The following is a 1,018,712-nucleotide window of genomic DNA, read 5'->3' as shown; positions in this document are numbered from 1 at the left end:
CATGTCAAGTGATGAATCTTTCGTGATAATGAATTAATTTTGCAATATATAGCTATATATATATATATAGCTATCAATTTAGGTTACTTTGTGCAGTGGTGTTTCATGCAACGTTATCTATGGTAATCTTAGGATATGGCTAGCTAGCTTTCAGAAACGTTTAGTTTGTCATTTAAGTGTCCAACGTGACATTTTTTCCCCACTGGCCCACTTGGCCAGTACATCAGAGTTTTACTGGCCCCTTGTATATTTTCACTGGCCAGGCAGCCAAAAAATTAAAATAACCCTTTTTTCCCCCATCATTGAATAACTATAGGGGCCCTATATTGCAACACTTACTGTAAAAGGTCATTTTTAATCATCCTTACACTATAAGACATTAGGTAAATTTACAATCAAAGAGTACAGTAGCCTACATAGTAGGGATGCTATTAAAACCCACAGCGCTTGACATTATAGGCCTACAGCTACAGTAAAAGTTGACGTTAGCTAGCGTGCAGTGTTGACCTAGTATTAGTCGAAGTGTTTTCTTGTTGAAAACAAATAGTGGATTATAAAAAGCTGCCAGCAGCAATGGCTACAGGGAAAAAGGACGACTGTATGATCATGTCAGTATTTTCAGATTTCTATATTAACCTAAGTACCGTAGCTGTTGAACTCAACACAGCCGGCTAACTAGCCACAAGTACCCCCTGCAAAGTGTCTCATAATAGGGCTAACGTTAGACTGCTAAATGAGATGACACCCTCAATAACAGTCACGTTTTGGGTCTAAACACTATAATGAGCAGATTTACAGTAGTTCTGAACTTTACTGTACCTTCGACATGACACATTAGTAATATATTGGGATCCCATGTCCACTCCGTTCTTAAAGATAAGCGACCATATTTTCATAAGCGGACCAGTCCACCACTGCCCGGGACGGACCAGTGACTGGTCAACTTGCCCTGCATAAAAACTTGTACTAGACCCTGGCCCACTTCTAAATCCCCTCTGATACGCATCTCCGTTATAACGTTATATTGTTTGAGGGAACTATAACGTTAGGTAACTGGGCGCAACCGTCACTAATGCTAACGTAGCTCCTCAGTGATTGAAAGTTATTTTTCTAATTTTGACAATCTAAGCAGTGACAACACATTAGTTAAGGTTTTAAGGGCTATGGCTGCGGGCAGTTGTTGTCTATTTTGTTTAAATATGCGGAACTGTAATTTTAAGGGTTATTGTTATTCAAACAATTAAACTAAGATAGCTAATATGTGCTAATGTCAGTGTTTTTTCCCCACACTAACTGGCAACTATACCATGTGATACCAACGTCGTTATACTATTGGCTCACAAGCCTTGTTAGAAGCAGGAACCGAACACCAGACATCTCACACATAGATAAACATAACATTCATTTTGGACCCATCAATTTTTAAATGGATTTACAATCATAATGTGTTTTTTGGTAAAGTGATACTTTTATTCCGCACCTTTTTAGAAGCTCTGTGGATGTTTGTTTTTTAAATATTTGTCTTCGTAAAAATACTATCAATAAAACTTTTAATTGCAGCATGCACTGTTCAGAAAGCCTGCTGCCTCTCTGCACATTGGGGCAATGTTAGATGTTACTGTATGAGGTCATATTTATTGGGATTTATACAAACCTTGTATTTACATTCTTATCTATGGTAGATTAATGGAAAATCATGTAAATGTTTTTAAACAATGAAACGGAAAGTATCAGCTTTTGGCCCAAGGGCTGCTATGTGCTTACCACTGCTGCAAAGTTTTACATTTGTTCTGAGATTTTGTAATTTCTTGCAGTATCTGCTCAATGTCACATGGCAGAGTATTCTTCACTAACCTTACTATTCCTGCCTCAACTCATCTGATGTGTTTAGTAATTATGTGGTTAGTTGTTACACTTTTTAAAAAAGGTGTTACAACCATTCCCACTCCTGTCAGCCATTGTTTAGCTAGCTGTAGCAGCATAGTGATTTAAAATTAGCATAGATGAAATGCCTCACATTTTACCTAAGAGACTATTTAAGTCTAACTTCAACAGTATCAGTACTAATTATAATATAGACTCAGTGTTTTGGCTGTAAAATCTGCAAACTTTACACAGCTATGAAATTGTATTTGCAAGGTCAGGAAGGAAGTGGTCATACAGGAAATTCATCACATGACTCTTAAATCATCCCTTCTTGGTGAAAGTGGTGCTGTTACAACCATCCCCGGTCTCCCCTAAACCTTAATCCTTGATGGTAAAAATTATTTTGGTATGGGTAGGTAAATTTCAAAATGTTATTTGGTAAAATAATAGGTAAAATAGAGAGTGTTTAGTTTATTCATTTCAGTTAAATGCTAAGCTAGTGAGACATAGTCAGTGCACAGCAGGTCAGCTTGTTAATTAAAAACGTTAGTAGTGATGTAAACAAGGAAGATGAGGAGATTTTTGTCTTGGAAAGATTTATAGAAAATGCATGGCAACTAAGACAGAGAACACTGTATCTACCACAATATGACATTTCGAATAGTGAATATTTTGAAATGTTCTATTTTGAATTTGTGGAACTGTATATTTTGGTTTGTCATGTGGCCATCCTTGTTGTTGCTGTCTAGTGTCTTGTAAGCCTATATGGGCTGGGCACCATATGGTGCTGGTCACCAAACGTTGGCAGTTAGCTTACAGCTTGATGCTGTAGTGATTTCCAGTTTACTTAGTTCATTGCTTTTGACAGTATATTCAATAGCAGTTTGTTACAACTGTTCATTGAACCTATACGATGTTCACACTGAGTAAACAAATATTCCAATCCAATACTCCGTATTTTTTCATAGGTGGACCATTCCCTCAAATGCAAATATTTTTGATGCCTTTTAATTTTCAGATAATCTAGCCTTAAATATTTGGTATCTTTGGAAACATTTGGATCTTCACAAGACTTTAAAATAAAGTTCTATGGGTTTAAACCCACTGGTCATTGAGTTTTAAAGGGTAAAAAGATAATTAAAAAAAAGATAAGCATTAATTAATATTTTGGGATTTTTTTCCCACTCTTACTTCTTATTCTTGTGATACTATGTGGCTACTATAAAAGTCAGAAGACAATAAGGTGGTCCAGAAGTACTACAGGCATCTATATACTGCATACTGCCAAGCCTGCAGTAGCTGTGCCAGAATTTGAATGAACTGCAGAAAAACTGGCCCTATTGTTCTCCTGGGATTAATTTGTTGCATAATTCCATGTTATATATTAACCTTGCCTGTCTTTCAAATCTGACATTCATGAGTCATACTAAAAATTGTACACTCTAACGATTCATTACATCTGCCTGCTTAATAATGTGTTTAATATTCATTTGCACCAGTTTTATGATACATTTTTAATATATGAAAAGAAAATTATGATTTAAGTGAAGCTGACAACAGAGTCTCTGCATTCAACAGCTGACTACAGTACGATTCATTGTTAAGCATGGGTGATGTGAGTGATTACACAGCCACCAGTTGTATATAATTTTGTGTTTAGTTGCATTTTCAGGCATTTGATGCTCCTAATCTGATAAAGTGACTGCAAGACTTCAAGAACTGCAACAGCACAACAAGTTAAAATTCCTAGAATGACAAAATGATAAGCAATACAAAGAACTGCATTAAAAATATTTAAATAAGCGTGGGAAAAATAAAACAAAAAATAGTATAAAGATTTCCTAAAACAATATAAAACAAAAGCTGGAAAATGTTTTAATTTCATTCACTCCACTGAAATACAGATGGTGATTATATAAGGTGGTCCAGAAGTACTACAGGCATCTGGATTCGCTGTTTCTTAGTCTTGAAGACGTTACAGCACTCATCCAAGAGGCTTCCTCTATTCTACTGACAGGTGGAGAGTCCCCATTTAAACCTCTTTGGTGGGTTCACACTGATGTTACATAAGGTCACAGAAGTTGTCAAGGTCACATGGTAATCGTGAGTGTGTAGAGTCTCATGAATTTAAGTGTAAATTGGTGTGAAACTGCCTAAGAAGGAATGTCATTATGAGCAGCAGATAAGTGGTGTTGCAGCCCCCCATTCAGGAATGGTTGTTCCAGTTTGACATAGATGGCCTCCTTTATTCCACTTTCAAGCCATCTGTCTTCTCTGTCCTCATATGAAGAATAGAGGCCAATAAAGAAAATACCAACTGTCTCAAAGCATTAAGTTTACCAGAGTGCCATAAATGCTTAAATTGTCCTATGAGTTATGACCTCCTGTAAGCATACAGTTTTCATTCTTTCAATTAGTTAAGTCATCCAGTAAAGTTGAAGTTTGGATTTTCGGCAGTTGGTATGAAAATAAATTAAAATGGAGTGGTTGGCTGTCTGTGTGACTCAGTATTGTTAAAGCCTTTTAATAGAGAACAGATGCTTTGTGCTTTGAATATTTGTGTATTCGTCTTGCATCGTCTTCATCCATGGCACCAATTACCATTTTGAAACTAATCGTTTTATCAGTGGCCATGCCATGCGAGTGATGATTTTTTTTTTTAAAGAGGAGGATAAACAGCTAGATTTTCCCTGAATCCTAATAAGTTTCCTGCCAGATGGACATGAATCGAAGCCTTTTCCTAACGGCCTGTTCAGAGACAATCCCACGTCCACAACAAACCCCAGCGAATCGCTGGATTGCTGGGAAAGTCTTTTGTTGGCTGTGCTGGTATGTTTAAGTAGGCTAACAAGTGGAGGCCAGCAGATATGATTATAGGGACAGTTCCAGATCCTGTGTGGTGCTCAGCTACTTCCTGAGGACCCCAGAATAACACCAACTTATTTGTCATATCAATCTGCCTCCCCTTCGATACAGTTTTCACTAATGCCAATAACATGTTTTGTTTAATTATGATTCATGTGTTTTGACAAATAGGCCCTTATCTGTCTCCAATTCAGATGGCTTGTTCATAGGTCCATAGTGTGCAGCTAATGGGCGGCTATTGTCAATAAAACAAAGGCGAGCAATGGCTCTCCATGCAGTGACAGTGTGTCACATCTGCTGTGTGAGAGGGTCTCCAACCCTCTATTCATTATTTATAATACTAGATTTCTTATGGGTGCAGACACAGGAAATGTAATTACTTTGTATTGCCCACAAGTTGTCATTTCCTAAAGTGCCATCAGGAAAATAAGAGTCATTAAAGCATGCGCCCAGCCAAGAATGAAAAGTAATAAACGCATACAGTGCACACACACACACACACACACATCTGCTCTCCTGCTGTACACGCACACACAACAAATCTCTCAGAGCAAAGGCAGTGGAACAGTGGTAGTCCTTCCGTTCATCTCTAAAAGATCCAGATGGGTGATGCATTACAAAGCTCTCAGGGGCTCATTCCCTTCGGACATAACTGCACCATATAGACACACTAATGCCATAAACAAAAGGGAATCGCCTGCAGTTGCCAAACTGAACTGCAGAAAAAGTGGCCCTATTGTTCCCACAGGGGCTCTCCTGGGATTCATTTGTTGCATAAGTCCATGTTATATATTGACTTTGCCTGTCTTTCAAATCTGACATTCATGAGTCATACTAAAAACTGTACGCTCTAACGAACGCTCTAATAAATATAACGATTCGTTACATCTGTCTGCTCAATAATGTGTTTAATATTCATTCACACCACTTTGACGTTTTATGATAATTTTTAATATATGAAAAGAAAATTATGACTTAAGTGAAGCTGACAACAGAGAGTCTCCACATTCAACAACTGACTACAGTACGATTCATTGTTAAGCATGGGTGATGTGATTACACAGCCACCAGCTGTATATAATTTTGCCTAAACAATATTAAAATAAGTGTGGGAAAAATAAAACAAAATATAGTATTAAAAAATTACTTTTTAATACCATCATTTAACAGTTTTTTGCCATTTCATTCACTCCACTGAAATACAGATGGTTCTCATTCTCTCAGTGCCATCTTGTGTGCATGGCAGTGGATTGCAGTGACAGTATGTAGCATGACAGAGTGTGGCAGTACTGAGGTACAACAGATAGTGTCACTCTCGGACCATCCCAGGGCGAAATACTTGATGACCTGAGATATGGGCAACACAAAGTTACTGCAAGGACAAGGTATAGGGTGAGAGAATTAAAAAAAAGAGACTACGTAGTCGACTTAGTTGACTTATTAAGCAGTATCATCCTGGAATACATGAATATCAGAACTGAACAATGTGCGATGTTGTATTTGGATATTAGAGATGGTATGACTCAAGACTGACTTATAAATCTACCACCGTCTTTGACATGTTGCAACAGACAGTAAAAGAAAAAATAATTGTTTGGTTTTCTAAATGTGTGCCAATGTCAAGAAAAGGGTGAGACATGATTCGCTTAATATTGCTGGGTTTTGTGGCCCTTTCATTAGGGTTATATTTCTTTGTGTATTAGCTTTGCACGCCAGCAGTTTCCAAATGACAGTGGAGCAATATAGTATAGCAGCTTTGTGGAACTTATGATGTGCAACATTTATTAAGACCATATCACAACAATATTGAGACCAAAGTTCTACAATGTTTAGCAACAACGTTTTGTCAATTAATTCTCAAAATAAATGTTCAAAAATTCTTTCAATTTTAATACATTTTTAGCCTCCGAAAAGGGTTTTTAATTTATTTTTCTGTGGGTCAATTAGCCTTGTTCCTAACAAATAAACTTTTAAATAAAAAAAAGATATCTAGTTAAATTCATGTATGCACTCTTTTTTAGACTTTTCCCATTGCAAAATTAATCTTTTTTTGTTGTTGCCCAAGACCACCAGCAATTCAGACGCCAAAGATTGAGGCTCTTTAGAACTCTATTAATTTGCTCCATATTTCCTTGAGAACTCACATCACTGGCCACAGGCCACATGCTGATGTAGTTTTTTGTTTTTCTTTACTTACAGCAACAAATCCCCCTGAAGTGTGTCTGGGCAGGCTGACGTCACTGTTTTGCAAAAGCTCCATTTTCTCTGTACACGCTAAAAGAACAAGCTGGCATTTTAACATTTATCCACTCTGGATTCCGTGATGGAAAGGCTCCCTTTTTTGGGTGAGAAACATAGTATGGAAGGAGGGCTGAAATTTAGTTAAAAAGATGTTTTTAAATGTAACCAGCTTACTGTGGACGTACTCTTAATCGAAACATGGTTATACGCATGTTGATCTTTTATAGACTGTTTATGCAGTGCAGTTGCTCCCCACAGCCACTCCCATTCCCCCTGGATCCTATTGTGAATGTGTGCAGTGAGCTGGCTCATTGGGCCCTCATGATGAATGGCCTGCAGCCATTCACTCAGCATACAGAAGCTCATTAGAACTCTATAGACACACAATTGTGAGGCTCACATTAGAAACTTCCTCCTCTGGGACACAGACACCGCACACAAAGTGCCAGTTTGCTGCTAAGCTAAGCGCATTGTCTTCCTGATTCATAGAGCTTGGCCCTCCATTCACGATATTAAGTTCGAGTGGTGGAATATCAATTGTGTGTGCAATGGGCCGGTATCTTTTTAAAAGCTTTAGTGGGGTTAAAAAAGAGAGAAAAGGGATCTCAGCCGGTCTGCAGAGTGCTAGCTTTCAACAGGGCCATTGTGAGGATTCTGAATGAAGGGACCCCTGTTTTTTCCCCCTCCATTTCTAAAAAGAGATGGGCATCAAATAAATTCACATGAACTTGCTTCAGGGTGTTTCCAAGACCTACTGTTTAAGAATAGCCTAATTATACCTCCCTCTCCTAGAGAGCTCTATTGGAATCTGGCTAATTACGAAGTGGTGAATCTTAATGATGATACGCTCTTAGCGATGCCTTTAAAAAGTCGTGTGAGATTGGTTCTACCTAAAATATCAATGAACACAGAGAAATATATGATTTTAACAGGAATACATGGTGCTTTCTGGGGTCTTGTTAGTTTTGAGGTGATTGTAACAACTTTTAAAATTGCCACAGATTCTTATTTGTTGCTGAAAGGCTAATTCAAGTGGAGAGAAAGTGCGACTGTATGAATAAACTAAACAAATATTCTCAGTGTTATCACATAAAACATACCTTGACCACAATCAGGCTCCTTTCAAAGTATAAACACATACAGTTAATAACAGCACTGGAGAGCAGTCTGGGGCTCCCTCCTGTTTTCTCTCTGTGTCATATAAACAAATGACTCTCCACCAAACAAAAAGCCTTGGGGGACTATCACAGCCACTGGTGTATGTGGAGCATGTTAACACACTCTCACTACACAAAAGTAGATAGTGCACACAGACTTGCTAACACTCATCATGTGACAGAGCGCAATGTCTTCTCCACCAGTCTGAGGAATAAAACCTCAAATTTGATTACAAGCAACCTTTGGCTCCCTGGCCATCACACAATAGGCTGAGCTGTCTGGGCCAATTTCCATGCTCAGCATGAGGTATCTACACGCGCAGACTGGAGCTTTCTGCCCCCCGCCCCCCCTCACCCCCCGACCAGTGTGGATATGCCTGTTTACTGTGCCTAAACTCCGGGTCTGTCACCCCTCTTGTTGGACTTTCTATTATGATGTTGAGGATCATTAGTTGCAGTGTGAAAGGTTACACAAGCCTCTCATTGGATGTGTTTGAACCAAAACATCACTACATGCATGTGTGTGTGTGTTTGTGTGACCATTTTTATTTTACAGTTGCAACCCTCAAATATGCAGCATATGCCCCCACTACACTGAAGACTGGCACTGAATAAATATTGAAGTGGTTGAGTCTGCTGCCTGTGGAGCCCCATGGATCTCTCAATGCTGACCTAGAACTGAATCTTTCCAAGACTTAAACCCCTCTGTAAATGTAAATGACAAGTTTAAACAGACTGGCAAATAAACACAAAGTTACCAAAATTGAACAAGTGACAGTTTGGAAGGTTGTCTAATCCTTAAATAGATCTTGTCAATGACATGGTGTTTTTCATTATACAATAATACTGTCATATTATAGAAAAAATGCTTTTTCAGAGACACAATGTCAAAACTGTGAAGCACAGTTGCATCCACAGAAACATTTCATTTTAAAGACTTTAAAATAACAGTAAAAGCAGTGTGTTTAAGAGTGAACTACCGATACGATTCTTACTATGCAATTGCGTACAATTAAAAAAATGCAAGGTTAATACCAAGTTGATTAAGAAATCAAATTAAATTTTTTTAAAGATTAATCCAAGTAAGGCAATGTAAGATGACATTAGGTGGTGTTATTTTTAAGAAAAAAAACTTTTCTTTTCATCTGCTTCTTGCACTTTGCTCAGGATGTTTGACTAACACGAACGTGGCCTGTTTTTTAATCATTTTACAATCAAGAAAACCCTCACAGAGCAATGTCTCTGAAATGAAACTGAGAAAAAGCACATTGCAAATGAACTGCTGAGGGGTTTGTATGAGGCACAATGGGAGGCTGGAGAAAAGAGAAAACTATTTACTACTGGAGAAGACTGTTTGGTGCATGTTAAACTTTGGCCAGCAGTTCATTGTCTCTGGTGTCTATCATTTAATAGGCTAGTTGACATAATGAATGAGCCAGACCCACCTTCTGCCACTCCAGAAAAGACCCCAGCCTTATCTGAATTGAGAAGCACATTAGAGCCTCTCAACCAATCACGACACAGCCCTGTAGCAAAGTGCAGGCCCGAAAGAGGAAGAGCAGAAAACTTTTGTTTTCCTCAGAGTTTAATGAAGTTGGCCTGGTCACTCATGAAGAGATTAAAGGAGAATTTAGTGTCACTGAGCTGTAACTGCTGAAGAGGGAACTCAAGTGTTCAGGTCACTGTGTGAACAAGATGGTCTCAGTTCAGAGCTGCACCAGGAGGAATATGGCTGGCTCTCCTCCTGCTTTACCGGGCTTCGGGAGCACGGGAAAGAGTTTTCTTATTGACAATCTGCTGCAGTCACAGACACCCTCAGCCCATCCAGAAGGGACAGCAGGTGGACACCTGAGACTAGCAGCATGTGAACTTACAAGAAGAACCTGGGGCTCTGAGCATGGAGCCTACCAAAGCCAGGCCCGCAGTCCCCGGCAGGTGAAGGATTTAGGAGGACCACTTCTGCCACACTCAGGTAAACAGACTTTTTAAACAAAATATAATATATCTAGATTATGTGAAGGATTAACAAATTATGTCATGACAGCAATTTTGTTTTTTTTCTTCCACAAATATTTTATTTCTTCTTTCTAACCTGTTATACTCATGTAAGGATAAATATTGTTTAACTTGTCAAGTTTCAAACATTTTCCATTTTTAAGATGGAAATTAGTCATAGGTCTAAAGTTTAACTTGGGTAGATTATTCAGAGATATCACAGTTAAGCGAGGCGTGAGTCACTGAAAAACTTCTATTTTTAAAAACTTGTATAATTACTCAAGAAACACTATTAACCACTGAAATGTCCCTGCTTTACTTTTGTAAAAGTTCCTAGCACATATTACTTTATACTACCAAAGTAAAGAAAAACTTAAAGGTCTCTTATAACTTAAATTATTAACTATATTTTCAAATGTTAATATAGGTGTGTGTAAGCCATTTACATGTTCAATGGGGAAGTCTCACTCACTTAAACAAGAGGGTACTTTGGAATTTAACTAAATTTAATGACATTTAATATAAAATGTATCAAATATAAAATTACATTTTTAAAAGAAAATCAGTAACAAATAGCATTTTATGACTTTTGTATTTCATAACAGATCAAACACTTTCAGTCTTGATAAGAAATTACAATGACTGCAAAGAAGGATTAAATAAATCAAGCATTTAAAATTAAATAACTATAAAGCTGTGAAAACTGAACAATTATATGAAATTTCTAATTATGGCGTGTTCATTTGTAGAGCCCAATTATTATTTAAGCAATTCATTTTCAAACTGAATGAGTAAACAGTTTCTGTCTCTGAGATGGGTAGTTTTCAAATTAACTTTAGTTGTTAAAACATCTAAATATCAAATAAAAATTGTTCCAACTCAACTTTAACTTTAGTTGTTAAAACATCTAAATATCAAATAAAAATTGTTCCAACTTAATGCATAACATAAAGCTTAGCACTGTTGTAAAAATGTAGATAAAGAGGAAACAACTGTAGGAATTAGACAAGTAGGACTCCATGTGCCCTCAGAAGTTGGCGGTAATCCAGGTAGAGTCCCTTGTGGATCATACCCATCTCACCTGGTTACTACATGACCATATCTGACTGTTCCTATCTATCTGTGCAGGTGTACTGAGCAGTGTTTTCCTGCGGAACCCGCAGTATCTGCTGGCATGCTGCGGTGGGTCCAGCCCTCCTCCTGTCTTCTCCAGTGAGTGTTTTATGCCTCATCAGCAATGCCTCAGCTACTCTCTAAGCATTAGCAGCAGGGTCTCCAATGCTCTCCACAGCTAATTACTGATGCAATGCCAAAGAGCTAATTCTCTGCTCAACTCTGCACAGCTCTATTCATAACCATTCACGGCTGTTTAGCAAGGGGATGAGGGGTGGGTTGCAAGGCTTTTAAGAGTCCCTGGGGCCCCCTATTTTGTACTTGCAAATACACACTTTTACTAGCGCAAATATGCAGAGCTAATAAACATCTTGTCTTCTGTCATATTAAGATTATAATGACCAGGTGTGGATTCTTACTGCTGAATAAGGCAGATTGTTTCCAAGATTAGCACTCCCTCAGCACATTAATACATTTGGCTGTGAATCCCAACAGCTTCAAGTTAAATTTTCAGGCTGCATGAAATTTGAAAAAAATCAAAGAAGCCTGTAATTGCACCTGTAATGTTTAAGTTTTCCTCTGAATTGTGCTTGAAATGTTTCAGTTCATATAATTTAACACTTGTGTAGAGTACTAGTACTATATTTTAATCTAGTAGCATTAAAACTCAGCTGTCTGTATATTGGCAGTGTCCCACAGCAACTGGAAGTTATTAGTTGCTGCAACCTATGATGCCTGTCAAATGTTGTGGAAAATAGCACAAATCAGAAAGCCCTCATCTCACAGGTCCCTGAAGTCCTCTTAGTAGGCTGACACTTTCCCACAGTGCCCAGCAACACAACAATGCCAAGTCTGGCCGTGACCAATTGGCACTTTCACTCCACCATCCACACGCGACCTCACTGCAATTTTTCACTGCAGCAATGAACTCCGCTAAGCACAAAAAACTTGCCCATTTCTCTACAGAAGTGGGCTGGACCAGGAACATCCCCCAGCCATTGTGTGGCTAAAGAGCTTGGCTCACCAACCCCCCTCCTTTCTCCTGTCCTTCAACTCTCATTGCTGCCCATTGGAGACTTCTTGACTAGGACATAAAGCATTCAATGAAAGTGACTTTTATAGACTTATTCGAGCTCATCTTCACATACAAACTGGCTTCATACCTGCAAGTGAAAAGATTTAGTGTTGGGCCACTGAGCCATCGAGTAACGGCATTTCCACTGAACGGCTCTATTGTTGGTGTCCCACAGGGCTCTATAGCTGGCCCACTAGGGCAGACACACACGTTGCCCAGGAGTGACCTGGTAATCAGCTATTTAAGTGAAAGCCATTGAGTCCCAATAGAGAAGTGAGAAGCATGTCCAAACCTGTTATGTGCTCCCTAGAGGTGGTCTATGTGCAGATTTGTCGTACAGATTAGAAAGGCAACATTGAATGGATCGGATAAATTGTTCCACTTGACTTTTGTTGTGCGTGCACCTGTGAGTGAAGTAGCGTGGGATTGCTCCTCACAGTTCATCAAATCCCCTTTTTCTCAGTTGAAGTGGCTTTCTATTCTCTTTAGTCACCCCCAGTTTGTTAATTTGGACAAATAGAAAAAAAGAAATCAAAAGTGAGTGTGACAAAAACAGGCATGATCTTTGGTTGAAAAGGGTAGGAAATGTGGTATGGTTGGTGTGTACATATTGATTGTGGACAGAATTAGATTTTTGTGCCTTTGAATTAAAATGGTCTAAATCATAAGAACACTGGGGGAAATTATCCACAGCCAGCTTAGCCAATAATGTGCTGTTTCATTCCAATTCACTACACATTGTATTCCCCTTACTGGCACTGGTACCTTCTCTACTTGGTTTCATGTGAAGCTACGCTTTATTTTACGATTGTGTCCACAGTCCACCAATGACCAACTACTAATCTATGACCCATACCTCAGTGATGTTGACATAGTAGCTTGGGTCAACACACTGAAATTGATATATATGTATATCATATATATTTTCCAATTTATGTTTCAGAGGGAGCAAATATTCGAATGTGGTCTGCTGATATAAGTCCTAAATCACGCAGAGGGATCCTTAGGAGGGCTGTGTTCTCTGAAGAACAACGAAGGGAGCTGGAGAGAACTTTTCGGAGACAGAAGTACATCAGCAAGACAGACCGGAACAAACTGGCAGCTGATCTCAGTCTCAAGGAGTCACAGGTAATCGAGTATGAATTACCTAATTTTTGCCTGATTAATCTCTGGTCCTAAAAGATATTTAGCAGAAAAAAACATCTGCGTACACCCTGTGTGTTTATGAGGCACATGGCAGTCATATTTCATTTTACAGCTCAAATGTGACATGGGGTGCATGGGAAAGTAACAGCATGTAGCGTAATCGTGCTACCGAGAGTTCGTCTTGGCCCTGAGATACCACGCTGACACCAGGGTTGCAGTGTATGTTCTTTATTTTTTGGTTGTTCTTGCTTTCTTTTCTGTCTCTTCTTCCGTCCGCTCTCCAACCGCCTCTCTTCCTGCTCCTTGTCCAGCATGCTACTGTATTTTAAGGAGAGAATAATTAGTTCACTGGGTTCAGCTGTGCCAATTATCTCTCCTTGATGCTGCTCACCTGAGCAACTCCCCCACCTCTCCCTCTGCAGCTTAAAGCCCACCTCCACACAGCAAAACCCCTCTCCTTCATCAAATACAACCCTTGATGAACAAACCCAAATCCCCTAGTGACCAACAGTTGAAAACTGTATTTATACTGTGTAGCTTCTAGGTGTACACATTGTATGAATGTGAGGAGGCAGCAACATCATAAAAGTCAGTAAAACCCTACAAACCCTGTCTACAGCCATACTAGCGGCGCTGTACTGAGGCACAGAGGGGCTTTTAGCTGAATGCTAACATCACCAACACCATCTTAGTTTAGCATGATATCATGCTGACAGGCTAATTAGCAATAAATGCAAATTTCAGCTGAGGATGGTGGGACTGTCGTTAGTTTTGCAGGTATTTGGTCATAAAGACAAATTGAAATATTGACCTGATGATTAAGCTAGATGAAAAGTCAGGGGATCACCAAAGTTATTACAAATTATTCTGAGGAGGTTATGAATGTCTGTACCAAATTTCAATCCATCCAATAGTTGTTGAGGCATTTCACTTAAAACCACAAATGTGAACCTCATAGTGGTGCTAGATCAAAAGTCAGTAGGCGTATTCCTTTAGGCACCATGAATGTCTGAACAAAATGTAATTTCAATCCATCTAGCCAATCTTAGACCAAAGTGGTGGACGGACAGACAGATGGACACTGTCAACCATAGAGCTGCGCCCCTAGCATGGCTTAAAAATGAATGAATTACCTTTGGCAAATTGGCAAATTTTACCTTTGGCAAATTTGGCAAAAACTACACAAATTGAACTAAAATACCTCTCTATTCTCCTGCTGCTTTAGGTGAAGATCTGGTTCCAGAACCGCCGAATGAAGTGGAGGAACTGTAAGGAGAAGGAGGTTCACAACACTCGCTCCCCAATGGATGAGCTCATGGCACAAGGTCTCGCTCAGGAAGGGGAAGAACCATCAAAGAATCACACTGATGCAAAAACAGAGAGATCACCACCACAGAAGAGTCTCAGGGACACATGAGAGACTGTAATGAGTGGGAAATAAACTAATGACTTTCTCAAATCCACAAAAACCTGTAAAAAGGCTACAGTTCTGGGGGGTGTTAAATATGTGTGGATAGAATACACTGTCTGTGAAGACTAACACTGATAATATTAACTTTTTATTACACTGACATGTCTTTGACTGTAATTGCAATCAGTTAAAGGCACAAATGAGTCACTTCATTTAATGCATTTATAAATCAGACTTTTTAATTTTTCATATTTCTGTCAGCTTTAAATTAACACTCTGCTCATAATCCAAAACCTTTTTGAAGTCAAATTTCGCTTGGTATATTTTGTAAATATTTTTTTTCATGATCTTGAATGCATAGATCAACTGTAAATAAAGCATTTGATTGAATCCAGATTTCCATTGTTTATTCTAACTGTGTTGAGCTCTCTGGAGCAAAACCGCTTACATGTTAATCAATACTCTACACCATCTACCACTTCTATAAATATGTAGAGCTTGTGCTCCACATTAACAAGAACATGACCAAAAACCATAATGAAGGTTCACTTTCACCTTTTCATGCTCAATTCTCAAAGGTGAAATTGTTACCTATAACAATAATACTGCAAAAAGTACACACTATCCTCACACATGAAATGCATTACAAAGAATGTAAGCACACACAGTAAGAACATGATGTGTAGTTAAAAGCAAATGAGAAACAAACACTGTCAGCCCGAAATTTAAAGATACTACGCTAGACTGCTTCTATTATTAATATTAACAGTCCAGTTCAGGTGTTGCATTTCAGGATATGGAGATCATTTTTGACTTTGCTGGAACATCTGCGGAAGCAGTACAGTAGGTCATGATGGTCCATTGAGTTGAGTTTTCCTTGTTTGTAGAAGGAAAAGGCAGAAGAGGGGACCAAACTCTCAGGAGCTATGTAACCCAGAGCGTTACCAAGCACTCCCAATAGCTTCATCTGAGGTAGATGGGAGAAAAATTTGAGGTACATAATTAATTATTTGAAGGAATGCATGAAGACACATGCTGTATGTCATAGAAATAGTAAAAAAATTAATATAGTGATACATTCCAACTAGAATGTGATGCATTGCAAATAACCATGCATATTCAAAAATGAGAAAAAATACAATCACAGTTAGATATAACCACACTACACATCTACAAGCTCAGCAACCATAAGGGGATCCTTACCTATATCACTGATCTCCAGTGCCTTGTTGGAGCTGTAGTGGTTGAAGTCTTGTTTCTGATCCTGAGACATGTTCCAGTAGAGTTGTGACAGGGGGTCACCCCAGGCCCCCAGCAGCCTCAAGATCATCTCTGTCGGTTGTTCTCACTGCACATGAAAGAATTGCTTAAATAACTTGGTGTTAAAGCATAACTTAATTCCAGGCACCATGCAAAAATTGTCTTTATATTATCTCTGACCAGATGCAGTGACATCACCTATGCGCATGAGTAGCTTTGACCAAATGTAATATTAATAACATGAATGCTCACCCCTAGCCTTTGTGTATTCTCTTTATCCTTTGGTGTTAGTATGCCATATGTGTGGCACTTCCATTTTCCTATGAGGTTCTTGCTGGGAAAGAAATATTGCTCCTGCAAAGACGGACGCACATATCACACGTAATGATATCAGGGCTTGAAAAAAAGCCAACTGAAACAAGGGTGATGGATGAATGGAGGTCGAAGTGTGATGGATGGTGATGGATGATCGATGTCAGAGCCGAATAAAAGAACTCACAAATTCAGAATGCAGATCACTGGAGATGCCATGCATTCTTGAAGACTGTTGTATGACCCCGTCAAAGAGATCGGCCAGGGAAGGAACATGGCATCCAGCCTGTCCATAGGCAACGATCGGAGCAGTGCCAACCCTCATGGAAAGATCGAGGCACAGCAGTGTAAGAACAGAAAACCAAACTGAGGGGGGAAAAAAACTTTTGTTAGTAAAAATCACAACAATACATATAAATAAAAACTTTGTAATTAATGTGTCATCTTTCCATCTTACCCTTTTTCATGGTCTCTTTCTTGCAGTGGAGCACCAGATGATGAGCAGACCTCTTTTCACACAAGAGCTACTCCTGCAGAAGCTAACTCTTACAATGATGATGTTGCTGATTAAACAAAATGGTCTATAGAGGATAAAAATGTGATTTTTCTCTTCATACAGTACATCATACAGTATGCTTCGCTAAGATATCTACTCAGCCATACTGTAGACTGGCTTAGACAATTTGTCAATTTAAAGTAATGAACATTAGTGTATGGGATAAATAAAACACTTTTATTTTGTTGGGCTCAGCTCTAAGTCCGAATGTGCTTTAAGTGTAATAAGACAAAAAGTGACTACAAAAGCAGATGCAGGCTCTCCAACTGTCGACATACAACTTTAGGTTAAAATAACTGATCTTTATACAAGCCTAATATATTTATCTTGCCTTAGCAGTACATAAAAAGTGTGATAAAAAAACATTGTTACAAGTTACATTGGAGATAATTTGCCTAATTGGGGGCAACTAACAATATTCAAATCACTTAAGTATTTTGCATTTATTTTACTACAAGACATCTCAACATCTGTTAGGAGCACAACATAAAAACAAATAGTGTCACAAAAAAGTATAGCCCACTGTTGAACAACCCTGGCTGTTCAGCCTGGCAGTGAAAACAAGGCTATTCAAATGGAAAATGAGTGATTTACCTTCTCATTAGTGCTACATAGTATGGTCAATGCCACCATGCAAATACTTCTTATCCAGAGCCACTTTCCACATTATGGAATGACCAATTTGTAAATGCAATGCACAAAATTATAAAGTCATGTTTTCAAGCAAAAAGGGGTCAAATCCACATGAATGCATGCGTGTGTTATTTCTATATTACAATATACATTGTCTCTGAACCCTTTCCACTGCTTGCAATAAAAAGGGGCATGGCACCACAACAGTGAACTAGCGCTCTGCTTCTCCATTAGTGTGCCACCTTGTGGTGAAATGAGAGATTCAGAGGACCTACTCAGGACTCTTGCCCTTTGCTGCATAAATAATTTTCTCATATGTTTGCCACAGGACTATAAAAGGGCTAAGCAGTATGGTCAACAAAACTGTTACAGTTAAATATTGCAAATTACAAATATTACAATACTCGGCAAGTATAGTTTCACAGAACAAATATTTTATTGTCATCTTTGTCCACATAGTATGCACATAAAAAAGATGCCATAAATACACCAATATCCTTATAGAAAATAGAATCTACAATCAATTTACATTAATTAATATTATGTACAGGTTTGAGTGCATACAATTACTGTGAGCTGTCAGAGAAGGGATGAGGTAGTGAGCTGCTGCGGGAGGCAAAGGGTATTGATGTCTGAGTGTAGCTCTGTTCTTATATACATCTCCATTTAGCTTACTAACACCCAATGCCAAGACACTCTCCATCTCAAAATTCCTCCCTGATTTTAAAGCGTGTGTGTTTTATGTGTGGAATCATGCAAGAAGTTTGTTCTTATGTGATTCTACACTGCAAACACGGATTCAGAGCTCCACTTTTTACATGTAAGTATCAGTCCATTCAACATCTGTGGTGCTTCCACTTGCGAGTGGCCACTGCAATGTTTGCGTCTTTTTTATGCCAAGGGAAGAGACGGGTGAGAGCAAGGGTGCCATCAGACTGCACAGAACCAGTCAGCACGTAAAGCTGTGACCGTCCGGGGCGCACAAGGGCATTGGCACATCGAATGTTGATGAGGAGCCACTGCTGGAGTAGGTGCTGGGTGTCATAAGGCAGCAGAGGTCCCTGGCGGATAAACTCAACCCGGCCCTCAACCTCAAATTCTGGCTCTCCCATGGGTAGGCGACGGCGATGAAGTTTGGCAGTCACAGCTGTGGAGAAGAGAAAAACGAATTAATCATCTGGTTTGGAAAATTAAACACAATAGTGAGAAAACGTGCCCAAAGAGGATACACATCAACAAACCACAGCTTACAGAAAGAATTCTGAAACTTACCAAAGTCATGCTGGCAAAAAGCATCCAGGATTGTTTTCATTGCAGAAGCCTCTTCCACAGAGGGACAGTTTTGGCAGGCAGGTTTGGGTAAGCCTGTGATAACAAAGAAAACATAATTTAATAAAACTGTAGGGCATATATAGCATTTATAGGTAATCTATAAGAGCCAGCATTTTGTAGTCCATTCTGCCAATGGGATGAAGGCAGTGAAGTAAAACAGAGTTCTAATAATTAGTCTGTGGTCCGTGCTTACCTTTGGCAAAGTGGCTAAATTTTGCGTGGGGAGAAAGGCACATGTCTTCCTCGGCAGGAAAGCGATCACAATCAAGCGCCTCGGGCCATGGGTGACCCTGGCAGGCGAGCACCGGGGCACAGCTGTCCCTCACTGCCACACACAGACTACGGCATGGCTGGATAAAACTGAGGGAAAGATAGACAAAATGTTACACAATGAACGCAAAATGACTGTAATAATGATAAAAACAAAGGTCAAAACAGAAAGACAATGTTGTACATATCTGCAGAGGAGTAAGTATTTCACAGAAAATAAACAGAGTAAAAAGAAATGTAAAATCTCCTTACGTGTCAAGACAGACAGGGGCAATGAGGGAGCAGAGGAAGGCCTGGGCTTGAGGGTGGCAGCCTGTCTGCAACAGGGGCCTCCAGTCCTCTGAACGTGGCACCACCTCGCCTTCCAGGTTACTGTGACCCAAGAAGTTGGGCAGCCGCATCTCAGAGTATCCAACATCTTTGCAGACCTTCATCTGGTTGGGGATAGCAACGCAACGAGTGGACTGACCCATGTCAAATGCCATTAAAGGACATGCCATTGTCAGGAGAGCCACAGCGAAGAACACAGCCATACTGAGCATTCGCAAAATCCAGAGTCGACAAGGTAGATAGGTGAGCTCTTACTGAGGTTGCTTGTTGTCGGAAGTCTCTGCTGTCCGTGAATGGCTTTGCAACTGCTGCTGCTTGCTTTATATACAGCAAGGTCAGCCAGCCTGTCTGTAAGTCTGTTATCAACTACCTATCAAAGACGCAGAGACGATGTGTTTGGAGACAACGGCTTGTTTTGTGATGACTGCAGACAGAGAGGGGGCAGTGAGCAGATGGAGGGTGTGTGTGAGTGAGGGGGGAGTAGGGAGGGGGAACAATGGGCAATCACAGCCCAGCTTTCACTGAGTGAAGCCCAGTTCAGCACAGAAGGCTAAGCCTGCTTCATTTGCTTTTATAGATCCAGGACGTAGAAACAATTATGTGAACATCTCATACTTGGCCTGCAATCTTTGCAGTATTTGCAATAGTGACTCAGTTACCTAAAAAGTGAATGATGTGTTTATTTTGTCCACTCCCTGTATTATATCTGCTTTGAGCACAATAAGTGAAAAATAAAATGCCACTTTTTTTTGTTGTTTTTGCATTGGCTGAAATGTAAAAACAACCAAATCCCATGGAGAGGCTTTGCTGAGGGTCACAAACTGAATCTCTAAAAGTTCCTATAGAAAGAAATCAGAGTTTTTTGTCGACAGACAGGCAGGCAGTCTCCTTCATATTGCAGGTCTCTTTCATGTGTCCCTGCTTCCTAATTGGAAGGTTTCATTGGCAGAGCCTCCACTTCTCATTAGCAAAGCAGCGTCTATTCTGGCTAACCTGGCTTTGATCTGCCAATAACATATACTCAAATTCACATGCAAATACTATTTAGCCTACCTCTTTTGCTTATCCGTTTAAGCAGTAGCTACTGTATTTGGCACTCGCATGAAAACACTAAGATCTGTGTTATAGTCTAGAATGAGTTCATGCAATTTCAGTGTGATACTGCAGGCGCTTTCCCTTTCCTAAGGACACATATATACATTTCCTTTAGACAATATTTTATGAAGATCTGTCCTTTGAACTGAAAAAAATCTTTATTTTGAGACATTTAAAATATTCAATATCTTTTGAGTGGTACTTATTACCATAAATAACCAGAGCAACATGCAACATCTGCTGTCAGACGCATGCACACTCAGTCATAACGTGCCAACATCCCATTTAAGACACCAGAGATCTCGTCCTGAGATGCAGACCAGGGGCACAGAGTCAAGTGTTAATTTGTCTCGTTCTCTGCGTCTCGTGTATTTAAGACTTTTCTACTTAACTAAAGAACTACATTAGAGCATTATTGTATTTGTTTGGATGTCGTCTGTCTCCAGATTTAGATGTGTATCTGATGCCTCTGGGCCTTTTGAGGACTTCATGAATCAGAGGTCTCTATCCCACCCAGCCTGTCGTGGTCATTGTGGCTTCAGGCATGCCAAAGTAAAGCCAATTCTGATCGGCCCTATTCCCATTTCTGTGACTGTATACCAGCCCTGACAGCAGCAAGGGCTACGCTCTTGCAGCCAGCCAAAGCCCTCCATCGGCCCCAGCTTAGCCAATTTTTACAGCCTGATCTGATGAGGCTGGTTCCAGTTCGGGTAGACGAGCACAGCCCATAAGAGGGGACTAACTGGGCTATTAAGAGTCACAGACCAATTTGGTAGAACAATAGGTCCACACATTTAACAAGCTCCCCCTGCCAGGAGCCCAGCAGGGGTCTATTGTTGGGCCTAATGGCTGCCCTGTAGACACTGTGTCTGTCTTGGTAATGTGTTGCTTGCCCCTGCCTCAGTTAATGAGAAGGTGATAGAATATGAGCTGAATGGTTGGGCACCTGTCTGTCAAACACACCTACAGTAGAGAATTAAGCAAAGACAGTACTTAGCTTTTAAAAGACACGTGAAAATCTTTAAAACAAAAAAAAAAAAAAATAGATGCCCAACCCAAGTCCACAATTATTCTTTAACTACTGTACTTTGCTGTACACTGAACCAAAACATATATATACACATATAACTGAAACTGGAAAAAATATGTATAAAGTCTACAAAGTCTACATATTGAATGGATTTAGGCATTGGGTTCTTTGCTAGTGCAAGCAATCCTGCTCCAATTCCCATGGCTATGAAACGTTTATTTTGGGCTAAATATCTGGCCAAATCACCATATTTAAAATAACACTGTTATGCCATTTCTTTTCACCACACATATGAGGCATTAACCATCAGTTTTTATACTTTGCAATTAAGTTCTTCTGATTCAGCAGTGCCAGAAGTTTATTAATTTATTTTTATTTTTTTATTTCTTTGGTTAGTCTTAGGTGTTTTGTAGGTTGTAAATATTACTGTATAATACATGCACTTTTTAAAATCTAGACATGTTAGTTAACATATATTTTAAATACTCTGCTTAGTGTCTGGGCCCCTATTCCCAAGCTTCAGATAGCTTATCAGGGTGTCCCATTTCTGAAACTGAACTGAAGTTACACCAGGACCTGTACTTACAGGGGAAATCCACCCTAAAAGACAATTCATGTTATTTCGAGGTAGTATTTGATTTTTAAAAAGGCACATGAAACTCATGAAAACACAAGTCGACACTTACCTTTATAACATAACTAACTTGCTATACACTGGACTACATGACTTGTCTGTGCTTCTCTCTACAGGTGCAGTCAATATTTTCACTGAAGTAGGAAATCATCTTTGCTAGTGCATGTCATTCTGCTCAAATTCACTATGTTTAGTGAAATAGCTGACCAAATGTGTTATATTTACAATCACAGCACCGTCAGTCTTTTTTAACACCATGTAAAAAGACATACATTACCATACCATTTACATTTTTGTACTTTGCAGCTTAGTTCTTCTGCACAAAACTTTCACTGAGACCTGCGCTTAAAGAATCCACCCTAAAATAACAATTCATGTTATGTCATTATTGCACAACTCAGTTTTGTGAAACATTTTCCTCTCAAGGAAGCAAGAACGCATGTGGTGCCATTATTATAGATTGATCTAGTAAATAATTAAACTACCTCTTCACTACAACAGCACACCATGGTATATTAACTGGGACATGGGGTAATGTCTGGTTCACAGGTATTTTTTTCTACACTAAAAACACTTGACACCTGAAGACCTTGTCAACTCAAGTCTTCCTGCTTCAATATCCAACTAGGAAAGAGGTCAGTTTGTAGATGCTGAAGTTATCATCCGAAATCATTTGAATAGCATAATGTAAAATCTATTTGGGGTATTTTTACTCTACAGTACAATCTGCATTGGCAGAGTGGGACAGCAGAACAAACACCTGAGACATACATCAAAGACAGAGGTGTGTTTGGAAAGGAAAGGAGGGGGGACTGGGTGTCTGAGCTGGCCTCCCTTGCAACACAGTGAACTCAGATAAAAGCTGTCTCCTCCCTGCACATAAGAGACTCGTTAACTTAAGAGATTGAACCCCCCATTTGCCTCTTTTCTCTTCCCCTACCCCCCCCTCCATCCTGCTGGGCTCCAGTAGGACTGACAGTCCCTGTGCAGACTGTCAGTAGCACTCAATTGTCACATCCAGTCTCCGGGCCTTGTGGGCAGACGCTGCCACGCCGCGGGGAGCAGACAACTTGCTCCCGGAAACTACAGACATCTGTGGATCGACTCCGTATGCTAAACCAGGGTAATGCACTCAACATAATAGAAGTTAAAATGTTGTCTTTTGTCTAACTTCACGTTCTCAACAAAAAGCTGATACTAAAGCACTGGGAAATTGTGCTGGTAAAATCAGGCCAATGCCATTCAAATCATTTTAGTAGCATTATTATACATCCTTGGCACAGTGGAGCTGCTATGATGCAATTCACAATAATTTACCCATAATCTGTGACAGTTTAATTGAAAAATCTTATGCACAGTCAAGCACATCATCTTAGTAATCACAGAACACAGAAATAATTGCGCAGTGTACAGCTTCATCGTTATTTCTATCCCCGAGTGGAATTGCATTTGGCTTTCACAGAATGAAACCACTTTTCAGACCAATTCAGTTAACACTGATCATAGCTCACTTTGCAAACAGAGAAGCCAAGGAAATGTGAAAAAAATACTTCGAACACAATAAGACAGTCAGGCTGACGGAGATGAGGGACACCATCCATGACTGCATCGTCCTCTTATGCACTCTTTTGCTCCTCTGCAACTCTGTGGGAGACAAAAGAGGTGGGTTCATTATCAGCCAAAAAGTGAATAAAACAGGAATGTTGGTAGCAATTTTTAGCTCCTTGCGTGTACTGTCAGTCACATAAAAAAGTATGCTAAATAAATGCTTGTCTTGGAAATTTCTTCTACTTTCTATTAAAATCACACCAACCTAAAAACAAGCAGATTAAATTTTACCATAACAAAAAATATTTACAGTTGGTATCTGTAGTGTTATTTGTCTAATTTATTGATACATCGAGTTTCCAATCCAAATTTCTTGGATTACACGTGTCTACTGTAAAGTACAGAACCTGGCTGGAACCTGGTTCCTGCAAAACACTTGTTTCGAGGCCAAGTTTTACCACTTTGAGCCCTCAAAATGCTATTGCGTGCACACAAGATAAAATTTGTGAATGAATGAGTTGTGTGTGTCTTTACGCATGGTAGGTATAATTAGATTAGGACATACCGTGGTTGCGTGTTGGTAGCCTAACTATGCGTTCAACCTAGGCTTTATTATGGTGAAGAAATTGATGCCAAGTTAAGGTTGATTTTATAGTTTAGTCCTTAATTGTCAGTGTACAGTTGGTGCACTTGGTAGCTCACTGCATCTGCGTGTAAGAATATGTGGGTGCGCAAACCATGCCTCGGGTGAGAGGCTCCCCGGTGAGAGTGTGTCTGTGGGGGAGTGTCAGTACGCAAGTTAGCCGTAGCCCTGCTGTTTATCATGGGATCATCATGAAGAGAATCCGGTGGTGCTTGGGCCGTCAGAAACACAAGTCCGAACCATTGCAGCAAAATTAAAAAATAATAAGTAGAGGGTTAGCAAAAACTAGCATGAAAATGAGCGCTGTTTCACAGACTCCCACTCAAAGGCTGGGGGAGGAGGGCCACCCACATCTGATTAGAGGGCATTAACATTATCTTTTTTTTGTATAAATGTCATGATGTAAATTAGTCCCAAACGGTCGACTCTATTTTAGCATTGGCCTTGTAAGGTTCAGGGTGATTTAAAACAGTAGATGGTGTGTTGAGCCATTTTCAACCTATTAAATGCAGACTCTTAAATTTCGTAAGAATGTCAATATTAACACCAGCATTAATGTGTTTCATCACAGTAGTCATATAATTTAGTTTGCAGCTCGGGAAACATGCTTAAGTAAAATGTCCATACATGAGGGGGGCAGAAGTAGATTTTATGGCAGAGCAGTCATATTGGATTGCATTAGATTGTACAGGTGTACCTAATAAAGTGGCCATAGAGTGTAAATATCCATTTGAATTAGGATTATGTGATAACTGATCAGTTTACGTACATCTGAGAGTCTCTTAGGGAGGGAGGGGGGTCACAGCCCAGATATGCCCCGTTGATGAAACAGTACTGCAGTAGAGCCCTGAAGCATGGATCCTGGAAAGAAATTAAAACATTTCAAGTATTTAATAGGCTGGATGTACAACACACTAATATTAACAAAGCTCATATTTTATAAAACCTATGATCAAATAAAGTGCTTTGTCACTCACCCTAATGAGAATGTGGGGGTTTCCAACAATTAAGAGCAGGGCTTTGGGACGAGTCACGGCCACGTTGAAGCGTTTGGGGTTGGCCAGAAAGCCGAGTACACTCTGCAAATCATCCGTCTCAACTGATTCATTAGAGCGCACCTATATTATAAGAGAATGACGTTAAAAGAGTAATTGCCAAAATAAGGAATAAACTACGGGACGGTTAAGATTGATGTTTGTGCTCCAAAGACTCTTTTTATTAATTTGACATGGATGTTATCTGCTTTTTAAGTAGAACCGCCCCCCACTTTTGTGATGTCTTAATTGTAGTAAAAGTGTTATGTTGTGGCTTTTCTTTATCACAGCCATAATGTGTAATTATGTGATTATTGAATTATTAAAAAAAAAATCTATATCATTGAAGAAATGATTGTAAAAATGCGACAGTATTGCAAATTTACTATCGTTATACCTCACATCATTGTGCATTACCCGGTCTTACTGACTGACACAATGCACAAGTAACAAGCAATAACTGGCACTTCCTAAATCACTACCAACCATGACATCAAGGTGATCTTCTAAAAGTCTAATGGCAAGCTAAAGAAAGAAAATGGCTGGTAAGGTTTAGGCGCAAAATTCTTTTCTTAGCCTTCTCTCCATCATGTAAAAGTGGCAAATGGTAAATTTAAAATGTTTTATGTATGTTTTTGGTGTGGTGCAAAGTGTGCTGCTTTTTCCAAGGTTCATACTGTATATAAAGTCTACCAAGAAGAGAATATAACATAATAGAATTCAGTCATCTCACCAGCTACCAAAAACCTAAGACATTAGTTGCCATCCTGCGTACAAATAAATACTGTTAATATGATAAATAGGAACCATTTTGTTTTTAGTTGGCTAAAAGTGTATATACTTTTTTTTATGGATACATTATTTAGAACTAATCTATTTTTATACCTCTGTAAAAATGCTTGGATGAAATTTTAATGTATGTGAACATCTTGCTCACATATCAGGCTGTGCAAGGTCAAAGAACAGCAGTGGCCGCCATTTACCTCCACAGTCACCAGACCCCAGACCTATTTAACATCTTTCATAAGATTTGAAGAGGAAAAAGGGCATACTGACAAAACAACATACTAAAACACCACACAACACTCTGGGATGCTCTAGAAGACAGCTGAAGTAATCTCATTTCTCAAACTCTGCAAACAACTTGTTGAATTAAAAGGTCCAGTGTGTAACATTTAGGAGGAGCTATTGGCAGAAATGGAATATAATATTTATAAGTATGTTTTCATTAGTGTATAGTCACCTGAAAATCGTTGTGTTTTCATAACCTTAGAATAAGCCGTTTTTATCTACACAGGGAGCGGGTCCCCTTCCACGGAGGCCGGCATGTTTCTACAGTAGCCCAGAACGGACATACCAATCACTGGCTCTAGACTGGGCCTTGCCCGTTTTTTTGCGAGTTTCGCAGCCACAGTAGTTTCTCCTACACACTTGGAACGGGAGGGTGAGACAAGCGGTATTCAAATGGTTGCAAACTGCAATTTCACTGCTAGATGCCACTAAATCCTACATACTAGACCTTTAATAGATAGAATGAAAGCTGATATAGACAAAAAAAAGCCAACAAAAAAAAGACTCCAATACGTTTGACTGACTTTAGTACAAAAACAGACATTTTTAGAGTTCCAACACCTTCTGTGTTATTGACATTGCTGGGAGCTTCCCCTGCCCTAAATTTATATTTATTTATATTTAGGATCTCAGAAACTGCAATACCTACATCGCACAAACTTGGCAGAGAAAGGTTCAACATCTCACCCAACAAAACTACATTAAATGACCACATGGTGGTGCTAAAAAACCATTTAAAATTTTGGTCAGTAACTGCTGAACTGTCCTAGAAAGAAATTCCTTGGATCACAACACACCTTTCCTTGTAGGCGAAACACAGATATCCCCCACTCTCAATTTTGTTCAAAACAAAAAATGGTTTTCACAGCCTTTAGAATTGATCGAATCTTCCACAGACACTTGGTACATGTCTGAAAATGTATTTAGATTACATTTTGATAAAGATCATCACATAAAATGTGCTGTATTGCTGTTGTGCACTAGATTAAAGTAGATGCCATTTAAAATCAAACAATGGACCTGTCATTTAGAGAATTTCTATTACCCATATTCTGTTTTTGCCTACCGTAGACATGATGATGACCAGGAACTCTTGTCCTTGGAACTCCTCCACAGAGCCCACTTTGATGTCAGACAGGCCTACTTTACCCAGCAGCACTCGAATCTTCTCACACTGGAGAGTAGAAAGAAAGAAAACAAGGACACTATTGGGTTATACTATGCAAAGCCACTCAAACATTTTGAAGCCATTTAAGCTACTTTGGGGAAAAATGCTAAGTCAGTGTCATTTCACATTAAACTCCACTCTACTATGATGGATAAAGAAAGGAGAACTCATGCAACTAAAGTGATTTAAAGCTTTCATATGAGACCTGACTTCAAAAAAGCACAATACATATTTAACTGAAATTGTGCAGTCTTACTTGTTTCTTGTAGGGGGCAATGATGCCAATGTCAGATGCATCCACAGGGTTGTAGAGCTTCTTGGCCAGCTGGCAGCAGTAGAGCATGACCTGTACAGCCTCCACTGGGTTGAACCACGATGGATTGTTACCTTCCCTCATTTCTGTGCCCTAGGGCAGAGCAAAATCCCTGGAATAAATGTGGGAGCTGAACATCCCAGTAACTTGACATAATAAGACGAACAAGGATTAGATTTTTCCCAACATACCTTATAAACTTGTAACTTATTAGTGTAGATGCACAATCAATTTGTGATACAGAATAGGCCTCATTCCACAGTAAATTAGACTTGCAAGAGTGCAGCCATTTTTCTTAAAATTCTTCATAAGTCTAAAGATCACTCACCCTAACTCCATGGAGGAGGAGTGGGAAACCTTTTTTGGGCAGGGTTTTCCAATGGCAGAGAGAGTCTACTATGGCCCTGGGGGCTTTAAAACATAGTTCGCCCTGGTAGAAGAGCTTGGAGGGCAGCGTGAGCAAGGCCTCATGAGAACGGTAGTTGTACATCAGCTTAGTCACCTGTAGCAGTAAGAGACCAGCTTTATAATCATTATGCATACAGTGCATGCAACTATTATCTGATACATTCATCTAAGATGAGTAATTTGTACTAATCTTGTTACACTGGCAACTAACTGGTATCAACAACAGCACTAAAATAAAATCATTATGCCAAGGTATAATTATTTCAAAATAAAAGATCTGCATAGCATGTAAAACATTTTGATTATCTTCATGAATGTCAATGTGATACTTTCTTCCAAAGAACACCTTAAAATTACTAAAAACACAATAGATTTTGTATGCAGTGCACCAACCAGCTTAGGGTTGTATCCCCAGTCCTGTCTGGAGTACAGTGGATTGGCCATCAGCCTCTCCAACAAAGACACCCCCAGGCCAAAGGCAGTGGCCAGCTTGGACTTCACTACTGGACCCAACTGACAGGGGTCTCCGGCCAACACTATCTAAGCAGGTGAGGGAAAACAGTCATTATTAAATCAATAAAGCTCAGGCAAGTTCTGAATAATCAATAAGGCTCATTGTTTTATGTTTTAATCCGTTTTCTTAAAAAAACCCCATCTTTTTAAGAAGAAGGATTGTTCAAAAATCAGTTCAATTGATTAACCATGTATACAAAATTAAAAGTGAGGAAAACGGTCAAGGTGGGAATACATGGGGAATCCTGCTGCTGTCTCAGCACAGCTCAGAAAATACATGTGGCATGAAAAAATCTGAGGGAGAGAACATAACAAAAGAGTTTCCCCTCAGGGATCAATAAAGTATTTCTGATTCTGATAAAATGCAATTTGACTGGTATGGTTCACCCACAACTGAAGTAAATAAATATTAATAACAAAGACAAGTCCAGCTGTTGTTCTTTTGCATCCACACTATAAACATGGCTGGTGTAAATTACATCTGAAACCCAATTGAGACAACTGACCTCTTCAGACATTTTCCCTTCTGCATGCACTTTGGAAGTAGGTGAAGTTGTGCCAGAAATCCCTACTCTGCTACCCAATTGTGGCATGCCTGCACACAAGACAGAGGCACTGGACACTCCTTAAAGGAGTGAATGTAGTCACTGTGTGTGCGTTTGTGCTGACCTGTCCATCTCTCTCTGATACAAGACTCATGGGGATCAGGGACTCTGGTTCTGTGGCCTGGCCGGCTTCATCCAGAAACAGGTGGGTAAAATGTCCCACTCTGAGGAAAAACAAATCCACAGTTAGTGAACTGAGTTACAAGTAGGAGATAGAAGTGAGGACAAAAAATGCTTATTTAAACTGTTGACAACTATCCATATTACATGTCAGGCCTTACTGTAGTCCTATATTATGAAACATGCCAGCGCTGGAGCAGGTGCTGACCACAATCCTGTGAAAAGAGGCATGACGGATGTCCTCTCCTGCCCTCGAGTACAGTCTCAGCACTTCTGGGATGGACTAAGAAAAAAAACAAACAGTCACATCAACATACCATGTACATTTTAGATGATAAAAGCAATGTAAAGGTAGATGCAGACAGAGCATGTTATCATAACCTCATTTATTATTTAAAAAGGATTACTGACAACTGTACCGCCCAACCTGTTGGCGAATGGCGATGACATCTGTAGACCTTAACTGCACACAGGAGCATGCATATTTTCCCTTTGATCATACACACTGTAAATTAGGTGTCTGTTGCAAACAGTACCTCGTCCTGCCTACTGGATGCGTTGACACGGGCCAAACTTGCAGCATGCAGGAAGCCACTGTGATGTAGGCGGATGCAGATGAGGTCGGCAGCACTGTTGGAAGGAGTACATACGAGTACCCGACTACTGGGCATAAAGTGGTAAACCTGGTGATGGAAAAACTTTATGAAGTCACACAAGCAGAGGACCAGAATGGGAGTACGCTTGACAGGTATAAGAGTCTAAGACCTTAATGCTGACATATTCACTCTATTGTGTAAGTTGTCAAGTGTAAACATGAGACCTTCTTTTTTGGTTTATCAACTTGGACAGTATTTGTGAAAAATGTGTTGGATGTATTTGTTTCAGAATACTTTGTGTTACTGGTCTAATTACAGTGGCTAAAAACACAGGAGTCTTAAAGTTAGGGATTGATAAATATCACTCATTACACATTTTCGTTAATTTAAAGGGTAGGTAGGAGCTACTCTTAGCCTTATAATGAATACAGCCCCTGATTAGGAAGTATAGTCTATAGTGTTTGTAGGTATGTACCTGTAGTATGGCCTCTATGAGGGTGATGGTCTTTCCAGTGCCTGGAGGTCCAAACAACACATAAGGAATGGGTCGACATTCTCCTGCCAGGATCCTCTTCACTGCCTCTCTCTGAGGGGGGTTCAGGTCCGGGTTAAAGAAGTGCCCTTTGCTGGGGATGGGTTTGGATGGCAGTCTACCATCTAGAAGTGATTACACATTTGTCATTGATGTTCTCAACATTATCTGATATATACACACACAGGTAAAGCTTGTACCAAATCAAAAATCGAATACCTGTACCTTTAGTCTGTGTGGCCTTTGACTTCATGTTGATGGAAATGCTTGACACCTTTCCATTTTCCATGGCTGGAGCCTGGTGTTCAAATACAATTACACTTAATCAAAACTAGACTTAATGGCATTGATGTCTTTAATTTTTCCTTCTTTCACCTCATTGTCCTCCATTGTTTTGTTTTGGCCTGACTCATCTATCCACTTTCCTGTCCACTGAGGGGTCTGAACAGTCACTCTAGAGGGGAAGAGAACTGCACAACAATGTAAAAATGACAGCAATTTACTTACTGGACTACTTTTAAAATTAGCTATCATGAAATCTTGTGTGAAGTGTAACTGTCTCATGGAAAGTAAACCAAGACTTATTAAACTTAAATATTTAAAGTGTAATTTTGTCTATTAAAGAAATGTGCAGCTATCAAGAAATAATGTTGTTGGTCGTCAAAATGATTCCAAGCAGCTGAACAAGCAGACACTACTGGAGAAGTAAAATGTGATATTCAATTCATCCCTGGAGACAATTCTAATTATTTATTCAACATCATTTTGTAGTACAAGAAATTATGGGAGAAAAGCTTTTTGATGAGACAGTGGCTTGGGACTTCACTTTTCATTAGTTCTGTTTGCAGTGGAACATTTTTCATTCTCTTGAATGTCAGTGTAATACTTAATACAAAAACTTCTTATATTGTACCTTCCAAAGGGCACTGTATATTGCATGTGATTGTAGGTACAGTTGACTTGTATGAAAATGAATTCATCTGTCCCCTTTGTCATGTCTAAAATGCTAGGATACACACGCTGTAAAGACTTAAAGTAATCCAAATAAAAGCTCAACTTACTCTCCCCAAACTGTTTTGTCTGGTCAAGTGCGTTGTGACATCGCCTCATGGTCAGTCTGGTAAAGCAAGCAGTCAAAATGCTCATATTCGAACTATGACGTATTATTTCAAAAGGTAATATATGAAAGCATTGCGTTTATGATTTCGTAAACGCAATCTTATTTCTAACCTGTTGTAAGAAAACTCAACATCAAGTGGCTCTCCGAGGTAGCTGCGCTGAAAGTCTGAGTTCACTCTCAAACTCACATCCTCATCATTGATCTGTGAGGCAAAACAGAACATCAGATTAAATCTGAATTTAAAGAGCATTTATGTTTGTTTATGTAGAACATAAAAAAGATGCTTTTGAGCATCAAATATCTCCGTACCTCTGTGACATAACCAACATACTCCATTACCACACCGTCACTTCGCGGTTTCTTCAATACTATTCTGTCACCTGCAGAGCAAACTTGTCAAAACTTCTTCTTGTGTTGCACAACAAACTCACAACATGAACCTTTGCAATAATTCAACAATGATGAAGAAAGACACCTAAGTCCTCCTCACCTATATTGAGATTGGGTCTGCCTTCGGCCAAACCAAGGACCTCTAGGTGCAGGTAGACCGCTCCTTTCCTGAGAATGGCCCCGTTGATTGTGAATTCTCTCAGTTCCCTCTCTGCATGCAGCTCTTCCAGCCAGATAAGTGTTGAGAAACGTGAATGCATGTTGGATGGTGACAGCACCTGAGCAAACAGACACAGCAGGAGAAGGGAAATTGATATTTCAGTTGATCCCTGAAGGCAAATAATATTTTGTTCTTTCCCTCACCATAGGGAACATAAAAGATGAGGTAAGACTGCAGCCACTGGAGCCAATTTTGTGGCAATCTGTGTCCTCCAAATAAAGGGTGGGGGTTTTTTCCCCACTTACAAAATCCTAACAAAGGTTCACTCCTTTGTTAGGATGCTGATTCAGAAAAAAAACATATTCATAAAGTAATAAATATTGGTAGACTCCATTATCCACAGTGCTTTAGTGCACCATTAATCAACACTTTTATTTTGCAGATACCCCTAATCCAACTCTTAATCTGCAACTTTTATTATGTTATTCTACATGACAAGCTAAACTTCATCATGTGCATGCTCACCTCTCCTAGACAGGGCTGAACTACCAGCACGTCGCTCTGTGCCTCCACACAGTCTCTGAGAGCCTGGGGAACTGGGTAGTTAGGTAGGAAGTTTGGCAGCCGCCGCTTAGTAAGCCTACAGATGGGAAAATCAATCAATCAATCAAACAAACAAACAAAAGGTGACACAAATAATTCATTTTGTTAAAAATATAGGGCTCTGTTTTAGAGATAGCAAACACAGAAGTCAATCAAACTATGACATTAAAAAGCTTTTTATATAAGCAACAAGGAAGAGACAAATTCTTATATTTAATATTAAGTTTAGGTTTGTGTTTCATCCATTCCTCCAATTATTTCCTCCAATTATTTCATTCCATCTAGAGCATGTAAAGATAGGTTGGCAGTTAATTTCAAGCTTGGTGTGCTTCCTCAGGCAGCAATGGAATCAGTTGTTTTGATACCTTGGTGTGTCTTTTGGAGCAGAGACAGTGATCACGTGAGTAGGCATTGTTGAAAGCGGCCGTACATCTGCATCACTGGGACTGTAGGGCACAAAGGGCTGCAGCAGGTTCTCCTCTTCACTGCCCACTGTGACCTCCAGGCGCCTCCCAATGGTGAAAGAGGAGAAGTGCAGCAACAGCAGCTCAGCACAGCTTCCCAGGCTCCTGAGCAAATTCCCACATTGAATTTAGTTGTAAAGACAACATACTAACAAGAGCTACACAGAGACACTCGACACTTCAGTAAATATAGCTTATTTTATATGGCAAGACAGCAGGCCCAGACATAGGTGAAGTCAAAAACTTTCCATTCTACATTCATCTTTTTGATCCATTACTCCTCCAACTGCTTCTGTTATTTATACTAGTGCCACTACAAAAGTTTTAAAAAATAACTTACTTTGCTTGGCAGGCTACTACAATAGACAGCCTCTCTCCTGGTGGAATATCCACCTCCATTTCCTCTCTCCTTACACCAGGGAGATGGATAGTCTCCTTCAGCACCTCACCATTTTCTTTGTCTACCTCTTTCACATCACTGACTTGTTTTTCTGAAGACTCTGAGCAGTTTTCTTGCAAAGGCTGTCGTTTCTGTCTCAGTGGTGTGGACCCTTTGACAGTTACCAGGGTGAACTGTTCTTTTGAGTCCCAGCCAGAAAAGTCACAGCACTTCAGCCTGTGGGTCTCTGAGCCTTTGTTTCTGTCATGAGAGAAAGATGAATAAAGTACAGTATATTGTGCTACTCATGGAAATAGTATTTTCCTCTGTAACAGGTATTCCATAATCCTCTAATTTTCTCTCATATTTGAGAGATTTGTACCAAAACACCTATGGTGGCAAGAGTTTTAATAAAGGTTGCAAAGATGAAAAATTGATCTTGGACAATGCCCAATGCTCATCATATACAGAGGTTTGTGACTAGTGCTTTAATTTGTTAGTTGTACACTCGGAATGTGAATATTTTCTTTCTTCTTTGGTCACTCACTGTATCCAGAGCACCAGCTCTTGTTGCTCCCCTATCATCAGATCTCCAAACTGGCCATAGTCTGTTACATCCAGCCCCCCTTTGTTTTCCAAAATGCTCTGGAGTTCAGCTTCTGGGAGAGCTGTAGCAGAAAAATTCACACTGCAAAAAACAAAAGCCATTAAATTAGTGATCTGTATCACCCACATCAAAATTTGAACAAATATGGAATATACTGGTGCACTTCAGATGATAAAGATATAGAGCTGCAATGATTAGTCAGATTCAGTCATTTATTTAGCAAATATAGTAAGAGAAAAAAAAAAACTACAAAATATCAGGTTCCATCTTCGCAAATGGGAGGATTTACTGCTTCTCTTTGTCATAAATCATAGTAAACTGAATACCTCTGGGTTTAGGACCTTAGGTCAAACTAGAAATTGTAATTGGCATTTTTTGATATTTCATTAGCCAAAATTAAATCATAAAAAAATAATTGGCAGATTAATCAATCCAAAGGTCCAAACACCTCTAATACCTCTGAAGGCAGGGTGCCATGCACAGGGCCCTCCAACAGTAGAGGGACTGACTGCTCTCCACCATTACCAGGTTGACCAGGTGCCCTGGCAAAGGCTGGTAGTGGGCAGGCAGCAGCAGGGAGTCCAGGCTGAAGAATACACTGTCCTCCACCACTCCATTTTTACCATACATGCTGGTCACACACACCTGCAGACAGCAGATCATTCAGAGGGGGGGGGTGAAAGAAGTCATTAGATTTATAACCAAACAAGGTTTTAATATTACTCAACTTGATTAGACAGGCATGAATTAGCTTTTAAGCATTAAAATGTTGTCAGAATTAATTGTGATGCTGATTACAAATGCAACTTGAAGAACTCAAAAAAAGGACTAAATTGTAATGAGAGGGTATAACCAAAAACTTAGCAATTACCCGGTCTAGGCGGCTATAGCGTAAAGGGGCGACAGAATGAGCCTGGGTGGTCCACTGGGTAGGATTGATAAAATATTTTGCTTGGACCCAGTCTCCTTTCATTGGTTGATAACCTAACAAAAAGGAGAGAAAATACACAAAGTGTTCCAACAGTCAGAAACGTTAACATCAGTCTTCAGCCAACTGCTAGTAAATTTTGGTGTGGCTGTGAGTTTGTCTAATCTACTTTTGAGAGTTAACCAAACATCAACTGTAAAAATGTATGCTGTTAAATCAGTCAAATGCTGGACAGTTCTGGGACTGAAAGACCACTGAGGGTGTAGACAACAGATTAAGTATATGCAAAGCGTCATGGGGTCAAGAGGCTCACAATTTTAGTGTGTAAAGTACAGTGAGTAGCAGTACCTTCCCAAAGACTGTAGCGTGGGAAGTATGTGGTCTGGTTTATGTAGCCGCCATCTCCATCAAATGATGTGACTGTGCCAACGAGAGGCCGCAGCTGCATATTGTCAGCTTCTAGGGAGGTACTTCCTCCATCCTCCCAAGCATCGGCACTCTTCTCCACCTAAATGACAGGATGTATGTGGTGCATGTATGACAATGCTCATCGTGATGGTTTTATTTTCCTGACTGAATCAAGTATAGGTTAAATTAACTTATACACCAACTCTTAGTGGGGTAACAAGACAGCAAAAGAGATGCGCCAACATTTGGGTTCTCATATTTGATAGAGATGGAACACATGTATGAAATATTGTATGCCCTACTTCACCAAACCCCCCCCCCCAAAAAAACTCAAGGTAAATATAAATTGTATGTTGTTTGAAAATGTATGCTGGAGCAGAGCACAGGATTCTCACCCTTACAGCTTTCCACCCCCCTTGGGCACTATCTCTTACTGCTATGCAGTTCACCAGGTCACCTTCTTTCAGTGGCATCCCGCCCAACACCTCTCCACTTGTGAAGTAGATCGCATCGTCTATCATGCCATAGTCAAGGCACAGCTGGGTTACCACACTGCTCCGCAGGTGGCGAATGTCCTCCATGCCTGACCAGCAAAAGCAATGTGGACCAAAAACAACATGGCATCAAATCGGTTAGTGTTGAGCGATAAGGCTAACCAAGTGAACTTTTCTAGCTATACTTTGTGGATATGCTGCATTTACCTGGTGTGCCGGAGAAAATGTCTTCTCCATCCACCTCTACTGTCCTCCACAATGGAGAAACCAGCTTAGACAGCATACACCGCACAGCAGTAAGCATATCTGCAAAGTGGTAGCTGACGTAGCTAGCTATCCACAATAACAAAACAGAACAGAGCAGGACACCTAATTTAATTCAATTTAACGTTAGATGCAGTTATTGGCTATTGGCTATACTATGCTGGCTAACACGTCCAAAAAGAAAAAGAAACTAATCTATCCAATTAAATTCGTCAACTAACCCAAGGCTAGTTAGCTAGCAGATATTCACGTTAACGTTAGTTAGAAAAAAAATGCTATTTTACATATTGAAAGCTAACGTTAATGTTTGCTAAAAGTTACCTTAGCAATAGCGCAAAACGAGACGTTAACGTTAGATGAAAATTATTGAACACATAATTTAAGGACCAAAGGATATGGGAGGTTATTTTCAAATTACCGTTCGCAACACAAATATTAAGATAACGTTACGGTTCACGTGTTAGGGTGGAGACCTGTTTGTTGTTTCAGCCGAATGCGTAGCACCTCACAGACCACGCGCACATCAGTCTATGGGTAAGGTTAACTTTATGGCGAGGGGAGGGGCTATGTGAAATTTGGTGAACCTGCCAGAGATGTACTGTACATCCCATAGTTCACCGCCTAACCAGCCTGGTCGCAGGGTTGAGGTAAGAAAACCCCACCCATGTAAATTTTCATTTCATTTTAAAATGTAAAGTGAAAGTTTGTGAATTGTCTGCTTTCGTTGTATTTTCATTTAAAGGTAGTAAGTTAGTCAAAAACCCGGTCGTGTGAGGATTAAAATACTGTGCATTGGCAATTAACACCATATCAATTTAATTTGTGTTTAATTACTCTGAACGCTAATGTGAAGCATCCATATTTGTTTGGTTTTCAGACACTTCCGGATTATTAAGCGCCAAATCGGATACAAAGGAGCTTTCATAAAACCCTGACAGTTTTCCAGTCGTAATTATCGTAATTAATTATTAATTTTGATGTTGACATGAATGCTATTTACAAGTCGTAATTATGATAACTCCGATATGACTTGAATGGGCAAGATATCGCGGCTTGTTAGCTTAGAGTTGCCCATTTGGATTCCTGTGCACTGAACCCCAAAGGCTTGAAGAAGGTGCTAATGTCATAGTTATGGTGATCGATTCCAAAAATATCAATACCTAAATACATCTGGCTTTTGTAAAGTATCGATTCTCTTGGAGTTGGTACTAGCTAAATACAAACAATTCAGCATCCCTTCTCTGTTTTGGATAAAAGACAGATTATGCTTCCTCCATTTACTGCTAAATTGTGAAAACACTAGCACTATCGCCACCTACAGTCAAAGAGAAATTAGCGGTATCCCGCATAATGTTAATTTTCTCACCTGAAAAATCTGCCAACTGATATTTACTTGTCAGTTATCATAAATTAATCACAAGAAACATAATACATTACAAGAGAAAGGAGAAAGGAAACATGCTTCCACATGTTATACCCACAATATGCAAACCTTAAGGGAACACCCTTGTTTTGCTAAGAAATAAAAAAGTGCCCCATAAATCCTGCATTAAACTGTGGTCTTGAGAAAACCCTGTTCTGTTATCAGACGATTATGACCCTAAATTGTTATCATAACAAAAAAGAAATGTTCATAACTCTATATAACAAGACTGTTTGTAACTCTGACCACAAACCGTGCAAGTTTCTTGAGATGAAATAAACCATACATACAGATTTGCAAGTTAAGAAATGGCTCACTCCACTGGGTATGTCACTACTGTAGATTAATAGAGACTCCATATGCTGCATATCCATATCCATATAGAGAATCCACTGTCAACCCTTTTGTTTTTACAACATTTGCTGAATGCAATGAAGTATGAAATTAATCAGAAACTACAGCAATCCAGCTTGCGTTAGAGCAATAAAGCACCATCTGTTTACCCACCAACTGCCTCATTCACCTCTCTACTTTTGCAAATGGGCTGTTTCGTGGCACAGGAAGAAGCAGGAGGAACACTTTTTTTGCAGAGATTTTACGCCTGGAAGGAAAACATCTACTGTGCTCTTTTTCAGCAACACCCTGTTGCACATTTTCACAGTGCCATCACATTCTCATCTGCGATATGCCAGGTAAAAACTGTCATCTGTTGCTTTACTGAATTAATGTGTGTGATCTGATGACAGAGTGGGAAATGTTCCCCTGTCATTATCCCCGTCTCCTTTACACACACTGTTGAAGTGAACAACACAAAACTCTTTATGCCACTCAGTGTTATTTCGGTTTAAGATCAAGCCTTGATTTAGCCAGAGAGACCTTTTGAAAATTATAGTGTTGCTGCCAAGTTTGATCCCTACAGCCTTCACTCTGTGATGTCTTAGTAGAACCATATTTCACTTTAGATTCTCATTGTGTGCCTACCAGGGTTGTCAAATATATCAGGGTTTTTATAAATTTATTTATTTACTAATACTAATACCAATGGCCAAGGGATTCTGAATATCCATGGATAAATCATTTCAATGTCAAGTTTACAACTGAAGACTTTGGAAATTTATGTCAGACAGCGCTGCCAAGGGTGCGACATGCAGTATATCACAGACTATAAATTTTCATCTTTTTTTCTTCTGGCAGCTCTTCTGTAGATGTAGATAGATATTAGGAATGTTTGGCATTCACTGTGGAAGTGTCTCTGTATTAAGTTTCATAGCTTAATATAACTGAACACAAGCATACACTCTAAGCATGGAGTCTGTCGCTCTCTCTCTCTCTCTCAGGCTTTGATGTTGTGATTGTCGTCCTCTGTGACATCTGTTAGTGTCAGTTAAGACGTACTGTATGTTTAAGGACCCTACCCGTTTACTACATATCACATACTTTATATTACTGCCAGCCATCTCTCATATATTTTCAAAATGTATACTGTAGAATTAACTTTTACTGCCAACCAGTTTTATTCATTTGTTTAACCTTTCAGTTAAATCTTCTGTAAATGTTATCTCCCCACACTATGGATTTGTTAAAAAGGACTGCATTAAAATGTTAATGTACGGCAACTAACTCACATGTCTAATATGTTTGAGCTTCCCACCAGCACCACACTGCTTCCCTTTCAGATGCTAGGGCTGAATATCAGTACTGAGTACATTGAAAGTATTGATAGATTCACAATGATACCAAGTAATCACAACAGTGCCAGTCAACAGTTTCTGAAAATCAATATCTACCATTTCCTCCTTTGCAGGGTTTTAAACTGAGCACTGATAAATATCCAAATATACTGTACTGATTTACATGAACAGCTTGACAGCTCAGTATTTTAAAATCACATTCAAGAGTGAATAATAAATGAAAGATATAAATTATTTTTACAGTTTCAGCATAACTATTAATAATGTAGAAGATGATTCGTTTGATGGCCATGATGGTATGAGTATACTTGCAGTAATGTAAATAATATTCAACTAAAGTCCTCACTTGAATATCAGGATAAAAGCTGAAAGATTATCTCACTACAAGGTCTATTTAGTAGCTGTTTTATAGCTTTTGATTGTATCACATGATCTTCCTCAGCAGATGACATTTGCCCAGTTGTCATGGAATTGTAAAATTTTCTCAGCACTTTATAGATATCTCATCCACGTTGGCTCAGACATTTACATTTAAGGTTTTTTCCTGACCTTGGAAACAGCAGTTGACAAAGCAGTCTCACCACAAGGTCCATTTAGTAGCTGTTGTTGAGCCTTTGATCACAGCAAACGATTTCCCAAAGTAATTAAACTGGCATCGTTATTTTACAATTATAACTGCCTTCATTTTAATGCAACAATAACTTTGACAAATGTAAAACTGGGCATGATGTCCACTGTGATTTGTTATCTGTCTTGTGCGAATCAAAATAAAAGTTGATTTCACGCTGCCATACCACTGCTTTAAAGATTGGGAACAAAATCCCAAAGTCTTAAAAAAAATGGTATACTTTGGAAAATGCTCAGCAGTCAAGTGAGGTATTTATGATTTGTAGTTAATGGACTTGCAGAAAGTAGTAAAATGTGCAAAAACACCGATATGGTCTATATGGCAGAGCAGTTATGTTGATTTACAGCTGTTCCCAAAAAGCCTTTTTATGTAGTTGGTTTAAAATTGTCTGCCTTCAGGACACTGTGGCAAGTGATAGCACATTAGCACTGCAAGTTTTATATATAAAGCATTTAAACAGTTTCCTTGGGTGCTGCCCAGAATCATACTCTAGTTTCATGAGCACATGTGGCAGTCATGCTTTCATGTTTATCTGTTGGAGTGCTGAACAGTTTATACAGCAAATCTACAATCAAGCTCTTTGTCATATATTTTAGGAAGCTCGTAATGTTTTCATATTGTTTGACATTGTCATGACTCTTTTGGTTGTGTACTGTAAATACTTTGTCTTTGCAAACATTGCTATGACCCCACTTTTACCACAAGAGGGCAGTGGCGGCACTCTTTGTACACAAAACAACTATAGTCTTTGCCACAGAGTGCAAATGAGGCCAAGGGAGGAATCAGATCAGATGCTAATCTCAGAGCCTGTGTTGCGATAACTAGACACTCTACTTACTCTGTTTATGGACAACAAATGCCACGAATGCTCAGAAATGATGCCAGCTATTGTGAGGACCATAGGGAAAACTGATTTTGTCCATAATCAGATAGTGTTTGACATGGGCCTTCCCCTCTGTAATTAGCTGCTAAAATACACAAGCATATAAGCAAACAAAAGTACAGTCAAGACAATCTGATTGTTGGACAGTTTGGCCACAGCAGGTTATCTTCTCCGGGTGCCTGCAGTTATTTAAAGAAGAGTTGGCTTCCTGCCCATTTTGCAAAGAATATGCATGTCAACATAAAAATGTTTACAGACATAGTTGAAATGATAGTAAATTAAGAAAAGAAACATTTATTTTCACGTTGATGGCATCTATTTAAAATGTTGTGAGTTGCCAAAACATGTTTTCAGTAGAGAAACATCTCTACAATTTGAAACTTACTTACTTTATTCAACATATAGTCTTGCCCCCCCCCAAAAAAAAAATATATTAGTCCTGCATTATTACAGGATATTGAAATCTTACAGCCAAATTATATAACTATCAGAATATTATAGTACTCCTTAAACTAGAAAATGCCCTAAAGTACAGAAAGGTCAGTGTAAGCTCAAAGAGGTAGGCTACCACAGACACACAATACACCCTCATAGAAGCATAGAGAGAAAATGAATCATCAGTTATTAAATGCTAAACTGGAGTTTTTTCTTTGGTTAACGCCGCCTCAAATGCATTTTGTTTGTTCAGGTAACAAACAAAATGTGTGTTTACAGCGGCCTGTAGTGTGTAGTGCAGCCAACATGAAAAAATGGGATTAATTAGATAATCCCTTCTGAGGTTCGTCTCCATCCTCTTTCAGGATGGAAACCAGATGCCAATAGGAATTCATTTGGCACGATGAATGTATATAAAACACAGGGGAAGTGTAGGAACATAGCCAATATTGTTTGGCATCTGTTATTCATCATATTGGAATGAATGTACAATATTGTACTGTATAACATTACGTACCTAAAATGTCTTTCATAGTGTATATTTTTGACATATTTAATACTTTTGTTTCACAGGGCTTTGATTGTTCCTTGGTTGAGATTCACAAAACTGCAGGCAAACTTTCTTTAAACTATAATACAGCAGCTGTTGAGACATGAAGCAGATTATTTTTCTGAAGATCAGTATGCTATAACTGTGCCTATAATAATCCAGTTAGTGCGATCACGATAATTTCCAAATCCTATATACTCAACTAGAGCAGCTTGCATAAGCCTTCTGTTGTTTTGATAATAAAAATGGCAATAATGGCATATATGTAAAATATTTATTTTCCTTTGAGTCTGTGCAGTAGCTCATGATAGCAAAAATGTTCAAAAATGCCATATATTGCAATGGTAAGATATCCTTTAATCAAAATCCTGATCCTTGCCGGCATATGGATCTGCCCCAAAAATAAACAATCTGTTGCATTTCGTGTTATCTAACTTCCCATGTTATGACATTTATCACATCACTTCCTGCATTTCCCTGAAATGCGTTGCAATCCAGAGTAGCTGCAGGAGATGATGGTGTTGTATTTCATTAAAACTTTTCTGTATTTACAGGTGTGCTCACACTCTTACCTTTGCCTGATGAAGACCATCTTTGGTGGAACCGATGGCAATCTTGTTTACATATTTGAGAACAAGCAAGCAGTGTGCGGGTATTTTTTTTTTTTTTTTTTTTTTTTTTTGTCTTTCAGTGCACCTCTACCCAGCACCTGCAGTGAATTTAAGGAATAGTTCAACATTTTGGGAAATACAGTATTTCTTGGCTGGCTGCCTGGCAACCTCAGAGTGACGACAAGAGTCCAGGTCGAGAGGCAGTCCACCACAAAATGTCGTTTTTACACGTGGGTTTTTGTATGGATTAAACAAACAATACATAATGTGTTGATTAGTGAGCTTTAGGGATACTGGTCGGCGGATTCTATGGAATGCCATTTTATTCTGTATTAAATAAATACATACATAAATATGGCTATGAAATAAATACACGAGTCAATATGGTTCTATAAATAAATAGGATATATTTAATAGGACTGTTTCATAATGAATAGTTATATTCAAGTGAGGGTGCGTGGTTCTCTCGCAGAGCAGCATGACCGGACACAGCCTCAGAGAAGAGGAGGCGAGTTTGCAGGGAATCATACACTAAGTACCAGGTGGTTTTCTTGCCGGGTTTGGCTCCTGACACCCTGCTCTGCCTCAGCTCTCGGTGAATTATGGGGGGGGGGGGGTATCAACTCCTGTGTACGAGTCCTAGCTACGCCCCTCATCAGCTGCAGTCATATCAGAGATGTGAGAGGGGAAGACAGCACAAAGAGAAATAGGAAGAGAAAAGACAGGGAAGGAGGAGGTCTGCGCAAACTCCGCCTCCGGTCTCGGATCCTCTCGCATTCCTATTCACAGCCTCTCACGTAGAGGATAGAGAGAGAAAGGGGAGAAACGAGAAGAAGGGCACACGAAGAAGAAGAAGAAGGGGAGCAGCAAAACGACCATGGCAATATCCAAAACGTCTCAGCTTGAGATAGTGTCCGATCACAGCGCGCCTCTACCACCGTCGACCACTGCACGGAGCATGCAGTTGCACAATAGACAGAGTCCAGATGAATGAGGAGCTATACCTGGGCCGTGGACAAAATGAGGGTCATCTTCATCCAAAACGCCGGTTTCGTCGCAGCTTTCTCGCCTTTTAGATGTGAGTCGGTGATGTTGGCAGCGTTTAGGACGACAGATAATGTGAACGAGCCAGAATTAATAGCTAGATCATGCCAGTCAGTTGAGGAGTGAGGAGAGCAGACCCATTTATTTAGTGATTTTTCTTAATTTTCTTATTTGGGATAGAGCTTATAGCCAAAATATCATCTTTAAATCGAAAGTGCATTCAGCCTTCGGCATGCTGACTGCTGTCGAAATCTGAATACATATTTGATTATAAATTGGCACTAGAATTAGCCTAATTATTATCCGGGGATATAGGACTATGTATCCGGTAATTATAGACCGATAATGTCCTTTTAGACTTTTTGTGCTTAATCCTTTAGTAGATAGATTATATAGCGATAATAACATGAATAGATAGGAGGAGAAGTCTCTGTTCACTTTGATCAAAGCCAATTGATCAACCAAGACAATCTGGAAATGTTAGTTTCCACATTTAATAATATGACTAGTAGCCTATGCGTTATTCCTTGTAATTTATTTATTTATTATTACTATTATTAGACCTATAAGTATTATATTATCAATTTGTTTTAGGTGGTTAGTTTGAAATATTTAACAGTGGGAAGGTTGTTTGAACACTTCCCTAGTGAGATGGAAACCGCTTATTTATCGCCCCACCGGGGGGCAACCCGTCCCGAGGCCCAGAAAGGCCAAACCTCTGCGGGCAAACCGGCGGGAGGTGACCTCTCCCCTCCGCCTCCACCCCTACCTGTCGGAAACTCACCCGAAGAGGCCCCGGCAAGCAGTGATGGACGGAGAAACTCGGGCGTGAAGAAACACCACCACAAGCATAACCTGAAACACCGCTACGAGCTGCTGGAGACGCTGGGAAGAGGCACCTATGGCAAAGTCAAGAAGGCCATTGAGCGGCACTCCGGCAGAGAGGTGAGCCACTTAACAGACGCTCTAAGCAGCTGTAAACATCTGGCATGCTTTTAGTGGGTCCAGATGCTTGTTATACATGCATACGTTTGTAAAGCCATTTTTGGTAGCCACTACAAACAACACTGGTCCTAAAATAAGTGCTTTGTTGCTCAGAGGCGTGTGCGTGTCCATCCCCCGCTGGGAATTCCCCCACTGCTCAAAAGGCCCCATGGGGCCAGGGAGTTGTGGCTGCACACGCCTTGTCCTATGCGGGGCCTCACGACCGGATGCTGGAGTGCAAATCCGGCTACTGACTGACTGATGTGACTTAAGTGATCCCAGTAAGCATCACTGAAAACACCAAACAGTCCCCCAGAGATACTGCAAGGGCCCACTCACATTTTTTTGTTCAGTGTTTTAGACACAGGCTATATCCTTTCACTTTTGTTTGTATTTTACTGTGTGGGTGTGAGTGTGGTTGCAAGGGTCAGTCCACCACTTTCTGTTTCTTTATTTAAAAAAAAAGTTATTGGCTGCCTTTGCCATAGTAAACTCACCATCTGCTGTTATGTCCTTGCAGACCAGCACATCCCTGTAAATATTTCCACGTGTGGTAAAAATGTGACCCCTGTACCCATTCTGGCAGGTCATGAGGAACTTTCCATGTCCTGAGAATGCCAGGGGGGAAACTCAGTATAGGTCAGCAATGTCCCCTAATGGTTTCATAGCTCCTGGCAAATGCATGCTTGATAGGGGGACCATAAACCCTCCAGTAAGGCTTACTCTCTCTTGGCCTGTCCCACTTGGCTCCTTCTGCTTTCTTCAGTATGTTTTCCTATTCATTGTTGCCATGGCTGCAGCTCTATTTTGAAGTATTTTACTTTCATTAATTGCACAATGCATGTTGACTGGAAGGGTCAAAATATCTTATTTAGACATGAGTGAGTTTGAAATGCTGTTTCCCTAACAGCTCAAACTTTTTTTCCATCCTGAAATGTATTGTTTGAACGAGTAACAGTATTTGACAGCCACTCACACAAGGTCTACGTTTGTTTACATTTGTAGCGTTTCTCAAACCATGCTTATCTGCTGGTACTGAGTACACCCAAAATATACACTCACTTGCCAGTTTATTAGGTACACCTAGCTAAAGTTAATGCAGTCTGCAATAAATCCTACCTTCATGAAGGTTATAATGTTCAGTTTTTGTTGAAACAGTTTTAGAGAGGTGTTGATTCAACTGTGTGATCATGGAGGATGTAGTTTCTGGTGCTGATGAAATGTATTGCATTACACAGAGAGGTGTTTCTGTTATTTAGCCTACCCTCACTGATATAAATGGGGTGGACAAAATAAAAGAAACACCTGTCAGTATACAAATAACTCTTTGTCGGTCAAAACCCAGTGGCCTAATGCCTTCCTTTCTCCTGTAATCTGCTGCAACGTCCTGAGCTTAGCATTCAGACTTAAAATAGCATGTCAGTAAAGTATAGGACTTCCTTGCACCACTGTGCTTCACGTGGGAGTTTGTATATCTTAGGGAACTCCTTTGAGAATCAACGCCTCTGCACATGGAGTACCAGCAGAAAACAGACAGAGCATGACTGCCAGCCACCTCACGGGCCACGTGTGTCTGGCACTGTGTTGCTAGAGTTTATATGACCTCTGACTCAAAGGTAGTCCCTTGTGTCCATATGGCAGATACAGCAGCAGCATGGTCAGACTGTTATGCAATCACCTTGACTCCCTGTTTCCTGGTTCGTTCCATAAACCAAATGAGGAGAGCAGAGAGAGCTAAGTGAGGAGACAGATTGAGAAAGTGACTGTGTGTATGCACATGTGTGGAATGAACTGAAGGTACTTGAGAAAGATGGATTAGATGTGGGCACATTCAGTGTGTCAGTGAAAGTGGAACTGAGTGACTGTCTGCTTTAATCTGCAAAGCCATATGTTGTACTGCTTGGCAGCTCAATGGAAACCCAACTTTATATGGAGTGCAATTGATCATATAGATCATAGTTGGGATATGTGACACATGCACAAGCTAATGTGTTTGTGCATGCCTCTAGAAGATGTGTTTCATGTTTGTATACTCGTGAGAAAGGTAGAAAGAGACAGTGTGTGTCTTAATGAAGGCCTAGGCTAGTATATGCCATCTAGATAACTATAGTGAAAAGGTTGTGGTGACAGCCGGGCCTTAAATGGGATGTGACACATGAAAGGCCATCCACAGCAGGAAATGAGATGGAAGGGGAAGGTTAATATCCTGTATGGGGGATCCATGACAGACAGGAGGGGGTAGGCAGTTAGCACAGAGACACAGCGAAGCCCACCACCATAACAAGAGAGGGACAGCCTCAGTTAAAGGGGTTGGAGAGTCATATTAATAAGAGCTTAAAGCACCAGATTACATCATTCCCCAACAATGGATTCACTGGAGAGGTACTCGAGAGGGGAAAACACTGACATTCCTCTGCTATATGTGGTGCCGTTGATGAGCTATTATGATTCCTGGCTGTGTTTGAGAATATAGTTCTCTGGAAAAGTGATGGGCCTCTTCCTCCCACTCACTCACTCTCTCTGCCCCCCACCCAACTCAGACACACACTCAACACAGTAGATGATCAAGATCTTTAGAAAACGCAGGCAAGGGTGAGCTTGTGATGAATACCTCATCTATTTTAATGGCCTGAGAAAGCGCAGGAAGATGTCAGGCTCCAGTGAAGCGAAACATGAACTTTCACTTCAAACAAGTTCTGTTACGAACAAGGTGGAGGGGGGTGGGAGGGCAGATGAGGACGGACCCATACCTGGCAGGGGCCAGCGTGGGCAGCAGTGCAGCGCCTGTTTACTGTGAGTGACAGTAATAGGGATCCACTTAAGGACAAGCGTAGCTGTGTCAGCCAGCCCGGCCAGCTGGCAAGTGGCTGATCTGCAGTCCTGTTAAATGATCCACATCAGGGTCAGGGCAGGAGAACATGAGGAGAGACACAAGCGATACCTGGCTTTGTCTCAAGCCCAATGTGGGAGAGCTGGCTAATTCAATGAGTTAGCATACAGTGTGGAATCAAGCTCATGGCTGTTAAAGATTGAGTACTACCCTTTTAGGAGAAAAGACCATTTTGGCTTTAGGCAGCAGTTCTACAAAGAGAGTTTACTTGCCTTTGAGTGTAACTTTTGTAGGTCATTTCGCAGTTGTTGCCTAAATTAATGAATTCCTGAATTAATTCCTACATTAAATCCAGGATGGTGACTCACATTCTGCCTCACTGCTAAACACTGTCAAGTCAAAAATGTTACTCACATTTTGGGGATCCGTGATAAAATGTTGACGAATCTGATGAGGTAAAGGAAAACATCATTGTTAAGACACAAACAACTTTTACCAATTATGAACACAGCATGTGGACCCCCTGGACCCCATCTTGTTTATTATGGTATCATTTCTTTAAATTCTAAGTAATCAAGGCATGCTCTGGAAGGGAACTATTCCGGTTTGGGGTTATTTTTATTGATGTACACGGTAATTAGCTTGGCACTCGCTACTGCCTGTGGTTTCTGCTGCATGGAATAAAGCTGGGCTCCTCATAATTCTACTGCTAAGCCAGGAGAGGACAAAAGTTTAAACTAACAGAATTCAGAGCGAACAGACTCTATACAGGCCTGATCAAAGCAACCCAGGACTCAATCCAGAATGTTTAGGCTACAATTATAGTGACATGTGCTAGACTGTATACTCTCGATTAATTTATTTGGAGAAGGCTGCTAACCTCTTATTTAAGGAGTGCAAAGGCTAAAGGTCTGAATGCATCCCGTTGTGGCTGAATCTTACCCCGGTGGCATTGCCATGACAGTGAAAAACTGTCAAATCAAGTGTAGTTGTTGAACCTCCTGTAGCAGGCACATTGGCAAGGCAAGTAGACTGAATCACTTCCTCAACCCCTGCCCATTCTCCTGATTCCTCCATAAAACTCCCAGCAGGCCAGCTTTTCAGGCTATTTTAAAAGTAGGCCATTGGCTGTTGTTAATCAGAATGACTAAAAATAAGAGGCCGGGTAGTGATTCAGTGTCTTCTCAAGGACTTTTTGACAGAGGAGGAAACACAGCTGTGTAGGTTAATACCGACATCTGATTTATGGAGGAGCACTCTGACCTCCGTGCCTCCATGCTTCCCTGCCTTCCTCCAGAAACTTGTGCCAGCTCAAGTTCAACCTGCCTCAGGAGCTCCTGATCCAGTTCTACTCTGCAATAATCCAGTCTGTTCTCTGCACATCCATCACTGCCCGGGTTGGATCTGCCACCAAACAGGACAGGAACAGACTACAACGGACAGTCCGGACTGCAGAAAAGATCACTGGTGCCGACCTGCCCTCCATTCAGGACTTATATATGTCCAGAATCAGGAAACAGGCAGGAAACATCACTGCAGATCCATCACACACTGTTCCAACTTCTCCCCTCTGGTAGGCGCTACAGAGCACTGTATGCCAAAACAACCAGACACAGGAACAGTTTCTACCCACAGGCCATCACTCTGATGAACCAGTCACATAGTGTCAGAAACAATCCCTGTGCAATAATAATAATATTTTCACTTTCTAAATCTACACACACTGTACATACTGTATATACTGTCATATCCACCTACATGTATACAAAGCAACCTGTTACATTAATCATATTTATTTCAGCACCATTTGCACTCTGCACCATTGCATTAATTGTCTTACTGTTTACAAATGTTTCTGTTGTGTTTTTTTACTTGTTCAACATATACATATCTTTGCACATAGTAGATTAATGTTTGTTTAACTTGTTGAGCTTGTTGTCCTTGTTTTTAACTGTATTTATGTCTCTTTCTTTGTATGTACATTGAAAAACTGGAGTCAAATTCCTTGTATGTGTACACATACCTGCCCAATAAATTAATAAAGCTAATTCTGATTTGCATTCTGATTCTGAAATCTTGTACAGACATTCATGGTGTCCTGATGATGAAGCCTACTGACTTTGGTGATCCCCTGACTGTTCCACTAGCACCACCATGAGTTTCACATTTGTGGTTTTGAGGGAAGTGTTGCCACAACTATTGGATAGATTGCCATGAAATTTAGTACAGACATTCACTGTCCCCACTAGATGAATTGCAACAACTTTGGTGATCCCTCGACTTTTCCTCTGGTGCCAATATTTTACACTTGGTTTTATGACCAAACAGCCTCGGCAGTTTGACGCTAATTAGAAAAATGTTAAGACTAAGATGATGAATATGATAAACATTATACCTGCTAAACATCAGCATTGTCATTATGAGCATGATAGCACCACTGTGCGCTAGTGTGGCTATAGAACCGTAGTCTTGTTTTCTAACAACAGCTACTTCCAGATAGACGGTTGCTATGGAAACCCAAAGTTTCACCATGTGAATCTGACTTGTGATCTCTCTAGAGAAAGGGTTGGGGGCCCAGATCAGAGAGCCAGCCCAAACACTGACTAATACCTTGTTAAATGTAGGCCCAGGCTCTGAAAGAGTACAAAGCAAGCCTCCATTATGGAACCACGTGTCAGGTTGTTTTTCTCAAAGAGAGCACCTTCATTTTGCTTCATACAGAATTGAGTAAATTACACAGTGTGAGACCAAGATGACACCTCCCTCTCTTTTTGACTCATCTGGCTGTCATGACAGCAAGGCCTGGTGATGAGGTCAAAGGTTGCTGTACAGGCCCTGTAGGACCCCTGAAAGGGGAGATAAATGAGGTTGCTGAAGTACACAGAGTTTATTAGGGAAAGAAATGTAACAATACATACTGAGTTGGCTCACATGTTTTTACTGAGACAGACAGACGTCACATGGTGTGCAGTAAGTACTCTGCAAGAGCCATGTACATTTTAAAGTTCACTGATAAGATTATGAGTGGGACATACTGTAAATGTGTTGTCCTTTAGTCTTATTTTACAGTTTCCTTTGGTTGGTTCCCTTTCCAAATGAAATCAACATATTTATGCTATTAGTTTAAGTGGGGGAAAAAAGGAAAAATTTAAACTATTACACCTGATGCACCCAAGCCATCTATTACTTTGACATCTAAATTTTATGTTGCTATAAGTCTGATCAAAGCATCTTCTGTCCTCTGTTTCCAGGTGGCTATCAAGTCAATTCGGAAGGAGAAGATCAAGGATGAGCAGGACATGGTTCACATCCGCCGAGAGATTGAGATCATGTCATCCCTCCGCCACCCACACATCATTTCTATATATGAAGGTGAGGGTCTGCTGCAAGTCACACACACACGCACGCATGGCAAATCATACACACTCGTTTGACTTGAACACACACAAACAAAAACACACATGTCCAAAATTCACCCCTCCCTCAGCTCATTCAGCACTTGAGGCCAAGCTGCAGGATTGTCATGTTATGACATGCAGATGTCATAATAAGACCTGGACTACAGCTCTGGGATGTTATTCATCTTCTCTGCTCTGTCTGGCTGCCTGAGCCAGTAAAAGTCTGGATGACTTTAACGGTGTGCATCTGGATCTCTCTGAATGTGTGTGTGTGAGTGTGTGCACGCGTGTGTTGGAAGTGTGTGTGTGTAAGAGGGGTGGTATTCTAAGGGATTGCCTCTCCCACATCTAAGAGGTCTCATCTCTTGTCTTCTCTGGTCTTGATCTCAGGGCCAGACATCTGCTGATACTTAGAGACAACTGCAGCTGGGAACCAGACTCTATGTGTGTGTGTGTGTTTGCACATATGTGTGTCTGCATAAGTCCTTGTATATTTGTGTCTATGCAGGAGCCTGTGTGCATGTAGTGTGTGTGTGTGTGTGTGTACAGCTAGGGAGACACTGGATTGACCTCAGTCACACAGGCCTGCACCCTGTCTGACTCTGGTCCAGTGCTATGCAGAGGGAAGAAAGGCATTAAGCCTCCCCTGGAGCAACGTCAACATATATCTACCCCAGGAAGCAACTTTCTAAATATCAAAGCCCTCAAGTCAGGCTTAAATAGCTCACATATTTACTCTTTGGGACCTCTTTTTTTATATGAGTCCTTTTGAATGACCTTAACCTCACTGGAAGAAACCATAGATTAGAATTAATGGTGAGTATAAAGGTTGAACAATTCCCATTGAATTCTTTCAACATACTGCTTGCAATTAATCATCCCTTATAATGTAGTCTGGGCCTATGTGCAGGCAATTAAAGTCACAAGGCGCTGCAGTGTGAGTCAGTTTCATATGATTTGTGACTATTTTTATGCCTATGTCAACAAAGCAACAGTTTCAATGCCCTTTTCAGTATAGCTGCCTTGGCACAATGGCAGCCGGTTGTGTGCCTGTACTGGCTTACCCACTGTCCTTTGTTCAGTTTCAAAGTCCCCAGGTTATCAGCGATGTGAATATGTGACAAACATCACTATTTGTCATGGGAACGTGCCAGTAGTCAGCTGGAGGGCAGACGTGTAGCCGAGTTTTATGTGTTTGCTAGGAGAATGATTAAAAGAACACCCAGTTTTATAAACTCCAAGGAGGCTGTATGGCGTTCCTATGTGTGCTGCCTTCCTTTATAAGCAGCCTACTCCACCAACAAACTTGACCAGACTCATCGCTCTCGCTCTTTGGTATTTCTTTTCAAACCCAGTGTTTACTGTTGTGGCCTGGCCTCCACCCAGCCTTGCTTTAGAGATATATAGGAGGCCCCAAGATTTGTGTATCCGGCAACACCCTCTTCAACAGCCCCTACTAACTGCCTTGTGTGAAGCAAAGCTGAACCAGATGTGTGTGTGATGATTGATTTTTACCACTCCCTCACATTCTGCATCCATCAGCATGCTGTGCGGGGCATTTAAAAGTGAATTTTCCTCTTCGCTTACCAGGTAACTATGTACTCTAGTGCCCCAAATTGATACATCCAACTAAAATGTTACTAGCATGTACAGACAACTGCTGTGGCGCCAAGCCTGACAAGACTGACATAAGTTAACGGAATTTTGGGAAATTTGCTTATTTGCTTTCTTTGTGACAGGAGTTATACCACTCTCATGTGGCCAATATGACACTACAGCCAGCAGATGGTTAGCTTAGCCGAACTATGCCCAACTATTTCTTGGCCAGAAGAAAGTGACTTCTTGGAGTCTACGTTGGTTAGCCTGGCAACTTCTCCCTAGACACATACACCTCCATAAAATCACAACTTGTTGTTTTTATACTTCAGGGTTTGTATGGATTAAACAAACAAGATATAACATGTTAATTAGTTTCTAGTTATTTCTAGTCTTAATGCTATGCTAAGCTAACTGGCTGCTGGCTGTAGTGTCACATTTAGCAAACAGATGTGAGAGAGGTATCTGATATCCTCTCATCTGACTCTCAGCAAGAAAGCAAATAAATATATTTCCCAAAATGTCAAACTATTTGTTTAGGAGGTGAAAGGGAAATAAGGTGGAAATATAAAGTTAGAACAGACATAAAATCATTCCCCTTGCTGTGAGTGAAGAGCCACAATTTTTATTGTATTCGTTATACTGCATTCTCTAAAGGTGACATAAGCCTAGATAGTCATTTAAACTCTAAAGATCTTTTGTTATCGTAGCTCAGTTCAGTAAATAAGACCAATGAAAGAAATAACCTGCTGAGGTAATCAGCATTAAAACACCTCAATTAAAAAGTGTACTTTTTTCAACACTTGCTTGTTTGTTTATTGTCTGCATCAATGGTATTCCACCACTCTTCTATATTACACTTTGCAATAGTACTCTGCTCCTTGCACCCTGTGCAAGCTTGCAACGGTGGTCTATCATCAGTGCAGGCAATAGGACAATAGGTGCTAATTAGACAGATGTGGGGGCCTGACCTGTGAACAATAGTCCAGTGAGTGACAGCAAGGCTGTAGTGGTGGCTGGCATACCCAACAGGCTTTAACAAACCCAAGTTATGTAAGCCAGGTAATTACTCTACCACCAGGGGTCAAAGGTAAATGGGAGTGCAAGCTGAGAATTGGCTCTCCAAGTACAACCCCACTACGGATCACTGTGAATGTCACCCCAGGTCACCACTCAGTCCACCAATCAGAGGGCCGGATCTGTTCTGCCCTCGCTGGTGCTTGGCTTACATCCTGTCTCTTACTTCCCGAGCAGCCAGACAGTCACAATCGGGGAGCATTACCATCACTCAGCAACTGTGTGTTTTTGTAGAGGATTATATCTTTAAAAGGACCCTGGGAGGAGGGTGAGGAAAGTAGTGTGACAAACTATGAAGGTGCTTACTCAAGGGTGCAGAAAGCAGAGGCCCTCACCCCCGGTGACCCTGCTGTGTGGGAAAATCAACCCACACAATACGGAGCGACATGGCTGACTGTGTTGTTGTCATCTCCTCATTATTCCCTCAGTCTTTCTCTCTCTCCTCCTCTCTCTTCTCTGCCTAACCATTTTCATCCCCTTCATGCCAAGGCGCTGGGAGAGAAGTATGATGCCAAGTTAAAATTATACACTAGAAGGCTAAATACTGACACAGAATGATATGTTTGGTGACTGCAGTTGGATAGTAATGCTTTACAGTAATACAACTGTAATGGTATTACTTTCTCCAGTCACCAGATGTGTAAGAAGTCACCATTTTGATTCAAGTGATACGAAAAAACATTTTAATCATGTTGTTGTCTCTTCTAAAAGTCAAATTGTAGATGAATTAACCAGCATTGTTTCCTATCCATATTCTTTCATTCTCTTTGTTTTGGTCATATAAAAATTCAGCGTCTGTCAGATGGAAAAGTGGAAGATGGAAAAAAATGTCTACCTTCTAACGGTTGATACAGTATATTGTCACTACTTTGATTTAAATAAAACAGAAGACAGAAGAACAGTGACATGAAAAATACTTGGCTTCCATTATTATTCACACAGAAATACACAACAGAGTTTTAGTGCTTCTCTTAAAATAAAAAGGGGATGCTGAGTCATAAATTACTAATGAGTAATGCAATACTTTTAAGTAATTATGAGCCCAATTCTGCAATGAAAAGGGGAAGTTGCACCGCGTTACCATAATAAACTGTTGTACAATAATTTATGTGATATTTTCCAATCAGATGGACACTCCGTATGGTGGTTAGGATTATGGGAGTGTGTTGTGAAATGTGGTGACATGATGCGAAGTTGAAGTGCGATGTGTCAAGGGCGTTGCTTGACACTATAGCGTACCCTCTCTCTGCAAAGCTAAGTCTTTCTCTCCTTGACTTGGTTGCTGCTTTCTCTCTTCACTGCTCTCCACTCGCTCTCGTCTCTGAGGAGTGGACTTGATTGAGTTAACAGCCCCTCCCTGCAATGTTGTGAAGGAGCCAGACACATGAGGTGGGGTTTGGGTGATGTAACCCTGGGAAGTGTAGAGATGTAATGTGCTCCTCTGGAATTTAGAAGATCCTGCTCCAGAACTAAAGGGGGGTAAACTGGTTTACTCTGCTTTTTACATAACAATGTCCATTTGTGATTTTAACATGATAGAATGAACTTGGAATGACTTTATAAGTTGTCCTCCCATCTCTCTTGCTGTTGATATAGATGGATTTTCCTATTAACGGACTCCAATTGTTTTCTTATAATTTCTCAGTGTTTGAGAACAAGGATAAGATCGTGATTGTGATGGAGTACGCCAGCAAGGGCGAGCTGTATGACTATATCAGCGAGCGACGGCGCCTGAGCGAGCGGGAGACGCGACACTTCTTCAGACAGATAGTCTCCGCCGTGCACCACTGCCACAAGGTGAGAAAACCCATACCATATTAGACATAGAGACAAATTTGCACATTCATTTTCTTGGTCACCTTAAATCTCTCTTTGCCTCTCACACACACCCAGGCTTTGTTTTCCAGGCTGCAGCATGCTTATTGTAATGTTAACCATGCACCTCCACAGTCAGCCATATAGCCAGTTAATCTGCAGGCCCTACACTGTATGCTTTTCTTGGCGCACTGGTGTTAGGGAGTCATCTGTTTCAGAGTGAAGATGGAACACAGGCCAATTTAATTCAGGCTTACTCTCCGTGCTCTCCGTGCACCAAACAGGCCCTGCATTAATTCTGTCCTCATCTGTTGACACGCTGATGAATGTCCCAAGATACCACCAGAGCTTTTCCCCAGAGATCTAGCTCCAGCCACACCCATGTCAACCCCTGTTCCACACCTCACTAACTCCCATCAAAACCCCAAGGTCCCAGGGCTTGTTTGGATGGGCTCCCCTCTTGTCATCCTCTCCCCAGCTGGAGATAAGGATGATGTCATGGTCCTCAGATTGGAGAGTCCCAGACAGCCATGAATGATGAATCATCACTACCAAGCACAACCTCCCACCGGGTGGGGTGGTGTGAGTCACTGACACAACAAGCAAGCAACCCTTTCTTCCTTGTATCCACCAATCAGGGTCATGTGAGCATGAGCTCCTTGCCAAGCTATAACCAATGGGAGATGCCATGCAGAGCGCAACCCTGATGGGTGAAGTCACTCCTCCACATCTGAGCTGGGTTCTGTCTGTCTGCATACCACATTTTAATTCCAGGTTGTTGTTTTTTTTAAACCCAGGCATTAACAGCATAGTTGTTTTTTAATCCCAAGATGTTGTGAGAACATCATTCATACAGGGTGGTAATTACAGGCTCATGTTTATGTGACACATGTGAGTTGATTTAAAAAGAAAATCACAGCAGATGTCAGCATAAAAACCCCAGAGGGGACAAGACCAATTAAAGAGTACTAGACCAAAAGGCTGCCTTGATTTCCCCCGAGAGCCACAAGATAGCTTTGTCAGAGTAAATCATCTCTTAATACAATGGACTGTTTATTACTTGGATCCATCTCTCATGAATAATACATTGATAGATTAATCAATCATTACTTTAACGTTTTTTGTTATTGTCTTTCAGAATGGAGTGGTGCACAGGGATCTGAAACTGGAAAATGTGCTACTGGATGAAAACTGTAATATTAAGGTAAGTTTGCCCCTTGATCTGTGATGTGTTACCCACAGGACTATAATACCTTTACCTCAAATGATCTTTGTATTAAGGATAAATTCACACGTACCCGTTTCCACAGATTGCTGACTTCGGGCTGTCCAACCTCTACCATAAGGACAAGCTGCTGCAAACCTTCTGTGGCAGCCCGCTCTACGCTTCACCAGAGATCGTCAATGGGAGACCGTACCGTGGCCCAGAGGTGAGACCCAGTGAACCAAACAATGACAATGACTAAAACCCCAGCTGTTGGTGTGTGAACTTAATTTCCAGGACATGATTTCCTTTTTATGTATCCATCATCTTCATTATGGTCCTCCCTAGCTGTTAAATTTGGTGTGAACCTCCTAGATCTCTCACCTTATATTGATTATCATCATCACATAAGCCATACACAAAGAGGTAGATAGGATTTATTTTCTTCTTCTTTGATGGGATTAGTATTGGTCTCCAGTCAAAGGGAGGTCTCTCTTGCAACTCCCCAGTGGGTCAGCTCAGATACTGTCTGCATCCCTCCTCTGTCCTCCCCTTCTGTTTGGGTGCTTTGAAGTGAGGAACTGGAGGATAGTTTTTGCTCACTTTCTCATTCATCTTAATGGGATTGGAATGAGCTCCACAGCCTCAAAAAGACGCTCATGGTCAAAGTCAAATAGTTTTGGTGAAAGAAAGAGTGAAAATGTCTCCCCAAAGCCACTTATCTGGCAATTCCAGAGTCATTCTGCAGGGCGTTGTCTCTAAAATTGCATCAGTTACATAAAACAAAGCAAGAGAGGGGGAAAAAACTTGCATTTTTAGATATTCAAGTCCAACCGTTCAATTTAGCGTAATTCACTATAATTTACTCCAGAGTGCTAAAAAATACAGCAGTCCGATTGCAATCGAAATTACAGAACCCCGTTTGGGGTGAGGCCACAAATTACAGCAAACACAGGCAACGAAAATAGAACACAACAATAGTACGTGCCCTGTCTCGCCCTCGGGAATGGACCGATGGCAACAGGAGAGTGAAACATTCTTGATGTGGGTCCAGATCCTTAGAGGAAGTACACTAGCTCCTTAACTGGCCCTATCTGATTTCCTCTTCCTAGACTATGTCTCAAAGCTTCAGCTACTGCCATCAGATGCACATTCCTTAGGACATCGCATCCTCCCCTAACCACAGTCAATACACTCACACATTTCCCTCTCTGTCACACTCACACACACACACACACACACACACACACACACACACACACACACACACACACAGACAGGTCATCTGCTGATCACTGAATGGCAGCATGTCTCCAGCGAGTCATCAGGGGCTAGGACATCACAACTCTGCCATCTCTGCTGGACTCATTACCCCCTTCCATTCCCACCACTTCCCACGTGGCTCTGCACCTCCTCATTCCCCAGACACAAAGTCTTATGTAACTGCTTACTTAGAAAGCCACATTGCATTAGGTTGGTGGTCAGAAAGTGCTTGCTTCTGCCTGACAGATCAGGAGAGAGTTGGGGGGGTAAACAAGAGTACCGGCATTTGTTATTATTTCTATGAAAGACACGCTGGAGAAGCACTGCAGCGTCACAAGCTCTTTAACAGAGATGTTCATGTGTGATGTTAGTGTGAAAAAGGGATTTTGGTGCTTATTAATGTCAAGGTAAACACAAGAGCATAGCTCAAAAGTCTGATCTGATGGTTGAGCAGAGCTGAGTTCATTCCACAACATTCATTTTAATGCAATGAATCACTCATCAAAACAGGAATGGAAAGACCGCATTTTCATTACATAACACCAGATTTAACACACCTCAACTCTTGTGTTTTATTTGCTCGCTGCATACAGTATATATGTTTCATTTTATAGACAGGTGTGTGTTCTGCGTATGACTGAATGAACTAGTTTATGACCTGCTTTTTGTTTCCACCAGGTGGACAGCTGGGCTCTCGGGGTGCTGCTTTATACCCTGGTCTACGGGACCATGCCATTTGATGGGGGAGACCACAAGAACCTCATTCGCCAGATAAGCAACGGCGAGTACAAAGAGCCCACTCAGTCCTCAGGTACAGCAGAAACTTCTGTTTGTATTTCTCCCGGTTTTTTGTTATGCTGGGAAAACATACCTGAACCAAGTTCCCTTTATAAAACTATATCATAAACTATACTTGGCAAATCTTGTTCAGCTGGGCCGCAGATAGTCAGTGAGTTAGACCATTTGTCAGAAACTGAAACCATCAACCACTGACTTTCTGCCTATAAATTGTACAGGACTCACTTTATGTAAATTCCAGAAAATACTTTTAAATTACAGAAAGGTCTTTGAGACATTGGTCCATAAACTGTTAAGTGGTATATGGATCAGAGTGCTCTCAATGTACACATATAGTAGAATCTGCACAATCCATTACATATGATGCTCTATACCATTTTTGTCCAGACAGTATAAAGAAGCTCAATAATATCACCTAAGCTAAAAACCTCATTTGTGTTTTGTAACATGTTAACATATTCATTTTTACCGAATCCTATCTCAAGTCTAATCGGTTCAGGAACTCAACCATATGGTAGGAACTGGAATGCCACTGTAAATTTATTTTCTCTGCAGAACAGAGTAATTGGAAAAACTATTTTGTTTTTATGGCCATTATTATTGAGTTCTGAATGTTACTAAAGTACCAAAGACACTCACATGGTGTAAATTTTGTCACTAGCATGTGTTGTTGTGCTATTTAACTGAGGGTGCATTGTTGTGGTTTAAACTGAACAATGGAAAAATTATCATGTAAAATATTTAGTGATTAATGCTTTTAGTAAGGGTATAAAAGCACTGCATTTGTTTTTAAAAGCCTCTAAATTGAATAATTGCAACTTATGTAAAAAAAACAAAAACAACCAACTTTTTACACACAACCTTAATTATTCCATAATTTAATGAAAACCATGGCCAGTTCCAGCATCTTTGAGTTTAGACAGCCTCAGGTAGTGTTTGCAGTCTCAAACTCCACTCTACTTCTCCATTCAGTACTCTGTAGCTTATAATGTTATCAAATAGCATGTAATATGGTGTGTCGTATGTGACAGCTTACAGATTGTTCTTGTTCTGTTTCCTGCTAGATGCCCGCGGACTGATCCGCTGGATGCTGATGGTGAACCCTGAACGCCGGGCCACAGTGGAGGACATAGCCAACCACTGGTGGGTAAACTGGGGCTGGAAGAACAGTGTGTGTGACTGTGAGACCCAACGCGACCACGGAGGCTCGCCCATGCTGGCCCGCTTCATCGACTGGCAGAACCGCACTGAGCCACGTGGTTCTGGAGCCAAAGCTGCAGCCATGCCCCAACTGCTGCGCCAGAGGCCCAAAAAGTCCAAGAAGGAAAATGTTGAGGCAGGACAGACCCACTGTGGAGCAGAGGACAAACCAGGTCTGAAGAGACCCAAGGGGATCCTGAAGACCAGGGTTACTGAGGAGCAGCAGTCTGCCAGTCTGGAAGAAGTGGAGTTGGGCCATGCAGCGCTATCTCAACAAGCAGAAGGGGGAGAGGAAGCCTCGAGTCCAGATCGAGAGGAAGAGGAGCCGACTCTGGGTGGAGGATCGCCAGCTAAAATGGTGCCCTCTTTGCCCAAGAAAGGCATCTTGAAGAACAACCAACAGCGGGAATCAGGGTACTACTCCTCGCCAGAGCGCAGTGAGTCCTCCGAGCTTTTAGGGGGTGTCAGTATGTCTCTGCTAGCCACCTCCCCGCCTAAGAGAGCGATGGGGAGAAAGGGCATCTTGAAGCGAAACGGCAAGTACTCCACCTACAGTGGGCCTCCCTCAGCTGCAGCGGTAGCTGGAGTCCTTGGTGAGCCTCCTCCCTCAACTGACTCTGGTCTGTCCCGCAGTCAGAGTCGGCCCTCCAGCATAGTCGGGGAGGACAGCTCCGTCCTGTCCCTGTCGCCCAGCTCCCTCGGTGGGGCTGAGTGGCATCCTTCCACCACCCACCTCCGCCCAAACATCAGGGCCTGCGTCTCGGCTGAAAACCTGCTGCAGCTCGCCAACTTCAAGGGCTTCCAGGCAGCCCCTCCGCTCCAGGGACCCAAGTTCAGCCGCGGCCCCAAAACGAAAGGCTCCCCGGGGGACAATGGCAGCTTCTCCTTGCTGGGGGACCTGGAGGACATGACTCAGGTGTACCAGCAAGCCCTGGACATCAGCAGCAACCTCACCTAACAGATGGGTGGCAGAGAGAGAGAAAGCAGAGGGAATTGAACTTGACTGTGTGTGTGTGCGTGTGTGTGTGTGTGTGTGTGTGTACAGATGTATGTGTGTGTACAGATGTAAATGGGTGGCATTAACGACCAGTGTGTTACTGGGATACACCTTTTGGGAAGTTGTGGTTTTCCAAATGGGGATGAAATCTTGATGGAAATGATATGTCTTCGCACTCACATACACACACAGATGTACACACTTAGGTGCACTTCTCTGGCCAGAGGAAATTTAGTTAGGGTTTTGTGAACAAGAGAGAGAAGGAGCTGGCACGAGAGAATGCCACCCAGTCTGCTTTCTTGGCCCGCCCATAGACTTTGCTGTGTTCAACATGTTTACATATTCAGCAAGAAGGCAAGTCAGAATCACAAACGCAGCAACCAGAAACTGGTTGGCTCTCCTTGTACACCACCCATTTTGAGTTTGAGTTTACAAAAGCACCTTAAAACTCACACAGAGCACATGTTTTTGTGATCTTTACTTCCTTTAAAAAAAATTTAACAAACCAGGGTCTTGTTCCAAAAATAACTGACATTGCTGATTATTTATTAATATTTTCATAGATTTTAGTTTTAAGTGCAAAACTGGTGGGCGCTGGCTGTTACTGGAAGAGTCCAAAGCTCCTTATCTCTAACTCTTTGTGTGGAACTGACATATATAATTATGTTTCTCAGTGATGAGAAACATATATATACTCAGCATATATAACTATGTCTGCGCTTGTAAAACACGCAGGCAAATATACCTTCATAAAAGCCTGTCCTATATATGTGTATGATACTAGGGAATATGTAGGAAGTGCCTTTTTTGATTCATAATAAAAAATTATGTATGTCATTTCCTTAAAGTGGAGGGAAAAGCCAGGCCAACCTGTCACCAGTTGTGCTTTTTATTATGTTGTTTGTGAATGTGGAGAGACCCAGGGCCTTCTGCGCACAGCTGACTAGCTTTACTTATTTTGGGGTTCAAAGGTCAATCTCAGACAGTTGAGATCAAACAGTTTTGTCTCTTCCCCCCATTCCTTCACAAATAGAATCACACACAGATATGCCGGGATCTACAGGCCGCCTTGAAAAGACCTCCTCTGTGTTTTTTGTCAGTGTTTAAGCCTATAGTTTGGTTTGCCAGCATTTTTAGGTGGCTTGGTTGAGCAAAGATTCGCTGGCAGCACCAGAGGTCTGGAGGGGCTCACCTAGTGGGACACTAGTGAAGGGAGATGGTGCAGACACCATCTCACAGTCCTGGAATGTGTCTTGCTCTCTTAACCTCAGTTATTTCACATTTTTGAGGCTACTTGATAAAATGGGCTGTTTAACTGAGAGATTCTGTTGTTGTTGTTTGTTTGGGCTTGTTTTTTTGTTTGTTTTTTTACCAAAGAATACATAAGGTGGTTTCCATTGTCAGACTAGTTAATATTTTACCCAAAGCTCTTCAAAAGAGCTATGTAAGGTGGTTTGTTTTAGCCTTCTGATGACGCAGCAGAGATCTCTATCAGCCCCAGCCGACTTAGCACAGGTGGGCTCTGCGGTCCGTGCTCAGCCCTCCAGCTGTGTATACTAGTCCATTATGTCAACCAAGCACAATTAGCCAGCTATTGTTTTCATTTGACAGTAAGAGAGAGGCAGCGCTTAAAGATTTAAAGCTAGAGGGAGAAGACTAGAGTGTGAAAGTGTGATGTATGGAAAGGTGCTGAGATTAGAGAGGACTTTCCTGTAAAACACAGGAAAGGTCAAGAAGTTAGATTTTTTTTTTTGAAGGAATTGCAATGTAGAATAGAGAAAGTAAAGAAAGTGAGTAGAAAGAGTAGATGGAAAGTTTTTGTTTAATACCAAAGATGTGATGAAGCTTTGACATGATTCAGGGGAATGGAGGGGTCAGGGACTATTGAGAGTCCTTTGGATTTTTCTTTGACTTGGGAATCCCCATTGGTGAATGAAATCATCCCCACATTGGCTTTACCTCACATTTGTTTTCTTTTTCTTTTTGAGTTTTTATTTGAGATGCTGGAGGCTGTTGATACAGCTTGTCTTGAGGGTCAGTCAGTGTGTGACTTGTGTGTTCTCCATGGCCTTAGGAAGTCTGTTACACTTTTCAACAGCAGCAAAAAGTGGGAGAACGGTGACTGACATCATCCAAAATATCAAATGATGTGGATGGAAAACCATGCAGTAGATGACCCCAAGGAAATAGATCACAGTGTGAAGGAAAGGTCCTGGGTATTAATTCAAATAAAAGATCCATTGCGAATTATATTGCATTTTATTGCCTTTTGTATTGCATTTTATTGTCAACTGGATTTACAGTGAGAAAATTATACTATGTTAGTATTTTGTTTTATTATGCTTCTGTTTTTGATTTTCCAAAATATAAGAAACTTTATATTGCTTTATGTTATGGCAGAAAATACTTCCTTCCTCGAAGTTCTCAAGAAAGAGACAAATCGGTCTGAAATTGGTGTAGTCTCAGTTTGAGAAAAGCCCATTAACAACCTCCAAATGGCAAAAAACTCATAAATTTATTGAAATAGGGCAAAATGCAAGAATGTGTACTAATCTATCAAGAGCTGACCCTAAGAAAATTGCATTTCCACCTCTACCAAAGCAGGGGGGGGCTAGAACAACATCAGGAGAAAAAGGAAATAAAGCAATGGAAAGAATCTGATGATGAAACTTTAACTCTGCCAAACTGGAAATAAGTGATGCATATCTGTTAGTTAGCAGAAAGTCTAATCATAGGAAAACTTGACTGGATATTGTTATGACAATAATAATAAATTAGTATTATTGTGTTATTTAAGTATTATTTTCGTTATGGCTCATTACTATTGTTGGCTATTGCCACAGTTTTTGGTTTTTATTTTGTTTTTGTCTGTTGGTGATCCTGGACTGCCAAGGTGGATTAAGTTGCGTGCCTTTGGTATCTTTTATGAACTTTTTTTTTTGATAATGAAAATTATTATCAATTTGTTTTTATACTTGTATTTATTGGTGATCAAGCCATTTAATTTGTTGTCAAAATACTCCATGTTCATGCTTTGGCCTGCTTTGGACTGTGTGTTGTGTTCAGGACGTACTGCACACAAAAATATCTTTGTTCAAAATAGAGTGGTATCATCTCATTGTGAAGGCAGTGGCCAAGTGTGTATTTTTTAGAGTAACAAATTAATAAGAGTTCCTCAAATCCTGTAAAATGTCTTAATTCATCCATTCGGGTGTATTTCTACTCAACACAATGCCTCTGTAGTACTGTATCAACTCAAATAAATGGATCTTGAAAGTTACACGTGTTTGTGCTGTGTGTGGTCATTTGAGTTTACAAAGTCCTCTCTGAGTTAAACAGTCAGGCCACATCAAACTGTATTTAGGACATTCCCTTGAAGTGGACAAGGAAAACACCCAATAAATATAGGGAGTCTCAGGGGAGATCAATATTGGAGTGTATGACATTCACATTGCAAACACCCTCCATTCCATTAACAAAATAGGCCAGTAGGCCAAAATTGCTGTCTCTCACACACGCTAGTGTCACTTTTTATTTCTATAAAAGTTATTATAAAGTTATTTCTGGTTTGATCCAGTGGTGGAATTGGATAAACACATATTCCCAGAGCTTAGACCTGGACAGAACTACAAATACTTCATCCACCACTCCTCTTACAGTAGGGACAAGTGTAAAACAAACTATTATGTTATGTCCTAATTTCTTTTCCTTTTTAAGAATGTGTGACCCAAAAACCTACATGGATGCACAAAGGAGGTCAGCAGTGGTGATTCACATTGCAAAGGTGTTCTATTTTCATCCTTAACTCTAACATAATGAATTCAGTTCATTGATGGGGTCAAAGGATGGGGTCAAAACGCCACACTAAAAGAGTACAAGTCATTTTGACTCAGTTTGAAAGAATTTGTTAAAACCTCATGGCCTGCTTAAAGCAGGCAGCCAACCTGTCAAAAGCAGAACTACCAATGAGAATGGGCCAGTTTTGAGCACTGAAATTAGCCAATGTTTCCACAAAGCCTCAGCCTTAAAGGTGGGATATGCGATTCATTCTAATCCAATACACACCTTTTTGTCAAATTCAGCAAATATCTCCTCACGGTCCGCTAGCTGTCCGTTCAGTGTATGCGCTGAAAAAAAACCCTCTGGTGTTTGTACACAGCCCTGGCTCTGTAAATGGGAAATAAACAACAATAGTCCAGCCATGATTTGTGTGTCAGGTAACGTTAAATGACTTGCCCGCGGACATTCAGCTTACTTTCTATTTTGCCAAGATATGCTGTTGTTGTGATGTTAGCTATAGCAGCAGGAGAGTTGTGTGTATCGCTGTCTGGAGCTGCTGTGCTGGCTGAGAAACCGTCTCGTCCTCTCTGGCTGTTAGCTTCGAAGCAGCAACTGTAGCGACAGTTTGCTAACCAACAACCTAGTTAACGTTAGTTACATTACTTGCTGTGTCGTTGTTCGCTCTATATCATGGTATTTGTCATGGTATTGGATTTCTCCATAGTCGTATACCCCACTTTTAAATTAACTTGATGAAAGTAATACTCCACCCAAAATCTATTTTGTAAGCTTTGAAAGTCATTCCCTGTAGGCTTTAAAGGTGGCTGTAAAAACCTTTTAGTATTGTCCCTCACAGAGCACGGCAGGTACATTAAATTCCAACAGTGACCAGTTTTCTCAGTGGAAACAAGTATCAAAACATCCACCTGTGCAGAATAATCCATTTTGCCACTGACCATTCGTATGCTCATGATGTTCCAAACATATTGTATTTCTGCCAAAATGTTGTTAAAAGCACAACTTTCATTCCTTGCATACAACCCTGTCAAGCTCATTAGTGGGCATACACATTGATCTGCTCTTCCATTGGTCAGGAGAACTGGCTGTCTTAAGTTTGTTGCTTTGCTTAATAATGAAGTAATTTTTGAGCGAGATTCCAGTAAACTACAATAGGACCAACATACGAGCCAGATTCAGGTTTATCAGACCAGCCAATGACTGATCTGGGACGGAACAGTTCTTATGGAGGAGCAGGCTGCATGTGCTACAAAGTGTGCAAACTGATGCACATAGCTACTCGTGACCCATGTATAAGGACTGAGATGAAACCAGCACTTTTAGCCATATTACACATCACATGAACGCAGACAGAAACCAAAATACTTCAGGGATGAGGGTTATTATTCATCGTCCATCACAGTCCCAACGAAAAGGAGTTCCTGAATTTGTCTACAGCATGCCAGCTGGGGACTACCATGTGACCGTGACACTGGAAATGTTTATACTTTTCCCACCATGAAAACTGGTCACTATTGGAAGAGATTGTACCAAACTGAATTCAACTGACCATGGTCACTGTGCTCCATGTTGGACAAAAATAAGGACTTTTTAGAACCGACTTTTAAGTCTAAAGAAGATAAATGTTTTCATACTCAGAAGAAAATGACCTGTGTTTGCCCTGAGACCCTCTTCATCCTAGGTAGACTCAGTTATTCTGGGAATGAGCTCTGAGTGGTTGAGTGACAGCTAGTTCCAGTCATGACAACTTTGCACCCTAATGAGATGATGCATGCCAAGGTAAGAAGTGGCTCACCTGAACAATGCTGGAAACAGAGCAAATATAAAACAAATCCTCAGGGCAGTGATGTGACAAAAGTGTTGATATTACATCTTCAATGAATAGTGTTGGGTTTTTTTGGACCCAGCACACCTGCTGGTAATTACTAAAAAATATAGACTTTAACAGTCTCTGGAGAAAAGCAATTTTTTTGTCATTAAAAAACTGTCAAGCAAACAGCAGCAGGCAACATGGAGCAGAGAACACGGTTCATGTCTGGCTCGGGGAAGAAACAAGAGTGTCTGTTTTTAGGACTTGGAGAGTCCATTGATTGTTGAGGGAGAACATTGCTGCTGCCGGGTTAATTTGATCCACATTTTGAAAGGGGGAGTGGGTGGTTGGCTGGAAGCTCTGCAGTCTTTTGGGGCTTTGGTACTGATGAGTAGGACAGCACCCCCAGCTCGTGCTGGCCAGACACAAGCTGCAGGCCTTGGAAGAAGACAACATCAAATACTTCTACAGTATGGTGCAGAGCAGGATTTAGGTTTCCTCATTCACACATTGAAACTGTTATCCCAAGTCTGAAATTGGCCTTTGTAAGCTAGTCTGAGCTATAAAAGTAGCCTTTTAAGCCTTCTATTTATAAATCCCTCCTACATCAATATTCATTTTTGTCACACTGACAGTGAACTACAGAAAACTGCATCAATCATCGTCTAAAGTCATTATTTCTTTTGGAAGTTTTCTCCAAAAGAGCAAGATAATTATCCTTGGAACAAGCACAGGTCTCTTTTTGTTGTACTGCAAATTCCAGTTGTCTAAGTCAAAGGCGAGCAAGAACAAAGCTCAGATTTAATACTACAGGCAGAGGACAAACAATAATAAAGCACTTATGCAACAATTTAAATGCTTATGGTAGGTAATTGTCATATGCAAAGTCCAATACAGACAATGTTAAGGAGAAAAACCGAAAAGTTCTTTTGAGAGTTCAACGGCTGCACCCCTGACACTGATATGATCTGAGTTTCAAAGGGATTTTTTTATGTCTTCAGAACAATTTCTGGTTCACTTTTTGACCCTTAAATAAAGTCCAGCTGCTAGACCCTCTGAACTCTTCCCTCCTTTACCCTCCTCCCTCCATCGTTTGCCCCTGGAGGTGGGGGTTTATTGGTGGAGACGGCATACCCATCTACACATTCAAAATGCCAAACAACCCCAGACACCTCCCCAAATACCCCATCCGGTCCTTTTGTGTGACCCTGACTCTATGCCTTGCAGATATGGAGGTCTGTATAATGTTGGAGTATATAAGCTATTCTCTACTTGAAGCACAGACTTGAAAAGAGGCCTCTCTCATCGCAGCCCCCTCGAGCTGCATCAGATAAAAGCCGTCAAATGCAGAGGGATTTGGAACATGAAAGCTGAAGAATTTACATTCACTTCGAATCAGTTTACAACTCCTTTTGTCTCCCGAAAAATGGCTTCATATGAAATAAGTAGGGGGATATTCTGCAAATAGAGCAAAAAGTGGCGGAGGATTTGGCGAGGTCAGTGCTGCCTTGGCGCGTCTGGCTGCTGTTGCAGGCAGGATGTTCCACAGTGAAGGTTTAGGGTGGCTGCTGTAAACCGAGCTGCCCGTTCATTGCAGGAAAAATAAATAGAGAGCCGGGCCTGAAGAAAGTCCTGAGTACAGTGGAGCATGTGTTCCCTCGGTTAGCTGACACATTGTTTTAGAAATAACAATCTGAGAGGCCGCTTTCCATGCTTTTGCACATACACACAGACACACAAATGCATGGACACAATCGCATGTGCATTATTTTTCTCGCTCCCTCAGAAAGCACTCACACAGCCCAACTCACATCCCTGCAGGACTCCTTCTCCTCTGCGACGCTGTGATAACATTGTGACTGGATATGAAATGGAATAAACCACCCTCCTTTCCTGCTCAGCTTCCACTCCTCTATCATTCATCCTCCATCCAGTGGGCTCCCTCCACACACCCAGCTCTCCGTCCCTCTCTTGTCCAGATGACTATTTTTAGCGGCAGCACTGCTATTCTGGAATTTATTGCTGACTGGCTGCTGCTGGGTGTCTGGGCGGCGATCTCTTCTGGAATGTCTGGCCCACTCTCAAACCACTCCAGAGTCCCAGCGCAGGGCGGATGGCTCGGGGCTCTGATTACAGCTTTAAGTCCGCTGTAGCTGTAGCTCACTCTTCCTCCAGCAGAAACCCAAAGCTGAGCTAGAGCGAGGAGAGAGAACGTTTCTCTGTCCTGTACCACAAAGGTACTTTAATGTATGAATGACCTTTGACCTTTTGTCTGTGTTTATCTATACCTGTGCTTTTGTATGTGTATTAATGATGTAGTAGGTACATAAATCTGTGACTTTGTGGGGACACTCCTCCCATTTGGTCCTCACAAGGTAAACCAATAAAATTCAGGGTTAACACTTATTCACTTTCTGGCGGAGAGTTAGATGAGAAGATCGATACCACTGGCATCACCTGCCAGAAGCCAGTTATCTTACAGGAGGAAACAGCTAGCCTTGCTCATGTCCAAAGGTGACAAAATCCACCTACCAGCACCTCTAAAGATCTTTAATTAACACATTAAATCTCACTTGTTTAATCCATACAAAAACCAAGTAGCAAAAATGAGAATTTGCTGTTTTATTATTTTCTTGGCTGGGACCAGATGCCAGGCAACCAGGGGAGACTCCAGGAAGTTACAGCTCCCAGCCAAGAAAAAGCCCGGCATATAACCCCTGGTAAAATGTAAAATTGTTGTTTTATAATTGTTTTATACTTGTACAGATGAAACAGACAAGATACAGCAAGTGAGCTTTAGAGGTGCGGGTAGGTGGATTTAGTTACCTTTGGACTGAACCAGGCTAGCTGTTTACCCCTGTTTCCGGTCTTTGTGCTAAGCTAAGCTAACTGGCTGCTGGCTACAGCCCTGTGTTTTTCAGACAGACATGGGAATAGTATCAACCTTCTCCACCAGAACTCACCGCCAGAAAGCAAAAAAGTGTATATCCCCAAATGATGCTATTCCTTTAAGGCAAGAGTTAGGGTTGGGTTTAGGCATGTCATGGTTATGGTTAAAGTTTGGTTAAGTCTCCAGGAAATGAATGAAAGTCAGTGCAATACTGCTTTGCTTACATGTTTTTGTGTGAGTGCGCTTGTGTGTGTGGTCCATGAAAAGAAAATAAGCAGCACTAATGGGAAGTTTTTCCTGTCTTGGATCAGGCTTTAGGGGTTTCAAAGCAAAATTGTTTGCAGTGGAGGGAACGCTGTCCAAGCCCACCTGTTGTTCATGATTGCAGAGATCCGCTTGAGCTGGGCCTTGTCGAGAGACATACTGCAGTATGCCACTCAATAACATCAATGAACCGAGCAGGCCCATTCATTCCACAAGATTACCCAAGCAGAGACGATGCACTACAATACAATAAGTACATTATAGGCATGCCTGAACTGCCTGAGATGCAGTCGGCAGTGCTGCTCACGTTTCTTTATCTATCACCCAAACATTCAGACATGACAGAACTATTTAGGACAATACTGCTGCTTCTCATTCCAGTAAATCATGGCTCTGTAGATGTTTTCCCCCAGGCCACAATGTTTATCCACAGGGTGTATTTTACATACGTCTCCATCATATTTAATGAGATAAACCCTGCCTTTCCAAATGGCAATGAGAGTTCATCCGGTGAGGGAGTGGTTTCCCCCAGGCCAAGTGATTAGGGCATGAACAGGAGGGTGTAAAAATAACACGACGGGACACAGCCAAGTCTTTTAAAACACGTATTCATGCACCCTTTGCCTCTTCAGAAGCCAAGAGGAGGAAATACTTCTATGGCATGTAACCCTTTCATTGTAAATCAGTGAACTCTGCATCCTGCTGATCCTCGAGCTACTGATAAGAATTTCCAGCACAAAACATCTTGTTCTTGTTAGCATTAGGATGTACACAGGCGAATATGAAAAGTGAACAGTCAGCAGTGTGAGCATGGATGCAGCTAATTGGCCTTGGCTCCCAATAAGGGGATGTGGGTTTAGCTCCAGTATGGTGGGGCCGAGTCTAGGCCATGGAGAGGGAAGAGTGGAGACTGGGAGGAAGCCCGTCAGACGCTGTGGCCGAGCCGTCCAGCTAACTGGCCAGTCAGGTAATTAAACAGCCTTCAGCGCTCTGTATGAGAGCTGCCTCTCTCCAGAGTGTGAAAGAGCTGGGAAGCAAAGTCTTTTTTGGCAAAAGCTCAGAGATGTGCGGCCTGGCTGCTTCAGGACCCAATCCCATGGCCGCAGGGTTTTAGAACTGCTGGTTTTAGCTCATCCTTCAATTTGGTTTTTGTATCGGAGGCTTTTTTCTTTTACCAACCCCCCACCCCAATCCAATCCACCCGTAGCTTTAAGTAGAAATACAGCAGAAAGAGCTGGACGGATGGATGTATCCCCCAGCTGGATAACATTCCTCTGGTTTTCACTTGTGTCTGCTTCTCCTTTTTTATGGGTCAGTGTTTCTGTGATTAAAGTTTCTTTTCCTTTTCCCCTCCCTCTGCTTTTCCACTCTCTTTCCATTCATAGCTATTTTCCTCTGCCTTTTTTGCCTGTCCGTTCTTCATGTGAATTTAAATAGTCCCAAAAATTTACCAGGGAAACTCCCATCCAATTTTGTCCTACAGCCACTTCACCACCAGATTTTTTTTTAAAGTAACCTCCTTTTTTTCATCCTGTAAATATATTAATTTGAAAGTTCAGTCTAGTAATTAAACCACTGGATTTGTAGATGTGTTGAAACAGCTCACAGTAAATACTATGTTGTCTCTGCTAAGTGTGCAGTGGTGTTGCATCCACACATGTTGTAACATCACTATCACACTTTCTCACGCTCTGCCACCCTTTAACAATGTAACTCTTCACATGGCCTTATCATCTATGCCAACTGACTGGCCATCCTCAAACTGACATTACAGTGATTGATATGAGCACGGGTGTGGACTCCTTGTCGTGCTTCCTCTTCCTCCGCTGCTCTCCCGAAGTGGCTGTTTCACACGGAGGGGGGCTTGATGAGACTCCAAGTATGAGATGAATGATTTTGGCTGTTCAAAGCTGTGACAAAACAGAAAATACCATATCATATTTGCACGTTAATAAATCCAGACAAGTAACCCAATTGCAGTATTGTGTCCAGAAGCTGGATCTATGTATGACCAGACAGCCAAACATACATTTACTCTAGAAATTCTGACCTAAAATGAGATTTCAGCTCATCATCACAAAATTAGATTGTTAGTCTAACGTCTTGTGTTTCAGCAGCTTGTTCTGAAAAGTACACTCAGTCCATTACAATAATCTCCTCTCTACAACTACTGCACAGACCACATATCACCAGAAATGATTTTTTTTATCTGACCTTTTTGAACCTACATTAATCCCTGTCAGGGTGGTCCATCTACCGTTGTCTCTCTTTAAAAGGAAGAGGGGGGAAAAAACTTCCCAGGAGTATGTGGGGCCTGACATTCGCTATCCCATTACAGCCCACCTAAGACACAGCCGTGCACATAAAACATAGTGAGACACAAGGTAATGAAGTGCTAACCACTGAGGTAATCACTCTCAGAGCAGCGACCACTTCCCCTTCCCGTCTTGTCCTTCTGCCCTTGGCTCTTCTTTTCCATCCTTCCATCCTCACGTGCTTTTACAATAGCATGTCACTGACAAGAGATTCCACCAGATGAATGAACATTTGCTTTTGTCCCAAGCATGCTTGTGGGAATGGAGACAACTATGAGGAGGTTTTACAGTTCTTCTCATGATGAGGGGATTAAAAGCAGCCCCTGGGGGGGGGGTGAATACGCACTTCTTGGAAAGTGAAAAGAGGAACATCCTAGACCGATATCAAGGTCTGTATTGCCTGCCAAGACGAGGGGTGGGGAAGTTCTTTTGGGAACGGTTTCAAAAAAAAGCAACCGCTCTGCGACAGGTGAGTTTGATGCTCACTTAGGGTGACATTTGGATGAGAGCGCTGTGCTTTTTCTCCCCGGCAAAGATACAAATCTCGCTTTGGCAGCTGCAGTTTGTTGGGGGTGGGGGTTGGCTGTTGGGTATCTTGTCTTAACATGGTAGATAGGCTGGTGAGTCGTTCCTGAAAGATTCCCTTTATGAGTGATGGCCATCTGGGCCATTTCTCAGTATGTGTGTGTGAGCATCTGTATGGTTTTCCTTTTTTCTTTTTTTTCTCCTCTCTTTTTTCTTCCTCCTAAATAGCAGTGAAATGTTGAAGGAAAACAAATGAAAAGATAGTGCTTTGAAAATGGATCTGTCCCAGCAGCTCTCCACCACCACCTCCCTCCTCCTCCTCCTCCTCCTCAATTCTGTCCCCCTCCTCCCTCCACTTGTGCAGGCTTGAAGAAAGAGTATACCTCTCTTCGTCGCACGCAATGAAGGGGGCAGGGAGGGAGGGCTGGGGTAAAATTAAAAGAAACAATTGTGAGGGAGGGGTAAGGAATGATGGAGACAAGAGAGGAGGAGAGAGTAATGGTTAGAGGAAGATACATTTGAGGTGGCTGATGATAAAAAATGTAGAGTAGCTGGAGAGCAGATAGCAAGAATGAACTGAGGGAGTAAATGGCAGACAAGCTGTATGTAAGGGAGAGGAGAAAGAAGAGGGTTCTTTGCTCTGGACAGCTGAAGAGTATTAGGAGGTTCAAATTGGTAGAAGAACAACAAAGGGCAATGTGTGGAGAGAGGATGTTTCACTCTCTTCTCAAAAATTAGAAATATGTAAAAGAAACAATGAATGCACAAAAAAATTCTGTTAGTAATTGAGAATGTACCGATTAAAATATTGAATAAGCTAAGCTAACCGGTAGCTTCATATTTACCACACAGTGGTATCGATCTTCTCGTTTAACTCTCAGCAAGAAAGCAGAAATCCCAAACAGGAATATTTCCTTTAAGTCCATATTCACGCTCCTGTTAGTGCCTGAGAAGAAAGTTGCTCTTTAGCTTGTCAGAGGACCGACTGCCGGCTAGACTTTTGATGCTTTTTGGAAGGAAGCGGACAATGGGTTTTTCAGAGCTTTTTTGCTGGCAACAGCTGCTTGCTACTACTGAAAACAGGGTGGATGAGATGGGAATTTCTGAGCTAAATGTGGATGAAAAGCTGTGTAGGGAAACTGCCGAGTCAGGTAAACCTTTTACACGACACAGATTCATTCAAATTTTTATTAATATAAAAAGCAACTTTAATATATAAATAAAGAAGGCCAAAACTATGAGCTTTGAAGGGATGATTTGCATTCTTTGAAAAAAGAAAACAATGCCATCACTTTCATGCAAAATATTTTTCACATGCATTTTTTTTACATGACACTTTGTTCAGTATCCAACTCTTAGCATCTCTTACAAAACAATTATTCTGTGATTAGCAGGGAGCTGCCATAACTTGTTCCTCTGACCACTGAAACATTTTACATCAAGACATTCAGTACCTGACAACATCAAAGACAGTAACAGTCACACACACCTCCCACACGTCTCCTTCTCAAAACACAAATCTTTCATGCACTAATGACATGCTATAGTGGTGAGCTATGCAATGAGAAGGGTGGGAAAGATTAGTGAACCGACAGACATTCCTAGAAGCTGATGTCAACGTGCAAACACAAAAAATGCTCAATATGATATTACAAACCAAAATATGAAACCCTTGGACAATGTGAGAGCAGATATGTTTGGACGAGGGTGGTCCCCAACTGGCTGACCTGGAGGTCAAAATCATAACTCCTGAGGTAGAAATTCCTCAGGCTTAGTCCAAAGAGAACCCCACAAAGGTGAGAGGTGGACCAGGATGCCTTTGTTGCCAGACTCTGGAAGCAATACTAGCCAAATGACTGGTTCACGGGCCCACTGACCACAGGGGCACATTCCAGACATTCTACTCTCAGACAGTGACATCCTGGTGAGTTTACAGAGGACAGACGTCCTCTTCACAACCTGTGTGGCAGAAGGGGGGGTGTCAGAGCCCGAATCCCGGATCTTTTGATATCATTGTTCTTTCCCACTTCCAGACTTGCTGTGGTTTGAACTCTGGTGAATCACTTTGTATGAGTCCCTGTGAAGCTCATCCATCTAAAAGCCGCCACAAGTTTATTTAGACTCTAATGTTGGACCAGGAAAAATAGCTTTAGACCCTGCAGGGCTTGCAGCTTGTAGTTTCAAGGTCAGGTCATCTGAACTATGTACACAGAGCTTTAGCCCACATGTCAGAAAAACAACCATCCTGTTGTAGTGTCCTCCTTGAGCAACAAGAATCAGACCACGGCTTCTTCCAACCAAATTACAAATACATATATATATATATATATATACTGTATATTTTCTAATTACCTCTATTGGTATTGAGCCTTGCAGATAGTTTGGTTTTATTTGTCCAAGTTTTGAAATATCATTCTCTGAGATTTTTTCCTCCACCCAAAACAATGCAAGTTAATGGAAATGCATTTGTGATGGTTTCAACAGAAATTCCACAGACACTGTATGTCTTTACAGAAAAGTGTCCTGGTTATTCGTGATAATCCACAAACCTCACAACAGTTTTCCATTGGAACTACTTTCTACTGAAGAAATCATCCCTAAGAAAACCATCACCAGTGTGTTCTGTAGATTATCCAATATAATGTGAACATTGTTTCTGAAAGAAGAGGTTCCTGATGAAAAATGTAAATCTATAATAATCAATATTTTTATATGAACAATGGCTCAAATGACTATGTGTCATGTTAAAATGACAAACCCACAGAGAATCATCTCCCAACTCTGCTGTTCCCCTCAGTTCTTTGGAGCGTTTTAGGGTTATGGTTATGTTCTGATAATCCCACTGTACCCTACATGCCCAGCACCAAATGGCGGACAGACAAAGCTAGTGTATAGCTGGTGAATCACAAATTTGCGTCAGGGGGCTTTGCAATCTGTACAGCATATGAAACCCTCTATCCTTACACCCTCGATTAGGATAAGGAAAAACTCCCCCACAAAAAAAACCTTAGCAGGGGTAAAAATGGAAGAAACCTCAGGAGGGATCCCTCTCCCCGTGTGGAGAGACATGGAATAGATGTCGTGTATACACAATAGACCAACATAGTAAAATTACAGTATGGACAATCAGGGTGGCTAAATTATAGATAGATTGTAAACATACAGTATATGAAGAATATGGATCCAGGAAGATGTTGAGCAACTTCAGGTGTCGCCAAACAATGTAATGTGTAGATGTGTAAATAGGCAACTTATTGTTCAACACAACACAACTTTATGAAGTAATATATGATATGTCAATGTTGTGTTGGCAGCTTGTTCTGTTACCCCAATGTGGGGCAACAGAACCATAAGTGCCATTTTGTAATGCATTATCGATAATAAATTCCTACTGAAACCTGCCCAACATTTTATTTTTATTTTATTTTTTTATTTTTTTAAAACCCATAAAACAACACACCACAGTGGTGGGTTGGTTGTAAAATATTAGCTTTTATCTTCTCATTATGAAGCAATCAGTGTGCATCATTGCAAATCTGCCAAGTCAATTACTTGCCCTTCTCTTCAGTCTAAAATTTGTCCCAAAGGGTCAGCACTTACAGAGCTTTGATTGAATTCCACCAGGTGCACATACAGTATTTAGACGTGGTATTTTCCTTCATCCAATTCACATCCTGAAATGACTGTTTTATCTGGAATTTTCTCTCGAATAAAGCAGCTGCATAAACAGGACAAGCAATTTGTGTGCATGTGATGCTAAGCGCCGAGGCTTCCTCCGCCACATTTGGCTCTCTGCAAAATGTCAGCGACAGTTTAGAGTTCCATTCCTGATCCAGTTTCCCTCCTGCAGAGAGAAAACTTTCATTATGGAGCTTGCTATAGAAAGACGATCTCACTCCAATTAACCTCTGCCTTCTGTGGATGGAGATAGAAGCTTTGTGCAGCACGTGTTCCAAAATGTAAGCCTCATATCCCCAGTGTAAAGACGATAATTATTGGAGAGCTTTTTGCACAGAGCCACGGAGACTACAAAGAGTTTTGTCTCACTGGTGGTGTGTTTGACTTCCTTTCCCGCACACATGATTTGTCTTCCAGTCAGGCACGACCACGGGTGGAGCAGCTACTTCCTGTGCAAAGGCAGAAAAGGCTGAAGGGGTTAAAAGGGAGCCCACTGACCCACATAAACAAGCACTCTCATTCATGGTCTCTGTTACTCCCTCATTGCTAAAGTCTGACTCACAAAAGTTCAAACACCACTGCCTCCCGACCCCACCCCACCCCACCCCATCACCACCAACAAACTCTTCGTCCTTCTCCCACACAATTCAGCCACTCCAGAAAAAAGCTCTCTCTTGTATCCTCCCCTCTGTTTATAAATCAGCATCCACATCCTATACACTCCATACACACAGAATCATACTGTACATACAGCATATGAGAGCAGAGACTCATACTGTATATACACACACATGCATACAACCACACACTCAGTCTTTCCGTCACACACACAAACACGTCGGGAGAGGGAGAGGAGGTCAACATAACTCTTCTCTAAAGAATGCAGAAGAAGTTTATGTTGCCATTGGAAAGGGAGAGAGGCATCTTGTGTGAGCTCAGATGAGCAATTATACTTTTCAACACAGAGACAAAAAAAAAAGGGCCCTTTTTCTGGGAACGTGCCTCCCACCAACATTTCTCCTAGCAGCCGCAGGAGTTCAGCAACATTTGCACTAAATGGGCAAACGTCGATCTGTCACTCAGTAGGAATGTGTTATTTTTACCGTGACTATTTTTAGCTCCACTTATTTCCATGGCGCCAAGTAATAACATTTTGTTTGGACACGTAAAAGTGCAACCAGGAATGGTTCTTGAGGTATGGGTTTTCAGATGGTATTGCACTTTGCATGCAAGTTACATAGGCCTATATTATGTAGATGGTGTATATTGCATTTTGAATTATGAGCATTGGTGCTCATTTTGTTTATGGTCCCAGCTTACTAAGATGTGGTGACATAACATGAAGTCATGACATTATAAACACAGAGTAAATGAGATGTTATTGGCCATCCAGATAGAAAAAAAACACACTAATACAGGCATCTGTCTGCGTTGATTAATGATAGTAACCTATCTCTTTTTGAAGAGGTTCATACAACTTTATGGCTGTGGGTTTTGGGGTTGTGTAAAGCAGCTTCTGCACTGTAACCAATTACTCTCATATTGACTTTTATAAAGAGTAGAAATAAACATTCATGGCTCTAATCTTAAATAGCTCCACACCCATATATACAGCCAAATATATGCATGTGGATGTTCGCAAATGCAACACACACAAGCTTGTAATCACATGCACACAGTCTGGCACCACCAACCGATCCTTCCTCTCCTTCTGTTGATAGACAATGTTTATAGCTGGATTCCCACAGTTGATCAGTGATGCCGTCCCTGCCAACATTTTAGCAGCCGGTCTGTTTATGTGGTCCTAGTCTGTGGCAGGGTGGCTTTCGTTTTCTTTTCACAAGCCATGTTTATATCTCCTAATCTATCTCTTCTCCCTCATTCTCCCTATGTGTGTGTGTGTGTGTGTGTGTGTGTGTGTGTGTGTTTATCCTGTCCTCTACACAGTCTTCCTGCCCGATGCCAAAGATTAATAGAATTGTTTTCTGGCATCTCCACTCACAATGTGAATAACTGAGAGGCATGCAAGTGTTTACAGTTAATTTCTCCAGTTGGCAACTCAAACGGACTTCGTGTTTTGCTTCGCTTCCACAATCCCTAGACAGAAAATAGCAGGAATGGAAGTCTAGAAGCTACGAAAAAGCTTCTTCACGAGGGTTAAGCTAAAGGCCTTACATACACTTCATAGTGGATTTTGTCAGCTGGTTGTATAGTTGTTGTGTGAGTTGTCTGTGAATGTGTCAGCAGAAAAATGTGTGAAAATCTACAACCATGTCCCGCTGGAGTAGAGTCTATTTGAGGACACTGAAATGAAAATAAGTATGAAGAATGAAGAGAAACTTTCAATCAAGGCATTTCAGTGTGTTTAGTAAACAGCTTAGCATGAGATACAGGTTTCTGTCACCATCAAAATATTCTTGTGTGCAAATTTGGTGCCTAATACAAGCCTGTTACAGTTAGCGGTTTTTGTGATATACCCATATCTTTTTCAAGACTACAACCTGACTCAACCTTTTCTTATAAATGTAAAATCTTGGAATATATATCCAAGACATTTTCTCAGAAATGTTCCACAATTCCTGGAAAATCTCATGCAACATTTTTATAAACGAGGCCCATGGTCCCAAACATTGATAGTTACTTTCTGTTTGGCTTGTGTTGCCTCTTTCCCTTTCTCAACCTTCCTCTCCTTCCCTCTGACCATGATTTAAGGATGGTTGGCAGACGGAGCTCAGTGTAGAACGAGACAAAACCCCTCTAGACAGGATGGGAGCCCTTATTTACTTTGCAGATAAGGATTATGGGTAGGGAGCGAGGCGTGCTGGCATGTTGGCTTGTTTTCGGGAAGCTTCTGGGATGTCTATGATAAGAACACAATGTGGGAAGGAGTTTCCAAACAATTAAAGACTGCTTAAAATCAAGTAGCAGTGGTTCTTAAACTTTTTAGTCTGATGTATCCCCACAGACTTGTCAGATGAACTCAAGGAGCCTCTGACAACACCTGTCATGTGCCAAATGTTATTATTTAACATTAGTTATATAAACAATGTTTTTATATACAATTGAACTATCAATGTTTAGGTCGGCTTTGTCAAATTTACATTACTACTGAGTTGCAGCTGGACATTTCAGCCACTTATTCGATACATTTAGCTTCAGCTATTTATCCATTATTGTTAGCTGGTCTACCTATTTCAGTTGTTTTAGCTATTTCATCATTTACCCACTTTTACAGTATTCCAACCATTTAGTTAAAAGTTTCAGCCATTTATCCATTACTTTTGGCTAACTATTTAAACTTAGTTCATTGCGTTTAGCTAACTATTTGTCCATTACTTTTAGTTAATTCAACATATTTGAAGTGGTTATCCATTACTTTTAGCAAACTATTAGAGCAGTTTATTCATTACTTTTAGCTAACTATTTCAACCATTTGTCCATTGATTTGCTACTTTTAGCTAATTCCACCATTTATCTTTTAGCTAACCATTTCTACCATTTTTCCATTACTTTTAGCTAACTGTTATATATTAATACTTGTAGCTATTCAACCATTTATGCATAACAGTTAACTCTTTAGCGGTCTCTGCTCGCTTGCTATGTGGATATATGTGGTCATTTTTTCTTCTTTTTTTAAGTTCAGCTACAATCTTTCCATGTGCCCTGGTAACTCCCTACTGTGAAATCGAACTAGAACCAGCTTCAAACCTTAGCTGGTCATTAGCTGGTCTTGCTGGATTTAACTGATGGGCCAGCTGGCTTAAGCTGGTTTAACTGGTGTTCAGCTGGTAGACCAGTTTTGTGTAGCTGGTTGCGAGGTGAGCACCCAGGTTGGTAGTACTGGTGTAACTGGTCAGATGGTTTCAGACCAGCATGGCCATGCTCATGTACCTGTAGCTATCGAGTATTTTGGTTAGGTTAGCTAACTCGCTAATGATATTGCCAACACACGATTGCTAGTGATATCGCTCACTCTTTTTTCAGCCTGTTTTAGCGGGTATTGACTGTTGGCAGATAAATCATACAGTGTGTGGTGTTTAGTGATCATAGGTTAATTGTTAGCCATTTGATTTGCTGGTTGTTCCCATTAAGATTAATTAAAAGTTGCATTTTTACTAATGGAATTGGGAGTATCAACATCACAGAAAACAATAATTACATTTTTTTTAGAATTATTTAGTTTAAAGTCTGTGATGTCCCATCCAAATTTAGCATTTTTCCTCATTTACTTTCCTTTTTCCTTTTCTGTTCAAATTGCATTATACATTAGCAAGGCAATCATATGGCCGAAATGACTCCCTACATTATATAGTGCACTGTATTTCAGGGCTCCATACTTTTTCCACTAGTAGCACTGGTGCTCCCTACTGAAAATTTTATGAGCACCAGCAGAAAGTTTAGGAGCACAGCTTAAATCTACATGCAACGCAACACATTCATATTGTTTTCCATCTTAACTGTATTACTGATAAATATGGCAATACACAACCCACGCCACACTTAGTAAAATAGATGTAAAATAGAACAACATGAAGGTGGCTGGCGAGAAGGAGCACATATTGGCATAATGGCATCCTGGCTTTGGCTAAATCAACTGTCCACGGCAGATGCGCTATCCTCGAGGAAGCGGATGTGTTCTGGTGCATAATCAAAGTGACCCAACAACGCATCTCTCTCGCTCTTGTTTTTGTATAATGTGCTGCTCAAGCGGCCCACAGAGCGACCAGACCACCAGGATTTCTCACGCCGCTCCCGATGGCCAGTCCGACTATGGGAGGGTCTGAATGATCTTCTCTTTTGAAAAATTAATTGATAGTTAATTTCATTGTCACCAAAGGACCAAGCAAGAGCACTTTTACCAGACACAGGTACACACAGACACACAAGGAAGGCAAGTCCCCACAATGTGACTGTGTAAACAGATTTATGTCCCCACAACGTGAGTAATACATGCTCACACAAACACATATGAACATATGAACATATGACTTTGTAATGACACAGAATATTACATATTGTTGTTTCTTGAAGCTGACTGTTGAGTGCCTAGTTTCTTCGCTTCTAGGTTTTTCAAAATCAACATTTAAATCAATGATGATTGTAATAATCAAGATTAGGAATTGGAATTAATGAAATCATCACCCCCCCACTCATTTTTGTGACTGATTCCTAGATCTTAGACTCAAATGCTAATAGTTGCATGAGTGTTGAAAGTTGTTCAGATTAATTTTGATGACCTATAGCCTATTTATAGACTTTATTGTATTAACAATAACAATTATCAATTGTTCAATTGTTATCATTTAAAACTGACTCCTAATTATTGATTGTATACTGTTTTGTCTTCATACGATGTAATTATCACTTATTGTTATTGCACCATTGGTTTTGTCCTTGGTGACCTAAAATTTGGCTGCAATGCCCCGATAAGTTTGTATTTATCAAAGGCCAAAGTGTCCTTGCCCTAAGAATGACTTGATTCCAGGCCTGTAAGCTTCCTCCTGAAATGTGTAAAACTTGAGCTGTAGTTGTGGAGCTTGCACTGCGCCTTTGGTACGGTGCACTGGATGGATCAAGGCGAAAATGTAACCTCTATTGTTCGACATTGCCTGTGACTGAAATAAAGGGAACAGACTTTAAAAAAACCCAAACCTAGCCTTTAACTTCCTGCCCAGTTGGCCTGCTAATTTTTGTCACACACAGAGCATCCCACAGCACTTTTTGTGACTGATTATTGATTTTTTTTTTTAAAACACTAGGTAATATTTCTTACCTATGTGATCAATCCCCTTGATTCAAGCTGACAAACTGTGCAGTTACCATTTGAAACAATATGTTAGTATAGGTCTTCAGTCTTTTTTTCTTATTCAGTGCTATTTGTAAACTTGTTGCACTCAGCTTCACAATTCAGATTCTTAACCGCAGTCATATTTGTTGCTCTATGCAAGTGGAATACATCCACCAAGATTCTCCTTCCTTGGTGCAAGAATGGGAGCTTCACCAGGAGTGTACTGCTGCAGCGCCAAAAAGAAAAACATTGAAGGCTGCACAACAACACGTTTGTTGAAGTTTCACTTCCATCCAACTTCTCAGTCTCCTGGCTTCCAAAGTGGTGAAACTATTTTCTGCTGGAGCACCACCACTGTGTCACTACAGAGCAGAAATCTGGTGCCATATTCAGTCTACGGGGTGACTACGGGGTGACGCAGTGGCAGGGCTACAAAAACAATGCGGCCATTTTGGAAACCAGGGTTCTGGAAAGAGCAATGAAAGTGAAACCAAAACAAACATGTTCATCCTTCAAAAACAATCTCCAGTCTGTATCTACTTCTTTCCTTTTGGAGCAGCACACTCCTGTTGAAGATCCTGTTGTCAGAACAGGGTAGAAGGACTTAATGGACCAAACTTGGTGGATGTATTACATTTGGATACAGTACACTATATGGGTAAGAATCCGAACTATATGTAAAAGTAAATGAATGTACTGCTCTTATTCTCATGTTATGATGATTGGCTTTGCAGAAAATCTTATAAATGTTATCTACAATTTTATAATAGGTTAAAATTATTGCCAAGGCCATTAAATTAATAAATTAATTAATAAGGTGAATGTTTAAAAGACCATTTAATTATTGTTTTTAAATAAAGCATGCACTGAGACTCATACCATTTATGCTCTGTTTTCAGGACTGGCTACAGGCCAAAAACCTGCCAGGAGGAATTAAAAAAACCACGGAAATGGGAAAAAATATGGACATCAACAAAAAAAAGTCCACCCAAAACTTGTTCTACGTCAGATGTTTGATGACAAAATAATTGATACACAAAATAAAGATTTACAAAGACTTTTCATATTTTTTTCTGAATAGCATTCGGTGGTATATTGTAGACAAAACATGCATCTTGCTGCAATTAAGTATGTTAGAGAATTTGGGGTTTTTAAGTATATTTTTAAAGACCTTTGAGAAGCTAGGCATAGCACTTCCTTTGTAAACCAAAAACTAGTTCCTACAAGCTGGTGAATTTTAGCAGGTGCTGGTCTCACCAATAGGAAAAGGAAGCTGGTAACAATAGCAGCTGTAACTGGTAAGAATCTTAGCTGGGCTGCTAATAAGAGGTGGTAATTCGTGAGAAAATTAGATGGTAACTGATAAGAATCTAAGATGGTAGCTGGTAAAAGCTGCTGGTAACTGGTAAGAATAGGAGCTGGTAGCTGGCCTACCAGCTGTCAAAAAAATTTTAATTAAAAAATCTAATTTTGTAAGCTAAATCTATGACTAGCTAGCCTACTGTAGATCTCACTGTACAAGCATACTGTGTGCTGATAAAAGCAGACGCAGACACGTCAGCTTCAGAGTAGTGTACACATAAACCGGCCCTTTAATCTTTGCAGAGAGGAGAGCAGGAATGCATATTTATTGGTGTGCCGTGTCTATGCCAGCCGAGCAAGACAAGCTGAAGTGTTAAGTGTGTCAAGTAAGAATTACAGCCGTGTGTGATCATTGTAATTATAAAGTTGAGGGTAGCTTGCACTCTATTCATCATCACTTGGATGTAGCTCATATCTTTCACACACTGACTGGTTTGGCTGATCAATGTGTGTGTTGGGGGGGTGGGTGGGTGTGGATACAGTAGGACTCCAGCCAAGGTGTGTTTCATTTTAGTTGTTTTCAGCATTGAATACTCTATCTTACTGTTTCTGTTATTTTTTCACACACAAGAGTGTGTGTGATGTGGCGGGGTGTGAGCAAACGAACAGCTCCAAATAACAGCCTTTGAACGCTGTCAAAGCAACTGAGCTGTGGATCACGAGTGTGAGTTAACTCCCCTTTTATTTCTAAAACTCACGCTCACGTGTGATGAGCACTGGAGCACGCAGGTGTTTGAGGTTCTCAAATGAGCCATCTCCCAATCTCCAAATACCCAATATCTGCTCCCCACAGATCCATGACACTGACTTCTGTGGTGTTTTTCCAGTCGCTGTCTCCTTCCCATCATTCCCACTCATTCTCACTCTTCCCGCTTCAATTGCTGTTGGCATACGTTGTAGGCATATCCATCACCAAAATGCACGCAAAGCCTAGATACCTTGATGGAAGTGAGATGAAAACAAGGCCTTCCAGCATTCCCAAACATCCTGCTCAAGTCCAGTGGACGCTCATTCCTCCAATTGGTGATTCATCTGCGTGTTGACAGACAAGACAAGCGAGAGAGACGAAGACACCTGTGAAGGGAGGAGCTGTAGAAATCCATGGCTTGACTATCTTTGCAGCAAATTAGTTATCACAACTGAAAACACGGTTCATTTCCACTTTGTCTGAACAGCATATTCTGATTGTGTGTGTGGATAGATCAGATAAATAGAGAGAGAGAGAAGGAGAGGACAGTTTGTCTATCCTCATGCTCACTTTAATCCTGAAAAAAATGACTGTTTCCATTTCATAATAGGACCGCTGTGCCCTTGTACAAGATAAAGAACCCAGTTGGCCAGCAGTATTTCATTAACATCAAAGAAGTAAGTCAGGTGCACTGCAGTTTCAATTTGTGTTGTGCAACAAATCAGCAATTAGCTCATTTTTGTGCTTTGGCATCATCATCCTCCTCTCTGGTTTAATTTAACTTACGTAAGAGTGTCCTCTTACTGCAGCATGCTTATTTGTTAGGATGCTTTAGCAATGATTACGTGGGTGAAACTGACCTTGTGAATGTTTATACCCCGTAGTGTTTACATGTTTACGAGTGTGTGTTTACGAGATGGCGGCTGTGATCACTCACTGGATAAAAAATAGATGAAGTAGTTTTTTTTGTATTGTTTCCATTCATCTTTCCTAAAGGCAATGATACACAGGGTAACTTTTTGGGCAACATTTAACTGGCAACTAACTTAATGGAGCTAGTTCAGCATTTAAATGTATAATAAGTAATATTTTACTGACTCTTTGTGCAATATAACCACAAATACATCAGCAGGGGGTTGCAAGTGTTGCTGATAAATGCCAGTTGCTCCTTTGTTACCTCAATGGCCGCACAGATTTCAAGCTTTCTAAACTGTGTATCTGCTGGAGGATTTCTACACTTCCAGACCTCTTGGACTAAACTTTGTTTAGTTTCTCCAAAATTAGTGAATATTAAAAGTTCTGAACGATGGGGCAAGTTTCTGGCACTAATAATCTTCCATACACCTTCCTCACAGCAGACATTTTGACTTGTTATTGCAGGAAAAGCAGAGGTGTAACTAATAACATTAATAATTGCTTCATTCCATTTAGCTGTGCCAGTAAGACATACCAGTGAGCATAGCATGCACGGCATCAGGGCTCTGGAACTGGAATACATGAATGGAATGTAGCCGTCATTAATGTCATTAGTTACACCCGTGTCCACCATAAGAAACATTTGTGAGGAGTATACTTGATGGACAGGTAAGCTAATCTAGCTAACATTAGCAAACATGAATTTGTCAGAGCATCACATCACAGTCACATCTTACAAGCGTCCAGCAGTACACTCATTGTATCTTGCTAACTTTTAACTAGCTTTACTTATGTGGCACCACGTCGCCTTAGTCCCTTTGTATTTGGAAGAGATGTGAATGTTTGTCAGTGTAAAAATGATTTAAGCTGAGTGATGATATGAAGCCTCAGCTTATTTCAAGTATTGTGTCAGTTACCTAATGGGTGTTGAGCTTGTAAAATTGGGAGTTGTGGAGGAGGACAAACATTTGCCAGCGTTGTCGTCAATATAGTTGCAAAGTCAGAGGAGCTATTTTCGGCGCCTGTGGGCCCATTCATTCTTCCCATCCACCATCTTACATGACTCACAGTTGGAGCACTTCTAAAGCTTGGATCAGCATGAAACTCTCATGGTTAAATCGTCAGTCCTGTGTTACTATGTTCAGTAACATTGATGATATCATTTAAAGAAACATTTTAAATGGGAATAAGATTCAGTAGCATCTGAAGCCTCCAAAGTCTATATCTTTTGCATATAAATTACTATCTTAATTTATCAAGATTTTTGATCCTGTATTCTAAATCTGTATAACTACGTCACTCTCCTTAAGCTGAACCTACAGTGTTATAAAAGTTATTTTCCCCTACATTTGTAGTTTAACTACACTACCACAGTAGGTAGTGAAAAAGGACCTTTGTTTTTAGGGAACAAATCCATCAACCTCATAACCGAGATTCAAGCTACTGCGTGGGTAGTCATCCACCTTGTTGAAGTGCCCTTGAGCAAGAGTGTATCCCGGTTCTGTCACTGGTTTAGTCTAAGATAAGATTCCCATTGGCAGTCTTTTATTACAATCTGCTCCGTTCAAGTCCCTGTTTCTATTTTCAGTGTGAAGAAATAACTGACTTTGACTGACAGCAACTGACCTTGACAGCCAACATCATACCAATGATTAAAAGAAACTGAAAAGTTGAAACCTTCATGAAGCAAGTAGGTGGGCCATGTGCAAAATGTTTCTCAATTATGTCTCTCCATTACTTAACCACAGCATTTCAAACTGTGCTGCAAGCTAGTTTCAAATGTTGCCTTTGTAACACTGGCAGGAAATTGGAAACAGCCAAAAAATAATATTTTTTGTGGCATTAATTATGATGGATTACAATTTAGCTCAAACAAAGGGTCTCTAAGTCCTTTATCCTATCAAACTTGGTTAAATATACCCTTTAATCGACCTGATGAAAGATTAACTACCTTGCATGAATTCATGCTGTTGAGTTCTGTCTCTACAATTATCATGTGTTCAAATGAAGTCAGTTTATTATGGAAGGCAGATGTTCATTTAGCTGACACTGCTAATTGCCAGTCTCCTCCTGTGTATGTGTGTGTGAGTAAATGAATGTGTGTATGTGTATACTCAATATACTCAAAAAACACAGCAGGCAAAAATCCCAGAGAAAGCCAGAAGTGATCCAATTTGACTCCAGGCCATCTGTCTCTGCCAGAAGAAATGATAGAGGGAGCAGTGATAAATTATTTCTCTGCTTGTGATCTTCAGGGCAGCATTCTTCCCTTTCCACAAGCATATGTGACCCCTGTCTTCCTTTCTTTAATATACTGCCTTCCTCTCAATGCACGTTTTATCCTCTTCCAAATGTACCAGCTCCACACCCGTGTTCTTCTGTGGTTGGGTCTGCGTGTTGTGTCGTGTGGCCGTCTTTCAGATGTTTCCCCAAAGCCTCCATGAGCAGCAGATGGGTATAACGGGGTCTGTGAGCATGTTGATCTCCATAACCAAGATCATGTGATGATGTGACACCCAAGGGACAACAAAGGGAGAGACTGATCTCATCCCTTTTCCATACAAGTCACCTCCCTTGTTTAGGCTGTGTAAGTCTGTAAAAAAAACAGCTGCTGAAGCAATTTAAATGTGGAGTTTGTGAAGAATTAGGGATGGGAATTCTCTGTGGTGGCTGCACCCTTGAGCCAGACCCACACTAGTCTCACATTGCCAGACCTGTCTCCACACTGCAGTTTCACTGTGCCAGTGTAGGAGAAAGGGCTGGCAGAACCCATTATCAGTGGTATTCTAAGTAGCATAATGGGGTTTCTTACAACTAATTTGCATAACCAGCCTGTAACTTTTAGACTAAGATTCTTACAATTTTCTCATCGAGATGAGAGCTATTTTCCACTGATTCAAAATAGACCAGTACTACAACAGACTCAGGTTTAATGCCACTGCCAGATGTCATGTCACCACCTTAACTACAACCCTATAATTTTATTTGATACCATTTCTTTAGGTAGTGGAATATAATTTATGTTTCTGCACTTGCCACACCAACTTGGTTGCCATAAAACACAGACTAACAGCTAAACCTTGTACACTAACAATGGCAACCAACCCCAGCCATTAACTGCAATGTAGTTCAATCATTTAATGTAGTTTCAGATGGAGAAAGAGAGAGAGACACATTTGGGTGTCTATGTGTTGCCATTGTGCTGAGGGATTACATAATTACAGAGAACATCATGGACATTAGTATCCCAGTTTTCAGTCTTCACCTGGTTTTGATCTCATTTGGAAACATGACATTTACATGCAACATAGAGAAAAAATGTTATTCATATCTCTGTGTACACAGTCAACACAGTATCTGTTTTACTGATCACCTATGTGCAGGTGTGTCTTAAATTTTCAACATCTTAGCTCCTAATTTCTGTACCAACACAGAATGTTCAGAAACCCTTCCATTGGAGTACTCCAGCCAACATACCCAGGTTTCTCAAAACTGGGATATGGGCTTGTCCAGGTTTTTAAAACCAGGTTTACATGTGCCACACATGACTGGCATACTCCAAAAACCTGATCAACACTCTGGATACTAGTGTGTATGTAAACACAGTCATTGAAAAGGATACCAGAGAAAAACACTGTGATGAAAATAATATTATTTAAAGCGTCATTAAGCAGTTTGTGGCCACTAGGTGACAGAATAACTACAAAACAAGCTGACTGACACACAACCCTGACTTATAATACCATGCATTAAAAGAAAACAGAAGTATATCATTGGGTCCTTACATGGTGGTTTCTATTGGTTTTTGACTATGGTAAGTGTAAGTGCTGTTTTGGGAGTGGCCTATTCTAACTTGACAACATAGGAATAAATCAATTCTGCAGCATCAGCAAATAAAAGTCATATATAACTGGCACACGTATGACAGCTCCTTCAGCATATGGTCGCTCTTTCATTTTCCAACTTCAGCTCCACCCCTCTGTGTCCTTGACGCCTTGGCTTATCCTCTACTCCTTGAAGCTGTTTGGCATCGCCTCTCATGAATAGGAGCCATCTATACTGCCTTTCATCGCAGTTTTGATGTAACTGATGGAGCAGGGTTTATGTGGTAGCTGTCTGCCGCCTTCCTCTTCTAACTCCCTCAGAGTTGGTCCTCCATTTCCCTTGCGGCTTCCTCCTTAATTCTGACACCTGTGTTTGGCTCCTCTGACAGGTAAATCACAACAACGACCTTGCATAGCTTGCACTGAACTGCTCAATCTACTGTACGCCGCCTAGACCACATACCCTCAATCTGTGTCTTTCGCCACCAGCCTATGATGGCCAGACCTAACTATCAGTGATGAAATGGTCTGTCCCCGCATACAAACAGCATGACTGGGAAAATTTATTAGGCCAGGGATGATGGGGGGGAGCAAGAAGGGGGAGGTTAGGCGTGGGCATGCATTACTTTTGTCTTTACAGGCAGCCAGAAAAGCTATGTTTACATAGGGGGAACAGAAAAACATACATGTGCATTGACAAGTGTGACTTTCATGTGCTGTAATGTTGTGTTAATGAGTAAAACAAGCAGCTCCGTGCGTGAGAAAAAGCTGCTTGCCACTAAGTGAGGCACCTTCAGCAGCTGTGAATTTAAACATAAATCCACACACTTGCTACACTTGTACATAAACACAGAGAGACACTCGAACCACATGTCACACACAGTGCTGTAGGCAAATAGGTGACTCACACACACAGCTCATGTGTTGACACATATTCTGGTTAGGATCAATCCTTTGGAGAGGCAGAAAAGGTAACCTGCACACCTGCACACATCATGGTACGAGCTCTTTCCACTTCATCATCTCCACAGGTCAACTCCCACATTAGCATTTGACTTAATGGACACACACAAGGTACCTTTCTATGGAGACAAACACAGCGAGGAGGTGAACAAGTCTGTGTTCTCCGCCGAAGATGGGATGCGAAAGGCTCTGTGCGTGCAAAGCCTCCATTCATCATTGTCAGTAGCCTTGTGTTGTCTGGCCAACCCCCAAAAAGCTTGGGGATGAACCATTGACTCCTGTAAAAGGGGTTTTCACTTAGCCATGGCTCAATAAAAAGGGCCAATGCACTTAGTGTGCTGTTAATTACCCCACTTCAAGTGAAGCAAAACCCCTGTTAACTTAACATAATGGACTCTGTCACCACTTGTTCTGGGTAAATGATGTTTTCAACACAAGAGATACATATATATCTAAGGACTACCTGGTGATACATGTGTCATGAAAACAGTACAAGAACAAATGCAAAATGTTTTTGAATTATCCTCTTTCTCAACACCAAGTTTGTGTTAGTTGAATTTTACCACTGCTGGGACTTTTGATGATACCTTTAAGTTTGTTAACCATTCTTTTTTTTCTAGCCAAGAAATGTACTTTGTTGATGTATGGACCACTCCTCGCACTTGGGAACCACTGTAATCAAGTTTTCAGAGCATTTGTTTTGTAAAATAACAAGAGTCTACAGCCTGCTAGCAGCTCTTTGAAGCTATACATGGATATACTAAAGGCTGTGCATACCCTCACAGGTGTTTTCACTCATTCTGCCTGATTAGACTGTTGCTCAGGTTGAAATCTGGTGGAGCAACAAGAGAATTACATGAGATCAATGAACTATATGAACCAATAAGAATGATAAAGGTGTGTAGGGCTTTTATGAAAGCTGGATACGGTGCAACCAGTCCTCTGCAGCCCAAAAAGCTTTTTCCCAATAGACTACCATTATGAAAAAGACATCTGTAAAACTGTTGACAGGACTCCTCAAACTTCAAACAGGATCAGTCACTACTCTTTGTAAAAGGATTTTTTAAATCCATGAAGGTTTCATATTTGCAAAACTTTCCCAGAGCCTAGAGAAGCTATTTTTATGTGAATCCCACAATGAAGTCTATTAACATGTGCAGTGCAGAAGCAAACCAGGAAGCAAAAAAGACTTTTTAGGCACATGCACCAGTTGAGTAATTTTCATTCTAATGGATGGGCACCATCTTGCCATCCAGTATCTATTTCTTGTAATACATCCATGGGCTGTACTTGAAAAGCTAAAGTCAGCATGCTAATGTACTCATAATGGCAATGTGAACATGTTGATCTTTAGCTGGTAATGTTTACCATATTCAACATCTTAGTTGCATGTTAGTATGCTAACCTTTGCTAATTAACACCACAGATATTTATTATTATTAACCAAAATATTGGAAAAGTTAAAATTTTTATCTGATGATGGCCCTATCGAAGTTACCACCAAAGTCATTATAATTCATCCTGTGTGGGAACACAAATGTCTCATGGCCGCCAATAGTTTTCGAGACATTTTACAAGGATGCAAAAATGTCAGCCTCATGGTGGTGTGGCGCTAGATGAAAAGTCTGGGGATCACCAACTATCAGGATTCATTGTCTGGGAACATGAATGTCTGCACCAAGTGTTGTGCCAAGATCTTGTAGATCTAGTAGTTGAGATATTTCACTCTGGGACAAAATGGTGGACTGACTGACCAACACTGATATCCCTAGAGCCCCACCACTTGTGTGGCCAAAAAAAGAATGATCCTCTTGCATATCAAAAGGAACTGATGTGGAAAAAGACTGACCTGTCTCTGTCTTTTAGAGGTCATATAAGCGCATGATCAAAAACTAGTGGCCAGAGGAGTGGAGGTGTGCGTGATTCTGAGAATATCTGGCCTAGTTCTGAACTAGCCCTCTCTAAATTGGTACACTCCTCTCAAGGGCAGCTGGTCTGGTCTTTTTAGAGATAAATGTGTTACTGTGTGTGTGTGTGTGTGTGTGTGTGTGTGTGTGTGTGTGTGTGTGTGTGTGAGTGTGTGTTTGCACCCTTGTGGTTTTCCACATGACTTTGAAACAGATATTATTGGTCTAGTGAGGAAGCAAGCGGATAAAGACTTCGCTTCTTCTCAGTTTGAATGTGAAGTGAATGAAGTAGCAGCTAGCGAGCCAGTACTGGAGAAAAATGCTAGAGTCAAATTCAATTACCTTAAGTGGACCAGGCTCAAAATGAGTGGGTCTGTTTCAAATTGGGCCCGTTTTCAACTCACAAAACACCCATTTTACCTCACTAAATGTAATACGAGCTCAGAGACAGTGCCACTGAGATTAAGACTTTTACAGACAAAAGGGGCTATCAGCAGTTAATCTTTATAACTCAACACAGCAGTGTCACTCTAGATGGCAAATTATCACCAACTGTCAATGCCCTACTTTCTGGAGGCCAGGATTTCTTGCGATCGCAGTCTTATTGGATAGTCGCCGGGGTAACATTTCACTTTGAACTCCAGAACAGTTGTCCTACAGTGACAGAAGCATCTGGAAATCTTCCTTCTCAGCTTCAACCAGATCTATCAATAGCCATTATAGTAAAATATTACCTGTAGGAGGCAAAGGAAGCCCAGACAGCCATGTGTCAAACAGCCCAGCCCAAGGTAATATCCGCTCGCTATTCATCTGCCTGCTTCAATGGAGAGGTTCATCTGACACAGGAAACCTCTCCCACATGCAGACATGTACTGTATCTCATATGTCTAATTTTTTTGTGAGTCACTCACACTTTTTGTCAATGAAGATCTTACCTTCATGGAGAGTGACTGCAGGAGAGAGAGAGGTAAGTTACATAATGAGATCAAGGGCCAGAGTGTTTGTGTGACCCAGTTTGATGAGCAGTAAGCAGAAACGATCTGAGAACCATTATGCACTCTGACAGGTCCAAATGAATGGGCCATTTCTCTAATGTGGAACAGGGATGGGGGGCCTCGGATACTTCAAATGTTTCAAATTCAGCAAAACAGTGACCTCCCTCCAGAGAACTGCGAAAATAAATCCCCAGTCACACACTCCGACCACAGGAAAAGAGAAAAATGGGCCCTGTCTACATAACCCACTCGCTCGCTTTCTCACCAGCACGTGAGACAAAGTGGAAAAGTATGTAGCGCTCTGCTCGCATTATGTTGCATATTTTCGTATGTGTTTCATGTTTTTGTGTGTGTGTGAATATATTCATACTGGATGCCCCTATTTTCAGTGTATACCGTATGTGAATCTTGTGAATCCGGCATGTATGAGTGTGTGTTAACAGATCCACTGAAAGGCCACTTGTAATACTCTTGTGTGTGAGTGTGTGTGTGTGTGTGTGTGTGTGTGTGTGTGTGTGTGTGTGTGTGAATTGTGCAGAATGTCTGTTTTCTCCATTTTCTATTCCCCTCTCGCCTCGTGTTCTCTGTATCGTCTCCCAATGTCAGTCTGCCCACTAGGCCAGCGTCTCTGGACCTCAGCCATGAAGAGGCCACTTTCTGGCTCCACTGGTGTGTGCTGAAAAATCCCTACTTGAACTCAGCAGACCTTCCGGCTTCATGAGAATCCAGCTTCTGGCTGAAGGGTTGCAAGTTTTAATCCTAACGCTGGTTGGTAGAGGTGCAACAACGTATGTTAAAGTACAAAAAATGGGCCATATGGAGCACAATGGATCACAACATTAACTAAATCTGATTCCAAAAGGTACACATTTAAGTTTGCAAACATTAGAGGTCTCAACTGCTGTCTGAAAATGTATAAAACAACAAGTTTACAATCTTAAAAAAATGGCCTTGTCCTACTTCAGACATCTAAAATCAGTTTGAACGAAGATGTTTAAATTGGGGTTTGTGGCAAACTTAGGTATTTGGAGAATGTGAAAGTTCGGACATTTGCTCTTTATGAGAAGATTCAACCGAGATTTATTCTCCAGTTTAGTTTTATGCAGACAAATGTCTGTTTGTAAAAAAGCTGCTTTGGTTTTTTATTTGAAAGATTCCTTTTTTTATTTTATTTTATTCTATTTTTGTTGTTGTTGTTTTGTATTAGTTTTTTGCATGTGGTATCTATTATTCTGTTCCTGCATGTTTATATCTTTGTGTACATATTAAAAAAAATGAGCAGTAGGGAACTGGGTGAACTGAAAAAAAGAGATTTTCACATTTTGCACTAAACCTGTAAGAAAACCTATTTTAAGAAGTAAAATGAAACTACAAACAGTTTTTGCACATTTTACACTAGTTTTACAGACAAACTTTCTTTTCATTCCAATTTGTTAAAAATATTGTGAGTGTATTGAGCCTTGAACCTTGTATCCGCTCAAACCATTAGCTGCCTGTATAGTTACTACTACATGCCAAAATTAGATGGCATGTAGTACAACATGAATATTGCTCCTACTATAAAAAAGTTTGTAACTACAAATGTCTTGTACTATGTACGTATGTCTGCAAGCATAAATACATAAATGTATCTGTAAGTAGGCAGTATGCACACCAAATTTTCTCCTGAACAATAAAGAATAAAAAAGTTCACAGAACAAAGTTCAAACCCATAACTCTCTTCTGCTCACAGGTCACGCTTCTTAGCCCATGTCACTCAGTCTGTGAGTGTGCCTGCAGAGACAAGGAAACCATAAAACCATGAAGAGCTTCTTTTCCTTCCCTCCGACACATTTCTCTTTCGGCTGGGCTTTTTCAAAACACTGAGCAGGAGGCAGCGGCAGCAGCAGGAGGAGGCTGATTGAGAGGGCCACCTGAACAAACCCAGTGTGCAACCAGGGCAGCCAGGCCCAGCCAGATTTATGACTCTCCACCCCTCTTTTCCCACACAGAGGCCCCTCTCTGGAGCTTCTGGATGTATTGGACCCTGTCTATTACTTTTTGTCACTTCTGTCTACCTCTCCTTCCTCTCCCATTCCTGTCCCACTTTCCCATTTCTCTTTTTTTATGGCCATCTATCTTTTCCCTTCCTCTATTTCTCTATCTTGGTGTCTCTTTCTCTCTTTCCCCCCTCCTTTTCTCCCAGACATCCTGGCCAGCTGTTCATCCAGACAGGGTGTCTACAGCTGTCTGTGCAAAGCTGAGTTGCAGCTCCAGAGGTAGGTCGCATAGCCTGCGGCGTGGAGCCCTTTCCCAACACCTCTGTCTCCTCTCTTCGCAGCATCCATGACCTGAGCATGACCTTGACACCACAACTACATGTTTTCTCCAAAACCACCCACACACTGCATGGACGTAGTCTAGAGGAGGTAACACTGCAGAAAATGTACTGGATAAATACCAACACAATACACTGCATCGTACAGACGCACAAGATACACTAAAAACAGCATTCTGCACACAAAAACTCTATAAAATAAAGCATTGCTTTGAGGGTGTGGCATTTACAGTACAATAAATACACATGAAATGAAAAAAGTGCTCTCAGCCTTTCTCCCTCTTTCTTTTTTTATTCTCTTCTCCACCCAGCTACAGCAAAGCTTTGGCAGAGGCTTCATGTTGCCCCAAGTAAAAATCAAACCACTGACTACAGACATTCAGTAAATGGGTAAAAAATTTCCCTAGACAAGGGTAAACTCTGTTACAACACCCCACGAGACAAGGGGTAGTAAAACCAAATGAAGTGTGTAGCAAATTAGCCCTGCTTTGTTGCAGATATTATAATTATTGCAATAATTAATTCAGCCCTTGCACGCTTTTCTGCTGTGGTATTCTGCTCTGTTGGCCAAGTCAATCTCAGACGAGGGACTCGAAGAACTCTCAATTCACTTTTTTTCCAAGACAGGAAAATTATACTTTCATGCATATTTGCTTTGGGAGCTGTGTTTCAAAGTTATTTGTCATTATTTTGGAGAAAAATGTCTCCTGAAAAGTTTACATAGCTGCGAGTTCCAGGTTAATTGTCAGACAAACAACATGACTTTCTGCTTCAACAAATGAAGAGTTCGATTATTGGACGCAGCAGCCTAAAACACTTGAAGAAGCATTATAAACTGCAAGTGAACTCAGACTTACAACATACTGTAGTTTCTGTTTTGCCACATAGTGTTGACCAAATGTTATGAATCTTCCAAGCCTTGGGCAGCATGGTTTATTACTTATGGGGGGCCTCCAGTGTTTCTTGGTTGGTTGTTGCAGTACTTGCAACTGTGTTGTCATCTGCGCTGAATGGCGGAGACCTGAGACCTCGGAGATGGACGTGTTTACGCTGCAGTTAATCACCATGTCTGATGCGGCCTCTCTGGACGTGTGAGGGGGGAAATGCCGGCTAAATGCAGTCACCACGACCTAACGAGGTGGTTTATCTGCAGCAGCGCGCCATCAGCCGTACTCTGTAATTCAGAGACACCGATTCAACAGTTCCCCTGGCCAGCCTGCGTCACAAGTGCGTTCGTCCGTATTCGCCATGTTGCCCACAACCCTGTGAAACATGTTGAACGGCTGCTGTAGGAGACAAGGGTCCAATGGGCCGTCAATCAATGTGGAGTGTGTGGTTTGAAAATGGGGAGAATGGGGAGAGCGAGAATGGTTACAGAGAAAAAGGAATTACAGTTTGACCGATTTTTGTGGGGAAAGCATCAAACTTCCCATATGAAAGCAAAATGAGTGTAAAATCTGTTGCACACACACACACACACATACTGTATATCTCTCCCACATACAGAAGGCACTGCAACAAGCCTTTCTCCTCCTCTCTGTCCTCGTGGCACAGCAGTGCTGTTCTTGGCAGCGCCTGGTGATGTAGCTCCACTCTTCGCTAATGGTTAAACAGCATGCCCATGCCATGCTCGCTAATGACAGGCTAGGCTTACTTCACTGAAGTGGCGCTTTTTAGAGTCAATGGCGCACAAAGAGCGTAACGAGCACCTCCCAAAGCAGCTGAGGTGCTGTGAGGACACTGTCTACACGCACAAGAATGCACACATGTATTAACAAACACTCAGATGTGCTCAAACGAAGCTGTGCAACAGAGAAAGTGTCTGCTTACACAGACTTTCGTGGTGACTGATGGAGGTGGACTGAAACACACCCAAAGCCTCCGATTTTTGTTTACAGCATTTATCTTCCAACAGTTCCTCAGAGATCTCTCTTTCTAAAACCACTCTCAAGAGGTATCAACTTCCAGCTTGGAATCAGTTTCTGTTCATCATCATGTATCATCTCTAGTCCTTACATTTATGTAATTTCTCATTTTGAGAGCATTTATCTACTTTGCTTGAGTTTAAACCATTAAAATCACTAAAAGCTGACCTGTTGTGTTGACGTTCTGAGCCTCTTGTTGTTTAAGTGTCCCAGAATGAACTCTCTCACATATTCTGTATATCTTACTGAGAAATTTGTCTACATGTGAGAAAGAACTAAATGTAAACCTCTCCCGGATTCATAAGATAGAACTTCTGGGACTGAGTTTCACACCTACTTTACCCTCCATTCACCGAACAATCAACAGTTGAGAGCAAGCGTGTGTCGTTTGTTTGTCTTTCAAAACAGGAGGAGAGCCAGAGCGCTTTGTTTGACTTGGCATTTGTTTAGCCGTATTATTAGGACAGTAAACTTCTGAGCTGAGTCGGCAGTGCACCACATGTTGGGCCTCTTTTTTTTTAACGTTTCCCATGAGGCAGCTAAAATGTAAGAGGACCTCCACCTATTCCCTCAAGAGGTGATGTAGGGGAGGTAAAGGTCTGCAAAGTGTAGGAGAATTTCACGCACATCATCCATCATTTCCAGCAAGCAAAGCATGAATATGTGTGCGCATGTGTATGCAGAAAATAGACTTTTTTTTGCATTTGTGTGTGTGCATGGTCATGTATGCATCTAAAGGTATGCATACACTCAAATTCCCTCTCTTTGGGACATCTGACTCTCAGATCACTGACACACTTTCCCAGCAACCACAGGCTGGATCTGTTTCTGCCCCTCGGCGGGCCCACTTCCACACTTCCCCATCAGAAAAGGTGGGAGCTACAGTAGAAGAATGTGTCTTTTCATCAAGACTGGCAATGCATGAATATTTCAAATAGGCAACATGATTCCTCACTGCCACCCGACACAAAGGAGAGGTCTTTGGGTGAGCTCAGGGGTGGAGTGAGCAGAGGTGAAATCTCAGATTGGAACTTGGCTTCCAGGCACCACCTGCTTGCAGTGACAGACAAGGCCCTGGAGTTGGTGCCGTGACAGATGTTTGGTTACACCCTATCTGACCATGTCGGCATGTATCAGTGCCAGGCCTGCCACTAGAACTTGCTTTGCTGTGGAAAACCAGGTACAACCAAGTACAAGCCCAGGCATGTGCTTGCATTGTTGATTGTGTGTGTGTGTGTGTGTGTGTGTGTAGATAGAGAGGATGGGTGAGTCTTTGGACATACCAGGAATTCCATGTCGGCAATAAAGCCAAATTTAAGGTGGGGGATAAAGCAAGGCTGTGTTGAGTGATACCTGGGCAGCTGGGACTGAGAAGGTGGAACATAGAGGTTTAGGGATGGTTGAAAGGTGCTGACACTGCTTTAGGTAAAAAGTGGGAAAAGATTAAGCTGGAATGAGGACTTTGCCCCATTTTGTAACCAGACCAACATCAACTAGGTTGTGCTCCTATTGAGACTCAGAAATAGACAATTATGCCCTCAAAAGTGCAGGATGTTACACACTCTGAAAATATGTGAATTTGCCCCAGTTCACTCTCCCACAAGCAGCTGAATTGGTTTAATAAGACTTGACTGGTTTTACTCAATGTTGTACTGAGTGTATGTGTATCCAACATTTCTGTCAAATGGTACTGATTCCTGTACTATATTACTGCCAACACGCTGTCATGTTGTTATTGTACATGTTCATGGTGGCGACCCTGGATGTCACGTTGGTATGATATCTCCACATTTGTTTGGGTTTAGAAACCTTTCCAGTGTGCTGGTTAAGGCATTGGCCAAACACAGGCTCTACAGATTCGAAGCAGATAGCAGATACATGGTTTAAAAAAATACACATACTTTTCAAACACAGGGAACAAAATGTTCTTTCAAACATACTGCAAAGACGGAAATGTTCATATGTCTACACCGATTGTCTACAACCTTTTGGTCTGTATCCACTTTTAAAGCGATGTCCACTCACGACCCCTCATCACAGGTTGGATATATGTTTTGAGTTGTGAGCAGTTCAACCAAAAAGTCTTCTCAGATTGTTCCATTTGAATAATTTTAGAAGGCTGAAGAGATGAAACTATCCAGTATTTTATGAGAAAACAAAACTTATAGTGAGCCACGCTAGCAGTTTTGTGATGTTGTACTTAGGCACAGAGGTGCTTTGAGCTAAATGCTAACATCTAACATGCTGAAATTTAGCAGGTAATGCTTCCCGTGGTTGTCATCTTTGTTTAGCGTGTTAGCATGCTAATATTAGCTCATTAGCGCTAAACACAAAGCTGAGGCTAATGGGAATGTCATTAGTTTTGCAGGGTTTTAGCTATAAACCAAAGTACTGGACAAACTTCAATTCTGACATGATGATGGTGCTCCAGGAAAAGTCAAGGGATCAAAAGTTATTACAATTCATCCTGAGGGGAATATGAATGTCTGTACCAAATTTCATGGCAATACATTCAATTTGTGGAGACACTTCACTCAAAACCTCAAATGTGTACCTGATGGTGGCACTAGAGAAAAAGTCAGGGGATCACCAAAGTCCAGAGATGTTTCGCTAGATAAATAAAATAAATATTTTTTGGCCAATATAAGAGAAAAGGCAGAATAAAATGTTTCTTCCTATCCTGTTCATCATCGTCAGCCCCTCAGATTGGTCTTGTGACCCCTTTGGGTGATCCTGACACCCAGGTTGAAGACCTCTACTCTACAACATATAACTCACTAAAATCCAAACCAAACAGATTTCTTAATGGATAAGCTGCTCTTTTTGTAGCCATAAAATCATGAAAAACAATGTCATATTAGACCCAAAATATACTGTAGTTAGACACTATTATACCAATTTATACTCAAAATAGGAGATCCTAATACGCAATTAGACACCATTCACAAGATTATAGTCTAATTAAATAAAATACAATACCATATCAGATCCAAAATATGCTACAGTTAGACGCTATTCTAGCATTACTACCAAATTATGCTATATTAGATCACATTTATTGTTGCCAACATGGAACTATGATAGCTTAATTAGATAACACAGGCTGTAATTACATGAATTTGGGTGTATGGTGTCTAATTAGGGTATAACTGTGTTTGTTTACTGTCTAATGAAGAACATATTATTTCTAATTTGATACAAAGTACGGCTTATTACATCTTATTAGTGTACCGTAAAATAAAGTGCGACCCAAATGTTTAACACCTCTGGTGCACAAATGTCTGCACAGCTTGAGCTCTGGTATGTCCATTTTTCTGGACAGCACATTTTGAAATGTATGTGTTTGATACAGTTCCAGATCTCTCTGTTGGTGAGCGCAGAGCGCGGCTGAAGGCACGGCTCATTAAGCCACATCACTGAAGCAATTAAAGCCAATTAAAAGCCTGTTAGGAAACCCAATGGGCTCCCTGCTGAGACAGCTGTAACATAACACTGGAGAAGAATGCAGGAGACTGGAGGTCCAGGCCGCGGACACAATGTGATCATCAGGACTCACAGGGAGACAATGTTACACAGTGTTCAAATGGAGTTCCACTGACATGAGTGGAAACTTCTGACAGATTTGGATTTTAAAATGTTTTATATGCTCCAGCGTAACCTTTCCATCTACATCACCAAACTGTTTCACCTGTTGTTCACCTTTTAATTTTCCTTTGTTAGTGGACTTTCAATTTGCTTCCATTTGCTTTTGATGTACTCTGCAGTCCCTCACTCTTACGCACACGCTCTGTTGTGGCAAAGACATGGAGTTCTGCTGAAGCCCAAAATAAGCCTGCAGCTTTAATAACGGAGCAATTTCCAAAGCTGTAATAATAACTCAATGCCCATAGTCGATGGGCTGCTCCAACTTGAGTCTTCTGACATCTGGATGCTCTTCAGATAGTCTCCCTAACATTGCACGGTCAATTCAAATAAGGCTGCGTTTCAAAAGACAACAGAAGGGGCTTTTGTCTTGTAGTTTGACAGACTTCCAGGCAACATGTGCACGGGGCAGCCATTTTAAGGTATGTCCTTCTGCAATTCGGGGCTCTTTTTACCCCAGGACAGTCTAATGCAAGCCAGATTGTTGGTGCTTTGGGGAAAATATAGATCTCATGATTACCAACAATTGACCAATTCATTTGAGACCTCCTTTGACCTGGTGTATGTGCAGCTGCATTCAGGATTGTGGTCATTGTGTTTTTGAGTGTGTGTGTGTGTTCAGGCTCGATCACTTCCACAGTAATAAATCAAAAGAGGCTGGTAGCCTTTAGATCATGTTGGGCCCCATGTTTTGAAGAATGGATTGGCACTCAATATGAGCACTGATTGAGCCACTGAGAGGGTGTTTGGATTAGAATGAGCCTATGCATTACACAGATGGGGCTCAGCCTAAGCGTGTATGTATGTGTGTGTGTGACAGCCAGCACATTCTTATAAATGCAGTTTTGGAGATACTGTACAGCGTCATTAAGCCCAGCCAAATAGCGTGGAACAGGCAGCACGTGAAAGCAGGGGCAATAAAAGCAACAAAGGTCGTGTGATGAACGGTTTAAAGGCTCAACTTAGATCACCAGCCTTTGTAGCTGGAGGTTTTTAGCCCAGATAACCATAAAATCTGTTTGGAAAGGCAAAAGGAGGCAATAGAGTAACTTTACTGGCTTGAGATTAAGTGCTTGTGTACAAAGGGATTCCTGAAATGCCAGGAGAGATGGAGACTGCCCATGGCCAGGTAGCTAAAACATCATCATCATGGAGCTGTTCACAGCTGGCATACAGCTGATTCTTAAACCACTGGCACCAGTACTTATACACAGTCTAATATAAAATGTGTGAGTGAGGGATTACTGCAGATAACGATGAAGATAAATATGAAACTTGTCTTTGCCTTTTATCTTAAATGCATTTTATCACCCACTGCTGACTAGTGCCGTATCCTCAGACAGCCAGGCAACCACAATGTCTGCAGTAAATGGTTACAATACAGTCACTTCACTTTTACCTTATATTTGGGAGTTTGTAAATGGGTGTATGTTTAGAAGTTGTATACATGGAAGGTGAACACTGTGTTTGCCCATGGGTTAAGCACAAATCTTCATTGCATCACCTTGGTAAGTGCAGTATTCCAGTAAGGCGTACTGGCCCTGTGACCATAAAATGTGAGGAGAAAGTACAGTTTGGAAATACTCTCGCAAAAGTGTACCTGGGTATTTTTGTTTTGGTTAACTGCTTTAAGGTTACAGTGATTGCCAGTCTCATGTTACACTTAATTTGGCTTACATTACAGTACACACTGTACATTAAAGGAATAGTTCAAAATCTAGGGAAATGCACTATTTAGTTTATTACGTACCTGGATCCAGAGGGTGATTAGCCTACCTTAGCATAAAGACTGGAAGAAAGGGGAAACAGCTAGCGTAGCCCTCTCCAAAATATAGCTTACAACACCTCTAAAACTTCCAAAGATCTGTCATACTTCCCTATTTGTTTGGTCCATTTTATTAATTTAATGCTCTTGTATAACCAGTTCCCATGCAGAAGTGTTCAATTTTGTGAGCATTTTGGATAAACAAATAACAGAAACCAGCAAAAAATTGTGGCAGTTGGTTAAACCATCATGTGGGGTTTCACAGAGGATCATGACAACATTCAAGCTGAAATTAAAACTTGGGTGAAGTTTTGTGGCCTGAGGGAAGAGTTTAGACCTAGAATCCCACCAATATAATGGTTAGGTTTTAAGGAGCTTTTAAGTGAGGATTTTTAAAATATTTGAGTTTTTTTTTTTTTGCATTTTTGCATTAAAATGCACCATGAAACAGTAAAACGCAACCACTCACTACAACAAAGCCAAATTAGAAAATCAAGATCCATGCAGAATATCAGCGTGAACAGAGAAATGAATTAACATACACACAAAAATAGCATTAGTATATGTGAATGTATGATATTTACACACATGCATGGAAAAATATGCAATATCTGCAATCAAGGAAAGGGCCCAAAATGTCTTGGAATGATGTATTTCTTCAAGAAATACATGATTTCTTCCTAATGTAAAAATGAAAATCATATAGTTGATCTGTTAATCTGCTAGCTGACTTTCTAGATATTACTTATGGTTGACTAATATGGAAGCAAATAAGGGTCATTAATATTTTGAGCTTGTGAAATGATGTACACAATTAATTTTGTGTGCATGTGAAAAAAAATTGCATGCCCGTATCTGAATCTGTGAATGTGTAATAAAGTTTTGCAGCTGTAGAAATATTTAGTGCATGTGTGAAAAAGTTTTGTGGTTGGTGAGCAATGGGAAACGTTAATTTTGAAGGACTATGAGTTAACAGTTCCCGGTAAACACACCAAGCACAGGACCCAGCTCTGGGCCCGGAACCGGTACCTGCCGGCAGCAGCGCTGGCCGGTCTACCAGGCCTGTGAGCCGGCTGGAGCTCTGTCAAGTGACCGGTCTCACAGACAACAGGCTTTCATTTCCCAGTTGACGGATGGTTTAAATATCACAACACAAATGTCCATTATAAAATTTATAAAATTAACCTGTGGTTATCTCCCCATCTTGCTCTCCTGTGGGGTGTTTTGATAGCGATTGAAGTCTCTCCCGCACCAAAGCAGCATAGAGAAGCTCCACAAACAGGCGCAACAGCAAGCTAGTGCCTGTGGGGGTCGCAAGCTGACCAGCCGGCCAGTCACACTCACAAAACCCACAGTGAGCTGGCTGCAGCAGGGAGAGACTAAACTGACTCGCTGAGTGAGCGACTCAGCCACATTTGTTGCAACAAATGGAAGTAAGTTAATGTGAAAAGCCAAAGCCAAAGCTCACGGTGGGGTCCGTAAGCATGACTAGTCGGCTGGCTCCTCCAGCATGTTCCAGATGCACGAAGTAACCAGAATGCACTAGAATCTTTTGCCCTCTGATTGGTCAGTGGGCAATGTGCTGATTGGCTAGCCAGCTCAGGAGTAAAAACAGGGTCAAAATTCATGCTTGTAACTCATAGCTTGTAGCTTGTAACTTACACACATACACATAATAAGACATTTGTGTGTCCATCTCTCAAACTTTGTGAAACCTCACTGTTGAAAATATTCCTGCACAAATTTTAATTAAACATACACAAACTATTTCTACAGATCCAAAAGTTTTTACACGTGCAAACTTGAATCTGTGAGATTTTTTTTTTTTACACATTCACACATTCAGATATGTGCATGAAATTATTTGTGAACATCATTTCACAAATTCAAAATATTAATGACCCTTATTTGCTTCCATAGACTAATGACTGAGGAATACAACAAATCCTGAATTGTATATTACAATTCCAGTTGCTTTTATGTTTTAATTTTCTTTTATTAAAACTAATTGTCTCTTCAGTGAGTTGTGGTTGTTTGAGTCTTTAGTTTGAATGTTGATAACAGAAGGCTCTTTTCATTGCCAAAACTATCTAGTCATAAGAAACCAACTCTCCATCAGCATCAAAAATGTTTCAGACCATTTTAACTCTTAAAAGATCGGAACCGAACGCCTGTTGTTTCACTGCCTGTTAGCGTGCGATTCCTTGATCCTTCTGTAACATGAAGCCTGTGTAGCGAGCCAGACCACATGGGGAGTGCGATGTTGTGAGGTGAGGTATTTTTCGACTGGGAGATGGATATGTAATGCATTCCAGACACTCGCACCGCACATGGCTTTCTCTCCAGCTACCTATAGGCATCAATCCTCTCCCCTTTCGCTAGAACAATAAACCCACTGCCACTAAGGAAGAACTCATTTCAGACCCAAAAACACAACTACCTCTTCTGCCGCTTCCTGGGGCCTGTGGAGAGGGATCTCAGTTTAGTTTGCTCGCTTGGAGTTGGTCTCTAAAGACTTTCTCTGACCCATAAGCATCAACCATTGACCCCAAATTTAAGACCTTGTACCCACGTCCACACGTTCAAGACCCATAACTTTGCTATTGACCTTCAGCTCACCCACAGAGCCATCCAGGACACTAAATCTCCCATCCCAAAATATTTTGCCCGTGATTCTCTGAAACACGACGCCTTGGATGATCACCTCGTATAAAGATGTTTCTGGTGATTCTCCTACACAGAGGTCTAAGATGGTTCAACTGAGTTGCATAACTGCGATGATACTCAATGAGGCCCAGATGGAAGATGATGTGCGTTTTTAAAAACAAAGCCCAACGGGACTTGCGTGCCTCCGCCCCCCCCTCACTTCCTACCCTCTCCCCTCTCCCCTCCATCCTTTCCTCATCTCCTCCACACCGCATTAAGGAGCACCAATCAGGCTTGAGCCTAAAACAACAAAGATGGCCTCTGCGAAAGCCTCTCTTTTCACCTTGTCAACACTCAGGAAGGGATGCAAAGACATATGTGAAACACAGAGTGCTGAGATAATACTCATGATTAATGTCTAGGGATTGTAAAAGAATCAACCTTGTTAGTTTTATTATCACCTTGCATGCCATTTCCTCCCACGTTTGAGTGAGATTTTCAGTGATGTTCATTTGCAAAGCAGCATTTTGGTGTTTTTCTGTCCCTCTTTCTCTCTTTATTAAATCAGTTTCATTGAATGTTATTATGTCGGAGCTGACTCACCGAACAGAGCCAGAAGCAAGTGGGGGTGGTAAGTTGATTTTATATATTTTTTATTTTAGTAAAAGCAGATCCGTCTACTCATGCTTCTTCAAACTGCTGCCAAAGAACAGATTGACAGCTCTCCCTGTGTGAGACGAACACTCCTGCTTGGCCTTCATTTAATAGGAATGCATGGGTGGAAGCATGTCCGCATGCGTGATGTGTCTCAGCTTCCCCATGTCGTTCCAATGTTCTCCCCTCTTTCATCCCTCCATTTTTTGTTTTAATTCCTCTCTTCCAAGGCATCTGATCATGCGGACCTTCAGACATGTAAGAGCTCATGGTGCATTGTTCCTGTCCAGGCTTGAGAGCTTTGAAATGAGCTGCATGAGACCGTCAGCAAGGTCAAACTGAGCTCTGCTGGGCTGGATTATATCTGTATCATACTTGTGCGTTAAAGCGGCTATAACTGATGTTTTACAATAACAATGTATCAAATGACAATGTGAAAACAATGTGACTATGTGAAAGGGGTCACAGGTGATGAACCTACAGAGAATTAGCATCCAAATCTGCAGCTCTCTCAAAGCTTTACGAAGCTTTATAGCGAGTTTCATCTCCTTGTTTAGCTGTCCTGTTCTGATTCACTTCTCACCACTGTCATAGCGTAGTTTTTAGCTGCACAAGGCAGCTGTTTTCTCAGCGAAAAAGCTCTAAAAACCCACTGTACACTACCTGCTCAGCACCTAACAACAGACACACAGTTATTGACTAGCTGGTGAACATAGTGGAGCATTTAGCCGATAAAAAGAGCAAGATATTTTTTCTCAGGAGCTGGTAGAGACCAGAAACAGAGCTAAAAGAGAGTGAATATTGGGCTTACATTCATCAAGTGACCAGAAACACGACTCCAAATGGCCGATAATGTTGCTCCGTAACTGCTGGATGTGTGAATAAGAAACCGTTTACTAACAAGTTCGCCATATCAACTTAAAGGTGATGATATGTCAATGTTGTGTTCACAACTTGTTTCCGCTGCCCCCAAATGGCCAAAAAAAAACAGTCATTGCAAGTTTAAGGAATCTCTGTAAGCAGGTGTCCATGGCATGAGGGGTGATTTATAGTTACGCATAGGCTTTACCTGTTGGCTGTCATAGTTTCTATCAGAGCTACAGCCAAGGGCGCTGCCAAATGTTGGACACATTCATTCTATTGTATACCTGAAGTAATCGTTTACAGTCCACTTTCACTTTTTTGAACAGAACAGCAACAATGCACTGAAATGGCTTTGCTAAATGAGATTAATTGTTTTTCTTTAACTTGCAAACCAACACTCCAGCACCAGAAACAGGAAAGTGGAAAGACAAAGCTCTTTAAGCAAGACTGTTGTAATGATATTCACTAAGCTTGAGTAGGTCCTACACATTGTTACATTTTTAAAGGAGTGTGTAAGCTGTGATTTACCCCTCCACATACCTTACAAAGACATACATCTTTGAGTCTGACTGAAAGTAAACATAGGTATTCCCCTGGAAACCATGGTAGCTGTTGTGAACTGCATTGCACAGTGGATCCACTTCCTTGTCACTTTGTTGGATGACTTACCTGCTGTATTTTTGCACACATGCTGGTTTCTGCATGTTAGTGTGAGGTTGTGGCTTTCATTTGAGTGTGAGTGCATGCTAGAGAAATGGCAGCAAATGTGAAAAGATGTTTAGTCTCTGCAAGTGTCTGAATTGCAAAAATAAAATAAGTTACACATTAACTGCAACTATATGATAAACTGAGACTTGTGGCTAATCTCTATTCTCTACAGCTGTTATGCAGTTTCACTGGGGTTTCACACTTGACAGTATTATGAAAGTGATACGGTAACAAACTTTGAATAAGAAGTCCTTCTCTAGGTGAAGTATGATTCCTTCTTCCTTTATGCAGAGGATGGCCTAAAAATGTTGATGCCACACTATGATAGGTCATGCTCACTGGCCCATTACACACTCAACTACCTCTGAGACTTTGTCCTCTTTTAGTTTCTGAGAACTGCAGTCCAAACTCTCTTTTATTGACCTACTTTCGAGGTGGTGCACAGATGATATATGGAGCAGGCCTTTTTGGAGTACAGGGCTAGCCAAGTGGTGGGGGTGATGGGGGGCTGCAGCATTGCATACCTCTGTGTATGTACAAGGAGTAGCCTTTCACCTCTCAAGTTCTGTGCTGCCTTTGTCTTTGCAGAGGAGGGCATAAATCACCGGCACAGGAATCAACAGTCACCAAAAACGCAAAATGAATAAAGAACGAGGAGGGGTGAGGTGAGAAGAGAGGTAGGAGTTCTGCAGAACGATTTTGTTCGGTTGCTAAATTCATCCTGAAAGTGAGAGCCAATTCACAATCCCCTTTTTCCACCCCCATATGTATGTGAGTGCAGAGGCAGGATTTATGTTGAATCTACAACTTGTTCAACTCACAAGTCTGGAAGGCAGCTAGGAGACGGAGTGAGGACGAGACAAAGATAAAGCAAGAGAGAGAAGAAGAAAACGATCCAGTCTCTTTCTCAGGCTTAACTCTAATCAGCTAATCAGCAGGAGGAAAAAAACAGACAGGAGTCATCAGGAAAAAGAATGTGTGAAAGTCAAACCTTTCAAAGAAAAGCCTCCGGCATCATGTACTGTTTTGTTACACAAAGGTGCAGAGTTAAAGGGTTTTCTCTTATGGTCTTGACTTCTAACCTTTTTCACCAGTGTGTCATAAACAACTGACATGCACTTCTTTTAGTTGTCAACAGATGACAGGAGAGTGCAGTCTTTTTGACTTGCGCAGACTGACATATTTTAGCTGATGCTGTCTTCAGGCTTTAAAAGTTAGAAAAAATATAACATTTTGTCCCAGGATGAATATTCACTCTTTCTGTTTTTCAGAAGGTTCTTATAGGTCTAATTTTACACCACATCATGCTTTCTAATTTTGTTTAAGTAGCACAATGCCTCCTGTGTTGTGTAGAAAATGTTTCCATTTGTCTTTTTTACCAGTCAGTCAGACTTTATTTGTACAGCACCTTTCATACAAGTTAGTGCAGTGCTTTACATGTGAGTGACAAACTAATAACACAGTAGAAATATAAATAGTAAAATAATGGGAGACTACACACCAAAATTAAAAATATAGAGATATGGCATTAAAATGCAAATAAAAATGGTCAAAGTGAAATAAAACAAACAAAAACCATAAAATAAATCTAAGACAACAAACAATAAAAGAGAAGAACAACAAATAACAGACGTAAAACCAGCAAAATCTAGGCTAAAAGGAAGGTTTTAAGTTCAACACTTCCAGCTAGGCTCAGATCCTCAGGCTGCCCTCTGACCTATTCTGATAGGTGGTCTATCCTTATCTTCACATTGTAATACCATGTGAATTAAACAACCAATAACAATCAGATTCAGACTTAGTGAATCAGCAAAACACCAAAAAGTACATTTTTGATCTGCTGATGGCACTAGATAAGAAGTCACGGGATCACCAAAGTCAGTAGGATTCATCCTCTGGGAACCATGAATGTCTGCACAAAATTTTATGCCAATCCATCCAGTAGACTGGAGCGTAATCACACTTTGGGGGGTACCCCCCGCCCCAATATTCAGAAAGTATTAAATATTTGTAATATTTAAAAGCAGAACAGCGAAGTGATGCTGGGGTGAGCGGGGTCTACACTCTACTAACAGCCTACATTCACCTACAGCTATCATGTAATCATGTAGAGTCGACCCATGCTTTTCAAATATGAAAATTTGTCTGCCTGATTTAAATCACGATGAACTGGTGGTTTTGGTGACCTCCTGAATGAGTTGTGACAACCCAATAGATATTATGACATGACCTACCACTAGCAGTTCATTTTTAAAACCTATGTGTGAGTTAAAGCAGTCTTCCAAAACCAAGGCGACTATACAAAATATTATCTTAAATGGCATTACTTGGATACAAAATCTTGTTTACGGAACTTCAAATGCAATTTGAGGTTGAGCTGTAGCCCTGTATTGGCAAGCTTATAAGCTGTATAGCCAATACTGTATGTACTGTACAGTTGTGTAGCTAACTCTAGCCATCGCTAGCTACGTACATTGTTGTGGTGACAGCTCGAAGAAGAACATTGAACATTTATCATTTTAAGTCTATGATCATAACAGCTTAACCTTTCATGTAACATTACTTAAGTCATCTAGCATTTTTGTTTCAAAATGCTTTAAAATAGTCAGTTTAGTTGTTAAGTTTCTTAAAATTTCTCCTGGGAGGGGGGATTCCCCCCAGCCCCCATGGAGCATTGGGTCACAGAAGGCGTACATTGAAAAACTAATGCAGGCCACATGTAACTTCTTTGATACAACCACTTGGGGCACCAAAGTAAGAAATGTTCAAAGTGTACGCGTAATGGCTTTAAATAATAATTGGCAATACCTCAGTTGTCTTTTTATTTACCACTGCATTATTGATTTGTATTCAGCTTTAAATGTGTGTCTGGTAGGTTACGTGTGTATAATGTATCATAGAAAGGGGGTCATGTAATGTAACACCCTAATGTCAACATTAGAGCATGTAATCGCTCATCTTCAACCACAGCCGTCACTCTCAGAGCTGTGGATTATAAGTGATGATGGTTATCAGCTATTACACACACTCACACACACACAAACATACACACACACACACTGTAACCTACAGAAACATGTCCCGACAGGCGTAGATCCTGTACACCGGGAGGTATTACATGCTGTCACAGTGCCATTACATAAGAGTTTTCAGAACAGGGTAAAACATTCTTACAAGCTGATTCACAAGTGTAAAAACATTTTAAAACATGGAAATGAGTAGTCTTCTGAGAGCGACTTGGACAAGGGAGCGAACCAGGAGCCCTTAAATCAATTTAAGACCTTAGCATGGCCGAGACAGGTGTGAGCAGCTTCCCAGGTGCACCTCCACAGGCCATGTAGCCCCAGTAATCAGCAGTCCAGGGTGGTGTAATGACAAGGTGCTGTTGTAAGAGAGCTGCACACACACACACACTCACACAGAAGCACAGTTATAACTCAGAGGGACATTTGCACGCACACAGTCAAACTTAGCCTGTTTTATCACAACAGGCATTTGGCTTTCTCACACGTCTCTCTCTGTCTCTCTCTCTCCCCGTCGACCACTCAGAAATTTTCACACCTCCACTGGGATCTTTCACCTACTATCTCACAGGTCAGCACCTACGCAATAAACTAAAACAGCAGCTGTGCGGTTATATAAGCAGCTCCCAACCTGTCTGCTAACCTGCTGACCTCTAGCCATTAGGGTCAGATCAAAGGTGAACCACCACTTACCTCTATCATTTTAATTTTATTATTTAATGGTTTACAAAAGTCTAAATGAAATACTTGAAAACCTCATTCAAAATCACACTGAGGATTAAACGTCACGGCTGGAAAATAGAGGCGAGTCCATGCACATGTCGAGGGGCCGTAGCTTGTTGAATAACAGCAGGACAGATGTGACTGAACACTGTAGACGTTTTTTGAAAGATTAAAGCTAAGAAGTTGGAAAAAAGACTTTAGAGGTTGGTGAATGTTATGAATATCGATGAAACCAAGTTACAATGATGCAGCGCTGGTAAAATTTCATGGAACAACTGCAGAAAAATAAACTTAAATACATAAAACTTAAAAACAAAAACTTAAATTTCTTCTTTTTGCTAATTATAATTTTGACAATTACAATTTTGACCAAATAAGTACACCAGTCAACACAAACACCAAGGAATATATATTTTGATTTCTTAGCAAAAAATTTGTTTTGGGCCACAGTTGTTTCTGAGACTATGAGAGGTGTGTGTGTTTGCGTTCTGTCAAAGAGAAGATTGATGTAAGAGATTTGTGAATCAAAAGCTGCCCAAAGTCAACTCTAGGCCTACTGACAGATGAAGTAAACATTTGCCACCTGTAAGCTCTTATCTTGAGCTGCTGTTAATCTGAGGGGGGGAAAGCACTGACGGCAGGTATGTTAGGACATGCAGCTGTTGTCTGTCCCCTGCTTTCTCTCAGCAGAGTGTGGTAACGGTGCTGGTACATTGTGTTCTCAGTTAAGAAAAAGAATGCAAATGGTGCACTTAAAAAAAAATCCAAAAAACTTAGCACCAGCACTGAATACCTCTCAACAAGTGGTGCACTTTTTTCCCCTCAAAATTTCCCTCATGGCGATGTCAGAAGTTTAGAGCGGCTCAGGCCTCTGGTCTAGTCAGGATGTTATTATGAGATGCCAGCGTCACCACATGCTATTTTTAACTCTGTCCTTTCCCAATTAGACCACAGTCATAGTCAGCAAGCCAGGCTTCATGTGTGTGTACGTCTGTGTGACCCTGAAGTCTAGTTGGTTACGTATCAGGGGGGCAACTGTCTTGCAGCTTGTCTCAGACACATCTCATATATGCCTGCTGATTACAGGCCCTGTCAGAGCTTATTCAACAGCACTGCAGTGGAAAGCTCCCGTCCCTGAGATGCTGTGAGCTTATGGAGCTCTCAATGTGGAGGTACAACCACAGAGACCATCATCTGTGACCCTGCTGACTGTAAACACACACCAGGTCTAATCTTCTGTGCCTCGATTATCTGCAGAGCAAACAGGACCCCTGACATAGGAGCTGTGCTGAAGAAATAATGAGTTGAGTATAGTGGACATACTGAGTAAGTGTGAATAAAAATACCTGAGTTACATAAAGGACTTTATCAGTAGTTTTGTTTGCATGTTTTAGCTCATTTGCTACAAACCACATGTACTTTACACCACAGCTAACCATTTTGTGTTTTAGAAAGTGGAATATATTCTATCTGCGGTTTCTGGCACCCATCGGTTTCCATTCATTTTCATACAAAATAAATCATTTTGGAGATTCTGGACTCTTGAATTATGTAATCCATCATAGTGGACATCAAGTCTTTATGAAGTTTTGTCAAAGTTACATCATGATAAAATCTCACCACCACACAATGATAATGTAACATTGACAAAAAAAATTTAAATTTTAAATTGAAATTGATGAGTGTGAAAGAAAATTCTTGACCTTGTTAATTTGAAAAAAAAAATCTTTAGTAAAAGTCCACTGCAAGTTTTTTCCAGAGCTTTCAAGCACATCTCATGGTCTCATCAGTCAATGGTCTGCTCAGTTGTCATGGAGATGGCTCACTTGTCATCACATTGGTCTGGTGTTAACAGTACCAATACATGGAGGACTTTCACCTGCATCCACTGAGGAAAACCAAGAGATGTGGCTGAAAGCTCTGGTAAAAGCTAGGGAGTGGACCATTAGTTAAGATTTTGTTTGTCAGATCACTGATGTTTAAAGCACTGAACTCTGTTATGCTTTACATGAGACACAATTCTATGAGTAAAACAATTTGGTCAACAGTTCAGACAACATAAATTTGTAGAATGATAACATGAAATATTAATAATAATATGATTCCACTGAACGTTGGTCAAAAATAACATTATAACCCAACTGGTCATTTAAGTAACACAGGGATTAGTATAAAGGGTAGTACTCCCATCAAGACATATAATCATGACATTTATACAGAAAATTGAATATTCGGGTCAAGTTGAAAGTGAAGCAGGAGCTTGTGTAGCAGACATATCTGGGCCCAAGGGCTGCCCTGCACACTCCCCTCCATGCCAACAGGTCCTCAGCAGCCCTCAGTGCCACAGCTAATACTCATGCCAGATTGGCATCTTTGAACTTACATAACCTCCTTAAATTCTCCTCCCACCACCTCCGCTGTAGAGCTCAGTTCAGAGAAAAAAAGCTTTTATCTCAGAACAAAGCCAAAACACCACATCTGTCAGCAACACTCATTTGTTTTGAATTCCTCTATCTATCCTCCTTTTTTTTCCTATCCTTTTACATCAATACCGAGCACGACCCAGGCAGGCTTAATGACCTACAGCGCAGAGAAGAATAGTCAGTTGCCAAGCAATTGTGTTTGTACAGACTGTGGGTTCCGCTCAAGGGAAGCTACGGGTGGCAAGAGGAGGAGGAGGAGAGAGGTGAGAGGATGTGGGGAGGACAGTAGTGGCTTGGCGCAAGCCACCGTGGGTGAGTGTCAGCCCTCGTTGGCTGGCTGATGGAGAACATCGTGCCATGTAGTCCTGCAATGGAGGGTTTTTATAGAGTGAGAGTGAAAGAGGAAGAGTGATCATTATGGCTCCTGGAATAGCATAATTAGAGAGAAAGGCACTGCTGTCTCAGTGTCTGTGTGTGTGGGTGTGTGTATGTGTGCGTGTGTGTGTGTGTGTGTGTGTGTGTGTGTGTGTGTAGGAGTGTTGTTTTTCTCTTCCTCTGGGGGATAAAACACTATAACATCCACAGGTACATTTATGTAACACTGCTTTACTGATACTTTCACTGACCTTTCACATATGGTACATTTTCAAGCGATGCATGGCCATTTCAAAAACTTACAGCAAAAGTGAGATAATTCTGTTAGTTAATCTTCAAAACTTTATTTTAAACCAGCAATGAGCTAAAAGAAGCTATAAAACTCTGTAGAGCTAAGGGGAAAAGCAGAGTCAGGTGATAATTATCTGTGTGTTCATCACTAGGAGCGACCCCTTACACATTACTCATTTTATCCATTGTTGTAAAAAAAATTATTGTAGTTGCTTTAAATTATAGTAGAGATCCCAAAGTTGTCAACGATACCATGTATTGTCGGTGAAAATGTTGATATAATGATACACAAGATATCTAGAATATTTCCATGTGATTGAATGATGCAGCCATAAAAAACTTTTGGGTTTGAATATTTCACTCAGTGTAAGCATCATATAGCCCCAATGAAGAGCTGGAACAAACTACTACAGAATATTTACAGTATGATATTGTCAGACAGTCACAGTGGAATAAGATGATTTTAACAATGATGATTTTAAAGGTACCCTTTGTGGGGGGTTTTTTACCACTAGTGGTGCTATGGAGCAATGTTTTGTTAGCGGGTCCCCGATTTGTTTGTATTTTATGCACACACAAGGACGCGGCAATGCAGTAACATGCAGTATTTTTCACTTTCTTGTAGTACTATTTAGCAAAGCACATCATTTTTTTGAACTACTTTTTATCTAAGAAGTACTTTCTGTTGATGAAATAGTCCCTATGAAAGCTGTTTAGAGTTAGATCGTAGCATGATACAGAGTAACGGGACACTGATTCTGGAGAGAGGTGTTGGTGAACCTTTTAACAACGCTTTGAGCACCACAAACTGAATTCTATTCATCTCCACCTCACTCTCTTGTACTTGGGTGGAGGCAAAAATCCTAGCCAACTTTTTTTTTTTGGGCTGGGTGAACTGACCATAAAACTTTATTTAGTTAAACTCAAAATAGACGAGACATTCTCTTGAGTTGATACCATGTAAGTTGCTATACTAATGACTAATGATATAAAGCTCTTTAGGTCCGTCATATTAGCGTTTCTGTTTGTAAACACAGGAAACATTTTATCAACAACTCTTCAACAAAAATTTAATGGGCCTTGATTGAAATGAGTCCATTAAGTAAACACTAGACTGATGGAGTAGCCTAATCATCACATCTCATCAAGAGAATGTGGATGTGATAGCGGTTAAATGCACATCAAGGCTGCGTTCAGGAAATAGGAAGTGAACACTTAGTGCAGCCGTGAATGGCAAATTGATTTTCTCCTTGGAACAAAAGCATAATCATACTGTTTTCAAATTCAGTGCTCCACCATTTTCGGTTACAAAGAGCAGATTAAATGATTACAACTACACATACTCATACTCACAAGTGTGCAGACATACTTTAACACACACTGTGAGCTAATTGCATACATGCATGTGTTTGTTCGCACTCACACACATTCTCTACCATCAGCTTGACTTGATTAGCTGTTGCGGTGTGTGTAACCGCTCTGCTGATGAAAGACAAGGAGCTGGATCTGTCACTGCCGCACGGGCATTACAAGCACAGCAGTTTACACAACAATTGAGAACTAAAGTTGGCCTTCATTAGAGGGATTAGAAGCCTAATCTAAAACACTGTTCAGGTCTCTCATCTCAAACCCTAAACAGCCTCTCTAGGGGGGCCCTTCCCTCCTACACCAACCATAACATCTCAGACTTCAAACACTCCATCTGTAACCCCAACCTCTTGGTGCTATCCCCTCTCTCATCGACCCCTATCTCAGAGCGAGAGGTTGCAGAGGGTGATGGACCCCATGTGATCGCGCAGCTGTGGAATGATTTATTACTAGGTTAATTGTTGGGTGAACAGGAATTGTACCCATAGGCTGCTAGCTCTGGTCTGATTACGGGTTCACCTGCTATCAGATTGTAGCATACGGTTCATTAGCTTCTTAATGGGGCTCAGACCCCGGCACCTCTCTGAACAACTGAGGGCCATGGAGTGTAACGTTAGAGTCTAGGGAATGTATGCTCTATTGCAGTAATTAAGGGTCATTTGTTTTGGACTTCCTGTGCTGACCATCTGCATGGTGTCTGTCCACCACAAAGCTGCAAGGATCAACAGGCCTTCTGATGACCCTCAACCCTGTCATTCTGCCTCTGATACCATGTGGTTTAAAGGGTCGGTTCATCCCCATTTCCAAAAAACATATTTTCTCATTTACTCTATGCCATGCAAATAGTTTTGGTTTTCTGTGCTTGAAGGTGCTTGAGGTTTTGAGATATTCGTCTTTACTTCTGCAACCTCAAAAGAATGAGGTGATTGGAATTTTGTTTGTGCTGCTCAAAACAATACAAAAATGACAACGAAATATCTCAACAGCAATGTGTCTTTCCAAAAACAATTTTCCCATTGCTAAGGATAATAAGTATACATTTTATTACTATAGCACTTTAAAACAGAGTGCCTCACAATCAGACAGATCAAAACAACAACAAACTAAGCTAAGATATAAAAATATATAATTATGAACAAATCACTTAAAGCTGATTATAAAATGTGGGTTTTTAAAAAAAAGTGACTTAAAAGAAGAAACAGAGTTTGCAAGTCCAAAAAGAGAGTGGTGTGCTCAATGGGAAAATCTTGGGATGCACTCATCAAACGCAGGTGGCTCTTGAAGACAAATTGTTGAAATCTTCAAACAAGTGCAAAAGAGCAAAAGGCACTCAAACGTGGTTACGTGGCTTGTTCAGCAATGTTTCTTCAGGAAGCATTGAGGGTGTGGATGGGTTCGACCATCCATTACAGGTGGGGACCGTTTGCACACACTCCTTCAGAGAAAGCAACAGTACATCCAGGTCTAAATGATTAAATTGACTTCAGACCCTTTTGTGAAACACAGAATAACTCTGATTAGATGTATTGTTTTGTTTTTGGTTTTTGGAGTGTTTCTGTTAATCTTTTGGTTTGTGAGTTTTGGGGAAGTACTTTCTGAATGACACTAATTATCTCCCACCTGTTGTACTAATTATCCAATCAGCATGCATCCCGGAATGAATGTATAAAAATGTCAGGCTCAGGCATTCACTCCTGAGGTGAAACCTGAAACAGAAACAGAGTTTACTGCAGTGATCTCCCTCAGCAAGTTATTCCAGAGTCTAGGAACCCAAACTGCAAAGTAATTATTACATCTGTATTAAAAAATCTAGATCTTGCGACAACAATGAAAATTCACAGACCTCTCTATGTTAAGTTTGTCAGAGATACTTTCTACCGAAGAAGTAGCCCGTGTGAAACCTGTCGATTATCCAGTGTAACAGTGACGCTGATTCTGTTGGGTTTTTAAAAAGTAGCGCAGACACAAAAATCCTTCCAACTCTGTTGTAATGGGGTGGCAGCAGAAATTTCAGAGACAAATATCTTTAAACCTTAACACATAAAGTTCAAACTATTCACATGGCTAGATACCATTTGAGGCAAGTGGAGAAAATATGTTTGTTTAATTTGTGTGAAGTAGCCCTTTACCAGAAAGTAAGCAGGACAGAATATGAGACAAAGGGAAAGAGAGCAGTGACGGCCCGGATAGACTGAGGGGTGCAGAGTCGGAATAATCAGTCCTGCGGCATACACCTAATGGACTGCAATCTTCTGTTTCCTGATATTAACTACAATCAGCAATCAACCTGCACTGCAATTCACAACCTTATAAAAACACATTTCAGAATAGAAACCATAATACAGCTTCTCTTTTTTTTACCTTTTACCAATCTTGAAATGGATTTAAACTAAATTGCTAGATTTTTGGGTACAGAAAAAAACAAATAAAGAATCTGCACTCCCTCCTGCTCATTAACCTTAAATGGACTGAGGAAGAAATTAACGTCAACTTTAATTTCTGTTTTTAACACATGAAAACCTAAAACCAGACCATGGAATCTAAGAATGTGAGGTGGAGACAGAGGTGATTGTGTACATGATGGAAAATCAGCTGCCACATTTTTAACAGAGTGATTGGAATGGTTTTGGCATGGATCTCCTAACCCCACCCAGGAATCTGTACCTTTTTATTATTTCCCATTATGTGGGTACTGGCGGAAGCACACAGAAAAGGTATTCCTCTGAAACAGTGTGAGCTGTGAAGTAATCACCCAAATACGTCCTTGTTAGCCCTCAGTCCATTTGACACTCACTGGGCTTTTACCCAAGCTAAAAATATGTCTCCTTTTCTTTCATCTCTCCTCCCTTTCATTCCGCATGTGAGAGCTTTACTGGGTGCTGCTGGTCCGTGGCCTAACTGAGGCCTAAAGCCCCCCTCCTGTAAAGTAGTGGGATGCCAAACATCCTCTGATTTACAGCTTGGAGCACACGCTATGCCTTTGCTCCTATGGGCTATAAAAGGCAAATGAGAGCGAGATGTCCAGATCCCGCTTGCTATATTAACCTACATTCTTTCCAATAGTAGACTGGCTGCATTAACGGACTATAACCACATGGCGAAAAGAGGCAAACCTTCTAGGCCCCAACAAAGAGCTCACGTGAAGGGCAGATGGAGAGTTGGGATAGTGGTCTGATAACATCAGCTGCTTACCTACTCTTGCATACTGTGTATAGAGCAGTCAATAACATTCCTTCTCTGCTACACAACACTGGCTCCACAGCCTTATCTGGCCTCAAGTCATATTAAATATTTCTTCGGGTGTTTAAGGCAGAAACACCTTGGGACCTGAGTGACAAGAAGTCAGAGAGAGAAGTGCCAGTGGGATCCATGTTCAGGACCAAATACGAACAAGACTGAGAGTCTACAGTCATGCTAGCAGCTCTGTGAGGCTGTACTACAAAATGAAAATGCTAATGCTAATGTTCATCGTGTTAGCATGCTGACATTTGGTAATTAGCACTAAACACAAAGTGATGTTGAGGGTGATGGGAATAGTTTTGCAGGTATTTGGTCAAAAACCAAAGTATTGGTTTATTAAAAATTTAAATTTTGACCTTAATGGAGGGTCTAAGGACAGATGGTGTTGTATACTGTACAGACTGTAAAGCCACTTGAGACAAATTTGTGATATTGGGCAATATGAATAAAATTGACTCAATTTGACCCGATGATAGATGAAAAGTGAAGGGATCACCAAAGTTGTTACAATTCATCCTGACGGGGATGTGAATGTCTGTTCCACATTTCATGACAATCTATCCAGTTGTTGTTGAGATGTTTCACTCAAAACCACAAATTTCAACCTGCTGGTGGCACTAGAGGAAACTCAAGACGATCATTAGCATACATTGTCTGTGAACTATAATGTACAAAATAAAATAAATGTACAAAATCTATCGAGTAGATGTTGAGATATTTCACTACATCAGTGAAAACTTTGACCTGCTGGTGAGGCTTGATGAAAAGCCAGGGGATCACTCAAGTCATCAGGGTCTTCTGGGCACCATGAATGTCTGTACCAAATGTCATGGCGAACCATCTAATAGTTGTTGAGATATTTCAGTCTGGACCAAAGTGGTGAACTGATGGACAGACAAACCGAGACTGCCATCCCTATAGCCAGAAAACCAGTAAATGAAGGGGGATGTTTCTATCAGGTCCTCGTAATGCTTTGAAGCACAGCACATCAACCAATGTGAGCAGGCCCCTGTTGAAGATGCCGCTAGGACCTTCAACTGCCTTTTTACCCCACCCATTCCTCTCAGGATTAGCTTTGCTATGATTTAACACTGTTTCTCACTGGCCTCTGGAATGCGACGGATGACGGATCTATTTTCCTACATTGTTTCACCTGCTCTAAATGGAACCACATGCTGCACAGGACCGCCTCTCCTTTGTCTGTAATTGGAAGCACATGCACAGTGAAGCCAAGAGTAAAGCAGGGAGCCGCCACAACCTCCTCACCCCCTCCGCCTGGTCTGGGGTGCCACATTTTGGTCCGGGCCAAGTGGCAGGTCAAATTGCAAAGCCTGAGAGCATTTTTTGAACTAACTGACCTGGCATTACATGTCAAATTCAGTTCAATGGGACAACTGTATCGTGTGTCCTGCAAGTCTTTCAAGCCCTCGGACTGAAATTTGAGTGGCAGTTGAAAGTCTGCTGAGGAAGGACACCTTGACATTGAGTCTGACATGCTTTGAGAACACAAGCAGTACTGTACTGTTCATTCGCCACGGTCTGTGATGTCTGGACAGACAGGCCATGGATGCAGGGCAGAGGTATCACCAACTCTTACATCACTGCTTTGAACCAGAACAAGATTGCATAAGAAAAGAATGCATAATATTTATTAACCTCATCAGTCACGTTAATTTAAAATGTCTGTCAATGATGTATGGGAAGAATCATTCAGTGATATCCAGAGGGAGCGAAAGAGAGGTCTCTATATTCAACGAAACGCAAAGCTTGTTTGCAGGGCTGTAGCCAGGATTTTGGAAATACTGAGGCCAGTGGTCCAAGTCCCCCCTAACCCCAGAATAATTTGTCCAGACACCGAAAATAAAGTCTCAAAATTCTCTTAAAACTTAAAAATGTTTTATATTTGTCTTTGTAACTGTAGTTATATTTTCTGTCAATTGAATTTCCCAACATGAAGGTCTAAATGCTTTCTGCACATTTGTTGACCTAAAAATTGTCAAATTTAAAGTCCCCCTCTACTCAGAAATGTGTTTCCATTATTGTTAGCTTCCTTGGATGTTTTAACTTTCTTCTGCCGAAGGAGGACATTTTCTCTGTGCTCACCTCAAATCTTAGTTTGATATGTGAATGTACAAGCAAGATTTTGTGACACCCCAACTAGTTTGGAAGTCAATCATGGTCCAATATGCAAGTGTGTTGTGGAAACTAGAAACTGTTGACTTTTCAGTAAAGAAGGAAACATAGCGTCAAAAAGTTAAACTTTTTTTTAAATGAAAAATATTTACATATTCATAGATTATGTGTTTTTTTTCAATGAGGGAGAAGGAAAAGATGTAATTTTAGGATTTTTAAGTGTTTTTACGTCATAAATCATGTCTGGAACAAACATAAATATAGTGAGTAAATACAACCTAATATCCATCCATGTCCCTAAAACCTCCAAATTCCAAGAAAAAGTACAGAAGACGTAGTCTTAGTGTCATCAGTGGTAGCTGCGGCCCTGCATGTTGGCATGTCAGCAAAATAATATGGTGAATTTGATCATCAGTGAGGTAGAGAGGTTTTTATGTACTCTTCTCTCTCAGCCAATTTGGACCATTAGATGAGAACGTAAGGAATGCAGATGTGAAATACCAATTAATGAAGTCAGGGGTAGGTGTTTCTGTAAATATTTTTGTAAATTCACTTGGCAGCAAGAGGCTAATTCAGTAAGAGGCTAAAAGGCCAGATAAGTCATTACTGGGAATATTGGGCACGCAAAACACTGATTCATTCAGCCTCATTATTGTGAAAACCATAAAGTTGTGTCCTTGATTGAGCCTGACATCAGCTGTAAACTCATCAGAGTATGCCCAAGTGGCCTGTTTGCCATGGAAGGTTTTTTTCTACCAAAACAGTAATTAGCACCCTGTTACAGTTATTGGGCTAGATTAACAACTCTGGCGCCAAAGATTAGTGTAACTCTCCGGCTTCACAAGTCAGCTAGAGAAGATTGTGAGAGCTGCGGCTGGGCTTTCACAAATTTATCAAGGTGTATTCCCTTAAAGCAGTTGTGGAGAAGGACATACTTCTCACTTTGCATGGATAACTCAGAGGGAATGTAGATATCAACCAAACGTGGTGTTTGGGTGTCCTGGCTCTGTCTTGCTGGCTCCAGGGTTGAAGCTTGGGCTGTGCTGCAGAGACATCTACTGGTGATAAGTAGAGTTACAGCTACAATGTTGTGAGGGGCTTAGTTTTATATGCAGGCTGCATAGGTCTAATTTTTTAAGAAGAAGAAGAAGAAAAGCAAACATGTCCAATGTATCATCTCAGTTATGTTTTGTGTTCTCTGGTCCTTTTTATTGGGAACCACACAATTTAGCCAGTTAAAACCTGTCTTTAACAGGGCAAACATTTGTATAAGCAGTATCTTTCCTCTGCTTTTTGGTGCGCGATTTATTTTAAATTTTGTACATAATCTATAATACCTGAAATTATGTAGATTTATATATAATGTTATGATTGATGTCTCTCTTTTGGCTTTGTATATGTGTTATTGGAAGTTATCCTATGTGAGCTGGGCCAAATGTTTAGCATGACATGGAATGGACCTAAATCACTGCATGGCTGATCCAGCGGAGCCGAGGTATGTACAAAATTAGTAGTAGTGTAGTGTGTTCACATTGGAAAAGTGGCAAAATTAAGGAAACTCAAAAAAGCCAGTATGCATACTGAAAAAAAACATTTTTGATTGTGCTGTTGTCCACTATTTTGCTAATATGCAATGCTCAAATAAAATGGAGGAGTTGTTTTCACTTGTCAAATATGTCCTGTTGGGCAAAAAACAGAAGTACATTGATTACTGCAAAACAGAATATTACAAAATTTGGGATATTCTATATCTGTCGGCATGTAGAAAATAATTATTTGTCAGATTAAAATAAAAATGTCTGCTTTCCTTTCTTATCATTTTATCATACATTTTGATAAGTGAATTAGGTTAGAGGTAAAGCAGAGACATCATCAAAGAGGAGCAGCTCAGGGGAAACGCCAATGTTGACAAAAAATTTCAGCTGGAGAAAGAGCAGCTGTGATGTCGCGGTGGGCCAGATGCACTGATGATCTGATTAAGGACGTGTTCTCTATCACGTAGCTCTCACACTTCACACACAGAGAGATTTTTATCTGTGCCCGATACAAAGAAACAACACCATTCACATTCACCTCACCGCAGAATGCCATGTTGTGGAAACTTGCATTGACTTAACATGCTGTTGAGTGGGATTTCACACTCTGCAGTACTTGATGATATAACAAGTCATGTGGTTATACAGTATAGACAAAATGGAAAGTTTTCATTGAACCATTTCCATTTATAGCTGGAACATCCACAGAGAAAAAGTAATGAGGCTGCCGCATTGGAAGGTTGTGTGCCTCTGTATGTGTCTCACCATAAGGAATGCTTTACCTCCACACAAGTAAGATCTAAAAAGTTGGTTCAGTCAAACTGATATGATTAATCTGAATCTGCAAAGTAACTAGTAACCAAGGTTATCAGATAAATGTAGTGCAGTAAAAAGTACAATATTTCCTTCTGAAATGTAGTGTAGAGAAAAAAAAAATGGACTAGCAGAAAATGGAGATAATCTAATAAAGTACCACAAAATTGTACAGTACAGTACTTGAGTAAATGTATTTACATTCCACCTCTGTCTGTCCCTTGGTGACTTATTAGGGAAGCTCTGTTTTATCTTGTTTAGAATGACATTAACAGCTTATATTGTTCAGTTCGTAGTTACTGTACCTACTGTATAATATGATGTGGGATCACTGGAGGGGCTCAAACTGCTGCTGTGCGATGAAAGACAGGACAGAGTTAACATCCCCCCCACCACCTGCTCCTCCTTCCTTCTCCTCCATGCACTCCCAACGCAGTCAATTACCGAGATGGAGCTGTAATTGATCATGTTGCAGGCAGACTTTTGTCTGCCCTCGGTTCAATGACAGATGTTCTCCTTAGCCATCCTTGTTTGATTTTGTCAGGCAGTCTGTCTATGATACTCACTAAGAACACATGTAATACCTCAAGTCTCAGGCTTACTGATTGCAAAAGGCAGATACATTTCAACAAAGACCACAATCAATAACCACAGCTATGCGCAGACAATATAAAAGTCTTTAATCACAAATGATTTAATTAGAAGATTATGGATGAGTTTCACAGAGGCAGTCAAGTTGTTTTTTTTTTCTCCTCATGTCAGCATCATTGATGAATTACTAGGTGATTTGACTGTGTGTTTGGGGAAGGAGTGCATGGACATTTATGATGAGCAGGTAGTTTGTGTGTGAAAGAGGAAGAGTCTGTGTGGATGAAAGACCGACAGTACACGTGAGAGAGAGAAAATAGCCTGTAAAATATGATTTTCAGCGTGAAACATCACTGAACAAATCTGATCACCTCAGTCATTACCGCTTTAATCATGACATCATACAGCGGTAAACAGCATAAAGAGACACTGGTGGGTTTTTAATGACCACTCCAGGTCTTTTCCAGTGTGTGAATAGGCATGTAAATAATTAAAACAATTCACAGCTGCGTTGACCTCAAGTGGTCAAAAACCTGAAGGATCTTACATTTCCAAACATTAAAGCAATAATTTGACATTTTGGTGAAATGCGCTCATTTGCTTTCGTGCCAAGAGTTAGAGGAGAAGATTAATACCACGCCCATGTCTGTCTGGTAAATATGAAGCTAAGCCAGCTGGTTAGCTTAGTTTAGCATGAAGACCCATTTTTACACTTTGGGGTTTTTCTTACGAATTAAACAAACAAGATATAAAATGTTAATAAGTGAGCTTTAGAGGTGCTCGTATGTGAGTGTTATTACCTTTGGACAGAGCCAGGCTAGCTGTTTCCCTGTTTTCAGTCTTTGTGCTAAACTAAGCTAGCTGGCGGTAGCTTCATGTTTGCTGTACAGACATAAAAGTGGTATCAATCTTCTCATCTAACACTTGGTAAGAAAGCAAATAAACATTCCCCAAAATGTCAAACTACTCCTTTACAATGTACGTTACTTCTCTAAGCACACCCCACCCCTACTACATTCAAACAATGCTGTGTTGCACAGCTTTTTACAGCTATCCCACAGTGGCATTTTAATGTAGAGGGCTTCACTTCAGACTGTGTTATTCATCCACATTCTGCCCCCTTGTCCCTGTTAGACTAACTGAATAGAGCAAAGACAATGACATTCATCATATACAGGAGGAACAACCATAAAGGGCAAAGAGGGGCTGATAAAAGAGGGACAGACAGGTGGCACAACACTCTGTCAAAGCCAGAGGCCTCTGGTAGGGACTCATGCAGGGAAACTGAGGGAGCAGCAGGGAGGAAATGTAGACATCAAGGAAAAGGGACACTAAAAATATAATGTCTCAGGCGGGGTTCTGATCAAATCAGTGCTGTGGTGCTGTAGGCATACTGCAGCTCTTTTTATATGCTGTAAAACTACACAGTAAATAAAGCAGCTCTTTGTATCAGCAGTATATTCTGCCTCTACCAGAGGTGAACAGTGTAAACGCTGCGACTATGTGAGCTGACAAATGGCTTGCAGTTAAACGACACTACATGAAATCCCTTGGTATCAATGTAACAACCGGCGACGCAGCTTGGCAGCTAGTGGTCACTCTGAAGAAAACAGACACAAACAGTAAACAGTAAGCTTGTGTTCAGGCATGGCAAAATAAGTCTCTATTTTTAATGCGACTGGCCAGTCGAGGCAGCCAAGGCTACACACACAGGCCTTTTGTGTAGCATGGAAAGAACATCTCTTGAATCTCAAGTGTTTAAAGTTGGCTTATTTCCACCCTCCTTTAGGGTCCTGGTGAGTGGAAGATCTTGTACATTCATTAGAAGAGAGAACTGTCAAGAGCCTGGCTGACAAATGACCGCCTAGCTGTAATGTGTTTGTTTTGTTTTTTTTGTCTGGGGACACTGTGGTGTTTGGTGAAATTTTCTGTTAAAAGATAAGCCTGGTGATTATTCTATTTTTTTCTTATTGTCAACAGATCCCATGAAAAAAACCATCAACATTGAATTACTAACTACTAACGAATTAAAGCCAAAATATATATATAAACACACATCAGTATATATAAACAATATATATACGTGACCACAAAAAACTACATGTGACCAAAATGTCATACTTGTCTCCGTGATACAAAATGTCATGCTTATCTCTGTGATCTCTGCGACAACTAAACAACTCCATCAGCTACAGAAGGCCACAAGGCTGAAACTCTGATAGCATCAAGTGAGGAAATTATGATAAGAACTTTTTGTCACACTGGTTGGTTTTAGTCCTTTCACGGAATTTGTTGACAATAAGAAAAATACACAATAGCACCAGCTTTATCCTTCAAGGATTACATCCAGAAAAACAACATTCACAATAAAGTGTGATAAATAATGTATAAAACAGATTGTCATAAAATCAATGGAGGTGTTACAAAGCAATGTCATCAAACTGTTTTAAGAGAAACAAGGGAGGATAAAACAAAATCACCACTTCTGTGTCTCTTAGTATGTTTCCTTTGTTCACAATTTTTTGCAACTGAATATAATTTAAAGACACATTTTATTTTATTTTTTTGCTGTTACACATTAGATCACATTTGTTATGAGATATGAACAAACTGTGTGACAATTCTGCTTCTAAGAAAGATTATAAGAGCTGTGTGAATTACCCAGAAGCACTAGCATCAGAGCCCTTCAGGGGGGAAAACAACATGCTGCAGAGAGAGCATGAGAGTGAGAGAGAGAGGCAGAGAGACAGTGAGAGAGAGAGAGAGAGAGATCCTCTAAGTATCATGAGTCATATGCTGATGTTACATAATCAGTCTGGGCCACAAGTTAAGTGACTACACCAGGTATGACCTGGCTAATGCATCCAGGACATTTGGGGACATTGATTAAAAAACTTTTGGCTTTTAGACCCATCATTAAAATTAGAGTAATTTTCAGACTCTTCTGTTGTAGCAGCATGTCCCTGATTGAAATCAATAATATTTTCAATAACACTGAGATGTTCTGTGACGCATTAACAGGAGTGCGTTTGCTGCTTTCTCTCTAACTCTCTGTCTCTGCCACACAATGAATCATTGATGGTCTTAGAGAAATAACTGAGCAGTGATTATTATTGCAGAGGGCAACTGGGAATGTGTGTGAGTCCCAGACAGTTAGTTAGTTAGTTAGTTGGCTGTCCCTTGTCTCCTCCTGAGAAAGAAAGAGGATGTTCCAGTGCCGTGACCGAGAAGCCAAGATGGTCTGTCACAATGCCCACAGCTTCCAGTCCCAGTGTGGGTGCTTGTCTGCTTCAATGCCCATCTTTTTTTCTTGTTTTTTTTTTTTGCAAAGTGAAGGGTGTTGATGGATGCCATATGCAGACATTTACTGTGCGTCCCTGTGTCACTGTGCCACCCATGACTCCATAAGGCAGCGTCTTCAGAGTCCCTACAAGCTGTCCACGTCCTCGCTCAAGGAGAGACTTTACTCAGTGTGTGGTGAGCCAGAATCGGAGCACTTACATGCTCTCTGCTTGTAATGTGAGTGTCTCCAGGTGAATGAATATGCAGGATCCTGTCGAGACAAAGAACAGAGTCATTGGTTTTCATGTCAGAGTCTTTGTACCAGCTTCCGTTCCCTTTAAGAGAAGAAATACAGTAGAACAGGTGATGTTAGGAGCTGAACAAGCAGCCTTGTTTTTTAGAGTACCTGTGTTGTGTTCCCTTCAGTAGCTGCTAGTCTGCAGGAGGGAGAAAGAACAGAATCAGCGCCTGGATATTTATAGGACAATTATATGACAAACTTCTAGTTCTTGTGTTTCTGACTCAATGTCAAAGATGTGCTCCAAAAACACCCACACACTCTATCCAGCAGTTTGAACTGGGAGACCTCAGTGGAAAAAAAAGAGTCAATACTTGTTGAGGACACAAAGGAAAATCTATTAATTACTTATTATATTTAACCTTGATGAGTAAAAGGATAACCATGACAAGAGGAAAGCTTTCAGGACTGGAAAAATACATCAGCAAAGTAGCAGTTTGTTTATTAATACTGGTCCCAATACATAATGCCACTGTTTATATTGGTTTACTGTTTCCATAGCTGTCAGAATGGCAGTTACATAAATGGTGGTCAATTAAGTCAATGCCACTGTACACTGTATTAGAATGAGAGAACGGATAATGTTGTTGTGGGTATAAGTAACATGCACACACTTGAGAGCCTTACAGGAATAGTAAGGCGCATGTTGATTTAAAATAGGGAAATAAAAATGATTTTATTGTACTTTGCCTTGGTCAAAGTAAATGTTGTGAACCATATTTATCTTCACAACTTTGAGTAGCCAAACAGTAATAGTAAAGGGAATGCTTCTCATTAAGATTCAGTAAAAAATAAAGGTCAAATAAAACCAAAAATGCTGCAGGCAGGCATGTGATTTCATGGAGAGGTGGCTTGGCCACTAGGGAATATTTCTCTCTATGCCCTGAGCTGCTTCACTACAAGATGCTCATCATTGTCAGAGGCACCATCTTAACATAGCCTACAGTTCACCACGCCGACAATGTCTTTCTTTATATATGGAGAGATGCTCATTTTCCAGAATATGGGATATACAGTGCAATGTTATAGATGTTTACCTTTACGTGTGGACTTGGACTGACTAGCAGCCACAGTGGTCAGGTCTGCTGGTAGACCTACATATACGCCACCATAGTTCCTGAGAGGAGAGGAGAACAATGTAGCAATTAAAAGACAAAGTAACGACTGAATTACGTTGTGGTGGTTCTCAATTGAATACAGTTTATCCTTTTAGCAACGCATTGGCTCTTTATATCTATCTAACTGTTCTTGGAAACCAAGATGTGTGATGTTGTTATGCATTTGACTGATGATTGGGTGTGCCTTGAATTTATATCTCTGAGTTTTGCATTTTCTTTTCGAAAGTCTTGAAATTAAATGATTACAAGTAGGTGTTATATGTAGTCATAAAGTCTATGGTTTTAATGTGATCTCTACAGATAGCAGAAGGTTTTGGCTAATAGCTGTGGACAAAGCAGGTCTAACACAGACACCCCAACACCCATTATATAATTACATTAAGTAGATAATTAGACTCCATTATTACCAGTTACTGCCAAATATTGGAAATGTTGGGAATAATAATGGTAATTTTGAAAAACTATCTTAGCACAGGTGACATTAACAATGTCCCTGTAAGTGAGCCAGATAAATTGAATTCAGCCATCATCATTTTTATGACTTACACATTTTAATTTGGAGAAAATTAGTGAAAATACCTTCTTTTCTCATCTTCTGCCAAGGGATCTTCTGTCCTGATTGAGAGAAGAAGCACAGGTCAGGTCAGCTCTTATAGGAGCACAGAGGACATAAAAACTCACAAACAAACAAACTAATGAGAAACAGTGGACTGTGGAAGTGCAATCACGTAGCTGCAGAACATGTGAGCTATCCTGCATTAGCCTAGTTCTGAGCAACTAATTGCCACCTTTTGTTTCAGTTCTCTTTTTTACTTGTTGTTTGTTTTGAAGCTGCACCACCTAATTCAATCTGTCTTACTTTTCCATCAGTGCAAGCAAAATAATGCCATAAATACATACCAGTAATTTGTGTGTGTGTGCGCGTGTGTGATATTTTGCTGTGTAGTAGAGTCCTAGGAAGCTGTGATTAGCTCTTCAGTGAGTCAGTAGTGTGCTGTTGTCAGCTCTCATGTGTCCTGTGCTGGCGGCTCAGATTGGTTATCAAGTTGCATACACACACACACACACACACACACACACACACACACACACACACCCATACACTCACTGATTCCAGGAAATGATATGGAAATGCTGTCCCTCCCTAAGATTTAATAGAGACTAACTGTTGATGGCAAAGGACAACCTGTCCTCTGAAACTTCACAGTAAAATGTGACGGGTCTGAACTGACAGTTTTTCTGAAGCCAGAAGAAACTTATATTTTAACAAAAGAGTGGTTTAACGAAACAAGAACCACTGGGGACCTGGTTTCATGGTTAAATACCTATTCATTTCTTTTATTGTCAATCTCTTTTCTTTTACAGGGAAGTTGTGTTTTTCAGTATTGGTGGTGGACTTTGTCAAGCAGTGTCAAGACAATACACTTACATTAAATTACTACAGAAGTTCTTCATACTGTCAACTTTCCAAATTACTTAATTTCCAAATTAGATTTGTATTGCTGGTCATGTAGAAAAGAACTATATTATTCAATATCACATGTGAAGCCAAAGAATACAAATTTAAGCCATGTTTCATGTAACTTTTTTGCATATACCTTGAGTTTTTATTAACTGTCCATATTCAATATGTGAAATACCAAAAATATTTAGTCACTGCAGACATCACAAACGTTTTTATCTCTCAATATCATCTGTGAATATTATAAAAATGAAAAAGAAACACACTGTATCAGTGATGGAAATGGACCAAATTGTACTCATTGCTGCAGCAAAATCTGCAGATAAAAAGCCAAATCTTGTACAGTACAAGCAAAGAGCCAAAAAGATATTACAATATAAATATTAAATGGTAATCTCCATTATATTTATATTTGAAAGGGATCTGAATTTAAACTCATACAGTACAGGTACAGTGCATGATTAAAAAAAAATAAAATTTAAGTATTGAGTGGCAAAACTTTAAATAATGTAAAATGTGAAAGGAAGCTTTTTAAAAAATGGCCAAATCCTTGTTTGTTTGTTTTTTGACCATATCAATTGGATCTAAATTTATATACTGTACAAAATAAAGAATTTGTCTTAATGATAAAAAATGCTATCTTTGTTAACTTAATGAAAAATACAGGTCTTTTTTATTGTTGTGTACAACCATCACTGAATTAAATGTAAGTACCTTGCCACAACGCAGACGCATATTGCATGACTACATACATATACGATATATATATATATATATATATATATATATATATATATATATATATATATATATATATATATATATATGATATATAAAGCTCTTATGTTTGTTTGTTTTGTTTAAAGAGTTTCACCTCAGGGATCAATAAAGTATTTCTGATTCTGATAAAGTGTGATCTGAATGTACAAAGCTTGGAGGCCACAGATGATGAGTTTCATAAATACTTTAAATAATAAATCAAAAATTACTGATGTACTTACACTTCTTTGGAGGCTTCTGCTGGCCCTGAAAACAAATTAAAAGATATTTAATACATTTTTCATTATGAAAAGTATTCAAGGAGGTGTGTTACCTCACTAACAATGAATCCCAGTGTTTTTACCATCCTCCGCAGTTTCTTTCAAAGGCCATAATTCAACAGTCATGTTGAATAGACACGCATAAACAGCCAACTAACAACCACCAATATATAAAAAACCTCACTTCAACACACCTCTTATCTGACTTATCTAACAGCTCCCTACTCACTATTTCAGAACATGTCACAGAAATCAGTTAGTGGCTAACACTTAAGATAACACTGGTAACACTCCTTTAATTGCTACCGTTGAGTTACAAAAGTGGCAGTGATTTAAGGAGGTGTGTTGGTGTCAGACTTGGAGAGCACTCCATTAGACACCTGGGAGATTTCCATGGACGTCCTCCTGGTCCTAATCAGGGCAGTCAGGACAAGGACGTATGATGTTAATCTACATTAGACCGCCTGTATTTGTTAAGGCTGAATATAAATCAACCAAAAATGACACAACCTTTTGCATTTAGTGTTTTTTTTTCATGTACCTGACGTAGAAAATATAACATTCAACATGCCTCAGTGTCTGTTCAGGTTTTGATTACTACAAGATGTGCAAGACTATCCCCTAGAAATTATGTTTATATGCTACAAATGTTAAACAAAATCAAATAAATGCAATGGCACCTGAATTACATTTTTTATCAACATAATGAGGAAACTTTTTAATGAACGTATCTGCCATGTCACAAAATCTGCAAAATGTTCCCTGACAACACATTTCATTGTTTTCCTAAAATATGGCAACTAAAGCATGGTTAACGTTTTTCATGGTTATGTTTAGGCAGTCACAGCACTTGGTTAAGGTTAAGGAAATATCAAGGTCTTGGTTTAATACTTAAAAAAGTCAACACTGACTTAAAGCACGAGGCACGGCATGTTTATTCTGTTAACATTTAACTGACACACAATCTTTTTCTAACCTGAACCTGAAGTGCTTTTGTTGCCTAAATCTAACAACACACAGAATTCAGGATGCAAACCCCTGTCTCAGCGCTTTATAACCCCTCCTTAATCCACCCTGAGAAACTCCCTGCACCTTCTGTGCAGTATAATAACATAGTACAGGAAATACTGATGGGCCAAATGAAGTACACCCTGTAGTGACTTGGATGCAATATTCACACAGTATGTAGACTTACATACAATACATTTGTGGTCCAAATGTGGCATGTTTATAGAATAAAAGAAGAATTGGAGATGTATAGTTATTTTTCTTTGATAAAATATTAATTTTAATGTAACTATTATTTAAGTACATAGCATCAACTAATTCCACATACCACAGCATTTATGTTTGCAATGCCCATCCCTAGATTGGCCTTTAAAATACACAAAAGTCAACAAGAAAATACATATAAACAGCACAAAACACAACCAATGTCACAATAAATAAATAAATAAATAATAAATAAAATTACCATTAAAGTTTTGAATGCAGGATTTATACTTCAGTGTAATAATTTTTTGGGTATTGCCACTTTTAGTCAAATCAATTTGAGAGCTTAGGTTTGCAGTATATCCACAATAGTGGTTTTCAGTAAATAGGCTACTCACACTCTCTAAACACTTAGCTTTTTTAATTATCCCAACTTGACTCTGAAGGGTAACAGAGGACATCTTGCAAACTGACATAAGGCATACAGTGTAAAATGCCTCGATTCTAAATGACATCCAGTGTGCTCATCCAAATGCTATTTGACTCTTTTATGGTCCGACAATAGCTCATTCTTTGCTAAACCACAGGCAGTCCACTGAACTTGATTTGAATCAAAATGAGATCATAATGCATTCGTTTGGGGGGTAATCTAACTTCCTGCTTGAACGTACAGTATCACATTGGCAACAGTAGGAGAACAAAAGCAATCATTTCTGCTCTTCAATCATTTTTTCACGCCGTACTCCATTGTGTCACTGTAGAAATGTGCCTTGAAAGAAATAACATGTAATAGTAGAAGACTGGAGAATCTACATTAGACAGAAATACAGTGAATTTCATCCTTGTAAAAGGAATTGAGGGCCATTTTCACGGTAAATATTTGAGTCTGCTGATATGACACAGGGACCTATTCAGTAGCCTGACAAAAGCCCATTATATCCAAGGGTGCACATCTGGGTGCATAAGACTAGGGATGAGCAATGTGATAGAGTGCACTGAGGCGACCATTTGAGTCTGGTGAGACCACAGCTTGAAAGTGAAACATTCCTGTATGACTTGACTTTAAATCTTCCTGAATGACTTTGGTTATGGTTATGATTTCATAATCATCTGGAAGCAAAAAAACTTCAAATAAATAATAACAATAATAATAAACTTTGTTTGTATAGCACCTTCCATACAAGAAATGCAGCTCAAAGAAATTACAACAAAGAAAATTACATGCACCAAGTGCTTCACATAAAAGACATAGAATGAACATGAAAACAGGGATAGAATGCCATAATTAATGGAAAACAAGATGGAAAATAAAACCCTCTTGATAATAACAGTCACTAAATAATTATAATAATAATAAAAATAGTGTTAAATAGAATACATAGAATGCATAAAATCACATAAAAGACACCATTTTAAAAGTAGTGGAGCAGTGCAATGAACTGCTGCGCAATGAACTGCTGCACTTCTTTTACTGCAGAGTTTCCAGCTTGTATCAGGAAAGTCACAGCTAATTAAAGGCTGAAAGTGAAGAGATATGTTTTTAGCTTGCTTTTAAAAAATATTTAGCGAGCTGGCTTCCCTGATAATTGGTAGAGATGTTCCATAACTTTGGGGCGTAACTGACAATAATAATAATAATAACTTTATTTGTATAGCATATCTCATACAAAGATACAGGCCAAAATGCTTCACAAGACATATCATATCAATAATGAACAACAAAGGCAATAGAAAGAAGAAAGAAAGAAAATAAACAGTTTGATAAATGATACCAGCAACGTCAACCCAAATTAAAAGCCAAGTTAAAAAGATAGGTCTTTAATATATTTTTAAAAATACCAATGGAGTTTGCTGTTCTGAGATCCAAGGGGAGGGTGTTCCACAGTTTAGGGCCATAAAAACAGAAAGCAGCCTCACCAGATTTCTTGTGGGACACCTTAGACACAACGTCTAAAAGAAGGCAGTGGAAGATCTGAGAGTTCTTGTTGGGACATAAAATGAGAGTCAGTCACTAGTGTATGAGGGCGCTAGATTATGTTATGCTTTGTAGATAAGTAAATGGACTTCAATTCTAAAAGATACAGGTAGCCAGTGCAGTGATGCGAGCAGAGGGGTTATGTGATCCCTTTTTTTGTATTGGTCAAAATCCTGGCTGCAGCATTAAATAGCTGTAATTTTCTTAGAGACTTTTTAGGGAGACCAGTAAAAAGAGAGTTGCAGTAGTTTAAGTGACTAGTAACAAAAGCATGTATCAGCATTTCAGCATCGTTCTAAGTAAAAAAATTATCTAATTTTGGCAGTGTTCCTCAGATGGAAATATTATGTTTTTGTAACTGTGTTAAAATTTCTAATAAAGTTAAGATCAGACTCTAAAACCACTCCCAGATCAGTAATGTATGTTTTGATTTGCTTGGACAGGCTGGCAAACACTGACTCAAGTCTCTGCCTTTCTGCTTTTGGACCAGCGGGTAGAATTTCTGTTTTCTCCTCATTTCTTTTTAGAAAATTTGTACTCATCCAAATGTTAATGTCAGTGAGACAGGTAAAAAGAGCATTTAAGGAACTGTGGTTGTCTGGTTAAACAGAGATGTAAAGTTGTGTATCATCCATGTAACAGTGATATTTGACATTATGGTGATTAATTATGTTGCCCAGAGGGGAGCATGTATAAAGAAAAGAGAATAGGACCCAGAATGCTTCCCTGCGGAACGTCGTATTTGATGTCAAGTGTCTGTGACACAACGTCTCCTAAACTAACAAAGAATTTTCTTTCAGACAGGTATGAGCGAAACCAGCACTGTGCCAGAGGCTCACCCATTTCTCAAGTCAATGATTAAAATGCCATGATCCATCATATCAAATGGAGCACTCAAATCTAACAAAAAGAGGACTGCTACATTGTTTGATTGATTGATTGAAATTCTTAGGTCATTTACTATCTTTAATAAAGCAGTTTCAGTGTTTGGACTGGAATTTATCTATCTAGGAATGGGGTCTAGTGCACATGTGGATGACTTTATTTTGTTGATGGTGACACCAATTTCATCAGCTGTTGTCAAACTAAAGGATGTCATAGAAGATGGAGGCTCACCTGCTGGCAGATCACAGAGAGGTGATGAATCTGTATTTGTAATACTGGATCTAATGGAGTCAATTTTTTCTCTAAAAAATAAAGCAAATTCCTGACATTTGAGAACTGAGGCTTCATCATTTAAACTGAAGGCTGGAGATGGGTTCGAAAGGGTGTCTATCATGGAGAAGAGGACTTTGGGGTTGTGTTTGTTATCAGTAATGATCTTTGGGGAGTGGGCTTGTCTTTCTTTTCTGATAGTATTATTGTAAAATCTCATGTGAGACTTTAAGATGTCAAAGTGGACAGTTAGTTTAATGCAACAATTTCTTTTTAGCTGGCAAACAGCAGCATATTTTGAAGGTGACTTGTGGGCTACTTGTCGTTTTTTAATTCTTGGAGGAGCAGCAATTTCAAAAGAAGATCTCAACTTATTATTAAAATCATGCACTAAATCATCAACTAAGCAAGAAATGTATTCGTAATATCTAAAAATCTAGTCCTAGCATAGTTATCGATTATTTGCTTTACAACAACAGACCCATGACACTGTTGTGACACAGACATGGTAGCATTAAAAAAACCCACAAAAATGGTCAGAGACGGGAACATCAGTTATATCAGAGATATCTATTTCAATACCAAATCTAATGTATTCACATGGTTGTGGGTGGCCTTCTATACATGTTGCACAAGACCAAGACAGACCAGAACATCTAAAAATTACATAGCCTTAGAATCAGCAATGTCGTTGACATGGAAGTTAAAACTACCAAGTAAAATAATTGTATCATATCTGGTAAGAATGATCGACATAAAAATCTGAAAACTCAGAAATCTTTGTGTTATGCTTAGGGGGTCGATAAATAGTCACAGTTAGTACAGACTTCTGAGCTTTAATAACCAAAGCTAGGTATTCAAAGCTTAAAAAATCTCCAAAGTGACACTTGGAGCAAGTGAAGTTATTAGAGAAGATACTGGCAACTCCTCCTCCTCTTTTATCTTGTCTACACGAGTAAAAAAAAAACAAAAAACTATTACATATTATTTTTACGAGTACAGAGCACCCTAAAGGTCATGGCGATACAAATACAGCACATTAGCTTTATGAGGTAGATTCAACTGCACATCTGTAATTCCACCTCTGGAGACGTCTCCTTTTTACGGAGACCCCAAAAGGTAATGGAAAGAATTTTTTTGAGGACTACTTTTGCATTCCCTCGCAATATGTTTAGCGTTACCCTACAATTATTTTGCGTTACCTCGCAATACATTTTGCGTTCTCTTGCCAATCTGCCTGATCTCTAAGACTTCTGCCTGCAGTAGTAGTGTCTTGACAGTATCAGCGGTCCTCCTGGACAAGTTAGCTCCCAATGCTAAAAACAAGCCGGGTTGTGCTTTGAATGGGGAGGTGAACAAAACAGCATAAAAACCACGCCCAATGACTAAAATACTTGATTCTGTTAAAAGATATAGTTAAAAACAACCAAGATCTAAAAGGAGTATCATAAAAATCTTGGCAGAAATCGGATAAAAAGTCAATTTACGCAGAGCCTCTGGCAAGTAGACACAGACGCCTACACATGCACAACTATGGGTAGGATGTGTGCCGGTAGGTATGGTAAGACATTACATTAACCCCCAATTTAGCATTTATAAACACTTAAGAAATGGTTTATAACACACTATAATGTAGTTACGTGTAGATATAAAGACATTTTAAGTGATTATTATCATTTATTATGACTTTACATTAACTTTATTTTACTATATTGTCATTTACAATCTGTTATACACCAGTCTCCAATTGGTGCCCACAGGAGGAATTAAAGTTAGTGCATAAACATTTTTACCTGCTTACAGCTACTTTATAGTGTGTTAAAAACTATTTATTAAATGTTTATATAGTGCATATAAATGACAAGAAAAAAAATATTGTTACCAAATAAACACTTAAACATAAACATACATAAAACTACTCTCCAGTTAAAATGATAATATAAAATAAGAGGTGCTGCTGTCTAAATTCTACAGAAAAGAATACTGTGGCAACTGTTTACCTTAACCCCCCTATTTAGCATTTACAAGCAGTATATAAACATTAACAACATACAGCCTATAATGAAATTGTACATAAATATAAAGATATTATGAATGTACAATATTTGTCAGCAATTACAACTTCTCCTATGAAACATACAGTATATTATTTTTTTTATAAAATGTTTGACTATATTGTCATCCATTATTTGTTTATACACCAACCTCCACAGGAGGAGTTATAGTCGTTGACAAAAAGATTAATCTGCACTTATATCTCCTTACAACTACATTATAGTGTAGTTTCTTAAATGTTTATACAATGCGTATAAATGCCAAGCTAGCAGATAGGGTAAAAGTATTGTTACCAAATAAACACTTAAACACAAAACACAAATGTGTAGTGAAACAATACATCCTAGGTTAAAATAATATGAAATAGGAAAAGGAGGTGCTTCTATCTTAATTTTACAGAAAATAATAGTGTGGGACTCTGGCCTGGTGTCAGCTGGCATGGACAAATAAGTGCAGACACTTGTCCACATTTGTCAAAGGATGTCACATGTCCTTGACAATGTGATGAACGCTGACTTCTAAGAAGGAGAAGAAAAATGGATAAAACCTGCTGCACAGAAATGGATGCAGCTGGTGTCCTTTATAGACAAACAAGCCACACTCACAACAAACCCAGACACCTACTTAGATGTTGTTTGTAGACAGTGTAACCTCGAAGTAGATTGTATTTAAAGTAAATACAACACTGAGTTGCGTTTCCCAGTAGCTGACTGTGGTTAACATGCCTGGCAAGCACTGATTAGGTACCTGCAAGCACACACATTTACACAAGCACAAACACACACCATACTGTTTTAATGGGCAGTGGTGGTGAGGTAATCCTGCAGATACTTCAATCTAATTATTACCTCAATTTGGCTGTGGTGCCCAGAGATTTGCCCAGTGTAATTTAAAACAGGTATTCTATCAGCCTAAATCAACTGAGAGAGAGATGTGTTATTCGAGGACAAGCCACAACAAAGCAAGATATCTGGACAAGCACTAGTAAAACCAGGCAATACAGTATTTTTCTCCATTCAAGTGTGTCTTCCAGGCTTTATGAATGAAACCTGGCCAATGATGGAACATTTCAATGTCACCTGCATCAATCAAGTGGGGAGACAAAGACTGGTTAATGTCACTGAAACTGCTTGTCTTTCATCCTCAAAATCCATGGAAACCAGCGCAAACACACCAAGAGAAAGAAAAACATTTAAAAAACCACAAGTGACCTATGGAGGACTCGCTTTTGAATCAATGTAGATGTTAACATTGTAATTACAGGATCAGTGTCATCATCATTCATCAAACCGATTCATCCCTGAGGTTACTACTCTGGTGTGTTGTACTAGAATATGGGAGACCCTTCATGATCGACCCACCACCCATAGCCTTAGGGGACCACTGCACACATACACACGCACGTATACACACATACACACACTACAGAGTGGGAGCCAGTATGCTGTAAACTGATCAGCATGGGAGGGGAGTCAATGATATTTATTATCATTTTGAGACAAAAAATACACAATGATATAAGGCTGACTATTTATTTATGAATGAAATCAAGACACTGAGAGCCACACACACATACACACACATAGATAATGCACACACACACACACGGACACATCTGAGGACATACACTGAATGCAAGGGTAACCCTGATACACTTCATTTACATTCAAAACACCCATTCCCCTTGGTGCAGATACAATGACAACTCTTTCCCTCACACACATTATATATATATATGCACACACATATACCTTAAAAACACTCACCCCCTCCTGAGTTGCTGGTGACTGAGGAATTGCCACAACCCATTTTGCATCGATGCAGCCACCGTTCAAGCAGAGCGGAGACGCTTAAGAAGAAGAAGAAGAAGAAGAAGGAGGAAGAAAAGATTGAGACCCAAAACACATTGGGAGAGGGGGAGAAAGTGAGGAGGAGATGAAAGAGAGAGAGAAAATAAGGGGAAGGTCAACGAAATGTCTCCCACTGTAACACGGGGATCTCCTTTTGGTCGTATCACCCTCCCCTCTTTTTCGGTCTTCAGTCTTTGCAATGCAATGGAGAGCTGAGAGTGAAGTGAAAGCATAGAGAGAGAGGCTTTTATACAAACACATACACTAGGAGAGAGAGGGGAGAGAGAGAGTAAGATGCTATGCCCTCACATGATTTGCTTTTTTCCTCCACCCTGCCATGGTTGCCCGGGAAACCAGGGGGGAAGGAGGCGGAGAATGGGGTGAGACTTAACCAATAGGGAGCTTCCTTTTATATAAAGGTGGAAAAAAAATGAAATCCATTCAAGGGGCATCAATATATCAATCTGTTTGTGTGTGAGAGACATCCTGTAAAATCCTCAAATTGTCTTTGTGTGCTGAAACACAAAGGACCTTTATTCATGCTTTGTCTATGGGTGGGACACACACAAATGAGAGCGAGAAGCTGAAGAAACCTTGAACGGTCTTTTCATAAAACCACAAGGGTCATGCTTATGTCAATTTAAATTCTCACATTCAGTCAGTGGTGATGTCTGTCTGGCTGAGTGTCAAGATTTTCTTTGAGAAGTTTTCAGTGACAAAGCCTCCAAACAAGAATGACATCAGAATTTCTTCTCTGAGTTTTTTGTGCTTCTTTTGTGCTCAACAGTAGAGGTTGAGAGTTGATTTTCCAGATGTATGACATTAAATGTCGTTCGATCCACCTTAAAGTTTGCCATTTTTGGGAAATACACTTTTCTGAGAGTTAGATGAGAAGATCGATACCACTCTCATATTTGTCAATTAAATATAAGGCTACAGCTAGCAGCCGGTTAGCTTAGCTTAGCACAAAGACTGGAAACAGGGGGAAGCAGCTAGCCTGGCTCTGTCCAAAGGTAACAAAATCCACCTACCAGCTCCTCTAAAGCTCACTAAGTAAAACATTATATCTTGTTTGTTCAATCTGTACAAAAAACAAAGTCTGAAAATGACAATTTGCCATTTTGCATGGGATTAAGTACCGGACTTTATCTTGGCTGCGAGCAGTGACTTCCTGGAGCCTCTGCTGGTTGCCTGGCAGCAGCTGAGAGCCAAGAAACAGTATGTAACCCACCATGAAGTGGCAAATTGTCGTTTACTTAATTTTTTACATATAGTTGCAATAACAGCTTTCTCTGTTAAACACACTGGCAGTTTTGGTGGGTGGGAAGTAGTTGTAACTCCTTCTCTTTGGTCTTTCTTCTTCTGTTTACACCCTCCCCAGACCAAAAGTGGGCGTTTGCATCAACAAGGACAGCAGTAGAGGAGGAATTGACCATTGCAAATTTGGGAGAAAAAGGAAAGTACTTTTTAAATAGATAGCAGAACTGTAGCACAACTATGAGGTTCACATTTGTGTTTTTTGGCAAAACAACTATTGGATGAATTGCAGTGAAATTTGAAACACACGTTCACGTCCCCCTCAGGATAAATTGTAATAACTTTGGTGATCCCTTAATTTTTCACCAGGTTGAAAAATAGGTTCGATTCCAGCTCACGGCTGCATCCCTTTGCTGCATCTCATCCACTCTCTCTGTCACACACCTTTCCTGTCTATCTCTGCAGCTGTCGCCATCAAATAAAGGCAAAGATTACCAACCAAAAAATCATCAGTTGCAGCATACTTTGTGTTGCATGCTAACATGCTAAATTAAGATGGTGAACATGGTAACCATTATATGTGCTAGCATTATCTTTGTTAGTATGCCACATAGGGTACTTCTACTTTTCTAGACGCAAGCTTTTCCACTAACAATTCTTCTGAGAGTGTGTTTCCTTCGCTGAATCACTGCTTTGTTTAATTCCAGGTTAGTTCCACTGACAAGCATCTCTTTTTATAGCCCAGACTTAGCCAAGCCAGCAAACACAATTTATTATAAAAGTCAGAACTGAAATGCCTTATCTAATTTAGAGCCACAACTTAACCAATTAAACAACACAAGTCCACTGGGGAGGAAGGAATGTGCTCCTGCTCAGGCTGACTGAGTAGGCACTGCTTGTCACGGCTTGCCTACATTATCGGGACACAACAAAACAACACATGACCATCTTAAGTTAATAAGACTGTTATTGCGACCTACAATGTCTTGGATCAAGTAAAATGACTGAGACAATTTCATTGTTACATCTTGTGTTTCATCTGCTTTCGTGGATAAAGATATCTCCATAACAAGGTACTATTGCTGTTCTTAAAACAGATCATATTACATTGGAAACAGGTGAAGTTACTATATTTCAGTTCATTTTACAGTTGCTTTAAGTAACAGGTTTTTTAACTCCATGTTAGCTTAACAGTTGTGTTAGGATGGAGATGTTTTGATTACTTTTTATTCACCTCTGTGTCAGTAGGCCACAAACTACTTACACTTAAATCTTTAATATTACATAACATTTATTTAGCTGATGCTTTTATCCAAAGCGACTTACAATAAGTGCATTCAACTATGTGGATACAATCCAAAAACTGCAAGAAAGTATCAGTGTTGTTCTGTGATAGAATACTGTGGCAAGCTCAACTATTCTAATACTGGCCAAAAATACGAGTGAAACAACATACTTCTGGTCTAATCCTTGTTTGACTCCAGAATGTAGGCCAGTGCGCTACAATATGTTATTATCACTATTAACAATTTTAATTCCAAAGACACTTATTTACTGTATTATTCTTTGTATTCGGGCACTTAACTGTTATTTATCTATAACTGTCATTTACTCGTGTATTTATTTTTCAAATTACCTGATCAAAAGTCATACATTTATGCATCCACAACACAGATGTCAGCCCTCAAAAATGTTGTTCTTTTTCAAAGAAAATCCACCCTGAAACATACTTATTTGAAAATACCACCAACCATTTTTAATACATTTCTGAAGATAGCTTATTTCCAGAGCTATAAGATAACTTTACAGTAATCTGATGTCAACAGGCTATTTTACTATCAATATCATTCCAAATCTATATGAAGTAGCAAGAAAATCACAGAGGTATAAATTAGTGCTATGAAGGTCACCTATTTATTGTAAATTGGATCAGTCCAAATAAAACAAAGTCAAATCTGTGTTCTTTTGTAGATTGGAAGTGCACTCAAATCAAGACTAAACTGCCAAATCATTGAGACAGTATGCTTTAGGTAAACGTTTTAACATTAAGAAGCAGTTGACTTTTAATACACTGTGCACAGTGGTCGCGTACATCCAAATACCGTTTAAGGCAGGTGCTGGACCAATAGAAGACAGCAATGAAAACATGAAAAACTTGAAAAAGGGTCTGCAAACTGTAGCTCCCTTAAGTGCTATTTACTGGCACATCCATAAGTGATGTTTTGAGCCATCACTAGTGGACATACCAATAAATTGCACTTAAGGGAGCTACAGTGTGCGGACCCTTTTTCATGTTTTTATGACTTTTAATACTCTGTAATTTAATTATTACACAGGAAGACATGTCATCTTATACACTGGACTCAAGCGAATCATATATTAATGTCTGTGCATGATTTTTCTGGCAGATATTTTGTTTTTTGTAACATTGGAGGTCTATTAGATGGGTTCTTTTACGTGAAAGTAATAGAACCCATCTGACATTTGGAGAGCACAACAGCATGGTGACTACTCACTTTATCATCCGAGATGGGATCAGTCAAGGAAGGGATTTTTTCCCCCCCGGATGTGTGCAGCCTCTGCAGGAAGTGTTAAGTAATTAGAAAGCCAGTAACTCCAGCAATATTCAGTACATCACATATTCTGCTTGTAATTTGGCAATTACAACCGAGACAAGACAAGACGAGAGCTGGATGATGATTACTTCCAGGACTTAGTGATTTTAAATGGCATATGGTACTTTTCAAAAATAGTTGGGGGTTTTTTCCTGTATATCCATTTATTTTGCCAAAAATAATTCCCAGATTGTTCCCTTACGACAAACATTTTAATGATCATATCTACAGAGAAGCCCAGAGGTCTACAGGCCTTCTTGGTAATTTTATGCATCTAAATGCCTGATAATTTTGAAGCCCCATGTGGAGAGACATTCATAAAACCAACATAAATGCATGTAGTGCTGAAACAATCAAGTCGATCAATGTATTAGTCGACTGACAGAAAATGAATTGTTAAATTAAAAGTAACTTTGTATGTAACATTTGCTGGTTCAAGCTTCTCAGATCTGAAGATTTGCTGCTTTCCTTTGTTTTATATAAGAAATTTGAAAATGTCCCCTTTGGCTCTGGAAAGAAAATACTTTTTTTATTTTTTACTTTATAGACTAAATCATTAACTAATTAATAGATAAAATAATCAATGATGAAAATAACTGTAAGTTACAGCCCTAATGTATTAGTCTACAGAGGCTGCAAAATACAATTACATGGTCATAATTATACATCCAAAAGCTCATTGTTGAAATCAAATCTTTTGTTAAGGAAAATAAGTTATAGGATGAATCAAAGCTTTCACTGAAACCCATAATCGTCTCCATAATGGGCATAACTTTTATTGTGGCAATTACTTTGAGTGTGTCATTCTGAAATGATGATATCTCATTTCGCAATTACTGTGGATTTTATGAGTTCCATTTTCAAACACATCTCAGCATTTCAAACTTCATTTCACTTAACTTGAGAATTCCCATTTGATGCTACTTCATGCTTGTACTCCACTACATTTCAGAGGGAAATATTGTACTTACTACTCCAATACATTTAACAGATTTGATTAACATTTTATATACAAAATATTAGCGCAGCTTATAAATATGTTGTATTGCTTTACATAAACTATACAACTGTATATTAAAATCAATTCATTTGTATTAAAAATGGAATAATAGGTATAATATATAAAAAATATGACAATGGAAGAGGCCAATCTGTCTCCATTCTGAGTAATTTCCCTTTTGATACTTTAAATGAATTTTATCTAGAGTATTTCTGTACTTTTAAGTATCATTTTGAATGGCAGAAGGTTTACTTGCAATAGAGTATTTTTACATTGTGGTATTGCTACTTTTGCTTCAGGGATAGATCTGAACACTGGTCAACCAAATATTTATAGTATCTTTCTACCTTGAAATGTTATTAACGTTTGTTGTGGTCTGATGTTGTAAAATCAGTCATTTTGTAAGTCACTTTTTTCCCAAGTGACATTAAACTCTGCAATTCTTTAAATGTCCACATGGGGTCACTGTTGATAGTAAAATAGTAATACTTTAGACGTAGCCTACGTCCACTTTAATAGTCAACCGTTAACTGCCCATCGTAGCTTTGCTATAAAACAAATCACATCTTCATTACAGATAAAACCGTACAGATATCTCGTTTAGTGTAAAGTGTAGCTGTTTTCACTGGTCATTAGTTGCTCTTAACGGCTGTGGATGAGCTCAGACTTGGGCCCGCCTCCAACTACTACGTGTTCCTCTCACCCGCGCAGAGACTTCTGGGAAACCGAGTCCACGCTCTAAATAATTCAAGCTCCCATTCCTTCTCTTCCACCGCTAACAAGATGCCGGCCGTACATCACAAACTGCTCCTTGAGGACGCCTTACAGGACAGTCCTCAGGTAGGCCTGTGTGGGTTTTATCACGTTTAAAGACACAACTCTCACATAAATAGACATTACGAGCGCTGAAGTTAGCTTACTAGCCCAGACATTATCTCGTTCCCGTTGTAGGCTGTTTCCACTGGTCGATGACAGCTCCCAATTGACACATTGTTATGTGACTGTAAGTCTCTGTCAGGAGTGGCTGTGCATTCCCGCTGGAAACAATGTTCTAGTTTATACAGCTCGTCATAATTATCGCCATTTGTGTGTCTGTGGTGTATTTACAAAGCTACCGCTCGTCACAGGGCTCCTAACATACATCCAGACCCATGCCTATATGGAAGATGTCACGACCATAACTCAATCAGAATCACTCTCCTGCAATCTTTTTAATTTCCATTGTCGTATGAAGTTAGATTTTTGGGGCTAGACTCTATTCTGGAGCGGAACTGGGCCTGATTCACATGATGTGGGAGGGGTTTCCATTATCGGACTCCCCTGGAATTTGTCAATAGTCTGCAACAGGGCAGCAGTGGTAGCTGTCAGTGAATGCCATATGTTGTTTAATGCTTATAGGTCTGAAATGTAGTATGAAAGTTGTTCACCAAGTCTTAGGTCTCATGGTGATGGTGAAGTGAAATACAGGATTGCTATTATGCACAATGTAGCCTGTATTTTCTGCTGTCTGTTGCATCACTCTTTCCCCGAACAGGGCTGACCTCTTTGATGGTTCTGCTTAAGTGCAGCTCATGCTGGAGGGTCATTTCTCTCCTTTACCTTTTTGCCCTTCTAATAGCAGTTTCTACCTAACAAGAAACAGGGGTTGTGTCTTTCTACAGTAAAATGTAAACACAGCCAAGGTTGACAGTATTCCAGATGATTTCTTTTTGGTGTGAAATGGCTCTCAATCCTTCTGTGGCAAAAGTCAACTGGAGTGAACTATAAACATACTTTAGCCAACGGGTGTGGTCCTCACTGCTATATCTGCCTTGCCTTGCTGCACCTGTTTATGGGTGGGGAAAAAAACTACACCCAGACAGGATATTCTCAGTTTGCATAGCCAGCCTGCAGTAAAAGCATTATGCCTTTAGTTTCACAGTATGCCTCTGCATACTGCAGCTACCCTCATTTCTTTCACTCAGTGTCTTATGTCCTCTTTACACATCCAGCAATGTTCTTATACATCTCTTTGATGAGTTACAGGTTCCCACCAAACCTGATTCAAATTGTGTTTGTTTTTAGCTTACGTACTATATGGATGTAGTGTTCAGTATACTGTTATGCGCTTCCAATCTAAGTGATGGGGGACAAAATCCACGGTCCTCTGTGATGTGTCCTCAGCAGTCTGAGTTAGTCAAATAAAGTGTATATCTGCTGTTACTTTCGAAGATATCCACTTGATTTGTCTCAGTCAGCTGAAGCCTCATATAAACTTTATTTTTATGCAGAGAGAGGACTGTGGATTTTGTCCCCCATCACTTACATTGAAATTGCAGTAAGAGGATATCTCTTAAGGGCCAATATAAACAGGAGGAAGGCCTGCCTGTTGCAATGTTCATATGGGCACCTGGCTATTGTTTTAAGACAGAACCTATCCTTTAATAGTTAATTATGTGTTGATTAAGAGACAAATTGTTTCAGCTCTGTTTACAATTATCTAGCAATCATCTCGTCTGTTGATCCCTTTGTCATATTCATCAGTGTGTGAATGTTTTGTCCCACAGACTCGCTCCCTGCTCAGTGTGTTTGAGGAAGATGCTGGGATGCTTACAGACTACACCAATCAGCTGCTACAATCGTTGCAGCGTGTGTTTGGAGCCCAGGTACTAAACAAAACACAAACAGACGCACATACGCAGACTCTCTTCCCTTAGCTTTGTGTGGCTCTGTGAAACGGCCACATGTGTTCAAACCCAATAAAATGTGAACATGAGTCATAATGTTATTTGCCTGATTGAAGATGATTTGATGTTGAACATTTGCATTATTGATCTACAGTAGAGCATTGTTTTGATTTACTGACTAGAAGATGGACTTGGGGTCTCAGTTTTTGACTAGAAAAATACCAAACTAGGATTATACACTCATATTTGCAACCTCAAAATGTTGAATGAAACATTATGTACTGAAGGCTCTTGTAGAAACAGCTGACAACATTTTAAACCAGCTTTGCAACTTAAGTGGTGTAACATTGTGCCTCAAACCATTTTTCTGTACAATTTACTCAGTAAGTGTGATGCAGTGAGTAGTGTGAAACTCTTCTTGTGCTGTCAGGGTGTACATAGTTTTGACTTGCTGTTCTTTGTTCTCTGTAGATGATGTTGCCGCATTGTGCAATCGGTGCAGTCACAATAAATGCTTCATTTTTCTCCTGAAAACAAACACAACTTATGTAACATGACCTCAGACCTTTTCTGAACCAATAATAGTTCACTGGTAGAGTTGGCATTTATATGACCCGTTACCTTGTGCTTTTTCAAAGGAAGTTCACTGTTGTCCATTCACTTCCTTTTCTTCCTTCAAGAGCTGAAGAAAGAATGGCAAATGTAGAAGCTACGGACAAATCCCCATTAGTCTAGTCTGTTAACTTTCCTTTTCCCCTCTACCTGCCCCTCACAGAGTGAGATGGGATTGGCCACAGAGCAGCTCTCACAGCAACTTCTGGAATATGAGAAGAAAGTAAGTATGGGTACCATGATCAAGGTATGGGGGGACATGTCCTCCTCACTTTTATTGTCTCAGGTTGATTTTCTTGCTGAAGTCTCTCTGAACATTGTTCTCTGACTGTCCAGCCACCGTTGTCCAGTTAAGAGAAGAAAATATTTGGCAAAAATGGTAGATATGCTTGTCAGAGTCGCCTTTTTGTTATTACCATTTGCTCAAAGCAATGAGAATAAGGAGCAGCAGCTGGTCCTTATTCTCATTGCTTTGAGTTGGCCTCACAGGCTACATACCTTGTTGATAAGGTTGTCGGGGCCGTATGCAGCCTGAAAGTGATTCCAGCAGACACTACTCAGGGCTGAAAAAAAGTACTGCCAATGTGTGTTTTTTGGGGAAATATTTATATTTACAGTTAATATTCTCCTTAAAAAATGCCATCATTGAACATCAGTCAAAAACAAGACAGTAAAGCACAGTGCTGTTCATAGTAAAGATGCAAATAAAAACATTATCTAGCATTATCAAAAACTAAAAGGATTTTAAGTAGGGTCAGTGCTGCTGAGCATTTTGCTATACTTCCATTAATATGGAAAGTGCAATTGTAATTTAAATGAATACAATTTTAACCAATTTCATGGTTAAAATCATGTATATAGTTTTTTTTATATTATTTTGGCCTCCCCACTTAATCCCACATTCAAGTAACTCTGCTAATGTGTTGTAACAATTTATATTTATGGTTGCATCAAAATAGAAAAAGTCAAACCTATATTCTGAGCACTGCCAGGATGGGTTGTCAAGACACACCCATCTGTATTATCATTTTCATCTGAACTTTGTCTGCCACACCTCATATTTGCTTCTTCTGAAGGAACCTTGAAGTAGAAGTGCCACTCTGTTGGTAATCTATCGTGGGGTTTCGTGTTATGTAGCTAAGAACTGAGAACTAAAAAATAGAATAGTTGCTGATGTCAACACAGCCGGTCTATTAAATCACGCTGGGGGAAAAAGATAAGTGGATCAGTTGACTTTGTTGGAACACATTCAGGATTGCAGAGTGTGTTGGATAGAAAAACAATCTGCAATGACCTGTAATGGATGCACTTTTTAGTTCCTTTAAACAAGGCTTGAAACTCAGCATCTTAGCATGGTGGTTTGGCTTTCTTCCATGAAAGTGATATGCCAGAAATCTTGGCAGAACAGGGTATTTTTTTACTTCTTAGCTCCTACTATAGGCTAAATCTATGCTACATTATGCAGTTTTATGGTTTAAACGTGCCCCCTCCCTTCTTCTTCTCTCTAGAATTTTGCCCTTGGAAAAGGTGATGAAGAGGTAATCACCACGCTGCAGAACTTCGCCAAAACTGTAGGGGAGGTGAGGCCTGTGTTTGCAGTTGTGTTGTTTTATGTGTGTATACTAACGTGTGTGTGCACTCACAGCAGAAGAGAGGGGTGATAAAGTACTGCACGGTCAGTAGTTGAGTCTTTATCATGTTACAAAGGATATTGCACCTGCGCTCCCCTAGCACGCTGGTGAAAATGACCTCAATGAAAAGACCTGAGCATTATCCTCCCAGTAAGACCGGAACTGATTGTATACTGATGCTAAGAGGGGAACGGTGAGGTGGATATGATGCCTATCGCACCGGATGGATGGCTGGCTGGAGGGAGGCAGCAGTAGGTGGGTGGATGGATGGATGTATGAAGGAGGGGTGTGTAGGCTCAGGTATATAGACAAAACAGATGGGCCTTTCACTGTCAGCCATGGGGGTCCGCAAGCCTGCCTAGTCAGCACTCAACAGGATTCAGGACACACACATCCACACACACATATGCTCAGAGGACACAGGTTGATTGTTTGCCTGACCTTTACCTCATCATTTACAGAGGAGAACTCATTTCACAGTGAGAATTAGGGCGACTGCTGCACCTAATCCTGTGAACTTTAGCACTTGCTAAATCTTTCAGATTAAACTGGATGTCAGCTTGTTAGACATTGTGTTGAGTGTAGCTTGTTGATAAGCATAGAGAATTATAGCAGGATTTGCTTGTGTGTGCGATTTGTGGTCCTTTTTCCAATATCAGAGTAAACAGCAGGTTTTATTAGTCTCTTCACGATATGTACTGTTCCACAATATGGGCTTTTTATGATGTAGCAGAGGCATTGTCTGCAGTTATGCACCCATTTTACTAAACTGAAATCCCACAAGATGTTTGGCAAGGGTACATTTTCTGTTTGTGTCCTTGTGGAGCGCTTGATATTTTTGTATAATCTGTTTTGTGTGGTCCAGCTGAATTCGATCCACTCTGAGCTAGCCAACCAGATGGCTGACAGCATGGTCTTCCCCTTGATCCAGTTCCGAGAGAAAGACCTCACAGGTAGGGACACAAACACACACACACACAGATATACAAAAAACTTGTTATCTAAATACATTTTTAGGTTTTTAAGTATATTTGCTATATTGTATGCCTTAATCAGCAATTTGACAGTAAAGAGATGACCAAAAATGAGGGAAGAGGGAATTACATGCAACAAAGGTCTCCAGCCAGACTCAAAATGGGTACATTGCAGTTCATGGTGAGCGTCTTAACCCCTAGGCCACCAGACCCCATCATAACACATAATAACAATAATAATAATAATAATAATAAAACTTAATAAAATAATAAAAAGTACAAAGTGCTTCACAACAAGAGAAATAAAATATCACAGTGAATGACGAAATATAAATAAATAAAATACATAAAATATAAAATACATTTCTGTCATATTATTACAGATAATTAATCTGTTCTCTGTAATAGTGTTTAGAATATTACAGTGAAGATCGTATTCTTCTAAATATCAAAAACATAAAACAAAACACACATTTCAAAACAAAGCTACGTCACATTCATCAATAATTCCAAAATATAAAGAATTCAGTTTGTACAACCATTTTGTCAACCCACAGCTTGAGTTATCTACTTCAAGCAATCATTTTTGAACATGTGGATCTAGTTTAGATATACTAACAAATGTACTATATATTGAATGTTTCAGAGATAAGCACACTGAAGGAAATATTTGGCATCGCCACTGATGGTAAGTACAAATCCTAACCTATTTTAGAAAACAATTAAGGCCTGCAGTTACTATCTGATTCTCCGGTCCTTTCTCTCCTTTCCTGCAGAGCATGAGGCAGCTATGGTCAAATACAGCCGATTGCCCAAGAAGAAGGAGAATGAAAAGGTAGAGTGACTGGGAAGTGCTTTCTCAGCTTCAATGATGGAGCTTTTTCCTCATTGATCACAAGCTGAGGCCTTACAGTGCAGCAAGCTCTGTTAATGCAGTGGGAGTGTTTTATAATCATTTGAAATACATGTTGATGGAATTAAATATTCCTCTGCTGCCAGGCCCCACTGCTGTAGTAAGACTGTAACAGCACCATGCACTGTAATGGCTGCGAAGATAAGACTCCTCAGCTATTTGCTTTTATTGAATGCGTTGCCATGTCTTGTTGGACGTACAAGATAATGCGACTGTGTTGCTTATTTGTATGTGTGTGAGGGTGGGACAAGTTTTTGCATATGTATGAGTGTGCAGAGCTTGATAGTGAGTTTATGCTGGACACGTGTATGTGTGTGTGTGTGTGTATTGCATGTTTAACTCTCTCCTGTCTGGATAGCTGAAGTCAGACTTGGTGAAGGAGGTGGCCTACACTAGAAGGAAGCAGCACCAGGCCTCACTGCAGTATTACTGCGCCCTCAACGCTCTGCAGTATCGCAAGAGAGTAGCTATGCTCGAACCTATGCTAGGCTACACACAGGCACAGGTACTGAGCAGCTGTTGGCTGACAAACTGGGCCTCATTATCATATCAGTATTGAAATTCAGTATTTAAAAATGAGAGGTGATTTCCTCATTGGAACTGATTTACTTTACAAAGGACAGTTGTTAGTGTAATGTGTCCGTGCAATATAAACTATTGGGGGCAAAAAACATGTTATTAATGGCCTAAGCCTGTAAGCATGTGACTAGAGCTGCAACAAGTAGTTGATTAATCGATTAGTCGATCGACTGAAAAATTCATCAGCAACTTTTTATAATAGGTTAATCGTTTTAGTCATTTTTCAAGCAAAATACAAAGACATTCTCTGGTTCCAGCTTCTCAGATATGAGGATTTGATGCTTTTCTTTTTCATATATGATAACAAACTAAATATCTTTGGGTTTTGGACTATTGGCCAAATAAAACAAGCTATTTGAATACATCACGTTGGGCTGTATTTTTCACTATTTTCTGACATTTTACAGACAAAACGATGAATCAAGAAAATAAAGGGCAGATTAATTGATGATTAAAGTGATTATTGTCTGTTTCTAGAAATTTCTATTGCATAAAAGTGCAACTGTGAAAATAAACAGAATACAAGATGACTTGCTCATTACTATCTCTAATCTCTCAGATCAGCTTCTTCAAGAAAGGCATTGAGCTGGTATCAAAGAAGATGGACAACTTTCTCTCCTCTGTGTCCAGCATGACGCAAAAGTAAAGACTATCTCATTAACAGTCATTTTCATGCGTACAGTACATGTGATGATCCATAGCTTTGGTAGGAACAATATAAAGTACTGTGGCTTGTTGTGTATGATACTAAACAGAAATCATTTTAATAATTCTCCACAAATATTCCGTAGTTTTGGTCAGCCTTTTCAGGCAATGCAACTGTGATTTTTCAGAATAAGACTTAATAATAATAATAATTTTAAGCATTCATATCTGAATATCTGAAGTCAGTTTTGATGGATTTTGCCTGTATTAAAACTTTCTTCCCGTTTAGTATCCAAGCCCAGCTGGATGTGGAGGCAGAGGCCATGCGTGGGTCCCAGAGGGAGTTTCTGTCTGTGGAGGACACTGTCTATATGCCAGATAAGGACACTGAGCCTGTCAATCGCACGCTTATCCAAAAGGCTGGCTACCTCAACATTAGGAAGTAAGATTAATTACACTCATTATGGCCTTATCTAATACCCAATGACACTTCCTATTCACGTAGCATTCCTTGCTAGTCGATATGTTAAGGGGTATCTTGGAAAGAAACTAATTGAACAGCCGAGGAACAAGCTTTTTATCTGTCCTCATTTTACATATGTGACATTTCAATGTTTTGTTAGGGAATTAAGTCTGGTGCAATAGATGGTGCAATCAATATACAGCAGCTACATTAGGTCCTGACTGTCTAAATAACCCAACAAAGAAAAGTTTTTTGCTTCATTTGCTGAAGTTGTGCAAAATACGCATGGACACAGTAAAATATAAGTCTGTCACAGCAGACGGTAGGTCAGGTAACATGTTGACAGTGTGCGCTGTCAGCTTATTGCAGATTGGATGTATGAGAAGGGAAACTTCCTTAATGGCTTCAGGGGGTAGAACTGTAGTGCCGCCCGCAATGTGATTTAGTGAAATGTCAGAGCTGTCAAACTCTGTCTCTCCCTCATATACATCCAAAGTCTTTGACAAATGTCTGTGACACCAGAGAAAAGGTTCCCACAGAATGCCATTCTGTTTAATGACACACACCGCCAGCAGCCTCCAACGCTTGTCAAATGGAGCTGAGTCCAGAGAACATTTGCTATTTCGAATGGTTTCTCAATATCAAGGGTCTGAGTCACCCACGGCAGCATGAGCCACACACTTCAATATTAATCAAAGGACATTTGTTTGGGAATATTTTTTAAACAGAATGTATAAGAGAACGGCTTACAGATGAGCAATTCAAATGAGTCATACACACGTTTTGAAACTGAGTGAGTTAGAGTTAAATTACACTGTAGTGTATTTTATTATTTGTATGCACAGAAACCATAATCGCCAAAACAAACCACAAACAAAACCGCTGTGCAAGGATACAGATCCTCTCCAACGAGCACTGAAAATCCAATGACAAACAAAAAAAGGGATTAAGGACAACTCCAGCATTTACATGTGAAAGAGAATTTCTGTTTATGCTTTTTAAATTGTGAAAAATAAGAAAATAAAATGATGTGGAAAATAAAGGGGGAAAGTGGAAATGTTGGTTTGGAAATGTTAGAAGTAATGTTGCTGATTATTTTCTTCAGCTACATAAAAATTCTATAACCAGGGTTGTGAAATGTAAAGTCCCAAGCAATATTCCAATAAAAAAGTATATAAGACAAGGCTGTTACAAACTAAGTGAATGACATTTCTAGTTAAAATTTTCACCGGATACGTTTTGTAATGATAAGTTATTACTGGCAAGTAATATTATCACTGACAAGCTAAGATCAGATTGTATGTCACAAAGTTGATATAAATAAGAAATAACATTCAGAAAATATTTCAACAAGCATGGTATAATTTAAGGAGAACTGATGGACAACATGAGGCAATTTTATCTTATCTTTTATCTTTAATCTTTATGTAGCCCTCATCACTCATTTAACTTTCCATTACGCCACTTGTGGCAGCAAAAGTTTTTAGCATGTTTTTCAAAATCTCATCCTTTAGTACTGACCTTCATCCACTCTTTCTGCCCTATCTTTTCTGTGATCCAGTAAAACAGGCCTAGTAACCACAGCCTGGGACCGACTCTACTTCTTCACCCAGGGAGGGAACCTCATGTGTCAGCCACGGGGGGCGGTGGCGGGGGGCATGGTGCTGGACCTGGACAACAGCTCCGTCATGGCTGTGGAGTGTGAGGACAGACGCTACTGTTTCCAGATAACCTCTCCCTCAGGCAAAACGTATGTGCACTTTTCTACATATCCAACAATGAGAAAAATACACAAACGTGTATGAGATATTGGATGTGTTTTAATTAATTCTCTCCATTGTCACTGATGCCTCCAGGTCAATGATTCTACAAGCTGAGAGCAAAAGGGAATATGAAGAAGTAAGTGTGAAAGAGTCTGTTCAAACAGCTGTGTTTGATCTTCCTTATTGTTTTACATCTTCACCCCAAAGAAATCTGCTGGTATAAGTATCGGTCATAAAACAATAGAGGAGCTGTCGAGACTCATTTGTGTGGTTTTCATATTTGGTTTTGTGCTTGGACACGTCTGGCTGGCCTGTCACAGCTGGTATCAGTCAAGTGATTTCAGGCATCTTACTTCTGAGCTAGAGGAAGTCCTAATGTGGATCTCTGTGTTTCTTTCTCAGTGGATTTGCACTGTGAACAACATCTCCAGACAGATCTACCTGACTGACAACCCAGAGGTAACGCACACTCCTACACAGTTTCATACACACACACACTCTAAGGTAAAAAAGACACCAACTAAACCAACTCTAAGAATCAGACTTTATGAAATTCTAACTCTAGATCAGAAGCATTTCATTGATCTTGGTAGTTAGACCATAACCCACATTATTTGATCAGACAGGGAGACATCTATTTGTTGTTCCACCACTTTAATTAGTAACACATAATATGGATAATGTATTCTCTGTTTAGTAATGGTGTTGTTCCATAATTAGAGATTTCAAATAACACCATCACCACTGACGGGTGTAGTGTCACGTAACTGCTTGTCATCTCAGGAGCACAGCATTGTAGGATTTTTAGCAAATAGCTGTGAACCTGTAGACACTATGGAAACTACTGTATATTTTCTGTTCTATTGTGGGGAATTTTTGATGGTGCTACATAGAATCCAGACACATGTGAAAAGCTGGGAAGTAAGTACAGTGCACCAAGCAATGATTTCAGACAGTTTATTTAGTTCATAGTTGTTGTGAAAGTTGTTGGTGAAAAATTGCCCTCATTCTCTCCTAGTGTGGGTGTTTGTGCAAAACTGCATGGATTCACCTTCATTTGTATACGAACAAATGTCGAGTTAGTGATCTGTATTCCGTGGCCACCCACTCCTTCGTCTCATTTCTTCTCTTCGTGACCTGTGTTAATTGTTTTATTTAAAAAATAATCGAGCATTCTTGATGTTGTTGCCACTGAATAGATTAAAACAACACAGAGTAGAGAGGAAACTTGCACTCCAATAAATCCGTGACTTATAACGTCCTCTATCATACACCAGTTTCTGTTTTGAAAGTTAAAGCATGGATTATGAATCCAATTTTCAATTATTTAAAAAATATTTTTTCAATTTACAATCCAACTTAAATGATTGTATCCAAGGACTACTTTGTCAGTTATGGGTTTTTTTTTTTTCATATTATGACATGCCTATGAACACTAATAGATTTGTTAGTACTTGCAGTATGTAGCAAAAGGACTATTCTTCCTCCCAAATTCTGCACTTAATGATATAATGTGGTGATATAGAAATGGCTAAAAAGACTAATTTTGGACCTATGACCTTCATTCATTTTCTTTACCTGGAAAAAACTTTTGAACCAGGAAAACTTCAGCTGTTTTTGAATGATTATTGCTGGTGAATAGACCCTGCGTATGGAACACAGAGCAAAGATTAGGTTGAGATAATGTAGAGAATTGGTGAGAGACAAGAGGTAAGGTTAAAACTTGTTGAAGTTTTAAATATTTTAGGCATATTTACACACTGTTCTGGTTTTCTAAATGACTCACCTGCTGATACAGAGATGCTGCAATGTCCCCGTTTCTTGTTGTAAGGCTGTGGCCATCCGACTGAACCAAACTGCCATACAGGCAGTCACCCCCATCACCAGTTTTGAGAAGAGACCAGAAGGCTCACCCAACCCTGACAGGTCAGGCATGCTGCTTGTGTAAGGGTTTATTCATAACACTACATACTGCATCCTCTCCTGAAGTTTATAATTAAATGCTTTTATAGTTGCAGGAATTTTGAAAACTGAGGACTTAGCTGCACTGTCCTTTTGATCTGTATGTGACATGCTTCTGGCATTGTTTTGGTTTTGTCTCTTTATGTCAGTATTTATTGTGAAATACTAGTGTCAACCTATGATTACTGAGGATGATTGAACTGGGAAAAAAAGCATGCATTTCCGCTTAAATCTAACAGTTTATTTGCAATAAATGGTCACTTGGCCGTTCGCTAAACCCCTCCCCCTAACAGCGATGGCCCAATTACAGCTTAGCAACGGTAACTAGGCACGGTGGGTCTGTCAAGCTTTGAATTTTTTCAGCATGTAGAAGCAGTGCGCATGGGGCTCTGACAAGAGCAATACTCAATATATAAAGAGTTTGGATAGTGGATTATTTTATGAGGTTACAGGTTACGGTAAAAAACAACAACTTCAAGATAGCACATCAACTGTGTAGGACGACGCTGAAGTTAGCTTCCAATTCGGCAGTTAAGGGAAACACAACTTACACAGTGTTGAGCGACCGATCCTCCGTTTTTTGCACCTCTTAACGTTACTGTTGTGAAAGCATATAAGACATTTTAGGTAAAGCCTTAATGCTGTCTGAAACCCACTTTCAAATTTGTGAAAATGCAAAAAAAGGGAGATTTCACTGCTTTTTTCCACATCTAGACCATATTGGACCAGGTCCAGACCAAAAACCACTATACTTAGACTAGTCAAATCTGGACTAGATTATCCCAGAGAAGCCAGATACTCTTTAAAAACACAGTTTCAGATTTGTAAAAATGCAAATAAATAAATTAATTTCTACATCTAGACCACATTTGACTAGGTCTCTTTCAAAAACCACTATACTTTGACTGGTCAAATGTGGACTAGATTATCCCAGAGAGGCTAAAGATTCTTTGAAAAACCACTAGACTTAGTTAGTAAGACTAACCAGTCTAAGTTAGTCTTACTTAGACTGGTGGTGGGCGGGGCTTAGTAAACGGTCAAATCATTGATGTCTTTGATTAAACTCAACAGTTGAAGCATAGGTTCACATTTTTTTCAAGTTTGTCTTAAAACAATACCTACATGCCCATATGTACACTGAAAGTGTCCTTGGTCGCTGTAATTGTTCCTCTTGTCCATACTGGCTGTGAAGGGAACCTTTCATAATGCATTAAAAATTTAGTTAAGTGGTGGGGGACAAAATCCACAGTCCACCTTCAATGCAAATATGCACTCTAAAGTTTTGATTACAAAATTCCCTTTACATGACTATAGATTTTATTCCCTATCACTTTGGAGTTGTGCAGGGAAGGGACTTCGTGGCCAGTGTGGACTAGAAAACAATAAAATCTTTGGATTCACATATGGGCACATGAGTATTGTATTAAGATAGACCTCAAAAAATGTGAACCTGTCCTTTAACTTAGCAGTAAATGTTTTTGGGTTTACTTGGTTTATTCTTTTTAACTCATCTTCATTCTGTCTTATCCCTGCAGGGCGAAGCCAGGAGGTATACATGCTGCCAGCGGTGGTTCCCAGAAGACAGGGGCCGCTCCAGAACCAGAGGACCTGATAGCCCCTGGGACACCCATTCAGTTTGACATCATGCTGCCGGCCTCCGAGTTTCAGGACCAGAACAGGGCCGGGGGGAGGTGAGGGGACAACTGGGGCAGGAAGTTTGTATGGGTGCATGTTTGTGAGAAACAGACAGGAACAAGGGTGGGTCATGATGCTCATTTCCTGAAAGTTGGCCTCTTGGTGGTTATTATATAATTCCAAGCTGAATGCTTCATAATGACTCAGTGCAGGAGTTTAATTAGGTTTTTTTGCCGTTGTATGTGTGCTCCCTTCCTGACAGACGGACAAATCCGTTTGGAGAAACGGATGATGACTGTTCAACAGAAAGTGACGGTAACCATTTTCCTCTCTGTCAAGCACTGTTTGAGTTCAGCTTAACCTCATTGTGTGCATGTTTGTGTACCTTGAGTTTACTCTCCTACATGAATGTTACCCTATTTGTTTTGTTCACTGTCCTTGAGTGTTTATGCTGCTGAAATGTTTGTGTGTGTGTGTGTGTGATGTTTGTATGTTTCCCCAGACTCCCTCCTGCAGCAGGTATTTGCTGTGCGCTTCCTGGGCTCAATGGCAGTGCGCTGTGGAAACAATCAGGAGGTCATCTATGAGGCCATGAGGCAGGTGCTGGCTGCCCGAGCCATCCACAACATCTTCAGGACCACCGAGTCCCACCTCATGGTCACCAGCAGTAGCCTCAGGTAGAATTTATCACATATTTATGAATTGTTACATGAATAACACCTCTGAGGACAGACATAGACAACTGATTGGACCTCAGCATATAAAGATGGTGATGCATTCAGAAATTTCCCAGCAATATGTTGGATGTTTTATGAGTCTGTGGTGGCCAGTGCTATCCTGTGTGCTGTTGCATGCTGGGGCAGCAGGCTGAGGGTAGCGGACGCTAACAGACTCAACAAACTGATCCGTAAGGCCAGTGACATTGTGGGGGTGGAGCTGGACTCTCTGTCGGTGGTGTCAGAGAGGAGGATGCTGGCCAAACTACATGCCATCTTGGACAGTGTCTCCCACCCGCTCCATGATGTGCTGGGCAAACAAAGGAGCACCTTCAGCGGAAGACTCATCCCCCCACAATGCACCACAGAGCGCCACAGGAAGTCATTCCTGCCTGTGGCCATCAAACTCTTTAACTCCTCCCTCTGTGTCAGTGTCAGTCTGTATGACCCTAAGTCACTAAACTGGACATTGGATCATTACATCAATGCAATACTTATACTATATATAATATATATACTAATTGTGCAATATTCTCTGTTTAATACTCCTGTGCAATATAATCTGTTTTCAGTTTAAAATCTCATAATCATCTTAATAAGCTACACTTAATTTGACAGTACTCATTATTGCACTTGATTACTTATCAGAATCAGAAATACTTAGGGGAAACTCTTTTGTTACGTATAGATAGAAACTACAAACAAATGCTTCAGTTATTGTTTTCAGCTAGTGAATGCAGCTAACAGGGTCGTCTGTGGGCTTATTACTGTATTGCAGGTGCGAAATATTCTTACTTTGTTAGTCATGTATCAAAGGTATGGAGAAAAAATATGCTATATTCATGGTGCTGTTTGTGTTTTCTCAGCAATCTTTTTGGTCATCCTAGAATATTCTTATAATCTTTCAATAGTTTTAACGTTGTCTGCCACACAGCCTCACGGTCTTTTCTGCTACCAGTTAGAAATTAATTTAATTTTGGTTCAAATCTGTCTTTATAATTAAATTAACTACATTAAAACTTTGTGATAGTCTGGTTTGCACCTCCCACATTGCGCAACATCAAATTTAGGTCTTGCACTGGGGCTCAACATTATTAGCTCCTTACTAGCTTCCTGAGGTTTCTTCCCTGTTAAAAGGGTTTTTTGGGGGGAGTTTTTCCTTATCCGAATCAAGGGTCTAAGGATAGAGGGTGTCGTATGTAGTACACATTGTAAAGCCCCCGGAGGCAAATTTGTGATATTGGGTTATATAAATTACATCGACTTGACTTGACTAGCTGAAGCCACTGGACAACCTCCTAAAAGCTGGCCATCAGTGCTGTATATCACTGCCTGAAGACAACAAAGAGAAAAGACCTTGGAGCAAGAACCTTCTGGAGTCTCACCAAACATAAATATCTGCGATAAACAACTCTTTTGTATGCCACTCAGGTTATCCAACAAAAATATGATGCCAAGCTATTGTATAACTCATGATTGATTTTCACACTTCACACAGAAACCTCAACTTTTGTAAGCTTTGTTCATAGCTACAGACTATCAGAAAGAGACAAGAGCTCCCTAACTAAAGCAGACAAATCCAAAGTCTCTGTTTTGTCTTCACAATAGGTTGATTGACCCTCAGACTCAAGTTACGAGAATAAGTGTAAGTATGACAAAAGATTGATTCAATTTTTACTCAAGAATCTTTTCTCTTTTTTTTATTAAGAGGTTGAGTCATGTAATTCAACTTCTACCACATTTAAAAAAAATCTTTATTCTTTCCACATCATCTGTCTCAACATTCCTCATTTCTCAGTTCCAGCTTGGAGAGGTATGTCAGTTTGCAGCCCACCAAGAGAACGGGAGGCTGATGGGATTCGTGGTTGAGGGCAGAGACTGGAGTGATGGAGATGAGGAGGGAGAGCCCTCGTTTAGCGCCTTCGTCTTTGAGAGCAACACCGAGGGCGAAAAGGTTGATACATCAAACACTGACGATTTTTTCAAGAAAGGGAAACATGTTACCTGATGCACAAATGTATATTGAAGTTTATCTTTTTGTCTTTATTCACAGATATGTTACACCATAAGCTTGGCAAAGGACATTACAGAAGCCAAGAAGGTATCATGGAAACATGGAAAACAGTTATTGCTTTTAAAGTCAAAACCCATTAGTAGGTTTTTTTTAAATTCAGATGTTGATTATAAAGGCATAAACAAGAGGACAAAGTATAATACAATTAAATAAATGGGCTATTTTTAGTGGCATATATTTTAGTGGCAAGGGAAAGTGATAGATATTTTTTTACATCTCTTGTCTCTAAAATCCTTTCTGCTGTTTTTTAATGTTCTTTAAAGTCTTGTATCTGTCTTTTTATGTGTATTTTTCATCTTTAGTGAAGCTAATTTATTTAAATTTAACTTTTTGTACAAAATGTGCTCTATAAACAAAGTTGTTTTTTTAGGTTTTATAGTTTCAACACTGAATCCCAGTAGCTGAAGTGGTTGAACAACAGAAAAAGACTCAGTGAAAACAAAAATCTCTACAAATTGAATTGAGATTGGAGATTGAAATTAATGAAGATAAATAGGAACACAACCACTCGAGGGAGTTTACCTCCCATAGCCCTAACAGCATAAAGGTGACAAAATGTATTGTCACAACTTAAGGAAATTAAACACCAAAAAAAAAAAAAGTAAATTCTTACTAAGCTGGACTTAGCTGGCTATTCTGTTTTTGTTTTTTGTTTTTTATAAGGACCCAGAGGCCTTGGCCCAGCTAATGAAGAACATGCCTCTAACCAATGACGGCAAATTCCTGCTGCTGGAGCCTGAGACGGGCGACACAACCAACGGAGCAGGACAAGAAGACCTGGAGTCTGAGGCCTAGTCCCAGTTAGGGAAAAAAACCCGACCAGGGCCACGGTCTGACTTTTGCCCAGGACAGGAGGCTTTCCCTGGATGAAGGTGTCATCGTGACCCGCCCTAACTCTGGTACTGTAACTCTCCATATTAGAGTGTAGTTCACTTCCACTTACTCTGTGTTACTAGATCTCCAGTTTTTTGCTGTAATGAAAGCAGAAGACATTGGTTACCTGGACCAAAAACCACATCTCATGGGCGCTCCATTAGATTTGCTTTTCTACGGTCTGACTGTAGCATGGGTCTTTGGATTTGGAGTTGTTTTTTACACCACTGTAGGTGGTACTTACATCAAAAGGGACACTATATACGTATTGATTGTGTTTCATTGTCATCTAATATCCCCATCCATCTAACAGAAGGTGGTGAATCATTTGCTTCAGTTTAGGTTTACATTCATTTTTAGGTTTACATAGTTTGAAGTCTGTTAGGAGAGTTTATTCCTTTATGTTGTTTTACACGTTAACTTGTATGTAAGGCTCTTATGCAACTACTTTGGCGTTTATTTCTTGTTTATTCATGTATATAAAAAAAAATTGCACTTCCGACGTCTGTTTAATAACACTTGATGGCTACAGAATGCACTAATTGAGAAATTTGAAAGATCTTAGACTTTTAAGACAATGAAGGACTTAAATAGGTTAAAATCATGTCCGTTCCTTCGATCTGCAGAGCAGTGACTGTTGCATTGCGTGTAGCATGTGTCTTGAAGCAGTGGACACAACTGGCACAAGTGATTAAACATTTCTGTTCTTTCTGCACTCTTGCCACTGAGGTTACACAGACATGTCATTCTGACTATCTTAAGCATTCCCACTAAACTGAATTAATGTTATATTTTACATTATTCTCCACTACCTGTACAAAACAAGTCTTACGATGATCTGTATACAAGGTCCTCCTTGAACAGCCCAAATATTCTCTAAAACCTCTACACTGAGCACCGAGCTGTAATACTAAAGAAACTCACTGAAATGTTACGGTAACACATGTAGGCAGAACACAGTGGGGTATTATGTACTCATTGAAAAAGTATTCACTCTTTGCTTAAACATATGAATACTAATTAGACCAGAAAAACTGAAATAAAAACGATTGATCTGTGAAATTCGGCCTTCCCTCTGGATCGCAGTGCAGTTTTGTTCCATTTCAGCCTATTTGAGCTGTAACACTAATCTCAATGGACAGTGGAAGCCCATGGTGCACTGTGTGAATGTGACATGTTTTGTACTGTGTAATACAGACGAGGTCAAAACCACTGACTTGACGTTGATCGTGAAAGTTACATTGTGTTGACCAGTGCGTTTGCTTGTCTGCTTGCTTTTTCTACTCTACATCAGAGCTCTTGGCAAAAACGCATGTTAAACAAGGAGATAGAAGTGTCGATATTTCTGCCTGCTCTACTAGTGAAATAATTAGTTATGGTTATGTCTGATTGCTTGTGACACTACTCATTGTAATAAAAAAGGAATTAAAGGAATAGGTTGACATTTGGAAAATGTACTTATTCGCTTTCTGGTGGAGAGTTAGAGGAGAGAAGATTGATACCACTCTCATTTCTGAACGTTAATTATGAAACTACAGCCAGCAGCCAGTTAGCTTAGAACAAAGAGTGGAAACATGGGGGAAAGCTAGCCTGGCTCTGTCAAGTGGTAACAACATCCGTTTAACTGCACCTCTAAATATCACTAATTAACACTTTATATATCATTTGTTTTATCTGTACAAAAACCGAAGTGTAAAAACAACAATTATAACATTAGACGTATGGTTATATGTTGGACCATTTCTTGGCTGCAACCAGTAACTTCCCGGAGTCTCCGCTGGTTGCCTGGCAACTGGTCAGAGCCAAGAAATAGTCCAGCACATAACGTCGTAGGAAATGTATTAAATAGTGCGCTTTAGAAGTGCTGGTAGGTGGATTTTGTTACCCCTTGACAGAGCCAGGCTAGCTATTAACCCCTTTTCCAGTCTTTGTGCCAAGCTAACCAAACTGCTGGCTGTAGCCTTATATTTAAGGAACAAATATAAGTCTATCATCTAACTCTCTGTCATTTAGGGAAATACGCTTATTCGCTTTCTGACAAAGTTTTGCTTTAAATCATAACTGTTAACCATTTCTCTTTCTGTTGCCTGATGTAAATGCGTATCGGCAGGTCTTCTGACGCTATAAAGAAAATTCTGTCCATCCAATAGACTTGTACCCTTCTTCCTCACATGCTGGTTGAGATGCTTCAATCATACCATCAATAAAACTACAGCACTGCATACATACTTAGTGAATCAGTCAACAAAAGTGATTTTTTTCCCCAGTTACTGGTGCCTGTGTTGTTCCTGATTGATGGCTCAGTTGGTGAGAAGAGTTTCTCCAACTTTACCATCCAGTCAAACCAAATCCTCTTACTGTATGTGGCTTCCTGCAGCCCATTACACTTATTACAGCTGTGTTGCATACTTTTTATATATTTGTGCTTTGTAAGTAACGCAGGAAAAATCTGGATACTCATGGTGTAGAAAATAAATTTCAGTAATATAGCAACGACTGCATTTTAGCCCCTCTCCCTCTGTCTTTTTGTAAATGGCTGAAGTTGACAGAATCCACTATCCATAAGGCTTTGCACTTAATTTGTCCTAGTTTTCTAAAACCAATGTTAACATGCAATCTTTACATCACAAAAGAACTTTTAAGATCAAAACCAGAGAATAAAGCATTTATTAGACAAAGCATTTTGCTTTTGTATTTACATATAATTGACATTTAACTTATATGCACTTAAAATCTACACAGCTGGAGGCACACCTGAACATGGGAGATATTACAGACGGCATCGCTTCATCTCAATTACAAGCTTTGGCAGTATACAATTTTAGAAGCAAAGCCATTCATCAAGCACACAGACATGTAGTTCAAATCCTGCACAGTGATTGCCTAAAGTGGTTTGAATGTCAAATCCATGCCTTGATATAAAGCACAGGTGGGTTTTTAAATGTGTTTTGGAAATTAATGTATTATATACACGTCTGAGTATCTGTCTTCTGTCTAATAAACACATATAGTGGATTCCAAAAATGTAAACACGCGTGGTACACAATGGTGCATTGGATAAGTATCTAACAAATGGCCTGTATTATGTCAAGTACTCACACTTAGGTACAACATATACACCAGTACACAGCTCAGGAGTCTTTGTAGTAGTTGTTGAAGTTAATGCGAAGCAGGAAGTCCTCTAGATGAGGCTGGTAGCCTCTGTTCACCAGCTTGGTCACCACTGGGAGGAGAAAAAAGAAACATAAAACAATTTGTAACTTTGTTTTAGGAAAATGCTATACCTATAAATACAGTTATAATTATTTCTCATTTGTTAATTCTGTGTTCTCCCCACCACAAGCAATACTCACATGTACATTGAAACATTTTTGCGTGCTGTAATCTTTCCTCCTGTTCATACTGACATGCTTCCAATATAAGTGACATAGTACAAAATCCACAATCCTCGTTCTGTACAAAAATACATTCTTAAGTTGAGCTGAAGCTAATATGAGCAGGGTGAGTTAGAAAAATCTAGTGGGTATCTTCCAAAATTACAGTCTTTTTAGTACGAAATTCCCTCTTTGTTATACGATCCCTCTACTGTGGCTCAGTAAGGAAATACTATGTGGAAACACAAAGAGGGAACTAAGTACTTAAAAGACTAGACTTCAGTAGTCTGAGGTATCTGGGTATCTTTCAAAGTTAATTATCTTAAGATAAACTTTGGGATGTATTTTTGCACAAAAAGAGGACTGTGGATTTTGTCTCCCATCACTCACATTAAAGATTATTTTGTTTCCAACTTTATTATTGTTAAACTGAGAAACAACTGAATCACTGTTATCAAACTACTCAATAAAAATATGTTTGAGAATAATAAAAACAAGACAGGATCAGAACTATTTCCCAGAATGTAAATGTGGGTGAATGCATTAAGTCAGATCTGAAACAATATTCTGTCCTCACCTTTGAAAAGGAAGTGAGAATAATACTTGAAGGTGTTGTACGACTGCTGCATGGCAACAAAGCTGGGGTGCACTGCCTCCCCCTGCTGGCTGTCCCAGGGCCGTGCGATCAGCTGGGCCCGAAACTTGAGGATCAGGCTAAAGATGCTGTGGATGATGTTCATGACCGGAGCTGCTTTCTCTGTCAGCAAACCCCTGGGGAGGGGAGAGTGCAAAGTTTAAGAAACATGACAAGGAACTTTGAAATGACTTTTCAGATGAGCTGAAATTATACACAGAAAAATGTGATTCCGACAACCTCTCCTAATGAGATTAAATCATTCATCAGGTTCAAAAGTTAGCCTCAGATTCAGCTGGAATTTTAATTAACTTGTTACGAGGAGGTTGAATTAATTTTCTATGAAATTATGGGTGCAGAGTGTTCCACTTCAACTTGCTGTGCCTGTATAGAGCCTGAAGAAATGATTTCACTCCCCTGAATTTTTCTGCATTCTGTGGTGTTGCAGCCAGAAATCCTGGTGATTTAAATTAGATTTTTGCTGTCTATTAAATTTCATAACACAAAAACAGCTTTAACAACATGTAGTTTTGAGTCCTTCTGTATATGAGCAGTCTGGGGTCCCAAGAAGTTGTACCCAGTGGGGCTGCAAGTGACTATTATTATCTTGATTTATCGATTGGTCTAAAGCTGCAACTATTAGTCAATCAAAAGAAAAAGCTAATTTTAAATCACAAATCCCAAACATTTTATGCTTCCACCTTCTATAATGTGTGATTTTAGGGTTTTTACATTATAGTAAATTTAATATCTTTGGGTTTTGGACTGTTGATCGGACAAAACAAGACATTTGATGACAACACCTTGGGCTTTAGGAAATTGTGATGGACCTTTTTCATTCCTTTCTGGTGTTTTATAGACCAAACAATTAATCCAGATAGTAATAGTGAAAATATATTGCATTCAAGGGGAGACAAGGACATTTGGTCTTGTTCCAAAATGTCTTCTCGTAGAATGCAATTGAAGAAAATGATCATATATCACCTATTTTGAGCACAGAAATAACAGAAATCATTATGTTGCAATAAATACAGTAATATGCACATATGCAGTTCCAGCCCTCACCTGAAGATGGCTCTGTTGAGGTAATCTGCATGTGTGCGGTGGATGGCATCCAGGTCGCTGGCAGTGGCCAGCTTGGCTGTGAACTCGCTCCAGGACACTTGCAGGATCTGGTTGGCGATGTAACCCTGTATCACCTTGACAAAATGCTGCATCTCATGTCTGTAAAGCTGCAGCTGACGAAACTGCACCGAGCGACCTGCACCTTTCACCAGCGCTGAGGGAAACAAAGATGGGAACAAGTCATGATCAGTGCTGCAGGGATTTAAAATAAACATTTGCTGGTTACAGACTTTTAAATATGAAGATCTGCTGCTTTTCTGTATCATCCCACTGTAAAATCAATACCTTTGGGCTCTTTCTTACTGTTGCTCAGCAATTTGAGCTCACTTTGGGCTCTGGGAACTTCTGACAGGGATTCATCTTTATTATACTTTTAGGCAAAAATCAATGCACATGAATCAGTAATGAAAAAAAAAAGATAGTTAAAGCTATAGTTATGATACAGACAGAACTTGGTTAACTGTATTAGCATACATTTTTTTCTTTGAGTGCAGTCATGTTAGTCCTGCTAGCCAAAAAAATGCATTCTGTGTCCTGTATTAAGTAATCATCCATCCACATTTTCCCCTGGTGATCAGTAATATTAATGTTATAATCGGTGAAGTTTACATCCCTCTAATACCTTAATACTTTGTTTTTCCCCTTCAGTATATCAATTTATGTAGTCTGTACACAAGCTTTCACTGATCAATACTATCTAACCCACTGAAGCACACTCTTTTACAACAATTCCACTGGTATGAGATGTGCTTTGTATAAATAAAACAAAGGAATCGCAACATTCACCCCCATGAATATTTTATAAACAGCTGAAGCACAACAGGAAGAATCTTAGCACTTCCTTCTCAGAGGAAAGACGACGTCTGAGCTGGGCCTGAATCAACAGCTCCCACCTTCTCACCTGTTCTCTTGAGGTGGAACCAGACCTCGCGGAGGCTCCACACCATGTGTTTGAGCTGTAGCAGGAACGAGAACAGACGGTTGTACTTGTTCATGCAGCTGTCCGTGATGATGATGTTCAACGGCCAGTCCACCTGGGAGATGACACAAAGGAAAAGAGACAGAGGTGCCGGGGGGAGGGTTGACGGTGTGAGAGCAAGTGAGTGTGAAAGAAAGTAAAGAAAAGGGGAAAAACAGGTAACAGGAGAGTGACGGATGAGGCGAGGGGAGGGGAGGAGAAAAGTGTGAGTGCAGAGACGTTGATAAAGGAGGTGAGAGGATTGTGAAGGGAAAACAGAGTGGTGAGAGATGGGGGGTAGAAGAGGAAGATGAATGGGGAAAATATATATGGGGAGAGAAACAGCAAAGTAAAATATGTGAAGCAAGAGATAAAGACAGGGAAAGTGAGGGAGGGAGATTAAGGAAAGGTACAAGATGGAGATTCAGCAGAGGGAACAGTCATGAGAGAGATAGGAGGGTGAAGAGCAGAGGACAATATGTGCAGCATTAGTCACTGTGCATGTCATCCAAAATACCCAACTCCAATCAATCCATGAGGTTCAACCATTTAAGTGTGTGATATGCTAATTTTCCACACCCAGAGCAGTTTGTCAAAACATGACAGGTTGTCACATTCAAGATGCCACTCATGCTGAGACATGCACACCCATGCAAGCGTACACACTCTGTTACTCACTCCATTAAAAGACACTGCCTCACCTTGTAGCGTAGCTCCAGACAGTTGAGAGAATCAGGGGCGTGCGGGTGGAAGGTCTCTGGGAGGAAGCGCAGGGCGAAGGTGAAGTTGCCAGCTAAAGGGGTGTCCCCATGTAAGCTGTACTGCAGGGCCTTACTGAGGATGGAGTTCAGGACCAGGGGGGTCAGCAGCTCGCCGGGAGTCTGGCCACTGCCCAGCTGGGTGGAGGAGACATTGGTTAAATAAATACACAAAGGTCAAACATGGATAACTACCCATACACCTGTTGTTTTAAATGTGCTATCAAGGTTTTCATTCCAAACAAACACTACAGGTAGCTGATCACAATGTTTAGCTCGTTTTCCGGTTGAAGGTGTGCTAATCAGTGAAATCAGCTGCTGTAATGTTTGGCTGGAACAAAAACCTTCTGTCTCATGGGCCTCAAGAGACAGATGCACATGAATGTTTCTGCAGAACAGCACCAAGGTGTTAGCAAAGGCTGTGCTTGTTATTGCACACCAGGAAGCTTAGGCTTGACAGAAGTAGTCTAGGAATCTGGCAGTGACGCATCATGTGCTGCGAAACAGGTTCAGAGAGACATCAGATATAAAATACTTATAGAGTTTAAAGCAGCTATAATTGATATTTTTATAATACCAATGTATAAAATGAAATTGTGAAAACAATGTGACAATGAACGGGTCATTAGTAGTGATGAACCTACAGAGAATTATCAGCTGAATCTGCAGCTCCTCATAGCATAGCAAGCAGCTATTTTCAGTGAAAAAGCTCTAAAAATCCACTGTACCTGCTCCGCTCCAAACAGCAGACAGACACAGTCGATTTAGCAGCTAAGGAGCCAGATATTTCCCTCAGGACTTGGTAGAGACCAAAAACAGAGCGAAAAGAGAGTGAATATTGGACTTACTTTCATCAGGTGGTCAGAAACACAACTCCAAATGAATGATAATATTGCCTGGAGTTCTTGATTATCAATATGGTGAGTGTTTTAGCAAATAGTTGTTTATTTGCACTTCCATCAGATACGGAGCAACATTATCATTTATTTGCACGTGACAAAAGTAAGTCCAATATTCATTCTTCTTTAAGCTCTGTCTTCTCCACCATCTCCTGAGGGAAATATCTGGCTCTTTAGCTGCTAAATGCGCCACTCTGTTCACCAGCTAGACGCTAACTTTGTCTTTGTGTTGGTACAGTCGGTTTTTAGAGCAGCCTGCTGCTGCTGCTGAAAATCACGCTGCTGAGAACGGAGGAGAGTGGACCAAAACACTTAACTTTGTAGGCCGTAAAATCAAAACAACAAGTTTAAAAGGCAGTGAAAAGCTCAATTAGGTTGAAGGGAACTGCAGGGTTGGATGATAATCCTCAGTATTTTTGTCACAACGAGAGACCCCTTTTGCATTACACATAGTAATTGAATCCATTATCAATACAAAAATATTGATTAGAGTTGCTTTCAGAGTGCTCAGTTTTTCTTGTACATATCACAATAGCAATCCCCTTTTGAGAAGCTATGTGTGGTATAACTGCAATACACACAAGCTCTAGGATATTATATTGCATTTTGCAGGAGAAAATACAAACCCTCACACAAGAGTCGTGTAACTTCTGTAGTCCAACTGTGGCTCATACATTTCTAAATGATGGCTAATTGTGTACTCAAGTTTTGGTGTACGCCTGTCCTTAAGGGTATTATTGCGTGTACTTAGTAGTTTTTGGATACAATCACTGAGTTTACAAGGTTACCCATGTTAACATTAAACACATGCAGTGCTGATCAGTCAAATAACAGAAAGAGTTTGTTTAAAATGTATTGCATTCAAAGTGAGACCAGAACATTTGATCTTTTTCCAATATGTCCTTTCTTGTCCTCTCCTTGAATGCAATATATCACCCTATTTTGAATGTGCATAGAGATGACTTGTAAAATAGCTTCACCTTTTCAAAGAGCAGATCGCTGAGGGACTGTGCGAACTCGCCATCCTCCATCAGCAGGAAGTGGCGCAGCGCCTCAAAGTGTCTTTCCACCCCCAACTCCACAAAGAAGTAGTCCACCACTGCCTTGTTCACCAAAGATACACTGAGGATGGAAGGTGGAGGAGAGCATGACCAAGATAAGGAGAGAAAAGTTTTGACACAAGAATCAGGACTGAAAATGATGCTGACTTGCAAATTTGATACAGGTTGTGAGGATGATAGACATCAGCTCCGCAGAAAGCTCAGGGTATATACCAGCGTTTTTTCACATTTTTGGACGACTTCCTCCTTCCCATTACTTTAAATTATTCCTGAGCAATTCACATTTATGTTAACAGTGGATTTTAGGGAAGGTTCTCTTTAACTAAAAAGTCAGCAGGCAAGAGATAAAAATAGAGCTGAAAATCTCTGGCAACCTCCACTGCATCGTCTAAGCATGGGATAAAAATGTGTTAATAAAAATTTTGAGCTATGAATTCCAGCGCTAAATATACTTCATCCCCTCTGTGTGCAGTAAGGTAGTAGAAAGAGATGAGAAAGCCATTTCTTTACACACAAAGTCTAAACTGCATAGTGTGCAAAAACATTGTAGGTGAAGACTGACAAGCTTGTCTGGAAATTTTATGGAATTTCAAACAGAAAAAGGATCCTACAAAGATGGAAGCTAATAAAAATTGAAATTATTCCTCCAGTGCAGAATGCGCACTCAACTACAGTTTAAGTGGCCTGAAGTAGCAGAAAAATGACAAGAGATCAGTGAAAACCTCACACCTGCATTTCTCTCAAACACAGTAATTGGCTTTGTATGTAAAATAATAATATGTCTTTCTCAGACACTCAATACTCATACTTACAATAACTATAACTTGTAATGTGCTTACAAATTTGATCCCTCTCTAACACAAAACAGACCCTTTCTTCTTGCAGCTTTCTTTCAGTCAGATACTCACTGTGTGATGAGCGGGGTAGTGACAGAGTGTTTTATCAGAACTGGCAGGGAAACCATCTCGCTGAGTTGCACAGCAGTGGTGTCAGTGGCTCTGCGGAGTGTGGGGTCCATAGGAAGACCCCAGGGGCCCCGAGTTACCTGCTTCAGCAGCTGACACTCGGGGGACGAAGCTGTGTGAGAAGGTGATGACAGGCATGTTGCTGAATAAATATCACTCTCAAAACTGCAGAAAACAGTGTTGTTTTAAATAGTGCAAAGTAAAAAGTCTCTGTTCCACTTTCTCAAATGTTAAATATTGTTGAATATCTTCAGGTTTCTGAATGATGGTTGGACAAAACAAGACATTTGAATATGTGAACTTGGGCTTTTTACTATTTTCTAAAATGTTATGATCTAAATGATTAATCGAATAACTGAGAAAATAAATCAACCGATTACTGATGACCTTAGAGATTAATCAAAACCTCTGACACAATCTCAACAAACACAAAAGCTTCAAAATGGATAGTGTTTACTGCAGGGTGGTTTAATTAATATTTATTAATAATTATATTGTAAGTTCAAGTTATTTTGTCCACTCTATTTTATGGTAATTCTCCCTGAATAATTAGGGCTCCTGACTTTGATCAGTAGTGTGGAAAATGTATTCGGCTGAGTAGATTCTGAGTGATTCCATGGAGATCCTGGAAGCCGGCATGAAAAATAGCAGTATGACTGAACTACACACGCAGAGTAAAAAAGATAGGATTCTACTTCAACGTGCCATGATGCATCCCACCCAAACATAAACCAGACTTAATGCCCTTATGAAATATCACTGCTTTTTAAGCAACCTCTGTTGATGGAGTAAGTATTTAACGGCCTCTAGAAATACATCACTCCTGAACATGTTTTAATTTACACAAAGTAAGCATTTTCATTTTCATTTCTCTGCAGTATGACATAATGTTTTGCTGTATTTCAAAAGATGTTTCATTTCTCATTAAGTTATTTCAGAGACATTGGGGAGTAAACAGGCTGCACAGACTGTACAACTCACTTTTGACCACGTAGATATGCTCATATTGTTCAATTTAAAAAAAAAAAAATATTTAAGACTAAATTCTACTATCAGAAGATCAGGGGGAGCCCATTTAATTTTTAACTAGATTTGTACTACATGCTACAACCCTTTAGGTTGATAAAAGAATGGGTTAGGTCATTATTTAACAAATGACCAAAAAAGTGCAAGAGCATCAATTTTAGAGACATTTTATTTAATTTAGTTCAATTTACGTTAATTTGATTTATGATAGGAATACAGTACCTACTACACTTCAGTTGTGCTGCTGTGAAATTAATCCAGGTGAATTGTTGAAATAAAGCTTTAAATAAAATGTAGGCTTCTGCTATTGAGATAGCATTATTAAGACAACCTTATACAAAACATACACAGATCTTAGTTTGGTTTGTGATACTACTGAACATAAAATTGTAATAGTTGTTCTCTCACTGTTCTTAACTAATTGAATTCATATCTAAAAGTTTTCTGTTATTCTACATAACTCCATGTCCTCTCCTACAGAGTTAAAATGTGGAGTTCCTCAGGGTTCTGTTTTGGATCCACTTCTGTTTTCTATTCAGATGCTCCCTTTTGGCAATTATTTGTAGTTACATTGTCTCTCTTATTTGCTATGCTAATGAAAGCCAAATATATGTACTTGTTGATACCTGTGAATAAACCACCTTTTTCTCAGCACAATAGTCTGGCTGACAACAAACAACAAATGGTTGTCTAAACACTTTGGCATGTTGTTGTCAACATTTGGCAATTTGTTTCCCAAGTACAAAATAGTCTTGTTTTTTTACCTTGCGGTACGTGTTGTTGAGACTGTTTCAATACAACAATGACACCTTAGTGGGCAAGGCTGATTGACATGAAGACATAAGACATACCACACAGTAATTTTTGACCCTAATCAAAATTTTTAATGTCAAGTAAAAAACGATCAATTGTATTTTTGTCAACTGAGAACTACACTACACTCAGTTGCTAGTTTATTATTAGGTACACCTAGCTAAAACTAATGCAGACTAATACAACAGTCCTGCAATAAATCTTACCTTAATGAAGGTTATAATATTAAGTTTTTGTTGAAACTGTTTTAGAGAGGTGTTGATTCAACTTTATGGTCATTTGGAGGATGTAGTGCTGTTGACTTGTGTTATATACAAAGAGGTGCTTCTAATATTTAGTTTACCCTCATTAATATAAACAGGGTGGACAAAATATTAGGAACACCTCTAAGTATGATGCAATATAATTCAAGGAAATGACAAATCCAAAACGGCCAAAAAATTCAAATCAGCACCTCTCTAAAACAGTTTCAACAAAAACCAGAGACCACTGTATTTAGAATTGTGGCTTTACTGCCCAAATTCTCCTTAGCATGTACACAAATACTCATATCTTGAACATTAACTATGGCCAAAGATTAATGGTTCCTTTGGCACAGTCAAGTTTTCAACTAACCCATTAGGTTGTAGCAGTCTTCATAGTATTCCACCTGGTACTGAGCACACAAAGCCAAGAGGTATTCCTGCTCAGACTTTTCTCCAGGGGACAAACCGAAGCCTGCTGCCCAGGACCCCATGCTCTCAACCAGCTGCTCACCAGGGCGGTCCGATTTATAACCTGAAGTGAGATTTAAAACAATTACTTTAACATAGACAGAACACAATTTTCAGTGAGATATTCATTTGTTAGGCACAATTCTTAACACCAATGGTTCAGGGCAAAAAAACATCATATTTACCAGTCCAAGTCTGGAAACATATTTAGGGTTTTCAGACTTTTCAATGCAAAGGCAGAGTGGGTTCAACAGTACAACAAAACAATTAGTGAACATGCAAATCTCACACTAAGCTTTGTATGACAATACTAGGGTGAAAACAGGGTAAAGTGGGTATTATATTGAAGCCCTAAGGCATGAAGCCCCTGACAACAGTTTGGAAATCAAAGAAAAATGGCCATTTGATATGAATATTTTGGAGGAAACATTTGAAAACGGACATAGCCTATCAAAAAGCCCAACATAGAGAGGATTTGAATGGAAGGTCAAAATGAGGCATTTTAAAACTCATTTCATGTCAAAATTCAGATTCACCTGACTTATGTTGGAGAGGTTGTGGCTTGGTAGGGGACTTTTACCCATATCTTTTGTTACTGCCCAAAATCTACAATATTGCACTTTTATTCTTCGCATCTTACCTTACAACATACCAAATAATAATCTAAGCTTATCGGGGGGGGGGGAATCACAGTCTCCTGGTAAAAGCCACAATCTCAAAATACACAGTGCACAGTGGAAAGAAAACATTTATTTAGTTTATGTTAAGGAAAATATTACACCAAAGCTGCAATTGAAAATAGACGTATTTATGAAGAACTATGTATAATGTGTGTAAGTGTAGAAAACACCTGTCTTTTTCCCATGGATTTAATTAATTTATTTTCTTCTTTATTGCTATTTGTCATCATCAGCTCTGTTTTTTAGTTGTTCTGTTGTGTCTTGAGTTGATGCATTTAAAATTAAGTTAAAAAAAGAAAAGAAAATATGAGCAAGTTTATTGATTTGGATTACATTTGCATCAAAGATCATTTAAGGTTAGTTGCCAGCCAGTGGAGCTGCTCAGTGGCCAGCAGATCAGACTGTGGTTATACCGAGCAGCTTCCAGGTGTGAATGTGTGTAACTGTGTGAATGTGATCAGGTCATTCCTGCATAAGAGAGGGTTCCTCTCAGTGAAACTTTCCAGAATAAATAATAATAGTTAAAAATGTTTTTTTAAATTAAAAAATAAAATAAATCATAACATCTTATACTATGCCTACTAAATGGCACTTAAGTGCACCAGAATGTGTATCACTTAATATTATTCATTACCTTTACCATCATCATTGTCCTCTGTCTTCTGCTGATGTCCACTGTCTTTGCCCTTCACCACGCATCCAACTGCAAGTGACGAATCTGATGAGTGGCCGTAAGTGCTGCCTGGTAGTCCAGAGGGTTGTGGCTCCATTCCCAACACCACACAACCCACCCCCAGCGTTGAATCTGATGAGTGGCCGTAAGTGCTGCCTGGTAGTCCAGAGGGTTGCAACTCCGTCCCCAACACCACACAACCCACCCCCAGCGTCGAATCAGAGGAGTGGCCGTAGTCGCTGCCTGGTAGTGGTGATGGAAGTGGTTCTGTTTTGGACACAACACATCCGATGCCTAAATTTGAGTCTGAAGAATGACCATGGGCACTGCTGGGTAGAGGAGAACGTTTGGGTTCATTTCCTGAAACTACACATCCAGTACCCAACGCTGAGTCTGAGGAGTGACCATAAGAGCTTCCAGGTAGAGCAGACAAGGCGGGTTCAGTTCCAGATACCGCACAGCCTGGTTGAAGGGTGCAGTCTGAGGCATGCCCATGTTTACTCCAACGAAGTCTTGCTTCAGGTATGTTGGACACAAATTCACCCACTTTTATATTAGCATCAGAGGAGTGCCCATGTATGCTGGGAGCAGGAAGTGGTGAAACAACATCCGAGACATTTTCTCCAACTTTAATGTGGGCATCTGAACTGTGACCATGAACATTGGGGGAGGGCAGAGGCACAACTACATCTGAAACATGCTCACCAACTTTGATGTGGGCATCTGAGACATGACCGTGGATATTTTGAGTAGGAAAAGGAGCGACAAACTCTGAAACGTTTTCTCCAACTTTAATGTGAGCATCAGTAGAGTGACCGTGAACACTGGAGGAATGTAGAGGAGCATCAACTTCCGAAATATGTTCTCCAATCTTGATGTGTGAATCTGTGGCATGACCATGGACGTTAGGGGATGGAAGAGGAGCAGTTACCTCTGATACAAACTGTCCCACCTTTATGCGAGCATCAGAGGAACGTCCAGGGATGCTAGGTGAAGGCTGAGGGGCAACAGCATCTGAAACCAGCTCTCCAACTTTTAGGTGTGCACTGGAGACATGAATGTTTGGCAAAGAACTATTTTCACCAACTTTATCTTGAGCATCTGAGCTGTGGTCTTGAGTGCTTGCATCAGGTGTTTCAATCCCACCGCAGTCAGAAAGACTTGTCACTACTTTGTGATGAGAATGGGCAGTATCAACCACATCATCTTCTTTTGTAGCCTCAACAGATTTAACCTTATCTTCATTTGCTTCTACTTTACTTTCCAAATTCCTCATTTCAGTCTTCTCTTCCATCACAGATGCAGTTTCCGCCTGCTTGTTGTCTGTCATTGAGCCACTCCCATCTACTAGATGCACTGAGGCATGAGAGGGATGTCCATAAACGCTTGCTTTAGATGTATTTTGGGGCTCCTCTAGGGTGTATTGGCCTAGAGGAATGCTAGATTTGGAGGCTTGGCCAAAGGGGCTGGCTTTGGGGATAGTCTCCTGGACTTGAGACATGTTCTCTCCTATGGGGATGTGAGAAAAAGAGGGGTGGTTTTGGATCAAGTCAGGCTGGACTGCAGGTCCCCAGCGAGGCCAGGACTGGGCTGAGGCTTGGCCAGTGATACCCTCAAGTGGACTAAAGGGGGCACTGAAATCATAGTCTACTAGTTGTGCTGTAGGACACACTTCAGGTAGGTCAGAGCCGATCTCTTGCAGGGCCATGTCCACCTGCTGACTGTCAGGTTTTGGTGACTTATGGAGAAAATCATTGATGTCAATGTCCTCAGAGAGGAGGGCAGGGTCTACTGTAAGGAGGGTGAGGGTGGGTTGGGAAGATACGTCAGGTGGTGGTGATACAGCATCAGATTCTTGAGTCTTCTCTGGCTGCTGTTGAGACGAATCCTGTAAAGAGAAGATACTAATGAGGACATCTATAGCACACACTTTTGAAGAGCATCATTAAGTGGAAAGAAGTGAGGATTAATGTCAAAACCAGTGTGTTGTCATACCAGTGTTGGTTGTGGTGCAGTCTGCTTTGCTGAGGGAACAGAAGGCAATACTTCCATGGGAGGTCTCTCCTGGCCTAAAGGATATTTCTCTAGAATTGTCTGGAAAGAAGTCATGAGAGCTTTGGTTAAATTACTTTCCTTACCTTAAATAATAATAATAATAATAATAATCTCTGTAATCATCTTTTCCTTGTCCTCTGTGTGTGTTATCTATGTTAATGTATTACAAACCTGAGTCTGCAGCCTGTCATGCATGAAGAACTGAGCACGGGCTTCGTCAAGTCTCATTCGCTGTACCCGCCACAGGGCCCGCCTCTCTCTGCGAGCTGCTTCCTCTGACAGATGGCTATACTGAGCAATCAGCTCCTTCCTAGAATTCGAGTGTAGTAACACACAAATTATAAGTAAATTATTTGTCTGAGGGTGTTAACCAGAGCACCCTGCAGTAAATGCATGGGAAACCTTGACATACATGGCTTGACATACATGAAATAAAGGGTTTATGTCATGTAGAGCTGCAGCTAATGATAATTTTCATTGATTAATCTACTGATTATTTTCTTGATTAATCAATGAATCATTTGGTTTAAAAAATTTCAGAAAATAGCGAAAAAAGAAGGATGTCTTCATATGTTTTGTTTTGTCCGACCAATAGTCCAGAGCTAAAAGACATTCAGTTTACCAGAGAATTTTGTCATTTTTTCTTTAAAAAAAAATTACTCGAAACCATAAATCAATTATCAACATAGTGACAGTTCATTTTCTGCTGATCGATTAATCAACCACATCGTTGCAGCTCTAATGTTGTGGAGACAGGAGACAAGACTGTTGACGATCAAATATGCAACCTCTAGTTTACAGGTTTGTCCTTTTCCCCCACCAGGTCATTCAGTCACCAGGTAGCTTTGTTTCCATTAGCTTCATATTAATACTCAACTTACATCAGGACAGCTAAATATTAATATTCGCTACTCTTCCTAAACACAGATGGGCTGATGGAATTTTTGCAGACAAGTCTGATATTCCACAACATATGTCTTATTTGAATACTGAATAATTCATATTTAAATTTGAGTGCAAATCATCCAGCAATCAGTGTTCTTTCTACTCTACAATGATAAACTCAAGCTTTCATGTCCATGTGCTTATGAGGGACTCTGATAAGCGTATTGGCCTGCCATATGCCTGTGTGTGCATTTCAGGCTCTGAATAAAATTTTTCCAATTGTCACTGTAATGATTAATCAGTAAGGGCCTGCAAAATATAAAATCAATGTTTTTCCTCAATGGAAGCCATATTTTCACAATTAATATGCAATATTTTCACAGCACATCCCAAACAATAAAGGTATTTAAATCTTGAAACTTTGCAACAAATAATACTGCAAGGCAGGAATGGTAAAGGAAGCCACCGTGAATTGGTTAGGTGAAAAGCTGTAGGGGACGGGCGCTTTCTTCAGTTTTGGTAAACTTTGACCTGCAACACCTCATCGAGCTAACTAACAACTTTTAGCCATCAGATGGAAATCCACTTGTGCCGTGCTCGCATTATAGGCTCTGATCACATTTGCTCATGCTGCAGCATCATGCTGTAATCCCAACTGCAAGGAAATTTAGCACAAGTACCAGCCGCTGAAATATCCCACACAGATGGAACTGATGTCACATCATGTTTGCACATTGTCAGTTAATATAGTCTAAATGAAATAAAATCTTAACAGAGATTAATCAATCATCAATAAAACATTAACATCTCTAGTAGTGGCTGTAAAAACTGTCGGACCTGGCTCTCTGCTCCAGTTGCTCCTCCAGGGCTTGTAGTCTCTTCTCTCTGTCCCTCAGCTCTCTGGCAAAGCTGAAGTCATCCTCCTCCTGCTTCTTCTTGGCTGCACTTCGCCACTGGTGCCAAACACACACAAACACACACATTGCTTTCAGCTTCTAAAATGGGCATCAAAAGCTGTGGGTGAAGTGTATGAATCCAAATTTCATTGTTTTCCTGTTATTTTTATTAGCATACATTTCTGATCTGACAGATGTGTTGACACATTTTAAAGCAGCTATAATCAATATTTTTTATAATAACGTATAATGTATTAAATGACAATCTGAAAACAATGCAACAATGTGAAAGGGGTCTCTTGTAATGATGAACCTACAGAGAATCTCTCTCTCTCTCTCTCTCTCTCTCTCTCTCTCTCTCTCTCTCTCTCTCTCTCTCTCTCTCTCTCTCTCTCTCTCTCTCTCTCTCTCTCTCTCTCTCTCTCTCTCTCTCTCTCTCTCTCTCTCTCTCTCTCTCTCTCTCTCTCTCTCTCTCTCTCTCTCTCTCTCTCTCTCTCTCTCTCTCTCTCTCTCTCTCTCTCTCTCTCTCTCTCATTTTCAGCCACAGCAGGCAGCAGTTTTCAGCGAAACTACCTGCTCAGCACCTAACAGCAGACAGACGCAGTTAACTTGACTAGCTGGTGAACATAGTGGAGCATTTAGCAGCTAAAGAGCCAGATATTTCCCTCAGGAGTTGGTAAGGTTGTTAGAGACAACACAAATCCAAATTAATCCATAGTAACTGTTTGCTAACAAGTTCACCATACCACCAACTTTAAAGGTGATTTTGTTCTCACAACTTGTTTCTGCTGCCTCAAAGTGGCCAAAACAAATAGGTTATTACAAATTTAATATTTGATTACTATCAAAATATAGGAAATAAGAGACTGTCTTGTTTTGGTCTCTCCTTAACACACCGTCTTTTCTTCCTCTCTTACAAACACTTGTTCACCATCGTGCTTTCTCACACATTTCTCTTTTCAACACTTCCAAAAGCACAAGCACATTTTTAAATCTGTTACTCTTATTCACACACAACATATTTTAGTCTCTCTCTCACACACACACACACACATTACTACCTCTTGCTCCTGCTCCAGGTGCTGTTTCAGCTCCTCAAAACGCTCCCTCTTCTTGGCCTCCTCAGCCAGACGTTGTGACACCTGCCGCCCTACAGGAGTTGAGAGAGATAACAGTGGGCTGTTTACCCCCCCACATAGAAAAGTACATAATATCTCCATCTCTCTTACATGCACACACACACACAAACAAAACAACATCACCATCTGTCTCATGCACACACAAATATGCCTATGCCAAGACACGCATAGAGCATCAGGCCAGACTTTGCACCACCCCCCTCCCAAACTTTGCCACACATCTTTTGGAGTAATAAATGATGTGAGGAGTTTGCTAAACGAGCGATGATTAGATTTCACAGCCCATAATACTGGAAGCCGTACAAAGCTTTCCTCACTACTATTGCCCCGTGCATCTCTGCTGCTCTCTGGAGAGGAATGATTAGAGTTGAAAGAAACGTAGTCAAAAGTCAACAAGCGAGTGAGAGTAGACTCAAAGCTGAGCCATTTGTTAAAAGTATGCTCAGCCGCATGCGAGAGGTGTATATATATATATATATATATATATATATATATATATATATATATATATATATATATATATATATATATATATATATCTCAAGCACTATATAAAATTATACTCGCAGTGTGTGTGTTTGTGTGTGTGTGAAAGTGTAACACTAACCGCGGATGCTCTCCAGGGTTTTGGCTGCTGACTCTCTGACCTGATTGATCAGCTCCTGGCGTGCCTGCTCTGCTCGCTGGGCCTTACAATAGATGGACAAGAAATCATCATTAACAAAGATCTACCTGCCTGCCCTGTAGCTCACCTCTTCTCCCCCACCTCTGCCAGTCAGCACAGCCAGCAGCACACACGATAAAGGCCATACAAACCAGGTTGTTACACTAAATCAAGCAGTGTGCAAGCCCCAGACTTCAGCTGCATCATTTTAATGACTCGCTGTTGAAATTCTCAGTACTTGAGGGGCAGTGTCACCATCATGGAACATGTAAAAAAAAAAAAAGAAACTCCTCTCTCTGTCTTAAGGGACAATACCTGTGTAATGACTTGTCTTACTGCAGGTTTGCCTTCACTCCATGAAGTTTAAAAGTTCCATTTAAGTCAGCTAGCAGAGACATAATGGTGTCTTTATTAAGGTAATACACCATGTTGATTGCCATGTAACATTTGCTGCATTTGAAACACATTCTTATATCTTTCTTTAGGTTAATTTGACCAAAGCTCTGTCATATATAACTGAGGAGGAGCAACATTAACAAAAGTTCAGACTTCAGAAGAAAATATGTAAAAATACATCACAGGAAAGATGCTATTGCAAGGGAACAATATGCATGTGTCTCAGTACTTGCTCCTCCCTGCTGATGGCGCTGTGCTTAGCAACCCTCTCCATGCGTCCACGGTACACAGCACAATCCCTCTCAATCTCCTCCACCTCCTGGATGGAGAAGGTGACAGCAATGCGAGGCACTGGCAGCTCTGACCAGCAGATGTAGTGCTGTAAACACACAGTTAACAGAAAGTTAGTACTAAAAAATGTTTCACTGTTTTAAGTGTTAATCCTGATGTCTTATTTTGGTGACATCATGTGTTTTGATATCACAGATGCCAAAAATTCCCACACAGTATACCAGTAGTGCATTGGGTGGTTCATTCAAAACATCAGCCACGATTTACTTCTTTCCTAAAAATCCACCATCTCAAGGCACATCAAACCGACTGGATAGGCATTAGTTAGCACATTAGCAACAATCCATTCACTTCATGTTTTTCAATCCATAATTTCCCATGTTTTCATAGCCATCCTGCAGTATCCAGGAATAACAGACCCCAACACTAGCAGAAATTAGCATACAGAGAAACACTATAGTTACAGAATGCAAATTAGTCAGGAGCATGGGCCCTGCGGTTTAGGTCAGGTAGGTCGAGTCATAAAAAAACATCATGTGCTGGTGAATCAGCAGGCGAGTCACAGAGAAGTGAGGAAATTAAATACAATTAGATTACATAATACCACTTCACTGAATCTTTTCATTTGTCTGGCATGCTAACTGTCGTCATGCAAAGTGTACATTGACAACTCTTAAGCTTAGGGTTTTATACAGGTGCTTTGCAGCCAGTAGTGCTGGGAATCAAATGGTAACTTGTGATCATACATTGACAATAGTTAGAGCACAATACCAATGGCAATTCTGAAATATGGTAAATGGCACATGGACTGTACTCACATTATACTTTTCTCCCTTAACGGACAAAAATCTTTACAATTTATGCCTCACATTCACCTATTCACACACACTGACGGTCTGCCATGCTCAACACTTTGACATGTGAATAGTCAAAATGGGCGGCTGTGGCTCTACCTCCTGAGCCACTACTGCTCCCACTTGTCTTACATTGTAGTAAACTGAATACTGTTGGTCAGACAAAACAAAAAGCAATTTGGAGACGCCACCTTGGATTCTGGGAAACTGTGATTTTTACTATTTTATGATGTTTTATGGAACAATTAATTGAGAAAAAAGGGGGAAAAATAATCATTAGTTGCAGCCCTAATATCATCTCATTCACCTAGGGCTGCAACTAATGATTAATTCCATCATCGATTAATTTGGCAATTTTGTGCTCGATTAAACAATTATTCGTTTTGTCTATAAAATATCAGAAAAGACTGAAAAATGCTCATCATAACTTCTTTTCCTGCCACCTTCAAATGTCTTGTTATGTCTGACCAACAATCCAAACCCCAAAAATATTCAGTTTACATTGATGACATAAAACAGAGAAAAGCAGCAAATCCTCACATTTTAGAAATTGTCACTAGGGAATGGTTGGCATTTTTACTTGAAAAAAGACTTAAATGATTATCAAAACAGATTTTTCTGAAGCTCAACTAATTGATTAATCGACAAATCGTTTCACCCCCATATAAATCAGGATGGCACTGTCACAATAGAGGAAAATTTATATCTAAAATGTCAATATTTGTTTTTTACAAAGCAGGACTCAAACTGGAAGAAGTTTGCAGTGACAGAGAGCAGAACAGTTCAGAGTTCAAATGTCTGCAATAAAGAATGAAAACACCTCTGCCTCAGTACCACAAGAGAATTTATCACAATACTGATGCATGTGTATTGATGACGTTTTGCAAGAGCCTGTGTCCCCATATATCGCAGTATTGATTATTTGTCCCATCCCCTTTGGGTAGTATGGATTTCCAAATGGGTAGAATCATTGTTGTTGCAGGTAGATAATTGTGGAGTGCATGTGGATTTTGTGCCGATCTGTGCATCTCTAAGCCAACGAAGTTCATTGAATGGCTGTTAACAGCAAGAAAAACAGATCAATTATGGTAGGGTAATCATTTTATATGCCTAATTTATTCACTGCACACAACAGTCAAAAATTCAGTTTGTACTGAATAAACTAAGAATATAATTTAGGTTATATGTATTGGTATCTTTACGCAACATTCATCTGCATAAAATTCCCCATCTGCATATATGAATGTGTTAAATGTGCAAAACAAACCTGTGGGCAGCAGATCTTGAGGAGGTTGATAGTCTTTCCACAGACGTACACGTCATTGCCAATGTGTCTCAGGAAGATGGGCACACAATCCTCCACATCCTTTGAGATCAGAGTGTAGCCTTGGACCCAGAAGTGTTTGTCTGCAGAAATTCAAAGATGCCTATTACATGCTGTTCTACAATTTAGACCAAGTAGTTTTACTTGTCCATTATGCCTCTGATAACAGTACAACACACTCACGACCAAAGTGCAAAAACCAATATTGGTGGAGTAATACTCAGCCTGCACTTGGCCTAAAACTTTTCCTTATTAGTATGACTTACGGGGCATGGCAAAACTCTGGCTGCTTGAATTAACACTTGGAAATTGTTAGCGCTTAGCTCAGTGATCCTAAGCAAAAAGCATAAGAGAACATGAATGCACTGAGTTTCCAGAGCTCTTTACAGAAAGCCTGCGGCTTGCCAAGAAAGCTTAGCCGCTGATTGCTTCCCTGGCCGACGGACTTCAAGGAGAACAATGACATTTGTGTGTCCTCCAAAAAGCAGGAGCGAGAAGTGCAGAGGTTCACAGCAGGAGTTGATGAGGTGTGGCCGATGAGCAAATGAACCTCTTAGCCAGACAAAGCCGAGGTGATAGTCTGACCTTGAATGGGGTGTTGCATGACATACAATATTTGGACAGGCTGTAATGATTCATATAAAACCATATTTATGGAGTACTGTCAACATGAAGCAGTGTGTACTCATCTGGGGGATAGGATTTAATAAAGATTATTCTTTACTTATAAACAATTCCCTAATACAAGGCTGCAACTAATGATTTTTTTCATTATCGATTATTAATCTGCTGATTCGTTTCTCAGTGAATCGTTTCGTCTACAAAATGACAGAAAATACTGAAAAATGCCCATTTTATTTTGCCAGAGCCCAAGGTGTCATTTTCAAATGTATTGTGTCCGTCCAACAGCCCACAATCCAAAAATACTCATGGTGCTATCTTATGACAAAATAAAAGCATCAAATTCCTCACATTTGAAAAGCTGGTGCCAGCGAAAGATGGACATTTGTACTTGAAAAATAATCTAAATAATAATCTAAATGTTAAATCGATTATCAAAATTGTTGCTAATTCATTTTCTGTTGATTGACTTATCGATTTACTGTTACACCTCTACCCAAATATGTTGTTCAAATCTTGTTTTCTTCACTTCTGAACAACAACCTAAAATACTAAATCTAAGAAATGAATTGTTTTATTCCTAGGAGTTGACTGTATATACGATACCATTTTATTACTGTAACAAGAACTGCAACATTTAGTTGTTTAGTTAATTTTGATACCCATTAATCGTTAAAGTCACTTTTCCAGCAAAAGTGCCAAAACACTGATGGTTCCAGGTTCATGAATGTGAGAATTCACTGGTTTTCTTGGTCTTACATTATAGTAAATGTTATTTTGGGGGTTTTGGAACTTGTCATCATATTTTTCTTGTTTTATCCGAGTAACATCACCTTTTTACTCATGGATATTGTGATGGGCATTGTTTTTCTGTTTTCTGATGTATTGTAGACCAAATGATTAAATCTGCAAATCAAGAAAAAAAATGGCAATTTAATTGATAATAAAAATAATCATTAGTTGCAGCCCTAATTGTAACCCTCACAATAACATTTTGACTTGAGCTGTAATAAATTAATGTGTCTCTATAATCAAACAGTGAATATTAAAAATCTTGTCAGTCAGCCAGTTCCTGTAGAGTACAGACGGGTCTGTATTTATCTGTCCTGCAAGGATCATCTCCTCCTGTCTCAACTCTACTCCTCTACTCTCCTTAAAGAGCCAAGTCATTAATTGGACTAGTCCAGATTTGTCAAGGGCAATTACAAGAGAAGAAATGCAAGAAAAAAATTATTTATTTCAGAAAATGTTTTTGTTTTAGCCAGCATGGTGTACCAACTGAAAAGAATAAAGGAACCTTATCTATTTGTGTTTGTCCCTGTGGCTTACTGAGCAGAGATGGCTCTGGTCCCCACAGCTGTGGTAGCTGATTCTGTTTCCCACTGATTATCATCCAATAACTTCATGACATCCTTTATAGAAACAAGGACAAATCCAACTAGGCAATAAAGGCTGTAATGAAATCTATTTTTTTTTCTGCTAGACAATCCGTCTGGCAGGCTTTTCATTTTCAGAACCTGCTGACAGAAGCCAGAGCGTTTATGCAACGGCGTGTGGCGCCTCACCTCTGAAGCTGAGATAGTCCTCATTGACCTGGATCATGAATTCTCCATAAACATCTCGAAACACGCCGCTATACACCCAGTCAGACACAAACCTAAGTGAAGCACAGTAAAAACAGTCAGACACAGTCCTGACAATCCCTGGAAAAAAAGATCAGTAGAACAAGTTCTGCATATCAATGAGTCATGAAGTCATGTCCTTGGGTTATATTATTTTGTTTTGAAGACAAAATGGCATTTGCATGAAAAGCGTAGTGACTGACCGTGTATAAGGTTCACAGCTGCTCTTCAGCAGCGACAGCAGGACCGGATAGTTCTCATTGCTGCAGTTATTCTGTGCTTCATTGTACAGGTAGGACAGCAGTTTAACACCCTGAGAAGAGCCACATGGCACTGAGCTGACATCCCATCTGATAGGCTAAACACAGCCATGATGAATGACATATTGCAGTTTGCAGATAAAAAGCACTCACCACAGGGAAGGTAGCCTGGCCTGCACCCAAAGGCCCATCTACACAGCACAGTTCTGACAGGTACCTTAGATTAAAAAGAAAGCAGAGATTTGTTTGATCTGAGATGATATTTGCATCAAAGTCCTCTCTGTCGGGACACGACTGTACTGCCGACTGGGTGAGGTTGAGGTTCAGAAGTGTGAAATTAACACTAGACACCAGCATAAAAAAAAACTGTGTTTGACCTCACCTTAGTTGGCGGCCCACTTTGCGGAAGAGGAAGCCAATAGTCAACAGGCTGAGGATGGTTGGAGTGCTAAGAACACAAGCCCTGTAGTAATGCAAATACTTCCGCAGACCACCTGTAAAAGCCTTGGAGAGAAACACAATTTATTTTTTTACATATTGTGCCCTTTTGACTTAATGTGCCTTTGTGGTGTTGGATACTGTCGGCCAGTTGGCCAGCTACAGATTTTCCCCCGCCATTAACCCTTGTGTATTAAAACTCTTTCTTGCATTATCATATTTGTAGCTTTAGATTATTCATGTATGTTTGTGTATTTGTGTTTGCAAACTCACTTGTCTCAAATTGCCCCTTGAGGGATGAATACAGTATTTTGAATTGAATTGATGACCACAACAACTTGGTAACAACAACTGCCCCATGTAGTGGAGAAGGGAGGGGTACAATGTGCAGTCAGCACTATTAATGATGATTATACAAACATACCTGAAAGACTAGGCCTTTTTTGTCAGCACTCTGCAGAGAAAACCGGCTAAGCCTCAAATAGTAGGTGCCGTACTGGGCCAGCTCCCCCAAGAGACGAGACACACTCTCTGGAGAGGCTCCTGACACGCACACACCAGGTCTGACATCAAACTGAACACTCTGGAAAGGAGATTACATATTTACAGATGGTGGAGAAAATACAATGAATAACTGTACAGTCTAATAAGATCCAATAAAATAGCCCTGCAGCAAAAGCAGTCTTTATAAAGCTTATAATATTGAATTTTTGTTGAGGGTGTCACAGAGTCACCTCCATGGTGATTTCTGAAGGCATGGTCTGTGGTGTATATTAGACCGCAATACATAATCAGGTGTTTGTTTCCAGTGCTCATAAAACAACCATGGGAAGGACAATATAACAAAGTTCCTAGACAGGATCCTTCTGGGTGGACAAAAATAACACAGACAATATTTTGCAATCTAGCATAACACAAACCACATCCTCAAAGATTACCTTTGAGTTTACAGAAACACCTCTCTGACAGTCTCAACAAAACTTTTAACATTATAAGCTTTGCAGAAGTTGATTTAGAGGCAGGGCTATTGTATTAGATTACATTAGATTATACAGGTGTTCGTGATATTGTGTCTACCTCTTGTACCAGCCTGCATGTTAATGATAAAAGTCTGCTAGGAAAGAGGAGAGAAAACATAAAGGGCTGAGGGAGTTAACAAGAGAATAAGTATTAAATTCATATTTAATGAGAAACAATAAAGCAACAGAGGAGCTCTCCTATGGTTTGGTTTTCGGCATTAGGAATATTTTCATTTATTTTTTCATCATTTAATGTATCTCATCAGGCGACTGACTTGTGTATGTGCTTGACACAGACTTTTTTGTCTAATTTTGTTTTTGTAGTTTTGAGGTAATATGCTTTTATAAGTCAGTTGGGTTCATTGTCCATTGATTCTGCTCTCTGATTCTCTTCACTGTGTTTTTTTGTAATTGTATGCTGTCACAGTGCTTTTATCACTTCATTCACTTTTATCACCTCAGTCTGACAGACCCCTAAAACAACAGCTCAATTGCATTTTATCACGTTTAAGAGACTGATAAATAAAGATAATGAAATGTACCTGGTTGAGAGGGAAGGTCGTGGACGCCACTCCGATCAAGACATTAAGAAGGTCAGACACGAGTTGTGTCTGAGAGTCCAGGGGCAGCGGGAGGAGAGGAGAGGGGGTACTAGTGCTGACCACCCTCATCTCCCCCTCCCATAGACGATAGAGTTGGTCAAAGGCCTCCCTGCCTCCCTCTGTTAGATAGAGAGACTCCTTTTTTCCAGGTGGGCTAGTAGGAAAAATTAAGAAAAATTTGGTGCTGTGTTCCAGAGAGGGAGAGCGAAACCGAAAACATGAGTAACTATGAGTGGAGTTCTCTAATACATTGTTGACTTCGTAGGTTTCACTCTATTACTTGCTAAATGCTTCTTTTGCTTTGCTTCTTGTGACTTAGTATTGTGATGTTGCTTACAATATTCACCAGTCAATCAACAGAAATTTTCTCTCCAACAACTTTGATAATTTATGAAGCAAAAATGCCAAACATACACTGGTTTCAACTCTTAAAACTGTGTGCTTTTCTCTATTTTAAATCGTTGTAAATTAAATATCTTTGGTTTTGGACTGTTGGTCTGACAACACAAACAAGTTAAAGACATCACCATTTAGACACTTGGTATTTTTCACCATTTTCTGACATTTCACAGACGATTAATCAGTTAATAAGAAATAATTGACCGATTAATAAATCACAAAAATAATTGGTAGTTGCAGCCCCTACCACATTAAATAATTTTGTTGTTTTTGTAGATTGGTCACATCTAGGTAAATGGCGTGTCACTTACCAGCCAACAGACTCCCAGCAGCGGCGTCTTCCAGGCTCAAATGTGCGGGCAGCCTCCCATATATCAATGTCTGGAATGGGGCTGGGCTCTGACTGAGAGTCTGGGGTCAGGTTGGAAGCTGACTGGAAGCCCTCATCCTCAGACTGATCTAAATAGGAAGGGACCTGCACAGACAACAATTAAGCTTGATGATACCGTTGCATAACACTGGGGTTTAAACCTAAAACACTTGTGCAAATATGAACCAACTGGCATGTTAAAATGAACTTGGGCTGACCTGGCCATATGACAAAACAACTCAAACTAAACAGCATGCATTAGATTAGATACTAGACTAAGCCATAGTCTCATACCCTTATAGTCAGCCCAGTTACATCAATATTACTGGGAACAGGAGGCAGGTCCAGCCTTATGTCTATGTCTGAGGTACGAGTGTGTTGCAGTGCTCCAAACAGCGTCAGCCTGGTTTCCCTCTCAAATCTTTCTTCCGCTTCCAATTTAGTCCTCAGAGCCAGCAGTCCTGTGCCTGGAGGGGCATCCATCAACCTCTGAGTTCCGCACAAACTCTCCAAAGTCCCCCACTCCTCCCCACACACTAGACCCCATGCCCGAGCCTCTAGCCTCTGCAGCTCCTCACTCTGGTAGCCCCAGGGTCGAGGCCTCCGCAGCACGGGCCTCTCTCGTCTCATGTAGTCCCTGCTGAAAGAGGTAGGGGGTGGAGGTGCTGAACCAGCTAGATGTACCAAAAGCTCAAGGACTGCTTCTACTTCCTTCAGGCCAGAGGATGCTCCCTCCGGCAGCCTCCCCAGCTGCTCCTCCAACCTCTCTGCTTCCTCTCGGCACCCTGCCACACGCAAGTCAAAACATATCATCAGGACTTTGTTTCTGGGTGGTGTATTAGCTGTGGCACTCGGCCCTGAGGCAGACCCTTTGGTGCCATCTTGAAATAGCTTGGACAGCAGGGCGCCGTAGGCTCGCTTCTTGAGAGCTCTGCGGAAAGCTTCTCTTGAGACTCCTCCCAGGGCACGGCGTTTCCATGACACCCCAGACAGGCTGGAGTCACACAGGGCACCCAGCAGCTCAGTGATGCTGCTGCTGATGCAGCTGGGTTTCTTTGGGTTGTTAGGGCTCGGGTACATGGTGGCACTGTTGCCTCAGCCTGTATGAGTGACACAAAATGGGGTTAAACAGTATAGTTTTCTCTGTTTTATTTTACCAAGAAAATCAGAACTGGGATACACAGTGCACGGCTGCCAGTATAACATCATAGTAAACGTTTAGCAGGTTTTTAGGCAGTATTACAAACCAGACATACTCACAGTCCAACCAAAAGTTCTACGACAGATTTCGCTTTTTAACGTCACCACTAGATTTGGAAAACGAGAAGTAAACTAGACAATACATCTATTGCACCAGGGCCATCTAACGATGACTAGCCAACATTTGGCTAGCTTTGTTAGCGTTTACCACTGTGCATCAAACTGCATATTGACTTAGCCAGCCCAATTCGGTTTCGAGCTAAAACGAGTCTTCTTGAAAGTATTTACCCTGTCGAGATGGTGTTTTTTTCGTTGATTCAGACAGTTTCAATCTTGCATAGACTCCAAGTGACTCCTTCACATGCATGCTAACGTTTGTTATTAGCACATCCACCCAGGAACAATTGGCTGTCCTGCTTAGCTGATGTGCCAAGCATGCGGAAGCCAGTAGGTGGGTCCTCTACGCAGCCCAAATGAATTTATTATTCAGTGGTTTCTTGTTGCAGCATATTACCAGTTAATATGCTGTGATGTTGTTGTCGCTAGCTAATTGCTAGCTTGCTTCATTCATTTCCCATCATCTGCCGCGGGACTACAACAAAATTAGACTTTGCCCATTGGAATGTGATTGGATAATAGAATGGTCCGCCTCCGGTGATTGGCTAAGGATGTTGAAGAGGTCACGCTGATTGGTCAGTCGAGTTAGTCAATCACAGGATGGCAACGCTGTAATTTGCCACCGCGCTTTGCTGCATTCAGGTGCTACGGGGAAAATGTAGCTTCCTACCGTTTGTGCCAGTTTTTACGGACGTCATTGACAAAACACATGCATTTAAGGATAGAAAATTATGTATGAACATATAAAATGAAATGTATCACTCTGTACACACACAACACAACCAAAAATTTAAGAACTCAGTCACTTAGATAACATGGGTAAATTACTTTCAATTGTGCGGGATCTAGAAACTCATGGATACACCTGCTGCTTACTTCTTTGAGGCCGGGAGTACACACAAGACAGACACATTACTGTGTTTCACGTAGATGTAGAGGCTAATACACACCTGCTTGTAGAATATGGTCTCTCAATTTCCGTTGATTAAATACCTGTAGTCTTCATCTACACCATGCAGTCTCCAGGTGCGCTTTGCGTAATTGCGCACTAGTTTGACTCATTAAATTAAAGGACAGTCTACTTTTTTTTTAAAGTTTATCCAAAAACAATGCGTATATGCCCATATGTAGACTACTTTATATTTATTGGTCACCGTATGATCTTCCTGTCCATATTGGCTGTCGCTTCCTAGCGTGAATACAACCTAAGTGATGGAGGACAAAATCCATAGTCCTTGTTCAGTGTAAAAATGCATTCCAAAGTTCAGCCGAAGCTAAAATGAGGCATTAAATCAAGTCTGAGTTAAATCAAGGGAGAATGTGTCAAAGTCAAGTGGGTTTTGTACCCCATCTCTTGCACTGGAATTGCATAAGGAAGGGATCTCTTCAGGGCCAGTGTGGACAAGAGGAATCATTACAGAAAACAATTACTTTTTCAATTTACCTTTGCAAGGTTGTTTTAAGGCAGATTTGAAAATGTGAACCTGTTCTTTAACAATATCTTTCCACAGCGAAGGGATCTAACAAAATATGAACACAACTTGCTGCTCTTTCCTACAGTTAAATTGTTTGGAGTAGGGGGCGTTCTCTGGATGTGTGATATTTTCATCTTAGCATTACTCCAAGCACCATTTCCTTTGGGGTTATTACAGTTTTTATGGGGAGTATGGTCACAGTAGTGGAAGTGCACATGTAAATAGGCTACCCATATATGAATAGTTTATCACATAGGACATTTTAACATAAGATGTACTGCATCGTCAAAATGAGCTGGCCTTAAATACAACTCACCTTAAAAATGAAATGAGTTACAAAAACACTTCTTTTCAGGCAGGATTTTCTATCATTTCAATATTTGGGGTTCTGTATTTGTGGCTTGTAACTCTGCACCTCCCAAAGTTTTCTTTAGACAAGTTGGCCTGCTCTGTCCTCCTAGCCCATTAAACTCAGCTGTTAAGAGAGAGACTACAGCTGATTTAACTGTCTGCTGATATAGCCTTGGCTCAGTTGCTCTAGTTTAAAGAACTTTAAATTCAAACCACTCTTAAGTCTGTTAAAATGCAAGCTACCCTGACAGGATATTTTAATTTGCTCTTGGGTTATCACTGAGCTTAGCAAGCCCTAGAATCAGTTGTTGTTAGTTTTTAAATTATTCATCAGAACAACTTTAAAATGACACCACACCATCATTGTTTTTATTTTCACCAAGTTCTCCTCCTCCTCGTCTTTCCCTAAGGCAGAAGAACTCAAAGCCAAATCTCATTAGAAGGTTTGAAACGTGGAAGTGAAACGCAACCTGCTGGTAAACACAACCATCTCCTAGTGAAGGAGAGGCTGGCTGCTGTGTGTGAAGCATCCCAGGCAGGAGAACAGAAGCCAGCAACATGCAGATTTTAACCCAATTTGTTGTAAGAAACCCTGCAAAGAGGCTGATTAAAAATAATTATTTTTTAGTGTGCAGTATCATTAATTTCTAGACATTGAATGGCATGGTTATTTAGAAATCTTATCACAAGTGCAATGCACTGCAAATAAATAATGTAAGCTGCAAGTCTTAATAGAAATATAAAATACAGTATTGCCTTTGATTTCCCACCAGTGATCAAGGATAGCGTACAATATGCAGTGCTTGTAATAATCAAGGGTAATCACTCCTGCTTTGGCAGCAGCCCTTGAAGTTGCTCTATCTGTTGCTGTATCAATGATCTGCTCAGTTAGAGGATGGCCTGCGCAGACCTCTGGTACGTCTTTGATATCCCCACCCCTGCGTCGGGGTTTGTTAAGCAGTCAGATGAGGCAATTTTGCCTTTCAGCTTTCTTTTTTCCAATTTCATTCTTAGCTGTCAGTACTTAATTAATGTTTTCACAGCAATTTTTCAACCTTCACTGTTGATGACAGATATTCCATGTGGCTATTTACATTATCAACTCGTTTCATGGAGCCAGACCTTGGCTTCTAGTCTGTATTCTGAGTCATGTGACAGGAACCTGATGTGGCATTTGGAAAAAAGCGTCAGCCATCATAGGTTATGCTGCACATGAGGACTGATGCTATCAAGAAAGTCGTTTGGGGTCATAATATGCACCAATATCTTTAGAAAAATGTCACGTTCAAGCACTTGGCCCTCTCATTCGTAAAGCGATTGGTTGGTCTGAATAAGCAATAATTTTCAGAAATCCACCTATTACTCCTGCCTGTGTGTAATGTAATGAGCTGTATAAATACCAAAGATTTACAGCAAAATATTCAGTTCACTTCAACAAGAAAATGACTACCTGAGGCAAGTGTTACTCTATCACCCAAGGTGATTGTAACTCATGCAATATGCATGGGAGGTCAGTGTTCAATTGAAGCAAATCAATATTCTTAAAGTGAAAGAAACACAACCGATATGAAGGGTGTACATGTCTCTGAGTTTATTCACGGAGGAGTGTATGATGAAACCTGTGGGTAACTGCTCCATCCACACACAACTTTGTAAAATTAAGTTCATCCAGTACAACCAGATCAGGTACAAGATCGAGAATCTTCTGAGCTGCCTTGGATGGGGGGGAGAACGTTGGCTTCCATTAATGGTCCTGTACTGAAAATGGAGTGTCCCAGTTTCTTTTATTATTACAGCACATTCACAAGTTTCAAAATGGAAAAAGTCTCGACAACTGCACAAACAGTTTTTTTTCTCTTTTGTTTTTTTTTTGTCCCAGGACTCAATGCATAGGATTATACAGTTAGAATACAGTATTTCAACATGTTTTACAAAGATTTATATGGTATAGGAAACAAGAAATAAAAATAATAACTGCACAGCAGTAAGAAAGGTAATTTGTCGAGTATAGATAGTCATTTATCGTACAGTACACACTGTGGAATAGCTTAGAAACACAGGGCAAAAAAATTTAACACCGTTGGAACAATTTTGCGCTATATTCAGTCTACATAAGGATACCCTTTTAAATTTCACACTAATTTAGAAATGCCAGACATTTTCAAGAGAAATCCAAATCACATTGGCCACTGATTTACATTTATTCATTATGGCCTTTTGCCTTAGCCACCAAAGTCCTACTAAGCACACGCCACAGACACCCAAAGGAAATGCACACATCAAAACTGCAACCATAAAAGAAATCATACTGAAATGTCTTCAGCCTATTGGCACGCAAATGGCTGCAGCGGGGCATCTAGCATTTTAGACAGTACACATAATATCACAAGTCCAAATACATTGCTGTGTCTATAGCACTATCATCATCATAATCACCTAGGTTACCAATAGAATAATTTAGAAACAATATATATGTATCATCCTATTTAATAAGGCACATTTTTGGTTAAAGAAAGGCTCTGAAAGAAGCTTCTTGCATCAACTCTGTCAGTGAGAGAGGAGTCAGCAGTAAACAACAGCGGAGACCAGGATGGAGTCTGCAGTCGGCATGCAATTAAGATCAAAAGCCTCCCCTGCTGATTCCATTATACAGAGTGCCACTCTGCACTGCGCTGAGTGGGCAGTGCCAAGTGCTGTTGGTCGGGATGCCAGGGTGCCATGCTGAGACGGCAGGCAGGCAGGCAGGCTCGAGGTCTGTGCAAACCTCTCTCTAACCAAGGCAGGAATCGTTAACATTCTGGGGTCTCTGGAGCTCGTTATGCTCTATCAACTACACACATTCACGATCAGATACAGGGAGTACAATTAAATCATCCGTCAACAGCAAAGCCTACAATTTAGGGATGAAACATGGTGGGGTTTAATGGCCCAAGAAATATCAAACCCTCATTCCTACCCTGTCGACACGTCGTCTCTGACACTGACATATCAATATTTCAATTACTTTAACAATTATGTACATGATTTAACCTGACCTCACCAACATCATACAAAGGCTAAAACTGCTGTAATTTGTTCAAAACATACCATTTAAGTACCAACTGCATGTCTTGCAGGTAATTAATATCAGCAATAGGCTATTTCATAGCTTTAGAGGCAGAATGCTTGATGATTATTTGGAACATTACAAGCGTAATACTAGAAAAATGGCACTAAAAATCATGAACACTAACAATGCATGAATAAATTTGGAAATTTCTCTAACATATTGCTGAATTGCTACTGTATGTGAGTACATTTAGTAAGCTAATGTCGATTGTGGCTCATGGTATTCTGACATTATTGCAGGGCTAAAATGAGTGACATGGCTCCATGGCAGAATGAAGTTGCTTCTTGCTGACACTTAAAAAAAACCCAAAAAAAAACACAAGTTTTATCGCAAAGAAAAATATCTGGAAACAGTCATTAACTGAAATGTCTTTAGAAAACTTTTGAAATGTCCTTCTGTGCTTCAGTTAAAGTGGAATGTATCATGGCACTGTACAATAAAGGGAGACAGACTGTGCTATTATCGACTTCCACAAGCACAAATGGCAATTCAGCTTGAAGCAAATCTGAGTCAAAAGCAAAGAATGTAACTCAAACATTTCTGAAACTACTGGTGACCTGCCATTCATTTGAGCCTGTACATTGCTAGATTAACCAGTGTCCTTGTGAGGACCCTTTGGTCTCTGTCAAAAAGCTCGGTGAGAGCGCAGGCTCCAGTGTTTCACTGGGTACGGGGGATTAAAATGACAGAAAGCAGGCGTCCCTTCTCCCTCACGCCTGTCAGTAGGCATCCTGTGTGTGCACACACATTCACACACTCACTCAAGTTTAGCAACGCACGCTCTTGTTCACATGTACTTCACACAGACATCTATGCACACACAGGCTAATAAAAACACTATCCACACCACAAGGTGATCCATTTAAAAAGATAATTTTTTTTTCCTTATATAAAGCTTTCCGCATAAAGACTGCACGATAAAAAAAATATATAATACAATTCTTAAAACCTTTTCTACACAGAAAGAAATTGAACATCTGATTATCTCCTGTGCCAGTGCTCCACAGAGGGGCTTAATTCTAAGAGAGAGGTCAACCGCGCTGCATTGTGGGAGCAATATTCAGTGAAGCATGAGTGAGCGCGCAGACCTTTAAGGTTTGGCAAGTGAGCTTTAAGGCGTACCTATGACAATGTAACCCATCATTTTCTTTCCGCTTTTGCTCTCTATCTGTATTTCATTAGTCCCAACATTACAGAAGAGGGCCAAGTTGTACACGGCCCACATGAGTCCCTTCTCACCTTTCCTTATTTCCACGTTTTATTCTGTGAAAGAAGAAATATGCCCCTGTAGTCACTGGCAGTATCCTACCATTTCCTCTCCCTCTCTCCCTCCCTCCCTCCCTCCGTCCCTCCCTCCCTCCGTCCCTCCCTCCCTCCACTCAGTGGGTTAGAGATCAGTCACTTTGTTTTCCAGGGCGGCTGCTATCTGCTGGAGCCGCAGGGTCAGCTGTTTACTCTGGGCAGCTGGGTCCTCGTCGAGGGATGCGATGATCTGAAAGAGGAATGGAAGTTGAGAAGGACATAAATGGAGGAGAATGAGGGAGAAGTTGGAAATAATAAGCAAAGAGAAAGAAGAGGAGGAAATGGGCAGAGGAGGGCAAAAGAGGAATGTCGGAAAAGCGAAGAAACAAGGACAGAGGACACGGATGAAGAATGAGCACAGGACAAAGAGGAAGAAAAAGGGCGGAGAGTGGGAGGAGAGGATGGTGTTATTTGACATCAACAGTCACGTCATATAAGCTGTTTGTGAGCCCCACTTAGGGGAGACTGACAGCCCCATTTGTTTATCCAACTTGTTCATTAGGTTTTGTTTATCCCCCTTTTCATGACCTCAAGTGGCAATGCACAATGGACGCTTAAAAATCAATTCCCAGAGCAATTTTCCAATTCACATCCCACAGAAATACTTTCAATTAAAATTTCATACAATCACTCTTCTGGCATATCAACAGTAAAGAGAAAAAAAGGAAAAGCAATAATATAGTGGGCAGTAGTGCATTCAGTGGAATAGCCTCCTTTGGGTGCGATAGGAAAGAGAAGGGCCTCTTACCCCATCATAGTATTTGCTGGCGTACTGGTAAAGCTGATGGAGAGCCACTTGTGTGTTCAATTTGTCTGTGTGAGACTGGAGAACATAAATGACAATTTAAAGGTTAAAGAGAAAATGTAACTAAACCATAAAACTGCAGAGAGTTGAATGAGCAATAAACAGTACTTTTGGTTTCCAGGTTTAAAAAAACAACAACTCTTACTTCTAGAGGCAATATACAAGAAAACAAACTAACCTTTGCAAAGAGGCATGCTATTATTACTATTATTACCCATCAGACATTAAAGTTATAATCCACAAGACTTCCATGAAATAAAACCCGGTTTTTGATACTATTTATGGTTGGCATTTTTTCAGCAACAGCCATTTAATGTATTTTCATTCAGAAATATATTACTTTACTATTACTAAATACATTACTTCTAAATTACTTCTCTATGTAGTAGTTTTCCTTGTCAATGGCGGAGTCAGCCATTGCCACTGTAAATTTCCAATTTACGCACGAGGGAGTCACAGAAAATTAGGCATGCATTATATAATCCTGAGTTACTATTTGTAATTTGATCTCACTGATATCAGCCTCACTGTTTACTGTCCACTCTCCTACATCTGTATAAGAGCTGTATTAAGTTAATGCTAATGCAAACCAAACTTCCGAATACTCAATACAACTTCAGCTAGTTCACATTAAAAGGATTAAACTGGAGAAATTTGAGGTGGCTTTTATTATAAAGCAGTCAAAGGAAACATAATGTACCAGAGGTTAGAGCTGACCACAATGTTGCAGAGAGTACTGACACAACAATGACCAGCCACAGTAGTCAAGTTTCCATCCAAATTTAGTGCTAAGTTTAACAGAATTTCCAGAAAATGTGCAATGTGCATTTTCATCCACTACTGTTAATTACTACTGAATATTAGGAGTTGGTTCATCGAGATAACAGTTGGTGGAGCTAATTCTGCAGTCTGGTGCCATTAAACCATTACAGAAGAAAAGCATGCAACGAGATGATGTAATTAAAAGAGCTTCAATCTCCCCATTGCTCCACACAGATTTGATGTTTGTCTGCTGCTATATTTCATCTCTTCGGTGGAACGGAAGCTTCAGTGGACGTTTCAGTCAAATGCTTTATGTACTACATGATTTATTCTCTCCACCTATTTCCATTGCACTTTGTCGCATGCTGCTTTTATCGATACATCAACTTTTCCACCTCAGCCAACTATAAAAACTTTTTTGTGATATTTTGAGTTTTTTCTATATTTCCACCATTTCCACTCAGGTTCTTTTTTTCACAAATTGAAACAAAAACAGGTGAATGCAAACACACTTGGTGAGCTGTTAGATGAAGAGTTGTAGGCAACAGGCTGCACACCTCCACCTCCTCAGCAAGGTAAACTCACGTTACAGTGCCCTGTTATTGTGTGGGAAACTACTCTACTCATGGCATGATGAAAAAAGGCCAAATTATTGACAGACTTCTTTATTAAACCAACCCAAGTTTGTTTGGCTGCACTGTAAACAGATACACAGTTGCTTCTCTGTTGTATTTCTGTCAAAATAGGTGCTCTGTGGTGTTAAACTTCACTTGCTGTTACCACGGCATCCACAGGTAACCAAATCAACAAGGACTGAAATCTTAAGGATTATAACTTTAATAGCAAAGTAATCTAAGTGACACAGAAAATGACAGCTGTGTTTCTCACCCGTGACACCTCTGCCAGATGAGTGTTCATGTCCTGGTCACTGACGGGTACCATCTGCCTGATGCCCTTGTAGTAACTACACACACACACACACACACACACACAGAGGAGACAAGAGGTGGTAATCACTGAGCTATGTAATTATTATTGACAAATCTTTTACAAAAAGCATCTTAAACTGATATGAACAACAGATCAAAAGAATATTGTAGGACTTACTCGTCCACCATCTTCTTATAGGTGGAGATCTCCTTTGCATAGAGTAGTTTGTTACTTGGAGAATCCTAGAGACAAAAAGTGGACACAACAGTGAAATCAATGGCACTTTAGATTGATTGACATTTAACCCCCCCCCTTCCTGTTTCCACTCACCCGGCTGAGTTTGTGCTCACTCTTGGTGCAGGCGTCCATGAAGGTCTGGGCGATGACAGAGAGCGAAGCGTCCACCACTTCAGACACGTGGACGTCAAAGGTGAAGTGGGGATTCTTAAGGATGTTTACCCAGAACCGCAGAGGAAGGCTGCACAGGGAAAAAGGGCAAAAAAGTGGTCCATCATTGCAGTTGTTATCATTGTTATTGTTTCAGTATAGGGGAAAATCTCATCAACCACATTATATCTATGAATTCATTTGAGTCAGCATTTCATGTGAGAGCACTTGCCTGAGGTGCAATTGAGTGCAGTACAAGATAATAACAGGGATGGAGAAAAGCCTTTCTTGTAGGTGTCAGTTTTTTCAGAACAATACTCTCGACTGTCACTTAATATTACTATTTCATATGATACTGACGTCTCTGAGAAATTTTTCCTGTTCAATGAAAACGAAATAAAAAAGATAAAAAATAACCTTGGAAGACTGTTTTCTTAATAAAAAAAAAAGGTATCTACGCTGAGGAACAGTCAACGATGCTTGTCCACTCTAACAAATAGCGATTAGAAATGCTAAAGTAATACCAAAACATTGACCTTTCCCGTTCCCGTGCACCCCTAACAGCCTAAAGCACTGACTACATAATGTTACGCTCGAGTACTCTCGCTAATTTCCCTTCTGAACAGGAAAACACACACTCAGTACGCTTCTTTCCAACCTCGTGTCAACTTGTGAATTCAAAAGAAAATTACAGTAGTCTCCAAAAAACTCGCCTCCCAGATCGGTGTGAATGCCCCGCCATATGAGACATGAAACGCACACCGTGTAAAATTCATACTGGTTTGGCAATATCTCCAGGGAAGGCTGTAGTGAGAACACAATAGAAGCATAAAAATAGCAATGTTGCTATAATCACAGAATTAAATTAGCTTGGGACATAATTACCATGTTTGTTTGTTGTTGTGCCTCATAGACACATTCATATTTAATACATGGCCCTCAGTTGATTTGATAAACAGAACGGGTGGATACAGAATATGGTGTGGATTGTAGTAAGTAATTAAATCGCTCATCTCCTGTCCTTGTGTGGGTGCTCTCTTGCCAGTCTTACGTCAATTACTAGCATCTACATGCAACACGTCGTCTTGTATGCTTGAGCCTTAGCCGACGTGACACTAATTTATGCACTTAAATGTCACATGGGAGCAGGGGGATTGCAAATGCAAACTAAGTGAGCTGAAATTGTGCATTTGTATTCAGCTCTTTCTTGTATAAGTAAGTTTTATTTCTTGGAGAGTTACTGTATCTCAGGCAGCGGGATTTGTTGTGTTGGTCAATCTCAGACAGCTGTGTGTTTGTGTGTCTTTGTGTGTGTGCTAGTGGAGATTTTCTCAGTTACAGTCATTGGTGGAAAGTATCAAAGTACATTTACAAGTACTGCACTTAGTTACAAATTTAAGGGATGTTATTTTTGTATTTCCATTTTATGTTACTTTATACTTCTACATTTCAGAGTGAAATATTGTACATTTTACTCCTCTACATACATTTGACACATAGTTACTAGTTTCAGATTAAGATTTTACATTAAAAAAACAGCTCATAAAATACAATACATTATCAAAGATTAAACCAACTTTTTGGCTTGAGACCCTTTACAAAAAAGCAGATGTCTATGAGTTGTTAGCAGTTCCACTAAAGAAAGATATACCCTCTAAACTTCTCAGATTGTGTCATTTAAATAACTGTTAGAGACCCAAAGAGGTAAATTTATCCAAGACAAATGGAAAAAACAGCTTAATATTGAGATTCCAGACAATGATTGGGAAAACATGTGGGTGATACACCATACATCCACCAATTTATGGACATAAAGGAATTCTCCTAGAAAAATCGGATTTGTTTCTTTATCACACCGAAGGTATGAAGTATGCAGTTACATAGACGACATATTTTTTTGGAAATGTATAAAATAATTGTGTTTTTCAGAAATGGTATGTAAAGTGTTACAACATGTACAAGGATATAAGGTCTCCATGTGTAATGGAAAGCTACAGATATTTGGTTAAAATACAGTTAATAGCCAGTAAAAAAGCTATTATGAGGAATTGGGGGAAGGTAGCTCTCCCGACTAAGGACCAATGACTAATGATTGTTGAAGAAATCCTCTTAATGGAAAAACTGATACATATCTTGAGACTACATGGAGCACAACTGAAAGAAAAATTGGAAAAATGGATATTACACAAGACTCATAATGGCGACATCGGAACAGGGCTGCAAATAGATAATGGAAAAAATGTGAATGAATTTCCCAAAACTGTTTTTTGTTGTTGTTTTTTGTTACTGTCACTGTTTAATGTTGCAAATCTTTTACCAATAAAGATTCCAAGAATCTATAATATTGAATATGTTTTATAAAAGCAAAGATTAGAGAATAGTCCAAAAAGTGAAGGAAGTGTAATCAATTTTTTTCTTCTTTTGTACCCCATTAATCATCTCACATACAAATTAAACTTTGACAGTGACTATCAGTGCACTGTTTGCAGGCTTGCAGTATTTTTACCTATTAGTCTTCCAGATATGGATGGTCTCCTCATCCACATTGGTGTGTTTCAGTGCCTGCTCATCCAGAAAGTCAAAGAAATATTTGACAGCCGGTGGCACCACTGCCCCAGAGCACAGCACGCTGCGGAAGAAGTCATCCACAAACTGCTGCAGTGTTCCCTGAAAGGGGCCACAAATAATATGAGACAGGGCAAAGACGGAGAGCAGAGCCAGAAATATCAAAACCCTCAGACAGACAGATAGTTATTTGCACGCAATTTGAATGTAGATATTTAGGCTTTTGTGAGAGTATTTTAGCATTTTCTGCCCTATCCAAACCTAGAAGTCATCAATTAAAGTTGGCTTTTTAACTGAAAACCATTCCCGGAAAAGCATAAATTGCTATTTGCCAGAGTCAGAGAATTACATAACTACTTAACAAATGTCTGATTGAGTAAATGATTCTGCCTTTGTACCTTGACAGAAAGGAGTCGTGTTAGATAGATCTCTGTAATGGCTTTGGTCATCGACTTGTCCTTTATGCTTCCTCGTTTAGATTTGATCTCATCCAGTTCGTCTGCCGGCCTCACCAAGTGAAACACTTTGTCATCTTCCAACAGAGCATTCCCTAACGAGAAAAAACAACACGATAAACTTTCTTCTAATAATTCTCCTCCTTATTTATTCATGCACACTCTCACAAAACATATTCAGATAATAAAAAAGGGAGGGTGTTTGTCAACTGAATTTGAATGCAGAGAGAATATCCAAGTAGAAATGCTAAACTATTCTGCACATAAAAAACAGAAGATAAAAGTGCATATTATTTCAGCATAATCTAAAAGTGTACTATACATAAAACAACATGTATTAGCATCTTAAATGAGAGCTGGGATGTTGACAAAAGCCTTGGGGAAAAGAAACAACAGCAAGCATTATATTCTCAAGTACACATCTATGCTCGTTTGGGTTCGACAGGTGTGTGTTTATGTGTACAGTGTGTGTGTATTTAGACACGTACGCTCTCCAAGGTTTTCCTGGTTCTGGTCATAGTTCTGCTGAGTGTGAAACACTCTGGACAAGACTAATGTGGCATTATCTCGCACCTGAAATGCACAGTCTTTTGTTAGACAGAAAACACACACAACAATACATACTTGAATTTAATAGGTACTGTGATTGAGGTCAGCAGTCTCTTTTAGTGCCTCAGAACTAATTCATAATCAATGCAATTGAGTGGACAGCAACATCCTTATTGGGGTATTTACAGGCCATTTTCTTTGGCATCAACCCTATATTGACCCCACAAATAACTGTGATTAGCACTGCTGTGACACAGCCAATGAATCTATTGCAGCAAGGCTGTCCTCTAAGAACAACTGCGAGACATTGGCGGGTAGGATGAAAGGAAGAGGAGATATAAGTGGCCAGAAAGCAGGACAAGTAGGGGATATTTGTGAGTGACCTTTATTTTCTGAGGATCAATACAGTGCCAAGAAAATTTAGTGGCAGTCTGTCGCCATTGAGAGCTGACAAAAGAAAACCAAGACCAGACAATTACAACTGGCTGGTGGCGAGAAATTAAAAATTGCAGCCATGTTGCCAAGCAGACGAAGTCAAACAGTGAAGGAAAATGGCTATACAGTGCTTTCTTGTATGTTTGATTTATGGACACAAACAGGTTTAACATCGTTTAAACACAATTTTGTAAATTCGACGTCTTGCCCACAATCACTCAAAATACAGCGCTTACGCATTCCATTATGCTTAATAAACCAGCAATAACTGAACTTTAAAAAAAGAAAATCCTTTCTGTATCTCTTTTTATTTCTAAATGTAGCACTTGAAGCAGTTCAGCATATTTGATGAAGTTGATGTACTTGATTCTTGCAATTTGTGGATTGTATCCACATGGCTGAAATGTAGTTAATGTAATTTGCTTTAAATTAAAGTGTCAGCTAAATAAATGTAATGTAATATGTTCAACAGCTGGTCGCTAACTTTGTCCGTCTGCTGTTTGGTGCTGAGCAGGTAGTGTACAGTGAGTTTTTAGAGCTTTTTTGCTGAAAACAGCCGCTTGCTGCGGCAGAAAACAACACTATGAGAGCGGTGAGAGTTAAGCAAAACAGTAAAGTTGCGGGCCGACTGCTAAACAATGACCTGAAACTTGCTATAAAGCTCCATAAAGCTGCAGATTCAGGTGATAATTCTCTGTAGGGCTCATCACTACAAGCGACCCCCTTTCACATTGTCAGTGTTTTCACATTGTCATTTGATACGTTGTTATTATAAAACTACTGATTATAGCTAAGAGTTCTCTACAGCTTTTTACAATCTGAAATCCCCTTCTATGACCACCAGGGTAGCCAGGGAATTTATTTATGCCACAGAGCAAGTTCACAGTAGACTGACAGATTCTTTTAATGAATGTTGGTATGTTGTCATCTCCAAGTCAGAAAAAAAACATGTTTTTATACATTTACATGTCTGCACATTGATTTGACTAGTGGTAAATAGTACAGAAATTAAACATTTAAAAGTTTTGTGGTAATAAGCCTACAAGAATATCAATCAAAAAATTATATGATGCTGATCTTCAAATGTGCAGCAGACATTGATTTCATACACACCACTGTGACACAAGATGTACAGCTCAGCCTTTGACTGAAACGGCGTGAAAATAGGCAACCCCATTCACATCTACACGCCCACATACAGCTATTTACTTCCCCTCTGCCTCCTCACATACCATGCTATTTTCAGTCTTCCTATTTTTTAATATGTTTCATCAATTTTGTCAGTACTCACGTTGTAGTGTGCCAGAGTGTTGATACGTTTCCACCTGCCCTCTTTCTGGGAAGTCAAGTCCAGATCTGACAAAATCTGCCCTGTTGAGCCTGGGCGCCACTCTGTGGTAAAGGCAGAAAGAGAAAGTCAATCAAAGTTGAAATATCTCTAGGTAGAGATTGTCACCTGCCCTTTATTTTTTTCAATATTGATTGCATTTATTTCATCATGGGCCACTGTTACCCTGGCGTTACTCTGTAATTATGTGGTCTTAAATAAATCCAGCTACCCATCCTACTGTCTGCCCGGCTCTCTCTCTCCAGGGATTTAGTGACACACTTGAGTCAATATTGGGTGAAGAAGTGACAGATGAGTATTTTATGAATAATTGAAATCAAATTCTAAACTGTGATTTGCACCTCAACCTTTTTCAATTTAGAAAAATCTGACACCACTGCAGACCTGAGCTCAACACCAGCTGTGACATATGATTCATTTACAAGTACCACCAAATATAAGGGGGTTCTCTTTCTGATTCACCATGAAAGAAGACGGATCTCTGCTTATCTAAAATGTATAAAGGAATGAGATCTACAGCATGCGTGGGAATAAAAAATGGCTTTGATGTTGGAAAATGTCTATAGAGCTTTAGCCTTTCAAGTCAGTCCCGAAGGTTTCTGACTACAGTAGCAAGTAAAACTTTGTTTAGGGATGAAGGCTTTCTTCGTGTTGCTGACACTGAATAACTTCTCAACCTCTTTTTTTATTCCACAGAGACAGAAAGAGAGAGAGATCATCTTCAAAATAATCTATTAAATGAAGTTAAAATTAAATAATCAATTGCTTATTAAGATAAATGCATTCCGATTTAATTAAAAATGTATTTCAGTCAAGACTGAAATAACTTTTCCATTTTGACATCCTCGCCGCTCCCTGTAACCCTTACATTATTCATCCCTGTAACCCTTACATTATTCATCATTATTAGACGTTTTCTGTTTCAACTCATCCTCTTCTTAGGTGGCCCTCATTTACTCACCTAGTGTGACACTGTCAACCTTGGGCCGTTGGGAGTACGGCAGGTTCCTGTACACCTGCTCTATGATCTTCTCTTTCACCTGCGAGATGGTGTCACAGTTCAGCACCTTGACAGGCGTCACATCTGGCCCCTCGCCCTGCACCAGCACTTGCAGGGTCTGGAAAACACATACACACACAAAAAACACACATTAAGCCCATGTGGTAATAGCGTGTGCGGTACACATGCACGTACGTGCACAAATGACAAATATGCAGAAATATTCAAACATGGCCAGAGCACCTAAGCACCCACCCACAACCGCACACCCACACACCAAGTCCCTCTGTCGGGATGTTGTCGTCATGGCAACCGGGCTTCTGTAAGCGCACACACACACACACACACACACACACACACACACACTGCCTTGACACCTGAGAGGATTCCTGTCACCTTGGCCAGCTAATGACCAAGGCTCAGTGGGAGCAAACTCTGACCCACCTCGCCTTCCACACTCAGTCACTCTGTCAGAAATAACTAACTGACCACTCAACAGATTCTAACAGGAGGCAGGCAAGCCAATCACAGTAGCAACCTCATAAGCCCGTCTGCATTTGAGGTGAATGGGACGAGCACGCAGTGAATTAAAGCCAAAAGGAAACTGTGTGTGCCCGTGAAATCTAGCTCAACGCGTTTTTTCTCCCTCTGTAATTCAATCACAGAAGGCGATCCATCACGGCAGGAGACGTGTAATTCAGGCTAATTTGATAATTGTCCTCGACAACGCCGTTACTCATGGGTGTTTTTATTTGTGCTGACTTTAACAAAAAACAGCTGTGTTCACATTAGCTTCCATTATTGAAACACGATCCCAAAGCGAGACACACAGGCATTTCCTGACTCCAGAAAAGCTGCAAAAAGGATACAGAGCAGGTGCAGGTTGGAAGGTCGAGGAGGGTTTGTGGAGGTGGCTTGTACTCTATACTTGTACCGACTTGTAGTACTTTCACCTAAGCCATGCATTTCACTGCTATATTGGAATGTGTTGCCTGTTTTGTTTTCGAGCCGAGAACATTGACACTGAAAATGGATGTCACACAAAAGCGGGCAGTCGCCTGTGGGGTTTTTGGTGGTTACCATAGCAACTGCACTGTGTGTGTGTGTGTGTGTGTGTGTGTGTGTGAGTGAATGTTTGTGTTGCTCACCAGGCACAAAACACCATGCAATCTCAAAGCAGTGTGTGCAGTTTTTCCTGACACTGACTTTCTGAGTTTGTATGTGTGAGTGTTTGTGTGGGGTCTTTTTGTTTGTGTGTGTCCATCTCACCAGGACGGAGTACTCGACATCGTCGCCTAACAGGCCCGTGTCGTTGAGTGTGTACTTGGCTTTCTTCACTCTGGCGTCCACAGGCCCTTTCTCGATCTGGTGCTTGATGGCTCGGAACAGTTTGTACAAGGGCTCGCCTGCAGAGTCCTGGTACACACACACACACAAAGCCATTTACAAGTTGTCTCAGATGTTGTCAAGAAGCTAGTTGTTGTGATTAGCAGTTTAGAAGACAGATAAATGCATATTACCAATACCAAGCGCTAATGAAAGAAATGGAGAAATCCATGCACTGAGCCCATAGTTTAGTGAAGTAGCATATCATTATACACATTTTCTGTATTAGGGATTTAATACATCAAACAAAAGACAAATCACTATTGAATTAATTTGCCAATTTAAAAAATATATATGTTAAGACTCACTCTTAACTAGAGTTAAGAAAAATGCTAACATATCATATTTAATACAGTGTAAGAGATCCAAAATGTTACCTTCAAAAACTGGTAAAGGCAGATAGACATCCAGTTACACAGCATCCTTTCCACTACGGTCTCTGACCTGGAAAAACACATTAGATGAGCAGTTTTTAATATAATTTTAGTGTATTAATGCTGTATGTTAATAAGTAGTGCAGACATAACATTTGATGAGAAAATCCAAGAAAGAAATTTGACATATTTAATTATTATTTTCATATCATGCGGCTTAAATTCTGAATCCATAAGCTAAGAAACCCTGAGAAATAAACACTGCTTGGCCATCATGGATGTTATGCTGACATTGATATTTTGTAATAAGTTTTATGTATTTATTATGTTTTATGTTCCAGTCTGCGTACTGTGTTTTACTGGCTGCAAGACAAATTAAGTTAAAGTTGAATGACGGGTAATATTTATTGTAGACCATTTTCATTGTATCCTACTTTTGTACACTACTTTCTTAAAACAGCGCATCTACAAAATGTCAACAAGGGACATTTCTGCACAGCTTCACAGTGTCAAGATATTTTAATTCAAAACTCAAGGCAGTGGTTACTTGACAGATCGCCCATCCTAATGTCAGATATCCATTGGTGGTGCCCGTTGTTTGCTGCTAGCATGCCTAATTACATATCTTGTATAAGGGCGCCTGTGTTGGCACAATAGCCTAATCAGCATAATGAGCCTCTCCATTGGGGGACAATTAAGATGTGTACTTGCATAACAGCCAGTCACAGCGTGCCTAGGCACAGCAGACAGTTCAGATCACATAACCCCCTCCCAGCAGTGATGAGCGACTATACTGTCAGACAAGTGGGTCCTGCTGAGGGAGGGGAGGCAGCCGTCAGTGGATGATTTGACCTTGACATGATCATTACAGTGAAGGAAAGGATAAAGAACAAAGACCACTAAAATTGGAGATTATTTTCTCAAGGCTATTTACTTATTAGTCATAATTAGTCAGTTGAATGTTTACAGACTCTAATACTACACAGGAATTATGAGATGTTGCCAAGGGAGAAACCACTGAGCAATTAATATTAGACAATATCAGAGAAAAACATTCGCACTATTTGGCAAGTTCCTAAAAATACCAATTAATTTAACAATAAACAATAATGAGTTAATTTCATGCCAATCACAACAGTATTTTAAAATAATTTTAAATTATGCATAGCTAATTTTTGTAACATAACAATTGATCTCTCCAATTTGGTGAAAAGGGGAATTGTTAGAATTTGGGTCAGGTTAGGTGTTGGAGGGACCCAACATTAGAATGAATGTAAGTTGAATTGAATGTAATTGTTATTTAATGCCTTTATTATATTGTATTTGATATGATTGTTGATATTTGCATATTATTGTATATTTATTGCTAATCAGTCAATCAGTCAATGTTAATAAGTTTCTGTACTGCTTTGGCAATATAAGTTTCTGATCTTCTCACCCTGATGCAGAATTATGCCCTAAAGCAACTCACAGACAGCCAATATAATTTGACTTATGTATTCAGGACAATCAAGAACATTATGGACCAAAAGTGATTTTTAGCCTACGCCCCATTGGTCAACAGTTATAGGATAAGAAGATGAAGAACATGGAAGGGGAACAGCAAAAGAAGAATCATCCAGCACTTTGTGTTTGGACTCCAAGGAGGAAAAAAACAGAAGGAGAAACAGAAGGAGGAGGACTGGAATAGATCAAGCAACAGCCTGGCTCTTGAGAGTGGACTACAGAAGTCAGTGCAAAATTCAACAGAAAACATGGCAACAGAATGAAACAGTCCACTGCATCTTGAAGTAAATCCCACTCCTCCTAAAATGATTAATAATACTGCTGCCAAGGTTTAGATATGAAGTGATTCTGATTACAGAGCTGAGAAATAATGACATCTAACAATCTCATGGCAAAAGTCTACAGCCATGCAAGCGGCTCCATGACGATGTACTTAGGGACAGTGGTGCTTTGAACTAGATGCTAACGTCAGTATGCTAACATGCTCACGATGACAATGCCAATATTTAGCAGTATAGTGTTGATCATCACCTTAGTTTCGTGTGTTCTCATGCTAACATTTGCTAATTAGCACTAAACACAAAGTAAGGCTGAGGCTGATGGGAATGTCATTACTTTTGCAGGTATTTGGTCACAAACCAAGTAAATATAAATGTCTGTAGTATCGTAGAACCTTTTCTACGATAGAACACTCCTGGACAAATGAGGGACTACACCGTCATAAATGTCTGTACAAAATTTCATGGCAATCTATCCAATAGTTGTTGGGATATTTCAGTTTTGACCAAAGTGGCTGACCAACCAACAGACCTACATTGCCATCCCGAGAACTACTCTGCTAGTGTGCCTAAAAAGCACTCAAGTTATGCAGTTGCCATCTTCGTACAGTACAGAACTTGGCAGTGGCATTTTGGTATTGTTTCTGACTGCACCAGTATCTACTGAGCAGCAGCACTGAGTTGCTCCTCACTCACCTGCGCAGCATGAGTTTAGGGTTCTTGCTGTGGACGTATTCCTCCATTAGCTCCAGCAGCAGTGTTCTCATAATGTCGGTGTAGTATTCCAGTTTCCCATGCAGAGCCACTGTCAGCAGGGAGGCAAAGTACACCTTGGCCCTGGCGTTGAAGTCATGACTGCGCTCCAGTGTACGAATAAACTACAAACACACCACCACACAAACAAAGAAACAGGCAAATGACAAGTTAAATGAATCATCCTGATTAAGCCCGCACACACAAACACAGACATACACACACAAGCAAATCCGACATAATGTGCTTTTAAATAATCAAAAGACTAGTGCTTGTGAAAACAATAATTATCAAGATAAATTCTGTTCTGCCTTGTAAAATATTGCGGCTAAGAAAAGATACCAATTAGTGGAAGAGGAATCACCCACACATACACAGTTAACACCTCAGAGGTTGTTTCTGTGCCAGCAATATTGGATTATTAGGAGTCTTCACACATCTCCCTCTATGTCTTCTGCTTCTCACTTTTAAATACTGTACTCCACTAACTAAAGCATTACAAAGTCCTTAAATCAAGGGAAGAGAGCCCGAATTTAGAATAGATATAAAGGACCTCACTGTATATTGACTGTGGTTAGGGCAGATTTTGAAAGCCAACAGAGATGTAGAGCGTGCACCATTGGTGTTGTGAAAGGTAAATCCACACTTGTGATTTTGTTTAATAAAAGTTTACCTGATAAGGCTGGCTCGATTTTCCCTTTTTATTATTATTAGCAAATCCTCTGAAGAAACCAAAACCAACAATGAATTTATCTTGCTACTTTTTAGGAGGATTGCCTGTGTAGCCACAGCCTGATATAACACTGGTCGTCCCCCTGGATGAGTGCCTCTGCGTTGACACTGAATTCTAGGAAACTGAATTTGAAAATTAAATTCTGAACTGAATTTGGAACTCCACTGAAATTGAAATAATACTCACAAGTTGAAAGCAATACGAGTTAAATTCAATTTCAAACCATTAGATTCAGTTTCAATCTGTGAAATACAATTTCAAATTTAGCATACAATATTCAGTTTGAACATTTCAGATTAAAACATTCTTAAAAAATCTTATTAAATTAAGATTCAATTTGTGCTGGCACTAAAATAACTCCATAGTGATGGGGATGTCAATAGTTTTGCAGGTATTTGGTCATAAACCAAAGTACTGAACAAACAATTTGACCTAAAAATGGCGCTAGAGGAAAAGTTAGGGGATCACCTAAGTCATTAGGATACATCATCTGAGAACCAGTGTCTGATTGTCTAATTAGCAATTTGATGGCAATCCATTCAACAGTTGCTGAGATATTTCAGTCTGGACTAAGGTGGTGGACCGACCAACTCCGACATCCCTAGAGCCCTAGTCCTAGCACGGCTAAAACGAAAATTGTGAAAATCTTTAGAAAAGTTTTACAAGTATCACACATCAGTCGTTTTGTGAAGCTCTAATGTTGCACACCTTTAAACTCTGTGTATACAGACATGATCTGTCTATGACCATTCAGTGATACATCCATGTGCAGTGTAATTACATTAATGAGGAAGGTCTTGGAGTTCAGGAGGTTGGAGAATTGGTTGAGCGCCTGAGTCACTGTGGCCCGTCGAGCCTCTGGGATGTCCAGCTTTCCTGTGATCATCACATCATTGGCACCGTCCTTAGAGGGCAGGAAGAAGACGCGGTCTGTATAGGTTTTGTAGTCCAGGAAGGGGATTCGTCCCTCGCTGAGTTCGTTGGTGTGGTCCTCCATCTCAATCATCAAGTCTGCGAGATGGAAACAAGAAAATAGTACCTTGTTCCTTTTTAATAAGCAGCGTTTGTCATTTGTGTGCTGCTCGTCTGTCTCAATCATTATGTTGCGAGAGGCAGAGAAGGGAGAGTGTTGCCGGGAAAATTATTTCAGCTGTGAAAGATTGTTTTCTATTACCCGTTACTGCAAAACTGCTTCTCATAATGATGATAACATGATGTTAAACGGGAGAATTTATTTCATTCACTGCAGCACAATACATCAATGAAATGTAATCAGAGCTATGAAGCACTTTATTACTTCTTATAAACATGGATCCTTTGTGGGGCATTAGCGATACTGCAGTGCTTTTGCACAGCTGTACTGTACCTGTGAATTCTTTCTTGCAGCGGTCCCGTACGCTCTCCTCTAGATTCTCAAGCTGGTGTTTCACCTTCTCGTACTCCCTCTCTGCCTGTTGACTTTTTCTCCTGAACAGGTTCCACAAAACACAACACATGTGTCATGAAAATAAAGTTTGTGAAAGGAAAGGATTTTAACTTATTAAAAAATTATTTCAGCGGTCTAATTGTTGTTCAAAGACTTCCGCCACTGTTGATTTGTTGATCCTAAAGTAGGTGTTTTATGAATATTCGGAAGAAAAATGAGCAAGTTCTAACGCATGAGCACCTGTGACAGACATGTCAACTGGCCAAATAATTACCTTTTTTTGGATAATCTCTAGGATGCATAGACTGAACTTGTGAAATTAAACATAGTGAAAATGAGGAGGATGAGCTATAATAGTTTTTAAACAATCCCTACAATAACATTATACCAATACAATTTGAGTAAAATACAAACGCAATGCTGTGTATGAACAGAAAGTATGTTATTAAAGGTGAAATATAAGTATAAAATAAAATCATGGACTACTACTTACTACTACATTTCACTGTAAAATCACCATACAATTAGAGATACTTCTTAAGTCCCAATATTGGGATATAACAGATTATTATTACTAGACTGGCTTTAAATGAAAAGTATTTGTTAGTGGGCTGGAATAAAATGTTTGTTTTTTTAAATCTTAGAATACTAAAAATATTTTTCCCCCATCATAAAGCTCAACACTAGCACACAACTCTAACCCAGCAGCAATGTTTATTAATCAAGTGCAGCAGGCTATTAAGCTATTAGGCTATTAAGCCAGCCCTCCAGCAATTCAAATCAATAAGGCTCCTTCGGTGAACTGAAAACCTTACTGATCTGAAGTAATATTATATAATAAAGGGTCATCAGTAGGTTACAGTCTACATGATCCACAGGCAACCCACCAGACTCATTATGTTTTAGTTGGCTAGTTCTAGTTGTGCTGCTTCTGTGGATCAGAATTGTGAAGTGATCTTTTGTGCTCTTGATTTAAATTAGCAAAAAATATTTCAACATTTTAAACAGGTCGCCAAAGTCAAGAGTAATGGATGTATAATAATGTAGTTTTTTGGAGCTTTGAGCACCACAAGCTGAGTTCCATATAGTCCCATTATATTAAAAAAATGCAGGCATCTCTCCTGCCGATATCTCCAAAACTCTGCAACTCACACCAAAACGATCTGGATTGATAAATAGCACTACAGGTAAGAGGTAAAATATGTATTTTTGATTTTGGGGTAAACTGTCCCTTTAACTAGTACTTCCAACGGGATTTGGTAAGTTTAATTTACCAACTACGCTACATCGCACATTTGGTTGTAGGTCCATCCAATTGCATCCAGAGGCATTTTGGTCTGTGCCTGTTGATAACGCCCCTTGGAAATCGATAATGAACTGAGTAATACAGTAAAACATGGTTAAATACAATGAATTTTATATGCTCTTATAAGTCATGTTTGGATTTCTGTTGAGTTTTACAACAGTTTGTTCATTAGAGGTCAAACACCTCTCTGACATCTAACTGACTCCAAACAAAAGTAAAGCCCCCTTTCTTTAAATGTGCCAGCCCAGTTTCTGGCAGGGAAGGGTTACCATTTTAATACCAATACTACATATTGGGTTTTAGTAAGGTCAGAAGAAAAGAAAAAAGTATTTCAAGGAAAACATTAATTGATTTTGCAATTATTGTTATTTGTACGTGAACAGCAGTGGGATCTGTGGGACCCCAAAAAATAAGCAAATATCAACAAAACACAAAGGTTTAGGGGTCACAAGCCAAAAAGGTTTGGGTTGGGAACAACTGGCATAAAATATTGCAGATTTGTAAGTTAAGTGTTAGCTGGATAGTATGCAGGAAAACCGTGTAGAAGAATAACAGTTAAACATGTCTAAACTGCAGCAATAGCGATTATAGAATATTACGGTACGGTCAAGAAGTTCAGATAATTATAAACGTTTCCACAGCTTCTCTACTCTAAAAATGCAATTAGAAGTAGTTAGTTACTTTTTGTATTATAGTGTATGTGACGTTAACCTAAAATAGCTTAACTTACCTGTAACAGTAGACAGAAATAGCGATGATGAGCAGCATGGGCACAATGACAGCAGGGATGATGATGTAGAGTGACAAATCGTTCTTCTTCTCGTATTGCACCGAGCCGACCACCCATTCCCCTTTCCCAAACTTGATCTGTGGATAAACACAGAGAGAGAATCTTATTATCTGCACAAGCTCTGACCATTTTAGCCAGAGATTTATTCAGGTAGGTGTCAATGGTAAAGATTCGACAGTGTTGGAGAGGAAACGGGGACGGAGGAGAATCTACATAATTGCCTGCAGTTCTTCTAAAGCACCTGCAGGACCTTTCAGTATTTTTAAAATGCTGGGGCTATGTGCAAGTTGGTGGGCCCATATTAACTGAACAAATGCATAAATGCATCGAGTTTGACATTTTATAATCTTTTTCTATGTAGGTATTCTGTGCTATGATAGTCTGTTGGTGTCACTTCTTTGTGCAGCACACAGCCACAGAAATTAAACAATAGCTCACTTAGAGGAATTACCCAGAGGAGAGGTTACCATATTAATCACAATTGTGGCTCGGCTATAATTAAATGTAATTATAAGTGCCTGTGGCTACATCAAAATTGTTCAAACTGTGAAAAAAATGGGGTCTCAAGATGTACAGAGGACACGCCTAGAGAAATACCGTAAAGATTCATGATGCGTGTATGCTCTCATCTGCAAGTCTGTGTCTGCAGTGGTGGAATGTAACTAAGTACATTTACTCAAGTACTGCACTTAAGAACAAATTTGAGGTACTTGACTATTTTCTTTTCATGCAGCTTTATACACTATGTAACTACATTTCAAATACGTTTAACTCCACACAGCTGAAACGATTAGTCGACTGACAGTAAATGAATTGGCAACTACTTTTGTAATCGTTCAAGTCATTTTTCATGTAAAAATGCCAAACATTTCATGGTTCCAGCTTTTCAAATGTGAGGATTTGCTGCTTTTCATCATAATAATTAAAAAAATAATAATTTAAATCATTTTGAGGTTTGGACTATTGATTGGACAAAACAAGCATTGTGAAGGTGTTACTTTGGGCTCTGGGTAATTGTTATGGGCTATTTCCTGAATTTTTACAAACCAAGCAATCAATCAATGAATAGAGAAAATAATTTGAATAATCCATAATGAAAATAATCATTAGTTGCAGTCCTATATAAGCTCCACCTCAACCAATTACAGCAGTAAAATGCTGCTTACACATTAATGCATGAGTAAAAATAATCTAATGATATAATATATAGTAATATAACTCTCACAGGGGCCATTTTACTTAAGTAGCATTTTCAGTACAGTACTTCTACTTGTAATGGAGTATTTTTACAATGTGGTAAAGGATCTGAATACTTCCTCCAGTCTGCCTGTCTTTGTCTGATCTGACCGTTAAGTCCAGCAGCTCGGGCCGGGTGTCCCTGCGGTGCCGTCTGGAGCGAGCGCGGGGCGTGGCAGAAGGTGGGTCCAGAAACAGCTTGTCGTCCTGAAGCGTGTTGACCAAACAGGGAACGTCGCCCACAAACGCTTGAGCCTCTTTGGCAGTCATAGCTTTGGAGAATCCCCGACCCTGCAGGGGAAGATCGATTGTAATGCTCAAAGTGTTGCGACTGAACTAAATGGAAGAGAAATTAATTACTGCATTTATACACTATCAAGCAGACACATCATATGATGAGTATTAAAAATATTATTGTAAGCATTTTCATTAGTAATGGGTGGAAAATTTATAACATCTCTTCACTGTTCCACTATGAGTGCCAAAAGTAATTAGAAAGATTAAAATTGTATTAATTGTAAGCACACTTCTAAGTCATTTCTTACTTAACACACTGCAGGCACAGCTCCAGTCAATCCTACAGTCCTGGCATTGCAATATACACTTGAGATTCTACAGCACACTTCTGTATCTACACACATGCTTTCAATTATTCTAATTCAGTCTGGAATATAAGGAAGGTGAAATTAGCTTAAGTAAACCAGTGTCTAAGTAATTGAAAAGGCCTCAGATGGGTTTTTTTTTTTGCAGATGCCTTTCCTGACTAATTTACCTAAAGTGTGTTTGCCCAAAGAAATTTTAAAAAGGGAATACAAAGAACCTCAAAATTGACATAAAGAAGTAATAAGCTATAAGACAAATTCACGGCTGAATCGATTCGACATTAATTGATTAATCGGTTGACACAGAATTTATTCTGTTACATAACTATTAATCGTTTAAGTCATTTTTCAAGCAAAAATGCCCAACATTCCCTAGTTCAGGCTTCTCAGTTGTAATGATTTGCTGCTTTCCTTTGTCTTCTGTGATAGTAAACATAATAGACAAAACAAGTAATTTGAAGACTACACCTTGGACTTTAGGAAATTGTGATTTTTGGTTAGTTGCACCACTAGACTAATCAAAAATCTAACTTTAAAAACACATCAGTAAATAATACAGATAGTTAAATAATTAAAATAGGTAAAAATTGTGTAAAAAGAAATATAAACTAACTTTTCCTTTAAACTCCAATCATTTACTGAATATAGAGAAAAGCTTTTTTTCCCTTTGCCTTCAACGTAAAATGATTCAAAACTTTAATTGATTGTTCTCTTCTATTTTCTATTTTTTCCGACTCGTATGTTTTTGGACATATTTAAAAATGTAGGTTGGAAATATGACATGCTGAACCTTGTTTATAAACTCATTTAGTTGTCAGTAAGACAATATTTAATTCTGCACAACACCGGTAATAGAGTAATGTGTATTTAAATTTATATCTAAATGTATACTTAAGGTTTTTGATCATTTTGGCTTACGGCCACTTAAACCTAAGCTATTTTTACTTGGTTGTATGTGTTCAACCTAAAATCAGATTCTTCATTCTCGGATATTTGTATTTGAAGAGTTTTTCGAGTCTGGAAGACGTAAAATTATCCAGTAATTTACAAAGAATGCTAAATTGCAGACAAAAGGGTAAAAAGTGATCATCTCGTGACCCCTCAGATTTACCTTACAACCGGCTGGGAACCACTGTCTGCTTTATAGGTTGGGAACCACTGCTTCAGAGCAATGGATATTTACATTAAGAATATTACAGCATACCGTACAATGTATATTTTGTATGTGTTTATAAGGGATGAAATAAATAAATGTTTGCTAATTGAAACTACTAATAAACATTTGCCTTAGTTCATCTGACTTCCAAAACAATCACAGCACTAAGCTTTAAATGTGCTGCTATTTGCATCATTTTGATATGCAATGAAACCCAACCATAATATAAGCCGCTAAAGAGTGACAATGTGGTACAGCAACTGCAATTCAGCATCTTTTTCCATTTCTATCCTCAAGTCAGATAATACCATTTGTCTTAATTCCTTCACACAAAGAGGCTGACTTCTCATAAACAATGTCATACTACAACTGCAGCAGTAAAGGGAACAGAGCAGCGTGTACTCACAGTGACGATGATGATGCTGGCCTCTGTGATAACCTTCTTGGTGACCTTGTTGAAGACGGGGTCAGGGTGGTAGTCGAAGGGCTTCAGTTCCTTCACCCAGTTGTCCAGCTGGATGTACGTTTTCAAGTGCTGGTTCAGGGAGTTGTTTACCGTTGGAGACCGAAACTGGATGACCGTGTCATTCTTCTCATGGGCGTCCTGAATGTATTGGAGGGAGAGTTAAATGTCACAACTAGACATAAACAACAATACAAAAATGTAGCACACACATAAAGTAAGCAAAATAATACAGGAAGGAGAATATAACAGGATTCAACATAGAAAATAAGGGGAGAGAGAAAAGCAAACAGTGGGCAGTGAATTAATGTTTTTGTTGTGTGAGGGAAGAGTATTTGGGGGAGGGGTGGTGGTGGTGGGGGGAAGCCTGATTTGATACAATGGGGAAGGTGAAATAATGTGTCTCTTTTCAGTCATTCTATTAAAATCCCAATCTGCCATCGTAGAATAGCAGCCTTTGATGAATCACAACTCGCATTGAGTCATTTCTCCTCTGGCTTTGTTTATTTGCTTTTCATTAACTGGACTGATGGATATATTTCTGTCACTCTTTGATTGTTTCGATACAGGCCTGACAATACTCTGTGTGACAGCTAAACCCTATAGTCCTACATGCCGTCTAAGGCAAAAGGCGTAGGCTACATCAGATAATGCTTTGAAAAAGTCAAGCAGACCTACTATATATTTTGAGACTGCTTGTATGAGTTGAATGTCCTTTGTCATTTAGCTCAAAAGTTAATTTGTCATATTAAATTCCTTAAACTAAACTGTGAACCTACAGTAGCTCTGTGAACAGACTGTCTCTTCTGACAGGTATTTGGTCATAAACCAAGGTAATGAACAAATTTTGACCTGATGATGATGCTACAAGTCAGAGGATCACTAACCAAAGTTATTCCAAAAATCACAAATCTTAACCTAATGGTGGTGCTAGAGGAAAACCCAGGGAGTCAAAATTATTAGGATATGTTGTCTGGACACCATAAACGTCTGTACAAAATGTCAATAGTTGTTGAGATATTTCAGGCTGGACCAAAATGGTGGCCCAACAGTGACAGTGCCATCCATGCCACTAGCATGGCTATAATGAATTATTTAAATAAATTAAAACACCTTAGTAATGTGCAGATATGTTGCTAAGAAACATCTGTAGCGCCATCCAATCAAATGCAATCAACAATGTAAACAGTAAGTCACTGCAGCATCACAAACTGTAGCGTAACTTCTTTAAATAACAGTTTTAGGAGTCAAGCAACATATTAGATCTTCCCAATTTTAAAAAAATGTTTTGATTAAGAGATATGTCAACCATATTCCATATTAAGTCCAATACTTATTACTCTAAACAGGTCTTAACAAGCTAGTTTAGTTAGGTGGTTCAGTAAGCTACACAACAGTTATACTTGGCAGTTAGTATGCATAAACATTTGATAAGAACTTTTCATAAGAACTAGTTTGTGTGGTGTGAACCATTTTAATTTAATGATATGTAAATCTATACTTGCTAAACATTTGTATTATAACTAGGCTAAGTTTGAACTTACAAACAGCTGGTGCAACTCTACATGTCAATGTTTACAATTACAAACAAGAGCTGGAGGGTCTTTACAGCAAAAAAACATCCCTGCTTTGAGCCGCTAACCTGAATCACAATGTAATCAACATGTTTTCACCACTAGCCAGCAGCAATAATTCCAAATATTTGGGTCTAGTTCAGTGGATAGACTTAAACCAAGAAAAGCTTATGAAGTTGACCAGCAAAGGCCTTTGAGATAACACTTTACATCTGCTGCTAGTTTGTGGCAGCCAAAGCTCTCCTGTCCCTGGGTAGCAGGGAAAACGGACTTGGCCAGGAGTAAAGTAGTGATGAACGGCATAGTCACGTAATCTTCTGCAACCTTAATGCCGGTATTAAATTTAGTGAACAAAATTGCTACTGCTTAACACTGCCCAGTACACTGGATGGCGGGCGCCGACAAGCTGTGTGCAACTCCTTGAAGTTCCCTGGCAGAGTCAATCCTACTTGATTAAGCTGGACAAGGAACATAGTTATATCTTGGTGAGGGTGAAACAGTGGTGCTGCTATCTGCAATCCTACAGGTTTTAAGGATTTATGGCCTAAGAAGTGAGATGAAGTAATACTGGATTATGGAATCTCACTGATCAGTGGAAGCAAGGAGGAGCAGAAATATGTGTGTGTGTGTGTGTGTGTGTGTGTGTGTGTGTGTGTTTGTTGGTGTGTGTGCATGCTTCACAGAGTTTGATGGACAGTGCTGCTACTGTGAGGGGGGGAACAGATGGAAAAGTAGAAAATTCTCAGAGACAAAGAAAAGGAAAGAGACATTAAGAGAAAGAGTGAAGAGGGCAAAGACATGATGACTTTTAGAGGAGGATAATCAGCGGGCTGATGGAAAGATGGAGATGAAAATGCTGATAAATAAAGGGAATAGAAAAAGAAATGGAAGCCGCACACACCTCAAAAACTTTCAAGTTGTCTCCGTGGACCTTCATGACAGCAGTCTGGATTAGGTCAAAGCCGGAGCCGGTCACCACAATGTTCCTCCCTCCACTAAAACACACACACACACACACACACACACACACACACACAACCAACAACATACATATGAGTATAGATATCCCCAGTCACACAAAGACAAGCTCATAGGGAGAGTTATGGGAAGACAGACACAGTTCTTAAATTGCACCTGGGGTAATTTTCACCAGAGATGAAAACAAATTAGTTTAGCCTGCGAGAAGCCTATCTGTTGTCTGTTGTTTCAAGTCTGTGTGCCTAATCACATGCGCCCTAGTGCTTTCAATTGCACAGAAAAAGCAAGGTAACCGTCTAATGCATCCATTTTCAGTGATCATCAAGCAGTTTGGTACAACATCAAAGACTAGCATTTGTATCCCCTTCAGCTGATCAGAAGTAAGTATGGAAAATATTCTGCACACATACACAAACACGGACTCTGTAACTCTTGAAGGACAAATCATACTTTTAAGGAGCAAAAAGGTTCTTGGCATTAATAACCTCTACCAAGGTTTCAGCTTGGAGGGCAGAGAATGAGGCAGGTGTCTTTCTTAGTGTTCAATTTTCCAGAACAGTACTTGACCCTGTCATCAATGTCAATTTAGCAGCTTTTGCCTCTCTACAATAAAAAACAATAGCACAGTATGAGGTATTTATGAGGTATTTTAGGATTATCGTTCCATTTTAGACCATTATGATGACTCTTTCCTCACCATATCTGTTGTAGAGATTTGGAAAATACAGACTCTGGAAAGAATGATGCCAATACGGACAAGGACAGTGAGACCCCTACAGTTTTCCAAACAAGACTAACAGTCTACTCTACAGCCATGCTAGTGGTGCACAGTAGTGCACAGTGGTGCTTTGAGCTAAATGATAATATTACCATGCTAACAGATACAGATGTTAAGCAGGTATAATGTATACCATGTTTCACAATCATAATTTAGCATGATAGCAAACCAACATGTGCTAATTAGCAATAAACACAAAGTGTTAATGGGAATGCCATTAGTTTTGCAGGTATTTTGTGATAAAGCAAAGTATTGGACAAAGTGAAATATTGACCTGATGGTGGCGATGAAAAGTCAGGGGATCACCAAAATTATTACAATTCATCTCAGGGGAACATGAATTTCTGTACCAAATTTCATGGCAATTCATCCAATAGTTGTAGAGATAGTTCAGTCTGGATCAAATTGGCAGACCGGCTGACATATTTATCCTTAGAGCCACTCCACTAGTTTGGCTAAAAACTTCAATCTAACAGAAATAATTTTAAACACTTGCTTTTGAGTCCACCTGAAAGAACAAATCAAATTCTCTGAAATCAACGTAGCTGTTGTGGCAAACTTCCCAAATCTCTACAAAGAAGGTTATGAGTAAAATGTTATCATGATATCCAATAGTCATATTAGACAAAAACATGAGAACACCCGCCAAATACCACAATTTGCCTTGAACTTTCATTCAATGCTATGTTTCCAGGTAAAATGAAACCTATATTATAAATACTTTGATTTGAGGTAAAATGCTAGTATGCTTCTACTTTATACTGACCAGACAAAGCTTCCTTTGGGATGGTGGTCCAGCACAATGGGATTTTCCAAGAACTGGAAGGCACTTGGGATGGTTGTTGTGGTACTCTTTCCATATTGCACTGTGACGACGAGAGGGTCAGAGGGCACCTTATCTGCTCGGTATTCTCCTGTCCTGCAGGTGATCTCTGCTCCGAAGTGCTCCCTGCAAAGACAAGGACATAACTCAACACTGGCTGTCTGGAGGAGCGGCGGGTCGCACAAGGTCACTGTGCAGTGGAAGCCAACATGGCAGCAGCCTGACAGCTTGTTAAATCCTGGTTTTGCTGCTTCTCTAGCTTGTTATTTTTCCGTTACCACTGCCTAAAATGTCACCATGGTCACCAAGTCCTGCTTATGACACCAAAGTTAAGGTCAATTCCATTTCCGCTTCAGGAATGTTAAAAAAAAAATTAAAAAAAATCAATTTAAGGGCTTCAAAGTGTGCATACTGTAGAATTTGCATAGAATACAATGTCTGAATAACAAGTAGCACTTATCAACTGAAGAGATTGAATTGAAACAGAATTCGGCTTTGGCGTGAATGACAATTATTGAGAAAAGAAATCCTTACACAGTGCAGTCCACCCCTCCGATGGTAACCTGGACATCATCCATACTGCCAGTGTCCAGAAATCGTCCAGAAATTGTAATGAGGGTGCCCCCAGCTTTAGGACCTCTAGAGGGTTTCACCATCTCGGGAATTGGGTCCTGGTGGGGGAGTGTCGCAAGATACAGCATGAATACATACTCATCTTTCCCCTGCACGGATTTACATGCACACACAAGCTCCGACCCACAGGCAAACACTCACTCACACACGTAAGAACCACACACACAGATACAGTGCTATGTCATATACACACACACATTTCCTCTCACCCTCCTTGATCTTGCCCCCTCTATCAGACACACACACACACACACACACTCATACAAGCACCACATCTGCCTCAATTTGCTGAGCAAACAGTTAGGCGGAGCACTCCCCTGTGGGGAAGCTTTAGCAGAGCCAGAGATATGAAAAGCCAGTTAAATAGCTATGCTGTAGCCTGTTAAAGTATTAGAGAGAAAAGGGGGCCTACTGTACAGCATCTGGTTAAAGAGGAATGCATATACATTCTGGCTTATCATACTGTACAGTGTATGACCATTGTAATATGACAGCATCTAGGAGCTTAATTTACCAATACATTAGGGTGTTGTATTTGAACATTCAACTTAAATGACATGCCCTTGGTATGTTCTGATAAGGGGCTTTCTGCAGTTAGGAAATGGAAACATAATAGAGACAATAAAACAACAAAAGCAGCTGATAGCTTTTGGATGCATTTATTTTCTGGGTCAAAAGTTGTACGCCTCCATACTGAGAGAGAGGGAAAGTGTGTGTGTGTGTGTGTGTGTGTGAGTAAGGGAGAGTATTTACCCTGTAGGTGAAGCGCAAGGAGGAGGTTCCTCTCTTCCCCCCCTTCACCTCCACCTCCACCTGGCCCCAGTTACTGTTTATAGGGTTAACAGGGCCAATCTCACACACCACGCTGGCCAGGACAACAGAAAAAAAGGTGAGTGAATATTTAAGAATATTTATTTTAGGGCTGCAACTAACAACAGTAATATTCATTATTGATTAAGCTACTGATTATTTTCTCAAATGATTAACCATATTTTGTCTATAAAATTTCAAAAAAATATGGAAAATGCCCAACACAATATCGTGAAAAAAGGTGAGGTCTTCAAATTGCTTGTATTGTCCGATCAACAGACCAAAACCAAAATATATTTAGTAAACTATGACATAAGACAGAGAAAAGCAGAAAACACTCATGTTTGAGAAGCTGGACCCAGAGAATATTTTACATTTGTACTTGTAAAACAGTTCATCGATTATCAGCAACAACAGTTGCTGATTAAGTTTTTGTCAATCAACTAAGTGATTAATTGACTCATGGTTTCAACCCTATTTAAGAACTGTGTTCCAGATAAAAGATCTGCTTCACCAGGTTTGTGAAAGCACTTGTGGAAATTGGATCAGCATTTTGTGAGCTTAAACAACTTCCACAAATTAAAACTCTTGTCTGTGCTACTTTGACTTCCAGCCTGGAGCTGCTCCTTTGAAAACAAACAAATGAGTACTGTGTCTTGTTTTAGTTAATTGGAGACAGTGGTGAAAATAACTGAAGTAATTTTTTAAAAAAGAAGTAAAAGTAACTTAAAACACAGAACTCAAAATGTGATTTGTTTTGAAGAGAGCACACATGCTAAACAGGTTCATAAGACATTTAAGTAATGTTGTTGACTAAGCAGCTATGAACTTAGTATGATTTCTAATGCCAGATTGGCTGCTTCTACCATCTTAGAAATTGAACCCTCAGGGAATTTTGCCACATTGCAGTGTCTGGAGTTTACTAGGATTCATGTCATAAACCAAACACGTCCAAGTCTGCTGCAGTCCTCGGGGAAAATATGTTGCTGATGAAAGAGGTCAGCATAAAATGGCAAGCCTCATTCGGGCTAACAGGTGTGCCACGAGAAGACAATTAACAGCTACAACAGTGATGTGAAGGAATTAAATATCACAATGGAAAACATGTCAAAGCTTAAAGCAAGTGAGCTACAGCATGCAGCAGACCATGCAGGACAACTAACAACACGATGAAGACCACAGCAGGCCCGTTAGCACCAAAAATGGATGATTTAAGGGTGAAAACATTCCATCTGGTCTCATAAATCCCATTTTATGCCTCATCATGCAGATGGTGGGGCAAGAATTTGTCATAAACGTGGATCCATCCTGCCAGGTGTCAACAGTTCTGGCTAGTGGTTGTGTGGCAACAATGTGGATGTTTTCTCTTTTCCATTTGTATGACGTGAACACTTTTTAAAAACACAGCTGTGACTGAAGAACATTTGCAAGACTTAAGTTTATTCCGGTGTTTTTTTGTTTTGTTTTGTTTTTTGCAATGCTCAGCCCATTACAGCAGCTTCAGGATGAGGAGGAACAGAGTGACTGCAGCATGAATAGACCACCAAAAATCCGTGGCAAATGTGTGATGCTATCAAATCAGTGTGGTATATTTCCAGTGCTTTGGTGACTTCATATCTCAAAGAATTCAGGCTGCTCTGGTCATTTGTGGCCACAGACAGTATTAAAAGATTGACAATCAGCAGTATACCCCAGTGGTGGAAAAAGCAATAGTATTTTTACTATTTCTATTTTCTGATACTTTATACTTCTACTCCAATACATTTCAGAAGGAAATATTGTACTTTTTTCTACACTACAGTTATCTGACAGTTGTAGTTACTTTTCAGATTAAGATTTTATATTAAAAAACATATAATAAGATTATAAAATACAACACATGTTAAAGATTAAACCAGTGTTTCCCAACTTTTAACTTGTGACTCTTCACAAAAGAGCACTGTCTAGTTAGGGGGCCTCGTGTCATGTTTCAGATGTCTACTGTATGACATTCCCCCCCTCATATAGTTTTGTTTAAATAACAGTTTAAGGCCCAAAGAGGGAAAAGTATGCAACATTTCACAAAAACAGCAAATATTATAGAAAAGTCCAAAATATGAATACACGTGTGTGTAGAAGAACTTTCATACCCCATCAATCATCTCACAACCCCAAACTGTATATTAAGAAGTTAAAACTAACTCCACCTCAACCAGATACAACAGTAAAATGTTACTTCCTCATTGATGCACTATTATTAACAATCTAATAATGTAAGTCAGTCACCGGGGCCATTTTTCTGTGGAACTGGAAATTTTAATTTGATATTTGGAGTATATTTTGCTCTCTTTTTTATAAGTAGGATTTTGAATGCAGATTTTTACTTGTAATGGAGTATTTTCACATTGTTCTATTGGTACTTTTACTCAAAAAAGGATCAGAATACTTCTTCCACTACTGGCATTCACCTTTCAAAAGAGCGATTCTGTTTCTGAATCAACTTGCATCTGGAGACTTTCAGATCAATACAGTGGCATAATGAGCTGATTAAAATATACACCCAGGTCACCTCGAGGAAAGGCAAAGCACTCCTTAGCTGATAAGGTATCCAAAAGTTAACAAAAAAAGACCTTTTCTGTTTTGCAAACAACAGAAAGACAGTGTGTGTGTTGCTGCTGCTCATATATTTGCATAAATACATCAAGATGTGTAAGTATTACCTCGTGGAGACAGAGTACTTCTCCTCCTGATGGATACAGGGCTCCCCGACCACGGTGATGTTTTTAATATCTTCCTTGTGGATGCCAAGGTTGGAGCCCCGGATGGTGATGGAGATTCCTCCCTGCAGGGGGCCGAAACGAGGGATGATCTGGATGGGGGGAGATACAGTGGTATGGGTTGGTGTTTATAGGCAGAAGGGATTTGAAATGGATTTAATCAGATTAGTTGTGCAATAAGAATGTACAAGAGATTTACACAGTCTGTTTAAGTCCACTGAATAGTTGCAGTTTAATTGAGTGTTTAATATTCAAGGCCATGGTTAGAGAATTGCATCCATACTGTATGAGTCACGTTTGCATGTATGTGTGTGTATGTATTAGACTCCAACTGATGCAGGATTTTTGATGTTGATACAAAAGATACTTGAGGATAATAAAAAAATCAGATTACAACATTTGTTCTATGAGTGATAAAGATATTTTACAGTTGAACAATAACTTTTACTATCAAAGATTAAAGGAACAGTAAATATAAGATAAGCGTATATTTTGAACAGTAAACATCACTGAAATTTAAATAATTTTGAATAACTATAAACAAAAACACAGCATTCGTTTTGCAGGTATTTGGTCATCAACCAAAGTATTGGACAAATAAAACCATCCAGTAGTTGTCAAGACATGTCACTAAAAACCAAAAATGGAAACCTTGTGGTGGCGCTAGAGGAAAAGTCAGAGGATCACCAAAGTGAGTAGGATTCATCCTCTGGGGACCATGAGTGTCTGTACAAAATTTGACAGCAATCCATTGGATGGTTATTGAGATATTTCAGTCTGGACCAAAGCGGTGGACTGACCAACTGACATAACAGATAATATACATAAAAATGGTGTCTTTATTGGCTGATGTATCGGTCAGGCTATAGTATGTATGTCCATAATGTGTGTCACATTGACATCAACACAGTTACTGATGGATTTTTGTCAATGACAACGAGGCACTAACAATTAACTGAGCAAAGAAAGAATTGATCCGGTCTAGATGTGCTGCAGATCAGCTCAACAAGCCCTCAAGGAGAAGCAGACTTTCAACTCCTCCAACGACAGAAGGAGGAGGGGGAAAAAAAACAACATGACCAATGAAGTGCTTCAATCAATAATCCGATCACCAAAGTCAATTCCCTTTCACTGCTAGTCACAAGCCTTTAATGCACGTTTCCAGTTTAAGGTCAACATAAAGACATGACAATATTGTAACCACTCACATCAGTGATCTGGGGGTCGGGACACTCGATGTTCTTAGGATCCTCGGATCCTTGCTGGTCAGGATTGCATAACTTCTCGAACACACACGCCTTCTGCTTGGCGCACCACACACACCTGTACTTTGGGTCGGCATTCTTACAGAGACTACAGTCCTCCCTCCCCATGGAGCAGTTGTACAGGGTGACTGTAGGAGAAGTAGCAAGGGGAAAAAGCAAATATTACATTTTGCAATATAATAATTTTCTTTTATTTAAAAGGTCTCGCTTTCATACTTTCAGTTTGGTGTCCTTGCTAAAATATTTCTGAACATTGCCCTCTTACTGTTCAACCACCATCATCCTGATGAAAGAAGAGAGTTGATTTACTCATCTGATTCGTCCTCAATTGTTTTTTTACTGTGTGCCCCCATAGCAGTAAACTCGAAGGGGAACTCCACAGATTTTACAAGTCTGTTTTTTACAGTTTGTTTACAGGTCCTGGGGAGTGCTACTGTATAAATTTGTATAAAGCTGCACAAAATCTGATAAATTGCCTTATAAATTGCTAGTAGCTCGAAGCTACATTAGCAACTAATAACACACCCATAACACACCCAAATCTCTGACCCAACTGTTGGTGATTGAGTTGCATTTGTGGGTAATGTAGGCTGTTTTGACAAGGAAGAAGAATGCGTGGAATAATAAAGGCGATATCTCTGGTTCTACTGCATCAATTTCCAACCCTTTTCAGTTTCAAGGGTGCAATGCTAAGTTGGTGGAGTTCGCTTTTAATGAGCAGCGAGTACTTTGTGGACTTCTTTGTTATAATACCATTATTTTGTTATAATACCATTATTTTTTTTCTTTATGTCTTTGTGTCCCCTCACTTTTGAAACCAAACCTACATCCTTCTATACAGTATAATGTTGGGATGTACTGTATGTGTATTCTGAATAAATGGTAAGATATCTATGTTCATGTCTGTTAATTTTGTTATAATTTGCATGACAAGGAAAATGATGCCCCTGATGATTGCCCCAGAGTTCTTCATGTTCTGTCAAAAGATGTGTGGTGCTGTACGGTAATTGGTCATTACCTATAAATTTTCTGAATAATTTTCAATTGAAGAGTAAAGGCAGCTTCCTCAGATCTAATGGAGGAAGCTGCCTTTACTGGGACTGGAGGTGTACACACAGGGCATTATAAATAAGATCTCCACATTAAAATGTGAGAGAGCGTACCGTTCAGCGTGCTGTCCATCTTCTTGCCTGACTCTTTGTCCTTCATGTAGAAGAGAACATTGGTCTCTGGTGATTTGTCGTAAGAAAACTAAGAAATTGGAAGAAAATGAATTATTAATTCAGAATCCAGTGATTAATGGTACTTAAGCTCTTCTCGGCAAACAGTGTGGGCTGCCGCTCCCCCATGCCAAGGGAGGGGAAAAAAAGAAGACTTTTTTTTTTTTAACCCAGTCTGGCAGATTTTCAGCTGAAGAAATCAATGTTGGAAAAGAACATAGCTGGGGGCTAGGCACTGCTTGAGCTTCCCAATCACAGAATTCACAATGTGGAGATGGAACTAAAATAACTCCAATGAGGAGAGTCTGTCCATTAGGGGGAGCTAGAGAATATCAAAGGGACTGTGAAAACCAGCTTAAGGGTGATTTGATTCATAAACCTGGAACATAAAGTCAGCTGTACATAGATAGAAAGTTTGCATTTAGGCTTTTTTCAGTACTGAACAATTTTAAATCAAGTGGTACTCTACAACACATTTCACTCAGTTTCAGGGTTGTTCTATATTGCACTTTGATAATCCACAAATCAGCCAGAGTTCACCTGTGTTGAGTGGAGGGAAAATTGGCCAGAAGCCATCTGATCATGCTTAGTAAAGGAACAAAATCAGCAGTCGAGGGTCAAGTGTCAAGTCAAGACAAGTGTCAGGCGACTTGAAAACAGCCGTACTCACATTGAAGCCGCTGAAGGTGTAGAACGGCCCATCCTCAAAATTGACCTCTTCTTCCACATTTCTCATCAGCTCAGTGCCGATGGTGAAAACACGACCCTGGAGAATAAATAAAAACAAGAAACATGGTGTGTTGATTTATGTAGATCCTATTCGCAAAAGACTGTTCTATGAGCCTCCTCTTTTTGTTCTCATTACAGAGCAAGAAATTAAAAAACTATCTTGTACTTCAGACTCTTCCAAGTTTGGACTGACTGGATTCTTTCCTTGTTCTTGCAACTGTATGGCATGTGAGAGACACACTACAAGCACAACATACAGCATCAGGCAGTTCCATAGCTGCACATCTGTTGGCATAATTTACCTTCTCTCATGCCCAATAGGGCTTCAATACGTGGGTAAAACAAGCAGACCTGTAAGGACACGTGTTTTACAACACAAAATTGCTATACACAGAAATGATATATAGTGATCTGTTGGAAGACATTTTAAAGTGTCAACACAACAGCACACAGAGGTGGTGACTTTGATCAAAAAGTACTTAAATCAGAATGTAAATTGATTTTCAACATGAGAACACCACATCCAGAAGGTCTCAAAAAGGAGCTGTCTTTAACTTGTTTTTTGTTATCAATTTGGTGATTAATGGAAGCCAGCCAATCCTACCGTTGCTTTTAGTTTATATATATATATATATATATATATATATATATATATATATATATATATATATAAATAAACATACAAACACACACATCTGCATATAAAGTAGAGCTAGATACTCATATGCATTAATCCTGTGTCACGTTACCTGGTAAAGGTCCAAATTGATCCCCTCGAAGCTGATCCGAGTCTTGTAGCCCACGGGGATTAGCACAGGATCTGGATTCTCAAACTGAGGACACTTTGCTCCCTGAGAAGGCATCAAAACAAATCAGATACTCCCTCTTTAAATAATTTACATTTTAAATATGCCAACCACTTAACGGACACCCTCATCTGCGGCGACAGATAGGTGTATCGCTGAAACATCTGCTGACTTGTAAATTGATATCCTCGACATTTGTCACGCAAGATGGTGCCAGCTGATACCGGGATTTGAGGTTTTTTTTTGTCATTTTAGGGATAAATATGCTATATATTGCTCAGGCGCCACATCACGTGTGATTAGATGTGTCTTTTGAAACTTCTGCTCCACTTTTTTCCAGCATTTATCAGAAACAAACTATCAGAGGTAAAACTCCTTGATATGCCACTGATGTGTTAACCCTCGAGAAGACTAACCTCGCGGTGCGTGATGATGTTGGTGTCCACCATGCCGCTGCGGTCCATGTCGCTGCAGGTGTGGTCATGTGTATTCCACTGGCAGCCCCACGAGCTGGCCACACATGACATGCACCTGAAAACACGCACAGAAATAAAGACACATAAACACCAAAGATAAGAAAATGCTTTCACACGCATAATTAGGCAGGAGCACACACAAAAGCACACACAAACAAAATCTAAAACATGCAAACTCATCAAAGAGCGTCCGGCACAAAAATCCATGTTGCTGACAACGAAATGGATCTCTGCAACTTCCCATAAGCAAAGCTCGTTCATCACACATTCCTCGGCATGAAAGAAATGAAGAAAAAAATAAGGAGGGGGGAAAATGGTGGTATTGACTTTCATTTTTTGATTAATGAAAAGGAAACTGAGGCAATTTCCTCCGCTTGGTAATAAACGGAGGAGAGAAAATGCAAGAGGTGCATTCAAAACTACCATGCATCACAATTTACAAACAGAGCCTTGATCTCTCATCTGTTCATGCACGGTGATACATTTACGTCAAGGCTGTCAGTTAATGCTGTGTTCAGTGTCACTGTGTATTTCTAGTGAGTGACAGAGCAGAACTGATAGATTAAGAGTCTGACTCACGGTGTGTTTTCAGATTTCCTCACTGTGGCAGCACAGTTATAGAACTTGAAGTCCCGTGTGGCCAGCTCCACAGTCTCATTGACGAAAATCCTGACCGCCACGGCCACAAAGTCTGAGGACACAGCAAAGGGAGAGTTAAAAGGCGCACATTCTGACACACAAGACATGACCTTTAAATAATTTGTGACAGAGCATGGCCCCAAATACCTAATTATATATTAACGTATTAATTTAACAAGATTTAGAGTCTACAGCCATGCTAGTGGCTCTGTAACTCTGTACTTAGGCACAGCTGTACTTGATGCAATGTTAACATGCTCACAATGACAATGCTAACATGCTGATGTTTAGCAGTTAATGTTTACCTTGTTAACCATCTTAGTCTAGCATGTTAGTATGCTAATATTTGCTAATTAGCACAAAACACTAAGTACAGCTGAGGCTGATGGGAATGTCATTAGATTTGCAGGTATTTGGTCATAAGCCAAAGTATTGAACAAATTCAAATTGATGGTGCTAGATGGAAAGTCAGGGGATCACCAAAGTTATTATAATTCATCCTGAGAGCGACATGAATGTGTGTTTACACATTTTTACGATGTAAGTAGGTCTTTGTTTTAGGCAAGCTTGTAAAACTAGATTTTGACACAGGGCGCCTCTATGAGAAATGGCCACAAATTAACTAAAAATGCCGAACCCGATTTAGTTGATATTGTACTTTAGTGGTGCATATTCCTTAACAAATTCGTAATTAATCAAATTACCAAAACCAACTGACATGCAGTGAACCTGGGGCTTTTTGGGGCCCCAGGGCAGTTGCCTATTGGTGACACAACCAATATCCAATATAATGGAGAACAACAGAGATTTACCCAGTATTAAAGAGAGTAGGTTTATTATAAAGGCCAGACCTTGGTCCTCAGGTGTTTGTGGTAAAAGCGAAGAGTTGGGCAGATCGCAGGAGACCTGACCAGAGTCAGACATGGTGCCCACACTCTTGAAAGACGCAATGGTGCAGTGCAGACGGTCAGAAAGCCAGATTGTAGGAAGGGACGGGACGTTGATCTTCACCTGAACAGAAAAAATATATATATACGTAGAGGATTTGGAAGTGGCTGAAAGGGTTATTGCCTATATAGGTTTGGCTGAAGAATATCAGTTCACATTAAAATAATTCCTTTGCTCTGTGTATAATTCAAACACCTAAGTTTAACTGTGAAGTTACAATACAGAAACAGTTTCCTTTTAAAGGCTGGAGATTGATTGAGCAGGAGAGGTGCTGTTGATGGAAATACAAGAGTGAGTCAGAAAGGATAGCGAAGTATTCAGGAAGCGGAGGAATGAAAAAAAACAACTTGAGAGAGAAAGTGCACAAGAGAGGCTCTCCATCTTCAAGTTGTGAGCACAATCAACCAGAGGTTATAATAAGCCAGTTTGGAGTTTTCTGGATGGATCGATACAGAGTAGGACAATCTAGAACCGTGGTCTCTGATTCACAATGGAAACAGTTTATTACTCAGGCTGTGCATGTTTGTGTGACATGCATGTAAGTGGAGTTGTGTTCGGCAGAGTGAGAGAGACAGAAAGAGGTGCAGAGAACAAAGGGAGAGAGTGAGCGAGAATGAGAGAGAAGAGAAGCAGCGCTGTACCTTCTGAGTCTTTTTACAGGAAAGGTTCGGGGGATTGAAGGAGACGATCTTGACACACTGCTGCCTGGGGCTCCACAGCCAGCCATTTTTCTCCTCTGCCCGTCGGCACTCAGACCTCCTGGTACACCTTCAGAAGAAAGATGAACAACTCCCATCAGCCTCCGCTCCACACCCCCTAAACACTTTCAGAAGACCTCAAAAAAACAAAGGCTATGGACACCCAACAGATTTTCAATGTGCTTTTGTAAATAACAATCACATGCCCAAGTGACTTCAAACAGGGTCTGTGCAGATTTTCAAGATTAAGTTTTATATACGACGTAGACTTGAAAAAACATTAAATGCCCTCATTGGTAACTGGTTTTGCAGTATAAAAGCAGCAATAGTTTAGACTTGAAAGGTACTATAATCATAATCGCTTAGTCGTTTAAGTAATCTTAGCAAGCAAAAATGCAAACCATTCCCTTCTTCCAACTTCTCAGCTGTGAGTATTTTGCCTCTTTACTTTGTCTTATGTGACAGTAAACTAAATATTTTCAGGTTTTGGACTGTAGGTCAGGGAAAACAAACAAGGACATAGGACATTTCACTATTTCCGGACATATCATAGTTTAAATGATAAATTGATTAGAGCTGCAACAATTAGTCGATCAAGAAAATTAACCGACAACTATTTTAAAAACTGATTAATCATTTCAGTCATCTTTAACGCCCAATGTTTGCTTGTTCCAGCTTCTCATATATGACAATTTGCTGCTTGTCTTCATCATATATGATAGTAAGTGAAATATGTTTTGGTTTTGGACCGTTTGAACAAAACAAGAAGTTTAAGGACACTTTGGGCTCTGGGAAGTTATGGTGAGCGTATTTGGCTGCTGTTTTTTTGCATTTCATAAACTTAAAGATTAAAACGAGAACATAATTGGAAAATTAATTGATAATGAAAATATTTTTTTCTTGCAGCCCTAAAAATGTTTTAACAATTTACAGCATGATTTGATAAAAACACAAGGTGATACACTTTCACATTTACAGTGTATTCCACAGGAGAAGGAAAAAAATACAACACATAAACTACAACAACAACACAACTTCAGAATTCAGCACTTTTTTGTCATCATCAATTGGGTAAAACACACTTTAGAATAAAATGTATACTAGAAAGAGAATGCAATGTAACAGACATATCTTAATATCTTAATAATGTGCAAGCAAACAGGTGCACACAATATAATCCAACATTAGATTTCAATGCAAAATAATATGAATTGAATTGTTTTCAAGAAGTTGAAGTGAAGATATAAAAGCAAACAAGCTAGTAGGGCTGCAACTAAGCATTATTTTTATTATCTATTAATCTCACAATTATTTTCTCGATTCATCAATTAATTAGCTTGTCAATAAAACATCAGAAAACAGAAAAATGTCAATCACAGTGTGAAGAGCTCGAGGCGTTGTCATCAAATTATCTGACTAACAAATCCAAAACCCAAAGATTTTCAGATTACAACAATGTAAGACAAAGAAGAACAGCAGAAATATCACATTCAAGAAGCTGAAACATCAAATGTTTTGCTTGAAAAATTACTGCAAAGATCAATCAATCATCAAAATAGTTGCTGATTAATTTCCTGTCAATTGACTTCAGATCTAAAGTATGTGCAGTGTTTCTGAATAAGAGTATCAACAACTTCCAGAGAGGCACAACTGTTTTTCGGTTTTTGACTTGTTCCTGATCACATCCCTGTAAAATACATGATACATACCACCCCTTCTACCCTCCAGACCCTGATAAATATAGGCTGATGAGAGTAAATTGCACAGACTGTCTTCGCTGCATGAGGCTGACAAACAGCTTTAATTCCTTACGGCTGCACGGACAACAGGAGATGGAATATAAACACCGAGGGGTACTAAAAGTGTCTGCAATAAAACACTGAACAAATACCCCGCTGTGTTTTACAGATGGAATTGCATGTGTGGGTGTTTGTGTTAGTCTGTCGCTGGGTGCATGCATTTATAAGTGTATGCAAGAGTGTGTGTGTGTGTGTGTGTGTGTGGGAGATCCTTACCTTCCCTCCAGGACACACCAGCCACAGTAAGGGTCCCTCAGTTCCACACATGATTGGCAGTCTTTCTTTTGGAGGCACGTCTGCACCGGCACCTTGGCGATCTGGAGCATTACAGCATGAAATATGATCAAACAGTGCACCTTAGGGGAGACACTGAAGCATTTAAAGTATGGCTATATAATGCTCATTGGTTTGTTGCAGGTGTGCAAAGTGAGAGTAAAACAAGTGCTGTCACAGCACATGGGCTCTCATGACTGTTCCCCATGTTCAATTACTAAAACAATTTCCTCTGTCTACATGCTAAATGTTTATTGTACTTAATATTTATTGTTCAGTGATTCAAATAGACTGAATGAAGTGATCATCTTATAAAATACGATAAACTTAGCTCCACATCAACCACACACAACATTAAACTGCTGCTGCATCTGCAATAATAGTCCAAAAATTTAAAATATATAACAATATAACATTCAGAAAGGGACAATTATGTCTCAGTACTTTGATACATTTACTGATAATACTTTTCAATGCAGACTTGTAATTGAGTATTTTTACATTTTGGTATTTCTACTTTTACCAAACTAAAATATCTTAGTACGTTTTCCTCCACTGATTGTACCATGTACCATATACAGCAGATTTAAGTCAAAAATATATTTGTCACATTATGAATTTACAGCAGTCACTGACAGTTCAGCCTGCGATACATATATAGATCGCAAAGTCACACTGAGCAAGTCATTTAACTTCCTTTGTGGTAAAAACAGTATGCAGACCTGCCAACCCTGGACAAATATTTTAAGTACCACTTTGGTGACCTAGATGCATCAGATGCGAATCACTGCTGTTCGCACAATGAATTATTGTACATAATTGGCATACATACATATTACAGTACATCATTTGCATATATGCAACAGTCAAAACTTCTTGATACCAAAAACAGACTGTTTACAAAAATATCTGCAGATGCCAATACTGTTAGTTGGTCATTTATGCCTTATGTTTGTCCATTTGTCTTTCATCTGCCTAAACATAGCTTGCCAAGGAACACAATTTCAATTAGGCTACACCCTAACCTACCTTTATTGCTGCATTTATATACTTTCTATTGTTTACACCTCCATACCTTTAAGCCAATTAGATTTTTGAAAATATGATTTTCAGCTAATTTGAAAAGATGATGACAATACAGCTGTAAAACTCTAATCAGCCTAAATAGACAATTTTGTGGCTATGGTGAAATAAACTGTTCTTATACTTAACAGTATGATGACCTAATAACAATACAGGCTTAATATGACACACACACACACACACACACACACACACACACACACACACACACACACACCCCAACTGTAACACCATACATACACATACACACCTTTTTCTCTGTGGTAATGTAGAGGTGGCTGTGACTGAGGTCAAAGAAAAGGTTCTTGTTGACCTTCTCTCCCATGGTGTCGCCAGGAACCTTGCTGTACACATATGGCTCTGCTGTCAGGTGCACCTGGACAGAAAACAAGAAGTAACACCGTCAGACAAGAGGTCTTTAATTCCCCCATCCTGCTTCCCTCAGGTAAGACTAAAAGCTTAAAAGGGGGAAAAAAAAAAACAGTCGAAGAGAGAAAAGCAACAGATCAGAAGACAACTTCACCTTGAAGACTTCCCCCTGGTTGTTCCCCAAGAAAGCGATGGTGTGATCATTCTCCACAGCGACAGCCACAGCGGTCAGAAGGCCCGACATGGTCAACACTGCATCTGCCTTTAAGGCGAATCTGGGCTTGCTGGCAAGAGGGGAAGGCAGAAAGTCTGCACCACATTTGAATTGTTCCAAAGTATCTTTCTGTAAAAGAAAATGAAGAACAAAAGGATGATGACACATTGTGTGCCCCCTTTAATCCAAAGGACATGAGACGGAATATTTGAGAATCAAACCCCTTAGCAGTGTTGTAGGTCCTCAATAAGCTAAATGGCAGGGGTCAGCAATTAGGTTTAACCATGGGCAAGTTTTTTCACCATTGTTCATTGAAGGCCAGCATTTCACATGTGTAGTGGAAATGCAGGTCTAAATGTTTTCAATATCTTTTGTTTGGTAATTTATTTAACTTTATATAAGAATAAAATGTATTTATTGTTTGTTTTAGGATGCCATTTCTCTCATTTGCAACTTTGGGATTACAGAGATACAGCAGCTTATGTTAATACTCATTTAGCAAAAAATTACTCATATATATGTTCTGCGTTGCACTATGAGAGATTTTATTGATAGGATATCCACACATGATGAACAGTGGCCTGCTTCATTTATGGTTGAATAAATGTACTGTTGATATTGTAGCCACTTTTGAAATATTTTTGCTAGAGGCCCTGATTTGATATATGAGCCGCTTTTTGCCTACCAGTGCTATATGGTATTATTCTGGATGAGCTGAGGGAATTGTGAAAAAGAGACATGGACGGAGAGAAAATGTGTGAGACAGAACGAAAGCTTTAGACAGATCAATACAAAAGGATCAGCAGAACAAAGTAGATACTGAGACATTAAAGTAAACAGTGACACATCTATGCATTATTGATTACTGCAAAGGGAATTCTTCAAAACATATCCCACTCATGTATTTTAAACGCATTTTTTAAAACTTCAATCAGTAGACACAAAAGATGGACTTACAGCAACTTTTGATTTGCAGAATTCATCAGTTTTAGATGAGTAGGGGATGTCCACAGCAGGAAACCCAGAAATTTTCCCAAAGTCACTGTAGCAGGCACTGATGATATCCACCAGCCGCTCATTGATGGAGTTGAGTGGGTACATGCAGAGAGCGGAGTCATTGTCGTCGCCGTCTGGACTCGCCACCATGAACAGAACTTTGCTCAAGGAGACGAACTTCCCATTCATACCTGCTTCAGTCATGACCCGTGCAAGCTCTTTTCCTGGAGAAGCCACATATGCAGCTTGGACCTTGTTGTATCGGTTATTTAGGCCACAGTTTAACTGGAGCTCTGTGTGGGAATAGTAATGGTGGTCTTCTTCACAAAGACGAGACACAAAGGTCAGGTTCTTAGTATCCGTACCATCAAGTGTCCGCGAAAAGAGGAAATAAACAAAACCATCCTCTTTGAAGGCAAGGCGGAAGTCATGCAGGTACTTGGGGACAAATGGTGTCGTCTGTACTGTAGATGCCTCGATGATGCTCTCAAACACGACCCAGTCACGGAAGTCCTGAAGGATTCGTGTGCTGATGAGTTTTGTACTGTCCAGGCTTCCGTAGCCCTTCCCAACAATAAACACACCAAAGGTGTGCCCATCTTTTGAGTAGGTGGACATGACACCCACCACGTTCACGTTATCCTCTATGCTAGCCACGTAAGTCCTCTCTCCTTTACTGTCACTGTAATACAGCTGCTGTTCCACATTGGTCAGGTTGAGGATGGAGCAGATGCCGCGATAGCGGCTGCCGCAGACTATGAGGGAACCGTTAGACTGATGGACCAGCAGAAGCTTGTTGAGGTTGGGCATGGGCTTCGTGTCCTGGCATGCAGAAGCAGGAGGCGTACAGGTCCGGGCATCCTCTTTGGGGCCTGTCTCGGCACGAGCCTGCAGGCGGAGTGACGGCCCCAGCTGGAAGATGGCGTTCACTGCCCCCAGGTAGATGCGACCGGTCTGGTGGTCCTGGACCACATTGTTGATAGAGGTCTCGGAGGTGAACTCCAGGATGGGGTTGTTGCTCTCCTCCTGGGCTTGTGAGATTGACTTGCAGAAGAGAAAGAGGAGAAGAGAGACCCAGCTCGCCATCTCTGGAGAGAACAGAAAGGGAGAAAGGGCGTTTCATTATTAATGCCGTTAAATGCACACTTAAATGTACATTAAGCATCAGCAACACAAGACTGCAGTGTAGAGTTGGTGTGTGGTTAACATACACCCCTAAATACTCACACACTCACACATGCAATCTAATGGGCATGTGGACAGAGTCTGATACTACTTAATGAAGATGGAGTCAGGAGACAGTCAGCTTATCTTAGCTCTTTTTCACTTCAGTTTTTGTATGGATTAAACAAACGAGATATAACATGTTAATTAGAGAGCTTTAGAGCCAGATGCTTTTACCTTTGGACAAAGGCAGACTTCCTCTTTCCCACATTTTTTAATTCTTCAAGTGCCACAAATAAAATCCCATTCATCTCCATCTCTGATGTAGAAATCTCAGAGGCAGATATCTGTAAGCTTGGCTAAATAAAACCCAAACTATCTACATGTCTACAAACCAACAGTGGTAAATGAGAAAATATGTTGGGTTATTTTATTTGGGTGTACTGACCCTTAGATAAAGATTTAGGTTATTGTGACAAAGCTACAAAAATTGCTAATGCTAATGGTGTGTAGCGCCGCTGTTTGCGTATGGCTCAACGTCCTGCTCCAGTTCTATAAAGGGCATGTTATTTTGGATTTAATTGATTTAATATCAGAAATGATCACTGGTGAAAAAATAAAACTGCTCTGTGTGGGGGTAAAGAAAGATTAAGGCTGAGAGCTAGATCTCAAACCATAACACAATGAAATCCTATTTAAAAAGCTTGGATCTGTTCCAACTACATTTGCACTTTTCTTTTTTTTTTTCTTCAACAACACCTCCAAGCACAATGTGCTCAGGAAGTACACTGTTTAGTCTCAGGAAACATGATCACACAATATCCCTGTAAAATACAGACAGCATCATGTACCGGCTAACAGCAGGTGCCTGTGGAGTCCTTGCTTGCTGCTGTTTGCCCAGGCTGTGGTAAATATGGAACTACAGGTGGCTTTGACGCAGCTATTGCCCACACAGCAAATGTGCGTCTATGTTTGCATGTGGTTTCGAGCTCGCACACTCTCAATAGTATCCTCCTCATTCCACGTTGTCTGTCAAGTCCACAGGCACATTTGTCCAATTGAAAACCCCTGATGAAACTCCCAGGAAGTCACTTGCCAAAGCTGTGTTTTATTACGTTAACCTGCCTTCCCTCACTAACTAAGTGGGGAGACCACTGATTTGCCCAGGGGGGAACCTGTTAATTTCACTTGGCAACCCATTTGCATTAAAGTGCCCACTACTCGACCGGATGATTTTATTTTTCTTCGTATTTTATGCATCAGTCCTTCTGCCCCCCCCCCAACTAATTGCATTACGTAAATGTATTGTGCCCTTTTCAATTCATAGCCATAAATATTTCAATTAAAATTGAAATGGTGCAATAAAATCTCTGTCTGTGCTTATTCAGGATAAAAATGTGTGTGGTTGGTTTTTACAGCTTTAATTAAGATGGGTAGTCAGCATTTTGACAAGATTTAACTAAGAGGAGTACACAAAAAATAAATCTTGAGTTTACATGCACACTATAGGGGTGGACAAAATAAAAGCAACATCATATGACCAACAATTTCAGCTCTAAAATAACAAAAATTCAATTACAAAGACAGATCCGCTAGCAAAGTTGAATGACAATAACAAGCATGTGTCAGCTTTAAGGCGCCACAATAACTCACTTTTATGTTTGAGTTTTCAAAGAAGCATCACAAAAACTGCTTGAACTGCAAAACATTCTTGCAGCCTCAAAATGTTGACAACATAAACAAAACACAGCCAAGCTGCACTGGACAAAGAATGGTGGCAAATTGCAAAATGTTCACAGAGAGACAGAAAAATGGCCTTACAAATTATCACAGAATTAAATGAACACCTCTGTGAGAATGTTCCAGTGTAATAAAGTTTGCTCTGTGAAAGTGAGCTTTGTAAAGCCATACTTAGGGCATATTTAGGGCAGGGCTGCCTTTTGGCAACAATTTGTAAGACGTTAATGCTAAAATGCAGATTGCATTCTACTGAAGGCATGAATGACAAAAATCCCAGAAAAATCACTGTAAGCCACAATAAAGTGAACGTTTAAATGTGCTTGTGATAACTGACATGAGGGTGTGAATCAGTAGCACTGACCTAATTTTCACTCATTTTGTTACGTACTGATTTCTGTGCTACAGTATATATAAATAATTTTATTATCATTACTTCTCAATTTGTGGTCATTTTATTACATTTCTAAGTCACTGGACCTTAGTATACTCCAACAGCCGGACTGTGTTTTCTCACAACAAGCTGCTATTTGACAGGCTGTTGATGGTTAAAAGGTTTTGACTAGACAGGTTCAGGTAGTATGACTTGCCACATGACCTTTAATGTGCATTTTTTTCAGTTTGTGGAAACAGGGCAGGAAAATCAAGTGTTTCGTAACTTCATCAGCAGGTCCTGTACATACTAATTAAACCTACAGTAGGTCTGTGCATCTTCAAAACGTCTGAAATCAAACAGCTGTTTGCACTGCATGTTTACTGCATTTACACTGCTGCATGTTTTTCTGTTTTTGTACACAACAAGGAAGACCATACTGTCTAAATATTGGTGCAATTGTAAATATAGACAGTAATTGAAGCATGACTGCCTCTCTGAATGTACTGTCCACTAAAAACTATAATATCCATATTTCTATCAGTTCACTTGGCCATGATACAGGCCACACAGAGAGACTCCACAAAAGGTGGATTGTGTCGATGGTTTCTGTGACAGAAAATGACTTGATTCCTTTGACTTCCAATCAAACATGCCGTGACAAAGCAACTTTCTCAGTTTGTAATGTACAATGCAAAGACAATGTCTCGGGGCGCTCACTTAGGTTTCAGAAAACTCCAGTTCCACTTACATCCATGACTTCAAAGAGTCCTTTTCCTATTCATGCAAATCCTATAGCCAGCCCCTGATCAGAAAAAAAAGGTTTCCTTCAGATGCTGCATTGTGGGTCAGTGCAAACGAAATTCTTAACATATTTCAAAGGAGCCTGTTCTCTCCTAGGATGTCTCCTTCTGTCGCTCTATCACTTTTCATCCTTTTTTCATGGGCTTAATCCTGAACGCTGGAATTAAAGAGGCTTCAAAGAGCTGAAGAGAGGCAGACGTCTGGTGGGGGTGACACAGGTGGAATGAGGCCCATTTCTCCCCAGACTAGACCACCTCTCTTTTCTCAACATGTCTCTAAGCTGCTGTGAGAGAACATGGCAACTGGGCATACCATCCAACACTTGGCTATTCTGAATAAATAAAAAGCTGCTAAATTTAGAGGCTGTGTGCCGCATCAGACTGCAGCTAATGAAGCCTCCAATGGCCTGGGATAAATAATAATGAAACACATCACGTGCTAATGAAGCTGGCACATCTGAAAAATGTGATGCTGTGAAAGACACAATTGATGAAACTGCCTGATTGTCGCCGTTGAACTGACCTCATATTAGAAATCTCAACTCTAATTCCTCTGCACACTTTTCACTTTGTATTTACAGTAAAAAGCAAAAATGATTTTTTTTCTGGAGAAGTTTAACAGAATCATTATACTGAATGTTTGTGTTGCTTTCTCATTCAAATCTTATTAGTAGACCGCAAAACATAAATGATAATGATGTGATAACTCTGTAGCAAATAGATGGCTCTTGAGCTAGTAACCTGAAAAGAATTTATCAATCATTTGTTCATGTGATTCAGTTTTCTAGTTCTTTGTTCTTATCTTATAATATATCTTAATGTCAGACATTGAATGCTTGAAGGTTGGTGGACTGACTACGTAATAACTACCAGGGACAACGATAAGTCCAGTGGCCGGTTTCAAGATAGACTTATATATAATAGGCAGATTTCAGATAAATGCCTAAATTCATCTGTTGCACAAAGCTGTCTAGTTCTTGACTATCCTAAGTAGGACTAATTTGCTATGAATTCTGGGTAAATGAAGACTTTTTTTTTTTTCAAACAAAAAAAAAAAACATGGCTGACAGAGCCACCAGTGTTAAACCACTCAGATACCTTCACTACAGCAGAAAATGTTTGCCTTCTGGATAAATTCAACATTTACAAGGGCATTTTACTGGGACAATTTAGCGAAGAGTGTAACAATACAAAAAAACTTCAAGTAGCATAAAATCTCAGCACAATGCAGATGTGTAGCAGAGCTGAGATGCTGTGGCTTCTTAATGCTAACTCGTCCATCAGGCTCAGGATAGTTTCTTTGGACATATGAAAATGACAGACAACGTCCTCACTGCTGGATATTTCCAAGGGGCTACTCCGGTCTCTAAAACCTCGTTCCTTCCTTTTTTGTGGTCAGCAGGTGTCCCTGACTGGCCTAAGACTACAGCCCTAAGTCTAAATTATCTTTGTGAAACCAGGACTTTATCGTTCTATCCCTGACAAAGTCTGGTATGTAGTATTTTTATAGATATATTAGAATGTGATCGCTTAGTGAATGAAATACAAAAACACGGTTTGATTTAGCAAAGTGATTTGTAATTTCCACCTCTATTTTATTTCTATAGTTGGAGGGAAAATAAACATTAAGAGAAAAACTGCTGAGGTACTACATGCACATGCTTGAAAATAGCACATGAAGGTGTGTCTCTGTCAGCTTGCGAGGCATCACACACATGTACAGACTCCCTTTTTGTGAGAACCTCCCTCTACAAGTTAGGACATGTCTGGGCAGGAAAAGAAGCTCTCAGCAGAGTAAAATGAAAGATAATTGAAAAATGGCAGGTGTGCACACAAACATTCACAGGCTTAGAGATACATGTGCACGCATCAATATGTGCACTGGCGCAGCTTGAAGTGCTGACAAGGTAATCCCACTCCGACCACACAGAGACACTCTTCTCTTCAAACTGCCACGCTGTGTGTCTTTGACACAGGGGCACTAAAACCCAGCATGGCAGTCCGCATGCCTCTCGGCCAATCCTCTCGCCACACAACACACCACATCCCCCTTTCGACACCCCCCAGGAGGAAGTGTGTGAGCGTGTCTGCGCGAGGGAGCAACAGATCAGGAAGGAGAGTGGGAAAAATGAAAGAGGGGACGAAATGTGAGTGTAATGATTAGATCACACACACAAACACTTCCGCAACTGCTGACCTGGCAATTTTTGAACCAGCATGAGTGCTCCATTCACTCATTAAACAGATACGGAAAGGAAACTGATATAATAAATAAAAAAACCAGACACCCTACCACGAAAACATAATAGGATATCACCCCATACTGCGATCATTCATATTCAGCACTTTCTTTATCGGAGAGCTGGCTTTGACAGATGCCAGGGTCTGACATTGATGTGGGGGGTGTCTTCACGTTGAAGCCGCTTTCAGTGTTGTACACTGATAAAAGTGAACTGCTATTAAACGACTCGCATGTCCCCAAAGGCCTCGAGGCTCTGAAGCAAATCTTGCCATGTCTCTCACAGTGTGTAGGGTGCTGTAATAGCCTGATAAATTATGTACAAGGCAACATGACAACGTGGGTTAAGAGCCATAAAAGGAGCCGGAAATGAGGGGCGGATCCTTGTCCTTTATTTTCCCGCCGCCATCCAGGGAAAGATAGGCAGAACAACCAGCATTGTTAAAGATGAAACATGAAGTGGGAGAGTGTGGAGAACTCTTTCTTTCTCTGCATGTCTCCCATCTCACTTTCTTTTTTTTTTTGACATGCGAAACGCTCTTGTCCCATCCTTAGAGGGAAATTGTTTCACGAGTTGCAATGGGAGGCTGGTGTGACGACGGCAATCCAATTTCCATATGAACAATTACCCTGCCGTCAGGGTTGGCAGTTCATTTATTTCAATTTGACTGACTGGGAGAACCACGCTCACCAAAGCAGCCAGCCCAGCCATTGTATTCAGGGCACCATGCACAGGCGGGGGATTGATGGGCCTGGTCCATTTCAGTGGGATCCAGCTGCTCTGGCCTAAATATGCTAACACCTTTAAAATTGGCCCATGACCCAAGGAGGGTATGAATCAGCTCTCCTATTAGACTGTGTGTGTGTATGTGTGTATGTCCCAATTCTCACTCCTGTGTGCTTGTGTTTCTCTTGTGTGTCGACATGTGTCTGCCCTCTTGTGTATGTTTGTCTGTTTTGATGTATGACCATGAGTCGGGAGTGCGAACATAATCTGCCCCCACCCATCCTTTTAGGCACAGCACATTTCCTCATTAGGACTGATAGGCTGTTTGTGAATGCTCCGTCACCATTTTCAAGGCTCCTGCTATCTCCCCTCTGCCAGCTGGACACTTGAGCAGTGAGGACGTAAAATCACACACGCACACACACACACAAACTACCCATTTAAATGTGCATGTGTGCAGGGATACACACACACACACAAACACACACTACTACACTTTTTTGCCTTATACATTTCTCAGCAGCTGACCTCAATGTCTCTTGTAATCTCTCAATCTCTGTCTCTCAAACAAACACTCAAATGCAACCTCTCTCTGTCTGGGCAGCAGCAGCTTGGGCTAATCTCCCAATGCTAACTGGCCTCCCTCACCCCCAGCTGGATGTTGCAGCTCTCCAGCGAGACAGAGTGGCTGTTTGCTGTGTGGACACAGCTGGCGGATGTGGGGAACCTGATTAAACGGCCTGGCCTGGCGGAGAAGAGCTACTTTCAGGATCCAATAGCTCCTCCGACATTACCGCCACATCCAGACGGTTGCTAATACACACAAACAGTTGTAGGGGCAGGCATCCATACACAAGCTCACTAATCAACTCGACTCACTCACAAATATGCATTTGAGATCCAACACTGTAACTGCATATGAAAAATGTTGCCCACATCCACAACTGGGGCTGTAACTAAAGATTATTTTCATTATCAATTAATCTGTTGATTTTTTTATTTATTATTTATCAAACTGTGAAAAATGCACTTCAGAGCTCAAAATGACATCCTAAAATTGCTTATTTTGTCTGACCAACAGCCTAAAACCCAAAGTTTTACTACAATTCTTCATATTAAAGAAACTGGAACCTGGAAATGTTTGGAATTTTTTTCTGCTTGATGAATGACTTAAATGATGAACTGATTATCAAAATTGTTGCTGATTAATTTTCTGTCCATCAACTAATCGCTTAATCGACTAATAGTTTCAGAAACTAATTTCCTTGTCACACATTGATTGATGGCTGCAGGGAATTTCTTTTTTCCTCTTTCTCCTGTCAGAGTTTAGGCTCTTTTTTTAAGAACAGGTTCATTGTCTTGCTAAAGGGCACTTCAGCTCACACACAGAGACTTAAATCCCTGCATCCTCTGGTTGGAGGGAAACTTCTCTAATCCATACACCACCCTAAGGCGATCCACTGCTCCCAGTGCACATTCACCCTCCACTTACATACAGCACGCACTCACGATCCAACACACATGCAGCCACAATTAAGAAGTCAGGCAGGCAGACTGACTGCTGGGAAGGAATCCATTACACACCTTATTGGTTATAATGATTTCACTTCACCAGCATAAACGCCAATGAGCCATGAAGGTATCTTGTAATGTGGTTTAGTCTCAGTGCCCAGCTTTCGTTTGGTTTCAAGGGGAATACTGATCTTACGGTGACTGATTGCTCGCCTGTCCTCTTATAGGAATTCACATGAAAACTCTGTAATGTGTTTATAGTAGTTTTGGTCTTAAAGGAATAGTTTAACACTTTGGGAAATGTGCTTATTTGCATTCTTTCCAAGAGTGAGATGAGAAGATTGATATCACTCTCATGTCTGTGTGTTTAGCAGAGGTGGAGTCATGATGTGTTTAGCCTAGCTTAACACAAAGATTGAAAGCAGGGAGAAACAGCAAACCTGGTTCTATCCATGTGAAAAAATACAGCTACTAACGCCTCCAAATCTCAGTAATTTCAGTAATCAGTAACAACACTTTGTATCTCGTTTGTTTAATCAGTCCACAAACATAAATGAAAAATTGACAATCTGATTATGTAGTTTACAATTTGTCTATCTATCTGTTATGTACTTCTATGCAGCATCTTTGGCTATAGCATGGGTTGCCATAGGTTTGGTGCATGGTACCACAACTGGTAATGTCATAATTTGGAGTCTTGTCCTGTTTCCTGTTTTACTTTGTAGTGTTCTCCTCTCCTTGTGTGTCTTGTGGTTTTATTTCCTGTCTTTGTTTGCTTTCCCTCCAGTTTAGATTGTTGGCCCCACCTTGATTGATTGCACCTGTGTCTCGTTGTCTCCCCTACCTAAGTGTATTTAGTCCAGGTTTTTTCCTTTGTTCATTTCTTTGTTTGTTGTCCTTGTAATGTGCATTTTCGGTTGTACTTTGTCCCCGTGTCAAGCATCCCGGCATTTCCTATCTGTGAGTTCTGTTGAGTTGATTCTTTGTTCCCTTGGATCTTGCCTGGATTATGGACGTTTGAACTTTGCCTGCTCCCTGTTGGATTTGTTTGCCTAGTTGAACTGATTCCCTGGTTTTGACCACTGCTTGCCTGAAACCCGTGTAAGCCTTGATTCTTTATTAAATCATTGCACTTTACCAGCCTGCCTCCGTTGCCTGCATTTGGGTCCTATTCCTTGTGTTCCCTGCTCCCTTGCGTGACAACCTCACGACAGGTAAACTCACTGGGGCAATTTGGGCTCCACTGTTTCCCCGTCTGAAGTCTTTGTCCTGCACATGTGTACTTCTAAAAATTACAAATCTGGTTACAAGAAATCTGCATTTGACAGGAGATATCTAGCTGGGGAAAACAGGTTTCTTCATTCCCCTACTCTAATTACAGAGACCAGGTTATCGATGTACATGATGCTGAAGAAATCAGCTTACTAGAGAAAGCCGAATGTAACCTGGTTACTTTAGTGCATACAAACACATATACTGTGACAACAAGACATTTGGAAACTGCACACAGTCACTGCACCCACATGTTGTTTGCCAAGAAATAGTTTCAGTTAGTAACTCCCTCTACAACACAAGTTTGTTTTTGTTTTGTTTTTTTACATATCTGAGTACATACTAAACAAACAAGATACAACATGTTAATTAGTGAGCTTTACAGGTGTTGCTAAGTGTTTTCACTTTGGACAGAGCCAGCCTTAACGCACAGACATGCGAATGATATCAATCTTCTCATCTCACTCTTGGAAAGAAAGCAAATATTCCTAAAAAATGTCTAACTAGTCCTTTAAACACAAGTAGGGAAGTGTATGAATAAAGCACAAGCTGTGAGATGAAATCTCTCTGGTTCTGTCCAAACTTTTGAGAGCTGGATGAGCGACAGAGGTAACCTCACGAAAGAAGGCAGGATGATGATCGAGACAGAAAGACAGGAACAGAGGGACGGCAATCACACACATGTTACTGACTGAGTCTCAATAGGTCCTTTGTGCAAGCTGGCAGGTGCCTGTCACTTGTCAAGATGAGTCAGAGTGTGGATGGTGTCTGAGCATTGTAATGGTGGGGATATAAGCGTTGGCTGAGGCCCAGAAAGATTCCAGCTTTTGATAATGACCAAAAGATTAGCCAGTTCTCCTCAGCATACGGAGAAAAGGTCATGTGTGGAGCTTAAAAGGTAATGGCTAAATTAGCTGCAAAAAATACTTCATAAAATTAAATTGCTTTCAGCAAGAAGCAGTCTTTTCCGCTGGTCGTGCAGAAGAAAATAGACTAGGCTACTTTTTAATTAGTCGGACAACGAGAACTAATCACAGGAAGGGTACACTCTGATAAAATGTGTGTATGCCTTGACACAAAACCTCAACTCTCTTACAAATATTAATGAAAAACCACATTTGGTTGGACTACCTCCACCACTTCTCGTTAGTGTCACACACTTCCACCAAATGTTCTTGATGCTATCGAAAACCACTCCACAACACTCATCCCTCCATCCACCGACCCTTACAATCTTCATCCATCATCTATCAGTGTTACTGCAGCCGGAGGGGAGAGAGCTGCTAAGCAGGACCTGACTAATGGCTAAACAAACACCATTATCAGGCCTCGGTGGCCGAACGCTGAGCTACGGCAGCCCCCAGAGCAGCTGAGGCACTTAATCCCTGCTGCCCTGCTCTGCTAGTGGCTGCTCTGAACTAAGCTAGGATGGGCGGCACTGAAGGTTCACTAATGAGGGAATAAGCACAGAAACATGAGTGAGGAAGAGGTCTGAGGTAAAGAGAAACGTCATGCATAGTGCACACACGTGCAAAATCACTTGCTGCAAAAAGTGGAGAGTGGAGAATAGACTGTATTAAGAGAGGGTAGAGAGAAGTATGGCCCACTCATCTTGGCCAATTCCCTCTCTAAAAAAGGCTCAGGGAGAAGTTAATGAGCCTGTTACAGCCCCACAGTTCCCCTGGTAAAGCCACTGATTATACCACATGTTCGGGCAAGAGGATTGTGTGTGTGTGTTTGCATGTCACCTGACCCAAAGCGTTCATCTGCTAATCGCACGTTCACATGTCAGGAATGCACATTTTCTGATAAACACACTTTCACACATCAATCACCACTCTTGAGGCGCAATCTATCCTTCTCACACTCACTTGCTCGCTCGCCTACATACACCACCACCACTAAGTCACACCCATGATCACATTTCCCCCCCCCACACACACACATATACACACACACACTCAATCAAGTGTGACTGAGTGAGCAAGCCACTCAATGAGAGTGGGTGATTAGGCCCTCAGAGAGTAGGCCTGACCTTTCCCTCCACATCAAGTCCTCCATGCGCATGTGTGTTTTTATGAGTCAGTGGCTGTAAGCTCTCGGGCCTGCGCCACTTCACATCAAATGTCACTGACTTAAATGAGATGGCCAGACAGACAGGACGACGTAAGAGGGGAGAAGAGGGGGAGGAGAGAAAGGAGGAAACGTGAGAAAGAGAGAGGATTTTTTTTTTTTACAGTAAGTTGCAAGAAAAAGCCAAAGAATGAAATAACTTAGAAAAGATAGAGAAAGATTGAAAGGAAGAGAGCACTGTCAAAGATCAATCTTCTGTCTTGCTTCTCTCCCTCTTTGCATAAGAAACAGCAAAGCTAAGGTATTTTTAAGTTCCTTGTTGGTTGTGGGAATACTGCGCAGGCCCCTGTGGGTACAAAAAAAACTTCCCCCCCTACTGTCGAGATGGTTGAGTCTGTACTTCCCACGTTCTCAGAGCTCAGACGGACAGAAAGGCAGACAGTCTGAGTCAGGCTTCTGGGGAGCGGATGAGCAGAGGGCAACTGAGGCTACTTTTGTTTACCCCTCTTTGATAGTAAACTGAATATCGTTGACTTTTGGACTATTCAAAAGCAGTTGCAATGAAGATTTTTCACAATTTGACATCTTATAGACCAAACAATTAAGCATTAATAATTACTAATAAGCAGATCAATTCCTAAGAAAAATAATCATTAGTTGCAGCTCTAAACGTCACTAAAAAGAAGTTCAATGAGTCAAGAATCCCGAACAGTCAGACAGGTTTAAACAAATCCCCACATTAGCCAAACTTATTTGGAAGAGAAAGAAAAAGGTCCTGATGTGCCTGTTGTAAACACCCATCACTGTTTATAGACTGACTTCCTGGTTCAACTTTGACTTACCATAGTTGTTTCTCAATTTTTCCACTTCAGATGTGCCCATTTCCAGTTTTACCTCCAAATAAAGTGATTTTGCTAACTATTTACAACCTGTCTGATCTTCTGACTGCTTGCTTTTCGCACCATTGGACACCATCTCCCAGATCTCAGCAGTTACTTTAGTGAGTAAAAAGTTGTCATTTCCGATAGAAATGATCTATGAAAATAAGACTCACATTGTGGCAAACTGAAATTATCCTTTAATAGCAGGTTAAGTTATGTGATGCTGGTGGTACAAGTTCCCATCTGTTTTGTCTCGCCCCTTTCCTCGTCTTTCTCCTCCCGTCATCACCGCAGATCTCAGGAGATAGTGAACCAGCACTCACCGCTGACGGGCCAGAGGATGTGTGGCACGAAGCCCAGGTTAATTAAGTTTGAAATTGTAGAGACAATCAGTGGTGCTGCCACTCAAGCTGTTCCTGCTTCTACCAAAATGTTCAGGCTGCCTAGGTTTTTTTTTGGGGGGACCTTATCTGAATCGTGGATCTTAGGATACACACTGTAATGCCAGTCAAGCAAATTTGAGATTTTGCGTTATATAAATAAAATGGTTTTAACATGACTTGAAAATGAATGATTTTGATACTATTTTTTTCTGGCTTTTTTGCCTTTATTGGATAGATATATTGAACAGCTGAAGAGGGACAGGAAACGGGGGAGAGAGGAGATGGCATGCAGCACAGGGCCCCGGGCTGGAATCAAACCTGGGCCGCTGCAGTAAGGACTCAGCCTTAGTACATGATGCGCGCACTCTACCAGGTGAGCTACCGGGGCGGCCGAAAATCAATGATTATGATCATCAATTAATTGTTTGTCACTCATCAAGCAAAACATATACTGGCTCCAGCGTCTCAAATATGAATTTGCCTTTTCTATGTTTTATATAAAGACTCCACAACAACATCCAAAGAACTGCAGGCCTCACTTGCCTCAGTTAAGGTCAGTGTTCATGACTCCACCATAAGAAAGAGACTGGGCAAAAATGGCCTGCATGGCAGTGTTCCAAGACGAAAACCACTGCGGAGCAAAAAGAACATTAAGGCTCATCTCATTTTTGCCAGAAAACATCTTGATGATCCCCAAGACTTTTGAGAAAATACTCTGTGGACTGATGAGACAAAAGCTGAACTTTCTGGAAGGTGTGTGTCCCATTACATCTGTTGTAAAAGTAACACCGCATTTCAGAAAAAGAACATCATACCAACAGTAAAATATGGTGGTGGTAGTTGGGGCTGTTTTGCTGCTTCAGGACCTGGAAGACTTGCTGTGATAAATGGAACCATAAATTCTGCTGTCTACCAAATACTCCTGAAGGAGAATGTCCGGACATCTATTCGTGACCACAAGCTGAAGCAAACTTGAGTTCTGCAGCAGGACAATGATCAAAAACACACCAGCAAGTCCACCTCTGAATGGCTGAAGAACAACAAAATGAAGACTTTGGAGTGGCCTAGTCAAAGTCCTGACCTGAATCCTACTGAGATGCTGTGGCATGACCTTAAAAAGGCAGTTCATGCTCGAAAACCCTCTAATGTGGCTGAATTACAACAATTCTGCAAAGATGAGAGGGCCAAAATTCCTCCACAGCGCTGTAAGACTCATCGCAAGTTATCGCAAACGCTTGATTGCAGTTGTTGCTGGCTAAGGGTGGCCCAACCAGTTATTAGGTTTAGGGGGCAATCGCTATTTCACACAGGGCCATGTAGGTTTGGATTTTGTTTTCCCTTAATAATAACAACCTTCATTTAGTGTTTACTTGTGTTATCTTCGACTAATATTTAAATTTGTTATATATATAAAAACTTCGTCCTTCACCCTCCGCGGGTGGGTGTCTGGGTCTCATCCTTCGAGCTCGGGTCCTCTACCAGAGGCCTGGGAGCTTGAGGGTTCTGCGCAGTATCTTTGCTGTTCCTAGTACTGCACTTTTCTGGACTGAGATGTCTGGTGTTCTTCCAGGGATCTGCTGTGGCCACTCCTCCAGTTTGGGGGTCACTGCCCCGAGTGCTTCGATGACCACGGGCACCACTGTCGCCTTCACCTTCCAAGCCTTCTCCAGCTCTTCTCTGAGCCCTTGGTATTTCTCTAGTTTCTCATGTTTCTTTTTGCTGATGTTGCCATCACTTGGTATTGCCTCGTCAACCACAATGGCTTTCCTCGGCTGTTTGTCCACCACCACGATGTCTGGTTCGTTCGCCATTACCATTCTGTCAGTCTGTATCTTGAAGTCCCACAGGATCTTGGCTCGGTCATTCTCTACCACCTTTGGAGGTGTTTCCCACTTTGACCTCGGGGTTTCCAGTCCATACTCCGTGCAGATGTTCCTGTACACTACGCCAGCCACTTGGTTATGGCGCTCCATGTAAGCTTTCCCTGCCAGCATCTTACACCCTCCAGTTATATGCTGGATTGTCTCAGGGGCCTCTTTGCACAGCCTACACCTTGGGTCTTGTCTGGTGTGGTAGATCTGGGCCTCTATTGCTCTGGTGCTCAGGGCCTGCTCCTGTGCAGCCATGATGAGCACCTCTGTGCTGTCCTTCAGTCCGGCCCGCTCTAGCCATTGGTAGGATTTCTTGATATCAGCCATCTCAGTTATTTTCCGATGGTACATCCCATGTAGGGGTTTGTCCTCTCATGATGGTCCCTCCTCCAGCACCTCTTCCTCTGTTCCCCATTGCCTGAGACATCCACTGAGCACGTCATCTGTTGGGGCCTTCTCTTTGATGTACTTGTGGATCTTGGATGTTTCATCCTGGATAGTGGCTCTCACACTCACTAGTCCACGGCCACCTTCCTTACGGCTAGCGTACAGTCTCAGGGTGCTGGATTTGGGATGGAACCCTCCATGCATGGTGAGGTGCATTCGTGTCTTAACGTCTGTGGTCTGTATCTCTTCCTTTGGCCACCTTATTATTCCTGCAGGGTATCTGATTGCTGGCAGGGCGTAGCTGTTTATTGCTTGGGACTTGTACTTGCCATTGAGCTGACTTAGGACTTGCCTTACTCGGAGGTATTTGGCAGTTGCTGTTTTCCTTGTTACCTCTTCGAGGTTGCCATTTGCCTGTAGTATTCCAAGGTACTTGTAATCATCCTCAATGTCTGCTATTGTTCCTTCTGGGAGTGAGACCCCTTCTGTGTGAACTACCTTCCCTCTCTTTCTCAGACCTATGCAGAACAGCAGTGGGGACAGAGCATCAACTTGGTATATGCCACATTTGATGGACACTTGTGCAAGTGGCTTGCCATTGGCCTCAAGGGTGGTTTTCCACAACCTCATCGAGTTTGCAATGAAGTCTCTTAGAGTGTGGCATTGAGTCATGTGCTTTCTTGTAATCAATCCAGGCAGTGCACAGGTTGGTGTGTCGGGTTGTGCAGTCTTGGGCGACTGCTTTTTTTATATTATATATATCATCAGGTTTTGCCTCAGGATAAGCAGTAGAAAATGGATGGATGGATCAATTAATGGTTTACTCTAGGAAATTGTGATGACCATTTTTGTCAATTTTTTCACATTTCACACAGCCTAAGCTGACGTCTTCAAATTGCTTGTTTTATTCAGCCAACAGTCCAAAACCCATGAAAATATTTAATATTCAATGACATAACAAATCCACACAGAGAAGCTGGACCCAGAAAATGTTTGCCATGTTTGATTGGAAAATGAATGAAATGATTAACCAATTATCAAAATAGTTGCTGGTTAATTTAATGTCGATGGACTAATTGTTTTAGCTCTACTAGATAGACACAGAGACTCCAACACACACACACACACACGCGCACACACACGTGTGTTGGAAAATAAAATTAAAAAAAAAACAACACAATTCTGTTCCAACTAGAACCTTTTCTCAGCCGTGATTGCGCTGTTCCCCAGGAGGCTGCTATAAGGAGCTGGAGCTGCAGTGATTGTTGATGGATGCCTATTGGCATGAGCAGCACGTAGAGAGCACCCCCATACCCCCCTCCCACCACCACCTGTAATCCTGGAAAAATAGACTCTACGTATTAGTGAGGTGCTTAAAAGGCAGGAGCCATTTCACACAGTGACACACACATACACACATTAAAGCTACATGTACTACACTTACAGGCTAAGGCATATTATTCCCCTGGCTCAGTATCAAAACCTTTAGTGCTGATAGGTTGCATATGATGTACAGTAGTGGAATGTAACTAAGTACATTTAATCATGTACTGTACTTAAATCGAGCACAAGGACCTCAAAATTGTTATTTAGCATATATATATATATATATATATATATATATATATATTTCATGCTACTTTATACTTCTACTCCCCTACATTTCAGAGGCAAATATTGTATTTTTTACTTCATTACATTTATCTTTCAGCTGCAGTTACTAGTTACTTTATTAATTAAGATTTTTCATATAAAACATTTGATATCACCTTTCAACAGTGGTGGAATGTAACTAAGTATATTTAATCAAGTACTTTACTTAAAGATCCAGTGTGTAAAATTTACTAGCATCTAGTGGTGAAATTCCAAGTGTGTAGGAGAAACAGAGGCAGCGAAACCCGCGAAAAACCCGAAAAGCCCTATCTAGAGCCAGTGTTCGGTTTGTCCATTGTGTAGAAATGTGGCGATGCAACATGGCGGACTCAGTGGAAGGGGACCCGTTCCCTCTGTAGATATATAGGGCTTATTAAAATGTAAAGAAAACAACGATTCTTAATTTCAGGTGATTATACACTAATGAAAACATACTTAGAAATATTATATTTCATTTCTGCCAATAGCGCCTCCCACACTGAGCCTTTAAAGCTAGAGTAGGTAATGTATTTTAGAAGCATTTTTTTTTACATTGTGTACATTATATTTGTTGAAATTCTCTTTACATCCTGACAGCAATCAATAAATCAAATGCTCTGAAATAATTTTTTGTGGCTGTCGCAGGCCTGTAATAAGCCCATCCAATCAATTTAATGCAGCCTGAATAAAATGATTGACTGGCCAACCTGCCTGTCTCTTCTTAATAATTAGAATTTATTTTTAATAACTGAGGTTTGGACGATAGGTCGGACAAAACAAGCATTGTGAAGGTGTCCCTTTGGGTTCTGGGTAATTGTTATGGCCATTTCTCACAATTTTCTTAAATTTTACAAACCAAACAATCAATCGATTAATTGAGAAAATAATCAGGAGCTTAATGCATAATGAAAATAATCATTAGTTGCAGTCTTTTACAAAATAGTTAAAGAACCCCTCCACTCAAAAATGTGTTTCATATGATTAGGTCCCCTAAAATGTCAGACCTTGACTTTACTGACTTGTATCTGTGCAAAGTTTGTCACTAGAGAGGTGTTTTCACATTCCTCTACTGAAGGGGGAGATGTCTGTACACTTCCCTAAAATCTGAGATTCAAACGTAGTGTGGGCAAGCTAGATTTGGGACGTCACAAATTCAAAAGCCAATCGCAATGCCGCAGGCAAAGAAACCGGAAACCTCCAGCGCAGAGCGGACTTGTCCGTACAGAGAGCGAGAGTTTGCACTAAGTTAGCGTAGCAAAGGTTTGACAGCAAACATTGTAGAGTGTGCAGTTCACAATGTGAACACACTGTAACATCGTAGTAGATATTATTGTATATTTCACAACCACTAACGCTGTGTCAGCCACTGCCAGTTACAAGCTAACAAACAACATAAACAAACAAAAGATGCCAACTACACTTATCATTCTGATACGTTTGCTATTAGCCGATTTTGGTGCACAATAGACTCCTCATCTGGGTCTGACTGAGGCTCAAACATGTATGGCTGAATCTCTCCGATGTTTCCTCTACCTCTAGCCATCTCGATGCGCACCACTCACTCACCGTGGATGTATGTCTCTCACCCACATCCATGCTCTCGCACCAGTCAAGTATTACTGGAGGGGAACTTTAAAATTAGCTCCACCTCAACCAGCTACAACAATAAAATGCTGCTTTTACATTAATGCATGAGTAATAATAATCTAATTATATAATAACACTCATAGGTGCCATTTCTATGCATTATGTACTTTTACTTTTTCATACTTTCCTGATTACACTTACATACTTTTACTTAAGTAACATTTTCAATGTAAGACTTTTACTTGTAACAGTATCTGAATACTTCCTCTGCCTTTTAAATTATGATGTATTTGTTCCCTGTAGAAATCTCCTTCTTATCAAGTCATTTTAGTCTATAATTGAGTCCTAACCCCTTATTTTCTCACCAGTGTGGAAAGAATATTCCTGCCTTTTTTCAAGGCAAATCAATTTGTTTCAAATATCAAGTTTAATTTTTTATAATTGTAGGGCAATGATGTGCTTTATACTTTTTTCAAGATAAAGTCAGTTCTTTAGACAGGTTTATATAAATTTAAAAACAGGTTGAAATACTCTTAGAGCACTAACATTTTTTTCACTTGATTTAAGAAAATAAGGCTTTTAGGACCCAATTATAGCCAGAATTGTCTTTATAACATTTGGGCTGTTAGAGATTAAACTGTCCAACAGTACATAAAGTAGTTAAAATTAGCTGCACCTTGCAACAATAAAAAGCTTCTTAGACATTAATAGTTCAGTAATAATAATAATAATAATCACATAATCTATATATCTATAACACTGTGAAATGGGCCATTCTACAGTACAGATGTTTTAAGTACATTTTGCTGAAAATAGATTTTTTGTTAGAGTATTTTATTATGGTTGAATTATTACTTATACTTCAGTAAAGGATCTGTATGCATCTTCCACCACTGGTGAGGTACAAGTATGATGAGATGGAAACCTACACATGCCTTCCACAACTTATGAATGACAAGATAAGATTGTTAAGATTATATTTTATTTTTGATACAGTTTTTGATTAATTGCTCGGTCCTCGTGTGATCACTGTTTCTAATCAAATGCAGACAAACAAAGGTCAGAGGGAATTAGCCCCCCATCGCCTAAAAATAAGCTGCTTTAATCAGGTTGCAGATGGCCTGATAAGCAGCAGGGTGGCATTAGGACTCGGTCGTGTGGTGTAGCTGAGGCGTGTCAGCGATAGCATCTGCACCTCGTCTCTAAAGGTGCCACTGTGTCTTTCATGTCAGGTGAGTGCGCTGACATTCTGTCACATCCAGACTTCAGATGTGGTGGGGTGGAGGGGGCCAAATATCAAAGTCTGGTTTTATGTTGGCAGGGGGTTAACACAGACGCACACAGCACGCTCCTGTAAAAAGACGTGGACACGCTCATACACGCGCTCACACGCACCAGCCATGACCGGTGACAAGCGTTAAGTTTGAGTGTGAGATAGTGCTGATGTCTGCCAGCAAAGCCTATATTTTCAGTCTCTTTATCTCCTGAGCCTTCTGCTGATAATTACAGCCGTCCCTTCTCTCGGACTCGGTCACACCAAAGCTGCCAGTCTGCGCAGCTCGAGCCAGAGGAATTATCACCCGGGCCATCGCAAAACAGAGCACACCAAGGTCAGGCCCTGTGTCCAATTTCACTTCTGATTCCAGTCCACCTTTCTTTCTCCTCTACCACTTATCCAGTCCTCCCTCCTGGCCCACCCACGCTGTCGCTGTTGAATTTCACTCCAGGGCTAACCTCTATTTCCAGGACAACCAGCGCCTTGACACTCATTCATTTCAATCCTGCAGAGTGGTCGGCTGAATGGAAATTGACGATTCAATTTTTGGAATGAAACTCAAGAGTCCTTTTGGAATTGACTCTCCCCTCCTGCCCTCCCTTCTACTCCTGCTTGGGTGCCCATTCTGCCACCCCCTCTGCCCCCCGCCACTCACTATCTCCGTCCTGGTCTGCTGAGTTCAGCCAATTTCTCCACTTGTATGGAGACGTGGGCGAGATGGCTACCGCAAAGCACAGCTTAAAACACCCTGCAGCTCCCACAGACTTCTCTCTGACACCTTTTCTCCATGCCTGCTCTCTCTCATCACTAAACTGCTGTCAAACAAGCAAACACTTAAAACCAAAGGGTTTATTCTCAGCATTACTCCCAGCTGGATGTTGGGTGGCAATTTAAAAATGATCTATGCAAATGTAATTTCGCTGTGTGTCATCCAACACAGCCAATTAATGAGTGAGCTTCTCCAACCCAACTATAAATTAACAAGGCTAGATATAATAGCTAGATTAATGTGTTTTTCTGGCACTTGCCTAATTGCTAGAAGACTCCAGTGGGGCTAGTGTGAGCTGCCTCATTTCTACATGTGATAGAGTGAGTTAAGACAGAGAGGGCTAAACATCTGCATCAACTCTATTTATCATTTATATGAACTTTGTTGTCTCTCCTATTGGTTTTTATTGAGGGGAATGCATGAAAAAAGTGATGGGGAAAGATATTTTGCCTTCGGGGAACTTGTATCTACTTCAGCAGAAATTACTAGTATTAGTTGTTAGATTGAGTTCGGTCTGAAGGACGGCATTAGGTTCAGTCAGACTTAGCAATGTATTAATGGAAAACAAATCCATAAGTGGTCAGAGGGCCATATGTGTATGGATGGCGTATCTGGTAATGAGAAATGAGAGCTCAAGGCAGAGACAAAATGAGGAAGATGGAGAGAAAAGAGCGCTGTAAGAGGTAAGGGAGACAGAGGGGATGAGTGACCGTCTGTCTCAGTCAGAGGAAAGAAAAAAGAGAGTGATAGTGAGAAAGACAGAAAACAAGCTTTAGGATTCAAAACAGAACATCACCAACAAGGAGGTCTTTTGTTTTGCCCCTCTCAACCGATTGTTCTCTTCGCCGAGGGTGAGAGCGCTAATCCGCTGTGGAAAGAGGAGTTGGGAGGATTTACTCTAAGTATCCTTATTAGTGGGAATTCACTGATATGGGGGGAGTGGGTAACAGGTGAGGAGAGAAGGTAGAGGGCAGAATGAACAAGGAGGAAGAGGAAAGCAGCAGGAGGGGCGTAGTGTATTCTGAATACACTGTAGGTGCCATATGAATCTTTAATACAGGGCTTAATGGTGAGGGAGGGAAGAAGGGAGGAGTGGAGAATATAAAGAGAGTGAGGGAGAGGAATCTCCGAGGAGGTTACTGAGCCCTGCGTATCACAGCACTCCTGATAAGTGCCAGCCTCCCCGGATCAAACCTAATTCTCCACAGCTCCAATGCCACCACAGAGCCCTTTCAGAGGCAGAAGATGGTGGCAAAGGACAGACTTGCCTTTGTCTTCAAAAACAAACAGAGACGGGCCTGATGTTCAGATAAAAATGGATAAAGGATCTTTCCAGGTGATAAATTTCTTAATTGCTTTTGTTAAACACATACCCTGCTGGAAGCTTGGCCATGGTACATCGTTTTAATTACACGCACAAGAGCCTAATTAGTTGTATCTGTTATACCAGAGGCTAACGTGCACCCAATTAGACCCAAATCAAAAGGATGGTACAGTCAGACGGGGGAAATGTGCAGTTCTTTGTTCTTGCACAGTATTCATCAAATAACAGAGGAAAGTAAAGACGGTGCTAAACTTCCGAAGTTGCTGATGTCATGATCACCCCTGCTATCTTTAAACTAATTAAATACATTTTCTTGTGTCAGTGCTTGAGCTGTTGGCTGCCTACTTGTCAGTGTCTCCATCTCTTTGTCTCGCTCACTGATGATAAATCGCTAAAGTGGAAAAATTATTTGTGCGATGATAAAGGCTAAACAACGCAGCACATTATTGTGGCATTCATGCAACAGTTTGTGGATTAACACAGTGCAGTCTTCAGAGTCAGACTCAGACCAGCTGGTTCCCATAAAGAACAATAAAAGAAGAGACTGACTGTCTGAAGTGGAGTAATGATACTGCAAATACTGCTTTTCCTGTAAAAAAAAGGAAGGCTATTCAGTGATATTTTAATGGAGGAGTCTTGTGGGTGCTGCTCTTGCACTATGGTAACTAACAGGCCCTCAGGGGAGATAAGATATAGCCTAGCAAGAAACATCTGACATGGGAGCTTAGAGCTAAAATTATTCGAGAACATCTACAAATGATTTCCCTAATGACATGATGAACAACATGGGTAAAACAGAAACAGCAGATCCACCACTTTGGAAGTACAACCACTTCAAAGCCTTCTTCACATCCCCAAAAGAACAGCTCCATTCCCCAACAGTGGGGCAAACAATCCTGGAAACTTCCACATCTATCGCAGGTTCTCGCAAAAACTTTAACATTCGGCACGGCAAGCTTTTTCCCTCCTCCCTTGTGCGAATTTACCACATTTCAGAGAGCACATAATGGTCTCCTGGGGCAGCACTACAGCAGAGTCGGAGGAAGACAGCATTTCAGAGCATGTAGCGTTTCATCTTTGCATGTTCCCGTTAGCTGTTAACAACCGTGTAGGTCTACTGTACTCTACAATCACTGCCATCAGTCAATGGAAAGCAACTAGAGTGCATCGCAGAATTAGCTGTGGATAAATGGAGTCCTGTAGTATTTTTCTCCAGCCATGATTACAGCCGGAAAGCATACTAGCAAGGTTTTCTCTCTGTTATATAGTGTATTTATAAAACACACCGAGAGACGACTTGTCTGAACAATTGTGCCTTCTTTGTTGAAGCAAGGTGAAGTATGCGCTGTTATCAAGAGGTACAAATAAATAAGTAGCAGCACAGATGCACATGTGAGAGTGCCAAGGAGGTAATGCTAATAATAAGTGGCATCTGGTGGAGCTGGTCCATTTCCATGATTGGTTCTATTGTACCTCTGCAGGAGAAATTCTGGACTTACGGCCAGGGGGGTGGGGTGTAACTACTGATTGTTACCATGGCAATGGTAGACCAAAGATCAGGAGGTTAGATCGCATGGCGTGCAGCTTTTGATAGCTGCGTGAGGCCACACGTGGGAGATATTCCCAAGGTTTATAATCACTGTCAGCCAGCAGCTCAAGTGGTGTGTGCACACACATGTGTATTTATGTGTGAGTATTTGTGTGTATGTGCGAGTGTATTACAATCTTCCTGGGAAACTCATCTGGCCTAAGCTTCCAGCTGGCAGTGAAATCCTAAAATCCTACCTACAAGCTTTCTCATGAGTGACAATTGTCTCTCACCGGTCCCTTGTGGGTTCTTACTTTAAGAAGAAAGAAAAAAAAACATTTGTAAGATGTGTGATTCTAACAAGAGATACTTGAAGACAACAACAGGTTGCTATGCTGCAGCACAATAACCCAACATCACCTATGTTTTCTTATTTCCTGATCAATAACTAGCATGTACACCGGTTATGCAACCGTGGTGCATCCTGGATCAAATGAATGCCAGCCTGCTTTAAAAAACCTCATCATCATTTTGCTGTGGTATTCCCATCGAGTCGCTCCACTCATCAACTTGCACACTGAATTTTCATTAGGAGGTACTTAATAGAGACAGGCACGTTTAGAGTTTCTTTCTGGGTGGGTGGGTTGTGTCAATTAGGCCGAGTTAATCTCTATCACAATAAATAACATTGATTACAAATGCTGAATGCCAAGGCAAGGGTGTTAAAAATAAAGTGCAAAGGAGGATGGGGTTGACGTATGACAAGAGCGGTGGAAATGAATAAAGGGAGATTGGTAGGTTATATGTAAGAGAGGGTGTGAGAGAGACAGAGTCTGAAAGATTGAGAGTATCTATGTTTGTGTGAATGTGTGTGCGTGTGTGTGTGGCAGGAAACTAGACAGGGTAACCACAGTCATTCCTTTAGGAGTATCAGATTCTCAGTGAGTCAGAGTGTCAGACCGCTAACAGACACTCTAGGCTTCTTTAGCGGGACACATGCACTCTTAGTCTTTAACATTCAGGGGGAAGCAGGCGCTGGCTCATGTTTCCTTGACTAGGTGAACATTAACAAAACAAATCAAACCAAACCTGTAATGACACAGCCGCCGCTGAAAATAATCTGTACTGCACACTTTGGGTGAAGAAGCATTTTCTCGGCAGACACAGTTCACCCAAGGGTCAGAGTGGCAGAGAAGAATTGTTTTCAGCTAAATCCAATCCTGAGCTGCTACAATAACTTCTTGACAACAGGGAAAGTACCAGAATTCCGCTCTCGTTCTGCACAAATTAGGTTTTACTTCTCTGTCTATAAAAAAAGAGAATAAAATCACCTATGTTAGTATGCACCTCTCTCATCAAATTTGTCTCTTCATGAACAAAAAATTATACTTCTATTCATTTCATTTGGTTTTAAATGGACAGTTGTTCTGTACAAGTGGGGAAAAAACATCTTCATTCTCAAGGGCAATGACCTTGCACAGCTTAATAGATCTTTTCGATGTTTGCTGCCTTGGTATGCTGCCTGGATTTGTTTACAATGCAGCATGCTCAACATCACAAATCAGGGATTGCATGGCTGTTGTCAGGGATTACCGGTCTGGTCTTTGAGTTTTTCATTAAATTGCTGTATCGGAAAACAAACAAAAAAACCCTCCCATCAGCCTCTTGGCAGAAAAGACCATATCACTCATACATTTGCAGGACACACTTTTATTCGTATGAAGGTTTAAAAAAAAATAATTATATCTATAATGCTGTGCTTCCTCATGAATAAATAAATGATCTGACAGACTCCGCAGTGACAGAGACACATGAGCTTTTGTATTTTCTAGATGAGAGTCACATTGACACTGTGGAGGAAAAGCATAAATCAAGAAAAAGCTTACTACCACAGGGTGGACATCACATACAGTGCATGTTTTTTGAAGCTGTAATATGTTTAATATCTAAGCTCTTTATCCTATATAGGGCTGCAGTGTGATTTTGTTTGACACCGTAGAGAGTGGAATCCTCTTACTTTCGTCTTTATGGAGGTCAGCAGTGGAAATGGACAGAGTTCAGACAGATGGGGCCCAAGGGAATGAGGCAGGGAAAAGAGATAAAAATGGGGAAGAGCATCAAAGCAATCAGAGGATGAAGACAGGACAGGAATGGGTGGTGAGACAGAAATATGCAAAATTAAGGGAGAAATATGAGTGACAATCAGAGAAAAGCTAAGGGAGATTAAAGCGTCATGCTTCAATAGAGAGCCAGATGGTTGAACAGTGTCTGAAACCCCCTCCCCCCATTTACTTTTCTGATGTTAGAATTGGGAGGTCTGTGTCTGACTATTTTTGTAACTTTCCAAAACAGAGAATCCGCCATTCATGCCCACTTCAACAGCAATTGGCCAGGTGAGTGGAGGTGAGAAAGTAACTTCTCTCTCAAGATCTCTCTTTTTCAATTCTTCACACAACTACTTCTGTCACTTCATGCGTACAAATAAATGAAACACTATGAATGCCTTTTGAGGATAGACTGTCTGAAAGTGTGAGCAGTTTGAAAAATTATCATGCCTTACCCCTCTCTATGATGACAGGTTTTTCACGCCACCTTCGAATGTGACAGAACAGCTATAATCACTTTTGCCTTAAGACGTGGTCGGACAACATGTCATATAAACTAGTAATTTTCGAGCATAACCTGATCTTAAAAGCCCCTGAAAACTTCCACATCTTAGGTACTTCTCTATAACATTAAATATTCATGACTAAATAAGCAACAATCAGAGTTAAAGTTTGTGGGGGGGGAAACATCCACAAGTATTTTTTTATTAATAGTTTAACAATCAGAAACTCAGCTACTCTGCTTTGTCATAACAATCAGATTTGATTAACAGTCACCAAACAACCAACCAATTGTCGTCAGATTCTGATTCGGATGTTGCTAAATTCTGATTGGTGTAGGGAAGTATGTGACATCATCTTTTTCCAACTGAGCCCCGCCCACTTAAAACCAATGAAAAGAGCACAAACAAAAACACAAATGTGAATCTCTCCTGTGAAATGTCCAGAATTGTTCTAACTTTGGAGATAGTGTGTTCATGTAAGACCCCATTACTAATAAGTAAGAAACAGATAGAGAAAGTAGGTTTTCAGGGTTGCAAAGAGCAATTTAACACCTTGTGTTAGCTTGACAAATTGAAAAAAATGCAATCAAACCCAGACAACACTGTAAACTACTAGTTTATTAATAATAGAGGTAGTATTTCTGCTACTACTACTTTCAGTTGCACACTATTAATCTCTCACTCTCTCATACTGTCTACACTGATGACTGATTTCTGTATATCTGGGATATAGAGGATAGAATTACTGGATTTTTTTTCTCTGGAAAAGGGAAAATAACTTCTGTCATAATGAACACTACATAATGGGATCATAATCAATTTATAGTGTAATGAAGTGACGGTACATATAATTTACAAAAAAGTGCATTTAGTGTTTAGTTACTCTTAAGGAGCAAGAGAACGAGTGCAGAGGCAATGTGACAATGTTCTGGTCTACAAGGTCCTAATGTTGTTCCTCTTTGCATTGGGTGATTAAGAGACAAGATTTCCCATCAGTCAGAGAGGAATGGGAGTCCCACTTAGTCGCACCTGCTAACCAAGACATCTCGTCCTCAAGCATTGATGGACTGCACTCCCTCCCCTTTTACCGCCTGGCCCGTTAACTCTGCTGCCCCCTGAACATTGATGTAGCCATTTTTCCCTGCCCAGGCCACGGGGTCCTCTGTAAAAATGACTAGTCGCCAAGTGCTGTCTGAAGTGAAGCTTTGATAAAAAGATCCTTTTTTCCACTTCGCCGCTCAGATCTGCAGGAACCAGTCGGCTCCAGATGCTGCCCCCCCCACCCCCCTCCATCTTTTAGAAATGAAGCAGGCAGGCAGAAGGGCTCCTGCTAGTCTCCATCCTCGGGGCAAGAACACAGCCTTGACAACAATCTCCTCCCTGCGACAAGCAATCCTTCTCCGCAGGGCTGCCCAAAGAAAAGTGTTGATGCTAACAAAATGCATGACAGCCACTCACTTATGTTAACAGCCCACACACACAGAAGAGCAGCATTCCTCTGTTTGAGTTTGGTTTTATTTTCAATCACCCCTACTAACATCTGAACTCTGCAGTCTCAGAGGGGGGAGGAGGACAGTTGACAGTGAGCCCGACAGCTCCTCTCCGCCAGGGGTTTGAACTCTTTGTCCTGCAGAGAGGGATGGGTGTGCAGACTGGGATAGGGTAGAGGGGGTGTGGGGTGGATTGGGGGGGTGATGGTTTAGCAAAAGGGGAAATAGAAGGGACTGGAGAGAAGAGGCCCATCAATTTCCTGTCATGGCTGTCTGGGAGAGCTACTGCTATAGAAATGCTGAGATAACACAAGTCAGGCAAGTTTACTTCCTTGCTTTTTAATTCATGCTGGAAAACAACTGGGGAAAAGTAAAACTCGACTTCCACTTTAAAACAGGAGCAAAAAGCTGTGGAGTAATCAATGTCAGTGGACCTTTGTGGATAGAATAATCAGAGAGTGGAGTGCTTACAGTATGTTGTGTTTTTTGGGAGCTCCACAGGGCTTAGTACAGGGCCTTCTCATGTTATTCGAAGACCAAGAGCAAAGACAGCAAAATGGGCCTCAGAGGAGCAAAAGCTTACAAACAAATTTGAGGTCAGAAATTGGAAGGTTACATGCAAGACTGAAGTGGAATTAATCACCTCCGTTTTGGTAAACACAGCTCAAGGAGGAGTAAATTGTTCAAAGTCTGCTGGGTTTTACAGATGAGCGGATACTTATCACCGTGATTTCTCTTTCAAACTAATCACTCCAGACAGACGATGCTTAAAGAAGCTTCACGTTTATTCTGCAGTGGTCTACTTCTCCATCATTTAGTATGGTGCATGGAGACTCCAGCTGACCTGCTAGTGCAGATAGTGGAGAGAAAATTCTCTTATAGGGCAAATAAATTGTCTAGCAGACCTAAACGTACTGTCATCGCTGTGAAAAGGGCAATGACAGCCGCCATAGACCATTCCACCTCAGTACTTTTAATGCATGTTAAGAAGATGGGACTGGCAAATTAAAATCCATATCAATAACTTCTTGTCTCCTATGACTCGTAAAGGGTAGTAGTGTTTTAAGGTAAAATATCAGTCTTTAGGTCTACATCATTAAAAATGGATTAAATAGTTGTTCTAGGGAACAGTTTTGGTGAAAGAATGATTTATATACTATAATTTCAAAAATCAAAACGGAGGAAGAAAGCCAGGCACTGACACAAATCCAACCATTTCTTTCAAAATAATCTCTTATTACCTTGCAGGTGTCAACACTTGATTCACCACACACTCACATGCTTTTCCCTGCTGGCACCATTATTTAAGATAAAAATGATCAAACATCTTCATTTCTCAAGAGATCCCTTTTTTACTTGTTTTTCCAGTCCCTCTAACCAAATATTGCACCGACTCGTGTCTTGCTTTTCTGGAGAGCTTCCACACAGACTCAATAAAGCTGTATGTGCGTCTCTCGTATCACATCTAAGATAGCATATCACAATGAGTGGGCTGCAGGGCTTCCCTCATCCACAACAGATACTACTGTTGTTGTTTTTCCTTCTTGCTGGCAGTGACAGAGTGGAGCATTCCAAGTTTGCATCAAGCAAGTCTGAGCTTTTTGAGAATGTTGATTGCAACGCAGTGCCGTCTGCTTACGCAATCCACTGGGACTGAGGCCTCTAACTAAAACATCACAGTAAAAAAGCACATGTCAATAGTTTTTTGATCAGCTCAAGCAGATGGTAGGCCAGCTAGCAACATATCAGTCTTCAAAAGGCTGGTTTTGTTTTAATATTTTTTTGACTCGCTTTATTGTTTGGCTTTGTTTACGGTTTCAAAAAATGAAATCAAACACGGACTTCCTCATGTAGACTCCTAATTAATCTTTGTCGTCAGTGATGGAGGGAGGTTTCATATCTTTACTTTAGTAAAAGTACCAATACTACAAAAATGCTGCAACTATTTTCATTATTAAAGCGACTATAGCCGATATTTTACACTAACAATGTATCAAATGACAATGAGAAAACAATATTACGGTGTGAAAGGGGTTGCTCGCAGTGATGAACCTACAGAGAATTATCACCTTTATAGTGAGTTTCAGCTCATTGTTTAGTTGTCAGGTCCGTAAATTTACTGCTTTGGGTCACTTTCACCGCTCTCATCTGTCAAACATATTTGTAATAATTTTTTGGACATTTTACCTCTTTTGGTTTCAAACTGTTATTTCAATAAAACCATCTGAGATCTGTCTTTGGTGGAACTTCTAACAATTCATAGTCACTGCTTTTTTTGTAAAGGGTCTCAAGCCAAAAAGGTTGGGAACAATGTGTAACATCTTAATGTGAAAAGTAACTAGTACCTATAACTGTCAAATTAATGTAGGTGAGTGAAAAGTACAATATTTCCCTCTGAAATGTAGTGGAGTAGAAGAATAAAATAAAAAATATAATAAAAAAAAAATACTCAAGTAAAGTACAAGTACCTCAAATTTGTATTTTTGAATGGCCACTTGACCTTCTGACCAAAAGCTGAGCTTCTAATAAACACAACTGTAGAAGCACAAATGACTACCTCAAATTACCAGTCGTGAGTGCAAGATTAGCTAGAATAATTGGTCATTCTTGCAAATTATAGCAAATTGGGTTTCTGTGCTTAATGAGAAGAGGAAAACAATAGTTCTGGGCAATTTAGGAGACATCATCACAGTGAGGGAACAGATATAGAAACTCTTGAAGTCAATTGAGCCTGCATGTTTCTAACCCCAACACGTGACCGACCATGGGTGCTTTCAATTCACCATTCCAACCAATTACACTCGCAGGGGGAGGGCCTATCACATAAAAGATATTCCCAGTCCAATTTCTCTCACTCTATCTTACACCCCACTTTCTCAGAATGATACATTCAAGCCATCAGACAAGGCTGGGGCAAAGTGCATATTTGAAAGAATATACAGTGTGGCTGTGATGGGAAGAAGAAACAGTGGGGAATAAAATCAAGTTCAACTCAGAGCTATCTCACTCCCTTTGATCAGGAGGAATGGTGGATTAGAAGGGATTCTCCAGAAGTTTGCACTTAATTCGCATTACATTTTATAAACCCGCCAGTAAACGTTACAGCAAACTCAAGCCTACTTCCAAAGTCAGATTAGACTACATGCCCCCACTACAGCAGACAGCAGCTTTTTTGCCTTGGACTGAATCATCCATAGTATTAGGTCCACAACAGTGGTCGGTCTTGCTTTCACTTCACAAAAATAAAAAGGAAAAAACCCCATTTATCTTTGGTCTCATTCCTTTTCCTGTGATGGATGCCGCTGCACTGAACCAAGCAGGTCAACTTTTCCACTGTGTGTTAGGTGAGGATTTCTAAGAGAGAATCAGACAAAGAGTGACAAGAGAAACATTTCTCCAGGGGTGTTAACTATTGAGAACTGTGATGTTTTCTGCCTACAACAGCCCTCCAGCCTCTTTTGAACTTCAAGTGTCACATCTCTAGAAACAATTTGAGATTGTGTTTGGAATGTGTGTGTGTGTGTGTGTGTGTGTGTGTGTGTGTGTGTGTGTGTGTGTGTGTGTGTGTGTGTGCGTGTGTTTGTCCTCTGAGGGAGAATATTATGTCTGTGGGGGTGGACTGATGACAGGCATGCAGACTCCGTTTTTGTGTCGTCAATCACCTTCACGTACAGTAAATGATTTTTCAACAAGCTCCAGGGTGATGGATAATCAGAACGAAAGGGTGGGCTGAGTACTCCTCTCCTAGTGTTTCAATGGACAGTGGAGGGAAGAGAAGGTCCCTACATCACCGCGCTCTTGTTGTGCTGTACACGTTTTTCCATTTGTGCGCTAACGTTAAACGTAGTGCCCTGGGCCAAAGCGATGATGGATTCCCCCTCCTGGCAGCTTCCCTTGTTTCAAAGGAGCACTCAGGATGAGAGAGGGGGTGGCAGGAGGGAAAGATGTCTGGGGACAGAAGCCCCATGTCGAATGAGAAGCTGCCAAATGGAGCCTCTACAACTCTTCATCAGGGCCGGTGGTCCTGGAGGGGTGGCTGCTCCAGGAAAATGCTAAAAACTGCAAGCCAGGCAACACATCTGTGCAGCTGGGTTCCCTCTATGGCATGAAGCATACAAACCCTCCAGCAAGTAGAGGCATGTCAGGGACAAAGAGTGAAATACAGAGGAAAAACAGAGAGGGAGCTATTCAGAGACAGACAAACAGAGGAAAGCGGGAGGTATGTGAGGCTTCTGGCTCCAGATACTGAATCCAAAACTTTCTCTCCCCCTCAGGGTCGACCATGTTGAGCTGAAACCAAAAGCAGCCCTCCAATGGCGAAGGCGCCAAAGGAATGCAAGGCAACTCTCCATGGTAATTCTTCCTTTGCAATCATTCTTCTTGTCTCTCTCCAGCTGTATCGCTCACGTGGTTTGTCTCTATCTATTTTCATTCAGGCATAATTAAGGCCCACTGTTTATACTGTTGATCGTCAATTAAGATGATTCACCGTCTGGCAGGAGAGACTTTTTCGCTTGATGGTATTGTCGCAGCATCTCTGTCTCACTGTTGATCCATCAGAGGAATTTATTCTGAACTGATGCAGCAGTTTGTGCTGACATTTACTTTACTTATGATGTTGTTTGTCTCCCCTCTCCAACCATGTTCATCTCTGCTTTGCAAGCGACACTTTCATTCTGTTGTCATCAAACCTCTTCAAAAATTGAGCACAATGTAGCAGAGCTGCTCTCCCAAACAATGCATTAAACATAAAAGCTAAATTGAAAGAAGGTTTCCCACACATGCTTTTGATGTTGACAGAATTTTCATGTAAGAATTACCGGCAGACAAAGATTTTGGTGAAGAAAAAAATATTAAACTTAATGTTTCTTTTTATGATGATGGGAATGGAAAATTTCACATGGTGCCAAAGCTAGCAAAGACCCAGGCCAAATGACCAAGACGTGCTTATAACAATAAGGCTTTTAATCTTCAGGCAGCTGCAGCAAACTCTCAAATCTGGTGAGACTTTCCATAAGGTTGTTTCTGCACGTTTGTGTTATGCACACTGGAAAAACAAAACTTGCTTTTTATGTCTGTGATGTCTGAATTACTTGAAGCCCATATTTCAAGAGCTAACAACCAGACATTGCCAGAAATTGTGCTGACCTCATTTGTATGACCAATTTTAATAAATTATTCTCATTTTAAAGCAGCCACATGCACCACTTTCTGTATATTGTACTTGTTTGCGCTGAACAATGCCTCTCTGTCCCCCCACACACTCATAATGCACTGATTTATTGGTAATTACTTAGTTTTTGTCATTGCAACGCGACTGTCAGCACCAACAATTTCAGCTTGTTTAATAAGCGAAGAAATAATATGAGACATATGATTACAGTATGTTCTCCATAGCAATAACAACCTTGTTTATTATGAAAGTATGTGAGCCAGCCTTGTATAATGTGAAGTGTGACCTTAAGTTTTATCATGGCAATCATGACCCTGTCCAGGATTTCCATTAAAGAATATCTGTCTCATTAGATTATGGAATACAATCTGTGCAGGGCGAGATAAAGTGGTACCAGGTCACACACTCAATATCTCATCATTATGTAACAACGGGGAGTGCGGCCATCGCTCTCCACACACATGCTTACATGTGCACGCGCACTCTCTTTCCCTCCAGATAACAACTGGCAGCCTTCTCATCAATTTACAACACAAATACACACAAAACACAAACTGCAGCTGTGGCAGATAGGACTTGGGATTTGGAGAGAGTTGCTGAAAATCAATAGGTCCAAATCCAATGGAGAGTTTTCACACTGCCTCCCATTTCTACTTTTTCCATCTCATTACAGTGCACTTTGAATACTAATGGACAGGGTTCGCACAGCCATGCAGCACTAATGATTTACAGCTATGGAAAGTAAATACACTAAGATACAAGCAGGGCGAACAAGCCTTGGAGGTATTATTCAGGGACATTCCTGTGTACACCGTAACTGCGGTTTCATTTGAAAACATTATTTATGAGAACAATTTCCCCGACAGTGTCTAGAGGAAAACGGTAACAGCACTTAACATCTCTCTCCATCTTGAGAAAGAAAATGTCATGCAAATGGATGATTTCTCATGCGCTCCCCATGAACAATCCTACTCAAATGCTGCCCTGCAAATCACTTAATGCGGCGGGGAAATGGCCATTTCTGCCTCGTCTTACAGCACCTCAGAGATGGAGTAGGAGATTGTCACTGTGTAATTCCACTTCTTGCTCTGTGCCACCAAAACCCTCTCGCAAACATTTCAGCCATGATTTAGGGATAAAAAAAAGCTCCCTCCCTCTCAGCTTTTTGCCCATTTGTGGTGAAATTATTTTTAGCTTTAGAAATCCATGAGAAAGAGAAACAGAGAGACAGCAAGAGGGAGGGAGAGAGATGCTCCTCACAATGCCAGTGGATTATTGGCAGCTTGCAAAATCCCATCAGAAAGGATGGGGAAGAAACAGATCACTCTGTGTTACATGGAAGAATAAGTGCTGCAGCACATTGTATAGCCGTGGCCTGCTGTATCGCCCTCCTCGCCACACTTCTTCTCATCTCTTCCCTCTGAGCATCAGGCCACTCCCAGGGAATTAACCCTGCAGTCATTATGCTGGTGAGGGTCACTGGATCTGTGGCATGTGTGGAAACACCAGTAGTGCTCTGGCTTCAGTGCTCAGTCTCAGGCGTCCTGCCTTCCTCCACACACACAGACACACATGTACATGCCAAACTGAGCAGTGTCACGTACATAGAGAATACCCACACACCCAGGCTTGCTGCCCAGTCACCAGTCAGCCTGCTTAATAAGGATGGCAAATAGTCCCTGCAGCACTAAAGGCACAATAACAGAAGCCATGATATTCTCTCTGTAGCTGGAGCTGGAGTTGAACCGTCTCCGTGTCCAAGCAGAGGGCTGGAGGTTCAGAAGGCTAAATGCACACGCTCCATTTGAATTAGAGCTGGATTCACTGAGGTGACAGGGCTCGTTTTCAGCTGCAGCCTTCAGGGGGAAGCCAGCCAGGCTATCTCTTAAACCAGCACCACACTGACGTGCCACAGGTAAAACGCCGGTCCAAATAATGAGCGCGATGAGAGTAGGCAGGGCAAACAATGGCTCAAGGCACCTGCTGTATAAATGCTGGCATTACTTTTTAATTGCCACTGTTCTCAGTTACGCTTGGTTGAAAGGGGGAGGAGTGGTCTTTTCTGTCATGCTCAATCTGTGGTGTGCCATCCTTTACGCACAAACTACGCCGAGCCCTCCCCACATTTAACTTGAAAATCAAACAGATGGAAGAATAACCCATTTTAGCACCCGCCATGAAATGCCTTTCAATATACCGCCTGCCCATAGCAATTTTCTTCCTCCTACTTCGACTAAGGTGGCAAGATGAGCAGACAGACATTCAGGCACACACTCACCCCCCGGGGCATCATTATCCCAGACACAAGGGTTGCCGCCAAAAGTAATGGAGCTCTGGGTCTACCTGGCTCATGGCAGCCCCTACTTTCTTATATTGAAATGGAAGGAATGGGAGAGCTCTGAACACAGTATTATATATATATATATATATATATATATATATATATATATATATATATATATATATATTTTTTTTTTTTTTAAACGCTGCCAGGGGCTTTGCTGTGGGATTATGAGAATTGGCCAAGAGTCAGGATAAGTAGGGAGGGGTGAAGGGGAGCAGTCCTGCTGGTGGTGTTTTTTTCCCCTGTGTTGGCTGGTTCTGTACTGTACTGGGCTGGGTTATACTGGGTTGGGTCAGGCTTTTGCTGCCAGTTCCCAGAACACCAGGACCCTTTTTTCTCCTGCCAATCGCAACCAGATGTGCCCAGACTTCTTTTAAGAATTCTGATCCCTCTCTCTCTCTCGCACACACCAAACTTGTTGGAGCACATTCTGACACAGAGACTTTAATACACACACACATGATGACAAGCATGCACACAAACACGGCCTGGCTGAGGCGCTGTAATCACAGGGGCCCAAAAGGAATCCCAGAGCAGGAATGGGCTCCAATAACATGCTTTTCAACATGGAGGAGCTCATCTCATTCACCCATTCCCCCAGGACATGTAGTTTGAGGAGATTCAACCTGACATGACAGAGATTTACGAGGTGTAGATAGAAGCCTATTTTCACATAGATACCCAGTCCTATCAATGCAATGCCAAAGCCCATCAGTTATAGACCAGACAGGTTTCTGCACCCGGAAGTTCCTCTCAGCTCTAGAAAGCAGAAATACAATGTAACACACTTGGTTGATGAGGCATTAGTGTGCCTGTGGGTATATTTTAATATTTGAGTGCCACTGGAATGTTTTTCCTTCGAACACAGTGTGAGCACAAATTTATGCCCTCCAGCTACATAAAGCATTGATGTTAATGATAACAGCACAAGAGTACAGAGATCATTCTACACGGCTACTGTGCAGCTGCTGTTTGTGTTTAAATGAATCTAGAGCTTGGAGGGGGTCGTGTGTTGTGTATGTAGGAAGTCGTAGCTGATGTGCAATTAACTATTCATTACATAAATCTGATTAGGGAATTGTTCATCCATGCAGGTTATGTGCGTTAGTGTTACACAGCGCTTAACCTCTTTTCTCCTTTCTCCTGTGCTTTGGAGGATCTGGTCTCCCCTCTCTGTATCTTCTGTGCCATGGATCCACCTCCAGCAACATTATCAGCGAGTACCATCTGTTCCCTGCAGCAAGTGTAAAATTGAGCTGCTTGAGAGTTGTCCGATATCGATCGCAGCCACATTAATTTCATAACGCCCCATACAGTGTGTCACCATTCGCAATCACATCATGGAATCTGTGCGGCCGGTCATGCCCATGGATGCCACTGCTCGCGATCTGTATCGAGTGTGACTCTACTGCAGGACGTAATGCATGTACTTCTAATGTCAGAACTGCACGACTGTTAGTGTATAAAATAGGTTTTAGTTTATACAGTTAATAAATAAAAGATATTGGCATTTTTGTAATATTTAAACATCTCAGAATATCAGTTATACCAATTAATACTGTTCACAGTAAAATGTCCTGAAGTTTAATTTCAGCCATAATTAACATGGCCCTATGCCAAGGTGCGAATACCTTCATTTAACTGTTAATGGCTATGATGAGTAATAGGTTTAGGTCATATTAATAAACATGACGAGCTAATGTTTGTTATTAAACAGGAAGAGTCTAAAGTCCTGCTGCCTGCTGGTGTGGGTTCAGTCTGGGTAGTGAGCTGACTGGGTCTGCCATGTGTCTTAATGCAAATTGTTAAAGGGCCGGCTCACCCAAATCATTAAAAAAACATTTTCTCACTTAGCTGTAGTGGTATAAAGTCATGCAGATAGATTTGGTTTTATGAATGGAATTTAATGCGTGGTGTTAACAGTATAAATACTACAGAGAGAGCTGGGTAATAAGATACTTCTTCTCCTACCTTGTAATAAAAGTAGTCGTTTTGGATGGCGTTTTAGCCACTGGCAAACTACAGGAGCTGTTTCTGTAAGAGAAAATGATCAACTGGAGGAAAATCATGTGACCTTCATCACCGACAAGCTTAGTATTATTTTTAATATTAGATATTCTTTGTTAAATAATTAGATTTGATTTGTTACCAGTGATTATTTACTGGTTATTTAATGAGCTACCTTTTTCTTTAACACATTTGCTAGTCCACTTTAATAGATATTTTGAACCTGAGAGAACAAGTGACCTCCCTTTGAAGCATGGTTGGTGCCGCTGGTGGCTCATCCTGAGAAAGCAGCTTAAATAAACACAGGCAGGTGTTAACAATTAGATTTTTGGTAATTTGTGCTCATGAATTAGCACACAAATTAATAAATTGTGCGTATCAATAATTCATGCACACAGATTAACAGCACAGTAAGAGTGTTAAACCCAAGCAGTTAGATTGCCCTTGATCGGACAACTTTCATGTTTATTTTGCACCGCATCACACTGTGTCATGTGTGCACCTAACAACAAAGCTGGCCAACAAAGAATAAAAAGGAAGAGATTAAACAACCAACCAACCCAACAACCTTTCACCTAGCGCCACCATCAGAAAATCAACTATGCCACAAATGCAGACTTGTTAACAATATGAAACAAAAAAATAAAATGAAAAGGCCTTTTTATGCAATTTTAAAGCAAATCCAGCTTTTTGAAATACCTTGTCATTAGCTCAAATGTTGTTTAAGGTTTTTATTTTATTTTTATTTTTTTAAACCTGACGGTGGCACAGGATGAAAGGTTTAATGGAAATCTGGCCAGAAGCTGTCACGGACAGGCAGGCAGACTAACCAACCACCCTTGCCATCCCTAAGCTGTGCTGCGAGCATGACAAAAACAATCACAAAAGCACCAGCAAAACCCTACAAATGCATCAAACACAGTAGAGTAATTTATTGGTGTCTTGCAAATCCTTGAGGATCTCACCCATGACAAGCTCAACGTGTCACAACAACTGCATTCGCGCTTGAAGGTGCTACAGTGCAAATCAGACACAAGGCAAGATCCAATCAGATGTGTCGGTGGTGTTTAAAGTGTTTTCTTCACATTTGATAGTCTATATGTATACCTGTATACACACCAGGCCAGTGTATAAATAGGCTCCCCTTGATGTGTCAGGAAGCTATCTGCTGTATTTATGTTTACTGTCATTAAAAATAGAAGCTATTGTCAAACATATGGAAACCAAGCTGGCTAATTCTGGTGCCTTGTTTTTGATTCAATCAAGGAATAAGCCTGTTGCAGAGAGCATAAAAGTCACAGTTCAAATGAGGCAATCTCACTTCAAAAAACCAGACATGAGTGGCTAAACAAATCATTGTCAGCAACTCATATGCACCCAGATATTAAGTTAAATGAAAACACAGCGAGAGGATTTAGCAGAGCCGAGTCATCAGCAGTCATCTTAGGAGCAGCGCTGTTAGATAGAAAAAATACATAGACCACTTTACAGCCAGATGCTTAAAGCACATTAAGACCTAATCTCTCCAGGGTTACACAGGGACCCAAAGAGCATGGAGATTGGTTGCAGAGGAAGTGGGAGGGCACGAGTTGAGTGGGAGTAAGCATGAGACGAGTGTGTGCCCTACAGGCTCCTCTTTAGTAGATGGTCCATTGTGGTTGACTGTAAAGATCGGTAGATCAGGTCAATAGATCATTAAGCAATCCCTATGCTCCCGAAATAACACAGGGATCAGAGTGGAGATAAGAGCCTGGATCAATGCTGGACGGACGAGAGGATTGAGGGATGGACAGAGGCTGGGTCAGGGTAGTGAGCTGACTGGGTGTGCCATGTGTCTTGATGCAAAATTGTTAAAGGGTCGGCTCACCCAAATCATTAAAAAAACATTTTCTCACTTAGCTGTAGTGGTATCAAGCTTTTAGATTTGGTTTTATGAATGGAATTTAATGTATGGTGTTAACAGTATTAATACTACAGAGAGAGCTGGGTAATAAGATACTTCTTCTCCTACCTTGTAATAAAAGTAGTTGTTTCAGACAACGTTTTAGCCACTGGCAAACTACAGGAGCTGGTTTTGTAAGAGCAAATGATAAACTGCAGAAGAATCATGTGACCTTCATCACCGACAAGCTTAGTATTATTTTTAATATTAGATATTCTTTGTTTAATAATTAGATTTGATTTGTCACCAGTAAATATTTACTGGTTATTTAGCTATTAACACAAACAGTTGCAAACTACTAAAAAAATGTCATTCTCAATGTCAATTATGCTTTGTTTTTACCATAATACCGTACAGGGACTGGCATATGCAACGGTGGCTCACTGATTTTACATGTAGCTCACTACATGTAAAATCAGTTTGGCCATACAAAGGTAGGCCAGCAAAGACAGAATGACCTGTAACGTGACATCAGCAACAGCCCATTTAATAAGCTTGTGAAGTCTTTGTGAATAAAGTTCATCTGTAGTTTTTGCTTCGTTGTATGAGTAGACTGATGTTAATGAGTGAGCTGTCAAGGTTAGCAAAATCCTTTTCTACTTCTTTAGTTGTCAAACTGTCACACTCTGAGATACACTTTTAAAACGCAAAGTGTTTCTCCAGACAGGACTGAAATTATAGGAGGACCAGCGAGTATGCCAAAAACAGTAGATAATAGGGGCTATAATTATTACTGGGCCTGGGGTGAAAAATCACAGATATATGCGCTCTAGACCGGATTAAAATCACTGACCAGCGCAGGTAATACTGAAATCACCCCATCTCCCATAGAGATATAAAACCCATCCGAAAGGGGCTACAGGGACTACTTCTTTGGTAGAATGAAAACTGCTCACAGTCAGGTCTGTGGATTATCCAGAGTAACGGTTACATGATTTCTGGAAAGACATGCTGCTGTTGAATTTTTTTAATGTAATTTTTCACTGCTGTGAGCACCACAAACAAAATTCCCTTCACCTCCACTGTGCTTGGGTAGCAGCAGAAATCTCAGAGGTGGATATCTCAGAACCCAGACAGAAAAATGAAAACTATCTGCATGGCTAGAAACCATGAAATGTAAGTGAGAAAGCATGTTTTTTTTTTTGTAATTTAGGTGAACTGACCCTTTAAAACATTGGCTTATGTGAGCATGGGTGGGCAGGAACGGGTGAGACTCTGCCTGGTTATGGCCACCTCTGTGTCTCTATAGGTGGGGTACTTGGGTACCTTTATGAAACTGGGCAGCCAGAAGGATTTGGCAGTATGAAATGGATGAGGTTCTAGACCGGAGAATGGGAAAGCACAGCTGGATAGAAATCACATAATCCTTTTCTACTAAGGCTAGTGATGCGTTTATTGCCTTTTTAAAATTCACTAATACAGATCATTCTGTCTGGTTAACTCATTAACATCAGTAGTTATCTGGTGAACCGATTTAACGACATACATTATTCCAAACGCCTCTAGGCAAAATCACAGCTATGTGGCACTGGCTTTAAAAGATGCCTTCTATCAGATAAGGGTGCAATTATACAAAACACAACATTGTGTTGGCTAATGCCATCATAAAGCGCTTAATCGTATAGAGGAATTAGTATGCCCGTACTAATGCCTTTCTATATGGCAAATATCAGTTTAAGCCCATTCTTATGACTGAGATCCATTTGTAATCAGAGAGGTTCATTTTAAAGGTCAACACCTGGTGTTTATCAAATTCTCTCATAAAAAAAGGCAAAAAAATTGATTTAGGATCATAGCAGCTTCAAATTCCTTGAGATTTAATTTTTTACTTCATAATATACCAACATGTCTGTTCTATTGGGCGGTAGAGAAGCTCTGCGTCTTTGATCACACTTTCTCATTATCATCGGTAAGCAGGACTAATATTAAAATAAACAGAGCAGGGGGTAAAGCCTGGGGACCGGTGCTTCCTGCCCCCCGCCTGATGCTGCTGTGGGCTCTTCCTGCCTGGGTGTCGAGGCCAGGCCTGCCTGCTGGGGACCTGAGAAACTCTGTGCAGAGGAGGGAGAGGGAAGAGGAGGAGTGGCAGAAAGCCATACGCAGATACTCCACCCTAAAGAGGAACAGCATGCCAGCCCCGGTGGACATCTGTTTTCACAGGTGTTCTCACCCAATGTGATTAAGATTGGCGCTGCACACCCCCCGAGCAATGCTGGACTGGTACGCCAACACTGTGGGTGCCGGGGCATGGGTGTGAGACGCGTAGAACAGTTGTGTTGTTTTGGGGCAGATGGAACTGATGATGAGAGTTTGACTGAAAGAGAGGAGCAGGAGGAGAAAAGGAAGGGATGGAGGAGGGGGGTTACATGAGAAAAGTTCACAAGGCTTATTCACTGCAAACAACTGTTTAGAGAAACATCATTTAAGAAGAGTGGGATTATTCGTAGCACATGCAGATTATCCTCTGCCGTTTGATTCTTCAAGTGTGAGCGAGAGATCACATGAAAGGACTGGAGTAAGCCAAACATGGGAACGGTGTTTTATAAAATACCAATACACTTACAAAATGGGCAAAATGTTCTCGCAGAAAAGACTGGAGGTCTGAAAAGGAAACCACTCACCCCCAGAAAAGCCTATAGGATATAGGTGGGCAGTGATGGTTTGGCTGGTACCCGATGCTACAACCCGATGCTACCTGCTTCCATGGCAACCAGAGGAGGGATTGCTTTTCCTTACACCAGCAGGCCACTTCATGCTTTAATGTAAAGCGACAACTTGCCGGAATTAATTTGTGTGTTGTCAAAAAAAAAAGTCCCCCAAACAGATTTAATTCAGAAAAATTGAAAAAAAGCAATTTTCTTTATTTATGTTGGCTCCCCCATCCGCCCCCACACCACTGCTGCCACACCATAATTCTCCAGTGGTTTTTGAGAACTTTCAGCCATTTCAAGTGATCTCACTCCTGGAGTAGTACGAGGCAGCGACAAGAAAATCTTTAACGAACGAGAAAGCAATTCCATTTCACAGCAGCGAGGAACCGAGGAGGAGGGGCGGGAGAGTCAGTCACAAGCTTCTAAAGAGAAATGGAAGCCTTGGATAAAAGCTGCTCACCCCAAGATATTTTAAAAAAAAAGAGAAGCAGACAGACTTAACACCAAATCATCCTGCTGTACGACTCAGAAGCTTACCTAGCACTGACAACTGACAGGAAGAGTGCTATGCTGTATGTAGCTTATTAGGATCTGTGAATATCACTTTGCTTGTGCCCCCAAACTTCTTAAACCTCTATCTGTGACTAACAGAGCAACACCATCTTTCACAGCAGAAATGATTTGGCAAACATGGAATAAATAAAATTAAATGCATACTTTTTCATGTTTAGTGTGGGTATCAAAGGCTTTGAGCTCTGTTTTTGTCGCATACGTTAGTGATTTAACAATGCTGCTAATGTATGCTGAAGGGAAATATTTTATCAGTATAAGAATAGGAATGATAGATATGCACATATACCAGGCAGTATTCAAAGTTAATGTTGCTTGCTGTGATATCAAGCTGCTGGAAACAAACATATTCCATTAGCCAGTCTGGGATATATTACAAACCCTGATCACACAGCCAATCCACAGTCTTCATTCCATTATCCATCCAATCGTGTGCACCCCCTCCCTCCCCCCTCCATCAATGAAGCAATGGCAGGCATCGCTTCCGCAACTCTGCCCAGCTCCAATCTGCTCTCGCTTCCCTTCTCCTGGCGAGCATAACTCAGCGAGGGGTACGACTTCTCAAAAGCTAGATGTGAGAAATGTATATATTTGTAAGTGCTAATACTAAGCGGCACAGAATGTTGGGCCAGCACCAGACAGATGGTTCTGAGAGAGGCAGAAGATCAGAGAGAAGCTCCTTCCCACCCTCTCGTCTATTTCTCTGAGAAGGCACTATCACAGCTCTGCATGGCACCAAGGAGCTTCAGTGTACAAAAGCGGCCTTAATTCCCCCGATGGTGGAATCAGCTCACTCTAACAAGGGTATCAAAGTAGTTTATCAATGAGAGGATATTTAAAACTCTCAAAAGCCTACATAACCATGGGTGGAATACTATTGGGAGAGTTCTTAGGGTGTAGAAGGACAAATAAAGACACATAACAGAAAAACAGACACAAAACAACAAAGACGAATAAAAATAGTTTTGGAGAAAGAGAGCAAGAAAGCCCTTCTCAGATTTGTAGCAGAGTGACTAATGACATGGAAATTCTTGTATGTAACTGGTTTAAAGGCACAATTAGCCTTGCCAGTGTGTCCTTCATAAAGCACTGCCAGTGCAGATTAATTGATATAATCAAAGGCCAAGTGAGCTCAATTTATGAAGCCAGAATTCTCTGGAGCAAAAGTTACAAAGTGTGAACAAAAGGAATGACTGCACATGCACGGTGTGTGTATGTGTGAGTGTGTGTTTGTAGGAGGGATTGTTTCATTTTCACAAGAGGAGGGATTTCATGTCTTTATTTGGCATACATCTGTTTTACACTTGGCTTGCTATGACACCTCATAGGAGGCCAGGGTCAAATAAAGTGCAGGAGAGCTTAACAGCACTCACACACCAGGGGAGGCAGGGCTACTCAGCAACTAAAACACAGACAGACACACAAATGGATTCACTTTCACACATAGAGATGGACAAGAAACCATACAGATAGACAAATTCAAAGTCTCTAGAAACAGAAAAATCCTCCCCTTTTGCTTGAATGGGGTAGGCAGCCTGTGTGGGCTATGTCAGCCATGTTTTCAACAGTCTACATTAAATGGCTCATGTACAATAATCGACTCTGCCTCACGCTCTGCTTCTGTCTTTCACTATCTCTTTCTATCTAAAACTCACAAATGGAATTCACCCACAGTGCAAAGAACTCAATCAGGGGTGAAGGCGCCATGGCAGGACTGCTTCCACGCAGAAAATATGTTGCTGGGTCTGGTGGAAAAAGGGAAGGTGGAGCAGAAGCTGCCGATCGATTGGTATTGTCATTGTTCAGATGGGACATAAAGCTCTCTTTGTCTGCCTATGCTCTTCTGACCTTTATCAGGCTGCTGAAGAAGGCCAATGCCACCAGGCCAAGAGGGAAATGGAGTGTCTGTTTTGCACTTAACACACTGCTCACAGATTGCAGAGCTGGCATGGTGCGGCGGACACAGACTGTCTGCCGACCTGGGTGCTCTCTGCCCTGCCCGACCTTGGTACCACTGCGCCAATGTGCCAACGAGGGCTCCATAACACCCTGTACTCGCCTAAAAAAAAAGCTCTCCCTGAGACAAGGCTGAAAAACAGAAACGGGCTCGAGACACAGAGTTCATTAACAGATAAACGGCGGGAGGTGGGAAAAAAGAGAGAGATGGGAATAAATGAGGAAATGACAGCGGACGGAAGATATGGGGAGAGGTTGGCAGCCGTCCATGAAAAAGACAGCTGGCAGCGACATCCTTCACAAACCTGGCGACGCAAGCGGCATGATGGAAGCAACCTCCAGAGACATAAAGAGAGGGAAAGAGGAAGAGAGGAAGAAGGAGAGATGAGGGGGTTTGGAGGAGGGGGTTGTGGCGGTAGATAACGTGGCTTTCGTCTCCAGATTCCCGTGCTAATTAACACAGTTCCACATACAAGGCACCCTGCCTGCCTCGCAGCCTGCCCCCGGTCTTCAGTGCCGACACAGAGGGACAGAGAGTGAGGGAAAATTGTGTATATATGAGTGTGTGTGTGAGAGAGGAAGGGCCGGGGGAGTATGAAGGATGAAAAGGGATGAAAGGTGAGGCAAGGTCTGGTGGCCTTGTCTGAAGGTGAGTCGGCTCCCCCACCAGCCTGCAGCCTGGTTCCTCTAACGGAAAGAAGGGAGGGATGAAGACGAATGAGTCAGAGCGCGGGGATGCTGATCAACGGCTGAGTCGCACACCGGCCATCTCACTCTGTCGCTCACCTCATCCAGAGGGAGCACGAGAGAGGGAGACAGAGAGAGAAGTGAGGAGGCCAATGAGCCGGCACCAGTCCAGTCACAACACCACAGACACAAATCCTGGTTCTGTACCATTAGCTCCAGACTGTCATAAATCAGACAAAGCCAGCCAGCAGGACGGAGGGAGAAGGCCAAACAGAGAAGTCAAAAAGCCACAGCCACACAGCACTGATCAGACAGCAAGGGGGGAAACAATAGCAACCTTTGAACAGAGGAAGCATTTATAACAACACAAGACAGGCTCCACACATATAATGGAAGAGCTGGACAGAGTAGGGCTGGCACCTTGGCACCAAATGCTTGGTTAGATTTTGTGTCTTGTTTATTAATTCTTTTATGCCTTTATTAGATGGTTGACAGTAGAGACAGAAAATGAGGGTGGAAAGACAGCGAACAACATGCGACAAAGACCCCGCTGGACTCGACCCGGGGATGCTGCGGTTCGTGCTCATTGCCTTAAACCCCTTGGCCACCAGAGCGCCCTGAAACTTTACTATTTTCATTCTCTTATTGCTGCTTGTATTAATACAACATAAAACACTGATGCATTGAGAAGTTTGGCATATTTTGTAAAATGAAAAAGGGGTTCTGTAAAAAAGGTTTATATTTATTAAGCTATGGTATCTGCACTGACACTCAAGTATTGTATTGGCACAGGTCTCAAAGTAAAACATGCTTTTTAAAAGCTACTTCACACAAAAGGGATTGTAGCATAGAGTATCTGCTTTTGTATCTCATGAAAGCCTGCATTAACATACACATGATCCAAATTGTCCTGCTAGTAGACTAGAAATGTAGTCATTAGGATTTTGTCATTGTAAATTGTAATGCTCAATTAGAACATGTGGGTTAGGATTTCCATTTGGTAATGCCATTACTGGAGCAAAAGCTTCATTAGCATTACTGCATGTAATAACCTCAACAAGGGATTTCCTAACCCAGATTTCAACCACACCCAACCCAGGCATGCTGCTTTGGCATGCGCCCTACTGGCAGATAAACACCACATCTGCCTCCCTGCTCTGAAAGTTGTACATATTGTATGAACCACTGGAGAAAAGACAGTTGTTGTTTGCATGTGTGTGTGGGAGAGTAGTGTATAGTATACTGTGTGTGCAAAAATATTTGATTCCATGCAAGACTGTGTAGGAAGTGAGGCTCCAGATTGGCACAAACTGGCAGCAGAGCAACTCTTGGTCTTGCAGCAGGTACTGGCGAATGTGTGCCAATCCTACCTCACACAGCAGTACGCCATGGGGGGCTGAACACTTCTACACTTCGATCCAATTAATTTCATCTCGGCACGCCACACATTTCGACATGCTAGGAGCGTAAGGAGAGGAAGTGCAGGTTGGAAGGGGGTGGAGGTGAGCAGTGAGGCAAGTGGGAATAACTGAGAAAGAAGAAGTGGAAGGATGGGCCAGGGCTGGAGAGTCTTAGAATTTCTCATATCTTGCATTTGAGTTTCTGCACAGGGAGAAGAAAATGCAATTACACGTGCCCTCTCAGCCTTTTCAGGCAAGTGTGGTGTGTAGAAGTGAGGGGATAGTGGTGGGGTTTCTGCCCTGTGGCAGCCAGCACTCCCATACTCTATGCTAATAGACGCTTGTTCTGCATTCTAACAGGCATTTGGTGGCAATGCTCTGAGTAGGGAGCAGCGGAGGGTGAGTGCAAAGCATCAGCAATGTAAGAAGAAGGGCGGGTCTGTCGCCTTGTGTCTTTGGAGATAGTAAGAATAATAAAAAACTCTGCTGGGACTTCAAAGCAAACGGCTGGTCATTTCCTGTGGTGATGGCTGATATGGGCCTACATGTTCAGGCAACAAGTATGCACACACTTAGTCACACATTCCTGCCAGCAAAACCCCAGCAAATGAACACGGCTTCCTTTGATGGTATAGTGGAGCCAAGAAGGAGAAACAAGTCTCTGGACGTGGAATAGACTTGAAAAGCCTTGTGTGTTGCTGGCAGAATCATCTAAGTGCTTTAGCCATGGCCTCGGGGTCAACACTTACGCAATGTGGGTGTAATGCCAGAAACCAGCTGGTGATGTTAACCATTTTTTAACACTTGAATTTTTTAACAGAGTTTTCATATTTGAAACAGGCAACACGTCACCAAAAACAACATGACATAGGGCATTCAGACATGTAAATACATTCTCGAGTTCTATTATTCCATGTTACAAGCAACAGACCTTTTCTTGGCAGACATATTGACATATTATAGCAGGAAAAGCACAGGTATAATTAACAACATCAATAATGGATAAATTTCATTAAGGTGTTCCAGTTCCAGAAATATGGATTTGTGCATGGTGGCTCACTGGTATGGCTTACTGGGACACTTGAATGGAGCAGAGCCATCATTAATATTGTTAGTTACAACTGTACTTTTTCTGCTATGACCACTCATACCATCTATCATGAAAAATTACTATTAGGTTACTCGTTCGACATTTCAATACATGTATATAGTTGACTTTACCTAATTTCAGTCAAAAACATTCAAAATGTAGGCACATTTTTCAATTCAGGAGTTTTCCTGAAAAATATTAAGCCACAGCTTTGTCTTTGGAGAATCAACTTTTTTTCTCTGGCTTAGTCTTAGTCAGGTAACCTGTATAATCTCTTCAGTGATCACATGATACATTACAAAACAATTGTTGGGAATGACATATCCAGTATTGTCTTTTATGATTTACATTGTCCCCTGTTCAATTTCAGACAATATAAATTAATATAATAATTATACCCTCTAACACGGTTGTTGACTGGCTTTTGATTTATAGTGTTGTTCTTGTGTTCATCCAGCAGAATTGTTTTCATACTCGTTATCAAGTTAGTGGTGTACTTTGTGTTGCACACATTTTGTACCATCCCTCCTCTGAGGTTTCAGTTAACGATTTTTCACTTTGGCTCTAAAGATCATTATCAGTCAAAATTACCACAAAATGCAAAAAAATGCAAAGAAACAGATGTGGCAAACTATCTCAAAAATGTTGATGGAGATGTGTGCGTTGTTCATCTCATCTCAGTCATTACAGCCACACATGTGCAAGCATAAACAAGCATCACAGTCTGATTGGCAATCGATGTGAGGGACGGCTGCAAGGCCAGCACGCTAATATAAACAAGCCTGCAGTGGCCATTTCTGGCCATTCCTGTTTCTTATCATATCATCTAGTTCTGTTATGAAAGCCAGACTGCCCTGCAGGCTTTTTGTGATTGTATGTATGTGTGTGAGTATGCACCCAGAAGCACATTCATGTATGTGTCTGTGTCTTATGTGCAAGTAAAAATCACCAAGAGCACGCATGGGACAGAGCGAAAAAAAAAACACATCTGGTTCCATTCAGGATTCCTGAAATTCTTTGCCTGCTTGGTTCAGATTACCTCCCGAGCCCCCATGCTGGCTGAGCAGGAGAGCAGATAAACTTTGCCGCTCAACACAATGTCTCGCCTATTCAACATGCAACTGGAAGGGTGTAGGTTGACAAGGACTAGAGGTGAAGCTGAGTTTACAGGCAGGTTCTGGGTGTAGATAAGCCTCAAGCGGGAGACCTAGGTATGCTAATTTATTGCTTCTCAACCACTGCAGACAACCATCCTTACAGTATCCGAGCAGGAGTGGGTCCTAAGGGAAGGGCATGTAGAAGGTTCTTCCAGACGGAACAGCACCTTAATATGATCCTAACCCCTTCCATTGATATCCACTGGGGAAAGCCCCAGCAGTAGAAGGTCAGCTCTGTAGAGATCCAGACAAGAGAGAGAGATACAAGGTCAGGAGACCAAGAACCTTGAGAGCATTGGTTAAGGCTGTACTTCAGCATAAGCAGGCCTTAACCACATGAGAGGAGAGCTGGAGAATATGTTGTCCTCTGTTCACAGTCAGAAATCCAACTGAAGTAAACCAGATCCAATGTGCAGCTATTAAGAACAAGATGATTTCTATTCCAAAATGAAACATATATACACCTTGGGATCAGTTCGTTCTACACACCAATCTAGCTACAATTCCTAAATGTCCCCTTTCCTTTACATTTCAGAACTCCTGCTTCCAATTCCCCCATCCTGTTCTCTTATCTCCCAGGTTTGACAGAGTGATGTCTTCAGCCAAAATCACCTCGTCTACTCCGGTTCCCCAGGAGATTGAGTGCAAGTGATGTAGACGATTCAATCAGTGAGAAGTGAAAGAGCAGATCACAGACAATACGCCGCGGCCCCATTACCCCCGGTCCTCGGTTACCGCTAGCAACACTTAGCTCGGGTCCCCACCTAATGGGCCATAATATCATTTTCCGCCATGTTCCAGCTCTTTATACTAGCTCTAAACATAACTCTGTCGCCAAGGCACAATAAAAACAGATATATTTCTTTATTACTCCTCACGAAGCATATCACCAGATCTGAGCACCCCTACAAAGGAAACTAATATCTACAGGAACCCGCTCTTTTCCTTGGCTCATTTAGAGCAGACGCACAGTTGTTATTACATTGAGCTGCACTCTGCCGGCCTCACCTCCCCATGCTGTTCACTCAGAGTGTAATGGATGTTTTATTATAATCAAATGAATACAATATCTTCACCATAAATAACCTAGTAAAAAAGCCATTTTCTTTGCCTTGCAATATGTTTAAATGTCCATCACGCCTGAAGCAACAAGGTGCCACATGTTTAATTCAGAGCCAATGCAATTTGCGTGTTGTGTGCTACTGTATAGGTGAAACCAGCAACTCGTCTACCCTTTTACTCACCCTCACGTCCCCAAGCTGCCCCCTTCTACTCAGCCAATAATCACACTCCACACTTTCTTGCATAAAGTAATGTGAGTCTCCGGCAGGTTCATTACTTTGCATGATAGCAGGAAGAGGAAATGTCACCTGGGTGCTCTGCTTTTGAGGCCATTTCTTCATCTCACGGGGCAAAAGCTGTGCCAGATGAGCAGAATTTCCCTTCAAGTTATTATCCGCAACTAGGAATCATCCCCTACATACAGGGTGTATGGTGTCATTGTCCGCTACCCTATACTGTATATCATCAGGTCTGACCAGCCCACTTACACTATGAGGATCTAACAAGAGATGAGCAAACACTCGGGCATGAACATGTGTGCTTGTGTTAGTTTGTGTGTGTGGCAAGACGGCGCAGAAGAGGAGTTGGGAAATCCAATCTCTCACACAGAGGAGCAGAGACAGGCGGACAGATACGCTCCAGGCCCAGAATAACCCTGGTGGTATCCATAAATGAGATGACAGGATTACAGGGGTATTAGAAAACCTGCTGAGATGGTTGATAATACTTATGGTTCTGCATCCCACCACTTGCAGGGGAAAAAGTCAAACTGTTTGACTAATGAAAATATGGACAAGCTCTTCACATAGTCACCAAGCAGAAAATTCAAGGCCAGCGGTCTCCCTCTGCATTGACAGTAGTGGTTTGATGTTGGCTACTTGACAGACATTAACGCAAATACTTAAGGATTTATGTATGTGGCATTATTGTGACTGAACCTCTTAAAAATGGGCAAAGTAAACATAAGCCCTGCTATCCTGGTTAAGAATGGGATTAGTGTTGTGTCAATAACCCCCATAGATAATAGTAATTACGGCCCTTGTTGCAGTGCCATCAGACTGCAACTTCGCTAGCTGACAGCTTGGTCCTAATTACCAAGAACCACCAATTACTGGCTCCATTTCATTATTTATATTGCTCAGCACACCCAAATAAAAGAGACTTCAGTGACTCTGAGCAGTCACAAATCTGGCAGCTGCAGAAGAGCATCCAGAGGACCTGCTGAATCATTGTCTCGTAGTTTTGACAATATACTAGTCAGCATGCAAACATTGTTAGTGCAAAGAAAACTGAGTAAAAATAGGACTATGAAGCCAATAGGGGGCTGCCTTTGCTTCCGCTTTGCCAGCCACAGGAAGTAATTTAGCTGCAAAGGAAGTGCATTATCATCTCTTCTTTTCCCACTTGCTCCTCCTCGGTTATCTGCCAACAGGGCTGCAGAGTCAATTCTAAAAGCCGTGGAGCTTTTAACTACTAAAACAGTTTGCATGTTGTATCTACATTCATATTTCATTCATTCCACTGTGAGATCTATGTTAGAATAATTGACTCATCTGCTGCTATGTAAAAGATGCCTCTGAAAATATATTTTTTTAAACATAAAAACCCAATTCTTTATCTACTGAGTGTATTCAACCATCCGTGCACACACACACACACACACACACACAGACTTTCGCAGATGTTTCCCATCACCCTCTGCTGCCAAGCATCGTCCAGTAACGGCTGAGAGGAGGAGCGCGGGGGGCTCGGGGCGAGGGGGTGAAATTCTGCTATTCCTGCTCCAGTGAATTCTGCAGAAACTTGGCAGATCATTGTGGAGATTTGTATGTCTGTGGATTTGATATGAAACTATTTGAGAGGCTCGTCTGGAGTTTGTCTCTCAACTGTGCCTCCCCTTAAAGTGGGCCTGGCTGTTTAGCTTATGTTCCCATAAAGTGTGACGGCCACATTTCTCAGCCCTCAAAGGTGCAGATGGGCGATTAACTCTGCAGACAGGTCTTATACCATCATCTGACAGATAACCATTACAAGACTTAGGCATGCTTTTTTGAAACAACAGAGAAAAGAAAAGCCCATAATCTTCAAATATGGGAAACAAACAAAAAGCATCTGCATCATCTATACAGATTTCTGTAATCGTACACCCTGTTGATTAACAAAGACTCTTTCTCTATTGGTGATTCAGTGTAAATTCAATGAATCATAAAACCTTCTCAAACAGCAGCTCATGCTCAGCAAGCTATAAAGCTATCATGTTCCAAAAGGACAAGCAGTCTCAAAAAAATGATCAAGTATGTACAAAAGGAATCTACGTTCGCAATCCAAAGCGCTTAGCATTTAGATGACAGTTGCGCAGAGCAGGCCTTGTTTACAGGGGCTGGAGTGGAGCAGTATATGTGGCCCGGAGGCCGGATCTGTTCCAACTGTGCCCTGGCAAGAAAACGTTCAGCCCAGTCAGCCTCGACAGCTTGGATATTCACAGGGGGCGATGGAAAACTGGAGGGCTGCACTACCATGATGGAGTTAGGGGAGCTCTGAGGAGGAAGGGAAGGGGTGATGAGTCAGGAACAAGGTGTTTTATATTATTTTGGTACCGCAAGGACATGGCATTTGCCGGGTTCGATGAGAAAAACCAAACGTAGGCTGGTGATGAGGGCCTCATGTCTGTGTTGGCCTGTGGTGATTAAATTTATCATCTGGCAGATATGTCTGGAGGGTGCTAGCAGCAATTTTAACCACTTTTACACATTCTGAAGGTGTTAGTTTATGCCGGCACTGCAATACCTTGCTTTGGTGATGATTCATTTTTAAAGCCGGAATTGAATTATACATTCATCACCACAGAGAAATCTAAACAGAAATGACTATGGTTCATGGGGGAAAAAATGCAAAAAAACACAGCAGGACCATCAAGTTTTTGAACATGCATTTTTTATATTATGACTTTACCATAGTAATGGGCTTTAGATTACATGACACATCGTCATCTGACAAACCGTTGCGCGCAATTTCAGTGTTTCCATAGATCACAGGAATTAAAGTTGAGATCATCACTTTGATTTTGTGTGACGAATTATTCACTCTCATCTCTGGCGATGCATAGTTAAATTCTGACTCATTTTCAATATCATAGAAAGGACTTTTGATGTTGGACAGCTTTCTCCTCACTTGATTAACCTGAACCAACTTCAGAAGTGCCACAGTTAGTGTATCGCCATCAGCAATATTCTAAACAAACGTGGAGCCTTTTTCAAAAACAATATTTTGTATGGGCTTTCATTTTGAAATATTATGTGTCAAAAGGCATTACTATCCAATAAATGGTCTTGTTTACTTATTTTTGGTATATGCTTCAAAGAAACAAAAAGGTAAACTAAACAAGTATCTCACACAAGAATAAGAGTGTGGAGCTGTATAGTTCAATGCATTGATTAATGTTCAAAGTATCTACAAGTAAAAAAGGACAAAAAACAAACAAACAAGAGATTTCTTTGTTCTTGTGCATCCTAATTCATTCATCCCAGAGTACCTCTTTGCTCCGGGGTTGTGCAAAGGCAAAGCCTCATGGGAGAAATGATTGACACCTACTAATCCTCATGGATACCAAAACTCATGTCATTACCATGACATTTACACCATCTTCTGGGATGCGAGATGAAGCGTGGGAACAACAAAGGAATAAAAACAGTAAACTAAATTACAAAAATAAAAAGGGTGAATTATTAATGTGCTGTGTTTTGGGTCACAAGTTGTGTAGTACTTTGAGGAAAAGCATCTCTCCACCCAAGTTCTATTAATTCAGCGCAGCCAGAACAACCACCTGGGTTAGCCTACATTTCACATGAGCCATATTTTGTTTATCTTTAACACCAGCGGGCAGGCTGGCAGGCATGCGGTAGTGGAGGCAATACGATGGAAAGTGGAGCACAAGAGTTATGACCTGAGCAAACAGCTGATTATGGAGAAGATGAGTAAGAAAAGGAGTTGTCTGTCAAGCTAAGCCCTACACAGATGGACGAGTGTAGCACAGTAAGAAACCAGCAAGTCCTGAGGCTTTGTGGCAGCTTTGGGGTTTAAATTACACCACAGAAACAGTGTAGGGGGAAGTGATGAACAGTAGGTAAACCCGTATACAGTATAACGTGTGCAATTAAATGTAAATATTCCTCTCCTTCTCCTTCATCTGAACAGAAGAATCTTTTACAGTTGTCTATATAAAACTATTATAGCAGCAGTTAATTGCTGGGGATCTCTATTTAATGAGCATGAGGGCAAATTGAATTAGTTGCAGCCCTTAAACAAGCGTAGAAACCTACTGGTGTGCGAATAAAGTTTTGACAGAATACAACTTATTCTAACTTGTAGGCCAAGACTTGACTTATAATTGGACTATTGTTTCCAGACACACAAACACACAGTGTCGACCATTTACTAGCCAGCAATGTTCCACTTCTATGAGCATAATAACAAAAAAGTGTTTTCATTGGTGTACTGTGGCACTTGGCAGCTGATCCTTGCCTGTGTATCTCCCAGGTGAGACAGTCAACTATCTGCTGGGTAGCAAAGCTAGTGCCTCACTCCCTTACCTCTGCACTGCACACCCTATGTGCTCAGTCCTTTCCCTAGAGCTCACTATCGCCCTGCTACCTCTATTCTTGTACTGACAGCCAAACAATGGGAGCCAGGACTGCCTTAACGAGTAGAAAGTGGAAGCTTGACTAATTACAGGCAACCCCCCCACACACACACACACACCACCGTCACCTCCAACACCTCCTGTTGGTCCCATCGTGAGAGAAATAGGGGCTGGAAGTTGTTGTTTTCTGGCTGCTGGCCAATGGGGGACCGTAGTAATTGCCTGAATCCCACTGAGGCAAGTGAGGAGAAAGAGTGTGAGGGTGGCACAAGCCAAGGAAAGTGAGAAAATGCTGGGACCAAGTGTGGGAATGAAAGTCTAGCAATAAAAAAAATACAGATAGAGAAAAGAGACAGATAGAAGCTTAAAAAAAAGAGAGGCACAAAAGATAAATGTTTAGAAGACGAAACATGGAGGACAGTGAGGACAGAAAATAGTCTGAGGATAAAATAATACAAGAAGAAAGAAAACTGGACAAAGTATTGGTAGTGTAAGTGAAAATAGAATGACCTCGGGTGGTACTCACTAGGGAGAGGCAGACAAGGGTGCAGTGAGCGTCTTGGCTGTTGGAGTGGAACAGAGCAGGGTGCAGCGGTGGCTGCACAGTTGGCCCTCACTGGACACTTCAATCACAGGCAGCCAGAGCCCCGGGCAAACTTGGCCAATTAGCCGCACACTGCCGCTGACCCCCGGCTTCATTAAGGGCCCGGACTCTGGATAAGGGGGGAAAGGGGGGAGCACAGAGGAGAGGATTAGGCAGAGAGAGCGAGAGAGAGAGAGAGAGAGCGAGAGAGAGAAACCATCAGCACTGGCTAGATTTAAGAAGACACACATGCATTTGCACAGACACACAAGCTAGAGGTGAAGCTCAAGGTTACAGATAAACACAATCAACTGTGAGCGCACCCTATACCACACATGTACACACTCACCATATCACACTCCCACCTCCCTGTGGGTTTACACCCGCAGCAAAGGTGGTGGTGAGGGGTTAGAGCCATAGAGGCCAGAGAGCATTGCTCCCCCCTCTCTCCCACACAGCTACACTGACAGCAACAGGTGTGGTGGCCAGTAGACATGCAATTACCAGGCTGAGAATCTGCTCTTTGTGACAGAGACCACGGCAGATCAGAGGGAAGATCAGAGCTAGAGGGGGAGAGGAGCGATGTGGGAGGAGAGGTGAGAGATGAGGAAAAAGAGAGGAAGATGCAGACTACTGAAAGTCCCTGGAGGGAAGAAAGAGAGAGAACAGAGAGATTTTCAGTCTGCTCTTTCTATCGCAAATCCCTCACTGGCAGAGCAAAAAAACAGATCAAAAACCAACACATACAGTAGCTATGACACACCTGTTGTTCTGCAGTGGAAATACAAATTTACACGCTTTGCTGGTCTGAAGAGACCTCACATACATATGTGCACAACTATGACACAAAGGAGAGAGCAAACTGACAACATCCCGTTTCAATTCAGATTGGGTGGGGCTGTTTGAGGTGCTTTGGGACAGGTTGCGCTCAATGAGCCCTGACAGCAAGACTGTTTGGTGTATGCGTGTGTGTTTGTCTGCATTACAAGTGTGTATATCCACATGAGACCTCTGCTTGCATCAGCCTTGTGATGGAAACCTCAGTGGTGCTTCAGGGTGGGGGTGGCAGCGTCATACTCACTCTCCCTCATTTTCTCTGTTTTCCCTCTCCGATTACGGGCCTTCGATCAGGCTAAAGTAATGCTTTGCCACCAGTGTAGCAATAACTGCTGTCAGAAACCTTGCGTGCTTGGGTGGAGAGGAGATACTGGCTCTTTATTTAAAACAAGCCAAGGATAAAAGATCAATGGCCCAATTCAGGCCATGAATTGGAGGGAAAAGTTCACAAACATAGTGGGAGATTATGAGAGGGAGATATATGTGTGGATAGGGGGGGAGCGGAGAGCGAGGGGGCATCTAGCTCATCTGTGTGCTAGTGGCTTATTGATCGGTGGAGACATACAGCTCCCAGCCATTCATCACAGGCCACTCAGGCCCTTAGATAACTCCTATGATAATGCCCTGCTGCTGAGCAGCTGCAACTGGCCACATCCATTATCCTTCAAAGTAAGCCCCCTTGCCTGGGAACAGGCATGGTGGGGCTGCTGGGTGACTAGCTGGAGGGAGGGCTGGAATGGAAATGAAAAAGACCAGGCCTGTGGTTAGGAGCTTGTGGCTGAGGCTAGTGTCTACAAAGGCAGGAGCTGGGGTTTAAGGGCCAGGATTTTATGAAAAATGGTGGAGCCAGAACAGAGAGGAGAAACTGTCTGTTTGCACCAGTTGGAGGAAAAAATGTGACAGCACTATTGTTTCCATTTCTCGGCCAAACAGTATTAGCAAAGCTGTTTTATAGCAGATAGCACACAAACCATCCAAGCGACAGGCAGCTCAGAAAACTGCTGAGTGGTTCTGTTTGTGTGTGTCTGTGTAAAGAGAATTCCCAGATTGGGCAGGTGAGGATCAGCCATAATGAGCCATGTAGGGAGAGAAGAGCGGGAAGAGGGTCGAAATGAGGGCAAAAAAAAAAGAAGGGAGGAGGCCAAAGAGCGAGGGAGAAAGACAGAGTGAGGGTGATGGAGACAAGCTCAGAGCCAGAGACAAGGCCCCAACAGAGCAATTACAGGAGCTCCAGAGAAGGTGTGGGCCAAGCCCCCGGGCATATTTTCACACAGCACAAAGCCCTGCCAGACATGTACTCACAAGCACACACACACACACACTCAGCCAAGACTTAATCTAACAAAAACTTGTGATGAGCACAAGACAGAGATGGACAAAATAGGAGAAGACCATGAGTCAAAGTCAAAATGGGAAGGAAGCAAGCATGAGGTGGGAGTATTTTTAACTGGGGTCATATCAATCCAAAACATCATGATGCTATACTCTCCCACATGTTTTCACTTTAGCATTCTGTTCTGGTTGAAACCTGTTCCCTTAACAGCATGGCCTGAAACAAAAGCTAAGACTCCAGGGCTGAGGTCAGTGTGAGCAAAACTTTCAAGTCAATTGTCCTCCGTGTGGTGAGTGCTAAACCACACTGAAAAGTCTGGACAGCCTCACACCATGGTGCCTGTCACAAATACTAGCCTGAAATGGTTACTGAAGGCAACTGTTTCTGCCCCCCTCCAACACCCTACCTCACCCATCACCACCTCCACCACTTAAAGGAGAACGACAGGTTGGAAAGAACAAGCAAGGATGATAGGAGAAAAAGAAAGAGAGAGATGTGCAAACAGATAAGGGGGAGGGGAAATTAAATTAAGAGAAAAGTTCTTGCGCACCGGTATGCACCATTGATTTCCTATTCTCTTGGAAACATTTAATGAGCTTAAATAGGAGCCTCATTTGACACTGCCACAGTGACTTGGAGGAGCCTCCCAGTGAGAGGAAATCGTTCAGCGGCTGTGACGGCTACCAGAGGGGGGAGGAAGATGGAGAGAAGGTGGAGGAGGGAGGGATGGGGGGAAAAGTGAAGGTTTTAATGCCAAAGCAAGAGACGTGCAAGACAGATGTTGGATTATGTTCGGGAAATGGTCCATAGGTAGCATTACTTGCCTAGTTCTCATTGAGGAGGAAAAAAGAATGAAGGATGAAGGAGATTACTGGAAGAGAGGCAGACGGTGGAGGAGGCTAAAGGTGGTCTACATTCAGCCAAGCTGCCTAGTTATGTAGGTGCTTACCACTCACAACAGGCACTCATTATAACCCAACAATGCCCAAACTGATTGACAGCTACTGCTCTACTGCAGCGTTTCACCTCATTACTTCCTGGATGACCTCCCCATAAGGCATTCAACAGATGCCTATTGCTTGGCGGCCATCTTGTTTTTCTACACTCCCTGCTCTCTTTTCTCCCTCTATCGGCAGGAAAACTATTGTCATTTCAGAGAGCAAAGTCCAGAGGCGCTTCACTGCTCTCTGCTGCTGATGAGGGCCCCACTGGGAACCATCGGCAGCCGCTTTATGAAGCTGTCTGGCAGAGTGAATGGGCTCAACGTCCCGCCACCTTTTGCAGGCAATCAAAATAATAAGAGTGTAGAGTCAGGCATGGCTATACACTGGCACCACAGGGGGGCTTCCGCCCACTGAATGCTGGGTGTAGTGGTGAGTGTGGGGGGGTGCATATTTGAGTGCTTAGGGCTGGAAAATAAACTGATTTCATTGAATTTACTCATATTGCAATTTTTAACAATTCTCTAAACCCACACTAATTAAACTGAGAATAGCTACAACAAGTAATGACACCAAGACAGAACTTAAACCAACCAAGAACCTCACAGTCCAGTCCAGAGTCATACTGTAATTAATCAGAACAAACATATCAGAAGTAGGGCAACACAAAAAAAAAGAAATATGCACTGATATATTAAAAAAACATAGTTACATAGGCTATATCATTAATAAAGTAAATGTGGCAATTTATCATGATAGTGATTTGCAGTATTTCTCTGTTTATTTTCCTTGTAAAATGCATCTGTTTGGGATTTTTAACTGTTCAGACAAGCTGAAGGCTTGTCATTTTGGTCTTTGGGCACTTGCAATGGGTTTTTGTCACCATTGAGCAATAAACTGATCAATTGCAAAAAAAAAAATCAATACATAAATATATATTTGTTGCACCCCAGACTTTGTCTGTGTACATGAGAAACACTGTTCGTACTGTAGGTTTAGGAGGACTGTATATTAGTGTACTACTGCTGAGTACAAAACATACAAAGACGTGATGACCAGCTGGTAATGGCTGTAGACATGTGTTTATGTGTTGTAAACATGCTAATACATATGTGCATGCGTAATTTCTGCTGGTAAGTGGTTAAGCATAAATATTTAAGGTCCCTGTGTATGCTTTTAACTCAGTCAAACATGTTTTCTGGTTTAGAGCAGCTTTTACACTCCACCAGAGTCTGTTTCTTATATTAAGCAGGTCAGAAAGGAGTTCTTCAGTTCCTGACCCTAGCTTCCCCCCACCCTCCAACTTTGGCTCAGCTGCTGGGAGAGTGGCTGGCTTGTAGCACCTCTGAGTATCTATCCAGACAGATGCATAGTAAGCAGTGCTGCAGCCAGTGTGGATGTTTGGCACAACTGGCAGCAGTGCTGAGGCCATGTTTCTCTGGGCTTTCATGTGTGACATGCAGCAAAAGTTGTGCTGAAGGAGATTTTATGTAAATGAAACTTGGGCTAAAAACAATCATGTGATCCTCTGGTGATTAATTACAGTGAAAGAAAAAGAGGCAACATGAGAGTGCCCTTTTTCCTTCTGTAGAGTTCCAGAAGATGCACATAGGTGTGCACTCCCACACACACATACCAAGTATAGGAACTGGAAGTGACTAACAGCAACATAAGGACAACAACTTGGGAAAGGCGTAGTGTTGAAGTGCCCTACACTGCTTTCTCCAGTGTCCCCACCTGTCATTTCCTCCATTCTTCCTCAACATAGTGCCAGCGAGAAACAATTTTTCACCAGAATCTGTCTTTGCTCTCCGTAAGAATCCATAGGCCATCATCTATACGACACTATGGACCATTCTCTAAATCATTTACACTGGCCTATATATATATCCTGTGGAGAAAAGGTCATTATTGAAACAGAAAGCTATATTTCATAATTGTACTACCACGCTTCTATCCCCTTAGTGAAATTGGCTCTCCAGAATATATTCTCTCTCACTCTTTTTATCTCCCTCTCTTGTCTGTTAGAGAGGGCGATTTTGACAGGCTGACTGTCTCTCCTGGTGCAATAACCACCCTCCATTTGTATCTGAGGAGGGTGCATTAACTAGACAGCGTAATCAGCCCGCACACAGGAAAGGCAGCCTCACCAACCAACTGCTTTTTACCACTCTTTGCTATAACAGCTCGCCATTAAGCCACAATTAGCACAGCTCACTCTGGGAAAAATAACCCCTCAAAGACCTTTAGCCAGTAGAGCGGATGCGAGAAACAACGGGACTTTCACCAAAGTCCATTGTTGCCCTTAGCACTCAGGAGAAGTAATCTTTTTTGATCACACTTGATGGTGAAGGCAATAAGACTTTAAAGTACAAGATTAAAAATAAACACTTTATAGTGTCAATGGACAATGTCAGAATCCAACCATTGACATGTTACAGTAGAAGGTTTTCGAGTAAGGACTCTGATGGAAAAGGCTTATCGGCAGACACTTCAGACAGTGCATAATTCATCTAAAAAGACAGCAGGCAAAGGGGGGGGGGACGACATCCGTAAACGCTGCCTTATCATAAGTGTATGCACTTTCCAAAACAGGGAGGTGAGTTTTGTTGAAGTACCCCTGTGGTGAAGGTGTACTTCAGGTGAATGTGTTCATGCAGTCGCACAAGCCTGCAAAAGTTCAGCACACACAAACACATTCCCACCCTCAGGGCTTTGGAACAATAAAGAGAAATGCGTGTCCCTGTGGTCATTTGTGGCATGCTGGCAGTGGGTAGACGCAGATAAGAGTTTGGATCGGTGGAGGCTGACACGCTGTGATTATCTCCCGCTGCTGGAATTGACCGTCCATCAATCCTGACGGCCAAGAGGACCGGGGCCGGCAGACTCAATTGTTGCCAGAGACAAGATTTTTATGATTCAATGACCTCGAAAAAAATGAGAAAAATGTGTCAAGTGTTTCAAATGTGTTGTCGTACTAGTGCACTCATGCATTGTGATTCGGATTCACAAATAGCCATGGTGGAAGACGGAAAAGTGCTGCAGTCTCAGAGGTACAATCACTAGCACATATGTTCTCACACTAAGTCTTAACACACACACACGTGGCTATACTCAACACAACCTGGCTTTCCAGGGCTCCCTCTCAAGTCCCAGTCTGCCTTCCTGGATCTCTCACCACTTTCCCCCTCACCTCATGCTGCATGTTCTGGACCTGAAACCCAGTCCATACATGAGTGAGCCACAGGAGAGATGGAGGAAAGAGGCAGTAGAAGGGAAGGAGTGAGGAAAGAGAGCGGGAGAGAAAGAGAGTGTGTCAAGAAGCACATTCTTTCTGCTGAGCACCATCTGGAAGTGGAAAGGTAGATAAACAATGACGTGAGCCGCATCCCATCTCCTTCCTAAAGCCTGAACAGACACTCGCCACAATGCATGAGCGCCATCGCCACCGATCCTGTGCAGCACGCCAAGCATTGTCAGGGATTGGGTCTTATCAATCGTTGGCCAGATACTGAGCAGAAGCGAGAGACAAACAAAGGGAAGGGGAGAGAACAAAAATGGAGGGGAGCTGCAAGCAACAATGAGAAACACAAATGAGATGATGGCTGGGAGCCACCCGTCCACGTGGCCTGGCCCGACTCCATTTAATCTGGTCAAGTGTGCCCCAAAATCAAAGCAATCTCCTCTAGTGAGCTAACAGAGGAAGGAATGAGACAGCCAATCCCACCCAAAAAGGAATTTGCTGTGGAATTGAATGAGGGGATATGGGGCTATGCAGACTATTACGGCTGGGGAACTCTGCTTTATTTAAAAAAGTCCATTTGCATTCACTCAGCTTGCAAGAAGAGCTCGGGGGCAATGTTAGCTGCTGCTCCTGCTGCTTTTGAATTCCTCACCATCTTTTTTAGGCCCTTCTGGCATGCAATATATCACAGTAGTAGTAGAAATCTTTATTATCCCTTATGGGGAAATTTTACTTGTAGTAAGTCAGAGATAATAACAAAAACAATATCCATACAATAGCACAGAAGTCGAAGACTGATGAAGAGCAACAGCTGGAGCAACAGCCGGAGGGATGCTCCCTATGGGTACTACGCCTCTTGGGGCCACCCTGTCCTAAAAGAGTGCTTAGCTAAACCTGAGTAAGACTAGAGTGAGACATACAAAGGCCACAGTGGGGATGACACGAAGGAAGAGTGCCAAAATGAAGAGACTTTGACAGCTATCCCTCAGGCGGCAAGAGGAGCTGCACCTGTATGCACCTCGGCTCTGCTCAGTTTAGTTTCTGTCTCTTCAGACTCCCCGCCCACTCAAACACACACACAGCAGACTCTTCATCTCTGTTGGCACTGATGGAACAACAGGAGGGAGGGATCAGGTGGCTGGGGCAAGCAGACAGAAAGAGAAGGGTTGGGGAGGGGGCTGACAAATGAGTCTCGTCAGGTAACATTCACAGATGTGAAGAGATGGAGGCAAAGAAGAGGGAGAAGAGAGGTTAAGGGAGGGGAGGGTGTCTGTCAGCTCATATTGGTTCATCAGCGAAAATCTCCTGCCCTGATTAGAAACCACTGCAGTCAGGAGAGGGGAGGACATAGACACTTTGAAGGAGGAGGCATTTAGAGTGGGTCTGTTCACTCCAGAGGACCGCGTACTGATTCCGATTGAGGTGACAACGAAACATAGCCTCCTTCTCTCTGCTTGGGATACTTCTCACTAAGATGGCTCTGATCAAAACGAGCAGGGGGGACAAGGCAGAGGAAGAGCCCTGGAGGCATTCAAGGGCCTGGAAATTTGGGTCAGACACATGACATATTAATACAATGACTGACAAAAAAATAAAAGTGAGAAGAGAGGAAAGGGGGTGGAAATGAAAGAAGAGGACTGAAAGGGAGCCAAAATATGTGCAACAGAGAGGATTGGTATTTCAACATGCCCCAGCATGCAAGGGAAACAGGAGCTTCTTTGCAACCAGCTTCAGAAAATAAAAAGAACATAATCACTATAAAGTGATTTTTGGCCAAATGAATGCACAATCCTTCAGTTGTATTCAGACCTTGATAAATGCCCACTGTCTAGGCTGTTATTAAACACCAGAGAGGCTGGTGGGTCCCTGTGCCAGGCAAAACTAATTAAAGCCAGGCAGATGTGTCTGGACAGTGGTGTACCACACACACACACAATGTTACACACTTGTTCACTTGTATGCACGCTTACACACATGCATGCACACACACACAAACACACAACCTCTAAATGGGCTGTTAACCATGTCCACAGTGCAATCAGTGCCAGCTGATGAGCCGTCACTGTGCTAACTAGCCCAGCTGAACACAAAACAACAGCATCTCCGCTTCAATTTCTAACTTTGGTGTGCTTGACTTCGGAAACTTTTTGTCAGCCAGCGGCCAGAAAGAGAAAAATGCCTTTCCTCCTGGTGCCTTATTATCCTCGCCAACACCAGGCAACACGTTTCTTTTCTGTATTCCCTACTTTCTCTGCTGCAGGTGATGATGAGAGTTAGAGCTAACAGCAACCAATTAATCTCCACGTGTTCTTGCTTTTGTTAGGTCTGCTTCGTGAAATTGTATGAGACTGCAGCTGTACAATAGAGGGCTGGTGACACTTTCATCCTCCTCTTCTACTCCTCCTCCTCTCCACTTTTCATTCTCATATTTTGTGACCAAACAGCTGGGCTTTTTTTGCAAAAGCTATCATTACAGCAGCCTACAGGCATAAGAGCTGCACTCCAAATTGCTGATTGAGGCCCAGCTAGCCGAGTCAGAGCTAGAGAAGAGATTGCATTGGGGATGTGAGTACAGGGGGGTGGGGTGGGGTGGGGTGGGGGTATGGCTATTAGATGATAAACACACACATATCACATAACCACATATCCATGCACACATACACGTACAGAAGCGCATGACACGAAACACCACAAACACCTGTCGGTCTCATCTTCTTGTAAATCACACCGATCTTAGGTCACATACACACACCAGCAACTCTCTTACAGTCTCTCAAAGACCCATACACACAGTAGTGACTAATCACCCATCTGGAGCAGCTATTCCTCTGGATGACAAAGTGCCCATGCCCACAAATATAGGCTAATGCCCTTCTCAACGAAAGGCTTAGGCTGCATTACAGTCAACAGTCAAACAAACAGGTCTGGGGGGGGGGGCTTATGACCTGGCACAGACAAGCATGGACAGGGGAGGAAGCAACTGACATCACAGATAAGGCTGATGTACTTAGGCTAGCTGCTAGTGGCTACGTGGAGCTGACAACTCTGTACGTGCACTTGATTTCAATAGCATTTCCCTGAGTCAAGGGCATGGAGAGGGCAGAGCCAAAACAGTAGGAAAAGCCATTTCAATGTAACTAGGCTAGTTTGTGAAGTGAAAAATCCAGTGTGGCTTACCCACAGGGCTTTGCTGAAACCCTCTCGTCACTAAATATTAGCGTGTTAGCAGTGGCAGGTGCTAGCCATCCCCTGTCAGAGCAGTCCATGGGGTAGGGCTTATCTTCCAAATGCCTCAACCACTGTGGAAAACAGTGTTTCCCTAGCAGCTGGCTGCTGGCTGGCATGATCCAGGTAAGTCTCCTAGTTGTGAGAGCGGCCTGATGCAACCAAAGTCAGGTTCAGAATGTGGGATAAGGTTGGATCAGAGCCAAGAGCCATTAGCGAGCAGTGTGTCTGACACAACAGGCAGAACACGACATTTTCAAAGGCGTAGAAGGACTTGAACGGAGCCGTGGTGAAGAGTGCTAGGCAGCTGTTTCATTCAGGCCCTCCGATAACAACCCCTTGTCCAGATTGGCTACTGCAAACAGGGCAGAGGACCGCAAGGCAGCACGAATACAAATCACTTCTTCGATAGTCTACACTGAGCTAAGCAGAAACTAGTGCACTGGCATTCTCTCATTCATTTCTTAGCTGATCAAGCCTCTTGCGGTTCAATGCGAGCTGCTGTAAAGAATTTTAATGTACTGGTGTGCATTTAGATTAATGTGCATCCTTACAAAAGAGCATATGACAGTATGGTTAATAAGCAGAAAACACTTAAGCTATCAGGAAGAGCCAGCAGTTTGAACAGACAAAGATCTAGCTAATGGCCCTAGCCATATCATTTACCGTACAGCCCCAAGCCAGACGCAGGATCACACACTGGCTCCACAGACAGGGAAGAAGGGACACTTTATTACTCAAGAGATAACATCCTAAGAATACTTACTAGGGGATGAGACTTTGCTTTCAACCCCAACTGTGAATCAGCAAACAACTAGTGCATCAATTATAAGTGTGGTAAATGAAAACTCAGGGTTATTTAATTCTTTTTTTCCCCAGCGTTTGGATTTAACTAGCAAACAAAGCTTGTGGGCAATGTGACAAAGGCACTTAACCCCAACAGCACAGGCCTGGGTTTATAGCAAAAAATCTTCACAATGTGACTCTCATTTCAATTATAAGTCCGTGGAACAAAAAAGTGATTTAAAATACTGATGGGAAACCATCTGGCTGTGAGTGGTGCTTGATCTTAACAATCAGTCACAGATTCAAGTGGACTGTGCTCTCTTGGCACACCTATCACATGCTGACCATTGCAATCACCAAAACAAACAAGCCTTTACATCTGTGACTGTGTCTCAGTCCCATTAAAAACCCATCACACCCACTACCGCCACGCTACGCTTACTGCACACAAAACCCTTTGCTATAATTGGCTCCACTGTACCCACTCTGGACGGGCCAACCGGCAAATGCAAACAACTCTGCAGTAACTGGAAGAGAACCAAACTCTGGTCATGTCTCAGTGACAACCAAGCATGACAAATTATTTCCAAACATGGAGAAGAAGTGAAAACAAGAGGACTGTTACAATCAGACGCGAAAGAAATGCGGGATGAAATAGAAAAGAGATGAGGTGAAACAAAACATTGTTCATTGCCAGCTACGGGAGGCTAAGGGTGATGACACTGTGACTGTGGGCTGATGGCACACCTCCAGATGACAACATACACTCCATCACCCCACACAAACAGACAGAAAGGTGCGGTTGTGAAGCCGATCTGTTGTTTCACAGCGACCGCAGTGAGAGCCAAAACCATGTCATTACCCCAGCCAGCAAAGAAGAGGAACCCCAGAGCCTTGCAGGAGAGTCACAAGAGTGTTTGTTTGAGGGTGTTTGACAATGAGAGAAAGATAAACAGAAAGCAGTGAAAAGAGTTAGACTGTGAATTAGTATGAAAGTGTGACTGAATGAAGTATGTGTGCGTGGAGGTGATTGTGTGCCATCAAGGCTCAGCTCTAGTTTGAGTGAGCGTTATGGAGAGGTTTGTCATACCAGAACGAGGTGCGTGTCTGGACTGGGATGAGACTGAGAGAAAATGCTAGCAGACCCTTAAGGCTCTCTGAATGAAAACACACTGCCCTCTCTCTTCAACAGAACACACGCAACGACTGACTTGCAAATTCATGATTTAAGTGACGGAGGAGCTTAAGGCCACTCATTAATATAAAAAAGGAAAAAGAAATCGCAAATGAGAGCGGAAGGCAGGAGGGGAAGTTATTTATAGAAAAAAAGTTTGATTTATAAGCAAAACGTAAGAAATTATCACTAGACAATAGAAACTCGCAATCAGTCATAATTGTTTCTTGGTGTGACATGACTGCAGATAAAGGAAAACTATAATTGATATTCTGAACTGACTTGTTAATTAAAGCACTGATTATTCTGCTAAACAGACTTTGACAACCAGAGGGGCAGCACTGCCCTTTAGAAAAGGCACTTGCACAGCGTTAAACTGAATTCCTTTGAGGCCTTTGTTTTTGGCAGCAAAATGTTGTCCGGGGATCAGGACGTTCGATGTAAACAAACAGAAAAATGGGAGTGTGGTTTGCATATGAGACAATCCCCAATCCAAGCACTTTTATTTGTTTGCTCCAATAAATATCAAGCTTTATTAATTGATTGAACCTGAGAGGAACAGAGACTGGGAATGGGGAGAGGCAGTGGAAGCTATGAAGCTGTGTGTGGACTATTGTGATTTCATCCCTCTCTGCTCTCGGGGGAAATTGATGTCAAAACCTTACACCAACAGATTTTATATATATATATATATATATATATATATATATATATATAAAAACTCAACTCTGACAAACTCTGTATAGCAACAAAAACAGGCCTAAAAATGATCTAAATCCTCATGTAGGAAAAGTTTACAGAAAAAGTGCCCTGTAATTACTACAGCATATCTGTGGACTGAAGGGTTTGTGGATTATAAAAAGGTGGGACACCGAACAAAAGGGGACCTTAGCTTACGGAGAGCCTGGTCTGGGCATTGGGGAGGCAGTTGAGGACAGCACACTTAATGGAAGTGACAGTCAGCAGATACGCGCCAGTCCCCTCCACCCGCAATCACTCCTGCCGCCTCCTCCTCTGGCGGGCCCGGAAAAGAAAGGAAATAAAATACACCCCCCCATCTACAGATTACATACAATGCACCCTAACATACCGGGAGAGGGGAGTGGGAGGTGAGGGGTGGAGTGGGGGAAGTGAATAGACAGGGAGTGCTGCCAGGGCCTACTTTTAGATAGCGTGGTTATCAGCAAGAAAAGGAGAGAGAGAAACAAAGAGGAAGTTTACTGGCGTTGTTTTATCTGGAAGGGCATTAAACTGAGAGGCACACAGGGGACGAGACAGCGAGAGTAAAGAGAAAGACCATTCAGAGGAAAGGGAAAAACTGTCCAAAGTCAGGCAACCTTCAGAAGCGTTCTGTCTCTCTAACTCACAGTCACACACATACACTTTGCCCTTGGCTGAAAGTCATCCCTGGTTCATGGTCGCTGGCTTTGATAGGAGTCTGGGCCCTGGAACGAGTTACTAACGACCCAGAAAGCTGCTCGTCGGGCTATTGGTGCAGCTTGATATGCAGCGAGAGAGGCTGTCACTGGGATGGAAACTGAATGTGGCCTTTGATAAAACACTCAAAGAGGGATAAAAACAGAACTGGAAGTAGGCAGCCCATTAGGCCGTGATAGAAAGTAAGGGAAATAGAGAGGGCCAGTCGACAGGGACTGAGGGTAAATCCGTGCCCCTGTGTGCTGTCCTTGACCCTGTCAGATGGGGCTGAGGCCTGCGGTGAGAAAGAGTGTTGGGCACACTGCCTCCCAGGTGTGGGCTGGAGAGGGATGAGAGGCATGTCGATGAGGGGACCCCCCCAATGCTGCCGCCGCCAAACACGGCTACCCAGGCAGCCCGCCGGAGCCCACTAATCAGAGAACTTAGCCGCTGACCTCTCCACAGGCTCTATACCTTTTAATGAGATCCATGCCTTTGATTCGTCTAGCCGCCTGGAGGTAGAGACAGCATGCATAAGCTCAGACACACACACACACACACACACACACACACACACATCAACTTTGTCAACTGTAGATGGACACTTTCACATCCACACACTGCTGTTGACACAAAGACACAAGAGATGTACACAGCTGAAATAATGAAGGCTCTGTAATCCACAATAGCCAAGAGCTCTCATGCGTGTACACGCATGCACACAGGAAGTGTGGAAGATACCCAATGATGGACTAGAACAAGCACTGCCTGAGAACTAACTAAAGCAAACTAATCACACACAAGGACACACAGAACCACACAGCCATAAGCCAAGCCCAGCTCAAGGACACAACACCCACCTTGTTAAGAAAAGGCAGAGGGAGGTGCAGGTGAGATTGGATCCAGACATGCTTGCTCACAGACAGAATTGAATTATTGATCAGCCAACAGATTGTGTTATGAGGAATTCATGGATCCATGTCTAGGCTGTCCAGCTCCCTTAGGCTGAAAGACAGACTGTGTGGACTCACTGTACATGTATACATTTGTGTATTTGTATGCGTGCGCATGTGTACTGGGGAAGCCTAGGGGAAGCACTAGTCGAAGTCCGAATTATTTTCTGTGGGCGGAGTGGGCAGTGGGAGCTCGCACTTAGACAAGACAGAGCAAACAGTGAATCGATCAAGCTGGCTGGGGTGATGCATACAGAGGGAAGGCCTCACCCTCACTGTGCTGAGAGAGTTTAAACTGCTCACACACTGAGTGGCTTTTTCATTGGCACTCAGGCAACAGCAAAATCCTCAGCTCTTAATACCACCATTGGAAATAGAGGAAATGGGATTTTTATTTGTCTGAACTCCATGGGTGGTCTGCTGCTGCCAATAATGCACTGAAATACAGGACTCACTTAATTTGGGTTCTGTTACTAACATCAGCTAACACGAGGTGCTTGCCATTAGACAAAGGTAGGACTACATTCGGTCATGAGGTTGTGGCACCTAAAAGCCCACTTTAACCCAGTAACCTTTCAACACTTCCTTAAAGCTAGGGTAGGCAACATTGGAGAAACTAGCAAGAGACTGCTAGATTTTGAAAGTATCCAACCAAAAAAATCCCACCCCCTCCCTTCAGGCCTCCCTCCAAAGCCACTCCCCCAAAACACATTTTTTATGCACAATGAGTGCACGGGCAGAGGGCATGCAGGTCGGCAGGTAGGTAGGTAGGTAGACAGGCAGGTAGGCCAGCCAATGAAATGATTGGCCTGTAGGCCTGTGGCAGCCACATATACCAGATTTGTTTTCTTTTTTTCCCCAGAGCATTTGATTTATTGATTGCTTAGATGTATTGATTTTTTTTAAATTTATTGATTGCATCACCATCACTAGCTTCTCAAATGCTACCTTACTGATAAGGTGAAAACAGTCACAGCTTTATGGTCACACACTGTGGTGCCACAATACAAATATCAGTATTTCATGGAGACTGTGACCAGGACTCAAAGGTGTGGTCAGGAATCACAAAGATCCTGTGGATCTCAACACTGCAGATGTAGATGAAATACCAAGTCACTTTAATCCAGTCTAAACATATATCCCATCCAGAAAAAAACAGACACTTATTCACATGGACTTACACAATATTTATTATCTTATCTTGCTTGTTTTTGGTAATTAGGACTTGTTCTGTTTGTGTCTTATGTGCAGAACAGATGTGTGGTTTTAGCACGCTGCTTAAGGGGGATAATGTTGTGTTTTCAAGTCGGAAGGTGGAAAGACACATAAGAACCCAGCAGGAACAAGATGCGAGTTAATTTTTTCCATTACCCGAAGAGGAGACCAACTCCATATGACTAATTAAACGACAGACACAGAAGAATGCGTGATGATATCCTGACGGCAGACAAAAATAGGGACTGGAAGTGAAACAGAACAGAACCTGGTTAAAAATGAAAACACCAGCTAAGGGAGGAGGAGGAAGAGAGACTTGTCAGTGGAAGTGTACTGTAGATCTCAACAGGGAGGACTACAGAGAGATGTTAATGGTGGTCTCGAGTGGTGGATAAATGGCTACCCTGGCCTGGTCAGGCCACCAGTCGGCACCGGTCCATCAGTAAACAAGCAACACCACACTGACATGGCCTTTTACACCCCACTTTGCTTCAATCTGTTATTGGAATGCTGCACACTTCTCTTCCATATCCAATTGAAAGAGGATGAAAGTAGAAGGGGAAAATGTCTCCTGGTGAGACTTGTGTGATTTGGGGATCCAATTTGGCAGCATGTTTTCTGTAAACATTGTAACTGCAGCTTATTTTCAGAGAACGCACTAGCGAGCAGCATTAGGCTGTTCGCTGTGTGGGGAGGAAAGAGACAAGGTCTTGGTAATAAGGTTCTCTAACCCCAGCAGCAGCTCTACTTCGGCTAATGACTGTAATTAAAGAGCCCAGCTTCACAGAGGGATCAATGACGTGGGTTCGGCCCAGACAGGACATAGAATAGACATAGCTACAGCAGAAGGAAGCGACCACAGGGCTGAGTTTAAAAACTTATGGGAGTCTGAGTAGTAGGCTAGCACGTGTTAGGAGGGCCTGTAAATATTTAGGCATTCTTACAGGGGCATGTGGCTGCGACTCTGATGTCATTTCTCCTAGGCCTATCATTTGCTTTAGTTACAGGCTGAAACCCCAACTGTAAACACAGATCTGTGAAAAGGGGAATATTGGGAAACAGAGTGTCACAGGACAAAAATAAACTGTGCAAGCAGCGCAAGTTATCTGCATGACCATCACATGTCTGACGAACTCTATACAGATTAGGGAAGAGAAGAGAAAATGCAGATACCGTGTCTACATGATTTGCAGACACCAGCATAAAATATCTAACAACTTCCTTTTTTTTCTGCAAAAGTTAACAGAGGAAATCAAAACTGGCCAGCTTTGAGGCTGCCCAGATGAGTCAGTGAGGAATAATGCATGTCATCATGGCTGCGTGAATAGGAGAGTGAGGCTGGGGGGCAAGCGCAGACACCCAAGACATAGAGCTATGATGACACCTCCACAGATCTGCATTTAAGAAGACAGCTCAGAGCCCCAGGCAGGTTTGAAGCACCAGGATTAATATCCACGTAGACTACAGACACACTGAGTAAGAAAGACAAAGAATAAAGTTGAGAGAAAAAAGTTATGGAGCACAAGAGAATGGTTTTAATAGACTCTGTTCTGCTGATGAAGGGAACTAGAAAGTATGTTCAGAGATGGACACGTTAACATAATCAGGAAGTTATAAACACAAGGGCAATGGGTACTTCCACATTGCTCTAGCACAAGGGCCATGGTTGGCTGATCAGGCATTGTTAACAGTCCTGTTGATCATGACCAAGCCAGAGAGGTATATACTTCCACAGGTCTGCCTTTAGTCCACCACAATGTCCCAACTCAACAAGGTCAATGCCAAGGTAAAGGCCTGACTCATACTAATGCCCTAACATGAGCCTGCTCTCCAAACAAATATGCAACAAAATGTGACAAAGCTCACCGCCGGACTGCATTATTTTCACTGTTTTATTACATATTTGTCGTTTATGCCTATTTTTGCTGTTTTTATTGAAGATTTTATTTGTTTTTGTGCTTATATTCTTATCTTTTTCTTTGCTGAATCCTTCTGCTGTTGCACTGGGCGACTAATTTCCCCATGGGGATCAATAAAAAAAAAAACCTCAATCTACTGTATCTTAAAATGCATTACCGTTACCTTAGAAAATCCCACCTCAGACATTAGCAACCACAAATTGTAGCGACCAGTGGTCACTACAAAATGTCAGTCTCTAAGGTTAAAGCAGTATCTTTGGCAGTATTATTATTGCTGCCGAGACTACTGCCACAGTAAAACGGTCTGTCAGTTTACAGATGAGAAGCAACAGAGCCAGTGGCATTTAACTAGATTCTCAGTAACTTTAACAATTGCTGTATGAACAGATTTTAATAGGTCCCTCTTGGATCATAGGGTACTGAAAGGCCACGATACCCACCTCATTTAACAGAGACAAGGACATGATACTGACAAAGAAATGATTTCATTTTCATAATACCATTTCATTATGGTGAAACAGTAATAAAGGCAGACAGCCTTGCCTATATACTGTATTATCCCAACTTGATAGTAAAGATTCTGAATTTAGATCTGGACACTGTAGAAGAGGTATAGACGCATATAAACTGCCTTTGTTTGTGTAATGTGCAGCTGAATGAGAAACATTTTAAATACAGTTACATGTGAACTCGTTTCACATTTTCATTTCATTCGTTCAGCATTGGACCAACAGCAATTGAGGCTTGCAAGTTTCACACTGACAAGCACAGGTATATATGAAGAACATTTCACCTTTCCACTGGAAAAACTTCCGGACTTCTAATTTTGATTGAAACAGACAACCAAGAGACAGACACCCAACCTCCAGCAGTGCTGCCATCTCCATGTCCACTTCCAGCTGCCAGCAGATTTCAGCAGATGTCAGAGATAATAAGGACAGCATATGTTTCTTCAAGATCTAATGTTGCTTTTTTAAAGCACAATCTGCCTAAAGATTTTATGTTACTGTTTTCAAACGTTATTAATTTTATTTAATTATGAGGGTTTTTTTCCAAGATAATTTCAATGGTCAAATTCAAAATGTAAATACAAAATAAAATTTAAAAAAAAATCTAAATTGACATTTTCCAAAAATCTTCAGAAATCAAACAAAATGGAGGTGCAAATGTAACACAACTGTTATGTTTTCATAGTATTCAAGATTTCATACCACTTAAAATTGATCTGTACTCTAACACACAAATACCTGACAGGTCATCTAGAATCTTCCTGTTTTAAATAAGTAAAAAATGTAAAGATACAGTACATAGATAAATAGCAGTTGCTTGCAATATGGAAATTCAGTGGTAAACATTTTTAATATTTTTCCCAATTAGTTGTTCATGCCAACAAAGGGAGTGTGTCTGGTTGAGACACATCATCTATTTATAATAAGGTTGTTCAGAGTCATACTCTGCAAGTGAGTTACTTCCTAGCTCCATGAGGATCATTCATCTCTTCTATAAAGTCTAACTTGCACAGACCATCTCTCTATGTCTTCCTCAGTTTGCCACATTATCTTTCCCCTTTGCTCTCTCAGGTTGGTGTGACCTTCATCTCCAGCTGCTGCCAGTGCACTGACCCTTCATGCATCTGTCATCCACCAGTCCTGGCTGAGGCTCACATTCAGTACTTCATAATTAATCGCCCAGCATGCATGCATGCAAAAAATAAAAAAAGAAGAGGGCCAATACTAGATGGCAAACTACCATATTAACATAAACCACCTGGACATCTTATTAGCTGTAAAGCAGAGGTGATAATTAAAAATGATCTTGGCAGGAGTAAATTGGTCAGTTTAAGGATTAACTGTGAAATGACTCACATGGATAAAAATGAATTGCACCCTCTGGTGCCTTAGTTATGATTAAATGGCACTCAACATGGAGCAACTCTCAGTGAACAAAAAGTGCAGTGAAAATGCATTACAGGTGGAATAAGTGGCTCTACACAGTTTCCATTATTCCTCAGGTACTGTAAGCCTAAGTCCATTTCAAACCCAAATCTCTCTGAGAAAGTTATATCAGCAAGCTGCCAAATTCTGCACAGGAATCCTCAATTTTCCCAGAAATTAAGCTTCGACTCATCTTCGATATGTCAGAGTCTGAGAGATCTGTGAGTCATCTTTTTATCATAAAGCAAGGGAGCTGGACTAAACATCGCCCGTCACATTACGTTGATTGAAGCAGGCACGACCAACTTCCCTCTGAAGTGTTTAAATGGATATCATTTTGATAGCAATGCGTGCCAGACTCAATTACCAAAGCAAAAAATAAATTAGCTTCCTGCTCTCTTTTCTCCTGCCAATACAAGACTTGAGAAGAAAGCATCTGATTAAGATTTCCCAGGATAGGAATCAAGGTGACCCCTCACTCTCATCATTGCTGATAAGTTCTCAGATACCTGCTTCTATAGTGTCAAGCTAAAATGCCTGGCTGGGTGTGAACTTTTGCCAGTGGCCTGAGTAGGTGAGCTGGTTGACATGCCTCCAGTGAGCAGGTAGCATCAAAAGCCTCTGCAAAACTATGTGTCTGTGTCAGTCTGTCAGTTCAGCTGCCATGGGGAAGTGGGTGAGGGGAGGGAGACTAAGGCAGATGTCTGTATTGTGTATCCATCACTGGCGTTCAGTCCTCAGATACGCAACCTCAAGGCTGCTGACAGCCAACACCACCCAAAATGCCTTTTGAACAACAATGAAGATCATGTTTTCCTTTGGGCTAACTTTTTTCAAGTAGCCACTTACCTCTCTAAACCTCATATCACGTCATCCATCTCCCGTTTTGCGCTCTCTCGTCTTGTTTGTTTTTTTAATATTAGGATGTCTCAGTTCATATGCAGAACATCCTGCCCACAACCTCTCAACCGAGCGATTAAGGTAGCTCCCTCCCTTCGTGAATCATTTATCTCTTTCAGGAGTGTGAGCATGTTTACAATATTCATCATGTTCCTCTTGCTCATGCTCCAAGCACTGGGAGTGTTGGAAGAGTCACAATGGTTAAAATGTAGAGGTGAGGGCAGAAGAAAAGCATTGCGCAGCAGCGGGAAAAATCAGCATGAGTTGGCAGCGGCGTGGAGAAGAAAGTAAGCCACAATGGGTTGAGTGCATGGTGTGGTCAGTCATGGATATGGGATGAAAGACAGTGTGGGTTGAGAAAGTGTCAAGGTTGTTTTAGAGGTAAAAGTACACCCTGCTGAGCTGAACATGACCATAATATCTGGAGGTGAAGTGCTTGGCTTGGAAGCCTGCAGACAGACTAGGTTAAACTATGGATAGTGGTGAACTTAAAGCTGCATGAGGTGGTGGGTTGGTGGTGGGGGGTGCAAAGCAGTGCCAGGCTGCTATCTCTTGCCACAGTGTGGCAAGGGTGGTGAGGGTTTGGTGTGTGAAGCACAAACACCACATTGGAGCAAGGGGTAAAGAAAGGAAAGCTGTTGAGGGGATAGTTTGAAGTCCCAGGCCATGAAGTCCAAGGGCAAGGGGGGCAGCTGTAAAACCCGGTGGCGATAAGATCAGAAATCCACCTCAGCATGACGTCCCTTCATCATAGGATAATCTTCAGACATGAAAAGACGAGCCTGTCTCCAATCTGAAGGAAATCTGTATTCCCCTGATTCTTCAGCCGTTTAATGCCATGCTGACACGCCCTTCATGCATCTGCCCACACTCCCCTGAAGTATATGTGTACTTTAGAAAAGCTAGAGGAACATGGTAATGCATATGGGTCTGTCTCATGTGCGCCACACCTATTTTATTCTACAGAGAGGAAATGTTGGCAAAACAGCACCCAACAATCAGCTTTTTAAAGTGAAAGTATGTCTAACAGGTATTGCAATATGATACTGATTTAGATTACATCCCATTTTTAGTAGGGAAAAGAAAAAATTTGATTAACTAGTAATTTAAAATGAGCCGCTTGCGATGCACCAACGGCATACACACTATTCATGTAGCAGTTTTTTTGGTGCTGTTTTTCTTTTTGTAGGCTGCAGACAGGAGGCATGGGATTGCTTGTTGCTGACGAGGATTATGGTTTTACTTTCAAAATGAAAATGACAGAAGTCAGTAATCCAATGCAAAGGAAACAAAAGAGACTGGGGATGAGTTCAAATTCATTTGACCTCAAAAATATTGCAACGCTCTCTGAAATGTGGCATGCTTCCAGGAGACAAAATGATTTAAACTATCTGAGAAAACTATGTAACACTAAAAAATACAGGATGAACTTTGGCTCACCCAAAACATGTAGGAGCTTAACAGCTGAGTGCTCTCTACCTCCGTTTCTCAGTTGGTCAGAGGCTATTTTACTGGATCCAAAAATACTCAGAGTGGATCTCACCACAAAGTTTCATTTCCAGAGCCAGTGGCCTATTACCAAAAAAAAAAAAAAAAAAATATAGGAAGGACTCATGGAAATGCCTGCTTTGTTTGTTATTTTCTCTGTTTCCTTTGTATTACAGGGTATGAGCTTGCATCCGGCTTTCGGGATTGTTTTGCTGAATCCTCAAACACTAACATGACCTGAATGAGAAATGTCTCCTATTCACTTGCCCCGAAAAGAGCATCTATGATGAAGAAGTGTGGTACGTTTGTCTTTTTCACCCTTGCGGGGAGCAGGAGAAATCATTTATCACCACTCTCCTCTGCGCAGATAAGGTGTCTCTATTTATTCAGAATGGAACAGATAAACCCTGAATGAAGCATTGTGGGACAGAGAGAGAGAGAGAGAAAGAGGAAAGAGAGCGAGAACGTGGAAAGAGGGAAAAGACAAGGAAGCAGCTTGGTTTTCAACTGCTTGTGTGTGTCCATGTGAGCAGATGGCATCTATTGGAAAACCATCCCTGCTCAGTTAGGAGGCTGACCCCCTGCTCTGAAGCCCCTTCCAGCCACCACCACCACTGCCACCAGCAGCCGCCTTTCCTGCCTCCACGTGCCCCCTGCCCGCACTAATCCGTCCCCACTATGAGACTGCTTGTATAATGTTGTATGTTGTATAATATTTAATAGGAATAATCCCCAGGGGATGGAGCATCCTATGTACAGTCTGTGCACAAGGGGCGGAAGATGGCAGGGGGCTGTGAATGAAAGGACGATTTAGAAAGACAACAAGGAAGTACAGTGGTCTGTTGAGGGCTGCGCCAGGGACTGAGAGATACAGAATGACAGAACTGCACAGGAGATTCAACAGAGACATGAATAGTGCTTCTGTCTCCTTGTTCTCTACAAGAGAAAAGAAAGAAAGAGAGAAAAAGGAAAAACAAACAAGAGGCAATGCTCACTACTACTTCTGTCCATTCAGCTGTTGATGTACAGCTTACTGTCCAGAGGTGAGGAACACAGTTCACATGCCCATTTCTCACTGAAATTGCCTGTGTATGGGGACAGACGGCTCCTTGTGAGGTGACTGGGTAGATGCTGCGATCCCGAGATGAAATGCATGGTTTAGGGAAGAGCATGTCTAAAGGGGCATTTTTTTCCCCTCCTCCCAGCACACAGCTGTTTAGTTTAACAGTAGAACAACTTTGCAGCGTTTCAGTGACACATTTCATAATTCCTGCACAAGAACACTGATGTAGATATAATTTCAAAAAAGACTATAAATAAAACAGTAACGTGTTAAAGAGCAGCAGTGTTATTAGAGACTGGTTACGGTTTACGCTCCCATGCCATAGCGACAGGGCATATGATAGTATATCAAAACTTGGTGCTCATATGTACCATGGTTTGAAATTGATACTATACGGTTAAACGCTGACGCAAATAGTCCCAACCCCACTTTGACGGGATACACCAGCTTCCCGGAACTCACCTTGGAAGAAAAAGAGCGAAGAGAGTAGTTGCACACACGCGAACAGTCCAGATACTGAAGAACCGCCCTGGTGAAATAAAAAAAAAAAGAAATAAGTCCGTAACCAAGTTCACATTTTACTCTCCTCGCGCAGTTCTGTGAAGGGTTTCAGAAAGGCACTATTCCGTAGGAAACACGGGCTACTTGGTTGACCGATTTGTCAATTCCTGTAAAGACGACCCGGGCAACTCCTCAACAAAAGAGTCTCTGGTTACAATATCAGGGACTTTCTCCACGCCCAGGTGCCGAGTCACATGGTAATTTCCCAGGTGTGTGTGTGTGTGTGTGTGTGTGAGAGAGAGTCTCCAGCAGGAGCCGCGGCTCAGTTGGCAGCAACACACCTGTGGGATCCGCTCACGCGTTCGCATTGACTGTCATCGCGTTTGAAAACCGTGATGTTGTGCGGAGGGAGGAGAGGAATGGAGAGGAAAGGAGGGAGGGAGGGAGGGAGGGAGAGAGAGAGAGAGAGGCGCGCACTGAAGGAGAGCCGACGCGTCCGGGCGCGGAACGGAACTATTCCCCTCCCACTCCACTCGTCGGCCGCAAAGCCTCTGTGTGGAGACACTAAGCCGCAAGTAGTAAAACGGGGAGAAAACGAAACAAGTTGTGTCGTCTGTTCGCCGACGCGCCGAAATATTTCCGCGGGCGGTGGGAGCGGTGTGGCAGCAGCCCCGCGCTGTGGTTCCCAAAGTGTGGTCCGGAACCAACAGGGTTCCAGGTCATTCCAGGCAAAATAAGGAGGCATATTCTCAAGGAAATGTTCAAAATTAATGGTTTTCTAACGCCCCCGCCCCCATCAGACTAAACATAGTTACATAATTCTGTCAAGTCATACCATAACAAAAAAGATGTTTTTTATTTTTAGATTATTTTTTTTCATTTTCACATGAAATAGGCTATGGGAATACAGTCCAACGAAATAACACATCTGTTAACCTGTTGATCCGTGATAAGTTAAACTTTGGGAAAAGTTAAAGGGTCAGTTCACAAAAATCACAATTTTACAACTCATTCAGGATACAGATAGTTTAGGTTTGATTTGCAGATAGTTTAGAAACATCTGCTACTGCTACTGCTAATATCTACACTTTGTGGCTTTTTCCACAACAGACATTTTGACTTGCGATAGAAGGAAAAGCACTTATATGATGCTACTAATAACATTAACAATGGCTCTGTTTAATGGCTCTGTATTCAAATGTCCCAGTAAGCTGACAGTGATCCAGCATGCACAATACCAGGACCCAGCAACTAAATGAAATTCAGCCATCATTCATTTTTATTTTGTACTTTTCTGTTTTTCCTACTGTGGCATGTCAAAATGTCTTCTGTGAAATAGGCCTGTGGTAGGGCAGGACTTTAGAAATACTGAGGTCATGGGTCCAAATTCTCCCTACCCCAAACCAATTCATGTTTGACACCATAATACCTTTATTTAAAGATATTAACTCCTAAGAATATCAGACTTTGTGTGTAATTTGTGTGTAATTTTAGAATGTAAACTCCTCAGGTCTGTAGGCTACTGCAACATCCCACAAACAATACTGAAGACATGATCTCAGTGAAAATACCATACAGCATGTGTCTATTCAGAAACAATCCCATGTTTTCTCGGGATAATCAACAGACGTCACTATAGACAGCTTTACCAAACTTACCAAACAGTTTCCAGTGACTGTTGACAGGGAGGTCTGTCAGTTCTCCAGAGAAAGACACATTGCTGTTGAGTGTTTTCCATTTCTTGATCCTTTGAGCATCAAAGCCAACAAGTTTCCATTCACATTCATTGTATGTGTGTCAGCAGAAGCCTCGGGAGCAGCTATTCTTAAACCAAGTCTTTTTCTTTCGTGAACTGTCCCTTTAAGGTTGATTAATTGTGATGTAAACTAATAGTAGTATCACTATGATCATTGTTACGTTACTGTTATGGTCCAGTGTTTGTGCTGTTATTATTATGTACAGTATAATGTGAATTATATTGCACTGTTCATTTCCTGTGCTTTTAAAATCAGCTTTAATTTAAAATTGTGTAACTGATCTAAAAGCCCACCTAGGGACAATCATTGTAAATTAGCTGTCACTATAAATTCCACTTGCAACACATTTGTTGTATTTTAAGCGGCTGAATGTAATTATGTTAATTGCACTTTCCCTGTCAAATAAACAACTAAGTAAAACATAAATAAACCATTGGTATTTCGTGCAGATGGACACAGAATAGTGTGGAAAGGGAATCTGGGGACATTGCTTGGCTTAAAAATATTTTCAAGAGCAACCACTGCTCATTTATTTATATTTCACTGAGCCCCATTTGACTATGTCCTTACAAGAGCCGTATTAGTAGTCATTATAACAAAAATTACTGGTGTGCTCGCTGTACCTTGGCTGCTGAATCGTTAATCACAAGAAGTATAATTTTGAAGCTCTTTAGTTAAACTAAGTTTTAGAAAGTGCAATCTTTCATTGCACTGTGAATATGTAATAACCTTTGAATCAGCCATATGTTTTGGGTCTTTTTAGTAAGAAATTCACTGATTTTTGACATTCATGCAGTTAGGGGCTCAAAGTTGCTTTGATTTCAGATATGGGCCATATGTGTGTAAGTACTACTCAAGCTTGATTGGCTCTATCATCACCCTAGAGGTTATATGAATAGCCTATTTTTGCCTTTAGAGCCTAATGTCACATAACACTGCAATTTGGCACACTGAGTTTTGTGGCTCCATGTCATGCCTTGTTGTGTGGCTGGGTGTCAGTTTTGTGAGTGATTTATGGGCATGCAAATGAGGCTGTCTGTTTGGGGAGATGTGCTGCCTTTGCCCAGTGGGCCCTGGAGCGAAGACTGGAGACTGCGTGGGTGTGAGTCAGTCCCTAACTGCTGACACAGGCACAGAGCTGGCAGAGATTCACACAGCAAGATGGGGAGATGGCCTTCACAGGTCCTCACATTGACTGATGAGATCAAGGAGAAACTAGGCCAAGCCAGACAAGTGTCAGGCAAACAGACACCCAGAGATAGAGTGAGAGAGACAAACACTCCCCAATCACAAATAGAGCTGAGAGAGTGGAAAGTGGCGGGGTAGAGCCAGGTTGTTTTGGGTCTGAGTTCAATATGTCCAAACCTGTTTGTCTAAAGAGTAATGAGCCTGCTGAGTCCTGGAACATGCTAGCCCAGGGGATGTCGGTAGCCAGGAAAGGCCAAGTGAAAGCTCTCTAAATTCACTAAAGTGGAATAGAAGTTCACTTTGTTCTACTAGATAGCCTGACTGTGATGACATTTTGATCAATGCGCCTATACCTTCCTGCAGCTAGCCTTTTATGTTGCTTGAATAGTGATGATCTGTTATCATGCTGGTGTCAAACAGTACCATTTGTCACACAGTGTCCCTTAGCTGGTCCGGGCTGTAAAATGTTTGACTATCAACATATTATAAGACCTAATTTATGACACAGCATTTCAGTTGTCCATGATGATGTAGTAGTCATAACAGATTCAAGGTTCATAGTTCAGAGTGTGGTTGCCATGTGGATAGACTGCCCTCTGTTGGTGGAAGCTTGTATTGTTTCATCAACTAATAACCTCATTAACAAAACGGAGGTAACACTTTAAGTAGTTCCCAACCTTTTTTGTCCTTCGTACCCCCACAGCCCTATCAGAAGGGCTAAGTACCCCTTTATCATGCCCCTATGATAGATGGGATGGCTTTATGGTATTGTTCAATGGTATTTTTTAGCAGTTTTGGCCAAGTTTGCATTTGTACTACTGCCGTTTGGAGTGACAGAAATTGGTTGTTTCAACCATTTACAGTATCTTTACTTTTAGCTTTAGTAGCTTTTTGGTTTTTTGTCTTTTTTCTGACTAGTTTTTCTGCAGTCAACTTACACTTGACTCGAAAACTGAGGCACGTCTTGTGCAGATTACCATAGTTGGTAAGTTATTGTGACAACTATAAAGATCAGGATCACACAAATTTGTAATCTTACTTGTGTGTTGATTTTTCTCCTAAACACAAATATGTGGATATATATTATCAAATCATAATTTCTATTCACAATTTTTCCACGTACCCCCTGGTAACTGCAGAGTACAAGTACCCCTGGTTGGGAATCACTGCTTTAAGGGTCCCTGTTCAGCATTTATAAGCAGTATATAAACATTTAGTAAATGCTTTAGAACATGCTATAATGTATTTGTACACAGCTATATGGATATTTTTAAGTGTTTATTTATGTACAGTTTTTTTCAACAATTATAATTTATCCTATGAAGACATATTAGGCTATGTAATACTACAACAAACACATTAATAAACACTTATATTTGCTTACAACTACATAGTGTGTTATAAACCATTTATTCAATATCTTCATACTGATTATAAATGCTAAATAGGGGCACTTTAAGTAAAGTGCTGGCAACAGGATTAATTGTTACACATTTTATATCCATCTTTACTGTGTGTACAGTGCGTGCACAACAAACGTACAAAAGAACAGAAATACCTTAAAGTTAATACAATCCAATCCAAAACACTACAATTAACAAATATGTAAACCAACACCTCTCTGATTTACAGATATTAATACTAGCATTTATTGCAGTGATACTGTATTGTATTGCATTATATTGTTTAATGCTGCGTCCCCCCTGTGTAGCTGGGGACCCCGTTCCCATACATTTACGTTGAATTTAGTTTTTTCATAGTAACATAGTAACAGATATGGTACAATACATATGTTATATGTGTTGTACAGAAGGCATTGAGGCGTGACTTGTTTCTGAATTGTTTTTTGTGATAAAGGTAAATGGTTTGCATTTTCACACATGCGGTTTTGAATTAATTATAAGCAAATAGTTAATAGTTAAGTAAATAGTTATCAAGTGCATGCATCATTAGCAAGTTCATTAGGACACTGAAGCATATCTGAGCATCATCAACAAGTCATCCCCAGTGCTACTGCAAAATATCATATATGTATCACATTTGAGCGTTAGAAGAAGAATTACTTTATGAATCCCCTTTGCATCATCTTTTTCTAGCTTTGCACTGCTAAACAAAGCTAGCACAAAATGATGCACTTCACCCACGAATGGCACTTTAAGTTTTTGACTGAGTTGGTGGGTGTGTGTGTGTGTGTGTGTGTGTGCAGAAGCACTTTGTTATGACTTTCTTAGGAGTTCTTATATTTTGATACTATATATGTTACTGGTTTATTTAGTTTTGATGTCTTCTGAATCTGTATCGCTGTGATGTCGTGTTTCTAAATCTGGAATGCTGAATCTCCCATCTGCACAACAAATTTACCCTTGGGTACTAATAAAGAGACCTTGACCTTGACCCTTGGGGGAAAATCATCTTATTGCGTTAAAGTATAGGGTTATAGTTTGGGAGCTATTTTGGTCATTTTTCACTGATACAGCTGGCATATGCGGTCCTTATGTATTAATTCCTCAATAAGAAATATAAGAATCTCACAGATGAAGTCGTGTTAATCACATGCCATTTGGTAAATAACATACACCAGTAGGTACAGTACCATCACTGCATTTGTTTTTAGTACAGGTGGCCAAAGTCAACACTGGGAATGTTAATGTCATGTTAGTCTCATGTTCTATGCATCTAATCACCTGTTCAGCAAAAACATAAATAAAAAATCAGGAAATTGTTATATTATTCTACACATTCTCACAATTGTACCCTTGGTTTTGCCCTTGCTATGCAACTGTATCGTCAGTATCTATCATTCTTGTCATTTTTTGTTACATCAGGTGAAGGTTGCCAGATATACTGTAGTGGCAAATCTATAGATGCAGAGATAACAGATGGAGCAGTTCACAGACAAAGGAAGCTGTCATGGTGGTGAATGATAAAGGTGTGAAGAAAGACTCAACAGGGAGGCAGAGGAAGGTTATTTAAAGCGTAAGGAACACTTTGATTTGAATGGCTTTCTGACCTAGCTAAATGTGCCTCCAGCTGTCAATATGACTTATAAGTAATTACAGAGGGAGGGATGTGTGAGCGATCGAGCTATGGCTACTGTATGCGGGGCTCAGATCTTCCGCAAAGGCATGTGCGACAAGGAGACATCAGGTTTGGCATAAAACGGACAGACGGGCTTATGGTGCCATTCTGACTCAGTCTGGGAATAACCACAAACTGGGAATAGCAGGATGGCAGCAGTGTGTGGGTTGGTGTGAACAGTCTGCAAGCATGTGTGTGTCAGAGAGAAAGAAAGACACACTATTTGAATTAGAAGATTGATGTTTAAAGAAGCTGGTTGAGTGTAAAAGATATTACAGATATCTACAAAAGAGATGTAGATATTTATTGTATATATGTATTGCTGTGTGGCACTGAAGAATGAGTGAAACTAAAATACTAATGTAACACTGTGTCTTTGACCTTGAAGTTTAGGGAGAAACTAAAAGGCACCATGAGCGACATTTGTCTTCTCTTATCAGATGTCCCCTTGCCCTGGCTGAGCTGTCACTTTACCCAAGAAAAATGTCATTGTTTTCCTCTCTCTGCTCATAACACAATCTAATCACAGTTTGCCCAGCTCATCCTGTATTGTCCAGGGGGCCCCACTCTGAGAGGGAACAGAGGGACGCTCAGCATCAATAAATGTCCTTAACCAGGCTGATGTGATGTAGCCCAGATTAAAAATGGCCTGTGTACATCCAACTACACTCATGTGTAGATAAACAAATACACACACACGCACACCTGCTTGCATGCACACACTTTTACACAAAGTGTGCACCATATCCATTCCCTATTGAGTCAGTAACATCAGTAATTCAAAGAGGTTATGTGTCCTTGACAAGGCCTGTAGAAGTGTGATTATGGGGAGAAAGCTGCACTGTGTGGTCTAAGCTGGATCAGCCTAGTTGGCACATACACAGTCTACAGACTTTACTGACAAGCTTATGTTTCCCCAAACCAAAACAGTCTTACTTAACCTACTATGAGATGCTCCACATGGTGTAAGATAGGTTAGATTGTAACCCAAGTATGACATTGATTTTTTTCTCTATTTTTTTTTTTTAGCCCTGTGATTGATGGTTCAGGAGGAAAATAGCTCTCAGCATGTTGAAGACTATAGGCTGCCCACTGAGCCCCTTTTGGATGGCACGGTATTATGTGGGCTGCCCAGCAGCCTGTGCTGAATGGCGGAAACAGCTAAGCCATCTGTTACACTCTATTTTCATCTCTCTGCCTACCAGCGGGGAAAGCCACGGCCCAAAGGGACTTCAGCTGCTCTCACAGAGTCCTATTTATTTGTTCAATAGGTCAAGTCTAAGCCTTGCAGTGAGGGACCACCAAACCAGATCTCATTTATGGCATGGCCCAGGTGATTACAAAACACCACACATTGCTTGACTGGGCAGAGCTTGTGATAAAGGAGAAAATACTAATACAAAAAAGTAATCAAGTGCCTCAGAGAATTAAAGGAGATTATTGCTGTCACAGTTGTTAAATGACCATAACCCAATGTGTCCTCAAATGCTTCTTAAGCCAGGTTAAAAGGATCATTTTATGAATTGAACTCTGTTCATGTAATGTGTTCCTTGGGTTGAGAAAAGAGAAATTTGTGCTTTCCAGGTGAGGATGAAACAGAGGCTGGCAGGATTCATTTGAGATTACTTGGCGCAAACATGGTGTAATCCCCTTATCTGCGTACTTACCTGTCCCTGTCAGTGATCCAAGCCTACCTCTATGAACCTCATTGGCCTGACATTCTGGCAGGAGCAAATCCCTGTCTAATGTGTCAGCCCAGGCAGCTTTAACACCTGGCACGCCAATGCTTATCTGCTGAGCACCCAAAAGCACCTGCATTATCCCACTGAAGCTTCACAACAAGTGAAAGAGCTTCTAATATCCACACAGGGAAATTACAGTTTGTGTCATACGGCAAACACACAGCGTGCAAAATGCATACCATTACTAAGGGCTTATGACCTGATCAAACATACAGTATCAGACATCCCCAATTTTGGCGTCCTTTCTCCTAGTGGCTGGCTCCGAGAGTATTTTAGAACTGATAAATCTGCCTTGTTTCTTTTAAATTAGTGAATGGTTTAGCCCCTGTTATTATTACAAAATAATTGTATCCTTCTTCAACCTATAATATTAGGACCTCCATTACATCTTTATAGTTAATCCCTATGATGATCAAAAATTACCAATTAACTGTCTTCATCCCCAAACCTGTGCTCTTCAGGGTGAGATTTCTGCATCAGCTCTGTGCGCTCCTTTGCATTTCTACTGAAAACTGTGCTTGTTCATCTGGGCAGGATTCTAGGTGTTTATTTTGTCATATTTATTTTTCTCTTGCATCTCTGAAACATGGGACTCTGTAACCTTTAGAAAAGTGTTATATACTGAAATGAGAAGATGAAGGGAGAAAAAAAATATGACCAATTTTAACAGCTGAATAAATGGCAAAAACCATGTGTCACTACTACTATCAACAGTGCAGTGTAGCCTACCTCTTTAAAGATTTGTCAGGATATTAAATATTCAAAGTCATATGCTTCCATAGTTGACAGTCTAAAATCGTCTCTGGCCCAGTGTTTAAAATTAATGGGCTTCTGCAAACATGGAATTTGTTTAAGGCAATTTTATGAAAGGTAATCCATTACATACATATATAGGACAAGTAAAAATATGAAAAGAAGAGTCGTTTAATCAATTTCCGGTCCGGCCATTTTTCATTCCTGTTAGAACACAATTTCAGGCCAGCATCACCTCACAGCATCTTTTTAACAGGTACTGACCAGGTGGAAGTTACTCGTCAGTGATCACCCTAACCGCCCTGTATGGATTCATTTCTATGTGCTTTGGACATAACACTTCGAACCGTTCTCAAGGTTTTCCTCCTAAAAGTTTTACTTTTCAAGGAGGCCGCAGCAGCGAGCACGTGAGAAAAGTTCAATCTCGTCGTCTCAGCAGCTAGCATGGCACGGTTTATCATTAGTGCCTACTACACTACATTAATATAAGGCCTCATTTTTGCTGTATCATTATCTCTTATGATAATTTTAAACGTATCTGGACGGTGATTAATCGTGTCAGTTAACGTTAATTATCCCAACGGTTTAAGTAAAGCATTCTGCTGAACGTGCTAAATAAATTATTTGGTAACGTTACTGTTGGTAAGTTACTTCATAAACACACCGTGTTAAGGTTGTATAACACTGTATTTTATTTTATTGTATCTGGAAGTAGGTTAGTATTAACACATTTGGTTACTTTTAAAATCGTCAGATCCTTACAGGGAAAATAGAGCAGGTTTATCCTTGTCTATACTGACATCTGGTGGTGTTTCAGTAATATAGCGTTGTCGATGGACGGGTTGGACCCATGATCAGCAGGAATTCATTTTCCAGGTCCTTTGAAATGCTGTGCCGTATAAATGTATTCTATATTTAACGTATATCTACAGGGCAGTCACTGTCTTCTGTTGCAACACTTTTTACCCGAGTGTGTGCCTGAATGCCAGCCCTCCCTAACAGGAATTCGCGATTAGAATTTCGGTCAAAGGGGCCACCGTAGACTGCCGTTTTCAGTCCGAATGCTTAAATATCTGAAATACAAACTGTAGTGTGTTGTTAATTTGTATACCCCGATCTGTATCAAACATGAAAGGGTGGTGTGCCTTTAAATTAAGATAAACTGTACGGTTGGGCGGAACTTCCATTATAATCAGAGTACGGGAAAATATATCCCATGATGCATTGCGTCATGGTGACAGTTAGAAATACATTTCAACAATCAGCAATCGGCAAACTACAACAATTAGCGGGTTGGTACAGTGTGTGGCCGTGAATGTCCTCAGAAGATGGTATGCTTGTCTTGAATTAAAGCTAAGATACCATAACTAAACAACGTATGTAGTGGAATGACGACTCTGTTCATACCTAGATTGAATCAGCTTTGCGCAGTGGCAGTATCGTAGCCTATGAGGTTTATCCGAGGCGCGATTATTGCTAGTTGAAAACTTTACCCAATACCCCGCCTTGACGACTTGAAATATAGTCGGCAATGGCAATTTTTGACGGTCTCTAAGGAGACTGATAAAGTGTTAAAAACAATTAGTTTTAAATTTCATTCTGAACACGCAAATTAAGAAAATAATTAAAATATACTTTTCTTTAGGAGTTACTTAAATAATGACGTTGATACTAGAACAGTATGTTTACACACTACAGACTCTCATTCTTACACTTTTATATACTTATTAAGTATTTGTATTTAAACGTGTGTAATTATAGCGTTTCATACAGGAAGTCTATGAGGTGATCTGTATTTTTGAACGGTTTTATGATACATACTCAGGCAACAATGGGCAAAAAAACCAACTTGGCACGCCAAAATGAAGAGGTGATTCTCTGGCGACTTCGGTAGAGCTCGTCTGATAAATACATAATTTTCTGTATCCCAAACCACACAGTCTATAGCCCAAACACGGAAATGATTAGCCCCACCTACCCAACTTAACATACAAGTCACATCCGTAATTAGCAGCTGGAATAAATAACATTTCTTAACCCACATAAACAATAGCATGACAGTAACAGGTTAACCCCGAATATATAAGTACAACTGAACTGACTTTTCTTAACCAAACAATCACAATTTAAGTACCATCCGTACATAACTGGTTTCCTGTGTCATTCTACAGTATGCATGTTAAAACCCTAACAGAGGGGTGAGCAGACCTTAAAGACACCCCCTCTGTGACTCCTTCTCTTCATCTTTGCGCAGTGGCAGTATCGTAGCCTATGAGGTTTATCCGAGGCGCGATTATTGCTAGTTGAAAACTTTACCCAATACCCCGCCTTGACGACTTGAAATATAGTCGGCAATGGCAATTTTTGACGGTCTCTAAGGAGACTGATATCTTGTTCTAAGCTAAAATATCTTGCTTTATTGGAGAGGAGGAGTAAATTTGATATGTTATCACAAAATGTTAAATAGTGTGTTCTAGGATGAATGATTTTAAAAATGAAGTTTAGTGTCAACTCTTGGTATTGTGGTACTTCAGTTGTCCTATTTCGGACGTTTCAGTCGTGTAAAGAGTGATGTTTAGTTTCGGTATGGTCTGTTGTACATGTTTCCCCCACTGTTACCCAATGGCAATTTTTGACGGTCTCTTAAGATAAATGTATAAAATGTTCAAATGTAATGTTTATATTATTCCACCAGGGGGTGTTTTACAGTAATGTAAAGTCTTCGTAAGGCTGATATTGCTACAGTATGTCTCAACAATTCTGTCTCTGCATGTTTAGACACTGCTGCAGACTCTTATTCTTTGTCTTCACTTCTCTATAAATTCTCACTCATACACTTTTATATACTTATTAAATATTTGTATTTAAACGTGTATATTATTTTGGGCATTTCAGTCGTGTTAAAAGTGTTAATATGTGAATAAGTGAAATATAAAAATGCGACTCATATTTGGTTAAAATTAAACATTGCATGGTCAGAACGTGTTCGTCTTCCTCGTCTGGCTGAGTTTTCGGGAGCCTTAAACAAAGACGTACAGGAGGGTACGTCATTTCCGTTTATAACTTCTTTCAATTGTGTATTTATTTAACGTTGTAGGTGAGTTTTGACGTTGGATTGTTTGTGCATTACTTATTCGTATTGATTACAAGCTACTACACGATTCGACCACAAAGTTAAATCAAAAGATGTTACATATAATAACGGCAGTATCACATTTAAGGACACTTTTGCTGTTTTCTAATATCTCTTCTGTCTTCTCCACGTGTACTGTTCATATTTATGGAGATGTATTTATAAAGTCCCCATGGCTCCACTTTGGGGATAAAATGGTTTATATTTCTATGTAATTATAACCATATATTATAAACCACACCCATTTTTAAAACCCTAACAGAGAGGTGTGCGGCTTGGAGCCACCCCCTCGCCGAGTCAATGTGCTCGTTAGCCTTGCGCAGTGGCAGTATCGTAGCCAATGAGGTTTATCCGAGGCGCGATTATTGCTAGTTGAAAACTTGACCCAATACCCCGCCTTGACGACTTGAAATATAGTCGGCAATGGCAATTTTTGACGGTCTCTAAGGAGACTGATTTGTTGTGAAAATTAAACAAGATGCCATTTGTATGCGTAATACTAGCGGATAACTACGTGTATTGATATCATGATCACTTTCAGATGTGTTCAAGATGTATTCTATACTTAACCTATTTTGCAGTCTGTATACTGATGCACTTAAAACTAGAGTCTGACAAACATAAATGTTTTTATTATAATATGCAGTAGACTCAAAGCATTTCAATATTTTTTTACATTGAATGTTTTGTTTGTATTTGTGGTGGTTCTTTATCATGATTAGAATTACCTCAGGTCTCCATGGGGGACGTAATTGTTTCTCGCTCTGTATTGTTTGGTGTCTGCAGCCCCTTTATATTTCCCCTTGTAAAGGATAAAACAATATTAGTATTCCTCACACTATATACTATACGCTAGATAACTACACTAGATAACTTTTTTTGTGACAGGCTTTATTTTCTATCTCTGTACTGTTGAATTTAACGCTTGTCAGCTGCTGGGAACTAACATTTCAGATGCTTATTTATTATTGATAAACCTCCAGCATTTGTCTGTCATCACTCTTACCTAATTTCATACTTGTAAGATGTATTTATTAAGAGCCTGTGGTCTTCTGGACTTGCCTTTGATTAATGTACATGGAAACAAACCCTTTAAAAGATTGTTATACACAGTATCCTGGTCACGGTGCAATGTACTTGCCAGAACAGCAGAGGGCACTCTGAAACAGGATATGGGATGGTGAACGTGAGGAGAAAATAGACCTTGAAGTAGAGAAACACACAGTTGTGTCTGTTTAAAATCTTTAAACATAAGTCAGTTTGTTTTCTAGCTAAGTGATAAACAATTTTTATATATATTATAAAGATATTAAGCAATTCTGTGTTGGAATTTGAAAGAGTTTTTTTTTTTTTTTTTTTTTTTTGCAATTTGATGATGATTGCTGCATCTTGAAAGAGTTTGTGCTTAAAAGTCTCCTGTGATTGAGATTCTCTTTCTAAAGTGAAAGTAACATTTGTGCAGTCATGTTTTACCACCCTGTAGAGAACTGTAATTGCAGTGATCTCTGATTAGAAGAGGGGTGTGTTTTAGGCAGTCATAGGGGTGGATGGGTAATCAAGTCTTCCCATTAGGCAGATGAGCTCAAAGCCTCTTGTCACCCTGTAAAAACTCTCTTACACCCTTGCTGTCATATAAGTGCACTGTGCACTTACTTAATTTTCTCACTTTCTAACAGTGTCTATACTTGTAACTGTGATGTGGTTGACATTTTTTTTAACATTACCTTCAAAATTGTATCTCTCATTCACAAAATAGTAGATATTTATATGTAGAAAATTGCACCTTGGGTCAGGAGCACTCTTCAGGGTTGGGGAAATTATTATTTTTTAAACTGTAATCAGTTGTAGTTTATGGAGTTTTCATCTACAACCTCACAGATAAAATGTCTTTGGTTATTTAGACATGTTTCTGAGCAATCTGAAATGTTATTACTCTGGGTTTAGTTCAGCATCTATAATTAATCAGAGGTTCAGATATTTTTTGTAATGTGATTATTGTAATCCAGCTGCTTGTAATGTATCTTTCCCCAGCTCTGTTAATCAAATTGTGGGAAAAAGTGGATCATGCTTTCAGACAAATGGATCATCTGGTTGTTAAAGGTGAATCTAAGGCTTTGAAGAGTGATTCATATTTACATAAATTACTTGAGGCGGCTTTTGCATTTAATCCTCATTCAGTGTGACCCATGATGCACTTGCTTTTACTATCTGTTCTATACACATCCACTGAGCATTGATCAGGCTGCACCAAATGGAGTTGCCTGTGTGTGGTCCTCTTGACCTGCATATGACCCAGTGTTTTCTACATGTTAAGATGTAATTATGGTACGCAGACAAAATATGTGAGATAAGCTGGAGTTTTTCGTCCTTCACAGCACATTTGACATCTCTCAAACTCCGACCTTTTCACATTTCACTGACAGTTCTTTATCTGTCAGAAATGAAATGGCAAGATATGGCTTTGTTCTATGTAAGCGGCAGCTGGAGACTTGCCAAACATAAACAAATAAATTGCACAGCATCACAGGACTAGTTCCTAGGTAACCATGTGACAGTGCCAACAATTGCTATGGAAACCAGCATATCCTCTCTCTCTCTCTGTCTGGCATTTCTTTTAGGAAATGTATGAGAATATTCCCTTTCCTGTGAATTGGTTTTGCTCTCCAGGTCTGACAGTTGTGGAGGAAGACACCGTCACGTCATAGAAAGTAATTTCCCCTCATTCACTGTACAAGATGTAGAATGAATTCAGGCAGATATATAGTAAATGCTATACACCAAGGGAAAAAACATGGTTGAGAATAAAATGCCACTGTTAGAGCTGGCAAGCCTTTCTGAAATATTAACACTACCTTTGTACATTACCATGCAATTCAGTGTCCTGCTTTCACACTTTTCCTCCAACTAGTATAATAAGAATACCGTAATTAGCCTGAACTCCATTACAAACTAAGACATTTTTCAAGATCAGAGTAAACAAAAACTAGTTTTAATCATTTTCCTTAGATCTTTTGTTCAACAAGCTAATTTGCAATCTGCTTTGCAACAGGTCTTTTGTTTTTATGCTGTTTGTCACAAATCCAGTTACAACTCGGTGCTCCAAATGGAAACCAGGCTTCTCTTCAAAGAGTGAGACATCACAGCCTCTTCTATTAAAAAAGCAGGTGCAAATCTAAAAGAGATGCTTTGATTTGAGGCCAATTACGGACATCCTTGTTGCATCACCTTTATGTGAGTACTCTTCCTCTTTCCTCAGAGCTGATCGGAAGAATTAACCCATTATTCCTGGTAGATAACCAGAAATGTAGAGATCATATGAATGAACAGAAACCTCAAAAGTTATCAAGTTATTAAACACACCCAGTTAAACTTATTCCAATCCTCTAATGCCATCTCCCTCTTAATCACTGTGCGGTGTACTAGGGGTTGCCCCCAATTAGCTGCCTCCTGTGACACCCTGCCGCATTGTGATTGTAGTTCAGCTTCAATTACTTTGAAGACCGTTCCGGTCAGAGGTGATCCCCTCCACTCTTTATCTTTCTTTGCTCTGTTTCCCTCCCTCTGTTTGATTGGTAGGGGGTGTCAAAGGATAGTCCATCATGTTTAGGAATAAAAGAGCCATAAACTGTAACAGTTATTGTTATGTTTTAATGCTTGGCAGTTCTGCGCCGATGAAACAGCAGAAAGCTTCTGCATTATATATATTTTTACATTTATTACAGGGTTTGCCTGTGGTGTGATTATTGTTGCAGGTTGAAAACTTAACCAAATACTCTGCCATGACAACTTGAAACATTGTGAGAAGAAGAAGTAGAACTAGAGGTAGACAGACACAAGTAATAATCAATTATTCAACTGACAATTTCAGTTACCAGCAAGTACATACACGTACATCTACTAAAGTCAAAATGAAGAAACAACATCACAACTAAATCAGTTGAACTTTACATTTTCCTCGTCATCACTGGCCATAACTGATGAACAGCCTTGAAAAGCAAACAGTTTTCTTCTGTTACCGCTGTCACTGAGGATGGAGTCTGTGATTGCATTGCCAGATACTGGTACAGCAGTTTCTTGTCGTTCTGGTTGTCATCACTTGTGGTGATATGCCTTTAGCCTAATGATTTTCCTAAAAATTGTGCACTAAAAGTTATTGTTGCACCAAAATGGTAAAATGTCCATAACAGCAAAAACAAAGGCTTTATCACGTGTAGGCATGAGCGGTATCAAGGTATTATGGTATACCAGGGTATTTAGAAAACCCGATGGCGTGATTTTCATTACCGTCAAAAATACAGATGCTCCTCTCCCTATTAAATTGATACGGAGATGCTGTATTGAGGTGACCAGAGGTCAGTTTCCACTTGTGGAACAGGCAGCTGAGCTGAGAAAGATGGCGACTACGAGTGGTGGGGATAACGTTACAGGACTAGTAAAAAAGAGTTTGCCAGCCAACACGGGAAAAAGCTGTGTGCACTATTTGCCTCAAGCAAGTTGTGGCTAAAGAAGGTAGCACCCGCACATCATCTCCGTTCAGCCCACTGATGTGTTGGTATTCGCCACGGAAACAAGTGTCATCGGGTTCCCCAGCAAGAATCTATGGAAGAAGGACACTCATTTCCTATCTATTCATTATTCTATGGGCCAGGCATGTCATACATGCTACAATGACTTCTATCACCAGCAGCTCAGCAGCTTTTTCTTTATTCTTTTTTAAAAAAATTTTTTTTTTACACAAATACCGTCATATATCGTATACCCCGGTGAAATGTCAGGAAGGTATGAAGGTATGAAAGAATAGATACCGCCCAAGCCTAATCACATGCATCCTAGCGCAAATCTCTACTGAGATTTTAGGTTTAGATTTTACACATATGCAACACAGAGCCAGTGAAATTATTCTTAATTTGTTTTTCCTGTTGGCTATTGAGACTTCTCCCTGCTTCACAAACCCCCACATGACCTGTCGTAATAATAAGTGAGGTAGCGTGATTTCACTACAAGAATCAAAGAAGTCACAGTATTCAATGTCGTCAAATTATTGACCTTCTAATTAGCTCAGCAGACATCAGATATTCGCTCTGTATAATTGCGATGTAGCTGGGATATCCATACTCACTTCTAGTTTATGTTGTTATAAGACCTCTACTGTGTGTTGAAGATTGTTTGAAATGAAGGACAGTCAGAATATCAGTAGTATGAATATGTCCGTAACCGGTGATTGACTCTGTTCTGACACCAGGTTGGCAAAATAGACAGATTGCCCAAAACCTGGACAGTAACAAATCTGTTATCTCTCTCCTCTTTTATTAGCAAAGAGCGGAGAACAAAACATTCAGCTAGCAGCTTCTCACCTCAGCTGGCACTGACCTTCACTTCACGCCGGTTAAAATGACAAAAGGCAGCTGTGGCAGGTCGTATCAGCTGTCACTAATTAACATTAGTTGCATGAGTAACGTGATGGCAGGCCAAAATAACACATGGCTGTTGTCGGGTTTGTGCGCTCTCTGCAAGCCGCCGAAGATTGTTTATAAGGGTAAAAGAAGAATCACTCTGTAACGCCACTGTACAACTGTGAGTGTTTTTGTAGTTCCAACAACTTCAACAGAGTGATACATCTTCTCTCTAGCAGATCATGTCACGTCAGTTTCAGGAGCCGTATTCCCCCAGTTAGGCTTTAATTCATATCATATCAATAATTTAAACTTATCAACTTTATAGTTTACCTTCAGTATTTGGACCAAGAATCTTGTGTAAAATAAGATGTGACAAATATAGAAGACCACAGCTGTTATTTCAGTGTGTCAGATACATATTTAATCAGCATTTAGGTAAATATAAGTATTGGATCAGACTCGGTATCGGCAGATACTCAATATTAAAGGACTCGGATTGGGATAGAGGCCAAAAACCTTGATCTGGACATCCCTAGTTTGAGATCTAAAGTCAGTGTATATTGGTGTGCTTGCTGATACATGTCAGTGTATCGTTTCTCAGAAAAGGGAACCCCTGCTCCTTCAGACTATTAGAAGCAGAGCCCCGGTAGCCCCCAGTAGCTTGCGGCTCTCAGAAATAGCTTTTTAAAAGGTATCAGTCTCCCCTGTTTCCTCAGGATCCAGGTGCTTTTAATTGGATTTCTTTGACAAGATTATTGCCTGCTCTCAGGCCAAACTTGGATAGTGTGTAATTTTAACAAGTGTGCCTTTATAGTCACTCTAATCATAAGTAAACTTTACAAAGAACTTTGATTTGATTTGAAATTACAATGTGATCAAATATTCAACTCCCACCCTCGCCAATGGTGCAATTCCTTGTAAGCCTGGTGAGACTTCATCAAGTCATATGTTGTGAATCATCAAGTCTGACATACATGTTGTATATCTTCATGTAATACCACAGTTTTAGAGAAATTAGAGACCCAACACTTCTGAATATCTCCAGAGCCATTTAATCCAACCACCTTCACTAGGGGATGAATTTAAATCCAGTATAAAAGCATTTATTCCCTGGGACCCAGGACCTCCATGGTATTTTGACCTTCTTAAATGAAACTGACTTAAGGACGAGCATGTACTGAAGGCAGTGACTTATACCAGCCAGCCCTTTAATCCCTTAGAAAATGGCTCTTTTAAAATCCTATTATAACTCCATAGCAGGTCCAAGCCTGGTCAAAGCAATTAGTCAGAGGAAATGAGCACCATTTCTCTGTCTAAATGGGCACATGAATTGATAAAGACAAAGAATAAGATCACATCATGCAGATTTGAATGTTTTATTGTTTAGTATAATTGTGCTAGGCTACTTGTTGCCCATTAAAGACAAGAGGCTTTCCACAAGGACAATTCATATGTAAGTTATTGTCGATACTTAGTTTTTATTGCAGAGCCTCAGTGAAATCCAAGTAAGTTGTAATGTTCTGTCTTTAGCCAGTGTGGAACAGCCTGAAAAATTTAAATATTTAGAAAGTGCGGTAAGTTCACTCTGTCAAAGCAAGGTTTAAGCATATCTTTGTTAAACATATGTGAACATATAGTCTGTTCGTGTAATGGTTCATGTAACTCTATTACAAAATGGTCACCCTGTGAAATATGAATTATATTCAGAATTTGAGGGCCTATTGTAATTGCTCTCTCCTAGATGTTATTCTGTCATAGTACTGCTGAGAGGCTCTGCAATAATTGAGTGATAGCAAAGTATGAAGTGAGACATAGGCTGCTTTTCTCGGGGCTCAGCCGGGAAATTTTAACAAGGTACAGGATTTTGAGGTTGGGACATCAGGTGGGAGTTTATTAAGGCGCTACTTCTGACTCCACTGTGTCATGCCCCTCATGCTGTGTCTCATCTGTTCTCCTCTCGCCACTTGTTAAAGCCAGCTAAAAATGGGTTCTGGTGTTGCTTGCACTAATCTAACATCATACAATTTTTGAGGAACATTGGGGTGTTGAACAAATTGGAGTGTGAGGTCCCTACCCTGCTAAACTCCAAAAGTATCAAGTTTGTACTGAAGTCTGAGACTATTAGTAATCCTTGATCAGCTCAAGTACTGCTAGATCTGGATGGGGGTTTTTTTAAACTAAAGAATAGGTAATACGCAGTTTGCACAACTAGCTTTAGCCAAGTAAAAACAAAGTCCTACCTTAAATATACTGATCATATAGTATGTTTAAATGGGTTTGAATGGTGGTGTTAATGGTGCAGATGTTTAGGAAGCTTCTACAAGTTTCTGAATGTTTGAGAGTCCCAACTATTAGTAGCCCTTCACAAAAAGAGTGCTGTGCTACAGAGCTAGAGCTAAATCTTACAGAAAGTTTACTTAAATAAGCCATTATATCCAACCAAAATGAACTTCAGTAGTGGCAAAGGAAGGAAAGCTGTTTCAAGAGACTTGATGTCCTTGCCAAACAGTATGTTGCTATTCCTGCCACTGCCGTGCCTGCAGAGACTGTTTTACACTGCGGGTAAGTGGATAACAGACTGTTGATGCCTTGGCCAAGGATGTGCTTGTTTTCTTTCACACAAAATAAGCTTGAACATTGCAAGCAAGGGTTCTTCATTAGACCTACATGTTGTAATTTTTGTGATGTAGTTTAGAGAGACCCAACAGAACATTTTGACTCAAAAAATGTGTGTACTTGCATTAAAGTGCAAGGAATCTGAGTATTTAGTTATGAAGGACATATGTTTAAATTCTTGCAATTTTCTGTTGAGGTTTTGGTCTATTTTATGTTGAGATCTCCTGCAGCTTTTAGTTGCCTACATAATCAGAAGAAACAGTTATCAAATTAATATAACTGTCTTACATTGGCATGATTATATGATTATTAAGAAATGCTAGTTACTTTTAATGGAAATTTACAAATATATTGTTCATTATCTGAACTACCCTTATTAGTTGTAGTGGGTGATTGCTGATTGTTATGTATTTACCTTTGTTATTGTTATTGTTAGTGGTGGAAGAAGTAATTAGATCATTTACTTAAGTGAAAGTACTAATACCACACTGTGAAAATACTCCACTACAAGTTTTAAAAGTCCTGCATTCAAAACCTTACTGAAGTGAAAGTATATAAGTGCTAGCAGCAAAATCTGCTTAAAGTATCAAAAGTAAAAGGACTCATTATGCAGTAAAATAGTTCCTGTCAGTGTTTTACTATTACATATTCTGTTTTTGGATTCTTCTTACTGCTGTACATTTTGCATTTTCACAAGTTGCATTTTACTGCTGCAGACGTTTAAGGTTGAGCTAATTTTAACTACCTGATATACCGTTGAGTAGTTTAACCTACAGCAATGCATCATTTTCTATAAGGTCATCATATGTTTGTAGTGTCGCTGTCCTGTGAGAATGTATCTCTAAAAAGTCAACTTTTCATGAGCTCAGAAAAACAGCCCTGTTTTCAGTTTCGTGGCGATGCAATTTCCAGCTAATCCAACTGGAGATTAAATAGTTAGGATAGATATACTTCAGTTTATCAGAAAAAATCCAAGATTTTGTAGGCTTGGAGATAGCCTACATGGTTTTGGACAGGAAGGGTATGAAAAATTGTAATCTGAAAAGTAACTAGTAATTATAGCTGTCAGATAAATGTAAGTAAAATGTAAAAAGTATAATATTTGCCTCTGAGATTCAGTGGAGTAGAAGTATAAAGTTGCATAAAATGGAAATACTCAAGTAAAGTACAAGTACCTCAAATTTGTACTTAAGTACAGTACTTGAGTAAAAGTACTCAGTTACATTCCACCGCTGGTTATTGTCAAATAAAACTATCTAACTGCTGATTTGTTATAGTAGAATATTTTGGCTTCACAAGTTTACTGTATCAGTAAGACTAGCAAGAAGGCAAAGCATTGAATAATTTTCACTGCAAATGTTAGATATTAGTGTAATTACTACCCCATGTAAAATAAAAAAGAAAAGCCTTTCAAAATTATTAAAAAACGTATCTTGAAAAAATTTACTTCAGCGCTACTGAAGTTGTTACTTGCCAGTTTTCACACGTACAATCATTTATTTTTCAGTGAAATAAAATCTCCTAAATCTAAACCTCTGGAAAAAGTGTCTGTTAGACAAATAAAGTAAGCTTTTATTCGAGAATTATTAAGATAGCAAGTTTTATTTTTATTTTTTTGGTGTACCTTGCATTCAGTATCATCAGAAAGGAAAATCCAGCAGGAGGCTCAAACAACAGAATACAATATTTAATATTGGTTTACGCAGTATTTGGTTGTCGGTTTGTAAGTCTGAGATTAGGCTGACGTGTGTTACACTACACACAGCATTTTTTTTCGCTTAATTTAGTTTGTGTTAATCTTGGCACTTAATCAACTTTAACATTTATATGGTATGCATAATTAATATTGAAGCAGAATGTTTAATATAGCAAGGCAAGAACATTCCCACTGATGTTGCGGTGGTTGCCCCATGAAACAATTAGAGTCATCGGAAGTGCAAGTCATCTTTCATCCGTGCAAATCAAATTTAGAGGACATAATCATATATGCTCCTTTATTGGCAGCTAAATGGGTCTCCTCAAGGTCCTGCAGGTTTTCAGGCTGCCATAGTATTTATTCTGAGATCACATGGTCCACAGACAAAAACAGAAAAGAGGCCTTTTACTGAGGCTACATAGAAGAGCTGTTTTGTCACATTTTATTTTTTTTCCCCTCGTTGCTCTTTAAAATGTCAAACAAATCTTAAATGCATTCATTTCTTTATCTTAAATTCAATACTTTCTTTGACTCAACAGACTTCTCATCCATACTCAGATTTCTGCAAGCAGCTTAGACTGGATTTATACTTGACTCAAGGGTTTAACAGCTGTCCTGAGTTACATGACAATAACGTAGATTTTGATGTGTCAGTTCAGATTTCACCCATTGATAGCACCACCACAACACCAGATGGATGTATTGTACATCACCAGGCCGTATTATGCTTTAATCATTCACTTTGTGATATAGAGCAATGATGGGAAGGTTTGTCTTGTCTCATTACTGAATGGGAGACTACTACTGTGCAATTGCCGTGTTTCCGTTCTTTAATTCACTGTGGTAAAAAGCAGTGATCACGGCAAGCAGAAGGTTTGCAGTACAAATGGTTTTGCTAGATGTGTGTTACTGAAAAGGACAAGATTACTGAGTGTTTCTTCACTATCAGCAATCTTCACCAGCATTGGAAACTTGTTGGAGAAAACACAACACCAAGCTGATCAATCACAGTCCTTGTGGTCCCCACATGGTATCTTCAGCCCGAGAGGTACATGTCAGCTATGACGTAGCTACAGGGTATGCTACATGCTGGCATGTAGGCTCCAAAACTATGCCATAACCACTTAACACACTATAAATATGACTATAAATCCCCGTTTAGGCTTTTGTGGCGGTGTGAGATGTTTCGGCTTGATTTACACCATAACGCGTAAACAGCGTGCATACTGGAACGTGAGTTAAATGTCCAAGTCTTGCACATAACACGATGCAGTTTGTTCATGGATATGTTTTGGTTTTTCAGTCGTGATATCTCTAAAAGAGACAGACAGAGAAGGCTGAACCTAAATCTCAGCTGTATTTGATCTGTATCTCATTGCAGTTAATTAAAAGTAGCAGCAGATTAAACCCTCAGCAACACTTGTAGGCAGTAGTGGGCATGCTCAAAGTACACATAATGGTGTCACACACTGCACAAATTTCATTGACCAGAGCGACACAATCATCACACACAATCAAGACATACTGCTGCAAATATCAAGTGTGTCTGACTGACAATTTGATTTGAACTCATTTTGAACGTGTCAGGAACTAGTCCTGTCTGTAAATGGGAGCTCGCTTTTACTTGCATAAAATTAGTTGAAAATAACACTCCATAGAAATTAGAAAGTCTCCAACAGGTTTGCCATTTAACTCTGCTGACTGACTCAGCATGTCATGATCTTTTGTTAAAGAAAGAATCATTGTTGTTGGTGTCAACTTGAACTGTGGGGGCCGAAGGTCAGTCAATGAAATCAGCCGGTTCTGACATTTGCTGTACAAAGCTCTTCAGTGTCAACACCACTAAGTCAGCTCTATCAGAAAGTGGATCTATTGACATATGGGGAACGTCAATGCAGGAACCAGCATGCAGGGACAAGGACTTAGCCACATTTATTATTGGATTTCTGTCCTAACCTTCAACCTGTTCCTGTGAGAGTGGTTATTATTTCCCAAAGAGCAGGCTGATCTGGGTCTGCATCCAGGTCTGGTAGGTCACAAACACCCACAAAGAGACTTGGGAGTGATGGAGCGTCAGTACATGGTCAACATCCATGACAAATCTCCTGTCAGACAGGTTCTCATTCCACCTACTAAACACGGAGGGCAAAACATTATCTTGGAGGCAAGACTCCAACATTTTAAGACACAATCAGCTGTACAGAGAGAGACAAAAAAAGGTCTGGAGAGTTTTCTTTTGACAAATATAAATATGATTAGGAACTGAAATCTTACAAATCTTACTTACTACAAATGGCAAATGTTGGGCAAATTGCCATAATCTTGAAAAATCAAACCCCCTGATTAAAACTATTCAAGTGAAACAGTCATGCACAATATTTAGGAGCCGTATATTGAAATTCTACCTTCTTGTAGAAATAAGACTTTGATGCCAACCAGAATAACAAAGCATAACAAACCCATCTGAAAGCTTATGTAACAAATGCTTGTGATGAGTAAAGCCTATGGATCAAATGAAACCCATGCAATAGTATGAACAGTAGGAGATGCAAACTGTGAAGCAACAACACCATCTGGCCAAACTTCTGTTTGTACTGTATATTACTGATGATGTATTTTCTGTGAATCTGCTCTAAAATGGGTCTTGGAATACCCTTTTTGTATAGAAACATGAAATACTACATATGAAACATAAATATCTAAACAACCAACATCTGATCACTATTTGTTTGACAATCTTACTAACATTTAGTGAATCTATTGAGTAACAAACTGTTAAAGACTTGTATAATATAGTGAAACAGTAAAGCTACTCTCACTGGTAGTCGTGTTTGGTCCATCAGCTTATTTCTGTTATTGAGTTTGAAAAGTAATTACACGTTAATTGCACAGCTTTCAATTAAACACTGAAGAAGCTTCTCAGGAGAATCCCATTTACTGAGCGAGACAGTCTGAGTTGTGCTAAATCATCTAGATCAATTACAAATTAGCATCCTAAAATGTGGCGACTTTCAAGTCAACACAATGAACAGACAAGAAGGCACCAGAGATAAACTCAATTCCCATTTTCTACACTTTGTTTTTTCTTTTGTACACTGAGCAAATTAGGATTCAGGTTTAGTTACAAGTGTGTCATTGTATTCTGGTGATAAAGTTGGAGATGTACAAATGTGTCCTTGGTTTTGATCTGGCCCGGAGCTTTTGTCATCTGTCACTTTCCTCTCTCTGCTGCGAATGACGAATGATGAAAAAGCAAGCACTAAAAAAACCAGCAGCAACCTAAATGTCAAAAAAGTGGAGTTGTGATTCAGATTCATATCCTTAGATTTGTTGAAAAGTGAGACTAATACTCTTCCTCACCTCATCAGCTATTGCTTGTGTAGTCTTCAGCAATGCCTTTTAGCCTTAACTCCCTCAAAAGTAGTAATGTGCCGGTATCAAATTTTCATGGTACGGTTATTGCCCAAAATAGCACAGTTTTATCAAGATATTCATCAAACGTTTAGAAAATACTGCTTAAATATACTAAAATTACTTCAGACCATGCTGGTCTTGGAACAAACACTTAACAGTAAACCGTATATTGCAACTTTGTTAAGTTCTGCAAAAGAATTAACATAAAAAACACTTAAAAACACCCTCAACACAGCAGGTTGGTTGTTAAAAGAATGACTCTGAATGCAGCATATAATCTGTGTTGCTCAGACTTTACACATCCATTCATGTTTTCATACCTGTTCTGATTTCTTTTGGCTGTTAATGGTTAAAATAACAGTTAATAACAGCAGTTACATTAGGCTCTTACAAGCTACTAGCACCGCTCGTCCCCCTTCACCCTGCCACTGCAATAATACTTAACGAATGCAACAAATGCGTTATCTGTCTCGTTCTCGTCAGGTGGTGTGACGGTTATGTCACCCCAAAGCTCAAATGAAACCTTTGCCACGGGTAGAGCTGAAAATGACCTGTGGGGAAGAACGTAATTTGTGTAATCTTCGGCAGCGAGTTTCCTCTAAATCACTAATGTTAGCAGAGCAAGCTAAACCACGGTAGCTTGAGCCAGACAGAGAAGGAGCCTCCTTCGCTGGTCCTGCTGTGGCTGTTTTGCTCCTGTTTTGACTGGTAGAACAGCACTCACTTGTGGTACAGTAAAACAATTATATGGGCACATCGCTACTCAGTATTCAGCATTACAGCAGTGTGTTTGTATTAGGCAGCTTTCAGGCGCATTTAAGTGAGCAACTGTGGCGGCTGTGGCTCAGGAAGTAGAGCAGGTCGTCCGCTGATCGCAGAGTTGGCGGCACGAACACCACAAGTCAGTCCAGCACACTGCATGGTAGCTTGCTGCCATTGGTGTGTGTGTCAATGGGTGAATGAGAGGCTATTTACTAAAAGATAATTCATTCTCACCACATGTTCATGAAACTAATCTAAAGGACATTCTGCTGCCACAGCTACTTGACATATACTCCTATGTACGTTATCAACCCGTCCTGCAGTAGTAGTACAGCTTACTGTACTGTTACACAGTCTGCAAAATGTAGGGTTAATAATATATGATGGCATTTATTTTGGTGAATTTCAGTACTGCATTTGAATTTGTGGTATTTTACATTTTAATGTCAAATTCAGAATCAGATATGTGCATGTGAAAAGATTAAGGGATTTCAGTTTGAACAGCATTTGTAATGGAATCTGAAATCTGTCATTCTTTTGTGTAAACAGGACTGGCAGGGAAGAGTTTAACAGGAAATCAGTCAACATCCGATACAGCTTTGCATCAGATTGTGAAAAAGCAATTTAACCAGAAGGAGATGATTTCTTTGGTATCACACTAATGTGTATCTGAGTAAGGGGATTCTTTAAATGTCAATATAAGGGTGGGCATGGAAAAAGCCAGGTTCCCATGGTATACTGATAAAAAAACATAGGACTGTGCAGACCTTCAGCTTTAATATCTGATGTGAAAGAGAAACAGAACAGGAGATAGGCTGTTGGCTGTCAATTGAGTAGCCAGCTCCTATTTGAAAGCTTCCTCCAAATAGCAACTAGACACTTGATTATAGATAGACTGTGAGGAAGTGAGGAAGGTTGCTTCCACACAATCTGGATTTCAGTCAAACACAGGTCCATGCTGCGACAACCGTGTTAAAGTCATTGGGTGCGATAAATGGCCTCCTCCAGAGACAGATTGCTAACTGTTAAATTTAGAACACATCTCCGCCTATTCACCGCCTCTCTGTAGGGCAGCCAAAATGATCACCCAAGTATGTTGGAATGTGTAATCACCTTAACTCTTTAGGAACCACGGGAACAATTTTCCATTTGACTGCAGGAAACCTTTACAGGAAACTTTTTTTTACCTGTGCCTGCATTTTGACCACAGGACCCAAGTTTTGGTGTCTGGGCAGCTTCTTGCCCCCAAAAAGTTGGCGCTCCAGATGTAGGCCAGTACATTCTGATGGACCAGGGACTATTTGTCATAGTTGGCCCCTATGCCACCCTGATCCCTGTGTGCTCCAGTGTGCCTGATCCAAGATCCTTTTCACCTGGACCCCTGAAGCGGACACGGCCTTGGCCCAACTCAAAGCCCTCTTCACCTCGGCTCCCATCCTAGTGCAACCCGATCCCACACGACAGTTTACGGTGGAGGTAGATGCCTCGGATATTGGTGTCAGAGTGGAACTCTCCCAGCGCTCTTCCACCGACCAGAAAGGAGTGGGCAAAAACTTAAGGTTAATTGCTAATTGTTTCTAGACCCTGACAGTTACTGGATTTTTGAGGCAGATACTGATAACAATATTTTAAATTTACATAAACACGACATATACAAATATTTTTGATAAGGATCTCTTCAATGTGTTTTTGAAAGAATTATTGTGACATTTTACAGTTGAAAAATAAACAGTGACACTGTTGTAAATGACAACAGCCATATTTTTGGCATTTCTATCCTGCAATTTCTTGTTATTTATCAGCCGACATATATACAGATATTGATATATCTGTAATAAGCTATCATCAGCCAACTAGCTCTAATGTTTCAAAATGGTTACATAAGCAGAAAAATAAACACAAATAACACTTATCAGATAAGAGTCTTGTCTTTCTGGTATTTTCAATCTCACTTTCCACCTTTGCACAGCTTTCCAACATCAAATCAATCTCACAGTCACACAACACTTTGTTGGAACTTGGCAAAAAACTCTCTAACAAAGCTGTTTTTTTTCCCCAATTCTTGAGATGTGGTGGAAATCCAAAGATGAAAAAGTAAGTTCTAGTTACTGTTTTGGGTCCCTGAGTTTAATTCCTAGGACTATCCAGCCGAAAAGGCCCACAAGCTAACTTCTCCAACTGGCAATTCACTGATCTGAAACCTTCCCAAACAAAACCTCAACAATTTCCCTACTCTGTTCTCTGAACCTCCCTCCTGTTTGATTTTGGCTGCCATCCACACAGCCATCTGAGCCACCAGCTCACTGACTAAGACCAAGGTTGACTCCCTCAGCCTGTGGCCTGGGGTGGTTGTCTGCCATGCTGACATACACAGCTCAGGCTGGGGTGGATAAATAATGTACAAGCTCAGTCCAGAGGTTTTTCATCTCCCTAAGCAGTGTGCATGGAGCTGTTGTCTCTCTTTTTCCTGTCTATAACTCCCACATCAAGAGCCAATGTTTCCAAGGATGTGTTCTCTTCAGCTCAGCAGAGAGAGAGCAGACATGTTTGTTATGACATTAGATTAGGAGTTACTGTTAAAACAGTAAAATAGCTTTGATTACAAGGTACAGCGTGTGCATTTGCATTGAGGACAATCACTATGCCATTATTTCATAAATTCCACAAGCAATGAGTCTGGTTTCAACTAGATGGAAAATACTGCTGTTGTGGAAGCAGAAAATGTGCCGATAGCAGTTGCTAAGAAACTGCTGAGGTGTTTGTGTCGGACAGTGATAATTATACTATTGGAATGTGATCACTTGTGAATAATTTATCCAGCATGAGATGGAGAGACAAGAGCACGGGGAATGTTGCATCCTCCATATGTGTCGGAACCAAAGTAAACACAGTGATGAGGAGTCTGCTAATGGAGCCCCTTGGAAGACCTCCGGCATAGTCGAATGAAAGATAGCCTTGCCAGTGAGTGTGATATAAATAAGTCTTATAAAGATTTTGGCTGAAGGAATCCTCAGATGGAGAAATGACAGAATCTACATCAGGATTCAGTGGGAAATGCAGCAGACATTGTAACAGCTTGTTACGACAATGAATATAACAGCTGTCACAATTTGCCAAGTGAGAACTGAATGACTGTTCCATTTTGTTTAGCAAAATTGGAATTGCCTGTCTCCTGCAATATACACATCCTTACATTCGCTCCCCTTTGTTTGGCATTTTCTACAGATTTACATTACTTGGCATTGGTCCTAGAGAATTAATCAAATTACTGTATTAATGCCCCGAAAGCCCTAGGTTCACTGTGTGTTAATTGCTTTGTACTAATTTGATTGTTTAATTTGTTTGGGAAAATACACCATGAAAGCACAATATCAATTTAGACCTTATACTATAAATCTAATTTTAAAGGCCCTGAAAACTTGGCTTCAAATGTATTTCACTAAAACTATAAATATACATGACATAAATACATATACACATATACATAAATAAGCAACATCAAGGTTAAAAACATCCTTAGGTATTATTAATTACAAGTTTAAGTCAAAAATTAAGTTAATCTTGTCATCGGGACATGTGGTTTGATCAGACAGTTACCAAACAACCCAACAACTATCTTCAGATTCTGATTCAGATGTTGCTAAATCCTGATTGGTGCACGGGAGTACATGACATTACCTTTTTCCAACTAAGCTTCGCCCACTAAAACCCAGTGAGAAGAGCACAGGGAAAATAAGAAATATCTAATGTCAATCATCCAAAACTGTTCTAATTTTGGCAGAAAATATTGTGGTAAGAGGCTGATTAAGAAAGTATGATTTTAAGACCATCATTATTTTGGTTGACACTGCACTTATTTAGTGTGTATTGCTAAATGAATTTGTGTTCAAATGACTGCACAGCAAACCTGGGGCCAGTGACTATTCCAGTACAGGAATACTGTACACAGTGCACAGAGAGTGGGAGGAACAGAAGGGTTAATAGGGGCCTAGCAATTCATTTTTGCCCTGGGGCCCACTGGCAGGTTAATCTGGCCATGTGGCCAGTCACTACATTTGCAGCTTATTAATGCAACATCGCCGGTAGTACAGCTGGCAGCACTTCAAAATTGCACAATGTTGTTGCTGGCAGTGTAAAAGTCGTTATAGCTGCATATATTATCTACTAACTACCATCCTGGGTGGCAAGTTAGCACATTTGTTTTTCTAGAGGGTGTATTTGAGAAAGATATGATATAGCAGGGAATGTCCTTTCAGACAGTTTTATATACTGACTGCCAGGCTCTCAAATGTCAGGATCGGAATCATACCAGTTATGAATCTTTGTTAATGTGTGCAGCATTTTAATATCTCAGTGTAGTGTACTCAGGCTTGGTGCTACAGTATGTCACCAAGTAGCTGTAAGTCTTACATTTTATGAAACATCTGCACAAATGTCTGCATACGCCCATTATAACCATGAATAAAACTGGCAAAATGTGTTAACACAGGATCTCTTTTTGTGTTTGAAGGCACAATATACACACAGAAACACCTGTACTGTAGCTATTTGAACTCCAAACCAAAATACAGCCAATGGCACAACTCCTGTGCAAAGCCGATGGATTGTGGGCACCCCTGTTGTGTGTTTCAGCTGTGAACACACTCCTCTCAGTCAGAGCAGACAGGCCTCACAGGCTGCAGCTAGTTCACTGATGTGACACAACATGCACTTGCCTACTGGCCTCTCTCCTCCGCTGCCAATCATTTTTGCTCATCATCTCCTCCTAAATCTGCTCAGAACCTCAAGCCAATCAAAGCAGGGAAATGGGATTTACTTGCAAAGTAATTCATTCAAAGGACAGTCCTTTCAGAGATGCATGAAAAGCAAACCAACGATCTTCTTCAGTGAAAAAGGAGGACACATCAATTTCTCATCAGTGCCTCATTTTTCCTGCTTGGGTATTGATTTTAAAATGAACACCTGTGGCTGCTTCTTTATTTTGTTGGGCCACAAAAATCTTTTTTATATTGGCTTTCTTTGTTCACTTACCTTGTGATTAGATTGAGATGGTTGGCTACCCTGCTGATTTCACCTCCAGGAATATGGTAAAATAACAGTATCTGACATTATGCTGTATATTTTCATGGCGCAAACCTTTCACAGTTTGTAAATGTTATGGATAACACATTGGGAAGATTTAAAAATAAGAATTTATTTACTCCAGGGGAACTTCTTCAGACATGGATTTGATATCTGATGCTTGTCACATTTGACATTTTATTTTTCAATTTTACTTTTTATTGGCAACTGTGGGATTTACAGAGGGAGCATTACAAATATTCTACATATTTCTTCTCCTTATATAATTAAATAATTGAGTAAATTAGTAAAAAGGAGAAGAAAAAAAACAAACAAACCTGAAAAACCAATGACATTCCCATCAGCATCAGCTGTATTTTGTGTTTAGTTGTAAATAGCAATGTTTAGCATACTAACATTAAACATCAGCATGTTAACACTGTCATTGTTAGCATGTTAGCATGCTGACATTAGCATTTAGCTCAAAGTAGTACTGCTGTATTGCTGTGCGGAAGTATAGCCTCACAGAGCTGCTAGCATGGCTGTAGACTCTTAGTCTTGCTTAAAGAAAACCAAGAAGAATCAGCAAGTTTAGTAATTCCGGCTCAGTGAAAGTCATAAATATATTAACCCCTTAATTACAGGCTCTACCTGATTTTTACAAAAAAAAAAAAACCCTCTTCATTAACTCAGCTACACTTTTTGGCCTGCATCTGATAATGATTTCTCGTTTCTCAGATGTTTTCAAGGGGCAGCATGTGATGTGGTTATCCAGTCAAAACAAGACAGCTGCGTTATTTCAGAACACATTACTGTCACTGTTTCCTCTATGACTGATGCTTTTGTCTGTGATAGATGACGATGGAAAGAATGTGTCCCCTCTTGGACAGGGAGGTTTTTTCCTACAAATGCACACACACACACTCACACTCACACGTCCATGTCCATGCCTGTGGGCAGGACTCTTCTATCTGCAGTAATGATGTCGCATATACAGAGGCTAAAGGTCAGCCTCCGTTAACCTGACTTCACTTTAGACCCAGATTCATCTTGGAAAAATAAAATGCATGTCTCTATTCATTGTTGTGTTGTATCTGTTTTGTTACAACAAACCATATTTGCTTTGTTCTGACTTTACAGACAATGCCATTCTAAGAAAAGTAACAGAAATGTATGTGGACACGCCTAAGATAAAAACTGAAAGCAGGATCAGTGAGGTTGACTCTCTCAAGGGGCTGTAAATTTCCCCTCTGGCCATTTTCCTCTAAGGATGAAATCAGAACAACTTTCTAAACCTATCAGCAATTCTCTAGCTTATAGAAGTGTCTATTTTTATTTTCTAAAAAGTCCCAAAGCAGCTTAATGCTCCTGGTGCCCTGTGGTAATAGATGTTCTCTTAAATGCTCGTGGAATTTCATGGATACATACTGCTCAGGTTTAAGAACTTTTAGCAGGTGTAACTATGAAGAGATTATTGCATTTTGAAACTGATTTGGAGCCTATACATCTGATGAGGATTAGAACATTGTCTGTAAGCTTTTGATTGTAGTTTAATTGATTTCATTAATTTAAAGGTTCTTTCTTGTCCTAATATTAAAAAAGGGACTTATTTTAGACCAAAATGTCTGGAACCCTCTAATTCAAAGGTCAGTATTTACAACCAAGCACAATGCAGTGACTCAGTGCTATGACCTTGTAATAGTATGTTGTCTTTGACAGCAAATAATAAGCATGTAGTAGAGAGCCGACTGCTTTGGCACTAGCTTTGTCATTGTCCTGGTAGCTCACTCAAGATAATTAGCTGCGAGAAAGTGAAGTGTCTTGTCTCTTTTAAGCCTCTTTATTGATCAAAGGCATTTGACGGACTCACTAATCCCATCTGACTGGCTAGAAAGGAACAGTGGAAGAGTGTGGAGTGGCAGCTGACGCACACAAGGACTTTAAACAACACAATGATGATTGGCATCACTTGAGCTCATTGTAAATCAGAGAACTTATCAAATTGTGCTTATTTAAAGGGGCAGTATGTAAGAACTGAGACTACTCTCCACCTCTTGAATTCATACTCCAAATAAATAGGGGGCAGCATATCACATATCAGGTCATACCGCTGTTAACTGCCGTTAGCTAGTTAGCCGTGCAGCTAACTTAGCAGTCCTATTAGCTGACTCAGAACCAGAGCCAGGTGAGCGTGCAACAGAACCGGGATCAGCAGCCTCCCAGTGAACACGGCCAGACCGGAACCGAACACAGCCTCTGAGACCGACGGAGACCAGTTTGACGACGGGGAATACAGTTTGATTGATTTACAGCAGCTCTGACCAGGACTCCGACGTTATTTGTCAAGGGTGCGAGTGCGCATTAGAATTAATTCGAACGAATTGCATGTCATTTCAAATTTAGTAAAAAGTGCAGTTATTGGGGACTACTTTAAGCTGTGGATTAATACACATTTTGTGCTTGTGAATATTTACGATAGCAGGATGGTGTATGTGGGATTGACTCAAAATAAACAACAGTGTCCATGTTCATGGTAATGAAGGAACATGTCAACCATGTCAACGATGTGGCTCATTGATGTGTTTTTAGTAGTTTTTGGACAACAAGGGAGATCTACAGTACAGAGGAATAAGCTATATCAGGCTTTAGAATCACAGACAATACTTAAATACTTTAATGGGATTTGTTAACAATAAGAAAAATATAGAATCCAGCCAGCCTCATAATTTTTGGCCTTTTGGGGAAGCACAGCAAGCTGTAAACACAGCATTGACATATTATCACCATATACAGTTTATTTGGCGAATGAGTTACCAAACAGTGGCCTATCTACACATCCTGCAGACATGGAGCAGCATTAGCATTCATTTGGAGGTGTTTCTGGCTACCTGACAAATGTAAGTCCAATATCCCTTTAAGCTCTCAGAGAAAACTAACCACAAGTGTTTGTGGTAAAGACCACACACTTCGCAAAACTATAATCAAAGATCTTTTATTAACTGACAAGAGCAACGCATTTCTCTCTCGCTTCATCAGACTCATGAAAATGTGCAGTGGGTTAAGGCTTACACACACACACACACACACACACAGTTTGTGTAGTGATTAGCAATGGCATACAGGTGTGCAAAATAAGCTTCACCATCACCTCAACTTCACCTCAGACAATCAATATACTGTAGGTGCAAACGTCTCTCAAAACAACACGCTGAAATACCATGTAGCAACACACACTGGAAATAATTTTTTAAAGAAAAGGTAAAAGAAAAGAAAAACAAAATAAAATGAAAGAAAGAAAAAATGAATCACAATAAATGATAAGAAAATCAAATAGAAAACTTTGTTCTTATTGCATGTTCATCTTGCAGTTGCCAGAACCTCCAGCCTTGTAGTACATGCTGTGTGCAAAGCTTTTTTTCTCTTTTTCATTTTTGCAACTCTGTTTTGATATCCACCCCTGAGGGAAATATCTGTCTTTAGCTGCTATATGCTCCACTACGTTTACCAGCTATCACTAACTTTGTCGGCCTGCACTTTGATGCTGAGCAGGTAGTGTACAGCGGGTTTATGAGAGCCTTTATGCTGGAAATGGATGTGAACCAAACAGATGTGAATCAAATCAGTGCTGTAAAACCAAAACTAACCAAAACTGAAAGATGCTAAAACACTCTGTAGAGATGAGAGGAACTGCAGAGTCGGGTGATAATTCTCTGTGGGTTCATTACTACAAGCAACCCCTTTAACATTACACAATCATTGTTTCCATTGATAATAAAAACATTGATTGATGCAGCTTCAAGGAAGTAAATGAAAAAAAATCAAGCAGCATTTTATGAAACAACCATTAAATGTATTTTATAATGATGTTAAAAATGACCCTTTATCTAAATAGAGAAGATGGTGGCCACAGCTGCCACTTTTGTTCTTTCCTGCAATTCAAATTCAGATTCTGAGGACATAAGTCCTCTACACAGTACAATAGCCAGTGTCTATTCTGAAGCTCTTTTGCACTCCTTTGGTCTCTGTCTTCCTTCACCACCTTCCCCCTTTTGTGATTTCAATAGAGGCTCTTGAGCTGACAACTTAAATGGGTCTTGAGGAGGACAACAAATACCATTTAAAATGGCAGCCTCTGCCACTGGGGAGTTTTGCAGTTAAAGCCATTTGGGAAATTAACTGAACAGCTTTAGTTTTCTAAGAACATCCTGTGGACAACAAGTGCTATGAGAGTAAGTTGAAGGCTTATGTGTTTTCTGTGACATCAGTCTCTGACAAACCTGCATTTAAATTCAAACTGCGACTGTTTTGGGTCAGTTTTAACAGGCAGTCTTAGATCAACGGGCATGATTTAAAGTGTCAGAATCCCTTAAGGCCAACGCTTTGCTCATTGAAGCAAAAGAGTAATTTGTGTGACTGGATTTTAAATTGTAAATTAGTACCCTCACAATTAGCCCTAACAAAGACCCTATTTACACTTAGTCACATCATGCGTCTTGGGTGTAAAGTGTAAATGCATCCAAGAAGCATTCAAGACCGATTGAAGTCTGAGGTGGTTTGAGACATGTTCTAGCCAAATGTTGAAAAGGTCGAAGTGCATCTGTCTTTCCAAGATGCATACGTAATCTTTACTCCTCCCATAGTCTGTGGAAATAGCCACTCACTGTCTGATTTTCTTAATACATCCATGGTCTCTCTCCTCTGTCCTTGTGATCACTGCAGCTAAAGTTACACTAAAATAATCTCATCTCATTAAAGCAACAAGGAAAGCGATTTATACGCATTCGATCAAATACGAGGCGCGTCGAGCTGCTGTTATGTTTATCTGATCCCTGATCAGTTCTACCACTGAATGATCTGTGTGGGTGAAGGAGCATTGATCTGTATTGGTGAGGGAGGGGTGTGTTTGTGTTATGTTATGGATAGTTTTTAACTAACGCTATCTAAACTGCTGTTGTAACTAAACTGCTGAAGTGAAGAAGTTTTTGTTCTTCTGCTGTTTTTGTCAGTTAACAGCTTCAGGTGCATTACCACCTCCTTCTGGACTGGAGGAGAGTGACCGTGATTTGCCTGTAGCCCGGAAAAACAGATGAACAGATTTGTGATGTCATGTATGTGGCTAAGACTAAATGAAAGTGTCTTAAAGCTCATCTGGATTTCATCCGAATACAAGACACTTGAAATGACAAGTGTAAATGAGGCCAAAATGTTTCCCTTTTAGGGAATGTAAATGTTTTTCACTGTAATATTACATGTGCTTTTTCCCTTTAAAAATGTGACAAAACTTTTATTGTGATTAACTGTTTATTAAATAATCAGTGTGTATTTGTATACTGCCAAATGTGTGACAAACATATTAAATAGTTGATGTTTAAGTTTTGAACAATTTAAAACATTTTAGCTATGCAAGTGTATGTTTTCACACCGATATCCACGTTAGGTATTTTGTTGGAATCCATACAAAACAGCACTAAGAATTCAGTTTTTATTACAACCAGTATCTTATTTTTTGCTCTGGCTGTCATTCCTATCATTAAAGATAACATTGTATTCACTAATGTCAATGCTGAGACACAGAGATGTGATGATGGTCGCTTTGTGCACGGGACAGCCACACAAGTGACAACATCAGAGCGAGTTTAAACTAATAATAATTATTAGGTTATTACTGAACTTGGCACTTCCTGACTTAAGTTTGACTGACTACTTTCACTTCCTGTGCTGCATTTCTGTTGTGCACCAGTATAAGATCCAGTACACCATAGACCAGAATAGGTCATTCTAAAGGGTCTTAATCATTATACTGTGACCAATATCCGTTAGTTGTTTGTTGAAAATGTTTATTATCCTGCTTCATACTCAGGGTTTGTGTGAGAAAGTGGTTGGATCTTTGCTTTGTTTCAGGCACGCACTGCAATTTACCCATTTTTCCTCTGGATGTTGATTTGTTATCAAAAATGTATGTTAATGATTTGTAGGATCACTGCTTTGTGGCTTCATAAATTATTAGTATTATTTACAGAAATCTTTTTCGACAATTGAAGAAAAAATGGTGTGGAGGGAATTGTATTTCTGCCCTTTTTTTCTCTAACTCAAAATCTAGTCATATATTGATTTATTTAAGGCTGAGATCCCATTCACTGCAAACATGCATAACTTCCTGTTAGCACAGCTCATGTACTCATTTAACCATTTAGATATGCTTTTTAATGGCAGATTTTCAGTGCCAACACACATTGTCAGCTAGCTAATGAGGCTGGTTTGTGAATGACAGAGCTAAACCTGTGGAGTGGCAGTGTTTCTTTCCATGCTCCATCAGTGTCATGTCAGTGCCTGAGCAGAAACGCTGCTCTCTGTGGCACAGCTGCACTAATTGTTTTGTCAGCCAGGAATCCCAACAAAGCAAATTGAATCTGGGTGTCAGAAATGTTTCCGTTGTGCTTCTAGCAAGGCAGTTAAATGTGAACATGCTAAATCTTCCTGCAATACATTACTTAAAGATACACACCCCTGATTTTGTTATTGTTCTCAATAGCAACCCCAAAACTCCAAATTGCCTCCCAGCTCACTATTAATCACGGCTGAACGATTAACAATTTGAATTTATATTAAAATAGCAATGCCAATATAAAATAAGACAAGTTTATGTAGATGTTGACTTTTCTGTCACTGAGTGGTATTTAAACTACATACTCTGGGAGGACCTCAACAACAAGAAGCTTCATTATTTTATCTTATTCTATTCATGTAGAAACAAGATAAATATGTGATGACATTATGGCACTAGCAAATCTTGTATAAAACTATGCATTATTGGGTGCAGTAGCAAAATCAGGGATTGTGACATTTGTCATTCACAAATATTATTCTACTGCCTCATATGTCCAAATGGTCCACGACAATGACGTGCAGAAGCTGATAAAGATATTAATCAATATCGGCAGATAACATTGCCTGGTGCTAATTTTTTTGTCTTATTAAACACCTTATGGTCAACACGTTTTTGGAATAAAAGCTTGCTGGAATTTCAGTACACTGCTTTTAACAAGCAAATACCCAACATTACATTTCAGCTGTGAAGGCTAATACCCCACTCCTATAACACAGAGAGCTCAAAACAAATAAATATTGTTCTTTCATCATGATAAACCAGATCTAAATGTTTCTGTTAGGAACTTAACTAGTCTCTGTTATGAAAATCAGACTTATTTCTGTTAATTATAGGCTACCTCCACAGAGGTGGGAGGGAGGCTCTGCTGGAGACTTGTGTGGGAGGAAATAAGTTCTGATGATGTTGATGCAGGTCCAATCAGTTGCCGGTAGAGGTCAACGAAAGCCATACATTACATAATGCCCCTCCAGGTCAAAGTATATTAAATTAAAAAGGCTGAAAACTTGTTTTACCCCTGGGTATGTTTGGTCTAAACTTAACACCAGTGTGCACATTAAAAGTGTGGTGTAATGAAATTGCCTCAGTCGTTGGAACAGTGTTCATACTCCATATCTGCCAAAGCACACAAGGGAGATCATTAAAAGTGAGAAGAGATGGAGTCCCAGTTGCCAGCCACCTTACCAAACTCTGAGACCATGTATTAGTTTGGCTGGGCAGTCCTATCTCTGTTTATTGCTCTGTCTAAACACGAATGTCAGTAACTATGTGCTTTGACACAAACAGAGAACACTGGCCTGAACCACCATTCTTTTCATGCCATGGCTGGTGTGATAGGCGCCTCAGTCCAGTATTATTCAGACACTAATGAATTTGCTTATAAACTGGTATTTCAATAACATTTCTGAGAAATGTGAGTACCTTTAAGATCTGCCGCTTCATAGCAGTTCACTGAGGAGTCTTAAAAAATATAGACAGAGATAGAGTGTGGATATGGCATCATTAAAAGTTTCTCAACCTATCAAGTGATGATAACATTCAATGAAATTTTCCTCACTCCTCATTACTATAGCCACCTGAATTCGGTCAGCTGAACTGAACTCCCTGAGCATGAGTCACAACTCGCCTTCTGGAATGAATATTCTCAGAGTCGACCTTTGAGTCATTCAAATCATTTACAGACATTGACTCTTTGCAGGACGACTGGCCTTCTGTGCTGGTAATGTCTAAATCACAAAGCTCAAACAGGAGCTTCAGGCATCCGTGATTTAAGTAAGTTAGCCTGTATTCACTTTATTTAGTCGTGCAGCCATAAGGAAGAGATTTCAGTCAGGTGATGATGACCTGAGCAGCACTACCTGCTGGTACTATGCAAAGTTATAGGTAACGTTTAATATTGCAGTGAATTTATTCGCACAAAAAGGTCATTTTAACCCTGCATGAAAAAATGTATTTCCGCCCTGTATGATGATCTCACATATAGCCTACATTTTTTGTCTGCTTGTTTCAGGGATCCTTTGAAGCATAATCATGCCTATCTAGAGTTTAATAATCAACATGATTGCACCATTATACAGTATGATGCAGAAAATTCTCTGTCTAAAGCATAATTCTTACCTTGGTGATAGACCTCTAAATCGCTGCTCACATCTCAGATTAGTTCAACATTTGAAAGAGGTCTGGTGTTGTGCCCACTGACGGCTGATTCAGCCAGTTGGAGAAACAGTCAACAAATAAGAGCTCTACATTGCCCTTAACACAAGTAAATCGTGCATAACAAAATGTAACAGCAGTGGCATATATGATCCATGTAGTTTACAATTGCTACGAAAAAATGTAGACTCAGTGCATCAGTTAGTTAAGGTCACTGCAAGCAACTGCCTGTCTTCGACTGTGTCAGTGATCAAACCAAACAGCCAGTCAAAGGTCATGGTCAGTATTCAAAGTGACCAATCAAAGGAACAGAGACATCAGCCACTGTCTATTTCATCCACGCCTCTAAAGTTTCAAAAGTCAACTTGACGAGCAAGCGAGTGTTGAGCAGTTGTGAGTGCGCAGGGAGGGTCGAGCGAGTGCTCGCCACAGTCCGCATTTGTGCACTCAGAGCAGAAATGCTCCCTCCTGAGGATGGTTTTCAGCTCACGGACACTGTTCTGTGCACTCTATCACATGCACATGCCTGGTTTTTATATGCGCGGGTTTTGAGACTAATTAAATAGTCGTTTGCCTACATAACTAGCTAAAATACTGACAGAAAAATGGCAACAAGTATGGATGAGATCAATGTAATCAACTCACAGAAATAATAATTAAATGGACATATTTCTTTGATCAGTGTGAAACGCAACCACTACTGCAGTGTTGACAGTAAATTACTTTGGTGTAATGGATACGTCACTCTCTACTCTCTCACCTAGGTCAAAACTAAACAAAAAGGCAATTCAGTATCATCATCAGGTGACATACTTTTATGTTTTCTTGAAATATTTTTCATGTTTCTTCATGATCACCACTAAAATGTAAAAATTTTCCTGGGTAGCTTAACAATGCTCAGCATTTCAACATACCTTTGCATAAAGAATGCAGGTTGAGTTTAATAGCAGTACTCCTACAGCATCATAAATTTATGTAATGTCAAACACTAGGGACTCTGCATTTATCCCACTTTAATCCCAGATCATCAATGAAGCCTCGATATACAATAAATCACCATTGTCGCTGTCGTACACACCGGAGATGACTGATGGGCATCTGAATCTGAAGACACAGGATCAATGAAGTCTGTCCAATGGTGCTCTTCTGTAATGTGGGAGAAATTTGGGGGTGAGTATGGTTTCACAAAGGAGCCCTCAGGCACTGTGAATATGTTGTTTTGGGTTATGGGGCACTAGATGTTCCTAACATAGGATAGAAGTGTCCCAGAAGTCTCTGTTGTTTTTATACTGATAACTTGGGATGGAGACAGTCTCTTTCTTTGTCTCATCTATAGATGATGTAACCTGTAAACCACCACCCACTGTTCTGGTATAAAAAGTGTAGCTTTTGGATGCAAAGTAAAGATCTGTGTAGGCTGTGCCCTGTGTACACGCTGCCACATTGCTTCTCTGTCGACAGATTTGTAATAAATCCATATATTCATGTCACGCCAACTGGGGCTCATCGAGTTATTCCTTTAATCAATTGAGGACATCTTCAGTACCAGTTTTTCTTCAACATATATTCAAAGAGTTAACATGATGGTAATGATAATGACATTCTCTAACCTCTGACCCTAATGGAAGTTCTCTCCTTATTTATGTTTAGAAGCAAAAAGCTATGAAGAAAACATTTAGGCAGCTAGCTCCTCACTTTTACCAACCACTGATCGTCACCGCGGCCCGTTAAAATGACAAACATCACTGTTGTTAGATTATATCAGCTAGAGCTAATTGACATACATTTTTTTAACAGCTAAAATGGAGCTTTTTGTTGTTGTTTGGTTAAGGTGCTCTCTGCAATCTATAAGTACAAAGCCAAGGATCGTTTCTGAGGGCAAGAAACATGAGCAAATAAACTTTGATGGTGTTTGATCATTTGACCCTAAGTCGTTAAACTGGACATTGATCATAACATCTCTGCAATATTTGACATAATTGTGCAATATTCTGTGTTAATACTCCTTTGCAATATACTCTTTTCAGTTTTAAATTCCCTATTTATTGATATTTATTCATACTCCTATTACTGCTGTGCAATATCCTCTGTCTCATTATAATCTTAATAATCTTAATAAGCTACACTTAACTTAACAGTTCATGCACTTTTACTTTATACTGTATTATTATCATCAACCGGTAAACCCACTTTGTACTTCACACTTATTTTATTTTATACTTATACCCATTTGGTACTTAATTTATTTTCTGACCTGTATTGTAGTGTATTATATTTTGTGCTTGGTACTCTATTCCTGTGTGCACTGACGTGATAGTGAGCAGCTGTAACAAAAGAGTTTCCCCTCGGGGATCAATAAAGTATTTCTGATTTTGATTCAGATTCTGAAATAAATTTTCCCCAAAGATGGTTTCTGTTAAGTAGTTCTTATCACGCTGATGTATGTTCAAGTGTTCATTTTCGTTTCAAGTTTGGTTCTAATTAGTTATTTGATCCTATTAAAAGGGGGTTTCACGCCATGATTGACAGCTGAGCTCTGCTCGCGATTGAGTCGGCCGGGTGTGTGGGCAGAACCTCGATGCTGCGGCTCCAACCCCGATCACTACTGCTCTGGCTCCAAATGACATCACCAGCACAAGATGGCAGCTCCCGTATCCGGGATATTTTGGCTTCTTTTTTGTACAGTGGGAGGAAGTGTAGACACGTCGTCCATCTTTATATACAGTCTATGGTATATAATTATACCACAACAGGCAGACAGCTGTGGGTTATATGAATAACAAATTTTTGCATACCTCCACATAGCGGTATTATTGGTCACTCCCAGTTGTTTTTCCACACCATAGGTTTACACATCAGTGTATTACCCTAAGCTTTTGGTGCCCCCCTGAATTAAAGGGCAATTGATATTAAACAACTTTCTTAAATTAGGCCAGCTTGACTTTGCTGACAGGTTGGCACCAAAGGTCAAGCTATTCCTTTCTTAAATGTGAAGCAGGGAAGAATTGGCAGGTATTTACATATTAATGAGGTGCTGTTCTCCATACAAATAGGCCTGGTGGACAGCTTAATTCTCTCACCAGTTAAAGGTCAGACACAGTGCAACTTGTCTGGGTAACATGAAACAGAAAGAATACCAAATACTGAAGGAAAGCAATGCTCTGACAACCTGTGAAATGTTTTTTACTCCTATATTATTGTAGATTTTTGAAGTGCATCAAGAGTCTTTGTGAAATAGTATGGTATGCTATGGAATTTCTAAATAATTGCTTATTATACTTAATGATACTCCCACATAACATTCAAGCTATCTCAAATGCCATTTATTTACACGCCTGTGGCACATTCTCTGGTCTGAGTGGTTTTTCATGCCCTGCTTCCATGGAAGCTGAAGCATGAAATAAATTTTGCATGAGCTGAAGCTAATCCGCGGCAGGCTGATTAGGTGCTAAAAAGGGAGTAATTCACCAGATAATGAATACAGCTCGATAAAAATGTTCTGCAAATGTCAATGATGACGCATAATCCCTCAATAACTGTCGCATTTTTTTTTCTTCTCCTTTGGCTTTCAAGTCTCCTCCCTGTAATTCAGAAAAATAAAACTGGTGAATGATGTCAGTTAGATACAAATATGTATGAAAAACACATTTATCATGCAACAAACAGACTTTAGACACCAGTAGCCATCTCCCATCAATCTGCCACGAAGTAAAAGGAATGACCTAAGTGTTATAATCTGTACCGCCGTGTAGTTGCAGGTTTAACTCACACAAACAGCTTGACATCTGTCTTTCAGAGTAACGTAGCAGTTTGCATATTTCTTCTTACTTTTTCATGCTGGTTTATAATAGCTCTCCTTGTCCTAGAAATCATGAAGTAAAAGAAGCAGTGCGTCCTCTGAACAAAGAGGAATTTCTAGCATTTTAAAAGAAAGGGACAAAGAGGAGAAAGGCTCAGCGGTGAGCAGGGAGAAGGAGGCTCTCGGTTGGCTGAGAAAAGGTCCAGGTTACACTCCATTATCTTCCCAAACACATTTGGACACACGCTCCCATTCAAGCAGCGGTTGCGGCGCCCATTGTCTGCTGGAGGCGAGGTAGTCAGGTGACATTATGACAGTAGCTATTGTGTGCCAGTACTGAGATGGGTGCTTTATAAAGGACTGGCAAAGCAGTGGCAGCCTGTGGCTTCGCAGGGCTGTCGACGCACTCCGCCGGCATGCATTGGCAGGGCAGATGTGACATTTAGCTGGCCGTTGCCCTGCTGGTCCCTCCTTTGAGCTGGAAGAGGAGATAATAACATGGCTCACTCTCCTAGTTGGAGAGATGCCCAATGTCACACATGACCTTTAACATTTATGCCACAATATTTGTCACTCTCATTTATCACAAGCTCACCTTGATGAATATCCCTGCTCTCCTGTGGCCACAATCCTTCATCTCCTTGCTGAAGCTAGGAATCGATATTGAAATGTCAGCTTCTGCATTCTTGTCTGTTTGTGTGTGTGTGTGTGCGTGTGCTTTTGTATGCTTCAGCGATGCAGGCTACACATGACGAGCAGAATTTTAATCAGCAGTTGATAATTAAACAAAGAATACCGTAACAGATAAGCAGATAAGTTGGTCTTAGGATTCACTGAGAATGAGAGAGAAAATGAATACACCTCTCAGCCTCCTCAGTTATCCTTGAATGTGGTACATCTGTATGAACAAGAAAATTCGACTCTCTGAACCTCATGTAGTGAATGTATTGCGTGCTTGTCCTTCTGGTTGTTATGTCAGTTATTTGACAAGCGTCATTTAATAAGAAAATTAATTAATTTAAATCAGATTTTATGACAAAGTGACAGGGCTGTTTAAACTGGCGTGTTGGTCTGTTTTAAGGGCAGGTATTCATGCGGTTGTACTGTACTAGTGTGAAGATTACAGTGCCTTTGACTCTTACATGTAGGAGTGTAACAGTATGTAAATTCGGTACAGGCTATTTGGTTCGGTATGTGACTTTCTTTGCTTCTATATGTCCTGTGATCTAAATAATTATTGTTAAATTAGCTTAAACGATAACGATATAAACAGTATAATTAGGTCTAAATAAATTATAAAGTGCGATAGTTCCTCCTGGACAGTTTCGACAGTGGGACAGTCAAGTTCATTCTTGGATGTTTAGCTCATATCATGAATGCGAATGAGGAACCAAAGCTGGAAAAGCCTCAGATGTCATTTAGATATAGTTTGGAAGTGTTGTAGTTTCCCAATAAGCTACAGCGACAAACCGTGTGCTGACATCGTTGAACTAAAGTTTGATAATTCTTTGGAACACAATCAATCAAACACACTATACCGTTTTTGAGGCTTGAGCCCCGCTACAGTATAATGTTCCTTTACATTTGCATCAGCTAGCGGACCCTGAGGAGATGTTCACTGAATATGACAAAAAGCCGTGTATTGGATTAGAATTCTATTAGAATCACATACCTCTCCTTCAAAACTGTTTGGTTGGAATTTGAAAAGCTTGAACTGCACTCTTGGTTCTAACGGTTTATTTAAGTTAATTATAAATATGATAAATTTGTCTTAATGGATTTTTTTTGTCATTTACTTTTTAGATTTTAGAATATGAAAGTTAGAGTCTTGTAATAATGACGGGGCATTACTGTTTTTTTCTTATTGACCATATGCAAATGTTTGAATTAAATATTTTTTGCATTAAGAATTATGGCCAATGAGCCACCATTTAATGTTTAATTTAATAATCTTATCTTCTGCATTGCTTTACTTTTCCCTGCTGTACCATAAACATACAGATATACTGTATGTATATATAAGGTTACACTACACTAACATGTGCTTCCTGCAATTTGTACCACTAGTGATTTGGAAACAAACAGTAAGATATTGTGGCTCACTTGATTTGCTTTTTGCTGTAGAGCATGCGTGTGGTATCTGATGCCCTGTGCCCCCTCAGTCGTCAGTTGGAGCCTACTCAGATCAGAGCGGCAGAAGATGAGTAGCTGATTCTCCGTATGAGATGTGTGCTCCCTTGGCAGGCAGTGAAAGACAGATAGGAGGTGGTGGTGGCGATGGTAGTGGGGAGGGTTATGTACAAAATAGAGGAACAAAGTTTAGTTGCTGAGGCAGAGAAGGAACTCTACAAGCCATGGGGTGGCTTTGAATCAGATTCAAGCTGTGCTATCAGAGAAGTCAAGCAGCTCATTATTACATGAAGTGCATATTAAAGGGGGATTATAGACGTGAAAATGGGCTCAAATGCTAATCCTCTTCAACAGGTGCAGGAGTGTTGATTACGGGAATGCTATGACTGGTTCAATGAGTGTTTTCTCACTGCTGCTGCTGCAGATAGTAATGAAAAATCTTTTTATTTTTATTTTGATATGCAATTTTTAAAAGTGATGTGATTGTGATGTGTTTTCACATTAGGTTTGCTGCAAAACACAAAAAATCCCCCAAACCACAATCTCTAAAAGAAGTTTTTGAAAATGCAAAAATAAATTGGACTACTGTTGTACTTACATAGAATAGGACAAGGACATGTCCGCATTTGTTGTGCTTTTCAAAAACCACTGAAAAAAGCAATTTCATAAAAAAAACTATCTAGCTTTTCTGATGTTGCAGCACCTTTTCAAATGCAGGAGTGAATGCTGAGTCAGTGCGGATGATTGGTCTTGGCACAGACATCTTTCAGTCGTCTTCTCTGTTTGGTTTATAATACATTCTCATGGGGAAGATATTCTTTCCACAAAGATTATGTATCATTATTTTGAGGTGATTACGCGAGACCACAGGAGAAACAGGGAAACCTTTCCAACAAAAGGGAGCTCAAGCTCAACAAGGGCAATCCTCTCCACTCTCCGGTTGTCATGGTGACTTATTAGACACTGGGAGGGTTAGAGTGGAGGGATGCACAGTTTTCAGTCGTATTGGCCTTTTTGCACCTCACATTTGTATCTGTGCATGCTTATTTATTGTGCATGATGTACATTCACATATTACCAATGATCTGTGCTTAGATTGTGTACTTTAATATGTGCACTACCATGATTCCTTCATGCAAAATTATAAATTTCAACTAAACCTGCCAGCTGGTTTCGGCCTTTAGGGACAGGCATATAAATAAGGCTTGTATGAGGACATACAAGCTGTTTCTACGTTACCAATGCTGCCATTTCGGCGGAAGCACTTGCAGAGCACAGCAGGACAAATATTGCACAAGCTGCCAGATGGTGGCCTAACTGATGCATTCATGCCATAGGGCATGCACTCGCACAATACAGTCATATTTTGTCAGGGAGGGTGTTAAATACATGGAAAACTCGTGGGAACAATTATAATTCATTAGTACTTCAAGCTTCAAGGACTACCTTCTTTTACCTATGCAAAATTGCAAAAATCAGGCACATCCTGTCTCAATATGATGCCGAAAAACTAGTGCATGCATTTGTTACTAGGTTGGACTATTGCAATTCCTTATTTTCAGGCTGCCCGAATAAGTCCCTTAAGACCCTCCAGTTGATCCAGAATGCTGCGACACGTGTACTGACAAGAACTAGGAAAAGAGATCATATTTCTCCAATATTAGCTTCTCTGCCATGGCTCCCTGTAAAATCCAGAGTAGAATTTAAAATTCTTCTCCTCACCTACAAAGCTCTTAACGGTCAGGTACCATCGTATCTTAAAGAGCTCATAATACCGTATTGCCCAACTAGAACACTGTGCTCCCAGGATGCAGGGTTACTTGTGGTTCCTAGAGTCTCCAAAAGTAGAATGGGAGCCAGAGCCTTCAGCTATCAAGCTCCTCTCCTGTGGAATCAGGTCCCAGTTAGGGTTCAGGAAGCAGACACTATCTCCAGATTTAAGAGTAGGCTTTAGACATTCCTCTTTGATAAATCTTATAGTTAGGGTTGGCTCAGGTGAGTCCTGAACCTTAGTTATGCTGCTATAGGCATAGACTGCCGGGAGACTTCCCATGATGCACCTCTTTCCTCTCCCCCTCCCCTTCTCCATCTGAATGCATTTTTATCTCATTACTGCATGTTACTAACTCGACATCTTCTCTCTCCCGTGGTTCTGTGGTTTCTCATTTATCTCCTCTCTCCTTCTGTCGCTTTCAGCAGGTATTTCTGCCTCCGGAGCTGCAGAGTCTGGATCTGTGGTTGTGGGCCACTTGCTGTCCCCCGTGTTCCTGCTCGACAACTGCTACTACAGTTGTTGTTATTGGCTCTGTTACTAATACTGTCATTATTATTCCTATAGCTAATGTATTAATGTTACCACTACAATTACATTATTACTATTTTAAAAATTCTAGGTGGTATTTGCATTGTACCCCCCAAAAAAAACCTCTCTCTCTCTCTCTCTCTCTCTCTCTCTCTCTCTCTCTCTCTCTCAAAACCTAACACAGCGGCGGCGGATGGCCGCCCACCATTGAGTCTGGTTCTGTCCAAGTTTTCTGCCTGTTAAAAGGACGTTTTTTGTTGCCCCTGTTGCCAAATGCTTGCTCATAGTGGGATTTGTTGGGTCTCTGTAAATAACATTATAAAGAGTATGTTCTAGACCTGCTCTATAGGAAAAGCAATGAGATAACTTCTGTTATGAATTGGCGCTATATAAATCAAATTTAACTGAAGTACTCCTTAGCATAAATAGTGTAATGTGTCAAAGTTTGAATGCTCTCTGTAAATGCACACAAAACAGCATGAACAGGAAGGAAAATATATCACTAATTAACTGAAACACACCTTTTAACACATCTGTTCTGTAAAATATACCAGTAATAGACCTGACTCAGTCCAGAAATCTTCTCTTGTACTCAGATAAAATCAGCTAATATGAAGCAGTGTTGAGCTAGTTGTATTGAATGAGGCCCAGGTGATGTGAGCCAAGTAAACACACACACACACACACACCTTCACCAGCACTGACACAACAGCTTTCTCTAATCTGTCTGATCACAATGGGAATTTATAGAACTCCTTCTCAACTCTGCCTACTACGTTATCTCACTTTGGACAGCTGGCTAACGGCAGTGTGGTTGCCATGGAAACATGCTGAATTTCTGACAGAGAAATAAGACAGAACAGTTTTATCATAAGAATTCTCAGAGATATAAGGGAAACAATGGGGGGGGGATCTCTGATAAATGTATGGGCAGTTTTCTTCTTGCAATACTAACTATGGCCACTTGTGTTTGAAGATGCAGGACTGCGGGCAGATTTTTACTGTCAGGAATGTCTAGCAGCTGTAAACTACGTGTGACCTCTGTGAAACAAATGCATTTCTGAGCGGTATAACTGTTCTACATTGTATGTTTTACCTTTGACTAATTGCTTCACTGTTTGTTTGCCCGTAGACTCTGAAGTCTGTGACTGAAAACAGCCACAAGGCACGCTGCCCGGTTATTAGAAATAACAATATACAAAAATGTTTTTTACAACCAAGAAATTAGGGCTTACACAGATGGTTCATATTTCCTCTTGCCTTTGAACTCCCACTAAACCTTCCTCTCCTTACTTTTCTTCCTCTTTCTGAATGGCAGCCATTTGCAAACTAATGATGATTTGCAGTTTGATCCATAGACTGGTTAAAATTGCCTTTGGCACACTCAAACCCTTGTAGTGTAATGTATCCCATGTAGTGTTGTTAAAATATTTGAATGAAACTGAGGTACATTGTCACAGTATGCCTATACAATATACTGTAAGTATACTGTCGATTCAGGAAGTGATCAAGACTCTTTGTCAGTGATGTCACTGGTTTAGCCAATGCTATTATTTTTTATCATTTCCTCTTCAGACCAGTAAAAAAATAACATTTTTCTAAGCTGCCATGTTACGTACTTTAGACTTTTTGTATTGATAATAAAGACTGAAAGTTGTCGTGACAGCTACATTTACAACAGAACTGTTCCAAGTTCAGGTATAACCTGAAGCCACTGACAATACAATTTATCAGACGTCTTCTCTTGTATTCCTCCTTCGAAATCACAAATGTATCAGATAATCAGAGAAATATGTAGTGGGTGTGGGAGCAATGAGATCATGGTGATGGATGGCAGTAGTAGCACCAAGAGTGGCAGTGTGTCCACACCAAACGTGAATACTGCTCCTACTGACTGTGAAAATCGAGCCAGGCAGTCTGCTGTAACAGTGTTGATCCCACCAGATGCACCGCAGCGCGCCCCAGAAGCGGCTCTCCGCTCTGCTCCGCAGTGAATACGCAGCGAATCTATTTTTGATGGAAGATGGGGTGCACAAAACAATAAAAACACCTGTCAGATATTGACTACATTATAATATGAGAGACTGAAATGAACAATATTCCTTAAAAAAACATAGGTGTAATGCAGAAAACAACCAGTTTATAAGACACACTGCCTGTTCTGTATCCCATGGCATCCTGTGTAAAAAACTTAACACAGGAAAATAGCAGGTACTGAGGTTCGATGTAAAGGAGTCTAGAGCTGCAATGATTAATCATCAACTATTTTGATAATTACTCGTTAGTCATTTTTCAAGCAAAAATGCTAAACATCTGATGGTTCCAATTTTTCAAATGTGAGAATTCATTGCTTTTCTTGGTTTTACATTATAGTAAATTGAATACTTTTGGGGCTTTGGACTGTTGATTGAACAAGACATTTAATGATGTGACCTTGTGCTCTAGGATATTGTGATGGGCATTTTTTTTTTCTGTTTTCTGATGTTTTATATACCAAGCCGCAGATTAATCAATAATGAAAATAATCCTTTGTTGCAGCCCTAAAGGAGTCAGTCCTGTTTTGGAAAATTAGAATGGAAATTTAGTGGAGTGCACTTCCAGCTTTAGTCTGAGAATCAGGATGCCCATTGGTTCACACAGGCTTTCAGATGAAGTGACATGTAAGCTTTTCTGACTTAATCCAAATGTTCATGACAGCTGCCTGATATCTTCCATTATAAACAGCATGGCGCAGGTGTCTGCCTCCTCTCTGATTCATCCTGGCAATAATCTCTCTGACTTGCTGCTATTTCCAGACTAATTGATGTCTGAAAAGCAAACCCGTCCAGGTCCTAGAATAGATCTGACTTCCACCCACACATCTCGCAAGGAATCCAAAGTGGCATTTGTCCAGTGCTTCTACTCTCCTGTCAGTACGGGTACAACGTATGACTACAGTATAGTACACTTGGATGAGTCACTAAAGCTGTTTATTTGTGTCACATACAGGCGCAAAGTCCCCCAGTGTGTTCAGCGACTTAAAAATATCAGCAGAGGTTGTGAACAATTTTGTGCAATTGTCCAGAATCTGTGATTGCAAAAGAAGCACAATTTAAGTTATTTTTTACAGAAGCACAGACAAAACTTTCCCTCATGCTGTGAAATGCTTTTGAGACTACATTCGACAGGCAATCCAGGAGGATGTGTGTCTACACAAGGGCTTTCTCTGTGAAAGCACATGAAAGAGTGTTACAGGGGCAAAGGTGAACTTGATAACAAGTGGCTCCCCTGACCCTGCCCGCTGGCACTTTGGGCTGTGGCTGTTCTCATTATACCCTCACCTGCTAGTCTCTCACTCCAACCTCATCCTCCACCCCTGTCAGCCTCTGATCCCTCTTTTTTCCCCATCTGCACCCTGAGTTACAATGGTCAAAAATGGAGCACTCAAATTACAGTCTTGTAGAGCTTTAAATAGCCAACAACTGTGTGTGTGTGTGTGTGTGTGTGTGTGTGTGTGTGTGTGTGTGTGTGTGTGTGTGTGAGTAGGGAGTGCGGATAGGTTTTTGCGTCAGCCCCTGCCATGGCAACCAGGCTTTGCTGGTGAGCGTCTCCCCTTCTTCTTCAAACGTTTCTTTTCATTAACATCAAAGAAAACTGTCCACACCAATACTGCTAATTGCATTCTGTTTGTGGTGTGTTACGTAATAATCGAGCATCCTAACACACAGATTTAAGAAGTAAACATGCATACACACAACACACAAGGGACAGCAGAGACTGACACAAGTATTACATGCAGGCTTTATTTGTTCCCCTCTCTCTCTTTCTCTACATCTACAATGTGCATAGTGCCTCGATTTACAAACCATTGTGTGTCACTTATTACAGATAAGAGTAAATTGAGGTTGCGTGAAATTGAAATTCAGTATTAAAGGAGACAGTGACAGTTGCAGTGACAAAGCAGAGAGAGACGAACATGGTGCTTTTAATTATGAAGTGTTGGAAATCTATGGATGCATTTCTGCTATCAGCCTGGTGAGACACTCAGTGCGTCGTTGCACATGTTTCAGAGGAAGGAAACGCTAAGTCTGTTATTGTTTGATGGATGTTTGTGTGCCATCAGGGGCGTACTTGGACTTGATTTGTCACACAGTGCACCAAGACGAGCCTGAGGCCCACTGGATCCCAATTCTCATTGTTAATCTGCCATTTCTGCATATTAAACCCGCAATAACTGTTTTTTTGGCCACTTGGGGGAAGCAAAAACAAGTTGTGAACATAACACTTTAGCACATTAGCATTCATTTGGAGTGCTGTTTCTGGCCACCCGATGAAGTAAGTCCAATATTCACTCTTCTTTTAGCTCAGGTTTGTTCTCCCCTAACTCCTGAGGGAAATATCTGGCTCTTTAGCTGCTAAATGATTCACTAGGTTTACAAGCATGTTGCTGTGTCTGTCTGCTGTTTGGTGCTGAGCAGGTATTGTACAATTGAGAACAGTGAAAGTGAACCAAAACGATAAAGTTGCGGGGTTGAAAACCAAAACAATGAGCTGAAAAACACTATAAAGCTCCGTAAAGCTGAATAGAACTACAGATTCGGGTGATAATTCTCTGTGGGTTCATCACTATGAGCAACTCTTTCACATTACAGTTAGTTATTTGATCCATTGTCATTTTGAAAGTATAGATTATTTCCGTTTTAAAGTAACTTTCGATTGTGTTTATCTTTCTTTGTAGGATGGGATTTACAGCCAGGGATATGGGGTATCTCCAACTGACCCTGTCACATCTCACCATGAAAAGAGAGTCCAGCCCCAACTGTGGAGATTTGTTGCAGAGCCTACACTGTGCTCAGAGGTAAGCTCAAGTCTGTGCACAAACTCTGGCTCCCTGACATTCCTTGTGGGTGGAAAGGCCGATCTATGTTGTGTGCTCAGGCTGAGCTCAGCCAAACACCATGGGTCCAAGCCTGGCCTCCTCCCTCAGGCCTGGCTCCAGAGGGGGACCCTGCTGTCCCACATCTGTCCTCTTTCAGCCACTTCATTAGAGACTTTGAATCATTTTTTATCTGGCCTCTTGCCTGGGTCCAGTTTGACATGGGAGACACAACCAGTTACTACTGAACCCAATAACAAAACTTTCAAGGTCATGGAGACATGCAGACCCCTCTGTTAACATAAGGTTACTGATTCCCAAAGTGGAATCAGCTTCATATGGCCACAAGCTCATAAAATAAATTGGAAAATTGAGAAGAACATACACTGTACAAATTGAATAACAGACTTAAAATACAGGGCCCTTAACTTCTCTCATACTTTTAAAAACTCTTGCCAATCCAGAGTATGAACACTCAACCAAACTCGCAACACAGTGGTACAGTTTTATCCATAATCTATCTGAAATCACATTTCTTGATTCATGTGACAGCAACTGTTAGATTTAATCCATCCACTTTGCAGCTGCCATTTACTTCTGTCAATATCACTCTTGATTTCATTCGGTCATTAATCCCAAATCGTGCAGAATGTCTTTAGTGAGGTTCACTGAATGTACTGGATATCTCAGAAAATTATTAAATCATGATAAGGAGGTGTAGAAAAAACTTACACTGGTGTAGGCTCGTGTACCATATGGCAGCAGTGATATCGCCCACCTCAGCAAGCCTAATGGAAGACTGAACAATTCACTGCAACAAAAGAATGGTGTTTTTTCTGTAAGTAAAATGCTTTTAAATTAAATAACTTTCTATTTTTTTTATTTCCACCTGGCTGCTTGTGTTCTGTGAAGCTGAAGGCAGCTGCCTGTCTTTACCTGCATGCTGTCAACACTCAGCTGCCATCGGCCCTTCAGTGGGCAATCAAATTGCACTTGGTTTCTTTTCTTCTTCCACCATTCAGGTGCATCTGTGCATGGGTGTGTATCGGTGTGTGCTAACCTACCAATACATCAGAGAATTGGGCTGCTGCCAAATCCTTTAGTGGTTTTAAATTATTAATAGACTACTCACAAGGAAGCAGAGATATAGTTAAAAAATGACCATCTCAGAGGCATCAGCTACTCTTCCTGGGGTCCATATTCAAATAAAATACATAGTCAACGATGTCTGCACTTACACTTCATACAGTAAACACACATAACAAGTAAAACAAAACAATAACAATCTCAGTTCATCTAAACATCCATTGCAAAAAAAAGAACCCCTTTAGCTGCTTCTTAAAACCTTTTTTTGAAGATTCTTGAGATATAAAGCATGGCATTATTTCAAAGCAATGGTCTTTGGTTGGGGTAGCATAATGTGACCCCCCTGTTTTTACTGACCAACAGTCCAAAACCAAGAATACCACCAAATATTCACATTTGAGAAGCTGAAACCACATTTTTTTTGCAGTTTTTCTTTAAAAAAAAAGACTGAAATAATTAATCAATTATTAAAATTGCTGTTGATGAATTTTCTGACAATTGATTGACTAATTGTTTCAGCGCTACTAGTTACTAGGGATGTCCGTGATGTCCAAGTTTTTTTTGGCCCTGATCCAAATCGGAGTATATACAGTATATAAACAATACATTTGCGCTATTGTTGATGTTTCAATTGATCAGTATGTTGTAAAATTAAATGATTTAGAATTATGGCATCTTGGTAGTAAAAGGTTGAACCAAAAGAAAAGAAGCACCTGAAAAGCATTGAGCATTGTCAGCATACAGTGGATACTGCTCTGCATGCAGTAGGCTTCCAAGTCTTTGGTCACAGACAGACACCACCTGTCTCATGTCATGTTGAGGTAATGTTTTGTGATTCATGACAAATCAAAAAGAAATCACCTTGTCTGCTTTTTCCAAGGCCTTAGAGAGGGCAAGAGAGTCTTTCTCGCTCTTCTTCTTCCCATCAGTCTCAAGGGAAACACACACACAAAAGACAAAACACAGACCCTGAGGTGCATTAGGTCTGAAGAATTGACAGATGGAATCAAACAGTGAGAACGGATGAAAGACAAGACACAATATGTCTGTTCGCATGAACGTGCGCGTGTATGTGTGTATATGATCAAAGCTAATCTCGCCTTTCCTCCAGGCGCTCCCAAAAACAGTGTCACTGTTCACTCAGCAGCGGTTTGAGCGTGATTACATTGCTATGATTAGATTTGCAGTATTCTTCACATCCCAGCAAAAATAAAAACAATGCACAGCACTCCCAGTCCAAAATGGAAAAGGAAATATCTCAAGCTAAACAGATGTGGCTTTTTGAGAAATCAGTATTTCAAGATTGATGTGATAACAAGGACGTTACAGAAAAGTCAAACATACACCTTCAAGTGCCACATTTTGGCAAGCTGTGACATAAAAACATTCTTGCCTTACTTGAGGACTCTTGGTGGATTCAACATTTCACCAAGTCATTTCACAGCGTTCAAAAAGCATTTATCGTGTATATAATGAACAGGATAACATATTTGCAAATCAGATTTTCCTTTATCACCCTGTAGAGTAACCTAAATATGCCCCGCAGGTGATTCAGTACTGAGGTTGAGGACTCTTGAGCTCTACAGAGTTTACATAAATGTAGATAATTCAAATATTGTCACAGCACAAGAGGGAAGAAAAAGATGATTGATATTTGCTGAGACTTTCACAGGGCTTAAATCGTGTCTCTGTTCGTGACAATTCTCAATAAATGACGTGTTGCAGGTCTGCTGGGGGCGATGAAATCTATACTGCTAATAAATCTCTCGCCCATCTGTCTTCCTCACTGAGGGTCTCAGAGATACTGGATTCTTGGCCTTAATTTAGCACGATTCCCTGAAAAGCAATAAAGACTTAGATTAGCAGTATATGTGACTAGCATACAAAAGGAGTTGACCACAGGATTGCTGAAATGACAATGCAACGTCTGTTACTGCACTACAAGCTTTAAATAAAAGCTTTCCAAATAAAATCTGCTCTAAGTACAAAGTATTTATTTATTGCAGATCTAGTTTTTGCAGTAATTCCTTTTTGATATGTTGAATTATATTCATGCCATTTTAACACCATTTAATTGCTTTTTCTGTACTCTGTGTTCCCTGTTCTTTCCTGTGACCTATTAAAATTATATTGTTGGTTTCACAAATGATCTTCGAGTTGATGATTCATTCTTGGATGCTTTGACAGCTTTGTCATATGTAGCCAAACCCAAACACTGGATGTAATAACAAAGGTTTATATATTAGGGGAGCCTGGTTCTTTTTACTGCATGATTTTAGGCCGACTACCAAGGACACCATTTTAAAGTAATCCAGGAATGAGCTGACAGGACAAATGTAGTTGAAGTTGATGTAGAAATTAAGTTTTTCCCTCCATCCTATGGTACTTAATGTATTGATCGCCCGAATAAGAAATTCCTTTTTTTGCTGTTGTTTCTCTCCTCTGGGAGTCAGAAACCCTGGACTGGTAGAGGTTTAGTGTGTATTTCTCAAGGATGTTCGTAAGATTGAACTCCAGTTGACAGACAGTATACTCATTTACTGCACTGGGCAGATATAGCAAAAGTAAACCACCAAGTCTATAAAACACATTTATAACCTAAAAAACTATTTCAAAAATACTATAAATCTGGCAAAAAATAGACAAAAAAGAATGAATCCATTAAGTCCACTTTCTATCTTTTTTCCCGGAGCTTTCAACCGCTTTCAACGGTCTTCCTCAGGGAGTTTGTACTATGGCAATGGTGGAAAATAACTAAGTATATTTAGTTCTTAAGTACAGTTTTGAGGTACTTGTTCTTTACTTGAATATTTTCATTTTCTGCTACTTTATACAGTACTCCACTACATTTATTTTACAACTGTAGTTACCCATTAATTTTCAGAATTATATAATATAGATATAATATATAAAAATAATTATATATAGATATAATTTAATTTTTTAATAAACTCCACCTCAACCAGCTACAATATTAAAATACTGCTTACATCGTGATGCATTAATGCTAATAATTCAATGATATAATATATACAGTATAATAACAAAATTTAAAAAATATAATAATATGTATAATAATATTTGGAGAGGGGCAATTCTACGTAAGGAGTACTTTTACTTTTGATACTTAAAAGTACATTCTGCAGATAATACATATGTACTTTTTACTTGAGTAAATTTTTGAATTCAGAAGTTTTACTTAAACATAATATTTTCATACTGTGGTTTTTGTACTTGTACTCAAGTCAAGAATCTGAGTACATCTTCCACCACTGTATCAAGGCCACTTTTACCACAGGTAAAACGAGAAGCTCACTTTAACCCATAGTTAGTGTGCCAGTTTCAACAGTGAGAATCAACTGGTAATGTAGCATGAAGTAGAAGTACTGTTGCTATGGTTACCTGCAGTTTAATATACCTTGTGCACTGAATTAGAACAGTGGTTAAATTGTTGACTGAAACATGTTGTTTGATGATGATATTTGAGGGTTTCCTGTTATACAATTTTACAATACAACAAGTATTTTCGGTAGCTGTTGCAAAATTGTTAAGAAGACTAAGCACATTGTAACATTTTATTAATTAGGCTAAAAGGAGCAATTTAATATTGTGTTTGCTTGCCTTTGTACCTGTAGACGTCTTTTGACGGGTTTTAATTAATCAGAAATGGTGATTTGACAGTAATTATGAGGTTATATTTCATTTATCCAAGGTCTTGTCAGCATCAGCATTACATGACCTTCCATGAGTCACTCAGCAAATGGTATGTGACAGACCTGACGTCGATACACACAGAGGACATACACACACTAGGTCATCACTCATCTATACGACATACCCGTTCACACAGACCAGCAGAGATTAGACACAAACATGCTCTGATAACACGAGACAGATGTACAGTGTGCACACTTGAAACATGCACTCACACCACCTTGAAACATGTCAATAGGGCAGAGAAGGTCTAGTGAATCAATAGTTTATTAATAGAATTATTTTGATTATCTATACAGTTTGCTGTTTAACCACACACGCTTCAGGCTATTGATCACTGTAGTGTAGTGAAAGCAACCTGGCACACTCACTGATATTTGATCTCCAGCGTTTTATCAGCTGTTAATCAAAGATGCTTTTATATTTCAAATTTAGTTACTTATAGTGTACGGCTTTTTTCTGATACTTCTAATTAAAGCAGAGCAAAGAGTATATGTTCAGAGACTAGCCCTAGCAACAACTTTCATATGCTATGCTTATTCACTTTTTGCTTTTTAGAAATAGAGCAGAACTATCTTTGAACAACCAGAACGTACTATAATTGATATAATTAGAGCCTGGGAAAAAGATATGGGTTTCAGATTTGTTGGATCAAGTTTATCATGAAATATTCTTAACCAAATTTGTGCATCAGCACAACTCAGGCTTCAGTGCATGAGAAGCCTCTATGTAGGCAGAGGCATCTTGCAATGCCGTCGCACACACTGGAGACCAGAGGTCAGCTCATCAGTCATGAGGAGCATGTACCAAAGAGCCCCACTCACATCGCCAGGTCGCCTGATTTTATGCAGCTGGACACACACTTACAGACACTCACACACACAGCCACAAACACACGAGGGGGCTCTTGCATGCGACTCAATAGTTGTCTAACGACCTCATGCAATTACATCAAATGGCTCTTATGCTGATTGACAATTCAAGTGCTGATCATTCCTTCTCTAATCAACAGCAATTTCAGAGACAAGAACTTTGCCACAGATCTCTACTCTTTGCTTATCTGTTCTTCTAAATGTAACTTACTTGTGCTGCACTGTAGGTTTTTTTGTTCATTTTAGCATCTATTTAGTAACTAATTATTAATGACTTATGACTTATTTTGATCAGCTCTCCATTCTAGCATGTCACATATACAGTTTTTGGAAAATTTACCACTCAAAATTAAGTAATTTAGTAATTATTTTTTTACAAACAATTAAACTGTGATTTAATTAATAATTCATTCAGATTTACTGGCATGGTAAACAAGAGAGACGGGAAAAAAGTGTTGACCTTTGAAGCGGTCATAAAGTCCGAATATGTGTCCATTCCTAGATTATTCATATTCCTTTAGTCCATAAGGGTCCACCAATCAAAAGACTCAAATCAGTTTTTCATAAAAATTAATCCAAGTTGAAATAACTATGGTAACCTTTGGCTTTCATCCTTTCTAAAGTAGGCTACCGGTATTTTGATATGGGTCTTTTTCTCTCCCACAGGTCAAATGTTTCAGTCCTTAACAGGAATTTTTCTAGCATATCCTGTAACGCCACAAAATAATGTAGTTAGCTAATTATATGCCCCTTGCTTTTGGAAATAACACTAGTAGTAACTAGTAACACTTGTACTAAGCTAGTTAGCAGGACATGCTAACGTTTGCAGCATATGTTAAAGCAGATAAACACAAACTTAAATCCATTTCTTATACTTTTGCTCTTGTGTTTTTGGTTTTATAAAGGCCTAAAAAACAAAACAAAACACCACCCTCCAGACTTTTCTATTTCAGAGTATCGCTCTTACTAAAGCCTCATGCACACTGCTTCACCATATGGAGAAATCCAGTGCTCAACAGGCCATATGTGTCCGGTTATGATTGCAAGGCTAGGACTGGACAATCACTGTTCAGGGGCAGGGTTTAGCGAACGGAAAGAAATCGTCAATAGACAGAAGATTTTTTGACTGATGGTATTACTTGTAAATATATCAAATATGTGATGCACACAGCTTCACAAAGAGGGTATTCTGCGTTTCTTATAGTTTCATATCATTTTAAATTCAATATACTATCCACTGAGAGTGTTCAGACAGTGGTTAAGGGTTCACAGTGTAAAGAGGTTGGTGACAATGTTGTGTTTTACAAGTTACTGTTAACTATAAATCTGTCCAGGAAAGGCCGCAGAGTGGTGGCAGTGTTGTAGTTACAGAGGAAGTTTGAGAATTTTGGTCCCCACAGCAACTGTGCAGCTGTGTCCCTGAGCTATTACATACTGAATCAGTTTAAGTTCCTCTGGATAAGTATGTCTCTAAAAGCCTCAAATGTAAACATTATATAAATAGTCCTTTGCCATGCTGACAGTCTTTGTGTGCCCTTCCTGAAGAAAGCCTTGTGGAGGACGTCCTTTAAAGCCTCAATGGACAATAATGTTTGTGTCAATGAACTGAATACCATCTTAACATCTCAACTGCTCCTCTCCATTGCAGACACAGACAGCTGTTACATTTATGGAAAATCAAAGGGAGAATCAAAATGGGGCTCTGAGAATACAAAACCTTCACTATTCCCAGAAACAGGAGTGCAGATGATGCTGTATAATTGTATTTAACCCTTCAGTAAATACTACCTAAGGGTTTCATGGATTTTTACACAAGTTTTGTAAAATAAGGCATTTTTATATAGCTTTCAGGTTTATTTCAGTGAGTTGCAACTTTAGTGTTAGGTGCAGTATAAGCATTTTTAGCAGTGGTGGCATTTTTAGCTATGTTAGTGGAATGACTCCATGCATAGGTATCTTGATCTGTCCACCACTTTGGTCTGGACTGAAATATCTCAACAACTACTGGATGGATTGCCATGACATATTGTACAGACATTCATGGTCCCCATAGGATGAAATCTATTGACTTAGATGATCCTTTCACTTTTCTAGTAACACCACCATGAGGTTGACATTTGTGGTTTTGAGTGAAATATGTCAACGGCTGTTAGATTGATTGCCATGAAATTTGGTACACAAATTCATGATGAATTCTAATAACTTGTGATGATGGTGATCCTTTAACTTTTCTAACAGTTTGCCTTATAACTAAATACCTGCAAACTAAAAACATTCCCATCAGCATCACCTGTACTTTCTGTTTAGTGCTAATTAGCAAATTTTAGCATGCTAACATGCTAAACTAAGATGGTGAACATGGTAAACATTATAACTGCTATCAGCATTGTCATTGTGTGCATGTTAGCATGCTGAAGTTACCATTGACGGAACCTGCTAACCTGCTGTACACGTTTTTGTTCTCCCCACATTTACATCAACTGTCGCCCCTTGCTCTTCTTTCACTTTTCTACCCACTGAAAACAGCCATGCACCCCCTGCTGTCACTAACTCCCCCTTGTGGAAGGATCATAGTGCTGCTATTCCTATTCCTGTCCTTCTAGTGCTGCTTCATGTAGTTTTAAGATTCCTGTAGTAATTTTGCAAAGGTTTGTCAAACGAAACAGGCACATCCTACACAGCAAGATTAATAATTTAATAAAGAGCTGGGCCACAACCCCAGCTCCAGTTTCAACTTCAGTTGTAACCCAGCACAGACTGTTTAAAATGGCTCTACTCAATGAAAGATCCTTCTCTAACAAAACATTTATTGTCAATGATTTTATCGCTTGTACTTATCTAGATTTTATGTTTTTAACAGAATCCTGGTGACGTGCTGGTGATCATGGTCAGCTTGCTGAATTGTGCCCTCCATGACTGCTTTAGCCATCCTAGGGATTGCGTCGTGGTGGTGGCCTTGTTACTGTCTACAGGAAGTATTTTAAATGAAACCTAATAGCTTGTAATGATTTTTCTTCCTTTGAAGTGCTTATGTTTAAACTTGGTGGCCCACTTCCAGTCATATTTGTTGGAATTTATTGCCCCCCTAAACCAGCTGGCTCCTTTTTGATGGAGTGCTTGTTTTAAATTATGATAGAATTGTTCTTTGCGGTAATTTTAATATTCACGTTGACGAGTCTTCTAATCAGAATCAGAAATACTTTATTGATCCCAGAGGGGAAACTCTTTCGTTACAGCTGCTCACTATCACGTCAATGCACACTTGAGAATAGAAGGAATAGAAGTACTAAGCAAATCAAAATATAATACACTATAATACAGTAAAATAAAGTATAAAAGCTAAAATAAGTGTAAGTACCAAAGTGAAGCTTTGGTACTTGTAGAAAAGCAGAACGTAGATGGAAGAAATCAGGTCTCCAGGTCCACTTTGTTGCTATGAAAGACTTATTACTCCTTTATAATAGGATGGTGAAAGATGCCAGAACATGCCATTTTTCTGAACTTATTTCTGCAATCAACACAACCCCTAATTCCTTTTTAAGACTGTCGAACAGTTAGTTAACCCAGCCTCTCCTTGTGCCTTTGCTGATTGTGATGCTGATTGTGAAAGTTTTTAAAACGCACTTTGCTGGAAAAGTTAATAACATCTGGTATTACCCCCAATCCTACTTTTTTCTCAAAGTCACTAATGACCTTTTAATGAATGCTAACGCAGACATGTGTTCACTTCTTGTGCTGCTGGACGGCTGCTGAAGTGCTGCCTTTGACACAACTGATCATTGCATTCTTTTAGATAGACTGAGGCACTGGGTGGGCATATCTGTCAAATCGAAAGTTTTGTGTCTCCATTAATAACTTTGTGTCATCTTTTTCCCATATCAGTTATGGTGTGCCTCAAGGATGAATTCTTGGACCAATTTTGTTCTCCCTATATATGCTCCCCTTGGGTAATGTCATCCGTAGACATGGTATATGTTGTCATTGTTATGCAGATGACACACAGTTGTACCTGTTAAGCCCACTGACCTCAGTATGTCGAGTACCCTACAGGACTGCCTGTCAGATCTGCCTGCCTTTTATGAACCTTTGCGTAGTTTGAGATCGTCTTCTGTCTCTTCCTGAGTCCAGGCTGAAAACTAAAGGGAACAGAGCTTTTGCCATCAGGGCCCCGAGGCTCTGGAACGACCTGCCCGAGAAAATGAGGCTGTCTGAGTCACTGTCTTCGGAAAGTATATCCTGATTTTATCTGAGCTGCCTGTTTATTTTATTATTATTTTGAATTTCTTGTGTATTATTTTTTATTCCTGCCCCTCACATATTTTATCTTTCACTGTGGTATTTCATTTCATCTTTCTCTCTGTGAAGCACTTTGTTCTTTGTTTTGCTAAGTGCTCTATAAATACAGTTTTTTATTATTATAATTATTATTATTATTAGTATTATTATTTAGTTCAATGCAGCCTCACACAGCCTCTGCATGGCTGTAAACTCTTTAGTCTTGTTTAAATATATGGTTGTAGAGGTTTGGAGTAGGTATTTTGTTTATCTATAGATACTATATTCATCATGGGTTCATCAATCACCAGTCAGTTGGTCAAATCTTTTTATGTTTACTTTTATGTTTACTTTTTTGTTTAACATGTATTCCTTTTAGTTTTACCTGTAGACAGGAGTTATGGTTGAGTTTAAGTTTTTTCTTTTCTTTTCTTTCTATCTTTATTTTTAGTACCACTGCTTTTAACACACCATCATGGATTGGTTTTTGCTGCAACTGCAACACAACTCTCTCTACTCGCTCATTAAGCACCTCATCCAATTGTGGTATTTTGTTGGACTTCTTAAAACCCATTTGTTCCTACATAAGCAATCAATGACTGAGGAAGAAAAAACACTTATTTTTTAAGCTTTTGGCTAACAGGAATGTGGTGGTGAATATACATAATAGTGTTAATTTATTTCAATGTATACTGAAGTCTATATGGAAAATCTGAATAGCACTGAGGATTTAGAGCAGATAAACAGAAACTGGAGATGAGACGTTGCAAGGTTGGCAAAGCCTAATTGGATTTCTTGGAAGTGGACAAAAATGTTCAGGTCAGGAGGTCAGTTCGTGTCTTAGCCCTCCACACTTCTATTAAGCCCTTTTCAGAGATGGAAAACATAACATTGCTGGCTTCATCTATCTGTTAAAGTGAATGCATTTTCATTACGGCTTCATTCAGACATGACAGGATATTTACAGAATGAGCTGGAAGAAGAGTTTTCTGTTTTCTGACAGGCTGCATCACTGATGGATTTTAAAGTTTCTTTTGCCGTTGAAGCTTTAATGACCATCGTGAGCGTGAGGGACGCCAACACAGAAACAGATACAGATAGATTTACTCATCAGTTTCATCATTTAGTGAATTCTGCTGCCTGTCTTATGATATCCGACAGTGCACAAGCACTGAATGACAGGACGTTAAGTTGGGTCTTGTTAAATTCCTATTTGTTCACATAATGTATCTAAAGTGTTTTTCTGGATATTCTCAACATTGGAAATAAATGGAGATTGTTATTGTTGTTGTAAGAGAGTTTTTTTAACCTCTTTTGCCCCGATTGCACCGTGAGGGGACAATTGTTTTCATAGACCGATCTGATAGGTGAAGAACAATCTTCTCAGTGCCTTAAAATGGGCTCTTTCACTGTCTGATTTTGTCCATAAGAGACGATGATTGAGATAATATATTTATTACAGTGATCTCAGAAGGCGATACAAGACATGCATACATTGAAAGTGATTCAGAAATGTTACTAGGTCCGACGTAGTAAGATTGCCAGTGTGACTTTAACGTGAAAGGGACCAAGGTGTTTATTCAGACATCAGACATGAGATAAACTCATGCATGTCACGTCAGACTATCAAGGTAGAGACAACTTTCATTACTCTAAACAAGAATTTGCAAGTAAATATAACTATAAATGACAAGAGAAAAACATATTACGAGATAACCAGACATAAGTGAGCATTATGAGGTCCTCATTGCTGCCACTCACAGTTGAATTTGGCAGTGCACCGTTTGTGCCTGCTCCAGAATGGTCAAATGTTAGATCTATTTTCCTCTCAGAGAGCACACCTGGGTCAACAAGTCAGAGAGCTGTGAATCACCGTCTGAGAAACGAGGAGCCAGACTTCCAGGTGTGTTAGATTTGACTCAGGGCGACATAACAAAAGCCTCTTGCCACAAAGATTTGCAGCTTAATGTTGCTGTTAAACATTTTTGCGTTAATGCCAGAATGAGTTGTATTTCAGCTTATCGTCTTGGATCATCTCTCCCACACTGCTTCTCTGGTTTTAATTTGTGGCACCACATTGCTGAAGCTATCAGTAGGGTTGGCATAGTACAGAAGCCTGAGCTATAGAAGGCTTATTAGAGGTGAAGCAGAAAGTTCTTGAAGTACTGCTCGGTGTAAAAGATGGCACGTGAATGAGTTTTAGTTTATTTCCTTTCTTGAGCTATTTATAAGAGTTTTCAAAATAAAATTAAAAAAACTCACACAAAATCAAAAAACACATAAAATGTAACCAGTCCGTCATCAAAAGTTTTGAAGGCAGCCCAGGATTGCTTTTCTTAATTAATCTTTGCTTTTATGAGTAACGATTCATGCTGCCTCTGAAGGAGAGGTCAGCAGAAGATACCATCAGTTACTAATAACATCTCTGAACTTTTTTTTTTTATGTTTAATTCTGCTAATTCTTTCCATTTATCTCCCATCTCCTTGTCTGATTTCAGACTCTCATTATTTGTTATTGCATTACTTTGTCAAAGGCTAAGCTAAAACCTGTCACAGGAACCTTAAAAGCCGCTAATTTACACTGCCATCTTTACAGCCAGCTGTCCTGAAGCACTGTTTTATTTTATTATTGATGCTGAAAAGAAAAGAAGAAATCCTTTGCAGCCAGCGGGTCTGGCAGAGAGTGGAACTGATCTCAGTGCCGAGAATCCCTGCATTGTTTTCTCACTAATTATCCTGGACCAAATCGACAGTGAAGGCATCAATCACCGCGAAAGACACAGTTGCTCTTGAGGTGAAACGCTATTAAACTTTGCACAAGAAACAACTTCATCTCACGGGAGGATTGTTATAATAATGCATCATCTTTATTCACAAACACAAAAGTAATTCCAGTGCTTTATGACAACAATAACATCGTCTCGGCCGTGACGGTGACCATGACCATGACAGAAGTTTTGTTATTTTGTTTTAGCCAAAAGTGGGTTTTCACATTAGGAGCATTGCAGATAATCAGGTAAATTCATTTTGAAAGCTTTTCCCCAAAACCTCATACAAAATTTACATGGACCTCCTGTTTCATCAGTCTCTATCAGTTTGACTGAGAGTTGCTCTCCCCACTGAGGCTTCAGAGTGAAGTATCATGATGGGTGACAGTGCTCTGAGATTTACACACAGGCCAGGATGAAAAGAGCAGATATAGTCTTGACAGCTGGTAAATATTTTATGGAGCTGTTTTGTGTCTTCTGACATTTCTCTTGGCCTCTTCATCTTTTGATTATGTTGTACAAAATAGATTTGAAGAGCTTTGTTCCAAAATGATTTAACTACCATTTTTAAAAATGGTCACACACTGCCCACAAAGCATTATGATTTAGGAGCCATCCTTTTATACTTAATATATTTGCCTATAAACGTGGTTGTTTTTGAGGACACAGTTTGGGTTACCATATTTAAGTTTTGTAGCATTATGTCTTAGAAATGATACATACGAATACCTCTTTTAATTAACTCCCTTCATTTGGCAGTTGACCTCACAGCACAATTTCCAAATTTGTGTCACCCCTATGAGTCTGGCACATTATATACCAGTTAGCAACTTTTCCCTAACATTTAATATTAAAGGCCCATAAAGTAAATACTGTACATCAATAAAGAGAAAATAAATCTGTACTTGAAACTTATTTTATTTGACTTTTTCGAGGGTCTAGTCTGTAAAAGTCTGATAATTAGTGTAATATTATTTACACTAATTTAAAAATATATAATCTTGTCATTTTAAAGTCCATAATTTGTCTATGAAGCCAAGCATTTTATTTAAATAAGTACTAGGGCTAACAGTTATTTTCATTATGGATTCATCTGTTGATTATTTTTACAATTAATTGATAAATCATCCATCCATCCATCCATTTTCTTCCGCTTATCCGGGGCCGGGTCGCGGGGGCAGCAGTCTAAGCAGGGACTCCCAGACTTCCTTCGCTCCAGACACTTCCTCCAGCTCCTCCGGGGGGATCCCGAGGCGTTCCCAGGCCAGCCGAGAGACATAGTCCCTCCAGCGTGTCCTGGGTCTTCCCCGGGGTCGCCTCCGGTGGGACATGCCCAGAACACCTCCCGAGGAGGCGTCCAGGAGGCATCCGGATCAGATGCCCTAGCCACCTCAGCTGGCTCCTCTCGACGTGGAGGAGCAGCGGCTCTACTCGAGCTCCCCGTGTGACTGAGCTCCTCACCCTATCTCTAAGGGAGCGCCCAGCCACTCGGCGGAGGAAGCCCATTTCGGCCGCTTGTATCCGCGATCTTGTCCTTTCGGTCACTACCCAGAGCTCATGACCATAGGTGAGGGCAGGAGCGTAGATTGACCGGTAAATCGAGAGCTTTGTCTTTCGACTCAGCTCCTTCTTCACCACAACGGTCCGATACAGCGCCCGCATCACTGCAGACGCTGTACCGATCCACCTGTCAATCTCACGCTCCATCCGTCCCTCACTCGTGAACAATACCCCGAGATACTTGAACTCCTCCACTTGAGGCAAGGACTCCCCACCTACCCGAAGAGAGCAAACCACCTTTTTCCGGTCAAGAACCATGGCCTCAGATTTGGAAGAGCTGATTCTCATCCCAGCTGCTTCACACTCGGCTGCAAACCGTCCCAGTGCATGCTGCAGGTCCTGGTTTGAAGAAGCCATCAGAACGACATCATCTGCAAACAGCAGAGATGAGATCCTGTGGTTCCCAAACCGGACACCCTCCGACCCCTGACTGCGCCTAGAAATTCTGTCCATATAAATTATGAACAGAACCGGTGACAAAGGGCAGCCCTGGCGGAGTCCAACATGCACGGGAACAGGTCTGACTTACTGCCGGCAATGCGAACACAGCTCCTGCTCCGTTTATACAGGGACCGGACAGCCCTTAGCAAAGGGCCCCGGACCCCATACTCCCAGAGCACTCCCCACAAAGCGCCCGGGGCACACGGTCGAATGCCTTCTCCAGATCCACAAAGCACATGTGGACTGGTTGGGCAAACTCCCATGAACCCTCGAGCACCCGATGGAGAGTATAGAGCTGGTCCAGTGTTCCACGACCGGGACGAAAACCACTCTGCTCCTCCTGAATCCGAGGTTCGACTATCGGACGAATTCTCCTCTCCAGTACCCTGGAGTAGACCTTACCGGGAGGCTGAGAAGTGTGATCCCTCTGTGATTGGAACACACCCTCCGGTCCCCCCTTCTTATACAGAGGGACCACCACCCCGGTCTGCCAGTCCAGAGGCACTGTCCCCAGACCGCCACGCGATGTTGCAGAGACGTGTCAGCCAAGACAGTCCCACAACATCCAGAGACTTAAGATACTCAGGACGGATCTCATCCACCCCTGAAGCCTTGCCACCAAGGAGCTTGCCAACAACCTCAGTGACTTCGGCCAGGGTGATGGATGAGTCCGCCTCGGGTCCCCAGCCTCCGCTTCCTCTTCGGAAGGCGTGACAGCGGGATTGAGGAGATCCTCAAAGTATTCCTTCCACCGTCCGACAACATCCCCAGTCGAGGTCAACAGCTCTCCACCCGCACCGTGCACGGTGTTGGTGAAGCACTGCTTCCCCCTCCTGAGCCGCCGGACGGTTTGCCAGAATTTCTTTGAGGCCGACCGATAGTCCTCCTCCATGGCCTCCGAACCTCTCCCAATCCTGAGTTTTTGCCTCTGTGACCGCTGCGGGCTGCAGCACGCTTAGCCTGCCGGTACCTGTCAGCTGCCTCGGGAGTCCCACGAGCCAACAAGGCCCGATAGGACTCCTTCTTCAGCCTGACGGCATCCCTTACTTCGGCGTCCACCACCGGGTTCGGGGGATTGCCGCCGCGACAGGCACCAGAAACCTTGCGACCACAGCTACGAGCGCCGATCGACAATGGAGGTGGAAAACATGGTCCACTCGGACTCAATGTCCCCAACCTCCCCCGGGATCTGGGAGAAGCTCTCCTGGAGGTGTGAGTTGTAGACCCTGCTGACAGCGGGCTCCGCCAGACGTTCCCAGCAGACCCTCACGATACGCTTGGGCCTGCCAAGTCTGTCCGGCTCCCTCCCCTGCCAGCGGATCCAACTCACCACCAGGTGGTGATCGGTTGACAGCTCCGCCCCTCTCTTCACCCGAGTGTCCAAGACACGCGGCCGGAGGTCAGATGATACGACAACAAAGTCGATCATCGACCTCCGGCCTAGGGTGTCCTGGTGCCACGTGCACTGATGGACACCCTTGTGCTTGAACATGGTGTTAGTTATGGACAAACTGCAACTAGCACAGAAGTCCAACAACTGAACACCACTTGGGTTCAGATCAGGGGGGCCGTTCCTTCCGATTACCCCTCTCCAGGTGGCACTGTCGTTGCCCACGTGGGCGTTGAAGTCCCCCAGTAGAACAACGGAGTCCCGGGCGGTGCACTGTCTAGTACCCCTCCCAGGGACCCCAAGAAGGCCTGGTACTCTGCACTGCCGTTCGCCCATAGGCCGCCACAACAGTGAGAGACCTGTCCCCACCCGAAGGCGGAGGGACGCGACCCTCTCGTTCACCGGGTAAACTCCAACACGTGGACGGCTGAGCTGTGGGGCTATGAGCAGGCCCACACCAGCCCGCCGTCTCCCCGCAGGCAACGCCAGAGAAATGGAGCGTCCAGCCCCTCTCGAGGAGACGGGTTCCAGAGCCCAGGCTGTGCGTGGAGGCGAGGCCGACTATATCTAGCCGGTAACGCTCAACCTCCCGCACAAGCTCAGGCTCCTTCCCCCCCAGCGAAGTGACATTCCATGTCCCTAGAGCCAGTTTCTGTGTCCGGAGATCTGGTCGCCGAAGCCCCTGCCTTCGACTGCCGCCCAGATCTCTCTGCACCGGCCCCTTACGGATCCTCCTGCGGGTGGTGGGTCCACGGGAGGACGGCCCCACGTCGCTCCTTCGGGCTGTGCCCGGCCGGGCCCCGTGGGGAAAGGCCCGCCACCAGGCGCGCCGTCGAGCACCCACCCCAGGCCTGGCTCCAGGGTGGGGCCCCGGTAGCGCCAATCCGGGCGACGTAACTGGCCTTGGTTGACAATTCATAGGGGGCTTCTGAACCGCTCTTAGTCTGACCCGTCACCCTGGACCTGTTTGCCATGGGTGACCCTACCAGGGGCATAAAGCCCCAGACAACATAGCTCCCAGGGTCATTCGGGTACTCAAACCCCTCCACCACGTTAAGGTGGCGGTTCAAGGAGGAGTTGATAAATCATTTAGTTTACAAAATATGAGTTGTGAAAAATACCCATTACAATTTCCCAGCGCCAAAGGGGACATTTTTAAATTGCTTGTTTCGTCTGAAACCAGCGAATGTTTCACATTTTTACTTGATAAATGAATTCCACTTGATGTTCTTTTGATTGACTGCTCTTTTGATAGGTCAATCAACTAATTGTTTCAGTCCTATCAAGTATCCGTTTTCCCCCAATGAACATCTCATCTGGCGCCCTGGCAGCTCACCTGAGCCAAGGCTTTGCTGTCATCCCCCCTCTCTCTCCCCCTTTCCTGTCTGTCTTCAGCTGCACTATCAAGTAAAGGCAAAAAAGCACAAAAAATAATAATAATAATAATGGTGTGGAATAACAATGCAGCCACGGTGCTCAGATGGAAGAAGAGCAGCTGATGTTTTTGTTGTTTTGTATTTTGACAGTACAAATGTTAGTAATTATATGATGATGGTGAAATGATTGTAAAATAGAAAAAGTAACTCAATAGCTGACCTGAGTCTTGACAACATGATGGCATTTGCAAAAGTTTGAAGTTTGGACAGAGTGACTCTGAGAGAGCAAAGCTATTTCAGTGTGATGCCAGGACTGATTTGTCACTTCACATGCAGCAGGTGATGACATCGATTAGACAGAATTCACAGAAAACAAAACACAGTGGAGGTATGACTCAAACCTGTCAGAGAGCCTTTCCACTTCTTCTGCAGTGCTAAGTAGAAAAAGTTCCAAGTAGGAAAAGTTGACTTGCAGGTTTTACTCCTGACTCAGAACAGAACCTCATAAAATCCATCCACCAAACAATAATTTGGTCTAAAAAATGCCATTTAAAGTTATATTCTGCAACAATGAAAGCTAATTTCTCTGTGTGTAAATATGCATATAATCTCACGTTGTAATTCTGTCCAGACGTTGATTTTGGTGAGAAATGCAGCTGCTGAGCTCAGAACAACAAGTATTCAAAGAGAAAAAAGCCATAAAAAAGTATTGCCTGTTCAGCAGCATATTAGTGTGTTCACTGGGTTTGTTTGTTTTTGGAGGAGGAAAAAATGATTATCCTAATATTTTTCAGATGGCTGAGCAGTTTATGATTGAATCTTGTAATTGCTGATGTTAAGTAACACCCCATTGCTTTCAAGATGGGGTTTACAGCTTTGCAACAAGCAACACTACCTTCAAGGCAATTAGGAGGACACACTTCCCTGAATGGGGGAAAGCACGCGGACAGCCATCCGTCTGGGGATTGGCTAACAGATTGTGTCAGATTTTAATTTTTGTAAATACTGTGTCAGCACCAGCATGTGACGATCACTTGAAAGGGTGGAGGTGGGGTGTCCTTACCAGCCTCCCCTTGTTGAGTCCCGCTTTTCAAGCTTGTACTTGAACAACAACAATCAACTGTAACAAGTAACAGCTCAATTCACTTTTCTTCTTCCTTTCTGACCAAAAAACTGCACCTAAATGTCCAAAAGTGGCATTTGATGATTGGTCGAGTTATTAGAAAGCAGCAGGATGCAAGGTTCTATTAGCAGCATCCATCTAAAGACCACGGGACATGCAATGACTTGCAGGGATTTGCACAATTCCCCATGCCTCCTCCGACCTCTATCTAGTGCGCTTAAGCAGGGCCCCTGAGAAAAGCTTGACAACAACATTCACTCACTTTGTTGCCATGGGACTACACAGCATCAGCTGCAGGACACTAATTCATAGCTGGGCTACATTTTGCATAAGAACCTAAATTCATCACCACCACTACAAATTCCCCACAGCAGAGGGTAACCCAGCTCCAGATGAAAGGGATCTCAGAGAGGAAAAGGACAAAAAAAATACAGACAAGCCTTTTCAAAAAGTAATTTCCTCGCACTTGGACCATATAATACAAAGCTAAGCCGAAATCTCATTTTTTTGTAGATTGAAAGTCACATCTGTATCAAATACCCTGCAGGTTTAATGGTGGACCGTGTAAGCTGATCCTCTGCATTTATGGAGCCTCCTAAAAAGATTCAAAGAAATCTCCCAGAGCTTGGCTAAAAGGAGGAAAGGCCACACCAGACAGAATAACTCCTATCATCTGAATCTCTCAGAGGAGGGAGAAACATTTCACAGAAACAGAAAACTGGAACTGGAGTAGATCATGTTAATTCCATCTGTAAGAAGGCACAGGTATGATGATAGAGGTGATCAACGCTTCCATACTCACAGCCATTTGTAATATTAATGAGCCCAGCTGCGTTGAAGACAATTCAAGTAAGGAGCGCAACCCTGCACCTCAGCACGGCCACTGACAAACACAGCGTACTCTCCAGCCCATAGAGGGGGCACACCTGGAGGTGAAAATCTCACTTTTATCCAGCCACTGCATCTATTTACAGTGTGAAAGACATCAGTATGCTTGGTGTCTGATATACAGTCATCAGAGGCATTATCATGTGACTAAGTGCCACCAGTGAACAATCCGCGCAGCTTCCCTGCTTTGCATTCATTTATCATGACCTAATTTCCCGAGTACATTTCAAGCCACTCAATATTTCATAAGATTTGTAAGGAAAATGTGTAATATTTACTATCTGGCACTGTGGGGGTGAGTGATCTATATAAAAACAGCAATCCTGGCAACAATTTCATCACAGCTCTTTTCTGTGACAAATGAAATGATCTTTTATGGTTTTGTGATGGTTTCATGTTTATTGTCACGTTCATAGGTTTTGGTTCACATGCAAATGCAATAGGAGTTAAAAAACTGATTTAGGCCGGCGTCTGTCTCACTTGCTAAGTGTTTGTATTTGCACTGAATGTTGGTCACAAAGAGAGAACAGCACAAAAGATGGCATGTGGATGATTGTGCTGGATCGGAAATGAGTGGCTATGAGTAGTTGCAGTTATTTCCTCCAAACACTCACTGAGTCCACATGCAGACACACAAACACACACACACACACACTTTATATCGCTCCTGTGCATACCTCCTCCTGGCTGAACATCATACAGCCCAATCCCCACACGACCTGCCTCGGGCCTCCCTGTTGGAGAAACTGGCCCTTATCAGAGCTTCCTCCTCCAGCTGCATGTGGCCATGTGTCCCGGAGCATAACCCGCCAGCCGAGACGGCACAACACCCACTGTGCCCCACAGGAGCACCTCTTGCTCGCCCGGTCAGCTGGAGAACGTGTAGCGTCAAGATGACACAGCCATATGTTCATACCCTTCGCTTCCCCGCTCTAGGAAGATTCTCTATCACTTCATCTGTGGTGTGACTGAGGATTTCTGTCACTTTGCCCGTGGTATGGCATGTCTGCCTGTGTGATTCATGACATTTTGACACTTGATCAACATAACTGAGGAAGCGGTCAGGTTGGCCCTTGAGTCACCTTTCACTGATGTGTGTGATGAACCTGATTGATCCACCGCTTCATATGCATATTGACCCAAGTATGCACAGTACTCAGGGGAGTCACTTAGGCTCTCTGGCTGCCATGTTACATCAAAAATCGTCAGAGCAGAGAGGAAAGGCAGAGTATCACAGATACAGCATGTCCCATACACACAGGCTGTGCTGACACTTGCAAGACCAAGTCACCACTGACAACACTGGTTTGTCTTTCCGCATGTAAATGTTTCAAAACTAACAGTTCCCAACAGTTTATTGTTTAGTGACCGGCTTTCAAAAAAAATTCAGTTTAGTTTTAACAATAATTTGGATAGTTTTAAATTTAATTCTGACCTACTATAAGCCATGAAAGTGTTGTGATGAACACAGCTGGGAGAGGGCCATAAAGTGCAACAATTCCCATAGTGCCCTTGAGAAAGCCAATCTGCTCTTTGGTGGCACACTTAACCAGCACCTGTCCTGTCAACAAAATATTTATAGGCAAATGCAATAGAGCTGCACATGATGATGATTTTCTTTATCATTTAATTGATTTTTTCAATTAATCGGTTAATTAACAATTTATAGACTAAACAGTCTATAAATTGTCAGAAAATTGTTAAAAATGGAGATCACAACTTCCTGCAGTCCAAAGTGAAGTATTTAAATATCTTGTTTGGTCAGATAAGCAGTCAATCAATTTCCAGTGATGTTGGACAAAATAGCTCTCCATTTTTACTTGATTCATTCAATTTTCTTCTGGCGATTTTAACTAATTGTTCCAGGATTAAAATAGGGCTGCAACTAACAATTCTTTTCATTATAGATTAATCTGACAATTATTTTCTCGATTAACTGATTAATTGTTTTGGTTAAAAAATATCAGAAAATAGTGAAAAATACCCATTAGGTGACATGTTCAGATTGCTTGTTATATCTGACCAACAGTCCAAACCCAAAGATATTTAGTTTACCAACATGTATGACAAAGAAAAGCATCAAATCGACCAATCATTTCAGCTCTACACTGTAGATTAGGCTTTTAAGTTAGCTTTGTCTCTACCATTGCATTGATGCTACTGTTGATACTAACAGTATTCTGTTTTTGTTTTCCATTGAGCAAATGCTCAGTGGAAGCAAATATCAGAATAGAGCAGCATCGGATGAGGCATGTGTGCTGCATGAATGCACCTTTTTTCCGGTGTGTACAGACCATGCAGTTTTCTCTTCATACAGTGTATCAGTTTATTGTGCATTTGTATTTTTTATACATGCAAATTGCAGCTGTATCTCGTGAATATGGAAATGACCGCCTCTGTTTGTTTGTATGTTTGTATGTTTGTATAGTGTGTATCCGAAATTAAATTGCAGCACATTCCTTGTCAGTGGAATAACCTCTGGACAGGCAGTGTTGGGAGAGAGGAGATTAGATTAACTCTCACAAGGATGCTAATAAATGAAGAGATGGGAATAGAGAGCGAGATTGTTTGAGTGCAAGTATCTGTAAGAGAAAGAGAGAGAGAGGATTTTAAAAAGCATAAAACGTAGGGTGATTTCACTGACTCATGAGGAAAGTTGAGCGGAGAACTAACAGGAAGTCTTTTCCCTCAAGAGGAAACCAAGTCTTGTTACTGTAAAAGCAACTGACCTTGTGGCTTCTGTCGGGAAGGAATGCATGCAGAGGAGACGGAGAGAGAGAAACAGGAGCTCATACAGTATAGAGGATCACCCTCTAGAGCATACACACAAGCTCTCTCACCCTCCCTCTCTCTCTCACTCGCCCACTTATTCAGTATCGTTTCATCTCCCCCCCCTCGCTCTCTCTCACTCTCTCACACACACACTCTCAGTCGCTGTGCTCTGACGGATGGGGATACACTGCCAAGGAGGACTTAGGGGCGAGAAGAGTGTGTTTCTTTTTCTTCTCTGGTGTGTTTTCTTTCTCTTCCGCCTGGCCTCCCTCAGGAGCTGTTAATTCCCGCCCTGGTCCAGAAGATGAGGAGGATCTATTTGTGAGGAAGAGGCAACAAAGGAAGAGGAAACAAGGAGCAACAGGGTGGTAAATTCTGCGAGCGGGAGTGAGCGAGAAGATCCTTTCTTTTTCCTTCAGGCTCGAGCAAGGTTAGTGAGGAAAACTGCTTATCGTTAATACAAACACTGCCTGCTGTTATTGTTTTACCTCCTTTTCTTTACTTTATCTCTAACAAGACCTTTCCTATTCAAAGCATTTCATATTCACGTGCTTTCCATCCCTTAGTGTCTGTTAAGGCTTAAATTAAATGTCTTCACAGAGCAGTTTTCTAAATTGAACAGTTTCTCAAAATTAAAACTCCCTTAGTTACATTTTAGAGAGATTTCTTTTTCATACTGTAAGTCTCCAGGTTGGTTACTGAAGTTTCACTCTAGGTCAACACAACTGTGTAATTTCCCAAAGGTATACAGTGTGGTTCTCAGGTGGAGTCTCTCCTTTGGTGAGGCAGCAGCGAGTGAGCTGCAGGAAAAGGCGAGGACAGCTCGCTCTCATCGGCGCTCCTCAGCCATCACTTTACACAGGAGGCAATTAAGCAGGATTGGCAGCCGACGCTGCCGGTAACTTGGAAACAGGCGTGTGGGAGACGAATGGTGACACGTGATAGGATTTAGAGGAGAGAGGAACAGAGGAGGAAGGAGATTCCCTTTGTTCATTCACACAAAAGCCTGCTCCTCCGTGAAAAACCCCGCTTTCGCCTGTGTGTCTGTGTGAAAACTGGCCCAGGGGCAGCTTTTATGATTTTGCATGACAGTGAACAATGTTCGAGTGTGTGTATTGCAAGCACATGTGCACAGAATGTGTGTTTGTGTGCTATGTGTGTGGCTGCGTGTGTGTTCATGCATGCACATGGATAATTTGTCTCTCTGGTGTGTACTGGAGGTAGTGAGTCTCCTAGGTGAGCCCTCACATTTAATTACCACAGGTCGAAGAAATTATTCACACTTGGAACTAGTCAGACAATGAGAGAACAGGAAACATTCAGAAAAAAACATCATAGCCACCTTTGAAATATTGTGATACCTGGATGAACGATTGTGCAATTTCTGTAATGACTGGATGAGCAGCTGTGCAATTTACGCAATTTACAATCTCCCTAAGGACTCTGCCTTTGTTCAGGCTGTATTTATTTACAGTATGTGATCGAAAAATTCTCCTTGAAACCAATAAAGACCTATTCTGCTTTATTTCTTCATTATTTGTCACAAAGCCGTTTTTCAGCGTGGATATGACAAGTGTGCCTGCAGACGGTGAGGTTGGCCTCTGGCTCCTGGTAACAAAGGCCTCTGACGCAGGCTGATGAACAGTGAAGTTTTTTGAAGATTTGCTGTTGGGTGGGAAAGGGGGCCAATTTGATTAAAAATGTATTAAAGAAAGGGAAGGGGAACAGAGAGTATCGTGTTCTCAGTGTAAACACAGGTGGCGGCACGTAGGGCGATTATTCTGAACTGTGTGTGTTTTGACATAGAAGCAGAGATATTGCATAAGCCTAAGCCTTACTGTCCATTCATTTCAGTGACAGTGAAGTGTTGGTCTACATTCAGTAGGATGTGTTTATACAAAGCATTTGCTTTGAAAAAAGGATCATTCAGCAGTGACCGTCCTCACTTTGTGTTTAGTCAGGACTGTATGTATTTTTGTCACATAGTCACCTCCATAGGAGTGACTGAACATAAGTGAGATCAGGACAGTTGGGTCTGACTATCAGTCATCAGTAGAGGGTTGTTTCCTGTGTCACCTTGTCTCAGGAATGCACACAGCCACAGTACTGCCTCATAGGGACAGATATCCATCAGTGGCTCGCTGACTTCCCTAGCAAGAGGAGTCATTGACATTGAGAGGATGTTAATGTCTGCTCGGGGCACACATTAACTCGCATGTACAGTACACACACACACTCACATTCCCCCCAGGCATATGCACAAAGACACACACATACAGCAGGCCTATAGTACACACACTCACGCTCCCACCAGGGGGGGCCGGAGCAGGGAGAGGTGTCGTGACCGGTGGCTTGGCAGAAGCCCTCAAGGTGAAAATTTTGAGTGAGGAACATTGCAAATTCAGAACAGATGATCAAACTGGTGTCGAAACTGCAGAGTAGCTGGCGGCACCAGATGCAGACAATCTTTTGGCAGAGGAAGAGTTTTTGAGTGGCTCAATCTCAAAAAAGTCAGAGGCACAGAGCTGAAATTAATACAACTGTGGTATCGTCATCTCACGGATAGTGGTTCTTATCACGGTCCAGATGAGGCAAAAAACTCTCAGCTATACCGAGCGGCATTTTCTGTTCAGCTATCATCACTGCACACCTAATCGAGCCATATATCTAGACGGATCAGAGTGTAGACAGGATAGGTTATTTAGAAGCGAGCACAAACTGAAACAGAGTTTCAGAGTCATGGTGAGATTGAAGTGTGTTCCCAGTTCATCACACACAAATAGAAGACAATTTTTGACTGGAAATTGAACAGTTGTCAGCCAAGTAACTGTATATTCCCAAATTTCTCCAATGTAAAAGACTGAGTAAAACAACAGAAAGCTATTTACCTAATAAACACTACCATCCTACTAAATCTGTATGACCCATAAGGAAAAATGGAAAACTACTGGAACCAATTTACCAGCTCTTTATCACTTATGTACAGCAGTTTCACTAAGCATCATTCACCATCTATTATTTTTAACTCAGTAATAACTCTTACATAAACTTTTTTTTTTTGCTTCCCACCCACTAAAATCTGAAACAGATACAGATACTCTGAATTTATAGAAAAATAAAAAGTGCAAACAAGATATCCATACTCACAGGGGGACACAGACACACAGAGGGACAGAAAAACTCCACAAAGGTCAGCATTACTGCAGAGGAGGCTGGCTGAAAGTGACCGGCCCTGGTTTAGTGTGTCCCCTCTGCTATTGTTTTAATGGCCACCAGGGGCAGACAGGCTAACCATGAACGAACACCTAAGGCTGTTTTCACACTGGATTTGTCGGAGTCAGTTTGATTCTCCCCCTCTCACTCTAACCCTTTTGTTTGCTTTAGCACTTTTACTGCTGTTCTGACCCTCGGTTTGTTTGTGTAATGCTTTTCTTATCGAAGCGCAGCTGCAAACCATGTTGGCACCTGTTTGACCTTCATAGGTAAAAAGTAGAACGCTCTACATACAGGTGGAAGCGCTCCTTTTCCACTGCCCTTTTATGAAAAAAGCGCTGCAACGGACGATAATTTTTCTTATCGATTATTCTGTTGATTATTTTTTCCATTAATCAATTCATTGTTTAGTCCAAAAAATGTCAGAAAATAGGGAAAAATGTCTATCACAATTTTCTTGAGCCCGAAACAAGGTCTTCAGATTGCTTGTTTTGTCCAGCCAACATTCACAAACCTAAACATAGTTAAAGATGAATTAATCATGATATAAAACAGGGAAAACAAACAAATCATAACATTTTAGAAGCTGGAACAAGCTAATGTTTGATATTTATGCTTGACAATCAATTACTAAATTGTTGGCAATTAATTCTCTCACAATTGATTAATTGATTAATCAACTTTCAGCACTAATTATCATAGGGCATTTATTTGGGCTTGAATAAGTTACACATTTATCTTCATTTATCTGTGAGGCATTTTGTCTATGCCCGTTTCTCTGCTAACAATGTAAGAATGGAACTATTGATGAGTTTTCTACCATTAGGAGTCCGGTTTGTGTTCTGACTGCAGTCCAACCATACCAAAGTTTAACTCGAACTAACCTCAGACTATCTAGTTCAGGTGGACTCGAGTACAGCGTCTTGGTTTGGACCTGAGCTGGTGTTCACTGTACAAAATCTTTACGTGAATAGCTCCAAGATTCATAAAGTATGTGAATGCCCCTGAAGACACTGAAATATATATTATGATGTCGATTGTAGTGTTGCATGCTCTTTGGAGTATTATCCTTGAGTTTTATTTTAAAATAGAGATCCAACACAATTCAAAAATCAGCTAACAAGCTAAAAGTGCATCACTGAGATACCTACCTAAAGATAGACAACATGACAGCTCCCCAAAAGTGAAGCCATCTCGATCGGCCCCTTTTCCCAAAGATGGTTTCTGTCATTTTAGGTAGTTCTTATCACGCTGATGTATGTTCAAGTGTTAATTTTTCTGATAAGTTTGGTTTTAATTAGTGATTTGATGCTATAAAAAGTAAGTAAAGTAAGCAAGTAAGTAAAACCTTATTTATATAGCACTTTTTTAAGGTTTTAGGTTACAAAGAGCTTTAAATCAATATCAAAAATAAAAACACAAGCGCATACGAAAGATAAAAGCATACACAAACACAAACATACAATGCATAACTATGCGCACAAATGACCAACAGAACGGATACAGACACCACCTAGAGCACACCATTAAAATGAAAGAAAAGCGAACCTATAGAAGTGGGGTTTTAAATGTTTTTTGAAACAGACTGAGGTTGTTCCAGAGTCTGGGTGCCAGGACAGAAAAAGAACAGTTACCTTTGGATTTTTACGCTTGGCACGCGGTATAGCCAACAGGTTTTGGTTGGATGACCTAAGTGTTCGCTCGGTGGTATAAGGGTGAAGTAGCTCTGAAATGTAGGCAGGGGGTTTCACGTGACATGATTGACAGCTGAGCCCTGCTGGCTCCAAATGATGTCACCAGCACAAGATGGCAGCGCCCGTATCCGGGACATTTCGGCTTCATTTCTGTACAGTGGGAGGAAGTGGAGACGTGTCATCCATCGTTATATACACTGTATGCTTTGCACATCTGAACAGAAACAAAGGCTTTTATCTGACTTTCTTCCCCCTCCCAAAAAAAAAAAAATCAAAAAAGTTTCCAACTGAGAGTATAACTGATTAATAACACCAACAGCAGCAATGGCAACCAAATAATTACATTCTCCAACCCAAAATAAACAACAGCATGCAGTCACTCAGTGTGCGCAGAAGTGTCTTCTTGTTTTCCGATCTGCAGTGCAGAAAACTGCATTCATCTGGTCTGTCATCGTGACATCTCTCTCCCTAGGGTTCACACTGAGTTCCCCTGCCCTGGGTGTGTGTGTGTGTGTGTGTGTGTGTGTGTGTGTGTGTGTGTGTTTGTGTGCTCTTGTTAGAAAGAGGCAGAGTTAGAAAGAGAGCAGGAGTGTGTACAGTATGCACGTGCATGTGTTTACAGCTGTGTGGGTGAGAATGTGTGTGTGTGTGTGTGTGTGTGTGTGTGTGTGTGTGTGCGCGCGTGGCTATAGTTATGTGTATGTGTGTGAGAAAGCGAGGAAAAGAGAAAGAGAGAGAGAGAGAGGCTGACAGAAGCAGGTTCCATGATGAAGCGTTGACAGCTGCCTTTGATGCCGGCTTCCCCTCCGTATCAGATTCCACCGAACAGATGATAATCTAGCAGAGGCCTGTAGAGCGAATCACACACATAGACACACACACTATTCATCAGCTGAAAGTGCTCGCTCTCCCCCATGTACTTGTAATGTAACCATTACAGTAGATGCCAGAGGCAGAAAGCCAGTTAGCACTTTGTCCCATTATACTGTCAATGCTAATATCAGTAGTCCACTCCACGTGGTAACTCCTGAAACCTTTGGGCGTACTGTAACACTTCTGTTCAGCAGGCACACAGGTCAAAACACAAACACGCCAGCACTTTGTACTCTCTGCTTGTTTGCAGCTGATAAAACAGCCCATTAAATGTTTTCATTATATCTAAATGTCAATATGTCGGGGTGCATGTATTTTGTGCCCTCCTCCTCAGTGTGTTGCTTTGAGCTTTGTTGGAGTGTTTTTTTTTGGGGGGGGGGTGAGGGTTTTTATTGGCGTCAGGAAGGCATTTCCTCCTTTTTGTGCAGCTGCTGAAATGAGAGGCTGAAGGATTGATCAAATAATGAACAAGCTGTTGCAATTCAGACACAGGTTCACCCTGTGGCTGTTTTGAATATTAATGCACTGTTTGCTGTGTGTGTGTGTGTGTGTGTGTGTGTGTACGTGTGTGTCTCTGGTCAACACAAAAGGGAAGAAAAATGACATCGATTCAGACTCCTTTGAGGCTTCTGTAGTATTGACCCAGCTGAAACAGTTAAATCACGCATGAAGGATCATTCACGATCACAAGAGGAGAAAAATGAATACTGGAGTGGACCCTCTATGCAAATTAGTATCTATGCTTATTGTTCATTCCCATGCATAAATAATAAACTCTTGCATATTGTACTCTTTTCAGTATAATTAGTTCCTTAACAGTTCTTAAAAACCTTAATTGAGGGAGGAAGGTCAGAGGTCTTTTCTCAAAGGTGAGGGTTATAAAAAGAGAAAAAACTCAGCATACTAACATTTAAATCTTTACGCATGACCCCACTCGTTTCTCATTGACCCCACGCTACTCTCACTATTTGGTGTACCAGCGCCTGACCTGTGACCAGAGCAGCTTTTCCACTTGGCCGCCTGTTAGACTTTGTGTTTAACCTCCAGTTGACTCGTTCCACTGCATCACCTCATAGATCAGTATTGTTATGTAACCAGTATTGAGTAGACACTTGTAATGATCAACAGTGTTTTGTTTGTTGTTGTTTTTTTTCACATCCAAGCACTAATATAAATCTTTGTTGTCTCAGAGGAAAACGTAACTATTTTATCATGTATAATCTACGTTACAGTGGTTTCACCTTCTTTAGTAAAATACAGTAGTAATACCATAATGTTTGCAAGTACCATTGTCAAGATGTACCAAAAGTGTCCAAACTAAAAGTACTCATTATGCAGAATGACTCCTTTCAAGTGTAAAATATTATATATATTATATTGCTGGATTATTAATACTGATGCATTAACATATATGCAGCTTTTAAACAGAGTAGCAGGTTGAGGTGGAGCCAATTATAACGACTGGTATACTGTTGAGTAGTTTCATCTATAGCAATGCATCCTCTCTCATGAGCTGATCATACGTTTTGAATGTAAAATCTTATAACTGTCAAATAAATGTAGTGGAGTAAAAAGTACAATATTTCCTTCCTAATCGTTGTGGAGTAGAAGTATAAAGTAGGAGAAAACTGACAGTACAAATCCCTCAAAATTGTCTTGGAGTAAATAGTTACATAGAGCTAGTAGAGTTAACTTAAAGCTCTGTGTGTCTCCATGCAAAGTATATATTTTTTAAATGTATGTGCAGAATATTACAGGGCTTAATTTTTTTTATTTTTCACATGCTATTTCATTTGAAAGCAGTAAACAAAGCTGTGTCAAAATAATCGAAATTCAGACTATTTTGGCAAACAAGCGCATGCAATTTTTCCGGCGAACGAAGAAAATGCGACAAGTTGTTTTTGTCCCAATTTCAGCCTATTTTGCCTGCACAAACACACAGATTTAGATTTACTCTGTGATATAACTCCTTGTTTACAGAGTCTTACCAGAAGGTATCAGGTACAACTCACAAGTAAAATGTGTATTTAGTACAGTACTATATGTACTGTATGTTTTATTAAAATCACAACACAGATAGTACAGAAAAAGGCGTGACAACATCAGTACAACATTGGTGCAAAGGAGCCTCTGTCACTTTGGCTCAGCCTTGCAACGTAGCAAAAAAAGCTTTTATCACCAGATAAAAGGAGCATGTCAAGGTAACACCTTAAATGCATCTAACGTGTCAACAACAAGTGGCAAGGGAGAGGACTGAAGGAACAGCTGGGCACGCAACCTCTGGATTAGCATTTAAGATGCTTGCTTTATTCTTGTAAGTGCTTGATATAAGTGATAAACAATATCTTTGTTTTGTATCAAATTCAGACATTGTGTCATCAGATTTGTTAGCAGTTTTTCCTGGATGGATAATAAATGAAAAATGCTTTCTGAGCATGGAAGTTTATTCTTGATCTTTGGGAACAGTATAACAAAATAACTTAATAGTTCAATAGGTGCTCTTTTTTAGTCTACTCCGAAAAGGAAATATCTGGCTCTTTAGCTGTTAAATGCTCCACTATGTTCAGCAGCTAGCCGAGGGAAGCTGCAAATTCAGGTGATAATGTAATTTGATACACATTGCTATTATAAAATATCAATTATAGCAGCTTTAAGAATGGAAGTTCATTTTTGACACCTGAGCCTACTCCATTTGCCGTTGAAGACTAGTTACTAGTTGGTGGACCTTTGAGTTGAGATTATTTTGTCACATTGACCTTTGTTATTTTAGGCATATTCACATTATGTTCTGAAGGATTTGTGTTGTAGATGGAAATGGGCGTTTTTAAAATTTTCTTCACTCATCATAACTCAAAGTGCAGGCCTGTTTTATGTATCTAAGGATTTACAAACAACAAACTTTTACAGCATTAAAATGCACATAAAACCTCTGTCTATTATCATTCCTTGCATCAAAAGCTCAATATACAATATATCTTCCTCTGAAAGGGTCTAACAGACCACCATAGTATATTTTGGGCCTCTGAGCCAGTAGTAGTCATGGCGAAATCTCTGGGGTTTGTCGTTCTCACTCAAAACAATGCATTATTTCTGTTTTGTCTTTTCATTGGTGGTGGACCTCATCGTTAAAACAGAACACACTGTGACGCTGCCGCTGGTACGAGGCAGGAAATGTGGATAAAAACCATGTGTGTCTGTGGGAGATTGGACTTTTGTCTCTTAAGTCAGCTACCACTGAGCCTGCTGCTTCACATGGTCAAATGGCACACATGAGAAATTCCACATTACAGTGGGTGGAAACTCAACTGCTATTTTGTGTGTGTGTGTGTGTGTGTGTGTGTGTGTGTGTGTGTGTGTGTGTGTGTGAACATTTGTCTATATTGTAGCGCCAGACATATATGTGCTCACTGTACTGAGAGAAATAATGTGTTATATAAAGACTCACTATAATCCATGAGTCATTATGGGCTCAAATGACTGTAATTTCAGTTTTTGATTCACCATGTAATATAATGGCTCACTATAATCCCCTCTCCAATAATGACTAATAATTTAAATAGACATGATAATCACGTCCACATATTATCAGTGAATAACAGCAGGTAACTCTGCTATTGTTCATTCTGATAATAATAAAAAAAAAAATCATTCCACAGTCACAGAAATCAGCTCAATAGAACCTTTTTAGTAGAGACTTCAGAGCATTTAGCACAACGTTATAATATTAGAGCTTAGAGTTGAACTCACTGGCATTCAGGGAGCATTTCAGAACATAATAGGAAGTTATTATTCTCAGGAGATCCGCCAAACTTATGCAAACCGAGGTGAGTTCACTCTCCATGGGTCAAAACCAGGACAGCCTCATTAATGAGGTGCAATCCCACCATGATGGCCAGTCAACCAACACTTCCAGTAATGATTGCTGGAACGGCCCACAAACGGTTCTTTGCATTTTAAGGTTTTTCTAACAGGCCATATAAACCGGCTGCCAAAACACCATTAGCGTTTGGATGTGGAGCAGTGTGAAGTATTATCCGTTCTCATTTGAGGTATTCTTGGCAGTACAATTGTGAGGTTGTCTGTGACCGCTGCCCTCAGTGACCTCTGGGACCTGGGATCTGGGAGCTCCAGGTCTGTGCAGTGTATCTGTCATGGCTATTTCTAGTTGCATGGAATTTGGTCTGGAGTGTTAAACTTCTTAAGACAGACTATTGTTCAGGAGGGTTATCTGAGGGTGAACTCACACCCTTGTCTGTGTTCAGTGTTCCACTTTTGGATCTGCCACACTTGTAAAAGTCACTACGGAGTAGGCATTTTTTTTTTTTACTTTATTTCTGTTGATATTTTCAGGCAGTGTGGGTTGACATCGGCAACATAATACCTGTAAATTAACAGGGTCTTCTAATGACATATGTAATAGGTTTAATCTTGTAGGTACATATATTTAGTCCATTTTTACAGTCTTTTCCATATGATCATATTGTAGTCTTAAGGTAAATGCCAGTTTCTCAATAAAGTTTATTTCAGTCCAGTTGTCCTTTGTAGGAGGGTTTTCCTGCAGTCATTCCTGTGTGATGGCATTCTTGCTAGCAGCCAAAAGTATTTTAAAGAGATATCCATCCTGTGCCATAAGTTTATCCAGTATTTTGCCCAGGTAAAATGTGGCAAAGAGCTATCTAAATCCAAAAATGTTTATTATTTATTTAGCGATCTCTTGCCAATATGAAAAAATTTATGGGCAAGAACCCCTTTGTATAAATTTCAATTTTGGAGTAAGTGTTTTTTCTAATTCAGGCTTGTTTAATGTTGGTTTATTAGTATTAAAGACCGTGAGATAATTGTTGGATAACACAGAACACTATATTTTTTGCAGAGCCAATATTTGGTGTAGTGTTGCCTCACTGCCATGGTGGTCTATTTAAACCTAGAATATGAATGCACACCATAGGGGAGACAACAAAGAGTATCAAGCTGATGTGTTTTAGCTGCAGTTTTGTCATGCATTACTGTCCCATGTCATGATTTTCTCTTTCTTCATTTTTTAAATTCCCACCGGGCTATTCGTCTGCGGGTAGAAGCTATTTTAAATCCAGGGTCACGTGGATGATGACGGGGAACATTTCCAAGAGAAACCAACTGAGCCCAGAGTGGGGTGTTAAAGCAAATCCAAACAAACAATGCTGGCTTGTGTCTGGGAAATACTGTCGTGTCTGCCTGCATCACAGACACCAAATAGTCCACAGAATAATTCTCCCAAACCCCGGAGCCAAAACAAGTCCAGTTATTCTGCATGAGTCACAGTCCCACTACTCAAGAAAACTGAATTTGAGTGCCAAAGCGCTGATGCGTTGACAGATGAGACCTCCGTGTAGCCTGCAGGCAGCTCAAACCTTGATGTGCTGCAAGTGTTGGGAGCTGCTGTGGAACAATTCCTGGAAGGCTTTCTGTGGCCCTGAAAGTGACTTAACCGCGACAGCTACTGTATCTCTGTGACATTAAGCAGTCAAACTCAACAACGCCCAATCCTCTGAGTCGCTTGATCAAAGCAAAACTCTGAATAGTAGAAATGCTGCTCAGGGACAGCAAACTCAAATCAAAAAGTAGGGCTGCAACTAAATCTTATTTTCATAATCAATTAATCTGTCGTCGACTACTTCGATTCATTTATTCATTTTTTAATCCACAAAATGACAAAAAAGTACAGTGAAAAATGTTCATCACAATTTCCCAAAGCCCACAGTGGCATCTATAACAGCAGTTCCCATCCTTTTTTCCATGTGGCCCCTTTATGTGAAGCAATGTATACTTGTGACCCCTCATCACAGGGTGCATGTCTGAGTTGTGGTTTCCCCGGCCTTTTCCCGGTTTTATTTGAACATTTTTTAGGTGGCTGAAGAGACAGAACTACACAGTATGTCACAAGAAAAAAGGAAAAATTAGAGTAAAGGGAAAAAAATATTGTGTAGCAGATTTTTTATATTTTATACCCTGGAAATCTTTAGTCTTGTGAGCCCCATGTGTGGGGCTTATAAGTCTAAAGATATTCAATTTACAATGATATTAAACAAAGAAAAGAAGCAAATCTTCCCATTTGAGAAGCTGAAATTAGAGAATTTTTTGAATTATTGCTTGAAAAGTGAATTAATAATGAATTTTCTGTCAACTAATTGATTGATGAACTAATAGTTTCAGTCAAAAGAGACAGAAGCTAAGCACTCCAGCTGCTCTTCTTATCATCTGATAAAGGTTTTATCAATCGATACATAACCTTAAGTATCCAGTCTCTTGCACAGACACATGTAGCATCAAGTGAGCTGGATTCATTCATACTGCATCACATGGAAACAAGATCTTTGTAGGTCTGCATTATGTTGGATGGGGCTCCAAAAATGTTCATCCCCCCTGACTTTGAGACCTTGATTGTATAATGAATTAGACTCCAGTAGCTGTCTCATTAGCTGTCTCTCCCTCGCTGCATGCATATATTTACTGCCAAGCAAAAATGACTTAAGAAAGAATTGCCCTGCTAAATTCTCATTTGGTCAAGAATAGATGTTCTCCTATCAGCTACCGGATGATACTAATCGCAGGGGTGTTTTGACGAGTTATAATTACCCCTTTTCACTGTTTCTATATGTGGTTAAAACTTGAGAAAAGGTATCAGATTTCTTCTCCAATCACCTCCCTAGTTTTTATATTAGTTGCTCATTCAAGTTGAAATGAGGCTGGAGCAGTGTAGCGAGGTGAGATGAGCAATGCTGCTGGGGGAGGTTTATTTCCAGATGGATGCTGATATTGCCCTGTGTAGAAATATCAACTAAAAGTCTTACTATAGTAGATTGTCCTAAACAATGTGATTTCTACCAGGTATTACCGAAGCAATATATAAAAAGAATTTGATCAGAGTTATTATTCTGGTTAGATCTGGGAAGATTTTCCGACAAATACCCCTATTATTTTCCAATCTGCCTTTGTGATCCAAATAGATGACGATTTAAGGGTGTGAGACAAAGTGAAAGGAAGAGGCAGAATGGCTTCCATCAACATGACGGCTCTCAGCAGGTAGAAACACAACAAGCCAGCAGCAGATGTAAGTTTGATTACAGCCTTTCTCTCATCTTCTGCTTGTGTTAGGCTAACAAACCATTACCAAGTCAAAAAACAGAAACAGAACACCCATGCAGCAACGTGGCTGCAATGCACAATAGCTGAGCCGTTATGTTGCCATACTGACCAAACTCTCCACAACAAGCTCTATGGCAACCCTGCTGTGTTATTCTCCCTTGGCTTTTTTTTTTTTTTTTTAAGATCGACTGTCTTCATTTCCTGTATACTACATTGTGAGCGCTAATTACTAGATGTTACATTCTGCCCCATATCTTCTGTGACGTAAACGTCTCCTCGGCGACATCAAGCCACCAGACCAAAACACGTTGCAGCCTCTGGGCTTTACTTAGGATATTTAATCTAGAAAATGTATTCAGGTGACTGATCATATAAATCGAAGAAGAACCTCTATTCATCAGACAAATTTACGGTGAGTTCTGCAGCTCCGAGCTCTCAGTAACACAGCACAAATGAATAAGCAATTATTATTATTACCCTTACAGTGCTTCATCAGTTTGTAATGGAAAGATGCCTGGGCATTGGGCAATTTGTAGAAAAAGAAAAAATACTGGAGAGACATTTGGCCATGAGTTGTTATGGGTAATTGTGTGATATGTTACCTGAATGTTTAATCTTGTTGTTACTTTAACTGAGTAACTTTTTGAGTATCTATAATGTTTTGATTTTGACTATTTAGATCATTTACCATATTTAAAACAACTGAAAATGAAGACATATGATTCAGCTTGTCCTTTTATCTTGACTCACCAGGTTCTGTTATAAAATCATCGGGGAGCTTTTATAAAAGCTTTCAGGGCAATAAAACTAAATGTGATGTTGATGGGATTGCATTTCCTTCTTACAGCCTGTCCGTATTAAATACAACAAATCAAATTTAAATCAGCATCATGCAGCCCAGCATTAAATTTGGTCAGAGCCTGAGGCTGTAGTCTATAATAATAGTCTACACAGAATGAATGTTCTTTACAAGAGTTATATACACTGTGAACCGTAAACATTAAATAATATTCCAGTGATATTTACAGTAAGTTAAACTGCTTTTAACCTATAGTCAACTTCTTATCAGTTCTAACTGTAGAAAAAGATTATCCTCCCTAGCGTTGGTCACTGGTAGTGTAAGGAAAAACCTTTAACACCTTATTCATTAAGACATTTTGCAGAATCTGTTCTCGTTTCATTTCGATTCTCTGTCCAGGTTTAGTTTTAGTTACAGGTCTCTTTTTGTGTGCATAGTGTTTGTTTGTCTATATAAATATTTGTTATCCCTGGGATAGACTGGCAACCTGTCAAGTATGTATGAGTGCTCCAATCCAATCCACTGGATCGGTATCATGGCCAATATAAACCTTACTAAGTAGATCGGGTCTTGGACAGGCGTGACCAATCCACATTAAATACAGTTTGTCAGTGTCATGTTATTATATAAGAACGATCCCAATGAGTTCCACGTAGCGAAGTATACAGATTTGAAAGCTCTGCTATCTGACTGGCCCTCGGTATGGGCAGACACCCTGAGTTTAACTATCATAAACGTATCGGAAGAGAAAAATAGTTTCAGCTCAGTACATCCCTACCAGTTTGTGCCCTGCCTTTCACCCAGTGCATGCTGGGATAGGTTACACACCCAGCCAATTTCAAACAGTTCAGCACTGTTTTCATGTTGTAATGAAAGCCATTGGTGGGGTGGCGCCTCTGAGGGCGTGGCCCTGGTTTACAGCCACGCAAGACTGTCTTAACATGGACTTGGTCTTGTGATATCCACAACTCCACCTCTGACGCATGCTGTACTACACATTCACCAACGGTCCAGTTCACTGCCTCAGCCCTCAGCCCACTCTTAACTCACGGACAATTGCGCCGCACACAATTCAGTCCTCTGTTGCAATGATGATCATTAGATCACAGCTCCAAGTCTCCCATCATGGGCTCATATTCTAATGGAGCACTGTAGGGCGTCTGAGTGAAGCTCTAATGTCATCAAAAGTGAATGAAACCCAATTTATTATAATGACAGTCAAAGGGAGCATCAATTAGGCACAGGCTTCGTTGCAGCAGAATACTGATCGGTATTTGGATGCAAGCCCATCAGCAGACCCAGATATGAGATGCAGTCACTTAGCTAGTGCTCACTCATTCCCTGTGTGAAGTGGGAGTCTCAACTCTAAACTGTACTTCACTCCGGAAGCACGCGAACTGTGTTTTAGTGTGATTGATAACACACATTAACATAGATTAAGGGCCAGCCGAGCAACAGAGAGTGCATTCGTGTGCTCTGAGGAAAACACAAACCTAATAACAAGGCACAGAGGGTGCATAAATATTCAACTACTATCATCCAAAGGTTATGTGAGTACTCAGAATGACAGGCCTAAATGTTTCACCTAAAAATAAAGTTAAGCTGTAGAAAAAAAGAATTGTAATGTCGAGTTCCTGCCTTTACAAACTTGAAAGCTTCTCAGATGAAACACATAGCAGAACAAAATAAATAAATAATGATTTTTAGAAAGCATTATAACGTGCCACAGACTTTGAAGTTAATGTTTGAACAAAAGTAAGACTTGGACAAGAATGTTCATGAGACAGACCCAGCATATCACTGTGTGTAATCTCCAAATATCCCAAAATCTTCCACTGCACTTTCCCCCCATCATACCTCTGACAGATTTGGGTCTCCTGCTGCGTTGTGATGAAAAGTGTGCTGTTAGATTCACAGTGGCTGCTGCAGTAATTGGTCACTTAATATTTCCTTCTTCTCTCAGGCAACAACAGTGAGTAAGATATAGACAAATAAACAAGCTCTGTGTGCTTTGGTTACACAAGGAGTCAATTCATTTTTTAGATCTTTCCTCTCACAACAGCCTGTACATTTACTCTTAGAGTGGTAACACTGTCATGGTCTTTATGTATAATTTAGTTTGATGTCAGACATAAACAGCAATAGCTAGATCCTCCATCTGTGTTGCATGCCTGTTCAGCTGGGCGGTATGTTCTATTTTCAGTCCCAGGGAGCTATGCACTGTGTACTATGCAGTGTGTGCCTGTCTGCATGCACGTCTGTGTATTTACAGTACACGTTCAGCTTCACTACCATCAGGCTCATTACACAAACCCTTCACATTCACTTCTTTGCAAACAAGCCCAGCACTGTGATGAAGTAAACATTGCCCTTTTATAGCCTGTACAGCATAGGGAGTAATGTGACAAGGATGTGTCTCCATGTGAAAATACAGGGAGAAGAAATAATGTCTATAAAACCCTTGTAAAAAAAAAACACACAGCAGTAGAAAGGAAGAGGAGTCAGTTTGTGGGGGAATATGAGAGGATGGGAATCCCTCGTCGTACTGCGCATGTTGTCATCTGGCAGTACACTGACGCTCTCACCAGGAGTACAAAGATTGGGAAAAAAACATATAAAATGCCACTCTAACAAGCCTCCTGGGACCTCAGCTGCCTGGCTTTGTGAAGAGGGAACAGCTTGTCTGATCTAAAATGCTTTAAAAGACTCCAACAGAAACAGCCTGCTTTGCCTCACGTACATACTCTATCCATGCGGTCCATAGCAACAGCTTTAAGAAATAAGAAACATAGAAACAAGTAGGAGCTGGAACAGGTAGAACGATACTATCCCAGTATTTGACAGTAAATGGGATTATTCAAGGTGTTTACACAACTTTAGTTTCTTCCAGTACATTTGTTTATCCACAAAGGCTCAGTTAAACAGGCACATATTTTTTCAGTAATGCTTGACTTCACATTCATGTGGCTTCACACCATATTTATGACCAGCCAGAGGCTGCGTCTCACCCAGAGTAAAGACAAATATATATTTTCTTAGGGGTGTCTCTTAGGAGTCTGAGAAGGGAGTACAGGTCTTCACAGGTCGTCTTGGTTCCTAGGAACAGGGTCCAAATTATATTTAGTCTAATCGGGTCAGGTAGAATCCCATTGTATTGCTGCAGGTCTTGAGTCTGTGTGTCAATATGTGCAAAACCTAAGCGGCAGGCTATCAGCTCTGATCATGTGATAGCAGAAAATTGTTTGTTTTCGATTAATCTATAGATTATTTTCTCGATTCATTGTTTTTTCTATAAAACATCAGAAAAAGTGAAAAATGCCCTTCACGATATCCTAGAGCACAAGGTGACGTTATTAAATATCTTATTTTGTCTGACCAGTCAAAACCTGAAAAATAGTCAATTCACTATAATGTAAGACCAAAAAATAACAAAACATGAATTCTCACATTTGAGAACCAGGAACCATCAAATGTTTGGTATTTTTGCTCTTTAAAAGTATGTACGACTTGGCATTTCTGACCTGGTGAACGACATATTGTCTGAAATTTTTCTGAGAAAGAATATGGCTTTAAGCTGTTCCCCTTTTCTTCTTTTGACTCTTGCCCTCAACCTTCTGATTGTGTGTTCACATAAAACAAAGTGGTGCCCGCCCCCCTCCCAAAAAAAAACTTTCCAATCTCCCTCCAAATGGAGATTTCTCAGCACCACACTTCGCCAAAACAGCTTGCAAATAGTTCAGGAAAAAAGACAAACAGTAGACGGTGGTGATGCAACATTAAACTGGATCCACCATTGCATTCTTTTTCATCACAAGAAAAAGAAGAACATCGATGGCCTTCCACACCCTTGTTGTTGCTCCTTATATGTGGTTTCTATTCTGCTGTCGGCTTCTCAAAAATGACTTTTGTAATACTTTCCATGCCGCTTCTACAAAGAGGATGTTTGCCTTTCTTCACACAAACTTGCAGTTAAAGCTCTCTGTGGTTTGGGGGTCATTTTCAATGCTGAACATGAATTTATATCATAAATATGGGAGGTGTAGATTTTATGGTTTTGAGGACCAAATACATTTTCAAAACCATTTTAACATCCTACTTGGTATAAAACTTGTGCAGACAGCTTGGTGGCTTCCATTTCAGCCACTGTTAAATTTGGACAAACCGTCCAGTATTATCCATGTTTTCAGCCCATGCTGGGTTCCACTATCACATGTGGTTGACAATGATAAGAGCTTCAAAGTCGCATTCAACTGCAAGGTGTTTCTCACATTAACTTTGTAAAACCACCGCCAAATGCAAATGGTTCATTGACAGAGTTTGTAATAAATGACCATTAACTAATTCAGGGACAGGGACCATTTATGTGGAATTCCCTCTGGTACTATTCATTAAGGAACAGAAATGAGCGTGGCAAAGCAAAATGTGTCGCCACCCCATTAATCTCACTTAGCTTCAGTGGACGGACAGCTATAATGTAGCTTTGAAGGGTAACTGTACATTGATAAGAAGAGTTCATGAACTCCCACGATGCATCATTTACAAGCCAACTGCAAAGCGAGCGTCAGCAGTTCTGCAATCAAAACTCTGTACACTGTGCTGAAGGCGCAAGTTCTGTATAATTCATTAAATACTTGGTAAAAACAACACTTTCTCTAAGAACACCATACTTTTAGTGCATTTGTAGCATGTTTCTTTACCACCAAGCACAGTTATATATATCTACTGGCTATAAGTTTTAATCTCAGTTCACAAACTGATAAATTAGACAGATTTCAGTTAAAAACATTCATAAGAGAAATATATGTATATCAATTCTTACTTCTGTCTTTAATGTTTTTGTGTGCTCATATATTGCATCAGTAAGTATTATGTGTTCTTACAGGGAAGTGTAGTCAAAAGGCAAAAGTAGTGTATAATTAGAGCTGCAACTAACCATAACGCTTTATTTTATGGGTTCGTAATGTCATTATAATTAATAGAACGTTTCCTGGAAATAACTATGTAAATCGGTACTAAAGAAAAGTAAAATTTAATCCCAAGCAAATAATATTGAATCATTTATTTATTAATTGGAAACTTTATTTTCCATATGTGGATTTGTATGCTTGCTTGAAGACAGATTTCACATTGTTGCATGTTCAGCTGACCTGCTGTGGACTAGCAGTTATCTCTATTTCCCCTATAATTAATGCCAAATTACACCGTTCTTTCCAGGAAATATTTTGGACATGAAATTATAAAAAAAACGATGGACCCATAAATTAAAGCACTACCCCACTAATTATTATTTTTATCATCATTTAATCTTCTGATTATTTTCTCGTTTAACGGAGTAATTGTTTGGTCTATAAAATGTCAGGAAAATAATTTGAGATCACAATTTCTTAAAGCTCAAGATGACCGTTTCATGTTGCTTGTAGTGTCTTACCAACAGTCCAAAATCAAAAGATATTCTATTTAATATCACACAAAAATAAAGAAAAGCAGCATATTGTAATGTGAGAAGTTGGAACTAGGTAATTTCTGGCATATTTGCTTGAAAACCAACGTAAACAATTAATTGATTATCAAATAGTGGCTGATTAATTTTCAGTCAGTCGACTAATCGATTAATCAACTAACCGTTTCAGCTCAAATGCTTATAATTCCTATATAATTGCCACTCAAATTTACTATAATACATGAATAAGATGTGATCCAAACTTTTGAAATGACAGTGAGAAACATTTCTCCTGTCAAAAGCAGAAAAGCTGTTGTCACGATAGGGATTTCTGCAAGAATGGAACTTTGAGAAAGAGTGCCATTTTCAATTAAAATGAACATCCAAGCTATCCTATTGTGTAAACCTAAGGACAGATTTCGGAAGGCATCATGGGAGCTCACCGCCACTGCTGTCCACACCCCACACTTCCAGAAATTCAAATCAAATATCTTAATCTTTTCTCTCTCTGCTTGTCTTGTTCCCATCAGGAGTCCTGACTCCCAGCAGCAGCCATGTGAGAGGAGCTGTCGACAAGTAGAGGATGCCCACGTCCAGCTAAAGAAAAGCAGCCCCCCTCCTTCCCTCCTGCTCCCTCCCTTCTTCTTCCCACATGAGGACGAGAAGATGACTATCACCAGCCGGCAGTCCTTCAATGTCCTGACGGTCATCTTCCTCCTGCTGTCCACTGCAGGTCTGTAAAGTTTAGTGTGTGCTTATCAGTGAGTTTGCCTGTCTGGTTCTCAAAAGTTAATTTATTTTTTCATAACAGGTGCCTCCAGACACTCATAGAAGAGTTTCGTGGTGGGCTCATATTAGGCATGCTTGGAGCAGTTTCTACAAACTATATATATATATATATATATATATATATACACATACAGTATATGGGCTATATATACTGAGTGAGGCACTAGTGCCATGAACTTAATACAGGAAACAACCCCAGAAGACACAATTTTATGGATAGATGTTGACATCTGATGGCCAGAAGTTAAGTCAGAGACACTTAACATCAAGGGAAACATGTATTGCCAAAAAAAAAAAGTGCACTTGGCAGGAAAAGCTCTGAACCTTAGGGTGCTCTCTAAATGAGGCCATGCAGCATAAAACTGTGAAGAGAGCACATTTAACCCCAAAAAGGTACAAAGAGAAGAAACCCAGCCGACACATATCTCTGAGATATGGAAATATACATTATGCACACGGGAAAAAAATGCCAACTCAAGTTTAAAAAATGACTAAATAGGGCAAGAGGAGGATGGAGTGTTGGAGGGGGAAATCAGCACAGCAGCTTACAGAAGCATTTAGCAGCTTGGAATAAACGGTAAAACCATAATAATCAACAGAGTGAGAGTGTGAATGATGTTAATGACCACCTCATTTAAGAGCAACTTAACAACTTTTTAACTTGAACACATACAAAAAATGCATTCAACACCCACCAGAGACAGGGTGTAATACCTGGATTTCCACCGTCTTTGGTGGTCAGGAAGAATAAAGTAGAACTTTCCACACCACACTCCACATCGGGGGGGCATTTCCCAGATCACAGATTTTTCATACATTTGTTTTGGACAGATTTTGACTTTTTTATTTGGAAATAAGGAAAAGAACTGCCATTGCAATGAACACTAGTTCAATAAAGTAGTACAATAAAGTGACTGTACATCTAACCTCCAAACTTAAAAATGAATTTTATTCATAATTATTTATTTTTGACTTATTCTTAAAATAGTACGAATTTTATTGGGATATCACAGCCACAGGTAATATTGATTATAGGGCTGCAACTAATAACTATTTAATCTGCCATTTCTTTGATTAATCTATCAATTTTTGTTAACAGTTTGTTTTGTTTGACCAATAGTTGTCCAAAACCCAAATGTATTCAATTTATAGAGGAAAATACCAAATGCTCACACTTGAAAAGCTAGAACCAGCAAATGTTTGGCATTTTTGGCTGATAAATGATTGACTGAATGCCAAAATTGTTGCTCTATTGATAAATTGATGGCATGCAATATGATGCTCCTTTTCCATAGTTGGGAGTGATGCTCATATTCAGCAGTTTTCTCATGTATGAATAACAGCAAGAAGGTACATCATACTTAGCTTAAGGTAAAGGAATTGGAAATTAATTTTACAGCTTATGTAAACTCCAAATGAACAAGCTACTTGTGAGTCAATATCACTTTTTTGCTTACAGATGAAAACTGAATGAAATGCAATTACAACAAAGTTAATGTCCCCTCTATGTTTCAGAAGAAAGACAACAAACTGTGGGTGTGACTGCAGCTTAAATAAATGAATATGATGTGTGAGCACTGACTGATGTTCAGATGTTGCTTGTTGTTGGGGGATTGTGAGAGAGCCATAGCAGCTTTCAGACCGCAGGTTGTAAACATACTGTAATGCAAGAGCCAAGCTGTTAACTGTATCCTAAATTTCAAGGAGGTGTTAATGAAATTAAGCAGGTGGGTGTGTTTACAACTCAGAACCAGCTGTTGTTCGTTTGAGAAGCCAGAGACTTCCCCCTGAACTCTTCTCCTTCCAAACCTTTAAGTCTTGCATCGTTAGAGGACTTTATGGTCCACTTCTGATGTTGAGGGAGTCTGTTTCCTTATTGCCAGTTCATGTGGCTACAACAGCCGGCCCCTCCTTTATATGCGAGGATGTATGGGATATAAATAACATGAGCTGTTTGCAAAACCATTTCAGTGATTCACTGACTTGTACAGTCAATGCAAAGGTCAACTGAGGAGTTTCTCTCACTATATAAACCACCCTTGACTTCTGATCCTACTGTGTCCTTCAGTACAGCTTCATCTTACTCCCTCTTCTGCTAAAAATAGGGTTGTCTAAGGGAAGATGGCTGGCCACACCAAGCTCATTATAACCTGAAAGAGCTCTCTCCTTTCAAATGCTGATCTGTCCCTGCCTGAGATTACTGAAAGACTTCTATCACCCCGCAGCATAAGCGGACCTTGAACTAAATCACAGCAGCACTCGTATTGACAACACTGCCAGATTTTTAGGCTCCACTGATGAAAGGAAACACACAAGACACATGAAGACAAATCAGTTACAATAAAACTAATCTGGCTGCACTTCACATGAAGTGGCATGAATTTAAATGTATGCTCAGACTGAGAATGATCAAGCAAAATAGAAATCAAAGAGGTTCATTTATTACAGAATCAGCAAATGAAACACATAAATAGAGCCAGATTGATTTAACAGCATATCAGCGTCCGATTTGAGCTTTTGGCATCAAAAATTATCTGCAAATCAGTAACAAGAAATTGCAGTAAAGAAATGACAAATATTTATTTATGGTAATTTAGAAACAGTGTTACCATTACACCATCAGAGAGAGCAGACAAGTTGTAAAATGTCTCTACATACTGTATATTGGTCACCATTCTGGCTGCCAATATTTAGGGGTATTTTAGGATCTTGATGTGTTAGTCTCATTATGTTCTTGTTTTAGATTGGTCTTATTTTTTTTTTATGGTTTTAGACAACTTTTAAGGTGCTATCTAGGCTGTTTCTAGGATTAAATCCCCCCCCCCCCCATGATTTTACAATCACATTTCTGTCTAATTCTGATTTTTGGCATATTTTGTGTTATCTGTCTTATGTTGTTTCTCTGTAACTCACTGTTGCTGTTGCCGATCTTGGCCAGGACACTCATGAGAGATTTTTTTTTTTTAATTTCAGTGAGGCTTTCCTGAATAAATAAAGGTTAAATATAATTAAATAAACACAATTCCAAAACAATGTTTAAGGCACAGAAACACATGTTTTGGGCAGGTTGAAAGTATAAAGTTTCTTTTGTACAGTTTCTATATCACTACTATGTAGCTTACAGGGTCTAACTCCAGGCAAACTGGAACATTCATTCTTGGTCTTATTACTAGTAATGGAAAGTGAAAGGGTGCTAAAAAGCTGATACTGATTAGTTATGAAGGTGTTGAACAAGTGGGTATGTCCTGGTCCATTGTGATGTGCATTAACTATCATCAGCTCTGTAATCTGACATTCATTATATCTGGTTCATTTCTCTGACAGATTGGTTATTTATTATTATTAGAGTCTCAGCTGCTGCTGAAGTAGAGCCCTGTGATTTCATTTTCAAGCAAAGGTTTATTGGTTGCCAGATTCTATAACAAAAACAATATTGTTTTTTTTCCCTTTGTGAAAGCAAGGACGCACCGATATATCTTCTCCTAAAGCTGCAGGGACATGAATGCGCAGCTACAGATGAATGCAAATAAGCCAGAGTACAATTTGTGCCACATATCTCTGCATTGCTCCATAATAAACGGGACATCCCATATGACTCCAGCTGCCAAAAAGAAGCAGGAGTATTTTTTAGGGTCACCTAAGCTTTGATGAACAGGTAAAGAGACTGGTGCAGTCCTGCTTCTTTCATTTGAATTCAGTTTATGTCGTAATGTGGAGCAAGAAAATAGTCCATACATTTATCTCCTATGTGTAACTCTTTATTCTGGCATCAACCAAAAACACCATCTAGGGATTTGTAATATAATTATGACATAACAAATTCTGTAACCGCTCTGAGGAGCATATATAATGTTTCCATCGAGAAGCACTGACACTCTATTGTTTGCACATTGACCTGATAAATTAGATATACTCGATGTTATTTTGGTTGTTGGGATCCTTCAAGAATAAAGGTGACAGAGCTTTTGCCATCAGGGAATGTATGCTTAACGTGATGTCTCCTATCTGATTATTTTTGCTAGTATACTGTTTGTTTTCTGTTCCGTGTCCTACACCATTATTATAACATGCGCTCTCTCCAGTCATGTCTTTTCTGAGGCTTCCAAAGAAAATAAAAAGCATTCGGTACACTCAGTTTGGCTGCTGCAGGCTGAAAGGTGTTTCAAAGGAGAGCTGTTTTCCGTCAATAATTCTAATAAGGGGTTGTTATTTTTCAGAGTACGGAGACAAACACAAACTCACGAGTCACATTTCAACCGAGGGTTTGTGTTTTTGTTTCTGAGAAAATTTGACGTCTAAATCTTTGTCTTCCCCAAAACTGCAGCCCTCTCAGCTCATTACCGAGTGTGTGAACCCTATTCCGACCACAAGGGGCGTTACCACTTCGGCTTTCACTGCCCACGCCTCTCAGACAACAAGACCTACATGTTCTGCTGCCACCACAACAACACCGCCTTCAAATACTGCTGCAACGACACGGAGTTCCAGATGGTCATGCAGATCAACCTCACCACCACCTCAGACGGTTATGCCCACAAGTGAGTAAAAAAAAAAACAACACAAAAAACCAACACTGCCATTTGACCCCTTTACACTGTGCATCTGCTCTATCAAGTACCAGTTCTGTGTCATTAGTCCTTTTTTCTTTTTTTTTGGTTTAGTTTGATTTCTGTTGGATTTTGGAAAATTACTGAAGATTTAAATTTGAGGGAAATATAATGAAATATAAATGTTAAAATGTCATTATTATCTAAATCACCACTGTTCTCCAGCAAAACAAGATGTAGAAAAAATTGTGAATTTTCTACTCACCAGGTGTGGCAGCCCTGCTGTGTTGAGTCAAATAATAAAGACACTACCAAAGAAGTACTGTACTTACTATACTAGGTCTGTCACTTTTTTTTAAAAATTCGAACTTAAATTCGAACATGGAAAAAAATTAAATATTCAAACTGTCATGACCCGTTCAAATTCAAAATGTACAGTCTATAAGAGCAACAGACCGTTTGAAGTAGTTTACCTTGTGGTTCAGCAGAGGACGCTCTTAAAATTCAGCTTGACCTATTACATGTTCTACTGACCTATCAGTAAACTAAGCCAATAAATAAAAAATGGAGGAGGAGCACTAGCGAGCAATCGGCTGATCATACGCTGATAATCACGACATTGAAGCGTCTGAGAAGCATCGTATTTTTGGTTATTTTTTCCTTGCCTTGCCAACTAGTGGTGACTACATGTCTTTTTTTTATATTTTCGGACTTTCCACAAGGATGAAGTGTGCAGAATTTCAAACGAGTCAGGCACATGACCACTGAGGTATTGCCATTCAGATTGATCATGTTACAGTAGTGCCACCTGTTGGCATCAGATTTTGTAGGCTCGGTCACAGTGTGTAAATGCACGCATTCTATAAACATGGTTGCAATTGTACAATACTTTCAAGAGTTTCTGTAAGATATGTAAAATATGTCACACCTACAAACCTTTGCTTGACCCATTATAGAAAAACGCAATGACACATGAAAAAAAAAAATGAAAAAAATAAATAATTTTTAGGTCATCTAAATATATTATGTACCAAATTTGGTTGAGATAGACTTTTAAGGCGGAAATGGATGAAACCTGTTCTGATTACATTAACCTTGAAATTAGCAATATAGGGCTGAGTGATTAGTGATTATTTTCTTTATCTATTAATAGTGACATCTTAAAATGTCTTGTTTGTTCAACCAAGAGTCCAAAACAATAATATATGACAAAGAAAAGCAGCAAATCCTCACATTTGAGAGGCTGGAACTAGAGAATGTTTGGCCTTTTTTCACAATTTTTGCTTGAAAAATGATTAATCAATTATCAAAATACTAAATGACTAATTGATTAGTCGACTAATCGTTGCAGCTCTAAAGCAATGCAGGATTAAGACAGGATATTTACTTCTCGGTTCAGGAGTAATGAGCCAAAATGTAAAGTGCTTTATTAATGGCTGCATTGTGGCGCTATCCACACAAGCTTATCAGTTCTTCTTTGGGCCATGACGAAAATTCCACCAAATTTCATTGAAATCTGTTTTATAGTTTTTGTGATATCCTGCAAAACACAAACGAACAAACAAAACCAAGACAGAACCTCCTCGACTTGGTGGAGGTAATTAGGGAAAAAGTAGGTTGTGCTGAATCTTGAGGCGAGTTTTATCGGAACAGCTATGGTGGAACAAACAGTTTCAGGGATGACATTTCCTCAGATCAGATAAAAACACCCGGTTATAGTCTGCCTGCTCACAAACGTTTCGCTCCCTCAACAGTATCGCACTCATTGACACCGTTTGCCTCTTGCTCAGAGGGTTTGTTGACATTGATCCACACCCACAGAGGCATTCAAAACCACCACAGAGAAGAGCAGATGCTGTAAGCAGTTGTTGACCCCACATGATAGCTCACAAAGCCAGGTGTTGAGTGCTGGCTCTTATATCAAGCATCACTATGGTATCCTATCATAGTACAGATATTCATGCAAGAATTATAGTACTTTATAGTATTATTAACAGTAAACCGCACTACACATGCCATGATATGACAGTATATTTTCACACATACACCTGAAGACACACTTATTCATTGCAGGATAAAGAGATTTAAGCTGACTGAAGGACACAGGAAAAATGAGCCTCTTGTTCTGTGGGAGCTCTCAGTGGGAGGTTTGGGTGACAAAACCACAGCTCTCTGTACTAATGCCCTCCCAGCATGCCTCTGTCTCGGACGGTTCACACTGCCCTGCAGCAGGTCATGATATTTCATTTTAGTGTCAGATGGCCCGTTTGGCAACTGCAGGTTTGATATTTACCACTGGCCAACCGAGTTAAACTGGCCATAACTCTGCTCTCTCCTCACACTGCACACTGAAAATGTTTTATTATAGTTTGAGATTTACTGCAGTTCGAGGTTAAACTTTGTCCTCTGAGGGTTACACCTGTAGTATATAGCTCTCCATATTGTTACAGAGTAGCTGAAATGCTGCAGAATCGAAATACATTCAGAGTGGAAGAGTCATTTTAAAAAAAGCTACAAGAAATGCTAGAAACCTTTGACAGATAATCAATAATTGCATCTGCTTTCCTTCTCCGAGGAAGCTGTGTTATATACTGAATAACATTTGTTTTAGTTGTGTGGTCATGATCGATTCCTCCAAGAACTGTGTACATATTCTTGTTTGCTTAGCCCCAGGTTGACTCAAATATAGTCCTACATGGAAAGCCGGTTGCCCCCTTAAATTACCTTAGTCGGTATACAAACTAAATTATAGGTACATGTCTCAGAAGCAGCGGTGAGGAAAGGTAAATGCAGTTAAGGATACATTTAGATTTGAGTGCAGTAGTGGCATTTGCTTTCCTTAGTGCTCATTCGAGCAGCTCAGATGTTCATTTTAAAGCCATTTATTCAGATACATATCCCCAAGGCCACATCATTTTCAGACAGCAGTGGATTCCCTTGATTAACTGAACTAGAAGCACTTGGACATCACTTTCTAGGGCTTCAATCAATGCAGTCAAATAAATTGCAAAGTGTGCCGAAGCAACCTTAACTATGGGTTTCCCTCCAAATAAATCTTTATTTTGAAGTAATATCCTGTGTCATCTCTGTCTCTCAGAGACAAAATAATATTTTTTTCATTCTGTCTAATAGAAGCATCCTAATAGGACTGAATAGCTTTCAGTTTGTGTGATATTCTAACTAAATGTCCTCAGTGCCAAAGAAACAGAAACATCACACCCAGACATTTAGTATCTCTGTTTTGGCAAACTTCTCAGGAAGCTATTTCTGCGCATTTACCTTGCTGTACTTTATGGATGTGGGTGGACTAAACGAAAGTTCAAATGTTCCCCACATAAATCCATCTGGATAATGTAATACATGGAGAAAATTTATGAGGTGAAAACTAGGAGCACAGATTTTCAGAGGCACAATGGAGGAGCCAATATGACATGGATTAAAAAGTCTCTTGTGCTAATGAAATTCTTTGTCCAATTTAAGAGGCATTATTTAAAAAGCAGCAAATAGAACAGATGGAGGTTTTTTTTAAATATATTTATTTAACTACTTTTTTTTTTATCAAGGGAGGGTTGGATGAACACCTAGCATCTCTCTCATCGCTATAGGAATTTAAGGGCCCAGCTTAAGGGTATCTGGATGGTATATCTGAGCATGTGAGGAGTGTTTATCGTCACCTTTCCCAAATTACACTGTGCTAATACTCCCAGTCTCTCTCTCACGCAGTAATTATACAGCTCTGGTCGGCGTGTGGATCTACGGCTTCTTCGTCATGGTTCTGCTGGCGCTGGACTTTCTCTACTACTCAGCCATAAACTACGAGCTGTGCCGGGTCTACCTGGAGAAATGGGGTCTGGGAGGTCGCTGGCTGAAGAAGGCTCGGAGTCAGTGGCACAGGTCCATGCCAGAGGAGAGCGAAGCCCAGGCTCAAGCCCAGCCCATGGTCCCCAGCCACTACCAGCCCCGACACAGCCTCAGAGGGGAGAGCCACAGCCCCACACTCCTGCCCTACAACACATCCACCGCATGGTGAGTCACTGTCTGGCACATGATGACCGCCAACCTGCAGTTGGGCACGCATGTCTACTGTAAAGCTGCAAGAATCAGCAAATAGTGATCTAAGATTGAAGTTATTACAGCTGGTGTCTTCATGGAGATGTCTCCATGGGAGAGAGGGCAGTGGGCAAATAATAATTTATACATAACAGGTAGCGGGAAAAGACATCTGATGATGTAGTGATGTTTTGAGTGATTGAGGACTTTACAATCTGAACAATATAGGACACCCTCTAACCTTAGACCCTCAATTGAGATATGGAAAGACTCAAGAAAGAAACCTTCAATTGGGGGAAAAAAAAGGGAGAAACCTCAGGAGAAGCAACAGAGGAGGGATCCCTCTTCCGAGATAGACAGAAGTGCAGAGTAGACAGAAGTGGAAGTAGAATTACAATACATACAAGTACACAAGGTATACTATTAAGAAAATATTAAGTGTAATAAGTTATAAAGTTGAAGAACATAAAACAAAAATGGCTCATATGTAGCCTTTGCCCAATTGGTTGTTATCCTACTCAAAGGCCACCAAGGTATATTTGACAATAATAATTCAGTTAACCTAAACAACTTGTTGTTGATTTTGTTTTCTCAGCTACCTAACTAGCCATCTGACTGATTCAGCAAAGCACTTTCTAACTTTGAGAACCCACACACAGCGAGGTGCAGACCTGAGCTGCATTGCAAGTCTATCAAAATTGTTGCACAACTCTTCTTTGATGGATTTAATTTAGTAAAGAAGCCAATGTTTACGTCAGATCCACTGTTGAAGCTAACCTCCACAGCACACTTATGTAACTCAACTCAATTTACAACATCACAGTGATGGCTGATTGAATACTTTGGATATGAGACAACACTGCCGTCAACACAAACCCCATCGGATGTATAGTATTTATATGTACCATTGGTTTCCAGTCAAAAAATACACAAAAACGTGTCATTATCTGTTCAACTTCTTTTAGAGAACCAAGACAGAAATTTAGAAAATACTGAAGACCTCCAAACTGACAGCCATACAGTAGGATGTGTTACAAAATCTAATTTGTTCTACTCTGATAAGCATATTGCAGTTCAGAGACTCTTGTTGTTGTTTGGAAACGCAATGAGTGTAACCGATGCTTCGAAAGATATGCAAGGGTCCCATTCAGAGATGTTCTTTTACTTCATTCCTTTTTTAACACAGTTTCTCTCTGCGTCTCATTTCCTTGTCTGTCTGTTTTTCTTTGTACTCAGTGTTTTGTTACGTAGAGAAAAACATGGCAGGGAAACCGTCTAGCAGGACAAATTAGAGCATTTCTAGCATACTTTTCCCAAGCCAACAGGGAGGAAGCTCAAACATCAGGCTCCCTGTTTACTTGAATTCCTTATTAAGAGTGCAGTGCACACAAAGACACACACACATGATTACTACCTACCAATGATATTGCTATCTCTGCTCCTTTCAAAATCATAGCAACTCTCTGGTAAAGAATTCAGTATATGGACTTTTTAAGAATTCTGCCCTTCCATCCACTAATGGATAATTTTCGGCAAAGCATCTGATATGTATTTGTCTTTCATCTCAAAATAGCTGCACTCTGTCTCAACATCAACCACTTTTTAAAAAGAGAATTTGTTTTTGGTTTTCTGACCAGCTCATTAAGGAGCGGTCATTATTAATGAATAGAAAAGAACGGAATAACGTGAAAGCTTCACTGCCCTGCAAGGGGCCCCTGACTCATATCTAACCTGAATGATTCGACTCTGAGTCACACTGGAAACCTTCTGTGTCAAAACACCATCTGCTGTCCTTTCACTTTATCTTTTTATTACCTTTGAGAGCAGTCACAGGAGTCTTTTAGGCTGCGTGTGACTGTTGTTAAAACATACAAGATGATGCCAAGAGTGAACTATAACACAGAGCAGCCGCAGGGAACTTTTCTTCTTTTTGGCAGGCATTGTTGAGACTTTCATAATATAGCTACACAATCATAGAGCACAGTCTGAACAAACCTACATTTCTGCGCAGTCAATTTTTCATTCAGTTCTCCGTCTCAGACACTGTGCACCCTATCTGTCTGACTGGGGCTCAGAGTCTCTTCCTAGAGGTAGACATCTCTCTCGGGTCATGATAATTTAATGTGGGCAGAGGTTTGACAAATGGCTTTCAGAAGCAGTGTGGACTGTGCGAGTCATAGATAGGAGGAGCTGGGATCCTGCAGAGGGATCCTGGGACTGCTCTGCTTGTGGAAACATGGTTAACTAAGACTGGACATATCCAGGGAGCCTCGTAATTAGACATGAAGTCAGTTCAGTATGATAGGACTCATCAATCCTAGACTTATGACGTTGACCTGTACTGGCAGCTCTCCAGCTTTAAGCCAGATGATGTCTATAAAAAGGTGTTTGAAACTGCAGCAAAACGCTCGTTGACGAAGTTGGCCTAGAAAACGAGTTTATGGTAATACATGCTGAGGATGACTGATGGGAACTGCTTCAGGATAGATAGCGGTGTGGGATAATCTTGTGCAACATCTTTCTCTATAAAAAGTGTAACTGCTTTTTTTAAGAAAGAGGACAGCATTTACAAAAAACTAAGAATATTCTTAGATAGTCACTCACATCCGTAAAAAAAAAAGAAAAAAAAAAAAGGTGACAGATGCTGGGAGCTAAATTCAGTCACAAGCCGTTTCTGGGGCAAGATTAGAATAGCCTGTTTGCAGTTTCACTTAGTGGGGCACTTCTCACAATCCAGAAAATGCTTACACTTTTTGTTAAATGTGTTAAGTAACCACATGGCTGATACTGTATGTATACCACAGCCGATGTTGCCCACACAGTGCGTCATCAGATGGCCTATGGCTTATTTGCGGGGGTACAGATCTTTATCCCCAGAGAGGATGCAGGGTAATGGCTCAGAAAACTGGGTCCACTTAGTTGAACATCTGTTGGCCAAATGTAAACAAATAGAGATGGGGTCAAATCCCACAACTGGCGCAGCAGCATCTAAAAACAACCCAGTCGCACAGCAACTCAGGAATCCAGCACAAATGGTTACCAGTGCAGCGGAGCAATCCTGACAGCAAGTCAAAGTATCAAATCATTTCTCCACATGCACAGATCTATTTCTTCAGAGAAAGTGCAGCTTGGCGTTCATCGTGTGGGAATACTGTTTACCATATCGCTATGTGAGCGGGCTGGTATATACTGCTGCAGACCTGCTGGGGGTTCGGTGTGGGCAGCCTGGGAAACTGTTATTACTTTCTCTCCATGGATACCCTTTATTAAAATATCCTATTCATGTATTCAGACCAGTTTAAACAAATAAAAGAAACTTAACTGATGTCATTCTTCACCAAATGATGTACGATCCATCTTCACTTGACAGGAAGAATGCATTGTTTCTTTACGAGCATGGGAATTGACAGCAGATGAGAGTTTACTCACAGGTAAGGCTGGGCAATATGGCTTATAAATAATATATCAGTATTTTTAGGCTATGCCGTGATATATGATATATATCTCGATATACACATTTTCTCTAAAATAACATACTGTAAATTCACAAATATTGCAAACATATGATGATTTTGTACCCAACAGTGTATAAAGCAGTTAAAAGTAGCTCAAACTTAAACATCTACAGCAGTAAAAACAAAACAAAAAAAACAAACAAAAACACAGCAGTAATATCAATCCAGAAACATATATAATACTAAAACACTGACAGGGAACATTTTACTGCACAATGAATACTTGCAGAACTTTTAGTTGTAGTGGAGCATTTTCACAGTGGGGTTGGTATTAGTACTTTTGCTTAAGTAATGGGCCTGAATACTGTATGAAAAAAATATTATAACAATTACCATTTTCATACAATCAACTTAGATTAGTGATCTTAAGAGGTGCTGGTAGGTGGATTTTGTTACCTTTAGACAGAGCCAGGCTAGATGTTTCCCCCTTTCCAGTCTTAAAGCTAAGCTAAGCCAAGCAGCTGCTGATTCCATCTACATATTAACCATTTAGACATGAGAGTGGTATTGATCTTCTCTTCGAACTCTCGGCAAGAACGTGAAAAAGCAATTTTCCCAAAATGTCAAACTATTCCTTTAAATAACATCCAGTTTAAAATGCATTCAAATGAACACATTTACAACATGACCGGTAGTGTCAATGAAGGGGTACTTGAGCTCATCTGACAGGGCTGTGGGGGTAAAACTGCACTAAGCTATCACATTGTAACAGGAAAATAACATTTTGGCATCACAAATCCTAGCAGGGCTCTCATGTACCCCTTAAACGGCAATAAACTCAACTGTTCCTGGAAGCTCCAGCTCTATCACCATAAAGTGCTCGGCAGCATTAAAGCCCTGATTGGTTGTCCACTCGTGGCTATTAAAAGTTTGGCCAGGATCCCAGTTTGTGCCAACCCTCTTTGCCCAGAAGTCCACCTCTAGCAATTAGTGGTACTGGGGAGCAGCAGCATCATCTGGATATCTTGACACCAGAAGGAAAATTTCATGGAGTTGGCAGTGAGAATATCCTATACTTACACTCTCTTATTTTACATTCCTTCTGTAGTGTGCCCACTCTGACACTCTCCCCTCTCAGAACTGCAAGAAATTAATATCTGATCTGCTGCTGTCATTTCAGTCCGGCTCTACTGCATATTTTACATAAATTTAGTTTGTCTTTAGTCAGTGCTGATCAAAACTTACTGAGCAAAAATAGCTGTGCAATCAAGATAAAAAATAAGCTGCTCCTTTGCTCATGTTTGGTGGCAGAATTAAAAATACAACCTGTCCATGGTGTACCCTGCCTCTCGTCCAATGTCAGCCCCCCGCGACCTTCAGGGATAAATGGGTATAGCTAATGGATGGATGGAGGGATGACTCAACGTTTGATTAATGTGTGCTGAGCATCAGGCAGAAGTGCCATAGATAAAAGTGGGAGAAATGAGATGTTGGGCAACATCAAATGGCACCACTGTCATGGGCGTGGGAAGTAGGGGTGCTGAGGGGGCGTCTCATATGAACGGGTCCATCGCTGCTTGAATGGGCATTGGCAGAGCCATGTCTCCTTATCTACTGTATGAAATGCGTGTCCAGGTGCTGTCTCACACATTCTTCCTCTCTTTGCAGTTTTCATGCATTAGTTCAGTGGTCCTGTAGTTAGTGTGGCTGCTTCAACATACAGTATGTTGGTGTTCATGTTTGCTGTCTGCTTGTGAAACGAATTGTTAGATATAATATATGGATACTGTATAGGCCTATATTAGATATAAATGATCCTGGCCATTCAAATGAATGCAAAAACCATAAATGTCACACAGCATTTTGTATGACATCATTAAATAGACTTATTTCTCTCAGCACCCCCAGCTCTGATTGACTTCCAGCGTCCCTGACTACTGTACATCAACCAGAACATGTCAAAGAGTCCCTTGGTGCAGCAGCTTGTGCCAGTAACCACCCACTCACTCAAGGTTGGTAGCTTGTTGGGCCAGCTGAGCTTAGCCATGGATAGAGCAGTCCATGTGAGGTGGCATCTGTCACCACATTCAGCATATACCTGACTCACCAGCAAACATAACACTGCCTCTTACTGTCAGACCTCAGTGACTCAGCGTTATCACCGAGTCTAGCAGTCTGTCTGTTACGTCACTTCAGTCATAGGTAACCATCCCTAACACCAACACTTAAACACCTGCCAGTCTGCAGTCTGCCGGGGAAATGACACTCAGCTACACTCTGCTCTACTCAGGAAGCTGAAACAGCATTTCACATCTTTTTTTCCCTGTTTTTTTCTGTCAGACTGTGATCAAAGCCTAGCTGTGTCTACTGCATATTCACATCCATCTTTGAACTCACTGGTTGGCTTTCTGTGGTAATAATAGAATTGTACATTATGAAATTATTCCTGGCCTGTCTGTCCACAGAGCGGCATGCCAAGACCTTGTCCAATTAAAGCAACACTCTCCATGTGGTGTGAGTTAATTAACATCATAGATGCTATAAAAGGTGGCTAGGCACAGAGTTCTGCTACAGGCTAAAGGGAAAGAGCAGGAGAATAGGTTTAGCTTTTTGCAAGTTGTAGAATGACTTCTGGCATTGCCGCGAGCAAGTGGGGTAGCTGCAATGTTGATTTTGGGCTATGTTTGTGATCTTTTATTAGATCTGTTTTGACACATTTACTTTGCATTTTAGTCATTTTCTCCAGAGTGCATTACAATAACCTTCAAATCCTAAAAGCACCCCGTGTTAATGAGCACAAGCATCAATGTCACATCGCCCTGCTGATAACAAATATCCCTGTGTTCATACAAGAATGCAAGGTAAATCAATAAGGTGAGGAGGTAGAAACTTTCATCTTCCCATTAACAATGTAGTTACATTATTTTGGGCAGCAGAAATGGGTGCGGTGGATGCGATTCATAGAGGTGGTGGTGGTGGAGCTGAAAGTCTTTACAAGAATCACAGACTTGTAAAATATTTCTGTAAATCTGATTGCTTTTTGAAAAGCAAAGCTGCCCCGTTTTATTAGTCTTTGTGTTTTCAGGCCTTGAACTGATTTTCAAGCCAATATGTTGTTATATAAAGATCAATGTGGACCATTAAGCACAAAGCACACACATCGTGATCTGAGACAGTTTCAGCCGTGCGGGTGAAAGCCATGTTCGTGTTGTTCAAAAGAATCCAGGAGATTTTTTCCAAACAACTTTTGTGGCAACTCAGTGGAATTTGATGACGCAGACGTGCACTGCGGGCTTAAAAATAGAGGAGAGGAGAAAACAATTATATAGCCTCCATTTCTTCCATTTCTCTTTGATCCATTTGTATGAAATCTTTGAAATATGTATACGTATGTATGTAAGTGATCCTAAAACGTTTCTTCTTCACTTGCTTGGTTTTCCGAAGCTTTCAACCACATCTTGTGGCCTTCATCGATAGATGGAGTATGTCAGTTGTCATGGAGATGACCAAAAACAGAACCAGAACCGGCCACAGCATCCAAAGCCAGAGACCATCCTTTAAGAAACAGTACAACCACCTGTTATTGCGAGACAGAAAGTCCATATTAAGGTCACATGATAACATCTAAACCATCTCCATGACAACTGGGCAAGAAATAGTCATGAAATGGTTGACCGCTTCAGAAAAACCAAGAAAGTGGACCTTGTCATATGTTTTGTCAAGAATGAATATTCATGCTCAGTTTCTGTATTTCTCTCTGGGCAGAATGATGCTGCGAGTGGACAAACTGAAGAGTAGCAACACCTTGTTTCCTTACCTGGTACAGAGGAGATGCCCCACAGATGCCCCTCTCTGGACTACTGACACAAACACCAGTGGTGGGCTAGCCATACTGTAGTAGTTAGAAGTGACTACTGCCCCTTTCTAATGAGCACAAAACACCCATGGACTGACAGAAGCAGGCTGATATGGCATTTAGAAACCCAGCTGAACAAAGGCTGCCAGGAAACACAGAGGACTGTACTGCTGCTGCCACAGCAGAGGAGCGACAGACACATTCAACTGCTACAGGTGTTCAGTGATCCCTTGAAATGGCTGCCAAGGCTCGGAGCATCCCAAACAAATCCAAGCTGAACTGGATAGACTGCACTCGCAAGCGAGGAGGCTTGCCTGTTTTTAAAAAAAAAAAAAAAAAAGCTCATCTTTCTAGATATAAAATGTTTATTACACTGCTGTGTCAGTTTGTGTTCAGTAGCAGTTAGACACAGTTGTGGGTTATCTATTTGGTGATTTATTTATGTGAAGTAGTCAGAGAAATATATGAGTGGTTAACATTCGGAACATGTAACAGCTTAGATTGATGCTGAGCATCTCACTTAGAGTAGAATGTTTTTGTTACTTACTGAAACTAGACACAAAATGTCTCTGCAGCCATGTTGAAAAACAATATCTTGTATGAAATGTTTTAGGTCTCCTTTCTGCAAAACAAGTGATTTCTCTTTATTGTAACGTGTCTGACGAGGACACGACGCCATACAGTTAAACTGCTGTAGATCTAAAGGTTTTACATTAGGTCATCAAGACTTCTCTTTGGTTTAGTGATGGAGAGGAAAGGGATCTTGACTCTCAATAAGTTATTCACTTAAAACATTAATGAGGATCAGGGATGCTTTCACAACAGCAAAGAGATTTATGTTAAGTTAAACATAACCTTAATCCTTGGCTATGCGCCTACAAGCCCATTTGAGACTATCACTTCATCAATTAGTGTGAGACAGTTGCCTCGGTAACCTCATCCATTGACTTGTTTGCCCTTCCTCATTACCGGAGCTGCCTGAAAAACAGCTCCATTAGCAATATGATGCAAATGAATATCCATTTGGTTCCTTTTTTGGTTCCATTTTGGTAATAGACAATAGTACGCGATTAGCCATAATAGAAAATGTAAAAAACCCATTAAAACCCCCTTCACTGTCAGCAATAATGTACAGTAGCTTAATCAGAAGGATTACATGGTATGTAAAAGTCTGAGGGGCCAGCCAAATGAGCACTGGGTAATCATCGAGGCGTATCGCAGAGGTTTCAGCTCTTTTTACATTTAATAAGAAGGTAAAGTCGATGAAATGGACATACAGTGTTTCTGGATAATGAACTCATATTGAAAAAGGTCTCCAACCATTTCTGTGTCAGCTTTGTGAGGAGAAAAGTGAAAACAATTATTACTTTTTAAGGAAAAGATTTTACTTTAGAGCTGCAACTAATGATCACTTTCATTATCGATTAATCTGCCAGTTATTTTCTCAACGAATCAATGAATCATTTGGTCTATTAAATGTCAGAAAATAGTAAAAAAAACTGGCCGTGGCAATTTCCGACAGCCTGAGGTTAGGTATTCATATTGCTCGTTTTATTTGACCAACAGCCCAAAACCCAAGGATTTTCACTTCACTATCAAATATGACACAGAAAAGCATCAAATCCTCATATCTGGAACTAGTGAAACCTTGAAAATTACTCAAACAATTAATCAATTATCAAATTACAACCATCTAGGGCTGCAACTAAAGATTAATTTCATCATTGATTAATCTGCCAATTTTGAGAATTTTTCAATTAATCAATAAATCGTTCAGGCTATTAAGTGTCAGAAAATAGTGAAAAATGTCCAACCAACAGTACAAAATCCAAAGATATTCAATTAACTGTCACGAAGAAAAGCAGCAAATCCTCACATTTGAGAAGCTGAAAAATAATTTAAACAATTAATTGATTAACAAAATAGTGGACTTTTAGATAAAATCGATTAATTGTTACAGCTCTACAAACATCACATTTTAAGGAAAAGTTATAACTTCATGCCCAAAATCCAAATTAACAACTGAGATAAATTCTCTGTAATAAAATACTGTCCTTTCTCTCTGAGAACAAACAAAGCAGCTGTTGGTGCCAGACTGTGTGCGAGCGACAGCGTGTGAAGACCAGGTGGACAGACGGTAGGTACAGTAGAAGAGGGGTGTCTGTCCCCATCTTGCATCTGCAACTGGTAATCTGGCAGCTGCCGAGCCTGTACGTGTATAGAATTTCTGGCCCGTGCACACATTGCAATGTCCTCGCTCAAAGCTAACACCATCTGATTCGACACAAAAACATGCAGACGGAAATGAGCCAGCCATGAGACATGATATTTATCCTCTCTGTTTAATGAAGTTTAAGTGGGACCCTCTGAACAGAACTCTGGTCGAGTGCTGTAAGCGGGGCCTGCCGCCGCCATCCTCAGTTATCAGCAATAATATTCACATTTGCTGAGTTGTTAGAGCCAGTTAATTCCCATTCCAATGGCTAAAGTTTAATTGTGTGTGCCCCCTAGCATGCTCATGCCATCGCTTTCAGGGGCAGAGGAACAGGATGTGTCCAAGTGAAATAATTGGCCCAGAGATCAGCAGTGGTTTTAAATTACACTCTCTTGCTCTTATTCTGTAGCTGCCTCCTTTTTCCCAGAGTGTAAACAGCAGCAGCAAACAGGGAGGAGAAGTTTTTAACAGGTGCAGCAGCACAAATGGGATTTAATTAGTCCCCAATGCTGGATAAGTGTGGGAAAAATCGTATGTTAGAGAACATGTCGCTTTTCTATGCTGTGTGTTCTGACCTGTAATAAGGCAAAGAGGTCTGTCCTTATCACCAATAATAGTCACACCCAGGGAAAAAACAAAAACAAACTTCATTTTGCCTCTGACAAGCAGTAGCAGGGTCAAAAATGGATTCCCTCAAAATGCATACGAGGAATCTTTCCCCCGTTTCTTAAAATGTTACAACTTGGTCTTGTGATGTTTTCTGTTTTGTTGAAAACAGTCTTGACTCTGGCCTGATGTGATGTGGTACTGTAAATCGTATCAGCTCAACCCTCTTCCCAAATACAAAAAAAGAAAAAAAACAGAACAAAACAAAACAAAAAAAAGGATGGGAAGAAGGGAGCTCACATCTGTTTCAGTCTCTCCAGGTTGTCATGGTAACAGTTGCCTTACAGTTGAATACTGTACACAGAAGCTTTGTAGTGGTTGATACCTCACTTTTTGGGTGTGGTGGTGATGATAATGTGCACCACGTTCTGTCTATGTATTTACTACTAGATAGAATGTTCAGTACCGTTTTCAGTTGGGTTGTTATTGCACTTGTTGACTTTGTATTGTCACGACAGGGAGAAATAAAGTTTTATCTTTTCCAGTGTGTTTAAATCCCTCTGTGTCAAGTGCTCTTTGGAAGAAAAAAAAAAACTCCTTTATTTCATTAAGCCTTTAAAGCCAGGCCCCTACGGAGGCCTGAAAGAGATGAAAGTTAGTAAAAGGTGAAGAGAAGTCTAGAATATAACTAAATATATCAATAAATAATACTATTAGTTATATAATTATAAAAGGAGTGTAAAAAGTTGGTTAAAAATAGAGATAACCATTTTATTTTGTCCTTTACCTCCAATGATTTGATAAAATAAATTAAAATTTCTTTAAAAGCTCCTTCGTTCTTTTTTGGGGAGTACGGGCACACGTTTAATCGTATATCTATTCCCTTTTTTCCTTCCAATTTTTCTGACGCTTATATGATAGTGAGATGGGTGTGTCCATTCATGTCCAGGGCAGGGATCGGTCCAAGGTGTGTGTGTATAACATCAGTGGTGAACACAGGGTGGAGCATTTGACTGTTTGCTAAGCACAAATACATGGTATTATGCTAAAAGACTGAGGCTAAAACTTCATGTCCCAGGCAAAAAGTCAGCATCCTCACCAGTGGATCCATGTAGAAGAATTTTAAAAAAGCAGCATATTGTTTTTGTAGTGCTGTGTAAAGCTAATTAGCCCTAGCATTAATAGTATGATAAGGATAAACACAGTGAATAGTCTAGTTGTAATGTAAACCAGAAACCACACAAAATAAGTTTCTGGACTAAGCTAGCAGCTTAGTCCAGAAGCTTTGCTGCGCCTAGTTATGGTTGCTAATCCATGACTGGACAATCACTTTTCAGGGGAGGGGTTTAGTGAACGGTCAAATGAAGAGTAAAATAAATAAAGTTTTGATTTATTTCTTTAAATGATCTGACATTTTCTTTTTTTGACCAACTGATTAGAGGTTAAAGGAAAATGTTTATGTCATTGATGTATTCAGTAGTGTTTTTGACTTGACTGATGACCTTTTACTGCCTTTTGTCAGTTTGGGGGTTCCATAAGCCTCTGAATGAACTATGTTTGTTTTTCTTTTTTTTATGGTCAATCAATACACCATGCGATGATTCATCCGGCCTCAAAGCAGTGTTCCTCTCAAGCTGACGACAGAGCCACATCCAAAACTGGCCAACATGGAAAAATCATTAAAGCAAAGCAGCGATGGTGGAAAAACTGAGGTGAAAGACAGACCCTGTCAGACCTCAACACCTTGCTTCAAATCAGACACCTGCTGCTGCTCGCTTGCGTCAAAGGCCCCCAGCAACCAGTTAGTTTGTTACCATGTTGTCAAGGTCCCTTTGAGCTTTCCTAATAAGCTCTCACTTCTACTTTTACCCAACCCTCATCCACCTCTGTCGATCATCCTGAACAGGTTCTGCTCATCAAACTGCCTCCTTGCTCTGCCATCTCTCCTCCATTCACTCCATCTGTGTCCATCTTCTTCCAGTATGCCTATAACCAACGCTCTTCCCATCTGCGCATATGAAACCAATTACTGCCATCCATCACCATTTAAAAACCATTGTCTGGATTTCCACATCCTGCTGTTACTGAGGAGCCTGCGATACATCCTGCCAACATTTTATCTATTAAAACTCCATTAGGCTTCGTCTCTCTGGTGCTACGTCTGCTCTGGCTGGATCTTCTGTGGCTCTGGCACCGCATTAAGATCCATTTGATGTACATATTAATGCTACTGTTTAATGGCGTCCATTTAAACTAGCCATGGTCAGTATTAGTAATACTGCCGTGGTGGACCACACCTAACAGATGCAAAGGAACATAAGAACAAAACAGGATAGTGTCAGACTAACGTTTGGTTTTGACTAATTTTTTGTATGATAGCAATGTGATGTTATTGTCTAACACATAGAAACTAAGAATAAGCTTCTTTCAACAGGCCATCAGGATGCCGAACTCTGACCTTTGTATATCCTCCTGCCTTGTATATGCCTTGTTTCGCCTTATATTTTTTATCTTCAATTTATCTTCAATTTTTCTCACTTATGTCAGCAACCTCACACGGAACAGATTTATTATGTAAATGATCTACAAAGGTAGGCTAATATTTGGCGTCTATGTTCTTGTCACTCCCCACAAGCATACACCAAGCTCAACTCAACTAATGTACAGTATGTACCAATGTATCGGGAGTGACAATAATACATTTAATTCCCTCAGAACTGCAGGGAATATACCATCTAGTAAATTGAGATGGACAAATCTAAACACCACAATCCACGATTTGTAGCAGCAAGCGAAGACACGACATCTATGCAGCAGATAATTACTAAGCATATTAAACTCACAAAAATACAATGCTTTAAGCAGCAGATCATTTCTTAGGAAATGTTATGTAGCAATTCATAAGCAAGAAAATTACCATCAGTACATAATACTGTATAAACATGAGTGCAGCTGAATGTAGGAGCAATGGCACAATGTAACAGGAGCTCAGCAGTTAAGATGTAATTGATATGTTGATATGAACAATAGTAAAACAAGCTGTCACATTCTGAGCTGAAGACAATATTGCAATGATATAATTATGTGAATGGGCTGGGTGCAGTCACGTTCAACCATCCCTAAAGCCAACATACAATATTATTTTTTACAACAGACCTGGCTTGCAGTGGGCCTCAAAACAACAGCATCAAGCAAGGGGGAAATATGCACAAAACCACTTCAGCCCCTAAGATCCATAACACTCAAACATGTATTCATATTTCACTACTATGTAAATCAATAGCATGAAAGCGTCACAATAAAAGCGCCAAACATCAACCAAAAGAAAAATAATGTCACTGTCAGACACTTCAAGGTGTTCATTTACAAGGAATACCAGTGCCAACACTGTAAATAAATTCACAGCAGCATAAAAGCAAAAAGACATCAAACAGATCTGAGAGAAAAATTAAAGCCAATCTCATAGTTTATTGATAATCCCAAGCACACAAACACCAACTCAACAGAGCCAACACATCATCTTACAATATTCATGTCAGCACAAGCAGCTAGCTAATAAAAACTTACCTTTGTGAAGTGAAGCAGTGATCTTGGCATGTAAAAGTGGGACTGACGTCAACATGGGTAAACGACGACTTCCGGTAGAAATTCCCATTTAGAAGGTGTGAAGCAGATGGAGCCCTAAAAAAATGTTGTAGTCCACAAAACCATCCTAAAGTGACATGGCACGACTGTTGGCAGGCTAGCTTGCTTATAAAACGCTACATTAGCAGTAAAGGTGTTTAGAGTTACATTAAAAAGTTGGATGAATAAACAATGCCAAAAGAGTGGGCGGGGCATTGACGGTTTAAAAAGTCCGCCATATTGTAAAAGGGTGCGTTTAGTTGCAGCCAGGAGAGCCTGAAAATCAACAATTAGTTTAGAAAGGCATGATTTATTATTTTTTGGAAGTGTTTTCAAACACTATTTTTCGGCTTTACAAGAGAAAAGACCTCAAAGATGAAGACTAACTGGTTGGTTAACCGCCCCACCTCCGCTGAAGAGCGGGACAGCCGCTTCCCTGAGGTTTTTCTATGGAGAGCTTACCTGGAGCTGACGTGGAAACAGTCCCGGAAGCAGGAGCTAATGAAGGCCTAATGTGGCCAGTATTAAATTAATATATAGCACGTTATGGAATAAATAACCATAGGAATTCATCCATATCAAAATATTTAATATAACCATGAAATTGTGACACAGTTCAATACATTTTTAAAACTCATCCTGCTTCTTTTCACAGTAAAACAGTTTTGATTGCATGTCATTTTTATTTAATTCCAGCGGTTTTCATTTTACAATGCCCCTTTTTCCAAGTCTGTTTTTATTTCACAATGCCATTTTACCAATGGGGCAGAGCCAGTTATGTAAAGTTTATTTATATTGCGCCTCTCTAGGTCAGATTCACAAAGTGCAGTCTGGCATTATGAAATAAAAAAGTCATTAGGAAAAATGGCTTTAAAATAAAGACAGACTTTGGACATTTTAGAATTAAAAACTGCTGGAAAGAAACAAAAATGGTCTACACTAAAGAGTGTTGAAAATGTATTGGATTATTTCACAATTTCATGGTTCTATGATATATTTGTCTGAAATTATTGATGTGATCATACTTATTCATTGGGTATCTATATTAGTTGATCGATATAGATATTCTTTAATTAAACAAGAAAGTATAATTGGGTTTTAAAATCTACTTAATTTGTGAGTTACGCCACTGAAACTGAAAACACGATGATGGTGACGATTGCTGCACCATCTGCTCTACTACATCCGGATACTGCATTGATGTTTTCAGTATGGCTCTCCTACTGTACAGTTTGATCAGAAGCTCAATACTGCACCTTGCAGGTGGTTGAGCTTTAATCTCTCCCAGACTGTTGACATTACCTTCTGCCTCCAACACAGCATATGAGGGTTGAGATAAGGACAAACCTGTAAAAACTGATTGAAAGGTTAAAGCAATTAAATTAGAGCAAATTGCTTTATTATTCATTCACAATGTACCCACTCAACAAATTCTTCAGTTACAGTGGCCATGTACAGTGCACAGTCTAACAATTATTAATTCAGCTGCACAACTTATTTTGCAAATTATATAATTTAAATGACATATAATGGTGGTTCAGTGGTTAAACTGGGTTTGACTTTCACTATTAGTTCTTTTCTGTGTGGATTTTGTATGATCTCCTCTGTATCTGTGTATCACTTAAAAAGACACCCATGTTTGGTATCAGCTGCTAAAGCCCCGGCTCACTATGAATACTGAGAAGAGGTCAAATACAAAGGACAAGTTTCCCCCAGGAGGATCAGTAGTTTGTTGTTTGTAAATCACTCTTCATTATGTCCTCCTAGGTCAAAGCACCAAAGAGAAAGTGTGGATATCCAGTATAATTTATTTTCAGCAAAATAACAAGCTGACTCTTGGGAGAAAATAATGGGCTCTGTTTTTTGTTGTTGTTGTTGTTGTTGTTGTTTTGGCAGAATTCAAATGCCACCAATGTACTCATTTTGTTTTAATGGCAGAAACTTGTGGGTGCATTTTTTTCAGAGATCATATGATGGCATAAATGACATCCTGATTAATATTTCTTTTTTTATATATATATATATATATATATATGATATCTTTACCTTCAGGATCTTCAGTGGAAATTAGGGACTTTGTTACTACTTTTTTGTTTACTAAGACGTATGATTGACTTCATATGGCGACTTCTGATACAAATTAGTTTAAGCGTTTGATATGTCATAAAATGTAATAAAATACATTAAACCTGAACATCAATTGCCACCTTTTTTGCAGCAAGAGCATCATTTATTTGTAAATACACTTACAAAACCGCAAGAGATCTTGTATTTATTGAAATTACTTAAACTGATTTCCCTCGTACGGTTTTCCATCTACACCGCCTCCCCTGCATCCTGCTCTACAATGAGTGCATTTGAAACATAATCATAATCTCCATAATGATTCTTGAGTGTAGCGGCACACACTAAATGCATTTTATATGTAACACTGATGCAAAACCCATTATGAACAGAGAAACTGTGAAATAGTCTGATATTGTAGAGGTCTTTCACCGGTGCTCTGAACAGTCCTGTAACTGCGTGGACTGCAGGTCTTTAAAGGTCCCGCTGGTTCACCCAAAGCAGGTGACCTTTGACATCATTGACTGAGCTCCTACAGCTCGTCACTGATTTCATTCTGGAAACTAAGACTGACAGTTTAACATAAAGGAGTCTTTCTCCTTAGCTCAGTCGCAATCAAAAGGTGTACAGTTTGGTCACTTGCGTAGTGTTGTTTGGTTGTACATAATGGACAGTTCAGTTCTGTTAACCTTTTATTAGTAATTAGCCTTCTGTTCAACAACAGCTGTAAATGTGCCCCAAATCTAACCACTGTCAAAATATCTAATTTTTAGATATTTCAAACTAACTAATTTTCACTTGATTTAATTTCTTCCATTGCACTTTTATTTTTTTTTACTCTTAATCCAGTTGTCCCCAACCTTTTTATAGGATGACCCCTTAAACCAACAATAACTGTTTTTGTTGGCCACTTGGGAGCAGCAGAAACAAGCTGTAAACACAACACTGACACATTATAACTATATAGAGTTGATATGGCAACATGTTAGCAAACAGTTGCCTATTTACACATCCAGCAGATATGAAGCAACATTTACATTTATGTGGAGTCTTGTTTCTGGTCACCTGATGAATGTCCAATATTTACTCTCCTTTTAGCTCTGTTTTGGTTTCCACCCACTCCTGAGGGAAATATTAGCTCAATGCTGCTAAATGTTCCACTAAATTCACCAGCTACTTGCTAACTTTGTCTGTCTACCATTTGGTGCTGGGCAGGTAGCACAGTGGCTTCATCAGAACTTTTTCACTGAAAACAGCTGCCTGCTGTGGCAGGAAACAACGCCAATGAGAGCGGTGAGACTGAATCAAACAAGTTGTGGATCGGAAAACCAAAACAATGAGATGAAGCTCCGTAGAGCTGAGGGGAGCTGCAGAGTCAGGTGATAAACCTCTATGAGTATTAACCCTTTTTTAATATAAAAAGATTGATTACAGAAGCTTTAAAATGAAGCAGTGACCCCTCATCACACATTGCATATGTCAGTGAATTGTGACCTGTTCCCAACCCTCAGGTTTGGAGCAACTGTCTTCATCTATCCTTTTTCTAATTATTTATCTTGTGTACCTCATCATTTTTATGTTGAGCAATGTTGAGTGTACGAAATGTGCTATACACATGAATTTGACTGCCTTGAACACATATAAGACAAGCTGCTTGGCTTGATTACAATAGTAGTGTTAAGTCTCTCGATTCTTTAAAGGTGGTGTATGCGATTCTGCAGAAATCCAATACCATGACAGATACCATGACATAGAGCGAACAACGACACACCAAGTAATGTAACTAACGTTAGCTAGGTTGTTGGTTATTAGACTGTCCCTACTGTTGCTGCTGTGAAGCCGACAGCCAGAGAGGACGAGACGGTTTCTCAGCCAGCACAGCAGCTCCAGACAGCGATACTCACAACTCTCCTGCTGCTGTAGCTAAATCACAACAACAGCATATCTTGGCAAAATAGAAAGTAAGCTGAATGTCCATGGGCAAGTCATTTAACGTTACCTGACACACAAATTGTGGCTGGAATAGTGTTGTGTGGCCCGGTCCAAGCCACTTTGTTTGTTTAGCATTTGCAGAGCCAGGGCTGTGTACAAACACCAACAATTTTTTCAGCACACACACTGAACGGACAGCTAGCGGACCGTGAGGAGATATTCGCTGAATTTGACAAAAAGACGTGTATTGGATTAGAAACGCATACCCCACCTTAAGTTTACCACTCCTACCCATGACACTGTCACCTCTGCGGTAACTGGTATAAACATATATGTACGTATATATAATACAGCAGCTGAATACTCAGAGCGATGCTGCTTTGTTAGCTCTACTCCCCTTTTCATGCACAGGGAGATGTATCTGTTCAGTGTGACAAAGGAGGCAGATATTACTCATGTTCCCTGTCAACAGTGTGGATGGACTCCAGTAGGTTAATTTGCAGAGACATCATTTGTTTTTGTCAGAAACAGAGAGTCAGTTTATGCTTCAAAATTGTATTAAATGATTTCTAAAATATTCTCAATAGGAAATATAAGTTATTTATTTCTATACAGTAACTGTCTTACAATGTTGAGGAGTAAGTGGTGATGCGGTGTCCTAATGGAAGAAGAAGAAGGCGTTGTTGTTGGAGCAGAACAGGCTTAATCCCTCAAACATTTATCCTTGTTTGTTTTGATGGATTAGAAACTGATGAGACTAAGCTGTGACCTTTTTGCTGATATGCCTACAGTGGCTAAAAGATATTAATCTCCCTTGACTTTGCTGTTTGCTGTTCTGTGTCCCAAAGATCATCACAAATACATGTCAGAGACAGACAAATGTTTGCACATACTGTACCTACATACACGGCCCTGTGATTTATCCAGCTTGTTTCAATATTCTGAAAATGTTCACATCCTTACCTTGATTGATTCAGGGTAGCAAGCTTAAAAGCACACATATTCACACTATTAACCTGAACAAGACATACAAGATAGGTATAATAGTTAGACTTGCCATTTACAGTACATGGGATTTTTTTAAAGACATTTATTATATCAGGAAAGCAGATAAATGATGACACTGACAATTGTGTCTGAAACAAGACCTGCTACCTAGATATATAGATAAACAAATAAAGAAGAGGCTAGGTTTTTGTTTATTTCCAGTTCAATCCGTGTCATTTATAGATTCTATTAGAAGGCTCTGCACAAACACTTCACTTCCTTTCAGGCAGGACACTTTCCTCAAGGTTTTAACCATTTACTGGAACAATAATACACATTTTATGCTCTGAAACATATCCAAGCAAGAATGATGCAGACATTCCCTGAGTTCAAACCCCTGAAATACACAACATTTGATGACTATGAACATATATTTCAACAAACATTCACATACAACTTTTGATTTCATAAAACTTTAAGTGTCCACTGAACGGCCAATTTACATGATGAACAAGAGCAACACACACCTCTGCGTCTCTTTCCATATCTATCTCTGTCTCTCTTTATACACTTGGTATGTTTCCATCTGACTGCCGAGCTAATTTTATGCAAACGTTTTGAAATGTCAGGGGAAATGAAATGTGAATTTAGAGGATTTTCCATCACCTTGGAAATGAATAAATTGGCTTCCTGAATGTCAACAAACACATCTGCAAGAAAACTGGAGGGAAGAAGTGTGAAATTGGCTGTTGTTATTGTTTAGTGTTCCCCAAATGTCATACTTTAACCTCAAGACAAAAACAAAGAAACTCACTCTGCAATTTGCTAATACACAAACTACATCCACAAAACTAAACTGGAGAGGCGGTGGTAAAGACATTATTATTTAATGCTAAGGAACATACATTTATTTTAAATGAAAAAATTACACTTCTTTGCTTTTTTAATTCAACACATAATTTGCACAATATGCTTTGATGGAATCACATCTATTGTCTGTCTCTCGTTCTCTCTGCCTCCCTCCATCGCTGCCTGCCGCACCCTCCCTACATATGTGTGACATTGAGTTGTGAACAATTCAATGGCAAAAAAAAAAAAATCCCACAATTTTTCTGAGAAATGACAATGACATTCACAGACTAGAAAAAGAGGAGGTCACAGACTGTCATCGGGAAAATGTGGAAGAAGAAAGAAATTCACATTGTTTATTGAGAAGTGGCAGTCAAGGCTGATGGTTTTCTATAGCTAGAATGAAAAGTGCCATGTTCCGGCAGTGTTAGACTGAAAAGGAAATATAGAGAAGGAAAGAGAGGAAGAGATAAAACAGTAAGTTTACCAGGAAATAACTCTGGGCTACACTAACACCCACACTACATACAGTATATTGTCACTGAATGTGAACCAAATTTAAAATAATAACTAACTTACATATGTTACATTAGTAAGTCAGACTTAACTTACGTACATAACTTGACTTGTGTAACCAGCGTACTTATTTTAACCCAAACCATGCTCTTTTTCTAAACCTAACCAAGTAGTTTCGGTGCCTAAACCTAACCAAACTGCAATTGTTTCACAACGTTAACCACATGTTTATTATTGTTACCATGACGACGAAGGTCCGCTACACCTGTTGTTGGTACTCTCCAACGGTCATATATGACTGTAAAAGTACATCAACAATTTTGCAATTAGTCAAATTACCAAAGTACTTGACACACCTTGGGCTTCTGGGGCCCTGGGGCAGTTGCTTTGTTTGGTAGTCAAGCCTTGTATCCACCTGTCCTCACAAAATAGGTGGCGCTGGAGGCTTGGTGATGTAGTGACTAGTCGCAGGGCTAGTTGGTGAGCTAAACACTAACATGCTGGCTAGCCACTAACATACTGACGCTTGCCACAATAGCTTACCAACTTAATCTTTAACTAGACAAAAATTCAATAGGTTTATTTAAGAGACTTATTTGTACCATAGACTTCTGCCTTACAACTGACTGCAAACTGTGCCTCTTTTTTTGGAGCAGTTTATATTCCGTCAGAGCAGGGTTATAGACAAGTGAATGGTGCAGCACAGCTAGTCTGAAAGCGTTCTCTGTTTTGGACTCTTTGGCACCCTTAAAGGTCAGCAGTGATGGTTTGCAGTTGGTCAACAGCGCAAATTCACACGTCAAGGTTCTTCAAAATTAAGCTCTGTGAGAAAAAAACATGTGGATCAACTTTGCCCCCATGAGCAAATTCACTACTACACACACTGCAGTGATTTCATTTAAATGAATTCATTTTGCTCCAAATTTTTGCTGTCATAAATGCTGGTCTGACCGGGCCCTTAGACACAGGTATCGTTGATTATGCGTGACTTGTTAAAGCTACTTAAGCTTCTTGCACTTATTTTAAATTAGCTTGAGAGCATCAGCTAAAAACAGTTAACTGTACAGTGGCCTGAGAGCTCAACGCACTGCAACTTAAGAAAACGCATGCAAATAGACAAAACACAAGCAAATTAAGAAAACATCTTCACCTATTTGAGAGCATATGTGCAAAGTAACACAACCAAATACAGCGTGTGCATACTACTGCAAGTAGCACAGACTACAGACGCAAACTGTTTCCAGGGAACACCTAAAAGTAAGGAACACGCCCAGACACAGATGGGATGTAACTAATAAAGTTATTGAAGTCAGCTATAACAGTTTAGAGACAGAAGAAACCACAAGCTGGCAAAACACTCCACTCATCTTCAGCTCTCTTTGTAATTCTGGTTGTTGAGTTCCTCTTCACGTTTCCCGTTGTGCTTCTTGAATAGGGCGTACAGGACCTTTAAGGTGGCAGCGACGTCCTGAGAGACAATATCTGTCAAATAATCAAAAGGAGACATTTAGGGCGTATTTATAATGCACCATCAGCATTTACCAAACCAGTGAGGAAGTGAAAACATGAGGATGCTTTTACCGACATAATAACTATTCTCACAATCAGGTCATAGATCAGGAGGACAAAAACAAACAACTTTAGATGGAAATTTAATCAATATGTCCTTGCTGAGATCCCAACAAAATTGTTCTCTTTTGTGAGATGCACTAACTGAATGAATGTGGCATCAAGATCGACTCCACCACTGGCTAATCTAATTAATGCACCCAGCACTCTCCCATTTTTAGACCCTGAGAGCTGGGATTCCTCATTCCATCACAGCCATTATGCCAGTAATTAAAAAGACTCTAAAATGAATTAAATTAGCCACTTGCTCCTGGCTTAGATTAATTGTGCTGGTCCTTACATTAACAGTTATTGTGTTGAGGATTTACTGCATAATTACAGGCTACACGGCTGGCAGGTAATATTGTGGGGACGTTTTTAGTGATTGTGGAAGCGAGATTGAAACTCAGAGAGAATACAGAGCATCTTGTCAATAATGGATCTGCAGGGAAGTGAAGTAGATCCATTTGCTATTGATTTATTCTCACACTTAGACAAGTCGGTAACTCACTGAGTCAGTCACTCTATTTCGCTCTTCCCTTTTTTTGAGTGATTTACTCCACATGGCCAAAAATAGACACCCAAACATTACACCCATATGTGATTGTTGAACATCTCATTCCCAAACCATGGGCCTTAATATGCTACTACAACAGCCTTTTGTCACCCTTCTTCTATTCAGGGATTTGCTCCCAATCGGCCACAAGAGCAGTAGCGAGGGTGGGCACCGATGTTGGGTGATAAGGCCTGACACACAGTCGGCGTTGCAGTTCATCCTATGGGGCTGAGGCTCTACGCAGGCTTGTCAAGTTCTTCCACAGCAAACCATTTCTTTATGAACCTCATTGTCATGTTGAAAGACTTTGATATTTGTTTTTAAAAGCACTGCATGAACTGGCACCACCATACATCTCTCGCCTCTGTCCATATTCTGCATACATTTCTCTGTAAATCATTTTTTGTTAATTTTGTAAATGTGCTCTATAAATTAATTGACTTGACTTGACACAGGAAAGGGCCTTCTCTAAATTGTTGTCACAAAGTTGGAAGCACATTTTAAGATATAATATTCTCCAAATATTCTTATATATAACATTATTGTAAGCTGTAGCATTAAAGGACAGGTTCACATTTTTTCTAGTGTGTCTTAAAACAATACTCAAATGCCCACAACTACATTGAAACATGGTTTGCTCGCTGTAATCGCTCCTACTGTTCATACTGGCCATTAAAAGATTTCTTTCTAATGCAAATTAAATGCAAGTGATGAGGGACAAAATCCACAGTCCTCCTTCTGTACACAAATATATTCCAAAGTTTATTTGAAGTTAATATGAGGACGCAGCGGTCTGAGTTAGACAAATCAAGTGGATATCTTCCAAGGTTACAGCCTTTTTTGCATAAAATTCCCCCTTTTTGGTTCCCTGGACAGTCTTTCCTTGTTGAGCTGTGGTGGAGGGATTGTAACACAAAGAGGGAATTTCACACTAAAAAGATTGTAACTTTGCATGCTACCCATTTGATTGACTGACCAAGACTGCTGAAGCTTTGTATTAGCTTGAGGAGGAATGTTTTTTTCCCACTGAATGAAGACTGTGTATTTTGTCCCTCATCTCTTACAATGAAATCACTTTAGAAAGAGATATTTTAATGTCTGGTATGAATAAGAGGAAAGATTGCAGCAAGTAGAACCTGTTTTATTGTTCATATGAGCTTGTGATTATTGTTTTAAGACATACATGGTGGTCTAGTGTTTAAGACGCATACAATATACATAACTGGTTTGATTCTTTCCGGAGACCTTGTGCCGCATGTCATACCCATTTTTCTCTCCCATCATTTGCCAGGGTAAAAAGTATTTATCAGGCAAATCCTGAATCCTTTGTTATATCGCTAATCTTTTACTTTGTTGTTGTTTTTTTAATCCGTCGTTCATGTCAAATACTGTAACTAATAGTGAAGAGGTAATTAAACTTTAGTGCCCAACACTGTTATTATTGCTATTTTATCTGAAAAAAACATTTGATGCTCACCTTACTAAACCATAGAGAAAGCAGAACTTGCAAATGCAAACCGGATAATCTGTTAATAATGTAATGCTCATACTGTTCTATGATTATTTGGATGAATGCTCAGACTCGTAAATTTATGTTTACTAAATTAATTAAAAATTAACTTGTGATTTTACAGTTGGAAATCTGATAACTGGCAGTTGCAGGTTGATACGGAAAAACACAAAATTTCAGAGCACAGATACAATCAGAATATTTCTGGGATCTGTCTGATAACTGGGTGGCATACCGTAGCAGTGCTCATGAATACAGATAACATATCTCCCTCCAGACACACACACACACACACAGTAGATACAGCCATAGTGGTGAAGTTAAATTCCTGTGTCTATCAGCGGGTACCAGAGTGACATCGTCCCCTTGAGACCGGCTCCCTCGCTCCTCCTCTCTAAATGAATGATGATGACCTCAGACTGAACCAATCATCCACAGTGATACTCAGCGAGACACGAGTCACACTCATTCATATTCAATTCCATCTTTCCCTCCAAAACACTGTCAAACCAACACTCCACCGAGCAGTGGAGATTAACTCAAACTACCGGAGCAACCGCCTCCTCGCCTGACATACAAACAGATTTCCCTGTCATACAGATAAATGCTCTTGATAGAGGATATCATCTGAATTAGTTTGACATTGCTGTCTTGGAGCTCCAGTGTTTTTTTTTTTTCTTTTGCAATCATTTTACAGGCCTTCTGTTTTTGTTATTTCATCCTCTGTGCCCAGCATTTTAATTTGAGTAAAATCTGTTGTCAACAAGGCGGAGTGTGTATTGTGTGAACTGTGTGTTATTTCCTCACCTTGTGGTTCAACACTGGACACTTGAAGGCCTGTGTCATTAAGGAGGTCCAAGGCCAAGGTCACGTTGTGAATCTGGAGATCAAAGAGATAAAAATGTCAAACACAAAATCACCAGACACCACATTTTCATCTAAATGAGTCATTTGATATGAAATTCTGTTGTCAAATTTACATCTACAATTGGAATTACCCCACCTAACAACTTTTAGTAATATCCCCATATGTGTGGTGATATCTTATAGTTGCTAAATCATGCCAAGAGTATCAAGCAAGCTGTCGCCTGTTTCGAGAAAAAAATTAAAGAAACAAAAAACAGAAACATGGCAGTACGGAGAGGTGATGAAAGACGGCACATACGTTTTAAGCGTTTTAAGCATTACTTTTCACCAAGCCTTGACAAATTATTGTTTTAAAGTAGAAGTTAAACATTTTGTTTAAATAAGCTTATTCTCTGTTTTGCCAAGAGTTGGATGAGAAGATTGATACATATTGCTCTCATTACTGTGCGTTAAGTATGGCGCTAGAACAAGGATTAGGATGATTAGCTTAGCCTAGCATGAAAACAGGAAGCAGCACACAGTTAAAGTCACCACCACTATCACCACTATAGTGAAATCATCTGACAGATTGTGAATAATCTTTACCAGGTATATAAAGTAAAAATGGAGACATTTTCAACCCAATGTACTAAAATGTACACACATGTGAGTACTACTCACTAGGACAGGACTTTTAGATGCAGTAGACTACTAATATGTAGAAGAACCAGCTGATGACATTGTGGCATGGTATAAAGATTTCCAGTGTTTTAATTGATCATTTAACAAAATCTATTTTGCATATTTGTTGAGTTTCAATGTTTTTATAATAGTCACATTTATTGTATTAGCTATAAAATGGTAACAAATTGGGTAACACCTGAATTGTGGCATTATACGTCATCACACAGACAGCATAAGCACATTATAATCCCATCACAACTGTGTAAAACGTAATCTACCATAATGTATTATGGATCATGGCTAATATATGTGTATGCCACCTGAAGCTTTTTAGTTTTTTAAGGTATCAAAAAAGTCTAATATGGAGTGTCACAGTGTCTTTTTAAATAGTAAGTTATTCATGAACTCATCAGATCTGTGATAAAAGAGTCATATTTTTTTCATAGACTCATCCTATTGCTTCAAGTAAAGTGAGATCAAAAGATATCATTATAAGTGAGCCATGACACAGTAGTAATGATGCATCTACTTTTATTATGGGAATTATAAAATATTAATTTTATCAAATCATATATTGTAATAGATACGATTTTGGGTCAGGTTTCTGTACAGTAGCTCATTTTCTACTGGGCTCTTGTGGGAAATTAGATAAACTCAAATTAGAAATGAAGAAACTGTTATGATCTTAGTACTTTTGAATTAGAATAATGCAGTCTTTGCATGTCTACACTTTTACAAAATATCAGTCAAAACTAAAATTAATTCTAATTGAAATTGGTAATTTCCCTTTTGAACATCTTATTTTTAATTAATAAATAAGTTACAAATGAAACCCAAATCATCTGTTTCCATCTACAGGCAGAATTATGATGATGATGATGACGATATATACTAAAAGTGTTTTTTGTTTTTTTTTAAGTGTTGTGTGTGTGTGTCTCTGTCCAGTACTAACTTATCACCTGTCTGAGGATGCACTTCCCTAACTAATGTGTCAGGAATCCATATTGAATCCATACTGTACCATCTCAGAGTGATTGACAGGGGTCAGGTTGAAGTCATGGAGCGGGATGAAGAAGCCTTCCAGCTGTCCGATCAGCAGCAGCAGAATCACACCGTCAGCAAACTAGACAGAAAACACACAGGACATTGGAGCCTGTCCAAGGAAGGTGATATAATCCAAGAGGAAATCATCAGGAGAGCCTGTCAGTACTCCAAAGCAGCGTTCATCTTTTTTACCTGTCTGTCCATATCAGCCACCTGCAGACCCATGGTTAACATATTCTGGTTGACAAAGTGTAAGATGGCCTGAAAATGGAAAAACAAGGTTAGATAGTGTGAAATACAAGTTAGCCTTATTTAACTGACATATTAAGGTATCAAACATGTTTCATTCTTCATCAAAACCTGACAAAAGCTTTACTTTGTTACAGTCAAAAGGATTATAATGTCTGAGAGCAGGCGGAGCCCTCAGTTATCTCAAAGACATTGTTACCTTCATGGTTGAATATTATTTAGTCAGAACAAGGGGTAGCCAGAAAGGCAGATAGTTGGTCTGAAGTTTTAGTTTATTAAAGCGGTATGCAATAATCTATATTTTTATAATAACAATGTTTCAGATGACTGTGAAAGGGTTCACTCGCAGTGATGAACCTACAGAGAATTATCACCTGAATCTGCAGCTCCCCTCGGCTTTACGGAGCTTTATAGTGAATTTCAGCTCATTGTTTAGCTGTCCGGCAGTGTTTGCTAACAAGTTTGCCATAAAAACTTAAGAGTTGTTCATATGTCCATTTTGTGTTCACAACGTGTTTATGCTTGTTTGTGTCACTTATCAAGAAAAATTGCCAAGGTTTCTTTCAGCCTCTTAAATGTGAGCATTTGCTGCTTTTCTCTGTTTTACATCTTTGTAAATTGAATATTTTGGGCAGAGAAATAGAATTTTTCACTATTTCATGACATTTTATAGACTAAATGATGAATTAAATAATCAAATAATAATTAAAAGATTGTTTGATAATAATCATTAATCGCAGCCTACTTGAAATTAGAGCTTAAACATTTTAACAAGAAAATTAATTGGCAACTATTCTGATAATCAATTGTTGAAGTCACTAATAAGTTGAATATCTTTGGGTTTTGGACAGTTGGTCCAACAAAAAGCAATATTCATTCTCTTGGGCTTTAGCAACTTGTGATGGGCATTTTTTACTATTTCATGACATTTTATAGACCAAATGAATAATCGATTAATCAAAAAAATAATTAGTAGATTGATGAATAATTGTAACTTCCAACCCTACTTGAAATTGATAATTGGTTTGAATACTACTGAGCCAGAAAAAATACCAGAAAAGCATTCATTTCCCATTTGATCTATACTAATTTCAGGTGTGGCCAATTATAGATTCTTCATGCTTATAAGTAAGTTTCTAGTTAAGGCCACAAACGAATTATACTTATTTCCTGTTTTAACACCACGACATTTGCTCTCTCACCGCCAGTGGAGATGAGCGTTAACTCCTTAAACTACCTCAGCACTTCTCCTCCTCTCCTTGTCATACCTGCTTCACCGTGTTGACCTTGTGAGCCTCAAGCTTCAGAAGTTGCTCGATGGGATCTTCCCCTGGGTGACAGGGTAGCCAGAAAGTGTGTTAAAGTCATTGGCTGTAATGCTGTTTTGATGACATTCAAGATGTCACATCGGCTCAACCTCCTATCGCTCTTTACTCACTTTCAGTATTGCTGACGGAGTCTGCGCCTGCATTGCTGCAACAAAAAAAAAAAAAGCAAAAATAAATAAATAAATAAAGTGAACTCTGAGTTTTTCTCTCACGGGACAGAAATCTGCTCACCTTTCCTCTGTTAGGACCTCCATCTGTACCTCTGATTTGATTCCACTTTTGTTGACCTGGATGACAATTAAAGTGAACCAAAATTGAGCAGCAATTCCGCAAGGTGTGTTTAAGACAGATTTGGTGCAGAGAAAAAGGGCTAAAGCTCAAGCTGAAACTCACTTCCACAACTACAACTTCAACCTTCACATTCGGCAAATCCAGTTCAGGCTGGAAACATCTCACCATGGCAACCAGCAGATGAATTGTGGCCAGAAGGTCTTTGCTGTGGATGACTGACAGGCGAACACCAGAGAACAAAACACACACACACACAAAAACAACTTGCACTGATACAGTATATCTAAACTCGCCAACTCCCAGTATGGAAGCAAAGAAAGACCAAAAGGATTCGAATCTTATAAACAAATGAACACCTAACTATAACTGAATTACTACTAAATACTAAGTTATAATCCTTAAGATTTTCATGAAATCAACCCCCATTTTTGATACTATTTATGGTCAGCATTATTTTTAACAATAGCCACCCTATGTATACATACATTCTGTAGTTACAGTACCTCTCTATATAGTAGTTTTGATTATTTTGGCAGAGTCTCAAAAGGTCAAAACTCTAGCAACACTTGTAGTATAATGTAGCATAATAGCATATTGTGAGACCAACGCGTTTTAGTTGTTCTTTATACTAGAGACTTTTTTCTCCGCTCCATGCACCATGAAGTAGGTGAAGGTGTGCCAGAAATCCATGCTATGCTTAGTGGAGGAGTCAGCCATTACTGCGCTGGATTCAAACATCCCTACGCACAAGGGCTTCACGGGAAATGATGGAGCATGCATATAATCCAGGGTTACGGTTTTTAACTTTATATGAGTCTCATTTACTGTTCACTCTCCTACACCAGACCAGAGCTGTATTAAGTTATTGTTAATGCAAACCGAACATCTCCTACTGCTGCTGCTTCACATTAAAAGCATTCAATTAGCGAAACATGGAGTGGCTTTTATTGTGAAGCAGTCGCAGGAAATGCAGTGTATTTGTCACCGAGATTAGTGCTGACCGTGATCATTCATTAATAATGCGTATACAAAACGAGACAATGGTCATTTTTGACACTTTTTGATGGCAGTTCGGTTTTAAATAATGCAGGTAGTAATGGAACAATCAGTTAACAGGCTGGACATCTACAACTTCTCAGCAAGGTAACCAACTTAACTGTGCCCTGCTGTTGTGTCGAAAACTACTTGTGCCGTGCGTTGCATGAAATCAGATCGCGGTTGCTCATGGTGTAATGGGAAAAGGCAGATTATTAAATGACTTCTTCATTAAAAACAACAGAGTTTGTTTGGTTGCACTGTAAACGGATACACCAGCTGCTCTTCTTTTGTATTTCTGACAAAGTAGCTGTTCAATGAGTGTTTGCTGTAGTATTAAACTGCACTTGCTGTTACCACGGTAACCACAGGTGTTGCCAAATCAACCAGAACTGAAATCTTAAGGATTACAAGGTTTAAGTTGGGAAAAAAAGTAAAAGATTTAAAAAAAAAAAGTCAACTCAAGTCACAAAATCAGGATGCTCAAATTGGACATCCAGGCCACCAAGGACAAGCTATCGAGCCCGAATGGAATCTATCAAGCCTCTGTCCTATCAGGTTATGTCCTCATAAACGTAAGTCCTGGAGGAAAAATTCAGTTGCTTATAAAATACAAATTTTTATTCTGGCCTTTCTTTGCTTCCCTAACCCAGCACCGGGGAAAAAAATTAATCCCCTGACAAGTGATTAAAACAGAACAGCATAATGTCTGCAAATTTTATCTCCACCAAAATCCCTCACAGTTGGTGTAAGCTAACATGGCACCCTTGAGCTAGCACCAAATCCTGTTGTAATTCGAAGTCGTTGCCAGAACAGAACATTTGTTCACTTGTCGCTTCGTTGTTGAAGCCCAGTCAGCTGCATGACTCACGTTTGACGTTCCACTTGATCTGGCTGCTGTCTTGCAGGCCCAGTCTCTTGTCCAACTCCTCCAGGATCACTTCCAGCTTGCGGATCTGAGCAGTGCTGGTCAGTGCCATCTCTTCCACAGGCAAGTGCACACCGGCCAACCTGGCTGTGGAAATCCGGAAATTATCATCTGAAAGGTTACAGTTTTACTGGCAAAGACTGTGTTTTGGATATTAGAAATGACAGCTTTTGGGTGAACTACAAGGGGAAATATTTGTTAGGTTCATCTTCAAATTTAAATAATGATTAAGTGGAAGTAAGGCAATGATAAATGATAGTACAGTCATACAAATGTGTATTAACTCACACAGCAGGTGATGAAGCACCAGTCCATCGAACAGATCCTCCTCCAGACTCTGAGCCACTATGTGCTCCGGTTTCAAAGTGTTATTGATCCAAGAAACCAATGTCTACCAAAACACAATTCATCAGATACACATCAAACACTTTCATCTTCTTGCACACATTTTTCCGTCGCCAATGTGCCAAATGAAAACGTGTGAAAACTCTTTTTAATTCTTTCCATCAATTTTCAGAGATAAAATGATCCTGAAGTACTGTAGATAGAAATGATGACAAAAACAAAGTACTACCCCAAAATAACTGATATTTAATTTCTTTGTCCTCCCGAGTCTACACATGAGGCATGGCAGGCTTACGGAGTTATTTATTCATTCATTGCCACTTGCATGAAACACTTGTGCTGCCATCTTTTCCAATCAAAACGTGTTTTAAAGTCAGATCCAGCAGACTCTGTCAACTCGCTGTGACTCTGATCTGCCTCCCATCACCTCTGATAATTATGTTCATTAAAATTTCACTGATCCTTCCACCTCTCTCCCTGCATCAGATATTATTCATGCTCTTCACTGCACACATACATGCAGGCTCTGTAATGTATTTCCTGTGTAGCATTTATCTCCAGCCCACTCAGGACACACAGGGAGTCTTCTGTGATAGTGTGGTAGTTCTTTGTCTCCTATTCAACATTTACTGTAAGATCAGAGATTCAGACAAAGGTCTATTATAATAGGAATTAATCTCTTACCTCCTTTAGCTTTTCAAGTTTGGGATCTTTTAAAGATGTTGGCTGAATGAGCTTCTGCTTCTCTCCTGTGTGAACATATGTATATATGTATATACAAACTGCATTGGTCAGATAGTATTTTTCTTATTTAACATAGCCTCTTTTACATGCTATATTTTTGTGATTGACTGCTCTCTTATCATTTCTAGCATTTGAAATATTTTACTTATTAAAAGGCAACGTCCCTGTGTTTGCTCCTTAACTACAATACACACACATATATAGTGGTGGAAGAAGTACTCATATATTTTACTTAAGTAAAAGTAACAATACCGCTCTGTAAAAATACTCTGTTACAAGTAAAAGTCCTACAAAGTACAAAAGTATTAACAGCAAAATGTACTTAAAGTATTTTAGTAAAAGTACTTGTTGGGCAGAATGGTCCCTTCCAGAGAGTTATATAATATTATTATACATATCATATTATTGGAATGTTATTACTGATACTCAAACATGTAAGCAGCATTTTAATGTAACAGCTGGCTGACAACTTTATATACTGTTGGATTGTTTAATCTATAGCACAGTATCATATTCTATAAACTGATCATACATTTTGTTTGTAAAATCTTAATCTGTAAAGTAACCATTAACTCCAGCTGTCAAATATAAATATAGTGGAGTAAAAAGTACTATATTACCCTCTGAAATGTAGTGGAGCAGAAGTATAAAGTAGCATAAAATTTAAATACTCAAGTAAATGAGTAAAGTATACCTCAAAACTGTACTTAAGCACTGTATTTGAGTAAATGGTACGTTCCACCGCTGGACATATACTGTACATTTTTGTTGATCATTTTCAAATGTATGCCATTATTTTTTTGCCAATCTTACATTATTGTGGCATGATAATGCAGTTTAAAGATGCTCTAATCAATATTTTTATATTAAATATGAATCAAATGACAATATGTGAACGTTGTCGCTCGTAGTGACGAACCCACAGAGAATTATCAACTGACTCTGCAATACAGAGAGTTTTAGCGTGTTTAAGCTCATTACAGATTGACTTGAAACGTCTGCACAGCATTGCTGCATAACGATAATGTTTGAGAAAACTTTGGCAAAAATCAGTGATGCAGACTTGATGTTCGTTACGAGAGAATACACAACTCAAGTCTGCGAATAGATTTTCGTAATGAACGAAAATGAGTGGAACAGATGGTTGCTCAGAAGTAGGAAATTAAAGGTGTTTAAATTTTACAAATACAAGAGCATGGTTTGCAAAATGGTTAACTGTGGTGTGAAGGATGTGTGAATTGTGGTAAATAACCTAAAACGTGCAAAACTACTGGTGAGGTCCTTTCAAGGATAGGTCCAGAAGCTGGTTTGAAATTCAGCAGTCTGAATCAACCAACTCAAGTGGACAAGTCAAAAGTTACAGTCTTTTAAATATGAAATTCTCCTATGTCTGCCAGTAGGGACAGGAGGAATTATTACAACCACCAATAACTCTTTCAACGCACAAATATGTAGGTGTGAGTATTGTATTAAGATAGCCTTGGAAAAACTGTCAACCTAAATGTACTATACAAATTATGATTGACTGACTGAGAGTGATTGAGTAAATTATGACAGGATATTTAGCACTTTCCTGAATGCACACATACCCTGAAAAGACTGTATGTCCACAGTGTCTTCCTCTTTGTGATACTGAAAGACACTAGCCTCCATTGCTTCTCCTCAAGGTGGGACCACCTGTCGACAAAACCTGTAGAGGAGTACACGGCTGAGAAGAAGCGCTTAAACCGCAGACATCAACATCTTTGGCAGAAAGTCTCTGTCTCAACAGGGGCTTCCTTGACCATATTGCTCAACTGTCGACTACTTGGTGACAAGCAGGGGAAGATGCTGATTGCACTGCCAGGCAGCTTGCTGTTGTGTGAAAATCTTATACCTTCAAATTTCTGCTTTTCAGGTACAAAGTGTGCTCAGCTCAACTACAATGCATTTCTACAGTTGGGTTTTTTTTTAATACTGAGGGCGTGTTTCTAAAAACACAGAGGAGCTCAGAATCCAGCTGAACTGGTCAAAAACTTGTCAAACTAAAAAAGGAATATGTTAGGTTTCCTCACTTCCCTTTCTCTTTTGCGGTGGCACACTCAGTACTCAACAGATCAAAGTACTGTAGATCCCCACAGATCTACACATCTTCCTCTGAACATTTTGAATCATATGGTCTGAGACAAAGCACAGCAAACACATAAAGTAACACATTCTGACAAAACAGACGTGACCTGGAGCGTGTCGCGCTGTTGTTTCCTGGATCTGCAGAAGAGAAAAGCCGCTGTGAGCAACTTTTCTTTTCCTGTGTGTTTTATGTGCGTGTGGCTTCCTTTTCCTGAGGTTGACAGTAACTTTCAAACAAGGTCATAAACAAAAAGTGTTTCTGAATAAGCTTACCTTCAGCACTCTGAGAGCAACTCAACAGAATCGGGTGAGTTCAGCTGAATAGAGTTCCTTATATGATGTCAACTCCATAAGCTGTCAAAACAGCAATATAAGAATCGGAGGGCTGTACTCGATCTGAATAGAGCCTTTTGTGAATTCTATCAACATAAAAGGTCTGACTGCACTCAATTTCAAAGCGTTGCTTTAAAAGAAAATAACATGTCACAGGGTCGAAAGGGAAGATAAGCACAAATGAGAGGATGTGGCAGAGAAGGTAGCACTTCCTCTTCTTGATACTGGCTTTGCACAGCAGTTTCAGATAAGGGTGTTTATGTCCTCTGTCACGAACGCCATTTAAGACTTTAATAAAGTGTGTGTAGAGAGAAAGAGAACGGGGGAGACTATTGGGTGCAAATGTATTGTTTGGAAAACCAGACTTCAGGAGGGCCGAGTGAAACGTGACACTCAGAGGCCTGAACCACTCAGTCTCAATTCACACATCTCCATCTGTGGCCGACTGGATCAATTTGCTGTCATCTGGTCTCCAGCCTTCTCCATTCTCCAACAAACATACTAACAAAAAACAAACAAAAAAAAACTGAAAGAAAGAGATAGAGACAACAAAACAAGCTCTGTATGTGCACCGGCCTTGTTGAAGAAAAGAAAAAGGACCACCCATCAGCCAGATGAAGGGGCAATTTGGGGGATGTGGAAGGTTACCATAGCAACAATGGAATGAGACAAGAAAATAAAGGCCTAAAATAAACCCATAATTCCTTTAGCTAAACCCAAATTGCAGGAATTGGCTGTTCCAAAGCCAATCTCGCTCAAAAGCCACAGCAAATTTAACCTATCACACAAGTAAGAGATAAAATGAAATTCTCATTTGGTTTGATTCCAAGGCATTTATTTCTTGATAAGCAAGATAAAAAACACACAGAGCCATCCAGCGCAAGCGCAGTTTAGACTGACTTAGCCACTCTCTCAATAATTCAGCCCGGCTCTAAAATGGATGAGTAGTTGTGCACTGTACATCTCAGCAGGTCTCCAGGTGGCACCGCGGGAGCCAGCAGGAGAGCAGCGAGAGGTCCAGGCCTCCTCGGAGACTCATCTGAAGGGCCGTTCAATACAAAGATACTCTGACTGAGGCTCTCCCGGGACGGCGAGAGCACACTGCACTTAAGGCAGGAGGCAACAGCTTTTAAATATGGCTTGAGATGTGGTGAATAGTTCAGCGTAAACAAGAACCGTTCACAGTTCTTTCAGCTGTCGAGGAAAAGTGAAAATAGTATATGTTATAGTAAGAGTAAGTGTACAACGCATTTTCATATAATATATAATACATAGCATTTTCAGGTTTCTTAAAGGGATAGGTCAACATTTTTGGGAAATATGCATATTCGCTTCATTGTCGAGAGTTAGTTGAGAAGACCGATACCACCCAACTATCTGCTATTTATCCATCTAGATTGTTTTGGTGTGAGTTGCCGAGTTATGGAGATATCGGCCGTAGAGATGTCTGCCTTTCTTTAATATAATGGGACTATATGGCACTCAGCTTGTGATGCTCAAAGCGCCAAAGAAATACAGTTACTCAAGATAATCCACAGATTTGTTGTAAGCAGTTTCATGTAGGAACTATCGGTAGAAATCGGTGAATTAATCAGCCTTAAAAAGTATTAAAAAAAAGGTACCACAACCTTTATATTTGGTGCGCAGTTTGTTGTCCAACCTGAAAATTTTAACGATGTTTTCTCAGCTGCTTCTGTAGTTACTTGTCGTTTTTACACTTTGGTTTTAAAAACGGATTAAAGAAACAAGATATAACGTGTTAGGTGAGCTTTAGAGGTGTGCAAGTGGATTTTGTTACCTTCGAACAGAGCCAGACTAGCAGTTTCCAGTCTTCATGCTAAGCTGAGCTAACCGGCTGCTGGCTCTAACGTTAGCTTAATATTTAGCATGTCAACATGAGAGTGGGTATCGATCTTCTCATCAAAGTCTTGGCAAGAAGAGTATTTCACAAAATGTTGAACTACTCTTTTAATATGTACACAAAGCAATTTCAGATACTATATAATGTATAACAGCATTTTCAACTTTCTTAAATATTCTGTGATGGAGAGTTGGGTTTGACACACACATTTCTAGTTTTAACATTCTGCCCTCATTCATTTTTCCCGTGACGGCTGTGTATTCAAATGCAGGCTAAAGGTTGCAGGGTTTCCTGGGTTGCAGTTAACATTCGAGGAAGGAATAAATAAATACTGACATTTGGGGAAGATTAAATACTAACATTCAGAGCCTTTTTCAGGCTACTCCCCATGGGTCTTTTTAAGTCCCACATAATGATGACTTTCAGTCCCAGTTGGTCTCCTCCAGTGTTCAGACTGAAATGCATAATATCAGCACAGGCACAGGGCAATGTTCAAAGTATTATCAGGGGGTGAAACTGGAAAAGTTCACTCAGAGTTTTTGTAGTTGGTGAACAGGTTGTAGAGGACTCTGAGGGTGGACTTGAGGTTCAGGTTGACAACATCTGGAAAACAAAATTGAGACAGCAGAGATCATTAGAGAATGCTGAACATTTAATAAGAACATTTAAATTTTGTCCTTTGACATGTACAAAAACTAATGTTATAAGAGAAAAATTAGATCCCTGGGCTGTGCTACCATAAAGTCATATTTACAGTGCAAAGGAGCTTCTTCTATGATTGATGTTGGACTACTTTCCTTCAAAAGGTTATTTGTAATTTTGGAACTGAAATGGAGGCTTAAAATAGCTCCCAAGAATTTGCAATATTATGTATTACTTCTTACCAGGAGAGTTTCAAAGGCACAAAAATACTTTCTGTTCTTTTTGTAATGGTGTACAACATAAGTGCTTATTTGCTTGTTGTAATTTCTCATCACAACTAGGTCTTTGTTAAGTGATTCAAGCCAGACACCATTTTGTTACAGCAGTGTGACTGTATCACCATTTAAACTAGGATGCCTTATAAGTTCCTTATCATCTGCTTTCCCCTGTTAGCTAGGGTGACACTGTTGATAACATCTTTGGGATCTCTACTTTCAAATGAACCTGCAGATGTGCACAAACGTTAACAAACCATATGCTAATCAGAACACATAAACTGTAGTAGGAGTGCAGTTATGCAGCTATGAAGATAATAGCTATAATGTCAAATTACAGCAAAAATGTTAACAGTTCTATTTAAATGGCACAACAAAAAATATCTAATACAAGATCAGTCAACTGTGTTAGATCACACTCTAAAAGCTATTTCCAAATGTTCTATAATAGCATTTCTAACTCCACAGGGGGGTATGCAGAGTATAATGGGTTAATAAAATGCAAGTCTAAATACCTAATTGTGAAAAACCAGCTAATAATCATCATAACAGCAACAACTATGTGAAGCCAGTTTGATTCTTTAAGTAAAAGCAGGTACATTTTCTCAAACTCGACAACAAAGAGCAGCTCAAGTCTGAATGAGGCAAGATTTCCATCTACTGGACAACCTTTAATATGACTGCTACTGTTAACCATTCAACATCTTTTTTTAAATAGTCCCCTGTCAGTGCAAGAGGCTCATAATCTCAGTCAGCCTCCATAAAATCTCCTCTGGAGAATTCACGTTTTATGTCCTTTATCTGATCTTGTAATAATGTAATATGTCTCTACTGTATGTCTATAAAATACCTTCCGGTCTGGCTTTGGGTTTCTTCAGGCCTCCATCCTGCATCAGCTCAAAGGCAAATGCCACATTGTGGACCTGAGGGGACACATAATGGAAACTCAATGCACTGATGCTAAAAAATCTTCCTTTTGGACCAACAAATGTAACTTTTTGAGAGTGTTATCACCTTCTGTTCGAAGCTCTCAGGGGTGAGGAAGAAGTTGTACAGAGGGACAAAGTAGTCTTCTAGCAGACCCATCAGCAATACCAGGTACACTCCATCAGCAAACTGGACACACACACACACACACACACACATATATATATATATATATATATATATATATATATATATATATATATATATATATATATATATATATATATATATACAGTGTATATATATATACATACATACACACACACACATATACTATATATACTGCATGAAGATTTACAGCACATCCAATATTAAAACTGCATAAGTAGAACAGATTGGATTATATTTATTTCAAAATTAAAATTAAAATTAAAATAGAGGAAAGATGAAAGGATAAAAATCTGTTACATAACACATACGTGTACCACTAATACCACTAAGGATAATTCTAATAATTGACTGGATTGCGAATCTGTAGATAAACCATCAAATCTCTTACCTGAGATTCCAGCTCAGTAACTTCCAGGTTCAGCTTGTTCAGGTGTTTGTTCACGAAGGTGATGAGAGACTGGTAACAGGATCCACAAACTATTAATCATGCTTACACCACACTTATATTATTATTATCATTCTATCCATGATCATGCAAAGAAAAGGTCTTTAATACCGTTTTTACTACGTTGAGCTTGTCAGGTGCGTGATCCAACAAAGTGTCAAACGCATCTCTCTCTGTTGTAAAAAAAGAAAACATTGAAAGGTTATGAATACTTAAAGGAATATTTTGACTTTTTAGGAAATGTCAAAGATACCACTCTCATACCTGTCCTGTAAATATATACGCCTACAGCCAACAGATGGTTAGCTTAGTTTAGCATAATGACATTCATTTAAGCAGATAAATAAAGAAACAACAAAAGTAAAGGGACATTTCCATAATACTGTAACATGATATGTGGCTGGGACTCACCAAACCTTCCCAACATCATTCTGAAAAACAAAAAGAAGAGAGACAATTTGAAAAATACTACAACAAACATTATTAATACGTTACATTACAACACTGATATAAGAAGAGGACGATTGTGGATAAAATGATTAATGAAACTGTATCAGCTCTTACTCTGTGGTGCTCGTCAGCTCTTTGGTCACAAGAGCAGTCTGCAGGATGCCCTCTCGTTTCTGCTCAAACAAAATCAAAATACTTCAGTTACTACATGAGAGAATAACTAACTGTTGATGCACATTATGAAAATTACATATACAGACAAGACAATGACAAATACTGAAGGATGACACATAAACTGACACTATATTATTTATCACTATGATGTGTTAGCCTCATTATATTATTGTTTTGGATGGGTCTTAGTTATTGTCGTGGTTTTAACAGCTCTCGGGTTGTTTTAAGGTTCCGTTTAGGCAATTTCTATAATGAAATGATTATATTAGACATTTTATTCGTGATTTTATAAACACATTTTATTTTATTTTGATTTTGAGGTATATTTTGCGTTATCTGTCTTGTGTTGTTTGTCTGTAACTCACTGTTGTTGCTGCCTATTTTGAAAAAGAAATTCTTAATCTCAGTGAGGGTTAAATAAGGGTAAAAAAAAGTTTAATTAAATAAATAAATAAAAACTATACACCTCTGTATCCATCCCTACGTCATTGCACATTATGACGATGAATGCAACGCTGTGTGAGCTTGATGAGACACTTTACCTTGATGACCACCACCTGTACAGAAACATGCTCAGGCAGTCTGATGGGGGCCTGGAAGTGCATAGCGAGAGCCACCAGCAGATAGACAATCGCTACCAGGTTCTTTGAATGGATAGCTGTAACAGTACATGATAAGAGAGAGGACTGTCAGCTCTTTCACACTGCAAGCTAACACAATGATGTGAGCTCTTTTCTAAAGATGAAAGGAATGAACAGTCAGTACTTTTGTTCAGAGACAAAAGACAAATAAAAAAGCATGAATGAATGCAACTCTGGCGTTAACTCCAGCGGGAAATCTTTATGTGTGTAGAGTTTTTCAAAACTCTGTAAAGAATTAAATATTCTCCATTTATAATGTAAATGAGGAGAGTCAGTTATGTGTTAAAGGGGCATTCCACCAATTTTACACATGAAGTTCAGTTTGCTTGTCAATATAGTCTAGTGCTATACAGCCTGTAAAAACAGTTGTATAACATCTTCTGTCGCTTTGGAGGAGCTCTCCAAAGTTTGACAAAATAACCCCAATGATGTCATAGTGATGTCATAGTGATGTCAGGGTTATCTTGGCTTGGGCTTGAGATTAACTCAGCATTACAAAGTGGAGGTGTGGAGTTTGAAGGAAGCGGGCATTTAGGAAACAGGTAGAATCTAAGACGCTATCGTGTTATGGGAAATGTAGGCTCCTGTATTTTTTTAAGCTTGACGCATACTAGGGACTAAAAGTCAAGATACCTCAGCCTCTGTTGCTTCAGTTTTGACCATTCTTTTTTAATCTGTCTGTTGTGAGTTCCCAACCTTTTTGGAAGAGCAGTACTTAATCGCTGGAGTACAAGTTCAAGCAGCAAATCACTGAAGTCAATGTAAAACTCACAGTCCACACTCCACTCAATGGTCCAGCCGTGAGGCCGCAGCAGTTCGTTGACGCCCTCCAAAACTGTCTGAAGCTTCTGCTTTTGGCCGATCTCCGACTGGGTCACCTCAGCCACGTTCAGCTTCCTGCCTGACAACTTTTCTGTCAACAACAGAAGAGATTACATACAAGATGTCAGCTCAAATCATGAATAACTGTATACAGTATCATGCAGCAGTATTGTGTTGGACTGAACAGCTATACTGTAGCAAGCAAGCAAGCAATATCTGAATTAGGAGGCTTTCTTCAAGTGCGTGGGCTTAGAAAAAATATGGGAGAAACTCATATATAGATTTTAAAAAGGGCAGAAATCCAAAGTAGGTCAACTGATGAAAAAAAGCCTTCATTTACATAAAAGACAAAAGTTACAAAAGTGCTTTAAACCAAAAACGTGCACAACAAAATGTTTTTTTCATGCCTGTGGGTTTTGTTCGTTGGAAAACAAGCACATGATGATCTTGGCAATTTACAAATGCAGTGGCTGCAGACAAGAAGGACAAGACTTTGCAAAGGAAGACTCCTCGGCTCTAAGCACTAGTAAGGAAGAGGATTTAGGAAGCTTATCACAAGTGCGTGGGTTTTATTATAAAAAAAAGAAACCAGCAACACTGATTAAAAAAAGAAAATCTACAACTGGCACTGATGCAATAAAAGACTGGGATTACATAAAGTGCTAAAGTGATAAGGGAGTGCAAGTTTTTTAAAAACACACAAGAGTGAGGATTTAAGAAGAAGAAAAAATCAGTGTAAGAAATACAAAAGGGTATGGAGCACAAGAAATAAACCTGGACACGACAGAGTTCTGCTACCTACAAATACATGGGTAGCATATAACCACTAAAACTAAATCCCATCAATAACTGCAAATGTTGTAGTATTAGTATAAATTTTGTTTTTCAAGAAGATAGGTGAAAAATGCTTTGTTTTTGTTATTTTGTTGTTAGGTGGGTTAAGCACTAGTAGTTGTTAGCATGTCTAGGTGGAATCTCAAAATGAGTTTTCAGCCTGCTGTAACAAATAGCAGACACAAGGGGGAAGCCCCTAACAGGCACGTGGGAGAAGTTTGCCTTCAGGGCTTTCTGGCCTGGACCTGATGGTTTGTACTTTTACAGCTTTTCATTTAAAAAGTGTTTCAAAATGAAAGAAATGTTTGGAGTGAATTGTGTTTACTAGTAGTCATTATCAAAGTATGTTTTAATATTCTAATTCAAGATAATACTGCCTGCTTTTAGGCAAGGTATCCACTATTGCCAATTTACTACTGCTAAAACCCCAAATTAAGTTTTGTCTAACGCACAGCTGGTACAAAGATGCATAAAGAAATGAAATCATGCAAAACAAATATTGAATAACTGCCCACTGTCCGCACTATGTTTACTGAAATTCAAATGTTTTGACCATTGACCTTTGTCAAGCACCAAACTCACAATATGAAACAAAAACATCTTTTTACTAGAACCACAGGCTGGAAATCCGGTCGGATGGTGCAGCCTGTTGCTGTAGTGTAAATATTATGTTGTTTCATATTGTGAGTTTGTTGCCAGACAAAAAGTCTGCGACCGAAACTTTGCATTTCCAATAAACTTAGTGCTGACGTGTGCAGGAATTCAATAATTTCTACCCCTACTAATACTAACGACTTTCATTCAGGTACATGGAAAGTTGAAGGCCTACAGAATCTATATGGACAAAGATGTTGTGAGAGTTGTGATGCCAAAGAAACCAATTTCTCACCAAATAACTTCTGGAGCACTTGTCCATCATAACAGTCCTCCTCCAGGTCTTTGACTATGATCCTCTCTTCCTCCAATTCACTGTTGATCCAGTCAATCAGGACCTGGACGCACATCAGAATACAATGAAACCTACAATCAAACTTTATCCTTCTGTGAACTGTTTTCTTCATTCAACTGCTCTGATTTTGCTGAAAAGATATAATGTTTGTGCACAAAATGTGATCCCAGACTACCTTCAGAAGATCTTTAAATTTAAGATTTTCCCGCGATGTTGGGTCCAACATGATCCTCTCAGCGTTTTCCTCTGATAGAGATAATATGAGAGACGTTAAGACAGTCAGTGGGCAAGTGAGTGGAAAAATGTCCTGTTTTATTATTTTCCTACACATTTGTCTCCACGTTTGGATTCAGACATATTTTTTGTTGTCACACACACACACATACAATGTTCCTATCACTCTCATGTCAACAGTGATTCACACGGTGACTGAAGACAAAGGCGTCGCCACTCCACCCACTTTCATTTCCTCCACTGTCAAAGTCCCCATTAGTCAACATGTGTCAACATATTCATATTGTGACCACAGTAACCTCTGACAGTGAGCTGCAATAAACTTTTAAGATTTTAAGTTTTAAGAAGTTGAAAATATTGGAAATGCAGCTGCAGTATCAACAACACCAGTCATAAATTAACACAAACATTTTACACGTCAGGCAATAATAGTGTTTTAACATAAGAGATGTAGTTTCAGTTCTTAATAAGATGTTCTTTACATGTGCATGTGTGTGTTTATGTGTGTATCCATACCCAGCAGTGTGTCCTCTGGATGGATGTCTGTCCCTGTGGGAAGCATAGGAGCGTTGATGGCATGCTTCCCCTCCTCATGGAGATCACTCACTATTAAGACAACAATACACACAAAAAATATAAAACTAAAAAAGACAGGCACAGCTAATTCAATAAAACAAATCAGCAGAAAAAGACTTGATTGAAAGTTCTACACATAAGTAAGTGAAAGGATCATATGAAACAAAATGTGTTTAGGAAGTGACTGAAAAGAACATTTACTGTATTTCGATTCTCTATATAGAGTATAAAGACAGAGAGAGAAGCAGGCAAAGAGTGTGGGACAGACATAAAAGAAGAAGACAATAAAGAGAAAGCTTGTCATTGTCACTGGTAACAGCATTAGCATTGCACAGCATTGTCAATTTGGTGTCAGTTTGTAGGACCTGCTCCTCCTCTTCAGACATTACTTCATTTAACCACCACTTTTCTCCATTTAGTGTCAATAACAGTCAGAGCTGAACAGAGATGGCAGTTATTGAGATTTCATGGGACTATAACTCACTTTCACACTTTTACCACAGTCGTAAAGGGGAAATCCACTGATTTTATACATCAAAGTCTGTTTATAGGTCTTGGGGACAACTACAGCATATGTGAAAAAAGTTTTTTGTGGCTCCAGAAGGAGCTGCGTGAAGTCTGATAAATGACCTCAAGTGATGTCACTTGGGGGTGTGGCGTTAGAAAGAAGTGAGGTTACCAGACTTCTGTAGCCCACTCCTCATCTTTGCTTGAGGCCAGCGGCTCAAGGCTATATTAGCCGCTACTAGCATAACACACCTGAATCTCTGACTGAAATGTCGGTCGGTCAGGTTGCATTGTGGGTAATGTAGATTAATAAAATCTAAAGTTAACAGAAGAGGAGTTATAAATAAAAACCTAAACAAAAACGCTGAAATAGCACAACAAAATAGGCGAATTAGGTGTGGACTCTTAAAGATCAGATCTCTGTCATCTAAAGCTGTACTAGTGAACGATTTAATATCAGAGTATCATATTGACTTATTTTGTCTTACTGAAACCTGGCTGGGTAATGAAGAATATGTTAGCCTAAATGAATCTACTCCGCCCAGTCATTAATACTCATATTCCTCGAGGCACCGGCCGAGGAGGTGGAGTTGCAGCCATCTTCGACTCAAGCCTATTAATCAACCCTAGACCTAAACCTAAATTCTAACTCATTCGAAATCCTTGTTCTTAGTCTTTCTCACCCAACCTGGAAAACATGACTGCCAATTCTATTTGTTTTAGTGTACCTAAAACAAATAGAATTGCTCCTGGTCCTTATTCTGAGTTTTTATCTGAATTCTCAGAGTTTTTATCAAGTTTAGTCCTTAAAACACATAAGTAAGTGGTTATTGTAGGTCATTTCAATATTCATGTGGACGTTGAAAATGATGCCTTAGTACTGCGTTTATCTCATTATTAGATTCAATTGTTTTTTGTCAGAGTGTACATGAAGCCACTCACTGTTTTAACCACACCCTTAACCTTGTTCTGGTATATGGCATTGAAATTGAACATTTAATAGTCTTTCCACAGAATCCTTCTTTATCAGACCATTATTTAATAACTTTTGAACTGCTATTACTGGACTACACACCATTAGGCAAAAATTCTTACTCTAGATGTCTATCTGATATTGCTGTGGCTAGATTCAAGGAAGCGATCCCATCTGCATTTAATTCAATGTTATGTCTCAATATAACAGAGGACTCCTATATTAATTTAAGCCACTCCCACATTGACCATCTAGTTGATAGCGCCTAAGGCTCACTGTGAACGACACTTGATTCTATCACTCCTCTAAAAAAGAAGATAATAAAACAAAGAAGGTTAGCTCCGTGGTATAACCCCCAAAGGCAGTATTATTAGGAAGCACTCCGTAAACTTTCATTGCTATGCAGATGATACCCAATTATATCTATCGATCAAGCCAGATGAAACTAACCAGTTAACTAAACTTCAGGCATGCCTTAAGGACATAAAGAACTGGATGACCTGCAGTTTTCTGATGTTAAACTCTGACAAAACTGAAGTTATTGTACGTGGTCCCAAACACCTCCGAGACAAATTATCTAAAGATATGGTTACTCTAGATGGCATTGCCCTGGCCTCCAGCAACACTGTAAGGAACCTCTGAGTTATCTTTGATCAGGATTTATCCTTTAACTCCCACATGAAACAAACTTCAAGGACTGCCTTTTTTCACCTACGTAATATTGCAAAAATCAGGCACATCCTGTCTCAAAATGATGCCAAAAAATTTGTGCATGCATTTGTTACTTCTAGGCTGGACTACTGCAATTCCTTATTATCCAGCTGTTCGAATAAGTCCCTTAAGACTCTCCAGTTGATCCAGAATGCTGCGGCACGTGTACTGACAAAAACTAGGAAAAGAGATCATATCGCTCCAATACTAGCTTCTCTGCACTGGCTCCCTGTAAAATTTAGAATAGAATTTAAAATCCTTCTCCTTACCTACAAAGCTCTTAATGGTCTGGCACTATCGTATCTTAAAGATCTCATAACACCATATTATCCGACTAGAACACCGCGCTCCCAGGTTGCAGGTTTACTTGTGGTTCCTAGAGTCTCCAAAAGTAGAATGGGAGCCAGAGCCTTCAGTTATCAAGCTCCTCTTCTGTGGAATCAGGTCCCAGTTTGGGTTCGGGAGGCAGACACTATCTCCACATTTAAGAGTAGGCTTAAGACTTTCCTCTTTGATAAAGCTTATAATTAGGGCTGGCTTGGGTGAGTCCTGAACCATCCCTTAGTTATGCTGCTATAGGCCTAGACTGCCGGAAGACTTCACATGATTCGCCTCTTTCCTCTCTCCTTCTCTCCCTCTCCATCTGTATGCATTTTTATCTCATTACTGCATGTTACTAACTCGACATCTTCTCTCTCCCGTAGTTCTTTCTCATTTCTCTCCTCTCTCCTTCTGTCGCTTTCAGCAGGTATTTCTGCCTCCGGAGCTGCAGACTCTGGATCTGTGGTTGTGGGCCACCTGCTGCCCCCGTGTTCCTGCTCGACAACTGCTACTACAGTTGTTGTTATTGGCTCTGTTACTGATGCTGACATTATTCTTCCTATAGCTGTCATTCCTATTATTACTAATTTATTAATATTAACACTACAATTACTATTCTACTATATAAAAAAAATTATTCTATGTGGTCTGTGCATTGTGCCTCCCTAACCCTTATTCCCCCCCCCCAAACCTAACACGGCAGCCGCCCACCATTGAGTCTGGTTCTGACCAAGGTTTCTGCCTGTTCAAAGAAAGTTTTTTCTTGCCACTGTCGGGATTTGTTGGGTCTCTGTAATTAATATTATAAAGAGTACGGTCTAGACCTGCTCTATAGGAAAAGCGCAATGAGATCACTTCTGTTATGAATTGGCGCTATATAAATACAATTGAACTGAATTGAATTGTAGGCACCAGGTTTTTACAAGGAAGAAGAATGCATGGAATAAAAAAGACGATCTCTTTGGTTCTGCTGCGTCAATACTTATATCTTTTTTTTTTAAATGTCCATCATGAGTCCAACAGTGCTATAGAAGTACAATGCTAAATAAGTGCAGTACTCTTTTAAGACATGTCTTTTTAACATAAAATATTTTATATAGATATATCCTAGTTTATTGTAAATGTCATCATTATTTGCTTTTATGCGAAGCACGTTGTGTTCCATTTTATGCATGATTTGTGCTACAGAAATAGTTTATTATTACTACTATTATCATTATTTTATCAATAATAATACTTTTAATAATCTATTTTTCTATAGATAGGTGTAAGACAGTAAGAGTTTGCATCAAAGGATTATAAAGCGCATTTACAGACCTTAATTGACTCAAAAGCCAACCTGTTTAGTACCAATTCTTTTATTTTTTTATTTTGCTTTTTAACCTTTTAATCTCATACTTTGTACTCCAAACAGGACAACTCAAATACTATGATTTATTGGCAACTATTAATTAACCCATGTCAGATAATCATTCATGCTAAACACAAAATTAGAGTAATTTGATTATAAAGTAAATGTAACTTACATTCCACCCATTCACTCTTCATAATGTACTGTATTGTGTTAATGTGCACTGGCAGATGTTGTTGTCAAGCTGTGAGTTGCAGAAACTTCAGAAACAGCTTGTGAGAAATGTTTATCTAGGGATTTCGAGCTGTAACATCCTCATTTTTCTCCAGCTATGTGAGGCTCTTTCCTTTCCACTACAGATAGCATTATGTGGCAGAAGTCTCAGGCATCAACGTCTTATTCAAAAATCAAGTAATTTAAGCATGTATCTTGGCAATTTAAAATATATTTCATTTTGTTACTTTTCCAGTGTAAACATACAACATACTCAAAATGCGGTTACAATTTGAATTTAGTCTGAAACTGGGAACATTAAAGTCAATTAAAGGTGACCAGACACACAAAAAGTAATAAACACTAACACACACTTAAAGTCAGGCTTCGAATAAAATCAATTTCTGCTGAGATGCTTTCACTTCTGACTGGAGAGACACTGCAGGGATTTAATGGCTTTCTTCCCCTAATGGCCATATTGCTTTTATCATCCTGCATTTCAATTTTAAGACCTGCAACAGGCTGGACCACAATCAGTGGTCTCAAATCTGTCATTTCATTGACTTTGCTATTTATAAAACCTGTGGGAAGAGCCAAGGTGAAGATGCAAGGGGTAAAAATTGCAGCAGTTTAAGTTCTTTTTCAAATTAAAAGCACGTTGAATTGATTTTTATAACTGAGAATTAAAGACAATTAAAGAAAATCTAGATGAGTGTGTTTATGGTACATTCTGGACAATCTTAACTTCAAAGCATGTACAAAGAGAGGATATACAGAATTACCCTGGGAGGAGGGCTCCCCACAGATTTCCTATCTGATTCAGCCTTCTCATAAAAGCTGAATACCAGCTCGAGCCCTGAATCTCACTACAGATCAGCAGTTTGCTTTGTAATTACAGAGCAAGCTTGTTGCATCATAATTGTGCTGCTTCCTCCCTCCGTGTCCATCTGACTGCATTACTGCTAGACAGAGCTTTGGCACTTCACACAGTCAAGCAAAATGTGAGAAACGATACAATAAAATTAATTTACTACAGCACATTTATGCAGAATGATATATGGAAAATACTTTCACTTGCCAGTCAAGACATATAACAGCAACCCTCACAGAGACACAGTCGATTTTATAATGTTAAGTCCACATTTTACAGTGACTAGTAGTACTTACTAGCACATTGCTGGACATTAACCTACAGTGCACTAAGGTAACAGGTCCTGCTTCCCCATTTCCACTTCCAAGTTCCTCAAAGCCCAACATTAAAACCAAATTACCTTGTTTCTTCCTCTTGGTCCCACACAGCAGCCCTGCCATTCCCCCGCTATAAACCTCCGGATTCCCCCCCGATGGCAGCAAGCGAAGGTAGAAGATGTAAGAGTGTACGTATGTATGTATGTACGTGTGTGTGTGTGGATCGCAGTCTGTGGGGCTGAGCAGTGGCAGAGGCGTCATCCGTGTTTATTTCTGTCACAACCCTCCACCCCACCTCTACGGTCCAGTTACAGGAGAAGCTGAGGGGTGTGTATGTTTGTATGTGTGTTTGCATTTGTGTGTGTGGGACAGGAAAGAGATACCACACCGGACGTAAATGCACCAAAGCAACTCCAACAGTGGACCAAACAGTGGACACACGACAGACTTCACTGACATATGACAGGTATGGTGTCGACTAGATATCCTTTAATTTAATGTCCTCATCAATGCTTGCAGCATGGTGTAAAAAGAGTATTTTCTCCTACAAACAATGCCCAGTTCATGTTTTTTTTGTTATAACTGATAAAATTAGCTGCAGTCTAGTCATTTCACAGCAATATAAGAGAATAGACTTGTTTCAGTGAATAACTCAATGGGCATGTGAATGGAGCCTTTAATATGTTTTGCTGCAGCGGATAATCAATCAGGCAGTGGCTGTACTCCTGTTAACAGAATTACACTAATTCAATACAAAGCAAAGCCTGCAGTCAATATATAATATATAAATAATGCAGCAGCATAGAGAGGACAGCCTGGATCTTAAATATAGTTCTGGTTATTTATACCAACACAGGCACTAGTGAGTAACAGCAGCCAGGAAATGTCACTGAGTGTCTTCCACACAGGACCTACAGCAGATATTAACCATGACAGAAACTCTTTAACTTTTTACACCTAATATTTACTTATATGTTATGTACTTTATTTACTTATTATTGTAAATCAGTTTTCTCCATATTATAATTATAATTATACTTCTCTCTACTCTGTACATACAACCTCTATCACATGACAGTCTGTCTGTGCTAAAAGAGGGATCCCTCCTCTGTTGCTCTTCCTGAGCTCTTCCCTTAATAATTTATTCCTGTTAAAGGGTTTTTTTGTGTTTTTTTCTTATCCAAATCAAGGGTCAAAGGACAGAGGGAGTCAAATGTTGATACAAAACACAAATTTAATGTCGTTATAGATTTTTGAGAAAAAAGATATATCTGGCAATATTCAATTAATTAATTAGCACGTAACATACACAAACATTTTTGATAAGGGTCTTTTAAATTTAGTTAAATTTTAATTTTAAGAAATGTGACTGAGACATGTACTGAGTGGGACATTTTACAGTTGGAAAATTTCAGGACTCTGGTGAACAAATGGCATGAATGTTAGAAAAACACAGTATCTCAAATACATTTTTGGCATTTATGTACTGCAATTTCTTGTTACAATATCGGTCGACATATTGCAGCAAACCATATTAGTAAGCTAATATTGATCACTATATCAGCCCGACCAGTTTATCTGTGAGGCTCTAATATAAATAAAATTGAATAAAATAGTTTTGCATAATTGCTTGATACAGCAAATATGCTTCTGTCCTTTCGTGGAGTAACTCTACTCTTATATGTTCGAAATATCAGTGAATCTCCTGGATAATGGCTACTAACAATACCATAACTGTTAAGTCAATATAATTTACCAGCTATTTAGATGTTTTTAGAATGCTTTCACAGCAAGCTAAATTCTTAAATCACCAGTATCGTGAAGAGCAAAAGACACAAAGTGACAGTATAACAATATAGCTTGTATTTAGGAATGTTAATTAGGTAAGTTGTACATTTTTGGATGTATGCATAATACATTAATTAATGCATAATGTACTCAATTCATTTCCATCTTCATCTTTCATCTTTGTGAGTAGTTATGTAAAAGTAACAACAATAAAATAAGTAGTTGAAGTAAGTAAAAAAGTAAAATAGCAACAATAAACCTATAGAACAGAAAATCTGATGACTTACTATTATCAGCATCCATTCACTTGTATTGTAGTTCTATTTTGTATTTTCAGAGTGTAAATACTCATCACCCAAAGACGATACAGTGAGGATGTGACATAACAGCCCTCTCAGCCCTTATAAAGCAAAAACATGCTTTTTGCCTTCCCTAAACTATCACTATTACAGCACTGCCTGTTGCTGACAGAGGGAGTTGTGGCTTGTCAGAGAAATGCAGACTTCCTTTCAGTTTATCAGGATATACAGACAGAGTCATGAACATACAGTATCTTTGAAGACTAGGTTTGCAATTGAAGGAATCTGGACTGTGTACAAAGATGTTCCTTTATGTCTTGTCAAAAAGCCTTTAGCAACACTTTCCATCCCATTTCTGATGGAACAAGAGGAACAGGAGGGTTTAAGTGTTTAATACTGTACTAAAACGTGTGCTAACGGTTGCTAAGGAGTGTTAACAATACAAACCATTAGTCCCTTTCTTAAAGGAGCAATCCAATTACGCTATTATTAATAAATCAGCAAACGTGAAGCAACTTTTTCCAATGGCAACTCGTCTCTTTCGGGTGTTTCCCGACCACACCCAAATATAACAGAAACCACAGCAGCAGCAGCAGCAGCAGCAGCAGCAGCAGCAGCAGCAGCAGCATGTGAGACCACAAGCTGTGCTCCATTAGCAAGACCAAAGCTCGCATACTTGTCTTCTGTCATACTGACTTCTAATTCACCAAGATCTTCTACTTTTAAAATAACCTGTGTAGCATCTGAGCTTTAATCCACTGTGACCACACAGGGGCACTGCGCTCTCACAAGCTGCACTCAAACACTCCCCTCCGCCCACACTGCAGGATTCATTACCTACAGCACTGACTTACAGCCATATGTTGGAAAAATTAAGGTCTGAGGACCACCAAGGGTTTTTGGCAGTATGTTGGAGGCTGACAAATAAAGGAACAGTTACATTTTTATGTTTTATGTATCGTTTACTACATATCAGCACAAAGAGAAAATGCTTAAGACTCCTCAGATGACAAGTTTCCATCCAATTTCTACACTAAAATCTAGGACCGAGTTACTATGAGAGATTTCTAAGGCTGATATATTAATGTTAAATAAGATTCTGCAACTAAATCTATCTATCTATTTTCAATATCAATTAAACTGCTGATTATTTTCTCGATTTATTGTTTTGTCTACGAAACCAAAAAGGCACTGAAAAAAATTCCCAGAGTCCTAAGTGACGTCTTCAAATTGCTTGTTTTGTCCAACCAACTGTCCAAAACCCAAATATATTCAATTAACTATAATATTGATAAATAAAAGTAGCAAATCATCATATCTGAGAAGCTGGAACCAGCAAATGTTTAGCATTTTTGCTTGAAAAATGACCAAAATTGTGCATTTTTGGCATCATTTTATCTGTGGTTGAATTGGTGCTGATTGGTTTGAAATACAAGTAAATCCTTATTTCTTAATAATCAATTAAGTGGCTCTCTCTCATGCTCAAATGCGTGTAACAACCTCGCAACTCTGTAACTTCCGGGGTCATAAAGATTTTGGGACATACGTTTTGAGGAATATGTGTCTCTGTTAATTCTGTACCAGGTTATACTGACCAACAGAAAAATCACCGGTTTCAGTGAAGCATAAGCAGAAAGGCAATTATTCTCATTACCTCATTAAACTCCAACTCTCAGTTATCATCTAATTAACTCACTGGGCTGAGCTGTCTGTGGGTTTTTCTGTTTAACCCCTTAAGTAGCTTTAAGGTTAGAAAAATCATCTTATTCCACTCTGGCAGGACAGTATTATTATGTATAATATGGCTGCAACTAACAATTATTTTCATTATCAATAAATCTATCGATTCTTCTGTTAATCATCGAGTCTATAAAATAATAGCAGTGCCCATAGAAAACAGTGTGGCTTGAAGACCAAGGTGACAAACGGCTTTTTTTGTCCCACCAACTGTCTAAAACGCAAATATATTTTATTTACAATATGAAACATAGTAAAGCAACAAATATACACATTTGAGAAGCTGGAACCAAAGTTTCAATTAATACCTGATCAAAATTGGCGCTGATTGATTTTCTGTCAATCAACTAATGGATTAATTGACCAGTTGTTTCAGCTCTGATGTATATCCTGTATCATCTTGTTGCAGCTCTTCACTGAAGCTGTATGATGATGATCGTGTGCATCATTTTATACACATGCCCCCCCCCCCAAAAAAATCAGCCTGACATATTTGGTTTTAACAATGTCTGGCTGCAAGAATTTCTTATGACTGTCCCACCAGTCTTAAGAGGCTAAACTACTGATTTTAACAGTTTGATTAAGAGATTTCAAACTCTTAAAACTTAAGAAATGTGTGGAATTTAATGAGGCTCCTAAACAATTAATATGTCTCTGTCCCTCCTGCTGATGGACCTCCTTTAATGGAGATTACAAACACATGGCTGACTACAAACACACAGTAAAGACACACACACACACACACTCTCTCTCTGAGGCTTTAAACCTTGCAGCTGTCTGCTTTAAGACCCAGTGACTGACCTGTGGGAGGGCAGAAAATAGTTTTGTCAACAACTGGAAACCTAGGATAAGAAGTTAAATAATCCAAAATCCAGTGAGCACAAAAATCCTCTTACACTTTTATCTCCATAACCTTGCACTCCTGTCACCAGTCACTGACTGTGTGATCTATTTTTGTTTATTACCTCATGGTAAATGCCTGTGGAGGCTCTGTCTCGCCTCTCACTCGCTTTGTATTTCTTACCCTTAGAGAAGCATCAAAACTACACTAGAGCTCAAAATATGTTAGTGATTTAACCTATAGCGAATTATGACACTCTAATCAAAAGGATGTAAGTGCAACATTGACCCAGTTTACAATAGTGTACCAAAGAAAGATAAAGTCAAGATAAACCAGTGAAACACTATAAATGTCTGTATAAATGTTGTAAATCATGTGTGCAGTGCGTGATTAAACTGTCCCAGAGCAGAATATTTTAATAGCGCATCATGTGATTGCAGCACCATGGACAGAAACACAGGGGAAACAGACGCCTTTCATAATGTTAGAATAACAAGAAAAACAAATTACCTTCTCTAGACTTTTTCTTCCGCACCAGGGTCCCTCCTAATTTCCCGAGAAAAGACTCGTCCTTTTTCATTTTTGCGGACTGCGGGTTCGCAGATGTGGTCGGAATCCCAGACATCTTTCAGTAGGCTACGTGTGTGTAGGTTTGCTCTCTCTCTCTCTCTCTCTCTAATGTGTGTTTATAATGTCACTCGTCCCTGTGAGGCATTCAGGCACCGGTGTGCGATCCAGTCACAGCGAAAAGACACCAAACTAACAAATTCACAGGCGGACAGCAGACTGAAGGAAGGAGCGCTGGTTGGGCATCAATGCAGGCGAATGACTCACATGTGAGTAAAAGCTTCATCTGCTTCAATGTTTACTGACGGTCCACCCCCACAGCGCCCTCCAGCGGCAGAATGAGGACAAGGGTTTACAGTATAACCTTAAAACAACATAATGATTTGATTTATTGTTAAATATGACAATAAATAAAGCATTATCTGGTGGAGAGAAACTAATCTCAAAAAGGTTTAAGCTGCCAGGGCTTCTCCAGAAATGAAGACCATGAGATGCGGTTGAAAATCCTCCAAAAGCGTGTTAATGAAACCCATGAGCTTAGATTCTCTTAAGTGGTGGAAGAAGTGATCATTTAAGTAAAAGTAGTTGTACCATAATATTGAAATACTTAATTGCAAGTAAAAGTCCTGCATTCAAAATTTCAATCTCATTACCATTATCAATTCTGAATCATAAGCAGCACTTTACGGCGTTAGTTGGTTGAGGAATTTACTGTTGGGTAGATTTTTCTTTAACAGTGCCACTTCATTTAGAAACCGATCTTATGTTTTGTGTGTAAAACTTTAATATGAAAAGTAATTAGTAACTATAGCTGTGAAGTAAATGTAGCGTAGTGGAAGGATAAAGTAGCACAAAATGGAAATAGTGAAGTTACGTACAAACCTCAAAACTGTACTTAAGGACATCACTTGAGTAAATGTACTTGTACACCACTAGGTTATCGTCACAATAGACTGTTATACAAAAGTCAAGAATGAACATCCACCCAAAATTCTTTTCATTTTGCAAACATACTGAAACCTTGTTGGATGCACACACCTGTATACGAAACACATGCATCATATTGCTGATTTACAAACCGCATATAAAGACATTAGTTTGTAACAAGATCAACACAAATGTTATTTCAGATTTACCATTTGATGATCATGTATAAACATTTGGAGAAAAATTCTAAAAAAATTACTGAAATATTTAAATGACTTATTAACCCTTCATTGATAATTAGGTGGTAAGCCTACTATATTATTTACTATTATGAAATTACTGACAGTAATCATCATAAGGTAACAACAAATAAATGAGTGAACATTAACTTTTGACAAGATAGATTTGAGATGAATTCACACAGAAATAAGTTAACGACGGGAAAACCATCTGTGTTCCTCATCTCATCATAATTCATAACACCTGTAAGGCCTGTATTTGTCCAGTATTCACAGACATTACTGATGTAAACAAACCTTTTACAGGATCAGAAAAGATTGATAACTTCGACTGCGTTGTCATGTGTTAACCTATGAACAAAAAACCCATGGGGTTCACAAAATATTGATTCATTTCAATTATGCATTATAAAAAACAAGTTTATTTTAGGGCACAATGTGTATGATAAAAGCTCCGTACAACATTTTATGAAGACATTTGATTCATTTCCTTACAAAAAGGAGCAGGGTCGGTTTCAGTGCTCATCACCTCCTCCAGTTTCTGGTGCTGTTAGAAGACAGAAATTTCAATGAACATAGTACAGGTAACTTCAAGCTCCGTGTGTGTCAGATTGTGTGTAATGTATGTGATGCTACTATTGTGAATTCACCTGTAGTCTGCAGTAGCTTCCAGTCCGCCTGCAGTCCGTGTCTCAGCCTCTCCAGCGCCTCCACATCCTTTGGTAGAGGAGCATGAAGCTGCCCCAGAGACGGGGCAGCTTCCCCGAGGAGAGAGGAGGCTGTGGGGCCAACACATGCCTTCTCACCTTCCTGAAATGACAAAATTACTGACCACTAAAGTAGAACATGCGTGCCATTTAAACCTCCCCAAAAATGAACACTTGTACTTTTATTGAACTGGCCCCCAGCCTTCTTACCTGCATGAGTACCAGTGTGTGTCCTTGTGCCAGGCCCTGCAGCAGTCCTGCTAGTTGTCGCCACACACTGTCACACAGCCCACTATCTGGCGTCCGAACCAACAGAACCAGACTGGGGTCATATTTGTACCCCAGAGGCAGAAGGAGGCCCAACACAGCCTGTGTGAACCCTGACACGTCACTGCAGCCCTGTGGGAGGACAAACAAATACATTTTCCCCCCATCTCTCATTTAACAAACACACACACTTCCCCTGCACATAAAACACTCGTGCACATACAGACTGGCAACATTAATGTCATCACAGCATTATTTCAATATCAGCCAATTACTGAAATATTCCAAAGTACATTGTAAAAACTCAGGTTTGTGGTCACTACATTAAATCAAATGGTTAAATTGTGTTTTAGTGGCCATAAACCTAAATATAACTAAAATAAAAATGTATTTATATTTGAAATATTTAAGAATCCAAGCTGGACAGGATTCAACAATTATATACTGTATATTACTTATTTAGACATTATCTTTTGGCCACAATATCTTGATATACGAACTTTGTCATGATACGATCATAAAAAAAGACAATACTGAATACATGCACACAGAAAATATGAATCGAAAAATCCTCTCAATTTTGATTTCTACCATTATAATACACTGTACCTTCTTCAGACACACAGGAATGTAATATTTGCATTTCTGTTCTTCTGACTCCTTGTTGCTGAACTGCACCAGGAGTGTTTTCCTAAAGATGTAAAGATTTCTGTCATCGTGTTGTTCATAGTGTTGCGGACAAATGTCATTGTTCATTAGCTCAAGTTTCAACGCAAAGTCAAATTCAGGGAGCACAAATGATAATCACCCATCCTCTGTGCCACGACTCGGGTCCACCGCGTCTCCAACACACACGACCAAAACCCTGCATGAGGAGAAAGCCGTATCAATAAGTCCTCTGTTGGTTTACTCACATTCAGTCAAGTCAACTTTCACCTCTGGATAGTCTTATAAAGCTATGTATTATTATTAATCTGCAATTGTTTGGACACTGTAAACGTTTCTCTTCACTTCCGAGGGACATTTATCATTAATGACGCAGTGAGGTGCTAAAACTGTATCTACAACGGAAATCCTTTCATTTGGCCGCTGCACAAATAAGAAAAACAAACAGCCAAACAACAAATTGACCCCAAAAATCCCAGAAACACAAAACACGTAAAAGCTTATAAACATTTTACGCTTATACGCTTTTTTGCTGAGTTAAATGAAAAGATCGAAACCACTCTCATATCTGTCCAATAAATATGAAGCTATAGCAAGTAGCTAGTTAGCTTAGCATAAAGACTGGAAACAAAGGGAAACAGCTAACCTGGCTCTGTCCGAATATAGCAAAATCTGCTTACCAGCACTTCTAAAACTCATTATAACTCAACTTGTCATATTTTGTTTGTTTAATCCGTACAAAAAATTTAAGTGTAAAAACTATATGTTGTAGTTTTCCAGGGGGGGTATGGTTACAGCAAAGAGGAAGTCACTGCCAAGACACAGTCCTGCACATAAACAACCCCCTTATACCACAAATTGTCATTTTTACACTTCAGTTTTTATACAGATTGAACAAATGAGATACATGTTAATCAATGAGCTTTAGAGGTGTTGGTAGGCAGATTTTTATACCTCTGGACAGACCCGGGCTGGGTTTTGCCGTTTTCAGTCTTTATGCTAAGCTAAGCTAACCGTCTCCTGGCTGTAGCTTCATATTTACTTATTTAGAGTTATTTTAACTCTCGGCAAGTGCGGCAAGGGCAATCTGTCTTACCAATAGATTTCTTATCACTAGACTTTTCTATCTTAGTAATATTAAAACATACATTCCCTGCACACATGAATAAGATCCACATTGCTATACCGGTTGCTGAGAGCAGTTGCAGCATGCTGGACAACACACATCGTCGCCATGGAGACGTCACGGACCAGCGCCAAGCCATTGCAGATCTGAGAGGCAGTAATTAAATATAATAACAATCAGCTTACAGCTCATGTAGGCGGGTCAGCAAAGCAAAAACAGTTTTTGCAAACAGATCACAATCACAGCACAAGGCAAAGACAAGGCAAATAATATCCTGACTGTACCTCATTCTTCTCCATTTTCTCTATGAGGGCAATAAGACTGGAGAGGGTTGTGAGAGCATTGCTGTCATCTGTATCTTTGAGGAAATTCTCCCTTGTTGTGGAAAAAAACAACACATTTGTATAATGTCGAAGATGAAATCATGATTCTAAGTATTCTTTTGAATTCAGCAAACCAGTCCTCCAGTGATAAACTCTTCCTGTGTCAATAATAAGAAATAAAGTCGATTACTATGAATAATGTTAACTGAAATGAAACAGTACCAGCCTCAGCTCCATACCTGAGTTTGTTGACTATTAGCGGGTCGGGATCCTCTGATGAGCTGAAGCGTTTACATCCGTCTGGGCAAGCCACGTCATTAGGGAGGACTAAAGCAGTGCGGATAGGAGGAGTGACACGTTTCAGAGGCTCTGGCCACACCTTCTCCTCTACGCTTTTCTCCTCTTTTGCCTCCTCCAACCTTTCTTCTTCTTCTTCTTCTTCTGCTAATTTAATGCGCTTTGTGCTGATATCAGAGGTGGGTAGCTCAGCTGGAGAAAAGAGTAATAAAATATTTTATGAAGCTGTGAATATAAAAGGGATTCTAAAACAATGAAAATAGATTGAAGTACTAATGAGGTACTGCTAGCCATCTCTCTTGTTGGTACAAGGGCTAATTAAAGGGGAACTCCACCGACTTTACACATCAAAGTCTGTTTACAGTGTTTACACGTTTGAAAATGAAAAAACTCTGATGGTGTGGCGTTAGAAAGAAGTGAGCTTACCAGACCTCTGTAGCTCGCTCCTCATCGCTGCTTGAGGCTAACGACATGAGACTACGTTAGCAGATACTGCTATAAAACACCAGAATCTCAGACCAAACTGTAAGTGGATGGGTTGCATTGTGGGTAATGTAGGCGCCAGGTTTTGACAAGGAAGAAGAATGTGTGCAATAAAAAAGATGATATCTCTGGTTCTGCTGCATCGATTTTGGTCCTTTTTTTAAACTGACCACGTTAAAGGAGTGCAATGCTCAATCGGTGGAGTTCTCTTTAAAGGTCCAGTGTGTAACATTTAGGAGGAGCTATTGGCAGAAATGGAATATAATATTCATAAAGTATGTTTTCATTAGTGTAGAATCGCCTGAAAATAAGAATCATTGTGTTTTCATTACCTTAGAATAAGCCGTTTGTATCTACATAGGGAGTGGAGCCTCTTCCACGTAGGTCGCCATGTTTCTACAGTAGCCCAGAATGGACAAACCAAACACTGGCTCTAAACAGGGCCGTTCGCATTCTCTGCAGGTTTCGCGGCCACCGTAGTTTCTCCTACACGCTTGGAACGGGAGGATGATCTGAGCGGTATTCAAATGGTTGCAAACTGCAGTTTCCCTGCTAGATGCCACTAAATCCTACACACTGGCACTTTAAGGGATAGCTCAAAAAGAATAATGTGGATGTTATACCTGCATGTTTGAGGCAGGACCAGTACTGCCTATGAGCTGATCGGACACAGTAAAGGGACTCAAGTGCGCTGAAAAGAGAAAAATAAATTCACTACAGTTACATAAAGTACACACACACAGACAAGATAAGGTTTGACACATAAATATGACTAATGGTGAGACCATGGATGTATAAAGAGAACTGGATACAGCGTCGGAGATGGGGCCCCGTTCATTCCTATGAAAGCTGCTCAGTGGCACATGAAGCCAAAATGGTTCGACTTCCCGGTTTAAAAATACTCGAATCTTCCACATTGTGGAGCCTCAAGAGCAACCACACTAGAGACTCCCCCGGCCCGAGCTGGCTAACTTCTGGTTTAGCCCTCCGCTAACTTGAACGGGGATAAAATGATTTAACCTTCTAGACTTTCCAAATGTTATCAGACCGAATGGATCAAATTCTGATAGTGAAACGAGTCATTCAATGTATCCACCTTTTTGCAGCCGCTTCTTTCACACTGTAAGTCTATGGGAAAAAGTCCTTATGGGCCCATGTGCAGCACGTGACGAACCCGGAAGTTGTAATTACACGGTTTGGCCACTATGTCAAATTGGCTTCAAAGCCTGGCACACTTCCTGGGGGCTTGGGTGAGACAGACCTTTTACAGGGACCGTCGAGGTTTGCAGGTCGAGGCGCAGGATCTCCAAGCAAAGTTTGAACTGTTTGGCACACAGACTGGGGGAGGGAAGTCAAGTTGTATCCTCCCTGGAAAACATTCACACAATCAAACCTTTTACAACCTAATGTTCCTCCAACATGATGGTAGCAATATGTGGTACTTTCACAGACTGCTAGTACTATGAAAAGTAACAGAAATATGCACATGGATTATATGTACTGATAGATTAGACACTCGTGTTGTCGGCCATTATGGTCATTCCTAACGCACTCGTCGTAAAAATAATCCAATGGGTACAATGCGCAGCAGAGAAAACAACAGAACTGATGGTGTCTCCAGGAGGGAAGGTGATACATTTGAAGAAGTTAGTGAGATTGTTTCATGTTGTGTTGGTGTAAAGTATATGTTGTGTGGCCTGACCTCCAGCACAGCACACAGTTTCCCTCCTGCGAGGTTCATCAGGAGGTGAGTGAGGTGGGCGAAGATGTCTGGGCTGGCACACATTTCACCCTGAAAATTAAGACAATCACAATCGCTTTAATCATCCACTGAAGTCAGTTTACCATATAATGTCCACACGGTAGTAAACAGACTGGACACAGAGTTTTACAGTACTCACAATCCAATACAACTGTTCTGCCACAATGATCAGTTTTTTTCTCTATCATGGAGGTCGCATGTTTTAACATTGAGGTCATAGTGATGATGTTGTACTGGATTGCATTATATTGAGATGTTTCTAATATTCTGCCCCCCTCATGTATGTAAACAGGACATAATAGAAACACCTCTCACTATAATGTAGTCCAGTACAACACCAGCTTTAATTATGACCTCAGTAATAAACATATAATTGAATTTACACATTTCTGACAATGTCACCAAAAACTGAACAACGTAAAGTAGAATTTATGGCAAAGCTGTTGCATTTAATATATATACAAAAATCTGCAGCAATACTGCAATTGCATTTCAAGCTTTATTATTGTAATGTTGTATCCAGTACCTCAGGGTCGCCGATGGCTGAGTCAAAGCCTGCACACACCAGGACCAAGTCTGGGCAAAACTGTGACAAAGAATCCCACGCTCAGATAAGTAATCTCCAACACATCACCATCTGTTAGCAAAATGAGAATTTACTAAAATGGCTTACCTCATATGCGACTGGCAGAAGGACATGAAAGAAGACTGAAAGATAGTCGCTGTTCGTCATTCCCACCTGATATATCATAATGGGACCTCATAAATAAACACATGCATACACACAAACTTGTGCACGCAACCCTCAAAGCAAATTTGAGCTCAGTGCTAAGAGGATTAGTTCATTAACAAATAGTGACTGACAATGAATCAGTACCAAATTTGATATTCAATAATGGATTTTACATTTTACATCATGAACACAAAACTTACAGGAACATTTTCTGGTTTCATAAAATTGATAATTTTATACATCACATGCTTCTTTGATTGATCAATAAAGGTTATGAATAATTAACATAAGTTGCAGCCTTAAATGTAATGCATTAAAAATGATCTTTGTGCACTTTTTTCTTTAATTGTTTTGTAGTATGTTTAGAAAAAGACCATTTATGTTATTGTCAAAGCAGAAATTCTGTAAAGTTTTTACCCTCTTTCCATTATATTCTTTCAGTCAATAGAAAAGTTAAGTCTAAGATAAAGCAAGCAACATCTTTTCAAAGTAGGATTTATAATAAATTCAGGTTAAAAGTATTTCTGTGGTTACTTACCTTGTTCCATGGTACATTTATATTGAATCCTGCCCCTTTCTCTTTACCAACACTGTCGTAGTCTGATTCTCTAAGTTGAGGCCAGAATTTCTGATGTTCATAGCGGTGCCATGAGAAGTAGAGCACGCTGGGGGGGGGGAGTTTAGTTTATAGAATTTATTATGCCAGGAGAAAACATCCCCATGTAAAATTCAGGATCCTTCCATGAGGAAAGACTCACCTTGGATCATCTTCAAAGCAGTACTGCACCCCTTGACCATGATGTACATCCCAGTCCACTATCAACACCCTGAAAATACATAAAGACATAAATAAATACAGTGTATGATGGCAGAACCAACACAGTAGGTTTTAACAAAATAATCTAAAGTCGTGTTACCTTTTAACCCCATATTTTTGCTTGGCATATCGAGCTGCTATGGCCACATTATTGAACACACAGAATCCATTGGCAGCACTGCGCATACTGTGGTGTCCTGGTGGTCTGTCAACAATGACAGAGAAATGATATACATGTCACGATTTTATCCAGTAATTGATAAATCATTTAGCTTATACAACGAACAAAGTGATGTCTTACCACTTCTTAATTAATCTGACAAGCAGATAATAGCTTAATATTTGGTATTTAATTATATAAAAAGTTTTTTAAAAAAAAGCCAATTCAGAATTTGTGAAGCTGTAAACAAATATTTGGTATTTGGTAGGGGTTGCCCTAAATGCTTTTCTAGTTCCACGAATCCCAAATTTATCTCTGAAAGCTAATCTATATATTCTCAAAAGGTTGGGACCCGCCCTCGAAGTTTTACATGACAAATTAACTTTTTTAGCCTGCTATTTTGTATGAGCTATCCAGGACTTGTTATTTCCAGGTTTGTATTGTATGTCTATATTATATCTTAACACACGTTGCTCATCTCATTTCAGGCAAGTATTTTATTAATTGTTGAAGGAGTGACTCTCTCAGGTGTTTGCGGTGTGACTCTTATTGATTGGGTCGTGCTGACAGAGTGCGGGAGTTTGCTAGCTGTACATGGCAAATTAGTAAAACACTTACTAGAATGTCAGAGTTATGATCAAATAATTACATGCCTTATCAACTTATCAATAAATAGATTAATCCTTCCACCACTAAATCAAAAGCAATCTTCCTCACAAAAGCGAGACTCGTACACACTCACTCTAGCATCAGAGTACATATCAGGACTGCTGTGTCTAACTGGTTAGCGGCCTCACCTGACCAAAGCCATGCCATTCCTCACCTTCCCCGTCATAACATTGTCCACTAGTTGCAGTGCGGCCCCTGCAGCCAGCTTGGCACAGTGATAGATGTTCTAGGACAGTAAATGTGAAAGAGGAATGGTAAACCAGGAGTGAAGCTGACCTATCTCCATCACCACAACCTGACAATCGTCCCTCCAACCACCACTGAATGAACAAATGCGAGATAAGGATAAACGACAACAGCTGCAACTCAGCTAGTAAGAATATTAAGTGTAGGACTAACTGGGTGGAAGTAGACGTCACCATACTGCTGGGTGAACTCCTTCAGGTCCTCCAGAGTCATATAGGGGGTCTTCTTCACTGCCTCCAAGTACTCCTCACTGTTGGGAGCAGCAAAGTACAGAGAGACTTTGGGTATACTTTGGGTTTATTTCCGCCTCATACCGAGGAACCAGGTGGTCGACATCAGGACTAACCTGTGGACCAGCAGAATGTCTGCATCCGTCGCCTCGCGGACAGGTACGGAGACACAGCGATCAGCCAGGCCGTTCTTGACCAAAGCTTCATGACTCACTGTCAGACGCTCGGGTACCTCGATCTTACATGCAGGGCTGGAGGAAGAAAAAGGAAATAATGTTCCATGCAGCTGAATTGTATAGATTTGTATATTATGAACTAGTGAATGCTTTGATCTGTATCTTAATTCAGCACAACTGAATTTGTGTTTGATCATTTGAAACTCACATTTAGTAGTTTAGTAACTTTATGTTTGCACTTTTTGCGCACAAACAGCCCAAAGAATAGATAAAAGAAGTGAAGCTGAAGTCAAGAAGCAGAGCGCGTGGCCCTGAATAAATACAAAAAACTAGAATAAAAAAGATGAATTGGTAAAATAAAAATACATATAAATGCACACAAGGAATACTGTGTTGTTGTTTTTTTGTTTTGTTGTTGCTTGTTTTGTCCATGACTTATGTGCAGGCACAAACCATATGGCACAAACACAAACAGAAGAATCTCCCCTGAAATAAGTGAAATTCTGTCAAAAATAATATGACTTTGTGTCTAACTGCCAAAAGGTGAACGATACCAATGTCTCTCAGTAAAAAAAATAGTCAAAAACAAACTCCTTTGAATAGAAACACTTAAACTGTCCATAAACTTCTACTGTTCATTTTGCAGTGCATTAACAGAGCTGTTAGGACTCTAAAGGACAGTGCCCTGTTCGCCCTGCTGCCCTCTGGCAAGAGATGCAGAAGCAGCCGCTGTCGTACCAGACTACCGAGCAGCAGCTTCCCTCAGGCTGCGAGACTGCTAAATTCATCCTCAGCACTCCACCATGTAAATTAGTTTTATTTATATGACTTTATATTATTTATTCACTGATCTACTGTATATTGTTTTTGAGTAGCATAAAGGGAACTACAAACTCTCATTATACAACTCTGTGTTGTAAAATGTTCAATAAATCTATCTTGTATCTTCCAAGTGTAGCAGCAAGAGCTACCCAGCAAAGAGTAAATGAGAAAGTGCTGAAACGGAGTGCAGAGTAACAATAAAACTGTATGAGAAAGACACTGACGAGAAAAAAAAGACTTAAAGGGTGAATGTGAAAACTTTACGCTCTTAATGTGAGGTTTTATTTATTTATTTATTTATTTAGAGGACACATAGACACAACTGTTAGCTTGGAGCTAACACTTCGGGTGCTCATCACTAACCAACCCGGCTAGCTATAACAAACCGCAACTTCAGTTCCTACCACTACAACAACGCTATTAACTCCAGATAATACGTTAACTAATTTGAGGACACGAATCATCAATCTGAAGGAATGATTTACTAATCCGTTAAAATGAGCAAATATTTAACCCTTGATAACCTTTGAGCTCCCCAGGATACAGGCAGTAAGGTAAATTGGCTTAACATTAGCGTTAATGTCAACTGTTAGAACGTTAGCGGTTCATTTACGGCAGGTTACTGTAACATTACTTAACTTACACTAATTTATCAATCTATGAGCATAGAGGAATGAAAATAGCTTATATGTAGCTACAGTTACCCAGCGTTAAGACAGTTGTGGTATGCCGACATTCGATTATTCATTCAGGCTTATTTAAGTTAGCTATATGCACCAAAATGTGCGGTTACCGTCGTCGTGTAGTTAGCGTTACTTACTCAACCCACAGCAGGCTGTATTTGGTCATCTCCTCGTCATAAATCAATGCTGTTCCCAGCTTCATTATTCCTCAGACCAGGAAAGCTGCGTGGACTGCAACATATACGGTAACTTACCGTTTCTGCAGTGCAGTGGTTTGTTTCTGTAGCAGACTGTGCATTACGGAGCCCCCTAAAGGTCATGGCGATCATCTTTTGCTTTACCTCGCAATACTTTTCTTCTTCCATTCCTTCTGACCTGTATGTCTATTTGTAATGGAAGGTAGCGTTTAGATTCTCAAGTTAATGCATTTAGCATTGTTTATGGACACCTCACCTTATATGATATCCATTGCGAAGAGATTAGTTAGAACATTATCAGGAGCTGTATGTATAAGGAACATCAAATATGCTTCACATTTATAGCAACAGGCTTTCTGCCAAAACCTGTTTCAGCATTAACGGTTACTTTACGCTCAGTTCAAAATAAAGTTCAATGAGCTGATATACTGCTGGGAGCAGCTGAGCGGAAATACACATATGGCTCTGACGGAATGGAAGAAGGAAAGTATGATGAGGGAATGCAAAAGTAGTCCTCGTAAAAAAAATGGCCGTGATCTTTAGGGGCCTCCGTAGTTTCTAATATAAACTGTGCAAAAAGTAAGTTGACAGAGAATAATAATAATGATAATAAAACTTTATTTATAGAGCACTTATCAAAGTACAAAGTGCTTCACAACAAGAGAAATAAAATACCACAGTGAATGATGAAATATAAAGAAATAAAATACATAAAAAAACACAAAAGCAATCAAATAAACAGCCAGTTCAGGTAAAATCAGGATATGCTTTCAGATAAAAATGTGTTTTGAGACGAGACTTAAATGAAGACGCTGACTCAGACAACCTAATTTCTTCGGGCAGGTTGTTCCAGAGCCTCGGGGCCCTGATAGCAAAAGCTCTGTCCCCCTTAGTTTTCATCCTGGACTCAGGAACAGACAGGAGACCCCTGCCCAAAGTTCTCAAACTGCGTGAAGGTTCATAAGGGATTACAAGGTCTAAAATATAGTCTGGAGCCAGGCCATGAAGAGCCTTAAAAGTAATCAGTAAGATCTTAAAATCAATCCTGAAACAAACAGGGAGCCAGTGTAAAGAAGCTGAAACAGGTGTGATGTGGTCGAACCTCTTGGTCCTGGTTCAAAGCCGAGCAGCTGAGTTCTGTACAGTCTGCAGTCGTGTCAGAGGTTTTGGATTAAGACAAGTGAACAGGCTGTTACAATAATCGAGGCGTGAGGAGATAAAAGCATGTACAACAGCTTCTGCATCAGTAAGATTTAAAATAGATTGGATTTTTGCAATGTTTCTGAGGTGAGAGAAACAAGCTTAGTGATATGTTGCAGAATCGATAAGTAAGATCAACGCATACCGAGAAGCTACCTTTATGTTCTGCGTAAACCATGTAAACAGCAGGGCATGGGTCAAGTCTGTAGTCAAGCAAATCTTCTGAGTTTTATGAAGGCTGTCAAACAGTTTAATGGTACATTAGCGCCACCTTCAGGGCAGGGTCCGGTACTTACTTCTGCAGAAGAGACCGTATTCATTAGGCATTTAAATATTAGCTTAAAACATGTTCAGTGAAGAATCTCACTAATATTACTTATTTGTTCTTTGAAATAAAAGAAGAAATGGCCTTATGCTATTTATAAATGGCAAAAATGCCTGATATAGGCCTACATAGAAATATGTTTTGATTAAACTGGCTAGAAGCTGCTGGTCGCCATAAATGCATAAAAGTCCAAAGACTAATCTTTTTATATTAAAAATAAAGACTGTGTAATATTTTCACATACCAAAATATTTTATTAGAGCAACCCAGCACTCTTAGTTAACATTAACACACACACACACACACACACACACACATATGTTGTCACCTTGCATCATTGTTATTGCTACTTTGTACATACAGTAAGAATGTTTATGTGTTATGTGTTATCTTTTTACTTTGTTGTGTACACTTTATTTGAACACCTGCCTTACTACCTTTACACTTCATATGTTTTATGTTTTTGTCTTAATGCTTCTAAGTTTTGTCTGACATTTTGTCTGCTCGAATGTAACATTATTTTATTTTAACTGTATTTTTTACAGTTTAAAATGACAAATCAACTTAGAATTGAACTTAAATGACTTGCTGAATATAATTAAGAGCTATTGGATTTTGTTCCTCTTAATTTCAACCAGTTTTCACATAGGCAGATTTATAGATGTACTGTATTTTTAACAATTAAAAGACACGTGAGTTTTCATGATCTTTATTTTAATAGAAAAACAACAGTGCCACGCAAATCAATAAACAACTCAGAGTATAGAACTAGTACAAAATATAGAAACAGATCAGATTACATGAGAACATTTGGTCTGACAAGACACCGATTCTGGGCTCAACAATCTTTTAGGAAGTGGTGGCATCTTTCCTGTGGGAAATATGTGGATTGGAAGCAGGGAATCATGTCTATGAACTCATGAATGTTCATTTGATAAAGATGTTTATTTTGAAAATATTGATATCTGATACAGTTTCATCAAGAGTCTGAGTTTAGGCCACTTTGGAATTCAGTCTATTGTCTCCAACAACACTGAAAAACTGCTGAAAAAACATACAATGCTGCTTTATTGTCAACAAACAAAACGACTTGATGTCCTGGTTCCTCAGTGTGAAATCACTGGATTAACAGTTATCTTTTTGGGTGTTGAGCCATGATTCATGTGGCCTCTCACTCCTCAGCAATCATCCCCACCCACCTCCCCTACCCTCTCCTCTTCTCCCTCCTCTGTTCGCGTGGGAAAAGCTGAGCTCCTTTCTTCTTTCCCTTCCTCTCCTTTGTCTTTCTTTCCCTCCCTTCCCTCTCCACCTCTGCTGCACAACATGAGAAGAGCCCCTCTGCATCTCTTCCTGAATGTCGGGTCACAGGCAGCGTACAGGAGAGGGTTAAGGCAGGAGTTGAGATAAGCTAAACAGGTGACATATGGGTGAGCAGCCAGTAAAAGCTGATCTAAAGAGCAGGAGTATGGGACAAAACCAAACTCCAGCAGCATGGAAACAGTCTTATTAACATGCAGCGGCAGCCAGCACAGGAAGAAAGCCATCACTAAAGTGACAATGACCCTGAGGAGTCTTCGCTGGCGCCTGCGGTCAGGACGAGGGCCCCGTCCAAAATGTCTGCTGAGGAGCTGGGCCAATGAGCAGTAGCAGACCAGCAAGATGACAAGAGGAAGTAGGAAGCCAATAAGAGTTGATTTAAGACTCAAAGCGGCCGTCCACCACATCTCCGCCCTCTCTCGATCTGTCTCCTCTAGCTCTGCTCCAATGAGCATGGAGTAATCCATCTGACAGGAGAGGAAGACTGATCCAGAGTCCGTAGGATGAATTGGCTCTAGCTGCCAATCATCCTCAGATTCAGGGTCTAACTCCACCTCCCTGACAGAGCGCAGCAGCAAACCAGGAAGTGCCAGCACCCCCGCCAGCACCCACACCCCTCCAAGTATCCACAAAGCCCTGCTGGGGCACCTCTGTGGGGCATGGTGGCTGGAGTGCCGGCGTCCAGTCAGAACCCAGTACCGCTCCACACTGAGCATGCTCAGGCTGAACACGCTGGCATACATGTTGAGTGCAGTGAGGAAGCTGCTGATTTGGCAGAGGGGTTGCCCAAATGGCCAGTGGTAGCCCATCGCTGTGTAGACCGCCCACAGAGGGAGAGTCACAAGGAAGCAGAGGTCAGCTAACGCTAAGCTGGCTATTAGAGAGTCTGTCAGTGAGCGGGAGGGACGAGGGATGGAGGGAGGATAAGAGGAGGAGGTGGAGGAGTGAGAGGAGGGTCTGCAGCTTTGTCCTGAGTTTTCCTTGTTCTTCTGAGGAAATGACGTGTGGTGAACTCTACCAGCACTGCTAACGTTCTGCTGACTGGTTCTGAAAATGCCAGTGCAACAGAACTTTCCCATTCCAGCTTTGTCTCCGGTCCCCGTTCCCCTCCCCTCGGCTCGGTCCAGGTAGGCCCACAGCACCAGGCTGTTGCCGAGGCAACCGACCAGGAAGGCCAGCAGGTAGACGGACGGGATGATGGAGAAGGAGGGAGACCAGTCGCTGTAGTCGCAGTGGAAGAGAGGAGGGGGAGAAGGCGAGGGGGAGGTGAGGAAGTCTGCATCTGACATCTGTGCAACCGTCTCCTTGGTTTAATAATATAAAATCCTTTGCCATTAAAATCACTGGAGGTTCCAATACTTGGTGCAATTTGGTCCAGAAGCAAAATGTCCAAACTCCTGCACTGGGACAATTGTCTTAAGATTCAGGACCCAGTAGTGGATTAGTCCCCTGTTCACTTCCACTTCTTTCTCAGTCCACTGACTTGGATGGTCTGAAAATTCAATGAAATGATGAGATTCTTAAATTTTTGCAACAGGCACTGAAATACTGTAAATACTGTGCATGCACAGCTTGTAACAAATCAAAGTTTAGCTACACAAGTCTTACTTTAGGAATTTAGTCCAGGATTTTTTTTTTTTTTTAACATTCTCTGCCCAAGAATGTTGTAAACAGAGAATGCAAACACCAACAGAATGTCATCAGTGTATGTAAATTGTGTGTTTGTTGTGAATTTCAGTGTTTTCGTCCGTGCTCATACTGTATATGTTCTCTGTGCACAGGTGTCTCCTGAAAAAGACATTCTGCTCTCAATCAGACTCCCTGATTAAATAAAAAGATTCTGTGACTTAAACTGACTTTTTTTCAGTAAAGCAATTAAAACACTTTTGCCGGCCATTTTAGGCCTTTATGACACCATTTAAATTTAAGAGTTTCATTGCTACAAGACAACTGGAATCAGCAGTGTGCACATCCAAGAAAAATTTTATATGTTCTGGATCAAAAATGCAGAAACAAGACAACAGATTCTCACACTGCACTAATACAGTAGCTCCTAATAAATTAAATGAAGCAATGGCTCTGTTTCACAGTAAACCTTTGACCGGCATTGACAAATTATTATTTATGAAATATATTGGGTCTGTTTCTGCTTTTATTTTTACAAGGTAATTTTTAAATTTGGATTACAGCCTTTATCAAACTGTTTTACATGTTTTGCATGTAAACGTTGCGGAGGCCTAGTCCTGAGAGGAATTATGATGAGGTTCACAAAAGAGACACTTACCTGAGGCTACTTCATCATGAAGGATGAAATCCTTTCTGAGATGCTAATAATAGTGTGATGATGATTATTGTGGAGCAAAATTCAGCTACTGTCCTGTCATCCCGTCTTCTCTCATTTCACTTTCTCTCTGTGACTTCTCCTCTTGTTCCTCCCCCAAGCGCTACATCTGTACTGTGCCAGCTGAGGAAGGTGTGCCTTCCTCTTAAGTCTGAATATATAGCAATGTCCTCCATACACACATATTTGCACACACCCTCCTTTCTCTTGTTCTCAAACCAGACCACCCCAGCAGAGAGTTACGAGACCTGCAAACACCCCCCCACCCCCAACCCCAACACAAACACGCGCACCTCCCGAGAGACACAATAACACCACCCATCCTTCCCCCACAAACACACACAAACCTGCCCCCCCGCTCATATTCTCTATGCAGACACAAACACATCCAAATGCACACACAGGACACAAATGTGTGCAAATACAAACACACTCTTAGTTCTCTGTCTCACATGTTCAAACACAGAGAGTATACAGTGGTTAAATGTAACAACCCTCACAGAGGACAAACAGCTAACAGCCCTCACATTCGAAGTCAGACTATAATATCAGAATAGAAGAGTGACTGTATGTGGCAGCCTTCATGAATATATTCAAAAGGCCTTTAAACCATTATCATATATATTCCTGGCGTAAAAACAAAACAACACTGACAGTTTTCAGATCACAGTGGATCTTAACTCACAGCTGTAGTATCTCTTGCCATAAGGAGTAAAGACATCTATTAAATGATAGTTTCAATTGTGCTTATGTGTTGCATGGTCTAAATACCGTTTCTGAGGCTTTTCTGCCCTGACAGCTGTAAGAGCAGTGTACAGATCATTCAGTTTTATTTTCTAGGTAGGAAGGGGCATTTATTTGGACAAGTAACAAGATCAATAGAATCCAAGTAGATAGGGTGGGATGTGAACATTTTGTTCCTTTAATTTGGTACAGCAATATGCTATCAGAGCCTTTAGGCTAAAGGTGTATTTCTTTTACTTGTACATTGTCTCATAGATGTCATTTTCATATGAGATACTGCAATTTGCAAATACAGGCAAAAATAGCAGTACGGCTAGTAGGGCAGCCCTTAAAGAATGGTTATCTTATTAGAGTAATTGTTCTGATATGTGGACAATGAGTGGAATATAAATCAACTTACTAGCTTACTGACCAGTAACTGTCTTACTAATCAAACACAGCATATACTTTTGTAATACTTAAATAGTTATCATAACTCAATTTTTCTCTCTTTGTTCACAGCAGCAGCTCCTTACGTCTCCCTTGTGGCAGGTCTCTCTGTTTTAAAAAATCTTTGCGATGATCTTGTTTCTGTCCGTATGCAAATCCAAATTTGATTTGGAACTAATTTGATTTAGTTAAGAAATTCTCTAGACATTCAAGTATTTTAATTTCAAAGCAAACATTGACAAACTTTTACAGCATTACATTCATTAAATGATGTATTTTTGATAGCAGCAGCGGAGAGATGATAGGAAATGAGGAAAAGTTCCCCCGCGGAGAAATTGCAGTTCATGGCTGGTGTCTTAACCCCCGAGACATGGGGGCACCCTTATTGAGATAATAGTATGTTACTACATTTAATAATAAAAGGTTTTAATATATACAGCTTTATCTCAGTTTTTACAAAATGCTAAAACTTCTACCTCTGCAAAATGGGTGTAGTCTACATCTCCTCGACTTCACCTTTAGAAATGATAATAAAAGGAGTTTTAGAAACATTTTGGCTTTTATTTGAGTCATCTGAAGTTTTTAAGTACTGTTTCTGTTATATCTAAGCCTAGATATTGGATGGATGGATAGCTACTGTAGGTCAGCATGGGTTACAGTGTAAACAGTGAAGATGTTCCGATAGTAAACAGGAAGTGTTTGTTTCCACAGGGGTAGAGGTCATGCTGCCATTAACCTGTTGTTATGGAAACACATTTCCAAAAACATTCCACAGTCCTTTCTCTCACGATAACACGGTGAACACACACACACACACACACACACACAAAGCTTTACTTACTGAGAAGGAAAGAAACGCAGCGTAAATACAACTGTTTCATTGAGAAGGAAACTGTAGGATGAGCATCACAGTGGGAAACAACAGGGGGAAGGATGCGCTGCAGTGTAACAAAACAGGGACCAACAGAGCACATCGAGCAGTATGATGGGATGGACTTTAAAAGACCACATAAAGATTGACAATCTTCTGCAAACAGCTGGTATTGATAGCGTAGTGGACGGAATTACAGTAACCACATTTAACAGTGGTCTTTAAATCAGTGCATCACATCATCATCCCCAAACCTGAGAGCTGTTAGGTGGGCTCCACCACCAAAGGTTATTGAAAGGTGGGATGCACATTTCCTGGAAATCTCTGCATGCAAAAATACTGTGTTCAAGAGCAGCCTTCGGTATTCTGGTGCCACTATCAGGAATCAGTTAGACAGGTCAACAAGGGAACAAACAAATTCTACACAGGCTTTCAAATATAAACTGAAATCTGAACACTTGATGAACACAAAAGGCAGCGTTTGATACAACAGTTTGCACAAAATTTTGTACAGACATTCACGTTCCCAGATGATGTATCCTAATAACTTTGGTGATCACCTGATTTTTCCTCTGGCGCCACCATGAAGTTGTGATTGAGTGAAATGTCTCAACAGCTATTGAATGGATTCCCATTAAATTTGGTACAAACATTCATGTTCCCCTCAGAATAAATCCTAATGAAGTTTGTGATCCCCTGACTTTTTAACTAGCAACATCATCTGGTAAAAATCCTGCATCAGCAGTACTTTGTATTTAGTGCTAATTAGCAAATGTTAGCATGCTAACACACTAAACTAAGATTGTGAACAAAACCTGCTACAAATCGAAAAGGGTCAGCGTGTTAGCATTGTCACTGTAAGCATGTTAGCATGCTGTGCTGTGTACAGTCTCACAGAGCTCCTAGCATGGCTGTAGACTCTTGTTAATATATGTACCCAGGACTCTCTGGAAAGCAGTATTGATACTGGATTGTTCTGGTGAATTAAAGGCTCAGTGGTTACACACCTACTATATCTTAATTAGCTTGAGTAGATTGACCAGTTGAAATATCCTGGAACAGCATTGTTCAATTCATTAAATACCAGATACCAGAGAGTTGTTGCTACTCTGGCTATGTTTGGCTAACCTTTTTCTAGGCCTGACAGACTTTTAATTTGTTTTGCTTAAGACACTCCTACATGTCACCGTATGCCTATACAGTAAACAGCTTGTGGCACAGATGGGAAACTATAACCTCTGTGTTCATCTGACATTGGTGCAATGAGGCTCAAATAAAAGATCTGAAATATTAAACATATTAAATGACTGTAATGGCCTTAATGCCTTTTTTACAGGAGACATTTTGACTTGCAGGGAAATCACATGTTATTCATTAACAGCTTCCAGGAACACTTACTGTAAATGGAACAGAGTAATCATTAATTAGTTACACCTGTGTGCTTCCTTTTTGACAAGTCAAAATGTCTGCTGGGAAAAAAGGCCTACTGTGTGGGTGATGTGGGTGTGCATCTCTTCTTGATTAACATTTCCCTCACTCTCCTGTTCAGCTTTGTTTTCAGTACGTGGAGCTAGGGTGTACAGGAGATGTGTGAACTTACTACTGTGCCTGTGATGGCCACTGGTGCTGGTTAATGGCTTTTCAAACATGGTAATGGTTTGGCTAGTTGTAAAGGGAAAAAGATAAGAATTTGCATGATATCCCTGAGATGGTATGAAGCACAGAGGAGGAAAAATCCACACAGTAGGACGACGTTTCAAAAGGGATTAAATGCACTGTGGAGACCCACTGCGCGTTTCGTCATGATTGTCTACAGAACAGATCAAACGTTCATCTGTCTTATCATCATTGTGATGGCAGGAGCAGAGGTGCAGGAAAACCTCTCACCTGAGTGTAAACAGTTCCTGTACATGGGCACACTGCCTCGAGGGCTTGAGGAGCAGCCTTTTAAAAAGATTTGCCAGTTCTACGCGGGCACTCCACGATTTGTCACCTTGTATGACACCTTCAACCACGTCCCTGTTTATTCTGCGTACACCTTCAAGCGATCGGACGGCTCCAAGAAGGTTGATGTGCCTTGGATGTATGAGCCACAGGTAGGGATGGTTGTTGATTTACTGTCTTTCCCTCCCAGGATTTAATAATTTCCAATGCTTAGGTTAAAGTTTGGAAAGATCTTTTGGCAGTCTTATTTAGTAATCTATTTACTGTCTAAACAGAATGTTTTGTTTTTAATAATGACATGTTTATCCTGACAGCTCTCCACAGTGTCTGGCTCACGTGAGATGCAGCAGTTCCCTTCTGAAAACATTCATAGGCGTTTTGAGGATGCTCAGGCTGTGCTTGACGACTACTCTAACACTGTAATCTTTGAACGTGGTCAGCTGAATCCAGACGAGCACCAGGCCCACCCTGATGACAAAGCATCCACCTACACTCTGACGAATGTGGTCCCACAGGTCAGAGAGTTCAACATCGGTCCCTGGAAAAACCACAAGCACACCATCCGCAGGCGGCTCAACAACTACTGCCGTGGCACCGCCTATATGGTCACCGGGGTCACCAACTCAGGGCACACAATCCGCCGGCAGAACATCAACCGCCTGGGCATCCCCACCTATCTCTGGTCAGCCTACTGTTGCATTGATTTTGATCACAATGCACCATACTCAGAGCGCTCAAAGTTTCCTGCGTTTGCAGCTCATGGGCTCAACGACAGGGAGAATAATAAGGTTCAAGAGATGACGGTGCAGCAGCTGGAGGACTTCCTGAAGAGGGTAACTTATGTCGGCAGCTCTTTCCAGGTCTTCTATGACAACTGTGTGCCTCCTAATAGTGCTAATAGTGCCCTGCACCTGCCTTGAAAAAAAAAATGGAGATGGTCCTTCAGATTTAGTATAGATTGATATTCACACCAGTGTCAATAACATTCAACATTTGGCAGCTGATTAGGAATTAATCATTTCATTCAACAATCATTTTAATTGATTTATTTTAAATTCAGCAGTTTCCATGGTAAATAAAACCCACATGCCTAAATTTGATTTCCATTATCCAATTTAGTTTTATAATTGCTCTGTTGCAGCTTGTTTGCTGATTAAAATCTTTTTCACATTTAAGATAAACAAGTAAATAGACAACAGTCTTTGTTCTTGGCCTGAAGAGTTAGTCACCCCACTACTACGCTGATTTTCGTTATAATTGGACTGATCTTTATCTATATTACCCAGTATTTACTCTGTTTTACTTCTTAAAGTATACACAGTATTAAAAATAATCTCAGTTAAAAAGTTCACTTACTAGCTTTTCGAAGCTCCATTTGTTGAAGAACTGAAGATGTGGTTGAAAAGCTACTAAGTGGACCTTTGATCATAGATTTTGATACATTTACTGTCCCCAAAGGTGAATATTGATCCTCTGTGTTAACATGTCAAAAAAAAAGAAATATTCCCATTGTAATTAAAGTAAATTTTAAAACTTAGAAATCCTCTCCATATATTATCCTCCAATATAGTAAATTAATTATTATTTCAATTATATTGTATTTTATGGTAAAATAACTGGCATTTGTTGTGCCTAAACCCACAATGAAAAGCCCATAGTCTACACATGGTTGTACTCTTCATTCACTTTATCTCACGTTTAACTTATCCTCTTAATGACTGGGGACTACACCTGCCTCTGTAGGCCTTTTGTTCAGAGACAGACAGATTAGACCAACAGTTTTACATTTTCACATACAGCCTCTTCACTGTAGCACTACTATACACTTCTCTTATGAAAAGCCACACAGACAAATCCAGGACAAACTGGGCCAATATCCAGATTGTGACTTTTCATTTAAGAGTTCTTTGATCCTATACATTACAAGAATATTCACATATACCACTAAAGAGTTGTAAATGTCGATGAATAATAGGAACTTTCCAGCTCATCAGAAGAGAAAGCAGTAATAACTTAATGTTTGGAAGTGATAGCTGGTCCCATCTCTGTTCTGAATTTTTGTGGTAAACCCTTTTGTTTACATTTGGATCTTGCAATTTAACTTTTGTAGTTGACATTAAGTTAAAATTAAGTGGGATATAAAAATAAAAATCAGAATCTTTCTCCCAGTATCTCTTTTTGTGACTTGATTATTATTATTCGTCAGGATCTGGTAAGATCTCTTTGGTTGTGCTTTGGTACAGCAGGTCATAGATGCTACAAATAGTATTAAAAACATAAAAAAGCAGTAAAATGATGCAAAACTAGGAGTACAGAAATAGCCCCAGGGTGAATGATATGATTAGTAACCGCATTTAGTTTGAGAGGGTAGCTGTAAGCTGCCAGCTGGCATATGCCGCAGTGCCAGATGGTCAGTTCCACAGAGCCTGTTTGACCAGCAGCCGACTGATAAGAGTCCAAAATACATTTCAGATCATTAATTGGAAGGACACTTAACTCTGATGGCCAGTAGAGGGAGGCAGTGTTTATCTTAGCCACATAGTGTAGCTAAACACCTTCCTGTGGGAAAGACATAACTATCTTATTGTTCTGGATAACATAAAAGGTGGAAAAGGGCATCATCAGTACATACAATACATACAGACACTATCTACAAACCCTCATTATGCAAAGAAAACAGCAGCATATTAACAATACTTATGTCTCATTAACAGACAATCAAAGACAGACTGCACAATATAAACTCTCGTTTTTAATTTCTCTCTTCAAGAGTGTTTTCAATTCACACATTCAGCTCAAAGTTAAAAAAAACAAACAAAAAACTCATATTTCTGTACAAAGAGAGCATGCAGAGCACCCTGTGCAGCAGGGATCACTGTTTGTGACAGCACCCTGAAAACACAAGATTTACTTAAATCATTGTCAAAATATGCTGAATCATTGTAGCAGAGAAACACCTTAGAGGAAGTAAAAACACTATTTTAAAAAATAAAAGTTGAATAATGATAAATCTCTTTGTACTTCAAAGAAATTACCTTTGGGTTCACATAGAACCCAATCGCTCACACACACACACACACACACACACACACACACAATACACTTAAAAACACTCACAACAGTAAGCAGCCACAGTAGTCAGGTGCTTTGCAGCCTGCAGCAGGAGTCCTGTTTGTGCCAGAATGTGTTTTGGTCTCAGTTGTACCAGGTGGTGTTGAGCTGTGTCTGTTTCTTGATGCTAGTGTCCAACTTGAGGACCTCTCTGACTGCCATGGTAGCATAGGTTGAGGGAGGCAGGGAGAACTCCATCCGCAGAGCCCGATACTTCCCCTCTGTCGGAGGAAAGAGAGAAATACTGTATTAGAGTGTGTACAAAGAAGGCTGTCAAACAACCCTGTCATCTCATACTTGATATTTAGTATAGCATATTATATCAGCATTCATGCATTTCAAATCTATACATCTTTCATATCCCTATTTAGCTACTTTAAGCTCATGCCACATTTATCAAGATGGGCAAATCGACAGATGTGGTACAGCCCAGCTACTGTATCTGTATGTTTTGGATTTTTTTGGTCTTTATTTAACATACAAATAAAAATCAGGGTATTTATATTTGAGTAAAATGGGTGAAACAAACTGTAGTTTGACCATTTATTTTACTTTTAAAATTATTTTTGAGCTCTGCTGCATGATCAGCTGTTCATTTGATAGTCTCTCCATTTTTCTCTTCACCCTCTTAGTGGAATGATATTTTGGGTTCACCATATCAACTTTATAAAAAGGTGATAATATGTCAGTGTTGCTCTATGGCCAAAAGTGGCAAAAAAAAAAAAAAACTGATTTAAGGATGCGTGGGGACAAAACCTTGGTGAAATTCAGCTTAAACCAATCTTCTATGTATTGTAATGTTTTAAGAATGTTACAACTGTGTCCTAAATTAAATCCAGTATTGCTGCAAAGGCAATGTAGTCCAAAGTTTCTTTTCTTCTTTTCTGAATCATTTTGAGAGAAAAGTTTTCCTATCACAGAAAAAAGTCAGTTTATTTTGGTCCACAGATTAGTCCAGTGTATTACCACTATTACCACCACCACACAGACCAAACAATCCTAAAAGGAACTTACCTTTGTTGAAGACGGGAGCGGGGATCTTCTCCAGTTTCTCAAAATCACTATGCACAAGGGAGATCCTAGGGTCATCATACTGAATCACCTCCCTGCATAAAACAGACAGAAATACCACAACACAACGGGTGAGAGGCGGTTACAAGAACTGCAGTATTACAGAGGAATTAAAATAAAGCATTCAAACGACAGCTTCAGTATTACAATATGGTTGGTATTACAACATAAAGGGCTCCGTGCAACAGCGCTAAACCATGTTAAGAAATAATAATAATTAATTTGCTGCTAACCAGCTGACATCACTGGGTCTGATGATGATGCGTCTGTAGGCTCCAGCCAGAGAATAGTCCTTCACTTTGTGTCTCATGTTGTCAATGTCCAACCCGTCAGCAGAGAGCAGCTCTCTGTAACCTTTACCCACTGACAGAAAGACACAAGCATTACAAGTAATTACATGCTCAGAACTAAACTTTTATTTTTCTGTTGTAGGCTTACTTTAATTCTGTTTCTCCTTTGTCAATTAATTTTTGCTAAACCATTTTTTTTTTACCTTTGTGAGTATTTCTTACATTTATCTTTTTATTAAGTTGTGTTGTTTACATTTTTATCCATTTAAGCTGATGTAGTTTAAAAGCCCCTTGGTGTGTGTGTGTTAAGAGGAACGGGTGTTATTGTCACATACATTAGTGTTAAAACCGCCCAATGGTATTTTTCAGAGCGATCTTTTCATGTAATAAGCAAATAAATGAACTCTAAATCACACAGAGCCACTTCTGACCGTGATGAGAGGGGTAGATGACATCAAACCCAGGAAGTGGCATCACAATGTCATGGATGGAGCGACTCTCGGCCTCCTCTGCAGACAGTACGTGTGCTGTGGCTTCATGAACAGATCAGAGACAATATCAGTATATTAGCTGTAGTCTGTTTAAAAAATACAACTTATTGGTTAGAAAGTTACTTTTTTTTCGGTAGCAAAAAAACTTAACTACTTGGAAATGCTTTGATTTGGTTACTTTTAACTTCTGGTGACAGAAGAATTGCAAATTGTTCCTTCAAACAATTCCCTGTTCTTTAAAACTATGGTTAAAGCAATAGTTTGACATCTTGGGAAACACTTATTTGCTTTCTTGTTGAGAGTTAGATGAAAAGATACCACTCATGTCTATACGTGAAATATGAAGCTACCTAGCAGCAGACGGTTAGATTAGCTTAGCATAAAAACGGTAAACAAGGGGAAACAGCTAGTCTGGCTCTGTCCAAAAGTAACAACATCCACCTAGCAGCACCTCTAAAGCTCAGTAATCAACACATTATATCTAATTTGTTTAATCCATTCAAAACCTAAAGTATAAAAACAAAAAATGTGAGTGGTTTTTCCATTAAGAAAGCGAATAAGCATATTCCAAAAATGTCAAACTATTCCTTTAATACTTAACATTAGCTAGGTTAAGAAGGTGAACTATTTACTTCCTCTGAGAACCAGATCCCCCTCCACAGCCTTCAGGCCAAAGGCTTCGATTCTCCGGCTCACCATGGTGTTCCACACAACGCTCTGGTAGCTGTGGATGTACATCAGACGGTTGTTACGAGGGATCTGAAAAAAGAACAAACAACACTCATCAGAAAGAGTAGAAACCTGCATCTTAGTGTAAATAAATTGTCATGTGAACATGATGTTTACTCATGGAGGGTTTACTAAATAGGCAGCTCTTTTCAAAGTAGCATCCTGCTTTAAATTCATACAGTTAACACATATTTATAACTGGAATCTGCCCAGTACAATAGTTGTACTTTTGGTCACTTAGCAGTTTGGTTATAAGAGCACTTTGACTGGCTGCTTTACTTCTTTTATGTTCTGTATGTCAACCACATTTTCAACCTATTATTAGCATCATTAATTAAAAAACCAACCAGTCCAAAGGCAGTGACGATGTTCTTCTTGCCATACATAGACAGGCCTCGCAGCAGCTGCCCCTCCACACACCGCTTGTTGGGCAGCTTTCTCAGGGCTGCCTCTGGGTCCTGAGTCTTTGCCCACTCCTCCCTGCAGCGGACCAGGAATTCTTTCTCCGCTGAAGAAAGCAGTAATGATGGAGGAAGGTTTGAAATACTTAATACTTAAAAAACACTTTGCAGATTGAAGAAAAGAGTGTGAGAAAAAAAATAAATAAATAATAAAGTTACCGCCGGGACGAGGCTTCAGAATTAAATCCATGACCTCATTCCAGTCATTTTTCAAGATGGCCCTGCCCCAAACGAAAGGAGGAAACAACACTTGAGTTCAAGTCATGATTTATGCCATCCTGTCATAATTGATGTTAGTATCTCCATGTCATGACCTTACCTGCCAACTTGTTGTGTAGGCACAGCTGTGGTGCCAAAGCGCTGCATGCCATAGTAGTTGATGAAGCCTGTCTGCTTGAGGGAAGTCATGGCCTGATGGACCTGTTCATCTGTCCCTGAGATGTTCCTGATACATAAATATATATCAACAAATGAAGCAATAATGAGTAGTATAGTCATGTAACAGTAAAGTTAACACTGGTAACAAGACCAAACACAGTATGCTTGAACAATTTCAAGAGAGGAGATACAGGGTTTTTAAAAAAATGGAGGCTAAATGTGCAAAATTAAGAGAAACGCTACATAAAAGGAATGTTTGAATTTAAACAAAATCCACAGGACTATGCTTGAGAGTTTATGCTACTTGTTAATAAATTAGGTATAAACATGACAGTGAAAGTGAATTAACTGAACACCAGGAAGACTCAAACTGAGGCACCAGTTTATTATTTGTTGGTGAGTCGTAGTATCGTAGACGTATATATTGTTAGCAAGTCCATTTGGACCTTTCGTGATTATATCAAAATGATTTTGATGACTAGAATATGGACAGATCTAAACATGATCCTGCAATTCAAGCTAATATGCATTTTAAATAAATTCTTGCATAGTAAAAGATAAGGTGAGAGGACTGTCCATGGTGACCTGCATTATTTTTTGGATGGAAAGCTGCAATATTTTTATATGGACTTTATCTGGGTAGCAACAAGTTGTCTACTTGGCTTTAAATGCTTTGTTTTGGTTGCTTGACAGAAGAATTGCAAAATATCCTACATTGTAAGCTTAATACTTAAAATGTTTTTTAATATATGTAAGATGTTTTTAATTCGTACAAAATGTGTAAAATCAGCAATTTTGTGGTTTTACAGGCAGTAAAAAAGCAAATAAGCGTATTATTAGCATAATAGGTGTAAGGTAAGACGTGCTGACTGTCCATGGTGACCTGCATTGGATATCAGCCATCATGACTAAATATGGCTTGTAATTGGACTTTATATCATGTAGTCGGTTCCTGGCCTATGAGGATGCCCTCTGCATTAACACTAAGACTTGTGGGATACACAGCAACTAGTTGGTTACAGGTAACCAGCATCCACAACAAAGCACAGGGTGATACAGTATAATGTATAATGACAACAACAGTTAAGTGAAACATCTACATAAATAACAGCTGCTGACCTGATGACCACAGTGAAGTGGTTTCCCTGCAGCTCCCCCAGCTTAAGAGGGTGGTTTTTGTAGCAAAAGTTTCCCAGCTTGAGGTTCATGAGGCACTTGTTGAGGTGAGCCAATCTCTCTGCTGTGATCCTGAGAGAACAGGGAAAAGGTTTCTTTCATTACTGATCCTGTGCAACAAGCTGATCCACCAGAGATCATCTGCCTAGTAACAGCAGAAACACTTCCATCACTGACAAGATGCAACATGTACACTAGCACCTACTTGCAATCATCCACAGACAATTTGAAAATGAACGCACACTAATTAATGAAGTGATTTGCTTAAAGTATTACACACTCACTTGAGCACTGCAATCTCCTGCACAGTGATGGCTCTCTTGTCCTTGGTTCCCATGTAGGAAAACATGTTGGGTCTAAGCCTGAAAAGACATGCATTATTGTACATATGACGGTCCTGAACTACAATCACATTTCACTGGGCAAATATACTGTCAGCCTGTCTCTTTATTATTAAATGATGATCACTTTTTACAAAGTAAGTACTACATTCAGACCTGAGGAACTTTGAAAGCACATTGATAGCGTCCATGGTGTCCTTGTTCTCCTTGTAGAGGACAAAGTGGCAGAAACTGCCGCGGTTTTTGGGCCAGAAGTGTTTCCTTGGAGCTTTCATGGACACAGAAAAAAAGGTTGTACTGAAGTACAGAGTAAGAATTGTTGAACTAAATAATTCACATATTCAAAAATACAAAATCACTTCCAGTTATAGCTTAACAGATTTTGTACTTCTACATGGTTACCTGTAAAGAAAACAACTTTGTGCCAAAAAGCTTTTCATATTAGTCAAGCTAAGTTTGACTTAAGTATCCAATCCCTGCATTGCAAGAAAGAATGGAAATATGTTTAAAATATAATTACAAAACAAAAAAGCATTTCAACCATATCTAGTAACCGGCACCTAACTCCATGTGGGTTTTAACCACTTCCTCTGTGCTGTGTGGAGAATAGGTTCTTACCTGCAGTTGTTTTGACCTCTATCCACCAGAGAAGAGCAAAAGGAGGATAGAATAATGTTACTAAGAAAGAGATGTTGAAGCACTGTGGGACAAGTTGTCTGGGGTGAGATCTCATGCATGGGCCTGTGAGTGGAGTGTGGGTTTTAAATGGTTTATGCAACAAGGGTGCAGGGTTTTGTCAAGGCACCACGATACTGAATCTGTGCTTTCCTTGTTGTCTTTTGAAGCGTTCATTCTGATCAAAGTACGTTTAAAGCTAGATCAGAGCATTCCGCTGAATAATAGGTCAGTCCATAACCAAAAGTAAAGATCTGAGCAGAATCATGCATCTGTCTCGATCATGCACATGCACACGTGCATGCATCGTATTTTACTGCTCTGGAATTCAGCTGTGTCCACATGCACTGCAGCAGATAAGCTGAAGGTAGACATAAAAAAGGACATGCAATAAAGCCTTTCTCTGATCATTTAACTAATTCACTTGTCATGAATTATGTCCAGACAGTTTAAGGCTGACATCTGGTTCTGTCTTTTCTCCACATACCTGCTAGAGCTGTCTTCCCAGCAGCATGGTAGGCCACTATGAACTTGCGCCCCTCCTTCTCTTCTGTCTTTGTCTCCAGACCAGGATACTGAGTCTTGATGGCTTTGTGTACCAGCGTCCGCTTCTCTTTTGTATCGTCCATCACCTACAGATGTTAAGAGAGGAGTAAGGACATTACGGAGATCTTCCTACGAGTTTTACGTGATGTCATAAAGGGATCCAGGAAGTGTAAACTCACCTCAATAGAGACACTGGTCTCTTTATTCTTGAAGAGCTGCAGCTCCCCAAGCTGCTTCTTCTGCTCTTCAGTCAGCACATCAGATTCCTGTGGCTGCTGTTGAGCCTCTGGGACTTCCTAGAAGAATATAGAAGAAACACAAAACAAAAACTTTAGAAAGCATCATCTGACCTGATCCAGGGCTGCAAAAACCTGGGATGTGATTTTAAGCAAGTGATAACATTATAACAATGGATGTGTAACGTAATGCGACGATTGCTTTCTACAAAGGTTTCCTTTAATATCCGTTCTGCTAACAGTATCAATATCATAGTTACAACCATTTTTATCACCAAGTGTATGTGTGTAATGAATTTGAGACTTGCTAACAAGTTTAAAACAAGTTTCACCTCTGACTGGTTTCAACAAGAAATAATACCACATTTTAAATGCTGACTGGTACTCCCTCACAGTCAACTTATGGATCTAGCCGTGTTAGCAAAATCTCAATAATAGTAAAGAGAAGTAATACTGGTGATAGAAATGTAATCCAATATCTTACCTCAGCCTCTGCAGGAATAGAGAGGTCATCTAAATGCACAATCTTGCCTTGTTTGTTGATTTCATGCACAACGAAATCAGAATATCTGAGAACAAATCACAAGAAAACATCTGTTAAATAATCCAAACTGAATCATTTTGAAACAAATTACGCAAACTATTTACTGACTCTGGAGGACGAACCTTTCCTTCAAGATTCCTGAGAAGCCCTCGTGGTCACTGACATACTTCAGGATGCCCACATCCAACTCAGTGAGGCCATGCTTCATCATATCAGCAAACGTCTCACCATCCTCCTCTCCATCACCTGCCTCGCCCTCGGGCTCTTCCCCCTCATCTTGGTGGGGAGGGCCTCCATTCTTGTCATCCTTATCAACTCTGGGTTTCTTTGATGGTGTGTCTTTCTCTTCATCCTCTGGACAGCCTCTCTTTTCTCCAACCTGGACAGGGACAGCCACGGGCTCTGATTCAGCCATCAGAGCCAAGCTGTGACAAAAGGGACATAAAAAATGTATTTAAATTCAAACATTCAAACACATACACATGAAATTGAGTGTACTTGTCATGGGGAGTTCTTGAGGATGCTTTCTAAAGTCTAAGAAAATAACTGGTGTCTTTCCTTTTTTGCCTTTATTATGTAGGAAACAGTAGAGACCTGACAGGAAATGAGGGGAGAGTGGAGCAAGAGATCTTTGTTGACATGCAGCAAAGGTCCCATACTGCACGAACCAGGGACTAAGATGTTTAGAGTACTTGGGCAGCCCTTTAAACCCCCCGGCCACCAGGACACCCCAAGACAACACATTTTTGACAGAAAGGCTGATTTTCAAACTGGGGGCATGGAGTTTGAAAGACATGGGCACCCTATTAGCCCCTGAGTATCTTAAAGACCACTTTCATAGGGTTGGGGGGAACTAATGCCATCCAGATTAGAGCTAGTGTTACTGACTTGCCAAGGTTCAATTCCAACATGGGTACCTGCTCCTTTAAAGTCTTGTGGTGCCAAGAATAGAAATAGGTTACATCTGCACATTAAAATAATAAGTAAACACCATCATTTTTAAAAAAAGGTCAAACCCAGAAGTGTAAGTTTACTATCCAAGTTAAAATTTGTATGCAGATTATATTTTGACTGTTTTACTTATATATTTATTGTGTAGGTCTATTGGTAGGATTATGTTGCCTCGTCTCCCAACATATCACAACGGCTGTACTTGAATCTATGCAGCAATCTAAAACTGCTGCACTGAAGTCAATTCAAACTACAGCTGTTAATTTTGCATTACAGTGTTAGTATGAAAACAACAAACTGAACTGACATTAATGGCCTAGAAAACGATGGTACAGACTTACTGTTTGTGGAGCTGAAGTAGCAAGAAACAGTGGTTGGTCTGACACACTTCTTGTTTCCCAGCTGCCAAACACTTGCAGAGACCTTTTAACGGACCCGAGCTTACCGCAGGCACTAAAAGACATAATGAACATATTGCAGACCACACCAAAAGTTAGCAAACCCGCTAGCGCATTCGCATTGTCATCTATTAATTAACCTAGCTAACATCGCCGGCTAAGGTTAACGTTGCTAGCAGCAAAGCTAAATTGAAACGTCGGTGTAAATAGAGCGAAAAACGTTGTTGTTTCTTGCCAAAACTCTGCTTTAACTTACCAGTGTCTGGTGAGATTCACAAGACTACGGACAACATTCAACACCAGCTTTTCTCACGTGTGTGTGTGTGTGTGTGTGGTTGGTTAGTTCCGGAAACAGATCCTACCCTGAAGCCCTCCCACTGCAAACGTGTGGTTAAGGATCTGTCAATCATGGGGTTGGCCTTCACGCATGCGCTCTTCTTCTGCAATAAAACCGTTATCATAGCAAGTTACATAGAAGCTAGAACAATGGAAGCTTTAATAAAGTTGTTTCTATGAAGACATATGAACATTGAGGCGGCTAGCTTCGTCCAGCGTATATTTAATTTAATTATATCACCAGACCAGAAAAATGCAGGTAGGTTTTAAATTGTGGGAGAATATATACAGAATTGGGAAAAAAACAAGATTTCTAGTAAAGTATTCCAAGTAAAACACATACGTTTTGAATTGGTTTCTGGAGTCAAATGTATTATATTCTCGACTACCAAGCAAGCCATTAAATCCCACAGTTCCTGTCCGATGGTGAAAAATGGAAAGTTGATGGCAATGTATCGGCGCCGTGGCTTAGTTGGTTAAAGCGCCTGTCTAGTAAACAGGAGATCCTGGGTTCGAATCCCAGCGGTGCCTTTTCACTCTGCACACTCCTCTGTGTCTAAATTACATGTCTGACGTGGGTCTTGCAAGTCAAGTCATGACAGACAGATTTCATCTGTAAAGGAAGAGTCAACTATGTTATCTAAACATATCTTGCCTATATTAACTGTGCATAAGGAACCGTGATCAACAGTAACCTCAAACTCCCAAAATCATCGCTGACAAATCCTGTTGATTAGCCTGACATGTCCCAGATTTTTGTGCTTAAGGTAGTAAATACATATCAAAAACGAGATTAAACCTACAAATTTTTTTTTGGCAGGTACAAGACTGCTGACTGATAATCCTCCATTTTGCCAATTTCCCATCCTACTTTTATGAGCAGTCCCAATCACATTTCACATAGTGAAAGTATAATTTAACATGTAATGCTGAATGCTGAGCTGAAGTGATTAAATGGCATAAGATGTTAATTATTTAGCCTGTGACTGCCTCCCTTGTCTCTTGTTACCAACTCTTGTGGAAAAGTTGGTAAGTTTCAGTAAGAACAAGATTCAAAACTCTTGGTACTTACTTATTTCCTGAAGCCCTTTGCTGTCACATCTACACCTCATGACTTCCAAATTAAAATGGGAAAATAGCTAAAGTTCAGCTCTAAAATGTTCTTAAACCTTGTCCCTTATGGTTCTGTGTACATAGACTCGCCAGAGTGGTATACCTCCCATATCCAGAAATGAAAGGGAGCAAAGATAGTAAGGTCTGGTAAGGATTTCAAAGAAGTATGCAATTTTTGCAAATACAGGAATAATACACAAGTTAGAGGGGACAAAGTCTTGTTACTGCCTATTCCTTCTTTTATCTGACATATGAACTCTTTTTTTTACACATGTAAGGGATTATAATTATTGTACTTCTAGTGACAAATGTGTACCTCGGCACTCTGGTAATGAAATATTTTGTAATTTCAGACTTTGCAAGGGAGCTATGTGTGGTCTTAACAGATATTATTATCCATAAACATACATACAAGTCCAATTCTCAGTTGTCTGTTAGAGAGCTGTATAAATACCACTGCACCAGGAGCAATGGGGCCTGGACTAATAATTTCATATTATTTATGACCCTATAAGGTGCTATTCCTCATACTAACCAAGAGTAATGGAACTTTTGTGCACCACGAAAGACAAGATAAAACTTTAATGATGTCCAAACGGAAACTGCAATGTTCCAATACAGCATCAAAATCTAAGTCAAAAGTCCAACAAATCTTGATGAAATGGCATAAATGAGAGAGTAGGCTGTAGACAACAATACAAAAAATACACAGCTAACACTATAAATAGTATGACGCAGTATCCTGGGCTTGCTACCAAGTTTTTGTACTGATACGCATAGATACTGTGTAGAAGTGTGATAGAGCTGAGGAGGAGTATATTAGATTCACTGCTAAACTACTACACCTCAATTTTGTTTCTTTTTTGCTGCCTTAAACTAAATAATACATGTTTTGTCAGTATACAGTAGTTTGATTTTGTTTGTCACATAATATGTCTATTGTGAGGTCTTAGCGATGCATTTTTAAAAAGCATTTTTGGGGCATTTTATTCCTTTTTGCGAGAGTCAACAGTACAAAGATGACAGAAACACGGGTCGCGAGAGATGACATGCAACAAAGGTCCCCTGCTGGTGCTCATCCTGTGGCTTCATCCAAATAACAAGAAGCAGTGTAGTGGTGGAAGAAATGTTCTTTACTTAAGTTTACTTAAATACTGCAAGTATTTTTGTAAAATAAAAGTCCTGTAAAATAAAACTTTACTGAAATAAAAGTACTGAAGTTTTATATGCTAAAAGTGAAAAGTACAGTACTCAAGCAGAATGTTATATTACATTATTTGATTATTGCAACTGATGCATGTGTAAACAACACTTTAATATCGTTCTTGGTCAATGTGGGGTCAATTCTAAATACTTTATATATTGTTAGCTAGTTTAATCTGCAGCAATGCATGTTTTATAATAGCTGCCCACTTTGTTTTGAATGTAAAATGTTACAGCTGTCAAATAAATGTAGTGGAGTAAATGTAATGGAGTAGAAACAGTAGCATCAAATGGAAAATACTCAAGTTATGTACAAACACCTGAAAAATGTACTTAAGTAGGCTACAGTACTTGGGAAAATGTACTTAGTTACTAGTATTGGGTTTCTCCCACACAAGCAACAATCTTGTTTTACATCTAATTTTATTGCTTAATTCAGAATGAATATTTGATACCAGCATGAATGACTATTAAAAACATATTTATAATAAAACAATGTAAAATATGAAATATATTAATTGTACTTAAGTAAAAGTACTTGAGAAAAGATACTTAGTTCATTTCCACCAATGAAGAAATGAGTTAACACATGTTCAGTGCATGCAGGGAAGCAGGCTCAGATAGGCTACTTACTGTTTATATATGAAGGGTTTAATATGCAAAAACAGATATCTCCGTGTTTATTTATATTCCTAAATCGTGTTTTTTGCGCAGTCCCGGTGATAATCAAACTGGTGTTGCTTTATTCATTTTAAGAATGGCAAATGAACTCAGCTTACGTATATATACACATATACCGTATATGTATTTATATATAGTATATGCATACACATATACTGTATTTTTATATGAAGTTCAATATGCCCTCTAAATGCTTCCTAAATTATAACAAACCGGGAGAAATAAAAATTGGCTAGTAACACTTGGGCTATTACATTTAGTTAAACATATCTAGACATGTACATGTTTTAATACACATTTTCCGATTGTTACAGTTTTTATATTTTCTTCTATTCCACCAGAGATGCCTGGACTCAGAAAAAGAGCCACCTAACAAATATACATTTTATATTTAGGTAGAAATGTTTAGCCTATTCATTTTGTGCAAAGTGGTCCACGCAGGGCTGCACGCGGCTCCCGCTTCAAACGACAGAGGGAGCGCGTGCCATCTTTAGGCAGAGGTTAGTGTGTGTGTGTGTGTGTGTGTGTGTGTCTGTGTGTGTGTGAGAGAGAGAGAGAGAGAGAGAGAGAGAGAATCCGGCTGCTGCTAGCAGACTGCCCGCTCCTGCTGAGGGGAAGAGGAGGAAACATGAGCTCCAGGAAAGGTGCGTATCCCTCAGCCTCTAACTTGGCTATGCAACCGCACTTCTGGTTGTATTTAACATGAAAGGTGGCGGAAGTTTCGCGTGTAGAAAGCTTACCGATGCATGCTAAACGACGCAAAATGACCCGTGCCAGCCAGCTTTAGAGCCTGATGATGTGTGTTTGTTCTCTCTCCCCGTCCCTCCTACACCCCTTCCCCGGACTCGGACGTCGGTCATGCCCGTGGATAAACGTAACCTCACCCCGGCAGTGATGGCCATCCAGGCCAGAAAAAGGAGGCCGAAGGGAAAGAAAGACAGAACGGGTCACAATCGGAGGTAAGCGGGGCGGTGGCGGTGGCGGTAGATGACTGTACGACGTAGAGAGAGTGAGAGTGGACGTGAAGTGTTTGTTTGCCGGGGTTTGGTTTGTTGGCAGCGGGTCCCTCTCTCCATGTGACGCCGGCGCTGCTGCCGGTGCGTCGGCGGTATAGACTGCGCGCACATATGGCAAAAGGCGTGTATTTTCATCCCACAGACTGGCTACTGTGGAGTGTGGGAAGTTGCCATTTACGTTAGAGGACTCAGACTGGGTATCTGAACGATGGGGTCCCCACTGTTCCCCCACTTGACTCCCTAACGGCTGTTTCCAGCAACATTTGCATCCACAGTAGCCTACAGTTCTTCAGCTTTATACACTATTTTGCCTCTGTTAGGCTCCAGCACTGATGGCCTCTTTATTGATATTTGAACCGGGAGTTGTAAAATGAGGTTTGACAGATGTGACAGCTCATTTCTTTGCCCCCCCCCCCCCCTCCGGGATAAGGAGCAACACCATCGTTGAGAATCTCTCACATTGTGTTTTGATTATGTAACTTTTCTTGAATTTGTCAGAGCATTGCTTTCTGGTGTTTGCCTCTGTTTTCTGTTAGGCAGTCTTGCACGGAAGATACACGGGTATGGCAGCTTGATTTCCCCGGCGTGAGTGGTTGCATCGCAGTGGCTCTGTAAAGTGCATGCGAATTGGAGTGGAGAGAGTGGGGGGCTTACTTCATGGCATGATGCTATTGGAGCGACGTCACCGGCAGCCGAACAAGGCATCAGTTAGGTGATACCAACGGTGCGGCCACCCCGGGGGACTGCTCGGTGCCGGCTGCAGGAATGTACTGGAATTCCCAAACACCTGCACTGAAATACAGCAAACAGATGTGTGCAAAAAAGTCCATTCATAAAGCCGGGTTTGTCTGTCTTAAAACATGAAAACATCATGTCAGTGGTGAAATACTTCCACGTGCTGGATTTTTTTCTTCCAGAAGCAGCTATCTTGTAAATAAAATAAAAAATAATCCAGTGGTAGCCCTGATATTGGTGACATGTTGTGGATGTGGTCTTGCCTTTTGCCCAGTGTATGCTGGGATATATAGGGCTGATAAGGATTAAGCAGGGAGAGAAAATGGATCGGACAAAATGACTCTAGATTCAAGATTATTCTTAAAGATATTCACAATGAAGAAGGGCTGCAGCTAAATATTATTTTCATTATGGATTCATCTGCTGATTCATTTCTCGATTAATAGATTAATCATTAGGTCTATAAAAAACCTTTCTTTCTTTTTTTGTCAGTCAACAGTCAACAGTCAAAAACCAAAAAAACTACAGTTTACTCACATTTGAGAAGCTGAAACCATGTTTTTTTTTTTTTGCCTGTTGAATTACAAACAATTAATCAATTGATTTTCCAGTGGAATGGAATATGTTGATGACTCTGCTCTCAATCAGAATAAAACATGTATGACAACATATAAAATGATGAGGTTTGGCAACATACAATGCAGACTGATGTGGGTGTAGAGCAGCATGTGACAGATGTCTTGATCTGGAGTCAAACCTTTTTTAGTACAAGGCTTATGGGCATTCACCTTGTGGAGCGACGTAGGTGTTGGGGAAAAAATGACACTTGTGAGATCGCTCAGTGGTATCTATCGAGATTAAATTCTAGGATTTATTATCCCGTTGAATTTCGAAAGATTCACGTACAACTGCAGCATTTCAGTTTCTGTCCTACTGTCTCTGTCTCTTGATCTCGATCTCTTTCTCTCACATAGACACAGATACACTTGCTCATCCACCGACCCATCCATTCATTCATCCACCCCTGTTTTGAGACACTTATACAGGTCAGGGTCACAGTGGCATCAGGGCAAGCAGACACACACACACACACACACACACACACACACACACACACACACACACACAAACCTTTTCACTCTCTATCTCTCTCTTCACAGTTGACTTCTCTTGTACAGATTCTCACTTTCAAAGAGAGAGTTCATTCTGAAGGGTTGTGATCTGCTTTGATCCAGAGTCATGACTGGCCTCTGCTGAAGGGCTTCACACAGCTGAGATGAGCTTTGTGTTCAGAAACCAAAACAAACACACACTCACACACACATTTCCACCACAAATAGGCTTTTACATTCAGAGCAATGTGTACTCAGGTGGAAAAAGGTTCAGTCAATGCATTGTCACTTTCTTGTGATTTAAGCTGATACAACTTCCCATGATGAACTCATTCACTCAGACAAACAAACACACACATACACATAAATGCATGCACACACATAAATAAAACCTTGAGAAGTGTCTACAACTGTGACATCTGACCTGACCTTGCTCACTCTGGCCAGCAAACAGAGCACGCTAACAAGCACAGGGGGAGGAGAGATTTAAGTAAAGCTTAGAGGAGCAGATCGTGGTATCTTGCTGAGGACTTAACTAGGAACACAGGGGAGAGTTTGTGTGCGTGATGTTGGTGATTACACATGCATGTATGCCCAGTGTCCTTATATCAGCATCACATAGCATACCCCCATAGGTGTTCTTCTCCAAAAGTCCCCAACTCAGGGTGAATTTTGGCAGATACATGCTGGGGCTTGTATGAAGTATGTACTAATAAGAAGACTAAAGGGATGAGTTGTCCTGGCCTAACAGGTGCAACAAAACTATATATCGTTGTACGTATTTTTGCCTTTATTAGAGAGTCAATAGTAGAGACATGACAGGAAATGATGAGAAAGAGGGAGAGAGAGAGAGAGAGAGAGAGAGGGGGTGGGGAATGACACGCAACAAAGAGGACATTGCAGTTCGTGGTCAGTGCCTTAAACCGCTAGACCACCAGGATAGATGCAACAAAACTAACTAACAATCACAGTCTGTACACACCAAAACAGTCCCATCAGAGGGAAAACAGATTCCATCAGGCAAAATATGTGAAAACGTCTGTTGGGTGTGTATCAAGGGTGTGTGGGACCTTTTAACTGCAATGCACTTTTATAACAGCTTTTTAAAAAATCAAATATACATGAGATGTATTCATACAGATTTTTTTGTCTTCGTTACTATCTTTAAGAGCCAGACTGCAATCTGAGTCACTCGTTGCACAGAATAGATGTTTTTGCTCTGCACTTTCCAGAGATCAGTTATTGTTGTTCAAAAAGCGTGGCAGAGAACAGCAGCTTTTTTTTTGCTTTGATTTTCTGTAGATCAGGTTTGAATTCCTGCAGATATTTATGGCTTTTGATTGTTTGGGAAGTCATGCTTGCTAGCCCATAACATACATCACTTACTGTGCCTAGAGGATTGATGTTAATTTGCTATTCTTTAGCCATAAAGCTAAAAGTCGGTCAGTCGGCCCACACTTTAGACTGAAATACCTCAAAAACTATTGGATGGATTACCATGAAATTTTGGAACAGACATTCATGATGCCCAGAGGATGAACTCTACTGACTTTGGTGATCCCCTGACCTTTCCTATAGTGCCACCAGCAGGTTGATATTTTTGGTTTTGAGTGAAATATCTTGACAACCATTTGATGGATTGTCATGAAATTTGCTACAGATACTCAAGGTCCCTACAGGATAAATTCTACTGACTTAGCACTGAGATACCCTGGCTTTCCATCCAGCGCCATCATCAGGTCAGAATTTCAGTCTGCCAAATATTTTGGTTTATGACCAAATACCTGCAAAACTAATGACTAACAAATCATTCCCATCAGCCCCAGCTATACTTTGTGTTTGGTGGTAATGTTAGCATGCTAACAGGCTAAACTAAGATGGTGAACCAGGTAGATATTACCTATAAAAATGAATGAGTGATAGCATTGTCATTGTGAGCAGCCTCACAGAGCTAGACTCTTAGTGTTGTTTATTAATTGGTGATAGAGAATAGCAACATTGACATGTAATGATATAAACCCGTATCAGGGTATCACCGAAATTGTTGTGAATTTTTATGAAATTTGGAACCACAAGCTGTAAATTTGACAAAAGACCCCACAATTGTGGTAAATGGTCTATTTGCAGATGCACTCAAGTGATGACACACTGACAGATTTTTATTTCCTGAATCGATTATTAGGGGATGATGGATCAATCATCTTTTGTTTGCCACAGTCAGTGTGTTGTATCTCAACACTGTCTCAGGATTTGATCAATTTCACATTTTCACAGATTCAAAACAATGTGACATTATTTTAAGATCATCAGCACAAGCAGTGGATCAGTCACATGTTGGAGTGCAACTACATGATTTGCTGAGCAGAGCGTGTTTGTAAGCATGAAACCGATCTATTGGCTTTGCAGCTGTAAAAGTCTGGTCTTCAAAATCTTTTTCCAGCTTTTATCACATCTGTTCACATCTGTGCTGACCAAACACCATGTACCAGGCTGCGGCAATGCCAGCAAAATTCAAAGACACCAGTTGTGCTGTGCTATTACTGTGTTGGATTTATCTCCTAAAATAACACAGTATTGACTCTGTGTGTGCAGGTATAGATGTGCAGGGTCTGTAGGTGGAATAGTAGGAGATGCTTTGAACGTAGTTGTGCCCCAAAAGATAAGTTCATACCAAGTTCACTTTGATACATCATCTCTTTTCATCGTCCAACTTTTGCTCTTGTTGTTCTTTGAAGTTTAAGCTATCGCCTGCATATCATAACCTGATCTTATCTCTTTATTTCATCAACAGATGTTTTGTTCTTTCAGTCTGTCTTGCAGATCTGGCTATTGGTATTGTACATTATGTGTGTGTGTGTAGTGAGTCAAGCCGTGTGTGTGTGTGTGTGTGTGTGTGTGTGTGTGTGTGTGTGGAGAGAGAGAGAGAGAGAGAGAGAGAGCAATAGCAGTTGAGGTGTTGAAAGCTTACTGATATTGAGCCTACAGTAAACTTGGTCTTACTCACATGGTCTCATATCAAGGCCTGTTATTCAAACAAAAAGAACAAAACCATCTGAGTTGCATATGCTTCAACAGGTTGAGGAACTAATACTAAAGATTTAGCATTGTCTAATAAAGGTTCCCATTCTTGCAGCATCTCTACCAGTCAGTGGCTACATACATTTTTATAGGGCTGAAACTACTGATTATTTTCATTATCGATCAATCTGCCGATTATTTTCTCGACTCATTGATTAATCATTTTTGCCTATAGAATGTCAGGAAATAGTGAAAAATGTCAATGACAATTTCCTATAGCCCAAGGCGACATCTTCAAATTACTTGTTTTTTCTGACCAGCGCTCCAAAACCCAAAGACATTCAGTTTACTCACATGAGGCAAAGAAGAGCAGAAAATCCTCACAACTGAGAGGCTGCAGCTAGGTAATATTTGGCATTTTTGCTTGAGAAATTAACTATTAGGCCTAATCAGTTATCAAAATAGCTAACGATTAATTTGCTGCTGATCAACAGATGAATTAATCAACGTATCATTTCAGCTCTACTTCCTTTCAATCTTGCTCATAGCTAGGCTACTCTGTGGTGGAGCTAGAGCGATAAATCAGCCTTCAGTATTATCTTATTGCCAAAATATAGGGATCCATGTTTATGTTGGCCAAATAACAAGAACTTGTAGTAAAGAAATAACAAACTAGATTTGAAGTTGTATACATACAGTGTCTCCATTGCAAAGTTTTGTCCACTAGAGAGCACTGACACAAGAACATTTTTCTACTGTAAAATGTCCCGCTTAGTATAGCTCGTTCACAATGCTTTAAAAAACAAATCTAAGGGATCAAAGATTTTTTGTTCATGCTGTGTTTATGTTAAAAAAAAAATCAGCAGATACATGTTTTACATAGGTTTTTAAACTCAAAAAGGGAGAAACTCTCTAAGAAGTAGAGCAAAGTTGCAAACAAATTAAAAAATGCATGTTGATACCTGCTTATAGTCTTTTATCAAAGCAATATATTCATAAAACAGAAGTGAACCAAGCCTGTTGATTTTGTATTGTAGCCTGGGGCAGTGATTTCATGGACAGTCATCTTAACATCAGCTTCAACCAACTTAATTATGTTTCAGTATTTAATAAAACATATTGAAATTTAAACAAGAAAATAAATATGTTAATGTTATCTTCAGTTCTCCACCATGCCACTTTGCTTTTAGTGGGAAATGTTTAACTAATACCAACAAAAACAGGAGTGCTTTGCAAGTTGCTGCAGGAGCCACACAAAAACAAAAACACTCTTTTCTCTGACTGGATTTGTTTAGTGACGGGTCATAGCTTTTACACTTTCACATTTATTTTTCTCACTCTATCATCTCTCCCTTAATTGAGTTTGGGGTGTCACTTAAAATAAATGGACCATCATACCCTTTATTGTGCATGTGGTTATAGAAACACTGGCTGTAAGACTCTAGTAGACCAGCAGCAGTAATAACAGAGCAAGTCCTAGTCCCCATGATTACAGGCACAACAATGATGCAGTAGCTTGGATGCATGGCACAGTAGAGTTGGCACCTATTTAAAAATAGTAAAGTTTTCTGTACTCAGGCCTTTACTAGGGCGGCTAATGGTACAAACATATGATTGAAGGAGGTTACTGCAGGAGTTTTGACTAGCAGCCATTTCATTGACTTTTGACCTGTTGTAGGTTACCTATCAGTGCAAATGCATCCTCTGGTATAAGTCTAGCCAACAGTCCACCCTTGATTAAATATTAAACGTTTGCCTTGTTAAATACAGATTGTAAATGTGTCTGCTTTTCATATTAGACAATGACAGCTCATAGCAAGTTTCATTGGCTGAGGCTTAGAATTTCCTCCTGGATTAAATGAATCTGAATTAGCATACCAAAACATGCTGGGGTTATGGATGTGGAAGAGATATAAAGAGACACCAGTATAATAGCCAGACAGAGCACTAGTGAGTCTAAATGCTAATATTCTTCTTGGCATGTATATCTGTCAGCTTGCAGTGCCTGTCGTAGCGCTATAGACCTTTCTGCATGAAATGAGCTGACTCTAACCTGACTAATGTTCCCACACATTGCACTGTAAACTGTATTGATTTTTGTCAGGGGTTTTGCCCAGCCCGTACATAGTCTTCGGCTGAAGATGAGAGCAGGCAGCTGGCTGGAACACTGTGCAGAGACGAGATGGGGGCTATTCACTGGTGTCATCAGGCAGCGAGCTGAAGCTGGAGTCTGTTAAGATTGAAATAACTTGTCAAGGTTTTTACTTTTATGAATTTCTAAAACTGAAGCAGATATATGATACATACCGCAGTATTTTGTATGTTGGTTTGTCAACATACAAAATAACCATCAATAAATGAACACATATGTACATGTTGCATAACATTAATATACATACATACATATATATTAATATGCTCTGTGTTGGTCCCTTGTGTTCGTAGATTCTAGGTTTTATTAAAGTTTAGGTTGATAAATGAAACGCATATTGCTAGTGTGTGAGACATTAGAACTATAATTCAAAATTCATATCTTCTGTTAAATATGAAGCTGCAGCCAGTAGCTGGTTAGCTTAGCTTAGCATAAAGACTGGAAACAAGGGGAAACAGCTAGCCTAGCTCTATCTGAACGGAACAAAATCCACCTACCATCACCTCTATGGCTCACCAACGGCACACAACGGCCCTGTAAAACCACAAATTGTAATTTTCCCAGTCTTTATGCTAAGCTAAGATGCCCGCCTGCTGGATCCAGCTTCATATTTAACTTACATGCTTGAGAGTGGTATTGATCTTCTCATCTAAGTCTTGGCAAAAAAGTGAGTAAACGTATTCCCAAAACATTGAACTATTGCTTTAAGACAGTTTTTGGTATTGATAGCCAAATATTTATTTATGTTTGTTTTTGGTCATGTGTAAGATCAGTCTGCTGTTGTGATAAATGCTCCTTTGTTGATTAGCAAGTGGTAAGCAAAAGGTTCCCTGTTAATTAATTGAATTGATTCCAGTGGGAGGTGGGGAGTCCAGCTATTGTAGCTGTGGATGAACACCACAGGCCTTGTGTCTTAGAGTTGGCCAGATGTCTTTGCCTAAGGAGTAAGCCATGGTGGGTTGATGACTAGTATGTAATGTATTGTATAAACGTGAGGAAGAGCTCAGAGATTCGATCTTTGGCAAGCAGATTTGTACTGCTCAGCTAATAGTGTTTCCTTCATCAATACTGCAGCCTGGCTGGATGGAGCTGATGGCGGGTGCTGAGAGCAGAGCATGTGAGCTGCATGTAGAGAGAGAGAGAGAGAGAGAGAGAGAGGGAGACGAAAAGGGCGAGAGAGAAACAGTGAGAGGCATGCTGAAAGCTAGAGAGGTGGAGCAAAAGATAAAGAAAGAGAATAAGAGGGAGGAGGACTGAGAGGGTGAAAAGGAGAGTTTGCATGTGTGAGTATGTGTCTGGCCAACCAATAGCAACAGGAAAGCCAGGGATGGAGAGAGTGAGTAAGGAAAGTGGAGAGAGGGAATTAGAGGATGCCACAGGGCAGCTGAAGGCAGGAAACGAGGGTTAGTAAAAACTGCTGCGTTGGTCACATGGGGAAAGCACATACAGTAGGTCGCTGAATGGCAAGCAGCTGAATGTAGATGCTCAAAATGTCCATTTACATACAAATATGACCCATACAGACTGCTACAGGTCTTTTTTCGGGTTTGTGTATTTATTTATCTATCCAGAGTCTCAACCTTTGAAATGTGTCATTACAAGTCAGACCTGCAAGACAACAATGTGTACAGTTTCCCTTTAGCGTCTTGATACAGGGCAGGGACCAGAGAAAGAGTCATGTTTGTGTTTTTTCAGTTCATTGTTAAGGCCATGGAGGAGCCATCCACACCCACCGTCTGTCATGCCAGGATTGTGAAGTGAAACTAATCTTATGTCAGCCTGCAGCACTTGACTTTATAGTGACCGCAGAGCAGAATTAATTAATCACCTGTCAATCACTTGCAAGAACTACAGATTTCAGTTGGAATGCCAGCATTGATTGCTCCTGTTTTCGCATCACGATACCATATGTGTGTGCATTTCTTTAAACCTGCATGAATAGATTTTTGGCCACTTGGGGGCAGCATAACAAGCTTAAAACACAACATTGCATATTTTTGTCTTTTAAAGTTGACATGGCAAACAGTTGTCTGTTTACACATCCAGCAGATATGGAGCAACATTAACAATCATTTGGAGTCGTGTTTCTGGTCGCCTGATGAATGTAAGTCCATATTCACTCTTCTTTTAGTTCAGTTTTTTCTTAACTGACTCCTGAGGGAAATAATCGACTCTTAAGCTGCTAAATTCTTCACTTTGTTTGCCAGCTAGTCGCTAACTTTGTCTGTCTGCCATTTGATGCTGGGTAGGTAGCGTAGAGTTGGTTTATGAAAGCTTTATTTTACTGAAAACAGCTGCCTGCTGCTGCTGGAAATGGGGCTGAAGTGACGAGAGCAGTGAACCGGAACCAGACCAGTTGCAGGCTGTAAAACCAAAACAATTTGCTAAAAGATGCTAAAATGCTCCGCAGAGCTGTGGGGAACTGCAGTCAGGTGGTAATGTTCTGTGGGTTCTTCACTACAAGAGACACCTTTTACGGTATACATAGTAATTTAGCCAGTAATATAAAAATACTGATCAGTGCAACTTTAATCAGAAGGAAAGCTGTTAAATGCAGCATCATAAACAATGTATTTTGATGATGTGTATAAATTCTTAACCTGTACATCCAGCTGCATATAGAAGATAGAAGAATATTTTTTCAATTTGTCCAAACTGGGGAAATTTTTTGGTCTTATAATAAATATCCCAAACAGGAACAGAACTGAGGTTTATGGACGTAGACTCACACTGTCAGAGAGATTGGCTTTGCCCCTCACAGATCCTTCATTGTTATATACTGAATTGTAATATGATATTAGCTGCTTCCTCTGTGATGTCTGAGTGGGAATGATTTCCTCCCTGGTGGCCACAGTGCCAGTATTATTGCTGGCCGACTGGCTAATTGAATATACTGTAGAAGTAGGCCACTCCAGTAGGTGTTAAAGTAGGAACTCCTGAAGAGACACTCCCAATTTAAACTCACCTTTTCAACAGCTATTAGGTAGTGAGGTGTACTGGTTTTGTGAGCCACCAGGTTGCCTCTGGACTTAACAAGGCTTAAGTTGAGTGGTTGTTCTTTTTTAGCTCTGACTGCCGGGCAACACTTATCAAGCCTGCCAGCATTGTAATGTGTTGTCATTATATGAACTGCTCCTTAAAGCTACTCGTCTAGTGGCTTGTTTTAGGGACTCGCAGCGTGGATTTTTCTGTTGGATTTTGCTCCCCTTTTCAAAGTAGATGTTTGTCTTACTAGGGGAGTCTGAGCTTGTTAAGGATTTTCGTGCTGCTTTCCCAGGACGTTAGCCAAGCACAAGTTCCAAGCAAATCTACCAAGTCGATCAGACTGAATGAGGAGACAGAACAAGAGTGAATTAAAAGGAGGGATTCCCATGTTCAGAGTGTGTGTGGTCCAAATAGGATTTGTTCAACGAGGGACAAGAAGCAAGGATTTGTTCCTCTCACATGTAATGCTTCTGAAGTGTGGTCCAGTTCTGCAGTTGCAGGCCAGCGGGTCATCATGGAAAGAGGAAGGGAAGACATTAATAGGGCATGTAATTCTGTGAGGGCAGGAGCTTTTCACAGTCGGGGAGGCTGAACGCTGCACAGTCACCCTCCACTGCCACCTTCTGGCCAGTTGGGAAGGGCATTGTGCTCATGAAGTTGCATTTCAGATGGATGTTCTGTCAAATTTTCAAATTATGTCTGCATTTTCTACCTTCAAAATGTTCTTTTACTGCACCCCTTCTCAGTTTTTAAATCTGGCTAGACTGTATACATTTTATGCTTGCAAAATAAACAGAACAGCAGTGTAAACAAGCTTTAAAAGTGGCACTTCTCAATGTAGAGTCTCTATCAAGTAAATCCATCATTATATCATAGACTTCTGTTCTGCTAATAATTGGACAGTATGTTTTTAGTGAGACTTGAGACAACCGAGACAAATAAGTGGACATTACAACAAAGTGCTTCACACACTACATATCACATTCACCCCATCCGCACACATTCATACACTGATGTCATCAGTACAAAGAAACTAACTAATCATTCACACACACTCACACACTGAAGACACAGCCACAGCAATTTGGGGTTCAGTGTCTTGCCCCCAAGGACACTACAACATGTGGACTGGGGGAAGCTGGGATCTAACCACCGAGCCGCTCTACCACTAAACCAGACCTCATTTTCACACATAGAGATGACAGGTGGCACTGGCAGCTTTATTTCCTCTTTTCTTAAGCATAAAGTGCTGCCTTGTGGGTGTTTCTCCTCCTAAAAGTGTTATGCAGTTGTATTGAAATGCAAAGCCAGCATACTTGCTGTTACACTCTCCAGCCCCCAAAGCACATTTATTCTTTGATTAATCATGAATTAATGAAAACATCTGAGCTCTTATTAACAGTTCACTGTACTTGTGACATAATTGTACTTGTGGGTTATTTTAACTTACATGTTGATGTTGCAGCACACTGTAGGGCTTTGGAAGCATATAATCTTAAATTCTATGGAGTTCATTTAGCTCCTCAGTGTAGATCTTGTTTTTACTTCTCTCTGATATTGCCAAGGGTGTAGGAACTGTAAATAAAACTAATTATTAAATTATTTTTCTCCTCCAAAAAACATGCAGAGAAGGTGGAAAGACCTGAGATCTTCCTCTCAGGTTGCATACAGCCCCTACAACCTCCATAAATTAGATAGGGCAGCCTGTATGTAGCCTGAGAGTCGAAACCTGGGGCAAAAAATCAGCTGGAAACTCACTGGCTGCTGCTAGCTTGTGGCCGCAAGCGCACAGTTATAATTTAAGCGACTAAGATGAGTGTATCAACATATTTTATCAACTTCTCGCCGCGCTCATCTTGATTTGGCACATGGACATTAAAAGGACACTTTTTAGAGACATTTTAGCAACTATATCAAACCCATACTGTACAAGTGAGGGGGACAAAAATTTTAATTTTAACAAATGAGGAGTGGAAAATGACACCCTTGCGTATTAGTGTCTCTGATCATTTTTGCGTATTCTTGTCTGTGTCATCGCTATCTGGATACACCCTGTGCACCGGTACAAAGCGTGATGCTGCAAATCACTTAATGTCCATTTTTAGAAATAATCCAGCTCCTTCTATGGCTTCTCAGTGCTCGCATGATAGCTTTTGCACAAAGTGATTGCCCCCTTTAAAAATAGGAAAAGTTAAACACAAACCCAAAGCCCCATGGAAAATGTAGATACAGTTTCAGTGAAAAGAAACTGCAGAAAGCCTATGATGATGAGATACCAAGATGCTGCTCATGTCGTCAGTGTGGTTTAAAGTATCAGAGTGCAACACATTTAAACATTTCCCCCATTTACTCACCAATAATCACAGATAATATGATGAATGCAGACTCAGGTACAACAGGGCAGAATCAATACTCAATCCTATGGTATCGGATTGCTTGTGTCGGCTGTAATCACTGCTTCTCATTTTGCAATCAAGCCACAAGGTATTTGTTTGTCTCAGTAACGCTACAGCACACTAACCCAGATCTCTGGAGAGTGTGCATACACTCCATGTGTATATGTGTGTCCTTCACAGTCCATGCATCAGCTCCATTCTATCAAGGCTGCTGCTGCCATTGTAAACACTGAGTAATTGGCTACGCTGAGCAGTCTGGTGTCCTCATTTAGCCCTGTCTCGAAAACCTGGATGGAAATTCTTTTTAAATCTAGAAGCATCTGAGTACACGACTCAGATCCTTGTAGCAATGTAGTCAAGAATAAAAAGGTGGGTAAACTTCCAGTTGCTCAAATAAACCAAACCAAGCAATCACTAATGTATACAAACTTTATTTTATGATAAAATCCTCAATTTTATAATCTCGTCCTTGGTTTGATAACACTTGTAATGATGCATTTTGTGGATAAAATTAGATGCATTGGGTTTACCATCCACAACATCTGTGATTACAACTGAAGTGGCCTATTTTGTGTGTCACCCTTATTCCATCTAAATGTCAAAACAGAAATGTTTATTTGTTTTACATGGAGTGGTGCAGAAGTAAAGGATTTATTCAGTGTTGCATGCAGTATTTGCAGTAAAACTGTGATGTGATGATCTGCATTAGTGCTCTCATTATGTGATACAGCAACAGGAAGTGCTAACATGCTAACATTTGCATGTTAGCCACCACTTTTTGAGCTTCTGATTTGCCAATGTAAAGTGGCTGATGACAGGAGGCCTCGAGGACCATTTTCACATACTGTAGAAATAAAGTTAAATTAAAGGTATTCATGTCCGTCTTAAATAATTCTCGTATATTACACCATATTTTCATAGTTAGTTAGTCTTGTTTAATGTTGCATTTGAATTCTGTAGCATGCTTTTCCAATTGTGAGGCATATTTTTCCAGGCTGCGTTTGTCTTTTGGCTGCCTTTTTGGTGTGACTGCTGTTTAACCTCATTTAGCTTGAACACGAAGGCTGTAATCTCACATTTAGTCTTATGGAGATATTTAACCACCAGTCTCAGGCTATTTCAGTCACATTACAGCAGTACCTCTGCTAAGTGAATTATCACATTCATTGTGTTGACATAACGCTCGCTGGTGACCACAGGCCAGTCTGTTCTCTCCAATGCTGCAGGGCTCTAATCACAATACTCTGGAAACACAGGGCGCTCATTGTTGTACGCCCCCGCAGCTTGTGGCCAAGAGTATTTTCTCCCACTGTGCTTCATGACAGGAGGGGAAAAACACCTTTGTTATTTTTGCTTTTTACTTTTCCCAGATGCCCTGTATCCCATCATGAGTGCATTTGTATCAAGTGAAGAGTGCATTGTGTGCAGGTTTGAGTCTCAGTAGTGTAATTCTTATTCTGTCCAATAGAGGGTAGCCATGTCCCAGTGTTTAGTCATGTGGTGAAAGGGTTCTTTGTAGGGACGTTATTCCCCCCTTCTGTTTGTGTCTGGAAATGACTGAATACTTTAGCTTTGACCTCATGGTTACCTATTGAAATTAATAGTTTTCAGATTCTGTGTGCCTTCCATGATGAATATAAGGCTTGCTGTTTTATGTGAGTCAGTCAAGTGCGGACAAATATCCCATTTCACTTCATTTGAATTCTTTTCTTTCTTTTTTTCACTTCTGTAAAAATAAATATTTGGAGAAGGGCCCGCTGATTTGGTGTTTGGTGGTCAGAAAGGCCTCTCTGTAATCAGAACGCTCACACAGTCAAGTCAAAATAAAATTGCCTGTTATAATACCTTTTCAAAGGCAACCCTGAAATATGATTTATCAATTGCCAATTTCTAGTTTAAATTCCAAAATTTTGCTGGTTGCAGCCTCTCAAATATGAGGATTTGCTGCTTGTCTTTGTCATATATCATAGTAAATGAATGACTGTTTTTGGGCACACCACACATTTTCACATCGTCACTTTAGGCTCTGGGTAGTTTTTGGGTACTTGTGATGTGTGTTTTTCACTACTTTTTGACGCTTCAAAGATGAATCAATTAATTCAGAAAACGATCAGCAGATTAATCGATAATGAAAATAAACGCCCTAGTAGCAATAAATTCTAAAGCTGTGTGGCGGACTTATGAAATTGTTTTGCAGGCCAAATCTTGCCCCTGGGATGGCACTTTCAGACAACTTTAGAGGAATGTGCGATTCTTGAGATATGGGTGAAAGATTAATATCACAATTTTTGTGAAAAACAGTGTAAAATAGCAACCAGTCCCTTAAATTCCTTAAAAAAATGTCACCAAAGACAGTTTATTTGATGTGCCACCTGTATCATCAGCAGTTCATATACAGTACATCGATCACACAAACACTTTTATCTCAGTGTTGCTGCTGGACCTGTCCTGTCCTCCATTAGTGAAGTGAAGGAGCGTCAAGAAGTCGGCCATTTTGTGGGTGAGCTTGGTGGTGTCGGCCTATCCCATGTGTGATAGAATCCATTTAAACATGTCAGCCTGGTGAGGCAGCTGAGGTCAGAGTGCAGGAAGAGAGGGCGGAGGTCACCCATTCATCAATTAAACACACACCACTTAGCTAATGAGCTCTCACACACATTCACACACACTCTTACACACACACACACACGCACACAAATGTAGGACAAGGTGGAGCTATTACTGGGTCATAATCTCACTATTTTTTGGTATTTGTTTTGAGTAAACTGTATATACCCCCTCCCTTCCCTCTCTCCTCACCCTACACCAACACACACTTTAACTTGCAAAGTGCACACATTTAAACATAATGCTATAGAGTGCGATGCCCAGGGTAATGAGGCACAGAAAGTGCAAGCTGCTTACCTGTGTATGTCTGGATCAATTACGAGCACTCAACACCAGTAACTGTGCTCTGTGTGTGTGTGTGTGTGTGTGTGGGTGTGTGTGGTGGGAGGGGTTATGCCTTTTTCCGCTTAACTGAAGGAAAGTAGAGTGATGGGACATGAGTAAAAGGAAGAGACTGGAATGGTCCAAGGCAAAGGCCATGAGCAAGATTGAAGCCCATGACTAGTCAAAATGTCTGGTAATTAACTTTTAAACAGCAAACATTTTGACATGTCACGGCAGGAAAAGCACAGGTGTAATTAATAACATTATTAATGGCTGCATCGCATTGAGTTATGCAGGCTAGGTCACTGTCATGGCTTACTGGCACACTTAAATAGAACAAATCTTTTAACTAAGTACATGATCCAGTAACTACTTAACGTTAGATATTTCACATATACGCAATAAACTTGATAGAACTGGTTTGTGCACCTTTTAAATGGAATCAACTGCAAACTGCCCTCAAGCTAGATTTTTATTATTTTTAAGATTTAGTATTTCATATCTTCTATGACTAAGGGTCTAAGGCAGACCCAAGGCAGGGGAGCCTCAAAAAATGTGTGGATTTGTTTTACATTTATATACAACGATAAATATTTTTGTGTGCATTGAAAAATACTTTTGTGGAGAGAGTCATTTATATATAAATCCTGAAATACATTTGTGAATCCTTCTGTTTGCATTCATTAATATTGAGACTGATCTAACGCCATATATTTGTCACTTGATTGTCTGGCTTTAGACGCTTTGTTCTTGTATGCTGGTTGTGTGGTTGTCTAACTATGAATGTTTCTTGTTCTCAGGTCTCTCTTGAAAAAGAGATCTCGATCTCTGTAAGGATGGCTGATTGAATAAAGTTAAATAGAAATCAGCCACCATTAATAATATTAGTTCCACCTGTGCTTTTCCTGCTGTCCACTGTGAAAAAGGCCTACAGGCTCTGGGTGAATGGCCACAATGCTCAGTTCTGTGTAAGGTTGGAGCCACTGTAAAAAAAAAAAAAGATATTACAGGCTAGCTGTGGGAGCCAGTTGTCTGTCCCTGCTAGAAAATGTTTTTCCCACAAAATCAGATGACATAAAAATGAATGTTCTGGGAAAATAACATGTCTGTGCTATCACCAAGGAAACCAGTGTGAACTGTTAAAGGGGCACCCTAGTGATTTAATATTGCACTTCACAAAGTCAGAATCAAATGAGTTCAGAGTGCAGAAGAGAGGGTAGAGATGAACACATTATACAACTGTTTTCACAGGCTGAGTAGTACTCCATAATAGTAAATTGACTTTGATGTGTGAAATTGGTGATGTGTCCCTTTTAAGATTGTCATATAAAGTAAGAAAATAAAATGTACAGTGGGCCTGAAGGGACAGATTATAAAAAGAATGGTCAAGGCAGCAGAGGCTGATATATCCTTATATCAGACTTATAGTCTGTAGTATGTGTCAAGATCTAAAAACCTTGGCTCCTACACTTCCCATAATGCAACTCAAAAGCAAAATACTAATGCCGAGTTTATGTCATAACGCAGTTAGCATAATTACTAGTTTCAGACATGTAAATAGGGTTCAAGTCAACATCTAAGTCATAATTACTCCTTTTTTCTGAAAGCTCCGATATGTATCTGCGCTTAATAAAACCGTACCTCAAAACTGAACAAACATTGATGCCGCACATCACCTAAAGTCCGTCGTTCAAGGTAATTTAACCCAAACTGAATGGATATAATGCTACATTTTCAATTATTTTCAACCCTCACATGACAAACTCTGCAATCAAACAACCGTCTTGAGTTGTCTGGTGATGTGAACTGCTGTCGTTGAACACATGTTTACAAGTCCCATCTCTACCATCCATCCCATACAACAGGTGATGCCACATGAGTAATTTTCTCTAGCAGTACCGGTTCTAAAAATGTGTACATCTTTGACCTGTATACCCACTTTAATGCTTCTACGCTCATATGAACAATGTGAATTTCTTCTGGCCTATGCATTTTAAGAGCATTATCCATTGCACTTTTTATTCTTGCTTTCTGTGTGTGTGTGTGTGTGTGTGTGTGTGTGTGTGTGTGTGTGTGTGTGTGCAGTTTACATAATGTATCCACAGGCTATGTCTTGCAGTCTGAATTATAAAGTCCCATAAGCAAATGTGCTCCATATGGAGGTCCGTAGCAAATAAAATGAGCTGCTCCAAGGCAGACCTGTGGCTATCAGTATGTCAATCAATCTGGACACTGACCGCTCTAAACACACACACACACACACACACACACACACACTCTCGCACACACAATTTAAGATAAGCCACTTTGTGTGTATGTAAGTGTGTGTGCTTGTGTGTCTTTCCACTTGGGGGCAGTGTTTTCTCTGCAGACAGTAACAACAAGGCTGCTGACACAAAGAGCACCGTCACTGTTAAAGTAGCAGCACCTTATTCGCCTGTCTTAGCACACACACACACACACACACACACACACACACACACACGCGCGATCCATTGTGTATGCATTTGTCTACGTGTCTGTATGATTGTGCTTTGCTGTGACTTCTGTCAGTGGCTTCACTTGTGTGTGTTTGAGTGTACTGTACGTACAGGAGCAATTTGCAATGGGACCTGTGTGTGTGTGTGTGTGTGTTTATACATATAAACCCCTTCTCTCTCCCCAGCATCCACCAGGCAGTGAGGAGAAGTAGGCCGCTTAAAGATAGCTCCCGGCAGCCTCAATACCGACTCCCAAAATATATCTGCTCATGAGAGTCATCATCTCTCTCCCTCCCCCTCTTTCTTATTCTCCTTTTGCTCCTTCTCCTTTTGAAAATAGAACGAGAATCAGCCTTTGAATTAGCAAATTGATAGCCTGGGTGAATTTCCTGAGGTGTGGATGTATGTGTATGTGTGCGCAACTGTAAGCGCATGCGTGTGTGTGCATGTTTCCTTCACGTGAATGAGGTTTTCCATTTTTGGGGGTCTTAAGTCTCACTTGGAAGTTATCCCCATGGAAAGGTGACATCAGGATTGTACCACAGCATCCATCAAAATTAGGGGGGTTCAGTGAGGAGCTTGACATCCCCTCTGACCCACTGGAGAAATGTGTACTTAAGCGCCTCTCAGAAAATGGGGGGGAAATGCCACAATCACCTTGGGCTCTTCAAATGTCTACTGTTGTCCAAATATTCAATATATTCAGAGAAAAGCAGCAAATGCTCACGCTAGAGTGGCAGGGTTCAAGATTTTAAGAACTTAAACGATGCATTGACTAATTAATTAATAAAATTGTTGGTGATGAATTTTCTCTGAAATAGCTAAAAGATTTATTGGCCAATTGTTTCAGCAAAAATTATGGCCTTGATGCGTTTTTCCTGCGTTACATCCAGTTTGTCCTGAGATAGGCTCGATGCCCCCGGCCTCCTGTGACCCTGAAAAAACTGGGTATGGAAAGTAAATGAATAAAAAGTCAAGTGCACCCTCTCATATCAGCTCAATATTCCTCTTGCTGTCTGGATGCGCTGAGACCCAGTGTGTACTTTACCCCCCATTGGCCCACATCCACAGAGAATGAGGACAATAGTTTGGCTCAGAGACATGTGTGCCTAATGTAGTCCTTTCATGTGGGAAAGTGGAACTGTATGGAGATAGGAGAGAAAGGGGATCATTGTGTTCCTGTTTTCTTTCCGTCTCTCAGGCATGTATGGCTACGTTGTTTGTACTATTACCATGAAAATGTATTTGTCATTTTAACATTTAACATTTAACAAAATAATATTTTATGAACCCTGAGCCTGCAGCAGCTTGTGCAAAATCAGTAGCTATAATACCTCCTGGCTGGGTAATATTGCAATATTATTGTATAATGATTTTTAGTGGAATTGTATCGTGATGGTATGATCTTATCTTGTTATCATTTTATAAAATTCTGTTGTCCAAATGAATGATTTCAATCAAAATCTAATTTAAAAAATGTTTGGGTAGGAGCGCTTCCTGGACTCGTGGAAATTGAGTTTTTTTTGAGGCACTCTGTTTTTAAACAATAAAATGCCTTTATTGTCATGGCATGGTCATGTCAGAACTTAAAAACGAACTCAGACGCATTTCGGCATGAAGCCATGACCATGCCATGACAGTAAAGGTATTTTAATTGTTTAAGAGAGTAACACAATGGGTAACAGTGGAACACAGCTGCATTAAACATAAACAACAATATCGGAGTGTTTTATATGAATATGGATAAAATTATGTATCACAGTATTTTAAACTTGCTATCGCGATATGTATTGTATAGTGCAGTTTCTGGCAATTAAATTTTGGAACTATTTATAGATTAAATACGCAAACAAGACTACGAATCTGCAGCCACGTTAGCGGCTCGGTAAGCTAAATGCTAACGTCAGCATACTAACATGCTCACAATGACAATGCTAACATGCTAATCTTTGGCAGGTATAATGTTTTTGATCTTCACAATCTTAGTTCAGCATAACATGAAGTGGAACTGAGGATGATGGGAATGTCATTAGTTTTGCTGGTATTTGGTCATAAATCAAAGTACTGGACAGACTGAAAAATTTGACCTGATGACGGTGCTAGATGAAAAGCTAAGGCATCACCAAAGGCATTACACTTCACCCTGAGGGGGACCTCTCATAGCAATTAATTCAATAGTTGCCGAGACGTTTCACTAAAAACCAAAAATGTCAACCTCATAGTGGCACTGGAGGATCACCAAAGTCATTAGGATTAATCCTCTAGGCACTCTAAATGTCCGTAGAAAATTTCATGGCAAACCATCCAGTAGTTGTTGAGATATTTCAGTCTGGACCAAAGTGGTGAACCGACCGAGTGTCTAACAAACCGACATAGCCATCCCTAGAGCCATGATACTGGCTAATGACCAGATAAGAGTGTCTGTTTTTGGTTTACCCAGCGAATTAAATACTTGACCAAAAATATACTTCATCACACTGATGGAAAATCCAGCAAATCTAATATTGCCATAAAGCAGCCATGCTTATTAATTTGCAACATTGCTTGCAATGACCTAAAACACACAGGGATATTAAAGGGATAGCTACCTCGCTCATCTCATAGTATATATCGCCCAGCCTTACCTCCTTCTAGTAATCCATGTACGTTTGCTGTTTAAATCTATCATTATGAAACAGTCTTGTGCATATCACATCACTGACTATTGATTATTCATTGGAATAATCACTGACAAGTATTTTAGAGAAAGAACCTGTAGATACTGTAAACACTTGTACTGTATGTGTTCCCCCCGTACACTCTCTGGATAACTAGTCAGTCACATTAACCTCAGGATGCCCCTTAAACCCCTGCTATGCATTTTCACACACACATACATATACATATAGATGCGCACACATACATCCGCACACCCACACACTAATATTGAGGTCAGATTGAGAGCCCCCATCATGGCACACCCTCTGGCTACCTCTCTGTGAGCTGTTCACTCATGTAGAAGCAGACCCATCTGCCCAGAGAGATGGCGAGAAAATAGAGACGGACGGGGATGGAGGCACAAAAGGATGAGACACACATACATATACATATAAACATCCAAAAAAGACAGAGGTGGAAATGGGGTTTAGAGGAAAGTAGGGAGGATGTCAGATAGGGAGGGGGGGCAAGGCAGATCTGTGCGGCGTTGCCCTGAGATACAGGATGTCGTAATAAGGCAATTGGGGAGAGAGAGAGAGAGAGAGAGAGAGAGACTAATTCAGAGGGGGAAAGGGGGAGGAGAGTGCACCTCAAGGAGAAAGGCATTCATTTTCCTGTTGCTGTGACAAGCCAACACCCCTCTGCCTGCACAAAAAGTGGAACGTTCCAGCTCGCTCTGGGCTCTGTTGTTGTGCAGAGCAGCAGAAGGCCTGATAGAGCCAGCTAGACAGAGAGAGAAGGAAGAGAGGGATACAGAGACAGACACACACTGTGGATCAAGAGCCTGTGTATTAATTTCATCAACCAGTTCAACCAGCGACACCAAAGAGGAAGGAGACAAAGGGAAGAGGAGGGCAAAAACGAGCTTCACTGAAAGCAGGGAAAGTGAAAGACAGGCAAGGTGCAAGAGGAGAAGGAAGGAAGGAAAGGGAGGGAAGAAGGAGGCTGGGACATGAGGAGGGGTGCCTGACTGACACTGCTGCTCTCGCTATCAGCTCTCACACACACACAGATGTAGGCAGACGCGCACACACATTCAGCCGGATTGTGCACTGCACAGTTGCTGCTCTTTTTTATCCTTCGCAGAGCCTTGTCCTCCATCCTTTCTCCTCTTCTGAGCGAGAAGACAAGAGAGACAGAGAAAGAGGAGGAAAAGGAGGAGGGAAAAGGAGGAGGAGAAGAAGGAGGAGGAGGAGGGGAGGCAGTAACGCTCTCCTCTCCTTTGCTCAGACACACAGCAGAGAGAGATAGGGAGAGAAGAGTAAAAAAGAGAGAGAGAAAGCAGCTTTCTGTTCTATTTCGCCGTCTCCTGTGGTCCCTCGGCCAGCGAGCGGCTAACAGGCACCGCTCATGTCCGTGAACTCGGAGAAATCCTCGTCCCCTGAAAGGTAACACCTCATCCTCCTCCTTCCCTCTCTCCTTTTCTATCATTTCATCCCATATGTCTGTGTGCATGTCTTTCTTTCTGTCTGTTATTTTGCATTCTTCCTCCGCCCCCCTATCCTTCTCCAACCACCAACCCCCTCAGCACCTCCATGCTTTGTGTCCTCTTTTTCTGTTTCTGTTTCTGTCTGTGTATCCTAAGCTGGTTTCTTCTATTGTCTGGGTCACAGCAGTCTGACTGTAGCGAGGGAAAAAAACGCAGTAGTTCACTGTTGCATGGTGCTGTAACGTTTCAGTTGGCTGCTAAAACAGAACATCCTTACATACATATACAGTATATGCAGTACACACACTTAAACATCATCTTAAAACATAATTCCCACACCTCTACACAGATACACACTCTGCTGCCTTCTGAGGCTGCAACATCTCCTATGACAACAATAACAAGAACACACTCACATACACACACCAACACACACACACACACATACTGTCTCTTTATGGCGCTGGAGAACTGAGCTTACACAGCAAGAGTGTCAACACACGTCAACATTAGCACAGCCAACAGCAGCAGCAGCAGTGCATCTTAGCGGCGATGCAAGGCAACAGCTCGCCACATGACGCACATCAGTGCATAGCATTACTGAACAATGGCACCTCTGAACGCCACACAACTTCTATACAACACACACAGGCAGTTTTATCATAATCTGATCAGCTGTAAGGGGTGCCATGCATTGTAGATTTATATATTGTGAATCATCCAATAACAGTATTAAGCATGAATAAGTCACAAGGCATTATCAGTCACATGGCACACACTGTGGCTTATTGAAAATACATACAGACAAAGCCACACACACAAACACACACCAGCATCATTTTAAATTGTCTTGACAGAATATTTCACAATAGACGACGAGCACGTGTTTCTAGGCTAGCCATGGGATTAATGGCTTCTTTAATCATTTGTACCCATTTATGCCTAATTAGACTCTCCCATGCAGACGTACAGGAAACATCCTGATTTAGAAAATCTCTGTTGTTGTAGTGTCTTATTGTTCTGGGAGTCACTTCAGTCGTAACTCAGTCAATTAAGGGAGTGAAGTTTCTAATTTTTATTGAAAAACAGACGGGGAGAGAAATGTTTTAGAACAAAGGCTCTGTTGTTGGTAGTAACCATCTCTGTTTTGAGCACTGAATCTAAAATCTAAATGCGAATCGGTCAAAGTCCTGATGTGTGTCCAAACCTCTTTACTGCATGCATAAGAACCATTATTCATCCATTCATCCATCCAGATCCATTCAGATCTAATCGGACCAAGCCCACATTCCTCTTTCAGTGTGCAAATGCGGAAAGAGCTCGATTTGATGGGTGCTGGAGGGTGAGGAGCAGGCAGACTGGATGACTCAGGTAGCCACTGATGCTGTGCCAAGTACGATCAGGCAGAGCCGCTGCCATCCACACAACCTAGCGCCAGGCCCCAGACTGGCACACTCAAACACGGCGCAGTGGGCACACAGATAGGCAGAAGTAAATGGGCACTAACAATATCAGGCATTATTACATGGGCAGTTGGGCACAGAGGAGAGCGGCGTTACATTGGCAGTTTCGGATGGACATGAAGTGAAGTTTAATTTGGAGGAACAGGCAGTGGATACAGATACATACTGTAGAAAGGCATGTAAGGGTGAATGCATAGATGGAAATGATCATAGCTTCTAGACAAGGAAAATAGGATTCTGACCTTGGACACACACACACACACATGCACACACAAACATAAATATAGAGTATCATCTGGCAGCCCTGATGTGGTGAGGTTTGTGGATTTCTAGTTTTTCCCTTCCTCTATTGTTTGGGTCACAGCCGTCTGACTGTAATTAAGAATAATGCAGCTGTCCCTTGTTGCATGGCAGGTAACAACAAAGAACTACACTCATACACAAACTAATGCCCTCTTTAATGGCTGCAGCTTCTCATATGACAACAGCAACAATCCATGCAACTGCGTGTTTTCTCCATCTCAGGTTGACCAGTCTGGCAGTAGCTTACCAGAGGTGTTAGTATAACTAGTCATGAGATTATATCTCCTTATCTCTCTGAGTTAATTCATATACCTAATAACTCGTATCAGTTATGAACCTCAGGAGTAGACCAGCTGCTAACACCTCTGTGCTCAAAGCTGTATTTGAATGCCACAAGCTGAGCTGTGCGCCAAGGATCAGATGGGGATCTGCAGCTTTGTGAGTGTTACATGGACAGCTGGTTAGGTTTTGGGCTGGATACGTGCAGATACCAAACAAAGCAGTTATTTCTTTCTAATAAAAAGAAGTGCATCATTATACTATTCATTTGCATAAGTTGGCAGCTTAAGAAAGAGATTTATATGGCAAGGAATATGTTGGAAAGATCAGACTTATTGAGAAGTACGGTGTTGTATGCCACTGCCAATAGGAACTCGTGGTTGTGCATGTAAAGATTAGTAGTCTACAGAATTCTTCTGAACTTGTTGATTAATTAAGTAGTAAATCAAATGGAAAATGACTCATCAACTGTTTTGATAATCGATTGTGGTCATTTATCAAGCAAGCTTTCAGCTTCTCAGATGTGAGGATTTGCTGCATTTCTCTGTTTTATATCACTGTAAATTGAATACCTTTGGTTATTGGGCTGTCTGTTGGACAAAACAAGCAACCTCACCTCAGGTCGGTATTTTTCATGATTTTTCTTCCATTTCAGAATTGATTAATGGAAAAAATTGATAGATTCATTCATAATGTAAATGATAATTAGTTGCATCCTTAATACAAATAATGGTTATTCTGTTAACTAACCTAGACATTATTTGTTGCACATAAAGCAGCATGACCTGATCTGGAAGTTGGACCTATTCTTTATTCTATTTTTATTTGTGGCTTATATTTGTGTGTGGACTCTATAGTCTATATTGGGCCTGTGTTTTGAGACATATCAGCACAAGGTTTCTGTCACCATCTGGGCCCCAGGCTTCATGCACAGACACACACACACACACACACACACACACACAGAGGTCTGGAGTGCTTCACTTGGGATGGGCTGTAACATGTTTGTCAACAATAAGGCAGAATGTATTAGATCATTTATGTGTGTTAAACCAAAAAGATGGATGGAGTTGAGACTGACAAGAGCAAGAGGCGGCACTGTGACGAATTTCTGTTGGAGCACTTGCATTAGGAAGACGATCCCTGTTGTGTAACTTGGCACTTGACGCATGGCGGAGATGGAGATGGATGGAGGACAAGGAGTGTGTCTGTGTGCGTAAGGATATGTAAGTGTTTTGACATCCTCGTTGTGTGTGAGCAGCTTAAAACTTCTTTCTGTGGTGTGATGGCATGTCGGTTTAGGTCATAACCGACGCTGGTGGGTGGAGGGCTTATGTCCTTTGAAGAGACTTTCTTTAAGGATTAAACAAAAGTTGAATAAATAAACACTCAAAGGTCAAGAGTTTACCGGCTTTGTTGCAAAGCTGGCTTGTAGCTCTTGTAGCTGTTGAGAGGCAGGAGTACTGAGAGGTGCTGGGTAAACCTCACTGTCTTTGATGCAGAGTGTGTATTGCTTGGGGCAAGCTGTTGAAAATTTCACGTCCACTTCAAACATGACAGGTAGGTTTATTAAATTAGCATGTAATCCATACACCATACTTGTGGTTCTGTGGGTGTGAGTGTGCATCTGTACCTTGTAAGTGTGACTGGATGATGCATGATTTTTACTGCGATTACTGAAACTGTCACTCGTCACAGACACAGAAAAGGAAGAAGACAGGCAGGAGGAGCAATGAGAAAGAGAAGGATAGAAAAGGGGAAAGAAATAAGACGGGTGAGAGGGAACGTGGGAGGTTAAATGAGATAGAGAAATATAAAAGGTAGCATCACAAACGAGAGCCAGACTGATGGACGAAACATTTTGTCCCATGATCTCATATTGGGTAAAGGAGGTCTGAAGGAGCATTCTTGTTAAAAAAAAAATGACTTGAACAGTTAATTTATCAAAATTATTGACAGTTAATTTTCTGTCATCTACTAATGGATTAATTGACTAATTGTGTAAGTAAACCAAATCAGCATATCCAGAAACTGAACAGAGCTGAAAGCGATTAAATGAAAACAAAAGATAAACGGGAGGAGAAAAGAATAGGGCAGCTAAAGCAGTAGAGAATGCTGTGTTAAGTATTGGAATGTGTCCAGTCGGTCTGTAAGCCAGGACTGATGCAGCAGACAACATCACATCCAGCTCTGGAAGAACAAGTGATGGCAGCTATCACATTCACACACTATATGTAGCTTCGACTGGCCTATATGGCCTCCACCATCTTCTCTGGTCCGACCCACATCGCTACAGACACACACAGGGCACACAAACACACACACAGACATGAGCAGCCCCAGCCATGCAGCGACATGACAATAGCTAATGAAGCGTGGCAGGGACCTAGCTAGCAAACTAGCCGGCCTGCCCTGCCTGTCTGGCTTCCTGGCCTGCATTATCCCCACCAGCCCCCCTCTTATGTCTGGAAAGAAACAGATGTTTGCCTCTACTTTCTCTCCTGCCACCTCTTTTTTTTTTTTCTTTTTTTGGCCTCCAATCTCCATTTGGGACAGACGGAGAAGGAGACATCCTCATGCATGGTATCTTTTCTATCCCTCCGAAGCCTTTAAGTCATGTAGCAATGGTAAATAAAAGTGTCTGTGGGTGTGTGTGTTGTCAAAACTAATCTGAAATTTCCAAGCCTTGCATACAAGTCTAACCTGACAGCATAGCACAACTTTCTTGCTGTGTCCCCACAGAATAACATTGTGAATTTCCAACCTGCTCGATGAAATCCTATGCGATTAATCAGTAATAGGAATCACTGAGTCAAACATCTAGAAACCAGGAACAAGACACCTCACGAGTAGTGTGTCGAACGCGATCGCCATGGCGATACCCTCAAGGAGTGGGTCATGTGATCCGGACCCAGGCACCTGATCTGCCGCGAGTGCCTCGGCAGGGTTGTGGTGTCAGCTGTATCAGCGAGTGTAGTATAGGGTCAAAGGTCATACTGTAGTATCGGTACTGTAGATGTAGATCAGAATGAAGAAAAATAATAATGTGGTTTGATGAAAGTAAAATCACTTTCTAATTACAGAAGAATATCCTCTTTTTCAGTAATATAACAAGTCTCATATCATGTTTTAAAATACCCACTGACCGAAAAAATCACCAAAACAGACAGAATGTGGAACAACTAAGAGTCTAATGCTATCATCGGCATGCTAACACACTCACAGTGACAATGCTGACATGCTGATGTTAAGCATGTGTAAGTTTTACCATGTTAACCATCTTAGTTTAGCGTGTTAGCATGCTAACATTCGCTAATTAGCATAAAACACAAAGTACAGCCGAGGCTGATGGGAATGTCATCAGTTTTTCAGGTATTTGTTCACAAACCAAAGTATTAGAAAACTGAAATGATAATGGTGATAATGGTGCTACATGAAAAGTCAGAGTTTGTACCATTCAATAGTTGTCAGGACGTTTCATTCAAAACCATAAATGTGGGACCATAAATGTTTGTAAAAAACTTCATGACAATCCATCCAGTCTTTTAGATATTTCAGTCTGGACCAAAGTGGTGGACAGACAAACCGACAGAGCCATGTCGCTCGCATGGCTAAAAATGTGACCAAAGAAGTGAACGTTTCATTCATAGAACCATCGCTAGCACAACATTTTTGCATCCGAAGAGCCTCTTCTAGTTTTTTTGTCAGTGTGCGGGCAATTTTGCCTATGATATGAGACTGTGGCTACACGCACCAAACTACTATGACAATACTTCTTGAAAAGCTTGGATTCAAGAGTGTAAACCCTTTCACGTTTGTTTGTCTTGACCAGTACTGTAACATCACATTTTCCCAGTGTCAGCACGACTGCATTCCACTCTAAAAATATTCAATTGGTGTTGGCAAAGGCAATGTTATTTTGTATTTTTAAAAAAGGAGGAATTCGGCCATTGGATCCACATGACAGGCAGCAAGAGTGCTTATAATTTTATTGGGTTTGGTTTTCTACTGCTCTAGACTTTGTGTGTTTGTGTGCACTGCTCTCAGTCCCTGCTGACTCAGTATGTTTACATATACAGCATTCCAGTGCTGTTCCGGTTATGTCAGATTGCTCACTTTCTATCTTTTCATCTCCTTCTGTTTCTGTCTTTATTCTTTCTTCTTATCTAGCCCTTTTTTTAACTTCCATATCTCCCTCTGTCATCTGGTGTTGGTTCTATTCGGGAGGTTTTCAGTTTCTCTGTTAGAACCGGATCTCATGCAGTATTTGTCTTATAACTAGTGGTGTCATTGGTCATGTTCACTGTTGTGCTGTGAAGGCATTGTAGAAGAGTTATCAAACAAATCTTGATAAAAATCTGCACCAAGTACTCCATTGAGACTGAAACTAATAAGCATGCAGAAATGAATTTTAATCCACTATAAATGTATAAATTGGTCATCTGAGCTGCACTTTAATACACGCATTTCCTATTTGGTAACAAAAACAATCTGGTTCTATAAAGTGGCATGCTTGCATTGTTAGTATATTGTTAACCACCAACTGTGCACCAAGAGGAACTCATTGTTTTTAATAAGTAATTCTAACAATGTTAATAATAGACTGTATTTCCATTATGCAACAAAAGCTTGTTGAAGAAAAAAACAGAGTAAAAACATTCGTCTTTAGTTCCCCTATCTTAATGTGTAATGTCTTTAGCTGCAGTGTGGATAGTTAGCATGCAGCTAGGGCCTTTCTGTCATTATGTTACAGCTATCTGCCATCAGCATATTAGTCTTTCTGGAGTCGTATTTACTGCTACGACACTGTAAGTTATATTCAGCAGAAACAGGGAAATGGAGGAAAAGTGAGAGAAGGGGAAGAGGGAAAAGGGAGGGAAGAAAAACTTGAGATTTTTTGCAGGAGAGGAGCAGAGGAACGTGGTACAATGATAGCCCTAGGAGAGAGATGAACCCACAGAGGAATTGAGATAGAGATGATAAAGCTGAAGGAAGAATGCTGGAGAGAAAAAGAGAAAGACCAAGATAGAGACATAGAGAACAGAGAACAGGAAAGGACAGCAGAAACCTCAGGAGAGAGCCGATGGAGACGGCTGGGGAGCCTCAGATAGACAAAGATAAAAAGCAGATGGGGGAAGAAGAGGAGAGGCGAGGAGGGAAAGTGAGGGAAGATGGAGGGAAAAGATAGATGGCTCTCTGCAGACTTGCGCAGTGTGTTGGGTAATGCTAGGTCACCGGGGGACTAATCTCTACTGATGCTGCAGCGTTGAAGCAGTGGAATGATAATGGCCTATTTGTGTTTGTGTGTGGGGAGGCATGTGTTTGTTTGTGCGGCTTTGCATATGCTTGTGTGTGAAAAGATAATATGTTTGCATTTGAAGGTACCACTTTTTGTCTCCTTTTGACTCCGCCTACATTCACACACAAACATAAACAAACACATAAACAAGTACATATTTGCGTACATAACCCTTCATCAACGCCTAATGCCCTTAAGGACTGAGTCACTCGTCTGCTGCATAACTGAGAACAATATTCATCTGTTGTGTCTGAGAACACTGTTCAGCTGTTGTGTCTCTTCCTGCAGCATGGTTATGGGCGTGTATTATTATTATTTTTTTTTGTCGGTCCACATTAGCCCTGAATGGGTGGGGTTTCTTGAGCTCTGGACTCTTGACAACATGCCAACTCTGCACACTCGACCTCTAGTTTCACATCAGTAAACTGGTGGTAACTTCCAATAACGCCCCGGTGCTGTGTGTCTTCCTGTTGCCTCTGGCACACAATGCCAGGCTGGGTGTGGCGATCCAGATGTGGGTACCCCCCCCCCCCATCTGGAGTCAGTCTTGATACGTATAGGCACAGTCCCTATGATATTATATGAATACTCTGGCTAATATAAGAGAAAAATATAATAAACTGAGTGGCTACAACTGAACTTATGTTACTAGATTATTAATTAAGACTGAGATGAATGTGGACAAAGTCACAAGTTATAAATACAACACTTGACGATTTGTTGATTCATCAGTTAGCTGATCGATTATTCAGCAATGTTGATAATCGATTAATTGTTTAAAGTAATTTTACTTTGCAAAAATGCCAAAAACTGACTGGTTCAAGCTACAAATGTGAGTGTTTGCTGGTTTTCTCCATCATCTATCACTTCACTTCACTTCAGTTTACATAGTATGGAAAGTCACTAAATAACCAATGAAACCCTGCTGTTGAAGTCTCTGTAGGGATATTATAGAAATGCTATACAGTCCCTGAAATATTAAGTAAATGAACTAGTGCTCCAATTTTTTCCCCAACAACTGCTTTCATTTTTCATGCAGGCCTGCTGAATACAATAACAACTATCTTGCTGCCTTTGTGAAATATATTAAGCATAATCAATAAGGAATTTCACATTTTAGCTTGTTATTTTTATACACACAGAATTGGAATTGGTTAATTAAGCCACTTAATAGAATAAGATACTAAGATGGCGTAGGAGACACGTTTCCTTATATTTTGAGATCTTGTAAAAAAAAAAGAAGATGATGGAAGAAGTGTTTCTCCTCCAATTTACGCCAGAGGTTTTAGGTAGAAATTTGCCTAAAAGCTGATGGATTTAAGTAGTAAGTAAGTAACTCTGATGATGGTGTAGTTCCTCATTCGTCCAGGAGTGTTCTATCGTAGAAAAGGTTTCAGTCGTAGTCATCTGGACACTGTTTTCAGAATCAAGACGTTTCGGCTCCCATCCGGAAGGCATTCTCAATTGATTACTGGGCCATCATGGAAACAAAAGAAGGTCAGTTTCAGGTGAAACTAGGCAGGGTAAACAGCAGACACTCAGGAAGACTCCTCCCTGAGGGCAGGGCTTAAGCAATACAGAGTAGCTTAAATTTCTGAGTTCTCAGACCATTTTCACAATTGAGAATGTCTTCTGGATGGGAGCCGAAACATCTTGATTCTGAAAACAGTGTCCAGATGACTACGACTGAAACCTTTTCTACGATAACTATGTTTATAATATCAGTAGCCGAGCTGGCCGGTACAGGGACTACCCACGCAGGTCATTATTTTTTAATTAGCTCCACCTTTTACAACTGGCTTCACACATAACACCGCCGGTCTTTCTGGCAGCGTCCCACACTATCTTGAATTGAGAGACCCCAGTTCGACTCTGTCTTAACAGCAATATGTAAAGCTTTGACTCCAGACACAATGGTATGCTAATGAGCTGACATTCAAATCATATTATAAAGTATTTTTGGGAACAGCGTTGTCTGGAAGCTTAATTGACAATTGGATGTCTTTTCAGAGTGATCAGAGTGTATTTTAGGTTTGTTTTGGATGGAGCAGTGCTAATGTGTTGTGGGTGTTGCATTTCTGATCTGTGTGTGAGATATAGTGTGAGTATGTGTATAAAATAGATGCATCCGGGCCTACGTTGTTATGCATGTGTGTGCTATTAGTGCCACTCCAAACTCAAGCGGGCATTGAGAGGGATCCTTCGCAGGTGGGTGTCACAGTCTCATGTGACTTCTGCTGGAATTCAAGGCTGGGTTCGTCTTGTCCCTCCACTGCTGTATCCGTGAGTCTACAGCAGAGAGCGGGAGCTACTGTGTTTGTTGTTCGTCCATCCATCCCTCTTTCTTACCCTATGGAGTTAAGCTCGTGTCCGGACACTAAGAAGAAATGGGGTCTGGCTTTGTGTGTGCTCCGCCTGCGCCACAGGGCCCTCCGAAACAGGTAGAGGGAGAAAAAATAAGAAAGATGGTGCTGGATTGTTCAAGATGGGGTGTGAGTTCTGGTTTTCAACTGGTAAAGCTACGTTTCAATACTATGGTGTGTGTTTTGTCTTTTATTTACTGAGGTATCCCTTATTTCCTCCTTTGCAAGACTCATGTAGAGGAGCAACGAATGAGCAAGAGAAGGTGGCATAGAGGGACTGGATTGACAGGACTAATAGGCTAAATAATGATTTTTTAATACGCACTGGCCAAACTCCAGGTCTGTGGTAATTTTGTTTTAGCATTACTGTTTCTTAACAGGAAGTGCAAAAATGCAAAATGTTTTTGGGTTTTGCCTCTCAGGCTTCCCTTCCTTATTGGTGGACTTCCTTATTCATAGACCAAACGATTAATCAAGAAAATAAAAGGCAGATTAATTGATAATGAAAATAATGCTTAGCTGCAGCCCTAAAGTGTTTTAAGTAATTTTTGTTATCTGGTCAAGAAAGCAAAACCTGAATCAAGTCTATATTTCAAAGGTGCAAGATTTGTCTTGGTCTTGATCTGTTTCTATCTCAGTCTTTGTTTGTTGTTTTGTACCAGATTAATGTATGAAAAGACAACAATAGGAAAGCTGTCTATTGTGTGTATTGTGGGGGTTGTTTTCACATAAAATAGTTTTGGAGAATATCTAAGGATTTGCTCTGGGAGTTTCTTTTCAGAATGAGATAAACATTGTTTGGGGAAAAAAAGGGTGGGAACCAGTTCTACCATCTCTTATGTTAATGTTTTATAGTTTTGCTTTTTGTGTTGCTGTTGACACATGTGACCAAGGCTTCTTACTTTTGAGTAGACCGCACTCATTATAGCATCCTGATTTAAACCCAGTCAAATCATGTTTCCATTTGCATTCCTGCAGCTGATTACGTTGAACACAGCACACAGGCTTAGATGTGTCATACCAGAGAAGGTGTAATGATCACTGCTATTTCTGAGACATCCTTATTTGTTTTGATGTCGTGAGGTGAATCTCAGAAACACATCAAAACAGCAATTCAAATTAAACAACCTTGATTTTTGTCCTTCAATATACATATTCCTGGGAATAAGCTAAAAAATAAAAGGAATCCGATGACCTCTGCTATTTTGCCATTCTGTAGAAATGACAGTGATTATGGACAACATGAATGTGGTTCTGGACATGTACATGGAAAAATGTCTATCCACATTAAAGCATGAAAACACGCTCTCCATTTTCACTCTTCCTTGGATTGACAGGCCTGTATTATATCTTATCGTAGTTCTGAGGCACAGTTATATATATAGATCTCATTAATGGTGACATTCTCTTTGATTGGCAGTGATTAATGGAAATGATTTAGAGCCTGCTTCAGAAAACTAATAACGCTATGTTACTGTTAAGAAGGTTTTTGTTACCTAGCTCGAGATGCTTGCCTTTGCTATCAATGAAGCCCCTTGGGAGTGGTGAGCAGCTGCAGCAGCAATGCAAATAATTAACAGTCTCAAACCAGCACTTACATGATTCCTCTGTGTTGCTTGTAATGTCTGAGGATTTGGGCAGATTAAAAAATATTTTCTGGGAAAAAACACATACATTTCTCTTATGAAATTTGTACCTCACCAAGGTATTTGCAGGGTTTTAATTAGGCCATTTGTGGGGCTTCAAATCTAAAATTAAGCCATTTATTAATACACAGATTACATTTTTGCCATAATCCAAATAAAGCATTCATAAAGAAAGAAATCAGAAGCCTGATTTGTGTAAAAAGATGTATACTGAATCCCTAGTAAGTGTTGCTGCATTTGACCTATGTTTGTGCTAAGTTAATTATATTAGTCTGTATTTTTTGGCATTGATTTTAAGAAAAACAACAAGATAAGGACAGCTGAGTCCAAATAGAGCTTTTTTACTACAGACACTCTGACTTGTCAAAGCACGAAACGCCCAGGTGTAATTAACAACATAACATAATAACGAAAGCTTCACTCCATTTGAGTCGCCCAGTAATGCCAGTACACCTTCATTAATGTTATTAATTACGCCTGTGCTTTCCCGCAATGACGTCAAAATGTCTGCTGTTAAAGAGGCCTGAAGGTTTTCCTTGTATTTATTTCCGATTTGTCGCATTTCTTTTGTTTGTTTTTTTGCTTTAGAACTTCTGAAATTGAATCTCCCTAGCAACCATAATGTATAAACAATATAAATGGAGACATTTCCTTTCAGATTCACATGTTCTTTTGATTTCGTTGCCCTGCATTTCATTCTTCATCTTTCATCTTTCCTAAAATCTACATCAAGATAAATTGTCACCTTTATCTTGGAAACGATAAATGTAACAATAACTTTTCTTAAAGGTGGGGTATGTGATTCTGGAGACATCCAATACCATGACAGATACCATGATATAGAGCAAACAACGACATAGCAAGTAATATAACTAACATTAGCTAGGTTGTTGGTTAGCAAACTGTCCCTACAGTTGCTGCTGCGAAGCTAACAGCCAGAGAGGACGAGACGGTTTCCCAGAGCCAGCAAACGAGCTCCAAACAGTGATACTCACAACTCTCCTGCTGCTGTAGCTAAATCACAACAACAGCATATCTTGGCAAAATAGAAAGTAAGCTGAATGTCTGTGGGTAAGTAATTTAACATTACCTGACACACAAATCATGGCTGGAATGGCTGGAATAGTGCTGTGTGGCTTGGTCCCAGCCACTTTGTTTATTTCCCATTTACAGAGCCAGGGCTGTGTACAAACACCAGAGTTATTTTCAGTGCACACACTGAACAGACAGCTAGCGGACCGTGAGGAGATATTCGCTGAATGTGACAAAAAGACATGTATTGGATTAGAATCGCATACCCCACCTTTAATACATAAGGACGTGATGCTTTCTTCCTTATGTTTGCCCATTTGTAAATTGTTTGTCATAATTAAATTACTGTATGACCAGTTCAAAATCCCAGACTGGATTAGGTAAAATTAAGGTTAGATATCATTCGCTGTCTATTCTCAGTTTAGTTATATAGGATTCCCAAAAAATATTTATTGAAAATTGCAGTTTTGTTGGATATACATAATGCCATAAATTCAGTTTATTTTAAAGACCTAATAGAAATGCTTGTTCTAGTTCTAGTTCTGATTTAACCTCCCTTCCTGTTGAGAAAGTCCTAATCTGATGTAGAGCACCACAGGCGACGCGCATGCTTATATCACATGGTGAATAAGTTGATTGGACCATCACATGCTTTCCCTGTACTTGTATGTTGGTGTGTATTTATATGTGCCTACAGTATATTTGAAATAGCATTTTACATACATGCACATGGCTTTTCGCGATGATCTCGCTTGCTGTAACTGAGTGTGGGCGGATCTAACCTTCACAATGCCAGACTTTGTGGCTGGCTGACGTCATTGGAATGTATAAAAACAGAATGCAGTGAATGAGTGCACTATATGGAGAGGAGTGCAGAGTGTAAAGTGCACTGCACAATGAAAGATACAGCAGATACCCATTGGCTGTGTGTGTAAGAAATGTTTATAGATGTTTCTATACTGAGGAGAATAAACCATGAACCCCAGACTAATGGCTTTTTCTATAACAGAGCACAGAAAACACATGCGATGCACACAAAAACACATAAATATGGACATGAATATGATTTTCTTGGTGTGCATGTAAGTTTTTGTGTGTTTGGGGATGTGGATCTTGGTGTTTAGGAGATAGAAATGTGATTGTCCTACTTGGTCTGCAGCCATGTCACTTGACTTCCACTGCCTCAAGGCATTGTGTGTGTGTGTGTGTGTGTGTGTGTGTGTGTGTGTGTGTGTGTGTGTGTGTGTGTGTGTGTGCACAAATGCCACCCCACCAGCCATGTAGAGCAGTGCTCCTGTTTTCCAATGCAAATTTTATTCCAAGTCAACTGGTTTTATCAGAAGTGTTTTCCATGCAGTCACGGATGAGTCTGACTGCTGAGAGTTTATTTTTGTGCACCAACATCTCTATATTTGTGCGTGCTATAATAATAATAATAAACTTTATTTATACAGCACTTTTCAAAATGGAAATTACAAAGTGCTTTACATGGTTGAATCAGGGTTAAAACATTTCAGGACTGAGGCAAATACAATCAGGCATGTAAAAAATACAGCAGTACAATGAAATTAAATGAAATAAAATAAAACAGTAAATAAAATAAACCCCCCAACAATAAATATAATTACTAATAATAAAACAGATATGATATCTTGGCAATAAAACAGAGCACTAGAACTGATAAAAAGATTTTGGAAAAGATATGTTTTGACAAGTGTTTTAAAAGAGGTAAGTGATTCAGCAAGCCTCAGATCATCGGGCAGGGAATTCCAGAGCCGAGGGCCCGCGGTTTGTACCAGCTGAAGGCACATGAGCGTTTTTTGGCTCAAACCTGAATACAATGAATTACAATAGTCTAACTGAGAAGAAATAAAAACACATGAAGATTCTCAAGATCAGGTCGAGAGAGAAAAGACCTGATCTTTGAGATGCTCCTTAATTGTTAAAAACATGATCGATCAACATTTGTAATTTGCTTTTCAAATGAAAGTTCACTGTCAAATATCACACCCAGGTGTCTGGCTGCGGGTTTGACATGACAGGGATCCACGATGTTTCTGTACAATCGGGATGGACTTTGGGGGACCGAAGAGAATTATTTCAGATTTATTTTCATTTAGCTGGAGAAGGTTTTGGGACGTCCAGCTCTTCATTTTTAACAGACAGGATAGAAGATGATTAAAACTGCCTTCATCACTGGTTTTTAATGGGACATACATTTGTGTGTTATCTTCATAACAATGGTATTGGATTTTGTGTTCACTTATGATCTGTCCCAGTGGCAGCATGTATATACAGAACAACAGGGGGCCACAGAAGAGGAGGCATTACCCATGACCACTGAGAAAGTCCTGTTTGCTAAATAGGATTTGAACCATTTTGGAGCAGTGTCCCTGATGCCAACCCACCGTTCAAGGCAGTCCAGTAGGATGGAGTGATGGACAGAGTCAAATGCAGAGCTCAAATCGAGAAGAATTAAAATCGAACCATCACCAGTATCAGCTGTGAGTAAAAGGTCGTTTGTCACTTTGATAAGAGCAGATTCTGTGCTATGACGTGAACGGAAAGCTGATTGAAATTTGTCAAAGATATCACAGGTATTCATAAAAGAAGTCAACTCTAAGTAAACAGTCTTCTTGAAATCCTTTGACAAAAATGGCAACTTGGGTTTAAAATGTTTCAAATCTGCAGGGTCAAGGCTCGGTTTCTTAAGAAGTGGGTGCACTACTGCATGCTTAAGGCAAGAGGGAGCACAGCCAGTGGACAGAGAGCTGTTTACAATTATAAAATAGTGGGACCAACTCTGTTAAAAACCTCTTTAAGAAATCTGGCAGGCGTACTGTAGAATCTGAAGGACTCGATGAGGGCTTTAATTTGGCCATTGTGTCCTTTAGACTGCACAGTGAAATGGCCACAGTGAAATCTGCCTTTAGCAGATGCCTTAGTTGCCTGTCATCTTTAAGTGTGTTTGCATTTGTGCTTCTGTGTATACTCGTACGCTATGCTTCGTATATCTGCTGTAGAGTTCAGTCAATGCAGTGTAGTTGTGGTCTTGTATCCATCGGCTGTCTGTGGGGAATTTCAGCAACAGTCGATTCAGCCTCTATAGATTGGTCTGGCCTGAACCCTGCGGCACAAAGCAGGGTATGTATGTTTTTCTGTGTCTATTAATTAGCAGCTACAGTAGTTAGCTTAAACATGGAGAGCTGCACAAAACACTGCAAACCCATTGTATTTGTTATTAACCAAATTATGGCTTACATTTCAGATTTTAGCAATTTAGCTAATGCTTTTATCCAGAGAGACATACAGTACAGTGTGTGAGGGGTTAGCAGTTCATTGTCTGTGTAACGACATCTCGGCAGGATGCATGGCTATTGATGAAACACATATTTATTGCTGTAAAATGCATTGATTCAAGTTGCATTGTGTATATTTTGTATTTTCTCACAGCTGGCTGGAGAGCCTTGGTTAAGAAGCTACTTTCTTGATCCATGTGAAAGAAATTCAATTGTAACAGCAGTTCAGGGAAGAAGAGGTAGATGCAAACAGTCAATCCAAATCAACATCAAGAAAACTAAGAAATTTAAAGAATACCTGCATGAAAAATAAATCACGTTTTGTGCAACTACAGCTGTCAAAGTGCTGTATAATAAACAAATAAGATGTATTATCAGCTAATCTAATAATGATAATACTTTTCTATTGATTTGTGCTCTGAGAACCCAGTGAGATTCCACCATCTCTACTGCCTTCTCCGTGACGGAAACACGTAGAATCATTGAGAAAATCGACCTCTAGCTCCTCAGTCTTGCTAGAATCGCAAGTTAATCTTATTGCACTGTTTAATTAATCTTTCTATAAGACCTGTGTACCCCTTTGCGTGGTTCTCATTGATGCATCTGCTTATAGATGAGTCATCAGAGGACACTTGAAGGTAGCAACAGATCCACAACACATTCACAGTACACAACATTCCAGTGCAACTTTGCTGCTCATTTTGTGGCCTACCTGCGTTGTTTAGAGCTTCTCACCAAGCTTGACGGGCTGGATGGTATTGAAAGCACTGGAGAGGTCAAAGGGTGGAAGCCTCCACTGCTTCTTGGCCTCTCTAGGTGACAGTAAGCCCCATGCAGCACAAGATAATGGTGTCCTGCAGAATATACAGAGGTTACTTACCGGAGGCCCCATGTTTTCCACAATCAGTCTTTTCATGCTTTGTGAGGTCAGTGTTACTCGTCTGTAGCAGTGCTGGAAAGTAACAAAGTACATTTAATAAAGTACAATTTTGAGGTACTTATACTTTACTAATGTATATCCAATTCATGCTAATTTATACTTAATTACATTTCAGAGGGAAATATTGTACTCTTTACTTTACTACATTTTTTAAACTGCTATAGTTAAGAGTTACTTTGATTTTACATACTAAACATATGATCAACCTATTAAATATGATGCATTGTTATAGATTAAAGGCACCCCTTACCCTCACAGGTGTTTTCAGTTATGTTGCTGATTAGATCTACTCAGCTTGGAGTTACATGAAGTCATCATGTACTAATAAGAATGATAAAGTTGTAAATTGCCCCGCAACAAAACTAACAGGACAGCCCCTGAAGTCCCGAAAAATATTTTTTTAATTTTGTTGCACACGATAATAACTTGTGTGTGCAAATTATTATCTTGTGTGCATAAGATAAACAAATATACCATCTCTTGGGACCTTGAAAGCTGTATAATTTAACACTCTGAAAGGGGCCAGTGAGTATTTTTACTTTTGATACTTCAAATACATATTGCTGGTAATACTTGTGCTGGTGACACTTTTGACTCAAAGGTCAGTGTGATCTCAAAATAGGTTTTTAGTCATAATTTAAGAATGATTCCACAAACATGTTGACTGGGACGACGCAATGAATAAACATTAACTAGCACAGTACGGGCTTTCCTCCATCTAGTCCATTCTGGCTTTCACTTCCTGCTTCTTTCTGAATTTCGAGCATTATTGGAATCACGTGACTGAAAACGACGACGCATTGGAGCGCGCCTAGCTAATCATGATCCTGTGAGCGAGTGAGTTTCACCTACAGCTCATAGAGAGGCTTCACATCTAAAATGCCAGGAGAAAACAAAAGCACCATGTTTAGTGTAGCAAAAGAAAAAAGAAAGAATCTATCTTTACATAGTAGTCAAGTACATGTGTACCTGTTTAGCTAATACATCTATGATAATCCTTCATTAATCAGTTCAACATGTACAGTATATTCACTGGAATCATACATATGTATCATCAATAGATGATGTTCCCTTTCCTACTTCCATTTTTTGGCTAAATGAAAGTTATTTAGCTTCCATTTAGGCAAAAAATTGAAGAAAAAATACACTTTATACCTTTTATTTAATTCCTTCCAAGTATTCACTACATATATTACATGAGTCTGGACAGACATGGATGTAAACTGCAACTTGACTGGTTGGCAGAGGCATATAACCGCAAGGCGGTAATTCTAGTTTTTTTTAACTTTAACTCTTCATTGTGAGTCCAACAATGTTATAGGAGTGCAATGCTAAATCAGTGGAGTACTCTTTTAAATGCACTGGGACTGCTGTTGTCTGGCTTGCCTAGTTGCTTTGTCTTGAATTGCAGCAGTCACTTTTCACATTCATAGTGTATACCGTATGGGAATCTAGCATTGCACCTTATAATAATGTGTTGAATCGAGGGCTGGTGGTTTGAAACAGCATCCTGCAGAACCATAATGTGCAGCTAGAGGTTATGTGGGGGCAGTGCAGCCAGTGATGGCAGGCTGCATCCTGAAAATAGCGGTGTGATCTCAGCTCTCCACACAGACAGATACTGGAGGAGAGAATGAGTCAGCTGTCCTACTGACACGGGCAAAGATGGAGAGACGGAGAGAATAAAAGATTAACGATGAATCAATCAGAGGTAGAGACGCCACCACTGGAATGGTTAAGCAAGAGCTGAAGGACAACCACAGTCTGAAACCCACGCCTTAACATTGAGAGTGGAGGATGATGCTCTTGTTGCTAAGGAATACCTGTTACCTTGGTGATAACGAGACATGTTTAAAGATGAGTCATCAAGTTTGAACTCGAGAGCGGTCAACTGTTCTATACGGCTTCTCAGTGGTCGGAGATGTGTTAGCAACACTTTCTTTGTCATTAACAGCAGGATACATCACTGATGTCAAGTCTCAGAAGGTGTGCGGATTAAATGATTAGATCTAATTAATCAAAAGGCAGGGGAGAAAGTAGGAAACTGCAATAAATATTGATCTTGTCTTGTCTGTAGGGTTCAGGGAACAGAATTTTAAAAAAATAATTAAATTGCAAAGAAGATATGCAATGTGACATTGGGATCAAACTGTATTTCAGTTACTGTTACATTATTCCCATAAGCATATTCTATTTTTGTAATTGTTGTATTGCACAAAGCAAAGGTTAAAAAAAGGCTCATAGTTTAAAAAAAAATAAGTCCCTATAGTAAGTAATTCTCGTGTTTTCACTGATGTTGTTTTCAAGAAAAAAAATCCTTCCCCAGGGTTGGTAGATATGTGTCATTAAATGGGACAAACACAGTGAGACCCAGATTCATCACAAGCGAACAGGAATAAATAAGCAATTGTGGAATTCTTTTAACTGGTTCAGTTACTGATTTGTTGTGGATGGACGACTCGCCACACAAGCAGCAAAAACAAGCCAAAACACTCCAATATGTATGGACTGGAATACTCAAAAAGAAAAAAAGAAATTTACTCAAATACAAAAGGTGTTCAGGCATTTGAGAGATCACAAACTTCTTACAGCAGTAGAGACTGATTATATTCTGTCTTTACCAACATCATCCTCTCAAAAGAATCATATCCAGTGAAACATTTTGACACATTAAACAACACTGGGAGCTGTCTTTATCTTCAGATCCATGGACCTCAAACTTAATAATGCATTTAAAGACCCAGTTTCATAGTGATGGAATTTAACATGAGAATAGCATATAAATGTTGATTTGCACCTTTCATGTTCATAACTTGTGAGGGCTGTAGCCAAAGTCTGGAATAGCTTGTTCATCTGTGCTATAGAATAGTTGTTAAAAAAACTATTAAAAGACATCAGTGAGCTACACGGATGTAGCAGGTGACATGTTTCTTCATTACAATGAACATGGGCCACATACGCCATCCTGCTGCTGTAAACACTCACTAGAGAACCAAATCATGTCTGAAAATAGTCCCTAACAAAAACACTATTTAATAAGAAGATTTTTAGAGATGGACTAAGACATCAAGACTAAGACTAGCTGTAGTGACGATGCTGTCCGCAGCCCATCACACAGAGCTCAACATCCAGAACTCTGCTGAGACGTTCGACTGAAGGGGTCTAAGTCTGAAAATTAATATCAATTAATAGTCATGACAGTAGATTCTTGTGCTTGTGGACACAGAGCTGTATTTATATCAAAATGAATGCTTGTTTTGAGGGAAATCTAGAAGTTGTTTTACCTCTACACTGATGATATTTTCAGTGCTGCTCTGACAAGTCAGCAACTTACAGCAACAAAGCTGTTCAGGCACGATTACACAGTGTGGTATGATGAGGAATTTTCTGGTAGGAAAAATTGCTTTATGAAAGATGGCTTCTCAGTTTCCATCTCCTCCCTGTGCATTTTGTCAAATGAAATAATTTTACACCTGTTCTCATGTTATTCACATCCCTCAGCACAACATAGCATGTCCACTGCCATCATGATGAGCTTCTGCAGATTGCATGACGACTGATTTTCAGGTGTAAATGATGGAGCTTGGACATAGCTCTCTGCTAGTTAGCAACAAGACAAACCTTTTCAAGTAGGCTTAGCGCGACACAAAGTTTGAACTAATCATATCATACTATACATGAAGAATTGTACATGGGAAGAAAAATGTCTTCTTTAGTAGTTATTTTGTGTGCTAATTTGCTAATTGTGTACTAAAAATAAACCATGCCGGATCCAGAAAAACGTGCTGGGCTGTTGCAAATTTAACACTGGGTCCACAAATGCCTTTGTGGGGCGTGAGGGTTGAGAGGCTGAGACTGAAAACAGGCAGCGTGTGTGTTCAGAGCTGTGCACATCACACTTAGGCCGGGGTTAGGGTGTAAGAAGCAGCCTGGGCATGTCCACACACATAACAACAGTAAGGCTGAGAGACTCCTGTCTCAACCTGTGCTTCACACTCACATGTACTGTAGTAGAACAGCGCTGGCAGGTTCAAAATAGTGTTTTACCAATATAGTTTGGGGTTTACATGAAAAACAAAAGAGAAATTTCCATTAAAATATACATTTGTCCTATTTTAAACATGCTATACGGCAGGAGTGGACAATGCCTTTATAAGCTCAGCAACACAAACACACACACTCAGCCCCTTTTATATGAACATAAAAATACTTCTACTGTACACGCGGGACATTCCTGATGGTTCATTTTTGCTTCTCCCACACTGCCCCGAGGCAAGGTGATCACGCACATGCACAAACACACACACACACACACACACACACACACACACACACTGGCCTTTCTGATCCACTTGTGCCTCAACTCTTTTAGTTCAATAGCTAGTTTCAATTTCCATGTCAGGCCAAACATTTGGCCCACCCCACATGGGATTTCAAGACACTGCTATTTATTAAACATAAACATCTTCCAGTAACACATATACAAACACAAAAGAAAATTAACATCAATTAGAACATTATATCCACTTCTACTTTCAAAAAAACATGTTTATGTGAAAAACTTACAAATAAATTGTACACCGAATAGCAGAAGAAAAGGAAAAAAAAAAGTAGTTCATCTTGGTGGAGGGATTTTTTTTTTAATCTCCCAGGCTTTCTGTAAGTAATTGGCAAATTTAAATGTTTTATATGTGAAAAGCCACTTGGTTTTTTGCATCATCCATATTTACAAAAATACATTTCTGTTTATATTACTTACCAACTAAAGTATTCCTCACAAGTGAATTATGTGCTTAAAACATAAAAACTGGATCAAAATCAGTGTAAACCAGAAATAAAATTATCTGTAAAAAAACAAAAATGATGAGAGCTAAAAACACGGTGTGCATAGGCGAGGTAGAAGTGCACCCTTTGAGGAGCTTGAGGAGTAAATTGATTCTCCGAGTGTGCAAATTAGTACCAATAAGTGGAGGAAATTGATTACTACACCTTAAACCAGAGGAGGGAACTAATCATAGCTGACATGGTTAGCATGAAACCCTGCATACTGTTGAACCTCAGTGGTACATTTTAGAATCACTAGTTTAAAATGCTGATTGTGGTGGTTTAGTTTACAATAGTTGATTATGATAGATTAAAAACCTGATCTAAAACATAAAGCAAAGACACAAACCACATGTTTTTGTCGAGGATATTAAATTAAACAAGGACACAGTGTTAGAGATGCAATTGTGAAGCACAGTACAGTTCAGCAGTACAGTACTGGTCTAGCAGGATGTCTGTAGATTTTGGCAGCCGTTGACAGCCTCTGGGGTGCAGATTGGCATGAATGAGTGAGAGAATGAATGAATACAGTATTAGGAATACAACCATATCAGTGAGTTACTCTCTGGATCCATGCGGCGATTTGCATCTTAAAATAATGATGTAACATCTCACCTTTTATACAAACAAAAGCAGGAAAAAACAGATCACCGCCACCAAAAGAAATTATTAGTTTCTAATTACACAAATGTTACACTGTATGTTTGAAGGTAATGACCTTAGTGCACCGCTGTGTTTTGGTGTTCAAAGATGACCTCGTTGTCAGCCTCCTGTTTGTTGCTGCTTGTGTTTTCCACTTGCTCAGCAGTAATGCTTTCTCCACCTCCACCTGTTTTTCAGTTTAATTTACGGTGGGATGATGTACAGTATGTCTCGGTGTGGATCGATCTGTGTTGATAAAAACATACTCCCACTCGCGGTCTGTGTTTTAGATTGTATAAAGGTTTTGTGGGTCAAATGTATAGAGACTCATAAAGAGGCAAATCTTGCTTTAACACTTTGTTTTGTATGTTTTCCGCCCTGATTGTGTCTATTCTTTTATTTATTTCCTGCGCATCTCTCTGTTTTTCTCTGCTCGTGTCTCTGTTTTGTTCTGACTGGCCTTTCTGCTTGTCAGCCCATACGACTCTCTTTCTGCCCTCACGCCTCTCTAGTTTGTGTTCGTCTGCCTGTCTCTCTCTATGTATACTGTATTTCTCTCTCTATCTCTTTCTTTCTGTCCGCTCAACTTTTTCTTTTGCTGTACGTCTCTTACCTGTCTCTCTATATCATTCTGTCTCTCTGTTTTTGCCTGCATATTTTTTCTGTCTGCCGTTTTCCCTGCTTATTTCTGTCCTTCTGTCTGTCTACCTCTTTCTATTGGTTTCATCTGATTACACTTCTCTCTTTATCTGACCTCCTATTTATTTCTCTTTCTTTTTTTCTGCGCACCTTACATTCTGGGTCCTTCTCTGCCTCGTTTCTCTTCATGTCTACCTCTTTCTTTCTGTTTTCTGTCTCTTCGCCCACTCGATTCGCCTCTATTCTGTCACCGTCCTTCCTCTGCCTGCCTGTCTTTCAGGCTGTGGCGTCTTTGCTATCTTAATGTTTTTGCTGCTCGGCTCGGGTCCAGAAAGTTATGTGGGGCTAAGTGTTCGTACAGCCAATGGCAAGATGAGCTGTACAAAAGCACTGAGCTAATAGACATGATGTATGACTCCCTACGTGACTGCTTTGGCAAAGAAGCAGCTTCCCACTGCAAGGACACAGCCCTCTACTGCGTGTGTGTGTGTGTGTGTGTGTGTGTGTGTGTGTGTGTGTGTGTGTGTGTATGAGTGTGTGTCAGCTGTAAGATAGCAATGAAATCTCAATGCCAAGTTATCTTCTGTCCTTCGCTTCTGCATTGGAAGAACCAATGCTGTTGTGTGTGTGTGTGTGTGTGTGTGTTGGTCTTGCCACCACGTTAACACTTTGTGTCCTGGATTCCCCCTCGCTCTGCAGTTGCCATGGCAACGCACCGAGAGGCTCCATTGTGTGTCTGCGCCTGTGATCGCAATTTTATAACAGCTCACAAGCTCTGGCTTTGTGTGTTTATATGTTTATATTTTGATCGTCTTAATTTAGCATTTGAACATGTTGCCGGTACTGTGAGGTGGCGCTGAATAAGAAGTGTTTGTCGAGCTCTCTCAGGCCCGGCTTTTGTGGGGAGTTGTCTGATTCAGTCTTACAAAGGCATCACTGAAGCAGCGAGTTGTCTTAAGGTGAAGATTCGATGATAAGAAAATGTTGGATTGATTGAAAATGTCAGCCTTTCTCCTAGTGCTGATGAATGTGAGAGCTATATTCTCACCTCCAAGCACATCACACATTGTTTTCCATATATTACAGGCTTGTGGCAGCAGAGCTCAGCTTTAGTGTTCATTACTCTAAAGCAGGGGTTCCCAGCTTTCTTTGCTTGTGGCCCTTTGAAACCAAAGAGTGATTTTTCCTCTGTTTTATTTGAATAATTTTCAGAGGCCACTGCTCTAAAGAACGAAGAAGAGGAATGAACAGTAGGCTAATTAGACCAATATAGATTACATGCATGAAATTTGGTTGGACTACCAGGGAGTATTAACATAACAAATATGAAGAACACCATATTTTGCAATGACCTGACACAAGCAGCACAGTGGCATAGCAGCAAGTTGACGTAGAGGTTTGGTGGGATCGGCCCAAAACAGCAATGTTACAGGCACGTTCCCAAAATCTCCACAAATAGCCATGTATTCCATGGCAGCATCCTAAAACAAAGCGCTGAACCCCCCTGCCTGATCAATCACCGTAAGTCGCTCTGGATAAGAGTGCCTGCTAAATGCTCAAAAAACAGCCAGGCCTGGAGAAAGAGGAAGCCTGTGCTTATTTTATGTTTTCCCTCTCATGGGCTCAGTTCCATTTTAGATAAGCAAAAGATAGTGTAACAAGCAAATCAAAGCTGACTTTGTCTGATCACATCTAATCTATCTATTATTATATTCTATTATTTATTATGTTAATGATCATGATCACGTTAATGATACTTTTTAAGAATACCTGCTTGAATTCCCCAAAGAACTATTGTTTTTACATAACACCAAAGTTTTCCAGGATGGAAGGTTATCCATTTTTCTGCTGATTCATGTCTGAGGTGATGGGTGAGTGTCGATCAGTTAAATCTGACTGTCTCTGAGCTCCAAGCAATATCAGCCCATCAACCAATTGCAGTTATGTTTTGGACTGGGCGATAATTCAGTATTATCGTTTATGATCACTCCATTTAATTATAACTAATTTCTCATATCGAGATATCTTGGTTTATAATCCTCATCTCTAATGAAAACAAGCTGCATTTTATTGAATCTGTCGTAGCATTAGATCTTAAATTCTTGAGAATATGTCCATCTTTTTGGATACATTTTGAAATTGTTGTTAATAAAATAATATAACAATTAGAATAAATTGATCATGAGGAAGACCTCTTGTGTTTTACTTTATTGTCAGTCTGAATGTTTACTTTTACAAAGACTATAGGGAATGCAGGTTGTAGAAGTAACAAGCTCCTTGTTTTGTATGTTTTTTGCAAAATTTTAAGAACTTTTTAGACAGGAATTGTTGATTTTATTGTGTCAAAAATGTAGGGGTACACCAAAAAATCAGCTCTGCACCAACTGCAAACTAATAGATATTTATTTAAGCATGCAAGTGAAAGACTGAGCCCACTTGCAGAAAATCCTTAAATAAATATCAGTTAGCTGGGTTTTATTGGTGTGCAACAAGCCCCTTTTTAATTTTTGATTGTTTGTTGACCAGAATTGTATTATATTGTTGTGCAGAGGACTTGATTGTATTATATTGCATGCAAAAATTGTGATGTCATCCTTCTTCTTGGAGTTTCTGTTGATTAAATATGAGTTTCTGTAGTTGCCACCTCATTCTTTATTTGCTCAACAATGACTATTGATGGTAATGCCAACTGTAGTTCTTCTTTAATGTATTCCAAACACAGACATACGTCATTTCCTGAGCGTTCTTTTCCTCTGCAGTAAAGACCTGTCTGACACAATGTGTTCAGAACAGCAAATGTAAAAGCTTTCAGGAACTTGTGAATAATGTTGAATGATGCCGTTCAGCAACAAGTTATTATTTTGATATTAGTCATTTGCACTTAAAGCTCAGTCTACAGTTGCACTCGCTGTGAGTCACAGCTAAAAATACTAACAAACTGTGAAAGTAAAAAGTTCTGGCTGGTCGGTGGATTTCCAGTAAAAAGTTACCTGGGAGGTTGCCTAACTTTCATCCCACTGTTGTGCGTTACAGGCCTGAGACCCAGCAGAAAGCTCCGGTGAGTGCCCCTCCTCCCCCGCCGCCCCCGCCGCCTCCCCCTGAGCCGGCAGGGCCCCCAGAGCCGGAGGAGGAAATCCTGGGTTCCGACGATGAGGAGCAGGAGGACCCCGCAGACTACTGCAAAGGTTAGAACAACACACAAACAGACAGACACATTGAAGTCATTTGTCCCAGCCCATTACTTCCACTCTCTACATCTGTCGTACAGAGCTCAACAATGGCTGCCCTGTCTCACACTGTCTCCTCTCTCTGCTTCTGTCTGTAACTCTTTTCCTCTTTTCTCCCTCCATCCTGATGGGATTTGCAGCAGTGTCGGTCTAGCCATCAGTGCGACGTGCGTGGTAGTTGTGACACCAGCGTTTCAAGGTTGTTTGGTTGTTGCCAGAAAGGAGCGGCAGTCTAGTTTCCTGCAGTGGCTCAGGATTCTAAAGGCTGTGCTGTCTGCAAAGAGGTTCATTTTCATTACACAGCTCTTTCAAAACGCTACACCTATTCTGCAAACACTGTAGAACATTACACTTCACGTATCATTCGATATCTGTTGGAAAAAGTAGTGCAGCATGTTTAAAAAACAAATGTCTGTTATCATTCTAAAAATACCACGATGTCTTTTAATCATATGCTGTAATACATCATGAAGAGTCATTGTTTTCAGATTGCGTATTTCTCGTTTTGTAGGAAAACTCTTGTTTTCTATGAGGTTGTTTTGGAAGAAGCACAGCCAGACTGTCAGATCTCACTTCAGTAGATGAAAGACTAAAAGAAAAGAGAAAAGGTCACATCTCTGTTGTGTATTTTGGCTTTCTGTTAAAAACAAGTGATTCTCCTCATAAAGCCCTTTATTTGTTAGCTCTTTAATTTATTTCTGAACATTTTAAGAACTTTAAAAACCCTGTAATGAACGTTGTGACCATGTTCTTCTCCCTGGAGAAGTGAATACACAGTATAGTCTATTATTATTATTATTATTATTATTATTATTATGAGCAGTAGTAGTATTTGTAGTTTTTCTGTGTACATATTTTGGCCTGCCCACCCTTCTTGTGTGTCTGTGCTATTTTACTTAGAATTACACAATTTACCAAGTTTATATTCAATAAAATACACCTACAACAAATGTAACCCTGGCAAGCGAGACTTCACTCTCTGCCAGCTGGTAGTGTCATTGTAGCAAGAACAAAGAGGATTTTGATGTCTCATTTAGGTTAACATATTCAGCTCCAGGTTGAAGCATTACAAACAATTACTGAATAATTTTTTGTTTAACCTCCTAACAAGCACCCCCTTTTTGTGCACAAGCCCAGAAATGACATACACGGAAGAGAATTGTTCTTGAACCCTTTTGATTACAATCGTGATCCTGGTCTCTACTGAAAGGTTTGTTTTTTTTTGGAGTTTACTATCATAACGTCAGAGTTACTCTAAGGGATATTGAACCAAATTCACCGATGCACATGCATAGTTAGTAGTTTTCTTGTATTTTTTTATGTTACTGTCCTGTTTTGTATGCACTCCTGTTACAAAATAAGCAACTGTTGTTGCAGTGATATTGATATCTTAAAATGGTTCACACAGATAGAATCATGAGGCTTTCGAACAATGTGTAATTTGTTCAATTTTAAGTAGAGTTGAAATGGATGCCTAATGGATTAAAAAAAGCTACACTATAGAGCCTACACCTTATCAATATACTATATTTTTATATAAGGTTCTGACACTCCAGGACAGAGGTTCAAAAATGACGGCACGTAAAATACATGTACAGTTTAGTATACAGTACATTCTTAAATCTGGGATAGGGGCTTAAATTCCTGCTACAAATGTGTAGTGTTGTATTATTTATATTTATTAAACACAAGTCATATTTTCTCAATACTAAATAATGCACAATGTTCACTAGGGCTGCAACTAGCAATCATTTTCATTATCGATTCATCCGTCAATTATTTTTCAGCGCTAATGTTCAGTTAGCATTTGGTCAAATGTTCCCAGGTCTAAAATGGAGTTTTTCACTCGTCTTGTTATCGTAGCTTCACTAAATGCTACCTGCCACTAGAAATGTTTGTGCTGTACTTTCCTCCCATTTCTCCTTTTTTATTACTCCACAACACTTCCCTGTCTCATTTTCTGTCTGTTTGACCTCCCTCCCTCTCTGCTGCTCTCCCTCCACTTCTTAATCACTAATGGATTTCATGTCATTGCCTGGTTATCACTAACAGTCGCCTGTAACCTTCATCTTCCCTCTCTCTCTCTCTTTATCTCTCTCAGGAGGGTACCATCCGGTGAAGATCGGGGATTTGTTCAACGGGAGGTACCATGTGATCAGGAAGTTGGGGTGGGGCCACTTCTCCACCGTATGGCTATGCTGGGACATACAGTGAGTCACACGCACATACACACACAGTACAGTACAGTACAGTATAGGCTTTTAAATTGCTCTCGTGCATATAGACTCACAAGATACACACAAACACAAACACACACACACACACACACACAAACACACACCATAAACACGTCATGACCCAGAAACAGCCCTCAAGACACCCTGTCACACATCAACCCAAGTTCACACAAGCTCTCTCTCTGTCACTCACTCACTCTCTCACACACACACACACACACACACACACATAAACCACACACACCACACATGCACCTGTTGACATGATCTGGCACGTCATCATGACGACAGTTGGCTGACACCAAAGCCATCCATTTGCACTATAATGTTGTTTCTGTGTTCACGTGGCAACCAGGGTGGATGGATGACAGTATCATCAAGCCAGTGTCACCTTTCATTGACACACAAACTCATTTGCTTGTGTCATTGGTGTTAATTACACTAATGGTGGTCATAAACTAGTGAGTTAGAGTTGGGTTACTTTGCACACACTGAATAGTCAGACACAATCACAAATATGTCAAGGATGTCAAAGGCCATTGGTTATAATCAATGTGTCAGTATTAAGAGTTGTGTTGTCTTCTCTTCTGCCTCCTAACATGCATCATTTACGCATGAATTCATATCAGAGCAATACTTACTATATTATGACTATTGTTACTTTCTTCATCTTCTTTTTTATTCTCCCTCTTTCTTATTTTTTCTTTTACAACAGTTTTCATTTTAGTGCATCCTCTCTTCCTTTATCTTTGAATTTCTCTCAATCTTAAAGTGTCTAAAATCAATATTTTTATACTAACAATGGATCAAATGACAATGTGTAATGTGAAAGGGGTCGCTCTTAATGATGAACCTACAGAGAATCATCACCTGAATCTGCAGCTCCGCTTGGCTTTATGGAGCGTTAGATTGAGTCTCAGCTCATTGTTTAGATGTCCGGTCCACAACTTTACTGTTTTGGTTCACATTCACCGCTCTCATAGTGTTGCTTTCGGCCACAGCAAGCAGCTGTTTTCAGCGAAAAAGCCCTAAAAACCCACTGTACACTACCTGCTCAGCACCAAGCGTCAGACGGACACAGTTACTGTCTAGCTGGTGAACATAGTGGAGCATTTAGCAGCTAAAGAGCCAGATATTTCCCTCAGGAGCTGGTGGAGACCAAAAATAGAACTAGAGTCAACATTGGACTTACATTTATACCAGGTGGCCAGAGACACAACTCCAAATGAATGATAATGTTGCTCTGTGTCTTCTGGATGTGTCAATAAACAACTGTTTGCGTTATGGGCCAGATGTGACTGATTTGCATAAATACAGTGTCTTCATCAATATCATTATAAAACTCTGTGTTTTAGCGATCCGTTACTTTCAGTGAGTCACTGAGTGCGGTGCTGACTTGCTTTTAAGGGACACAATCTCATCAGCAGTCTAGAACAAAATAATTTAAAAATGCACAAACCTAAAAAATAAGGATGGTGTTAGAATGACACCCAGCTGTTCTCTGTTGTACTGTAAATATTGATGTCTTGTAAAGGTGTCTTATCGTGTGAATGATAGCTGAGCAAAGGTGTAATAAAGGCACGGTGAGGGACATTTCATAATATCAGTTCAGTTGGTAATTCTTATTTTCTCATCTTTGACATGGACACATTAATCAGCATTACAGCCTTTAACAACCCATTGGTGTGTGAGTCAGCATAAAATGAAATGACTGTATCTGTGTTTGTATGTGTGTCATTACAGAGTGAAGAACTTTGTGGCGATGAAGGTGGTGAAGAGCGCCCAGCATTACACAGAGACGGCCCTGGATGAGATCAAACTGCTGCGATGTGTGAGAATCTGATTAGTTTGACATTTAAGTGTTTGGGAATCTTGTTCTTTTCAGCTTTCATTGTCTTTCCTTTCTTTATTCCTTCTTTCCTCGTATCATCCCTATCGCTTCCATTTTTCCGTCCTTTTCCCTCTTTCATTTTCTCTCTCCTAATATCCCTTTTTCTTCTTGCCTTTCTTCCCTTCTTTCCTGCCTCCTCACATCCCCTCTTCACACCTTGCATCTCCCCCACTCTGTTTCTCTGTTAACAAGAAACACTAAAGATACACTGGTCATTTATCTTGCATGGTAGGTGCAGAGGACAGTCATCTTTGAATCAATTTTTCAGCATCTTTATCTCCCACATCCATCTCCCTTGTCCTGCTTCCTCTTCCTCATTCCCACTCTTCACTTCTCTTTCCTCTACCTTTCTCATTCTCCTTCAGTCATCCAATTCCCCCTTTCTTCCTTTTTTATCAGTCTTTCTTTTCATCCCTGTCTTCCTGTCCTTTAATATTCTTAGTTTTTATCTTTATCCTACCGTTATCTGTCCTTCATCTTCTGTTCCTTCTTCCTTTCATGTTTGCTTCATTTCATTGTCCTCTTGTCCTCCAGGTGAGAGAAAGTGACCCCTGCGACCCAAACAAGGACATGGTGGTTCAGCTGATAGATGACTTCAAGATCTCTGGAGTCAACGGCATACGTATCCCGATCAGAAGTGTGTGTGTGTGTGTGTGTGTGAGTGACAGAGATATGATAATGTGAGTCCTTGACTGTCCATCACAGATGTGTGTATGGTGTTTGAGGTGCTAGGTCACCACCTGCTGAAGTGGATTATTAAATCCAACTACCAAGGTCTGCCGCTGCCATGTGTCAAGAGCATTATCAGACAGGTAAGGACACACACACACACACACACACACACACACACACACACACAAACCAAACTATTTATAGATGTCACAATACCTCAGACATTGCTGACTGTATTTCCACAAAATTCCAATAAATTATGCATCTGACCACTGCAATCCAGCATTTGTAAAATTACAGGGATTTCCCTAAGAGTGGTGGTGTACTACAGGTCAAACAGGGTGACTTTTGTTAAGTATTTGTCCTGAATGGAGTTGTATCCTTATTTGAGGATGATATTTGCCATTGGCATGTTTAAACCACATTTATCCGTGAAGGGATTTTGCTTTTTTAGTGACACCTTACATTGAGAACAATTACAACTGAATCATTTACAATATCTACAGAATCATTGTGTTAAAGGGTTTCCATGTTTCATGCGACACACATCTAAACAAAATCTAAAAATGTACAGTATATATTGATGATGATAAATGTATGATCACAAATTCAGCCTCCTTTCTACAAACAAATTCATCCTATATGTATACAGGGCTCTTCACTCTCTTTTGCATGGGCGTCCTGTGTACACAGGACAAAAACAAAGCAAAGGTAACAAACATTTAGACAAACTTACAAAATTGCAGACAAAAAATAAGAGTAAAATGGTGAAAGGGTAAAAAAGAGAATCAAACCAGCATTAATCAAATCTGAACACAACAATATAAGCTTAAAAACAAACACTTCACTCAGATCTAATCATTGCAGGTACGGTAATAGTCAGCCATGTCATGGCAAACAATTTTGCAAATAAATGCAAATATTTCCAACATGGAGTTCACAAAACTAATACAATTTTAATTTGAAATGCTTCCTGTGCATATTAACATCTAAAAACATTTGTGAAGTTTTTATGCATTTATTGACAGATTGCCAACATGTGGATTTGGTTACATTTGTATGTGGCGCTTTTCTCCAATCCACAAATGCATTGCTGTGTTTAAGTGCTAGTGGAAAGCTCAGATGTCATTGTATTCACGTGGAATTTTCAAGTGGGAAAGGTGTTTTTTCCCCTGAAACAAAGTACCTTAGACATGATATATAGTACAATGTATATGGTCAACTTCAACTTCACTGATGCTACTGTTTCTGTCAGGTCAAGTATGTTAGAGGCTGTGTCTCTTCAGTTTTCATCTCCTGACCACTGTCTGGACAAAGACATGCTTTTCGACTGCCTCTTTCATAATATAGCAACAATTTAAAACACAGGAAGCAATCCAAGAAGTCATTTGACATTATAGTTATGCTGATCTTTGCGACAGGACTTACAGTATTTCCATCGAGGTTAAGAAAACGTAACTTATTCAGTGTCTACGTCCAAATACTACTCGTAAGGAACGGACTGTCGTGATATATATATATATATATATATATATATATATATATATATATATATATATATATATATATATATATATATATATATATGAAGAGCAGCAGACTCAGAGAGCAAAATTCAAACCCAATACTTAGGCCTACTAATACAGTTCACACTTCACACGTCATTACCACTGCCATTCTAACATGCAGGACTTTCAGGCGTTTTCCCCTCAGCCACCTAACGAACATGGGAAGTTGCTGAGCCATTTCACTGCCAGCCTCCCGCCTCTCGACAGCCAAGGCTGAAGATGAGTAGAAATTAAATGAGACTGTTCCCCACTTCAATCTCAAAGCCTCTGGACAGAAACAAATGAGAGAAACAGTAAAACAAAAACATCAACAGCCTCTCCTCTCTGCCCTCAGAGAATGACAAGCATTAGAAGAATGGCTAACTTGGCTCTGAGAAAGAGAGCAGGAATGAAAGGGAGAGAGATAGAGAAGGAAAACTGAACAGGGGAATAGGCCTTGTCTGCATTTGTTTGAGTGTTTACACGCCTAAACAAGAAGTGTGTGCATGTTTTTCAATAATAAAATCTGTGTCTGTTTATCTGAATGTGTTTGTAGGTCCTGCAGGGTCTGGACTACCTCCACACTAAATGTAAAATCATCCACACGGACATCAAGCCAGAGAACATCCTGATGTGTGTAGATGACGCCTTTGTTAGGCGTATGGCCATGGAAGCAACCGAATGGCAGAAAGCTGGAGCCCCCCCACCGTCTGGATCAGCAGGTAGACACAAAAACACTCACACTGTCTGTCTTAAAGGAAATAGTACAGACAATACAGATAAACATTGTCACATAGGGAGAAGCAATGCAACATATATAGTGTCTAGCTGAAGGTAATCTGTAGCCCTGGTTAGGCTTTTCAATTCAGATTAAAACAGCTAAACAAATAGGTGGATAAAACAGATTCAGGATCAAAACAACAGAATCAATTGTCAGTTGTCATAAGCACAACAATTACAGTGAAGCAGTTGTTGGAAAAATATATATAAAGTAGAATAAAATAAAATATAATGTGAAGTAATGTAGTAAATGTATGTGCTTAGTGAGAGTCGATTGTGTACAGGTAGGAACATAATGTACACAGGTATGCACATAAATATATGATGGTTAACACACGCACACACACACACACATATGTATATATATCAAAAGTAATTGAAATTGGTATTCATTGTAAATGCACATAGATCATGAATCGTCAATAATGTAATACATCTTTTTTTGTTCTCTAATTGATCATGTTTAATATTGAAGTGCTCAGTAAAGAAAAAAAATTCACAGAGAAGCCTTTCGTGCCTCCTCAGTTTCTTGCCTTTTTGTACCACACATAGACATTTCTTGCTTTTTCATCTCCTGTCGTCAAGTTCCTCCATTGAAAAAAAATCACATTGTTAAAAAACAGTCTTGACAAACTCGACACGAACCCTGTCCTCCTGGTGAACCTCCCATGAGCTGTCAATTGCTTGCATCAGCCGATGGAGTCTTTTTGAGCCTTAGGGTAACCAATTATACTGCTTACATTTCTACACAATTAAAGTGAGGCACAACACCATCAACTGTCAAAACAGGTGACAGAATCTGTCTGTAACTGAAGACACAAAATAAACAAAATGTTTTATTTCCCTTAACATAGGTGCAGCCATGTGCTTTATAGCAACGTGTTTCATTTCTGCTTACTTGTGCTTCTGCTAGATTGAAACTACATAGGACAAAAATGGCAACATACTTTGGATTGTTTGTGTTACAATACATTTATTTAGGAATATCTTTTGGTGTACAGAAAATGCTGTTTGATATATTGCTGAGCTGCTAAGCTGGAAACCCTCAGTAGGTGACACAAAAATCAGTCAGTCAATCCTAAAATGAATGTTTTGTGCACCATTCAGTTGCATATTATGAGACTATTTATGGAAAATACTAAAGATTGATCATATTTAATTTGCAAGTATGTTTGGAAATGGGCAGGACTTATACCTAAGAATATTTTTATATATATTAAGTATCACTCTACTGTAACTCTTTTGAGGTTCATTATCCAAATTTTGATTAGTGTCAGATGAGTCAGATGAGAGAATACTGTCCTATATAGGAGCTACATTCTCAGACATGAGAAGAATAAACCATTAATATTATGGATCTGGGACAAGCGAATAAGGCTGTGGGAGTGTGAAAGAGCGTTTTCTTCATTCTTTGCAATTCTCTCACTTCACCTACAGATTCTTTATGTTCTGGTCTATAAAGGGAACATGTACAAAACCTAATGATCTCTTTTCCAGACGAGTAGAATACTGAACGCAGTGTGAACTCAGCTGTGTGGCGGATTGATGTTGGTGACACTTTGAAGCCTCTGATTGTCGTTGTTTTTCTTTCTGTCAGTTAGCACAGCCCCCCAGCTCAAACCGGTGAGTACAACAGATGTGAGTATGAAATGAGAGGAATGCACACACACACAAACATAAACACACACACACACACACAAAGTCAAAAACAAGGTACATACAGCATTTCACACTGTTTGGTGTGATCGTTATGATAGCTAGAGATGCAGGGAGGGTACTGAGTGTGCACCACAATATTTGTAGGCAATACTCAAAATGTCAAATAGCAAAGATGTTTGTTTAATGAATCTTCAATAAATAGGGTTTCAGGAATTTTCCGATTTCCCAGTGCAGTAAAATTAGAAATTTGTTTCTTTGCATGTCCCTCTCAGAGAAACTTGATGAGATTAAGCAGTTTCATAACATACTGTTGCTGTCCTGTAAAAACCATGTATCTCCAAAATGTCAACTTTTCATAAACTAAGAAAAATATTCCTGTTTTAAGACATTTTTCATATAATCCTTATAGTTCTTAAGTATTTCTTTATAACATTAAATATTTATGACAAACTAAGCAACAACCATAGTTAATGCTCAGAAAAAGACATCCTCAGTTATTGATTGACAGTGGTCTGGCAACATGAGCAAACTCTGTTGCTCTCAGCAGACTTTGATTCAAATGTTGCTAAATCCTGATTGGTGCACAGAACAATGTGGCATCATCTCCCGCCCACTTCAGATCAGCGAGAAGAACACAAACAAAAACAGAAATGCAGAAATCTCTCTTAAAATAACTGTTCTAAATTGTGTGCTCATGTACAGTAGGTCCCTATCACTTAGAATATGAAGCTGATTGAGAAAATAGGTTTTCAGGACCTTTAAGAAGTATTTTCTAAACCCATGAATGAACACTTGATCCCTCAGTTTAACTGAAAAATTCAAAATAATGATATTTTGAGATACATGTTTTTCATTGGACAGTGATGTTATACTCTATTTGAAATGTACTAATATTTATTATCCATATACAGTGAAAGTGTTAGTGGACATTACTTATAAATCACAACCAAGCTACATAAACAAACACACACATTCAAATAAGTATCAACATTTTTTATGCCCTGAATACCTCCTCATTTGTGTTTTTGCCTCCCCTCTGACTCTACCTCTCCCTTTCCTGTCCTGTTTCTTCTTCCCCAGGTGGGGAAGATCTCCAAGAACAAGAAGAAGAAGCTGAAGAAGAAACAGAAGCGGCAGGCAGAGCTGCTGGAGAGGCGGATGCTGGAGATCGAAGCCCTGGAGAGAGAGGCCGAGAGGAGGGAGGAGAGAGCCAAAGAAGGGGGAGAGAAAGGGGCGCATGAACACAACCCGCCTTCGCCGCCGCCACCGCAGCTGGGCCCCAGCATGGCCCTGGGAGAGAGCGACGAGGATGATGACGACGAGGAGGATGGGGAAGACGAGGAGGAGGAGGGAGGAGAGAGGCCCATCAGATTGACTAATCATACATGTGAGTCATGTGATCCTGAGAGTTTTCCCCAGTTTGAGTGCTGTGGTTCTGACGAGGGTTAAACAGATAAATCACTTGATTAGACATTATGAATAAATTCTGTCACCCTTAATATGATAAATACAGCATGTGATTTGATAATTGATAAATTATTTATATGTTTTTTAGGGCAGTGCTGGTGGTCTAGTGGTTAAAGGTGCCCTGTGGAGTTTTCTTGTAAACAAACAAAAGTTATGTTTGCATTCAGTGTTACTCACCAAAACGCATTCAGTGCATTCTTGAGCTCTAACAAATGTGCTGAATGCATTTCATTCCCCATAAAACATTTGCAAAGCTGATTTTTAAAGTATTTTGAACTGTGTACATCCAGTCCCTCTTCCATGTCTTTGCTGGTGCATTACTGCCACCTGTAGATCAGTGAAATAGTGTGAAACCATTGGCAGGAATGTGTATAAATGATCAATACTACTCTAGTACTGGAAATCCCTCAACCAGACTTAACTGCAGCAAGATGATCCTCTTAGTTATGTTTTTTGTTTTTTTTAAATTTTACAACAATGTTACATATATATTCACAGAGCTTAAATATTGAGATCAAAACGCATTTTGTATGGCTGTATCATAACGACAATGGAAAAGTTATTGGGTTTTTTTCAGTAAATGTCTTAATTTTATTTTGAGTATTTTTAGACACTTCTGGATCTTGACTATACTTTAAAGGTAAGTCATATACAGCAGGTTTGTTTGGCTGTGCAACACGTATTTGACTACCGATGGACCTTCTACACTAAGGTTAAAGATTTTAATGCTTGGACGTCACACATGTGTGCATGTGCATGTTTTATAACCATGATGTTAAGTTAGTTTTTCTTTTATCTAAATCTTGATTCAGAAGTTTTTTTCCATCCTGCCAAGAATACAGTTGTGGCACTGACATTTCAGTTTGTTTTCAATAAATGATCTCTAGCCTAGTTGGGAGGAGGTCCCTTTAATAAAGCTACGGCTCCTGTCACATTTGTTTGACCACTGGTTTACTGCAGTGAATTTGCTACATTGCCTCCTCAAAGACTGGTTTCAGACCTCTGAATCATCGCCTGCATCTCTGATTTGTTCAGCAGAACTGAACTAAATTTGCATTTTGTCTCATTTTAAGAGAGACAAATCTGCAATTCGGTAGGAATATCAGGCTAGCCGTGTGAAACGTACAAAATAAAATATTCTCCATTGGAAGGTTTAATCCAGAAATGCTTGTATTGGTGTCAGCTTCAAAAAGCTCATATTGGTTGAATCCTATCTTTGACTCTTGTCTCCTTGTAGGAATCAAAGCGTATTCTACTTTGCATTCATTTAAGGTTTGTTATTTTTAGTTAATTTAACATACTTTTTTTTTTTTATTTATTTAAACGGTGGGGTATACAATCCTTTCTTTCTTTAAATGGAATGCACTGTGAAGGAAAAGTGAAAAACATATTTAGATTAGCGTGTACTTGTGACTGTATTCAGGTTATCGACAACTAGAAAGGTGATTTTTCTCAAGCAAAGCAGTGGCTTTTACAGGTCTGCAGCATAAGTGAGTGTGTGTATGCAGGTTTGTGCAGTCTGTCTGTGAATGAATAGGAGGTGGAATGGCTCCAACCACTTGGCCCACGCTAGTCCCACTGTGTATGGGAGGCTGGGCTGATTCACAAAAAAAAAAAAAAAAACACAGTCTTTCTCCGTCTCCCTCCTCCACCCTCTGTCTCTCCACCTTCTGTTTCTTCCATGCTCGTATTCTCTCGTTTGCCTCCTTCTCTTCAATCTTTATTCACTTTTCATGCTGTTTTCCTCACTGCCTACACTGTCTTTGTTTGCGCTTATATCTCCTTCCCACCCACTTCCTCTCTCAACTGTTTTTCCTCTGCTCTCTCCATGCTAGGTGCGGCGCCTCCTCAGGAGCAGAGCGAGGGACCCAACATCAGTGACGAGGACCCCGATGAGGAGGTGGAAGAGGAGGACGAGCCCACGCCTACCGCTGAAAAAGATGCCCCCATTCCCCCCACCACAGAAGAAGGTAATGGAAATCCAACACCAGCAGAGGTAGAGGATGAGGAGGAGGAGGTGGGATTAAAAGGGGCAGAGGATGAGAATGAAGAAGAGGAGGCGGAAGAGAAGGTAGAGGAGGTAGAGGAGGAGGAGGAGGAGGAGGAGGAGGAGGAAGAAGAAGAAGAGGAGGAGGAGGAGGAGGAGGAGAAAGAGACTGAAAGAGAGGAGACAAAGAATGAGAGCAAAACAGAAGAGGAGGCAGGGGTAGAGGAAGAGGAGTCAAAAAAGCAGGAGGGGGAGGATGAGGAGGACGAGGACGAGGAGGATGAGGATGAGGAAGACGAGGATGATGACACGACCGCGGACCTTGTCACAGAGACCACCTCCCCCATCAAACCTCACAACAACAAAAGCAATTTGGCCAAAACCAACGGTCACGTTTTGTTGGGATCTGAGGGACTGAAACCAAACCCTGGCACTCCTCCGCCCCCCTCGCCCACCCCTGAGCCTCTCCTCTGCCCCCTGGTGGAGTCCGAGCTCAGCTACACGGACAGGGATAACTCTCTCAGCTCTGGTTATGAGATGCAAAACGGCGAGCTGGGTGAGCCGGAGCTGACCAACGGCTCCAATGACCGGCATCGGGGCACGATGCCCCTCTTCCCCGAGTTGCCCCTGGATCCTGTGCCGGGAAACCCCATTTCTGTTGGAACGGCAGACATTGGAGCAGGCCCGTCACCCAACAGCCCCACTGCTGACCGCAGTCGCACTGTGTCGTCCTCAAGCACGGGAGACATGCCCAAAGGTAAGACGTAGTTACTGTATATCCATTGATTTACACACATTGATTATGATACACAAATGATTATATTCACACATAATTATTAATTAAACAAACTCAAGAAATGCATTGACACATTGTATGCCCCATGAATGTGATGGGTGATGCCGGGGCTAAATACATTATCAGTGTTATCAGTGTTTTAGTGTTTGTATTTTTTATACTTTACAAAATATGTATTATTTTCAAATGAATGGGTGGAATGTTCAGAGCATTGACTGTATATAAAGATGGACGACATGACAGCTGCCCCAAAGTGAAGCCAAAACATCTCCATCGCCCCCTGGTGGCTGGCTGCAGTATATGTCATATACCCCGCCCCCTCCATGTCAGCAGATGGGACATGCGCCAAACTAAAAACTCCAAGTACACATCAAATACATTATTCCCAAAGATGGTTTCTGTCATTTTAGGTAGTTGTTATCACCCTGATGTATGTTCAAGTGTTCGTTTTTCTGATAAGTTTGGTTTTAATTTAACTTCTCCTCACCCCCACAATTTTCACTCTTCATACATAATTTTTTCATCAAAACGCGTAAATATTCGTTCTCTTTCAAACAATGTAAGTATCTAAGCAAACACATCTTGCGCTATGAGTCCCAAAGTGACAGGAGTGCAATCCACCTGCCCCATTGATACCAATGTTAACCAAGACCAGAAATTTCAGGAGCAAAAAAGAAAAAGGAACTTTTTTAGCTCGCTCTATTTCCCACAAATTTTACAGCAACGCGTTATCACAGTCCGCTCTAGATGTAAAAATCTAGGTGATAGGAAAAAAGTGACCAGGAGACCCTGCAGTTATTGGATTCTTAACTGACGTGACACACGCATGCATACATGCATACATGTCTGAATGTCTAAAAAATAACTGACTGCCATTTCTTTGAAACTGCTGCCACGTACTGTATCTCACAGAAGGCTTTAAGGCAGTGCAACGCAGGTGTTAGTGATAACAATAACACACAGACACATGGTCATGGACACACACACACGCACACACAAACAACTCAACTCCTTCTAGTACAGGGCAGCTCATTGCAGTGCTTATAGGGCTTAGACCTCAGCTGTTTTACCCTTATTCCAACTAAGACACTTAGTGTCTAGTTGGAATAAGGGTCTCCCCTTATTCCAACTCATCATACTCCTTCAGCTACTCCTTCATATAAAGATATACAGTTAAGCCAGCAATGCAGTTTAGCTCCCAGCCATCCATCAGACAATGCTGTCCAAGCTACTGTATACATGAAGCAATACAGTCCAGCTCCCAGCTGTTCATCAAGCAATACAGCTTAGCATCAGCCTAGCAGTCCTCACCGTCTCTGTCTCACTCCCTTATCTTAACTGTGACTTCTCCACATGTCTTTATTTTCTGTGCGGTTTTAATCAAATTTCCTCTCGGGACTTCTCTCCTCACCCCTGCAGCTGTCCCTCGGGCGTAGACTGCCCGCTTCACCATGGCTAACGTTATTTATGTCCTCTACTTACTGTATGTCCTCGCATTACTTGTTTGGACGTCCAGATTCACTCAAATAGCACACATTTTTAAAATCATTTTAAATTAAATTTGCGTGGTTCTTACTGAGAAGCTTTTTATCTTTTTTTGCGGTTGTTGGTGGTGGTGTTTACAGAACTAATCCTAGAACCAAGCTCTTTAGCGAAGCCTCACTGTTGCTGTCATTACCTAACTACAGTTTAATATGGGTCATTCAATTAGAACTGCAAACAAACGCGTACATTATAGGTGTCTGGTTAAACCGTCTAGTTGCTAAAAGGCATTTTTCCCTGTTAGACTTTTATTTAATGCCACATTTTATTTTCTAATATTACTTAGAAACATTTATTTTATACGAAAATATCTACGATTAAATAAAAATGTATTCAAATAAAACTGTTACAAATAAGAATAACTAATAGTGATGAAATAACATTTCATGGCTTGAATTTTAATAATTTCTTTAAAAATGTCACAATTTATTGCTTCATTTATATTCTACACCATTCATGTGATTATTTATTTCTTAATGTCTTTATTTATTTATAATATTGAACACTTTGGGGCTTCATAATGTAGAGTGGATACCTGTATTATCTGTATTAATCAGCTTTCTTTCATATTGTATCAACAAATGATTTAATGCTGCCTGATTTATGCTTCCTTCTTGCCAAGGTCTCTATTAAAAAGGGAATTTTAATCTACATGTAAATAAGAATGTTTCTTGGATAGATAACTAAAAGGAAAAAAGCATAATCATAATTAAGAGTTTTAAAGAGTTAATTTAGATCAACGGATAGGTAACGGATCAGCAAAAAATGAATAGCCATCACTGTATTTTGATTTTCTATTTTATACATTATAGCTGCCTGGTAATATAATCCACTTGCTCATTATTAGGGTTTAGCGTCCAGATATCTCCTCTGGGTATTATTAATGACTCACCATCACCATTACTCATCCACCCACAGTGTTCCTTTTATTATCAATAACTTGACTTTCTAACTCTAGGGTCACTTGAAAGATCACATCTCCAAAAGCTCTAAATAGGCCATCAGGACTAAGTTTCTCTCATTTGGATTGCTGAAGAAGCTGAAGAGTCCCTGGTCTATAATGAATGTCTATTAGTACGTTAGAGTGTGTAAACTCTTCTTATCGCTACTCACTGCTTGTGTTAACCCTGTTCTTTCCCACTCCATCGCCTCCCAGTCAGGGCCAGAGCTGCAGATCTCCTGATCAACCCACTAGACCCGCGCAACGCTGAGTCTATTCGAGTCAAAATCGCTGATCTTGGAAATGCCTGCTGGGTGGTAAGACAGTTTCTGGGATTTGATATTACTTGATTTGACGCATTTTTTTTTATATACACAAGGCTGAAGCCTTTTTACATTCTGTTTAAAAACCTGATGAGATTTAGAGATTAGATGATTATGCTGTCACTGGTCATTTTGCTTTTCCTTCATGTTCTTCCCTGAGGAAGCCCTGTAGTTGGTCGCTAATAAAATTAAAGGGAGCTGTGATTCCAGTGTGCAGGTACTCTTTTGATTGCAATATTAATGATTTTTTTCTATCCAGCACCTATCCCTCTGCGATTTTGTGGATGTGCACACAACTGCTCTAACTTATTCTGAGTTATTAACCAAAACATTAATGAGGTTATAACAGTACTATTAGAGACTGCGATTTTAAACCTATCTGTGGGTCTCACTTTCTGAGATCCACATATTTTAAAGAAGAGTAAGGAAGAAGATGAGGAAGAGGAGAAGAAGTGAGTTCCAGTACAATATGTTGTGTTTGGAGCCCCCCCTTTCAGTTTGCAGACTATTATATTCCCAAATAGGGAGCAGAAATAACAGCACAGTATAGTATAATTTGGATTTTTGTTTTCCCCAGCCTGTGCTTCAAATATTTTGCACAAGGTTACATTTAAGATAAAAGGTAAATGGAATTTAATTAGGCAAAATCATTGGTCAGTGTTGTTTCATTTCGTGGTTAATAAAAATAAAACAAAAAAAAGCAGACTCAGGGAATTTGGTTTATTGACGATTGCTAGTACTATATATGTGTATAAGTAAGCCATTCTCTTCTCTCCTCTCCTCTCCCCTCTCTCTGTACAGCACAAGCACTTTACAGAGGACATCCAGACGAGACAGTACCGTTCCATTGAAGTCCTGATAGGAGCTGGTTACAGCACCCCTGCAGACATCTGGAGTACTGCCTGCATGGTGAGGAGAACACATATATACATATATACAGTACATTACATACATATATACTTCCTTTTTAAATGATACACACATACATGCTCGGTATAGACTCAAGTACAGTACTCTATTTGGTGTCATGTAGGCTTTTGAGCTGGCTACTGGAGATTACTTGTTTGAGCCCCACTCTGGAGAGGACTACTCCCGTGATGAGGGTGAGTATTTAAATCTCTATGACGCACAAACAAATATAATTTCCAAATATGGAAACATTATAGAAAACTTGTCATTTGAAAGTATTCCACGGGGGACTCATAGCTGCATATTGTATCTCAAGACTGTAGGCTTGATCTACAGTATATTGATGTTGACTTGAAGAACTAGTAGTGAGGGAAAATGTTACAACAGAAATACAAAAGCAAAGTGTCTTAAATGTCTTATGAACTGTTCTAATTAAAAATTGTAACTAATTAAATGTATTTTCATATGAAAATGTGTGTTTGTGCGCTATTTAACCTCAATGTGCTTTACAGATTTTCTCCATTGTTTAGATGCATTGCTACTAAATGTGCTCTAACACTGCAAATGCAGTGCTGCAGTCACAACTTCAGATGCATTCACTTTTTATAATGAAGTTTTCTTTATTTTTCACATTACAGAAAGCATGGTTTTAAAAACATTTAACACAAGTGCAGACAGAGTACAGTTGCACCAAGGCAGCTAATGATCGCAATATCCTCAAGCTTTTTCCCAATAAACAATATGAACTAAATAAATAAATAAACAAAATTAAAATACCATATTTTGTTCAATTTATTTTCAGTTTGTTTAATATCACAAAATTATCACAGGTGTGAACTTTGATTTGATGTACTGTGTTGGAAAAGAAGCTTGTTTATCTTTTTCAGAAGTTTAGAACATTTTCTTTTTAGACACCAGTATTTGATTTTGTTTTTTGTACGGTATGAGGAGTTTTGAGAACACAACACAACACAGTTTAAAGTATGCATTTGTTGTTTTGCAAGCGTGTCATCTATTCTCAAAAGTGGAACTATTGTTTCTAACAATGCATCTGAACAATGGACAAAATGTGTAATAGATAAATACTAATTGTATTGTAAACTGATAAAAAAATGGCCTAAAGTCAGCTTAGTTTAAACTATAGCCATCCCTCTCCCCAAATCCCCCTGTCCACTGTCAACTGTAAATCCTGTCCTTTAATTCTGCTGCTATGCCTCTACTCATCGTCACCCTACTGTATACCTAAACCTGAAAAATTATAGATACACAGAGAGCTCACACAACTCCTGTCATTCTGCTCAACATTTAGACTGTTGCGACAAAACAGATTTACAAGAAACTGTAAAATGGTAACAGTGACTTATGTGTAAGAGCAACATTAGCCAGTTACTGGATTCTGTGAGTGAATGTGTATCTATATTCGGGTTAAGTTACTCTATCAAGCAATATAGTCCCTACATTTGCATGTAGACTCCAGTCATTAACCCTACTCATTCTCCTTACTCTATATCTTGCAAAATACAACGCATTTTCAAACTGTGCACCCTCATGCTCCCCTCAATCCTTGATTTCTTCTAATCTTTGATCTTGCCAGCTCATTGTGTTATTTTCCTCAATGCACGTCACACACTGTTAACCTCATTTTGCATGTTCTGCACAGGCAATAAGCCACTGTCAGTTTTATCATGACATCCTGATTTATGGAGAGACTACCTTTGATCTCCCGCCATTGAGGCCAAATTGAAAGTCTAGCTTCGGGTTCCAGTTCACTCTACTCTGAACCTGAACGCATGTCACTTTTATTCCAAGGCTGATCATTTCATTCCATCACCTCTGCTGTGGAGGCACAGCTCACTAACACAGGTTTTTCTCTTTTACTATCTGTGACTGTCTCTTTTTTCCTTCTTTTCCCCTCTCTTTTTATTCCTCCCTTACCTGTGATCTTTTCTACATGTCACTTCCTGTCCCTGTTTCTCTTTTCTTACCCACAATCCACCCTCTTTACAATTTCCTTACATTTTACTTTCATCTCTCTCTCTCATTCTCTTTTAATAAATTCTCCCTTTACTTGTCTTTATCCTTTCTCTCTTTTGCATCTCCTTTTCTTTGTTTGGCATCCTTTTTCCTTCTCCCCCTTCTCCCTCCCTCCCACCTCCCTCTCTCCTCCATAGACCACATAGCCCACATCATAGAGCTGCTGGGCTGTATTCCGAGGCACTTTGCGCTCTCTGGAAAATATTCCCGGGAGTTCTTCAACCGAAGAGGTAGCGCTGGCCAGAGAGCTGGTGGGACTGGGACACAATGATGTCTGAAATAGACAAAAATGGACACTAGCAGACAGTCGGGACACCATATAAACTTAAAGCTTATGTTGTTGTGGATTAGATTTTTGGTAATAATTGGATGTATTAATTGAAATTGTGACTGAAAACAGTGAGAACAATCTTATAAAATCCTGACCACTTGAAGGTGTTTCAGTAGCAGTCCGTCTGTGAGTGTGTCCATTCTGTACGCCAAGGCAGTAGTGTGTGTCAGTCCCATACAGCCAGTCGTGTTGATGTGTGTGTGTGCATGCTGTAATGCTGAACCGTGCCTGTTCCCTCTGTGATGTATGTGGTGGTGGGCAGACCACATCGCTCTGATCATGGAGCTCCTTGGGAAGGTCCCACGCAAAGTGGTCGCTGCCGGGAAGTACAGCCGAGAGTTTTTCTCCAAGAAAGGTAAACGACACCGTGGTTAGTGGTTGGTTAGGTGGAGGGTAGGCCTGTGGTATATGAGGAACAGCGTAGAGGTCTTGGGTAGTTTGTAGTACTGCCACAGTATTCTGAATTAAGTCAGTTCAGATAGTTTCAGGTAAGTTGTCAATCACAGCCAAAATTAATAATTAATTGTAGGGCTGGGCGATAATTCATTAATATAGTTTATTGATTTTCATTGGTATTGTATCATGATGCTATGATCCCAATGTATTCGAGATTCAGGCCAAGGTTTATGTTCTATCTATCTTTTTTTGTCTTTCTTGGATTGAAGGAATTGCTGCTGCTGCTGCAAAAAAGTCTTAACAGACTAATAAATAAGAGCACACTTGCAGACTCTGGCCTGTAGAAAAGTAACCAAACGAATTATTTAAAAAAAAAACAACTAACAAAATTAGTTACTGAAGCTTTTCTTTTACACATTTGAAGTTTTTTTCTGATGTAAAGAAAAACAGTGGTACACAGTTCATTGCTTTAAACATCACTTTAATTTGCATAGAATTTCCATCTCGTGTGATCAGAAAAATATTCTTAATATTATAATACTGATTTCAACTTTATCGCCCATCCCTATTAAATTGACATTCAAATACGTTGTTGTGATTGTCTTAATCATCTGGCACTTGAATGCAGCACAGTGGTCAATTTAATTCACTACAATCAGAGGCAAAAGAAGAAAGGTTTTTTTTTCTCGAAATAATCAGAAAATTCATCTTCAGCAAACCGGCTTGTAGTAGAACAATATGATACATAGTCAGATGTTTTGACTTTATAATATTCTTATCAGCAATTGAATTTTGTGAAATAACAGCCAAAACCACCAGTTAAACCTTGAAGTAAATAATCACTACAGTAAAGTCATACTCCCAGCCTACACACAGAACAGCGAGGCTTTACCTTACTGCATCTAAGGTCTTGAGGGTGTCATACACCTCACTGATCCTGCTCATCTTTGAGCCTGGTAAGTTTATGGACCTGTTTTTGGTACAGCTGATAACCCTTGCACTCTCTTACTTATTCTCTTTTTTCTTTCTCTCGATCTCCTTCCCTTTCTGCTCATATATTCTTCATAATGTGTCATGAGACCTGAATATTCCACCTTTTGATGTTGTCTCTATCTGAGGTCTGAGCCTGCACTTGATGTCTCAATGTTCTCCCTTTTATCTCTTGGCGCTCTTTTAATCAGGTCTGACTTTCTCGCTCTGTCTCTCTGGGCTTCTCCTGTCTGCCATGTTGCCTTCACCCGTGCGGCGCAATCGAGCGGCCTTGTTACCTTGTTTCCTTCATGCACACTGATCTGTATTGAACTTGGGGGAAAGTACATATATCGACTGGAGATAAAACAACTGAAACATACTCAGATTTTATAAGGATGCAGATCTAAAGATTATAAACATATAGCAATTTGTGACAAGCAATGTCTCCATTAATGCAAAAGAAAACAGTTGTAAAGGTTTATGTTGCTGTCAGAAATAACATTTAACCTCTGTGCTGTCATCAATCTCTATCAATATAAGGAAAGTCTTGATAAATGGTTTCATTTCCCCCATCTTGTGCTGTCCAATCAGTGTATAGGAAGGAGCGGTTACCATGGCAGCCAAGGTTTTAACTGGACCTTTGGTCTTGATCGCTTCCATCATTAATAATTCTCTCATACTTTTTTCATCTCCGTCAGTCTTGTGCTCCCAGACAATCATTTTCCTCCTGTCTTTAATAATTAACACCTTCCACTCCTTGTCTGTTTCCATTACATCGCCACTTCTCCGTCTCTTTCTATCCATCTCTTGCCGTCTCTTCTTGTGGTTTTCAGCCAAGACTCTACAGGTTTTCACTCTATCGTTACAGCACCTCACTGATTAGCACACGTTCAAACAGAGAGGGTGAACTAATCAGTGAAATCAGCTGCTGTAGTGTTTGGCTGGAACCTGCAGAATCATGGGCTGCTATGGCATCTGATTAAAGGGTCAGTTCACCCAAATAACCAAAAAATCTTACTTACCTCTAGTGGTATCTAGCCTATCTCTTGTTGGTGTGCACAAAATCCTGAAAAATTACATTTGATAATTCATTTTTACTCTAGATTAGGGGTTGCCGGATCGATACCTTAAGTATAGACACTACCGATACTAAGTCTTGTTTTGAGTATTGATTCTAGCTTCAATAGGATCAATACAGCAAAAAAAATGTTTTAAATATAATTCTACAATGCTGCCAGCAGCATAGATTCAAGAAGGCTGGATTTATTCTATATTTTTCTTATTTCAACACATCCCATGAAAAAACCAAAACCAACAATTTGTTAGTCTGTTTCTCAATACTCTGACTTCCCTACCCTGTCTGTGGCACTACCCACCTAAACCCAAGCCCATTTGTTCCTACTGATGATGTCAATCTTTAAAAACAGGTCACAGTTTTTAAAAAGGCCCATTCATTTCCTAAAACACCTGGGCACTGTAGATTTTAGCAAAACATTACTCAAATAGGAGTAAATAGTTAATTTGTGGAGACTATTTTCAGTCGTGTATTAATACACATTTGGTGGACTATTGTATATTTACAGCAGCAGACAGTGTATGTGGAATTTACTCATAATAAACCACAGTGCCCATGTTCATCATATTGAATAATGAATCTCAGCCAGCACAACGGTGTGTTTTTAATAGTTTTTGGAGGTCCATGACACAAAGGAATACGCTATATCAGGCTTTGGCTACACACACAGTACTTGTCAGTAGGATTCATTCATCATCGGTTCTGCTCTTTCCTTGGGATTTGTTGAAAATGGACTATCAACCAGTCTTATCCTTTAAGTAAGAAAATATGTTTTTATGTAATTTGGATGAACCAATCCTTTAAACTTCACCACCTTCCTCCCCACATCCTCCTGTGCTGCCGGTAACTCTTCTCCCTGTTGCCCCCCGCAGGTGAGCTGCGGCACATCACCAAGCTGAAGCCGTGGTCCCTGTTTGACGTCCTGGTGGAGAAGTACGGCTGGGCGCACGAAGACGCCGGCCACTTCACCCACTTCCTTCTGCCCATGCTGGAGATGGTGCCCGAGAAGAGGGCCTCGGCCGGCGAATGCCTCAACCACCCCTGGATCAACTCGTAGCCACAATCTCCGATCAGACGCCCTCCTCCCCTTGTCCCCCAACAATTAGCCCAAACATCACCCCCTGGTGGCAGCCTGTGGAACAACAGCATGGAGAGAAGCTGGAGACAAACAGAGTCGGAGTAGATGAGAAAGAATTATTCTTTCCTGCCCTATCCTACACATCCATTACATGCTTATCTGAGTAGGCTTTAGTCCCACACAAGACCACATCACCTTTTCCCAAAAGGAATGTAAAGACAAGCTTATGGAGATAACATGACATAGTAGCTGCGTCTTCCAAAACATCTCCCAAAAAGAATCAGATCATTTGAAGATGGATGCTGCTCACACCGTAAAAGGGAGTAATGAGGCCCCGTCTGGAAGAGATTCTTCTTGTCTTCTGCTGTCAAGATGTCAGCCAGTCCCTTCCATTTAATCTCCTCCTAATTTTCTGTTTTAACTTGTTTGGATCCAGTCATGGGCCACTGGCAGCTGCTGAAAGAAAGTGCTGAAAGAAAAGTGAAGGAGAAGCCCCATCGCAGTGCTGACGGCCCAGAGCTCCATCTGCCATGACCTTTACATAGCCAGGGCCTCAAAGACAGACAAGTGTGTGTGATTTTGTGAGTGAGAATGAGCGGATGTGCCTGTGCTCAAGATCTGTCTACATAGACCCTTCTTCCTCTCTTTCCAGTCCAGTTGCCCCTCCTTCTGTCCCTGCCTCTGCTATGGAAGAAGCACCCACATCTGACTAAACGTTTACACCCTGACCCCCGAGGGCGGCCAGTCCTCCAGGGGGCACCACTGACAGTTACCACTCTGCAGACAGATAGAAAAAGTGCGGGATGAGCAAAAAACAAAAAATACAATCTATTTAACACAGAGGAGGAATGCTTGGTCTTTAAGGACTATTTTTAAAATGCATGGAGAGACTGATTGATCAGCATGAACGGAAACGGACGATGGATGCAATATTTTATTTGTGCATTTCGCTGGTTTCTTTCCTGTTTCATCACTTCTCTCGGACATAATGTTAGAAAGAATTGTGTTAGGATATTTAGGTTCCCCCTCAAAGGAAGGTAACTATGTTACAACTCCTTCCTCTCCAGCTTTTGACATTCCTAAATCTTGGTCCTCTGCCATCAGTCCTGACGTTTATTCCCAAGAACAATTCTGTTGAGTCCTGATGTGGCACGTTTACCTGACCTGATTGGTACTATTACTCCCTTTTTTCCCCTATAGAGGAACCCTCGAGGAACCTGAGCTTCTCCAGAAAGGGGATGGTCACATGGAGGTTGCACTTGTCTTTGTAGATGTCCTTCAGGGATTTGAAACCTTTGTACATAGAACTGAGATCTTGCAACGCAGATAAGCAACAGTGGACAAAGTTTCAACACACAAGCATCATTCCAAAAATCAGAGGCTGTTGTTGGCATAACTTGACTTCCTCTGATAAGGTGGGGGGGGCGGGCCGCCATAGCGCTGGCCCTGGAGGAATGTTCAGACTGAACTGTGCCATCTGATGGCTGAATGAGAGTACTGCATTGCCACACACAGCTGCTGCTCTCAGTGCCAACGCTCCAAGACGTTCCACTTTATCTCTCCACTTAATCTCTATTTCTCTGTCTCTCTCTCACACACACAGACACACACACACACAAAAACGTGCATCATCACAATTAGTCCAGTTGCCTATTTTTCGCAATAAATGAAAAAAAGATGAGTATAAGTAAATGGTGAAATATTTTTAAAAACTATTTAATTCATTAAAAAAAAGAGGGGAAAAAAAAGAAAACAGCTTTTCTCTGGTTGTTGTGACCGTGACAAAATCTCGTCTTATACTGAGGTGATTGTGTTTGTCTATTAGAGATGTTTTTATTTCTTTTGTCATTATTATTATTATTATTAATTATTATTAATTATTATTATTGAAAGATTTTTTTACACAGTTGTCACCTCTCCCCTCCCTCCTTACTTGAACAGTGCTGCTCTTTCTGGGCTCTTGGTGGTGATAAAAAAAAATCAACAGTTTTGCAATAAAGGGTATGTGATGAGTTTTTTTGCACCAAAACCTCCTGATCTCACTCGTTCAGCCATGCTGACTGTTCTTCCTGATGACATTGACAGAATCGCGTCTCGTCTGTGTTTTTCATTGACAGATTTAATAAAATTGTAAATTAATGGATCCCGTGCTCTTGATGTAGTGAATTGTCTGCTTTGAAGCTGCATCAGTCAACCTCACTAAAAGGGTCAGAAAACCTTCAACTGGTCAGTAGAGGCAACAAAGGAAAGAAAAAGATCAATTAGTATAGATTCCCTCTTTTATTGATATGTATAATTCATACAAGTGTTCCCACTATTGTAATGGAAAGTTAAAAGACATGGGTTTGTTGTGAGTACAATTAGCCAAAGGCTTCACATTGTCTATGTAGTTTATAAGAACAAATGTTACAGTACATTATGATTCACACTAAAGCAAATATGGCCCATTAGACAACATTATCTAAGATGCAATAAAATATGGAGGGATAAAAGTCATCCTCAGATCAATATTAGTCATTAAAAACTAAAAAATGTGCTTTTGAGTATCAACGAGGGATGTTCTCAGTATTTTCTTTTAGATCTTCAATCACTACAAATGGTCTGTAATGCCATCTGTGTCTCTGCCAATGTGTCTGACTCCATTAGCACTCAATAAAACAAGTGTTGCCTCATGTAAAGCGCATAAAATCTCAGCTCAGAGGTACCTTAAAATTTTGGTGGGTGAAATGTTTGTACTAAAGTCAGTAGAAGGTTACATTTAAGAGTAACAGTAATGAAAGTGGAAACACCACCAATGTAAAACTCCATGAGGTATTTATGGCATCAACACTGCTAAAATGTAGTGATGAGACAGTGATCTTGTTATCCACAGTAGAATCTTACTTATCTTACTGTAGGAAGATGCAGTATACACATGTACTGAATCTATAGCGATGTATTATATGTATACAGTATAAAGGGCTTAGTAGCTGTGTGTGTACTTACAGGTGCCTGTCTGTGTGTGATCCATTGTGCTTAAGCAGTGTGTGTGTGTGTGTATATGTATGTGTGTGTCAGAGCAATGAGGCACAGTTCTTTAGCAGCAGGGGTTTGGCCAAATCCAGAATGTCCAAGTTCGGATCGAGTGACCTGCCCAGACCCTCCAGCACCATGATGGCAAACACAATGGAGGCGAAATTACTCTCCAGCTTCACCTAGAACAACAATCAGTAACAACATCAGTAAGCGAAACATATCACGGCAAGTTCAGTCTGTTGGTGGTTAAGTTTTGTACAAAACTAGGCCTAAACAAGCACTGTTTATAAGGTTAATAGCTCAGCAACCACCTTTTTGCAACAGAGTTATCACATCATGATTGTTTCTTTGGCTTTTGCTGTCTTTTAATAAGCTTTTATCCTTTTAACCAGGAAGTGACATACTGTTATATCACCACTGAGCTGACAAAAAGTGCTCTCTTCATCAGTGAGGGGAACTCCAATGCAAAAAAAACATTTATTCGGTCGATGACAATGATTGTTCAGTACAGTCAGTTTATCATGAAGATTCTGGGTTTAAGGTTCAATGTGATACAGTACGTGTACTAAACACCTCCAATGTGCAAACTGACATTACTTACAAGTACACTGTTTACCTGTTTACTATATACAACAGATTCAAATACTTTAAATACTAAATTCCTAAGGTCACATGTCATTTTTGTTTTCTTGTGGTTCACCTTGAATTACTCCTGTTTTTACATAAAAAAGCATTAACCAGTGGCCTCCACAAAGCTAAAACTTAAACTGTTAACTGCAAAAAAAAAAACCCAAAAAACTTGTTAGGGCTTTTTACTTGAGAAAACCATATTAGGACCACAGCAACAGCAGCGACTCAGAGTCGTCAACTGTCGTAATGTCACTAAACGCTTGTTCTGAACCAGATGAGTGTTTGTTCACCATAATGAATGTAACCTCCTGATATTCTACCTTATGTTTGATGAGTAGACCAAAGACTCTGGAGAGCAAGTCACCCACTTGGATCTATAAACACAACAAAAACCCAGTCAACAAACATCCATAGTAATAGTAACTGTTGTTTCCTAAAGTCACTGAACACTTTCACCAGCCAATAAGACATTTTGAATAGTTAAATACCTCCTGCTGATGGATGGTTACTTAGCAAAATGGCTATTTTCAAGGAGAATCTGTCAGTGTTACACTGGTGGTTTGGTTAATTTTCCTCTTTGAACCTTGAAGTTCCTGTTAGCCTATATAAAGTACATACAAGTTACTTCACTAGAAAGTTTCCTGATAAGAATGGATGAGCCTTTGCAAAGCAGTGTAAACTGCTAAGAGAATGAGTATACGCAAATTTGTTGTACACAGGGACAGTGAGAACAGGAAAGCAAGGACAAATAATAACGGCAAACAGTGCTTATTAAATCATAATATACCACACAAGAAGCACAAAATACAAGCCAGAACCAGAAGAGAATGGATATCGAACTATGGTGTATTATCATAATAACAATCACAGAATGATGGAATGATGATACAATTTATTTTCTAATGTCCTGAACATAGTAACATAATAACCATGACCATCATGGCAGCCCTGCATCAGAAACACAAATCAGACATGACATGAAAGCACAAATCTAGGTTTGTACCTTTCCCAGAGAGAGGGTGTTGCTGAGGGCATGGTCCACCAGCTGGGCCATCTCCTTCTTAAACTGAGGCACGTCTTGGCACTCATTGGCCCGAGCATGATTCAGGATCAACTCTGCCACTCGCTCACCCTGAATAAAGAAAATCAAAACCACAGTGACAGTTAGTCCAAGCTGGAGGTTTTCTTTGACCGACAGATGACATTCCTTTCTTGTTTGCTATTTTCTTGCTATTTTTTTTTCTGAGAAACAATTTTAAAGAGGCTGGCTTTTCTATGGAAAAGTTTTAAATTTAGAAATGTGTAAAACAAGTTTTAAAATATGTACTGCTACACTCCTGTAAAGTCAGAAACGTCTACATTTTCACACAGGTTTATCCCTGAAATGTTTGAACTGGAAAACACCTATAAAAGGTTTCTTCATATTCAAGAAAGTAAATGGCCAGGTAACACGCCTTTTAATCGGAATCACTTACGATGCAGACACAGTAACAGTAAATAGTATTTCAGTCACTGGGTTTAGATTACCTACAACTCGACAAATTCAACATTACAAAACACATTTCATTAAATAAACCGCTATAAATAGTTCAAACTAATTGTGTGTTCAAATGTTGAAGCAATCCCGACCATTCATCGAAAAAAACAACATCACACTACTGTTATAGATGAGAGTTTTTAAAAAAAAAATCATATTTTGTGTGAACTCTTCCCTATGCACGATTTCAGTGAAACTAGCACTGAAAGGTTGGATGCTAATTAAGAGTCCCAGTCCTCTACGCGATGTACAGTCCTTTTATCCTACGGCCATATATCAGCATGGAAACTTCATGTATGTACCATTTCCCTCATTACCTGACGCAGCACCACAGCTGTGAAGACAGCCTTGAAGTTGGCGAGATCGTGGTCGCTTAGCTGGGCTACGATGCCGGCGTCCAGCAGCACCAACTGGAGAGGACACGGGTCTGGCCTGACGCTGACCACCACTGTGTCCCACAAGTCAGTGAGGGTGGTCTTACCATGGGCCTCCCCTGAGATACCAGTACTGTCAATGGAACCAGGGAGCGGCCCCCAACACTGGACCAGAATGTTCCCGGGATGGAGATCCCCATGGACAAAGTTGTCCACAAAGACCTGGCATGCAGACATATAGATGGAGACAATGTAACAGATAAATATAATCTGACATAAAAACATAATCACATTTTCTTTCATCAACACAGAACACACATAAACAAGTGCAGTAACAGACAGGGAGACACATTCACACACGTTATGAAATAATAGTAATGGTAATCAGATGCAACTCATATCCAGCAGGTGATGTATCTCACCATCTTCAGCATGGTGTCTACTCCCATCCTGGCTATCCTCTGCTTCACCTCCTGAGGAATCTCAGAGCTCAGGTAGTTGGATATGGGCTCACTCTCCTGAACAGAAAGGTTGAATATAAACTGAGCAATTTTTGGCCTCATTTATGAAGGAAAGAAAAAGATATTAATTCAACCAGAATAATTCTATATGCCTAGAAATCACAGACATTGTGTCACATAGGTTGAGTTTGCTAAAGAAGACAATAGTTCAATAGTTATAGAAGTGTGCGGTTGATACTCTGACATGTGTGACTTGCTTGTACTGTACATTTGGAGCTCAGTCTATCACATGTCATTCAGTCAGTGTTTTCCATAGATTTTAAATCCTTCTGTACTCACTTCAAAAGTTTCCACTAAAATGGTCCTGGTGACAAATGGTCGTAACGGAGTTGGGAACTTGACGTAATCCACATCGCGAAAATTATCCCGGAAACGCTCAATGTTCCTGGCCTCAAAACGGAGATCAATCTGGAATAAAAGTTAAGTCGGATCACTGAAATGATTAAAACTCTTCCAGTTTCTTTTCTATGAGGTTATTTCTTTTCACACAGTAAATGTAATATGATATGCCTTACATGTAGGCACCTTAGTTATTTTACTTTTTCATTTCTTCACTACTACTTCACTCTGGCTCCTATACAGACATGCAAATAAAGTCAAGCAACTTTAGAAAATTCTGTATTATTTTAAATGTGGGGGTCTGAATATTCCTACCTGTTTGGTCATGAGCTTTTCAAACTCCTCTACTATCTCACACAGACTGAGCCACTTGAGTCCGGGCAGGCAGTGCAGGAGCCAACTGCCCGCTTTCATCAGCAGTAGGTCAGTTTCTACCTGCCTCCTGATGCCTGGGTGGACCACCTGTAATACACCAGGAACAGTTTCTAAACATCTGCTGACAGGCTTAAAACAAACAATTCATGAAGGCATGATTCAGTATTTTTCAGAAAATCTACGTGATCAACATGAACGTACTATACTCTAGTGAGGCTATTTTCACACTCACTTTGATAGCTACAGGTATCAGACGCTCCTTCTCTGCACTGCTCCCCTCCTGCTGCCCCTCTAGGTGACTTCTCTCCCCATAGCCCTCCTCCTCCTTACTCCCCCTCCAGAGCTGCCACAGGGAGCGCGCCACTCCTCCCAGACCAGGGATCTCCCAGGCTTCCAGCAAGTCCTCTTTCTCCATCTCCTCCACCAGCGACTGGAAGGCTGGATCCTCCACCTGATCCGCCTTTGCCCAGCCTCTGTACACCTGTGCCACACATCCCGAACCCACTGGCTCTTTGCTCTCAAACACTAAAACCCTCCTCCATCCCTCCCCGAAAGCCCTTCGGAGACACTGCTTGGTGTGGGCCCAGGAGTGAGGGTGCACCTTTACGTGGAGCCTGGAGAAGCGTTCGCAAAACTCCTGAGAGAAGATGTCCCGTCTGGTGCTGGCCCACTGCCCCAGCTTGATGAAAGTGGGACCAGATGTTTCAGTCACCCACAGCAGAGCATCCAGCCAGCAAGACGCCCAGCGTGCGGACACCAGAGCTAAGGGGCAGAGCAGGAGAAGGGGGCCAAATTTGAGGAGCAGCACCAATGCACGAAGGCTGAGGCGGAAAAAAAATAAAACTTTGTGCACTTGGACTTTGGCTAGAGACTTTCTGTCAGCAGTTTGGGATGGAAGAGTTGCTTCCTGGTGTCTGGCTGCACAGGATGATGCATTGACTGCACCCCAACATAACAATGAAACCTTGGGTATCTGGGTTAAAATCTGCCCTCTTTTAACAAGACATGTCCTGGAGCTCTGGATGAGTCTGGTTCTGGTAAAGGAGCCTGCTTTCTGGAAAGTGTACCTCAGGTTGAGAAGGACTGTTCTTGCTGCAAAGGCCATCGCTGTCATCATGTCAAAGGGCTGTTAGCTCAGTCCAGGAGGTGAATTGGAAAACACCCTTTTGCAAAACCATCAGTAAACGATGAGTCCAAACCTGGAATAATCTGTGGTCTCCAGGCAATCTGCTACATTCAACTAGCGACAAGACTATTTAGCTATTTTACCACAAATGAATGGCGTTACTTTAACTTACGATCAGTGGCAGTTACTGTGGTTTCCTGTAAACGGGAGGAAACGGGATTGCTTCTTTTCCCACTGTCGACAAGTGAGACATTTCATGGTTCAGCTGGCGTTACTGTACCAACCAAAAATATCATGCACTTCCATTGAAAACAGCATAGCCATGGAAACATTGCAATGACAACCACTTCACATCCGGGTATGACGTAACGCCGACGAGGTCACGTGATTCGCGCGTTTATCTGAAAAAACCCCAAAACTTTTAACGACTGGTTATTAATTAATACAAGACAGGTGTGTGCGCACCTTTTTAGCTCATACATGTAGTTGGTCATTGGTCAGTCTTGTTTCGTCATTGCTGCACAAAAAAAAATGTCGGTTTTCTCAAGTTAGCATAACTGGATGAAGAGACCAACTGACGGAGCTCGCGGCGTAGGTACATCACGGTTACCATGGTGAGCTGGTGAGTCACGGTATGTTAAACGCCTAACTACTATTAAAACTAAAACTCTGTCATAATATATATAACAGCTAGTATTTAGTATGCTTTTTTAAGTGCAGAGACGTCAGCTGTCCTACAGATGGAGACATTTTACACATTATTCTGGGCGCTAGTTCCGTTTATCTTTCCTTTTCTCCTGCTTTCTCCTCCCATCAGGGAGGAAAGAAGGATGCAAAAGTGAGCATAATACTTGAGAGACAGTTGTTGGCTTATAGAGCTTTTTCACAGCAGACATTTGGACTTATCAAAGCACTTAAAAGAACAAGTGGGGCTATTAACATTAACAATGGCTCTGTTCCATTAAGTGTCCCAGGAAGCCTTTCCAGTAAGCCAGCATGTATAATAGAACCCTAGAGATGGCTCATCTAAATGGAATACGGCCTTCATGTCATTAAAGCTTTTCCTGCTTTGACATGTAAAAATGTCTGCTGTGAAAAAGGTCTTTTCCTCATAAAAATCCTTGTTCATTACAACTGAACAGAAGTTTATGCTATAAAATAAAACTAAAGCTTACATTCTATGTTTCTTTTTGTATGTCAGTTTGGGAGAGCATACCTTAGCGATTAAAAAAGCAAGCAGTTTATTTATATAGCACGTTTCACAGACACCAGTCACAAAGTGCTTCACAGTCAAAGAAATGCAATGGAAATAAGCATGTATTAGCATCTCCATGTAATTTCTTGACACGACAGACCTAGGTTGGCTATGTTTCTTAGGTGAAAGAAACATGATCGGGTCAGCGTCCTAATGTGAGAATCGAAACACATATATAGCCCTTTTCAAAGCAGAAGTTAAATGCTTTACAGGAGAAAGAAAGAGGTAAAAAACTCGAAAAACTTGTTTTAAGATGCTTTTTAAAGATGTGCACTGAATCAACTCTAGGTAATAGCTCTGGAACCCATGATTGTTTTCATTATCGATTTTTTTCACGATTATTTACTTGATTAATCAATGAATTGGTTGGTCTATAAAATGTCAAAAAATATACAGAATAAAATGGCCATCAGAATTTCATAAAGCCCTATGTGACATTTTTAAATAGCTTTTTTATCTGACCAATGTACAGAAACCAAAGATATTCAGTTTACTGTCAAATAAGACAAAGAAAAGCAGCATATCCTCCCATTTGAGAAGCTGTAACCAGAGAAATGTTTGGCATTTTTGTTGAAAAATATCTAAAACATCTATTGACTATCAAAATTGTTGTTGTCAATGAATTTTCTGTCTATTGATGACACAAGGACATATGTAGGCTGTAAAATTGCAGGAACCTTTTATATAAATTGGAAATGAAAACAACAGCAACAACATTTTCTAGCTGGCTGTTGATTGGTTGTATAGGCACGTCGTTGGGCAGAGCAGAGTTTACTGTATGCGTCTGCACATTAATGGAAGTGGCATTAAAAAGTACTTCCTGATAGGATACTCTGTTTTCCTGAACAAAAAGTTCCTAAGAGATGACTTAAGAGCTGCTGTTTTATTTTTCTGTATTGCAAAAATCTGTTTCTAGGTCATAAAGAAAATGAGGAGGCAGGGAACAAAACACACCCTGAGTTTGATTTCATTGTCATTCCCTCAGAGGTCTTGCAAACAGCCCACTATGCACCATCAAGGACTGAGAACTTGTCCCGGCCATGTTCCCAGTCACTGTGTGAGTCCCCTGGACAGTGGGCTCAGTACACTCCCAGGATCCCATCTGTGGGCCTGATAGAGGACTCAGCAACACAATAAGGTGGTGGATAAACGCCAAACAGATGTTACTAACTCCCGCCTCCCACCCTGTTCCCCCCGAAGCTATTGATGGACAAGCCAGGCTTTTTAGATCTCTCTTGCATTTCAAAGGCGAGGTCAGGGTTTGGGCTCAGAGGTCAGCAGGATAGTTGCTCTGCTGAGGTGATGCTGTTAGACACTTTATGAAGGCCGCTCAGTGAAATGACTGTAGGAATGCAGCCGAGGCCCCTATACATGCATTTGTATGTAGATTCTTAGCTGTATAGTACATCTGAAGGGTGAAATGAAATCACAGGGCAACCCTGATACCCAATAATGTGTGCATGTACAGTTAAGCATGTGTGTCTATGTTCTTCTGCTTGTGTGTGCAGTTGTGTATCTTTTAGTGGTGGAAAGTAACTAAGTACATTTACACATTTACACAAGTACTGTACTTATCTGCAATTTTGAGGAACTTACATTACTTGAGTATTTCTATTTGATGCTTACTCCTGTTGTTCAGAGGGAAATTTAGTTGTTCTTATACATCTATTTTACTTGTTAATAGTTAGTTTGTAGATTCTGATTTTACATACAAAACATATGATCAGCTTATAAAATACGATGCATTGTTATAGATTAAACTACCAAACAGTGTATGAAGTAGTTGCAACAACATAAAAGCTACACTACAACATTAAAATGCTGCTGACGTGTTAATGCAGTGTTAGTGTTATTTTCTTTTAGCTGACAACACTTCTGTAATGGAATATTTTCACAATTGTGTTATTCCTTCTCTCATTGAAGTTAGTTCACCACAGTTATCTCTGTACATATTGGATGTGCACGCTGTACAACATCAACTCCATAGTTCCCAGTACACCTCTTGAATTTCCTGTTCAAAACTTCAAAGTAAAATAAAATGTTTCCACACTGTTTGGCAGCATCGAGTATCATGAACAAATTCACAATCTAATGCAATCCAATGTAATTTTCCTAGAACAGTTTGTAAAGCTACCAAAACCTCTTCAGTCTTTTGCATATACGTATATGTGTTATTCTTGAACTATGACCTCACAAGCTGAGTTGAAACAGCCTTTCTGAAACTGAATCTAATTGGCTTAGCTAAGGTACAGTTGTATTAATTGCATGGCCATTGTATTGAATTGCATTAGCTTGCACAGTTATTTGTGATATTGTGTCCATCCCCATTAGGCCTGCAACTAACATGGATTAGTTTCTTGATTAATCATTTTGTTTACAAAATGTCATATAGTGAAAAACATCTATCTTAATTTTCTAAAAGCCTAAAGTGACATCTTCAAAATGCTTGTTGGGTACAATCAACGGTCCAAAATCCAGGGATGTCCAGTTTACAATCACAAAATATAATGAAAATAATCCTCACAAGTGACAAACTGGATGGATGTTTGGCATTTTGGCTTGAAAAATTACAATTAAACAACTTAACTGAAGCTACTGAATAGCACAATTCTATAAAGTGGAATATTTAAATCTAAGATGTCACTTTAATGGCTGCACCCTTACGTGAAATGGGAATTTCTAAATGTCTTGTGCATCATTTAATACCCATATCTCTGTAAATGAGTATGACATATTTTCAACATAAACATTGCAGGCTTTGAGAACTGTTTATCCGTAAAACATACATTTGTAATAATGGACTTGCCAAAGAGGGCCTGTGGGGTTGAACAGGTTAATTATTAATCACTCTGGTTATCAGTATGCATGTGCAGCCTTGTTTCCTACTCTCTCACTTTTTCCCCACTCTGTCCACAGGACCACTGAGTTACTCTGTCCTGGGCCTGATGGTGAGCTGGACTCCCCAGTTTGTGTTCTCTCACTGAGCAGGTCAACAGTGATCAACCCAAACACTGCCAAACCATTTTCTGTCTAAGAACACGCACAGCATTCAGCACACACCACTTGTGCTTCTACACAACTTGTTGTTGTTGTTGTTGCTGCTGCTGTTGACTGGTACATGTGAACCAGTAAACAAAGTGTTGCAGAGATAAAATAGATGAACATGTTGTCCCCTCATTTACTGAGGAAGAGTGGCCCTTGGGCTTCTTTAATTGGCTCCCAGAGGAGGCTTTTATTTATGCATTCAGTTGTGCTCAGCTTTGCCCCTTCCTGCCCCATTCCTCTTCTCTTTTTTTTTTTAGCAGGACACTCGGTTTCCCCGGCAACTAGGGCTCCAATCACCCGGCCAGCTGCAGATTAGTTCAGCGGTGGGGGGTTTAGGTGGGTGGGAGGTGATGTGGAGGGGGGTGATGATGGAAAATGGAGAGGGAGGAGATAGAGAAGGGAGGAAGGGAGAAAGGGAGGGGGGTGGCAAGAAGGAAGGAGGGGTGGGAAAAGTTTGAGAAGGGGAGAGAGAAAGAGAAGGGGCCAGCGTCATTGAGAGATAGGAGTCCGAATGAGTGAGCGTGCATTTGAGAGTGCAGAAAGAGCTGTAAACATTTTAGCCCGGAGGCTGGATGGGAGGAGGGATTTCCCTGACTTTGTGCCTTTTTCAAACTTTTTGTGCACTTGGAGCTGCACTCTGTGTCTTTCTCTGTCTGTGTATATGTGCGAGGTACAGGCAGGGGCTATGCAAAGTGAGAGAAGTTGGAAGCAGGGGTAGGGGTGTACAAACCGTGGAAGAGAGAGAGGGGGAAAAAGGCAAACTACTCTGAAGGAAAGGAACCATGCAAGTGGATGCTGTCTTCTGCGGAGTCAGGTTACGCAAAATGAGAAACTACTCCAAGAGCTCTTCATCAGGGCTCACCCACCTCAGAAAGGTAATGTGAGGAGTGTCCGTGTGTGACAATGTGTGTGTTTGCATGTTTTTTTCTTCTACTTTTAAAAATGTTCTCATAAACAAAGTCAGTTAAGTTGTAGTAAGACTGGGTTTTCTTTCTATACAGCATATTTAACACATGGTGATTGAGTTGATATACTTTTTAATTGTTAATAGCGATGAATCAACTGAACCAAAGTGATCTGCCCAGTCTGAAAATCATTGATATTGTTTGAGGATCCATCTTCATGCATGTACATCTACTTAGCCTTCTCACATATTCTCTGCAGTCTAAATGTACATGCTTGCGTGTAACCTTGAATGTGTCAGTATGCATGTGTGTGTCCATGTACAGAATGTATGTCAATGCTTGTTTAAAGCAATATGGATGATAAATGATAGGATGTGGTTTGTACTGTGTTTATTTGAGCCATATTTTTTTTTCCATTCTGGACTGCTTTGGCTCCAGGTGAAGTATAACTGAGTGTTGTTCAAGTAGCCAGTCTCAAACTGTCTGCAACAAGTCCATTACTGCTGCGCACAAGAAACTCGTCTTTACCTCACACACACACACACACACACACACACACACGCATACACTCAGTGGCTGTCAGCTCTCATCTGCTTATTAAATGAAAACAAACTATAGGTAGATGGTTTGGTGAGAATTTGGATAACCGTCAGAGTGCGCACTAAAACCATCACATTCCACACTGGCTTGTTGAGGGAGAGAGAGAGAAAAGAGGAGAGAGAATAAGTGAGATGAGCATTCTTCACTGTGAACAAAGGCACCTCTTCATGCAGACCTCCTCGGGGAGGACAGAGGAGTTCAGGTGGCTCCAAAAAGTCATCTTTTCAAGGATTAGGAATAACCATTTGTTTGCGGATTCATGACCAGGCATTATTGAAACTGTGCAGTCGGCTTTGAAAGTTTTACATTATACCTGTTTTTGAGCAGACAAATATGATGCCAGTGAAAAGACAAAAAGTAGTCTGACTGGTAAATGCACCATGTGGAGTTTTCATTGTAAACAACAATTTTGTTTATACTTTTAAGCAGAATGCACCCTTAAGGCCTACCAAACATCTTGAATGCATTTCCTACCTTTATAAAACCTTTGCAAAGGTTTTTTTTTAATGTTTGTAAATATTGTGAAACTTCCAAGACCAACTTCTTCTTCTCTTAATTGCTGTATTGATACCTTACTGCCGCCAACTGACAATGTGTGGAATTGCAGGAAATCCTTAAATAGACATGGCTTGTTTTTGAGGTTAATCACTAGTTTTATCCATCTCAGCGGCTTCCTCAGGCCTTTTAGTTCAGCCTGCTGGGCAATCATTAAACCCAAGAGCAAGATCCATGGAACATGCAGCACTGGAACATTTGATTTAATATGATTGATTTTAATAGCAGCTGAAGTGTCAACTTTCTGTACCGCCTCTTAAATTCTGTGTTATTTGTGTCATATTGGCATAAATGAACAGCTTCAGCAGGTCAATAGAGTTTTACTGACCACAAATCAACATTCCTCTATTCTCCTGTTTCTGTCTGTTCTAAGGTTGTATTTACTTAACTGGGTAAGGTTGAGAGTTTATTGAATTGAGACTGTCTGACTCTCCGGCACTGTAAAGAGAAGGTTTATAGAGTTGGAGATAAAGAGACAGGGACTATCTGTCTGCTAGTCAGCAAGCTTGTAATAAGTGGGCTGCAATCTTGTAAAGGGGCTCTGGTGTGGAGCCAGTGTGTGTGTGTGTGTGTGTGTGTGTGTGTGTGTGTGTGTGTGTGTGTGTGTGTTACCAGTGTTACTATCACACACAAACAGTGGTCTGTCAGATTGGGTCAATTGTTTACACTCTGAGTCGGGGGCAGAGGCTAACTGTCTGCATGACTGCTGTGCAAGACAACGTGCGCTGTGGTGGAAAAGAGGGTATTTGTGACCCTGTATTCATCACTCAGTACTCTCAATACCTCATTCTTCCTCTCTCAGTGATTCATTTCACTCTCAGAAACACACTCATTCATTCTCAGCATTATCTCTAATTGCATTTCCTCTGTTACTTTCTCCCTTTTCTTTCTTTCACACCAAAATTTTGACACACTCATATTCATGGAATTGTCACTCAATCTTTTTTTGCTTTCTGTGACTCATGATTTCTAGCATACACACTGACATAAACAGAGCCTGACGTATCAACACATGCAACACATGAGGTCTTAAATCTAGTCAGTGGAGGTTAACGGAATTTTTCATTAGTATACATGCTTCGTAAAGGGAAAAAAGAAAACTCCTGAAAACTCAAACACCAGATGTTTAGTATCTTGACAAGTCTGTCATCTCTCACAACTGAATCAGCTTGTTTTTTTCTTGGAAGCGTGCTGAAGTGGAGAAGGCGGCCTTGATGATTTGGTATGAGTCACTAGAGTGCAAATTCATCCAGGAAAACAGTGTTTAGCTTCACGTTGACACTATGGGCTCAATTTACAAGAAAGTTAACTATTAGATGCCTGTTTTACAAGCCTGTTTTTAATGTTTTACATTTATGAGTGTGTATATGTAGCCTATGTGTGTACATATACAGAAGTCTGCATATTACGGTTGTCATGTGAAAATTAACCTTGCTGATTTTTCATGGTTTAACTTCAGTTGATTACATTTTCCTCAATGGGTTTATAATAATTCATGTGTGCATTCCGGCATGTGTGTGTGTGTGTGCATGTGTGTGTCTGTGTAGGTGTATGTTTTTAGATGCAGCCTGTGACATCTGTCTTCTCTATTCTTTTCTGCTCAGAAAAGTGACAGCAGGGCTTTAGGAGGTTACAGCCCATCCACCCCTCCTCTTACAGGAACTGGCTTTTGACAGGCACTCTGCAGGGCGGCCTGCAACTTAAAGACCCCACCGGGCCAATCTCCTGCCGTCCCCGAGCTGCTGTTGTTGCCATGGTGACACGCTCAGAAAGAATGTGTCCTGTGGTGATGGTGAAAGAAATCCTCTTGTTTCAAAGATATGGTGGTGGGTATTGTCTGTGATGTTGGTAGATGGCCATGGGTTTAGTCATGATCAAAAACAACCCTACCCCCCTGCTCTCACACACACACACACACATACACAGATGCATGGATAATGCATACCATCTTAGACACCCGTAACCTTGTCCTTGTAAGAGTTAAACCAACACACATACATACATACATGCATGCATGGATAATGCATACCATCTCACTGGATACTAGAGGCATTTATCCAGTTGGCAGCTGGCCATGGTTATTTCATTAGATGCACCCTGAACCCCACACACATATATGCACACACTCTTTCTCTCACAGCCTGTCGCTTGCAAGCTGTTGCTCTGTCTGGCAGTTTCACTCTGCTAAGTGTCTGAGTTGTATTAAAAAGAAATCGGACCATGGCTTTAGAGAAAACGGTTGCTGTGACTTTAATTGGGACATTTGACAGGACGTGGCAGGCTGAATCTTTGTTCTGCTGTGTTGTTTACACTGACTACAGTAGAGAATGTGAATCTCTAGTAGAGTTCAGTCTGAAGAGAGGGGCAAAGACAGAGGTAGCTACAGTTTGATGGCGGGGTATTAGGTGTGAGCTGGGAGAATCATCACAGCAAACTGATGCTGATGAAGACCATCCAAAAGCCCAGTGTTTCCAGCTTGGTTTAGCTTTGCAGCCTGTGCCCACAGCGTGTGGCGGTGGCATAACCCCGAACGCACACACTCCTGAACACACACAAACGCATGCAGGAAAACAGGCACAGACAGACTCAAAGACAGACATGGACATATAGACCAGAACATGCACAGACACATGGATGCAAACACATGCCCACACATACTTGAACATCCACTGACATACTGTACTTGCACGTGAACATGCATTTACCATTTGCTTAACATTCCCAGCTTGGAAAAAGAACTTGTATGTGAGGAAGGCTGCCGTCTGGAAAGAAATGTGTCCATCTGGGTTCAAAGTGTAACTCTTACTGTGGCTGTACAGCTCGATTTAGGCTGGGGTTACCATGTTATAATGAGCATTCCAAAAATATTGGGTTACCGCATGTTTTGTTAGTTTGGTTATGTGCAGCGTGTGTATGTGTATGTAATATTTGAGATGAAAAAACTATAAGAGCAATGACCTTCAAATAATTTAAGGAGTTCCAGTCTACTCTACTGTTCTCTTCTTCTTTCTCTTGCAGCCATGGCTGAGAATGAGAAGAATTTTGTTTACCTGTCAATTTAGGGATCCACTCTATAATGAGAATTAAAACAATGTCTGGTGGTTCATCCAAGTGTAACAACTTAATGAGTAGATACTCCAGACACACTGCAGACACAGAGGAGCTTTGATCATACCAAATCATATCTAAACACTGTCTTGTTAAGTTCTAAAGCTGGGAAAGCAGTAGTTATCTCTTTGTCTGTCTCCAGTGTAATGATGGTTACAATAATCTCATCCTTTATTACACTGCTATATAGTGTTGAGTTGTATGTGCTGAGCCTGGTGTCAGTCTACATAAGTCCCTTTTACTTCTGTATAGATTTCTAGTTTGGATGGGCTCAGTTACATTACAAAACTATACATTTTTGCATAAATAATTTTTGTTATACATTGTTATATTGCAAAATTATGATAAGATTAAGTTTACAATAACTGTTAGTTGTTGGTTAAAATGTTTAACAAGTACACCAACAGCAGCAGACATAAAATTGAGATACAATTTAAGAATGCAAAACAAACACGCACGCTCACTCATTGTTCCTCAAGCATGTTGCTCAGTCTTTGCTAACTGCCTAAGTTACTACAAAATATATCTGCCATGTGTTGAGTACAATTTGTCTTGAGGTTGCTGAGGAGACGACGATGGAAACACACACCCTTGGATCAGTTTAGTTTGGCTTGCTTCAGCAGTGCTAAACACCCCTCTTCATTTCACTCAGTTTTGTGTCCACTGGCCCAGGCTCTCAGTTGTTGGTCACGGGGTGTGTGGAGGTCAAAAACGTCGGCTCTGATTCTGACTCTGGAGTTTACACTCCGGAAGAGCACTTTCCCAAGCTCTCGCCTTGCTCGGCTCCCCCGGGGATCGGCGGGTGAATTACAAAAATCCGTTTCTGTGCAGGCATGCAGAGGAGCAGGGGAGCAGGGATGGGACAGGGGGAGCTCTGGTGGGAATTCTCAAGCGGAACCCTTAAAATGTGAAGGGGGGAAAAACAGGAAGGAGAAGAGAGGATTTTGGCATTAGAGCTAAGCTCAGAGACTGCGGCTTGGAGGAGAAATTTAATCTGGGGCCCAGAGAATAATGTTAGTGTGCAGAAGAAGCCAGGTTATTGTTGAAAGGATCTGAAGGTCCACTCACTGCTGCACATTCACTGTGGCCAAGCCTGTTTTAGAGATGAAAGGTTTTACCATTAGGCTCAAAAATCACACATTGTGTGTCAGCAATGTAATATCAGGTAGCTGTAAATACTGCTCACTGTAGAGTCTTTTTTCCCCCTGTGAATGATGGTGTATTTAATGACACTTCCTCACATGTCTCTAAAACCAGGCCCTTTGGGTGTTGTTAGCAGCAGACAGGTATTGTCTGAGGTGTAAGACATGCCATGGCTGTCTCCTGTGTTTAAGGGCAAGGTGAAACAGAATACAGCTTTGGTTGCAGACGACAGAAGGTGTGTGTGTCTATGACCTGACATATTAACTGTGGCTGTTTTATAAATGACCTTATCCATTGAAATTCATCACTGCCTGCCATACAGCAATGCTCATTGCCAGGAAGAGCTCCATGGCTTCTTTTGTTTGGCGAGCTTTCCTGTCAATGGCCTTACTTACTCTGTCAGTGATGATTTATGCTCTCTGCAACCACAGTGCTCCAACCACAGGTGAATTTACACCAAGTTCTTGTTTCTTACTGCTGGATGAGCCCATGATGTGCACTAATTTGTCTTTGGAAGGAAGGGGGCTGAATACAGAAATATTTAAAGGGATAACAGACTTTTCAGATTCAGAATAGCTTTATTGTTTAACACAAATAGATTGAAATTTATGTTTGATTTAGAGTCTGTAACCACGCTGTTAGCGTGTAAGCATGCTAACCAATTCTAATTAGCATCACCGCATACTTGGCCAGTTACTGTGAAAAGTCGGTGTGACTGTCGGATTGGCATTTTTTCGGAAAGTTACAAAAATTGTCGCCCCCCCTTATTCCACTGTTGAAAATGTGGTTTCAGATGCTGTTAGACGATCCAACAAGAGCTTTCGTTTGGTCTAAATACTGAGGTCTTTAGCATCACTGAATCTTACAGTGTTGGCTAAAGCTGGAGTAGTGTTTCATCTGCAAATGTACCAAATGTGGATTTTTAGATTTGACAAAGGCAGTGTTAGATGGGGTTGTGCAGGCCAAAGTGAGAGCTGTTTAAAAGCGGGCCCTGGGATGAGTTGGCATGGGCAATAGTTTGAGGAGCCAGCGGGGTAATTGGGAGCAGACTAGGAATGAGTCAGGAGCTCTGCTGATGGGAGCTTTCTGTCTGTGGGGAGGAGGGGCTGACATGTCTACGGGAGTTGAAGGACAGATGCTCAGACTCTGCAAGGAGATGTAACATGACACCTTCTCCCAGATGGGGGGGATAGAGAGAGATTTCTTTGCTCTGCCTCCAAGACAGATCCATCCTCCTCCTCCACTTGTTTCTCTCTTCCCATTGGGATGAGCTTTTCTTTTTCACTGGTAGAAAGGCTTCTCTTCTCTTCATTGAGCTAGTTGAGGCCTCTTTGTATTTGTTGGCGCTAGGTAAAAGCCATTGTTGAAATGGAAAAATATATTTATAATCCAATTTTCCACCAGGTCAGTTCAAACCAAAACTCCTCCGCACTTCTCCACACATCTTTTTCAATTATCCACTTAATTTTTGCCTTTTATCAGTCCAACAGAGTCAAAGGCCCGTCCTCCAAACTTCTATTTCTAGAAGGGCTTATGAAGACTTTAGTGCATCATTAGGCTGCAAGCCGCACCATTTGGAATGTGGAATGGAAACCACAAACTCCAAAGGGAAAGGGAGACCCTCCCCATTAAAAGCCTGTGGTTAAACTGTTACGGGATGGTCATTTGTAAACTCTGACAGGTGGAGCGAGTGAGAAGGACTTTTAGAGGGATTTTGCTGAGTTTGTCTGAGTTTTCCTTCCGTTTACTGCCATTTTGACCTTGTGGTAGTCAGAGCTGTCCCATTTATCAACAACGAACTCAAGTTCTTACTGTATGGGGTGAATTCATAAGCAAGAAAACTTGCTGAGCCTGATGACTTCATTTAAGGAGACACATGAGGTCAGTCTTCCTCCCACTTCCTGCAAGTCACATCACACTTCCTGTCTGTTTGTGTGCACAAACACAAACAAGAAAATTACTATTCTTTTAATACATAAGAAAACTCCTAAATGGTGTAGCATTCTGTCCCTTGGTTGTGCCTCTGCAATATAATTACATCCATAGTGGCTTTCTCTGTGGCCCCAGTTATAATTAAGGTTTGTTTATACATTTTCTGAGGTAATATTTTGGCCCATTCTTCCAGCTCTCAGCGGGATAGACTGTAGACACCCAGGCCGTCAGGAGTCTCAGTTATAAACGACAAGCACAATAACAAGAAATGCTATATGTGTGGCATTAGAAAAACAACAATGGAGACTTGTGTTATATTTATAGTGGATTTATAAGTAAAAAAAACATGCAGGGAAAAATTAATTGTTTGTGGTATCCCCCTTCAGTTCCTGTCTGGTTCTGTGGCTAACCCAGTTTCAATACTGTCTCACGTCCATCCTCTCCTAACAATGGAGGGAGCAGGGGGAGAAGTGGAGGGCCAAGAGGACACAGCACAGCAGGGCAGGAGGACTATCGATGGGTTTGGACAGGACACTGGGCAGTGGGGTGGCTTGTGCATGTTCTGTATGTGTGTGCGAAATCTGTTTTTGCCCCTAAAGGCCAGATGCTGATAGGCATCTATACATCATACAAAGATAAGGGAAGCCAGCTGATGGAACGTGAAAACGAGATAAAGAACTGAAGATGACAGAGAGGTAAACGTGGCATGCAGGAAAAATGGATAAGTTCAATGAGTGTGCAGCTTCCAGGCTTGTAACACACTTTCTGGCTCAGTCACATGCATGTGCAGATACACACACAGATACAGGCACGCATAGTAATGTTGTTGGCCTGTTTGGCTCATGTCCAAGGCCTTGCTATGAAATCAGCTTGGGAAAGCAGCAGGGGCCCTGAACAGGACACAGAGACAGAAACAGAGAGAGAATAAGAGAGAGGGAGACTGCCGAGCCTAGATAAAATTCCATTGTTTATTTGCCTGACCCTCTCCTTCCCTCCCCCTCTCCATACATCCCTTCCTTCACCATCAACCCTTCCTTTTCTACTTCTTCAGGAACCAGGCATAAACCCTGTCAAAGCCTACCAGTTCAAGGCAGCATGTCAGTCATTGCGAAATCCCCATATCACTCAAACCAAACACTTCATGTCAGATCTGGCAACCCTGCAGTGCTTGAAACCAACTGGCTGTACATGAATAATCTCTGCTTCAGATCTGCAGATGGTAAGACGTGGTTCAGTTCAGTATGAAAGCGAACGATTAAAAACCAGTCCCTCTCCATCCTTCCCTTCTGTCCTTCACTCCCTCCTCTATCATACTTTTGTTGCCACAACTCCAAGACTGAGTGGGAATGAAAGAGAGAGAATGAAAGGGAGAAATAAAAGAGTGAAGGATGTGGAGGAAAAAAGCAGCCAAGTTTGCCATTCCAGAAAGAGCTGACTAAATGTGCAGTGGTGCGTTAAATTGATTGCAGACAAGGCTTTGGCACACGCTATAGTGAGCCACATCTTGTAGGGGGATAGGGTCCTCATCTCAGCGTGGGTGCAGAAAGAAAAAGAGGAAAATAAATAATTTTTTTTTTCTTTGCAGTATATAATTCCCATTCTGAGCTATCTTGTTTTTTCCTTGTCCCAGTTTTGCGTAAAACCTCACTCATAAGGACAACAAGTGGTTCAGGGGCTGCCTCTTTTTGGTTGCTTTCTGTATTTTGTGTGACTCCATGTCCTTATAACTATAAAATGCATCGTGGGCTGTGAGCGACTTTGCCCTTTTTAGGTATTTCAAAATGACAGAGAGAAAAACAGCGCAGTTTAGGGAAGAACAAGCAAGGGATGATGATGTCATGGTGTTAGCTGTTTCTGCAGAGCTGGACAGGGGGATGGAGGGACAGAGGGATAGAGGGGAGGATGAAATTTTTATGAGAAGCAGCTGTTGGGGAGAGGTGGGCAGGCAGGCCTCCAGAGCACTAGAGCATCAGCCAGCCAACAGCTCGCTGACAACAACTCAGAGGTCTGATAAATCTAGCTACAAAACACTGACTGCACCACCTGCATATAGTGTGATAAAGCATATCAACTCCAACTCCAGCAAAACTTAGAGACTGGCCAACTGACAATATCACTGTCTGAGTTAATATTGTCTACACGTGCATTGCATTGCACTGTGAAGATTATTAGAGAGAGAAATATAACATTTTACAGTTTATCACGGACAATAGGATTCACACAAGTCCTGATAACAGAGCCGACTCATAACAGCTTAAGGAGCAGCCCATCATGGAAAATTTGGTGTATGTGTGTGTGTGTCATCACATTGCCATTGAATGAGTCCAAGCTGAATCTTTGACCTACCTCTGTGAATCCCAACATTGTGAAAAACCAGTTAGTCCAAGAGTCATCTATGAAAGGCCTGTATGTGTGTGCCCGTGGGAGTAATCTGTGTGCTGGCTAACATACTGTACTCAAGTGTGCCAAGTCTTTGTGAATCAGGGATTCATTTACAACTCTATGACCAGACCAAGATCAAATAGTATTTAGTTTACACAGGGTGCCAGATGTGTGGAGTCTGTAGTCAATGTAGTGACCTGTTCTGTGGAGAGGGGTCCAACTGCAGACCCGACGTCTGGGAACCCTTGGTCTGTGAGCCTATGGGAAAAGAGTATAGAGTCCCTAGATCTGACACTTGAGGTCTGACAATTACACTAATCATAATCTTCCCAATCCAAATGGCTGTCTAGACAGCAATGCCAAAAGCTGCCTGTATGCTTCATCAGAAGTGCTTGTCAGATTGAACCGATTTGGAAACGACATTCATACTCACTTCACTCAGCGTTTAACCAGGTGTGTGGAGGTGAGAAAGCTTTTTCTGCCACTGTTGATGGGTACAAATGAGTGGTACACTGAATGCTTTCAAGGAGAGACTGTCTGAAAATGTGCACCGTTAATCCCCATATTTAAACTATTATCGTGTCTCGCCCCTCTCTATGACAGCAGGCTTTTCACCCCGCCTTCAAATGTTGTAGTTCAGAACAGTTATAAACACTTGCTATCTGACGTGGTCGCACAGCACGTTGTACAAACTAGTTCTTTTCCACCCCAGCCAGGGCTTTGCAAAGTTTGCCCCACTTGTGGTAAAAATACCAAAGTTATCTCTATTAAGTATCATGCTTGCTCACATACATAAACCCCCCCCTTGATTCCCACTCTCCACTTTACTATACATTTTTAGAATAGGTAGTGCTAGTCTATAACTGAGACCCTATTTATTACAGCAAGACAACACCATGCTTCAGCCATTAAGCCTAAACAAACAACAACATCCCTCTCTCTGTAGTTTATGTGAGTGCATGTTTATAAGAATCTGTCCACTGCCAGATACCCAGTGTCCATCCCCTGATAGAAATCTCCTGCAGGGTTTGTTATGCAACTGATGCTTGGTTCTGATGCCCTGCCTCTGACCCCAACTGCTGCTATCTCTATCTAGTAAAGGCTTTAAGGCATTTAGGATTATGTGCTGTTCACTGAGCACCAATCCTTTTTCATCTGAGGCCAGGACTGGAGGTTATTCTTTCTGAAATATATTTGTGTAATGTTTTTTATCTGAAGGTCATCATTAGGTAAATAAGCTAAAAAACCAACAATAGAGCCAACAGGTGATTCTGGGAATAAAAGGTTTAAAAAAATCCCAAACCTATAGTTTTTTTTTACCAGACTTCTCAAAATGAAAAGGTATAAATTGAATATCAAACAGAAATATCAAAAATATGGTGAGTTATTTCCATTCTAACACACTTTTTGCTGCCATCTTCTCCACCCAGCACTCATCCACCCAGCTGCTGATGAACAATACCACTTCCACTTCCTCTGCCGCAGTGTCCACAGCCTGTCACACCTCACAGGGCTAAGACTGAAGGGGGCAGGGCAGGTGGAGGTCTTTCGGTTCTCAGTTTCCTGTGATGTTTTTATTGGCCTCAGCAGATGGCTTCCCTCAGCCTCTGCATTGTTATGGTGGCCATGTTGCTCTGGGGGTCAGGGTTAACAATAGTTGCCATTAGCTTTAGGAGAGAAAAGCCTTCACTGCTCCTGAAAAGAGTTTCTTCAGTAACTAAACACTGTGAAACTGGCAATACTGTCAAATTTACTGCTTTTACGAGATGTGAAGACACTACTGCTTGTCAGGTTCAGGCAAGTGCTGAGAAACACTGTCTTGAATGTGTGAGTCAAGTTTGAGATATGTTCAAGCCCATTAAATAAATTGTGTGACAATACCAAATTACCTTTTAAGGCATTATAATCTCCACTGAACAGCACTTTCTGTTTTGGCCTTAGGGCTCCAAATAATGTGGGACGCACAAGTGAGACAGCCTAAAAGCCTACACTGTTTTCACAGTGCAACAGTACACTTGTATTATTCTTTGCAATATCCACTTTCCTCTTTAGTTTTGACAACTCCTGTCTCCCCAACCCCCCTCTCCTCTTCGATTTGCTCCCTCTTCATATCTCCCATCTTTCCTCTCCCCCTCTGATATGCAACACCTTTCCCAACCAAGAAAAACATTTAACTGTAAAACTAGGAGGCTCTATACATTCTTTATAGTCCCCCTTGCCCACCCCCCTTTCCATGCAGGATTTCTGTTCTTCATTTCCGTGTTGGGTTTTAGTAAGGAGAAAAGAATCAGGAGGGGGAGGAAGGAAAAAAAATGGTTGATGTTTCCCCTCAAACATGTGACCTCTGCTCAGCTCACAGCTGAAAATAATTTGGGCCTACAGGCCGGTGGATGGCTGATGCAAACCCTCCTCCTCCTCTCTCAGGGGGGGCCAGGCCTTGGGTTGATGGGGGGCTAAAGACAAATCAGTGGAGGGCTGTAAGCTGAGTTGTGAGCAAAACTAGAAGCTAAAAGGTGACATATTGTACTTTTAGTCTACGTATTGTCAGATGAGACCGCAGCTTTTCCGTAGTGTCCATTTGTTTCATTCTGTTAAAGAAAAAAGCCCAGAATCATTCCAAAACACTGGACCCAGAGGGCCAATTATGTTGTTAGCTCAGGAAAGAGTTCAGCTATTTGGCTGCAATTTTTTATGTAATCTGCCGAAATCTTTTTTTTCTGACTTGCCTCATTGCCAGTTGGGACAACAATTTGTGGAATTCAGCTGAATTAGGCTCACATTCCCTGCATAGTCAGGGGGCAAGGGAGAGAAGTGTCAGGGTTAGCTAATGCAGGTTTATTGAGAGGGGATTGGAGGGGGGTTTGGGCCAGGCACTGCTCAGGAAATGTTTAACGGCCTACGGATACCCTAAAGTATCCCAGCACATCTGGTTGAAGTCACACATGCACACACATCCATAAGTTGGTCTGGAGTATGGACTGTTTGGCAGTATGTGTAGATCTGTAAGTAAGTGTGTTTTTATATGAGGTTTTGTGTGTGAGTATGCAGCTGGGCGACAAAGCATGTATTAGTGTCTCTGTGAATTTATTTAAGAACAAATGTGTGAATATCTGCCAACAGGAGTCAGCCCTGACCTTTCCTCCTCTCTTATGTTAACCACATCTGTGCCAGACAGCGGCTAGGCCCCTCTGCTCCATGCCAGCCCTCCACCAGCTTTTATAGGCCAAGTCGTGAGCGCTGTGCACCAGCGGCTCTAATTTGATGTTACATACGGACGGTCTTGCTAGGCTCCAAGTGGATTTGGTTTCATTATACTCTGACAAATGGACCAAGTAATAATTTCAAACTGGCCGAGCATGTCCCCTCACACTCGCCTTGGCACTGCTTGTCCGCAATAAAGAACAGAGGGAAGTATGTAGCGCTGGAAGACACTCCACACATTCAGGAAGTTATTTTCTGGAAATGAAAGAGAGTTTGCGGAGAAAGTGCAAAAACAAAATGTGTGTGCAGTACTTGTCTAACTCCAGAAATCAGTTCTGGCAAGTGCAAAAAGACGAGACACTGAGTGATAAACTAAAAAAGTTGAACTGAGTGCCCGTCTCTGCCTTTCAGCTGCCACTGATGTTTTCCTAATGGAGCTTAATTATATCACAATGTGGAGAGTTTCTTTAATATATTACATAAGCTTTCCATAATGTCACATGGGTTCTGGAACCTAATGTGTGTTTATGCCTGTTAGCTATCCATTGTGAAAGCTTTGTTTTCGGCTGTAACATCCAATTACTAATCAAGTGGGGATTGCCAGTTTTGGGGGGATGTCGTGCAACCTGTGAGGTCTGCTTCTCTGCAGCCTGGTTCAGAAATTAGTTTCGCTAACCACATAAATGAGAAGTTTGAGCTATTTAGTAGTTTACATTCACACACTAGACTTAGAAAATTTTCCTCAAGGGAGTCCTGGGGAAGCAGCTCTTCTTTTGACCTAACTCTCATTTGTCAGTCTGTATGGCCGCCTATTTTTGTGCATCATCTTTAGCAAGAAAAAAAAATACACAAGCTGGAATATTTTCAACTGTCTAAATTTCTGCTCTGCAACAGTTTGACTTGTAAAAGTTTTTCTTTGCATCTTCATGACTGAAAGCTGAAATACAGGTCTGCTTTGCATTCATGTCGTGTTTCAACAAACTTTTACCATCCACACAATGCACTCACCCCATTATACAAATATATCCTACTAACTGACTGTGTTTCTCTTTGTGTGACTGCAGGATGCCAGCTGCTAGCACCATGACCGGTGGGAGGGCCCTGCTGCTCTGTACAAACACTGACAACTGTATATACCAATCAGTCAACAGGTAGGTGCCTCAAAAGCCAATCAAATATTTTTATTTTTCTGATTCAGTGTCTAGTAGTAATAATTTGATTGTAACATGTCAGCGCTACAGTAAATACTATGGTAATGTTCATTTGAACCTGTTATTGTCAAGGTCTCCTTGACCAAGGTTCTTATAGCTACCATTTAGTGTGTAGCTTTTTTTAAACATCAGTGATTGTCACATTAACTGATTCTCCCATATAAAAATGAGACAATGGTCAAGACAGTAAATCACCTATTGCTCACACCACTGGCTGGTTGGTTTTGCTATTGCTACTGTTTCTTTCTCATAGTGAGATTCCCCATGCTGCTGCTTTCTGGAGCAAAAGCTTTGCCTGTTTGTGCTGGAGGAATGGAGCTCCTCCTGTCATTGTGCCAGAAAGCCACCTAGCGATATCCTATGAAATCAGATCAGCTAGTACAGTACAGAGGCTGCCAGTCCTTTTGGTAATGGTCGTGTTTGTTTATAGTAAAAGGTTATATTAGGTGGTTATGTGAAAGTAATAGTCCTATTCACTTTATATATAGTCCAGATGCTTAAAGGAGCTGTATGCAACATTCACTGCCACTAAATGTCGCACTAGAGCACCAGCATCTCAGACCAAAACAAATGGGTGCTACGGCCCACCAGACTCCATTGAGATAAACAGTAATTTTACATTGCAGATCATCGTAAAACACACTTCATTCAAACTGGACAGAAACAAAATAAAACTCACCAAAACCATCTTTGTTAGTCTTTCCACTGTTCCAACAATCACCAACTCTGGTTTGGTTGAAATAAATCCTTAATTCACCGAGTTACATGTGAAAAGGCAGCTGCGAAACGGGCTGCAATGGCTGCAGTGTAATCTTTGGGGACAAATGTGTCATAGTAGCCTACATCCACTAAAAATGCCTGTTTTTGCCACTGACAAAGTCAGATTGTTATTTTAAGTGTCTGACAACATTATGGAAAGGATCCCTACAGAGGTACAGCTAACTGTTGTCATGCTATTGCTACCTTAACCAAAAGCTAACGTTAGCTACATGCTAATGCCAACCGCTAGCATTAATGGTGTAGAATCGTGGTGTTCTTTTAGACTAGGGTTGCCTAAATCTATCGTACAAAATCTTGTTAATGTCGTCGCCGTGAGACATAACATTTAGTGTTTTTCAGTGTTTTTCAGATGAAACGGACAGGTAAAGTGAACTGCAGGCTGCAGAGACTAGTGTGTTTACTCCTGCTACCAGAAGCCCTCATCCCGTGCCTCCTGCTGAAATACACAAATGCTGTATTTTGCACATTTATTTCGGCAGATAAATAAATAGTTGGAACCAAATGTGTGTATAGTGGCTGTATCTGAAAACAAGTATATATATATATATATATATATATATATATATATATATATATATATAAAAGATATATATATATATATATATATATATATATATATATATATATATATATATATATATATATATATAAAAGACACGTAACGCTTATGCTTGTGTTACCTTATTCTAAAATTTACAACACCCTGAGGAAGTAGTGGCTCTCAATTTCACCATTATACACTGGTAGGCTCAGTATTTAAAACAGGTGAGAGTGTATAGGTTAAAATAAGCAAAGGTCCTTATGCTGGATTGCAGATGATGTGTTTTATCAAGTTAAAACAATAGAGTTATGCAGCTGTGTGATGGGTGTAACCTAATGGGTGTAATTTGTCTAGTCTTTCCACAGTCTTTAGACTGCGGTGGAAACGCACATAACAATGGGCTGAAGGAACCTTTTAGTTCCTTGAAAATTTGTTCCTGGGGATAAAAGTTCCTAGTACTTTTGGTGGAAAAGCACCAAAAACAGCCATTATAGTGCTCTCGATCACAACCAGACTCCATTGATAAAAACAATCATTTTTCCTTGCTGATCATCTTAAAACACACTTCATTCAAACTGGACAGAAACAAAATATAACTAACCAAAACCCTCTTAGTTAGTCTTTCTATTGTTCCAACAATCACCAACTCTGGTTTGGTCGAAATAAATCGTTTGTTTACTGTGCTAGATGAGAAAAGAACCAGCCGTTATATTTGCTCTACTCAAAGCCAACAGTTTCACACGGAGAGACTCACATGCACTAACTTGCACGCACGGCAGAACCGGCTACCAAAACAAAGAACAGAGAAGCTCGGATTACAACAATTAGTGGTGTCATTCTCTGCTCAGGGCCTAACCCCCAGCAAGTGCGTCGGCAAGCCAATTTCACATAGTGGCTTAACTGTGGAATTACAGCTTCTGGGTCCGTCACGTGATGCACACTGACCCAAAAAGACTTTTTTCCATAGACTTACATTGGGAAAGAAACGGGTGTAAAATGGTGGATACATTTACATTGAGCATGACAACCCCCGCGAAATGACTTTGATCCATTTGGTCTTATAACATTTGGAATGTTTGGTCTAGAATAGCTGCACAATTAAATCATTTTATCCCCATTCAAGTTAGCAGAGGGCTAAACCAGAAGTTAGCCAGCCTTGCTCTATGGGCCACATGATGCGGAAGGTCTGGGTAATTTTATACTGGGAAGTCGAACTTTTTTGGCTTCATGCACCACTGAGCAGCTTTCATGGAAATGAACGGTTCCCCCTCTCTGACGCTATATCCAGTTCTCTTTATACATCCATTCACGGGACGCCATTACTCCACTATATCTTTACATAGCAAATAGTTTGCTGCTATATTAATGTTCAAAATCTCGTATACAGAACCTTTAACTCCCTGTTTGAGCATTTGCGAACATTGAATGGAATTATCAGTACAAATAATCAACCACTGGTTTATTGAAAGGAAGTAAATGGTGTGCATTATAATTGTAGGTGAGAAGTAAACTGACCACAAAAGTTAAACACTCTTTTTCACATAACAGTACTGGTGATGTAAGAGGTTAAGCATTGTAGAACTTCTTGGATTATTTTTAATTTCGGATTTTGGGTCAATTCAGCATGTATGATGCAACATCTTGTTTCTTAATGCAAAGATAAAGCATTAAAGGGGCACTACACACAGGGTGTACTACTCAGCCTGTCATAACAGTTTTTCAATGTCTTCTGTGTTTCTGGAGGGAGCTCTCCAAAGTTGAAACCCCCCCCCCCATGACAATCCTTACTTTATGTAAGTGAAATACTAAATTGATGAGTACCTTTAAGAATATGCCAGACATCACAAGATAGACAAAATGGATAATATATTTGTTGGAATACTGAACGTGGCTGGTGGTTTGCTCCGCTCATGCGCACGCTTATAATGTAATTTACCTTTGTTTTGCTGTATGCTCTGCCAATCATGGATGATTATATTCTAATTATGTTGTGCTGTATAAAGACCCCCAGTCCATAATCTATAATATAGAATGTTTATCTGGATGCTGTGGATGTCATAGTGCCTGGCAATGATGTTGCTGTTCTGTGCTATTGTTATTTACTTTTTACTATTTGATCGGATGATCCTTTAACTTTAAATTAGGACTTTGCAGTGGGGGAAAATACCTCTGAAACTAGATCCTCTGACTGCTACAAGATGTGACAAAAGCTGTGAGCCTGTACATTAGTTCACTTTACTCTGCCATCTTATACCTCTACACTTTATCCACAACATGTTGCTTGGGCTGCACTTTCCCCATAACCATCATAAAGTTCTGTACTGCTCTGAAGCAAGCAGGAGACGCCCCTTTCTATTGGGGTCAGCACTATGACAATAGCAGGGCTAGAGAGCAGAGCAGGACAGAGTTGGCCATCTGGCATCTGGATACAGTTACTGCCCCCCTGCTGCCACTGTCTAATGCCTCTATGACGACTCTCTATAGCCCCTTCTGTCATCCTTGCAATATTCATTAGTGCTATTTAGATTATAATGAAGGGATTTTGGTTTGTGCCAATAAGAGGGATTGTCTAGTGGAAGATTTAAATGTGTGTTGTTTTGATGGCCTGCCGTGTTACTGTAGTTACCATTGCTCAAAAGCTCAATACATTTCTCTGGGATTGTTGTCAAAAATTTACATCATTAAAAGAAGTTAATTTTGTCTCTCTTTTATTTCTTATTGCCCATTTCAAACCTTTCAGACCTTTATCTTATCTGCTGATCATGTGTTAGCTCAGCTTTTGTGCCCTTGTACCCTCTTCCCTCCTTCCGCCCTCAATGACCCTCATCTTCATGCTCCACCCATCCTCGGCTGTGTGCGATAGACATGCTTTCCATACTGCCCATTTTTTATTTCTGTCTCTCAATCTCTCTTTCTCTCTTAATCACAAACAAATGGGGGAAATACACTATTAATTTCCTCCTCCATTTGCTCCACTTTTTCTATAACTCCTTCACTCAACCCTCTACTTCTCATCCCTGCCTACTCCTGTTCTCCTTTACTTGGCTTTTCTATTTGACCTAGTTTTTCCCCTCTGTTGCTTCATGCTTAATAAAAACTGCTGTTTCAGGGACACAAAAAGAGAAAGAAAGGGGGAAGGGAGAGAGGGGGAGAGGGGCCAAACTAATAAAACCCAGAGCAATTTGGATGATAATTATTTGGTTTCCTCGTTGGTCATAGTTACAACATCAAGTTTTTCTTTTTTCTTTTAAGGTCTCTGAAGAAAACTTGAATCAGTAATTTCCTCCAGAGATTTCCTCTGGATTGCCTGACTGTTGGTTTTCACAACTAGCAATGTCATCAGAAGTCACCCAGAGGGGCCACGTTTCCTCTGTTTGTTGGAAATTCAATCATTTGATGAATGGTCTTTGGGTCAAAACTGAGTTTTGACTGTCAGGGGTAGAAAAGAAAAGATGCACGTCTACACTTCGGCCTCTCCCCTCTTCTGTGTATACTTCCATCTCCTCTCCAAAAATAGCTGTATGTGTAGCTTGTAAACTTTGACCCCCAAACCCAGAGTTCAAACAGTCATGACCCAGTAATCTTCCAGGAGTGAATCACAGCTAAACAGAGGCACCAAAAAGATGTCTGAGCTCTTTTAACAAGAATTCTTGTTTACCCCATGAAACAAAGATCTATTTGGGTGTAATTGTAAGTGCTCACATTGCATGGCCAATTTTAAGAGCTATGGGGAGCATGATGCTTCACACTGTACACTGAAGGCAGCAAATGACATTTCTATGAAAATAATAGCACTATAAATTATTAGAGTTGACGACAGTGCAATGTACTTTCTCCCTCTGTTTATCTAGTTTGAAGTACAGATTATGCACTGTCCCATTACCAAGAGAAGACTCTTTGCCTGTTTTGTTTGTTTGGGTTTACTTTTGTTCCCTCCTCACAGTCCATCTTGTGATTGACAGGTGACCTTCCAGCCTGTTAATCTTGAAATATGCCTCAGCCCCTTACTGCAAAATGGGCAATTCAAAGGTTCAATATCTTATTTTAGGATGATTATATTGTATATCTTCTTACCAATTATAAATAATAATGTCAAGCACCGTTTGCATTGGATTATTAAACTAGTTTGGTCTGGAATTATAAGATTTTCCAATTTTCCAGCTAGGTTTTCAGATTTTATTTTGTAGTCCTAGTTTGACAAATTAATTCCTTAAACTGAATTAAAAGACAACTAATCTAGTTTCAAGCACATTTATTTTGAATTTCTCATGTTTCATTTCTTATCATTCTTTTGATGATCAATTCTTTTTTATGAGTTAGAAGGTCAGAAAGCATTTTCAGAGAAGCCTGATTTGTATGCTACTTTCAAAAAATCTTACTATATCAAGTAATCTTTGCTTCCTCCATTGGCAGTTTTTTTGCATAATACTAGCATTTTTTGTTAAAGGCTTATAATCAATGTTTGAGACCATTGTATGTTTATTTTGTTAAGTTTAAATCTAATATACTATGTTTTGACACATTTGGATACAGCGCCATGTGTTTGCATGCTTTTTTGTTTTGTGTTGTGTTGTGTGTATATAATTTAAGTTGCTTCTTGTAATCCTATGTGGACTGGGCACCTTTGGGTGTATGACACTTGAATGAAAATATCCATTCATTTCATTCATTCACTAGCATATTTCTCTACAATACAGAATATTTTGCTTGTTTGTGGTTTGTTTGCAACCCCTTTAGGAGTTAAGCAAGTATGTGTTTGTTAATTTTTTTGGCTGTGGTTCTTTTCTAGGCTCCAGTGCTGTGGCTTAAAGGTTGGGGAGGCTCCGTCGTCTGCGGTGCCCCAGTGCCAAGAGGTGTGCGGGTCACCAGGGGACAGAGACAGGAGGGACACTGCTGTGTCCACCAAGCGTCCCCTCTCCCCCTTACTCAGCTTGAGCGACAGCCTGGGTCCTCCTGACACCATGCTGGCTCACAGGAGAGCCACCACCACCACCGACCCGCGGACTCCCAATATGGAGAATGGGCTGTGTGGCAAGCTGAACCACACAAGACAACAAGACAACAAGAGTCCATCGGGAGTCAAGACGGCCAGCATCCGCGATAAGATCTCACAATGGGAGGGCAAAAAGGAGCCTGCCCCACTAACTTCTACAGGGACATGTCCACTGAGTACAACGCAGAAGGAAGTTGAGACAGTGAGGAAAAAGGAATCCAAAGCTTCAGAGGTCCAAAGGACAGATAGCAAGAGGTTTGTCAGCTGGGACAGACAAGACTCAGGGAAGGAGAATGTTGGAAAGCTGGGGGATTCGAGGCCTAAATCTCCAGAAGGCCCAGCAAACAAGGACAGAGAAGTGATCCTAGAGAAGGGATTTCGGACTTCCAAGCCAGCAGAACAACCCCAAGACAAGAAAAGTGTTTTAACTCATGTTAAGAAACTAGAGAAGGCAACAAAGGAGGTTCCAGACAGACCTTCACTGGCATTTCCAGGGAATTATTTCTGTCCTCCTTCAAAGGAGGAGCTGGAGGAAACAGAAAAGAGGGCCAACGAGCCCATTTTTGGGACTTTTGACGTGGCTCAGCCTGGCGGGTCGCGGAGGAGGAGGGAGGGGGATCCAGAGAACGTATACAGTGAGCCAGGTGCTCCGTCTATAAACCCTCTACCTAAACCTCAGAGAACCTTCCAACACCACACACCCCCCACTACCCCAGCTTCAGGGCCTGGCTCGGGGAAGGGAAGAAGGAACTTGCCCCCTTTGCCCTCCATTCCTCCTCCACCTTTACCCACGTGCCCACCACCTGGAGTTTGCAGGAGACCCTGGGCTGACAAACCCCGGGACAGCAGTAACAGGTAAGAGAATAAGAAGATAGAATTAAAAATATGGGCAGCCACAATTAGTTTTGTGGATCCGTCCTATGGAAGACCTTAAGACCTTAAGACCTTTACTGGAGCTTTACTGAAGCTATTGTGGCTGTGTGTATGCTGTATGTTGAGGTTGGGCAGGTATAATGTTTTCCATGTCCACCATCTTAGTTTTGTGTGTTAGCAGGCGAGGCTAATGGTAATGTCAATAGTTTTGCAGGTATGTGGTCATAAACCAAAGTATTGGACAAATTAAATTTTGATGATGGCGCTACAGAAAAATTCAGGGGATAAACAAAGTTAATACTATTCATTTTGAGGGGAACATGATTGTTGCTTACAATTTCTTGGCAATCGATCCAATAGTTGTGAAGACACGTCACTCAAAACCACAATTAGCATCCTCATTGTAGCACTAGATGAAAAGTCAGGGGTCAAGTCAGTAGGGTTAATTCTCTGGGGACCATGAATGACTGTACCAAATTTCATAGCAATTCATCCAATATTTGTTGAGCTATTTCAGTCTGGCCCAAAGTGGTAGACCGACTAACCAACCAGGCCATTATTTCTGTCCATAGAGCTTTGCTGCTAGCATGACTAAAAAGACATGATTCGTAAATGTCACCCAATCAAACCATGTTGTCTTAACCCCAAAGCTAAATTCACACAAAAAAGTTGCTCTTGTGTGTATTTCATAACCCTTCCCCCACCACCACCAACCAAACACTGAGGTGAACATCATCTCCCACATCTGCTGTAAATCAAAACTACCGGTGACATCATCCTGTTTCTAAATATCCCAAAGAATGAGCTCATTGGTTAGATCTGAGGAATGTACACATCAACTCAACTTATTCCTTGTTCCAAAACTCTGCTGGAAGGGGAGAACAACATGCAGAATGGTGTGAGTCATGTCAAAGAGGCCCCTTGCTTTTTCAAGAATTTTAGCCTTGGCATTAAAAATGATTGTGCAAGGCCTTTGGCTATCACAAATGAGGTTGTCAGGCATTCATTTTGCAGTTAGAATTTCTTCTATAAAAATGTGTCTACTTGTAAAGTTGAAAGTCTGATCCAGAATCTGAATCACTTATTCTGCCAAGAGCAATTAACATGTTGGAACTTTCAAGAGTCTTCTAACTAGTACTCACATTCAGATGGTTACAATCAAACAAACAGAGCACTGAAGGGAAACCAAAAAATGTGAACTCTGCAGTATTTGAGTACATCTATTGTTCACTTTCTCCAGTGGTCTGAATTCTTGTTTGGAGTTTGGCTTGGGTCTGTTACATTCCATACCATATGTGGAGGCCTCACTCTGCTCAAGTGTGCTGTGTCAAGCCCTTTGTTTGGCCAGGCTGTCTTGGCTGAGACAGACAGAGTTGCCAGTTTGTTAGGTACACTTCATCCAATACCATGCAACAGCTTTGCAATAAATCCAACTTTTGTAAAGCTTACAATGTTCAGTTTTTGTTAAAACTCTGACGGAAAGGTGCTGATTCAACTCCATGGTAATTTATTTTGGTTAACTTAACTTTACTTTATATATCAGGGACAATGCACAATAGTTGACATCATTATGATTTACACATTCCAGATTTAGCTAAATGGCTAGTTTTCATATGCAGTTCCTAGAAACGTTCATGTTAAAGTTAAAAACAAACAAAATAAGATGAAAGGCAGATAGTGAAAAATCATATAACAAGATGTGGCATAAAGAAAAGGGTGTTCTTTGTGGTTGTGTTTTTGTATTGTATTATATGATTTTATGTCAAATCAGAGTGGAGAAAACCTTTTTTACTATAATCAATCCAATACAGCAACACCACAGAGAAGAAAACTCAATTTGATAAGCTTCCGAACGGTAGGATTGATTGCAGGGCTGTTGCATTGTATTGCAATGGATGTAGCAAGCTTTGGGGATGCATGCAACCACAGATGCTTGTGTGCACTTCATTCTACTTTAATCTTTGGCAGTGATGAAACACAGATGTGGTCATTCCGATGTGGCAACTAGCAAATGGTAACATCAGTTTTCCTGCTTGGCATATACATTTTTTTTAAAAAGCATACGTTCACTCAAAGACATCTGTCAAAAATCCCTCCTTCCTCTTCCTGTTTTGTGTATGATGTATATATCCTAAATCTTTGTAATGCTCTGTCCACCAGGAAGTCCTATGAATTTGAGGATCTGCTCCAGTCGTCTACAGAAAGCTGCAGGGTGGACTGGTATGCTCAGTCCAGACTGGGCCTAACACGCGCTTTATCAGAAGAGAATGTCTACGAGGACATAATAGGTAAACAATACATATCACACCTTAATTTTTCCAGAACAGAGCGGAATCTTCCACAAACTGCTGCATCTGTAGAAAATAAATTTTCTGTGGTTTCTATAAATTGATTTGTATTTGCAAAAACTGTAAAACATTGTTAAATACTTATTGTAGGTTGTAGGTTGTCCTATTTTCTATACCCTTCATACACTGCATGACCCTTTAGTTTCATTTCTCATATCAGTGTGTGTCTTAGAGCTCAATAGCAAAGGTGATGAGGAGGCCAAGCTGTCTTTACTCTGCTCTGTTTTTTCTGCTCCAGTTTTAATTTAGAGCCATGCTACTTCACTTTTATTAAAAATTATACGTAGAAACCTACAGTATGTTCCTACCTTATTGTCTGCAGTGTAATGCCAACCCCACCTAGAGCCTGTTTAATTTCATAACGTACAATAGTGGCGTTGTGTGAGGTCGTAGCTGAGGTTGGCTACTGTGTTTGTCAGTGTAGCAGGGGGCATGTGAATGGCTTAGAGTCACAGCACATTACTGGCAGTTGCTTCAATGTGTCTTTGGTTTTCATCCTAGAGACTGGTGTATAATGAGTGGTGCTTGCTTGCAACAACCAAATTAAGTTCAATTATATTTGAGTGCTGCCACAGATTATTTTGGATTCTTATAGTTTCCTCCTTTCATACTGTTGTATTGTTCTGCAGTATCACATGGGTAAAATAACTCAGACTCTAGCTGTCTACTCAAAAAGCAGCTCAGGGAGGCAGAGGTATAGATTGTGTGGACAGTGATGAACAGTTGTGGTGTCCTTATAGTCTTGTCATCAACCTCCACATGCAATCCAGGTTCTCATCAACACACTTTAAACATACAATATACATGCTTAATAGTATTTCAGATTGAGAGGAAAGCAACTGTCACTGCTACACGTGTTCAGACGCACATTTTGATGACTGATGCAAACTCACATGTGCACAGCTGACACACAAACACACTGCGTGTGACATTATCATCAGCCAGTAATGTGAAAAACAGTACACTGGGGTCCTCAGAGGGAGAAGGAACAGGGAACTGAACGTCCCTCTTTATCCTCCGGCTCCTACAGGTCACATCTGGTGGATGGATTGATAGAGCAGAGGAGAGATACAGAGAGACAGAGACAAAGAGAGAAAGAGTCACAGGTTTTGGAAAATTAAACTTTCTCACCCCTTATCTGCAGGGGAGGACTGGTGGCTAGAGTTACATTTAGCATTAGCTGTGCAAGCATCTTATCACAATGAAATATGAGCTGGGTAAGCACACTGCTGTCTCTGGTAGATCTCATCTGCACATCTGGAGTAGGAATCGTCTGGCAAAACAAACATGACTGATATGGAAAGAGTACTTTATCTGCTCTTTGGAAAGCTTGTATGAGGCTGTTGTGTAATCCAGGTGACACTGATTTCTTAATTTTAATTTTTTTTAAATTTTTTCTTCTGAAGATCCTCCATCCAGGGAGAACCCCTATGAAGATATAGAACTGGAGAGAAGTTGTTTAGGAAGCAAATGTGTTTCACCTGCCTCCTCATCTCCTGTCCCTGATACGCCAACTAAGGTACATGATCACAATTACATCACTATAAAATGTAGATTTAATGGAAGCAGTTCTACACTAAAATCATCTTCTAATGTGTCTGTTTTTCTCCATCTGCACCCCCAGCTCTCCTCCAAGCCTGGCTTCTTCAGACAAAATTCAGAACGGCGAAGCTTCAAGCTCCTGGAACTACGCAAGACAAGCAGGGACACTGGCATCTCCTCTCCCTCCCGTATCAGTCCCCCTCCACACCCAGCAGCCCCGACGACACCCCTGCCTCTCTGGAGACCCGTACAATCGCAGACGGAGGAAAATCCCAAGGTATGGGAGTCTGAGTGGCCTCTCGCAAAGCTCATGCTGCTCTGTCTGTGATTTACGGTCCAGTGTACTGCTCAGGGAGGTTCAGAGCTGGTCCACTCATGCTGCCGTCTGGGGATGAGTAAGCAGGGGAAAATTTTCTGACGGATATTTCCTGTGAGAAGTGTGCCTAGAGGAAGGCCTCCCAGAAGCTGTATTGAAATGATCTTAGTAGGAGCCTGGTAGATTTTGTTTATTAGTTTAAGGAGTTAAAGATGGACAATTCTTTCCCTTTACCTCCTGCAGATGGTGCTAAAAATCAATGGCATCTTTGAGGCGCGGAGAGGGAAGAAACGCATGAAGAGGGTGTCTCAGTCTACAGAGTCCAGCTCAGGGAGAGGTGAGGCATCAAATATGAAAGCAAAAAATGAAGTCTACAGAGTGTTTTTACCTTTCATTAACTTCACATCCCCCTTGAAAAATCATGTCCACCTCTGCAATGTCTCCATCAAGGAGGTTGTGTTTTTGTTTGTGTTTGTTTGTCTGTTGGTTAGCAGGATGTCTCAAACACTCATTAACTGATTTCAATAAAATTTGGTGGAAAGTTAGGTTATGGGCCAAGGAACAAGTGTTTAGTTCCTGGTGTGAAAACAGATCCAGGTGCAGATTGTACTTTGGATCCAGGAATTATTTTAAAAGGTTTCTAACCATGCAAGGCCAACATCTCACAATTATGTCATGTGCTACTGCACTTAATGGAATAAAAAACAATCTGGCACATGAATTCCATGATTGTCTGGCGCTTCAGGTATTTTGATACAGAGGGAAAGCTTTTTTGGTTGCCCATGCACAATAAAAAACCAAAACAGACTGGCAGTTAACAACAGACAATATATGAACGTCATACTAACACTGCAATACTAACATTAACACACAGTAACACTCAATAATGAATACAATAAATCACTTAATCAAAGGACAATCCTAAATGATGCACCTAAGCAAAACCACAAAAAATTGGCAACACATTAAATTCTAGATGCTGTTATAAAATTTCTAAAAGTTGTTATTGTTAAAATAACAAATGGCAGTAGTGTGTTTTCTGGTAAAATGTTCCTTTGGTCATGACTAGAAATTTGCCAAATGGGAAAAAGGTTTCTAAAATAACTACCATTATGCAGCTGTGTTTTTCTTTGTCATCATCACTGAATTCTGCCCACTGCAGACACTTTTCATCAGGTTACCTTTCCTACGACGCTCAGTTTGACCAGAAATACTTTACAGGTCTATCTCCATAAAAGGAACAATACCTCCTCATATGTATTCACTTAGTTTTATGGGCAAGGCTACATTCTGGGGTCACTTGAGACTGACCCATGTTTCAGAGGACTGGATGGTGTTGTGTGGTAGTGGCTAGACTGAAAGCAATGAGAGCAAATTCCATGTGCTCTGAGTTTCCTGTGATTGTTATTTGCAGTCTCCTCACACTGTTTTTCTTTTTCACTCTTTCTTCTCTTTAATTTAGTGACAGATGAGAACAGTGAGTCGGAAAGTGACACGGAGGAGAAACTGAAAGGTGAGAACAACGAAATAAATACTTACACATACAGTAGCTAAATAGGGAATCATTGTAAGTATAAAATAGTTTTGTTTTTCAATAAATTACAAATAAGCACAACAGGGGCATGTGTACAAGAAATGATTCAGATCATAGTTTTCTTTCTTTTCATTGTATAGCTAACAAAAAACGTTAACTGATGGAACTGCAGATTGTCTTACATGGGGGCCTCATAGTGACCCTCTGTGCATGCTTATGTGTGCATACCTGACATGGATGTATTTGCATGAAATGTGTTTCTCTGTCCCTCAGCTCACAGCCAGCGGCTGGTGTCAGTCCAGTCCATGCTTAGGCAGACGGGGCGGTACCGGACCTTGGAGAGGGATCTGATGGAGTTGCAGGAGAGGAAACTCTTTGAGTATTTCATAGTTGTTGCACTCCACAAGACCAAAGCTGGAGTCCCATACCTGCCAGAAGTCACACAGCAGTTCCCTCTGAAGGTAAAAGGGAATAGAAATGTTACTGAAGCACCATTCCAAAATGAAACACTGGGGGAAAAATCTTTTTTTTAAAAACACTGATGAAAAGGAAACATCATTTTAGCTTTTCCTACTCCTGAGTGGAGTAGCCTAGTAATTTTTGAGCAGTGATACTGCTTTACTGAACTGGACTGACTAAAAAAAACATATCAAAAAGTTCAGTTTCATCAACAAAAAATCAGAGGAAAAGACTGTACAGTGATGTAGCCTTGTACATACAAAACTCTTCAATTCTTATTTATTGATAAACTATAGTCATTACTTAAAATAGTGACACTGCAGTTTTGATGATGATGAACGATGAGCGTTAAGAAGAGGTTAATACAAACCTTAAATTCTGTTTAGGTTATGGCAATTTTAAAAAGAAGATGTGTGCTTTTGAACATTTCAAATTTACCTCAGTTCCCTTTCGGTCTTGTAGCAATCTTCTCTGGGAGCTGTGAGTGTGAAACATGATGGTCTTAGACTTTAGGGGTGTTATCCTTCAGGCATCATTAAATATATTCGTTTTCACATTTTCTCTCTTTTTTTCTTCCAGCTTGAGAGGAGCTTTAAGTTCATGCGGGAGGCTGAGGACCAGCTGAAGGTCATCCCTCAGTTCTGTTTCCCTGACGCCAAAGACTGGGCGCCTGTTGATAACTTCCCCAGGTCGGTCTGAGTCTCACTGCTGCCACAGCACTTAAGACATAAAAAAAGTGAAACAAAACAGGGACACAGGAGTTTCCCAGCAGAGTAGTAATAGCTCTGCTCTTTTCCTTGCTAATAACTGCTTGTTAGTGAAGAAGCTTAAAGCCCAAAATAGAAATGACCTTTGGCTTGTAAAGATGACTGTTCTTTAAGGCACTGACAGTGACAAATGATTACAGGGAGAGTTGTGAATTTAGCACCTTACACCTGGTTTGTTATTACAAAATCACCTCTCTTTCTGTGCTGTTTAAAATTGGCTGTATTACCCAATACCTCCTAGCTTAGCCTCTCAACGTCTGTATTGTTCTGAGAAGTGATGATGTGTGTCGTGATGGTGATGGCTAATAATTACCTGGAGGCAAAGGTTTGATGGGTGAGGGGCCACCAAACACACACCTGCACTGAACTGGCTGACACTCTCGCCTGTCAAGAAGGTCCTCAACGGTCAATGAATACCTGTCAGGTAGAGCTTAGTAGGTTTTGTGTGGATATTTGCAGAGTAAGCCTGTCCTGAGGGTCTTCCCTAGCAAGTACAAAGCCATACCTTTTGTTTACTAAAACACAAAGTCCAGTCCAGAATGGAGTTTTCTGTTTCCACAACAATCTTTTCTGTGTTGTTTCAACAGCTTTAAATATTTTCCAGCAAGTCTGAATTATATTTTTATTTATCTCTAGTGAGACGTTCTCATTTGTCCTGACTGGTGAGGATGGAAGCAGGCGGTTCGGCTACTGTCGGAGATTACTGGTATGCTCTTAAAATGCTACTGCCCCTGGTCACTAGCTTCTCCTAATTTGATTTCAATATAATCCCTTTTTATGAACTTGCTCATCCAATTTCCTCTGCTCCTTTTACCCTTTTCTTTTGTTGTATTACCATGGAAGTTGTCAATCATTTTTTCCTACATATTTCTTGAATTTGGTTGATAAAATGATTCCGATTTCTTTCCTGAATGCACCTTCAAAGTCTCAACAAACAAAGGCTTTGCTTTGCTCCACTGGTCTAATCCTGTGGTTGTACTTGGGTGAGCAGTCTTGTGACACTCCAGTGTTTTGAAGCTGTCTTTTTCTTGCTGGTTGTTCACAGCCCAGTGGTAAAGGCCGAAGGCTCCCTGAGGTCTACTGCATTGTCAGCCGCCTGGGCTGCTTCGACCTCTTCTCCAAGGTAGATACAGCAAACTAAGCATAAACACAAATGCACAAAGTTCACGTAAATACATGTCTTGCATCAAAATAAATTACATCGCATGGAATTGCATGTGTTACACAAACACATACATACAACCCCTCCCCCACTGAAAGAATACAGAGCAGTACCACCCTCTGTACCCACAGAACCCCACCCGCCCTCTGTCCGGTCTACTTTCCCACAAAGCCTTAAAGTCCTGGCTCCAGTTCAGAGACACATGTGAAACTGCAGCTGATGTGGTTACCGCAGTATTGAGCCTCGTTTTTGTATGCATGTCGACTTGTGTACTTAAATATCTGTGCAGCGTACATATGCCATTGCTAAAATTGGGTTTGTAAGGATACACACATGGGCATATAAGGGTAAATACAGTATATCTGCTGTTATAGGAGGTGAAAAATAGATTAATAGCTGCCTCTGCATTGGAAGTACTCAGTGCTGATGATATTCTGAATATGTTTCATCTGTATCAGATCAGCTACACAAAAGTTTAATACTACAGTTTTCATATACAGTCTATGTGTGTAGAGGGGTACAGATGATGGATTCAGTCTGTTAACTATTTGTTGTATTGACTTTTGATAATGTTTGGCTGTCTCCACTACCTACCTCACCCTTGATTCATTTATGATGGCACCTGAAGCCGATGTCACTTTACAGGAAGAAGAGAGTATATGTAATTTTATATTGTGATATTGATGTATCTCATCATATAGTGCATTTATATACAGAATCATTTGAGAAACCTGTTTGTGGATAATATAACAAGACAGACATGTCTGTTTTTGGCTAATCTAATAATTTAAATACCTGACAGGTTAATGTGCTTAATCGCATTCATGCTATAATAATATAAAAATCTAATTATAGCCAAAAAGCACTCCTGCTCTTTGATTTGCAACACTGCCTACAATGGCCTAATGCACCCAGAGATATAAAAGGGAAAGCTACCGTGGTATAAATGATATGGCAAAATATATGACGGTTGATAAAGTTAAATCATGTATATATCATCATATAACCCAACCCTAAGATAAAAATATTTTAATTACACAAAAGGCCTAGTTTATTGAAAAGATTGTGTTAGAGCTGGGGGTCCCAATATCCCAATATATACAGTACACTAATATAAATATTTGTGATTGCCAGTATTGAAATTACTGCGCCTCCTTCTCTGTGTTTTCCAGATCCTGGATGAAGTGGAAAAGAGGAGGGCTATCTCCCCTGCTCTGGTGCAGCCTTTTATGAGAGGCATAATGGAAGCTCCCTTCCCTGCTCCTGGAAGGACCATCACTGTCAAAAACTTCCTACCGGGCTCTGGGACAGAGGTGAGATGATGGTGGTGTCACTGTGAAAAACAGCATTTGAACCAGTAGTTTTTCACCCTGTGCTTCGAGGCAAAATCTTGCCTTAAAAGCTAATATACATAATCATATTCGTCTCTTTATGTGTATGTGTGCAGTATGTACATTGCTATCTAATAGTCTTTTTCTTTTTGTTTGTGTCACTCTCACTTTCCCTCTCTCTTTCCTACAGGTGATAGAGCTGTGTAGGCCGTCAGATTCTCGTCTGGAACACGTGGACTTTGAATGTCTCTTCTCTTCCTTGAGTCTACGTCTCCTTCTCCGAGTGTTTGCCTCTCTACTTCTGGAGCGCAGGGTCATCTTCACTGCCGACAAACTCAGGTTGGCTCCAGTAACATATTGTTTCCAGAGCAGAGATCACATGTTCAGTCCTTGCAACAAGCATCAGTTCTGGGGCGAGTGGAGTCATTGTGGTATTTTAATTAATCCGTTAAATTAATCTGTTGCGATCAGATTATTGAAGAAAGGGTTATGATGCTAAAAAGACCAAGAGCAAAGGAGTTTGAAGATATGACAGAGAGACCCCAAGTCAACCAACAGTCTGAGGAAAAGAAGATCCTGACCAAGTGTGAGAGGAAGGAATGCTGTTGTGTTATACAGTCGCCTGGGGAACAATCACTTCTTCTCTGGAAAACTGTCATGGACGCCAGATAGAAGGAATTAGGCTTTAGAGCATGACTCCAGAGCTAACACGTGTGCACAATGACGTCATCACACCCACGCAGTCCACTTAAAACCTTCAACTGTTTTTAACTGTTGTGGTACACCTGGTTCAACATGTGGGCTTAGCGGTCAGTCATTATGTCCTGATTTAGTTGAAATAAAATCCCACCTAGTGGTTCAATCAATGTAATTGCAATACAATATGTAGTTCTCCAAGTTATACTAACAGTTTTTTGTGTATCTTCCCTTTCTGCCCATGTACTGTTGTTTAAAAGGTAGTGTAAGAAGCATTTCTCACGAGAGCTCATAAGCAGATCACGAGTCATTGCAAATTCTCCACTGTGGAGTGGAAACTTGGCCTCGTCAATCAATTTTTTAATGAATTAACTGTGAGCAGATGCACACCCGGGAGCAATTAAGTTAACAGCGTGGGTGAGTGTGTTTGCTGCCGCTGTATAGTTTTTATAAGTGTTACATCACTCTCCCCTAAGAGATGCTTTTAAACATTCCTCTCATGGTAAGGGTTTGTTGGAGCAACAGGAATGAACTTTTAACATTATCTTCCAAATAAGAAATGGGTGGCAGGAGAGGTTATTTTCTTGAGGAGTTGATTAGCACCATCTTGTGGTCGAAACTAGACTTGTATTTTAGACTATTAAAAGAAAACTCCAGTCATGAGAAAAAGCTTTTAGGAATATTCGTTGCTTTTTGGAGGGCTTTTGTGGCATATTTTACTATTTATGTGAATAACATTGAGATATTAAGTTGAACTTTACATCTCTTAGTCCAGTGCCACTGAATCAGAGAGCAAGAGCTACTTTTTATTGTGTATCACTATCACTCTCTTGACCTGCTGTACATGTTCACCTCTGTTTTCTAGGGGTTGTTGTAGAAAGGGGAAATGTAGGAACTAACTGAGGCAGAGGTAACTAATAATGCCCAGTATATTACTTAGTACTCAGTTTATTAGTAGTGCAAGGTGAGTACATAATGTTATGTGCTGTACAGCAAGGTGCTGTATTGTGCTTGCATATTAAAACAGAATTAACTGTACATTAAATCTATATATTGTCACAGGTAGAGGTATGTTATGTAATAATACAGAGGTATGAGATAACATAATACGACAAAGAAAATAAATAATAATAACAATAATATTGTTGAGATTAAAAGAGAAAGAGCTTTCGATTAATGATGCTTCAGAATAGCTACTAAATGGACCTTGTGGTGAGATTGGTTTAATAATAATGTTCATTATTACAGTATCCACTGAAGGTGGATATTCCCTTTTGAAGTGTAATATGCAGTTTTTTGAAGGCTTACCACACTGTATTATCCCATCCAAAAATAGTTGTCAACTAGTTGTCATTGTTTTATGAGCATCAACCTTTTTCTTTCTCTCTTTCTGCAGCACATTGTCTCAGTGTTGTCATGCAGTGGTGGCACTACTTTACCCCTTCACCTGGCAGCATACGTACATCCCTGTGCTCCCACCCTCCATGTTGGATATTGTCTGCACCCCTACCCCCTTTATAGTCGGCCTCCTCTCCAGCTCTCTGCCTCGACTCAAAGAGCTGCCCATAGAAGAGGTAAGATTAGTTTTTTGTTTGTGAAGTACCGACTGTGGTGCCCTTGACTCTGGGCCTTTCCTCCACTAAACATTAGCTCCAGGAAATGACACCACTCTCCTTCTGCTCTTCGCTCAGGTCCTGGTTGTTGACCTCTGCAACAGTCGCTTCCTACGACAGGTAGAAACCATAGAAACATAAGGAAAACAGTGAAAATCTGCCACATGGAGTCACACATTAACTTCATTACACATGTAGTGACTCTGCCAGATGTTATGTGAATGACATGAATGTTAATTCACTGCAGTATGTTGACTGCATTTACATCTGTGTCTTTCCCTCCGCAGCTGGATGATGAGGACTCCATTCTTCCCCACAAGCTGCAGGCGGCTCTCGAGCATGTGCTGGACAAGAGAAGGGAGCTGGCCTGTGAGAAAGGAGATCTGCCCAATGGTGACTCAGCACACTTATTACATTAGTTTCTCTGTTAAGTTGTACTTTATTTATACAGTATATTTATGTTTTTATTGGAAATACTAAATATACTAAAGACAGAGCTGTAAAATGATGAAAGAGTAAGGAATGGTCTACAGTATGGTTCCCACTCTTTTCAAGAAATACATTTTTCAGAACATTAGAGCAGGCCCACTGTAGGATCAATTGTCATAGAATTTTGATACCATGCCTTTTTTAGTTGTTTCAGCTGTCTTAAAGACCTGGTCTAGGTGAGGCAGTAATATATGACAGTGCAGAACAATGTCATTTGATTTGGCTTGAGAGTAAGGCTTTTAGTCTAAATAAATATGTAATGTGTAAAAAGTGGGATGTATGAGATGGGGAGTGTCTGGGAATTTCCAATAAGTAGGGAGTTTATTATCCTACACTGAGTCATTGGTTTTGATCAATCTTTTGCAGATACTGGATGTATTGGTAAATATCCTGTGGTTTAATCTTTTCTATTTTATTTCTTCACTCCCCACAGACTCCAACTCCCTTAGCACGGTGGTGTCAGAGGCCTTTGTGCGTTTCTTCGTGGAGATGGTGGGTCACTACTCCCTCTTCATGGGTGGAGCGGAGCGAGAGGATGAGTCTGTCTCCTCCCCCACCTTGCCCAGCCCCTCTTCTTCCTCCTCCTCGTCTTTTCAGCGCGAGGCCTTTCGCAAAGCAGTCACATCCAAGAGCTTGAGGAGGTTCTTGGAGGTGTTCATGGAGACCCAGATGTTCACTGGCTTCATCCAGGAGAGGGATCAGCGCAGGCAAGGCCTCAGAGGTACTGAGATGTGATTACTTGCAGTAGTGTTACAGTACAGTTTATAACCATTAAAGCAGAAATACTGGTTGAACAGCCATAAATACAGTATGTGCATATGAAAAAAATGATTTTTTTGTGTCTTTTTTGCCCGTATTTAAGTTCTACTGAATTTAAATTAGTATTTTTGCTAAGCAACTGTGATCTTTTTTCTAGAGAACAGTTACTTTTGTTTAAGTTTTCCCATAAAGCTTGAAGAAATGTTACACTCATAAACTAATGGATTTTATTGTTCTTTGTCTTGAAGTATTTGACTTGTTCTTTTATTTCCAGGTCTATTTGAGGTGAGAGCACAAGAGTATCTGGACTCGCTGCCTGGGAGTGAGCAACGAGGAGTCAACAAATTCCTCAAGGGTCTAGGTGAGATTTAATGTTTAGACTCAATCAATCGATCAATACGTTAATCGACTATAAAAACTGCTAGTTCAGTCAGAGCCACTTAGGTCAAAGAATTTACCATTTATAGCAATTGGTTATATAGTAGATAGGTTATAGGTTATACACTGTTATATAGAGTAACAGTGATAGGTGGCAGGTTATAATGTCCACGCTGTACACCTGCATGAATATGATTGGACATTACTAGCCACACAGCCATGAATGAGCCAATCTTTGTAGGTTCATTTTGCATGTTTCCTTTTAATTTGATTCACATCTGTTGCTTTTTGTCAGGAAACAAGATGAAATTCCTTTCCAAGAAATGATGCTTGGAATCATGGATGTCATCTGTGAAAGTAGGATAAAGCATGAAGCGGTGTGCAGTAAAAAAGAGGAAGACGTGCTCCTTGGACGTGGAGAACGTAGAGATGGAGATGTGTCAAGGAAGACTCTTGAAGTGAATTAGACTCATAGTTTGTGAACATGAGGGAATCTGGGGAAAGTTAGGGTTTAGTTCCTAGCTTCATTAGCCAGTCATTCCATTAGTGTTGTGAAGGGTTTACTCAGCTTGGACCAAAACACCCCTCCAACACGATAAAGCAATGTCTAACAGTGTCTCGTTAGACTTTTCCCCAGGTTTTGTTGTTTTACCGATTACAATCAATCCCTGCAGTGTATTACTGTATAGCACAGCACAGTGTAAATGTTTTTAGGAACAGTGTCCTCCCTTTTCCGGTCACTGACTTAAACCTGTAAGAGGGAGCGTCACTGACAGTCCCATTGTGTACAGTACTTTCCTATGCAATCCATGTATTTTCTATAGAAGCTTTTATAAATACAAATAGTACAACTTCTTCATCAACAGGAGGCTTTTAAGTTAATTTATATTCTTTTTAGATAAACTTAATCTCTTTTTTTTATTTCCTTCAAATCAGTGCAAAGAAATCTCCTGTAGTTTGTAATAGGCTTTATTTAACAGAGTCTAGTCCAGACTGTTTGTAGATCACTTTGGGTTGCTGGGTAAATGTCCCACTGTTTTAAGTAAGTTAACTTTTATTGGAAAAGGAATGAGCACCAAAAAGAAATCAATGCAAATACATCTCTCACTTGCGTTTGAGTATAGGGTTTGGATAGACTCGATGTTGAAGGAAGATGTGTATCTTAGGCCAATCAGTATCAATGTGTTTCACAAAAGCAACTATGTTTGCCTTAAACTTAATTGAGAATGCAATGAAACTTTATAAATAAAATGATTTGAATTTTTGAATTAGACAAATGACTCATTTGTTCATACAATATTGTATATTTCTGTATTTTGTCAACTTGTAACATGGATTTAAAGTGAGGCCATGTAACTTCTGCCATTGCTGGTGAGCTACATTGTGTTTACATCTTGTTTTATCATCGTGAACTGACATTACTAACTGTCAGTTAGTAATGTTTTCTAACATTAGTAACTACTACTATAATTACAACCATGAGCTACTGGTAAAACCAGACCAAGTGAGGCCGCAGCAGCAAAACCTCTGAGTGTACTGAATTGAACAAGGGTGTGTTTGATTGCTTATGAATTCCACTTTTCATATGAAAGTGGAAGGATGTGTAAGTTACACAGTCTCGCTTTACTGAATCACTTTGAATTTTACAATTTCATGACACATTAAGTCAGTGTTCCCCTTCAGAAGCTGAAAAAGTTAATTTCCCAGCAAAAGTGGATTTCATTTGTATCATTAACAGTTCAGAGGATTGAAGTAAACAAAAGATTCAGGTTAGCAAGATAGCCTGCCCGCCCCCCCACTTTTATGAACCACTGCATTAAGCTAATATAGTGTATGGGGTATGGGTGTAAAGAAGCTTTTTGATTGTAGAAACTGGATGACTCAGCAAGAGCAGAGAATTACTGCAATTTTAACCAAGTAGTTTTAGACTTTAGGTTATGTGGGAGATGGTCAAGTAGTCAGGGTAATAAATTGGTAAGAGTTTAGTTTAAACTGTTGTCTGCAGCTTGATGGTTCTCCTCTGCTTAAAGGGGCATTCTAGCAATTTGGTACGTATTGTACTTCCATAAAGTTAGGGGACTGACAAGAGACTGATCTGATGAAAAAGACTGGTCAAAAGTGATGCAGCAGAGGCCTAAATATGATATAGTTTTGTCCCTAGGCTGAGTCAAGCTCCAAAAACACTGGCTCCTACGCTTCCCATAATGCTATTCAAAAGAATCTCAATGGGGTCTTTTATTAAGGCCTAGAAATTGTAGTCTGTAAGCCTGAGACAACAAGATTACTGAAGTCATGTCAACTAATTAATAATTAGGAATAATTGCTCCTCCTGAGCCACAGACTGAGCAGTACTCTCTGTGACTAGTAAGTTGACTTTGACATGTAAAATCAGTGGCGTGACCCTTTATGTGTTCCTTGAGCAAGACACTTGAGTCCCCTCCAGCTCCAGGGGGCGCTGTGCCCGCATCCTGTTCCCTCTTTTAGGGGGGAAAATGTAATAAAGTTTCCTTACATAGAAATTTAAAATAATGTGTGAGTACATCGTTTACTTACAAATTAATTACAAATACAAAATACATGTTTGCATAAGTACTCACCCCTTTAATATGACACACCTAAATCATCCCTGGTGCAGCCATTTGGTTTTAGAAGACACGTAATTAGTTTAATGGCGATCCCCTGTGTGTAGTAAAGGGGTTTTAATTGACTGTAGTACAATTACACCTGTATCTGCAAAAATACAACTTTTGGTGAGTATTGTTGCAAAACCTGCACCATGAAGACAAAGGAACTCAGCGAAAAGATGGCTGAACAACACAAGTCAGGGGATGGAGACAACAACATTTCCATGTCACTAAACAGCAGAGTTCACTTAAATCAGTCATTAAGAAATGGAAAGAGTGTGGCGCAGCAGTGAATATGCATGGAGTAGACCGTCCTGTACTGTCCAGCCCTGCTGATAGCAACCAGATTAATTTATTTTAGCACAGTGGTTGTTCCTGAACAGGCCAGCATCTCCAGCTGAGCACAACTGCTAATCGCAACAACTGGTGAGTGTAAAAAGCAACTTTTAGTGGGATAAATGTGGTATACTGGCACACGCTGCTTACTTTTTAAAACAAAGGTGATTCATTATTCAATTCATAACTATAGCCTGGTGAAATTCCAGGTCACATTACCAGTAGAAAAGTGTTACAGTGTGTGGTGTCACTCTCTGAAGTGGGTCTTGCCAGTGAACCAGCACTATGTCATACCCACAATATCCACTGGAGGACTCTGTTACCCAGTTCATGTCATCCTGCATGTGTTGCCTCAGACTCCAAAGTTCAGAATCACATCTCAGATAATTAGGCCTCCAGGCTTTTAATGACTTGCACAACATGCCCAAGTCCAACACTGTTATTGCTTTTGTTTGCTCATATGAGAATATAAGCAAAGGACAGGTGAAAACTGGGACTGAATAAAAGACTGTTTTTAAAAATCTTAATTTCATCAAACTTATATTTAGTTTTAAAGAAATATATTATATCTTCTCTTTACCTATTACAAGGGTACAAAAAGTAATTTAATTACATTCTACCGTATGTAATATCAGGTGGTGTAGGGAATAAACAAATTAATATTATGACATGAAGCCTGGGAGAAAAAAAAACTAATATTAAATGTTCTGCTGTAACATAATCAACATCAGAGTTAAAGCCGGCATTATCAGCTGGGCTAAGGTGGAATAAACAAAGAAAGGTGGATAAAATATGAACTCCACTTATTGTTCATAAGGCTACAAAGCCTTTAGTCCAATACTGATTTTTAATAACAATCAAAAAGTAGACCCTATAGCCTACATCTTGCACATTTAGTGCCGAAATAAGTTCTCATCTGGGCCAAAGTAGGGTAGTTGTTCATTTCAAAGCAAGATAAAGTAGAATACACTTTATTCCCACAAGAAAAAAAGATTACAAGTCATACTAATTTTGGCTTTTACTCAGTATACAGTATAACCTCCTGGCCATATATGCCACATATGCTGTTGTGTACAATCATTATAAGTCATTATAAAGAAGTTGAGCGCTTTCTTATAATCATGTTGCCATGTTTGTTTGTTCCTCCTCCTAAAGACAGTGACAGTTTCCCCAGGCTTTTACAGTATTTTTTTTTTTTTTTTTTTTTTTTTTTTACAGTATTTGTATTTTTCCGTTGCACTCTCACCACCCTTTCCTTTCCTTTCCTTTCCTTTCCTTATTGGAGCCCTCCTCCTCTCCTCCCCTTCGTCATTACGTGTTGACCGGTCAGACCTGCGTCCCTCCTCTCACCTCTCCTCCCCTCCTTGTCTCCCTTGGTCTTTTTCTCTGGCTTTTTCCAGGCTTCATGTCATACCACGGCTAATTCCTGAAATTCCTGCCCTCCTCTCGCTTCAAACAAACGGCTTCAGGAAGGAGACGAGGCAGCAGAAAACAAAGGGGGGGAAAAAAAAAGAAAATCCTTACAGAGTCACTATTCATTTAAAAAAATATAATATGGCTCCACCTGTCTGCCTGCCAGACTGCTAATAGAGTCTCAACAGGTAAGCTCCTACAAGTGTTTTATAATTATTTAAGTGTTGGTCTCATGTTCAGATTTAAACTGCGTCTTCTTTCGGAGTGTAAACTTTCAGTTTGCTGAATATTGTGGATGTGGAGTCAGTAGGCTATTTCACACCGCTGAATCATTCTCACTCACTGTCGGAGATAACATTCCTCAAATATCTCACATTTCTACGCTCAAATTCCTACTTTTTTTTTTTTTTCTTTAATTCCAGCGCTGCAGTGTGTGCGGTTTGACTTCCTGTGCTTCAGCGGAACTTTTTCTGTTTTTTGAGAGAATAACGTCACAGCCGTACAGTCAAACATTAGCGCCTGTCTGGGTGAAGTTTTACACCGGGAAACCGAGATAATTCAAACCGTGTATTTAATAACTCGCACGCTTAATTCAGAGGGTTCCCTCACTCTTCTATCAACACGTAGACTGGAAGTGGCTTGACACAGCAGCGCTGTGACTGTGATTGTTGCCTTTATATTTCTGACATGATTTAATTGTCTCTTTAGATAATTAAAACACCTGTTGTGGGTTTTTTTTTAATGACTCATGATGTCGCCAGCGTTGGAAGAAGTATTCAGATCCTAAAAATACCAAAACGTAAAAAAACACTGTTAAAAGTAAATGTTCTGCTTTTAAACATGTACTCAAGTAAAGGTATACAGTAGTAGTGGAAGAGGTATTCAGATCCTAGACTTAAGTAAAAGTAGCAATACCACAATGTAAAAATACTCAAAGTAAAAGTCAAGCATTGAAAATTTAAAAAAGTATAAAAGGGTGGATGAGGCTACTATTTCATTATTGTTATTATTATTGATGCATTAACATCTAAGCAGCATTTTAATGTTGCAGCTGGCTGAGGTGGAGCTGATTCTTTAAACATTCAACTAATAACTACAGCTGTCAGATAAATAAAGTGCAGTAAAAAGTGCATTTCCCTCTGAAATGTAGTGGGGTAGAAGTATAGGCTAAAGAAGCAGCGGGTAGAAGAAGCAAAAAATTAAAATACTCAAATAAAGTGCAAGTACCGATGAACTGTATTAAGTACAGTACTCAAGCAAATGTACTTTGTTACTTTCCACCACTGAGTACATAATGTATCATCAGTAAAGTAACGTGTCAAAAGTAAAAGAACTCCAGATGCTGAATAGTTGCTTCCTAAACATTTAATTATTATCCAGTATGTATTATATATTGATTATTAGTTTTATTCATTCATTAAGTGAAGTAGAGCTAAGTTTAACTATAAACTTTTAAAAATGTATATCTGCAAAGTAACTATAAACGTAGCGGAGTATAAGTATAAGCACAGTAGTACAGCAGCAAAAAATGAACATACTCTAGTAATGTACTTACCTAAGTACCGTGCTTGAGTAAATGTATTTAGTTACTTTCCACCAGTGGGTATTATATAGTGTTCAGTATATACTGTTTGTTCTTGCTGTACATGGATGGTATTGTGTGCGAATATGCTTTTGTTCTGTTAGTTATTGTTGAGCTGACTGTAATAATCTATAAGCCATCTCTTCTATGTTTCTGTGTGTACTACTACTAATATAATCCACATTATATTATATTTGTCCAAAGTGACTTACAATACGTGCATTCACCTGCAAACAAACTACCACTGAAAAGCATGTTCAGTGCTGCAGTGCAGGTTTTGTTTGTTTTTTGGGGGGAAACGTGCAGCGGTGTAAAGTAAGTAGTTGTAGGGAATTGTTCTTTACTTGAGTATTTCATGGCACTGATGACCACCCCTCTGCAACATTTCAGAGGGAAATATTGTACTTTCTACTCGACAGCAGTTACAAGTTACTTTGCAGATTAAGATCTTACATAAGGAACATAATCAGCTTATAAAATATGGTGCATTGTTATAGATGAAACTATCCAACAGTGTAGAGAGAAGTTATAATTGGCTCCACCTCAACCTACTGCATTATCAAAATTCTGCTTACACTGTTATGCATCAGCAACAATAATCAATTATTATAATATATAGTAATACAACACTGACTGGGGGTCATTCTGCTGCATAATGAGTACTTTTACTTTGGTACTTGATTTGTCTTATAAATCTGCTACAAGAAAAGTCCTGCATTCTGAATCTTGATTAAGTGAAAGCAGAGTTTTTTTTACCTTGTGTTACTGCTACTTTTACTTTAGTAAAAGATCTGAATACTTCTTCCACCACTGGAAATGAGACACAAGTGATGATATGGAGTGTCTGGGGAGTCTGAGTCTATTACTGTACTGCAGGTGTCTCCAAAAGCAGGATTAAAAAATTAGAAAGCCCATAGCTTTAATAACAATGTTTAAATATTGCTGTATCCTGGTGGTACACACTTGAATAAAACTTGAATTGTATAGGTTTTTGGCTATGATTCAGCCATATCTTGTAAGGATTGCTTTAAAATGAGCTGCATTTCAGAGGGTAGTGTATTTCATTTCCGGGGTGATGTGGTTAACCTGATAATCCTGTTTTGTGAAACACTCCAGATATGTTGGAATACAAAAACACACAAATTAATTTACAGAGGGGCTGCTAAAGATTATTTTCATTATCATTTAATGTGCTGATTATTTTCTCAGTTAATGGGTGAACTGTTTGGTCTATAAAATGCCAGAAAATAGTGAAACATGCCCATCACAATTTTCCAAAGCCAAGATGATGTAGTCAGATAGCATTGAACAGCATAGTTTTGTAAGACCAACAGTCCAAAATCCCAATATTCAATTTACTATCATAGAAGACAAAGAAAACCAGCAAATATTCACATTTCACCTTTGCTTATTTTTAGATTTTGTGACGGACTCAACGTGATACTCAATTTTACCAAATGTGCTTCTGCAAATGATGAAAAGTATTCAGAATTCCATATTGTGTATTATTGTGCATATACTGTATGTCTGTGTGTGATTCTCTATACAACTGCAGAGCTGAAAAGTCAGCTCTCTCAGTCAGAGATGGCTAACACAGGGCTTGTCGGGGTTGTGTGTGTGTGTGTGTGTGTGTGTGTGTGTGTGTGTGTGTGTGTGTGTGTTATGGTGTCCCGCAGGGCAGCTGAGAGGAGTGTATTTTCCGGAGGGGCAACAGGTGGAATGGAGCAGGGTGACAGTGTGTGTGTGTGTGTGTGTGTGAGGGGGGTGTTAAAAAAAAAAAAAAAAACACCTGTCAAAGCCTCCTCTGAAGTGTCTGACAGCCAGAGGAGTTTGGGTTTTTTCCAGGCCATGGCCCTTTATGTTTTCAAGGCTTTGTGTTCACTATTGTCTCAGACAGATGAATTATATTGTAATGTGAACTCTAAGGTTGTGTGTGTGTGTGTGTGTGTGTGTGTGTGTGTGTGTGTGTACATCTGAATCTGGGGGGTTGATGTGTGTTTGTGTGTGGGTGGATGTGACTGGGCCTAGAGGTGGATGTGTATGTGTGGGTGAATGAGTGGAACAAGTAAGAAGGGAGGTAAAAAATAAAAAAAAACAAAGTATGAAAAGGTGTGTGAGCAAGCAGGGAAATTTGTGTTTCAACCTTGTTTGTGAGTCAGAGTGTTTGTGTGTGTGTGTGTGTGTGTGTGTTGAGTTGCCCTGAGACAGGTCCTCTCTACAGCGGAGGGGTTTTTTATTTTTTTGCTGTGCTCATCCCACATAGCGATCGTTCCTCCTCCGCTCGCACGAGAGAAATGAATAATGCCTCAGATATGAGCCTTGTAGAACAAAGCCTTTCTACACACCACCCCCCACCCCCCACCCCTTCCCCTGCTTTTCTACCAACAGCACTCTGTACCCACAGCTCTGTGCCGTGTGTGTGTGTGTGTGTGTGTGTGTGTGTGACTGTGTTGTCCATTGAATCCAGTGAGTCTGATGGACCTTTCTGTTGGATTATCTGGGGCTGATCTGATAGACCTTCTGTCCTCTCTGGATGCCATTAGAAAAGGAGAAATATACAAATATAGTTATAAATGTCAGCTTATATGATTTTTAGAGGCTGCATTTCTGTGTATGTTTGATACCCATTTCTCTTTATTTAAACCTGCCATAACCAATTGACATATTATCATCTTATAAAGTTGATAAGGCAAACTTGTTAGCACCTATTTACACACCCAGCAGAAATGGAGTAACATTAGCATTCATTTGAAGTTGTGTTTCTGGCCATCTGGCGAATTTAAGTCCAATGTTCTCTCTTCTTTTTAGCTCAGTTTTGGTTGCCACCAACTCATGAGAGAAATATCGGGATCTTCAGCTTCAAAATACTTCACTATGTTCACCAGCTAGACTAGGGCCGCAACTAACGGTTATTTTCATTATTGATTAATATGCATATTATTTTCTCAATTAATTGACTCATCTTTATTTTATAAAATGTCAAAAAATAGTGAGAAATTATCCATTCAAGTTTCTCAGAGTCCAAGGTCACATCTTGTTTTGTCTGGCCAACAGTCAAAAACCCCAAATTCTACACTAATATTAAACCGAGAAACAATTTGTGATTTGAACCCGGCTGGAGGAAGCCGGGATCGAACCGCTGAGCTTCCGACCCACTCTACCTCTAAGTCACAGCCACCTCCAAGTGTGTGTGTTTAGTGTGCAGAGCTTGGAGACTCCCACTGGTACAGCCCAGTGGGACTCAGTGCCAGAGAACATGTGATCTCCGCAAAAACCCAGACAAAACAAACCTGTTTGTCTCCACAGCTCTCACTGTGACTTTCCTTCGCATAGCCCTGATCCTACACTGCTGCCTTATTTTCAGACTGTGTTTCCTACCTTTACATTCCCGGCCTGATTAGTGGAGATTGTGACAAGTGACGCACACCCTCACTCGTCATATACACACACAAATGCACGCTCAGTACATACATACAGTACATACAAACAGTACATGAATGGGAGCCGGTACTGTTGTTGGAGTTTTTGAGCACCGCAAACACAAACCCACACAAATAATTCAGGTTTTATTCATCCTTAAATGTTTATATTTTTCTTAAATATTGACCTGCGTTACTGTACCCTCTGACCTTCGCACTTCTTCCTACTGATTGCTGATAATGATAGTGGTTTAGTCGTATTTAGATGCTGCACTTGTTACATACCAACTTCTGGGGGCGGCTGTGGCTGAGGAGGTAGTGCGCGTCGTCCACGTTCCACATGTCGAACCCCAAATTGATCCCGCTGCCATCAGTGTTTGAGTGTGTGTGAATGGGTGACTGAGAGGCAAATTGTAAAGCGCTTTGGATGAAAAAGCACTATATAAATGTAGCCATTTACCAACAAGACAAAGAGTTTACAGCTATGCTAGCACCTCTGGGAGGCTATATTTAACTAGATGCTAACATTTTCATAGTAGCAATGCTGATATGCTAATGCTTAGCAGGTATAATGTTCACCATGGTCACCAACTTGCGTGTTAGCATGTTTAAATTTGCTAATTAGCACTAAACACAAAGTAGGCTGATGGGAATGTTTTTAGTTTTGCAGGTATTTGGTCATAAACCAAAGTATTGGACAGAGTGAAGTTTTGACCTGATGATGGTGCTAGTTGAAAGATTCGGAGATCACCAGAGTTGTTATGATTTTCATCCTGAGGGCATGAATGCGTACAGATTTCATGGAAATGTATTCAATAGTTTTTGAGACATTTCACTCAAAACCTCAAATGTAAACCTGCTGGTGGCACTAAAGGACAAGTCAGAGGATCACCAAATTCAGTAAGATGCATCCTGTGGGCACCATGAATGTCTGTACAAAATTTCATGGAAATCCATCCAATAGTTGGACCAAACACTGGACCAAAGTGATGAACCAAATGACCGACTGTCTTTACCATCCAGAGAGCCATGCTACTAGTCTGGCTAAAAGTACCAAAAAGTACAAAATAGACTCACACTGAGTAACAAATTCAGGCCTCAGTGCCCGTGTAGCCTAGTTACCCGCCCACCTGGCTGGCACAGTGCAATGCAGGGCAAAGGTGAACAGAGGCTCAACTCACCTGCAGCTTCTTGTGGTGTTTGCCTCTGTTTTGGTGTATATGTGTGTGTCAGTGTGTGCGTATTGAAAGGAAGGCTTTATTGTTTGACTGCTAGTGTGTGTGTGTGTGTGTGTGTGTGTGTGTGTGTGTGTGTGTGTGTGTGTTGCACATGAACCTGCTTGGATGGTTTTTGTGAGTGTGTGTTTTTAAGCATCTTTGGGTCATGTGATGTATGGGCCCCTCTTTGGTTTTTTTCCTCATAATTTGATGCCATGAGTGAGTTTGTCTCAGTTAGTGTGTGTGTGTGTGTGTGTGTGTGTGTGTGTTAAGGGGTGGGGGGCAGTTGGAGGGTTACGTGGCCCCCTGACAACAGCACCAGCTGGGGGATTATCCCGTTGAGCGGATCCAGGGAAGAGGGGCCGAGTTGGGGGTGGATGAGGGACTGGGCTGGACGGCTGAGGGAGGGAGAGGGGGTGATGGGGGAGTAGGTGGAGAGGGGCTGTTTTAAGGCATGGCTTAGGTTAATTAACCTCCTGGACACGTTGACTGAGGCACCGAGCTGCACACTAATGGTTTATGGCCTCCACAATTCTTGCAGTGGCCCTGAGCTGGAGCTGCAGTTAGTTTAAAATTAGTTACAAACCCAGCTGAAATGTCGAATGTGAGTTATGTTTTGTGATTTATTTCATTTTAATGAAGCCACTGGCTCACTGTCGAGTAGCTGGTCGGCTCGTGATCAAGATTAGGGCTTATTGGATTGTGTACCAGAATTTTTTTTTAAACTAAATTTGAGTTTTTAAGTGTGTGATTTTATTCAGAAAAGTTGTATTTAGATTAGCTTAGCTCTTCTTTCATTAAAGGTAAGTCGGTAAGGTAATGTCGACATTGGAGCTGAGTAGCACCATGAAGAAAACCGTTGTCTTTATTTCATTTAGTCAAGCAATGATTTAAGTTATTTGCTTTGCTTTTCTAATTTGCTTTTTCATGTTTTCAGTGATTTTGTTGTGTTGCTTAATGGCAGATGTATAATATATATATACAGTACATTAACATTACAGTAGGTGTAATGGAACTCTTTGTTTCAAATAAAAGTCTCACTTTCTGAGCAGAAGTTTTGCCAGGCTGAATATATATTTTTTAACATAAGCTGTAAAAGCAATCAGTTAATAAAACCTTTGCAGCCTCACAAGAGACGACCTGTTAACTAGCTGATTGTGAACAGTGTGTGATGTCTGACTGTCGGTTCAGGCTCACACGGAATTCAAAGGATAGACTGCGGTTTTCATATTGTGCATGAATTAATGGAGAGTATTTCTAGGGCTGCAACTAACAATGATTTTCATTATATGACTGATCAATTAATCGGAGAATACTGGAAAATGTCTATCACAATTTCCATCGACTAATCGGTTAATCAACTAATTGTTTCAGCTCTAAATATTTCCATTTTGTAGAAGAGTGAGACCAATAATCAGCTTCTGTAGTTTAGGACCACAATTAAGAACTACTTTCATGATGGAATTTTTTTATTAATCCTTCAATCTATAAAATATTTCCAAGATTTGATTGGGTTTCAGACTGGTGGTCAAATGAAACAAAGTTACTAAACAGAAAAGCAGCAAATGTTCTTTTATCAGGCATTTTTGCCTGATAAAAGACAAATGATTAATCGATCCATTTGTTGATCGACAAATGTATTTACCAATTAATTGTTTCAGTATTACATTTGTTCGCTCATTAAAAATCGTATGTTGTCTAGTGATTATCTACTAATCAAATCATGAACATGTATTCGTATTACTAGTAATGCCACTCAGGGTTTCAACAGAAAATGTATTTTACATACTTTTTCAAAAGCCATAATCCTTTTCAACCTGACAGGAAATGTATTCCTGTCAGGTTGAAAAGGATTAATAATTAACATTAACATTAATAATTAAATTTAATTATGTATCAGCAGGAAATATAAGCTATTGACAGCTTCAATCCAAAAATACTATAAATACTTAATACTGCCTTAATATTTGTACTTAATTCTACCAACACTGATATCAGCCTTCAAAAACTATAGAGGCTGCGTGATGAAAGTAGCTTTCAATTTGTCCAGTCTGCTGTCTATTAGTGTGTCGGTGTTTGTTTGTGTGGGCATGAGTTTATGTTATCGCTGTGTGCTTCAACGTCTACATCTGTGTGTGTGTGTGTGTGTGTGTGTGTGTGTGTGTGTGAGAGAGAGAGAGAGAGAGAGAGAGAGAGAGAGAGAGAGAGAGAGAGAGAGAGAGAGAGAGAGAGAGAGAGAGAGAGAGAGAGAGAGAGAGAGAGAGAGAGAGAGAGAGAGAGAGAGAGAGAGAGATGGGGAGGCTGGCTGGCTGACCGGACACTTTACAGGAAGTGTTGTGGAACTTCAGGGGGCTCAGAGGAAGAGCTAGGGGGGAACCAGACTGGCTGGAGAGTCTTACTCACTCACTACAACTGACTCTCTCCCCAGAACACTACGACCCCTTCTCAGCCATAGCCTCACACTTTAGACCCCTGTACTGCCGCCACATGTAACACACACACACTCATGTTTGGGATTATAACTGACGTAATGGTCACTGCTTTTCTTTTTGTCGCCCTAAATGGACATGATGGTCTCTTAGTTTCATAACAGGAAAACGGTCAGTGACAAACACAACGCTCTGTTTGTATTGCCTAATGAGTTTAAGAGTTCTGTTCTTCACCGTGTCCTACCTTCCGTGGCCGTTTCCATTTTTCTCCTGCACGTCCGCCGAGAGGAAAAGGTGGAGCTGGCGTCTGTCTCATTCTCTCCACCCAAATGTATAAGCACTGTGTGTGCACATCCTAAACAAATTGGAATGTAGAGAAAAAAAGGGTCTGAATCTGTTGGTAGACTTTTTTTCAAGTCAAACATCCCCATGTTGCCACTTTTTTTTTCTGTCATAAAGAGCCGATGGAATGTCAAGTTAATCCTTTTAATTAGTCAGCTGGTTATTGTAATACTCTCCCACCCACCCAAGCAATGCACAAACACATTGATTAGAATCTCAGCAGAGGATCTCTAAGTTTAATAACACAGTCAACTGTGGTACTGATGAAGAAATGGGCATCCTAAAAAGCCTCCCGGCCTTAATATCCTGGTATGATCCTCCTTGGCATGTGTGTCTAAGTGTGTCTGAGGACGGTGATCCCACTTTAATGTGTCTCCTCATTTGTTGACTTTAGGCCCCTCCTGCACCCCCCTCCTCCACCTGCTGTTGTCTCAGCACTAAGGGCCACTTTATTTGTTTTCACTAACCTAATTTATCATCAGAGTTGCTCTTTCCAACTCGGGATTAGCAGCTGTGGGGCTGATGTGATCATGTATTGTAGTCCACCATGGAGCAGCTAGGTCACCTGGTCTCAGTGACATAATATTTTACAAACACGTTTAGGATGAAATCCTTGTTAGTCAGATTTTTGTGGCTTTCTTTTGAATTTAATGTGATGGATTACATGGTCTGCAAAATTTGGACCCCTTGAGTTTATGAGACCCTGTCAAACTCCTCTGGAGAAACTCAAAGTAAAGTGTGCAGTCTGAAAGGCTGAAAAGCTGTTTTCTGCATTCCTGAATAGTTGTTTTTGTCTAAAGCATCCCAGGAAATTAATCAACCACAATTTTAATAAACAATTAATTGTTTAAGTCGACAATCAAGCAAAAAAGTAATTTATTTGTGGGTTCCAATTTCCTTAATGTGAGAATTTGCTGCTTTTCTCTGGTGTACATTATTGTTAATTGAATATATTTTGGGTTTTGGACTGTTGGTCGCACAAAACACGCAATTTGAAGACATCACCTTGGGTTACAGGAAATTTCCTGCCATTTTATAGCTTAAATAATTCATTTAATCCGAAAAATACGAAGAGATTAATTGATAATGACAGATAAATTCTCTTTTCTTCGCCCTGTAACTTCTGTTTTGAAAAGTGTTTTATAGGTAAAGTTTGCTTGCTTGCTTAAATCATTTTTAAAACCACAAAAAGCAAAAGTAATTTTGCCATAAGTGCATTATGTGAAAGTGTTAATGCTCAGTATGTCAGAACATGGTATGAACTGACTTTATATTATTATATTATTCAAACTACAAATTATATAGAGCATTTACAAGCATACGCAATGTACATCAGTAAAATCCTTGTCAGAAAATAGTAATCAAACCATAAAGAATTTTGTTGTGTTTCCTTCAGTAGCCTAAAAATTTGAGGAGGAACCTGTGAAATCCTTGCCAAACATTCCCTAGACAAATCTGCATTTGAGAAACTTCCTCCTTACACAGCACCGTGTCAATTTTGTCATCCTTTTCTTGCTTTCCCAGGACTGCCCTGCCGCATCCAGACCATCATCATCACATCTGTGGATTTCACACAGGCCTACTCACTCCCTGCAGCCTCCTCCCTTTCTCCTACACTCATCTCCCCCAACCCTACCCCTCCACCCCCTGCTCTGTGGTCCCCTTTCCGTCGTCCCACCACGTCTGCGGAGTGGGTGCCGGCTCCCTCCCCCAGGGGTGGGAGTGAGGAGCTGGGGGACGCACTCGACAAACCCCTGGAAAATGATGCGGAGGGCGTGTGGAGCCCGGACATCGAGCAGAGCTTCCAGGAGGCCCTGGCCATCTACCCACCCTGTGGCCGCAGGAAGATCATCCTCTCTGATGAGGGCAAGATGTACGGTACGCCCCCCTTTATCATCATACTATCCATGTACCTTTTTCTTCTTGAATGGGATGATAAACACAATACCTGAAGATCAGCTCACATGCAATTCTGGTTTGAGGGTAATGCTCTTTAGCAAGTCAGGAGGTCATAGTCTATCGCTTTTTTTTTTTTTTTTTACAATAATATGTACATTACAGATTCAGTTTAAATAATAACCAGCTAATTCCTGTTTTTATACTGAATGCAAATTAGCCATTTATTTTTTATTTATGTGACTTTTATTCAATCACCAATGGTGCAACGGTGAACAAAATGCCAGAGAGAATTGAACAGAGAAAATAGAGGGAAGTTCCAGGAGCTAATGTGACTGACTAGCGGTAGGCTGGCCGGTTAGCTCGCCAGCTACAGCTGGCTCTGCGAATAGTCACTACGTCACCAACTATTTCGTTTGGATGGACGAATGTGACTTTGTGGTCTGACCAGAGCCATACTATAGTAAGAGCTTGTTAATAAGGTGCAGCAAAGGGGCTTCCCACAAAGGCGCTAGGTGCACCTTATTAAAAAGCTCTAACTATAACCGTGTGCTCCGGATGTCATCATTCCACATTTTGCCAAACAATGACTTTGTTCAACCTCTGGTATTTACCTCATTGTCTCTTATTTATTTATTCCTGAATGCACCTGATTTGTATCATGCTGAACAAGCTGTTAAAATGAAGAAATAACCTAAAATGAAGTAGCCTTTCCTGCTACTTTTAAAGCTGTGGAAAGATGGCTCTGTTAAGCTACATATGTGATTAGGTTTAGCACTTAAGACTTCACTAATATGTCAATGAGATTTTGATGAAGATTCATTTGGGGTGAAATATTTATTTTAGATGGACTTTAATGAAAAAGAAGTTACAGGCTGAGAACCTCTCCTCATACAAACACTGCTACTAAACCCACAGTGCAACACATATCTGCAGTATTGCGGACCACAAACAGCAAACAGACAAATAGACATTTGTTTCACATAGCCCCCACACACACACACACACACACACACACACACACACCCCGTTTACCGCCACTCCTCGTGTTCATGTTTCACATCACTCCTGTTTCCTGCACAGCTGTCAGCTCCACTTGGTCCCAAAGTGTACAATATGATGGCATGATGTGTCAGAAACAGCCGCACACACTCTAATCACTCAGTATGAGAATGAAAACAATACACTGACACGTAAAAAAGCAAAGCTGCATTTCTGTCCAATCCTTCAAGATCCATAGACCTTTGTCCCATTGTATTTCTGGCAGTGGTAGAGGAGAACACTACGGTATTCTTGGTTCCAAATCACTCACCCCAAACAGGTTTAGAGAAATGGGGATAGTTTTCACTTCCTACAAAGAGTACACTGCTTGTGGTTAAATGGTATGGATGCTAACTTTGTTTGTCGTTGCCTCAAGAAGTCTATCACAAATTTTGCTGGGATTTTCTAGCCAACTGTAGCCTAGCCAGATATCACATTGTCCATGCTGTTTGGCCACAGATCATTGGTTCCTTGTTGGGCCCTCTTGAGATGTGTTTTTTTCATTCAATCTTAAAATAGTGATTTGAGGTTTGGAGCAGCAAAATAACTTTACTGCAGGTCTTTCCTTAGTGAATCTTTGGATAATGTCATTGCCAAACAGGTGTTGGGAAGGTGAGGTGACATTCCTATATGACATCTTGCTGAAAGATGTTTGGTAACAGATGGCTTGGCCATAGTGTGTCCTCCTGCCTGACTGTTTGATAGTGGATCTGGTTGTTGGAAAATGGGCGGACAGAGGTAGTGGTGCTATCAGACAGCCTGTCATCACCTCGTTTTGTCACTGTGCCAGATAGCTCCTTTAACTGTTAGCTTTGCCTAGCCAAGCTTAGCAACCTATTGAGGTCATGGCCATCCTCTGATCAACTCTTAAACCCTTATAAAGCCTGTAATAATAGTTGGAGGGGGGTAGAGGAGAGGGGGGCAGGTGGCTCAATCTGTGTCACAGGGATGGGGAACTGGATAAGCAAAGGTGGTGATGGTGAGGTTTTTGGCAAGGCAGGCACTGAGGTGCCCCTTCCTCCCTGTGGGGGTCAGGGGCAGGTGATGCACGCCAGGGAGCGCGTTGGCCCGCCAGGAATGGCATGTGCACTCGGGAGCCCGGGGGTTCAAGGCAGCTCGGCTGTAACCCTAAACCAGAATAGACGTTTACCCTTTGAGCGCCTGGAGGGGAGGAGGACGGGTGGACAAATAAACACCAAGGTGGGCAGTGGTGTCTTGCATGGCCTCGTGGCCCAACACAACTCACACCTGTCCTCAGTGTGTGCATATGTGTGTTTCAGAATGATAAAGGTAGATGTTGTGTATTTTTGTTTACCTCCTCTGCTCCCTGCTATTTCTGTGATTTACCTCCCTCATATCTCTTTGTCTCAGATTCCCTGTCTCTCTTTGTCCTTCATGAACAACCTCTTCTCCCTCCTGTCAGTCTATTGGTTGGCCCATCTGCCTTTCAGTTCACCTCCAGCTGCTCTCTGAGTTCAACCTGACAGTCTTGCGGCAAATCCAGATTTATGACTTAAGAAATGAGGCAAGACTGAGCCCGAGCGTGGCCCGCTGTGCCCCCATTGCCCCTAAACAGCCCGACCAGCCCTTCCCTAACAGTCCCCGCAGCTTCCCTGTCCTCCCCTTTTATCACCATCCCTGGGGTCACAAGTGGCCAACAACTCAAGTCATTCAAGCAACCACAATCAATGCAAAGCCACTTAGAAGGTCTTTAGTGTTGTTAATGTTGTTAAAGCGCTGATGGGTGGTCTTAAATCAGGTAGCCAAATCAAATATCAGCTGAGAATACCTTTAACAGCATACATGAAATGGTGAAGGGATGACTTGATAGTTTTAGAAATGTTATTTAGTCTTCTTGCATGGGCTTAATATGGATACATAGACAAAATAAACTCCTAGCAAAATAATCTGTTGGCCGAGAGTGAAATATTCTGAATTTTAGGTTGAATTCCCCTCTGAGGAATGAATGCCATTCTTTGCTAAACAATATGATATTGAGTCTCTCAGCAGCGAAGCAGAAGGAATGTGTGCTTCTATCCATTGTAAATTCCTTAATTGACTGGAATGTTTTTACCCCATATTCCGCGTACATTCACCACATATTTTTCCCATAATGCTGTGCATAGTGCTGGCCCTCGCGGCCATTACTCAACTAACATATTAGCTCACTTATTAGGGATGGTGTCACGGATATTGTGGCGGTTATGTGCTCCGGCGGTAATTCGACATGCGTCTGCCAAGGAAAACATTTCCTGCCTTGTGTGGCTCTCAGCAAGAGATGTGCCCTGTGGTCTGACCGAAGGCCTCATGCTGCAATAATGGAAAAACAGTCCCAAACTTGTAGTGCAGTGGAAACCAATGTGTTGACAGCTCGAAGAATGTGGCACTGGAAATATGATCTTTCCTCTTTATTTACTGCCATATAACTGCGATATTAATTTATGTGCCGCTTTTGCATTTGTAATTGTTTTATTTTATGATGTCTTTTGACTAGTGTTTACCACATCATGTTTAATGCAGCTGTTTGGTTTAGTCACACTTGATTTCCTGACATCTGTGAGAGGAGCACTTTTCTCACATTTTGAAGGGTCCTGCTTCCTGTGGGAAAAAAAAATGTTCTTGTGTTAGTGTAGTGGGTAAAATCAACAGTTTCCCTCAGTAGTGGTATATTTTTCTTTCAGTTCAGAACAAAGAATACCCACACAATGAATCATGCTCCCACTAAGCTTTACTTATGCAACATGTCAACCCATTGTGGGTTTTTGTCAGGCAATGCACATATGTTTTCATCTCAAGTCATTCTCATTAAGAATGTGAAGGTCAGCGAAAAGCAACAGCAAGTCCTCACCCGGGTACAAACTTTGGCTGTCAAGTGAGAGATTCACCAGTGACCTTGACCTGTTGACCTTTTGAAGAAGCCTCTGGGGCCTGTGATTTCAAGTGGTTTCCCTGTGTAACCACGCCTCAGTTCTCTGCTTGAAGAGGGGCACTTCTGCATTATGTTTAGATAATGCTGGGCAATGTGGATGAGATTTTTTTTCATATGGATATACGCTCAGTTGCCAGTTTATTAGGTACACCTATTGTCATGTGAGCAGGAGGATGAACGTGAGCCTCCTATCATTTAGTCCTGACACTGATCTCCAGGCTCTCGTGGGATTTAATGCTGTCTGGAGGGTTTTCGTGGAAACCCCCTGCTGGTGATGAACTTGTGGAATCTAGACACTGCTCCCTCCATCTCAGTCACTCTCTTAACTCTGCATAAATCTCTGTAATTACAAAGACACTTGTGGCAGGTTGTGTTAATATAACATGGCATCTGTTAAACTTGCTCCTCTGCTAGAAATACTGTACTTTTTCAGAAATCAAGCGCAAACTTGAGATTTGACTCATACAGCAGTGCATCTGGTTACCATGCTGATGAGTGAAGGACTCTGAGTATGATGGGAAGCTATGGTTTTTGCAAGCATGAATGACACCTGTGAGAGATAATCAGAGACAAACTGAGTTGATAGGGGAATAGGAGGAGTTTATCATTCAGTACATCAAAACTGCAAGAGATTCAGTCATAAAGAGAAGATTATGTATTAATATGCTCAACTTCGATGCCAGTCATCAGTTTTGAAATGATCAAATTTTTTAGTTAAACCAAGCTGCTTAGTGACTGTCTTAATGCTGGACCAGCAGGGCTGTTGCATCACTGGCTCTATAGTAATGTAGTATTTGACCTGTTGCTGGTATCGAGGCTTGATAGAGGTCTTTTCAGAGCTCAGTAGGCTGCATGCAGGCTCTTTTGGAGGGGAAATGACACCCAGCCAAGACATTCCTGCAGCCTAAATGTGACCTTTGTTTTCCTGAGCAGACACAGTGGGGCATATGTGCTGTTGAGGGAAAACGTATTGCTGGCAGATGTGTCCTGTGAGAGGATGGCAGTTTGTATACAGTTAGATATACAGGCACTAAAGACTTAAATTTGATAGAGTTTACACAGATTGTAGTTTAAACTGTATAAACAATGTAGCTTAAACACAGCCGCATACACACAAAGAACAGTGTTGTTCTGCAGAGATGGCTGTATCATTCCAGGTGTTGACTGCTTTTTAAGATTGAATGATAATTATAGTTTATAACATAATTTAAGGCCCAATTTTTGAATAGTGTGGAAGAGGGTGATGAACGAATCACTCCCTGTGATATTGTTGTCCATAGGATGAGTTCATGTACATAGGGGTGTTGTTGTACACACACAAACAGGACATGGACCCATGGCGTGATGTCTGAGTAGCAGATGCAGGACCTGGTGCAGACCAGTCAGTATATAGGAATGTCAGGAATGCACTGGGCTGAGATGGAGACATTGAGAAGAAGAGAGAGAGAGATCAGACCAGGCCAGTGATGACCGCAGCCCCATTGGGGAAGGGCAGATTTATGACCAGTCAGGCTCAGGGGTTGACTTTGGAAGGAACACTATAGGCGTCCTTCACTTACCCCATCCACCTCTCCCTGACCTCTGCCAACAGGCCTGAGGAGAAGGAGAGGAGAGCCAGATAGAAAACTGCTGAAACAGTGTTTGTAAGGCCTTTTAGGCTCATCACGGCTCCAGGAATCAGAACTTTAGTATGTTTGATGTTTTTGATTGAATTCAGAGTACTGCATTTGTACGGAGGCGCAAGCCTATTCATTTGTGCTTGAAGTGACAGCACATTCTTCATCATAGAAATAAGGAGTTGTTTTTATATGTAACCAAATTAACTTGTCTTCAATGCATTACTCTCTGGGGGTCTTAAGACTCTATGTGCACAGATGTTCGCATGGCTGTTTTTGTTATACTTGTACAGATTTTGTAAAACATCAACATGTCTAGATAGATATGCATGTTTAGATGTGCATTTCAGTGGCTTTTCTAGGCTCTGAGAAAGTTAAGTGCTGCTTACCAAGTACAAGTTTAACTTGTCTGCCATTCGAGGTGTCCTGTCAAGAGTTTGCAGATGTCTCTTTTTTTAATTTTTTTTATAATGGTCAATGAGAAAAATGCTTTTCAGGCAGTCCTGCAGTTGGCCACTATAGGACAAATTGTAAGCAAGGCTGACCCTGCATTACCGTATTAAGTTCTCATAATACATGCATGGGGGCAGCTTGCTCTCAGTCAGATGAATGAAGGGATTCTATGTGCCATTATCCTGTAATTACTACTTTTGGCCACTGTTTAGCAAAAGTTACTTAGGCTTACGTTAAAGCGGTTATAATCGATATTTTTTTATAATAACAATGTATCAAATGACAATGTGTAAGGCTTCGCTTGTAGTAATGAACCTACAGAGAATTATCAGAATCAGAAATACTTTATTGATCCCCGAGGGGAAACTCTTTTGTTACAGCAGCTCACTATCACGTCAGTGCACACAGGAATAGAAGTACTAAGCAAAAAATATAATACACTATAATACAGGTCAGATAAATTAAGTACCAAGTGGGTATTTACCCACTTATAATAAGTATAAGTGGGTAAAATTTAAAATAAGTGTAAAGAACTAATCACCCGAATGTGCAGCTCCCCTTGGCTTTACAGAGCGTTATAGCACGTTTCAGCGAATTGTTCAGGTGTTCAATCTGCAACTTGACTGTTTTGGTCTGCTCACATGCTCTCATTGTTTTCAGCTGCAGCAGGCAGCTGTTTTCAACGAAAAAGCTCTAAAAACAGGTACACTACCTGCTCAGCACCAAACAGCAGACAGACACAGTTAGCGACTAGCTGGTGAACATAGTGGAGCATTTAGCAGCTCAAGGGCCAGATATTTCCCTCAGGAGTTGGTAGAAACCAAAAACAGAGCTTAGAAGAGAGTGAATATTGCACTCATTCATCAGGAGACTCCAAATGAATGATAAAATTGCTCTGTACCTGCTGGATGTGTGAATAAGCAACTGTTTGACATATCACCACCTAAGTTTATATGGCGAACTTGTTAGCAAAGTTGTGTTCACAACTTGTTTCGGCTGCTCCCAAGTGGCCAAAAAAAAATCATTATTATTGCAGGTTTAAGTTAGAAATACAGAATTTAAGGTGTATTCACATACACTTTTGAGTCAGATTAAAGACAATTCTATTGCAGGCAGTGTGGAAACTAAATATTACAGAATCTGAAGGAGAGACTGGAAACATAAAAAACATACCAGCAACAGAAATATTCCCTATAAACTCACAAATTATAACGTTTTTTAAGTTGCTCAACCCAGCAGTATCCCCTGAACTCTGGAACACTCTGGCTTTGCTGCTGCTGCGGTCGGTCACTTTTTCATGCCCTTAAGAATTTTTTAGAATCATATTTCCTCCAGACAAGTCCATGACCGCAGGCAGTGTGATAAACAACATCAAACTGTGGACCAGTGGGTGATGGTATAATGTTCCTACTGACTTTCCTGGCTGGCACAAGTTCTCTGTCTGTGCTACTCCCATTGGATATCATGATCTCATCGCTGTGTGACTGAGTCTCCTCTCTGATCTCATGGGTGTGTTGGAGGGTATTTTCGATGGGGCCCTTCCCCAAGCACTCACACTAGGAGTGGCAGAGCATCTGATATGAAACATGAAGCAGCCCTTAAATGAAGCTGTTTAATGCTTGCAAAACATACGTGGCTAATTTTGAATGGGGATACCGTTATATTGATAAAGCAGTTTGTCCTTTGCTCTGTTGGTGGTAGAATACCTTTTTAATCATTATTCTCGAAGTATAACCTTTTTCATATTAAATGTAGAAAACAAAAAAGAATAGTTTTTTAGTTATCCTTCCTCTGAAGAACTTTACCACTCTCATTTCTTTCATTGTCTTGTCATGTTTGTACCCAACTTGACAATTACCGTGGTTTTCAGGTTGATCAAGTTCGACAACAACTCAGGCCCGGGAAAAGCTTACAAATCACAAAAAGTGTCTGGCTACCAAAGTGAAAGCATGGTCTGTTTTTCTGAATTCATGAAAAGTTTTTATTCATCTGTGGAGACATGCTCATGCATCTGTGTCTGCCACTTTGAAAATCCCTACTGAATTGGATACACAGTGTACATCTTACTGTACACTGAGTGAAGTTTCAAGATAAATTGCTGGGAACTGAAATAACTTGCTGCTGTAATGTGAGGAACTCGATACAGACAACTTAATGTTCATTTGAGGTCAAGTACTGTGAGGACTTTGAAAAAGCTCTCTGTTTGTCTTTTCAAGAGTTTGATAGCGAGGAAATGTGGAACACTTTCTTAATCCCCGGGGAATTAAAGAAATATGCATTTAGGGGCTCAAACAATCGGCCTGCGAGTGCACCTCCCGATGAACACTAAACGGTTGAGGAGTTACAGCCCTGAAAGGAAAATAAGATTGAGACAGAATGAATGCTGCGACTGAGGCTGAAGTGTGTGTGTATGTGTGTGTGTGTGTGTGTGTGTGTGAGAGAGAGTGTGTCAGTTTATGTCTATCTGTGTGCGACTGTGTGTATAAACTGAAGTAGACTGCCTTTGAGAGAGGAGTTTAGTCCACAAAAGCCTTGCACAAAGGCAGTTCTGCAGCTGGGTAGTGTGTGTGTGTGTGTGTGTGTGTGTTTCAGGGGCCTGAAACTTTACAAGGACTCTGATCAACCACTTTTCCAAACCAACACTGATTCATTCACTGATTCACAGAAAATATCACTAACAGTTATATGTTGCTAATGGAACTTGGCTGATGACAAAGTCCATTTTTTGCATATCAAATTAAAATTCCCACTTGGTATTTCACACTTATTTTATTTTATACTTATACCCACTTGGTACTTAATATATTTTCTGACCTGTTTTTTTTATAGTTTTTATAGTGTATTGTATTATATATTTTTTTGCTAGTACTTTCTCCTGTGTGCACTGACGTAAAGACGAGCTGCTGTAACAAAGAGTTTCCCTTCGGGGATCAATAAAGTATTTCTGATTCTGATTCTGACTTAATTTAACCAGGTTAATCCACTAAGTATCAGTATTCCTGCATACATATATTAAACGTAAACATTAAGACAGAAATGTTGTACAGTTGATCTACAGGCTGAACAGACTGTTTGTGTCCAGATTTCAGTTTACATTTGAGAGCCTCTACACTAGTTTGTACCCGTGTAGAACTGTCCTGTGAGTGTCCTCCCAAGAAGAACGACACACTGGAGCCCTCATAGGGAAGAGGTCAACGTGGATGGATGGGTCAACAAAAACATAATTTAACACAAGAGAGTCAACATTGGTCTTTTTTTTAAGCAGGACCATGATTGCTCCCTAACCTTAATCACTTTTTTATCATCGTCACTATGACGACAAAGGCCCCCTAACCTGAGCAAAGTAGTCATTTTAACCCAAAACCCACGCTGTTTCCCTAAACCCTAAGAAAGCTGTTTTTGTGCCTAAACCTAACCACACCTTAACAATAGTGTTGTCACATCAGGAAACAGATTTATTTTTCAACAGCGATTTGTAACGTTTTTGGAAGGCACAGACAAACAGTGTTGTCCTTTAGATAGGAGCAGCAGATCAGAAAACTCTTCTATGTGTCGTTCCAAGGGGCATGGACAAACAACATATTTTGTCGTTTCATTTGAAGGACTTGTTGGTCCAGCTGATTCCACATAGTGGCACAATAATACTGCAGGCTGCTCTTGAACACAGCAATTTTGGCTGCAGGGATTTCCCGGAGATGTGGGTCCCACCTTTCTAAAGCCTTTGCCACTAGTCTTGTGCAGCCATTAGGGGCCTGTGATGAAACCCATCTAAACAGTTCTATCAGCTATACAGGGACAATGTGGGTTCAAGTTATTTACAGCTATCTTAATGGATAATTCCAGTTTATTACAACTTGGCCATGCCATCGTTCCTATCATTAATAATAACACTGTACTCATCAGTATGAGTATTGCATTTGCTGAGTCTGGAAACGCAGAAACATTACAAAAAAGTCCGACAGGGCAAGAAACACGTGAAGTCAGACAATCAGATCAAAAGCCCCAGTTTTTCCAAACTAATGTGGAAGAGAAAACCCAGGCAAACTGTAAAGTTATTACCCAAACTGTCTGTTTTAAACAGCCGTCACAGTTTACAGGCACACTTTCTGATTAAACTTTTACCTACGGTAGTTGTGCATGCACATGTTTTCCTATGCAGTGAGGGTTTATTTCCAACATTTTTGTTGCGCTTACTTTCATACTCACCTCAGAAGAAAATTGTTTCGACAATCTGACTAAACTGTTGGCTTGTCTCCAACCCGTCTGATCGTAGGACTGCTTGTGTTTCTTGCCCTGTCTGACTTCATGTAACGGTGTTGCTGTGTTTCCAGATCTCAGCAATTACTTTGGTGAGTACAATGGAAATGTAAATGACCATGAGTTAATATTTAAAAAGCCTCCATTGAAAAAACAACTTGCAGTATAAAAAAATATGGAATCAAACAAAAAACAAAACAAAAATATTGTGTAATAAGATTTCTCATGATTAGAAAGTCATCCAAAAATCATGCCGATCATAATCAATGCTTACAGCAATCAAATGCACTGTATTTGGGAAGTTATTTTCTAGTTTTCTTCATAACCTTAAAAAGGTTGTACCCTACACTTTATATAGGCAGACTTCTGGCTGCAAGGTTTTCAGTTTGTATACCCAGCAGGGGAAATCTAAGTTGTTTCTGTAAGGACTTAGCAACAAAACACAAATGCTTTCAAAATGCATTCAGTGGAAACTCATGTCTGAGTGAACTGCGACGGTTCACATGAGCGCCGGGAAGAAACGGCGCTTTGCATTCCGCGCAAAATCTGATCACTTTTATTGGCTGACAAAATTTCTGATGGGGGTTCAGCCAAGCTCCGGGTTTCCTCTTTTCACTGTTTGGGGTCACTTGATTGGCCAGTTTGTGGAGCGTTGTGAGGTCTGACTCAAGCATCACTATGTAAGGGAAAATCTGACGGGTTTGTACCAGGTTGTGTGTCGTGACTGATCTGTGTGTTAATTCACATGGAGATGTGGAGCCAAAGGAAAAATGACCGTGTTTAAGAGGTGGTGCAAACTCTAGGAAACTTGTGTGTGTGTGTGGGGTGGGGGGCTGTGTGGGAGCATGAGAGATCTCCTTTGCATGGCAATAGTACAGATCCCCCCCCAAGCCATATCGTTTCTTGTCAAAACATCCTGCTCCTGAATTACACTCCAAAAATCGTATGTATATAATTGTGCACTCATGTCTATTTGTGTTTTTTTTACAATCTTATCCATTAAACTAGAGGTTCGTTTTGGAGAAGAGGGTGAAAGACGCCACATGACTGTTGCGCTCCACTGTAACCAGAGACTCTGGATGGGGGGGGAACAAGCCCAAGATTTACTGCAGGCGTAAAGGCATATTCCATAAACATTGATACACACACCAGCTGCCTGGCTGCCTCACCAGACTGCCCCCTTTGGTCACTGGCCTGTGCCGTGTCTGTCCTGAGTCCGGTCTGAGGATTGCATGGCAGCAGCCTCCACCTGCTCCGAATGTGACCTGTCTGTCAGCAGTCGCAGCGCACAGACACACACTCACTGTAGAGATACGAGCTCAGTGTACACTCAGGAGGGTCAGGCTGAGACTGATGCAAGCTCTCTCACAGAAAGATGTATATACTTAGTGATATACTTACACTTGCAGTTTCCAGCGTTGACAGACTAGTCAGCCTTGACTCCTGCTTTGGGCGCGTGTGTTTGGACACTCATGCAATGTGCATGCATGCAAACCTTTCCAAACATGTGTACACACAGACATGAATACAAACATGTTTTAAGCAGTTAATTTAGCTAATTATACAGTGACTTCAGTGACTGCAGCACACAAGTATTTGTATATACAGTGCATATACATTTCCTCATTCCTCCCGCTTATACTTTCTGGTATGGCCATGCATGCAGAGCAGGCTCACTGATGATGAGTTAATAGTTAGTACATTTTAATTCCTCCACAACTAGAACATGCTTCTCATCAGCCCTTCGCTTTCAGGTCAGGTACATGATTTAGGGGAGGTAGTGGGATACAGCAGATAAAAACAGTATACAAATATGTTAACAAAAACAATTTATCTCAGTCACAAGATGAAGGAATTTTTGTAGGAAAAATGCAATACAGAATGTAAAGTACAATTAGCACAAGTTCCACTCAAAGGGAATTTTTCAAACTAAAATGATGTTTTCTGGCCCCTTACAGGACGAAACGAGTTGATTGCACGGTACATCAAACTTCGCACAGGGAAGACGCGGACCAGGAAGCAGGTAAGCTCTCTGCAAATGCCATTTGAAGCAGCCCCTATTTTTGAACCCTTCCAGACATCCTCTCCTGCTGAGTGATGCCCCAACACCCTGGGTTACCCCCCCCCCCCAACTTCTCACTCACTCCCTCTTTCTTGGAGGGCTGGAGATGACGATTGATTTAGGGCCAGGGCCCAATGCACAGATGCTATAGGATCATGTGTCGGTGTTGTTTCTTCACCACCTCATGGATCTGGTGCTTGTTAGACGGGGAAAGAAGCTGGGTAATATGGTGATCTGGTTGGGAGGGATTTGGAACTCTATCCTCACTATGGTATCTGATATGGAAGGACTGATGTATGGGCAGTGATGGATGTGGGGAGAAAGGGTCCCTGCTAAGTCATCTGGCAGAGTCAATGTGGGAATGACAGGAGATGAGTGAAGAAGGGGGGCAGTGAGGGAACAGAGATGCATAGTGGGACAGGCTGGAGGGATAGAGGGACACCTGCTGGTCCAGCAGCAGTAAACTGAATGACCGCTGTGTTGCAGTACAGTTTTTTAAGCAAGTTGCTCTGACAGAGACATTATTAGACAAATTACCAACAAAGATTCAGTGTTAAGGAGCATCAAATGCCATTTTTGTCTGCATTTGTAATGCATATTGAATCCAGATTGTAATATAAATTGTGAGCAGGGTAAAAATAAGGACAGTGTTTAATAAAATAAAAAGAAATGCCATTGTATTAGTGGTGTGGCTCATATTGCCTGAAGGAGATGTCTTAACCCAAAAGAAACCAAACTGTTAATTAAAAATGATTTGTGTTTTGTGCAGATTTCAGTCTATAGATTTTTTGCTTAATAAGGTTATTTCAGATGGTTTTTCAATTTTCAATTTGCTATATTCGAGCAGGGAAAATGTATAGCTTATGGCAGTTAATCCATTTTACAAAAAGACATATTCTTCTACTTGTCTTTAGTGGTATTGAGCCATGCGTTTAGTTTTGTTTTTATGTGTATCAGTTTTGAGATATCCACCTATTGAATGAAAATGTAGATGGTTCATCCTGTGGGGTGCATGAATGTGATTGGTAAATTTCAAATTATCCCATTAGATTTTGATATTTGTTGTTTACAAGTAGAAGATTGTGACCATAACAGGACTCATCTGATGAAGCCAATGAATATCCACACTGAATTTCAGGCAAATTTCAGTTTTATATTTCATTTAGACCAAAGTGTTGACAGACCAACAGACAGACTTAGTGCTATTTTTAGGTCCTGTTCCTGAGCTAAAATATTGCTTTATAATTTTTGCTTATTACTTTTGTGATGCAAAAATGCTTAAAGAATAAAACAAAGGTACTGTACATTTGTCTGTGGTGAGGCCCCATGGACCAAAGACATTTTAACCACACTGGAGTTAAATGAATGCCCTTCGAGCTTCCATCCATCCAGTCTCTAATCCTGCTCATCCTGTGCGTGGTCACTGGGGTCCCGGTGAGGGAACACAGTGGTCATGTTGCCACACAAACATATTCAGTCACACCTCTAGCCAATTTAGCGTCTCAAATTCACCTGCATGTTTTCGGATCGTGGAAAGAAACAGAAGCATCTGGAGGAAATCCATGTGAACACAAAGGGTTAAAGCCCCCATCTGGCCAGGTCAAGTTTGAACCCAGGACGATCTTACTGTGAGGCAACAGAGTTAACCACTAACCAACACGCCATCCATACATGAGCTAGAAACATGTCACATACATGCAATGCTTAACCCTATTGTGTTGTCTGTTGTCTGTCTTTCAGGTATCTAGTCACATCCAGGTCTTAGCACGACGGAAGGCCAGGGAGATCCAGGTGAAGCTGAAGGTACGCTACGTGAGTCATTTGCTTTTTTTATATTCACTAAATGCTTTGGAAGATTTAACAAGTGTTGCTTTTGTTCGATGCACTTTATAGGGGGGGAAAGGAGTGTTAAAGTTAGGTTTTTAATCAAGTCAATAATTGTAAATCTCCATGTGTCTGAATCCTACTGAACAGATTTTGCTAAACAGCTTTGCTCTGTGCTCACTGCCAAAGAAAAAAAATTGTCATAGCTGAGTTAAGGGTGTGATTAGTATGTTGCTCATAAGTTGCATTTTAAAAGATTTATTTGAGATTGACTCATACAGGTTTTCAGATCATAATCAGACCATGGTGCCTGCATTCGGCTGAGGCTATCATTATTTTAATCAAGTTGAGCAGCAGCAGATGGAAAAAGGGTGAAACATTATTACCCTATATTATTCCCTCTTATAATGAAGTTTCATGTTTTGTTAAAGGTATTCCAACATCCATGGCCCCTGCACTGCCATGTATTCACATTCCATTAACACAAAGGCACAAACGATTGGCTATTTTAATTGCACACGCTAACTGATGCTAGTTTTAAATGGGAAGCTGACACATTTCGATGAAATGTGAACATATTTCAGGAAGCCTGAGGCTTAGTGTACACGATTATGAACAAGATGAACCAAACCAAATTGTCAGGAAGCAAATTAATCCCTGCATTATTCCTTCCAGGTATTACATTTGATAAGTACCACAATAAAAGTTTTCCTGTCTGGTACGCTGAGAGCTTACACATCCCTGTCCCCCCAGTACTTTCTCAGTTTGCATTTCTCATCCACATACACCCACATACTCGCAGTCGCAGGAGGACTCTCTCAACAGGACTCTCCCTCACTTTGGACGGCAGCCATGAGGGTTCAGCTGGCAGGGCCCAGTATCGGTCACAGGGTTGGCCCCTGTGACAGGCCTTTTTAAATACGTCTTTGGTGTAACTGAGATCCCTACCACATGTACCCCGCATATTTCAGCTATGCCCTTGTATTAGCCAGTTCTGGGAAGAAGAATGCACGGTGTGGCCTTGCCCATTAGGGCTGGGCGGCAAGTGCTTGTAGTCCTCTGTGGTTTGGAAACTGCTGAAGGAGTGGATTCAAAAACAAGAGGTGTATCACTTTACATTATAGCACACGAAAGACAATTTTGTTGCTATCTAGCTATTTAAGTTTTTTTTTTTAATGGCATTAGTATTTAGCAATTTTGATAACAATTATTACCATATTAACATATCACCCTGTTGCCTGCCTTGTCTTCCAGTATGACCTCCAACAGAAGCTAGTTGTCATCACTGGCTTGCCCCAGCCAAAGCAATAAACTTAACTCTTGACCCAAAGGCCCTTGACTGTAATATCACCTTCTCTTCAGCTCTCTGCCTGGCAGGGATTCACCGATGATGCAAGCTGGCCCCGGCCCTTCATTTCCCCATTTAGGGCTCTGCTTGTGTTACTGTTGAAGTGGGGCGCTGACTTAAATGGAGTCTGATGAGTGCGCTCCCTTTGCGTAACTGTCTGTTTGGCTCACTCTTGCTCTGTCGCTCTCTATAGGACCAGGCTGCCAAAGACAAGGCCCTGCAGAGTATGGCCACCATGTCCTCAGCCCAGATCATCTCACCAACGGCTTTCCAGAACAAGATGGCTCTCCAGGGCCTGTCTAGGCCGGCTTACCCCACTGCTGGTGGGGTGAGTCCCTGACCTCTACCCATACTCCATCTTATTCAGATTAAACTGAAAAGCTGAGCATTTGCCTCATTTAATCAAATATGTTCGACTTCATCCCAAAGTCTGTGGTTTCTGGTTTGCTAATTGTGGCCAGTTAGCAGTATTTTCATCACATTATATACGGATACATGTCCGTCACTTCCTCTTTGTAAATCCAGTTTCTCTGAATTTTACATACTTGAGACTACTTCCCTTAACAATTTTGCACATTTTAGATTTATGACCCTGTAGTTTACCTACAGATGATTTGACCTCGTTAGAACTTTTGTGATTAAGTTACTTCAGAGTTGAAGTCCTAAAGGTGTGTATAGTATTTTATTTATTTATTCCATGTGTGTGTCAAAGATACAATAAACTTTGAGAAAGATAGTTTTCTTTTTGATTTGACACATGTAAGCGTGATTTTCCTTTATGGAAGAAAACACCTCTCAGCTCTGTTTCTCTTTTAAAATGCAGATTGAACACAACAGAATTGATATGTGAGAATGAGTGTCAAGGTGGAAGTGTGTAATATAGTTTGCACTATTTTGTTTTTCCCAGTTTTGGCACGGGGCTCTTCCAGGACAGCAAGGAGGCCATGAAGAGTGAGTAGCCATTCATTCTACTGTGCTACAGTATCCATCAGTGATTTCTCATGTGATCAGCTTAATAACCCTCAGATACATTTAAGTCAGGGACTGAATCTCAGAACAAATGAATACATATCAGTGCAATTATAAAGAAAAGTCTTCTGCTGTCTGACATACCACTCTGCCCCCTGCGTCTTTAGAGGTCAGGCGGTCCAATTAGTATGTGAGATGGGGTCATGAGGCCGAGACGGTGCATAACATGCTTCTCCCTCTCTTGTCTGTCTCATCTCTCCAGCATTAAGCCCTTCTCCCAGCAGAGTTACGCCATGCAAGCGTCCGGCCCGGCCCCCATAACAGGTGGGTGTTCTTTCCCCCCTGCTGCGTTGACAGAAGGCTGTCATGCTGGCAAAGTGATGAGACAACCTGGCTCGTGATGAAGAGCTTGCACAAAGCTGAGAGAAATAGCTGCAATATCGCTGCATTTTCTTTTGGGATTTTTACATTGTCACACTCAAAGCACACATTTACACACTCACTGCCCTCTCGTCTGCAGGTTATGAAAGCACAGCAGGGCTGCCAATGTCTCCCGGTGCCTCCCCTTGGCAGGGTAGAAGTATTGCCAGCTCCAAGCTGCGAATGCTGGAGTTCTCCGCCTTCCTGGAGCAACCTCAGGACCCAGAGGCTGTGAGTAAGACAGGAGATAACTTGGTCTTATCCATATGCCCTTAGGGTTTTTACTCTCCATGCAAATGTTTATTTTATCTATTTATTTTTTATTACTACAGAGTTCTTGCACACCACAAAGTCTTATTGACAGGTGCGTCAGACCAAAGACTGACTTTATTGACAATGTTTTGTTCTTCAGATGTTTTGCTTTTTTCACAATTTTATTTGCTCAAAAGTGCTTAGTCATGATTTCATACACACAAGTGCCACTTTTGTGCCTGCTTGTAGCAACAATTTGAATTACTAAATGACTGTTTGCTACTCTCTAGTGCTGATTATTAACAATATATATTTCATTTTGTTGCTAGATAAGGAAATCTTTTACTCATGCTGTTCTAAAACCGTGTTGTTGGATAGCTTCTTTTTTTTTTTAGGGAAAAATACTAGGGCACAGACTTTGGCACAGAGCTGTTTGAAATAAAACAATTGAAAAACGTAGTAGTTAGTGTGAGCACTGATTAAAAGATTCAAAACTTTATCGTATTATACTCAGAGAACAATCTGCACTACATAATGAAATAATAGCCAGCAACATGAAAATAAGAATACTACCAAAAAGTGACATTCTTTAACAGAAAATCTAAGGAAATAGATGTCACAGATCCCAATATGCAGTCTTGGAAAAGACTGGATATTGTGGTTTAATACCTTGGTGGTTTTGGTGTGTAAGGGTATGACAGCAACTCACAAAGATCACAGGATAATCTGTATTAACACATAAAGAACAGACACCAGAACATCTCATGATGATGAATGGTGCAAGTGGGAAGAAAAGGTTGGGACCTTTTGAGACAGGTGATGGAATATTACAATAAATACGATTAAATGGAACAGCAGGCCCAATGTGACAGATGTCCTGGAGTGCCTAATAGTACACTTGGCATCAATGGCAATTTAGCAAACTGGACACTTGTCATTTTTGGCTCTGTTCATCTCCTGATATGCACTTGTCTCTCCAGTTCAATAAGCACCTGTTTGTACACATCGGCCAGTCCAATCCGAGCTACAGTGACCCCTATCTGGAGTCGGTGGACATCAGACAGATCTATGACAAGTTCCCAGAGAGGAAAGGAGGCCTGAAGGAGCTGTTTGACAAAGGGCCACACAACGCTTTCTTTCTCGTCAAATTCTGGGTAAAATATTTTTGTGCATTTTTAAAAAAAATCTCTTTAGCGAAATCCAGTTCAGTCCAAACCCATTCTGTTCGTTCCCTTTCACTTCCATCCACTTACTCTAAGTTCAGTTTAATTATTTTCAATGAATTTCAATTAAAACCCATTTATATGTAAAGCTCACGCTCACAGTTACTCTGTATGTGGTATGTTTCATACGTCCTCAGAACGTATAATCCTCCCCAAGTCATGAAGGTGAGGTGAGAGTACAGTGAATAGTCTTGTTAATGTTTTGTAGCACCTGTTGGCTGTTAATGGCCTAGCGGTGTTAACTGTGTTGAGATAGCTTAAGCATTGGAGTTAAAGGAACTTAAGTGCTTTAAAGCTAGAATGAGTGGAAAGTCATTGCTCCCATGACCTGATTGGTGGTTTATATGTCAGCAAAGAAGGCAGTGCTGCGCTGCATGCATTAGGCTTGGGTGTATTTGTATATGTCTATGGTGTGTGTGTGTGTGTGTGTGTGTGTGTGTGTGTGACAGCAGCCTTGGGGAGAGTGGCAGGCCTGATCTTTCACTAGGGGAAATGTGAGCCCAGGCACCTGTCTCTGCGCTATTAGACTGAGTCCAACCCTCATGCCCCCCCACCCCACCCCCATATACTTATTTATAGATAAGCCCCCCCAAAACACACATGCACATACAGATAAACACACAACACCCCCAACTGACCATTACGCACAGAGAGAAATGAAAGAGTAAAGCATGATGACAAAGTCAACTTAAGATGCAGGCTAAGGAATGAAGACAGATGGAGGAGAATGTGTGATATTGTTGAAATGGTGGAAGTATGCGAACTGACAAACTGAAAATGGGCATAAAAAACGAAACTGGGAGAGAGAGACACAGATAAAAGGGGAGTACGAGGGTGTAATTGGACACGTCCATTTTGTTCATCTCAGCTGATCTGGCCACCTTGCCTTACCTCAGGATAAGACCTTCGGTATTTGTATCATGCACAACACATACACACCTCCAAACCCACTCTCTGGGTGCTCCTCTTTTATTATGTGGGCATGTTGGTTTTACAGTGGAGTTCATAGTTAAGCATGATTAAATAGAGTGAAAGTGCATTTACTTTAGAAAATCTGCTTGTTTAAATCAGTGTGCTGGGGTTGCAAAGTGGTTTTGTCATAAAGTATGTCAGAGAATCACTGAACAAACTGTGTGATTCATGCAGTGACTCACTACAGTTAGAGAATTACTGAGCTAGTTCCTGGTAAATGAATGTATTGCGCTTCAACTGGAGACTTCTATCATAATGTCTGGGGTATATGAGAACCTAATTGTTAGTTAGCATAATTAGTGATAGCCCCTTCACCCAACAAAGAAGTTATAACAACATTAATAGAAAATACAAGGCAAAAGACGTCAGTCTAGTGGTCACACTATTTAATTGCATGTGTGCATGCATGGATGGAAAATGTAATAAATGATTCTGTAACCTGTAGTTTAACAAATGTACACTGTGCCCACAACCTTTGCTTGTGGTTTAAAAAAGTCTTATCCATTATTATCTTGCCATCTCTTATCTGTGATGGGTTTACTAAACTGGAGGAGTTTCCAAATGCAGATGGTAGGCATTTAGGCATTCAAAATAAATATGATACAAAACATACAATTTTGATCTATAATACCCACTGTCTAAATACAAAGCATTAATTTGGGGGATACCAAAACATGCCCATAACAAACCATTTCTTGCTCATGTTTCTTCTGTTCATAAAGGGGGGCAGCAGCAGCTAACAGTTTCTCTCTTGTATCAAATTCATCCCAAGCGCAGACCTAGAAATGGACCCAAACACATCCAGGTAGACTTGGATGAATGGTCAGAGTGTTGACTACAACGCTGCTGCACAAATCTCCTCCAAAGATGTTCCACTGAACAAGCTGCCAATGCTGCCATATTTATTTTTGAGTGCTCTAAAAGAGTCAATGTACAGTCTCTGGGACTATCCACTGTGAGGACCTACTGCTGTGTGCAGCATACATGCCAGTACACACAGGGCACAATGTAACTTTTTCTCTCTACTATAGGTGGAGGTTAGACTTCACCAACCTGAACCTTGCCGGGCCTAAATAAACTCATCATGTTTTGAAGTATAAAGGTCATGTGTGGTCTGACTCATGCATGGTCATGAGAGCGTTGAGAGATTGTCCGAGGCTAAGCATGCATATCATGCTCCTCGTCTACTGTAACCTCCCTCTCCAATATTGGGGAACTTGCAGGACTATTTCAGTGGCACCTGAGTCATTCATGTGCCGCAGAGCATACCAGGTGACCTAAACACACATCCAGCCCAAGGCTCCCTTAAATATTGTGGTTTGGTCAAAGTCTGGAAATTGGATGCTGATGGTGGAGGCACACAACACCACTACAGGGAAGAATGATGTCAAAGCATCATCTTCACCGCTGTGAAACAGTGTGAAACATGATTGCCATCATCCTCTGATCCACTTTGTCAAAAATGTATTGAGGCGACTGGTGACTTGCAAAGAAGATATACAATATATATTAGCTTTAACTGCTGTGGTTCGGAGTGCCAAGACTGTGAATGTCAAGTTCAAAGTGCTGCCTTACAATCTCATGACACCAGAAGACTTTGTATGTATGACATTACCCTTCTCACATGTTTAACTGCCACATTATTTATTGTGGAGAGATGAAAGACATTTGTGAGTGACACCATTTTGGAAGTAGTTTTCACTAGTTCTTGGAAAGAGCAGCTGGTCAAGCCATGGCATTTGATTCTGGGGTGAGGGGAAGGAGGGGATGAGTAGCCCCGCCATATATCATAAAGAAAAAGAGAGCAAGACAGCAATAAAGAGAAAGAAATAGGGACACAGACAGTGTGAACAAGAAATAGGAATGGCAGGAGAAATGGTGGGTGGCATGTAACTAACAAGTCACTTATCAGTGAAATATAATAATAAGAATAATAATAATAATAATAAACTTTATTTATACAGCACTTTTCAAAATCAAAATTACAAAGTGCTTTACATGGTTGAATCAGGGTTAAAACATTTCAGGACTGAGGCAAATACAATCAGGCATTTAAAAATATAATTTAAAAATACAGCAATACAATGAAATTAAATGCGATGAAATAAAATAACCCCTAAAAATAAATATAAATGACTAATAATAAAACAGATATGATATGTTGGCAATAAAACACAGTACTAGATTTAATAACAGCTTTTTTGAAAAGATACATTTTGAGAAGTGTTTTAAAAGATGTCACTGATTCAGCAAGCCTCAGATCGTCGGGCAGGACTTCCAGAGCCGAGGGGCCCTGGCTGCAAAAGCCCGCTCACCTTTAGTTTCGAGCCAGGACTCAGGATCAGCCAGCAGAGCCCTGCCTAAGGATCTGATGCTGCGCTCTGGCTCATAGTGGAGCAGTACATATTACTTTCTTGATTCATGTCAGAGCCCGGTGGAGTCAACAGTTATGACATGCAACTCCCCACTAGAGGAAAACAAGCTCATAACACTGTCCCCTCTCAGTCTGTTCATCTCACTGTGTCCCAAGGGGGTCCTCCAATTCTCAAGGCATCCATGACAAAACACAGAAATGCTACAAAACAGCTGGGCATTTCAACACCCATACTGGGGGGGGGCGGCAAAAATGCTCTTGGCCATGAAAATAAGCAAAATGAAATCCTCAACACATCTGAAAATATGATAACTTTATTTACGGCATTGTAAAAGACGGGAAGAGCCTATATGATGTTGCCGCAGTGACAGCCACGTGGTAGGTCATGACTCGGGGGTGTGCTGAGGCGCAGGTTGGCATGGTGATGGTGACAGGCGGCTGGCCCACCTCCAAAGCTATGGCATTCTAGATTGAATTTCCAGCAAACCCCCTGTCGGCTGCTGGCTGCCCTGCCCCTCTCCCCACCTTCCTCCTCACCCCTCAGCGCCCGTGGCCCTGTCCTAACGGATTGTCTCACGCCTTTGAAGTGCCGAGGGAATCCGATTTGAGCTGGCTCTGCTAAATTGTTACACAGCCAGCCTGCCCACCATGATCTAATCAGCCAATTGCACGCTGCTGATTGTAATTGGATGAATTCCCTCGCAGGCTGTTAGGGAAGCAGGGAATGGCAGTTCGGGGAGGGTCACTAGGCCCCAGGGATGAAGACAAATAGAGGAATTACATGAGCCAGGGATGAAGATGAACGGGGTGATGAAGAGATGAGAGGAGGCTGAGCGGTGTCTCAATGGCCCATTAGGAGACAAGAGCCCAACAGGGGGAAAGGTAAAACAGCCCAGCTGTCTGACGGAGAAGACGGCACCTCAGTCTGATCTAAAATCAGATTATACTTGCCTCAATTCAAACTTAAACTAGTGGGAGGATCGGAGATAGGTGAAAAGACCAAAACCAACAATGCGTTAGTCTGTCTCTTCCTTGCCATGTCTGTAGCCCCCAGCCCCAAGCCCACTGGTTCCTTCTGAAGTGTGTAATGCTTTTTTTGACATAAAAATGAAAGAAAGAAATGTTTGGCATTCGACTAGTTACAGTTGTTGCTAGGCGACTGACAACAAAATAGATGTTGCCTTGTTTCTTTTTCCGAAAAAATGGAGGATTTACTGTTTACTTTACTTGAGTATCATGTTTAGGAATTTAAATGAGTATAAACATGTAAAAAGTAACTTGGGCTCCAACCATGGGCAAAACCACGTGCTCCAACATTTTTTAAAAATGTCAACATCATCCTTGTGACCGTGTTAGCTATCAGAAAAATTCCAGTTCTGTGGGTTGTTCAAATGGCCCCTTCTCGTGAACACGGTAAACACAATGCCACTTGAAAGCACCACAGATCAAAGATCAAAATCTTCTTCTGTATTATTGTCTTACAACAAAACACACACACACACACACACACACACACAGCATCTTGGGAATCTTGAGGCTGGATTTGACAGCGTTATACTGGGTTAACAAGGATCTGGTCATTGGATGCCTCTTGGCTTTACGGAGAATCACTCAAGCTTTGCTGAGCCATAACACTCTTGGTGATGTGTCTTTGTCAAACTGACACACATGTTCCTTGAGATCCATATATGTGAGCAGAAAAGCAACTCCTGATATTTTGTTATGGATTTTGGAGCTGATAATGTAGTATATCCTCAAGATTTAGGTTAGTTGATCCTTACATGTTATCTGTTTCTTCCCTCTAGGCGGACCTTAGTGTAAACCTGCAGGATGACAGCAGCTTCTTCTATGGTGTTTCCAGTCAGTATGAGAGCTCAGAGAACATGATTATCACCTCATCCACCAAAGTCTGCTCCTTTGGCAAGCAGGTGGTGGAGAAAGTGGAGGTAAGACAAGGATGCTGGGGGTTATCAAGAATCCCACAGTTGTGATGTGGTGTGGTACTATAGTGCCACGCTACATCACCACTGCACAGGGTGTGCATAAAGCATGTTGTCACCACTAGTTGGTAGGGCAAGCCAGATTATAAGACTGGGTGAAGTTACCCTTTAAGACGTTGTAGATGCAGCCCTAACAATTCAGTTGGTTCAGCTTGTTGAGGCTGTACCATGAATATATTAAGATAACTGGATACCATGTTCCAAGATGGCGATCTATTCATTCCAATTGAAGTTGTCTAATGGATGCATATACCAAACAGTTTTCAAGGTTTCTGCAGGGTTCCACGTTTCTGGGCCTATAGAGCATGATTATTAGAGTCCTTCTCTACCTGCGGTGGCTGACACATGAACAGCTCAAAAATAATTTTCTGATACAGCTCTTCAAGACTTATTGATTATTATTGAACCTAATAAATCATATTACAAAGAGTCCCTTCAGACTATTTGTGACACTCATTTTTTTTATTTTTGTTTAGATGACACTGTTTTACTATAATAGTTTCCTAAAAATATTTGAAACTTCAAAGCTAAGGCAGTTACATACAGTGTACTTCTCTGTTAATTAATCTAACTTTAATTTTCAGTAGGATTAAGCCATTATAAATACAGAAATTAACACAGCCTATTTAATTGTTTTATTACTATTATTATGGAAGGCACAGTGACCAGTCTCAGTATGTGTTATTTGCCTATAAATGCAGTAAATAGCATTCATTTTCCCTTTTTCCCCCTTCATTTTGTATGCTTTATATTTTGCAGAAAATGAGTTCCTACAATTATCAACAGCAAACTATATATATTTGGCTACAGTTCAAGAAGTTTGCATCACTGATTGCTTAATAAATGATGAATGATGGGGATATTTCAACATTAAGGAGTCATGACCACGTCAAACACCCAGAGGAGTGAATAACTGCTACTGGTGGAGATGGATTCCAGTCAATTACCACTGATCTGTGGTCAGGAAGCTGACGTGATTCACAAATCTCCCCAGCATGACTGTTGTGCTTCCTGTTAACTAGACACAATAGTGGCCCTGCCCCCACCCACTGCTGATGGATTGTACAATATAAACACATACACACATCCCTAGGTAGAGCCATCTGCCTCAGTAGACCACATGATGATATTTAATGGCCTCATCATTTGATTACGGTTGTCACGAGAAATATGTTTATTGTCATATCTGGCATGCCATATGCTGCATTAGGTATATTATATTACAGATATTACAGCTTATCACATAGATGTTCATATCTAATGTATCTAATTCAGTTTCAGTTGAATATATATCCCTGTTTTTTAACAGTAGATTTCACATGTCATCCTTTTTAATCTGTTTTAAATTCTCTTTACACATGGTATATGTTCTCATATATTGGACTGCATGCTTTTATTGTGTTTTGTATCTGTTTTCCCTAGACAGAGTATGCACGTTTTGAGAATGGGCGCTACGTGTTTCGAATCCACCGTTCCCCTTTATGTGAATACATGATCAACTTCATCCACAAGCTTAAACACCTGCCGGAGAAGTACATGATGAACAGTGTACTGGAGAACTTCACTATCCTGCAGGTACCCACAGGAATCAGGGATACACAGTACATGTGTGTATGGAGGCCGGAGATTTCAGTGCTTCAGTCTGTTTGCATGCATGTTACTCTTCTGGTATTATACAAGATATTCAGGTATTCTGTTACATATTAAAGGAATAGCTCGATCGTTTGGAAAATACACTTATTATCTTTCTTGCTGAGAGTTAGATGAGAAGATCTATATCACTCTTATACCTATAAGCTAAATATGAAGGTACAGCCAGCTGCCCGTTAGCTTAGCTTAGCATAAAGACTGGAAAAAGGGGGTAACAGTTAGCCTTGCCTTTTCCGAAGGTAAAATAAATCCACCTACCGTCACCTCTTGTCAACACTATATCCCATTCACTGTTAGCAGACTGTATCAGCTCGTTCCCATAGCCCTGCTCAGAAAATGTTGCTTGTGGTGTAGATATAAAGAGGCATAAACAATTAATTTGGATATGAGTCATCGTCTGCAACACATTCATGCATTGAAACACACTCATTGTCCTTCATCATTCATGTCGTTCCATTCATACTATTCAGAGGTAGCACACAGGGCCACATGGACGTTCAATATGTGTGCACATACTTTGTGCAGATACTTTCTTTCAGCTTCAAAGTGCTTTTTGCAGTCATTCCACTGTCGTAAAGCGTGTGAAACAGGAAAACAGTTCGGTCTCTAAATGAATATGGTTGTGCTGTGATATTTCCTATGGGTAACCGTGACAGACCATTAACAGCTGGTAGCAATTTTTCACTGCCTATGAACAGTATTTCATGGTTTCTTGCAGAGTTAAAACATTTTGTCTATTCCACCGTGAGTTGGACTTTTCTGAATGAGCCGGTGTGCTCCTCAGAGAGCGGACGCAGAGTGGGACGTGAATAGAGTGGAGTGTATCACCATAGTAACAAAGTGGTCCTCAACATCAGGGTTCAAAGAAATCGGTGTCCCTTCCATTGGCAGCTGCATTCCTGCTTGCCAAGGGACAATGACCATATTGAGCCCACACTGACAACCACATGGCAGCATGTCATTAGATTTCTCAATGGGCTGATTTAGCTCATATTAACCGTGAACACTCATTAACAAATGTGCACACACACACAGACATACACACACATATAGACAATAGATGCGTGCACTCAGATTCCACATTACAAGGCTGAGCACAATGGATCGATATGCCTCATGTAACAAGTGCTGTGTTCAGTGCAACACAATTGAGCATAATGAATTGATGAAGTTGTGTGCTTGTTTTATGCTTGTTGAATTGCCACACTCCTCCTGCTGTATTTGCAGATACAAATTAGTCTTGCACATAGAATAACAAGAACATTTTGACCAGAGAGAACATGTATAATTTATTATTCATTAGCAGTTAGTAGTATTATATAGATTTTTAGTAGACTTGACATTTCTATCTACTATATCAGTGTTACTTAAATGTTAAGTGGTCATTTTGTCGTCATCGTCAATTCCTCATATACATAGATTTGTCTGAAGTGTATCATGAAGCCCAGTATGGTCATATACACATAGTGAATGAGTCTGTGAAAGTATGATCATACAATGATTGTTGAAGAGCAAAAATGATCATAAACGTGAATGATCATGCTGTATAAGATGACTAAATTTAAAGAGCTGCTGTTTAAAAAGTAACTGCATTATGTTTCAGAGCAAAGAAACTGAACCATATGCTAATGTCAGTAGGCTGTAATGAAATTAACATACTATTTTGCTTGATATTGATTGGGTTTTTTTGTTTGTTTTTACAGTTGAATATAATGTAATGGCATGTATGAACATACATAAAGCCATGGCTCTACCAAAACCACAAACCAAACCTTTAGTTTAATCAAGAAAACACCATCTATTTTAATGTATTTTATATTCTGTTGTGTGGCCCTGTGAACCCCTTTTTTATCTAACTAAATTAAATCACTTTGATTTAAAACAATATATTGGGCTGATGTAAGGATTTTACTAACTACCAGATATTGGTCAATCATGTTTTCCACTGCCTCTATGAGGGAGGTCGATGCCCGACAAAAACTACATAAAAGCAGCGTGTTAAATGTCATGTGTAGTCACTTTATTTCTTTACACATGTATGAAATGAATTATTTGCTTTTATACTGTTTTGTATATTCAAAACTACTTTTTTAATTTTAGGGAGCAATTTCTCACTAGGTCCCACTAGAGTTTTATGGATTTCAGTAGAGTCTTATGATTGTTTATATATTGTCAAAGGCTCCTCCAGCGTGTACAGGATTGCAAACATCTCTGCAAACCAGAAGAATGTGAATACATTCTATTTTACTAGTAAAAACATTGATAACCAATGTTAGGTAGGTTTTTATCTTCCACAGCATGACTGAACAGAACCTTCTTTCTGTGTTTGTTCACAGGTGGTGACTAACAGGGACACACTGGAAACCCTCCTGTGCATAGCGTATGTGTTCGAGGTGTCCACCAGTGAGCACGGCGCACAACATCATATTTACAGGCTAGTCAAAGACTGACACAGTCACACAATTGGAACTTACCTGCTCTAGACCCATTGTAGCACCTCAGTGAGCAACAACACTAAACAATGGACTACTTCCTCCGTAAGCTTAAAGCTGAAACCATACAACTCGGTCAGGAGCCCAGAGAAACACTTGTTTTGTCAGCATGCCCAGGAACATTACTACTGCTGAGGAGGAGATGGATTTGGGATTGTGGAAGCTGAAACAGGCTTTGTGTGAAAAGTGGCGAGAGAGAGAGAAAAAAAAAAAAGAGGACCATGATACACTGTGGTCTCTAAAGGAGCCAAACCTAGCCAACAAGACCTGCATGAGAAAGTTGTCATTGATGGTGTTTTTCATCTCATTTTACTAGCGCTTGTTTTTGATTTTAGATTCTTTTACACACATGCATGTGCAGGGGATGTTTGCTACAGGGGAGTTTGGCTGCCTCAGGGTGCCACCTAGTGACTTAAATATAAATAACAATGGGGGGAAATAATAAAAGTAGACTGAGAATCCCTCATTTGCACATCCATAAAATATCACAGTTTTTGATGCCAATCTTTTGTGTTATTTGAGTAATTATGTACAGTGCCACATCATCTCCTCTAAACAGAGTTATGAAGATACAAGGCTAAAATGATTTTAAAAGAGCTATTGTATTCACTTTGTTTGATGTTTAATGTTAAATGTTTCTTGTATTGTCTTACTGTTTTTGATTAAAAATGATCTGACTACAACAAAAGGCACATAAAAACACTGCTAACTTGAACCAGATTTAGATCTGTAAGCTAATTACAGAGGCTGTCTGTAACTGTAACTTGCCCTGAAGTGTCAGATGAAAATACAGAACTCCTCTGTTGCTGAGTTTTTTGCATTCTGTACGTGCAGTTGACTGTAATATGTGACGTACACATAATGGTATATACATCGTGTGTAGGGTTTTGTCCTATATGATGGATCACACTGGAACTGGCACCATTACAGTTACCGATCATGCATCTTAATAACATCTTGGCACATCTTCAGGTTATATTAAGGAGGTTATAGTTAACCATGGCTAGATATAATAAATTAAATAAAAAATAAAATAAATAAATGTATGCATTTTTTAAAATGTTTTTAGATTACAGGCCACCTCTGAGATGATAGGTGGCAAACACATAAGGAGGCAGTTTGAAATACAGCTTGTAGAAAAGTATTTCTGGTATCAATTTCACAGTGGGGAAATCAGATAAATTGGATCATGTTAGCTCTGTCCTAATTTCATACTACATACTATTTATAAGCAGGTTTTTTCAGTATGTTGTGCTTCACAGAGGTGACAAAAGTAAATATATTCAAAGATTTCAGTACGCATACTAAATCTGCTTGATTTTTGAGTGTGCTGTTGAGGGGCACTATTGTCCCACAATGCAATGCACAAGGAAATGGAGGAACTGCTTGCAGATGCAAAAAATTAAAACTAATTGCGAACAGTGGTGATACAGCTCCAGGAAGACATCAGAAAACAAAAAGGTAAGAGCTGCAACCTACAATTATTTTCAGTATTGATATGCCAAAGATATGCCATTTACAATGAAAAAAAAAAAAGTCCATCTATGCACATTTTGTATTATTTTAATATTGGTACAAAAGTTCATTGTTAATTGTGAATGCAAAAATATTGACATAAGTGAGTAATTAGTGTGTAGTATGGAATTGGGACACAGCTATTGTTTAATGTAAGTGACCATTGCCATCTGGTGGTGTTGCGACATCACTACACGTTTCCTATCCACATCAATTTAGCAGTTTAAGATGGTGAAACTTTTAGACTTGGTTTAATGCTCTGATAATCAGGCTGGTTATTTCAGTTTAACATACATAAAAACCACGCTCTTCCTTGGAGGCCACTACCTGTAAATGCCAGTTCCCACATAATTCACCAGTGTCTGTTCCAAACCAAAGAATACGTTTTGGTGGAAAGTTCCCACTGCTATGGAAAAAAATCCAACTTTACTGGTCAGTCTGATTAGCTGCTTCTCTGAGTCACTATACCCACATCAGTCTGCCAGGATGTTTGTCTTATCTGTAGAGCTGCCTTAGATACAGCAAAGACTTATTAACATATTGTATAACCTTTTAGGTAATAAAATGAGAGAATATCCATTTTGAAGAGTTTGACATGGAATCTGACACCAAACAAATGTTTTTTTGTGTGTGTCAGCTAAGGCTGATTAAATGTAATGGTAGCCTCTCAATTTGAGTAGGAGTACTATTGATTTCAAACCATATCTACAGAATAGTTTACCCTTAAATTGTAGCCTATAAGCCCTGCACTCCATAAACTCTTTATCCAAAAAGGTTACTTCTAACTCCCAGATGTAAAGTGAGAGCATGGCGTTGTGTACTGTGATGGACAGACAAGATGAAACAGCCTAACAGGTGCAGCAAATCTAAAACCAGGTAGCAAAAGGCTTATTCTGATAATCCCATTTGAAAGAATCCAGGCAGATTGCTACAATTACGGCAATCCACTCTCAGATGTCTGACCTCGCCAAAAACAGATGGCTTGTTTTTTCACAAAGAGAACAGAGGTTACTGGAATTGTCCGCCAAGTTCCTGCTAAAACAAGAGCAAGGTTTACTTTACAGTGAATGCTATGTGGTGAAGTAATACCTGCACTGTGGAGATTCATCCAAACCCCATCAACAGGAGTATAAATAATGATTGAGTTAGATGTTGTCCTACATGTTTACAAAAGGTCAACAGTCCAGAATTTTAAATAAGATTTTGGTAAGACTGAAAGTCTAAACAACAAAACTGGTTTCTGGCACTTAATAAATTGCACAAAATGCTCCCATACACACACGCAGGGGTAGACAAAATAACAGGAACACCTTCCTGTATTCCAATTTAACAACACCACAAAATGTAGCTCCAAAAATGCCACTGGGATGAGCCAAATGCAGGTACTGAACATAAACTTTACAACAAGATTGAGATGAAAAGTTTATTTGTGACCTTGGAAACAGCAAGTGTTTTTTGTCAACATGTACAAGAAGTTTTTAAAGTGGTCAGAAAAAAAATGGAAGTTTGAACATGTACATTGTCATGTCTGCTGAGGAAGACTGCGTGATGTGATCATCTTCACATAGATTATATTTCTTGCAGTGATGTTTGAGAGATATCTGATTACATTATAGCCTACATACTGTATATTGTAAGGTGTTTCTGTTATTATGTCCCATCCCTGTATATTCTTATGATATTCCCACACTTATTAATATGACTGACTTGTATGAGTATACTAGCGTTGTTGTGTTATTTGTTAGAGTATTCTTTAAAATTGTATTCATTATTACAATTTCTAAAGTAGTGTGAAAGGTAGCCCCCTATAGTGCTCATTAGCGTCTCTGTAGCTGCCGTGGTGCAGCCTGGACACCTTACGCACGGCTGGGTCTCCACCTCCCGCAGGTGCGTCGCTGTGACACTGGCACCAGTAAAACCACACCACTGGCTCCACTTCATGCTCGTCAGCTCCAAGTAATCAGCTTCCCAGATATGTCGATGCTTTGTCGAGATTATACTTTGACATGGTCTGATTTACATTACGCGCAATGAATGTCACATGGGGTTTGCTGACGGTTTTGAGTCTGGTGTGCCACACCGAGTCGAGGTGCTCACCGACCTCTTACTACAAGAACTGCTGGATTCGACGCTTTCCTGGGATTTTCATCGACATCGAGGAGTCTCAGAGGAGAGGAGCGCAGCTTTTGAAGTATTACCAGGAGGAGAGCGCGCTGAAATGCAGCCGCACCTGTTGCCTTACGAGAAATTGTGAGTAATGCTTCTTAATCTGCGTAAAAGACACAAAAATATTGGTCTGTATACTGGCATTATTATTATTATTATTATTATTATTATTATTATTATTATTATCATTATTCCGCTCATTTGTAACGGTACATTATGCCTCCACTGATCCTCTATACACGTGTCCCACATTATCGTCTTGCCTCTTAGTTTCCTGTAATCTGGCGATATTTCACTATGACACCACTCAAGAAAACGTGAACTGCTTCCACCTGCACTGTCCCACACTGGAGAGCTGTATTCTCAGCCACAGAGGCAACGTTGTTCTGTACAATGTCACAAAGGGTAAGTAAAGGGTAAGTACTGAAAATGTCTTTCAGTACTCTAATTCACATTAATGTCTCCCTGTATGCATGTAGACTGCAGCCAGAGCAGCGGTGGGAAGTAACTAAGTACATTTACTCAGTTACTGTACAAATACAACATACTTGTACTTTACTTGTGTATTTCTATTTTATGTTACTTTATACTTCAACTCCACTACATTTTGGAAGCCAATATTGTACATTTTACTCCACCACAACAATAGTTACTTTTCAGATTATTAATACAAAATATAAATCAACTAATACATTATGATATAATATTATAAGTTAAAACACCCAGCAGTATATAAAGTAGTTGAAATGAGCCCCACCTTTACCAGCTGCAATATTAAAGTGATTTACATATTAATACATCGCTAATTATAATCCAGTAATATAATATATCTGATTCTGAAATGGGTCATTCAGCATAATGAGTACTTTTGGTACTTTACGTATATTTTGCTGCTAATACTAATGCACTTTTATTTAAGTAAGATTTTGAATGCAGGACTTTTACTTGTATGAGTATTTTCACACTGTGGTATTTGCTACTTTTACTTAAGTAAAAGATTTGAGTACTTCTTCCACCACTGAGCCAGAGCCTATTACATTTTTAAGAAATGTTATACATTTTCACTACAAGAAACATACTAATGCTGCATTACTACTACTACTAGACCTATCACTTATGGAAAGTAAGTAAGCAGTACATTTACTCGAGTACTTCAGTATTATTTTGAGGTACTTGCTTGCTTGAGTATTCCCATTTTCTGCCACTTTATACATCTACCCTACTGCATTTCAGAGAGAAATATTGTACATTTTACTCCACTACATTTATTTAGTTACCAGTTACTTTGCAGATTCAAATTTTAGACATAAAACATGGTATCATCCTATAAAGTATTTGTTAACAAATACCCAGCAGTAGTTAAAATTATCACCACCTCGACCAACTACAACAATAAATGCTACTTACACACAGAAGCATCAGAAATAATAATCCATAGGAACCATTCTTTTCTGCATTACAAGTACTTTTACTTCTGATACTTGAAGTACATTTTTCTACTAATACTAATGTACATTTATGTAAGTCCAGACTTCTACTTGTAACGAAGGATCTGAATATTTCTTCCACCAATTAGACCTACTACTACTAATAATAGTAAAGTTAATGAAATAATTAAATTCTTATAGGAACGTGAAAATTCACTGATTATTCATAATTAAAATGTTACACATTTTTAAAAAGCCAGTGTGTTTATGTCAGCAAAAAGCGAGACAACAAAAAACATAGGAGAGTCATGACTCAAGACTTTCTTCGTTCCCTAGGCGTGGATCCGGACCTGTTGGTGTTTGGAAAATACTTCACCTCCAATGTACGAGTGTTACCCCACCACTACAGTCGAAGCAACGCCTCAGAGCCGCTGCCCTCGGACAAACGGCAGTTCATTCATCCACCTCCGCCCGCTGCACTGCCTCTGACTTCAGCACCCACAGTTAAACCCCCCACAACGGCAAGCAGAGTGCTCACCACCACCACCACCACCACCACAACGCTGCAGAGCACCAGCCAGCCTTCAACAGTTCCCACAGCTACAGCTGCCTTATCTTCCACTCCAATGACTCCACTAGTTTCAGGGAACCATGCACAGACAACTCAGACCACCTCCGACACTTCACTTGCACCCAGCTTTACTTCGCCCCCTTCATCCACCACAGCAACCACCCTCAGCCCTTACAATCCCAGGACCACTGCTGCCTTTTCTACCACAAGTGCACAACCCTCCACATCAGCTACTCATCATCACACCACCACCTCCTCTCAGTTGGCCACCAGCCCTTCAACTTCCACAGCCCTTATGGGCAATATAGAGAGCAGCAAGCAGTACCCCAATGACACAAATGGCGGCCTGGGGAGGAACCACACTGCAGGCAGTGAGGGAGACCAGGGTGTCAGTGGAGAGGACACCATAGAGGGTTTGGGACCTGGGTGGCACGTAGCCGCTCACACCTTGCTGGTTGCAGTGGCCATCTGTATTACAGTGCTGCTGAGCTGCTGTTGCTCCATTCTGCTGGTCGTGAGCTGGAGGGGTCAGAGGAAGAGGATGGGACACTACCGAACATCGTGGAGAGGGAAAAGAGGCTCCATGCGTCTGATAAAGTACGTGCTGGTCAGAGAAAACACCTGAAAGTGGGGGTAAAAGTGTGCTGGAACTGACATTTCTCTTTTGTTTACAGCAGTGTTGTTAAAGAAGGAATCCAGGATGAAGAGACATTTGACATAAATTAGAATTTGTACTGTATTTTTGTAAAACAATAGTTTCTGTATATTGGATTACTTTAATAGCAACACAGAATTTTCATAATGAGAACAAGCAGGCTTTACAGAAACTCACAGACAACAATTTCTATTCTTGCACAAAATATATAAATTCAAATACTTTCAATGACCCATGTCTATTTTCAAAAACCTTGTTTTTTTTCTTGAAATTCACAAACTTTAAAGGATTTCAAGGACCCGTGGGAACCGTGAAGAATGTTGCTTTATATTGCTTTAAGCAGATAGGGATGGAAATGTAGTTACTGTCAACTGATGCATTGAGGTCATGATTCTGTATATTTAAACGGAACAGGCAGAGGTATTTCATGGCTTAGATGAGATTACTAAATACATAGTTGCCATGATTTTAGTTTCACTTGTGACAGAATGACTTTTGACAGAAGAGCCGAACTCAGCCAATGCTTTTGACCACAGCAATTTGCTTCAAGAAAGACGATATGATGTCCATTTGGGTGACCTACATTTTGATGTACTTCAATGAGTTTAAACCGATGTTGATGCCAAACCTCAAGGACTTTGGCCAGTTGTCTATGCTGGTCTTAAGTGGAACTTAATGGGCGGCTCCAAGAAAAAGACACAATTCGTGGGTTGTTCAGATCGTCAATAATGTGTGATGATGGACTACTTTTTGCCTTGTGGCCTTCAGTGTTTAACCCTCCGGCAGGCCAGCAGTCTCCTCAGTGCATTGGGTTTCTTCTGACCTAAAAGTGCACGGACCACAGACCAAAACTCCTTAAGGTGGATGAGGTACTTTTCAACAACCTGCTGCTGAAAGCATCCTTTCACTGGGGCGCCACTCCTCGACCCGATAGTGATGAGAGTGGGATGGGAGCTGAAGTTGGGCTAGGAACTGACTGAATGGGGCTTTCATTACATAAAAGCTTTAACCATCATGCACACAAACTTCACACAACTTTCCAACATCAAAGACAGAACACTCTTAATAACAGCGTACATTAGACTTTTATTTTTGTAATAAAGACAGCGTCACACACCTGATATGAGGGTAAATTAATTTTGGAAAATAAATACATTGGTTGAGACCCTTGAGGTTGTAATATCCTGATGTATATTCGAACAGTAATTATCTACAGTACGTAGATGGAGTCCAATATTATATATGAGGCCACAAGTATTTAAAAATGTTTTTGTGGACCCTATTACAGGTCCCTGCTGCTCTTGGCCACCATCTTCATGTAAATACATTTATACATTAAGCTGTGTTACAGGTTGAGTACTTTCTTGACGGCCTCTTTGTACTGCAGCATGGTGCTCTCGCTCTCTCCTTCATTCTTCAACCTTGTGACAGAGTCCTTATACTCCTGCACCTCTCTTCTTCCCAGCAGCTGCTCTCGCACTTCCTCGCCTTCTCCGTCCCCGGCCACTTTCATGCGTACTAGCACATCCAAGATATTCCTTTGGGACGGGCTGTCCTCCCAGCTATACTCCTCCATGTCTGCTACAGTCTTCTCAGCCTCCCAGGCCTCTGTTTTCTGAAGAATGAGAAAAACAGAACACATTTGTTACCTGACTTGGCTGTAGCATCACATGTGTAGTACAGCAATGAATCTATAACAGACAATTGTGGAAGATGTTTGTTTTTTCTGCAGGGTAGCAACAAAGGATATTAAGAATTATTAACATAATAACATTAACATCATTTTTTTAAGGATCTGGCTTGGTCTCTAGTTTGGAACACAGTATGGCAACAGATGTGAAATATGGGGGTCCTTGGACACCCCTCACCCCTTCTTTGATGCTCCTCTCACAGAGATAGTATTTCTCCATATGTAGTGCTCCGTCCGCTGCCTGTCTAGCTGTCATCACATTCCCTTGAGAACAATACACACCATTGTGCAGCAGCTTAAAGCAGGGAAGGGACAGAGCCTCAGTTCTGCTGCTCTCCAGGTGTTTGAGGTTAATGACCATCATTACCGCTATACCTATCTGATCCACATAGCATCCCGCACGGAACAAGTCCAGGCCCTAGTGAGTGAGGAGCACTAGATACTTGGAAATAGATCAGTAGCTTTGTTTTAGAAAACATTTTCTGCAGTGTGCCTCGCTACAACAAAGAAGGATCTGCAGATAATCTTCATGCGTTGAGGCCATAACATTTGATTTTAAGAGGGAAAGTTTAGCCGTACTTAACTTAAACTGTCAGTACAGTAGACCTTTTTAGTTATGTGTTACTGGCAAAGTTCCAACCTTCTTCTTGATGCGATTGTGGGTTTAATACAATATGCAAAATTAAATAATGCAAAGTGTTGACAGTAGTGACACCATGTCTGTCCTTGCAATCACTAAGTAGTTTGATCAACAGACAGAATATTTGATGACTTGCCAGGAAACAAATGGCCACCTGTTTTCCCGACTGAGTTCATGTACCTGCCAGATAACATTTATATTTTCAGTTAGGGGAAAGGACAGGTGAAGGCACAAAGGCAGATGGAGCGCCTCTAGTGGTAAACTTCCCACCATGTTGATGGCAGCTTTGAGCAGTCAGCCCCAATGCTGGCCTGGATTAGCACACACTGGAATTAGCAGGGAGGGTCCATCTCCCTGAGTGGGGAGATAAAATCACCACAGTGGCTGCTAACAATTGGCCTCTTTGTGGGCTAGCGTTACAACATGAACGCTACGCCACTCTCACAACTTCCACAAGCCTGCTGGACAAGCACTGTGCGTTCCATTGTGTGTCCAAAAGGGCAGCGCACAGTGTTCTGCTTCCTGGCTCGGACACCTTTCCCAACAGAGAATTTTTTTTAATGTGACTAAGCCATGACGGGAAAAGCTCCTAAAGGCAAAGGGGGAGTCATTTTCTTTTATGTGGCTAGCACCTTGTGGAAGACTTCTCTGATGTGGCATGGTTGGCTTAATGTGAATGAGTATCAGGGTCAACACCTGATAGGGGAGTCTGTTTTCCCCCCATTGGTGGGGAAATGTCAACTGGACAATACTGCTGTTTGCCATCCTGCTGCCCATTCAAGTTTGATACCTCCCTAATGGGCTTAGTCACTCAGATCGCAGAGCAAGATGGACAAGAATTCCCCTGGTAAAAAGGTACTGTGCCAGGTTGCTAGCCATATGTAAATGTCACCAAAGATGCAGATGAAAGAATAAAGATCTTCAATATTTTTTTGCAACTTTTTCGTAGAACATTTAATTCCTGAAATATATTGTTAATTCTGATTTCCCCTCGTATTTTTACAAAATCTTATTGCACACCATTGTGCCAGTTCAGTGCCATTCCAATGGCACTCAAGCTAACAACCTGTAAAGTTAGGGCTCAACCATTTGATTCAATACAACTTTATTTATCCAGCTGATACAAAGAAAAGAGAAGAGAAGAAAGGAAAACAAAAATGTTAATCATAAAATTAAAAGCAAAGGCTTATAAGCTTAAAAAAAAACTGTAATTGGTAATAAATACATGAACAAATTAAATATCTAAAAAAAGAATGGAACCTCTAGGCACAGATGTAGTCTCCCTGATCACTATGCCACTGTTATCCAAATGCATTATTTTGACTCATCTATTTCATATTACTTAAATGTTTAGGTAATAACTTTATAACATTAGCTTTATAAAGTTACGATAATGATATGACAAGTGAATTATACCATTATAATACATCACGTGAGGGTTCTGCAGTTAATGCAGGCTCTATGATATCCTTTTTATACTGCATGCTGCAGCGAATTAGATGAGGTGTTCCTCTCAGAAGGGTAAACACACTGAAGTGACAGCAGGTCATCGGTACTGTAAGTAATGCCAGAGAGCAACCAGCCTTTCAATGAATGGATACTTGTTGAAAGCAGACAAAATGTCAGTAAACAAAAAGAGAGAGACTGAGGAAAAGACCAAAGTCACAGGAGACTTGTGATGAGAGTGGACAGAGAGAAGACAGAGGTGTCTCAGGTAAACCCTGGTAGAGTTGGTTAGGAGTAATGTAGGGGCTGTAGATGGATCTTTGAATGGCATGGCTGAAATAATCTGAATGACTAAACTGGCATTTTGTTAATACCCCATTAATCTGACAGTGGCTTTTGGGTAGGGGCAGATAATTAATAATAATAATAATAATAATAATAATAATAACAACAAGATAATAATAATAAATGTAGAATGTAGAATTTTTTTTATGTTTGTGTGTGTGTCTGGATCATTCACTGTCCCTCAGGTTGTGGCATGTTGACACATTCTGGGCAGTAAGATCTGCTCGTCTCCTTCTCCTGGGAGTATTTTTAATTTTGAGAGCTCATTTAGCTCTTTGAAATCTGAAATTACAGAGTCGATCTTAAGTAAATGTTCCTTATTTCACTGAATGTTTTACATTGTAGGAGGAAGTGCATCTCTGTCTCAACCTCACCTGTCGACATAGGGGACTGTTCTCTGGGCTCGGCTCTTGGGTTTGGAGGGCATCTAGGGGGCTGGATTTAAGGTGATTAAAACATTTGAGCGCTCTCTTTTGAATGTTAATTATTCTGCTCTACATGCATTTGTTGGTGTTTTTCTGTGTACGTGTAAAATGTATCTGCAGAATTCTGCATGTAACGATTCTGTTGGATGTTTGTCCCAACGGGTATAGCTATGATGACTGATTGGACCCCATACTTCACTACCATACAGCGCAATGGGCTGGATGACACTATCAAACATTTTAAACCAAATTTTTATTGAAATTATAAAAAATGTTCTCCTAAATGCATTTAGAACTTTTAGTGCATTCACTGCTATGTTGAAACTCCTTGATACTGTTATAGTTATACCAAGGTAGGTGTAACTCAATGATATGATTATTTATGGTAAACTGGTATTTGTTCTCCTGGCATCTGGGGTGTTTTTGAAAAATCATGACAATACTTTTCTTCATATTTACTGCCATTTACTGTGAATATCTTACCATTTTTTGTTTGGTGTACATGTTTGTTGATTAGCATGAAGGGCACATACATGGTCGGTGGTGCGGCGTTTTGGGAGGAAGACAATTTGATTTTCCCTCAAGATGGAGTGCTCTTCAAGGAAATCTAGTATTCTTTCATTTAGAATACTACAGAATAGTTTACCTAAACAACTGCTGACACAGATGCCACGTTAGTTACCAAGGGCTGATTTGTCCCCACTCTTATGAATGGGGGAAATGAGCCCATTGCACCAGATGTCGGGAAAACATCCTGACTGTAATACTGTCATTTTCTCCTATCCTGTCACTGTGACTGATGTATCTGCCTGCTCGATGTTGATGCCTGATCTTCAGTCAAGACAGAAATCAGTTCAGTGGACAAAGCAGAGTTCAGAAAAAACAAGTATTTTCAACTCACCCAAGACTCATGGTAAAGGACAGTTAGCAGGTACATGGCGTAGTCATGATTCTGCTGTCTCAATGGGCAGCTGGTAGAGGGAGGAAGGAAAAGACAAAAGGGAAGAGAGTTAAGGCTGTTTGTTTATTTTCTCACTTTATTATTAGGTATATTGAACACTAAGAAAGGAGTGTTTACCTGTCAGTTGTGATAGTGAGGATATCAGTATCTTTGCAGTATCTCCCCCCAACAAGTTTGAGCATTTTCTTGTGTGCATGGTCATCCAGATTCAAACTGGACAGCTTTACCTGCGAGAGCAATGACACTATTACATTACCACAAGTGAAACAAAATAGTTTAGGTACTAGTTTTTCCACATAAAGCTTAGTGATGCAAATAGAAATACAACAACACAAAAAGATTATGGCAGATGTGATTTCATTACGTACTGTATCTCCTGCTTAAAACTCTACTGCACTAACCTATACAGAGGTTTGACTGTGTTAATTAAAATACTATACTTTTTACAGATGATGCTGTGGCCCAGAATAACCTCTAAGTCTTTTTCATGGGTCTGACTTATGGCTCTGATATAATTTGTACAATGAAACAAATAGGCAGGTAATACAAGGTACACGTGAACATATATTCTGTGTGCTAACCCTCATGCACTGACAATGCAAATGTGAAGTCACTTAAAAGTGGCTAGAAAAATGTGCACAGAGACGGTAAAGTGGTTAAATTTGTTGCCTCTGGAACCACATGTCTGGCCTGGACCAGACCCTGCCATAGATTTTGTTTCCAAGATTGTATTCAGTCTCCCTCTCTTTCACCCTGTCTAAATAAACAACAAAAAACTAAAGGCATCCCTATGACATACATTCATCATTGAAAGATTGAATGAATTTTTGTTAAACTGAAAATGGGGTCTTGGTCCACTTGCTCTAGACTCTGAACCTAACTGTGTGAGATTTGCTCTCCAATCTATCTCTCTGCCTAATCCACATGGATTAATGTCTGAATAATTCCTACCATGCTGATATAATCTAAGGCAAAGTGTCAGTGGCGCAGATGGCTGGTGATTAATGGTAAAAATGAAACATTTCCACCCAAGAAAATTACAAATTTGTCAAAGGCAGTTTAAATTCCTGAGTATCCGTGTTGTAGGGCAGGATTTCTTTTGACATGTGTTAGGGCAAAAAAAAAAATTAACTTGTTAACCTTTCCTCAGCCAAGAAACAGTATTATTGTTCACAAGTGGAAAACAATATAAGAAGCAAAGAATAAAATAGAACAGAAGACAGATGAGGGGACTTTTCAGATTAAGAGGAATATCAAAATGTCCCAACAAATGTCTCAATGATGAAATGTTTTGTTACTTTTTTTTGGTTAAAAAATAAAACACATTTCCACAAAAACTAAGAACTTAAACTAACACAAGAACAACAACAGAGCTTCAGCACATGCTTACATGTAAAATAATTCTCTAGGACTGTAATCTCTATGTAGACATGATGGCATAGCTTAGGTTTGAGGTCACTGGACAATGAACGTCTCTCTAAGTCACAGGGATATGATGTCAGCTGGCGATTATGCATCCCTGTAAATCTCTAATCCCCTTTTATATGTCAGGTTTCTCCACACTTGACTTTCTATAAATCGATGACACCCAGTTAAAGCAAAGATCATGAGGTCAAAACTGAGGTTAAAACCTTTTTATAGAAACAAACTGGAATAGCAGGAAAACTCACTTTGAGATGAACGATACGAGCTGAAGGGTTTCTGACGGACGGGCCGGCAGACACGTAGTCTGTGCTTTCTACTTTGATGGGGAAGTGCTTGTCACATTTGGCATCAGTGTCCAAGGCAGAGGGCCACTCTGTACAGAACGCTGACAGCAGAGAAAGACATTTTTACATACGCTAAATAAGCCTATATATTAGTAAATAATAATAATTTGCTGCTAAACAACACCACAAAATAAGAAATAGCTTTTCTCTTTACAAATAAACAAAGAAATTACGTTTCAGAGCTTCACAGTGTTTCTTGATGGCTGCCGGAGTCAAATGCAGGAAATTTGGGATCTGAAAGAGATTATATGAATGTTCGAACTGTTCATGTAACAATAACATGAAAATGTCTTAACATGTACATGAAAGTGTAAAGCAAAATTAACATCATAGACACAGAATTTTTATGACTGTCTACAAAAATTATTTAATTTCAGAATACACTTGTTTTAAAAAGGGCATGGCAAACAACGTGGAAAACAAAATCTATCCTCTTCCTCCTTGAGTAAAGGATATTATATAATAAATACAATTATATAATATATTCTATACTGACATAAAAACCAAATTCTCACAGGTCACATTACTGGCTTGTGTTTTGACAAAAGCACAGTATACGAGTTACGATTTAAAAAGTAAGACATTTCAAGCATCAAACACAAGTAAGGAACGCACAGCAGTTTAGCCCTTCACGGCAAGAGCGAGAGAATGAAATCAATATCATTAGGCTGCACGGCAGAGCTCCAGCTGTGACAGGTGAAAGTAGTGGATCTGCAAGTGGCTCGAATCCAGATGGAGCAGCTGGTGTCTGGACACAGCAGCTCAGTAATCCGGGCACAGACACAGAGCCATCAGAGCCATGCAGCAGACCAAAAAGCACTCCATCAGTACTGCAAGCGCACTTCCAGCTACAATTAACTCCACTAGTCATAATGAATACTTGGAGGTAAATGCTAAGATATACAGATAGGATACATACAGATGCAGTCCAGTCAACTGTATGTGGCTAAACTTAGTCTGTAGAAATCTTTTGAACCATGTGCAAATAGCCCTACAACTTAATTCAGTGCCTAATACATAAGTATTTGTAGTCCTTCACTGTCCATTCATTATTGTTGTATGAGGAGGTAATCACCTGTTTTTCTTGTTTCTTCTTTAATTCCTAAAACTGCAAGCACCCTTGTGAGTTAAGTATAATAAGCATAAGTATCCTTATGTTGTGGTCCCATTTAAGTAATGAGGTCTGACCTTGATTAGCTCCAAGTTGCCCTTCTTCTCTGGAGGAACGCCTCCATTCACAGGGTAGCCCATCCTCACAGGCAGGGGGACGGAGCCTGGTCTGAAGGGGGTTGCTGCTGGATAAACTGCAGTCCAGTCCTGATCCACCGGCATCTTTTCTGTCCTGGGCTCCCCTGACTGATACAAAACCCATAGGACAAAAGAAGCCTTTTCATTAGGAAAAAATCCATGACTGGTCGTTGCAGAACCATGAAGCCTCTCATAATTTTGATTAAAATGATCAGTGCCAGTCTATTCAATAAGAAACTTAATCACATGTCTTATTGAATATCTTGTCTCATTTGAAATATGTGCATCTTGTTATATTCAGCCTTGGAAAACGGACATAAAAGCTGCACACTTACATCTCTCCGGGGTTTTCTGACAAAGGATCCCCTACCGCCTCTATCAGGAAAGCCTGAAATTGATAATATTTCAAGTTTAGCCACACTCACAACACTGTTTTTTAATGTGAAAATGTCCAAAATAAAAGCGGTAACAGTAATGTCATGCTGCTAACACCGTTATCTGCAGATACAAGACACTTTAACCACTACACAAATCCCATTTCTCAAGTGCAATTTCTGTATTCATTTATCGTATTTACTTTATTTGTGATTATTGCTATTTTCAACAATACACTTACTCATAGATATCATGTATGCATGTTGTATTTTACAGTATGCTGTATGATGTGTATTGTTCATCTGTTTTATTTTTCATGCTTCTTGCTGTACTGTATATAGTAAATTAGAGCTGAAAACAAATAGCTGATTTGTCGATGTACAGAAAAATAACAGGCAACTATTTAGATAAGTAACTTTTTGTCATTAAGTGATTTTTCAAGCAAACATGCCAAGCATTCCTTAGTTCCAGCTTTTTAACTAATATAACTAAAGCCATGTTTGCCTTATATGATAGTAAATTGAATATATTTGACAAAACAAGCGATTTGGTGATTTAGGAAATTGTGAAGAACATTTCCCCCTATTTTCTGACATTTATAAGACCAAACGATTAATCGATGAAACAAGAACATAATCAGCAGATTTATGCTCCAGTGCACCATCCCATCTTCTTTTATTCTATTTAAATTTCTTGTCTAATTCTACTTTGGGTGCCAGTGGGTAGATTATGATGGGGAGAGAGTAAATGCCATCCGGGTAACTTATTGAATTAATGAGCCAGTAAAATAGCCCCAACAAGGACCCCTGAGACGTCCCACACTCCAGTTTGGAAACAAAGACAAATTACTACAGTTACAAATCGGTTTCTCCATATAAATAATTACTCATCCGTCAAAATTAGACACTCTAACTGCTAAAGTACAAAACTGTCAAAGGTCTGTTCACCCTGCTGCCAGTATCCGCTGTCGTACCGCCACAGAGAAGCTTCTTCCCCCAGGCTGTGAGACTACTTAATTTATCCTCAGCTCTCCACCATGTAAAATAGCGTTTATTTCTAGGATTTATTATATATTCACTAATTTAATGTATATAATTTTTGCACATAACATGTGCTTTTGAGTAGCATAAAGGGAACTACAATCATCATCTGGTTATACAACCCTGTGTTGTAAAATGATCAATAAATCTATCTTGTATCTTGCATCTTGTACCTTAACTGGCCTTGGTAACTGTATCTTAAGCAGTTAGCTTAGCGTGCAGCTATGGTTGAGAACCAGTGTGAACTACTTTACAGCGACAGTGAAACTCACCTTTATTTCCAGTAGGGGAATTTATTGACAAAGCTGTCGCGTATGTGACCCTGCTCACTGATTTCTGAAGTCCAAGACCAGGAACATTTATTCGACCTAGGGACAGAAATGCCTTGCTTGTGTGCGAAGCCATGTTTTCCCAATGACTACGGAAACTAGCGAGGGACAAACCAAGAAACATTGCGAAACGTTTAACTTGGCGCAGAGTGAGTCTGTAGTGCCTCCTACAGGTGAAGCCAGGTGTGGAATCATAGCTCATAATGTTTGATGTGACTTCATTCAGGCGGATGGAAAACTTTAATAAAGAAAGAAATTAGATTCATAAATATTTTGGTTAGAATTAATGGCAACAACCCTTCGTATTTACATTAGAGCATTAGCTGTAAGCGCGCAACCATCCACGTGTGACCAGCGACCTCCGCCAGATGCTGCGTTTTGAAACGTGTGGTGCGTTCAAATGCCCCCTGTAAAATCCTATTTCGTTAAAATGGCCCTGTGACTATACTCAATGAACACACTCCCACTCCAAGGTAAGAGTGAGGCACGAGCAAGGTCTTGTTTTCGGTTGGAACCAGTTTGAACACATTTCAAATGTGTAAGGTCTGTGTTGTTATTGGACTAACAGCGTGTTGAGGAGCAGACAGAGTTCACTTACATTTGAAGGAGTCAGTAACGTTATGTGTAAATGTTTATAGAGATGGCATTAACCGGACCTAGCATAAAAGGTACGTTTGCAAAGACGTTTGTCTTATTTATTTGTCTTGTGGTTGGCCAGCAGCCAGCTTGTACAAAACGAATTAAGTGTTGTTTACTCTCCTTAGTACTTTTAAGACAACTGTAGCACGTTTTTTTGCTCTTCTGGTGGAAAACTACAGGTTTATTTCATGATGTTACATAACACAGGTATGGACCCAGTTTGAGCCTCACTGAGAAAACAATGCTGAAGTGCACAGCCAGATTAACCTGTTAACCTGGGCCAGTGAGGGCAAGCTCTCTTTTACAAGGACGCCCAGGTGTTCTGTGTATCAATGACTGCATGGCAATTTGATTACACAAGTTTATTTAGGATTATGCACCATGAGGGTTCAATATAAAGTAAAGTGATAACGCTCATAAAACTAGATTTTGACACTGGGGCCCTCTACAAGACAGGGCCACAAGGTCAAATAATAATGCAGGACCAAATTCAAATATGCAAATGCAAATTCCTATAAAAAAAATTGCAATTAATCAAATTGATCAAATTATGCTACTTATTCTTTACTGTGTGCAACAAACACACAGAAAAACTTCCAGGGGCCCCAGGGCAGTTGCCTGTGTTGCACAGTTGCTATTCCAACCTTGCCAAAGTGATGCTGGATAGGGCATAAATGTGTGAAAATAATAGAATGGCCTGATATTTTATTTTGGAAATCAAGTGACAACAAGGTTATGCATATTAGCAGTGAGAAATCCACATTAGGCATGCAGTGAAGTGTAATTAGTGTTGTTTTTTTATTTACCACCATTTTACAATTATTATCACCATATGTTGGTAATTAATTTACCGCCATAAATTACCATAATCACCAACATATGGTGGTGATTCAGTTGCTAAATAAAACATTTGTCATAATGTATAGGCTTTTTGGTGAGAAACACTGAATGTAAACAGAACTTGTTTGTAGAAGAAAACTCCACAAGGTACCCTTAAGTCATGTACCAAGCAAAAATGCCAAACATTTGCTGCATCAGGCTTCTCCAATATGAAGATTTGGTGCCTTTTTTTGTTTTATATTATTTTAAATTGAATATCTTTGGTCTTTGGACTGTTGGACAGCACAAGCAATTTGAAGGCATCACTTTGGGCTCTGGGAACTTGTGATGTGGATTTTTTTTACTATTTCCTGACATTTTATAGACTAAAAGATTATTTGATTAAATAAAAAAATGACAGATGGTAAAATGATTGTTAGTTGCAGCTCTACTACAATTAGAAAACACATAATATCAAATCTGACACAAATTCACACTCTCTGGGTCCATACATTGGCAGGTATGTTTAAATCATCACAAATAACATGATCACATTATATATTATATCATAAATTACATTTTTGCAGTAAAATATTTAACTTCTTCAGATATAATGTACTACTACCAAATTTTGCATTTTGGCTACTTGGCAGTAAAAGAGGATTGCCGGGGTACTACTTTGTTGTCCGCTCCTGTTATTATTACAACATTTCCCCTAACCCATGAACGCAGCATTTGTCCAGGCACAAACTGCGATGCACTTCAAAGTGACAAGTCCTGCAGGCAGCAGCCGATTCAAGCCTTGTGTGTTTTCAGTGTATTTTCGATGTTAGGGTTTGTTTTTTTAAGCGCTGGAAGATAAGTTCTAATTTATGTAATTTACTTATTTTACGACTAGATCTTGTTTTTATTGAAAATACTAAACAAAAAAAAAGCCGAACTTGTTGCCCGGCTTCCGATATATTTAAATATAATTTACCACCGATTACAACTTGAGGGGTGTTTTTGGCGTTAAAGGTAAGATTTGACACATTATTTCGACATATTTATCCTTTATTTAACCAGAAAGGTTCCATTGAGATGCATTATCTCTTCTGCCAGGAAGTCCTGGTCAAGATGGGCAGCCAAAAAACTAAAATATAAAGGTTTCACATAAAAGTACAATATTGTGTTGCTGCTTAATTCTTGCAGGGCTCAGCTAAGAACAGTAGCCTGTAGCATTACTTGATGCAAATATTGACTTAACATTTGCTTGATTATGCAGCTTCATTAAACAAACCCCAACAGGTGCTTCATTCTGACTGCTTTCAGCAGGCTAGTTAAGCAGATAAAAAGAGGGAAAGTTGTTGTTCTTAATTTATTTTAACCCACATGCTGTCATTTAATTTGTGTTATAGGTCCCATGCCAGGGTCGGTTCAGTTTAACGGAAAGTCACACAATACTCTGTAACTGTATAGAGTCCCACAGCAGCCTATGCACGTCTGACAGTTCATTTTGTGTCTCATGGCAGTGTAGTTTTAAAGGTAGAAACTCTATCTACAGAGAGACAGCAGCACATGTGGCTCTTGTCATCAGTTCATCCATAGTTGAGGACAGATATGGACGGGGGTGGCTGCCTCCAATTAGTCTACCTCTCTTGTCCCATGAGACTTTTTTCCGACCCTTTTAGGCAACATCCGGCCATCTATCACACTACCTGGTTCAGTTTCTTTCCAGAGAAGATACTGAACCACCTACTTTGATACACTAATTAATAGTACATAAGTCAGCAAGGAGTAGAATTCACTTTGACTGGAAAGTGTTTTTGTCAAGTTGTCATGCTGTCCAGACTGAATTTCCATTTGCAGACATAATGAATTTATATTACACACAATATGATGCGAGCACTTTGCGCAATTCACACAGTAAACTACTTGCTTCTCTGTATCTACTGTGGATCTTCTGTTATTGTTGGTATAGATTTAATAAGTAAACTCAATTATGGCTAATAATTACCTGGACTCACACAATTAGTTTACGTCATTACAGCTATTTCAAAGGCAAGTATTGGAGGTTTTGACAATTTGGGCTCATAATATCAATATGCAGTGTTTTGTTTATGACAGAACTATCCTTTTGTTGAAACTTGAACTAGTGTGCATCCTTAAATAATGTGCTTCACTTTAACCTTGATCCAACTGTGACTGTAAAGAAAAAAAAAACGGAGAAAAAGGTGAAAGACAAGCTGCAAAACAATCATTCACGTGGCTGCAACTATCTATGGCTTTAATCAGGCTAATTTTCTTCTGCGTGCAGGTTGATTAAGCGTCTGTGATATAACATATCATTTTGCGAAGGTCACATTGTAGCTATAGTGGCTTGAAATGTGGTAAACACACTGGATTATTTTCTCTAAATGTTAGCAGAGTGCCTGCTGTGCATTTGTTTTACCTTCCCAGATGGAAAACTAGACAGGTTTTGATTTCCATCAAGGACAATGCAGCAGGATGCCGTATTTACGGTAGTAAATCCTCAGAGAGAGCAGGCGGAAATGGACTTGAATGCTGACCTGTCGCTGCCACATAAACTCGTGTATGATTCTTTTCTGGGAATATTACGTGACTGTTACTGTTATTATTTTCACAAGTCATAAGTCACAGTGTAATAGCCTACCTGTATAACAAAAGTAAAGCAAAAGTTCATAGAAATGTCACTATGATTTCTTACTCACAAATGTAAATCCCCTCTCTTTTCCTTCTCTTTTTGACTTCACAAACATGGGATACCCATGGCGCTATACATTCTGTTGTACATCTTAGAGCAAGAAGTAGGACTGTTACACAATGAGAAGCCCTAATCAGCATCAGCGCCCTATAAGCACAACAGATCTCGGATTCACGTATGGCTACAGTTCAAAAACAACATGCTGAAGGGAACCACCTTTAGTATTTTTTCAGATTCTAATCTGATGATATTTTTGGAGTAAGAATATATTTCTGCTATGCTTGAATGCCATCTGTTACAGTAGCAGATGTTTATATAGTAGCTGCAAAGTATTCATTTTTTAAAATTTCCTGCATTAAGACCATTCATATAAAGATAGCTGGTCACTTCCAGTGACACTGAAAATCTAAAACTTTAAACTCTTAAATGTCCTTTTTGGCAACCTTCACCCATTTGCTACTCCAATTAAAATATACTCCATATTAAAATAATACTCCATTAAAATATTCAGAATATTTTGGAAATACTGTGGGCTGTAAAAAATAATCTTAAAAAGAAATGCAGTTTGACCCCCCCAAAAAAACACATTGCAGTTGTTTGTGTAAAAGCAGAGTAATGGTGGTTCAGCAAACTGAGCTTTACAGTGTCCACGTCTTAAATTAACAAGGTCCTTGCTAGTAGAGGGCAAGGCTTACTATCTCCATGACTCATGTCACTTCTTCCATTGCAGGGATGGACACGCATGCAGTCAAGCAGAGAGAGCTCTTGTCTGCAGTGGGTAGCTAGCCATGCCTAGCTAGTTGTCTTATCCTGCTGGACTCTTCCCTTCTACCTGAACCTTGGTCATAACCTCCAGGACTTTTAAGCCCCTTGGCCCTCTCTGAACTGGAACATCCCGCGGGGCAACATGGGGGAAAGACGGGCACACTCCTTTCACATGACGTGCCATGTGCAACGCGACTATGGCAGCAGGCTGGGGAGCTCCTTCATAAGTTACAGCCCCAATGGATATGCCAGCACAAGCCTCAGCCTGGACCAGGAGATGGATGCTGACCCTGCAGCCTCCATTGGCACTACAACTACGAGTTCTGCCCTGTGGGCTCCTGCACCTGACAGTAGCCACTACTCTCCCGTTTCACTGGAACTGGACCCCTCATCGGTGAATAATGGATCAGGCATTCCCTGTTGTCCGCCAGCGGACACAAAGGACCCAGCATTGCAGACACTACACAGCCAGCCCTCTATCACCTCTGTCCCCCCATCTCTCCCTCGTTCGAGCTGGCTGCGTCATCATCAAAAGGATTTCCAGAGCCCTTACATCAAGACTAGCATGCAGGGGGATGTTTACAACTTCCTAGAGAGACCTGCTGGACTGAAATGCTTCCTCTACCACTTCCTCGTGTGAGTACCTGTCGGGTTCTGTGTATACTGATTTCAGTACAGACTGCAGGTCGGTTTGGCAGCAGTGCTGACTAAGTAGACATACACATGACCATAGAGGTTGACAAGCTTGAATTAGGCTCAAAAAGCTGAATTATAGTAAATAGTCATTATTAGGAGAGCTCAGGGAAAACAGTCTCCCCGAACACAATGCAAAATGAAGTTTTTAGCACTTTACAAGAGAAACAAAAGCCTTCATGAGATGCTTAAAACAGTCTAGTTGAGTGTCTGACTTCGGCCACACAGGTCTGTGTGGTGTCTCTTCGTTAGCTCCAGTCCCTCTCTCGTTAATTACATCTAGTGCTGCTCCTTCCAGTATTCGGTTCTGGTTCCCAGTAAAAAAAAGTAGAGGTGCCTGTGGCCTGCTTGTTGTCTGCAGTTGTTTTAAGATAGCCCAACAGAAACAGGTCAGCGTGATCTGGTCAACAACACCTCTGGCACTAATGAGCTCGGTCCATTCTGCTCTTCCTTACTGTCAACAAATCAGCAACCTCATGCATGAAACATGGAGCTGCCTTGATGTTGCTAACCTGACCTGCCAGGGGAGCTCACTGACCTACAGTTAAAACATAGCTTACATGAATCATTTAATAAACTGCCACTTAGGAACGCAGTCTCTTCTTTGTTGGTGCTAAAATGCTTGGACTGTGATAAAGTTGGAGTGTTTTAGCATGGTGTAATGACTGGAAAAGACCATGCTGCAGAATTTGGATTGGGATATTCCCCAGACTAAATTCTTTTTGGTGTCACCCAGGCTACATAAAATGTTATATATATACTGTGTTATATATATCACCAGTAAAAACATCTCATTTTGACCTTGTGTTTCATTCCACCTCATTCAAATATCCTGGAAAATAAATGATAAAAGACGTAGTGTAAATAAGGTAAATTAGTGGTCGAAATCATATAAAAATACATGGTAAAAACATCGAAACTTAATACATTTTATCCTACAAATGTATTCATGACTAGCGAGTGCTTAATATCTAAGTGAGATACTGAAAAGCAAAAGTAAATATTTTTTAATTCTAGCCTATGCTGGTTTTGACATTCATTCAAATGTGTTTAGCACAGAATCAAAGTGTAAAAATTACATTTTATCACAATAAATTTCCATATTCAAGAAATGGGTTTCTGTGATTTAATAAAATGATGATAGAATTAATTTTATTTACTAATTAATTTTACTGACCTTTTTGCAAAAATGAAAATACTGTAAAAGTCATTTTGGCATGCTCATGGCTAAGAATACGCTCCTAACATGTGACTAAAGGATCTTCTATGATCTCTGAAGTATCCCACAGTTTAGTCCCAGACCCAGACGTCATAGTAAGCCCTGAGCCCATGGATTTAGACCAGATTAGATGAAAATATGAATGATAATAATAGAAGTTCAATTGAAAGGCCTCTACTGAACTCTTTTTACATTCATTTAATCATATATTGAGTCAAATAAACAGATATCAGAAAATGCTAGGTTAATTTACCATGGACTCCCCATGTGCGGGTAATGATAGCATGGATGCCACAAAGTTCTGTCTTTTAAGGCATCATTTTTCTGTACTGCACCTCTACAGTCACAGTGGACTATATTTTTCTGTATTTTTTTATTTTCCTCATGGTTATGTGTAGTTTTGGTAAAGTAAAAGCATGCTAATACAGCATCCTGATCTGTCTCTTACCAACTCACTTTGAAAGGGTGTTAAGAGGATTAGTTTCTGCTGCTGCTATAGTTACACATGCATTCTGAACTGGATCATTAATTGGCTGAAAGGCACCAGCCATATACTATGTTGTGTCTAAGTAGACCTGGACCCAGAACAGGTAAACCAGAGTAAAGTGTGGTTAAAAAAACCCTCATATTTGTGTCTTAAGGGCTCAAATGACTTTCATTAAGGTCACACGGTAGTGGGTCGTAAGTAAAATCCTTTTATATACAAACTCTAAGAACAAAACGACAAACCATATACATACATTTACAATTAAAGACCATTCTGGCATGTGAATACCATCACAGTAGCCACTATACCAGAGTAGTAAGCTTCCATGTGTTCTTTTTTCCACAGTAGTTGCCTATTGAATATCCTATAAGTAATTACGGCTAACCCCGTAGTGTAGGTTCATAAGGAACTGATTGTTACCACCAGTAAAGGTAAATGTTTAAACTGAATTTTTAAGATGTGCTGTATATGGTCATTTTTGCACGTGTGACTTTTTGCAAGAGCACAAGTTAGACTGTCCTTTCACATCCTTTGCATTTTTTTTTATACAGAAACACATCCATGCGGTCACATATATGTAAAAAAAAATCTCGAAAATTACAATTAAGGATGAACTTTAAACCTACAAAGTCATTTAAGAATTTCAGAAGCTCAAGTTGTAAGTGGCCTTTCCAGCTGTAAAAGCTAATCATCTACTTTTACAAGAAATAATAATGAAATGTTATAATGGAGGGGTTATTTTGAGCATCATATAGCACATGATTGTCATCGGTTTTTCTGCTGACATGTTCACAACATGTAACACAGCATCTCACTTTTGGGTAATGACTCAGCAGTTAGGCAGTTCTGGCCAAGAATAACCAGGAGTGTTTGGCCCGCTGTGCAACTTCTGGCAACAATCTCAATCTTCTGAAAGGTCCTGTTCCTCCCAAATCATCTATTATCCAAACACATTTATCCCCCTCTACAGTGCTTTAGCTCAGTTGCCTTCTAATTACCTAATAATTTAAACATAGTCTAGGCCTAATGTTTAGTCATTAAAAATGGCAGGTACGCCTACCACTTTTCAGCTCTGTCTCTGTGAAAGTGTGCTTGAAGAGAAGTAGAATTAGTCTGTCTCATTAACATATTACTTTCGTCAGTCAAAGATGAATGGAAACACTGCTGAGATTCTCTGTTGTACTGTATGTGTGTGTGTGTGTTTTGTGTGCCCTGCATTGCAGATAATCCATCCCAGCAGTAATTGAGGCTCTAAGGTTCTCCCCTCACAGAAGAGAGAGAACCCGAGCCCGTCCTTCATTTAATATTAAACCCTTCTGACTGATCCCTGCTGACACTCCTTTAAGTAACTCTTACTTGTCGATGGCTATTGCTGGTGGCCATCTATTCTGCTGGCCTCTTTAGAGATTGGCAGGTGAGAAGGGAGGCATAAAGGGCCGTATGCAGCACTCATGACTGGCCTAATAGGTCTGCTCTAATAGGCCTGCGCTACATTAGGATGACACACGCACGCACACATGCACACACACACACACACACACACACACACACCCCGGTTTCATTTCCACAATTGCCAGCAGTTCAGCACACGCAAACACAGTACATGTTTGCATGCAGACACAGACATGCATCTACCAAAACACACACGCATACACAGATGTGCAAACGTGGTTGGATTGCCCAATACAGAGATGGGAAATACACAAACATATTGGCTCATACAGGCTTATATATATCTGAAAATGCACTCATCAACACTCCATCTGGATGTTTTAGAACATCTGTCCAATCAACAGGTGCCGTAATGGGATAACACACAGATCTATGATGTAGACATTTGACCCAAATGAATGCTTGCACAATATACACATGTGCGTTTGATATTGATGTACGTACATACATTAAGTAGGCCTTTTCTGTAACAGTGGATGAATTTGACTGATTTGATTTGTTTCTGAAAGCTGGTATAGATCCAAATGATTTTAGATAAAAGTTGCTAATAACTGAAACTTTCAATACTCATATGAAAGAAATTAAACTAGTTTGTGATTCACAGAGGGTTTTATTTATTTGTGCAGTACTCTTTTGAAAAACTAATTTGAAACCCAAACAGACAAATTATTTCATTTACATTAACTCCAGTTGTTTTTCTGAGGGAAAATACTTAAAAGCCTTTATTATTTTATATTTCCTGTATTGTAAATTACTTTGTAAACTTAGTTTTTAGATAAGTGCTTTACATAAATCATTATACTTATTCAATGAAGAGTTCCTTGCATAAAACTAATTAAAAATAAATAATTGAATGAAATTTAAGTAGTTACAGTTTGAGTTACGGGCTTTATTTAGGGGTCGTCAGGGAGCATTCTCTCTCCTCTTGATGTTGGAAAACAATGAATTGTTAATATATACAAATTTTAACAAAATTAATATATAATATATTAAAAGTCACATTTGCCCAACCCCAGAGTAGACTGACAGAAACACAAACATACACCCACATGCCACGCTAATGACGACAGAGTTAGTCAGAGCGGGCAGAAATCCCTTGGACTCGGGACAGCATACGAAAAGAGTGTCTGAAAAAGAGTCTTATGCAATGGCATGCAGACTCACCAGCACACTGACAACCTGGGGCGATGATCCCCTTCACGTTTGGGCCACTCCTTTTACATAACCAAAGGGAATAAACATGTCCTCATGATTCCCAGATGCCCTTCTCATACTGCAAGCAGATTACAACCATACCTCTTAGTCCTCTTATCCACCAAATCTAACAGTTCAGTTTCTTACAGTGTGTTATGATGCAGACGTAAAACGTAATATCGTTGTAATGTAACATATTTCTTTTACATTTACAGTGTTTGTAATCAAAATGTCATTATCTGATAAATGTCATTTTTACTATAACATCATTATATCACAACCAGTTTGCAGTGGAGAAAGCATTGCACCTGCTTACCCTCGTGAAAATGCAGCTGGCCAGATGTTGTCTGGAATCCTTGGTTTTGTCGTGTGTTTTTATAGCTGGACAGATTATTGAAATGGCTATAGTGAATCCCCTCCATCTATGTGGAAAGGGCAGAAAGGAAACCTCTGGTTGGATATCTGTTTACAAGAGATTACTGACTGAATGAAGTGTACTGTATGGGTCACTTCCATTTCTCAGTAGCAAGTTATGGGAAATATTTTGTAATGCTATTTTCTTCTTCAGTTGAAAACTTTGGTTCCAAAACTGAAAACTTTAAATATGTTTAACAATTGAAAAAGTGACACTTACAATACGTACAATATTAAAATACACTATTGACTTCTTAAAGGCTAGCTAGCAACTGAAAGGATAATACATTTACATTTTATTTTTCCATTTCACCTTTAATATGCTTGAAAGGCGTAAACAACCTGTGGACCTTCTGTTGTACTTCAATAGGTAAGCAGCCCACAAAGCAAACTGCTGCTGCTAACTTGAAAATAACATTTTAAAGATACTGAATGATTGATTTCCATTAATTGGCTGACTGGATCCAAATCATTTAAAAGTAGAATTCTATTATAAGATAAACATCATACACAACTCAGGCTCTAGATGTTGAATTCAAACCTAGAGTTAAAGGAATACTTTTGCTTATTCCAATGTCTTGACAGTTAAGGTGTGGCTGTTAGCTCTAATGCCACCCAAACCTGCACATACTCATCAGTTATCAACCTGCCAAAAAGTAAAAATTGTGAATATTATTTTTGCTTCCTACACAACTTTGTAAAGCATTTAAGACATACTTAAAGCTTTAACAATATGTCAAAATAATATTTACTCTAAAATAGAATATATGAATTTGCTCCTCTCTAACCTTTCCAATAACCAACCAGTGTGTCATTTTTAAACTTGATCCACCCGATCCTTAAGCCAGTAGATTGTGCAACCCTAGCTTCACTTCTCATTGTCTTGGCCTTCCATAGTGCTTTTTTGCTGTTGGTACAGATATTGAAACTTATTACACTGTTTGGCCTGTTGTAATGGTATCTTAAACTGAATTTAACTGAGGAGCTGAGGGTATTACTCTTTGGCTTTGGCGTGTCGCTGATGCAGAATCTGAGATATACTTGATCACACTGCTTCCATTGTGCGATACCCCTCCCAACTATTTCTCTTTTCATTCATCTTGCCCTCCAACCTGTAAGGAGATTTACATCTATTTTCCAAGTATTTGGTGAACAAGATGATAGCTAAGCCAGGATGGAATATCCATGTTTGTGGCTGGTGGCTGATGTGGTGTAATCCACCCTAAGCTTCCATGGATGGGATGGGGAGGGGGGTCAGTAAAGAGGGTTGTGGAGGGCTACTCTGTCTCTGGCCATGCTCGCTAGCAGTGATGGCCAGGACAATTTGCATGCTCTTGGCTTGAAGTTTGTGCTTTTTAAAGTCACAAGCTCTTTTTTTTCATCTCATGTCTAAGAAGCAGTCTCAGAATGGAGAGGTGTTTAGCCCCAAAACTAACAGAAATCCTAGTGTTCTACAAATATGTACACAGTATGGGAGTTACGCCAGCCAGCTCACATGGAACAGATTTATTATGGGAGCAAAAGCATGCAGACAGTATGTACAAAGTTAATATTTGGATTTGACTCAGTGCCTACAGGTGGATGCTGGACCAGAGTTTGGACTAAAATGTTAAACTGTATGAGCAGCAATAACAGTGATATCAGCTGCAAACTGAGGAGTATTGCAGCAGCACAGGTATAGCGTTATCAACTTAAATTGACAACCCTATTATTTTTTTATGTAAAATTTGTTTTTAATTAACAACTTTTTATACAAACTGAGTGACAGGTTTAAATGGACAGTTGAGAAGAACTGATTTGATTTATCCCAGTGGCCAAGACTATTGCGTTGTCGTGGGATGCTAACAAAAATTATTTTGTTCAATCGTGGTTAAAATGACGAAGTGTTATATTTTTCATCATCACATTAGTACCCACTCTTAGATTATGGACATAAAAAACCCAGGAATGTGTCTCATGTTTGTAAAAAAGTGATAAAAGAAATACTCTGAGAAAATCCATTGATGCTAAAGAACAGAGGCTAGCTGGGAAACTGGGTGGGGCTTTCTCTTTGAGGGCGGGGCTTTAAACAGGCTGTAAAAACATGGCAGACGCTATTGTTAGTGCCAGTAAATGGCTCTGGCTGAAAAGAAAGTGAGTGATTTGGGCAAAGGTAAGTAGATGAAGGATCTAGCTGGTGCTAGCACTGAAAACTACAGCTGGATTGTAATAATAAGCTTTTCTAGCAAAATGTAATCTTTGTATGTACTGAATGCAGAATTGTGTTACCTTTGTGTTTAGTTTTGTGATAATATTGGTTTTGGAGATTCATGCGAGCAAAATGCTAGGTAGCAAAAGTAACATTGTTTCCTGAGTAGTGTTGAGTAGCATGTTAAGGGCCCTGTGAGGTCTGGTTGTTTTGAACATATGCTTGGTGATGTTGGATATGTCTCGCTTGTGTAATGGTGGAGGTAGTTTGCTTCGATGAGTAGAAAGAAGTGGTCTTTCAAGTTTCAAAGAGTTGTTTGCCACACAATTCTAGTTTGTTTTTGCTTTGGAAAGCAGTGTTCAGTGTATGTGCAGGTAAAGGTGGTTGGGAAGTGGTTCTGGGATGCTGGAATGGTCTGACTAAAAAAAAAAGTTATTGAGAAGGTGCCCACTTGACAACCCCATCGACTTGCCTTCATTCATACACTGATCTATATAATAGAGTGGCTTAAGGTAAATGTAAGGATACGACTTATTGTATTCACTCGCTACATCCTAGAAAGCTTTTGATACCAGCGGCTTTGGTTTTCAGTGGCAGTTTGTAGTGGATCTAGACAAACTGTGATGGCTGGACACCTGAACTGGCCATGGCTCTCTAGTAAAAATGTGGCAGACAGTTCAGTAGATTTATGATGGCACAACCTGATATCCACTGCTGAGTTGAATGAGATTAAGGTTAAGACATCTTTTAATGAAGCGCCTTGGTAGAATGGTTACAGCACATGACATATAACTGCAACGTAGCCAGTTCGACTCTGGCAACCTTTGTTGCATGTCATCCCACTCTCTCCATTTCCTTCTGTCTCTTCACCTCACTCTCTCCAATAAAGGTGAAAAAATGCCCCCCAAATAATTTAAAAGACATAATTTAACAGTCAGATTGGACTTGTGTATAGAGGCGTTGCTCACCCAACCTTTGTCACATAGCACTATCTGTATTGATAAATTACTTGAAATTGAATACTTTATCCTTTGAATATGCTACTTGTGCCAACTGTCGACTGACACCAGTCTTAATTTACATTCTGTATAGAAATTCTGGAGCGTTTTTAATTTGGTTGTAGCTGCAGACTCTGTGGGTATGGACCTGCTGGTCAAATAAAGTAAACTTCATAAACCCCATTGATTACCAGGCCATCAGGCTAATGTTGGAAAAACTTGCTATTTAGTTTTCAGTTGCTAGTGTGTATGTTTCTTTGTTTGTGTGTGTGTATGCAATACAGTCTATGGTGTGGGTACAGTGTAGAGAGTGTGTGTGTTAGAATGCTCTTTATATTAATGTGCATGCATTAATCTGCATGTGTGAACATGTCCCATTCTTGTCCCCCACACTTTTGAGATCACATTGTCCCTGCTGTCTGTATTTAGTTGATGGTTCCTAAGCTTATATTGCCTTAGTTTCACAGTTGATTGAGTAGAGGGTTTGGTGTGGCTCTACACTGCACTCATTTTATTGAAGTTGGACGGATCTGCAGTCAATAATACTCGCTAAAGCCCCAGCTGTTTTGTTTTAATCAGATCCCAGGGGTTTTGGTCTGGCAAAATAAGGTTGGCTAATGGTTGTGAGTGACCCAGTCCTGTCAGCAGCAAACACTTCCCTGTGGTGTCAATGCAGAAAGCTTTAGGATACGACATTAGGAAAATGTTAAATCACTCCGTCTAACTACTGTCTGTACACAACCTGACTAAATGCTCTGCCTTAAAACATTGCTGTCATGGGTTTGGTCATGGTTTTCAAGAGGGCCGTGTGTTTAGTTTAATCTTGGGAACGTTTATGTGTGAGTTGAAATTTGTGGCAAACCTGAAGCCATGGCAACTTCAAGTATGAATGCAGTTTTCAACGAACACCAGCATTGCGCAACAGAGGTTGCATTTCTCAGGTTATACACCTGAGAAATGTCACTGAAATTGAATCAAAGCAACCCTGTTTTTATTTTACTCAAAGAAGTCCACCTCTTGTTGCTCGCTGGCACTCTGAGTGTGTGGATATCATCAACTGTTCACTCACTCACAACACTGTGCTATAGACAGTGATTTACTCCTAAATACATGAGCAGAAAGTGGACTTTATGTAGTCAGACACAAAAAATCCTTGATCAGCCCAATCCTGATGATGAGCTTGGCACATCTCTAATATGAACTAATAAAGTATAAATAAAAAATATAGACCTACTATATAGACGGCATATTGTTATTACGTGTGGTTCCAAATTCTGCTGCATTTTTGTTGAGCTTCATTTTTCTCTCTTTTAAGCCTTCAAAAATGGGAAGAAATGATATGCTGGTCCAGAATTAGCTGCAGCCTTGTGCTAGATGGCCTGTCATTTGACATTCATCCCACTGCTGGTACAGTATGTGGAGTCCCATTGATAATACATTGTACCGTTATCCTTCAAAATCAAAACAAATGCCATAGTCCCATGCACTGAAGGACAACCCAGATTACATGACCTTGTCAATGGCCTACATGACTATGACATCATATTTATGCTTATCCTAATAAGATAATCTCATTTCAACACAAGGGAAATGGGTTTTGAGTTGACTTTACCTGCCCTCGTCTTAACCTGCCCTCTCTGTCTGGCCTCTTCCTTCCCAAATGGCTGGTAATGCCACTTCCTGTAAGCCTGGCAACAATGTATAACACAAATGTATTATTTCCATTGGCCAGTCGTTGTACACATCAGATCAGAGAATGTACATTGGGTAATATTATTATAGCAAAATACATATAGTAAAGGTTTTCGAATCAAAACATAAGAGATACATTAAGGAATTTATCAGTCACTACAAATGGTTTTACAGTTTGATTTGGTGGAAAAGGCTCTGCCTGTTGAACAAGCTCCCAAAATCCACAGAATTCAGAGATGGCTGTAAGCTGTAAGCACGAAAACATTAAATCTTTGTCATGTGAACAGTAACATGTAAAAGAGGGGGTGAGGTTGGTGAGGCAGTTGCAGCAGCAAGGGATGTTGGCACGAGGATTAGCAGAGTAATAAACAGAGAGAGCTGTCAGGTTACAAACGCTGTACACTTGTATGAATATGGCTGGATGTTACTACTCGGCTTATGGCTGATCAATGGATTTATCAATGAGCTGATACTCAGTGTGAATGAAACAGCTAATAGTTTATAAGATTATGCAAGTGTGACTACAATATTCTGCCTGAACTAAGTTTCCCTTTGTGTAGTTTACTTTAATTTACTATAGATGGTTTACTTTTGTTTATTGCTATTAATTTGACAAGAAATGTAAGTTAATTAAGTAAAACAACAGAAACTCCACATCCGTATTGTCAAGGATAACATGGGATGATCTGTTTTTATTGTGGTCCTTGATGTTTTCAGCAGCGACACCAGTTAAAAACAAATATTAATCAATGTCACCCTCCTGTTTGACTTTACATGGTATCCTGGGTGTTGAATCATTTGCTTTTAGTGGAAGTGTACACCCTACAGAGGGATGGATTGGCTCTAAGCCTAGCTTTTAGTTGTCGTACACACCTCAAATCCTTCAGTCCCATATGTCGAGGACACTTGTGGTAGAAATGTATGGATATGAAGGCGTGTCAAGCCATGGAATCTCACTGGCCACCCCAGGTGCCACTCCAGCATCCCAAGATGTGATTTCAATGTTGGAGGCTGGACTGTCACGCTAACACAAGACATGCTGTCCAGTATTGTGGAGCAAAGAGAATACCAAAACAGCATCCTCAGTGTCATCCTGGGTTGGGTCTCTGTGCCTCACCTTGGTCACCTCAGTCAAAATGGAGTGTACATGTACTAAATTAAAGGGATGATGATGTTATTTTAACCCCCCCGTTGATGACTGGCTTCCTTATAGGTACAGGAATACACAGAACATTATGCTCCAATGCGTTTGCATTTTGCTTGCATTTACGTTTCCGTGTGTGTGTGTTTGTTTGTGTGCTGTTGAGCAGTAATCCTCGTAAGATTAAGAGTGAAATCACTGTCCCATCTGGCCAATGTGTCATAGTCTGTGTGCAAGGGGAATCCTCCTTTAGGAGTCTTACCCTCCATCACCCCACTTTGTCTTACGCTCATTCTACCACCTGAGAGACCAGAAATGATCTTTTATCTTTCAAGTAAAGCCCACCTTCTACCTCTTTGTTTAAATGAACTGGGTCATATGGGTGTCCAATATACAGGTGTGGCTCACATGGATGTCTGATTTAGTAATATGCTTCTGTTTTGGGCATACTCTGTTAAAAAAGGAAAAATCACATCTACTAGATTGTGGCTTCAGGGAATGCAACATTTGCAAGTCTTTCTTATGTGTGGGAGTATATATATATATTTCTGCATTATCTTGTATGTTACGTGAATAATAATAATAAACAACAGACTCTTACATAACCCTTGCAGCACATGGCATGTAATCCATGTTGTAGTCCACAGCATCATAATGCACCCACTGCTGTGTGTTTTTATAAAGTGAGCTTGATGATGGTGCATGCAAACACTCATAGTAAGTAATGGAGAAGCATTTAAAAGATGTGTTCCAGTGATTATTTCTGGGATGGTGAAAATGCACACACCTGACTCTGCTCTTAATCCTGTAGAGTCAGGAAAGACCAAGCAAAGCCCCTCATGAGCCTCTTTAAAAATGTAGAATTAATAAATAAGTAAATGAACAGTGAAGTGGTTTAAAAAGTAAATCCAGTTTTTAACTAAATTGGAAAATGTCTCAAGTTCCCATTAAAAAAACTTTAAATTAAAAGTTGTAAAGTATCTTGAATTAAGTGTACCGAAGTATAAAAAGAAAATCCAAGTAGTGCTTTATTTACTGCTACTACTTTAACTAAACACTAAGATTATCGGAAAATAATCTTGAAGAATCCAATGATCAAATAAAATGCAATAAAAGAAATCATTGTGAGGCACCATGAATAAAATAAATGGGAAAAAAACAATTCTAATGCCCATAAAAGGCAGTGTAATTATGGTATTTTTAGGACTCATTATTATTATTATTATTATTATTATTATTATTATTATTATTATTATTGTTGTTATGGTATATTTAAAAAAACAAATCCAGTAATTTATTGAGAATTATCTGGCCCATAATCAGCAAGATATTTGCATTTTCTTTCTATTTCACTTTATATCCTCTTCCTCCCCTTCCCATCCGCTATATCGTTTATTTTTTTCCTCTAGAGCTGAAACAATTAGCTGATTAATTGATTAGACAATTGGTAGATTACTAATCTCCAACGATTTTGATCAAATCAAATAAAATCGTAATTTTTTAAGCAAAAATGCAAGACATTCTCTGTTTTTGGCTTCTCCAATGTATGAATTATTTGCTCCCTTTCTTTCTCATTTCTGATAGTATACTGAATATCTTTGGACTGTAGGTCAGACAAAACAAGCAAATCACCCTGGGCCCTGGGAAGATATAAGAGGCATTTTTCACTTTTTTCTGACATTTTATAAAAAAAAAAAGATAAATCAATGAATTGAGAAAATAATCTGCAGATAAATTGACAATGAGAACAAATGTTAGTTGCAGCTCTACCTTCCTCCCCCACTTCCCTCCTTTGCTCTCTGCCTTCACTCTCACCTTAATCCCATCTTTCCCACTGTCCACCTCTGCCTCCTTCCTTTTCTTTTTCCTCTTCCTTCATTTACGTGTGCTGGTAGTGGATGTTCAACCCGCAAGGCTATATTTGTAGACTATGTATATACACTGACAGATGGACAGTCTCGTTGGAATGTTTCACTGTTACTAGGAGACGTGGAAACATCCTGTCAGCTGTTAATACAAGCAGATTGATGGCAAAAAGAAAAACACAAAGACAGAGACAAAGTACCTTGACATCATTGTAGGACAACTGACTAGTAAGTGTTTCTTATATTTTGTAGCAAGTATTCTAAATATATATTGGCATGCATCTGTCAATGTCAAACAGAAAAATTTACTCAATAGGGTGATTCTCCGGTAATCAACAGAAAAGTCTGTTCTGTGTAACAAACAGTTCTTAAAGAAAGCAGACTCCATTCAGCTCCCATCCTCTATAACCAGAGTTTCAGATCTTCTGGTTCCCTTTTTAGAGTCTTTAGAGGGTAACCTGAAGGTCAGATATTACTGGAACAGTGAGCGATATGTGGCGATGACTGACTGAAAAAACTGATTTCTCTCCCTACAGCTTCCTCATGGTCCTGGTGTGTCTAATCTTCAGCGTCCTGTCCACTATAGAGCAATATGCAGACTTTGCCACCGGAACCCTCTTTTGGATGGTGAGTACTTTCATTGTGTTAATATACCAAACTTTCACAACTTCCATAAATAGGCCGAATCCAGAAGCATCTTCATAATTCACTCACGTGGATTGTACATTATAGGTTACATCAGTTACAGGGGCTGCTCTTGTTAGCCATAGTTCTACAGAAATAATGGTAACAGATTTATCAGTTACTTGTCTCAAAGGCCGTGCACACTCACACAAGTGTTTTCACTTATTCTAGCTAATTAGACTTCTACTCAGGTTGAAGTTGGGCGGAGCTATGCTGAACTACTAACTATGAACTAACTATGCACTACTAACTAACTTATTTCTGACCTTTGGGAGCAACAAAACTAAATCAGCCAGTAAGAATGATAAAACTGTAACCTCTACCACTTTAACAGGTGCAACAAAATTAATAGGAGGGTCAGTTTGTACACACCCACCCAGTCCTAAGATATGCGGTCTAATCAGGCAGACTAATTGAAGACATCTGTGTGATTGGACCATGGTTGTGTAGGGGCTTTAAAAACACATGCATGATGGTAGTCATGAAACAATGAATCGATTAGCCAATTAGTTGATTAGTAGAAGATGTATAATTTTAATAATCGACTGAGCGTTAAATTAGTTATCAAGCTTGGTTACAGCTTCCGTTCTCTTATATTTCACTGCAAGTTGTTTTATTTCTTTGGGTTTTAGACTGTTGGGGGGACAAAAAAGCAGTTTTAAGATGTCACATTGGACTCTGTGAACCTCTTTTTTTTTTTTTTTTTACATTTTCTAAAATTAACAATTATTGAATAGATTAAAAGGATAATGAAAATATTAATTGCAAGCCACATAATGGCATATGTATCTGTTGATGAAGGTGTTCATCACTACTATATTGAGAGAATAGATTTAGTGATGCTTCCTTGACAAGATCCTTCCTTTTTTTGTGTAACGAACCTTTTTTTGTCCTTATTAATACAATTAATTTATATTTTCTTAAAGAGATGGAACAAAAGAGTGACAGATGGCTAGTCTAAAGGTGTTATAGCTTCACTGCAGTACCCTTCTCTATCCACATGATGGAGACAGAAGATCTTGGCTGGGAAGGATTCTAACCGCCATCTTACACCTAAGCCCAAAGATATTACAAAGCTCAAAAAGACTAATCACTTTTAGTTATTGCAAATACCATCACACAACACCTGCCAGCTTGTATTTCATTCATCCAAAGTCCTTTACAGTGAGTAATGTGTACATACTGCACATTATTAGCATGGGAATGGTCAGTGTTTTTAACCTATTGTGATGACACTAGTTATGCAGAATCATTTGGCTCCACACAGACTGTACTTGCTGATACTTGCTGGTAAATAGACTTTTTTGTGGCTTATTAGGCTATTAAGGCTGCTAAGTGAGGCAATAAATCCAGGGCTTACAACAGGTAGAGGAAATTATGGCTGCTGTTGGGAAACTCTACAAAGAGCTTGCATCATCTGTCTCTTGCTAGCACACTGTGAATATAAATACACACATAGCTACTGCGTACTCACACACAGTTTATACAGACACACACGCTCACAAAAACACACATATGTACCACCTCCTGAGTCCTGGGGCAAACAGAGGACAGAGTGGACACTGTGTTCTATAAACTTTTGGCCAGTGCCCTTTGAAGACCTACTTTCACGGTTATTCATTTATTTGTACCCAGGAAGAGCCAAATACTCTCTATCATTATCTCTAACTCTCTTTGTCTCTTTGTTTCTCTATCTCTCTCCTCCCTCCACCCTCCTTCCAACGTTTTTTTCTGTTGCTTCATTACTCAAGAGACCAGCAGTAATCACCCCCATAAAGACATACAGTAGAGAGAAATGATTCATTTCTCCACACAAATGACTTTTAGTCTTTTCTCTTGAATTGTCAAACCCTGTTCATTTGTACACCTGGCTATGTGTGTGTGTGTGTGTGTGTGTGTATGCGCGCATGTGTATTTGTAATGCATGGTTTTGGTTCAATATTAATTGTGAGATAAGATAATACCTTATCGTGTGTGTGTGTGTGTGTGTGTGTGTTTCATGTTCTTATATCCCGGTGGGGACTTTAACCTGAACACCAACCCATGGGGACTTGTGTCACCGTGGGGACACAAATTAAGGTCGAGACTGCTTTTTGAGGGTTAAGACTTGGTTTTAGGGTACAGGTTACAGGTTACAGTTAGGGTAAGGGTTAAGGTTAGGCATTTAGTGGTGATGGTTAAGGTTAGGGGTAAGGGGCTAGGGAAAGCATTATGTCAATGATTGTCCCCCACGGGGATAGTGAAACAAATGTGTGTTTGTGTGCGCTTGTGCCAGTGTATGTGTGTGTGTTTGAGAGGGTGAAGCTCTGTGACTGAGTGGTGTCATGGTGGCATATACTGGTGGTAGTAGCTATACTTAGAATGTTCAGGGTTAGCTGACATCCCTGAATCACAGGCTGCTTGTTTTGGAAGGCAGAGGGGACATTAGTCCTTGAGGATATTTGGCCTTCAGGGTAGCTGCCAAAGTAAAGCTAGCCAGGCTGGGCAGGAGGCACAGAAGCATGCATACACACACACACACACAGTCACACACATGTGTGTCGCATGGATATCTTCTTCATCCTCTATTCTGCCCAGGTCTTGTTCATTGCTTCCATATTTTAAAATTGTATAACATATTACACGACTATTCTTCTGGCCTCATTATGCATGTAGGTGCACAGCTATGCAGTGAGCTAAACACACTCCCAATAAAGGTTGAAGGCAGTGATTGCTTTTGAGGATTATACTGGAAGCAATTGTGAAACTGTGAAAACAACATTGGTCAACAATGATAGCGTAATCAGAAAAAACAACGAGATCCCATAGACCAAAATTAGACCAAAGTTATAGTAAAAATGAGTTAGTTCAGTAACAAGGAAACAGGATTCACAAAAGTATAGACTAGCTGTCAAAGAAGTTACAGTGTGATTCAGGTTAAGAAGAAACAATGTATCACAATTTAATCTAGTAAACATACACATAACAAGAGTAAAAGCAAAAACAGTTATCCCAACAGTAATTCAACAGTTACTTAGAATGTTGGATTAGCAACACATTAGCTCCAGACAGCTGGTATAATGGCTAGCTTGGTTAGCAGTAAGCCTATCATAGAAAAACTAAATTCTCCTAAATCAACAAATCAACAATCACATAACAGCTATAATACAAAGAGTGTCTACAGATACTGCTCCAACAAGGGCATTTGAGGAGTAGATAAAAGGGCTCTTGGGCTGTGTCCGAAATCACTCCCTATTTACTATAAAGTGCACTACATTTACTGTCCCCCATTTTATTTGAGTGTCTGAATTCTGAATGTGTACATTTATCCACTATACAGTATAGTGCCCTCAAAAATGCCACAATGAAACAAAAAAAAGTAGTGTCCATGGCATGTACACTGCTTTCTGCAAACAGTCCCACAATGTTCCGCATTTTATGGATGTGAAAATTGCAGTTGCGCTACACAACAGCAGCCAGTGATGATGCAAAATGATGATGATGATGAGTGAGTGTCCAAAATCTCAATTTACTGCTCACTAGTGAGTAAACTATTGAGTGTCCATTATATAGGGAGTAGTGAATGAGTGGATGAGGGAGGGATTTTGGACACAGCCCTGTATACAGATCTGACAAAAAGATGGATGGAACTTGTGATTATCTAATCACATGACTAAAATCTATATTCTAGTATATTTAAATCTGACATATTAAAGTCAACTCTGAGAAAGCATGTGCAATTTCGTCGACATTATTATCTGGAATCCAACATTAATAATTATTACTTTGTAGTGTGTACATTCCATCAGTTGCAAAAGCTTTGTAAATCTTTTGAGTGAGTTTGTGTGTGTGTGTGTGCATATGTGCACCTCCCTTGTAGTGGGACACACAGATGAAGCAATCTAATCACATTTTCATCTGATACCGTAATTCCCAAGCAGCTCTTTGAATGAGCTTCATCCTCGTCTGGCTTGATGAGATTATCGCTGCGCGAACAGGCGGCTGTTTTCAGTAAACATGTAGTTGCCAGTTTCTGATACACATACAAAAACACCCCAACATCTGGGTGACCCATTTTATGGAATTATTATGACTAATCCCTTCACATTCCCCAAATTCATGCCTACCTTTGACTTTCAAATGTTACCCAGATGTCATAATTACTAAGCTCGATGAATTGGGATTCTGTGGGCATTTTGTGTTGGTGCTGATGCGGTCTGACTGTGTGGCAACTTTAGTGAATGCTTATTTAGTTTGTTTTATTTTCTAGAAAACATATATCCACAATGAACAGTATTAGTCCCCAGTTATAAGTTAACACCAGAGGTTTTGTATTTAGGATGCAGCTGTCAAATTGCCCACCCTGTTTGTCAGTAATAGATTCAACCTTGTATAGTCCATAATACAAAGAACTGTTAAAACAGTTGTGCAGATATAACCTCATCTGCTAGAGAAATTAAACTGTCAGTCAGAACTGTCCATGGATTATACAGTGTTATAAACACAGCAACAGGGACTTGAAACATAGTCTGTTACTTTCCTACACAAACAATAAGGCTATGGCTGGCTGGTCAAGTTCAACTGAAATGGATGTTTCCTTCCAGACCTCTGAATGCCTGCCCAGATCTCCCGATTTGTTCAGCAATTCAAATCTGAATAAATGAAGTGAAACCAAATGATAATTCAGTCTGATTATCAGGCTATGTTATAGAGATTTACTAAGCCTGCCTGTCTCTGTCTTCAATTCCGCCTCTTTATCTTCCTCTCTCTTTGTCTTTAACTCAGTGACAGAAAATGAGGAATTCATGGGGATGAATAAGGGGTATAGGAATCCCAGGCACATAATCTAAAGATGTAAACATGTTTAATTAATGAAAATGGGCAAACTGAAAATTTAGAAAGCAGCAATGATCTGTCCATCGATCTGCACCATCACTATGACGACCCTGATGGTTTGTATTAAAAAAAGTTGTTTTCCACAGTACTGTTGCTAAAGTATCACTAAATGTACACATAAGTGCATTTTCTCTTTGTGCTGACACTTTTACCAGCCAGAATAGTTTTGATTGATTTGGTTTGATTGACAGGTCATTGTTTTGGGGCTCTGTGGTGCCGTGTTATTGCAGCAGGGCTCATGGTATTAAGTTTCATGCAAGGGGTGGTCAGGGAGCAGCCGGTTCAAGCAATCAACGAGATGGCCACCCACGTGGCCTTAGGTTTTAACAGACAGTATAGTGGCTAAATATTATGCATACACGGTGGCCAGGAAAACGATCTCCGTCAGACAGGCTTAATTAATTTACATGTATGCACATAATAGAAAAACAAATGCACAATGGCACCATGTTGGAACACAATTTAAAAGCGCAAACCTCAGCAGGTATGCAGGTGCATATAATTATAACTCAAAATCAGGTTTTTTCACAATAAGTATAGTTAACTGTCTTCTTCAAGTGCTGCAGAAAATTTACAATTATAATAAGATCTCAACACCCAACTTGGTTATTTAGGCTTCTTATCTGTTAGGCAGCAGTGTGATGGCATTTCGTCCCGTGGCTTCGGTCACTTAGCCATTGACCCTGTCTCAATATGAGCTGTCATCAGCCATGTTATCAACCCCCATCTTTCCTTCTGGATGGTTGACTGATCTTGGTACTACTAGACCACCTCAGTGTTTCTCTTTCTCTGTCTCACACACCTGTCATTACCCACTCATATTATGTCGTAAATCTTGGTGATTGATTATAATGGCCTTAATGCTTTTAGATTAGTCTTAATGCATTAATGCAGTGCTATCAATGCTTTTAGAAATGATACCTTATCTACTTCCACAGCCTCTCGTCCTGTGTGTGTTGAACAATTATTGTCTCTGTACCAATGGATTAATGTAACCCTTGCTCTGTGTTTGCATTGTGCTCCACAGGAGATTGTGCTGGTGCTGTTCTTTGGCACAGAGTATGTGGTCCGGCTGTGGTCGGCAGGCTGTCGCAGCAAATATGCAGGCATCAAAGGACGCCTCCGCTTTATCAGGAAACCCATATCAATCATAGGTGCACCTGGCATTTTCCTTTGCTCCCATTTAATACAACGGATGTCATGAATTGTTCTTGTAGATCAACAAATTAGATCATTCAAGCAATGTAAGGCTTTACTTTAGTACAAGGTTTCATTGAAACTGAAGTGTTCTTTATTTGATTTTCTTGTCTCTGTCTGTCTTTCTCACAGATTTGATAGTGGTCATTGCCTCAATCATTGTGCTTGGTGTAGGGTCAAATGGCCAAGTGTTTGCCACGTCTGCTATCAGGTAGAGTGTCTATTTTGTTGTCTGCATTTTATTATTTACTCATAGCTAGAGAGGGATGAAAAGATATTGAGACGATGAGGCGGTTTTGTGTGTTGCAGGGGCATCCGTTTCCTCCAAATCCTGCGCATGTTACATGTGGATCGACAGGGAGGAACGTGGAGGCTCCTGGGATCTGTAGTCTTTATTCATCGACAGGTAGGTTGAAAGTATTCAGGCTAATGCTATTAAATGCTGGCTAATGCTGCTAATGCAAAACTATTTTCTTGTTTTTTAGCATTATTTTTTATCAGCTATCAGACAGAAAAAAGCTATTTACCCTCCTGTTGCATCACTTCCATAGGGTGAATGCACAGACCACACTCCGCCTTCCTGGTCCTGCTGCAATTTACTGCTTATTACGACAAATCCAGTGTGCACAGTCAGAAATGCATGCACATGTGCACAAATAGGCTACAGCAGACCTGGCTTTATAAGGAGAAGAAGAGAGATTGTCAAGGTTGCCTCTACTTTTTTTTTTCTTATATTCTGGTACACTTGTTTTAGTATTTTCTCAGGCTGATACACAGTGAAGTCAGAGGATGTAATGTTCTTTTCTTAATCCCTGAAGTAGACTGTGTTCTTTGGTTATAGTCAAACCTGACATTCATGCCTCTTTGATGCATAAAAAGAACAGGACTGATCAGTGAAGACTGCGTGCGAAGGTCAAGAAAATAAAAGCAGGACGAATCCTAGATTAGCCTAATTTGATTTGTTGCTATCTCTCTGTTGTCAGATGACCACTTTATCAAATTATGTGCTCTGTTTAGTGGAAATATATTGCCTTTAGCAGTGTCAATAAGTTGGTGGAAAGGAATAGACTAAGCACGTTAGGATGTGTGCTCAAAATAGCATTTGATTTCACTGCACTTTCATAATTGGGCTTCATTTAACAATATTTACATTAGCTCATAAATTAAGGTACTGAAATGCTTAACACATTTTCAAGACAGGAAACATTTTTATCTTAATTATTTAAATATTTTTTTTCAATATTTGCTGTATTTTACCTGTATATACAGTGTACAGTACACACTATTGCATATAAGACTGATGGTTACGCATTATAACTCTTTATGAATGTAGGTGAAGTTATCTAACAAGACTCTGTAGGCTTAGACACTCGATCTTTTCATGTTTACTACATTTACTTTTGCATTTATGTGCTCAGCTAATTGATGAGCCTAAAAGACTAATAACTGAGCCAATTGCTCGTCCTTTACAGTATGTCTTAAGCAACTGATAGAATAGCAATGTGACTTGTTGGAGGTCTCTCTCTGTTCGTAGAACTACGGTCCTATTTCACTTGGGCTTCAACCTCTAACATGGCTCTACAGGTATAGGGGACAAATGCTAAAAACTGTCTTGCTCCCTGCCATGACACAGTCATGGAAGCATTAAACGTAAAAATGTACAACTGGTCACGTGTAACTGAGCAGACTGCCACTTTCCACCTGACCTCACTGGTTTGGAATTAGGGTGGATTGGAAGTGCAGTCAGTGTCCTGTTCAATGCCACAAGCCTGACTGACTGTAGACCATTGTATAGTAGTCCGCTATAATAACCACCACACCCCGTTTATCCTTCCCGCTATGCAGAAGGTGGTGAATGACCTAGCTGACACAAGACTGGTCTCAATAGTGTACTGTATGATGCAAACACTATTAGTTCTTAAGCAAGGCCTGAGAGCACTCATAAAACTCAGGAACATGTCAAGTCTAGCTTGTGCAAAAACACACTCACGGCTCCGAGCTAGTCTCTTCACTACACGGGGGAAGACCCAAACTGCACAATCATTCATGGTTAAACCAACCTGACCTCTTACTATAGACAGTAGGAGGAAGAGTGGCAGAAGCTCACAGCAAGTTCCTCACAGGTCATTTGAACCATACATGTTTTAAGTAATGCTGATGTGCACTGTCACCAGCCTGGCTCTCTAACAACTAGAAAATTCAAAGATTAGGGCATATTGTCAAAATACATTTTGTATGATGTTTTATGCCCTTAAAAATCTTCTTTTTTTTTTTTTACAGCCCAAAATTTAGTTTTGGCAGTCACCAATATCTCCTATAAACAGGAAAAAACCTGCAGCGAGGCACGATCAACATTGAAAGACATGAGGGATTGCTAGTGGGTCTGCTGCAACAGCCATGCTGTGGGAGCTGTGCGAGCTGCAGAATCCAACAGAATCTTTGGACAAAAGCCATTTATAGCTGTTTTTTCAATTGGAGCTTTGTCAGAAAGCAAACCAGAGCAAAATAGTAGAAATTGTTATACAATAGTACAAATGGTCAAGGTATATTCTTCATACGTGCATAATCTTTCATACAACATTTTCATAGTATTGTCTTTGGTCGACTTAATGTGTTTTTCAGGAGCTGATCACCACCCTGTACATCGGCTTCCTGGGCCTGATCTTTTCCTCCTATTTTGTCTACTTGGCGGAGAAGGATGCTGTGGATGAGGAGGGCAAGACAGGCTTCTCCAGCTACGCCGATGCCCTGTGGTGGGGCGTGGTAAGGCAGCTAAACTAGAAAATATAAACACATTGTATAGAAGAAGCAAATCCTTTACTGATGTTTTTGTACTCGTTTCTGCACGTTTGGTTGAGTATGTTTTCAAAATTTATTTTTTTTTTCAAAAATGTTTTTGGGCAATGCATATATTACTTGGACCTGAATGCTACTTGAATTTCCAACATAACTTACATACTTGAAAGGCCACATCACATGTACGTGAAAAAAAGATGCTCCTCTCTAAAGAGCTGTAACAAATAATCTGCACAATGCACTCTCAAGTGGAGTTTTAACCAGAAAAATGGAGATGACTGGCCACCCTGGTTAGACCAATTACTGTATTAGCCTCCTTGTGTTTTTGTCCTCCTCATTGGTTCTTTGTGTTGCATGCATGTGTTGCTGCAACACTTAACACAGAGGCAGGTGTGTTGATGATTTCCGTGCGTAGAGCTGGTTTTGCTTATTTCCCTCTTCACGGAGGCTCAGGTTTCCAGAGTAGTTAATTAAACATTTGAATTGAAAGCACAGAGTAATGAGAAACCTATGGCAGCCTTGTGCAGGGGATCAGCGTGCCACAAAGAGACCATAATAAACCATTCACCTCTGGGCTCTTTGGCTCAAAGAACTTTTAGAGCACCAATATAAAGTGTCAGTTCCCTTAATTAAAACTTTAATTGTGGGATTACTACCTTTATGTAATGAGGGTTAGAGGGGTCACAGTGTTCCTCACTGCTCTATGGAAAGTTGAAGAAAAGCTGTTATTTGTGTTGCTCTGTTCACAATGTTGAGAAAAGAATCACGGTCGGGGATTTGCACCTTTTTGTTTTTCTGAGACTGTAAACTTGAGAGTATTGATATGCTATTACAATAGGTTTGGTCAGGATTGTGAGTGTTTGTGTGTGTGTGTGTGTGTGTGCGCTTATTGAAATGAGGTTGTGCTGATTGGAGAATGCTAAGCTCTCCCAGTGTGTATTCCTTCTCTTGGCATGATTTCCACATTCGGATGTGCAGGTGCGTGGCACAGCTGGAGGATAAGCCAATGCCGTGATTCATATCCCCTTCTCTCTCTCTGCCTCCCTCCCTTACCTTTCCTGCTTCTCTTCTTCTTTTGCCAATTGCTCATGGTTAGGTAATGGCTGTTTGATTTTAACAACCTTTTCTAACTTCAACCAGGACACAGTGTGAAAGAGAAAATGAGGAAAATGAGAGCTCGTAGTGCCAAACTTGCCATTTTGTAGTTATGGTGCTTATGTACAATTTGAATTGGGTGTAATCACACATACATATGCATGCAGATCAGCATTCATATAAACATGCACATACACACACACTTACACATATTCAAAGACCAGGTCTGTGACCTTTGTGTAGCCATGAGGAGGTTTTTGCCACACACCCTACAATCTGAATGAGAGGAGTGTTTTTGAGTAGACCATTCCACTCTGATGGTCTGGAGGACATTGTTTAGTCATCGGATTTGTGGACGAGGGATTAAATCCCCCACCACTCCACCTACCCCCAATATACACCCACCCACCCACCCGCCCCTTCTTTTTTACTCCCAAAGCCCTTTTAAGTATCTCACCTTACATTAGTCGCTTTGTGTTAGTGCTCAGCGGCGGCTCACGCGGCGATACCCCATAGACACCCACGGTAAGCCAAGTGTGCTCTGAATGTGTCAGAATTGGCTCGGCTTTCAGAGTGGGTGTAGATGCAAATGCAAGAGGTATTTGTTTTCCCCCCTCACCCCGGCAAATTCCTACACTCACTGAGGATTAGTGGTTGGGAATCTTATTCCCTTTGAGGAGCAAGAGCCTCGAATGCCCCGGCCATCGCTGACACTTGTGGAGCAAGGCCAGAACGGTTGATGAACTTTTTCATTATTGTCTAACTACTGTTATAGACTGCTGTTATAAAGCTTTGAGAGCTCTGCATCGATTGACATTTTCATTACATCAGCAGTTTGTTAAAAATTAGAAGTTTTATTTAATGTAAAAATGTCATGTTTAACATGTAAAGGGAAACTATTTACATTTATATTACATTTGTATCATTGAGGTTCATCTGGGGTAAAGGAAAGGATAGCCATTGAATTAAAAAGGGTTCCTCCATACTTGGCTCACCTTGTAAGTTATTATTTTAAAACTGACTCTCGTGCTTTGCAGGGTTTTTCTTTCAATGAGCTGTCACCCATATGTCTACAATCTGCTTATAATAATCTTGATAAATCTAAGAGGAACTTCATCCACACTCTGTCTTTAGGTGACTGTCACCACAATCGGCTATGGAGACAAAATTCCTCAAACGTGGATAGGCAAGGCCATCGCCTCCTGCTTTAGTGTCTTCGCCATCTCCTTCTTCGCTCTGCCTGCTGTAAATATAATTTTAATCTGAATCATATGAAATTCATGAACAGTAAGGATTTATTAAACTTGTTTAATTTAGTCCCAACTTTATTACCTTGGTTGACTCCTGTTCTCTATTGTGAAGCACAATTAGACTATTTTTATCCATCCTCCATCCTTTTTATATTATTACTGTACCAATGTAATGATAAAAAAATCTGAATTTATTTTTTGAGAGATTCTGCATCTACATTCCTAACTCTACACTAAATATTACAACTTTAATATGATGATATATTTTCTTGCAGTATGAATAGATACAGTACAACCTAATTCTTTCTGATTAGGGTATCCTGGGCTCAGGGTTTGCCCTGAAAGTCCAACAGAAGCAGAGACAGAAGCACTTCAACAGACAGATCCCTGCTGCAGCCTGCCTCATCCAGGTAAATTTCAGCATCGAATGGAAGCATCTCGGCTTTAGAAAATGTACTGTAGTAATCCACAAGGTATACAATAAAAAAACAATGATTTAACAGTAGACACATGTCCTCTATACCACAGTTTGTATTGGACCATGATCATGGCTACAAAATCTTTTCAGTCTGATCCTTATTTATTTGAAAAGTGCAAACTTGCACTTTCCAGATCTTGCCAGTGTATGATTCAGCAAACATTGGAAACTGAATAGAGAAAAAAAAAAGTAACAGTATTTGTTGCCTGCAAATTCCTACTGAGCCATGGAAAAGGTGAGCTGTATCCCTCTTGCCAAGAGTGAAATGGTAGACGAACAAGTAGCTATGTTGTGCCGAAAGCAAACCATTACAAGGATTACAATTACCTTGAACACACTGAGACACATACAGTTTAGACATCTGTGACACAAAGACACCTAAATGTCTGCCGGACAGATATCCACTCCGTGATTTTTGAACAAATGTTTTTTGTATGAAAATACCATGAATAGAATACAATTAATAAAATATTGTTGAATATTATCAATCAATCAAACTTAACTTGAATAGCTCATTTCATAGTTCTTAGTGCAATTCAAATTGCTTTACATGTGACTGACAAGCTAATAATAAGGTAGACAAATATAAACAGTAAATATATGGAGATATTACAGAAAACATTGTTTGATTTATTTGCTGAAAGAAATATGAAAAAGTTAAACCAAAAACCATCAATAGTTATTAAAGCAATTTACACATGCCACTGAATTTCTGGCTAATATTGTGGCATCACTTGCATAGTCCTGTGGTTGGTTTTAAATTTGTATTGGGGGAATATATTAAAATAGGAAAATTATTACAGGTTATGTGGATCAATGCATTGACTAACACTAGTTCTATGCTTTAACCTGTCCTCTACAGACGCTTTGGAGGTGCTATGCAGCAGAGAAACCATGTGGCTGTGCTGCTACATGGAAAATGTATGTTCTCACTCCAGAGGCTGTGACCACAGTGGAATCTGACAACTCCAGCCCTCACGTCAGGAAACTGAACATATCGGTAATTATCCAGTTTAACTTAAATTTAGAGCCAAGGGTATTGTGTGGCTCATGTTTTGTACAGTTTTCAGTAGCGATTAATTTACTCAAAAGAACAGGGCAAGTCTTTCCTTTTGAAACCGCTCTATATGCAGTCTGATGCAGTGGGCTTAGGCAGGGTGGGACAAGGTAGGTACCTTGTGACATCCTGGCTTTGACTTCAGCCAGTGACATTTTTTCACATCTTTGTCTCTCTTTTTGTCTTCCACTGTTTATTGTGTCTCTTTACTTTGATCTATCCAATAAAAGGTGAAACACCCCCCCCCCCCCCGAAAAATAACAGCATCCGGTCTTTAAACTTAGGTCATATGACAATTTGTTTGCTAATTTTCTGGTTGTAGATATGACATTATGGAATTATAATACACATATATATCTCTCTCATATATGAGCGAAACATATTCTTAATAGACATTTTAAAGAATCCTTTGAACTTGAGGTGTGGAACATCTACAAAAGAGCATTGTCAGAAAAAGCTGTCAGACTGGGATACTGCAGGGTGGATTTACATAAGTCTGGCCCACACCATATTGTCTCCTTGTGCAGTTCACCTTTCACAACAATATTAGCTATGTTGCGCCTAGGCCATACAGCATAAAAGGGCCAGTTCCCACAAACATACACACGCAGAAGGACACACAACACACAAATACATGCACACACAGCAGCCCCCAGGCCTGACTCCACTAGGATGACTCGAGGCCTTTGTCTCTGCTGGACAAAGACTCAGTCAGTTGAGATGATGTCACCGCCGCCTTTCTCATGGGAGTAAACCTTTGTCTAGTAGAACAACAACAAAAAAATCTTTGTGTGGCATTGAACCCACATGTATTGGGAAGAATGAAGGCTGCTTCCGCTCTTTTCTGTTCCAGCATGTGACTTTCTCCTCTTGACTTTCCTCTCTTTCCCCTTTCTCTGTCTTTCAAGAATCCTCTACTGTTTCTTCTCTGTTTAACAGACTTCATTTCACTCCTTTTCTTCACTGCTCTTCCTGTCTCCTCTCTTTCTGCATATTTTCCTCTGCCCCTATCTGCCTTGTCTATTTCTTTCTCATTCACAATGTTTTTTCTCCCCCTCCTCTTTATATTTAAGTCCATTAGTCTCTTTTTTGTCTTTCTCTCTCTTAAACTCAGTGTCTGTTAGTTTCTTCATGCCCTTTCATCTTTCTGTTTTCTCTTTGTTTTTTGTCTTTCAATCTCACAACACCCACCACCACCTCCCTCTCTCACTATTTCTACTAATGAGTCATTCAAACCTCTGGTATTTGGATTGAACTGCTGGCCACTTGTCAATGCCAAAGTCTGAGCCACTGAATCCAAATAATTGAGTTTCTATAAAGGCCACATCCATGACATTGGTTTGGGTCAGTGGATATAAGGATTGGACTGGAGGCACCATTTAGGTTCTCAGAAACTCACTGACTCACACAACACATAGCTATGATCTCACTCAAAGAAATGGAGATTAAACATGTACTGCTTATGTCGCCAGCATCCAAGCACAAAAGTTGGTAAGATTATGATGTATAAACAACAATGTGAACTACACGGGTACTAAAAGAAAACAATGTCTTTTAGTTTTTCCATGTTTTTGGCATAGCGTGGCTTTTTAAACACTTGATTGAAATGGCTGGATAAGTTCACTCATTGTTCAGAGAAAACATTTTCTGGACAATTTAACACCTGCAATGTATTTAACTGTACTGTGTTGCTAACAGGCTAGAACTTGGAGCAAATTAATGTTCAGCTCGTCTTTACAATCTTAAATTTGTAAGACAGATGTGCATGTTAAATGGAGTATAAATTATTTACTGTAAGACAAATTGTAATCCCTACTCATTGTAACATACAGCACTGGAAGTGAGCCTACTTTAGAGTAGCACAAAAAAAAAAATTAACAACCAGTAGTTTCAGTGAAGATTTTCACACCGTCAAAATACATTAGTAAGTAAAGCACAGAGGGCTTTTTGCTTTTCTGAAAAGAGGGACCCCACATATATTAGTGAAGCTGTACTGGATCCAGAACTGTGAGAGAAGCTTGCTGGTGAACAATTGGTTGATGGGCTCATAAGGCCAGGCTCAGTAAGTACTATGGGGCCACCACCACGTTACCACGCCACCTGCAAGGCTATGTTGTGGTGTGTCGAGCAGGAAAGCAGGAGTAGGACCCAAAATGCAGACAACGGAGGCAGAGAAATGCAGTTCAGGGTAATGGCTGCACAAGGGCTTACATGGATTGACAAGCAGGCAGAGATCAAACTCAGAAAAGGCAGTCCAGAACACAGGCAAAGCCATAAATGAGCAGACAGAAAATCCAAAATCCAGCGCGGTCCAAAAGAAACAGAACTAGTCCAAGAAACACAGGACCCAAATGCCAGGACATTTGACACAGAATACAACGACAATCTGACATATCACAAAGGAAGAACACAGACTAAATACACTCAGGTAGGGGAGCCAACCAGACACAGGTGAAACTAATTGACACTGGTGAAAACAATCAAAGCAATCAACAACAGGAAGCAAAACTACCAGACACATGAGGAAAGGAGAGTATTTCAAAATAAAACAGGAACTCAACTAGACACAAACCCAAAACCATGCTAGGCTAGGTGTTTGATGCATTGCCTGTCAAATGGCAGGCAAAGACAGGGGCCCTGGTGGACTGATGTCTGGCTACACAAACTGGGTACTGGGATGTGGAATTTCGGATATTCTGTAAAGGTAGAATGGTGCCAACTAGATATAGTTGGGCTAACGTCTGTGCACAGCAACACCTTTGTAACCAAACTCCTGGCATTCTGTTGGAGTTTTCTTCGGAGAACGAAAGGACTCTCCGTGTGACTGTATGTTGCAGAGATGAATGCTCTGGCTGTTGGTTGTGCCTGTATAGCAAAGAGCAGTTCAGAACATCGAGTGGGCCATGTTCTAAGCCTCTATGGTGGAGGTGTCTTGTCACTATGGCAGATAAGTCAATATGTAACAATAGTGTGTATTCGGTGGGCTTTGGACTCCACCCAGGTTGAACCTTGTCACTGATTCTGTTTGTGATTTTCATGGACAGAATTTCTTTGTGCAGCCAAGGAGTGGAGAGTGTACAGTTTGGTGACTTCAGATTCGCACCTCTGCTTTTTATTGATCTTGTAGGTGTAGAAGACTCTATTAATTGTGATTGCAACTTATCATCATGATAGTCCTGACACACTTTTGGTTTATCAACTGGGTTGATGTTTCCTTTGTCTGTCAGAAAAAGGGGACCAAGAGACGTTTGAAGTCCAGAGGTAATGGCTCTATGGTTGTGGCCTCAGAGAGGGCTGTATCGATCCCCCAGATCATCATTGATGACTCAGTGGAGAAGAAAGATGTCTCATTTTTCCTGGAAGAGCCAAGGGAGGCTGTTGAAGGTAATATACTGGAAAGAGCACTGATCTTATTTTACTATATGTACAATATCAAAATTAATATCAAATAGATATCAAGGGTTATTGTCACTTACTAACTGTAGTGCATGTTTTTGAAAGAAAATCAGCTAACCTCTATAAATTGCCTTTCTTCCAACAACTCAGTCCCAGACAAGTCAACTAGCCAAGATTACACATATAAGCAAGGAGCCCTGTTTTATTATTGCTTGATTAAACTGACTTAATTTTAATAATTTTTATTCAAAACTTGATACCTCAGAATTCCATGTTTTGTGAAGGTGTTTTTGAACTGCAGTGAATATCATTGTGAAGCTATCTTTGCCGTTTTGATACAGTTCAAGGCCAGCTGGCAATGAAGCCTCTGTCATGTGGAGGACATTTGACGAAGTGAATTACTGCAGTAATGAAAACAGCTATTTTCCTTTCCTCTTAATACAATTTTGTCTGATGAAATAATGTGCGTTGAGGGCTGTGAAATGATGTCATGCTGCCTTAAAGGCCTTGGAAATCCATTATTTCAGTAAAAGTTTGATGTGTTCTTGCATTCAGGGAAAAAAAACTCCATGATGAATGACATTTTTTATGGCACTTGCTTTAGATATATTAGCTGTCAGCTTGTACTTTTGTGTTGGCAAGTGTTTGTCATCTTTATTGTGAATGTCTGTGAAAATAAATACTATAGATAAGCATAAAGTAAGATCCCCCAAATAATTATTTTGCCAGCTTAACAAATCTTATAATGCTTTTTTTTTTATTTATTTATTTTTTTTTTTATTTATTTATTTTTTTTTTTTTACAAATTTAGGCTAGTAGAGTCACCACAAAAGCTAGAAACTAGAAAACCAACATTTGACTGTGTCACCTAGATCTGATGGCAATAAATGGCTAAAGATGGCATCCACTCTGTACTCTGTTGGGTGCTCACTGCTGTTACTGCTGCGGCATGGCAAGAGATCATGCTAAATCGTAGTAACTCATCGCCATCTCATTAGTTCATTCTTTGTGGAGCTATATATTGGTAAGACATGATACATAGCCACTACACTACACTAGTAGTGTGGCCCTAGGGATGGCAATGTCAGCCGGTCGGTTGGTCAGTTGGTTGGTTGGTCGGTTGGTCCACCGCTTTTGTCCGGACTGAAATATCTCACTAACTACTTGATGGATTGCCAAGAAATTTTGAAAAGACATCCATGGCCCGTAGATGACGAATCCTAATGACACTGGTGTTCCTGTGACTTTTCCTCTAGGGCCACCATGAAATGTTTAATTTTTGTTTTTTGTGAAATGTCTCAACAACTATAGCAATGATTGTCGATTGTAATCACTTTGGTGATCCCTTAAGTTTTCATTTAGCGCCGTCAAAATTTCAATTTGTCCAATACTTTGGTTATGACCAAATTCCTGCAAAAACAATGACATTCCCATCAACTGTACTTTGTGTTTAGTGCTAATTAGTAAATTTTATCATGCTAACATGCTTAACTAAGATGGTTAACATGGTAAATATTATAACTTGGAAGTACAAAGTAATTACAGAATAGACAACCTCTTTCAATGTGATTTTTAGAGCTACTCTTCTGCAAAACATTGCAGTTTGGTTCTCTCAGTTCATACAGTGGAGACCGTTACACATTATGGGAGTTGTTATGTGCTGGTTTCTCGTTTTCACACAGTAAACAGAGGCCCTATCCTGATCCCCTTAGACCCAAGATGGCTGCCAGGTGTCTTCAGTAGGCCAGATGGAAGCCATTACAGTCTCAGTGGTGATTAGAGGTCATGGTTACAAGCTCTTTACTGCTTCACTTGTCCCCTTTGCTGGCCACAGACACTCACACTGGGCTTAAGTGGAAAAAACTTTAAAATATGGGCTTGTCAAGGTTACAAGTGGGAATGTCTTGTTATTCCACTTGAAGTTTACCAATATTGCCGCAGTCATGCTGAAGCCAAGTTGTCTTTTCTTTTTGTCATCAGGCTGAAAAAAGCACAAAATAATTGTGTTGATTTCAGATCATTCAGTATCCAGATAATTACAAAATTTGACCTATAGTGGTTAATAATTGTTGCCAGCACTCATACATAACAATGGAAACTAGGCTGTTTTTTTTTTATGCAGATCTATGTACACATTATATGATTGATGGCTGGTTGGTTTACGGCGCAGTGGTTTAACTTCCTGTGTTAAAAGCCATCCCCGCCAAATGAATTGACCCAGACTCCAGGTTAATAAATGCACTTTATGAGTTTTTCCTGTCAAAGCGTGCAATCATAAAAGGAGCTGGAGTGACATAAACTTGACATAAAGGCAGATCATCGCTAGAAGAATAACCACTAACGAGGGGAAAAGTTGTCTAATTTCCTGCTTAATTCGGTGGATCTTAGATAATGAAGGAGAACATATGTCTTAAGTGGAAAACACAATCAAATCAGACTTAATGTCAAACCAGTTAGATAGTACATTATTCATTCTCATATTTACATATATACAAGCTGTCAACGTGCAGATCTTATGATATAATAATTTTAATGTTTTGCTAATATAATCAGTAAATCCTCATAAATAAATACACATGCTGAGACTATGGAGTGGAAAAAAGAATTGGCCAAGCTGTAGATGGCATAAAACCACATAACGAAGTCAAAGCCTGCAGCCTGCTGTCACTAATGATAATGTGAAGGGTTGAAACAGCATGGGACTGTATGATTTCTGCTTCAGATCCAGCCATAAAATGGGGATCTGCAATGTTAACTGTCAACACCAGGGCTGCTGCTTTTTTATTTATTGTTTTAACCATCACTCTTTCAACTTGGTACTGGGCTGCTGGATTCCTTAAAAATAAAAAAATCAGAGAGATGCAAATGTTTAACAGTTTTATGAAATATTTGTTCTAAATAGCAAACTGGTTAAATTTTAGATTTTGCTGTAGGGGTTTATGAGTCCGCTAATATACAGTGCATCCGGAAAGTATTCGCAGCGCTTCACTTTTTCCACATTTTGTTATGTTACAGCCTTATTCTAAAATGGATTAAATTAATTATTTTCCTCAAAATTCAACAAACAATAGAGCATAATGACAACGTGAAAGAAGTTTGTTTGAAATCTTTGCAAATTTATTAAAAATAAAAAACGAAAAAAATCACATGTACATAAGTATTCACAGCCTTTGCTCATTTCTTTGTTGGAGCAATTGCTCCAACAATTTTTGTGCAGTTTCTCCCATTCTTCTTTGCAGGACCTCTCAAGCTCCATCCAGTTGGATGGGGAGCGTCGGTGCACAGCCATTTTCAGATCTCTCCAGAGATGTTCAGTCGGGTTCAAGTCTGGGCTCTGGCAGGGCCACTCAAGGACATTCACAGAGTTGTCCCATAGCCACTCCTTTATTATCTTGGCTGTGTGCTAAGGGTTGTTGTCCCCTTGGAAGATGAACCTTCGCCCCAGTCTGAGGTCCAGACTCTCGCTCAGCTTGGCCGGGCGGCCAGACTTCCAAACTTCTTCCAATTTACGGATGATGGAGGCCACTGTGCTCATTGGGACCTTCAATGCTGCAGAGATTTTTCTGTACCCTTCCCCAGATCTGTGCCTCGATACAATCCTGTCTCGGAGGTCTACAGATAATTCCTTGGTCTTCATGGCTTGGTTTGTGCTCTGACATGCACTGTTAACTGTGGGACCTTTATATAGAGAGATGTGTGCCTTTCCAAATCATGTCCAGTCAACTGAATTTACCACAGGTGGACTCCGATCAAGTTGTAGAAACATCTCAAGTGGAAATTGAATTTGAATTGAATTGAACATAAAATCATACTTAAATAAAGGAGGAAATGATTGTGCATCAGAAATGCTGCTGTGTTGCAAAGCAGGAACTGATAGAGATTGTTGATTACATTAGTTGTCATTTTGGCTTTGAAGCCATGTCGCAGTCCCATATTAATAATATTTCTGCCTTTCTTTGCAGGAATCACCAGAATGTTCAGACAAGCAGGTGAGTCCTTCTAACTCCCCATCACAGGTCTCACGGTACCTCTCTCAAGTTTCCATGCCATAATCTTGTATGGTAAGGCATAAACTGTACCATAAGCCAAGTGACAAGAAAACAATAATGACCACTGTTTTAAATACCAGTTATTTTTTGTCAAAACTACAAACACAAAGGGTGAATATATAGTGTATATGTGGTCTAACCAGTAGCCCCTTCCACTGGTTAAGTAGTAGTTTTTTTTTCTCCTATTAAAAACTCCTCTGTGTTAATCATTAGCTAGCCTGCCTTTTTAATGTGGTCCAGACAGTATTTTAATTAGACTCGCTGGCTGGCTGGGCCTTTGTCCCCAACCGGACCCCACCAGAGCCAAGCAGAGAGACTCAGACACTGGTCCTGGATTGACCTGGCCTGTTTTCTTTACTGGGTGTCCTGCCAAGGCCTGGCTAGGAATGGACAGGGGCCTAGGGGACCGTGGGGACCTAGACTGGGACACTAAAGAGAGGGAGGGAGGAGTTGATAAGCGGCCATTGTGGAGCTCCAGTGGTCAGAAATAAACTGGTCATTGTTTGATTTAGTCAGTGTCCGGCTTATCGCTCCACTTATGTCTGACCCCACCCACCTCCCTGTCTGAGAATCTCTCAATGGCTCTCTCTCTCTCTCTCTCTCTCTCTCTCTCTCTCTCTCTCTCTCTCTCTCTCTCTCTCTCTGTACCTCTATCTCACTCGTCTTTTTTTCTCTGCACTGATTCTTTCTTTATCCCTCTCCTGACCTTGGCCCATACTCTCCCAACCAAACACATTTGCACTGATGGGCCAGATATACTACATGTTGTTAATAAACTCTTATCCTGTTTGCATAGCCGATAAGCCAGTTCACATCTCCTTCGGTGAGCTAAAGTTGAGGCTAAAGGTGGCTGTTATTAGCTCTGGTTACCCACCTCCCCTCTCTTTCTCTCACTTTCTCTCCTTCCCTGTCTCTCTCTCTCTCTCTCAGTCGTTGTCTCTGCTTCCGGATCGGATAATGTTAAACAAACTCGATGATGGAGTACAAGAGAGGTTGAATGGATTTTGCTTGAATTGGAATGGTCGTTCTGTCCTTGGACACAGATTTGCCTCCAATGGAGGCCTGGTGGTTTGTAGGAGAGACTTGTCAAACTCAGACGCCGACAGTCTGACTGCAGTTCAAGACCCCGCTACACATGTTGTTCTTTGCTGTTGTTTTTAGCCACGCCAGCAGCAAGCCAGCAGCAAGCCAGCTGCACTGTTGAACTACACTGCAATTTCTGTTTCCTCTTAAAAATTGTTAAAAAAATATATAACCTAAATACTTTCCCCCCCGCTGACATGAGATAATTCCACCCTAAAATTACTTAATTTCTTCTCATATATAGAAGTTTGCATCCTTTTGAAAATCTCCGTGTTAATTCAAAAATTTAGCACTTGTTGAAACTTTTTTCTTTCTTCTTTTTTTCCCCTTCTTCTCCTTTCTTGCTTTTGTCCTATTTGAAATTTTTTTTACATGACATCAGGCCCTCCTCATCATTCTTGGTCATCTTTCACTCTGAGCTGCCCTGGCTCTCCAGGTATCTCTCTGTTTCTTTGTGTCTGCTTTAATGTTACTCATACACACAATTTAGGATATCTGCACTTCTCAGCTTATTTTGCCTTGGACCAACTTTGTTATTTGTCTTAAGCTGAATAATAGTTTAACATAAAAAATTAATTCCTCTATGATGTAAAATAGTTCGTTAAAGAAGCCAAACTATGTGCATTAATACTTGAACTCTTCTGACGTATCTGGTAATGTCAGAGATATGCACTGCAACTATCACATTTTTCTTTCAAATAAATATGAATCATTTGAAAAAACATACCCTCAGTATAAATTAACCAGCTCAATATAAGTGTACTGGAAATATTATCTGTTATCTCTGTTCTTTGCAGTAAAGAGGAATCATGATAACAACACCTCCTTCGACATCTCCCGCGCCAACAGCTTAACCGATGAACTGGACTACATGAGTGAGGACATTCCCCTGCCTGTCGTGACTAACAAAGCTCAGTAAGTCCCAGAAAATTTCCCCTCTGCTCTTCTCTGGAGCCCCCATCTCCCTCCGATTCCTCACTCTGCACTGACCTCCATTCTTTGATACATATAATACTGATTTCCCTACTCGTCTTAGTACCGAAAGGCCTTTTGTCAGACCAGAGAGCCCCTCTAGCTGCTCTCTAAATTAAGTTGTTTTGTTGAACACTCTTGAGGGTTAAAGAGACTCTCGATGTCCAGGGCCATATCAGGTACAGAGAGTTATAAAGGGGATTATCCCTTTAGTCTTGAGGGAAATGTCAAAGAAATCCCACTCAATAGGTTGTAGGACATGCTAAGGTACTGGATGGCTTGACACTACATGCCCTCATAGGATTGAATTTACTGCTGTTGGTTGCTGTGTGAATTGTAAATGCTTTATGATGGTCTTCCTCCCGTTGACCTGCTCATTCAAATGAGTTCCATTAATGTGAACCGAAATGTAATTCTGATGTAATTAGATATTCTTTGCTTCCTGTGTTAACGTGCTGTAGCAGCGCATGTTGCTACAAAAACAATTGTTTCCACAGTTTCCTTCAATTTCTAGTTTTAGTTTAAAATATCTAAATGGTGATACAATGCTCTACACCCACAGAGGATAATCCAATACTTTCATTCAAGTAAAAACAAACTTTAAGTGTATAACAAGAGATATGAGCAGCAGAACGTTTCCTCTCTCTCTTGCTGTCTTTTTACCTGCCTGTTCGTGGCATTGGTCCAGAATGCTTTCTCCACACAGCACTTGAATTCCACAAGGTACTGTACTGGCTCTCCTGCTATTATTATTCTTCTTCTCTCTTTTTTACCCCTTTCTCCACCTCTCCACCCTTCCATCCACCCTGATCTTATCTGCTGGTCAAAGGGAGAGCATGGAAAAACATCAGCTTTGACATACCATAGAAACCATGACTAGCCACTACCCAAACTCCTATTAATCTTTTAAAATTTGATATGTGCGTCACTTCTGGAAAATGTGATTAAAGATATTTTATTTTCTAGGCTGTTAAGAATAAGAATAAGTTTGGTTCATGCTTGAAACTTCCTGCCATAGCCAAACATTTGTCCTCACACAGTGTCTGTGCTATATTAGTATCTAAAAGTGTAGTGGCCGTCCTTGTATCAAGTAAGATTTATTTAACTGAGACCTAATGCAGTGTGCTGATGTGTAAAGAAGTAACTAACTACGTCTGGTAACTAAAAAGTAAAGTCCTATGGTTGTGTGTGCTGTGCCATTTTATTATAGACTGTCTGAGCTATGTCATTGTCACTATCATACATCATAAAATGACTGATAGAAATTTATGAAATGTTTTAATGTTCAGACATTTGGGAGTGAACCCCGATGGTTTGAGAAACCGTTGCACAACAACCAGCTACCATACTTATTACTGTCAAAGTGGCAGACATTGAAACCCAAAGTGCTCCTAAAGTGGCACTGAATACTCTGTGAAAAGTGTGAGCTTGGTTTAAAAGAATATGCAGAGAAACATGTCATGTCTAGTAATCTAACCTTTGTTTTCCTAATAGAAGACAGGGCTACTCTTTTACAGTATGCAGGCAACATGCTGGTACAATATGCCATAAAACAGCCCGTAGCCTGTTGTTTTAGGGGCCTGTTTGTTCATGACATTCCTAGTATCATTATCATTAATACAACCTTTGTTACAGTCAATTATACAGTGAACTATTTTAAAACATTTTATGTTACGATTGGATCTTACACAGTTAATTAGAGCATAAGCATGTAGTCTGATTTTCTGCCAGTTAATTCATAATTAACGTCCCTTGAGCAGCTGTAGAAATCATCTGGATATTCTTAAAAATGACATTTTTTTAATTACCTTTTTTTGTGTGTGTCTGACCATTTGCATGTGCATGTGGGCGTGAGACCACTGGGTGTTAATGCGTGAGTGTGTGAGAGTGAGTCTTCCAACTACAGTGTCTATTTGTATCCATTGCAGGGCTGCTGTGCCCATAACTCAGCTGTAACAGCCAAGCTCAGATTTGGGCCATGCTGGGCACATTCTCATAACAGCTGGTTTGTTTTGCCCCTGGTGTCACGCCATCAAGGACAGAACTGGCATTTGGCAACCTTATCTGGATTTCTCCAGACAGCTACCACATCCACCCATACTGCCTGAGGCGTGCACACACACTGTATCAGTTTTCTGCTGTTTTAGATCCAGGTATTGGAGTTTCTCCACACCTTCCAGCCATAATGTAAAATTGATATGAGTGCTTTCCTCAGTTTAGTTTGGTGCTTGTTCAAACAGCCTTTATTCTACATTTTTGGCACCTCTATCAATTTTATTTTTTTTGACAGCACTGGCTGGAACTGTTTGTTTGGCTTTGCGGAAGCAGACTACCCCTAAAATGAGTGTGTGTGTGTGTGTCAACATCACAGCTGGCTGTGACGTCTCTCGGCCTCTGAAGAGGAAGTGGTGCAGGGTAGCGTCCGCACGCAATCATGTCTTTTGCTCCCCTGAACCCAAAACATACACACAGACACACACAAACGCACATACACCTACTGTACACAAACACGAGCATAGTTTCCCCCTCTGAGAAGATAAATCTTTATTATTGCCTTGTTTGTTTAAAACCAGCTTACAGTGGTTTGTTGGACTTTTGAAAAATATCTCATATAGAAAAAAAACTAAAAGCACATACAGTACACTTGTTCCACAACAGTCAACATAGCTCTTCCCGTTTTACTGTAAACACTTCCTTCACTATTTGTTTACTTGGCCCTTGGCTTGATTTTGTTACGATTCGGTTTGATATGATACAGTGTGTGTGTGCAGCAGTACACTTTGAGGATGTAAATTTCTGAGATTAACTGATTAACTGTTGAATGAAATCATAACAAACCCCAGCGGGGCTGCTGATCCTAAATCCACCCCAAAGCAGATTGACATTTACCCTCATGAAGAATGAGTAAATGTTTCCAAATACACTTCTTAGGCCCCAAACAGAGGAAGGCCTTGTTTAGCTGATTGTGGTGATTGTGTCCTATCTCTCTCTCTCTCTCTCTGCCTGCTCTCTGCTGTGAAACCCTTTTTTCTCTCTGTTCTCTACTTTTCTGCGTCATCTCTCTGCCTCTCCATGTACCAAAAAGATACCCAAAAGAGAAAAGAACTGTCCTGGTTCTTTTCTCTGTCTAGCAGCACCGGATCAGTAATGTCTGTCATCTTGCGACCCGAGGCAGTTGCCCCTTCCTCCTGCTGAGTGTGGCCAGGATCTCCGCCCCTATCCTCCTCCTTCTCGTCTCCTCTCAGACCTGTAAAAGCCTGCATGGGCCACCTGCAGGCAGCTCTTAATTAGTTCCCCTCTTACAAGCTAGCCGGAGATAAACAATGAAAACCCACTGCAGCACCACAGGAGGGATTGCAGGCAGAGACACATGCATCATGGCCTGTCCTCTTCAAGTAGGGGCCTCTCTCTGCTGAGCAACTGGCGTCTTTTGTGCAGAACTCTGAACAAATTGACTTTTTGTCTGTGTGGCCTCTGTATGCCTGTCTTTTACACTGTACTCTGATATTGATGGCACGGAGGGATGTTTCAAACATATGGTATTTAGTCAAGAGGAAAAATCTAAATTGTATTCATGGTTTCTATCACAGCAGTCTTTTTAAACCTTGAATATTGTCACTTTGACAAATGTTTGTGATATAAGTTCCCCCCAACAGCATGCCCCCCTTCTCCTCAATTTTGTGCTCCAAAACATGTGCTGACCAAGAAGTTATTTTATGAGGCTTTGTACAAGATTCAACAGTGAATCTAATATGAAAATATCCAATAAATCCTCTTAATATTTTTGGGTTTACTGCCAAGTATTAGAATGACAAACTAGACTAGGCAAGGGCCCCACTTTGGGCACATGCACAAGACACAAATGCACACACACAAGCACAGAGACAAAGGGATGGGGTTAGATCCGTGGCCTCCTGCCCTGCAGCAAGAAAAGCTGCCCGGGTGCTGCTGCTTTATGAAAAGATAGTGAAAGAAACTAAGAAAGAAAAGAACAAATTGTGTCCTAGTTTCTTGACTTTCTGCCAATTTCTAGAGCATAAAAAATACAGAAAATAGTCTTGGTGCAGTAAAACAGCCACACACTGATTCATATTCTCTGGACAGCAGAGCTGTGCATGGAGGGATTCAGTAGTTAATCTCATTACAGACTCTGGGCTTTTTATGTGGTTGCTGACCTCCACTCTACCTTTACTCACTTGGATGTATTAGAATTAGTTTAATTACTCTCACTTTTTCCAAAATACAACCAGCATAAATGCTACAGTTAAGCTGGCAATATAGTACAGTCGAAATTGAAATTGGCTTGTTCTTACAGGCAATAGGTTGGTTGGGGGCATTGGGGTTTGATTGCTGCAGTATGTGCAGGCCTCTAGTCAAAACTTGTCAAAACTTTATCACCCCCATTGTGGTGTGTCTGCATTTGGTAAACATTGTCATGTGATTAGTTGGAACATTTTACGTGTGGGCTTAAGGTGCATGTTTCTGGTTGACCAGTTATTGTTAATATTACTTCCACTTTGGATAGAAGGAAGGATTGCAACACTAAGATAAATCCAATTCCTGGCAGCTTGGAGAGAAATTCATCCTCTGAATCAGCTCCCTGAATGCACAAGAATCTAACTTTCTAAGGTTCAATGCGTTTCACAATGCCACAAGAACATTATAGCAATGCATGTGGTAGTTCCAGTTTTCTTAATATGCTAAAATGATTGCAGAAAATCTTCTTTATAAGTACTCTTTCCTCACAGACTGAGAGTCAAAGCGTCATCTGTCGTTGACTTCCATTTGAAATTGAAGAACATCATGCCTGGTGGACAGCTTTGACTTACAAAGCTCTACCTCTTTGAGTTGCCTCGCTGAAAAACTGAACCGTGTCCTATTTGTTTCTTTTACATTGTATCACACTGATATGTGACTAGTCAGTTATGGGGCAACATCAAACAGAACTACAGGTTGTTTTCAAAATTCAAATGACAGTCACTGACTGCTGGACACTTGCAGTTTGTAGTGCGTCACAGCCACAAATGTCTATATTTACAGTTATATGGAAGCCTAAACAGTGACCAACAATGCAGCCACAGACTACTTATTCTTGTTCTAATTTTGCAAGGGAGGCCATGGTGTCCAGTGCTACAGTTGAGGTTTACTCTGCACCCATTTCTACATTATGTTTTTTGCCCCCCAAACTGTTGCAATAACTATTAACTTATTAACAACATTTAAGTATTTCTTGTAATTTTGTTGATGTAAGTCATTCAGAACTAAAGCATTGGTCAAGAAGAATGAAATTTAAGTTATACAAATGTAACTGCAGTTCACTTAATCCTGGGTTCTCTGTCACCTCAAATCTCAGTCGGAAGATTCTGTTGGAGCAGACTACAGAATGATGGGAAAATCTACTGGAGGAGCACACCATATATCATTCCAGACCACAAGTGACTTTTCTTGTATGACTTAAGTTGAACATGCAAGATACAAGATGAAGAATATCCAGTCATACAGCATAGTGTACTGTCATAGGTTTTTATTTATTTTGACTGTTATATAGATTACTTAAATTAGAGATATTTGATACTCAAGTACATGTCAAAAAAGTAACAAAAATTTAATATTACTTGTTGATTGGATTAGGGCAAACTAATCTAAATTGCACACTGTGTGCTGCAGAGAAAAGTTGATGCTGTGTGTTTCAAATTTTACTGTTCTTCCATATGGAGAGATCATTGGCCACTGCACTGGAGCAATTTCTCCTAGCAGGGCCAAAAAGAGAATCGGCAAGCCATCTTTTATGACATATACGTCACACCCAAGGCAATAAAAGGCATTTTCATAAAGTACTTAATTAAAGAGTGTGTTTAGTCGGGCTTGACACTGGCCAACCTGCATTAATGAAAGCCCTCGTGCTGCTCTTATAAGGGGTGAGTCTTTACTCCCCCTCAGTGGTGTTGGTGGTTTTGGGAGGGTTTTATGGCGAGAGACCATCAGTGACTGGGCGAATGGCCCACTTTATGGCCTCTCACCACAGGTTGGAAAATCCAGAGACTCAGCAAGCAAGTACTGCATAAATAAACTGTCCAGACCAAATAAAAAGATACTCTCACCAACATGATCTCTAACTGCTGCATCCAGATTATTGACTGGTCTGGGTGCAGTGGTTGGAAATTACATGAGCGCCATTTTGGCTCTGGTAGCGCCACTTAAATCTGCCCGAATTGCACACAGTGGTAGATTGAAGTGAGCCTATCACGGCATGCTGGTTTGGTAAATATCCTGGTGTGGTGCGGTGGATCAGGGTTCAATCATAAATCACCATGAGTAACTACCCATGAACCAGGCCAGACCGAATCGCATTCACAGCTGCAGCAAGCCAAAAATAGACCGGCAAACAAGAGTTGGGTTCATAACCCTTAGTTCAGTATTAGTTTTTCTCTTGCTGGTTTATTTGACAGTGTGTTTTGTATAAAATGTGATACTGTAGACAGGTATGTTGTTGTTTTCCCTCTTTTGTTCTCTGAAGTCTGAAGTTCAAACCAGACAGGGGTTGCTTGCAATGCTGGCAATTTGATTTCGATTTCGTAGTAAGTTGCTCTGGTTAATAACCATATAATATACTTACAACTGAAGCATATATTCACTCTAACTATGAGGAGCATTTCTGTAAATATGCTCAGAAATCATGACTGATAACTTACGTAGGTCTGGTCAACCTAATGCTGTCTGAAAGACCAATAAAAAAAAAGAAGTCAGTGGAAAGATTTGTGTCTTCTCCTACTGTATGTTTTTGCATGTATGGTTTATGTGTATCTATGTGTGGCCTCAGGAGTGCATTTAAAATCTGCAAAAAATCTGGTGGACCTACCTTAGCTTTCCCTTGTGCCCTGCATTTCTTTGTCTTTGGCATCAGTGTCTGTTCACTACCACAAATGCACCACAAAAAAAAAAAAAAACCCCAAACAGATAATGGAAACGGAAAATTAACTCAGGAAATTGCTGTTTTCAAAACATGACTCACTGAGCAGCTCTGTGATGTCATAGCCGCTCTGTCTTTTGTTTAGGGCCAAGACAATTTTAGAAAAACTGGAAAAGTGTTTGTTTTGATTAGACCTGAGTGCTGTACAATATTAATGACAATTAGTGTTTCTTTAGTTGCCTTCATAATGTAATCATTCCATGCAGCACTTCAGCGGTTCGGCTATTTGGAATGTTTCTATTTAATAATGTTTGTCCTAATGGATTGCAGCATTATACCACTGAGGTTAAATATACAAATTAAACTAATGAACCAACATAATTACGCAAAATTAAATTATTAGGGCCCCATTAATGGAAGTTTATTTCCACACAAACACAGCCATAAACAAACTGAAGATAAACTCCAGATGATTTGGAATTGTTTTTCCTCTTCATTAATTACATTAATTACTGAAGAGGAAGTAAGTAGTCTAAAAACAATATCACATTAATTACTGAAGAGAAAGCCAACAAGACTTATTTTTCTGGGATAGAGATCAAAGCAAATACATTTTAGATTTTTATTCATGGTAGTTATTAGTTATAAGTAGCAAGTAATTAACTCTTAAATTTAGCCAAAAATTGTTTAACATTTTAAAACAAATATTTAAAAAAAAAAACAGCATGTATTATGGAAAAATTGTCACTCAACAGAACATACAGTAAAAACTTGAAATTCTAAAAAAAAAATTTACGTTGTTAAAAGACCCATTATGACAAATAACATGAAATAAAAGGAAAAAGAAAATGCCTGACAGAAACAGTTGGTCATTCCCTTTGTAAGCGGATACTATTCCAATGCATTGTTGAAATAGTCAGCGGCTTTAGGGGCCTAGTACTGCTTTAAGAACTGACCGACTCGGTGTGCAAGGAGCCAGATCACGCAGTACTTGGTAATTGGTGAGGAGGATTTTGTGAATTTGTGAACAGTATGCCACTAAGAAGAGGAAATGTGATTGTGCTTACATTTATATATCAGAGTGTTTTAACTTAACTACACAAAATTATTTTCACCAGTTTAAAGCATGTCAACCATGATTAGTATGTCACTGTGTATTTAGATTGCCCGGCAGACTTCACAGTAGTCCTAGCCCTACTCTGGCTGTAGAGAAATCAAAGTAAGGCCCAACCCAGTCCTTACTTGGAGGATTTCCAGACTTGGTATAGATGCTTCCCTGTCTCTTAGAGGTGTGTCTCCCTCCCTGCTCCAATATTAGAGGCACCTGTATAAATACACTCTATCGTCTTTTGTGTGTGTGTTTCTCTCCACGTTCTCCTCCTCCTCCTCTTCTTCCTCCTCCTCCTCCTGTGCTGGGTCTCGGTTTCTTCAACAGTAGTCTGCAGCAGCACCTGAGTGGCCTGTTTGTACAGCCAATCCTATAGCCTTCCACAACTCTCTTGGCCGCTTTTTTTTTTTTTTTTTTTTTTTTTTTTTGCTCAGCTCTCAGGTTTTCAAATAGTCCAGCCATGCCATTTGATGTGGGCCGGGGGGGTTTAGTCAGGTGTGGCGACCAGTGCTGCCGCCACCCAGCCTCTGATGTTGTGTCCATCCACAGCCAGGTGCCGGAGCTTCGTCAGAGAGCCTAGTGTTCCGGCCTGGAGATGAATAGAGGGCCTGTTGATGGAGCTTTTCTGTGGGGCCCTGTGGTTTCTCCCCTCTTACACGCAGAAGCAGGGATATGCTGCTGGCCAGGGCGTTTACCTGCTGGAGAGGAGATGGGTTGACTAAAGGGGAGCTACAACACTCTGGCCCACACTTTGGCCACAGGGAAACTTATAATATGGTGCATATATTTGTGTGTCCCCATGCGTACATGTGCTCCCACCCTGGCTAAGTGCCTGCCCCACCTGTCTGAATGAACACCTCTGTGTGTGTTTGAACTAAGGCTGGGTCCGGGTCAGCAGAGGTTGAATTGGCTAAAATGGGCCACCTGGCATCGCATCAAGGATACAGCCTCCGATCACATTATGAGGTGGGAGGATTTGGGTGTATTTTCTTTGGAGGTGTGATTATTCTAAAATATCTCTTCCCTTTATTTTAGATAGAGAGAGGTAGGTTATTTATATAACATTGACATAAAGGTATTTTGGTTGGCTAAAATTGCATTAGAATATGCATTTAACACCCAATTTTGGAAGTGAAATGGAAACTTTTCTTTAAGGAAAGCTCTTCATTGTAAATAACTTCACTGCATGTTTAAAATAGGCTTGCTAGAGAGTAATTTCAACACTTTCTCTTCACTTTATACATCTTCAGGGTACCTGCAGGTCTTGAAAGGTCTTTAAAAGCATATATTTCAGTTCCCTTGAAAACAAACAAACAAACAAAATTCTTCTTGCCTGCCATAGACTGTAACATTAGTTCTAACTTTTTTTATTCAGGTATGTGGTTGTGCAGGAGGCTGTTCAGTCCTTTTTTGTGGAGTGTCAGTCATTGGCATCAGACATGTTGGAAACACTGTTGCTACTGCTAGTAACAGTAGCAAGTGTCATTTTTTTAATTAGTTAATCCATTCATCAATTTTCTTTTTTTGTCTTTTCTGAGTCCTGGACACATTAATTGATTAATTATATTACTAGGAATTATTGTTATATACAGTTTGGAAATACTGAAAAAATGTGATATAAATGTCCGTAAATTCATGTACTTAATAAATAATTGTAGACCTTATTGTCCTACTGATTTTTCCATATGACTAATACTGAAGGTATTAAATTGCATTCTATGTGGTATTTAAAAGGTCTTAAAAAGTCTTACATTTAATTTGGTAAACACTGCAGAAACTCTTATTTTATACTTGTTGCTGAATGGCATGCATAAAGCAAAAGCAGCAATTCAAAGTTAACAAGTTATGCATACAAATCAGAATTACTTTTCAGTTTCGGTAGCTTGAATTTCCTGGTAGTGCCTGGAACAGTAGCAGAGTTTATTTGAATGTGATTTCTCTGAAAGAAAGTATCTATGTTTTCAATTGAACTCTCATCCTCGGAACATTTTTTTTTATATCTCTGACCACTGTGAGAGACAACAGGGGGCTAGAGTCAGTTACCCGAGTGCTGCCTCTATCACACCACCATCACCAGGCTTTGCACGAGTTTTATAGGAACCACTCACAGTCACACATTTGCAGCTTCACCACAGTGAGTACACTGGAATTTGGTGCGCTCTTTGCTTCTTAGAGAAAACCACAGTGTGGTTGGATTTCTAACTAGATCTACATCTTGGCAGTACAAAGAAAAAGATAAGCGATGCAGAGGATTAAAGCTCTATATCATATATTCACTGTAGCTGGAGATAAAGACGCAGTCCCCAGGTTATCAGTCAAGACCTTAAATGCTCTGGAGCCAGATGTTTTAAAGCAGTGGAGTGAAAGAAAAGCTTTAAATCATGGAAGGGGAACAGGTAAGCCTTGGCCATGAGTCTGTCACCTCCACTCCTCAAACTCTCTCACACACACACACACACAAACACACACTTCTTTCTACTCCCCCAGTGTAGTTTTTCCACTGCTGTTAATAGGAGCCATATAGAACCCAGTTCATAATGAAATACCCCCCAGGGGCCATGGCAGGGACTAATAACCCTCTAAATAAGTCTCTTCTAGTGCTGAAAGGCTGGTCTCTTTATATTACAAGTGTATATGTGCTGTAAAGTCTTTTCCAGCCTGCTACTGTAATTTTATGGCTCTGTTTTATCCTTTTCTTTCAAAGCCTGTCAGAGAAATTGGGAGGGAAGTCAGAGAGGGTGTCTGTGGATCAAAGTGCTGTAGGCCCTCCCTCCCAGAGGCTCTGAGAAGTAGTAAAAATGCATAAAATTACATCAAATATCTTGGATGTTTTGTCTTTTTTAAGAATTGAGTTATAACAATTAATGGCTTTATATGAAGGACGCGTGTCACGATATAGAGTCATCAGCGGAGTCATGCAATAAAATCACAGTGACAGTGGAATTCAGGATTTCTGTGCTTTGAATAAGTATTTGTATGCAGTTGGTGCAGATAATGTTCATTGTGTGTTTTGTGTGTGAATAAACTTGACTGGCTGCTGCTGAAGGCCTCTGCTGGCTGTATAATGAATAGAGGATAGAAGTCATACTCCAGTTACATAAAATAAAAAATAACTGAATAATAAAATATAAAACTTCAAGACGAAAAGGGTGTACTGTAATGTAAAATCTTACAGATCAAACCATTCTTGTGTTTTATATTCCCATGGTGTGATATAGATACCACAATATATCAACATAATAATAGAAAAATACACCAAAATTTACACTTAATAAAAAAAAATATTAACAAACAAATACAGACTACAGTGCAAATAAAAGAAGCATAAAAGCATGTTTTTGAATAGGAGGACCACACTACATTGGGTGGTGTGATCTCACCACAGATATTTCAATGGTAACAGAGATGATAATAATGTTCCACTGTTAGCTCATAGAAATACTTTATATACCACATGCTGGTGTTTGTCAGAGCAGGGCAGGGTGGTACAGCTACAAACTGAGTCACAGGGTGGGGGTGTTTTTCTTCATCTACATTTGGGCATAATTAAAACTGCTGAAGCCAGGATTTTACAAGGGCTAGTAATTTACACTAGTAATATATTTAATACTGTAATACCTAAGCAATAATGTACCAAACAACTGTCTAATTTTTAAAATAGTTTCAATAAAATTTTAATATTTATGATTTTTTCAGGTTACATTTTCTGTGAGTTTGATTATTCATACAAAGACAATAGTGTCCCAGATTTTTCCTACATGCTGGGTTAAATTGCTAGGAATAAAAGTCAGATTTTTTTGTTCTTAAAATAATTCACAGCTACTGAGCCTGAAAATATTTGTAACAGCCTTTAACATTTTTTTTTTAATCTTTTATCTGTAAAATGTTAAATGTACCTCTGGTCACTAAAAAATAAAAATCACACCTGTTTTTGAAAAGGTTTGAAAAAAATATCTAGTTTTATTTTCACCCATTGTACAATGAAAAAGTAGTGTAAAAAGTGGTCCTTGTAACTAAAGGTCAGACACATAATTTAACTGTGAAAATATAGTACATCTTAAATCACTTAAATCACAAAACTGCAGAGAGGGCATCATTATTTTAACAAGAGGTTCAGTCATCAAACAACACACACCGAGTGTGTTTATGAATTCTGAAAAGTATAATAGAACTGACTAGACTAACATGCTCATATATGGCTTAATATTATTGTATGCAGATGTTTTTGTTTATGCTTGTTTTGTTAGTGATAAAAGAGGTTATGTTTTACTGAAATGCTGAAGTAACACAACAGCGTAAAAAAGACAAACGTCAGCAGTACTACAGTGTGTGGAGGAGGGGAGCGGAGTTTGAAGAGTAAATAAATTCCCCTCTCTGACCAGCAGGCTGTGCTGTAGCAACATCACTACTCCACTCCCTTCACTTCTCTTCACTGACCTGCAGAGTACAATCACTGAACTTTTTTTTTTGATTATTTAGTGTAGATTTAATAATTCTCAGCTGGATTTCCACAGAAAGTAAGAAGGAAATGGTAACTGTAGGGTTGAGCTCAAGTGGAAATGTCCTTGTCAGGTTGTTTTCACGAGTTTGGTGTCTGCAGTCGGGTGTGCCCATTACCGACACCATCAACACCACCACCACCACCACCATCACTTTTGCTACCATGGTCAACCTCTCCTCTGCCTGCAACTCATTATGTTTCTATTCCACTTTTCCGTTCTGGAGCAAGAAAGAAAGAGAAAAGGAGAGATGCAGGAAAATAATTGACTAAACCACACTTTCCCTCTATCAAAGCAGTTTTTTTTTTTATTGCGGTCCAACAGTGTTCAGATTATTTTGTGTCAGACTTTCTGCTTTGGTCTAGCTACGAACAATAGCTGTCGTGGTGCCAGTTCCAAAACAGTTGATAACAGTTTGGTTTGAGATAAAGATTCTGAGCAGGCACTTTTATCTTTGAATACAGAGCTATCTCAGTTGGGGCAGAGGACTGATCAAAAGCTATGAGTGTGTTTGCATGTGCATGTGTGCACTACGTGTTTCTCAGAATTTGCAAGCTCCATTTGGTGTGTCACTGCAGTATTTACAACATTTTTCCTGACTGTAGGTCAAGTCACCCACTCATTCTCTTTTTCTCTCTCCCTCCTGCTTTCGCTCCCTTTCCTCTGTCTCTCTCCTTCTGTTTGTCTCTTTCACGTTTGGCCTGGCCTCAGTACAAGTCCTAGCAGTTGTCAGTTTCAGGAAATGCACTGCGCTCTGTTGGGAAGTGAGGTATCTGCCTCTGGGCCAGCCCTTTTTTTTTTTTTTTGTTGTAATTTTTATCGGCTGCTTACGGGAAGCAGAGCTCCTCCGCGCACACAGGACTGTTCACTCAGCCCTCTCCTCTCTTGCTATGATTGTATGCTGAATGATACATAGTGGCTGGATGAATAGATTTTATGTGAATGGATAACTGGGTGGGTGGATGCCCCCTTGTTGTCTTATTACTGTGTGTGTGTGTGTGTGCGTGTATTCATGCATGTATGCCCTTATTGTACATGAGCGCACACATACACACACACACTCAAACCAAGCACTGTACTTCCCTCTCAGTGTTCCAAATGCTTTTACACTTTGTTTGACTTGTGATTGCTACAGTGTCCATATTGTTACTACTGAGCAAGAACTTCAGCCCGCTGTCCACCCCACCACCCACACCAAACCTGTACACACACACACACACACACACACACTTGCCTCTTTACCCCCAAACAGTGTTTGGGGGTGTAAAGCTTAAAAGCCTATAAAACCAGCCTTACACAATCTGCAGAGCAGCACTGCAGAAGTGTGTGCAGAAAAACAACGAAAACAAAGCTGTATGTATTTGGCCTGGGGCTTGAGTGTGATGTATGAGCAGGGTGTGTGTGTGTGTGTGTGTGTGTGTGTGTGTGTGTGTAGGAGTAGGGAGAGCAGCTTGAGTCCAAACAGGATATTGTAGTACATGGGGCCACAGATTCTTCCTGCGGCAGTTTGGCTCAGTGGGTTTAGGACAGACTTGACGACAAGCAGGCAACACCCCCTACGTTGTCTCTTTCACACACACACACACACACACACACACACACACACACACACACACACACACATACAGAATCTCCTAGGCTCCTATCAGATAACTGACTCAATAGCCAGCCTCCCTTTCTACGAGGGAAACAATATTATTGCACTCAGTGACAGTTTCCTGAGAAGGGAGCAAGGTCCGTAGAAACAAAATAAAAACAATCGGTCAGGTTCTTATAAAGTTTTGTGCAACCATGAAGAAAATAATCATGTGTGAATGCAAATAATTTACACTAAACACATTATCTCAAGATACACATTTTAAACTATGTACTTGAAGAACTTGACAAATGCAATTTAACATTTTGGACATCATTTGCTCCCTCAAACATTTAACCTACTTATCCTCGGCCTTGGCTTGGAGTAAATAACAAGTTGGCCTTGGACTTTCCATTTAAGATGTTTTGCTCTGTGCAAATCCCACCACAGTGGACTGGATGCAATCTGATCAATCTGTCATTCCACAGAAACCATTTGTCAGACATGTTTTTAAAAAGTAACACTTAAGGCAAGAAAACTTCAGAGATGTTATTTAAAGAATAAATTCAGGACAGTGTACTAGAATAGCTTTGCAGCAGTCAGCTCTCAGTATTGTTTGATACAACTGCTCTGTGTTGCATTTTCCACACTTATTCTAATGGGGTAAAGAGTGAGGCATCCCTAGACTTTCTCCTCAAGATAGTTTGTGGGTTAATTTGTGCACAAACTCCAGATTGGAGAGGAGGGGGGAGGCAGAGGAACATGGCTGTGCGAGGCGGAGGGAGGGTGGAACGGATTCACCTTGTGTTTGAGACCCGGCAGCACCCGTCCACATTGCTCCATCCTGGGTGCTTCATCTGTAACACTGCTGAGGCAGACTGACTGAGTGTGTGTGTAATTCTGTGTGTCCTTGTCTAGATAAATAGAAAGACACACACACAGACAGATAGGTAGCTAGATAGATTGAGAGAAACATTTCTGTGCACCATATGTACAACATACTCAGATGTTGAATATAAACACTGAAAGAATTTGTGCAGAATGTGAGTCAGGGCTAACTAAACTATTAGTTTTGGGCTAAGACCAACAATTCCCATTTTTCTCCATTCCCCTGTGTTTTGCCGTCTTTCTTGGTAGCTCTGTAAAACGCTGTTTGGACAAGAAAGCAGACATTGTTATTTGCCTAAATTTTATTAGTAACTATGACTTTATGAGCTCTGAGTTTCCATCAGTTTTGAGCCATTTGCATTTGGTCATTTGTGTGCTATGAAATCTAAATCAATTCCTCATTTGTTACTTAACACAAATTATTTTGTATTGATACAAAAGAGCCATAATTTTATTAATTTTGTGTTTCCAGCAAAATTGTTTATGAAACAATCAGTAATGATCATCAATTTGTTCCAGGAATCTGGAAAGAGTTTTCAATCACAGTTTTATGTAAAAACTTGGCAAAAGAAGTTAATTGTTATTTAGTCAGCCTAATAATGCATGTACACCATGGGAATGGTTTAAATTTATTCGGCCAATAATGTAAATTGAAACAGTTCGTGTTTTCCAAAATTATTGTTGCATCTTGATTTTCAGCCATTTTGTTTGGGTGTTCATCTTTATAGCTCTGTAAAGTTATATATTAAAGTGATCAGAAAAAACTGGCCACAAGTGTTTGTGTTATAAAAACCGCACACTCAAGTCGCAAGAATATATTCAGGGATCTTTTATTTACACTGACAAGAGCAACGCATTTCGGCTCATGAGCCTGATGAAGCGCTAATACTAAAACATCCTTGAATATATTTTTGCGGGTTGAGTGTGCGGTTTCTAAAAGACAAACACTTGTAGTTAGTTTTTTTTCCTTCTGATTACATGTTTATCTTGCAGTTGCCAGCACCTCCAACCATGAAGTCCATGCTGTGTGCAAAGCGTTTTCTCTCTTATCCACTGATTTATATGTTTAAGTGTCAACATGGACATTGTGAAATGTTTTTTAATTCAAAATAATAGAAAGGAATTGAAAACATTTCAGTGATACTATGTATGCATAAAATGAAGGCCTCATTCACATCCCACTTAAAACAACCCATGACCTTTCTTCTTTTAAACTTGGGTCATTCCTCATGTGTGCTTACTTAATTGCCAAGGTTATGACTGATGAAAGATGAACCCATCCCACTGCCTGTGCTGGGAGTAGATTCATACTAACCCCCAAGCAGGGAAAAGCAATAGGAAGCCAAAGCAATAAAAGGCTTTGACATTGATGGGCCTGTTTCCCAAACACTTAGGACCTTAAGTCGTCGTCTCAAGTCTGGCTGGAGGGGCCGGGGCTCCACTTCTTATTGCTGTGTCTGACCAGAGTCTCCATGCCCCAGAGAGGGTCGACGTTTGGTCTTGGTCTCTTAGTTCCTGTCTGTCTGTCTGTCTGTCTGTCTGTCTGTCTGTCTCTGTCAGCCACTGAACATGCTACAGAACTTGGCGTGGTGGTGAGGTAAGTGAGTGAGGAATTTCTGTGTGTGTCGAAGGCCTTCAACAAACAGCCCTCACAGTGTGAAAGCAAATACAGAGACCTGTTCTCTTGTGCAAAAAAAAGCACTACGTCTGATTACACACAAGTGCAAAAGGGAACAAGGGGAAGACTGGTGATAATAACCAGAAAGCAGAGTATGTTGCTCTTGAATGGACAGTATATTTGTCATGGAAGAGTCTCGTGACAAAATGACAAAGGAGAAATGAAAACAACTGAATTGATTTTTCCTTTGAATTCTGTGGCATGTGGTGAACCTTTAGAAAAACAAAAACAAAGTTACAGGCACGTATACCAAAACATGGAGGGTAGCCATAGAGAAATAATCATGTTCAGCATTAGAAAAATGACTTGGCTTCATTTTCATGTTACTTTGAGAGGATTAAAAGCCAATACAACCTACTTTTCTTCAGGTTGCTGTTGAACAACTTCTTAACCCCCTCCGTCCGTCCATTTGGCTTCACTGACTGGATTAGGTTCAAGCACAAGGCCCCTACTCATGCCAGTGGATTGCTTATGACAGGCCCTTATGCAGACACCTTGACTGCCATGAGCAATTACTTTAAATACACAGGAGAGGGCCAGAGCTGGGCTGACCTGTGGGAGGGTGAGAGGTAGAGAGGGGGTTAGAGAGACAGAGGGAGAGAGGCACTTAGAGAGAGGTGAAATGGGAGAAACACTCCGCAGCTAATTCTAGATTATCTGAAGGTTTTTCTGAGCAACGCTTTAAACCACTTTATGAGTGTCACGAGTGAAAGGTATTAGTCCTCGCAAGTTAAATGGAGGGAAAGAAATACATGTTTTTGAAATGACGTGTAGTCCTGTGAAACATGTATAAAATCTTTAGCTGTCATTTTTGATCAGATAGCATGCACATTGCATTCATGCAACTGAATCTGTTTCTACCCCGTGATTCTTACAACCTGTTGTGTAAGCGTTACTAAAATCCATCCATGTCTTTGTTCATTGCTACAGTTCAGATAGACTTACCTGTCTGTGCGCCTGACAGTGGCAGAACTGACAGCAGTCCGGATCCCTCCCAGTCTCCTCGAGCCCAGTCTGTCTGTCGATCAGGTTTCATACAGATCTGGACTAGCTCTGTTACACCACAGGCCTTGTCCCTGCTGCTGGATTTTTGCTGGCTCTGCTCTGTTTCACCTAAAATTATGAAGGGTCCACAGATACTGACATGGGCACTACAAGTACAAAGAGTTCATAGGGTTATTGATGTGGGATGTTGAGGTATAGTTTGCAATGTATATGAAAGAGAAGGACTTGTTTCTTATGAGACTGTGAAAGACATTGCTATATCAAGTTTTTGGACAGCGCTAAAAAAGAGCAGTTGATGAGAGTGTTAGATCTGTGAGAGAATGAAGAAGTGGTGAAGGCCAGAGTTTGTGTGAGGTGAACCAAAGCTTTTGCACTTCTCTTTGCTTCACTTCTTTCTCGCAAACTCCCTCATTGTGTCGTCTCTTCTCCTCCTAATACACACGCACACACACACACACACACACACACACACACACACACACACACACACACACACACACACACAAACACACACGGTGTAATAACGAGAAGTGTGTGGAGCTGCTGAGCTGTTCCACATGTGTAGGGTGCGTCAGATCAAATTAGGCCTCGTTGACAAAGGGCCTTTTACACACAGGTGGATGATGGGGGAGTGGGGGCTGCAGTCAGTCCAAAACCCAGTCAGTCAGCAAACCAGCCAGTCAGTAAGTTAATCAGTCAACCTGCTACTCAGACAGCAGCGACTTCATCTGCACCATGTATGATGTTTGGACCGGCAGAGTGTGACTTGACAGCTTTTCCTTCCACTCAAATGGCCGTTCCAAAAGAACACTAAGAAATGTCTGTGGATGTCTGGATTTTCTTAAAATGTCTCACCATCATCATCATCATCATCATCATTTTGGAACATCTTCACACTGTCATACTTCTGTGATTGCAGTTTTTGAATGGAATATCATCAAGCTTGGCCCTGACACATGTAGTTCACCTCGTCAAATCACAATACACAACCAGAATCACAACAGCATGTCAACTGGCTGCATTTGTGGAATGAAAAGAGCAATTTCCAAATGTTTGGGACTGTGTTTACCTCGGTTTCCCAAAGTTTATTACAATCTCTCTCCAAGTTGTCACTTTTCATATATGAGCATGAATCCCCCTATGGCACACACACATACATAGACAGACAGACACACACACAGCAACCCCCTGGGTGCCGGGGTAACCATAATGCAGCTGCGGCAGTGCAGGCTGAGTTATTACGTTTAATCCGTCTAATTGTTGAGTTTCATAGAATGGGACCCAGTCTGCCTTGGAACTAATTCTGTCTGGGCATTCTATTTAATTCGCCACACTGGGCCCTAAGCTCTTCTAAAGGCAGGCTGCCCCCTCCGTTCCTTCCACCCCACCCTTTAAGAATATAAACCCCTTATCTTCTCCTATCCCCACCCCTCCACCCCCCTTGCATGGCAGAACACTGGGTGACTTGTACTGGAGAGTGATTTCTCAACAGTCCATAAAACATTCTTCTGACATTTTGGACATCTACTCTAATGAGGCAGGATAATGGGAGCAGAGCTATGATGAGCAGCAAAAAGGCCCAGCAGCACCAGCCTTGCCAGCAGACACTTTAAAACAACAAGAATATGCAAGTTGAATGAAGACATGGGGCAAGGCATGAAATGAATGGAAATTGGGATGCACGTCTTGGATGGCTAAAGAGAAGCATATTGACAGCGTCACGTGGACAGCCCAAACCGCAAAAACACCCGTGTTATGACACAAAAGGTTTCTAAAAATAAATCTAGTCCGAAAGCCAATCATGGATGTTGTATGTGTGCATGGAAGTGTGTGCTCCAGCTGGTGTTTAATTGTTGCCACTGTACCAAAGTAAATCAATGAACTCAGCGTAGCTTAGCCGACATGGTTGCAGTCTCATCCAAAAACAATGCTGCTTTAACTGGTCAGATTGGTGGGGGGTTGATTGGTTGGTTGCATGGCTGAACGGTGATAATCCGCACTTGCAAATCCCGTGTGTTTAGTCAAATTATTCCAGGCCTTTAGGCTCCCATTGTGGCCGCTGGCTGGTGTGCTGCTGTCTGAGCCCCCCACAGGGACAACAATGCCACCATTCACGGCCACTCGCTGCTACCGACGGGCAATTTCAGGTGTGAATTGGCTGTGTAGCCAGTGGCTTATATTAAATGACCTGAGACGTGACCTCGAAGGGTTGAAGAGGATAGAGAGGTAGGGGAGAGAAGGGAAGAAACAGAGTAAGCATTTGGAAAAGAAAGGGATTATGAGAAAGAGGGGCAGCACCGCAGTCGTGTCAAGTTCTGTCATCTTTTTGCTCTGATCGTCTTAAAAAAGGGCAGGAGCTGCATTATTTTGGTAAAGAGGTGAAGAATGAGAGGGAGAGTGAGAATATGTGAGAAAGGTAAAGAATGATCCCTTCGGCCTGATATCCTGTCTTCTTTTCCCTCCACTCTGTTCCTGCTAAACCTCTCCTCTGTCCTCCCTCCTCCCCCCAATAATGTGCTTTTAATCATATCTCCTTGGCTGGCTTGCTTGCGTGGGTGAGCGCTGCGTCCAGACCCTTTGAAGGGAATCTGCGATGCACCCGAAAGTCTTTTGAAGTGGCCGGCTCGGGAGCTACAGGGGGGCTAGCTATGGGGCCGGGAGCTTTGATGTGCCAGGGTCTGGAGAGGCCGGCTGTACGCTGCCCTACACTGATCTGTCAGTAGCACAGCTGCACTGCTCGCTGGGGAGCCCCTGCCTCCAACCCTGACTGACTGGTTGGCAGGCTGACTGTCCGACTTACTCACCTAGTTGACGGTCTACACTATGTACCTGCAAAAATAAGTGCCAGCACCTAGGTTCACTTTAGTAGGTAGTAGTAGTAGAAGGTAAATTGGTCTTTGTCTGATGACAGTGTGGGTCATCTTCATACTTACAGTATAACTGCATGTATTAAATATGTTGTTTTGAGTGAATATATCCCCAGAGTTCACGTGATTCCGAGTCATGCTGCAGAGCGTAGAGTTTCATTTTTTCTTTGCTTCTCCCACTATTTCCTTTATTTCCTTTCAAGCAGCTCACAGAGAAAAAATACGTAGTGGACGGCTGTTTTCTGCTCACAGTCTATGTAAATGTGCCATTGGGAATTTTTCAGTTTGACTATTGCCAAATGGAATCTGTTTTCTCTGCAGCTGCACGAAACCATTAAAAAGAGACCATGTGTTCTAACCTGTTAGGTTTCAGTCGAGCTCAACCTTGGCTCAACTCTCCACCTGGAGAGGAGAGCAGTTTCCAAGGCCGAAGCTATTGACACTTAGCTCACTGCACAGCTTTTCTCTCTTTTAGAAGGAGGATGCATTAATTGCTTGACTGCAACTGAGAACGTTATTTAACGACACAGATATTTCTTTTATATGCATTCGTATCCCACATTTGTTTTTAATATGATGTATTTTAATCTTCCATATTATTGGATATAATTAAGAGCATTGCAGTATGATGAATGGTACAAAGGGTACAGTCAGTTACTTAAGCCTATAGTTAAATAAAAGGTGACTCTCTAGATGCTCTATATTTTTGCATTAAGTGAATGAATTTTCCTGACATTATTGTATTGGAGCAATACTGTCCAAAATGTTTAGTCCACAGATGTAGCCATCACAGAGGCTTAGCGCTTAGATGTGTGTACTTCATGCAGTAGCGAGTTTAAGTTTAACTCTGTCTCTAGCCTTTAGAGGAATTGTTAGGGAAACTCTAATTTCTTTCACATTTTTCAGAAGTTAGAAAATACATCCAGAAGAAATGAATAAGATGCATGATCAGTATTTTTAAACTTTTCCACATTTTCACACCTGGGAGTTGTCCAGCATAACTGTACAGTATGTTCTGTACTGTTAGCCACTGAGCATTTCCTTTGGATTAGTTGGGGACTGCCTACTATAACGTCATCGTAGTTGCTGAGGTAGGGGAGAGCATTTTTTACATTCATTTTTTTCCTTTCAGGTTTTCCCAGCCAGTCAAGAATTCACACCTGGAGACAAGTGGCCTCAAGCCAGCTTCTGAGTAAGCTACATTTGTTAAAAGAAAGAATGCTCTAGCAACTACTGTGATAGTAATGGAATATGGACAGAAGGGTAGATAAATGATGAGACTAATATGAGTAGTACCCCTGTAGGAGTCATTTATTCCTGAAGGATTGGCTTGACTGTAATGAAAAATGACGATGGTGAATGGCTCTCCAGTGGCAGTTTGTTTGTTGACATTGCCTCTGGATCCTTCCCTCCTCTGGAGGAAGGATCATCCTCAGTTAACCTCAGCTTCAGTGAACATCAGTTAGATTTGTGGCTCTCCTCTTTTCTCTTTTTAACAGGACAAGAGACAGACATTAAGCAGGCATGACTGATAGCATTTACCAATTTTATCCCCAATCTGTCAGTTTGTGGGATTAATTGGATGTGCAGATTTTTTTTAATCATTTAAAATGCATAGTCTTGCGTTACTTGTTACTCTTTTATTTCCCCTTAAGTAGCTTTAAGGTGGGAAAAATCATCTAATTTCTCACTGTCTGACAGTATCATTTATATTCTGTATCAGCTTGTTTCAGCACTTTGTTGAAGCTATATGATGTTTACACAAGACCCAGTGCTTTTTTTTTTATAGCTGCACCATTCCATTAAATGGACATTTTCTAGATGTGCTGGGCATCATTTTATACACATTTTCCCACAATTCAGCCTGACATATTTAGTATCTTTGAAGACTTTGGGATCTCCTCTAGAATTTAAAATACAGTTTTTGGAGTTAACTATGTGTAGCTCCACAGCAGAGTTTATAATGACTGACCCACCAATGGTTCAGTGAGGTTTAAGGGGTCCACACAACTCCCTCATTCAGATTGGTTATAGGAGAACAGAACTGCCGAAATCTTCCTACTCACCTTAATTTCAGTGCAATATACACTTACTGGAGCCAACCAACTTAAGATTGCTTCCGATTTTTACAAAGGTTCTGGCACTGCTCCGACTCATTTGAAACTAAAGGCAGAATATGAAATATGGACACAGCTCTTTACAATTGTAGGTGAACAATCAGTTCTTTTAGTGCTGGGCTCATCAGATGCCCTCAGCATGACCTGTGAGTGCAAACCCGCTATCTTCAACACATCTGTGCCTAGTTAAATGAAGGTTGTATTTTAGGCCTATTATAGTCAAGGAGACAACGCGGTCTGAGAGCTAGTTTGACCACTCACCCCTATCTGACTTGCACATGTGGTCAGTCACTATGGCAACGTGCTGAAAGGACTGCTTCCTGAGACTTTGTTGTGTTTGGGGCTTGGCAGGGCATTGTAACCTAGATATTATTTTTAGTCCGTCAGCAAAGGCCCAGTGTGTGTTGATTTAGGATGTGAGCTGACTGCCTTTTAGTGCGCACACACACGAACACACAACCCCTTGAGTGCACAAATTCACAGACCTACAGAGCCTGTCAATATCAGACCTTTTTAACTTTGCAATATACTACTGCAAAATCACATATTGACATTTTGCATTGCTGAAGGTGCAGACATCTGTCAGCCAGTCTCAGGTTATTGAAGTCATCATCAACAGTGACGGTATGAGAAAAGCTCTCTCTGTTTCTCTGTTCGTCAGCTGTGTTGTCCCACACCCATCTGTGGCCTTTTATTGCTTTTCTCTCTCTCTCTCTTTCTCTGAGTCTGTCTCTCGCTCCCTGTGGCAGGCAGTAATAAAGGTCTGTCAGGCAGAGCGTGAAGGTCATGGTTATTAGATGGTAAAGGCGTGAGCCACAGCTGGGCTGGGCAGGCCTCCTCTCTGGCAAAAGTGATGAGTTGTGTGCAATGGGACGGGGGGGGCTCTTATTTGATACAAAGTTTTTTTTCTTTCTTTACGGCCACCTGGTTTGGCGAGGGAAAAGCCCCAGGGTCTTTTGATAAAGTGCGAGGTGTGAGTGAGAAGAAGGGGTGGTGATTATGAGCAAGCTAACAAGCTGAAATACTGTCCAAGTGGTGTGTGTGTTTGTGTATGTGAGCTCATCTGACAGCCCCAGAGGCGTTCACACCTGCTGCTTCTTCAGCTCTATTTGAGCTTCTGTGGCCAAGGTTGCTAGAGCTAAGCTGTGACACATGTAGACACATACACACATTCCTTTTTGATGAGATGGTAACTTTTTAAAATCCTAACTGGCTCAGATAACTAAAACCAAACCCAAAGATGTTTAAGTTTCACCAAAGCTGGGGAAGTTCAGTTGAAATCGATGTCTTCCAAAATGGAAAAATAGTGAGCTGGGGCGTCTATATACAAGCACCAATTGAAATCCATTTTCCCTGACAACACAGTGAAATAAATACAGTCATTCAAATAAAACAACTGTCATAATACATTAGAACAGCTCATAACTAATATTGTTCTCTCCAAGCTATGTTGGCACTGTTTAGAAAAATGCTACCCCTTTATAGCAATTTATTTCACTCTTAATGACAAAATACCATTAACAGTTATACCGTTATTTATTTAACTTCTGAGAAACTATAAAGCAGCAGACAGTGCAATGTGACTACATAGATACAGAGTTCGATTTATGCTTGCCAGGATAAGACATAAGCTTGGGGATGCAAATCATGGGATGCTAATAGCCAAAGTGGACATGAGATCATATTTCACCCCAAAATTCCTAAATAAAGTTACATTTCACTAACTTAAATAAGTGTTTGTGCATTATAGTAACACCAACATCTGGATTAGACATTTAGCTTTGCCATATTTGCATAATAGAAATTGGACTCTGGTGGGTACAGTTGATATTAGCTTGAATTTGAGGCCCTCCCTTTGACAACCCAGGAGAGTGTGAAGGCAAAGTCTGCATATTCGGAATTTTCTTGAAAATGGAGGTCTGTGCAAGCAGTCTGCTTTCTTATCATGGATCGTTGCCAAGCTGTTATGCGTCTTCATCTGACACAGAGGGATACACAGTGTTCCTAAACTTGGCTCCCATTGCTACTGGATTCTTTGATTGACTGTGATGAATGAAGACTGAAATCATTATTCTGCAGTTGCTCTTATCAAATCGTGGCCTTAAATAAATGCCTAAAATCTAAGTATTTGCCATACCACTGTTGTGCAAACTGAATATGGCACCGAGAACTTTGTTTTAGCTGGTGTAATTTGACACAATGTGCACAGTTTGTGCTCTTGGATGCAAAGAGGCGTACATTTTAAATGTTATTAATAAGAAATTGCTTGTTATTATCACATTTGACCATTGACTTGAGCAATCACACCAGGAATATAAAACCACTGTGTTGAAAATTCATCGCATAGCAGGTTGTAGCTCTGCCTGAAAAATTTTAAACCTTTGTTTTCAGGTTTTTGGAAAATACTTCCTTGTTGATTTATCACAAAGCAAAATAATGGCTATAACTTGATACCCATATAAGTGGTCTTCACTTGGGAGCAAAAGCACAGAGAATCAAACAGAAATGTAATAAGTATAGATGGTTTGTCTTATGTCCTCTTTTTATCAAAAATATTGTCTTTGGGTGACATCCAACTTTTCTCATAGCCACTGCCAAAATCTGACTCTTCCAAACCTCAAGTATTCTCAAGTGGGTTTAGAGCTGTTTTGGAAAAATAGCGCAGAGAGAGACCAAAGTGGAGTAGGTCCACATTGTATTGATGCGTTCAGCAGAGACTGAATCAGCCTGCTTTTCTCTACCTTGTACACAAATCTCATCCTCAAAAAAATCTATCATCCCCCAAAGCGTTCTAGGATGAACTCCTCTCCAACCTCATTTGCATTGATATGAAATTTGGACAGAAATCTGATAAAGGGGGGACACCCCTGGGTGATTATGGGGTCACTAGCCAACCATAAAGGAGAAGCCCTACAAGCCGCCACCAACACGGCCAAGAAAAGAAGCACTGCGTCGGGCAAAAGCAGGACTCAGACTAAGGTTCATTGTGTCTGCTATCTGTCGCTACACAATGCGGCGTCTCATTCTTTGGGACGGGTGTCAGGAGTTCAGCCTTTATCTCCACGACCTGCGTTTGACCTCACCGAGGGTAGAGATGCAGCTGAAGAGGCCTCATCGAAGCTGTGGAGACAGAAACACACACCCCCGGGTGCTGCTATTAGGCTCATCACACAGGAGGAGCTAGGAAAATCAACACCGACACACAGACACACACTCACACATACAACACACATATACCTAAATCCACGCACCTTGCTAACTGAGGTAAGCTGATGGCTTATGATGGGCAGATAGAGAGTTTAAGTAAACATCAACAGCTACATAGTGATGTGCAGCGTTACAGGCCCACTGACAACAACGATTATTGTTTTCTGAAGAGAGAAGAGGTGAGGGAGATGATCAAGAACGGAGATAAGTTAAACATGACAGGGTTTCCATCATGTCTGCAGCTGGAGAGCAGGTTGGGCTGGATGTTACTGAAGTCCAATGTCAAATGTCATCTTAGTAGACAAACATGTTTGTTGACTTTAGTTTCATGTAATGTGGAACACATACTGTATATCCATAGAGGGCTGTTTTGTGTGTTTTTTTTTTTTACAGATTTTCTTTTACACTAGTGCTGATATGATACCTGAGTACCCATACCACAATGATAAACAAATTCAAACTAAAGAAATTAAACTTTGCAAATGTATAATGTCAGATGTCTAAACACAAGAATTTGCCTGAATAAAATTGTCTTGAATTGGCAAAATTTTAATTTAATCAAAATTTTTTATATTAACAATGTATCAAATAAGTAATGTGAGAGGGGTCACGCGTGACAAACCGACAGAGAATTATCACCCAACCCCTGCAGTTTCCCTTGGCTCTTTGGAGCTTTTTTTTTTTTTTTTTGCTTCTTTCAGCACATTGTTTTGGTTTTCTGGCCCGCAAACTCTACTCTCATCTCATTTTAACAAAGCTTTTTTAATATAAACTACGCTACTTGCTCAGCACCAAACGACAGACAGACAAAGTTAGTGACCAGGTTTGTGAACATAGTGGAGCATTTAGTAGCTAATGAGCCAGATATTTCCCTCAGGAGCTGGTGCAGGCAAAAACAAAACTAAAAGGAGAAACATGACTCCGAATGCTAATGTTGCTCTTTGTCTATTGGATGTGTAAATAAGGCAACATGTTTGCCGTGACATCTGTGTAAGGCAATAATATGCCAGTGTGGAGTTTTCAGCTTGTTCCATTGCCCCTCAGTGGCCAAAAAAAATCAGTGAATGCAGCTTTAAATCAAGAACTGTCTAATTAAGTTTATGTGTAATTTCTCATCCAGTACTTTACGTTCACACAGCACCACCATCATCATAACCAACACAGTCATTATCATCCTCATCACTGTCGTCATTTTAGCTGTCATCAGTTGAACCACTAATTTTTTTGTCAGTATGAATTACCCAGATGTCAGCCTAGCCCCAGCATTATAAAGTGTTAATCTTCCATAGGCAAGAACCCCACCCAGCTCACACATGCACACACACACACACACGCACACATACACACACACACACACACACGTACACAAGTCCTCCATGAGGGAAACACTCTTGTTTGTTTTCCACTAGTTTCGGAACAGATTGAACACCAGTGCTGGGGTCTCGGGTCAGTACCGCCGCTCATACTGTAAAAACATTCCACATCTGTCTGAGGGCAGGGCGGACCTGCTGTCAGTCAGAGCCTGTGGAAAACATGTACAGTCACATCATTTGGCCGCCCACCAGGAGCTTATGGATACACACACGTCAGCTTCACTCACACACACACACACACACACACACACACACACACATACACACACACTGGGTGGCCTCTGGATTTTAAGAAGACACATGGATGATTTTGGTGTCAGTGGTGGTGTTGTCATCACTTAACGTGTAAACTAATTAGCCTTTGCTTTGCGATCTGATAGGTTAGTGATCAGTGGATCGTTTGATGTTCAGTGAGCTGTTTCACTGCTTTGATCAGCTCCTGTCCTGAGCTGTCAGGTGAAGGTGAACCAGCGAGAGATGAACTGTACCCAGCAGCCACTGACAGGTGGCTGTCTGCAGCTGTTTTAGTTTTACACCTCACATCTCTTCAGCCTCTCTGTTTATCTGTCAAAGTCTCCTGTGTCCTACTTTGTCATTGTGCTAACTTTTTCTGTTTTGTATCTTTAATTTTTGTTCAGTGTTTCCTTCATTGTGTTGTATATTTAATTTATTCTTGTCTGTATGCTGTACAGTCATATCAGTCTGTCTTTTTTCTCTGTTTTATTCAGATTCTCTCTTTCTGGCTTTATCTTATTATCTTGTCTTCTTTTTTATTGGTCGTTTGTTTCTTTTTCCTCTCCTTTTCACCTCACTTCACACTACACGTGAGAAAGACAGCTGTGTGTTGGATGTGGTTGTATGTGTGTTTCTTTTTGTGTGTGCACATCTTGCTGTTAATTCTTGGGTGAGCATGTGCTCATGATCTGTGTTGCGTGCTGTGATGTGTTTATATGTTTCTACATCTATATGTGTGTGTACAGTATGTATGTCAGCCAGCTGTGGAGATAAGCAGGTTATAGTACCTTTCTTTACCTTTGCAGACTTTTCTTGCACGGGATAGTGGATAGCTGTGGTGGGGCTGAGTACCAGCATCAAAAACAGTTCACCACATGAAACAACCTTTGTTCTGCCAGTTGTGCTTTTCATCAGTCAGCATTTCGAGAAACTGCTTTGTTTTTTATCATGATGCATTTCTGAAACAAACAAAAAGTAAAAGCAAAATTTTGTGTAGGTTTTTGGACCCCAGATTCATGTAACATTCAGTAAATACAAATATGATTTCAATCCATGGCTGTTCATTGCATGCGAGAGTTCATTTTCTTGAGAGTTTTTAAAGATTTGTGTTTCTCATTTATTTGTCCTGTCGTACACTGTAAGTGTGGCTTGATATGTCTTGGCTTGACAATAATATTGTCTTCATTGCATTCCCTGTTGACACAACAGCCATGCACCCCTCCATCACACTCCAGCTCTTGTCTCTTAGTGTAAAGTCGGGAGAGGAAAACCAACACACAGTCCTAACTCTGCCAATCCACTCCCTTCCTCTCGTTTTGGCGTCGCTAGGCAGCCCTCTTTTCTTCGGCACCCTCTTTCTCTTCCTCCTTTCGTGCATCTGAAAAGGGTCAATGCCTCTGCATGATGGAACCACAGGGCTAAAAGTCTTTGGGCCAGACACTGGAGGAGTCCACTACTAATTGCTCTCAGCGAATCCCAACTATTGTCCTCCACTGGGATTCAATTTGAATTTGAATGGAGGTAGCTAGCTGGTGCCGAGAGTGTAAGGTACACAAATGACTGTCACTGGGAATGGATAGCACCGCTACAGGGATTGTGAACTTGTCCCCTAAATAAGCACTGTTGGCTTTTTGGCTCTGCATAAGTTACGGTGTGTTTGCACTAGCATAAGCGCCATATTGATGTACGCTTGGCTGAAGTAGTATTGGGATTGAATGGGAGATGTTTTGGGGTGGACATTTTGTCAAGAGGATTTCTTTTTGGCTTTGATGGAGAGGTGCTAAGTTGTTCATTACCATTTTTCAGCATCGCATTACATGATTAGACACACACATAAAGAAAAAATAATTAGTAGCCCAAAGCTGTTCCACTTGATAATCATACTTTTTTATTCTTAAAGCTATTTGCCTTTCTCTTCATCTGTGACTGCTAGGACACTGTAAGACAAGTTCAAGTTGCCCCTCAAGTGCAAAAGCCAAGTCAATACATCCAAAAGAAAGATGGAAAGCCGGTGAGACAGACTGGCCAGGTCTGCTCCGACAGACAGACAGACAGCTGAACAAATTGCCAGACCTCCCCCTCCCTGCAGTTCACTTGTTCCTTCTCTATAGAGGCGAGGGTCCTGGTCCGTGTCCCCCTCTTCTCCTGCCCCACTAGTGGTTAATTGAGCCCCTGCCAGGCCTCACCCCTTTATTGCCTCCATTTGTCAAGCCTGCAGGCCTGAATGGTGCCAGAGACCTTATACAAATGAAGAGCCTCCTCGCCTCTCCATCCCTCTCCATCCCTCCATCCCTTTATCGCTTTCTCCATCCCAGAGAGCAAACAGGTCTGACCCTGGGCAGCTCAGTGCAAACAGTGGCACAACAAAGGCAGTGGATCAGTCGGGGGGGTGGGCAGGTGGCTGATATTCTCCCTGACACCTCCAAAGTCAGTGGCGCTAAATCCCACTGTGGAAGATGTGATGAGCTTACCTTGTGGCAACCACATCTTCTGCTCTCCCCAAAAACTGAGCCAAGAAGCCACAGATTGAAACACATGCATGCTAAAAGAGCATCATGGGTTTGTTGGGGATTAGTCCAGACCATGTAGACCTCTAAGCGGGGGACAGGTGTACAGTGGGAGGTATTGTATGGTGCCAGAGTGTGTCCAGTGTGAGGCTGTCATCAGCACATGTGCTGCTGCCATCCCGTGGCCTGCATACTGCAGATAAGAGCAGCCATTCAGCCAAGCAGCAAGCCATTCACTATAGTTATCTTTGTTTGCCTAGGCCAGAGACAGACCTGTAACGTACAGAGAAAGGCATGGGAGGGAGCAGGAGCTCTTACAGGGAGAACACAATACAAGGAAGAATGACAGAATGAAGGAAACACCAAATGAAAGAAAGAGAGTCGGTGCTGTGCCATATGGAATTGAAGAACACAGGAGCCTGTTTGTCTTTGCTACGTGTGTCGGCTGCCACACGTACCATATCAGATTAACGCAAAATTAGAATTAGAATTGAAGTCTGCCCAGAGTTTCACAAGACCATGCTGTGGCTGGCTAGTTCTTTGTGGATTTTCTCCTTGTTATGGACACAGTTACTGTTTAAAGGGTCACTTTACTGCTTTCTGACCTGGTTCCTACTGTTCTGGTGTGAGAATGACAAAAATTCTGACATTTTTGTGCCTTCATGTAGGGCCAGTCAAAACATTGAATATCTCCATATTTGAATAAACAGTGATATAAGTGATATGCAACCTTTCATCTATCCACACATCTTCCTTTAGCTTTTGTAGTGTAAAATAGAAATTGTTCAAATCGATGGCACATTTTAAACACATGTACTTTGTCCAGTGATAAGAAAATACCTCAAAAAGAGGCAGCGGTTTAGGCTGCTGCTGATAGTGCTGCAATTAGCGGCTAGCCTGGCTCACCAGCTTAGTGTGCAGTATGATACAGACTGCTTTGCCGGGAACCATCAGCTACAGATGACTGGTAATATTTGCGCTCCAGGGCAACTGAAACTGAGTCACCATGGTGCAGTTTCACTGTGACTGGAGTTTTATTCTGTTGCCCACATCAGTGCAGAGGGAGTGCCATTATTTTTGATAATAGGGGGTTCTAAACTTTTTTTTCAAATATCTTGCTAACAGCCATAAATGTAATGATATTAAGTGGTTTGTTAGTCATGGAATGCTCTCTGTTTTGATTTGAATTGATGTGCAAATCTTTTGAAGGTAGCGTGAAGATTATCTCTTACACTTAAAAACATATTTTATCACACTAAAATATTGTCGATGGTTGTTACTTTTCTTTTTTCTTTGGCAAAAGTAGATGAACATGCCCAGCTCAGCTATTGGCAGGGGACATTTAGTTGCTGGTGGCTTAGGTGCAATAAATTCTGAGAATTCTAGCAACAGTTGACTGTCAATAGGAAAATGTACATTTTTTGACAATAGCAACCCCAAATCCTCAAATTTTCCTCCAACTAATTTTTTAATATTTTGAAAGAAATTCACTGGAAATGATAAAGTAATGTAGTCTATACAATGGTGTTGAAACAGGAACAAACTTAAAGCAAGTGTCATCTGTCTTTCAGCTTACCACATTCTAGATTTAATTCATCCTCTCATGCATCATCCAGAATCAGAATCAGCTTTAATGCTAGTAGGTTTACACATACGAGGAATTTGCTTTGGTATTTTGATGTCTGACAATAAACATAGTAGAAATATAATGAAAGCAAGTACTGCAGGTCCTGAATCGTAACTATAAAATTAACAACAAGATATTAAAAAAATATTAAACAAAAATAACAAGAAAATAATGATAAAGAATACGTACAATTTGATGACATGTTATTTACAGTATGTGCAATGTACAACATATTTACACGTGAATGTGCAAAAACTTCAGAGTCAGTGTCAGTGGGGGACCTGGGCCTTGTAGATGAGGCCGGCTGCAGACGGAAATAAGCTGTTTCTGTGGCATGAGGTTTTGGTCCAGATGGATCGCAGCCTCCTGCCGGAGGGGAGTGTCTGAAACAGTTTGTGTCCAGGGTGGGTGGGGTCAGCCACAATCTTTCCTGCTCACCTCCTGGAGGCCTGGAGGCGTACAGGTCCTGGAGGGAAGGTAGATTGTCCTTGGCACTGGCAGCAGTGTACCAGATGGTGATGGAGGAGGTGAGGATGGACTCAATGATATCGGTGTAGAAGTGCACCATCATTGTCTTTGGCAGGTTGAATTTCTTCAGCTGCCACAGGAAGTACATCCTCTGCTGGGCTTTCATTGATGTTTGTTTTTCTAGAGGGCCTGAGAGATTTTGTCATACGCGCCTGTCTTTTCCATGGGTCACCTACCCTCAGTGCTTTTGAAGTTCAAGTCCATCTGAAAGTTCATGTTCAAGTGCACAAATATCATGATGTTCTCACGGTCGTAGAATGCTCAGAGCATTTGAATGAGACAACTATGAGACACATTTCTGTGATGTGTGGGTGTGGGTGTGGTTGACGGGGTAACAGATACTTAAAAAGTGTCTATAAAATGTATCTATAATTAAGAAGTTAAAATGTGTTATTCAGTAATTAGCAATGTACATGAATGTTCTCACTGTATGGACACATTTAAAAGTATTAATATTAGTACACAACGCAAAACATGTATTTGTATGTACCTCCTCTTAATAGTTTTTTATAAACTGTTGGTAGTGGTGTTTGATGACCAAAAATAAGTTTCTAGGCAACATTGTTTCTTTGTTTTTGCTTTTAAACTGTTTCTTAATGTTTTGAAGTCATAAATTCATTCACAAACCTGCAAGCATAATGTTTCTATATTTTGATGTATTGTATATTGTTTGTGCAAGTATGTTACATTGTGTGTGTGTGTGTGTGTGTGTGTACATATGTTGTTGTATGTATTTGTATTCATGTGCATGTGTCTGCTCCACCCGCCAGGGTGCCATGCCCCGGTGCAGAATTCTTTGTTGTGAGCGCTGAGTCAGGCCTGTGGGAACAAGCCCAGCTTCTCTCCTCTCTCTCCCACGCTTTCACACTCATCCCATCCTGTGTACCTCTACTTCACCCCTGGTGATGGGGAGGTGGTGTGTAGTGAACACCGCCGTGGAAAAACTCACACACACATGTGTACGGGTCATCAGACCCTGAGAAAAAGAATGTGCATGCGATTGTATGTGTACATATGTGTTTGCATGTGTGTGCATCAATGCAACGTTTTTTTCCTGTTGACTCATAGTGTTATTCTTGCTGCTGTTGTCTATTAACAACCCTGCCTAACATGAAGTAGACTTAGGTATTGTTGAAAATAGATTACAGAAATTCATTAGCTGTCCACATTCTCTCCATCTTATATTCACTAGATTGTAGATCCTCTCTGAACCTCTCTGTGCATTTGTGTAAATTTGTTTTGTTACTGATGAGTAGTTATAAGTACAGTTTATAGTATATTTTAATATATTTGTTGTCAAATCATATAAATGATCAGAAATACCAAACATATAATGCTGACAACTACAAAGAGAGACACGTAGTCTTGTTAGCGATTTGCAACTTGCTTTACCCTGCAAGTTTTGAAATGGCCTTAACTATGGCCCTATCTATAGTCTTTATCATGTCACAAAATCATTATCATATCACAAATACAGATTGCATATCACACCTATAATAATATGCATCTCCTCAGACTTCTCCTTTTTGAGTCATCACTTGCTGTTTTGTTTTTACATGTCGTAATCGATAGACCAGCATCAGATTAAAGTGAGAGTTTCAAATCCAATGATCAAATCATCCGACAAAAGGGCTAAAATAGTGTAGTACCCTGGCTCCCACGAAGTCTTGCCAGTGTCGTATTTTTCTCCCAGTCTCAATCTGGCAGTACCCAGTGATCCCCATCCAGTGGGTGCCATCTGGCTGGCTGTGCCCCAATCAAAGAGCTAATTCGGGGGGTTAACTTAGCAGCAGCAGAGCGACGGGGGAGGGTGTGAGGGGCAGAACGAGGCAGCCAGACCAGACCCAGGCCAGGGGGCTTTGAAGCCCCTCACCCTAGCCCACAGACAGGGGGTCTGGGCCAACCAGCCAGAGAGAGAGAGAGAGAGAGAGAGAGAAAGGCCTTTATCAGCCAGCCCGAGTACAATTGTGGTGTGTGCGTTGGGGAGTTAACTCTTTGTATAGATGAATGGATGAATAGAAGAGGAGGGCTGAAACACTAGCATCTCCCCCTCCTCACTAACCCACCCCCCCATGCTGGATCTCTGTATGTTTTAGGTCGACCATCTTGGGGCCCCAGGGCCCCTCTCCATGGACAGACCGACAGATACCATCAATTACCAAGTCCAGCCCCTGGCCACCATATGGCCGGTGGCTGTATAGGAAAGGAGCCTGTTCACTTCACAGTACCAGCCCTGCAGATGCTGCAAGCCAACTACTGCAAATCGTGTGTGTCTTCGTACATGTGTGTGTGTTATGTGCGGCACTGGCATAGGTTTGGTTAGTGTTACAGGGTGGCCTAAGTGTCATGGGGTCAGGATAGAGTTACAGGATTGAGTTATACCTGTGTGTGTGTGTGTGTGTGTGTGTGTGTGTGTGTGTGTGTGTGTTTGTGCTCTTGTATGTCTGTTTTTGTGGCGACCAAATTGAGTTTTAGACCTTAAAATTTGACATTTTTGGAAAATTAAGACATTTTGGTCCGTCCTCACTGCTTCAAAGGGCAGTTTGAGCATTCAGACTCAATTTTAGGGTAAAGATTTGAATTAGGTTTAGGTAAGTTTAGGGTACGGTACACCTACGCTGAAAGAAATCCGGGGACAAAATCCACAGTCCTTGTTACATCTAAAAGTGCATTCTAAAGTTCAGGCAAAGTTAATATGACACCTCAGCAGTCTGAGTTAAGGGCTCACCATTGTCCCTGCACCAAACCGTGTGCCATCTTCTCTGCGGTTGTGAGCACATTGTCCGCAACAATTAATGTTTACATAATTTGTGCGAGTGACACTCTTGCCCATGTGTACTCAAGTACACGAGAAGGCAGCGTTTGAAGTTGATGAATGCAGGAAAAGGTGCACATGATGTCTATTAAAGCTTTCTCATGGGCTGCATGTCACCATTGTACAGCAAGTGTGTTATTTTTGGGCCAATCATCAAGGAGGAGCCGCACGGGCTGCGTGGCCGCAAACCGTGATGTTTCAACTTTTGAGAGGTATGCGCGTTGTCTGTCGCAATTATATAATTGGTGCAATTGCAAGGTTTGCAAGTGCGTGCATGAGATTGCAAAGACCTGCACGAGAACTATTCAGCGGGCCTGAGCCAAAAAAATCTTCCGAAATTATAGTCTTTTAGTACAATTTCCCTCTTTGTGTTTCCCAGGGACAGTGTTTCCAGGTGGTGCTGGGACACAAAATCAGCAATAAACATACACACACCACTGCCAGGACAAAGATTTGACTTGATTTGGCTAAGTCAGGCTGTTGAGCTTCATATTTGCTCAGAACTAGTACTGTAGATTTTGTCCTTTTATTTCTCACAGTGTAGTCATGTTAGAATGGGAACGCTTCATGGCCAGTAGGAATAGGAATAATCATTGCAGCGACCAGTAGCACATAACATGTCAGAGAACATATGAGGATGTAAGTATTGTATTAAGATATACTTAAAATAATGGAACCTATCTTTTAAGTAGTTAGGGTGAGGGGCTAGGGAATGCATGTCAATCTTGGTACAGAAGTCCAAGTGTGTGTGTGTGTGTGTGTGTGTGTGTGTGTGTGTTTGTATGCGTGCAACTGTGATTCATGTTTCAGCTGCCAAAGCCATAATCCTTACCTGACAGCCAATCAATACACATGATCAGACACCTGTGACCGGGACTCTAGAAATTAGGGCTCGTTTTTGCAAAATAAAAGCACATGCAGTGAAGAAGTGACAGTCAAGCTGTCTTTCTGCTCTGCACTCCCACTTCTTGAAAAGGACAAATCTTCCCAAATGCATTGTAATTTAATTAGACGTGTCTGTTCGGAGTCAAACTGCAAGTGGAAAAGAAATCCTACTCTCGCTGGTCCGCCTCCGCTCACTACATGCCCATTAACAAAAAACACATTGCCTTATGGGTGGGGGAGGATGGGAGGGAGGTTAAGCGAGAGAGAGAGAGAGAGAGAGAGAGAGAGAGAGAGAGAGAGAGAGAGAGAGATGTTTCTGTTTGATATATAATGTGAGAAAGAGCCAACAGCAAAACAAGGAAACATCTGGGTGATTAATCTTTTGGGAGGGAGGAAAACGGGGAGGCAAACAGTACCAGCCAGAATAGGCACACATACTCACACACATGAACACACACACACACACACTCAAATATGCACACACACATGCATGCACTAACAGCTGGGAGCCAGAGACAATGATCCATGAGTCACGATCCTCATTAATATTATATCAAAGCCTCTTTGAGTAAGGCTGTGGTTGTATTAGTTAGTTGAAAACATTAAAGGAAACTTAACTATAACCAGTTCGGGGCTCGCTGGTCCATGTCCACCATTCAAGTTTTTTTTAATAGCAATGGTAAATGATAAATAGTAGGTTTGAGTCTTTAATTCCCAAGAAAGTGTTGTTTTTCATATACAAATCTCTACTCAAGGCGCTTTTACTGGGAACATATGCTCTTCTCATTCATTCAGTAAGACACATTCACACTTAAGAAGCTGCCCAGTGCAACCACAGTAGTTACACTTTTTGCCACTGTGCTTTACTCCACTGGAGCAGCTGCGGGCAAAGCACCTTGCCTAAAGGAGGGAAAGTGTTACTCATTCACTTTCCCCCACCCAAATTATGCCTTTCTTGGGATTTAAACCACAGACCTACTTATCACAAACCAGCCTCTGTAAACTCTAGGTTACTGTTGTGCTACTAACACAGCAAACAAAGCATCCCACCAAAGCTTTTTGGTGGGATGGCGTGATTCTGGAAAGTCAGCTCCTCCATGCTTTTGCCAATATGTGATGATGAGTATGTTGGTACTGGTTTTACTTCATTGTGTCATTATTTATTCATTTTGTTACAATGCATGCTTTAGATGTTTTTTTTAGTGCACACTAGGAGCATAGCATCAGTTCACCCCAGAGCACCGTAACACTAAAATTAAATCTGCATTTTTTAAACTCAAAATGTTAATCTAGAATGCATTTCATTTGTTTAGCATATGTTTACATGAATGAGCCTGTGTACTAAAATTTTATTACATTTCTTTACAGCACTATATGCAGTTTATGGCAACACATAGGCAGCTGTAGTGTGCAGTTGTGCAATAGACTCTTTTTCATTCCCTCAGGCCCTGGGCTATGAATCCTCGATGCAGGACAGGGCACTGCTGTTTACTTTAGCTGAAGCTGACTTACAGTAACAGTAACAGGCTGCAGCATAACAACCCAAGTGGGGATGAGTTGAAACTAGCACATTTTTGCTGCCTCACAACCTGATGAGATGGACAGATAGACAGGGAACATCTGTTAAGCTGAGCATATGTGCACTCACAAGCACACACACACACACACACTCCCACCAAGGGCCCCAACAAGAGGTCTGATCCTATCGTAGCGACTGCAGGTGTCCTGTGATAGGCACACACACTGACAACACATGACCAGACCACACACACACACACATATAGTATACACCAGTGATGTTAAAGCTCAAAAAGCACATAGCCCATCTCATGCATAGTTGGTACTGTGATACTGTGACCAGCCCATATTGGCACCATCTGTTCAGAGGGAATTCATTGTACAACACACAACAGTTTGACATGTAAATCACTGCCATTTAGCAATATCTTCATATCTGCAGCAGTTAGTAACTTCTTAAAAGTACAAGCGATTGTTCCATTTTTGCACTCGTGTAGGGAGTTGTTTTTTCCTTGCTTTTCCTTGTTTTGTCTGGTGCTGTTGGGTGAAAGAATCCTTTTGTGCCTATGCAAATTTGTTCCTCTCTGCAAATGGACCTTTTTTGCTGTGCAACGATACCTGTTGAGCGGACTCCCCTGTTGGAATAATGCATTTCCTCCTTGGGATTTGCTTGTTAATGAATGTAGTATGGGATGAAAGTGGTTGGAGCTGTTGGGGTGGGAGCACGTCCCTGGTCTTAGCAGGGTTGCCAGCTTGCTGGTCGCTTTGCCACACTAGCGTGTTTTGGTGCATAAGTACCTGCTGTCAGTAGCCCCTGAAAACCAAGGTTATGTGTATTGGTGTAGGCAGTTACAGGTGATGCTCAATTTAGGAGGTTGCTCGTATGCCTTATTTGGGCATTAATAAGTTCAATACCTTACATTCTTTTGTTTACCAGGGGCTGGTTGCTGTTTGTGTGTTGGTCATTTGTTGTTATTCATGGTGGGGGTAAATGACTTAAAGGTCCAGTGTGTAACATTTAGAAGGAGCTATTGGCCAAAATGGAATATAATATTTATAAGTATGTTTTCATTTGTGTATAGTCACCTGAAAATAAGAATGTGTTTTCATTACCTTAGAATAAGCCCTTTATAGCTACAGAGGGAGCGGGTCCCCTTCCATGGAGTCCACCATGTTGCACCGCCATGTTTCTACAGTAGCCCAGAACGGACAAACAGAACACTGTCTCTAGATAGGGCCTTTCGCGGCCACCAGAGTTTCTCCTACACACTTGGAAGGGGAGGGTGAGGTGAGCAGTATTCAAATGGTTGCAATCTGCAATTTCACCGCTAGAAGCCACTAAATCCTACACAGTGCTCCTTTGATTAAAGCTCCGTCAGAGGTGTTTCTAGATCAGTGTCCAAGAGATCAGTTGATAAAGACTGCTGATCCTTGTAAAATATGTGTTGGTGATAAAAGACTAAAGGGAAGGAGAGATGTTGAAACGTTCTAGTGGAAGTGGTGGCTGTGAGTCTCAAAAAGTCTGTAATCTTTGCCATAAAAAAGGTAATTGGAAAAAAGATGGCAGCTGGCCACCATCCCCAGTTTATATAAGATCCACCCCATCCTGGTAATCTAGAGGCTCCGTCTCCCCTGCCACCACCTTGTATTACGTTGGAGATTTTGATTTCTTTATAGTTTATTAAGTATTATCTTAGTTAGCTTGACAGTATGTTTCCCTGCCAGTCTCATTTGTTAGAATCAACCTTTTTGTTACATTTGTTAATCTCTGTTAAATAAAATTCCTTTTGTTGAGTTAATCCCTCTCAGAGCCAGACCATAACACTGTGCATATGTTTATCAAAGAGGAATATAGAGAGAAACAGATTTAAGTCTTCTAACAGTGATTGACAGTAAGATCAGTTTTCTGTCGGCACACACACACACACACACACACACACACACACACACACACACACACTCATTGCTCTGTTAGTGGTGGCGGATGGCCAGTCTGAAGTCCTGGCTGCGGTCCCATTGTGCTGGGGTTTTCCACTCAGACACACTGGCATTGGAGGGCCCCGCCAGCCTCATGTGAACCCTCTTACAAAACCAGAATGCACACACAGACATGCATTTACGCACAAAAACACATGCACACATGCACTACACAATGTACTACAGAGGTTTACACAAAGTATAATTAGAAAAAGCACCTAACAAAACACATGCACAGAGGCAGGAAGTGCAGCCAGTGGCTCTTGGCTGCCAGTTCAAACCTCTCCTGTTCGTCATGAGACCAGATCCTTTATGAATGTCCTCGCTTCAATTCAGTGGATGTAGAGTGACAGACAGGCTGCCCACTCCAGTGGAAGGGGCATCTGTAGTCCAGTGTGTGTGTGTGTGTGTGTGTGTGTGTGTGTGTGTGTGTGGGGGTTGTATGTGTGTGTGTAAAGCTTAATCCAGGATGTGCCTCTCCAAGAAGTAGTGCTCAAGAAGGAATGAGTATGGTAATAGTTTACTCAGGTCTTGCACCTAAATGCATCTACTCTAAGATTCTAAGAGTCTTCCATTAATTCAATGCATTTTATTCATGTTTTGCATTACTTTATTATCATTATTATTATCAGTATTAGTACTGTTTATTTTAAATTCAGGAGTAGAAAAAGTGCTTTGCCCTGCCTACATTTGATGTAGAGATGATGACTGTGTTGTGTTTTTCTGTTTGGTTTGTTTTTGTCTGGCTTCTTTAGTATTCTTTAATCAGTTTTAAATACTTAAATGGACTAGTTATATGCTTACTCTTTAGGCTGTTTGGGTGTCAGCAACCTAAATCTCAGTATGCTTTATATTTTAACTCAGACCTTCTTCGTTGCTGTGCCCTTGACCTTCATATTATGTTGGGAACACACTGATATGAAGGCTTATTTTAACCCTGATTTGGCCATAATGGCTGATTCTCAAGACTGTGGATTTTCTGCACTGCTCTGAAAAACCATAGCAAGTCACCATGGATAGTCAGTGCTGGTTATCTTATAGTGTGCAGGAATTCAGGATTCAAATCTCACCTTCTTAATGAGTTGAGGACAATTAAACATGTTTGATTTGTACAATCAGCACAAATCTGAATGCAAACTTGTACTTTGAGCTGATTAACGTCAGAATTTATTATGTCCTCAGTTGTTATTACCCATCTATAGCTCCTATTGCAAGTGCTTTCTCTATAAACTTGACTTGACATAAGCTGCAGCATTATTTTGCTTCTTCTTCTTCTTCATCTTCATTATTCTCATACTCATTATGATATTCATTATTATTGTCAATAGCATCTATATACTGTCAACACTGCCACCACCGTTTCCATTGTTATTGTAGACCATCCCTAACCAGTTCCAACCAGAGCTGATAGCTGCTGCAGTTAGTAGCTGCAATAACTCTCCCACAGCCAGTGAGGTGGAAGCAGTGGATGTGGACCCGAAATCCCTACTTCCCCTCCTCATTCTTATACTGCCGTCTGTCCCATTCCTGTTGTGGGGACATAAAGGAATCCATCCGGTCACACGCTGTGCAAAACCACGCAGCTAGGTCAAGGGGATCGTTGCTGGCTACAACCATGCCAGATTGTTATTATTGGATAATCCCATTTGAGAAGAGGCAATGACACACCAACCCTGTTATTCTGTGACACTGCCAATGATCTTCTACAGTACAGCTACACATAACCTGTTAGAAATAGTTTAGTTTTTTTTTTAGGTTAGTTAGAGCACACAGCAACTTCATCCACAAAAAATCTAAATGGGAAAGATGTCATAGTCATGTATTACACTGTATGACTGTACGCGTGAGATCAGTGAGAATGGCAGTGCAGGAACATCCAATCTACCTTAATTTACATGGCACGTTTTTTTTTTTTTTTTTGCAAAATTGCATTCCAAAGTGCATGTATTACAATAAAGTTATACACAATTGAAAGTTGGTCTGATTTGATGTAGTATGTAAATGCAAATCTGAAAAGGTTTCACTGAAGCTTTGGTCCTGGGGGATCTGAAAGGGACATACCTTACAAGACTGTCAGAAACATAAGAAGGTGCTAATCTGTCTAGTGACGGATCTTAAAGTCTATTCAAAGACAGGCAGGCAATGAAATGAATTGAAAACAGGCGGAATTTGTGCTTTCCTTCCTGACTTGGAAGGAAAGCTTCATGTGCTTCATTTCATTTTGGATAATCTGCAATTTATCTAAGGCTTATTTTGGTTAGACCAGAAAAGAGCATTACAGGCTGGTAGTGATGAATTCATGCATTCAGACTTTCATAGTCTGCCCATGGCAGAAAAGGCTGTATGTACTGTAAATAAGTGGCAGTGGTGGAAAGTAGCTAACATTTACGTAAGTACTGTACTCAAGTACAGTTTTGAGGTACTTGTACTTTTCTTGAGTATTTCCATTTTCCGCAACTTTTTAGTTGTACTCCACTACAATTCAGCGGCAAATTTTGTACTTTTTACTCTTGCGTTTATTTAATATGTTTAGTTACCCGTTGCTTGGCAGATTCAGATGAATAATACAAAACATAATCAACAAATAATTTATGATGATGTATTATTATTACATGTTAAGATAAGACTTAACTTAAATTTAAAAGTAATTAAAATTTCTTCCACCTTTTACCAGCTGCAGCATTAGATTCATTTACACATTAATGCATCAATAATTATAAGCCAATAATATAATATACATTATTCTTAAATCGGCCATTTGCATAATAAGTATTTTAACTTTTTGTACTTATATATACATATTTTGATACTAATACTTTTGTACTTTTACTTTAAAACATTTTAATGCAGAACTTTTACTTAAGAAAGTATATCTACACTGGTATTGCTACTTTTACTTAAGTAAAAGATTTACTACTAGAGTACTTCTTCCACCACTACTAGCTGATACTCTAATAATATAATATTTATAACATAGTAAACACAATTTTTGATATAGATTTGTGCAAATGTGTTGCTGTCGTGTTGGAAGTAAGGTGAAAATAGAGAGGTTAGTGCGCCTTGGGCCCCATAGCAACAGACGAAGAGAGAAGGATCCATATCATTGTCCATATCAACTGAGGCCCCCCCTGGGTTTGTTGCTTTAAACAAATCCCTGCTCTTCCTATCTCAGTCACAACACTCCCACTGCTGCAGCCCTGTGTGTGTGTGTGTGTGTGTGTGTGTGTGTGTGTGTGTGTGTGTGTGTGTGTGTGGGAGAACATGTGAGCTGCCACCAGCAGCAGATGTGTGTGTGTGTGTGTGTGTGTGTGTGTGTGTGTGTGTGTGTGTGTGTGTGTGTGTGTGTGAAATCAATTTCTAGCAACAGAGAAAGACAAGTGGGAGAGATGCACTTATGACTGGGGGTCTGTGTTTGTTTTAGAGCAGTTCAGAGTTCAGTTGGATGAAGCCCAAAATAATATTATAGTAATGTTTGTATCTATTGCATTTGTTTTGATTTAGAACTATATTGGTGTAAAATCTTCCTAAATTATTTAATCTCATGTTTTTTTATGACCCTTTCAACGTTTATCTCATTGTCAAGCATTTATGAAACATATATTTCTCTAAATGCTCATCTTCTATAACAGTGCCTCAAAATCTACTAACCAAAGGGTGCTTATGATGTCTCGGCTAATTAGCATCAAACTAAACTAGCATGAACGCTTCAGTTCCAATGCAAATTCCCTTTCCTGGGTCTTGCCCTGGGAGATTGTACTACGTGGCCTGAGTGAGCAAACCAAAGCGAAGCCACATATGTCTTGCATTTGGACATTAAAGCCGACTATTATGAGATTAAATCAGGGACTTGTGATATATTCGGTTCAAATCTCAGCTCCCACCAGCCCCAGTCACGCAGAGGGAGCTTTCAAACTGATATTATGTTCAGTTTCTGCCAAAGCTTCACAATCAACCACAATGAAAAGGAAGTGAATAAAGGTGTTTTGTCTTGCATTGTAGCTCAGATAGATTTGGGCCATGGGGATGATTCAGTTGATACTGTAAAACCTTTTTAAACTGCAGGTTAAAAGGGTCGTAGGCCTAAAGACAGAGCCTTCCCACTGCCATGCACTCACATGGCACACCAACACACACATGCATGCATTCTCCTTTCATCACTAGCTGTAGCTTACTATCTTTGACAACATTAACTTTTTTTTCTTCTCGTGGGGTTGTTACGGTTGACAGGGCAGCAAGGACTTGACTGGCAGGCAAATTAAACCGTTTAATTGTTTTTAAAGCAAAAAATATGCTGTCATGTGTGATGAATTATCATAAAAAGGGGCCCTGAGCAGCGTGGTGATATTGGATATTAACGTTGTTCTTTGCACCCACTCCCTCCACTGACGAGCCTGGGCCCTTTAAAAAGCCTTTTTTATAATGTGGCGAATATTGTTACATGTACAATAAAAATCACAAGGAGGGGACAGAAACCTGCAACATGTTAGTGCACTTAAGAGAGAGAGAAGAAATCTGAATGAGCAAGTGTGCTTATGTATTATTAGAGTGTGTATTTATGTGTGGCTCATGTCTTATCCAGGCATACATCTCAAGTTGCCTTCCTAGTACCAAACCTCCTGGTGCCTTTATTAGTCGGTGGATATAGTGTGTGTGTGTGTGTGTGTGTGTGTGTGTGTGTGTGTGTGTGTGTGTGTGTGTGTGTGTCTGTCTCTTTGGCTGAGTGAGAGCTCCCCTGTCCCTGTCCTGTGGGCCTTTTAGGTGATGAATGACCTTCAGGCCCACTAGTGACAACTTGGCTCCTAATGACTAACTAGCTGACTGACTGGCCTTAATGGAGGACCCGCAGAGCTCTGGGAAGGCATGGCACACACACACACACACACACACACACACACACACACACATTGGACGTTCCACGTGGGGTTAATTGTGACACGTATCCTTGCATTAAACAGAAGACACATGCAGAAACACACACTATTATGGTACACATTCAACATACTGAAAGGCTGGGAATATATATTTTCTCTTCTCTCCCTGGTGAAAGAAACACATGACAGAAGTTGTTCCTACAGTATTTATCACTGACACAGGGTATGATTGTATCATATTACTTAGGCCAAAGCCCTGATGTTTGGGAGGCAACAAGTTTTTTTTTTTCCTAAGTCCATATTTTCCTTTCCAGCTCTGAGTCCTATTAGGCCCTTCCAAAGAAGTTGGAGCGGGAGGATGGGGTGGGGTGGATGGGGAAGGAAGAGGGTGAGATGGAGAGAGATGGATACAGAGAGAAGGAAAAGGAGAGGCAGAAAAGGAGAGAGAGGGAAAAAAGAGAAAGAAATAAACTGAGAGCAAGAGAAACGGTCCTGTTACAGCCTTCAGTTAGCCAACTGGGCTCGGTCCAGTTGTTAGGGGTTCTGGAAAAATAAGCCATCATCTGCAAACCATCATCCAGTGTCCACACTTGGACTTGCTTTCAGCACCTGTCACCCGTCCTGTCAGTGTGACAAATTCAAATAAACATCCAAAATTAATCACACCATTACCACTGAACCCAACAGCTATCTTCCTCTTGCTTTTCCTTTAAGAGAGTTTCTAAAAGGAACCAAAAAATCATCCCCAACAGAGCAGCTGTAAGATTTCTTTCTCCTCTTTAACTTTTTTTCCCCTTCCTTTCCTTCATTTATGTTTAATTGTTACAAGGCACATGTGTGTTCATATGCAAAGCTGTCAAAAGTCAGGGTGCGCTTTACAAGCTATTTTGTCACGGTGTGGTGAGGGAGGGCAGAGCAGTTGGTTTTTTCATTGCTGGGTTTCTCCCATGGTCTTTTTACACTGATGCACTATATCAGCCTCACTCATTCTCTTTATTGACAGTTGTCTTTGGGTGCACACATACTACAATTGATTAAACTAGTCAACTGCCAGTCTTGCCAAATTTACCCAAGCGGGCTGCCGTAATATGCTATTATAATTTATGTGAGCATAACGCTGATACTCAGCCCACTGTGATGGAGCTGTTCATCTCATGTAGCAGGTGAGCATGAATTGCAACCACAATGAAAGTTCCAAAACAAACTGAACATATTCAAAAGCTACAGTGAAAAAGTACCGCATTTCATCATGATATAGTATCATAATGTTGTTCATTAATTCGCCCTCAAGCCTTTTTTTGTTTTCGAACTAACTCATTTGAACTAACACAATCGGACGTTGCGGCCACGTGGTATGCTCTCCCACCACTAGGCCACCGGAGTGCCCCAAAGTTCTAATGATTCTGGTGATCCTTTGACTTTTCATCCAGAGCTATCATCAGGTCAACATTTCAAATTGTTCAATACTTTGGTTTATGAGCAAATACCTGCAAAACTAAAGACCTCAGCTGTACTTTGTGTTTAGTGCTAATTAACAAATGTTAGCATGTCAACACGTTAAACAAAGATGGTAAACATGGTAAACAGTGAACCTGCTAAACATTAGCATGTTAGCATTGTCAGCATGCTGATGTTAACATTTAGCTCCACTGTGTCCAAGTACAGTCTTACAGAGCCACTAGCTTGGCTACGGACTCTTAGTCATAATTTGTTATAGCCATTACTTACAGGTATGCTTATTAATTTTGGTGGACTTAAAAAAAAAAAATTAAGTCAACCCTCTATAAAATTCTACACTTATGGCCTGAACTATAACCAGTAACAGATTTGAAAGCAAGCAGGATCTTGAAGGACACACTAAAATCATTCAGTGTGAGCTTCACTAAACCAGCTCTACTGACATGAGGGAGATGCTGGTAAGGTGAGGTTAATGTCCTCTTTTTTTCCTACAAAGAAAATAGGACATTTTTTATACCTCCAGCCTTATTTTGGCTGACTTAGTTCTCATTGGACTCTGAAGATTGGATATGTCTCCTCCTTGACTGATAACAAGAAATTCTCACACAAGAAGGGAAGAGAAAAGGAAATAAGCTGTTTCAATAGCCATTTCATCTCCATTGAGTTAGAACAGTCCGAATGCCAGCCCCAAAACTACAAGGAGTCCAGAATAAAGAAAACTCTGAGGTCAAGATTTCTGCTGGCAAGAGGAGCAGGGAGGCTGTACAGCACCACTGTGTGTTGACCAAATGTAGGCTACACATATAATTTTTAGGCCGATTTGTTGTTTTTAGTCATTGAAAACCAAAACAAAGTTTCTCTGCAGTATAGTTTATTATGGGCTGTAGCATGTCTCTTCTCTTCTCATCTTCCTTTTTATGTCCTCAGAACAATCTCCTTTCTGTTTGAGTGTAGAAATGAATTTCCATTTTTATACTGTTTTGATGGAAAACAAGTAAAAGTAAAAGAAAAAGTATGTTGTACACAGCGAGTGTGTGTAGTCTTGGTGCAGCCCTGTGGTCGTCTCTATTGTACTGTATTCTATTGTGAAGTTTTTCCATGCTGGGCGTCTCCATGGTTTTACTGCGTTGCAGGTGTGTTTATGGTGCAGCAGGTGCTGCTGGCTGCCATGCTGTGCAGCGAGGGAGGGAGGGTGTCATGGCCAATATACGAGGGAAAGAACCTCTCACACATGGCACTGGAACTGTAGGCCTCTGGAAAATCCATTTAAACACACACGCGCGCACAGTGAGCATTAAGACATGCACATAAGTCACATAAATACACAAATGCACACATGCGGAGAAGACACATGTGGATACGAGGAGAGAGTCTTTTTTTCTTTTTATATGCACATATGCACACACATAGACTGCGCCTCAAATACTGGCTTGCTTAATACATGAATGAAGTGCAAAGGAAAGTCAGTTTTCTTAAAAAAAATATGCGGTGAAGATAATTCAAAGCATTCTACGTTAAGAAGGATGATGAATGTCTGTGACTGTGAGTGTGCATGAAAATCAAAATAGCCTCCATCATCTGTTTAAATATGGAATAACTTAACTTCTTTCTGTACTATTGACTCCAGCTCAAGCTGCCCATCATTTAATGTAAATGGAAACATTTTAGTTTTTTTGTTGTGGTTTTAAGTTGTATAACTACAAATGCATACATATATACTTATTTAACTCTTATTGAGATAGTAATATCCATCTGTCATTGCATCAGACACAGTATGCACAGCTCTTTTTGCCTTTTTCTCTCTATTTTTTTCCCTCTGTCTCTTTCACTCAATGTCAAGGTCACTGCAGTTTGAGTTTTCTGTCCTCTCTGTAGGGGGCACTGTCCCTCTTCTTCCCTCCCTCCCTTTCTCTGTCTTGTTTCTGACAAATTCATAACTCCTTCCTCTCTTATTTTTTCTATTTTCTCACCCTATTTTCTACATCTCTCTCCGTGTACTTTGTTCTTAGGTTTTCTGTTTCTTTTTTTCTGTTTTCTCTCTCTGTCATTCACTAACACTGGTCACTTTACACAGTGTCAGACTGCATTATGTAAACAGTGGAGGTGTTTGCGTCTAGAGGCCTTTCTTTCTCACTAGCTGCAGCTAGGTTGCATTAGCAGACAGTGGGATGTATGAGCATGTTTCAGTGACATAAGGGTCATGGGGGTGAACCTATGCAACCCCTCCCTTCCCATTCACTGACACACACACACACACACACACACAAACATACTCACGCTTTCTTCTTGGAGTGTGAACCCCGAGTCTACTTTCCTCAAGCAGTATTGTTGACCCGACTCTTGGCTGTCGTGTCTCCCACTCAAATAAATCCCCTGCTCGTTATCACAGAGCAACAAATATTTACGTCTAACGTAAATCTCAGAGAAACATTCTCATGGCCTCCCTGATTGGTTATGTCATCCGCAGTCCTGCTGCCAGCACAAGTTCATTTTTAGTCATGAATCATTGTCCAGTAACAACCACTTAGACTCCTTTACTGACTCGCCTTTGTGCCCATGAGTCTTGTGGGTAATTACTATATTTACGTCCTGGTGGATGGAGCCAGGCTGGCGATCACCTGGGTAGCTGCACAGGTATTCCTGTCGTACTGTGTAATTTTCATTTTATACCAGGGGCAAGCTAAATATTTGCATTCCACCGCAGGACGAGCCTCCCCCACAAAATGCAAACTCTCCCAACATATAAAACGTCCAATGGCTCTTCTCCCAGACCTCTGAGAAATCTTGAGATGTTTGTGGCCCCCAACCTGCCATTACACCATCGGGTGATATCATGCTTAGGGTTTATGTGAGAGGGCGGAAACAAACTGGCTAGGCGGTGTATTTGGATATATACGTGTGTGTGTTCCTATCGTGTGTCAGGTGTAGTGGACAACTCCACACCGAAGAGGGGAAGAGAGTCACTTCCCCCACAGACTTTGATGTCGAGACTCATTTCCTCTCGTCACAGTACTAGAAAGACCAGGGAAGGGGAAAAAAACATGTTCTTTTGAACGGGCTGCCTTTGTTTTGGCTAGAGGCCTTTCTCATTACATGCAGAATAGTGATTGTGCCAGTAGGGATTGTGTGAGCTTCAAACTCATCAAAGTTGGAGAGACTTCCATATTTCAGTAATGTTTTTCCAAGGTTAATTTTACGGATGACTACTGTGACATGGGAAAATATTACGTTTCAGAACAAATGAGCGCTCATTCCACTCAATCTTTTTTCAGTGTCATTTGTTAGACACACAGCTCTGGAGGACTCAAGGAAGACCGACTTCTACATTTATAACCCGTCTGTAACAAATATTGAGGCAGAGAATCTTTAACTGGCCCCTAGGGAACAAACCAGAACATTCTGTTATTGTTTTCAGAGAGGAAATAATCCGTTAACAGTAGGATGCGCTCCGCCGACTGCCTTATTTATTTCTTTTCAGAAGCAATTAGGGTCCGTTAATTAAGCCCATAAAATGTAGGCAGAAGTTGTGCTCCAGGCATAGCTGTGGCACTCAACCTGGCACGTTTCTAGGAAATGAAATGGTGAAGTTTAATCATTCATTGAAAATGGAAAAGGCGAGTCAGCAGGGGAGACCTGGTCTTAATCTGTGAGGGAAATACATTTAAATTGTGCTTCGCCATAATCCTTTATGGCTGCTTTGGTAACAAAATTCATGCAGCAGAGTATTCTAAATTGAAATGTGAAATGAAAACATCAAGGCGTATAGGGTAGATTTGGTTACCGTTTCCTGAGAGCCTTCATCAAGTCAAAAATACTATATATGATAGATGACACCACCTTGCCAATAGAGAAAAAAGCACTTTATTTGGGCATTAGGTGTCTCATATGTAAATGGGAAATATCCAATAAGGCTGTGTGGCTTTTCCAGTACAACACGTTTTTAAGTCTACATAACACTTACCAGTCATGTGTGATTATTGTTTGATGGAGCTTGATGTCCAGCAGACAAGGTGACAGATGTTAGTGAGTTTCTGCCTGTCTCTGATGGCGGCCTCTTCACTTATGAACTGTCAGTGCTGCAGTTGTGACAGCCCTCAGCAAAAACAAGACCAGAGGGCCCACAGAGCTGCTGCACCACTCTGAAATGTCAGTGTGTGCGTGTGTCCATATAGGCATGTGTCAGTGTGTTGTTGTGTATCACCAAGTATACAGAATGTTGCAAACTGCTTTTTTCTGGTGTATTGCTAACATATGTGCGCATGCATTAATAATGTACTGTACATATGGAAGCATGTTTGAGAATGCACCCTTGTTAAAGAAGGTATTTGTGTGTGTGTGTGTGTGTGTGTGTGTGGAGATCAGAACACCTGTAGGTGGGTGTTCATTACAGCAGGCCTGAGTGATGGCTTGGCCTATGGGAGGCCCTTGTTCATTGTCATCTCCCTTCACTTAATTAGCTCTCACTCACAGGTCAGAGGAGACCACTGAAGGCCCCCTTGTGTGTTTGTGTGCGCACACACATGCATATGTTTAGGATTGAGCTCTGTGCTTGATATAGTGCCAGGGGATACAGAAGTGTGCACGCATATACACACACACATGCTCAGATACACACTGTATCTACACCTCCTTACCTTATCACCAAACCACCTGTGCATAATTTTAGGACAGATTAGAGTGGCACAGGCTGGCCCTTGTTTCGTTGATACGTTGAAATTACACCTCAGTAGTTCTTCAGAAACAGCAGTGTGGAACCAAATGTCTCTCTGTTTCCATCTCAATCAGGGACTTTCACTCCAGGAGATTAGAAGTTGACCCATTACTGGAAATGCTGTAAGCAGGCCTCATTGTTGTGAAATAACATTGAGGTCCGCTGCAAAAAATGCAAGGACTGTATGTACACTGTACGTGAAGAGCAATGTATCATCACTGACAACTGTATACTTAACTCCCCCCTTACTTGAAAGTTTAGATCATATAGTCTGCATGTATTCTTCTATATTAGTATTAGTTGATGTCATTGCACTTAATGTAGAGATAGATTCACATACAGGTATTTTGATTCAGACTAAAACAGAAAAAGCTCTTGGTTGGACATTTTTTATAGTGTAGATGCCTGTGCAGGTTTATTTCTGTGGCGTGTGTGCTGGAGTTAAGCTGCTTATTAAATGACATCGCTATACCCCACCTTGGGCCTGGACCCACTTGGCCTCCAGCGAGGAGAGAAAAAAGAGTGTGAATGTGAAATATGAGCAGTGGAGGAGAAAAGAGAGGGAAGAGAAGGTGCACAGTATGTGCAAAACAACTAACTGACTTCATGAAACTGAGAGAGTGTGGTTGAGGGTGTGTACTGTGTATTTTCAGTATGAGTTTTCGTGTGTGTGGTCGTGTCTGTGTGGAACGTAACTAAAAGAGAAACATAATCACACATTCACGTCATGCTCAAATATGAAGGTTGAAAAATCTCCTCAGAAATGATTTTGAAATACTAAGGCCACAGCTCAAAAATGACCACACTTCCAAAACTTGATGTATGATTGATGATGAAATTCACTGAATTAATAACCAATTCATTCGATACAGTACCATAAATTGTGCAAGAAAAGTTTTGAAAAAGTAAATTGATTTTGTCATGCAGGCTTCCTTTGCACCAGCAGCAGGAGCAAAGCAGAGATTTCAGGGGGAGTAGTGGGTACTCCCAGCTAATAACATTACATTTAGTGGAGTCAGTAGTATTTCTGCTCTTTGCTCCCTAATTTACACCCATCCACTCCCTCCAATGCTGCTCACATGTGTTCTGGCATTGCTCTGGGGCCTGGTGGAAGACGGGGGGGAGGAGGAGGAGGAGGAGGAGGAGGAGGAGGAGGAGAGGGTGGGTGTGTGGGGCGGGCGGACTCCTTTAGCTCCTCTTCGTTTCCCTCTTTCGGACCTGTCAGGCAGGCGGCCAGGGAGTAATGTGGAAATGTGGCTGGCTGGCGTCGACTTGATTAAGTCTGCGCACGTGTCTCTGCAGAGAGGAGACCCCAGGCTTAATCACCCCTAGCCCTGACACTCTCCTCCTCCTCCTCCTCCTCCTCTTCTGTCTCGCTCTCTTTTTCTCTCCATATCTCTTTTTTCTTTCTCTCTCTCTGTCCTCCTTCTCCTCCGCTGCCTCTCCTTCTCACTCCTCCCACTCCGAGGCTGAAGGCAGGGTTTTTTTCCCTCTCCGCCCTTTTTTTTTGTGCTGATTTTCGTTTTTCAGTGCTTTTTTTCCCTGCCCTCCTCGCTCCCTGTGTGTAACTGACTTTTCTTTTGTTTGTGAAGCCCTTCTTTGACTCTCTTTATCTTGCACTCTTTCTCCCACTGCCCTTTCTCTCGCTCTTTCCCTTTTCTTGCACCATTCTCCCCCACCCCCCCACCCCTTTCTTTCTCTCTTGTTTCTATGTGCATGTGTTCGAGGCCATCGTTTTGTGAGTATGTGTATCCTTATCTGTGAGAGGAGCGTTGAATACACATATGAGCTTTTGTGTGTGTTGTATGTGAGGTTGTGTTTCCTATAGTACAGCAGTGTGCACCACGCAGGGGTGGACAAGAACTTCTCTTGACAGCTCCGGGCTACTTCACCTCCTGCATAGAGACGATTTCCTGTATGAAATGTTCTTTCCTCCTGGACTGGTTTCAGGCCAACTATAGCACATACAGCCCTCTACTTTAAGATCCTACACACCCAGTCACTTGTTGGGTTATCTACTGAGCTTTTACATTTACCTATGAACATGATTAGTTTGTTGTTTTTACAACAAATGGATTCACATTAAGTTGAAGTGGAGTAATATCACAGCAGGCTTAGGTTTATGATTTAAATGATCAGAACAGAATGACTTTCTATCTTTAAGAAAATATTGAATATATTATGTTACCATACAGTTCTACTATTCAAACATATAGAATAGTGAAGTTGGAAGAGCTGCGAATTCTGGAAGTATTTTCCATCAATCAATGTTCCTCAAAAATAGCAGCACGGCTGGCTCCTGGATAATATAGTTACGTTATGTTATGTTTTTGCCATTTATGAATATTTCAACTTTTTAAAAAAAAAATCAGAAATCAGCTTTTTCTTCTGTCACGTTTGCCATGGTAAATGCTGCAGAAGTAGTGGCCTCACTGGCCTTTGGTGTGGTCAGGATGTCAGCCAAAGGCACAAATCAGAGCTGTAGTAAATTTAAAATACTTTGTTGTAAACTGACTTCATCCAAAATTGTACAAGGCACAATCTCAAGCCTCAGCCTGCCATAGTGGTGCATATGACAGAGTTTTAACAGCAGCGATTGGATGTTTTTTAAAACAAAATGCTCTTTTCTAATTTTTTTCCTTAGTTGTAACACACTGCATGTCATCCCCTCTCCTTCTTTATCCAGTAAAGGCAAAAGTCTGAAAAATATCTTTAATAAAAAACCCAACAACAAACATTTTATCAAAAATGTTTTTTTCAACACAGTCATCTTTTATACTGATGATTCAAACTGGCCATCCAGTCCTTAAAAGTGCCTCAACTTCCTTTCACCTACTATTGTCTGTGCAGACAATAAACTGGACTTTTTTGCAGAACCCTGGCTGCTTGACATAACTCAGGTGTGTGAGCACACACACTTGCACAATATAAACTCTAGACGCTTACTGTACTGCAGTAATGACAATGGCAGCATGCAACATTTTAATTATTCCAATTTTCTCTACAATCTCTAACTGAAGTGGTGATCCAGTATAGCATTCTTTGTCAACAAATAAAAAGCTTGAAATGATTACATTTCTAAAGTTATTCTTATCCAAAGTATATTTCTTTTGCCTGTTTGAGTTTGGAAATTTGGAGGTCAGTGGCAAGCTGTGAGTGACAGTTTGTTTTTGGGAGTAGAGGAGGGCACACAAGGCGGTCCTAAGCCGAGATGGCACAGCGCAGCGGGCTTTCCAAAAGCAACATGCCCAGTCATCATTTTACTCACACGCTCAGAGATAGACAAGGCTCTGTGCATTTTGCCAAGGGGGGCTTTGCCATGCTCATACACACACTTCACTCTCAGCACACACACACATGCAGACACCCACATTCAGATACAGAAATATACACACAGGCACACACAGATCCTGATGCCCGTACCTTTAGCAGCACTACCTACCTCTTCAGTGAGTCAGCAGGGCAGCAGCAGCAGATGCAGGGCCTTTGCTCCATCCATCACATGCTGTCGTTATCCCAGTGTGCTAAATGATTATATTAGCGCGTCACGCTGGCCCCTCAAAGCTCCCACTGTTCCCACCTCCACAATGTGGCTCCAGCAATCCAACCCATGCGTTGATAATTTGCCCTGAAAAATTGGCTGGGGACAAGCATCCAATTATGGCTTTGCACCCCGTTCCCAGCGCCTCGTTTCAGTTAACTGCTCTCATTACCGAGCTCTTTGAAAATAAGATGAATCCCGCACTTCGTCATCTTCTTCCCCTTCTTCGTTTTCTTATTTGGGCTGCTTTTCCTATTTTTTTCTTCCTCATTCCTCTTTGTCTCCTAGTTTTTCTGTTTGATGTCAACATCGCAGACACAGTCGCTCTGTGCTGTATCACGCCAATGTTAGGTGAAGCATGCTGACAGATATCAGCTGATCTCAAGTTAGTTTAGTATTATGACAAATAAATGCTTCTGAACTTCAGCCTGTCATTTAATGCTCTGGGCGCAGAGCCAGCATGTCTGTTTTTCCTGTCTGTCAGTGTGGAGTAGTGTTGGAAGTCATTTTTTCATCATATTCATTACCCTGGCTTGCAGACTGTGTCATGTTATTAGGTCAGTGTTGTTAAATCATGCTAGTGTTACATCAGTTACAACTGTATCTGTCTCATATTTGTGTGCCAATATTTGGCCCTAAGCTAGGACTCAATTAACTGTCCCAGAGTTTAAATAATTTCTTAAATCTGCAAGATTGTTTGACATATTATTACTTTAAGTTATTATTTCAATACACCATATATATTGTTCAGTGTATTGTTTGGATTTGGAATTTAGTTTTATCTTCTGGGATTGTAAATTGGACACTCAGTTCACTGTGTTCTGTTTTGAAGGTTGGCAGCCGCTCCTGTTTTCAACATTGTCCCAAATGTTCTGGCTATTGTTTGTTCTCCCACTCAAATTAGATTTCATGTCTTTTGGAGCACAATCTCAAGATCAGCAGATCTGGCTGCTCACTGTTGCAGAACTTGGAAAAATAACACAAATATCACTCACATTGATTTTAAACCATGCTGGAACAATATTCAAACAACATTCAAACATGTTTAAGTGATGTCAAAAGTGGTGTCGTTGAAAAATATAGACTAATGCAACTAATGCAGGTGATTTCTTTTCCATTTCAATAGACATCAATACTGCCCCTGGGCCTTAAACAATATTCAAATGTTGTTGAAACAGCTGTCCAATAGCATTTGAATAACACTCAAAACAATGCTGATGGGAAAAAAAGCGTACATTTTTAGAGGCGCTTAAAGGTCTAGTATGTAGGATTTAGTGGCATCTAGCTGTAAAATTGCAGTTTGCAACCATTTGAGTACCGCTCGTCTCACCCTCCCGTTCCAAGCGTGTAGGAGAAACTACGGCGGCTGTGAAACTCGCGGAAAACACGAACAGCCCTATCTAAAGCCACTGATTGGTTTGTCCGTTCTGGGCTACTGTAGAAACATGGTGGTGCAACATGGCGGAAGTGGAGCCGCTCCCTCTGTAGATAAAAACAGCTTATTCTAAGGTAACGAAAACACAACAATTCTTATTTTCAGGTGATTCTACACTAATGAAAACACACATCATAAATATTATATTCCATTTCTGCCAATAGCTCCTCCTAAATGTTACATACTGGACCTTTAAGAGCAGTGATACAGGCCCATAATACACCCTGACACACTCCCCTCTCACATCTCATCTCACCAGAGAACATTAGGAGGGTCAGTTTGACCAGCCATAGACCCTGCATCCACTGAGGCCTCTGATCATCTTTCATCTCCTCCTGGGCCCTTGAACTCTCAGTGTACAGTCATCTGATCCCACTATAGCAGCAAGCAAGAAGCAGTTCCTGACCCAGACTGCTTACACACTCAGAGGTGGGATCATAGCCTGTAGTCTGCCTTTTAAATGTAACAGTGTTCCTAATTTTGTTCACCTGTTCTCTATGCACATAAACAAGAACTGACATGACACCACACTGTGCTCAACTTATCCCGGCAAAACGTAAATTGACCCTTGACTGTCTGAGCGGATTAGGTTAATGTAACTGTTCAGAGATGAAAAAAAGAGAAAAGACAAACTCCTCTCTCTTTTTGGTTAGATATAATAAAACTTTAACCATCCTTGTGGGGAATTGGGAGCAACTGTAACAGCAACTCATGAAAGAATACACTAAAAAGCCCACAAATTAAAATTTAAAACATAACGTTTGCTTTCAACGGCAGAAAAATACAATAGCACAGTTGTAGAATGAAACTATGAAAAGGTATAGATTATAACAAAAGGCAGAAGTGGCTTTGGATTGCTGATTGAGACAAAGAAAGGGCAAATTGATGTAGGTATAGTTAAACACAAGAAGGCTGTTTTCACATTCATCTGCCAAAGGGGGAATGAGAAGGAGTACATTCATTAAAATTAATTATTAATTAAAAGAAAATGTAACTAGGTAATTTAACTTTTTTGTGGAAAACATATACAGTATCAGGCACAAATGATTATTCAAAACAGTATTTTTATGTCTTAAAACATCTCTGGAGAATGTCTTTAAAATATTTAAGGCCTGCCTGCTGTTGTCTCAAGTAAATCAAGTCTCATAAAAGTCAGGTCTTTAGTGAAGTCTCAACTCCTCATTTCTGTGACGTAAGTCTGACTTGAGTCCAGGTCTTAAATCTCTGATATAAAGTCTGCAGCCCTGGTAATAGAGACTCTAAACTGCTAATGCTGTTGTATGATTGGATAAGCTGAAGGCCACTATGATCCTAAAGAGACTTAGCAAACAGTGGAAAAACCTCCTAATTATAATAATTTCGTATCTATACTATAAGCAATAAATCACTAGTGGAGAGTTATGTAGCAGCAGCGCCAGTGATACAACCCCATTCAGCCTTTCTCAGCTTTCCTGTCTCTCTGCCTGCCTGCCTGTCTGTCTGCTTGTGTGTTTGGACTGCTGGTGTAATTACCGTCCAGGCAGGGACAGGCCTGGAGACAGAGGCAGTGTGCTAATTGTACGGTGGACTAGGAACGGAAGCTATTAAAGCAAGTCTGCAAAGACATTCTCAGCCTCATCTGCTGCCATAAATCCTTCCTCTCCACTTCGACTTACTACTGTTACCACTACCAATCCCTCCACCACTTCATTTCTCTCTCTGTCTCTCTCAATCTTTCTATCACTCTGTTTCTCTTTCGTTACTCCCAGTTTCAGCATTATTATTTACTAAGCAGGCTGATGTGCAGAAACTGCAGAAACTAGAATTTGAGCAAGTTTAAGTACGGAAAGAAATGTGAGGGAGTTTCAGAGGAATGTATTTACTGGTCACCTTATTATTTTGTTTGTCTGTTTTCATTAGCTTGCCTCTTATCTTTAATCACTGTGCAAATAAATGAAAACCAAATTAAACAGGGATAAACAGAGACAGATGGGGTTATTCATTAGCTGACCTGTTCCCGCTAATTTCCTCTCTATGTTTTGAAAGAAGCTTGCAGCGTTGTGTTTGGCCAGACCTCTCAGCCATATCCCTCCTCTGAAATCCTCTCCTGACAAAGGGACTCAAAAAAGTGGTAATCCCATCATGATATGCTTCTAGTTTACCTGAATTTTCATGCTTTAAACTGTGAGCCTGGTGTTTATGGTGAATGTGTGTTTAGTCAAGGAGACTCATGACCTCTACCAGGTTTAGAGGGGTGCCCCCCTAAGCTTCAGAATTGCATTGAAGAAGTACTGTAAGTGCTCACTGTCAGCATCAGGACTATCTTTCTACATCTTATGAGAATGGATGTTGAATACGTTTACAGTAAATGAAATGCATATCTCTGTCTCTCTCTCCATTTTTGTACAATATGTACAGCACATCTCTCTGTCTCTTATTCCCAAACACGGAGACCACTCAGTCCTTTTCACTGGACCTTCACACTGTAAATCCATCATTCTTTCACTAATGGCTTTACTTTCTAAAAACCACTGGACACACGGAGACGTAAGCTTTCAACGAGTTTAACAAGAATCTATGCTTCCTTAGGATATTGATTGAGAGGCTGAACAAATTGATGGGGGAAGGAAAACACTGGCTCTCTACAGCTTCCTTCTGCTTCCTCTCTCTTTCTCTCATACACAAACAGACACACAGCAATCGCCATTGGCCATAGCTGAATTCAGGAACAAAAAGGCTGGCCGCTGTAGAAAGGCCTAATTAAACTGCAGTTTTTAATGTCAGTCAGCCCCCCACTGTAGCCCCAACCACACATGAATGAAAGAATAATGCTCTTTTGCAAAAGAGCACAGTTTCATAATCTAAACCGATTGGCTTATGAAAGGAAAGCCCCTTAGCTAAGAAGGCCCACAGGTCACCCTCCATCTCTTCCTTTCTCTCCTTCTCGTCTTCCTCGCTCTCTCTTCTCTTCTTCTCTGATCTCCTGCTGGGTCCATAGCTAGGGTTAAGCCAGGCTGAACGTGGGCAGGTCTTTTCCCTGGACACACACACACACACACACACACACACACACACACACACACACAAACACAGATGAACAGCCATGTGTGCTGGCATGACCAACCACTGGGCTCATGTGCTTGGATTATCAGAACGCTATGAAAGAGAAACAGCCAATTTAATCCAAAAAAGGTGGCTGTAGTAGGACTAAGAGTTGAGAGGAGGGGGTAGCCTTGGGTGCTCAGGGGCTTCTGTGCCAGGGGTTATCCCAGAAAATGATTCGGGGGGAAAATTGTAAGGGTCCAGTGTGGTTGCCCCCCCCCCCCTCGACCTCACCTCACCACTACCCACCCCACCCAGGCAAGGGGACCCCCTGACTGGCAGCAATAAATAGATTCTTTCTCTAACATGCCTAATCCTGCTAAACAGCAACAAATCCTATTAGGCCATGAATTATAAATCCTTCTTCACCCCCTCACCCCCTCGTCCCCCACTGGAGAAACCCAATCGCCCTCCTGTCTTCATAACATGCACGCGCATACCCACACGCATACAAACACACTAGACCTGAAGAATGTTGGTCTAAAAAGGGAGGAACTGTAAGTGTTGGATGCCAATGCATTGGTATGTATGTCTATATATGTGCCTGCTTGCTTTCATTTGTACTTGATGCTGGTGCGTGTGGACTTGTGTGTGTGGCCCCTTGCAAGGCTTACTACTCCCCACATGTCATTCTGGACCGAGTCAGTCAGCTAAGCTTTTATACAGATATACAAACACGCGTGCAAACAGGGATACTCTCATACACACCAGGGTCAGTGATATGGGGCAAGTAATGCACCCAATAAGTGGAGGAGTGGAGGGTGAATCTCGTCCTTTGTCGCACGTTAGTTGATGCCCATGGCACTCACTGGATATATCATAAAGAAAGAAGTTAAGGTACAGTAGCTGGAATATGCGGATCTGGGGAGGGAATGTACTAATATTGCTTCTTTTCTGGAGAGCTGACACATGTTGTCACTGGGAAATAGGACAGTGACGTCCTATTCAACTAGTTGAAGCATGTCAGCCATTGATCATGCGTGTTAAAATACGCCGGTGTGCAGGTTTACAGGGAAAACAATGGGTGCAGATTTTTTGACATGTGTATGTGTATATGCTGCCCTTAAGACAGACTAAGAGTCTTTAGCCACACTAACAGCCTTGGGAGGCTGTGATGCTCAAAATGAAACACTTTATGTGATGATGTTGCTGGACAAAAGTTGTTCATTTCAGAGACATTTCAGTCTTGCCTAAATAGTGGTTGACTGACCCACCAAGTGACTGACATTGCTATAGAGCCACACCGCTAGCGTGGCTAAAATAGTGCACCTGAATAGACAAAAAACATCCTTAAAAAACAGATTTATGGGGAGAAATGCCCCCAGAAAAGAAAACTCTTCCCCTGCTACACTCACATGCATGCCCACATTACTGACACACCTTAGGCTAAACATTTAGACTAGAAGAAGGTCTGGCACCAAAGAGGGGGTCATTAACCCCAAATCTATCCGACTCTCTAATTAGGCTCACTTTGAAGAATAGTTACAGCCACGTCCTCCTCTTAAGGCTACACTTTAGGCCTGGAACATTAACCCTCAGAACCTGAATTAGCCTGGTCACATCTTTGTAGCCATGGTAGCCATTGTCCCAAACCATTTTTTTCTTTTACTGCTCCCAGTTTGTCAATGGCAGGAAATGCAAGAACATCCTGTATCTTAAGAGGCTCGACTGTAGGATTCATAGGCGTATCAAATGAATATTTGAAATGTATTGAAATTGAAGAAAAACAGTGTCTATATTTTATGCAAGAACTCATGGAAACTATATCCGTAAAATACCTGCAGTTAGATTTTTTGTCTGTATTTCACAAATTAAAATCTTAGTTCCTTGTGGTACCTTCATACCCTAGTAAAAAGCGTTTCCCACGGCTATAGTTTTTCATTTTCTCGGCTGTCTAACTAGAAACCTCCTTGCCCAAATAGTTTAGTTCACCAGTCATTAGTCTACTTGTTAGAAATGCGCTTCTCTCCAGTCTTCTCTCTGTGTGATGGGAAAGAGCTGTCTGTCTCTGTTCTCCTCAAATAATGACAGGTTGTGTGTCATTAACATTAAACATGAGTGGGACTATTCAAAGGTCACCAGGATGTCAACCACCAGGAATTATTTTGATTGGTGGGATTCTTTCACAAGCTTAAAGACTGGAGACTTTCATTCACAGGTACCATTATAGGTATGTGGTGACAGTGTGTGTGTGTGTGTGTGTGTGTGTGTGTGTGTGATCAGACTCTATAGGGATACTTTGCACAAGCAACATAGTATCCAATGATGGAAACCCAAAGTACATATCACCAATTCATCATCTGCTCTTTGATCAAGGGTTTGTTTCCTTTTAACATTGTTTGTTAAAGTTAAGAAAAAAAAGATTAAGCAGATACTGTGGGCTACACTGTGTATCTGTCTGCATTTGCTTTATACATTCCTACATGTATATACACAAACATGTGCCTCTTCCACAATATACAGTAGTTTCACAGTGTTTCTGTAATAGAAATGCAGGCAGTTAGAGTGATAGCGAATCTACAGTATCTCTAGCCTCTGTCTCGTTTTCTCTCTCCGTGTCTCTCTGTGGCCACACACATCAAACATGGCTTGCTCTCTCTGTTCTCTCTTTGTCATCAGCTTTTAATGGGCATTGGGCTTTGATGTGGCTTGGTTGCTGCTATTGTCTCCAGCATGTCTTGATCAGTGTCTATTGATCTGAGGGGGACATGGAAACAACTGGAGCAGACAAACAGGGAGTGAAACTACTGTCTCAGAAGCCATATTTAACCAGCTGTGTCCTACTGCATGGAGTGCAGTTGAGTCTTTCAGGTTCTGAATGTGTCAAGTTTGAGAAAAAGAAAAAGTCAGAGAAACACAGTAAGAGACAGAATGACAGAAAGCAGAGAGTGAGGGAGGGAAACAGACTGCAAGCATGTCATGAGAGTGACATCTTTGCAATAAAAAAATTGTGAAAATTACTGTTGGTCTGGTTAACAGGTACTATTTATGAGCTCTGGTCAAATAACTATTTTATTCAGTTGTCTGACAACAGAATTATAAAAATATGTAAATGAGAACAAATAAATTGTGAGTTAAGTTGTATGGAAACACAGCAGTTGATGTGCACTTTTGATGTTTGCTGACCAAAATCAAATAGAAGTACAAAATAGAGGACAATTAGCTGTTAACCCATTGTTTTGTTGTTGCACTATAAACAGACATCTTATGAAAACCTGAAAATGCTTGTGTGGACACTGTAACTTCATTATGTTGGTCTATTCTGTACACATGACATCTTTTGCAAGTCGGCCCGTCCTGAGAGAGGGATCCCTCCGCTGGTGGCCTTCCTGAGGTCTCGTCCATTTTTTTCCCTGTTAAAAGTTTTTTTGGGGGAATTTTTCCTTATCCGAATCGAGGGTCTAAGGACAGAGAGGGTCGGATGCTGTACGGATTTTAAAGCCCCCTGAGGCAAATTTGGTTTTGTGATGTTTTATATAAATAAAACTGACTTGACTTGACAGCGTTTTCAAAAATAACAAGCATCTTCAGATTCAGCTGGCTTAGTGCGGAGGTGGCCCGAGAAAGACAAAGGTGGGTTAAACTTGTGCTTCTTCTTGCAAGCAAACCACTCTCAGAGCTGGTTTAATTTCCCAGACAAACCCTTATAGGAGAATCCACATGGGAGCATTTGTTGCGTTAGAACTGCATCGAAGCCCATTCATTTAAAAACCCCCATTGAATGGGGAAACTTGGCTGTTACGATATAGTGTCTTAGCAATGCGCCCTTATAATTCTTACCACGGCACCCTCTGGCATGCCATCACTTTTAGATCAAACATTCCTGAAAGAATGTAGTCATCTTATCCTTCCAAGATATGATAAAAGGATGTCTGTTTTTGAGGAGAACAGAAGAAGAGCTACATCTCTTTGATGGACCAAAGCACCAGTCATAAAGCTTATCACACAAACACACACACACACACACACACACACAGGCCAGCAGTCTTGCTGGGCCCTGACCGTAGCACATTGATGTCTAAGGCTGCTTTCTCCTGACTGACTCTGAGGTTATTGCAGCGCACCATGGAAGCACAGGATATTTGACGGTCCCCTGCCAAAAAAAGAGCCGAGGGGGTGGGGGATGAGGGAGGGTTGCCATTGACAACTCTGAGATCTCCAAAGTGACCATCTGAAAATGTAAAAAGAGAAAACTTATTAAGAGAGAAGGGTCCAGGGGAGGCCATGGGGCTAAATCTGTCACAGCTTTTCAAGAGAGGGACAAGGCCAGTTCACGAGTCCAGCAATTACAGCTTGTACATGACTTCTACAGTTGACCTAATGAAGAATAGCGAGTCTGTTGAGAAGAGCTAGGAGTTGGGGTTTAATCCGTAAAAGAAAAAAACCCCACACACAACCAGCCTTCCCAGTAGAGAATGACTCATACAGCGCAGGACAATGGAAAATATATTGAAGTCGTCGTGGGTGAGATCTGAGCTTTGCTGACTCAAGAGGAGTCCCTGGGATACACTGTGTCAAATCTTCTTCACAGATGTAAAATAAACGTAAAGAAGAGAAAAGAGAGGGGGGGAGGCAGAAGGAGATGAGTAGGAAGCAATCAGACTCGGCAAGTGTTTGAAGGGCAGCATCAGCAGAGAGATGTGGAAATTACATTCCTTCAATTTGTGTGTGCCAAATGTTTAATGGAGTGGAGGGGAGGGGGGTTTAGTGTGTTGGAAAAAAACCCTCCGTGTTATCCTTTTATCACACTTACCCAATGAACATGTGTGCGCATTTGTGTCAAACGCAGGAAACGGGAGGCGGGCATGGAGGGAGCGGGGGTACAGTTGTAGAACGATCAAACTCACATATGTTATTTGTTTCCTACATGTGTTTTCTTTACCAATTATGCTCGAACCTCCGAGTCACACATAAAGGAGTAGAAAAAAACACATCCTTCTCGTCATCGACGATGAAGAGCAAGGGGGTGGGGGGTAGACTTTTTTTTCCAAAATAGGGCCTCATGCTCTTTATGTTTGGTATTGTTTGAGTGCATTTCCTCCTATAGCTTGGGCAGGCTTTGCATAGAGGGCAGGAAAAAACATAGCAGCCTGACAGCCTTTGATGTTCATGTTCTATGGTCCCGTGTCAACGCATTGTCTGTTAAGTCCTTTTCTTGTCCCTCTGCCTAATTAAGACCTCAGAGCGACTTGTTGACTCCACAAAGACCCTTGTTTGGGGAGGGGGACGGTGGTGTGTGTGTTTTTGTGTGTCCAGGGTGTGTACGTGTGTGCATGTGGGTGTGTCTGCTTTGATTGGGATTTAGTTTGAGAGAAATGTTTTTCAATTCAAAACAGCACACAGACTCACACGCATTACCCCCTACATACAAAACCATAGGCTTTGACAAAAGAATGAAGTCATTTATTTTGTGTTTGAAGGCCATTTGAGTGGAGAACAAGTTATCTCTAGCTGCATTTATGCTCAAAGTAACAGTAAAGAGCACACACATGCAAAAATCCAGTGCATTTTGAAACTACATTTGTGCATGTCATTGCATATGGTACACATGCTCCAGAGTGTGTAGAAGAGGGAATGCAATTCTAACCATAATTTTAATATTAATAATTTGTTCTTGCTTTCACATTTGGAGTTGCACCTGATTGTTTTCCATCCTCTTTTCATTTCTGCCATCTTCCTCTGGATCTCTCCAGCAAGAATCTGATGACGTCAGTTTGCTGTTAATCCACCATCTCAGCAGATACACTGCTGGCACACACACACACTATCTCGCGGCTTACCAGCTTAACTTTGATGTCTCTGATACCAACAGATGGCTGAAAGGTCACATACTGTACAAGAAATAGAAGACAGGTAGAGAAACAGGCACAAAAAATGGAACAAGTCCTGCTAACCCAGCATACAGGAGCTGTTTTTACTATATATTTTTATTTAAATAAAAGCTCTGAAGTAATGCACAATACTGCAGCCTTTGTGCTTTATCTGACTTTGTGTAAGAATCAAGTCTGTAATAATATATCAATAAGTATATAAGGGTGCTTCAACAATGTAATAAATTGCCACTCTTACACAGTGGACTAATGCCTGGCAGTATCAAAGCGAGCGGTGAATACTGATGTATTGGACCACGAACCCTCTTAGCACTTGTACAGATTCATGCACCTCTGACCTTCTGACCCCTTAAACTGACTGTGCTTAGTTCTCAACTCAACCACAATCTTGATAAGCTGTCTTCCTAGCAACCATGGGTTGGACGTTATATTACATTTGTAGATTTGAAGCTTTAAAGGGGCAATATGTAAGAATTGAGACTACTCTCCGCCTGTCGAATTCATAGTCCAAAAAAATAGGGGGCAGCATATCACATATCAGGTCATAACTGCAGCTAACTTAGCAGTTGTATTAGCTGACTGAGTCCGGAATGGGCACCAGCACCGGAGCTGAGTGAGGGTGCAGCAGAACTGGGATCAGCAGCCTCCCAGTGAACACGGCCAGACTGGGACCGAACACAGCCTCCGAGACCGACGGAGACCAGTCTGACGACGGGGAATACAGTTCTGAGGTGATTTACAGCAGCTCCGACCAGGACTCGCAGACACTGAGGGTTCAGGCGGGGACAGGAGAAAGTAGCGAGAGGGAGGTCAGGCATCAGAGAGCCAGTGTCAGCGTGTAGAGCCAGAATATTTTTCACATCAAACGCGGTGGATTAAGGGTTTATTTCGACCAAACCAGAGCTGCTGATCATTGGAACAGTTTAAAGACTAACCAAGACAGTTTTGGTAAGTTTTATTTTGTTTCTGTCGAGTTTGTGTGTTTTACAATGAGTTAACGCGGCAATTTGTTCGGTGAAAGAGAGAAACGTGAATTCGGAAGGTTTACAGTTGTATTTTTCTGTTTGATAAGGAAAATAGGTGTATATCTTTACTTACTTGACATTTTGTGAGTTTATTTTGTTTATTAGACTGAAAAAGCTAAGAGAGCTTGTGTAATGTAGTGAACTCGCCGTTTGCACACATCTCCCGGCTGGAAGTTATTGCCTCTCGAGGCACAAGTGGTATTACAACACAGGATGGGCCGGGCCTGGCAGGTTAGCATGCAAACTGTTACTTCTTCACATTCTGTTGATAAGGTTCATTCATTTTTTGAATGTTTTAAAATAAAATTCTGGTCAAATCTTACATCTTACATACCCCTTTAAACTTTTTCCGTAAAGTAATAAGAAATTCAAAGTAATTCATTTAGAAAATGAAGTCAACATTTGTGATTTATTTCTGCATTAAAACTTAATGATGAGCAGTACAGTATCAAGAGAAATAAAAGGGTAAAGAGTGTTTTTATGTTCCTTGTACACACCTCAAGTCAGAGCTTCTCAACTTCAGGGTGAGGACAAGTGGGGTCATCTGACATGCAGATGGGGTCACAAAGAACTTCTAAAAATCATATATTTGTATGTAATATATGATGTCTTTGGAGCTTCCTCCATGCCCATGAAAATATAATACAACACTATGCATGTAACTCTTTAACTGCTGGGGTCTGTGTGTGGCTGCGTCCATCTGTGCCTGCACACAGCATTTGTGTGTTTTCAATCATGAAATCCAGTCGCTCAGTCCGTTTTTTCTCATTATCTATTTTCATTCATAGCACACATCATCCAAACATGCAGCTGTCACACATGGCATATCCAAGGACATGTTTCAGCACTTTATGACAAATAAATCACATGAGCACCAGTGCACAGCACACAGAGTGCCTCTTTGAAAAAACAAACACGAGTACATGCGATACAGTCACATGGTACGTAAGTATGAGTTTGTGTGTGTTATTTGCCTCCGGTGGTTTCTGTTTCAGTCTTTAGCTCCATACCAGTGGGTTTTCCTTTGTGTTGACACAGATGTGCTGCTTTGAGCCGAGGGACGTGTGTTTTGGGACTCCTCTTAAAGCAAATAAGTCTGGTTTCCGTCTGTCTAAAAGAGAGTGGGGGTTAATCTGTGTTGACACATACAGTTATAGGTTAAATGTGTGTGTACATTGTCTATCGATCCTTGAATGCAGCAATAGCCAATTAGACGGGGCTTTGAGCGTGCAGCCTTTCTTGTCTTTTGTTGTTGTTGTTTTTTTTTTTTTACAACTCAAACATCTGTAGACTTAACAATCAGTGTTGTTCTTTTAGACTAAATCAGTCTCCCTTTCTGTCACAGGTTGTCCCATGCCCAGAGATCAGCTGTAAAAGTTCTCCGCAGAATGCAGTACTTTGTGGCTAGGAGGAAATTTCAGGTAAGCAAAAGTAAATCCTGAGGAGGAGAGAAATTCTACGGAGTTAAGGAGAGCAAGGGGTGTGTGGGGTGGGGTGATGCAGAGATAAAGAGACAGATTGAGAGTTAGAGAGGGAGTGAGAGAAGTGTGTTGTGTGTGCGCGGAGTGTGTGTGCGGTTGTACAGGATGAGGAGGGGGAGCCCCGAGGGCATATATCAGCTGCAGCGCCACTGTGCATGCGTAGTTGTGTGTGTGTGTGTGTGTGTTTGGGTGTAAATGCCTGAAACTTGCACCTGCATGTCTTCTTTGTGCTCACTTCAGTTCAAGCGTAGTATCATGGGAAATCTACTAACCTGTCTCTGGGGCTACAGTAGGAATTCACTTACTGTACTGCACTCACAAAAACACACACTTGGAAAGATACACTTAAACACACAGAGAAGGACGGGGCCTCACATAGCACTGAAGTCAGCAGAATTATATTAGAAATTTTTGTGCAGTAAATATTTCAGTTTAAAAAACAAAATCGTGTTTGAGATACTTTGGCCATCATTTTCATGCTACATGTTATTGTAGAATGGTTCCTATATTCTTACTGTTTCCAAGTGTTCTACATGTTTTCAATTATGGCCTATGTGATCTCAGCTGCAGACGCTATACTCTGTGTATACCGAGGATACCCTAAAGAGTTCACCGGGTTCCTTCTGATGCTGCTTATATCCACGTCACATTAAACAAAGCTGTGAAAGGACCTTAACACGATTGCTTTCTACATGGCCATGCACTTGGCAGTGCACGTACACACACACAAACACACACAATGAGTTAACAATGAACCCTTTGCACCCAGGGGGGTTGTTTTCGGGGGCCAAGCAACAGTGGCTATGGTTGACAATGGCTTTTGTGTCCCTCTCTCTGTGTGTGTGTGTGTGTGTGTGTGTGTGTGTGTGTGTGTGTGTGTGTGTGTGTGTGTGTGTGTGTGTGTGTGTGTGTGTGTGTGCGCGACGTGCATTGATCCACAGCAAGCGCGGAAGCCCTATGATGTGCGAGACGTGATCGAGCAGTATTCCCAGGGTCACCTCAACATGATGGTCCGCATCAAGGAGCTACAGAGAAGGTGGCGTCTTTGACCTTGTTTCATGCTCTTTCTTCCTCACTTTCTGTCTCTAATTCAGTTGATTTAAACTTGTTTCACATTTTTGGCGTCATCATGTTGGATACCGCCTCATAGTCACAAGAAGAAGGAAAAAGTCAGAAAACAAAACATATAACATTTGGCCATGTTGCCTTATACCATTTTTCCACTGGCACAGTATGGCAAACAAATGCTATGAAGTGTCACATTGTACCATGAACATTTGTGTTTCTGTTTATCTTGCCCTTAACTTAGATGTACTGACATCATAGTCATCTGAACTGGGTTATGAAGATATCAGGAAGAGAGATGGCTCCATTACAAATGCCTCTATCCAGCTTTCAAGAATTTTGCAACTCTTAACAGTTTCTGTCAGTCGGATCATACTCCTGCGGTACAGTTTGTTACTGTTCGGACTGTTCATCCGACAGATAGCAGCCTCACTGGTCTCTCATTTGTCACACCTTGTAGTGCTTTGTTGAGCTGTAATGAAGTCCAGTCCTCACTTAAGTAAAACCTTTCGTCCTCTTCGCGCAAATTTTCTCTGCTTTTTTAAGCGTCTTTCTTTCTTCAAACACTCTGCCACGAAGGAGGTTGGTTAGGTAATAAATTGGGCCAAACTTATGTTAGTGCATCACCTGGACCTCTAAACACCTTTTGCAGTAATTCAGCTGAACCATGGTAATGCACTGTGAAATTTTGGAACCAGCAGGGCATCATAATGTATCCATAAATCGAGAAAAGACTGGTTCTTTGATTTTATATCATTTATAACTAACTAGAGTGACTTAAAGCCTCAATACAAAGTATCATAGCCAATTCTTGCAAATTCTACAATGTTTCTCATAAAAATCTAAGCTGCTGATTTTTTTTTTTTGTTGTAACCCTAAAATAGACTAATACCAAAACTTAACATTTAACAGAAAATCCAAAGAAAAAGACATCACAGCACTGGCCACATCTGACTCCTGCAAAAACACCACAGTAATGCAATGGCCACTTTGCGTCAAATGGGTCACCAACATAAATGAAGATAATTAAAGACATGTGATTGCTGCGATAAAATCCACCCTTAATTTGAGGTGACGAAAAGAAAAGAATGCTTTGCAGTGCGTATTGAACTGCTCTCCCTGCTTCAGTAAATTTATAGGTGACAGTCCACATGAGCAAGTGAAACCTCTTGCAAGTCTCCTTGTTTGTTTTAAGAGCTAGACATTTCAATAAGAACGTAGCATTCATTTATTCATCCCTTTAAAACTTGCATGTGTTTTTTTCCCGAAAGCAGTGATATATAAATACTATTCAAGCTGACGCCATTTGTTTAATTTTATTGCCTCTATAAATTGGCTTATATTATTTTACTGTTTTGTTCATGAGCTAGAATTAAGTGCTGTTTACTCAACTGGATCGTCTCCGTATCTGGCCAGTGTTTTTACCTTTCTCAGAACTCATTTCTTCTGTCTTTTCCACAGGCTGGACGGCACACTGGGGAAGCCAGGAATGTTTCTACCAGGTAAATACACAGCAGACACAGCAGTCTACATCTGATAGACAGCCATCACTCCTCACTCCTTCTCTGTGTTTATACCTCACACATACACAAACTGTGCCAGACTAAATATGAGAGAAAGAGAGGTCCCTGATGTGCGTGCATATGTCTCTGTTTGCATGTGGGCATGTTTACGTGTGTGTTTTCATATTTGTAAATATGTGAAATTATGCACCATGCTTGTTTCACTGTGCATGTAGGAATGCTGCTATACATTCCTATTTATGTGTGTTTGCATGTCCATGTGGGTGCACATGTATGGATGTACTTCAGAGTATGTACATAGGTTTTGAATTTATAGTGAAAATCAGTAATAAATTAGGAATCAATCATTTAGTAATAATGCTAATTATCTAGCTAACTGTCATCGTTTCGTAATTTTTTTTAGATTATATTATTTGTCCATTTGTTAATAACATGTTGAAGAATCAGTTATTTACAGAATCGTAACTTAATATATTTAAATCCGTGATATTTGATTGTGTTGTGTTCTGTTACTTACTATACTCTAAGTAACAGAACTATACTGTTACTTACTATAGCTGTTATAGTCATTTAATATCCAGGTTAAGCATATAGTTTACTAAGTATTCATTAATCATGAAGAAATTATTGATCATGAACACTGACGGCTGTTTCCCCTGGTTAGAGAATTGACTGACCAATTAGAGCTTTGTAGGCTCTATTAAGAATGGGGACGCCATCTTCCTACATAGCTAGCAAGATACCTGGCTACATTCAAGTCAAGTTACAAATATACCAACTCTTAAAGTCACATACTGTATTTCCTTGATCAGTGTGTAAAATGTTTAAAAATGTGAACTGCTACTGGCTACCACAGCTTCTGTGTCAACTGAAAATGACGTTGGCAGGACTCGCTACTCGCTAGTGCAAAACAAGGCAAACTAATCCCCCTTCCTAACGAGAAATTGGCTAACATGAACATGATGTCATGAATGAATAAAGTGAAGGAAAAAAATGGCAATGGAGTATAAAGTTACAACTAATGTTGCTATTTGATCATTTTAAAAGATTTAATTCACACTTGATTATTATTTAATGGTTTATTATTGAATTTAATTAATGGTAGCTAGAATAAAGTGTACTGCAGTATGTAGAATCTAAACATTCTTGACACTAGTTTGCATTGCCAGCGCCCCCCACTACTACCCACCTTCCTTTCTTTCCTCCCTCTCTTTTTCCTTTGGTCCAATAGCCAGGTGCTTAGTAAACATGTCTTGGCTGACCCTGGCCACTAACATGGTTAACCAGTTGGCCAGTTGGACAAGGGACTGAATTAAGAACAGCTCTGGAGCCCTGTACTCTCCAATTTTGCATACTCTCCAAAGCTATGCCACACTAATTTCATACATACATATACACAAACAGTATGAATGAAAGCTTATAATCACTCATTAAATCATGCACATCTGTAAAATCACCATTGTAGAGGTTTTACACTTCTGAAGAGCCATGCTCACAAAATACTGTGTTGCTAATGCACATCCAGGGATGTTGTGTGGAGTCAACCTACCTAAATTTAGTTTACCCAACTTTTGATCTGAAGAATGGAATTTACTCATGTTTTTGAGGTTACATAACTCTTTCTGACATGCATTTACTGTAAACATTACAGTAGGGGACTGTAAACTGCCCGTACCCACAAAAGTGGTAGAAAATTGATGAATGGATGGTTTCACTAAGAATCATGATCCTTCAGGGTGCTTACCGTAAAAGATAATGTTGTGTTTGTAAAGTGTGCGTGAACGTATTTTACAGTGTTACAAAATGCGCTTTTCTGCATCTGTATTTGTCTCCTTACGATTACCACCAAGGAATTCAGTAGTAAATTCTTGTCATCAAGGAAAATGTATTTATATTAGCATTGAATGTTTGTATGTGTGTATATATATTTGACTTTCTTCTTTTTCTTTTTTTCATTTGCCAGGAAAAGGGGAAGATAAAGAATACCCAACTATTGGAGCGCGAATGATCAGGCTGGAAGATAAGGTAGGCACACTTCTGCTGCTCAGTCTATGTGTGTGTTTTGTCTTTAAGGAAGAGAGAGAAACTGATTATGTATGAATGTGTGTGTGACTGCATAACTGTGTGTTTGAGTGTGACTCCGCCTGCTTGTGTCTCCGGTATCAGATGAATGCGTGTGGTGGAATCTTTTGATATGACCTCGTTGTGGCTGGGCTCGGTCAGTCTGTGCCAGTGTCAAACATACACCTGTATTCTCTGCTCTCCACCTTATCAGCATCTATTTAGTGTTGCGTTTATGCTGCACTTACATTTCTGTTCATTCTGTTCATTTTTTTTTTCTTGACTCCTATTCTGGGCTGGGTCATTTTGATGATTTTCCATGCCAGCCCTTATTTTTTTCCTGTAATCCTAGATAGGTTGGTTGGTGACAATTCTTGGATGTTTATGTTTCCATAAGGGAATATTAGAGTACTGGAAGCATTAGGGGGGCTAAAGAGAAAAGTGTTTATGTGATGAGGCATAGCCAATAGGCAACAGCTGTGTTATGAAGCCCATGGGTGTAACTAGGCGTGTCCTCTCTCGTAGAGGAACAGGCACAACTGGATGCCAGCATGATGCAGACACTGATGCCAGTGTGATGCCAAGATAGACATTACCCTTATGGGGATGGTTGTACCAGTTGGACTGGTGTGTGAATGTCTCTGCCTTCCTGCCTCTATGTCTTTCCATGTGCAAATCATAGGTTATGAAATGTTTGTTTGTTTTGGTGTGCGGCTACATCTGTTGTCTGTTTGTCTGACTGGTGGGATTACTAGAAAGTGAAATTATGTTTGTGGATTTGGAAAGGTTTGGAAATGTGTTTGGACGCTCCATCATTTTTTTCTTGAAACTGGTGTTTAAAATTGAATATTAACCTTATTATCACGTTGTTCTCATATCTTACAGTAAATGAAAACAACTCCTATACAATAGAACAATGCATTCTGTAGCCACTTCTTTTCTATTCAAGTCAGCCAGCTCAGGATTTCCCCCACCTTGCCTTCACATTTACCATCCCATATCTGTGCCCTCATCAATACTGATGCTCTCTAATGTTTGCATGTGTTTGCTGTTCTCAGACCCTTTTGTTACAGAGAGACGAGAAATGATCTTGAACCAATATACGCTCCGAGCCTGAAGACCTCCGCTCAGTGATTGAGTTACGGCCCATTTGCTCTGGGCTACATGTTGTGATCGCAATCTCCTGATTGGAAAAATAAACCTGTGTTCAGAAGTGCCTCCTCTACCTATGACTTTTTCTCTTTCAGTCTCTGTCTTTTCCTTCTTTCACTTCTTCTCTCTCCCCACTCTGCCTTGACATAAAGGCAAAATAAAACTGAGTGGTGGACAATTGAGAAACAAATCAGTGGAACCCTACTGATGCAGGCTGCTTTCCCTCCCAAACAATGTGGACCCAATCACCGTCTAATCAGAACTGCATCTGCATGCATTGCTGCAACAAGCGTCCTCTCAAAGTGGAACAGAAGAGTAGCAACAGAAACTTGTGATACCCAGATACCCCATCCATCATAATTACTATTTTCCTCGCCTCAACACCCGCCCCCTTCCCCTGTCTCATTTCTGGTCATGTGAATTTCTTGTTTTGATGGTTCGGACGGGCCAGCACACCTGTTGAATGGCAAAGGGGACCTCCCTTTCCCCTCAGGCAGCAGGTGGATGAACCCGTCGACCTCTGTGATGTGGTACATTCCCTGGTCCTCCTCTAGATAGGTTGCACCATTAAACTCCAGTAGCACTTCATAGATATTATTGACCACTCTAGATAAACTAAATATGTCAACGTTATGTTTTTGGTATGTGGTGATTTTATAATTACACTTATAGTGTAATTCCCATAATTGAATAAAATTATCTTGGTTGCAACTGAACACAGAATTTCCTTTGTGCTCCTGACCCATTTTTACTCAAATCTCTATTTTGTTGAATGTTGAATTCAGAATTTTTCCTTCAAAGTCTGATTTTGACGTCTAACAAAATGTATTCACTCTTGTAACAACATTTCAACATGAAACCTGTGTTAAAAACACCCCATGCAAACAAAATGAAAGTGCACCAAAATGTTTGTAATATACCGGGGATTTGTTATAAGATAAAATATGCAATGAATGAAGTTTGTTGCAACTTCAAATGGCTAGAGTGCCCTTGAGTTCAGTTGTCAGTTGCAAGTTGTTTGCAACAGAATTCCAAGCGCTGTTTGTGTTTCATAACGTTGCGTAATTTCTGAGTTATGTCACCTCTTGCATGTTGCTCATAATAGTAAACCTAATCACACACAAAGCAAAACCCTGGTGTCACAGTTGAATCACCTCTGAATAGGATCTTTCCCAACAGCCCAGAAGAATTATTCATCAACTCTGTGCCCTCTGTGCCTTTCTCAATACTCACTCTTGGTCGGCCTCCAGCTACATTTGTTTTGTTTTTTTTGACAAATTCCCACTTTCTACTCCCCTTTCCCCTTTAAAACACCAGACATCAACCACTCTGACTGTGCTTTATGCTGCAGCTGAGTAAGTAAGATAGAATAATTTTCTTGTCCAGCTTTTGTCAGCACATAGCTTGTAGATGAATTTATCTTCAGTGAGCTGAAGGGGTCTCAGGCATTGTGTGTCCTGTACAGGGTTAGACAGTGATTTATCACACACAGACAAAGACACATATAGGTCTACACACAAATACACTCACACACACATGAGCATAGAGTTGATTAATCACCAGTGTGTCTAACCCCACACTCTCAAGATTGAATTCTCCAGGAGCGACTTGGAAACGAAGATGGATGGCACTCTGTGACAGTGTGTTATCTTTCTGTCAGACACACTCGATGAAAAATACCCAAACGACAAGCTCAAACAGTGACCAGTATCTCTGGGCTTCAGCGTGGCCTTTTGGAAAGGAGCTCACTGCATGCTTAAGGATGAAGTCAGCCCACTGCTTGTGGTAAATCTCTCCCAGTTTTATAGGAACAGGATTTTTTCTCATAGCAATAGACAGAAAGGGCAGGGAAATTACAACAATATGCTTTCACATAGCCTGTAAATGTCTCTCTGAAAAACAAGCTTATGCTTTTTTAGTCTGATCCTTTTTTGTTTCAGACCTTTAACAATATTTTGAAGTGTTGTGGAGCTCAGAGCAACCCTGCAACTTAAAACTGAAATTAGTGTGTAGAGCTGAAGGCAGCAGCCTTTAATTATGTAGGAAGAGAAATTTGTTTTGTTCAAGGCTGAAAGTTTATCACAAGGCTGAAAAAATATTAGTGCACACCAAAATAGGTTTTTGAAAATGGAAATTCATTATTCAGAATTTTGAAAATACCTGATATCAAGACTGCAAATACATTCATTTTTATCAGTTATCTAATAAAATAGCACCAGAATATCTAACTTTAAATTAAGGGGTAGTTTTCACTGTTTTTTCCTAAATCACTCAAATTCAAGTCTGTTGAAACCATATATATCTAAATTTTACATTTGCTGATTGTTGCCTTATCATTTTACTGATCTAGACTTAACATTACATAAAAAATAAAAAAATCAAAAAAATAAATCTGTTGTGAGATATGAACTCACTTTTAAAAAGCATGAAGAAAAATACTTTAGTCAGTGAGAGAAAAAACTCAAACAATCAGCAACAAGGGGGCAGTTATGTAGTTTTTGTTTCACATTCAATATTTATCCCATCATAATTTAGTCATCAAAGTGGTATTCAGTTGTATTTGGAAATTGCATTGGTCTTTGGTGGGTGTAAAACCATCAGCAGTGTCTAGTGAAGAAAATACCCTCTAATATGGCCTCCAGACCTGCACAGACATGTCTCTACTCAACACATCATTATTTGTGTTGCTCTAAGTGCACTACATGGACCATAGATTACACTCACTCTGTGGTTAACTTCACTCTCCTATATTAGGGCAAATATACTGTGCCATGTATGTCCACTTATATCATGTGCATTAGCACTAGGCGTACTCAGAAGAATGCATGCCCTGACTGTAATAGCATCTCAATTAGGTAAGTATGCTGTAAATTACAGCAAGGCCAAATACTGGGAATACTTGAGGGCCGGGACAGGGTGTTGTGTTTGTTAGGAGTCCATCTGTAAGGCATTTAGGGCCCCTCGTCTTTAAAAGCATGGCTTTGAGGTGGGCATATGTGTGTGTGTGTGTGTGTTTAGACTGGTCTGATCCAGACCCAGTGGAGGGCTTTAGAGATGAGGGCTTGGTAAACACATACGCACATATATACATATTTATACATTAGACCATTTACATAAATACAAGTGGATATCCAGGCACACATAAATATACAAATGTAGTCAGACATGCACACACACACACTGTTGTCCAACCAGCAGTGTCTCAGTGGCCCTGTTTACACCTGACATTAACATGCGTCCTGGGTGATCACAAATGGACAGCTCTAAGTACAGGTGTGAATGCACCCAAGACACATTGAGGATGCATTGAGATCCGACCATTCAGACCACATGCGGAGGTGATCTGGGCCGCATATTGCCACTTTAAAGGACCGCCTACTCAACTCACGTCCTCTGCATAAGCTGAAGTACGTACTCATTCACACACCGACGGTGTCATATTAAAGTGCGAAACAACAAGAAGCCACAACAACAGGCAAAATGGATTCTTGTGAATGGAGTACACACAAAACACGCTGTCTGATGTCCTCCAGCTGCTCTGCCTCAGCTCTTGGTGATTTACAGAGTTTCCTGATGGACAGGTACCTTTACTTGTTGCTAAAGTAACCTCATAGACTCGTAACCGCTAACTGCTGCTAACTGTAGCTGCCATTAGCTAGTTAGCTCAGTTAGCCATGCAACTAGCTAATAAAGCTTTATTTAAGCTTTAAAGCTATAGGACTGCTAGCTGCACTGCTAACTGAGATAACAAGCTAATGGCAGCTACAGTTAGCAGCAGTTAGCGGTACCTTAGCAACAAGTAAAACTATCTGTCAATCAGGAAACTCCATAAATCACAGAGAGTTGAGGCAGAGCAGCCGGAGAACATCAGAGGGAATACCAGAAAATATTTTCTCCATAAAATATGATCCAGTTTCACCAAAATCAGTGAATAAAGCTATAAAGTTGTGTTCTTGTACAGTAATCAGTGAGGCCCAGCCCCCAACACTCCACTCCAGCGGTGTCTATCGTTTTCCCAACTTAATTCTTGTCTCATTTGTGGTCTGATAACCAGTAAATTCATCGCATTCAGGTTGAAAACAACAATGCATTTGGTCTTTGCAAACAGTAGGTGTTTATTTGCATATAGAGCGGGGAAATGAGATCCGATCACAAGTGGTCACTTGAGACGCATCTGGACATGCATTCTAATGCTAGTTGTGAACTGACGTACTTGGACCTGTCAATTTGTGATCGGATCACCCAAGACCCATGTTAATGCCAGGTATAAACAGGGCCAGAGTTCCAGCTTAGCTCTCAGCAGGGCAACAGCAAACAGGAACAGCTTCATTATCTCTTCAGTCAATGCAGGAGGGCACTGAGACTGAACGGCTGGAGGGGAGAGCAGAGGAGGAGCAGCATTTTACGCCTTAAATCCATTAATAATTTGCAGTGTGTGCATCAATAAATCTGTTGTATCCAATCATGTTTTCCTCGATTTTTGATATTGGCACCCAGAACAAGTTAAACCCACATCAATAGGAACTATTACTGTAATCCCTTTTTAGCGCTCTGTGGCTATAGTTGTGATGTTACATTTTTACATTTCTACAAGAATCTTTAATTTTTATGATCACAACAGAATTAATGCACAGGAATCAAAGACTAGAGGAAATATTTATACTTAACTGAAACCAAGTAATACTGAAATAAGCCGAACAGCATGTTACAGACCACATACAGAGATATAAAAGTTTTTAAAGAGATTTTTAAATTCTTTGGACTTGAAAGATGCATCAGAGTTCAATGAGGTTTCCACTGTTCTTACGTCATGCTCAACTGAATTTTTAGGGAGAAGGATTGTTTTTCCAACCCATTTAAGATCACTGGAACTATTCAGAAGATTTAAAGTTACCGTTGGTATTTTCAATTTTTTTGGTATAATGAAAGGGGGAATTAACTGCAAACTTCAATCTTTGTGCAACATTATGTTGATATCCTACATAACACAATCGTGTCTATCAAACGGACTGATTAGTGATTGCTGCATAAAAAGGAATTAGAGGTGCAAAGAACAACATTAGGAAGTTCATTCACTCATTGTTTTTAGGAGCAAAGTTTTTTGTGTTTGAGTATTTGTCACTTTGTGTGGAGATGAGTGCTATAAATTGCGACTGTTTTATTTAGGTACAAAGGGTTTCAGCATGAAACATTACTCTTAACTGTATCCCCTTTTTGTTATTTAGAGTACTAAGACAAATACATGTCATGTCAAATTCTTGTCTACAGTGCAAATTTGAGTATTATTCCATTATAAACTCAATGAAAATGATCAAATTTGTCCCCTATCTCAGTGAGTGAGTGGTCACACTGTACATGTACCCTACTCTCTCCTCCTTCCCTTCCTCTGGGTCATTGGTGTTGCTCTGTTCATTCTGCCACTTTACTGCATATTCCTCAACCCTCTGCCTTTCCCTCTGTAATTAGAGTGATGGTCACAGTAACCCACTGTCTGCACACACTGCTGCCATCTTGTCCCCCGTGCCCCTTGTCTAACCGTCTCTATTGTTCGAGTCCTCTGTTCCCCCTCTCATTCTGTTTTCCCTTATGGACACCTCTCTGTCTTTCTCCAACCTCCCATTTGCTCCTTTTCCCAGCACCTCTCTGCCCTGAGAGCACCCTGTCTGTTGTTGTGCTGTGTTTTGATATATGTGTGTATTTGGCCGCAGCGTGCTCAGCAGGGAGCCGGACTGACCGGGCCGGTCTAAACAAAGAGAGGAAACTTGGCAAAGGAAGCACACGCACACACACAAATCCTGGAGCACACAGCTTCACTGCAGCGGCCGTACTCTTAATGCCCCGTGCTGCAGACAAGCACATGCAGAATCTCCCTGCATGTCTGGACTTGGCCTGCGACAGCTACAGCACACAACAACCTAGCAGTTCCCCCTGTTTTTCTTTTCTGATTAAATCTAGTTCTCTGAATCCTGTCCTGCTTAGGCTTCTTGGCATTGCCAGTGAATGTACAAGTCTCTGGATAAAAGATGTAGATCTGTGCAAATATTCTTGTGCTACATTGTGTTCTCAGTGCAAGATGGCATTGGAGGGGAAGTTTTATTCATCCTTAAAGGGAAATCTTCTTTGCACTGTCCCCCTGCCACAGGGAGGTCAGAGGTCATTGTCCTCTACAGAACAACAGCCCGTGGAGCTGCTGGGTTTTCAGTATTTCCCTCACAGACATTTCAGCATTGACAGAATGCATTACTTCATGTTCGGAATGACATTAGTACTGTATCAAAGCACATCCTCATTCATTTCAGTGAGCACAATACAGGTCAACATCATCCTGTGGCCAGTTAAGTATGTGCAAGCACACATCCTGGTAGAATACCCTCTAACATGAACAGTGTAATTCTACTGTTGACCTTGCAAGGCAAAGGCAAAAATGACTATGATGACTTTCCAGAGCTGTAAAATACTTTCTCATAGGATTATAAATTACTGTGCAGTGTTATGCATTTGTATATTTTTTGCTATTTTCAGCCTTACTCTTGATCCATCAGCCTTTCCTTTGACTGACTACACCACCCTATATACTGCACCAAGCTGAACTGGTCTTTCTCACGTCGACACTTCCCACTGTTGATGTGGTATCTTTATAGCGTTGTGAACTCGATAGCAACGAGTGGTGTGCTGCTGTGAGTTAGATAGCGCACCAGGAGCGGTGTGCTGTTTGTAGTGCACTCCAGCAGTAAATCATGTTTCGGCAGTGCGCTGGGGATGCAGCCCCTGGCAGCTCCCAGACGGCCTTTGGCTCTGGCTCCCTTCTCTTAGCGCCACTCTCTAATTTCAGAGCCGGGACCCTGCCTACTACTGTGTCTTTACCGCATTCCCACAAACCAGAGACGGATAGTCTGCCTGCATGTCTGGCTGCTTGCTCTCCATCTCACAGTCTCTCTCGCTTTCTATCTCTCTCTGCCTTTGTGTCTCTCTATCACTCTTTCCCTCTCACTCCCTGTTTTTTTGCCTGCTGAGCTTGCCCCTTCTTCTTTCCTCCATCTCTGTCTGGTTCTGTGCCTTCAGGATTATAGGTCTGCAGTCTCACTCACAGCATCTAAATCATGCTGTACACTGCCACTGTCTCTCGTCAGTTCTCTCCCCCACTCTCTCTCCTAGGCTCTCTCTGCATCTCTCTAGCACCCACTGTGGGCTTGCTCGTTGGCTGTAAATACCCATGCTACATTTCCATTTTAATTGCCCGAGTTTCGCAGGGCCCTGGGATATATTTTTTGCACATATATTTTATTGTCTTGGCCAACTGCCTCTTACTAGTTTCGGTTGAACCTGACCACTAATATACTCCTACATGGACCAGTTCATTATCAGCAGGGAGGTGTGAGCTTATTTAAGAAGGTTATGAAGGGGTCAATATACAGTTCATGAAACAGGGGTTCGTGTTTTATTGGGACCTGTAGTCTTACTAATACACAGTGCTAAGTAGCCCTGGTGCCACCCTACTTTTGAGTGCTATTAAATGAGTCTACACTGCATGGAACAGTAAACCAGCTGCGAATAATGCCAAGCTGTGTAAATTACTCCAGAGACCATGAGTGTAAATGTCACCGCTATTAAGTCAAGCTGTTACCTGGGGAACACGTAATGGGGAATATGTGCATATGTTTAATACTGTATGTATGCATATATGTCTGTGTTTTATGCAGATGTGTATCTCTGGTATTTAACCAACATGCACCTATAAAACAGTAAATAAAAGCTATAGTTAGTGAAACATTAATTTAGCTTATCATACTGTGATTCGTTCCCATGAAGCCTGTAATTGCTCCTGTAGTTTGGCTAGTTTCCGATCATGCAAAGGCCTGACTCTGGCACATCTGCCTCTCAGGCAGTGGGTGCTGAAGACTCAGCTATACTCAGGGCTGGCTATTGAACCTAAATACTTAGTACTGATAAAATGTGTCTGTAGAAATGCTTAGTCAGATTCTTAGTCTTATTTACGTATTTTCTGATAAAATATTTCCTGATTGAAATCACAACTGCTAAGTTTAGACAGTGTTGTATTTAGGCAAAATTCTTCTTCGGCTGCTTGTGTTAAGTTTGGCTTTTTTAAGGACAAAAGGGATTTGTAGACATTATTTTGTTCATTTTCCTATATTCCTCAAAGTAAGGAATTGAAATGTATAATTTTGGTATTAACCCTAACTCAGGTATTGGCACTTGAAATTAAACCTAGCAGTACCTACAAACAGCTCCTGATTTTGATAATAATAGTCTTAATTTGTAGGGCACTTGTACGGCAAAAAGCCTCAAGTCAACAAAGGATCTGTTCCAGTCCCCCGTGACCATCTAAAGGATATGCGGGTATAGATAACGGATGGATGCATGAATGGATAGCATGATTGTAGACAGAGTCTGCAAACTCTTGACTCCTTTGAGCTACTGTAAATGTGAATGTCAACATGTAAAAATGCTGATGTTTTCCCGGGTATAATGTTTACCTTGTTTACCATCTTACTTTAGCATGTTAGCAGGATAACATTAGCTAATTAGCACTAAACACAAAGTGCAGTTGAGGCTGATGGAAATGTCATATGTTTTGCAGGCATTTGGTCATAAACCAAAGTGTTTGACAAATAAAAATTTTGACCTGATGATGGAGTTAGATGAAAAGATAAGGGATCACCATTAGGATTCACCCTGTCGGCCCCATGAATATCTGAACCAAATTTCATGGTAATGCATTTAATAGTTGTCGAGACCTTTCACTTAAAAAACAACCGACCAACTGACAGACAAACCGATATTGCCATCCCATTATACGGGAGCAGATTAAAAATAAAATACTTAATTTAATAATTTTATTATTTTAGCAGGGTGTTGTGCCATAGCGGGCTAGTGCCTTAATTCATGGAATGATTTTAACTAGCTGTTACTAATGCAGGCGTGTTTATGACTGTGTAAAGAGTTGACTGGGCCACTTGTGGTTCAGACATTGGCCCTATGGTATTCTGCGCCCAGACACATCCCTCAGGCAACAGTTGGGTTGCTAGTGCACACAGTAAATCATGGTGTGTGTGTGTGTGTGTATATGCACACCTATGTGTTTGCACGACTCCATCCACTCTATGCCCAGTCTCCCGTCAGCTCCCATTTGCTTTAATGGCGTCAGGTTTTTGCAAAACACTTAACAAGCTTGTTTGTATTCCATAGTGAGTTTTTTTTTTTTCTTTAGTAAATGATTAATGATTTTATGGAAGTATAATGGTGGGTGTTTTTCTATACCTCTGGGTCCTGTGTTTCCCTGTAGAACAATTAAAGCGACACACCTTTTAATTGTGTGCAGTTAACTTTGTAGTCCATACAGGATACAGGCCTCGCCTAGTCTCATACGGTACAATGGATAAAATCAGGAAGCTGTTATTTGAGGCTGAATCAGTGAATGGGCCCGTGAATGGGAACTGCATATTTCCACCTCTTTTAATGTTGACCATCAAATTAAGGTCCCCCACCCTGTGTCCGTTATGCAGCTATCGTCCGATAGTACAGCTACCGACGGTGCAGCTTATCCAGTCTCAAATGTTGTAGATAAAGTTGAACAGCCATATCATAACTCACATACCTGCACAGCCTCACATTTCACCTGAAACTCATGTTTGATTGTCTTTGCTGGCACCTTACTGCCATAAAACCAGTGGAGGTAGTGAGCTCACTGGCAAAAAGTACAAGAAGCTCTAGTAATAAGAAGTCATTTCCATTGTCTGCAGTGGTTCAAAGTATGTTTTTGCTGGCCTTGATTTGTTCAGAGTGAGGCAGATAAGCCCTTTGTTGTGCCCTAGTGCCCATTTGCTTGCTGGGGACCATCCTTCCAGGAATGTTTCAACATGGGTCAAGCGGGAACAAAAGAAACAACATTCACAGTTAAAAAACACAAAAAATGATGATGTTACATTGATGGTTTTGAATAGAGACTGTGGTGGTCACAAGAGAAGTCTTGTGCAAGAATTGCTTAAGAGGAACAGAATTGTCATGTGAGAACAAATAACATTAGATTAAGACAAAAAAAAAAAACAGAACGATGAGTTTAAAGACACTGAAACGCTCCTGTAGAGCTGAGAGGAACTGCAGACCGTGGGTTTGTTATTACAGGTGACCGTTTCACATACAAGAAGTCATGTGATCCATTGCTGATATAAAAATATCGATTGCTGCTTTAACTTCTGGAACTTTTAGGAGTGATCACACAATTCCCATGTACAGTAGTTGTCACATCAGTATTATGTAAAGTTCGGCAGTAAATACGTAGACACAAAAAAAATGACTCTATCAAGTGAACTGACTAATATTATAACCATACTACACCATATAAACAAGGTGAGAAAAATATTAGATCAGCTACGCACAGCAGACAGCTTGATAAATACGTTCACTCTCATTCCAGTGGTACTTGGGAACTGAGACAGACACCGAGATAGAGCGAGAGCCAGACATTAGTCTAGAGATCTCGATACTGTAAGTCTCCTCCATGACGTACTGCTGAGGACAAGGGAGGCCAGGAGTGTGTGAGCTGAAGTCGGCCTGATAAGCAGAGCCGATAGAGGGTTGCAGTGAACCTCAGACAGAGACAAGAACAAAACAGAAGGGCAAGCTGAAAGGGATATGTCTCTTCCTTCATATACAAGGAGGAGTCTTGAAAAAGACCGAAGAATACTGGAGCGACTGGACCGAAGTCAGAGTGATAAGGAATAGATAAGATATTCTGCTGTGTCTTATGTTCTCACAGATGCTGGACAGAAGGAATGTGATCAAGTAGTTATATTAACTAACTAACCAGCATAGGAGTTGTTCTAAAAATCATTCAAAGCATAGAGTTGGACGGCAAAATGACTTATGTTTTTGTTTTATCTGACGCATTTTGCATTATTTAAAATTCCAAATTTCATAAGCCAAGTCAGATAACTTTTTGCTGTAGCATCTGCACGCAAAGTCACTGCTAATGCACTTGGGAAGCTCAGCAGGCTTGTACACACACACACAGACAAAAACACCCATAGACACATCAAGTGTGCCCACGGGCAGCTTGTGGTGAGAAGTGGACATCGAAAGGTCAATGTTGGCCAAGAGTGTCATTCCCACCAGTCCACTGCTGGTCAGACAGCCTGTGTCTGGGGGTCAAAGGACATCTCAGCAGGCCTGGTAATTAGAGCACAATGGAGCCGATTCTGGCTGTTTGTGCAACTGTGTGTCTTGTCATGTCAGTTTGTCTCAGCTGACAGGAGGTTGTGCACGGCTCGAGGGAGCAGTGAACAGGGAAGCAACAAGAGTTTCCTCCGGAGGGAAGAGGGCAAGAGGGCACTTGAGCGTATAGAGATTGTGTGCGTTAGAGTGAGTGTGTTCGCATGCATCTGAGTGTCTGTGGAGTGTGCATAAGTTTGTGTGTGTTCACTATTGAATTTTGCAGGAAGACAAGTGAGGAGTGTGTTTGTGCATGTGGCTATTTTTGACTTCAAATCGAGAGTAAGCCTCTGTGTGTGTTTGGAGCTCCCCACTCAGCTCACTCAGCACCTTGACATTGGCACTGGGCCTCTGTGTAGATCTGCTGTCTCAGCTGGATCGCTCTCCTCCCTTTTCCTCTGACCCTTCTCCCCCTCCATCACTCACTCCCCCACTCCTGCTCCACTCCCACCTCCACTCCAGGCCCTTCCAGCTTCCCTCATGCAGGGGAGAAGAGCTTAAATCATTCCCTTCTCAATGGTTTGGGGGGGGGAACTGTTGACTTGGACTACTGTGGGAATGCAGGTGCTGTGTGTGTGTGTGTGTGTGTGTGTGTGTGTGTGTGCTTTGATAGCCCCTCCCTGGGCCAGCTTGGTGTCTGTCACACCAGCCGTTCAGACTGTGCTGTCATATGGTATGGTATGGTATGACAGCATGCTATGGCAGATGGCTGCTAAAATATCAAAACAATCTCTTCTTAGCACTCACGCAACTAAGGTTTTAGTCAGAGGTAATTAGATTCTAATTTGTGTACTTAATTATCAGGTGTTAAACTAAGGATTATTTTCATTATTGATTAATCTGTTGATTACTCTTTTGATTCATCGATTAACTGTTTTGTCTATATAATGTTACTCATTTTGTCTGACCAACAGTCCAGAATCCAAAGATAGCTCCAAATCCTCACATTTGAAAGGCTTGGAACATGGCATTTCTTGGAATTTTTGCTTGATAAATGTTAAATTGATTATCAAAATTGTTGTTGATTGATTATCTGATGATTGACCAGTGGATTAATTGGTTAACCAACTAATTGTTTCAGCACTATTATTCATATTTGTACAGCGTTTGATACTTTGTCAGACTGGAAGCTTTATGCAGAAGGATATGAATGCATAAAGCAAAGACAGAATTGTATGCAGCAACACATGTATTTTCACTTTTAACGAATTAAATGAAATTTAAGCAAACATAAACTTTTGTCTACTGTAATTCAAAATAAAAAAACTCACTGGATTTGTTTCACAAATGAACTTGTATAAATGAAGAAAAAAAAGCTAAATACAAACAAACCCAATGTTTAAAAAAAAAAAATGAGAGTACTGTTCCTAAATCAGTGTGATAAGGAGCTATTTGCCAGTGAAGGCATTTGACAATGACTGTCTTGACAGTCTTTGTAGCCTTATCTCCCCAGCTCAACAATGACAGATGGTATCTGTTGCAAGTTGCAAGCCGCCATGTCACCGTGCACAATAAGTCCTCCATCCCCATACCACGTTCTCACTATAGCTGTAAACAGAATGCACAGCAGGCGTGGTCACACCACCAGACAACTTTGTTTTCCACAAGTTTCTCAAGACCAACCCACCCACCACCTTAAGCTTGTCTCTATATCTGTCTCCTCATATGTTTCGTCTCCTCTCTTTTTTCTTTCACTTTGTCGTCTTCTTTCTTTTTTTCCATTGCTTCTTTTGTTTTGTCTTTCTTTTCCTTCTTCCCTCCCGCTCCCTCTCTTCGCTTGGCCATTGAGGTTAACCACCACTTGTATTACACTGCATTACAACTCATCAACAATATGCCGGGCAGAAAGAAAAACAACCCACACTTGTTGTCCTCTCTCTCTCTCACTCTTTTTTTTTCTCTCTTTAACTAAATCACAAAACAAGCGGGCCAAAAACAGTGAATTGCCTAGAAACCCAATATGGACTCCACCCTGGAGATTACACGGTCAACTCAGCCAGCCTGCACTAGAATAACAGCCTGGTCTGCTCTCACTGTCCCCTGCCCAGTGTGTGTGTTTATGTGTGCACAGGCATCTCCAAGTACCTTACCCTCTCTGCTACTTTCTCAACATGTGTGTGTGCATGCATACAGACATATATTTTGTAGGTTTTAGCATACCTTTACATATATATCAAAGATAATTTTCTGTGCAGTTGAGTAGGTTTGTGTGCTTATGCATGTGAGTGTCTTTGACAAGTGGGCCTGGGTTTACCTCTGTTGTTACAGCTGTTGGACAGGAATGTGTTGTAATACAACTGTACAAAGTGTATTGGCTGTTGTCTGACACATCTACACCTCATAACATTTCACACCTGACAACAACAATCATGTCAATCACCAGAGGCAGCTGTGTCTTTAACTGATCTTTTCGTATTCTTATCTTAAATTTAAATCATTTCACATTTTCAGGCTGGAAAATCCGGATTAATCTGGAAAAATTACATCCCTGATTGCTTATTTGTTAGATACCTACTGAATTTGTTTGTACAGTGATGTTTGAGGTGGCTGTTATGTCTTGTTTTATGTTTAGTCACGGCACACTATTCACTTTAATTACGACAGGTTCGCACATGCACAATGAATTTAGTTCATTTTGCCATAGATAAAGTGAAAAATGATTTGTGTATCTGCCCCGTGATTCGGATCCGCTCCAAAATGTAATGAGTTCTTCCTTGGCCCATGCTACACCCTTCCACCAAGTTTCATTAAAATCGAGCCAGAAGTTTTTCCGTCATCCTGCTGACAGACAAACAAACGGCACCAAAAACACAACGTCCTTGCCGGAGGTAATAACAAAATAAGTAAGAAAATAAATACATACAAAGCATGATTTAGCAATATATCACGCCAGGTAGTGGCACAGTGACAGTGTGGTGAAAAAGAAAAGTCTGAGCCAGGAAATGATCAGGAAGTGATGTGAGATAAATAAGAATCAAAATATTGATTCATGTCATATCATTACTTGTGGAATTATAAGATGAAACAGAACAAGACAAGAAGGACAATATTTTCATTTTTATACCACTCAATCAAATAGAAACTCAAAATAAGTGGTGTACAAACATTTTTCCAGCGCTGTATATAAACAGATTTGGTGCCACATCATAAGGGGAGCGTCATGTGAATTCTTTGTTGTGTAAGAGGTTAAAAGCAGACAGGCATGTCAAGAAAAGTTTATTTAAGTATCTTACCATGGCATTTTAGTTCAGCCTTTTCTCACACAACATATCTGTCTCACTGCATTTATAATGTAATTTGATTGTGAGGCACCTGCACACATTAACTTGTGGGCACAGGCACTGCTTGTCTGCCAGTAAGTGGTTCAGATAATGAGTTAAAATCTAAAGCCGGATACTAAAATCTTCACATAACCAACAGGAATGATAGTCAGATACAGATGTTCCTTTACTAGGTCACACTTTCTGTAAGAAAGCAACAGTCCTGATATTGTGGGTGCTATGTAGTCAGTTGCCAACACTGGAACCTTTACCAATGTCTTCTGTTACTTAGCAATAGATTAGATTCGAAGGTACCGGATTTTGCATTCATTTGCTAAGAAACTCTGACAGAGTTTATTTCGACTTAACCAGGAAGTGCATGTTATTCAAGAAAAATCATTACCATAACAATTTATGCCTTGTATAAAAATGCCTGATAAAATATATATATATATATATATATATATATATATATATATATATATATATATATATATATACATACAATGGTCAACTGTTTAAGCATTTTGTGCACTAAATGCTTTAGTAACATTCACAAATCATATAAATAATGAAACGTTACTGGTGGTTGAACTCACTTTTTCCAACTGTATCGACTCAACTTAAAAGTCATCTGTTGACAATATATGGCAATCAATAAATTTTATGTCTAGGCATCCAGCATGTATGGTTGAAATTGGGGGGGGGGGCTATTTTGATTTGGGTTTCTCAGATTGTGCTGCTGATAGTTTGGAAAGCTGGATCCAATCTGAGGCCAGTCAGGCTGTGGTGATCGAGGCTTCTCTAATGCTAGGTCTGTAGGTCTGCAACGCCTGACTCTGGTCTACAACTGGGGCAGAGTGGCTGATTGTTTCCAGCCATGATGGAGGTAATGAGGGGGTGGTGGTCATCATGATACACACAAACACAGAAACACACAGAGACGCACGCACACACAGACTGACCTATAAGTGAATAGTCATACATGTATGCATGTGTGTGTGTGTGTGTGTGTGTGTGTGTGTGTGTGTGTGTGTGTGTGCATGTTTTCAGCCACAGCACATTGGCTCTCTCCACAGACCACAGGGTCACTCTGCTATAGTCGCTCATTAGTGGTCACCTCTGCTGGAGGACACACACACATGCTCGTACACACAAACACACACACACACGCCCGTATACAAACACTGACCACCTTTGCACGTGGAGATTTACCACACGCACCTTAACGTAAATCCACTCATCCCGTTCACAGTGTTGTGTTTGATGCATGCCATGTTAGGAGCCTTAAAGTGAAACCACATGCAGCTCAGTTCAAGCAGATCTGCCAAATCTCTGTCAAAAGGTGGCTGAGTCATGCTTGTATACAATCACGCATGTGTGGTTGCTGTATCACCAGATGCAGTGTGACAGGCCTCGTGGAGAAAATATCAACACTCTCTCACACTGATACTGATTCCTAAACACTGCTTTAAACAGCGTCAAATAATGAATGTGTGAATGTATAAGCCCCAATATACTACACATTCACTTTGCTACTCCCTAGATTGTTCCAATGAGCAGCTAACTGATAGTGAAACTGCACTGATAAGTTAAGATTTTAAAATTAAACGTGTTCTACTTTCTTCCGGGCTGCATATTTCAATTTGAAGTCTTTAATGATAGATCTTAAGCTATAGCCCTTTGCATTTTCTTTTGGTCTGAATGCCCACTAGAGGAGATGTGGGAGAGAGAAGGGATAACATGCTATAAAACTTCCCCAGCTGAATTCAAACCAGGGACATTGCATTTACATGTTACACGTCTTTGACCACTAAGCCACCACAACACCTCAGTGATTGCATCAACTTAGTTTGGTGTCTTCCTATTTTTCACATCTGTCTATTCTTTTTGTCTTCTGCAGCCAAAGACAAGCTGACAATGCCAGTGCAAAACAAGTAATGACCAGTGACCAGTAATTTCCTCTTATTCAGCATAGAACAAATGTTTATGCCGGTGGTCAGCTGGTGATCGGCTCTACTCATTACTGTGTGTTCAAGTGCAACCTATTTGCATAGGATGTGCTTTGACACAAATCCTTTGATCAGTCAGCTTTTGTTGGTGCTAGTTCTTTGAGGTGTGTCAGGGCCATCAAAGAGAGGGTCTGGACACAACTAACAAAGCTGATTATCTCCTGTCCCTACAACAGATTACACATTAACCAGCCACGCGAACGCTTGGCCTGCAACACCAGCTCCTGCTCCTCTGCTGTCGTGAGCAACTTGTATTGCAGCATAAAAACCCACTTCAGTGTGGGATGGTAGGGGAGGAAAGTTTAAAATATCATCCAAGTTCAGGTAACATATTAAACAGAACAGGGCATTGCAACAGTTCAGTAGAGCTGCAAGTTATATAGTAATTAATCGAATCATTGAAAATAGGAAATAATGAGCATAACAAAGAATTTAGGCAAAACTGAACACTAAACAGAAACAAAGGGACATAAAATGTGCCCCGTTAGAGCAGAAATAGACCTCCTAATCTTATCTGTTATATGGTTATATGGCTTTCAGGCTGGATGAGTGACAATGTAGGGCTTTTATTGTGTTTTAACAATTGTTATTCATTGACTGGTGCTAGGTGTCCCAACCAGGCATTTATCAGTCTATAAAGCACACAACAGCAGCCTAAAGAAAACATTGCATGGGCTAATTATTTAAAAAAAAAATACTACTCAAAAGAAACAGATATTAGTATTAGTATTAGTAAGTATAATTAATGACTTTAGGCCTTGAGAAACACAATGCTAACAGTGTGATCCGATCACCTAATATTAAATGGTTAACTAATTCTTAGTTAATTACCCTTTTAATTATCCCTATCGTCCAAATTGGAGGTATTGGAAAATACCATGTACATATGGAGCAGGCAGTAAAAAACAGAATGATGGAAGAGGACCGTGAAAAGCCTTCGACCTAAAGCCCTAAAAACCCAAAGACTTGATTTGATTTGTCTAACCTTAACCTAACCAGCCATCAGCCCTTTTTCCCCGGATGGAAAACTCATTTGGGCCTTGTAGGAATGGCTGAAATTCCCAGTTTCACTGTGGTTGTGAAGGAAGAAGAGTCCGGAGCACCAGGATATACCAGATGGGTTGCTTTTCCGATATGTAAGCATTACGTAGCACCAGGGTGTGGTTTATAAGTACATGACTGTGGTCGTTGCTTTAGTCTTTAGCATATATGGGTAAATCATTGGCATATTTTGCCAGTGGTGTAACCTCTTTGGTATTAGGGGTGGTTTTTGTAGAAAGAAGGAAGTAAATGAGTGACGTTAGAAGAGACAAATGTCCAGCAGGTAATACAATATTTCCTGCATCTGGGACTTCTCTTTTTTTTTATGCAGTCTCACCTGAAAATATTGCCTCACTTACAATTTCACAATTTCACCCTACAAATACATTAGTAAGCTACAAACAGATATTTGCATGGAGCATGACCCAAGTTTGCACATGTTCAACAGTCTAAGTCCATATTTGCATGGGATCTGCCATGAGTTTTTGCCAGTTCCTATAGATATGGAATCAAATTAGGGTCATTCATATTCTGAGCTTGTGAAATAATGTTCATAAATAATTTCACAGCCTGCAGTTGTATATCACCTTTTGTGTGCATGTGAATATTCCTGAACATATTTTAATTACACATTACACAAAACATTTTTACACGTGTGCAGATTATAGCTGTGTGAACAAAACTTTTTCACACATGCACAAAATATTTCTACAGCTGCAAAACTTTTTTATAAAGTCACTCATTTCAAGTCATTCAGTAATGTGCATGCAAATTTTTTCACTCAAAATATTAATAAGCCTAATTCAATTCCATATATAGAGCTCCACTTCATGTATGTTTGCATACCAACGTGTATATGCTTTGCATATCAATAGATAGCTTGTGTCTGCTTGACGTTCCCAGAAAGTACCAAGCAGTGCTAGCTGAGGAGGGCCTGCCCTGTGTATGAATAGCCCGTAATTGCAGCTTGATGGAAAACACTAATGCGGCTCGTAAAAAACAGGACACTTAAGACTGGTACAATTACTCTTTCCAGCAGACAAAGCCAAGAAAACACACCATGCAGTGCACTCTTCAAGTCATCAGGCTTCTGACCAACAAACAAGCAGCAATCAGTCCAAACTACTGTTTGCTTTTGTTGCTTCTTAAAAGCTAAACTATGCTTCGTTGTGTCGAAATGAATTTAAAAAGCCACCACAAAAGCAAGAATCGTTCATCTGTTTGACATGAAGACAGAGTACACGTTGCATTCTTAATAGTGTTGCATTAGAATGCTTGTTTGTACCCGTAAAAATATAAATTCGGCTGTAAGTCATCAAGACTGCGAAGAGAGACAGGGACAGAGAGAGAGAGCCTGAGCCTGTGGGTATTTTGTCAGACTCATGCAAAGCAGTCAACCGAGTGTGCAGCATTCATAGCAGATAAGGTTGCGCTGACAAACACTGCAAGCCATTAACCATCTGATGGCCAATAAATCATTAATCTCTGTACAGGATTTCTGCAGAGTTGTTCTGGCACAGTGGTCCCCATCTTGAGAAATATCCAATGTCACTACTGAATTGAATTAGTCATTAGGTCACAACAGACCCAACACAGCTTCAGGCCTATTTTCAGTGAACTTTCACCATCCTTATTTGTTGAATAATAAACCTAAGCAGTGTCAATAAAACTGGAGAAGTTTGCAGAGACGTCTGGATGAATCACATCAAGCTAAATAGACCAGAACATGGAAAATATGGCTTGTTGCTGTATTTAGAGTGCCTTTATGTGGTAGTGATTTTTGGGCTGCTGTAAACGCGTGTGTGTGCGTCTGTGTGTGTACTGTGTGGAAGAAGCAATACATGTGTGTGCATGCCTGCTTCGGCATGTGCACATGTGTGTTTAATTGTGTTATTTGGTCATTGCAAACCAGTATGTGTGTCTTTGTTTATATTTGTGTGTGTGTGTGTGTGTGTGTGCTTGGCCAGTCAGTCCCACCCACTTTTGAAGCCTACCTACTGCTGTCCCTGACTCACAGTTCCCATGGGCTTCACTCTGCTGACTCGTCTTCCCGCCACTTTTGCTCCCCTTATTCCTTTCACCAGTCGTGTCCTCCCCCCAGTCCCCAACATTATTTTTACCCTCTTGTACTAATTATCCCCTGTGATGATTTTAATGAGTGTGCGTCACTTCGGGCAAAGCTTTGGTTTTCCCACTCTCTCTGGTGTTGTTTTCTTTCTTTCTTTCTTTTTTTTTTTCTTTTTTTTTAATGTGGTTTGTCCTCAAAGCAATTTGCGGGTGCAAAAAACAAAGAGGAGCTTGTTAGGAGCTCACAATCAATAGATTATAACTCAACTATGAAAGAAATGGGGAGAGAAAGAGAGAGATATAACAAGAGAGCTAGAGGGAAGTAAAATAATATGTGTGGTCATCTCTGTATTTCTGTGCATGAATGGGTATTTGTGTCATCTTTGTGAGTGTGTGTTTGTCTGCGTGCGTGTGTGCGTGTAAAGTATGTAGGCCTGTCTACATTTTTGTGCAAGGGTTTTGGTGTAAATGTTTGCCTTCTAATTAATTACACAGATTTTTAATAAAAAATGATTTTATTGTTCAGTGAACTTTGCATATACCAGGAATCAGATTTAGGTTGTTACTTAATGTCATACAATTGTGAACATATATTTATTTAAAATATATTTCATTGCTTATTTATTTATTTATTTATTTCATTGCCTACTTATTAATTTAATTTAGTTTTTTTATATTTTTCATTGAATATTTATTTAATTTCTTATTAATACATCTCATCACTTATTAATTTGTTTGTCTATTTTATTCATATAATTATGACCCATCTAATCTTCGATAAAAAGCAGAAAATACTTTACATTTAAGAAGCTGGTATCAGGAAATGTTTGGCATTTTTGCTTGAAAAGTGACTCAAATGATGAATTGATTATCAAACTAGTGGCTGTTTAATTTTCTGTTGATTGATTAATGGACTAATGGTTTCAGCAAAATTTAGGAAATAGTTTTCTGTTTTTCAAGACTGTATATGAAGAGTTGCCATGTTTAAGACCATGTGTACAAACACAATGTGGTTTCTTAAAATCCTACATGAAGCATTTTGGTCGCCCTAATTGCAAGACAGAAGGGGCCCTTACAAACGGTAAGGTTGGTTGGGCTATCAGTCAGTCAGTTTGTCCTGAGCAAGATATCTTGAGAACTACTAGATTGCCATTAAATTTGGTATAGATATTCATATGGTCCCTAGAGCACACAAGGATGAAAAAATGTAGCATATACAATTCATTTACGTTGAATTCAGTGTCTTTGGTGTGTCATTTCACTTTATTTCTCACCCAAAGAGACTCTAGCTGTGGCTCATTAATGGATGCCATTTTAAATAGTATACAAGGATTGTGGGCTGTAGAGATCTGGATATTTTCCTGCCTCTCCTCATCCATTGTGACAGCTACAAGACCACAGAACAATAACCTGACAAGAGAAGAAATCAAGGTACAGTAGCAGGGATGTGTCCAAGAGGGATTGAAACAAAATGTCTGCTTTTGTGGGGCACTGATGCGGGAAAATTGTACGGTGGTGTAAACTGTGTCTACCTGCGCTGACAAGTGGCTAGCTGCTGCTGGTGGGTGTTTATACTAAAGATAAAAGGGCGGTGGTCTTGAGGCGCATCATATGGAGCCAGTGTATTTTGGACCTGACAGGTCATGACAAGACTGCTGAAAAAGTAGTGACAATGGCTGGATTTCCATTAAATTGGCTGTGGATGGTTATAATCCTCAGAGGATGGATTTGTTTGTTTTGGATAACCCCCTGACCTTTCGTCTAGTGCCACCATCAAGCCCCAAATATTTTATTTATTTAATAATCTAATGGGCAGATTGCCATGAAATTTGCCAAGCAATACAGGCACCCAGGGGATAAACTTTGGAGCTTTCAGCCAGAATAGCAACATTTTTAGTATGTTGTTTGTTTCATCCAAAACTTGGGGTCGATTTTGGGATGTAATGAACATTGCATCCTCCAGGGACTGCTACAGGGGCTCCAGGCTTTGAGTCTTGTTAAACACTGCTGTCTTAGTATTGCTTGTCTGGTTGGTCCACATTATCCAGGTTGGATTAGTAATACTTTGGTGTAATTCCTGTAAATAAGCAGCAGCATGGTTGAGATGAGAGTTTTTCTCATAAGCTAATATTTTTCTCTAAAAAAAAAAAAAAAGACTGCCAGTCTTCTCACCAGTTTTCTTGTTTGTTTACAGTAGTATTGTAATAAGTGTGAAATGGTGTAAACCTACTGCAGACTTTCCCGTCCTAACTTACATTATCACTGTCCTGAGGCAGCCGGCCACCACATGCACTGTTTCTTCTTTCCTATCCCCTGCAGTCCTGCTCTTACAGCACAACCCAGCCCCGTATCACATTCCTGTTGTCCATCACTGGCACAAGGCCCCCGTTTAGCAGCAGAGAAAGTCCTCGGGGTCAGCTCATAATGGATCTAAATGCAACTCATTATCCTGATAAGGCAGGGGCGGTGGCCGGGCAATGGCTGCCTGACTGGCTGGATGACAGCCACACAGCTTTGACAGGTAGACAGAGGTAGACACAGCCATGGCGGCTATCTGATGGACCCGGTTGACAGATCCAGTTGCACCGGCCTGCTGTTCTGAGGCAATGGAAGGGGTTGGACACTGGACTCCACAGAGCCACACAATGATATCTCCAATTCTAGCCCTCTGCTGTGTGATAGAGTGTTGTGACTGTGACTCCCCCTTCCCTCCGGATGTGTGCACTGCAAAACATATCGAGCTTAATAAATCAATTTACTGTACATAGTCAGTTTATTTTGGAGCAACAGCTTATCTCATCTCAGTGGCTCCATTTTTTTTTTTATCAGTTTGAAGATGTTATGCCTGTATATTAGAGTGAATTATTTGACATTATTAAGGACATTTTTTTGCAGTATTTGTGTGTGTGTGAGTGTATGCATGACTGGTTAGTCACAGTTGAAGGAAGACCACATTGCCCCATTGCTATCAGTCCTTGCCATCAGGCAATAGGAGGTGCATGGGGGGGGGCGTTGGGGACTGTCAACAGCCCCAGGCCCCCAGGCATCTAAGTAGCCACAGATTCTCTTACAGCCAGATGTCAGCCATAATAAAACCACACACTCACTCACAAATCATCTTCTCTGTGTCTCTCTCGCTCATAACAGTATCCTCTCTCTCCTCTCTGTCCTTAGGTGTATGTGTGGGTGTGTGCCTCCAGTTTCTCTTTAGTGTATATTGCCTGTGTGTGTCTCTGTGGTTGTGTATGTGAGGGTAATGTGTTGGCCCGTGTTGATATGCCCGGTGGAGGCATGGTGGGCAGATGCCGACTTTCCGTCAGTGGGCGTTTGGCAGCCGTGATGCGTGGGGGGATACGAGGGCATGAGTGTCATACAATGTACAAATCTGACTCCTCTCTCTTGCCTTTGGCGCACACTGCTCTCGTATAGGGTGACGAGGTAAGAGATAGCCCTAACTGGTATGCTTTGGGCACTACACACACACACACAAAAACACGCTCTTCTGTTCAGACATTTACAGCACACACAAGCATCAGGAAAAAAACACACGCACAAGCTAAATGCACCAATAGAAAATGATTGCACACACTGCCACACACACACTGATACCTGCTCATTTTACATAGTTTTATACTTTGCAGTATATACTGTACCAAGCTTTCAAAGGGGGAGGCATTTTGAGGGTAAGGAGGTATGTGCCTTGATAAAAGAGTGGTTGTTGAATGGGTATCATGCTGCTCAGCATATTTTACCATGATCGCTCAGAGCCATAACTTTGACAAAACATTCCTTGTGAAGTATTCAGTTTGCCATCTCCAGTGTAAATCCACATTATCCAGGTGCATATATGCTACTTGCATGCCTTTTTTCAAAAGGCTTACAGCGTGCTTAAGCAGATTAGGAAATGTTTTTTCTTCTTAGATGGTGATCTTGCAGGCTTTTTGATTGTCTGCTGCAGACTCGCTTCCCTCCACACCTTCATAAGATGTAAAATACTTAATTACAGCTTTCTCTCAGACGTACAATTACAGCTGACTGCTTTTGGTCTTTTTGCACCCACCAACAAAGGCACGGAATATCACATAAAGTCTCATCTGTTATTTCAACTTGAATGCAAGCCAAGGACTAAATTAAAATATGAGTACCAGTGATATTCTCTGAAATTAACCATGTCTCCTATTTTACGTTGGCATTATTTAAATTAAGTCTAGCTGAGAGGACAGATGTGGGAGGTGACATAGTGTTCTGATGTGACAAAACCTACTCTCTCTATTTCTCACACACATATATATACATACATACACACACAGCACCCACTTCTGTTTCTCACATTACTCTGAAATAGCTCCTTGTTCACCTCTGATGAGAGAGGTGGGGGAGGTAGTGAGAAATGGCAAAAAGGGACAGAGAAATGCGAGAAAGGGTGAGAGTTGACCTTTGGGTCTTGCTGAAGCGAGCTCTGTAAGTGAGGGGGCGGGTGGCTGAACTAAGTGGCTGATTCATTTCCCCAGAGACCCCCTTCCCCCAAGCCCGTGTGCACACACACACACACACACAGACACACTCGCACCCTGTCCCTTGTGGATGAGTCTAGTGATCCAGGTGCTGGCCTCTGCAGAGATGGCAACATGGCCTCTGTTGACCCCAAGGGAGCCCAGCTGGGGTGAAAGGTCATGGCAGAATCCTCCCACTGTCTGTCCATGTGTGTTTTTGGCTGTGAAGACCACAGGCAGAGCCTCAGGAAATATGGCTACCACTGGGCCCTGCCTGACCTCTTGTCATTTTTTCATCTTTTGACAACAGAGAAGACCAGGAGAGAGGAGAAACTGCAAAGTTCAGTTGAGTTCAGAAGTTTAGGTGGAAATGTGTCTATAGGGCTGGAAGAAACAAGAAGCAGTCAAAATGGAGTTAATATTTTACTGTCAGTGGGAAAAGGGGTTATAGAAGGTCTAATAAAGTTGTTACATAGATATTTGCTAATTTTTATTGTGTTTGGATGAACAAGTGCTATAGTCTTGTTAGTTTGTGGTTTTGAATGTACCTCATGTCATTGACTATACCTGTCAACATTTGCATTTCTTTGCACCCTATCTGTAAATACACTTTTCTATCTACACTTTGTTTGTTCAAGACAAGGCCTCTAACATTCAGCATCACGCATATGAACTTGGCATGCAAATGAACTTGTTCTCCTCCCCCACCTCTCCTTCCCTTTTCCCCTCCCTCCCTCTCTGCTTCTCTCCAACCCTGCCTCAGCGGTGTTTCCTTTCAACTTGATGCTAAGTCAAGCAGCTGTCTTGTTTTGGGTTGTGGTGAGTGATGCTCAGGTAACAAAAACTCAACGCTGCCCCGTCAGCACTCTCCCTTCTGTCAGCAGTGTGCTGAGGCAGATGCTAGCTGAGGCTGAGATACCAATGTGATGCCTGGAACAGACAGCACTGAGGGCTTCATAAATTAGAAATGATCACTTTGTGAACACTATAATGGCCATAAATTAGAAATGCTTACTGGGGAACAAAAAACTAGCATCAGGTTTGTATTATAAATGAAGGTTTTTGCTGTATAATCATTAGTGTCCAGACATTTCTGCATGAAGTTTTCCGTCCTTTCCTAGGTCCAGCTAAAAAGCTTGGATTTGACAACATAAACTGAAGGCAACGTTAGTTAAAATCATAAGTTGAAAAGGTAACCCATTTGTGCAGAAGAAGACATACGCTATACTGTGATGTGTTTTATAAAGATCATTATCCAAGAGGGGGTCGTGATGCCAAATTAACTAGTAGCATGGAAAACGGAGCAAGTGAATTCCCCATCTCTTAAATGTAATGGGCGTGCTGAGAGAAGACAGGCTGTATAGATGTGGTGTCGTGTCGGGAGTGTTGCACGGACATGATATTGACGAGGTTGCAAGCAGGAAACAGACGACAACAAACACACACGGACTGAATAACTGCAGACTGAATAATTACAGATTGAACAGAAACAAAGATGGTAAAGACGCGTGTGCACAAACAAACACCTATAGAGCACAAACACACATACACACACGCACACACTGTACAGTGAGGACAGCAGGGGTTTTAAGGATAAAGAGGGATAGACTTTACACACTCAAGCTACCCCCCTCCACTCTATGGCGGTTCCAAACAGAGACCTGAAACATAGTCCTCACAAAGATGCTGAGTGACGGGAAGAAAGAGAGAAAAGATGCTCAAAGAGAGAGACGGAGTGGCACCTAGTAAAGGAAGAGACAGCGTGTCTTTACTACTTCCTGCTGCCTGGCAGCTGAAGCTGAGAGGAAGATCCTCGTCTCCTTCTGCCTCCTTTTAATTATGGCCAATTACAAGGCTAGCACGCCAGGACTTATTACACGGCAACCAAAGAGCCCCTCTCGAGTATGTTTGTGGGACTGAGGCGCATATTATGGTGGTTTAGCGTGGCGAAATTTCCAAGGCCCGGTCTCCGAGGGTTCTTTGCAGTTGTCTTTTTGTGGTTTTAATGAGAACTGAAAGCATGAAAATGCAGCAGTAGAAGAAGGCCCCCCACTATAAATGAGCAGCACTCTTCCCTAGTTCACAACAGGCTAGCTTTCAAGGTAGCTGGGGGACAATGCTCCTACACATGTGTCACTCCTCAAACTATGTTATGGTAACTGGTAAAGTCTTTATCATAATTGTGCGTGATGGGGTAAAGGGGCAGTGAGACAAAAGAGCTAAAATGGTGGTCCCAGAGATGTTGCATAACAGGAAGAGAATGAGCTGAATTAGGACTCCTATTATATTCCCATAAGTCCTGTGGAGGGGGAGCATGGTATGTGTGTTATTTGTGTATCTATATGTCTGTTTGTCTTTCTTTATGTGTTATATGGGTGCACGTGTGTTTGTGCAAGGCTAACCTAGACAGCAATAAAAGAAACATCTCTAAATCCCGTGCATAGGACATCTTGGGTGATATTTGTCCATACATCGGTTTTTGCTCTTCTTTGCTGGACATTAGTGGACATTAATGGACCTACGATAATGAACAAGAACCCAAGGTGTCATATGATAACCCCTCTCTTCGCTAATACCAGTAATTTATTGTATAGCATCCTCAAACTGTAGGCCATCTTGTCACAACATGGGAACACAGGAACATGGGAAAAGCAAACTTTGTGGCATGTAGATACTAAAGTGTTCCATGCTCTTCTTTAGAAACATACAAGTCTATTGCTTGGCACACATTATGTGGTACATCCCTTCCTCCGGTTGGCAGGTGTAAATAGGGCTGATTAAGGCCTCTCTTGGCTCTTTTGTGGCTTTGAGTGTTCAGACACCTCCTTGGCATGAGGTGTGAGGGCACAGCTGCTGGCGAGTGCCAAGTTTGTGTGTCGGTGACACAGATTTAACAGAAGAGGACTTGTCGTGTGCCAGCATGTGACAATACAGCGTGATGTCAGGTGGGTGGTCACTCCATTAGGCCACGTCATTCCCTCCATTCTGTAAGTTTATAGTGCCTGATGATGTGGTGACTTCACATCATCCATAAACACTGACCTAACTCACAGAGTAGAGTTTTCCCCCCTTGTTATGTCGTTAATGTCAGGCACCTGTGGATGTCTCATTGATGCCCCTGAGACCCCTGAGATTAGCAATAAAGCAAAAGAGTTAAACTAAATTAGATCAAGAACACTAAAATTATAATATATGTTTGCCCACAATGGGCCCAATCATGAATTTCCACAACATTTTTCCCTTCCTTCCTTTCCTCCCCTTTCCAGCTGCAGGCTGGACTTAGCATTAGCTTTTAGTGGTGGGGGGAGATGTCAGTGGCACAGCATGCTAAGACAAAGCACCCTCTGATATTAAATCACCTCATCTCCAGCTAACTGGGCCATTTTTGGGAAGGAGGGGTTCCCAGACTTTGGAGGGCATTTCGGGCTTCTGATTTATATCCCAGTGCTGCATAAAACAGATGAATGGCTCACAATAAGAGGGACATTGTTAAATCTACAGCGAAGGAGGAGAGAGGAAGGAGAGGAGAAAGATAGAGAAGGGGAATAAAAAAGTTTAAGGAGACCTGTGGAGATACCCAGACGAGTGGTGCCAGAGCTGTTAGACTTTTAGTGGGCTTTAGCTTATTTATGTGATAAAAGCAAAGTTTGAACTGCATTTGAACCACAGAGATTAAAAAGAAAAAGTGAATCAAATCCCCATATCACCATCTGTCTGCTATCTCAAAGCATTCTCATATTTCTTCCAAACATTTTTTTTTTTAGGAAAAAATGTTTGTTGTCTCTGCAGTGATCTTCGATGTTTTTGTGTGAGAGCAGGAGCCCCCACTTGTGGCAAATTAGGCTCCACCCCCACCCTCCCCATACTGTGGAAACCCCTCCAACAGGAAGCTCACACCAAACATTAACGGGGCTCTGACGTCAGTTACACATTACACATCCCGCCTGTCACCAAACTTCAATCACCTCCGCTTGTTCTCTGTTTGCTCACTATTATATTCTAATCCAGCATTTATTTTTTTTACTTTTTCTTCTTTGTTCTTCTACCTACAGTATTTGTCTCTCTCTCCCTACTTCCCATTTGCCCTCTCTATCACATAAACAGACACACACACATTCCCCAGACTGAGCTCATCTAATCGGCATCTTATCAGCCATCTTGTGAGCGTGCCGTTGTTATGACTATGAGTTGTTTCTATTCCCAGAATAGGGCTGACACTGAAATAGAACATTCCCGTGTAGCCTCTCCATGTAGTCCTTCAAACATTCCACCAAATACCGGTTTCAGTGAATCATCATCATCTTCTTCTCAGCTTATCCCTGAGCTCATCCCGCCTACGATGTTTTGTATTGAAAGCCATGAGATTCTTGTGTGAAAAACAATGAGCTGTGCCAAAATAGGATTCCTATTAGGAGAAACAAAGCATTCTTCAGACCTGTGCCTGAGTCATTTTTGTGTGGGATCTGTAAGTGTTTAGCTTAATATAAATGCAGATGTTTTGAAACATTTGCAAGTGCATCATTTGCACTTGCATAGGCTTTAGAGGGGGTTCGTGTAACTGCCTTGTATCATTATTCTATTCTGTAAAACTAAGAAAAGATGAAAAACACAAGATGGATTGTACACTCAAAATCTTTTTTTCCCTCTTTTTCCTTACCAGGATGACTTAAAAAGAGGAGCAGCAATTAGAGGATGCAGCCTATCAATTTATATGTTAACCTTGCTACTCAGTAGCAGAGATTTGTGTGTTACATTCTCCATGTCATTATTGTCAATTTACACAAAGCCAAATTTTCCCTATTCCTTCTCTTCTCCCCTTTCAAACCCACATTTAACATGTGGCCTCTCGCACACTCATTCTGACACACTAATGCTCCCAGCTACTAGTGCGAGAGAAAAACAATGAGCCGGAGGTCTGACCACGTTCCCCTCTCCACCCGGTGGAGCCTTTGATGGGGCCAGGAGTAGTTAGTGAGTGTGGAGCCTGGAGAGCTAAGGGGGGGCTCGGGGCAGCAAACAGCCATTCCTCCCCTACACCCCGTAACTCCATCTTGGGTCATGAGCTAGGGGAAAGGCAGGCACGTGCCGCAGGAGCGCTGGAGGCCCCCCGGCCCTGCTGTTGCTTTTGGACGATTTGGCGGTGCTAGCCTGCTATTGAGGCACACCCGGTGTCGAGTTCTTCATGGGGCCTCTGAGATGAGATGATGAGATTTTGTACAGGTGCTGGTGCCTAAGCGAATGCACGCACGCAGACACAGACATGATCCTCAGGAAGATTTGAACAGCTGTGTGAAGGGGACCCCTCCCTTGCCAAACGTAGCAGCAGCCCTCTATGAAGTGCACGCCAACACACGCAGATGAAGAGTGGCTGCTCCTCACCGGCACAATTCAATTTAATTTTATTTATATAGCGACAATTCATAACAGAAGTTATCTCATTGCACTTTTCCTATAGAGCAGGTCTAGACTGTACTCTTTATATTATTTACAGAGACCCAACAAATCCCACCATGAGCAAGCACTTGGCGACAGTGGCAAGAAAAAACTTCCTTTAAGAGGCAGAAACCTTGGACAGAACCAGACTCAATGGTGGGCGGCCATCTGCGGCTGCCGTGTTAGGTTTTGAGAGAGAGAGAGGTTTAGAAAGAGAGAGGTTTTGGGGGGGGGCACAATGCAAATACCACCTATAATTTTTTAAATAGTAGAAATGTAATTGTAGTGGTAATATTAATACATTAATAATAATATGAATGACAGCTATAGGAAAAATAATGTTAGTATTAGTAACAGAACCCATAACAACAACTATAGTAGCAGTTGTCGAGCAGGAACACGGGGGCAGCAAGTGGCCCACAACCACAGATCCAGACTCTGCAGCTCCGGAGGCAGAAATACCTGCTGAAAGTGACAGAAGGAAAGAGGAGAGAAACGAGAAGGCACAAAACTACGGGAGAGAGAAGATGTCGAGTTAGTAACATGCAGTAATGGGATAAAAATGCATACAGATGGAGAGGGAGAGAAGGAGAGAGGAAAGAGGTGGGAAGACATCATGGGAAGTCTCCTGACTGTCTAGGCCTATAGCAGCATAATTAAGGGATGGTTCAGGGCTCACCCAAGCCAGCCCTAACTATAAGCTTTATCAAAGAGGAAAGTCTAAAGCCTACTCTTAAATGTGGAGATGGTGTCTGCCTCCCGAACCCTAACTGAGACCTGATTCCACAGGAGAGGAGCTTGATAGCTGAAGGCTCTGGCTCCCATTCTACTTTTGGAGACTCTAGGAACCACAAGTAACCCTGCATTCTGGGAGCACAGTGTTCTATTGGGGTAATAAGGTATTATGAGATCTTTAAGATACGATGGTGCCTGACCATTAAGAGCTTTGTAGGTGAGGAGAAGGATTTTGAATTCTATTCTGGATTTTACAGGGAGCCAGTGCAGAGAAGCTAATATTGGAGAAATATGATCTTTTCTCTTTTCCTAGTTCTTGTCAGTACACATACCGCAGCATTCTGGATCAACTGGAGAGTCTTACGGGACTTATTCGGGCAGCCTGATAAAAAGGAATTGCAATAGTCCAACCTAGAAGTAACAAATGCATGCACTAGGACGGTGTAGTCCCTCATTCGTCCAGGAGTCTTCTATCGTAGAAAAGGTTTCAGTCGTAGTCATCTGGACACTGTTTTCAGAATCAAGACGTTTTGGCTCCCATCCGGAAGTCATTCTCAATTGAGAATGACTTCCAGATGACTACGACTGAAACCTTTTCTACGATAAATGCATGCACTAGTTTTTCAGCATCATTTTGAGACAGGATGTGCCTGATTTTTTCAATGTTGTGTAGGTGAACGAAGGCAGTCCTTGAAGTTTGTTTCATGTGGGAGTTAAAGGATAAATCCTGATCAAAGATAACTCTTTACAGTGGTGATGGAGGCCAGGGCAATGCCATCTAGAGTAACTATATCTATAAATAATGTGTCTCGGAGGTGTTTGGGGCCAAGTAGAATAACTTCAGTTTTGTCTGAGTTTAACATCAGAAAATTGCAGGTCATTCAGGTCTTTATGCCCTTAAGGCATGCTTGAAGTTTAGCTAACTTTAGTTAGTTAGTTTCATCTGGCTTGATTGATAGATATGATTGGGTATCATCCGCATAACAATGAAAGTTTATGGAGTGTTTCCTAATAATATTGCCTAGAGGAAGCATATATAAGATGAATAGAATCGGTCCAAGCGCAGAACCTTGTGGAACTCCGTGACTAACTTTGGCGTGCACAGAGGACTCACCGTTAACATGTACAAACTGAGATCGATCTGATAGATAGGATTTAAACCAGCTTAGTGCGGCTCCTTTAATGCCAATTACATGTTCCAGTCTCTGTAATAGGATGTGATGATCAAAGACAAGTACAGAGACAAGTCCATTGTCTGATGCACTTAAAAGGTCAATTGTAATTTTCACCAGTGCTGTCTCTGTGCTGTGATGCACTCTAAATCCTGACTGAAAATCCTCAAATAAACTATTGTTATTTAGAAAGTCACACAACTGTTTCTCACACTGCTCACCAGGCAGCACAGGAAAAATAAAGTTCAAGGGCCTGGCTCGCTCTTCTCTTACATTAATTACTTTTATGTGTTTATTCTACTCACACTAAAAAGGAGTCTCCAGATAGATCTTGTTCATTTCCGTCTTGCTAGTTTTCCTTCTCTTTCATGGTTTAGGATGACGTTTGGGTACTTCTGTTTACTTCTATGGTGATCAAAAGTGCGTGTTTGTAGTTGTGTCAATATTTCTATATTCATGCATTTTTATTGTACCTACGAGGTGTGTATGACTGTTACAAAAGATCGATCTTGTTGGTATTGAGGCAGTGTTAGTCTCCTTTGTGCAGACAGGTAATCAGCTCACAACACATGAAGTAAGTGGAAATTTCCTGCCCGTTTTTTAAACGGATCTCGATATGGGAAATGATTCGTCATCGAGAGCTGCAGCTGCACGCCTCACTGCCACTCGCTGGGCAGAGCAGCAGCACTGAACATCTGTCTCTCTGTTTCTTTCTGTTTCTCTCTCCTTCACACTCTCAGCCCTCTCCCTTTTCTCTGCTTCTTCATCTGTTTCCTCTGATGTCTCTGACTCTTTTTCCACAAATCCACAAACGCAAATTAATTTTTCATATTCAATGGATCATTATCAATGGTGCACAATCAGTCAAGGAGGTTTTTACTGTGGGCCCATCCATACACTACATGTGTTGGGTGGCATGAAATTGCATTCCTCCGGGACCGTAGTGCAACAGTTGAAAATAGCAAAACACAAAACCGAAGCACGGATTAAAGAATTACATAAAGTACAAAATGTGCAACAGCATAAAACAAATTCAATAATTAAGTGCATTGCAATAGATTGGACTTGTATTTGTACATATCAGGCACATATGTGCATATGTGTGAATATATTCTTCATTAAGCACTTTTTTTGTACAGACTTTTATGTTTTTAAAGCAGTAAATGAAAATCTTCCACAAAAAGTAAAATGTTCATGGAAAACATTCTCTATGGTGGCCTTTCTGTCTCCACCCTTCACATATACACAAGCACCCTCTCATCCACAAAAATGAAGAGATCAAAACCACAACACACATATCATGCCACCCTCTACACACAGACACACACACTCTGTCTTTGCGTTTTTGCCATTCAACACTCCGCACACCCTCCCCTCCACCCTGTCAGCCCACTCCAGATCCGCGGGGACAGAGGGAGCCCAGTCATATTCATTCAGTCAGTCACTTTCTCCCCAGAGTGAAAGTGATACACCACCTGTGTGTCTGTCTGCATGCATTTCAATAGCTAGAGCCATAACCCTCTACCTCACCACAGGCCAGCCAGAAAGCCTCACTGATGGCTTCCCAAGCTGGAGGACAGCAAGGTGACGTAGAGAAAGAGAGAGAGAAACTTTGTTTACCATTGAGTTTCAGAATTCTTATTTTCTTACAACAAAGACAGAATCTGCTAGTACGATGAAATGATTTCAACCTGGTTTTTATCCAAATCAACTTTTGTTTTATGAATTTTCTGCAATCAAGTGCCATTTTTCTGCATTGGCAGATTTTTCACCTGTTTGAATAAGAAAGGACTTTCAGGGCCTCATAATAGAAAGGAAGTACTTGGATGATGGATTTTTTGCAGTGCATGCCCTTATAAACTTTAGAGTGATTTGTGTAATTAAATGTGCTCAGATTTGGAACAGATAGTAATGATTATTTACAATTGTAAAAAATGAAACATGACAAAAACAGTAGTGTGACTGAAAAAAACTTGTACAATCCACGTTGGCAATATTGCACTTATGTAAATGCCATGTCATTAAAGCAGATTTGAATTTGAAAATTTGAACTTGAAATTTGAATTTGAACCATTATGAAGGGTCAGGAAAGAAAAGAGACTGGTCGAGCCAAGGAATGCAAAAGATGAAAAAAACAGTTTATTGCTTTAAAGAAAGACAAAAGGTCTTAAACAAAAAAAAAAGCGAGGCTTTTCAATGAAGAGTAAAAGAAGTTCACCTAGAAACACAGAGGGAGATAGAGGGAAAAAACAACAAACTCCTGCTGTAGTCCCTCTGAGTATCCCTCCCTCTCCCCTCTATACTCAGCCCTTGCAGGCCCCAGCAGTGTGGTGATCCAACACCATGCTTTATAGCCCAGAAGGACCAGGTCTAAATCTGATACTGGGCCCCTTAACACACACATAAAGTCAGCACATCCCTCAGCCTGGTGAAAACAGTCCATATTCCTTCACCTTTACAACGAATGTGACTGTAACTGTGTGCCATTTGAATGAAGCTAACCCTGAGTCTGTTACTCAGAGTATGTATCTAAGTCAGACGTAACCAAGAAAGTTGATGACTTAAAGTACAGAACTGCATGAGGCAAGAAAGAGCTGCTCAATGCTATCCCACTCTCCAGTCCAGTACTTTGGAGGCCTAACTCAAAAATTTAACTAAATGAAGTTCTGTGCATTCACTTTAACCATTTAGGCTGTTTTCAACAACACCAATAATAGCAGTGTTTCAAACAAAATATTTGATGTGCGCCAATTTCAACAGGTACTGGTGAGAACATGAAATGTGAAAGAAAATTCTGTCTGAAGTGCTTATGGATTCCAAGACACTGCACAATGGTATGCTACTCTCTGGCAAGGGATCACAATAGCATTCATTTACTTCTTCGTACTTGTGCGTAACTGTAGAGCTATCACACGTCTAAATAGTTAATGTTAATTCTCCAAGGTATTCTACCGGTTAACCGCCTGTGCATATATTTGAACTGCCAACACGGTGTGTTGCCAGATGACGCTAGCATAAACTTTGTTGCCAGCCTACCCTGTGTTTTTTTTTTTTTGTTTATTTTGGCAGAGCATCTACTGCGTCACTGCAGTCTTCTCATTGATATGAATGAGGACCCTGCAATTTCGATGCATCGGATTGTCAGTCTTAACATAGCCGTACCCTGTGTTCATATATACAAACTTAAAGTAGCAGTCTCTCTCTTGTCTCTCGAGCCTGAAGCTTGCAGGCATGTTTAGCTTTAAGCACAAAGCTCTGATTTAAAATATATTTCATCCTGTTGCCACTGTACTGGTGCACAATGATATAGTTAATTTCCTGAGTGATATGTTTTATTTTGCCTATTCATGTCTCAGTAGCGTGTTAAAGTTATGTTATTGTATATTGAATGGGGAAGCCATTGACTGCAACAATCAGCTTTTCTTACATTTTGTTTGAAGTACCTTTATGTAGTTGAGTAGAGCAGAAACCAACTATGTACTTCAGTTTCCCAAGGGAATCAGAAGCATGATTGGTCGTCTTCAGGTTGATGCTCTCGCTTGTCAGAGGACATTTGCTTAAACTTGAACTTCATCCTTTAGGTTGCACCGCTGGGCAATTTTTGAGTCTGGAATCGCCATGGCAGTGCCAGGATGTTATTTGGAAGTTTAATACACTTTGAATGGCAGCTTGTTGTGCCCCTGTATACCATAAAACTTTAATTAATAGCCCAGGCTTTTATTTGCTTCAGTCACTGAACTCAACCTGCCTATATTTGGGACAGGCGTCTATATGGGACAGGCCTTTAATTCCTTTTGCACAAAACTCTTGAAGGCAAAGACGAGAAATACAGTAAATAATCAAGGAATGGACACATATTCTGACTTTATGACCGCTTCAAAGGTAGGGAGTCAACACTTTTTGTTGTCTCTCTTGTTTACCATGCCGGTAAATCTGAATGAATTATACGTTGGTGTTCATGGTTTCTGTAAAATGAACTGAACATGTCCATATTGACAAAAGTTTAAACATTTATATTTGTATGCACAATCTGATCAGCTTAGAACTAGCTCAAGCGGACGACACGGTGGGCTTTTAGAGGTTTTATACATCCGAAGAACTTCTTTAAAAACCTGACCCAGCGTCTAATTGAGCGTCTAACTGCATTTATTTGTCAAAACGTGTAGCCACACCCGGCCAGTAAAAGGGACTCTGCATTTAATTGGGGCTCGGCTTTTAAGTGAAGTTTTACGGTATTTGAATGGGGGTTAGACTTTGACCAGCTGGTCCAGGGATTCAAACAAGCCTGCTTTTCTTTTGCCTTCAGGCCAACATGAGATTGTCTTTTTTTTGTGTACTGCTATTCCTTCTCAGTCAATTACATACACAAATAACACTAACTAACTGAGTTAATGAAAGAGTACTCAGAGTAGAAGGCGTTTAGCTACCAAATGGTCTAAACTTCATGCTGTGCTCACCTCCATGTTACCTCAAGAAACTGTATGACTGCTAAATATGTTTTGGTTATGAAAGGGTAAAAGGGTTTGGTTAAGTTTGCTACACAGTGAAGGAAAATATTTGCGCCTCCCCTGAAGAGATTCTTCCCCTTGAAATACTAAAGATGATTTTGACCTTGACAATTAAATACCAAGAGTGATAGCCCTAAAAGATCTTTGCCATGCCAGAATTTTCTCTATGCTTTGGGTAAGTGACATACCTTCAGTAAAGACCCAAAGTAAAGAGTTTTCTTCACATCACACGCTTGAGTTACTTCTTGCAATTGTTCAGTGTTATCATGTTGGGCAAAGTGCTGCAGTCAGTAGCTTTATCCGACTCACACTTATGTAACAACTGTGTGATTATTGCTTTAGCTAAAAGCTCTCGGTATCAACCCTCTGGAAGCACTCTTTTATTGCAATACAGTGGAGCATTGCAGGCAGAGGAAGAGGTTTGAGAGGATAGTGAATAAAGTGATCATAAATATGATCCTAATAAGTAACCACAACTGGTAGCAAGGTTAAAGCATGTCATCAACTACCACTGCTCTCTGCTGAGCTAACTTACTAACTCCACAACAAATCTCAGAGTTTTCTGCCACAAAGCCCAGGTCAAGAGGCCAGTGAGACAAACAAATCCTTGTCTGTCTTTCTGTTTGGACAAGGATTTGTTCCGGAAAAGCCCTCACTCTGTCTTCCTTCCTGAGGTGTTTATTTGTACTTGGGCCCCCACCAGCACCTCAGCTGTTTACAGTGTTTATTTGAATCGTTTCTGTTTTATTTTCAAAAAAAAAAAAAATTGTTTGGACAATGCTGTTTCTTGACCTATAAATAATTCTAGACGATCAGCCGGATAGACATCCTTCCCATCATTGGAGGTCAACCAATTAGCTAGGAAGCCATTGGTCCAGAGGGTGTTTTATTTGCATCATAGCCATGTTTCTTTTGCTAATAGCTGTGGTTTCATGTCTGACCTCACTGGGCAGAAGAAGTGTAAAAATATTACAGCCACTTGTATTTTCCATGTAACAGACTGGTCTACACATTCATTTTTCTTCTGTCCTACTTCTTCTAAGTGGGGGATATTTTTTGAGCCTTCAGACAATTGAGAAAACTAGTGTGGGATATCCATAATTTCTCTCTATATTCATACGCTTGCATCTTGATTTAATTAAAAATCTCTTCCACCTCTGTCCTTAGCTTTTATTTCTGCAGTTTGTTTTCCTGTAATACAACTGCCACTCATAATTTAAAATGTGAAAATGTTCTGAAAAATAATCTTCAAGTTTTCAGTGCCCAAGCTGACACCATCAAATAACTTCTTCTGTCCGAACAACAGTTTAAAACCCAATGAGAACAGAGAAGAGCCTCCCATTTGAGACGCTAAAAACAGCAATATTTTTGCTTAATGAATCACTCATTTAATTAGTCAATGATCAATTGTTTTTGATTAATTTTCAAGTGACTTCAATTAAAGGATGCAATATTTCTTATCCAGGCCTTTTAGAAGTTTTACCTCCATAATCATCAAAGTCCCCTGGATAAGAGCCAGTGTAAATTCCCTAAAATGAAAATGCAAACGAAAGAGAGGCTTCTGTGCTAAATGGAGGAGATTACTTCCTGCTAATTAGAATGACTCATCTCTGCCTGAATCAGCAGCTATGTAGTTGAGCTCCTCACAGACTAAAGTCTTAGCTGGTAACATAGTGCTCTCTCTTTTGTTCTCCACTCCTCGTATGTGATCAACCTCCTGTCGATAATCAATCCATTTGTGTCATGTTTTCACTGACAGAGAATGACAGAAAGTGCTCTTGTCTTCTGTGTGCAGCTCCACGGCCACCGCTGGTCTTGTAGCAGCCTTCCAGGCATTTCGTTGATGATTCAGTAGTGTGCTGTAAGGAGTGGTCCGGATGTTAGGGGTTCTCTACAGAGAGGTTAATCAGGATCAGGGCTCAGACCCTCCGGCCTTGTTCAGATCCAGCAAAGCGTACAGCTTTCTGTTTTCACAATACACCCTCATTGCCATTAGTGCTGTGTCACCAGACAAGGCCTTGTATATGTGTAAAGAGTTATGAGTTTCAGGAATCAGGAACCTCCACACACACACACACACATATTCAGTCACATAAATTCACCTACATGCACGCGTTTGGGGGCGTGTGAGTCTCATTAGCCACCTCCTGACTCAGGGTGTATTTGGAGGAAGTAGGGGCCAGAGAACCCCTGCTTACTCATGCCAGGAAGTGACAAAATGTAGTGGCCTACTCATACTTACACTAAAAGGCCATTATGTGACTAGTATTGTCCTCCAAATCTGTTCACATGCTTCCCCTCTTGTGACTTTTGGCCCTTTAGTCTCCTCAAGTAAATATTCAGCAAAGACACTTTGGGGAGGGAAGGGAGTGAGGAACGGGTTATATGATAATATATACCATGAAACTATAGAGCGTTGTCACCCGTCAGAGATACAGTTTAAACCAAGGTTGTAATGTCTTTAATATCTCTGGTTTGAAGGCAATGTTGCAAATAATGAGCAGGACTTTATGGAAATATTGGATTTACAGGACACAGGAAAACAGATGTTCTCATCTGGATATTTTATATATAAATACAGTTATATATATATATATATATACAGTATAACATTTTGTCAATTGTTAAATTGCTATTACAATATAAAAAATACATATATGCATGTAGTTATAGAAGACTTTATCCAAATTGGTGACCCCCTAGAACAGGGCTCTGAATTTAATGCTGTCCTACAGCCATATCAGCAGCTGTCTTTTACTTCTGATTCAAGGTGATCACTTCCTGCTGGACCTGTTTCTCACTAAAAGCTATCAATTGGCAAATCACGTGGATGCTTTTATTGTGGAGCAGCTGCAGAAAATGAATTATATTTGATGCCAGTGTTGGCGCAGACTTGTTCACTGTAACTTGGTGTACACAACAAGATATGCAGCTTCTTTTTCAGCCAATCAGTTTTAGATATTACAGGGAAGAATGGTAAAAGAAGAAACTACCATACTGAGGAGTTTAGATGAAAAGCTGCAGGTGACAGGCAAACTGCATTCTGTTAAGAACCAGCATACCTCCAACACGTTATACAAGGAAACAGTGCATTACACTGTGCCTTCCTGTTGGATGGAAAATCACTCATGCTGTGCCTGCATCACAAAATCTGATAGCACTTGCACATGGCATGACACAGTGTGTGTGTCCCAACCCTATGGAAAAATTATTATTGACCTATTTTTGCCAGAGATTTGCTCCTTTTTTCGTATATTGTAGCCAATGTCACTGACATTTGAAGTGCTGTCTTCTAGTCTGGTTTAGAGAGACAGTGAGGGTCTTTCATTTTGTACTGTGCCTTTAAGCTTCCCCTTGACAAAACATAACTCTAGTCATATTCATACTACTTTGTACTGCAGTGTTGTGGGCTTTTATTTATTATATTTTTGACCAGTAGATCTCGGCTAACATTTGGACAAGAGAAGTGATCTTTGCTTGGAAAAGGTTGGTAACCACCGTTCTAACAAAACTGATTTCCGGCAAGTTTGCAGAAAAGCAGTGCAGACTCAACAAAAGCATGGTGAGATGGGTCTGATATAGCAAAGATCACAACGGAATACATCGGCCTCACACTGCTGGCTCTGTCTGAGTCATGTTGCCTGGGGGGGCATGATAATGTGACCTTAAGTGGCGTGATGTGTGACACTGAGCTATTCCCTCTATTATAAACCACAATCTGTGAAGAGGAGTGGCGTTCAGCCACCATTGCCCAACTTGGGTGGCTTCCCCTCCCTTCTCATCACATGTGCTCACCCGGGAGAAAATTGCACAACATCAAATTAGTCAAGTCTTCTTTTTTTCCACACTAAGTGATGAACGCTCAGTGTGGAAGTTTAATTTTCCTCTTACACTTTTCCTCGTATTTACCCACAAACCTCTTTTTTTTTTCTTTATTTACTGAACCCAAAATAGACTCAGTTGGGGGGAAAGTGGTATAACTCATGGCACACACAACATGGCATATTTCCATCATGTCCTGTGTAACCGTGGCAGCAGTAGAACATGTCTCTTTGTCTATCACTCTCTCTGACTGACAGTGGTCACAGTGTGCCAAGGTGGTGTGGTTGTTAAAAATAGAAAGAGTTAACTCAGCAGAGCACTTTAAAAGATTTAGCTACCTGCAGACATTTCCTGAACAGGGCCACATTTCCTCCCTTCTTCTAGATCAACAGTCATCTAAATGAGGACTGTGATCCGTCCTGACCGCGTCCTTTGTGGGGGAAAGACAGTGACAGAGGAAATCGTGAGAGATGGAGAAGCAGGGAAAACAGAGAGAAAAAGAGAAGGGCAGGGGGTTGTATTTGATGAAACCCTGGCTCTCTGTTTACTACAAGCTAAAAATACTACCCAGCCTGATTTGCAGCAGGCATCAGGAGGGGGGCTGTGTACATATGTGCGTCTGTCGCCCCAAACCCAACAGCTGGAGGCTAGAAGGCTGAGAGAGGGTTCCACAACGCTGGGGGCGGAACAACAGGTGGACAAGAAGGCGTGCGGTTCGGTGTTTGTACTGTACATATGTCTGAGTGTGTGTGTGCTGGCTTAAGGGTATGTGTGTATGACTGGACTTGTGGGCAAGTGTGTGCTTAAAATTGCATACATGTACACAAGCTTTACACACCAGTACCCCTTATAAAAACCCCAGTGTCACAGAGCCTGAATTGTCTTATTCATGCTCTCTAATCTATTTAAATCCCAACTGAGGCAGTGCTATGAATCAAAATTAGTGACTGTGTTGTTGATGCTGATGTTAACGCTCTGGTATGAGTACTGTATTGGCCATTCACGGCAGCAGCTCGCTCACTAGGCCTCTATTTTTACGCACATGCGTGTGCGCGTGTGTGTGTGTGTGTGTGTGTGTGTGTGTGTGTGTGTGTGTGTGTGTGTGTGTGTGTGTGTGTGTGTGTGTAGGGGGGCTAGCGTGTGTGTCTTTCCCCACTACTCGCTTTTACCCTGATGACAAGAGGCAATTGGCCTTCTCAAATGACAGTGACTAGGTACTGTGAGGGCGATTGTACCCAGGCAGCTGTGCATCTCTCTCTCTCTCTCTCTCTCTCTCTCTCTCTCTCTCTCTCTCTCCCTCAGTCCCCTTCCATGTAGCTAAAATGAAAGTAGTTACTGATTCTGTGATTAAATACCTTCCTGTTTGTGCCAGGTTGATCAGATAAGGGTTACCACGTAGGGAATGCGAGGGCTAAAAACAAGGTAAAGCTGGCGGCCAACACACTTCCCTGGGTCATTATCGGCATACCTGAGATGCTGTAAACACACCGGATGGCTGTACTGAAGCAGGAAATTCCGTGTGGAGAGCGACAGTGAATGAGTCACCAGACGAACCACATTTTTAAAAAGTATTTTATTGTTTTTATGGTATTTTATAGTTGGTAAGTTTCCTCCCCATCACCAATTTAATTAAAGTTTCCTGTGGAGTTTTTGACCCCTAGTAGCACTATGGAACAGTTTTTCTATGAGTGGGTCCCTGTTTTGTTTATCTCTTGTGCACAGGCACGCAGGTGATACAATTAACATCCTGACTCGTGAAAATGTAAAGGAATACAAGCTTTAAAAAAAGGGCTAAGCTAACTGTGTTCACTGTAACCATAAGCCAAGTGAAAACCAATTGGAATCTTTTATTGTTTTAGTTTTACTGTGTTCTTTTAATTTAACCCTTATTTTAACCAATTTCAGTACACCAACACACATACACACTCAAATACAGTAGCAGCTTTAAGGCAGAGGTAGTGAACAGAGGATATTAGACAGGCCACAGTGGCTGGCCAAATGAGTGGAATAGTTTCATCTGGCCTTATCAGTTTCATGTCTTGTTTTGTCTGCCGAGCCTGGCAGGCCCAGTGTTGGTCTTCAGTAAAGAATGTAGGGTCATCAAGCAGAGCTGATGGAGTTATTTTGAAATTTGGCTCTGGAATGACACCAGACATCCCTGTCCACTGTAAATGGGAAATAGTCAGTCCAGCTCTCATTCCAGCAGCATTTGGTAATGCCACAAGGAAGCAGTTTCATTCAGATTTTCTAACATTCTGCTCTTTGTAATTTATCGTTAAATGAACACACTGCTGAGAGCTCCCTAGACCTGGTGACCTCTCCATAGTTTCCCTGGACACTCTGACCAATTGCGTGTCTCTGAACACTGTCACTGGCCAACCAGGCGTCTCCGGTCTGCGTAATCATCCTCCTCTGCTTCCCTCCAACATTTGCAGACGACATCAAAACATCACTCCTCAAAAAGCCAAACAACTGTCTCTACCGTGTGAGGCTCCCAACCGACTCCGCTTCTCATGTCCACATCTTTGATGAGGAAAAACGGCACCATAACAAAAACAAGAGGCTGAGTGGGACGGGGAAAGATGCTGTATTGTGAAACAGACTAGTGGGCGACAAGATGTCTCTTTTCTGTCTTGTTCTGTCTCTTGCTGCTTTACTATGCTGTCTCCTCCTCTCTTTCTCTCTGTCTGTCTGCGTGTGTGAGGCCAGCTGTGGTCATATATTATAATGAGGCTCTCTATCTGAAATAATGGCTTTAATGCTGGTTAAAAGGCGAAAGGGGGTTGGTTGGGGTCAGGCTGACTCCTGTGCCCAAGGATCAGCTGGCATGCCGTCGGGGCCATGGCACCAGGCACAGGGCCACTGTCTGGGCAGGACAGACAGCTGGCGGGGCGACCGGCATGGGGGATTCTCTCTGTCTGGGATACACACGGCATCTTTAATTCCCTCCACTGTACCCAGACAACTCGTGTTTACATTGCGTGTGTTGTATCGTGTGTCTCTCTCATGTCTAAGTAGCTTTACAGTTTGGATTCATTTTTTCGGAAAAGGAAATGAGTAATACCTGAGTGGATGCTTGCTGAATACTTGCTGTAAACACTGCTGTTACTGCATGTTTTGTCTATCAACACTGCTTCACAACATAGAGGTCAAACATACCATCATTTGTGATTATAAACATTAGATATTAAACATTTTTATTTAGAAAATATCGGGAGCTTCTCTTATATTGATCATTGATTGCAATGAAACCACAGTAACTAATAATTGCTGTGGGGTTTTAAAATATAGTTTTTTTGGCTGTTGTTGCCTGTTCTGGAGAGTGACAGGAAATGGGGAGAGAGAGAGACGGGTATGATATGCAACAAAGGTCGCCAGGCATGCACTGTAACCATTCGGCTATCAAGGCGCTCCATAATTGCTGTGTTTTAATGTTGAAACAAATAGTTGAGTAATCAATAATTTTATCATCAGCAGCAGCAGCAAACAGTTACTGGTTAGCTTCTCAAGTGTGAGGATTTGGTGCTGTCTTCTATATAACTGTAAATTGAAAATCAATGGATTTTGGACTGTTGGACAAACGAAACAAGCAATTTTAACACCTCAGTTGAAGTTCACAGAAGTTGTGATGGGCATTTTCCACTATTGAATAATAATTGAAAGAAAATTGTAAAATTAGTCCATAATGAAAATTAGTATTGGCTGCAGCGCTACTATGTTTATGTATACCGTATGTAAGTATTTTAGCTCCACAGAAAACAGCACCATCTGTGCTCTTGAGGTTAATTATTTTTTGTGAATAAGCCACAATGCCATTAGTATCCATTTCAATAGTCGCCCTGAACCTAGACCAAAGTGCTGGCACGCTCCTTGTCATTTATAATATCAGGCTGACTGGCCTGTTGATGACGAGAACAAAGCCACAGTGTGGCCGACCTACAGCAGTGGCCGTAGTAACATGGCACCTCCCTGGTGACTGACGATGCCACGCTGGCTGCCACCACAGCCTGGCACAGGAGGGGGGAGGGGGGGAGTGCGTGTATGTGTGTGTGTGTGTGTATGTGTGTGTGTGTTTGAGGGGTTGGGGGCATTTGGTGGTTGTGGCAGCTGGCAGTGAGAAGACGAGGGGGTTCCTCATTTATAAAGACTCCCCTGTGTGAACCCCATGCAAGGCCACACCCTGGATGCAAACTCAAAATTGCTTGCCGAGGTGCACGTACACATGCTCACACATTTATAAACACACACATGTGCTGCACTACAAAGATATACACAGAAGTATGCAGTAGGCGACTGACACAAACACAAAAACCCTGCTGTGGTGCTGCATTTGTCACTGCCCTTTAATATTTGTGGATGTGCTTATTAGTATTTGTGTGCGATTGTGTTTTTTCTTTTCAGTGGATGAGTGTGAGTGATTCAAAGGTGCAGCAGTCTACACTTTTGTCCCGTTGAGTCATTGCTTCCGTGCTGATGAAATGTGTCACGTCGCTGAGCTGTTTATTAGCTCTGAGGAGACGGGGGAATGTAATCAAACTGTCCTGATTGAGTCATGTGACGGCTATTCATCTTCCCACATTAGAGCCCACAATGAAGAAATATTAGTGTTTGGCTTCATTGGATGTGTTGAAATAGTTCCTAGAAGAGAAGAGGCCTTAAATAACTAGTACTCTCATTTTTGTTTGAGTGTTTGTGTGCATATGTCTGTATTATATTTATATATTTATGGGTATGTGTGCGTTGAAACATGACAAAATTCGTCGTGTGGACAAATTTTTTGTCCCCTTTACTGTTTATGTATTAAAGTAATAAAATGTGCTGCCGTGTCCGGCCCTCATGAGGGCCACCACACTGGGGACCAGTTAGGGGCAGATCATGTCCAGCTGTCTCTGAGGACAAATGGTCCATCAGGCAACTGCTTATTCCCTCCACCCTCTCCTCTCACCCCTCCCTCCTTCCGTCCTCACCCCTTAGTGTGTTTACTTGACTTTACGTGCTAAAAACTATTTTGAGTGCTTTTATCGTTTTATCGATTCCGTCACAGGACGAGAATAACTGTGTGTGGTGACAGCTTCCTGGAGAAAAAGTTGGAGGGGGTTGGAAGTGTTTATGGATAGAAGGCGTTTTGTTTTATGGGTTTCACATGGAGTGTAATGGACATTTGAGTGTGTTTTTGTATTTTCTCAACTTGGTGGAACTTTGGCCCCACATCGGCCTTTTTTACAGGTATACACATTCGGCAAATTCTGATGGAGAGTTGACTTTACAGAATAATGGGACACAATCATACATCAAAGTAAAATTATTGCTGTTTGATAGATATACATGATATTTCATTTTTTTTCCATCCAATTTTAAACATAAAATTCTTCAGCAAACACAAACAGAAATAGAGTTTTTTTTGTCTGTTCCAGTCTACATAAATGCTCATGTCTGGTACTTATGTTTCATATTTTCATCATGTTTTCAATCTAACTACCAACATATTCTCAAGAACACGGTACTTACAATTCTTTTTTTTCCTATACATGAGGGAGTGAAACCTAAAAGCATTCCCTCACCCTCACCCGAGTTGACAGCAGCTTCATCTCTTGGCAGCCTTCTCATAATTCCTCTCTTTTGGCTTGTTTATGCTGCACATTTATTTTGTTTGCGGTAATATTTCCCCGACCCTCACATCTCTCAACATGAAAAACGCTAATGCGCCTCCAACACGACATCAAAGCCTCTCCCTCGTCCAACACTCTCTCTGGCTGTTTCGATTTATGGGCCTTTTTTTTTTTTTTTTTTGTACCTTCTTACAACATGAAAGACCATCAGTGTTCATGGACACACACTGACATACACTGCCACATGGGGATGTACACATGCATGTATGCACAGACACTTTGTCTCTCTCACAGCCCCACTGTCATGTCCAAACAGAATGATCAGTAAATCAAACAAAACACTCACAGTGTTTCAGAGAGAAGGAGTGTGCTCCGAAACAACGGAGAGATAAAAAGGGGGGAAAAGAGAAGGAGAGGAGGAGGGAAGGAGTGGACACGGGAATTGTACGTCCTTGTGAAAGTAGCCCTCAGAAACAAAAGAAGCTTTGAGTGTGCACCCACTCAGAAGAGAGATTAGCCGGTACACACCCCCCTCAACACACCACCACCATCACCACCACCACCCCTGCAGAAAAGAGCTTTGGCTGCAGTTTAGCGGCACGTGGCACAGCCCTTGATACTTATCATGTGCGTCAGGTGCTCTCGCTCGGCTTCCTGTTCTTTAAAACATAACCACCATTTCCCTCTTTCACTCCCTCCTTCTTCTCCTTCTCTCAGTCCAGGATTAATCCATCCACACCGCTGCCATCCAGCCTTAGCCTTCATTTTCTTCTTGCTCGCTTTTTCTGTCCATCTCTTTCTCCTGCTTTTACAAATACAAAGAACATATTGTATCTGCCAGCGTTAAAGTGAATCCATTCTCCTTGGCAGCGGCCCGGCCCGTGGTGAATCCGAGCCGGGCTAGCTCTGTTTTCCAACTGGCACAGAGGCCGCTGGTTGAGCGTGTTGGTTGCTCGTTAGGTTGGTGAATTTGAGTCCAGCTGACACGTTGGTTTAGGATTCATTCACGCAGTCTGTCGCTCTCCCTCTTTCTCGTTCTCACTCAACTTGCAAAGCATGACCCCAGTTCACCTCATATGAAACACTTTTAAATGTACACTTTGAGGATGCTGCTTTATAGCTTTATTTGCACAAACAAAGTATTACTACATACAGGAATTTCTGCAATATCACGAGCTTCTGAGAGGTGCACTCACAAAAGGAAAATTCAAGGATATTAATAAATTCTCTGGGGAAGTTTTATAAATATGTCACATGAATATACCAGACTGACATTTTCACACATCCATTGCATCAGCTAGTGGTTTTCAGCTGTCTATCTCCATCTGTATGGAAACCAGACTGTTGAGCCCTTTAGAAACCAGAGAGGAAGAACATTTTAAGGTCATGGTAGTGCTCCTATTTAGTCGTGGAAAGTCTTGGAAAAGTCGTGGAATTTTACATCAGGGCCACAGCAGGAAGCCTGAACTCAAATACACAAACACCCACACAAGCACACACAAACTCTGAAATATACAAACTCACGACTAACAATTCCTAATAATAACAGCACCCCTTTGCATTCATGCAGTCTCACATACAAACACACACATAACCCCAAAACACATTACCAAAGTAGCGCACTCTTTCATGAAAGCCGTTATAAACACACAGTGACACAAACACATCAGTGATGAGATGCTATCACATTTCATAATCATGGTTCAGACCCAGAAAGTGAATACAACCTCCTCCCCTCCCCTCAAATATGAAAGAGCCCAGAAGATGAGTCAACATACTCAGCAAGGCAGCAAAAACAAACTGTTAATAAAGGCGACCAGGTCCTTTTGAAGTTTGTCTGACTGTCCTCCATCTTTCATCCTTCCATCCACCCACTTCCTCCTCCTCTGGTGTCTCTCATAAAACAATTATACGTGTCTTCTCTTCTGTTTGTATTTCTCTTTTACGTTGTATATCTGTGCGGTTTGTTTTTTATATATTTGATTTTACTGGGTTTCTTTGAACATTTTCGAGCACTTTGGTCAGCTTGTGCTGTTTTTAAGCCAAGGCTGTGAGAAGAGGGACAAAGCAAGAGATGGGGTCAATTTGTGTGTGGTGCATCTACTACATACAGGACAGTCTGCATCTGTATGTGTGTTTCCCCAGCTAAAAGTCTCTGAAGCGAACTCACCCACCTCTTCTGATGATGATAACCAAGGCTATGTTTTATAGGACAATATTATAGTTTGAGTTACATTAAGGATTTTTTTAGATGGTCTGTTGCTTAATGTTCCTGTAAAGTAATAAGAGCACAGGCACAATGTTGGTCATTACCCAGATCTTTTGTTCGAAAGCTCCATGCAAAATCTCCTAAATTAGAAATTGAGAACCTGTAACAGTTCTAAGTTAAATTGTGAATAATCGGCAGATTTTTGTAGGAGAACAGGAAAGTGTAGGCTCATGAAGCCATCCTAAATCTTGCAAATTCAGTTACCGATACAAGACCTTCATTTGTAAAATATACACTAAGCCCAACAGCTAAGTGGTAATGACATGACTCACTGACGAGACTCATAAACAAGTTTCATTGAATGAAGCATGATTATGCAACTACATTACCCATTCTTTACCTTAAATTTATTTAAAAACTGGGGACAATTTAAGAGAAATGTTATACTGTTTCCAGAACAGCTGCCATGTTTTCTGAATTTGAAAGTCAGACGCAAAGACGAGTGGAGTGGAGGATTCATCCAATCAGCTGTAGGAATGGTCCGTGTTGCTGTGTCAGTGAAGGAGAGAACTCAGCTAATGCACAGTCTACCTGAAATGATGCCCCTCCCAAACAAATCCCTATCCAGCTGGTTTCCAGAGCATGGGGTAAAGTGTACACAAATTAAAAGCATTACAGCCTCAAATTTCTAAAAAAACAACTTTCCAAAGAATATAAAGGTGGTGTGCAATTAAATGTCACTTCTCAGAGGGTGAGTATACTGCATGTTGCCTGAAGTTCTGAAAATAAACCTGGGTGCAGCTGTGTTGAATTTATTAGTTTTGATGATGCTCTTTAGTTATAGCTAGTTACCTGCTATCACTCAATGTAGTGTTTTTAAAAACCTTGGTTTGTTCTTTTGACAACATCAGCACATCAGTGGCCTGCTGACTTTCCTGGTTTAATGTGGTGTGTGTGTGTGTGTGTGTGTGTGTGTGTGTGTGTGTGTGTGTGTGTGTGTGTGTTGGCGTTAACCCCCTCTCCTGGAGACAAAAGCCACTAGTGTCCGTTTTTTTCCTGCTTTCAAATTTATTTTCCTTTTCTTCTGTTTTTTTTTAATTTCCCTCTTCCTTTACTCTCTCTTTCTGGCCTCTCCCTCCCTCCCCTCATCCCTGATCTCCATTCTCCATTCATGCAGCCCTGTCACAGCGATGATAATGATGACCTCTGTGTAATGCTAGCTTGTTATTGGCCCACCAGCAAGGCCAGTGTGTGCACCCTCTGTTGCTTTTTCTGCATTGACCATTGTGTTACGAGCGAAACGCTGGATCTTGTATGTGTGTGTGTGTGTGTGTAGGTGAAACACAAAGAGCAGGCAGCCAGTCTGGGAGAGCTGCACAGGGGATCTATGGAGAGGCAGAGAAATTCACCTGAACTGACCTTATGCTGTTGCTGTTATACTGTAGGTTTAACGGCAAATGGGGTGAAAAATAACTGGAAATGACCACTCTAGTCTCTTTGTTTTACTGAATATTTACACATAAATGCCTTTCCATTGATTTACAGTTGGTGGAGGTAACGTGCCTAGAAACATAGTAATGTGCCAAAAGGCATTGAAGAACACTGGCTTTGCATATGTTTTATTAGGGAGGAAATGCATTCAACAGGTTTGCTAGGCCTTAAGGATGGACACAATATGTTTTTAATGTAAATATTTAATTTGTTTACAAGACAACTCTACAGGGTACCTTTAAGCACTGGTGTATTTAGAGTGAGCTGTTGTTTTCCCTGTTGCTCAAGAAGTACTTTATCTGAAGAAGTTTTTGCCTTGTCTTCAGTAAATATAGCAAGCTTTTCATCACTGGACAGTAATGAAGTAATGTAATATGAGTTTAGATGGCCTTACCTCAGACATAAAAATGATTGCTCTGTTCTGAAAATTATTTAACAGAATTTAAAAAAAAAAAAAAAAAGTGAAAGTGAAGGACACAAGATATTTTCTGTTTTAACCACAACAGCATTTTAAAGCCTTGCTTTGTAATTCCTTTCCAATTGGAATGAACATTAAATGAGTCATGCTAGTGCCATGTAAGTAGTCATAACAAAGGGGAGAAAGAACGATGGTATGAAATTCTCTGGTGTTACGCAGGTTGAAGCACCGGGCCTTTTGAGGTCACAGTGGTGGGAAAACACATTACACATTCATTACAGCATGCAAGGACACTGACCTGTGCAATTGTTTTCTTCTTGTCTTATCTCTCTCTGTCCAACTCTGTCTCCATTGTCTTGTGCGATTGAGAGCATTTCAATGACAAGAATCTTGTTTTGTTGAATAGCACGGCCTGGTCGGACACAGATGCCAAGACATTCCTGGAGCTGGTAGTCTTTCCTTCTGGCAGCCCTGCACCTCTGTATCCTCTACTCTTGTATTTTCTCTATTTTCACTCCTCTCCCCTCCTTTTCATTCATTAGTCCTCCTCAAGGTGACTGTCAAAGAGAGAGAGAGAGCAAGAAAGGGAGGTATATGTGTCTCTATGAGTCACTGTGTTTTTGTTTGACTACATGCTCGGTCTGTGTGTTGACCGTTTAAAGAAAGGCTATCTGCTCGGTAATCCAGCCAGGACTGCACTATTCACTGTATATACCGGCCTTGTTTTCCCTGCTGAATAAGCCACACCACTTCACAACACCTAAATACCATTCATTATATGTCATGGCTACCGCGTACTTCCTCAGTCTACCTCATCCAGTATCTCATATCCCTGTTGCATGTTGTGTCTCCATTTGTCAGTAATCATGCGATGGTAGAATTTGGCACAGATCAGAGAATGTAGCGATAGCAGCTCCAAGCTTTTCTCCAGGCTTTATAACTCTCCAACAGATGGCAGTGTGAATCATTGTATCGGCACAGGCCAGCTTGTGAGGACTGAGTGTGAATTAATTATTACTGTTCTACAGACACCTCTTCTCTTCTGCTCACATACACAGGTTGATAACTTATTGACCTCCTGAACTCTTAAAATTTCTACTTAGGTAGTTTGAAAGTTAGAGAAAAAGTATATTTTAAAGTTGTTATCTACTCACTGAAATATTACATTACATTATTACACCTATTTGTTGCTTACTGTACACTAAGTGAAATATTCAAACCCAAGGCACTAATGCACTATATTCCAGTTGTCTTCTGCATCCTTTTATACACATTTCACAAAATTAAAATATATCTCTGGAAACTTTTGCATCTTCAGTAGAATAGGAAACAACGTTGTGTGCGTTTAAACAATGCTTGGCCACACAATATTTGAAGTGAGTCTCCAGTAAGGTTTAAAAGCAAACGTAATGTATGTCTGACATGTGCTGTTGTCTGTTCTTGTTTTCATACTGGCTGCTTTTATTGCTCTTTGTGCTGCAGCTTCTGTGTCTAAGAAAAAATGCCCTGCAGGGAAAATAAGTCTTATTTCATCTTATCTTACCATGAATTTGGTTTGAGTCCACGTACCTAATGAAATTCACTACACCCGCTATTAGCATGACTCATTTAGTTTACTTTTCAGGACAAACTGTGACACTCCTTTGTTTACTCACATCAGCTCTTTATTAGTTTTCCATTATTACTCTCTCCCCTAAAGCTCTTTGACCACAGTTAATGTCCCGTGGTCCCTTGTTTTACTGGTTCGTTTGTTGTTTTAAATTAATATAATAAAATAACAAAAGTTAACAAAAGAGGAGTTATACATAAAAATCTAAAGAAAATGACCACAGCTGAAATAGCACAACAAAATAGGAGAATTAAATGTGGACTCTTAAATATCAGATCTCTGTCATCTAAAGCTGTTCAAGTGAACAATTTAATATCAGAGTATCATATTGACTTATTTTGTCTTACTGAAACCTGGCTGGATCATGAAGAATATGTTTCTGAATTAATCCACTCCCCCCAGTCATATAAATACTCACATTCCTCGAGGCACCAGCCGAGGAGGTGGAGTTGCAGCCATCTTCAACTCAAGCCTATTAATCAGTTTATCAAGTTTAGTCCTTAAAACAGACAAAGTAATTATTGTAGGTGATTTCAATATTCATGTGGATGTTGAAAATTATAGCCTTAGTACTGCTTTTATTTCATTATTTTGTTAGAGTGTACATGAACCCACTCACTGTTTTAACCACAGCCTTGACCTTGTTCTGGTATATGGCATTGAAATTGAACATTTAATAGTCTTTCCACAGAATCCTTCATTATCGGACCATTATGTAATAACTTTTGAACTCCTATTACTGAACTACACGCCATTAGGAGAAAACTCCTACTCTAGATGTCTAGCTGATAGTGCTGTAGCTAAATTTAAGGAAGCAATTCCATCTGCATTTAATTCAGTGCTGTGTCTCAATATAACAGAGGACTCCTATGCTAATTTCAGTCACTCCCAAATTGACCATCTTGTTGATAGTGCTGCAGGCTCACTACGAATGACACTCGATTCTATCGCCCCTCTAAAAAAAGAAGATAATAAAACAAAGAAGGTTAGCTCCATGGTATGGAAACCCACAAATTAGAGCAAACATCGCAAAAACTTGAAAGGAAATGGCGGAAGAATCTCGTTTAGCCTGGCAAGATAGTCTTAAAACATATAGGAAAGCCCTCCGTAATGCCAGAGGAGCCTACTACTCATCATTAATAGAGGAAAATAACAACCCCAGGTTTCTTTTCAGCACTGTAACCAGGCTGACAGAGAGTCACAGCTCTATTGAGCCATGTATTCCTATAGTCCTCTGTAGACTTCATGAGCTTCTTTAATGATAAAAAATGATTAGAGAAAAAATTCATCACGTCCTGCCCTCAACCGGTACCGATTTATCTTCAAACACAGGAACCTTAGAAACAGCTGTAAAACCTGATATATATTTAGACTGCTTTTCTCCTATCAACCTTCTTCAACTAACTTCAACGATTTCTTCATCTAAGCCATCAACCTGTCTCTTAGACCCCATTCCAACTAGGCTGCTTAAAGAGGTTTTACCCTTAGTTGGCACTTCTTTACTGGATGTGATCAATCTGTCTATTATTAACAGTCCCACAGTCTTTTAAAATAGCTGTAATTAAACTTCTTCTTAAAATGCCCACTCTTGATCCAGGGGTTTTAACCAACTATAGACCCATATGTAACCTTCCCTTCCTCCTTGAGAAAGTAGTCGCCAGTCAGTTGTGTGACTTTCTAAATTATTTGAGGATTTTCAGTCAGGATTTTGAGTGCATCATAGCACAGAGACAGCACTGGTGAAAATTACAAATGACCTTTTAATTGCATCGGACAATGGATTGATTCTATTCACCTTATATATGCTTCCTTTAAGCTGTATTATTAGGAAACACTCCATAAACTTTCATTGTTATGCGGATGATAACCAATTATATCTATCAATCAAGCCAGATGAAACTAATCAGTTAGCTAAACTTCAAGCATGCCTTAAGGACATAAAAACCTGGATGACCTGCAATTTTGTGTTATGTTAAACTTTGACAAAACTGAAGTTATTGTAATTGGCCCAAAACACCTCTGAGACACATTATCTAAAGATATATTGCTCTAGATGACATTGCCCTGGCCTCCAGCACCACCGCAAGGAACCTCAGAGTTATCTTTGATCAGGATTTATCCTTTAACTCCCACATGAAACAAACTTCAAGGACTGCCTTCGTTCACCTACGCAACATTGTAAAATCAGGCACATCCTGTCTCCAAATGATGCTGAAAAACCAGATGCTGAAAAACTAGAATTTAAAATCCTTCTATTCATCTACAAAGCTCTTAATGGTCAGGCACCATCGTATCTTAAAGAGCTCATAATACCTTATTACCCCGTTAGAACACTGTGCTCCCAAAATGCAGGGTTACTTGTGGTTCCTAGGGTCTCCAAAAGTAAAATGGGAGCAAGAGCCTTCAGCTGGCAAGCTCCTCTCCTGTGGAATCAGGGCCCAGTTTGGGTTTGGGAGGCAGACACCATCTCCACAGTTAAGAGTAGGCTTAAGATAAAGCTTATAGTTAGGGCTGGCTTGGGTGAGTCCTGAACCATTCCTTAGTTATGCTGCAATAGGCCTAGACTGCCGGGAGACTTCCCATGATGCACTGAGCTCCTCTCTCCTTCTCTCCCTCTCCATCTGTATGCATTTTATCCCATTAATGCATGTTACAAATTCAACATCTTCTCTCTCCCGTAGTTTTGTGCTTTCTTGTCTCTCTCCTCTCTCCTTCTGTCGATTTTGTTGGGTCTCTGTAAATAATATTATAAAGAGTACATTCTAGACCTGCTGTATAGGAAAAGCGCAATGAGATAACCTCTGTTATGAATTAGCGCTATATACAGAAAATTGAATTGAATTGTTTGCTAGGTGACAGGCAGACTAACACAAACAAGTGCTTGTACATGCTGTATGCGCATTTGTTTGTCTACTTGTATATTTCTGTGTTTGTTGTAGTGTACCAGATAACACACAAACAGTCTCAGGGGAGGGCAGGAAGGTGGTTCAGGAAGGGTGTTCCTGTGTGAACAGGAGCTCTGTGTGCTCCCCACCGTTGTCTCTGTACTTAGTGTCTCCACCAGTTGGTGCAGTGACTGGAAGTACATGAAACACAGGTCAAAGACCAAATATACTGAAGATAATGCACCAATGTTGCTTGTTAAAGCTTTCTTGGTGAATTCAATTTTTATTCAATATCCCTTTCTGTTCCCACAGCCCATCTCATCCATTTCATATTTTAATGCTTTTAGATAATAATACAAAATATTAATTGGTTTCAGCCTCCCAAATGTGAGGATTTTCTGCTTTTCTCTTTATAACATTGTAAATTGAATATTTTTGCAAAAGATGAAAGTGAAAAACCTAACGTACATAAAGCAACTATATTTCAAAGCACTGGACACTTGGACACATGTCTGTCTCTCAGTTGACTCAGCTGTAGTCAGAGGGATCTTATCGGAGTTCAGGGAAACCCCTGCTGCTGAAGTGTCAGCCCTGCTTGTTACTGTCCCATGTGTTTTCTGTGGTCAGAGGGAGGGTCGGGGACAGCTGGAGCATCACCTGTCTCTGGATCACATGCGTTTATATGACACAGCAGTGGTGACACCCAACTCCAGCATACAGGGTGAACAAAATAACAAAACCCCCTTCCCAATACAATAGCCCTACAGTAAATGCCAATTTAGAGAACCTCATGTAAATTACAGTAAAATTCGAAAGACAACTGCACAAGTGAACCATATTTAACTAAGTACAAATTAGCAGCATAGGTCAGCTCTAATGGCAAATTGTCATTTTCACCTTATAGAGGTACAAAAAGCTAGATAGAGCTGCAAGAAGTGCTTCTGCATTTGTCGTAAGCACAGCAAAATTATGTAATGTGGCAAAAGGAAAAGTCTCACAAATCATGAAAACATACAGTACAATATGTCAAACACAGGAAGAAAGTGTTTTAGCAAAGAGGAACAGTGGTCACAAGTAGACTGTCACCAACACTGACTGTAGGACTCATTAACAGGATATTTGCATAACAGACAGTACAAACTGCAGCCTTAGAGATGACCCGTGAGTTGAGTTCTCACCTCTGATAGTTCAAACAAATTGGTACTGGCTATCGAACCGTAATATGGTTCTGTTATTTTGTCCACCTGCCTGTATTATTTATGTTCTCCTCCTCCTTAAAGCTCAACATTTCTTTCTCTGTAACTTTGTCCACTCTCACCTGCTTCTGCTTTTCTCATTTGTAATCACACCATCTCCTTCACACCACATCCAAACTTGGAAACACATACAAGGCAACACGGAAGCTCACAACCACCAGTGGCACATTAATACACATGCACTTGCACTATCTCTGACTTTTGCATCTCTCACTCACATCCATCCCCGGAAAGCACACACATACACACAATAATCAGTGGTGATAAATAAGTCTTGTGTGTTTGCAACACGCCTGTCTAATTATGTTTTTCTTGTCTCTCGGTGGGTCTCCTGGGCCACTCCCTTTAGACACACAGCAGGAGGAATTCCTGATCCATTTTAAGCTCCAACGAGAATGTTGATAAGTCTGTAGATTACTGCCCAACATGTTTATGATAGCCTATTATTCTCTAAGCTTCATCTGGGCCCAGCGCGTGCTTCGTCTACTTAGCACAACTATTTAGGTCATGGTACAATCTCAGAGGAAAGCACTATGGATGGTGAAATATCAGCAAAAAGGGACAAAATGAAGCAATTCTTGCCCCGTCATTCTATATATTTCTGATCAAATAGTTATGTTATGGTACAGTTTACATGTAATTGACAAAAAAAGTCATAGATAGTTATTTGAGAACCTAAAGTTCACTATCTTTAACTGTAGATGCACACACCTCCAAAACATACATTTTATAGTAATGAGATCTAGAAACTCGACTCATCTAAAAACTTGAAACAGATTTTTGCTGATAAAAAAAGCTAAACTAATTTATTTATCTGGAATCTAAGGTTTGTCAGACATTTTGACAAATGTTCAGTTGTTTATAAATGATGATAATTGGCGTGCTGAGATGCGATTTCATTCTTTTCTGTTACACCCTGATATTTCAGATTTATGCGTCCTATTATGGCTCATATTTCAACAACAATAATAGCTGCTAAATGTCCCACTCTGCCATAAAAATGTCCAGGCCATCAGGCACACACACTAAAAGATGGGGAGAAAGAGGGGCCATACCCTTAAGCCTATGAAAATGCCATTGATGTTAACTATCTGACTGTACCCTGCCAGAAATACTGCAGTTGGGCCGGAGTTGTTCGCTATCAGCGTCTTGTAGAGACGGCAGTCTGAGTCTGTCTGTTCTGCCTGGTGCGTGAGATGTTGTGGCTCTTTGATGTGCTTTGCTGTTTAGGCTTTGATTTACGAAACGCCATCTTTATCATTTTCCCTGGATTCTTAAAGCCATTGGAGCCATCAGAGGATATTGCTTTGTGTGTGCTGTGTAAGTACTTCAGGAGGGAAAAATAAATAATTACAGAGGTAAAACCAAGGCCAAGGCTGTGAAGACATAGAAAGTGTCTTTGAAGTTACAAAAGTGTGTGCAATAAGTATGTGCGACTGGCTGTGCCCTGTCAGACATGGCTCTGTTGGGTGACACACCTGTGTTTATAGTTTGGAAAGCATGTAAACAACAGCAGCCTGTATGTGTGTGTGTGAGTGTCTTTCCGCCCACTCAGGGATCATATAGCTCAACAGCTTTTGTAATGAGTGGCTTTAGCAGGTAGACGGCGACTGGCAGACTAACATGTCATTATATCCCGCACTGCTCTGTCATTGGGATGGCAACTATATTAAAGAGGCAGATGGATACGAAACAGAAGCACAAACTCACTGATATTCTTTGTTTGTTTCATAATGCAGGTCTACACTATACTTATGTTCAGAGTGTTTACCCCGGAGGCATTCAGCTGAGCTAACCTGTTTGTCTTTTGTCATTGTGTTAAATCCAGGTCCATCAGATGGACCAGAAAATGGACTCAGTGCTGCGGATCCTGATGGAGCAGTTTCCACCCAAGCCGGAGCTGACATCCAAGCCCTCCATCCGCAGGGTGACCATCCAGAAGCGCATGGGTGTCAGCATCGACGAGGGGCCCTGATGTCTCAGCGATGGTCACACTGGGTATGATGGTGTCGTCACCAAAGGAGAATTAAAGGACCAGGAGTTCACATAAACAGCCTAGCCCCCTACATGGGGGGGCAGCCTGCAAATAACAAGAGGACTCAGTCTTCCAAAAACCCCTCCCTCTCTTTCATTTGCAATCCCAAATTTTCTCATTGACTTTTGACCACTGAGAAGAGAACAACTTTTAATTGTTTGCTTAGCGCTGCGTTACTCTTGGTCATGAGGGCCACTGAGAGTGTGATTCATGGTGTAGAAAGAAGGCTGACTGACCTCGTCCTTCTGATGATTGTTGGCCCTGTTTGGGTCTTCTTTTGTTGTCTAAATGTAGCTTTTTCTTCTGCACTAGCATTGTGGGCCTTCCCTAGCAGCTCACAATCATTCAAGCAGCGACACGCTGCATGAATTTATTTCACTGCATTAGCCTCATAATCACACTACTCAGATAATGTTAATTTATGTGTGGCCTGTCACTGAGCTGCATTCCTCTACTCCAAATATTATTCCAAAGCTAACTAACCCAGTAATGAAGTCGTAATGCAATCAAAGCACTCAAATTCCCCAAAGACACAGAGAAAAACTGAGAGTCCAGCCATGGCAGAGGCATTCCTCAAATCCTTCTGATTATCTTGGCACCATACACACCCAGTACACAACAGGGTTATTTCCATAGCCACATATCCATCTAGCCTAACTGTACTTAGGCTGCGGTGGGTGTTTGTTAGTAGTGATCGAATAACACGAGGAGGGAAGGGCAGATTATCTGTTGACGTTGCCCTGCTTTAGGGACCGGAAGGCTGGAGTAAAAGAAATGGAACTAAAGAAATGTGTCTGGGGTGGGTGGCTAACATGGTGCTGATTTATAGCTATGTTGAAGCTAATAAAAATAGCCAAACTGCCGTGAAAGGACCTGGTTCTGTGTCACAGGAATACAGTCCGATGTAATGGCATGGGTCCTCAGTTTGCTCCAAGATTTTCACTGAGAGATTTCATATGTATATCAATCTCAAACACCTTTAGCAGAAGCACTACTCATACCACCACCAGGACTCTGCTTAATATCCTCTATTTCCCTATGCAGGGGGCTCACACTGCTGTGTGCAATTTGAAATAAATTTGCCCCATTAAAGCTGTGATTATTATTTCTCTCCAGAGCTAATTAAGTGCTGAATTCCTGGTAAGGGGAGATTACTCACTGTGAGCGACTAATGAAAAGAAACACTGGAAAATGTGCAGAATTTAAACAGTAAGCTTTGAGGAGCAGGGGCGCTAATTCTGTGTGAAAGGTTTGGAAATATCAGGCTACCACTGAGAGCACGCGTTTGACATAAAAAGATAATGCTCTCATTTTGTTCCCATACTCATAGTATTTATCTGACAGGACGCTGAGGCATGTAGGAAGTAGAAAATAGAAAATAACTCAGCTATGTAGCTACTGTATGAAAGGCTTCCCATAATTATAGCATGTACATTCTTAAAAAGATGGATGCACACACAAAAGAGGGGTAAAAAAGGGAAGGGGAAAGAGGAGAGGCTTTCTCTCTGCACTAGTATATATTTTCATATTTTTGCGGTGGTTAAAAAATAGCTATTATTTATCTTACATTAAATAAAGTTGTATTTTAAAGGCATTCTAATTTTGTGACAGACCTTGATACGTATCTGCTCGTCTGTCCTCCTGTACAGTTTTATAAAAGTTGTAAATAGAAACATTGCCTTATTGTACTGTATTTATTATCATGTGAAAAGATCAACCTGGAACATGTCTGCTTGTTGGAGTGATGAGAAACACAGAGAGTGAGGCTCCTGTTTTACAGATGGATGGAAATGATTGTAAATGATATTCACGCACACCCTCTGCACTGTAGCTCTGCTGTAAATAATAAAACTCCATTTCATTACACTCTGGCCTGCTCTCTTGGCTTGGGAGGAATTTGATTACCAGCTCATCTATTCCATAATTTGCTTTCATTGGAGGGTGAAACCTGTCTTATAGTTTTTCGGGGCCGTTTGTTCAAATCTCGAGCCGAGCTGGGTCAAGGTAAGCCATGGGCCAGAGTTTCCATCCAAATAAAATCTCCTCAACTCCTCATTTCACCAAATTCCTTTCACACTCCAATCACCACGAAGGGGGAGAGAACGAAAAAATAACACGTTCACCGCACCTACTTTGAACTTCAATATTCCATAACCCATTGAACAAGGCATGCAGAGGAAAAAGAGAATACGTCTCATATTACCACTCAATTATATTTGCTTTCAAAGGCCAAAAAATACTGGGGATGTCCCAAGATCAGCACGGTCCAGCGCCGAGAGAGAGAGGGGAGGAAGGAGGGAGGGTCATCCCGTGGGAGGGGTGGACAGGCAGGGGGAAAAGAGAGAGAAGGAGGAGAGCCAGGAGGAGGACAGCAGGAGCAAAAGTGAGCTGGGGAAGAGAGCAACGAGGAGAGTAAAGCCATTTTCAATTAGCCAGAGACTACTTGGGCCAGAGGGCCGCAGAGCTCCGCTGCCTTTTGTCCTCCTCTGGTTTCTATCACTGCTCGGGGATTTTGGCAGGGAGAGAGAGAGAGAGGGAAGAAAGAGAGAAAGAGAGACCCCATGGCTACCTCCGTCTGCAGAGACCGCTCTGTGTCACCCCGTGCTCCTCTTTCATCTCAAGACTAGACAGAGAGAAGAGAGAGACTCCCACTTCAAAAGACAGTTTGATCTCAGAAGAACACAGGAGCACAACCTAAAAGAGGATCTGAGGAAGCAGTTAAAAAGAGAATATAAGGGGCACACTGTCACAGATGCTGGACAATGAAATCTGGCAACCCCAGAGTCTGTGCAGAGGAGGAACTCATGCTAGGTCATGAAATGCTAGACTCTCTGAGTTTTGTCGATCGTCCATGTCGTCTTTGATCCTGCCACCTGAGCCACGCTCAGAATAGAACAGAACTTCATTATGCTGCTGAAAATAGGCTAGTAGAACATAGAAATCACAAATCACACAAAACAGACCACTATTGTGGTACTTACACATCTTACACATAAGATTATGAAAATAAGCAGCCGACAAAATGCTGAAATACCATAAAAAAAAACTACATGACCTGTTAGTATTGGTTGCATTTCAGTAAGATACAGCTGAATCAAAGCACTTGTGTACTTCCAACTGTAGGCTATTTTTGCACTAAGCAGGCAGTGTTCAACCAGCTGTGGGCTGCAGACCCATAGTTTAATGTGACCCTCCATTGGTTTGGTTTATTGTTGTTTTGGTTTGTAAAGCAAAGAAAAGACCTGCATCCTGAGGTGTTGACTGTCAGTGGAAATTATACAGTAGGAATAGCAGCTCTTTCACATCATAGGCAGTCCTTTTACATAATATAATAAAAAATCACTTAAAGCCGCTCCAATAAATAACTTCACGGATAAAACGTCCACGTGAAATGTGAAAGGGGTCGCTCGTAGTGATGAATCCACAGAGAATTATCGCGTGACTCTGCTGTCCCCCCCTGCGAAGCATTTTAGAGTCTTTTAACTCTTTATTTTGGGTTTATGGCCCGCAACTTGAGCGGGTGGTAGTTGTCAGGATGTGCGGTCGTGCCTGCCCACCATGGGGGCGCTTGGAGGCCACCTGTCTAGAGAGGCCCAGGCATGCAGAGGCCCAACAGTCCTATATGAAAGCAGATATGAGTCAACAGGTGTGTGTGCATGTGTGTGTGTTTGTACTGTGTCAACCAAGATTGTGACAAACAATGTCAGCAGCAGCTGATGCCAGCCACTCTCTCAGGAGTCCCTAAATAGCTGAGGCCAGCAGTTGTCTGGATGACAGTTGTTGCAGCTCCTTGCCCTCCCCCACACCTCTTCACCATAGAATATTTGACATTCCCATTTTTGGTCTTGAAGTATAAAATAGACTGTTCCAGTTTATTCTGATTGGCTTAGTCTGGCTCAAAACCATCATAAAACACCCAATAAACACACACCTGTGAACCCATTAGAGTCAAGTATTAATGTGCTACCAAAACAAAATTCCAGCTCATGCAGGAACTGAAAGGGAGTTGCGAGGAAGAATAACATTCAGTTAGTGTAATAGTATTATTATTGGCTAATGGAAAAAGAATTTACATAATTTTTATGACTATGGTGTGTAGGCAGTTTGATATGAAAGCAGATCTGCCAAGGTCAAGCTTGAGCAACAAGAGACATGAGACACAACTATTCATGTTGCTTCTAACACCACCTCTTAGATGTCAAAATCACTATTAAGCCCTTTTATTACTTAACTTTTGACTTGGTTTCCTTTTGGGAAATGCAACAGTGGTAAAGTTTGTCATCTTAAATGGTCCCAAAGTACTTGGGGCTCTGTTTTCAGGGCCCTCTGTGTCCGCTTATCCCCATCTCAGAAAACTGGTCTTCTGTGCAGCCTTTCACAACAAAACACATACAGTATGCCTTTTGACCCTGTCTCTGTTTGGTCCGAGCAGGGCGACATCACCCCATGGGATAATACATCAACCAGAGGCCAGGAGGTTAGATTGACCCCTCATGACCTTTGGCCTTACACATTTTCCCTTAGCCATATGCCTGTGGCTCACCAAGCCCAACCCCTCCCTGTGACCAGAGGAAAGCTCAGCAGCCAAGGCACAAACGACGGCACAAACAGGCACCGTTAGGATCCAAAGATCCGTCTGAGCTGCTCAGTTTCACATCCTGGGTCCAGCCGGCCATAGAAACTCCACCCAGAGCTGGCTATGCTAAGTGTGACTGCTGCTAATGTATTTTAACGGCCACTGCAGATTTGAGCAGAGGTCCGGGCACACTTTGAGGGGGGTTACGAGGTGCAGTAGAAGGGACAAAGGAAAGCAGGTGGGGGGTTGCCTATATAGTTCATATTATTGGGGACTTTTCCCCCAGACAGGGAGAGAATTCCTGGCTAGAAACTGGAAGGACTTCAGTGGTGTGCTGGGGTTTGGCCCGCCGAGGCAGAATGTTAGGCATGGTGGACAGCTGCGCCACATAGCTACTGTAAGAGAGAAAGGGGGAAACAACACAGAGGTGATATACTATACAAGCTTTGACCGTTAGACTGGGTTATTTGTAAAAGTATTTTTAATTAGAAAAGGGAAGTGAAAACACAACATGAACATACTAAGGATTACTAGAAAAACTTGTGCTGTTCTGTGTATGGTTTCACTATTACACACTTCTTGTCACACACAGCACAATTTCTCGGAAATGACATATGAAGAATGAGGTTTCAAGGATGATGAGGAGATAAAGTAAATGCAGATTTCTGTCTACCTGTCAACCGCTATCAAAGTCCCGATCAACATCAAGTCTGTTATTTATGGTAGTTTTTTTTAATTGACTGAACAAGGAGAGTAATAGACCTATGTGTGTAAGGCAAGTATCTTTGGATTTTATACCTGCCTCCTCTCTGTTAAAGTTGCACAACAAGGAGTTTAAAATCCCCGAAACAGCAACACCGTAATCTGTGGGTGGGTGAAAATTGAAAACAGAGTGAAAAATTGAATATTGGGAAGCTAATGGACCACATCCACGGCTGTCCAAAAGCAGAGATAGGTTTCATATGGTGAAGAGTCTGCTTTTCTCATTAAGCCCTGTGTTGGAGAACATGTTCACTCATTCTTATGGCAGGAATCTTTTCAACACCAGACCTGAGGGCCCTGCAGCGCAGAGGCCCCACGAGCCTCCTGATGAGGGCAGCAGAAGCAGGACAAAAAAAAAAAAAAAAGCCAACTTGAAAAAAGTCTGGGTATATTCATATGACATGTGGGCCGCTTTATTGCTTATGAAAAGTGGAAAGTTGATGCATTTCTGGTACAGATCCAAAACAATGCTGTAGACAATTTTCCATTCCGTGTCATTTTAACCGACAGTATTCCTTTGTCATTGGTTTAGACATTATGGCAGGCCGGTTCGGTGGATGGGATGTAATTTGATGTATACTGTGGTCAGTGTTGGAATATGTATTTTGACTGACTGGAATTATTGCCACATACAATTCTGCAAATGTTACAAAAAGTTCCATCACATGGAAATATTTTGCATCACGTCAAATTCACATCACATCATAACCCACACCCATGCTGTCATCATCATGTGTGTGCAAAAGCTCTTCTGCTAGTTTACACACAGTTACTGTACATTTGGTCATACAACATTAGTTAAAATTAATATGTGGAGGATATGCAGATATAAGTCTTCAGAGGACTTCAGCACAACACACCAACACACTCACACACACAATTTGACTTTCATTGAAGCGCTGTCTCCACCACAGTGAACTACTATGTATCACTACAGTTACACACACACACAAAATCCCCCCCTGCTGCTGAAATAATTTATCCAGTGACTTCTTCCACCCTTACTCTTCCAACGGTTGTATATCGGAGCCTGACCATAACAGGTCAAATTAGTTATTTATTCATTTATTTAAATGCTGAAATGATTGGCCACTTAATTGCCAGAAGTGATAGTGTGATAGATAGAAGTGATAGCTTATTTGATTAACTAGGTCATTTATTATGCAAAGAAATTCAAACATACTGTATGCAATTTCCTCCTTTCTCAGTTTTACATCATTATACATTGAATTCCTTTTGAGTTTAGTCTGACAAGACAAGCAATTAGAAGATGTCACCTTGTGCTAGAAATGCTTAATTGAATAAAAGAAAAAAAAAATCAACATCTCACTATCTATGATTATTTATTTATTCCGTTTAGTGAAAGAGGATATCACAGTGAGGTCGACAATAAGAGAGTCCTCGCCAAGAAAAAAAAAAAATCTGTCTATCTGCTCTGCACAGATGTTTCAGCTGGAAGCTCTGCCTCGATTTCTCAGCCAAATGCATCTAAACGCATCCTTGGACATTCCTGACAGGATTACTGGGCCAGGTACCATTCACTGGTCAGGAGAGAGAGGGAGAGATGAAGAGAGAATGAGTCAGAGTGAGCGTGCAGCACAGCCCGCTTGTTTTCACGTCTCGCGCTGCGTGCTTGAGCAGATTTGCCTTGATAAAAGATAAAGGCTTTTTGATAGGCTGCAGGTGCTCTGCTTTAATGAGCATTACCACCATCCCCCTTTCTTCCCTGCAAAAACGCACCACAGACGCACATCTGCACATCTGTAATTCGATGCTCTGCAGCATCTCCTTAACATCTCCTCCCTGCCTGTCACTCATCCCCAGACTCTGACACACATCTCACACGCTCCGCACATCACACATCGCAGCGTTTGAGGAACCAAAGCGACGTCAGAGCACTCGCTATTCAATGAAATAGTTTTCCTGTATTGATACAGCTTTCCTGGCTCACTGAATCCAATTGAGCTGTCCAAAAAAACATCCAAACCCCACCCACTCGGGGCATTCCAGGCAGGCTAAAACAAACGCTTAGAGAAACGGAAAAAAAAAAATACAGTAATTCAGATGCAATTTGGCCTGCTCACAGCCTGTTAGAGGCGCGTTGGAGAAAGAAAGAAACAGAAGGAGAAACACACACAGAGAAGGGTGTTAGGTGTTTGTTTGTGGGCACTTGCTTTCCCCTCATTCAGAGCCTGAGGTGCCAGGGGAATAGCTTGATGACGTGGGTTGTGGTCTGGGAGGAAACATGGGGAGGAACTTGTGACTTTATATTAAGTGCCAGGGCGGTTAACAGGAAAAGATAACCTGTTTCTGTTGATATAGCAAGGAAGTGTGAATTCTTGGCACATGCGAGATGTCGCAGAGAGGAACAGGCCTACGATGCCTTCCACGTCTCTGACTGACTGGCTCACTGGAATTTCCTCGAGTTCACTGTGGTTTTGTTTGGGTGGCTGTGATGGAGTGTTACAGGAATGCTTTTAGGGACATTCCTGCTGTAACAGAAAAGGTGTTTCTTATTCAAGGAGAGATACTGTTGCATCATAGTGTGTACACGGTGTAGTCTCGTCATTGGCCTCTTGAATAACTGGCCACTAAACAGTTTAGGTTAAGCAGACATACTCTACATTGTGAAACAGTTGTGTAAAAGAGTTGTTCTGCAATTACTCAGTGCTGATGAGCCATTTCAAGAAAAAACATGATCAGGCATTATCTGTCAATGGGTTAATAATGTGCTATACACAAGGCTGCTCAAACTTTCCATTTCTAGAATTCAGCAAAAAAAAAAAATGTAATTAATAAAGAAATTTATTAGACTCCTACAAACAACATAACATTTAGTGGTCACTGTGTGTGATTATTACGTCAGTGTGGTGAGACTTTTACCTCCCATTGCCTGAAGAAATAAGAAAATGCCCATGTTGCGCTTGAGTAATAACAGGTTGTTGACACCACTCACATTACAGTATATGTGTTCACTGTATAGATAAAAAATAATGCTCCGTTAAAATGCTGTACCTATAGCATGGGATTGCCCTCTGCAACCATGCACTGCTCACACACACACACACACACACACACACACTCACACCCATCAGCATCAGAATTTATGGGTGGAATTATTACACTTACACTATTATACACAATTTTCTGATGAGCTTTGCTTTATTGTCATATATTTACTATATATATTGTGAATCATTTCCTGTCAATCCTCTGTGCAACCTACATTTTCTCCCTTACCACAACCACAATATGCCTCAATGTAGTTTTTATTTTCTAAAAAATCCTTAAAGCATTTTAATTGTAAAAAAAAAAATCTATAACTGTAATTGTCATAATTACATAAAGAAATACTACATTTAAAATCAAAGTTGCAAGTAAATTTGTATTATTTAAAAAAATAATTTGCATTGAAGTATTGAAGGCTTCTTATTTAAAATAGTTAACACTGTTATGTACATTGAGTATTGCAGCAGTGGCTGAAACACACACTTCCTCCTCTTCTGCCTCCATCCAATCAATCAGTCAACCAAACAGACACCCAGTCAGCCATTCAGTCAGTTAGTCAGACAGCGAGCCACCTAGTCAAGCAGTCAGTCAGGCATCCAGTCAGTCAGTCAGTCATGCTGCTGTTTGGGCAGGGTGGAGGCTCGTAGACAGGCTCTTTGTCTGAGCAGAGAAGCCCCAGACACAACAGTGGTCGGCCCTGGACCCTCACAATGGCCCTCCACACAAAGGCCCACACACTGGGACAATGGACCGGGCTCAGGGTGGGGGTGGACGGCTGAGCTGAGGTTACCCACCTGCACACTTCAGGACCAAACCTCTCCCGTGACACACACACACACACACACACACACACACAGCACCCACCCATTCAGCTTTAAAGAGCTGCTGCAGGTGTCTTCCTGTGTCTGTGACACGAGGAGGAAGCAGGGAAATGCTGTGCAGTGAAAGCAATAATTTGAGTTTCACAGCAGAAGATGTGCCATGACAGAGACCGAGACACATGTGTAGTAAAGTTACCACAGGTCAAAGAGCGTCTAGCCACGGATTAGGGCTCTGCTGTTGGCATACATCACTCACAATGACAAGAAATGTTTATGTAAAAGCACATAGAAATTAAAACATTACAAGTTCCATTAGAGGTAACATGGATTTGTTTTACTAGGTTGTGTTTCTATTAGTGATTTTTTTCTCAGTTTTATAATATTTATAACAGAATCTCATCACTAAATATTAGAACAAAATCAATAATTATATAAATGTATTTAAAATATAATATGATAAACACAGTTTTTAAAATCATGAATTCCCAATTTTAGATATAGATAAGATGTACAAAAATACACTTCCTAAGTTGAATGCAATTTCACCACTAAGCATAGCACATTTTACAAAAAAATATTTATTTTTTAATCATTAATAATTTAAAATAAATGTAAAAACCTTATTAGTGCCAGGAACAATTTAAGATGAAAATATAATTTCAAACACACCACACCAGAGTCATAAGTGAAAACACTCTCTCTTGCTCTTCTCTCACACATTCACTTGCTTACACACACTCACACAGACACTCACAGAAATACAGATGCTACAGAGGCCAGTAAATAGTAAAAAACAATTGTAGTTGCAGTATTTTACCTTGCAGTTGAGAATCCTATTCTGAGCTCAAAGCACTAATATATATATATATTTTTTTTCCCCCATGAGAGCCATTCCCATAAATTACTGAATGTTACTGGCTGCAACAAGTGGTCTGCTTTCCCCACTCTCCTTTTCATTGGATGACCAAAGTGTCAATCATCAGCCCACTCAAAACGCTGGTGGATTCATATTGGGAGTGTCACTACATTGTACCAGGATGCTTCCATGCACAGAAATCCACTCACACAGCTGCTACTGCAGCAAACGCTCCGCACTTCCAAAAGTGTGTGTCGGACTTTAATAGTGATAGAAAAATGTTGTGCTATATTATATTTATTTCCTCAGGGTTAGCTTGGTAAATGTGAAGTTTTAATAGGTAAAGCCAAACTCTGTGTGTGTGTGTTATGGTGAATTTACACCAAGTGTAAAAAGCAACCACAAGTCAGATAGATTTAATTTTCTCTTTTAATTGATTGCAACACATTTTATAACCACACATTACAAAATGCACATCAAATATTTTATCAGGCTCAGTTTGCAACCTTATTAAGAAAAGAAAAAAAAAAAAAAAAAACCTACCAAAAATATGCTTTTACAAAATAAGACAATTATAATAAAGTAAATGCCACTTTGGATAACCGTAATCAAAAACCCATTTTTTATTCTACATAAAAAAGCTTGACATAAATAAGTTAGTATAATTTCTCAGTGTTTTTACAAAATTATGTACATAGGTACATTGCAAAGATTTACACAAATACACAGGCATGGGGACTGCATTTCTGAGACAAGCTGTTTTCTCTCTCCATCCAGGTGTACACTGGTCTCTTTGAATATAACCCACACTTTAGGCAAATAAGGGAAGCTTTTAGATGCTCACATCTGCATCCTCAGCAGGCTAACAACATTGGTGAAAAAAGTACAAACATGAATGGAAATTTAAGTCTAGGTTATCACAAAGTAATACAATGTGAAGTCAATTAAGGAGCACAGGCGGTGCTGGCAACCATACTGAAGCAACCATGTATTTGGTATTGTAGGACATTCAACCCTTTTCAGAAAACCTCCTCTCTGAAGAGCATTTAAGGCTGATGAAACAAAATGAATATAGTCAGAGAGAGGATGACTTTACAACACAACCTGTGCAGTTTGTATGGTCTTTGTCCTTCAATATCTGAGTACCTCACAACTCCAGAGGAAATCAAACACACCATTACAATGTAGCTGAGGTGTGCAGGAGAACTTGAGAAAAAAAAAAAAAAAAAAAAAGAGATCATATTCCAGGATTCAATTGATGCTAAGAGCACCTATCACAAAATAAATATTGGGTGATGTAAAGGAAGTCCTGACAGAAATGTTACACTTTTTTCCTGTTTTGTTTTCCTGGGGAAATAGGTCATTTAGGAGACCCTGCACTTGGTGACACTGAAGTGACCAGAGGAAGGAAAAAAAAATAAAATAAAAATAAAAACCAGATGAGCTACATGTACCGTTCTTCACTGCTAGGTTAGGATGATGACGGAGTGAAGATACACTGTTAAGAAACTGTAAGAAGCCATGATTTTTGTTTTAAATGTAGCAATTAGGGACCGTGTCAAAGTCACACTGCCTTTCAGAAAATAAAATAAAACAGAAACAGAACAGCATTTTGGAAACATGTATCAAACTACACTGCAATTCTTCAAGTCAAATCAAAATTCACACCTTTTTACATAAAGGATTTGTGTTCAAATCATAATGTTTTATGTGCTACATATGGAGAGAAATATAATATAATATGTATATTTATTTACACACAGGTAGTAAAAAAAAAAAAGGAGCAAAAAAGGAAATCAAACCTAATTGCACACTGCTACATTGACTGCTTTTAGAGGCAGTAACTTTTTAAATTGAGTGCCACAACTTTAGTGTTTCTATTCAGTGCTTCAACAGCGTCCTCCCCCGTCTTCAGGAGAGCTGATATGTTTCTGATGCTGTGTAGTTCCTCTTCCAAACTCAGCCAACACTGAGGTTTCCCATGTAAAAGGGGAAATACATCTTCGGCTCTGTGGGGGGGGGAAAAAATAAAAAAATCAGATGAAAGAAAAACAATTTAAAAAAAAAAAAAAAAGGGACTGCAAGGTTAAGACTAAACTCCATGACACAGAACTTCATGCATCACTTACAGAAAACATGTTGCAAATGAGTGAGAATGGACAGAACATGTGTGCACAGTTTTCAGTTAAAAACATGGAAAGTGTGTGTTGCTCTATGCCCCCTTGCACTTTGACAAAAGGAGGAGGAGGATTCACTTGGAAGCAACAAGACAGCATCCAAAAATATGTCGTGAATACACTGCAAGGTGCTGCTTTTCTCCAGTGACAGCAAATCAACTGATGCTAGAATTGTTTGTTCATATGACTCTATACAAAATATTATAGGTGATATTATAGGTGTAAAAAAAAAGCAGGTGGAGTGATTTTACACTAGCACTGTCTTGAATTTTACACTTTCTATTAATTTATAGGATTTTTTTGTTAGTTTTTAAAAAAAGGTGGCTAGCATAAGACAAAAAACAACTAGCAGCTATGTACACAAAAGTCTAATATTTTTCAGAAAACCATAACTCGTGGTGCTTCTTCTTCTTCTTCATCAAAAACATCATGTTTTCTATATCTTTCAGTTTTCTAAAAATACATTCTTTTCTACAAATTAAAAAAATATATACTTAAAAAAAAAAAAAAAAAAAAAAAAAAAAGGCAGGTTTGGGAGTTCATCCTTCACTGTTCTCCCATCCTGCCACGACAGTACAGGCTGAGTCCATGCCTGCTCCCCTCCGCCGCGGCCGGCAAGCACGCCTGACTTCAGACCTGCACGGCTCCTCCGCTCACTCTCCGCCGGCAGAGACAGATGCGTGTGTTGTAACGTTAGTGTGCAAAGTGTGTGCAGCGCGCTCACACACACACACACACACACACACACACACACACACACAGAGAGACCAGCCCCTTCCCGTCCCTGCTCGGTGCTGAGGGCAGTGGCTGCTGACGTGTTACTACTACACTGTTGTTCAGCGCACTTGTTGTTTACAGTTTAGTCGGAAACTCAGGCTCGCCGAGCAGGCAGCGGTTTGTAGAAAAAAAAAGGTGTAAATGTGTAGCCACGGTTTTACTCTAAACTCCTCTTGCGCCAACCAGAGTGCACCGAAACAGGCACAAATACAACTGAAAGCTTTGGTAAACTCTACCAGCTGCGGCAACCACTTTCACTCCCACTACTACGATTGCTGTTAGTACTAGTACTAAATGAATGGGACAGCAAGACAACACATTTTAAGTGCACACACACACACACACACACAGAGGAGTATTTTGCTTGCCAAAGCTGCACACTTGTTTGAAATTCAAATTAGAATCATTGTTTAATCTGAACTGCAAAGGGGGTTGCATTAGGGACACCGCCTGATGAAGTAACACAATAAAGATTGAAAAGATAGAGTTTCATTTACATCTGTCTTTGGAGGCAAGCAACAGCTGGAAGAGGGGGGGGGACGTAGTCTGTATTTTCTACCCTGACGCTGGTAAACAACCCAATACTTACACCATTCAGAAGCCCGTATGAAAAAAAAATTAAATCTCATTTAAAAAAAAAAAAAGAAAAAAGAAGTTGCATCAAAGGCAAAAGTAGTTCCTTACCCGTTCCTGTCCTCACGTTTGCCTCTTGGGACTGGTCTTTCTGGGTGTGTGTTCTGCAGAGTGGGTCAGGCTTGGACAACTAACCTCATCTGAGCTGGTGTGTGACCTCTTATTTTGGGCCGAGGGGTCTGCAAAAGCAAAAGTCTCCGTCAGTTAAAAAAAAAAAAAAAAAAAAAGGAAAAAAAAAAAGGAAATAGAGAGAAACTTATGTCCAATTTAACTGCAGTGCTTCATGTTTGCACACCCTTTAAAAGATGCAAATTTTTTCATTCATGTTCCAATTTTAAAAGCTAATTCAAAATAATATTGGGTGCACTTCAGCCTGATGGGCGACATACCACCACCGTGTTCGATATGTTGTAACAAAACCCAGCCCCAGTGAAAAAAGGGGGCATTTTGTTACAAATCTAGTACCGTGACATGCAGGTCTTTTCCTCAGCCCGGTGCACTGCTCCGTGCACTCCATCTGCCCGTCTGACCTGGCGGTATCTTCGCTCGGAGCTCGGACACAATTATGATTCCCATTTAAATCCACGTTGTTATTCCCAGCAGAGCAGACGCCCTTCTCCCTCCTCGGCTGCTTGTTGTAGAAATTCGGGACGTCTCTGCAATCCACTAATTCCCACTCGAGCCTGCCGTTGGCCAGCGGCGTGTGATTGGCGAAGTCGAAGCCCCACTTGGCGGAGGCAGCCTCTTCCATCTCCCGCAAATGTCCCTTTAAATCCCTCTTTAACTCTTCGTGATCCACCGAGCCGAAGAGGCTTCTGCAGGCTGACGGTTTCGGGTGATCCGACACCCGGGGGTCCGTCCGCTCCAACGTCGGGCTCCCGTTTGATAGTCGAACATCTGACATTTTCCCCACAAATAAAGACAATATTTTTTTTTTTTTTTTTTTCCTCAAAACAGCCGGGAGCGTCCAGTTTTCACGAGAAAAACACACCGCTCAAATTCAACGGGTATCTCCTCGTCGCTGAGCAAGATCCAAAACAAGCGTAAAACGACTTATGCCATGCATACGTCGAGCTGGAAACGGTAACGGCCGCGGTGTTTTGAAGTCCAATGTAGTCTCCGCAGATCATCAAAACAAAGTGCTCAGGAACTGAAGCCGCTCTGTCAGTTTCGTCCCGTAGTGAGAGACACGGCAGACAAACCTTCTCAGTACCCAATATGGCGATTGAGAGATGTACTTGGGATTGAGTGGAGCTTGACTGAAGGGAGGGGGGGGGGAGAGGAAAAAAATTATTGACACACAGAGGTATTTAAATGCGAAGAAGGCCGCTCATTGGTCAAAGCGCTTAAACCCGCCCACTTCTCTTAAGGTGGACCAGCTAGTTGCGGGCAGGCTTGCAACATCCAGCACGTCTGTGTATTCCACCAAATCCAAGTTTTTCTTCAAACTTCAAACTGCTTTGGCAACGAAAACAAACACTGAAAATGAAAATTGCAAACTGTTAGCATGTCCTCAGAAAGTTTCAACACAAGATTACTTTGATTACTGTTTGACAAAGCCTTTCTTTTCTTTTTCCTTTTTTTAAAAGTAAACATGTTGTATTTCATTTTTTGTCCAATGAGAAATGACGTTCTCATACGTTGACATTTGTTTTCTATTTCAGCTGCCAGATTAGAAAAACAGATTATTTTGGCTAGTGATGAAAGCTGCTGACACATTTAAATATTAACCGGTAGGGATGTATAATGCAATTTTGAAAAACTGCATCCTAAAAGCAAAAAACAAGCCTAAACTTCAGGATAGAGTTCGAGACATTACAAATCTTTGCTTTAAATGACCGCACTACCTGCATCTACAGGCCATGTTTTTTTTTTTACCTGAACCAAATATATTTTAAAGACATACCGGTATAAAAATAATAAAATATATATTTGTATACAAATACAAAATCAAACGGCTGCCAAAACAATCGCCAGTAAGATTTGGAAAAATAAGTTGTGGAGGCAGTTTTTTTTAAACAAGCTGTTAAAAATGAATTGCTTATAAAAATTCCACCTTAAAAGAGATGACATTTTTGAAAATACATAGGCTAGAGCTTCAAGGTGTGGGCCCTCTGCTAGATTAGGTATACCCACTTAATGTAAAAAAAAAAAAAAAAATATCCAGCTATTGCTAAAAAAATACAAAAAACATTTCTGCAAATTGGAGAACTGTGTATCTTTATGACATGGTATTTCCAGCAGTTCTCTGGAGCTGAGAGGGTGAGTCAAGGTCAGCACACACCAGACCCTGTCCTCATCTCCACCGGCCCACAGGAGAAAAAGAGAAGACCAGATGTATTAGGACTACAAAGCCACGCACATCTCCACACTGAGAAGTCTGCAAATGCAAAAAAGCTAAAATCCACAAACAAAAAACAAAGAATGACAGACAAGGGCCCTGTGTGCTGAAAGTCCGAAAAAGTTATTTACACCACAGTGAAAAACGTATGTACTTTACGTACTTTAAGGAAAAATCTAATGCCAATATTGAAAAAATATTCTACTAATGGAAATATAAAATTTATGGATTGTAAAAATAATCAACAAGCAACATTAGTTTATTTTGGAATTTATCTAAAAACCCTGTTCTTCTCTTTCTGGTATAGTTTACACCTTCCACCACTAAGACAGAAGAAACAGGAACATTTAGACAGATGCTGGCCTCATGTTCACATCAAATTGAAAGAAACACGATTTGCTTAAAATAGAACCATGACCCGTTTGCAAGAAATGATGCAATTTAATTTTACTGTGAGCAATTATTAACCTATGGGGTCACAGCAGGGTATGTGGTGCAGCTGTGGGTGCCTGCAGCACCATCATTATGGCTGGGACACTGCTGCCCCCTAGTGTTCAATTTGCAAGACCTCTGTAGCAGAACAAAGTCAGCAGGCAACAATCTTTATATCAAATGCTTTTTAATACCATAGCTTTAGATAAACATCACATCTGTACATATACATATTTATATGACAACCACAGGCAATCACTAAGGGTTTAGGCTACGCCAAAAACCCAGTATGTTCCAAAATATCAGTCCATCCACGTCTCCTCACTGACCCTGCAGGGGTGTAGTCGCCTACCTTCCCAGTAGGTCCATCATAGGTCAAACTGGTCCCTTAAGAGAGCAGACAGCATCAGAGGCTGAGCCACTTGATGATGTAGAAGTTCCTCTTGCCCACTCTGAGCAAAGTAAGTCCATTCGATAGGATATGGAGTTTGGGGATCAGTACCTGCTCTGGTTTGTCTGTCCGCCTGTGGTTGATCCACACCGCTCCCTCCAAAACCATTCGATACCTGCACACAAACATTTTAACAGTCAGTTAGTACAGGGTTTGCTCTCCATAACTTGTCTGAAATAGTCACAACATTACCTTGCATTGCTTCAAAACACATCATGAACATGCAAACTTGTCATCCATCTTTACACACCTTGTATTCTAAAGCCTACAATCTGACTCAAGTGTGGATGTAAATGAAAATTTATTCCAACCAATATCAAAACTGCAGTGCATCATCACACACCTGGCAGATTATACGGTGTACTGTGCTCACACTACACAGTAAATGGCTTAAATAAATAATTGATTCGCTGAAACTGTTGGCAATTAATTTTCTATCAACTTAATATGCATTGCAATACCGCATGCAATACCCCATGTATTGAACACTTACCAATATAAAAAGATCGAACTGCTAAATTGTCACGTAATACATGATTATTTCATGGAAAGAAAATGAATTGCCAATAATTTTGGCAAATTGATTCGTCATTTGAGCTGTTTATCACCGCAAACTGCCAAACATTCACCGGCTCCAGCTTCTCATGTAAGGATTTGCTGCTCTTCTCTGTTTTATATCATACAGCTTGTATGTGCTGTTGGAGGGACAAAACAAACAATTTGAAGACATCATTATAGGCTGCTGGAACACTGTGAAGGACATTTTTAAAATAATTTTCTGACTTTTTATAGAAACAGTTAATCTAAAGAAAAATGACTAATTAATCAGTAATGGAGAATAATCATTAGTTGCAGCTCTACACAAATATGCACTTAAAAGTAACTTATTAGCATTACCAAATAACAGGATTTGGTTATGTTCTAAAGAGCCTGCTCGTCCTAATAGCAAAAAACACTAATTTACATATAAAATCGTGTTTTTTGCACAGGTGTTAAGATTTGTGCTGCCTCGCCAATGCAATGCAGGTGAAAGGTATTTCAACAGCAACATCTGACACGGTGACTCATTTACCTTAATAATGCACAGAACTGTTTTCTTTGGAACCACTTTCTTCAAAAATAAACAGTTTAACATTCATGTGGGCACTCTGTGGTAATTTAGTTTTCAACAGAGATGGGCGGATGATACCGAAGCTCCAAAGCTTGTTTCACTCCCGCGAGGCGCACTGATTCTATACATTGTGCCTGAGCTCGCGTCAAATGAAAAATACAACGTGACTGATGACGTCCGAAGCTTCTAATGCCACTGGTGTTTCAGAAAGCGCTTCATTCAGTCTGACAGTTTTGCAACTAAAACTATGTGATCGGCACATTAGTGGGATAAGAAGAGAGGAGAATAATTGAGAAATATTGCTTTGTACACTACAAAGACATACTAAGTATGAGAATAATTCCACCTGTTACCAAGTAATAATGTAATAAAAAGGTAATAGGCTAATTTAATGAATATCACTCTCCAATCACATCACACTGCGACTCATGAAATGTCAGTTTAAAAACATGAGCCCACGGTGGCACCTGCACTAAACTACACCAAAAAGGCACATCATATTTTGTGTCAGCAAAAATGTTTTATATCTATAGGCTTTTTGGACAATGCATAATTATTTTACTGTAACATATTGTACAATAACATCTATATTAAATGCAGCAATAACTATTAACATCTGCGAGGTGATCGAGTCTTGAAGGGCTGCTATAAGTTTTACAAGCCACCAGATGTCACTGTGTTTGCTGAGCTTGAAATTCAGAAGCTTCAAATCTTTTTCGGCATAAATAGAAAGAAAGCTTCATAAGGCTTCATCCGCCCGTCACTAGTTTTTAATGAAGTAATTTCTTATAAACTACTGGTAATGTCAACCCTAGAATAGAGTTGCGAAGTGAGAGGGGCCACTGGTTCTGGAAGTGTTTTTCTTCATTGTGTATTCCCATTTAAATCAAATCAACAAAAACTGGCAATCTGCTTAACATATTGCAGAAACACAGAACTGTCCCGTAACAGTCATATAGGTTTATGTCAGGTTTCAATTATTTCAGCTTTGTTTCTGAGAACGTGACCAAATTTTAAGCTCTGTGATTGGAGGTTTCTTGCTAAAATGCACCTTGCGAGGTGTACTTAACTTTGCACAAGCTTGTACCTTCGTTCCTTGTAACCTTAGTTCTTAATCTTATGGACTGACGATCTGGGAGAGGTCCATGCCGATCCAAGCCGTAGAAAAGCTCCAACTGTGCATTATGTAACACTGATTAAGGGGAAAATGAATGGGAATTTTACTTTCGGAACCAGGGGCGTTCGAAATAGCTCTTCCCACTTTGCAACTCTATTGGATTTAACAAAAGCAGGACTGGAACCTACCCTTTGGGTCCCTCTGGGATGGCGTTGACCCTGCGGCAGGTGTCTATCACAGTGGTTCCCGGCTCCAACAGCAGCTCATGGAAGGGAGCCTCCCTGAAGAGCTCCTGAAGCTCCTCGTCACTCATTTCCTCCAAGGCCTGCACGCTGCTGTGGTACAGCGCGTTGGTACATCTGCAATGATCATATTAAATATGACTTTTCTTCTCTTTTGTCCCGTCCGCAAGGAGGTCAGAGGTCATGGGCAGCTACAGAACAGCGACGCTAGTGGAGTTAAGAATTTGGTGTCTTCCTCAATTACTTCCTGCTGCATTTAATAGGGTGACCCAAATAAAAAAATAACATGTATAAAACTGTAAGAAATGATCAAGAAAAATGACATTGAATAAAAGAGCATTAAATACCACATTCAGTACAAACACACACACACACACACAGCATGTTCTGACCTCTTTGCACTCTCGAGGCCCTCCTTTCCATGCACCAGTTTCGTCACCTCGGCAGCCAGCCGTTTATGTGCGAGGCGTTTACCTGGATCCTCTCTCTGCTGCTCCATCAGCCTCTCCACCTCTGCCAGAGGCAGGAAGGTGAACAGCTTCAGGTATCTGCCAAAAGACCCCACAATATACCTCAGCCTCCTGTCACAGTGCACAGAATACCCACATTTACAGTGTGTTAGATCCTACCTCAACCAGCCAGATTAGGTGATGGGCGTACCCATTTATCAGGTGCTTTCAGATTGTGCACTGTTAACTTATCTTTGTAAGCTAAAGCTATCATCAGACTTCATCTTCACCTACCCTTCCACACTGGCGTCAGGCTGCCTGAGAAAGAACTGGTAGAGTTCAAAGGGAGACGTCTTGTCTCTGTTGAGCCACACTGCATTGCCTGCCGTCTTCCCCAGCTTGTCCCCGACAGAGCTGGTCACCAGCGGGATGGTCAGGCCGTACACCTCCTCACCGCTCACTCTGCAGAGGAATCGGGATTTATTAACCGAATGTTGCATGTCTGGTGTGGGTATTTCAAAACCTGTGAGTGGAATGGTCCACATGGATGAATTGCTGGTGCCTTTTTGCATGCTTAATCGTAAGGCGGGGCAATAATTCAGCTTTCAGTGGAATCAAACTGGGATGATATGACATGATGATATTGTGTTATTGTTTTCAAAATTGTGTTGTTCAAATTCATGATTTCAAGCAAATTGTAATTAAAACCTACCAAAATGAGATACTGGAGATGTTTTACATGTGCAAAGAATTTTGTCTGATCTGCATAATAGCACATTCACTCTATTAAACATCAATATGATTATTTAATAATGGATTTTGCATACATGTGCCATCAGTGATGTATCGATATAAAAAAACATTCAGATTATATAGTCACAGGACATTTCTCTTGTGAATGAACTCATAGCAGACATAACATCTCGCAGCTGGTCGGTGCCTCCAAGGTGAATGTTGCAGCCTTATATTTGGTTCAGGTGGTAGAAATCATAAGCTTCTGCTGATTAACAGCAGATTGCCTCCAGTTTGATAACTACACTAAGCTATAAAATGTGAGTTATGAGCTTTTCTGAAGATTTAGGTGATATTATTGATTTTTAGTGTGTCACTAAGGCCTAAGACAGGGTCACCTTGGTGGCTAGAATTTGGCAGGTGTCCGCAAAGCAGGAATCAATATAAATTGTGTCGATTTTTTGTTTGTAATGCGTTTTACTAAAATAAACTGCTGCTTGGTAGGTTATAGGTGTGCAGAATTTAAGAGTGGCTTCTGACAAGTCACAGTAGACCCGTAAAAGTCACATTTTTGGTGTGTATGCAATTACCAAGGTTCTGTGACATATTAAATGAACAGGATTTTCAACGAGGTTTGGAACAAAGCTCTCCCACCATGCAAAACAAGAGATATTGCCGCTACAATAACCTGCGGAGCTCTTTTCGAGTAGGATGGACATTTACTTGTGAATGAACTCATGGCCAGACATCAGATTGCCCAGCTGGTCGGTGCCCCCGAGCTGAATCTTGCAGCCGTATATTTGGTTCAGGTGGTAGAAGTCATAAGCTTGGAACACCTGGTAGGTGAACTCTGTCAGGCTCATACCGTCTGCGCTCTTCAGCCTGGACTGCACGCTGTGGCGGCTGAGCATGGTGCCCATCCTGAAGTGCCTTCCGGCCTCCGACAGAAACCCCACCACGCCCCAGTCCTTGTACCAGCTCAGGTTGTTCAGTACAGTGGCGGTGCCCAGCTTACGGGAACTGTCGTGGAAGTGCAGTTCGTGGTTGGTGAAGATCCTCTGGATGCTCTCCCGGATGCTGCGGGTGCTCGCCTCCACGGTGTCCGCGGACAACCGCTCCCTCTCGCTCGTTTTGCCGCTCGGGTCTCCGATTTGTGCCGTGGCCCCTCCGAGCACAGCGAGGACATGGTGCCCGGCGTTTCGGAAGTGGAGCAGGCCGATGATAGCGAGCAAGTTGCCCACATGGAGGCTGTCGGCCGTGGGGTCAAAGCCGCAATATACAGTCTGAGGACCGGACTGGAGCAACCGAGGGAGCTGGTCCTGCGCTGCGTCTTCAGGGAAGGAGTCCTTCAGAATACCGCGTTTATTTAGAGAAAAGAGCAGTCCGTTATGTGCAGTTGAAGAAATGTGAAACTTAGACCTGAGTGTGAGGCAAAGACCCGTTCGCCTAGGCAGCATACAGGATCCATGCCGCGATGCATAACGGCAGGTCCTCGCCATGGACGCAGCCATGTTGGACAAAGTGACAAGAACGAGGAGGAGGAGGAGGAGGAGTTGAGGATCATGGATAGTTTGTTAGGAGCAGAGCGCCCTCTAGTGCACTGGTTCTAAGAGAAGGGAAGGGGGTGGGGGGATTACCAACAAAGCAAAGTGGTCAATTGTCCTGAGTTCCTGCAGATGGCCGGATTTACCCACTTGGGGGCCGTGGCGCAAAAATGAGCCATGGGCCCCTATTGACCCCCTGCACCAACGCCACCATTTCTCTCTGCATTGGATATGTATAAACAAATAATTTAAATCTGGAGCCACTCAGTATTCCAGCACTGAAAGAACTATAGGCTATCTATGTGAATATTGTCACATAAGTCACATAACATATCCCTCAAGTATAATTTTTTTTAAATAATATTTTGTTCAAAATTTTTTGCATGATTTCTCTGTATCTTAGATAAGTTACACTACAGTTTCACTGCACACCCTAAACCTGAATGTGAAGGTGTTTTTTTTTTTATTGATCCAATACAAAACAGAAAAATGTTAAAATGTTCCTGTTTAAGTCAATATGGTCTGTCAGTGCAGGTCTGTTTCGGGTCTTAAGCTGTGCCTGTTCTAAGTGCTGTAGTGCCTTACCTTTGCACACATGCAAATGTTATTTTATGCCATTCATTTCTACCCTCCTTTGTAAGTTAAAAAAATGTTTACTACTCATCAACTGAAATAATAACAGCGTAATGTAATAGAATTATGACAATCCTTGTTCCCTTTTTGCTTGTATCTATGGAATCATTACTTCTGCCTTCATGCATGTGGACCTAATGTGCTTACTATAAAAATCACAGCTAGGTACTGTATATAGACAGTGAAGTAAAATGCAGTATGTGCACCTAATAGTTTGCTCAATTGTACAAAGGCAATATATTTTAGTTGCAGGTTTGACTGTAGACCAATAGATGGCGAACTTGCATGCGGTCCGGTGTAGTGACTGCCCAGAGTTACAGCCTAAAGACAAGTACGCATTTGAATGTTTCTAGATGTATTTTTGTTTGTGAAAATTTAACATTAATCTAGCAAAGAGACATCTTAACTATAGACACCTAGCTTAGGTGTTAGAGGAAAAGAGGGTGAATGTCATCACTAATAAAATTGAGTTATATTAACTCTAGTTTTGTCCATTTAAATTCAAACAAACAAAATGCAAAATGTGGTGGATTTTAAAATCATTTTATTTTGAAATCCATTCAATGTCAGCTTGTTCAATTGTTTAAATGACTAGATATACAATCATCAAACATTTACAGTATTGTTACCAAGCCACAGTACACATTAACACATTCAAAGACAGTCTCTGTTGTCTCTTTGCACGACACTATAGCCACAAAAAGAAACTCCATGAAATCCAAGAAAAAAAATAATCAAATAACCTAATTCCTATGACTGCTGCCCCCTGGTAACATTTTTTTCTGTTAGATTTGGAAAATAAAACTAAAGGTCCTGTTAATCAATATTGTTGTTGGTGTTCGTGTGCTCTAAGGCAGAGCACTATAGACTCATTCCACAGAGAAAAAGAGAGAGAGGGAGGAACAGTATCTTTCTATGTCCTGAGCTAGTTCAACAAAGGAAGACTAGGTTTCCCTGATACAAGTTAAAAAGTCCCTTGTCAATTCAACACAAAACAGACATTCCTAAGGGTAAGCAGACATCACAAATTTACATGACTTCTCCTCAGGGGCCTGGCTCTAGTGTTCCAACCATTTTGTGTTTAGTCTGTCCTTTTTAAAGCAAATATTTCATTGTTAATGTTCTGTATGGTAAAATGAAGCACTTCTGAGCCTCTGTCTTGCTGTGCATAGGATAGTTTCCTAAATCTTCTGAGACATCACTTCCTCTGCGTGGCCCTATTGTGTCACACACCGCCAATTGTAGCGGACAACACCAACAGCACTACAATTCTAAAAGTGTGTGTGTGCACAAGTCAAGTCTTTTTCTGAATCTCTAGTGTTTTATGGCATGGACACACTAAGGCACAGATTATTTGTGGTTAATCCCGAAGCATACCTGGGATCTCCAAGTCCCAGGAATCTGCGAGGGGAAGAACCGAGCTGTGTTGACATTCTATCAGGAGATATAATAAGTAAGTAGAGGCAGCTTGAAGGTCAGTAATCTACTCATGGCATAAGAAATGTTTGGTGAGTTAGTACAATATAGCAGCGAGTGAGGAGAGAAAAGTCAGACAAAAAGCGTGACAAAAACAGGATTATAAAACAGCATATACTGCATTTTCATAACCACATCTTCTTTACTGTAAAAGCATGTGATGTGATAGCATATTATGAGTGCATTCAGTTTTTCTATTTAATCAACAGAGATGTGATGTGCCAAAAAAAAAAAAAAAAAAAAATACAGGTTGGTTTGTTCAACAAGAGTAGGCAACTATGGATGATTTCTGATAATGATGAATTTCTGTGCATACAGTATATTACCCATTTTTTTTTTTATGTGCAACCTGAGAACAGAGTATAAAAAGAGGAGACCAGTATTGTATGATCAGTGCTGAGCTGTAGCTTTCAAATGATAAATGTAGTTTTCACTGTATTCAAAACGGTGCAGTTTTAATCAACTGCCCAAACTTGTGAGCTGGTACAGCCCTGCACAGCCCACGAGTGCTGTCAGTTTAAATCAAAAGAGCTTAATTTAACAGATAAAGGAAATACAGTTGAATTGAACTGCATGCATTCTGCAGCATTGATGGTTCTCTATCTAAAAATAGCTATTAACAAAAGGAATGTCCCCAGCGGGATTCAGATCTATGGATATTCAGATTACCAGTTGCCCTGTTACCCTTAAGTCTATTTACACTGCACTCTTCAGTCGTGCCATTTCAAATAAACAAATATTTGATTTAGTCATACATATATACTTTAGTATAAAAATATCATCCAATTCAATTAAAACACAAGTATGTGGCATTTAAGCAACAAGAACATACAGTACATAATTACATTTACTGTAAAATTTCAAACATTTAAAAGTATTTACCAAACGGAGGAATACAAAAGTTGATCATCATTAGTACCTTGTATACCTCATGAGTTCAAAGTTGGAGCGAGCAGTCAGTGTGATCATTTCAGCTATGTACAGTACACTCTGTTTATACAATGTGATGTAATTATAAACACAAGGTCCATTTCTTGTGACTGAATTTCAATAAATTCATCATGATTTTAGGAGATTTTGGTTGGTTAAGCAGATGGAGGAAAAGCATTCTCTCACAGATTTACATATATGTTACCCATCAGCCATGCATGCTTTCATCATTTCCTTATCATTGCCTTACTGTAGGTCGTCAGTGTAGCATGTTCATTTTCTACAAAAGGCAGTATGACAACAAAATGCAGGAGTGGCCTCTTCACATGCACCGTTATCATCATAGTTAGAGGACAAAAACATCTAAAGGATAGGTTTGCCTTTGTCTTTTGATTTTGACAGTTTGTCAAAAGCGAACCAGGCAATGTTAGAGAAACTACAGGAGCAAAACAGAAACCTTGTTCTGTCACCCAAAGTGACAAGTTTCTGATGATGAAAACTTCTAATTGTCGAAGTATTGGTTTAATCTATGAGGCCATATCATTATGATTTTCTTCTATGAAAAAAAAAAAGAATAATGTTTGCCATTGCCATTTGCCATCATATAAATTATGTGCACATAAGACCCCTGAATCTTAATCAACTGCATGTGTTATGAGGGCCAAACACAGCTGGTGAAATACAATAGAAAGCAGAAAGACTGACAGGAGAAGGCGAGACACAACATTACCAATTGAGAGAGAAAAAAATAATGAGATATAATTTTGAGGAACAAGGCTTCACTGAGTGAGAAATTAAGAAACAAATGAATGAATTTCTAGCAAATCTGCTTTAAGTCTGCCTGTATTACGGCTGTAATGCGGTTTATCTCGGTGTTAGCCCTTGAATACCAGGACACAAAACAGGATGGAGTGCCAAACGTCTGTTCATGTGTTTTGTGAAAAAGGCATTTAACAGAGGCCCAGTATAAAATAGTGTCATATTAACATATCACAGGTGTGTTTGTACTTCAGATGTGCTCTGTGGTGCATGTACAAAATGAATATGTACCTGTGATCATTTCAGTCTTGAAAAACCTATTTTTGCTACCTTATTCTGAAGTGTAAAAATACTATTGCCTGTACAGTTTGTGGTTGAGTGTTACATGATGATAATCCATACCAAGTCTCGATGCTATCTTGTTAGGAAGAGAAAAGCATATGAAAGACATTGATAATTTCCAGTACAAACAAAGTATGGCTTAGAAGACTTACAGTACAAATAAATGATTATGTTCAGGAGCCTGGTGGCAGCACAGTTGTGTCTCTGGATATAAAAAGGTAAAGAAACATGCTGGAGGGCTGGTGCATGGATAACCATCACCAGCCAATTTGGCAGAAGATGCCTTGCTTGAAAACTGTATCATTACGGTCTTAATGTCGCTGTTGCCACTGAAGTAATTTGGGTGTTGTTAGATATGAAGGTATACGGCTCTTTGCTTTTTGACATCAGTACAAAAATCTACTTTCAAACACACTGCTGGAGTGGCAACTATCAAGTTCACTTTCTTTCCTCATTTTATAGGGCTTTTTAAGGGTCAGGACAGGGATAACCATGGAGGTCACCTCAAAGACTTGAAATTAGCATTTAGTGTTTTTATCCAACAGTTTGGTCAGATATTGCATACACTGGTATCTAGATAGGGGCTCAATCAATAGTAGATCACATCTCTGCATACACGACTTTTCTGCCTATGAAGGTCCACACAATGGAGTGGAGAGCACTGTGTCAAACCAAGAGAATCAACAGGACCTGTTGTGTTGACCAGAAGCCAAAGCTAACTCTTGCTGCATTAGAATATAAGTGGTTCAACATAGCTTATGGAGGACTCTTTTTCTTCTGTGCCTGAAAAAAATGGAGATGGTTTGTAGAGTGCCTCTCCTGGTTATTCCTCCACAACCCTCAGTACATGTCTCTGTAGATCTCCTGCAGGAGTGGGTGCAGTGAGGTGTCCTCTGTCTTTTTGATCTCCTGCACCAGCTGTGCATGCTCAGTGACTAACTGCCGGAGGTCAGCCAGTTTCTGCAGCAGCTTGGGGAAGAGGAAATTGTCGTCAGGGTGATTGGCCAGCAGATGGAGCTGTAGCACCTGCACAATGCTCTCCTGCATTCTCTCGATGTGCGCCACATTCACCAGGCCTGGTCGGTCTAATCACAGAGGAAGCAAAAATAAACCTGAGTGAGACGGCTTAACCATAATCTCCTGTTGGAATAAAAATATTCAATAGCACAGTAGTACCAGAGTGCCTTCACAATTTCTGCAATTTGTGTAATATGAAAGTGTTTGTTTTGAGATAGAGCAAAAGTCCTCAAAGAGCAAAAGAGAAAGAAGATATACTATTCCATACAGCAAATTAATTGTTTAAACAATGTTATTTTTCCTGCATCCTCACCTCCACAACAGATGATAGCGGCCACAAACAGAGCCAGGTCACTGTCATCCAGCTCCAGCCCGTTAAATTTCATTGCAAACTGGAACTTTGGCTCCATCATATCACTGAACGGCCGCCGCAGGCTCTTGAGGAATTCCCGGGTGATGAAGCCTGAGCCGTACGCTACAAGAAGCCCGTCCTTGTTCATACTGGAGGCAAGCATGGCGAAGAGGGCCTCATACACGCCATATTTCAAAAGAGTCACCTGATCGTTCAGGTCCAGGCTCGAGAACCCAGGGACGGACTTTGCAAACTCTGTGAGCTCGGTGACGGTTTCCACCGACGTGCACTGGCAGCAGTGGAAAATCCGAACTTCTGCCTCCCTGTCCTTCAGCGCTCCCGCTGAGCCGACCATCTTTGACACCAGCGTCTGCTCTGCCAGCTGGAGGGTCTCCATGTCATGGATGACAAAAGGCTGTGGAGAGAATTACAAACTCTTATGAGTGATGTGTAAAGTATGGTTAAAAATGGGTTTCCAATTGAAATGCAACACAGTCAGTACAGTGTGTACTGTGATTTTGGCCTACATAAATAAACCTGACCTGACTACATAAATATGGAAAAAGCTGAATCAGCAAATCTCTCTTCGTGAAAAACTGTAGTGACTATGGTGTTTATGCATAATCTTTACTGAAAGGAGAGGCTAAGCCCAGAGCCCTTATTGGCACTTGAATGTTTCCACGGTGACATAGTTGCTCTCCTTGACCCTACCTCCATATAAATATGACATATGTCATTCAACAATCAACAGAGGTTGGAAGTGAAATTAATTTCTCTAGAAATATAAGCACAGTTGAAAGTAAAGCAGTGTCAGAGTAAAGAGGGCTTACACCAGGGCAAACTCAAAATGTAAAAAAATAACAAGAGAATTCATTTGAAGCTATGGCCCAGTTGACAAATACTCACTTCATAATAAAAAGATGTATACACAATGTCAAAAATGTTCTAGAGGTACACTGCTTAAAGGTAAGAAGCTGTGTAAGCTCATAGTAGCAGCGATTGATTCTAGCTAACAGGTGTTCTTAGCTGTGTCACTATTCCCACTGTGGACATGTTCCAACATCTGATGAGCAGCTACACCTGCTTCTGCACATGATATCACAGCTTTGACTCACGAATGCTGTGCTAAATGTGGGCTAGAGTAGCAGGGGAACGTATGTGGGACATGACACAGAGCTGTTTAATTTTGTGGTACTACGTCAACACAACACTTGATTATCAGATAACTTGTAACAGATCATTTACAATAAATGATAAGTTGATATAACAAACAACGTATTTCTGAACAAGATTTATGCCAAATTTTATAATGCTACAATCTACATTTTGTTAATGAAATATTTCAGAATGCCTCAAAACAACACTTTGTGCGCATGCACGTTGTATTCTAATGGATATACTTTGCCTCTTTTTGGGCTCTCTGTCTGAATTGATCACAATCATAATCTTATTGTCACCATAACCTCAGAGGAGACCTTGGTACTTCAGTGGGTAGAGAAAGCTACAGAGCCCACAGTCCTTGTTGACTCTTAACATTTCCATGATGACATTACTCTCCTTGACCCTGCAGCCACACCCTTATGGATGCTCAAAGGGGTTTGTAGGCCATTTTTTTCTATAAATATTAATACAGTTTATACTGAAAGCAGAGTCAGGGGTGCTACACTGATAGCACTACTCTTTATCTGACTAACTGCTACAACACATTTGGGAAATAGAAAGTGGATCTATTTAGCCTTATCATGATGTTGTATATGCTCCAGAAGCTGCCTGATAAAAACACTGCAATGTCTCCACAAGACTACAGCAAAAAAACAAAAACAAGACAAGAATCTACTGCCATGCTAACAGCTACTTAGTCACAATGATGCTTTGAGCTAAATGCTAACGTCAGTATGCTAACACGCTTACAATGACAATGCTAACATGCTGTCTGAGCAGGTAGGCTATAATGTTTACCATGGTCACTGTCTTTGTGTAGCATGTTAGCAATGTATTTCTTTTTGTAGGTATTTGGTCATAAATCAAAGTACAGTATTAGACATATTAAAATTTTGGTAACTTCACTTGGATTTGAACTGTTTCGCTGTTGTCTGTAGATGATTAGCAATAAAGTATATGTGACAATTCATGAATATACCCTCACCAAGATGTTTTTCGTGCCTAAACCTAACTAAACCTTTATTTGTGAAACAGCTGAATTGTTGAATCTCAACTAATAAGCTGTTGAAATGTTACAGATACTCTATAAACCATCTGTAGGCAGACTATCCAAGTAAAGTGTAACCAAAATCCAGAGAGCCTTGCTGTTAGCATGGCTAAAAATAAGAATAATACATAGCTTTTCTCAGTTATGATTTGCTATGCTGAACTTTCTCATAGAACTCAATACAAGGATTAGCTATTGACAGAATAATCAATAATGATAATAATTGTTAGTTACAACCCTAGTGATAATAGTTATAATTTCTAAAAGGAAATCTCACTCTTATTTCCCAATAAATTCCCAGGTGTATCCATATCCAGTGTACAGCTCAGACCAGAGCAGCAGCAACAGCTTGACATTTCTTTAGCTGCTTGTTTTTTAGGGACTTCAGACATCCAGTGAAAACTGTATGTACTGTTAAGATGAATCATACCACAGCAAAACCAGTTAAGTCAGGTGATAAAACTAACATTCACTGCACACAAAGTAGAGCCAACAGTGACAGAATTATGGCTCAGTATTCCACCCAGACGTTGAGTCTGATGAGTCAAACCTGATGGAAAGTTTCTGACTCAGGTACAGGTATTAACTGGTTTCAAAATAAGTTGATGACGGAGGATCCACTTTTTCTACAAGGGTAATTAACCATTTGATAGTTTTTAAACAATAAGTTGAATGTTTTCTCTATCAACTGTCCTCTTGCAACAGTACAGTATCTTCAGCATTTCAAAACAGTATATCTAGTATGAATATTTATTTAAATTATTCTTAAAATACTGCAACAATGTTAGAAGGGTGTTCTTTCATACTATACTGTTCACACACCATCTCGGAATCAAAGTTAGCAACATGTCAGCATTTGTACACTGGGCTGTGGCAAATGGTAAAATAGGACTTTCATGGGAAGTTCCACGTTGTATAAAACTGCTGTGACACCATGAATGAACTCTAAAATCAAGCATGGATCAAACAATATGTGCATTTCTAACTGACTGTTTTCCAGTGGCTGCAAACCCTAGAGACTCCCTCTGGACTCTAAATGGACACTTATCCATCTAGAAGCTTTGATCTCCAGAAGCAGTGGGGTAGGTCTGTGTTTGAAAGTGCATGTGCACTTTGACTGACCTGTCCCTCTTGACCTATTTCACACCTACACACATCCATCCATGGAATTCACAACAACTCTGGGCTGCAGTCCCTGACCCTCCCCTTGTCGACCCAGCTTTTCTGATGAAAAGAAAATGAAAGAAACAAGGCTGCGAGGGAATGCTTTTGGTGAGATTGGGGATGGGTGATAAAAAGAGCACAGGCATGGAGGGGAAACAGGCGGTGGAGGGAGAAGTGATGGACTCATACACTGGCTCTTTATATTGTTTCGGTGCAAACAGATGTTTCCTTGTCCAGCTTGTGTGTTGCATTACTGATTGAGCAAGTTATTTCTGTCATTGGCTGGCAGCACATAATCTCTGAGGTACCGGCTGCTAGATCATAAATAGACATTAGTTTGACTGCAAATTTTGAATGTGCTCAGAAGGAGGTTAATATCATTCCAATGGGGAAGAAATAAATTAAAAGTTGCAAGACAACATGACCTTGACCTGTGAGGAAATACTGGTAATGAGAAGAGCCATGAACAGGAAATCCACACACAAGCAACACCTTTCACTCACCAACCCATTAATTTAATCAACGTACAGGGGTGCTGGTCTTGCCGGTTAGAATGGTTCGAGCCTTGGCCTTGTTCATGTTGAAGTTCTTGAGGTAGGCCTCATAAATCTGCCTGGCCAGCGTCTTCTGGTCAGCTAGCTGGGGGTCTTCCACCTCCCTGTCCCCCGTTACCATCTCCGCCTTCAGCTTTAGCTTCTCTGACTGGGGCATCCGACCAAAACGGATGGCTGTAGAGAGCGAAGCAGACAGAAAGTCAGACCAAGATTACAGAATTTTGCCAGTATAAAAATGTCAAGTCGCAGATTAAATGTACAGTGCAACAAATATTACAGACAGGCAAAAAATGCAATGTAAATATTAAATATTATTATGAAATATTATTATGAATAGCAACAGCCCATTCAATAAAACACAGAGAAAACTACTGTATAAGGACAAAGAGAGGACACAAAGTGCTTTAAAACAAACCCAGTTTTGGAAAATGTAAAACAGCTTAAGCTCCACAAAACCACAATAATCACTTATTCAAGATGCTGACATCTGGAAGGATCATTTTCAATATCTCTACAAAGACATCCCACTAAGTAAAATGAATCCAAGTCAAAACATCAGCACAGAAAAAAACATTAAATGTATCCAAAAAATATTAAATCTGTCCAAACAAAGCATGTGGAGCAGTACCACTGGAAACATAGAAAGCAGTGCTCAGGCTATTCAACATCTTGCTGTGCTCACTGTTTTCCTGACATCTGGTGTCAAAGCCTTATTTCTCCCAATCTATGGATCTGAGTATTCTGTGGTATTCTAAACAAGAGAATTTCACATTTCTTTGACAAACATAATATCATAATCAGCAAAGTTCTAACTTTACACCTGAACGCCGACCACAGACCACATATCAAGTTAAAAGCGTGTACCAAAAAAAAAAGAAGAAAAGATTTAAAATTTGACAGATTTTCAAGCAGTGATTTGACTGTGGCATTCCTCAATATAAATGAATTACCATTACAGCTGAACCAAAGTCACCAGGCCATAATTTCAAAGTCAGGGAAGTTACATTCTACTTTAATAAAGATTTATTTATTTATTTTGTTTATATAAAAAAAAGACTACAGCAGCAACTAGATCTGCAAACAACACAGTGCCAGTACTTGACACACACACTAAATCTAGTGAAAACAATCTTCCAAAGAGAGGCCAAAAGGTCAGGAAAACACAGACCAGTTTACCATAGAAGGTACTTTCAAAGACAAAAACATCACCTATGTCTACTTAACTTTTACAGATGCAGGCAGTCTCACCCTGGCAGTGAATGCATCTAAAATTAGTTTTAAGAGTCCTCTGTGCAATAAAAACTAAACTTTATGAGCGATGGCGCAGCCAGGTGGCAGCCCAGACTCAAGTCTGGTGATGCACCTTCCTTTTGCACAGCGGAAGGAATGTAAAAATCACCTGGTTTAAGGTAAGACCGCTCAGTCTGACTGAGTGTTCGTGTGACCGCTCAGTCGTGTTTATGGCTGTTTTGTTGTTGTTGCATTTGGCAGGCTGTATGATCAATAAATGTTAAATATCAGGTCCTGTATAACGCTACAATGATCTCAGTGTGGCGCTTGGTAGCTTTCAATTATAATTAAGTGTGATACATGGCACAGCAGCAGCTTTGGATGGATGGATCACTAGTGTTTACATGTTGTTTCAACCGCCAGCGACAAATTGGATAATTTTATTATTATTATTTATGTTTAGATACACACATTTTGGCCATAAGCAAACATCATAATCTAACCTTTGTGCAGCACCATACCACGCAGAAAGACTGAACAAGATACTAATTACTTTGGCCTCAGCCGGGCCACCCCTATGACAACAGTCTGGCTCTGCCACTGTTTATGAGATGCAAATTCTGATTAAATTAAATGTATAGTGGTGAAGTGTTCATCAGCTGGAGCGATGGGAATCCTAATAAATTAACTCCAAAGTATGGGGTCCACTCAGTCATCACAGTTGGACTGGATGGGAAAACAGAAATACTATGTGCAGAATTCTATTGTCATATTACACACACCCACCAAAATGAAGACCATGTTAATCAGAATAACATTGATAATCCATTTATTAATTAACATCCACAAACATGCAGTGAATTTTTGGACTCACCTTATTTATCATCTAAAAAGCCCCAAAGGCACATTTACTTTGTCTTGTTGCTTTGGTAGCATTTTTGTAAACTTTCATGCCAATAAAGCACAAATGAAAAAAACCCCAATAAGAATGGAATCAATGTCCATTCAACAAAAAAAAGGTAAAAGGACTTTTATTCATTTTTATGCATTACAGCAATAGAAAATTATGGATGAACACAACACATTAATACATCTTACAAGGTGTGTTGGAAGTGGGCATCAGTTGTGTGAAGTGTTCTTCAACACTATACAAGAGTTGTTTTTCTACAAGAGGATGCTGGCATTTCTTAGACGGCCTGATCCCATGTGACTAATGAGATTAGAGGTGAACTGTTTTTAACCTCTCCTCACCAATTTCGATGGGCACAAGCTGATGCACACACACATACCGCTCTCTGAGAGCCCAACATCCAGCTGCACATACCGCCTGCATTTACAATTAGACTATAAAACGACTTTACAAAACGACTATAAAAGCATAGAAGGAAATCTCATGTCACTGTTTTCCAACAAGCCACCCACTGTTGAAACAAATCCAGGCCAACTGAGCAGGACTGAGCAGGGATGAGATACAGGAGCAAGCAGACAGCATGAGTGCCAATTGGACTGGACAGGAGCCAAGTCAAATTAAGAAGAGAGGAAGTGAGTGATGTTAAGCCGAGCATAAGTCCATTTCCTAAGAGCCGGTGTCAGTGGATGATTCTGTGAGGGGGGCTAAAGGTGGAAAGAGGACAGTGTGTCATTCCATTAAATCATCTGTTTCAACGACTGATTTGTGGAAGAAGATTCCAGCCATTTCCAGTAAGACTTATTATTGCTATGGAGTTGTTATTTTCTCACAACCCGCCAAAAACTTTGTGTTTAGCTTGTCAGTTAATGAAATCTGGGGTATTATTAAGTTAAGAAACGTTGATGCTGTTGCAACGGGGTTCCACAAGGTTCTGTGCTTGGACCGATTCTATTCACCTCATATATGCTTCCTCTAGGCAATATTATTAGGAAACACTCCATAAACTTTCATTGTTATGCGGTTGATACCCAATCATATCTATCAATCAAGCCAGATGAAACTAACCAGTTAGCTAAACTTCAAGCATGCCTTAAGGAAATAAAGACCTGGATGACCTGCAATTTTCTGATGCTAAGCTCCGACAAAACTGAAGTTGTTGTATTTGGCCCCAAACACCTCCAAGACTCATTATCTAAAGATATAGTTACTCTAGATCCTCCAGCACCACTGTAAGGAACCTCAGAGTTATCTTTGATCAGGATTTATCCTTTAACACCCACATGAAACAAACTTCAAGGACTGCCTTCGTTCACCTACACAACATTGCAAAAATCAGGCACATCCTGTCTCAAAATGATGCCGAAAAACTAGTGCATGCATTTGTTACTTCTAGGTTGGACTATTGCAATTCCTTATTATCAGGCTGCCCGAATAAGTCCCGAAAGACTCTCCAGTTGATCCAGAATGCTGCGGCACATGTACTGACAAGCACTAAGAAAAGAGATCATATTTCTCCAATATTAGCTTCTCTGCACTGGCTCCCTGTAAAATCCAGAACAGAATTTAAAATCCTTCTCCTCACCTACAAAGCTCTTAATGGTCAGGCACCATCGTATCTTAAAGATCTCATAATACCTTATTACCCCATTAGAACACTGTGCTCCCAGAATGCAGGGTTACTTGTGGTTCCTAGAGTCTCCAAAAGTAGAATGGGAGCCAGAGCCTTCAGCTATCAAGCTCCTCTCCTGTGGAATCAGGTCCCAGTTAGGGGTTCGGGAGGCAGACACCATCTCCACATTTAAGAGTAGGCTTAAGACTTTCCTCTTTGATAAAGCTTATAGTTAGGGCTGGCTTGGGTGAGCCCTGAACCATCCCTTAGTTATGCTGCAATAGGCCTAGACTGCCGGGAGACTTCCCATGATGCACCTCTTTCCTCTCTCCCTCTCCATCTGTATGCATTTTTATCCCATTACTGCATGTTACTAACTCGACATCTTCTCTCTCCCGTAGTTTTGTGCTTTCTCGTTTATCTCCTCTCTCCTTCTGTCACTTTCAGCAGGTATTTCTGCCTCCGGAGCTGCAGAGTCTGGATCTGTGGTTGTGGGCCACCTGCTGCCCCCGTGTTCCTGCTCGACAACTGCTACTACAGTTGTTGTTATTGGCTCTGTTACTAATACTGTCATTATTACTCCTATAGCTGTCATTCCTATTATTATTAATGTATTAATATTACCACTATAATTACATTACTATTATTTGTAAAAATTCTAGGTGGTTGCATTTTGTCTCCCTCTCCCCCCCCCCTCCTCCCAAACCTCTCTCTCTCTCTCTCTCTCTCTCTAATAACCTCTCTCTCTCTAAATCTCTCCTCTCTCTATGTATAAACCTCTCTTGCTAAATCTCTCCATCTCCCTCTCTCTTTCTCCATCTCTCTCTCTCTAAATCTCTCTCTATATCTCTCTCCAAACTTCTCTCTCTTTCTCTTTCTCTCTCAAAACCTAACACTTGAGTCTGGTTCTATCCAAGGTTTCTGCCTCTTAAAGGAAGTTTTTTTCATGCCACTGTCGCCAAATGCTTGCTCATGGTGGGATTTGTTGGGTCTCTGTAAATAATATAAAGAGTACAGTCTAGACCTACTCTATATGAAAAGTGCAATGAGATAACTTCTGTTATGAATTGGCGCTATATAAATAAATTGAATACATAAATCTGATATATGACAAAATAAGTAAGCATATATACATATATATTTTATGGAAGTAGCTAACGAGCTCGCTTCCTTCTCATCTCTGTTGAGAGTTCCACATGCACAGTACCGATTGGACAGAATGTTTACAAATGTAGCGACACTGCCAAACGTTTTCTCATGTGAGTTCTGACCACTTTTAGTAGCTTTCACAACATCTGGCTATTGACAGTCACCCTGAAACATACATTTGACAATGAAAACCGTCAGTTTAACCCTGCCTGGACTGGCAAGTATTATATATAGGATTTTATGTCAATAAATAAAACAGAGCATCTTGCTATAATTAATATAACAAAAATTTAATGCGAACATAACTCACTGTGCTTTATTGTAAAATGTAATGGGTAAATTTCACATATACAAAACAAAACTTTCTATGTCTTCCCCTTTCTGATAATGTCTGAATGTTTAGTGACACATTTCAATTTAAAGAAGTTAAAACTGCTGAACCATTTTAGTAAGGAACATCCAGTATCTTCAGATTTAACTGTGAAATCAACTGGCGGTCGATACAAACCGGGGGACAAAGCTCCAAAATTAGCAGTACTGTGGACTCTTAGACCACCAGACCTCAAAAGATCAGGTTGCACTGGTCTCAAATCTCCTTCCTTCCCCTCTATGGTTACATTTAGGCCCATGAAACTCAATACACATATACCGTAAGAGGAAGAGCAGCTAACAGAAATACTACTACTGCTAAGCTTTAAGGCACTACCGTATCATCATCAAAATCTGCGCTAGTCTTGTTCACTGCCACCAGTATGGAATATGGAAGTGTGCACAGTCTATATGTAAACCCACAGATTGTATTGACCTTTTCAATCCTTCTACTAAAAATACACTGACAGACCAGACAGAACAAGCACCTACACGCCTGCACACACAAACACACACACATACACACACACACACACACACACACATTCACACACATCATCTCTATCTGTTTCAGTGCTTTTTTCTAATAAGGACATTGACCTTGGCCAAAGGTCAGCATGCCATGTTGTACTGTATGTTTGTATGTTTACACAGAGTAAACATTCACCAGAATCTCATACTTTAACCTCAATATTCCTGTACTCCAAACAAAGATAAATAAATGATTGCTGTGAAACACAGTGCAGGGTCCAGTGACAAAATAAATACAAATGAAACATCGTTTAAATCATTGGATGACAAAGTTTTTTCTTTTTTCTTTTTTTTTTTAGTCAAATGTGATTAATAAGCATTATTGATAATTATTTTTAATATTTTGGACTGTGAATGTGTTTTCTTTATTTTTAGATCTATCTGTGCAGCAAAGCTGGCTATTAGTGTGATCCATAGGTTTTTGCAGGTTGGAAATCACATAATCATGTGGCTAGACTCACTTGGTCATGTGATTTCCCTTCTTGTTCACATATCTGCACCAAACGGGTTGAGTGGGTTCAGCCATTGCAATTCAATATGTCTCCAGCACATCAATGATTGCAACATGCACAGACACAAATGTACCATGTACTGCACATGAATGAAAAAAACACTTAGATCTGCAATCTAAGTGGTCTTAATCTGAATAAAGGAAAATACAGATGGTCCAAATGTTTAAATGGGTTCATTTTGAGGACACTGTCTAATAGCCAGCATTAGTCTTCAGTTAGTGACTTGCTTTAACATGCAACTTAACACTCAACTGTGGTGTTAGATTGCTTATTTGTGCTAATTGTGTGTGTACGCGCTTGTTCAATCTTTCTTGGCACCTACACAACTGTGGTACTCTGTTAAGTACTGTGTGCTCACAAGTAACAAGAACCATGCATATGTGTGTGCGTGTGTGTGTGTGTGCGCTGAGCTTGAAGCTCTGCCCAGACCTGCTCTGTAGAACTCACCGTTGTGGGACATGCCCACCGACAGGCACTTCTGGAAGCGGCAGTATTGGCACTTGTTGCGATTTTTCTTTTGGATCTTGCAGCGGCGCTCACACTTGTCATACTCCAGCTTCAGACGGATGGTCCGCCGAAAAAACCCCTGGAGAAATGAGGGGGAAAATATTTGTTAAAATGTGAATACTGCTCACATGAAGAAAACAAATTCAATTACCGTTAATATTTTGACAATTATTTTCATTTGTATGAATGAGACATGAACACCATAGACCAGATTAATCAGGCAATACGTGAAACAAATAAAAAGAAAAAATACACAAGCTAATAAAATCTGAAATGTAACAGAGACTAGTAAATTACCTTTTAATAAACTCTGCTGTTATGAAACCAGTTTCAGGATCCAGAAAAAAACTATTGGCCAACTCTTAATGACAAAAGAAGCCATTAGATAGGCAGTTATTTATTCCCATATGAATGGTGCCTGACAATATCAGATACATAGTTTCACCATCAGTTTCTGCTCGCTTACACAACCTTGACAAAAAGAAACATTTAACTTTGGGGAGGAACAGATGTACCAATGTAACAGATGTTCCAATGTAACAGATGTACCAAGTGGCATGTTTGCGGTTGGCTGGAGGGTAGAAAACGGCCTAGGGAATTGCTTAATAACATATTTAGCCATATTTAATAGCAAATTGCAGTTTTATCCAAAACTGTCACCCAGTGCGCCAAAATACATACAGACACCCACACAGTAAGAAAGACACACAAACGGCCATACAATACAAGGTTACACAGGCATGCTACAACCATGTGACTCTCAGCCACTAACCTCCAACCTCACGTGCACACACATATAGACACACATAAAACAAAGCTGACATGAAGCCCGGACAGAACTGAAGTACAGGCCAAATGAAGCGGACGCTGCTTGTGTCCACTATCGTAAAGGATCAGTGACATCACAGAGTTCAGCCTCCTCCTATTACTGTTTCATGACTAAATAACAAGGTAGAAAGGATGCACATGAGAGGGTGCATATGTGTGTGAGTGTGTGAAGTTGTTTCTAAATAATATTTTCTCTAAATAACTTTAACCTGATTGTCGCTTATTTAGTCATGAGTATTTAAAGTTGTAGAGAAATAACCAATGTTCAGAGTTCTTGAAAGGATAACTTCTCAGTTTGTGCCAATAATCATTTTCCCCTTTACTTTCCATCATTCAGGCTCACTCTGCACACAAACCCCCAACACCTGGTAACTACAGGGGTTCATCACATGGTCAAGTGATATTTTTGTGATACTTTTGCAGATAACCACCCAAACGCTACATTATAAATATTTACAGGCACAAGGCAGATCATGGGATACTGCGTGCTGGAAAGGACACAACAGGGGCAATCCGCAAAATCCTGGCAAAAGAAGGCTGCTTTGGGGCGTTGTAGTGGCCTAGATGTTAAGATGCATACCATTAACTGTGATTGCAACTTCCCTGGTTCAATTCCCAGTTGGCAACCTACGTTGCATTTCCCTCCTCTGTCTCCCCTCATTTGCTGTCACCTCACTACTATCAACCTTCAAAAAAGAAAAGCTTCAAAAATGTAAAAAGAAGGCAGCTGCAATTCTGGGCAGAATTCGGAGTAGCCTTTCAAATGTGACAAGCCTTGCTGGCCCATTATGACAGATTTAAATCAAAAAATATAAAAAGAATACAGAATACTGACACCAACACAGGCTCAAAAACACATGCACACACAGCTCGAGTTACACTATCTTCGTCCTTCAGTGCCTCTTAAAAAACAGCCTTGGGTTGTTCTTCAACATGACTGGTAAACAATTAACTGAAAGATTATTGAGAGACCACGTATGAAGGCCGAGTCTGGTATTTCTGATGCTCTTAGGAGTTATCATTAGTCACAAGACACACTGCCTCTGGATTTCTGGCCTGGCAAGTCCTACTTTCCTCAGTGTTTTACTTCCAAATATAGGATTTATTGTCTTGAAGTTGGTTAATGTGTAATCAGAAGGCTGTTTGTGATTCTTGGCATGTCTGTGCTTGAGTGTGGGTGACTTTGGGAGGAGGCGATTGATGGATATGGACAGAAATATTGACAGAGGGAGAGAAAACAGTAGTAAGTAAAACACAGTTTAGGGTGAGAAGATAAGAGAGACCAGCTAAGGCAGAGGCATGTGTGATAATATGGCCACAGATTCAATTCTCATCTTCAATGAGAAGCATATTAACGAGACCCACCTGCTCAGTCATTAATCCTTTCATGGGTCTAGTCTTCACCAATGTCTAACATGAAATCTAAAGATAGAACCACTTGTTTTACTGTATAATTCATGTGTGCATTCTTCATCTGACCTTGCAGCCCTCGCAGGCGTGGACTCCATAGTGGTAGCCCGAGGCGCGGTCAGCACAAACTCGACACTCCAAGTTGAGCGATGAGGAGGAAGATGAGAAGTCCTCCTGGCCTGCTGCCACCCCGTAAACAACCGACGACGGGCTGGAGGCTGGTGTCAGGGCATCTACAAAACATAAGCACATGGGTGATTAAACGTGTCATCGCACTATTGCCCCTGACTAATACACACATCTTAAGGCAACGACTACACAGATTAATGTGTATTTTAAAGGATAAGTCTGGTAATATTGTATATATTTCTTATTGTCAACAAATCTCATGAAACGACCAAAACCAGCAATTAATAGATCCTACTAAGAAGCCTGATAAAGCTTATTCTTCTGTTCCTTCATTATGATGAACATGCGCAATGTAGTCTATTTTGAGTCAATCCTGATGCTGGAAATACTCACTAGAGCACCAAATCTGCAGCTGGAAATAGTCCTCTAATAAATGCACTATTTACTCCTTACTATTTGTTATTTTTGCCATTTCTGCCAAACAAATCCATATTTTCTTCTGCTGTGCACAAGGCAGACCCAGTGGAGAAAAAGCACCTTGCTCAAGAGCACCTTAGCAAGGGTTTTTGAGGAAAGGCTTATTTTTGTGCACAAACTTTCTCAACTAGTTCGTCCTCTCTGACGTTCAGTGTTGGCGTTTGACATTCAAACTAACAAAACAATGGCTCTTATTGGCCCCCACACATGGTATAATCATATCTGATTTGAAAGTGGGCACACACAGACATCTGTATTGATGTCAATATGTCAGTATGTATGATTTCCATTGTTGCTGTAGACCTACAATCATTCTCATGATCATATGTACACTCATGTATAAACTGTATATTTGTGTTGTGCTAGAAGTGCTCTTTATAGCACTGAAATTCAACTTTAAATTAACAACTTTAACATTTTGAAATGTAATACTGTATGTTTTAGGGCTGGGCGATATCTCAAATACATTCAATATATTCGAATATTAATTAATGTGCGATATAGCAGATGACCATATCATATCATATTTGAGTTTTCAGTTTCTGCTGGTCGCTGCTGAGGAGCAGTTATGTTGTGGGTGTGTTAACCGGAGGTGGAAGAAGTATTCAGGTCTATTACTTAAGCAAAAGTACTAATACCAACTTTGAAATACTCCACTACAAGTAAAAGTTCTGCATTCTAAACTTACTAAGGTAAAAGCATGTAAGTATTATAGCAAAAACTCTCTCTCTTTATATAAACTCTTTTGCCTTCAGATGTGATTGGATGACACTTTGTATGAACTAGTTCATTCCAAACATAACCCCGCCTTAATTCCCATTTCTGGTGAAGCTAAGCAAATGTCATGCATGGTGCCAGAGTGTAGACAATGTAATAGTTTTATGAAAGTATAACAATTGATGACCCTATTATATTTTGCTACAGCCTACAGTACATAGGATACAAGTTGATACAAGTGGATACAAGTTGTCACCACAATCAGACAACAAATTGAGTCACTGTCTTGAGAAATTGTAAGTAAAAAAAAAAAATGCAACTATGTCTGCCTTAATGAATGCATCTCTATTGTGAAGTATCATCTCCTTCTAGCAAAGAACTAGTGGAATTTAAGTACAGTTAAGTACAGTTTTAAGTCCACTTTGCCCGTCAAAGACAGTCTGTTCCATCACAGCAACCATTTATTCAGCGATATTAGAATGCCGTCTGTGGTGTGTTGCCTGTCGTAAGCATAACAGCGTTGGAGTAGTATTACTGATCTTCGTCATGGATGACAGGTCATGGGGCTTGCCATAGGTTGTCAACAGTTTTCTTTTTCCACCTTGTGAAGGGAACATGTTTGGTAGAACTAGCTTGGTACACAAATAGCAAAGATGAAATAGTACAAAACAGTGGCACTAAGTCAAGCCACATGAGTTGGTTGAGAGACGCCAGAACTTGGATAAGCAGCATTTGGCAGCAGACCTGGAGCTGTGTTCCTGCTTGGTGCAAGTGCACATGTTTCAACTGAGTGTGGACAAGAAAAGCATGTCAGTGTTTCTTCTGCTCCTGTCTCTCACTGTGAGTGCTCCCAAACACCCATAAATCCTAAACACCCTCTCACTGACTCTTCCATGACATCATCAATGTTTCTGTGATGCCATATCCCTATACCTCCCTGTCTTTTCTCCTTTCCTTCCTTCTCCCTCATTCAAAACCTCTATTCTTCCATTAAACGTTTATCTTTCTGGACTATTCACGGCTTCTTCACTTGTTGCATAATTTAGTAGTAGCATACATTTCCCAGATGTCCACGTGACTTTTGTTCAGGAGATAACACAGCAGCAAAATGAATGTCTCCTGAGAGGTGGTGCATGGTGGCTGACAAATGTGTGAATTTCTTATTGGATATGGGGCGAGGAGAAGGGCTGGTGGAGGACAGAGCGGTAAAACAAGGGAGTACAGAAATTAAGAAGTAGATAAGGCGAAAGAGAAAAGAAGAAATAAGGAATTTGGTGGGAAATAGGCAGGAAAATGCATCAAGGCACTCCGTAAATCAGAGACAAGGACAAACCAATTAAGATCAAGGGACTATTGGCCAAAGAGGTAAAAAAGTGGGTGAGTCAGACAATGTGAGAAAAGAAAGGACTGCCAAAGGATTGTAGTGCAGCTTTGTTGTAGGTTAAATGAAGACGTTAAATTAGCCAAAACGTATGTCCTCTCTGAACATTCAGCTGGAGCAAATTAGGGATTAGGGGGCTAAATTGAGGGACCTCTGCTCTGACAACAACAACAATGGCAAGGAGATTACACTGAGCTGCCGGGGACACTTTGAAACTGTGGAATGGCAGTGTGGGAGCAAACCCCACACTGTCATCTCACCATATTATTAATAATCTTAAGATATCATTTCAATTCAGTGATATTGAGAGCTCACCTAGAACAGTGGAACCTTCTGAGCCATTGCTGGAGGACTGGTATTCGGGGAGGGCGTCATTGTCGATGGACTGGGAGATGTCCTGGAGCTCCTCCATGCTGCTCATGAAGTTGTCATCGGCGCACAGGGGGCTGCCCAGCACCGAGTCCTCCAGGGGTGAAGGCGGATGGTAGTGGCTCTCCATGTCGACCATCACGGTGGAGGAGCGGGCTGCCAGCACTCTCACACATCAGACTGGAGACAGAGGACAGGGGGTGGGGGTGGGGGGGGGGGACAGACGGACAAAGAAGTCAAAGAAGTGATTTGGAAACAGACAGAGGAAGACAAGATAATGCTAGCAGCCCTGTGAGGTTAAGATACTGCAGTGCTTTGTGCTAAATGCTAACGTCAGCTTGCTAACATGCGCACAATAACAATGCCAACATGCTGATGTTTAGCAGGTATAACGTTTACCATGTTCACCATCTTAGTTTAGCGTGTTAGCATGCTAAGATTTGCTAATTAGCGATAAAGACAGAGAACATGTCATTAGCCTGCAGGTATTTGGTCATAAACCAAAATTTACGGCAAAGTTTAAAGTATTGCACAAATTAAAACTTTGACCTGATGATGCTGCAAAATATAAAATCAGGGGATCACAATTTATCCTGAGGGAGAGATGAACGTCTGTACAAAATGTCATGGCAATCTGCCCAATAGACATTTCAGTCAAAACCACAAATGACAACCTCATTGTGGCACTAAAGGAAGTAAAGGGCTCTACACTGTCATTAGGATACATCATCTGGGAACTATGAATGTTTGTGCCAAATTCTTTGCCAATCCATCCAGTAGGTGTTGAGATATTTTACTAGATAAGGGAAAATGTTGCTGGCAGCACTAGAAGAAAAGTTAGGGGATCACCGAAGTGGTTAGGATCCATCATCTGGGCACCATGAATGTACACAATTTCGTGGCAGTCCATCCAATAGCCTAGTTGTACTTCAGTGTGGATCAAAATGGTGGACCCACCGACTGGCCAACACTGGCATCCATAAAGCCACACCGCTAGCATGGCTAAAAACTGATAACATCATTATCAACATCAACACCACAGAGTAATACTGCATTATCTTTCCACGCACATGATTCAACACAGCACTGACTAATACATTTAGACCTAATGAGTAGTGCTGATGCAACGTGTGGCCATCCACACCAACAGGTGCTGCATGTTGCTATAGTGGGTCAGCAGGCAGTAAGGGAATGAAGGAAATGGAGTATCTTATGACACAACACAGGCCCCTCCACTCTTCTGAGCTATTCACTCCAAATACAGTAACCTTATTCTTACAAACCTCATACTGCTGCAGAAAAAGAAAGACAGAGGAGGACAGAGAGACAGTAAGTGAGGCACAGAGACATGTGGAGGGATTAATGTAGGTCACTGGGCTGGCTTAGGTTGTGCTGTGACAGGAAGGTCTGGGGTGAGCTAGAAGAGACATGACAGACTGGCTTGTAGAGTAGATGGGTGAGATTTTGCTGAATTGCACAGTGGGAACTGGGAGGAGCTATAAGATACACATGCACACATACAGTGCACTAAGAAGTAGGCTTGTCTTGTTGGCTAAGCTTAAGACTGGCAGAGGGAATGGACCTGATATTGCATATTAGAACTTCATACATCTGCATTTAAACTAGGTCAATCTTCAGTAAGCCCTTTTCCAGGACCCGCTAAGAACATCAAACGAGGGGGGAGGTGGGCAGTGGGGGTGAGGGTGGCTATATGGCTATAAGATAGCAACTGCTGGTTGTTCTCAGCCATTCCACACCTTTACACCGCCTTTAGTTTAACCTTAACTTGCACCACACTGTGTAATGTACTGTAGGCTGTTTAAGAAGAGAGACTGACTGCATGCTCAAAATGTTTATGCCCTCAGTGCTCCCTGTGAGTCTATTTAAAAGATCCAATGACAGAAATGAATGGTATGCCATTGAAGCAGCTACTGAAAGTATAGATCATTTGCATATAGTTTCGCTTTGAGTGCAGAAGGCAAATAAAATGGATTATATAAACGTTATTCTATGTGTTATGTGACTGTTAATATTGATAAAATTAATCTCTCTTTCAGTGATATTTTAACCCTTCAAGTAAGAGGAAAAAAAATGGAAGAACCTTGGGAAGGTCCATACTACATCCAGGGCTGGTGGGTGACTAGCGGGCAGCATGACAGAACAGTGATATAACTGAAAAAATATATAATAACAACAACAGCAAGACAACAAGACCTGGCTCAAAGTCCAGCCACGTGGTACAACACGGCTGGATGTGGCTAAGGATGAGCAGTGAGCCATCCTTTACAATTACAGAGCACATTGTCTAATACAACTCTGCGTTGTTGTGAAGCAACATCAATCGCTCTTGTTTGTTGCTCACTTTAGAGCTACCTTGATTGCACATGGCAGAGGTGGAAAAACACAATCAGCCTAGCTGCTCCTGCACTGAAAGCAAATGTCTCAACACACTTCAGCTTTTGCAAATATATTAAAGAGGGTGGTACTTGATGGTAACTTGGTATTCACGCTTTGGGAGATGGAAATTTTGGAAATACGACATCCTAATGTCTATTGAAAACATTGGTAATGTAATGGTACCTTGTTTATTGGCAAATGGATGAATATGAATATAAATGTTTTAGTGCTGAAGCCATTGGGAAAGACAGCACAACAAGTGATAAACACGGTAGCATTTTTAGTGAAATAGTCAACTAAGTGAAATTTCTACATGGGTTTTCAGGTTTAATACAGGGTTAAGAAGCAGAGGGAAAAAAAACACAATGCAATGAACTAAATGTTACCATCAAGAATCACAGCCCAGAGGAACTGAACTGAATATAATAGTAAAGACCCTGAAGATTCCCACCCATTACATTAACCCACATGAAAAAAAGCTTGGCATATGAGGCGGGCCGCTTTACTGAGCTACTCTCTACAATATACTTCTGAATGGAGGCAGTGTTAGCTCTGCTAGGACAAAGCAAACCTCTTTAGCATTCAGCCGCTAGCTCCTGGCCCTCAGGTCTTCCTTTAGAGGACATCCTGTTTCATACACTCACTTCACTCAGCACTGCCTCATTATAATACTGCTTCAACAAGAAAAATAAAGAAGCTTCTCGGCTACACCTTGACAACCATGCTGTCTGTTCAGATAATACTCCATTAACCTGGGCACCTTTTTATCTAGTGGTAAGATGAGATACATTTGGGCCTACAGACTATATGTTTTCAGTATAAACTTCTGAGTTTACAGTCTAGATATAGGTCAATCTAAAGTGGACTATATATTGAGGCTGTGTCAACACACACCCACTGCATGCATGCCTTTCTATTTTAATAACATATATGACACAAGTCCTTTTCTGAACTCATGACCCCCTTCCAGCAGCTATGAGGTGATAGACCAAGCTAACCTTGTGTTGCCACCAACATACAACATAAGAATGCAAACACACGGAGCCGCTTAGCTGCAGATTGCAGAGGTCTCATGGATTGGGAAAGAGAAAGACAGAGAGAGACACGGGGGATAGAGAGGAATGTCACTTAAGTCAAGTCAATTTTATTTATATAGCCCAATATCACAAATCACAATTTGCCTTAAGGGGCTTTACAATCTGTACAGCATACAACACCCTCTGTCCTTAGACCCACGAGTTAAGATAGATTACTGGGTCTTTATCAGCAATGTGCGAGACAGAGTGAGCAAGTGAGATGTGAGAAGTTTGTCCCTTAGGTCAAGACCTCTCTTATGCTCCCTCAACCAAGCCCGCTGAGGCCACAGCACACACTGAGAGAAAGATGAGCAAGGTCATACATGTTTGTGTGGGTTAGGGTTGAGATTAGGGTCCAAAAGGGGAGGAGGGGGGGTTACACTGAAAAAAGACCACTAACCAAGAGCCACCAAGGTCACCATGACGATGCCATGGCAATGCCAGCACATGGATCTGGCTTTGAAATCAGCAGCAGGCGGGGAGGCAGGCATGTGAAAACAGCTACAACCCCCTACCACTGGAATTCAATCTCTCATTAAAATCAATAAATCCCATTACAGACTTGTGTATTAGCAATTCTGTAGCAGGGATCACAGGGCTGGATGTATGAGTGGAGCATAAATGATCCATACAGTCTGATGGATTTCTGCACAGTTGCTTAGCATGTTCACCCAGCCCCCCATGTTATGCTCATCCATTGCACTCAATACCCACATTAAACAAAGAGGCCATGAAGCTGCTTGTAATCTCCGCCCGAGGCAGATAAACATGCTCTGAATGTAACCCAGGCATGTAGAAAGCCTCCTACTCTCCCAACAGGGAAGGTCATAGACCAGCATGAAGTTAGTTTACACAGCCGTCTGAGATCTTCAAGAAAATGATCTACAAATCACCTGCTTAAGAAGTAGTACACCTAAAGGGGATCATGTTATCTGATCCTGTGGCAACTCTATATCCACACAGATGCACACATGCTTCAGCTGATAACGGAAAAGTATAATCACACAGCCTCCACGACCAACTATTGTCTCTGGGGCATCCAATGAAGCTCGATGCTTTCCAAATCCATCAAGGATGACAACGAACATCAAATGTTATGACAAGAAAACACAGATAACGCTGGCAGCAGGCCAAGTGATTAGACGTGTGTATGGGCTTGTCTCGCCAAGGCATGTAAAAAAAAAAAAAGATTACTGAAAACACTGTAGTACTAGTTGTACAGGAGAACATACCTTGGCAATGAGAAGAGACAGAAGGGTCTTCCGTGCAACTTTGGTTCCTGACAACACGACATCCAGCTCTTTCCAATAGTTTGTATGATCATTCAGTGTGTGTGTGTGTGTGTGTGTGTGTGTGTGTGTGTGTGTGTGTGTGTGTGTGTGTGTGAGAGAGAGAGAGGGAGAGAGAGCGGACCACAGGTTAATCTTTAATCAACCCATCCTGTGGTCTGAGTGCTGACAGGCCTGTAATAAGAAGGGCCCCTGGGGGCATAACGGTGGTCTTAGAGCAGGAATATGGGCTGATGGGGCTGTCCCGCCAGCTCCGCCTGTCCATTTGTTTGAAGAGTTCACTCTATGAGCTCAGCCTGGACCGTGCCTGCAGTGTAAACACTCAAGTGAACCCTTATCTCTCAGGACTGATATGCTGGCCGGCGCCCTATTATCGTTATGGAGATTGATCAAAGTACAGACTGGGAAGTGATTGACATTGGACTTTAGCTGTAGTCTGTGACAGATGGGCCATATGACAGCTTACAGTTCAATTGTCCAGTTATCAGGTGACTTACCTTGTCATTTCAGAGTCAATGACAGTTAAATGTACAGCAGACAGCAAATTTTGTCTGCTATGTTTAGACTTGAAGGTCCAAACTGCTGTGTTTGCAAATTTTAGCTCCTTAACTAGAAATTATGTATACTTTACATTCTAATGACTAATTTAAAATGCATGCTATAAAGGTTTATATTTTTGGATGTCTCACATTTCTAGACATCCATTGGTTTTCCATTAATTTTTGTACAATATGAAAATCTATTAGCAAACTTGCTTGAGTTGCTTAATTTATCATTATGAACATCAAGCCTGCATTAGGCTTTGCCAATATTACATTACTGTTATGAGGTAATGCAGTTTAAGTGCAGATTAACATGAAACTTCTGCACTACATTACCTCATAACAGCAATGTAATGTGACAAAATAATGAAGACTTGATGTGATGGTTTACACAACTCAAGGGTCTGCTTATAGATTTTCATATGGAAATAAATGGAAATAATGGCTGCTTGCAACGGCAGAAAAAAATACATTTAAAGTTAGCTGTGATGTAAAGCATGTAAATGATTTGAGGTTTGAAGTTCATTCTTGACCTCGGAAACAGCAGTTGAGAAAACAATCTCCTATCGATTGTATCATATGATCTTCATCAGCAGAAGGTTGAGCGAACAAGACAAGCAGATGTCAGTGAACTGTAGATACTCAAATGTCCATTTTTTTCAAAGCACTTTCAAAGAACTCCTCATCCATGTTGGCCTAAAAGATGAGGTTCAATTATATAATTATACACGATTTGTGTAAATATTTGGCTAATATGTTTAGTCGCACATAATAAATCCATTATCACCAAATGACGCAAAAATTATTAGGAAGTCCACAATGCCTTTTGCTTTACTCTTAGCTTTATGATATACTAATATGAAAGCAGAAACTTGGTGGGATAGCACCTACGGCTTGTCTCGTCACATTCTTTACTGAGACAGAACAGCTTATTACCAGGAAGTATTCAAATAGATTTTTGAGCCACCCTCATCTCCATGGGTGTATACCAGTTCTTATATAAAACATAAATCAAATAAATCTTAGATAAAAGTATTTTTTCTCACTCAACTAAGCCACTGGGACACCACTACAGGAGCTACTTTACTCAATATACCTCATAGTTTTCAACTACTGGAGTTATCTATTCCACTCGTGGAGGAAACTTGCATGTTTCTCAATTATTCTATTTATAAACGGACAGGACTTGTGATTTCTATGAAGTGTTACTCAAGATGAGCTCTTGCTTTGGCTGTCGGGCATATTAAACGCCCACTGCTGCACTGAGTTGAGAAATAAAAATAAAAAGTTAGATAAACCCCAGTGGACTCTGACCTCTGCGTTGACAGCGTGTTCAGTGTAAAAATAATAATTAAATGTTCACACACGTTCACAAGACAGAGCCAATACAATTTGACCATAAAACACTGCAGAAGGTGCAATGTGACAGTGTATCACGTTACCTCAAAGGTCTACGGCGACCCGACCACACTGGCTGTTTATAGAACATCATTACATGGTGGAAAGTGTGCCTGCATGTGTGTATGTGTTATGGAGCCAAAACAAGCACATGCAAGTTTTTCTCCATATGAATAAAAGCTTTGGGAAGTGACAGCAATCATTACCTTTCAGTTTTGGGGAAACAGAAAATGTCAAAAATTTGAATTTAGACACATGGACATGGGTGTGTTGCCCGCATGGCACACTGACTCACTGTTGTCATGACCTCTAATAAAGCTACATATTTCCTGGTAACTTTCTGATATCTTAAATGTTTAGTTCGAGCAAGTTAAAGGTTTCTAAATACTAATGCATTTTTTAAAAATCACTTTTGGCTGTTTACTTGGCTGATTCATCAAGCATTTTATAACATAAGTATTGGATAAATATAAGTTTCCAATAACATGTTAAACACTGAAGGGCAATAAGGGCACATGCTGAAGCATTGAACAATGCATTTATGGAGCAATTCTGTTTAAAAGCATATGATTTATAATAAATCTGATTGCATGGGGCATCTTTATCTGGCTCAGAAGAATATAACAAAGGGAGGGAAAGACAGTGGACAGTGGAAAGCAAGTGGTCATGATATACTGGCAGTTATTAATAAGACCATAGTCTGAGAGTGTCAGCATCAGGACATATGGAGAAATAACACAGCTGCTGTGTAACCTTGACCTGAGTTATAGCGACAGCTTAACTAGCTACCCTTGTGTGTTACATGTATTTACAGCTGAACAACTGGCAGGCTCGACCCTCACTGTTCCCAGCTGCCAAAATCACCAATCGCTAACGACACTGTCCTTAAGCAACACCTCCATTCTGTGCCAAATGCTGGCTCCTGGCTGCCATTTTGTGCTTATTTCCAAATCAGTCACAAGGATCAAGCAGACCAGCCATTACAAAACCTCCCTGCAGTACATTCAAACTTTAAATTTCAGAGTGGGGAAACTGCTGCAATCTTTCCAGCTGCTTTTATCACTAGACTGATGTGGGGTAAGAAGACAGCAAGCTGCACTTGCATATATTAAACTGGGCCAACAACACCATAAAGCGCCTTTATGAGTCACCTGTTTTGCCTGTACGAGTCACCTTAATTTACACTTTTACATTTTTTGTGTTTATTAAATTTGACTGATTTTCCGTCCGTTGCATACTTATGTACTGATATACAGCAACTGTGCTGGATGGCAGAACTGTACAATATTGTACAAAAAAAGATTGCAGTATTCAGCATTTTCCACTCAACATGAAATGCAATAAATGTGGACATGGCTTTGTCTCCATAAGCACTCCTCCTGGAGTGGAGGAAATCAAATTCTAGTGATCAGAATTTTCTAGGCTTGAATACAGAGACAGGCAAGTTTGAATATCATGTAGGCCTACAATGTACATATCGTGGCTTAGTGCCAAAAAGAAGGGAATGTTCAAGTGAGCCTGTACTGCTCTACTAGTTGCTCCTCTGAGGCTATGCCAAGATACAATACACTGATCCCCTGGCAACACAGGGAAACGAGGACAGCAGACAAAGCTCATAGTCTGTAGCCCTGTGAACTTTGACTGACCACCTTGAGTGCAGTGCTGCCAAGAAATATATAACATTTTACACGCTGTGGCTTGATTTATGAGGACAGTACATGTGCTACAACATTACAGGGGGTATTTCAATTCTTAGTATTATGCTAGGTGTGCAGGAATCACTCTGGGGAGAAATCTTATACTATAGTTAAGGGCTGAAATTATAAGTCAGATTAATCAACAATGAAAATAATCACTAGTTGCATCTCCACTTTAATAAGGCAACAGAAAGAAATTTTCCCATTCTTTGCCCAAAACAATCTTTGCTCTGAGGTATGCTCAAGAACTTTCCAAAATTGTTTTAAGGGAGTTTCTGCATTACTGAAAAACAATAGAGTAGGGAGTGCCAGAGTGCAGAAATCACCAAAACTGAGATGAGAACAACGTGAAGCTGGGAATATTTCTCTCTGCTCAGACAACTGTGTGTATCTTGTTACATTTTCCAGCATGACACTGAAGTCCTGAGTTCCCCCCTTTTGGCTGCCAAACCAGCCTACGTGTTTGTGGGGAGGCATGCAGCACACAGTCCTGGTGACAGAACAACACTAATTTGCTACTGTAGTGGGATCGCTGAGTACGTCAAAAACACAAAATGTTTTTTTGGCTTCCTACATGCAGCAAGTAAGCAGAAATTGCAACCAGCAAATCTTGAAAAAAATGTTCATTTTCCAAGGGCCTATTCATTCATTTCATATATGCACACACACCACCTCATAAAATATATCCAATGCTTTACAAAAAACACCAGTGTAAGATGCACCGCTGACACACATACACAGTAGTATGGTTTTGTTGCCTCAACCTTTGGCATGGTCATCTGTCATGTAAGCACTGTCAATTTTCATACTACTGTCAAAGACCTCTGTTACACCAAAACATGCAAATCTTGTTGCAAAACTGATGAATACAGAAGAGGCCTTGTTCCTTGTTCTACCACTAAATCTAAGTAAAATAAGGTTAATACCGATGATGTTTCTGTCTGAGCGGATGAGTGGAGCTGAAAGAGAGTGGGATTCGTCAGTGATAGAATTAGAGTGGGAGAGTAGATAAGACCAGGGATAAGTCATTGATGAGGATTTCTACAGGCCTTGGCTCACGTGGATGAGGATCAGACCCCATTGCCTCAAAAAACAGACAACAAGATACAAACAGAGTGACAACTGGATGTTGAAAAGATGTGACTCTCACATAAGCAGACCAGAAACACAGGATTGGGAGAGACAAAGACGTTGTGGTGAGAAAGACATTTCTTTCGAGAGACCCATCAAATCCTCCTGTCAAGTCCCCTCATGGTTCCACATACAAATTCTTACATACAGCATCCCTCCCCAATCAGAGCTGCTTACTGTAAGTCGGGCTGGAAGGCCTCAATCCTATTCAACCCAGAGGTACTTTACCATAAGGAAGGCTCAAAGGGAAATAGACCTGGCTCAGATGAAGGTCAAATCTGAGCGATAGAGGACACAAGTTGCAAAAGAAAAAGTGGCCATAGAAGTGACTACAAACAGCCAGAAAGACCAGGCTGGGACTGAAAATAGCATTGTACAACAAAAAAAAACTGCGTTGATGTGGGTCTGTTATTACAGGTACCAACAAGAGGGCAAAATTTTATCCAGGAAGTCAAGTTTAAATGACAAATCCATGAGTATGAAGGCTTATCAGATGCCAAAAACAATGGTCATCTGTTTATAATATGAGGAAGGATTTTACAACTCTGGAAAGTTATCACAGTGGCACTGGCAATCATTTTATCCTCCATCTCTATGATTGTGAAGTAAACACTGGAACGTTACAAAGTCATCTACCAATATATGTTTGCTGAACATATATATGTTCAGTTCACCTTTGAGTTTAGCCATCTGGAACAGCTATAAACACGTTTACCTTTAAATGTGGTTGGAAGACACTTGGCACAAACTAGTTTGTTTCAAGCATACCCCGGCCAACAGTCCCCAACACAAGACCAACTACCTGTGGACGCTTATTTCTTTGAGGTTGCTCTCACAGGTGAGAAATACTAGAAGTGTCCTTGAACCTGAAGAGTGGATAACAAGCCAGTACTACTGATCCTTGTCAGTGAGTGTCTATAAGAGCTGGAAGACTCTTCTGGAATTACATTTCCCTAAAACTATTTTTAATGCACACAAAACAAATGCTGGATGTTAGCATCTAAGACAGTGACTAATCTTACACATGCTCTCAAAACTATGCCCTATGCTAACATTTTTGCCACTGCTCTTCTGCCATCGGTGATGTAGGGACTTGAAAAATAGGTCAGTGGAACTAGGTTCTTGTTGCAAAACATACTTACAATACACTTGTTTATGAACCCACAACAGAGACAAATGATAAACTCTTGAGAATGTGCAGCTGGAACAGAACCAGAATGTCCTGTTTGAGGAACAGAGAGGAGAAACCTCTGCCTTTCACTCTGTTCTTGTTTCTGCGCCTGAAAGACTGTCACTCCAGGCTGTGAATGCAACCAGGCAGAAGCTGATTACAGGTCTCAGGTTCCTGGAGACAAAAGTGTCAGCACAGCTGGACAGAAACTAGCTACAGAAAAAACAACGGCAGGGCAAGTTCCCTTAAGGCTGACTCAGAGAAGCAGAGCTGAGACAGTTTGTTTCTTAAGACATTTTTCATGCATTATGCATGAGAGATAAGGGTGAATGCAGTGTGTCCCTCTGATTACAGTAGTGTAATGACAGACGTACCACACCTTTAAAAAAAAACAAACATGCTAGTGCAGTATGCAAAACGTTCTGCAGAGTAAGTGAGATCCATATGCTCACATGAGTGTCTAGTGAAATCTGCATGGAATAAAGAAAGCATAGGTGGAACTTATCATGGGGAAAAAATATGCTTGGAATACCAAAGGAAAAAAGATTTTAAATTGACTTCGACATTTTTTAACTGTGACACTATCTGATTGCCCTGATAACCACACCCACTTGGTATTCACCAGTAAGTAAAAAAAAAAAAAAAGTTACGTGCAAGTTCTATTTGATCTGGGTTTGGTATGTATATTTTGATAATATCTCTTGGAACATTTTTTGCCTAAGCAGTGATTTATTCTTCAGTCTAAGGTGAAAAAATATTCAATGGTTTGTTTTCAATTTGCTATACTCTGTCAACATAAATAAAGACACTTTGAAGCTGCATCAAACATTACATGATTATTGATGGATTTTAAACCACAGTCACCAGATTGATAAGGTGTGTAAAAACGGTTCTGAGCAATGACCTTTGAAGTTAAATGCCACGTCAATGTGGAGACTGGCTTTAAGGGTTAGCAAATAAAGGGGGACTCATGTAAAAGTCTGGTACACAGAGGACTGAGTTTTTAGAACTGCAGAACGGAGAATCTGTCTTCAGATCACCTTCGAAGTCTCACTTTCAGGCACACGCACAACAAGCACTAGACCTCAAGATACAACTTTTCAATCGTAACTAAAAAAGTAAGTCTCTTCTAACAATGTGCATTTAAAAACACAAACAAACCTTCAACCACCACAAATCAGTCAGGAGTCACTGTGGTATCTAGTCAGTCCTAATGTCATCTTACATTTAATGCAAAAGAAAAATTACATTTGATATAAGCAAAGGGAGAAGTTGGATTTTGGTGTTTGAACAAGAATAAACGACTAACAAAAGGCACTGTCAAGGACTTTAACTTTGGAAACCCTTTGACCCCATTGTAGGCATTTTAATCTGAAGAGTAAAAAGCTGAAATTTGTGCTGCTATTTGTGGGAAAAGAAAGGCTGCATTCCTATATTGCTTAGGGGAATAGGACAGGTACAACAGGATATGGGTCAAATTTCACTTTCAAAGAACAAGAGTGTTATTAAGGGAGGTGGTCAATTTTCTAAAGTGACCAAATCATTAGTTGAGCTGCAGAATGTCATTCTTCGCACTTTGGAACCAATATTTACACTCTAAAGGCTATATGCAGGTGTTATGCATATAGCAATGAGAGCACCATTCCTCAGTGCTTCAGACCTGACTGAAACAGTATTTGAGTAAAGTCTTGAAGTTTGATTAATTCATCGCACAGCACATTTTGACATCACTGTCACTGTCACTGGTGCATCAAACATGCCGACCAGAGGCCTTCATAACAAAACAATAATAATAAGCAAGTCACAGCTTCTTCATAACCGCTATCAGAGTAAAGGGGCGTATGTTGGGTGCATGGCTTGGGCTACTAATGAACAGAGATGTTGCCTATTGATGAGCAAGCGCCACTTCAGCTGCGCAGGCGTGCAACTGAAATCAGATTTGCCTGCCTCCATACAACAACAATGGTCCTATAATCCTGGAAGCATTTATTAATGTAGCCCATTTGCCTGTAAACAATCGCTTGCAGGTTTTGGTCTGAAACTGGACACATTCTAAAAGTGGAGAACATGCCCTGTTTCTAGGCTGCAACCATCTCTGTGCATTACACAAAATACCCTTACAGATCTCTCTCAGCTGCTGCAGGAGGGTGTACTTCTTGGGTAAAAAGCTAAATGAAGACATCTACCTTTCAATAGACAGCCCAATCCGAAGCCGCCATATCCTTGGAAATCTCTCTGGGTTGAGAAGCGGCCGGTGCAAGATCGAGAGAGGAGCGAGGAGGGAAAATAACCCCGACCCCAACCACGTCCTTGTTTGTTTCCCAACAGCGCTGCAGCTGTCAAAAATCCCCCACCATGTCCATACAAAGCAGAACCATGGAGCTCACACCCGCCGGATGTGACGTCATGACTGACAGCTTGCGGAGAGAAAGCGCACACCCCCTGACACACCTATAGTTTCAGCGAATAGAAAGCGAGCAGCAGTTTCCCTTGAGACGGTCGCCCCCTAACCATGGTGACAGCAAGAGGGACCGGGACAAGCGCTACACGCTTGCAATGCAATGCTGAAACAAATACAAAACAGAGACAACAGAGAGGCCATAGCTGCTAAAATCGAGGGTTGGAGTGTAGTAGGACTGATAATCGATTGTGATAATCAGATACAATGATTCTGGGCTGTATGAATGCAGGCTGGCAAAATTTGTATACCCATGACACTGTCCCCACATGACTCTTCCCGGGTCATCCAAGTGTTTCCTTCGCTCTTGTTCGCAATTCATTGCAATCTAATTCAGTTCAATGAAGCTTTAATGGTACAAAGATGTGATCATACTGTTCAGGTTGCAGAGAAGCTTCAGCTTCAGCAGATGAATGTGAAAACAGCCTTCTAGTGTCAAACTCTGCACATACATCATTCTGAACAGTGAAGCTCAAACAGCCAAGTAAACAGTTAAATCAGTCATATAATGTCAGAAACAAAATCCCAGTGCAATAACCCTGTAACACTAAGCCTTCCACTGGATCTACTAATTAGTTTTTTGTTGTTGTTGTTTCTTGTTATTATTATTATTATTTTTTTTACATGTTATCACCATTGTCAAATATAAATGCACTGTATATACTGTATATAGACATGTATACATGTATATACTTAACATAAGCACCTACTTCATGTATATAAAGTAATCTATTACATTAATCATTCAATATTTATTCCAGCACTTTTGCTCCATTATATTATTGTTTACAACTTACAGAAACAGTTTGACTTGTATATAGACATTGTTGTTGTTCATTGTTGCTTATATCTATATATATTGTCTATATATATGTATTTTATAATCATCTATATTGTTTACCACTTGCAAGTACATAATATGTTTTTACCTGTTCAGCTTTGTTGTTCTTGATTTTAGCTGTATGTCTATTTCTATCTCTATCTCTATTGGAACATTTTGAGCAATGAAAAACCGGAGTCAAATTCCTTGTATGTGTACACATACTTGGCCAATAAAGCTGATTCTGAAGTAACAGGCAAAACACATCAATGTGACTCGACTTCAACATATGTTGCTTGTATGCATGCCTTGTCATGTGACAACTACAGATCTGAAGGAGTGTGACAGGATTTTTGTTGAGCCAAAGGACCACATCTTTAGGTTTCCAGATGTTGACCAGTGCATGGTCCCGCTAATTGTGCACAAGAAAACCTTTGCACCTTTCGGGAGAATCACATGGCAGCTGGAGAAAACGTTGTGTTGCACACTGACACCAGGCCAAGTTGGGAGGGTTTCCAGTCAAACTGTTGCAAAACTGCCCATTAATGAAGCAGCTCTGTTTCCCAGCACACGCTAGATGCTCTGTTTGCTGATTGCATCTCTCTGCTTTCTTGTTTCCTCATCCCGTTCTCCAACCCAGCTCCCTATCACATTCTGTCCACGTCTTTGGCAAAGCAATGTGGGCGTCACTGTACAGCTTGGCTCAAGGCCTGGAAGCAGATACTGGTTGTTCTGTATGAGTCCTGGGACCACAGTGGACACCTCACGACCTCCACGCACACTCAGCACTTACATGCACTGTGGTGGCCGAGTTATTCAGATCCTCTACTTAAGTTGTAGAAGAAACACCCCAATATAAAAAATATTAATTTGAAATGTTACCTATGCCTTATCTGATGCCTTATTATGTAAGCAGCACTTTAGTTGGTTGAAGTGAAGCTAATTTAACTAATTTACTGTTGGATCTATATAGCTGTCAAAAATGAAGTGGAATGAAAAGAACAATATTTCCCTCTGAAAGAAAAGCACATAGGATTCAGCAAACATCCCAGTATGATTTAATGCAAAAAAGTGAATGTTTTTATATCAAAATATCAAAAAGCAATTATTACTTTGCAGTTAAATATTTAACAATGATTTTATTCCAACATAAAGTAAAGCAGTAAGTAACACCTTGACAAACACATCAGAAGGTCTTATTTTGGTCACCCACACAGGCAAGTTCAGTATAATATAAAACATGTAATAGAAAATGTTTATTTCTTGAGATGCCCCTATGGACCTTGTTTTGTTGAGGAAACCAATAGGGAGGTAAAGATCAGGATAAGTAAACATGTGGTTAGTGGTGTTAAGTTGCCATTCAGACACTTGAATGGACATGAGCATGAGAGTCACATGCTCTGGGGTGTAGAGATGATAAACTACAGCAAACATCTGCTTCAAAACTCTCTCACAAGTGAATTATATTGAATTATACTCAAAAATAAATTGTGGGGTCCCTGATAACCAATACAAAACAGTTAACAGAAGGAAAGACCCAAAATAATAACATAAACGATCTTGTTAATATCAATTGTCCTCTAACACAACTAAAGCAAGCACGGAAAGCAAAATAAGGCATTAGCATGACTGCATCCAGCTAGCCAGTCCTTTCTGGTGTACCAGCTAACCTCCTGTCTGACTGTGAGGTCAGGTTGATCTGGGTTCCTCGTTCTCCTCTCAAATGGATCTTGGAAGAGAGATTTTACTGAGTTAGGGTTGGGTCTTGGAGGAGTAAGTTAGCGGTCGCGCTCTCCATTGTCATGTAGTTAAAATGGTGCCTGTAGAGGTCTGTGGAACAGTGGCTCGCTTGGGGGCGATAAAATAATCGCTCTTTTCGGATTAGATTTGAGGACCCTGATTGGCAAAATTTTATGTCATACCTTCATAACTTTGGCTAAACTGCCACACAGACCCCCCCCTCCTGTGGGCGATTTCTCCATCGCCCCAGAGCTGCTGAGACATGCAGACAGATGGAGGGGATGTGTAGGAAAAGCATATATATTGCGCAGATGTTTTTCTAACACATATTACTGGGTGCATTCCATATTTAAAACACACAAATATTGACAATTTGTTTAATTTATTATTAATGTTATATTAATAATGTTTTTTTTTAGTGGCTCAAAGGCTCAAGGAGGGTGGTGCCGTAGCACCCTCTATTGGCCAGCTGCCACTGGTACTCCCCCCCCCCACACACACCACACACACACTACATGAAGACGACTCTCTTCAGATGTACTGCAACGAGAGAATCAGAAATGTCTATTCCATGATCTCGGCAGAATGGTGATGTGAATAGAGATTCGGGTGGATCCAACTACAGAATCTGCATCCAAGGCACATTTCAGGCAGCATCCACCCTGCTAAAGTGTCCTTAAACCTCACACGTAGTTCTGCTTTGTATGGAATTAGAGGTAAGCAAAAGGAAAATGTCCCTACCCTGTCAGTAGTGCATCACCGTAACTCAAAGTGAGGGTCTTAATGTAAAATTCTGGTGATTGTAATTAGTATACTGCATTACAATGTATTACAAACATCAGTGTACTGATACATCTAAGATTCACTTCACTGAGCCTCTCTATGGTCTGCAGTGTGATCTATAACAAGAACATGAAGAAACATTAGACTAAAGATAAAGTAGAGTAGTGAAGGTATTCAGATCACACTAAGTAAAAGTAGCAATACTACACTATAAAAATACTCCAAGTATTTAAGCTGAAATACTCATTATATAGAACAAATGGAAGCTGTTATAGTATTATATTATAAATTATTAGTTGTTAATGCATTCATGTGAGTAGCATTTTGATGTAATGAAAGTTAATTCTTGACCTTGGAAACAGTGGTTTGACAAAACAATTCAATGTCAAGGTCCACTTACCAGCTTTCTTTGGAGCTTTCAGCTATATCCCACGATTTTCATCAGTGGATGGATGTTGGCTTAAAGTTAAGCAGGAAAGGTCAGTCAATTCAATTCAAAGGCTTTATTGGCATGACAGTTTTAAAAGTTTTTGCCAAAGCATAAAAGCACAAACTGGTCAAATATTTGGACAATACACAAAAACATTTACATTAATAATAAAATCAGTCAATGTAAAATCTTGTCGAAATAGATAACACACCCACATAGATGTCAGCTGCAGTGTTAGTCTATATGACCCGAAGTCACTAAGTCACTAAACTGGACATTGGATCATTAACATCACTGCAATACTTGAAATAACTGTGCAATTTTCTCTGTCTAATACTCCTGTGCAATATACTCTGTTTTCAGTTTAAAATTCCCTATTTATTGATATTTATTCATATTTCTAGTACTGCTGTGCAATATCCACCGTCTCATAATCATCTTAATAAGCTACACTTAACTTGACGTACTCATTATTGCACTATTACTTATTACTTATATTATTACATTGTATTATACCATACATACTTATGAACCTCTAAATCCACTTTGGTACTTACGCTTATTTTAGCTTTTATACTTATATCCACTTTGTACTTCATTTATCTTAGCTGTATTATAGAGTATTATATTTTTTGCTTAGTACTTCTATCCCTGTCTGCACTGACGTGACAGTGAGCAGCTGTAACAAAAGAGTTTCCCCTCCAGGGATCAATAAAGTATTTCTGATTCTGATTCTGAGTGCACTGAGCTTCAATTCAGAAGTTACGGCTCGTTGCAACACAGCTCATGAGAGCAGACAGAGTCTGCACAGTCCACAGTAATGGACTACGGTCAAGACATTCTGTCTGGACAACAGCTGGTTTCTCAATTAAGGGGAGACTCAGACTGCTTTCCACATCCAGATAATATAATGACAACTGCCCCATTCGCTTACAACATGTCGGTCCCTGAACTGAACCTAGCTGCAATTAAACCGACAACAGACAGCAAAAACTTGATAAAGTAATTTATGGTTATGAAATGGTGCTCATCCTCAGAAATGCAGCTTAGGGGAAGATGTACTGCTCCACTGTCCTGCTTAGCTTCATGGATTTGCCTGTTTTAGAAACTGTTGCTTCAAACTGAATCATACTGTAACATATACATTTTTTGTTGTAATGAAATTAACAAGAATGCAAATATGATTATGCCAGTACTTTTGTGTACAGTATGAATGCATATTAATAGTGTGCAATTTAGCCGAAATGGGCCAAATCAAAAATTTGAACCACATGACCATGACGTTCTATTTTCAACTAAAGTAATCTTCCATGTTTTCAGTCCCATATAAAGTTGTAGCTTTTTATAAAATAAGTTTGAGGTATTTGGGGAACTAGCATGAACTTCGTTTGACAAAGGTTAATATGATCACCCACTGAAGTCCAGTAAGTGGGTCAATGTTGAGTATTAACAACAGCCAGACCTCTGCTGCCACCTGCTGCTGAGAAACTGTAGATGGCACACCACAACTTTATGATTTTCATTCAAGAAGCAGCCTAATTACACTGTAAACTATGAGCAATTTAGTTAAATACCTACAGCAAAATAGATGTTTGATGAATGAATTAATGTTGCATTTTTCTGCGACATCTATTCAATTTTTTTTATTTATCCCAAAATCACAAATTTGCACCAAATGGCTTTACAACACCCTCTGTCCGTAGACCCTTGATTTTTTCAACAGGTAGAAACCTCTGGAAGAGCAACAAAAGAGGGATGATGGACAGACATGCAATAACATATATACTGTATAGGTAGAGCAGCAATGACTAGTCGATTAAACAATTACTTGATCGACAGAAAAATAATGGCAACTATTTTGATAATAGATTAATTGTTTGTCATTTTTTAAAGCAGAAATGCCAAAAATCAATCGCTTTAAGGTTATCAGATGTAAGAATTTGCTACTTTTCCTGGTCTTAAATTTTAGTACATTCAATATCTTTGGCTTTTGGACTGTTGATCGAACAAACATTTGATGACAGCACCTTGATTTTCAGGTAATTCTGAAGATTTGCCACTGTTCTCTGGTGTTTTATAAGTGCAGGCATGGAAACGAAGAGTGGAATGGAGAAAGAGAATGACAATATTAGGTAAATAAGTTGCAAACATACTGTACATGTAGAATATTGAATGAGCATCCACTAGGTGGCGCTTTTGTTACATCTATAAGTGAGTGAAGCCTGGTAACTGCAGTTATTGAAGTAATATTGATGATTCATTATATCAAAAATGTTTCTATGTGCAGAGAATCTAAATATGAAAATGGACAAAATGTTATTGCTACAGAAACAAATTATTTCATTTCCTTGCCATACATTTCAGACTGAATATTGCATTTCATAATCACCGTGGCATAGATGAATGTGGTTGAATCTATTTAGATACAGGCTTAGCTTTCTTCATTTGAGCAAATGCACTCTGCTCAGTGGTTTATTTGAGGGGCCTGCCCACACAGAGCCTTCAATCCTATCCACTTACATTCGATCAATAACACTATTCCATTTATACAGCTATGACATCATATGAAGGCTTAGAAAAGCAGTGCTGTGAGTGTTATTCTTGTCAAATTCCTGGCAACTTTGGATAAAACAACAGTATATTATTGAATTCTGACTCATATGTTTCTGACTGAGTTTCAAAAGCTTTTCATTAGCTCCTTATTGCATGGGAAAAGAATATCCCAGGGTGGATGTCAAAGCTTTTTGCAATGTTTTTGGGGAAGCGGTGGGGCAGGAGGAGATGGCCTTTAGAGATACAACCCCAGAGACATGATGCACACAGAGCCATTGTCTTATCAGGCTTAGTATTCAGCTCACTTTGCTCTACCACCAGGGCCAAGGCTCAAATCAATTCAATATGGTGGCTGGCGGGGGACAGCTACGCAGTGGGTGCAGCCCACATACAAATACAAATACATCCAACACTGGTCTAGACACATGGGATACAGTACAGTGGTAGATGTTTTCCCACGCTGCAATGTTACTGCTTAGTGCTACTCCAGTTATGTACTGTCACATAATCCTTCTCATTGTGTCAGAGACATTTGGTGAATGTATAACTAGCTCAGCACATTTGGTGTGACTGATATGTGTGAAACCACGACATGCAAAGTGAAGTACAAAACCAAGGCTCTCACTGCGAATGACAAGCCCAAGTCTGACCTTGATATGAGAATACAGGGCTGCAGTCTCAGACAGTGAGGCATGTCTGCCCAAGTTGGCCTGATACTGGTTGGCACTTACCTCGTCATCTATCTGTGTGTGTGTGTGTGTGTGTGTGTGTGTGTGTGTGCCTTTGGCTAGAGAAAGAGAGAGAGAGAGAGAGAGAGAGAGAGAGAGAGAGAGAGAGAGAGAGAGAGAGAAAATATTGTAACTATCATTTGTTGCCATATGATTCATGCTGTAGCCCAGGAGGTGAGATTGTGCCATGGCTCTTCTTTCCATCTGCTCTGCTCTGGGGTTTTAGGACATGTCTGGGCTGCTGGCTGATCTCAGGAAAGGATGAACGTAGTCATGTCAGGGTTTTTCAGAGTTATTTCCAAAAATGTCTCAACCATTCAACAGACAATGATAAAAATGTTTGGTTATGTTTGATACAGGATAGTAGACAGGAGACACTGATGAGAACCAACCAAAGATTTACTAGAATTTGGTAGTCGATGAGTGGTCCGTTGTTTGGGTAGTTGGTGTTAAGTTCTGGCTTTCACCAGAAGAGAGAAAGCACAACTGCAATATATAATATATGTAAACTTCGTCACTGGTATCACGATGCTTTGGAAACCATTTAACACCAGTGCAGTCGTTCAACTGCAAATGGATTCAAAGTCTGAAACATTTAAATTGACAATTACTCGATGTGAGAATAAATCAAAGAACAGAAATAAATGCCAAAGACAAACTGTTTCATCATTTTATTTTTTATTAATGTTTGAAGCAGAAAAAACAAGACACATCCTATAGTGAACAGACTTTACCTGCTGGTTCGCTCTGCTTCTATGATGGGCTGTCACAGCTTATGCTCCCGTTGTCTGCATCGTGAAGTATTGCTGCCCTTCAGGGAAGGCAGTAGGTTGTATAGTTATCTCCTGATTGGGCAAAATCACTACCCTGAAACCACACAACCTACTACCTCACCCCGTTCGAACATCAGAAAGGTCCTACAGGTTGGCAAGCTTTGATGCAACTTGTACTAAAGAACATTTTGGTTGAGTGACATATAAACACTATACATTTTCTAATAGTAAATAAATACATTCCTATACATTTCCACATTTTGAACACTAACCCACTTCATATATAAATCAACTTACAATAATGATAGACAAAGACAGGCATCGAGTTTTAATTTCTAAAACACTAACAGTACAAGCAGTCAGAACTAAGCAGTTTGAGGATAAGAGACACGGAGTCCTGTGATGGTCACATAAGAGACAAAACTGTTTAAAATACATAAAAAAGAGCTAAGGATAGAGGATGACAATTAGATGAGAGCGCGGTTTGTGTAAAGGTTTACACACTATACATTGTCTGATGAGATATGAAGAAAATATTTTTGTTGTTGTTTGTTTGGTACAAAGAGAACCAGCAAAACATAACAACACTTATGATTAAAAACATTTTTATTAACCACAAAGTCTTAAAGTGCAACCATGAAAATCATGAGATGGAAAACTACCTAAAGCAACTTCAATCCTAAATGACCTACCTCTAACAAATATTGCAAATGAGTTATGTTCTTAGCAGTCTGTGAGTAAACATGCACATTCCAGTGTTGATCCAGATCCAAAAGTTCCAACAATGGCATCTGATGACATTACAGCCACTTCAGGAAAGACAGTAAGTTGTATAGTTATCTGACAGGAAGGGTATGACCCTAAAACTATACAACCTACTACCTCACCCCAAAGGACAGTCTTTAAAACAAAGTCGTTTCAGGTCACCATTCATGCAGGTAATCCGCTTTGACACACCTCAATGAATGCAAAACAGCTGTTATGACTCACAGAAACACAAATACACATGCCACTCTCCTCTGGGACACCTCACCGGTGTGTCCGGAGTCTATGTGTTCAGAACACAATGTGACGACTGGGTCATCTGGTTCATGGCTCGAGCTGAGGGGGAATTCAAATGATCCAACAAAGTGCATATATCCCAAACAAATCGCAAAGCCAAGATATTTCCATATTCAAATGTGATCAGTCCAGTCCAGACAGTACTTAAAGGGTACTGTGACATCCATTAAAAGGATTTTACGGAAAGCAGTTTAAACCCCAAACATTTAAAGTGCAATGTTCCGTTGATTAAATATTGTCCATTTCAAAATACCCAGACCATATTTTGGTCTGCTTTGAATAGGCTTATGATCAATGCTGAAAGATGGTGGCAAATGAGGCTGTTTTCATTCTACAGCATTGGTTGTCAAAAGAGGTCAAGTAATAATTGGAACGATAGAAAATATATTTAAATAAAAACATATTTCCATTCCATTCCATTTTCCCCCATTATCTCTAATCTTTGTTTTTTTTATTGTGAAATCCTTGAATGTTTTACATCTTCAGACCTCTAAAATGTATTCCAATTAAACAATTATGTGAACGAAAAAATCCCTCTTTGGTTGAACTGCTTGCAACTCACATGCAGCCTGTGACATGGGGTTGGGAGTAGAAATTGCTTTGCTTTAAAGCTGGGGTAGGTGACGTAGAAACTAGCAAGAGACAAATAGATTTTGATCGTATCCAACTGAACAAATCCCACCCCTGTCTGATTGGCTTATTACAGGCCTACGACGGCCACAGATACCAGATTGTTTTTCTTCCCCTCCCCTGGAGCATATGATTTATTGATTGCTGTCGCGAAGTAAAGAGAAATTGAACAAAAAATGCTTCTAAAATACATGACCTACCCTAACTTTAAAGGGTACCCAAGCCAAAAAGAGTGGGAACCACTACTCTAAAGCTGAGCATTACTGTTCACAACATACAATAATTTGTAAAAAAAGAAACATTGTATAACAAAATATGCTGTTTCCACTTTGTTTACCCCTTTTTCTCAGTACTATTTTTGTGCTTCAGAGAGGAGAGTGTTAACATTAGTGACCAGTGTTGACAGTGGGTGAGCTCAAGCTAGCTCATATCCTGGCCCACATGTGAGTAGCAGAGAGCTGCAGCTGCTGCCGATGTTAATGTTTCTCACCTGCTCGGTAACACGCAGCGAAGGGGGGGTCAGGAGGGGGGGGCACTGGCCTATCGCCTCCTCCTTCCATCACAGTTTCAGCAGCATGTCAGGTAGCCTTCGTCTGAAAATCCCCGAGAGGGAAAATCTGTTAGTTCTGCAACAAAGGATATGGAGAAATACTTCAACACAATGACTTTTAGATTTGACTTCTGTGAGATCAATCACAAACACCCCAGTGGCTGATAGTCTTTACAAGAGTGTTTTTGTCTGGGTTTGCTTGCAATTCGTGTACGTGGATATGTGTATTTACAGAATGCTAGTATGAAATTCTGCACGGATCATACTTGTGTGTTCTGTGAGAAAACCACACTATCCTGCATGTTTAACTGTCACACAATCTGCTGAAACAAAGTCATATCAGGGTAATCTTTGTCAGCACGTACCTCTTCGGTAATATTATTCTGTTTGTGAAGTCACAAATGTACAGCACAGCACAGCACAATACAGAACGGTATGTCTTGAGCTGAGAGGCCCCATTGTGTCTGCTCAGTGGTGAGTCTGAGGCTCTTTGCATTATTCAACACTGTCGTACTTACACCATAGCACTAGATGAGTGGATTGTAAGTATGCGCAAGCACACACCCTAACAGGGTAACAGACACACACAAGGAGCACACAGACACTTTGCAGACAGAGAAAAGCTGACAGAAGGAAAGATACAATATGGCAACCTACAGTATGCACACACAAAGTAATGACAGGAAGAAATGAACAAACAGCACCACACAGAGAGGATACTGTACATGGACTTTCAGATTTCATTTAAAGCTAATTATGTTCAATAAAAAAATCAAGAAACAAATTTACTTTTTACATTTTGAAATTGGAAAAGGCTGGAAGCATTAGATTCCTGTTTTGCAGAATACCTTAACTTCAAATGAAGTTGCACATCAGAGAACTTTTTCGTCATATTCAAACCATGCAAAGTTGAAGCTTTAGTATATCTTGATTTTAAGTGCTTAAACAGTAACTACATATGGAAAACTATCTGCTCTGCGTGGAGCATATCGCCATTCACATCACAGTCCATTCTCATTGTGCAGCTCTGCAAAACGCTCAGCGATGTGGGTTCCAGACTTCATAAGGTAAGGTCAAGGCACACTGTCCTCCCAGTCTGCTGACTGGACATACTTCAATCTAATATAGTAGATGGCTCTGGGGTCCTGACCAACAGAGTGCATGTTCAGGAAAGCTATTGCTTTCAAGTGAAGCCAGTTGCTATCATCCAGTGACAGGGAAATATTCACACTCGCACCCACACACACGTACTGCAGAGGACCAATATGCAACGCAAGCACACACACACACACACACACACACACACACACACACACACACACACACACACACACAGAGACATGTACCTTTGCGCACACTTGTTTAGAGCTCTTTACACAGTTATGCAATACAATCTATAAACAACTCATTTACTAAGAGCTCGTCCACCTGAAAATTCAGCCTTCTTAAAATTGTGCAAACTCAGCAAGCACTCTTTCACTTGAAAGCACAGCGTCTGTAACTGATACACTGCTTCAGCCTTGCACCTCCATTAGCTGTTTAGAAGGGCTGGGGTGCAAAGTCCTGCTTTCTACACCTCATCGTCTCATAATGTCACACAAACGTATACTCACACACACTGTGGGGCAGGCACACATGAACGCATAAACAAATACATGCATGCACACAAAGACACAGTTTCAAATACACGCGCATGTGCACACACATTCACGCACAAACATGGAAAAATACCCCTCAGAGGGAAAAGGCAAAACGTGGTATTCATTTACCTCATCACATTTTCACACAGTGTTCACAGCAAAGGCACACACTGCTTAAAAAGCCACTCTAATTCAATCACACTTCAGTCTAAGTGCTACAGTGCCTATCAATCAATAGTAAAGCTGAGTTTCACTGCAGTGATAGTAAGATGGAGTGGAGTGCTGTAACCTTGTAACCTGATCTTTGGGGTTCTGGTGGTCTGTGGTCACTCAGTGCGGCGGGTAATTCGGAAAATGAAGCTGGACATTTACACAATATGCATTCCCAATCTCCATTATTTTCTGTAAATTTCTACTCATCCATCACACTATGATCAAAAACATTACGAATAAATCTTTTGTTTAGTGTATGCAGTCCCACAAGTCCAGGTTCTAGATTCTTGACCTGTGTTTTAGGGCTGTGGGCTTAAACACATTTAACATTTTCTTAATTTAATTTATTTTACCAGGATGGATCAGAATATTGAAACTCTTGTGAAAGAGTCCTGGCCAAAGTGGCACCACAGTTAAATTTTGCAAATGAAGTCATCATGCACATCCACTGATCTTCTAGGCAAGTGCAGGAGCCATAAATAGGGCCTTGTATCAAACCACAATACCTTTTAGGTAGACAGAAATAGTACTGCAAAATTTCAAGTGCAGAAAGTTTGCAATAAATGCTTACTTGGATTCATAGTCTTGCTCATTTGTTCTATAATCAAACATTTACTGAATGGTTATTCAGTTATTCAATGGTTATTGGTACCAAAACCCAGGTTTTATACTGGCACGAATATGGAAAAAAATTCAAATGATATCCAATGTAGAAAGTCTGCTCACTGTAGCTCACTCTACATCTTTAAGAACTTGGTGAGTTTGAAGAAATGGCACGCTTCTTCAAACGCTTCCTCAGATTTACCCTTCTCCTCAGCGTAGCCTTTGTTAATGCCTTTTGGCACCACATTATATGAGTGCTTATGGTTGAATTGCAAGTACGTCTATGCACAGTATATGTGCTCATTAGTCTTTGTGTTTATACATGTGTGGCTTCTGTTATATCAGGGATGTGGTCAGGAATACCTAGATGCTTGTGTGCATGTATTTCTCTCTTGTCTGTATACATCTACATGTATGCCCTGCTACAAGTGAAGTGATGTCTGGGCGCAGACAGGAGGAATCCAGATAGACACGGTGGAGCATTTAAAAAGGGAAGCATGGCTTCTGTGCCCCCACAGCCCCCTCTGGGTAGCACAGCAGGCACGACCCATCTATTTATACCAAGGCCAGGGGGGAGGCAGCAGGAGGAGGGGGAGGACAGGAGCGGGGGGAAAAGGAGAGGCTGCATGGGCAGGTCCTGTTACACATGCCAGGGGGGATGGCTGGGGCAAGCCACAGGGGGATTCTGCTCAAAGTCAGACAGGCTGACCTCCCCGTCACCTCTGCATGAGGCAGATATTGAGCTTGCAAACCTTGTGTGAGCGTGTGTGAGGAGAGTGAAGGAAGAGGGAGTTTATGTGTATATATGAAGGTGTTTGAATGCACTGTACAGTATGTGCCTATGGGTCCGTGCATGTGGAGCTACAGGTACTGTATACATTAGTATATGCGTACTGTATGCGCTTGTGTTTGTGTGTGGTGTTTGTGTGTGTGGATCAACATATGTATACATGCGTGATGGAGTGTGTATGTACTCACGCCTCTGTGCATAAAATGTGTGTCTGCTTGCCCCCTCCATCCCCCAGCAGAGCCATAAACATGCCAGGTGAAGAGGCCTGGATTAGGTAGAGTTAGCTGATCCCAGTGTGGGCCCCCGGCCCCATCTTTAGAGGTATAAAATGACCCCAATCATTGTAATGACAAGGCACGCAGCAGGGGTCACCCAGACCACTCAGCCCAACCTTGCCAGCTGCTTCTCATCTCTCACACACAGTATACAGTCACATGTACATGTGTGCATGAGAAACATACACACACTTGCATGCACGTGTGTGCACACATACACGGTAAGGCTGCAGGATGCACAGCAGGACGCGGGGCTATAGAAAGGTCTGAACGGAAACTACTTGTTTATAAAGGGTTGGCAGGTATCTATTATAATTGCATATCAGGACACCTTAAACATGATGCCTTTCAACAGTTTCAATCATTGTGCTCATTAGTGCTCATGGTAGTTAAGCCTACATTAGGCTGTAAAGACAAAAAACACTGATGCTTTATACTACATTAATAGCTTAACGCTTAAACTGATGTTTAAACCCAAGGACACTTACCACATGAATCATAAGAAGTTTAAAAATGGATTTACTTTTCTTCTTCTTTGATAAATGGTATACGTGCAAAATTGCACTCAGAGGCATTCTTAGCCTTCACCTTATCCATTATTTTCTTATATCAGGAGATCTTTGCCCATGCTTGAATGACTTTTCATGCTATAACCACAGGCAAAAAAGCAAATCTGTGTCTTGATCAAATTTATATAGTGGAACCAGCATACAGCCCACAGCTGCCGCTCCAACTTTAGAGTTATAAGGGTAACAGCTTTGTACAAGGTTGTGATCATATGGATATTTCTCAGTAATCAAATTCAATGACACATACGCACTAAAACTACCTAAATCGTAGTCATGCACCAAAAAACTTCGAGCCGGAACACAAATTTCAGTGTCCATGAAGTCCATTAGAAGATGAAAATTTCATCTTGAGTGGATTGTGATATTTTTCCCACAATGCACTATGTCAATATAAATCTCATACAAATACAACAAATATTGTCTATTTTTTGCTCATATGCGGATTCACAGGCTCAGTCTTTGTGTCGCCATGCTAATGGCTGCTGATGACCTGTAGGGCCCCTGTCTATTAGGAGAAGTCTATAGTCCTGACACGTCTGCATGCCCAGCTCTGCTCTGGCCTGCCTGCAGGGCCCCTTTCAGCTTGGGCAGTGCCCCATCGAGCTGCATCTGTCGCCAGCTATATTTAGAGGGTGGGACAAATACCTTTCTCCCTGGATATGAACTTCAGCTGACAGACAGAGGGCCAGAGTAGGCAGACAGGGATCTGTACAGTTTGTAACCTTGAAGAGCTTGTTACCCCCAGGCTACAGCTGGCTGTAGTCAGACTCACTACAGTGGTTAGCAGTTACAGCTGAAAGCTACAGCACAGTGAACCACAGTTAGCATTGAATATTTTGCACCTAGAGTCTAAATCAGTTACATCATACAGCAGAGATACACACTGATACAGTAAGCGGGCTTTTACAGCATCACTTCAAGCCACTAACAGATATATAACAAAGATACACACTGGTGCTGTTTTTCTGTGTATGCTGTTGATATGTTTTGCCCCAGGTTCTGGGTTCTACTAAGCTGAGTGACAGTAAGCAAGAAAATTAGCAACTCTCTGTAAAGATAATAAATTGTTTTCAACATTTAGAGGCTAATTCCATAAACTGCGAATGTGGTAGGTATTGGAAGAAAATCACTGTGCAACAGAGAGTAAAGTAAGTAAAAGTAAATTTGGCTACATCAGTTATATTGAGTAAATTCATTTTTATGGAACGGTCAAATGACGAAAAACACAAATGACTAAAACAATTCCTGAAACGTCAGTCCTCTTTCCACTAATCTTCCACGATCACTCAACACAGTGTGCTAAAAGTTTAGCAATGGACTGATCAAGAGAAAAGCAGCAGCAGACACCTACTGAAAGCTCGATATAGTATCTGCGGTCTCGGGATCAGACGAGAGGAGGATTTTAATAACATCTGCACATGTAATCAAATGCCAGGCACATAGAGAATTCCAGAGCCGCAGGCAGCTAGCTACTGTAGCTAGAGGTTGTAGGGTGGGGCCTGGGGTTACTAAGTGTATATGATACAGGCACAGTTGGGGTTGAAGCTACAGCTAACAGTGTGCTGTGGTTAGGGTGGAGACAGGTACATGAGCAGAGGTTAAAGCTTTAGCCAGGCTCTAGAGTACCATAGGCGGACAGGTTGTGTTACTATAGGGGCCAGGCTGCTGGGTACTCTGGGTGGTGTGGAGGAGAGAGGGAGGACTGATGGAGGGTGAAGGGTGGGAGGGGGGTCATGCAGCTGTGAGCCTTGCCAGCACATTTGCCCCAGTGGAAAAGAACCGTTTATGGCGTCCACCCAAGGTCAGCCCTTTGAGAAGAAGAGCTGGGAAGGGTCCAGGGGGGAAGCAGCTTGTTTGTATGCCGTCAGTCGGCAACAATTAAAAACCTCTCTCCATCAGAAAAAGACATTTTAAGTATTCTATCATTGTACATTGGAGCACTCTTTGCAGCTCTTTTCACCAATTCCTTCCACTTATCTCTGTTTATTTTAATTTGCTCCTTAACCCAGCATAAAGTTGCACCCACATTTTCTCCCCCACTTCATTCTGTCCCTCTCATCCTGCTACCTGACTACTTTGGCAGCGATACACAAAATGGCGGCGGGGAGCTGAGAGCTGGAAGGCAGAGAGTGGAAGCCATTTTCTAACAGATTCAGGCCCCGGCACAGAGAGATTCAAGACTTCCTATGCCTAGTGGACAATTAAGATTACACCCTGAGTGTTTTCTGTGCATGTGCACTAAAGATTATGTTTCTTTCTATTTTTTTAATCTACTGGACTAACAAGCCATTGGGACCACTTGGCCTTTCAAATGGGATAAAGGCACAATATACAGCCATTATGATTTAATCTAATGCAGACTCGCATTATAATAAGTCTCAGAAAGAGAAGAAAATAGATGTAGACAGCAGTTACATGCCATGCATATAACAAATGAAACTTACGCAACATCTAATTACAGACTCCATCTCATTAAATGAAATGTAAGACAATACAACCCCATCACAATACATCATTAAATAACAACATATTAAATTTACAATACATTATGGTACTTACAATGCTGCTGCGATCGCCAGTCTGTCTGTCCGTGATTTCACTTGTTGGCCAAATTGTTTGTGCCTGTGGCTCAAGTCAAAACCCATCTTACTGCCTACAAGAGGGAGAGAAAGAAAAACAGAGTGAAAATTGTAGAGTCGAAGGGAGAGACAATTTACAGCCAGAGAACCAGAAAGGAAGAGAAAACAATAGAGAGAAGCACAAACAGAGAGAGTGACCAGTTGGAGAGCCAGCAGCAGCAGCAGCAGCAGTGGGCTGTAGGGGCTCCTCACTGTAGCCTGTTTACTAATAAGCTTGCCCCACGGTCCTGCCTGGCCAAGGAAACTCATTAGTGGAACATGTAACACACCGCACCCTCTCTGCTGGCCTGTACACCGGCCAACTCTCACTGCCGCATGCTCACCCAACACCAACACACAAGCTCCACCGTGGCCTCGGCCTTGCCCAGTAGCACCCACTCGCTGCATACATGCACACACTTTGGCATGCTGTATTACTGAAAGCCTACAGTGTCATGTGCGTAGGTGAAGTGGCGCATATGAGTGTACTTGTGAGCATAATAAGCGATTTTCTGCACATGCGGCACAGTATGTTCATGTTCACACATGAGGTCATGTACAGACTGCGCAGCGTTAATAAACGGGGCAGCTTTTGACATGCGCCTGTCTCAGCCTGTGCATACGTAGGCGTGTGATGCCAGGACCATCGTGTGGAGGTGAAATGGGACAAAGGAAAACAGAGGTAGTTAGTCATCATTAGTCAAATCTCAGATTGCAGAAAAATAAAGAGGACGATAGAGATAAATAGAGACGTATGGATCGTCCTCTAGCAGACCAAGGAGGACACTGCCAATTAAAGGCCTCCATTCAGTGCAGTGGCGGCGGCTGCTGAAGGGTGATAATTCTGTACAAGGACGCTAATTGCAGTGCGGGACATGGCCTTGCCGGGGAAGGGTCTTTTATATATTGTTTCTAACGTTTGTAATTACAGTGCAGTGCAGTGCCTTGGACTGCCGCCAGCACATGTTTATGGGCTCATGAGTAACCCAACTCCTCCAGCCCATGGAGGGAGATTCATGTCCGAGCTGTGCACTCACTGCACTCTGTGTGTGAGAGTGCGTGTGTTGTTTGTGTGTATATGCATGATGATGACTCATGATGCTTGGGCGAGTATGTGCAGAGGGGATAGTCTACAGTATGTATATACCACATGGATGGCTGCAAGTGTTATAAAACACAATATACAGTATATATACTGTATACATTTTTTAAACTGATTACAAAACATTTGTATATTTATTCAAGTTTTGAAGTGCTCTGTTAGATAGGGTGACTTGTTTAGCCTTTGATTTTGGTCACTCTACCATTACATAGCAGTGTAAACAATGAAACCTGAATATATAAACATTACTGGAGTCCTGAATTACGCAGTAGAAATCAGTACTACAGTTGTAGAAATTCCAGTCAAATCAGTAAAAGAAAATGTAGGCAATGCTATATCAAAGCACATAATATATTCAATACTAATTTTCTCTGTACCAAAATGAGTAACACAAAGACAGCTCAAGCCAGTGTATTTGATTTTATCACTAAATGTAGCCAACATAATTCAGCTCAGCGCTGATGAACAGTAAGAAAGTGATGAAGTGGAGGTGAGGTGAGGGAAGGGATTTACAGTATTTTGACAGTCAGAGTTGCAGGCGAGGCCTTTCAACACTTCCAACTCTACCTCCAAGTGGAACAATTTTGCTGATTCTGCAGTTTTTCTCCGACTAAATTGCCTTGGCGACAGCGGAGGCCAAAAGCTGAAGAAATATATGAGCGTTGGAAAAGAAAAGTTGAGTGGGCGCAGCTTAGCGTTATCTGGAATATCGCTTTGCCTGGCAGGTACATAAAACAAGTATCTATCCTGACGATGTGTGCTGAGAGACACGCACACGTGATGCTGTAGACCACAGACTAAAGAGTCTCTAAAACACATACTGAATACACTGAGTGGTCAGAGGCAAAGAAAACATTGAGTTTTATTTGAATGTTTCTAAATATTAATCTGGTTGGGTGAAAGAAATCTTTGCCTGTCAAACTTCTGACGAGTTCTCTTAAGAAAGTTGTTTAAAAGCTTAGCATTCAACAGCAAGAAAACTGTTCTTGGGTAAATAAACTCGAGAAAAAAAAGAAAAAAGAAAAAACACCTTGACCTCAGCCAAAGGGCCCATGATGTAAAGCAACTAGGTGAAATTTGCACAGGTCTCATTTCAGAACGTCTGGAGGAAAAGAGGGGGAGGTACAGGGGAGGAAAATCTACATCATCTGTCACCCCCCAAAAACTCTCCTCCAGTCCAATATTATGTCATTATGACTGTGCTCACCATCTCTGTGGAGTTGCTGTGGTTTTGTGGATAAATTACATGTGACACTCCCAGCTGACATCCTGATTAACACAGGGAGAATAAAATGGCCCCCAATCCTCAGTAGTCAGTGGGTAATGGCCTAATGGCTTCCATGTATGGCGAGAAAAGTGAGGAAAAGCAGGTTTAGAGACTTTGGTGTGTATGTGCAAAAGTGGGATATGTATGTGTGAGTGCATCAGAATACGTGTCTGTAATTATTTTGTTTATTGAGTGTTGAAATTTGCTTTTGCGCAATCATTTTGGCACTTGCATACACAACACCAACCCCAAAAATGTACAGTATGTGCGTGTATGCGTATCGAGATCTCGGCCTCTTTGTCCAGCCTCTCTCCTCTCTTTTCAGGCCTGGCCTACTTCCTACTGTACTGTAGTGTTGATCCTGTATGAGTGTGCCACAGCCTGTAGTGGCCACTGTAGATCCACTCATCTGCTCTCCCTCATTCAAAGTACCGGAGGGCAACAGGGAGCCAGGCCAGCTTCTACCATAGAGACCCGATCTGACTAGACTGTCCTTTACATCGAAGAGATTTGAACAGGATTTTCCACTGACTGACAACTGCCAAATAAAATGGCTAATGGCTTAAATGGCTGAAGCAGATGTTCCTATAACTGACACAATACTGTAAAATGTAAGCAATTGTCTCACAGGTTTTTGCAGAGTGCACTGTGACCTTTAGATGTGCTAGGCTGCCAAAGTGGGAAATTTAAATCCAGCTCCATTTCCACAAGCAGTGACCTGCCTGTGCTAACCTGCTGCATAGTGTTACTCTGCACCACTGCTTATAGGGTGTCAGTAAGAATACTGGATCTAAATCTAAGGTGGAACAGCAAAGTTGTGATATTGATACCCTATATAAACAGATTCTTAACCTGCATAATATCATGTCAGATTTTATTTTCTATGACCTTCATTTTATGAGTAAATGCAGTGAGTATCCACTTACTTTAAATTGAAAAATGCATAACTGGAAAAAGTGGCTGCTTCTGCTACAGCAGGAGAGTTCCACATTAACTGTCTGTTTAAATATTGTCCTGTTATCAGAAAAAGCACATTTCTTTGACATGACTTCAAAATAATAAATAATAAATAAATATGAAATGTATCAATTAAAAAAAAAAATTAAAATACCACATTGTTAAGAACAAATACATATTATATAATTATCCCCTGATTAAATATATAGAAAATAAAATGAAACATTAAAAATTTAAATTCAAATTCATGTACAGGACTAGATACATGCATTTTTAGCACAGGCAGCCTAGGCAGTACTGTATGTCAATCAAATCCCTAAGCCTGACAGTCCTCCAGAGAGCTCAGACATATAATATAACTTCCATTATGCTGGGCTTCTCAGTTTTATTGTACTTAAAACAGCACACTGAGCTTTTATTGTACTTAAAACAGCACACTGAGCTTTTATTGTACTTAAAACAGCACACTGAGCCCGTTTTAGCACAAGAAATAAAAGAGGCTTCATTATTATGGCAGAAAAATATATTTACAGTGAGTGCTCACTTGGACACCATTCACCACTCCAATCTGGATTTCATATTAGCCAGGAGGAAATTGGATGGAATTCACAACATCACAACAAGCTCATAAATGAAACAAAATCACATAATCTTAAAAACCAATTTATCCACTTAACAAATGAAGCAGTGTATTGGTGGCTTATTGCTGTGCTGTACTGGTGAATGACTAATTTTCACTGTGTTGCACTAGTAGGAATACACTGAGCACTGGCACATGAATCTAAACCACACAGTCAACACTTCAAAAGTATCTGGCAGAAATATCTGGAGACATAAGTAGTCTATACAGTGCTGCTACACTACACATGAGCATTAAAATCTACAACAGGAAACATCTTATTCAAGATCAAAATCATCTTTTATCTCTATTTAGATTACACAAATAAACAATAACATTACACCCCTGAATTATATTGTTCTCATCTGTTAATTCTGTGTGTTAATGTTGTGTAAATAAGAGTTTTAACATTAGGAATGCTTAACTCAGACATGTATGCCTCAGGCTGGCAGTTTGTGAGAAGAGGTTGCTCAATTTTCTTATCTACATGAATATTCTTTTATGCTTCTAACATTATTGAGAATAACACATAATGCAATTTTGGAGCAGTTGCGATAATACAAAATTAAATAATTCATGTAAAGATGCCTGGGTATACTTTTTTCTACACTAGTCTAAGGGCATCACTTGATTAGTACTGTGAAAAACTAAATGCTGAGCATTGTAGCTTGAAATAAACAAATAAATACATTAAAAACATGACGACCATTCAAAAGTCAAAGAACAATAAAGAGACCCTAGATTTGTAGTTTTCCTATCAAAAAATGAAAAAAACCAATAACCTCAATATTATAAAAAGTCCACAACGATTTACAAGTGATCTAGCAAACAAGTGGAAGACACACACATAAGCACACACATGCATGCATGCATGCATTCTCTCTCTCTCTCTCTCTCTCTCTCTCTCTCTCTCTCACACTCTCTCTCTCTCACACTCACTCACACTCACACTCACACACACACAGCAAAATATGCTGATGCCGTTTATTTGTGAACCATTATTGCATTCTCTACACTAAAAGCAATGCTGTAAAAATATATATATATATATATATATATATATCTTATCACAGTTTTTTTATTATGTCTATATTGTAGACATATGCTTATAGAAAAAAGTATTCTCTGCAAGTATTCTCTTTTTGGAACTTTATGACAGAACTTTTAAAATTCTTGAAAAATGTATTATTTAAAGAAAAAATAAGCGAGTACATTATTTTGCAACATTTAGTCTGTTTCTCTCTACATACTATATTTTTAATGTTAATGCTTGGGAAATGTAAAACTCAAACATCAAATACAAATTAAACAAAGCATATAAAAGAAAACCATAAATGAAAAATAATTCAAGTTTTTAAAAAAAGCCTGAATTACATATAATAATAATTACTTTAAATTATTGTGAACACTGTAGGACAATAATTCTACACAACGTATTATTTATTTCCACAGTTCCAGTTTTTGGCATTTTTCAGTTCATACCTATAAGCAGCAAAAAGTGCTTTCAGTTGGAATTTTTTGCAGCTTCACTATAACATATAGTACTTAACAGTAACTAAAAAACACTGATTCCAAATACAATTTCATTAAAAATCCAGAATTTCTCATTCAAGGTCAAGGCCACAGTCAAGTTCAAGTTTGGGAACTTGTTCTAGCTGGCCTGCAGTTTCCTTTAGCTCTGCTTTTACAGTATATTCATGAAACACTGGTAACCGTGTATATAAAATCAACAAAAAAAAAATCCATTGAAAATTGATGAAATATATTGACTGATAAAATCTATTAAAAAGGCATTTTCGGCTGCTCTAAAGGTTTAATAGAATTAACACTTTAATACACACCATTTCATCAAACCTAAGAACACAAACAGAAAGGACAAAAACAGACAAGTATATACAAATATGTTCACTATTGTTTAAGTATTAATATCTGACATCCTGCACAAAAAAATTATTGACTTATACATACGAATATACGTTTGATCGCGCGCGCGTGTGTGTGTGTGTGTGTGTGTGTGTCCCATTACTGGCTTTGCTGTATTAACTGTGTAGCTGCAGTAAAGGTGAAGTTTGCTTCAGTGCACAGAATGCCTCATTGTGGGCTGTACCAAGGTGTTGGGTGTTTGATTGGTCAGGTATATTTTTACAGAGAGAGAAAACACTGCAAACCCTCACCACCCTGCCATCTGCCTCTCAACATGCAACCTTCTCTTGGACCCCTGCCATCCACTGCCAAAAACGCCTTAGGTGTGGAGTAGTGTGTTACTCTGCGAGCCAAAACCATGTGTCCACTGCTAGTTAAGCAGAGCTTATATTCATATGAAGGAACATAATCGCCTATGTTTGGAAAAGCTGAACCTGAATCTTGAATCACCTTAACTAGCTTTGTGTAATATCCAGCTGGCTTTGCCCTTCGAAAATGTGCCCTTTTATATAAACCCTGATAAGCAGCTGAACATCCGAGCAGACATTAGAACACCAAAGCACAAAATAGACCAAAAATCGAAGATTATCAAGAATCAACTGCTAATATGTCAGGTTTAAAAAACGATATTCGAAAACACTACATGTATTTGGTTCCCCTTACAGGCAATACTACAAATGAAACGTAAGACCTGGGGCTTGTAAACTGCCATATAAACGTCTGATTCACTAATGCAACCTGAATTTGCCATTAATTTGATAAAGTTAACTACCAAGTACCCGACAAAGAGCCAAATGAGCCAAAGTTAACTAAAGTTTTATCCAAAGTAAATTATCTAAAGTCAAATTCATCATTTCACAATAGTTTTTGTGGAACTGCTTTAAGACTGCTTAAACAGGTTTATTGCTCATTCAGGTTTGTTCTTTCTTCAAATGAAAACAAGGGAATGTTTTCACATGCGCCAATATAATTACAAACGCACTTTGTATACATTTGCCACAAAATGTTACTATGCAAAATATAAAGCCTGTGAAATCCCGTGTTCAAAGAAGTAAGGTATTGATCCACAAAAGAAATTTGGAAATTTATGTGATCAACATTAAAATTAGGTACATGTAGGCAAATACCTTGAAAATGGCAATGTGGTGGAGTGTTTTATATTTATTCTCTATTCTCTCTTCTTCAATTAAATAAAAGCTTGGCAAATATTACCCGTAAAACTTCAAATTCAAAGAAATGCAGTGTATTTTCATCGAAATTTCACTAGCAAGTCAAGTTTTTGAGAACATGAAACACATCAAAACGATGAGTACACCACGTACTTCTCTTCATACACTAAGCCCGGACCACATCACTCATATGAAATACCTCCACAACCGTGGCCTTCCACTCAGCCTCTGATTACCTGGAAGTAGGATTATCCTGGCAGCAATCAAAGTGCTAATAATAACTTTTGGTTTTGCATTACTAAATTACAACTAGGTTTTGTGGAGGGCTGGGAAAAGTTATAGAAAAGCATTTTCAAAGTTAAATGAATAGCTCTTATATGTGCTATTGTGTTAATTCCTAAACTACATGAGCATGTAGGGTTATGTATCCAGACGTATAAATGCGCACTCAAGTAAAAAGAAACTTTGCGTAAGAACCTCAAGAGCATCAAATGCTTATTTGTACAGTGCCTATTAAACATGGAAAGCATAAGGTGTAAACGCATGGATAAACCCATCGAAACCATGCAAGCGTACACATTAAAACAGATATTACTCACCGATTTTTCAAAGCAAAGATGGTGAATGTCTGGTCAGGATGCGGAATTCGGCAGCTCTTCCTGCATCTCTGTCAAGAAGAGGAGACAGCCATGAGCTCCCGTTTGGTGGTTCTTGCAAGACCCAGTGATTTCCCTCAGACTATCCCCTTCACAGCCATTCCTCAACCCCAGCTCCAGCCTGAGCCCCAGCCTCAGTCTCAGCTCCAGGCTCACTCCCTCTTCCAGCTACAGTCTGAGCCCCAAGCTCAGGGCTGCACGGCTCGCTTGCCACTGGCTGGGTCCAGGTCTGGTGAGGCCTGAAACAATAGGAGGCCATGAGACTGTCTGCAAGGCTCCAGCTAAGCCCCTCTGCTAGTTAACAAGTCTTTGAATGTTAGCAAACAGACAAACACCATGTCTGATGCATGCAAATAGCACAACCAGTCCAGTCACAGCCTTGGCTGGGCACATGAATAATTCAGCAGTCTATATGCTGCTCTCCCACATTACTCCCTCCCGCTTCCCGAATGAAATGCCTTCACTAGAATAAGTGTGCAAAGTATTCAAACCTCTGCTTTACCAACGGCCTTAGTCGCAAAAATCAGTTTTAATACTTCATATAAACATGCAATAATAGCACAAAGTGGCCATGTAGAGACACAACATGCAGGGCTACTTCTGACATTCTGCCACAACAATTTGAAATTTCGCAATTACTAAATTTTTTTCTCTTATTGCCTTTTAATGTCTTTTGTTTGCAGTTGGCACCTGTCCCAGAAAGGGCTCCGGCTCAGCACACCACTCATTCTCCTGTTAGGAGAGCGAGTCGGTGTGAAAGAGAGAGAACAAGGGAGAGCGAGACACAGAGACAGAGAGAGAGAGAGGACATGGGAAGGAAATAGAAGGGGAGACAGAGAGTAGAGACGAAGGAGGTGCAGTGCTTCACGCCAGTCGCTGGCGCTGATGAAGGACATGTCTTTAAAAACACAGATGTGTACCACGCTCAGATACTGGTCTGCTTGTCATCCGTAGTGGTCATCCAAACCACGAGTCCACCACAAGCAGGTTACCCGTCACAAATGGCGCCTCGGCACTCCAGGTGGAACAAGGCCCATCACATGGCGATCCCCACCTTGACAAATTTCCATCCAGAAAGAGAGAAACTAAATAAATACTATTGGAAACCCATCAGCAGAGAAAAAATAGGAAGACCCAGTATATTTTTAGAAAACAAAATACAGAAGAACGGAAGAAACAGCACCAAAATCCAAAGTGATGCAAAAATCAATGCGCCAAAAGTGTGAAAAGGCCCCTAAAAGCAACTTGTTGCCAGGTTTTGCAGAGCTGCTGTGCAGCTAGTTGGAGGCAGAGGGTTAAAATCCACCTAGTAGTGAGTGAAAAAAAAGCTCCGTCTATTGAAGGGCGGGCTGTGGGGAGGCCCTGACTGTAGAAATAGCAGCAGACTTTTTTCTTTTTTTCCCCTTGCAGAGCTTAAGTCTCCCCCTTGCGTGTGGCTGAAGCAGAAAGAGGGGAGCAAGCGAAACAGAGAGAGAAAAAGAAGAGAGAGAGAGAGAGAGAGAGAGAGAGAGAGAGAGGAAGAGAGGAGGAGACAGCGAGCGAACAGTGAAGGGGAGAAATGCTCCGCTGATGATGAAATAGGAGGTGCGACGGAGCGCGCGAACCAGTCACTTTTTCATCACATGTCCAACACGGCAAGGAACTGTATTTGCACTGGAGACGGGGGAGGAGGAGGGAGGAAGGGAGGGAGCATAAGATGGGTGGGAGACGGAGACACAGAAGGAAAGAGAGAGAGGGATAGTGGGAGGGTGGAAAGCCCTAAATGTGGGAGGGGTGGAGGAGGAAGAATGACACAGAAATCCACTCCAGTAGTGCGCAGACGCAGTCCACACACTTACACGCCATACTGGGATACACTATACAGCACCTCAGCTACTAGGCCTATATCAACTAGTGAAAAGAAAAGCGAGGAAAAAGAGAACACGCAGTCACTCAGAATGGATTGCCCTGCTGAAGGATCCTTGAAATATGCAACACTTTTGAAAGCTGGTTGAATTATTAACCTTATCTCTTACTTTAGTGGGGCTGTTGCCGCTGCAACAGTCTTGGGAGCACACTCTGAAAGGAGCACACACTCAGAGTGCATTAACTCTTTAGCATGCCACAGTGACTAGAGTGAATGCACAGAATAGACCAGATGCACACACACACACACACACACACACACACACACACACACACACACACACACACGCACGCACACACACAGGAAAAAGATAAGCTTCCACAGTGTTTATTTCAGTAACATGTGGCAAAGAACGCACGGCTAGGACCCTCCTCTGTCACAAAGCGAGCTAAACGCTGCAGCTGAACCCTTGCAGCTATTTTGGCACCAAGTCAAAAGGCTGATAAGCATTTTTGGGTGAGATTTCGCTGCTTTTCCTCGAGGAAAAACAGCTGCCACTTGCCCGGTAAAGCGCATTCAACAGTTCAGAGAAAAATTTGAGAACCCCCCCCCCCCAGAGATGCTGATTCGTCCTGTTGAAAATAGAGGAGGGATAAAAAAGAAAATAAGATGGTCTAAACAATTTGTCCTAACCAAATCCATGCACTGATTTACATCAAGGGTAAGCAAGCCTAGAGAGTTAACCAGAGGGAGAGACCTAAACAGCATGGCTGTTTCCACCATCTTAGATTGTATTGATTATTCTTTGCTGTAACGTCTGTCTCTCTCACACACGCTAGCTCTCTTTCTCTCCCTTTCTGTCCCTCCCTCCCTCTTTCTGCCTCTGTTCTGCCACCTTCCCTACTCGGCGATCACCATTTGGCTTTTTCCATTTGTGGCAGATTACTGTAACGCTATTGTACAACAACTTCCTGCCTCTTTTGGCTCTGGTTCTAAAAACTGCAAAGGCAGAGCTTGTGGCTTCAACTTTTTCCTCTCAGCCTTGAACTACAGGAGCTCTATAAAGAAAGAAAAGGAGGAAGGAGATATGTAAAGTGTGTCTGTTACTGAGGAACTATTTTGATTGCATTTCTGCTTTATAAACTGCTGAGAATTAAAGAGGGCAAGAGGGGACTACATGCCTAGCAGAGACAATGAAAGAAAAAAAGGTGGGGGTTAAACTTTTCTTATTTTTACTCTGAAAACTTTGTTGGTTTTGGAAGGCACTGCATTATTAGTGGGGTTGAAGCTCACGCAGATTTGTCAAACATGGCTGCTACTGCTTCAGGCTGCACAGTTTGTGAGGGCTGCTTTCATAGCACGGCCACCACCCCGCTCCTCGCCGGCTCTCTTCCTCACTACAGCAGCACAGAGACTGGATTCTCCACCAAAACTATTCTCCCCTCCGCGTTTTTCTTTGCTCCACAGGTTTCAATAAAAACTCAGGTGGCCAAACACAGAGGAAAATGGCAGCATTTTTTACACAATTTATTTGTTCTCCTTCCCTAAATGAGGTACGAGCTTGGTTCAGGCATCTACATTGGCATGAGCTATAGAATCCTGTTAGAAGGAGTGCAGCTGTACGTCATATCTCGCCATGCATTTTAACCAATTGAGAAATCCATGACTTCATTATGGCTTCAATGTATAAAGCTGTAATGTGTATATGTTTAGAGACCTTATTTGGGAATAACTTGGATCATAAAACATAATAAGTCAGAGGTCCAAGCATTAAGCACAGCTGTTTTAGTGAGGCACTTTGTGTATTTATGCTTGGTGTGCATACTGCACTTTGCATGGCATAAAGTTCATTTGAGGATACAGTTTTGGTTTTGGGTCGCCTGCCAGCTCTTACCACTGTGCTCTCAATATTGTTCCTCTGTTGCGTTTCCCAATAATTGATCCTGTTTTAATTTTACAGTCATAATTTATAATGTTTTATCAACTAATACAGACTTTTTAAAGTGATTAAACGGTTTCAGATGAAATGCATTGTTATAGGTGCAAACCTTTGCAATTTTTTACTTCTTACTACTAATATTTTTTTCAGGTTAAACTATCAAATCAGATGAATGTTTTTAGAATCTTAACAATGACACAAAATTGTAACTGTTGTTTGATTTACATTATTAGAGGAAATAAGTAAGAGAAAAGCAACAGCTTTTCATCTGGAGTACATGGCTGCAACATCTGCGTGATACAGAGTCTATCAGGCCAATTGATAACACAATGTGAAAGAAAATGGCGGACAGCGCCATGTTATGGACTCTGCCCGACATCATTTGACTATAACTTTTGGAAACAAATAAACTTGCTCTCTGAACTGCAAATCGTTTGGTTGATTTTGTAAAAAGCATCAGAGGACTACTGAAATTTGTAATATTAAAATTTCTAAGTTTTGTATCTTATAAAAAGCCCACAAAATGCATATTAAGTTTTATATTTTAATATTCTACAGTGGAATAAATATGTTTAAAAATGGTTAAAAGATATACATTGAATAGCAATATATATGTTGTGCATACCTATCCAACTTCTGTAAAATAATAATTAGATTGCAGTCACGAGAACACACTAAGCACATATTTAAGTGTCAGTCATGGACAAACACAGTATTACAGAAAGTTCAGATAAGGGGACACATTATATAGACACTGGTTTTGTATAGCTTTCTTTCTACAGCTACGGGAAACAGTGAGGAGAGCTGGAGGAATATGAAATTTCAGTGGGCAGGGGATCTGCAAAGACAAACAATATTTGCACTTAGTCATTTGCAAACATCCAGGAGGCATTAGGAGGTTGGGGGGCTGAGAGATGGGGTGGTTCTGTGCTTGGTCAGCAACCACCACTACATCAACATACTAGACATGATATGTAGCACATAAAAACACATATATATTCTAATAGACTTATTCAGGGGGTTAAAAGCTAACCACAAAAAGTATCCCTACACTAAGAGGGATGGCTTTATACTCTCCAGGAGCAGGAGCAGAGTCTATGAGGTGGTCTTGCTTAAGCCCCGCACGTGTCTAAACAACTTCTCTATTACACCCGAGACCTTTGAGGGCACTCCCCATCGAGTGGGGAACAAAGGCCATGACCCCTAGGTCAAAAGCGTTACACGGTAGGCCAAGCGGGCCCATTGAATGCTCCACTGCTGTTTGCTTTAAGAAGGTAAAGATTACTAACACATTAACTAACGCTGATTAGGAGGTTATCCCTCATGGGACTGAGGTCCCAGGGCAGCACATCAAGTCTTATTAACACAACCTGGCCTTTGACCCCAACAGTAACCTCAGGCAGCTGACTGTGACCACCACTTGCTCTTTGTGTGACACACACACACACACACACACACACACACACACACACACACACACACACACAGACATGAAATGAAGAGTATCATAGCAAGGTGGAGCACAGCTTGAAAAAAGTAACTGTTATCTGGACAAACATGAACAAATATTACAATATTATTGAAGGATGTTTGACCTGCATTAGCAGGCTGTTGCATCTGTGTATCTGAAAAAAGCAGAAGTATAACTTCCAAATTAAACATGATCAATGATTCAAATAAATTGTTTTCAAAGCCTCTGACTTTAAAGCACGTGCTCTACCGAAGTTCATAAAATGGGAGCATGTGCAATGAAGTTCTCATCACAAAATGGTGGACACAAGACATGCGCAGTATTGATGTTCCAGATGATCATATGATGAAAGGCAAGGAAGGGACAATTTCTTCACAAACTCTTTCTGCCATGCTATTCAAACATTACTTTTGCATCAGCAGAGAGGTAAAAGTAAAACGTCATGCTGAGCTTACTTAACCCATACGTGTCCAGAAAGAGCAAACCAGCACCATATAATGAGACATAATTCACGCTCACCATCTTTGAAATTACTGCTTGTGATCAGATCATTTGTAATTGTCGCTCCTAAAATTAAACGCCATGGGATATCAATTTATTTAATCAGGATTGGTGAATTTTTCCTGGAATGTTTCCCGAAACGTCAAGTTCATGTTTGTGCAAGGAATGTAATGTTTTTCCAAAAGTTGTCTTCACATGTAAAGCTTTTAGCTATTACAACTGAGCACTTATTTGAAAATAAACAATGTAATAGTTGAATGCATTCTGGACATTTGGAAAAAAAACAACTATGCATTACAAAATTAATAAATTTAGTTTATTTTATAAAATATATATTCGTTTTGAATTTGGTTAAAAAGTCGGTTAAGACAACAAACTGCTGTCTGCTTGCTTTGTCAGTAAGTGCTGCCCTCTTATATAATTCAAAAAACAAAACAGATCAAATCCATTGCTAAATAGTAATTTTTTATTATGAGTATATAATGGAAAAAAATTAATGCAGGAATTTGAAATATTTTAGTTTAATTAATAACTATAAAATGCATAGGTGTTTTTTCTTTATGTTAGCTTTATTGTAAGGTGTAAGAGGGAATTTATTATTAAAAAGACAAAAGCGTCAAGGATACTGATTTTGTTTTGGCAAATATTTAATAATTTCAGTTGCATGGGTTTAATGTATAATACCCATCAAAGTTTTACTTATTTAATTTTCTTTCTGCAAAAAATTCATAATTACACAGTGGAACATATACAACATATACACATGTACTCTCCCAAAATTTGTTTTGTCTAATAAAGCTATATTTTTCTATTCCCTGGGCAGAGATGCACATTGGAATTTAATAAGAATTATGGAAAATTGTGTTTCACAAAAAGGGTGGTCATATTGACTTTCAACAGTTTGCGGTTATATGAATACTAAAGGAAAAAGATTTCAGTCACAGCAAACTATATAAGCACATGTTCAATTCTGAAAGATAAACTTCTGAGTAAATGACATGTTTGCATCTGTAATATAACCATAGCATTCTGATTTGGATTTAAATTAATACAGTTTGTTATGATGATTATAAATCTAATAATTGAATTCAATACTTTTTTTCACTCAAGGAATATATCTGATCACTTGGTGGCACATTTTAAAACATGGCACATTTCAAAATCACTTCGTTGCTTGTAAATGCATGACTTATTGCAGTTGTTTAGTTTTAATTTATTGGAATTTAGCTCAATCGACTTCACCTAAAATGTTTTACAAATTGTCCTGCTATACTCTTCTAATCTCAAAGCGCAGAGCAGAGTATTGATTTTTACATGTGCCAGTTAGGTTTTGCTCTATTGCCTACTGCCTTCATATTTAAAAAATAAAAAGATATAAAATCTGAAGAAATCTTAAGTCACAGTATGAGCTGTGTTTTAAATAATTTTAAAAGACAAATTATACAGAAACTACATTTGTATAAAGGTCATGCACACCGGATCAATTCATCTTAACAAGAAAATAGACATTTTTTAAGCAGGAATGAACTCACCTTGCTGTTTCTCACAGGATTCTGAAGGGAGAAGAGGAGGAAAAGAGACACCGAGAGAAAAAGAGCAAGGGAGAGTTTCTCCTGGGAACAAGCTGGAAATCATGGACCTATTCGATATCAGACCTCAGAGTGGACAACCTATCCAAAGAGGGACGCGCCCTAACTGTAACTAACAACTACTTCTGGCAGCCCTTCAACAGCCAAACATATTGTCCTGGATCAGGGCAGCTTTCGTATGGCAGCATCGAACTAGGGCAGCTTAGGCATGAAATCTACATCAAACTACAGTATCAATAATGGTATAAAAATGTTGATAACAATGTATTAAAGTAAATGAATGTGTTTTATGAGTGTATGAGTTTTATGAGTTATAGATTGAGCTATAAACTAATACTACATTGAGCTAGCTGAGACAAAAAGGGAGATCAGTGCAGATCTTTTATTTTATTTTATTAAATATTATCATGTATTACATAAATGTATACACATACTTGTCCTGCGATATTACAAGACCAAAATTAAACCCTGATACAATATGGTATAATGATTTAACCTGAAAAGTCAAAGTCTGAAGATCTAAAACTATATTATAGTAGAAGTAAGCACAAAGATGTTGTACATTAATATATGACATGAAGTTAATTATAATGTAGAATCATTGGATGTTAAAAAGATATTAAAATTTCCTTCATGCTAATAGAAGAACTCTTAAATAGAGTTACTATTTATGAACTGTAATACCTATGTTATCCCATGGTCATTGGCAGAGATATTTCAATGTAGTATAAATCTTGTATAAATTTCACATAGATAAAGGTTATTAAGTGGTCTTACCTAAACTGCACTGTAAAAATACTGATCTAAGGCATTATCAGGACAAATGATTCTCCTTTTCCACTTGACTAGCCTGCACCAGGCTTCTACATACCTGAACTCTCCCTTTGCAGTTTTCCCCTGAGGGCTGTTAATACCTACATTAAAAAGCCTTGGCCATTTTGTTTTATTCTCCCTCAACACTAAACTAGGGCTGCACAAGCCTGGCATTTTAGGGGCCATGTCACAGCGCCGGTGTCTGCGCCGCAGGGCTGTAAGGAGTCCATCACACTCAGTGGTTCACTGCCTCAACAAACACTTTATGCATGCTGTTTTGTTATCTTACACATTCTCTCTAGCATCCTTGCTCTACTGAGAGCAGCAAAACATGCACCTAATATGCTTATTCCATTTCATTAACATGTTCTCCTCCTGGTGCCTTCTCCAACACAGACCTAATGAGTCTTCAACCCCTGGATCTCTTCACAGCACTTTTTCTCTTCTGATTACCACAGCAAAGTTAGCTCAGTCACAAAATAGATAGATAGATAGACAGATACTCATCCAATTCGGAATTCAGCAGTGCCATTTAATGAGCTTGATAACCGTTTCTAACTTTCTGCACAGTAAGAAAAAAATCTGTGGCTTCCTTTAAAAGGGGACACAGTACTGATATTGATTTGAAAGTGACAAGGATAAAAACACTGATTAGGTAAATTCCACTTGGGCTGACAGACTGTAACTGATTTGAATAATGTTATCAGCAGAAGGATGTTTATCATTGTAGGAAAAAGCAGTGCTTCATATGAGCTGTGTAAACAGAGGGTTTAATACTCTGTGGGCTGTTTCTGAAAATTTTGTCACAAATGTTCAATTCCAGTAAAATATTATTTGTAAGATGAGCAAATGACACGCTTCAAATTTGGTGCCAACACTATATATGTCTAAAACTGTACATTGCACAGCTATTTTTTTATTTTATTACATTTATTACTTCTACCCTGTCTTTTGCTTTGTGAGGTTGTCCAAATTTTAGAGTATGTAGACATTGAAAGTAATGGCCAACTGAGGACATATTGTAAATAGACATTACTGTAAATATGACCCTTTACAGTACAGTACGTGAGGTTGTTACCTGCTTTTTGGCATAACAACTGGCTAGTGTCTTTAAGTGGACAAAGTAGTTCGTATAGATACCGTGATTTGTTCTGGTACTCTGTATTATGTTTGTGCCCATCAGACGGGCAAGTAGAGACACTGAAGAGCTTGGTTATCTGAGGACATGCACATTCTACAAAGGGGTTGTTTCTCTAAATCTGAATCCTTTTTTGCCCCAGTCAAGCATTTTTGTTGACAACTGGTTGGTCTGTGTGCTTCATACTGAGGTTTTTCTCTATTCAGTACAGTTCCTACAGGGTATACTAGATATATTACTACTACTACTACTACTGATTACAGAAAATGAATATGCAGTTTAAATTATCTAAATATTTTTAATTGTCTGTTCTTTTTCTTATGTAAATGTGCAATAACTTTTTGCCTGGAAATGTTTTAGGTAACCTGTTTTTCATATAAAGCCATTTGAGTTGCATTTCATGTGAAGTGTGTGATAAAAAATAATGTTTATTATTATCATTATCATAATCATTATTTCTCATCTTATTATAACCTAATACACTGGTGGGTACAAGCAACCTTGTTCCTAATGATTATGGCTACAGACACATAAAAGAGCTTACAGAGTAAACACTACAGTTTATTGGTGCTAAATTATTACTTTCTGCGAGTCCCTGTGTGTAAATTACATGCACTATGTATGCTAAACTGGGCTGACTAGATGGTGTGTAGTAATTCTCGGTTCTGCCCATCATCATCATCATCATCAGGCTACAGGTGTGGACAGCACGCGGGAAACTGTGATATGACAGCCCCTGACCTCTCACACCAGCTTAGAGAGGGCCCTGCAGAGGACATGGCGGTGGAGGGAGAAGCCAATCTTATCCCTCCGTTCCGCCACAGGCCTGTGTGCAGCGACAGCAAGATGAGCTAGAGGGCTTTCCAAAATCCACACTCGTTTGGCTGTGAGCAAGGCATCAGGGCCATGTGTATTTCAAAGGAAACGCTGAGGAAAGCGTTTTTTGTGGCAGTACCCATGCACTTGACTGTGTGGCAGTTAGCCTGCCTCTGTGTCTTTGCGCCGTCCCCGCCGTGACTCAGTATCCCTCAACACCAATATCTGTCATCTTTAGTAGCCAACATGGCATGCAGCCTATTTGTCTCACAAGGGTGGAGAATTCTACCTTGTCTCATCTTGATATGGTTGTCATGTTTACGGACAATTTTTTGTCATTATCTCTACACATTACAAATACCTCCATCTCTGCTAAGCAGCGTAGGGCCGAGGGATTAAAAGGCAGGAGGCACTGAAATGAGAGGGACAGAAAAGCATCAGCTCTCGGACTGCTGTCAATTGAGCCTTTGCCTCTGTAATGGGGAGGGGGGGGTTTGTAACCTGGCACAGAACCAACCACTAATGCCCCTTAAATGTCAGAGACTGCAAGGAAGGGAGAAAGCAAAAACGAGAACACATTCATATTTCAGTATGGCAGATGCTGTAATGCGTTGATGCTTCACACTGAGTGCACACAAGGACACCAGGAGAGAGAAAAAAAGAAGGCAGACATGAAAAACGGGAAGTGCAAAAGAGAAAAAAGGACTTTGCAGCACCGATGGAACCAGCCCCATCTGATGGTTGTCTCTATTCGACAAAGTTCAGAGTGGATCTGTCTCACTCTCTCTCTCTCTCTCTCTCCACAGACGAAAATCTGGCGGGGTGGGGGTCGGGGGACAGGGTTGAGTCTGGTGTTGGGGGTGGGGTTGGATTGCTGGAGAGAGTGATCTTTTTTTCCAGCGGGGTGAAAGGCGGACGGTCATGTGTGCAGAGCTCATGACAAAAGGCCCTTTTATGTGCAGCGTATGCAGATAGAGGAGGCTCCTTTGTGCACAGATGGAGATCCCATGCCTGGGTCTGCCTCCGGCAGAGAGGGAAGGGAGGGAGGAGAGGGGAGAAAAGTGTTGGTGAAGGGAAGGGAGGGGAGGGAGGGGTGTCTCTGGCACCGAGTGCCATCACTGTGTCTGGTGGGGGGAGGGGGCACGGAAAAGGAGAACCAAGCCATCCTGGTCCTGCCAGGTTCATACATTAGAGAGGAGGGGCCACAAGGCTTGTTAAGAAAATACCGAGACTGGTAACCCTATCTCATCTAGCTACTGTCTAACAAGTGGACCAGGGTCAAATATTATTTGCAAATAATCTCTAGTGTTTGTTTTAACCAGCTTGGGAAAGCATGGTTTGTCACATAGTGTGCCAGAGAGTTTAGGAAAGTACAGGAAAACACGTGAAACTTATCGGATACTAACAAAGGATTATTGAGTTAGAAAAGCTTTACCTACTTTTTAATGCCAACTATCACTTGCTCCTAACAGGTTAAACAATCAAACATAAGCATCACTTAAAGGGAAAATTTGCCATTTTTAAGTGGATGTGCAGTCAGTGTTGATGGTAAATGTAGTCACTTGAAGCAATAAATTCCTCGGTGAGTGCTATAATGACAGAGTTCTCCTACATGCACCAGGATACTTAGTGCATGAGCTTCTGATGCCACACTCACTCAGCAGGCTTCTGTATAACAACAAAGCTAAGAGAGCCTAGCTGCACTTCTACTGTGAATATCACCACAATAACCGATTCTAAACCAAAAACTAACCCCACCGCAGGCAGAGACTAGAAATCCAAGCTGAAGAAGCCTATACTTCTTCCTTGCCTCCAATGATGTCACTGTCTTGTCAAATGACATCACTGGATGCAGGAAGAACTACTTAGCAAACTCAGTTTTCTCTGTCAATATAACACTCACTGAGGAATTCATTGCTTCAATTGACTACATTTACCATCAACACTGATTGTACATCCACATAAATAATGGCAAATTTTCCCTTTAACCACAATTGTGGTGGAGAAATAACATCAAATGTCTAGTTCAGCTAGACATATGACACATGACTCTGCCACTGTCTGTTACAATATTATCTCTGTGCTGTTGCTTTGGCCCTTGTACAGTCTCTGTTATGCCTATAATCTATCAATCTCTGGATAAGACTCTCAGCTAAATGTAGAAAGTGTCTATTCTATCCTGGTGCCACTGCTCCCCTGAGAGACGAGGTGACTCCCACTGACATCCCGTCTCCTGAGAAGACGTCACATCCTTTAAGCGGCCTCCTCCCACTGACATCTTAACACTACAGCAATACAGATTCCTATCCTGCCAGCGCGCTGAGTGACATGGCCCTTTTCACCAGCGGACAGATGGACAACACCCCCAACACTGACAGTCACGTTAACCCCTTCACACAAGGCTGGGGCTGCTGATACTCTTGACTGAGTGGAGAGTTGTTAACATTCCAATGTAGGAAAATGGAAGACATTAGAAGTGCAGAGTTTGCTTGCAGATATCTGTCAGGGGATGCATTAACTAGCATGCTTGATAGCTAATGAGTTAATGTTAGCTAGCTAGAGAGCTCATTATCTCACTATAGTAAGCTTGCTACAAGAGTTTTTCCCCACCATAATACAATTTCGTTATCTCAAATGAAACTCATGAGTTTGTGGTTTTTGACATTGGTGGTCAAAGTTTTTAATTTATTGCTAGCTAACAATAAGGAATATTCTATACATTAATATTTAATCAAATGACATGTCATAACCATAACAATGCCTTAAAAGGTACAGTGTGTAGGATTTATTGGCATCTAGCTGTAAAATTGCAGTTTGTAACCATTTGAATATCGCTCGCATCATGTAGGAAAAACTACAGCGGCCGCAAAAATGTGACCTGCCCTAGAGCCAGTGTTTGGTTTACCTGTTCTGGGCTACTGTAGAAACATGGCAGTGCAACAAGGGGATCCGCTCCCTATGTAGATAAAAACGGCTTATTCTAAGGTAACGAAAACACAACGATTCTTATTTTCAGGTGAATATACACTAACACTTTGTGAAACCGCAGCCACTCCCAATAAAAGGCGGTAACACAAGCTAACTCTGTGCTAAAATGACCTGCCCAGCGGGAATCGTGACATGGCAGAGAGCCAAAGTAAATGACTATGCTTGGTGAAGAAAGTCATATATTTAGCAAAGATATTTTTCTCATGAGATGGCAATCCGACCAAACCGGGCTTAAACACCACCTTACATAATTCAACAGGTGGTCAGAGAAGTTTACAAAGGGATTACCATGTTGTTCTATTATGCTAGCTATGTAAATAAGCAGAACTTTGTTAACCCGTTAGCCACAACATGTTAGCCAAAACTACATAACACTAGCTAAATTCTCATTGCTGGGAGTTTGTTTTGAGGTCTTTCTGCCCCCTGGTGGTCAAAATGTGTCAATGCAGCCTTGAAAGCTCAGTTCAAACCATGATAGTTGACGAGAAGGTTTTATGATTTTATATGTAATCCTCTTGATGTTCCCATATTTGTCTGCAGATGTATACCATTATAAATTTCAGTAACATTTGTCTAAAAATACAGTTTTAAAGTATTTGTTTTTTATTGCGTTTTTTTGCTGTATTTTTAAAGTTATCACAATGTTGGTCCCAATATATCCTCATGAACTACTTAATAAGATATACCAGGAATTTGTGTTGTAAAATTTCTGGAAATAGTCATATTGTCAACCATTATGTTGAGTTGAGACTTCACTCAGATTTTAACTTAACAACCTGAGACTGGACTTGAATGTGCATTTTATGACTCATTAACATCTCTACTATGTTGTCTCTCTCTCTCTCTCTCTCTCTCTCTCTCTCTCTCTCTCTCTCTCTCTTCTCTCACTACATACACACTCCATCACACACACACACACACGTTTGTTTCACTATCCCGTCATTGACATAATGCTTTCCCTAGCCCCTTACCCCTAACCTTAACCATCACAACTAAATGCCTAACCTTAACCCTTACCCTCACTCTATCCGTAACCTAATTGTAACCTGTACCCTAAAACCAAGTCTTAAACCTCAAAAAGCAGTCTCTACCCGTGGGGTTGACACAAGTCCCCATGGGGTAGTCTACATTCTGGGATAAAGTCCCCATTGGGATATAAGAACATGAAACACACACACATGCAAGCAAACCTGATGGCGAGTCCAACAAGGTACATAGGCTTTGGCTAATTAAAGTGATTAGGTGTACTGAGTACTGTCTTGGTTTGCTGGCTCTGGCCTAACCCAGGCTTAGACTAATTAAAGTGATTAGGTGTACTGAGTACTGTCTTGGTTTGCTGGCTCTGGCCTAACCCATGTCCGCCCCGCCTGCAGTCTGCCTGCCAGGAGGCCAGGAATGAAAGGCTGGCACTTACCCATCTCTCCTCTATCTGATCCCCTGTTGCTACCCCAGATGCCAACAAAGGTATTTCTGCCCCTAATCAACAGACAGGGAGAGAGGGAGAGATATGGACGCATGCTTGTCTGTTACAGAAAGTAAGGCAATTGGGCTTAAAAAGTATTACGACTACTTTTCAAATATTAAATCGCATCCTTTTACGCCAAAACAGTGCTTTAAAATCTTTTATTAAACTATCTTCTATATTTAATCTTTATCTCATGACTTAAGTACAGTTACTAAGTGAAATCAATACTTGATAATATCTTCTCCTGGATCTATTTGATCAGACTATTTCACACAGAAAGCAGACAGATCGTCCTAATAAATTGCACTTCGGTGAATCAAGACTGGTGATACACTAGAGAAATTTGGGAAAACAGAATCAGAGACTGGGTGAAACAAATAAAGAGGAGAGGATGATGAAGATGGGATGAAGAGGTTTACTCTCTTTGGCATGTTCGATATCTGCCTATCTCAATTGACCTGTAAAATCTTTGAGACTGGAACAAATGCAAATAGCGCTGACTTGCTCGCACCACAAAATCCTGAAGGCTTTTCAAATGAACTCACTCTCACAATGGTGGGGTGCCCAGAGCAGGGTGAATATACAGTCTGGGCTATGAATGGCACAATGTGTGAGGGCCAAACAGGGAGCTGTGAAGTGAAGGTGCAGGACCCTCCAGGCTGCCTACCACTGTTGAGCTGCGCATCGGCTGCTTCCACAGCACAAAGCTGACCACCACCTTTACAGTCCTCTGCTCGGCAATGCCTGGCTAACACTGCACTACAGACCTGAGTTCAAAAGGAAAACAAAATTCAAAATGGAAATTTAAATCAGAAATGACCAATACTAATAATTTTAACATTAAAAGCTAATGTGGACATAGAGCAAGGCACACAACCCCCTAGAATTTGAAAACAATAAATATAGTGTGTATTTTTTAGGTTAGAGTGAGCTCTTAATGTAAAACAGGCCAGCACTGAAAAAGAGTGTTCTTTTCAATCTCTGCTGGATAAATTAAGAATATAATGTCAATTTCTGAACTTAACCAATTCACTGTAAACTGTACCAAGACCTGCTAAACTATAAAGCAGGTCTTTAAACTATAAAAGGTTGAGATGCCGCCTCCATGTTTGTTACAAGAAAATCTTACAGTCAAGAGATTTGATTCCTGCAACAGCGAATGTCATGTTTACGTGCCCTTGAGCAAGACATTGAAGCTCCTTTCTGTTTGCTCATTTCTGGATATACTAAATAAAAACAGGAAATTATAATACTACAAAGCTTCTTTTAGTTATCACACCAAATTGAATTCCTTTCTCTATTTCATCTGTATACAGTGCACCTGTCACCATTGTACTGTGAAACCAAGTTTTCTGTTATTGTTTTTAGGTCTGAGCGCCAAGGTATTTTTTTGCTACAGTAGAACACAATAATGGTTTCATCGCATAATGACGAAAATAAATATAGCTCCAATAAAACACTTTTATAGTGTTTTATTTACTTCAGCCATTATTCTTCTCCAACTCTAATTCTCTAAAGCTAAAACTTTTAAAAAACCCATATAAGTTATTAAATTGGTATTAGTATTTTTTGATAATAACAGCTGAGCGAACAAATGTATCTGATGTAACATTCTTCCTAAGCACTTTTCTCTTAATTCTCTCTGGTTATTTTGAATATCAATGCTACAGCATGTTTACATTTTTAAGAACTCTGTAATTGATACTACAGAAGTGAATAAAATCCGTCCACACCAACATTTTAAAATCTAAATCTGGCCATAACTTAACTTTGTTGATTTATAGTACATTTAAACAGCACTTCACTGCACAGCCCCATTTCCATGTTCATGACTGAGGAATGTTTTTGTAATATCTCTTTAAGAGAAGGCTGAGCCCACAGCTGTGAGAGCTCTCTGCTTTGCTGCTCCTCTTATTTCTACTTTCAAACTTCATTTTCAGCCCTTGCAAAGATTTTCAGAGCCGCTCTCTGGACGTTGGCAGGCACTTTCACCAGCAGCCAAATTTCCCAGCATGCCTTGTGGCGGGGCTGGCTTTGTTGTACAAAGTTAACTGTGAAGTTGCTCTGCTCGACATGAGATACAGACCCAGCTTCACTCTTACCAGGTTTACATGAGATACATAATATACTGTCAGAAGAATGACGTTTTCACATACGTACTGTATTTACAGCTCTTAATGTCTTTCATTATACCAATATTGAATATTCTTTCAAGAATCTCTTACAACTTTTGATGCATGACTATAATTTGAAAGCTGTGGTTAAAAACCCCACACTAACTTCCAAACAGTGGTTATAACTGACATATTATAATGTTTTATATCAAATGTCTTCTTTCATCATCTCTTCAAATGCTTGAAACAAACTACTGGAATTAAAGACACTTCTTCAATCACACTGCTCTCAGTCCAGTTTCTATAACAGATGCATCATCAAAGCCACTTAATAACCCAAAATGGGACCTATTTTCTATGATGCACAACTAAATTACATTTAATCCTAACACCATGGAAACAGTTCCAATTCTTTGCTCCAAAGTGGATACATCTCCACTGGATGACATGCAAGGGACAGTACAGGCTGCCTGCAGCATCTGGTGGACGCCTGTAAGACTGCAAGTCACTGGAGTGAATAAGAGAGGCCTTTGTGATTCTGCTAAGTCACCAAAAATCTTGGCCAGAGTATATTGACCCTCAGTGCTCCAGCCAGTTCCAAAGCCTTCAACCATGTGGGGTATTTAACCTGAACTAAATCAAAGGCAACATAAATAACAATGAACAGTCAGCGAATGGCAATAAAAATATCAACACCAATCTGGTCAGCCAGACAGGACCAGGTTCTTGGGGTGGGCAACAAATCCAGTTCTGCCCACATTCTCAGTTGTTTCCAAGGTCACTGACACAGAAAGAACAAGCCAGAATGACCGGTGCGCTTGATTTTTAATCATTTTCAAGCAGTTACAGTGCAATCTGCAACTTCTTGGAATGAAGTACAAAGGGTGAGAGATTCAGAACTGCTTCTGTATGTTACTCAGGTCTTATTAGTCATCCCCTCACACATTTGCACAGTCAGCCATCTCTCACATGTGTAAAGTTAGAGGCATGTTACATAGCAGATTGATAATGTAGAACATATATAAACCGTGGACACAAATTAACATCTGTGAAATATAATGCAATCAAAAAGAATATCTCTGCAATAAATTCTACCCTTGTGAAACACAATGTTAAATTTGTATTAGGCCACATAGTTTGTGTGTTTTTGCCTTTCATTGCATTATATTGTAATGTTATATTATTACTATTTTGTTATTTTGTCCACAGTGTGGACAGTCAGTAATCATCATCTCATTAAATCATCTAACACACCACGAAGGTACCAAAGAGATGAAACAAACCGCTCTCTGACACATTCGACAAAAATGTAAATTTGTAAGTTTCAAAAACTGGTATGTATTGCATGACTATTATATTTTACAGATGTTCAGGTTACTGGGTTTTGTATATATAAAGTACTCACAGTGAATGTTTTGGGGCCTTCGTTTTTTCTTCATTCATTGATCTGTTGGGTAAACAGAAAAGAAAACACTGTCAGTATGTGTGGAAAAATAAAAAAAAAATGTGTCTGGTGACAAAATCTTAAGCTCTTAAAGACAAAGTAAATGGTTCAACATGTGTTTTAACTCAAGCACCTCAGACCTGTATCCAGTGCGCGCCATTAGCTTTTTCATTTATGAGAGCTAATCACTACAAGTGAACCAGATCACAAAGGGACAGTCACTGACACCAGAGCAATTACGTTGTATAGGTCTAATCCCTTACACAGCACTTAGGACAGTTTTAGAGGCCACCAGGGCACACTGCGGAGCTCTCTTAACTGTTAGGGTGCAGTTTGGTCCATTTTACAGCCACTGGGGCACAAGCCTGATTGTAAGAACCAGGGAAAGTAATCCCTGGAGTCAGGCCACTAAACCTGCTCTGTCCTTGTAACCATGGCAGCAGACAGGTAGTGTCTGGGTCACAGGGCAAACATGGCCGGGCTTCAGCACCGGCCGCCCGTTAATAAAAAACTAGCCTGGTGTGAATGCACACACATACAGACAAACGCACGTGTGCATTGACACAAAAGCAAATGTGAATGTACATGCATGCACATGAACACACACACACACACACACACACACACACACACACACACACACACACACACACACACACACACACACACACACACACAGGTTCAGGTGAAAGTTGGCAGCTGACCTGAGTACTGGGTTTCAATTAATCAACAGTGGCACTGGATATTCAAGATGGCTAAAACACCATCACCACAAACTAAACACAATGAGTCACAGTGACAGGTGAATGGTAAAAGGGCCCAGAAATGTTTAAATTGCTCAATTTTAAAACAGCAATATGTTTGGAAAGTTGCATTACTTTACATTTAGTCTCAGACATGTAAAAATGAATCATCCATATATTTACACGTCACCAGAGGGGTCTATGGGTGGAGCAGGTAGGGAGGAGACTCATAGCTGGACTGACTTTTCATTCACAGGACGGTCTTTGCCACCAGACCAGTCTGCCTGTCTCTCAGCATTTTCTTTTTTAAACATTATGGTCTCATTTCTTTACTCCACTATTGCATTATATTACATGTGCAGTCTAGGCACTCTAAAATACATACTAAAATACATCCTTAAAAAAATAGAAGCATTTCAGAGAACACATACTATCCCAGGCCCCAAAATGCTGTCATTTGAAACAAAAGGTAATAAATAATGATGCGCTGGGTACGAGAAGAATCATGAAGTTGGATTTTTCCTCTCTCACAAAATGCCCAAACGATGGTCTGGTCTGTCTTGCCCTTTTGAAAGAAACACATGATCTCCCCTGGCCTTTTCTCCATTTACCAGCTCTCCCTCTCTCTTTTCAGTTGCTATGAGACACTCCAGCTGAAGCCAAGGCTTCCACAATTCATTACTGGAGGAACAAAAGCCAAAGCACTGGACAAAGCAGGGCAGACCAACTCAAACCAGCTCCCACTTAACACACACATCACACCTCTGAGTGCTCTGCTGACATACAAATGGCCAATTCAAGACCTCTACTTTTTCCTTTTTTATCTATTTTTCACAATGCCAATGGGATTGATGAAGAATGCTCAGGATACACAGTAAGAAGTCAACAGGTTAAAGATTGGCCTAATTTAGAGATCATGTAAAGGGTTCCTATATTCTTGAATACATGATTCTTATTAGCATCAAAAATGTTTTGAAAGGATTTCAGGCAATAAAGTATTTGTATACGATAGCAAAAATAACATTTTAATATGTATTTCAAGGTGTAACACACAGCTCTTTTTATCTTCGGATTTTGTGCCAAAGATCGAACAGGCTTCAATGCACCATCAGCGCAACATCACCTGTCTCTGGCTTTCTACCAGCTCTGCCTCGCCAAATCATGAAACATCTCTTTTCTCTCCAGCCAATCAGATCTCAATCTCTGGCTGTTCTCATGTAAAGAAAGAGAGGGGGAGGCCAATGAGAAATGGCCCTCCTCCTTCCCCTCATATCTTACACAGACACGACAATCACCGTCTGAGAAATGCCAACGGACGGGCAATCAGTCATTGTAATTAGGCGGGCTGCCATTCCCGAGCCTTCATAATTCAGGCTAGAGCTGGAGGACATAGGTAGTGAGAGCCCAGCTGCCGGCTGCCACAGCCCACCCCTGGCTCACCCAAACCTCAACACAGGCCACTCCCTCTTCCCTCTCCACTCCCTCTTATGGGGGACCAGCAGAATTACGGGGGGCTGGCTGACTGCAAAATTAAAAACACCCCCAATCTCCCTCCCTTCCTTCTTGTCTACATCCCAAAACCGCTCCCACTTTCTTTTCACTGCACTGCAGAGTTTTGTTCTCCAAACTGCACAAGTGCGAAAGCAGATACCTTGTGCTGAGAAAATGGCTTTTAAAAAGAGGGTCTTAATCTAAACACATAAAACTCCTCTATAAAAAGTGGGCTAGTGTCATTTTCCCCATAGAATTTTATTTGAAGGTGTAAAGCCTACAGATGGCTATTGTCCACGCTGTTTCTAGGTGTAGGGAACACTGGATTTACAGTACAGACATGGCTTGCTTTCTTCTCTTTGGAATTCACAACTAAACAGGAAGCTATGGCAGTATTCTGCAGAGATTTATTTTATTTGCTTAAAGGCTGTGGTTGACTCAGAAACTGGCTTTGCATGTTGTATAGGACCTGAAGTTTTCTTGGCAGTGAAATGAAGAACTGCAAGTTCAGCCAAAATAGACAATAAAGCAGAATGGAGAAACATGCCAAATTGCTGGGGCAATTCAGTCCAGAGGCTCATTTTTCCAAAATGATTCACACTGGAAAGAAAAGCATTTCCTTGTCCTTAGATGAACTTAGTGTGCTCTCTGTCGGCTTTACAAGGAAGCTATGGGGGAGGGAGGAAAACGTGTGCACTCTCAATCACACACACACACACACACACACGTGCATGTGCACACACATACACATGACCACACAGCCATCACTGCAGATGCTTTGCTCACTGTGGAATTAGGTCATGCACATAAAAGCCCCAAACACAGACACACACATAAACATGCACTACTTTAAAAAGACATTTTCAAAGTCACAGGGGAAAACCACATACATGGAAACTTTGCAAGAAAAAACAAAAAATACAAACAGGCAAGCTGGGTAAGTGCCATTTAACATGTACTGTACTCGGTATTGTACACAAACAGCTTGTACCATAACTATGGGACAAACAGCATTTTTTTTAGCATGTACTCAGTTTGCAGTAGAGCAGCAGCAGCAGCAGCACAGTTGAGTAATGAGGGAGGACTAAAGGCAAGTTTTGCATCAGTCAGCAGTGTCCTGAGGCTGGTTTATTGGCGTCCGCTTGTCTAGCTCAGCTGCCTGACAGTGTTCACCTGTTCCTGCTTCCCACTGCAGGATGACAGTCAACAGTCTGCTGCAGAGAAGCAAACTTAATTGTCATTATTTGTTCGTCACCCACAAAGACTGCCTTTGAAAAGCAGATGCTATAAATTAATACACTGAAATGAATACCTACAGCAGTAGCCTCATAACAAAACATGTCACAAAATAATAAAATGCTTTTACAACCAAAAATGTAACAAGGTTTAAAAAAATACCGCCTGCTTCTGTATGTTAACATAACATGATATCTAGAGCTTGTGATGGAGTAGTGCGGCTCCCTTTGTAAATATCCACTCATTAAGTCTCACAGTAAAATTAGATCTTGCACTAAGCAAACATTAAGCATTAGGTTACATAGAAAAGATAAAAGCCTTCTGTATGGTTTTGCCGGGAGCTTTCATGCACTCATAACTATGCTGCTACTAATGACAGTAAATATTTGTGCAGCTGTTTCGTAGTGCATCAGTAAAATGCGAGAGATATAATATTAGATCAAAAGAACGATGAGTAAAAAACGAGAAGGAGATCGAGGAAGCAAAAATATGCATTCAATCTATTGCAGGAAGATTATCATACTGTTATTTACTGTCAGACTAAATCATCATCTTTTCACTGTCGGTGTTGAGACCTTGCTTACTCATCAGATTATGCTCAGAAATCTTTAATAGATGCTGTGATAAAATTAATGATTCACCCAATGTTCATCCATTGAGCTCCACACAGCTATTAACCGATGAGCTCTACAAGCAATAAAGAACTGAAAAACAGAATGGAGCAACAACATTATAGAGACATGGACACACACACATTTGGACAGAGGCATGAATGTGTTTGGACGATTTGTATGGAGGTTGGAAGTGAGAATAAGCAGGCTGTGTCATATTATATAATCCCAAATGTTTTTGCAGAAAACAGACAATCCTTGATTTACACAAAATGTAGGTAAATGTATATAATAATACTGATATATGGACAGTAATCAGTCAAATCTCTTCAGAGTTACGAAAGAGTTAAATGACTAATTTCAAATGGTAACAGGAACAGTGAGCATTGTGATGGCAGTGGCTGCCAAAATTGTTTTTGGCAACGATGGTTCTATACGAGTGTATGACACAAAGCAGGAGTTTATTTCAACTATTTAAAAGAGGGTTTTATAAATGTTGTTCCAGACGTTGCTACTCTACAACTCTAAATAAAGAAAACCGTTATTTCCTCTTTCGGAACGGCAAGCGGGATTGAAGCGAAACTGCAGAGCTGCTGAAGGGTCTTTGAGCAAGACGCTCAAGTTGTGACCTTTGACCACCGTGGAGGTCGGCAGGGAATAAGCAAAGGTGAAAAAAGTCCCTATGAGAAACAACAAGAGCTTCAATGTTATTATTATCAATTCTAATGTGCAGTTTTATTTAGAAGGGGTTCAGAGTTTGAGTTTGGAGTCCAGTTTTGGTAAGAAAATACGAAAATCCCTAATTCGTCCCCAAATGACTTCAAAATCTGATAAAAAAGATGTTGTCATGATGAAATTAGAAATTTCCACATGTTTCTGAATTCCACAGACACAATAAAAGCTGTGCAGTCTGGTCTTTACATACATACATACACAACGACAGGTCATTACATTAAATTGATTTCAGTGCAGTGATTTTTTTGTTTGCCTCACACAGGCTACAGCCACAGAAACAACAAAAATGACATTTGATGTAGGACAAGTCAAGCTTCAGAAAAAGATTAAATGAATTAGATGCAATTTTATTATATGTCTCCACAAGTATGTATGAGTCATGACGCCTTGTAAATAAACATACTGTTCTTCACATTTTATTGTGCCAAATGATCCACACTAGATATTGCATCTTGTGGTACTAAAGTGTAATGTGAACACGCATTAAAGTAACTTTAATGTGTACTGTGTCATGTATTTTGACAATTATTACCATGATGTTTTATGTTTTCAATAATTTCTTATTGGGTGCTCTTCCTCTATAGGTCATTCTGACCTAATAGTCTCATTTAAATTCAGTAAATTAAATTTCTGTATATTTCTTTTGACCAGACCTCTCAGAGGGAAAAGCTGCACCTCTGGCTCACGTCTTTCTGTTTCCTTGACACTGACGCTTTCCTCATCGTAGCATTTTCAAGTAACACTACAAAACTGCATCTCCTATTTCAAGATTTTAAACAGAAAGCAAGCTAATAACCGTTGCGCCGCTGTGTTTTAGTTTAGTAAATGTTTGCACTCACCGGCTGCAAAAATTACACTGAACCCTAGCACTGTTCAGTGTGACAAAGCCTTATGCATTTTTTTTTTTGAATCCCATGACAGTGAACCTTGAAACCACATGACACCAACAAGGGGCACTGTGTACAAATACAGGAAATAAACTACAAAGAGTCAAACCACAACAGGAATAAACTCTACACCACAGCACCAGTGCAAAATCTGGTTTAAAATACTAGAACAAAATAATATAATAATAGTTATTAAATAAAATAATAAAATCATGATGATTTCAGTGCTACACAGAGGGCCTTCACTGGAAAGTAACTTTGACACCAGAGAAAAACCACCATACAGACAAAGTCATTGTTAAGTCTCTAATGTGCACAAGGCACACACCACAAGTCCCACAATAAATATTCTGAGAATATGTTGATGCTTTTCCCACAGGAAACTCCTATTAATTCATTAAAAACGTAAAATGATTTAGGCCTACATTTAAAAAAAAAAGATTTTCAGAATAAGTCACAACATGTCAAATACATCTCGTAGGACAAAGAAAAGTTACGATGGACTCACCATAATAACGCACCATGTGCTTCTTGCTTGTCAGCTGCAAGTCTCCTCCTAGTGCGTCCACAGTGCAACAGGCATGAGTGGAAACCGAGAAAAAAGAAGCGGCACTTTAAGGCTCTCTCATCGGCTGCAGCTGCTGCGTGTTGTTTTGGTGCTTTAGAAATTGTCAAGAAGAGGGCATTTTAAGAACTGTGCGTAGTACCACCGCTCTTCATTTAATTCAAATGGCCTAGAAAGTGATCCTCAGCCGGGTTATAATCTACGAGGTGGTTTGAGGATTGTCGTGAGGACAGGATTATACACATCCAGCGAAAGCTTTTCATCTGTTTCATCCGCTGCGCAGGCTGTCCCCAATATCTCCGCACGGCTGCATGGCGAATCTGACTCACTCCACTGTGCGTTAAGGCTGGACTGCAATTTATTATCACAGCCAACAGGGGTTTTGACTGGTAACGTTTGTGGGAAACGAAATATTTATTTGGCCTTGTTTCGTTTTTGATAGTTGTTTTTCTGTGGAGGATTCAGGTCCTGGTGTGCATGTGGCTGCAGTGGCTTTTCTGCTGGAGAACAATGACTGCAGAGAGTGAGGTTCATATTGTGGAGTCATGATGCCCACCATGCTAGTCATATGATTTGGTTTATTCTGGCTGCAGGACGAATGAAAGTTATTTGATGCTAGAGGACTGATCAATACCACACATCTGCTCTAGTGAAGAAGTTAGGCACTGACCTACTGTGCATCATATGTAATTTCACTCTGCTTTGATATTTAGGGTTAATGCTGTCAAATTGGCCCACTCTAAATGTAGGGTAGGCTATTTCTATAAAATAGCAGTGAAAACTGCTTTGAAGAATCTTCATCTTGGCTGGTAAAGTACATCTTAATATATACTTTATCTGACAAATGATTATGGTAATACAAAACCACTTCATGAACTAATGCCTCTGTAATAAAGGCTTACTGTTGTTACAAACAGCTGTGCCACTGCCCTCTGATAATTGTCGTGAAAACCAATTTTCTGCTTTAAATTATTATGCTTTCTAATTAACACTGCATTTCACTAGTTGGGTGCCCTATTTTGACGGTAGGTACACCGAGAGCACTTTCATAATTCATGTGTCAGAAATACTGGAGCAATCTGAGCGACGGTTTTTGTGTCTATTTTCATCAAATTTGGTGAGTTGTATCCCAAGTGTTTCTTAAAGGATCTTTGTAATAAACATATTCTCATTTGTAATCTCAGCAGTCAAGCACCAAGTGTCCTCTGTGCAGTGTGCACTTAAGCAGTCAAGTTACTCACTCTGCAGTCTTTCAGACAGACTGAGTCGCCTTAGGGATGTTTTAATGGTGACTTGAGCTGTCACTCAGAATAACTCTCACTGTATCTTAAGTTGCACCTGTTGCATCAACTGTTCTAAAATACCAGACTTGACAGACAGTAAACACAGGCTGCACTTTTCATCCCGAGCACACAAACAACTTTTACCCAGCAACATGCTTTGCTCTGAAGTCAGGCCACTTTTAATACGAAGGTCACCTCTCACATTAATGTGACTCATGTTTCTGTGAAGCCTCACTGAAATTTATGATCGTTTTGATCCCAATGCACTGCGGTGGCACAAGCAGCACGACCCTGTTGACCCCATACTGCATAGAGACAGGGTAATGAGATTAGCCGTGCATGAGTGTGACCGTCGTTAGTGTCCTCTCCAGATTGTGAGTGCACAGCTTTCAGGCTCTGCAGTTCAAGTGACAAAATCACCGCAGTTAGGAGAGCGAGGATTACTGGGCGGGGTGTTTGGGTTCACAGAGCGGCGAGCTCAGGGCAAGAGTTAGGCCCCACAAGCTTGTGCCAAAGGAAATGACATAAAATGTCAGGGATATCTGACTGTTTCCAGAAAGAACTTCCTGCTTCTTAATGATATTTGTTAACTCCTATTTCAATGCCCTGGGACGAATGGTTCAGCTTTTAGGCCGTGTTGTAATCCCCAGTGATATTTACATTTTTTCGTAGTCTTCCTTTGCTGTACCTACAAATTTTTAAGAATGTGTCTTAACTGACCATATTAACCACTGATTACATTGTTTTGATGTTTGTCTAATGTATTTCTTCTTCTGTTCCTGCATTTCCTGGAATGCCAAATAAAGTATATAAACTTGTTGCTCTCAATGAAGGTCTGGAATATGGGTATATAAATACCGCCAGCATGACAACTTGTTATGAGCAGTGGGGTGTGTCTACCACTGCATTGCATTCTGGTCTATTGGAGCTTTTGAAAGCTTTGCCTCTTATACTGTATGATTGAATTGGCAGTGTATGCTTATGGATGTCAATATAAAATATCAGGTTAAGAAAGAAGCTCTTATTCTTTAATTCAGCAAAAACTAATGATAAGTGTTGCTTTCAGCTGAAATGATCAACACAAAATGAATCAGCAACTAATTTGATAGTCGATTAATCGTTAAAGTAATTTTTCAAGCTAAAAAGCAGAATATTCTCTAGTTTCAGCTTCTCAATTGTTGGCGTTTTCTGCTTTCCTCTTATCTAATGGAATGTGACACTGAATACTTCTGGTTTTTGGACTGTTGGTCGAACAAAACAAGCAATTTTGAAGATCTCCTTAGGGATTTCTGATTGTGAAAATTGCGATTTTCCAGTTTTTAGTGACATTTTTTAGACCAAACGATTAATCGAGAAAATAATCAGGAAATGAATCAATAGCAAAAATAGTCGTTAGTTGCAGCCTTAGTTGTGATGCTAAAAGTGATCAGTGTGACATCAGATTTGCTGTGTTTGGACAGTTATCAACAGGGAACAAGACAAATACCAGAAGAAGACCATCTGCAGTTTAAACGTCAGTCATGTCCACATGCAATAAAAAAGGAATTGTGAATGAGACTGCAGATATTTTTTGTCTTTCGTCGTGTTCATATAATTACTACCCAGCACCTCCAAAGAATTTTTGAATGTGTGTCTGCAATGCAGAATACCTTTCAAAGAGCTATTTCAACAGCGTCATGTATTTAAAGGTGTTTTTTTTAAAGATAAGATAATCTTTATTGATCTCGCGAAGCAATCGGAATCTTGATCTCGTGACGTGGTCAGGCCTGTTGTTGGTTTTCAGAACAGTGGTTGGCTAGAGTACATGTACGGACCACTGGCTCTGTCTCCACACGGAAAGTCTCTGGAAACACGACAAGGTTTTGCCCTCAACACCCACCCGTCTGGCTGCTCCAGACACAGACACAAGGACAAAGACACAACTATAATTCTGCTTGTCAAATCAAATCACTTTTGTCGACTTGATGTTAAACTGTTCAGGAGAGACTTCTGCTCAGCCTCAATACTTTGATTAATTACATGTTGACCATTGGATCAGAGCAGTCGTACCGGATTCAGCCGTATTTAGTGTATTCAGTGGTTTCATCAGTGGTTGTCAGTGTTGTGTAAGTCAGGCAGGCCTTTCATACTGCATCATAAGGGCATTTCCTGAGGGAGTGTGAGGAGAAAAAAGGTTTACAACACTGAAGGCATGAAATGGTTTAGTGTTTGCAGAAGACAAACCTCATGCCCATGTTCTGATCCATTTGAGTGCACACTCCTTTTTTTTGGTTATGTCATGTCCTAATTTTCAGTGTTCAGCAAAACGTGTTACATTGTGTGTTACATTTAAAACATTTTGAAACCGATTTAAGTATTGACAGTTTTCCTCCACTTGCCATTATATACGATTTACGTCACTGTATTTATTTATCAAATATTATGTATTGTAATATTCGTACATTATGTATTTCTATTTATATAGAACACGATATGCACATAATATCATGCTGCATGCACAAATCAGTACTGACTGAAATGATGGAAGACTCTGTTCTTGGTCTCCACCCACTCCAGCACCACACAAGCAAAATTTAGTTTTTGAGACAAAGTCAATCCAACAATTGTGCGACGGACCCTGAATGCACACATCCTTACCCTGTTTCTATACTTTGCTTCAGACAATGAATCTCTTATGCTGCTTGATCAAGAATCCAGACACAACATGCTTGCAAATGCAAAACCACTTGATATTTAGATTAAGGATTATGACTTACTTGTCTCATTGCTTCTCCTAGAATTCAATGGAGTTTGCCATCATCCATAAGCATGTGAATCCCAGCTTTGGGGTAAAGCGATGAGGTCGCCTGTGACTGTGCTGAGATGTTTTGCTTGACTGCTCCTTGACCTCAGACTGTCTGGAGGCTCTTTGCACACTAAGCCGTGCTTATTTGTAAACAGAATGCTTTGGTGAAGTTCTCCACGCTCACCCTCCAGCCTCTGAATAAGGCCACTTTGCACAAAGAGACCATTCTCACTGGTGTTTGGACCTTTCTGCTCTGTATACTTTATATTTGTTGTTGGGCCCTCCATTTGCTTTGGATTGAGAAAATGGGACTATTTTTTGTTTTTGTTTTTTTTGCATAAAGCATGCATTTATCACTAAATTGAGCGCTGAGCATAGTAAGTGAATGACTTGAAGGTAATGCTTGGTAGTTTTTCATGGTGCCCAGACCACCAACCTCACTGACAATAAACCCCCTAAAATACTGCATGAAATCAAACAAGAGTGTAAACCAAAACTGGCACTGGACCTCAAACTCTTGGCTGTTGCTAACTTTCTCACATTCTCCCTTGTGCTAGTCTGTTAACTTTCAGAGCTACCTCCTTAGGAAAACATGTTCATTAAATTCCCAGCAGGAGTCCCTACGTGGGCTTCACCCTGTCATTGACAGATGCATGAATGACTCAATATGCGTCTGGATTTGTAACCTGCGAGGGCTTAAGAAAAAGCCTGGGAGACAATAGCAACTGAGGCAAAGCTGTAGAGCCTTCAATCTAAACAAAATCTCATTGTTCCTGTTTTCCACAGTTAGGGGGTTAGGCATACCCTCGACCACCCCCCACCCTATAAGACTCCCAGAACCTCAGTCCGCTGTCCCACCCCAGTCTCTGTATTCCACCAGCTCTGAGTGCTGTTAGTGGGGCCAGTAATTAAACAGGGCTGCCTCTCAGTTTCTGCAGCTCCATGGGGGGAGCCCCCTTCATGAAATGCACTCCTCATTCTGAGTCCAGACGGCAGCTGATGAGGGATTATCTGCTGGCAGAGGCATGGCATACTCCCCACCATAATCTTCAATTAGTTCAGTTCACGGTGATGTGTTGGGTGGACCGGCCACTACCTTTCCCACGGCTTCTTCATAAACACCCCACCAATGGATTGAAAAATGTACTATATCACTTTGGTTCTACAAAGAGTGTCAGATTGGCTTGACATGCCATCATTTTCTTTTGTAAAAATACAGGTATAAGGCCCACACTTACAGCTTTAAAGTAAACTTAACAACAAATTGTGTTTGTTGTCAGAGATAACATTTATTACACAAGATAATACAAATTACTCTCCTATTCAAGTTCTCTCAGCCACTAAAGAAAACATTTTCTTTTTTGTAATATTGGTTCATTGGATGCAAAGTACCAATATTTACAGAAAAGACACCAAAACACATTAAAACACTTGAAAAGTTTGTCCTCTATAGTTGGTCAATTATTCAGATGCCATTACACAACTTTTTTTTCAATTTCTCCTTCAATTATTATTATCATTTTACTGTGTCCTGTTGGACATATTTGTTGTTACATACATGACCTGCACTCTAGTTCTTATTGTCCGATTTCACCTCCCACCATTCTCTCAATCATTTCTCTTCAAAATATATTGATTTAAGTGTTGAAGCATGAGTTTATGGCATCATAAATACTAGTCTTTCTATTTACTCATAAGATTGGCCGGGATGAAATTTAAATTAATTTACTTATGTAGCCATTTATCACAAGCAAAAGGCACCCGACGACTTACATTCTGTTACATGGGCCAAAATTTATATGCACATCTTGTGAGCTGTACCGTGATGTGACGGTTAGGGTGGAAAGAGTGTTTTATACCAGTTGCCCTTGACAGAGACAAAACAGAGGAGCGAGACAGGATAAAGAACCCAACTATATCTAATCAGGAACAAAAAGAAATAGCACATGGAAAAAACATAACCAGCCTACCAATCTCAGCTAATATGGCTCAAGTTACTTTGCAGCAGCTACTTTAGACTCTCTGAGGTAAAGCCATATAACAGGCATGCTTTAAAGTAATCAACACTCTGTTCCTTTAAGTCTTGGTTCATTTACAGTTTGAGCAATTGAAAATTCAGAAGGTATATCTCAAATTACAAAAAAGAAAACCTGTTAATTACTTTGGCTGAAGGATGTTTCCAAAAGCTCAGGTTGGAGTTTTAAAACACAGTTCAGTGACTTAATGAAATACAATACTAACGCACATACATAGTTCAAGTGCAGCACCTTTAGCTGTTTTGTTTCAGTACACTATTTCACAAATTTTATTTTAAGAGCACACAACTAGGATCACGTTTAATGTATCCCTTTTAGCAGCAAATTATGAATTATATTTGATATGCAAATGTCAAATTATAGTGCTATTTCCTTACTTAATGAGCTAGTAAAATTATTATCATTTCAAGTTATCAGCCCAAGCTGACATTTGTTAATATCTTAATACTGCAAATATTCTGCAGTACCCAGAATTCCAGAAACATTCCCATTTTAATAATTTATCTTTCATCAGGCATCTCAAATTCTGGGGTCTTGCATGTTGAAGTGAAACTAGGTTTGTATTAAATGAACAGAAGTGTTTGGAGAGGAACACAATATTTTGTTGAACCAGTTCTCACTGCTTTAACATTGCTTGAACTTGTGTTGGAGAGTATTTGCTTTGGTACTGTATGTCACTCACAACGGTCTAATGCCAAGAGACTGGAAATATAAGGACTTTCAGTACATAAAAGTAATATGATAGGGATCTATAATGCCATCTTGTCAGTTCGAAGGTTATCTGATCCACTCATCAAACGGCCAAGTGACAGCCAGATAGGTCGGACAAGGAGATTGTGAAATGAACCCCTCAGCCACTTCTCCGTCTCTTGTTGACCAGCTTGTTTTCCATGGGAAGTCACAACAAAATGTCTGCGAAACCTCTTATTATTATTATTATTATTATTATTATTATCATCATATTATTCTAACATGAGAAATTATTAACACTGACACAGAATTTCAAAAACTTAGCACATACTGTGTCATACTTGCAAGGCTTTGCACAAAATGAAAACTCATTTATTTTTTTATAATATATGGCTCCTCCATGCTACAGTTGTATGTTTGTTTGTAGTTTTTCTGGGGTGAATCAATAAGCTGGAGACATTAATGGAGCCAGTGAGTAAAGTAAAGTAAATATATTATCTGACTGTAAGATGGTTTTATTGTTACTCTGTAACTATGCTAATAAATAAGTTTATAGTATCAGGACCAAATTAGGCACTCTAATATTTCTAATACTACTATAAAAAGTGTGGACTAGCATCCCGAGTAGTCAACAGTTTAAAATATAATAACCTTAGAGTGTGCCTGACTCATGTCTGCTGATTATAGATGTTTACTCAGAATCTTTCATATGTTTTATCTTTAATAATGAGGGTGCAATTTGGTTAATAACGACTTTGTGATCATGTCAGTGAATATGGAGTCCTTGTGTGAATTGATTCAGTCACTATCTTATGCATCTTCACTTGTGGAGGCAAATAGTGTCAAAAATATTTATTAGAAATCACTGCACAAAAAAGCACAAGGCATTTTATATCGCAGTTGCCATGTTCCCACCATACCGATGCAGATAACTGTTTGTGAAGTGTACCCGCATAAAGGAGTAGTTTTAAATTAAGTCAATTTTTTCTCATGACAACTTTAAAAATTAGAGCACAACTAATAACCGTCTTTACAAGCTCCAGTGCAAACCATTCAGCTGGGGGTTTAGCTTTAGGTGCACAGCAGTTCATGTTACATTATTATAGGAGGCGTAAAAACCGCAGCAACACCCACAGGGTGAGTCACATTCATGTGGAGAGGGGTCATCTCAGGTAAAGTGATCATGTAGGCTCCCCTGGCACTTTAGGTCTGGCAATTCATCCTATTCTTATTGAAAAAAGCTGGCTCTGTTCTGCAAGAAAGTCAGCCTGACTCTGACACAAGGCCAGAAATGCTGTGACACAAACAAGACATGAGACTCCCCTCAATTTACCTGTGACCTGCTTTTTAAGGACAAGTCTGAAAGGATGAGCGCCCATGCTGCCAAGTGTTTTTGTAGGTGTATATATGTGGGTCTTGTTTGTTTTCCCTCGGAGCACAGTGATAGGCTTAGATAGGCTGGCAGACGTGCCTTAACAAGATGTGGGGCAGGCCTTGATAACACACTCAGATGAGCTGCCTATTTTCGGTCATGGGACTCCATGAACTCGCTCACCCTAGCCACTGCAAATGAAAAACAGTTGGCTGCAGATTCAAACATCAAAATATAGCAGGAAGCTTGTTTTGTTGTTATACTCATACAAATAAATGCAGCATGAATAAAACTGTGTCTCAAGCACATGTATGTTTGTGTTTTGCAGTCGTTACTGTATGTGCATATATTTCTCTGCGCGGTGTGTTTGCATGTGTCAGCGCACAAGTGATTTTTGCATGTGGCATCTAATGTTTACCTCATGTGGCTTGGCCCTGTTGTTTGTCTGGGCATTACCACATCTGATCCCTGTCAGTGCTCTTGGATCGTCTCCCTCAAGCTGACCCAGAAGATCTTTGCCGTTTCAGACTGTCTGTCGGGCCATCCCCACAGCTCTGCTGCGGTTCTCTTACTCAACACGCCATGTGTTATTCATCACATGTTGTCATGAGCTGTCAAAAGCAGCCATGACAAATGCTGCTTTTCTGTTTATGAAACGATCATGTTGGCCTCACACTTTAAACCACTATTATCATCCGCAGTTGACTGCTCTGCACTTGCAAAATCTGTTTTGTGGGCATGCGGTGCCATAATTCAAAGGCAGGAGGATGTTTCATTTGCAAAGTCAATGAAATAAAACATTCTTCACTACATGCCACTGCTGTAAAAAAAAAAAAGGAACAGAAAAGACATGCGTATAATTAATGGTCAGACTTGTGGGTTTATCACAGAACAGCATACTCTTACAGTAAGTGACCTCAAAGAACTTACAGCATGAAGAAATCGACGCTGGTCACTGCACAATATGATTACTGTATATATCTGTATATACCCCCCCCTCACACACACACACACACACACACACACACACACACACTGCTCCCAGAGATGACAAACACAGACTGTCCTTCTCCAGGGCCAGAACAATCACTTCCTTTGTGATGGAATGTTCAAGGGTCAGGCAAGGTCAAGGGTCTTTAAGAACTGGAGGACTGTAAAAAATGCACATATGTGTGGACAGGAAAATAGGACAATTTCACAAGAAGATATTATCAACACATTTGCAGAATATTACTGTAAACCTCTCATCACCAGTTGAAATCAAACTTCCCACTTGTGTATTTCTGTTTTGTTTTTGCATTTAAAATGCTTACAGTCTGGTGAGCCTGTTCAGAAAAAGCCTTCCCTCTGTCACAGAGCTGTGCAGAAAATATTTCAGCTGCTGCATGGAGACAGTTTTGTCCCTCCCTGCGTCACTCCTTCTCTCCCTTCACCCCTCCTTCCCCACACAGGCTGAATCAGCACACTGGGCCCCCCGGTGTCGCTTTGCAATGGCTTCACCAGAAATTTTCTTTGGTGAACCGGCCCATGCATCACAGACAGAGAGCTGTCTCCCCCAATGACAGAGCCAGAAGGGGCAGGGTGGGCGGGAAATGAATTTGAAACAGCCGAGATGGCTCAAGAGAAAGAATCACCGACTAGAAAAAAAAAAGTTTTGCTTAACTGAGATTTAAGGGGAAACAGGCATAATACATCAAAAAGAGCTCATGGAGCTTCTCTGTAATGTTGTTTTGGCTCTTGTTCTCATTTTGACATTTAAAAGACATCTGTATTCACTTTTTGCTGTGAAAGACCACAGAGTATTTGTCATGATGAAATACATGGCCAAAGAGTAAATTCTAACCCTGCGTGATAACTAAACATGAAGCAAAGAAAGGAGATCAGTGTGAATTGGCACATGTGAATATTACTAGTTGAACTTCTTTCTGACCCGTATGATTAGAAGGGAGCTTGAGCAGAGGAGTTTACACGTGCAGTGAGCGGCAGAGTCGAGCTGTTTATGGCTCTGGAGTCTGCTCTGTTAAAAGGTGTGAATTGGTCTGGACGCAGCAAAGATTGATTGTATACGGGTAGGAAATCTGGTGCACACTCAGTCAGTATAATTTATTGGGTCATTGGATCTTGATTTTTATCTTTCTCAAAATCTTTGAAGCATTTGGGGAAAAGATAATCTCATTAGAAGCAGTATATTTTCTGGTAGTTTGTATTAGGATTACTGCTGACACATGCAGAAATACCAGATGGAGAAATCATGAGTACATTTTTACAACAAGAAAGTAATATATACTATCCAGTGAAAGCAAATATATTCAAATTTTCTACAATATTAAAGGATAATTCCAGTCTATTACAACTTGGGTTGTATTTTTGTAGATTTGGTCACCATTTCATTGATAACATGGTACTCATCGACGTATTTGCAGCGATCTGGGAACATGGCAACATTGCTACTCTGAAGTCCGTTGGGGCAAGAAACACAAATGGTCAGATGATCAAATGGGTTGCAAACAAGCCAATATAATTATCCAGATTATCTTTATTTGCAGGTAAAGCTGAAATTGAGCACAGCTGAAATGTCTGTAATAGTCCCTCACTGTACAGGAAAACTGCACAACTGCGGTAAGTTAGGTAGATCAAAGTTGAACCACAAAGTCTCTAAACTGTGATGGGCACGTTTTGTGTAATCATTTTGAATTTTGCCTTCATTTTCTCTTCCAAAATAATTTTCGTCTTTAAACAGCAAAAATGTTACTGGGTTGATCCCTTAATGAATAAGGCCGGCCATATAGTATATTTCTGTAATTGTCAACAAATCAGATGAAAAGACCAAAACCAACAATGCATTAGTCCAACTCCCAACTTTTTGACTTCCCTATCCCCCACTCAGCCCTAAGCCTATTTGTTCCTACTGAAACATAATTTAAAAAAAACTGGCCATGAATATATACTCTCATTTAAAAAAAAAAAGGCAAAATAATTCCCTTCAAAAGCCGGGCACTGCAGTTTGTAGCCAAACTAAAAATGTATTTGTTGTGGACTATTTTCATCTGGGGATTCAGTGAACCAGTGAGTATTTACAGCAGCAGGATGGTGTATGTGGGATAGATTCAAAATAAATTACAGTGCCCATTCAGTGCAACAGTGTGGCTCTTTGATGTGTTTTTAATTGTTGTTGGATAACAATAGACGTCTATAGCACAGAGGAATAAGATATATCAGACTTTGGCTACATGGGCGATACTTGTGAGTATATCACTTCAATGTTGGTTTTGGTCTTTTCATGGGAGTTGTTGACAATAAAAAAAAATATAGAATTTAATATAGAATCACCAGACATCCATTAACAGTGGCTGAAGAAATCTGACTAAAGGCTCTTTGTCTTTAAAGGTAGAGGTGCTCTTAAGCAAGGTCCTAAAAGCTAATGTTCCTAAGGAGGAGTGTGGTGACCACAGACTGCAGTTGTACTGGGGAGGTCCCTAAAGTAATGCAGGGTACTGATAAAAACCATGCTTCTCTGCAAGTTTTAAAAAGTTTCCTCCACGCAATCATGGACATGAATGACATTTCCTCACAGGGGAATAATCAGATCGTTCAGTGCCTTTGTGATTATTATTCAGTAGCGTACACCACTATATTTTCCAGATTTTTAACGTCAATCCACACGCTATGAGAGGAGACAGTTTTGACGATTCACTCCTGTCGAGATCAGCCTGAGATTGTACAATTAAACAGAATGTTTACATATGTTTGATATTTAAGTGCTTTGTGTTACATGCTAAAACAGAACCCAGCGCTATAATGCACTTTGACTGGGAGCAGTGGGCACAATATCTATCTTTGATCAAGCTCTTTTTGAATCTTAATGGGGGTACTGTTACTGTACAGTGATACGCCTGGTGGGACTGGGAGCGTAGGGTGTCCGAGCCAGACACTGTTTCAATCACACGGCAAAGCTGGAATTGGAGGAGATGTGCTCCTCTGAATCTAGAAAGTGGTGCGCAATCAAGAGTCAAGAAGGCCCCCCACCCTTACACACTCACTTACACACACACATGCACACAATCCAGTTGGCAATCCAATCCACTGTAGTGTTTGCTGTAGTCAGGAAGTGCTAATGAAGTTATTAATGATATTCATGTGTGCAGTGGCGTGCAAGCAGGGACTGGGCCTCCATTAGCCAGCTGGTAGATCTGTCTCAACTTTAGTTCATGGTGATTAATAAAGTGGGGAAGAAAAGAGAGAAAGAGACTTTCACTGTGAGTTTTGTCAAGTAAAAATGAGCAGAGAGATACTGCAGACAAACAGATGATACAGTCACTTCAACAATAAGGGAAATGTTGCGTATGATCAGAGATTAGGGGTAAATCTCCTGAAATATACTTTTGATTGCGCTAGATGGCTGTTTGGACAATTAACGCTTTTAATTATTTCCTTTGGTTTAAACCAGTGAAAGCTATTACCAGTTTGGTTTGATTTGAGAAATTTTGAACAAAAACTATCATGGCAGATACACTTTCTAATATAAGATGATTAACAGATCGTAACAGATCACAGACTGGTCTTGTCCACAGCTTTAGAACCTTTCATTATCACAGTGATAATTTTGAGCTGCGAGTCATTCCTGCAAAGATGGCAGCAATTAAGATGGCGGAGGGACTGGGGGACAGTCAGACCCCGGCTCCTTGTGGGCCGGATCCACTGGCTCCACTACTGGGGGCTGTTGAAAGTAAGGACCTCCTTCCCACTGCTGCCTCAATGCTTGTCCAACAACTCCCTCTGCTGGGTGTCCACATTGCTCAGAGTAGAGGACCAGCTCGGTTTAATCAGACTTCTAAAAGGTTTTATGCATAGACAGAGTGCAAGTCCGTGATTTTTTTATGTTTTAGTCTTTAGTCTTAAAGTTTATGTCTTTTAATGGTTGGAAATCACTTAAAAAACAATAAAAAGTTATCCAAACTCCTAATTTCATGGATTTTCTGTGCATGTTTTCATTTGATAGTCAACTGAGGCACACGCTGTACTTGTACTGCATACTTTGTCTCCATCTACTGGGAAGACTCGGCTGTCACTTTGCTTTCCAAGTTTATTCCAATGTCCTTCAATGGCAGCTGATTATGTTCACAAAGGCATCAAAATGTGGGTATTTTACAATAACTGAAAATTAAAACTAGAAAAAGAAGATTTTACTGATAATGTTGGCAATATTACTTGGCTGCATATTTCATGTCAAAACAGAAAAGTGATCTGTGACTCCAACAGGGAGGTAGAGTCATGTACACATCACATCACAACAAAGAACACTTTTTTGAGCAGAATGTTTCAGACACATCACATATAGATTATAATGTACTGATCTGATTGGCGGACATATTGCTCTAATTTTATTATACCACACACAGATGGGCAGTGATTCCCAAAGACATCATCCTTTGAATGGATTCCTGATGACAGCGGTCAAGTCTGAATTTCATACAGGAGTGCCAGGATCCAACCACCCATTAACCACCAATATATCCCTCAATATATTTAATCGCTTGGTTATGAATGATTTATCTGTCCGACAGCATGCGGCGCCAGCACTGTGCACAATTGGGAGCCATCATTCTGTTCAAGCTAAATGAAGATAAAGGAAAGACAAATTTATTGCCTTCGTGCACCATTGGTTGAAAAAGAGGAATTGCATTGTCCACATTTGCTATCTGCCACTTTCTGTGCGTCTGCGTCTCTGCCAGCAAGCGTTTGCTACAAATTCCACTAGATTCCAGTAAGTGGTGTCAGACAGCTTTCCTGGGCTTAACGGGAAATCTGTCTTTGGGGTACAAGATTATAACCTCTGCAAACCGCTGGTCAATGGAAAAGTCCTAATCCACTCATAGGCCAACCACTCCCGAGTGTAACATTGGCTCCAGGAGATATGGAAGTGGCCGATTCGACCAAAAACAAATAAATTCTGTGAAGAATAAAATAAATACTCAGAAGAACAGCATGTGGGGAACGGAAGAACATTTTGGTCTCTGTTTTCCTATAGTCACTTTTGGTTATGTTACGACTGAATTCAGAGACCAGAAAATGCTGCTATGAACATGTGGGCCTTCTTTGTCCCCTCTGATTAGCCTAAAATCAGTGCAAACTCCTAGATACTGAAGCATTTACCTTTATTCATTAACTAATGAGAAATGACTATGTGATCTAGGAATTCTTTGGAGTCATACTAACATCTTCCATGTAAATCCATCCATCATCCTTTTATAAGACCATTACATTGCCATTCTACTCTTACTTCTCATCAGAAGCTGATAATGACTTTTACTCTTGCACTTGGCCTGATTGTCCTAATTGAGACAATCCAAACAAAGGAGACGTTCTTTTAATTTTCTGAGGGAATGCATGTAGTAAAAAAGTGTTGCACCGCAGCAAAATAAAACCAAATGGGAAGCCTTTCATGTCTCTGCAGCTTTAGTTTATAACGGGGTTTACACTATGACTGAAAATATCATTGTCATGCTGGTGGAGGCTGAGGTAATGGCTCTGGCCTCAGTGTGGAGGATGGTTCCCCTTCTGTGTCCGCCAGCCGTTGTTGTCATCTTCACCCAAAACCCTGACGCCAGACAGAAGGAGGAACTGAGGAGAATACGAAGAAGACACACAGAGGAAAAAGAAGAAAACTAAGAAAGAAGGAACCCCTTAGATCAGCCACAGTCCAAATCCATTGGAACACTAAAGTGCCCTTTGACCTCTGCTGTCAAACAACCCAGAATGTTCTCTGTATGCAGTTCCAGTGGAGTTGAGCCTGCCGGCAGGGAGCTTTAGGTTTGGCAACACTGACTGTCACTCTTCTGTCTTCTTCCTCTACGCGCCGAGGGGAAGCTTGAGGGCAGACACCCAGACCGACAGACAGACAAACCGCAGGCAGCCCAGCGCTCTGGAGTTGAAATAGCAGTCACTTCTCACAGGAAGTCGTTGTTCACTGGGATGCTTCGCTGCTCAGACACAACAAAGTGGGCTTTTACAGACCCAAACACACAGGGAGAAAAGTGTGGGGTTAACCGGAGGCCAGGAGCAGGATGAGAGTTGAAATACAGTGTGTATTGACTGTGCATGCAAATTGTGTGGGATTCATATCCATAAAACAGCTTGGAAAGAGATGAAGTTGAAGTAAACAATCTTAATAGACAAATGACCACAGATAGTTTATTCATAAGGAGTTCATTTCCACTTTGGAAAAAAAAGGTTCATAAAAGTGTCTGTGCGGTCTGGTTGCCCTTTGCAACCTGTGTTGGTATGCAAACTAATAGTCGGTAAGCTGTCAGTGTCTTTACACCAATGTCACCAGGACGACGTCTCGTACATTTATTGTTCTTGACAATTTAAATGATTCTGATGTGACCCTCCTGACCCAGAACAATTTAACTGTCCTACTAGCATTTCCTCTCCTCTGGCTGCCTCCTTATCCACTGTCCAGCCTCTAAGCACTACAAGAACCTCCCTGACCTAATTTAGATGTCAGATTACTGTTGTGGAGTCAAACAGACAAACAAGCAGTGTGTGTGGCTGTGTAACGGATCCATCCAAACATTCCTTTGTGTATGTGAGGCCCCTGCAAGGTTCAGTGTGTGGCTGACACAACAAAGAGAACCTGTGTTTGACAAGAAGCCCGATGCCAGGCCCAACCTGAGGCTGCCAGAGAAGCCCGGGACACTCTGAACCCACCTGAGGCTGGAGGTTCAGCTCATAGACACAATGCAGACACACACACACACAGATAACAAATTCAGAATGTGTTCACACGTTAGGAAGTGATTACTGGCATTCATTCGCTTTCTAATTCTGATCTTATGACATATTTTGTGTTCATCTCTTTTACTTTATTTGTCTGTATGGTTTGTTGGAATAAATAAATTAACAGACCAAAGTCAAAGGAAGTGAGCAATTTCTTTTACAAGTATCTGTGCAGTGAGGTATTTTCAAATAATGAAAAGGTGCTAAGAAAAGTAGTGTTTGCTAAGAGTAAAGAGAAGTGGGCTAATGGCATCTTAAGTAAAATGAAACTGCATACATTTAGGATGATAAATTATGGATACAGTAAAATGAATTATGTTTTATGCAATTTATCTAAGAAACTTTAATCATTATGTGCCCAGTTGAGATCTATTGTTTTACCACTTAATGCTGAAACTGAACGAAATGTCAGTCTGGAGGCCTTGACAAGACTTGTCCAATATGTCATCATCTAGAAGCACAATTAATTTGAAATTTTGGATGTTAAGAGACTATGTTACCTGAAATATATAAATATAATTTTATAATTGATGAGTAAAACAGCTCATTCTTGACCTTGAACGCAGTTTGACAAAAAAGTCTTACTCAAGGTTCACTTACTGTTACGTTTAATAATATTGCAGGCAGTAGCACAGTTTCCCAAACATTACGTTATTGTTTGCCGCACATACCACTACTCTAACTCTAACACAACAACTACAGCCACGACTGACATGGCTCATACACAACACTTACTAGCTTATTCCAGAGCTTTCAATTGCATTTCATGGTCTTCCTCAGCGGATGGACAGTTGGTTACATGATTTAAGGGGTTACGATCTCTCTCACATATCACCTGTTGACACGTGACAACTGAGCAAACTCCATCTGCTGAGGACTGCAAGATGCGATTGAAAGCTCTGGAAAAAGCTACTAAGTGGACCATGAGACAAAATTCATGATTTCTTGTCAACTTCATAAGTGGTGCTTTTGGTTTTGTAGTGTTACCAGACAATGATTTATTGTTGCAATAAAATAAAATGTAAAGAGAAGTAAAAAACAATCTTCAGCTGTATTGTGCATTTGGTAAAAGTTACAACAAAACTCCAAAATGTACCAGTTATTTAATGTGCTTTAAATCTGCAGGGAGAAATGTAATCATTGCATAACACGAAATCTTGGCATGCTCCATCCACAATGCGATTTGAAGGATGATTGGTCGAGCTAATTGCTCCCTTATAGCAACAGCAAATCTAGCTTGAATATCATTTCACATTAGGCCTCCTGAAAAAGGCAGCATTGTAAGGAAACATTTTTGTGCCATTTCTATATACCGCAGTCTATCAGACCAGTATTATTAGGCCTCACTATGCAGCTGCCAAGCCATCAGTGAGCAGGAGTGAACGCCACAGATGGCCTTTACATATTACATACCCAGTGTTTGATGTCAGGATGGTATATGAAAAGACACCCTGACAGTGCCAAAACAGGAAAACCGCATTCTTATATCCAAACATATCAGGCCATTGGTATAGAAACCTCAATCTGCCAAACGCAATGCTGAAGATAAACAGCATGGGTGGATTGAGGGGAATGGCATATGCAGAGACGGAGTGGATTGAGTATAGCCAAACACTTTAATAAATGTTTTAGACATTTAGCTGATGCACTTATCCAGAGTGATTTACGTTAGGTTCATCAGCAGAAAAATGAAATTTTGAGAAAATTAAAAGCAAGCAATGAATGGGCCTGCTCTCAATCTGATCTGACTTTAAAAAATAAAGGAAATCTTACATGAAATGTATGATGTGATTTAAGACAATACAATAGATTGCTCTTTTGTTCATTTTGTAAAGACAGTCTGGAGTTCATTGTTCATCCATGTTTTTTATTAACCTCTCTATAACGAATGCAAGGACAACAAGTTTCCACTGGCTTTATGAACTTGGTGTCCCAGCTTCTTCCCAAAAAGCACGTTTGTCTTTGTGACTGCCATTGTTAAGGAAATGAAATAGTGCACGACTAATATCTCTTTGACCGTGATTGGAATGCCAAAACATTATCAATTGCCGTAGGAGAAAACACAGGGCAAAATGTATCAGGTGCATTTCTGAAATTCTAGTTGATTTCTCAATGAACTTGGCCCCTGTTTTCCGAGTGCGACCTGAGGCCAAGCCTTCCCGGTTTGTGTGTGTCTTCACAAAAGCGAGCCTCAGAGTGTGCTTGAATGGCAAGGGGACGGAAACGAACGCTGTTTGAGCTAGGTGCAGTGCAAACACAGACAGTGCATGGGTCATTGTGTGAGACACAGAGGAGAACGAATGACCCACTCACACTGCAAACACTCCCAGCTGTTCAGAGTGAGGCTTGCATGTGTGTGTGTGTGCGTGTGCACATGTCCATGCACTTGTGCCCGTCCATAGCTGCGGTCAGATACAAATATGGGGCCACACCTTAAGTCAATGCTCTCTGTTTAACTTTCACAGGTATGTAAACTCCAACACCAAAGCATGCATTTGATGTATCTGCAAAGTTTACCCAAAAGGGGAGGAAAGTTAATAGCTAATTCAGTTTTGCAATGTTATCTCATCTATATTCCTGCCTATTGAGGCAAAACATGCTCAGAACATTCACTAATAGGTCTCAGCCAATGAGACCAATATGCGTTGGAATCAATGATGCAAGATGGTTATTTAAAGAACTATAGGGCATACTGGAGTGCTAAGAGCACTCTAAATGTCATAAAATGAACCTCAAACTTACTGTTTTATGTCATGTATGCTTTATTAATACTTTTTTTCGTAGTGAAGCTGCCTTTTTGAAAACAAAACAGCAATTATCCCATTGAATTGTTGCTTCTGGACATAGGGAACATGTCATGATGTTAATATTTCAGATGAAATCCCATCCAAAGTGCCAAGTTGACATGGACTCTGTCTGTTCTCAGACCTTTTCTCATATCCTCGGGCTTATTAGAGGCCAACAGAGAGTATTGCTTGTATTCGCTCCACTGCACACAAGGTCTGGGGCCTTTGCTACAGACACAAGCCATATGTCTGTCAGATTTTATTGTGAATGTAAATGCCTGGGTTCCATTCTCTGACCAAGGAGACTGAATGTGGTTTATGTATTTTTTATTCTAACATCAGTCTTTTGTTGTTGTTGTTTTTTGTATTTTAGTGATGAAATTCATTGTTCCTTTGATCAGTTTGTGATCCCCGTCCTCGGCTTTGCATCTTATATTCTATTATGTTAAACTGGGCTGCATCCACAAGAATTTAAAAACAGCAGTAATCCAACACACTCCATCGTCTACCGCATAAAACACAACACATATGCCCCTTCGTGGACATCCTATTCTCATTCCAACTGACAAGCCCATCTGCAAACTAGCACAATGACCTCCTGTCCATCTGATTTCAATTCAAGCACCTGCATACAAATCATTTCTTCAGAGCAGCCAGGCCAGTCAAATCTGTTTGGAGAATCAAATGGGAGCATTGATGCTATATGACTTTCTCATAGGGATTTAGAGGATGTGCAGTGTGTTTATTGTGCTTCCGGCTCATTAGCAAATATTAGCCTGTAAATCAAAAGTGTGTGAGCAGAAGACATAAAGTCAGAAAAACAAACCATCAATTATGTTGTCTTGTGTGGCAAATATTGCTGATGGTGGCACTAGGATCTGTTCTAGCAGAATTTATTCCTGCTGAACTATCACATACAGTAATTATTAAGTGTATATTACATTACTTCTGTGAAAACATACATACCCAAATACAGTCACACTCATATACTCATGAGCCAGGTCCAGACACATGGCACAGTAGCAACAAATCCTAATCTCAGGCCTCTCCAACTTGAAACTGGAGTCTTTTCTTTCCTCTAAGCCATTTCATTCATTTTACAGAGTGTGCTCTTGAACAGAGGCTACAGCTTTGGCGTGGTGTCCCAGACTGTCAGATTTGGGTAAATTGATCCTGCCTCCCTGTTCTGTCTTGGAGCCCTGGCCTGATCAGGAAAACACCCATGACAGTTTGGCTAGCGGCCTTGCTAAGAAGCGAGTCCTATTTAAAATAGCAACATTGCAAATTAGTGTTTGAAGGTTTTAACATGAGAAAAAACATTGCTCTCCCTTTGAGTTTTAGTTCAAACTTTATACAAGCTCCCCAAGTGGTATCGGACACTAGTGAGGCCAACCCTCAGAAAACCTGCTTTCCATCGGGAGGGCATGGCGCAGCATTTCAGCTTGGGCTAATCAGCCAGTAAGAAGCAGGCTAGGATACATGAAGACCCAGCCTGGCAGATCTGCTTGCACACACACACATGCACACAAATGAGCCACCAAGGACCTGATATATCAGCGAGCATGGTGAGGAATTAATCAGATCACACGCTGCTTCCCTATCCACAGCTGTGACTGAACAGGAGAGAGGAAAAGGTCAATCCCATTGGTCAGGACGGATGGGAGGACTGGTAGAGTTGCTTTAACCTCTGACCTCACAGTTAGATGTACGAGGAGACATCTGACATCCAGGTCTAAAAGGTCACTTTCTCTCAGCGTACCTCTGTGAATCCTCTTCCTCTGGGGCTGCTTCCTTTCACTGCATCATGTTCTCTAACTAAATCTGAGCTCGGTTAATTGAGGGAAGTGTTAAGATCAAGAAGAACAGAGAGTTTGAGGGAGATGGCTGACGGAGATGGAGAGGGGGACTTTGCGAGTGCATAATAGCCCTTTCCCCCCTCTTGCCTGGGGCCCAGTGTAGATGTGGTGGACCCAGCCCCAGACGCCACTCCATGGTTTGGCACGCTCTGCATTTCAGCCCTCTCACTGTTTCCAGCTGAACCAGCTCCCATGCAAACACATGGGCAGCCGGTGGGTTTTCTTATTTAGTTGTCGGTCAAGAGTACTTAATAATATTCAAAAAGACAGTGCGACATATCATCCCATGCTTGCCAAAATATGATCCCCTTCCTTTTTTCCCTTTCTTCCCAACATTTTCCCTTCTACAGTTTGGGAAGAGTACATGCAGATGAAAAGGAACAGATACACAATGGTGTAATCTTGAAAAGGTTTGGCCGACAGTTATTAAAGTAATAGAGCAGACTGAGGAGAGGATAAGTACGGAGCAAGGAGGACAGCGGCCGCCTTTCAGGAGACTGTAAGAGGAAGTATTTCAAATACAATTGCCTGTAATGCAGCATACAGCACAAGCACTGATGTGGCATATGACTTACTCAGATTGATATGTCCTTGCTGACCCAAATGCTCTCATCCCTGCCTCAGCTTTTTGAAGTTAAATAAACAGTGTGTCACAAGATCTTCCACATACCACCCAAGTGCTACAGTGTGTGTGTGAGAGAGTCTCTGTGTGTGTCCGCAATGCTTGTGTCTAAGGTTTGATTTGTGAGTCTGTATGCTTACTTACTGTATGTGTAGACACATAGAGACAGATAATGTGTGTTTGCGTGCACAGGAATGTGTGCGGTGACAATGAGCGAGTGTAAATGTGTGTGACATGTCTATAATGACAATGGCGGGTGACAAATAACGCTGACGCACACTGTCCCTGGTCTTGATCCTGCTTTAATAAGAAAGTGTTGGCTCTTTGAACATTTTAATTAAACTAAACAGGACCATCCCCACCCAGGCCTCGACGATGAGCTATGTACATTTGAAGACAAACAAGACCATCTGTTACAGGGTAGACATCAAATACATGTCTTTTTTATGTCACCCTGGGCCCGCATGTTGACTTTCATTATTTCTAAAATCCATCTGGAATTTTGATGGGCATGTTTTGAAGGAAAAGGCCTTGAAACCACAATGCAGGGATGTCTTGAAACAAAGGTCTCTGCGGTTTTGTCTGTTTCTCGTGGTCAACAACAGCCCGGCAGTCTCTGTGCTAAGATAGCTCATGTCTGTAATTTTAGTTTATGCCATCATTATTACAACACGTTAGCCGTTTTTCATGCAGTTTCTTGGAAATATACTGAATTGATGGTTTATGTGCGCTTTTAAGAAATTGAACTAAGACCATAAAATTTAGAGAGAAGAAAATGGAGTTCCTTAGATTTTTGACGAGCCAGGCAGAGGAGAAAAGTATCCATATGAGTGCTGTTTGCTGCAGAAAAATAAATGTTTCTGATGTAAGAAGAAAGAAGAAGAAAAAAGGGGGTGAGGTAAAAATCTAAGACCAGGGTGGCCTTGTCAAAATAAAATCTCCTTTATTACATTCCTCACACAATATTAGACTTTCTCCTCAATAACTATACAAATTTTGATTAAAGAAACAGTGATAAGTAGGTGCTATTTAGTTAACTGGCACTTGAACTTTCTGGAAAAGCCCCACAACTAAACTTAAATTTGAAGCCGTTGCACAAAAACATTTCAGCAGAAGCTTATCACAAAATATCAAGTGGGTGATTTTAATTTAAAGTGTCAAGCTGAAAAATAATTCCCTTGCATTACTTCCATTGTATGATCTACTTCTGAAGCATCCTATTAGTTCGATTTCAGATTTACAGATTAAAAGTGGAAACTGTTGTGCAGTGCACCCACTGTATTTCACTCTTGATTTTGAAAGGAGGAGCCCCACTACAGTGCAGACGTTTATCTCTGTTTATCCAGATCAGCACAGCAGTGTCTTGTTGCCACAAGAGGGAGTCTTCTGAGTCAAATAATAGCTCCCAAAGGGGTTGACTCTGTATTCTGAACATCTGCTCAAAATTCACATTATCCTGACTCAAGCCCAAGTAATGGGAATATTGATGTTTTGTTTATGTTGTTTTGTTGCATTGCACTGTTAATCAAAGTGACTGACAGAAACTCACTGACACATATTTATCATGACGCCAGCTCATTATTATTTCTCATTATTAGTCATGCAATGGTATTTTTTATTCATACAGCTGGAAAACCATTCCTCGTTTGTTTGACTTTATGGGGCTTACTGTTGTGGTGGAGCCCATCCGGGGAGCCCATACTGGTGGGGCAATGCCCAGTGTTGCAAGCGACAAGCACCAGCCTAGCCCGGGCTACAGGCCTATAAAAGGCCATTTCACTTCGTTCCTTTTAGTTTTCTGTACAACAACTACACGTGTTGAGCTCAGACTGGAAGCCCGTCCCATTCCCTGCATATCCATGCTGGAGGAGGAGGAGGCGTGTAGCCCTTTTGTTACCTGTATTAGAGTACCTGGCTGTTGTAAGTTAGTAACATGGACTGAGGAGAATAGAAACAGCGAGCGATGTACAAATGTTTTAAACAAAACAAAATCTACAGGGTTGGCAGGGCACTACAGTAAGTGCAAGTAGTTTTTTCTACCTGCAAGGCGCAGCAAATGGGAATTGTTAATTAGGCTCTACCGTGAAAGTAAGGACGAATAGGAGGCACTTCCTCCAAGAACTCATTCACCTTTCAAGTCCGACCCTCTCTCAAGTTTCATTTTGGAGTTCTTAGCCACCTTTCAGGTCGTCATCAGCATCTCACCTGTACTGCTGGACCATGGATTTCACACGGTCGAAGATTTCAAAGGCGCTCCAGCTTCATGTTGCGGAAAATAGGCGGTTTACGTGCATCTGGAAGGGTTAGGAAACCTGCCAATGTGAACGGAAAGCGTGACCACTTTATGTTACAGTGCATGGCCTCTGGACAAAGTGGTAACGATCATGCACAAACCCCTCCGAAAGCGGAGTCTCTACGTGTTCCTTTGTTTTGTCATCATATACATCAGACTTGGGTGAGTTTTTATTACCTGTGATTACATGCGTAGACTGTGTTCTTCACATGCGCAAACCTGAAGTTCAAATTCATTGCGACGCCCGCACAATTAAACTCTTTAGTGGAAAGCATCGGCTGCCCTCTGACCTCGGACTATAAGTGATGTGAAAAAATCAGTTTTCAGCAGGTGTGTTTAAAAACGATTTTAATCATTATATCCAAACGCCTGCACATTTGGAAAGTGTCATGCGTAAAAGTGGCAGATCAGGTCTCATGCCAATAGACATCGATTCGTATTCGCTGTCAGAGGGCTATTTAGTTCACCACATGAGACTCCTGCTCCTTTGTCACACAAGATAATTTGAGCCCTTGAGCCGCTGTCTCTGCTCCAGATCCAGCTCTCCCCTGCATACCTTCATTAATAGCGGCAGACTGAGTTGTATTTCCACATTCCATTGCCCAGACTGAGTTTTTACCTGTTTTGCAATACCTCACCTTGATGCATAAACACAGAAGGACTTCTATCTATTCCTTCTCTGCTGTCCCTACCGCAGTGCCTCTCGGGCTTGATCGTGCTTGGATCTCCAGACACACATTAGAATCATGACGAATTCAGTCTCATGAAAATCCATGTGGGACGTTTTTGCTGTTGTTTAGAATTTTTGTCCACGTTGTACATACTTGGGACGCTGACTGTTGTACATTCTCTACTTATGAAATGAATAGTAAAATTAAAACTTGTCTTATTTTGATGGTAACCTCCCTTAAACGTATACTTAAACTATAACTTATAACTATACTACATACTTTAACTTATAATAAGCCCTAGGGACCTAAGGTTTTGCAACAATGCTTGCCTGGCAAATGATGATGCAGTGGAGGGTAAACCCACCAAATCAATATTAGTTTGGTTATTTCAATTTCTCTAACACTATAACAGATTATTCATCAATATTACTAGGCAACTTTTTATGCGCCACTACATTTGCTTTCTTGAATAACTTTAACGGCTCTTGTAGCTACTGATTTCATAGTATTCATAGATTCCTGCAGCTACAATGAACCAAACAAAAAAAAAAGAAAAAAGCGTCAACCCTCCCTATGAGAACCTCATGTGGAGTGAAACGTGTAGCTGACAGATGCTCATATCACATGACAGTAGCTCCAGTATGGGAGGAAAGTCACCGTGTTTACTAAGCCCGAGCAGTTAGCTCATTCCTTCCATCCTTTTGCTCCGGCTAAATCTTTCATGGTACCCTCTTCATTGACAATGACTGGAGCCTGCAGGTGTTGAGTGAGAGTCACGATGCTGAGGCGATAAAAGCCCTCCACTCACTAAGCTCTGCGACAAAATCCCCCCAAGTATTTTATTTCTCTGCTCAGATCCAATCTCGGGCAGCAAGAGTGCTATTTTTTTTATATATACCTTCACCTTTAGCAGTCCTACAATCTGAGGAGATTAGTATACAATTTAAACAGGGTCACAAAATATATATTTTATTTCCTATAAGATTTGAATATTATAGGATGTCGGCCATTAAATACCATCACAGCGCACCAGACAGGCAGACAGAGCAGAAATAATTTAGACGCCTATAGGAATATTATAGTGTTACCACAGGAAATAATAAGGTCACTGAAACTTATATTTTACTACCACAAACATGCTTTACGTCTCTAAGGAAATATTATACGAAAACTTGTTACCAGAGGACATAATACTGTATAGGTCCAATAATATTATATCAGTAGTATAGGAATATCACAGGATATCAGGGGAATTCTTTTCAGCAGGATGGTGACGCTCTATGCTCACTCTCACATAGACACCCATACAGAGATACTATGAGAATCATATCCGTCATATTATAAAAGACTTTTGTGCGTTAATATGACACCAACTTGTTGATTCAGAACGACACATGCTGCCAAAAAAATATGCAGATTTTTTGCACATGGAGCTATGATGATGGTGTGAGGCTGAAGCAGCCAGCGTCTATGTTTGTTTATTTTTGGCTGGATGGTGGGGTGGGGTGGGGTGGTGGTGGAGCGGGGTGTGTGTGTGTGTGTGTGTGTGTGTGGGGGGGGCTGATGATGAATGAAGCCTCCTGCACGTCCAACGGGGATCGGATCAGTGTCACCCTATTGTCCCGTTGTGGCAAAGTGGGCGGATAGCAGTATCTCTCCCTGCCCAATGGCAGGCACGACTCTCATGAGAGTGGAGAGAGGCACTTTTCTGCCATGCAAAATCCCTAAAACCATCATCATTCCGGCTCGGGAACCCACAGTACTGTGTAACTGCCTCCGCCGCTGAGAGATGACAGAGCCAATCTCAGCGCACACACGGCCCTGGGAGCTTGGAGCTGCGTAGAGCCACCGCACCAAAGACAAGGAGGCGCACAGCACCTCTTTTTGATTTTGAGCGAAAGGGACTTAAAACCGGGAATTAAGGGAGTTTTTTTCATCCTGTCCGCGTCGTCTCACTCAGTCCGAACGTGGCCATTTGCTCAATGTCATCATGATCATCTTCTCATCGCGCAGTGTACTGCTGTCAGTCTATTATCCACAGATCTTCCTGATCCTGACGAGTGGCAGCTACCTGTAAGTTTGAGCCAATTAACGGGGTCCTTGATTAACTTCAGAGAGTGCGCGCGCTCATCCTCAGCAACACAAAGACGCACAGGTTTGGTTTTGCTCCGTGCAGCTTTCCTACCGAACAGCGGGCTATATCTCCTTTTTCCTAATCATTAAACGCCGGTTCTGAGATGAAATTCTTTAGTTCTCCGCGTCCACAGATTGGAGATTCATTTTAAGGTGTTTATATTGTGTCACCAGACTGAAATGGCACAGGGAGCAGGCGTAGCAAAAGTTCAACTTACGCAGTAAATGTGATTCGATTCTAGGATATTTTCACACACTTCCTAATGTTGTTGTGCAAGCGTAAAATCCCGTAGAGAATTCTCATCAGTGGAAACATCGCCGGGAAAATGATCCACGTGGGAATAAACTAATTAGGTGAAAACCTGAACCCGCTAATGTGCCGTCTGCTGGCGGATGAGCATGTCTTGTGAGTAAGCAGTGATGGTTTGTATCTAGCTGTCGTATTGCAGATATCTTCAGAAAAACAAAACATTTAGCTAACTGCTACATGGATTCATTTTGGCCACAGAGTGGCAGAGATGTTCAAGACAATTGGATGCTGAGATTTTTCCCTCTGAGGAGAATTTAACACAAAATGGGCCGATTTTACGCATGCGAGCACCGTTAACCTGTCAGAGCGTGTGAAAGATTATCTCTGTGCATTACTTCATCTCTGGTTTATTCTCAGTATTTCGATGTTATCATTTGAATCCACATTTTGAAATATCTGCCTGCAAAATGCACGTGATTGACGCTATAATGCGCTGCGGCTTTGAATTAAACGAGAATTACTCTTGTAGGAGAACACTGGCTTTAAAGCTTCCAAAATAATTACTCACCCATGCTTCCTCGCTCCTTCCTCTGCTGCCCGGAGACCCCAAACCTGATGCTGAAATAGATGTGGTTTTTGGTTTTCTGTTAAAAGTGGACTACACTGCTAAGTATAGTGATGGTTTGCACATTAAAACTACATACCATTGTTTGTTTTGATTATTTAAGTATGTTTTATGTTAAACATTAACCACATATATGTTTTAAGGAGAACATTTAAATATGGATTCAAAATAATGCAATGCCTCAAAGCTACACAAGTAATGTTTTGGCATGTTAAACTATAAAATTTGGAGAGCTGTGGGTGGCAAATGAGCCGTCAGCAAAAGGATCTGACCTTGTAGAGCTTTTGGGCCATTGCACACCTCACACTTCAATATCCAGGAATTTCACACTTAATGTTCCAGTGGCAATAATCTGACCATTTTCACCAAGTTTTGTTAATATCACACTGGCCTAACCAGAGTGTGGCTGCAGATATACTTTAAAACAGATGTAAATAGGATTTTGTTATGAACTAAACACCTTCAGTGCACTGTTCATCTTAAGCTCTTATATTTGTTAATGAGCAGCAAAAGAGGAAAGTCATATTCAGCACTAAAATAGCAGTTAATTTCCTACTCTTGGAAAAAGAAGAGCATTTATTCACTTGACTTATTTAAGTTGTGTCTCAGGCATTTTTGTGAGTGCATTCCTCGGTAGAAGATGCATGCCTGGGAGCTTAATAGTCTGTCAGTTAGGTTCAAAGTGTTCCATGTGATGGAGTAGGTGGCTGTGAGCACACTGTATGCCATGACGTAGACTATAGTTTCTTTTAAGACCAAACTATCCTGTGATGGAATCTCACACTGGTACCAATTTGATGTTTATATTTTTTTATTTAAAGAAATTAATTTATTGTCAGGTCAAATTGGCAGAGGACTCTGTTTCTCTGACATTTAATGACGGATGTTTAGTGTGATGTGTTTTTCTTTCAGTCACGTCACACATTTTGTGATCAACATAACATGGCTTGTAACCCACGTTTTGTCAAAAATAATCTCTAGTGATTAAGGATAAAGATTTGTGTCACCTCTAAGTTTAGAAGTGAAGCTGTAGGTGGCAAACCTCTTGTGTACAACCAGTTTATTGATGTTCGATCAAACATGACATTTTGGAAGAACACACAACACTAATGCGGCCTCCAAATTTCAGAGGTTTTCTTACAAATTTGGATATACACTCTACAGTATATGTGCAAAGCTCAAACTTAGCAAAAATTCATGCCACCTGTTGCTTAGTAATTAACAAAAAAACCTACCGCATCTCTCTATCACAGCTGCGTTAATAGTGATCAATCAAGCACTGCACACATCAATTTATGCATTAGATCATTACTGTAATACCTGATATGTGAAATCATACTCCATCTTTAGTTTAAACTTGACATTTATTGATAGCAACTGCAGCATCGAAACAGACAAATCCTGTTACATTTTCAAGTGTTGTTATAGTTTCTGGTGGCGGTCTATCTGATAGATCTGTGACTGTGGGTGAGCTGTCCCCAAGCTGCTGGCGTACATGCAGAGTATACACTAAACAAACAGAATCGCATTTGTGCACTTTGATGATTTCAGGGATTTAAAAGCTTAGCTCTGGAATTCTCTGTTTGGTGTTTTCTAATGGTTTGGGTTGCCCGTGGTAAACTGTGATTCTGTAAATTAGCAGGTGAATGACGTGAGCAAGAGCCAAGAGGGAAAGTTCTGAGGAGTTCTGTTTGTCAGACTTGAAAACATCAATTTGCTGTTGTATTAGCTTTTAAACAATGCACTGAAATATCAGAGATATAAATGACTCAAATGTATTTTATTGCCTTTGGATTTAAATAAACAAACCAGTTCTATTGACCCTTAACATTCATTATGCAATGAATGACAGTGAATTTCTCCAGTTGCACATTACTTGTCTTAATGAGCCTGACCTTTTGGTTTGTACAGACTACATGTCACTGTTGCCATGAACAACCACATATACAGCAGAGGGTCACAGAGGGCCCGAGGAGTTCAAGCCTGTTTAACAGCAGAGAGAGCAAAGAGGGTCCCAAAGCAGCAGCAGGCCTGAGTGTTTATTGCAGATACTGAATGCACCTGATGCATTTCTTGTTTTCTTAAAGAAGTTTTCATTTTTAGTTGTTTTATATTTTGGAAGTTACAGCATTCACTTGAAAGTATAGTGATTCATATGTTTTGCAGAGCAAAATGAATTATGGTCTTTGTCTCATTAACATCTTGCTAATGGTTCTCGCTCTTTTATTTGTTTATTTTTTAGAAATATACATGTTAACATGTTTATTGTAACTGAAAAAAAATCTTCTTAGTTCAGACACCTTTTGTGATAATTTTTAGAGCAGGGTTTACAAAGTCAACAGCATACATAATGGCTCTTTCCCTTTTATATGCTGTAGTACGTTCCCCTGACTGCACTGAGAAGACCAAGAGAATGTGTGTAGTCCTCAGTCTGGTAACAGATACTCGTCTCGCTGCTGTTAGGATTTATTTGAACTTATGTGTTTGAAATTGAGATTTATGTTTTTCTGTCTTTGTGGGGAAACTTAAGCAACCAGCGGAAAGGGAACGTGATTGTCCGAGAGCGATTTCTAATCAGCGATCATATCTTTGTTCTTAGTCAGGGGTCTCCTACCAAGATCATTGTGAACTAGAATCCACAGAAATTGTTGTCTCTGTTTCTCCTCCACAGTGTTTCTCCCCCTCACCCATTCTTCCATTTCACTCCTCTTACGCTGCCGTTGCTTTTCGCTGACACACAACTTGCCTGCGTTAGTTTGCCCCGTTTGTGGTGAAGCCTTTGGAGGTCGACGTCATACTTCAAAGCTGCCGTTTGCCTCCACGCTCATTTAGGGCTCCCTGTCCCTGACATGTTTGAAAAGTGTGTATCTACATGGTTTCGAGGGCTATAAACAGAGTCGTGGAGAAAGTCAGTGCTTTGTTTAGCTGTAATCTGTTTTGGCTCTCTCAGTGGTTGCAAAACCATCTTTAACATGTGTTTTGATATTATCACATCAAGTGATCAGATATGATGAAGTCTCCCTGAGGAGAACTGAGAAGGAGGTGTGTCATTTGCTATACAGCACATAAATACCCTACAGATTAAGGCGACTGGTGTTGAGAACCCTAAATATTTTCCATGTAAACCAGTCTTAGGATGTGGCTAAAGCAAAAGCAGTCTCTCATGAAATTTATAGGCAACACTTCACACTCTGAATAACTTTCAAACGCATAATTACACAAATCAGAAGGATTTTTTGTTTGTGACATTTGGTTAAAAAGTGAACCCTGCGTCTACATCACAAGACACTGAGCAAGTGTATATACTGTATTTGCGTAAGAGTCAAGTCTGGCAACCACTCACGTCACTATGCTACCTAACAATTAACACAAAACCCCCAACTCATTACTCAAAGTCCCTCCATCCAAACCAGTGTGGAATGGCGTTGTCAATAGTCTAATAAGCATCTTGTTTTCTCTCTCTGGGCCGTTTTAGCAAGTTTCCCTGTATGTTTTTTTTTATGTTTTATGTTGGATTAAGTTTTCAGGTTTTTGATTTACCTCTAATCCATTAAAGAGCAATACTTTCATGCAGTACAGCTTTCACTTCTCTACGGAACGTGCATCAATCACTGGTTAAATTGAATCCTGTTCTGGAGAGTCTCACATAAGTGAGTCAGTCTGACCATCCTCTGCAAGCTCTAACTGAGTCTGTGTTTGTGTGTGTGTGTGTGTGTGTGTGTGTGTGCGTGTGTGTATGCAATCATGCATGCATGTATGCGTGTTGTTGTATCTGTGTGTCCATGTGTATGAATGAATGTGTGTGTGTGTGTGTGTGTGTGTTTCTCTTACTTTGGCAGGGCCCTGTCCTCGGTGGTGGCTCTGGGTGCCAACATCATCTGCAACAAGATTCCCGGGCTGGCACCTCGCCAGCGGGCCATCTGCCAGAGCCGCCCGGACGCCATCATTGTTGTGGGCGAAGGCGCCCAGATGGGCATCAATGAGTGTCAATACCAGTTCCGATATGGACGCTGGAACTGTTCAGCGCTGGGAGAAAGGACAGTCTTTGGTCAGGAGCTGCGAGTAGGTCAGTCTGGGTTCTATCACAGAAGGGAAAGGGCTTGTGTGTGTATTTGTCTATGTGTGCTCCTGTATTGCTGTCCTCAAGAGAACCTTTTTGAGCTTTAGCTGTTGGAGTGAGGATATTTTTTGCAAAATGATGTCATTTCTGCCAGTACTCACTTCTTTAATGAGCAAGTTGTGTTTAGTGTCAAACCTTTGATCTAAGATTGAATTTAGGTTTATGTACATCTAAGGTTAGTTTTGAGGTAATGCTTTGATTTAGGGTTAACTTCTTCTACCCTGCAGGACTCTTTGGTGGGTAGATCATGACGCGCATGTTATGTAGCAGAGTTTTGTTCAAACTCTTAGACATGGCCGGGTTAACCTGTTGACGAAGCCTGGAGCAAAACCGGGCCCCTGTTTTTGTGTGTTGATGAGGTTGTGATCATTTTATTAAACATAGCTCTATTTAGGAATAGCACAAAATAAACTGAAATATCTTCAAATCTGATTTTGACACAAGAAAGGGACACTAAAATAGGTATTAATACAGGACCCGTCTTGATTGATATTATACTTTAGTGGTGCAAATTCTCAGACAAATTTGCAATCAACCAAAACACTAAAAACCCATCAACATGCAGAGAATTCAGAGTTTTTGGATCCCAAATCTTCCAGAAATCCCCAAAATGTCACACTAAATTAAAAGTACATGCATCTTAAGTGATGTACAAGACTTTACATTTGATGTTGCAGCTATAAAAACGGCATCTTGGATATAAATGTCTTCAGCTTGAACGAAATACTGCTTCAATAACACACTGGAACCAGCCGACACCAGAATATACACAATATGAGACACTGTGCAGTACGGAATCGTGTTTTTGTAACTTTGATGGGTAATTTAAGGGTAATATATCAAGGTTCATGAGATTAAGGTTTGGAATGTTGTGTAAGGGATAAAGTCATTGCTTGAGAGTATGAATGTTATCAGTGATAGATCTTCACGTGTGTGTGTGTGTGTGTGTGTGTGCGCGTTGTTCACAGTGGATCATTAAATGAATAATTGAAACACTGAAAACACATTACAAAAAAGGGATTACAACTTGGATGTTGTGGGTATGCAGGATGCAATGCAGAGGACTTTTATCGCTGCCTGTGATCACTGATCATTAACACTGATCACTGTCATTTGGTAACGATAATGCGGTTGACAATGATAATACCAGTGACTTTCCTATTGAAGAGGGAACAGAAGTTACATAATGCGTGTTTCGAGCCATCCTATTGTCTCAGTTTTAAGAAACAGTACAAGAAGAGTATCAAAAATGTGGTACCAGCCCCCGACCCTCTGAGCCCCATGAAATATGGCTCTTTACAAGCCAAACCCAAGCTGCACACATCACACAGTCAAAACTCAAACCAGCAACACACAGTCTTTTTGACTCTCTATTGTATAACCATTCGCGTTGGCATTGCTCAAGAGGACTTCATCTACTGCTGATTCCAGGCCATCTTAGTTGTCCTCTTTTCAATTGTCAATGTTGTATTTCTCCAGCGCACTCTAGTTTCTGTTGAAGTAGGTTCTGCAATGAGCCTGTTGGTTAGCAGCATGCCGACCATTGCTGGCTATGCCAAAGTTATGGAAAAGCTACCGAAAGGCACTAGAGCCTTAATGGGGAAAACGTATGGTTGAAAAATGATATCGCAAATGAGGAGACAGCTAATGGTGTTATTGCAGAGAAGGCTTGTCGAACCAAAATAGATGGATACATCTGTTGTTAATTGGGCAAAATTGGTCCATGTCTGGCTGGTTCATGAGAGTGTGCACATACATGCAGAAAAATACGTTAAGCAGACAAACATTTACATTTACGATGCTTTTGTTTGAGAGACTTGGCATTCTGCAAACCTCTTTTGCATTGCTTTTGTTTTACAGGGACTTTTATATATTTCCTTTCATTTAGAAGATGCTTTGTTGCCATTACGTTGCGGTTGGGCTGTGCATTTAATCCAGTGGCTCTGTTAACAATCACTCCTCTTAAGGAGTAGCTGAATTAGCTCCAGCTCCCTCTCCAAAAGCATTTTTTCTTTGTTGTGAATGTGGCGCTTTCTTTTGTAATGGAGCTCATGTTGTTTTCCTCAAGACTCAACATCCCCTTTCCTCCTCCTTTTGGTCTGTACTTTTATGCCCTTTTGAAGGGCGTAGAGATTTAGGAATGATATTAGGCACTGGTTCATCAGAAGCATCTGTGTGTCTACTCTGCATTTTTGTAGGATTGATGTTTCTGTTTTTAGGTATTATAGTGTTTACCTAAAGTACTTTGTTGTATAAAAATCTACATTTAGGAATTCTAATTCTCACAGTCCTTGTTCTCTAATGTGGAGTTGTAATCATTGTCACTCATCTTTGTGTATTTGTACGTGTATGTGTGTATGTATGTGCTCAATCAGATTGAGGCCATTCAGCCCAACTGGGGCTCATCCACTTTTCGTCTGCGATGCGACATCTCGACCCCATAATGGCATCATCTGAGTTTCATGCTCGCCTTTGCTCTTCTTGTTTGGTTTCCATAGTGGATCTGCACAAGTAAATGCTTCATGTGACCGGGCTGAGCACATCACTGTTGGTGTCCAGTTCTGGTCAGAGAGTGATGACTATTGGGCCTGCCATGATTGTCCAATAATGATGGGACTTGGTGGCCTTCTCAATAAAGTATTCCAACAATGACGTCTTCTTGTAGACCAATGTGGAACTTGATTTTGCTCAGGGTTCCCATGACAGATTTGCTATAAGATATTTTTGATTTAGGTTTTTGATGAATAAAGAAAATAACCAGCGATCAAGCAATTATTTTTCTGCTTTTTTTCTTATTTTTGTTCTACACAATAATCACCATAAATCTGCCCCTCTCTTGTCATATTTGAATCCCACACCAAATAGAAAGAACACATCTGGCAGCGGAACTTGAACTTTCTCAAATACAGTTTTGGGCTACAAATTGTAACGTTCTGTGTGTCATTGGCACCCTCTAATCTCATTCAGTAGCTCTGTTCTTGATAGTTTGTAAAACCTGTAAGAAACTTTGCCTCCTCTTGAATGAGCAAATTCCTGCACTAAGATTAGTCCGCTGTGACAGGGATGCAGGAGCGCCGGGTTCCTCCTCTCTTCTTCAAGTGAATAGATTTATTCCTCCACTCCACGGGGGCAAAAGGGAGGAAATGTTGCATCGTTTGTGCCTCTTGACAGTGTTGGCATATTATGTGGAACCCATGGCTGCACTGAGGCGCACACAGCAGCTCTTTGTCCGTCGGGTTGGTAAACTGTCTAAACAGAGGCTTGTGTACTGGTTTTGTGATCGGGATGTGGGTTCATGGTTTCAGAAGGTGACACTAGTCCTAAAGAGGTTCACGTTTTGTTGCAAAATCAAAAAATCCGTAGTGCTAAATGCATCACTAACTGTAAAATACAAAGTGAGTTCAAGTACATGTTTTACATTTTAATGAGTTCTTTCTATCAGTAAATGCACTGGCAAGTGACAGATCAAAACAAGAACACACCCATTCACACGCAGATATTATTGTGTAATAAATGTGTTATTGATAAACTGTGGTCAAAAGAAAGCCAAAAGTTCAGAGATGAACAATAAATTCACTGGAACGTTAGTTGCACAGAAGTTGTATTGAATTGAATTGAAATGAGAAATCCTTTCACCACTGGGCTTTGCCTCATTCTGGACACATGAAATATGACAAATCTCTTCTGAGCTTCTGTTCAGCTCGCACAGGTATGCTAATGTTACCTGATGAGTGAGTTATGTGAGACTTGTTGCCTGATATTGCATATTTAAAATGAATGAAAAAAATGGATTACTGATCTGATGATTGATTACAACTGCCATACGCTTTAGGACTTGACAGCATATTGGGAGGGACACCACACAGACTCAGACACCCAAACGCAATCACACAGCTCTTGATTACTGATGCTACCGTGATAATCTTTGTGATAGAACAAAGGTCCTTATTTTGGATGTTTTGACCATCATTACTAGAGATTATTATATCTGATATATATGAGCAGTCAGATGATTAAACAAATCACTAGTGTAATCATATTCTAATCCACTTTATTGGAAGAGGAAAAGGTGAAAGCACCTGAAATATTCATCATAATCATCTGCATTATCAACATGCGCACAACCATGGTAATACACCAGAACATTTACGGTGGACAGTGTGGTTTATAATTTCAATACTTTGACTTTTCACTTTCAGATAATATGGTTAAACCAGTGATTGCTCATGTTGGACTTGCTGTGTAGTAATATTGACATGCCAAAATGTCTCAGCAGTTAAGTTCATCAGAAAAATGTATCATAACCAATTATTGCCCAAACTATGAAATTAGACTTGTTGTATTTTTTCCTAATGGAATTGTCACTTAACAGAGCTGACATGGACAGACACGTCGAGATGTTGTTTTACTACCGTTTCTGACTGCCTGGTGATGTGTTCAGGTTCCTCCCTGGGTCAGTGCTCAGCACTTAAAAGAGACCTGTGGGTATAAGAGACATGTCGCACTTCTGTCTTACAGACTCGCTGCACTATTAAAACCAGCCTTGTGTCAACTGTGCCACCAACCATCACTAGCTTTGCTTACCAGAAATGATAGGTGAAGTGTGGCGGCTATTTCAGTTGACTTTCTACAATGACCTGCAGTCAATCAGGCTTGTGTCAAACAGCACAGAGTATTCCCTATAGGCAGGGAGATTATGTCGAGTGGCAGTGTCCTCTAATGTGCCCAGTTACTCATATTAACCACGTGTTTTTGTGTCACAGCAGGAGTGTAGTGATTAAATTTGGAGGGGGAGTCCTGTGTGAAATAGAACACAGTTACGTTTTATTATATATCTAACAAGCTGCTCTACAGCTTCACTGATCTCTTACTAGGCTTACATACACACAGGAAACTAGTTTTTGGGTGAAATCAGGTTAGAACTGAACTGAACCTTTTTGTGGATGAGGTAGCTACTGCTCATCTGTAGGGTTGAATGAGCTCGTCCTGCAGTAACAGTAACATACTGATCAGATCTTTTATGTGCAGTTTGTTAAATGATGATTGTATTAGCTTTTAGATTGTACTTAGAGAGTTCTACTCATTTACAGTTTCACTACTTGACCATTAATTGGCGTTTAAGCCTTTTCCTCTCCGTATATTCAAAATGATTTTTTTGTTAGTACGGGGATACATAATTGTCAAAGTTTAACATTGTGGCTGTTCTGTCCTAAACTTTAACCGAGCGATAAGATATGCCGCGGGATACAGGTGTGTGATTAGCTGTTGCATCTTGAGGCAGTAGGATCAAGCTCTTCTCTGCTGTAGGTAGGAAGGCTGTTGGTTGGGATCTGACAGTGCTCGTTCAGTTTAGCAGTGTCCCACTAGGTCATCGTGGGAGACCACAGACACCACAGCTACTGCAGAACTCCACTGCCAGTTAGACACTGTGGAAAAGTGGACGATTTAGCGTTTTCTCTCAACACCTTATTGTCAAACTGCCATCAGCTCGCACACAATATTTGCAGTTGAGATAGTTTCCAGTGTTTGTTGCTCATGATTGAAGATGTAACCATGTTTTCTGACCATGTCTGTATGTATTATGGAATTTTTTAGCATGGCATGAAATCATGGAATACACCCTTTCAACAAAATGTTCCAATCTGCAAATTCCCACATCATCATAATCAAGTACAGGGGAAAAGCTATTCCCGTTCCGCTCCCATTTAAGTTTTTCATTCAAATCCCCCAAATTATGAACACTAAACCTTTCCCCCCGCTCTGTGATCCAGTCTTAGTTTTGGACTGGAGGGAGGAGATGTCGGCATTTTTTCAAGAACTAAAGATCAGCCGACCGCAAGTCTAATGCATTCTCTCTGTGCTGCCTGCTCTTGGAGGCAGTCTTTCTGTTCTGGAGCTGCTCCATGGTATTACATTCGCTTTCCAAGAGAGCACACATTAATAGTTGGGTTATTGAGCATTACATAGCCAGAGATATCTTCATTCAGCAGAGGTGATTCTGTTTCAAAGGCTGGTCATTTGATATTTATTTTACTCTTCTACTGTCAACAGAAAAGTGTATTCAGTTCAGAAGATGGCTTCTGTTGGCACCTTCCCTGTTGCCTGACACTGCTGAACACAAGACCTCAGGGTAGATTAATTGATGGAAAAAGGAAAGCATCCCCATTCTTGTTGCAGCTCTATCCCTCAACAGTTTCTCTGTTTTGAAAAGAGCATTGGCTCCCTTATTATGCTCTAACTGACAAATTGGAGAACAACACCATAAACTCGCAGTGAGATTTGAAACTGGCAATCTAAGTGCGTCTCTGTTTCCTCTGCAAAAGCAGATTTAGCAGTCCTCCCCTTGTGCCCTGCTATGGTGTTGGCATGAGTTGGTACCTTCAGTCTGTAAAAATGTGGAATGAATTATCCTGCGCTAACAGAAATGGGTGTTATTGAGTGGCTTGTTGCAGTCTATTAAGAAGTAATAATAAAATTAGAGACAAATCCATCAGCGAGTCAGGAGGAAAGGAGGGGGTTTCAGGATAAGAATGGCAAACGTGGTCAATCCTCCAATCATAATACTTGGCCGGGTTTCTGGATGAATCATTCTATTTTAAATATTTCTGTCAAGACTGATCCCATGCCTGTGATTTGTTGGTGCCATTTTATTATGCATATTTAAGTGTGTTCACCCACACGTGAAGTGCATCAAAAGCCCCATGTGGTTTCTGTTACACATCTCTCATAATAAGTTAACGTGTTTTAGATCCAGCGAGTGATCTTTGCCCCATGCCTCAACTTTAACACATACAGTATCAAATGAACACTTTATTGTACTCTTGCAGTTATTCTATTTATTCCACTACATTACTGGACATTTGTACTTTTTCCCTTTTCTATGTTTTGACTTGACTGAAAAAAGCCTTTTCTTGTGTACCATTGACATTCCTTTGGTTAACCACCTGTAATAGAGATGCCCTTCACTTAAAAGGCCTGCTTATGAACACCTTACAGCTCTGTTCAAATTGCAGTGCACTTGATGTCGGCGATTAGAGCTTGAAAATGGACACCTTTCAACGGCTACACTCAGCATCAAAGGCCAACACTGGCTCCCTTGTCAGAAAATGGCCTACTCTGGTTACTCTCTGTTTGACTTTCCAGCCAGTTTGTCACCGTCCTGATTCATGCTTTTCATCTGAAAGAGGTTTCTTGTTGTGCCGGCAGTGAAATATTACAAAAGTTCAATCATGCTGCCTCTGGCTTATTGCACAAGAATATATGCAGCCCTTGAACAGGTGAGCCTTTTTCTGCAGAGGGAATACTGCTGTGTATTATTTTTGATCAGTGGAAAACACCAAGGTTAGAATTTATCTGTTGTTTAAAGAAGACCAGATCAACATGCTTAGGTAGAATTGCAGGCAAGACATTGTTTTATTCATGCTACATTGACACAAAAAGGCTTTTTAAGAAAAGAAGCAAGGAAAAGTCTATTGTGCTCTGTGACCTACATCATACCTCTCTCCCTTTTGCTTTCTCTTCAGTTTACTCTCTCATTCTCTTGCTCTCTCTCTCTCTCTCTCTCTCTCTCTCTCTCTCTCTCTCTCTCTCTTATTTACCTCAGATAGGCACTGACTTGTTGCCCCAAGCTGTGCTTCATGACTAGAAACTCTTTTCTGAGAACAGGATAGGGAAATGGGATAAGAATTGTCTGTCTGAATAGTTACCAAAAACAAATGTAAGCATGGTAAAATGTGGAGGCTTAGGCTGAAGGGAGGCTGGAGAATGGAGGGTGTGTTCATATCTGTATTTTCTCATTCTCCTTTATAGTATCACCTCCCAGTCAGTCCCTCCCTCCCTCCCTCCCTCCCTCCTCCCTCGTCCACCCATCTCCCCTTGGAAGCTCAGAGTGTGGGCGATCCACCTGCCAGGACTGCACGGCTGCAGGGGCCAAACCAGTGTCTAGTCAGATAAAGGATGTTTAAGTCAGCAGGTTCATTGAAAACCACTTGTGTGGAAAGAACTCCCGGACAGGCACGTACTTGATCGGGAGCTGGAGGTGCAGGACTCCTTCGAGTGGAGCTCTCTCTCAGAGGAGGGGAAAGGTCACTACAGACAGATAGAGCCAGACATAAGTCAGTGTTAAGGTCGGTTTTTGTTTCCCAAGTTTAAACAGTGGAGGAGGATAAGTGCAAAGAGGATGTGGTTGATAGAAGTTTTAGGATTTTGGCTTAGTGTTTTACATTCCACACCCTTTTAAAAAAGCTGAATTTGTTGAAGATTGAAGGTTTTGGAGTGTTTTTATGTTTGTATGCAGTGTGTCAGAGATAATAGATGCACAGGATTTTATGTGTTAAGCTATTCAACAACAACAGAAAATCTGTGCATAGTGCTTTTTTTTTTTTTTTTTTTACATTCTTATAGTTAATATCACCCCACATTCTTAAATCAAAAAGATCAGTGATGGCTTTGGCTCACTTTGGAGAATCATTGTGGTGTCAATCAAATTTTCCTGAGCAGTTCTCTTATTGAAGACAATTCTTTTGCATTTCAGATCACTTTAACTAATGTTATAACAGAACACAATGGCCTTACAGCAATTTTCACAGGCAAAAATGTATGAGTCACAATGATTTAATGCATAGAATCAGGTGTAATAAAAAAAACAATTACAGTGGCAGTCGTAATTAATGATTATGATCCTCACATTTCTTTTGTCATTGAAGGCTTAAAATAGCCATCAATTTACTTTCTCCCACATATCTAGCATTTCTCCTCTCATACGCTGCACTACAAGCTCCTGCTTTGAGGACAACAAAATACTTGCAGATTATAAATGCATTGGCGGAGCTCCTTCCCCTTCTCGGAATCAGTTGATGGTCATTTGTGGTGAAATCATATCCCCGCAGAATGCAAGTACAACATCACAGTCCAACCTAAGGCTAATAATGAACGGACAAGAAAATCTATTCAAATGATCATGTGGTTCCATTCATGCTTTGTTTCCTCATTTTGACAAAGTAAATGGAAATGCGAGTTGAAATATTAATTTCGACCAGCTGAACTTTTTCAACAAACTCTTAAAAACATTCAAGTTAAATATCAACTACAGGATAAACATTATTTCCTTGAAAACAAATATGTCAGTTGTACAGTGTAACTGTTGCCACCTACATTGTCAACACAATGATTATTCAAAATTTTGAGAAGAAATAATGAATCTATAAACTCAACAGATTTATTTGCTGCTCATATTTTAAAGGCTATCATCATTAGGGAGTGAAGCTTCACTGTTAAATTCTTGCTGGAAAAAACTACAATCTTACCCTGTTTGACATATGAGCTTAGTCTGTTGGCTATGAGTGTTATACCCAGGACAAGCTTAATAAAGACAGTCAAAAAGTCATTCTTCAAAACTGGGGGTTTTTCAAGAGCACACAAATAGATACTTTGACACTGGTGAACTCTCCGAAAAGGCCATCAATCATCTCACTGCCGCCGAGGTTTTTCCCTTTGTGGGATTAGTGTCTTGTTGGTTGTACACCCTTTAGGCAAATTGTGGTTATCAACTCAGATATGCAATCATTCACCCAATTCTGTTATCCCATATAGATAAAAAAACATTTGTCATTATCATAAAAGTATGCTATATCAACGTCGCTATCGCAAAAAGATAAAATATCTCTGATGCATCGTAGTGCCGAGCTACCAGCAAAACTGCGGATTCACTCCCAGGCAGCCAAGTACTTGATACCATGCGGATAGCATAATGGAAATGATGCGTGCATTGTGTTATGGTGGAACGGTGGTGGATAAAAGGCCTATTTTTCAGCCCATCATCATGTGGGTAGCCGTAATCCTCTCTGCCCTCCTCTATGTGAGTCCAGAGAAAACAGAGCAGTTGTATATATGTGTGTGTGTGTCCCAATGAGTAGGATCTTTCCCCTAACTTTATCAGATAGGGGAGTCTGATGTTTTGTTGTTCTACAGTGTGTGGGCTGTGGTCATCATGGCTTGGTAAAGGTCATCGATTACTCTTTTTCTCCCAGTGCTTCGCCTCACATCCCCTGCCCACATATCTAGGGTGGGGCCTCTCGTCCTACGCGACCAAACAGCGCTATCATCGCCAGGCCCCTGTACTTGTTCATTCATCAGCTCTGTCTCAGACTGTGTGGGTGTGTCGGGAGCTGGGGTCCCTCTCCTTTCCCTCACCTCTCTCTAACGCGCTCTCTCTCCTGCCCACCCACCGTCTGTCTGCTGACGTGGCCCGGGGTCGTTCTGGGCTCTGGCCCTCGGGCCCCTGTGTGTGTGTCATTCGCCCCTTCCCTCCCAGCGGCACTGTGTTATCGGTGGGATCTGCGTCTGTCTGTGTCTGCCAGTGCTGCTAGACGCAGGAGGAAACAGGATGCGAGAGGATCAACTGTAATCTCACAGTGCGCTTTGTTCCACACAATCCCGGGCCGATCACTGTATTCTCTACACGCAGGGCCGCCGCTGGACATTTACATGTGCCAACAATCACACTGCTACTGGCCCACTTAGGTGAGAGCAAGAGAGGGAGAGTTTGTGGGTTTGAGGAAAAAGACACTAGTAGGAGGGAGAGGATGTTAAGAGACCTGGAGCTTTATTTGAGGGTCTGATGAATATCAACGAATATGGAAATGTTAGGTCTGGAGGTTTCTTTTGTAATGAGAAAGGAAACATGTCATCAGTGGCATATTTGACTCGCTGATTATAGTGATGATGATAATGATATCTTCAATGATATGATGTGGGATTGATATATATCTCAGTAAATATGTTTCCATTGAAGATGAAACAAAGTCAAATGGGACTGAAATAGTGGAAAATCCTCAACACTGTCCTCAAATGAACTTGATGATTACCATGTACAGCACATACAGGCGTACATTTCCAGATCTGAGCAGGTGAGGTCCTGATTCGGTCTCATTATTAGGATGAAAGGGTGGGAAGAAGGATTTGTGCCTGTTTTAGCAAGTCTCGGTATTCAGTCAAAAAGCTTTATCTCCACCTCAGGGAGATCAGGAAGAAAAAGGATGCTTTTGAGATGTTTTCTGCCAGCCCAATTTTCTATGCCTGGGAGGCAGCTTACTTAGATTCTCAGCATTTAATACCAGCAACGTTAAATACCCTCATAATTGTTTTAGCTTTACTTCTCAAAGCCCTCCTTATTATATGAATCAAACTCGGGACCCTACAGTAAGAGCTGTGCCAAAGCGTGTCACTTCCCCAGCTCCATGATGTGAGTACACCGAGAATGTGGAGCCTAGTTCTGGTAAAACAATATTATTTTATTGTACAGGAACACGGCTGTGCTAATTCCTCAAGCTGCAAACCTCATGGACCACAACTTTGTCTATAATTTGCTGGGAGCATATGTTCATAGCAACGGTACATAAAGCGGAACGGAAAACAGTAGTAGAGAGCGCATTAGTGAGTGCAGTGATTGGTATACAAAGCAAGGGGTTTTCCTCCAACTTTCTTCCCCTTCCATGGGGCCCTGGAGTCACAGTTCCAGTGCCGGTACGGCTTTGGTTAGAGCTTGTTTTTTAAGTATTTTGGGTGTCATAACTTTATTATATATGTACAGTGTGGAAAAATAACCATTTTAATGGAGTGTACATGAACTTATACTTACAATCAGTGTTAAAAAAGCCTAAAGTAAATGAGATTTCTATTTGATTCACTCGTTTGCAGAAGTTTTGGGTGGTATGTTTCATATTTTGAACTTATCTTGCTGTATATACATAGTGTATATAGTGTAGATTTTGCTTTTTTAAATGTAGAGTAGGGGCTTTCTTGGCTTTAGGGTTTTCTCTTTATTTGGAGCGTGGAAGTGCAGTAAGACAGAGAGAGAGTAGGGGGAATAAGTAGAAAAAAACAACAAGATTTAGTTTAAAGTCAGTGAATCTACATGCAGCTCCAGAAAGAATATTCTTGACTACTTTGGTTATCTCCCTTTCCATTTAGTTGGCTGGTAAATGAGACAAAGTGGCAGGTGAGTTTTGGGCATTTTCAACTACCATGTCCTTTAGATGAAAAGAAAGGTTTCCTGTCCTGTTTGTAATATACTGTCTGTCAACATCACCACAAGTGTAAAGACCCCTGGCCACCAGCAGGTGACACTTTTCCCTTTGTTCACTCTAGTGCCATTTGTCCGTGACAGGATGTCCTAATGGACATGAAACTCTAAAACTCCAGTGTATCGTTGTGTGGTTGAGATGTAATTTCTTATGCAATCCAATCCTCCTCTGTCCCCGGGGTGTGAGTGCATGTCCGGGATGAGGGGGCCTTTAAAAAGCTTTCCCCTTCACTGCTCCACCAACAGGCTTGTCTTGTGTAGAGAGGCCATTCAACTGCACTGCTGGGCTCTGCCGGCCTATGTGTGTTTGTGTGTGTGTGTGTGTTTTCCTCTTTCTTGGCAAGACCCCCACCAGTATTCCAGCCTAAACTACTTCTCTCCAGCCCTTTTCATCTGCTGAATTTCTTCTCCTATCCTCTTACAATATCAGACCTTGCAGTAATTAAGTCGTATCTGTGCTGCAGTGCTCTTACAGCTCTATGTCTGCACGCTTCACTGCAGCTCACTTAGGCTGCAGACCTTCTTATGTGCTTGTGCAACCTTAATTGCCAGAATCAGAATTAAGTTTTGTGGCCAAGTGTGCTGACACAAACAAGGAATGTGACTCAGGTTGTCAGTAGCTTTCTCAGTGCCAGAAACTAAACATTAACACCCAGCTAACAAGATTTAAAAAGGCTAAAGAAGCACAACATATACAGTCATATATAGTCATAATAGTAACAAAGAAATGCCAAATGGTATTCAGAAAGTAAGGTACACGATGTAATATGGTGCTACATCTGATGGGATAGGCACACAACAAAATTGACCTTGGGTTGTTTTTTGGACAGAGCAGTGGCCTTCACAGCCCCGTGTTCAAGTCCCTTCAGTATATATTTTCCCTTTCCTCTCTTGTCAGCAACATAGCCTAACCATGGCCTGTGAGCGGTGAAGAAAGCGGAGAAAGAAAAGGCTTGTTGAGGTCAGCGGCAGTGTTACTCCATCAGCTAGCCTATGCTACACCAGCATTGCCTGTATAGTGTCGTTGGTTGTAAATCTCCTGTGCTGTGTCATGTGAAATTTGTCTAGCGGTGTGCCTGCCTCCAGCTCTAAACACAGATTGCCGTCTTAGCGGCGAGCCACTACATCCAGAGATTTCTTTTTGTGTCCCACTTTCGGCAGATGGTCAAAAGACACGACGGGCATAGCAGCAGGGGCCGGTGTCCAACGTGGTGTGGTCAGTTAATGTGAAGGCCAAGGCATACTGAGTCAGTAGCCTTCACTACATCTCTGGTTTTGGTCCCTGACACAGGGACATAACAGGATATTTTATGCTTGTGTATGAACCCTTGTACCTGTTCTGAGTGAAGCAATACTGATCTTCTTCTTCCCTACTTTCTTGGATAGTGTAGCAGACACTTGCCACTAAACTCCATTAGACATCTGTTTTAATATTCCCCCATTCTTCTCTCCTGGATGTTTCCAAGTTCATTGAGGTTTTTCTGGTCACTCCAATTTTCCACTGGCAGCTAGCGAGGCTATCCCAGGGTGGTTCCTCCTGGAGGGCTGTCAGGACTCTGGGGCCAGCTTCTGTAGGGCTTTCTGCTGCTGTTATGGGTGCTTTTTCTCCTCCGCATTTCATCAACCGCACGGCTGTTCAGCAAAGCAGGGCCTTCCTTTCCTGTGGGCACAGGAGTAAAATGATGTTGTTGCACACACAACATTCACACAAGACAACAGAGCATTGTTGTTAGTGTTAAAATATGGAGTTTCCTGGTTGTGGTTATATTAGTAAATTTGTTTTGGTCAGTGCACTCAGAACCTTTGGGTCTTCACTCACTTGAATTGTAATCTGAAAATAAGTTTTACTACAGTTCAAGCATAATGCAGGATTTATATGGACTTTAGTTTTTATGTTTTTAATTTAAATAATCGTCACACATAATATGATTTGATTTGGATTGAATAGGCAAGAGGGAGATTGAATGCTCCATACACATGGATATTTATATCCAGCAGCAACATATTTTAAGTGCTAAAAATCTGATTTCCGATGTTTTCTTTGGTTCATTGCACAAAGAAAAAAGAGGGTCTTGATCGCCACAGTTCCATGGCTTGTGTAATTGGCTTTCATTATGGCCAGGCAGAGCCTTGGCAGTGCCAGACCCACCAGGGGGTGACAACCAGTACAAGCCCCATCATCATCATTTTCCCCATGAGCAGCACAACTCAATGGGCCCAGAAATGGGCATGAATCTATGGCTCAGGGAACCACCCTTTCTCTGGAAACTGCCTTTATCCTGTTTTAAACATTACAGTGACGCTCTGTTTGTGCATCTACTTGCAAATGTGTTTTAACAGTGTATGTGTGTGAGGGTGGAGGGTAGTGTGAGTGTGTTGAGTATTTGCGTGCATATGCATGTGTGTGAATGCACGTACATTATGCTTGTGCGCCTGCATCCGTGCATGTGTGTGAGGTGGGGGCAGCAGAATGTTACCACAAGCTGGTGGGGCACAGCTCTGCTGCTAACCAAAGAAGCAAGTGGTTGTGAGTCAGTCTCCACCGGGCAAACCTGTGGCCGTGGTATTAGCTCTGCAGCCCCAGTGCCAAGATAGGAAATTAACAGTGGCTTTGGGTGAAAACGTCTCTGAGAGTTCAGAAAATGCCCCTGAGACTAGAATAAGAGGTGCAAAAAGTCTCTCTGAAGAAAAAAGAGGAAATGAAATAAAAAAACAGCTGCAAATGACTGCATATAAGCAGTTTATTTAAAGTACTTAATGCAAATTACTTTTTAAATGCTGAAAAAAGCTCCATAAAATTAGGCAATAGGCAAATCCAAACAGATAAGTGCATTTTACTGTTCTGCTTTATGCAGAGCAGCCATGCCTAGGCTAGACTCCAGCTAACGCTAGCAGCCTTGGCTCTATCTGACTGCACTGTCTGGGCCCATTAAATACGGTAAAATAAGCAAAGATTTTTATGTCTAGTAACTTTTAAAATTGTTAAAAGTTTATTTAGTCAGGCAAAAGGACACAAGCCATACTGTATTTTCTTCTCTCATGTCTGAGCCGTGTTTTATTTGTACTTTGTTGCTGCAGATGTAAACATTTCCTCCATTTACTCATTTTAGAATTTTATTTCTGTCTTTGGTGGACACGACTGTAGGTATGTCTGCAATATCTGACTCTAGGTAGGTACTGAATGTTTATAGAGTTTATTTCTTCATTTGGTGTTTCACAAGATTCAAAACTGTTGTAGCTCTCTTTTGTAGAAAGGGTTGCATATTTGTTTAAACTCCATTCTGTTGAAAACATATCGGAAATCTGTCACATTTGAGCATGTATATACAGTGAACCAAGATTTAACTTGTTACTTGTTACCAATAACTCACCTTAATTCATCAAGATTGATTACAGTTCTTCTTACTAGATAGACTTACAAATAAATTTCTCAGAGGAATCTCTGACCACAGATGATTTGGCATATCCTTTGCTCTTCACACCCAAATCTTCTGCAGCGTGCAGTGACATCAAGTCACAATGTCCAGAACGCTGGAGTTGCTGTTTAGATCTGAAGTAATACAGTGAAGTTTGTTGCCAAACTGATCTGACAAGCGTCTTGGCTGTTTCTCTGAAAGCCAATGAAGAAATGATAAATCATCAAGGAGCTTTTGGCTCTCTGAAGTGCAGAAAAAAAAAACATTTTACCTAGAGAGGTTCAAATAATTGCAACTGAGTACATTACACAACATACAAGAAAAGACTTACGAAACATTCTTCTCTGCTCTGCGGTTAGCCTTGTTTCTGCTGCTCAGCCCCTTCCAGATTACTGCCAGTTGAAGGGAGAATGGGTTTGTAATAGCCCACAGTCTGTTTCAGACCAGGAAAGGCCTTTTAAGCCAGCCCTCTGTAGCCATTAGGAGAGTAGTAGAGGACTCTGAGATATTTAGAAAGAGAAAGGAATGGTACGGCATTGTGGTTATCATCGACCTTTTGGCTAAGTGTGTAACATAGTCCTTTGGCTCCCTTTTCATCTTAAATCCATCATTGATATTCCAAAGAACTGTTATTCAATACCATGATTGAAACATGAAATAATAAGTTAATCAACAACAGGTTTGATAACCAATTAATCATTTAGGTCATTTATCAAGGAAAAATATTATTTGCCAGTTTCTCCCTCTCAAATGTAAAGATTTGCAGTTTTTCTCTATTTTAACATTTTAAATTGAATATGTTTGGGATTTGGACTGTTGGTCTGACAAACCAGGCAATTTGAAGACAACAAACTGGGCTCTGGGGTTTTCTGAAAGCGTTTTTCATATTTTTTTCATTTTCATTATAAAATTATAATGAAAATGAAGAGAATAATGTAATCCTTCAATTTGAGGGGTCACATAGTCAGATGGAAGCACAGACATAACAAATTGGATTCATTTAGATTTTCACACAGCAGTACTTAAGCACAGGTATTTTTCCCTTGTTTAGGTTTAGCTGCTGCTGATCTTATCTTGTGCAGTCTTGGTACCATCTGGCTCTTGCACCCCAGAGTGTCTCCTTTCTTGTCAGTGAGCAGTGTGAGTGAGGCAGCGAGACCTGTAGACCCCGGCTGTTTGCAGAGTGGGCAGCAGTACAAGGTGCTCCTGTAGAGGAATTCAGCACTTTGGACAGCACCTAGACCAGCTCTCCCCACTCTGGAATTCCAACACTGCACTCTCGCAGGCTGGGCCCGAGGACTTTGCGGTCGGAAATGTGACCACATTTCTACCAAGGTGCAGGAGGGAAGCTGTTTAGGAGAGGGAAGGAAAAAATGGTAGCTTATCAAGGCGACGTAGCAGACTTGGAATTACTGTGCTGTTTATCGAGGTCAAAACCTCTGCTGCATCTCATAATGTGACTGGAGTGCTGTTTTGAACGTTTGCTGTGCAGAAGGTGACAGTGGTCAGCATTAGCCCAAATAAGGGCATTCATTTTTACAATATTATAAAAGCATGGCAAATTCTCAGTAAAACAACTTTGGAACCTGTTTTGAGCTGATATACAAAATTGATTTGGGTTTAAGGTTCACAAAACAAAGGCAGGATACAACTGTTGTCCAATCATTTTCATCTGACATATACGTTTATATGGGTCTTTAATGCTTGTGGTGGGTGCTAAACATGTGCTGTAACTACAGAACAGTAACTGAACTAGGTTTCCAATTTAGTTATCTAAAATCATCTACAAATTGCTAATATCTCATCTCATCCCAGTATTTTTAAACAGAGATCTCTTCCCTCTTTCAGGCAGTCGGGAAGCAGCGTTCACCTACGCCATCACAGCGGCAGGGGTGGCCCACGCTATCACAGCAGCATGCAGCCAAGGCAACCTCAGCCAGTGCGGCTGCGACCGTGAGAAGCAGGGGTATTACAATCAGGAGGAAGGCTGGAAGTGGGGAGGCTGCTCGGCTGACATCAAGTACGGTATCGAGTTCTCTCGTCGCTTCGTGGACGCCCGTGAGATTAAAAAGACCCCACGCCGCCTGATGAACTTGCATAACAATGAGGCAGGCAGAAAGGTAAATAGGTTTTTCGTAATCTCAGATGCTTTGCCACAGGTGTGTGCTGTTGTGTTTCCAGATCCCAGGAGTACGATGTTATCTTAAGCGATAGAAATGATGGCTAAAATGACGGAAATCAGACTCAAGTTGTATTAAAGCAGAATTATCCCCTAAGTAAGTCCTTGAAAATAGATGACATGAAATAATCTTCCTCTAAAGACACAAAACATTTCATGACTCAATACTTGACAAAAATGCATGTGTTCATGCATGGATGCATAGATGCGTGTCTTAATGTGTTCCTTTGCAGAAGAGCAAACAGTCATAGATAAAGAGCTAAAAGTCACACAGTCATGTGACAGGACTGTGATTGACCAAGTGGTTGATTGATTGATCACCCAGTTTGCCTTTCAGCAGCTTGTTTTGCCTGAGTCAATTATTGACATTTCTTTCCATTCTAAGAGGGCGTCTTTTATTTCTGAGAGAGAGAGAGTTGGCAAACTTCATTATGGACATGTTTGTTTGCTATTAGTCATCCAAGAACAGTCATGGCGGAAAGAAAAAGAGAGAGAGTGTGAGAGGTAAATAAAAGAGAAGAGATGATGTTATACTGACAAATGGATCTAATTAATAACTTGGGCTTTATTGTGTCCACTGGGAAAATAGGGCCTGGCCAATGGTTGCCAGATGGAAGACTGCCATCCCCTCTTTCCAGTTCCTTTCATGGAATTATGAAGTGTAAAGTCAGGGACAGGATATTATTGCAGTTCTCTGCACAATACCAAAACATGTCACTGCCATTTGACTGCGTCTATTCAGGGTGTGAAAGCAGGCCGACAATGCTAGTGTTAACACAGCAGACTGATAGGGTCTGTGCTGCATGCCAGGGTGCTGGCATGTTGGACTGTCAGGGTCAGTTGGCACTATAGCTGTTCTCACTCTGGGGCTCGGAAACTCGGATTCTAGAAGGATGTGCAAAAGTCAGATTTCCTCTTTGCTGAGACAGTAGGAAGCTGAAATCTTTCTTAGAATGGAAGAGGTTATTAAGGATACAGAGGTCTGAGGCTTGTCTGGGTACACACTTGCTTTGTTTGATCCCATTTACACTTATTACCACTGCCAAGGACATTATGTTTTTGGTGCTGTTAGTTAGTTTGTCTGTCAGCAGGATTATGGAACAACTACTGGCCTGATTTTCATAAAACTTGGTGAAAGGGTGTAGCATGGGCCAAGGAAGAACCCATTACATTTTGGAGCAGATCCAAATCACAGGGCGGATACACTAATTATTTTTCACTTTTGTTAACATTGTGAGGTTTCAGCTAGGCACAACCATGTTTTGACATTCTATAATTCTAATAGTTTTGGAAATATATCCACACATATATAGTGGTTGCGCTTGCAGATTTGCATATCATAGAAGACTGGGCTACTCTCTGAGTGCCCTTCTAGTTGACTTCATGCATCTTGGGAGGATAGCTATTGGATATCAAACAACTAGTGTAAATACATCCAAGAAGTTTTCAAGACGGATTGAAATCTGATTGTTCAAAACACCTCGGGTGATAAAACCTTAGTCTCGCGTATAGTCCATAAATGTGATTCATCCATGAATTTGTGTCAGTTTATGGACAGTTGTTAGCTAGCTTGCCATTATTGCTAACTGTTGGAACAAACTGCTACAGTGCACAAGTTATTTTCATTCATTCTTGGCAGTTACCAAACTTGATTACCACCACCCTCTGGACTGGAGTACAGACTGTGATTTGCATGTAGCCTAAAACCTAGACAGATTGCCATCAGATTTGTGATCTGGCCAACAGAGACACATTTTTGTGGCTAAGTGTAAACCAAGGTGTATTAAGTTGCATCTGGATTTCATCTGGATATGAGATACTTGACAAAGAAATGACAAGTGTAAATGGACCATTGTTGGTTATTTAATCAGAATACACTGTTGTTTTTATGCAGAAGGTTATCTTCCCCTTTCTGCTAGGCTTTCTTTATTGTGAAAAATGGGTTACATAGATCTTGTTTCCCTGTCTACTGCAGGTGAGGTCAGTTTGTTCTAGTCTCAACATCAATATATTCAAGACAAATGAGCTGATCGAAATGATCCTGATTCTGATGAAGGAGGAAACGGTGCCTCCAATGGGATCCAGCTGAGATTTTGTTTTCTAATCACAGATAAGAAGCATCATTGAAACAGAAAACTATAATTACAATAGATTCCGTGACTAAACCGAATGTAAAAGAACACTCAGTGAATCATCAGATCTCTTTCAACTTGCGTCAGGGCTATGTGTTTGACAAGTGATCTTTAGATGGGAATCTGGTCATATTGGACTAATTAGTAACAGATCAGAGGCTTTGATGGACACAGTTTAAGTAAATGTTTCCATGCATCTGTCAGACTCCTTATGCCAGGCATTCCTTGTGGTTTTTGCACTATACATTTTTGGAAATCCTCATTCTGAATCAACATCTGAGGCAAGATTGACAGCTGACCCCGGCTTTTATGAAGTCGGGGGGAGCTCATGTTTTTTCAATCAAATGTCCTCAAATCGGTAAACTGGTACCACATGAGTCCATGGACAAGACAGACAGATATATTGAACAACTCTTGTGTACATTTTGTAAGTGTCTGATAGAAATGATGACTTGTGCCGCTGGCGAGGCCAGGTGCCAGGAAAAAGCTGCACTGGAAAAATGCCCTGCCAACCCAACTTACATCTTATACAACAATGACACATGCTTCGTTCAAGCAAGTCGGGGGTTCCTAATTTGGTTAAAGGAGTCATGTCAGGACTATTACAGACGTGTTAATATGACCCATTCGAACTCCACCCCCTCTTTCCTCTGTTCCTCTGCCTTTGAGAACAGTTCAGCAGAAAACGAAGAGGGTACTGTTTTTATTTTGAGGTTTTTTAGTTTCTTAGTCCCACGGGGAAAAGGATTGACACTTAAATACTGACGACAGAGCACAATATTTCCCATATTCCTCAGGACTAGGCAGCAAATAGAAGACATTCTGCCCTGTGTACCATATGTTGGAGATAACCCCAAAGAGAAATTAAGTCCAAGTCTGAGAAAGGGCACAACCTAAAACATTCTACATTATTGCATTTTATATTACTCTTTGACTAAAAGTATCTGAATCTATAAATGCATGAATGATCCACTTTCAAGCATGTGGCAACATTGCTTTCTTCTATTTATCACAATGTTGTTTAAGCAGTCAAATAAACCTCAAATCTCTTGTCCAGCTGTAAACAATTAATTGAGTTTGTCTTTGTTTTGTACTGCATGTGCAACACATTTAATGACACAACAATCTGGACTCAAATTTTCCAAGATGATTGATAGCTGTATAAAATACAAGCTTTTTTTCTGTCATTGATGTGGTTTAGGGAAGGTAGACAAAATTACAGGATGGAATATTACCAGTAAGTGCAATTTTCTCTCCTTCACAACATGCAACTGCATGTCATCCATGACCGCAAATTCAGATATGCTTGGATTTGCCTACTTCACAGAGATCTGTCACTCTGCAGTAAAACCAGATTGGTAATTTCTGACTGTCAAATTTAAGTACCTGCGGCATAAATGCACCACCAGCACAATCACCACTTACCAGAAGCATGGCTGTAGATAAGAAATGCCCCATTGCTATCACAGTTTTTACACAAACATTCAAATAAATATCTTATCTGACGTCTAGTTAATCTGACATATTTTGTTTCCACTAACATAGTGGCACAACACATTCAGCCAGCCTATGGGTAAAACTTGGTTATTCATTAATAAACCTCTTCACTCAAACAATTTGTCGTCAACAGTTACTACACCAATACAAGGTAATATGAGTGATATTTTCATTTAGTAAAATGTCAGTGGCTTTGTACATGGTGAGAATAGAGTGGCTGTGTCCATTTGAGAAGTCTTACTGGTATGTTGTTTTTGCATTTGCAGTGATAAGATAAACAGCATCCACAAAAAAGCGAAACTATCTGCATGGCTAGATACCACCGGAGGTTATTGAGAAAGTATTCATAATTTAGGTGAACTGACCTTTTAAGACAGACATTGGGTTTGTCCTCATTAATTTGGGGTTGGGAACATAATTTCACATCTATATTTGTTGTGACAGTTTTTTCTCTCTATTAATCGCCAGGTACTAGAAGAAAGGATGAAGCTAGAGTGCAAGTGCCACGGCGTCTCGGGCTCCTGCACCACTAAGACCTGTTGGACTACACTTCCCAAGTTCCGTGAGATTGGCTACGTACTCAAGGACAAGTACAACGAAGCCGTGCACGTGGAGGTAGTCCGGGCTAGCCGACTGCGCCAGCCCACCCACCTCAAGGTGAAGCAGACTCAGGGCTACCGCAAGCCCATGGAGACAGACCTCGTCTACATCGAGAGGTCGCCCAACTACTGCGAGGAGGACGCAGCCACGGGGAGCGTAGGCACCCAGGGACGCCTGTGCAACCGCACCTCGCCACATACAGACGGCTGCGACCTTATGTGCTGCGGGCGGGGCTACAATACACACCAGTACACCAAAGTGTGGCAGTGCAATTGTAAGTTCCAATGGTGCTGCTTCGTCAAGTGCAACACGTGCAGTGAGAGGACGGAGGTGTTTACCTGCAAATAAGGACACGAGGAACTCAGTGCCAGGAAGTGAGGCGCCAAGGACTAGCTGAATGAGGAAGACTCAAGCGAGCGATAAAAGTGTGACGTGGACCAGTGAAAGATATTGAAATAAATGAATGGAATTTACACTATCAGCTCTTCATGGCATCGTTTTGCACAGCAGAATCTATCTAATTTCTTTTCAGAAAGTAAATGCTAAATATCAGTAGGTAATACCCCAGAACTTTACTGTCACATAGAGATTGTGCTCCTGTACTGATGTATCCACAGTGAAGTTGGGACTACAGGTAATGAATGAGGCCCTTGATGGGAACTGTGCTCTGCACTCCGGGATTGTAATTGTTAAATTCACAAGAGACTCGTGCATGGAGAGGAAACACAGTAACCTGGGAGTTGATCAAAATGACAGCAGCTGATGAGGTTGTGACTGGGAGAGATATGTCAAGTCTTTGATTGAAAACTTTTAAGGGTTTTGTCGTATTTTCACTAAAGGGGAGCAAAAGTGAATCTTGACATGAATGACCCCCCAAATTGGCTGGGACTTATGTCGGAGGTTTGTAGAAATGAAGAACATTTTGTAAGTATGGTGCGTTGGGGTGCGCCGGAATCTGAGTGGAGAACTCTGTTAAACCTTCTGCTGCCAACTGGAATATGGTGGAGTATGTTAGTTTTCCAGTCACACTGGAACTGTCTGTTCTGAACACTGAAAATAAATTGTTTATTTATGTTATAGTATCTTAAAACGAAGCACTAACGGGTAGAGATGTCTTTTTTGTACTAAGTGTAAAGAAAAATACTTTTTAGAAACTCTGACTGAAGATGTGTGTCTATTAGAACATGATCCCCCAATCCCTTAAAAACCTGATCTTTTCTTAAAAAGAAAAAAAAGGTTTTATTGCTACTGGTGTGTTGACAACAAAAAACATCATTACAGTGTGTTTCACATTCAAACACCTTGGTTCTATTTTACTGTTGCATAGTTTGTTTGCAATCCTTTTTCCCCGAGCAGTAACATCTATTTGGATGCTTTTGCAATTTCAGTTAATAGACAGTAGCAAGAAAAAAAAAATAATTTAACTGCAGAGATCCTTCCTCAATTCATTAAACATGAAACTGATATGTTGCTGGATGTGTTGTTGAGTGCTGCACTGATATTTTCTATTCAGATACGACTCATAAGAACTAAATAAACTCCCATTTGACTCAGTTTGGCAGTTCATTGCTAAAATAGATGATTATTTACAACTACACACCCATACATATAATAGCAGGGGTAACAAAATATTATGAGATTATTATTCTTATTTAGCCTAATATGCTGCTGGACAAGAGCTTATAGTTCAAAGTATACATTTTTGATGATGATTTACACTTGTTTGTTCTCATTAGGGCTGCATTTTGCTCCTAGCTAGATTAGTGCTGTTCTGCCTCAGCGTTAAAGGATAATTGCAGTTTATTACAACTTGGATCTTATTTTAGGAGTTTTGGACACAATTTCTATCCGTTATAATAACACTGTACTTACCAAAGTAATTGCTGAGATCTGGGAACATAGTGATACAAAAAAAAAAGTCAGATGGTGAGAAAGGTTGTAAAACCAGCCTACAGTTTATCCAGATTATCTAAACCACTTTGTTGGTAAAAGCAATAGTGAGCACACTCAAAATGGAGGTAATCAGTGCACAACTACAGCCAGTACAGTCGGTCAAAGTTGAACCAGTCTGTCAACTGTGATGGATGGTCTGAACAGATTGTGGGAGCAATAATTTTACCGTTCACCTTTGTTTTCTCTTCCAAATACCTTCAGCTAATCTCTATTTTTGCGATGTCTCAGCATTCCCAGATCATTGATATTAACTTGGTAAGTACAGTGTTATCATAATTGATAGGAATGATGGCCAAAACTATAAAAAATGAGTTAGGTGCTGTAACTATTTCTTGACAAACAACAGTACCTTTGTGCAGCGTCTCTGCTGGTTGCTGGTGACGACAAGACTCCAGAAAGTCAGGGCTCCCTGATGT

General features: G+C 40.4%; 26 protein-coding genes, 4 long non-coding RNA genes, 4 other non-coding genes and 1 pseudogene across 75 annotated transcripts; 16 read left to right on the top strand and 19 right to left on the bottom strand.

Annotated features, from left to right (window-relative positions):
- The first annotated feature begins 9,637 nt into the window (after window positions 1-9,637).
- On the top strand, window positions 9,638-15,259 carry dbx2 (developing brain homeobox 2). The gene is made up of 4 exons (XM_044194331.1): window positions 9,638-10,101; window positions 11,253-11,336; window positions 13,256-13,440; window positions 14,684-15,259. Exons 1-4 carry the CDS (start codon window positions 9,825-9,827, stop codon window positions 14,873-14,875), a joined length of 738 nt encoding a protein of 245 aa, XP_044050266.1. The 5' UTR covers window positions 9,638-9,824; the 3' UTR covers window positions 14,876-15,259.
- A 92-nt stretch (window positions 15,260-15,351) lies between these two features.
- On the bottom strand, window positions 15,352-17,007 carry LOC122875344 (annotated as a pseudogene).
- Window positions 17,008-18,042: 1,035 nt separating this feature from the next.
- Window positions 18,043-19,943, bottom strand: szl (sizzled). Its single transcript, XM_044193178.1, has 4 exons — window positions 19,485-19,943; window positions 19,156-19,322; window positions 18,903-18,995; window positions 18,043-18,777 (listed from the first exon to the last, which is right to left on the bottom strand). The coding sequence occupies exons 1-4, from the start codon at window positions 19,772-19,774 to the stop codon at window positions 18,467-18,469; spliced, it is 861 nt and encodes a 286-aa protein (XP_044049113.1). The 5' UTR covers window positions 19,775-19,943; the 3' UTR covers window positions 18,043-18,466.
- A 3,300-nt stretch (window positions 19,944-23,243) lies between these two features.
- Window positions 23,244-37,030, bottom strand: mov10l1 (Mov10 like RISC complex RNA helicase 1). The gene is made up of 27 exons (XM_044193173.1): window positions 37,011-37,030; window positions 36,633-36,754; window positions 36,327-36,514; window positions 35,872-36,031; window positions 35,467-35,579; window positions 35,053-35,240; window positions 34,536-34,676; window positions 33,950-34,249; window positions 33,511-33,714; window positions 33,068-33,182; window positions 32,483-32,660; window positions 32,302-32,372; window positions 32,103-32,194; window positions 31,934-31,989; window positions 31,248-31,342; window positions 31,098-31,170; window positions 30,816-30,997; window positions 30,281-30,427; window positions 29,906-30,027; window positions 29,689-29,788; window positions 28,900-29,046; window positions 28,427-28,600; window positions 28,042-28,191; window positions 27,684-27,791; window positions 25,490-25,630; window positions 25,282-25,373; window positions 23,244-23,965 (listed from the first exon to the last, which is right to left on the bottom strand). Exons 2-27 carry the CDS (start codon window positions 36,727-36,729, stop codon window positions 23,938-23,940), a joined length of 3,462 nt encoding a protein of 1,153 aa, XP_044049108.1. The 5' UTR covers window positions 36,730-36,754; window positions 37,011-37,030; the 3' UTR covers window positions 23,244-23,937.
- Window positions 37,031-37,203: 173 nt separating this feature from the next.
- nuak1b (NUAK family, SNF1-like kinase, 1b) lies at window positions 37,204-64,396 on the top strand. Of its 4 annotated transcripts, none has more exons than XM_044193176.1 (8): window positions 37,268-37,336; window positions 38,748-38,804; window positions 51,020-51,140; window positions 55,485-55,636; window positions 56,793-56,858; window positions 56,965-57,084; window positions 58,800-58,932; window positions 59,984-64,396. In XM_044193176.1, exons 1-8 carry the CDS (start codon window positions 37,283-37,285, stop codon window positions 61,075-61,077), a joined length of 1,797 nt encoding a protein of 598 aa, XP_044049111.1. In that variant the 5' UTR covers window positions 37,268-37,282; the 3' UTR covers window positions 61,078-64,396. The 4 variants fall into 4 exon arrangements, with proteins under 4 accessions (XP_044049112.1, XP_044049111.1, XP_044049110.1 ...); XM_044193175.1 differs by having other exon boundaries at window positions 38,673-38,804; XM_044193177.1 differs by lacking the exon at window positions 38,748-38,804 and having other exon boundaries at window positions 37,204-37,336.
- A 59,550-nt stretch (window positions 64,397-123,946) lies between these two features.
- LOC122875247 (overexpressed in colon carcinoma 1 protein) lies at window positions 123,947-139,602 on the bottom strand. The gene is made up of 6 exons (XM_044194178.1): window positions 139,235-139,602; window positions 131,033-131,057; window positions 129,149-129,184; window positions 128,489-128,568; window positions 127,560-127,590; window positions 123,947-127,424 (listed from the first exon to the last, which is right to left on the bottom strand). The coding sequence occupies exons 1-5, from the start codon at window positions 139,275-139,277 to the stop codon at window positions 127,586-127,588; spliced, it is 189 nt and encodes a 62-aa protein (XP_044050113.1). The 5' UTR covers window positions 139,278-139,602; the 3' UTR covers window positions 123,947-127,424; window positions 127,560-127,585.
- Window positions 139,603-144,874: 5,272 nt separating this feature from the next.
- appl2 (adaptor protein, phosphotyrosine interaction, PH domain and leucine zipper containing 2) lies at window positions 144,875-163,924 on the top strand. 2 transcript variants are annotated; one of them, XM_044192876.1, is made up of 21 exons: window positions 144,875-145,030; window positions 146,737-146,835; window positions 147,632-147,691; window positions 148,977-149,048; window positions 149,965-150,052; window positions 150,720-150,761; window positions 150,850-150,908; window positions 151,345-151,491; window positions 152,125-152,207; window positions 152,500-152,652; window positions 154,235-154,423; window positions 154,530-154,572; window positions 154,839-154,895; window positions 156,268-156,362; window positions 157,934-158,089; window positions 158,296-158,348; window positions 158,536-158,710; window positions 160,358-160,394; window positions 160,548-160,703; window positions 160,803-160,850; window positions 161,487-163,924. In XM_044192876.1, exons 1-21 carry the CDS (start codon window positions 144,974-144,976, stop codon window positions 161,616-161,618), a joined length of 2,001 nt encoding a protein of 666 aa, XP_044048811.1. In that variant the 5' UTR covers window positions 144,875-144,973; the 3' UTR covers window positions 161,619-163,924. The 2 variants fall into 2 exon arrangements, with proteins under 2 accessions (XP_044048811.1, XP_044048810.1); XM_044192875.1 differs by having other exon boundaries at window positions 156,268-156,380.
- A 423-nt stretch (window positions 163,925-164,347) lies between these two features.
- On the bottom strand, window positions 164,348-191,027 carry tubgcp6 (tubulin, gamma complex associated protein 6). 2 transcript variants are annotated; one of them, XM_044192873.1, is made up of 25 exons: window positions 190,699-191,027; window positions 189,505-190,310; window positions 189,152-189,315; window positions 188,382-188,595; window positions 187,245-187,403; window positions 186,765-186,886; window positions 186,536-186,599; window positions 186,326-186,435; window positions 186,066-186,157; window positions 183,823-183,962; window positions 181,640-181,789; window positions 180,958-181,039; window positions 180,273-180,361; window positions 179,153-179,268; window positions 177,602-177,740; window positions 177,371-177,469; window positions 175,337-177,263; window positions 173,925-174,086; window positions 171,414-171,582; window positions 170,425-170,566; window positions 168,489-168,683; window positions 167,731-167,863; window positions 166,770-166,983; window positions 165,648-165,841; window positions 164,348-164,919 (listed from the first exon to the last, which is right to left on the bottom strand). In XM_044192873.1, exons 2-25 carry the CDS (start codon window positions 190,288-190,290, stop codon window positions 164,828-164,830), a joined length of 5,754 nt encoding a protein of 1,917 aa, XP_044048808.1. In that variant the 5' UTR covers window positions 190,291-190,310; window positions 190,699-191,027; the 3' UTR covers window positions 164,348-164,827. The 2 variants fall into 2 exon arrangements, with proteins under 2 accessions (XP_044048808.1, XP_044048809.1); XM_044192874.1 differs by having other exon boundaries at window positions 175,343-177,263.
- Window positions 191,028-193,920: 2,893 nt separating this feature from the next.
- Window positions 193,921-316,116, bottom strand: plxnb2b (plexin b2b). 3 transcript variants are annotated; one of them, XM_044193169.1, is made up of 39 exons: window positions 316,044-316,116; window positions 315,664-315,730; window positions 292,717-292,903; window positions 292,319-292,422; window positions 237,838-238,964; window positions 236,821-237,009; window positions 236,548-236,673; window positions 235,158-235,258; window positions 233,086-233,212; window positions 232,348-232,507; window positions 231,437-231,548; window positions 230,798-230,912; window positions 230,325-230,426; window positions 229,517-229,612; window positions 228,790-228,877; window positions 227,570-227,754; window positions 226,305-226,453; window positions 223,549-223,660; window positions 222,697-222,833; window positions 222,106-222,288; window positions 220,485-220,578; window positions 217,953-218,150; window positions 215,900-216,079; window positions 214,493-214,629; window positions 212,397-212,497; window positions 211,812-212,041; window positions 210,241-210,422; window positions 207,764-207,830; window positions 207,270-207,416; window positions 205,962-206,118; window positions 204,944-205,044; window positions 203,157-203,241; window positions 202,612-202,763; window positions 202,155-202,315; window positions 199,592-199,739; window positions 199,439-199,503; window positions 199,220-199,295; window positions 197,513-197,587; window positions 193,921-196,954 (listed from the first exon to the last, which is right to left on the bottom strand). In XM_044193169.1, exons 1-39 carry the CDS (start codon window positions 316,068-316,070, stop codon window positions 196,850-196,852), a joined length of 5,955 nt encoding a protein of 1,984 aa, XP_044049104.1. In that variant the 5' UTR covers window positions 316,071-316,116; the 3' UTR covers window positions 193,921-196,849. The 3 variants fall into 3 exon arrangements, with proteins under 3 accessions (XP_044049104.1, XP_044049105.1, XP_044049107.1); XM_044193170.1 differs by lacking the exons at window positions 292,319-292,422; window positions 292,717-292,903 and having other exon boundaries at window positions 316,044-316,085; XM_044193172.1 differs by lacking the exons at window positions 292,319-292,422; window positions 315,664-315,730; window positions 316,044-316,116 and having other exon boundaries at window positions 292,717-292,802.
- A 9,523-nt stretch (window positions 316,117-325,639) lies between these two features.
- Window positions 325,640-325,780, top strand: LOC122875635. The gene has a single exon (XR_006377869.1). It is a non-coding gene; the product is annotated as a U4 spliceosomal RNA (small nuclear RNA).
- A 682-nt stretch (window positions 325,781-326,462) lies between these two features.
- Window positions 326,463-326,603, top strand: LOC122875613. Its single transcript, XR_006377849.1, has one exon. It is a non-coding gene; the product is annotated as a U4 spliceosomal RNA (small nuclear RNA).
- A 1,061-nt stretch (window positions 326,604-327,664) lies between these two features.
- Window positions 327,665-327,805, top strand: LOC122875625. Its single transcript, XR_006377860.1, has one exon. It is a non-coding gene; the product is annotated as a U4 spliceosomal RNA (small nuclear RNA).
- A 62,503-nt stretch (window positions 327,806-390,308) lies between these two features.
- shisal1b (shisa like 1b) lies at window positions 390,309-429,405 on the top strand. Of its 4 annotated transcripts, XM_044192598.1 has the most exons (6): window positions 390,316-390,618; window positions 402,955-403,058; window positions 409,863-410,065; window positions 414,446-414,659; window positions 418,392-418,694; window positions 425,939-429,405. In XM_044192598.1, coding segments are annotated over exons 2-6 (723 nt in total). In that variant the 5' UTR covers window positions 390,316-390,618; window positions 402,955-403,056; the 3' UTR covers window positions 425,940-429,405. The 4 variants fall into 4 exon arrangements, with proteins under 4 accessions (XP_044048532.1, XP_044048534.1, XP_044048533.1 ...); XM_044192597.1 differs by lacking the exon at window positions 425,939-429,405 and having other exon boundaries at window positions 390,309-390,618; window positions 418,392-418,698; XM_044192599.1 differs by lacking the exons at window positions 402,955-403,058; window positions 425,939-429,405 and having other exon boundaries at window positions 390,310-390,618; window positions 418,392-418,698.
- LOC122874565 lies at window positions 429,008-434,561 on the bottom strand. Its single transcript, XR_006377633.1, has 2 exons — window positions 432,418-434,561; window positions 429,008-431,147 (listed from the first exon to the last, which is right to left on the bottom strand). It is a non-coding gene; the product is annotated as an uncharacterized LOC122874565 (long non-coding RNA).
- Window positions 434,562-437,651: 3,090 nt separating this feature from the next.
- parvg (parvin, gamma) lies at window positions 437,652-453,133 on the bottom strand. Its single transcript, XM_044192596.1, has 13 exons — window positions 452,373-453,133; window positions 451,580-451,680; window positions 449,931-449,995; window positions 449,190-449,292; window positions 448,845-448,988; window positions 447,041-447,153; window positions 446,879-446,934; window positions 446,758-446,792; window positions 446,588-446,649; window positions 445,263-445,331; window positions 445,048-445,149; window positions 443,304-443,376; window positions 437,652-440,304 (listed from the first exon to the last, which is right to left on the bottom strand). The coding sequence occupies exons 2-13, from the start codon at window positions 451,641-451,643 to the stop codon at window positions 440,192-440,194; spliced, it is 999 nt and encodes a 332-aa protein (XP_044048531.1). The 5' UTR covers window positions 451,644-451,680; window positions 452,373-453,133; the 3' UTR covers window positions 437,652-440,191.
- A 117-nt stretch (window positions 453,134-453,250) lies between these two features.
- Window positions 453,251-472,203, bottom strand: parvb (parvin, beta). 3 transcript variants are annotated; one of them, XM_044192594.1, is made up of 13 exons: window positions 471,873-472,203; window positions 461,374-461,463; window positions 460,799-460,869; window positions 460,564-460,666; window positions 458,791-458,931; window positions 457,920-458,035; window positions 457,318-457,376; window positions 457,165-457,184; window positions 456,865-456,926; window positions 456,697-456,765; window positions 456,225-456,326; window positions 456,061-456,133; window positions 453,251-454,896 (listed from the first exon to the last, which is right to left on the bottom strand). In XM_044192594.1, exons 1-13 carry the CDS (start codon window positions 471,985-471,987, stop codon window positions 454,820-454,822), a joined length of 1,098 nt encoding a protein of 365 aa, XP_044048529.1. In that variant the 5' UTR covers window positions 471,988-472,203; the 3' UTR covers window positions 453,251-454,819. The 3 variants fall into 3 exon arrangements, with proteins under 3 accessions (XP_044048529.1, XP_044048530.1, XP_044048528.1); XM_044192595.1 differs by lacking the exon at window positions 471,873-472,203 and adding an exon at window positions 468,773-468,902; XM_044192593.1 differs by lacking the exon at window positions 471,873-472,203 and adding an exon at window positions 466,781-467,013.
- Window positions 472,204-473,497: 1,294 nt separating this feature from the next.
- hdac10 (histone deacetylase 10) lies at window positions 473,498-483,851 on the bottom strand. 3 transcript variants are annotated; one of them, XM_044192592.1, is made up of 20 exons: window positions 483,716-483,851; window positions 481,698-481,832; window positions 481,505-481,601; window positions 481,234-481,331; window positions 480,377-480,481; window positions 480,218-480,286; window positions 479,998-480,124; window positions 479,400-479,465; window positions 479,253-479,312; window positions 478,667-478,756; window positions 478,226-478,332; window positions 477,588-477,655; window positions 476,424-476,673; window positions 476,146-476,236; window positions 475,922-476,007; window positions 474,878-474,934; window positions 474,679-474,760; window positions 474,013-474,201; window positions 473,746-473,905; window positions 473,498-473,642 (listed from the first exon to the last, which is right to left on the bottom strand). In XM_044192592.1, exons 3-20 carry the CDS (start codon window positions 481,562-481,564, stop codon window positions 473,611-473,613), a joined length of 1,797 nt encoding a protein of 598 aa, XP_044048527.1. In that variant the 5' UTR covers window positions 481,565-481,601; window positions 481,698-481,832; window positions 483,716-483,851; the 3' UTR covers window positions 473,498-473,610. The 3 variants fall into 3 exon arrangements, with proteins under 3 accessions (XP_044048527.1, XP_044048525.1, XP_044048524.1); XM_044192590.1 differs by lacking the exon at window positions 483,716-483,851 and adding an exon at window positions 483,517-483,644; XM_044192589.1 differs by lacking the exon at window positions 483,716-483,851 and adding an exon at window positions 483,400-483,577.
- A 2,059-nt stretch (window positions 483,852-485,910) lies between these two features.
- Window positions 485,911-488,872, bottom strand: aplnr2 (apelin receptor 2). The gene is made up of 2 exons (XM_044194332.1): window positions 488,586-488,872; window positions 485,911-487,793 (listed from the first exon to the last, which is right to left on the bottom strand). The coding sequence occupies exon 2, from the start codon at window positions 487,588-487,590 to the stop codon at window positions 486,163-486,165; it is 1,428 nt and encodes a 475-aa protein (XP_044050267.1). The 5' UTR covers window positions 487,591-487,793; window positions 488,586-488,872; the 3' UTR covers window positions 485,911-486,162.
- A 303-nt stretch (window positions 488,873-489,175) lies between these two features.
- On the top strand, window positions 489,176-496,597 carry LOC122875479 (endonuclease domain-containing 1 protein-like). The gene is made up of 2 exons (XM_044194649.1): window positions 489,176-492,782; window positions 492,945-496,597. The coding sequence occupies exons 1-2, from the start codon at window positions 492,381-492,383 to the stop codon at window positions 493,548-493,550; spliced, it is 1,008 nt and encodes a 335-aa protein (XP_044050584.1). The 5' UTR covers window positions 489,176-492,380; the 3' UTR covers window positions 493,551-496,597.
- On the bottom strand, window positions 495,370-504,445 carry pus7 (pseudouridine synthase 7). Its single transcript, XM_044194647.1, has 17 exons — window positions 504,285-504,445; window positions 503,972-504,083; window positions 502,802-503,104; window positions 502,620-502,704; window positions 502,079-502,195; window positions 501,841-501,985; window positions 500,835-500,946; window positions 500,622-500,699; window positions 500,281-500,409; window positions 499,103-499,228; window positions 498,943-499,004; window positions 498,670-498,830; window positions 498,226-498,352; window positions 497,534-497,635; window positions 497,046-497,175; window positions 496,756-496,847; window positions 495,370-495,962 (listed from the first exon to the last, which is right to left on the bottom strand). Exons 3-17 carry the CDS (start codon window positions 503,092-503,094, stop codon window positions 495,826-495,828), a joined length of 1,896 nt encoding a protein of 631 aa, XP_044050582.1. The 5' UTR covers window positions 503,095-503,104; window positions 503,972-504,083; window positions 504,285-504,445; the 3' UTR covers window positions 495,370-495,825.
- Window positions 504,446-504,821: 376 nt separating this feature from the next.
- On the top strand, window positions 504,822-504,895 carry trnat-agu. The gene has a single exon. It is a non-coding gene; the product is annotated as a tRNA-Thr (tRNA).
- A 3,025-nt stretch (window positions 504,896-507,920) lies between these two features.
- On the top strand, window positions 507,921-581,047 carry srpk2 (SRSF protein kinase 2). Of its 5 annotated transcripts, none has more exons than XM_044194643.1 (16): window positions 507,922-508,005; window positions 508,254-508,320; window positions 556,075-556,226; window positions 558,370-558,478; window positions 560,249-560,336; window positions 560,931-561,018; window positions 561,102-561,208; window positions 563,172-563,337; window positions 564,993-565,018; window positions 566,135-566,441; window positions 568,357-569,265; window positions 572,003-572,103; window positions 572,911-573,018; window positions 573,143-573,212; window positions 575,646-575,738; window positions 578,699-581,047. In XM_044194643.1, exons 1-16 carry the CDS (start codon window positions 507,990-507,992, stop codon window positions 578,881-578,883), a joined length of 2,592 nt encoding a protein of 863 aa, XP_044050578.1. In that variant the 5' UTR covers window positions 507,922-507,989; the 3' UTR covers window positions 578,884-581,047. The 5 variants fall into 5 exon arrangements, with proteins under 5 accessions (XP_044050581.1, XP_044050578.1, XP_044050579.1 ...); XM_044194644.1 differs by lacking the exon at window positions 575,646-575,738 and adding an exon at window positions 575,190-575,282; XM_044194642.1 differs by having other exon boundaries at window positions 564,993-565,033.
- A 118-nt stretch (window positions 581,048-581,165) lies between these two features.
- adck2 (aarF domain containing kinase 2) lies at window positions 581,166-587,180 on the bottom strand. The gene is made up of 8 exons (XM_044194648.1): window positions 585,928-587,180; window positions 585,636-585,782; window positions 585,261-585,389; window positions 584,883-584,978; window positions 584,404-584,682; window positions 583,553-583,681; window positions 582,870-582,923; window positions 581,166-582,098 (listed from the first exon to the last, which is right to left on the bottom strand). The coding sequence occupies exons 1-8, from the start codon at window positions 586,810-586,812 to the stop codon at window positions 581,958-581,960; spliced, it is 1,860 nt and encodes a 619-aa protein (XP_044050583.1). The 5' UTR covers window positions 586,813-587,180; the 3' UTR covers window positions 581,166-581,957.
- A 101-nt stretch (window positions 587,181-587,281) lies between these two features.
- si:dkey-82f1.1 (DENN domain-containing protein 2A) lies at window positions 587,282-628,007 on the top strand. Of its 4 annotated transcripts, XM_044194641.1 has the most exons (21): window positions 591,595-591,996; window positions 594,786-595,007; window positions 606,012-606,098; window positions 612,269-613,327; window positions 615,506-615,633; window positions 617,100-617,212; window positions 617,318-617,512; window positions 617,795-617,888; window positions 619,014-619,064; window positions 619,359-619,546; window positions 620,124-620,233; window positions 620,948-621,017; window positions 621,357-621,434; window positions 622,646-622,786; window positions 622,995-623,143; window positions 624,897-625,074; window positions 625,192-625,233; window positions 625,401-625,506; window positions 626,036-626,323; window positions 626,636-626,722; window positions 627,035-628,007. In XM_044194641.1, exons 3-21 carry the CDS (start codon window positions 606,013-606,015, stop codon window positions 627,064-627,066), a joined length of 3,195 nt encoding a protein of 1,064 aa, XP_044050576.1. In that variant the 5' UTR covers window positions 591,595-591,996; window positions 594,786-595,007; window position 606,012; the 3' UTR covers window positions 627,067-628,007. The 4 variants fall into 4 exon arrangements, with proteins under 4 accessions (XP_044050572.1, XP_044050574.1, XP_044050576.1 ...); XM_044194637.1 differs by lacking the exons at window positions 591,595-591,996; window positions 594,786-595,007 and adding an exon at window positions 587,282-587,443; XM_044194639.1 differs by lacking the exons at window positions 591,595-591,996; window positions 594,786-595,007 and adding an exon at window positions 587,325-587,453.
- A 2,998-nt stretch (window positions 628,008-631,005) lies between these two features.
- Window positions 631,006-670,689, top strand: LOC122875386 (transcriptional enhancer factor TEF-3-like). 3 transcript variants are annotated; one of them, XM_044194407.1, is made up of 12 exons: window positions 631,006-631,300; window positions 641,626-641,979; window positions 654,252-654,316; window positions 656,096-656,158; window positions 657,721-657,855; window positions 658,435-658,478; window positions 658,759-658,820; window positions 659,017-659,147; window positions 660,149-660,322; window positions 665,543-665,683; window positions 667,160-667,312; window positions 669,724-670,689. In XM_044194407.1, the coding sequence occupies exons 2-12, from the start codon at window positions 641,973-641,975 to the stop codon at window positions 669,835-669,837; spliced, it is 1,089 nt and encodes a 362-aa protein (XP_044050342.1). In that variant the 5' UTR covers window positions 631,006-631,300; window positions 641,626-641,972; the 3' UTR covers window positions 669,838-670,689. The 3 variants fall into 3 exon arrangements, with proteins under 3 accessions (XP_044050342.1, XP_044050341.1, XP_044050343.1); XM_044194406.1 differs by having other exon boundaries at window positions 656,096-656,167; XM_044194408.1 differs by lacking the exon at window positions 631,006-631,300 and having other exon boundaries at window positions 641,842-641,974; window positions 656,096-656,167.
- A 473-nt stretch (window positions 670,690-671,162) lies between these two features.
- LOC122875384 (MANSC domain-containing protein 4-like) lies at window positions 671,163-676,321 on the top strand. The gene is made up of 3 exons (XM_044194403.1): window positions 671,163-673,644; window positions 673,831-673,965; window positions 675,324-676,321. Exons 1-3 carry the CDS (start codon window positions 673,425-673,427, stop codon window positions 676,181-676,183), a joined length of 1,215 nt encoding a protein of 404 aa, XP_044050338.1. The 5' UTR covers window positions 671,163-673,424; the 3' UTR covers window positions 676,184-676,321.
- A 958-nt stretch (window positions 676,322-677,279) lies between these two features.
- Window positions 677,280-686,592, bottom strand: mrps35 (mitochondrial ribosomal protein S35). The gene is made up of 8 exons (XM_044194405.1): window positions 686,425-686,592; window positions 685,073-685,125; window positions 684,678-684,845; window positions 683,663-683,723; window positions 683,391-683,530; window positions 681,838-681,947; window positions 681,661-681,730; window positions 677,280-677,828 (listed from the first exon to the last, which is right to left on the bottom strand). The coding sequence occupies exons 1-8, from the start codon at window positions 686,555-686,557 to the stop codon at window positions 677,559-677,561; spliced, it is 1,005 nt and encodes a 334-aa protein (XP_044050340.1). The 5' UTR covers window positions 686,558-686,592; the 3' UTR covers window positions 677,280-677,558.
- A 121-nt stretch (window positions 686,593-686,713) lies between these two features.
- On the top strand, window positions 686,714-859,387 carry kcnq1.2 (potassium voltage-gated channel, KQT-like subfamily, member 1.2). 15 transcript variants are annotated; one of them, XM_044194390.1, is made up of 21 exons: window positions 686,714-686,954; window positions 691,374-692,044; window positions 705,288-705,378; window positions 711,338-711,464; window positions 711,640-711,718; window positions 711,817-711,913; window positions 712,059-712,214; window positions 714,130-714,270; window positions 716,533-716,643; window positions 716,963-717,058; window positions 717,989-718,126; window positions 721,411-721,567; window positions 725,542-725,568; window positions 727,094-727,147; window positions 727,509-727,626; window positions 749,347-749,406; window positions 794,301-794,376; window positions 795,378-795,472; window positions 796,963-797,003; window positions 798,988-799,049; window positions 857,315-859,387. In XM_044194390.1, exons 2-21 carry the CDS (start codon window positions 691,551-691,553, stop codon window positions 857,459-857,461), a joined length of 2,367 nt encoding a protein of 788 aa, XP_044050325.1. In that variant the 5' UTR covers window positions 686,714-686,954; window positions 691,374-691,550; the 3' UTR covers window positions 857,462-859,387. The 15 variants fall into 15 exon arrangements, with proteins under 15 accessions (XP_044050325.1, XP_044050322.1, XP_044050329.1 ...); XM_044194387.1 differs by lacking the exon at window positions 686,714-686,954 and adding an exon at window positions 686,961-687,149; XM_044194394.1 differs by lacking the exons at window positions 686,714-686,954; window positions 857,315-859,387 and adding exons at window positions 686,961-687,149; window positions 800,144-800,310.
- An 8,569-nt stretch (window positions 859,388-867,956) lies between these two features.
- Window positions 867,957-872,385, bottom strand: cdkn1bb (cyclin-dependent kinase inhibitor 1Bb). The gene is made up of 3 exons (XM_044194386.1): window positions 871,598-872,385; window positions 871,184-871,311; window positions 867,957-869,554 (listed from the first exon to the last, which is right to left on the bottom strand). The coding sequence occupies exons 1-2, from the start codon at window positions 872,034-872,036 to the stop codon at window positions 871,196-871,198; spliced, it is 555 nt and encodes a 184-aa protein (XP_044050321.1). The 5' UTR covers window positions 872,037-872,385; the 3' UTR covers window positions 867,957-869,554; window positions 871,184-871,195.
- A 1,690-nt stretch (window positions 872,386-874,075) lies between these two features.
- Window positions 874,076-879,584, bottom strand: yars2 (tyrosyl-tRNA synthetase 2, mitochondrial). 2 transcript variants are annotated; one of them, XM_044194383.1, is made up of 5 exons: window positions 878,731-879,578; window positions 877,570-877,737; window positions 877,219-877,374; window positions 876,773-876,943; window positions 874,076-874,471 (listed from the first exon to the last, which is right to left on the bottom strand). In XM_044194383.1, the coding sequence occupies exons 1-5, from the start codon at window positions 879,516-879,518 to the stop codon at window positions 874,312-874,314; spliced, it is 1,443 nt and encodes a 480-aa protein (XP_044050318.1). In that variant the 5' UTR covers window positions 879,519-879,578; the 3' UTR covers window positions 874,076-874,311. The 2 variants fall into 2 exon arrangements, with proteins under 2 accessions (XP_044050318.1, XP_044050319.1); XM_044194384.1 differs by lacking the exon at window positions 874,076-874,471 and adding an exon at window positions 874,491-875,051 and having other exon boundaries at window positions 878,731-879,584.
- Window positions 879,585-880,711: 1,127 nt separating this feature from the next.
- Window positions 880,712-914,217, bottom strand: pparab (peroxisome proliferator-activated receptor alpha b). The gene is made up of 7 exons (XM_044194385.1): window positions 914,003-914,217; window positions 901,062-901,295; window positions 898,112-898,275; window positions 895,745-895,883; window positions 888,962-889,161; window positions 885,022-885,475; window positions 880,712-884,776 (listed from the first exon to the last, which is right to left on the bottom strand). Exons 2-7 carry the CDS (start codon window positions 901,252-901,254, stop codon window positions 884,532-884,534), a joined length of 1,395 nt encoding a protein of 464 aa, XP_044050320.1. The 5' UTR covers window positions 901,255-901,295; window positions 914,003-914,217; the 3' UTR covers window positions 880,712-884,531.
- A 7,767-nt stretch (window positions 914,218-921,984) lies between these two features.
- Window positions 921,985-940,877, bottom strand: LOC122875161. 2 transcript variants are annotated; one of them, XR_006377762.1, is made up of 3 exons: window positions 938,688-940,877; window positions 930,993-931,086; window positions 921,985-924,419 (listed from the first exon to the last, which is right to left on the bottom strand). It is a non-coding gene; the product is annotated as an uncharacterized LOC122875161 (long non-coding RNA). The 2 variants fall into 2 exon arrangements; XR_006377763.1 differs by having other exon boundaries at window positions 921,985-924,386.
- A 427-nt stretch (window positions 940,878-941,304) lies between these two features.
- Window positions 941,305-948,478, top strand: LOC122875160. Its single transcript, XR_006377761.1, has 2 exons — window positions 941,305-941,798; window positions 946,051-948,478. It is a non-coding gene; the product is annotated as an uncharacterized LOC122875160 (long non-coding RNA).
- Window positions 948,479-986,150: 37,672 nt separating this feature from the next.
- Window positions 986,151-1,017,897, top strand: wnt7bb (wingless-type MMTV integration site family, member 7Bb). 2 transcript variants are annotated; one of them, XM_044193881.1, is made up of 4 exons: window positions 986,151-986,800; window positions 994,157-994,383; window positions 1,011,784-1,012,055; window positions 1,016,212-1,017,897. In XM_044193881.1, the coding sequence occupies exons 1-4, from the start codon at window positions 986,730-986,732 to the stop codon at window positions 1,016,689-1,016,691; spliced, it is 1,050 nt and encodes a 349-aa protein (XP_044049816.1). In that variant the 5' UTR covers window positions 986,151-986,729; the 3' UTR covers window positions 1,016,692-1,017,897. The 2 variants fall into 2 exon arrangements, with proteins under 2 accessions (XP_044049816.1, XP_044049815.1); XM_044193880.1 differs by lacking the exon at window positions 986,151-986,800 and adding an exon at window positions 988,905-989,382.
- Window positions 1,003,049-1,011,776, bottom strand: LOC122875099. 2 transcript variants are annotated; one of them, XR_006377747.1, is made up of 3 exons: window positions 1,010,267-1,011,776; window positions 1,009,939-1,010,129; window positions 1,003,049-1,008,179 (listed from the first exon to the last, which is right to left on the bottom strand). It is a non-coding gene; the product is annotated as an uncharacterized LOC122875099 (long non-coding RNA). The 2 variants fall into 2 exon arrangements; XR_006377746.1 differs by having other exon boundaries at window positions 1,003,049-1,010,129.
- Window positions 1,017,898-1,018,712: the final 815 nt, after the last annotated feature.

The sequence above is a fragment of the Siniperca chuatsi genome, linkage group LG4 (genome assembly GCF_020085105.1).
Source record: "Siniperca chuatsi isolate FFG_IHB_CAS linkage group LG4, ASM2008510v1, whole genome shotgun sequence".
Lineage (NCBI taxonomy): Eukaryota > Metazoa > Chordata > Actinopteri > Centrarchiformes > Sinipercidae > Siniperca > Siniperca chuatsi.
The sequence above is the reverse complement of the archived record's forward strand: the minus strand, read 5'-3'. Positions and strand labels throughout refer to the sequence as shown.

Coding starts and splice junctions, on each gene's coding strand:
- dbx2 (XM_044194331.1), top strand. CDS start 9,825: ATGGTCTCAGTTCAGAGCTGCACCAGGAGGAATATGGCTGGCTCTCCT. Junction 10,102..11,252: donor ACCACTTCTGCCACACTCAG/GTAAACAGACTT, acceptor CTATCTGTGCAG/GTGTACTGAGCAGTGTTTTC. Junction 11,337..13,255: donor CCCTCCTCCTGTCTTCTCCA/GTGAGTGTTTTA, acceptor TTTATGTTTCAG/AGGGAGCAAATATTCGAATG.
- szl (XM_044193178.1), bottom strand. CDS start 19,774: ATGCTCAGTATGGCTGTGTTCTTCGCTGTGGCTCTCCTGACAATGGCA. Junction 19,323..19,484: donor GCCCCTGTCTGTCTTGACAC/GTAAGGAGATTT, acceptor TCTTTCCCTCAG/TTTTATCCAGCCATGCCGTA. Junction 18,778..18,902: donor TTTTTGCCAGCATGACTTTG/GTAAGTTTCAGA, acceptor TCTTCTCCACAG/CTGTGACTGCCAAACTTCAT.
- mov10l1 (XM_044193173.1), bottom strand. CDS start 36,729: ATGCTTACTGCTGTGCGGTGTATGCTGTCTAAGCTGGTTTCTCCATTG. Junction 30,998..31,097: donor AAAGGCCACACAGACTAAAG/GTACAGGTATTC, acceptor AATCACTTCTAG/ATGGTAGACTGCCATCCAAA. Junction 28,192..28,426: donor TCCTCCTCCATGGAGTTAGG/GTGAGTGATCTT, acceptor GCTCTGCCCTAG/GGCACAGAAATGAGGGAAGG.
- nuak1b (XM_044193174.1), top strand. CDS start 44,606: ATGGAAACCGCTTATTTATCGCCCCACCGGGGGGCAACCCGTCCCGAG. Junction 51,141..55,484: donor CATCATTTCTATATATGAAG/GTGAGGGTCTGC, acceptor ATAATTTCTCAG/TGTTTGAGAACAAGGATAAG. Junction 57,085..58,799: donor GACCGTACCGTGGCCCAGAG/GTGAGACCCAGT, acceptor TGTTTCCACCAG/GTGGACAGCTGGGCTCTCGG.
- LOC122875247 (XM_044194178.1), bottom strand. CDS start 139,277: ATGGGTTGTGGCAATTCCTCAGTCACCAGCAACTCAGGAGGGG. Junction 131,058..139,234: donor CACCAGCAACTCAGGAGGGG/GTGAGTGTTTTT, acceptor ATTTGTTTTCAG/GGCCAGCAGAAGCCTCCAAA. Junction 128,569..129,148: donor GCAGAAGATGAGAAAAGAAG/GTATTTTCACTA, acceptor CTCTCCTCTCAG/GAACTATGGTGGCGTATATG.
- appl2 (XM_044192875.1), top strand. CDS start 144,974: ATGCCGGCCGTACATCACAAACTGCTCCTTGAGGACGCCTTACAGGAC. Junction 145,031..146,736: donor CCTTACAGGACAGTCCTCAG/GTAGGCCTGTGT, acceptor TTTGTCCCACAG/ACTCGCTCCCTGCTCAGTGT. Junction 160,395..160,547: donor CTCAAGTTACGAGAATAAGT/GTAAGTATGACA, acceptor CTCATTTCTCAG/TTCCAGCTTGGAGAGGTATG.
- tubgcp6 (XM_044192873.1), bottom strand. CDS start 190,290: ATGTACCCGAGCCCTAACAACCCAAAGAAACCCAGCTGCATCAGCAGC. Junction 174,087..175,336: donor GGACAATGATGATGGTAAAG/GTAATGAATAAT, acceptor ATCTCACTTCAG/GTTATAAATCGGACCGCCCT. Junction 167,864..168,488: donor GTCTGGAGCTACGCTACAAG/GTGAGGCAGTGT, acceptor GTCATCTCCCAG/GTGGACTGGCCGTTGAACAT.
- plxnb2b (XM_044193169.1), bottom strand. CDS start 316,070: ATGCGAACGCGTGAGCGGATCCCACAG. Junction 237,010..237,837: donor TCTGCAAATCAAAAGTTGCT/GTAAGTCCATCT, acceptor TTTCTTTTACAG/AAAGATACTTTGGAACAATT. Junction 207,831..210,240: donor CCTAAACTCATGCTGCGCAG/GTGAGTGAGGAG, acceptor GTGTTTTTCCAG/GTCAGAGACCGTAGTGGAAA.
- shisal1b (XM_044192597.1), top strand. Junction 410,066..414,445: donor CCTCCTGCTGTCCACTGCAG/GTCTGTAAAGTT, acceptor CCAAAACTGCAG/CCCTCTCAGCTCATTACCGA. Junction 414,660..418,391: donor TCAGACGGTTATGCCCACAA/GTGAGTAAAAAA, acceptor TCTCTCACGCAG/TAATTATACAGCTCTGGTCG.
- parvg (XM_044192596.1), bottom strand. CDS start 451,643: ATGGAGGCTAGTGTCTTTCAGTATCACAAAGAGGAAGACACTGTGGAC. Junction 445,332..446,587: donor AGGTCAACACGGTGAAGCAG/GTATGACAAGGA, acceptor TTCCATTTTCAG/GCCATCTTACACTTTGTCAA. Junction 443,377..445,047: donor CTGTCAATCACTCTGAGATG/GTACAGTATGGA, acceptor TTTGATCTCCAG/ATTCACAACGTGACCTTGGC.
- parvb (XM_044192593.1), bottom strand. CDS start 466,958: ATGACGCCTCTGCCACTGCTCAGCCCCACAGACTGCGATCCACACACA. Junction 461,464..466,780: donor GACCAAGAGGAAGAAACAAG/GTAATTTGGTTT, acceptor TTGTCTTAATAG/TGAGTGATCTCCATGAGGAG. Junction 454,897..456,060: donor ACCCAAAGCCAGACCGGAAG/GTATTTTATAGA, acceptor TTTGTTTTCCAG/ATGTTGTCAACCTGAACCTC.
- hdac10 (XM_044192589.1), bottom strand. CDS start 483,464: ATGAAGCTGGGAACAGCATTGATTTATGACGAGGAGATGACCAAATAC. Junction 481,833..483,399: donor TACAGCCTGCTGTGGGTTGA/GTAAGTAACGCT, acceptor TTCTTCCTCCAG/CCCTGCATGTAAGATCGAGG. Junction 473,643..473,745: donor GAAGCTACTGCAGACTACAG/GTGAATTCACAA, acceptor GTCTTCTAACAG/CACCAGAAACTGGAGGAGGT.
- aplnr2 (XM_044194332.1), bottom strand. CDS start 487,590: ATGTCAGATGCAGACTTCCTCACCTCCCCCTCGCCTTCTCCCCCTCCT.
- LOC122875479 (XM_044194649.1), top strand. CDS start 492,381: ATGATATCCCTGAGATGGTATGAAGCACAGAGGAGGAAAAATCCACAC. Junction 492,783..492,944: donor CTTGGATGTATGAGCCACAG/GTAGGGATGGTT, acceptor TTATCCTGACAG/CTCTCCACAGTGTCTGGCTC.
- pus7 (XM_044194647.1), bottom strand. CDS start 503,094: ATGGCTGAATCAGAGCCCGTGGCTGTCCCTGTCCAGGTTGGAGAAAAG. Junction 502,705..502,801: donor TCAGGAATCTTGAAGGAAAG/GTTCGTCCTCCA, acceptor ATTTGTTCTCAG/ATATTCTGATTTCGTTGTGC. Junction 502,196..502,619: donor CTATTCCTGCAGAGGCTGAG/GTAAGATATTGG, acceptor ATATTCTTCTAG/GAAGTCCCAGAGGCTCAACA.
- srpk2 (XM_044194642.1), top strand. Junction 566,442..568,356: donor CAGATTGACTAATCATACAT/GTGAGTCATGTG, acceptor TCTCCATGCTAG/GTGCGGCGCCTCCTCAGGAG. Junction 573,213..575,645: donor GGACTACTCCCGTGATGAGG/GTGAGTATTTAA, acceptor GGTGGTGGGCAG/ACCACATCGCTCTGATCATG.
- adck2 (XM_044194648.1), bottom strand. CDS start 586,812: ATGATGACAGCGATGGCCTTTGCAGCAAGAACAGTCCTTCTCAACCTG. Junction 584,683..584,882: donor TAGACACCATGCTGAAGATG/GTGAGATACATC, acceptor TCTGCATGCCAG/GTCTTTGTGGACAACTTTGT. Junction 583,682..584,403: donor CAGCTGTGGTGCTGCGTCAG/GTAATGAGGGAA, acceptor TTCTTTATTCAG/GGTGAGCGAGTGGCAGAGTT.
- si:dkey-82f1.1 (XM_044194637.1), top strand. Junction 613,328..615,505: donor CCCCGGGACAGCAGTAACAG/GTAAGAGAATAA, acceptor TCTGTCCACCAG/GAAGTCCTATGAATTTGAGG. Junction 617,513..617,794: donor AGACGGAGGAAAATCCCAAG/GTATGGGAGTCT, acceptor TACCTCCTGCAG/ATGGTGCTAAAAATCAATGG.
- LOC122875386 (XM_044194406.1), top strand. Junction 658,479..658,758: donor CAGCAAGGAGGCCATGAAGA/GTGAGTAGCCAT, acceptor TCATCTCTCCAG/CATTAAGCCCTTCTCCCAGC. Junction 659,148..660,148: donor AACCTCAGGACCCAGAGGCT/GTGAGTAAGACA, acceptor TTGTCTCTCCAG/TTCAATAAGCACCTGTTTGT.
- LOC122875384 (XM_044194403.1), top strand. CDS start 673,425: ATGAATGTCACATGGGGTTTGCTGACGGTTTTGAGTCTGGTGTGCCAC. Junction 673,645..673,830: donor CTGTTGCCTTACGAGAAATT/GTGAGTAATGCT, acceptor CTTGCCTCTTAG/TTTCCTGTAATCTGGCGATA. Junction 673,966..675,323: donor TCTGTACAATGTCACAAAGG/GTAAGTAAAGGG, acceptor TTCGTTCCCTAG/GCGTGGATCCGGACCTGTTG.
- mrps35 (XM_044194405.1), bottom strand. CDS start 686,557: ATGGCTTCGCACACAAGCAAGGCATTTCTGTCCCTAGGTCGAATAAAT. Junction 683,724..684,677: donor GCAACTTGGAGCTAATCAAG/GTCAGACCTCAT, acceptor AATCTCTTTCAG/ATCCCAAATTTCCTGCATTT. Junction 681,731..681,837: donor CTCACTATCACAACTGACAG/GTAAACACTCCT, acceptor TCCCTCTACCAG/CTGCCCATTGAGACAGCAGA.
- kcnq1.2 (XM_044194390.1), top strand. CDS start 691,551: ATGGGGGAAAGACGGGCACACTCCTTTCACATGACGTGCCATGTGCAA. Junction 727,148..727,508: donor GAGCTGCCCTGGCTCTCCAG/GTATCTCTCTGT, acceptor TGTTCTTTGCAG/TAAAGAGGAATCATGATAAC. Junction 794,377..795,377: donor TGGCTAGGAGGAAATTTCAG/GTAAGCAAAAGT, acceptor ATTGATCCACAG/CAAGCGCGGAAGCCCTATGA.
- cdkn1bb (XM_044194386.1), bottom strand. CDS start 872,036: ATGTCAGATGTTCGACTATCAAACGGGAGCCCGACGTTGGAGCGGACG. Junction 871,312..871,597: donor GAAAAGACCTGCATGTCACG/GTACTAGATTTG, acceptor TTGCTTTTGCAG/ACCCCTCGGCCCAAAATAAG.
- yars2 (XM_044194383.1), bottom strand. CDS start 879,518: ATGGCTGCGTCCATGGCGAGGACCTGCCGTTATGCATCGCGGCATGGA. Junction 877,375..877,569: donor CCTGACGCCAGTGTGGAAGG/GTAGGTGAAGAT, acceptor GTCTTTTGGCAG/ATACCTGAAGCTGTTCACCT. Junction 874,472..876,772: donor ATCCCAGAGGGACCCAAAGG/GTAGGTTCCAGT, acceptor GTTTGTGTGCAG/GTATCGAATGGTTTTGGAGG.
- pparab (XM_044194385.1), bottom strand. CDS start 901,254: ATGGTCGACATGGAGAGCCACTACCATCCGCCTTCACCCCTGGAGGAC. Junction 885,476..888,961: donor CCGGCAAGACCAGCACCCCT/GTACGTTGATTA, acceptor TTCTCTCCACAG/CCTTTTGTCATCCATGACAT. Junction 884,777..885,021: donor CGCTATCATCTGTTGTGGAG/GTGAGGATGCAG, acceptor CTCTGTGATTAG/ACCGACCAGGCCTGGTGAAT.
- wnt7bb (XM_044193880.1), top strand. CDS start 989,300: ATGATCATCTTCTCATCGCGCAGTGTACTGCTGTCAGTCTATTATCCA. Junction 989,383..994,156: donor CTGACGAGTGGCAGCTACCT/GTAAGTTTGAGC, acceptor TTACTTTGGCAG/GGCCCTGTCCTCGGTGGTGG. Junction 1,012,056..1,016,211: donor ACAATGAGGCAGGCAGAAAG/GTAAATAGGTTT, acceptor ATTAATCGCCAG/GTACTAGAAGAAAGGATGAA.